This window comes from Topomyia yanbarensis, chromosome 2, assembly GCF_030247195.1.
Source record: "Topomyia yanbarensis strain Yona2022 chromosome 2, ASM3024719v1, whole genome shotgun sequence".
NCBI classification, from domain to species: domain Eukaryota; kingdom Metazoa; phylum Arthropoda; class Insecta; order Diptera; family Culicidae; genus Topomyia; species Topomyia yanbarensis.
This window is the reverse complement of record NC_080671.1, coordinates 466,897,598-468,051,030: the sequence shown is the minus strand read 5'-3', so window position 1 is coordinate 468,051,030 and position 1,153,433 is coordinate 466,897,598. Positions and strand designations below refer to the sequence as shown.

The window sequence follows — 1,153,433 nt, the reverse complement described above, 5'->3', positions numbered from 1 at the left end:
CTATTGTGACACTATCGTTCCCCAACAAACAATTTAGCTGGATAATGGCTTAAACAGTTCAGTTCAGCTTATTTTATCTGATCAAAAGCTTGTTCAGTTTTCGTTGTTTGTTGGATCGTCCTTGACAGTGAATTTAGCCACATGGGTTAGCATTTTTGACAGTTATCCCAGCAAAAGGATATGTATCAAGGTAGTTCAATTGAAGGTGTGGTCGTGATAATTGAATTTTATAAAATATTTTTTGTTATTTTGCATATAAAAAAATGAAGAAAAGTTCGATTGCGTATCTTTAAAGTCGGGTGCATTGGAAAAATCAAAAACGGAATAGGGCTTACCCGAACAGAAAGCAATATCGAAATTGATCGTAGAAACGTTGAATTTACAACAGTTTTATTTGTTAACAAAAACTTACCTTGTAACATCGATGTACTTATGATTCAGTCCTTCATGCCTCCTGGGAACACCAATGTAAATCGATGTTTTTGGTTTCAGAATGTATGGGAAAAGATCATTTTTTTCATTGTTACATCCCTTAACGACCTCCCTTTTTCCATGTAAAAATCGGGTTTACAATGAAATTGGATGTACCCCATAGAAAATTTGACAGCTGCGAAATTGCACACTCGACCGACGAAATCGGGGGTCTTCGAGATCGACCTATTAATTTACCGATTAAATCGGATTACGTCGGATGTATTTGCGAATTAACATATTAATCGGCAGATTTAATCTGTGTAAATCTGGTGCTCGATTTAATCGACTGAGACATCGGTTGGGAACATAGAAACATGATTTAATTGACATATTATTCAACAGACGAAATCGGTTTGCTTATTGACAGCGAGGTTGACAAAACCAGTGGTCTGAAGTTTTTTATTTCAAATATTACTTGAATTGCACGGGCAATGGAAAATATTCCGATTATAATTTCGGAATACAAAAATTATTCGGTAATCGGCTAGTTTTGGGTAAGTTTCAGTTGCATTGTTTTCCGTTTGTGTTTTTATAATATTCCGTATTCGTATTAGCAACCGTCGAGATTTTGTGACTTCCTCTAATAGCGGAACAGATACTAGACTGTCTATCGGTTATGCATTCAAACGTAAGTGTTTTGACGTTGCCTATTTAAGACTGGTGGAGCTAATTTTTATTTTGTTTTCCAGTGAATAGCTTCTGCAGTGAATGCTGGTGCTAATTGCTAGTGCTAGTTCAAAATACGTATTGACCTCCCTTCATAATGGCTAGCGAGACAAAAATAACCAATAAATTCTTCTATTCCAATATTCTTTTGTGCTTATTTACAGAAATTCCCGAAGCAAACTAGGTTCCCTTTATTTATAAGTATCGATAAATCGACCCATTTAATTGTTTTGCATCCACCGATTTAGTCGTGTTACGTTGACTGATTTCGTCGGTTGTTTCGTTGCCCATGTCGAACTCTCATAAGAGTCGGTGCAACAATCTATAAATTCGTCGGTTTTAAAGTTGGGCGATTCAGCCGACGAAAACCGATTTCGTCGTAGGGAAAATCGGGAGGATTTTTTATGGGGTAGAAACAACAAATGTTTTTCGTTGTAATGTAACAATAAAAAATGCTGTAATACTGTTGTGCATTTCTATTCGGGTAATCGCCCAATTATCTCCGTTCTCATGCTACCCAGTCAAAAAGAGCAATTTGCTGGCTAAAGGGGGCTATTTGCCAACTCGGATGCGCTAATTGCCCCTCAATTTGCCAGCAAATTGCTGGCAATTAGGGGCCTGTTTCAAATGCAACATTTGGGCGATTTGCTACCGTCATTTTTTTGCCGCCCAACCCGCCCTTAAATCGCCCCCAAATCGCCCACGGAACGCGCCATTTAATTGACCCTAATTGCCTAACATGAAAATTACCAGTATACTAGGTATACAGGTTGGCTAAATGAAGTGCACTAAAAAAAAACAAAGTACGGGTGAGAACACACCAATTGTTCAAAAAACAATTTTAAGCTTAAGCCAAACATGAACCGCCTTGTTTGAAAAACGCGAAAAACAACCAAGTCCATTTCAGCTGCCAGAAATTTGTTTAAGTATTGAAATTGCCTTTAAATCGCATTCGCAAATTGCATTTGTTCCTAGGAGCAATTAGCACAGGCGAGTTGAGTCAAACGTCAAACTTTTTAAATCGCCTGACCATGTTCGTCCGCATTTTTTTACAGGGACCGGTCACAGAAACTGCAGTTTTTTGCTCAGTGTGTGAAATATTTCCCTACACAGAAAACTTGCATTACCTAGCAGTAGGTAATTTTAAATATGTGCATCCCACTTCCTCCAACGAAAAACGAAAGAGAGGGAGTCCAAATTTACCCAAAAATAACGAGATATTCCCCAAAGCCAACTAAACTTCATCCCATTAATTTTGAGTAAAAAAATCATTCCCTCTCCCTCCTTTTCCAGCAGTGAAATAAGGACAGCAAGTTAAAATTACCTAATGGTAGGTAATGGATTTTAAGTGTGTATACAGCACAGAACCAAATTCTGCAGCCTTCACTGTCGCCGAAAAGTTGTAGGTTTCTGAAGGGCGCTCTGTTGCACAGATGGCAAATCTGTCAAAACAGTAAACTGAATCGCGTCTGCAATCGTATTTATTTCAACCTCACATCACTAGTTGTTTAAATTGTGTATTTCCATCAAATCCAATCGATAGAATGTCCGATTCGGAGAAATCTCGTTCGCAACGAGATAAACGCGAGCACAGCGTCTCACCACGGCCCACACCCGGTAGCCCAACGCAGCAGGAAAAGCGTCGTAAGAAAGTATCCCGCAGAGGACGCGATTCTCGCTCTAGGTCCAGGTCGCGTTCTCGTTCGCGAAGTAAGGACAGACGAAACAAACGGGAAGAATATAGATCCAGAAGAAGCCGATCTCGATCAAACGATCGGGATCGCAAACGTAAGGAACGTCGAACTTCGCGAGATCGTAGAAGTTTAGAATCGGGTGAACGTTCCCGTAGTACGAGTAATGAAAAGGATGATACTACGGTACCGCCAAAACCCGAACGAAACGATGAGACTAAAAAAGCACCCATCCGACGGACGGTGGATTTGCTCACGTCAAAAACAGGAGGAGCATATATTCCACCGGCTAGATTGCGAATGATGCAGGCGGAAATTACGGATAAAACATCCGCAGCGTATCAGAGAATTTCATGGGAAGCGCTGAAAAAGTCAATTCATGGATACATTAACAAGGTGAACGTGGATAACATTGGAATCATCACCAGGGAACTGCTGCGGGAAAATATAGTTCGGGGAAGAGGTCTTCTCTGTCGATCGATTATTCAAGCGCAGGCAGCTTCCCCAACATTTACTCACGTCTATGCCGCACTGGTTGCAATAATCAATTCAAAGTTCCCGAACATTGGCGAGCTGCTACTGAAGCGATTGGTCATCCAGTTCAAGCGAGGCTTTCGGCGGAACGACAAAAGCATTTGCTTGTCTTCCTCTCGTTTCGTAGCTCATCTGGTGAACCAAAGGGTGGCACACGAAATTCTTGCCCTAGAAATTCTTACCCTTCTGGTGGAGAATCCGACCGATGATTCGGTTGAGGTGGCAATCGCATTTCTCAAGGAAGTAGGCCAAAAGCTGACTGAAGTGTCGGGGAAGGGTATCAATGCAATTTTTGAGATGTTGAAAAATATCCTCCACGAAGGAAAATTGGACAAGCGAGTGCAGTACATGATCGAGGTGGTGTTTCAGATTCGCAAGGACGGGTTTAAGGATCACACGGCGGTTAGTGATGCACTGGAACTGGTAGAGGAAGATGATCAGTATACACATTTGATTATGTTGGACGAAGCTACTGACACGCAGGATATTTTAAGTGAGTTTATCGGATGTCTTCTAGGTGGTATAGACTGATTATGTGTTTCTTTTAGATGTTTTTAAGGTGGACAACGAGTATGAAGAAAACGAGACAAAATACAAGGCAATCAGTAAGGAAATTCTAGGAAGCGATGCCAGTGGTGATGACGGTGAGGAAGGAGCATCGAGTGGTAGTGGCAGTGGGAGCGATTCCGAAGGAGATGACTCCGAGGGTGGTAGTGACGAGGAAGGCGATGCGGCACAGAAACAGCTGATTGTTGATAATACGGAAACCAATTTGATTGCGTTACGCAGAACAATTTATCTCACGATTCACTCCAGCTTGGACTACGAGGAGTGTGCCCACAAACTGATGAAAATGGAACTTAAACCGGGGCAGGAGCAGGAATTGTGTCACATGTTTTTGGATTGCTGTGCCGAACAGAGAACCTATGAAAAGTTTTACGGGCTGCTGGCTCAACGGTTTTGCATGATCAACAAGATTTATATCGAACCTTTTGAGGAGATATTTCAGGTAAACCTTGCCGAAAATCGTTTGGTAGCCCTGATTCATACTGTTTCTTTATTCCGCAGGACACTTATTCAACTACTCATCGATTGGACACGAACCGTCTCCGAAACGTGAGTAAATTTTTCGCCCATCTGTTCTTTACGGATTCCATTGGTTGGGATATTATGCGTTGCATTCGTATGAACGAAGAAGATACGACAAGTTCCAGCCGCATATTCATTAAAATTCTGTTTCAAGAACTAGCCGAATACATGGGTCTGGTGAAGTTGAACAATCGTCTCAAGGACCCAACATTGGCCGAACCCTTCTCGGGGCTATTTCCGCGAGACAACCCGAAAAACACTCGTTTTGCCATTAACTTTTTCACCTCAATCGGTTTGGGTGGACTAACTGATGAGCTTCGAGAGTTCCTCAAGCATGCTCCCAAACAAATCGCTCAACCGATTGCTGCCCCGGTTGCCCAGAAAGACGCTGGCAGTTCATCATCTAGTTCTTCATCGTCGTCGTCGTCATCGTCTTCGGACTCTAGTTCCAGTTCTTCCGAATCCGAAGACGATCGGAGAAGAAAGAAGAACCAGAAGAAATCGAAAACGCGATCAGACGAGAGAAGGTATTCGAAACAACCCGAGGATCGGTCATGGTCAAATGGAAGAGGAAGAGGGAAGGATGGTCGAACCGAAGGTCGTAGAAATGATGATCGGTACCGAGAGACAGTACCTGAACGGCGAGAATCTCGCAAGGATTATCGGCAGGATGACTATCGAAGACGGGACAGAGGAGAACGGGAAGAGTTTGAGCAACGTCGCGATAGAGAGCGAGGTGATCGTGAGTACGAATCCAACCGCGGAAGAGGTGATGACCGTTCGACCAGTCGTCGGAATAGGAGCAAAGAAAGGCGGTAGAGGCCAACAAACAATTTCAACATTTATTCTTATTAGAATAAGAAATAAAAATATATATTGTTTAGAATATGTAACAAAATTTGAACTTATTGTTAGGAGAAAGAACGCGGGTTAAAGCAGGCAATTAAATAAACGTTTATTTTTGTGAGGACATACAACATTCGTCAACTTCAGTCATGTTCGAATGCTACATCTTATAAATTTCGTTAACGGATTGAGTAGTCATTCATAAAACAATAAACTAAAATGTGGTCATGGGAAGCAAAGCAGGTTACATTTTTAAAGCTGTAGCAAAGATCGTAGAGTAAGCTAGATCATTTATCATCGAGAAGATAACCCTACTGATGTCTCCTCGATGTCGGGAGTTCCGCAATATCACAAATTTGCCGGCTCGAAACCTAGATCCAATCAATCATGCACTAAGTTAAATGCCTGGTTGAAATGTTAAATGACATTTTTAGTGTTCAGGGAAGCGTTGGAAACTCGTTGTTTTTTCTCAAATGTCTAAGAGCGGGTTCTGTTTGCTTCGTATTTGCAGCAGACTGCCTCTTGCTGGCCTCTCAATTGAGCAAAAAATACTGTTACAAAGACCAATTTGCTTGTAACTAGTGCAATACTGCATACATGACGCGCGGCACAAACAAGCGATCATACAGACGATCCTTGTCGAAGAAGACACAAAGCAGTTTCGTCAATGGTCACCCGACAAAATTTTCGCTCACTGGAGCAAGGGATCCTTGAAACCAGAGTTAAAAATAATCGAAGCTCTTTTTTGACGGCTGAAAATGAACCTGATGCGACTCGCGGTGAATAGAAAAAATATGCATTCAAATATCTACATTATTCATTCAGTTGAATATCGTACAATATATTCATTTAACTAATTATCTAGAAAAAAATTTTCAAATGGCGGTAAAGCATACGAAACAACAATCATCATCACTTACATTGTTCCAGGGCCTACTTTGATGCGTTTGATTCGTTGCTGCACGGTCGCTTCATGTAATAATCGGAGACGAATGAAAATGTGCATGGATGAATGGGCGGTTTGTTCGTTTGACGTTTTCAGCTGCGTCACTGAATATTGAAAATGAATGTGGCTGAATATGATCAATTTTCATTCAATGAATTTGAATATTTTTAACTCTGCTTGAAACAGCCAATCCTGTTCTTCCACGCATGTCAAGTCAAAATCGATAACTACACCATCGATCACAACTTTGTGAGCGGACATGTAAACGCGCTAGTTCATCATAAAAGTAACGTCATTTGGTTGCATTGGACATAATATCACAATTCTGTGCTTATCTACGCGAACCTTCGAGATATCTGGCACAGCTAAATATTTCTGCGCTTTGCTGAATATTAGAATACTTAACGGCAGTGCTGTGCAATCTCACGATTGTGACGGTGAATATGAAATAACCGTATCACCACAAAAATGACCGTTTATTCATTTCCATTTTCCTAGCATAGTGTTTCAGTTAATTATCTCTCACAGAAGCCGTGCGAGAGAGAGAGCGCATTGAAGCGGTACACAGATTGAGTACCATTTATTTTGTATTGGTATAGTAAACGAAATATTATCAGTATATTGTATTCAGGCAGCATGCGGTGTTTTATTGATTTTTCCACCACCTTTCTGTTTCTTTTAATGCAAAGCTATTTGTGTGAAACTGCCTGTTTGTTAATACTAGCTTGTTGTTCGTAATAAGATGACCGTTATAACCGTATTTACATTCTAAATAAAATGATGCTCAGTTTCAATTCCTCTCAGCAATGATTCCAATGAGTGAGTGATTCAGAAGAGAACCGTCTTACTGTTGTCAATTCATTGGAATGAGAACCGTAACTCAATAAGCATTGCTTACTGTTTTAACTGCCAACCGTTTCATTCTCTTTTGTCTAGTAGGTTGGCCATCAGTACCGTGATAGAGCTCAGCACTGCTTAGGGAACTATCTTTGACCCGAAAGAAGATCGGATGTGGTCGAAACTCGGAGTCTTTGACAATAATTTTCTGGTTCGACATCCATTTTAAGATCTCACAAAAGTTTATTTATGCACGGACAGAGAAAAAATGTTTGCATGTCTAAATATATTCATGCAAATAACTTGGTTCATGGATTTAGGTAGGTGTTAGCTCAATTGACTTTCCGATGACCCATTTCGTGTACAGTGCCAGACATGTTCCGAGGTCATCGTTCCATCAACCAGCCCCTCCTTAATGTAATGTTTGTATCAATTGGATTTTATTGAAATATATATACATATATGTAATGTAATGATCATAAATGATAAAATTCACTTACTCAAAATATCTTCCATACTTAACCTTCCGCTGAATGCGCTGAATTGTATGACATCAGCAGTACATATTTGGAAACTTATTTCTCAGCTTTGTTGAATCGAATATTGCTTGAGATGTCAGTATTATGTATGCGCATGGTTGTAGATTTTCGATCAGCGATATACTATAATACCACCAATTTTTCGTTCACTCTAGATAATCCCATGCATTGTTGAGTCTTCCCCAACAAACATTAGGAGCTGAACTATAAGACTACGTGTTGATTAAAAGCAGATTAAAGGTTATGTAAGCTGAATAAAACTTTCGATGAACTATTTAAACGTTAACAGTTTATTCAGTCTATTTAAAATCCAGTACTCACCAGTTTCAACTAGGCTGAACTATACTGCTAATAAATGTAACAGCGACAATATTAAAGCTAACACCTAATGGATTAAAAATATTTACAGCTTAAAAGCTAACTCTTGCTCAAAAGCAAACACGAGCTGTTCCAACAGTGATGAAGAGGTGAATTGAACAATACTACTGTTACCTGTTCAGAATTAAAAATAACATGTTGCTCCACATGGTTTGATAGATATGCGTGAATGGGCACAAGCGTTTGTATGTTAGCGTGTTTGTCGCGTGTGCCAGCGCATATGTAACTTCGCGTGTATAAACTCGATTCTGTAACCGTGTAGCCATCTGCATATTCGCGTGTGCTCTTGATAGACCGCGAATATGATACTCAATTTCCAGTGTGCACATTCTGTAGTCTTTCACTGATGACGAACATGAACTGGAGAGTATGTGAGAAGTATAAAGTTTCGGCCAACGTAACCTTGCTGTATCACGGAGCTAGATGACCAGCGAGTGAAGCTTTCAACAAAAATCTCTTCGTTGAGACACTTCCACCGGACAGCGGGACCGAGAACGTGGATCTAACAAGAACAAGAAGGATTGTAATGGCTTGTGACGCTACAATACCGATAAAACTGAAGCCACGCAATAGACGGCGTTCAGCTTACTGGTGGGTTCAGAGAGCAGTATCAGAACGATATAGAAAAGAGCGCAAGACAGCGTTTCGGGAAGCTGGAGCCGCTTTAAAACGGGAGACCAAACTTTTCAAGTCAGATTGTCACACGGAACTGTACCGAGATGTAGACGCCAATCCCTGGGGGACGCGTACTGATTCGTGATGGTGAAACTGAAAGGCCCATCAACGCCAGCCGAAATGGGCCTGGGTAGGCATAATCACTGAGGGTCTCTTCCCGAAGCACGATCGAACTACCTCGACCACCGTACGGCGGAGAAGAAGGAGTAAACACGGACGATCGGCAAGTGACTAACAATGAGTTCGCAGAAGTATCGAAGCGACTTGAAACCAAAGGAAGCCCCTGGTCCGAATGGGATACCAAACGGGGAGCTGATAGCTGCGGTCCTGGCGTACCCGGACATGTTCAGGGTGGTGCTGCAGAAGTGTCTAGATGAAAGCAACTTCTCGAAATCTGGAATGTACAGAAGATGATGTTGCTAACAAAGCCAGGGAAGTCATCGGGCGATTCGGCCTTGTAAAGACCTATATGTTTACTGGGTACACTCAGAAAGAATCACCCTAACAGGCTGACGGAATGCACGGACGGTGAACGTGGACTGTCCGAGATGCAGTTCGAATACCGCAAAGAAGCAACGACAGTGGAGGCAATTCGGACAATGCTCGAGAGTATCGAGAAGGTATCGAAACAGAAGCGAAGCTATCGTCGGAACGCTACACAGAATGACTCCGGGTCCGCGACTATCTATGCCAGATCCTGAAGTGCTTCTTCCAGAGCAGCCTGCTGATGTACGAGACGAACGAAGGACACAAGTCAATACGAGTTACAGCAGGCGTTCCCCAGGGCTCCATTCTCGGTCCAACTCTTTAAAACGGGATGTACAATGAAGTCTTGACACTGTGGCTGCCTAGGCAAGTGAAAATCGTGGGTTTCGCGGACGATGTGTCACTAACGGTGATGGGTGAGACACTTGAAGAAGTGGAGGTGTTGGTGACGTAGACAATAGACGCGATCGAGAGGTGGATGAATGGAGTCAAGCTGCAGATAACTCACCACAAGATGGAGGTATTGTTGGTCAGTAACTGCAAAGCAGTTCAGCGGATACATATCGACGTCGGAGGGCACGTGATTGTATCGAAGCGTGCGCTGAAGCAAACGAGTAATTAAATAAAGAATAAAAAGCTCCTCTTATTTTATATTCCGATAGAGCTTATCTTTCTAAATATAACAATATATGTGTTCAACTTCTAAAACTTCAGAATGATTTTTAATCGATTTTCTAAAAAATGTCAACACGTCTTCGTTTGACACTATGCGTTATCGCCGGGATGATACCTATCTGCATCACCCTGGCGGAGTGCTACAATCGAAGAAACACCAGAAACGTGAGGAAGATTGTGAGAATCGATTCGAATGCGACGTGGCAACAGGAATGGGACAATACGGAGAAAGGAAGGTCGACCAACTTGGTCATCTAGATCAAGAAGCTGAAGTTGCTGCCAACACTAGGGAAGCCACCAGGAGATCCAGCATCGTATCGGCCTATATGCCTGCTGGATACTCTTGGTAAACTTTTGGGAAGGGTTATTCTCAACAGGCTGACGAACTACGTTAAAAGTGAGAACGGACTATCTCAGAGGCAGTTCGGATTCCGGCAAGGGATCGGAGAAAGCATGGAAGCAAAGGAGACGGGGAATCGCTACTGCATCGTGGTTACGATCGACGCGAAGAACGCGTTCAACAGCGCTAACTGGGTGGCTATCGCCGTAGCGCTGCACGGAATGCAGGTCCCGGACTATTTGTGCCAGGTTGTAACCTTTGCACGTGTTTTCGAATCTATTAGCAAAGTTACAATTTGCATTGCCAAACTCCGCTAGCGAATGACGGATCTCAATAGTAGCATGTCTGTAATAATATACGTACATGGAACTATTGAGAACCAGAGCTACAGGTCCAAAGCCCTGGTAAAGGAGGATGGTTGTGATGATCTGGGCCGCGGTCACCACGTAAAGCAAGAAAGGTCATAACCCCAAATTCCAAGGCGTGGAGCGACCCGTGCCGAGGGATGAGTGATCGCGGGGGTGAAAAAGATGCTCGATCGTTTCGGAGCCTGTGGGGTACCTGGGCAACCCCCACAGTAAGCGTCCCTTACCACGTTACTGCGGAGCTCTGGCGTGGCGGACATTTATTCTCGCGCAACTCGTGGGTATTAAAATGGAGATGAACAAAAACAACAATCAAACGGAGGTGCCAAACCCCTTTGCTAGAGGTGGTTTGGCGAGGTCTCCCCCCGTGGGGAGAGTAGTGGAGCGACGAGTGCTGCATCTGATAACACCAGTGACCCCCCAGCAGTGGTAGGAAATAGCCCTACCAACGCACTGGACGGGCCACTATCCGCGATGCGCAAAGTGGTGGAGTAGTTCGATTCAATAATCGAGTTCACTAGCGCAAAGCAAAATATAAGCAAGAAGTTGAAGCAGAGCCGCCTGGTGCTCCGGAAAGCTGTTCGTGTCGCAAGACAGGAACAGCAGGCTTACGCCAAGAGGGTGAAATGTCGGGAGAAGTCCGACAGAGAAACCCAGACAGTGGCCTCCAAGAGGGAGGGAAGAGAGAAGGTCGACACAGGTACTCAGACAGTGGCCTTCACCTTCTATGGAGCAGCTATGTCGCTCGAAGCGGCGGCCGAGTTCCCCTCGAAGGGCAAAGGCAAGGACAACCGCAAGACGGTGTCGAAGTCGCCAGGCGAGGGTGCAAAAACCGACACCACACGGCGTGCAACCGTTAAGGCCAAACGCCGTTTGGTCGAGGTAAGCGAGAGCGAGAGTGACCTCGCTGGGCAGAGCGATGGTACCAGCAACCCGGGGCAGGAGGGCGTAAACGCCCAGACGCTGGTCACCAAGAAGAAGCCGGCACCGACACCGGAGGTACCGCGGCCCGCGAAGAAGGCCAAGGACAGAGGCGAGGCCTTGTGGATAAAAACCGACAAGGACAAATACGCCGACGTCCTAAAGTCGATGAAGGCGGCTGAAAGCCTCTCGGCACTTGGGCAAGATGTGCGTAGCGTGAGACGCACCAACACGGGAGAAATGCTTTTGGTGCTGAAGCGAGGTGCACAATCTAGTGCAGTGTACAAGGCCTTGGCCCAAGAGGTCCTTGGTGAAGGCGCCCAGGTCAGGTCGCTAGGGGCGGAAATGACTCCAGTGCAAGCATTTGGACGAGTTCACGACCGCAGAAGATGTCGTCGCAGCCGTCAAGGAGCAATGCGACGTGACAATCGAACGGGCCTCTGTGCGTTTTAGAGGGGGACCCTCTGGCACCCAAGTAGCCTATGAAACGATGTGATAAAAACGATTTTGCGCCCAAACCAAAAGAGATAATTGAATGGAGTCAAAGAAAGAACTATAGAACTTGCTGAGATGCATTATTTCCATGATAATAATGGTGATGTTTATTATTTACTATTTTAAGAAAATTAACGAAAATGCTAATAATAGCACTAACTTTAAACTAATTTACTTTTAAAAGAATACTAAATTCACTTAACTGAAAGGTATTAATACATTTTTCACTGTAAAATTTTCCTGGCTTTCGAATAAAAAGAAAAAAAGTACAATAAGTGCCATAATTTTTCAATTAGAGCTGGTACTAGTGAAAATGAGATAAAAATATCCAAGTTGAATAACCCAAAATCGTAAAAATAAGCAAAGGTAAGTGTATCATGTCAAAGAACGAATTAAGCAGCTCATTAAGACTAACAATCTGAATTATTAAAATGATGAGGTTAACTATTAGGATTTTCAAGAAATGAACGAAAAATCGTTTAAAATTGTTTAATTTTCAATAAATTACTTTGAAAAGGCTACTTAAACTTATTAGCTGAAACATATGAGGGCATCACTCAATGCGAAATTAGACTCCCTCCCGTCTCTTCGAAATGTGCTAATGGAACATTCATTGCACAATCATACGTCTAACTTCGCTAGAGCTTCCTGCAGGATACACCCTCTTGTGTTGGTAACGCTACAGCTCCAGTCCACAGTCCACGCACCAAAGTCACCACCAATAACTACCGGCTTTCGGCCGATCAACTACTCGGTTAACAGCTCCAGCATTAGCCTGAACTATCCACCTTGAAGGCGCGTAACAGCCGCACACGAAGACGACGTTGATTTGCTTGCTTTTCCGATGTTCGGCATAACCCTTGCCAATACGTTAGTTGTCCTCGCAGTTTTCTGACATACATAGTCGACATGGCAGTTGTGTGCAATTGAGCAAGGTGCGGTGGGTGTCCAACGAGAGTGGAGATTGGCGAAGCTACCTGGAGATCGACAGTACATCGATGGTGACTCAGAGTACCCGGAATATTCTGTCATGACAATAATCCAATCTGAAACTACCAATAAAAACAGACACTATTCCTTAAGTTGTTTTATTTTGCGAACGAGTCACTACACAACTTTAAATATAGCGAATATTTAGTCAATTTGCATGTGTGTCCTTAACTTTAGCTGTTACTTAACTTCGTCTCAACATTTAGCTCTTGTTTTAAACACATAAAGCAATAGTCAGTTGAACAACAATCTAACATCTACGAAAACGAAGCATTAAACCGAAAGGCGTCACAAAATAGAATAAGCAAGAAAACCTCCCACAGTCTACCAAAACGGACACCATCCGATGTAGCACTGGCAGAGGTTCTCGTTATTGGTTGCCTGTCGAATCAGCAGATCTATCTGCTGCTGAACCGAGACTGGTTCCACGTTATTGAAATCCTTTCCAGTCAACTTCTGCTTAACACGATCCACGATCGCTCGCGCCTTATTGTTGGTGGCTTCGGCTGGATTCGCCACGCAATTGCTTCCCTGATCAACAGCATCCCCGCCACCGATTCCACCAGCATTCGGGTTCGGTTCGTTCATCCGAAGGTTTCTCGCGTTGATCGTCAGTAAATCCAACGTCTCCTCCATACTTTCTGTTGTACTGTCGACGTCGGTGGCGTTCTTTGATCGTCGATTCTTATCAGCATCCAGCAGGCGCCAGTTCAGCAGTGGATCGTAGACAAACGCTTCCAGTACGGCCATCAAACTGTCCTTGTTGCGTCGAAGTACGTGCATTACGCTTTCGCAGGTACGCCGGTAGGTGCCTTTAATGCCCGTCACTTCCATCGCATTGATAAGCATTCGCGTCAGGCGGAATGGTATCTTTTCGGGGAACTTTTCCCGGGTCATTGCCACCTGAGAGGTAATATAAAAAATTATTATATTTTCAAAAAGATTATTTCAATAGCATACCTCAAAGCAATCACCAAAGTCAATGTGTAGAATTTTGCCGCTCAGCCGATCCAGCATCAGATTCGAAGGGTGTCGATCACCCAAACCGAGAATGTAACCGACCATCGACATCACAGCGAGCGATCGTGTATAATTTGTCCTGCGATCGAACCAAACCTCCGACGAGGGACTCTTCAACCACAGTAGCTTAGCCAAATCGTCTCCTTTGGTCAGGTCCAGTGCATACTCGAACACTTCCACCTTCTGCATCAGGGTCAAATGATCGTAATCCGGTGCCATCCTCAGCATTATCCTGTGCTCGATGTTGAGCATTGTCTTCTTCTTGTCGCGGTAATCCCGAATCAGCGTATGCAGGGTATCGCAATGCGGTACCCAGCCAATGAGCCCCGAATTGGTACTAAGCGGAATGACCGCGTATCTTTGGATCGTCAAATTCCTCCGGAACGTATCCGGATCATTCAACAGCAGTGTATTCACCAGCCCAAACAGTTGCATGACCCGTTCGTCCTGTCGCAGATCTTCGTGACCTTTCAGCAGGAACATGTACTCCTTGCCGTTCGAACCACGGATGCATAGCTTTCTGGGACGCTGCTTGGAAGTGATAACCTGCAGGTTCGATTGAATACTGGCGATGCGGATCAGCTCCTGACCGGGGGCATAGCTTCCCGGAACCGCCAGCTCTAGATCGCGACAGGCCAACAGCTTCGGGCTGACGTACTGCAGCTCCAGCGACGTAAGCTGGGGCAACTGTCGGGAGATACGCCGAAATACGTGGTAGTACAGATCCCAGGCTTGGTTGAGGTCCCGGATGTTGCTCGAGTTCTGTTGCCGTGGTTTGAAAGGAAGAGAAAATTAGAATAAGAATATTGGCATACGTCAAGATTAAAGGTCATTTATGTATTCATTCTCCCTATGGAACTAAATTAGGGTTTGTTAAAACGATATGATGAAGTCCTTGCAGCAGCAGTTTTGATATCCTACAGCTCAAAGCTGAAAGAGTTACTTTTATAGCATCCTAAGTAGGAGGTAAATATAAATGACCTACTTTAGTGTTCATCGAAAAATTCGGAGCAGTTCTATTTAAGCGAGTGTAACTACATTTTTACACCGAATGTCCTGCCTTGCAGAGACCAGATTGAGCTCTAACTTTTCGCCGAAAGCCTATCAAAAGGCACCAGATCCAGCGTACCGTACTAAAATTTCGATAGAAATCGTAGGGTTATTATATGAAATCTAACCTAGCTTTTCATGTGTTGCAATTTCTCACCAGGTTCATTCAGTCTATATTTACACCTACTCACACATCAAGAGTCCCCTAGGCTTACTATATTAAATTAATAGCCTAAATTTCTTCCTTTTTCATTTCGACCAATTTGTAGTCACATTTTCTTTTACTTTTTAACGACATTCAATTAGCTAGAGATTCGATTGTCGGTTCTCATGGTAAAGAGGAACAAGTCTGTCTTTGCCGGGAGACATGTTGGTAGACTTGTGCAATTCATAGTAATGCTGCCTAAGTTCAACTCCTACCAGCAGAAAAGAAAAGATTAGTCCGTAAGATTTTATGTCTGTTTCCAATGATTCTGCCACTTCTAGTTTTCCGATCTGTATATTTCTCGCTAATCTCTAGTGTGTACATTCATGGTTGCTAGTTTTACTGTTTTTGTGTCCACAAGTCTGTGTATAAAGTGTCTGTAGTTTAAACTCTAATCCGCCGGATAATCTCAACCAGCGCTCAACGCGGTTACAATTTTATCCTCCTATCATATTCCTATCACATTCAGTCCCCTTCGGGAAAGGTTGCGTCAGTGCTGCCGGAACAATCCCCTCCACGTGAATCCGGATGTAGTTTCTCAAACGAATTCCCGGGTTAACCATCTTCAACATCGATTACCGCTAGTTTGACTACCGGCCGTCTCAACCTTATGTTACCGTTGGCAGTCCGAATGATGGCAACCGTCTTCTTCGACCTTACCTCGAATCCACGACCTACGTTCATCATCACCAAATCTCCAACTTTTACAGGACGTACATCGTCGAGTGATGGTGGGGAGGTACTCTCTTATCCATCACTTCCATAAATCGTCTAACAAGTACCGGCTTCGTTGATGATTGCTTCGCAAAGCTACCCCGAGATTAGTTGGGCTCCTCAGTGGTTCGTGCGAGCTGGATGAGGTTCCGAAGATGAGATGATTTACTGTATCGATTTTGTTGGCTATTTTCGGCAAATTTAAGACTAAGAGAAACGGTATTCTAGAGCAAACCAGTTTTATGCTTAGAACGGAAAATTAGGACTATGCAGGCTCATATGGACATGATCGAAAGGAAATGTGAAATGTACCGGCGTCGGCGGTAAAACATGATGATGAGTTATGTTCTATCAATGACCATGCGGTGGACTTGGGTGCAACGCCCAACTCCTACTTAGCAGCAGGCAAAGGATTCTTCACATTTCCTTTCGCTCATGTCCATATGAGCCTTCCTAGTCCTAGTTTTCCGTTCTAAGTTTATAACTAATTCGCTCTAGAATACCTATCCGTCTTTCAATTTCATTGCTTTCGTTTCTTTGTCTTAAATTTTCCAAAAAAATAGCCAACAAAATCGATACAGTAGAACCCTGCGGCAATTAAAACACAGTAACACATGAGATGATTTGGTGTGAGTACTAGAATCCTGAGGCATCATGTGAGAGAGCGGGAATTGATGAACCATTCCGTTCCCATTGGTACCGTTAATAAGATTTAATCGTAGAGTTTTCGGGCATCATCAAGAGCCTTTATGGATTCTTTTACACTGCGCATCATGCACCATATGTGGACTGGCGATGAGATTAAACGACCATTTCGTCCTGGCGTCTGTGGATGTGTTCGGGTATTCTTTGTTGACCCGTTTGATTTTATTAATTAAAAACCGGTGAGCACCGACAAATTTTGTGCCATTATATGAGAAAATTTGTGCAGGTGATCCTCTTCGGCGAATGCGACATAATGCATGATTCAGTCGACATATCATATGCTATGTCGAGGTGGAATCCTGAGGCACTTACCGCCAGACAGGTAAAAACGACTACGTAACGCTTCTCCTTTCGCCTTCCCACAGTTACTTCTAAGGGCCCCTAGGAAATCTACGTCAACGAAACTAAATGGTCTCATGGACGGTGTCAATCTATGCTCTGGCAGAGATCCGCGATTACTTTACACCATTGGCAGGCCTTTACCACTTTATCGGCTACTGAGCGCAAGTTGCATATGAAGAATCGTTTTCGAATTTCATTCACAATTGTTTGTTTATTCGTATTGGCGGTGGCAATGATTTTTAACCCGCAATGTTACTGGGTGTTCCTTTGGTAGTATTATGGGAAAATTTTAGTTGAACGGAGCATAACCTGCGTAGGCTGTTCTACCTTCAACTCGTACCACGCCAACCTCATCAGCGAATAGACAAGTTGTATAAAGGACTTTAACGTTCAATGCTCGTCCAAGATTCGGATGTCGCATCGCTCTTTCTCGTCAGCAAAGCGTCACAAGATCAATACGCAAGATTAAACAAACTTTGCCGAAGAGGTAGTACAACAGCAGACATTGAACCCTTCAAACATATCTACTGACGGTCTTTGGCCTTTATGGTATATATCGGATGTCCTCTAGTTCGCAGTCTGCAGTTGCTGATGTCCGGCACACCAGCGCCATCGCTCAAAGTAGCACATTCTATTTGGAAATGTTTTCCCTCTTAATCAGACCGTGTGGAATCGCGACCGAAATTCTTACAAGGTGTTTGCTACAATTCATGCAGGAAAACTTGGCCCTTGAACCATCTGCCGTAAGAGTCCGGCTCAGTGTCTTAACCATTTTGTTAAACAATCTGCTAAGTTTTCCTTGCTGGGCACCTACCGCCAATCTTTCAACTGCGTGTGCGAAAAGGTTTCCCCGACTTGATGTGCAACGTATTGCTTATACCTCCGGTTGTCTGAGCAGTTCCACGGCAGTACGGTACTGAAATCTGTCTAAAGGAAAGTTTGATTGATGGTAAGAGTATGTTTATTCACCACACTAGAGCATTCTCGCCACTGGTCCTTACAGTTCCAACCATTGTGTTTAACAATAAGTGTACCCAACGCCTCCATTTCCCGTATTATTCGGCCGGGACATCCTGATCCCATAATGTATCGGTTCTCCCGAGATACTGAATTATTATTTTCCCATGCATCAGAAACGGTGCTAGTGTGTTCGGGTCGAATAAACTCATTATTAGGGTGTCCCAAAATGACATCATGTTAAAAAAGTCATTGGGCTCACTTCTTAAATGAAAGGTTAGTGTATTAGGACCACTTTCTTCTTCGGAGTGAATCTGATAAAACGCTTCCTACTAGTGGCGAAATTTGATGTTTTGAAAAATGGGCCGAATTTGGATAAAATTTCAAATTTATGCCTGTTGAAGTGGTCCCGAACTATCTTAGATTTTTTCAGCATTTTTTATTTTTCTGTAGATCCCAATGGAGAAGTTTGGTTAGTTAGTTTGTACAAATCTTGAATTATAAGAGCGGCAGAGCCATTAAAACTTAGTAAAAAGTGAAATTTTTGGCGTTTTTCAGTATTTTTTCTTCAAAACTGGGTATCTACAAAATTTTAAAAGTATAGAAAACACTTTATATAATTGAGCCAAATACAGGGGCGTAATTTATCTGAAGAAAGCGTATAGTTGCGGCTAATGGGGTATGAGTTATTTAAGTTTTTGTTTGATATTTTTAGCAATTCATCAAAAATAATGCGGTTCCAAAAAATAAATTAGTTCAAATGTGCTTTAACCACACATTGTTTTTCGGAAAATAGAAGGAAAATGATGAAAAATGACGTTTTTTGTACGTCTTTAGTATGTCAGGACAAGGTTTAATGAGCATCTGATGATTTTTTTGTAACTTAAATTATAAAAATAATGATAACTTTGCCAATGACGCCAAGACTCTAATTATTTTTTGAAGAGTAAATTCTCCATAATTACTTCTAGGAGGCATCTTCGACAAAATAATTGTGTCAGAAGATGCGCAGTATTCTGTTGTAAAACTTTTTCGAGGATATTTGCCCCAAATTCGACTATTTCGGAATTATGTGATCTGTGACAGTAAATATCAGTTTTTCAACACTCACCTCACTCTTCTGCATTTTTCTCCACTTTAAAGTTCCTAACATAGAAATAAGACCTTACACTGCTGGTCAATAAAATAGGTGTGAGATAAAAATACATGAAATTTTGAGTTTTCTCTAAAAATATTTTTGTATTCAAATATTTTAATGTTAGGCACAGTCGTAAATATGAAAAAGAACACTTTTATTTGTAAATTAAATGTTATGTTTTATCGTAACTCTTTCTTCTCCATGAAATCCATAAAAGTACCTGGTCAATGAAATAGGTGTATTGTAATCCATTGCATTAAAAATTTTCAAATCCAATGATTTTAAGACTTCAACATTTTTAACAACTAGTAACCTGTGTAAGCTCCCTTATTCAACCAAATTTTATCCATTTGTCTTGGCATTGAGTCATTCAAACGCTGATAAGTTTCCGTTGGTATAGGGTAACATTTCTTTTAAGCTGCTTCCCACAAACGATCCTTATTTGTGAAATTTCGATCGAATAACTTCTTTTTAATTACATTCCGTAAATTTTCTACGGGATTGATGACAGAAGATTGGCATGGTCCGAAATTATAGTCACTTTATTATCCCGAAATCATTCCTTTACATACTTCGATGTGTGTTTTTGGTCAATATCTTGCTGAAACTGTCATGTAAAAGCACGTTATCTTTGGCATAGGACTGCATGACATCCTTTAGGATGTCCATCCTTTAGCCTTGCATTCGAATCTTGCCATTATAGTGGTGTTGCGAAGAATCGGACCTGCGCCATTCCACGAAAAGCAAGCCCCAAACCTAATTGTTCTCGCCTCCGTGCTTTACCATATTTTGCGTGTGTCGCAGATCAAACTGTTTGTACTTTGGACGTTTAACGTTTCGTTGTGCATCGGAGGAAAACAGGTTTACCTTTGATTCGTCCCTCCGAAGGATATGTCGCCATTTTTTTATTCCTTCTGAACCAGGCCCATTAACGCTGTTGAAAAGCAAATTGCATTTTCCTTCAAAGTCTTTGGCTTCGAAATAGTGGAACCTTTTTAGCAATTCTTTCTGGAAGATTGGCATTATACGGCCTACAGCGAACTGTTCTCGGACCTACCACTTTTACAATTTGTGCTGAATTGGTTTTGGATGACGCGAATAGATCAGATTTAGCTAAAATTGAAATACGATGGTCAGCTGCTGTAAATGTTTTCTTGGGTTTTTTGCGTGTTTCCTTTTTTCAAAGGTTTTAAGGCATTTGTAACGAAGGTTTCGGAACGCCGCAGTGTATTCGCGATTTATTTATACGTCTTATCTTCTTGAACAAAATTTCTTAGCAAAACTCGTTCCACTTGAGCACAGCGAGATGCTTGACCCATTCTATAACAAATCTTTGACTTATTCAACATTTAAATACATTTATTAACACGCAGAATTCAAACTTCACCAAATAAAACTTATAATGGAATTATGTAAAATAATAGCACGTTAATATATTTCACACACCTATTATATTGACCACACGAAAAAGCCTGCGGTAGTCTTGTTTTGCATCTTGACAAAGATTGCAAATATAATCAGCGCCAACAACCCACTATTAACTTGACAGATCCCAAGGCTTCTGTGTGCAATAGGTGTGATTGAGACTGCTGCATCTTGGTATGCGTAATTGAGAGAAAAACAAAATAATCTATCACACACCTATTTTATTGGCCAGCAGTGTATATACCAAATTTGAATACGCCAATCAATTCAGCCTTCAAATATACGCCATAACTTGCCATTAACTCGACATATTTGTTAAATTTCACTGATTTTCAAACCCGCTAGGTTGCTATTAGTATACAAAATAATTTAAAAAAATCGTCATGTGCTCATAAAAACCGATTCTAATGTGCTAGAGACAAGCGAAAAACGCCATTTTTCATCATTTTCCTTCTATTTCCCTAAAAATAATATGCGGACTAAGCACACTCTAGTTGCTTTATTTTGTAGAACAGAGTTATTTTTGATGAATATCATAAAATGTCAAAAGGTTATTTAACAAAAACTTAAATAACTCATACCCCATTGGCCGTAGCTATATACTTTCTTCAGCAAAATTACGCCCCTGTATTTGGCTCAACTATATAAAGTGTTTTCTTTACTTTTAAAATTTTGTAGATACCCAGTTTTGAAGAAAAACTACTGAAAAACAACAAAAATTTCACTTTTTGCTAAGTTTTAATGGCTCTGCAGCTCTTATAACTCAAAATTTGTACAAACTAACTAACCAAACTTCTCCATCAGGACATTCAGAAAATAAAAAAAATGCTGAAAAAAAATTAAGGTCGTTCAGGGGCACTTCAAGAGGCACACATTTGAAATTTTTCCCAAAATCGGCCCATTTTTCAAAAAATCTAAATTCGCTACCAGTAGGGAGCTTTTTAGCAAATTCACTCCGAAGAAGGTGATCCCAATACCCTAACCTTTCATTTAAGAAGTGAGCTCGATGACTTTTTTTAACATGATGTCATTTTGGGACACCCTACTCATTATACAGCGGACTGAAATACGTTTTGTAGGGCGCCGGCACAGGCATGTATGATGCGCACCTGTTTCTCTCTTTCCGCTGCTTCCTCAGGTGTATCAGCACTAAATAAATAATCATCCATGTAGGTTCTTCTAATAATGGCCGCCGCAGCGTCGGGGAATTCCATGACATACTCAAGTGCGTTCTTGCGCATAACGTGTTGAACGGAACGGAACACATCTGACGGGCCATCAGGATCAAATCTGATCACGAAACGTTGAGAGTTCTTGTTCTTCGGAATTACCTGCTGAAATATCTCCTGCATATCACCACCGAAGGCAATGGTTCTTTCACGAAAGACACAAATGACAGATAGCAGTGACCTTATAAGATCCGGACATTTCGCCATCGACCTAGACGGCCACCCATACCAACCTCGTTTTTCCTTTTTTTTTTTGGATGCTACTACTTTGATTGGCAGATGCCACTCGCGACCTGGATCCGCATTCTCCAACTCTTGTTCGATGGCCTTATGTGCGTATTGTTGTCTGCGCGCAGCTCGGGTTCTCTTGCCAACTTCGCCAGCAACCCTTGAACCTTTTCACTGCTATATTCCAGTTGTCCGGAAATGTTAAGCTCCGTGTTAAGCTTGGTGTGCAAAAACACAGACGGCTTGGCATGATGGGCGGTTTGTGGAAGTCGTAGTTTGCCAAGAACACGATGAAGATCCCTCCCGAAATCCGTTTTGTTTACATCCGTTGCTGGAGGGTCAAAAAACTCGCCAGGAATGCGCAAAGGTTGACCATATACAAGATCTGCCGAAGAACACTTGAGATCCTCGCGGTATGCTGTTCTTAGCCCAAGAAGCGCGAGTGGCAGTTCATCTTTCTACTGGTCACCTTTTTTGCACATTAACGCTGCTTTTAATGTACGATGAAAACGTTCCACCATACCGTTGGACTGTGGGTGGTAGGCAGTCGTGCGAATATGGTGAGATACCGAAGTTGTATGCTAACTCGCGGAACAATTCCGACTCAAATTGACGGCCTTGGTCGGATGTTATTGTTTCGGGAGTACCGAACCGTGAAATCCATGTTGACGTCATCGCCTTCTCAACAGTAGGTGCCGTCATGTCTGCTAACGGGATAGCCTCCGGCCAGCGAGTGAAGCGGTCTATAATTGAGAGGATATATCGTTTTCCCGTCGATGGTGGTAGAGGACCCACCAAATCAATATGTATGTGCCGGAATCTAGTCTTCGGAGGGCAGAATGTACCAAGAGGTGAGATGGTGTGACGAGTGACTTTCGAGAGTTGACAATCCATGCACATCCTGACGAACTGGTTAACGTCTTTTTTCATAGAGAGCCATACGAACCTATCTGAAATGAGCCTTCTGGATGTTCGTGTCCCAGGATGAACCATACCGTGAAGTTCTGCATTATGGCGAGCCGATGTTTCTCTGGAACGAAAGGACGAATTCGGTTTGAAACGGAAACATCACAATATACAGGGCGAGAAATGTTTGGAATGCGAATCGGTTCGCCTGCGTAGCTCCTTCACAGTTGTTGGCAGTGTATAATCGCTTATTGCTTGTACACGTGATGGTAACGGTCGAATGCCATCTTTATCAACAAGGTAGCCAAGGAACTCTACTTGTGGTTGAAAAAATTTACTTTTTAGACGTTTATTACTAAGCCGTTACTCTGCAGTCGCTGAAACACAGTGCGAACATGCTCTCTATGATGTTCTGGAGACGATGAGGCAATGCAAATGTCATCTATGAACACTGTTACGAAGTCAAGATCGCCGAAGATTTTGTTCATAAACCGTTGAAAGGTCTGGCTGGCGTTGCAGAAACCAAATTGCATCCGAGTGAACTCGAATAAGCCGAATGGCGTTATAACGGCCGTTTTAGGAATATCTGCTTCCTCAACTGGTACCTGGTGATACGCTGTTTCCAAATCGATGGTAGTGAAAATGTTCTTATCTTGTAATGAGTGCAATAAGTCATGCACGTGCGGCACCAGATATCGATCCGGGGTGGTAACTCTGTTAAGCTGTCGATAATCACCGTCGAATCTCCACTGCCCGTTCTTTTTGGGAACGCAGTGGAGTGGACTGGCCCAGCTGCTGCTGGAAGGTCTGCATATTCCAAGCTCCGCCATTAAAGCAAATTCTTCTTTTGCTGCTTTTACCTTGTCAGGATGCATTCACCTTCGACGTTATTGGAGGTCCTTTGGTAATAATGTAGTGCGTAATTTCATGTTGAATTTCAGCTCGTAGTGCTGCAGGAAGTGTAACTTGACGAAATTCTGCCAATAGGTCGTGGAATGGATGATCCGTTCCGATTGTGGTGACGCTGTGAGTATGCGTGGTCACCATATTACCCAGCGAACGCAAGGAGGACTTCGCAACAATCAAGACCTGATTTTTCAGATCTACGAGTAATCCAAAATGCGACAAAAAATCAGCTCCGATGATCGCATGGCTAACATCTGCTACTAAGAAATTCCATGTGAATCTTTTTCGCAGTCTTAGATCGTGTCGCCGACGCAAAATCACAAACAGCTGTTCGCAGCGAGCAGCGGCAGAATCAAAACAAACCACCGTAACATAGAACAGTTCGTTCTGACCTAAAGAGGCAGAAGGAAAATCGAATTACATTCAAGTGCGCCCAACGATGAGTCAATGCGCGCTCACGCAAGGGTCATATATGCTTCATCGGCATTTTCGGTGCCACTGCCGGTCACAGCGCATTCGAAGACGATAATTATATCGATATTTGACTTCGCGCGGTGGCTTGGATAATAAAACATTTGTGCAGAGTTGACAACAATATTCATTGTTAACATTCTGTACCAAAACAAATCTAAATAAAATCGATTCAAAAATCGATTATTTGTAAATAGCTAGCTTAGGAAAGTAGGTATATAAACCAAAAAATTGTATAATAAAATCAAGTTGAAATCGAGCAGTCGAAAGTACCACTTCACTCAGTCGAAAATCCTTTACTTCGTGTCCAGACCCTGGAGTTCTTCGTTGGTTTTCCACCTTGTTAAATCCAAAGTCAAATTACTTCCTTGTTTGTAACGCAAGCGGGGAAGCAAATTGTCTTACGACCAGAATTAGTATTGGTTTGTTACGCAGAACGATACTAACTGGACGAGGAATTCCCGGCTTATTAAGCTATAGCGTGTGGTATTTGTAACGCAGGTGCCACAAACTATACTTAGTCTAGAATTAGAAGTGGCTTGTACCGCAGGACGCTTCTAACTAGACCCAGCACCCCCTCTGCGGCGAAAGATCGTTCGGCGGAACGATATATGGTGGCTCCAGAGAGGATTTATCCTCACAATTCTCGCCACAGAAGGCACGAAGTAAAGAAAAACTACTAAGTCCTACACTGACCAAGCTACGGTAGTGGAAAAAGGCATAAACATTAAAGCGAACACCTACAAACTGTGGTGGAAAAACGCTAGAAACACAGCGTGTCCGTAGCTTATAACGGACAGTAATACGCATTGCAATACGCGTCACTTACAAAATCGCTAATAAGGCGTATCCGCAGCCAATAGCGGATTCGGTGAAAACAAACAGTGCTTGAATAAGATATCACAATATATATCACACCGTGCGATATATCACTAGTGAACCTAAAACAAGCCGAAAGAGAAAGCGGATCTAAAGGATGGCATCTGGAGGATACGCGCACAACCCGAATGGGAATTGCCGCCTGTGCAAGGATAAGGACAGCGCGGACGAATGGATGGTCGAGTGCTCAAAGTGTTGGAACTGGTTCCACATGACCTGCACCAAACTTGAGAAAAGACCCTCCACTAAGGACCTCTGGCACTGCCCAAAGTGCAAAGAGGAAATAATGGAGCTCCAGCAACTAAGAAAGGAGCTGGAGGATCAAAAGAAGAAGGAGTGTGTCCAAGGAACGCGGACCAGCAGACACTGTAGAGCTGCTAAGACGCCAATTTGAGGCACAAATGGAAAGCCAAAAATTGCGTGATGAGGCATTTCAAAAAGCCATGATTGAGATGGCAACCAAAATGCACCAAGTAAAAATGGACCCCGAAGCGGGACAACAAATGGCTCCGACAATCAAATTGCCGGATGAAATTACAAACTTACTGAGGAGGCAAACAGCAACACCCCTCCCAGTTTTCAACGGAAATTACAAGGATTGGCCAAATTTCAAACGGCTTTACGAACAAAGCAAACGAGAAGGTCAATTCAGCGATACCGACAACATAAACAGACTTATGGCAAGTCTAGGCAAGGCAGCAAAGGTACACGTAAGTGCCTTGCTGATGGATCCAGGAAACGAGAAACATGTAGTAGAAACTCTGGATAGTATTTACGGACAACCGTTGGCTATATACAACGAACTATGGAAGGATTTGGCAAAGTTACGGAACCCACGCATGGAATACCCTCAAAGCATGGTGGACTTCGTAGTGACTCTCGGAAATTTGGTGTCCAACATGTCCATGATACAGTGTGAGGATTATTTAACTAATCCGTTGCAGATGGCTGAACTTGTTTGCCGCTTACCACTGAACTTAAGAGAACAATGGGCGGACAAGGAAGCAGAAGCAATGATTCCGCAAGAAGGACGACCACGGCAAAAACTCACACTAAAGGAATTACACGAGTTTTTGAAACCGCAACAGCAAAGAGCAACACTTCTTATTGCACAAAAGGTGTGTCAATCTGAGAAGGAAAACCCGAAAAATGAGCGCCAATCAAGAGTCAATATGCACGCTGAAACAACATCCAGATCCCAAGCCAAATGTTCCTGTTGTAGCCAACAACATTGGATAGTAGCATGCCCGGTCTTTAAAAAGATGAGTGTGGAAAAAAGACGAGAACTGGCACTAGAGAAACGCATGTGCTTTAACTGTTTACGCCAAGGACACTCCTTTAGAAACTGTCAAATGAGGCCAAACTGCAGAACAGAAGGATGTACAGCACATCATCACACATTTCTTCACGTCAGACCAAAAACAAATGATGAAAAAAGAGCCTCCCAAAAGGAGGAAACAAAACAAAAAATCAAGGAACCTTCAGGACATTCAAAAGACAACAAGAAGAACCAAGATAAGAAGGAAGTGAAAGAAATAGATGCGCAAGCTCCAACATCGTCCACCTCGAAGGAACAAGAAGATGAAGCTGTACGCACTAACATACACGCTACCAAAAGAAATAAGGTCTACTACCAAATACTGCCGGTTACACTTTATGCGCAAGGAAGACAATTAGAAACCTTCGCATTTTTGGATCACGGCTCATCGAACAGTCTAATCCTCGACGACTTGGCCAAAGATTTAGGTTTGCAAGGGCCAGTATCACCATTATGCATAAAATGGACAAATGACTCCGTACACGAAGATAACGAAAGCCAAAGCGTATGTTTCAAAATATCAGGCGACAACAAAATTCGATACCAAATGGAAAGTGTACGTACAGTAAAAAAATTATCCTTGCCACGACAGACACTTGACTACAAGGATCTTCATGAAAACTACAACCATCTTAAAAACCTTCCTATTCAAGGATACGAGAATGCTGAGCCGACATTACTTATTGGACTTGATCATCCCCGACTATTAACAGCAACAAAACAGAGAGCAAGCAAAGTCGGTCCAGTTGCCGCTAAAACACCAATAGGATGGGTCATTTACGGAAGGACCAACTCCCGACATCAAGGAGAAATATATTCCTGTGTAGTAGAGGAGCAAGACTCACTACGAGAAGAAATGAGGAAATACTTCTCAACGGAAGAGTTTGGCGTTAAGGTTAGCACCACTAACCAACAGAGCGAGGAGGATAGACGAGCTGAAAAATTGATAAAAGAAACAATGAAGTATGACGGGAGTCAATACGAAATTGGCCTTTTATGGAAACAAGCCAGGCCCATAATGCCAAAATCAGAAAGCTTCAAGGGAGCATTAAAGAGGTTAGAATACACTGAAACTAAGATGAGGAAAAACCCTGAGTTTGCCCAATGGTACACGGACAAAATTAAGGAATACGTTGAAAAGGGATACGCACGAAAATTAACAGCAAACGAGATAACACTAACAACCGATAAAACATACTATTTGCCTCATTTCGCTGTCGTAAATCCTAATAAAACACCTTTAAAACCGCGACTTGTATTTGACGCAGCTGCCAAGGTACAAGGATTATCGCTCAACACTGAATTACTCTCTGGTCCCGATAACTTGACATCGCTCTTTGGAATTTTACTGAGATTCCGAGAAGGAAAGTACGCAGTAGCAGGAGACATCCAAGAGATGTTCTCACAAATTAAAATACGCAAAGAGGACCAGGAGGCTCAACGATTCTTATGGAGGGACGGTAAGGCTTCAAATACCATGGGACACTACGTAATGCAGGTAATGACGTTTGGAGCAACCTGCTCACCTGCATGTGCCCAAGCAGTAAAGAATGCAAACGCAGAGAACTACCGAGATTGCGATCCGGTGGCAGCCAACGCCATTATAAAACAACACTATGTTGACGATTATCTGGACAGTTTCTCGACAGCGGAGGAAGCCAGTGCAGTCACTTTCGGAGTTATAAAAATTCATGAAGCTGCACACTTCACACTAAGAAACATCATTTCAAACGATGCCGAAATGCTGGACGTTCTACCTGAACGCAACGTCGCGAGACAATCCACCCAAAAGGAATTTATTGAAAAAACTGCAACATCAGAGAAAGTCCTCGGAGTATACTGGGACACGACGCAAGACACAATTGGGTATAGAATAGCAGACTTCAAGTCCAACGCCATACCGACCAAAAGAGAAGTCCTCTCAACAATTGCCAGAATCTTCGACCCTCTTGGATTAATAGCGCATATTACGATTGGAGGTAAATTACTAATGCAACAAGCCTGGAAAGAAGGTATAGACTGGGATGAGAAAATATCTACGAAATTAATGGAAGATTGGACGATTTGGACAAATAGACTATCCACAATATCACATCTGAGAATTTCTAGGTGTTTCTCTCCCAACATACCGGACGCAAAATCATTGGAATTGCATATCTTTGTTGATGCATCAGAATCAGCGTTTGCCGCGGCAGCATATATACGAGCAGAAACCTTACACGGATACGGCGTAAGCCTAATAGCAGCAAAAACGAGAGTTGCACCAAATAAAGCCATGTCAATTCCAAGGATAGAACTTCAAGCCGCGGTGTTAGGCACACGATTGAAAACAACCGTTTTAAAGGAACTTCGATTGAATATTACAAACGTAACCATGTGGACAGATAGCACCACTGTACTCTCCTGGATACGAAGTGACCATCGCAGGTATAAAACATTTGTAGCCAACCGAGTAAGCGAAATACTCGACGACACAACGATCTCCCAATGGAGGTGGGTACCATCAGGAATGAATCCGGCAGACGAAGCAACACGGAACATCCAACCTACGGAATCTATATGGTATACAGGAGCGACGTACCTAAATACAAAAGTGGAATCATGGCCAAAGGAGAAAGGTGCAGTCATTGAAACTTCAGAAGAAAAAAGGGTTTGCAGCGTTCAAGAAATACAACCTGCGAACATTATTATGCACACAACTTGGTGCTCGGATTGGGGACGACTAAAGAAGGCAGTTTGTTACTGGCTCAAATACATGGAAAAATTGAGGACGAAAGTATCAAACTCCAGATATGATGAGACAATTACTTCTGATCATTATAAGCGAGCAGAAATCCTATTGTTACAACAAGCACAGCAAGAAGCTTTTCCATCCGAGCTAGTGGCTCTGATCAACGGCGAAGGTATTTACCAGAACAGCTCTGTAGCAGATCACGAGCTTGCATTAGATGAAAACCGTCTCATCCGAATCAGCGGACGAATACAAAACATGACTCCAGTACTATTACCAAACAAGGGACATATAACGAATTTGATCATAAAACAATACCACGAGAAATTTCTACACCGTGAAACAGAAGCAGTTATAGCTCAAATACGACAGCATTTCTGGATAATCAAGATTAGGGCGGCAGTAAAAAGAGTGAATGCAAGATGTCAACTCTGCAGAAACAAGAAGGCAAGCCCTCACCCTCCAAAAATGGGCACATTGCCAAGCTGCCGCACCACTCCAAATTTAAAACCATTTACACACACCGGTATAGACTTCTTTGGACCAATGGAAGTTACTGTAGGAAGAAGATGTGAAAAACGCTGGGGTGCACTCTTCACCTGTATGGCTACTCGAGCTATACACCTGGAACTAGCAGACGACTTAAGTACAGACGCGCTTCTCATCTGCATAAAAAACTTACAAAACAGGCGCGGCAAGGTCTGTGAAATGTACAGCGATAACGGCACCAATATGGTTGGCGCAAGTAATCAGATGAAGGAATTAGAAATCAGAACAGCGATCGAAGGAATAAAATGGAATTTTATTCCACCATCAGCTCCACACTTTGGAGGAGCATGGGAACGTATGATACAAGAGGTTAAAAAATTACTAAATGAAAAGTTATGGCCAGTATCAAAACCCAAGGAGAGCGTACTTAGGAATGCTCTAATCGAGATAGAGCATCTCCTGAACAGTCGCCCGTTAACACATATACCATTAAGCTCCAACGATGATGAACCCCTGACACCAAATCATTTTTTGATTGGATGCGCAGGAGGAACGTATCCTTCACTCGACGACACGTCGCGAGCCGAGGCAACAAGAGAACACTGGAAAAAGGCTCAAATGGCAACTACTAAATTTTGGGATCGGTGGAGTACAGAATACCTTCCTAAACTGAACAAACGAGAAAAATGGAAACAGAACACAGAACCACTCCAGCCTGATGATGTCGTTGTTTTTCCAGACGAACAACGGAAAGGGAAGTTTCATAAAGGAATTATAACCGAAGTAAGGAAGGCGCAGGATGGCCAAACAAGGTCTGCGGTCGTTCGCACTGAAAACTCTAAATTAGTTAGGCCAACTGTAAAATTGGCCAAATTAGACGTAAAGGCAGATACGGTATTCACCGGTCACATACAGGAAATATCACCAAAACGAAAAGACGTCTTCCCGCAAAATAGTAGCTCAAATGCAAAGGCAAATATGACAGATTGGGGTAAGCGACAAAAAATCGACATAGAGCTAGTAAAACAACTAGCAGAAAAGCACAAAGCCGCTCATCCAACCAAACCGAAAAAGAAAACTATTCGAGCTAGGCCAAACATGTGGGCAAAAATGCTCGTCACTACAGCAGCAGTACTATCTTTAAATACAACGTCTAGTATGACCATCAAACCCGTACCAAATGCGGGACTTTTATTCGATCACGAAGCTACCTATTTAATACAAACCGGAATTTGGGACACACAAATTACTACAAACATATCTCCCACCGACGATGTAAAACTCATTGACACGATACACAGAAACATCGAAGACGCTATAAATGGACTAAAGCAGAAAATAAAAAATCCAACACTCATCGACTTGGCTACCTCGATTGAACAACAGTGTTACGCCGCGAAGCAGGAAATTTTGGAACCAGCTCGAGTAAAAAGAGGAAAGGGAATTTTTGGATTCCTTAAAGACATACTATTCGGAGGCGATGATCTGACAGAGCAAATCGAGGCTATCCGAATGAACGAAGAACAAAAAATTCATGACGTCACACATAGCATGAATCAGCTAAGGGAAAGAACCCTGCAACAAAACAATCAATTTGAACAACGGATTCACCACGCATTAGATGGAATCAAACTTTTGAACAAACAGTTCGCGATGAACTATGCAGAAACTCTAGCCAACCATCTGATGGACACAATAATGGTGGCTAAACAACTGATCGAGAGTATTCTCACACGTCACAGAAAATTGAAACGTATACCCGTCACCATAGAAGAAAGAAATGAATTCATCCAACAAGCGAACCTGCGACTTCCTGCAAATCACTACATACCCGAGGATGAGTTTGCAACCCATTATAAACTCAAAATAAAGAATGATTCGTATCACATCACGATGAGATCTATTGTGATACTAAGAGAATCATTCGAAAATTTCAAGGTTATAGCTATACCAGACATTGAAAACAGAACAAAAATTCATGTTGATCAACCAAGAATCGCCATCAATCAGCACAACCAGTATTTCTATCCCTCTAATGAGGCAAGGAAACTAAACGAAACACACTTCCTCTGCTTCAAGCCAACAATACAGATGGAAATGTCATGCGTGCCAGCAGCAATATTTCACAAGCGTCCCGTAAGAAACTGCAATATTACAACTTTCGATAACCTGCCCACCGATTACGCGGAAGTAATCATATTATCACAACCAAACACACTACTATACTACGCAAAAGATTCAAATACAATCACGATACTCTGCAATAAGGAATTGAATTTCACCTCATACAACATAGCGGTTGTAAAATTAGATCCTGGTTGTGAAATACGAACCAAGCACAGCGTAACGTACGCTAGCATCGGCGGAACTTCAAAGCAACAAAAAATATACTTCAAACGCCACGATCAAATACCTCAATGGAAAAACGACAATTTCAATGCGTCAGAAGACACTTGGGAAACAACAGAACTTGATCCGATAGCTGCAACCCATTCATCCTATCACAACGATCCTGAAACAAAGGCGATAAATCATCATGTTCCGGTCATAGTAGCAGCGGTATCATCAGTACTTGTTGTGGCCACGATAATCAGCGCCCTTTACTATAAGAAAGGCAGTCGACGTTACACCATTAGAACATCGAGCAGACCAACTCCACTTCCAAGACGACCACCGAGAATAATTCCACGAACAACAGCTGCAAATAGTGTGACACAAATTTAAAGCAAGTGCATTAATAACTTAAACAAATATTAAAAATAACTTAAAAGATAGGAACGTTATCATTTATCAAATATTAAACTAGGCTCCAAAAACATAAATCATTAGTAGGTAACAAAAGTAAATATTATATGAACCTTTATAATCAGATAGGCATCGAAAATCTCGACAAGCAAGATGACCATCGGCGCGTCGGCTAGTTTTTCGTAAGGTCTATGGGATAGACTTACGGGGGGCAATATGTCGCCGACGCAAAATCACAAACAGCTGTTCGCAGCGAGCAGCGGCAGAATCAAAACAAACCACCGTAACATAGAACAGTTCGTTCTGACCTAAAGAGGCAGAAGGAAAATCGAATTACATTCAAGTGCGCCCAACGATGAGTCAATGCGCGCTCACGCAAGGGTCATATATGCTTCATCGGCATTTTCGGTGCCACTGCCGGTCACAGCGCATTCGAAGACGATAATTATATCGATATTTGACTTCGCGCGGTGGCTTGGATAATAAAACATTTGTGCAGAGTTGACAACAATATTCATTGTTAACATTCTGTACCAAAACAAATCTAAATAAAATCGATTCAAAAATCGATTATTTGTAAATAGCTAGCTTAGGAAAGTAGGTATATAAACCAAAAAATTGTATAATAAAATCAAGTTGAAATCGAGCAGTCGAAAGTACCACTTCACTCAGTCGAAAATCCTTTACTTCGTGTCCAGACCCTGGAGTTCTTCGTTGGTTTTCCACCTTGTTAAATCCAAAGTCAAATTACTTCCTTGTTTGTAACGCAAGCGGGGAAGCAAATTGTCTTACGACCAGAATTAGTATTGGTTTGTTACGCAGAACGATACTAACTGGACGAGGAATTCCCGGCTTATTAAGCTATAGCGTGTGGTATTTGTAACGCAGGTGCCACAAACTATACTTAGTCTAGAATTAGAAGTGGCTTGTACCGCAGGACGCTTCTAACTAGACCCAGCACCCCCTTCTGCGGCGAAAGATCGTTCGGCGGAACGATAGATCGGTTGTTACGAATTTTGAAGAATATACTTTGATGCCTGTACCGTTAGCTGCATGTAGTACAAAAGGAATCGGGTCACACATTTTGTCTTTTTTTGTGGCTGGCACAATCGAAACGTCGGAACCTGTATCAATCAGGAAACGAAGACCACTAGTTCTGTCGGACAACATGAGACGTAGGCTTTCAAACGATCCGCCCACCTCATCCGACTCAGGTGAGCGAGAAGTTAGTTTTTTGAACGGAACTGACATGGTTGTTTGCATCGTTGAGCCTTTGCTCCGTACTTCTGGTGATACCAACACAGATCGTTGGAATTTCGGGACCTCGACGAAGACCGACTTCGATAAGTATCTGGATTAGCTTTGAGACGACGAATCTCAGCGCTGAGAACTTCTATCTGCTCGTTCATGCGATCCAACTGATCGTTTGCTGTTGATGATGTTGAAACTGTTGAAACTTGAGGTTGTTCCAACATTTTGTCGGCCATTTCCGCTAGTTTGGCTAATGTTCCATCACTGATGGTTAAAACGGGACGAATGTGAACTGGCATCCGTTGTAAGAACAACATTTTTAGCAAATTCTCGTTGACATTAAGGCCAGCTGATATTTCCTGCATTTTTTGCTAGCAAATGCGTCGGACGCATATCGCCGAGATCTGATGCATTGAGTACTCGTTCCAATCGTGCTTCAGAGGATAATGCGAAGCGAGCTATCAATCGCTCTTTTAGAGCCTGATACTTTTGTTGCTGAGGTGGATTCGATACCAAATCAGTAATATGGCATATCACAGATTGATCCACTTTGGCTACAATGTGGTAGAACTTTGTGTCGTCTTTTACCACATTTGCTAATACAAATTGCGCCTCAGCCTGCGCAAACCACATTTCACAATCAGTTTTTCAGAACTCTGGCAATTTCACACAAACAGCGTCTGCGTTCCGCACATCTGGTTGCACTTCGTCGTTCAACATTCCTTTTGAGGTTAGGAGTGATTCTGCAAGAAACTAGTGAATTGTTTCGAAATTTAACGCGTACTTTAACGAACCGGTTAGAATTCACGTCGCGGGTCTCCAAAGTGGCGGACGAAGACGAGAGGAAACGAAACTCGCGGTTTTTGTATTCAGATTGATTGTATTGATCCAATAGAGAAAATAAACACGTGTGTCGACTACGAGCTCTCGCGGTAAAGTTGTCCTGTCTTTTCTCTGATGCGTTTTTTGTTAGATAAACTGCAGGGTTGCCCGGGAAAGAACCGGGTGTTCCATAAACAGCAACCCACAATCCTTTATCGAGAAAGGCGAAAGTTTCTACGCTATTAAGTGTCACTGGCACTACTTTGCACAGTAACGTTCTAGTAATATGCCCATGGGTGTTGCATTCCGCGGTAATATGTCGTGAGTCAGCCACAGGCCTCCGTTCAGCCTGATAGAGCATTGGGTGATAAGGCTCGCGGCAATTACCAATGTTACAGTGAATTTTTGACCAGCATTTCGAACGGTGGTCAAATAAGCAGACTTCGCAAAGCTTCCATGTTTCTTCGGCCTTGAGATAAAATTGCAAATCCATTTCTCAAAACCTTTCGCAATTTCCCACTCTATGGTCGATTCCGCTACAAATGGGGCACGGTTCTTTTGGAGTTGGTGGTCCGTTAAAGTGAGCGTCGCTGTAAACGTAAACGTATCCGTTTTGACCATGTTGCTTTTTCTCGTGTCTATTTTTCTCGTTCTTCGGTAGCGTCAGGTTTGTAACTTCGCTTGCACCAGCAACTAAAACATCCCAAACTCTTTCGTAGCAGACCACTTACATTCTCCACGTCGGCAAACCCACAAGCAGCATTTGCACCCGCGTAGCTTCTATAAAAATAGACCACTCTCCGGCTGACCAAAGAAGTATGGAGCTTCTTCGGCCAAATTTGTCTTGCTGCTATCTGGCTCACAATAGACCCCACTCCGTCAACGGCATCCAGAAGAGTAGGTAGCTTCTTCTTTGTACCTTCGACTGGGCGTCATTCCTCCTAATATGATTCTTCGCCCTGGCATTGGAGAGTTATATCCAAAGCTGGCACGGAGAGTAAGGTTTAGGAACGAACTGCTTTCGCTGCTTAGCCAGGCGGGGAAGTGGCTTTCGCACTGCGCTACTATTATAGAAATTTTGTCGTCCAGATCTGCGTCTTCAAAATCGCACACCTTTTTTAAAAACTCCTGTAGCTTCATCTTCTCGATACCGTAAACCGGGATGACATTAATCACTTTTCGAAGTAATCATTGCATATTTTTAGACGCAACACATTTTTTTCAAGTTTAATATTTTTAAACCATGTACTGATGTAAGGAGAACAAGATTGGATGGTTTTACCTAAAATTGTCCGCTTACAGCTATTTTTCCAAAAATGATTTCAAATTGATGTCCGTTTTCGTATTTCGGGGTGACTTTGATAACCTACATGTTCACCCACATTAATTTATTGATGTCAATGTTTTTCATTCAAATGTTTGTTTAAACTAATTCTGGAAAGATGCTCATTGTTAAATAGATGTTAATTGGTAGTACACAAAGTATTCAATGTACTGTAAAATTCGAGTAACCAAAATTCGTATAATTTGTGTCCAACTAGAATAAAAGATTCTGAAAACCTTTAAAACTGTTAAAATTGTTTTATTTCAGTGCTTTATCAATGTACAAAATGTTTCATCCATTTTAACACGTTGGGATATTGAAAAATAAAAAAAATTTGCGAGTTTTAGCTTAAAAAAATTTGAAATAATTGCCAACTAGTTTCACAAAAAAATTGTATTTAAAATAAACAAACTCTTAAAAGTAAATTTGGTACATCCCACTCTAAAGGAAAATAAAATCTCGCTTGTAATTTATTATTCTTACTCAAATCTGAGATTTATTTGTTTCATAAAAATAGACACTTTATGAAGCTTCATAAAAATAAGGTAAAGTCAAATTTCGGTTTTTTGTAGTTTTTGTACCCAAAAATCGAACAAAATACTCAAAAAGTATAACAAACCAGTATTTCATAAGTTTAGAGTAAAAATCATTTCAAACTAAAATGATTCGGTAGACTATTCTGGTTTAATAAGCGATCTACGAAAAAAGTTTCGAGTGATCAGTCACCCCGATGATCAAAGTCACCCCGGTTTACGGTACGTAATGCGTGATACGTAGCACGCAACAAAGACTCTTCCAATTTCATTTCAGATAAACGTTGCTGCAGTTCAATTCGTTTCCGCAACTTTCGAGCACGCATCTGGGATGAATCGGTTTTAATGGAATATACCAGGTGAGATACAACTTTGGGTATTTTCAGGTTCATCGGGGTCGTGGATACATCGTCAGACGCGCCTATTCTAAGTATAGCGGGAACTTTTAGTGGTCTTATCCTGTCGTCTACATCTCTGATCTTTCGTGACTCTGATTTCTCGCCTTTTTTCAACGTTTAGCCGATTTAAACAGGAATGACAAGAACCACAATCGTTGTTGCTCTCTGATGCGGTCTTCCTTAGCATATTTGTAACCATCAAAGTCAATTATATTTGGCATAAACTTTGAGTTTGTTCAAATGATATGATGAAGTCTTTGTAGCAGCTATTTCGACATTCTGCAGCTCAAAGCTGAAAGAGTAACTTTATTAGCTTCATAACCGGGAGGTAAAAGTAAATCGAAAAATTTGGAACAATTCAATTTAGCCGATCTTATGAAACCCGTTCGAAAAATGTGCTTGAGTGGTTAAGGACTAACCAGCGACCCGTACTATAATTTCGTAGGGTTATATATGAAATCTAACCAAGCTTTTTATGTAGTGCAATTTCTCTCCGGTTTAATTCAGTCTATATTTATACCTACTGACAAATCAAGTATCCTGAAGGCTTTAGCTATATTAAACTAATAGTTTAACCTGTAATCCGCTCGATAATCTATTGATCTGTATCTCTTCTTCCCAATCATCCCCTTTCTTCCATCTCCGTTCTTCTTCCTTACAGTTATCCTCCTGTCACATTCAGTTCTCCTCAGAAGAGGTAGGGCCAGTACTGCCAGAACAGGTATAACCTCGGAATTTATGCATTTGGTGCACATACCAACTTAAAATTAAGATTGTTCATGTTTCGGGTTCTCCTCGTCAGTAGCTAACAGCTAACAATCTTGTTCAAAACTTACCTTGTAATGCTTACACCACTCCTGCGCCTCATTCAAATCCCTTCCGTAGGCCTGATTGAAAGAGGTTTCCTTCAAAGTTTGCGGACCCCGTTGCAGCATTTCGTGTAGCGGTTCCAACGTTTCGAACATACCCTTGATATTCCGCTCGCCAAAGTACAACCGTGAAGCTTCCTCCAGACCCTCGTGCCACTGTTCGTGCCAAAGGATGGCAACACGAATCAGCTCCTCGCTGCACATGATCGCCTGATTGACCAAATTCGACGAATGTTCACCCATAGAACCGAGAATCTTGTGAGCGGCTTGACGTCGTGCCTTCGACGCTGAGTTAGAAGCAACGGTCAACGGATATACCAACGCTTGTGGGTGACACTTGCCAATGTCGTTCAACAGCTGATGAATCAGCTCACCAACCAGATTACGAGGGGTATCGATACGTGCGATCAACTGTGGGATCACCTGCAGCCAAGTGTTGATCTCGATCATTCGCATTCCCTCAACCAGAGCGTCAAACACCTTCGGATACTGACCGTGATCGAACCAGAGCGTTAGTAAACGGAGTGTGTCCTGCAGGGAATTTCCATGCGAGAGGTTAATCGATCGGAAGAAACCTTCCACAGCCGGTACGGCGTACTGTCGAATCATACACTTCTCCTTATCGCCTCCCGGATTCTTCTGGAGATCTTCCTGTTGTTTCTGATTTTGAACCACTTCGAAATTCATGTAGGCCCACAGATGCCACGCTTTGTACCAGTTGGAGTCGTGTTTGGTTGCTTTTTCGTAGCAAGCTAGAATGCCTTTGATGGACTGCTCGTTGAGACCTTGTAGCTGATTTTGCCACTGACCCAGTTTCATGTAGCACCGAGCGAGTAGACGCCGATTCTCAACCTTCTCATCTGGATCGAAATTTCCTTCCGTGCTTATGTCAGCAACTAATCGGTTTAGCTGATCGTACGCTTGCTGACGTTCACCAGCCATCCATGTGTGTTTGGTGTAAGCGAAACTTATGTCCGGTTCCAGATATTCCAATGGATGATCCGGATATTGAGTAGGATCGTATCGTAGCAACATGACCAGTGTTTTCTCGGATAATTTTAGGGAACCACTCTTTCGACAAAGCGAGGCAAATTTGAGCCAAGTGCGGACATCGTTCGCAGGATGGACCACAAGCGAATGAACCTGAAGGATTCGTTGCCAATCTTCGACTAGCCGTTGACCTCCAAGAAGCCGATCCCACCACATGGATTTAATGGTTTCCTGCCGTTCGGGGATCAGCTTGTACTGAATAACTTCTTCCAGCTCAGCCAACATCTGCACACAAACCATGGCGCCGTACGCCCGCTCGTATGATTCACCTGCCATAGCAGTTAGTTCCGTGTCCAACAAATCCCTCGTATCATCGATCAACGTCTGCGCCAGCTCGTACTCTCCGTGATGAATAGCTAAAACAGCCCGATAAAATGATCCGTCTTGAGTCTCCTCCGGAATAAACTTGATAAACTGCTGCATCCCATCCCAATCTTTCAAACCCCAAGCAGCGGCAGCTGCGAGTCTACCAGCTTTCGATTGTCCCTCCGTCCCAAGCGACTCCCATTTCTCCTTGGTTAGCGTATTCAACGTGGACCACTCGCCAAGCGCCTCCAAACATCGCATCTGACCCAACCTCGACTCCAGATCATCCTCATTGATCTTCAACTTTTCATCGTACAGATTCAACGCCTTCTCCCAGCTGTGCAACTTCTCGTACCACCGCACCTGCACCTTCATTTCCTCCGAGGCGCTCTTATGTTCCATTGCAAACTCCAGCAAACCCTCGGCCGCTTCTTTCTGCTGCAACTTGTTGTTGATCAGTATTAACGATTCGAACACACTCTGATCCTTCTCCTTCATGTTGTGAAACTCTTCCTCTTTGTAGTGTAATGCCTTGGCATATGCTCGGCACTCCATTGCCCGCTCGCCCAAAATCTTCGGATCGATGCGAAGTGTATCGTTTTCGCAGTGTTCCATAAATTCAGCTAGATTCAGTATGGTCTGGGTAATTTCCGGTAGATCTGGCACGAGAAGTGCCTGTTGCAAACTGGACGACAGTTCTTCCTTTAGATTGTCCGGAAGATCGGTCCAGCAGCTTACGAAAGCTGCATTGAACAAATCCTTCAACAGTTGAGGATAATTTTGAGCCAGAGTACGGCAGGACCGTAAGGCCGGACTTTTGGACTCTTTCAGCAAACCAATGCTAAGCCTGCGAAGCCACTCCAGCCAGTCGTCTTTCGAAACACGACGATTCGCTTTGAATGCCAGCTGCAGATCGACCGTGGAAACGTTCAGCTTACGGATCGTGGTATCACTGGCCAGAGACATTTCGCGATTTTTGAAGCGTGCCTGACGTAGACGGAACTCGTCGTCCAGTGCGAGAGTGGTGCTAGATTGCAGCTTGGTCAGTAGCTTGTTGTACTCGGTGTAGGAGATTTTATGCTTGATCATAACCCGGTTGACCAGAGGTACAAAAACCAGGTACTTTTTGCCCAGTTGGATCATGATCGAGCAAAGCGTTTGCAGTGCAGCCGTTTGAAGCTGTCCCGGGTGGTTGTCCAGAACGCGAACCAACGGGTGAATAATGCGGGAGGAGAAATCGGTAAAATCCAATATTTCCGCCAGGTAGTTGATCGTTTCCAGGGCTGCCAAGGATACCGCGAAAGGAATGTCGATCGGTTCAAAAAGCTTCACGATGGCCGGAATAATCAGATGCAGATAATCATCGAGATTGTTGCCAAACTTCTGCAAGGCTGTTAGCAACTTAACGGTCACGGTTCGATTGGGGGAATTGTCGTGTAAGAGTACACGGAGAATCTGCGGCATCAGCTGAGGGAGATAGATCTTGAACTCGCACCCGAGAGCGATCGCAATTTTCTCTACCAAATTGATCAGCGTCGACTGCAGCGGATAGCTGCTGTTCCAGAAGGTTCTGATCAGTTGAAAAATTTCATCCATGAAGCTGATAATGTGCTGCTTGACGATCTCAATCAAAATTGACAACTGCTGAAACAGGAACTCCTTCAGATTCATCTCGGCATTCCGAATATTGCCCAGTAAACTTGGCAGGACCTGCGACAAATAGGGAACGCATTTTATGCCGAGACTCTTGAAGATAAAGGTGATGGCCTGAACCACGCTGATGTGGTGATGGGACAGTGTCGGGTCACGCAGAATTTTCATCAAAGTGGAAATGGCTACAGCCGGGTAGTACTCTTCTAGCTGATTTCCCATATTAATCAACATTTCCGAAGTAGACAGATCCGAATATTCATCCATCTTGGAGTCCGAGATGGAGATCAGAATGTTGTTGGTTTGGATGTCAATCAATCCTCGATTCATTTTATGTTTGTACGGATCCAGCGCTCCCAGCAGACCAAGAACCCGGATGGTTTCTCGCCTAACGTAGGATTGCTGTTCTGTTTTCAGGAAATTGATTAAAATATCAATCAAATTAGGATATTTGTGGTAAGGAGCAACCGCCTGTCCAGTGGCACTGACCAGCTGACCCAGTGTCCACAAGGCAACGGCTCTTTTCTCTGTCGAACCAGCATCACTCAACATTTCCAACAGAGTGGCTAGCAACTCATCCGACCACTTCTCCAACACCTGATGACCTCCATTTACTTCCGCCAAATCACCGATTGCCCTGAGCACATTCAGCACCACCCCCGGATTCGACTCCGGTTCCTTCAGCTTCGGTACCAATATTGTCAAAATTGGTCTCATGTAGGAAGAAATCAATCTCGGCGTACTGACGATCAAATGGTCCAACATCCGAGCACTCTGTTCCTTATTTCGACTCATTCCCGAATGTTCCAACTCCGTTAATATCTGTACCATCGTCTTCCTTAGACTTGGCATCACGTAAGCCGGATTAATAGCCGACAACCTTCCAATAATGATAATCGCTAGCTCGCGGATTTCAAACACCTCATCGTTCATGGTAATCAACAACGAACTAAGGAACCACGGTTGAGCAAGCTGCGAATCAAAGCTATCATCGAGCGACTTCAACACCCTCAACCTCACATTCGGATCAACATCCGTAATGCCAACAATCAGTATCTTCTCTAGTACATTACCGACGGTTTGAGTAAGTGTTTCCGATCCATCCGCTGAATCCACTGATTGCAGCGCTAATTTCAACAACAGCGTGCATGTTTGAACAGCTTCGATCCGAATCTCCTGTTGTTCACTCACGAGAAAATAATCCGCACAACGCTGTACAAACGGCAGCAAACTATGACCCTCGAAGTTAAACGTCCCAAGAGTCCGCAAAGCGAGGACGGTTGTCGGCGTGTCCTGGATCTGCTGCTCGTAAGCGTTGGTATTGATGGCCGCTACAAAAAAGAAACATTTCATCTAGTACTAATTTGAACAAACTAACAACGACCTACCTTGAGTCCTACTCGGCAACCACTGTGGCAGTGGTTTGTTCATCAACACACACGACAGAATCTTCAACAAACCGCTTGTGATATCCTGCTTCACCTGCGGGACATTCTCGCACAGCTCGTGCAAACAGACCGTTAACCCAGTGCTCAGACCAGTCGAAAGCATCGATGCCAGCATATTTTTCACGTCCGATGTAATTGCGCTTTTCAATGCATGTCCCAACAGTGTAATACACATAAACACAGAAGGATCAACCGAAACCTTCTTCTTGCTTGGAGTGTCCTTTGGAGGAAGAGCCGCCGTAACAACCTCCATGATTCTTTTGATGTATCGCTCGATTTCCTTCTCGACGGCCACGGCGATGTATCCGAGCGTCACAAATGCCAAATTCCTTTCCCTCTCCTTACTCTTCAAAGTTGCGATCAAATAATTAACAACCGTCTTCAGATGATTGGCGACAAAATCACGTCGATTGAAGGCCGCCAACCGAGGCAATATCGTAAGCAACGATTGAATGACGTACGGAGATTTAGAATTGCGCTGTTCTAACACTTTCTGACAAATCAGTTCGTAATTGTCGCTCACCAAATTTCGACAGATTGCCGATTCCTGTATAGAGCTATTTTGACGAAAAAACTTTACATCACTACCATCGTTATAGCGGGATGAATATCCCGAACTACTGGAACTATGCGCTCCGCTAAGCTTCTCCATAAAAGGGACGCGAATCCGAGGAAAAATTCCGTGACTATCATCTACGTGACGAGTTCGACGATCAACATTCAAACTCTCCAGCTGCATATACTTTTTCTCCCACGCCGAGTTTGAGCTACGCAATATTTCATTGAACACAATCAACGCTCCATGAATACGATCGTCCCTGTTGAATCCCTTCTCACGAGTGGGAAGCTCATTGAAACAATCCATTGAACTGTCGTAGCAGTGATTGTACCTTTAAAAAAAACGATTTTTTTATCTCAACAAACTCATCGTTAAAGATCGATCGATTATTGTCTCACCACTGCGGGTTATTGTTCTGCTTGGTACCTTCTCGCTGCGAGGTAACAATAAGAACTGCCCTCAGCGCCTGTCCGGCACCTTCTCGAATCATCGGTTTAGGATCTTTGATCGGCACAAAGATATGATCGAAGAAGGATCCCACTTGCTGGTAGAAAAACGTCGGCATAGCGACGGCCAGCTCGCGCAAAACCAGAACCGCCGCATGACGCTTCCCTTCGGTTCGTTCCTCAGTCAACCATTCGAACGCTCGCTTTATATCGAACTCGAACGACTCAGCGCCCTTCGAACCCGGCAGTAGTGCCAGCTTGACCAGCACCTTTGCGGCTAATTCCATCACGCAAATATCGCTGGAGGGCAACAGGTTCCTAAGATTGTTGGAGTAGCGTGAAATTCTGGTTGTTGTATTGACCACATCTCCGCTGATAAGACAATCTAAAATTGTATTTAAAAGTAAAATAAAGTGTCGCCAAAACGATTAATCTCGTACTTATAGCCAGCACGCCTCCTTTCTTATCATTCGTATCCGTACTGGAAAGCATTTCAAAAATGTGATGATTAAAATCCTCGAAGAATGCCAACAGATCATCCTGCTGCATTTCACGCAGTTCGGTTTTAACATAGAGTGACAACTCCTGTGCTGCTTTATTTTGAGCATCTTTGTTGCGGCTTTTCAGCCCATTCACAAACTGCTGAACAACGTTCGACATGGCTCCTAGGCAAGCAGCTGTTTTTCCCGTTTGTTTTGTAAATAAAGCGGTCCGAAAAAGCCGCTAGTGGCGGTGGGGTGTGGTAGGGGAATCGGACAAAAACAATCGACGAAAATAGGAAAACTCGATCAAACTGGTAGCGACAGCCGCAGTGCAGGAGTGGTTATGACTACGCAAAGTGAAAATCTTGTTTTTCACCACAGATTTCAGTTTTACGGGCGAAACTTCACCTGCACCCAATACAGGGGAGGTTTATTTAACTTTTTTAACAATTTTCACTTGGTTTCGACATGTTTTACTCGAATATTGTTCAATTTAATTCCAAATTTGCATCCGATTGACACTTTGATCACGCACTCAGGTTTGTCAATTTTCTTCAAGTTGTCTTGTCTTTTTTGCTTTTCGTCGACGAAGAGAAACTTTTTGGTTACTGAAGGGCAAAAAATACACCGAAAAATTTTGCTATGCACTTTTTGAAGCTGTGTTTTTATGATGGGTTCTTTGCATCGATTGTTTACATGTGCTTTAAACGAGAATGAAGAAATCGGCTCTCAGTGCAACAATAATTTCTTATTTGGCGCAGGTTAAATAAATCTTTTGAAATATTGTAGCAAACTATTGCTACAAATTTGTTTCGAGCTGGTTAGATTTTAATAAATCTGGAGAAAATTTAGAATAGGACGTAAGTAACATTGAGAGCCTCTCTTTGTTTACTTTCTCTTTCGATTATTACACGCAGAAAAATATGACCTTATCGATTCAAAAAAAATTATATTGTATAAATGCACCACTTTTTGTTGTATACGACGTCACTGTAACACTTTGCCCTAATTTCCCAGCCCATATCGAAAGATTATGGTTTTTACTAGAATATTATGCAAAGAGTTGAGTACTAAATGTAGAAAATGACCGAGCAATAAACAGAAGAGAAAGAGCTCAGAGAATCTCTCATTGTTACTTACGTCCTATTGTAAATTTTCTCCAGAAATATTTATTTCAGTTTGGTCATACATTTCGTCTAGACTTTCCATAACATTCGTTTGGTCTCTCGCAACATTTAAAAATACTCTGAAATCCGGTAACAGCGCTCTGGCGACCATATCGCCAGTTGGGGGTACCTTTTATCCATTTCACAACTACTCGATGAGGTAATGCCAATGGGTATATGTATAACCTCACTTTTCTGACAGCTCAGATAGCTTGTTTACATGATCTTAGAAAATTTTTGGTGTCACCCAGTAGAAGAAACTCGGTTCGAATTCTAACACCATGTAAACAAGCTCGCTGAACTGTCATTTTTTCGAGTATTTTTACTCATATGACGTCATCTTGCAATATCCAAAAGAGTTTTTCTAGGTAAAACCAAAGACGATACTTTAAATATAAAGACACGCAGAGAGGAAATCAGTGAACTTGGCTGCACGGTTTACCGAGTGATTTTGTCTGCTAGTTTTGGCAACCAGGAGTTTTGAGTAAACTGCAGTGACTTGTTGTTTTAATGAATGCTTGACGAATTTCTTTTGAGAAATATTTCGCAAAATACTCAATCATGAAACTCGAAGACGCATCTATTCCCGTAACTGAGCCTGTGTAAATGTTTTTGTTGCACTTTTACGTAACGTTTTACTTGTGGTCGTGGGGCCATACTGTACTCACCAGCTATTAGGGTCGTTTCACGGTTGTCTCCAGGAAGAATTCACAATGGGAGGACTTTCTTTCCACACTATGGTCACTAAGCGAATCGTAATATCAAGCGGAAACAAGTACCAAAAGGGAAACACTATAAACAAAACAAGGACAACACAGCTTGAATATTCAGACCATACACTTTTTATTTAATACTACGATTTTTTTTATTTCCCAACAGGAACCAAAAGGGCTATTAAAAAAAACAACCAAAATTTATTACTTGCGCTTTTATTCGACGAAATGTCATTCTCGGTACAACGTTGCGGCTGTGATGACGTTGGTCGACTTTCTGCTGGCTGGATGTGGAGTGGGCTTTGATGGTAGTGCTGGAACAGACGGCCGATAGCGACGGTGGACTCCAGATGAAGCAGCAACTCGTTTCACTACCAGACCCGGGGTCTGGTACTGCGCGCACTTTTCACACACGTGTGTCTGATTAAAAGTCAAGCAGAATTTTCAACGTATTTACGGTCGACGACAAAACCCAACCGGCATTTGGGTAGTGGCGTCTATAATGGCGTTCTTGCTTTGCCAATCACTGATCGTTACTTTACACTCGCAGATTTCTTGAACCGGTTACCATACTTATCCTGCTTGACCAAACGATCATGTGGATGTTCTGAACGATCGACTAACTAGATCCAACGGATCAACGTTTGACGGATCAACGTTTTACAAATACCAAAGTTTTAAAGGACGAAATGCGCGGTCACGTAGTGTGAGTGCTGCTGCTGGTCTCCACTCCACCGGGCCAATTAACTATTAGAGAATTAGAACAACATGAAATTTTTGATTTAAATAAATACATTTTTAGTATCAATAATTTTCTTTTAATATCAATAAAATAATTATTGAAAAACGGAACGATATTTTTTTATAACAATAAATAAATTTTATTGAATTCAATAAATAAAATTATTGTCTCCCGACCAATAATTTAATTTATTGAATTTAATGCATAATTTTATTGAACCTACAAATCTTTTTGCTGCGTGAGGCGTCGTCAAATACACGAGATAGACTGTACACTGTTATTTATGTATTGCCACATAGTTGGCAAAATTAATATTTATGACGAATATCACGATAATTGTAGGAGAAGACTAATCCGTAAGTTTATAATGTTCAAACTTTGCATCTACCAGTTACATATAAAAAATGAGGGACTAGACAATCGATTGATGGCTTTGTAATGTTTGAAATATGTTTTAATTTACTCGTACTTTATTAGTATCAAAAAAGTTATTTAGTATGTATGTATAAAAAGTTTACACTCTTTGTATGTAAACATAATTACATGCTTTTCTTTATATTTCAGTATCAATACTCCCCACGAGTTACTTCCTAAAACCGCCATATTTGTTTAATTTGCGTTTGGAACCGTTGTTTTGTGTTCGATAGGAACTATCGGCTCAGTCTTTGCGCATCTCTATACAATCATCTGGTACCCAGGTTGACATACAAGATCTGTACTCATTAATGGGCTCTTTACCCGTTAGGGGCCCTTACACGCGCAATAAAAGTGTTATAACTAAGTAATGTCATTACTGAAATTGTATAGCAGACCCTGCACGAGACACAAATATTGTCAATAAATGTATTGAGAAGACTGCTTCAATCCATCAATCCCACCCAAGTAACCAATAAGCATTATAACGTAGCCTAATATCTGCTTTAGATCCACATATAAAGCTGTCCTATAAAGCCGTGAAGCCCTAAATACATATATAATGCCGATATTATGCCAGAAAAGGCGAAATATAGTGCTATTACTGTGCAGAGATTGACAGCTCGTTTCTGCAGTACTAATGCTATTATATAGCAAAAGCGTACAAATGTCAAATTTGAAAGCCTTATATTGGCACTACTAACGCTATTAAAAAGCTTCAGTTGGTTGTCATTGTCCGCCATGGTTTTGAAACCATTTCTTATGTTTCCTTTCGGTATGATGAGCAAAAAGGTAAAATTTTAAAATAAAATATTCTGTTTAAAACCGTAATTGACTCTGTTCTAATGCATTGTAATGAATATCCTTAATGGGTTTTCGTTCTCACATGATATGAATGTTTACGAAAATTACCTTTAGCACAGAGAACAGACGTATAAGCTAGGTCAAAGTTTCCCGAAAAACCTGTGTAAACATTTAAATGAAAATACGTTGAAAATCACCATCTCATACAGGTTTGCATGCGTGAATCACCATTGTATCCAAGTTTGCACACAAGTCCCGTATAGCGATTGCTGGCCGATCGAAGCGCCGACCAGTGGCAAGTTGCTACTTGCTGTTGTCATTTCAAAGCGACAGTTTAATTTCTTACACAAGTTGAAAACTTTACTTGTATGTCAGTTCTCAGTGCCTTTAGTAAGTCTCGAACTGAGGTACCTTGCCTCGTCCTTAACGGTAAGTGCGCTGCGTTTGCTTCCTGGACTATATTGCATATGTTTGATTGAAATGAAATATGCCGAATATAATCTTCAAGAAGAGTTGCATAACAAATAAACCCACAGCATTACAATGGCATTATATCAGCTTCTTATTTGCTCTATAATGGCATTAAATGCACTTGTAAAGCTTACATGCTTTAAAGATCCTTGAAGCATGTACGCGTTATATCAGCTTTATATACGCATATAGAACAAGCTATAATCAAATACAAATATGTTAATACGGGATGCTCTAACGATTTTTCGAGGACACATTTTATAACCCAGGTACACCAATAAAGGTACACTGTCAGAGTGACAGTGTACTTTGATGAAAAAGTGTTAAAACTAGCTGCACTGACGAATCATAAACAACTTTATGATACGTATCTATGGTTACTATTTAATAACTGAAAAAAAGGTTTTGACATTTTATTAGTTCATGGATAACAAGTAATAACTATTTGGATTTAGCGTTACGATTTGGAGTTTTGATAACGAATTCTTGCTGTTGGCTACGTACACATGAAACGTAAATTGTAACGAGATAATTTGCACAATTCACTGAATCAATCATTTCCCCATTTCAGGACAAATACGCAATGTTTTCATCCGAAAACGAAATTCGTTGCAATAAGTCTTCGTAAAAGATTTGGCATCAGGGAATGGAATACGAAGTTCTCTTGAAAGTTCATCAACTCTCGGCTCATTGTTCAGAAATTACCAAATATGTTACTTAGCAGATCAGAAGGACCCGCTGTTTAGTTGCCCCTGTTCCCTTGTCAGAGCCACGGGGACCGTCTGGGGTGGACTCCAAAGTTCTCTTTTGCTGGCTAGCTCGAGCTTGAGGTTCGGCTCACGGACATGGACACCAATCAAATGATCATCGGTCTTTACTTTTACATTCTGAGGATGTTATCGGCTGAATCAGTCAAAAACTTTACGTTTACACTTTTTATTTTATTACAACTACTTACAATCGTGCGTGTGTGTGGAACGACTAAGCTGCTGGCCGGCCGGCGGATGCAGGATCGCGGTTGGAAACGGTGGACTCGTGGACGACGAACTTGTGGATGGCGAACTCGTCGTTGCTGCACCCTAAGGCGGGTTGCTCGGGCCTGGCTGGCCCCACGTTCAGGGTGGCTTCTCGCTTCTGGGGTTTCTTCTCGCGGTGCTACAGCACGATCGCGGGGTTTCTCGCAGACCGTAGATGTAACTATCGCTTCTCGGCTCCTCCAAGAATCTTGCGGGACGTTCGTGGGAATTTGCTGACTCCGATCAAAAAGCTACTCCAATGCTGGACGAAATTTGCTGGGTCTTGATCCTGGGAACGAAAGAGAGAACTTGCTACGGACTACTGGGCTTACTTTGGTGGAAAATCTTCCGTAGGATTTTCTATTTATTCCACCTTTTGTATAACTTTAATTATTTCATAAACTCAAACTCAACTTAAACTTTAATAACTTCTACAACTTTTTGATAGCTCCTTCCTGGTCGATATGATAAGCGGAAGTGATTCTACTATTCGCTGTAGAGGCCCAGTAGTCTCATTCTCTCTCTCTTTCATTTCCCCAACCCTTTCACATTTCATTGCTCTTTTTCCGCGGCTTTCCTATCCGTTTCCTGTTTCCGCGATTTTTACAGTTTGTATGTGTCGTCACAATATTTATTTTAACCTATCAGACCTTTTAGTATTATTTTTAGTGCTTCCTATTTTAATAAGTTAAATACAAGCAATATATTCTGTACAATTTAACATTTAATCATAGCTGAGAAAATTGACTCGATTTTAGACGATAAATACATATACATATATTTATTACTTTTAGCTTGCCATGATATAGGTGACCACGATAGAGAGTAAATAAGTTCTCTCTATCACTCTCCACTCTTGCTTGTTCGTGATCGGTATATAGTACCAGAACGGTACCAAATACTATGCAGTCTCGAATTTTTGGCAATCAGCCTAGATGATCACACAACCTGTTTTACTAACTACTAGCAACTGCAAAGCTCAAAAGAACGGATGTTAAGATTTCTAAAGCGAACATATTATCATTCGACCAAAACGATACTTGTGCGGTTTGGTGAAAATATTGCTAAAGCTTAGTATGCACCTCTTGCGAAATGAGGTCGCGAAATATTTTTCCTTCTTCCGTGCGGAATTTTGACATTTGCTCGCGAAAACTAGTCTGTGCGTTTGCCGTCAGATGTCGAATTTGATAACTGAAAAAAGACATCAGCTGTTGTTTGTTTATTTCTTTTTCATTTTTTGAATGTTTTGAATAAATTGTTAATGTTTTTCTTAATTCGTCACTGATGACCAAGACAACTGTGTAACTGTTGGCCGTGTTCAAAAGCTATCCCTTGGAGTATTGATTCATGTTCAGTATAAATCAATCCTGGAGAAGACTGTAATCATAAACAAAGAGTCCTATTATCTTACGGAATTGATAATCGTTCATCTAATCATAAATGAAAATCACAAGATACGTATCATGGTTTTTGTGAATTTTTCTGTAATTATGATGACTACGGTGCGTTAGAAAGCTAAAAAAGTTGAAAAGAAGTATATTGTAAACTGTGGAAATCACTAGAAGAATAATGAACTATTTATGACTTCTGTTAATGTGTGGCATTGAAAAGAGAATCCGGCGGATAGTCAACCGAATACAAAAGCATTGCCAGAGCGACCTCTTGCACTCTCCACTGATGTTACGATACCGGACTTTGCTAATATCACTGCAGAGGACAATATATTTTGCTATGCTGGATGCACAACGGAATGCTCCTCTTTCGGCGTTTCTACAATTTTATTGTAGATAAGTGAATGATCTATACAAACAGTATAGATCATTCACTTATCTTTGGTGCAAAATACCAATATCAAAACGTTTTTGCTTATTATATTTCTTTCATTCCGGCAGAGCATACGAGATTAATCATTAAACTAATTTAATCCAATGTATATATCGCTTAAACATTTACTTATCTACTCATATTTTTTCTGGTTTTTTCATCAACTAGTTTTCTCTAGAAATAACTCATCGGTTCATTTACCATTTGCTGGAGTAAAAAATAGTATTGTTACAAACATATGTGGGGCCGTCGACAAATGATGTACCTTTTTCCGGCCATTTTGAACAGCTCCCCCCCCCCCCTCATTCCCTATCACAGCCGACCGATGAACAAATCAAATATGTTTTGTATGATTCTCTTAAATACACATCCTTACAAATTTTTTGACGCTTGTATTAACATTTTCATTATATCAGCAAATTTGTATGCAAAATAAGTCCATTTCATTACAAATATCGCGTTGATAGATTTGTTTTAAATTTGATGTCATGAAAAATGAAGAGAAGTTTTCTCAGTTCACAATCCTGCAATTGGTTTGCTAGTTGTGAGGCCTATGATTATAAAAACCACACGTTCATCATTTTGTTTGGGTGAATCAGAAGAGAAAATTTGATGCAGCTACCAAACTAAATCTTGTAACTAGTACGATCTCATAAATTTACAACAGCGTACAAAATATTTACGCAATTCCGCGAATCAAAAAATTTACCACACAAAAAAATTAACTTGTGAAAATTTAAATTTATTTTCCTTGGAAATGGTGTCACATTAAATTGTTTCTTCAATAAATGGGGATTTGACGTCCGTCAAAAAATATTTAAACTTAATGCTACGTCGCCCAACAACTGACCCTACCCTACCCCCTCGTCAAACTTCGTTACAAATTTGGTGAACCCAAAATGCTACCTCATTTATGCATGACCCTTGTTGGAATGAAATAAAACACTGCATCAACATGGTTCAAAAAAAATGCAATACTGAATATCAAATATTGAATAATATAAAATGATTAAATATTGAATATGAAATATAAAATGTTGAATGGGGTGGGCGAAGCGTAGTTGGTAAATCAATTTCCTTGAACGCAGTGCATCTGGGTTCGAGTCCCGCGGGGTCGGGACATAGGATTAGAAATTTTTGATAAGAGATTTTTCTAACCCGAAGAGGCGAATGACCTTAAGGTTAAAACCTCAATAATCGAAATAAAAAAATATAAAATATTGAAAATTCAATATAAAATAATAAATATTAAATAAATACTAAATATTTAATATTAAATCTAAAACATAAAATAATAAATATTAAGTATTGAATATTAAATATTAAATAATAAATATTAAATATCAAGCATTAAATATTACATATTAAACATTAAACATTAAAAATTAAACATTAAACATTAAACATTAAACATTAAACATTAAACATTAAACATTAAACATTAAACATTAAACATTAAACATTAAACATTAAACATTAAACATTAAACATTAAACATTAAACATTAAACATTAAACATTAAACATTAAACATTAAACATTAAACATTAAACATTAAACATTAAACATTAAACATTAAACATTAAACATTAAACATTAAACATTAAACATTAAACATTAAACATTAAACATTAAACATTAAACATTAAACATTAAACATTAAACATTAAACATTAAACATTAAACATTAAACATTAAACATTAAACATTAAACATTAAACATTAAACATTAAACATTAAACATTAAACATTAAACATTAAACATTAAACATTAAACATTAAACATTAAACATTAAACATTAAACATTAAACATTAAACATTAAACATTAAACATTAAACATTAAACATTAAACATTAAACATTAAACATTAAACATTAAACATTAAACATTAAACATTAAACATTAAACATTAAACATTAAACATTAAACATTAAACATTAAACATTAAACATTAAACATTAAACATTAAACATTAAACATTAAACATTAAACATTAAACATTAAACATTAAACATTAAACATTAAACATTAAACATTAAACATTAAACATTAAACATTAAACATTAAACATTAAACATTAAACATTAAACATTAAACATTAAACATTAAACATTAAACATTAAACATTAAACATTAAACATTAAACATTAAACATTAAACATTAAACATTAAACATTAAACATTAAACATTAAACATTAAACATTAAACATTAAACATTAAACATTAAACATTAAACATTAAACATTAAACATTAAACATTAAACATTAAACATTAAACATTAAACATTAAACATTAAACATTAAACATTAAACATTAAACATTAAACATTAAACATTAAACATTAAACATTAAACATTAAACATTAAACATTAAACATTAAACATTAAACATTAAACCACAGATAACAGACGTTTAGGCTCGATTTGAATCGTGTGTAAATACCCGCTACTGAAATTCCGAATAAATCAGACGTCTGAAACACGTTTGGCAAACGTTTGCAGATGGCGCAGTGATCACTACAATGCAGTTAGAGTCAGCGATGCCAGATTTACAGACATGTCTGTATTTTACAGGCTTTTGATGGTCTCCTACAGACGTAATCAGAAATCTACAGACTTTTAAAAGAGTAACAGTGTTTAACAAAATTTCACTAGAATAATTTGATCCGAATATGAGTGATTCCTTCATAATAGTTTATTAATTTCAAGCTACTTTTAAAGTAATAACCTAGTGTAAATAGGATTTACACAACAATCTACAGACTTTTACAGACATTTTAATTGTTCTTCTACAGACATTTCACAAAGACATGTGGCATCGCTGGTTAGAGTGCAGCTGTCACACACGTGTAGCAAACAGTTGCGCAGATGGCAATAGTGAAACACGGATTTTCAACGTATATCAATTTGAAAGTTTACACAGGTTTTTGAAGAAATTTTGTTCTAGCCTAAACGTCTGTTATCTGTGATTAAACATTAAACATTAAACATTAAACATTAAACATTGAACAATTAACATTAAATATTAGATATTAAATATTAAATGCTACATAATTAATATTCAAATTTAAATATTAAATGCTGAATACTAAATATTAAATATTAATGAGTATTAAATAGTAAATATTGAATAATAAATATCAAACATCAAATAGCAAATAGTTAGTTATTATTATATTACATATTGCATGTTACATGTTACAGTTTGTCAATATTTGTAGGAAAGCCAAATACTATTCCAACGCAATGCCTTGACCGTTGCTTAAATTACACTCAAACTATTTTCCTGTCCGTTTCAATTGTTTATTTATCCATGTACTGTATATATGTCCTTGACAGAAATGGTTTTACTTCGTGAAATGCATAATTTTGGTTTCATTAGACGCTTATGCATTTTTCATAAGCGAATATATCAATTTCGTAGGTAACTAATAGACGAGTCTTAAGATTATTATAAAGAATAGTACTGTGAAAAGTCAAAAATCGGAACAAAATTAATGGCATTAGTTGTAAGCTATAGGTGTGTTGCAATTGGACACTAGCTCTGTTTCAAATGAGGGAGAGTAAATGTAAGTGTTTATTTAAAGTTTATGGACTATTGCCTCATATTCTTTATATATATTTTGCAGCACCTGTACAATCTTGTGACATGACTAAATCTGACGATGTATACTTAGAAGAGTTATAGTGCTTGTGAATCTAGAAATGTTTCCAAGCAGGTGATCTTTTTTTCCAATTGGAGACTTATTTGAACATGTATGCAAACTAATGTTTAAATGTTTAACTAATGTGAAAAGTCAAAAATCGGAACAAAATTAATGGCATTAGTTGTAAGCTATAGGTGTGTTGCAATTGGACACTAGCTCTGTTTCAAATGAGGGAGAGTAAATGTAAGTGTTTATTTAAAGTTTATGGACTATTGCCTCATATTCTTTATATATATTTTGCAGCACCTGTACAATCTTGTGACATGACTAAATCTGACGATGTATACTTAGAAGAGTTATAGTGCTTGTGAATCTAGAAATGTTTCCAAGCAGGTGATCTTTTTTTCCAATTGGAGACTTATTTGAACATGTATGCAAACTAATGTTTAATGATATTAAAAATATGACAAGAAAAAAGGCAAAAAATATTCTTATTCACAATTATTAGACCTTATGACAATTCCTATCTTAAATTCACATTTCACCATGATGCATAATATAAGTATATTCACACAAAAATCTTAAGAACATCCTCAGAAATCTTTAAATATGACTTATGAAATTCGTAAGCGGCTCGATGGTCAACTTCCCCTCTAAATCATTAAACACGCTTATGATTTCTGTATGGGATACTTCTGGCGCAAATTCATAAGTGGTTCTTATGGAATTCGATAGACATTTTAGCGCGGTGCAGCTAACTATTAAATAACTCTGGAGAAAATTTTCAATAGGGCTTAAGTAACATAAACTTTCCTCTAATTTTACGGAGCAAATAAGGAAAAGGTCGTTCCTGTATTCTTTTTATCTTCTGACAGCAAGCCGAAGTAAAAAGGAGCTAATATTTTTGCTCCTGTTTGTTCCGGAGCATCTTCCGTGTACTGGAACGAACCTGGTATTAGCTGATAAGCGGTGTACCCCGAAAGATCCGCCATTCAAAAAATAGTCTTGTTTGATTCAATACACTGCGAATGTTGGATTCATTATAACCTGTTTTTAGATATTATCACCAGGGCGTATTTGTGATGCTAGGTGTCTCCCGTCATAATGGAAGTAGTTGGAACAGTTGCTGTTGTTTCTGAATCTGAATCATGTGTTCGTGGGTGCTGCGCTGTAACCTTACAGTTTACTTTTGAGGGGCTGTTGGCTGCTGTAGTACCGATTGAATACAATGAACACAGTTGGCAGATTGACAGATTCAGGATGTTGGGTGGAAGGATATTTTGTAGGGTCTGACTGTTGTTAGGAATTGGGTCTTTATGTTAATGATTCTAGTAGGGGTGGTTGGTTGCTAAGTTTGTTTTTGTTGAGACCAGAACCGCTGTTGACGCTGGAGCACGTGAAATTGTGGTTGTGCTCGTCATACTATTGCCTTGGAACCTGAAGTTGCTGCAAATGCGTTTAGTTGTACTTACGTGTTTTGTGAGAAACAAAATGTTAGCACTGTTACTATTCCGCTTGCTGTTAGCTTTAAATAAACTAGCTAAAATTTTAGGAATCTCTGTTCCGCCAACAGCGCAAGACAAAACAATAATCAAACGTCATTTTTGTTTTTTTTTTTTATCTCCACCTGTCAAAATTCCGCAAGCATCCGAGCGGAATAATACATCCGATCATTATTTCGCAAGAAAAAAGTCAGCCTTGGTGACAGCGCATAGAAAGCAGCGCTATCTCGCGGAAGTTAAATCAAACTTATCGTTTATTGAACCGTGTCTCGGCTAACTGCAGTTTTCGTTATCGTTTTCGCGAGAGCTGCGTACCGCTTACGAAATGAAAACGAACAAATTTTTCGCAAGCATTTCGCGGCGTTTTTTATGCATAGGTTTTGTATAGGAAATTTCATTTCGCAAGAGGTGCATACTAAGCTTAAACCGAAAACAATCAACTAGCATTCGTTCGTATGCAACTAGGAAGTACTGCACTCATCCAAACTCTATGAAGTCATCATCGTTGACGACAAAGATGATAGGTAGTGATTGTTAATTTGTATTGTGTAATATCTGGTTATACATCGTAGAGATTAAAGTTGTTGGTTTTATATTTTGCTTCTTAAACCACCCCCTCCTCTCCCTCTCAAATTTAAATTTGTTGGCACCAACCAGTTGCGGACGACCAGCATCGGATCCGTTTTGAGTTCAAAAACTCAAAATAAAAACTATGCTGAGTGTATGTCTCAACAATAAAAAACGTACTCAAACTCATATCCCGTCGGATTAATAAAACACGTTTAAGAGTCAGGTTGGTAACCAAATTTGTGATATTGGAACGCAAGATTGCAAACAAACAATACAGCTACAATTTCAAACTTTATTGCTTTTTGTAAAGGTCATCACTTCGCCACTAGTTCCAATATTTCTCGATCCTGTCTAAATTTTACGCCTCCACAATCTCTGCAGATGATTTGGGATTCCGCCGGCAGCCCTATACAGCACACCAATGGCTTATAGGTTTGGATAGCCCAGTACAAAGCAAAAAAGGTGGATGAAAAAAATTTGCTCCCATACTAACCACCGGTTTGTCAGAGATCCTACAATCGCATAATGGTAGATCAAATACTAACCGTGTAATTGATAAGCTTTTTGCTAAGATTAAAAGCAATCGGCTCTCAATGGTGTCATCTATGTACTATGCCACTGAGTGGCGAAGAAACCTCTTCATCCCATGGTACATAACATAGATCATGCCTTTGGCGGATTATGGACATTCATTGAGTGGAACCCAGTGGTGTATTTTACCAGGGTTTTGACTGCATGTTGATCTAAATTAATGAAGAGATTAATTTATGTTGCTGCTTATGTGACTGAAATAAAAAGACGATACTTTGAGGATACTAACCGAAATTTAACAGTGAACTGGGATAGCAACAAGAGGTTTTCCGCGTACCATCCGGAGATCAGTACAGTATACTGAATGGTTTCTGTATGGATTCCAGTTCAAAAACACCAACCTATCCTGGCTTAGAGTTGGAATCCATAGAGCAATTATTTAGAACTTCGAACAGATATCCGAATGGTTTGATCATTATTTTATGCTTTATTTTTGATAGATAACATCTTTTATGTGAATTTGTAGAAAATATTTTAGCTCTGGAAAAACATACTTTTGTTGTGGCAACCTCCGGTACACTTGGATTGGGTGATGATGCCAGTTTCATTTTTTTTTCGACCTGTTCTACCTGTCACCAGGCAACAGGCGAACTGGGTAGTAAAACTTGTTTTTTCGGTGAGTCAAAAAATGATCACCTGTTTGTATGGTACCTCGGCGTATTTAATTTGTATTTGCTATAATGCTATATGTAGGCTGTGCAGTTATGCATTATTGATGCTAATATAGAGCTTTGTTGCGTTGTTAATGCTGTAATAGAGTTTCAATGCAACATTAGTGCAAATGTATAGCCAATATAGTGCAATGGCTTAATGCTTATGGTTACTTGGGCATTTATATTCTACAGAATCAATATTTTCAAGACCGTGCACCATCAATATATTGATCAATATATGATTTATTGTCAATATTTCTGCGCTTATGAGAATTCCATCATTACTCGTCTTACACGATCATTAAAAGTGACATTACTGCTCAGTAATGACATTACCAGCGCCTCGTGTAAGAGGCCCTGAGTGGGTTATTCCCACGGTTAAAAAATTATACCCATTATTGCGTATTCTAATCTCCATCTCCGACAAAATTGGAAAAACTCATTTGTTGGATAAACATGACATACCCAATGAAGAGTACCACCAGTATACGTCAAATAAAGTGGGTGAATTTTCACCCAGTTTTATATTTTTAAATGAATTTAAAATGGGTAGAATTGTAGTCTATTTTTGAGTACGTTCAGGAAGGAGAAAATAACTAATTTGAAGAACTATACGTTTGAATAGTAAAAAATAAGAGTATCGTATAAACAGCTTATTATTTTCTTCAAGCATTATATATAAATACAAATTAGGAGCTCCCTTTATCCCTTCCATTATCATCAACTCTCGACAAACATATGATTACGGCCTAAAAGCCAACTGTCAAAATTCACTTTGAATAGAAATTCCAGACAAACCGTTACACGCCAATCACAGATGTTGGTAGTAAATGAAAGAGAAAAGTTTTCTCCTTCATAAACTGTTGTGAACTGTGTTCGACTAGTATCGGTTTGTCTGGAATTTCCATTCAAAGTGGATTTTGACAGTTGGCTTTTAGGCCGTAATCATATGTTTGTCGAGAACTTCATATATACCGAACCGTTTTCCACCTTTGCCTTGTATGCACCCTCTTCTCAGATTCGGAAGTCAACGTTATAGTCATGATACGTTGCCTTATCACTGAATCTCGTTCCGTTGTCATTTCGTCGTTTTTTGCATCCATTGCGCTTTTTCCATACCTAAATGGTCGGTATAAAAGTTGACATCAAAAACTCATCGGCTCTAATCACGCACGTAGAGCTGGCTTGTTCCGTAACTGATCGCAATAGAATCATTAACTAGTCGGGCATTAATTTAATCCGCTTATATCGTCACATGCACTGGTAAACATAAACTTTAAAACCGCAGTGTTTTTCAACCATTTATGAGTAATAATTAAGTTAAGTTGGATAATATTTAACCCAGATGTACATTCGAAAAAGTACCCAATTTGTGACAGCTGAAATTGAATTGGGAAATGGATTCTTCTGATACTCATTAACGGGTACTTTTTGAAAAGCAGCACGAGGAAGAACACACGACACTGTGAACAAAGGAATCCGACGGCTTTCAAACCACTAACGGAAACACAAACTATCAGGTGGAAGTTTAAGCAACAAGTGCGTCTTTATTTAATGTAAAGAGTACAATGAAAAAGGTCGGAATAATAATCTAACATGATTGTATTATAGTGCATGGTTAAATACGAGGGGTGGCCGGTGGTATGGGCTACACGGTTAATACTTTTTTTGTAAATGGGTAGTTTTCTATGCATTAATGAGTATTTTATTTTATTAGTATTAACTTCTGAACCCCTTTGGGATTCTTTATGAAATATTTCACGTATACGTTGCTAAACTAATCAAACCTAAATACAAATGTCACAAGTAGGGTTCTGTCAAAAAAATGGCCGCATTCCCCGAAATTTTTCCACAATTTTAACCGTTTTGCTGGTTTTGTAAACAATTTATTAAAACGTTCAAGTGTTACGGTAATGGCCACGGAAAAGGATGGGCCGTTCCGGCTACCACCGCCAAAGTTCAGTGATGAAACCAAGAAGTCTCTGGACAGTTTCACCAAGCTACGCAATCCACACTTCTCGACACCATCGGGTATGTTACTACCGCGTGATAAGCAACCTCCGCCAATGTACGGTCCGCGTGGTTCAACGGTTCCACCGCGTTTCATGACCCATCATCAACCCCAAAAACATTACCGCCGAGGTACAGATCGTGGAAGCTATCAGTACCGATTTTTGAAAGATCCTCGACATGGACATCAGAATCAGTACTTCGATAAGGATATAATTCCAGAGCTGTTGGAACTTGACTGGACGCTGTGGTGCGAAGGTTGTGATGCGAATTGCAAAACGGATGATGAATACCGAAGACATTTCGAGGAACATAGAAACTGTGATGTTCCGGGGTGCCAGTACGTGGGACACCCAAAGGCAATGAAACGCCACTGGAGACTTGCACATGATGAAGAGAAACGTCTGGAGAAAGCTCAAATGCAGACCAAACAGAGTCCAGAGGAGATCGCCAGTTGGTGCGAGGAAAGAAGGAAGCGCTTTCCAACGAAAGAAAACGTCAAAATGCGTCAGAAAGCGCAAGAGGAAAGATTTAAGCGTGGTGAGAGAATTGAGGAAAATAAAAGCAGGTTTCCTGATAGGAACCAGCCAGATAGGGAACATCCTCCATTTCATATGAGAAGGGGTTGGGGTCGATTTGGCCCAGGAAACAGACGGTCACGAAACAAAAACAAAACGGTACCTGAAAAAATACAAGATTCTAACGATGAGGACGGCCTTAATCGAGTTGGCTTCAAAGGAACATCTAAGATGAAAGATTATAAACCAAAACCAGTTACCGCTTTGTCGTTACTTGGCGTATATGGAAGTGATAGTGAGGATGAATCGGGCGAAGACTCCGAATCAGAGGAGGACGAATCACCTGTTATGCCAGAACAATCTGTGAAACTTGTTGAAGAACGCGCAATGCCTCATAATCCTGAAAGTATGCACATAAGCGACGAAGAAGTTGTTGACCGAAAAGATTCTTTATCGGAAGGCGAAATTGAATCAAGTGACTCAGAACACGACGAGGGAAAGGAGACACCTACAAATAACCCTGAAAGTATACATATAACCGACAACGAAGATGAGCAAAAGAATTCACTATCGGAAGGTGAACTTGAATCGAGTTCTTCAGAGCACGAAGAGGAGAAGGCGGAATCTAACGATCAACAAGCTGTAGTTGAAAGCAAGCCGAACAAACCGGAACAGGTGGGATCAAAACGTAGACATCGTTCGCGAAGACGCCGCCGTGCAGCTTCCCCCGAGCAGCTTAGCGATGGTCCAACAGACCCCAAAGTGATACGAATAGAGCAACCAATACTGGACTATCGAAAACTTCGACGCACCCGCGAAAACACACTGCTGGAGAAGCTTTTGGAGCCAGACATTCGACACGAGCGAAACGTTCTTCTGCAGTGTGTTCGGTTTGTGGTTGCAAACAATTTTTTCGGAATTGGACAACCGAAACCCGAAGAACCCAGTCGAACAGTTCAATAAAATTGGAATGATTTGTTGAAAATATGTTTCTTATTTTACATAACTTCATTCGATTTGTTCACATCATCACTCCGGCTGTACTGGAAGGAGCATTCGGTCCTACCCGTTGCGTTTGGAGCCGATTGGCAGCCTGAGCGTATTTTATTTTACATTCCTCCAACTCTTTGATACGATCCTTGACGTGCTGGATGCGGTGCCACGCCATCTGAAGAACCTTTGCCGCAGCATAACCGGAACCTTCATGAGGTTGGCCGGTGGAAACTTGCGTCAAATAGTTGATTTGCTCCGAGAGCTTCGATTCTACGATGTTAAGGGATTTAAGAAACTGATTCGTGTGGGTTTCCGTCGCCTTTTGGCTGGTTTTTTCCTTACTGAGCTCGAGCAGCGCTTGACCTGAAAGAATGTAAACAAACATGTTATTTCCGGAGCCGGTTTTAAGAATGTACTGAAAATGAACCTGCACTCTGCAAGCATAGGATCAGTTCTTTTTCGATGGAATCCAGTACTTGTATTTTATCGATTGCGGTCATTGTTGGGTTCGTTCTGGACGTTAATACGCAAATTAATCAAAATAATTTGCGGGCAAACAAGCTGAAACTACAAACAGTATTCAGTATCACTCTTTTTCACTAAACAAAAATGACATTAAAGTCGACATTAAGCTCCTGCTACAGAATATAATAAACCGAATATACCGAAATCGAACTCCATGCAGTGTTGCCATTGAATTTATAGACCAGAGTAAAGGCCCTAGTATAAAGGTACGCAAAGATCGTGCAGAAAGTGAAGCCGAAAAAAGTCTACCTATCGAGCAAAATTAGAATCCAACTTTGCTGCAGAGGTATCAGAGATGGATTCCAATTGTGCTCGATAGGTAGGCTTTTTTTGACTTCACTCTTTGCGCAACTGTTCTCTATAGACTGTGGACCAGAGTTTTTAATGGTAGAGTTGCGTAAAGAGAATTGGCAACATTGGATCAATCATTGGTCTTTTTTAAGTTTTGGCAACCTTTTATTTTTAGTTAAATTTCAAATGACTTCACCCGAACGCTTCAGTTAGAAGCTAATTTTGAGCACTTAAAAATTTAAAATTAAGTGTTTAGTTTTATTTTGCAAAAATCAGTACGATAAATAACATCGTGTATGAATTTAAGCTTTTCCGGCTCCCAACTGATCCGCAACTAAGAACGAAATGTATTGATTTTTACCGCTTGCCGTCTGATTAGGGAGTGACAAAAACAGTCGAATTTTCAGCGTAAGATAAATTTGAATAAGTACATATATAAGTGGAATGCATACACAAATTTGTCAAAATTTTAGCTGCACTTTAACTATGAGCAATACCTTCATATTTCCATTGTCGATGGAAGATTATTAACACTACCCAGAGCTGTTCCGGTGTTTGAAATAGTGCGAAATTTAAATATCAGTGCATTATATTTTTAATAATTATATCTGTTCGAGCCCTTCAATTCAGCTCGAAGAAAATTTTTAAATGACAACTGAACGACCCCCCGATTGCTGCGATCAACATTTTTTTGGATCAACTGTGATATGTCAACAGAGAGTGATTGCGCGCGTTTTTTTGCATTTCCGGAAGAGAGAGAGCGCGCACTTTGTGTTTCCGCTGACGACAAGGAAGCCATTTTGTGGGATTTGGTATATAAGGCGTAGAAATAAATTAATCATTCTCATTCAAATTCAAGTCGTGCGATGGATAACAAGTGAACAATATTTTCAGTGAATAAGTGATTAAGATAAATAAAGTAGTGAATAACAGTTGAATAAGAACTTGAAAGTGGTTTAATTATTGTTGCCCGTTACCAGAACGCAAGGAAAGAAATTCCCGTGTTCCGCCATGTTTTTTCCCTTCCACCAAAGTGTATACAGTCCACTTCCGTGTTAATTTATCTCGGGACAGAGTCCCCCACGTGTTCGGTAGCCTTGAGAAATCGGCGCCGACATTTTGGTCCTTCGAGCCGGATTGAGTGCAGTACAGTGTTTGGTGGTGGAAGTGGTGACTGGCTTAGGATGTCTCGTGAAGTTTGCTTCGGAACGGGCACAATGGAAAAATAAGTGACAATAAACGATTGAAGTAGAAAAGAAGTTAAGTGAGGTGGAAAAGAAGAAGAAGTTAAGCGAGGTGGAAAAGAAGAAGAATCGAACAAGCAGTGACGTGTTTGGAAAAGTGGTTCCAGAAGTTAAGTGAAGAGGCTGTTAAGATCAGCTCCGGTTACCAATGCCGGGTTTTAGTCGTTCCTCAGTGTCATGCCGCTGAAGCGAACACCCATCAAGCACCAAGAGTCCACGTCGTCTGCAGGAAGCAATCCGCCTGCTGCAACACCGATTACCAGTAATTCACCTTCAACTAGTGTTAAGAAGATCAAGAAAGCGCAACGATTGATCATGGAACAGGTAGAAGCATTCGTCCACCAGCGTGGGCTGGCAAAAGGTAAGCTAACTAGAATTTTAAACATACTGCATGAAAACGATGAGCTGCCATCTTCTCAACTGCGAGTCTATGCAAAGAAGATAGACTCGGCGCACAAAGAATACCACGACATACAGGAGAAGATGCTTCCTCTAATTCCATCCTCAAGTAGAGAAGAGCATGATGCACATTTTTTTATATTTGATGAGCTCCACGATCAAGTACTAATGGCTTTGGAAGACCATATGGAGCGTTTAAGTGTTGCTCCAGTAGGTTCCAACCCAAACGTAGCCGCTCCGCTTCGGAACCCAGTGATGGTTCAGCAACCGTTGAAGGTACCGATTCCGACTTTCGACGGTAAGTACGAAAACTGGTCAAAGTTCAAAGTCGTGTTCAGAGACCTGTTAGATAACACAGCCGACCCTCCCGCCATTAAGCTTTACCACCTAGACAAGGCCCTGGTGGGCAGTGCCGCTGGAATTATTGATGCCAAGACGATCAACGATGGCAATTACAAGCATGCCTGGGAGATACTGTAGGAACGGTATGAGAACCTACGACACATGGTAGGAACTCATATCCATGGCCTCTTCAGTCTCAGAAAAATGGCAAATGAAAACGGTAAAGAGTTAAGAGCACTAGTGGACGAGTGCTCGAGGCATGTTGAAAACTTGAAATTCCTCAATCAAGAATTCACTGGCATATCGGAGCAGTTCGTTGTGCACCTGCTCTCCGAAGCCCTGGATAAGGAAACAAGAAGACGATGGGAGACTACCATCAAGCATGGAGAGCTTCCATCATACGATGCAACCATCAAGTTTCTGAAGGAGCAGTGTTTCATCTTGGAGAGATGTGAAACCTCCATTTCAAAGGAGAACCAACCAGCAAAGAAGTCTGTTAAGAGTACTGGTCAGCACTCACTGGTTACCACGTCCGCCAGCGAGTCAAAGTTCAAGTGCGAGTTCTGCGGTGATTCTCACCACAAAGGGTTCAGGTGTCCCCAGTTCTTAGCCATGTCCGTTCCCCAGCGACTCGCGAAGGTGCGAGAAAGGAACGTTTGCTTCAACTGTCTTAGGAAGGGACATCGCGGATCAGACTGTCCTTCCAATGGAACGTGCGTTAAGTGTCAGCGTAAGCACCATAGCCTATTGCATGCGGACAGTCAGCCTTTTAAAGCAGCGGAAATTCCCGACGAAACGAAGTCATCCAGACCAGCAGCACAGGTTCAAGCACCGAAAGCGGATGAGCAACGGCCGTCTACTAGTACACAAGTGACGACTGCAGCTTGCTCAACAAACAAGGGACTAGTAGTTCCATCGGTCCTACTGCTAACCGCAGTCGTAAACGTGATGGACAGAAACAATCACCCACACCCCTGTCGTGTTTTATTGGATTCTGCTTCCCAGGTAAATCTGATTTCACAAGGCATGGCAGACCGTCTCGGTTTAGATGGATATCATACAAACGTTAGAATTGCTGGAGTTGATGGAATGCTGTCTCGTACTGACAAGGGTATCGAAGTGCAGATCCGATCCAGATACCTGGACTATCAGCTGAAGCTCAATTGCTTGATAACCAAAAGGGTGACATCAAATCTTCCAGTTTCAAATATAGACATCCGTTCATGGGAGATTCCAGCTGGAGTTCAACTGGCCGATCCATCATTCAATTCTACTGGCGGGATTGACATGCTAATCGGCAATCAATGGTTCTTGAAGTTACTTCTACCAGGGCGCATCATACTTTCCGAAGAGCTTCCTATCATAACTGAAACGAAGTTCGGTTGGGTGGTAGGTGGTACACATTGCAGCGAAGCCATTCAGGATAATGTCGTGTATTCACATTCGGTTACGATCGAGGAACTTTGCGACTCGATTCAGCGATTTTGGGAAGTAGAGAGCGTTCCCCAGCAATTCCAGTCAAGCACCGAAGAGGATGAATGTGAAAGGCACTCCATAGCAACACACCGAAGAGATGAAACAGGAAGATATGTGGTGCAATTGCCATTAAGAGATTCACTGGAGCAGCTCGGAGAATCCAGATCGTTGGCGCTCCGACGATTCTTCGGGTTAGAGAAACGTTTTGCCCAACAACCAGAGTTAAAACGGCAATACGTAGACTTCATGCAGGAGTACGAATCCTTGGGTCACTGTAAGGAAGTATATGAGAAGAATGACGCACCAGGGATGAGAAAGTGGTACTTACCTCATCACGCAGTTTTACGACCTTCAAACAACAACGAAGTGCCGCGTTGTTTTTGATGCGTCTGCTAAGATGTCTGGTTTATCATTGAATGAGATGATGAAGATTGGTCCAATCAGCCAAAGCGATTTGCTTGCTATAGTGCTCAGATTCCGGGAACATCGATTTTTTTTGACGGCTGACATTGCAAAAATGTACAGGCAGATTGTGGTTGCTGATTGTCACACCCCTCTACAAAGAATATTTTGGAGAAAGAATCCTTCTGATCCACTTCGAGTGTTAGAACTAACCACGGTTACCTATGGGACGGCTTCAGCACCTTTTCTGGCAACAAGGGCACTTCTTCAATTGGCAATTGATGAGAAGCACAAATATCCTCTAGCAGCTTCCATTGTCGAGAACAGCTGTTATGTGGACAACGCACTCTTTGGTTACGATAGCCTTCCGCAGGCGTTTGAAGCTCAAAGGCAGCTAATCAACATGATGGAGGCCGGTGGCTTTCATCTTCATAAATGGTCGTCAAATATTCCAGAGCTGCTAGAATCGTTACCGAGAGAAGATCGTGAAGAGTTAGTAAGTTTAAGCGAATATGGAGCAAATGAAGTAATAAAAACTTTGGGTCTTATGTGGAATCCAGATTCAGATGAATTAATGTTTGTATCGATGCCCACCACGAACGTAAAGCAGCCTACAAAGCGTCAGATTTTGTCGCTAGTCTCCCAGATGTTCGACCCTTTGGGACTAGTGGCTCCTGTCGTCGTTATTGGGATAATGTTAATTCAATTGGTCTGGAAGGAGAAACTCGATTGGGACGAGCCAATTGTTGGTGATTTGGTCAAGGGTTGGACAGGTTTCTTACATGCACTGGAAGGGGTCAATCAACTTCGGATACCAAGAAGAGTGGTAAGCAGCAGTGCTGTGGCATTCGAAATGCATGGGTTTGCGGATGCCTCCGATGTGGCCTACGGAGCTTGTGTATATATACGGTCGATATGCGAAGATGGATCTGTAAGCATGAAAATTATTAGTGGAAAATCGAAAGTGGCTCCCATCGCACCGCTAAGTATACCAAGAAAGGAGTTGTTGGCAGCTCTTCTGCTGCATCGTCTGGTAGTGAAAATTCTTTCTGCTTTGAAAATGTCATTCAATGAAGTGATACTTTGGTCAGACAGTCAGGTAATATTGGCATGGCTTACTAAGCAACCTGAGCAGTTGGATTTATATGTTCGCAATCGAGTGAGAGAAATAACAGCAACTGGTACTAAGTTTGAGTGGAAATATATTCCAACAAAGGATAATCCCGCTGACATAGTGTCACGAGGGTTATCAGCTAGCAAGGTAGCGAATAGTGATTTGTGGTGGAATGGTCCAGCGGTTTTGAGAGATGCAATTTATCGAATGGAAATTCCCCCACCCTTGCCCATCGAAGAAATCCCAGAGTTAAGGCCAATCGTTTCGGTGAATATAGTTGCGAGGTACGACGAACTTCCAGTGTTCACTAAATTCGAGTCATTTAGAAAACTGCAACGCGTCTTAGCCTATGTGCTACGATTTCGCAACAACGTCAAGAAAAGGAAGGAAAATCGCACTTTAGGAAAACTACCAACAGTGATTGAGCTTCGTGAGGCTATGAAGACAACAATTCGGGTAGTGCAAAACCTGGAGTATAACAGCGAGATCCAGCGTGTTAAACAGGTGAGCCCTGCAAATATATGCAAAATTTGTGTCCTTTATTGGACCATGAAGGTTTACTGCGAGTTGGTGGCCGACTGCGCCATTCCAAGCTACCATTCGACGTAAAGCACCAGTGGATTTTGCCAGCTAATAATCCGGTGGTTCGAAGTCTAATCAAGGCATTGCATCAGGAGAACCTGCATGTAGGTCCGTCAGGACTGATGGCGATTCTTCGACAACAGTTTTGGATCCCTAAGTGTCGCAACACCATACGACTGATTACGAGAAGCTGTGTTCGTTGTTTCAAGGTAAATCCAAAAACATTGAGTCAATTTATGGGAGATCTACCTGGATGTCGCTTGGAAAAAGCTCCTGCATTTTTGAAGGTTGGTGTGGATTTCGCCGGGCCCATTATGATAAGGCAGGGCGTCCGTAAAGCAATTCCAGTGAAGGGCTACATTTGCGTTTTCATTTGCATGGTCACCAAGGGAATACATTTGGAGGCGGTAGAAAATCTCTCGACAGTTGCCTTTCTGGCAGCTTTGCAATGTTTCGTGTCTAGACGTGGAGTCCCTGAGGAAATTTATTCCGACAACGGAACAAATTTGGTGGGAGCAAAGAATGAGCTAAGGGAACTGTATGAAATGTTCACGAAGCAAATGACAGAGCAGAAAATTTTTGAGTTTTGTCAGCCAAAACAGATTCAGTGGAAGACCATCCCACCAAATGCTCCGCATTTCGGCGGATTGTGAAAACCGTGTCAAGGAAAATTTGTAACCCAGCATCACTTACCATCGTTGAATTCAGTACGTTGCTTTGTCAGATCGAGGCCATATTGAATTCGAGGCCGTTGTTTGCACACTCGGATGATCCTCATGACCAGGAAGTCCTGACTCCGGGGCATCTAATGATTGACCGTCCGCTTACAGCGATTCCTGAGCCCACTTGCGAGGGCATACCGCAGAATAGATTGTCACGATGGCAATACATTCAGGTTCTTCGAGATCATTTCTGGAAGCGATGGTCAAGAGAATATTTAGTTGAGCTTCAAGGTCGAGAAAAATGGACGCGCAAACGTGTCAATGTGCGCCCTGGAATGATAGTGCTAATAAAGGAGGACAACTTACCTGCACAAGTATGGAAAATGGGAAAGGTAGAGCAGACGTATCCAGGCGAAGATGACTTAGTCCGTGTTGTGGACGTTCGCACACGGTCTGGAATTCTCACACGGCCCATTCACAAATTGGCACCATTGCCTATCTTGGAAAACCAGCCAGGGTAATCTTCTTTCTTCTTCTCTGGGTGGAGGATGTTCGAGCCCTTCTATTCAGCTCGAAGAAAATTTTTAAATGACAACTGAACGACCCCCCGATTGCTGCGATCAACATTTTTTTGGATCAACTGTGATATGTCAACAGAGAGTGATTGCGCGCGTTTTCTGCATTTCCGGAAGAGAGAGAGAGAGAGAGAGAGAGAGCGCACTTTGTGTTTCCGCTGACGACAAGGAAGCCATTTTGTGGGATTTGGTATATAAGGCGTAGAAATAAATTAATCATTCTCATTCAAATTCAAGTCGTGCGATGGATAACAAGTGAACAATATTTTCAGTGAATAAGTGATTAAGATAAATAAAGTAGTGAATAACAGTTGAATAAGAACTTGAAAGTGGTTTAATTATTGTTGCCCGTTACCAGAACGCAAGGAAAGAAATTCCCGTGTTCCGCCATGTTTTTTCCCTTCCACCAAAGTGTATACAGTCCACTTCCGTGTTAATTTATCTCGGGACAGAGTCCCCCACGTGTTCGGTAGCCTTGAGAAATCGGCGCCGACAATATCTTTAAGCGAATTTTTTCTCATAACTATAATCACATAATAACGATACTCCCCACACATTCGAGCATTGTTATTCTTTGTGTCCGATAGGTAGACATTTTGAGTGTTCGATAGGTAGATTTGCTTCAGTCTTTGCGCAACTGTGCTATAGACCAGAGAGAATAGGAGGGAGACAGCGAAGTCCGAACCGGTCCCGAAATGATTTGACTGCCCTCTAAGAACGGTCCTAGAAAAACTAGTAAGAGAACTGCGGAGAGAAAAACTGCATTTTGGCAACAAATGCCCCAGCATTGTATGGCAACACGTCCAATATGAGATATCTGACGTTTAAAACACGCACACTGAGATCTCGTATTTTTATACTGCCGCCCTCCACTTAAGCCCAGAAGAGGTTTGTTTTCCTCCCAAATCGCCGCGTAAACGATTTGTTTTCCTCCCAAATGAAACGTCAAAACAGCACAATACTAACACAGCTGGATAAGTTTATAATGATAGGCAATGTTCGATTGGACTCGTTTTTTGACAGCTAAACACGAATCCAATCGATCCAAAATGGAGTCTCCACAGTTCTCTAGTTAGACCAAAATTGTTTTTTATAGTTAGACTAACATTGGACGACGTCCAAATAACCCTTCAACAGATGTCCATCGTTGGGACCCATGTTGAACGTTTTTGAATCAATATTTTGGGCTTCTCAGTGGGTGGGCAGATATAACCGCTGTCAATTCAGTCGAACTCAGCCACTAAAAACATGACCCGATTCCTTACACAGTTGCGTTGCGGCTTTGCCTCATCAGAAACCGACACTAACGTTTTGTCGGAATAGATTAGGGCCAGCTTGACGCAAATCCCTTAAAACTAAAACACACTTTGTGTTTCCATCGAACGACTGATCAAACGTGATGTCCCATCCGAGCAGAAGTTCTGTTTATGCCGATGAGACACAGTGAAGCAGAAACTTGTCTTGGCTTAGCAGGCCTATGCGAAAGCACAATGCTATATTCACCCTAGGGAGAAAAAATTGGTAAACACCAAAATTTCTCACTAGGGTGAAAATTTGTTGGTAAAATCAGTCTTTGCACTTGAGGGCACAAATCTTTATTTCTTCAACAGTTGCGTTTCGGCTTCGCCTCATCAGAAATGGCAAAGACTGGTTTTACCAACAAATTTTCGCCCTAGTGAGAAATTTTGGTGTTTACCAAATTTTCTCCTTAGGGTGAAATATAGTATAATGACCCGATTTTCTCACCGACTAAATCGGCTTGCGTCGGCACAATCGGCCGACTATGTAACCAATTAGTCGGACGACTGTTATGGGAGTTTAACATGGGCGTCTGCCGACGCGACCACCGCGATTAAATATGACCGACGAAATCTGTTCAAATCGATCTATTTTAACATTTACGCAGATTAAATTTGGTGATTAATATGCTGACAGAAATTTACTGACGAAATCCAACGTAATTGGCTAATTAATCGGTTGACTTCGAAGCACCCAATTTAGTCGGTCGATTGGGGAATTTCACTATTGTCACGCTTTCAGTTTCACGTCTATTTTGTATCCAACGACTTTTATCATCGCATAATATAAATTTATTATCACAAATTTAAACCGATTTCTCCACTGTGCGTTTCCAGTGTAACCTGACCTGAATGTCGACCAACAAGCACCCGGCGTTGAAAGTTGAAGTGTCATAATCGATAATAAAAAAACGTTGCTGCTGTCAGATTGCTCATCACAAAATAGAAAGAATGAAGATTCGCTTTTCGTGCCAGCTCGTGCTGCGTTCCAAGGAAAATTAAAGAATACGAAAAGTTCGCGATCAGTCGAGACGTTTTTGTGTGATATTTCCGCTCAGTATAGGCATGTGCAAACAGGAAAATGCTGGTGGAAATCGTTCCCGGATCCTCCGTAAAGTGTGAGCTCGTTATGTGATCTACTGTGTTGGAAGTTGTTTGTTGTGTTATCTGTGAGAAGCTGTGATTGTTTGGAATAAATTCCTTCAGTTGTGACCTTATCGAGAAAGTTACAAAAAAGGAGTAAAAAGAGCACTAGCTGTGCACACAAATGTGAAAAAAAAAAAAATTAAAGACGGAGCGAGAGTTGAAGATCACACAGCAGCAACAGAAAAAAAATCTCGTCTAGGCGAGTGGCAGTGATCTTTTTCTTCAGCTCGCTGGCAGCAGAATTTCATTCTGCCTTTCTCATCCGTTCTCCCGTAAGTGATGCTAATTATAAAACGAAATATTTTTCCCTTTTAGCTTTTTTTTTCTGTACGCTCAGTTTTCACGACGCCAGATACAATAAACGACTAAACAAGAGTGTCGCTGGCGTGTGATCCGTCGTCGTTGTCGTTTACCGCAACATCACTGCGCTAAAGGTTAAGGATACCTACATTCACAGAAAATTGTGAAAATAATATCGCAATTTCCATTTGTTCGTTAGGTATTAGATCAGGTGTGTGTCGGGTAAGGTTACAAAATCTGTTCAGATGCCTCGTGACACTTTTTCGTTGTTTCCCATGCTATATGTTGTATGGTACTTTAATCCCAACAATTTACGTCATGGCGGAGCGAGGAGTGACAAGTTCGGAACAGGTGCAAAAAGCATGTTGAATGGTCTTAGGTTCTATGCCATGTCTTGCTGACATATAATTAAATTTATTCAAATGCCACTAACCTGTACAAAACATCGTCATTTACCTAAGTATAGTAATGATAAGGAGGATGCCTCATTATTCATGTTTGGGCTGGGAACAGTAAACCCTGACGTGACGGTCCCCGCATCGGGTGACTTTAAACTTAATGTGGTAATTTTTTAAGTCCCTGAACAGCTGCTATCTTGTCTGCGCAAACTTTGAATCCTATCCAAAAAAGAAAAAAATACGAGAAACAAAACGTGCAGTAAGTTTATAAATAAACATCACATTCCACATTAAATAAAAAAAATCCTTTCATTCGACCTTGCTAGATGCTAGACATTGTTCAAATGCATTTTGTTGCAAAATCAGACCTAGATATCATTCTCATTCACAGCGCATACGCCAATCTGCAGAGTTAGGTGGTTGTAAGAGAAAATAAACCGAAATTTCTACGGTAAAAATATAAATATTTACAGCATCACTCGTCTGCATTCGTTGGCACTAGTTGTTTACTTCATCTTTTACTATTATAATACCAATCGCGGCCAAGCTGGTGTTTGTTAATATTCGAGGTCTAAATAATATTGTTGATTGCTACGAAAACACACATGAATGTTCAAAAATGTGATGATTAATCTCGAAAAATGTTTTGGATTCCTGGGGAAATGTCATTTTTGTCTGTAAAGGTCAAGGCGGAATTAGGTAGTTGACTTGGTGTAATCGAGGCGCTGCCCCTCCAAAATGGTTATTTCCCTAGGATCGACCGTTCGGATCGTTAAATGAAATAAACAGTTTTGCAAAATTGTTTACCATCAACATAGTAGGCCGCTGAACGTATGCGATGAATCTTTTTTGTGCACAGCTTCAAGTCGTCATTTATCGTCACGGTAACCTAAATATTTCTGCTGAATTTTGACTGATCCAGGGTGCGAAAAACGCCCGAAATATAAGCGTAAATAGCAAATTTGTTTACAAAATATAAGATAGGTGAGCCCGATATGGTAATATCCTAGGTACGTTGAAATTCAGTTTATTATTTGGGTCATACTTAACATCAGATTTTTCTGAATTTATATTTATTATTTTTTTTAGTATCATTCGGAAATCTTTTCTAAAGGAATATACTAATGAAGGTAAGTGTAGCCATAACATGTACTGTTGTCATAACTGGCTTACCTACCCTAACGTTACTTTTCGAATGTAACAAATATTGATGGCAATCGATGGAAAACAGCTGAAGTTATTGCTCTCGGGAGGTGTTCTGCTTGCTACGTGACAATGCTTTGAGTTTGAATTTGAAATGAGTTAAAGGTTTCTGAAACCAATCACGCAACCGAATATTTTAAAAAAATTGTGGTAACAGTAGTATCGAAAAAGTTCGGAAAGGGTGGAATTTGCTTCAACGATCTGCTGCTGAAAGGACCCGATCTGCTTGTGTCACTGGTAGGGGTCTTGCTGCGGTTCAGACAAGGCAAAGTCGCGGTGTGTTCCGATATACGGGAAATGTTTTTGCGAATTCTCATCCGAGATGAAGATAGATGGTCACAATGTTTTCTATGGAGAAGCAGTCCAGAGGAAACCATAGAAGTTTACGTGATCAACGTGGCGATGTTTGGTGCTACGAGTTCTCCATGTACGGCGCAATTTGTTATAAATTGGAATACTCTCGATTACGCAGGTCGTTACCCAAGGGCAGTGGAAGCGATAACAAAGAACCACTACGTTGATGACTTCCTGGATAGTGTTGATTCGGTAAACGAGGCCGTAGAACTTGTTAAGGACGTGCAAGCTATTCACGCAGCAGCGGGATTCCAGTTTGGCAAAATACTGTTCAACGAACAAAGGGTGCTCGACCAACTTGGAGAAGTGGAACCAGCAATAAGTAAATCGTTGCATCTCGGTAAGGACGGAACATTCGAACGCGGTCTAGGTGTGATATGGGTTACGTCAGAAGTCCATTTTACATTCGATCAGACTGATTTGGAGGAAGTTATCGATCTTGACCATGAAACTCCTACAAAGCGGCAAGTGTTACGTGCTGTAATGAGATTATACAACCCCTTGGGATTCGTCGCGCATTTCGTTGTACAAGGGAAGATTCTTATGCAGGAAATTTGACGTACTGGTACGGACTGGGACGAGCCGATCGCAAAGCAGTTACACGAACTTTGGATGAGGTGGATTGAACTGTACAGGAAGATTAGTGAAATGAAAGTTCCTCGCTGTTTCTTCCGGAATTTCTCGCCACAGCAAATTACTGATGTTCAGGTTCATGTATTCACGGACGCTAGCGTGGCAGCCTGTGCGTGTGTGGCCTACTTAAGGATTACGCGATTTGCGATGCGGTAGCGGTAAGTGAAGCGAATGTGTTTGACCTATCTCTTTCGTGTGTGCATGTAGAACGCGTAATACTGTCATAGTAAAAGCGGGGCGAACGCGACAAAACACTATGTAAAGTGCTCAGACGCATCCGCAAACGCTTCGCTTTCCGCTTTAGCTTGTCATCGGCCTAACAGTTAGGAAGGAGAGCTGGTGTTTATTGATAGCGGCGAAAACTAAAGTTGCTCCACTTCGAACGCAATCAATCCCGTTTGGAGCTACAAGCGGCTATGATGGGGTCCCGGTTATTACATAACATCTGTTCAGTTCTTACTATTAGCATTCAAAGGTGCTTCCGGTGGACAGACTCGGCTACAGTTCTTGCCTGGCTCCGCTCCGATAGCCGCCGTTACCATCAGTTGGTCTCCTTTCGGGTTGGCGAAATTCTATCGCTCACCATTGTAAATGAGTGGCGCTACGTACCGTCTCGAGAAAACGTAGCAGATGATGCCACAAAATGGAGCTCCGGACCATCGTTCAACCCAACTTGTCGTTGGTACCAAAGCTCGCCATTCCTGCTAGATCCAGACAGTCAATGGCCTACAGAGCGGCTAGGAGATATTGCAGCGGTAAATGCAGAAAACGAAGAAATTCGAGTACAGTTTTTCCAATTAGAACCGACTGCTACGCGCAATGGCGTATGTTCATCGTGTTATTAATGTATGGAAACACAGACCACGTGCGAATACGCCTCTTGCAGTTCTAAATCAGATCGATTACTTAGAGGTAGAAGGGATGTTGTGGCGTCAAGCACAGGCACAAGCGTACCCGGAGGAACTATCTCTGTTGGTTGATGGACGTAGCGTTTCCAAAGGTAGTTCACTTCGTATGCTGTCTCCATTCGTGGATGAGAGGGGAGTTTTACGAGTTGGTGGTAGAATTGAAAACGCGCCAGATATTTCCTACGATGCCAAGCACCCAGTCGTGTTGCCAAGAAGCCATAGAATCACTTACCTCGTCGTGCTTAGTTTCCACCAGTGGTTCCTTCATGCCAATAGTGAAACAGTATGCAACGAGTTAAAGCAGAAGTTCTACATTGCGATGATGCGAATGGTAGAACGTAGTGTATGCAGGAGCTTTCAGTACTGTAAGATTAAAGCTCTTGATGGGATCACTTCCGAAGGTCCGATTGACGCCATTCATTCGCCCATTTACTGGCGTGGATTATATGAGCCCCTTTGAAGTGAAAGTTGGTCGCAATATCGTACGGTGGATATGCTTATTCACCTGCCTTACGGTACGAGCAGTTCATTTGGAGCTGGCACACAGTTTGTCTACGAAGTCTTGTGTGATGGCTTTCCGTAGATTTTTCAGCCGGCGTGGGGCTCCACTCGAAGTATTCACGGACAACGTTACCAACTTTGTGGGAGCAAGTCGTCAGTTAGCAGAAGAGATGAGGAAGATTACCGAGATAAACGTAACATGTGCAGCCACGTTCACCAACGCTCGAACTCAGTCGTATTTTAACGTTCCCGCAGCTTCTCACATGGGCGGGCCGAGGGAGCGAATAGTGAGGTCCGTCAAAAAAGCAATGCAAGCCATCTCCGATAATCTACATCATCCGAGTGACGAGGTCTCGAAGAAAATAATGTTGGAAGCCAGAGGCGACGCGTGGTTCCACCGTCAACCTGTTCAATATACCACCAAGACCCTGAAAACGTCACAATTCTGTTCAGCTGATTCTTTCGTCGTCGATTTCATCCAACATCTAACGAATAGGATCAATGAAAAATGTTCTTTGACAGAAAATTTCGCTGGAGCTGACCAAAACAAATTTGTTGTCAAATCCCACCAGTGAATTGTCCAACAAACTTCTTGTAGAATGCTTAATTTACCGTAGAAAAAGAACAACAAATATATAACATATCCGAGAAGTTTGCCACTTAATTAGAATTGAAAAAGATTTCTTAACAGAAACATAAGCAATACAACCATGTATAACCTTCCGACAGTTGCGCTAGTGCACTGAGTGCACGCTGCTCTGAAAATCTAACGAAATCATCTTAGAGCAGCTGCGGCTGCTCGTTCAGTGAACCGTTTGCGCGACTTCCGGTGGGATAAAGAGATTAAAACTTAGAATCTTATTTTCTATACACCGAGAATTATTCGTCCTTCTGTTCAAGATAGATTGAAACATTTGTCAACCGGTTTAAGAAAATACCTTAATTCCTTCAAATTTGATAGAAATTTGAATGTTGTATTTTCCTCGCAAATTATCGTAGCAAACAGGCATTTAAGATCCGAGCGATCATGATTAGAACAACCTCTGATTTGAGTTTGTATGTTTTACACATTCAGTAGATATATTTTTAGCATATGAATACAAAGATCAAACGATTTCTTTGACGCAAAAGTTGACGGTTCATTATTATAGTTGAACCAACCAAATACATACGTGCTTGTAACTAGTATGTCCCAGGGGCAGCAACATCTTATTAGGCTACCCAAGACAAAAAAGCGTTCGACCAATAGCTATGAACGTACGGCGCAAGGTATTCGAAAATTATAAAGCGCTCTCGTTTTGCACACAGCTCCAACGCCCACATGTACAACGCAGCAATGCACGCTGGTTCAATATTTGATTTGAACCGGAGCAAAAGAGAATAGAAAGAGCCTCGCCCATGACACTCACGCTGCTATTCCAGCCGACACTCATGCAACTGTTCCCTCTAGAGCATGCGATGAGAGTACGAGATGCGTGCATGTTTCTGGTAGAACCGGTCATAGGAAAGTACTGCTAGAGACACTAGGTTGATTTATCGTTCAGATTAAATTATCGAACTTCAAGGTTCGGAGATTATTACTTTCATTAAAAATAGTTTACGTGCTACTGCTGTAATGTTAACGCAAAACTGGTTTTGGGTCGTCTGATTGTTCCTACCTGTTCAGTGAACAGGTTGAACGTACCGACGCGTCGCCTTTGTTGGAAGCGGAAGGGATCGTCAACTGCCGTCCATTGACTTATGTTCCCTTGGAAGCTGCAGATCAAGAGGCACTAACTCCGAATAATTTTTTACTGTACGGTTTAAATGGAATAAAACAGCTAATAGCGGATGATCCAGATGGCCGATGTGTTCTCCGAGCCAGTTGGAATGTGGCCAAAGAAATTTTAGATCAGTTCTGGCGAAGGTGGATTCGGGAATACCTCCCAATGCTAACCAAGTGGACAAAATGGTTCGATGCAGTTAAGCCCCTGGAACCTGGCGACCTAGTCATCATAATGGACGAACATGCTAGGAACCGCTGGAAACGTGGACGCATCCTGGAGACCTTTCCTGACAAATCCAGGCAGGTCAGGCGTGCCACAGTGCAGACAGCCAGAGGGGTGTTCGCCAGGCCGGCAGTAAAACTGGCGGTTCTTGATGTTGTAAGTGGTAGTCATCAGCCGGAGGAAGTTGCTCCGGAAGTGGCAATGGTTCACGGGTCGGGGGATGTTGGCGATACCCCTTGTCGCGGCAAGTAACTGGTGACCAATTGACCATCCCTCGCTTGCGAAACGTCACGACCGAGCAAATCGAACGACTTGACAGTTGGGGCGATTACATCAACATAACACGATTAGTCAGCACAATTAGAATTATTCATATATAGTGGAAGTGGAAGATTTGCCTTTGAAATATTGATTAGCCTAATTTGAATTATACTTATTTTCCTATTTACGTAGCCCTATTATCCACGTAGTAAGTGGAAAGTGGGGAATTAAGGTACGATACTAAAACTAATACTAATACTTACCTAGATATATTATTAAAGACTAAAACCTAACCTATACTTACCGTTGACCATATAGGCTGTATTCGATTCTTTCTTTCGTGGTGAACCGGGAACCTGAAAGGTTAGGAAAGACACTGAAAATGTAAACTAAATAATTATATACTTACCTTTAACTAAAACTAATGAATTAAATAAATTATAGTATTTTAGCTGCTAAGTCTGCAACAAAAATACGGTGTTTGTTCTGACCATCGGGAACACTGCTCTTCGTAAACGTTTTTATGTTGACGACTTTGTTGACTGAGTCGAGTCCATCCATCTCCATCCATTTGAGGTTGGATCTAATCGAACTTCTGGCCAAAGAGGGCAAGTGGACATTAAACCAACTACCGGTTCTTTCAGGACTGCCATCCGATCGAATTGGTACGCAGTCGGCGATTCGAGAATCTAACAACCTCCACTTTAGCTCCGAAATAGACCAATACAAAGGGACGCCAACGATGCGTTTAATAATTTCAGCGATATCGCAGTTACTCGCCTTCTTTGGGGTTAACCTTGCCAATTATCATCTGCAACGCTTATAGGTGCTTCCACGTTCAAGTTTATGGGATGACGAAGCGCCGGAATTTCTTGGGAGAAACTATTCGCACCACTTTACACATTTGCCAACTTTCGTGTCAGTCATGATGAACTTCTACCAAAGTCCATCATTCTGTGACCGTCGGAATCAGCGTACGGGGCGTGTACGTATGCATGATGTATTGATTCTTCAGAACAGGTTCGTGTACAATTCCTAGCATCCAAATCTGGAGTAGCACCGATGAAGAAAATTTCGCTATCTCGGCTAGAACTTCCGCTTCAGATCCTGATCAAGAACCTCAAAAGATAATATCAAATGTCATCTACCTGATGTTCGCTTTGCATGATACGCCAATGAATGTTTTATAATACATTGGCAAGCAAAATGATGCACTTTTTTAAAAGATCTGAAGCGTTCTTACGTATAGTATAAAAAAATATGAAACGCGAAGAGTGCGATATTTTACATGACCCAGAGACTTCTACAAAATGATTGCAAAACATATGTTGGCTGCGATGCCGATCGTTGGTTGATCAAAGCGGGCTGTCCGATTGGGCACTGTTGATTTTCGGTGGTTGTATCTATGGATCGTCTAGATGCTGGGAACAGGCAGCAATGATGAAGGGCCTCCAATCGTCATACTTCGATCTTCGATGCCATCTGTTTGCGCTGCTAACCGATTCGCAACCTTGGTGATATCTGACGACTACATAGTGAATGTTTGCTTCGGATTTTTTGAACGGAGATTTCATGAAATTTTAGTCACTACTTGAAAAGCTGTTTCGAACTAAATCACAAGAAGTAAATGCTTCTCACATTTAATAAGAAGTCTATCGTTTTATAAATATAAATAAATATTCGAATTGTGTATGAATGTAAGTTACAATTTGCAGTTGCTTTGAAAGACAGTTTGATGTTCTCAGTGATGTTGTTTGTAATGGCATTAGCTGATTTGCATGAGTATCCATTCGTCAAGGTTACCTGGGTAGGAGACGCATTTACGTCATACTTTGAAACAGATTCATGAAGTGACAATGACAAAACCAATCTGAAAAAGATTCCATTATGATGCGTAATACGGTTAACTTTTATCGTTATTAATTCGGTCAGGAACAAGAGATCGTGATGTCATATTTTAACATAGTTAATACGATTTTACGAGACAGTGCCTCTACACAAAGAGAAAGCATTTCGTCCCAAGATGTATGATAAATATGAATCCACTCATCTCTTGACTATAAATAGAATTTTTAAAGATCGTTGGAATCGCTGGCCCGGTAGGATGGATTGCGGTGATGATTGATGATCGGACGAACACCAAACACCGTCCTGTAATGGGTCGTTTCGGATGCAAGCTCAGCTGGTCCGTGCGAACCGATTGCAGATTTATTGGAATCAGCGTCAGTGACACAAGCAGCCATGCTGTGGTAAATATTCATTTTTATGACTATGACTCGTTTGGAGTGATAATGACACGAGAAATATGGCTTTGTGAAATGGTGTGAATTTGTTTTCTATGATTTCTTTTTAGAGCATTAGTAGTGCTTTACAAAATCACTGAATATTTAGTGTTACTGTTACATGCTTAAATATGTAGACTCATGTATGTTTTACAGAACACAAGACTTCTTAAATTCTGAAATGTGAGGATATTGAAATGGATTTCATCACAACCCTTTCCCTTTTTCCAAGTCAACCGAGCTTCAATGTAAAGTTTTTGAATAAAACGACTTGCTACTAACGTCATCCGACTCGCACGGGTTCCTATTTTTGGTGTCTTCTTTATTGAAATCGTATACGTGGCCGGAGTTACCGGGCAAAAGGAATTAAACTTCCTTTTACGACCACATCCACCTAGTTTAACGATAGTGAATTTGAATTCAGCTCATGGTATTCGTGTATAGTCATTATAAATAGACATATATCATTTAAAGTTGGTTATGTGAATTACTTAGATGCTGACCTAAAGCAGTGACTTGCCAAGGGTTTTTTTTTCAAATATGGCAATAAATTATGACATCCTGGATCAAGTTTCTGATGCTCTCCGTTGAACTATAAATCTGTTCAATCGCTGATTAATCTGAAGCCTACCAATATACATGCTCAGAAATGGCATTTTAAGGTGCTTTTTGGAACTGTACCAGTCCTAGGGTCAGTTCTGGGTGCCATCAGAGTAATTGAAGTATAGTTCATAATAAGAGAGGGATTCCATGAGAAGTCGGCCGACCACAAAATAAGACCATCGTCGATTCGAACGAAACTTTGAAGTTGTGTTCGGTTTATGAATTTCCATGATTTTCTCTGACAATTGCAATATTTTGATGCAAGAGCAATTTTTCAAAAGTATTTAAAAATTTCTACGCGCATTAATTTCATTTTTTTCTTCGATTACTGTATTTTATACAGCCAAACTTTCTGAAACCGAACTTCAAGGAATACATATTTATGTGCAAAAACAAAAAAATTGCGTTAAAAATTTAAATTGCAAGAAACCATTTTTTTCTATTTTTTATATTTTGTCAAGAAAAACTTAAAGAGAAAAGAAACATTTTGAATGTGATTGTACGATGGAGAACTTATCAGTAAAAAAGTCTTTCTAACAATAAATTTATATATGTTTTTAAATTTCACACTAATTGACATACAAAACTGTAATTTTATTCCAGAATATAATTCTACGTATAATTTTAAATCGAAATGCATTTAGCAAACATCTTCCAAAATGCGATAGTTTTCGAGATATTTGGAATTTTGTTCTAATAAAAACAGTTAATTCGTGTGATTATGCCCTTTTTAAAAGTTACTCGCGTTACCCCATCATAAAATGTCAAAAATTAAATGTTTAAAAGACGTAAAAGAAAATTGTTCAGTGTAATTGGATCATGGAGAAGCTTCCAACAAAAAAGTTTTCCTAACAACAACTTTTGACATATTTTTATAATTCATTTGCAATCAAAAATACAATTTTCTGTTTGAATATGATTCTAAACGCTATTTTAAATCAAAATGCGAATAATAAAAAAAATTCTGAAATGCAGTAGTTCTCGAGATATTTCAAATTTTGTTTTAGCAACACAATTCTTTTGTTTTATTACGACCTTTTCAGAAGTTATTCGCGTTTTTCCATCAACAACAGTAAGTTTTTCAAAAGGCCCTTCCCCTTTTTATGTAACTTTCTCTTTGACATCAAGGTGATATTGTAAACCATTTGAAAGCTATACGAAAACAGCCAAAATATGACAGAACTATTTAGTTTAATCATAAGACCCTATGGTTGAAGCATTCTAATTGAATTTTAGAATCATTTTCTCGAACACTTTCCTATTGCAATCGACCGATTCGAGTTGTGATCGGAGAACTTGGTTTTGGAATGGCGCAGACCTGTACTTACCTCCAATCTTGAGGAACAATATCAAGCAACTTGTTGGTTAACTTCACAAACGCTTTTTTGCAGAATCAAACAGATTTCAGAACAAGTTGAATTCGATACCGTCTGGCCCCGGGGCTTTGTTATTGCATAGCAAGAGTGCAAGTGAGGACTCCAGACGGTGTTTGGTTCGCGTTTGTGAAGAGACGCTACGCAGTAGGACTTCTGAGTCAATACAGATCCAAGACAAGCCTTCTTTTACAAAGTCGAATATCCAGCAGTTCGAATATTTCACGCTTTTGTTAGTTCGTTGACGCATACGTCTGGCTGTGCTCCAAAAATACTCTGCGATGTTTCTCTTGTAACCGCGTTCTTCAGCTTTCATCAATTTTTCTAGAAACGATTTCCTATGCGTTGGACATTTCCGCGTATACCTCTAAGTACTCGTCTCACCACGAGTTAGATATCGTCCGCAAGTGTTTCATCTGAGATTGAATCGCGATTTCGAGAATGAAGCCAACCAACGCTTCCTCCGGAGGAAGCTCTTGTTTTGATTCGATGGTTTCGAATATAGTGGACACGTGACTCTTCTAATCAATATTTTGTGTGAGGTCATACTAAATGTTGATTGAGGTCAAGCAAAGGGACCAATTTAATGTGCTTGGGCGCGTTGGTGTTATAGGGAATCGTATAGTTTAGCCCGTATACAAGATGGTCATATTGAAGGTTATGACACAAAGATTATGTAGTAGGGTAGATCGATTATTATTTTAAAGGCTACCCCATGGCACACCGCGGGAGTTGAAGTCACCTATAATTAGCTGCGGTGCGGTTAGGAATTTCGTGATATCACAAAGCTTTCAGCGTAACTCAAAGGGAAATTTAGAAGGAAGCAATGCAAAAGGTGGTTTTCTTTGACAAGCGAAAACTTCAATGCTTGGTGTCAAGGGCAAGTTAATTTGATTGAAAGAATAGCACATTTTGATCCTCGAAAGAAGGTGCGATACGGAGATCTGATATGCAAAGAAACGAAATCATCATCACGAAATCTTACATGCTTCTTTGTTTCTTGAGCAACCTTGACGTCGTTGGCATTGATCGCAGAATAGTAGAAGAGGAATTTTTTCCTTTTTAAAAGAGAGGCTGGGAGAATCTGACTGACTATAAACTCTGACAAGTCAAAGTTCATGGTAATTGGTAGAGAACGAGGTAGTCTTACGGTGTTGGTTTCGAGGTATAAACCGATGAGGTACGATGTTATTGCCGAAACTACTGATATGTGATAACGATGTTGGCTGCGAGGTAAAAGTCACTTTGCATACTTTGTTTTTCAAAAATGATCTAGACTGTCTTTTGAAAATGGTCAAACATTTTTTACCATTTTTTTTCATACGGCTATAGTCTAAAAATGACTAATCCTACAAAAAATTGTGATTTTCACAAAATTAGTTAAATTTTTGAATAAAAATATTGAAAAAATTCTTCATCAATTCCTACACTGAAAAAAGTCGATTTTAAAAATTTAAAGTCGATTTACAAAAAAACCCATCTTTGATTAGGATGAAATTTTGTTTCAAGATACGTATTTGTGTTCCATACCTACATCAAAAATTCAAGTTGGCTACTTTTAAGGAAAAAAGTATTTTGAAAAAGACTTTTCCTTGTGCAAACTGAATTTATTTTTTCAGTGTATTTTTATCGAAAATCCAATTTTCCAACTGATAGTTGCATGATATATGCAAAAATTATCAGTAACTAATTAGGTATATGTTCATAACAAACTTGAATGAGGGAACAGATAAGCCATTTAGCATCATTGATATATGCGAGATTTAACTAAATACCGCTTGGCCGTGTACGAAGAAGTATCTTCTCCATGGATGCGAACGGTACCGATAAACTACATATTTTTCCGGTATATTTACATTTGCACAAGCCGGACATCCCGCTACAGCGACGCATCACTGCTGCTACCAGAACGGTAGCAAGTGCACTTTTCCGTACAGCAGTAAAATACATTTTTGTTTTGCTGCTGTACTCGGACTGCTCGGTGAGAGTGTGGCGCTGTAAAGTTTGGCCTTTGTACACTCTTCTCTACCCATTCAAAGAGAGAGGACCGCACACGAAAGCGTTGATGCCGGTCCTGGCGTAAATGAACCGTATTCATTGTCGTTGTTTGTGGTTAAAAATATTAAATAGATTAAAAATATTAAAAAGTGTAATGCAAGGAAAGACGCTCGCGTCTGGTGGCTGTACTAGGGGCGGTATTTTTTCTCATGTTACTGCTTTGCACACAGGCTGCCGTACAGCGCTGAGCGTTCTGCAGTAGCGAACAGAAGCAGCGTCGAAGAAGAAAAGAGAATGTAGGTAAAAATATAACAGCCGTAGAAAAGGTTGGCATTTTGCATCCTTGATCTTGTCTATGTACCCGCCCGGGAAGTAGAGATTGATGGAGTAGTCTCCAACGGGGGCCTTAATTGCGAAGTGTGGGATTCTCTCCTTCAAGAATCCTTTGCTTCGGCCATGGAAAATTCTGGCTCGCAAGCAATTGCGTTCAGGAAAAATGAAGGAGTATATGAAAACAATTTATTTTCTATTAGCCTTATTTCGAACCTTTCGCTGAATCTGCTCTTCCAAACTTTTGGATCTGATCTGATCTTTTGGACGGGGCTAGTCTACCTGTTCGTCTTTTTGTGCCTCAAGGCATGAACTGCCGTCTTTGCAAACAATTGGGCCTACAGTGACGTATTGTAGAAACAAGGCACGCTGTGGAAAATGTGGAGAGAATCATGAAAAGTTTTCCTACTGTAGAGAGACTCCGCATGATCTCACGACATATCCCGCATGTAAATTATGTGGGGACAAAATGAAGCATTCTTTTAAGGAACGCTCCGATAATGCAAAAGAGCGCTACGCTACCGACAACAACTAATTTCTACGTTTCCTTGTACACTAAAGAGCGAGAGTCTGACCGTCCCATTGTGGGAACATCTTCTAATGTGCCTATAATTTTCCGAAAGAGGAAAATCAGTTTCCTCTACTAAGCTTCCTCGTAAAGGCCTGAGAGTGCCCCTTGAAGGATGCTATTACAGAACCGAAGTAAGTGGTTCCTGGTCTTGGTAGTCTCCTACTTCGTAATGGGCAGAGATTGCTTAGAATTATACGCGAAAGTGACTTTTGAACGTCGGATCGAAAGCTGAAAAACGCGATTATTGGCACCGATCCATCGACGGATTAACGGACAGATCATCAGAGAAACAATGTTTCGTCTGGTGGCCAGGGCCTACGTTGTGTATTCGATTCATCCTGTGATTGGAATACACGGAACGTTCGTCATACGATGACAGCTATGCATCGCTTTTATGCTAATTTTTAGGACAGTAGTGGTGAGTGTAATCATAAAAGAGGCTGTGCTGCCAACATTCTCCCCACAACGTTGATGGTTTTATATTTAACTATCAACGACCATGCCCACATCGTTACAGTTACAGGAGGCTCTCCGTTTGATGGAGCATGGAAAGCACTCTTTATATTTCCTGGAGAAAACATTGGAGTTTTTGAGTACTTTATCTGAAAAATCATAGCAGATGACTGGTACCACTGTTGTGAATCAGTTTGTTTATTTTCGTTCTCGTATTTTGGATCGTTTTTTTGTGTATATTAAGTGATTTCTCAATTAGAATAGAGTTTGTGCCCTCGCCTAAGCTGCAGTTATTGATCAATTGACTGATAATTTGTGATTCTTGGTCGTGCGGTGACAATTGATAAACATTTTGTTCTCCCAAAGTGTCGTCGGTAGTGATAGAATCCTTGTGATGAAACCGTGGATGCATATCGGGAAAGCTTACTCGCGAAGTAGCTACTGTTGCCTACCTGTAGGCGATTCGCAATGGATTCGAGCTGCCTGCAGTGCTCCGAGCCGGTAACCACTTTGAATCAGCTGAAATGCCAAGGATTTTGCGACAGAATCATGCATCTATCGTGTTCAACGCTCACTCGTCCAAAATTGGACATGATTAACGACTCAGCGAATATATTCTGGCTTTGCGACAGCTGTGTGGATTTGATGAAATCCTCCGCAGTGAATGCAGCTTTTACAGCATTGAGCGAAGCGTTCCGTTTGCTGACCGACACACATAAAACAGCGCTTGAAGCATTAAAGGCTGAAATAGAGAAAACCAGAAAATCAGTGGAATCCGCAACGACATTGCCTGCAACTCCCATATCATGGCCCGTTCCAAATAGAGCTGGAGCCAAACGTGCTCGCGAGACGGAGGATGATAAATTTCCTTCTAAATCCGATGTCCCCAGTCTAACGTGTGGCAAGAAAAAGGGTGATGTAGCAAAGGTACCCACAATCACTGTTCAACCCGCTACTAGTAAATGCTGGATTTACTTGTCACGAATTGCTACCACCGTTTCCGAAGCTGAGGTTGGTGCTATGGTTAAGGAGTGCCTCTCAACGGACGATCCGGTCGAAGTGAAGAAGTTATTGAAAAAAGACGCAAATTTGAGCGGGCTTAATTTCATTTCTTTCAAAATTGGTGTTGACCCTCAACTTCGTGAAATGGCTCTCAATGCCGATACCTGGCCGGATGGGATGTATTTCCGCGAGTTCATCGACTTTCGGCAAGAACGTAATAATGACGGGAAGCATGGGTTTCGGAAAACACCTCGACTGGGATAAATCCATCGCAAATAGCAGTTATTTTAGACCACGCACCGACAATTCGCCTGTTGATCAACGGCAACCGGGACGCACCGTAGAAAGCAATATGGAATCCCCCAATCCTCCCAGCACAGTCGTGCCCCTTGCAGTCAGCAGTATCTTCAGTCGTCCCGGCCCTGTGTCTGGGAATGGAGAGGGGGACTTCCAAATTGCCCTCTTTGGCAAGTATTTTCAAAATTATGTTGATGAATCAACCGTTTTTCCTGATGGAACTGTTTGTTCTAGCTCGAATGCTCCCGACTGTCAATTAATGAGTCATCTCTGTCAGCCGTCAGCTGGAAACCTCCTGAGGAGCACTCCAACTTCCATCACGAGTGCTACCAATTCATGCAGTTCACCCGCTCCTTCCGCTGTTAGCAGTCATTCCAATCGCCCCGGTGTACATTCCAGACGAATGAATCGAGGAGTGCCGGTCAGCCTTCCGTGCCTAAAATCGTCGCCCATCCACTTATACTATCAAAATGTGGGAGGCATGAATTCCTGTGCAAATACCTATCGTCTAGCTACCTCGGACTGCTGTTACGACATCATCGCATTGACAGAAACATGGCTAAATGAGCAGACTCTATCCAGCCAGGTGATTTGCTCTGACTACGAGGTTCTCAGATGTGATCGTAGCCCTCTCAACAGCAACAAATCCTCCGGTGGCGGTGTTTTGCTCGTTGTGCGTCGTGGATTAAAAGTTCAACATATAACAAATGACGCTTGGAGCAGCATCGAACAAGTATGGGCAGCGATAAAATTGGGAAATCGAACATTATATATATGTGTGGTTTATTTCCCTCTCGATAAAATTCGCGACTCTGCACTAGTTGATTCTCATTCTGAATCATTGAATTCTGTTTCCGCGATGGCGCAACTCACTGACGAAATCATGATTATCGGCAATTTCAACCTTTCTACAATAAAGTGGCGTTCCGTTCATAACGGATTTCTACAACCCGACCCAGACGAATCTGTTTTTCATCCTGGCAGCATCACTCTTCTGGATGGCTATAGCACGGCTACACTTCAGCAGATCAACAGCACCACGAACGAGAACGACCGGATTTTAGATCTATGCTTCGTCAATGCCAGAGATCAATCGCCGCATATTTCCACCGCCCTCACCCCTCTAGTAAAGTATGTTCGCCACCATCCGCCTCTACATCTTACACTCCAGGACGTACCGCCTATGAAGCTTTCGAGCCACGCGCCCACCGTGTGTTATAATTATAAGCGGGCCGACTATAGCGGCATTTTGAATATTTTACAAAGTATTAACTGGGATTCTGTGCTAAGCAAGGATGATGTGAACTCCGCCGCTGAAACGTTCTGCCATATAATGAGCTACCTTATCGATCGTCATGTCCCAAAGTGTAATCAACGAAGTGATCAATCCCCCTGGCAGACAGCCGAGCTACGTCAGCTAAAAACTGCGAAAAGAGCAGCATTACGAAAGTTTACCAAACGCCGTACCTTGTCACTGAGAGCTTATTGTGTAAGGCTCAATAACGATTTTAAAAAACTGAACAGTTTTTGTTTTTCAAACTATCAACGAAAAATGCAACGTAAGGTTAAGTCGGATCCTAAATCGTTTTGGAGATACGTCAATGAGCAGCGGAAAGAAACCGGCTTACCTTCTACAATGTTTTTGAATGGTGAAGTTGGGCATGATTCACAAGCCATATGCAAATTGTTCGCCTCTAAATTTGCGAGTGTGTTCGTCAGTGAGACTCTGTCCTCGCAGCAGATTGACGTTGCAGCTAGCGGCGTGGCCCAACTCGAACGGTCAGTGAGTGAGATTCATGTGGAGCACTCGGATATTGTATCAGCAGCATCCAAGCTTAAAGCATCGTCATCTCCTGGGCCAGATGGTGTCCCTGCTGTGTTTTTGAAAAAGTGTATATCTGGTTTGGTGGAACCTCTCTGTCAACTATTCAAAATGTCACTGACAACCGCGATTTTTCCTCAATTGTGGAAAGCAGCTTTCATCTTTCCTGTCCACAAAAAAGGTGATAAGAGAAACATTGACAATTATCGAGGAATATCTGCGCTCTGTGCCATTTCCAAGCTCTTTGAGTTAGTCGTGGTGGAGTCAGTGTTTTTTCACTGTAAGGAATATATTTCTAAAGACCAACACGGATTCATGCCGAATCGATCTACGTCGACGAATCTACTATCTCTAACCTCTTTTGTGTCCGAAGGGTTTGATGCGAATCAACAAACTGATGTTATATATACTGACTTATCTGCAGCTTTCGACAAAATCAATCACGATATCGCAGTCGCTAAATTGGAAAAACTTGGCTTCAGTGGATCACTCCTGCGATGGTTTCAATCCTATCTCGTTGGCCGTCAACTCAGTGTGAACATAGGTGATGCATACTCCAAACTGTTCTCCGCAACGACTGGTATTCCACAAGGAAGTCATCTCGGACCATTAATATTCACTCTCTATTTCAACGATGTAAACTATCAGCTGAAAGGACCACGGTTGTCGTATGCAGATGATCTAAAAATTTTCAACAGAATTAGGAGCCGATCGGACGCACAATATTTGCAGCAGCAATTCGACACTTTCAGCAGATGGTGTGAAAACAACCGAATGATTCTGAATCCGGCGAAATGTTCTGTGATATCGTTCACCAGAAAAAAAGATCCCATTGAGTTTGAATATAACTTGTCTGGAGCTCTTGTTTCCCGGGTGAGCTGCGTTAAGGATCTTGGAGTGCTGTTAGATTCGAAACTTACATTTAAGAATCACATTTCGTATGTTGTTGGTAAAGCATCGCGAAGCCTGGGCTTCATTTTCCGTACGGCTAAATCCTTTACAGACATTTACTGTCTCAAAAGCCTATACTGCTCTTTAGTGCGCTCTACGCTGGAGTATTGTTCGGCGGTCTGGAACCCGAATTACATGAACAGCAGCGATCGAATTGAAGGCGTTCAACGAAAATTTATACGGTATGCTCTTCGACGCCTGCCTTGGCGCGATCCTGTTCGTCTACCAAGCTACGAGAGTCGGTGTCAACTCATCCAGCTCGATACTCTCCAGCGTCGTAGAGAAACTGCAAGAGCCTTATTCATCTCTGATCTTCTGTCAGGACGCATCGATTCTCCAGATTTACTAGAGCGAGTTAACATCCAAGCAAGGTCCAGAACGTTACGCGGAAACGTTCTTCTGAGAGTGCCGTTTCGACGAACTATTCAAACAGCTAATGCCGCTATCACGGGACTACAACTCCTCTTCAATCGTGTGTCGCACTTGATCGACTTTCATTTGTCTCGAATATCATTGAGAAATCGATTCCTGCAGTTTTTTAGATGTAATTAGTTTAAGTTTCCATCATTGGGGCCGAGTACGGCCTGTTGATGCGCGTGATAAATGAATAAATGAATGACCTTAGTTTGAATTCTTTCAATATTTTTATTTTTTCAATATTTTTATTCAAAAATTTGACTAATTTTGTTAAAATTACTTCTACAACAGGGTTGTTAATACGATACATTTTTCACGATAATTTATCGGCGTTACTCGTTAACGATAATGTATCGTCATCGGAAACTCCGTTAACGATAATGTATCGTCGCCTTCATCGTCATCGTCGATAATTGTATCGTCGTATTCATCGTCATCGTCGGTTCATCGGTTATCGCGATACATTTTGCGTTACTTTCCCATTTATTGGAGTTGAAGTTGATGCAACTTTCAATTGTTTAGAAATAAATACCTATTGAAGGACATGTTGTTGGCAGTTGATCAATAGTTTTGGACATTTTCTATGCACAGCAGGGTCCGACGATGCATCAAAATGAAACTATTTCAATTTTTAGGGAAAGTGAATTATATTGAAGGGAAAGTTGTTGGCAATTGAAAATCAATAATTTTGGACATTTCAATACGCAGAAGGGTCCGACGATGTGTCAAAATTGAATTTTTCAACTTTTCGAGTAAGTTGGTGCACAGAAGAGTCACAGCTGCACAGTGTTTCCAAGCGGCAAAAGGTATCAAAATTGTTTTGACCATGAAGAAAACAAATTTTGAGCTATTGTGTAATTAGTAATTTTTAGCACGCAAAAATATATATGAAAAACTACTAAGCCACTATTATTAGGCCATTCACAAATTACACTACACATTTAAGTGGTGTGGTGATTAACAGATTTTATTATAATTTTAATTTAAACTAGAAGATTTCGGATTTTAAAAAGGAGAATATACATACATATTTCCAATGTTTGATTACCTTTTCTAGTTAGGAAGCTTTTAGCCCCCTCCTCCTTTTCTTCTCTACACTATGTAACAAGATGCTTCATGCTTCCTTCTTTTACCCTTAAATATGTAGTGTAATTTACGAACGGCCCCATAATAGAGTTTTAATCGATTTTTGAATACAGTGAAGACCCGTTTTTATCAGCCCCTTGGCGAATTTTAGGCTGATAAAACGATGACATTGACAAAATCGGCACATATTTTTTCTGGTTCTGAAGAGACGAAGTCGAAACGCAAACACCTGGACTAACATATTTTTTCTTTCTTTTTAATAAACCGGAGCGGTTAAAATATTCTTTAGTCCCTCGACAAAGCCTCATAACCCGTTCTGACCATTTAGTAAAAATTTACCTTAAGGAGGTCTTACAGTACAGTATTATTATTTTCGTATATTTTGCATCTCTAAGATAAAGAAGGAATTTACTCGAATTTGACTTGAACGTAGGCTAGAGCCCACCAAACGAATTTGATAGTGTTTGTTTTACAGATTCGTATTGGTATTCGTCTGCGGAAATTTACGACTTCCATACCAAAATATTGCTTTTTGGGCACTAAAACATTCGATAACTTCTAAGTTGTAAGAGGTACAAATAAACTTATATTACAAAAATTGTGTACTTTCTTATGCTGAACAAAATCTTGGAACATTTTGAAATTCTACAAAATTACCAGGAAAAGTATTTTGAAAAAAGGAATTTTCAGGGGTATATCAAAGAAATCTCCACAAATGTAAATTAAAATTGACAGATAGGCACATAGTCTCTTCAGCGAAGTTAATACTTAGGATATTCTCAACAACTTTGCCAAAGAAAGTTTTTTTTTATTTTTTACTAAATGACCAAACAAAAACTTGCTGCTCAGCTTTAGAGGGATTAATTACTCAACCAACACTTTTTAAATGCAAAAAAACTATAAATAAGCTTTGCAATACATTATAGCTAAAAATGTTTTTTCGTGGTTCAAAGAATTTCTTTCACCTTTTTGCCACTTTGGAAACACTGTGCACTGGTGGATCCTCCTGTGAATTGAAAATGTCCAAAACCATTGATTGTGAACTGGCAATAACTTTCCCTTCAGTATAAAATTCTCCCGAAAAGTTGACAAAAAATTCCATTTTGACACATCGTCGGAACATACCACCCCCCCCCCCCCCCCTGTGCATAGAAAATGTCCAAAACTATTGATTTTCAACTGCCAATAACATGTCATTCAGTAGTTATTCATTTCAAAACAATTGAAAGTTAACCGCATCAACTTCAACTCCAATAAACGGGAAAGTAACGCAAAATGTATCGCGATAACCACCGATGAATTATCGACGATGACGATGAATCCGACGATAAATTATCGTTAACGGAGTTTCCGATGACGTTGACGGGTGGTTAACGTTATCGACGATGACGATAAATTATCGATTAACAACCCTGTTCTACAACATTTTTTTGTATGATTTGTTATTTTTGGACTATAGCCATTTGAAAAAAAATTGGTAAAAAAAGTTTGACCCTTTTCAAAAGACAGTCTTAAGTATTTTTGGAAAAACAAAGTATGCAAAGATTTTTTGTGTGACAAAATTCTCATGTACAGAAAGTTTCATTAAAATCAGAGAGCGTGCTGCCAACATTTGGTCGGTTACCCACCAAGAAACACCCTCGGATATATAGGGGAGGAAATGATTTGCCTCTTCCGAAAATTCCCAAGCATAGTGCCTTCAATTGGGTCTTCAAAATAGCACTCTACATTGAGCACTTGGAACGGTCCTTAAAAGAAGGCTTCGGGTGTCTCCGCGTAATTTGTACGCCGATAGAGAATAAGTTGTTTTTTTATCCAACGCGATTTTTGCTGAAAGCAATTGCTTCCCATTCACAATTTTCACTGACAGAAGCATGGAATCTTTGGAAGTTCCAACCCCGTACTTCAGCAGCTCTTCGCATACCAGCCCCATTTCGGTTATTACTCCATCGATTTCAACTGTTTTTGCCGGTACATAGATACAATATTCCTGCAGGAAATTCTTGTAGCGAGCAATCCTGTTCACTTGCTCAATATCACTCTCAGTTTAACTGGCCGAACGTGTTATAGTTATATCGGATGCAGGATAACATCATCGAAAAAGTTGTTTTGGACAAGATTTATTTTGCTGTCTGGTTCTTGATTTTTGGCATTTTGATGAATACTTCACAGAATTTTACACATATTTAATTCGGTTTTCCCCGTTTTTTTTTTAATTTCGGAAATTTTCACAGATTTTTTTCTGTTTTAGGCATCATAGATGATAAAAAGACTTTTTTAGCCTAAACAAATTCAATATGGTATCTCTGCTGCAGAGTTGCAATGGCGAAAATAAAAGGCCCAGCTGAGCCACACGAAAGGAGCCTGGAGAAAATGAAGGTTATAATCGAATGGCTGTTCCCGCAGCATGACCAATTATCTGGCCGCTTTCACAGTAAGGTGAGAAAAACGATTACGAAGAAAAACCCGACAAAGAGCTAATTGAGGTGGTGAAAGCCATAAACATGATGAATAACCGATCATGACGGAATCCCAAACCTGGTACCGCAAACAGCGATATAGAAGAACCAGGATTATGCTGCAGGAATGCATCGATGAAGGTGGTTTTCTCGATAACTAGAGGCTACAGAAGCTGATGGTGCTACCGAAACCGGCAAAGACAGGTTTTATAGGTCGTATAGGCCAATATGTCTATTGGATTTAGTCGGAAAACTGTTAGAGAGGATAACGTTGAACTGGTTTACCAGGTACACGGACGCTCTGTAGCTTGCCTTCCGGAAATATACAGTGGAAGCCATCGGAACGGTTGTGGAAACTGGAATCGCTATTGTGCGGTGCTCACCTTAGACATGAAGAATGTTTTCAACAGTTGGGAAGCAATCGCCCTTTCGCTGTACAGCATGGGGTTTCCTGAGTATCTTGCCAGGATTTTGAAGAGCTACATTCTGAAAGCAAAACACTCATCAGCGAGACAGACGAAGGAGAGAGAAGAATGACAATTACGGTGGGCGTTCCACATAATTACCAGAATAATTTCTATTATATTGCTACTGGATGAGGATCAGTTGTGCTGTAAGAGGAGCACAACGAAGAAGAACGCGGATTGACACCATGAGTAAGTGGTAAGAGGAATTGAAGATGGACACACCGATTGATCCCGACGTATCAACGTGTATGAATTATCTGCACAGATTCGGGTATGCGGAGTCTCCTCTCAGTTCGGAGCCCAGACGTTAAAGAGACACCGGAGCACGTGGTTTTTGACTGCTCACAATTCGGTTCAATGGAAAGAGCAATGTTTGCTTTCAGCGAGGCAAACATCAACCCAGATAACATCTTCCATAGAATGTATTGCGATGAAAATACTTGGACCGTCATGAACGGAACCATTGTGCAAATAATGTCGGCTTTGCAGCGAAAATGGCGGGAAGATCAAGCGAGTAGATGAATAGAACAATGGGTCATCGTCCCATGGATAGCCCAAATCCTTCAACGGGGAGGACTAACTCGAGATGTTCGCGTCGATGCATCGAAAGCGGGTCGTCAAGGCGCCAATATACCGAACGCAACGCTCTACCCAGAATCGCCAGACCGATCGACTAGATCGAGTAGGTCACATGAAGTGCCAGCGGTGGGTCCTTGTGCGCCATCGAACCGGAAGCGCCCGACTGACCTCTACACCCGAATAGATCGCGACATAGCTGGGTGCTAAATGACTCACAAAACTGGTATCGGTATGGGGAGAAATTCCGCCGCCGAGAAACTCTCAGTCGGAATTGGGTAGGATTCAGTCAGCGGTCTCAGTCCTCTAATTAGAACCAAGGAGAATACTCGAAAGCAGGCATTGAGCAGTATACTATGAGAAAGGGTTATTGTAAAATTTGTATTGTATTGTATGCTTCATTCAGTAGCGCAGTGTATTAGTATTGCTAAAAAGCGTCAATGATCTATAGCTTGAATATCATTTTTAAATGCAGACCTTGATTTACTTCATTCATTGCGCTGCCAAAAACCAATTTCTGCCGAACAACTTCCCTACTAGTTTTGATTGAGAACGATCGTTGCCACGAAACTCGGAAAACCTTGACGACATACGATAAATTATCTCACACTACCCCAATATTTGCATCGGGAAATTACGGTGAATTAAAACTGACCTAAGCTGTATACATTCATCCTCATTTGCTGCATATTCATCCTCATTTCAAACACATCTCTGGTGCAGGTCAATCGAACCAACGGAACCAACAGTTGGCCCCCTCCCAATAAATCTGTTTTAAGCATCTAACGCTCATCTAGCCGCCGGTTGCAGCAGCGCCAAAGCGGATTGCGTCGAAGAAAAATTTCATCCCTTCTTACCTAGTAGTAGATACATATTTCTACTATGTTTGTAGATAAGAACAAGCGCTCACTCGACAGCTCTTTGATGTCATAATGTGCCAAAATGTCTATACGGCGGTTACTAACGGGTTGGTTTTTTTTATGCGATTTCGTGTGCGATTTTTAAGGGGTTTGCGCCTGACACTGACGAATTCTAGCTGGCAATAATTATTTTTTGAACGGAATGTTTTCGCGCCTCAAAGCGAGGTGTCTTTCTGGTTGCGAACGGTCGGGTTTTGTCTTAGTTCCGCCGCGGAAGCTAATCCGGAAAAGGGCACACATTCTCACTTGATGTCGGCAGGTGCTCTTGGTCGCGTTCCCGTGTTCGATTCAGATTCATATTTCGAGCTGTAGTGGAGGGACGATTTAAATAATTTGTTGCTGATTTGTGTCCGTCTGCTCGGGGAAGACGAAAGGTCGGCTCGGCATATGCGGTTCCGAAGAGTTTATGCTATGATCCGCGGTGAATGGTAAAGTGAGGGGTCGTGAAGCAGAAATTTTTCAGTTAAGCTGAGAGTCTAACCGAGAAACAACAAGCCAGCTGAAAGCAGAAATAATCGTTCCGCTTGGAGGCAAATGCTCAACGTTGGATCATCTTACGTTTGCTTCATTTTCGCAGTGTGGACATATAAATAAATCTTATACAGAAATACTCCGCACCAGTTCATCGACAGTAATAAACGGACGCGCCTTTCGTAGAATCCAGAAGCTACAATCATGGTAGCCATGAATCAAAACTACATGGTCCTGATATGGTACCTCATCATAGTGATCGTGCTGATATACCTGTTTGCATTTTCACAGTGACGTCGTAAATTACGTCACGTCGAAAATATTATGTCTTACCTAGACAATGTATCGTAGTTAAGTAGAAGTTTAAGTAGATAGAGTCAAGAATAATTGATAGAAATGTAAATTCGATTGTCGAATCTCGCATAAACACATTCACACCCTCACAGACTTGCACATTCACAAAGGCACATTGATGATTGTACAATAACTATACAGTTATTAGAAATGATATTGGGATTGTTCATAAGACAGCACCCTAACTTTGTATACTCTATCGAGATGAAGCGTGTAGGAAAGCTATCACACTTATCTTGCTGCACCTGCTTCTAGCGGCTCAGAATAGCTGCAACATTCCCAATAAGATAAACGAGAAAAGACACAACACTCACTATTAGTTACACATGCCCAAGTATCACCAGCTTCCCATTTACCAGTCGTAGATCTCCCCCTAAGATGAGCCAATTTGTGCAGCCAGCTTGAAGCGATTATCATTTGTAAGACCTTGTAATCTAGCGTACAGCAATTAACTTAAAATTAAACAAATATCGCGTCTTCGAGTTAAAGATGCACCAGATCCAGAAATCGAAAAAGCACCAACACGAGCAGTGAGAACACGAGCACAAGGAAAAACTCGCAACCATAACGAAAGCAATATTCACATAATTAATAATTTTAATCTATATAAATAAACAACCGAACACCGTCGAAGAAGGCAAGCAATAGAAACAAATGTACCCATCGTCGTCATCCGTAAACGTCACCGTGTCAACGTTTTGCCCCGAAGATGACATTTTCGGACAGCGGCAATTTACTATTTGACGATCCCCTATAGCTAGTGTTGGTGGTCCCATTCGGATTCGGGGATGCTGGAGAATCGTCCACCGTCCACCCAGTTGAACCGATGCCAGTTGCAGGGAAGTCGTCTAGTCGAGCACACCACCGTTGACGACGCAGCCAAGACGGACTGTGTAAAAGTGTACTGCACTCGCCGAAGGACGCCTACTCGCCACGATATTTGGGACAGTACACAATTGCAAAAATGGCTCCGGCCATTGGCCAACGGAAGTGACATCGAAAGTGTAAGTGGTGCTTCAAGCGTTGTGAGATTTTGTTTTGTGTGAGTGCATATTTAGTTCGGATTTTTCTAGTAGGAAGGAAATATAGTTTAACGGTTGCGTTGATTTGCAGCTCGTGTGAAAGTCAAAGAGGAAAATGCAATCCGTTACTTTTACACAAGCATGGTCAAGGTTTTTATTTAGAATGTTGGCGGGCAGAACTCGTTCGTTAATATCATCTGCTGTTTTCTATGTTTTTTTTTCGTGAGATTTATTTCATGTTATTTTATTTTCGTTGACGATGCGCTACGAATTAAAGTTAGCCAAAAAAGGTTATGTGTTTGCCAAACTGTTTACATGATTCTGTTATTTACCACAGTGACTATTGCAGATTCTAACTAGTGGATATCAGTTTTCAAAGAAACGGACTCTTCTTTATGATAGCATCAAAAAAAGTTTTTTGATGGAGATTCAATTTTTGACTGAACAGTTGTTGTATGAAGTCTTTAAGTTTTGGGTGATCAAATTATCGATATAAAAAGGAAATAACGTCAAAGTTTCAGAACTTTAAAAATTCTTGGTGTAAAGGATTATGTCAAGACTAGTTTAGTGAAGAATCATTCCTGGTAAGGATTTGAACATTATACAACTGGCTTTTGGAATCATCGTCACACATCATGAGTCACATTAGATTTTTTATACTGCGCAAGCTAGTAAAGTAGACACTACCCAATTTAGTCTAAATATTAATTACATTTATTTAAATGTATTACACACTAACCCAGCCCAAACTTGTTCAGTAATTTCTTTTGACGACTTTCTCAGTAAAGTGATATTTTTAAGGAGCTGTCAGCAAATTGTTTAAAAATTTGCGGAATAGTTCTCATTTTTTAGCGATTTTCAGTAATTTTTCGAATAATTTACTGAAACCCGCAATATTTTTCACTGAATTTATCAGGTCTTCTGTTTTTTTCGGTACATAAACATTATCCAGTAAAATACTGACTGATTGTTCGGCAAAATTGCACCAACGTTACCGAACCTCGTCAAAAACTTACAAAACAGGTACAGCAAATCATCTGTCAAGTCGCCATTTTCAGAGGAAACTGCTGACTGACCAGTGTTTTTTGACGTTTGGATAGAACGGATTGCGGAGAGTTCGGTACCAAATTGTTTTTTACTGAATTGATCACCGAACGGTTTGCTGTTCAAAACCCCAGCAAAATTTTACTGTACCCAGTAATTTAAATTAAGTGTGTAGGTAGATCAGCGTCTGTGTATTCGCTTAGCTCATACACACACTTTTTTACATTTTCTCATCAGTGTTGTTATTGTACTGCTTCTAAGGAACGAGTATCAGCCGAAGTTACAATCCATAATTGATAATGCTTAGGAGCAGCAAATCAAATCGTTTTAACACCTCTCGATTTCATCGTCATCCATATATTCGAAAATCTTGGTTCTAATGTCGTTGTCTTCGATACCGTGTTGCATGTTGTTCTTCACAACAACCCGCGTTCTGCCCTAAAGCTAAAGCTCTAAACGGTATCAGTACCACATTACGCACGTGATGTAGCTGTATATGAACCACCTCTGTGAAGCTAAACTCCATGTTTACCTTTAGTAACTGTTCCGCCTCGTGCACTGTTGGTCTAATTCGAGTTTGTTTGCAGCAAACGACGATGGTGTTCTCCCATAGTAGGAACATTATTGTCTTCTGAGGATCTGAATTTAATATCCTAACAACAATACGTGGCAACGATACTACACTTTTTATACAGTGGATAAACAACACTACGACTGATATCTGATAGAAGCAGCGGATCGATTTTTAGCTTCTGCTCTGGAAGAGATGAGAAGGTACACTGAAACACGTACTTTTTAATAGACGACGGTGCGGGTTGGTACTGGGCCTCTGGGTTTCAACAGGCATGGTTCATTCTGATTTGAGAGGCTGAGAGCAAGAGTGGTTTAAAATTTTGTTCAAAGCAAAAGTGGGCTTAAATATTCTGTTAGATCAGAATTGGTATGGTATGGTGGTATATTTATCACAACCATCTGCAAAAGTGGATCAAATATTAATCAGCGCAAAAATGTTTAGACAAAGTTTTCAGAGCAAGAAAGTTATAGAATATTAGCCCATTTTTGCGCTAAGAAAATTACACATAAGTTCGTATTATTTTCTTTACGTTAAGAATACTGCTTATTCGGGCTTGTGGGTGATGAAATTTTAGTAATTTTTCGACGCCCTAGAAATCAATCGTGAGGGGTGGTCAGTATACAACCAAAATTGATCATTGATGCCATTTTGAAATTCAAGATGGCGACATTCTGTTGCACAAAACAGTGGAGACCATCAGAATGAAACGAATGCAAATAATTAAAAAAAACAGATTGAACTTGGTGGAGTTCAAAAGACTTTATTATACACGTAAAATATGGTTTGAGTCCAGATTTTGTTGGATTGTTGTATCTTAAGGTTATTTGAATAACTTTTTTATACCATGAGAATTCCCTCTCGCAGGTTGATAAGATTGACGATATTGTAAACATCATCAAGCCACAATAGATCCAATAGAGTTGTCTAAATATAAGGACCTTCGCTCTTTTTAGTTTCTATTTGCACGTTCTACTACTAGAGGTTAATTAGTTCTCATGTTAGTAATCCACCAATCATGACTACTCAGGATTTGATTTATATAAGAAGCCCGCTTCAAGATGTCGATAGCGGTGTATCGAGGAGGCCGGGAGGGCTGATATGAGCCTTTTTTCTGTTCTATGCCTTTCCTCTATTTACCCTCTCATAACCAACAATCAACCAGTAACAAATAGATTATTGAGAAAGGATGTGCTATGTGTGGTGGTTGGCTGTTCAAGTATTAGTAGTGTTTGAAGTACTAATGTATGTCTTTCATGTGATGATCATAGCTTCAGTTGTATCTTGTACCCGTCTAATCTATTACGTCTCTCATATATTGTCATTTATTTATTCTTTTCGAGTCCTATACTGCCATTCTACACCCGCCTTCAGCTGGGTCAGCAAAGATGGTGATAGTGAACAACTTAACACTCACACAGTCTCAAACGCGGTCTCATGCGGGAACCTACAAAAATGCCCTTGCGCACACGATTACGAATCGGTTACGTCCGGAGGTCTGTCCTTGATCCTAGAAGCCCGGTTCCATGCCTTCAGCTGGACCAATTAAGAAAATACCTATTAGACAACACGTCTCATGGCGACATGACCGGGAACCCTATCGATATAAGGGATCCCAATCCCTGCCAGAGTTTTAACCGCACACCACAAATTTGGAATCAGACGCACGGTTCGCGCGACCATTCAGGAATACACAAAAATATGTTACAAAATCACGTCAGCGTACAAACGTTAGAGCCCCTCGCGATTTTCCAAGCAACCTACGCCCACGAACTCGCAAACATGATTACACCCCGGTGATAAAATGAACGTCTCAGCACTCATAAACTTACCAACGCGATCTCAAGCGTCAACCTACAAACTCCCGCGCTCGCGCCGTCATGAATCGGGATCGTCCGGAAGTCTCTTTCCTCGGCACCAACAGTCTAGGTCCATATTAATTAATAAAAAAAAATAAAATTGAAAAATTAAGAAAGAATAACTCCCATATTCACTAGACAAAACGTTCCATGGCGACATGACTGGGAACTCTAGTGATATGAGGTAACTCACTCCCTGTCAGTGATCCGTACACCGAAAACTAAATGAATGACGGTTAGCGAATATGTGAATGGCCGCAAGGTTTCAAAATCTAATTTATACAAGCGAAGTCACATACACGCGACAAACACGTCAACATACGAACGCTTAAGCCCTTCGCGATCATCCACGCACACCTATGCCCGCGATCGCGCATACTTGATAACACTCCGGTAATTATGTGAACGTTTTAGTACATACGAAGTTACAAACACGGTCTCAAACGCGAATCTGCAAACGCGCGAGATCATGAATCCGTCACGTCCGGAAATCTTTACTCTTCATTCTAGCAACTTAGGTCCATACATCCAGTTGGACCAATCAAAAAATAAAGCTCATATCCACTAGACCACACGTTCTACTGCGACATGACTGATTACTCCAGTGATAAGGAATAACCCACTTTCTTCTAGAATTTGAACCGTACACGAAAAAATAAGTATCAGATTCACGGTACGCGCGCGATCATTCTGGAACACACGCGAATATGCGAAAGGCACACGGTTATAAAAAATAATTTATACACGCGAAGTTACATACACGTTAGCACACGCGATCGAACGCGTTAACGTACTTATGCTCGAGCCCTTCGCGATAGTACACGCTATCGCATACCTGAACCGTACAATGAATATCACATTCAGAATCACGGCCCGCTACAATTGGCCTAAAGCTGTGTTTCAGTGGGCGCCATTCGCCTGTCTCGTCTGCAAATTGTAGTATGTGATTCTGACGGGGAGCCCTTCCGAGAACCTAGCTCTACAGCTCCAGTAGGATAACTCTAAAAAAAGATAATCTAGATATTGTGTCTTCAGCGAAGTTGTTGACATAAGCTTGCTCTATGTACAACTCCTGGTAAGTTGATCAATACCAGCGCCAATCAGGCCCGGACGTAGGTCGTATTAGTCCGACACTTGTTACTACTAGCGGCTGTGTATACTACCGCGCTCTTCACAAATTTCACGGTAGGGAAATTGTTAGTAGAAATAGGGATTCGATTAAAAACTGTGCTGGAGTTCGCGCGCAATTTTCAACTTAAGGTCCGTCCAGTCACAAGTAAACTTATTAAGTATATAAAAATATGTATAAGGAAGATCTCCAAAGTGGCATGGACATCTCTACAAAGTGGCGTTTTAATATTTTTAACACTCTACTGGGTTGCGGAGATATAGCGGAGAAATTGTGAGTTTTTTGCTTCAAATGACTGTGTCTGGGAATTGGTTCAGGTTATCTTGATGTATTGTTTTTCTGTGTAAAACTATCTGAGAAACACAATGGCATAATCATTTTTAAAATAAAAATACATGAATTGTTAGAAAAATGCAGTTTAAGTTTTATACTGAAAATGTTGTATATTTGGCAACATTGTAACCAAAATTTACTATTTTTTTCTAGATTCCCTGACTCATTTCCTTCAAAATACATCTCACCGATTGTTTATAGACCAAGTTAAGCCAAAGTTATGAATACAAGTTTATTGATGCTTTATTTGTATGGATGCGATACGCCATACAAACTTTGTCACACACCCATGACACGTGTGAGTGCGACTTTTAGTAATAACTCGTCAACCGTAATATTTGAGAGATTAATACGGAATAGATAGAAGCATCATTTGTCTTTTTTGAATTGTTTCTATCATTTATAAGTGGCGCTTGTCATAAAGTAGTACAACAGCGACGACTTATTTATTAAAGTTATGAAAAAATGTCATGTCAAATTATTTTTGTAGGTACCTGGTCTGAGTCTATAAAGCTACTTATGTCCTACTGGCAGACACGTGTCATATTTCGGATATACGTGATGCGTTTTTTTTATCACCAAGACATCTGTTAACATGCTTCTGTAGGTATTTCTAAAGAGCGGGCCGACTCACCTGGGTTTGCACCTACTGAAAGTTGCAGTTTTAATTTGTTTTCAAAAAGTTGCGAAGCCAATCTGAAGCGATCTTTGATAATCGAACAACAAGTAATGCCATTTGACTAAAATAATGTTCTGATAAGTATTATTTTTTTATCACAAATTTGCAAGTATTAATATTTTATATCCACCAAATTCGTTAGGGCATGTTCAGTACCGTATTATTTTATGTAGGATTTTCTACTACAAATGTTTCATTATTTCGAAAAGTTTTTTTTTCGAACTATAAATCTGGTATACACTGGCGTTCTCTTTGTTGCCTCATTTGAAGTACGGTTAGAACTGTGTGTTGAATAAGGAGTTTGCAGCATATATACTCAGGTTCGTTCGACTGGGGAAAATAATTTCGAGTCAACTAATGACCTACGGACATATTCAGGAGCCGTTCAGTTATTGATTCATAATTTTGACAGTTCTATAATATAAAACTGAAAATTTTGATACTAGAACAGCAGTAGGTTGAGCGAGTGTTACTGAAAGTTACTGATAATAAAAGATTATGATTAAAATTAAAATCAGATGAGGTTTTTTTATTTACGAGACATTATTTTTTTTTCATTTGTCACATAAGATGGAGCTTATATATGTATTTGTAACGAAAGAGGCAGCGAACGTTTTAGCACCCCTGACTTTACAAACGCGGTCTCAAGAGTGAGCCTACAAACGCTCGTGTTCGAGCGATCATACATCGGTCACGTCCCTATGCTCGGCTCTAGCAACATAGGTCCACGCCTTCAGTTGGACCAATAAAAAATGATATTCACTAGACAGAACGGCTACATGACCGGGAACTCTAGTGATGTGGAAGAACTCATTCTCTTCTAATATCTGAACCTAAAAATTATGTATTACATTTACGGTCCGCGCAAGATCATCCAAGAACGCGAAGTTACATACATGCTAGCACACGCGGCATACGCCTACGCGATCGAACACGTTAACGTACAAATGCTCGAGCTCTTCGCGGTGATACACGCTATCGCGATGTCCCTATGCCCGCACATATCTGAACTATACAATGAATATCACATTCAGAATCACGACCCGCTGCAATTAGCCTTCAACGATACTGATTTTTTTTAGATAAATTCCATCAAAGACACTATGTGCGGAGTATAATTCTTGCGCTCGCTGTTAATCCGATCACGGAGCATCATATGATCTGATATTGCCCTGCAGTTATGCAATTTCGTATCCGAATTTTTGGTTCCCCATACATAAGCTGATCAACTCTGACGAAAAAATCCGTACACCATACCGCAACGAAGCGAAATTGTTCATCACGCTCAGGCAAACGGTTTTCATAGTGTACGGATTTTTTCGTTAGAGTTGGTCAGCTTACCCATACACAGACGAACCTTTGTACGGGTAGCTACAACTTAAGAATATGTTATTGTTCATAGCCTAAAATAGCAATAAGCTATAGACTTTATTAGTAAAGTTCATTGTTTTTTCGGGGGTAATGAATGTAGGGTGTTTACTGTTTTGTGTTGTAATTGTATCATGTTGTCATTTTCCATTTCCCTACCCGACGACTAGAAAAATTGTGAGACGGAATAGAAATGCACAATCTTCCGAAGAACGTTGGGGACGTGCCAAATGAGCCAATTTATTTTGATTCCTAATTCCTGTTAATAGTATCCAAATAAAATCGATATTTAGGGAGCACGTAGGATCCAATAGATAGGCAAATGTATAAACTCTGGACTAGCTGGAGTTGCACAGGGAATCAGCAGATAGTTATATGATTGGGAGTAGCGAAACATCTTTCAATGTGCTACTCCTGATAATCCTAAAGTGTTGATTGATCACTACTGACGCAGGCCAGGCCCGAACGTAGATCGCGGAAGGAAAAGGAAGGAATATTAGTCCGATACTTGCTTTTGCTAGAGGCCGTATATACTACTGCGCACTACACAAGTATCACGGAAGGAGGATATTTGTTAGTAAGTATAGAAGTTGGATTCCACTATTTGGACTAGATATCGATCCATCAACTCATGGACCGAGGACCAACGGCTTTACTTCCCTTCCGAAAGCAGACGTGACCACAGATTTTTTCACTTCAGAAAAATCTCAACGACCTCGGTTGGGATTGAACCCAGACCAACTGGAATGAGTGGCGGTCACGCTTACCACTTATCAGCGGTGCCGGTATAAAAGATCGTTTTGTAAATGCAATATAATTTAAATATATTGTACAGTCCAAGAGGACATTAGAAATTCGCTCTAAGAGTCGTATTGCAGAACTACTCGATGGTTTCAGGGATGAAAATAGTTTTTCACACCATTTTAAATCAATGGTAACGGAACAAAAAAATTTGACATACATGTACAGCTACAAACGACTTGCAAAGCAGTCCACATGATGCCACTCTATGTACCAATTCACCTCTCACACGAAAGGGGAACAAACGACATGCGAGAAATTGCTAATTTAGCACTCGTAAAAAGTAAAGCTTTCGGTACAGCTAATGCTTTTTTTAGGCCTCTCAAAATTATTTCAAATTCTCTTCATGATTAAAAGTTTTTCAGTTGTAGCTTCACTCTGTTCAATACCTTCGATTAATTTTTTCCATATAATTTCGTTCTTTTCGTTTTGCTAGTTTTTCTTTTGCAGAATATTAAAAAATCAATTGTATGTATTTGTAATGTTTCTAAACGTTTTAATAAATGTAAAGTCTATGTCTGAACTAGATGCAAAAGGAGCTATAAATATCATAAGAATTATATTATTATATTCATATCTGCACACAGTTATTTTCATACTTTTCCTGTAATTTATAAGCTATATTTATGATATCCATATGAGACATTTGTGGTGCAAACTCATAAGTATTTCTTGTGGATTTCAGTGATCAGAATGCGTGATGACTATAGTTTCTCTGTGCCGAGACATATCTTCTTAGCGAATTCAAATATCTAACTGTTAAAATATTCTACACTCTCGTTGAATTCATTTACGCTAACGTTAGGAGTTGTACCAAACTGTACTTATCTATGTTTCTATTGTTAATTCGTCGACAAACCGGTGCCAGTAACCATATTTCCATCCAGCTTTTCAATTATGTTTCTAATTGATTGTGAACCATTTAGCAGTTATAAGAGGACTTGAGATCAGATATATTGAATATTGTGAAGCTTCAGCTTATGGTCAGAGAATTTCACTACACCAGAACTACAAGGTTTTATTTTATTATAAGATGTAAAATTCTGACACGAAGAACTCATCGCGATAATCGCTACTATATAAAATATACACGAATGATATTTTACAATAACTCAATTATTTTATTTTAGACTGTATCATTCTTTACACTATCCATTGACTTTATTTTGGAGGATTCAATCAACAACTGCAGCAGCTTTCTGTCTTTCTCCTCTCGTGATCCATCGAATGATTGATTAATTGGTATGAACACGGGTCCTGTAAATATAATTGCGATCATGATGCTTGAAATACCGTGTGAAAGAAAAATAAAAAAACTACCGGTTGTGTGAACTACAAACTCCTTATCCTTCTCTGCCGATAAATGATATTTATATCCTTCCTCGGTGTCCGGTCCATATTCAATAAACTGCAGACTGTTGAAACAAAGCAATGAATTCTAAAATGTATCTAATACGTGTAAATGGTTTCGTCTACCCCGGTGCTTCTATCAGTTCTTCTAATGTTTGACGAATCATTTTTATATCCGTTACGGTGTGCTTTGAATTTGAATCATTCTCCTTTCCTGTAACTGCGAGCTCCACGCCACCAAAAACCGCCATAATTACTAAAGTTATAACAAGCCGCATTTTCAACAAATTGAACACACTCTTCCACTTAAAATCTGATCAAGATACACATTGATCATCTTTTTATACCACTTTCGCGGCCTTGCACTAACGATACAGAGACGACAGAATTGTTAAAAGAAACTGGTTTCTAGACTTGATACACAGATTCGAATTTAGCGGACCAAATGTCACCAGCTATCAACAGGGTAAACGGAAACAACGGACAAAGACGCCTGCAAATTGACGTGAAAAAATCAATCCATCAGGGTAAATTTTTTAATTTGGCGCTTATTTTTTCACATTAAGAAAAAAGTCAATAAGCATTTTATTAGTTGGTCCGTTCTTGATCATTGACACTTGTGAATAGATTGATTGTGTTACATTAAATATGTTCCTCTTACCCCAATGAACCCTATGAATATTGATCCATAATAAGCCGTTAAGCCGTAGTATAGATAACGTGGCTAATTTCCGTGCGTTCGTCCTGGATCAATGAAAGCCCGCAAGCTGTCCGAACACTGTGTTATGTCAATGCGCATATAAAACACAGATAATCATCCAGTGAATAATTGAATGTACAGAAACCTATCCATTGTAACTTGCCTTAAATCGTAATTTGAAAAATAATTGATTCTCTTTCCTTTCACCTTTCCCCAGATTTGACCACATCACGCTGCAATCAAAAGACTCATGGAGCTGCCCCAGTCGCAGTTTACCGTGCAGGCACAGTACTCCTTCAAGGGGTCCAACAATGACGAGCTATGCTTCAAGAAGGGCGACATCATCACACTTACCCAGCGCGAGGATGGTGGCTGGTGGGAGGGAACGCTGGGCGACAAAACGGGCTGGTTCCCGAGCAATTATGTTAACGAGTATGCCGGTAAGTCTTTCACTTCTTTAGTTTGTTAGCTTTGGACGAATAATGGACCATTCTATCGGTAGGCCCACTGCCACTATCGGAAACAATACGACCGCCGGAGGAGATCCAAGCATTTCGATCGGTAGTGTTTCGTGACCTGCTCGAAAGTGAAAAGGCACATGTGGCTGAACTACGTGGCTTGGTGGAAAATTTTCTAGAACCACTAGAAAGTAGTCAAATGTAGGTTTTATCAAGTACTGTTAACCCAGATAAATTTACCATTATCTGTTTCACTCACAGTCTCACAACCGACGAATATACACAAATGATGTGTAACTTTGTTGAAATAGTGGAAATGCACGAAGAGTTTTACCAGAATCTGGAAGATTCAAACGATCGCGTTGGAAAAGTGTTCCTGACAAAAGCGCCAACTATGAAAAAAATTCATCAGTGCTACTGTGCTGCTCATCCAAGGGCCATTGTAATAGTTGATAAGTATCGGTAGGTAGCATCAAACCACATTTGAAATGTTTTAAAACGTTGGCAAAATTATTCTAGCGATGAGTTGAACGCCTTCATGGAAAAGCAGGGAGCTGCAAAACCTGGTCTATTAGTTCTAACGACCGGATTATCAAAACCATTTCGACGACTGGATAAATATTCAGCCATTCTTCAAGAACTTGAAAGGCACATGGAAAGTTGTCACGCTGATCGAGGAGACACACAACGTAGTATAGCAGTCTACAAAGATATTGCCTCTTCCTGCTCGGCCACCCGAAGGCAGAAAGAGCTAGAACTGCAAATCCTAACCGGTCCCATTCGTGGCTGGCAAGGACAAGAATTGAGTTCGTTGGGTGATATTTTGCACATGGGCAGTGTGGCTGTTGGCCCTGAGCATAAGGATCGGTATTTTGTTATGTTCTCGCAAACGTTGCTCATTTTGAGCGTCAGCCAACGGATGAGTGCATTCAAGTACGAGGGAAAGCTTCCCTTAACCGGTATTAGTGTGAACCGTTTGGAAGACACGGATCAAATCAAAAATGCATTTGAGATCACAGGATCGTTGATCGATCGAATTGTGGCGGTCTGTCAGGGGCCAAATGAAGCGAACAAATGGGTTGATCTTCTCAACTCGAAAGTCAATCCGACGATGGAAGGACAGCAGCCTGTGAAGGATTTGAAAAGGATCGTAAGCAGTTCGGCAGTGAATATTCCGCAGCCACCACCCCACGTAAGTAGACGCTTGTGAGCTTTGTCTGTTGAGCTGTTTGATCCCAGTTAGAAACTACATACACTCCGTCCCTCTTAACTTGTGATAAATCCCGGCTTTGTTATCAACGCGAAGAAATTTGTTTTTTTTTTTCGAGCAGATGTTGCTCTAGGTCAAACTGAAATTACTGCGAATGCTGATTGGTGTTTTAAATGCATCAAATCAATAGCCAACGAATGGAAGGGTTGAGACTTCGACGCAGTAAAAAAATCTTTGCAATGAAATCGTTCCACTGGTTATGGGAAAATCTCTGCTTTAGATGTTTTATTCCAAGGAATTTGATATCGAAAAAACACGTGAATTGTGTCATACTTCAGTATGAGGGATCCATACTCAGTTTAAATTTAGTGGTATATTAGCTCTAAGTTCATTTGTCGGAAATAAATTAGCTAGTTCATCCGCCAATACTATGGAATGGATCGAAAAGCAATCTTGTTGGGTTGGTACAAATAACTGAAACAGTATTGTGTGTAGAATTTTGCTTGTTAATGACTTTAGAGCAACGAACTTGAAATAAAAAAGGGATTCACTAAGAATTTGCGTTTCGATTTCGTCTCATCAGCATGTGGCACTGTCTTAGCGTCAGATAGATACTAATCGAAAATTGGAAACACTACTTGTGCTCACTACTAAATAATTGTTCACCAGTGATGCGTGGGAGAAAACTGGATTCAAATAATTTTGTACATGAAAGTTACAAATCCCACTTTTAAGGAGGAAATTGAAACGCAGTTTCCCAGACTTACCAAAGTTACTTCATGCACAAAATGATTTTAATCCAATAATCTCTTTAGGGGAAAATATAGTGTTGCATTTCCAAAGCATGCCGACCTTAGGAAGGAAGAAGCTGCACAGTGATAGACCGAACATTTAAAATATATAGTGTGGTATCCAGTGGGCTGAAATCTCTCGAGGTATTTCAGCAAAGAATTGACCCATTGGATTCCTGCTCCCATGTCGTAAGAGGCAACTGAAAACAGGGATCCTCAAGTCAAGGTGTTTCTCCGTGCCGAGGACTGAATGGCTGGCAGGACTAAAATATTCCAGTCGCGCACGGAGTTTGGTAGGTCTTAACATTGTTGTGTTAAGCGATTCTCTGGCACAGTGGACTTTTGTTTCTTCGCAAATCGTTGGATCCGAATCCCTAATACCCATTTCGGGGTTCGATATAGGTGATTATAAGCCGACGTGTTTGGTATCTTCTAGTTGCTGTACATCAAGTGCTGATGACGAAACGTGTAGTGCTGTGATCGAGTATGGTTAGAGTAGCACAAAATAATCTTCAACATAAACGTACAGCAACTATGAGTCTATCCTGCCTTGTGCAGGAAGGAAAGGCTTTGGATCAAGAACCGTATTTCCATGAAGGATACTTCTATGTGGAAAACTACTTAACCCTTTCAACAAAAATGGCATTACAAATCCACGTGAAATGCCTCGTCTATGCATACTTGCGAATAGTGCTATTGACGCATATCTTATCTACGACCTCACAACTCGTGATATTTGCGCTGTCGCGATGAATATCAATAATGTTGATAACATAAAAAAGAAATACGTCTATTGTTCGGCATATTTTCCGCATAATTGACCATCACCTACTGACGATTTCAAAAGGGTTGTATCATACTGTGGTAGAATTGGGTTTCCCCTCATAATCGGCGGTTATGCAAATGCCTACCACCTAATTAGGGGCAGCTCGGATATCAATTTGAGAGGCACCGAATTGATGGAATACTTCTAACATTTGCACGAGCTGGCAGAGCAAAGTGTTAGATGTAACACTCTGCTCTGACAGTATTACGTATGAGTTGACAAACAGGCACGTACTAAACGAGCCCGAACCGTCCTTATCTGACCATAAGTACATCGTCTTTGATCATTCAAACGTCTCGCTAGATATCTTCACATATCGTACCCCCAAATCTACGATTTGAGACCTATACGAAGAGGGTTAGGTGACTATTTCAGGGGTATTTTCCGACGATTGAATCTCCAAGTCGCAGATGCAGGGACGGGTCGCAGGCATTTAAGTTCGCTCGCAAAGTATACAAAAATGTCCTTCGATCCTTTGAGTGAAGTAGTTGGAAAAGCCTCTGCACAAATGTTTCCAGTCTTGAAATCGAAATCGAAAGACTTTCATGTCAATTTTATTAGAATTACTAATAGTGAATACTCGTCTGACGAAGATGAAGTATTCATCTGTCTTTTGAATACGCATTTTCCAGGTTGTACGAAGCCATCAATGACGACTGTCCTTGAGTTCTTTTCAGGTAGTTCTCATTCTTGGGTATTTTCTTGTAAAACTGTGACAACCGAATCGATCAAATGGGCGATTGAAAGTTTTGCTCGGTATAAGTCTCCGGGCAAAGATGGAATCAGTACAGTTCTACTTCGAAGGGGATATGACCACTTCAAGCATATTTTAAGAAAAATTATTACTTGTAGCCTTGCAACAGGATATATTCCATTGGCGGGAAAGTCTACTACCACCCTGTTACACTATACTGTTTACAACATTGAAAAAGCCTTTTCGCAAAAGTAATCAAGTTTATGAGTTTTTCTTGATATTGAGGGTGCTTTTGATAATGTGTCTTTCGAATCCATTTTGGAAGCAGTACAAGGTCGTGGAGTATCTTCATATATCACGAACTGGATACACGCAATGCTTAGCAAACGATATCTGTACTCATCGTTAAGACAAGTAGAGATAAGGAAACTGAGTGTCTGCGGATATCCTCAAGGTGGTGTGTTTTCGCCACTTCTATGGAACCTTGTCGTCGATGGCTTGTTGCGGAAATTTAATGAGCTTGAGTTTCCGACACATAGTTTCGCCGATGATTACACAATGATCACAGGTATTTCACATTAACACACTTTTTGATTTGATGCAATAAGCCTTAAGTTGTTGAGCAATAGTGTCGTCGTGTTGGACTACCAGTTAATCCAAATAAAACATCAATAGTGCTTTTCACGCAACGAAGGATTACAACCGGAGCTCGTCCGTTGCAGTTCTTTGACTCTGAAATTATTGTCGCAGATCAAGCGAAGTACGTTGGGGTGATTCTTGACTCAAAATTTAATTGGACACCTCACATCAATTTCAGAATCAAGAAAACTTGCATGGCCTTCGACTAATATAGTCGGGTTTTCGGCAAATCATGGGACTCAAACCCAAGTACATTTAGTGGGTCTACACAACAATTGTTAGATCAATACTGTCATACGGGTGCCTTGTTTTGTGGCAGAAGGGAGAAGTCATGACAATCCAATCATAGTTAAACCATCCCCAGAGAATAATTTGATGGCGATGACTGGTGCGTTCTCGACAACACCTACTGCTGCTCTGGAAACACTCTTGAACATAGCACTATATGTGTTTCTGAAACAAGAAGCATCGTCTTAAGGTTACTGGGCTCTGCAACAGTAACTCATTAGATTGTGCAATTAGCCACACAAGACTGTGGCCCCAAATGGTTACTTGGGGTGAGTATACACTTGCTCCCAGTGACTTTACACTAACACTCCTTTTAAAATTTTCAATGTGAGAATTCCTCCTCGCGAGGAATGGCTGTCTGGCTAGATGGAGCGACAACTTGAAGAATACGTAGTTTGGTATACTGATGGTGCTTTGTTGGAGGGCCGAGCCGATGCTGGTGTCTATTGTCGTGAAATGAGATTAAACTAATCTCATTCGCTCGGTAGATACTGTACCGTATTCCAAGTGAAAATATTCGCGATTTTGTGTGGCGTACAATCGGCACTTCAACAGGAAATTTTCGGTAAAATAATCTATTTTTGCTCTGAAAAGCAGCTGCCCTGAAAGCACTTAGTTGGGCAGATTCGAGATCGAAATTAGTAATCGCATGTCGGACTCAAATCGAAGTATTTCAAATGGTATCTACCTTCTATGGATACCCGGTCATTACTGGAAATGAACGGGAGGACGAATTGGCTAGAGCTGACACTGCGACTGACTTCGTTGCTCCAGAACCAGCTCTACCACTGTCGATATGTTGGATAAATCACACTACAAGTGCATTCTAAGTTTTAAGAAGAGCTTCAAGAGTGCCATTAAACCTCAATTGTTACTAGGGCAAGATCGGTGATTTGATATAGTGTGCATTTTTTTTTAAATAATTGTTGTTGGGTAAAAACCCTAAATTTATCGAGTTTAAATCCAGTGTAGCTCTTTTCTACATATTTCCTTACTGTAGGCTAGAAAACAATTTACTGTTGCATTAAAACAACTTAAAACCGAAAAAAGTTGAATGAAATGAAGGCAATGGGAATTGATAATGTCAATCGAAAGCCTCCGGTCCAACAATTACTAGAAAATAACGCGGTCCAGTCCCTAACTCTCCGAAAGTCATATTTAATGAAAAAAAATCACTCATTAGTTTAAAACAAGAATCTTCAGCCATTCTCCTACTCAGACCAAATAATGCGTATTTTCTGCATATTAAATTCGCCTTGTATCAATTCCTAAAATCCTAACTGATCAAACTGAATTAAGGAAAACGGTAGTTTGTATAGTAGCTTATCGGCAGAACTATTTTCCCTATTAGCAAACATTTAGCCACTGCAACCACTATTCAGGTTATCCGGTCCAAAATTTTTGGTAAATTTAGGGACTCGCCTTCCAAATGTTACAAACAATCCTTTATATGATATCGTCAATCAACGCAGCATAAGTCTAATTTTCCTAATACCTGCAGCCGATCAGAATGAAGGCACGATGACTCCGTTCTTCGAGCACAAGTATTATCCGTCATGGACCTTTTACGGCTGAACCTTTTATAAACTTTGTTCGAAGTGTTCAAAAGCTGTTTGCAGCAAAAAATGGAATACGGTGAAGACCCGATTTTATCAGCACCCGATTTTATCGGCCCCCGATTTCATCAGCTTTTTGACCCGATTTTATCAGCTTCATATGAAAATTGATAGTTGGGCTCTAGCAGATGAACCAAGTTGAATTTGTCACAGTCTACTTTCTACTTCTGCCGCAGTCAGACGTACAATCGAGCCAAGTGAACAACAGGCCTCTCGATGTAGTGTGCATTGTCTCGAGAACAAAGGAAATATCGGATTATTCTTGTCATCATGAGTAAAGTTGACGAAAAAGCTCTACTCCGACCCAACGCTGCGGTCGTTGACTTTAAATTTGGTTTAAAACGACCGAGTTTTAGTGAAGTGGAATACCTTCTGAAGGTAAAAATGCAACTTAGGCTTGCGGAAGTCTTGTACCTTCAGTATCATCATCTTCGCAATGTTGTGTTAATATCATTCAACACGTTAGCACAAGCCGAGCGCTTCGTTTTAAAGAACAACTTAAAACACGTGGTTGAAAGTGACAACGTTGGAATTGTAACGAGATAGAATATCCCAGTCGCTATCACACTGACAGCATTGCTTACTGCGCCATCTCTCCGTCAACAGGAAAGCTGCGGCTCACGGAAAAGTTTTACTTAACACGGGCTCCACCTCACCCTCCTTTGCCTTTTCCACCCGATGAACCCCAGAAGGATAACTCCAACGAGGATCGTCTAGATCACGTTAGGTAGGCTTGCCGGCAAGAGTGAGTGAAATGTTTTCCGGGAATCACGCTACTATACCAAAAAGGGTATTTGTTCTCACTTCAAAAGAGATTGTCGAAGCCATCAGTGGGATACGTACCAAGCGGTGTTCATCGGTATTAGATAGTGACCAAATTTAAACCATAAATCAGCAAGTTAGTTATTAAAATAAAAAGTTAATGGTTATAGTAGGCGGAGAGCAGCATATTTAGTGCACAGATGCTGTTAGTAGATCGTAAGTAGGCAACAAAAGCCACCACGTGCTGTTGGTATAAATCAATGATCTCTTTTAGGCCCTCTTGATAAAAAAGGCTGAAATAATGTTTAAAAAACCCTACCGATTGATCACTGTGCAACCTTAGTGATACAAATCAGGTAACATTGTACTAGTCACGAAATTAGACTTTAGTTAACGTTAACCGTTGAACAGGTAGGCAACCCGCTCAACGTGGGTTTTTCTCTGGGAGCCCCACCCAGCCAACTTCCGACTGGGCAGATCAGAAAACCCGCCAACCAGCCAATCACCGCCTAGCAGCAATTTACGCGCAGATCCAACGATCCAAATTCACCATCCTGTGACGTTAAGACGGTACCTCGCCCGGTAGCATTCAGTCGGGCGTATACGACGGAGAACAGTCCGACAAATTCTCGTGCTCATTGCCATCCCACGGGCACCCTCGTCGTCCAGGTAAATTGTCAACCGCTAGGCAGAACTGGGCGATATGTTGCACGCGCATGGTCGTGCGTGGAGTCACTAAGCGAGCAGTAAGTACAACCGAAATTGCATCGTCAGCGTGGGAAGGAAACGATCGTCATCGAACTGGATCTTATCAGGTCAGGTTTAGAAGCTAAGAGAGACAGACCAAGATTGTACCTATATCTAAGCGTCCCGGGACTAGAAAACGCATCCATAGGAAAATAGAAATGTTATACCGCTCTATAGTGTCTCTCTATCTCCCTGAGGGTTTATGACCATCTCGATTAAAGTGCGCGGTTCGTTCGTTTTACTTTTTTTATTGTTAGATTTTTACGCGAAAGATTTTCTCAATGAACTTATTCGGTTTGGCTATTGTTTTGGGGTCTCGTCGGTGGATTAGCTGAGTAAGAACGGTGTTTGAGCCACTTTAACATACCCGCCTTGTGGATAGAGTCTCTGGCCGAACTATCGTCATGCGTCGGCAGCCTTCCTAACGGAAGTGGCGCTTAAGTTGTCGACTGTTGTGTGCGCAAGTAATCCGTTACAGAATTAAGATTCCCGTATACATTGAGAATGATTATATAGATGTAAGGTTATATGACCTATCACCTCGTACCCCTCCTGAGCCAATTGCAAAATGCATGTCGCAATACGGAGAAGTAGAATCCGTTGCACCTGATACTTGGAGAAACTTCTTCCCGGGTACTCCTATCGGCGTTTTTGTAGTGAGGATGCGGGTTGAAAGGCCTATACCCTTCTACTTGGCAATAAAACTCAAAACTCACGGAACTACAATTATGTAAACTACGCTATGCACCCATGAGGGGCAAACTCCTACGTGCAAGTATTGTAATCAGACAGCTCATCATGGACAACCTTGCGCGGAAGATGCAGAGGAAAATGCATCTCAATCGATTGCCAACTCATCTACGGCAAACCAACCTAAAACAGAGTTTTCAATACCAATGCCTGAACCACAAACGGTGGCCAAATTTGTGGCAGCTGTTCAGACCATAATGACAACCGTAAAAGAATCATCCAGCACCCCAAAAGCAACTGTAACTTCGGCAACGAATGCAGTAACAATGACGACGGATTTACACTGATCAACAATAAGTGCAAGAAGCAAGGGAGAACATCTGATCCCGGACACCAAGGCAGCTTCGACCGGGACGTGAAAAACAAGAGAGAATTAAATGACCCTCCTGACGCTGTTTGCCAACAGACCTCGCGAAAAAAGGTCTCCGCTCGCATTAAAAAGTTGCGCGCACGAGATCCAATTAATTAATTCTTGTTTGTATTTTTATTTTTACATGTACAGTAATGTTTCGATTATATCACGGTTGCTCTGTATTTTAGCGTGATATATTTGAAGCGTGATATATTCAAAACAAAACAAAAGATTACATTCAAGCATTGATCCATGTATTTCTATAAACAAAAAGTAATAAAAAGTTAAAGTTAGTCAAAAATAATAAATCATAGTAGGGTAATGAGCCTATTTTTCACATGTTTCTATTATTATACTACCCATTTGAAGCCATCTTTGTTCAACGCATTAGATCAAATGGTATGGCATCAGCGGCATAATTTTTCCCCACACAGCTTCACTTCACGTATCCCGTACCGTTTCTTAAAATTGTTGAACCACCCAAAACTAAACTTGAAGCAATCTGGCACGTTAAGATTTTGGGAAAATATCTTGATTATTAAAAACAGTGTATTCGAAGGGACAACGATTCAGTTTTCGTTGTTTCAACATCCATGTAAATAGTCCCATATCCAATCGCTGATGTTGTCCTTCCAAAAGAAAAGTATCCACATCCAAGAGAAAATGCATATCTCAGAATACTCACCATATCACCACTATTTTTTTCTGCAAATTATTTTGTTAGATTTTCCTGCAGATAACTAACAATTAAGCGATTGAAAAATAAGTCGTTTTTTACCCACTACACCAGACACTCTCTTAAGAGCATGTTCAGGAGTGTTTCAGTTCTAGATCCATAATTATGACAGTTCTATTATATAAAACTGATAATTTTAACCCTATAACATGCTCTCAATTTAAAATTCATGTCTCGCCATGCCTTCAGCGTTACTACATTCAAATTTATTTTCCCCAGCCTATCGGGTCTACGTGTCTGTGCTGAAAACTTTGCAGTTCTAAACGTGTTTTAAAATCGGCAACAAATAGAACGGAGTCGTAGAACACTTTTAAATTTTAAAACAAAACTGTTCGAAATTATAAAACAAAACGCTCTGCTGGGGATGTGAATGTTTCAGTTCCAGTTCTACTTTGAAACTCCTATACAAAATAAAACGCTCCTGAACATGCCCTAGGACACGGCAATTAAGTTACGAAGAATTTAAAACAAAAATTGGAATCAGCCGAAAGATATTTCGGCAATCCTAGTCATTGCAACAACGCTTAAAGTTTCGCGCCACGCCCTCCGTCCAAGATGAACAGCGATATAACATTGCTTCTGCTGCTTGGACATCTAAAAAAATTCAGATGCATTCTTGAGAATCTATTCTTTAAGATAAAAGAATAAAAAATTACTAAACTTTTGACCGATCTCATCATGTATAAACCCTTAACGAAATAGTCCGAAACTCAATAATAGGCTCATTACCCTACATGTAAATAAGCAAATTTATTGTAAAAATATCTTAAAAGTGACAGGACACAATATGTAGCTTAATTGGATCACAACGTAGTGTGCCTTGTCTGTTTTTCAAAAAGCGTGATATAATCGTGACAAAACCGTGATATAATCGAGGGTGATATAAACGAGTATTGATATAAACGCATAGTGATATAATCGAAACATTACTGTATTGTAAACGTATAAAAGATCCACGGCTCCGTTAAGCTACCGCTATGAGCCGTGTCAAATAAACGAATCAAAAAAAAAAAGTTGAATTTGAGTAAATCCTTTCTTGAGCATATTTTTCTTACCTTAGATATTCGAAACATGCAAAAAAAAATTAAATCTTTTTTAAAATTTTGCGCTGTCAGACCCTCTTAAGGGAAGTTTAAGCTAAATAATCTGGAAAGGTTATGAGGCTATACCTAGTGACCAAAGAAGAATATTTTAAGAGCTTCGGTTTCTTAAAAAAGAAAGAAAAATATATGTCCCAATTTTATCAATGTCCCCTTTTTGCCTTTCTCATATAAAGAAAGGCTATGCAATCACTGTAAAAATCGACTTTTCAACCGAGGCCCGGAGGGCCGAGTGTCATACACCATTCGATTCAGTTCGTCGAGATCGGCAAATGTCTGTGTGTGTGTATGTATGTGTGTGTGTATGTGTGTGTGTATGTGTGTGTGTGTCATTTAAACTCACACAATTTTCTCAGAGATGGCTGAACCGATTTTCGCAAACTTAGTTTCATCTGAAAGGTATAACGCTCCCATAAGCTGCTATTGAATTTTTAGTTGATCCGACTTCCGGTTCCGGAGTTACGGGTTGAAGAGTGCGATCACACAGCAAATTCCCATATAAACTGGTACCACCATGATGTTCAAATGATGTAAAACATATTAAAATTGATGTAACATTACTCTAGTTTGCGGGTCTGGATCACTAATGATCAATCAAAGCAGCTTTGACCACATTGGCCACCTATGACGGTTCATGACGCCCCCGGGGAACCCGCCAAGTTCCTAAGCTAATATCACACCCATTCCCCAACGAATTCTCTACCGATTTTTACAAACTTGATTTCAAATGAAAGATACAGTAATACCATTGACTGCTGCTGAATTTCATTCGGTTCTGACTCTTGCTTCCGGAGTTACAGGGGTATTAGTAAGGATACACTGGAATTTCCCATATAAATCGGTACAATCGTAATACCTCAGAGGCTAAAAACTAGTGAAATGGTCTCCAAATTACTTCTAATCACAGATCTAGATAACTGATTGCCAATCAAACATTCTTTGAATATATTGTCCACTATCGACGATTCCGGAAGTCCGGAATTCCGGGCATATTCCACAATTAAAGTCACATCGGTTCTTCGGTGATGACTGAACCGATTTTCTCAAACCAAGTCTCAAATGGAAGGCAAAATATGCAGTTGAGTATTACGTCGCCGCCCCTCCTACCCCCGCCTTGCCCTTACACCTCCCTCCTTCATCACTCCCCTCCCCTTGGACCACCCTCACGCCCGCATTTCCTTCATCCACCCCGTATACCGAAATAAGATGAAGGATTTCTGACGCATCCTCCACTCCCACTCTACCCATTCCCTTCACTTTCAAACCCATTCCACCAACATTTCAAAATATAATCACATGAAGATAACATTGAGCTTATGCTGATTAAGCTAATTAAATATTATTCTTTTGCCTTTCTCATATAGAAAGTTTATGCAATTGCTCCAAAAACCGACTTTCTAACCGAGACCCGGAGGGCCGAGTCTCATATAACATTCGACTCAGTTCGCCGAGATCGCAAAATATCTGTGTGTATGTGTGTATGTATGTATGTATGCATGTATGTGTGTATGTGCAGATTTGTTAACAAAATGTCCACATCGGTTTCTCGGAAATGGCTGAACGGATTTTTACAAACTAAGATTCAGATGAAAGGTATAATATTCCCATAGGTTGCTATTGAATTTTATTTTCAACCGACATCTTGTTGCGGATTACGAGTTGAAGAGTATGGTTACAAAACAAAATTTGTTGATTTGTCCACATCGGTTTCTCGGAATTTTCTGAACCGATTTGGCAAACTTGATTTTAAATGAAGCTCGCTCGGTCCATCAGCTGCTGTTGAATTTTGTGTGGATCCGAGTTCTGGTTCCTGAATTACAGGGTGATACGTACGATCACGCAGCAAATCTCGATTCTAACGAATTCTGCGATGAATGTAAAAAGGTGAAATTTTTTCCAAAATGTAAACACAACTGTTGAATTTGTAGATCTAGGTCACCAACAGTCATTCAAGGTCTCTTTGGCCACACTGGCCACCATCGACGGATCCGGAAGCATCCAAATTCAGAATAACGGTTATATTGGTTTCTCGAAAATGGCTAGACCGATTTGATCAACTTAGTCTCAAATGAAAGGTGTTGCGTCCCCGGAAACTGATATTAAATTCCATCTCCATCTGACTTCCAGCTCCGGAGTTACGGGTTGTGGAGTGCGATCACATAGAAAACTCCGATTCAAACCGATACCTCGATGAATGCAAAAACGTGCCCTTATATATACTTACCAAGTGTAATAAGAATGAAAGACATTTCCATAATGTTATATTGTACGAACCAGCTATTAAATCATAGTTTGGAGAAATGAGAAAGGCACAACTGCACCTCTAGGTGGATTAAAACAGGTTTTTCAGCCTATTATTCACCAAGGGGCTGATAAAAACGGCTCTTCACTGTAATTCCAAACTTTTCCGGAGCCAAACTTTTAAGTGTCTATTTGATCAGTAGTCACGATTTTGCGAGCTAATCTCCAAGAATCAAAACTATCTAAAATAGCTTAAAGGCAGTGGTATGTTATAGCTCCGCGCGCTTTAAAAGTAGGCCTCCAGAAGCACGCACAACACGAAGCTGGTGAGCCTCTTTCGTATGCCACTACTATGAGTAAGTTGACTGTATCCAAGATCTAATCCAAGCCATCCAAATGTATTATAGGTAAATATAAAAAATAGGTACCAGGTTCTTCTAATTGAAATCCCAGCTTGCAGATCTGAGACTGCGACACAACTCACTACGACACCCAATGTAGCCTACATTATTAAAGAAGTCCTAATGATCACAAAAAATTATCCTCTATTATTCAAACGCTCCAACAGATAACGCTATACCAAATCTATAAACCAAGACCGCACAAAGAGTAGTCGGTGACCAGGTATTATGGTTTAACAAAGGTTTGAGATCGTTGGGCGGAGCTGGTTAGCTAATAGATGCGTAATACTGTCTGAGCAGAGAGTTAGATCTAGCACATCTTTACTCCCAGACTATGCAATTGTTAGGCTATTTTCTGGATTGAGTATATACTTAAGCTTTTTAGCAATTGAAAGCCTCCCTGTATCACTATCGATAATGATCGTAAACGCATGTCTAATATTGTGACACAACCCTTTTAAAATCATCAGAAGGGTATGATTCATTATGCGGCCGAACAATAGACTAGACAGTCAGATTGACTATGACAGCACAAATATCGCGAATTATGAGCTCGGATAGAAGACATACGTTAATAGCACTATAAGTAGTACAAAAACAATAGAAGCTTTTCCTTCCTTCAGAATGGGGAATGGATGTATAATAGCTGTGCGTTTATGTTGGAGATCATTTGTGCTACTCTAATCGGAGCACTACATATTTCATCACTACACTACACATCACTGTACACTAACTAGAAGATACCAAGCATGTAGGCCTCCAACCACCAATAGTGAATTAAGACAATGACTATTATTTGCATTGCACAATTTGTAGAGAAACGAACATCCACTGTGTCAGAGATACGCTTGACACAGTTAGGGCAATGCCCATTATACTAGCATACCGTCCGTGACTAATTTTAGTCTCTTCAGCCTTTCAGTCTTCGGCTTGGAGCTACACCTTGACTTAGGGACTCCTGTTTCTGTCACCTTCTACGACATTGGAGTAGGGTCCCAGTGGATCAATTCTTAGCTAAAATGCTTCAACACGCCGTGGGCCACATGGCACCTAGGCTGATTTCGACCAAAGAGAGAGACAATAGACTGTTGTCAACCTGCTAGGGGACCACAGCCTGAAAAACAATCATACAATTCGAAGAGAAACAGAAGTGTTGAAATGGGACGGCTACCCAAGTAACCATAAAGATTAAGCCATTGCACAATATTGGCTATACATTTGCAATAATGTTGCATTGAAACTCAATTATAGCATTAACCATGCAATCGAGTTTTATATTAGCATAATAAATGCATACATGCCATATAGCATTATCGCTTGCTAGGTATATAAATCTTTAAAGTATGTATGCTTTACATGTGCATTTAGTGCCACTATATAGCGTATATAAAGCTAATATAATGCTATTTTAGTTACGTGTAGTTTATTCGTTATGCAACTCCCTTTGAAGATTATATTCGGCATATTTCATTTCATTCGAACATATGCAATATAGTCTGGACAGCAAAAGTTGCGCACTTGCCGTGAGCACCTCTGTTGTAGATTTACTAAAGTTAATTTTCATAACACATTATTCATATCGTGTGAAAACGAAATTCTGTTAAGGATATTCATTACAATGCACTTTTTCTAGCATAATACTGGCATTATATCAGAATATATGGCTTAGCGGCTCTTCAAGACTGCCCTATATGTAGATCTATAGCGGATATTGGGCTACGTTACCCGATCAGAAACACATAACAGAAATATTTCAAAACTATAACTCGCATTGTTACTTGTTATAAATTTCCGTTATTTTAACTACTAACGAGACCTAATTTATAACACAATATGTTACAAAAAATGTGTTCTGTTATAATCTTGTTATTTCGTTCTGATCGGGTATAGTGCTTAGTGGTTACTTGGGTAACGCTTTGCGCAACACAATATAATTCCCTAACATTTTGTGAAATCCACCAAAAAGATTTCGGAAAAAATTGCATTATCATTGAAAAAGTAAATTAAAAATTCTACAAATAACATGAAACGTGTCTTGCAATTTTCTTTTCAATAGGATACTTTACGTAAGTTTTAAATGCAAGGATCAGATTTCAAAAAAAAATCATTAGCATCCGGCGTTTTGCTTGGGAACATGGTTTGCAAAAGCCTAGGTTGTTTCAGCGAACTCTGCAGGGTTCTATCATATTCGCCCGAAAGTCATTTACCCGAATGACGTTCGCCCGAAAACCATTTACCAGAATGGACCATTTACCCGAATGGACCACTTACCCGAATGTCATTAACCCAAATACCACATTCACCCAAGCATAATATAAAATCGGTAATTGTCTAGTTTAGTGACTTTAGTGATAGAAGTCCGACTTTAATGCGGTTTTTTTGCCAAAAGCCTAACCTAAATAAACCAAATCCAAGCGGGAAATGTGAACTCGTTAACCAAAATTTGATAAACTTAACAATAACAAGTGAGCTTATACAGCGGAGCTAGTGTGATGCAGCTTGGCCGCATATCCGAGGCCAAGGATCCGAATCGGCGCAAAGCCGCTGACGTCCCGTTGGACGTGGCGCACAGTGGGACCAATCCAAAAAAGGTGGGACAAAACCTATTTGAGGCCTTAGATGTCATTTTAGAGCCAGCATTTCTTCTTAGGATATGTTCACAATATTATTCTGCAACTTTTTAAATAGAAATTTTTTTGTTTGGACTAAAGTAGAGTACCCGAGCAAAAAAAAATTTTCAAAAAATTTTTTTAGTGGGTCGACGTCTTCGACAAAGTTGTAGAATCTTATGTTTTGAATAACTTCTTCTAAGATACCACAGACATCAGACCTCATTTTTAAGCAAAACCGTTGTTTTTTGTAAATATGACTAAAAAATCAGTTTTTCGACTTTTCCATACTAAAAACCTCAATTGATTAATTCAATATGTTCTACAAACTTGCAGGTATCACTAAAATACAACTTTTTGTTGAAGGAACTAATAACGTAAAATCAATTTTTTGGCTTCTAAAACTATTTTTCATATAAATTTGCTCAATTTTCATCAGAGATTTCTGTTTTTTGGGCACTTTTGGGCAGCCAAACTTTGTCTATTCCGATACTCCATTATTCCTAGAATACATTTAATATTACATGGAAACAGGATATAGTTGGACGCATTGCGTGGGTGACCATTCCTGTACGACAGTTTATAACATAAAATGTGTTTATATTATTTTTAATTTATATGCAATATTAGTTATTTCCAAAATCTTATATTTTACACGCACTTACAAGCATGTAGAACATATTGAGTTGATCAATTGCGGTTGCAACACGTAAAAGTTAAGAAAAATACAAATTTTGTTATTAAACTACCAAAGAACAACGATTTCGGCTTAAAAAATAAATCGACAGCATGTGTAAGGTACTTTCAACAAAAATATTCGAAATTGAACATTATACAACTTTGCTGAAGTCCTCAACCATCTAAAAAATAGAAATGTTTGAATTTTATTGTGAATGTTTTTTCCAAAGACTCCAAGGTTCTATAATATCTAAAGTCTCAAATAGGTATTGTTCAACTTTTATGAATTTGTAGAACTAACCTTATTGGTTAAACTAAAGTAGAAATCCCGGACTAAAAAAATCAAATTTTGTTTAAATGGTTCAGATCTTCAGTAAAGTTGCCAAATATTGTATTTGGAACAATTTTGTTGAAAATACCATATACATACTGTAGATTTATTTTTTTAGCCGCAATCGTTGTTCTTTGGCAGTTTTGGCACTAACTTCAAAATTTATAGTTTTTTCATTTTTCCATATTGTAACCGTAATTCATTATCTCAATATGTTCTATATGCTGGTAGGTGCGTGTGAATTATAAGATTTTGGGAATAGCTAATGATGTATATAAATTAAAAATAATATAATCACATTTTATGTTATGAACCGTCGTACATGAATGGTAACCCAAACAAAGCGTCCAACTATATCCTGTTTCCATGTAATATTAAATGTATTCTAGGAATAATATAGTATCGGAATAGCCAAAAATTGGCTGCACAAAAAAACAGAAATCTTTGATGAAAATACAGCAAATTTATATAAAAAATAGTTTTAGAAGCCAAAAAATTGATTTTACGTTATTAGTTCCTTCAACTAAAAGTTGTATTTAGTTATACCAGCAAATTTATAGAAAATATTAAATCAATCAGTTGATGTTTTTAGCATGAAAAAGTTGAAAAACTGATTTTTGGTCATATTCACAAAAAAAAACAATTTTGCCTCAAAAATGTGGTCTGATGTCTGTGTTATCTTAGAAGAAGTTATTCAAAACATAAGGTTCTACAACTTTGTCGAAGACATCGACCCTCTAAAAAAAATTCTGAATTTTTTTTTTGCTCGGGTACTCTACTTTAGTCCAACCAAAAAATTTTCTTTTTAAAAAGTTGCAGGATAATATTTTGAACATATCCTACAAAGAAATGCTGGCTCTAAAATGACATCTAAGGCCTCAAATAGGTTTTGTCCCATCTTTTTTGGATTGGTCCCACTGTGAGGCGTTGATCCACCCGTCGTCGGAGTTATAAGCAAACCTGTTATCCTCTCGTTTGCCCGGTTTACTCAAACATAGGGGCTATAGTTAGTTTAAAGCCGACTGAGCGGCGGCGAAGTCGGACACTGCACCAGAAAGCGATGTGGCGTAGCCACATTAGTCAACCGTACACTGACCAATGTGGCTATGCGACATCGCTTTTAGGTGTACTATCCGACGTCGCTGAGGTTCCGTTGCCAACGCCACAAATGCTGTTCAGGTGCAAAATCATGCATATAGGGCGCGGTTGTCAGCTCGAGCGGTGAAATTTTGTAAAAAACCGGACAAAATAATAAGAAATCTTTCGGAAACACCATCGATCGAGGTAAATATATATTAAGATGTTCCGTTAACGAATTGAATCGATTAAATTAGTAATTATATCATGCATGGTGGAAGTCCATTTGCCACAACACCTTTAGTAAATAGTAGCTTATAAATGTTATGTGACGAAGCTAGTGTGATGCGGCTTTGCCACAATAACCGACGTCGAGGAATCGAAGCGGAGGTCCCTACTCGGTAAACCTGTGATCCATTGGTATGCTTGGTTTACTGAAACATAGGGGTTGATTCCTTCTTTAAATATGAGCAGTTCTTTGAGTTTGTATACCAAATAGCCCTCGCAATCAAACCGGTGATCCACTCGTTTGCCCGGTTTACTCACACTTAGGGATTGATTCCTTCTTTTAAACATGAGCAGCTCTTTTCCCACAATTAGGAGTCGATTGCTTCTTTCAAACATGAACAAATCCTTGGATCTGCATGCCAAATAAGTTTGCAAAGAAACAGTTGATCCACCCGTCTCCCCGGTTACCCAAACATAAGGGTTGATTCCTTCTTTCAAAACAAGAGCAATTTCTTGAATCTATATACCAAATAGCTCTCTACGTAATATTGGATTTCGAGACAGCTGTGATAAACGTTGCTAGAAGAGTTTTTCCCGGTTCTGCCCTTCACGGATGATTCTTCCATCTAAACCAAAGTTTTTTTCAGAAAAATAAAGCAACTTGGTCATCAGACAAAATATTCGGAAGATCACCGAATACAACTAAATTACAAACAAGTTGTTGCCTTGGGTTTCTTGCCCCATCAAGGTATTCCAATGGCACTCGAAGAATTGAGGAAAAGTTGTTCAAAGGATCTCGACGATTTTTTGGATTACATTAGTAAAAATTGTATTTTCGGTAGGAAGTTCTTTGCCCCCCGCTTCGTGGTCAGTTTTCGAAAATGTATCGAAAAAGATTCCTAGAACCACCAATAATGTAGAAGACTAGCACAATAAATGGTTTGTTAAGTCGTGGAAATTCTATGGTGTGTTGAAGCAGTTGCAGCTTGAAGAGAAAAACCCTAGTACGTATGTTTTACGTACACTACAAGCGGTACCAACAGCTGAAAAGTCTAAAAAGAACTCACGAAAGGACCTAAAACTGGAAACCTTAGTTAAATCATACAAATCAGGTGATTGGATTAACTATTTGACTGGTATAGCTTTAGTATTAATTTCTTCATAGCATCAAATGTAATAAAATTTATATTTCATCTTAATAAACTATTTTTTTTTTCGATTGACATTTCGATGTTTTTCGGGTATATGGAATTCTGGCGAATGGCATTCGGGTTTATGTTGCATTCGTGCGAATGTCTTTCGGGTGTTCGTGGCATTCGGGTGAATGACATTCGGGTTTATGTGACATTCGGGCAAATGTCCTTCGGGTAAATGGCTTTCGGGTAAATGTCATTCGGGCGAACGTGACAGAATCCTCTGCAGATACCATCACTGATTCGTAACGAGCGTCACATCGATGATTGAGTAGTGGGTATAGGACCCAGTTCTCCTAGGATATACTGAACTGATAAGTTACAGGAAAAAACCTTGGAACAAACTGCATTTCAGATTCAGTGTTTTGTAGGGCTAGGGATTCATACCTGGGAAGAAGAATTTGCAGGAAAAATACATATTGTTTGATCTGATGTAGATTTTGCTTTGCTAGTATGCACAAATGAAAAATAGACACAGGGTCGTCACATTTTGAATGATTGAAATACTTTCTTAAACTGTAAAAGAAGCCGGTTACACGCGTTAAAATCGATTAAAGATCAGTTCCAATACGACTTTAATCTGAATAAAATCGATGATCACGGGTCAATTCACACTGAAGGTTCGCCGCATCCGCATTTTTCAATCTAATTTCAAGTTCCGTTATTGCAATCAAACCTGGGTTAGAGTCCTAACAAATATTCGCATTCTTGAAACAACACTGCCGATAGACGGTTGTCAGGAGTACAAGTTGATTCCGACGGAATTTGCTCTCAATAATCGGTTGTCCAGAGCAGTGTTTCTCAACCTGAAGTGAAGTTGTTACTAGGGTTCCGCGAAGAAAAATATATTTTGCGAGTGAAATTTCAAGTCTTGTTTCCTAACAAACTAAAAATAACATATTGGTAGCATGCAAACTCTATGCTTATCCGTGTGGATTTGCAGCAACCAAGGGTGATTTTATAAGGGATCCGTGGTACGAAAAAGGTTGAGAATCGCTGGTCCACAGTACAAATATTTTACATGGAATTGTACATTCTAAATTGTTTAGACATAAGTAGATACAAAACTTCTGCAACGCAAAATTACATTCTCAGTCGCATCGCTTGCTTGAAGTAAATCCTTACTAAACACCTACCCACTGCCCAATCTCTGGTACTTCTGCAAGTGTCACTGAGTCGGGGACTTCCATTAAGTATGTACCAGTATGTTAAGGCACAGATGGCCGTGGCCCGCAATATTGGCTCTAAGGACAAGTTCTTGCTTGGACTGGGAAAATTGTTATTCCCAAAAAACTGTTCCTCAAGTAGTTTGTGTAGGATCAGTCTGCAATCTACGAAGTATACCGTGCTTATACAGTGCAACGTAAGAAAGCATACAAATTTTAGTGCAAGCAGTATTCAATGCTACTAATAATACTGAATTGTATTGGATCATAAATGAAATTAAAGACATTAAATAATCTAACATTTTACTCAACCAATCAGCCTTCGAGCAGTAGTTAGTAGTAGTGTGTCCCGAAATAATACCAATTTCTTCGTAACATCCCCATAGTTTATCTGTATTTTATTTTATTAGTCTTTCTCTCTGTATCTCTTTCTCCCTCGCTGATTTACTGTAAAACAATGTTTCTCAACAACGCACCTTAAAAAAAACCCCGATCGAACACAGGGTAAAGAAACGCTCGACGCACGTGGCTACAGCACCCGCGTCTCCGTATGTGCATACAGTCAGATCGGTTATCAACCGACGTTTCCACCGAACTCCTATCCACCGACGGCTCCGTATGCTGCTCTGACGTCCTTCTTTCGGCACCTGTTCAAAAACGGTGGATTGTCACGATACGTAGTGCAGGCGTTGCTTTATCCCCAAATTACGCAGGTTGTCGATACTAACGGTGTTGTGTTACGTCGAAAACATCGTACTACCGTCCGGATGTATCGAAGGGATCGGGACCGGGAGACGGAAAACGAACTGGGGCAAAGCAATGATGATGATGATGATGATGATAGTAACGGTGGTTCGTGTACATCTTCGTGTTCTGCTAATTCAAAAACTTTGGAGCGACAAAATGCGGTTGATCACGGAGATGAAGACCCGTATGAAACGATTACGTTTTTTACCGGCAGGAAAAATGATAGTACCACTAGGGAAAGTACCATCTATGAAAGTTACATCGATCATACGAAGGCAGATGATGGAGATGAGTCATTTTTCTTCATCCCTAACGAACCAGCAAGCGAGGAGAGAAAGAGTACCGAGAGTCATGGGTCATACTTTATTGGCTCGACGCCGATTCCTTGTTTGAAGTTGAATGATTGTGAAATGGTTGGAGGCGATGGGGGTGATGGAAATGGTGGTGTTGATTCAGTTCATACCAGCACCGCACGACTGCATCTCGGAGAGATCAAGCAGCAGTGTTCGGAACAGTCTCAAGTATCTAGTTTTGAACATAGAATAGGACATGGCCGTATGGCGTGTGAGGATTTGTTGAATTTAGATGATTCCATGAGGATAAAAAATTCGCTTCAACAGAAACCAATAATCGAGGAAAGGCACAGCATGCCTACCTATTTCGTGGGAAATCGGTTTGCTAGTTCTTCGATGACTGAGATATATATCCCCTCGTGGAAGGATCGACAGGAGGTTCAACAGCAGCAGCAAAAAACAGTGACAACATCGTCCGCCGACCGCTCTAGTGTACATTCCAGTTCGCTCGAAATTCCAGCTTCAGAAATTGCTGTTTCCGTGCCGGATCACGTATCAGCTGAATTATTGTATAACTTCTACAGTTCTTCGTCCGGATCCTCATCGCTGACATCGGGAAAAATCTTCACACCTCCGCCTGAATTTTGCAACAATGGCCCATCGATAAGATGTTTGTCCCGCGAAGTGACACCATTCCGTAAGCATTCAATAAATTCTGATAAAAAACTTCTGCTAAACCAAAATCATCTCAGAAAGGGCGAGAATGAGGATCCAATTGGTCCATCCAGCAGGCGGTGTGTAAGCTACCAGTATGTTAATATTGGAGGTGGGCATCGATCGAGCGAAATCAGTAATAGCTACAGTAGCAAAGAAGAAGACGAAGGAAACAAATCGACCACTTATCGGCTGAAGCAAAGCAATCAGCAGAAATCAGAACAGACTCATGCTAAGTGTCGCTTCTGCAGTACCAGTTCCGGTTCCCGTTGCCATAGTCCTCGATCGAGCGATTCAGGTATGGCCGGTAGTCTTACCATATCCTCACCCGATCCTCCTAAATTATCAGGCGATTTTCTCCTTTATGATTCAGAAAACCTCGATCACCGAACCGCCCTTGCCGGTAGTAATAATATCGATCATGAAGCTTGTGCGCATAGAACCAGTCGGCTACGACACTCGCGCTCAAGCCACAATATTGGCCGTTTCGCATTGCACAGAGATAGTGTATTCAATTTCACCGACAGTGGACAGTATGATCATAGTCATCCATTTCACGAGGATCCTCACCGGAATAATACCCTAAAGAGCGAGGATTCCGAGATGGACCCGTCAAAATTTGTGCGAAGTCGTAGCGAGCAACGGCACTCAAGCGACGACGATGAGATCCCCGCAAAGGAGTACTGCGGCCGAAGTCGTATAGTGGTGAATTTGCACGGATATCGTAACACATTCGAGCCGGAAGGAAGAACAAAGGAACAACGGGAGGAGGGAACGATATACAAGACTGGACTGTATGCACATTGGTGGAAGAAGGAAAAGTTGCCCATATTTGTCGTTAGCCACGATAAGCAAGGCGCGGCGGAAGAGAGCGATATCACTGATGCTACTCGCAGCAATTGCAATAATTTTGGTGCAGCAATACGGGGCTCAGGCAAGAATCTAGCTTTTCCGTTCCTAGTGTTTACACGTGTTTGCCGTTTTCTTTCTCTCACGTTAAATAACTTTCCATTTACTAAGTACATTGTTTAGTTTTGTTTTGATAATGGAATGCTGTACTTTTTCCGATTCAATTGGTGGTTTTTGTTGAAACGAAATTGTAAAATAACTACGGTTAACAGAATCAAGCATCGATCCGTATCATCAGAACCAGTACGGCAAAGGCAATTTGTGGGACTGTTGAGCATGATTTTGGAGAAGGTATTGTAGCCTATTTTGATTGTGCTATGGATGGCGTATTGTGCGGACGCTATAATCTCGAGCTAAAGATTTGGCATGATGGATTCTCATCTGTGATTAGAAGAGTATTGCTTGTTGAAAATGTGAAATTTTAGACCCAAGTTGAATATGAAGCCTACATGAAAACTAGTGAATGTTGTTCGTGTTATTCTAATGAAAATGAAAAGGAAAGACATCAAAGGTTACAAATTTGAAATATGCAATATTTAGACACAAAGGTGTGTCGCTGCTTCTGACAGTCGGACATAGATGTTTAACACTGCGACACTGACCCATCTTAATAAATAAAACAGAATGTAGGGTGATGTGCCTATTATGGCAGTAGAGCCTATTGTGACCCTATTTCGTACCCCTTGGTTTCGAACCAAGCATATGAGATAATGACACTATCGATTTGGCTAAAACAGGTGAGAAAAAATAAGCTCAAGTTTTATTCTTTATTTGTGGTGCACATATGTATTTAGAACTATCCTCTAAATCCAACTTTTAATTAAAACAAAATCACCTTATTGAAATATCTACTAATCCGCCTCACTCACGTAGTGAACCGAAACTGGATGCAACGGCGCTTAGCAAAATAAACTTTTACGAGCCAGCATTTACCGCCTCATATCTCGTTGTTCCAGCACAAATATACTAAACATTGCACTGATACATACCTTTATTTTAGCTGGAGAACCTTTTTACGATAATTTCACTTTAAAATCACTCGCCAAACACTAGAATAGGCCTAGTGTTATAATAGGATAAAACTAAATACGGGGGTTCCTATTATTGGCATGTTTTTCTGATACACTACCACAATCAAAACCAACTTTTTGTATCCATCATACAGAAAAGAATCACCAGTGCGGCCAAACCAAAACATGAACTTGTAAATATAATGTAATGCAATTTCAGGTATAAGTAATCAATTACTTCAAGTTATTCAACTAATTGTTGATTGCAGATATTTTATTTTCATCTGCACATACAATTCGGATCGGGAGAAAGCAATGTGTGATCTGAAACTTGTCATTCCAGTTGCTAACCTTCGAATGGTTTTTTTCTGCGCGCGCAATTCTGGGCGCTCTTCTACTAACAGCTGATGAGTTTCATTGATGTGCGTGATGTTTACGTTTGTTTTGATCGGCTAAAAAAAGCAGAATGATTCGTTTTACAAATCATACGTTGGCGTCCATGATCTGGATACCTAGTTAGAATCGACGCAAATGGAATATGAGGCATTGCGTTTCAACTAGATTGTTTTTCGATGAGGTGGAAATTGGCACACCCATGAGGCGATAATTGGATCGTTGAGGTGGGAATAGATGCACAGAATGGAACATTCATTTTCATTTATGCTGAAAATTGAGGCAATTCTGCTAAATAAGCATTATATAGATGTTTAAGAAACAGTACACTGATACTTTATTCTGAGAAAGGTTATAGATAATATGGCTTCTTTTAAAGTTGTTCAAAAAATAGTGCGACCCTCTCCCTAATGGTGCCAAAATAGGCTCATCACCCTATCTAAGAATTAGACATTTTTTAGTTATATACAAAACATCACGACCTTTAAGTTACTAGGGAATATGAATCAGAAAATCAGTATACGTTATGATCAATCAAAACGGGTTGTACTCCTATGTAGTGGACAAGAACAAGCTTTATTCATTTTACTCATCTGTTCATTATGCCAAACCTTTAGCCATCTTCTGCACAATATATTAATCATGCTATCTATTATGTTAGTACATTTTTTCTTGTCAGTTGGAGAGAGGAATACTGATGTTACAAAATTCCACCAGTCCTACAAGTTGAGCGAACATGAATCGTCTGTACATATTGCATTCCGTTTGATGCGAACAGTGAATAACTATGAGTTGATATTTGCCGATTGCAGCAATTAATCCGCCTAGCGTGTGGCTTGCATCGCGTGACTGTTTTTCACTTTTATTTTCTTTTTTCTCTATGTTACTGTGACTATCATAATTTCCTTGATTATGTTGCTTTAGTTTATATTTACTGAGATTGCACTGCCTGGGCCCCCATTCGGTCATTTTCATTGAAACTCGTCACCACGCCGCTAATAGCTGTACAAAGAGAACTTGGAGTTTGAATACCCCTAGATCGCAATGAAACCCATTATCCATTGCTGGCATTTTCACCCTAATCTTGCGTCTAATCCTACGGTGTTCCTCCGCCACATTTTATCAGCCAAACTAAATCCAAATCATGCTCGTTGCTTTCGTGCAGCTGATTGTTGCTGTTGTTTTACCGACATCGTACCATTAACAGACGCGGTCATTCGCTAATTCTTCCGATCCTTTTCGTTTCTTCCCGTCACGCCGTTCCCTACAGATGTCCCCACCGACTTCCGGCAGCAGTCATCCGTCCCGATGCAGTTCCATCACACAGCACATGTCGCAACACAAACGCAGTCAATCGTTCAATCATCACCTGAGCTACAACCAGGTTCAGCATCACCAGCAATCACAGAAGCAACTGTTGTCCAATTATGCCAACCGGGCCAGCGAACAAAGCCCGCAACCGGTGCCAAACCTAAAAGGTATCAAGGAAAAAGGTATGACGCTAAACTCTGTTAAGCCAAACCGTAGTTTAATTATTTTTTTATTTTGGTGTCTTACAGCTAATTGGAGGATCACTAATCTCCGCCCTGCCGCACCTCTTCGACCGGCTCTTCTGAACGCTGGTGGAGGAGGGATAGGTGGAGGGGGAAGTATTGGCACCGGCAGTGGTATCACCGGATCCGGCAGTGTTCATCACAGTTTGTCGCTCAGTCAAACGGGTACGAAGGCACCACCCACGTACGAAGAGGATGCCCTGGTACTGCGTGTCATCGAAGCGTACTGTGCCGCCTATCAGAGCAATGCGCGTAACACGATGCACTCCGGTGAGTTTTTACATTTGTTTTTTTGCTCTTCTGTGTGCTATTGTACAATGTGCCATCCGATTCTGGTATAATTTACTTACACATTCGCGCATTTGTTTTAAATGGGATTTGTTTTTTATCGTTTATTTTGATGTTTATTTTTATTTATTCAATGATTACATGGATGATATGCCTGATGATTCGAGATACATATACTAATTTATGCCAGTTTGTTTTGCTTGTGTAATCGCGGTCGCGACATTACTGCTAGTTTGTGTCCGTCTTGATACTTGATGCCATTTTCGTTTTTAAGTATGAAAATTCAAATAAAATCGAACAATTATTGATTTTTCGCCTGTGTGTAGAGATTGCTGGAAAAAGACATCAAGATTCTCCTGGGAAATGACAATACGTTTCCTACAATTTTCATATTTCGTGGCTGTTTTATCACTCGCGGACAAGGTTCACGGACGCTAATTTTAGGGAGTTCGGAGTCTTATATAATCGACTGATATCTTAAAACTAAACTTACAGGGTTGCATGAATCACTATTTATATCAAAAATATATATGTGTGTGTTACGGGAAATATAAGCTAAACGGAAAGCAAATTTTATAGTTCAGTGGATTGAATAAGTTCAATAGACGACTTCATGTCGGAGTTCATTTTGATTAGGATGGTATCCAATAGCTTAATAATTAATAATAATGATATAATTTATTTCAAACACACTGCCGCCCGTTGAATAGTTTTCAACTTACGAAATCGCTATGATTTTTTATTCACTTCGCTTTTCAGCAATCCTGTCTGCGGTTCTATTTTTCTTCCGGTTGGTCCTGTCTCTCGATTAGCTGAATCTCCGTTTTCTCTGGAACGTCTACGGGAAGGGGACATATTTCTGTCGCAGCCCGTGTGAAAAGTCCTTTGGCCGTTCGAACTCGAACCACTCGAACCCGATGATCGCTTCCAGGAGCGATTGATACGATTCGTCCTAGGCTCCATTGAAGAGGAGGCATATTGTCTTGCCTCAGCAAAACTAACATGCCTTCGCGTAAAGGTGTGCTGCCTTCGGCTTGCCATTTCGGTCGCTGGTGGAGGTGGCTGATATAGTCGCGGGATCATCGCTTCCAGAATTCTTGAACGGTACGCTTCATTTCCTGGAATCGACGAATGCTGTTGTATTTAACGGTGGTCAAATCTGGCTCTGGTATGCAAAACATCGGTTCACCAATTATAAAATGTCCAGGGGTCAACGCATTCAAATCGGTTGCGTCGTTAGATAGTGGAGTAAGTGGACGTGAGTTCAACATACTTTCAATTTGCGTTACGACTGTATGCATTTCTTCAAATCGAAACGATTTCATCCCTAGAATGCGTCGGAAATGATGTTTGAAGGATTTAACACCCGCTTCCCACAGTCCACCAAAATGGAATATGATTGATGGTTCACACAGAAATTATTCCATGTTTCCGTTTTAAACTGTTGTAAGTATTGTTATCGAAGCTCCTTCAGTTTCCTATTAGCACCTACAAAATTAGTTGCATTATCACAATATAAATTCAATAATCGACCACGACGTGCAACAAATCACTTTATTCCATTAATGCACGATTGTGCAGATAGATCGTTCTCTATTTCGAGGTGTATTGCCTTCGTTGCCATGCATATGAAACATGCAACGTACATTTTTACAGACGAGCCTCTTCCAGATTACGGACGGACCATAAAAGGCCCACAGTAGTCCAATCCCGAATTAGAAAAGATGCGCGCTGGAGTGATCCTAACCTTCGGTAAGGGGCCCATAATGACATGTTGTGCTCGAGGTCTACACCGAAAACATTGTACACATCCCTGGACCAATTTTCTGCCACGTAACGGCCAAAATTGTTGCCGTATTGTTGTTAGAAGCATCGACGGTCCAGAATGTAGAGTTTGAACATGAATTGATCTGGCGATTAATATTGTTAACCGATTGTCTGCAGGTAACAAGATTGGGCATCGCGTGTCATAAGGGGCATTTAGTTTTTCTAATCGTCCTCTTATCCGGATTAAACCTTGTTCATCAAGGAACAGGTTCAAGCCCTTGATTAAGGAGTTAAAATTTAATTCGTCTTTGGTTAGGTATTCAATTTTCAATTTCTGTAATTTTTTAATTTGAATTGGAAATGATTGTTTTTGAGCGAGTTTTAGTAATGAGACGAAAGCAAAACATATCTCGTCATGAGATAAAGCTTGTAAGTTGCGATGAGTTGCTGATGTTGAGCAGTTTTTCGAAAATCTCAAGCAGTATGCAGTTACACGTAAGAGCTTCGCCAACCCCGAAAAACGATCAAATATATCAAATTGCTCCTTTTCTGTGCTAATAGACACTAGTGATACAACAGGGCGAAGTTCGACATCAACATCTGTATTCGAAATTACATGGTGCTTCAAGTTCGGCCATACTTCCTTTGGCAACACCAAAAGTGATCCGTGCCACCAAAGACTGTCATTGATTATTTGATTTGGTTTCATCCCACGCGATATTCTATCTGCTGAATTAAGTTCTGATGGAACATGTCACCAAGAATGACTATTGTATAATCTTTGCACCTCACTTATCCGATTTGAAACAAAGATCTTCCATACGGAAGGAGGGGACTTTATCCATTGCAATACGACGGTGGAGTCGGTCCAAAACGTTATGGATCCTGAAAAGTCCGTAGTATCTACCACTTGATCTACAAGCTTCGCTCCCAGTAACGCCGCACACAGTTCCAGACGCGGAATGGTCATCCCACGAAGTGGCACTACTCTTGATTTAGAAATTAATAAGTTACTGGTTGGGATATTTCCTCCGTCTTCGGAAACAACATACACACAGCAACCATAACCTTTCTCTGAAGCATCGCAAAAGCAATGGATTGAATAATTTTGACCAACTAGAACACGTCGAGGAACTTTCAATTGAGAAAACTCGGAAATTTGAGATCTAAAATCCATCCACCACTCTGACAAAGTGTCAGGAAGTTTCTCGTTCCATCCATAACCGTCTACCCACAGTTTTTGTATAAAGATTTTGGCACTAATAACTACAGCTCCCAATAATCCTAGAGGATCAAAAAGTTTAGCCATTTCTGAAACAACTATTCTCTTTGTTATCACTTCTAACGGAAGAAAGGAGGGAATTTTGAAAAAAAATAAATCGTTATGAGGATCCCACAAGAGTCCCAATGTTTTTACAGAAGTCGAGCGATCTATCTCTACCTGACTTGGCATCTCTATTAGTTCAGGGGGAAGCATACGAAGAACTCTCGAATCATTTGCGCACCATTTTTCTGAGATGAAAACCTACCGCCTGCAACAATTTTTGCAATTGTACAGTCGATTCGACTGCCCTTTCCAGGTTATCTTCGCCCGCTAATGTAACATCGACATATGTTCGAGTGGTAATTATTTTCGCACCGAGCGGAAATTTCTTCCCTTTATCTGTAGCGAGCTGATTTAGAACGCGAGTTGCCTGATATGGGGCACAATTAGTACCATATGAGGAATTCCACGAAGATCCGTCCGAAAATCTTTAAAATCGTGACCGTCCCTCTTAGATTCCAATGAAACTTTACACGTTTCACCGTCATACTAGACTAAATATTTTCCACAGGTAATAAGATTATTTTGACTCAAGAGCAACTTTTCAAAAGGGCGTAAACGTTTCTACCTGTATGAATTTCAAATTTTTTTTGTTCGATTGCTGTATTTTATACAGCAAAACTATCTGAGAACGAGTTACAGGGAATGAATACTTCTGTCTGAAAAAAATATACACTGAAAAAAATGTTGTGTCATTTTTCAAAAAAACAAAAATTTATGATAAAAATTTAAATTGCGAAAAAACCCATTTTTTTTAATTTTTTTTTATTTTGTTACCAAAAACCTAAAGAGAAAAGAAACATTTTGAATGTAATTGCATGATGGAGAAAAAATCGGTAAAAAGGTTTTCCTAACAATAACTTCGTACATGTTTTTAAATTTCATACTAATAGACATACAAAATTGTAATTCTATTACAGAATATAATTATATGCGATAGTTTTCGAGATATTTGAAATTTTGCTCCTTCAAGAACAATTAATTCGTGTAATTATGCTCTTTTTAAAGGTTATTCGCGTTACCCCATCAAAAAATTTCAAAAATTTAATGTTTATCGTTTTAAAGATGTAAAAGCAATCTTTTTAGTGTATTTGGATCCTGGAGAAGCTTTCAATAAAAAAGTTTTCCTAACAACAACTTTTGACATTTTTTTATAATTCTTACTATTTGCAGTCAAAAATACAATTTTCTTTCCATGACCAAAAATCATGGCTTTTATAGTTATGTTCAATTTCCCTTCAGTAACGCCCTCTTATCGCTTTCATTAGTGGAAATATTTGATTTTGTTTGTGAACTTCAGTCACGGTTTCCGCCAAGAACTAGTTCATAACTTTATGAACATTATTCATAAAACCAAAGGTTGAAACATGACTTTTTCATAGTTATAGAAATAATAGTTTACAAAATCAAAATATTCTGGCTATTTTTTCGTGAACTATTTCACGAAATTCGGAATTTTATTCATAAATCTACTCAATCCTCGTGAACTAATTCATGATCCCTAAAATATTAGTCACGATCCAATATCCGTGCTCGTGAAATAGTTCACAAAATCATGAAATATTATTCATGCATTCGTGAACTGGTTCATGATTCCTAATATATTAGTTACGATCCAATATCCGTGCTCGTAAAATAGTTCACTACATCATAAAATATTATTCATGTATTCGTGAATTGGTTCATGATTCTTAACATACTAGTCACGATCCAATATCCGTACTCGTGAAAATGTTAACGAAATCATGAAATATTATTCATATATTCGTGAACTGGCTCATGATTCCTAATGTATTAGTTGCTATCCAATATCCGTGCTCGTGAAATAATTCCCGAAATCATAAAATATTATTCATGTATTCGTGAGCTGGTTCAGGATTTTTAGTACATGATTTACGAACTATTTAGTATCTATTTGTGTGCTTGTTATATTTAGAAGATATACCTAATCATTTACAATTTCATGCAATATTGTAATGAAATTTTGACGTCAACTCTATCACAAAAGTTGGAGTATTCTTCGTGGAATCATTTTTGTTCTATGCACTTTTTACATTTCTTATAAAAGAAATGTATAGAATTCGCTCAAACTTTCAAGATTTTTTCCGAGGCCCGGAGGGCCGAGTCTTATATACCAATCGACTCAGCTCGACGATTTGGGACAATGTTTGTGTGTGTGTGTGTGTGTGTGTGTGTGTGTGTGTCTGTGTGTGTATGTAACGGACAAATTCTCATTCGTGTTTCTCAGCAATGGCTGAACCGATCTTATCCAAAACAATTTTAAATGAAAGAACTAAAAAACAGTATGAACGCTATTAATTTGCTTTTGATTCTGATGTTTAGTTTCCAAGATATGAATGTTTGAATGCGTAAAAATGGCGTTTTTTGCAGTTTTTTTAAATTATCTGCCGAAATTGACAATATAGATTAACAATTTATATGTTTTTAGACAGCTTTAACGAATACCTTTCGAACAAGCTATAGGTTGTTGAAATCGGAGTATTATCAAAAGAGATATTTGACATTAAATGGGGACGAAAGATTTTTATCATTTCCCATTGCCAGGAATATGACAAAAAACATGTAATCTATTATTAACGCCAAAACGGCTTATTTTAGGTCAATTGCATCTTCGGAGAATTTAATGGAGGTAATATGCCCTTTCTTCTGGTATTGTGTTTTTGCTGATTAATCCCCCTATGAGTGAGATATTTTCACAAATTTTTTTGGAAGTGATTATATCGAAATGATGTCTTCAGCAAATTTGTAGCTCTTACTTTTGCGAATAACTTTACTAAAGACTTTAAATATCTATTTTGAATACTTTAAAAGTTATGGCTTGTTGTTTGTTGATTACTCTTTGTCGCCTATTTATTGTTCAATATAGTAATAATCCATTGAAATAAGCTAAACATTATTTCGATAAAACGAATTTTTTATTTCATTTTACTATCTAGAACCGCTAGAAATAATCGCCGAACACTTCCAAGTTGTCTGGAAGGAACTTGATAACTTATCAATGCAAAAATATTCATTTGCGCGAACCTTCTGACTGCAATTTTTCTAACTTATAACCATCGGATCGATCTGAAAATGAAAAGCGAAATAAATAATTCCAAGCAACGGCGTAGCCAAGAGAAGGTTTTGGGGTTTAACACCATACAACCCCCCCCCCTCCCCACCACACCCAAAAAAAATATTTGATTGAAGTTGAAAATTTATTGATGCAGACTGATTTAATTCAATATTACAATAACAATGATCTGATCCGTAGATTGATAACCTGTTGTTGTAAACATCATGAGGACTTTTGATAAATTGTCGGAATGGGGTCCTGATATGTAACTGATCTATTGGTCTTGATTTCACAGTTGTCTAATAGCATCAATATCGAATTCCTGCCTGAAAACATTCCAATAGAAAATTCCAGAGTTCTGTAATCAATCATAATCCTCAAATTTATTTTCGAATTGAGCTCGTTTTTGTAGAAATGTACTGTAATAAGGGTCTTTATTTAATAGGAAGCGAAGTTAAAATTGATTTAATGTCTATGAAACATAGAATGCATAACTTTCAACATTTGCTAAAAATGTTTTTGCTTTTCTCATTCACTCTAAAATTCGTCAATCTAATCCCGACCCGGAGGGCTGAGTGTCGTATGCCAATCGACTCAGTTCAGTCTCAAAAGAAAAAGGTACAACCTTCCCATCGGTTGCTATTGAATTTTTTATTGATTGGACTTCCGGTTCCGGAGTAACGAGTTGAAGAGTGCAATCACACAGCAAATTCCCATATAAACTGAAATGAAAAATTTTCAAAATCAAATTTGTATTTTTGATGCCAAATGACTTTAAAATGCATGAAACATTGATATTTGATGTAAACTCGAAAAAAAAAATGTTTGACAAAAATTGACTTTTTTGGACTTTGGTACATTTTTGCCTTTCTCATATAGAAAGGTTATGCAATCACTCTAAAAATCTTCAATCATACCGGCCCGGAGGTAGTATGCAGTGAGGGGTTGCTACTTTAAAATTAAAACTAGTTTAAAATTTCTTAACAAGTTGAAAATTTTCGGTAGGACCTGGACCTCCCGGATTCTCCATGATCCGCCGCTGGTTTCAAGTGATGTTTCACAAATGAGAAAAGCACAATTGCACCACTAGGTGGATTAAAACAGGTTTTTATTTTGGGAATGCGTCGAGTTGAGACGAAAACGTAATATGTATGATTGATAACGAGGATAACACTTTCCGAATGTAGAGAGAAATTTATGAAAAATGACGCTTTCCATTCGACTCTAGCAGGTCCTGATCGATTTTGATGAGCATTTGATTTTTGTTGTATGACCAATTATATGTATAGGTCAAATGTGTAAAAACAGTAATTTAAGGTCAAGATAGCATCATTTTGAAACCGCCAATTTCGGAGTTTTAGTATCTTCGATGAACAGCGCATCATTTGATAAAATAATTTTGACGGTATATCGTCCAAGAAGTATTTATGGTGAATTTTCTCAGGTTAATATTCATGACTACAATAAAGTCTCAACAAATTCGCTAAAGACACGAACTCTGTCACTATTTTCTGAAAAATTAATTCTGCATAATTATAAAACTTCAAAAATTACGGTTTCGGGATTATGCCGTTTGGACAGTATGATCGATTTTCACCAAACCGAATTTCAGGCTACGCCGCTGTTTTCAAGTAAGTTGAAACAAAGTCGTTCTACACTCGTTCACCAGAAACTTCTTCGAATGCTGAATATCTATTATAACACATTGAAACCCCGATTTTATCAGCCAAGTATGAACATATGTTTGATGGGCTCTAGCAGACGAACAAGACTGAATTCGAGTAAATCCTTTCTTGAGCATGTTTTCCTTATCATGAAGATATGCGAAATATGCGAAAATAAAAAGTTCATCATAATCAGAAATAGTTATCAGATTACATCAAGGGACGAGAAGAATATTTTAACAGCTTCAGTTTTTTATAAAGAAAAAAAAATTGCCCGATTTAGTCAATGTCCCCATTTTGTCAGCCTGAAATACACCATGAGACTGATAAAAAAGGGTCTTTATTGTATGTATTATTCGCTGTGTTTCACATTAATAGGTACATTTCTTTTTTTGGAGATTTTTTATTGCATCGAACTACAACAATTTTTAGGTAGTTTTCAAGGGGTTATTTTATAGACTTCTTCCAAAATTTGGCGAACCTATTCCAATTCGTATACCAATTAATTGGTATACTTAAGGGTTTATATGTCGCAGATAGAATTTTCAGCTTTTTCCCGACGCAATATTACGAAAGCTTATTAAACAATTTTTCCTAATAAGTTTGTGAAAACTATAAACTATTTGAAATTTTTTAATAGTTTAATTTTTTATTTAACCGTGATTTTTTAATAAATAGTGACCATCGCTTCACAACGTAGTCTATTTTTCATGGCTTGCGGTGAGCACGATCTCTCGAGTTGCTGAACTGAAAATTATGGAATAGAAATTAATTTTTAGTATTCTTTACAGATCCGCTGGTGCCCTAAGACGATTTTGCTAGATTTTCAGTGCACTATGCACCCAGTGCATTAACGCAAGTGACGGAAGATTATCGAAAAGTTTCGTGAAAATGAAAATTCCAGTAATGATGATGATTTTCCCAAACGGTTCGTTTTCGAGAGGTTTTTATTTGTTCTTTGGCATTAGGATTAGCGATAATAATTCAAATCAAGGATACTACTGGGAAGTCACCTTTAGAAAAAGTCGATGTCAAAGTAAAATTTGAAACTATGCACACATGTACTTCAGAGGTAGCGTGATATCAGGAGCTGCGATTTCATTTCAACGCTTTTTTGTGAAAAGGGCGATACTTACAAATGTAAACATAGGGCTTTTTTCATACATGCGAATGAGGGCTTTGAAACGCAACAAATTAACCTAAAAATTTTGGTTCTACGATATTGCTTTCTAAAACTACAGCAAAAAATACAACGGGCTAAACTGTATTTTTGTTTGTTTATTTAAAGTTTCACCTTCCACGCTCCATGCAAACAAACAGGGCGATACTCTTTTTGCTAGCAGTTTAGAGGCGAAACTATTATTTTCGTATTTTTTTAGGATTAACAAGCTGATACCAGCTGTAAATAGTAACAATGATCTCTATTAAAAAAAAACACGGACGAAATCGGTGGTGTAGAACGGTAGTTATTGTAAAAAAACTGTAAATTTAATAATTTCAAATACTTTATGAAGTTTTGGGTTTCGATCACTGAATCATGCAATCTAGGATGCAAAAAACACGATAGTTCTTAAATAGGAAATAAAACCAAGTCTGGAAATATTCACTGTTGATTTTCTTTGAATGGTATCACTGCTAGTATCGCCCTTTTCAAGAAAAAGCGTTGATTTCTTAGTTCTCAGTCGCGTTGGAAATTTGAGTAAAGTATAAACTTCACATCGATTCAAAAAAAAATTTCGATTTTTTTGGCTCAGTACAATATATAACCCCTTTAGGAAAATTCAGTTTTCCCACCACAATTTAGATATTTTATTAACAGAGCATTAACAATAATTCGTTGGTATGTCTATTTTATGGGCCATTTTTTCGCTTTCCCATTGATTTGGTTTGAGATTTCTAGCACTGATGTTGTCCTATGCTGATTTGAGCGATTCTCTGAGTCCTGCCACTATCCCAAGTAGTATGTGTTATCAAAAACATTGCGAAGCATCAAGTTCTAAATGTTCTCAAACGATATAATATCCGAAGAGAGTGATAAGAGTTATAAGAAATGTTTCATCACACTGTTAGGTGGATTAAAAACGTTTTTATAAAATATCCAGCTGCTAGCGACCAGTAATAGATACGAGCAGTAGATATAAAAAACTATTAGAACCTCGAACATCGTCGTTCATTTGATAAGGTTCATTGTGATGTACGGACAGAAAACGAAAACTGCACTGCGAACCCTATATAGTGTGCGTGATATAGTTCACAGAACCAGATATTGCGAATAAGTTTTATTTTAATGATCCAGTTCATATTGTCACGTTATTCCGGGTAAAAAACCATTAGTAAACAAAAAATAATCTATCCCGATAAGGCGAAGAGACTTTACGAATACCATGACAAAACTGCTGATATCATGAACATTAGTTACATTACTCTTTCATAAGTAAGCACTAAAATAAAATATCATGATAACATGAACAGAAATTACGAAAATTGTGACCAAGATCCTGAAATCATGAGCACAAATCACACAACTAGTGACAAAAATATCTAAAAACAAAATACAAAAATATTTAAAATCGTGACAAAAATCCTGAAATCATGAACATGAATCACTCTACTCATGACTAAAATATGACGATAACGTGAGTGGAATTTACGAACATCGCGACTAAGAACTTGAAATCATGAACAACGTTTGACTGTCGACTGTGTATTTCCAAATCATGAACAAGATTCCCAACAAAAACTAAACATGTCCAGGGAACAACAACAATAACCCAACCAAACATTCTAATATAACGCCATGTATATATTCGGGGCGTTTTTAGAAAACACAAATAGTTTCATGAATACGAAGTTTATTATTCATAATTTCAGGAACATGCTCACGGTTTTCGTAAATTGTTCAGTTCACGAAATCGTGAACTTTTGTTCATGAATTTATGAACGGATTTTTTCCGTTTAGGTGTCGCGGATTTCGTGGTTTAGAAGGGTATAAGGTCTGGGATTCGCTCCAAGCAGGCGATGCGACCTGTAAAGCATAGTTTGATATGTAGTTTTTCAGTTGGACTTCGAGTACACGATTACTCGAAAAAGAAAAGATCTTATTTAGTTTTGAACTTTTTTAAATTCTGGGTAGCTGGCAAGGCAACCGAGAGTATCCTATGTTTTCTAAACAAAGGCAATTTGAACTCCAAACAGCCGGCCGTGGGAGTTTTGCGTAGAACAGCAGTTCTTCTCTGCGTAATTGACTGGGTCACTATATATTGCAACAGTATTCAACCCGATTTTGTTATTTCTCCTCTACGATATTTTGATTGGGTTGAAAATCACCGAGTGGTAATATAGACTAATAGTTGCGATAGCGCGAAATATTATAAATCAAGATTGTTTTGTTTTCCTAATGTCGGATTCTTTGTAAAATACGCGTATACGAGTGGTACTAACGACCATTGACAGGAATTAAAAGGTGTTGTTTGGATGCAGCAATGATTGTTAGCAATAACGGAACTTGAAATAGAATACCATTGGAAACAGTCGACTATGTACAAAAACTTGTCGCTCGCTGCCTGTTTACGTGGTTCGCCTAGTTCCCGAAAAGGCAGATATTTCGAAAATGTCCTTCATTTCGTTTAAAATTGAATGGGATCCAGCTTTGAAGAAACAATCCTTTTAGTCAACGCAGCGGTGGTGAATCAAACATCTTTTGTGCATCTTCCGAACCGCGACAATCAGTAACAAGCAATGCGGCAACCTCTGAGCCTCCTGACCTAAATGTGCTTTCGAACAACACCCTTGAAAATCGCCCCGGTGCTGAGGTCGGTGATGGTAGAGGGGGCTTCCTGTCTGCTTACCCAGGCAAGAGTGTATTTCCAGCTGTTCCTAACTATTTTTCGCTTTATTTTTATATACTACCAGAATGTACGAGGATTAAGGACCAAAATCGACACATTTTTCCTGGTTGCTTCGGAGGCTGAGTACGACATAATCGTCCCAATAGAAATATGGCTAAACGAGTAAATCTATTATGCACGGAGCCGAACCGGAGTTCTGGGGATAACCGTGGACCACTGCCGCCTTACTCTCACGTCCAATTGTCGACGGATCAGTTGGGATTAAATAAAACAATCAGTTCCCGGCACAAGTTCTGCAATCGTCGCACTGCACTGAACATTAGCCAGGCGCTTATCCAAAACAGAACGAGGTAGAGTTAATATGAAGACCCCGGGACAACGGGACAATTCGCAAGAAATTAGCTATGGAATTTGCGTTACTTCGTCTCGTCACAATCTGACACTAGTCCAGTGGCAGAACTAAGCTAGCGCCGGATTGACGCTAGCTCCAAAAAACAAAAACACTCTGTTAGAGCTAGCTTCAATCCGGCGCTAGCCTAGTTCTGCCACTAAGCTAGTGTCAGATACTGATGAAACGAAGTGTTGTGCTCTTCACACGCAAAGATGGTTTTAAACTTTTTTCTCTTTAATGTAGAAAAAATAGCATTTTTTTCTACACTGAGGAGAAATATAACGGAATGCAATTCGCACTGCTTCCCAGCACATCTGCTGAAGCGACCTGTGCGGAGGTCGTGATTTTCCCCCTTCACTATCGCTAGAAGAGTACTGGGATTTTTGGAGCGTACGGCCGGAGAGGACTGCTTCCTGCTGCAGACAGTCAGCGACATCCATCGGGAATACACAGACGTTGATCTGCCACTGATCGCACGCTTATACCGAGTTCGTGACTGCGGATATTCACCGACGGCTCCAAGATCGGTGATGAGGTTGGAATAGTAGTAAGCGGAATGCAATTCGCACTGCTTCCCAGCACATCTGCTGAAGCGACCTGTGCGGAGGTCGTGATTTTCCCCCTTCACTATCGCTAGAAAAGTACTGGGATTTTTGGAGCGTACGGCCGGAGAGGACTGCTTCCTGCTGCAGACAGTCAGCGACATCCATCGGGAATACACAGACGTTGATCTGCCACTGATCGCACGCTTATACCGAGTTCGTGACTGCGGATATTCACCGACGGCTCCAAGATCGGTGATGAGGTTGGAATAGTAGTAAGCGGAATAGGTGAAGGCTTTCCACTTTTCGGCGCCATGTTCGGTGTTCTCTGCCGAGACATCGTCTATTGCACTTGCTATGGCTCAGAATCCGGAAAATATACCCGTTGTTGTGCGGTCAGACCCTCTGGAAGTCATCTCCGCCCTCGAGTCGGAGAAATCCCATCACCCCTTCATCCAGGCTATCGAGACTGAATATGACTCAATCACACAAATTTACTGGATCCCCGGTCATTGTAACATCGACGGCAATTACAGAGCTGTTCGCCCGGCACCCAAGCGAAGACACCTCAGCCGACGTCTCATTCGATTTGTCCCAGCCGCAAACATTTTGCATCAGCTGAAATCAAGGATAGTCGAAGCCTTCGTGTGTCATTGGCGCGGCAATACCGGCCATCTGCGCGTCAAAGAGCTTGCTCGTCCGCTGGACAGACCGGATCGATAGAAGCGAGCAACGAGCAGTGTCGCGGCTCAGAGTAGGGTACTTGAAGGTCTCCCATGCCCACACATATGCTAGTGAACTGTCAGGAATTCTGTGACCTCTGGCAGCACTATAAATTACCGGTCTTCATCAGAGAAATCCTCCCCAACGATCCTGTCCGAGAGGAGTAGCACTTTTCAAGGACGCTGAACTATTCGATCAACTGTAATTGAGTCGACCACACCATTTCTACAGGAACAACATATCCAAAACCACAACCACATAGCAAAACAATAAAAATACATTAACCATTTGTTAATTCCCTCCCCTAGGTTGACGGTTTTGACGGTATTGCAAACATCATCAAGTATATTTGTGCATCAGTTTTGAAGAAAATCTGACAGACAACTGCTTTAAGATGGTTATTGCATTACGCCTAGATAGTGGTGCATTGAAGAGACCGAGAGGACTAACGGTCAGCCAACAGCCTGCGCACACTAGTGTGGCCGATTGGCGGGTCGCCGTAAATTGACTTTTTCTCTGGGTTGTATTTGCAAATATTGTTCAACAGCTTAATGGTAGATTACAAAATCGAATTTATGCACGCTAGCGTAAGCGACAAACACGTTAACGTATAAACGCTCCAGTTCTTTGCGATCACGTTATTACGCAATTAGTGAACACCTACGCCTACAAGTCATTGTAAGACAAATGACTGTTGAAATCTCCTGCTATCACAAGATTCTGCAAATGTGTCAGCTTTCTGCCAACAACCATGCCTAAGTCAGCAAAGAATCGATCCGCCTTTTGATTTGGCCCGTGCACATTTATGAGTTCTAAAGTGCAAAATGATTCCTTCACCTGAAACATTCTTAATTAGATTCATATCATGAATTGGTTAGAAACCCTATATACCTGATAAGAATTGTAGCACGCTGAATGTTGGCTCTAATGTAGATGCTTCCTCTTATCTCAGCATTCAACCCCTGACGAATCAAAATCGCTAGTCCGCGTCTCTGGTTGTTAGGCGAATCACCCATGTACCAACGAAAATTTGATGTTGCAACACGCGCACAATCCAGATTCACTTCCTGTAACACTGCAATGTGTACGACATGGAACAACAACAGAGAGTCTATGGCTTCCCGTTTATCCTCTTTACGGCAGCCATTAACGCACATCGTAGGCCTTGTGTAGGACTTAAAATAACAGACAGCGGCTCAGTAAGCTGAGAATCAGTCAGCTCTTTGCGCATGGCCTTTTGAGTGACAAGCATAGGATCTGATAAAATTCTTCGCTTAGTCGCCTGACCACGGTTGGAAAAAATACTTCCGTATGCCCGAACTGGTTGGCTAGAGTTCTCTGCAATGTGAATTGTTATAGTAGGGTATCCTACCACGGGTTTTTAGCACAGGGGACTGTCTTGTCCAGTAGTATGTATAAATATAATAAGATCGAGCAGATCCGCCAATACAACCAAAGTTGCTCGACCCCCATCATGACGCCCAATTTTCAAACGGAATAAAAAACTAGAGCTATCCTCTGGAAATTCACACGGTATTCCACAAGCGGAAAGAAAATTCAGCGGGCGAGCATCAAGCTCATCAGCTACTAGACAACGAAACATATTCAAAGTTTCTTTGGAGGGTTCAACTCTAACCAACTGATGAATGATAGAATAAAATAGAGCATCCTCATTACTTCCGAACCATTTTACACGAACGGGATAACTGAAGCTTGGTAATTCCATAATCATTCCTTCAATTTTACTGTCTATCGTAGAACTCGTCTTACGAATGCAAAGCACACTATCTTCACAGTTAGCGATCGGTGAATGAGATGGCTACCGAAACGCGAAGAAAGGCTTCTGTAGTAGATGACATAACGGGAGAAATTTCTTGTTTCGGAATGTGCTGGCACAAACTCGATTTCAGACCCTTCCTGATGAAGAGTGAAAATCACTTGATAGTGGGTTGCAAGAGCCGAAATAGATTCCTCGCCACCCCAGAAACCAGAAGATTCCAGATTTGCAAGATATCGCTCGACCTTCAATAGGGCTAGCTACCTGGTCATAGTAATAGGGAAGATTGATTCGTATCTCAGCAACCGCAGTTAAACGTGCCTGTTGGCTATACGACTTAAACAGAGGAGGCTTTGGTGTTATTCCGTAGATTTGGTGAACGATAGAGCCGAACAGACAATCTCCATCACCAGGAATTATAGTTAGCCAAAAACGGTTACCATAATCATCCAAAATCTGCTCCATCACAAAAGCTTGCACGATATTTAAAAAAACGCAAAAACGAACTGAACTACCGAATGGAACAAACTGTAGAGACGAAGCCAAACACATTAAACTGCCTAGAAAGCTAGCAAAGCTGCACTGAATATTTTTCAATGAACTAGTATTGGTGCAGACCAGAATAAGAACCAAATAAGGTATGTAACTGAAAATAACATAATAGTAGTGAATGAGTGACCACCAACACAAACTAGACACGGGGGTAGACACACACTATACACATTCTATATGCTAAACAACTCGAGTGGCATTCATCGACAGAGACGGATGTTGGTACAAAGGGTTCCTGTTCCATGGTCGTGTTAGACAGCAGAAGCCAAATTCAATACTTCTCCTGGTTTCGTTTCATCGTTTTTCGGTCAGTGTTCTCCGATTTACCGTGAGGTGCTGTGTCTCTGTTAACTGTGTTGTGGATCCTCATATGTCACTCTGCGGAATTCTGGTCCACCACGAAGTGGCTTCGAGTTGTATGGTTGTATGGTGATTAAGATTTTAGCAACGCTCATGCTCATGGTCATTGTTGAGTTAGGGACGCTGAATCCCCGTGGATAGAGACTCGCTATCTCTGTCCTTTTCTTATTGTTTGTTTGTCGGTGTCGTTCCGGTTCGAGGGACTCTAGTGGGAGAACTGCGGAGAGAAAAACAGCATTTTTGGCAACGTATGCTCCGGCATTGTATGGCAACACGTCCAATATTATAAGGATAGGCAATGTTCGATTGGATTCGTTTTTTTTTCCAAAATGGAGTCTCCGCGGTTCTCTTTCTGGAGTTTTTCTAGTTCCGGTCGGTCATGGTGGCTGTTGAGAGCACCCAATCCGAAGAAAATCGCTTCGAATCCTTCTGGAGCGAGGGCTTTTGACAAGTCTCATGCTCGATTGCAGTGGCACTGGCGGATGTTTGTCCGGAGGGGTTTAGCATCGTTAAATGAGTGAGTGATATTTTTGCAGTTCTATTATCTATCAGGGATGGGAAACCAAGTATGTAGTTGGCATAATAACGAACGTCGCGCGCGTGAGATTGACATGTGTGTGATGTGTGTATTTGGTACATATATACTTGAAATCGCTCGGGATTGCTCTGGTGTTAGTGTCGCGAATATAATCGACACTGCTCCCTATCGCCTCGGTTTGGTATTTATTCTCAAATCAATTTGTCGTCAAATAGCATAATGTCGCGCGTGGATAATGGTTACAAAAGAGCTGGCATGTTACACGTTACTCTATAAAGAGAGCGTACCTTCTTTTTTTTTTACTTCGGTTATAGAGGTTTTAACCTTATGGTCACTCGCCTCTTCGGGTTGGAAAAATCTCTTATGAAAAATTTCTAACCCTATGTGCGGGGTCGGGACTCGAACCCAGGTGCGCTGCGTACAAGGCAATCGATTTTACCAATACGCTACGCCCACCCCAGCGTATATTCTTATAATATCACGAGTTAAACACGATAATTATTCTAAGATAGTAAGATTCAATAGTATTACGATAAATATCTCTAGACAGCAAATATAATCGTATCACATTTTAGATTATTGTTGTAAAATCGCATCATCGAAGTAAAGAAACTTTGAAAAATGCCCTGTCTTATAAAAAATATTTGTTCAATTAAAAATAAGCAACACTCCCGATGGCCGGCTGTCCGGAGTTCAAGTTGCGTATTCTACACGCCGAGAGTTCCCGAATTAATACAACAAATGATAAATATTCTAAAAATTCTCGGCAGCCGGCTGCCCAGAGCAATTAATACATGATACAACTTCTGAGAGTCGCATAGATTGTATCACTTACCAAGGTGAATCCAAATCTATGCAACTATTTATCCTAACCCACTAACAAAACCTCCTTTTCGTGAAAACTGTGGAGATGCAGAGGTATACACGGTCTCCATACCAACGGTTATCACACTAACATTCCCTTCCTTCCCCGATGACTGTAAGGACGTGGCCGGCGCCGTTATTGGCACTTCAAAATTTAGAATTCTCGAAACGTGCAAATGGAGAATGGAAAGCTACTCCCAGGCTTCATTCATTGGTTCTTTGTGAAATTTCGCTTGTTCTGGTCAATCACCGAGTAGCAACTACGAATTGTATGGTCATCATGCTCATGCTCATGCTCAATTAGTGAACACCTACGCCTACAGAGACAGATATGCACCCCTGGACTTAAACGGTAAAACTCACACATTTTACGCACGCACCACCACAGGACTCACAATTAGACTTTACATACCAAGTCACACACAAGTACACAAATTAGGGGCCATGCATAAGTGATGTAGCATTTTGGGGGGTAGGGAGGGTATACCAAATTTGTGACGAAGTGTGACGAGGGGGAGGGTAGGGTCAGAAGTTGTGCGACGTAGCACTAAGTTTAGAACCCATTGTTTATAGAAAACAATTTAATGATCCTCCATTCCCAAGAGAAATAAATTTAAATTCAAACAAGTTACTTTTGATGCGGTTTTTCATGAGGTAAATTTTACGATTCGTGGAATTACAAGTTCGCAAAAATACGGAAACATTTTGTATGCGGATTTAACTTGCTACATTAGTTATCTAATGCTGATAACTAGTAAACTTATTTTGGAAGCTGAATTAAATTTTCACTTCGGAATCAACCAAACTAAATTTAGTAATTTAGATGAACGTATGCTTCTTAGAATCATTGGCAGCTACAGGATTGAGAGAACTTTTCTTCATGCTGCCCTTGACATATAAAATTCAAAACAAAACTATCAACACTATATTTGTCATGAAATGGGCTTATTTTGAACGCAATTTGCTGTTATAATGAAAATGTTGATAAAAGTCGACAAACATTTTGAAAGGACATGTATTTAAAATAATTGAAAAACATGTAATTTTTTTTCATCCCCCGGCCGCTTTGCATGGGACAAGGGGTAGGGGTAGGTAAATGCTACGTCATTTACGAGGGGCAGGTTAGAACTTTGTGATCGAATGCTACGAGGGGTTGGAAGATTTCAAAAATCGCCGAAAACAGCTACGTCATTTGTGTACGGCCCCTTAACCCTTGTGAAGGCAAGCTAAAATCCTAACATTAAAGGGCAAGCCGGGCCTCTCAGGCCCGTCTACATTCAAGCTCCTTTTTGCCGTTCTCATATAGAAAGGTTATGCAATCGGTTGAAATTTCGACTTTTTAACCGAGACCCGCATGGCCAAATCTCTTATACCATTCGACTCAGTTCGTCGAGATCGTAAAATGTCTGTATGTGTGTGTATGTTTGTATGTATGTATGGATGTATGTATGTGGCAAACAATCTCACCGATTTTTCTCAGAAGTGGCTGGACCGATTTGTACAAATTTAGTCTCAAATGAAAGGTACAGCCTTCAATCGGTCACTATTGATTTTTTTTATTGATCCGACTTTCGGTTCTGGAGTTCCGTGTTGAAGAGTACAATCACACAGCAAATTTCCATAGAAACTGATACCACCATGATGTCCAAATGATGCAATATATATTAAAATATGTGCAACATTACTTGGCTTTGCATGTCTAAATCATTAATGACCCACCGAAGGCACTTCGACCACATTGGCCAACTATGGCGGTTCTTGATGCCCCGGGGGAACTTACCAAGTTCCTAAGAAATGTCATACCTATTTCTCAGCGAATTCGTTACCGATTTTTACAAACTTGATTTCAAATGAAAGGTACAGCATTCCCATTGGCTGCTGTTGAATTTCTAATTGATTCGACTTCCGGTTCCGGAATTACAGGATGATGAGTACGAACACGCAGCAAATCCCGATTTCAGCGTATAAGGCGGTGGATGTCAAAAGGTCAAATTTTTTTTCCAAAAGGTGAGTACTCGGAAGATCACGTCGAATGGTTCTGAGCTCTATTTCGTTTGAACACGATTAAATAAATATTTCTGTGTTGCTATTAATTTCTTCTGATGTACAACCGGAGTACATATTCAGATTTTTCTTCCGAGTCTGCATCAGATTCATCGACGGAAGCAATATCACTCACACATTCTTCCTCGCTTTGCAAATCAGTCTCGGAATCGTCTGCTGTTGAATTTGCTCGAATTTCTTCCATTATTTCAGATTCTTTGAGACGATTGAAAACATGTGCATATCGTCTTATAGCCATTTAAATTTTTTGTTGCTTTTAGATCCTACAATTTGAATAATTACGACAACTATAACACAAAGAATAGACATCAAAAATAGACAATTGGTCACTGCACAGTGACGTCATGCATTAAATATGACAGGTGGTGGTCCTGTTGATTACATTTTGAACTTAGAGATTATTCGTATTCTCAAAATGAAGCATTTAAAATATATTAAGAATCATGTTTTTAGAAGTATAAATGTTCTCTAGAGCGCCTTACAAGTAAATTGTGCTATTCCCAACTGTGCGAAAATATATATGAAAGATCTAATAAGTGAACTAATTATTTGTTTATCAATTACTTCTAGTGTTCTCTAAATCGGTAAGTTGTTTTTCTCGGTAAATTAATTATTAGCACTAAGCTTATTTCAATGGAATTCAAAATTGTTTAGTCCAAACTGTAAACAAAAGGACCAGCACTTGTCAAATTTGTGAGGTTAAGGCATTTCATATAATGGTCAATAACGACAGAGTTAGGTTATGTTGTATCCAAATAATCCAAAGTAGACCACAGTGGGTGAAATAAAAGTATGTACCCAAAAAAATATGACACACGTCATCGTATGCTATTTTTACATTTCCTATAAAAGAAATGTATAGAATTCGCTCAAACTTAAAAAAAAATTCTTATAAGAAAAGGTAAAAAGATAAAATCAATAAAACATGAAAAAATTCCTTCTAATATGAAGCTGAACTCATCAAAATGTTTTTTTTTTGATAAATATTAATGTATAAAAACCGTGACATTCCTAGTAAATATTGCATGCACACCGGGCCTGCCAGGCCCGGCTTGCCTTTTTGTGCATGTAAAAAATTCAAACATAGCTGCGCATCACTCCATAGATGAAAATTTCACGATTCTTTATTTTTGTTATAGATTTCAAAGCTACTTATCAAAATTTCCATGCCCAAGCTTATACTGCATACACATTTTTTGTAACTAAAAAATTGTAACGTGCCGGGCCTCTGGGACCCGGTTGCCTTTTTGAGGGTTAAAGGATTGCGTCTGGCAACCGGGGGAAGTTTATCTCAAACGCAGAACTTATCATTTCAACGATGGCCTTGAATCTGCGTTGCCTGTCTTCAAGACACCATAGCTTCGTCCGTCAGGTCAAGGATGAATGAAACCTGCTAGCCCCCACCCTCGGCCCTAGTTTCCCATAATGGGATAAAAAAGAAAAAAAATTATCATTTGTAATTTTGATTTGTAAATTTGTGAGTTACTGTTTCTCTCTAATTCTCCTAATGCCTATGACCTGTGAGGTTAAACACTTTAAAATAAAATAACGTCATATTTTGCCCTGTTTTTACACCAAGGTGATCTAGTGTTTCGGTATTTTTTGATTTATTTCTTAGTTTTTGGCGAATTCTGCCATACAGACTGTTAATTAACCCTCCGGATGTCGCGCAAATGCCTCACTGAACGAGCAGCTGCTGATGTCCTAAGACGAGTTCGTTAGATTTTTCTGTCATTTACGGGAAGCAAGATCCTCATATCCGTATCCGTATCCTCGTATCCACGTTTCCGAACCGAGGCACAGTGGATCCACTTAATACAAAAGCTGGACAAAACCTCAAAAGTAAATGAAACTGTCTAAATCTATCATCTAAGGGTAATTTTGGGGTGCTGAATCCGATTCTGATATTCTTGAAATCCTAAATTGAAGACCTGAAGCACTAGGGTGGTTCTAAATGTTTTTTAAGGTAAAAAAATTTTTGACAGTATTTTCCTACCACTATACACAGTTTTTATGTATACAATTATTTGACCACTTAGGGTGGTTCCTAATTATTGGAATATTCAATTAGACTGTCTTCATTTAGTCAAAATGTATTCATTTTTCAAGTGATATGACCTATTTGAAAATTAAAATCCCAAAATATTGCCTTATTTGCATCTATTAATTCACTGTCGCTCTCGTCTTGCTTCATAAGCATTTTCACTTCGTTGGGTAAATCATGTTTCTGTTGTTGCGTCTTTCGGTAGCTGGAAATTATAGGATCCGATGAAATGATGAGCGCGTTGAAGGTGTCCCTCAAGTTGTCTATCCTGGAACATTTGCGAGTATGAACCTTCCTTAACCGTCGTATCTCCTTATTCATGTGCTCCCGTGCATCTTCAGACATTCTGCCTATTGGTAAAATAGCTTTCTCGATTACCTCGTGTCCGTGGATCAAGATCTCATGAAGTGTTGTTGGCATATTATACCAATTGTATAACGATACGTAGAGCTGTGCTGTTTCTAATGCATAATTTTCGAACTTCATTTGATTAATGTCTTCACCAGACGAAATAGCAATCAATATAATCCTAAGCGTTCTATTAAATTGACAGCTGCGTTCGCGAAAATTTTTCTAGCAGTATTACCAGTCACTGTTTCCACAATTTGCACGCGGTTTATCTACATGAAGGCCCAGTTTTTCATAAAATTTTTGTTGAATTCGCAGCTTTGCTGCTTTGAATTCTTCCACGTGTCCTGTTTTACACAATTTTTTAAAATCCAGTCTGTATGCTATATGCAGTATGCATTCAAATGTGCGAATCCAGCAGTGCAGAGAACTTATACCATACTGCAGCCATTCAACCATAATTTCTCTATTTTTCATGCTAGTTATGTCATTGAATGACACTGAGGTTGCTCCACAAAGGTAGCACCTTTGTGCAGAAGCTGTATTCGTTATGGCGTTGACGACCTTTCCATCAATCATCGTCATCGTTTATTTTCAGTTGAACACAATCCAGTAAATATACAAATTCTACTAAGTTTGTAATGGCAGCTTTCATTCGTTCGTGTTCTTCCCGAATCAAATCTGCGGTTTCCTTTTTAAAATGGAGAGAAATTGGCCTACAATAGCGGGTCGACGACGGTCTCGGGTTGTCCCATATTACAACATTTCCAGTTGCGAATCTTAGTGGTACAACAGATGTTAGAAATACTTGACTGTCAGATGAATCGGTACTAGAAAATCTTTGTCACAACCATACTTGAGAGTCATAATAAACTCTTTGTGGCCATTTGCAGACACATCTCTAACCTTTTGCTCGAATAGTTTATGAAACCTTGCAGATGTTGTGTCAAGAAGTGCCTGAAGCTCAACTTGAATGCATACTTCGGATGATAGAATGGATTTTTCGGGTGGGTAGCAAAGACATTTTTCGGCTTGAATGCGTTTGTACGAGGAGTAGACCGATTTTACCGGTTCTCTAACTAACTCGCTGCTTCGTTTCGTCAATTTGGCGTCCATGAAAATTGCCAATGCCTTCTCACTAGATAGAGCAGCAGGGCAATCATCACAGGTTATCAAACTACTATTTCCTTCGGCTCTTAGGTTCATTTTAGCAGCGAAAATCAGCTCACCTGAACTGTTGTTCCTGCGCAGAGATTAGTATTACTGGCCGGCCTCCTTTATCTGGCATATCAGATACACATGAAGGTCCGGCGAAAACCACGAACTCTTCGAGCCAATCGTAATTGTTCTGCTCAAATCACTCCGGCTTGCGTTGACTTTTCTGCTAGCGACGTTCGAATTCGATCCAGAATATCTTCAACACTTTCGTAATCGCTACTGCCATCAACGTGATCGATAATGTACTTCTCCATATAGTTCCGCTTCTGTACTGTATCCGAGATTGAATAGGTAGCCCTTTCTTTTCAAGAGAATTTCTATAAAAAAAAAACATAATTTAAAACAAACCATCCATTTCTCTTTGAACCAGGAGCTCACCACCTGATTTGGAAATTATTATGACAAATAATAAAGATTTCAAAACCGGATGCACTAGTGAAAATGGTTCTCGCTATTACAAATTCCGCAGTTAGCGTTTGCGGCCGTGGTATCGAAAAAGGAAACTAATCGGGCTGACCGGAGCGCTCCACACACTCATGCGTTTATCTCGCGTTTGTCAAAAGTGAATGACAGGTAGACAGCGAAAAGAGAGCATTCATGAAAAGTGATAAATAAAGTTACAAGGCATGCTAGTATCGTTTCTATTTATTTGCTCTTTTCTTTAATGACAATTGTAAAGATCAAGAAACACAAGTCATTGTTGCCAGATGCATTTGGTGTGGTTTCATTTTCATCACAGAGATCAACACAAAACCCAGAATGTACAGGCAGTGTTAGAAAATCAAAGTTAACCGGCGAAATAAATCGAGAAAAGTTTAATGTAAAAAATACCGTGCGTCTCCATAAAAATACTTTATCCAGAAATCTCTAAATTTTGGCTATTGGGCAAAACGGCGCAAGATCACACTATGATTTTCATAAACTAGATGAAATTCTACATCAGATGCATTAGATGCGGTTTCAACTAGCTTTTTCTGGTAAAGAGCTGACGCTTTGAGCATGTATTAATTTTTTTAAACACGTTTTAATTGTTTAACGATAACTTTTTATGTACAGCCTGTTTCTCAAATCTGAATACGTCATTGGATTTATGATGTTTTGCCTTTCTCAATAGAAAGGTATTGCAATTACTCTGAAAACCGACTTATTAACGGAGGCCCGGAGGGCCGAGTGACATATACCATTCGATTCAGTTCGTCGAGTTCGGCTAATGTTTGTGCGTGTGTATGTATGTGTGTCTGTGTGTGTATGTGACCAAAAATGTCACTCATTTTTCTCAGAGATGGCTGAACCGATTTTGACAAACTTAGTCTCAAATGAAAGGTGCAACGTTCCCATGGGCTGCTATTGAATTTCTGATGGATCCGACCTCCGGTTCCGGAATTACAGAATCACGATCACGCAGAAAATGTCGATTTTAATAAATTCTGCAATGAATGTATAAAGGTGAAAATTTTTCCAAAATATGACCACAACAGCTTCGATTTGTAGTATTAGGTCACTAACATCCATTCAAAGTCTCTTTGGCCACATTGGCCACCATCAACTGTTCTGGAAGCCCCGGCGGAAGTATACAAATTCAGAATAACAGTCTCATCGGTTTCTCGGAGATGGCTAAACCGATTCAACTAAGCTTAGTCTCAAATGAAAGGTGTTGCACTCCCGTGAATGGCTATTTAATCTCATCCCGATCCGACTTCCGGTTCCGGAGTTACAGGTTGTGGCGTGCGATCACATAGCAAATTGCGATTCAAACCGATACTCCGATGAAAGCAAAAAAGGTAAAAATTTCGCTAAAATGTCTCTCAAACAACTTAAATTTTCTGTTCTAGGTCACCGACGGCCAACCAAACTTTTGTTGACTACATTGACCACCATAGACGGTTCCGGAAGTGCCCGGGAAAAGCGGCCATCTTTCAAAATTGACGAACTCACATCAGTTTCTCGGAAATGGTTGGCCCAATTTTCACACACTTAGTCCCAAATGATAGCTATAATATCCCAACAGATGTCTATAAAATTTCGCACGGATCGCTTATATGGTTCCGGACATATAGACTGAACCGTCCGGTCACATATGAAATTCCCATATAAGCCGGAACTCAAAATTTTTTTCAAGGGGGGGTCCCCCCATGAAATTTCAGAAATCGAATTCGTATTTTTGATGCCAAACTTCTTTAAAATGCATGAAACGTCGAGATATTATGTTATCACGAAAAATTTTTTTTTATAAAAATCGACTTTTTTGGACTTTGCCGATTTCGCACCTTTTTTTTAGTCCAATATTACCGCGGCTGTTTTTTCTTTTACAAAATTTTAGAACTCGAATAATGATTTCTTTTCTTGTATATTTGTCATGTCATGTATAATCACAAAATGTAATATTTGCCTTTGAAAGCTTTCAATGAATAAAAATAACGCAAACATTCTCGTGTTCATGATTGAGAAAGGCACAATTGCACCACTAGGTGGATTAAAACAGGTTTTTCTATAAAAAAAAACCACTTATTTGAGTTTGATTTTTTAATTGTAGGACCCAGTGAAGCGTTTCGTATTACAACGCATAAACATTTTTTGTCCCTCGCATTCTTGCAGTTTTCACAGACCTTGGTAGCTTCAAGAACATGTAATAATTTTATGGTTTTACCGATGGACTTAAAAATTTGGTGAACGTTACTTTAGATATTGTATATTCAGGAAAAAAATATAAAAAGTATAAAAATCGAATATGAAATTTGGGGGTTTTGGCCAGCCCGGCCCCACTGTGCGAGGGTCCGGATCCAGACATTTGCCACTAAAATTTTAATTCACTATTTGACCTACCCAGTAAAAATCCGTAATTGCGGCTGGGTTCTGCCAATATTGGGTAAGATTTCTGCCTGAATTTCGGCAGAAATTCGTTTGACTCAATACTAATGCCATCATAGAAATCGTGTGAAGCATCCCAGATACGAACAGAGCCGAAGTTGGCACACATACTGACAAACTGTTTAGTTGTGTGATGAACATACATCTACAGCTGCCCAAATTCGTCATTCCACTGTTTATTATCGTTGCGGTAATATGGGTTTAATACCACAATGCGTAATTGCGTGGTCTATTACTAAAAACAATAGAATCTTACCCAAAAATAATAGAAATGTACACGTCGGATTTTGGGTGTACGTGTTATTAATCTGCAAGGAAGCCGATTCCAATCCCATTAGCTTGGTGTTTAATTATCACAAAACGAATTGAGAAAGGTACAAAGTTTATAATCATTTTAATCTTGAACATGATTTACAAAATAAAACTGGCTTTGATACAGCATTACAAAATTTAAATGCTTTTATGGTTGATGCTGGGAATTTATCAGCACCAACAACACAGGAATTATGACGAACAGTATTATTTGAAATTTCCGACAAAAACCGTTGCAGTCATCAATTGCGAGGATAGTTTATAAGTTAAGATTTGTTTAGCTTCTTTATTTACATGACAAGTTGGCTTAAAAATTCCTACTGGAAAAAACACTTTGCTGCGAAATCCTATTGTATCTTAATAGTAATTAACTGAATCATGTAAGTAACCGAGCTGAAAACGCTATTGAGTGCAGATTTCAGCAGGTTTAGTAGTGTGATATGTGAGCGTTAGAGATAGTTAGTCGTTTCTTCGCATTTTCCGGACAACATATTTTTAATTGAGTTGATAATTAACGTGTAAAGTATGCTAGTAAATATAGTTTTGATTGTTTTAGTCACCAATTAGTTTAAGTTATTTTGCTAATTATCTTAGTTGTATGTAACCTTTTGTTGTCTTTTCAGTTTACTAACATTTCGTCACGCTTCTTTGAGCAAAATTCGTGAATGAAGTGCTATAACAAACTGTTATTTGTATAGTGTTAAATACCAGGTGTTGAATATTTGATTCTGTTAACAACGCTACATTTTAGTTTCGCGTAAATGATACACTTATTTAGTCATCCACTAAATTCATCTTACTCACACTGCTTCACTTCCTTTAAGTTCTCCTCCAAAGTGTAACAGTCGGTAGTGAAAATATCTATTTCTTTCTTTTTCTTCCATATTTTCTCTTCCTGCTCGCCACTTCCAAAAAAAACCGCGTTATTAAGCGCTGCAACCCTGGACACCATGCCTGCCCATCCGAGGTGGCAAACTGAAAACGAGCAAATATTTCTCATCCTCAAACCCGCAGCTGCCGTTTACGTGCTCATCGTTGTCCGCCTATCTGACAAATCCGACCGCTGGAATCCGTACCAGTCACAGTCACAACACTGCCTCAACTAACAGCATCAATACATCGCATGTTTGGCGCGAAGTGAATCCCAATAATTTCAATCTCTATTCGGCTTCGATTTCGTCACTTAATGCGTCCCCCTGTCGGACCCGTTACTCTGTCGGTGGCTACGGAAGCTCCGAGTGGCGATCGCATTCTGAAGAGAAGCCATCCATCGGTTGTGCTATACCGGGAAGCAATCCCAAACCATTCACACCTCCCATAGCTCGATCCGGATCGAACTACGACAACATCTTTATGAACAACAACGCCAATACGCCACTTTTGTCACGTGTCTCTCGGCAGCAGACGGTATGGATGAACGCCAACCAAATCAGTCGTTATCGATCCACCAGCAGAGAGACGGTGCCTTCTCCGAAGCGGGAAAGTCCTCCACCACCAGCTCCTGAGGGACCACCGATCCAGCAGCCACCGTTGTACGACCGGCGACTTAATCGGTCCTTTGAAACTGCTCAAGGTCTTGGTCGTAGCAGCAAAATGTCCCAAATGCGTCGTTCCACCCCACATCTAAATGGAGACGAGGATGATCCGCTAAGGGACGATATGTCCCGTAATTCCGTATCCTGCTGCAACAAGTTACTCATGTTCTACTGGCAGAGCCGATAGAGAAAGTAGAGGTTGTAGAATATTTTCTAGGCAATCAATTTTGACTGGTTTTATGTTGCCTTTTGTCGGCGAGCAACGATTTGATGTTTAGAAGTAAGGTTTCAAAAACAAAATGCGGAAATTTAAGACTTGGAAGGGTAATTGGAAGAACTGGAAGAAGACAAACATACATCGAGATGCGACAATATCCGTATAGATATTTTTTCTACTGCATTATAAAGGAAGAGAGCTGTATCTATTGTTTCTAGTCAACCTAAATCGTACTTATGCTCGTATTTCACGTACATGCACATAACATTTGCCGTACTAACTGTTAACACATGCAAAACATTGTGCTAAACTTTTAATGAATAAATGTCGTCCGAAACCAATGCCATTTTTGTAGTACCGCATATAGCAACTAACATTTGGGATAGTCATCCGATGTTAGATTATTTTAGACCATATATATATCCATATTTAACACCACGAAGATAATAACAGTCGTAACTATGAGAAGGACACTTTGTGATATTAGTTAATCTAATGTAAATTTTATTATTTTTCTTTTAACAAACCTTTGCAACCAAATTTCAAATGATATTGATGTGTCAAAGAAAGCATAGCGGGTAGGATAAATAGAATAACGATATTATTATTACAGAACCCACTAGCTGTTCACACAAATGGAGTAAAACTCGAGTGATGTTCTTGCGATAACGACGTTCACAATCAAAATCTTAGTCCTTAGCTGCGTCTGGCGCATTTGTTTACCATATATTTTAATCTATACCAAAATATATCCGTGTTGTGTATTACATTTTCATATTTGTCAAATTCGTTATTCATAATCGTATAAGTAATTATAATTATAATTAGCGTTCGGTATCAACGAAATGTATGGACATTAAACACTGGACTGGACTTCGTGAAATAAACTGGTAAACTATCAAACTGTTTGTTTTCATAGTTGTTTATCTGGCTATCACAAATCTCATGCTTTTCGTCAATACGCTTATACTACATGGGCTGAAAAGTTCCGGGAATGGTACACTATAGGCGCTACATCTAAAAAACTATAGCTTTGTCGACAGGTGAAATCATTAAACGACTGTTTTGAATATTTCACGATGGATACTTAAAATCTAAATTAGTTACTTAGTATCATTTATTCAAAGCCTAAAGTCCTAAGAAGTCCTATGCATTTAAAAAATATAGTAAAGTGCAGAAAAGTCAACTACCCTTGATGGCGTACTTAACATTAGCAATGCGTGAGATAACATTGTAATCGTGTAATATAAACGTGTGTTGGATATAATATAACATATCAATGGTGTTATTGAAAGTTCTTTAGACAGAAGTTATTTACCAAACAATTGTATTGCCAGAGCTACACACTGTTGAGTATTTTTTGTTTCCAAAATACAAAATTTGGCTTCAGGTGAAAAGTTCCAAGTCAAATACGAATTTTTGAATGCGAAATCTGTGATTTTTAATAGCCATTTCAAAATTAAAATATAAAGAAACGATACTTTGAAACGCTGTCTTCAGTATGTTGGACAAAAAGAAAGCGGCGAATCCTGACTAACAACCAACCCACTACTAAATCCGTGGTACTTATGGGAGTGTCACTGAGTCGGGGCCTTCCGTTAAGTAAGTACCACATCAACACTTCCTTTCTCATATCCCAAGTTACGGTAAAGATGGTCGTGGCCCGCAGTGGTGATGCTCAGGCGAAATTCTCGCTTGGACTGGATCAATTGTTATTCCAAAACAATGCTCCTCAAGTAGTCTGGGTGGAAATGAGAGTCATCAGTCTGCAATCTACGAAGTATATCGTGATTACGCAACGTAACTCAACGCAAAAAAATTCTATCTTAGATGTTGGTGTTGGGTTGATGGGTGATTCGGTGAATTCGAAGATCATTGGATTCTGCTGACTTCTGTCTTCTAGGTTCTGGCGATTCTGATATGGTGTTGGTCGTCAATCGGTTATAATTTTACCATGTGTTGTATATGGCAGATTACAAAATAAACCACTAGATCAATCAATCAAAATCTTGGTCTGTGATATGAAAAGCAGTGCCTATAATTCTCATATCTATTCAATGAACGATGAAACCCACTGGATTTACATTCGTCTTTTCGCTGCTTCCTTCTTTAATAAATACATACAAAACAAAACAAAAAAGACAAAACCGGCTTCTTTTTTCGATAATACGGAAGTAAGTAGCAGAAGTAGCGATTTTCCTTTTCCTACGATAATACGAAAATCCAATCTCGTTTTAATTTTAAATAAGAATTGATTCTTATTGTAAGTGAAGTGCAACTAGAACGCCACAAACACGGGAAATGTGCACACCAATAGCACATCAGTCGTCTAATATCATCGCTAGATCGTAATTCCACGAAATCGAACAACGAGAAGTAAATATCGTTAATAGTGTATTTTCGCTTGCCCACCCCTATGTTCAATATCGAATGGGACTAATGTCGCTTTCAATCTCGAAGCGAAAACGAGTGTGCGGAGGAAATAATGAAATTAGAAGGTAACATCGCCCTCTCCTCCTTTTCGCCTGATTTTGGTAAATGAAAAAAACATTTTTCGCATTTGATTAAAAGTAGAGTAGAGTGGGCTCAAGTAGGTCAGTTTTCTTTGGCGAGCTCGTGCGATGGTATTTTTGCACGGATTTTGCCAACGAAATTGTGTCTGGCTACATAGTTGTGTGTGTGTGTGTCAACCATTCTATCTCCCACTAGCTAGTAGTGATTTACAGGAAAAAAAAGATATTTGCATGTATTTAAACATATTCATGCAAATAACTTGGTTAATGGATTTAGGTAGGTGTTAGCTCAATTGACTTTCCGATGACCCATTTCGTGTACAGCGCCAGACATGTTCCGAGGTCATCGTTCCATCAACTAGCCCCGCCTTAATGTAATGTTTGTGTTAATTGGATTTTTACATTACAGTAAAACTTTTGATTCCTTTCCGGGAGGAAGAAATCGACACGTATGTATTGTATTTAAATATATATAAATATGTATATCATTAATGATAAAATTCACTTACTCAAAAGATCTTCCATACTTAACTTTCCGGCGAAGGCGCTGAATTGTATGACATAAGTAGTACACATTTAGAAACTCAGCTTTGTTGAATCGAATATTGTGTAGTGTCTCGGTCGACCGTCTCATAGAAGAGATTTCTTTCATCGAATCCTCAATTTCCGTCGGAACTCATATATGAGACGCTCAAGGGATTGTACAAGCTCGAATATCAACTACCTGAAGCAAAAATAATATATAATATAAATAATTTTATAAAAAAATCCCTAATTCTATAATCAAGTAAGGCTGTCTGACAATTCTAATTCAGAAGCTAATGATGTGACCATCAAGAATTCGTCAGACAACCTTAATTGACCCCCCTCGACACCAGTTTGGCCTTACCAAGCCGTAACGTGGGTGGCGTTGTCAGAGCTGTCGAATAGGAGTTGAGAACAGTTTGAAACAACATCTGATGTGGTTCCAAATGTATATGATCGAGACACTATGTCTTGGATCCGCCATCGAGTCTAGTTTGCATACCGTACATAACTAGACTCACTGTTCTCCGTTCACCCACAATTATGTCTGGCTACATAATTTTCAAGCCAAATCCAATGAGGCGAAGGTACTTTTTTTATGTTTTTTAAAATTTGGAGGTACGATGGATCACTATATTCGAGGTTAAACAAGCCAATGCACGCGCCTAGAAAATCAGCAGTTAAACTTTTATTTGAAGAGTATGAATACTGCAGATTATTTAAAAAATAACAACAAATAATAAATGAAATCCATTGACGTCATTCAGGTAAGAAAATGAGGAAGTGGCAAATGATGTTAAAAATCATGAAATCGCGGAAGTAAATGATAAAAACCTGTTGTAATCCACCTAGTGATGCAATTGTGCCTTTCACCATTTGTCCAATCTACGATTTCATGGCTGGTTATGTTCAATACAACGATAAAAATGTATATTACATATTCAGTACGATTTGCACATACATACAATGGATCGACAGCCAAGATTTTGAGACACTATGTGTCGACACTGAAACATCGCTTGAAACCAGCGGCGATTCGGGGGGCCTGGACCAAACCGAAAATTTTCAACTTGTTAAGAAATTTTAAGCTAGTTTTAATTTTAAAATAGCAACCCCTCATTGCATACCCCTACCTAGGCCTTTATAGGTCAAAAAAGGTTGGATTAGGTTGACGATTTTTAGAGTGATTGCATAACCTTTCTATATGAGAAAGGCAAAAATATGTTTTTTTCGGCAGCTTCATCTGACTTTGTACTTGCGAATGACTTTTTCAGTGTCCTCGTCGTCGCCAGAGTGTGGAATTAAAGTTGTGCATTCCACCTCACGTGGTTGCTTAGCTGTGCAAAAATCACATTTCTACATTTGTCGATTCTTTTTCCATCATGTTTTTTCGATTATCTACTTCAAAAACATCTTGAATTATTATATTGTTAACTGACGCGCTTTCATTGATGACAAGCACTTTCCCTTTACATGAGCACGTAATGTTTCGAACGGAACCTTCAATTGTTTAGAGGCTGATCGACCGGTGGATTCATAACTGCACCAGGGTTGCCACTATTTTTCAAATAAAATGTGGAAGTTCAACTAAAAATGTCTGGCAAAAATTTTTACTTTAAAGTTTAAAGTGATCGAACTTTAGCATATATTTTGGTTTTAATAGAATGTACATCAATCGATTTTTGTGAAATTTGGGACATTATTAACCAAATTTCCAAAATGTGTATGTAGCAGCTTCTAAAACTTAAAATTCTGGCAAAATGAGAGATTTGTCTTTTTGTCTGGTAGATGCCAAAACCTCTGGCTGTGCCACACAATAATGGCATCTCTGAACTTCACATCGAATAAGTAAACGAGAGAAGAGATTCCAGAATTAGTCTTTTAAGGGAGAATCCCCGCTTTAAGACACATCCTATGGGTCGAATATTTACAACTTAAGGCGATTCGTAATAATCGATACTGCATTTGCTTCAATTCAATAATGTAAGTACTTCCAGCTGAACGGCATCGGAAGCACCTTCAATTACTGAGAAAGTAACGTTGTTTGATACAATTAATACGAGTCACCAAGATCTAGTAATTGTTCAAAGAAAATTTATCAGGCCTCTCCATGTACCTCCAGAGTCCAACCAAATCCCGAGCTATTTTGGTAGATCGATCTTCTACCAACCAATTGAAGGTAAAGCCGAGCTAGATCACGCTTCCTCGAAAAAACGATCAACTCTTTTTTTCACACCGTAGAGAAATCGGAGCCCAGCTTCAAATCCTTTGTTGGAGGATTATCAAAACTATCTTGCAATCCTGCAATAGAAACCACGTCATTATCTGAAAGTTGTTATCAATATCATTCACGAACAAATTGTAGGAAATGTGGATATTGTGGAAGTCCCATTCTTCTGAATGTAGCCAAAGTGTCAAACGAAACAAAAATAATAAAATAAATTGAATAAAGAATTAGCCAATATTGGTGAGAGTTCACCTTGGCGTAGCTTCTCCGAGAGAACATCTATGGAAACTGATTCGAATGCCATTTCTTCTTGTCTTACGTAAAGGACTCGGATTTCTGATGAGAGTAGCTGTTTGCTTCAACTCAATTGTCGAGACTTCGTGGATAGTTTTCTCCGATGTTTGAATTTTCAATCGGACGATACGAGTTATGGTCGGGGGCTGTTTCCCGGTTTTGGAATGGTGATAACTTTCGTTTGTCTCCCGTCACATGAGACAAATTTCTGCTCATAAAACCGGTTGAATAAATTCTACAAGCGTCTTTTTTGCAAGGTCAGGCAGATGTTACATCAAGTTGAATTTAATTCTGTACGGATCCGAAGTGTTGTTGTAGGAAACCGCTTCATTGTTAAGGGTTAATCGATACAGACACTACTTGTTGAAGTATCGCGAATGATATTCTGCGCAGGATTAGAATCTGGACAAGCTTTCCTGACATAATTGAAATTCCAATGGTTCGAGGATTCTTCCCCACCAACAGTTACGCTTCGATTCCGAATTCTTCTGGCTGTGTTCTAAAGGGTACTCGTTAGGGTGGTACAAAAATTAGATTCCAACTCCGAGCAACTTTTTAATTACCGTTTGGGTCCTAGAACACCTGTGCAAATTCTTAGCTCAATCCCCGAAACTATATTTTTGCGCCCACTGTTTAAAGTTTACATGGGATTTTATATCGGAAAATTAATTTTCACAAAATAATTCCTTCAGGAGTCGCCCATTGCTTCCTAAAAGTAAATCGTTAGGTGGCTTTAATAGCAAATTTAACAGGGAAACAAAGTCTCGAAAACCACGAAACGATCTGACGCTTGACAAAAAAGTTGATAACATATTCTTTTTTTCTAGCACCACTACTGTTGGTTGTCCAATTATATGCAATTTTGTTTTGATCTTCTCTTAATGTGTCTAAATTATTTCGAAAGGGTTTTGAGGGATAAATTGAGGGTTGTTTTGTACATAATAAGAGAAAGTTAAAAATCGTGTATATAATTTGACCGTCAGCAGCAGTGATGCTATGAAAAGTGAAATTTTCATCAATCTTCAGGGCATAAATCAGTTTTTGCTTAATATTTTTTCCATGAGCCTCAAATCGTTTCGCGGTCTTCTAGATTTTGTTTCGTTGAAAAATTTTACTCTGAAAATTAAATATCTTTTTATTTTTAAGAGGTAACGGGGAAGAATCATTTTGCAAAAAAATCTCATGTAAACTTTAAACCGTGGGCGCAAAAATATAGTTCCACCGATCGAGCTAAAAATTTGCAGTGTTGTTCTAGGAGCTAAATGGGACCCAAAAAGTTACTCGGAGCAAAATTTCATTTTTTTTCATATAATCATGTCGCACTCTCGTACTCATTGATGTTTCTCCAGAAAAGTCATCAACGAAGCGTCGCCAATAGCTGCTCTTCAACATGACGTATACTGTCAATTGCGTCATTAAATGAAAAATGTAATTTTTCTTTTATTAGGTAAATAAACCGCCAGATTTTTAATTGTAAAGTTGTACGAAAATATACACATATCCTCGTTTGATATTATAGGTCTTCTCTCTTTGTTAGTGAATTTATGTGTGTTAGCATTTTAGACAATCATCCCGGCAAAAGTAGATGTCAAAGTAATTGAATAGAATGTATGGTCATACTAATTTAATTTCAGAAAAAAATGTTATTTTATGTACAAAAGTGAAAAAAATCAATTACGTTTCTTCAACGTTAGCTATATCGAAAAAAAAAACAAAAATGTATTTTTTTCAAAAATCTTCTGGCATTACATACATTTTTTGCAACGATTTGTTTAGCTTTATACGCGCTATGGGGACTAATTTTAATTTTTATAACGGGTCACGAAAGCATTTGAAATAATCTAGAACTTCGTAGAACATCAGATTGCGCTTTCTGTTACCATTGTACAGATAGAGTACCGTAAACCTTAATCTTTAAATTTGAAATGAGTTTTGCTTGAAAACTTATAAAATACTGAATTGTTATATTTTTGAGTATATTGTTCGGTTTTTGGGTAAAAAAAACCACAAAAAACCGAAATTTTACTTTACCTTATTTTACAAAGCTTCGTATAGTGTCTATTTTTTATAAAACAAATAAATCTTAGATTTTAACAAGAGTAATAAATTCTAAGTGAGTTTTAATTTTTCTTTAGAGTGGGGTGCGTTAAATTTATTTTAAATAGTTCGCTTGTTTTAAAAACAATTTTCTGTAAAACTAGATTCGCAATATTTTTTCATATTCAATACTCCAAAGCGTTAAAATGGATGAAACACTTTATACATCGATAAACTACTGACATAAAACAAGTGTAGCAGTTACAAATGCTTTCAGATTCTTTTATTCTAGTTAGGGTCGAATTATACGAATTCTGGTCACTTGAATTTTACAGTAGATTGAAATACTTTGTACAATACCAATTAACATCTATTTTTTCTATTTAATAATTGAATATCTTTTCAGAATTAGTCTAACCAAACATTTGAATGAAAAATATTGACATCAAGAATTTAATGTGGGTGAACAGGTTATCAAAGTCACCCCGGAATACGAAAACAGACTAGAAATTGAAATCATTTTTGAACAAATAGTTTTAAGCGAACAATTTAAGGTAAATCCATCCAATCTTTTTCACCATACATCAGTAGGGGAATTATGGTTAAAACCGACACCTTAAGCTTAACACTTTTTCTAAGTTGCCACAAAACCAATAAAATTATAATTTTTATGCAGAATTCTTCTTCAGAAAATTCTTAACAAGACTTAATTTTTTCAGCAGTTAAAAAAATTAATTTCATTAAAAAATATTGGTTGTAAAAGTTAAAGCAGTTAAAAAAATTAATTTCATTAAAAAATATTGGTTGGAAAACAAAGTGACTTTTTGTAAGCACTGCGGGTAAAACCGACACCCCATAGGGGTAAGATCGACACCCCCTTTAATTTATTTTCTCTCCACTTTATTAAAATCTTTATCTTTATTGAACATGAGATATATGCTTGATTAATAAAGTGTGAGTATGTATGATGCAAATATGTGCTTTTTATTGCTTCATCATGTAGTGAGGGGAAGAAAGTTCGAAAGCGTAGTACTATAAATAAGAGTATTTTATACTATAGGATTATTTATTGATATGAGTATTTCCAAATTATCCTTGCGCACATCATTGCAACCTCCAGTGTCATTTTATTTCATAAGAGAAGATTTTCAAGCGTTCTACGTTCTGCTAATTGGATTCATTCACTTGTAAGTGACACACACACTTCTTAGTAAAACTATCTTTTTCAGATTTGATTTTTCAGACTCTGATCATCAACGATCTATTGGAGTATACATAATATCATTGTCTCATTGTGATAAAATTCGTCTATGACAAACCAAGAGAACACTATAAATTCGGTTTGATGACCTTTTTGCAGAAATAGCAAAAGCTTCGTTAGAATCAGATAAGCAAAAATTCCAATTTTTGATTTTTAAAGAGACTTACAAGAAATAAACACAATAAAAGTATTTCTGTGTGTTTCTGCTAATACTATAGTGTTCTAATAGGCTAATTGAAGTGTCACAAAGATCCCCAGTATTTTGAAATGAATCGCAACTATACACAACCATCTTAACAGGGTGTCGGTTTAACCTAACCATAGGGTGTCGGTTTTACCCCAACAGCGCACATTTTTTTATAAAAGCAATTAAAAATATTGAATTTTTCAAACTCGTCTTCAATGCACCTAGTTGATCATAGGACAGGCCGATAATAATAGGTACTGAAAAATGGGGTGATTTGAAAAGCTTTCGTTCGGTTAAAACCTTAAAATCTACCAAAGAAATTTTACATCCAGACGAGTATGAACGCTGCTGTCGAATGTTTTGTTAATTTTTATGACATTCGGCGCACTAACGTAAATCCAATTTTTCTTCAAATGCTTTGAATAAACGTACTAATAATATTGTATCATTATGAAATGAATAAAAATTTGATTTCTAGGAAAAGTTGTGGGGTGTCGGTTTTTCCCACAATTCCCCTACATGGTTTGAAAATGTTAAACTTGAAAAAAATGTGCTGCGTCGAAAAATATGTAATGATTACTTCCAAAAGTGATCAATGTCACCCCGGTTTACGGTATTACCTTGAATTAGTTTTGCTCACTGGTGCCACCATGCGGAAGAATATAGCATTTTCAAATGAGAAAGTAACATTTATTTAGTACTCTAATGCTTCGTAGAACATCAAACTACTCTATTTCACATCAGATAGGAGCATTCCCTGCAAATTGTTTGGCTCACTATCGCCACCTTGCGGGGAAATTCTGAACCTTTAAGTCAAAACTGGAAGTCCATTCATTCCTCTCTAACTTTCAGGAATCAGTAGCGTCTGGCTCAAATGTCACGTTCTCCAAAGGTAAAGGGAAAGCTTAACTCCTTCCTAGGTCCGTGTTCGGGTGTTTACTGTGACCTCTAGCGGCGATGTCGTGATCTCGTGATTCCCCATACAAACTGTAAGCTCTGAGGGAGGGGTTAGGGTTAATTGATTTCGCCCAAATTTGGACAGTTGAGTGACAAGAAAAAAAACCGTTCTCGGCCCATTCCTAAGTCGATTCCTAGTCCCACCAGGAGTACTTGCACCAAATTTGTAACAAATCGGACTAGTCTAGCTACCGGAACAACGTGCCTGAAGCTACACATTTCTAATGACGATCCTTAACAGTACCGTCCACATTGGTGCAAGTGCAGTGAAACCACAAAGAGTAGGCCATGTCATCGATATTATCAGGTTGCTGGCATAGCATACAGCTGTGCCCCAATTTGGATTCATACAAATGCTTCATGTCGGTCGAGGTGTGTCAGATGAAAATTCTAAAGGAATGTTGTTGCTGAAAGTTCCCAGTCGTTCTTAGAACGTCGTTGACGGTGTGTTAACGCTTTAGCTATAATTTATTATTTAGTGTTAATCTTTTTAATATTGTTATATATACACGAAATTCATAATTTTCAGTCTATCTTCACCAATCTTTTCTACTGATCGTATGGAATTCAGGTCAGGTTAGCTGTAGACATTTAATAAGGCACAAAATTAAACGATTGTAGAGAAATTGAATCCAACTTACTTCTAAATAAGTCAGATTAATTTCACTTTCCAACTATTTAATTTTAGTGGGTATTAATAACACCAATCTGCTCGCATGCGTTTGGAATAATTTTTCTCTTTGGCAATTGATCTGTTAACCTCTCTTCTTTACGTTGACGACCAAGGTAAACTTCACTCTCTAAGATCGATGATCTACGTCATATTTATATTTAATATTTGCAAAATCACGAAGATATCTCAAAATTTCATTTTTCGTCGTCAATGTAAACTGTCCCTGGCTGCACTGCTCCGTCGGAATCCAATCATAGATTAATTGCAATAACTTCAGTTCTTAAGCTAAGGCTTGTAACTGTTAGTACTCAAAAGAAAGGTTCAAATTCTGATACAATACACTGAAGAAGGCTGCAAGTCGTAGCCGAAATACGTATCTGTAACAGAAAAGTGCAATTTTGCATTTTGTTCATCATAGTGGAATTAAAACGGAAGACAACGGTTTCTTTTTTATTCAAATCGTTTATTTGATAAGGCACGTTGCGTTAGCTTAAAGGTGCCAATTTTGTTTTGTTTTACATTTTAAATTGCTTAAAACTAGGGGATTACATATTGATTTTTTTAAAATGAAACTAATGCGATTTTATAGCAATCTTATATATCTACACAAGGGGATAATATTATTTTCGTAAGATTAGGGGGGTCATTTAGTTTTTGTGGCAATATAGTTTGACATTTTTATCAGTGAGATTATTGGAGCAAATAATGTTTAACTAAGGGGGACAATTTTTTACGAATATCATAAAGTAGGAATAACTAGAGGGCATGATTGAATTTTGTAAAGATTCGTAATTATAGTTATTTTTGTGGGTAGTAGAGTTGGGCATTTTCAACAAGATTATGTAATACAATAGTTAAAACTAGAAGAGACAAGAAGAGCTAAATGCTTCGCGATGATATTGGGGGGGGGGGGGGGGTAGAGGTGTTACTTCTGGCTATAAGAGTCAGGGGAGGGAGGGTAGACAAAGATGGCAGGGAGAGAAAATTATTTCAGTTTCAGGCATCGTGAGATTAACGGATGAATTACAAAATCGGGTGGCCTTCATCAGGGGAATCATGTACTGGGACGCCGGGTGGTCCTCCTCAAGATGGCAGGGGTTTTTCCAGACGATTTCGTAGTACGGCTCAGATGTGGATCAGCTACATTTCGAGTTAAGCGTGTTATGTTCGTGCCGTAGGTCCCGTGTTTGTTGGCTCATTCGATACAGATGCTTTGATACAGGTGGAAGAGAGTTCTGAGAATGATAAGGAAAATAAGAAGGGGCAGTTAGACTTGTATGTTGATGGTTTTGAGGAACGTGTATATAAGGGACATATAGAGGACATCGTGGCTTGCCAGCACATCTCGAACCGGGACGTTGGTTGGTCTTCCTCGGGCCCGTAGGGTATCCATTAGCCGAGACCTGGCGGAACTGTACTCGGTGCACGCCCAGACAATGTGCTCGATGTCGTAATAGCCGTCGCCACAAGCGCAGATACCACTATCCACGAGCCCAATACGCCGGAGATGTGCATCCAGCGTGTAATGGTTTGCCATGAGTCGGGACATCACACGAATAAAGTCACGACCCACATCCATCCCCTTGAACCAAGGTTTCGTCGATACCTTAGGGATTATCGAATGTAGCCACCTTCCCAGCTCTCCACTGCTCCACGAAGTTTGCCAACTTTCGAGGGTTCTCTGATGAGTAATACTGAAAAATTCGCTGAAGCAAATTGGTCTTTCGTAAACGTCTCCTTCTAAGGCACCCACCTTAGCTAAGGAGTCTGCCTTTTCACAAATTTACTGAAAGATAGCGAAACTCTATCTCGAATTATTAAAAGTTAATTTTCAGATTTTAATAACTTTAGAACCCTCCTATCTACTTAAAGGAATAGAACAGTCTTAATATAATGTGCAAAATTTATCTTTTATAGTATGCACTGTGAAAATAATTTGAAAATATTGGGTCACTTCATGAAAAACCATATTTTTAATATAACTGTTTTCACGGTTACACGACATGGTTTCGCTTACTTGCAATGTTGACAGTTGTCGTTCAATTCACAAGAGGAATCCGTTACGGAGGATACATGGAGAAACCACCCAGGTATCCCTAATGGACAGTGCTTCAAAACGTCATACCAAATTTATTTTTCCTACTAATTTAGCTAGTTATAGGAAATATCTTTGTAGAAGACACTAAAGTTCTACATATTAACGTTTTAGAGATATCTAGCGTTATTTGCGATAGACCATTTATATCAGTATATATATTATAATGTTTTACGAAAATGTTTTAAGTTGCTCGGTTTTTGTTAAGTTGTTTGGAGCAATAAAATACATACAACTTTTTGAATTAAGATTGAATCAAAATAAATCGGATAATGGACGAACTACGCAGCGGTGGGTGAAGTCTATCATCGATTTCCTGTTACAAGCGAGTATCCGAATTGCTTGGTCTTCAAAAATACTGCATCCTTGAAAGCTGCATTGAAAGAGTTTGGATGTGCAGGATAGTGGACAGACATGGCGTTCTGTACTTCTTTTCATACAAATTTAAACATCCCTGATTGCAAAATTGTATGCATAATTCTTATAAATAAATTGATATTACAATTCCAGTACTACACATTGGACGAAATATGCATTCGATGAAAAGACAAAAGAGCTTTTACAAACTATCCCAATTTTTGAAACTAAAACTAATCGATTTTTTAAAGAAATCAGCCCAATTCCCGTAACTAAGCTCTATTTGCAGACACTTTCATTGAAGATCTAGTTATTAAAATAAGAAAGAACTACAGTAAAGACCCGTTTTTATCAGCCCCTTGGCAAATTTTGGGCTGATAAAACAGGGACATCGATAAAATCGGGACACATATTTTTCTGTGTTTTTAATAAACTGAAGCTGTTAAAATATTATTCTTTGTTCTTTAGATATAGCCTTGCAACCTTTCCTTATTTACTTTAAGTTCCCCTTAAGGCGCAAAATTTAAAAAAAATATATATTTTTATTTTTGCATTTTTCGGATCTCTAAGATAAGAAATATATACCCAAGAAAGGATTTACTCGAATTCAACTTGTTTCGTCTGCTAGAGCTCATCAAACTACCAATTATCAATTTTCATATGAAGCTGATAAAATCGGGTCAAAAAGCTGATAATATCGGGGGAAGATAAAATCAGGGGCTGATAAAATCGGGTCTCCACTGCATTTAACAGTTATGTGTCCAACAAAAAAAACACCTTTAACAGGCCGACGAGGGTACCCGGGTACCCACAAATTGAAATGCTCATAACTATGGCTTCCTTTAACCGATTTGGACACTTTTAGATATTTTGGATTCAAGAACTCGTCTACTTTTTGATTCTGTACAATAGAACCGGAATAATGGATCTGGTTTTTGGTAATCCGGATTTTCCGGAGTAATGTTCCAGTACTAGGATATGATTTGTAAATTTTAATAATGTACTAGCAATATGAGTATCAAAACTCTTCAAATTGTCTCGGAAATCTGTTTTCTATTGTTACGGGACCCTATGGCAATTTAAAAAATGGAATTGGAATGGAATGGCCACTCACGGCCACTGCTCCGGAATGTCCGTTCCGGGGTCAAATCACCAAATGGTTCCAAAACCGCGAGATACAGCCTACTGATGCAATTCCAAGAATTTTGATACCCATATTGCTAGTATTCCATTGAAGTTCGCAAATAGTACCCCAGCACTGGAACCTGCTTCCGGAAACCCGGATTCCCGGGAACCGAATGAAGTAACCCGATGCATTTTTACCAAGTCCAAAAGTGGGTGAGTTTCTGAATTCAAAACGGTCAAAAGTATCGAAATCGGTTGAATATTACCTTAGTTACGGGCATTTTAGTTTTGTGGGTACCCGGGTACCCACGTCGGCCTGTTACGTAGTAAAAAAATTCAGGAGCCCCTCCTCACTCCCACCCTTACTATATCAACAATATTATTCACCCAAAAGCTTGACTTAGTGAAGTTTTAAGATGTCACAAAGTTTCAATTTCCAGCTATGGATAAAACATAGGATTTTAATTAATTGAAACTTAAAAAGGTACCCGGGTACCGCGTCGGACACACAACGGTTAAAAATCCATAAATTGGTTTATCGGTTGCGGAGATATCATGCGCACCACTAACGCTACTGTAAAGAAATACTTCGTGGTAATAGTCGGTGAATTTGTCGATTTTGGCATGAAAATATGAACATTCTGGCGTAAGGTTTCAGGAATCAGTAGCGTCTGGCTCAAATGGCACGTTCCCCAAGTTGATCGAAGATTTGTGCCTTAAGGTTTGGACACTGTACCTAAGAATCACAAAAATGTCTTCACATTACCGAGTTCAGAGATATATCGCCCATTGATCTGCGAACCAGTTGAAAGTTTATGGAATTCCTAAATTTAAAAATCTCGGGGTTCGGGAAGAGGAAACAGAATTTCCCGGGATTGTGGAATCCCGGGAAGGCCAAAAACTCCGGGATTCCAGGGAAATAAATTTCCGATATCTCTACTCTCAGCGGGCTTGAAAATTGTACCATGTGTGAATGAGATCAGTTTTCCAAATCTCATTTTTCTCATTTCCCATATGATTTTGGTCTTCCACTTACTCATTGTGTCATGGGTTAAAACATAAGTTTTCTTATTACCTGCAAAAAAACGGATCACCATATCTACTGCGATGGATTCACCAGCCTTCCCTCGAACAGTAAACAATCTGCTCCGTTCGCACTTCCCAGCATATCTGATGCAAACACGATCTAACGGAATTCGTCATTGTTACATTTTGCTTGTTGAATAATTCAATAGGTCCACGATCAGTGAGGAGTGTTCATGTTCGAGGTACCCGAAAATTTGCTTTTTCAATGAACGTGGGGAAAAACAGTGTTTCTGCCGCGAATCGACCCGCGGGTTTATTCGTTTACTTTTCAATGCACAGCATGTAGATAGGGGCGGGCGGTAGAAAGAATCGGATCTGCGCTAAAAGTGAAACCACCTCTCTGGGAAGAAGCAAAACAGAAGACGGTGGTGTCTCATCTTCCATATCGTGAGGTCATAATGGAGGTGTACGGGAAAAATACAAATTGAACCCGTTAGTTCCCGAGCGACGAACCAAACTGTGAATTTTGATACGCCTTGGATGAGATACGTCGGTCATATAATCTTAATGTTGTTCTTGATTAATGTGCCCCGTTGTAGGATGTTTATCTAAACAGATCTCACAGTTTGTTTTTTGTTTTGTTTTCATTCCATTTTCACCAATTTAGGTTTGGAGTACGACGATATGACCCCAACGTTGCGCCAGTTGTTTATTAGCGTCCGTCAGTTGCAGCAGGACATGGCTCAGGTCAAGACACAGATCAGTGAGGAACGGACGCTTCGCAACCATCTGCAGCAGGTGTTGATGGGCCATCTGGAGAGCTACGGGACATCGAATACAACGTGCTGAGAGGTTTGTTTGTGAAATATTCATATGAACGTTTTACTATGCGAGGCTTGTTCTAATTGGGATGTTTTGAATTTTTTGATTGTTTGGAAATTTCTACGAATTTGTTCACTACACAATCGTAAGAATCTTATAGAAAAAGTCTAGAACAGTTTTCAACATTTGGAAATATGATTTAGCGTAAATAGTACGAAACAAGGCTTTAACCGTTTAACATTTACAATTTGTATCGATAACAAGAAGACACACTTTCGATTTCATATTTTAACTCTTAGATTTCCAGTAACAATAGTATTAGTACCTCGATATGAAGTGAGTTTTTTCTTGTGCCTTAATAGTATTTTCTGGAAATTGAGATGCTCTGTGATTTGACACAGACACTATTAATAAGAAATAAGTGATTTATTCATTCATAAGGTATCAATCTGAGACGTGGCTTCTTTCACTGTTTGTGTTCAGTTATACTTTCACAATATAATTTGGTAGTAAAAAATTCTTGCCATTATTTAGATTGTTTGGTTGAAATTGGATTTGTGAAGGCTCTTTCTATTTGGATGTAGAAGAGGCCAAAAAAATTGTGAAAATCGTGCGACATACTAATTTGTAACCAATATATCAAACTCTATGCTGTACATGTCAAATTAATTTTTTCTAAACTGTCCGATATTCTAGCTCTTTTCTCCAATTTTCGCCTGAATCTTGATTTCAGCTCAGTGTGCTCAGTAATTTGGAGGGGGAAGTGTAAGTGTTACATGTTGATTTTCGTTTTGGAAAATGCTTATCATCGAAGATTAGATCAATCTCTTAACCTTCAGCATCCAGCGTATTAGTCAACTAATCGTATTATCAAGATTATGGAACACTTTTTCGGATGATAAATCCAGGTCTTGCCGCAAAAAACCCATTACAGAACATTTTAGCTACAAATAATCTTAACAAAAATATATTCCAAGTATCATCCAATAGTCCACATGAAACTAAGATATGCTGCAAACAGGAAGCATTTATTGAGTTCTTTGAATTTTCCTATCTTATTTATACAGTCGTTGAACATATGATAAGTTGATGTATTGAAAAAACCTAGTCCGAAATACAAAACATTTCAGATGCCCCAAGAAGAGGGTTGTTCAAGAGTTCTTTTAAGATTTTGAAATGCTATTTCGAGAGTACTATTTTTTTAATATTCATGAATTTGTGAACTAATTCATGATTCCTAGTATATTAGTCACCACTCACAATATAGAAATTACGCAAATCGTGACTAGTGTGAACATAAATCACACTATTCTGCCAAAAAAATTCGAGATTGAATTCATAAATAAAATATTACGATAACGTGAAGGGGAATTACGAAAGTTGCGACTAAGCTTCTGCAAACATGAACAACGTTTAACTGTCGGCTCTTTTGGTTGATTTAATTAAAACAAACCAGCGAATCCTCTAATTATGAACAAGAATCATAACAAAACTAAACGTATGCAAATTCCCAAATGGGAAAATGTTGGACAACGCCAAATTTTTTTTAATGTAGAATACATTTAAGGTTTCAATATAGGGGTCCCGTTTCAAAATATCGGCTGCGGCGCCGCGTCAGATTTTGAACGTTAATAACTTTTATCATACTAAACAGAATGATTTGATTTTTAGGCCAATTTGTTGCAAATATGTTCCTCTATGCTGTATTAAAATTTGAAGTATGTATAACATGCACTAATAACAAAAAAATGTGTTTTGAAAAATCTTTCGAAAACGACTCGGAAAAGTGAAATTTTTCAGCCCATCCCGCACAGAGCCGTCAAAATGGTGGACCAACCGAGCAATAAAATAATGAAAAGTTTATATATAGGTCCACTACATGTTTGTTTTATGATTATTCGCATTGGGTTGCTTGACGAGAGCAGTTGGTGGGGGAAAGACGGCATATTCCTTTGGTTAGGCCATTAGAAGCCGGACGGAAAGGAAAGGCTCATGCACGACACGAGAACGAGCGAGAAAGCGATAGTAGTGCATATTAGCGCGATTATATAAATATCTGTCGGTCGGTTTTTCTCATCATTCGTATTCGTTCAAGCACTAGCAAGCAGCCAGTCCACCGAAGGAAAGCAGTTGGCGATGACGACGGCGGAAAAAGTGCCCCAGCTACTGGTGACTCATCGCAACCCGATCAGGAACTGTCGCCCTGCAAGAATTTCGCCCCAACTAAAGGGCAACAGAGAAACTAATCTGTGTTCTAATAAGAGTTAAACGGGCTCACCGTGTCCGCGGGGAGTGCGTCTGAATTATGCTCCCGCAATAAAACAATAAACGGTTCTTTACAGGACCAATTAATTGTGTTGTAATAAGAGTTAAACTGAAATTTACATTTTATGGTGCATAACAAATAATTTTCAGAAAGCTATATAAGAAATATGATGTGTGGAAAGAAAGAAAGAGAATTTAAATTATCCTCTCTCGCTCGTTTTCGTGCACTGTTTTTCCATTCCTTTCTGCTGCTACTACCATCATAACTAAAACGAATGTGCGTGTTCCCCCACAATCTCTTGGCCAGTGTTGCCACAATTGCATGTCGCTATTACAATTTGAATTATTTTATTGATCCTCTCTAGTATTGATAAAATATAGAACGTGCAAAGTACACTAGTCGCATGCTTTTATTCGAACTTTTTGGCAGCCTCCGTTGATTAACTGCATAAATCGATTTGTTTGTGCAGCTCCTTGCTAGTAGCAAACTAAATAGCCTTTATCAGCGCTAACAAATAAGACAAAAGAATTTAAATTTGTGAAAATCTTCTCCTTCCTTCTTTTCAAATCTGCAACATTCTTTGAAAATATTGTTGGAATGTTGTTATTGAAAAACTGAACATGCAAGTTTGCTAGCACTGGCCACTGATTGAAGGCGATGGAAAGACAGAATATTCGTTTTGGTTATGCTAGTATTGGTAGCCGAACGGAAAGGAAAGGCACAGGAATGGCACGAAAACGAGCGGGAGAGCGATAGTAGTGCTTTCTCGTGTTTTCATATATGAATATTGGTCGGTTGGTTTTTCTCATCATTCGTATTCGTTCAAGCACTAGCAAGCAGCCAGTCCACCGGAGGAAAGCAGTTGGCGATGATTACGGTCCGCAAAAGTGCCCCAGCTACTGGTGGCCCATCGCAACCAACTACCGATCAGGAACTATCGCCATGCTAGTATTTCGCCCCAACTAAAGGGCAACGGAGCAACTAATCCGCTGGCTAACATTCCAGCGTCTGGTTCGTAAGGTTGTGTATTACTTCAAAGTCGAGCTACGCTTACAAAACTCAGCCGTAATGAAGCCAGTGATGCCTACTTGGTCGGTTTGTGGGAGTGGTCGTAAATTACAATAAAAGCAACGGTTCTTTTCAGGACCAATCAATTGTGTTCTAGCGAGAGTTAAACTGAAACTTTCATTTTAAGGTGTGTAGCAAATTTTCAACAAGCAACATAATACGTTGTGTGGAAAGAAGTAGCTTGCACATGGAAAAAAAATATTAAATTATCCTCTCGCTCGTTTCGTGCACTGCTTTTCCATTCCTTTCTACTGTTATTATCAGTATTACCAAAACGAATGTGTTGTTGCATGTGTTTAAGAGAAACGTTGAAGTCGCATGCTTCTATTCAAGCTTTTTGGCAGCCCCCGTGAACTAACTGCATATGATTTTTTTGTGCAGCTCCGTGCTAGTAGCAAACAAAATGGCTCTACTAGTGTCTGATTCGTGAGATTGTGCAGGATTTCAAAGTCGAGCTAAGTTTATAAAGTTCAGCCGTAATGGTACCCGAAGAAGCCAGTCTTGTCGTTTTGTTCGAGGCTACAAAACAGTTCGCCAGGCACGTAACTATCATGCCAAAAATATCCAACGATCCAGTGCATCACCATCAACACCAACGCCGATACCAAAGGTTCTTTTCAGAACCACCATTATTACCATAGAGAATTATTTGAAAATTTCCCATTCAAACGTGATTCTGTTGAATATTATTAGATTTAAATTAACGTCTCGAATTGAAATCACGACGCTCTGGTTATGTGACAGACATTACCCACCCATCTTTTTTTATTGTGACCACGACTAACGGTTTAATATAGACACCCCATTTCAATATTTCTGAAGGAACAGAAGGTCGAGTTTGGAAAGTTTGTAACTTTCATTGTACTTAACCAAATTACACAATGTTCGCACTAATGATTCAGAAATATGATCAGGAATCTTCTGTTAGATTTGTAAGTATGTATAATTTACATGAATAAAGAAAAATTGATTTTCAGGAATCAATTATTATCTGTTCTTCCATTGGCCAGTACTACGCGACTTCCTCATGCTAACAATTAATTTCATCGTTAGCCATCTCCCTCATCAAGGCCAACAACGCCAACAAAACTGGTACCTTTTCAGGACCACCATCATTTTTGTAAAGAATTATTTGAAATATTCCTCGCCCAAATCACCTTTTGTCCGAAAATTCCAATGAGTATTAACATATTTGAAGAACGTGTTCCTTATGTATTCTACATCTCTCCGGTTATGTCGCAGACATTACCCACCCATCTTTTTCTTGTTTGTGCATAAGGACACAAGACCTTACATAAAGTAGGGTTTTTGTTTTAGTGTTTCGGATTCTCCTCGTCAGTAACTAGCACCATCTGAATTTATGAATAGATTTTTTTCCGCACTCAATTAAATGTTCGTTTTATTTTCGGTTTCATGCATCCAACTTCATACGATGACGTAATAATCGCAGCCGAGCTAATGTGGAATAGGTTGGTCGATTTTGGGTCGCTATCCTGCCATCTTCCTCGATTGCTAACCGCTGACGAGTGCGGGAGAACAGCAGATATTCACAGAAAGTTGTGGTAGTCGTAAAGGGTAAGTAAAATTTTACAAAATTTTTATTATAGAAAATGTTATGAAACCTTACACGTACTAGTCATTACATATATACGCATGCATGCTCTTTCATACACGCTCTCTCTCATACACGCTCTCTCTCACTCTCATACACGCTCGCTCATACACGCTCTCTCTCTCTCATTACTCATACACATACATACGCATGCACGAGCATTCAAAAACCCACGCGAATATGAAAGCAACCATACGGTGATTCAAACGAACGGTGGGACAAAAAATATATTCCCACTCCGAACAACTTTTTGGGTACTATTTGGGTTCCAGAACAACTGTGCAAATTCTTAGCTCGATCAGTAAAACAATATTCTTTTGCGCCAACCGTTCAAAGTTTACATGGGATTTCGCATGGGAAAATTGACCCATTGCCTCCTAAAAATAAATCATTATGTGGTTTTTCTAGAATTTTACTCTCGAAGATCACGAATCGATCTGACGTTTCTAGTCTAGTCTAGTCTGCACAGCCAATACATGTAGGGATCTTGGAAAATTGCAGACGTTCGCCTACATTTTTTCTTGTCAATATTAATGTTTGTGGCACATATGGTATGTAACACAACCATTAAAGCGGCCAGGCAGCGTACAAGGAAGAAGATGAGTTAAAATTATACGGCAATCAAATTATTCATTTAATGAAGAATTTAATCAACGAATCATTTTGAACCTTAAATAAGGAAGAAACGTGGACAACCGTACCAACCGTTTCAGTTTAAAGGGGGTTCGGTAAATCGTTGGGAGTGACTTGGCTAAGAAGGTTAATGTCATTCCTTTGGTTCTAACTTCCTGGTATTGAGACCTGTCCTGGCTAATGAACCTAGGTTAAAGCGCCTTTACTCGCTCTTCACGAATCGATCTGATGCTTGTGGAAAAAGTTATTAAGCAGAAATCGATTGATGCTCTGACGTTTGATAAAATATTCATTTTTATAGCACGCCTGCTGTTAGTTGTCCAATTGTATGCAATTTGTGTCTTTTTGTGTCTAAATCAATGATCCGAACCGTTTGGTCACTTCACAAGGGTTTTGAGAGCTAAATTGAGGCTTCGTTTGTACACAATAAGAGAAAGTTATTTTTTTTGTTTATAATTCGACTATCAGCAGAAGTGATTCTATGAAAATTTAAATTTTTATCAATCTTTAGAGCATCAGTTGGCTTTTGCTTAATAACATATTCCACAAGCGTAGTTTTCAAGATTTTGTTTTATTGATAGATTTCCTATAGAAATCATACATCGATTAATTTTTAGGAGGCAATGGACGAGACGACTGTTGAGAGAATTATTTTGGAAAAGTCGATTGCAAAATCCCGTGTTAACTTTCAACCGTGGGCTCAAAAATATATTTTCACCAATCGAGCTTAATACATATGCCACATGATAAAACACACAGCATACAAACGCTCGTTGGTTTAGCAGTAATATAAACCTGGTCACAAATGCGAACACACAGTGGCGATCACTCACGTATACCAACGCCCGTTGTGATTAACTCTGCATGTTAGTCCCTTCGCATCTATAAACGCGGACTCAAGCGACACATTCCAGCGTTAGGGGACAACGTTTGCACGCTTTATGCAACTGTTAACAGCTTGTCGTTTGAAAAATCCTACGATGAACGCTCAAAACACTTAATTGAATACTTTAAAAGTCCTAACACAACGTTAATGTTATGGGTTCGATGTTTTTCAGGTTGTCATTTCATTCTGAGAGGTGAAAATGTCGCGTTAGGGGACAACAGAGCAAAATATTGATTTTCCAACCTACACTTGTATTTATCAAAAAACCTGCTCTATCTCAAACTTTAGAGCATCCATTTGTTCTAGGAATTTGATCATCGATAGTCACAGAACAATACTGTATACTTAGATTTTCGTGCCTTCATGAAATTTTTTTCACGACCGTTGCAAACGCTGCGTTAGGGGACAAAACCAAAATGAACACAAACGGTCGCATATGAAGTGTTGTCCCCTAACGCGACCAAAGTGTTTGTTGAAGCTCAAACAAAGCGAAGTATATTACCTCTAAACATGTAAATAACTCATAACAAAGATTTGAAATGCCAAACTAGATGTATTTCTAGTTTCACCTTCATGTGTATTTGACAAATGATATATACCACAGTGTGGCCCGGTATAGAAGAGATTGTAGACCACAATCGCCACTTTCTAATGGTCCGAAACAGGTGGTTTCAAGTAGTTTTGGTAAGATGAATACATTATTGACATCGGAAAATATATTAAATAAAATTAACTGTTTATTAGGGTGACTCAACAAATTTTTATTTTGTTGACCTAATAAATTTTTTCAAGCAATTTTAATGCGTTGACTTTGTTTTTTGACATTATAAATCTTCTTATCTTCTTCATTATCTTGAAAATTGAAATTGACTGTTGATTAGGGCAGATCAAAACACGTCATTAGGGTGGTTAAAAATAAACAAATGTTACACTGTAGCAACTCAGCAAAGGTAAGACTGTCAAACGATTATACTCAGTCATGCAGTTATGATATTTACATATTGTATATAATGTCGCGAAAAACCAGTAATACGGTTGAAGTAAAAATTTCGAAATAGAATATCGCCCTATCAGTTCAACCTCTGGCGTTTGTTCAACCGTTTCTACTCATAGATCTGCAAGAAGACACTTAATAGTTATGATTGCGGAAATTAATCAAAATGCAGCCGTTTTACGCGATTTTTGGAAAAGAAGGGAAACACGCAGCTTTTTGAAAATTTAGATATATTACAGTATAAAAAAATTTGTTAAAAATCTGCACACAATTGCGGTCTTATGGGTCAGCTGGCCGGCTTGTCACTGAATTATCTAAATGATAGAAAACTGGAGAATTTCGTGAAATTGTATCTTTTATTTGCGAATTCTGAGAAATGCTCGATAAAATTTTGACTTTAACGTGCTATAAAAACATTAAAAAGCTGTGTTAAACTACGATGTTTGGTTCATGTAGAAGAAAATCAATTCCGAAAAGACAAACCGTGGTTTGTTCCAAGTGGTCAATAATTATAAACTGTGAAGTCCCGTTTCAATTTTTTTCAAAAATTTCTCCACGGTGATTTAGTTGGAACTGTAAATCTCCGCCATCTTTTTATTTGTTCTGCTCCCAAGCCCAGTACGTTGGAAAAATTCGATCAAAAATGTCTATTTTCACGTAAAAGATGCAAATTTTCAAAAAAATCGCAAAACTTTGGTTTTAAACTGTGAAGTTCCGTTCCATTTTTTTTTTTTCAAAAATTCCTTCACGGTGATTTAGTTGAAACCCCAAATCCTTGCCATCTTTTTATTTGTGCTGCTACCAAGCCCAGTTCGATGGGAATTTTTTTTTCAATTGTAGGGCATTACAGTAAAATTTTCGATTTTCGAATCATTTTTTCAAAAAATTTCAAGTCCTTGGATCTAAAAAAAATTATAATTTGTTTTCAGCGGTTTTCGTTTGTTTTGAGACTAGATGCTGATGTTTCATGCTATTTTTAGAAATATTCCGACAATTTTTTTTCGATTTTCAACATTTCATGTACTCCCTTTGGATTTTTTCTTATATTATGAAAACAATATTCAAACGCCGCACCCCCTTAATGATGTCCGATTGAGCTAAAAACTTGCATAGATTACTTTTTCGATGTAATAAGCATTTTATGTAAGACTTTATGCGAAAATTTAAGATGACCATTTTCATTGATATCTTGCTTCTTGAACACCCCTAGTTCTCCATACAAACTTTGGTTTTAAACTGTGAAGCCCGGTTCCAATTTTTTCAATAATTTCTTCACCAGGGGTTTCCTGGGACCCAAAGCTTTCACCATTTTTTTTTCGATCTGCTCCCCAATCGTGTGTTGAACAGTGTTATCCCGTCAATTTTAAAGAATATTTAAGAGGACAAGTGAGTGTTATTCCCTATGACCAAATTCTTCCGTGCACTCTCATACTTGTTTGGCATATTGCGTTCCATTCCATATCGTTGAACCCTGTTCTGAAATTGTTGATTTATCCTTAGATAGTTTATCCATTGATAGATGTAATAAAAACTCGATTATTTTGCGATATTATAAGGTAGGCCTTCCCCTTAATGGCATACCCCCCCTCTCTTTCCACCCCTTAGGCCACTCATACCACTGCATGGCTGCGCTATTGCTGAAATAGGTTGCTTATATCTTTTATGTCTATATCCAGTTCTGTAGGCTCCCAAAGTATCTCTGCAGAAGGATTTACCGTAATGTAACGGAAAGCGCTAGGGGACAACACTTCAGTGCACCCCTGTGAAAGATCGATTTCAAAGTTTGTTATACACAAATAGCACATTTTTAGAAAGGTATTGATGAGTACTAATAGCTTCTGAAAATATTTCATAGATATAGTTCATTGTTTTCGTGAAAAATTGAAAAAAAACATGATTTTTGCGTTAGGGGACAACGCAAAAATGGTCAATTTTTGCCTCCCTTTTATCCGGCAATCCATTCACTCAAAAAATCTGCGTCCGAAGATGAAATCTTTGTACAATATATATATACAATAAAATGACATTTAAGATTACTTCAAATAAATTCTATTACGAACATACAGGCGTGGTACGGGAAAATCTATTCAATTATTAAAAACGAGTCTTAAATGTATTACTGGTTTTTATTGGCGAGCGTCAAAAAATTCTTTTTAAAAAAATCTGTATATCTATGATTTGGGAGCCTTACACCTATTCCAACATATTTCAGAACAACTTTTACTTATATTAGCAAATTTATTTTCATGAGGTAAGCGATACAAGTGCGTGGAATGTGTCAAGCGCGAACATATATAAACGCTCATTTCCACGCGATCATTAAATCTCCACGCCCCGTATACTTTATGTCACTGTCAGAATCGCGGCCTACTGCAATTGGCCTTTAAGCGGTCTCCTCATCAGTAAGCTTAAAAAATCGATTTTTTTGGCTTCAGATAGTAATTCTACTATCTGCAAATATTCTTGCAAAATTTCAAGTATGGCTGATTGACATCTCATGCCTGTAAGTTTTCTTTAATTTGATTTTTTTCCTTCTAAAATTTCAAAAGCACATTTTATGAAAACCATGTTATTCAAAATTCCGTGCACGATTACAAAAAAAAACTGTATACAGTTTAACACTGTTTTTTGATAGTTTAATTGTGCACAGATGGACCAAAAAATGTACTAAAAACTCATTTTACAATGTTATTACGCACTTACTACTAAAAAAGGCCAAACAATCGAGTTCTTCATTAAAAAATTACTACAATAAATCAACATAATAGTCTGCGCTGTACACAAAAGCCTTTCCAATAAAGAAGTATTGGTTTTTTGTTTCAGGTAATAATTACTGGCTGAATCTTTTGCGGAGTTTGAGTTGTCCGCGGCGCACACTGGCGGATCCAGCAGGAGGGCCCTGTGCTCCGGTCCCCATCCCCCACTGAAAATTTTTAACCAGTAGAAATTTTTTAAATTAGTTGCAAAATATTTCCAAACCATTTAATTTAAAGCGGAAATCAACTTCGAATGTAAGCAAAATGTGCCGATATAATCAATGTTTGCATGGTTTGCGTGGTGTGTGTGTGTTAACCTTCCAATCTCCCACTAGCTGGTAGTGATTTACAGAAAAAAGATGTTTGCATGTATTTAAACATTCATGCAAATAACTTGGTTCACGGATTTAGGAAGGTGTTAGCTCAATTGACTTTCCGATGACCCATTTCGTGTACAGTGCCAGACATGTTCCGAGGTCATCGTTCCATCAACTAGCCCCGCCTTACTGTAATGTTTGTATCAATTGGATTGTAACATTACAGTAAAACTTTCGATTCCATTTAAGCAGGAAATCGACGCGTATTTATTATAATGGTTCAATTTGTATATATAACATAACACATGTGTACTAGAACTTACCATTTTTTCAGTTTTCTACCTTCATTTATATCTTCCATTTATGTCTCCTTTAACTCTCATCCACATTTCTTGAATTCCTGCTTATTTAAGAAAGAAAAGGGGAAATAATAAAAAAGAACCGATAGACTCCGTGTTTTTCTCAGCTCTTCCGTTTCTCCTAGTCTGGTGTCACTGCCTGTTGGACTTGTGTAAGTTGTTCCATTGGAGATCTCCAAGGAGCTGTAATTGGAGGAAGATCTGACTTCTATCCAGAAGTATCAGTTTTTCACATTAATAGATTATATGTATACACTACAAAACAATCCCGTGTATAATGCAACAATTTTTTGAACATTTATAAACACATACACATATATACACATATGTATACATAAAACCGATTTAATCCACCCATCAGTGGGATGAGACACCTCTCATACATATAACTGTTGTATTATTCATTAAATTGCCAAACGCACGCAAAGTTGGCAAGCAACTATATGTGAGACAAGCACAGCCTCGAGTCCTGCACGTATAACACGTATAATAAACTGAATAAATTAAAAAACAATAACAAAACAAACTAAAAATCAAAACAATTATGAAGCAAAAAAAAGTTATTCATAAAATGGATAGAATGATCCATATAAATCAAATTAATAAAACAAATCAAATTAGCTCAAATGAAAATCAGACAATATTAGAAAAGTTATGAAATTAAGAGAGTAAACTAAGTTGTTTCTAGCTAACTAACTCTCATCCAATAACAAAAAGAGCTGACTAAGCCGAATTAATAAAATGAAGAAACTGAACAATATATGAACTGGGAAAAACTAACAATTTAATAAAATGATTAAAACAAATGAAACAAATAACATGAATAAAACAATAAAACAGTTATTGAATTAATAAGATAAATAATATGAATAATGTGGATAACACTAACCGCCATGTTTGAAAAATGCAAAAACAACCAAGTCCATTGCAGCCGCCAGGAAATTTGTCGTCCAAGTATTGAAATTGCCTTTAAATCGCATTCGCATTTGTTCCTAAGGGCAATTAGCACAGGCGAGTTGAGTCAAACGTCAAACTATTTAAATCGCCTGACGATCTTCGTCCGCATTTTTTTTGACCGAGTACTGACTCCATTCAGATATCCGAACCGGTTCCGGAATGAGTTTAACTGGGAATCAGTGAAATCGTTGCATCAACTAGTCAAGTTCAGATGGCGCTGTCGATGCTAAGTGGAAACATTTTTTTGGTAGCTCGCTCGAGTCGCGCACATACATAGTAAAATAATTGTGATGTGACGATAAAATCACTACGTCAAATTACACTATTCCAACGATATTTTTGCCTACCAACCTATAACACAACAGGAGAAACGACCTACCGAGCGATTAACTTCGATTTCCTATTAAATATACTATATTTCACTGCAAAATTTTGTAAACTATGGGAGGAACACAAAATCACTTCCGAGAGATTCGGCAGTGCTGCCACTCTTCATGTTTGCATGGTTTGCGTGGTTAACTAAAATCCCGTAGCCTACAAATGCACACGCAACTTGCTCTATACACATCGCTGATACTCCCTGTTGCTCTGCACGGCCACGGGACGATGTTGGTAGAGGAGACAGACTGTCGAGTGCTCGATGTGTTTGAGAGAAGAATTTGGCGCTCAATACTCCATAATGGATAATAGGACAGACACAGGAACCACAAGGTACTTATGTGTATAAATATGCTGATATTGGTTGGATAAAATACGACAGACTACTGTGGGCTGGACATGCAAAGTGAATACAATCAGGAACATGCGTGTGACGAGTGTACGGAGAGATTGACTCTGAAATAGTATATTATTGGGTATTCGATCAAGATACGGAATACCTGGATTGTTTGGTCCCAATGATTATTATGATTCATATAATTCAAATCATGCGGTAAAACAAAACATGCAAATAAAAATGTAAACGATGTAGTTAAAATATTGCACAAATACCGATTTAACGGTGGTGGTGGATTAAAGATTTTTTTGTTTATTGTATTAGGTCGGTTCGTTAAGATCCTGTTACTTCTAGATTTTCGATCTTCAAATCCTGCATCTCACTTCAGTACTATTACTCTAAAGTTTTCTGACATTTGGCAATCTTGAACTAACTAAAACAAAAAATATGACATAAAATTAGTCATTATTAGAGGAAAAAGTTCATCTTATATCAAACTATGCAATTTAGGATTTTGTTATCATTTCACCTGTTAATAGGCGAAAGAAAGTAAGCTTCGGTGGTCGTTTGGCATCAAAATGTAGCTTTAATTTATTCTTCTAGTGGCTGTCGGTTGCTTCAGCTATAAAACACTAAATACCCACTGTCAAACGAGATAAGATGCAGAACGAATTCCTTCAAAGGTGGGATGAATTAATTATTTTTTATTGTGGCTTGATTTACAGCCGGACATTTAAGTGCGCGGTTTCCAGCTGAAGTATGTATCGCATATCATTGCATTGTTTTTTTTGTTGAACCGAGCCGACGCAAGGGAAACAAAAGCTGCAGTCTTCGTCAAATCGGACGCCCGCGCGTTTCGTAGAGATTTAGTCCCTTTCGTATGCTCGCGGTAGCATTCAACTGTTTGAAAAGGAAAGATGCTACCTCCGGAACTGTCGCCCGTAATGTAGGTTGAAGGTTTTTTTTCGTGATTTTAGACTTGGTCGCAGTTGCGCTGGACCTGGGTCTATTGTTTTGTTCATGCTTTGTACGTCACGATCTCTTTTATGTAAAATTTGTTAACTATGAATAGTTTTTAAAGAAGGTGGGAAAATTTCAAACTCCGTTGAGAAGGTTTTTTGGATAAGCTAATTAGATTCACTTTTGCACCATCCCCTGTAAAAGAAAATCAGTGTTTTTGACACTTGGGGATCGAGTTGTCCGACATGCAAAAGAAAGTTGAAGTTGGACCTCAAGTTAAGTAGAGTACACCTTTATGGACAATCTTTGAAGGGTTTTTTTTCTTGGCAAAAGCCATCTGCGCCCTTGGAAACAAACAGAAGCGCTCAGGAGGTAAAGTGTGTAAAATAATTGATTTTTTTTACGTTCTGGCGGATTACGTTGATTCAGTTTACATTTGCTTGGAGCTGCTATTTGGATTTTTACGGCTTTGCAAAGTTGTTGCGATCCAGTAACAACTAGTAATTATATGGAATTCCACCTAGATATTGACTATGCTATAAAATATCTATGTGCGGAGTTCATCCCCTGAAGGTAGTGTAATTTAGGTCATTATGCGTCTTATGAAAACTGATAACTGGTTTGTATTCGCCATTGAGACATTAAAATGACTAACTGCGCTATTATCATATTGGTAAAATATCAGAAGTAACGAAACTAGCCTGCTTTATACAATTATGATTTTAAAGTTTGTTGAACTAATTCAATTATTTACTTTATTATCTTGTCAACGATTCAGATTTTGTGTCACCATCTCACACTACTGCGAAATCTGTATAAACTTCATAATTAAAATAGGAAATTTGATGTGAAGGTTGATTGATAACGTGGCCATTCTGTTGTGCGTGATTGGGGGAGAAGGGCTGCTTCTGTTGTTTGTTATTTGTTCAGTCTGTCCTCACCCTCGTTCTCGCGTACGTTCATGTCGTTGGCGCTAGGGCAGTTTTGGTTTTCACTGTGGGTTGTTTTTTATACTTGTTGTATTTCTAAGCGATTTAGGTATATGGTATATGATTTAGGTATATGGTTTAAGGTTATCGAGTATTATTGTTTGATCGGCTGTCTGGAGTGTAGCCTGCGTAGGCCGTTAGTAAGAATGTGTCGTAGTAGATCTATTTTGTTTAGCAGTTTTAGCGCATGATTTACCGTGATGTGCCGTTTGGTTGCAGAACGTAGCACGTGGGCGTCTTTCCAGTGTATGTGGGTGACACCTTAAGCTGCTTTTCATTTGAAGGTCAAGTAAGAAGTAATAGGTTGGTTCAACTGCATTTTATCTACACGAACTCCGTTGTGAAAGCAAGAAAAAAAGGTTCTTTAAGTGACTTACGCACCGGATACCACTTCTCCGTATTACAGAATGAATTTTTGAATGTAGGGGAGATTGGAGCCAGTTTACAGTTTTTTTGGTTTCCTTTTTGCCGCTTTGATTTGGATAGATCGTGCAAAACACGTCGCATAAAAGAGCAGACTGTTGGCAACATCTCGGATTTTTTTTCAAATTATTTATTTTATTGTCTTTGCTTTTCTAAACAATAATGTATATAGCGGACAACCCGCAAACTTTCCCCAACCCCTTTGAGGAGAACGATTTTTTGAGTGATTTAACTGGCCAAGAAGTGATTTGTGCCCAACGAATTACTCACGACGAGAATGGTAACCATGTCAACAAGCCCGTATTACTCAAATCTGCTGCTGCACTTTGGTTGTTTAAGCTACGGTCATGCTTGAGTCGTTGTCCTGGTTCGCAGAACTGCTCTGCTGAGCATCAGACCGGGGAGTGCAAGGAAGCAGCATACTGCCTGAATTGCGTGGGACCATCTTGTCCAAATAGCTGTCAATGCGCTATCTACAAATAAGAATTGCAAGTAATAAGAGTCAAGGTATACCATAACATTACATACCCGGAAGCACGTAAAGGCTTTGTAGGTAGAGGAAGCTACACGATAGTCACAGCACAACCAAAATCGATCGGCTGAAATGTATCGAACTAAAGAAAAAGTTAAGAAAAAAGAAGCGCAGATGAACCATCTCTTGGCAGCGACTAAAGAAAGTAATTAATAAATGACTAAATGTCAGCATACATTCAAAACATCAGAGTACGAAACGAGCAATCTCCAACAACGAGAGAACCACGAACGACGCTGCAAATAGCACCATCGACTATGCAAGTCCGTACCAGATCACCAGCTAGGACGGATTCAAAACGAGAAGATAGTAGCAAAAAACGAAACGGCAAATTATTTTAGAGAATCGGAAGTCTCGCCTAAAAGACGAAGCCCGCCACCGAAGAAAACCACTGCCGAGGATTTAGAGTACCTACTCTGATAAAAAGGCGAACATGTTGAGATTGAATAACACCAGCCGAACCAGTGAAAAGTGCATTACCCCTCCACTATCAGAAGTTGGAACGCACACTGATAATATAAATTCGTAAATATAATGAAATCGATCGTGCAATACACGAATTCGTTCGTCGTTTTCTGCAACGATTCCTGATTCCTGATGTCTATCTGTGTATGTGTTCGTCTGAGTATTTGTGACATATGGGTCAGGGAATGGATGCAGAACTGGCTTATATGATAGAATAGTGGGTAATCCTTCATTGGATCACTTTTTATCGGTGTTCAATTCGTGCATTCGATTCGACTCATTCGGATTGGATAAATGAATCATCCATTCCCGGTCAGCATAGCATGAGAAATTTTTAACGGAATGCAATTGTCGTTAATAATAAATCTATATCATTTTCTGGCATTTAGACGATTGCAAGTAGTTTTATTGCATGTTACATGTGTGTTGTTCAAATAATACTCAATAATAATACTAACTCTTCTCTTTATTTCATTTTGTTTTATTTATTTTCGGTCTCATGCGTCACATTCCTATGATGACCTTTCCGAGCTCATTCATCAAAAAGGGTAACATTGCTGCCAAAAATGACTATTCACTACCATCAGACGTCGCCAGGTTTTAGAAGAATTGAGATGTACTCTCATACTCAATTGAATCAGATAAGTAGGAACGACCAAAAACTGCAAGTAGCATATTACACATGTCTTATTTTAACACATTAAATATTATTTGTATTAACTTATTATTTACAGGTAACACACATATCTCAACACACAACACTTTCCATACACACCTAAACATTCAAACTCGCAAATATACAAATGCTCGACAGGTGACTGGGCCAAGTGCATTCACTCGTAGGATCATTTCGATGATCGCCTCGATTCTACGAAACCAGTGCACAATTAAGCTGACATAACAGAGCTTTCACCATTCATTCAAATTCAATCCGAACGAACCACAATACAGTTCAGTAAAACGCTTGCCTTCACCCCAACCGAATGAATTGCCTCTATGGATACCGAAGCAACAACACGAGGAAACAGAAACAGGAACGAATATATCCACACACGCTTGCATTGAGTTCTACAAGATGACGACACGAATGAACTCATGATGAATGAAGTTCATGTTTGACAATTCTCGGTGGTTTGTTTACGTTGTCAGTTGCGTGAGTGCGAGTGCAACGGGTGCTCATCTGTTACATTCGAACTCGCGTAACTCCCATGTAAACAAACCACCGAGAATTGTCAAAAAAAAATTCATTCAGCTCATTTTGTGGGGTTATGTCGGTTGGTGTAAAACCTAATAAGCACGTATCATTATAATGATGAACAGTTGTGAGTATCATTGAGAGAGAGGATATCAGTATTCTCTTCTCTCTTGAATAGTGGTCCCTCTTTGCTTGGTTGATTATTTGATGAAATTGGTTCAAGAACATACAAGCTGTTGAATCATTCAGATTCATTGTGTAATGCTGAATCTGAATATAAAATTCTTCTGGGCATATTAGCGGTTTTCAGTGTCTTTCGCTACGTCAGTTAAGAACATATAGCTTGTGGAGCGAACATTAGGCAACAGGTACCGCTTATTTAATTCTGCTGAGGTTTGAGGGGAAAAAATTTGAACTTGTGTTCACGATGCTTTATAAATTTAGGGAAATCGTGGATATTCAAACATCGATATGCATTTCAGTTCAGTTTTTGGATGTTGATTCCTCAGATGATTCACATATAGGTTCAATTTTTTTCTAACATTGTATCTCTAGCTTACGAATATTTGGAATTTTATAATCGTGAACCAAACGCTGGTTGTAAGTTATTCGCTTTTAACAAGGACAATATGTGTTTCAAACTATGTATGATGTACTACATTCTTTTCCTAAATGTTGTACGGACAGGTATAATGTTAACAAATATATTATTAACCACAAATTTGATGAGCAAGATTTAAGACTCCTGATTAAATTGGATACCTACTAACGGACTGCTTAAAATGTGCGGCATATTGTGGAATATTTAATAATCAGAAAATTACTTCGAGCTTTGTCTAAAGTTGAGCAGGATTAGTAAAATTACACATGCCTTTCAATCTGTGGGAAGAAATTAGTATCCCGCTTTAATGCTTTAGTGATCTGGACATATTAATTCGCTGCAATTATTCCGAGCTTGGCGAACAAAGTTTTATTCAGAATATCCTCCAAATGAATCTTGACAGTTGACAGAGCCTTTATTCTAAGTTACCCGAGATTTTTTTTGCAACCAGGCAACCAAAAATGTTTTCAAATTTTGTTAAATGGAAAAAATCACGCTATATTTTTTTCCTATTCCATCAACATTACTATCCTATCATTCAAAATTTGTCAACTGGTTAATAAAAACATGACACAATTTAACAAATTTCATTCATGGACATTTAAATCAAACACGATTTACGAAATTCATAGTCATGTGAAATTAAAATTAAATCTAAAACATTTTTGATGCTCGTATATGTCAGGAGCAGAACACGTAAATTTTTACAATTTTTTCTAGTTCGGTGTTATACTAGAAAGCCCCCCTGAGTTGAACTTGAACCACGACTGGCTTATGAATATTTTAAAATATATTGTATTCCATAAGACAAATTGTTTTTGGTTTAATAATTGAATGTCTTCCAAAACTCGTTGAAATGTAATATGCAAAAGTATTATGCGTATTAATGATTTTTTCAGAATCGATAATTTACTTTTTCTAAAGTTGCAAAAGTTTTTCTGTGATTGTTTTTTTCTGGTCAAGTCTCCCCACCGCGGGAGCCTTGACCAAGGCGTGGGGAGCTTGACCAAGAGAATTTTGAAATATCAGAACAAAAAACAAGGGCATATAATATACTGTAATCTTTTCTTCCCATATTGTTGAGGTTCTTAGTTAAAAATATGAAACGATTGCATTTCATGAGCTTCGATTTTTTTAATGCATTTCTTTTTTTGGATTAACTGTACTGATTACATTGCAGGTTCACGTGTCACAAAATCAGCCATAAAAAATCATTAATGTATCTATCTGTGGTGTCCTTGAACGATTGATTGAAAAAAATTCTCTTCTCTTTGGAAACGGGAACGATTTTTCCAAAAAAAAAACCTATTTTAATCCACCTAGCGGTGCAATTGTGCCTTTCTCAATCATGAATCACGAGAATGTGTGCGTTGTTTATATTCATTAAAAGAGTTCGAGTTCTAAAATTTTGAAAAAAAAAAAACAGCCACGGTAATATTGAACTGAAAAAAGGTGCAAAATCGGCAAAGTCCCAAAAAGTCGATTTTTACAAAAAAAAAATTTTTCGAGATAACATAAAATCTCGACGTTTCATGCATTTTAAAGATGTTTGGCATCAAAAATACGAATTCGATTTCTGAAATTTCATGGGGTCCCCCCTTTGAAAAAAAAATTGAGATCTGGCTTATATGGGAATTTCATATGTGACCGGACGATTTAGTCTATATTTCCGGACCCATATAAGCGATCCGTACGAAATTTTATAGACATATGTGGGGATATTATAGCTATCATTTGGAACAAAGTTTGTGAAAATCGGCCCAACCATTTCAGGGAAACTGATGTGAGTTCGTAAATTTTGAAAGATGGCCGCTTTTCCCGGGCACTTCCGGAACCGTCTATGGTGGTCAATGTAGTCAACGAAAGTTTGGTTGGCCGTCGGTGACCTAGAACAGCAAATTTAAGTTGTTTGAGAGACATTTTAGCGAAATTTTTACCTTTTTTGCTTTCATCGGAGTATCGGTTTGAATCACAATTTGCTATGTGATCGCACGCCACAACCTGTAACTCCGGAACCGGAAGTCGGATCGGGATGAAATTAAATAGCCATTTACGGGGACGCAATACCTTTCATTTGAGGCCAAGTTTAGTTGAATCGGTCTAGCCATCTCCGAGAAACCGATGTGACTGTTATTCTGAATTTAGATACTTCCGCCGGGGCTTCCGGAACCGAGGATGGTGGCCAATGTGGCCAAATAGACTTTGAATGGATGTTAGTGACCTAATACTACAAATCGAAGCAGTTGTGGTCATATTTTGGAAAAATTTTCACCTTTATACATTCATTGCAGAATTTATTAAAATCGACATTTTCTGCGTGTTCGTACTTATCACCCTGTAATTCCGGAACCGGAAGTCGGATCCATTAGAAATTCAATAGCAGCCTATGGGAACGTTGCACCTTTCATTTGAGACTAAGTTTGTCAAAATCAGTTCAGCCATCTCTGAGAAAAATGAGTGACATTTTTGGTCACATACACACACATACACACACACATACATACATACACACACAGACATTTGCCGAACTCGACGAACTGAATCGAATGGTATATGTCACTCGGCCCTCCGGGCCTCCGTTAAAAAGTCGGTTTTCAGAGCAATTGCAATACCTTTCTATTGAGAAAGGCAAAAACACCAGTTTCACCTGAAAAAAATATTAACAAATCCATAACATTAATATGAAAATTTTGACGAAAAAATGGAATCGTTCAAGGACACGGCGGTTAAATTACGAACAAGCAAAAATAAAGTTTTGAAATCGGTTGCAAACTCTTTCGGTACTCGTAGTCACCGCAAATATCGTGATAATCGCGTTTAAAGTTTCAAATATAAGCCACACCTCTGCAAGGGAGCAAGATGAAAAACGAAATGAAGAAGATGAAAAATTATCTTAGGGGATCGAAACAAATATAAAAATATAAAAAAAATTAAGTACCAAATGGAACACTTATTAATAATTGTTGAATTTCGTGCTTGGTAAAGTCTCCCCATGTTCCCTTAACCCTATTTGTATTTTTACAATTCAACAGATGCAATAGGTTGAAGATAAAACTAAAAATATTGCATATGAAAAGCGCATAGAGCATGTACCTATTTCGAATAAAAATAATAAAAGACAACAAACACACTCTCGTTATGAGCGCTGTTCTCCGGGGCAGCTGGGCGGCATCATTTTTCGTACCTACATTCGCACCCAACAAGCAAAGAGAGTTTGGGTGCCTACCCGATCAGAATGAAATAACAAGATTATAACAGAACACAATTTTTGTAACATATTGTGTTACAAACTAGGTATCGTTAGTAGTTAAAATAACAGAAATTTATAACAAGTAACAATGCGAGATATAGATTTGAAATATTCCTGTTACGTGTTTCTGGTCGGGTATGTACAGCTTGCTATGGAGAACGAATGATGCACAGCGGTTGATATCTCTTCGAATGGGAGAGAGAATGAGCAACGGGTACTATTACGCTATGCTCATATACCTACACTATAGAACAGCAATGATTCATCAGCCTCGGTGGTGGTGAACCAAAGCCGTCAACTCCGCAGCTCAGTGGTGAATGGTTCAATAGGTCGTATGTTCGTGAAGCGAAGAACGAATGAAGAGTGTTCGTTCTTTTTCAGCTGATTCGTTTTCCAAGCTCTGTGACATAAGCTAGTCTCGTCTGGTGAATGCATGTAACCTGGAAGCCCCAGACACGACAGGACGAGACGGACAGATGACGGACTGGACTCGACGGGGCCTAGTTCAGAGTTTTAGGCATTCTTCAATGCACGGCTAGCGACATAAAAAAAGAATGGATGTGCTATGTGTGGTGGTTGGCTATTCAAGTATTAGTAGAGTTTGAAGTACTAATGTATGTCTTTCATGTGATGATCATAAATTCAGCTGTATCTTGTACCTATCTAATCCATTACGTCTCTCATATATTGTCCTTTATTTCTTCTTTTCGAGTCCTATACTGCCATTCTACACCCGCCTTCAGCTGGGTCAGCAAAGATGGTGATAGTGAACGTCTTAACACTCACACATTCTCAAACGCGGTCTTAAGCGGGAACCTACAAAAATACAAAAATGCCCTCGCGCACGCGATTGCGAATCGATCACGTCCGGAAGTCTATTCTTGATCCTAGAAGTCTAGGTCCATGCTTTCAGATGGACCAATTAAGAAAATACGGCCATACCTATTAGACAATACGTCTCATGGCGACATGACTGGGAACCCTATCGATATAAACGATCCCACTCTCTGCCAGAATTCTAACCGCGCACCGAAAATTTAATATCAGACTCACGGTTCGCGCGACCATTCAAGAACACACGTTACAAAATCACGTCAGCGCACAAACGTTAGAGCCCCTCGCGATTTTCCGAGCAACCTACGCCCACGAACTCGCAACATGATCTCAGCACTCATAAACTTGGCAACACGATCTCAAGCGTCAACCTACAAACTCCCGCGCTCGCGCCATCATGAATCGGGATCGTCCGGAAGTCTCTATCCTCGGTACCAACAATCTAGGTCCTTGTTAATTAATAAAAAAATAATAAAATTGAAAAATAACTCCCATATCCACTAGACAAAACGATCCATGGCGACATGACCGGGAACTCTAGTGATATGGGGTAACTCTCTCCCTGTCAGAATGTGATCCGTACACCGAAAACTAAAGATCAGAATGACGGTCCGCGAATATATGAATGGCCGCAGGGTTTCAAAATCGAATTTATACACGCGAAGTCACATACACGCGAGCACACGCGACAAACACGTCAACATACGAACGCTTAAGCCCTTCGCGATCATCGCGTAAACTTGATAACACTCCGGCAATTGTGTGGACGTTTTAGTACTTACGAAATTACAAACGCGGTCTCAAACGCGATCCCGCAAACGCGCGCGATCATGAATCGGTCACGTCCGGAAATCTTTAGCCTTCATTCTAGCAATTTAGGTCCATACATTCAGTTGGACTAATCAAAAAAAAAAAATAAAGCTCATATCCACTAGACCACGCGTTCTACGGCGACATGATTGGGATCTCTAATGATATGGAAGAACCCACTTTCTTCTGGAATCTGAACCGTACACAAAAATTTCACGGTTTCACAGATTCACGGTCCGCGCGCGATCATTCTAGAACACGCGAATATGCGAAAGGCACACGGTTATGAAATAGAATTTATACACGCGAAGTTATATACACGTTAGCAGACGCGACATACAAACGCACACGCGACATACAAACGCACACGCGATCGAGCACGTTAACGTACAAATGTTCGAGCCCTTCGCGATGATACACGCGATCGCGAGTCCCTGCGCCCGCACATACCTGAACCGTACAATGAATATCACATTCAGAATCACGGCCCGCTATAATTGGCCTAATGCAGTGTTTTAGTGGGCGACATTGCCTGTCTCGTCTGCAAATTGTAGTATGTGATTCTGACGGGGAGCCCTTCCGAGAACCTAGCTCTACAGCTCCAGTAGGACAACTCTCGAAAAAAAAACTAATTGGTTGGTATTTTGTGTAAGAAAAGAAAGTTAGGGCTATTGTAGTTTCAGGTACGAACTAAGAGACGACGAGAGAGCTTCCGGTAAGTCCGCCAATTAATGTGAACTATATGTATTAATGTAAGTACGAAGAGACTTAGCGGTAACAAACGAAGCCCTTAATCTTTATTTTTACAGTGAATGAATAAAGAAAAGCTATAAGGTCATTGCAAATCTTTTTTAAAAATTATGTCACCCCCCCCCTTCAAAATCGCTGAAAAAAATCAGGGGGCAAATAATTTTTTTTTAAATAACCAAAATTCAAAAATTGTCACGTTTTATAGAGCAACAATAGCTTCCATAGAGTTTTGCTTTTCGTAACTGAAAACTATTATGGTAGTTTTAGAAATTACCATCCCATGATAATTTTTATTTTGACCATTCTCGGGTAAATGTGAATTTTAAATGAGATCATCGATCCAGTCCAACATCAAATGAAACGTTTGCTGGTCGCGGAAGGAAGGACCCATCTTTGTATTATCAAACGAAAATCTCATGGAAAGGCTAATACAGACCGACTTCTGAATCGATTCCATTTTAAACGCAACAGTCGATAGAGACATAATCGATCGTTGCATTCGAAAATAATTTCGATAAGGAAACATCTGAATTCAAATCAGACTCCTGGCGATTTATATGTGGTTCAATATTCAATATACATGAGCTTTACCGAAAAGTTTTTGACAATTAAAGATTTCATATGGGATCGTAGTGTTCATACCGTATTTCCGCAGCCATATGTGCGATTCTTATGAACTTGATCAGATCAAAATCTGCTACCAAACCTTCCATTTACGGCTAAGCTTGTGAAAATCGAATAAGTCGTTTTCCAAGAAGCCGAAGAGACATTAATTCTGAAATATTCCAAGATCCAGAAACATGTGAAATTTTCGAGATAGACGCTGGAATCAAAAGAACTTTGTCTGGCCATCAGCGATCAAGAATGCTCTAGCAAAGCTAGATATAGATCTTACAAATAATGGTATCATCGGCACTTACCGCAGGGGGAACCGGCAATCCATTATCGATGTCAATTTTTGTAGCCTTGGAGTAACCGGAAAGATGGAATGGGAGATATATAAACGAGTGAAGATGGAAAACAGCGATTTTTCCCAGGAACGTGTCCGTCGAAGAACTTGAATTTGAGGGTATCCTCTTCAACCTAAATGCGAACGAATTCACGGCACTACTAACAAGGGCGTGTAATGCGACCATACCAAGGGATGGGAAACCGAGAAACGGTCGGCGGGTGCAATACGACGATTATCGATCTACGTATAAGTTGCCTCCGAACTTGGAGAAGAAGTCGGAGATCACTTCGCTTTCTCATCTCGCTCAGTTCAGAAGCTAGAAATCGCTCCGCTGCAATAGCAGGGCAAATAATCAAATTTACCCGCGCGAAGCTTGGTCTATTTGCAAAGGCAAAAATTGATTCCTTCTGCCTAGTGTGTGAAACGTGAACAAACAATGAGTGACAATGCAAAGCAAAAGTATATCACGATGCGGGCAAACTGTGTTGCTGTTGACTACACGAAATATCCGGTAATACCATCAATTCATGAAGGGGAGCAAATGTTGAAGGTGAACTTGAAGTTCAACGTAGCTTGCGGTACTTTATGCGGCGCAATTCCACCATTTACGCCATGCGGTACTGAATATGTTAAAAAATATTGGTCAATCAGAATCATTCGCTTCCCAGAACAATTTTATACAGTATCCCAACGTATATAGATGTTGACAGTATTGAAATAAAGATACATGACCTGGCACCACGTACTAGTTCCTTCGCTATCAAACAAATCCTGTCAAAATACGGAGAGGTGAATAGTGTTAAGGAAGATACTTGGAGGAACTTCTTCCCAAGATCTATAAAAAAGGCATCCATTTCAATTAAATTCAACATACACACATCAACATCTTCAGTCAATTATAATTTAATGAACAACCAGCAACAACTGTACAATAAAAATCATATATTCAACAATCGATATCTGTACTCAGTACTTGTAAACCAACACGCCACAAAGATAAAAAGAACAAACCTTCGAAGAATTTATACTGTAGAAGCCCAGCAGGTGCTTTTGGACAATGTTGGAAACTCTTCAGCGCCGAGAAAAAGGATATCCGCGCGCACGGAAAAACTGCGTACACTAGATCCCATAATCCAGTTAGGCCATTACAAATCTTTTTTAAAAATTATGTCCAAGTACAATTTTTTTCTGAAGGGGGGGGGGGCAAACAAAAAATAAATATTTATTTTAATAAACACAATTTTTTTCTTTTTGCATTTTCTTTCGATTGTTCTCGTGGACGTTTCCGCAGGGTGATTTCGTATAGCGGGGTTGAGCTATTTGTTTTACTAGAAAAATTCAAGCAAACATTACTGAATCAATCAAAAGTTCACATAGGAAAGGGATGCTAAAGTTTTCGTTTTAAATAATTTTCCCAACAGTGCAATTTTTAAATTCCCTATAAAAGCTTGAAAGTTCTCTAAGAACTTAATGTAAACATTTAAGAGTACTTTAAGGTATTAACTTTTGGTTGCTTGAATAGTTTTCGTTCCGTTGTGGCGGCACCAGCCCGGGGACAACTTGACAGCTCCCATATATTGAACTCATAAGCAAATTTTGTGGTGATTTGGTGATGTCATGGCGGCCCGAATGGAGCAAAATTTGAAAAAGGCGCATCCCATTTACTATTTTCCATATCTAAAAAATAATCAATTTAAGCATTTCTTTCATCAAATTTATTTCGCTGTTCACATTAGAAACTGTCCTCATTCCCCCATACTTAAACAGAAACATAGATTCCATTTGGAATTTAAAAAAATCCGAAGGAAAATAAATCGATTTTCGGAAATACAAGAAGATGACTTTCAAAATCAAGCCACTACCACTTATATTGGAATTTCCGAAAATCTTCCGAAACTAATCAACATCTCCTAAGGCATGAAATCCTCCGGTAGAGCCGAGGAAAATGCCAGAATAATTCTGAAGGGATCCATACCAAAACCATCGCAACATCTTCCGGACAGAATTATTGAAAAAGTCGAACAAAACTCTGGCCGAAGTCGAACAAAATTGTGCATTCCTGGCAGCATTCTTGCTGAAACCGAGCACTACTGGTTTGATGCCAGAATTCTGATAAAAGCACACAAATTTTATTCAAAACCAATTTTGCTAAATGTGTAGAAAATCCTACATATATTGTTTATTCTCCCAATCAAAATGCTAGAATTCTTGACGTTCTTAATGAACTTGAAACAAGATGTCGCAGGTTCACGAATTGTTAAGCTTGGTGATTTACTTTCATTGGCCAAAAAGTTTTTCATTTATATTTCATTTATAACACCAATGATTTACCGATTACAAACTTCACACAACAAGAAAACCAAAACATTTTTAGGAAGGAAGAGAGCCGGTTGCTAAAAACAACACCTTCCAGCTAAATCTATAATAAGATTTATGTAACTTTGCTGACGGTTTCCAATCAGGGATAAATTTATTCTCTAATAATATTTTTCTTTATCCACATTTTGGAATACGCTTTTTCTAAATGTTGTTCTAGCCGCATTGACGGCGTTCATAACACACGTAACGAAACACGCTTTTCTCTTGAAACTTTTTCGTGTCGTTGTTCGTGGTAGTCGTACAGAAAAGGCATACTAGCGCCACCATCAAATCGGTGGTACATATATGAAACAAGCACTATCTGTCAAGTTGTCCCCGGGCTGGGCGGCACATGGACCGACTGTACACACAAGGCATGAAAATCGTGAACCCGCTTGATAACAATGTACAGAAACAGGATTGCAACATTTCATTTATGGACTTTTGGAAAACATTCTGGAATGAATCCAAAGGTAAAGTGTGCGTCATTTTCATCTCAGATATGGTTTTCTCTGATATTTTTTTCTATTGCGTATTTCGTATACAGTAGCCTGGCGAACGTACATCCTGTGCATACTATACTTTTTCGAACTCTAGTGGAAACATCAGCTTTGGTTTATCGCTTGTGCTTGAAGACTTTTAGATTTGTTTGTTTGGTACATGATAGTAATTCGGCTCGGTTCCGTGTACATCTTCGAAATCTTTGCATTTTTCTCCATCTTATTGCGCAGTAGGTAGCCACATCAGATAAATTCATTTGATAGTCGTACGGATTTATGAAATGTATAGCAATCATCAGTTCATTTTTTGCCTTTTTCATATAAGGAAGACTGTGCAATCACTCTGAAATTCGACTTTTTAAGCTACACACCCGGAGTGTCGAGTGTCATATACCACTAGATTCAGTTCGACGATATCTGAAAATGTCTGTATGTTTTATAGTATGGTTAAATAGCTTCAAAAGTGCATTGGCTCTAGGTGGGATTCACTTTTGTGCGTAACCGCTACTAATAGTCCTTACTTCTCTTCCTTCCTTTTGTTCCACGAGACTGCATCGAAGTGTTATATCGTGGGGAGGCTGATTCAGTCTTAAGACAAAATGATACATTAGAGCGGTTTAGCTCCGAACACATATCCGGCTAATCGCAGTGGTGAACTTCCGTTAGCCATTTGGCTCCCGTTTCTGTGAACCATTTAGTTCCTGTTTTCGCGAGCCATCTCAATTCTTCAAAAGTTCTCCCGATACCGATGCCTTTTACGTAAGTCATTTAGCTCCCAGTTTTGTCGCAATCTTCTCGCATAGTCCATAAATCCTACTCAAAGGGCCAACCAGTACTTGGCGAGGACGGTTCGGCGATACCGGATGGAGCGTAGCTTCTGGTTCGCTGCTTCCGGTTCGTTGAAAACTCGACGACCCACCGCTGGTGCTTCACTCGACCTACTCGATCTTGTCCCTGACGGTGAAACTAGTCTGCTCACATGCTTCGGTCCGGCGATTCCAGCTGGTTCGTGGTGCCCAGTACACTGGCGCCTCAAGTAAAGCTGTGGTTGCTCTCACAGCCTTCCCCTTAACATAATCATCGTAACTTTAAAAGTTCAAATCGATGATATATTTTCCGACCGCGCTGTCTTTCGGCTGCTAGTCATCACCAACTCTGTTTTATGATGGGCAATCGTCTCCGTGTCGAGTGTCTCCTCTTCTAGCGATTGTCCGATTACTTGGAACACCACATCATCCGTGAAGCCGAAAATCGTTATATCTCTGGGAAGGTTCAGCTTCAATACTCCATCGTACACTGCGTTCCACAGCGTCGAGTCGAGGAACGTCAGTTGTAGTTGTGATTCCCCCTTGTCTGTCTCGTAGATCAGTGTTCGGTACTGAAAGTAGCTCTATAATATCCTGCAGAGTTACTCATGCTGTACAGCGAATGGGCGATTGCTTCCCAGCTAGTACTATTGAACCATTCTTCACGCCTAAGGTAACCACCACGCAAAAACGATATCCTTATCTCTGCTGTCTCCACAGCTCCCACAACCGTTTGGATGGATTTCACTGTAGACCTGCCTATAAGGAAGCCGAATTACACGAGATGCCGTTCTCACGGTCCGCGTACTTCGTTAACTTGTTCAGGATTACTCCTTCTCTCTAACATTACCAAGGGATATATTGACTACGCTGGAAGATTTCCATGTTGTCCCGGCATCGGAAGCAACATCAGCTTTTGTCGCTTCCAATTATCGGATCGTTTTGAACATATCCGGGCTCTTATGTATCGCTTCACTTTTATGGCTTTCGCCATCTCGATAAGCTGTTTGTTGGTAAATCGATCTTCATCTTTGTGATTATCCTCCTCACTGTACGGCGAAAATAGATTCATGTTGTGGGGAAAACCTTTCGATGGTGACCTCCATCTTTTCCGGGCACCTTTCATGTGGTGCAGCTGAGCCTTTTATCTTTGTTATGCCAACTTTGTAGGTCTCTCCTAAGGAAATTCGCGTTGGCTTTGTGCCAAGGCTTTCTTGTACAGCTTGACTACTTTGTTGAGAGCGGTTCTTGCAGCTCGCTTCCCTTGAGCTTTCTGACTTCTGTTTTAATTTTAAATACATTTGACACGGCTCAATGCGTTAGCACAACTGAGCCGTGGAGCGCACCTTGGGGGTCATTTGGTTCGTCTTCTCTCGCGTTTTCGTTTACGTCCATGTCATCATCGGTACTGCATTCATCTTGATCATCGTCGGACGCTCTTATTTGTTGTTTGTGCTTACGGGTCGCTATTGTAAATCCTTCTTCATCGGTATTAGATTCCTTATTGGTGGTGTTGGTTGTTGGTTTGGAAACATTTGCTGTAATCGTTGTTACTTCGATGTTGGTAATGGTAGTTGGTTTAGTGGTACTGGGGCCGATCGTTGTTGAGCTGGTGCTTGTGAATGCCCGGTCTGCAGTCGTTGGTTTACCAACTGGTTGTGGTTTAACATACGATGATTGTATACCGGCTTTGGTCGTATCAGGTGGAATTTCTTTAGCATTCTCTGCGCAAGGTTCCCCGTGGTGTAGCGGATGATCACAATATTGACAGGTAGGAATCTGTCCTGGGTGCGTGACTAGTATTCGTTGAGAATATTCAACACCATGAGGTGATTTGCATGTGAAAGTCAAGTAAGAGGGAATAGGTTTTGTCGGACGCATTCTCACCACACGAACGTTGTAGATTAGACATTATTGATTGGTTGAAGTATGATGATGCTTTTGCTGATTTCCTGCCTATCATAGCGCTCGAAGGTGCGATACGAAAATCAGGTGTACAAATGAATAGAACTACCATTAAGAGAACACAAATGTTTCTACGTTTCGCACACTACGTCGAAATCATTGGAGTCGCTGTGGAATTGCAGAGCTGCGGAAGAGGCGTTCGTACCAGTCAAAAGAGAGATTGACTGACTATCAACTTTTATAAGAGCAAGTACATGGTGGCTGGTAGAGAACGAGGCAGTTGGAACGGTTTTGGTTCCAATGTGGAAATATAGTACGGTACCATGTTATCGACTGGTTAATATATCCTGAAACACTAGTAACGATCACGATTTGGGCAGTGCGGTAATATACGTGTTTAGAATATGATTTTTTTTCGATTCGCGTAGTCATGAAAAGTTTCGTAGTCTACTGACGCGCAGATAACTTTTTTTTGTGAAATAATGGTTGGGTTCAGTTGAATGGTATATGTTAGGAAATTTTGACAAATGAAATCTTTTGACAGAAAAAAAATTACACTTCGCCGATCAGAGGCCTAGCTTTAAAATAGATTTGAAAATAGGTCACGTAAACATTCCACTTTCTGCGCACAATTCAAAGGCAGTATCAATTTCTGACATGACATTGTAAAAAGAAGCAAATAGGTAGAGTGCGAAATGTTACAGCAATAGCAATATATCATTTAAACGTGTGAAATCAATTAACATAAGGAAATTAAAACATTTACTGCTTCCTAAACTTTATGGCTGAGAAAATAGCTATTCCTTTTTAGCACCGCTACATAAGTATAGGGTGCTTGAAAAAAAATAATATGTTGTACTAGCACGATATAGACAACCACAGAACTCGCACGGACAACACTCTGAGCCGGCCATCGTTGTGAAATGATTGAATTTGAATTGTATAGCCATCGCTGAGTGCTATTTCCGCTGATGTCTATTTTAATGGAAGGGAAGCTATTTCCTGGCGCTAACACAATTTTCAGCCTGTACGAGTGCACAGAAATGTTCTGAATTTAGTTCGAGCCGCCTTATTCATCACTTTCTCTGCTCCACAAAGCAGCAGTGTTGAACGAATGCTTTCCCTTCTATTGGATCAGATTGTTTTCCCATTAACAACTCTCGAGCGACCTTTCAGCCCGACAGTCCCGATTCCTTCCAAGGTAGCGTAACCGCGTCATTTCAATTCTTGCCTTTGTGGTTTTACTCGACTGCGCCACCGTACCCTACATCGGACTTGATTCGAAATGCTGCACGTGAATCAGTATAACTTTAATCAGATTTTTTTTTTTCAAGACTCAAAACGATTTCATTTCGCTTTTCTGCCCTGCAGTTACTTCTGGTCGGCCTTTGCAGCTCTGCCATTGCTGACTACAGCGAAGTTGAAGTCTCACGGATGGGCAAATCGGATTTTCCTTTCATTAACTGCTGACACAGCGATCGGTTTAATGTTCAATGTAATATTTTACAGAAGAGTGGCAGGTAATTTCCTTTCGCTTGACGAAGAAACGATCTGTTTGCCTCTGACCTAGCCAAGAGGAATTGAAATCTGACGTCGCAGTGGCTTAGAATTGAATTGAATAAGCTATTAATTTTTACCTAATGTTTCATCTAGCATTTCAATCCTAAATCTGATGTTTCTGTACTTTTAAGTGTATGATGCGCTTTGTAATTATCACGTCTACCAAAGACGTGTAAGACGCATGATTATCAACGCCTTTCGGGTTTGCGAAGGCTCGGCTTTACAAGTTCGCAAGACATTGAAATGTTTTATATTTGACCATTGTGCGGATAAGTACTGTATCGGAAATAACCTATCCAGACACATTTGCGTTGTACGCACGACTTTGTAATGGTTTTATTGTGTTCAGGGCCAGCGAAATGCGTGAGTAGTATGGGTACTACTACCCACTCGAAAATTACCGAGAAGGGAATTACCCACTCGAAAGTCCGGAACAAACTAAAACCTGAGATTAACCACGCGTATGTGTCTTGCGCACAAAATTCTTGCGTCATAAATTCTCGATTTAAAATAATTTCATATTTTTTTCAGATACAAATTTCTTTGCTTTACAATTTAAATTTCTTGAAAATATGCGATAATATTTAGGATTTGTTTGAAATATGGGATTATTTTTTATATTCATACTCATGTGAATACATTTTGATACATCCACATCTTATAACAAAGAGCTCAGATCGGTAGAAAAAAATATTAATACAATTTTATTCAGACTATGGAAGGCAGTTTGAAATATTTTTAAGGACAAGATATACAATTTGTAATTTTTTAACATGAACAATCATTTGATTAAAGATTGAAACAAGGAGAAACATTAGTAAACTTTTTATAAGGAAGGCAAAATATTGTAGATTCCAACATCTCGGATTAGAACCAGGCCGAAGGGATTCGTTTAACAGAGATCTGGCGCTAGAACACTAGGCGCACGACCAGACATCATGTTTAATGTCGCGATAGCCGTCACCGCAAGCGCAGAGAATGCTCTCTATGACCCCAATACGTTCGCATTCAACGTATAATGATTGGACATGACCCGAGATACCACCCGAAGGAAGTCTCGACCTTCCTACTTCCTTTTTAACCAAGGTTAGTTGATGCTTTTGGGATTCTTAAACTTTCATTATCCAACGAAATTTGCCAATTTTCGTGCGTCCTCTGACAATAAATACTGAAAAATTCGGTAAACCAGTGCGATTTTTCATTAATGCCTTCTAATCCCTTAATGTATCCGCCTTCTCATTACCATTCTAATCTAAGTTCCACTTTTCTCATTACCCGGACTAGAGAAATACGAAAGAACTCAAACTAATATTTGTATCAGTTAATCGGGAACGATATTAAAATAAAGAATCTAGGAACTCCCATATTTTTTTTCCAGTAAAAACAAAGAGTCCGTGCTCTATCGATCGAAGCGCCTACTTGGAACTGTAACGATGTGGATATGGTCGTAGGTAAATATAAAACCACACGTTTTGTGAGGAGAATTCTTAGCGCGAGTATCTTTACTGTCAGATAAATTTGTGTGTTTGAAGAACAATTATTACGTTTATATACATTATTATAATTTCATCGAGAACATCTATTATTTGAATGTGTATCTACGTGAAATGTTGTTGTCGCCGTTAAAGGATTCTTAGTTCCGTGTATTCCGATCAAAGGTTGAATCGTGTACACAATGTAGGGCCCAGCTACTTGATGAAATATTGTGATGAAATATTGTTAATCCGTTGACGAACCGGTGCCAATAACCGCGTTTTTCAGTTTTCATCAAGTTTTTCATTTGCGTTTCTAACGTCGCATATATTCGGCAAAATTTCAGCGATCCGACGCTCAAAAAGACCTCATAGGACCTTTTCGTACACAATTCTGAGAACGCTCTGCCCACAACGGAGTGGGAATCGCAGTGTAGAAAAATAAGCCAGTCAAAACGTTGTACACTTGCACCGGAGGAATTTCTTATTTTGATTCGATTGCTTCAGATATAGTGGACGCGTAGGCGACTAATTGTAGCGAGGTAGAGTACAACAATAAATCTAACGTGCTCGGCTGCGCTGGTAGGCATTCGTGTCATTTCCACTGTATTCAAGATGGTCACAATGAAATTGTCGGGAATATCATGCAGTAAGATAGATCGGTTATCAGAATGAAGACAACCTCATGGCATACCGTGGGAGTTGAAGTCTTCTAGAACCAGCTGAGGTGCGATGTATATGGAAACAATTTCAATAAATCTTTTCCTATGATTCGGATGTAACAAGCGACATCTTCAATACCTGGTACCGAGCAAAGGCTAATCCTATTGAAATAATAGCACGGTTTCATCCCAAAAACGCTCCCTAATAGTATTTTCTCTACCAAAGCAAAATATGTTAAAATTGAAGAAGATCCACATCGGAAGACAACCAGATTGTGCAATGCATTATGTAAAATCTAGGAAAATAATAGGACTGAAATATAGAGGCACTGTGAGTTTTGGATGTCCCATGTGGACTTTCCGAGACCAGGAAGGGATGAAACTTACGGGAGGAAATGATTCTCCTCTTTCGAAATTATCAGAATATCGCTCTTTAGTGAACAAGGAAGCGGAGAAATTAGTCGCGGCCGGTACTTTCTTTAACATTTCTTTCCAGCGTTTTTCAAAAGAATGCTTCAGTTTTCCCCGTATAATTTATATGTGGGATATGTCGACAGTTAATTCGGAGTCTCTCCACAGATGAAAAAAATTCCTTGATCCTCTCCCCATCTTCCACACCGTGCCTTGTTTCTACAATGGCCCATTGTTTGCAACGACGGCAGTTTATGCCTGCGATACAAAAAGGCGAACAAATTGACGAGCCCCGTTCATAAGTACAAATTTTAGACGAACAAAGCCGGCTAAAAGCTCGAAATGAGGCTGATGGAAAATAAGTTTTCTTATGCTCCTCGATTTGTGCTGAACCCAATTGCTTGCATGCATTAGTTTTCACTGACTAAAGCACAGGAATCTAGAAGGAGCCACGCCCCATTTCGCAATTAAGGCAATTCTCGGACACCACACCATCAATCTCTACTTCCCGGGCGGGTACGTAGATAAAATTTTTCTTCATGCACGGTCGAGTGTTGTTTAGTTAGATCACGTGATATATCGATGATATTAAATGGCTTGTCTTTGGTGCAGAAGTACACCATCCAGGGGCCGCACAGTGGCGTAACTATATCAAATCCATGGCCAAAATTATTGCACTTGTTTTTAAGCTTTTTTATACGATAACAAGTGATGAAAAATGGTTTTTCATGGTTTTAGACAATTAATGACCAAAATATGAAAATATTAAACTTCCTTGCAGGGTGATGCAAAGCCGAAAATAAACGAATTCCACGAGCATTATTATTTTTCAATGTAAACGTGATTTTAGAGTAATCTATCAATTTGAGGAAACCTCGCATTGAGATTTAGTCAATTTCAACTGTTTTCATAAATTAAAACATTTTGTGTCATATGTTTATTTTGCTTTTCTGGTTTTCTTATAGTAGAAAAAGATATTCAAGTTTTTGTAATTTCGGTAATAGAAATCTATCCAAGTGATTATCGTATTCAATCTATATTATTCACGTTAACACTTGCAAACCGGAGACAAGGAACTAGAATGAGAAGATTGCATAATTTGTTTGATGCTTCGCTTACGCTTCCAAGGCAACTTGTGTACGTTACGTTTCAAATAGCAAGGTTAGTGGAAGCAATATTTCACACTCTTTTATATGGCTATCGTGATCCTAATAGCTCAATTTGGTTAATGGACGCAATCTAACAAAAAATAATATGGGGGACTCAATCAAATCATTCTTGTCATATAAGCTTGAGCTTGAGCTTGTGCGACCACCCCTGGCCGCTACTCCGTTATCGATCTGGACTAGCTGAAGTTGCACAGGGAATAAGTAGATAATTATGCTTGGCAGTAGCGAAACATCTTTCAATGTGCAACTCCTGGTAATCCTAAATTGTTTATGTATATATGTTTATATGTAACTCTTGGTAATCCTAAATTGTTTATTGATCACCGGCGCCGGCCAGATCCTAACGTAGATCGTGGGAGGAAAGTGAAGGAATGGTTAGTTCGATACTTTTTTGCTAGAGGCCGTATATACTGCTGCGCACTCCACAAGTATCACGGGAGGAGGATATTTGTTAGTAAGTATAGAAGTTGGCTACTACTTCGTATTTACCGACGCCAGAGAGGTGACTTCATTTCTGGATATAGATCCACCAACTCATGGACCGGGGACCAACCGCTTTACTTTCCTTCCGAAGGAAGACGTCACCACAGATTTTTTCACCTCAGAAAAATCTCAATGACCTTAGCTGGAATTGAGCCCAGGCCAACTGGAATGAGTGGCGGTCACGCTTGCAACTTAACCACCGGTGCCGTCTCAAATTATTCTTTTCATATAAGATCTTTTAAATAGCCCCAATACTGATTTTTTAATCGTGTTCTCTTAAATTTAAGCAAAAAGCACGACATTTTCAATCAGTTGTAAAAAACCGAATGGGATTAATTGGGAATGTTATCTTCGTGGAACAGTGAGAGGACACTCCAAATAATCTTCTTCTTTTAACACATTTACCCGACACTGCCCGACAAAGTACTTTTTTACTAACGAATATGTGGAAAATTGAAAAAAGTGAGCACTTTCATAAAAACTACCCAAAAATGACAAAGAAAAGCTAAAATTGACCCCAATTGATTGTAGTTGCTGGAGTTTACTATGAAAAGCATGATTTTGATTTATATATTGACTTTGGGTAATTAGTTTTTGAGCAATCTTTCAAGTGAATAAAATGTGTAAAAAAATCACTGATTTCAAATAATTGTATACCAAAATTATCAAACGAAAACGCCTTTCTTTTTAAGCAGAACGTTAGAGTATGTTTCGAAGAACAATTTAAGCTGAAAATATAATAAACTAAAACAGTATTTTCTTCTATTTTGGCCAGGATTTGAAGTTAGTTACGTCTCTGTGGGCCGGTTGTATTAGATGTAATTTGTATCGAAAATGAGACTTATCGGCATTATCTTTGCCATCGGAAAAATATTCAAATCGACCTCCTCTAAGCCTGAAAGGATGTCGATCGTCAGAGATACCTTCCCATTAGTCAACACTATCATGCGGGCTTCAGTCCTCGCGAAAGAAGATTTTATTGCAGGGAACGGAAAATAAATGCAATGAAATATAAAAGAATGGAGTTGGTAGTTGGTACATTGGTAGTATCTGTATTCAACAAACACATTTTCGCTAAGCCGTCGGGCATACAGCCCTGTTAACTGTTACTACCTACTCGGGAAAAAGGTGTTCTGCCGGCCCTGATTGTGTTCATCACAGCATGCTGTGCGTTTGATTGTCATCTTTAGCTTGTTTACTTTTTTGTACGGTTTAAATTCTTCGTTTCCAAAATGTCGCATAATGAAAATGAAGTAAAAATTAAGGTTTTGGACACATGACTAAGTGACAAGGGTGTTGAATTTACTGTCCACAATTGCGTTAGTTTTAAATGTTGTTAGGTGTATTTGTATGACAGTTGTAAATGCCGGATCGGGTGTACCCAGGAGGGTGTCACTCCTGTCATTCGCTATGGAGATATACGGACTTTGACAGTAGTCAACATAGATGGGCCTAGCTGGATGTAGGCCCACGTCGCCCGTGCATTAGCATTGGGTTGTTTTGATTTTAACAAAGGCAGATGTTGGCTAGGACAAAATGGCTGCCTAGCAGGGGGCTGGGTGTACCTGGCGGACACGAAGTGCCTCACCATGTTCAACTTTTACGCTCTGGGGTAAGGCTGGCAGAACAAACAAACCATCGAGCGCAATTTTCAGTTGCTGCAAATCAACTGATAACGCTGCCAGGGCTGCAACGATTGACGATGCATAGGTTGGTATCGCATGAAAAGTCACTTAAGGTGAAGATATGTGGAACCCAGGAACGCACGCTTGTTGCTAGGCACCGACGCGCTTGTTTACATTGAGAAAAAAAATGGAATCTGAAGTGAAAATTCAAACGCACAAATGAGAGTTTTCGGACATTTTTCTTAGGTCATCTGCACATTGGTAGAAAATTTGAAGTTTTGTTAGCAAACGATTAAAGTTTCGCGGGTGTTTTGTGCAGTGGTGTGTGATTAAAGTGCATTTGAAAAAGTGCACTGAAAATGAGAAGAAAAATAAGAGTGTTTCGAAAAGAAACCCCAAGTGAAGAGGGGTGATATTTTCGCACAAAATAAGAGCTACAGATGGAATTCCGTCAAAAACTCGGCTTGATTATATAGGAAAATGTTCTAGCTTCCCCAAGTAGCAGTTTCGTGGTACACCGTCAAGGTTAGTGTATTGAAAAAAGTATTTTTGTATTGCTCAACAAAATACTTTAAGGGTCTGTGTTACAATATACAATACTGACTAACAACTGAAAAACGAGTGGTGCACTGTGTGAAAATTTTTCATTGGAATAACAAACTAAATTCTTGCTTTAAACATCATCTCCTCTCGTCACTAGAACAGTCTTCAATTTAAGTTCACGCCACCGGCATTAGACCCCCTCTATAACTACGTGCTTGACACGGCATCAAAGTGATGATGACTACTACGCACTCGCAAAAGTCATCTTTGATGGCTTGCTGAAGCATGTCCAGAGTACCATAAAACTATACTCTTTAACATATCTTAATATGGCGCTGTTCGATCGGTTCCACATTCAAGTGCATTCTGGTAGCTAGAACGCGAAATAGATCGAATGTGGATTCTCTTCTTTTCCTACGTCACGTCGGCAAGATTCCGCAATGCTAATTTATGGGATGCTGCCTAACCTGCGTGTATGTGCAGTTCATACCCCAACTATACTTGGTAATTAATTCCGCATCGTTCGTTTGGATCTTCCTTCATTCGCTGCATCGTGCACAACATCAGAGCAGCATGGGATCAACGGTTGTTTCTCCCCGTATGGTGTGTGGGGGGAAACATGACAAATTGCTTCCCGAGCATTTCTTCCAGCGACACACGAGATATTGTAGCTGCTGGGCTGTGAGTACGCTCATTATCCAATGTTGAGTGGAATAGGGGGAAAACGCAAGCAACGAAAAACAATGCTACTACGGCAGCGAAAACAGGTCGGGTGCGGTGCGCCAAGCTTTTCTCAGGTATCATCAATAGTCTCTCCAGTTGATACCATTCCGTTGAACTCCTTCATGTTGGTGTTATTTGCCTGCTACTACACGGACACCTTCGTCGAGGCATGTAGTGCACCGATCAGACCGGCTACCGTGTTGCTGCTCTTACCAAACCTCAGACCTTTTAACGTCCGACGAGATACGATCAGTCATAGGAATTAACATTTCAATTCTCTTCCATCTTTCAGCTCCGTGTAGTGGTTTTTCAGTGAACGAGCTCCCGATCGTCGTGTTAATTTATGCGCGTGTTCTACAATGGTTTAACACAATTTTGCTCTACCGACGACTAGGTACCTATTGGCCAAATGGGTAACCGTCTCGCATTGGGATGTATGGGACAGTTTCCATTTTAAAGTGCATGATTTAAAATCGATGCCAACGTATGTGGTTGGAGGGGACACCGCAACAGTTCGATACTTCTTTGCTTCTTACTAGTGTCGAATTTGTTTCAGAATCTGCCGTCGTCGCCGTTGATCCCTGTTTCATATGTGACGGGATTCAGAATTGGTTTATAAAGTTGCGCCTATGAACACGATGAAACAAAAGATCTTACTCAAGGGTTTTTTGGATTCTGTAGAGTTATCGTATTTGTCAAAAAAATAACAATATTTTGCAATTCCCGCGAAAAGATGTTTTCCTGCGCAACAAAATTGAATAATCCTGTTCGGTTTTTTCAGTGGTCGACCCTTAACCAAACAAGATATGGCCCTTCAAATTACCATGAATCTCTCAGATGTATTATTCTCATCGCATCTGCTTCACTTTTACCATTTACCATGCAGTGTCGCCAGATTTGCATCTGCATCTGAAATTAAAAATAGTTTTGCATTTTTACAAACATATGCTAATAAATAGTCGAGTTAATGTTGAATGTTAAAAATTAATTCAGTATGCCAAAATTACCAATTTTTTCTTCGTTACGTTATCTCGCAATCACATAAACGTCCTGGTGATTATGTTAAGGAGGTATCACTTATGAAATTATAAACACAGTCTCATGTGCCACGCCCGCTCTTGCGCTATGATGAATCTTTCTCATCAACGAGTTCCCACTCTTTAAATACAGAACTTATATACACTATACCAGCGGTTCTCAACCTTCTCTCTTCGTACACCAGAAATCACCCTGGTATGTTGCGGGGGGTCTCTGTTTAACATCGAGTTTGTATGCTATCAATATTCTTCACCTGCTAATCATGCTGTGCTGAAAACTGTGTTTATAGTTTCCTGGTTCCTTTATCAATACTGTTCAATATCTCTCTTCGTTCAGGAACTTTCCGGATTTGTGAAAAATCTTATATCGCCCAAGTTTTCAATAAAGGAGGTAAAGGCACTGTTTCGAACTATCGCGGGATAGCGTCTTTATGTGCTATATCCAAGTTATTCAAAAAGATTGGTCTGGATATCATCACCCATAACTGCTCCGATTACGTATCCGAGACCCAACACAGTTTCATGTCTAAACGATCAACTTTTACTAACTTAATATCCCATACATCCTTCATCATTCGTTTCTTGTAAGCAAGACTACAAGTAGACCCCTTATATACCGACTTTTCGGCAGCATTCGACAAAATCAACCGCCAGGTAGCAGTTTCAAAACTAGACAAGTTTGGATTTGGCGGCTTTTTCTTGAAATGGCTTCACTCATATCTATCTAGACGTGAAATAGTTGTAAAAATTGGAGACTGCACAACCTTTGAATTGGTAGTCACCTCTAGTGTTCCTCAGGGTAGTTATCTTGGTTCTTTCATATTTTTATTCTATAACAACGACTTAAACCTCTTGATAAAATGTATGAAACAAATATTTGCCGACGACTTTAAACTATTCTACCACATTAAAATATCCACAGATGCTGAATTATTACAATATGCATGGTGCCATTTCCACAGGATGCAACTAAATGCTTCTAAATATTCAATCATCTCTTTCACTCGCAAACATTCAATGATCATGTTCGACTAAAATATTTTATATTTATACAAGGTTAATCGGTCGTGAAGAAAGTTCTACTAGATTCAAAACTGAATTTTAATGTTCACAAACAGTACACCATTTCCATAACTTCTAAACTTTTCTCTTTACTTTTCATGTTACAAGAGATGTACACTGCTTAAAGGCACTACATTGTGCTTTGGTTCGTTCTACGCTTGAATATGCAGCTGATGCTTGGGCACCTTATTACTAAAACGATATTCAACGTATGGAGCTTCCCAACGTAAATTTATCCGTCATCGCCGATCTACTTCAAGCACGAATCGACTGTCCTGATCTTCTACAGTTATTCGATTTCTACATCCGTCATCGTTGCCTTCGATTTCATACATTCTGCCGTCTTTCTATGTCCAGAACCAATTATTGTAATGATGAACCATTCGCCAGTATGTGTCGTCTATATAAATTACTTATCAAATCAGCTTTTGTCCTATGTTAGTTATACGGTAGCCAAATTATAGTATTGGTGTTAGTTGTAGAAATAAGCAATGGGGGGAGGGCTTTACTCTGCTCCACAATAAAATAATAGAACAATATCATTTTCAGTCTATTACGAAAAAATGCTTAAAATTCCAATATACACCCGGAATTTTTACTGCAGGATGAGAATCGCTGCACTAGACAACCAGTCCCATGTCTTCTCGTTCGGTGGGATGCCCATCACATATAAGTATTTGCATCAATTTTTCGATTTCAAACAATATTGTTGCGAGGAACTTAATGTTGCAACCAGTAGCAACATTTTAGTCGCTTTAGCGGTATAATGATGTACATGTAGGCGTGGTGTGGGAAGAAACAGCCGAGAGACATGAAAAACTAATCAGTTTGTTTCCAACAGCCAAAGCTAGCGGTGCACATATTCAGGACACATTAATGCATACTCGTTCTGCAATCTACGGCTCTCCAATACGACAACTTGTAATCTGAACAATAAAACTAATAAGTGGCTGACGTTCAGGAAATAATGACAACAGCAAAAGCTGCATTCGGCACCTCCAAATCAATATCCAGAACAATTATCGATAAAGCTAATACCAAATACGACAAGTTTACACTTGTGATCCGTAAGAAGAATCAACAAGGAGGATCATCTCATCACGATCACCAGGTCAGCAATAACGATGACGACAACGGTGACAAGAGTGAAGTGAAGGACCGCCAAGATACAGTAGATGAGGAAGCACATGTTTCTCCAAGGCGATTGCAAGTTGCGTTATCCCATTAACATACTTTTTTTTCATTTATTAATATATTTTTAACTTATGAAAGCTTACTGCAATTTTTTATTTGGTGTAGAAAATTATTTGGTAGTAAAATTTATCGGAATTCATAAATACGCATGAGATTCGAAAACAATCTACACCTACATTAAAAATAACTATAATGTTGATAAGGGAAATGATCGTAACTGTTCTCAATTTTCCAAAATCGACTGCAAATACCTGGAATCTATTTGCGACCGTATTACGCTATCAAACAGCCCAACAGGACGTCGAAAAAAAATTTGTTGCCGAAAAACTAGTAAATTCTGACCAAGCGCAACCGATACATTTCTATAGCAGGTGAAACTTACGAAAAGTGGACATTTGAAAAAATCCGAGTTAAAAATATTATCTCAATAAACGAAGTAAATTAAATTAGCTCACAAGTTTAAGATTTGGCAAGGTATCTTCACTTGTGGAAGAAAAACCAAACATATGACGTTAGAACGAAAAGCATAGGAGAAACTGGCTTAACTCAACACACCGTAGAAAATGGACATAAAAATGTTTTTAATTTCGACAAGACAACAAGTTTAGATTAGAAAACAAAAATGGCAACACATTAAAGGAGAGGAAAATGTAGTTAACAAACTGACTTTATTTTATTTTAAACGATATACAATTCTATTATCCAAAAATTTAAATCTAAAGGTGACAAGAGAAATTACAAACAGAGTTCAAGGGTGCCCCCCATCAAATTGCATCACGGAGACAACGCTGTAGGAAATAACCCAGTGAGTATTTGCTCATGAAAACATGGTGGAAGTAGTTTAGAGTAGAGTAGTGTATTTTTATCGCTGTAATATTTTCGAAAATTAGAAAAAGGCGTGACCCGAAAAGCAACATTGCGAATTGATTTTGAGCAACTCTCTCATCGGGACATCGAAAAAAACTCGGAATCATGCAGTCAACGGTGAGTCGGGTAATGTTGACGAAACCTCATTGTCCCCTCATGGATCATCATCCAGACTTACGTTAAGCTGGACTTCCGGCAACTTCTTTACTTCCTCCGAAACATCCAACTAAGTAAGTAAGAAGTAAGTAGTAAGGAAGTAAGGAAGCAGAAATTTTCAAAATGTGTCAATGAATACATGATTTGGCAAGCGATCTACTCATGTGGTAAACAAAGTGCGCCGTTCGTGATTACCGGGACCGTAAACGGAGTGATCTACCTCAAGGAGTGTCTACAGAAGCGTCTGATTCCTCTGTTGAATCAACACAAAGGCCCTACAACTTTCTGGCCGGATCTAGCTTCGTGCCACTATTCAAATGTTGTCCTGAAGTGGAGCGTCACTTTCGTACCCAAGGATATGAACCCCCCTACGGATCTAAGGCCCATCGAAAAATAGGAACAAGAGGAATACATGAAGGAAAAGTGGGTTTCTGTACAGAAGAAGCTGCAGCCAGATGTTATACAGAACCTAATGCGTGGTACGGATATGGTGTTGAAGTTGAATGAAATAAATAAGCTTACTAATGGGTTATATTTTGACTGAAAGTTTGATAAAGGTTGGTTCACTAGGTAATTTTCTACATCGTTTTTTTCATGATTCAATTTGATGTGACACACCCTTTAATACATACCCATTCTGTGATCAAATTGTACATTACGAGAAATTATGCATAGAAAGAGTTAAAAACAATTTATCTACGGCTGTCCAATACGACACGCTATCATCTGAACCAAACACGCTAGACAAATTAGTGGTTACCGTTCAGACAATAATGACAACATCAATGCGGTCGGTACCTCCGTAACAATAACCAGCACAATTATCGATAAAGCTAATAAAGGTTTACATTTGTGAGCCCTAAGTTGAAGAAATAAGAAGGATCATATAATCACGATCATCATGTATTAACAATGACGACAACGGCTACGAGAGTGAAGTGGATGACCCATAAGATACAGTAGATGAGAAAGTACATAATCCCCGATGCGATTGCAAGTTGCATGATTAAAATTTGAGAAAACTCCTATGCCACTAAACTGTGAATAGTTTGTACAGCTGAAACTTTGCAATTTGTCGATGGATTGTATTTTTTGAGCATCAACTGATTCAGCAACTTTTGAATTCAATATTGTTACAATACACTTTATTTTAGTTTATGTACTATAACAGTACACACTTATGCTATTTAAAATTTGAATGTTTATTTTTAATTAGTATAGCGAAGTGTTTAGTGGTAAAATTGATCGAAATTCATAATACTTAATCACATCCGTAAAGTTCTGGCCTAACTGCCATTTCAGCCAGGATGTTATAAAATGGTTTAGGTCGACTAATAGACTAAAATTTTAAATTTATTATTACTTTAATTTATACAGATTTTCGCCTTATCCAATTTTTTGGACAATTATCAAAGGTAAATTGAAGAAAGGTGGTAAAACCATCAACCCTTCATTTGATTAAAAGCAATGGTGAAAAAAAAACCGATAAGGTTGACAGTACGTCTGTGCAAAAAATGACGGCGGTTATTAATCCAAAAACATTACGAATATTGAAGAAATAACTGATTTTAAGTGGTTAATTTTACAGAAAAATCCGTTTGCGAAAACATTGAAAATTCTCAAACATGAATCAACATTTTTCGATGAGAGCCGCCAATATAAAGCACCTAAGAAATTCAATCAAAATGTTGTGTGGTTACAGTTATAAGGTTAATTGTAGACCCCGATGAGATGGGGGAGCTCACCCTTTTCCATCATTTCAACCGTATACTCAAGAGTAACGCTCGTGTCCGTCGCGATCATACAAATCTGGTCATGCATGTTCCCATGCGAACATTAATCGGACATGTACGGAAGCCCCTACCTGGTCTTCGCAGCTCAGGTCCATGCCTTCAACCTTCGTCTCAAAAAAAACTATCTCATATACATTGGAATTCTCAGGGTGCCAGGGCCGGATATTTTAGTGATATGGAGAAACTCACTTACTTTCAAATCTGCACTCAAAACCGCGATCCGCGCGAAAATTAAAAAACCCGCACGAATACATGGTTATACAAAGAAATTTATACACGCGAAGTTACATACACGCAGCTCACATCCGTTAACATACAAACACTTGAGTCCTACGAGAAAATACAGCTTTGGCACAAACTCGAATATGCAATTGTGATCATACATGCAAAACCATGCCCGCTTTCTGGCGAACACAAAAACGCCGTTGTGATCAAGTGAACGCTTTAACAGCTACAAGCGATAAACGCGGTCTATAGTGCGATTACACAAACGAGTGTTTCCACGCGATTATGAATCAAACACGTCCGGAAGCCCCTACCCTTCGTATTAGCACCCTTGGCCAATGCCAATCATTGGAGCCGTATACTCAAAATTTCATATCAGACTCGCTGTGCGCGCAAACATTCAAGAATCCACACAAATATATAAATGACAACATTGTTATACAATCGAATTTATGCACGCCAAATTACATACACCCTAGTACACACGGCATACGCCCATTCGATCAAACACATTAACATACAAATGCTCGAATCTCAACAATCCTCCTCGCACACCTAAGCCCGCGATCTCACAAACAAGAAAACGCCACGATGATTAACTTTTACATTTATAAACGCGGTCTCAAGTGGGAACATATAAACGCTTGTTCTCACGCGATTGTGAAATCTTGACATCCCCCCATCTGAAACGTACACTCAATATCACAATCAAAATCACGGCCCGCTGCAATTGGCCTTAAGAAGTTTTTTTTAGTGAGTGACATTTACCGTATCGTCTGCAATTGTAGTGAGTGCTTCTACCAGGGGAGCCCCTCCGAGAACCACTTGGATCACCATTAATTATGTGCCACCTGGAACAGCTTATGGGGAATAAACTTGCTAGTGAGAGCCTCAGGAAAGATTCACTAGACAATACCTGGAGACTTGGCTATAGTTCGTCCAAGAATAACTGAAGTTGGTTTGTTCCGATTATAAAATGATATGAAAATGTAGCATAACTATTGTAGATGGGAACGGGCACGGGCAAGGCTGAATATTTATGGAATGTACTATATTATGATTATCAAATACCAATATTCAGTGTTTTGTAGGGAGTTGTTTACATGAAGTTTTTGGACGGGAAATTCCTGTTGAATGTTATATATAACTTGGTATCAGAGAAAAACTGGTCAGAAATTTTAAGTACTAGAATACGCCATATTGGTTGATCTGTACTGTGTTTTCAAATTTTTTGGACAGGATATCTTTGCAATGAATAAATATGTTGGATCTTCATGCATTCTTAAATATTGGTTGTACTTCTTTTCGGGTAAAAAGGCAAAACCATTGCAACTCTAATGATTCGTGGAAATTCACTCTTCTACCATCTGAACCGCACACTGGAAATAAAGTATCGTATTCGCGGTCCACGCGATCATTCATGATCACACAAGAATATGCGTATGGCTACACGGTTAGAAAATCGAATTCATTCACGCAATGTCATATACGTGCTCGCACACGCGACAAACACGTGAACATATAAACGGTCGAGCCTTTCGTGATTATACAGTATCCATGCACATCTACGCTCGCGATCTCGCAAACTTGATGACACCACGGTGATAAAGTGAACTTTTTAGCAAATATTTGATATCAAACCTTATGAAGAAACATGTTATTTTTATTTCTGAACAGGTACCAGTAGTACTGTTCAATTCACCTTTTCATTACATTCCGCAGCGAAATTATTCGTCAAGCATACATCAATTTCTTAATCCTTCCACAACCCAAATCCTGATTCTCTCCCATGACGTTTTTGTGGTCTGCATGGACCATTCAGCCATTACTTCTCCTATCATCGGCCTGATGCGCTCTCATTTCCCCACCAAACGCTGCAAAATAAAAATGAAATATTTTTTCTAAATTAATACAGTTTCTAAATGTCTAAAGTTTCTAAAGTCTAGAGTTTTAAAGCCTAAAGTTCGTAAGTCTAAAGTTTTTATGTCTGAAATTCTAAAGTTACTACCCTCGGCATGATACTGTACCTTGATGTGGTCCGGGGGCTTTTCCACCGAAGCAGTATTACAGTGATTATATCACAGAAACTTGGGATACGATTATTTTCTTTTTAGGTAAGCTACATTGTGATCAATTTTAGTACTTAACTTGGCGACCTTTATTGTCCACTGCCATGGTCAAATAATATACAATGTGGGTTTAGGGCCCAATTCTCTCTGGAGGCACCCTTCTTTTATTGCTATATTTTAAATTAGATTCATGTTAACACTCACTAACACAAATTGCTTATTCTCTCATATACACTCACAATCTCTTTTTACAAGCGTACAAACGTGGCCTACGCGATAACACAAACCTGGTCACAAATTCGAACGCCCGCGATCTCGCCAACATCCAAACACCCCGGTAATTAAGTAAACGTTCGCACCTAAAAATTTACTAAGCATCAACCCACCGTTCGCACAATCATGAATCGGTCACCTCCGGAAGTCTCTGCCCTTGATCCTAGCAGCCCAAACTCATGCCTTCAGTTGGACGAATAGAAATAAAAACTAGACGTCCACGAGCGATCATTGAAGATCACGCGAACATGCGAATGGCGACATGCTTTTAAAAAATAATGTGACTACGCGAAGTTACATACACACTGGCACACGCGACAAAAACATCAACATACAAACGCTCGAGTCCTTCGCGATCATCCACGCACAACTATATCCAAGATCTGGAAAACAGCATAACGTCCTGGTGACAAATTGAACGGTTTAGCACTTATAAATTCACAAACGCGTTCTCAAGAGTGAACTCCAAATGCCCGTGTTCGCGCGATCATGAATCGGTTGCGTCCGGCAAACCCCTATTCTCAGCCCTAGTAGCATAAATCCAATGCCCACTAAACTATACGTTCCATGGCGACATAAGAATCGAATTTATACACACGAAGTCACATACACGCGCCAAACAAACATACAAATGCTTGAGCCCTGCGCGATCATCCAAGCAACCTACACTCGCGCTCTCGCAGACATGACGGTGATAATATGAACGTCTCAGCACTTATAAACATTCAAACGCGGTCTTAAGCTTAAACCTACAGTCCCACGCACTCGCGCGATCATGAATCGATCACGTCCGGAAGTCTCTACCCTCGATTCCAGAAGTCCACCTCCATGCCTTCAATTGAATCAACTAAAAAGAAAGCTCCCATAGCCACTGGACAACACGTTCCATGGCGACATGACCGGGAGCTCTAGTGATATGGTGTAACTACTTCCTGTCAGAATATGATCCGTACACCGTCTGCAAATTGAAGTATGTGATTCTGGCGGGGAGCCCTTCCGAGAACCTAGCTCTACAGCTGCAGTAGGACAACTCTCGAAAAAAAAGAAAAAGAAATTCCAAAGTTACTACCCGTGGGAAGGAGAAGAGGGTTGCTTCTCTAATCTTCCGCCTATTACATCACATGTTTTGGTATTTTTAGTATGTATAACAAACATAAAGATGTGATACAAGGTGCTAAAAGCGCACTAATATTCTGTCAAACCTATTTTTTATTGGATTGCTTGCTCTAAAGATATCACTAAGGGGCCGTCCATAAATGACGTCGCATATTGACAGTTGGGGAAGAGCCATGGATTACCGTGAGAAACACTAAAAATGAATTTGAGACGTACCGGGCTTATTACTTGCTCACACAATGCGCACAAAGAGAAACTTGAAAACGAAAAAGAGAAAGATCTGTGCACCAAGAGACGCACAAGGAATCAGGAAGGCGAATCAAACTATTGTTTCAGATAAAAAATTGATCGGAAGAACATATTTACCATGTTTTTGGTTTCCTTCACTGCTTCCCTGTGCGTGGAACCAAGATGCACACTAAAGAGCCTCTTTATTTCTACTGTTTTAGGTGTTCAGCCACCGAGTAGAAGGCACACGTGGGAGCAAGACACATGATGAGGTATATTGGAAAAGAGAAGACCAGTGGTTCGCATGCGAAGTGCAAAGAACGTTTTTATTCTTCTCTTTATTTGCTCTGAGGTGCATTCCATCCCAGAGACTTACTGGTGGGGCGGGTATAATAAAACCAACAACAATTTTCGATATGCTTGGAGGAGAAGTGTGTTTTAGGCATTTTTTTGCTGCGAGATATTGTTTAGCAGTGCAGTGGGATTAAGGCCAAGTCCCCTCTCGGTCGTCAAGCGTACAAGTTTAGTAAAAGGCACCTACGACGATATTTGAGATGTTACCACCAGAGGTGGTTCTGTCGCCATTCCGTTTAGTGCATGAGTTTTACTGAATGGATGTCCAATCTTAAACTTGTTTGTTCGAGCTTCTGATATCTGTTTTCTGTAACTTAGTTGTAGCATATTAAGATTTTAAATTATTTCTGATTATCAAACAAAACAATTATTAATACACATTAGGACAGGAATAATAACTGATAGAGTAGTTGCAGCGAAATTGTATTTTTTGACATTACGGTTACCAGTGTTCTCTGATTTACTTAATAGTTGATTGATCCGGTTTAGACCTGGGACCTAGGAGGAAATCAGCAAAAAGACAGAAGCAGAATCAATGCGAAGTTTTAATTACGTCTTACGAACAAGAACACGTTGTTAGGAGCAACAAAATAGAGGACTTTACGTTACACACTTCGAGACAAAGAGACGCAAAGCTTAGTCCTCCTCCCGAGAACCGGTGTTTACTTGGCTGACGGTCGCCATTTTGCCCGATTTTGGAAATTTTGTCTCCCGGGATGAACTGAGACGAACCTTAAGCTATAAGCTAAGCAGTCCGCTAAAAATCTTGTTGTTTTATTACAAAAGAAGCAAAAAGATAAAAAATGTTGCTTTAAAATTTGCCCATGACGTCTCCCTCAACGGAAATTTATACAAAATATTAAGATCAATGTTGAATCACTATGTTGAAAGAAGACAACTTTACCAGATTCACTAAAATAATAGTTCAAATATTTGTACCCTTCCAGTTAAACCCAACTATGTGGCAACACTGCCGCCACCGTACCCAGATTTGCAGTTTTGTCTTCTTCAACCAACCAAAGAGCGGTAGAGCGCGCACCACGGCTTTACCAAAGCAGCAGGCCTTGATGAGAGAATATATCGAGCGTGCGCGCGCGAGGTTCCAAAAAGCCTCCGATGGTAGCGAGCCTTCATACCCAGTCAGTTTCAGTATCGTTGCCGACTCGTTCAGACGCAACCAGGCAGCGGAGACAGAGTTGCGAGGTGAACGAACAAAATCACGTTGCGCGTATCGATCTTCAGCTTTCGGTCCTCATCGGCGGCGGTGCTTGTTGTGCTATATTTGGTTTATGCTTTGTTGTCGGTCGGTCTCCCAGGAGACCTCGCATCATTCGACACACGAGTAGAGAACGCTGAGAGGCAATCTTGATGCTGTGGGAGTGAATTAACTGGAATAGCGGGATCAAGAAGAACTACGGTTTGTGATGCAGCTGTTGCTGCTGTTGTGCACGGAGACAAATTAAGGAACTTTGTCATTACATCAGAAAAGGATTAATTGGAAGGGTTCGTCGTCTGGGAAAGCGTACGTTTCATTCAAATCTCCCGCTAGTGCGGTACAGAGCGCGTATAGGCGTGTGGGATCAAGTGAATTAACTAAAGTTTTTTTTGCACGAGGGCGTGAGTGTTGTGTGCGGTTATTGCGGGTGCCGTTGCTGTGAATTATGGGCTTTTCCAATTCTGGATCAAAATCCACTTCGTACGGGCGCGTACAATCACGATAATGATGCTGTTGGAATTATTGTGCTGAACTAGTTCGAATTCGCGCTTGCTTGCAATTGAATTAATTCGCTCGTTCGAGAGTTTAAGAATTGCGTTTCAAGACGCTCTTGTTTTCAATACGCTCAATTGGCAAAGAAGATAGCATAGGAAGAATCACGACCACGGGGAAATTGTTGAGTGGAAAGTGTAAAGAGCGCTCTTTGCAAGGCAGCAGCAGCATGTTCTTGAACAGCCGGGGATTCAACCGGTGGCCTTCGATGAGAATGCACCTTCTGGTGGTAATTATCCTACCGTTTCTGGTGCTACCGATGAATGGAGCGGATATTTCAGGTCAAGAGTCTTCGACACAAGATTTTGGTAAGTTCATTTCTATTTTTTTTATTTATGTTGATCGAGTTTCTCGATTTGCCAAATAGGGGAAAAGTTCGTTTGAATTAGTAACGCTTGAAGGAAGTCCTCAGGTGGCTGATAAATTAAAGACGAAAGCATCGAGCCAATGCACGAAACGGGTTGTTTATCGAAGTTAGCAAAGCAAAACTTTTCTCTCGGGCGGAACGGTCAAGCTCTTCTGTGGGTGGATGGATAATGCAAGCGAGGATAAATAATTGAAAGGTTTAAATTAATAACTTACGACTGTTGATAGTGGGCGTTCGTGTGTGGATGGCCGACGGTGTCAGATGAAAGATTGCAAACTATTATTATTTTCCAATTGGTGCATCCATTTTTGAAATGAAAGTAAAATTTTAATGCCGAGCAAAATATGTGAAGGCTTTCAGCTGAGGTACTGCTGCTGCTGCAGCTAATTATGATTGAGTTATGAAACCGAATCATGTTTCACCGGAACGAACCAGCAGTAAAAACTTGGTCGGAAAGTGGTACACGCAAACTCTTATTTTAGTGGGCCAGGCACTCAAATGGTCAATCAGTTTCGAATTTGCTCTGATTATATGGTATAATTTGGATGTGCACAAAGGAACATTAGTTCGAATCTAGTTGATTTTGTGTAATTGCTTGTGTTTAATTGATGTTTTCCGTTATACGATTGGCCTTCAATCGGTCAGTTTAGCATAAGCATACAAATTGTATATTACGGCAAGAAGAAATTTTTTAGTAATATAGAAGTACCAATGATGTTATGTTGTAAGATTTTAAAGATTTATCGTTTCAACAATAGTGTATGTCTTTTCCTGTAACAAGAGTGAAGTGTCTTCGCACTTTCCGAACAATCATCGTGCAACGACGCCTTCCACAACATTTGTGATGTCAGTCTCTCCAGGGTGCCAATTACCAGGTCAATCATCTTTAACTTAAGATTAAAGTCTAAAGATCTAAAGTTAAAGATTAAATCCTGGCGAAAGGTAGTGGCACTTTGTACCCGTTTAACCACTTTGTCCATTATTCAATTAAAATTGATTCCCTCGGTATGGCAGTCAGCGAACTTCTGATGTTAAATTTGCGGTTTTCGTACCATAAATTTGATTTTGACTGATCCGCCCGTCAACCATCGCCGAAAGTGATTTGAAACACAGTATGTAGCTAGACGATGCTCATCAATCTCACCATGGTGCGATCATTTCCCTCCTCAATCGTCGGCTATAATAAACCAATCAACGGTAGCAGTTCGTTAGCTATTTCGGTAGCAGGCGGCCCTCCATCGCTGCACCAGCCGAATCGAAGTGATGATGGTCACTGAACAACAGTACGAGATGAGTAAAGGAAGTATCACGGTTATATGGTCGATATAAATCGCACGCTGCGAGGTGGACTTATACAATGCAAATTGGCTTTAGGCTAATGAACGGATGAAGAGATACACAATAAAAATGTTGAAGCTATCTTGCTGAACAGCCTCTTGCCGTAATTGATAAAAGTGGTTCTATTTCCTGCCTATTATCAGTTACGTTTTAGTTAGACAAGGCGGGGTTGTCTACTGTCGTTCAATGCTGGGCAATAAATTAAAACTATTCCACGATAGAATCAGAAATTAATGAAATGTGCTATAGAAAACTTTATTAGCGAAAGTACATCTACTGAATCGCGAATAAATTAAAAAAATTTCGCCTGTAAAATGATTTTATTTCGAAAACAACATACGGGATTTGATCACGTGAATCACCAGAGACAAAGCGACCAATCACCATTTCGACCAAAATGAAAAAGTTGCGAAGTGTGCAACGTTCTGAAATTCTGGTGAAATTGTTTTAGAGCTTTATTTTTTTGCCTGACTGTAGATGTAGATATGTAACATACTTAAACTGTACACGGAAAAAAATTGGTCGTAAATAAAGTACCATGAATTCTGGAACAACCTTTCAGTAACGCTCTTATTAGCCGAGATATTCTTTTTTGTTTTGTGGACGTTAGTTTCCGCTATGTCATTACCAGGCCTTTTTCTGTACGTGGACTAGTTCACAACTTTATGAATGTATGATTTTTAGTGTTTCGGATTCTCCTCGTCTGTAACTAACACCAACGTAATGCCAGTTAGATAAGTCTAAACCAGCACCAAATTGGCGCTAGTTGAACACTAAAATCCAAAAAGTCACACGTCTTGCGTGAATGCTAAACTACAAGCTGGTACCGAGCGAGGTTCTGTTTTCCGACGAGGATTGTGAACCGAAACCTTTTGGTGTAAGAACCGAACTGACGAGGAGAATCCGAAACACTAAAAACAACACACATTATGTTAGGTCTTGTGTCTTTATGTACAAAATTTGGTCTTATCCAAAAAAAATTTCTCGTATGGGAATTTTGCTTAACTTTATGAAGAGTGTCTAGTGATTTTATTCATAAATTTGGGAATATTGTTACAGTTTGACCATACAACATGAACTGATTTATGATTTATTACATCTTGGCCATGATCTGGTTGTCGTGATTGTGAATAATTTCTCCTGAAGCATTTCACGCATCTCGGAATATTATATAAACCTATTCATACCTCGTGAACTAATTCATGATTCTTAATATATTGGTTGTTTATTAAAAGTATTAACCAATTGATCATTCGCCCGAGAAGATAATAAAGCACAGTTTTTATATTACATTGTATTGTAAATATTGTTGGCGATATTCGAAGGCTGAGTTGTAGGTTGTTGCGTTGTGGGTCGCTGAAATGCTGGGCTTTAGAGTAAGCCGGAGTGGGTGGGGCAAAGGGTCCGTGGAAGTTTCTAAGGTTTATCGAGGAGATTGGCATCTCTCAAGAATAAGATAATTGTCTCCTCACTTGTCGGGTCGTTGGCCAGAATGTCTCGGATTCAAGGCTTGGGGAGGTTTCGGAGGTACTGAAACTCTGGGCAATCGATTAGAAGATAGTGATCCTGATTTGGCATACCAGTCAGTTCAAGTGATCGTATGTGAGTGAGTTATCTTAGTATGTCTAACGATTGGCCTTAGGGGGGTCCCTGCTCGAGTCTGTTAATCCGGTCGGTCCAGCGTTCCGATCATCCCTTGATTTTTTGTAGGTGGCCAAAGTTGGCTCCTCCAGTGACTTATGAATCCTAATATATTAGTCACGAATCACCAGCACCATTCACAATATCATATGGCTGCGACCTTTTCCGGTCAGGTAAAGTTAAGGAAGATATATATCTTGAGGCTATTCAAGATACTGCGTACCGTGAATTCGATATACAATTGCAGGTTGCCAAAGGACAGTCACCGATGCCCGTATGTCTGCCACGGTATTTGAAGAATACTACAGCGACCTTTTCTCGTCAGATCGCAGCGATTGTCAGACAAATTCGAAGGGCATGCAATTCCTGTATTTATTTGCTCAGGTGAATACAAAAAAGTATATGCTCTTCCGATGTGGGACATGTAGATGCTGCCCCCCCCCCCACCCCGTTGAAATCCCACCCAATTACAGGTGTTTACTTCCACTACCGCCACTCGATCTTATTCAATACTAACCTTGCCGGTGTGACGCGAAATTGCTACTTGAGGAAGATAGAACATTTTCCTATAGAGTCATCCCGAGTTTTTGGACGGAATACCATCTGTAGTTCTTATTTTTTGCGAAAATATCACCCCTCTTCACTTGGGATTTCTTTTCGAAACACTCTTATTTTTCTTCTCATTTTCGTTGCACTTTTTCAAATGCACTTTAATCACACACCACTAACAAAACTTCAAATTTTCTGTCACTGTGCAGATGACCGAAAAAAATGTCCGAAAATTCTCAATTGTGCGTTTGAATTTTCACTTCGAATTCCCTTTTTTCTCAATGTAAACAATCGAGTTGGTGCCTAGCAACAAGCGTGCGTTCCTGGCTTCCACATATCTTCACCTTAAGGTTGCACAGAGAATGCGCAAAATTCGCAAACGAAAAAAGCAGTTTTTTTCCACACCGTATGTCAGATCTTCATAAAAATCAATCAGCGTAAGTAGAATGTTGTTACAGTACTGCTGATTGATTTTTATGAAGATCTGACATACGGTGTGGAAAAAACTGCTTTTTTCGTTTGCGAATTTTGCGCATTCTCTGTGCAACCTTAACAGTACGAGGAGGACAAGCTTCTTCTTGGGATGCTACTATGAATGAGTTTGTCGTATCCACAACGACATCCAAGTCGCCTAGTTGACTAATCGTTGGATAAGAAAAGATCCATGAAATTTAGTCGCCAAGTTTTGTTATTTTTTTTTTATTCATTTCGTTTATTTGATAGGCACAAATGCGTTAGCTTGGCGGTGCCAAATGCTTATGTTTTTACATTTTGGATATCTTAAAACTAGGAGGTTACAATGTTGAAATATTTTTTTTACAAAGGAAAAAAAAAGTTTACAGCTATCTTAAGACTAGAAATAAGATTCAATATACAAGAGAGGGCCAAAAGATTTTTTTGTGAAAAAAATTTAAAACAAGGGATTCACTTTGATATACAAGAGGGGGAGTAATAGTATTTTACGAAATATTTTACGGTTATCTTAAAACTAACAATATAGTTTAGTACACAAAAGGGGGAACAAATATTTATGAGAAACTTCACAGAAATCTTAAAACTAGGGATTCAATTCTATTTACAAGATGGAGGACAAGAGTTTCAATAAAGAGTAAAAATTATAGCTATCTTAAAACTAGGAATACAGAATACTAATTTGAATTTTTTAACTAAAACTTATGCTTGGTCAAGATATTCAGAGGGTGGCTTATTTTCGCATCAGTGTAGCAGCAGTTGTATCAAGGACAGGGGAGAGACAGGGAAAGAAAAGCAAAACTTGCAACTTTCGCTCGAAAGAGGGGGGGGGGGCAAGGGGGATCAGCGAAACAAATTTGCGCCTCAGTCTAGTAAGTCGTCGAGTACCGGATTGGCGGATGGTATTCTTCGGACCCGCGGGGAATCCTTCAAAAGTCATCGGACCTCGAGTCGCTCTCGCTTCAGTTTCCTTCTATGCAGGCGTAGTGGTAAGGGCGACGGCGGTTACATAGTGGCACTCTGGAGCTGATCGGTTCCACAAGGCAGGAGGAAACTAAAAACGAGAAATAAAAGAGAGGGGCTAAATTGGGATATTTATCGTTTTTATGAAGGTATAAATAAGGGACATATAGGGGAAATCACGAGTTGCCAGCATATCTCGGACTGGTACATTGGGTGGTCTACCTCGGGCCCGAAGGGATTCCTTTAACTGAGACCTGGCGTCACAATACTCGGCGCAAACCCAGACAACGTGTTCGATGTCGTGATAGCCCTCGTCACAAGCGCACAGACTACTCTTCGCAAGCCCAATACGGCGCAAATGTGCATCTAAGGTGTAGTGGTTGTACATAAGTCGGGACATTACACGAATAAAATCCCAACCCACATCCATCCCCCTGAACCAAGGCTTCGTTGATACCTTTGGGATAATCGAATGTAGCCATCGTCCAAGTTCCCCGTTGCTCCACGAGATTTGCCAACTGTTGAGCGTCCTCTGACGACAAATACTAAAAAAATTGTTGAAGCAGATTGGTCTTTCGTATATGTCACCATTTAATGCGCCCACCTTTGCTAATGAGTCGGCCTTTTCATTGCCCGGGATAGAACAATGAGAGGGGACCCAAACAAAGGTAATCTGATAAGATTTTTCAGATAACGTACACGAGGACTCCTGTATCATCCCCAGAAAATACGGGAGTTGCTTTTTAGGCTTCACCGCACGAAGAGCCTCGATAGAGCTGAGGCTGTCCGAAACGATGAAGTAGTGATCTGTGGGCAGAGTGTCGATGATCCCAAGGGTGTACTGAATTGCAGCTAACTCTGCGACGTAAACTGAAGCGGGATCATTGAGCTAGTATTGTTGAAGATACCGAAGCCAGTGGACCCATCGAGATTTGATCCGTCAGTGTAAAACATTTTGTCGCAGTCGACTTCTCGGAATTTATTATAAAATATATTGGGGATCACCTGCGGGCGTATATGGTCCGGGATTCCACGAATCTCTTCCTTCATGGATGTGTCGAAGAATACAGTAGAATCAGAAGTATCTAGGAAACGGACACGGTTGGGATTGTACGAAGAAGGATTGATGCTCTGTGCCATGTAGTCGAAGTACAAGGACATAAAACGGGTTTGAGAATTAAGCTCGACGAGCCTCTCGAAATTTTGAATTACCAACGGGTTCAGAATGTCGCATCGGATGAGCAATCGATATGAGAGTTCCCAAAATCGATTTTTTAGCGGAAGAACGCCCGCCAGCACTTCGAGACTCATCGTATGGGTCTAGTGCATGCAACCCAAGGCAATGCGCAAGCAACGATACTGGATTCTCTCCAGTTTGATGAAGTGTATGTTCGCAGCGGAGCGGAAACAGAAACACCCGTACTCCATCACCGACAATATCGTTGTTTGGTACAACCTGATCAGGTCTCCTGGGTGAGCACCCCACCATGTTCCAGTTATTGTTCGGAGAAAATTGATCCTTTGTTGGCATTTCTGTTTCAGATACCTAATGTGACATCCCCAGGTACCTTTAGAGTCGAACCAGACCCCGAGATATTTAAATGTGAAAACCTGGTTGATCGTTGCACCCATTAATAAAAGCTGGAGTTGCGCCGGCTCACGCTTCCTAGAAAAAACAACCAACTCAGTTTTCTCCGTGGAGAACTCAATACCCAGCTGAAGAGCCCAAGCAGACAAATTGTCCAAGGTATTTTGTAATGGTCCTTGCAAGTCGGCAGCTTTGGGCCCTGTAACAGAGACCACCCCGTCGTCTGCAATGAATTGGCAAGACAATCGTCAATGTCATTCACGTAGAAATTGTAGAGCAGGGGACTTAGACATGAGCCCTGGGGAAGACCCATGTAGCTAAATCGCGATGTTGTTAAATCGCCATGCGAAAAGTGCATGTGCTTTTCAGAAAACAGGTTTAGCAAAAAGTTAATTAAAATTGGCGAAAGACCATGCTGGTGCAGCTTCTCTGACAGAATGTTGATAGAAACTGAGTCAAAAGCCCCCTTAATATCCAAGAAGACTGATGCCATCTGCTCTTTGTTAGCATAGGCCATTTGGATTTCTGTAGAAAGCAACGCAAGGCAATCGTTCGTCCCTTTGCCTTTGCGGAAGCCAAATTGTGTATCTGACAGTAAGCCATTTGCTTCAACCCAATTGTCGTGGCAAAACAAGATCATTTTCTCGAATAACTTCCGAATACAGGACAGCATTGCAATCGGCCGATACGAGTTGTGGTCGGAGGCTGGTTTTCCTGGTTTTTGGATGGCGATGACCTTCACTTGCCTCCATTCATAAGGGACAATGTTACCCTCAAGAAACTTGTTAAATAAATTCAACAAGCGCCTTTTTGCAGTGTCAGGCAGACTCTTCAGCAAGTTGAATTTGATTCTGTCTAACCCTGGGGCGTTATTGTTGCACGATAAGAGAGCAAGTGAGAACTCCACCATCGAAAACGGTGTTTCGTTCGCGGTATCGTGAGGAGACGCGGCGCGGCACGTTTTCTGTACCGGGACAGAGTCCGGACAGATCTTCTTGGCGAAAGCGAATATCCAACGGTTTGAATATTCCACGTTCTCGTTGGTACTATTACGGTTACGCATACGTCGAGCCGTACCCCAAAGAGTGCTCATCGCTGTTTCTCTCGTTAACCCGTCGACGAACCGGCGCCAATAACTGCGTTTTTTGGCTTTCATTAGACTCTTCATTCGCCTTTCTAACGACGCGTACTGTTGATAGCTAGCGGGTAACCCGTCTTCCCGGAAGGCCTTATATGCAGTGGACTTTTCCGCGTACAGCTCTGAGCACTCTTTATCCCACCACAGGGTGGGAGACCGTCCATGGGTATTCGCGCTGTGTACTGGTTTAGTCTGAGCTTGATTCGCACTGTCGAGAATCAAGCCAGCCAAAAACCTGTACTCTTCCTCCGGAGGAAGTTCTTAAGTGGATTCGATTTTAACGGATATCGCGGTCGCGTAACTCTTCCAATCAATGTTCCGTGTGAGGTCATATGAGACATTGATTGTTTCCGATGGTCTTGAACCGTTAGCAATTGAAATCACGCTACCGTGGGGATCAGGGATCACCTTCCACATGCAATCTAACTGTAGCAATGTCGAGTAAAGCGACAAATCCAACGCGCTTGCGCGTGCTGGTGGTGTAGGAATCCGCGTCATTTCTCCCGTGTTTAAGATGGTCATGTTGAAATTATCGCAAAGATCTTGGATTAATGTTGATCTATTATCATCATGAAGACAGCCCCATACCGTACCGTGCGAGTTAAAGTCTCCCAGAACTAGCCGCGGTGCCGGTAAGGATTCCGTGATATTACAAAGCGTTCGGTGCCCTACCGAGGCTCTAGGAGGAATGTAGATGGAAGCAATGCAAAGGTCTTTACCTTTGATTAAAACTTGACAAGCGACAATTTCAATGCCTGGTGTCGAAGGGAGGTTAATTCGGTTGAAAGAATAGCACTTTTTGATCCCCAAAAGTACTCCTCCATAGGGGTTTTATCGATCCAGACGAATTATATTAAAGTCGTGGAAGTTGAGATTTATATCGGAAGTTCCAAGTTTCACATAATGCGAAAGCATCACATTTTAAACTATTTAGTAAAAATTTAAAGGAAGCGATTTTCGGGAGGATACTTCTGCTGTTCCACTGTAGAACAGTGATCGAATCGGTGACCTCGTTCGATGACTTAGCCATCGAAGGATACGATCGCTGCAAGGAGGGGCCATTTAGTAGTCAACTGCTTCAAAAATGTTTGCACTATAGGGAGAAAACGTATCAGAAGGCTTTTAAGAGGATCAGTAACATTGAAAGCTGTGAAAATTGAGTCCACTATGTCAGAAAATTTCATTAGTCCGCTACTGGACTGAGTATCTGTTTGAAAAAAGGGGACACTTGGGGTTTTGGATGTCCCTGGAAGTGGTGGGTACTCCTTGCTAGAATTAATATTTCCAATTCCTGGAGCAAATTGCTTCGGCTTTTGTGCATCACTTCCGTTGGATTTATTGGTTGTAGATGGCGCACTCTGAGTGGACGACACCTTGGCACCCTTACGAGGCATTGTAGGGGGGGCTGGATTTCTCCTCTTCCTGGATTCCCCTGGGTTAACCAAAGATGTTCCCTCTCGTGGGTCGTCAGATTCTTGCTCAACGTTAGCCAAACCAGCATAGGGATTTTCGGACAGGACAGATGGCGAAGCATTCTTTAGCATTTCTGCATAAGAACGCCTTGAGTGTTCCTTAAGGGAGCGCTTAATTTTATCCCTGCGCTGCTTGTACGCAGGACATGATTTAAGAGTGTCGCAAGAGTCATCCTCATGCTCTCCTTCGCATTTGCCGCATCGTTTCTTATTTCCACAATATGTGGCTGTGTGGCCCAACTGCTTGCAATTGCTGCAGTTCATGACCCGCGGTACGAACAGGCGAACTGGTAGGCGAACCTTGTCAAGGAGGATGTAGTTGGGAAGAGAGGACCCGGCGAATGTCACCCGAATCGAGCCTGATAGAGAGTAGGTAGTCTTACCTCCCTCGGTGTTTGCGGTATACAATTGTAAAGCAGCCAACCCCGTGCTCCAACAGTTCTTCGCATTTCAGGCCCGGTTCGGACACTACCCCATCGATTTCACAGGCCACACAAGGCACGTACGCTTTAAATTCCCGCGTAAAGCGCTCACAGCAAGCAATCGCGTTTGCCTGGCCGAGATCACTCACTAGAACACGTATCTTGTTTGCCCGAACACGTGTTATCTGAGTTACGGCCGGGTAATTAGCAGTCAGATCTCGAGAAAGTTTTAATATATTAACCGGTTTCTCTCCGGTCCGAAAATACACCACCCATGGCCCAGAGGAACCTTCTGGGTACTGCTTTATACGGGGAGCAATGCGAGTATTAGGGGGATCAGGGACTTCCATGATTACATCAGATGGTATTTCGCCCTCGGCCATTTAAGCACGAGGGCAGAGCGTTATATAAACGAGAATGTGTCTTATTTGATTACAAGGTAGAGTAAAAGTAGGGAAAAGGAAAGAAAGTAAACGAGGAAAAAAAATAAAGCAAAACTTATCTGCAAACAACGTCGATTGTTCCGCACCAGCGAAAACAATGTACTGGATTTACTGCCGGCACCAGCAGAATGGCAGCTAACGAACGAACAAAGGATGACCTTCAATCACTGAAATTTACACACCGAACACCACTGTGAAATATAACGATCCGTTCCGTTCAAAGGTTGGGCGACGTATGAAAGTTTTGTGTTAACTTCATTCGTGGAAGAACCAGCTCGCTGCAAATGGCTGTAATTTTGTAATAGTTCTCTGATCTGGATGAAATTTCGCACAGATACTTTCAAAAGCATGTATTTTCAGAATATTAAAAAAAATCCGATTTTTTGAGTTTCAGCTTTGTATATAACCCCTTAAATAGAACACGATCATTTGATTCCAACGATTTGCGAAGAAAATAATGGTTCACTGTTTCAGAGATTCGCAAAACCCAAACTTCACCGAACTACTATCAACCGAAAGTCTCAGCAAACCACCATACAACAAAAAAACCGGTAAAATAGTGCCGATCATCGGCGAAAAAAATTTGGTGCGTAAGGCCTACGTCCCGATGTGTAATGCAGCTAGGAAGCTCACCATTGATAAAATTTTGAGCCCTCGTCACCACGAATCGCATGACGCTATTGAATTGGGGTTCCCTGTTTGGTTACAACTGGAACAGGTGGTTCGTAGAGGAATTCTTAGAAATATACGGTTTATCTACGCTGCGTTTCTAGAAAGTCACTGTAGTTCATAGAAATTGTTAGAAGTTAGAGGTTTCTGTTCGTTGCGAAGAAATTCTCTTAAGTTGGTTAATTTTGCCGAATTCCGTATAACTTCCTGCGATATCAGCGCATCTGGAATTAGAGAAATACTATAAAATATGTGTGGTTTATTGTAACATCTTCATCTATAGAAGAACGAACACCGACTAGCCTACCAAAAATCGCTTCGAATTGCGCGATTTGTAATTTACAGATGAGAAGCATGCAAACCATTCTAGTGCATTGGGCTGTAGTGGAATGAATTGCGTCGAATTGAGCTCGAGATGGCAGCGTGAGAATCGAGAGTAAATTCGTTCGACTTTTGTTGACATTCTCGCTTTGAATTACTGTTGAAAATAGAGTTTCTTGTAATTACCAGAAATCGAAGTGGAAAAAAATTCACAACGCTAAACTTAATCAATATAATCCTCATTATTAATATTTAATATCACTCAGAAGCGTATCTTGCCATGTTTGGCCGGTAGTGACAGCTTCAGTATCACGGCTTTGGTTCTCGATAGAAAACATCGGTACTATAAACCCTAATGGCTACGCCCCTGTTTCTGTGGTGTATCATCCTTGATTTAAGGCTCTTCGATGTACCATTAGAAAATGCCATTCCGATACCAAGCCGAAGCAGCCATAAGAGACTAACGTGAATTATAGGAGATAACTGCTGAAAATAATCAAGACTTGATTATTGCCTTGTACCCATTACTACCTTATTACTGAAACTAATTGCTAAACAAACCCATCCAGGACCAACCCATTTCCAATGAAATATAATAGAAAACCGATTTATCTCATCATTCAACTTTCTCCGTCAGTACAAGCTACTAGGAGATCTCAATTAAGCTCACACCACAACCTACACTCGCTCGGATTCAATTCATAACAGCGGTTGGCTGACCCTTTGGGTAGCACTGAGCTTCCGATTCAATCAATTCCAACACTCCGTTACGACTTTCGTGTGTGTGTGTGTGTGTGTGTGTGTATGTGTGTGTGGATAGCACCCAGTTTCCTACTTGTCTTGTTTTAATTCAACGCTAACGGAGCTGCAATTTATCCAGTACCATTATCTACAAGTGGTCAGAAAATTATCGTACCATTCCACAGCTATATGATACAGTGATTTTGCACCGATTTTTTGATCGAAGATTGATTTAATTGAATCGTATTAACAATATCAGCAGTATGCATCGGTAGGGATCCTCTTGTATGGCAACTGATCATGAGATTTCACTATTCAGCGTGCGGCATGCCCAATCTCTATACGTAGATAAGTAAAGGAATTTATCCATCATAAGCCGCCGGAGATCGTGGTCAAAGTCAACGTAGTGGGCACTTTTGGGTCTATATAACAGTAAAAGCTTTCTAGCCTGAGGGTCCATCTCGGGAATAAATCAACCAAACGTGATTCACAGAACACTTAAGAAAGGCACATCACGAACGCAAACTGATAGACGGTTCATTTTCCCCCCCGAGAGATGTTGACGATCCGCCTACAACCAAAGCGCATCGAAAAGGGGCGATCATTGATCCGGCGATCGTGTGATGCTAAGATTCGTGGAAGAAAAGGGAAAGGGTCTCTGCATCAAAAGTGGCATGAAATCGATATTCGAATCAAACGAGCTGACTGCTGATGAAAGGGGCTTGCTGACTGAGGAAACTTGATACGACGAGCTCAATGACCTTGGGTGTGAACGCATACCGGTGCAAGCCACGAAAGACAAAATGCTTCTGTCTGGCTCTAATGAGCCTGTGATATAAAAGCCACCTAGTCGTTGGAATGGAGTGAAGTGATAAAATTGGTGGAAAGCATGAAATTGTTTTAAAGCACACAAAGAAAAAAAAATTAAAATTGATGACATATGATCAGCTTTCATCACCTCTTGAGAGGCGGATGCGGGAGCGACAAAAGCAGTGAGATAAGCCGCGCTTTCGATACCCACAAGAAGTATCTAGGTAGGCATGGGTATAAAATTTACCTACTTACACTAAATCGAGCATTGCCCGTCGGGTGACTGCACATGCGCTAAACGTTCGTGAGGAACAATTTCCAGGCGCGAAAAACTGCAGACAAATGCCAGCCATTTTTCTTCGAATTTGACCGATCGATGTGGGAAAGTGTGCCGCACCGAGCCGCCGCCAGCGACGATTAAAGAGACGGAAATTGGCTGCGCATTTTGCCATGTTTCTATGACTGTGAATAATGCATACCGATTGTTTTATTGTTGGCTGTTGATTGTGTTTACTTATACAGTTTATGACGGACTCCATGGCGGATGAAGGTATTACTTGAATTGGTAACACATATCCGTTACTGAAGTGAAGAGATTTGAACGCTCTCGATCTCTGACCAGACTAATGTGAAAATGATGTTTTTAAATTCAATTTTTTATTCATTTTTGCTTGAGTTTACATTTTATATAATATTGCAGTCTAAGTGATACAGGCCATAATCGATTATCCGTAGACTCGATTATTCGTAACTCGATCATCCGTAGAAAATGATTCGATTATCCGTAGTACGACAATCCGAACAAATTGTTTCGATTATAGGTACAATTTTTTTTCTAAAGTTACATTACACATTTATAATTTATTATTTGCCACCAACTACAGTTTCTGAAAGAATAAGCATTTTCTAAAAAATAATGAAAACTTCGTAGAAATACAAAAATTTTGATTATTTAACATATAATTTTGAATTCGATGCGATGACTTACATATTTTCGTACACCAATCAATTACAATTGATACTAGCTACATTTTCTGGAAGACCAGAATTTTATGTTCTTAAAAATATTCACAAAAATACGTAGAAATACAGAAATATCGCATTTTTCACAAATAAAAACTTTTTTGTCCCAATATTTAAATACAAAAATCGATAGAAATTGATATTAGCTACAATTCCTGGAATCACAAAATTTTAAACTCTCGTAAAAATTACAATAATTTGGGAAAATAAAGAAATTTTATATAATCAACGAATCTTTCAATTCAATGCAGTGTCCTATAAAATTTTATGCACCTAATAGATTATCCACAAACTATAATTTCCTGTAGATGCCAGCTATAATTACTAGAAGAACAAAATTTTAAAATCTGTGATTTTTTCTGTAACTTTTAGAATGACCGATTTTTGTCAGCCCATTATGTATAGAAGATTGACAAAATCTGAACATATATGTTTCATATTGATTGGGACTATCTAAAGTGTGATATAATACCCCACTCAACTCTTCGGAATCAGTATATTATCGCATCTGTTAAAAAAAATCGAAACTTTTTAATCACTTTAAGAACATTGACATTTTGAATTCTTAGTACACTTAAGTAAAAGGATTTTGCTTTAATCCCAACATGTAATATAGAAGAATCAAACCACAAGACTTTGTCTTAAATGTGGCAAAAAGCTGACAAATTCGGAGGCGGACAAACACGGGAACTAATAAAAAAGGATCTTCACTGTAGAACAGCGCTAATAATTCGTTACTAGGTATGTAGATGCACTGAATCTCCTTTAAGTGACTCGGCTACGTAGAACACCGAACAATGACCAAATGAAGATTCTGGATGATGTTTCCATCAAGCAAACAAGAGAAAAGAAAGTTTACTGTGCTGTACTGTATAACAAACTGAATCACTCAATGCGTTTGAACATATTTATAGCTAAAAATTTCCAAGAATCAGCTAGTTTCTGAATGGCTCTCCAAAGCCCTAGAGCAAATGACGACGATGATGATGGTGCTGCTGATTGAACAACGCACGATCCTTGGTGTCGCGCTTAAAAGAGTTTTTTTACTTGTAACGTGTGCAAAACCCATCCTTTTATAAATCCATGTTTTAAAATTGTCCCTGCACCGTTCAGCAGGCGTCCATTATTGGAACTGTTTTAGACGGTTTTGAAACAAATTTTTAGGCTTCTCAGTGTTGCTTCTCTTAGGTCCGATTTCTTCACCTCGCTTTACGCTTAAGCCGGGTTTAAACGTACTGGTGAACCTGGTTTAAACGTTAAGCGAGGGTGAAGAAATCTGCCCTTAGAGGATTCCCAAAGTTTTGTTGTTATATACAATCCAGTAGTGCGTAATCATAAATTCAGTTGTTATTTCTGTCTGAATTTGCCGAAACCAGCATTAAGATAGCTGAAGTTTCACGCAGAGAACTTAGTTTTCTGCGTCATGATTATTAGACCAAACATAAGTATCCCAATCAATCGAACACAATACTTTAAAATAAAATAACTTGGCTATATAACTTATTTTCTTACATGTCTTAATATCACTTTATAGAATATAACGTGATCGATATTCGTTATTAAAACGGTTTGATCAAAAAAATGTTCCATGAGTCAAACATTGATGCATGTACCTTAGATACTGTTTTTCAACATATATCAAATATATTTCATAAAAAAAAACATTTGTTTTGATTCGATTATCCGGATGATTCGATTAGCCGAAGCGAAATTTTTCTGCACCCTACGGATAATCGAATCTGGCCTGTATAGCATATGATTGTCGTCTTTGATGAGCTTCGTTGGTAGACGGTTGCATCTCTGATTATGAATGATCTCCTAAAACTTGTGGTAATGAATTATTGAAATAAATTGTGTTGCTCATATTAATTGGTTCGAGCAATTTCGATGTTTTGCTATGTTTATTTGTTTAAGTAACAATGAAGGTATTGAATATTTGTACTTTCGAAAGGTGAAAGAGCTAATTATTGTTATTATTTTTTCCTTTGGTCTCTTTCTGTACTGAGTGCCTATCACCGACACCAGAGACTTGCCACTTAACTACTAGCGCCGTCTTTGAGATACTAAATCGTTAAATATGAAAATACTGATATTGCTTATAATGTACAGGGCCGGCGGAAAGCGTGGGTAGTATGGGTAGTACTACCCACTCGAAAACAACAGAGTGGGTAATTACCCACTCGAAATTTTGAACCATTTCAAAAAATTTAGATGTGCAACGCATGTATCTCGCATTACACACATTTGAAAACATCGATGTACCACAATTCCATTTGCATAAACGAACGTAATTTAATGTGAATGTAATGTAAGCGTGTGCATTACGAAAAGGGAGGAAATCCTTACTAATGGACCCCTCACCCTATACTTACTACCCACTCGGGCGTAAAGTGTTTCGCCGCCCCTGATAATGTACTTGTTTGCTACCTTCGCCTCTCAGAACCGTTTACTACAAAAGAAAGCATAAAAACTTCTGTCAGAATATGTAATAAAAATCTACTTCACCAACAATTTTTGCAGGAAGAGACACTATTTCAAAGAATCTTTCTATTTCTGCGGTGAAAAATGCGAATATCTAAAACGGATGAACCTCTAATCACACAATTTGATTTGACATAAAATCGATTGGTTTCAATGGCTGCAATATTCAATTTTGTCATCTGTAAATGTAGTTGAATCATGATTGAAAAAATGTGGCTTTTTTATAAAGCTGGCAATTGACTTTATCCAGCTGCATCATATCAGGAACAGTAAGAAATTGAGAACAACATTATACGAATCAATGTAACTTTTGTAAATCACGTAGTCGTCATCTATTAACAAATAGGATTTTATTGGCTAAATATTGCTAAATTTTTTTTCCTAGATTGTCATAGTGTAAGGACAATTATTGAATGAATCGTCAACATTGTAGTGTTGACGTTTAACCCGCCTTACTCCATCATCCCTCATTATTGACGGAGGCACTCTTCAGTTTCAAACATCGTCTTAGACCTAGATCAATGAAGGTCAGATTATATCATATGGGGAACAAATAACGCAACTCTATACGCAGCTCACCTGAGTTCAAACTCCCACAACCGCATTTAGTGTGTTAGGACATTTGCCAATTTCGGTCAAATTGGTCAGAAATGCTAATATCTTTTTAAGATCTATCAAAATTAGCTTCCGTTTTTCGACCGTTCCTGGACAATTATAATGATGGAAATAAAAAAAAATTTCCTCCATATATTTTGATTTCTATAGTATTTTTAATACTTTCACATAGTTACATAAATCTCAAAGTGGTGTTAATGGTTCACTGATGCTGAGGATCATTTTTAGATCATCCTACTCTACAGCAATTCAATACCTGTTGAATTATAGGGGCCCCTCAGTTCAGTTGTGCCCAGGGGCCCCGAGTGGTCTTAAGATGGCTCTGCTTGCAATATCCGAACAAAGCTTCGATATCGGTAGTGAAGAAGATTGTCTGGGTCGCCAGTTAAATTCATTACCTGCCTAAACACCTAAACAACTGGTCTCGATTGATGTCTCGAGAAACACAGAAGTTCTGGTTTGTTGGTGAAATCACAACTTTGTTTTCGGCTAGCGATCAAATGCATATACAAAATTACTCCCTATAAAGAAAACTTATAATTTCCGCATAAAGAGCACAATAACTAAAGTCGGCCTAGACGATTTGCTACTGCTGAAATGCAGCATTGTGTTTGCAAACAAACGGCGTGCTAGCTTATACCTCAATGTGCTACGATTTGCCATAGTGCTCAGTAAAATAAATATTTCGGTTGCTTATTAATTGCACTTGTGCTAGCGTCCATCTTCGATGAGTTGACAGAAGTGTATCTTAATGTACCACATCTTGCGGTATGGTAAGCGATGCACCTCTTGAAGTAAAAATTGTCTTTCTTCTTGCCATCATGAGTAGAATTGAATTGACGGAGCGCTTACGGATCAAGTGTGTAAAACCAGTTTTATTGGTATTAGCTTCTCTGCAGATGGGACTGGCTTTTGATTTGGAGGTGCTTTACGCTGCTTTTGTAGATGTCAGTATGTTAACATTCGGCTGTGATACATTCTTCTAAGCATGTTCTGCGCAAGTCTGAAGAATATTACAGTACTAGTACGTAGGAATCTACTATTGATGGTTTCAAGGCGTGGTCTGCTTAATTTTTATTCTATATGATTTGAATTGTAAAGGTTGTTACAGGTGTATGTAGTCGGGCAAGGATGCGTTAGAATTGATTATTGAAAATTTCCTACTGCACTATCTGTGGCTAGGTGTCATTCTAAAATCTAAAATATCTCATATGTAACGAATCTTTGTAATATTTGCACGCTTATAACTCCGCTATTACTAGACGGGTTTGAATTATTTATGCGCTAACCGATTCAGAAACGTTAACTTGAATATTGATAATAATTAATAGCTGTGCAATAATAGTAGTCTATTGAAAATTGGTAAAATTGAAAAGGGTTAGAATAGAATAGAATAGTCTATTGAAAATTGGTAATTGGTAATTGGTAATAATTGGTTCACGAAAAAAAAAGGAAAAATTTCCATTAACAAGGCAGCTATTTCAAACAGAGCCGTCAATAGGAAGCACTTAAGTAGCTCAATCAAACACGAAAAGTTATGAAGTTATGCCGTGTATCTGCACATACACTCAGGTTCACAATTTTGACAGTTCTATAATATAAAACTGAAAATTTTAAAACTAGAACTTACTTTCCCAGCAGCAGTTTGAGCGGGTGATCTCTTTAGTTTAAAATTCATCTTTAAAATTAGCGTTACTGGGCTTAAAATTATATTTTCCCAGTTTATCTAGTCTGAGAATCTGTCCTGATGTATGTATTTAAAACACAGTTCTAAAATATTTTAATTAAGCAACAAATAGAACGGTGGTGTACACCAATTTAAATTTTTAATCAAAACTGTTTTAAAGTATGAAACAAACCGTTATATTGGGGATGAAATTGTTACAGGCTTCCTCATCACAATCCTCAATATGGAGCTACTCGTTTTGAATATATCTTCTGGACAGACCAGCCTATTTTTGATAGATGGCACAGCTAAATAATGCAAATCAGCTAGTGAAATAATTGATTAATTGAAATAATGGATTAGTTTAGAGCTAATTGTAACATATGAGAGCAGATATTTACCTAAACTTTCAGTAGACCGAGTCCGCATTTTTGGTTTAACTCCTACCATTATATTCTGTATCGCCATCTCGTTCACTTTGTTCGCCGCAAACCGTCGGTTTACCTTAAACTACTTTTCTCTTCCCTCAGTTTATTGAGTCTTCCGCAGGTTCCGCTTGATGAATGCTTAATATTTCTTGAGTGAGGGGAATTTTGGCGTATTAGAAGAAGTGTTGTTTTTGTAACTGTTCGTGTAAATTTCCATGTTAACGGTCCCGGTTGCAATGAAAATGTTGCTAATAACACCATAAGTATGAATAACCTGGAAAATCTACCTTTTTGGTGACAGTTGATTGGTTTCTTGGTTGAAATCGAGTTTGAGAGCTTGATACGTCTAATTTAAGTCGACACACTCAAAGGAGGGCATGGGTCTCTCAACCAGCATCATCACCACAAAAACGCTATTAGAAATACCTGAGAACAAGTTTGTCCAAGTATCTGGTGTAACGGATTCTACTTTTCCATATCGCTATCTGTTAACTTGGGGTAAGTACGTGGGCCATGTCGTGTAGGTGTACGTCTATCACATGAATGATATCAGTACTGAATGGCGCAGGTGGTGAAACTGAAACGACTTCGCTTTCTACGATTACTCGGTAGTTTGAAGTCAACGACTGCGGTGTTGGATGCAAGGCTCTAGCCTCGGAAAAATGCGATGTCCCAGACGAAGATTCGCCCTAATTGCGACTTCTGGTACGAAAGTCTTGGTGCGGGCCCTCAGGGCCTCTTTTATTCTCCGAGTCCAAGGGCGATTCGGTCGTGGGGAAGTTTTCGGAATTGCGGTAAGCTACGCTTAGTACAAATATATACCTTCTAAGTTTTATTGATTCAATATTATGGTAGCTATACTGGTGGGTTAGTGGGACAGTGTAGATCAGCAGCGTCGGCGATGGAGATGGTGAAGGTGGTGAAATCTAATTTGGCTCCCGACTTTCCTTTTGTATTTCATCAATCTCGGTATATTTGTATACCGGTCGGCCGTTGTGATCCTCTGTATAGCTGAGCCATTTAGCTCCAAGCATCTACTGGGATAGTCACAGGCGGAAAATTTTCTTGAGCTAAACCCTTCCAGCTTTGTCGCGATCTACTCAGATAGTCTCCGGCGGTGAAACTGTTCTACTCCGTTCGACTGAGAGTTCCTCGATGGCGGAATTTCTCCTGATATTGATAGCTTTCCTTGAGCTATTTAGCTCCCTTCTTAGTGAGCCATTTAGCTCATGTTGCCGAAAGCCATTTGACTCGCATTTCCGTGAGGCATTCAACTCCTAGCTTAGCAGCGATCTACTCGGACAGACCCCATCGCCTACACTACTCAACGGGCCAACTTCTGGTTAGCTGGCGCCCGACGACTCGCAACTGGTACACCGACGTGATCTACTCGATGTAAACTCCAGCGATAGATTTAGTCTACTCACTAGCTTCCAGCTAGGATGTCGAGGTCGGTCCGGGGATTGCGTGTAGAGCGCGTGTTATGGTATACTACCGCCTCGTTGATTTGCTACCGGAGCATCGACACGAACTAAGGGGAGACCCATAGTGTGTGCTTATTGGATCTGTCAGCCCTTGTCGCTACTTCGTTGAACTCTTCTTCATTTCCTCTGTAGCTCTATTAGTATCTGCGCAACTACTCTAATGCTGGTATACCATGTCCTTTCGTCTTTGCACATCTCTTCTGCGACATTCTCTAAGCTTAAAGTTGACAATTTTCTTCGAACCTCTTGAAATTTGAGGCACTCGAAGGTCACACGCTCCAGTATTTCCTCCACACATTCACACCCCGGGCAGTAGGGTGAAGGCACATAATCGAACCGATGTAAATGAAGCAGCCGTGACCTAATAGGAACTACGTTAGATGGAAGTCTATCTCTTCATGCTCTCTGTTTGCCCGAAAGTACACTTTCGGAATTAGGCGGTGGGTCCATCATCTTTGCGTTATCCCAATTATGTTGCAACTTGTCGGCTCTCAACCTTTCTCCTCACACCTCTCGTTTCCGACGAAAAGCAGTTGCTATGCGGTGTTACGGTGATTGAGATTCAGTTCTCCATTATTCTTAGCCTGCAATCGCCTTTTTTATAAAAAGGAAATTTAAAGTCACCCGTGATGTAGTCATTCCCACTCTCCTTTTCTCAAAGTATGAACTTTAGTTGCTTCTTGCAGTCTCATGCAATGTGTTCGCTATCCCCACATATTCTTCACAGATCAGATTTGCCCAGACTCTTGCAGTTTCTCGCCTGGTGACCAAAATCCAAGCATTTGAAGTATCTCTCCATTTGTTTATATGTGTGTATTTGTGTGTGCGTGTGCATGTGTGTATTAAATAATGTCGCTTAATTTTCTCAGAGATGGTTGAGCCGATTTGCACAAACTTAGTTTTAAACACTATTGATTTTTTTGTTGATCGGAGTTCTGGTTCTGGAGTTACGGGTTGAAGTGCAGTCACGCAGCAATTTTTTATCTTAATTGGTACCACCATCATCACAAACTGATGCAAAATATATTAAAATTGGTACAATACTAGATGGATTTGCAAGTCTTGATCACCAATCAAAATCGCTTGGACGACATTAACCTATGACTGTACTTGATACTATATTGAATTTTATTGAGATCTGATTTCATTCCCGGAGATATAGGTAGGTCACTGCGGTTACATAGAAGCTTCCCATATGGACCCGTACAATAGTAACCTCAGGTTAACAATCCATTGAGACAGACATCAAACTATTGAGATTTGCAACCAAAGTGTCATTGAATACATTTTCCACTATCGACAGTTTCGAAAGTCACGGGTTTCGAAATAAGGTTTTTGGGTTTGAGAATACTGTGCGGCGACAACAAGCCCAACGATTTATAAATGTTTGACAGCTTCAATAAAAGTAAAGGGTAACTTTTACTTTTTCGAATACAGTGCATGTTTTGATTGTTTTTATTCATACCGACAGACGCACCGTTTTAGACATTACTTTACTTTTGAGCATTTAGTGCTGCGAAATTTCAAAATCAGTTACCTATTGCTGCTTGTATTCACTGAAACCAACATTCAGATACAACGCCTCCCTCATCCACTAACTTTTCAACCGACTAAAATCGAATGCTTGAGTGCAGAAAAGCGAGTAAAGGCGCTTTAACCTAGGCTCATTAGCCAGTGCAGGGCTAAATACCTCTGTCCCATCCCAGGAACCAAAGGAGTGGCAGCCTTAACCCTCTTATCCAAGTCGCTCCCAAGGATTTATTAAATCCCCATCAAAATTGAAACGGTTGGTACGGTTGTCCATATTTCTTCCTTAATCACGGTTCAAAATAGTTCGTTGATTAAATTCTTTATTAATTGAATAATTTAATTGCCATACAATTTTGAATCATCTTGATTTTGTACGCTGCACAGTTTGCCCGGCCGCTTTAAAGATTGTGTCACATACCATATGTATCAAAGACATTAATATTAACATGAAAAATTATAGGCGAACGTCTGCAATTTTCCAGTATCTCTATATGTATTGGCTGTGTATGTGTAGACTAGACTAAACTAGAATCGAATGCTTGAGTGCAGAGGAAATATAAATTCCTCCACCAGCCAAAGTATTCATGTGTTATTATGTGGACAGTTTGAATGCAGAAGTTGACATCTTCTACATTCTCGAGCACAGGTGGACAGCGTAATCTATATCTGGTGTACTTTTACTCAATAATCGCTCTTAGAGCTAGCATAGAAACAAAATTCAGTTTGCTTCTGAAACCGAATCTATACGAACCTGAATGCACACATTTTATTCATCGCGGCGGGCATGAATTGAATTTCGTTTCTCTTTCAAGTTCACGCTGGGATGTCAATTTTTTAAGCTCTGGCACACGCTAGTCTGTATTTATACGACCCAATGTTTGTTTGTTTTTGTAGAACCGTGTTAATGAGAAAACAGATCACAATCTACGAATAGCATGGAATACAACGCAACCTTTCACAGAGTTTCCATCGCATACAGTCTTCATGTTGACGACAGTTCTCATGTGCACTCATGACCCCAGTTTCCCAGCTTATCACTGGAATCAATTAAGCTAAACGACCCTTACATGAGTGACCTACTTCAGCACGGATAATTGAAACGTTTTCTTTCGCTATTCGATATTTACATGCTATTGTATCTGTTGACCACTTGGACTGCACTGCTAATCTTGGCATATCTTGAAATAAATGAGCTGTAATATGCGGTCAAGTGATGCGCAAAAAAACACACACAAAATTGGCTTCCAACTCGAAACGAGACGCTGAAATTCGAAGCACGTTTTGTTCGTTGCGTGTGAGCTTCCTCCGATGGTCGATAGTTCAAACAGAAATGGTTCAATTAGGTCGAACGTTGTCGTGGTAAATTGCTCACCGGGCAGAGGATCGACGTCGGTATGTGAAAAGGGGGGAAATCCATGCCTTTCAGACACATTGTGCTTTTATGTTAGCGCCGCCGTTGTGCCGGTGATATTCATAAGTGGTTGGTCGGTTTGGTGCTGGAAAGGAGAGATGCGACGGAAACTGGAAAACGAAAACTATTGGTCGTTTCGAGGTCTACATGAGAGTGGATGAGTGGCAACTCCTTATTTTTTGTAACTTTATATGCTGTTTGCAGTGCCAAATTGGCGTAGGTTAAGTAGGACGGACATGTTTGTTACTTGGGTGTGAAATCTGGTGGACTCAATGTGTATTATTTCCACCGTGTGATAGAAGCATCACCAATGCTAGATGACGGGTCTTTGATTTTTTTTCGTTTGGTAAAGATATAATCATGGAATGAAATTTGCGGTTTTGAACTTAAAACTCAACCAAGGAATATTATGTCGATGGTCAAAAGTTCGGTTTTCATTCCGAGTTCAAGTGCAGCAATGCAATCATACGAATGTTTACAGTTGAAGTTGCAATCAGGTAAGGTTTACCAACGAACTCTAAAGTTCAACACCGTTCGGTACCGTTTCGCATCAGGAAAACTGTAATTTTACACATGTTCCTCAGAATGAATGTGTTGTATGTGTACTGCGTATTTTCGTCGGCCAACCGGCATCTGGCCCTCCTCTCGCTCTTTATGTAGACCTTGGCCGCCTGCCAGTGCATAATTATTACGGTTCAAAAACGTTTCTTCTTGTTTATGTAGGTACCTGCCTAAGTAACCGACAAATAGCACCATCATTCAGCAAGTAACGTAGTTCAACAGGTTTTGTAGAGGTTGAACTTTTAGTTGTGGCATTTTTTTAGCAGATGTTCTTCGTGCGCCGTCTTTGCGAAATGTTAGTAGCATCAAGATTGCATAATTGACTTATTCTTCAAGCGTGAGAATAATCTACGTAGAAATGGCCTAAAAACCTCCTTCCATGTTTACTATTTTTATATGGTGATCCGTCAACAGTACTATCATTAAAAATTAATCACCTTGGTTGTATGGCTAATATGACTTCATTTTATTATTTTTAAAATTGAATACTTCACCCGTATATTATTTTCAATGTTCGTTGATTTGATGGCATTATCAGTTGGTGTCATGTCGCATCCGCCGTGCGACATGACACCAATTGAGCTGACATTTTTTTAAACTCAGCAAACTAATTAAGAGTGTTTGTTTGACGAACTGGGAAACTAATGCAAAGTGTATTTATTCTGCATGGGGAATATGGATGGTTTTGTCTGAGTGGCATAATGGATTTTGAATCATGTATGAGGATTGAGAACTGACAATTAGCGAGAAGGATCGAAAACCAGTTACCAATTTGCGGCAGTCATATTAGGTGCCTGTTTTGACACATCCTTCGATAGATTTTCAATCACATGGAACATTTTTGATTTCAATAAATAGTGATCGTGCTTAGTTTAACATTGTTGGAAACGATTTCATATTAAAGAATTGTCAAAGGATCATTTAAAAATTACGTAGCGTTGTTAAGGATGGACCAAAAGTTGCATTTTGTGACATACGGGGAGAGGAAGTAAGCTAGAAGGTGATGTAACATGTTTCGACGAAGAAAATGATTTGAAAAACTAATGCGTTACGTACACGGAAATCGTTAATAAAGTGCCATGAATCCTGGAACAATCACGTTTTTACTTTACGAAAACAGGATCTTGAACAAGACCCGTGTGTTTCATAATTATGTTCAATTTCCCTTCAGTGTAGATATTTGTTTTTGTTTTGTGAACTTCAGCCACTGTTTCCACCATGTCGTTACCAAATCCATTTTCTGTACCTGAACTAGTTCACAATTTTATGAACATTATTCATAAAACCAAAGGCCGATTCGTGATTTTATTATACTATTTAGGAACATCATTCAGAGTCCAGCTATACGACATGAACTGATTCATGATTTATTACATCTTGAACATGATCTGGTTTTCGTAGTTGTTAACCTTTACAGTACCAAATTAAATTTTTTCTGACAATTTAATTGAAATCGATTTGGATGGACCGGCTTTAAATGATCTGGAATCCATTTTGAAACCCAAGATGGTGGCTTCCGGTTACTACCGAACAATACAAACTACCATCAATAACGGTGTCATTGTAAAGCTTCTGCTGACCAGTGGGCAGAAGACGCAAATTGATATTTTACACCATTTTGAAATCCAAGATGGTGGCTTCCAGTTACCACAAAACAGTGAAAACTGTCATCAATATGGAAGTTATTTTAAAGGGGATGATCAGCAGAGACGGATATTTATGATTGACACCATTTTGAAGAGAAAGATGGCGGTTCCACGAAACAGAAAAATCATCATCGAATGGGGGTTTATTTAGATATGAACAGTCACCCAAATAGCAATCTAACAGTGCAGTTTTAGGCTGATTTTCAACATAGTTTTGACTGAGCAAAACATAAAAAACATGTTCCTGTTCCGTAGCCATAACGATGCAAGATTAACCGATTGAAATCATATTGTTGTCAACATGTTGAATGTAGATCACAGCAAGATTAGTTGGTTCTACCATTAACTGTGTTACTATGTTTTAATTGCCGTAAGGCTCTACTGTATCGGTTTTGTTGGCTATTTTCGGCAAATTTATGACTAAGAGAAACGAAAGCAATGAAATTGAAAGACGGATAGGTATTCTAGAGCGAAGCAGTTATAAACTTAGAACGGAAAGCTAGGACTAGGCAGGCTCATATGGACATGATCGAAAGGAAATGTAAAGAATCCTTTGCCTTCTGCTAAGTAGGAGTTGGGCGTTGCACCCAAGTCTACCGCATGGTCATTGATAGAACATAACTCATCATCATGTTTTACCGCCGACACAGGCGATTCTTCACATCTTGGTTTTCAAAATGGCTTCAAAAACAGTTTCAGTCTTTTAATGACCACTTCCTTTCAAACGGTACCCATATTGACGATATGGTAACCGGAAGGTGCCGTAATGGTTTTCAAAATGGCGTCAATCATCAATTTCTGTCATCTACTGAAACCCCCTTTCAAGTTCTACCCATATTGATGATGCTTTTCATTGTTTGGAACCGAAATCCGCAATCTTGGGTTTCAAAATGGCTTCAATCACCAATTTGCGTCTTTTGCCGTCCACCCGCGCTACAAGGATTCCATTATTGATGGGGATTTGTACCGAAAGCAGCCATCGTGGTTTTCAAATTGGCGTCAATTATCAATTTCCGGCTTTTGCTGACCATCCCCTTTCAAGTGACACTCATATTGATGATAGTTTTCACTGGTTTTGTAGTATCCGGAAGCCATCATCTTTGTTATCAAAATGGCGTCAAATGTCCTGATTCGATTTCATCTGGAACCGTTGCCGGGATGACCATAAATTTCGGAGCTATAGGACCGTATGATTGAAAGAACTTCTCATTTCACGTAAATTTATGAATTCAAAAGGCTGGAATGATAGAAAAGTATATACTGTTCTCCCGATTGATCCAATTCATTTCTATTGTGAATGGAAAATATTCATATGTAGCGCATTTAAAAAAAAAACAATTACTTAAATTTATGACACGTTTCTTCCAAACCCGTCCGTCCCCCCATTGGAATGCCTCATATACCTCACAGGAATTCGGTTAAATAAAATATTGTTATCACATCATTATAGATATATACAAAAACAACGACTTCGAACCCACTACATTTGTGGCGACGATCACTATTAAAATAAAGGGATAAAGTGTCAAATAACAAGTTATAGAAAAAATTCCAATGAACAATAGCAACGATAAATTTATTTGATTAATAATTAGAATTAATACAAAACTCCTCGAAAAACACTCATTTTGAGCTATTTTGCTAGTAAGAAGTCATTTAGTACTCTTAACTAAAAGATATTTGTACATAAATCGATAGGAAATGTTCTCAGCCTTCCAATGAAATCTTGGGAATAACGATATAAAGCATATTTTTTGGACTAGAGTTTTAAGCACTTGCTAGTCGACTACAACAAAAGTTTAATAATGCAATTACAAAGAAATGAGAAAACATAGGAATATGATGTTGAAGAACAAATTATGGAACGTTTTAAAACACAACTTTTGGATAATAGATATCGTTATCATCATAATTCAACTAATAATTCAATTTTTTTTTTTTGGTCTTTTGGCTTAAGTGCCAATACCTTATTTAGGACTGGTGGTATCCAACGGGGAAAAACGATCGGAAATGGTGAGTGAAGCTAAGCAATCATGTGAAAAAAATTCACCACCCAGAGGCGAGACTCGAACCCGCAACCTTTGAGACTCCGGCCCAATGCACTAACCCTTATGCTATCCCTGGGTATGGTGACATCCCAGAAAGAACATATGATTATCCCACTGGTGACGGTGATCGTACCCTGTCTGCAAAGCGAGGAATCACACACAACGGCAGCTGATCACCCCAACACATTTGATCTATTTAATTTCCCCGCTAGATACCAAGGCCCGGGTTTTTATAATCGTCTGATGTCTAATTTTTAGTTCATTACCCATCGTACTTCGGTGGGTGACAGAGCTAATGAAGACTGTCGATTTCTGGTCCCTTGTCCAGTGAACAGAGGTATGACGGGAGCGAACCCGCCCGTTCGAATTAAACTAATAATTCAATTTTTTTTTGGTCTTTTGGCTTAAGTGCCAATACCTTATTTAGGACTGGTGGTATCCAACGGGGAAAAACGATCGGAAATGGTGAGTGAAGCTAAGCAATCATGTGAAAAAAGGTCTCAAAGGTTGCGGGTTCGAGTCTCGCCTCTGGGTGGTGAATTTTTTTCACATGATTGCTTAGCTTCACTCACCATTTCCGATCGTTTTTCCCCGTTGGATACAACCATCATAATTCATTATTTTGAGAAAGTTAACAGAAACATCATCAAAAACACAAACTTTTAACTACTTAACACCAAAAGGTAACTAAAACTAATTAACTGTAAGATATGACAACACCATTCAATATTAAATTTTCTCACATTTCCAATAAAACTAAAAGATTTACAATACAAAGAATACTTTTTAAAATATTTTAAGACATATAAGTTGTTTACATTAAAAGTTCAATAACTCTGTAACAGTTGAGGTTTGATGGTACATGCAGAACGATTTTTTTCACCAAAGGAGAGGATTTTGAAGCAATACATATTAATAACTATTCAATGGAAATCTTAACGACGGTCCGATTTTGATGATTTTTGACATACCTTCCACCAAGGAAAATTATGGGGTGGCTTAAGTTAGGTTAAGAGTGGGAGAAGAGACGAGGGGGAGGGAGTCGAAGCATTTCTTTTTAAATTATATATAAATTTTATTTTATATGTAGGTTCGCTAACTACTTCTGAAACGACGAGTCCGATTTTGATGTAATTTGGCATACCTATTCCTATCACCAAGGAGATGTTCATGGGCAGATATATATGGGCGGGAACGGACCCTGTAGGGGAAGAGAGTGGGAGAGAGAGGGTTCTTAGTTGCTCAATTTGATGGAATTTTTTAATGTATTCCTTCAACCAAGGAGATGGTGATGATTGTTGGAAGGGGAGGTGGGGGGGGGTCTGAAACATGTTTTAAACTATTTACATTAGTTAGGCACACAGACGTTTGGCATACGTACGTTAGGCATAAATACATTAGGCGTAATGGACATTAGGCATAATATACTTAAGGCAAAATGGACGATTGACATAATGGACGTTAGGAATAAATTATCATATATCACTTAGAAGGACTTATTTTTTGGCGGTGATGGCCTCGGGTGATACGAGCATGATTATTTGAACTTTTTTGATATTGTAGAATTATTCTGAAAACTGATCAAACACTATCAACATTTTATTCTGCTGAATAGACTTGAAGAAATCTTTGCTCATATAAATGAGGCATACCGGATGCTTGGCATGCAAAAACTCAACTTGCGTTAACTTCTCGACGTAAAACCGATAAAATGATAAGATGACTAAAATAGGTTCAACACTCTTGTTTAAAATCAATCTCACTTAGATTAGTTCTTACATGTATGGTAATGTAAATATGTCTTGAAGAACAGCTCATGAAAGAAACAATGATGCATTTTATCATTCATTCAATGAATATACGAATATTGCTGCTTCTACAGTGAAAACCCGTTTTTATCAGCCCCCAATTCTGTTAAACTTTCGACCCGATTTCGTCAGTCAGCCAGACTGCAAATTGATCCGATTTTGCAGTAAAAAGATATTCTCATATAAAGTTATGTGTTGCCTTTATATCTCACACATGCTTGGAATAGGAAATTTGAAAAAAAAAAATCGGTTGGTCTTCAAAGTTAAACAATTCTGTCGGTGAACCTCAAATCAATATGAAACCTTCAACAAAGCTGTTTGTTAGAAAATAAGCTATGTGGTCATAAGTTTTGAGGTATGCAGATCTACTGTTGATTTTTTTTTATTTGATTTTAAGTTTTAATTTCCGTGTTTCCATATATATTATTATGAAACTTGAAACCTCTTGTGGCTGAACTAGAGCTATCGGAAAGAGCTCATACCATATGATTTGTGCATCCAATTACCATTTGAATTAGCAGTGTTCCGAAAAAAATGTGGCGTTCCGGTCTAATGTGTACTCTTCTATTGAATGTTATGCCTGTGCAAATTTTTTCAAAACAACTTTTAAATGCTAACTTACTTCACGTTTCTCTGCCAAAATAATCCGATAGTCAATTCAAGAATAAAGTATCACGGTAACGTGATGAGAAATTACAAATATTGCGATTAAGCACCTGAAATAATGAAAAATGTTTAACTGGTGGTTATTTTGGTTGATATATTTTATACAAACTATCTCCAAATTATGAACAAGAATCGTAAAAAAACCCTAAAACCCAACCAAATATTGGAATGCGACGCCATGTATTTTTGGTGCGAACTAGTTTTTTGAAGAAACGAATAACTCGACGAGCACATTTCAAATGGGCATATGAACAAAACGTAAACAATTCCGGTTAATACTTACTTCACTTGCAAAGCTTTATACACACCTTAAATAAGCCGATTCTGAAGCCGGGCTGTTGGCGAAATAATAGATTATTGAAAAGGCACATAAGTAAAACAACTTGTTTTGTTTATGTTCCCTTTCACTTCCCCTCAAAAATTAAATATGAATGGGAATATGGTCAAGGCTCCGAAAATGGCAACCACAGGCGAAATTATTTTTTATCAAATTTTGTGTCAAACTGTTTGTTTTACGTATGTATATAACCTCTAATATTAAAAAATATGAATGGTGATCCCAGAAAAAAAATTCATGTCTGTCATTTATGAAAGTTTGTTGATGCTACTTGCATGACCTGAAAGAGACTAAAAGACCGTAAGGAGCTAAAAAGGTAAAAAAATCCATATTTTCAACTTTTGGCTTGCAACCACATTTTTCTATCGTAGTCTAATTTAAATTTGATGATATTGCTTGAAAATTTTTGATGAATATGGATTATAGCTTATTTTCAGTTGTGAAGTAATGGAAACCAAATAACTTGTAACTTGACAGATCAAAAATTCAAAAAAAGTTTTGTGGACCACACCATGCTGTTGGTGTGATACAATGTCTAACCTGCATTTTTTCTTACTACTTTGAGTCTACTTTTTGAAACTGTATTGTGAAAACTTTAAAGTTTTATTAATTTTTAAGAAAACACAGTTTATCTTATGTGTGACAGATTTTTTATGCTGTAAAGCAATTCTATCAAGTTTGATTCAATTGCGTCAATATGATGACCATCTTTGATACTGATGACACCTTTTACGTTTCATGTATATGGGAGACTAAGTATTTTTCAATATTAAACAAACAATTTTTTTTCAAGAGTAATATTTAAAAAGGGCGTATGAGATCTTGAATGCACTACTTTCAATATATATTTTTCGAAAATCGCCATTTGTGCAGCAAAACTATATGATAGCGAGTTCTAGGGAAAAAGCAAAAAAAAATGTTAAAAATACAGATTGTTAAAAAAAACAAAAAAAAAATGAAAATACAATTACAGAAAAACAATGTTTTTCTGTAATTGTATTTCTGTTTTGCTATAGCTTCACTATTAAAAAATTATGAGTAAGAAACCATTTTTAAATTCAAGTGTTCTTCTAAATTTCTTAGTATTTGCCATTCATAAATATAATTTTCTTATACAATATTAATACTAAATATAATTTCGAAGCAAAATGCTCTTAAGAATTTTTTTCGAAATATTTTGATTTTTTTCATCAAAAATATCTAGTAGTGAAAATACGCTCTTTTAATAAATTACTCACAAATACCAAACGCAAAAAACATAATACGTTTAAAGTTTAATTGCAAATAAAAAAACTTTAAAATATAATTGCATTGTAGAGAAAATAACAATAAAAAGCTTTAACATATTTCAATAATTCTTTTAATTTTGAATTTTTATTTAATTTTTTTTTTCTTTAAATAATTTAGTTATAGAATGTATTTCAAAATGGGTTTTCAATTCAAAATGCTCACGAAAAATTATCCTTAAAAATGCGGAAGTTTTCAAGTTATTTTGGTTTTTTTTCGACATAATATGTTACTTCGTGAAATTACGGCCTTTTCAAAAGTTTTTCACGTTTGTTCATCAAACCCAATATGTTTTTCAAAATAAACATGAAATTTCCCGTTAATACTCAGTTCCTAGATTAAGGATGATTTGTGTACGATTGTCTTGATATCCTTGCTTCAATGAAAATGCAGATCTGTAACGTGACAAATTCTGGTTGTAACGTGACAGATCATTGAGAACACTCCATAAAATCGAAAACAAAGTTTTTCTTCAGGAAAACTATATTTCAAACTCTTCCTTGCTTTCTAAGCTTCAACTTAAAACTGTTTTCATGCAAATTTGGGGGCCAACGGAACAGACTTTTTCTATTTAGTCGGGCAACCTCCAAACTAACAGCGAAAATTGTGTAACGTGACAGACGTATCAAAATGACAGTAAAGTGAAAACGGTTCATAATAGAAAAAAAAACTTTCTGTAGAAAAAATGTGCGGTTTAGTGACCCTAATAATGTGCAGTTGTGATAGAATATGGTTTTATTGTTTTTGCTGACTTATCTTATGAAATATGCGTAAAAATGTAACGTGACAGACAGAAGCCTTGACCATATAAAGTACGAGGTAATTTATCAGACGCCATTTTATCAACATGAGCATATTGTATTTAATGCCTTGTGAAATGTTGTGGTCGAGTTTCAATAATGCGAGATTTATTATTCGTAATTTCAGAAACTTTGTCATGATTATTGTAATATTTTTTTTTGTGAATTTTTAAATGTATTTTTTCCGGGGGGGGGGGGGGTTAATTTGGGCAGTTTTTGTTTTACGTAATTTATGAATGGTCCCTATATTATATAAAAGAAAAGAAAATAAAATGCTGTTTCACTTGTTAATTGTTCGACCATTTTCCCTGTTGCGCAATGATTCAAAATTATGCTAAATCAAGGGGCTATATCATGATTATGAGTTGATAGTGGTGTCGAATTAAAGGCTTGCCAAACTTGCGTTCAATATTCATCGTTCAACTACACATAATCTTCCAAGCAAAACGATTACCCCTTTCCATATTCACTACCGAAAAATTTTCATCGTTAAGAGAATTGCTATGAGGGAATCATTCAGTTGACCGTATTTCCCTTTTTATCTGGGAAGTGTGCCTCCCTCTTTGCCAAGTGTCTGAAACCGACTATGGTTCTCATAACTATGAGAAGATTTCAATAAAGCTTAATTGCTTAGCTAATTAAATATATCTAACCCCCAAAATAACTCTTCAATCAAAACCGCTTCAACAGTCGGGTGCACGGATCAGTTAAAATAAAGCTTCATGCCCCATATTCGTCGCAAGAATGCGAACAAAGAAACGGATTTTTGCTTCGATCGAAAATGGAAAAGCTCACTACTCGCTAATCACAAACCAGTTAGAATCGCACACAGCAAAAAAATTATTCAATCATTCAACGTATTGACCAAACTTCCGTTTCGATTGCGCACCATCGCGGTGTCATTCCAATCTAACGCTATTCTTGAGCAATCACAAACACCACCACCCAATGGGAGGAATGTTTTCTCACGATTTATTTCAGCAAAGAACCGCAAAGAAACGGCAAAAGGCACACGCAAGCTGGACAGTTTTGCTAAAAAAAAGTTGCTTCCTATAATTGACCAATAGCCGCAATCACTCACTAGGGCAGTTGGTTACGATTTGGCACGCATAGATTGTACCGTTTCCCGTTTGTAGTTTGTAGTGAGATGAACGAGCTGATACAATGGATCATCGCTGGTAAATTACCTGTGGCAATCACGGTTGGGTGTGCGAAAGCCTATCGGGAGTAAAATTTACGCAATACTGCTGCCCTCGATTTCGAAAACTGGGTTGTCGTGTACTTAAATTAGTTAATTTCTCTACAGTTATAAAATAAAATCGTACCAACTTGCTCGAATCCATATTATTTATTATAGTACGTGAAAGCAAAATTATCACACATATTACTATCCGAATTTTCACAATAACAACTATAGCTATCGTAAATTATAAATTCTAAACTAACTAAAAGCTTTGCTTCGTTTCCTCTTCGTTCTGTGAGTAAAGCAAAGCAGCTTCTCACCATTTATTTTAACCTTCAGTATACCTCAAGTATAGGGTAGCCTCAATACAATCGTGCCGCGTAATTCAAAAGCACTATTCGGTTTTCTTATTCATCTAATAATGGAACCCAAATCTCCCGGCAGAGTAAAGAAAGAACACAACGAACCCTCTCGTTTTATACACGGCTCAAAATGGAGCTGTATCTAGTGAAAATTACACAACTGCGAGGTTTTCTCACAAACCAATTAGATGCGGTGAGGCGCAGATCGTCGGTTATTTATTTATGATTAATCCACCCGATTCGTTCTATTCTTCTTCTGCGAATTGAACGAAAAAGGTAAACAGAAGAACATTATTAATAAATAGTTTCTTCCATCTGTGTGACGCCGCTATGCAGACAAACTAGTTGGAAGACCGCGGTCGTAATCACATTTGTATTTTCACTCATTATCTCGCCACGTTGCCCCGTTATTTAAATAACTCTTTCGCGCGGGCTAATTTAGCTTGACCAAAACAAAGAAAGCATTGTTTTGTAGCAAACCGAATTAACGAAACAATCTGTTTCATAGTGCGATCCATCAGCTTAAAAGCCTGTTTTGTTTCGAAAATCGAAAGTTTATCGCGCGTTTATTACCACCCCATTCAAATTAACGGCCAATGGCAAACAAATCGCGTTTGGAAAACGTTAGAAGGTTGGTTAGGAGATTGAACGCACAATTTTTTCCGTTTTTGGACTTCCACTGTCGAACGGTGTAGGCTGAGTGAGGCTACTTATGGCGCCTACGCACACGAAAGCTGCAATGTGCAGCGAATGCTGTTACGGCTAACTGAACTGCACAGGCTAACCGTGGTGTGGCAGCGCACGAGATAGCGCAATTGAACAATAATAATTCAATATAAACTTACCCGAGTCGGAGGTGGAGGAGGCAGTGCACAACACTTGCTGCCCGTTACGATCTTCATATAAATATAAAATAACGAGGAAAAATATATGATAATTGAGTGTGAATGGAGTGAATGTGCGAACTCTCACTCTCGTTTATCACGGCTCGTATGTTGCTTTGATTTGTTTTTGTTATTATTATTTCATGCATATGTTCACCGATGACGTGAGAGGATCATCGTAGATTTGTGTACGCAAATGTGTAATATATGTTTTTCGAAGCCATTGAACCAGACGGTTCTGAAAACTATGGTTACACAAGGTATTATGTAGCTGAAAGGTTGCTGAACCAATGGGGAATGTCTGTGGGTAGCAAAACTTGGAAAATCACATAATTTCCATTATTATTTTATTAACCGTAATTTAAATATTTTATCGGTTCCATTGTCATATGTAGCAGTACAAGGCACATATTCTTTCGTGACTTAACGATGATTTGACGCATCCTTTTCAATTTTTTGTTTCACTGAGTAAAATCTCATTTATTTTGTATGTTGTAGTATAAAATAAACAAAGACAAATATTCTTAGTGGTCACCTACCTCGTGGTTCATCTATCTCCACGTTCCCCTATAGTTTAAATTAATTGTTTTGATACAATGCTATATGCTCAAAACACATCTTTTCTATGCAAAATTTCCCAGAAATGAGAAATTGTTGCTTAAATCAAATTGAATGCCTTCTACAAATAAGATAATTACATGACACATAGACGCGTATAACGCTGGAAGCCTTAATCTGTCGTCCCGGGCATGGGATGCGCAATCTTTGTAAGAAAATGCATGGTATTTTGCTCATTTGATTTACATTATTCAAATTCTAAAATCTGTAGTTTTATCAGATCACCTGACGGAAACGCCAATGAGGGCATTTGGTACGATAATTCCTAAAAGCGAGACATGATGCACTCTGCAAGCTGCATGTGTTGAAACTACAACACGCGTTCAGAGAGCCAGAACCAAAATTGATAGAACACGGTTTATTGTGCAACTGTGCAGAACTGCTCCACTAAAGGAGTAATTTTTTGTTAATGCGGTAAAGGATGTTACGATCAAAAATTGGAAAAAAGAATGTGTGTAAATCGGTTAAACTTTTTATGCAAAAGTCATATCATGTTTCTTTTGCAAGCTCAATTCATATAGAATAAAGACAAACATATTCACTTAAGTTTTCTTGTTAGCATATGTGACTTGCACAGACTCCTTGGTCACTTTTCTCACCGCAAAATGTAAGTTTGCCTTAAACTGCATCTCGCTACCAAGTGTCTTTTGCGTCTTCTTGTGGTTCCACTTAACGAATCCCCAATATTTTTTTTAGTGGGTGGAGCTCTGGCATGTTACGAGGGTTCATGTCCTTGGGCACCGCCTGAACTTTGTTCGCGGCATATCACTTCATGGTCTTTTTCCGTAATGATAAGATGCGAACTCCGGGCAAAACAGCACGAGACAATTGTGTTGCTGGAGAAACCACACAGAAAATTCCCCAGTTGATGTTCCCGGTTGCGATGTAAATCTGTAAATGCATCAAGTCGAAGTTGGCCAATTTTTTATCATAACATCCTTTAAGGAGGGGAGGGGGGGGGTGTCTAGGTTAATTCGGTGAAAATGAAGATTGATGTGGCGATTCAGAGAATGTTAGTATGTTCACACAATTTCATGTAATAAATGAATCTCCGGACGCCCCTTAGAAAGCTAATTTTATGTGTACATCGACGTAATTCGTGTAATTCTACACCAAATGGCAACGAGGAAATGAATTGGTAGTTACCACTGTCCAAAAACCGCAAAACATGATAGGTACACGTGCTACTGAAGATTCTATTCAAAAGTACTAACAAACTTCTATAATTTCTTACAAAATTCAAAACTTATTGAGCGACTATGTGGAATGTCACAAATAATCCTGTTATGTCTTCCGTTTAATTCCACTATAGAAGGAATTACACTATAGTGGAATTAAACGGAAGACATCTGTCTTAACAGGATTAACTAACAAACTTGTTTGGGTTTGAAGCACTACCGACATCCAAATTGCTGCTTTTGCTCGTAAATGTGATGGATGTGGTGAGAGTCACCAATCTCGTACCACGAAATGCAGATGTTAGCATTATGAGTTTTGTGTCGTTCAAAGTTGGATTGGATATGCAGTTCAGAAATACGGCCCTGTCTTCCGATTTGTGGTCTGTTGATGTATTTTTCTTCCGATTTGTGGTCTGTTGATGTATTTTTCAGAGAATCCATTAACGCAATGAAAGGCTTTCATGGAATCTTCTTGGTACATTCAGAAACGAGAACTCGCCTAGCTGCACAATCTCCGAAAGACACGAATCTCCAACCATGCCGTAAATGGAATACAAAAATTTCTTCCTGTTAGCAAAATTTGCGACCGGTAACATAAGAAGCAGAATATGTCCTGCTGAAGCTGCGAATCATACTGTTCGCCTTTCAAGTAATAATACCTTGCCGGCACGCATTTCTTCTCCTGATCATAACGACTTCCCCCAAGCGCACGGATCATCAGACATCCGTCCTTGGATCGACGTGACGGAATCTGAGGAATCAACTTGCAATGCAGACTCGATCGATAAATTGTTTACTATCAAAACGTCCAAGGGCTCCGCACAAAAACCGATGAAGTTTTTCTGTCTATCTCTGCCTCTCATTACAGTATTGTACTCACCGAGACCTGGTTGGAGATGGTAGGACTAATTATCGACAGCTTTTTGGCGATTCATATGCTGTTTATAGAAACGGTTGCAGTTATGCGAACAGCCGTATACCACGCGGTTGGGGCGTACTCATCGCTGTATCATCCGCATTGAACTGTTTCATCGATCCAACATTAAACATAGGTGTTAACCTTCTGGCAGACGCACTAGTACACTGAGTGCGCGCCGCTCTGAAAATCAAGCGAAAGCGTCTCAGAAGCTGCTCTTTCAGCGAGCCGTTTATTCGACTTCATGGGCCCGAGATAAAGATTTTAAGTTTATAACTTACGGACAAATAGTTTTATAACCGTTTTCTTTCAGAATAATGTATCCAATATTTATTGTTTTTGGCCATAATAAAGTTATACGGGTTCAAAAACAGGAGAAAATAATCACAAAATTTGTCACACCTCCTTACAAACAAGTCACAGCGATATGATCGCTTCTTAAAGTTGTGGATCTTGTCATAATGAAAATGTTTCTGAACATTATAAACAAGAGAAATTTAAAGCCAAAATGTTAGAATTAAACATTTGAATTTAAGGTGTTTACCATAGAAAACGTCCCATAAATCGCTAACCATAAAGGACTAGTACTCTCTCGAAGACAATTACGCGCTGTCTCTTTCTGTTTAAAAATTAAATTTATTAAAATTGTATTTAGCCTACTATGATCAATTTCTTGCTATATTTCTCCTTAGTGGAAGATTTCAGGTAATTTGTCAGGTTATTTTTTTCTCCATTAAGGAGAAAATTGTTTAAAACCATCTTTGCGCGTGAAGATCACAAAATCTACAACTAAATTAGTTATGGAATTTGCGTTTCGACTTCTTCTGATGAGAATCCGACACTATCTTAGTGATAGGACCAAGCTAGCGCCGGATTGACGCCAGCTCCATAAATCAAAATTTCTTTTCTTGTGAAACATAACGCGGCATAACTAGGGGTTTGCGTAGAAACACGAATAGTGTTTTCGTTTTATGGAGCTAGTGTCAATCCGGCGCTAGCTTAGTCCGGTCACTAAGTGACGCACTGATAACATAAATTCGTAAATATAATGAAATTGATCATGCAATGCATGAGGAATCATGAATGAAATGAAAAGTTTTGTTCATTTTAATTAACGTTTATGTATATTACGAACCATTTCGTTGGTTCCACGAATGCATTTCGTTCATCTTAGAAAACTTTTCGTATTCATTATTTTTTCAATCGATCTTTTAGGATCTATGTAAAACCGTTGGTCCCCGGCCCATGAGTTGATGGGTCGATATTTAGTTACTAATATCCGAACAAAGTAACAAATATCCTTCTCCCGTAATTCTTGTGGAATACGCATTAACGGAGTCCGTATTTTCTTCTGCATTGTTCGTAACTGTTAGTTTTCCAGGGCGGTTTGTTGGGCCTACTCCAACCCAGAACAGACGATGTTTTGAGCCGCCCCTAACATGGGGAACAGACGCTTGGATGGACTCACCCTCCGAAAAGAGAAGCCCCCAGCACCGTCTTTACGCATTGGCACGCTGGGCCAGGGACAGGGGCCCCGGGCTTTTAAGGGCCCCCAACTTAGGGTGAATTTGCATCATTCTGAAGGCTTTGCTCCAAAAAAAAAAATAGTAGCACTCAATTGTTTGCAGCTCTATTGCGTGTGGGTAATAATGGACCAGTTGCTCGTATTCGCACATTGCACCTTAACCCATGTCACATTTTTGGAGCATCAGACAATAAAGCGAAGTGATGGTAGCGGCAGGAAACGAGGTACTGCATGGCTAGGATGGTATTGGACCAATTCAAACGTCCGCCCAACATTTCGATTCAAGTTTCAATTCATTTTGAGCAAAAACAATGAAATGTTTTCTACAGCATATAGAAAGTTCGAAAGGCACCAACCAGGTGCGGCAAACAACAAGGTGTCAAAATTTGTACAAGAAAGCTGTACAGAAAGTGGAAGAGGAAGATGTCGAAATTCGGTACACAATCTTTGTTTGGCAAGCGATCCGCGCATGTGGCAAATTTTCATTTCTTCATTACATCAGGGATTGCATACTTAATTTTTTCTACCGCATCTCTGCGTTTGTTGCATCTTTTGCCGAAATCTCAAAATCTGAGATCTCAGTAAACATTTTTTTGCTGAGATCTCAGTGAAAGTGACGTTTGATAGTTGATACTCGCAAAATATTTCACCAAAAATCAGCAAACAAATCTCACTTTGCTGAGCTTCAGTTTCCAAATTTGCTGATTACACAGCTGTTGGAAAATTGCCGATGCAAATTCAGTGTGTGTGAATGGACAAATCTACATGAAAACCTCTAAAAATGACTCCTGGACTTCTTTAGATCTCAATATACTTTCGCGGCCAAATTAGGCATTTTCCACTATGCCGTCGTAATCTGGTACAGTACCAATTATGTTATTTTTGTACGACAATCCGCCCTATCAAAAAAATTAGGCCGTCAGAATCAGGAATCAGAATGTACTGGCTCAAATAGAACGTATTCCGTAGGTAGTCGAGGATTTGCGCAGCATGCATTCGATGTGTTTCCTATTGCGACTGGCATTGAAATGATAGCATAGCATAGCATGAACACCTGCACAAATCGTAGGGTGGAGTTGCAGAATTGAGCATATCTATTGTCTATCTATATCAGTTTTCGCCACGATCTGCAATGACGTAGACCCGCTTATTTCCACACACCTGGCTACGTCCTTACAAGCGTTTTTATGTTGATAATAGTCCAATCATCTACTTATTGAAAACGCTCGGAACCGAAGCAGTTTTCATAGATGACGGAGAAAACAAAAGGCGAATCAAATGTATATAAACATATATTGGAAGTCAATAAAATCAAAATAACATGGAAAAATCTCACCGGGAACTCCGTGGTGCCTTCACGACTTCCGAATTGCCGTCTGGGCTTCACACCAGCACGCAGAAACAGTCCCAAAAGCCGGCAGATCAAACATCAACTAATAGTATCTTGTTGGCATCACGTGGGTAACTGTCTTCCCGGGAACGCTGCGTCTAATGATTCACTGATGATTCACTATCAGAATTACGGCACCGAGAGTGAAAAAACTGTTTTTTCTATCAAAATACACTGCAGAAAACTGACAGCGAAAAAAAGCGTTCTACTCTAGACGAGAGCTCGCCTACTTGACACAAAATCTCTAACTTAATTAGTACGGAAAATAAATTTCGTATATCACCTCTAGGTGAATTAATCACTGAACGGTATACTCTTGTGGATGCGCAATGATAAGAACAACAACTTCTCCGAACAAACTATCCTTATAAAGTTAACGGTTTAGACGCTATTAATTTTGAGCACGAAAACGACGTTTCAAAAAAAATTTCGACTGGTATTGAAATGATGTTTTTAAATTAAATTTATTATTCATTTATGCTTAAGTTTACATTTTGTATAATATTGCAGCCTAAGTGATATAGCATATGATAGTCGTCTTTGATGAGCTTTGATGAGCTTCGTTGGTAGATGGTTGCATCTCTGATTATGAATGAACTCCTAAAAGTTATGGTAGTGAATTATTGAAATGAATTGTGTTGCTCATATTAATAGGTTCGAGTGATTTCGATGTTTTGCTATGTTTATTTGTTTAAGTAACCATGAAGGTATTGAATATTTGTACTTTCGAAAGGTGAAAGGGCTAATTACTGTTATTATTTTTTTTCCTTTGGTCTCTTTCTGTACTGAGTGCCTATCACCGACACCAGAGACTTGCCACTTAACTACTAGCGCCGTCTTTGACATACTAATTCGTTAAATATGAAAATATTAATATTACTTACAAAGTACTTGTTTGCTATCTTCGTCTCTCAGAACAGTTTACTACAAAAGAAAGCACAAATCTTCTGTCAGAATATGTAACAAAAATCTACTTCACCAACGATTTTTGCTGGAAGAGACACTATTTCAAAGAATCGTTCTATTTCTGCGGCGAAAAATGCGAATATCTAAAATGGATGAACCTCGAATCGCACAATTTGATTTGACATAAAATCGATTGGTTTTAATGGCTGCAATATTCAATATTGTCATCTGTAAATGTAGTTGAATCATGATTGAAAAAATGTGGCTTTTTTATAAAGCTGGCAATCGACTTTATCCAGCTGCATCATATCAGGAACAGTAAGAAAATTGAGAACAACATTATACGAACCAATGTAATTTTTGTAAATGACGTAGTCGTCATCTATTAACATATAGGATTTTATTGGCATATTGCTAAATATTTTTCCTAGATTGTCATAGTGTAAGGACAATTATTGAATGAATCGTCGACATTGTAGTGTTGTCGTTTAACCCGCCTTACTCCATCATCCCTCATTATTGACGGAGGCACTCTTCAGCCTCAAACATCGTCTTAGACTTAGATCAATGAAGGTCAGATTATATCACATGGGGAGCAAATAACGCAACTCTATACGCAGCTTACCTGAGTTCGAACTCCCCCAACCGCATATAGTGTGTTTGGCCATTTGCCAATTTCGGTCAAATTGGTCAAAAATGCTAATATCTTTTTAAGATCTATCAAAATTATCTTCCGTTTTTCGACGGTACCTGGACAATTACAATGATGGAAACAACATTTTTTCTCCATATATTTTGATTTCTACAGTATTTTTAATACTTTCACATAGTTAATTAAATCTTAAAGTGGTGTAGATGTTCCCTGATGCTGGGGATCATTTTTAGATCATCCTACTCTACCTGTTGAACTATAGGGCCCCCTCAGTTCAGTTGTGCCCAGGAGCCCCGAGTGGTCTTAAGACGGCTCTGGGAGCCCCCATTCCCTGTCTGCATACGACCATGGTCCCACCGGGGTTGGTTACCCGATCTTTGCTATGGTTACTCGCACCCCAGTTGATACCGTGGGGAGGTAGGGATAGGAGCTACTGGACAAAAGGCTAAGGACCACTGTGGCGAACCACCGGTCTATATTACGCGTTGCCCAGTCATTTACCAACCGTAGTAGTATATACGGCCTCTAGCAAAAGCAAGTATCGGACTAACATTCCTTCTCTTTCTTTCCACGAAATACGTTCGGGTCTGGTCGGCGTCGGTATTGATCAATAATACACTTTAGAATTACCAGCATAGCAAAAAAAAATCATGTAACTTTATGTCTTGCCAGATGCACATAAAAGAAGCGTCTCAATTCACATAAATTTACATTTTATTACATGTAAAAATGTGAGATGTTCGGCTTTTGCTAGGTCATTTAGTCTGAGTTTTACATCAAAAGAGTCACAATATTCAATTTTACATATCATAGCATGTAAAATCCTATTATCGGACAGAAAAATACGTCGCTGCGTTGTTTACGTCAAATGTAATTTTCATTTTTTCTAAGAGTGAGTAGTTGCACATTGAAAGAGGTTTCGCTACTCCCAAGCATAATTATCTACTGATTCCCCGTGAAACTTCATCTAGTCCTTGCAAGTATGATTGACTGGTGTAATATTTCTAAAACATGTCATTTACGGCAAAAATTCATCACGCCCGCTGTAAATATGTCCTTATTTCAGCTTCACAAAACATAGCAATGATTATGTAAATAAAATACTCATTCTTCGTGCTGATATGACTGCCCTCAAATTGGAAACCGATATTCGATTCAAATTGTCAATTCTCAATCATCTTACGTGATTAAATAGCCATCATTCCACTCAAATAGGACCATGCGTATTTCCCACACACACATTTAAAGCCCTACGGATTAGTTTCTTAGTTCGAATAAAAACTTTCCTGTACACTAAACTAGTCAACATTCGGAAATTTTCACATGGGAAATGCAAAACCAACCTACCATATAAACACCATTTCTATATGACACATTCCAAAAGTTATGCATGACCCCCTGATCTAAGTGCACGTCAACTGCCGTTAAGACCACCCCGTCGCATCGGTCTCGGTTAACCTCGGCATGTGCGGTAATAATTGCTGCTCCGCTGGAACAGATTGTTGTCATTCCGAGCGGTAATTTGTGCGCTCATTTTCACAATGTGTGAAACTAGAACGAACGAAACTTCCGAGATCCGACCCCGCAACCTCAGCAACGACGTGAAGTCGACACACATACGCCCGGTGTTGTACATATTGTGTTGCCATCAGCCAGTAGGTAGGTATGGCATCAAAGGCCGCGCGTCGGAAGCTACAATCCAGCACAAAGCGGTGAACGATCGCCGAACGGTATATTTTTCCACCGGTCGGTCGGTCGATCGTCGGTCGGGTAGTTAAAACGAGTCGAGCGCAGGTACACGCGGGAAACTCCTAGGCACATTCTCTTCTATGCATGAAGAATTTTCCACTTTAACGTCAGTCAGCTCGAGGCGCGATGATGGGTTTAGCAAAGGCATTCTGATATCGTGCGTAAGAAGAGATCAGGTTTTTCGAACTGCTGGGCAAGCCACCCAGTATGGTCTTAATTAGTATTAATTTACAGCGGAGAACGTATAGGAAGCTGCATTTTTTCTGTTCTGAACGGGTGTTTGCCTGAAGTATAAAATTACGTAAGCTCAAACAGAAGCCTCTTAGTTAGGCTCATTAACTTCATTGAATTTACGACCACAAGTGTTTAACTGAAAACTTTAGATTCACGTCAGGTTTAAAAAAGCGTGCGTTCGTTGTTTCATGTTTAGATAAAAAATATATTGCGAATCGGGAAAAATAGTAGTAAAATAAAAATACGAATAATGAATCGGGGTAACCAAACCATAAATGTATGAGAAAAGAATATCATAAACTGTATGGAATAGTTTCAGAAGTGAACAGACTCTAAATAAAACGATAAGACGTCGCCGTAAATCGTATCTGTGCAGTTCAATTAATGCCACCTGATCTTCAATCTTTGTTTTTTTTTCTACATGTTCTACAATAAATACAAAGAACATAATATATTTAGTAATCTAAAACGCGGAATGTTAAATTTTTGGATTGAAGTAGATTCAGTATTTAATTGATTAACTGGTTTATACCCTCTTCTCTTTTATATGTTTTCTCCCCATAAAAAAATATTTCATTTCTAGTTCTCTTTGTGGTGGCTATGCATCTTTTTAATGCCTTTTTTGTCCAGCATTCGCGCCTTCATTCAGTATCTAAGATGCGATCCACTCGTTCTCGATTTACAACAATTATCGCGATAATAATAGTAGGTATTTTTATTGATTTAAATATTTACTTCACACCGCTCAGTCGGTGACCGCCAAGCTTGTTTTCCCCTTCATTTTTTTATGGTCAACGGAACAGAAATAAAAACGCTGGACACCATTGGCGCATTGTCGGTAGTTTTTTATTTGTCAAGCATCCACCCAGCTGCTGCTGCCTGCCATTGTTGTCACTGCCACCAACGGAGGCGTCAACCTGTTTGCTGATGACTGTAATTGATTAAACAATGCCGCGTCGATCACAGTACCCATCAGCCACCCGCCGTTGTTGTTGGTCGTCTGACGATGACGATGATTATTAGATGCGGCGGTGCGGTATGGCACAGTGCGTATAAAGCACGTGATGCTTTTGCACTTGGCACTTCAGCCTTGTCCCGCGATCACAGCGCGTCCATGATCATGGCCATCAACGTAGGCCACACCGTAGTTGATCCATTAAATCATAGACCAATGAGATAGGCTGCGCGGGGGGTTTGTGAGTTGATCGCATTGCAAGGGACGCGAATTACAGTTATTAGCTTGGCTTGCTGGGTGGAATGGAAAAATGGCAGTAATCTATGGCACTGTGCCCAGTAAGAAGAATGGAATTCGAGGATCGTTTTACCCAGTTAGTGAGCTGATGCCAGTTGCTGTACGCGTAACTATGGAAGTATGCCATCGGAATTGCGCAATTTGTTTACTTTGGAATTGGAGCATTGCTTGATACTGCTTTTATCTATAATTTTCTTTTTAATAGTGAAGATGACATGGGTGACATTATCTGCACGTCGGGCTAGCATTGGCGATTCATAGAGTAGTCGTTTGTTGCATTGACGGGAGATAACTATAGAATGAGAATAATTTCAATAGTCTCAAATCGAACTAAAAAAAATAAAAGGAAAAAAGATAGGTGGGTAATGTCAGAGACATAACCGGAGTGAAGTAGAATACACTTGGGATTATTTATATAAATATGTAGGTTATCAACGGGATTTTTTGGAAAAGAGAAAGACTTTTAATTAATTCTTCATTTCATTAAAATAATGGTGTTCCTGAAAAGGACCGTTTATGTTCGCTTCGGCAAATGATGCGCTGGATTCGATTCTCGTTGGATGCTGCTGACTTCTGCTCTCTATTTCCGGTTTGAACTGTTGTCCATGGGTGCGATACTGACATGATTGGTGTAGCTGTAGCGTTATAAACCGTTTATGGTTTCTTTCTGCATCGTATAATGAGAATATTAAATTGTTGGATCAACTAAAGAAAGATGGCGTTTGGTCACGGGATTCTTACAACAATATTGTATTGCGTCTACCACCTGCGTTTCGAAGGTCTTTATCTCCATGGCAAAAAACACTAACAATATTATCTTTGTCAAGTTTATTTGAACATTTGAACGGAAGACGCAACGCACTGATCTACCTCAGACGATCCCCGCACACATCACTCATTGTGTGTAGTGATGTGTAGAGTAGTGATATTTGAAATTATTTTTCGAGTTAGTTAAAAAATATGGGTGGGTAATGTCTGCGACATAACCAGAGTGTCGTGAATACATTTCGGGGCGTTAATTCAAATCTAATGCTATTGAACGTAATCACGTTTGAATGGGAAATGTTCAAATGATTCGATATAATAATTATGGTCAACAAATTAAAAATTAATATTTCCATCATCAACTATTTTTCTTCTTTTCCAATCTGCAACATTCTTTGAAAATATTGTTGACATTTTATTGATGAAAAGCTGAAAGCCCACTAAATGGATGGAGGGGGAAAGTCGATAAAACAAACCAATGGTCCTTTCAGGCCCAAATTAATTATATCGCAAGAATTTTTAATTGAAACGTCATAACACTTCGGTTGTCAGATATTACATGCTCGTCTTTTGACATTAAAAATGTCTTACTCCACTATCTGGGGCTGGGTGTCATTCTAAATTTTGAAAATCTCCTATGTAACGAAACTATGTAAGGTTTGTACGGTTATAACTTCGCAATTAGTTGATGGATTTCAATAATTTATACACCAATCGATTCAGAAACACCTGATTTGAATATAGTTGCTAATACGATTGATGTACTATATAAGTATTCTATAGAAAATCGGTTGAATTGAAATTGAAAAATTTCACGAAGAAGGGGGAAATATGCATACACGAGGCGGCTATTCCGAACAGAGCCGTCAATACAGAGCATTTAAGAGGTCAATCAAACAAGGAAAAGTTATAAATATATGTACTGAATTTCCTTTTTGCCTTATCATTCGATACTTGATGGTCGACGAGTAGTGTACGGACGATTCTCATAAACAAACGACCAATAATTGCCGCTGTACTGTACGGAATACGGTGTTTATATAAAATGACCTTATTACAAAAATTAAGCATCGCTGAATCTTTCGCTATTCTATAGCAGACCTTTTTACCTTTATTTTAAGAATTGTTTGAAAAAAATCCACCGAGGGTCGACGAACATTTTGATTTTTTCAATTGAATGAGGCCAGCTAACTATCGCCAAAAACAGAACGTGCCAAAATAATCAAACATGCCATATCGTCGCTGTTGTGCTATCTTATGACAAGCGCCATTTTGGGGTAAACTTAGTTAGATATGGCACATTACTTTTCTGAAAATCTCTACAAAGTGGCGTTTACAATTTTGACAATCTGCTTGGTTACTGAGATATAGCGAGAAACGTGCAGAGAAATTTTTAATTTTTTACTTCAAATGACTGTGTCTTGGGATTGGCTCAAATTATCTTGATGTAAAAGATGTTTTTATATGTAAAACTATCTGAGAAACACAATGGAATAATCATTTTCAAAACAAAAAATGCACGAATTGTGAGAAAACTGCAATTTAAGTTTTAAACTGGAAATGTAGCATATTTGGCAACACTGTAAAATTGATGATTTTTTTCCATGGAAAATTTTCCATGCACGATTATGACACCGCATACAAATTTTGTCATCAATACACCACCTATGACACGTGTGAGTGCGACTTTTGTTTACATTTTTAGTAAAAACTCGCAACGTAGTTAACCGTTCTTCGTAATATATGTGAAATTAATACAGAATAGATAGAAGCATCTTCTTTGAATGGTTTATAAAGTTTATAAGTTTCAAGATCTTTAATCTCAAAATTTAAAAATCGTTTTTCTCGAAATGTGCAAAATGGCGCTTGTCATAAGAGCACAACAGCGACGATATGTATTCGATAACATATAAAATGGTTTCAATTTGAGTATATATTCCTTGTTTTGACGTGAGCCTTGGTTTTTTGCTTTTTCAAGAATTTTTAAGAACGTGTCCACTGGAACACAGACAGGGAAAATTGACCGGAACGGCGAGAATGAAGAAACGGTGAAAATTCACCTTTTTATTGGAAGCACTGAGAAAAGATATGTCCTCAAGCAGGAATCGAACCTGCAATCTCCCAGTCTCTAGTTGGATGCGTTAACCACTCCGCCATCGAGGAACTGTGATGATGTCATCACATATTTCCAACAGTATCGTGATCACCGCCACAGCCTCCAATACCTACTAATTGACCTATCGACCCCCGTTTCTTCATTCTCATTGTACCGGTCATTCTTTCTCTCTCTGTTTTCCAGTGGACACGTTCCTAATATTATATTTGAGTGTTTTATTACAAGACTTATCATACATTAAATAAATCGAATCAATCGTGAATGTTATACTGGTTATAGCATCATCAAAGTTATCACTTCTCATTCGAAAAAGTTGTTAATTATGCACAATTCCATAAATGTCGCAATAACTACCTTAGAATAAGATGATAAATTCCATATATGGAAAATTTTTGTAAGATAGAGCGAAATCTTTTTTATTTGACACCCAAAATGCCTACACTGGTCAAGTTAAGGTTGAGATATTGATCAATTTAAAAAATGTAAAAAGGTTTAATGGTTTGAAAGCATTTGCTAAAAATGCTATATCTCAGCCTCCCGACCGAATTTTCACAATATTTATTCACGAAAAGTTTTGTAATGTATAGAACTTTCCAAAATATGCCTTTGGTTTAATGAAAAAAACTATTTATTTGTGTTGATTGTATTCAAAAATGACCTTTATTTAATCATTGATCATCGTTTTGTTCTATCAATGATATAAGCACTTTTATGAAAAACTTTTAAATGGAATTTATTCTCGAAGGTCCACAGAAAAATAAAAATATATTTAAAAAATAAACGGACTTTGAAAAATTTATGAAAACCGATTATTGAATTATTTATTTATTTATGTATTTATTTATTTATTTTTATTTATTTATTTCACTAACCTTATTAACGTAAGACAAAGTCTTTTCAAATGTTACATATTGATGAAATTCTGTGCTGTATTTAAAAATAATATGAAAAAGTATCAAATCTAAATCTGAATTAATCTAATTCTGTTTATCTAAATCTGAATTAATCTAGTTGTTTAAGTAACGAAGCAGCTCTCGTTTAAAGTTTCTCAATGAGGTAATGGATTTTAAAATGTATGGCAAATTGTTATACACAGAAATACCCCTAACGAACATGGACTGGTTGTAATAAGCAGTATTGTGCTGAGGTAACTGATAATTTAGTGTACGTGGTTTAAGTAGCGGCCTTAGTTTGCAATGTAAACATGCAAGTTTTTTGGAACTAACGCGGCGAATTATAGATGTTCAAGCAGGGAAAATAGCTAATTGAACTGCGAGCACACCACACTTTACTCGATAGCACTCATCCCTTAAAAAACTTCATGATAAGCAAGAAAAGAAGAAAATACCTACAAACATTTGAATCAGAAAAGTGACATTGACGGAAAAATGCTTCGATCGATTCTAAGTGTTTGGCAACTGAAGTTGCCGATTTGTTCACCAACGTCAATTATTTGCGCGGTGCTGTACAGAACAAACAGATTTTTGCGCGATTTGTTGGGAAATAATCAAAACAATTGTGTAGTAGATTCCGTAGAGGATACGATTTGTTACCTATTGTGTGTAGTCCTAAATAAGTCGATGGCATTACAGGATGTATCCACGAATAATATGGCTGGCTCACAAAAATGGTCGCATTTTTAATGTCATCGTGGTCGTGTCTTGTACACAACCTTTTAATTTTTTCTTTATTCATGCAAGTTATGCATACGTACAAATCTTATACAAGATTCCTGATTATTTTTCTGACTGATTGGTTTAAACATTGTGTATTTTGGTTAAGTACAATGAAAGTCAAACTTTCAAAACGCGATCTTCGGTTTTTCCCGAAATTTTGAAATGGGGCTTCTATTTTGAAACGTTGGTCGTAGTCACATTAATAGTGGGTGAAAGAAAAAAAATTCAAATTTAATTCTTCCTAATGGAATGATAGCGCTGATAAGGGCTAATTTGTTTGCCGAAGAAAATATTCTCCAGGTGGGAGATTGTTGTTCCAATTGTTCCTGCTTTCTAACACGGAGCTGCACAAATAAATCCACGGAGATGAATCCTAATAATCACCTTCTCTCCCGGTGTTGACATCTGACAAGTGGACTTGCTGGAACTTCAGTCGGTTTCATGACAATTCTTTCTGACCAGATTTGCGGCTTGGTTCTTGAAATTAGCGTGAATCAATCAGGAACGAGCTTCATTTGAAATCGGTTTTTTTCGTGTGTGTATATGCTATCTTACATCCATCAGAAATGAAAATGATGGCTTCTGCTAGTAGCACGTTTCAACACAAACTGATTCATCTCACAAATATTTCTCGGTATTGTACAGCCATCCGTTCGCGCCAAGCAACCAAATACGAATGTTGATAGAAACAAGTTTGCTGCGGACCTATATTTAAAACTTTTCATCATTTAATTGTTCGGTTGGTGCACCATATTGACGGCTCTGACCGAGATGAGCTGAAAATTTTCACCATTTTCGGTAGTTTTTGAAATATTTTTTTAAAACACAGTATTTTCGGTATTAATGCATGTTATACATACTCCATATTTTAATACTACATTGCGGAACATATTTTCGATAAAATTTCCTTAACCCTCAAATCATTCTATTAAGTATGATGGAAGTTATTAACGTTCAAAATCTGACGCGACTGCCACAGCCTGGCCCACATATTGAAACGTTAGAAGTATTCTACATCAAAAATATCGTGATGCTCGTTCTTTTCTCATTTTGCTTGATTCTGCAATTCCCAAAAAGGCCTCGAAGTAAACTATTAATATTACAATTGGCATGAAACGAACATAATAGGTACACCCAAAATCCGACGCGTAAGTTTCTATTAGTTTTGGGTAAGATTCTATTATCATTTTGGTAATATACAATGCAATTGCCCATTGCGATTTAAACCCATGGCAGTCGATTAGGATCGTAGTAGCCAAGCGTGATTGACGTAAGTAGGTATTTCTTCGCTCATGTCAATTTTTTAAGAGAAAATTTAAAAGTTTTCCAAGATTATGATTTTTTCGGCTTTTGTTTGGTGTTCGAGAGAAGGTGCTGAAGTGTTTCAAGCCAACTTCACAGTAAAAAGTTACAAAAAGTGTGTGCAGTAAGTGTTCTAGCAGTCACAACAGTGTAGGATCCACGAACTGTTTTGAAATTACCACCGCATTTGCGTTTTCCTCCGATCTGACAGTTAGCGGCGGAGATGAAGAACGGAAAGCTTGCGCACTCCCCTGTTTATTTTGTTTTTCTGTTTGAATACCTATATGTTCGATTTTAGCATTAGCGGTTTCAAGGGACTACACGCTCCTCCCTATTCAACCAAAAAGTTTTCCAGTTTAAAAGCGTTTTTATATTATATTTATTTATCACTTGCTTTTGTAAATCTTTTGCAATTATTAGGTTGTTTATTTATAGCATTGCACCACGTATTGAATCAATATCGTTGATGAATAGAACAAATATCAGTGGTCTTTAATGACTTCCTTGAGTAATTTTTAACAATCGTACGCATCTCGCTCGTAACGACGACTTAACACTAAATCTAGCGATATCATCGATTTTGAGGGCAGTGTGATTTGCCAAAATCTTTGGAAGTCAGAAAAAAGCGTTTCCAAAATTCGAAAATTCATTTTCCAAACAAAGGCGTGTCTTTTTCAAACTTATAGCCTGATGGAAATCATTCCTAAAAGATACAATGAGCCGACATATTTTCAAAAGATTTCACCACATTCACACCAAGTGTAAATTGAATTTACAACTAGTGAGAGCAACATTGGCGAAAACAATGAACACATAGTACATATTTTGACGGACATTTCTTCCACCAGTTCCCAATATCATACGATGCAGGCGTGCCGACCTGCCACCAGAGCCCAATAACGAATGGGCATTCATTACCATTTATTAGACCGCCACCTATGGTTTGATGGGCAGCTGAGCAATCAGCAACAGCACCAGCAGTTACAGCAGGAGATGGCCTGTCTGCAATTGTAAGATTCCCGAGGCGGCACGAGACATCACAGTCAGCGCTTTCACACCTTCGGTATGGTATGAATGTGTAGGCCTATCTCCGCCGGTGCATCTCTATCTCGGTTGTCCCGATAAACGACACCCAACCGAGTCCGAAATGTCAACGTATTTCTTCGCATGGTTAATTAAAGTGTGCCGCGTTGTGGGAAATCGTGTTTGTTTTCACCCATTGCTCTGGACAGTTGATTGCACCTTGCTCGTGCGGTAAGAAAAAAAAGCTCGCGGAATCCGTTCCCACCTCGAGAACTTGTTTCGAGCAGTATCTTCTGGAAAGTTATCGGATCGGAAGATACACAGGTTTGGAGTTTGACTGGCCAGTGCTATCGCTGCGGATGTGTTCCGTTGTACGAACTTTGTTTATGGTTTGCTTTTTTTATTGTTGGAAAGACTATGCAATCATTCCAAATTATCATCTTCCATTTTTCGTCTCCTATTGACAAATATGAGCTTATTCATTTTTTTAATTTTGATTATAGAGGTTTTAACCTTATGGTCATTCGCCTCTATTCGGGTTAGAGAAATCTCTTGCAAAAATCTCTAACCCTATGTGCGGGGTTGGGAATCGAACCCAGGTGAGCTGCGTACAAGGCAATTGATTTACCAACTACGCTATGCCCGTCCCCTAATATGAGCATAATTTTATTTAAATTCGCTCCATTGATAATGATCGAATTCACAGGTGCTATTAAAGCTTTAAGTTGGAGTGTAGTTTTCCTCAGTCATTTTCCGTGCACCGAGTGTTGTGTTTTCACAACTGAATTGTTTGATTTAGCAGCCTACTCTGGTAACTCTTCAATTGACACCTACGCACAATCAATCTTTTAAGAATTATGAACGAGGATCTTATGAACCATTATACCATGGATACTCTGAACAAGTAGCTGAACTGTATTTAGTGTGTAGATCTAATTAATTTATTTCGATAGTTTTCCTGAATTATCCAACAACGTTTCTGTGTGCTTCTCGACCTGTCTTAAGGTTGGACAGAGAATGGGCAAAATTATGAAAACGAAAAAAGCAGTTTTTTTTCCACATCGTGTGTTAGATCTTCATAAAAAGTAATCAGCTTATGTACAATGTTGTTACAGTACTGCTAATTACTTTTATGAAGATCTAACACACGGTGTGGGAAAAAGCTACTTTTTCCGTTTTCAATTTTTGTCCATTCTCTGTCCAACCTTAAATGCTTTCGATGTATCCCTGCTTTTGCGATTGCACCAAGTGGTTCCAGAAATACATATGTCTCAAAGTCGACAAGCCTCGTCGTATGCTGCTACTATGAGTGAGTTTGGTTATATTCATTGAACCTTATGATTAGAGATGCAATCGTTGGAAAATATCCATAAAACCTAGTCGCTGAGTTCTCTTCATAGAGGTTCCCATTCATAGATTTGGAATTACGATATGTAACGATATCTAGTGAAACGTTACAATAATCAAAGAAGATGTATTTATAATAAGATAAAGACTCGTTCGGCATGAGTTAAGCTTTTCAAATCTTACGAAATACTGTCCGAGCATGGAGTTACATTTAGCACCTCTTCCCCGACTGATGAAATTGATATCTGAGGTGTCCTTCATGGTTGAGATGGGCGGCTATAATTAGGATAAGTTGAATCAATGTCACATCTGTTTCCAAGCGATGTCTGAATCGATTTTCACATTTGGTACTATTAAATTTCATTTGGATTAGACTCTTGTTTCCAAAAAATAGGCTATTAAAACCTCTAAAATAGCCAAAAATTAAAAAGAAGGGCAATATTTTGCCATTAGTAGTACAATACTCTTTACACATCTCGAATAAAACCAGCATATTTACATTTACTTGAATGTAACAAATGTGCTACATAATCTATAACTAGACTTTACTTGTGCTTTGAAATTTACACGATTTTTATTTTTAAAAAAGCATAATTTCCTTGCACTATTAAATGTCATGTAATTGAAAAAATCGTTGAGTGGTGGAAATTTCTATGTCGCTTGGGCAAGATTTAATCTTCTGCAGTAATATTGACTGACATATGCTGTATTTTTGTGTTACGAGTGATGTGATTTTTATTTATGTTAATTCGAATGGAAAATTGTTTTACGTCAATATTTATTGAATTAATTTACAAATTCCTTTATATTTTATTGTTTCTGAGTTTTTCCGGTAACGAATCTATTTTTATTTTGTTCCTAAGGATTTTCCACGTTCAACAAGGTACAGTTTATTAAAATTGAGTGAAGAATAATAGAATACAATTTAATTCGAATGACAAAAGGCTCTATAACTCCAACTTCTCGGACAAAAGTCAAAAAGGTTCCGTTCGATTTCTGAGATTTTTTCACATTAGAAAAACTGCAAAATGTGTATCATTTGCATCACGGAGCAGAAAAATTATTAAAAATAGGGGATTTTGGGGCCAAACTGATCCAGTATCCCACTTTCTCGTATTTTTCGAGAAATAGAAATATTTTTGAATACAAAGGATATTTTCTTTAAAATGAGGTATAAATTGTAATCGTCTTAGTGCTACTTCTAAAGTTATAGCATTTTATATATTTTCCTCCATTTTTTCCCATATGTAGTACCAAATTCAAAAATAAAATTTGGCATCTGAGCTTACTTTGATATTTGTCATAAAATGAAAAAAGGGGGGGGGGGCATTCGGGAATTATTTTTTTTTGCGATGCCCTAATAAGCACCCTGCCGCCACCCTGTGGGGCAGACTGCTACTTTCTACGCTCAAAACCTCTAGCGCCCTGGGTATGTATCTTAGAGGATTAGTGTCTTCAGCAAAGTATCTTGAATGGAAATGAGCATTATTTTTAAAAATTTTGGTTTTGATCTAAATAAGTAGAAACTGATCTAGATAAGTTCTATGATTCGATAGGGGCGTTCGATCAAAAAACTTTCTTCAGCAAAGCTGTTTGTTTTGATATGTTTAACATATGTTCCAAAGACTTTTGGACTATATAACCTATGCAGATGCCACTACATGACATTTAAAAAAATGCACGAAAGAATGAATTTTAACATTTTATTATAAAAAAAATCTCTGAAATTTTTTTTATTCCTGAATCTTCAAAACTACACATTAATAAAAAAGGTTTCAAAGAGTCATAAATGTTACCATAACATTTAAAGGGTTTTTTCATCATAAATATTGGAAAAATATGACTGATACAACTGATCAAGATCAGTTTCTGCTTAGCTAGATCAAAACCAAAGTTGTCAAAATAATGCTCATTTTCATCCAAGACTCTTTGTTGAAGTCAAAAGTTGCAGTCTGCCCCACTGTGCGCCGGTAGTCTTGAGACTGTTGCGTGAGCTGCGATCAGTACGGAAGACATCGTAGTTTGCACCAGTACCGTAGCCTTTCGCAATGGCACACAAAGACGAACATGCGATTGCGATCATCTACGCACAACTACGCTCAAGATTTCGTAAACACAAAAACCCCGTGAGGATTTCGTCGACGCTATAGCTCTTATAATTTGATCAATGCTATCTCTGCTGTAATTGCGCTTACGCAACGTTCTAGTGGGTGACATTTACTGTCTCGTCTGAAATTGCAAAGAATGATTCTGACAGAGTGCCCTTCCGAGAACCAAGCTGTACAGTTCCAGTAGGATAACTCTAAAAAATGAAATATTAGTGCTAATTTATAGCTAATATAGTGCAATGCTTTAAAGCTTTTGATTAATTGGAAGGGTATTTAAAAAAAGATTAAAAGTTAACGTTTAATGTGATCATGTCCTAATTGCCGAAAGAAATGTTAAACACAACTTAATAATGTAGCCTTTGTGCTCTTAGTAGAGCTTCCATTTCCCGAAGGTTTTCAGCTTCCCGGGAATCGGGAAATAAATAATAACTTTCCCGGGAAATCCCGGGAATACAGAAGAAAAATAAAAAGGAGAAATATTTTCTTGAAAACAAAAGAATAAATTGAAAAGTTTTCAAACCCGTTTGATTACATGTATATCTGTCCTAAAATCAATTGTCAGAAGATGGCGATTTGGTGGCCTACACATCATTCAGTCATTCGATAACTCGTCAATAAGTTTACGCAACATCAGCTTCTTTTTATGATTTTTTTTGGCAATATGTATAACCAAAATTTTGGTAATTACGATTACGATTGGGACTAAACGCAGCTGCTGGAGTTGCTGTCCAAAATTGGAATTCGTTGTTCTGATACGATGAAATGTAATCAATTTTATGCAAAGCACCTTATTTAGTAATTTTGAATGAAAAGATTGAGATGCTTCAGGGTAGTGTGCAGTTATTTCCGATCAAATGAGAAAATATAATAATGGAATCCATTTCCATCACAGTAGGATCAAAAATAAGTGTGAATCAAAATCATGCAGATAATGGACGAATTGTGCAGCGATGGATGAAGCCGATCATCGATTTATTGTTACGGGCGAGTATCTGGATTGTGTGATCTTATCCCTTCAAAAATCCTTTCTGCATCTTTGAAAGCGATATTCAAAGAGTTTGGATGCGCATGATGTTGGACAGATACAGCATTATGTATTTCTTTTCTTGCATCCAAAAATTTACAGATATTACAGCTACGATATAGCAAATTAGACGAAATATGCATTCGATGAACTTACAAAATATTTGTGCAGGCGTTCTAGAAACATTCCTTATTTTAAATAGCGTTTGCGCTAAGCATGATATCACTAGAAACCAACATACACTCATCGTTTTTTTTAAGAAAGTGCCGCCATTTCCATTACTAATTTGATTGCATGCCCTTTCATTCACGATCTAACTATTAAAATAAACTATTAAAAGAATTGTTAAAAAATCTGATCAATGGGCTCATCAGTTGTAGAGATATCGTGCGCTTCACTAACGCTACAATCTACATTCACTACTCACCCCAAATGTTTACCGGTAAAAATATTTCCTACATAATTTCTTTGGCTGCATCTAAGTCTTTTGGAATAAATTAAAAATCCTTTTTCCCGGGATTCCCGAACACAATTTCCCGGGAATCGAGAATCCCGGGAAATCCAAAAATCCCAGGATGGAAGCTCTAGTTCTTAGGGAGAGGAAAAACAAACAAAAAATAGAGCAGGTCAGGCTCATATCAGCGGAAACGAAAGTAAATGGTGAAAGTCGGTTGTCTTCCTTGTCTGCTAGGTGTGAGGTGTTGCACCCGAGTCTAACAACATGGTAGATAAGTGAGCCTGACTTAGCTATAGCTGGCTCACTTTAGAATACTTATCCGTCTCTCAAGTTTCATATATTTCATTGTCGTACGATAAACTTTTTTGACTACCCTACCACATGTAGTAAAGCCTTCATGATCATACTTTTAAACGATCTCAGCAGTAAATTTGTTGTACGATGAAGCCAAATAAAAGTGACCATAAGCATAAGTTCCTTTTTTACCTTCTACAAATGTTCCACCTTCGCGACAATATTTACAAGATTTAGTATTTAGAGCCATCCGGCACAATATTGCTCCGAAGCGGGGCCAGTTTGAGCTTCGTTCATTTTAATACATATGACTTCCCCAGTAGGAATAGGAGTCATGGTTTTTTGCCTTCGCACAAAAAAGAAGCAATCAAAAGGGTTGCACGGTGCACACTGTAAGTTATGCATAAATTCCATTCAGGAAAATACAGGAAAATCCTGAAGATTATTCTCAATCTTTGCGTGTCTCAGAACAAATAGATCATCTTATTTTTTCATTTGGTATTCTTCATGTCGTTTAAAACACAAAGAATAAAATTAATCAATAATACAAATATCATCTTGATTCTTGAAACCCGTCAAATCCTACGTAATGGTACTATACATTTTTAGGTCATCACAATGGAACAATTTTCCTGATATGATGCGTTAATAGAGATCCTTAATGAATAAACCAAAGATCAGTGGTCCTAAGTAACTCCCTTGAGTGAAACATGTAAGCATTTCAAATAATATTAATTATATGGTACCAACCCATTATGAAGACAATCGTTTGTTAATATTATGATGGATACCAGAATGTATAAACCTAATAGCAAGCAAGTATAAGTTGACCTTCACTGAATTCCTGAAACTTTTTAGAACAAATATCGGTTAATACTGATTCTAGTACTGAAGGTGAGGCAACCTCCATATACAAGCTTAAATGTTCTTAATTTCACGTCAAACTAGTTAAACCGCTTTAAAACAATTTTCTGACTGACTGAGTTTTTATTTGTGTGTCAGGCTTCTACAAGAGCTGCTAAACTCAAAAGAAACGTCAAAGGGCAGCATCTCTTTTTAATTTAGTAACAAATCAGTTTCACACGGAAATAGTAGCTGTTGTTCAAGGCGTTATTTTGGTGTACACTTGTTTACACGAACGATTTGTTATAGATTATATTGGACATATTCGTTAATTGGTGTCGCATTAGGAAATGTTTTAAATTACTTTTCATATGTCATTTTGATAAATTGTAATTACTAACTCGACTAACTGGACTAACTTACCATCCATCAGCTCGCGAACCAGCGATTCGCCTACTGTGTTTTAGGCGTCATTCAATTAGTTGTCATGCCAACGGAATTAATTGTACATTGGTTCAGTTAATCCAACTAGACCGGTCCCGATAATACTAGTTTTTTATATTACTGTTATTCACTTTCTATTTGTCCGTTGTATTTTTATTATAAAACGATAGGCGTCACCCAACTGAGCGGTCCGCGGACGATACCCAGTATCAGTAAGAAAATGCCTTTTCAATTAGGCACTTGCGTTAACATCCATGTGACTTTCCTCGACAGATTGTAAAATGAAAAGGGGACTTCAATGACCGGTTGTACTGCGTGCGCCAACTGAGAGGGAAATGCTCCTGAGCGCCGTTGACCGTCCCAATTAGCCCGGCTATAGGCATTCCCGATTGACACCGGATTCGCAATTGCTAATCGCCAGGCAACGCCGGCTGTGGCTATCTTAGACGCGAAGTAAAACCACCAGACACAGGAAGCATGGCCTAGCTAGTTTAGTTATACTGCCGGCTGGACTAAATAACATATCAATTAATTACCAATACGCCTGGTAGCTTGCATGGTCCAGAGATTTACCGCGGAGATGGCCAATGCGCAACAAGATGCGGGTCGAAGCGCGCTTGGACTCTTGCCCGAGGTGCATGTTAATTTAATAAAATACAGTGAACGTTGATCTGAGCCTGATACGTGCACGCGAAGTTTAGGAGAAATCATACTGGTTTGTCATATAAGAAAAAAATTTCTCTGGAACCTTTTGTGGATAAGTGCAACTAAAAATTATATAAGTTTTGTTTTCCCCAATAATCTATAACTACAGCACCCGTCTACTCCACATTTCAAAACTTTTTACTGGCCAGAGTAATTAAATTCTCGTGATGGACCTATCATTAAACCAGTTTCTTACCTATTATAAACTGATTACACCCCCGATATGCATTTTCGTTGGCATTTATTACGCTTTTAATTACGCTGGGTTGATTAATGCAACACTCCTCGGGTGGTGGTTTGAATGCATACATTTTCCATTTCTAATAAGTCATTCTACATAATATCGCAAGGCGCCTGCATTCCCCTTGAAGCCAGAAAGCTAGACAAGCACAATACGCTAAAACAGCAAAAACCACTCTCCCACAGAAAAATTAAACGGAAGCTTAGACCTCAGTCTCTGATGGGTCTCTAGTTTCAAGACCCCCTTTATGATCGCAATGAAAACATGAAACATATTACTTTTTAATGGTCAGCATTAGTTATTCCATGTCATGTTGAGCAGTAGAAAAAGGGTGGCTGGAAAATCCAAGGAAGGGGAATGTTGAGGAAGACGTTGTGGATTGCATCGTTCGACTAGTTCTCGAGATGTCGGTAGCTTCATCGCACCAGACACAAAACGCGACTGTTGGTTCAGTTGTTCGGTAATTATGCTTGCACTTACATGTAACAATCATCCAAGCGGTACCGGTTCGCCCCTTTCCACCTTCGTCTAGCACTGAGAGGATGTGTTTGCAGTTACTCTTTGCCCATTCAGGGTTAATTATAACTTACGTGAGAGAAAAAAAACAACGAAATAGATCAATAGCCATCATTATTGTTGCGATACTTACTTTCAGCCAGGTTGTCTGCGATTCAACCCGTGAGTCGCGTTCGTCTACTCCCGACTGGCCAATGCCGAGTGTGCGAATTAGGTCGCGACACGCAGCCTTTGTCAAGGTATTACTCTTTCATGCAACCAGACATGACATGGCTTGACATGACAGACGCCAACCTTGAATCGGCAAATGGTTAGCTACCATCCTGTACCATTATGCTGAGTTCTGATGCTGTCGCTATGCTCTGACGCGTTCGTGTGAATCTTGGGCGCATGCAATCATTGTTTCTCATCCGCTTTGGTAAATAGGCATTATCGTAATTTTTCCGTGTTGTGTGGGTATATGATTAGAAGAGGCACACTGGATTTATAGCACGCGGTAATTGTATGTGGCAGCACCATGGCAGTTGTATTAATTGTTATGTCATAAATATGGTATAAACAGTAGCATTTTTCAACTGTCATCATCTTAGCATATATGTAGGCAGATCTGCGGAACAATTAATGGGTAATCGCTAGACAGCAACCTAGTATCGATCGTATCAAAGCCCCAGTAACAATTGTCGTACTCTTGAAGCCACTCTTAAAACCTAAATTGCACTTATAGTGTGCTATAAAACCTGAACTATCACTTGGGAGGTTTTCCAAGGTTCCAGAAACGAATGAAAGTAGACCACAAACTGTTTGTTCATTTCAAACGGTATATGAACATTTTGGCGCAAGATTCGCCCAGAAAACTTAATGCTTCGTAAAATTTTGTCCACAGAGCCAAGACAGCGTCTGTATTGAAAACGTACAAGGGGTAGAACTATCCAAATCGAGACAAACGCCAGCAAAGTATTTCCAAAACGTTCCCCCGAAAACTGTACATGACACTTCTAACGAAATACCTGTGCTGCGTCATTGGTGATGAGACCCGCATCCAAGCAGATTTTAAGCAGTTTCCGTGACTGGAATATTTCACGGGTAAGAACAAGTTTGCTGTGGATGACCATTTCAAGCGGAAAAAGCTGTCGAAATTCGGTTCAAAGTACCTGATTTGGCAAGCTATATGCACTTGTGGGCATATGTAGTGAACCATTCGTGACCAAAGGTGCCATGAAGGATGAGATTTACAAAACTGAGTGCCTTCGAAAACTGTACTAAACCGAAAGCCTTGAACCGACCATGTCCTGAACTCCGTCCGAGCGAAACCTTTTGGGCCGTGATGAAGCGCAAACTTCGGGAGACCAAAAGAGAGCGAAGGACGAAAAGGAATTAAAAAAACCGAGAAAAAGTGCCGAAAACGACTAGACAGGAGCTGATGGAAAGCTTCAATCGGGGACTAACCCTAAAATATAATCGACGTTTGGTCTGCTCTGTTATGCAGTACAGATCAGTAGTCAAAAAGTTGACCGATTTTTAACAGCAAACAAATGCACAAAGATATCCCGCGCCGCTTTGCTACGAGTACACAATAAAAAAAAACAATAAAGGCCAGTTACCCCAATATAGATAGTGAAATGAATAAATCACAAAATAAATTGCGCGCATTGTGGTAGATCACAACCGCGATTGACTTTACGCAGACCCTTTTTAGACCTACAGTGCGTGAGGTGAATCAATTAATGAAGGTGAAAATGGTGCTTACAGAAGTATCATGCATTCAACCATATCAGACAAGGAATGTTGTACTGATAACGTTCAATTCTTTAACCGAGGAAGATAGTTTCGTTACGAAGATCAATATTCAATACGACATCGAATATGAAAACCTGAAAACTATGATCCCCGTGTACATGGACAATGGTATCACGGAAATTCGTCTACACGGTTTGCCACCGTGCACTAAAAAAAGATTACATTAAAAGATTCATTTTTTTCATAAAACGTTCATTTGACACGGCATTTGCAAAAGCTTTTTTACGCCGGGGTTTCTTTTTACATAACACGTTACAAAAGTTCTTAAGACCATCACGTTATAATAAAAATTCACTTCCTAATACTAAAACTGAGGATAATCATCATTTTAAATATTTGTATTTATATTCTATTTTCTTGAATTTCATTGTAAACCTATTGATAGTTTTTCTGTAGTCTTTGTTTGTTTTTTTCCTTTATTTATATCGTTTGATCTAACTTAACTAACTGCGACGAAATCTAAATTGTTTGTGGGTAGCAAGGGATAAAAAACATAGTGGGGATAATTATATTTGGATATTTATTGTTTTCAGGAAATGATTAAAATGACCCATACATGTAAGATCTCGTAAAGCGAGGATATTACGAACAGGAACATAGGGCGGGTTTCTTCGGGCTTGTGAGGAGTCTATTAATTGGGATCTGGCTTCACGATATTCAGTGCAAGACCAAACAACATATTCAATGTCTTGGCAACACTCTTCGCAAGCACATTGATTATCTTCTGCGATCTCAATACGGCGGAGATGTGCATTCAACGTATAATGGTTGGACATAAGCCTAGACATCACAATTAAAAGATTCATGTCGGAGTATGAAGAAGTGGAATTCATCATAAACGACACTGCTTTTCCTTCGTATTCTCAACGTTGTTCGTGTGGTGAGAATGCAGCTGAAAAAGCCCAACTTGACAGTCGAGGGCATATTATCCCAACTACATCAAAATAATGCTATACACATACCCTGGGCAGACGCCCTCGTCCCAGTTCTGTAGCCAGACGGAAAACTACGGTAAGCCATGCGCCAAAACTAGTAAAGAAAATAGAAAATATAACCAACACGAACAACCGTCCTTCAACATTTGGTGATACATCACAGATAATCTGCCAATGAATTATTGCCGGATAAAGAATATTCCACGGTATCTTCAAATCAATAGCTACCATATCTAGGAAACTAATAAAAAAGGTAGTGGCGCAGAGTCACTCGAATACACAAAAACATCTAACAGTGAAAACCAATGCTGCTCTAGCGATGACGATTTGGATGCAAACTTGAGCGAGGCAGCAGGAAGTCGAAACAATCAACAAGCAGCAGAGGGCAAAGCCGACTCTTTACTGGGAAACAAAATCCATACGCGAAGCGTAAAGCAGTGCATCAAGTACGAAGCTAGAAAAAAAAATTCTGGAGGAGCCCGAGAGTTTCGAAGTAAAAAACTGGTTTGCAAAACATCTGCCAGAAACGACGCTCTAATTGGTTGTAGCTCTGTCCATGTTTCGATGTATGTCTATACCATCATCCCTAACTAGCAGTTTGAATGCGACAGAGCTTTTCTATCGGGACAACAAGATCCGACGTATATTGCACCGTACCCTGGTTTCGTGCTGGTCGCAGAATGTATTTTGAGAGGCAGGTTTCAACAAAGTAAAATTCAAAAGTATGCTCAATAGAAATTCAGTGGACAAATAAAAAAATTATTATTCCAAATATTATTATGCCGGTGTTGCTAAAGGAACAAGCAACGATATTGTTCCGTCCATTCTTGAGCGAGTATGGGAAGAAATTAATTCTTTCTTTATGTACTGCCAACCTTAAATGTACTTTCTCACTTGCAAAACAGCGTGAGGCTATTTTTCGCTCTAGCAGAAAATATCTGGATAGCTCTCCGCCTTATTTGGTCTTCTTTTGCTTGTGCTCTCGTGCGAGTAGGCAGGTACTCTTGCTTTTTTGCGAAGCATGTTTTCACTAATGAGAATCGCTCGATGGCGAGGAGCGTTTGTTCTTTGGATGTAGATGAAAATATTATGCCAAATTTTCCTCAGGGTGGTATTCAACAGGGAAAACAGATCGACAGTCAGTGTTGTCATAATCATAATCAAAAAATTAAAAATCAATGATCACCGTCGAAAAAAATCATCGATGATAATCGTTTTCATTATTACCACCTGACATCACAAACCTTATAACTTGATATATAGAGAGCGATGTTGATCTAGTATTCTCGTTTTCAATTTTATGTGCCCGTTGTCACCCATAACTGTTCACGCAACGGTAACCAAAATAAAATCATCACGTGATTGCTACACATTTGAGTAGATGAAATTTTATTGAAAAATCGTGAACAATTTTTCTCACCGTTGGATGATCTGTCTCTGGCTAAATGCTCTCATCGTATTTTGTAGGCTCTATTAGTAGAAGACACAGCTAATGACATTTTCGTTTTTGACAATGCACTACACTGGTGTAGTCGGTGTTACACTCACTCAAACTCCCTAAAGCAGAGAAACCGTGTGAAGTTTCCGGGTTTCTAGTGTTTTGGCGGCTTCGGCGATCACGATGTAAGCCCTGTTGGTCAACTAAAATCCTAACACTCAAACATGTTTAATAGTATAGGGACATGTACTATTTGTACTAACGTTAAATTAATATTTTGGTTCGCTGCATATGAGAATATTTTCCCCCTAAACAAATGTGTTGGGCTCTAATTAACTTCCCGCATCTCCCGTAATATTCAGCTCTAGTTGTTCAATCGCAGCTACTGCAAAATGGCAAACGAAACTGATATAGCAGTTTATGCGCATAATAAAATCATCAATATCATACATCATTGATAATTGGTGAGATTGATTTTCTCTTTAGATGATTTTATGAGTGCGTGTGAAAGAAAAACTTATCACGATGATGAGATCGAAGAAGGCGTAATGGATTTCACATTTTCATTGTATTGCTAAACTCATCCGAGATTTTGCTGATAATAAATATCGAGTAAGAGAATCAGTAGTAATTTTATGCGTTACCGATTTTTGATTTTTTGATAATTTCCCAACACTGTCGACAGTTATGAGTTAGCATAAGGGTTTGTGCATTGGGCGGGAGTCCCAAGGGTTGCAGGTTCTAATACTTCTCCCTGTAAATTGTCATGAAATGACATACAAACTTCATGCACGTTGAACTGCTATCTAAACTCCGATTTGTTTCCAATTTGGAGAAGACACTCTTGGAGGGACTAAAATGTCCAGCTGACGCGTTTGTTCACGCTTATGACATGGTTTTTTAATTGTTCAATTTATGATGATGCATAAACTCATTTTACACGATAAAAATTGAAAAAGGTAATAACAATAAAAAGTTTTGACATATTTCAAAAATTCTTTGAATTTTGAATTTTTATTTAATTTTTTTTAATAATTTAGTTACAGAATGTATTTCAAAATGGTTTTTCAATTCAAAATGCTCATGAAAAATTATCCTTCAAAATGCAGATGTTTTTAAGTTATTTTAGATTTTCTTTCGACATAATATGTTACTTCGTGAAATTAGGACCTTTTCAAAAGTTTCACGTTTGTTCATCAAAACCAATATGCTTTTCAAAATAAACATGAAATTTCCCGTTAATACTCAGTTCCTAGATTAAGGATGATTTGTGTACGATTGTCTTGATATCCTTGCTTTAATCAAAATGCAGAACTGTAACGTGACAGATTCTGGTTGTAACGTGACAGATCATTGAGAGTACTCCATAAAAATTTTCTTCAGGAAAACTATATTTCAAACTCTTCCTTGTTTTCTAAGCTTCAATTTAAAACTGTGTTCATGCAAATTTGAGGTAACAACGGAACAGACTTTTTCTATTTAGTCGGGCAACCTCCAAACAAACTGCGAAAATTGTGTAACGTGACAGACGTATCAAAGTGACAATAAAGTGATAACGGTTCATGATAGAAAAAAACTTTCTGTAGAAAAAATGTGCGGTTTAGTGACATTAATAATGTGCATTTGTGATAGAATCTGGTTTTATCATTTTTGCTGACTTATCTTATGAAATATGTTTAAAAATGTAACGTGACAGACAAAAGCCTTGACCATATGTAGTGACACCTAACCTTAGATAATGGAGTAAGAGATTTTTATGGCAAAACCTGTACGAGTTTCGACGAAATACTATTTATCCATTGCGCGTTTAAATTACTGTTGAAGTTGTTAAACATTTGATAATGCATGTTATTTTCTTTCAATTTTGATGCAAATTCATTGTACATTTTCAAAACGATTTAACCCTTGTTATAGGGCTATTACCCGATCAGAATGAAATAACAAGATTATAACAGAACACAATTTTTGTAACATATTGTGTTATAAATTAGGTCTCGTTAGCAGTTAAAATAACAGAAATTTATAACAAGTAATAATGCGAGATATAATTTTGAAATATTTCTGTTATGTGTTTCTGATCGGGTATTGAATAACACTTTAGCAATTTTTCTTGCACTACCCACATATAAGTCAAATTAGTTATGGGATTTTCGTTTCGACTTCATCTCATCAGAATCCGACACTAGCTCAGTGTCAGGAATAAGCTAGTGCCAGATTACCGCTTGCTCCCTAAAACTAAAACACTATTTGCGTTTCTAAGCAAACTCCTAGTTCTACGCGAAAAGGGAATTTCGATTAAGCTAATGAGAATTAATAAAAGCGAAACTCGGTTTGGCTTAGCAAGCCGATGCAATATGCACTGTGCTATATTTCCTTAGAGGAGAAAAATTGGGTAAAAACTAGTATTTATCCATTAAGGATTGTTGTTGTTTACGATATCGTTGCAAAATTTTGATGACCATTTTTGGTGCACATGACAATTTCAGCTCTAGTACCATAATTCTATTGACACCAAAACTAGTACTGCTACTATAAGTATTTCAGACTTGAATATTCTAAATGTTTCGTTATTGTGTAATACTAATATCGGATTTCACATATTTCCCATTTCAGGTAAGAGAACCACCTCTATTATGTAGAACTCTGTCTTAATTAATTTGATCGAATACAAAGGTAAGAAAATGCTCTACTGCAATCTATCTTATTGCAAATTGAGTCATGTTTTTAACTACAGCAAAACGTGATTGGATATTCACCATGGGAAGTTTCGAAGTTGCACTGTGTCCGGTCACTTGGCCGAAAGCCACTTGGCAAAATGCTGTTTGGATGAACGCTATTTGACCAAAAGGGTCAATTCCCAAGTAGCAAATCGCAACTAGTTCGTTCAAATCGTCTAAGTCCGAACTATGTTGCAACGAGAAAACAATAAAGTTATTTTTGTTGCACTGGTTGAATATAGATTACATCAAGGTTATTTAATAACATCTTTTGTCACCAAATAGTCATTTATGTTGCCAGCTGTAACATGTTCATTAATGTTCCGAACTGATTGCTGATGCTGCAGAGTTTGTTGAAATTTAGTTACGATTTTGATTTTGTGATATATATTTTGACAATTGCACATTTGTCCAACACCAAAATTCTCACTGAAAACGTTTCAGTTTACAAAGTCATATTCGTGTTATACATATGTATCCGTCACATACCATCATTTCGCCTTTCAGCACAAACTCACATGTATTAATAAAATGCTTTCGCAACATTGGATCAACAAATTCTCAACTAATGCTTTGCAAAAGTTGTATTTTTGTTGGCACTTGACATTATAGAGGCATTGAACTGTACGGTGGCGCCAACTATTATATTTTCGGTGTTTTGGAAAAATATAAACAAACAGCATGTATGTTATTGCTGAGTTTTAACGAAACGATTAAATCCTTTCCACACAGATTATATAATTAATACATTAGAAAATAATTTTGGAACTAAGAACAAGATGGGTGGAATTAGTAGTATGAATTTGAAACAAATCATTTACTTAGAGTACCTTCTGAAAACAAAATAACGTGATCTTAGGAGTTATACTATTTAGCAAATTCCTTGTTTAATATGTGAAGCGTCTGAAAATACTACTCCATGACATGTCAATTTTGAAAATATTTTTTTTCTAATTGTTTTGCTGAATGACATTTTGTCTTTGAATGCAAAAATTTCTTGATAACGCCACCCGGAAAGGGACCTTCAACAAACCATGTAGATAAAATTCCGGCATTTTTAGACCCACTCGACATTCGTAGACTTGAGTAGGCCTCTTCCAACAAACAGTATTTAAAAATGTTCCACTAAAACATTTTTTTTCAATTCGTGCGGCGGTATAATGGGTATTTTGTTGCATTTAATTTACAATTGAGATTATTTACCAAATGAGTTGGTGTAGTATCCTTAATTTTTTTATTGCAGCCTTCATGAAAAACATCTACGCTTGAACTACGTTCTCGAATTACATAAAACAATTACTTTTTTAGACAAGGCTAATTTTTGGTTAAATGGGTATGAAAAACAAACAAAACGCTGTTGTCGGTATGATGAGTGGCCTGAAGATATCCTAGAAATTCCGTGGCACCCTATAAATTTTGTCTTTTTCTTCAAAAATTATGTAGAGAGCTGCTTTTTTTTAAATATTGCTGTACAACGTTTGCAACACCTTTTGTTTCAGTTTTAGTGGTGTAATAAGTCATACGGCCGACCATCGATTTATTGAAACCAAGTTCGAAGATGAATCATATTGAAAAAGAGCAATGTCGATTGATCACATGTCAACTCCGTCGTCAAATAATCCAAAATAAAAATAAAACGTTGAAAGCACCCTTTATCGATAAACGTATTACTAAGGAGAAAAATATTGCAGCAAATAAATACTCTCAATTCCTATTTTTTGGAAAAATATCAAAGTGGCGACTAAATTTATTTTTTAATTAGTAATCTCTTGGTTCACTAACGGAACGTATGTGTACCACTGGTTGCCTTATTACCAATTTCAGTTCCTATAACCATTGAGTCCTTATTCCTGTCCATCCATTCGCAAGTATAAATACATTTGATTTGCCGTTGGTTTAAAATAGCTCCTATTTTAGTGGAAATAGTTTATTTTTATTGTCTTGTAATAATATTTCCCTGTGCTTCGCATAGGAGTATAACCCAATAGTTCAACTATTGATATTAATGCTACTACTGCGGCAACAGAAAGATTTCATTAAAATCATACATGTCACATGTTTACATTTTTCCGATACACCGAACATGTTATAGTTGACGCCACCGTACAGTTCGACGCCTGTATAATATGAAGTGTAGCGCATGAAGTGTTATCAGTGAATTTTCGCAACGTAATGCAAACAAAAATATAACTTAATTATTATTTGGGTGAACTTAAGTTATGAATTGGTCAATTCAGTGTTGCGAATGCCTTTCATAAATACGTGTGAGTTTGAGATTCAAGGTATAGCGATGACATGTGCCTGATACGTGCATATGACAAGAATACGACTAGATCGTTTTCAGCAAAAATAGTGTAGTACAGGGTCATATTAAGGAAAGGTATATTTGCATGTAAACTGAAAATTGTTCGATGAAGACAAAACGTATGCTGGAATAATAGTTGTTTACAAATAAAAATATTTGCTCATTGATATAAATTTGTTCGAAAAGCGCATTGTTTCGTATTCACCAAAATCACATCCTAAATTTGGTCCTGGATGGCTTGAAAACCATGTTGCTTATATGCAGGGCAGGAAAATTTCGAAAAATGAATTGATTGCTGTTCGAAGCTTCACGAAGCACCTTCTCAAGCATACCACATGCAATCGATGAGTTTGACACAATCGCTGCGAACATTTAGGGGTAAAACTTATCTCTGCTCGGACGAAGCGAGCTTCGCATCTAGTTCGCTCTTTACAATGTTCGAAAAAGTTCACATTAACCTTAGAAGCACACATCGTCGAACACGAGGTAAGCTCTTGGCTCGTGGTTTTTGCGTTTTTGGAACATTTCCACAGAGTTTCGAAGCGATATTCGGTGAACACATATAAAGCGAATGCCTCGTTTATTTGAGAATCGCGAACATCGAAGTTTTATATCGCTTCAAGCATCAGCATCATGAGGCCACCGCGAACATGTACGCTACGTGACTATCTGTCTTAAAATCATAAACTTTAAATCTTATTTTGAGTATAAATAAAATGGATTATTTTAAGATTATAATTTAGGATTTAGGGATTAGGTGCGTCGCATACCTTACCAATTTATGAGCCACGAGTTTGAATGAGCGTAGTGGTAGTGAAATTCAAATTCTTTTTTTCGGAATACAATTATGTTTACTAGCTACTTTGATTGCAAACTCGTCTTTTCTTCTTCAATCGGAGTATATTTTCCCTGCCAAGGAGTTTAGGTGAAGATGTATAAAGTATGTTTAAGGGGGTAAGGGTTTCAGCGTGAAAAAATGTTTTTTGGTGAAATGACTCTTTTGGATGAAATGATACATTATAATGTACAAAAGTTTTGATCAATTCGCTTCGCCCAAATTTCTAAAAAAATCGCAAATAGTGTTTTACATTTCTTACAAAAGAAATGTATAGGATTCGCTCAAATTTTGAAAACTTTTTCCGAGGCCCGGAGGGCCGAGTCTCATATACCAATCGACTCAGCTCGACAAATTGAGACAATGTCTGTATGTGTGTGTGTGTGTATGTGTGTATGTATGTATGTACAAAATGTCATGTAATTATCTCAGCAATGGCTGAACCGATCTTAATGAAACTAGTTTCAAATGAAAGGCCTAACGTTGCCATTTGACACTATTATTTCTGATTTTCGATATGTTGTTTACTTTCAGAGATATGGGCGATTTTGTCAAAACACAGCAGGTTTTTTGCAAATAACTTTCGAACAATACAATATTGTGCCATTAACTGCACATAAATAGAAAACTTGTAAAAATACCTTTCTAACGAGCTATAGATTGTCAAAATCCGTGCACGAGCGGCGGAGATATTAAACATTTTGTATTTTATTCCTCGCTTACCAATTTTCACTAATTAAAAAAGAGATTGTTTCATACAGAGTATTGCTTTACTGGTGTTTTAGGGGCAAAACTGAACCGATTTGAAATATCGGGGTATGAAAACACATCTACGTGATTCAAGGAATTCGATGTTGAGAACATTTTGTGAATTACCTTTATGGTAAATTAACTATTTCTCAAAAATCAAGTTCACTTCAAAGACAAAATAATGTGTTGATAAAGAAACAGTGAGTTCTAGTATTTAGCCCTTGGATTAGGCATTGCGTTCAATCATGAGGTAAATGTTGGATGGTATATCAATACACAGATCAACAAGTAATTCACCTAGTAGTGAGATAAAAGATTTCTCATATAATTATACTCGTGGCGTCACCGAAAGCAACTGTATGTTTGAAGCCCAAAAATCTAGCGAAAATTTAGCTCTTTTGCCATATTTAGGTTATACTGGTTATGGCGCAAAAGTTACTACTTACATTATTTATGATAAAAATGTAAGAAATCAATATATCATAATAATATACCTATAAAAATAAGGTCACTGCATTAACCATCATTTGCCAATTCTCACACGCCCCCCCCCCCCTATCTCTCTCTCTCTCTCTCTCTCTCTCTCTCTCTCTCTCTATTTCTCTCTCTGTCTCTCTTCTATCGCATCTATCTAGCTATTTCTGTATCCATTTCTAAGTTGTGTGATAAGATCTTCTGCCAATCTGAAATATTTATTAATTGTAATTGCGAAGGTTTGAGAAAACAAAACTATGTTTTGTCTGGTGCTACATCAACTCAACTTTAATTCAATTGTATTCAAAGCCTGTATCTACACTATAATTAAGGAAATTCATGGCTATATCAGAAAAATATTTGGCTTAACTGGGTAATATAAAAATTTGACGATGAAAATTTTCAAAAGAGACATTCCACGTGCGATATTTAAACTCTTCGTATCTCTATTGAATTTTGAATGAAACCTATGCTCAAAGACTGAAAGCTGAAGCCAGCAGGATTGGACTTGCCCTCAACGTTTCGAAGACAAAATACATGAGAGGAAGAGGTTCTAGAGACGACAATGTGAACCTCCCACCCGAGTTCGGATTGACGGTGACAAAATCGAGATGGTCGACGAATTCGTGTATTTGGGCTCACTGGTAACCGACGACAATGATAACAGCAGAGAAATTCAGAGACGGATGTTGGCGGGAAATCGTGCCTACTTTGGACTCCGGAGGACGCTCCGGTCGAACAAAATTCGCTGCCACACGAAGTTGATTATCTACAAGACGCTGACTAGATCGGTGGTCCTCTACGGCCACGAGACCTGGACTATGCTCGTGGAGGACCAACGCGCCCTTGGAGTTTTCGAACGAAAGGTGTTGCGTACCATCTATGGTGGCGTGCAGATGGAAGACGGAACGTTGCGCATGCGAATGAACCATGAGTTGTATCAGCTGCACATTCGTTGTATTGATACGAACTTTCATGAAAAATAATGGATCAAAGAACAAAAATATCCACAAATTAGATCCAGGAAAAGAAGTCTACCAAAGTACCCACTCTCGATGGGGGATGCAACTACAATGTGTCTTCTAACTTATCGTCGTCCATATCTGGATATACTGAGTAGTTTGAACCATTTCTTTTTCACAGTATTGGTCTGTATAGGACTTATTTATCCATATTTCCTGCACGAGAATTCCGAACGAAACAATATGAAAGCTATAAGGATGAATGGAAAGTGACTGCATTGCAATCAACTGAATGCACGGCTTTTATGCTTTCGACATAGCCTAGACATTTCACACTATTTACTTCAATGCAAATAAAAATTTTGAAATATCTACCTGTCTCATTCACGAATCGCAGTCTCCCTGTCGTTCTCTGTTCAAGGGGCTTGAAAGCACATGTGGACTTGTCTCACTTTACTATATTCAATTGCGCGTTAAAATACTGGACCGGTAAATTCTATTCTGTACATAAACCTTTTTTTCGGGAACATGTGACCAAAAAGTAAACTTCGAATTCCAAAGCAAATTGAACGTTCCAGGTTTCTGATAACTAAATAAGGTCCAACAATAAAGTAGAAACACCAGATAATCTTAAAACGACGCCGTCAAGTAAAGAAGCATGAAAACAAAAATAATAAAACCAAAAAATAAGATGGAAGCCCTGGAAAGTCCATTGCATATTTATTAGCCTTTCCTTATAAGATGGGATTTTCACTTCTTTATTCAAAAATGATTTTAGCTTCAAATATATGACCATTTCATTTTAATATATTATTTAATTCAGCATCTTTTTATTCGTGTTGTTCATTTGCGTTCATTTTACTTATTTTATTCGTTTCATTCTTTGGAATCACTCTGATCAGTTTATTCTTTTTGTGCATTTTACTCATATCATTCATTTAACTTATTTTATTCATTATTTTCATTGTATGCATTTTATTCATTTTTCCAGTTTATTCATTTTGTTCAGTTTCTTAATTTTAATAATCTGACTACTTTTTCAGTTTTAACTATTTCATCCAAATAATTTATTTGATTCAATTTATTTCTTTATATTAATTTATAACCTTTTACCATTGTTTAATTTTTCATTTTATTCAATGCATTTTATTCTGCTCATTTTCTTCCTTTTATTCATTTTATCACATCAGCTCATTTTGTTTATTTGATTCGTTTATTTGATTTATGCATTTCATTTATTTTTTACTCAATTCATTTTGTTCATCCACTCTTTTTATTCATTTGATCCATTTCATTAATTTGATTCATTGTATTCACTGTATGAATTAAATAAATTTGATTAATTTAAATCATTTGATTAATTTGATTCATGTGATTCATTTGATTCATTTGATTCATTTGGTTAATTTGGTTCATTTGATTCATTTGATTCATTTGATTCATTTGATTCATTTGATTCATTTGATTTATTTTATTCATATCATTAATTTTATTCATTTCATGTTCAGTCATTCGTTTTATTTCATTCAATTTGTTAGTATGAGTATTATTAGTATTATTCTATTATTCTTATAACTATTTCTAAATATAATCTTCATTTTTATTTAATAACCTAATCTTATTTGATTCGTGTATTTTATAATTTTGATTTACATTAATTTTTCTACTAATTTTACTAATTTAAAAACCTATTATTTCATTTTTTGCTTTACTCTTTTATTTCGGTCGTTTTGTTGATTTCTATAATTTATTCAGTTTATTCGAGATTTTATTCGTGCAAGACTAGAAACTGTTTTCATCCCACCTCTAGTTGGGTGCCTACTTCTCGTGAGTTCTGCAAACTAATCCAATAGTGAAATGTGTAAGAAATGTCTCATCTCACTGCTAGGTGGATTAAATCGGTTTTTTAACGCTAAAACCATTACCCCTCTCTTAATAATCTCCCTATCTAAAACAAATTCTTCCTAAAAAGAACAATTTTCGGATGGAATCTCACTGCTGACGTCCGAGTTCAGTTAGACGGCGAACTTCAGTTATTTGTATCCACTGAGGGGTAGTTAGGCGTAGTCCGTTGGCCTTTGTTTTCAACTTGTTGCGGTTTCTAACGTTCTTGCGCAACATTCCTAAATCGGCTAGTCATATTCACTCAATAATATGCGATGATTTGGGTGTTAAACGTTATTTTTAATTTTACCAAATGAATTTATTAACAAATACCTACATACTTGAATCCATTATTATTGTCATTAATTGAATTATAATTTCTTGGCATTTTTATAATATTGTTTTATAAGTTTATTGGTTGATTACCTAATCACAAGAGACAAAATATTTATTTTCAAACATTTTCGACAGAATCTGTTCACTTAATAAATGAAGTGTCAAACTTATTACATGTTCCACTTTTATGAAATTTATTTCCTGACTCCTGTACATGTGTTTTGTGATAAATAATGAGAAGGATATTCCAACTTGTTTGTATTGTATTTGTTAACTAATTACTGATGGAGAAACGCAAAGAACTTACAAACAATGTTCTAGTGATTTTTTTTGTTGGAAATCCAAAAACAATTCTGAAAAGGACAAAATTTGGTTTATCTTCTCCATGATGTAATCTTCCCTTATTTGACTTTTACTAATAAAAACGCTTTTAATCCACCTAACAGTGTGATGAGACATTTCTTATAACTCTTATCACTCTCTTCGGATATTATATCGTTTGAGAACATTTAGAACTTGATGCTTCGCGATGTTTTTGATAACACATACTACATGGGATAGTGGCAGGACTCAGAGAATCGCTCAAATCAGCATAGGACAATATCAGTGCTAGAAATCTCAAACCAAATAAATGGAAAAGCGAAAAATGGCCCATTAAATAGACATACCAACGAATTATTGTTAATGCTCTGTTAATAAAATATCTAAATTGTGGTGGGAAAACTGAATTTTCCTAAAGGGGTTATATATTGTACTGAGCCAAATAAATCGAATTTTTTTTGTTGAATCGATTTGAAGTTTTTACTTTACTCAAATTTCCAACGCGACTGAGAACTAAGAAATCAACGCTTTTTCTTGAAAAGGGCGATACTAGCAGTGACACCATTCAAAGAAAATCAACAGTGAATATTTCCAGACTAGGTTTTATTTCCTATTTAAGAACTATTGTGTTTTTTACATCCTAGATTGCATGATTCAGTGATCGAAACCCAAAACTTCATAAAGTATTTGAAATTATTAAATTAAAATTTGTTTTTGCTATTGAAATTGACAAAATGATAGTATCGCCCCTTTGGCGATTGTTTACTTTTTCGGTCCCACCTATCAGCATTGAAGTATCGCCCTTACGTTTTTTACAATAACTACAGTTTTACACCACCGATTTCGTCCGGGTTTTTTCAATGGCAATCATTGTTACTATTTACAGCTGGTATCAGCTTGATAATCCTAAAAAATACGAAAAAACAGTTTCGCCTCTAAACTGCTAGCAAAAAAAGTATCGCCCTGATTGTTTGCATGGAGCGTGGAGGGCGAAACTTTAAATAAACAAACAAAAATACAGTTTCGCCCGTTGTATTTTTTGCTGTAGTTTAAGAAAGCAAAATCGCAGAATCCAAATTTTTAGGTTAATTTGTTGCGTTTCAAAGCCCTCATTCGCATTTATTGAAAAAAGCCTTATGTTTATATTTGTAAGTATCGCCCTTTTCACAAAAAAGCGTTGAAATGGAATCGCAGATCCTGATATTACGCTATCTCTGAAGTGCATGCGTGCATAGTTCCAAATTTTACTTCGACGTCGACTTTTTCTAAAGGTGACTTCCCAGTAGTATCCTTGATTTGAATTATTATCGCTAATCCTAATGCCAAAGAACAAATAAAAACCTCTCGAAAACGAACCGTTTGGGAAAATTCACATCATTACTGGAATTTTCATTTTCACGAAACTTTTCGATAACCTTCCGTCACTTGCGTTAATGCACTGGGTGCACAGTGCTCTGAAAACCTAGCGAAATCGTCTTAGGGCACCAGCGGGTCTAAATCAGAGCCATCTGTGCGGCGAGTTAAATCTGTAAAGAATACTAAAAATTAATTTCTCTTCCATAATTTTCAGTTCAGCAATTCGAGAGATCGTGCTCACCGCAAGCCATGAAAAATAGACTACGTTGTGAAGCGATGGTCATTATTTATTAAAAAATCACGGTTAAATAAAAAATTAAACTATTAAAAAATTTCAAATAGTTTTTAATTTTCACAAACTTCTTAGGAAAAATTGTTTAATAAACTTACGTAATATTGTGTAGGAAAAAAACTGAAAGTTTCAGTATTTTCTCTATCTGCAACATATAAACCCTTAAGTATACCAATTAAATGGTATACGAATTGGAATAAGTTCGCCAAATTTTGGAAGAAGTCTATAAAATAACCCCTTGAAAGCTACCTAAAAATTGTTGTAGTTCGATGCAATAAAAAAATCCCCAAAAATGAAATCTACCTATTAATGTGAAATAATACATACAATAAAGAATAATACATGCAATAAAGACCCATTTTTATCTATCTCATGGTGTATTTTAGGCGGACAAAATGGGGACATTGACTAAATCGGGCAATTTTTTTTTCTTTTTAATAAACTGAAGCTGTTAAAATATTCTTCCCGTCCCTTGATGTAGTCTGATAACTATTTCTGATTATGATGAACTTTTTATTTTTACATATTTCCATCTTCATGATAAGGAAAACATGCGCAAGAAAGGATTTACTCGAATTCAGTCTTGTTCGTCTGCTAGAGCCCATCAAACATATGTTCATATTTGGCTGATAAAATCGGGGTTTCAATGTATTATAATAGATATTCAGCATTCGAAGAAGTTTCTTGTGAACGAGTGTAGAACGACTTTGTTTCTACTTGCTTGCCAGAAATTCGGTTTGGTGAAAATCGATCATACTGTCCAAACGGCATAATTCCGAAACCGTAATTTTTGAAGTTTTAAAATTATGCAGAAATAATTTTTCAGATAATAGTAACAGAGTTCGTGTTGTCTTTAGCGAATTTGTTGAGACTTTATTGTAGTCATCAATACTAACCTGAGAAAATTTACCATAAATACTTCTTGGACGATATACCGTCAAAATGATTTTATCAAATGATGCGCTGTTTAACGTTTGTAAAACTCATCGAAGATACTAAACCTCCGAAATTGGCGGTTTCAAAATGATGCTATCTTGACTGTAAATTACTGTATTTAAACATTTGACCTATACATATAATTGGCCATACAACAAAAATCAAATGCTCATCAAAATCGATCAGAACCTGCTAGAGTCGAATGGAAATCGTCATTTTTCATAAATTTCTCTCTACATTCGGAAAGTGTTATCCTCGTTATTAATCATATTACGTTTTCGTCTCGACGCATTCCCAAAATAAAAACCTGTTTTAATCCACCTAGTGGTGCAATTGTGCTTGTCTCATTTGTCCAGACTACGATTCCATGGCTGGTTGTGTTCAATACAATTGTTGAAATGAATATTACATGTTCAGTACGATTTGCACATACATACAACGGATCGATCTTGAGATACTATGTGATACTATGTGATACTGAAACATCGCTTGAAACCAGCGGCGGATCATGGAGAAAGATCCGGGAGGTCCAGGCCCTGCCGAACATTTTCAACTTGTTAAGAAATTTTAAACTAGTTTTAATTTTAAAGTAGCTACCCCTCATTGCATACTCCCTCCGGGCCGGTATGATTGACGATTTTTAGAGTGATTGCATAACCTTTCTATATTAGAAAGGCAAAAATGTACCAAAGTCCAAAAAAGTCAATTTTTGTCAAACATCTCAATGTTTCATGCATTTTAAAGTCATTTGGCATCAAAAATACAAATTTGATTTTGAAATTTTTCATTTCATTTGTGCAAATCGATCCAGCCATCTCTGATTAACAAAGGTTACATTTTTTTCCACATATACACATACACACACATACATACACACACAGACATTTTCCGATCTCGACGAACTCAGTCGATTGGCATATGACACTCGGCCCTCCGGGTCGGGATTAGACTGACGAATTTTAGAGTGAATGAAAAAAGCAAAAACATTTTTAGCAAATGTTGAAAGTTATGCATTTTTTTGGTGTGCAGTTCTATGTTTCATAGACATTAAATCAATTTTAACTTCGCTTCCTATTAACTAAAGACCCTTATTACAGTACATTTCTACAAAAACGAGCTCAATTTGAAAATAAATCTGAGGATTATGATTGATTACAGAACTCTGGAATTTTCTATTGGAATGTTTCCAGGCAGGAATTTGATATTGATGCAATTAGACAACTGTGAAATCAAGACCAATAGATCAGTTACATATCAGGACCCCATTCCGACAATTTATCAAAAGTCCTCATGATGTTTACAACAACAGGTTATCAATGTACGGATCAAATAATTGTTATTGTAATATTGAATTAAATCAGTCTGCATCAATAAATTTTCAACTTCAATCCAATCCTTTTTTTGGGTCTGGTGGGGTGGTGGTGGTTGTATGGTGTTAAACCCCAAAACCTTCTCTTGGCTACGCCGTTGCTTGGAGTTATTTATTTCGCTTTTCATTTTCCGATATGTTTCAGATCGATCCGATGGTTATAAGTTAGAAAAAAATGCAGTCAGAAGGTTCGCACAAATGAACATTTTTGTACTGATAAGTTATCAAGTTCCTTCCAGACAACATGGAAGTGTTCGGTGATTATTTCTAGCGGTTGTAGATAGAAAAATGAAATACAAAATTCGATTTATCGAAATAATGTTTGGCTTATTTCAATGGATTATTACTATATTGTTCAATAAATAGGCGACAAAGAGTAATCCACAAACAACAAGCCATAACTTTTAAAGTATTCAAAATAGATATTTGAAGTCTTCAGTAAAGTTATTCGCAAAAGTAAGAGCTACAAATTTGCTGAAGGCATCATTTCGATATAATCACTTCCAAGAAAATTTGTGAAAATATCTCACTCATAGGGGGATTAATCAGCAAAAGCACAATACCAAAAGAAAGGTCATATTGCCTTCATTAAATTCTCCGAAGATACTATTGACCTAAAATAAGCCGTTTTGGCGTTAATAATAGATTACATGTTTTTGGTCATATTTCTGGCAATGGGAAATGATAAAAATCTTTCGTCCGCATTTAATGTTAAATATCTCTTTTGATAATAGTCCGATTTCAACAATCTATAGCTTGTTCGAAAGGTATTCGTTAAATCTGTCTAAAAACATATAAATTGTTAATCTATATTGTCAATTTCGGGAGATAATTCAAAAAAACTGCAAAAAACGCCATTTTTACGCATTCAAACATTCATATCTTGGAAACTAAACATCAGAATCAAAAACAAATTAATAGCGTTCATACTGTTTTTTAGTTCTTTCATTTAAAATTGGTTTGGTTAAGATCGGTTCAGCCATTGCTGAGAAACACGAATGAGAATTTGTCCGTTACATACACACACACACAGACACACACACACACAGACATTGTCCCAAATCGTCGAGCTGAGTCGATTGGTATATAAGACTCGGCCCTCCGGGCCTCGGAAAAAATCTTGAAAGTTTGAGCGAATTCTATACATTTCTTTTATAAGAAATGTAAAAATAAAAGAAAGAAATCTTTAGGGCCCCCCGTATTTTTTTTTTGAATCAGTTATAGCCGAAATGCTTTATGTAAGGGAAATCTCGGAAAATGAGAAGCGAAATAAATAACTCCAAGTAGAATGAAAGTCGTTCTAAACTCGAACTTTTTCGAATACTGTCTTTCCATTATTATTTGCTTTTTGTCGCATTCCATATTTTGATATATTATTTTGAAGACCCATATTTAAGATCAATACAATAGTAATTCTTCAAAAGGGCTAATGAGACTTTTGTAAACAAACTTATTTCGCTCATTTTTCCGCTACAGAGTTGAATTTTATGAAAAATACACATGAATCAACATCTTTGCCCTTGGTAGAATCGATTTCAAATGTTTTCTGTGTTGAAATGATAACAAATTAAGAGAAATCAGCAAAACAAAAGTTTGTTCACAAATCTTATTAGCTCTATTCAAATGTTGATATGGAATAATAAAATCAATCAAGATCAATTTCGATTTTTTTTTTAATTTTGCGGTGGTGTAATCCCTTAAGTGGTTGATTTAACGGCTTCTTTCAAAATTTATCGAACCTACTCCCATTCGTTCATTCGTTAGAGTAGTTTATGTTAAAGAGAGTGTACTAAATTAATAGGAACACTTAAATTTATGAAGTTATGACCCTCGCTCCACAATGCAGTTTGCGACAGAATTGCTCAACTGAAAATTATTAAATGAAATGAATGAAAATAAACATTAGACTATAGCATTTTGTACGCATGCACTTCAGAGGTCCAAGGGTTACAATTTCTGTTCTAGTTCTCGGATCTCCAACACATTTTTTTCGATTTTTTGGCCCAGTTCTCAAGGGAAATCCAGTTTTTAACTTTTTGCATACATATTGCATTGAATGAAGAACTTAGATAATGTATTCATAAAGTATTAGTAATAATTCGATTGTCCGTTCATTTTAAAAGGCTATTTTCTATAACTTTACAACTGATTTAATTTCACTTTCAAAATTTCTCGAAACATCATGTTCTAAAAGTTCTCAACCGATATAATATTCGAAAACAGTTATAAAAATGTCTCATCACACTGGTAGATGAATTCAAAGCGTTTTTTTAAATAAGTGCACTAAAAAACATGCGCCCTTCTAAAACATATTTCTGAATCAAAATGGTTTTACTATTAGTCGAAAACAAGATTTACAAAACGACCAGAACTGCCAAATATGAATCGGGAATGGTCGAGTTTATTGACATTCCCTATTTATTTCTAGGATTCATCATACACATCATGACGTTATTTATTTAACTGATAATCGATTTTTTTCCTTTGAATGGATATCGATATCTTTATCCTCAAGAAACTGACATAACTGGATCCTCAAGAAACTGACATAGGAACATGACTAAGATAAGCGAGCCACTCAATACGTTGTGTACATTGTGTTTAACTTCATTTTCTAGCCCTAATTTATTTCATTTGAAAATTTATCCCCGCCCTGTCACGAAATCTTGATTTTATCCCTACTGGTAATATATCAGTAGGGTATCTTAAATAAACTTGTTACGTCACTTTTCAGTTAACCCCAGCATCCATAAGCTACACATTGTCACAATTATTTTTCACCTATTCCACCCTTAATACAAGGCCTCTGTCTAGAATATACTTTTTTTTGCATAACTAGTAGGTAGGTATTTGAATAAAGAAAACTAATATCGTCCGGCGAACATGTTAGCGATGGCCCTCGCGATGCTAAATTGATATAATCCTTCGGTGTTCGCGATTCGGAAATACTTCGAGGTAATCTTTCTTTTGTGTTCGCGAACATCGCTTCGAAGCTCCGTGTAACTGTTTCAAAAATATCGATCACACGAACCAAGAGCTTAGCTCGTGTTCGTCGAAAACTACGCAAAAGCTTTTACATATCTTTCCGAACATCAATGAAATAAACAAGAAGCTTCCTTTGTCCTCGCCGAAGAGCATGCAAAAGTATCGCCCAAATGTCCGCAATTACGATGGTAAGCGATTGTGATGCGAAGCTTGTGAATACGAACCAGTAACGCAAAGCTTCGCGCTTTGAAAGTATTCGAACATAGGTTCGGTTCGAATATTTCCTGCCCTGCTTATATGCATCATTTTCTATTGTATTGGAAATAAAACTTCAACCGGCTCGCGAACATTTATAAAAGTCTACCGTTAAAGACAGTTATATTCCTGATTTATGGTTATTTTGTGTTTTATTGAATAACATTGGATTTATATTATGATTCGGTTTTCCCCTTGAAAAATTGTTTTTAAATACTATTTATAATATGGTTTCACCAAGAGCGCGTGAAAAAATAAGAAGTGGAATAAAATATCACTCGATAGACTCTGATGCGCAGTAAAATTTGATGCTTCTTTGGCAATTTTTGATATGCATTTTTCATTCGCTACTGTTCATATTTAAATAATCAACATGTATTTTGACTTGTTCTTCATTTTCATTTCCACTGGTAACATAATCTTAACTAGTTGCATGAAAATATGTTACTTTTCAGTGTCGATTGACAGACCAGGTGAACGACAAAAAGGTATCATTAAGTAATCTTGTATCGATCTACATTGAACATATTGACAACAATATGATTTCATTTAGCTATTCTCAAATCGTTATTGCTACGAAACGGGAACTAGTTTTTACAGTTTTGCTCAATCATAATTATGTTGAAAATCGGCCTAAAACTGCGCTTTTTGGGGTCGCGCAGGAAGTTAGATGTCAGTTGCAACAGCACCTATTTTTTGTTACCAGCAGGTTATGAAATAGTTACTGAAACAAAAATTGCTACTTGGGTTAGCCGACTGGGTCATTTGGCATAATGCCTTTTGGCCTAACGGGTCATTTGACCGAAAGCCACTGTGCCGAATGTCATTGGACCGACTGGTTTTGATTCAATAGTTATTTGTCCGAAAGTGATACAAAAATGTTGATTCTATATAACTGGATAACCATAATAGAGATATGCATAGATACGGCCTAATTAGTATCGAATGTTATTTGTTTGCTTATATCAAATACTATTTATTTATTCTTGTATTTATAATAGAATACTTCACACATTAACTTACCCTGAAGTTACTTCACACTGTTCATGTATGTTTGAAAATGTTAAACATATAAACAATTAAGTTAATTTAGCCACTACAGAGTAGATGACGTCTTTAGTTATTGAACTAAAAAGCATTAATTTGAAATGAGAGTGTTCTGTTTTGTCCTAGCAATTCCGCCAACTTGAAAGTGAATGATTGATAGAAGTTTTGAATGTGAATCTTGGTGGTGGTAGATTTAACTGAAAACTGGCATTTGAAAGTGAAAATTCGCTGCACTGCTTCAGGATCCACATTATATGATTGAAATATGCTAAGCGTAGCTTTTTTGTTCTGATTTTTTGAATCAAGGCGGATAAAATAGCTATACTGTCTTCTGCAAAGTTTTTCCCCTTAAAAATTTTTGCGTGTTACCCACTTTTCACAATTTAATTTCACCATTGACGAAAAATTGCAGTTTTGGAGCATTTAAAAAAGCAGAGTAAAATATGTTGGCTTAAAGCATGCCGTTACACCTGTAAAAATATTGAAGTTTCACTACATTTTAACCTTCTTCAGGTGTTAACTTTTTGTAACGAATAAGTTGTTAGCGGGTCATATTGACCCCGATTTCGAACTCAGTTTTAAGTCACATTTTCAGTCAAATCCCAAATTGCGTGTTAGAGTTTCAATTTTCAGTTTCTGGTAAATATTAACGTTTTTGACCAGGTTGGCTAGTGGGAATCGGTGCCGAATGGGGTCATATTTGGCATACATAGATGTATGCAGAACAGTCATCATAAATCACAGGTTTATTGACAAAATAATAAACACAAAATAAACAAAAATAAGAATGTATATAATAAATTTGTACTTGATACGACCGATCTTAGAAGTTCCGAATTTTGATTCCGATGCCTATTCCGGCGGAATAATTGTATATCCCATAATGTTGAACAGGTGGCAATGTGGTAAATCAATGGAACTGATCCAAAGAATTTGTAATAAGCTTGAAAGTTTGTATAAAATTTCGCTTAAATTATATTAACACTGTGACTCAACTATTGAGCCCGAATTCTACGTGAAAATTATCCGGACCATCCGTATAATTGGTCAATTAATTAATCTAACTCTAGAGCTCTGAGGTTTTTTGAAAATATTTGTTGCATTGGCCTAAATGCGTAGTCATAACAGAAAAATTGGCAACTTAATGACTCCGGAAGATCTGCAACATACGCACAGCTGGTCAATTAATGAACCTTGTCCTAGAGCTCTGAGATATATCATTCGCATAAATTCGTACCTGTGACTGGGACAGAGACCCATTTATCTTTCGGATGATCCGGAGTAGAATTGGTCAGTTCACAAATAGGGTCTTTGTTCCGGCCACAAATACAATTTCTTTGCAATAATTCGAAGAAAAAAACTTTCTAGGAAACCATAGAATTCCAGAGCGAGTTCCGGAACGATACGAATAGGGTCTAAATACGAATTCACAAATACGAATTTATACGAATGGTATTCCAAAAAATCTTAAAACTCTAAAACAAGGTATATGAATTGGTCAGTTCCACTGATGGTCCAGATCTTCCAGAAGGCCATTATGTAGCCAAAAAAACATGTGTAGGTCATAAGTACGAACTCGTTTAAATGAGAATTCATGAAACACTAAAAACCCATGGTTCTAAGACCAGCTTTATAAATTCATCAGTTCAGCGAATGTTCCAGATTTTCCGGATGGTCATTATGTGACCAATACGGTCAAATTTTCACTCGGAACTAGAAATTTATGCCAATGCAGTGTAAAAAAAATGTTTTCGAAAAAAACTGCAGAATTCTAGAAGTAGATTCACGGATTTTCTGGTTGATTTTCACGTAGAATCCAGTATTTGAAATAATTTGAAATATTAATATTTGAAATAATTTTGAAATATTACGTACATTCCACTAGACCTTCGTTCGCGTATACAGTATTTGAATCAGAGTATCAAAATCTATAACTAACAATTTGGGTACAATTTCATATCGATTTGACTGAAAATGTGTCTTAAAATTGAGTTCAAAGTCGGGGTCAATATGACCCGCTAACACCTTATTCGTATCTTTTTTTGTACTACCCTTCAGGAATGTCCGAAAATTTTAAACTCAATTGAAAATCGTCGCTTTCCATGAAAGAGGAAAAGTCAAGAAATTCCAAAATATTAGGTGCAAAACCTTAAAAGTTATCACATTTTGAAAGTTCATTTTGGATATGACACCTAAAAACGGTTAAGGAGCTAGTTTTTTTTAAATAACCTCTTAGTACATACTTTTTCCAGCAATCTCATTGGTGCTACCTCTGGGCATCATTACACGGAGGCATACAAAAGTAGAGTTGCAACTTGTAACACTCTAACCCTGAAACTGAGTCAGGTTCCAACTCCAACCACTATCAGTTCATGCATTTTGACCCCAGTTGGGGTTAGCGCCTAACTGAGTTTCACCTCTAGCAAAACTACTTTAGCTGCATTTGAAGGGTGAGCCATCAGATATCCTGACATATTAGCCATTATTTGCACTAACCTTAGTTCCAGCTTCTATCACTATTATTTGTTCATACTAAATTGGAAAAATCCCAACAGCGAAGGTCAATAGTCATAAAACTTGTAAAGCAACCAATCGAAAGCATGAAATCCTGTAGTATGTATATTTATTACCATCGTTACCTGGGTTAAGCTTGAATGTCGAAAACCCCCTCGATGTTAAATTTCTATAAAAACGAAGCAATAATCTTCGCCATTACTGTTTAGCGTGAAAATTCTCGTCAAGGCACATAGATCGAACTACGCATGGCCGAGCCGGGGTCTGGGCGCATGTTCGGGGTGCTTGTTTTCGCCGAAGGCAGATACGCGTTAACCAAAGGCTAAGGCTATAATGTACCTACAAGCGAGGCGAACAGATTGCGCCATATCGATCAAGATCAACAAGCGGAAAAGAAATCGAAGGGGAGTTCGGAGCTAGTTGGTAGTAGTCGTTAATGCAGATAACATTTGCTTTAGGCTATCGCCGATATAATTTCTAATAATTTCTTTTGAATATAAAGTACACTTCAAGCAAAAAACATCCAACAGATTCTATCAGCATTCCTGAAGCAATTTCTATTTTATTGCTTACTTCCTGATGTACCACCCCAACCATCAACTTGCCCCGGGCCTCGATAAATTAACGAGTTTTCCGCGTAATATATTTATATCTATAAAACTGAATTTATTTATCTAATTCTAATGTAGCCAATAGTCTACCATTTTATGTAATGTTTTATTCAACATGATCTGCCTAAGCAAAAAAAATAATAATTATCTCCGGGCTCCCCTAGTCATCGAGGGAAAAGTAACACACATACACACATGTAGTCAGATTCGCAATTCCTCGCTAAATACTTCTTGCCTGGCTGGCTTTTCACCAACCGTGCCTGCTGCTATTAGTTCAGTATGGCAAGGAGAGCAATTTCGAATTAATATTCTTTTAAAAGCTCATCAACATTCGTTACGGACCGATCGGAGAACAATTCTTTATCGCTAGTGTATTTTCCTCTGCGCACTTATCTTCAACGCTTGAGTGAAAATCTGTCTTGCGTGTAGGATGATGGATCGGCTGGAGTGGCTGATTGACAGTAGGTACAAGCGCGCGAGCGATGAAAAGTGATATGTACCATGAACGTGAAAACTGATTTTTTTTTCGATTTGGCGATGCCGGCCGGGCGGCTGCCCAGCCTCAAGGCACTTTGCTTTATGGCAATGTCTCATTAGGACAAACCAACAAAGGCACGAAAAAAGAAGAAGAAAAATGAAGATAGAAAGCGATTTCGGTGGGCGAAGCAAAGTGTTAACATTGTTGCAGATTATGATTAGTCCACAAATCCAGAGTGAACTAGTCGTGCTGTGAAAGAGAGTAATAATTGGGCGGGAAAATTGTGTGAACGATGGCATGGAGATAGTATTGCTAACTGATGACGTATTGTATGACAAGTTGGACCTTTGGATGCGCAGTAGCATCGTATGTATGTTATCTGGATAATAGCTGGGAATGCTTTTGAAATTTTCAACAATACTGCAGTCACTAGTTATGTGCACTAAAGTTCAAGACAAAAGATCTGTTTGCTATTCAGTTACATAGATCTGTTGAAGAATGGTTGTATTTCAGAATGATTCATTTGTTTATGAAGCATTTCACTTGATTGAATATTTGAAGGCGTGGTAAAGGTGACGGCAGTCACATAGTTGCACTCTGGTGCTGCAAAAGGAAGGACAGGGAACTTCTAAAAACGAGAAATAAAGAATATGGGCTAGATTAGGATATTTGTCGATTTAATGAAAAGGTAGATGAAAGACATATAGGGAAAATCGCGACTTGCCAAGATATCCCGAACTGGAACATCGGGTGGTCTACCTCGGGCCCGGAGGGAATCCTTTAACTGCGATCTGGCGCCACAATACCCAGCGCTCGCCCAAACAACGTGATCGATGTCGTGATAACCTTCATTACAAGCGCACCGACTACTCTCTGTGAGCCCAATACGCCGCAAATACGCATCCAATGTGTAGTGGTTGTACATAAGCCGGAATATTACACGTATGAAATCCCGACCCACATCCACCCCCCTGAACCAAGGTTTCGTTGATATCATCGGGATAATTGAATGTAACCATTGTCCAAGTTCCCCATTGCTTCACGAGTTTTGCCAACTGTCGAGTGTCCTCTGATGACAAATACTGAAAAATTCGTTGCAGCAAACTGGTCTTTCGTAGATGTCACCTTCTAATGCGTCCACCTTTGCGAAAGAGTCGGCCTTTTCATTACCCGGAATAGAGCAATGAGAGGGGACCCAAACAAAGGTAATCTGGTAGATTTTTCAGATAACTTGCTCAGAGACTCCCGTATCTTCCCCAGAAAATACGGGAATTGCTCGATAGAGCTGAGGCTCTCCGAAATGATGAAGTAGTGATCTGTGGGCAGAGTCTCGATGATGCCAAGGGTGTGCTGAATAGTAGCTAATTCTGCGACGTAAACTGAAGCGGGATCATTGAGCTTGAATGAAGCGGTGATAGTATTATTGATGATACCGAAGCAAGTGGACCCATCGAGATTTGATCCGTCAGTGTAGAACATTTTGTCACAGTCGACTTCTCGGAATTTATCATAAAATATATTGGGGATCGCTTGCGGGCGTATATGATCCGGGATTCCACGAATCTCTTCCTTCATGGATGTGTCGAAGAACACAGTAGAATTAGAAGTATCTAGGAAACGGACACGGTTGGGATTGTACGAAGAAGGATTGATGCTCTGTGCCATGCAGTCGAAGTATAAGGACATAAATCGGATTTGAGAATTAAACTCGACGGGCCTCTCGAAGTTTTCAATCACCAACGGGCTCAAAATATCGCATCGGATGAGCAATCGATATGAACGCCCGCCAGCACTTCGAGACTCATCGTATGGGTCGAGTGCATGCAACCCAAGGCAATGCGCAAGCAACGATACTGGATTCTTTCCAGTTTGATGAAGTGTATGTTCGCAGCGGAGCGGAAACAGAAACACCCGTACTCCATCACGGACAATATCGTTGTTTGGTATAACCTGATCAGGTCTCCTGGATGGGCCCCCACCATGTTCCAGTTATTGTTCGGAGAAAATTGATCCTTTGATCCTTTAGAGTCAAACCAGACCCCGAGATATTTGAATGTGAAGATCTGATTGATCGTTACACCCATGAGTAGAAGCTGGAGTTGCGCCGGCTCACGATTCTTAGAAAAGACAACCAATTCAGTTTTCTCCGTGGAGAACTCGATACCCAGCTGGAGAGCCCAAGCAGACAAATTGTTCAAGGTATCTTGTAATGGTCCTTGCAAGTCGGCAGTTTTGGGCCCTGTAACAGAAACCACCCCGTCGTCTGCAAGTTGCCTCAGCGTGCATGAATTAGTAAGACAATCATCAATGTCATTCACGTAAAAGTTGTAGAGCAGGGGACTTAGACATGAGCCCTGGGGAAGGCCCATGTAGCTAAATCGCAATGTTGTTAAATCGCCATGCGAAAAGTGCATGTGCTTTTCAGACAACAGGTTTAGCAAAAAGTTATTTAAAATTGGCGAAAGACCATGCTGGTGCAGCTTCTCTGACAGAATGTTGATAGAAACTGAGTCAAAAGCCCCCTTAATATCCAAGAAGACTGATGCCATCTGCTCTTTGCAAGCATAGGCAACTTGGATTTCTGTATAAAGCAACGCAAGGCAATCATTCGTCTCTTTGCCTTTGCGGAAGCCAAATTGTGTATCTGACAGTAAGCCATTTGCTTCAACCCAATTGTCGAGGCGAAACAAGATCATTTTCTCGAACAACTTCCTAATACAGGACAGCATCGCAATCGGTCGATACGAGTTGTGGTCGAAGGCTGGTTTTCCTGGTTTTTGAATGGCGATGACCTTCATTTGCCTCCAGTCATGTGGGACAATGATTCTTCAGCAAGTTGAATTTGATTCTGTCTAATCCTGGGGCGTTATTGACATGACAAGAGAGCAAGTGAGAACTCCACCATCGAAAACGGTGTTTCGTTCGCGGTATCGTGAGGAGACGCGACGCGGTACGTTTTCTGTACTGAGACAGAGTCCGGACAGATCTTCTTGGCGAAGGCGAATATTCCAGCGGTTTGAATATTCCACGTTCTCGTTGGTACTGTTTTGGTTACGCATACGTCGAGCCGTACCCCAAAGAGTGCTCATCGCTGTTTCTCTCGTTAACCCATCGACGAACCGGCGCCAATAACTGCGTTTTTTGGCTTTCATTAGACTCTTCATTCGCCTTTCTAACGACGCGTACTGTTGATAGCTAGCGGGTAACCCGTCTTCCCGGAAGGCCTTATATGCAGTGGACTTTTCCGCGTACAGCTCTGAGCACTCTTTATCCCACCACAGGGTGGGAGACCGTCCATGGGTATTCGCGCTGGGTACTGGTTTAGTCTGAGCTTGATTCGCACTGTCGAGAATCAAGCCAGCCAAAAACCTGTACTCTTCCTCCGGAGGAAGTTCTTGAGTGGATTCGATTTTAACGGATATCGCGGTCGCATAACTCTTCCAATAAATGTTCCGTGTGAGGTCATACGAGACATTGATTGTTTCCGATGGTCTTGAACCGTTAGCAATTGAAATCACGATAGGCAAATGATCGCTACCGTGGGGATCAGGGATCACCTTCCACCTGCAATCTAACTGTAGCGATGTCGAGCAAAGCGATAAATCCAACGCGCTTGCGCGTGCTTGTGGTGTAGGAATCCGCGTCATTTCTCCCGTGTTTAAGAAGGTCATGTTGAAATTGTCGCAAAGATCTTGGATTAATGTTGATCCATTATCATCATGAAGACAGTCCCATACCGTACCGTGCGAGTTAAAGTCTCCTAGAACTAGCCGCGGTGCCTGGTGTCGAAGGGAGGTTAATTCGGTTGAAAGAATAGCACTTTTTAATCCCCAAAAGTACTGCTCCATAGCGGTTTTCTCGATCGAGACGAATTATATTAAAGTCGTGGAAGTTGAGATTTATATCGGAAGTTAACCAAATTTCACATAATGCGAAAACATCACATTTTAAACTGTTTAGTAAAAATTTGAAGGAATCGATTTTCGGGAGGATACTTCTGCAATTCCACTGTAAGACAGTGATCCAATCAGTGACCTCGTTTGATGACTTAGCCATCGAAGGATACGATCGCTGCAAGGAGGGGCCATTTAGCAGCCAACTGCTTCAAAAATGTTTTAACTATAGGGAGAAAACGTATCAGAAGGCTTTTAAGAGGATCAGTAACATTGAAAATTGTGAAAATTAAGTCCACTATGTCAGAAAATTTCATTAGTCCGTTACTGGACTGAGTGTCTGTTGGAAAAAAGGGGACACTTAGGGTTTTTGGTGTCCCTGGAAGTGGTGGATACTCCTTGTTAGAATTAATATTTCCAATTCCTGGAGCAAATTGATTCGGCTTTAGTACATCACTTCCGTTGGATTTATTGATTGTAGTTGGCGCACTCTGAGGGGACGACACCTTGGCACCCTTACGAGGCAATCTAGGGGAGGCTAAATTTCTCCTCTTCCTAGATTCCCCTGGGTTAACCAAAGATGTTCCCTCTCGTGGGTCGTCAGATTCATGCTCAATGTTAGCCAAATCAGCATAGGATCTTTTGGACAGGACAGATGGCGAAGCATTCTTTTGCATTTCTGCATAAGAGCACCTCGAGCGTTCCTTAAAGGAAGCGTTTAATTTTATCCCCGCGCTGCTTGTACGCAGGGCATGATTTAAGAGCATGCGAAGGGCTCCCGCAGTAAATACACTTTTCAGTTTCTTTGCCGCAAGAGTCATCCTCATGCTCTCCTTCGCATGTGCCGCATCGTTTCTTATTTCCACAATATGTGGCTGTGTGGCCCAGCTGCTTGCAATTGCTGCAGTTCATTACCCGCGGTACAAACAGGCGACCAGGTAGGCGAACCTTGTTAAGGAGGATGTAGTTGGGAAGAGATGACCCGGCGAATGTCACCCGAAGCGAGCCTGATAGAGAGTAGGTAGTCTTACCTCCCTCGGTGTTTGCGGTATACAATTGTTTGCATTTCAAGATCTGTTGAAGTGAGGGGTCTTTAAAGCAGCCAACCCCGTGCTCCAACAGTTCTTCGCATTTCAGGCCCGGTTCGGACACTACCCCATCGATTGCTACGGCCATAGCAGGCACGTACGCCTTAAATTCCTGCGTAAAGCGCTCACAGCAAGCAATCTCGTTCGCCTGGCCGAGATCATTCACTAGAACACGTATCTTGTTTGCCCGAACACGTGTTATCTGAGTTACGGCCGGGTACACAGTGGCACGACTTAGAACAAAAAGCATAAGCATAAGCATAAGCATAAGAGATCGCCCGTAGTTGCTACTCCGTTATTGACCAGAACCAAATTAGGTTGCAAAATGTTGATTGGAACAACATGCTTGGGAATAACATGATGAGCCACATTGTACAATCTATTCCGATCCCTGCATGCTGATCAATACCGACGCCGGCCACGTCCGAATGCAGATCTTCTGGGAAAGGAAGGAATGTTAGTCCGATACATGTTGCTACTAGAGACCGAGGAATCCTCTGCATCTCCACATGTATCACGGGAAGGGGAGATTTGTTAGTAAGTGTGCCAATAGCGTTATCATGTAATAATTGCTCTGGGCAGCCGGCTGCCGAGAATTTGGGAAATTTATCATTTGTTGTATTAATACGATTAGCAAAATAAGCAACTTGAACTCCGGATAGCCGGCTATAAGGAGCACTGCTTATATTTTTTTATAATATTCAATCACGCGACGAATTTATTCGTGGTTTCTATCGTGTCGGTGCTGATTTTACCCGGCGATCGTTTGAATAAAATGAGGAATCTTATACCGAAGGTTCATCAGACTCTTCCATAGGTGTCGCGGAGTTGGTGGTTTGGAAGGAAATAGGGTCTAGGATTCGCTCCAAGCAAGCGATGCGACCTGTAAAGCATAGTTTATTATTAGGGATCATCTATAAATGACGTAGCATTTTTTGAGTAATTTTTACCACCCCCCCCCCCCCCTCCCCCATGGTAGCATTTCGTCACAAACCTCTAAATACCCCCTGGTAATTACGTAGCTTGACGGTAACTCTCCCCCCCCTGTCCCCGTGATTTTTTTTTTAAATAAAAACCGATGTTAGTTATTCCCCTTCGAAAAAGCTACATAGCCTGACATGACCCCCACCCCCCGTCCCCACACATCACAAAATGCAAAACTCTCTCCTCCCCCATATAATGCTACGTCATTTATGGATGATCCCTTACCCAAGTAACCATAAGCATTAAGCCATTGCACTATATTGGCTATACATTTGCACTAATGTTGCATTGAAACTCCATTACAGCATTAACAACGCAATAAAGCTCTTTATTAGCATCAATAATGCATAACTGCACAGCCGACATATAGCATTATAGCTTGCTCTATATGCGTATATAAAGCTGATATAACGCGTACATGCTTCAAGGATCTTTAAAGCATGTAAGCTTTACAAGTGCATTTAATGCCATTATAGAGCCTATAAAAAGCTGATATAATGCTATTGTAATGCTGTGGGTTTATTTGTTATGCAACTCTTCTTGAAGATTATATTCGGCATATTTCATTTCAATCGAACATATGCAATATAGGCCAGGAAGCAAACGCAGCGCACTTACCGTGAAGGACGAGGCAAGATACCTCAGTTCGAGACTTACTAAAGGTAATTTTCGTAAACATTCATATCGTGTGAGAACGAAAACCCAATAAGGATATTCATTACAATGCATTAGAACAGAGTCAATTACGGTTTTAAACAGAATATTTTATTTTAAAATTTTTCCTTTTTGCTCATCATACCGAAAGGAAACATAAGAAATGGTTTTAAAACCATGGCGGACAATGACAACCAACTGAAGCTTTTTAATAGCATTAGTAGTGCCAATATGAGGCTTTGAAATTTGACGTTTGTACGCTTTTGCTATATAATAGCATTAGTACTGCAGAAACGAGCTGTCAATCTCCGCACAGTAATAGCACTATATTTCGCCTTTTCTGGCATAATATCAGCATTAAATAAGTATTTAGGGCTTCACGGCTTTATAGGACAGCTTTATATGTGGATCTAAAGCTGATATTAGGCTACGTTATAATGCCTATTGGTTACTTGGGTAGTTTGTAGTTGTTAGTTTTCGAAATCACGATCGCTCGAAAAAGATCTTGTTTAGTTTTTTTGTTCTTTTAAAATCTGGGTAGCCGGCTACCGAGAGTATCCTATGTTTTCTAAACAAAAGCAATTTCAACTCCATACAGCCGATCGTGGGAGTATTGCCCAGAAAAACTAATCTTATCTGCCTAATGGGCCGGATCACTATTTATTGCGACATTATTTAGACTAACTTCGCTGTTCCTTCTCTACGATATATTTTTTGGGTTGCAAACTATCGAGTGATAACACGTTATACAGACAAAGAGTTATGATAGCTCTAGATGTTATAAATCAGCGAAAGTGTTTCCTATTTCTAATATCGGATTGTTTGTGAAATACATGTATACGAACGATTATATCGAACATTGAAGGGAAATACAAAGGATCGTTAACCTGATGGACGGGCTTGTTACCAAAAATGGAACTTGAAATTAGATTCACTAAAACAGACGCGGCGAATTTTCAGTACGTATTGATCCGCGTTCATCGATACGACTCAAATTAAAGTCTTATTGGAGCTGATTATTCACTTACCAATAGCTTTTTCAATATAATAAACTTTCCCCAAAAGTTGAACAAAATCTATTTTCACACATTGTCGAACCACCTGTGTATTGAAAATGTCCAAAACTATTGATTGTCAACTGCCAATAACTTTCCCTTCAATATAAAACACTCCCGAAAAGTTGACAAAAAATTCGATTTTGACACATCGTCGGACCCCCCCCCTGTGCTTAGAAAATGTCCAAACTATTGATTTCCAACTGCCAACAACATGTCCTTCAATAGTTATTTATTTCTAAACAATTGAAATTTAACCGCATCAACTTCAACTCCAATAAACGGGAAAGTAACGCAAAATGTATCGCGATAACCACCGATGAATTATCGACGATGACGATGAATCCGACGATACATTATCGTTAACGGAGTTTCCGATGACGTTGACGGGTGGTTAACGTTATCGACGATGACGATTAATTATCGATTAACAACCCTGAACCTTAAGGTCCGCCCAGGTTAAGTCTTCGGTACGGAGCAATACCTCGACCTAGGAACTTCTAGCATGTTGTTAGTCGCCTCTTACGACATGGGAGCAGTTCCCAGAGGTTCTATTCTTGGCTGAAATAGTTCAAAAAGATTTCAGCCCGCCGGACACCACACGGCTTACAGTGGCACGACTTAGAACAAAAAGTGGACTAAAGTCCAAACTTTTCCCTGTCGGTTCATATAGGACGTTTTTATGTAACTTTGGTACGCTGAATTCGTTTTCGATATTAAAACATTTCAAAAATGAACATTTACTATTTATTAGGGTGTCTCAAAGTTTTTTTTTCTGAATCGTTCTTAAAATTTGTGTATGTTAATTTTCGTGTGCTAAATCGTTTTTGATATTGACATTTGCAAACAAAATTTCATTATACATTAGGGTGGCTCAAAAATAATTATTTTGTTGCGAAGGTTCAAAAAAATTGTAAAGGCATTTTTGTGCGCTGAATTCCTATGTTGGTTATAGAAAATAGAAATTAACTTTACTACTTATTAGAGTGGCTCAAAAGTAAATATTTTGTCTTTTATAAAGATTTCTTTCAATTGTAATTTTGGAATTTATTTTCCGTATTGAAACGGATTGATTCTCAATATGTGGCTTTAGAAATGACTATATTGTTTTTAAGGATCAAATAAGATGTGATCGACTAATTTTGGAACGTTTAATTCATTAGTGGGTTGCTTGGTATAAAAACTACATTTTTTTCATTTTCAAAACAAACATTTTGAGCGTCTTAGTGGAATATTTATTTACATTCACTAATCAACAAGATGGTTAACGATTTTGTTTTCGTAGGTGTGTTTTAAGTTGCTTAGATTGCTTATTTCATACCTTAAATTAAAATAAATCCAAAATCCTTTTTTCGCGTATATGGTTCATTTAAAAATGGTCTTATTTTATTAGGATAATATCGCATGCTCTTAAGCTATATCAGCGCTATGCAAACTCGGAAAAAATAGTCTCACCAAATGACAAGAACTCAACTGTGTTCACTCAATTTGACAGTCATTGCCTAAGTTAGAAAAATAGTTCATGAAACATTTTATGACATATTTCAGATGGTTGAAAATATTTACTGAATTTTAAACATTCTTAATTCCTTTACCATTTAAAAACCATACTTCCCACACGGCTCCTTACTCTTGATCACTAGTAAAACCCTTGTAGATCATGCTCTAAATGCTATTTGAAAGTTGTGCATAAATTAGTGTCATTATTCTAGTCATAAAGTGAATATTCAAATTAAATATCAGTAATAACCATGCGTCTCCATTCACAGTTTTTTTTAAATTTTGACTGCTTATCGCAAGTTTTCGCAAAACTAGCATAGGCTCATTTTAAAGAGAAAATGAAAAGCTTTCGAATGAGCATAGTGTGATCGCGGACATTCACGGGCGTCGTTGTTGTTATCGCTTTAGAAGTTCGAATTCAATAAAAATTCATGACAAACAGTTATCTAAACACTAACTAAACCAACTAGTGACTTATTTTTGGCGATCTTACGATGTAATTTTATCACACGGATAATTTTGGTGAAATAATGCAATTCATAAAATCAACCGTTTCTTTGAAAAACGAGAATAACCGTATGTAGTTCCTATGGTCAAATAATGCAAAAAAACACTTGAGTTATGCCCTTCAAAAAGCTGTCAAAAATTCATTTTGCATTCAAATCACCTAAAAGCTCGCGAAAATGTCTCTGATAGCTCAGCTGATATGAGAAAAATACTAGTGAGAATATCGCATAACCTTCATATATGGACTTAAGTCCGGGCTCGTCCCACTGTGGGGTAGTTAGCAGTCAGATCTCGCGATAGTTTTAATATATTAATCGGTTTCTCTCCGGTCCGAAAATATACCACCCATGGCCCAGAGGAACCTTGTGGGTACTGCTTTATACGGGGAGCAACGCGAGTGTTATGGGGATCAGGGACTTCCATGATAACATCAGATGGTATTTCGCCCTCGGCCATTTAAGCACGAGGGCAGAGCGTTATATAAACGGGGATGTGTCTTATTATTTGATTACAAGGTAGAGTAAAAGAAGGGAAAAAGAAAGAAAGCAAACGAGGAAAAAAATCAAACAAAACTTATCTGCAAACAACGTCGATTGTTCCGCACCAGCGAAAACAATGTGCTGGATTTACTACCGGCACCGACAGAACGACAGCTAACGAACGAACAAAGGATGACCTTCACTCACTGAAACTTACACACCGAACACCACTGTGAAGTATAACGATCCGTTCCGTTCAAAGGTTGGGAGACGTATGACTTATCCAACTGTCTTCTTGAAATGTTGTCTTTACTCTTATCCCATATCATGAGGGAAATCTTCAATAAACAGACTTGTATAACTTTGAGAATTCACTAAATATATGGTCCAGCCTGATATTTTCTTAGTTTTCTGTTGTGATCCGTGTTCAACGAGTAACGACTCCGGAATTTCTTCTTAAAGGAAGTTATGAAACTTGGTTTGTTCTTTTTTTCCAAGATTATGTGAAGTGTGTTCGATTTGGAAATAAAATTTGAGGATTCATCTTTCTTTTAATGTTGATAAAGACAAACAGGATTCTCAACCCAAAATTGCAATAAAATCCGTCGTTTATTACAATGACTCGAACTGTCTACTTTAGTTCATTCAAATATAAAGCTTTGAATTTAAGCTAATTGTATTTTACCAGGCAGGATAGGATCAGGAAGAAGGGTCATTCTAGTTTACATTAGCTATCTCCTAGAGCCAGAAAAGAAATGAAAAAGGCAAGATAAAATCCATTACTACATTAATCAACATCTTGAAAAGGTATAAGATTATCGAATAAATTTGGTCAACACCTTTCCACACCTCCTTGTTCATAAAGTATCATTTTCGCCCAAGGACGGGAGGAATCTGAAAATATATTTTTTTCCACTGAGAATGATAAGAATCCATAAGTCCCACGCACGCCTAAAAACTGATAAATTTTTAATAACTTTATCGGGTGATTTTACATCGATTTATAGCATTCTACGAAGTTGTAGACAAAGAGATTATTCATCAGATTCTCACTTTTAGTATTTTTTGAATGTCTATAGTACCAATTAGAAGCAAAAATGCGAATTAATTTCATTAAAAAACTTAAGTTTTTAATCAAAAAACTTTAAAATAAAAAGTTGTTCTATACCCCCCCCCCCCCCGACAGAATATTTTAATTTTACTTTCAAATGAAAGGGAAAAGCCCATTCTTTCATAACCCGAAGTTTTACAGATGCCGATTTTTTTTTGAATAAAGTTGTTCAACAAAGACGCCGTGAGTCGTTCAGGATATGTCAGCGTTGCAACGAAGCTGGCGAGAGGGTCAACGACCAGCAACGTAGCAGTACAGGGCCTCGAATCGTTGAGGCACCGATGAACCGGAAGTCACACTCCAACAGTAATCGCCGGACCGACCAAGGTACTTGACAAGTCAGTCTGAGGAAGAGAGATAAAATAGGCCTGGATTAGACTAAGCGCACGCATCGGTAGGTAGTCGGGGCACCTGAGTACCAGAAGTCATCCTCCTCGGAATCGCAGGACTGACCTCGACACCTAACCGACCAGCATCGAGATAACGGTTTCGAGAGAAATTTCAACGGCGGAGTAGACTAGGCCCACCGCCGGGAACTAGCTCGAGTAGATCGCGAAGTAGCATCGGCAAATGATCGTCAGGGCGCCTGTGAACTGGAAGAATCACAGACCGACCCAGAATCACAGGACCGACCTCGGCATCTGCCCGGGTATCATTCTGTGCAGGACTGATATGGCGGTTATAAGACCAGCGAAATCTAGCACGACCAGTAAGACCTGGAATCAAGTGAAGTGCATTAGCACGACTTCCCCCGAAGTAGTGATTTCAAATGGAATCCGGGGAATCAGGCAAATGTCGGACTCCTTGGTGGAGGAATAGGGTTCAGAGATATCTTCTCTGTTCCGAATCTCTCACTCTGGCACACGATGGACGGAATCGGTAGTATGGTCTAACTACTGAACGCGTGCTGGGTCGACGTAAAAGCTTCACCACCAAGTAAAAAAACGCACACACAGTTGTCTTAAGCGGGTAAGGCTGGTAAGACTCGGCTGGATAAACCGTTTCTCAAGTCATGAGAAAACGGGAAGCTAATTGATGATGGTTTCAGTCAACTATTTTCAAACTTTATGCAGCTTTAACCAATTTTTTCAAAAACAATTTTCAGATAGGTTGAATGCTTTATTGAGTTATTTTTATACATGATCCAAATCATGATTACCAAGTTAATCGAGTTAATTGTTTTTTTACTGTTTAATAAAGATTTTTGTCTACGCTCATGTTAACACGGAATCCATGCTAACGCACGCTCTATCAAAATATCTTGAGGCTTAACCATTAACACGAAATTGAGATTTCTTATCTGAATGTTAGGGTATCATGTCTCAGAACTTAAGTTACGCATCGCTCGCCTGAAGTTGTATACGCTTCTATTTAAGAATTTTACCATTAAGGTTTAATTATATTCAATGGTATTGTATTTAATGGAGTAACATTACCAGTTCAAGACATTTTAATGCGTTAAATATCACTTAAAGACAAAACCAGTGCATTCTTTCTCTGCCCCAAACTGTCGACTGCAGCAATAGCACATGCTCTACATTTTCCGACTTCATTGTTCTTTATGTCATTAAAATGCCACATTCCTGTGTGAAAATTTGTTTTATCGGTGTTTATGCCAGAACCGCGAAGAAGAGATCCACCAGCCTGTAACCGCTAATGCTGAAAATGAAAACTATCTATTTTATTACTCAGCCGCATTATTCTACAGGGAAAGAGCATTAAAACTGCATGATAAATGATTCTTCGCTCTTTGCTGTGCTCAAAAGATGAGATACCCGTGGAAAGTGTTCCCCCTTACGGTGTGATGAATGGACTGCCATATCTTTTACTGTTCACTAAATCTTATCGTACCATCCTTCTCCCGCCTTTTTTGCACTTCATCTGCACGCCCATACACAATTGTGGCTATGTGAAAACGCAAAACGACTTTGTGAAATTATTCTTAACAACCGGATATAAACGATCTCAAGGAATAGGATGGAAACGAGTGCCGATAGGAAAACAAAGATATCATACTTTGACATTCTGCCAGACGCGATCCGGTTTCCACTATGCGAAACTCGTTTCTGCCACTTGCCTCGCCAGGGGGAAAACCCGGTGCACTACACGGCAATCCATTCATCCATCCGTCCAAGGGGGGTGGTATTGCGCTTCTCTGCCGGCGAGATAACTGGTTAAGCCGGCATAGATCCGCACAACAGTCGGCTAAAGGCAACGACTCAATTAACAATATTAACCTATTTAGCCCGTAAGAAGCCCTTTTCCCTTAGAGTACCATCCGAGCTAGTTGACCCATTTTTCACTGGTAGCTTATTCATTATTTCTGAAGTACATTTGCCTCGCCAGGAAACATGCCGAGATGGCACACGCACTTGTACCAGAAAGACACTATTCATTTCGTCCAATTTGTTCATACTTTGTGTGGCGAAGAAATGTATGCAAATCGTGGGCTGTATAGTGAATGGGTTGGTATCTCATTACGAGATGATCAAGGGTTTGCGTGTATCTTGTACGGTAGCGAGCACGACTATCCAAAAATGAGTCGAAATCTGTTCAGTCTTGGAAAAAGCCGTTGTGGTACTTGAATTTTTTTTAGTTTTTCGATAGACTTATCTACGCTCAAAAATTAAGTTTTTGTCACTCACGCATGTAGTTAGCTACAGACACACAATGTCGTAGGGCAATCCATTATCAAACTGAACGAGTTTTTTTTAATGATTATTAATTGATTGTTTCACTGAATAAAAAGTTTGAGCAAAAAATTACATCCGGTGAAAAACGCTAGAAAAATGAGAACAGTAAAATATAGCGGCAACGCATGCTGAGCTGTATCGTTAATTCGCTGTGAAATCTTCCCATGTAAACAGCGGAAATTTTAGCTAATTAGCCAAAATCAATTGAGAACATGTTTCCTAATTAATTAATTAATTAACTTATAAGGAAGCCATAAACTTGTCACGCAATTTTCGTATATGCAAAATTGCAATCTGTTAGCTAATGCTAATCAACATCGATGAGCATGTTGTAAAAGGTATCCAAAACAATCTCACTTTCTTCCTGGTATAGCATACTCCATACAATCAGGCACGTAGCCAGAGGGGGGGCTAGGGGGCTAAAGCCCCCCCCGAAATTTTTCAAAAATAAATTTAAAAAACCGGTGACTTTTAACAAAACTTGTTGCTTATTTGGTTTGAACAAATTATTGAGAAAAAGTTAAAGAAGGCTATTTCTAACCACCGAAGGCAATGGTCACTAAATTCAGTGTGCTTTATGCTTTTGCTCGAGCCAGTGCGAAGCGAACAACAAAAAAGTAACTTTTATATTGTGTGCCTTGTCTGAAGAATACAAGAGACTGTTACTTTAATTGTAGCTGTAATAATCTGTCGAGATTAGTGATTAGCAGAAGCAAGAATTGGTGCTCCAGCCAAATGCGGTGATTATAAAATTATTGATCATTCGCATCCTGAAGGTGTAAATAGAGATTAGACTTTCGGAAACCGGCTCTATCCAGTTCTACCATGGCAGCCATTTAGCGCTCAACAAATTAGTGCAGACGAAACCATTCATTTCGCACAACTTAAAGCACAAGGTTGAGTGTGACAATGCTATAATTAAGATCCTTCTGTATATGGACTATGAGAAAATGAATGTTCCGCTACAAGATCGGATACCGCTTACTCGCAGATTAATGTCACATTTGGGAGAAATGGAATCTATTTGGAAGGGCAATTATTGAGGGCGAAAAGCAAGGAAGATATTCGCGAACATAAAGGCAGCAACTACGATGATGACACGGAAATGTACAATAGCGAGATAGAAATGAACTACTCCCCCCAAGACATAGTTGGTGAGGAAAAAAATATTTCCTCGCCTCGTAAACAGGTTTTCACGTGCAATGGCTAAGCGCTTGCGCGAGATCTGTAGGATAACCACATAAACTCGTTATATTATTTTTATTGTTTACATAAGGAAATATATAAAAGACCCACGACCCAGTTTGTTATTTTTAAATGATAAGTTTTTGAATTGCACACAATTTTGAATTTCTGTATTAGGTCAGTGCACACTGCACACTCTGTTCTCTGTACACTACTCTGCGCTACACAAAAAGTATTTCAATTTATCTGAGAACGATTGAGCCGAGAATAAAATTTTCATTTCGCGTCATTTTAACGCAATACCATTTTTATTAACGCTTCATTTCATTGTTACGAGTAATTCGTTCCGTACTAATACACTGTTAATCCGTAAATCCGTGATATCTTCGACAAACGTGCAAAAAAAAATACTTTTAAAAGTGGACCGGGCAAAAAGTGGTAAAATAATAGGCAATCACGAAGAGGGACTAAAATGTTGGGACTGATTGAATCTATAAGTCAATAAGTTGGGATAACAGTTTCGATTTCATGTCTTAAGTATGTGACAGTCTTTCGTTCCGTTTTTGCTCGTCATGGAATAAAATGAGAGAGATAATCTTAAATAAGAGAGCAACGAGAGGAAAAAATCAACCAATCTAAATCGACTCAAGATCACTCTTCTATCTTTACTATACACTCAACACGAGTTCTTTCCGAATTGCGCTCTGATCTTCTCATTTCGTCTTCGTTGCGTTAGGTGCAACAACTTTAATTGAAACTTTTTCCCAAATAGTGATAAAACAAACATGTAATCAGACAAACATTACAACTTTCTTCAAGAAATCATACATCTCTTCCAATCTTGATGATGATTGAAAAAAATCAAGAGCTAATTATTTTTATTCACAAACAAACCTATTACTAAACAGATTAGTGTTCATATTTGTTTAATGAATTGGCAAAGAGTTTTGCAAAAGTTTTACAGGAAATGGTTAATTTGCTGTAATTTAAAACAGACAACTCTAAAAGAAAGCCTCGGCAAATTAGGTGCAAGTGCGATGTGTTCTCTTCCATGTGTCGGAAGCAAGTGATGCTGAAATTATTATCTATGTTTATAGTCTCTAGTTATTTTGGTGGTGTCATCAATGTTATATTTACCAAATTTTATGTAAATTAGAAGCATTGAGTAATCAGTGCTAAGTAATTTTCTTTCGATTTGTGAATAGATTCTGAGCAGTTTCGCTCAGTAGATTAAATTCTGGGTAGTTTCCATTAGTAGATTAAATCATTGAAATATATATTTGACATTGTCCAAAACCCCACGAATTCCGAAATAAAACCTTCAAATAAATAAATAAAACCAAAATGTTCAAATATAATATTTACTTAATCTAGGTAATCTTCTCAAGTTACAACGGTTTTGCAAGATTGTCAAAAGTCAATAGAGCTAAGGCATTCTTGCTTTGTAGTGAAATCAGTAGTTTTTGCACTCACTTTACATTTTGACTTTTACTATAGTTTTAGGGATCTAGGAAAATCAGTCTACGATATTTTTAATTCATAAGTACAATGATATAAAAAGTACCTAAAAAGAATCAACTTAAATAGATAAAAAGATAGTTATTCTGAGTTGCCTGATAATGTTGTCGAAGATAGTCTTTAACCCATTACCTATGAGAGTCAAATGAAAAAAACATGTGTTTTTTCAGGATTGTTTTGATTACGACATGATCAGTATCATTTAAATTGAAAATTTCATAAAGTCGAGTTAACGCAAACTTCGGATGAAGTCAAAGAGCTAGTAATAGTAGAAAGAAACCTGATCATGAAAATAGGAGTTGAACCTATTTTCTGCATCTACAAATCGCCTGCCTTATCAGAAGATTTGAAGCAAATTTCGACATTCACTTTGTTCGGACATTCTTTGCAACGGTAAACTTTGATTTCACACTGATATATTCCTATTCATGGGGACAACCTTGACGTTGGTTTCGTTCTTCTGATTAGCAAATGCGTGTAAAGTTTCATGAGACGGGTTTTTGGATATTTTTCTACTCATTCCAATTTAGCGTCTTCTACAAATTGTAAAGGTGTATCGAATGTGTAGCATTTTCAAGCAGCGTAGCATGCAGCGTAGCATTTTCAAGCAGCCCTTAATACTTTGAGCTCTTGACTATTCATTTTTGTAACTAGAGAAATTTCTAACTTGTAAATCAAAAATAATCAAATTTAATTCGTCGATGCACTATAGCCTTTCTTGTAACAGGCAACATATTATTAGAGTTTTTAGTGTCTATTGTCTTATTTTTGGAATTGTTTTCACTAAGAACTTTTCATAATTACGTTCAGTTTCCAGTGATTGTTTCAAGTCATCAGAATTAATACATTTATGCAATAATTTTTAAGCCCCTCCCGAAACAAAATCCTGGCTACGGGCCTGCATACAATCACCTTATTTACATGAAATTTCCAATCTCCGAAGCACGCCATTCGCCTATTCAATCCCGCGAAGAGCTGAAGCAGCTCTTTGGAAGACGTTCTCCCTTCTGCCCCCCTCAAATCGTCTGATCCTATCTTGTTCCCCCCGCCAAGTCTACACGATGAACACAGTTAAAGCAAAACAGTAGGTAGTAGGATTGGCGCAACAATGAACAAATTTCCCGATGGCGGGCGGCGACGGTAAGTGGCTATGAGTTCTTCCCCGGACGCGCTGCAGGCATGGTCCAAATTTGACAGTCAGATTTAGTGATTACTTCCCTCTCATTTAACAAGCAATGAAGAAAGCTGTACCCTGCGGCGATCGCGGCTTATTAGGCTTGGCATCTGACGTCGATTCATCTTTGTGTGATTTTTTCGATAAGCTGTTTTGTTTTGTTCTCAAGTTCAAGTGTAGTTTAGGCGGCGAAGTTGGATTTGATGGATGGAAAAGGTAAGCAAAGGTATCAACAGCCGGTTGGAGTGTTGGGTAGATGACCTACATTTCTCTTTAATGGAGGTCAATTTAAGTTGAAAATGTGTTTAGCAGATTGCCATATTTTGTAGATAATGGAACGCCATATATGAAATAATGAAACAATTTTTAGTAGAACATATAGCGGTGGAAATATATTGAAGTGCGGATGATTTATGATATATTCGGATACAATACATCCGTACGATGAACCGTTTCTGAAAAAAATCACAATCACTCATCAGGTATAATTAACCTAATATCTTGATGAACGTTCACAGTTTAGCAAAATCCCAAATACCCTCAAATCTAAGACATCCAGAACATTGCAAACAGTTCCAGCAATAATAATTTTCAAATCTCTAATTTGAGAGTTTATTGTGGAAAAAATATATTTTGCAGGTTTTTCCTTATTTCGATATTTTAATTCTGAAGTCTTCGTCCAACAAAACAGGTAACTTGAATTATGAGATAATAAGTGCAAACGTGAGGGGCTGTCTTATCTTTGTAGGAATGTCTCGCGTATTGAAACGAAAATGTAACCGTACAACTTTAAGAGCCGTCCAGCTCGCTGAATTTCACCAACAGCACATTTAATACACAACTTCCAAGTTTTTCATAAAAGTGGTCGTTGGAAGTGATAATCAGAGCCATAGCACGGCCTTCGGGCGCCCTTGGCGGAATTTCAATCTTGCGCCCTTTGTGGCATTTTTCTAACCAATTTAACCGGAAAGTAATGCCATCCGTGTAAAGCGCCAAAAACACTATAGACGAATTTCGCGCCAACCCGAACAAATGTTGGCAGCACCCTCTCCGATTTCAATGAAACTTTCTGTACATGAGAACTTTGTCACAAAAAACCACTCTGCATACTTTGTTTTTCCAAAAATGATCTAGACTGTCTTTTGAAAAGGGTCAAACTTTTTTCACCAATTTTTTTTTAAATGCTAAAAATGACAAATCCTGCAAAAAAATGTTTTAGGAGTGATTTTCACATAATTAGTCAAATTTTTGAATAAAAATATTGAAAAAAATCTTCATCGACTTCTACACTGAAAAAAAAAACGTTTTAAAAAATTTAAAGTCAATTTACAAAAAAAAGTTGGGAACTTTTAAGCAAAAAAAGTTATTTGAAAAAAGATTTTTCTTGTCCAAACTGATTTTTTTCAGTGTATTTTTATCGAAAACTGAACCAATGAAAGTCATAATCATCTCAGAATCCAATTTCCCAACTGCTAGTGACCTGATACATGCAAAAAGTATCAGTAACGAATTTGGTATAGCATCTCGGACTGGACTGAAACGAGGCCGAAGGGATTCGTTTAACGGAGATCTGGTACTAGAACACTTAGCGCACGACCAGACAACATGTTTAATATCGCGATAACCGCCACAAGCGCCACAAGCGCTGAAACTGCTCTCCACGACCTCAATGCGCCGGGGATGGACCTTGTCATCATCCATTCTCTTGGACCAAGATTTGTTGATACTTTTGGGATTCCGTCCTCTGAGTATAAATATTTAATAACTTCACCTTCTCATTATCATTCTAATCCGAGTGTTCACCTTCTCATTACCCGGAATGGAGCACTGCGAAAAAATTCAAACTAAGGTTTGAATTTTGCTATGATTGTTCAGATAAAGTACTCAAAAACTCGCATGTTTTCCCCAGGAAACACAAAGAGTGCTTTCCATGTTCCATCAAACGGAGAGCCTCCTGAAACTGTAACGTTGTGGGCATGGTCGTTAGGGCATTGCAAAAATTTTTTTTTGAGTTCTCAAAAGCCCCCCCTCTCATATTGTGACAAATGTCAAAGTAAGCTCAGATGCCAAATTTCACATCATTTGGACAATTCTAGACCCCCGCCCACTTCGCTTGAAATTTTTGAAATTGGTGCTATGGGAAAATGTGGAGGAAAAATATATTAAATGCTATAACTTTTGAAGTAGCAATCAGAAAATTACAATTTATACTCTTTTTAAAGTTAATAACCTTAGTATTGGAATGAAGATATTCCTGTTTCTAGAAAAATACGGGAAAGGTGGGTACTGGATCATATTGGCCCCAAAATCCCCTATTTTTTTAATTTTTCTGCTCCGTGGTGCAAACCATACATATTTTGCAGTTTTTCTAATGTGAAAACTTCTCAGAAATCGAACGGAAACTTTTAGACCTTTGTCCGAATACGAGAAGTTGGGGTTATAGGGCCTTTTGTCATTTATATTAAATTTTATCATTTTCTCTTGCATATATCTCTATTATTCTTCATTCAATTTTCATAAATTGTACCTTGTTGAACGTGGAAAATTTTTAGAAATACAACAAAAATAGATTCGTTTGCGTTAAAATTCAAAAACATCAAATTTTTTGACATTAACTCTATAAACCGCATTTTTTCAATAAATGTCCTAATACCTCAACTTGACCTATTTTCCCAGGTATGAAACTTTTCTCATGTGATTCCTAAGCGCATTTTTCACAATAAATAGTAAATTAAATAAGAATTGTTGTTAAATGGAGTTAATATGTGCGATTTTATGATAAAAATGTGAAATCGAGACTGTCAGATAATTTGATGTTTCTGAATTTTACCGGTAGCGAATCTATTTTTATTTTGTTCCTAAGGATTTTCCACGTTCAACAAGGTACAATTTTTGAAAATTGAATGAAGAATAATAAAGATATATGCTCGAGAAAATGATAAAATTTAATATAAATGACAAAAGGCCCTATAACCCCAACTTCTCGTATTTGGACAAAGGTCAAAAAGGTTTCATTCGATTTCTGAGATTTATAGAAACAGGAATACCTTCATTCTAATACTAAGGTTATTTCCTTTAAAAAGAGGTATAATTGTAATGTTCTGATCGCTACTTCAAAAGTTATAGCATTTAATATATTTTTCCTCCACATTTTCCCATAGCACCAATTTCAAAAATTTCAAGCGAAGTGGGCGAGGGTCTAGAATTGTCCAAATGATGTGAAATTTGGCATCTGAGCTTACTTTGACATTTGTCACAATATGGTAAATATAAAACCATCAATTTTGTGGAAAGAATGTTGGCAGCACAGCCTCTTTTATGATTGCACTCACCTCTACTGTCATAATAATTAGCATAAATGCGATGCTTAGCTGTCATCATATGACGAACGTTCCGTGTATTCCAATCACAGAATAAATCGAATACACAACGTAGGCCCTAGCAACCACACGAACCATTGTTTCTCTGATGATCTGTCCGTTAATCCGTCGACGGACCGGTGCCAGTAATCGAGTTTTTCAGCTTTCACCAAGTTTTTCATTTGCATTTGTAGCGTCGCGTATGCTGGGAAAAATTCGGGCGATCCGACGTTCAGAAGTCCCTTTCGCGTATAATTCTAAGCAATGTGTGCCCACCACGAGGTAGGAGACTGTTCACGGTTGTTCGCGTCGTGTACTTGTTTCGTCTGTCCTCTAATCGTAATGCAAATGCATTGTGTAAAACTTGGGGGGAAATGTAGGGACTAAAATAAAAGGACACTAGGAGTTTTTGATGTCCCATGTGGAAATTCCTGCTAGTTTCTAGGATTACCGAAACCAGGAACCACTTACTTCGGTTTTGTAACAGCACCCTTCAAGGGACACTCTCAGACCTTTACGAGGTTGATTTTCCTCTTCCGGAAATTTATGGACACATTAGAAGATGTTCCCACAATGGGATGGTCAGACTCTCGCTCTTTAGTCTTTAGAAATAAGTCGGTGGCGCTCGCTTTCTTGCATTATCGGAGTGTTTCTTAAAAGAATGATTCATTTTGTCCCCACAAAATTTATATGCATTTTCCACAGCGTGCCTTGTTTCTACAATAAGTTCATGCCTCGCGGCACAAAAAGGCGAACAGGTAGACTAGCCCCGCCCAAAAGATCAAAGTTTGAAAGAGCAGATTCGGCGAAAGGTTCGGCAGGAAGCTGATGGAATATAAGTTATGTTCAAATACTCCTTGATTTTTCTTGAACGCAATTGCTTGCGATCCAGAATTTTCACTGGCTGAAATAAAGGGTTCTTGATGGAGCGAACCCCATACTTCGCAATTAGGGCCCCTGTTGGAGACTATACCATCAATCTCTACTTCTCCAACGGGTACATAGACAAGATACTTCTTCGTGCACGGCCAAGGGGCTCATCTTTGCCCTCACTCAAGTTTGTTATGAATATATACCAAATTCGTTACTGACACTTTTAGAATGTATCAGGCAACTATCAGTTGGGAAATTAGATTCTGAGATGATTACGACTTTCATTGGTTCAGTTTTCGATACAAATTCTCTGAAAAAATAAATTCAGTTTGGACTAAGAAATTTTTTTTTCAATAACTTTTTTTCTTAAAAGTGCCCAACTTGAATTTTTGACGGTAGGTTGGGAACCTAATTACCTATCTTGGAACAAAATTTCGTTCAAATCAAAGATAGGGTTTTTTTTTGTAAATCGACTTTATATTTTTAAAATCGATTTTTTTCAGTGTTGGAGTCGAAGAAGAATTTTTTCGATGTTTTTGTAGGATTTGTCATTTTTGTAGGATTTGTCATTTTTGTAGGATTTGTCATTTTTGGACTATAGCCATTTGAAAAAAAAATGTTAAAATAGCGGGATTTCCTCATTGTGTGCTGTATTAAAGCTGTTTGGAATAATCGTTCTTGATTTCATTACTCCTAACTGCTCTAATTACATATCCGAAACTCAACACGGATTTATGCCTCGTCGCTTAACTTCCAGGAACCTTACATCCTACACATCATTCATTATTCGATCATTTGAAGATCGTCAACAGGTTGACCCTATATACACCGATTTCTCGGCAGCTTTTGATAAGATAAACCATAGAATAACTGTTGCCATGTTGGATAGGCTCGGATTCAGTGGATCTTTATTAGATTGGCTTCAGTCATACCTTACCGGTCGCGAAATGACCGTAAAAAATGGAGACTGCACCACTGCTTATTTCACTGTCAGCTCTGGAGTTCCTCAGTCATCTTGGGCCATTTATATTTATCCTCTACCACAACGATTCGAACCTTTCAGTGAAGTGTCTGAAACTATCATTCGCCGATGACTTTAATTTATACCATCTAACCAAAAATGCTGAAGACACTGAATTCTTACAATCATAGTTAGATATATTCACTAACTGGTGCACAGTGAATAGGATGGTTTTGAACGCTTCAAAGTGTTCTGTTATCTCGTTCACCCGCAAACGCTCGACAATTACATACGACTACAATATTTTTAAGAGCGAAGCTTCTGTAAAGGACTTAGGAGTTATTCTAGATCCCAAACTAAATTTTAAGGATCATATGGAATATGCCATTTCAAAGGCCTCCAAGCTCCTTGGATTCATTTTTCGTGTTACTAAAAGCTCGATTGTTCTGATCTGCTGCAACTTGTGGATTTTGCCATACATCGTCGTATTCTTAGATTTTATTCATTTTTATGAATCCCTCGCGCCATAACTAATTACGGCTATAATCAGCCATTCATTAGTATGTGCCGTCTATTCAATTGTTGCTCCAATGTTTTCGATTTTCACCCGACACGTAGTGCTGTAAAACGATTATTTTTGAGCTCCCTGTCTCGATAGTTATGCTCCAGCACTAGTCTTTAGATATAAATGATGTTCTGTTAATGTTAATTGCATAGTATTAATCAATGAAATGTATCATTTGAAAATGTGTATTCTATTGATACAAATTATGAGGAGATTTTATACCGTATGGAGAGCGAGATTGAAAGGTTGCAAGAATCTCAGTTCCAAGAGGCTTTTCCCTACTTCAAATAAATAAATAAATAAAAAGATTCGCCCGACGTTCGTTCGTGTTTGACTGTCGCACATTTCATGTAAATTCCAGCCACAAATCTGTATATTCATGAAATCGGTTGACGACAGGTATTTAGATGCAATTGAGGGAGCATGTATTCAAGAGACTGAATATTAGTATGCCAATAGTTTGTATGGAAGGAAAACAACTATCGAATTTTATAACTAGACACACTTCGACATTATTAGCACCTTGAAAAAAGTCACTATGCAAAATTTCAGCTCGTTTGATGTACATTTCTAGAGTGATCTGCCCCTAGTATCAGACACTGACTTACACATACACTGTTTGTGTATGATTCAAATTCATTCATTGAACTTTGATCCTTTTTGTATCACAGACGATCCGCTAAATACTCTAAAGATTTCGAAAGAACTGTGCCAAGATAAGCTCTGAATTGTGTTATTCTGACTAAAGCAAACAAATTATGTTATTGGTGACAAGCCTTTTATGAAGGACCACCCTGTCTACATGCCCGCTCACAACGGTGAGATCGACGGTGTAGTCAACGATTCGAGTTTGCCATGCGTGGATCTACTGAAGCACGGAGTTGGCTATTTCAATGACCCTTTGCTCTAACGAGCAAAGATTTTGAATTGCAATCGAACTGGACGGGACAAAATGGTGTATCCTTTCAAACTCATATCAATTAACCTTTAGCAGGAAATTTCACATAAGTATGCCACGTGTACAAACAGCGTCCAAAGAATCTGAAGCATTTCCTTTTAAAGCGCTCTGAACACTCTTTTGCAGAAATATTAAAAAGAGCTACGCCACCCACCACGACAAATTATTATGCTCTACTGGTTGAGGAGTATAATTCTGATTATCTCCATGTGGGGACATCTTCTACTGCTCCCAAAAATTATAGGAAGATGAGATTCCTTTTAAAAGCTTCTTTTGAGAGGCCACCAAATATGCCAGCTCGAGCAAGCTCTGACACAAAACCGAAGTAAACAGTTATTGATCTTAGAAATATGAAATCAGTCAAGGAGTTTTTAGCGCTTCCAGGAACACCAAACATCTCATGTGACATTTCAACCCGAGATTCAAATTAGTGCAGAGCTCGTTGATGTTGTCGGTCATATTATGTGATATTGCGAAAACTCTTCCCAGCATCGAGTAGGCTTCAATTCTCACGAAACTTAAGGAGAGGGGCTGCTTCATTGCCCATGACCACAAATCTACCCCATTGTATTTCTATGAAGCTGAGTAAACAAGCGATAAAGTTTGCAATATTTTCGCAATTTTTTAATTTGATATCTTTGCAGTTGAAATTTTCGTGTTGTGTAACAAGAGCACTTTCATTATTTATTTTTTTATCCACTTTACTCGAACGAACAACACTATATATTATGAATAAACCTGGATGAGACTAACAGAGCCATAGTGTTATTTTTTTGGCACCTTTGGTGATGTTTCAGTTGTGCACTTTGATGTTTACATTGGCTTCCTTTTTCAGTTCGATTTTCGAACAAAAATTTTGTTTATCTTATTTTAACATTAATACTCACTTACTATATAGAGCACATCGGAATTTCAGCGCCCCCCTAAGGTTGGCGCTCTTGGCGGGGGCCAGCCCGGCCACGCCACGGCTCTTGTGATGATATACCTTGTGACCTTGCCAAAAAGCGTCCCACCGAAATCGTGCTTTATCTTGATACGTTTGTACTCAATGTATAATGCATAATGCATAGATATTACTATGAAATATGTTTTTAATGTGTTTCGTATATTTCACTGTAGTTTTTCATAGGGTGAAGAACTGGTGCACCAATTTAGTATCTGCTTCATTTGACCTTAGCTTGCGCGAATTGATTTTCCCGATGCTCCCGGGCTTTTAATCTAGTGACCGTTGAAATTTTCACTCCATAGTGCGGTGTCAAATTGGCAAACATTTACTTGTGTGCCAAAGTTGAAAAATCTTTTTCGCATATTTGCATCAAATTTTGTTATAAATGCACGGTACCCGGAGGATGCGTTACAAATGTGCATAAAACGAATACGCAATGGCATGATTAGGTATGCCGGCTATAATAAATGCGGTATTCCCGTATCTACGATCCGTGGCCACTGGCAGAATAAAAAGACTTCAGGGCCAAGATCTGTGCTAACGATGGAGGAGGAGAGAAAAACAGTTAAGTAGTTGACTGACATACATGATATGGGTTTTCTGGTTTCCCGGACGACCTTGCTCTTTAAAGTCAACGAATTTTTCGCATCGGCTTAACGGCCAACTCCATTTAAAAACGATCGACCAGGTCAGTACATATTGCAAATATATGAAGGCAAAATATTGGTTATGAGTTTTTAGGAAGGAAATGGTTTGAATCAATTATGTTCACGAGCTGTAACAGCCACCAGCAGACGGGTCAGTGAATTTGATATTCGAAGTACAAAAAAAACAATGTATCCTGTTCTAAAAGCTAAGGAGTGACTGGATTAAATACACTTTAAAGAAGAAGAAAAAATTAAAGCAGATTTAGCAAAAAAAAAATACGAGAAGCTCAAGCCAAAATTTGAAAATTCAACGTGAAGGTGAAAAAACTTAATGCCAAACGAAAGAAAGAAAACATAAAAAGGAAAAAAGAAGAGCGTAGATTGAAAAAAGATAAAAAAAATCTAATTAAATATATAATAAACATGCCACTTCAAAGTCCTCCAGAACCGTCTATAGTAGTCAATGTGACCTACTGGTCTATTTTGTCCACTAATCAAGTAAACATTTAAATTCAACCCTTGTCAATTGTCTTTGAACCATTATTTTGCCGTTTGTAGTATGTACTGGTTTATGGAAATGTTATCCGTGTGCGCACTTATCAACCCATATCTCCTAAACCTGAATTCATATCTGTACAAACTTCATGCATAGCCTATGAAAATATTACCATTTTAATTAAACTCTAAGTATCGTAAATATCGACTAAGACATCTCAGAAATGATAATAGTGTCAACAAATGAAGCACTACTAGGGTCAACGAAGATACACTTGGTGCCATAACTGGAGCAAGAGACAAAGTTTTGACTTCACATTAAAGAGTTTTTCGGAAAAAATCGGTTGAATCCAAGACAGATTCTTATTAATCTCAGATCTTTCTAAAAAGATATAGGTAACAAATTAGCGTGGTATATTGACAAAAAAGAATGACCAAACTCTTTCGTTATGCTTAACTAAACTTGATCTGCAACAATAATTTCAGAGTCAAATAACAGCAACGGACGAACTCCGGTTGTAATCCTTCGTTGCGTGAAAAGCACCATGAAGACACCATTGCTCAACAACATATAAGGCTTGTTGCACTAAATCAAAAAGTGTATTAATGAGAATACCGATAGATTAATATATGATAGTCACCAACACACCACCTTGAGGACATTCGCAGACACCCTAAGTTTCCTTATCTCCACTCGTCTTGATGATGAGCACAGATGTCGGTTGCTAAGCAATGCGTGTATCCAGTTCATGAAATATAAAGATACTCATGACGTCGTGAGGCTTCCAAAATGGATTCGAATGACACGTTGTCAAAAGCACGTTCAGTATCAAGAAAAACTCCTAAACTTGATTGCTTTTGCGAAAAAGCTTTTTCAATGTTGTATACAGCATTGTGTAACAGGGTGATAGTAGACTTCCCCGCGTCACTGTTCCGTCAACATTGTATTAATTGTTGTAAATCAACACAACTGTTGGGAAAGACGATGACTGACCTTTTGCTGACCTCCTTGTGTCTCGATGATCGGTTTTCCAGGGTAACTTCTGACCGCCAGTGCCTCCCTCCGTTAGGTCGGAATGGGCAATTAAGGCCCCTCGTGAATAAAAGTCTTCATGTTACACATATTACACACGCGATTTATTCCTTAACACGAACATTTAATACTCAATTTACTAGAATTAACTTATATTACGACTCTACAATAATTCGGTTACAATTAGATATAAAATTGCACGCAGGTTCCCCTTGGGACACCCATATTCGGCCGTGATCGGTAGCAGACTGATCTCTCCTTCTTTGGTCGATCCAACGATAGGTAGATGATTAGCCATCCCTTTCGCGCCACGCTGGTTTAGATAGTGCTGATCGCAACTCCGACAGCACCATAGGGTGCACAGATGACCGATCGCTGATAATGGCTGCATACTTGTGTTGGTGGCAATTGGTAACCATAGGGTAGTAATGTCACATCTTCAGACATCCTCACCTACCCTGAAGTTGACAGGAACTTCTGAAATAAATAAACAAACTCCCTTTCGATGCATTGGATGGATACTACCGTACGATCTAGTTGAGTGAGTTGTTTGCTGTAGCTGATGAACTTGGTGTTTCTTGTGTTGGAAGGATGCACAGCTTCGCTACTGGTCGACGAAGGAATCCAGATGCTGTTTTTACGGTGGCCACTCGTACCACGTTATCATCTCCTGGGTGCAACTCGTGAATTCGACCCATCTTCCAGCGCATTGCAGGTTGGTTTCCGTCTACAATAGTCACCAATTGGCCGGTCTCTACCTTCACTGGTGGTTCCCAATTTTTAGTTCTGCCTTGTAGTTGTGATAAATATTCTCGCCGCCAACGCCTCCAGAAATCCTGAAGCTGACGTTGAACTAGCTGCCATCGGTTCAACCGATTTAGTTGTACATCATTGTAGTCAACCTCAGGAATAGCTTGCAAGGATCCTCCGGTTAGAAAGTGACCCGGTGTCAACGGTTCTAGGTCTGTTGGATCATCCGACATAGGCGTCAAAGGCCGAGAATTTAGACAACCTTCTACCTGGATCAACAGTGTGTTGAAGTCTTCGTACGACGTAGAGTTTTCCCCGAGCACTCGAAGTAGGTGAAATTTAGCTGAACGTACAGCGGCTTCCCACAAGCCTCCGAAGTGTGGGGCACCTGGTGGGTTGAAATGCCACTGAATGCCATCCTTGGCGCACTCCTTTGAAACCATTTCATGATGCTTCTTATTTTTCAGCAGCGTAAACAGTTCTTTTAATTGATTTCTGGCACCAACAAAATTTGTTCCATTGTCGGAATACACATCTGTACATAAGCCCCGTCTAGAAATAAAGCGCCGCAGCGCCTGAAGAAAGCGTTCTGTAGACAGGTCAGTAACCAGTTCCAAATGTACTGCCTTCGTGCTCATACATACAAAAACCGCTACGTATGCCTTGATCGTGGGTCGACGTCTGCCATCCCGAATGTACACCGGTCCGAAATAATCCACTCCGGTTTTTGAAAACGCCTTGCAAACTGTAACCCGAGCAGCTGGCAGTTCACCCATTTGCTGCTTGATGGCCGACGGTTTGGCTCTGAAGCATCGAAGACATTGGTGAACTATCTTTCTGGCCACATTTCTGCCACCCAAAGGCCAATACCGTAACCGTACTGTACTCAATAGCAATTGAGTTCCCGCGTGTAGCAGTTTCTCATGGTAGTGTTTAAATAGCATCGCCGTCAATAAATGTCTGGCTGGCATAATAATTGGGTGTTTTGTATCAAACGATTCCTGAGAGTGACTTAACCTGCCACCTACCCGCAGAATACCATCTTCTCCTATAGCTGGGATGAACCATCGAAGCGAGGAACCACGAGAAACAGATTTTCCACCTTTCAGAGCATTCAGTTCATCTCCAAATGATTCCTGCTGTACCTTCCGTAGTATTACAGTTTCCGCTTCTCGCAGCTCGTTTGTACTGAGAAATCCCTTTCTCTTACCGCTTTCCTTGTGCTGTAAGATAGCAATTAATTGTAACCAATAAGCAGTGGCCCGGATGAGCTGATTGTAGGATGAGAATTTTACAATGAAGCTTGTTGTGAATGTTGGCAGTTTAGTTGCGATAACGGTTACTGTACTTCGTCGCATTTCTGGTGCGTCAGTATAATTAATATTCGGCTGACTGGGCCATTTATCAGCTTTCTCCTGTAACCAGTCTGGGCCCTCCCACCACAAACTGTTTCCTTCTACTGCATTCGGTAGAATACCACGCGATATTAGATCTGCGGGATTGCAGATACCTGGGACGTGATGCCAAGAATGATTTTCCGAAATAGCCTGAATTTTTGATACACAATTTGCCACAAAACTACTCCAAACATTTGGTGATTCTGCTTTCAGCCACTGAAGAACACACGTTGAGTCGGTCCAGAAATGAACCTTGCTGATACCCTTCACTGCATCCGAAACTTTCTCCACAAGCTGCGCCGCTAGTAGAGCGCCACACAACTCCAGTCTCGGTAACGTTTGAACCTTTAATGGTGCTACCTTCGATTTCGAAGTTAAAAGCTGGACTGTAATTCTTCCGTTGGTATCCCTACCGCGAAGGTATAAGCAAGCTCCATACGCCTTCTCAGAGGCGTCTGAGAAACAATGGATCTCGATATCTATGCTTTCCGGTGCGACCGCACATCGTGGAATCCGAAGCAAATTTAGCGAAGGCAGTTGTAGCTGATATCTTCGCCACTCCTCACCTACCGTTGTAGGTATAGATTCGTCCCATTCCAAACGTTGCCCATCTTTGTTACGATAGTTCCACAGTTGTTGCATATAAATCTTGGCCGTTACGATGGTTGCCCCCAAGATCCCCAAGGGGTCGAAGAGTGATGCGATGATAGACAGAATCATGCGCTTGGTTAGAGATTGATTTAGTGTAAGTGTAGGTATAGTAAATTGAAATTTCAGGCAATCCGTTTTGGGCAGCCATGATAACCCAAGTGTTTTAACTGTATCATCTTTATCCCAAGTAATTTCGTCCGCCCCTGGTAGTGCTCGATTTTCCTTCGGTATTCCTTCTAAGACCCTTTCGCAGTTGGAAACCCATTTTCGCAGTCTGAATCCACCGCTCAACATCATTGCATCGAATTGCATCCTGAGCTGCATAGCGGTTTCGATGTCATCAGCCCCAGATATTACATCGTCCATGTAGATGTCTTCATCTGCTGCTTGTGCTGCCAGAGGAAATCGACCTTGTTCGTCAAATGCCAGCTGTTTGAGTGTCCGCGTGGCTAGAAACGGTGCTGGTTTTGTGCCGTAGGTGACCGTCGTAAGCTCGAACGTATTAACCACTTTTTCATGGGAAAACCTCCACAAGATGCTCTGTAAGGGTACATCTGCCTGATCCATATTAATCTGCCGAAACATTTTTTCGACATCTGCGACAACCATTACCTGGCGAGTTCGACAACGTAGTATGATTGCGCGAAGATCTTGCTGCACGATTGGTCCGACGAGTAACGCATCATTTAGCGAAATTCCAGTTGACGTTTTGCATGAAGCATCGAAGACCACTCTCACCTTAGTCGTGGTACTGGACTCTTTCACTACAGGATGATGCGGTAAGTAACATCGTTTGACCTTGTCTTCCTGGGAATCGTCCAGCCTTCGCATGTGTCCAAGCTGAAGGTATTCTGTCATGAAATCCTCGTATTGTCGGCGAAGTTCATCGTCCCTGGAAAGCCTTCTTTCCAGTCCTTGAAAGCGTTTCATGGCGATATCCTTTGATGACCCTAACCGTTCCAAGACCGCCTCGTTCTTGGGAAGTGTTACTGTGTACCGACCGTTTGATTCTCGGTGAATAGTGCGCCCAAACTGCTCCTCACAGCGCGCCTCCTCTGGAGAGTAAATTTTTGCCGCTTCCCACTTCCTCGCAGGACCAAAACCGCTCCATTAACTTCTCCAAAGTGTCAGATACCGCCATGTTACATACTATGCGTGTGGTCTTTCTAGTAGAATCTACTTCTCCGGCAACCACCCAACCGAAAACCGACTCGGTAAGTAGTGGTAAACCATCGCCCAGCGATAATTCATTGCCTTTCTTGAAGAAGCTAAAGAATGCCTGAATGCCTAGCACTAAATCCACACCTTTTGATTGGAAGAAAGTGGGATCCGCTAGATCGATTCCATCTGGGATCTCCCATCCCGATATTTGCACTGTTAATGTAGGTAGATTGACCGTAACCCTTGGCAAAACAAGAAAGCTCATTTTGCGCGAAAATGACGAGATTCGAGATTTGATTGTCGCTTGAAATTGTTGGTTAACCTGAGTTGACGCATGGCCAACGCCTAGGACAGAAATGTCCACCTTCTCTCTTGACACATTCAACCGTTGACATAGCCTTTCCGAGATAAAATTGCATTCCGAACCGGAATCAAGTAACGCTCGCGCTGGGTAGCGAGCTCCCCCGTCGTCTTCGATAATGACTACAGCCGTAGCAAGAAGTACATTGGATGTTCTCTTCTGAGCGAAGTTTGATGCAACGGTTTCGGTAGCAGCCACATTTGCTACCCTCGTATTTGTACTTGGAGCGGATGTTGATGGTTTGTTGCTTGTAGATGCACCATTTCATTTGCTTGATCCCGGGAACTGCCTTCCCCATCCGCCTTAAAGCATACCATCGTGTGATGTCGGCCTTTACATTTCCGACAAGAGTATTTTGACGAACAGTCTTTGGCTTGATGGCCCCGTTTGAAGCAGTTGCGACAGAGAGACTGAGAACGAAGCAGTGATTCTCTGTTTGCTACCGCCATGCGCTGAAAGACTGGACAGCTGTACAGCCAATGGTTTTCTGGACAGGCAGCACACCTTCCAACCGATGATGATTGCACTGCATTATGGCTAACTCGAAATGGTGGTTGCTTCCTTTTAATCGGTGATGACTCTCGTTTATGCTCCGTAGATTTCGATGGAAGAGATTCCAGTATTCTGATACGACGTTGCAGGAATTCTGTCAAGTCTTTCAATGTGTCCTGTTCCTTGGTCGACGAGTGTTCTTCCCAGCCTCGCCGCGTGTGTGGGTCTAACCGTGAGCACAGCACATTTATTAGTAGTAGGTCCTTATAATCCACAGGTTGTACTATTTGATCCAGAGTGTGTATGATCCTTTCAAATCCATCCAAAAGATTGTGTAACTCGACAGCCGATTCCTTTGAAACTGTAGGAAGTTTAAACAGCGATTCGACCTGACGTTTCTTCAGCAATTTGCTATTATTGTATCGCTTGAGTAGCATTTCCCAAGCAATCACATAATTTCCCCTCGTGATCTTAATTGGATCGATCAGAGCCTTTGCCTCGCCTTCAAGGCATCCCTTCAGATAGTGGAATTTTTCCACTTCTGGAAGTTCCGTTTTCCAGTGAATTAATGACGTGAAGAGATCCCTGAAGCTAAGCCATTCATCGATGTCACCACCAAACGTTTGCAATTTAATTTGCGGTAGTCGAACATGGTCCAATGATCCTTGTATGGAGGTATCGGCTTGCCTCGTTGATTGGTCCAAAACCGGAGGGTCCTGCAAATCCCGTGCCTTATCCATTAAGAATGATTTAATATCGAAATAACGATTTTCGAAATCAATTCGTTCCTTCGCAAAAGCATCTCCCTCCGAGGAAAATTCCTCGTGAGCTTCCACCTCACAAACCACGTCGCTCACTTTGTCCCATATTTCTGCCAATCGTTCCAAACGAACCGACACCTGGCTCGCACTTGTGTCCTCGCGATACTCTGACACAAACTCCGCGATGTTGTTGAAGGAAGCGTGCAGACTCTTCAGTTTCGAAAGAAGCGACTTCAACGAAGCCATCTTCTTCGACGTGGATGTTGAAGCTGCTGGCATGTTGAATACAATTACAAATTAACAGCACCGATGCTGCCTTGCTGTCAGCTCCGATTGTAGCAGAATAGGATTGATCCAATACAGTGGAAGGGGAAATGATCATGTAGTATCAAGATTGACCGCCTTCGGCCGAACATATACTGTCTCGCCCTACCTAGAGAACTAACAGTGGCACCAGAGCCGAAGACCACCAACTGTAGAGGTATTTCCACCAGCTGATGTGCGAAGAACTTTCGGTCGAATAACTGGACAAGCAATATCCACACCAAGCCGTAAATTCCGTAAGGCAACCAAAGCCGAAAGATGATTTTCGTTATCTGGCCACAATGGCTGTTGCACGATGACCAGATCCAATATTAATAGAGCGTTCTCGATGCCTCCGATTCTAATAGTCTGCTCTGCTTGTTGAAGTGTACTCCAACCACTCCGTAGGTTGGATCCAGATCACGTCCGTCCGACGCTCAAGGTTTCGTAGAGATAGTTAAAGGGGATAAAGGACGATTGTTAGATGACGCAAGTGGAACTTCGGCTGAACATATACGTAGTCTATTCTACATACCTGACAGAAAATAGACGGAGCTTGTTGTTCAGTGTCCAATTCCTTGCGATGAATTCCTTCCAGATGCGATAAATTTCGAAAATCCGCCAGCATGCAAATAGCGATAACATGCAGTCGCACCCCGTTGAGTTGCAGGTTGGATAGCGCACCAGTCCTGAAGCGTTGGTAATGGCGAAGGCCCTTTGTATAGTTGGCGTTTGAATAGCGGCGTCATCTAACAGCGCGATGGCGCGGTCCTTTTGTCTGCGGTCACAAAGGTGTATTATCCAGGTCCGTTGTTCAGCGTCAATCAAAGGGTCACTTTGTTCCCAAATCCGAAGGTTCGAATTCCTTCCTTCCGTCGTGACGATCCGGTTCGAAGGACCAGCAATGTTGGGAAAGACGATGACTGACCTTTTGCTGACCTCCTTGTGTCTCGATGATCGGTTTTCCAGGGTAACTTCTGACCGCCAGTGCCTCCCTCCGTTAGGTCGGAATGGGCAATTAAGGCCCCTCGTGAATAAAAGTCTTCATGTTACACATATTACACACGCGATTTATTCCTTAACACGAACATTTAATACTCAATTTACTAGAATTAACTTATATTACGACTCTACAATAATTCGGTTACAATTAGATATAAAATTGCACGCAGGTTCCCCTTGGGACACCCATATTCGGCCGTGATCGGTAGCAGACTGATCTCTCCTTCTTTGGTCGATCCAACGATAGGTAGATGATTAGCCATCCCTTTCGCGCCACGCTGGTTTAGATAGTGCTGATCGCAACTCCGACAGCACCATAGGGTGCACAGATGACCGATCGCTGATAATGGCTGCATACTTGTGATGGTGGCAATTGGTAACCATAGGGTAGTAATGTCACATCTTCAGACAACAACATCCGGTCTAACATATTTCATATGTCCACCGAACTCCCGTATGGTAGCCACATAGGTCCACTTCTTTTCACATTATTTGATTGTCATAATTTAATGTGTGTATTTGTATCAAGAGTTGAAAATTATTGTTCAATGATGACTTGGTGATCAAAAACTTGATGTTTACTGAATGGAATGAAAGTTAACATTATTCAATGTAAGGTGATCAGAATAATTCAGGAGTACTTGTATGATTCATTACTTTATCATCTGCGTTTCCGACTTGGATCTATCTCCATTTCTTATCTGTGTCAAACTATCCACACCATTCCCATTTCCCAGGTAAACCCTAAACACAATCGCTGAAATATCGCATAATTTACGATATCATTGTTTTTGCTTATTATACCTCCCAGCTGTTTCGAACAATTTTTCCACCCGACCTACCAAAGCTATATTATCTGCTTCGAAAAATCTCTGCTCTGGTTACTCTCAATCTTTGTCTGTTATGATCGCATTCAGCCAAACGAAAGGGAAACTTCTCGAGCCCGATTCTCGATTGCATTCGATGCGGCAAGATGTGGAAAACCGATACCACATAGGCAAGCAATTGCAGCAGCAGCATGACCATTGTTATCATCATCATCATCATTATCATCATGCTGATTAATCATTGCATGTCATCTAAATCGTGGTGCTACCGAACACCTCTGCGCAAAATTCCATTGTTCACAATGATAATTGTTTCGCTGCGAACATAATTTCTCCTCTGTTTTATACCCAACCCGTGGAGCGAACGGAGTTTGGTCGATCGAGATGAGACAGGTAGAAGAACACAGCACGTAAAATATAATTACACATGTGGCTACTGTCGATGGTTGAATCTGCGTGACGGTGCTATACTGCTTTCAATGCTGCACAGAAAAGGAACCTTGGTTGACGCTTTCGATGTTGTGAGTAGCTCCCGCGCATGGATACGGTTTACGCTGCTTACTACGATGATGGAAGTCATTTGCTTTAAATTTATAGTTCAGTAGCTAATGAGATGAAAACAACTGAAAAATGTAAAACGTTGTTGCTAATGGACGGTAGGGTGGCACATGTTGAAAAAGATGCAACGCTGGAGCATTTTAATTGTTGAACATATAAAAGGTCTGATTATTTGTAGTTGAACGCGATGCATTTTTATTTATGTTTAGATTATTAGAATTCCTTCCTTTATGGGTTTGAAAGTTTATACATTTCCTGATTCGTATTATATTTGCATGCTTGCATCTTAATTTTTTTCTAATAAAGGAATGTTTTAGTTTTTGAACTTTTTTCATTGTAAGTAAAACAGCCTAATGCTAGCTACGTTTCTACACATAATGACCTATGGGATTAAAAAAAAATCAAGATTGCCTCTTCAGATCAATCATTTTTTCTAATTTTTCTTACATTTGACCTTTTGACATTCTAACTTTTGTGCGATAAGACCTTTTGGTACATCGCATTTTTGCAAAGGGCCTGATGAGTTTCGTTGATCCGATACATTCACTTGAAATAACAAGAAAACACCTGGCCTGAACGAGTAACACAACTAGCATTCGACCAAACTCATTCATCCGTTTCGGCTCTATTGAAAGTGAAATAGAGCTACCTAAGTACACCTACTTGACATAAGTTTCTTTCGCTTCCCGGCGGGGCAGATTATTACTGCAGTATGACTGGGCAGCATCCGCCAACAAGGCGGTACTCAATCACTCTTCCTTCGCCATCGACACCGATTGGTTTCAACTCCCGCGTGACCCAGTTTCATCTCGCTTTCAACAACCCCGCTGACCGAGTACCATCTTAAGGCTTAAGTGGTGTTGGCCTTTGCCCGGTCGGATCAACCATAAAATTCAATCTAACATAATGAAAATCCATTATTTCTCATTTCACCACACAACAACGAGGGGGAACTATTGATCTGAACATCATCGAGGTAGCCTGCCTGTCTTTCTTACAGAATCGGAAAAGGCACACCTAAGTGATAGAAAGCCTTCACTTAACCTTTGAACGCGGGATGCATAATTTTCAACTGGCTGCTAGGGATATGCAGAGGCTATGTTTAAAAATGAGTTGGGTATGCAGTTTAACCCTCGAGCACTCGCGCTATTGTACTTTGTACAACACTTTGGGATTTTTCGTTATCATTTAGCTGCAAAGACATTTATCAGTGCTAAACCACTATGTACTCCTCAGAAATCATGTTTTAGACAAGATACACTCATTTTTGTGCACTGATATGTTTGATGAAACCAGACCAATAGAACGCGCGATGTGGGAAGTTCGACCCAACAATATTCTGTTCAATATATCTCGTGATCTCGATCATATGGAGGGTTACTTCCTTCGGCAAACTTGTTCAGAAGATCAAGAGCTAGTCAGTGGAAGATAAAATAGTTTGATATGAAATTCTGCCGCTAGGTAACGCCAGTGAGCATGTTATTTTTTCAGTTCACTATATCTCAAGATCTAGATTTTTTAGAAAGTCAGTATCTTCGACGAAGTTGCCAAGCAGATCAAAACCTATGAGGTGGTATAACGGCTGCTTCAGAAAACTACCGTTACGCGGCGCTAGTGAGTTTGCCAGTTGTTCAACCTAATGTATCTCAATTTCCTGATTTTTAGCGAGTAAGTGCATTCGGCACTTTAAAGATTAAAACCTTTGAGGTGGTACATCGAATAATATGGGATTCATCCACTAGGAGGCGCTAGTGAACTTGAGCCTGAAATTTTTTCGATCCACTGTATCTCAGTTTCCTGGCTCTTTAGAAGGTCGTTGTTCTATTTTTTCTTCGAGCTGCAACCAAAAATGGTGAATATCACCAAGGGAAAGAATAAATCGATGATATTGCTAAAATAAGTAAATTGTCAGATGACGTTCCTCTAACTCAACTAAACTTATTTATTTATATATAATTTTGGAATATGTACGCAAAGAAATTAAGATTTGGAAGTCGTTAAACTCATGTGTACCATTTCTGTAACCCCAATCAACCACTCACGATGGTAATCTGTAAGAGGGCAGCTTATCAGAGTTAAAAATAATCGAAGGTCTTGACGTTTTCCGCTGTGTCACTGAATATTGAAAATGAATGCGGCTGAATATGATCAATTTTCATTCAATGAATTTGAATATTTTTAACTCTGCTGCTTATAACATGCACAGAAATAATGACACAACCTTCCCAAGTACAGAAAAAATGCTACACAAGCACAATTGTTCTTCAATTTCTTCAACGTACTGATTTCGAAATGATTGGAAGGGGTAAAAAATTTTGAATCACTTGTGCCTGATATTGAGTTCAGCTACTTCTAGTATCTTCACCTTCGGAAGGTTTTGGGATTTAAAAGCACCCACACCATTCTCCCGGTCAGTGACAGTCAAAGACTCTTCCGTTACAACGCCATCTATTTCAACGACGTTAGCCGGAATGTACACGCGATATTCGATGTTAATGCATGGATCATTCACGATCGCGTTGGCCTGTTTCCAGTCTGAGAGCACGACACGAAGTTTATTCGCATTGACTTTCATAATTTCGCGCACGCTAGCGTAATTGGCAGTCAGACTCTTGCTAATTTGCGAAACCCTTAAAAAGACCACAAATCGATCGCCTGGATTATTATATTGCCGAACACGTGGAACATTGTTGCTGGGAGCAACATTTTGATAGCTAGCATCACGCTGCACTCAACAATTGGGGTTTGGTTATTTACCCAAAATGGCAAGAAATTTGTAATTTGTTTTATTTCGAACAATGGTACACATATCTCACCCACAAAGATTGCACTAAAAGCCTAATAATACCTACTATAGTTTCAAAGTAAATTGTAAGATCCTATACTAGGTTGATTGGTTTGAGAGTATTGCAAACACCATCAAGTATATGTCGTGCATCAGTTCTAAAGATCCTCTGACAGACAATTGCTTAAAGATGGTTATTGCATTACGCCTCAATAGTGGTGCGTCGTGGAAACCGAGAGGGCTTGTTGAGCTTTTTTGTGTTTTGTGGTTTTTTTATTCTGTGCACCACGCGATCAACCGTTGAGTTTCGATTGAGGGTGCCTCGATGGGCGGCTGTCTTTGGAGATGGGGGAGAAGTTTTCTTAGCTGCCCTTAACCCTTTCATGCCCAACTTTTTTCTAGTGCATGTAGGGTTTCAAAACTATTTTTCCTTGAAAACGGTAGGGACAAGAAACACGAAAAGTCTATTTTCATAAAGATAGGTGCTTCCATGGCAGTGCTGGAAGCTGGTCAATTTTTACCTTCTAATGCTCAATACAATTTTTCTAGAATAATTACAATAGTCCAATTACGTGGAAAACGTAGCCAACGACAGTCTAAATTGATAAGTTTTATCAGTTTTCAATAATATTGCACCATAACAAAGATATATGAAAAAAATCATTTTCCGTCGTCAACGTAAACTGTCCCTGGCAGCTCTGATCCATCGGGATCCAATCAGACTAATTGCAATAACTTCAGTTCTAGAGCTGTAACTCAAATTAAACTCCTTGTACTCAAATTAAAGACAATAATCACATTAATGAGCCTTTCTTGTTTTTGTGAGTAAATCTCATCTTAATCAAAAGTTATAGCTGTTTAAAAACGTTGTTGTCCACAAACAACATGGGCATGAATGGGTTAACACAGTCTTCACGAGGGTCAATGTATTCAGGACATTGTTAGAGTACTACTGATTTAATTTTGCAAGGATTTTGTCAACGGTGTGGCTAGAGGCTGTTTTTTACTATTTAGAGATGGCCGCTTCTCAGGACTTTTTCAGTTGAACCTTAACCGATCATAACCATGCTCATGTTATTTATAAACAACGTTTTCAAACAACTATAACTTTCTGGTTGAATAAGATTCGAGCACAAAAAACAAGTAATGCTGATAACCGTCACTATTACCTTTCATTTAAGCCCTAACAATTATTAGAATTTTCTGCAGAACTGAGGTTATTGCAACTGATCTGAATGGATTCCATTGGTGCAGTGCTGCCAGGGACAGTTTCAGTTAACGTTGAAAAAAGAAATTTTGATATATTACACTTGTCTTGAAATTGTTTTGAAAACTGTTAAAACCTCTCATGTTAGACTATCTTCGACTACATTTTCCGTGCTATTAGACTATTGTAAACAAAACAGCTTCTAGCACTGCTTGTGAAGCACCAATCTTGATCAAAACAAGTTTCTCGTGTTTCTAAACCCCAACAGTTTGAAGGAAAAATAAGGTCTTACCTCTATAGTCGCTGGAAAAAATTGGACATGAAAGGGTTGAAGAAAAGTAAAAGCAGACGACTATTAGTGATAGTGTTTGTAGTAATAATTGTAATTTATCCATATTAATGTACAAGTATTATGTGCTTATCATATGTTTATCTGTGTATGGGAGATGCGAGTTGGTGTGAAGCGGTACGTTTGATTTGGTCCACTCTCCATTGTCAATACGACTGATTATTTTGTAACTGCTGAGTCAGGGAATGTATGTAGAACTGGCATATATGATGAAATAGTAGGTGATTTATTTATTGCACGGTAGAATTTTATCCTTCCTAGGATTCGCTGGTCACTTTTTTCTGTTTTCATTCGATTCGATTCGTTCGGCAAAATTCGATTAATTTACCGACGCACGTGAATCATCCATTCCCGGTCAGCATAGTCCGAAAAAATTCATTTTCTGACAGTCTAGTGTGTTTCTCTAATATCCTAAACGAGTTCAAGTAGTTGGATTGAATGTTCCATTTGTTGTTTAGTTCTACTACATTAGTTTGTTTTAGTGTACCTTTATTAACTTGCTTTTTTACTACTCATGCATACCAAAAATAATCTCGGTCCATTTATACGCTCCTACTTCATCTATTTTCAACTTTTTTATCAGTATTTGGCATGATATTTTATAATGTGTAATTAAGGGGTTTTTTACTCATTTTAAATAAAAATTTCCATTTTTCAAGAAAAATTCCGCCTTTTTATGAGTAAATACCCCCTTAAATGAAAAGTTATATCAAAAACACAACGTAGGGGTTGGAAATCGGTTAAGTATTTTTTGAATTGAGAGACGTTCTACAAAAAGTTTCGTTACCGAGATGTTTGTCGATATTTTTGCATAGAAAAATTACAAAATTACAGCATGTTATTGAAATGATACACTAAAATGTCCAAAAGTTTTGATCTAATTCGCTTCACGCAAAGTTCTAAAAAAATCGTGTTTTTTTCACGCTGAAATCCTTAACACTCCCCCCCCCCCTTAAATGCGGACTCAAGCATGCCTTCAGTTGGATTAATAAAAAAAATGTCGCTTATTATGTCGCTGTTGAGGGGAATATCGCTGTGACTGACCAAATCCAAGATAGCAACACTATTTAATCGTTGTAAGCTTCAAGCTGTAAATTTTCTTTATTTTAGTGTGATTCATATAATCTCTATGTATCCTACTTACAAATTTTGGTGCACAAACGACCATGTGGAAGTGGGTCGGCCGGTGTACGTCACCTTGATCACACGTCTACATTTTTAATTTTAATTAGAAATTTTGTAAAATATAAATCAGTGCTGTTACTTACAGTAAGTATCTAGGTGATCTGTGTAACTGCGTAATGCAGAAATAATATAATATTTATAAATACGAGAATGAATAAATCTTAATTTTACGGTCTGTTCACTTAAGCTGTTGGATCCGAAAAGAAAAAGGCCTGCTGCCAGCCGATGACGTTTGGACGACAGTTAATCTTGACTCTGCGACTGGTTGACAGTTGCCGCACCGCTGTGGACGATCGATGAGTCGCCGCGTCGAGTAAAGCATGTCGAACGGGGGACCTCGTCGTAACATTCCCCCACCCGTGAACCAAGCTGATATTCCGAAGCAACTTTCACTTGTAAGTCAGGTTCACAACACTCTACGACGTCCAATACAGCCAGTCTTGTGGCTGGTCTTCGCAGGGTCCCCGATGATGTCCGTACCAGCGCCTGTCGAACTCGGCCATCCCGACCCGGGAACACATCCTCGACCCGTCCTCGAATCCACTGGTTCCTCGCCGTTTCGCCAGCCACCAGTACCAGATCGCCAATCTCCAGGTCTTTTGCCTCCTCGAACCATTTAGTTCTCCGAGCGATAACCGGCAGATACTCCTTCAGCCACCGCACCCAGAACTGGTTCGTAATGTATTGGGCTAACTTCCAGCTGCTGCGAAGGGTTGTGCCATGATTCACAGGTTCCGTCGGAAGGATCTTGATTCCGGTTGAACTGCCCAGAAGAAAGTGGTTGGGCGTCAATGCTTCTTGGTCAGCCGACTCAAGCGGTATGTACGTGAGCGGCCTCGAGTTGATCATCGCTTCTGCTTCGTATAGAATGGTTTCCAGAGTCTCGTCGTCTGGTTTGCGAGGTGCTTCCCAGATTGCACCAACCGCTACTTTTACCGAGCGTACAAGTCTCTCCCACGCACCGCCCATATGTGGGGAGGCCGGTGGGATGAATTTCCAGTCTGTTTCTGCACTGGTGAAGGTGAGTGCCAGAGTTCGGGTAGTGGATTCAATCTCCGCCTTAAGTTTACTACTTGCGCCTTGGAAACAGGTCGCATTGTCCGTCCAGAACTCTCGGGGCGGTCCTCTACGCGATACGAATCGCCGTACTGCCATTATGCAGGACTCTGTGCTCAAGGAATGCACCACTTCCATGTGCACGGCTCTTATTGTCAGGCAGGTGAAGAGAGCTACCCACCGTTTTGCGTTGCTTCTGCCCACCTTAGCTAGTACCGGTCCGAAGTAATCCAGACCAACGAAAGTAAATGGTCGGACAAAGGCTGTCAGTCGCATCTCTGGAAGCGGAGCCATGGCTGGTGGTTTTGGGATCGCTTTCATTACGCGGCACCAGATGCAGTTCTTGGCAACCTTTTTCACAAGCGACCTGAGTTTGGCGATCTCGAAGCGTTGACGAATCTCGTTGACGATAGTTTCTCGGTTGGCGTGACGAAAACGGCGATGATACCAGTCTACAATGAGAAATGTGATTAGGTGGTGTTTGGGGAGGATAACGGGAAACTTAGCTTCGTCCGGTGCATATGGTGCTGCACCGATTCGTCCTCGCATCCGTAAAATCTTGTTGTCATCTAGGAATGGCCAAGTCTTAAAGATTGAGCTGGACTTGTCGACGACACAGTGACGGTCGTTGGGTAGGCCGTGGGACTTCGTAAGTACAGTAATTTCGTCCGGGAAGGCCTCGATTTGCGCCATCCTCCAAAGCGCGTACTCAGCTCGTTGTAGCTCATCCTGGATGAGCATGCCGAGTTCCAGATGTCGGCCCTTGCTCTTCCGTAGTAGGTTATCGAGGTAACGGAAAACATATGCTGTTGACCGATGCAGTCTGGTCCATGAACTAAATCGAGATACTTTGATGTTCGGAGCGAAATGACCCAGGTTGAAATGGATGGGACGAAGTTCTTCGCAAGTTTCAGGAATTGATTGTTCTTCGGGCCACTGGTCTCTAACTTTCTGCAGGATGTCTTGTGCTTGAAACCACGGATTACTCATCGAAAGCTGCGGCCCAAGTTTCCATTTCGTTGCCAGATCCGCCAGGTTGAGTTTTGATGAAACATGTTTCCAATCTCCCGGTTCAGTCGACATTAGTATTTCACCCACACGAACTGCGACGAATTGTTGATACCGGCGATGATCTTTTGATTTGATCCATGCGAGACTCACTGTTGAATCAGTCCACATAAACTGCCGGGCAATCGGGAACGAGTGATGTCCTTTCACCGTGTTTAGCATTCGGGTACCGAGTGAAGCCGCCATCAGTTCAAGTTTAGGGATCGACTGTGTTTTCAGCGGAGCAACCTTGGTTTTGGCACCAACGAATGCCACTTGCACTTTCCCCTCTGCTTCTAAACGAAAGTATGCGACACATGAATAGGCCACTTCGCTGGCATCCACGAAAACGTGCAGTTCAAGGCCATCGAAAGTTTTCGGGAAAGGCGACTGAAAGTAGCAGCGCTGGATTCGTAGTTCGTCCAGTTCCGGAAACAGTTTCGTCCATTGTCGCCATCGCACGTAGATATCCTGTGAAATCTGTTCATCCCATCCTGTTCCTCTAGTCCAGATGTCCTGCATCAGAATTTTTCCGTGGACGAGAAAGAACGCGATGAAACCAAGAGGGTCGAACAAACTCATAACGATCTTGAGGACTTCTCGTTTGGTGGGAATGTGTTCGTCGTCCAGAATTTGCTGGAGGTCTCTTCGCATGGCAAAGGTGTATACAAACACGTCGTCTTTCGGCAGCCACTTCATTCCCAGTACCGACTCGGAGTTTTCCCCTCTCTCCAAACTCAGATTTTTAACTACATCCTCAGCTATCTCGCCGATCCCCCGCAGGACATCCACCTCGTTCGACAAGAAGTGACGTAATGTGAAACCGCCCCTGGAATGCACCAGCTTAACCTCGTTGACCACTTCGATAGCCTCTTCAATCGTTCTGAAGCTGTCCAGGTAATCGTCCACATAGTGCTTGTGGAGGATAGCGGCTGAAGCGCGTGGAAATTCTCGGGAGAACTCCTGAGCATTGTAGTTCTTCACGAACTGGGCCATGGCAGGCGAGCTAGTCGCTCCGAATGTGGCTACGTCCATAATGTAGACGCGTGGACAGTCTGTTGGGCATTCTCGAAATAGGAAGCGTTGGGATTGGCAGTCGGGAAAACGAATTTTGATTTGGTGGAACATTTCCATTATGTCTCCACACACAGCAACAGGAAACTGTCGAAATTGGCACAACACTTGCGGGAGCGGAGTCAGTAAATCAGGGCCTTTATGCAGTTTCGAATTAAAGGATACTCCACCTACTTTCGCCGCTGCATCCCAGATCAATCTGAACTTGTCGGGTTTCTTCGGATTGGTCACAACGCCAAGGGGAAGGTACCACGTCCGATTCGCATTCACGGAGGTCAACTCGGCGAGATTTGCTCTGTGTGCATAGCCCTTCCGCTCGTACTCCGCTATCTGCTCCCGAACCTTCTCGCCTAGTAAAGGTTCTCGTTCAAATCTGCGCTCCAACGACATCATACGGCGAACTGCCATTGGGTAGCTATCGGGAAAGTTTGGGTTATCGGTGTTCCATAAGAGACCAGCTTCGAAACCAATTCCACCTTCTGTGCGCCGAGTTGTCTCCTGCAGGATCCGTTTAGCTCGCTTTTCGTCTTCAGGTTCTAGTGTTGCTTTCGGGATGGTGACACCAGAATTCTCCAGCGCGAAGTAGTCGCGAAGCTGCTCGTTCATCTCGCGGTCCGAATCAGATACCGCTCCAACGTGGAAGTTGACGACTGCTGTTGAGGTTGAGCGCCCAGGGATACATCCGTAGATGCTCCAGCCTAGTCGGCATTTCGCGGCGATTGGATCTCGCGGCCCTCCTTCTCGAAGCTTGAGCGGAACACAGAGTCGCAGATTATCCAAACCGATCAGCAGCTGTGGCTGGACCAACTCATAGTCTTCCAATGGTAGGCCCCGCAGGTGCGAAAAGCGGGTTGCTAGATCGTGGTATTTGAGGGTTTGAGAGGGGAGGAACAGATGACGCACTGTACGAGCATTGTTCAAGCGGAACCGGGGATTGCCGCTATGACAAGAGATGTCCAGTTGCACATGTTGTGATTCGGACTCAACTCGAGTCACATTTCCTGTCCACTGCAAGGTGAGCGGTTCTTTCTGGCCGGATACGTTGAGCATCTGTGCGACCGACTGTTCCAGAAGGGTATAAGAGGAACCCTCATCGATGAAAGCGAAAATAATTCGAGAGCACGTTTTTCCGTACACGACTACCGGTAATACCCGAAACAGTGGCCAATTGAACTCTCCCGAGGAAACGTGACTAGCAGAAACACTAACGTTGCGGTTGGTAGGGGAAGAGGAGTGGAGGAGAGTGTGGCGTTTTTGTCGACACCCTTCAATACCACATCCATTCCACGATCGACATGGCCATTTCCCGTGACTGTTCAGACATGTCCTGCATAGGCCCTTCTGCTGGATCAATTTCCACCTTTCGTCTACGCTAGCTGCTTTGAATTGATCGCACTCGGGTACACGATGACCATCACGCCCACATGCGAAACAAGATTTAACTGCTTGGCGGGTATTTGTTCTGCTGCTCGGTGTGATTGGAGACTCCGGTACATGTGTGTGGGCGTTGATGATGCTAGCATCCTTTGGTTTTCGCTTGTCGGTTCGAACAGCGTTCACAAATCCCGGAAGATCATAGGTTACCTCGCTGGCAGCGGTCAGGAGTCCTGACATGAACTCGCCAAAGGTCCCTAAATTCGCTAATTCGTGCCTTCTCTTAAATTCAGCCCAGCTCAGACGCATCGATCCAGGAAGTTTCTCCACTAGCTCCTGCATCAGCATTGGATTTGCTAAGTGGTTATGTTGACCGGCTGCTTTTAAGTGATCCACTAGGTTTTGCACCGCCAGTCCAAACTGCATCAGTGTCTCCAGTCGATCGTGCCTCGGTGCCGGAACTTGGTGAATCCTGTTCAGGAGAGCTCGAATCAAGAGTTCTGGCCTGCCGTACAGTATACGCAGGGTCTCGATGACGTGCTGTACACTCGATGGCAGAAGCAGCCGACTTTTCACCGCCTCCAAGGCATTGCCTCTCAAGCATCGTTGTAGGCGGATGAGGTTCTCAGCATCTGAATAGCCACAGGCCGTCGTCGACTGTTCGTAGCTGCTGACGAAAATTGGCCAATCCTCCGGATTCCCATTGAAGATGGGTAATTCCTTTCCTAAAACCTGGCGCGCAGCGATTTGTTGGTGAGAGAGGACGCCACATTGTCCTTGGCGCCCATTCGCGGGGGGAAGCTGAGGCGGTGGCATCGCCCAATCCTTTTCACACAGTGAGTGTGCTGGACATAGACTATCTGGTTGAACATTTGAGTAGTTGTCTGGCGTATGGATGTCTGCACGAAGTGGAGTGGGTGGTAGAGATGAAAGTATTGGAAGTGGCTTTGGAACAGGTTTCGGTTGGGGATCCGGCGTTGGTAATGCTGGGATCAACGATGATGGAGCAGGATCCGGAGAAACATCACGCTTCGAAAGGACTACGGAAGGAATTTTGCTGTAGAGATATTCACTGGTATTGGCCGGGTTTCCGTCTGTTTCATTTGCCTTATCCTGATTAGCTAGCCAGCACTTCACCCGTTCGTTTGGATCCGGAAGTGATCCGCCTCTGCTGCTGGATTGTGCTAGCTGCCGCACAATTTCATTCCGCTTTTCTAGCGATTCCCTCCTTAATTTTTGTTGCAACATCTTCATGGCCAATTCCTCCGCCAACTTTCGTTCACGAATGTTCTTCTCTTCCTCTAGCAGCAGTCTTTTCTCGTTCAGTTGGCGCTCGGCCTCTGCTAGTTCGAGTCGCTTAAGCTCCTTCTTTTCCTCCAGTTCTTGTTCCCGCAGAAGCTGTTCTTGCTCTACCATCTTCAGTTGTTCCTCCAGAGCGGCTCGATTGCTGGAAATGGCGCTCCCTTTAGCATTCGAGTGTTGCTTGCTGCGTTGGGATCCGGCCCGAGTTAGTCGGTCAGAGCGGGTGGAAGGTTTAAGTAGCTCTTTGGTGAACGTAGAGGCGGACGTTTTCTGTTTGCTGCTGCAAGTAGTGCAAACATATTTGACACCAGGTTCTTTAATCATATCATCAACCCCTGCGCAGCCAAAGTGTTCCCACAACAGGCATAGACAGCATTGAACCATTTCTTTTTCTGCCGCATCCGGACGTTCGCAGGATTGACAGTTGTGTTCGGTGATGTCAGCACGCGTGTTGGCACGATCATCCATCATTCCTAACCTCAATCAAAATTTCTTGAAGAATGTTGAGGGGAATATCGCTGTGACTGACCAAATCCAAGATAGCAACACTATTTAATCGTTGTAAGCTTCAAGCTGTAAATTTTCTTTATTTTAGTGTGATTCATATAATCTCTATGTATCCTACTTACAAATTTTGGTGCTCAAACGACCATGTGGAAGTGGGTCGGCCGGTGTACGTCACCTTGATCACACGTCTACATTTTTAATTTTAATTAGAAATTTTGTAAAATATAAATCAGTGCTGTTACTTACAGTAAGTATCTAGGTGATCTGTGTAACTGCGTAATGCAGAAATAATATAATATTTATAAATACGAGAATGAATAAATCTTAATTTTACGGTCTGTTCACTTAAGCTGTTGGATCCGAAAAGAAAAAGGCCTGCTGCCAGCCGATGACGTTTGGACGACAGTTAATCTTGACTCTGCGACTGGTTGACAGTTGCCGCACCGCTGTGGACGATCGATGAGTCGCCGCGTCGAGTAAAGCATGTCGAACGGGGGACCTCGTCGTAACAGTCGCTATCAAAAAAAAATGTCGCCTAGATAAAACATTTCATGGCGAAATTTTCGGGATGGGGGAAGTCTCTCTCTCTTCTAGTATCTGGACCGCACACTGAAAATTAGTATCAGATTTATGGCCGGCGCGATTATTCAAGAACACACGCGAATATGCGAATGGCCACATCGTTATAAAATCGAATTGCATACACACTACCACACGCGATATGCAAACGTCCACGCACTCGATCACGTTAACATGTAAATGCTCGAGCCATTCGCGATGATACACGCGACCGTGAAGTCCCTACGCCCGCACATCTGAACCGTAATCTTAATTTTTTTTCTTTTCCTTTTTTATTAACGACTAAGAGTTAGTCAATCTTTTTCCTTTTTATATTGTAACGACATTTAGTTAGCAAGGGACTGGAAGGTGTGAAATATTTTTCAATATTAAGAGCCATAGTACTCAAGGAAGAAGGTTTAGAAAAGCTTAGTGGAGCCCGTCTGGGAAACCAGCAACAGTAGGAAAACTCTAAAAATAATAATACCTAAAACAGTTTCAAAGAAAATTATAAGAATGAATGATTTCCTATGTTTGAGTAAACCGAACAGATATATTTAATTCCAATGGCTGGAAACTTGTAAACAACACCGAAAAACCCAATATCCAAAAGATTCAACCGAAGCTCGTTCGTGTTGGACTGGCGTTCATTTCATATTAATTTTAGCCACAAATCTTGAACTGTATAGCGGAGAAATCAGTTAAAGCTAGGAGACAATTTTGAGAGCTGTGGCCTGATTGGTGTATTGTCCAAATGCCGTTCCAGTTATGTCCCAAACATTGTCCGGGTGACTGAAACAAAGATGCTAGATTTATTGGTGATAAAAGGTCAGGTTGCCAGTTGCTAATAAATTCGATAGCATACTTCCGCACATCGAGTACAGATAGGCAATCACAATTTTGCTCCACTATCCTGTGACTCGTTTTTCAGTTTTTTATATCTCCCGTTATTTCTGTTTCTTCTTTCGTATTCTTTAAGTTTTCACTTTTAGCTGGACTGAAGACCCACGCAATAATGAATTCTCTTGGATAAGACCCAGCTGACGGTGAAATGAAACAATATTCGCCATCGAAGACTCCGACTCCTGTTCATACACACTCTCGGGTCGAAGGTAATCTACATATTCTAAAGATTTCAAAAGAGCCAACGCAGAATAATTCAACCGTGACAGGTATTTCGAAAGTTCGTCTAAATATGCCCATAAATATGATATCCTCTATAGAACAAGCATTATTTACGACAAGTCTTTTATGAAGGACTACCGCATCTACATGCCCGTTCACATAGTTGAGATAGACGGTGTTTTAATCGATTCGAGTTGGTCATGTATGGAGTGATCGGGTTGGCTATGAATAAAAATTTTTAGTGGAACTGGCACAGGACGGGTTTACATAATATATCCCCTCAAACTCGTATCGGGTGACCTTTGGTGGGATTGCTTTGCCTAATTACGACTTCTTCGACAAGATTAGTCTGTCTTTTCGGATATTTGTATCGCGTGTCGCGCTTTGCACTATTTACAACCAAATGAACCATTGTAGCAATAAAGCCTAGCGTGGCAAGTGCGCAGAGAATCATTAAGATAAAAACCCACAAAAAGCGCTCTAAGCATTGTTTTGCAAAAATACTAAAGACTGATTGTTACGCTCTTTTGGTGACTCTCATGATCTCCGTGTGATCAATGATCACTGATCATGCCTATTACTACTCTGAAAAACTATGGGCAGATGAGATTCCTCGTGAACGCTAATTTTTTTCTTTTGAGAAGCTCGAAAAAGCACTGACACAAAGCCGAAGCGAACGGCTTCTGGTCTTAGAAATTAGAGATCAAACAGGGAGTTTCCAGCACTGCCAGGCACGAAAAAAATCCCAATTGATTCTACGTTTCAACTAGCAATTCAATTTAAACGATATTGCGTATCAGAGTCGGAAAATGTTTTTTTTTTCATTTGCCAAAATCAGGCAAAACTGACGAAAGAACGAAGCTTCTTTCCATACACTTAGCACTTTGCGAAATCGAAAATGAGATAACGGGCTAGGACAAAGCAAGCATGTAGCAGAGCATTTTCATTATTCTCTCCGCACGCTCGTTTTCGCTCTGAGATTCAGAATGATATTGATGCCCTCGAAATGGAACTTACTGCTGGGGAAACGAAAATACACTAGCAATGATATTTATTTGTCGATGCTCGATTCTGTAGATTTGCGAGCTAATAATTGTATTGTAAAACGGAAGCCTGATCGGTGTGCATATTTCTCATTCTAACTATGTTCTAGTTGCATTATTAGATGCACATTGCATTAATTTCATTTAATGAATGAGAATCGCAAATTACTGAGCATGCATCAAAACGAAATTGTAACTTCGGATTTTCATAGGAAAACGAAAGTCACTGCTCCTGCTCATCGTTTTCGTAGAATCGAGAGAGGAGGGGACATCGCCTTTATTGTTTTATTTTTTCATGCATTTAGTGACGAAAGAGGCAGGGAAAGGACGAAGATGAATTCTCTGAAATTCGTCGTTCATTGAATAGGTATAAGAATTTTAGGCTCTGTTGCGTATATATTCTCCCGACACCGGGGACTTCAGTTCTCACGGTACTGAATGTCTTTTCAATGATAATCGATCTAGTTTACTCCACGATCTTTGCTATAGCTTTGAGGATCACATTTCTGTTGGCATGAAACTGTGAAAACGTGTGAGAAAGCTTGCAATTATTTTCTAAATTTTGAAAAATGATGCTTCTCACGTTTTGATATGGGGCCCCGTTCAAAATTTTTTGGCTGGAATATTATACGATTTTTTAACGTGAATAGCTACCGTTTTACTTACAGAAATAACTATATGAACGGGAAAATGCACAACAATCTTGTGACTAATTCCGTAGTATGTACATATACTATAAATAAAGAAACTGATTTCATTAAAGCAACAATTCTGTAAGCTGGTTGTTTACTGATCATGCGGCGAGCGAAAACATTTTTCAATTGTTAGATGATGTGTGACACGCGTAAAATGTATGGTTTGAATGCATTTCTCGTCATTCGTGTACACGTCCTTGTCGCTACCAACGGTCCTTTTCAGGGTAAATCTAGTAAGAGTAGGAACAATTTTTTTTTCAAAGTTCAACTCGAACTCGCTTCTTCTAAAATACTAGTCTCCACCAAAAATTCTTTGTTTGCAAGGAAAACTGATTCACAGCTATGGTTCTGGTACCGAGTCCGAAGATACCGACCCATTCTTGGTACCGAAATACCGGTGCTGAATAAATATAAGCACCGGTATTTTCGGTACTATGCTAAGCTTTTAATGAGCAACATAATTAACCTAACCTTCGGGCCTGTTTCAACAATCGACCAGCAAGGTGGCAATAGAAGATTAACGAATATAACTCCCGTTGCATGTAAACAGATATTTTAACTATTAATTCGAAAATAAATATAACGATCTTTCATTCATGTATTCATTTACATGTACAGAATAAAAATTCATTTCCCATTATTCACTGCATGCCAACATAACAAGCTTCGGGCCAAACTCACGCCTATGTACATTTTGCTGTTAAATATTAATCTATAAAAAACGAATGCCCACTTAGTACCTATCCTCGATCCGAAAAGGGCACATAGAGATCTGATCTGAGTTTGTGATCAGCGTTGTTTGATTATATATGACTTGCATTCGAAGCCAAGGTAATGAGGAATATGAATCCTCCACTAACTCCAAGTTAGTGCTCGGTGCAAATCGACGTACTTTGATTTCATCATCATCATCATGATACGCGGGAATCTTGGCACAAACGTCATTGTATTCGATGTTGTGTTGCATGAAATTCTTCATAATGACGCTTCCAACCTCGGTTAAACTTCTGTGAACGTTGGTAGTAACGCATTATGCCCGCGATGTAGCCACTTCCGTGAGGATTATCGCAGTAATCACCATTAGGAATTGTTCCACCAAGCGCACATTTGGTCAACTGCGAATTTGTTTAAAGCCAGTCGCAATGGTAACTCTTGTTTAATTTCTGTGGTTTTCTGATTTCACTACTCAGTCTGGAGGAACGATTCTGTACTGTTTGTGCTGTGGATAAGCAACAAAGCAGTAGAGCTTGATTGCTTGGTTTATTGATAACTTCAACAAAGTATTTTTTTGCCTCTGCTATGGGCGAGATAAAAAGGTAGATTAAAGAATATAAAAGCTTACCAATAAAGGTATATTTTTATCATTTTATGTCATTCTGGTGTTCTTAATTTTTTTTTTATAAAATCATTCCAGTACCGGCACTACATTTTTATATTAACGCGTCGAGAAATGTTTGTTTTACTCACAAAATCGATTCGCTATATTTTTTATATAAACTTTATGCAGCCGCCTCCATTATTTAACAGTTTTTGGGCTACATACTCACAAGTTTTAAAAAAAAATCAAAAAGGAGTTGTTCGAGCAGCAGAATCAATGCCAAAAATGCCTAATTGTTATGTTATGATTTGTTGAGAATTTGGTGTTTCTGAAGTTGGCATCTTGTCTTCATTGATCATACAATGCATCGTTTGAACTTTTCGAACGCGAATGTTAAGGCTTGCGCGAAAAATATGGGCTATAGAATATTTGGCCATGATAACGATATTCAGTAGCAAGCAATTTCTAGGGACCAGTCATAAACTTTGCAGACCGAAATTTGACATTCGCCCCCCATTACACCCAAAATCAAAGATGTTTTCAAATAAACATTTACATACGCCTTTTGGATTATTGTCAAATTTTGTGCGACCAGGAATCACTGTGCAATGGAACACCCAAGCACACCGCACTCGCCATCAACGCCCATCGCAGCAACCGGTGATATCTTTCTATCAAGTTAAACTGTCAACGAACCAACCAATTCCATCGCGATGCGAGGCATTTCCGAAGGTCACAATTGTAATCTACCACACGATTCCGGAACGAATCTAACCCCAATCGGACCGGACACATCGGTGTACGCCAGGATTCGACGTCGTTTGCGTAAACTGACCCTTCTTTCGCCGGGGCACCCGGACACGCCTACCTATTTCAAAAGTTTCGCCCAGATAGCGAACGAGAACAAACGACTGGTTCAAGACTACCCCGCATGTATTATTCATCCGCTAAGTGCCTTCCGCAAGTACTGGGATATAGTGATGTTCATCACTCTAACGGTTCACATGCTAACACTGTCTTTTGTGGTGAGCTATCTGATCTACATTGATGTCCGACGTTTCCCGGTAATTATTCGTTTTGATATGGTGCTTTGCGTGATCTTGACTGCGGAGGTCATCATGAAATGTTTCACCGGATATGTGGTAAACGACACGAAAGAGGTTGTGCTTGATCCTAGGAAAATTCTGTGGAACTACCTGCGATACTTTCGGATGGTGTACGATATGCTTGGAGCCTTTCCTTTTATTTTGTTTCTGCACAAACTGAACGAGAGCTATTACGAAGCAAAACCACTGTTCTACTTGATCTTCATTTTGTTCCTGTATGCGGTCCACCTGTTCCGGTTCAGAGATATAAATCACTACTTTGAAGTCATACCAAAATTCTTCAATGCTGGCGAAAATAAGGTAACTACAATGAAGCTAATCTTAGGAACGATTTACGTACTTCATTGGACATCCTGCATCGGTGACATCTTTCCGCTAGTTGCGATGCACTCAACTCTTGATGAACATCCCCAATTGAACAATACATACCACACGATGGGTCTATTTTTGACCGATCTTCACAAGGCAGTATACCGTCACCATGATGTAAGGGGCTTCATTCAACATGATCCAGCATCCAATCGTGAAAGCCCTTTCGTCAGAATGTTCCAAACGTCAATGGAAATAAACGATCAGACATACTTGAGAATGAAAATGAATAACGCACTACACAATGAAACCTTGCTAGGGATGTACATTCGATCGATTATGGACTCCATTCACGTGGCATTGGAATCGGTTCACGTGGAATCGGCTGGACCGAATATCACAAATTCCTTACTATCGTCATATTTGGTATTCACCGGATGGGTCTGGTTAACGTACCTCATGCTGCAACTTATTCGAATGATTGTTTCCTACGATCTAAGCGAGACCAAGTATGATGAGATTGTTAACGAGTTGAATGCTTTCGCTTACAATAAACGATTAGATGCGGAATCGAAAGACAAGATGCTGCGTCATTTCGCTAACCGATACCGGATGCGGTATTTCAACGAGGAAGAAATTCAAAACACGATTTCGAACAACTTGAGACGCAGTATCAGAATGGAAACGTGTCAGCATTTGGTGAAGAACGTGGAACTGTTTCGAAATCTACCGCATGCATTGATTGAGGATATTGTGGATCGATTGAAGATGGAAGTTTTCCTGGAAAATGATGTTATCATACAAGCGGGGACATTTGGTGATGCCATGTATTTCATCGCGAGCGGAACGGCTGCAGTTTATTCGATTGCGGGTAAAGAGCTAGGGCACCTGGTGGACGGTGCTCACTTTGGGGAAATTTCGCTGATGAAGAGAGACCAGAAACGGACGGCGAATGTGGTGGCTCTGCAGGCATGTGAAGTGTACAAACTATCTTATGCTGATTTTCAGCTACTGATTGAACCCCACTCGAATCTACTGGGACAAATGCAGAAATTGGCCGACGAACGGCTGGCCAAAATACAGGATGCCAGAGATAAGGTGTCCGAGGAAGACGTTTATGAGAATTTCTTACAATAAAGACTTAATATTCTACTGCTTTGATTTTATATCTTAGTATTCGTAACATATTTTATACAACAGGTTTTTCTTTTTTTCTTTTATTCGATCGAAACTCACATCTGTCAGCTTCAATTTTTTGGCCGTAGCCTTATATGGACACAAGTCTTGTACTTTAACTAACATGACAATAATAGAATATAAACTGAATAAGCCTTAGCCAAAAAATAATTTGCTCCCTTCTCTTACCCCTTTATTGCAGAAGTTCGATCGTTATCAGGCGAACCAGACTACAAGTCGGTAAACCTAACCTGGGAGGTCGGATCGATGGACAGCAGTGAAATGGATTATTCTGATGATCGACAACACACCACCAGACGGCAGGGTCGATCGTTCAGTGTGCACTATTGTGAGCTTCAGAACTGGGGTCCGCACCGGTGCCGCTCGAAAATACTAACCGATAACTCGGACGATAGCGGGTAAGCCGGGTCGGGTTTAGACTGAAACTGAGGATTTTACTTATTTCCGTGTCCATTCCAGGAGTAGTAAACAATATACAATGACGGTAAAAAATCTCCGGATGGCAACCAAATATTCATTCCACGTTAAGCCACAGGCTAAGCGTGGTGATCAGCGAGCTACTGGACGATCGGAGCACAGTGACGAATTTGATGAAAACTCGATCAACCAGGGGCAGACAGTCATCATTCCGACGAAAGGATGTGAGTAATAATACAGCAGTTAACTATAAATTAATGAAATCGACCAAGATTCCCATTTTAATTCAGTGTCGTTTTTAGGAAGCATGCTTCGTTAAATAGTTCGGTTTGAAGGACTAAATGATACTAATATTGCAGTGGTCCTGCTGGTTATTTTGTCCAGGAAACAAATCCCTTTTCGGTTTTCTTTATATCCAACGAAAATCGTCTTTTTCGGCTTCATGTCGCACTTGCGTACACCAATGTATCGCTACCAAAAACATGTAGATGTTTGTAGTATGGTAATCCGAGCAAATACTCATGGGTTCAAACACCACACAGCCCCTTGAAAAGACCATGAACATGGTCCGTGCCGATTTTCGCATCCTTTAAAACACCATTAAATGGTCTCAATAACCCATAAAAATACCAACGCATGGTTTTTCTATGGGATCTACCGGACCATGACGATGGTGTTTTTGTGGGTTGAACCCATTTCAAACACCCATGTCCAACCCCATGAGTATGGGGGTATTATGGACTTTACGTTTGCTCGGGAATCTAGTCCATAGAACGTGGGAACTACCGATGGCGGTAGCCGATTCAGTAAGAAATTGGCCGTTATCACCGCTTTCCCCCAATATTTCGTTGAAAGTTGACACGCTGTGAGCAGACACCGCATCATAATCATTAGTGAGCGATATTTCCGTTCTACTACACCATTCTGTTGAGGGATATAAGGAACAGTTTGCTGTTGGACAACACTATCCTTTCTTAGGAATTTTCCAAAGGATTCGCTTGAATGTTCACCGCCATCGTCGGACCTGATGATTTGTGGCTTTTTTGCCAATCTGGTTTGAGATTACCTGAGTATATTCCTTAATTTTGTGTTCCACTTCTGATTTATTTTCGGCCAATCTAGCACCGAATATCGGTAGTAGCCGTCGATCAATGATCGATGTGAACCAATTCCAGACAGCATCAGCACGCGATTCTGAAGATGGGAAAAGTGACCCATTTTGGCTGCCTGTTGTAGGCTGCCAGGGGCGAATCTGGGGGTAGGGTCCTGAAGGTCCGGACCCCTCCCACGAAAGTCCTCAACTTGTTGAGAAATTTTAAATTAGTTTAAATTTTAAAATAGTTTCAAACACAAAAACAGTTCACTTACGTATTACAATTGCACAATGCTCATTTCAAAATCGGAATTTAAGACCCTCTCCAAGAAAAAATTCTAGCTCCGTCCCTTACTAGGATGGTGCATACAGATCCGTTCACATTGTCTCGTTCGCGGGCAGCAGGGACACGAGGACAGTGCAGAGGAGTGGCCCGTAATCCGATATAACCGGTGGAGTTCCTTCCCTTGTATCCAGGTGTCTTTTATGCGTCTTCTAATATTCACAGTCAGTCTCTCCACTGACAGTCTAGCATCCAAGGTGATTTAATATCGGGTGTGTCAGAAATAAGTATCAAATCATTGTGATAGAGGTATCTTTATTTAGCGTATAGTTCCCTACACCTTTCAATATTTAAATTATGTGTAGTTAACTAGCCTCAATACGTAACATAGTCTCTCATTCGACTAGACTCAAATCTCTGTCTTTTTATGTGGTAACTGGCAAGGTATCCGCAGTAGGTGTCAGTTTTTAGCTAGTACTGGGTATAAGTTGCACGGTTCCTTGACCTTTATCATCCAGACTCATTTCTGAAGTACCAATCTTTGACAATACTTTTAGATGAGCAGCGCTTCTATTGTACGTTTTTCCCGAAGTGGACGAACAAATAGTAACGACATTCGTTATCGAGCACTCAGTCGAGATAGAAGTCTTTTGTCATCGGTCCGTACACTCTATAGAGACAAATAGTGTTAATCCGCGTTCAAGGTTATTTGCACACTCTACGCCTAGTTGAGATTTCAGTATTTTTCCCCTTCTTTTGTGTTTCTGTTTCTGAGTACCGTTAGCCGGTCAGTGATAAGTGAAGCAATGTTCTTCTAGTAAGCCGTCTGGATACCGTTACCTACACAAGCTAAGTATTAGTTTACGTTTCCCCTTCTTGTTTGTCTTAATAACGTGCACTGGGCAATAGGCCCGTGCAAAAATGACTTCCCCTGACGGCGGTTCATCTCAAGGGACGTCGAAATAAAATCGGTTCCCCGGCTCAAGGTATATCCGAGCTCGGCCACCGGGCCATTTGTGATCTTCTTTCGGACCAAAGAAAAAAGTGTTTGAATCTGTTGCAGATTTCTCGAGTTTTGGCGGATCGGTATTCGGCCGTGACAGAAATATCGAAAATTCGCCCTGATAAGCTTCGGGTGGTGGTTAACAGTTCAACTCAGGCAAACGATATTGCTGGCTACGAGCCCTTTACGAAGGAGTACAGGGTGTATATTCCAGCTAGCAGGGTTGAAGTCAGTGGGCTCGTTTCCGATTCGAGTCTGAATTGCGAGGACCTGCTAAAATATGGGACTGGCTGTTTCAAAGACCCCATGCTTAAGCCAGTGAAGATACTGGAATGCAAACGTTTGCATTCAGCATCAGTCGCAGCTGACGGCAAGAAAATATACGTTAACTCAGACCCTTATCGGGTGACCTTCGCCGGCTCTGCCCTGCCCAATTACCTCCTCTTTGACAAGGTTCGTCTACCTGTTCGCCTCTTTGTGCCGCGGGTCATGAACTGTACTAATTGCAAACAATTGGGACACACAGCCTCCCATTGTAGCAATAAAGCCCGCTGTGGGAAATGCGGTGGGAATCATACGGATGATTCCTGTGGTAGAGATGTCGAAAAGTGTCTCTACTGTGGGGGAAACCCACATGATCTCCCTTCATGTCCCCCGTACAAACAGCGCGAGGAAAATCTTAAGCGTTCCCTTCAGGGACGCTCTAAGCGATCTTTTGCAGAAATGCTTAAGATAGCTACGCCACCTGTCTCTACGAACATCTATACCAACTTGTCTACTGACGAAGGCGACTGTGATGAACCCCAGGAGGGAACATCTGCTGTGCCTAGAAGTAGTAGAAAAAGGAAGAACATTTCCTCTTCCAAGCTTCGTCGTAAAGGCCAGAAGGTGTCTCTTCATGGTCCCCCTAAAATAACTACTCAAGGAAGTACTGGTGCAAAACCGAAGCAAGTCGCTCCCGGTCTCAGTAACCTGAGCTCAGAAAAGGAGTTCCCAGCACTTCCAGGAACATCAAAAACCCCATGTGTTCCCATATCTCAGCCAGAGAAAGAAAACAGCGCTGGCTTAATAAATTTCTCTGACATTGTGGACCGTATTCTTACAGCGTTAAACATTTCTGACCCCCTTAAAAGTATCTTGATAAGCTTTCTCCCCGCAGTAAAAACATTCTTGATGCAGTTCACTGCGAAATGGCCCCTCCTTTCAGCGATTGTATCCTTCGATGGCTAATTCATCGAACGAGGTCAAGGATTTAATCACTGTTCTACAGTGGAATTGCAGAAGCATTATCCCGAAAATCGATTCGTTTAAAATCTTACTAAATAATTTGAAATGCGATGCATTTGCCCTATGCGAGACATGGCTCACTTCAGAAATAACCCTACACTTCCACGATTTTAATATTATTCGCTAGGATCGAGAAGACTCTTACGGAGGAGTACTTTTGGGGATCAAAAAGTGCTATTCTTTCAATCGGATCGACCTCCCCTCGACACCAGGCATTGAAGTTGTCGCTTGCCAAACCAGAATTAAAGGCAAAGAACTTTGCATTGCTTCCACCTACATCCCCCCTAGAGCCTTAATTAGCCACCGACGGCTTTGCGATATTGCGGAACTCCTCCCCGCACCGAGGCTAGTTTTAGGTGACTTCAACTCCCACGGCACGGCATGGGGTTGTCTTCATGACGATAATCGATCTACCCTACTCCATGAGCTTTGCGACAACTTCAATATGACTATTTTGAATACGGGTGAAATGACACGGATTCCTGCCCCTCCAGCGCGACCGAGCGCCTTAGATCTGTCCCTCTGCTCGACATCGCAGCGGTTAGAATGCATGTGGAAAGTAGTCTCTGATCCCCACGGCAGCGACCATCTGCAAACGTAATTAATATTGCTAACGGTTCAGGGCCACCGAATACAATCAATGTTTCGTATGACCTCACACAAAATATTGATTGGAAGAGCTACGCGTCCGCGATATCCGACAAAGTCGAGTGCACTCAAGAGCTTCCTCCGGAGGAAGAGTACGGGTTCCTGGCTGGCTTGATTCTCGATACCGCGATTCAGGCTCAGACTAAACGCGTACCAGACGCGAATTCACGCGGGCGTCCTCCAAATCCATGGTAGGACAAAGAGTGCTCAGACGTGTACGCGGAGAAGGCCGCTGCGTATAAGACCTTCCGGGACGACGGGCTGCCAGCTAGCTACCGACAGTATGCGATGGCGGAAACGCGCATGAAGAGTTTGATAAAAGCCAAAAAACGTAGCTACTGGCGCCAGTTCGTCGACGGACTAACGAGAGAAACATCGATGAGCACTGTTTGGAGTACGGCCCGGCGCTTACGAAACCGAAACAGTACTAATGAGAGCGTGGAATATTCAAACCGTTGGATATTCGATTTTGCCAAGAAGGTTTGTCCGGATTCCGCCCCGGCACAGAAGATCTACCGCGCCGCGTCCCCTCACAATAACGCGAACGAAACACCGTTTTCGATGGTGGAGTTCTCACTTGCTCTCTTATCATGTAACAATAAAGCCCCAGGGCCAGACAGAATCAAATTTAACTTGTTAAAGAATCTGCCAGACTCTGCCAAGAGACGCTTGTTGAATTTATTTAATAAGTTTCTTGAGGGTAATATTGTCCCTCATGACTGGAGGCAAGTGAAGGTCATCGCCATTCAAAAACCAGGAAAACCAGCCTCCGACCACAACTCGTATCGACCGATTGCGATGCTGTCCTGTATCCGAAAGTTGTTCGAGAAAATGATCTTGTTTCGCCTCGATAATTGGGTTGAAGCAAATGGCTTACTGTCAGATACACAATTTGGTTTCCGCAAAGGCAAAGGGACGAACGATTGTCTTGCGTTGCTCTCAACAGAAATTCAAATGGCTTATGCTAGCAAAGAGCAGATGGCATCAGTTTTCCTAGATATAAAGGGGGCTTTTGATTCAGTTTCTATCAAAATTCTTCCTTTAGCAGGACACTTCTCGACGTATGCCCAACTACCTTGTGGACATCTCTTTATCCGGTTTAGGTCTTTTCGTTTGAAATCGATTTGATGCACGGTTCGGTTTGCGATCGACTTTCGTTCTATCAGCTGCATGCATCCTGTACACTTCTGCAGGGTGTTTTCGGAGATCAGTAACATTCATTTCCTTCCCATGCTGCCGGACACTTTCAAGTAATTTCAATAATTCCATATACTAATCCGGCTAAACTCATTATTCACATTCAATAGAAAGTAACAAAATTAGAATTGTAAATATAAGCGATGTGACCGTCTAATTGATACTGATTATGTTCGTTTTTTTCACACTATACCATTTTCTTTTCGAACACGAAGGATTTAGATTACAAATTATTGCTATCTTTCAGAAGCACTATGAACACACTTACACCTTGAACTCAACAATCCAACGAGCTTACCGTTTGTCTACCGTCGCCAGATGTAGGGAAGTGGCCCGAAGTCCGATAAAACCGGTCGAGTTCATTCCGTTGTATCCTGATGTCTTTTCATGCGCCTTCTATTATTTGCAGTCAGTCTCCCTCTCCACTGAGAGCCCAGCAGCCAAGGTACTTTAATATCAGGTGTGTCAGAAAGAAGTATCAGCGTATACTTCCCTACAGACAGGAGTTCAGCGATTTAACCACACCCCCTTCTCTGCATCTACTGCGAGTTGGAGAGTCTTGCTAGGATATGGTGGGGTAAGGCAATGTTGGGCTTTGCTAAACCTATAAAAAGTAAGGATTTCATCGAATTTGATCCAAGGACCGACAGCCACACCAATCCACTACCCTAGTAAGGATGGGTGACACTTCACCGAAACGAAGAGTGGGCTAATGGTACTGGCTGCCCCTATCCCGGTAAAACTTTGGTAAGTACAACTCCAAGTACATCCGGTACCTTAGCCGGTCGAACTAGGCTCAGTTGAACGTTCCTGACTAACGCCGATATGGCTCTGAACGTGTCAACCCTCGCATGCGACCCCACTGCTTGTAAAAATAACCATGGGATAACATAAAGGCGACTACTTACTACGGGCGCAGATAGCGGCTTGGAGTTGGGACCTAAAGAGCATGGAAGGAGACAAAAATAACAAAAATATTTTTTTAACGAAGTAAGTGTGGTGTTGTACCCGTCCGTCAAAGGTGCCCACCGAGGTCGCCGACTCAGTAAAACGACCAATAAGGCGCCAATAAGACTTTCAGGTGCGTGCACTGAAATGAAGCATCACTCAAGAAGAACAGCAGTCTGAATTGCCTAAAGTGAAGAAACTGAGGCAAAAAAATCGAAGAGCTCTACGAATTCGTGAAAAGACACTGAATACCAGGAAAATAGCGAAAACAGAAGCCTATGAGTCGCCGAAGGGTGACCAATATTCCCGTCCTGTGAAAAGAGTGAGGGAAACACCAGGAGAGGAGGAGGAACCGAAGAAGCCCAATAAGGTTGGTGAAAGACAGCGGGACAGTCGACAAATATAGAGTAGATGGCGAACCGTAAAAGAGAAAGGAAAAGAACAGAAAGAAAAGGATGAAAAGAAGAAAGAAGACCTTCGGCCGCATCAGGAGAGGTATATGGGGGATGCTTTAGGAGTCAAAGTAAACGAAGCCGTGAGGTACGCTGCGATCCTCAAAAGGGTGAGAGAGGATACTAAGTTGAAGGAGCTGGGGAGAACGTAGTACCAACCAGGCGCACTCAGAAAGATGAGATACTGTTCGAGCTAGAGGAGGATCTATTGATCAAGAGCTCGACCTATCGGGAACTCGTGACAGCAGCGGTGGAAGGAGAAGCGAATGCGACAGCTTTAGACAGACGGTGATCGAGCGCAGGAATCTAAACGGGATCACAACGGAAGACGAAGTGAGGAGCGCATTGATAAAGCAATGTAGCCGAGAGAAAGAGCAGCTGTCAATCAAGTTGCTCTGCAGTAAAGAAGGGGGAAAAGGACCGCATAACGAGAGGCTTCTTATACCCCGAGAGCAAAAAGGCGAAGGCAGACTAATGGTGATCATTGCGACATTGCACAGCTACTGTTGTGGCAGTCGACAATAGAAACGAAGTGCGACGTTGCAATTATTGCAGGACCGTATCGTGTTCTTCCCGATAACGGTAACTAGGTGGTGGATAGTGCAAGGATGATGGCGATCGAAGTGATAGGCGGTTTCCGTGTCGAAGAGGTGGTGGATAGCGCACACGAAGGCTCGTGATCGCTAGGATCAACAGCGTATTCGTCTGTAGCTGTTATGCTCCCCACGACGGACACCAGAGTAGTACAATCGGATGCTGGATGCACTAACGGACTCGTTAGTCGGACGAACACCGGTGGTTATAGGAGGAGATTGTAACGCTTGGGTCGTGGCGTGGGTTAGCAGGTTGACCAACGCAAGAGGTTACAGCTCGTTGGAAGCCCTGGCGAAGTTGGATGTAAGGCTGTGCAACGAAGGTACCGCACATTCCGTAAAGACAGCCGGGAATTCATCATCGACGCAGCGCCTCGCTGATGGATAACATGCATTGACGGGTTAGTGAGCTGTACACCCATAACGACCACCAGGCGATCCAGTACACCAGTGATTCTCAACCCGGGGGCCGTGAAGTCGTTGCTGGTGGTCCGCGAAGAAAAATATATTTTCCGAGCGCATATTGAAATTTCTAGGTTTGTTTACTAACAAACTGAAAATAACATATTGATAGCATACTAAATGGATGTTTATCCGTGGAGGTCCGCAGCAACCCAGGGTGTATTCTAACGGGGCCGTGGTACTAAAAAGGTTGAGAACCGCTGCACTACACCATTGCTCGGCGGAATTGCATTGTAACGCGGAGAGTAAGGACCTGCGAGCGGAAGAGGAAAATAAAAGACTTCGACAAGGATTTTTTTTGTGGAAGCACTTCGGGCTGACAGCCTCGCTCCAGATCCGAATGTCGATGAGCTGTCGGAAACATTAGCGAGGTCGTGTGATGTAACAATGCTGAGGAAAATGGAGCCGAGGAACTGCCGGCGTCCGGCGTATTGGCGAAACGAAAGGCTCAGCATCCTCCGTGTTGTCTGCCTAAAATCCAGAAGACGCGCTCAGAGAGCATGATCAGAGGCAGACAGAGAAAAGTGTAAAGTAACATACCGGGCGGCTAGGGCCGCTTTTAAACGCGAGCCAGTGCTTTGTAAGTCCACCTGCTACAAGGATCTGTGCAGAGAAGTAGACGCTAACTTCTGGGGTAACGCTTACACTGTCGTGATAGCCAAGATCAAGGGTTCAACGACGCCAACTGAAGTGTGCGCTGGCGAATTGAAAATTATCGTGGAGGGTCTTTTCTCGAAGCACGATCCAACTGCATGGCCACCTACACTGTACGTCGATGCAGATGGTGGAAATGCTGGTGACAATCGAGTCTCCAACGACGACCTCCTTATAGGGGCAAAAGGGCTGAACGCGAAGAAAGCTCCCGGTCCGGACGGTATCCCCAACGTGGCACCGATGGCAATTTTCCGGATAGATGGAAGATCCGTCAGCCATCCAGTATCCTACCGGCCTATATGCCAGGCTGAGGAACTATGCTGAAAGCAGTCTTCCCAACTACTCATGCGTCCGCAAATGCGACAGAGAGATCGCAGCAAACAGTTTTGTGCTGCATGTTTTTTTCTAAGAGCAGGAGAGGTATCACAAAAGATGAGAATTTTTTTGAGCGCGACCATATAGCAAGCGCATAGAAATTTAATGTACGTACAGTTATATTTTTCGCATCGCATTGGACCTAGAGCGAGGTTCGAGCGAATTTGCCTCATGAGACAGCGCATGAGACGGTACATCGCGACGCGCTCATGCTTGTCTCCTAAGATTTGTACCAGTGTGCTGCGATGATTTGTTTCTATGCACTCATGGCAGAATACATACTGCAACAACATTCTACATAAGCTGATTAATTTTTATAAAGTTCTTACACAAGGTGTGGAAAAAAACTGCTTTTTTGTTTTCGATTTCTGCCCATTTTCTGTCCAACCTTAAAGGAACATTCTTACAAAACATTATCTTTGTGGAACGCGGGGGAGTGACCTTTCTTACATGACATTATATATCTAGTATATAAAATACAATTGTGTAAACAATTAATAACAATTATATTGTCTGAATTGTACCACAAAGATGTAGCTACAAAAAAAGCAAATTTCATGGTGAATTATCGTTAAGCAAGAACAGGTAAATTTAAGAACGTCAGAACTTGAATTTAAGCATTTCGCAGCGCAGTGTCCTGTTTAGAGGTTCGAGTCACAGTACGTCCTTCGTGATGCCATGAAGCAATGTATTGTCAATTTTATCCGAGTTATTTGTGTCTCCACCTTGCCCGATCAGACAATCGGTCCACTGGTTCCTAGCCATCAATGGATTCACTTTTTCCAACTTTTTTCGGTGTTTATTTCCATTCCAATTTCGTAAATTAGAATAAAAATTAAAACTTTAAGGACATGTTCGGTCCGTCGGTTGTCTTCTAGATTGAATATTTTCAGTTTGTAAATAATCAAATTGAAGTTCAATTACTTCGGGGGTCCTAATGAAACGTGCTTAATGCATGTTTAACCCTCAAAAAGGCAAGGGGTTTCAATGAACTTGTAATTTGAAATACAAATGATCGAGCGTTTTCAGGCTTTTGATTCTCTCACTGATAAAACAACAAATCAAAGGCTTTTGCTTGCATTGGGTCTTAGGAGCGATGATTCTTCAAGTCACAATTTTTGCTTGCCTTTTTCAGGGTTATTAATAATGAATATTTACCGACATTTGCCACCACATTTTAGTCTCAATACCTCGATATTTCGACTTCGACGGGTGCTGCATATTCATAATCAAATTCTTCAGACGATTAGCTTAAGTGAATGCCCCCTGCATTGACGAGATACACAAGAAAAAGAATCTCTTGCTTTGGAGTGAATTCTAGAAATAAAAATATTTGATTACAATTTTTTTTCACTGTAAGCAGCATCGCTAACTGGCCCCGTGTGTATCACCGACGACTTACCCCAACTGCATATTTTATAAAAAAAACTGTTTTAATTCACCTAGCGGTGCAATTGTGCCTTTCCCATTTCTCTAAACTATGTCTCGGTGGCTGATGATGTTCAACATGATTGTGGAAATGTCTATTACATTCTTAGTACACTTTGCATGCCAGCCACGAACTTGATGAGCTTTGTGTCGACGGTGAAACACTTGAAATAAAAAAATATCATGCTTAATTAGCCTAATCAGCATTAGTTCAATGTTATCTGCTTGCTAACTCATTTTGTCATGCGGGAGTGGATGTGTAATGAGGGCGAAAATCCCAAAATCCCGGAAAGCGGCGACACAGTGGCTACGCAATTACCGTTGACGGGTGCACGACGCTCGATCCCACGACTATCGGTCACGAGCTAGGCAGGCACTTCGCCTCCTTGTCTACAGACGCCGCTCTTCCACCTGCGTTCCTACGCATCAAGCAAAGGGCTGAGAGTAGCCTCGTCCTCTTCGAACCCGATTCAGGGCAAGTGTACAATCGGCCTTTCACCGGAAGTGAACTGCGTGCAGCATTGGAATCGGTACAAGGTAAGTCTGCCGGACTGGACGATGTTGGCTATCCCCTACTGCAACATTCCCCGCCGGTAGCCAAGTGGGCCATATTAGACAGCATTAACCGCATTTGGAATGGTGAACCGAGGCCCGCCTCATGGAAGGAAGCTCTAGTAATTCCTGTCCCAAAACGATGCCAGGGGACCAGAACGTCGGATGACTTCCGCCCAATTAGCCTGCTCCCCTGCCTTGCTAAGACAATGGAGCGAATGGTTAACAGACTGCTGATGGACCTACTGGAGGAGCGTAAACTCCTGTATCAACGGCAGTTTGCGTTCCGACGTGGAGCAGGAACAGGTGCCTATCTCGCCAGCTTTGGAGAGGTGGTGCGTCAATCCGTAACTGATGGCCTGCACGCCGATATCGCCATACTCGACGTGGCGAAGGCTTATAATACCATGTGGCGTCACGGAGTACTGCCAACTGGAGAACCACTGGAAACATGGGCCACTTCTTGAGCGACTACCTATCTAACCGCACTTTTCGGGTGGGAATCGGAGGTGCCCAATCCGACACCTTTCCGGAGGACAACGGGGTTCCCCAGGGATCAGTCCTCGCCGTTACACTGTTCCTGCTATCCATGAACTCCTTATTCGCCAACCTACCGGCGGGGATCTACGTGTTCGTGTACGCTGATGACATCGTGCTGGTCGCGACGGGAAGGACACCCAGGCACTCATCCACAGCAAGATATTTTACGGTGTGGAGCTGACGTCCTGTAATATGGCAGGCTTTATCAACATTTTAAGCCCTCTATATCCCGGGCCAATTCGCGCTGCTTCTGGCTTGCTCCCCAGCACGCCTGCTGAAGCGGCCTGCGTGGAGGCCGGGACCCTACCCCTTCGTTGGGCAGCTGCACTCACCTTCGCCAGAAGAGTACTGGGATTTTTGGAGCGGTCAGCCGGAGATGACTTTCTGTTACGGACGGTCTGCGAGATTCATCGCGATTCGTCTACACCGAGTTTGTGACCGGGCCTGGCACGACCGCGGACCCAATCTTGACACAAGCTTGCCAATAGAGCTGGGGGCCAGCGCTGCCAGTAGTGAGGCCAGGGCCAAATATAACCGACTGATGGCTACAAAGTATAAAAATCACGTGCGGATATTCACCGATGGTTCCAAGAGCGGTGATGAGGTTGGAATAGGAGTGAGCGGAATAGGGGAAGGACTCTTCTTTCGCCTACCGTCATGCTCGGTGTTTTCTGCCGAAGCGTCAGCCATCGCGCTTGCCTTGGTACAGAAACCGGAAGATAGACCCGTCGTTGTACTGTCTGACTCTCTGGCGGTCAAATCCGCCCTCTAGTCGGGGAAATCCTGCCACCCCTTCATCCAGGCCATCGAGGCCGAGTATGACCCACTCACCACAATTTGTTGGGTCCCCATCACTGCAGCATCGACGGTAATGAAAAGGCTGATCGTCTGGCGGCCAGGAGAAGACACACTAGCCGACGTCTCACTCGACTCGTCCCGACCGCAGATATTTTGGGCCAGCTGAAGTCAGGGATTAACGAAGCCTTCGTACGCCACTAGCGTGGCAGCACCGGACACCTTTTGCGAATCAAAGGCTCACCCGACCGCTGGACAGACCGGACTGATAGGAGGGAACAACGAGTACTGTCGCGGCTCAGATTAGGGCATACGAAGGTCTCTCATGTGTAGTGTATAAGATATTGTTGGAAGAGAAATAACTTATCTAAAGCCGAAAATTATAAGAAATATCATTCCAATATTAGAATATGTGAGTAAAAAGTATACATTCCCACCTTAATGAACCATGTATATCGGTATGAATGTGCATGCAACAGGGTAAGAACATGCAGCAGTCTCATTGATGTGTGAGTTGCTCTATATATGCCTTGTGAGAAGGAAAGGGATTGACTGGTCGACAGAAATACAAGAGTGAGTACAGCTGTGTGTGTTGCAGCGTGTCATGCAATGACCACAGAAATCGAACACACGTAAGCGAGTGTGTGGATGTATTTTGCGGCAGGCAAACCGACTGAAGAGCGAATCCGATTCAGTCTGTTGAGAACTATTGATAGGAGAAGACGCTTTGAAGCGAAAAATACTCCGGACATGGATACGACATCATGCTCACGCCGTATCGCGTGTTCCCCCACCAACATGCGTTACATGTGGTACCCGAACCACTGTGGAACACTTTCTAGTGAACTGTCTAGAGTTAGCCGACCTACCGCTCTCCATTAGAGAGATCCTTGCAAACGACACCGCCCGAGAAGAAATGTTACTGGCCTTTCTGAAGGACGCGGGATTACTCGACCAGCTGTAAAGGTCCCAGCAAACCAGCAATCGTATATAAAAGTTTACAAAAAATTACAAATAATGACAGACTAAATCAAAATTACAAATAGTGCAAGTAAAAATTATGTTTTGTTGTAAAAAGTTTACATAGAATGCAAATCTGTGATCGAAATACAATGTTGACTTGAAGTTATTTATTAGTCCACTACAACTTAAAACAAAATTGTACATGCTGAATAATAAAAAAAAATTTAAACATTGTATAGAAATTAATTTGCAATTGGATTAAACTGCAAAATCGTTCAAAAAAATAGTCACCTCCTTATAGCACTTCGCAAATTCTCTGCCAGACTAGTTCAATATTTGAGCAATAAAAAATGGCTTGAGTACAGAATGTAGGTTATGATTTGACAGGTATAGAAGGTATCATAGGAGTGCCATATTTAGGTTGGATTATGGTATTTTTAGATCGTAATCACAATGCGATAAAAATGATCAAATATAATCGTTGCTTGACAGTGTATAAATAGATGAGTACATAGCGGCTATGCTGGGAATACGAAGATCTCAGGTTCGAAACTGGAAGAAAATCGTAGCAGGTAATTTTAATAATTGATGTTCCAGTAACTCCAACCTCACCCATGAAAAACATATCTACCAGTGTGGACGTAGCTGTGTCTTATAACATAATTATGTAAATTTCATCCTGATTTTTTATTTTCATATTATTTTAAAAAAATACTTGTTACAACATTGGGGATCTTAAGCTGCATAAACCTTCATGTGTGATTGTAAAGTTGATCATATATAAACTCAAAATTATAAGCTAGATGATTGTATAATGCTTCTGATGAGATCAAAATTCGTCGTAAATCACATAGTTCTACTATACCGATTTGTTGTACGTATATGGCCTCCACTTTTGTTCACATAGAAGAAATCTCTGCATTTTATACAATCAATTCATATCGTTGAAGAGTACAGTTAATCAAATTGCAACTTATTAAAGTGAATAAAAATGTTGGCTGGGGTGTCACTTGTGCTACGAACCATGAACAATATTAAAATTATAATGTTATGTTATTATCGAAATTTCAAAGGCGAATGATCATTGGGTTAAAACCTTTCAATAAATAAATAAATAAAATAAAACTTTTCACAAAATTGTTCGCCAGTTTGTAAAAAATCATTATTTGAAAAAATGCAACAAACTATAAAAAGTTTTGTTCCAATACCGTCAACCTTACCTTATCGGGGGCTCAGAAAAATATTTTACGTACCCGTAATCTGGATGTGAACGTTGAACATTACTCTTTTTAGCATAGAAGTTTTTTTAGATTTCCGTAGTATGCCCATCCCTAGCAAGTAAATTTTCATCATCTTTGGATTAACATGATATTTTTTCCAAGGTCACAAGAGAACTTGCTGACCGATCCACTGTTTCAACCTTTAGAGATTTTTAAAGAAATGAAAAAATGTCACCTTTAGATTTTTCCGTATTTTGCGCATAAAAATTGACCATCAATTTACAACGATTTTCTTTTGACAACTCCACTTTCCGAACTAAACGAGGTTCGTGTACCGATGAATGAAAATCCAAAACAAACCGGGTGCCATGTAAGCGAAACGACGTGTGGTTTTCTAGCATCGCCAGAAAATTAACCAGGTGCCAACCCGAACATTGTGCAGATATTGAAATTTTCAAATTGAAAACACGTTATGGAAATTAATTTGTTAAACCACACCAGTACAAAGCTGGTGTTCATCTCCATTTCACATCCAAATCGCATGAGACGAGCGCGCCGCGCTAGAGATGCGATGGAAATACATGAAACTCCCGCTTGGCCTAATGCGATGAGAACGTGAAAAATGCGACACATCAGATTATTTTGCGAGGGGTACATATGCGGTGCGTATTCTCATGAGAAAAGAAAAAGCACATAGCATGCGCTGGGCCATTCTTGTGAGCATGAGAGTAAAAATATCCCGCGCAAAAAATTATAGTGCATCATGTCTGCCTGAAAGTGAGAACGGACTATCTCAGTTCGGGTTCCGGAAAGGGTTATAGACAGTGGACGTCATCCGAACAGTCATCGCGAGCGCGGAGAAAGCATCGATGCAAAAGAGAAGAGGTAATCGCTACTGCGCGTGGTTACGATCGACGTCAAGAACTCGTTCAATAGTGCACGCTGGGGGTAGATCTGTGCAAGGTTCTTAAAAGTTACTTCCAGAACCGAGTACTGGTTCACGAAACGAACATGGGGCACAGGGCAGGTGGAACGGCCCACAGTGGACTTGAGATCGTCGGCTTACGGACGATAACCGGTAAAACTCTTGAGGGTGATGGATACGGCAGAGACAATAGGCATCGTGGAAAACTGGATGGCTGACGTCAAGTGCTGTGCTGTGCTGGTCAGCAACCGTAAAAATGAATGTGATGGGCGATGATCGGTTAAATTACAACAGCTATGTCGACTATGTATGTCAGAAGGCTGCGAGGACTACTAACGCATTGGCAAGGATCATGCCGAATAGCGGAGAAGCAAGATACAGCACGAGACTTCTCCCGGCGGGTATCCCATCCTCAATACTAAGTTATGGTGTCCCGGCCTGGGATACTGCGCTGAACTCGAAGCGGAACCGGACGCAGTTGACAAGCACGTTTCGCCTAATGGCAGTTCATGTCGCGAGTGTATACAGAACGATGTCGTCGGAGGCGGTATGCGTAATTGCCGGAATAATCCTCATCTGCATCACTCCGGCTGAGGATGTGAAATGCTACCAGCGGAGCAATGCACAAAATACTAGGAGACTGATCTTCCAATTGACGCAGTTTTTGTCCAGGCACGGATGCTTCCAGAAGTACCTGGAAGTGTGTGAACGTGCAAAAGATACCGGGACACGTGCCCTAGGTTCGAAGAAGTTCGAAGGGGTATGCTGCCCATACTCGCATATTAGTCCCATATGATTTTCCATCATTTTTGAGTTATCGTCACAAACAATGCTTATTATTACTATACTTTCGGAAATCAAAAGAAAAATGATGAGTTTGATCGGCGAAATACGAAAAAAATATCAAACCATGTGTGTCCCATATAAAAAGTAATCGTATATCCGTCCCATATGTTATTTCCAAAGAAAAAAGTTTTTTTTTTGTTGTAATAATAAAGTATTTTTGTATTACGGCGTTTATGTATTAATACAGTTATTGTACTGTAATTTAACAGCAATTTATATTTAGAAAAACAGGCTTTTTGTTAATTATGCTTAACAGGCAAGTTTCTCCAGAAGAATTTCTGCTCCTCTCTTATAAGTGGTAAAATTACACCATTCAGCGCATCTTTTCGAGTATTCTCCAAACCAACTGGGTGTTCCTGATACTTCGGCGTGCTTTCAAAGCAGAATCCTTCAGCGGTAACAAGCATTAGTTGTTTTTTTGGAAAACAACATACAGTTTTCCAATAGTCCATCGTCAGAGACAGTACCGCTGTACTGCAATCCCAAACTTCCTTTTCTCACAATTATCCGCCTGATTTGGTCAATGTACGGGCGATTTTTACATTGGTTCAATGTATATTGGCTGACACTAAACGTTGCTTGGAAGAAATTTTCCGCTTGCATGTCCAAAACATCAACATTTTACTTCGCTATTGAAACAGTATTAATAAATTCCGGGAAAGTAACTGGCGGATTTTTACGTATTGCCTTTTCTACAGCAGCATGGAAAGAATCGGCTGCCATAAATGTATGTCCGGATTCAAAAAATTTGAGGACTATTTCTTGCACATGAACTGACTTGGAGTTGATTAACAGAACCAAATGAAGGAATAGACCCCAATTTTTATTCTGAGCCGCGCAATTATTCACCCAGAAATTAATTCTGCGTAGACTATCGAGGTGCCTAATGACCCGATTAAAACAGCTGATGATATCATTTCGTCGCTGTTGTGCTATCTTATGACAAACGCCATTTTGGGGTAAACTGAGTTAGATATGCCACATTACTTGTTTGAACAATCTCTACAAAGTGGCATTTTCAGAATTTTGAAATTCTACGTGGTTACTTAGATATAGCGAGAAACATGATGAGAAATTGTGAGTTTTTTGCTTCAAATCACTGTATAGAGGGATTTGCTCAAGTTATATTGAACTTTTAGATGTTTTTATGTGTGAAAATGTCTGAGGAACACAATGGCATAAACATTTTCAAAGGAAAATTACACGAGTTGTGAGAAAAACACAGTTTTAGTTTTAAACTGGAAATAAAGCATATTTGGCAACACTGTAATCAAAAATAACATTTTTTTCTAGATTCCCTGACTCATTTCCTTCAACATACATTTCACCGATTGTTTATAGACCATATGAACGCAAAGATATGAATAAAAGTAAAAAATGGTTATTTTTTTTCAATGGAAAATTTTCCATGCACGATTATGACACGTCATACAAATTTTGTCATCAATACACGCCTATGACACGTGTGAGTGCGACTTTTGTTTACATTCATAGTAAAAACTCGCAACATAGTCAACCGATCTTCGTAATATTTGAGAGATTAATGCAGATTAGATAGAAGCATCAAATATCTTCTTTGGATTGTTTATACCATTTATAAGTTTCAAAATATTCAATCTCAAACTTTAAAAATCGTTTTTCTCGAAATGTGCTAAATGGCGCTTGTCATAAGATAGCACAACAGCGACGATTTGCTGATCTGCCTGCAACTGCTTCATTCCACAGGCATGCTACACTGAAACGAGTACCATGGTAAAAACTACTATATTAGAGGTTTAAATTAAAAAGGCTGTACCAGTGAATTTTGGTAGACAATATATAATACTTGACTTGAATATCATTCCTGTTATATGTACTATGTCCTTTTCGACATAGAGACAAGGTATTTTTTACTATTTCGTGGTAGATTAATGGTAACCTTTACTATACCTCCAACTACAATCTAATTGTCGTAATTACCATATACATGGTTGCTTTGAGAATTTCTAACTAGTTTAAATTACCATTGTTGTTTACCATGTCATAGTAATAGTAGTATAGTATAGGCATACTAGAAATAAGGCATTTCTTTTAATTAAAGTAGCAAAGGGTTTTCCAAATTAATTTTCTTAATATATTCGTCAGCATTATCCAGAAAAATTTTCTAGCCCGCCTATAAACTTCTAATTTTCTGCGGAATATTCCAATTTCCATTGATGATCATCACATATTTTTCATCGGAGTCTAGAAGATAGAAAATGGAATAATACAAATTTAGTAATACTATTTATTGCCATCATTAATTGTTATTTTTCTTACCGATGGTAGATTGTGGGTCAAAAACAAAGTAAACAATTTCACTTGATTCGCCTTCATTTCACTATAACTTGGAAAACAAAATAAGGAAGCTAAAAAACTTGTAGGGGAATTGTGGGAAAAACCGACACTGTGGGTAAAACCGACACCCCAAAACTTTTCCTAGAAATCAAATTTTTATTCATTTCATAATGATACAATATTATTAGTACGTTTATTTAGAGCATTTGAAGAAAAATTGGATTTACGTTAGTGCGCCGAATGTCATAAAAATTAACAAAACATTCGACAGCAGCGTTCATACTAGTCTGGATGTAAAATTTCGTTGGTAGATTTTAAGGTTTTAACCGAACGAAAGTTTTTCAAATCACCCCATTTTTCAGTACCTATTATTATCGGCCTGTCCTATGATCAACTAGGTGCATTGAAGACGAGTTTGAAAAATTCAATATTTTTAATTGCTTTTATAAAAAAAATGTGCGCTGTTGGGGTAAAACCGACACCCTATGGTTAGGGTAAAACCGACACCGTGTTAAGATGGTTGTGTATAGTTGCGATTCATTTCAAAATACTGGGGATCTTTGTGACACTTCAATTAGCCTATTAGAACACTATAGTATTAGCAAAAATGCACAGAAATACTTTTATTGTATTTATTTCTTGTAAGTCTCTTTAAAAATCAAAAATTGGAATTTTTGCTTATCTGATTCTAACGAAGCTTTTGCTATTTCTGCAAAAAGGTCATCAAACCGAATTTCTAGTGTTCTCTTGGTTTGTCATAGACGAATTTTATCACAATGAGACAATGATATTATGTATACTCCAATAGATCGTTGATGATCAGAGTCCGAAAAATCAAATCTGAAAAAGATAGTTTTACTAAGAAGTGTGTGTGTCACTTATAAGTGAATGAATCCCATTAGCAGAACGTAGAACGCTTGAAAATCTTCTCTTATGAAATAAAATGACACTGGAGGTTGCTATGATGTGCGCAAGGATTATTTGGAAATACTCATATCAATAAATAATCCTATAGCATAAAATACTCTTATTTATAGTACTACGCTTTCGAACTTTCTTCCCCTCACTACATGATGAAGCAATAAAAAGCACATATTTGCATCATACATACTCACACTTTATTAATCACGCATATATCTCATTTTTAATAAAGATAAAGATTTTAATAACGTGGAGAGAAAATAAATTAAAGGGGGTGTCGATCTTACCCCTATGGGGTGTCGGTTTTACCCGCAGTGCTTACTAAAAGTCACTTTGTTTTCCAAGTTTTACAACCAATATTTTTTAATGAAATTAATTTTTTGAAGCGCTGAAAAAATTAAGTCTTGTTAAGAATTTTCTGAAGAAGAATTCTGTATAAAAATTATAATTTTATTGGTTTTGTGGCAACTTAGAAAAAGTGTTAAGCTTAAGGTGTCGGTTTTAACCATAATTCCCCTACTTATTATTTTGTATGCACGCGGGAATGGTTTTTTTCAGCATGGCGTACAGTTATTGTACAAATACTATCAAGCCTCAGAAAATAACCATTTTTGTGGTATTTTCAAAAGTACACCATGTTCAGTTGCAAAACAATGGTAAATCCTTTCATTGTTACCATGTTTGTGGTAAGTTGAAAGAGCTACAGCAAATCGAGCCCAAAAGCATAGTATAATCAACGATAATCGTTGGTATAATTGAAAATTTTAGTATTATCTTCAACCATGGAATCAAGATTAAATCAAATACGCAAAATAGTAAAAATTACTACGGACGTTTCTTCGAACCAAATTGTGGTTCCAAACATTTTATGGTAGTTTATGAATAATTTACTGTAAATATTACTATTTCTTGAAAATGGTACTTTCTACTATACCTGTATAGCTAGAACTACCATGTATTTCTTTTCAGTGTATGATATCGTTAGATCTAGCGTAGTTTCCAACTGGAGCAAATGACTCATTAAACGCTAAAAGACGATGTGAAAAAACAATGGTCTTGAAACCTTCGAGGCGCGGCAGCTGGATAACCTTAAAAAAAAAAGTTATAAAAACTTTTGAGCAAATATCTACAGACGAATCCAATGATGCAAACCTTTTTGTAGATCAACAGCCAGCACTATTTCGTCCGGCCTTACTATATCGCCATCCGTGCGATATGCATTGTTACCGATGAAATTTCTGTCCAATCGTAACAATACAATTTCATCCACAGTTCAATGCAAATATAGTATATAAGTTATAGTTTTGTTTTTTTGGTTTGTTATTCGCTCTATTATTGTTGTTAGTTTGTGAATTTATTTGAAAAAAAAAAATTTATTGTCATTTTTGTTTAACCTAGAATAAGATTTTGTACTAACCACTAACCCCGTTAAAATCAAACCCCTTAATTAGGCGTCGATAATTTGCGTGTAAATAAACCTTGTAATTGGTAACAGTTGTGGGAAATATGGGGATTCTGCTTGATTTGCTCGAGGGTGGAAAAGAGGTCTTTCGTACCCACCCCGGAACGTCCAGACCAGGCGTTGGGGCTTAAGACAAGTTTCCCTCGGGAATAGTTATAACCCCTCAAGGCACCTATAATCCCGCAACCGTTACCAACTCGAAGCTACAAAATGTACCGGAAAAACCGCAACGGCAAAAGACGGCAAAATAGTCCGCACTAAACAAATGCGATCTGTTAAACGCCAAAGGTACTAACACTAAATTCGTTGCTGCATGACATTGATTGGAACCGCAGTGCAGTTGAGTCAGGTGCCAGTAATTTGGCCGCAGAACCACTGTTTCCGGGAAACGTTAGGGAGAGAGAGAGAGATAATGAGGACGAGAGAGAGAGAGAGAGAATAAGAGGAATTGGGAATCGAAGGGCTGCTGGGAAATGATAATTAGTGAGGAAGGTCAGTTGGGATGGAGTCCTAAAGCGAGTAAGATAGGCATTTTAAGTCCTAAGACAGTAAAGGTGAAAATTGGATAACACCCGTGAAGCTTCGACCCTGCAACAGTGTAGACCAGTTACGCAGAGTCCAGTCTATATAATCTCCTGATCAAAAATCGGCCCTTGATCCAGCGTTGGCCGCTATCAGTTTTCGGAAAGCAGTTCCAATTAAGCCGATACGCTACTGCATCGTGGTATTATCAAACCACTTACGTTCATCCCAGTCCACGTAGCACTATAGTGCGGTCTCCCAGAATCGCTCCTGGCACAGACGACGATACGCCGCTCCATTGCGAAAAAAACACGAGATTCGTTCCGAGGTCCACGAAAGCACTCAGGTACGGTAACACTCCGGACGCGGGCTGCGGTTACCTACAATGCCACGCGTACCTTTTCTATACTCGCTGGAAGCACCGGCGCTACGCTGGCGTTGACGCTAAAGTCACCGCGTCGTTCACTAAGCAGCATCCACCGCAACGACGGCCCGCCAAACGGGCTCAGGTACGTTTAATTCCTCCTCTCTCCCACCCACGTGTCGAATCAACGAAGGGCCCCAACGTTTAGCATTAGGCGCCTAAAATTATGTTCAAAAATAAATTGTAAGATTGCATACTAGTTCTTTTCGTTCCCATAAGAGCCTTTTCTTTGTTGGATGATTTTATATTGGTTCGCTTTGATAGAGGGTTGGTTAAAAGAGCGGTAAGTACAGTGAGTCCTCCCGAGAAAAGTAGCCGACCCTGAGATCGAAAAAAGGTGAGCTAGCCGCGTGGTCTTCAAGAATACTTTCAGCATCACGTGACTGCTTTGCAAACGCCAAATGCTTCACGTACCTTTCACAAACAGAACAACCAGATATCGAATCTCCATCGTTGTGACCAGAATTATTTCTATGTTGCGTGGCTATGGTACACGTTTCACATTCCTCATGTCCAAGCTTTACGAGTGAAATGTGAAGTTGTTTCAATATACTGCAGAAGAATGTGTAACTAACCCTCAACATAGGGTGCGCATCTTGATATTGGTCGTACATTTCTTTTACTGTTAGGTCCGATGGCAAATAAAGCCTGTTCGGAGCATGTTCACTAGAGTGACAGAAAAAAAATGACCCCCATCGGCCCACCCCTGAGTCAATTCCTAGTCCCACCAGGAGTGTCTGCTCCAAATTTGAGCCAAATCGAACAAGTCTAGCTACCGGACCAACGTGCTTGAAGTTTGTATAGGATTTTTCGACAATTTACATGGAGAAAACCCTCTTGCTCACATTTTCGCCGCTAGGTGGCACTGTATACATCAGATTATCACCAAAAGTGAAACTTAAGAAGATAATTTTATTATCTACAACTTTGTTGAAGACTGCAAAGCGATCCGACTCCAACAGAAAAAGTTATCAAAAAAAAATTTCTGCAAACTCGAACGACTCTTCTGTCGGCCATCTGAAGGGAAAATTGATAAGAGTGCAGCTTACGAGGATCGATCAGTTTATGAAAATTTTGGCTTCTTTTTTTAATGGGCACCCGATGAACCCTTTCGCGGATGAAAGTAGTCTGTCCGAAGTAGTCTAGCTTCCAAAAAGCTCGATGGATAGTTTTGCGATCGTTTTTCGATATTGTATTGGTACATTCCTTCCGGCATTCACAAAGGACGAGCTTTGGCGGATGCAAAATACGACGCTTCTTCAAGACAACAGCCTGACGGTGTTCTTTTTTTTTTGTTATTCTGCGTTTTCTTCTACGTACCTCTCCAAAATAGCTTCCTTCCGAATCAATCGATTCACTAGTAGTGCTTGCATTGTCCATCGAAAGATCGTCGCCGTCTGAAAAAGTTCCGTGTGTTTCTCTGTCATCAACCTGACTAATAGTGCCAAGCATGGAAATTTCCGGGAACTTCTCCCAAGTGTTGATCGAATCGAATCCACCAAAATCCGAATCTGAACTAGCTTCACTACCAGATCCACTTTCGTACACTTTAATTGCGTCAAGAGCTGACATACTTAAAGAAGTTGTTATTATTTACACCAGATATTTTAAAATCAAACCACGTGCAATGTGCCAACGGACGAGAAAAACTAAGCATACTAGATGTGAGACAGATATGCGGGTACATTTGAGTTCGTCAACAGAAGTACCCGCATATGAGTCCTGTCTAGTTTTATCAATGATTTAACAAAAAAAAGTAATTTTAATTATATTTCACTATGAAAGAAGCGCATAGGTCTCAATTGAAGTATATAGTACAATAGCATAAAGATTGAGAAGTGTGAAAAAAAGAAAAGTAATGCAAAAGCATAAAGTCGTCTTTTTCTCGACATGGTGATTTTTCATATGGGACTGATATGCGAGTATGGGCAGTATGCCTGGTGTGATAATTGACAATATCATCGAAGAGATGAGCCATGACAAGCATACCTGGGACGTTGTCAACAGAGTGGTTACGAGTATACTCGCCGAGCTGTAGAGAAAGTGGCGAAGAGACCAACAAAGTAGCACCACCGACTGGGAAACCGCTGTAAAACCACAAATCGAGTCTCGGAAGAAATCCCACCGCCGGGAACTCTTCGCCGATGTAGATTAGCTCCCCCGCCTGGGACCAGTTCAGTAGTGCGCGACGTAGCACCGGGTTCGGGTCGTCGAGGCGCCAGAGAACTGGACGTCAGGCTTCGCCGGAATCGCCGAACTGAACTTGACACCCGATCGGGTAGGCCAGATGCACCGCCGGGGATTAGAGCGAGTAGATCGGAGCTAAATGGCTCGCGGAAGCCCTCCCCACGAAGTAATAAACCCCTTTGATGTTTACATTAGCTGTGACTTATCACATAGAACAGATCAAAATTTCAACACCCCCCTAACGTTGGCGCCCTTGGTGAGGGTCAATCCGGCCAACCGCACGCTACGGGCTTGCGTTGGAGACCCGATTGTCACCGTCATTTTTCCTGCGAACTATGTAGGCGGCCATGCGGTTATGTCGTGCTCAGGAAGAGAATACCTATGGTAGTCCTGGGCTTGGTATATACTGTCGTGAAAATGAGATTGGAACAGTCTCACTTGCTAGGTAGATACGGTACTGTATTTCGAGCTGAAATCTCCGCGATTTTTCGAGCTTCTTCGGCAAGGTTTTAAACTTTTACTTCGATAGTCCACTACTACAGTTCCCTTGCTATATAATTAGTTTCTTTTTTGAATTTGTGGGCAGTCAAATTTGGAGTTCAGTTTCCACGTAAAACTCGACAAATACCTGTTTTTCAATTATCCTAAATAAAGCAAAAAGCAAAAGCAATCTAAATTTTACCGATGATATATTTGAAAGTCATAGAAGATAAAAGCACATTAAAATACGTATAACAGCTTACGGAGCTTTCTTAATTCTTTTTTAGTTTCGGCCCACGCCACCCAGTGTCTGCCGCATGCGTCCGAGATCGAAGTGGAAACGGGACCATATTTTGGAGGCCGCATTGGTTCCGAGAACGGACAGTGTGGTACCCAGGGTGATGCAAGCAGCCCTCAGGAGAGCTACGTGTTACGAATTGACCACGAAAAATGTGGCAGCCGGGTGAGCCCTTCGGATCTGACCGTCGAGACGTACATTACGGTGCAGGAAAATTTGGGCATTCTAACGCACAGTACTCGACGCTTTGTGGTTGTTTGCACCTTCCAGCCGGACACGTTGACCGTGAGGGCAAGATTGGCGTTGCCAGGAAAAGGAAAAGGCGGTGCAGCGCCGGTCCCTACGAGTGAATGGTGGCCTACGAATGGCAGAAATGGTCGCGTGAGACAATTCAATATGGTGGACAAGAGCGCTCTGGTGCTGAAAAGCTCCGACGAGGAAGAAGTTGAAGACATTTTACCTGCCCGCGTTGAGGAAATTCCGGAAGAAGAATTTAAAAATCAGACCGGCAAATTCGTTAATTCAACAAAATCTTCGACAAAGCAGGAACCAAACTCTAAAGAGAATGAAATTGTAGAGAAGAAAACGACCCGGCGCCGTTCGGATAAGACTGAAGCGTTCCGAGACGTGAAGTATGCGAGATTATCCAACTCGAAGATTACCACGGGAATGAATGATCTGAGCGAAGCCAGCGAATTAACAACAGGCAATGGGCAGGAACACTATAGCCCCAGAGCGGCCGATAGCGATGGCAGTCGGTCTATGGACATTACCGGTCTGCTGATATCCGCCTGTCTTGCTGTGATAATGATCGGTGCATTTGTGTACGTGCTGCAGAAGGAATTCAAAAAGCAACGGATAATCCAACAGCACCATCAACATCAGCAGACTCAGCGGCCCCCGAACCGAATGGCGACATTTTGAGTGTGTGAGACTCAAATCCGCGACACGAATAGTTAGATGTTTAGAGACTAGTGGTAAGTGATAGAGATAGGTTTGCTGGTAAGATTAATTTTATTCAGCAATAATCAGGAATGAAGCAGTTGAGAATAAGTTTTAGCCTGTTAGTTGAAACCGGTATTTGTCGCCACGACTGTTACGGCTGAGAGCGGTTTATATGCTTTCTTGTTTGATTGAAATACTTGCCTCTAGCAAGATTTACTTAGCAGCTGGAGTTTACCTTTGAGGTAATGGAACTGAATTTTTGATTTTGGGCAAGGCGTCAATTTCAATTTCTCAAAAACGACTGAGCATATACTGTCGCTCTTGTAACGGAGTCTAAACAAAACTCTCTTAACAGTTATAGTAATAAATAAGGCCTTTTGCAATGCACCTTCTACCGTGTTGGAGAGCTAAATAATATATTTTAGGCCCAAAGTGTACAAAAACAGTTTTTTTTTCTGTTGCTGAAGCGAACATTGCAAGAGTGAATCATTCCTTTGGAACAATCAAATAGATAAATAATAAGCGAAAAGTGATTGGTGGCCCAAGCTTGCCAGTAGTTTAGTTCCGCCAGGTTACAGTTAGTTAATAAGGTCTGCTAATTATGTGTAAGCATTGGAATGGGAAACATCTGAACTTTTTTCGGCATTTCCAAATTCTATAGTAAGCTGTCATCTTTTTTTGTAAGCATCATACACTCAGTAACTGTAATAAAACCATTTTAATCTAATAACTTTGTCAAAATGCTGTTACTACTCAGACTCGATTGACGGCGTTCTTCCGCTGCTTGGTCTTTGATGCCGAAAATCCGAATCTCCTTTTCCAACCGATCAGTGGCAGTCGAAGCGCTAAGGAATTCCGTGGTCTTTGCCGTCAGGTGATCCAAAGCTACGGCGGCTTGTAGTCGCGTTACGCCATCCTGTTCCGTTGCGACGACGAACTTCAAAAAGCGGTACACCAACAGAAGGTAATCCTGGAAGGCAAGCAGGTTGTCGATACCCTCGATTAGCTGCGAGAGGATAAGAATGGCGGCACGTCGCACAGGTAGGTAGTGATCCGTTTCGATGGCGGATTTGATAACTAGGAACATCTGTAGGAGACAGAAAATTGACATATGTAGGTGTATTGTCATGGTAAAAGAACATATCCCATGCCTACTTCGCATGGTCTATTTTTCATCAATTAAAATGTGCTATAAAAGCTATAATCTTGGCACATTTATTATGGATGGTGGTTGTCTTAGCTTAACTATTTGAAGTATCTCAGTACAATAAATGTCACTCACCTCATAGAAAAAGTTATGCACCTGATACGACAAGATCTTGCACACATTGCCCAGGTTCGCCAGACTGGACGATCGAATCTCATCTACTGAACTTTTGCTTTCGTGCAAAAAGCAGTTTATCAACTGTTCCTTGTATTTGAACGCTATTGGTCCGACTGATTCGACAGTTTTAACCAACGCTTCACCAACTTTCAACCTGAAGTCGACATCACTGTCACCGGACTGATACTCCTTGATCAGTGCCTCGATCGTTTCCGATTCTAAGCAGTCGCAAAGACCAACCAACAGCCGGACAGAGTTAAGAAATGCATAACTTTCCACGTTACGCAGATTATTCAAAGTCAAAATTAGAATCGCATGCTTGCTGGCAAGTGCTTCTTTATCGCGTTCTTTCAACAGTCGCAGCATCAGCGTCGTTCCGTAGACTTTACAGTACGGTTCTTTGTCGGACAAGAGGCTGAGAGCTGTTTGGTAGGGTGACGATTCTAGATTGTCGCTTCGCTTGTGAGAACTGCCTTCACAAATGAGGTCTATTTGTGTTCTCAATTGTTCGCTGCACCGAACAGATGTTCGGAAGCGACGCAGAAGACCGAGAATTTCCTGAACATCGTTTCTGGTTTGTAATCGCTGCAAATATTGGAATATGGACAATATGATCTCCAACAAACTCTCGTTTGGTTGAACCCCATCAAGATTTTTCTCGACAAGTGACTTGATAAAATCCAGAATCTCGGAAGGATTCTCATACAGCTGACTGTGGAAGTGTTTGTGACTGATGAGATCCATCAGGGCTTGGATAAGAACATATTTTTGAAAGAACGACTTGCACCTTATCGCGTCTTGTTCCTCTGCGTCTAATAGCACTTTATTATCGGTTTTCTGAAAATATGTACTCATCGATTAAAAATATTTATTATTTTGAAACATTCCTTACCTCGCTCACATGATCAAAAAGTTTGAGCAGAGTAACAAAAACATCGTAAATCAGCAGGTTTCGGTTCGCTTCCTTAAGAATTTCGACAATCACTGACCCAAGGTTTTCTTCATCCGCCATCGTTTGATCGGGCCCAATTTGAAGTGAGTAGTCATCCTGAGCTTCAACTACTTTCAAATAAATTCTAGGATGCATCTTCTTCCTGGGCTCTAGATCCTCGGTCCCAAGTAACAAGACAGCCAAAATTGACTCCAATTCCGACTTTTCCCGGTTTGACAAGCAGAAAACAATGATCGATTGCAAATATTGCTTCTCCTCGACACCGTTCGGCAGCATACTATACAATTTAACCAATATGTGCAAGTATGGCACAAGAATTGACGAAGTCAATGAAGTGTAGGAAGACCCACTAAAAGCCATATAATTTATGTAAATCGCCATTATTAGCTGGGTTCTTTCGAACAGGATCATTCCACTAAGCAATTCGGTTGGTTCCGTCAGTGGCTTGAATCTACCCATGAAGTATTCTCTGATGGTTTCTCGAAGCTCTTCGTAGGCCGGAGGAAGCAGATACATTTGCTTCATGCATTCAATACAAGTACTAGCAAATAACAGACCGTCTTCCGTCCGGTTCAGTAGAGAATTTTCATAGAAATTGAAGCAGTCCTGTAACACTTGTCGATAGAACGCCTTCCTGTGACCCTTAATCGCAACAATTTTAGCAATCACTTCGCTCTTTTTCCACGTCGGAGTTTCATCCGAGGGCACATTTACTAGCAGCGTCTTACACAAAACTGGAAAACCTCCTGCTGTTCCTGTTAGATGCAGTAGCATCATATGTACCTGTTTCGCTATCTCTAGAGGCAGCTTTGATACGCCTTTGATTACCAGTAAACCTTTGAACAGAGTTTCCAATGGAAACATGTTGAAGTTTTTGTACAATTCACGTCCTGACAAGCTTTGGAAGTCACCTTTCAAAAAGTGATACCCAAATACACCCGCAATGTACTCCAATACACAGTCCTCCAGTTTAGCTTGCAAACCTGCGACATGCAAATCGAACAGCTCACGAAACGATTCCAAGCAAAAGCGTAATCGTTTTAGTCTCTCTTCCGGTTCTAGTTGAATCATTAGCTTCAGATCGCACCTGGTTAGGCCTCGCAGCTCCTTGGGTAAGTACAAGCTAAGCGTAAACTGCCGAATTCGATCCAAAGCTGTCGTGTAACCGGCCAATAACTGGAGATTGATTAAGGTCTCATCTACCGTCCCGTTGCCGACGTTTCCCTCCTGAATCAAACAAGTTGTCAGAAACCGGCGCTGTATGTGTAAGTACTGAACCGATAGCTTCCATAGAGGGTCTGCTGATTCAACGTGAATGATCTCCTCGCCACTGCTTGATTGCAGAATAGTCTGCAGTCGAAGGATGTTCAAGTCTGATAAGCAAGAGAGTAAATGGAATGTTTTACAGTATGAAAACCACAAAGTAAAGCAGCGTTACTTGAAAACCGATTCACAAAACTACTTACCTCCAATATTGGCTTCGGCAAGCTCGTTTACAATACTGGTTAGTGTTTCTGATGCCATAGGAACCTTTGTATGCGTACTTTTACACGAAAATTACAAAACAAACGTTCTTGACCTGATTCAAAGTCTGTACTATCAGGTTATCGTGCTCAATAAAATAAAATAAATAAAATCTCCGCATTGCTAACAAAACCACAACTCCAAAACCAAAACATACGAAAACGTCAAACTCAAGATGAACACCAAAATGAGCTCGAGAAGCAGGGTTACCAGCAGAGATGTCAACAGGGAAAGCGTGTGTTCATTTTGAAGACATTTGAAACGAAGACTTTTACATTTTGAAGACATGTTAAACAGCACTCAAATAAATCATCACTTTCTTATCATAAGCAAAAAAAAAACAAATATTTTTCAAAATACTTCTCACGCAAATGGTACGTTTCATATTTTGTCAATCTAATTGAAACCCGTGTCGACTGCATGTATATATCAAGTGAAGTTCATTTACTCTCCATCGGAAGGTCAGGTGAATTTCATGTGATTTAAAACAGCATTCAAATGCTGCTAATGCGCATTTTGTGTATACATCTTCGGTGGTGCGTATCGATAGTGGCAAAGTTTGAGATAAATTGGCTTTCAAAAATCAGTTTGTGAGCCAATTTATCTCAAACCTTGCCATACTTTTTGAGTATGCTGTTCGGACGCAAATTGTTCGACTAGCTCAGGCTTGGCTCGTAAGCATACGATGCAAGACACTATGTCCGCCCCCACCCCCCAAGTATATAAAAACGAACACGCAGAAAAAAGATTTGTAGGTTCAATAAAAATATGGATAAAGTTCAATAAATAAAATTATTGGTCGGGAGACAATAAATTTATTTATTGAATTCTATAAAATTTATTTTTTGTTTCACTAAATAAAAAGCTATTGTTCCATTTTTTAATAAATATTTTATTGAAATTAAAAGAAAATCACTGAAATTAAAAATAATTATATTGAATGCACAAATGTATTGTAATTGCAATAAAGAAATATTTTCAGACCAATAAGTTTGTTATTTGAAGTAATGAACAACAAATGATAGGATTCAATCACACATATTTTTGGTTTAAATATGCTTAATTTTTCTGCGTGAAGTCTAATTCCGTTTTCGATGACAGTGCACTGGTGTAGTGAAGTGTACTAGTTTTGCGCTTTCCCACTCATCGTGGCAAGCAGAATGTTAGAAAAAGTTGAGCAAATCATTATGCAAGCTTAGAGCTCACCGGCGACTTAACTTTTTGTCTGCTACCGTAGGAGTCAGGGTCTTTTGGCATTAGAAATGCGAATCACCTGAGTCTACGGCATGTCCGGACAAGCGTAAAGTAACTTGTTACTCCATGCTGTCGGAACCGACCTCGGTTGCTAATTAAATGCCGTAACAACTGTTGGCAACAACCGTTTCTGACAGAAGCGGTTAAACCAACCGATGCTGCTCACTTTTATCCAGAATCCAGACAGAAGTGTACGGCCAAGATCCCTTCACGCTTCCTGCCACATCTTTGTCAGATGTTTTGCTCGATTCGTGCTAAATTCTACCAGGTAGGAATTACCAGGATCTTTGCACAGTTTATGTCCGAGTTATGCCAGGGTTTTGCTCGGTTCCTGTCAAAATTTGCCTGAAAACGCGAGCGAAGCCGAGTTCGCCATAGCTCAACTAACCCGACAGGATACGCGCAGAAATCTGACAGGGCTGCCAAACCAAGACTTACAGAAATCTAGCAGAGCGGTCTCTGCCAGAAAATTTGCTGACTGGGTTAGAGCAGGAGTGTCAATGGAACATCCCTACCCTAGTAGCAATTGAGGTTTTATGGTAGTTTAATAGCCACTCATAAAACTTAGATTGCACTTCTAGCATGCTATAAAACTTCAATTGTTACTTGGGTAGTTTCTTGCACTTCTGCTCGAAAGTGCAAAACCATAGCAGTGTGGTATCCGGCGAGCTGAAATCCCTCGAAATATTTGAGCAAAGAATAGACCCACTGGGTCTGCAACAACAGGAGGCGTTCCTGAGTTGAGGTATCTCTTCGCGCCGAGGTTGACTAAATGGATTTAAAACAAACAAACAATGGGCTTTGCCCTTTCTCTCGAAGAAGCGAATAACAACCGGGGTTCGTCCCTTGCAGTTCTTTGATTCTGAGCTACTGTGTGCAGATCAAGTCAAATACGTTGGAGTCATATTGGATTCCAAACTGAATTGGTCTGCTCACATTGAGTTCAGAGTCAAGAAAGCGTGCGTGGCCTTCGGGCAGTGCAGACGAACTTTTGGAAAGTCTAAATACATCTATTGAATTTACACGACAATTGTACGTCCAATACTGTCATACGAATGCCTTGTGTGGTGGCAGAGGGGAGAGGTGATGACAGTCCAGTCAGAGCTAAACCATCTGCCAAGAATGGCGCTGATGGCGTTGACTGGTGCTTTCACCACGACTCCGACTGCTGCTCTTGAGGCACTTCTAAATATCAAACCATTACACATACACCTCAAACAAGAAGCACTATCATGTGCATACAGACTGCAGGTTACTGGGCTTTGGAACAGTAACCATGTTGATCTTCCTACCAGTCATACACGATTGTGGTCACAAATGGTTACATGGGGTGAAGATATTCTTGCTCCCAGCGATATTACACTCACATGTAGTTTTCCTTACAAGACATTCCATGTGAAGATCCCCTCTCGAGAGGAGTGGTTGTCTGGCTTTATGGAAAGACAACAATAAACGCAAGTGGTCTGTTACACTGACGGTTCTCTGGTGGAGCGACGTGCTGGTGCTGGTGTCTACTGTCGTGAAATGAGATTGGAACAATCTCACTCACTAGGTAGATACTGTACTGTATTCCAAGCAGAAATCTTTGCGATTATCTGCGGGGTACAATCGGCCCTTCAACTGAGTTTGTCCGGCAGAGTTATAAACTTCTGCTCCGATAGTCAGGCTGCAATCAAGGCCCTTAGCTCAAACAAATCCCGGTCCAAGCTAGTGATCGCGTACCGAACCCAAATCGAAGAACTAAGCATTGTCAACACTATCTACCTTGTCTGGGTGCCCGGACATTCTGGTATTACTGGAAATGAATGGGCTGAAGAATTGGCCAGGGCAGGTTCAGCGATTGACTTCGTTGGTCCTGAGCCCGCGCTGCCAATTTCGACAAGTTGGATAAGGGAAAAAATACGGTCCTGGGCTTTGTCCGAGCACCGCCATTATTGGAGAAATCGTGTAGCCAAACAATGGCGTTTCTAGAACAACCGTGCCCAGTGATTTCGAAATATCTCCTACATTTTTCGAACCTCCACTGCGGCATGCTGACCAGGGATTTAACCGGCCACTGCAAACTCAATTATCACATGGCAACTATTCAGCGCGCTGAGTCTTTTTCATGTGATCTTTGTGAATCCGACTACGGAACCTCATTTCATCTGATATGCAACTGTCCAGCGGTAGCGCAATTGCGATTTCGAGTCTTCTGCCGTCCTTCTATAGACGAAACCATGTTTGGACGACTGAAACTCAGAGGCATACTAAAGTTTCTTAACTGCGAACGATGTGCAAACTTAGGTTTAAACACCGTGTACGTACACCGTGTGCGTACACGAGAAAGGCACTCACAAAACAGAATAAGTCAACAATAGTGATGATGAGTGATAGAAAGAGAAAACTAGTGTCAAGAACCTGCGTGGGGTTCGGTTGTGCAGACGAACATGTGTACGTGTTTTGGTACGCATTAGCGCGTTCGAGTTTGCACACGGATTGTGGGTTTAAGATGAGCATAGAACTAGAGCGAACATGGTGTTCGATGTTCATTTGGGAAGTCTGGTTAGAAGTATTCTACTTCAAAATGCGTGATTTGGCAAGTAAGTTGCTCGTGTGAAAAGCGGAGCACTCCATTCGTGACAAAGTGTATGAACTTACAGAATTTAATGTTTTCTTCCTGAACTCCGAATCTATTCTTTGTTTGAAAAGAATAAGTTTCTTTGAAAAGAAACGCAATTGACGTTGATCAACGAGAAGAGAGAAACTATAACGAGTGATAAATAAACCTTATTAGACGTCCAAGACTCGGATCGGGACGACAACTAGCTTATGTGTGCATGTGAGCAACGAGACGCCATTCCGATCCGAGTCTCGGACGTCTAACAAGGTTTAATTATCGCTCATTTTAGTTTCTCTCTCGCTCTCTTGTGTCCTCTATTATGGCGTGATCAGTTTCAGATCGAGGGAGCAAAATATATGTGCATTATTCAGTTTGCAGAAGCTCCAAAACTGTCGCCCTGCTTACCTGCGAGGGGACGTTACATCGTACACACGTGTATAAATCTGAGTAGAACAAGCGAGTGTAATACGCGAGAACTAAAGGGCGAACACGAAATTATTGCGACACATTCAACAGGGCATAACTTTTTACCATTGGGTAAAAATCAACCAAATTTTGCACACTTTCTCATTGATGTGTATTGTTTACATGCTGTCAAACTCGAAGTCGTGTTTTTCGATACAACGAAAATGGAGGTGAACCAACGCGAGTCGAGAGAACTAATTCTTTCTAAACACCTGGAATTTGCTGACCTGTCGCACCGGCAGTTGGGAAAAATGTTGGTTCCAGGAGCGGTTGACGTTGGACCACGGTAAAGGAGCTGGAAGAAAACCAGGACCGGAGAACAAAAAGACGGAGGGAAAGGTGAAGCGGATGATTAAAGCAAATACCAACGTCTCAAGCCGTAATTTGGCTAAAAAGGTCGGCATGTAGCAGAATGCAAAGAAGAGAGCTGGACTACATACATACAAGGTACAGAACTTCCCAAACCGCGATGAGCGAGAACAATCGACGGCTAAAACTCGGACACGGAAGCTCTACGAGAAGATGCTGACAAAATATGGCTACTGTGTGATGGACGGCGAAACGTATATAAAAGCCGATTTTAAACAAATTCCGGGGTTGGAGTTTTTCACCGGCAAGAGCAAGTTCTATGTGGACGACAAATTTCAGAAGAAGAAAATGTCGAAGTTCGCCTCCAAATATCTCATTTGGCAGGCCATCTGCTCTTGCGGACTGAGGAGTGAGCCTTTCGTGACAAAGGGCACAGTAAATGGCGAGATCTATAAATCTGAGTGCCTCGAGAAGCGTCTTTTACCGTTCTTGCAGCAGCACGACGAAGCTCCGCTATTTTGGCCAGATTTGGCATCATGCCACTATTTTTAAAGTGTCCTGGAGTGGTATGAGGCCAACTCTGTCCATTTTGTTCCAAAGGACATGAATCCGCCAAACTGTCCGGAGCTGCGCCCGGTGGAGCAGAGCTGGGCAATGATGAAGCGGGAACTTCGGAAGAGCAAGAAGACAGTCAAAGACGAGAAGGACATGTTAAGAAAATGGAAAAAAAAAACTTAGAAACTGGTACCGGATGACACTGTAAAGACTTTGATGGAGGGCATCAAGCGAAAATGCGTTCAATTTTATACTCAAGGCTCCATCGATTAACTTTTCTTTTGATTTTTGAAGTAAATATATGTATAAAACTACCCTAAAATTTTGGCTTGATTTTAAACATTATAAGAAAATTGGCATGACATTTTCGGTGTCGCAATAATTTCGTGTTCGCCCTTTATCGACTACGTTTCCCGCGGATAGACGCTTACATGAAATGCGGTCATCGGCCTTATGAACACCTGGTCTCGAGGATTGGCGAATTACATGGATGTCATAGCAATTTTTGATTCCGAGAAGATCTGCAATTCCAATGTAGAATACTGATCAAATCATTGACCTCGTTAAATAAATTAGGATTGCTCCAATGAGGAGCCATTTCACAGTTACTGGTTCTAAAATAATCTCACTATAGGAAGAAATGTAAGCAAAAGACTTTGAAGGGGATCAGGAGCATTAGAAGCTGTGAAAATCAAGTCATCAATGTCAAAGAATTTCATTATTACAGAACTACGTTCATTCTCTGGCTGAATTGTTGAGATGCTTTGGGAACTTCTTGTATGATTTCTATTTTTCAATACCAGGTACTATATGCTCCGGTTTTGTGGCAGCATTACGTCGATCTGTTCACCATGTACTACAAAAAGGGAAACGTTTTTGTCTTTACAGGGAATCTCATGTACGGAAATATTCTTCCTCTTCCTATAGCTTTTAGACACAGTAAAAGATGTCTCTTCTTGGGAATCGTCAGGGTCATGCTGTTGCTGACCCTTACACAAGTGCGAGCCCAGTAGGGAATCATCATCATTATTGTAGCAGAACAATCCGGCATTCACATTACATATCCAACCTACTGTAGTCTGTCGTGTTTTATCAGCGTTTCAATGTCAGCATGTCTATATACTTGGTACAGTGGTTCATACACCTGCACGCAATAGAACATACCCGTTTATCATTTGGCATTTCTACAAAAGAGAGCTTTGAGCGTGGTTCAAAAAGACGAACAGGCAGATGATCCGTATCGAAGACGCAAAAGCAGACCCGGCAAAAATCAGTCGATACGAATATGACGTCTGTTTTTGTCCTGTCCTGTAGGACTGGTCTTGAATTCAGTCGCTTGTCCTCCAAAATCTTTATAGACTGGAGTAGGGAGTCTTTGAAACTGCCAACTCCGTGTTTCATCAGATCCACGCATCTTAACCTTGTGTGCTGGCACATAGACACGGTACTCCTTCGTAAGGGTCCTGTCTCCAACAATTTCATTTGCTTGCTTTAGATAGAAATCCACAACCCTATGCCTTATCTGGGCGGACAGCTGAAATTTTGGTCACGTCCAATTATCGTGCCGTCGGGTCTGTCAAAATCTTAGAATTTCTGGGCCGGCAAAAGATCACAAATAGTCCAACCGAGTTTCATAGGTAGGACTTCATATGGGGAATCATAGTCTTTGATAACACATCTTGTTCAAAATTCATCCCCCATTTATGCACGGGCCCAGAACCAGACACAAAGTAAGAAGGCAGAAAATACGAATGGAGACGAAGCGTCGCTTTTGTTTTACGTGGTTGAACGGTGTTGCAATATTGATATGCCCTTTTCAGATTTAGTTTTAAACCATCTTCATATTCATATAGTTTTAGTGTGTAGCTATAAGCTAACAGGAAGTGGAGAGTTCCACCATATTCATTCTCGTATAGATGTTCACGCAGTACGGTTCAGAGAATAAAGTTAATGTTACCAGTGATATTGCGTTTTGAATAAGAGAATAAAACATGGTGTCAGAAGCTATCGTGAGCTTCTAATGTTTTCCGGCGTCATAAGGTGAAATCACGGAAATTTTAGTTTGGAGCGATACAGTAAAATCGTGTTCGAACGTGTCGAGTCGCAACGGCGGCCATTTTGAATTAAGCGTAAAACGATTGGTGTACGGAATTCCTCATCGACATGGATCCGAACCAATTTCGGATGTTCTTGGAGCATCAAAACAATATAATAACACAATTGATGAATACGGTGAATGCAGCAGCACAACAGCGGTCACAACCAGAGCAGCACGCGAGCATCGCCCCAGTTACAGTTCCAGTGCCTCAGCCATCACCGTTGTCGTTGGAAGGTGATATGTCTGCAAACTTTGAGTTTTTTGAAAGGAATTGGTGCAACTATGTTAACGCTATGGGAATTAACAAATGGCCACAAGCAGACAACGCCAGGAAAGTGAGTGTTTTACTCTCAGTCATCGGAGAGCAAGCCAGAAGAAAATTTTTTAATTTCGAGTTAACTGCAGAGCAACAAGAGAATCCAGAGGCTGCGCTCGCAGCTATAAAAGCAAAAGTCGTGGTAAAAAGAAATGTCATCGTAGATCGCCTCGATTTTTTTTCTGCCGTTCAATCCGCCGACGAAAACATTGACGACTTCACATCTCGCTTAAAAGGACTTGCCAAAGTGTCAAAGCTAGGGGAGCTGGAGTTAGAACTGATTGTATACAAGATAATTACATCAAACAAATGGCATCATCTTCGTACCAAAATGTTGACAATGACGGATATCACCCTGGACAAAGCGGTCGATTTGTGTCGGGCAGAGGAAATAGCATCTAGGAGGTCGCAAGAGCTGGGCGTTCTTCCTACTACGTCAGAGGTGAATAAGGTCGTCAAGGGAAAGCAAAGATCGCAACGATGTAAGTTTTGTGGAGACTATCACGAATTTTCAAAGGGAACCTGTCCTGCATTGGGAAAGCGTTGCCATCGTTGCAAAAAGAACCATTTTGAGAAGATGTGCAAGGTTAGTGAGAAACATAACGTCCGGAAGTCCAGACGAGTGAAGGAAGTAAAGGAGAAGTCAGAATCCGAATTGACGTCGTCAGACAACGAATCGGGCGAGGAAACGGAGGACGAGTATGAAATTGGGAAGATATTTGACAACTCGAATTCAGGAGGCAGCGTATTAGCCGAGCTAAACTTGAAATTTGGTGAAAAATAGAAATCTGTGCTTTGCGAAGTGGATACGGGAGCAAACACCAGTTTGTTGGGTCACGCCCATCTGATCAAATTGTCGGGAAAGCCTCATCCACCACTATTGCCTTCTAAGTTTCGACTGCAGAGTTTCGGCGGTAACCCTATCAAAGTGTTAGGCCAAGTTAGAGTACCTTGTCGGCGAATGGGTCAGAAATATGTCCTCGTTTTGCAAGTGGTGGACGTCGATCATTGTCCACTTCTGTCAGCAAAAGCATCGCGCGAGCTAGGTCTCGTCAAGTTCTGCAACTCGGTTACATTTGGTGGAGCGAAATCATCGGCTATTTAATGTATATAGAATAAAAGCGCAAAAAATCATGGAAAACCATCAATCATTGTTCGAAGGTTACGGAAAGTTACCGGGCACAGTATCGCTAGAGATAGACAACAGCATCTCACCGACAATACAAACACCTCGTCGTATACCGATTGCAATGCGTGGTAAGCTAAAGAAGGAACTGAAGAGCCTTGAGAAAGATGGAATCGTGGTCAAAGAAACAGCGCACACAGAATGGGTGAGTAACATTGTATTGATCCAACGTGGAGGTCCAGGTTCGGGAGTGAGAATTTGTCTAGATCCAGTCGTCCTTAACAAAGCATTGAAAAGGCCACATCTACAATTTGTGACTTTGGACGAGATTCTTCCAGAGCTGGGGAAAGCAAAAGTTTTTTCCACAATGGATGCGAAAAAAGGATTCTGGCAAGTAGTACTTGACGAGCCAAGCAGCAAACTAACTACCTTTTGGACACCGTTCGGTCGATATCGGTGGACTCGTCTCCCATTTGGCATTGCCTCGGCCCCAGAAATTTTTCAGCTTAAACTACAAGAAGTTATCCAAGGATTGAAGGGTGTCGAATGTATAGCTGATGATCTGCTCGTGTACGGAGTAGGAGAAACGCGGGAAGATGCTCTGATTTCTCACAATGAAAACTTGGAGAAGCTTCTATGTCGATTAGAGGAACATCACGTGAAGCTCAACAAGTCAAAACTAAATTTGTGTGAAAGATCAGTTAAATTTTATGGGCATGTTCTAACGGATCAAGGACTGCAGCCAGATGAAGCGAAAATATCAGCGATAAGGAATTTTCCAAGACCAATAAACCGAAAGGAAGTGCATCGGTTCGTTGGGATGATCACATACCTGGGACGCTTCATTAGAAACCTTAGCGACAATTTATCAAACTTACGCAAACTTATTTCGGAATCCGTGCCTTGGAAGTGGACTTCAACGGAAGAAAGCGAGTTTAGGAAGGTCAAATCACTGGTCAGTGACATGAAAGCATTACGTTATTACAACATGAACCAACCGCTGACCATAGAGTGCGACGCAAGCAGCATCGGTCTCGGAGTTGCCGTTTTCCAGAAGGACGGTGTCATAGGATATGCGTCAAGGACCCTTACGGCAACCGAGAGGAATTACGCACAAATAGAAAAGGAGCTTCTAGCCATACTATTTGCCTGTGTCAGATTCGACCAATTGGTAGTTGGGAATCCAAAAGTAACCATCAGGACGGATCACAAGCCTCTTCTGAACGTTTTTAAAAAACCCCTTCTATCAGCGCCTCGTCGGTTACAGCACATGTTACTCAATTTACAACGATACAACATTTGTATAGAGTACGTAACCGGTAAAGAGAATGTCATAGCGGATGCACTCTCACGTGCCCCATTGTCGATCTCGCAAACGACGGAAGAATACAGAAAGCAAAGCATACTCAAAGTCTTCGAACAAATCCAGGAGGTTAAATTAAGCAACTTTTTGAAAGTATCCAGTGCAAGAATTGACGAAATTATACGCGAAACCGAAAACGATCAGTCTATCCAACTGGTTATAGACTTCGTCCAGCATGGGTGGCCTGCAACGGTTGATCGTGTTCCTGATGGTGCAAAAATTTACTTTGGATTCAAGAACGAGCTGTCTTTTCAAGACGGTTTGGTGTTTCGTAACGACTGTATCGTAGTTCCATATATGCTTCGCAGAAAATTAATCGATAATTGTCACGCCAGTCACAATGGAGTCGAAGCTACACTCAAACTAGCTCGAGCAAATCTCTTTTGGCCCGGAATGTCTTCGCAGATTAAAGATGTTGTTAAGGAATGTAATATTTGCGCTAAATATGCCGCATCTCAGCAAAACCCCAGCATGAAAAGTCACGAAATTCCTATCTATCCTTTTCAACTGGTTTCTATGGATGTCTTCTTTTGCGAGCAACAGGGCATGAAGCGAAAATTTTTGATTATGGTGGATCACTATTCGGACTATTTCGAAGTCAATCAGCTGAAAGACTTAAGTCCCGAATCTGTAATCGAAATCTGTAAACAAAATTTCGCACGCTTCGGTGTTCCACAACGCGTCATAACCGACAACGGAACAAACTTCGTCAATCAAAAGTTTGCAAAGTTCGCCACGGATTGGGATTTTGAGCTCGCTACTTCGGCACCACACCACCAGCAAGCCAACGGGAAAGCAGAGTCAGCAGTGAAAATCGCAAAGCATCTCATGAAGAAAGCAGAAGAGAGCGGTGTGAATTTTTGGTATGCATTACTGCATTGGAGGAACATTCCAAATAAAATAGGATCCAGTCCAGCGGCTAGATTGCTATCGCGTTCTACTAGGTGCGGAGTGCCGACCGCAACAGCAAATCTGCTTCCATCCATAGAAGAGGATGTATCTGCGAAAATTGAAACCAATCGTAAACGGTCAAAGTTACGATATGATCGTAAGTCACGAATCTTACCAGAGCTGCAAGTTGGTTCCCCGGTGTATGTGCAGCTTCATCCGGAAACCTCCAAAACTTGGATGAAAGGAACGATATCGGATCGCTTCAATGAACGCTCATATTTAGTCAACGTAGAAGGAACCGATTATCGTCGCTCGTTGGTACACTTGAAGCCGCGTAAGGAACCTGTTACGGTGCCAAGCCACAATTCGCCATCCTGTCCAGAAAGCATCCGTACAAAGGAAAACAGCAACCAACTCGAACAGCCAGAACTATATTCAACAGATGATCAAACCGAGCAGGGACAGTCAGTAGCAGCAGTGGAAAATAAAAGTTTGATGCAGTGTGCGCCTACTGCGTTGACAGATTACAATCCGCAAACAGCTACAGTGCCGCCAGTATCGAAGCCTAAAGGGATTCGGCCTATTACACCGTCACAGACAAACCGTCCCATTACACCGTCACAGATAAACCGTCCAAGAAGAAAAATTCGTATGCCCGTCAAGTACAGCGATTTTGCACTAACGCAATGATATCTTTTAAAGAACAGAGAGGATGTTGCAATATTGATATGCCCTTTTCAGATTTAGTTTTAAACCATCTTCATATTCATATAGTTTTAGTGTGTAGCTATAAGCTAACAGGAAGTGGAGAGTTCCACCATATTCATTCTCGCAGTACGGTTCAGAGAATAAAGTTAATGTTACCAGTGATATTGCGTTTTGAATAAGAGAATAAAACAAACGGAACCTCACTGCATACACGACAGAATAATGCGAGTGCTACAATGCAATTAATTTTGTTGTTGCGTTGAATTTATAAGTTGAAAATTTTCCTTAGTCTTACCAAACCGTAACACGAGTGGCGTCGTGAAAACCGTCGAATAGGAATGGACAGCAGCTCAAAGAAACATCTAATACTGCTTCAATCGTGTATAGTTCAGGACTAACTTATATTCGACATCCAGTCTAGCATAGCATAAACAAGTCCTATGGTTACCACCCCAGGTGAGGCTTTCTCCCGAAGATTTTACTGACACAGAAGCCAGACAGAAATATGAATTCAAGTGATCATTCTACATTTTAGATCATTTCAATCAATTTTATTACCTACTCAGTTGAACAGTTTATTTCTTTGAACCCCTTTGTCACTCTGCAGGTTACCAATTTAACACTGGATGGAAAATTACCAAATTGACTCAATTTTGCCGTTGGGTGATTTGTTTGGATAAGCATAATGCGCACCGCATATTTGTTCCGTTCACATTATGCTGTAAATTTTTCGCGATTGTGAACAATTTTATCGGTTTAGATAGGTGTAGAATTTAATTACCACGGATAACCGCAAGGAATCCAAGAGCACTACCTGCTCTCGCTGTGGAGGATGAGCCAAACGAGCGTTGCTCTCCTCCAAAGCAGTGTGGACACTGCGGTGTCTTCCGGAATTATTAGTGGAACGCAATCCGATTATTCGCCACCCTAGTTGTTAGGGAAATTCCAACAAAGGTGCTCTCCTTGGCAAATCTTCCATTACTTGATAAAAAAGCAGTAAATTCTTTCAATAATTATGCTTTGTTGGACATTCAAAAACAAATATTTATTAAATACAAGGAACCATAGAATTGCATACTGATATATGTTCGTTGTAATAAGGCAACGTTGGTAAACATTTTACAGGAACCTATTAGCGCTGCACTAATGGAACCAGAATCTCGATTAAGTACATTCCGTCGGCGGTTGAGTGATTCACATTACAGTTCTTCCCTCGGGGCAGTTTTCTCCTTTTTCTTCCGTGACCGTTCTAAAAAGTGCCTATACTCTTCGTGGTTCACAACATGCTCAGCCGATTTCGCCACCAGCCGGGCGAATTCCGCGCTGTCAAACGCATAGTTAGTGAACTTGGCATGTCTTCCACCGCCGTCCGGATGTTGACCTTCATCTTCCGGGTACACTAGGTCATCCCGCGTCCAAGTAACGTAACGCACTCCCTTCAGCCGAGCCAAATCTTTGTAGCAGTTGGTGTCCTCACAGTGGTACAATTCAAACAGGACAGCCCACTTCGGTAGGAAGAGCAGATGAGTCAGGCCGGCGCCATGCATTCCAATGAAAATGTCAGTATTTCGGGTGATTTTCAGCTGTTCCCGAAAGTCCATCTGGTAGGAGTAACTGACGCGGTTGACTTTGTATTCTTCGTTGACTGAAATTGCTTTCAACAGTTCGTCTTCGTTCAGCACCCGACGGAATTTCGTTTGCCGGGAAAGGAACGTGATCCGTATCTTACCATCCGAGTTGCTCTTCAATGGAATGCGCATTCGATGCAGTATATGTTCCGAGAAAGCTTGGAAGAGACCGCTGTTTTCACAGCCAGAAATCTATGGAGATTGGTTAATTTTAAAATGAACGATAGGGAAATTTTAATTTTCGAACTTACGATTGGAGTATTATAGTATAATCCAAAGATCATCCTTGGAAGTAAGGGAAGAACGAGATTTTTGAAACAGACTACCTTCCCCGCGTAGGTCTTCAAATCCGCAATCGGATGTTTGGTGAACACTTTAAAAGTTTCTGCAAAAGGTGAACTGTAGCTGAATGACTCCCACACCATTATTTCCACATCGGTACTGAACGCAGTCGGATCCGATAGATTTACATGTAAAGATCCGTAGAGATTGATAAAATCACAAAAGTGGTGGTACATGTTACTGGTGGCATCGATTTTCATGATAAAGGCAGGCCTTTCAATCGTCAGGTCGCAGTGCTCACTTTGCTCTAGTGGTTGACTTAGGGTTTCGAAGAACCGCAATTCTGGTCCCCATGATTGAAGCGGACTTATGTGTTCGAGCTCGTTCTCCAATCGTTGACGGTGGAACTTACAATGACCTCCGATTTGGCCCTGTGACAGAACGTCCATTTTGTAACGGAGGGGTTCTCTGCAAAAAAATAATCGTTGAACAGCCAGTACCTTACTTTACAGGGCAAACCATTTACCTTCGACTCGCCAAATCAGTGAAGTTAACCATAATGTTCCTACCTCGACAAAACCGTAAATACTTGGAACACTCTAGCGCAGAATCATGGGGAAAGGTTGGTTCACACATTATTCTCATTTCTCGGATTTGATCTCGCAGAAACCCAAAATCTGCTTGACTGTAGAATGTTTCCACTTGAGCCTCTTTTGTTTTTACATAACCTTGATAGTTACCGGGGCACTTAGGTTTAGAGAACCGTTTGGCCACATCACAATCATCCTCATATCCCCAGCAGGTTGCTGCTTTCTTCGCTTTGAACGTGTCACTGGTCAAAACACTTCGATATTCGCAAGAATCGTCGTTCAGGCATTTCTCTTCCAGCTGCGGAAAACGTCGAAAGTACAGCGGAAGATGCGATTTGGGTAAATTAATAAAATCATATTTGTTATCACAGATACTGAAGCCGAAAACGGCCGAGAATAGCAACAGCTTGAGTAAAGCCATTTTGCAGATCAACGCCCCCAGATCCTAAACTAATTGAGTAGGCACACAATCCACTTCTGATCAACTACCTGTCGAAAGGTAGATTATTGACTTATGTACGTCGTTCCAAAGACTGATCTCCCTTATGTTCTAGCAGGAAAAATAATCCACGCGATCGCACCATGAGGGCATTCTGCTAAACCCACAACCATTGAATGTAAATGAATGAACTACGCGTACAAACGTAAATAACTAACGTGAATGCGAGCGATCGTATCAAGATCGTAGATAATGGTATCGATTAAGTGAGTTTGGAGTTATATTGATCTTATTACAACAACAATAATGACAATAATGAACGTTCTGGTCTGATCGGATAATAATTTGAGGAAATTATTATTTTAATTATTCGCAGCATATGTACTTCCTATACCTTTTCCAAATATCTTGAAAGTTTTTAATTAGCCGGTAGCATGTTTGTTTACAGGTATGACGTCATACCCTTGTGACTGAGCATGTTTTATCGGAAAGAAGGTAATTGCACGTTAACAGTAAAGTGCTGAAGATTTGGGTTTTCATTATAATAAAACTAACACTTTTGCTTAAGGCGAAACTGACCCGCATAATTGCATACCATATGCCAACCATTTTATCAAACGTTTAAAAACAATTCCCAATACGGTTCGTTCAACAGTAGAATAACCATTGCCTGATATAATATCGAACATAAGCATTATCGTTTTTCCATACTCGACCATACAAACTACGGGTTGTTAAGAACAGTCACCATACCAAAATATGTTCTTTTCCATCTACATTTTGACAACATACCATTCCAGAACCATATATATTATGGTGACATGTATATTTTAGAGTTAGCGATGCATAAAATATTAAGTGGAGAAAAAATATCTCCTCCTTTTCACATATCAATTCTATCGATTGATAAAGTTTTATTTTGTTACACCCCATCCTTCTGAAGAAAGCTTCGTTGACACTCAGTGGACTGACGCTTTATCCAATTGAGCTATCGCAGTAATATTGAGAGATGAGGTTTTTTGGCCAAGTTAATCTACAGGTTTTTGGAACATGGTAAATGGATATGCGGATGATAGAGACCACCAGAGCAATATTAACCTCTCGCACAAAAGTAAAATGTAGTATACAAATCTTCAATATAGGATACACGGAAGGTATTGGAAATGGTAACTAAAGTGAGTATGGTAGTATAACAGTTGAATTATAATGATGGAATATATCAGTAGTATTGATTTCTGGAATGGTATTTATTTATACGGGGAGTCAGGTTCTAAATACAACTGCTGCCAAAATGTAGCAACTGACAACGGTTAGCGTTGGTTGGAATCTGATTCAGTTTCGTTTTTCAAGCAAAAACGACATAAAAATATTCGTTCAATTGGGTCATTAAATGAGAAAAAAAAAGTCGTTTTTTATTACTTACCTCGATAAAGCTGATTTTCGTGATTGCAACAATGTTTTTTTCCAACTCAGGAAACGTGAAAATAATATTAAAATTTAAAATAAAGAAATATGTTGACAGTCTGGATTTGACACTATAGGAAGGATTTGACATATCGAATTTCACGACAAATCTCGACAAACATATGATTACGGCCTAAAAGCCAACTGTCAAAATCCACTTTGAATGGAAATTCTGGACAAACCGTTACATGCCAATGACAGATGTTGGTAGTAAACGAAAGAGAAAAGTTTTCTCTTTCATAAACTGTTGTGAACTGTGTTCAGCTAGTAACGGTTTGTCCGGAATTTCCATTGAAAGTGGATTTTGACAGTTGGCTTTTAGGCCGTAATCATATGTTTGTCGAGAAATGATGCCCTGTCAGAAAAAATTAGGGCATGTTTTCTCGGTTTTCCCAGAGGGTTATTGTTATTTGACATAAACACCATCCATTGCATATAGTTTTTCTTTCATTTTGGGTGTTGTCCTGATAGGAGATGTAAACAACCGCAGTTTTCCTATGTATGGTTGCCAAGTTTACATAAGATTTATTTTAAAAAACAAAAAAATCGTTTTTACGTATTACAACGAATTTTTTTTTTGAAATAATGTTATATTATGTAAATTGGACCTAAAATTTATCGAATGGAACGGAAAACTATATATAGCTTAATGACCCAATTGTTTGTATTGTAGCATAACATTTGACTTTACTGTAAATTGTTGTAAAGTTAAATGCTTTAATTACTGCACATTTGGCCACCAGCCTAGAACAAAGCTTTGTTTGAAGATAAAGCGACTCGTCGTCAATAAAGATGACGACGAAATCAAGATCTCCGAAAAGCCTGTGTATGAATCCTTGGAATGCCTGGCCTATTGCTTCAGTTGGTGTTGTGGTTTATTTCAACTGATCGTATCTGTTCCATCATAGAGATGGGCGGGTATGGGATTTTTCGTACCCGGACCCGACCCGAACCCGAATATTATTTTTGTAAGCATACCCGAATCCGACTCGTACCCGGCCATAAAAAAGAATCCGAACCCGGCCGCACCTGCATTAAAAAAAATAAAAACCGTGCGTGACTGTGACCATGACCGGATCTTCAATAAATAAATCTAACCTATTTAATTCGAAGGAGCTCGGTGCCAGTTGGCGGTATTTCCATTTTTTAGCTCTTTGATTTAAGTAGATTGTGGACTATTGAAAAATAAAATCATTCACGTAATAGATTAAAACTCACCGTATATAACATAGGGTAACCAACCTAATTTGGACCCCTACATATTTTGGACCCTGTTAATGTATTTGCCTCCTACATTGCCAAGTTTCTCTGCATTTGTTTGGTTTGATGTAGCAATTACATTCCTTGGGTGGTCTATTAAGTTTCAATATCATTAGTTCACCTCTAATTGTTTAAAATTAAACAGCATCCGCAGTTTTCAAAAATATCACCGAAAACATTTCATGTTTCAACGATAACCAAGAGGAACCGGTGGAAATGATACATTTTCAAATTGGATTTAAATGTACAATTATAATATTTTTTATCGATTTAATTGGTTTGTCTGATTTGGTATTATGCATGTTACGTGTTTGAAAAGGTTTCTTTATAATGTTTTATCTAAAAAATCTTAAATAAATGGTGTCCACAATTTGTCTTAAAAAATTGATATAAACTTATTTTGGACACCCCTCGATTTTCTTTCTTGACACCTATTTGTTTATCGAATTAGAATAATCAAAAAGTGAAAAATTTCGTAACGGCAGGTTGCCTGCTCTTTTTGGTCAAATAATTTAAAAATGTTCAAACCAATGGATGTCGAAAATCAAACGATTGAGGAACATTTCATTGAAGACCATAATTTGAACAAAGAGGAGACCGAGGAGGAGACTTCTGAAATCCATGTTGAAGAACATTTGTAGCTCGTTTTTTTTGAATTCGACGAGCTATATGTTGACAAATCTAAGAGACATATCACAGCTAAATAATGATAATAAGAGTGTGCTTGCTGAATTCCTAGAATAGCCTGAAACACTCACACGAACAGGAACATCACGATTCAAGCGACGTAGTCCTGCTGTTTCAACATTGCGCCGAACAGTTGAATACCACAAGGCGAAAACTGAAGAAAAAAGGAAAGTAAAGGAAGAGAAACAAAGAAAAACTGAGCTTAGAAAGAATAACAAGAAATCACCTCGTAAACAAAAGAATTAAAAATTAATATTTAGTACAAGATTCCTGATGAACTTTGAACCTTGATTTATCATCCACTTGAGGATGTTACTCCATAATACTGCTACAGATGAATTGTTACACGAAATATATTATTGTTAACTCTATTGCATAACATTTAATGCTGCTTTGTTAAGTCTGCAGTAACCCAATTGTACCGAAAGTTTTTCCATTTCTCAAAATGATAGAACTAAAAAAATACTTCATGCAGTCAGCCTTCCATATAAAGATTAATGTACCATTTTTGATTGGCAGTCACTGATTTGCTTATGTTCTTCTTTCATGCATTAAATATACTGCAAAGAGAACGAGTCAGTAGGTCAGTTTAGTAGAAAAAACTTCACTGTTTCCAAAATATATTCAGTCACATTTAGTGTGTCCAAAATATGCTTGAAACACTGTCCAAATTAGTGTGGAAGGGCCCGAAATGTGAAAAATTCATGCTGTGAAGAAATGTCATTTTCGACTTTATGTCAATGTATAAAACATCCATTGACAGTTTTCTTTCAAGAACAGTAATTTTGGAGCAGATTCGTGCATGTATTGCATTAAAAAACATAGGCAAGCAAATATTTTTTGACATTCACGTAATTTCACTTCCTCTAGCGGTCCAAAATTGGTTAGTTACCCTAAACGCTTATTACGTTCAAAAACTGTCACAGATGAATTCTACAAAACAAAGTGAAATGCTACATATTTCACATACTAATCACGATGTAAATAGTGAGATGCGAGGACCTTATTTTACCTTAACATCGCATATTTGAGCTTTGAGTAAATTTTCGATAAGATCATTTTTCTCAAAAATCTCGAACAAATATCAAAACATCAATTTTATTCTAAACATGCTTAACTTCTGTCCGCCACGATTATTTTGTAATTTATTAAGCGATCTTGCAATTTAAAAGGGTACAATTTATCTGCATAAGTTTGATTAATTGGAATAATCGCGTGTACAATCTTTAATTAAACTTATCAATAAACTTTGTAGTAGCGCCAAACATTTTTGTCCTTAAAGCCATGAAAAATCTACAATTTTTGATGCTTGGTAGTTAATTTAGACTATTTTCCTTAAACAGATAGATAGAAGTCATAAATACATATCTTTCCCAACACATATTTTTCTTTCTGAATGTCGGAAAGATGAAGGAAACATTAATATTTCAAAAATGCTCGAGAAACTTCATAAAAAGCGATAAATATTTCTCTGTTGTACACCAAAATTTAGATGATGAACTTCCAGCTCAAAATCTATGGATAGTCCCGCTCATTCGATACACACTGCGGGATCATCCATAAACGACGTAGCATATTTTGAGTGATTTTTAAAACCCCCCTCCCCTATCGTAGCATTTCGTCACAAATCCCTAAATACCCCCACTGGTAATTACGTAGCTTGGCGGTAACGCTTCCCCCTCTTACCCCCGTAAAAATAAAAAAAAGATGTTAGATGAAACGGATACGATTGTCGTGACATCAGGTCAACTCCTATTCCTGTTTAAAAAAGCTACGTAGCATTGCATGACCCCCTACCCCCCTGTCGTCACACATCATTACAAAATACAAAACTCCCCCTCCCCCATATAATGCTACGTCATTTATGGATGATCCCTGACCTATAGGACGAATGTATGTCACAATGGTAATATTATGCTTGTTTTAATATTTTTTTGCGAGGATGATCACTTTTTGATATTGACGGAAAAAGGTCATCCAAACATTCATACGGATAAACGCGAAATGTTTCGAAAAAACCCGACCCGACCCGTACCCGGAATAAATATTTTTAATGTACCCGACCCGACCCGTACCCTGTGATAACAAAACCCGAACCCGCCCCAATTCCTACTGGTAAGGGTTCGAGTCGGGTATCGGGTAAAAACACTCGTACCCTAGGGCTGCCACGTGCGTATGAAGAAAGAAGATTCTACCTTTTTATCTGCCAACTTGGACGATATGTCGTCGAGTATCGCTAAAACTGTTTTGTGATTTGCAGTGAGCCGGTTGTAAACAACATCTTACTAAGACCATTGTCGAATTTGAATAGCAGATGGGTTGGTTTGGTGTTGCACAAATTGCAAAAGTATGCCGACATTTTAAACGGTCAGCAACTTCTCTATGATGGCTTGGTACTTAATATCTTGGGGAGCATTTACGACTAAATCGCAAATATGGTATAGAACACTCTGATCCACTTTTGCGATAATGTGGTAAAATTTGGATGCACCACGAGGTAGTTTGATAAAATCGATGATTTTATCTGTTCGGGGTCACCAATGTGATGGACGGACACGACCAGGAATTTAAATGGACTCGAAAACTCTTATTTACTATTGGCGATACTACGTCGAAACCGTTCACAGCTAGCGCTGTAAGAAAAGTTGCTAATTTCATTTTGTTCTGTCATAATGGATATATTTTCTGTGAACATTGGTAGAAAAATTACTTTTAAGCAACACCTGTTAATTTGTTGATAATTGCTTACTAAAACAAAGAAAAACTATCATTTTATAAGATGGCGAGGAAACATCTTGCAAAAATCGAGTAAAACATTGTAATTTTTGATATTATCTGCAGAGCTACATGTGAACGATTCCAAAACGTAATTCGTGGAGCACCACAGCATAATTTCCCGTTCCTACTAAGTCGAGCAAAGCCTTTATGAGATGGTGTAAATTCAAAAAAACTCTTCGGATCACGATAGGAAACATTAAGTTGGGTTCATTGGGAATTTCCAGTGTCAGTGGAAAGAGGACGAGGTGGTGTTTTAGAACAGCAAAACTCAGTAACTTTTTTGACAGAATCCCCTACGTAGTCCAAAATATAAGGGAGTTTAACATTGGTATTACATTTCTAAGAAATGTATAGGCCAAATGGGTTCGAATGATTGAAACTCCGAATAATTGCAAATTAAACTAAATTTCTAACTTATTTACTGGGTACTGGAAATGTTTTTCCGTGAATGAAATTAAGTTTTCATGAGAAGCTACGACTCACTTGCGAGTGTAAAAAACAAACTGCATCCTTTGGCAGTTTATGAGCTGAATCATAGGTGTCATGGACAAACGTTTCTTTTTTGCATAACCTGCTCATCCTCATAGTGTCGTATTCTCTTCTTAGTGTGAGTGGTAACCAGGTAACTCTTCTTAGTGTGAGTGGTAACCAGAGGTGTGCCAATCTCACGCAGTATTATAAAGAAATATGCATCGACAGAAAAAATTTACTTAAACATTTCGAATTGATATGATATTTAATCTCGAGTCCTCCTGTGGAACTTAAATAATGCTCAATACTTATTTCACAGACTAACAGACATAAGACTCGAAAACAATGTTTCGACGGTCATTTCAAATATATTTGAGGTTGGCACTGTTGCCGCATTTGAAATTATGGAGCCACTGACATATGAACAATCATATAGGGGATAGACCACCAGTAAATAATTGTTTCCAAGCCTGCAAATGAGTGTTTGGGACCGTGAATAAAAGGGGAAGCTAGTGTTCTGGGAAAATTGCCGGATCGATATTTTTTGAGGTAATTCTCTCACAGTGTTATGCCTGTTAGTTCTTGCTTATTTTTCGATCATGCTCCTTCCAATTTGTTTAATTGAAGTTTCAGTTTAAAAACAAATCTGTGCTCTTGAATACCTGAGATCATTTCTATCATAGTTTGCCAAAATCAATCAAGGAAAACAAATCAAATATAAAGAGTTTAATTATCGCTCAAAACTATATAATAGCCAGAAAAATGCTTTGCTTACTAATAAACATTTAGTATTTTTTCGATTTAACCTTCGATTTATAATTAATCTCTTTCGAAGGTTCGCAATTTTTCTGATCTGTACGGGTTAGATACTTCCGTGAGATGTTTGCCGAGTCCATGACTGCATACGCCTTCTTCATAGTTTTGATTGAAGGGAATCGGTCTCTGGTTAGAATCCAAACTACCTCTGAAAATACGAGAACTGTATTTTAACGCAGTCAAATTCTCTATAATTCATGGTATACGTACTCGTATGCACTATTCCACCGAGTTCGATACAGGAGAGCATAACTGCATATTTCTTGTAATCGGTACCAATAACCCAGTACGGTGCTTCTAATGTAACTGAAATCAATAAAATAATAATATATTTTAGTCTGTATGAGTATCTTCTATGTAAAAATGGACACTTACAAGGTAGAGGAAATGATACTGCCAATTTCGCTGGTTGAACTATTCGGGCTGATCCGTTTAATGCATTTACAGATCCCGTGCTAAAATAAAAAAATAATAGTTTTTGCAAAAGAATCCGTAGATCGGTCTACTATTTTACTTACATTGTATTGATTAACCGGTTGGCCACCGATACTGTTCCGTTCGCATTTAGTCCGTACTCAGCCGTTACGCAGCGTCCTGCCAATTCGAATACAAACGGGTACTTCTCCTGTTCGTACCACCGTCCCAAATAGGCAGGGGCGTTGAAATTTTTCTTCACCGCTACCTTCGGGCACTTCCCAACGAACGGTACTTGAGCTTTGATCAGCACGGTGCAACCCAATAGTGCCAGGATTTGGAATATCAGGTAACTGTGAAGTGAGATATGAATTAAAACTTGGAATCTACAAAGTATTCATAACATTCAAGCAATAAATTTGAAAAGTGTAGTTCTAGAGCTCGCATTACCATAACGTAACGAATGCATAAGATAAATGCGGTTTTTACACAGCCTTTTGCTAGAAACAAGAGTGTCAGGAGAATTTATAAAAATAGCTGAGATTTTTATTGTAGCACACCTTCTCGCAAGAGATGTTGAATGAGAGTAGAAAATTTTTCGTTTTAGTTGTACCAAATACAGATATATATTTGGTTGTACAAGTGAAAGTAATTTTAAGGGCAGATCACTCTAGGAATTTATAACAAATCACATTAGAATAAATGCATTAAATTTCTATTTTTGCATCAACTTTGCACTCCCTTACAGAAAAGTTTGTTCAACAAACGTCCTACCAAATACAAATAAATTTGTATTTGGTCCTACGCTGATTCACTTTGTTCGATGTTTTGTTGAATGTAGGGCTAGTTTTTGTCTTACACGCAACGCGAAATACATTATGAATTTCTATTTTGATGGAAAGAAATGCATTTCATTTCGCTGATTTTTATAAATTCATCACAAGTGATCCCCTCCTATAACTACTTCTTTGAGCGACGCTTATGGAAATTATGTCGAAAAAAACGGATGTCACTGTGCTTCGCTTTTGCCATGCTCAGTCACAGGGGCTCAAAAAATATTTTGATTTCCTTTTGACAGCACATACGTAAACACGAATAATATTGCATTATTTTACAACAGTTTTCTCTTCAATTTTCCCCAAGAATGCCTAACGATAGTAGAATAGTTGCTGGTAAGTAAAAGCAAATTACACTCTATTTTCATAGATAGCTAAAAGTGGCAAACGTTCTAGCAGATTCCCCAGTGCAGCCCCTTTTCGACGTAGTACCGTTTGAGTGTGCCGAAATCAAAACAGAACCATTAGATGACGAGGATCCCGATTCAGGCGCGGTTTTCGGCCGGACTTGCAATAAACCAGCTAGTAGCAGCAGTGTGGCTGTTCAAACCGCCAAACGAAGAGTGATGAGCCGAAGTATTCAGGTGGATTTACAGTTGGTGACACAGGAATCACTTGCCAGTGCTCAATTAGGGTTTCCCGGTGTGGATGAAGCACTCAGTTTGGATCCAACGACAGGGTCATTGGAGAAACAATGCCGCATATGTTTGCGACAGCTGCCTGAGACTAGCTTGTCGTATATCGTGTTTGCTCAGAAAACCAAAATTCTTAATGCACTGGGCGTGAAGATTTATCTGGGCGATGCTTATCCGTTCATTTGTCGAAACTGCTCAGCGCTAGTGGATATGATGTATGATTTTCGGAATACTTGTATAAAGGCGCGAAACATGCTGGTACATGAACGGAAATCGATTCAAAGCGATGGGTGGGACTCCGTCGAAAATCTTGAGGTTATTGGACGTTGTAAGGCGTTTATAGAATCACACAAACAGACTATTGATCGCGCCTACGAAACTTCGTCTTTACATAAAATTTCTGTAGTCGAGGAAGAAGTTAAGGTAAAACCTGAAGCCATTGAACTAGTAATGGTGGATCAAATTACGACTAAACAGCCAGCGCTGAATACTAATAACCTTTCCTTGAAAGAAGAGGCGGATTCCAGTAATCATTCCCAAAATGTTGACACGAAAATAGAATCAAGCAGTTGCTCTTCGGCTCAAGGAGATAGTTCAGACGAAAGTGACGACCGCTTGGATGATGATTTCGTAATAGATTCTGAAGTGGAAGACTATGCACCAAGCCCTGAACCGCAGTCGAAGTCAAGTAAAAAAAAACGTATAAGGATCGTTACGAAGCCCTACCGGAAACGTCAGAAAGCGATACGACCGAAGACAGATGATCATCTGGCTTTGCAGGATGCCGATGGTAAAGTGCGGAAAAGGCGAAAAAATGCGGCTGACCCAAACCGTAAACGAGGATCGTTGTGCGATTTCTGCGGCGAATGGGTCGAGTACCATACAGTGGAGAGTCACAAAAATCAGCATTTAGGTTTGCATGTCTAATTTGAATTATTTTGGGAATGATCTGCCATATTCTGTTGTGTTTTTCAGGGATCAAACCGTACACGTGCCAATCAGAAGGTTGTCGATTGTCGTTTTACTGTCGCAATTTGCTGATTAAACATATCAAAAGGCAGCACAGAGCAGAAGGTCCGGAATACAACGACTGCGAGATTTGTGGTCAACGTATCAAGGGTCCCAAGGCTGCTCTGAAAAAGCATCAGAAAACGCATACCGAAGAGAAGAATTACATTTGCGCTGTTTGCGGTAATTATTGTTCAAAATGATTCCATAAAATTCGTCATAAAGCATTCCATTCCAGGCAAAGGATTCACCACACAGGGTTATCTGCGGCAACATTCAATTATCCATACCGATTTGATGCCATTCGAATGTAGCGTGTGCCACCGGAAATTCAACAATAAGTACAATATGTTGACCCACGAAAAGAAGCACCAACTGCGGGGTGAATTGTTTCCTCCCGATGCTGCCAGCGCCGCTGGTGCTACTCAAGCAGTTGAATTATCTACTCCTTCCTTGCCGTCGTCGTTGCCAGAAGAATATCCAGTCTATCAGCAAAACTATTCCGCCCAACATCAGGCACTGTTAATGCACCCACATTGAGTGGACGATATTTACTGTTTCTTTTGTTTTCGGGGGGAAAGTTGACTGGGATTTGAAGAAACTAATAAAAGCAATTTTGTGGACTTATTGAGAATAGAGAACAAAGCTCTGTGCGATGAAACGAAAAACCTACTGTTTCGATTTGTTGCTTTATTTTTGGATTCATTGATGCCTCAGTTGTGAGGCCCAAACTGTAAATGTAATTGTAAACATGAATGTTAGTAACAAACAATGGTTATTCAATCAATTTTGTTATCGAAAAACATGGAAGCTTGTAAGGCATGGATGATTATCTCGGTGAATAGCAAAAAGTGTTGATTTTTTGCTTTCTTTGCGTTGGTAGATGTTCGAGAGCGCCGATGCATAGAAATTTAATTATACACGATGTGTTTGATTATTGCCGGCGGCGTGTCAGTCAAGAGAAGATAAACAAGTGGTTTGATGATAAACTAGTAAGCCAAAAGGTTTAGCAATCGAGTCACTCAGATTTTGCTGTGAATCGAAATCAAAGGATTTGGAGAATTTCAAAAACACGTATATTCCCCTAAGGAGGGAAAATTGGGTAAACAATCTTACTCCCAAAGGCGAATATTTTTGGTGAAACCACTCTTTGTACGTGAAGGGCACAGATACTAACTTAATAATGTCATGAATACGGTTCGACTTCTTCAGAAACCAACACTAACTAATTGCTGGAATAGATTAGCGCCCGCTTGACGCTAAATCTTAAAACGGAAATTATTTATGTTTCCAATCAAACGACTGGTCAAACGTGATGTTCCGTTAGACTAGAAGTTCTGTTAAGCCGAATTCTGCTTCACGCCAGGCATTAAAGTTGTTTCTTTTCAAACCACCCGCCGATCGTAATTGTAACCAAGTCGTTCGGAACATTGACAGGAAGAGCTAAGCTACCGCGTTATCGGAAGCAATTGTTACGACGGAAGAACTTCTTCCGAAGGAAGAACACAAATACCTCGCTGACTTCATTCTCGACGCCGCAACTCAGAAACATTATCCGATTATCCGGTTTGACTATACTCAAATGGTCTTCTAACTCGTGGTGGAAAAAGAAGACACAGAAATGTGCGAGGCAAAAGCTCTCGGTTTATACGACGTCGACGATTACGAGAAAGACGAGACTTTTGAAATGATATCGAAAAACCCAATCAAGGCAAAAAACTGGATTACTGGCGCCGGTTTGTCGATGGTTTTAAGAGAGGAATATCGATGCATGCGTAACTGTAACAATACGAAAGCGAGGGATCATTCGCACAGTGACTCTGAAAGCGCGTAGACGTTTTTTTTCAGTCCGTGCAATGTAGCGCAGTAAAGCAACACTAGCTAATCCGTGTTCAATGTTATCCTGAGCCTTCTCCGCCTCTTCGAGGCATGGAAGGTATGGAAGTTATACCACAGACTAACAGACATAACACTCGAAAATAATGCTTCGCCCACTTTAACGGTTATTTTAAATATATTTGTAGTTGGGACTGTGGCCGCTTTTGAAATTATGGCGCCTCTGACATATGAACAAGTATATGGGGGATAGACCACTAGTGAAAAATTGTTCCCAAGCCTGAGGGGTAACCCACCAGCAAATAAATGTTTGGGACTGTGAATAAAAGGTGGTGCTAGTGTTCTGGGAAAATTGACGGATCGATATTTTTTAAGGGAATTCCCCCATAGTGTTATGTCTGTTAGTTTGTGGTTATACGCCCAGCAGAACAGTGGCAGCGTTTCTCATCTTGTGGGTCGATTGGATACCGTCATAAATAAAAGATAAGTACCGCTATTATATGTAAACGATGTAAACTGAGGGACAGTTCTCTTTAATTAATAACACGCGTATGTTTCGATGGTGTACACTAAACTGAGAACGATCGCCCAGCAACCGTCTGTAATATATTTATTTACTTCATCGTATCCTCACGCATACTTGCGTACACTGTGGTACTCGCTTATTACTGGGTCATTCGACAATACATAACAATCCTTACCCCTTTTATGTTTATAAATTCATTTCAATTTTCAATGGTTATTTTTTTTTACAAAAAAAATTCAATAGCAATAGAATTTGATAAAATAAAATAGTTCACCGCTTAGCATAGATAAAATTCTTTTCCGTATTCGCTCTTCTCAATCTGTTCGACCTCCTTAGAGTAGTAGTTTGAATTTTTCTTCGTTTATCACTCGATGACTCGAAAAGTCTTCTACGTTTGATGATCCCCTCCGGAAATCCTCGGAAAACATCCTCCTCATCATCGCTCGTCGTACCGCGAAAATCTCTTTACTATCGCTATTGTTTTCAGTAACGACCGTGCTAGCGGAAGGAAATAAAATTCCACGCGCCTTAGCCATCGTCTTACTTGGCACCTTTAGCTGGTTTCGATGAGCTGTGAGCCGAACGTTTCCAATCACAATCTGGAATAAATTTTTCGATATTTTTTTTTATAAATTGAGCCTTCAGCCATCTTGCGAAATCCTGGGATTTGTGATTTTTGTAATAAATTACATCGCCCATCGTCAACTTATCTACAGGTTCACTAGGTTGAATCTGCTCAAAAATCTTTGGTATCGGTTTATCACTTGGTGGTGGTATTTCAGCTAATTGCTGTTTGTAATAAGACTTGGGGTTCAACAAATCGATTAACACTTTAGGTTTGTAAGAAAATATGCTCTCTGATAGGAATTTGCCATCTGACGACAAACAAGTATTTCTGTAGTTCATCAGAAACAAATTAATTTGATCATCAAGGTCTTACAATCTTTTGATTGTAAGCTCTAGCATAAAACGTTTGAGAACATCTTTAACAATCCTGGCAGATCCTGGCAGAAGGTTATAAAATCGCAAGAATTAAACGGAGAACCACCGTCAGTAACCACTACATCTGGCAATCCAAATCTAGCAAATACTCCAACAAATTTCTTTAAAACTTTCCCAGCATCAGTTCCATGTTTCATCCATTCAATCTCGATCCACTTTGAATGGCTATCAATAACCAACAGAAATGTTCTGTGCTCAAAATGGAAGAAATCGGCATGAATTCTGCTAAATGGTCTTTTGGTAGGGATCCACGCAGAAATTACTTTTGGTTTGGGAACAACAGCCATTTTCCTGCAAGATTCGCAACCACACTAATAGAATATATTCGTAAATCACTGTGCATTAGTTTCGTACAGATAATTTTCATAAAATATACGATTTTTTCGTACATATGATGAATCGTTCGTGAAACACATTTATTTTTTATTACCAGTATTTCGTGAAAACCACGAAACGACTTTCGTTAGTTTATTACGAAACTGCTTCGGTCGGCAAACGAATTGTTCGCTGCTATATACGAATATCTTTATAACATTTACGAGAACCATTCGTTGAACCGTCAACGTCAACAGAGCTTCAATATGGAGTCATTGTTGCTATACGTCAGATAAGTGTTGATCATCACGACGGTCTCGGCCTGACTATTTAGTAGCCGTATCCGTATCTGCCGGTTTCAGAAAGATTTTCTAAACCTCTTCCGCTTCCAGTTGATCCAGAATCCGGAGAAGTCGTTGGTTTTGTATGAATAAGTTTGAGTTTTTCTCTGCCGGAGCAATGTCGAAAGAATATGCTATTAAATACGAACACTTCTCTTAGATGAACGAAATGAATTCGTGCGACCAACGAGATTGTTCGTAATATACATAGACGCTTATTAAAATAAACAAAACATTTCGTTTCATTCACGACAATTAATGTCGTTTTCAACGACAATATTCGTGCAATGTACACTAAATAAGTAAAATTTACGAAAACTTTCGTTCATCAAGCGACCATTTCTTCATACCACAATAAAATCGATTTTGCCAGATCTGTATTTTTAACCAAAAAAAAAAAAATCGGTGTTGTCAAACATCGATCCCAAAAGATCGGCTGTAAACAATAAAAGGCTAATAAATACGAAAACTTTTCTAAGATAAACGAAATGAATTCGTGCGACCAACGAAATCGTTCGTAATATACACACTCGTTTATTAAAACAAAACATTTCGTTTCATTCATGAAAAATAATGTCGTTATCTACGATAACATTCGTGCAGTATACATTGAACGTGTAAAATTTACGAAAGCTTTCGTTCACCAATCGGCCATTCTTGTTCATGAAATGAACGAAACCTACTATTTAGAATGTACGAAAATACTTCGTTGCAGAAAACGACGAATGAATTCGTGCATTGCATGATCGAATTCATTATATTTACGAATTTATATTATCAGTGCACCGACATATTTTTCAATGTCTGAGTTAATTCCAAACCAAAATACTGCCCGACGAGCTAATTGTTTCATTTTAACAACTCCAGAATGATTGGCGTGTAATAATTTCAAAATCCCGCTATGCATGGAATTTGGAATCAACACCCTGTCCTGAAATAACAAACAATCCCCGACAATTGCCAAATCAACACGATTTGAGAAAGTGTGTGCATAACGTTTGTCTATTCTCTCTGGCCAACCATTCAGCATAAACTTAACAACTTATTGTAAAAATTGGTCGGCTCTAGTCTCATTGGCAACTCGAGAAAAATCTACAGGAAATTCCTGGCTAAAATTAATACTTTTGACAGTTTCTCTGTCAAACTGTGCTGGAACTGCCTGATTCAACGGAAACCGCGAACAGAAATCAGCGTTTCCCATCTTTTCAGACGGCCTATATATATAATATCGAAATCATAAATAGCCATTTCCAAAACATATCTTTGTAATCTGGTTACAAAGATAGCATTTTTCCCTGCTTTCCCGAAAATTCCAACCAAAGGCTTGTGATTAGTATAAACAACAAACCTATGACCATATAAAAACTTGTGAAACTTCTTCCCAGTGCAGACCAATGCTAAAGCCTCTAAATGAAGTATTGGATACTTCATTTAAGCTTTATTCAAAGAAGTAAAGGAGATAGGTTTTTCTACACCCTTTACCTCATGTGCAATCACTCCTCCTAAACCATAACCTGAAGCGTCCGAAACAATTACTATTGGTTTCATAGGGTCGTAAAACTCGAGAATATTAGCATTAAGTAGCTCATTTTTACACCTAACGAAAGCCTTGTCACTATTCTCATCCCACACGAATTTCACGTCCTTCTTCAAAAGCCTATACAAACAACTAATCTTCGAAGACAAGTGGGGAACAAACTTTCCATAATAATTTACGAGCCCTAAAACGACTTCAACTCCGTCACATTCCTTGGTACTGTAGCCTCTCTAATTGTAGCTAGTTTATCAGGACAAGGAAGCAACCCATTCTCCGAAATAATATGGCCTAGATAAGGTAAAGATGAAACGAAGAACTTACATTTACTCCAATTCACCTTAATGTTTGCCTGAGCTAACCTTTCTTATGACAGTCGTCGAAATCCATTCCAGCTATGAGTACATCATCCAAATAGCAGCGTATATGTTTCAATCCAGTCCAGTGATGGACCAGGTATCACCTGTTGAAAAATCGCCGCACTCGATTAAGCTCCTTGAGGCAACCTGTTGTAAGTGTAAAGTCCCTTGATCGTGTTGATAACCAGGGCCGTCGAGAGCCGCGTCGGGCCTCAAGGCTTGTATTACTGCCGGGCCCCTTTAAACCTATGTTCTCTAGTGCAGTATGAGTTAGTATCTCTTCAGCCACGGGAAACTCATGAGTCCGTGGTTTCTATTAGACTCCGGTTGACTCATACTGCCACATCTACAGATAGCGTGCCAGACAGGCGAATTTCGACAGCTTCTTATTCCGTGGTAACAAAATAGGGTAAAATTGGCATAGTTACAAGTTTTTAAATTTGTGGGTATTCAGGAATCAGCAGCGTCTGGTTCAAATGGCACATTCGCCATGTGGATCGGAGATCTGTGCCTTGCCATGAATCGTTTTTTCATCATTTCCCTGATGGGAAGGATTAGGGAAGTAGTAAGGTTAGGGGTAAGGAAAACAGGATCTGCAGGTGCTACAATAGCGGGAATAATACTTCCAAACCACGGAGGGATTTAGAATTTGTATTTTAACAGTGAGCGGATATATTTTGTTTCGCGAAACAAACGCTTCTGTTCCATTGATGGTCTAGAACATAATCAGCACGCTATGTCTAACATAGTGAAATTGTATGGAAATTATATGGCCATCTTTAGCTCCATTTGTACTTTTAACAATAGATCTTAAGGAACGTCTCGAAAAGTAAATAGGAATATATTTTGACCGCAATAGGCCACTTTCTACTTGTAATCGTCACTCATTTTTTCGACACAGTAGCTTGGAACATAATATTTTGCTTCTACTGTGCAGACAAAGCGACACATGGATTGTTTTTTTTGCTGGTAGCGGTGGAGCAGTTTTTGGCTTTTGTTGTAAGAAAAATGAGAAGGTAGCAGATGCAGCTCAAAATTTTTGTTTAAAATTATCAAATCAAAAAGATTTTCTATTTACATAAGTAAACTGTGAGAATATGTGGGACGAGACAACAATATAAACACAGAACACAGTAATCAGACGCAAATAACACAACTGTGAGTACAGTAGGCAATTGAATACTGCTGCTGTTGGATTAGCTGAACTGATTTGATTTCTTTATTTTGCGCATCATAATTGGGTTCTTATAGACATCACACGCATCTTTGGTGAGGCCCAAAATCACCGTTCTATCTCAACACAATGCATTTTTGGAGGGAAAATACTAGTACGTTCTATAACAATACAAAAATATAAAAATTAACCTTTTATTCAACGGTTAGTTAGGGTCGGTCTACCTTCTCATCTCGCCCAGAGTAGAAACTGAAAATCGTTCCGCTATAGATACACGGTAAAAACGACTGCAGACTAATTGTGTTGATATTGATTTGGAAATGTCCTGTAAGATCAGCTACTCGGGAAGTGAAACAATTACTAAACGAGTAGATTGTGAACAACGTGCAGCACACCAACGAAAGCTGCCACGTTAACAACATCATCCCAGTATATATAGGCAAGGACTCTAGAGAGATACGCTTACATGAACTATCTCCACACGCCCCTGACATCGTGATTAACAAATTTATGTCAAATACGGAGAAAAGCTTTTCATAACAGCTGAAACTTCGCATTTTCCCGGATGTCCCTAACGTTGTTCTTATGGTGAGAATGCTTCCGTACAAACCAACTCCTTCATACGTAACCATTTTATGCGGATCAACCGAAAATGGGACGTTTCATCAGGCAACACTGATTAATGAATATGCACCCATGTAAGATTCCTATGAACGAATTCTGCAAAAAAACCACCACAGAATACTTTGTGCAAAAGAACAATAAGCCCATCTGCTATAACCGTAAACAGCACACCGTTATCTTATGCCAAACCACAAACGGCTACAAAATCAATATCTACGGCTCTGACAGGAACAAATATTCACTCAACAACAATCACGCCCAGTATCTCCACGCTAACAACCAGCACAACCAGCAAAGAAGCAAACGTAGAAGAGGACGGATGCGTTTGTCCGTGCGCTCGCATTCCTGTTTGACGTTCTATTGCTTTCTTCGAACATACTTTGAATTGGCTTCACAATATTTCGTAGTGTATTCCTCGATTCAAGTAAAAAAAACTCGCTTTTTTAACTTGTACACAAAGTAGACAATTCCCTTAAGAACGTTTGTTTTAACAAATGTCAACTATCAAATAAAGTTTTCATTTTTTACGCCTCCATCATTTAATAATTTAATAAGACGGACGATTACAAAGAAACTACTATTGATATTTTTATTTCTCTTCTATGAATACCGGACGTGTTCGCCCATCTACCGAGTAAAAACGCGGGCCCCCAAATACGACCCGGGCCCCAGGGCAATTGCCCTGGCTGACCCCCCCTCTCATCGGGCCTGTTGATAACCACAAACTTCCTGGATTTTTCTGACAGCATAAGTTGAGTATACGCTCCTTCCAAATCAAGGGCACAGAAAACTTTACAAAGGTAAAGGATAGCTGTTGGGAATAATTAATTTATTGATGGACACCTTACAATCTATTACCAACCTAATCTCACCATCCTTTTTGGGAACAACGGCGACTGGAGAAGCCCACTCACTTGTTTTAATAGGAGTAATAACATTTTCCTTCTCCAATTTTCCTAAATACTCGATAACTTTCTCCCTAAGTCTGAATGGAACTTCATACGCTCGTTTAAAAAAAGGAGTATTGTCCTTCAACACAAGATCCGCCTCAAAACCAATGATTGGCGAGGTAAATCCTTTGGAAATACTTGAGAATACTTTTGCTTTATTTCCAGCAAAAAATTCTCAGCTAGATTTGGTAAATGTAAATTGTTAATCTGAGAAACCCCTGTAAAATAATCTTTCCAATCCGGGTAGAATACGTCAAACCATTAATGGCACAAAGTCATAATTACACTTCAATACAAACAATGGCAATTCAAGTTCAATGGTCCTAAAACGAACCATAACGTCAAGTTTTCCTAATATATTCAGCTTCGAACCACCACCAATTCCCTGTTAGTTTTCTGTAATGGCAAGTCAAACAATTTCTCATATAAAATAGAACCAATAACAGAAACAGCCGAACCGCAGTCAACCTCCATTTTAACCAGCTTGTCTTGAACTTGTAACTTCAAAAAGCATGGTACACTTATTTTATTCATGGACGACACTTTCATACACAAAAAATCACCTGAATCGCTATCGCTCTCAGGATTGTCCAAATCAGCTCGCAAACGGTTGAAAAGTTCGCCGATTTTTTCATCGCCAAAACACAAATCATTTTCCTTGTCATCACCAACAAACTTTACCGAATTCCGCTCCTGTCGCATGCACTTGAAACAAGTGCGTCTGATGTGACCCTTAATTCCGCAAAAATCACACTTTTTGTCCGCATACCGTCCAGCTCGTCGAAACTCACCACTCCTGCTTCGCCCTTGCCGTTTATAAACAGCACTGCGACTACGACTCCTGCTCTTGTCATGGCTGACCTTTCTGTCGAACGTTTCTTTTCGACCCAAACGTTGCTTTACCGAAGCTACTTGGCCGCCTTGTCGATCGCCGATCATTCGAGCCCGTGACCCAGCCAACTCCCAGTTCACAATAAATCTTTCAACCGTTGCCAAACTAGGGTTTTCCTCATTCAGCAGCTTTTCCTGCAAAGATTTATCGAAAACTCCCATCACAAGTTTATCTCGAATGGCAGTTTCGCGAAATTCGCCAAACGCGCAGAATTCGGCCTGTAATTTTACAGCTAGCACGAAATCCTCCGCCTTCTCGTTTGGTCCTTGCACACGGTTATAAAATTTATAGCGCTGAATCAAGTCTGAATCGACCTTGTCAAAACGCTCACGCAACTTTTGCGAAATATCACCGTAACCAACGGGTTGAAGTATGAGGGGTCGTCTTTGATTCGAGTTTGAATAGCGAGGATCTGCTGACACATGGGGTTGGCTGTTTTAAAGCCTCCTATTGTAGCAACAATTTTCGTTGTGGGAATGCGGGGGCTTCATGTGGATCATTCCTGTGGAAGGGATGTTGAAAAGTTGTCTCTACTGTGGGGATTAATCATATGATCTCTCACATGTCCCGCGTGCAAACAGCGCGAAGAGAAACTTAAGCATTCCCTTTCGCAGAAGGTGTCTTTTCAAGGTCCCCCAATAATAACTACTCGAGTAAGTAATGGTGCAAAACCGAAGCAAGTCAGTCCCAGTCTCAGACATCTGAGCTCAGAAAAGGAGCTCCCAGCACTTCCAGGGATATCAAAAACCCAAAGTGTTCCCATGTCTCAGTCGGAGAAACAAACTAACGCTAGATCAATAAAACTCTGACATTGTGGATCGTATTTTGACAGCTTTAAATGTTTCTGACCCTCTAAGCTCTCTCCAGTAAAAACATTTTTGATGTACTTCACAATGGGGCTTTCAGCGATTGTATCTTTCGATGGCTAGTTCATCGAACGAGGTCACGGATTTGATCGGTGTTCTACAGTGGAACTGCAGATGCGTTATCCCGAAAATCAATTCTATTAAAATTTTAATAATAGCTTGAAATGCGATGTATTTGCATTATGCGAAACATGGCTTTCAATCAGGAATAGATCTCAGCTTTCACGATTTCAATATTATTCGGTAGGATCGAGAAGACGAAGGAGGACTTTTGGGGACCAAAAGTACTATTCTTTTAATCGAATCGACCTCCCCTCGACACTAGGGCAAACTAGAATTAAAGGCCTTTGCATCGCTGTGATATTGCGGAACTCCTCCCCACACTGAGGCTAGTTTTAGACGGCATGGGGTTGCCTTAATGACGCTAGTCGATCTACCTCACTTCGCTTTGCGACAGTTTCAATATGATCATTTTGAACACGGGTGAAATGACAAGGATTCCTGCCCCTTCAGCGCCTCCGACCGCCTTAGACTTGTCCCTTTGCTCGACATCGCTGCGGTTAGATTGCACGTGAAAGGTAATCCCTGATTCTCATGGCAGCGACAATCTGCCAATCGTAATTAATATTGCTAACGGTTCAGGGCCACCAAATACAATCAATGTTTTGTATTATTTCACACGAAATATTTATTGGAACAGCTAAGCGTCTGTGATATCCGGAAAAATCGAGCCCACACAAGAGCTTCCGCCGGAGGAAGAGTACGGGCTCATGGCTGGCTTGATTCTCGATAACGCGATTCAAACTCAGACTAAACGCGTACCAGACGCGAATTCTCGCGGGCCTCCTCCCAACCCATGGTGGGACAAAGAGTGCTCAGATGGATACGCGGAGAAGGCTGCCGTGTATAAGATCTTCCGGGACGACGGGCTGCCCGCTAGCTATCGACAGTACGCGATGTTAAAAATAATCGTTTGGTGAAAACAAAGAAACGTAGCTATTGGCGCCGGTTCATTGACGGGCTAACGAGAGAAACATCGACGAGCACTCTTTGGCGTATTCAAACCGTTTGATATTCGATTCGCCAAGAAGGTTTGTCCGGATTGCGCCCCGGCACAGAAGATCTACCGCGCCGCGCTCTCTTACGATAAAGCGAATGAAACACCATTTTCGATGGTGGACTTCTCACTTGCTCTCTCATCATGTAACAAGAAAGCCCCAGGGCCAGACAGAATCAAATTTAACTTGTTAAAGAATCTGCCAGACTCTGCCAAGTGATGCTTGTTGAATTTATTTAATAAGATACTTGAGGATAACCCTCATGACTGGAGGCAAGTGAAAATCATTGCCATCCAAAAACCAGAAAAAACAGCCTCCGACCACAACTCGTATCGACCGATTGCAATGCTGTCCTGTATCCGAAAGTTGTTCGAGAAAATGATCCTGTTTCGCCACGACTATCAGGTTGAAGCAAATGGCTTACTGTCAGATACACAATTTGGTTTCCGCAAAGGCAAAGCGACGAACGATTGTCTTGCGTTGCTCTCAATTGAAATTCAAATGGCTTATGCTAGCAAAGAGCATCAGTTTTCCTAGATATAAAGGGGGCTTTTGATTCAGTTTCTATCAAAATTCTTTCAGAGAAGCTGCACCAGCATGGTCTTTCACCGATTTTGAATAACTTTTTGCTAAACTTGTTGTCTGAAAAACATATGCATTTTTCGCATGGTGATTTATCGACATCACGAGTTAGCTACATGGGTCTTCCGTAGAACTCACGTCTACGCTACCTTCTCTACAACGTTTAAGTAAATGACATTGACGAATGTCTTGTCAATTCCTGCACGCTAAGGCAGCTTGCAGATGACAGCGTGGATCCTATTACAGGTTCTAAAGCTGTCGCTTTGCAGGGGCCATTGCAAGATACCTTGTACAATTTGTTTGCTTGGGCCCTCCAGTTGGATATGGAGTGCTTCACGGAGAAAACTGAGCTAGTCGTATTTTCAAGAAAACGTGAACCAGCTGTAGAGCTTCAATTTAAGGGTTAACTTTCAATTATCTCGGGGTCTGGTTCGATTCTAAAGGAACCTGGGGATGTCACATTAGGTATCTGAAACAAAAGTGCCAACAAAGGATCAACTTTCTCCGTACAATAACTGGAACGTGAGTCATACGATGGGTCTACGATGAGTCTAGAAGAGCTGGCGGGCGTCCTTCCGCTGAAAAATCGATTTTGGGACCTCTCATATCGATTGCTCATTCGATGCGATATTTTGAACCCGTTAGTAATTGTAAATTTCGAGAAGCTTGTCGAGCTCAATTCTCAAACCCGATTTATGTCCTTGTACTTCGATTATATGGTACAAAACATCAATCCTTCTTCATATTATCCTAACCGTGTTAATCTCCTCATGCTTCTGATGCAACTGCATTCTTCGACACATCCATGAAAGACGAGATTCGTGGAATCCCGGATCAAATACGTCCGCAAGTGATCCCGAGCATCTTGTCGACTACAACAAGATGTTTTACACCTACAAGACTTTATTTTTCTGGGAAAATATGGGAGCTCTTGCGTGCTTTGTCTATAAGGTCGTATAAGATGGCCTTAGATTGGGTTCCCTAGCATTGCTCCATCCCAGGTAACGAATAAGCGAACTTTTTAGGTAAGGCAGGCGCTTTAGAAGGTGACATCTACGAAAGACTAATCTGCTTCAATGAATTTTTCAATATCTCTCGTCAGAGGACGCTAGAAAGTTGTCAAACATCCCTGGGGAAATGAAGAGTTAGTACAGTGGCTGCATTCTATCATCCCGAATGTATCAACGATATTTTGGTTCAGAGGAATGGATGTGGGTCGGGATTTCATTCGTGTTATGTCTCGGCTCATGTCCAATCACTACACGCTAGACGCTCATCTCTGACGTATTGGGCTTGTAAATAGCGGTATCTGCGTTACCACGACATCGAACATATTGTCTGGGCATGCACATAGTACTGTTCTGCCAGTTCTCAATTATTGGATTCCCTACAGGCCCGAGAAGGATCCCGGTTCGAAATGTACTGGCAAGCTCCGATCTCCTCTATATGTCCTTCGTATACAGCTCTCTAAAAACCGCCAATATACAGATTTAACTACCCCTATTATTTTCTTTTTGACGTAGGACTACGTCTTTGTTTTCGATATAGGGGTGCACGTTGCAAATTCTACAAAAATGGTATGTAACAAAAAGTGGTCTAATTTTAAACGCATACAATTCAGCCATCTCACGATAAATTTTCAAATTTTTTGCTCATATCGCCCCGAAATACTTCTAAGAATAGATTCCAATAGATAAACCCAAAGATTTTTGATATTATGGCATTAAAAATTTAAATAATGAACAACCTAGTCAAAATATCGTGCATTTACACACAGAAGATAGCGCTTCCCTAGTCCAGCACGACAGATTTGGGTACCTAGCGCGCTACGCTTCTATGAGTGACGTCATCATTGACTATTTAAACGGACGGATTTCGCCGAACATGCTCAGTTGCCTGTTGAGCGGCAGGCGAAGCAGATCACTGTATGTTTTCACAGGCAGTGTACTGAGCTTGTCCGTTCAAACACTATGCTATCTTTTGTGTTGTGCTCGTTTCCAGCCCACTTTTATGTATAATTATTCGTACACAAAATAGTTTGTACATGCGAGCTCCATTTGCACGGTTAACATAGTGTCGTGGTATTAGTTGTCTCTTTCGCTCTACCCATCATCATCAGCGTTCATTCATTTTGCTTTGTGCGCTTGGGTTTAATGTTTGAGGCGAGGTAGGTAGGTAGGTAGATCTAATTTGTTACTAAATTGCACAACGAAAGTTTATTATTTACCTTCGATCAATTCATTGATTCATTTCCCCATCACGTGCTTCATTTCCACTCAGCCTATAGTACTTTGATTCTACTAATAGGTACATACTACAAAGCCTTTTTATGCCACTGCCACTTGAAAAACCTTTGCAAAAACGCATCTTGTCCATATATAAAATTGTTTTCGATTCTTGTATATTTATAGTTTCGATATATGATTAAGACCACTGCATTCGCTATATTTGTATGCGTACTTTAGGAAAGTTACAATAGTGGCAAAATATAACTAGAATGCTTGGTCTATACATGAAATGTGATTATATTGTCTAAAATTTGATTTTTCTTTACTGGTCCGGGTTTTGTACCACACACAATCGAAAAAATTTTACATGCTAATCTTATGCTATAAAGATTTATCTCCAGATATTAGTTCGGTCACAGTTTTCTTTCTTCAGATCTTCTTAAATAAGTTTAATCGGATTCGATCACCTACTACAAATGAAATGACCTGATAACCAAGAAGGTTTGGTTCAATATGTTATATTCGATGTTGATTGGTTGTGATTAAACCATACGTAAGAAATATGTTTGATTTATTTTTACTATAAATGTATGTACTAAGAAAATAAATATTTTACAATAATTAGTCTACAGCTCGTGCAACCCCATAGGGCTGCCCCTTGTAGTTTTATTTTCAGATGTACCGAACACCAATGATGGTTTGATGTGACTTCAAGCTGACACGAATCATCTCTGTCGACTTAGCCAACAAACACGGGACCTGCAGCACAAGCATCACATGCGCAACGCGGTGTGTTGCCAATCCGCATCTGAGCCGTACTACGAAGTCTTCTGGACTGTCGGCTCGAGGAAGACTGCCCAGCATCCCAGTACATGATGCTTGCTGACGAAGACCGTCCGTGTCTGTAATCCTTACCGTTGATCTCCCGTTGCCAGAAACTGAAAACTCCGCCCTATCAGCTTTATCCACCCTGTGTCCCATGTCTCTGATACCCAGATGTAGGCATTCAACAACCCCCCCCCCCCCTCCCTGAATATCTTCCCAAAACTTATAAGCCCCCTGTCTTTTCTAGTTTTGGTTGTTCAATACATACTCTTGATAATAAATGCCCAACAGTACTACAGTTTCGACCCGTTTTTATAAACTCCCGGTTTTATGAACTTTTTGTACCCGATTTTATCAACCTGCCGTTAATTCATTCTTTTATGCCAGCAATTCAGGTCCACAGTCTTATATTTATATTCAATCAAGGTAGTTGGTCCTGCACTGTTAGGTAGTTGTCACATATTATCCATGGAAAACATAACAATTGAAAGTGACGTGGTATGCAATACGAATTGAATACTTAATAATATGGTTTTTTATGTTGTGAGCATGCCAAACTGCAAACAAAATTTATTTTGGCGAACTGTCTATAAACACCGGTCCGGAAGATACAATTTAGCGCATATTAGTCTCTCAGATTGTGATGTCTGTTCTCTACTTTATCTACCCCTTTAAAACGATCTCCTGTCAGCGCTCCTTCACTAAACAATCTTCGAATTGAATCAACTAATACGATTCCTGTTCTCGTTTGTTATCTTCTATGTCATCGAAGCGTATTAATCTATTCACTTGTAAGTAGGAACAGACCAACCTGTCCGAACCAATGAGAACGGGCGAAGCCTGTCGAAAGCCACAGAACCAGGCTCAAACCGCCTATCTCTATAAAAATACGTGTGCCTGATTCAAACTCTTTGAAATCTGATACGGAATATTGTTTCATGACGAAAAACCCTAATAAATAGAGAACCTGTTTATCCCATTGTTGAAATTCTTCGCATAACTTTCCCACTAATAAAATAACCAAAAAAGTAAATAGTAAGTTTGTGGAAAGAGAAAGTTTTATTGACTTAGACATGGATACGATATTAATAACTAGAATAGTGAGATCGATCCTGTAAAACTATTCATCACTGTCGTTACTCAACAAGAAAGCTATCAGTGTACACGTTCGTAAACAAAATGAATAGACAGCATCGTGGATCGTGGCTAGGCCAACAGGCTCAGAATTTTCTGATTTCTATCAGATTTTACCACTGAAAATTTTTCGTCAAATATTTTGTAAATTAAATTTTTCCTAATGAAGAACTGCACTAATTACATTAGAAATGTTGGATATGAACGTAATTTTAGAATGTAAAGCTTTAATGTAGCGTTTCTCTCCAGATCTCTAATTTAATTTTCAACTTCAATCGCGTTTTTCTTAATTGTCATTTTTGGAACATGGGAATAGAATAGTTGTGAACTACCAACGCCCTGTGTCTAATTAATTAAAGAATAAATTCTGCATTGCACTTTTAAGGAGATTAACTATTAAATTTCGTTGGCAGATTACATTGTCATTCATAATGAGTCTATCTACAAAATTTCAGATCGATCGTATGCTTGGAAGTTGGATTAGACAACTGTCGGACGGTTCGGTTAAATACAATTTTTTGCACTGATAGGGCATTAGGTTTGATTTTTCTGCCAACTAACAACTTAAGATAGTTCTCTGGTTGCTTCTAATTATGTAGGATGATAAAATGAAGATAAAAAATCCCGATTTTATCAACTTGCCCGTTTTATCAACCAAAATTTTTCGGCTGGTTGATAAAAACGGGTCATTACTGTACTATTCATAAAAATAGCCCTAAATTATCCCCCCTAATCTTAATGAAATTGAATCACTGCCTTGTAAAATGTTCCGCTTAGTTAATAGCATTGTAATGAGGTGGTGAACATCCAAAAAGGCATTTATCCAGAATTGATTGCGGGATAAACATCCGGTCGAATCGTGTTTCATTGTGCCCCTTCCACTTGGACAGTTATTTCTGTATGAGTTTTCAGCAGATTCCCGCCCTGGCAATTGACCATGACTGAAACTGGAGCGTTGTTGTTGAGCGCTTGGTAGAACCTTCGCGCGTCGTATCTGGCAAAGCTTTCCTCCACTTCCGCGAATACTTTTTCGTCGTGCCCACGTTTCTTACGCCAAATTAAGAAGTCTTGAAATGAAAAACTATGTTGAAAAAAAAGTTGTTTTGTTGGGTAATATCGGTGGAGTGGTTAAAATGCTTCTCTTACCCTAATGCTAGAAGCCGACATTGGCTTGTAGGACTCTTGATAGTTGGACTTTTATGGCATTTTCTGCTACACTCATTCAAATTTGGGTGTAATCAGCTCCAGGTAAAAACGAAAAGGCTATTAGTTTGACCTTCGCTAGTTCGACTATGATTTAATCAAAAGGAAACTGTCAAATGGAAGTTGGTTTGCCCAATCAAACAGTGGGGTGAGAAACTGCATTCGGGCCTACTATGATCACCTTCAAGCAGCGATTCGAACTTCCATCAAATTTCTCATTCATCGCCAAATTGACCATGATAGTAATCTGTGGTTTTGATGCACCGCAAACAAATTAACAAATCAATTTGAATCGATGGAAACGTATAGTTTGACTGTTTTCGTTCGTTCCTTTCATTGGTTCCACTTATTTTCAGTTACTTTATGTTCGATTTTGGCACGCAATCAATTCTTTTGAAGGTCGTTCAGCAGATACAATCACGAGATTTTAGGGTGGTCAACGCCTTTCTACTCACTTTTCCATATCTGAAGGTTTGACTTGAAACCACCCGTATATTGGAACAGGTTCAAAGCCCAGTGGAAGTTATGTATTGAGAACTGATGTTTACACTGCTTTTACTTAACTCTTTTAAAAGGATCGCTTGGTTAGCAAGGCAGATTGGTTTGGCATTTAACATTCAATGTTTGTTGTGCATCTTTTCGTTTCATAAATAAGCGACCAAAAATAAAAGTCAGAAGAGCCAACAATGCTTTGAAAACCTCGTTTTAATCATATTAGAATGTCGGATATGAACTTCAAGCGTCATTGAACTAAGGTACTTCAGCATAATAATCAATTATGCTACATTCTTTCCGGTTTCAAAGCCGAAGTTTTTTTTAACCGACTCTTACATTAATGAATGTTGTTGATGTTAGATTATCATACGCTTTAAATTTATATCCTACTGTTAAAAGATATGATCTAAAGTGGGTTTTGCGAAGTATGTTCGGTACCTCGGACTTTTATAAGATCGTTCAAATATTTTCATTATTCAAGCATTTCTTTATCATTTGTTTGTCGAATATCATAATATATTTTTTTTTCAAATGGCATGTGTTCCACGAATCCAATTCGTTAATTAGGTTAAGGTGTTTGTGGGCTTTTTTCTTTTTTCATCTCTGTATTATTGTCGCATTAAACCAAGCCCTATGTTAAGTGCACCTATTAAAGTGCCAAATGTATGTTTAACAAAAAAATCAACTTCGCCGTATAACAGAATAAAAAATCTATAGCTAAAAGTGGTCGACAACGCAAATCTGGGCCTCTTCGTACCAATAAAACTCTTCAGATGAACTCCGTCCCACAAGGTTTCGATCGTCACGTTTCACGTGTTGAACTCTTCGCTCCACTGATGAGTGGCTGTTTTCTACACTGTGAGCTTATCGGTGGTACAGAATAAGCAGAACTTCATTTTTTTATTAACTTTACTAACATCGAATCTAAAACCGAATACAGCATAATCCAATCAAATACAAATATGTTAATACGGAATGCTCTGATGATTTTTCGAGGACATTGATCCAACGATAAACAATGTATGCAATGATGCACGGGTTGCTATGACCATGGTGTAAAACTTGAACATCAGATGCGTTACCGCACCGTTACGAACTCTCAGATTAATTCTGCAGATTCAACAAGTGTGTTCAAGAAATACTTGTAATGGATTAAATCAGAATTAATTTACCTAATTCCCATTATTCTCGTGGTGAACAGTTGTTTTGTCTGAACGATAATTACACAAACACTCCACCAGGAAACTCATTAATCCACAAGTCACTGTGTGTCACACTGATTACGGTTCACCTCGCGAATGATGGATTGTGAGAGATGAATGGACTTTCGGTAAGTTTTTTTCGGAACTTTACCGATTTCGTGGCAACCGTAAAGAGATGCACGTAAATTCACATCAACAAACAATGTTCCTACCGCGACGGATATTTGAAATGCAATAGAACTGACGCTTTGCTAACTAACCGAGCACTTCACGGCTCGACAGTCAACGATCGACTCATTCGAATGACGGCGCAATGCAAAATGACTAGAAACGCACGCCGCCGTGTTGATCGGACCGGCGCGCCGTGATTCGGTCGATCCAAGAAGTTGGGTTTGTTGTTGGTAAATATTTTGAGTTTTAAAGTGAGATCACACCATTTTGCATCATCGATCGCAAGCTGCAAAATAGCTTGATCCTATTGCGGAAGTTAATCTTAGATGTCCAGATGTTTGGTTTGTATGTTGGTACATCAATGAAAGTAGATTTGCAATTTAGTATGAACAATGCCCAATCTGGTTTTGATGAAGTTTGTCATTGATTTTAATCGGTCGAATTCGAACCAAATTATAGCATTGCTAAACAAAAACAAATATCAGCCAGACTACTAAATCGTAACTGCAAATCAACTATTATGCAGTTTGCACAAAAAAAAACAAGCAAGCCTCTGCCCATCATCGTGTTGCTAGCCTAATGGTAGGTACATACGCAGAATGTACATCGAAAGTAATTTTCGCCGTTTATAACCTGTTTACCAACATCATGTGTGCATTTTCAGGCGTTGCTTCGGCCGTTTGAGCAATACACGCGGATCGGTTCAGTCACCTTCCTAAAGTAATCGCGTGGTTCAACCTTGGATCGGCGAATTAACGAATTTTCTTACCGAAAGGAATAAACGAAATGGCTATTGTTTACGTTTTACACTACGAATAGTGGAAATGATGAAGCCGGTTGCATATCATTTAACCGCCTACTGTTAAACTGTTGCTGAACATGTTTCTCTATCTGTGTAGTTTGCTTCAGTGAAATGTGTTGTTGGGCTCAGAACAGATGCATCACGTCACGAGATCTTGAACTAACTCCATTGACCTGGTTTTATCGATCGTATCCGAAGGCGTAGCGGTTATGCTTTTTTTTGTATGATTAACTGTTTCAGTAGAATGGGAGAGTTCATACTAAAATTAAGAATCGTGTAATGCGAGAAAAAAGTGGTCGTCAACCCGATAGACTCTCTTTAAATGGTTATATTTTTTATCTATCACATTAATTTTTTAATCGAAATAAATGGAATTACGTTGGCATATCTTCACTATCACTTTCATACATTAAGACTACAAATGGAATTAATTCTACAATTTATTAGTTTGTCTTACTATTTAAAAGGGCAATTCTACCAAAGTAGGGCTCTCATTAAACAGTCTTGAGATTATTTCAATTTCTCGAAGCTACTCAGTATGCACAGTGGCACATGTCCATTCAAAGTTGTGACAAAATTATAAAAATTGGTTTATTTGGCTAAAATTGGGTTTTTAACTAAGTTTAGGTCACTGAATACATTTCTGCTATCAGTTTCGAAATTCCATTACTTCTTTTTTCGACTATTTTTATGTAAACCCATTTGAAGGCGTTGGTCGTTAAAGGGTTAATATACACATTAATAATAGTAGCCAATCACATCGGATATAACAACTTCGACGCAAAAATACGCAAGATGAGGCCTGTATATCTTGAAACTATACCAAATTTTGAGTCAGATTCATGATAAGTGGCCCATGGGAGACCATCTCAAAAATTGAAAGACGTATAAAGATAAATTACTGATATAACATTGAATTTCTTAAGTACTTTTTCTTGATGCAGAACAAACTTAAATAATTTCTGCACATAAACCTCACATCTTTAGTTTAGCATTGGCGAATGACCCTGTGTGGTTAAAGCCCAATAAATAATAATAATAATAGTTTAGCATAATCATTCTTCTTTACAAAGAACTCAAAACTACTCCAATCGGCCCTGTAGTTCTTGAGATATCGTCATTTGCAATTCGAAGATTAAAAATTTATTTTTCATCCGATTATCGTAAAAGTTTTATTCAAACGGAGATAAACCTAAAATAAACATTTACAAAAGAATTACAAGACATTGATTTTTGGGGTTTTGTCAATCATCGTGCCACTCTGCGGTGGGGGCAATGTTGTGTTGAAAAAAGAAAACTGGACTCCATCAAACGAGAATGTTTTTTTGGTTTGGTTTGGGGTCCCAAACAACTGCGCAAAATTCGAGGGCAATTTATTATGACCCAGCATGCCGCATTGCATATTTGTATAGAAGTGTATTGGTAAACAAACTTTTTTGCATTTTCATTTCAAGAGCCTATAGTTTCCTCCAAAAGTATGCAATCAATCAAGTGGAGTCACAACCCAGGAAAAACTCAACCATTTTGCCGAAGGACGTATGGTGGTAATATGTTCCTGATAAGTGGTATAGCTGTTCAAATTTCGATGACCAGAATTTAATACCAAATATGAACGACCGAACATAAAAATTGGAAGGACAGGACTTGCTTCGCGAAATCCACTTTAAATATATTAGAAAGAGCTTGAGATTGAGATTGTGCGATCACACCTGGCTGCTACTCCGTTATCGATCTGGACTAGCTGTGAAGTTGCACAGGGAATCAGTTGATAATTATGCTTAGGAGTAGCGAACCATCTTTCAATGTGCAGCTCCTGGTAATCCTAAAGTGTTTATTGATTAATACCGGCGCAGGCCAGGCCCGAACGTAGATCGGTGAAGGAAAGGGAAGGAATGTTAGTGCGATACTTGCTTTTGCTAGAGGCCGCATATATGTACTACTGCGCACTCCACAAGGTTCACTGGAGGAGGATATTTGTTAGTAGGGGAATTATGGTTAAAACCGACACCTTAAACTATATATTTTTTTCTGGATTACCGCAAAACCAATAAAATTATAAATTCTATGCTGAATTCTGAATTCAGAAAATTTTCAACAAGGCTTTATTTTATCAGCGATTTAAAAAATTAATTTCATTAATTTATTATTGGTTGCAAAACTTGGAAAACAAAGTGACTTCTTCTAGGCACTGCAGGTAAAACCGACACCCTGTTGATTACGCTACACCGACCGACGAGCTCCATTTGCCCCGTCCATAGAGTGACACCGATAGTGTACTGAGGGTGCACTGAGGGTACACCAGCCGAGGGATCGTCAGCGATGGTGAAGCTATTATAACGTGCGAAGTGATAGCTAAGCGTCCCATTTTCCTTTCTATTAGATAGTTAAAATTTAGAGTTTCCTATCGATTATCTTGGCTTTTAAATCTTATTAAAATATCTAGGTGAGAAAATATTTGAAGAACTACATCAAAACCGAAATTGAAAAAATAACTAAATGCGTAGTACGGAAGAACAATAGTACGGACAGGTGGCGGGTTGCTGTATATAATCAGCAAATGCATAATTTAGGGTAAGAACTCACAAAATTTAGTAGTGTTTATGGTCTAAACGAAGTATTTCGCTTATTTAGAATTGATAGAGCTTGAAACTCCGCATTGCGCCTTATACGAACGTTTGAGAGAGCTACCATTAGGTAAGTTATTACAACAGTAGGCATAGTCATCTCACCTAAGCATATCTACTACTAGATTCCATGCACTATAACAGCTGCAACGTATGAACATATGTAAAGGCTATACGGAGCGTTGCACGACAATTAGAAATACTATTAGTAAGCATTATTCGTTTGTAATCTAAAATCTACAACTTACATCTATTTATTTATTTCTTAAGATATTTATAATCTAAATAAATTGAGGATTTGATAAAATTGGATTATTTCTTGTCGCTGCAGCGTGCGTAACACACCCCATAGCGGTAAAATCGACACTCCCATTAATTTATTTTCGCTCTACTTTATTAAAATAGTTATCATTATTAAAAATATGATATATGCGTGAGTAATAAAGTATGAGTATATGTGATGCAAATATGTGCTTTTGTATCTTCATCATGTAGTGAGGGGAAGAGAGTTCGAAAGCGTAGTTTTATAAACAAAAGTATTTTATGCTTTGGGATTATTTCTTGGCATGGATACCTCCAAGTAATCCTTACGCATATCATTGCAACCTTCAGTGTCATTTTATTTTATAAGAGAAGATTTGAAAGTGTTCTACATTTTGCTAATATGATTCATTTACTTATAAGTGACATATACCTGGTTTAGACTTTCATTTTTCGGGACTCTGATCATCAACGTTCTACCGATCATTGTCTCACTGAGATAAAGTTCATCTATGACAAACCAAGAGAATACTACAAATTCGGTTTGATGAGCTTCTTGCAGAAATAGCAAAAGCTTCGATAGAATCTGAAAAGGCAAAAATTCCAATTTTTGATATTTGGAGAGACTTGGACCTCAACAATTATGTTTGTATTTATGTTTATTTCTGCTATTACTATAGTGCGCTAATAGTGTAATTGAAGTGTCACAACGATCCCCAGCCTTTTGTAATGAATCGCAAATAAACACAACCATGTTAACAGCATGTCTTTTTTACCCCAACCAAAGGTTGCCGGTTTTACCCCCACAGCGAACATTAAAAAAAAACAATAAAAAAACATTGAATACCTCAAACTCGCCTTCATTGCACCCAGTTGACCATAGGAAAGTCCGATAATAATAGGTACTGAAAAAAGTGGTGATTTGAAAAGCATTTATTCGGTTAAAACCTTAAAATCTACCAACAAAATCTAACACCCAGATGAGTATGAACGCTGCTGTCGCATGTTTTGTTTATTTTTATGACATTCGTCGTACTAACGTAAATCCAATTTGTCTTCAAACGCTCTACATAATCGTACTAATAATAAAGTGTCAAGATTAAATGAATAAAATTTTGATTTCTAGGGAAAGTTGTAAGGTGTCGGTTTTTCTCAAAATTCCCCTAGGTATAGAAATTGGATTCTACTTCGTCATTACCGACGCCCAGAGAGGTGACTCCACTGGACCAGATATCGATCCATCAACCCATGGACCTGGGACCACAGATTTTTTCAACTCAGAAAAATCTCAACTGGGATTGAACCCAGACCAAGTGGAATGATTGGCGGTCGCGCTTACCACTCAACCACCGGCGTCGTCTGAAAAACAAACTAAGGCGATTAAAATAACGTACTTTTAATCGTAAATACCTGAAAACTAAAAATCGCTGGGGAAAATATATAGATTTCATGATTGAGCATTAGAATATTCGACAGTAATGATTTTGAGCACCTTTATTTCATTAAGTTTGAACAATTTGAAAAAGTGACGAAAATTAAAGCAAATTGAAACTTAAGTCTGATCTTCGCCCCTGGCGAAATCCTGTATAGCTTTCTTTTCTTTCTACGGGTTTCTATTTTCGATCTGTCCACATTGGTCCCAAAGAACAAAAGGGGGATTTTTTGATTGCGTCAAAACTATTGATTATGTGCTATCTTTGAGGAAGTTTCTTGGAATGAAACTTACCTTCTTTCGATCTTATCGGATCGATGAATTATCCTTCTAATAGTGAGTTACGAAATTTCTTTTCTTTAATAAATTTAGGTAGAATAATACTCACTTCAGTACAGCGGGAGAAAAACATATCACGAAGGATTTCTTTCGGAAACTTTTGGTTTTCAAGATATAGTGCGTCGTTTGTGAAAGGCCCCTCAAACCAGTTTTTTAACCACAATTTATTTTATGGAGCTATAAACGATTTCTAATGTTCTCGAAAGTTATGTTGACACTGACAGCTGGAATAATCAATTTTGTAACATACGCTACCCTGTTATGTCTTGTATTTACAGAGCTCTGCAAGTTTTTCGAATGAAAATAGCTCGCTTTCTATGGTCCAAGTCTGGGAAAATCAGAGCGCCGCAAGACTGCCCTCTACCTAAACAGTTGCAGATAGTTAGATAGATTCTGCCATCTACATATCTCCGAATCCCGCGCAGTTGCACGCGATTTCTAATATATGTTATTAACAATTAAACTACTTTACTAGTATCTTTAAAACCTTTTACAAGCATAATGTTTGGTGTTTTACGAGTATTTAGGGGAATTCGGGGCTATTCGGAGCTACCAAAGCAAATCGCCCTTTTAGGTGGATAGATGTGAAAGAATTTATCGGTCAAAGGCCTTAATTGTTAGTTTGAAACCTCAGCTACTTTTTGGAGCTAAAAATTCATTTGCATCGCTCCATGGCAACACTAGACGACGATTTGTAATTTTTTTTTTTGCAATGGAATTTAGCACAAAAGTGGTGAGCGATTTGAATATGTGTGTTTTCACTAAAACAAAAATCATTTTATAAAATACGAGCCTCAAGCTTTCCAAAATTCTTTTTCACTTTTATTTATTGCTTTAATCACGATTTTGCCATCATAACAATTTTTGTTTTGGGAATAACAAAGAAATGAAACATGTTTTATCTTCTTTCTAAAAAACATCATCTGTCATCTTTCAATATTAGTGCTTCAGAATGACGCTTTCACGAATATGTACGACAGTCAGAAAGTCTTACGATTTTCTGAGCGATCGACGGTCCTTCTAGACCCGACTTTCTCTATATATATTCTTGATATGCAGATTCTAAAAAGTATTTAAAATATTGAGCAGGTTTATAAGCGTTCTCTGTAAGGAAGACATCCTCTCAATTCATCTTTTTAATAGTTTATAGAGAAACAAAACAAAAATTAATTCGCTTGGAAAGTATATTTAAGGTTATTGAAAACAAATACAACGGTGTTTCTGTCTGTGACTATCCGAATCCATTTTGGGAATATTCTAAATTTTTGAACGAAATGCTTTTGTTACTTCTAGTGTAGTACATGATTTCCAAAAAGAATATCAGTTGATACTTCGAAAATGACTTTTAAAAACGTATGCTTGACATATCAATTGGCGAATCCGTTGCACTTGCTGCAAAACATAAAAGTAAATTACAGGATTAGGCTTCTATGTTACTACGTTTTAATTGCCGCAAGGTTCTACTGTATCGATTTTGTTGGCTATTTTCGGCAAATTTGAGACTAAGAGAAACGAAAACAATGAAATTGAAAGACGGATAAGATAGAAAAATAGCCAACAAAATCGATACAGGATTAGACTTCTGTACAAATACGAAAAAAAAGAGTTTCCAAACCCGATCAGAACGAAATAATAAGATTATAATAGAACGCAATTTTCGTAAGTTAATGTGTTACGAATTAGCCTAATTAGGGCTCGTTATTAGTTAAAATAAAAGAAAACTATAACAAGTATCAATGCGAGATATTGTTTTTAAATCTTTTTGTTATGAGTTTCTGATCGGGAATGCATTACATGGTAGAAGCAGACAATCTTCACTGTAAATATTTTGGTAGAGGGAAGCCCTTGCGTTTTCAGTAGCTGCGATAACTTACAGTTGGCAAATCTAAAGAATATATTTAATTTAAGTTAATATACAATAAACGAATTGGATTCCTTCCGCACTGTTCAAATATTACATTGCATTGAAATATGAAGGAATTTCTTTTAGCAACAAACAAAAACAAACGTTAAAAGCTAATAACCGAGCAAATTCTAGATTATTTTTATTTCAAATTCCTTATCAGCGATGTTTTAATCTTCATCATTCACGATCGGCTCAGCCTGTACGTCTTGACCGGATGTCGCAAAGATATCATTCCTCAGTTGATTCAGTTCCTCCTCCGTGTTGATACTCTCATCTTCCTGGTCTCCATGGCGCGTCAGCGTGCTCGGCTCCGTTGGGTCTATAGCTGGCTCTGGGGGTGCGCGAATAATGCAGTCCTCTTGGTTGGTTTTAACGAAAAAGGTACGATTAATGCGGTATTTATCTAGCACTCCGTAGGCGCGTTGCAAAATTGGACCGGCCGGTAGACGTTCTCGTGCCAGTAACCAGGCGGAGACTGTATAGAATAGTAGACATTCAGATTTGATTAAAAAAAAAGGTTTATACATGTGCAAGATGCGCTGATTTACCGGTGTGACCCACAGGACCAATGGAACTGCAGGAATAAATAACCGCGAAGCTATCGTAGTCGGTGTCCAGAACCATGAAGGACGCATTGTAATTGTACGGGAACGACGAATATCGGACGGTGTATTTTCCATTCTTTGATTTGCCAGGGGGTTCCATCACACCAGAAATTATGCGTTCCACATTGTTGCTGCAGATAGAATAATTTAAAGAATTACCCCACTTTAACTAAACAATTTGGGATCTCATATTAATTTTTACATAGTTTTCAAATTAAATGTGCAATTTTACTGTTTTTTGATACCATATCCAGGACTGTGGACATACAAACTAAGCACTCACAATCGATTAGTCAGCGCATTCCGAACGTGGATCTTCCCGTCCGGCTGCAGTTCATAGGTAGCCGAAACACACTTGGTGGCGACTTCGCTGACGGTAAAGTACCGCTCCACTTCGTACCAAGTTCCCAGAAATCTTGATCGATTGAACTTTGCGATGGGACTGTAATCCGGGCAGCCACCTAGTCCAGGAATTTGACACTGCACATAACTCACTAGTCCAAGTCCTAACACACCGATCAACACTTGCCACTTGGGATTGATCATACTGATCGACTCTGAAACCCCGGCTGAAGAACCGAAGTGTCGCGGGAATTAACTACAAATAGCTACACTAACGTCACCGAGCACCACTTTTATAGCTAGACGGAGAAAGGTGAAATTCTTTACGACACAACGCGACAGACATAGCGGTAATTTCAATCAACCCGATTGTCGTTCGATGGGTGTTGCTTCATGAAAGAATAATGTTTACCATGCAGCGATCATCGGTTTACCACCCGCCCGGGAATGGGTGACGCACTTTTTGTCGGCTGAACGATCGTACAGGGGAAGAAGTGTGCGGTGATTGCAGAAGATCCATGACTGCCTTCGCTGATGATCAACGATAATAGACCGAGGTCTGGTTAAGCTTATGGGACTAATGAGCAAGTAACCGAGCGCCAGAGGAAGTGTTTACTCTTTGATTTTAAACTTTCAATTACCTGTTATGATGTGCTTGCGCCGGCGGTAAAATTAAGTGTTTTCTTTTCATCTATTTATGCTTTGTGTTATGTGAAGTGAAATGATGACGGAAGTGGTGATTTGTTTGCAAACATGTTTAACGCATTACATCGGGTTTAGATCTTAGAGCGGATGTACAGTGGAGAAACTAGAGCAAAATATTGGTTTTAATTGTTTGAACACATGCTGAACTATTTTGGGCGTAATAAGCACGAGGAAGTTTGTTTTCCAGTATGTATATTTTTGGGATATAAGCATAAAATGCAGGCGCCTTATAGGGCGCCAGAGATGCAATAAACTGAAAACTGTCGGGTTTTATTTCTACCGAATCTAAATCTTACAAAATTCAACCGTATTTTCTATAATACGACTCAATAGATACTCGAGGTTTGTTTTTTTTTTTTTTTTTTTTCAAAATTTGATTATTAGGCCCTTTCTTCCGCTTCCAATTGGGGCGGATAGAGTGAAACGCTAGGAGCGAAGAGCGCTGAAAGAGGGGATTGCTGGCAACATGCGTTTTTGCCTTTGGTAGCTACACTCGAAATTTGAAAAGGCGATGGGTTTTCCTAACTTTTTTTCCCTCTCCCATCAACAATTTCGATATTTTACAACTTTATGGACCATGGGCAAATGTAACAGTTTCAGATTAATCGAACTAATCGATGATTATGGAAATTAATCGATTACCACTTATGACGATTATTTGATGATCGATTAATTGAGGGATTCCATGAGAAATCGACCGACCACAAAATATGACTATGGCCGATTCGAACAAAACTTTGCAGTTGTATTCGGCTTATGAATCTTCACGATTTTCTCTAGCTATTACAACATTTTGATACAAGGGCAATTTTTCAAAATGGCATAGACGCTTTTGTGTGCACTGCCTTTAATTTTTTTTTCGATTACCGCATTTTATATAGCAAAACCATCTTAAAAAGAGGTGCTGGTAATGAGTAATCTCCCAAGAAAAAATATACACTGAAAAAATGTTGTATTTTTCAGAAGAACAAAAATTATTCTTAAAAATTTCAATTACAAAAACCCCGTTTTTATTTTTTTTTATGCTGTGACAACAAAAATTTAAAGAGGAATGAAACATTTTGAATGTGACTGCATAATGGAGAACTTATCAATAAATAAATTTTCCAAGCAATAACTTTTTACATGTTTTTCAATTTCATACTAATTGACAGACAAAACTATAATTTTATTACGGAATATAATTTTAAATGTCATTTCAAATCAAAACTTACGAAAATCTGCTAAAATGCGATAGTTGTCGAGATATTTGCAATTCTGTTTCAACAAAAACAATTAATTCGTGAAATTACGACTTTTTTATTACTTGCATTTATTCATCATAAACTATCAATAGTCAAATATTTGTCGTTTTGAAGACGTAAAGAAAACTGGAGAGTTTTAATTAAAAAAGTTTTCCTAACAACAACTTTTAACATATTTTTATAACTCATACTATTTGCTGTTAAAAATACAATTTTCTAATCGAATATGATTGATTTTTCAAATCAAAATTCTGTTGACAAAAAAATCGAATCGTAGGGTAAATGATATTAGGAAGGACTATAGAGAAATTGATCAAGATTGGGATGATTGGAAAAATAAGCGACACGAGCTTTTAAAATGAAGTAATGCGCCAAAAACACTACATACTGAAAAATTTGACATATTTCAATCAATCTCCCATGCAGTGCGGTAAAATATCAATTTCAAACGAAAATATTCGTTTCAATTGAAACTGCGAGTCTTTCACTGTAAGCATACCGCCACTATATCAGTTGAGCTGCCGTCTTCGTTTGAGTCACTCAGAGTTCACTGTCAATTGAATAATAGGTTCTGGTCATTTGAAGTTTTTGCCTGTTCAGTTTCTATTGAAAACCTACCTCACATTAGCACGGTCTCAGCTAATGGAAGTGAACCATTCCAATGAACCGCTCACAAATGAATATGAATGAACACTCACTGACATGAAAATAACTCCGACCAAGATAATAAAAACATATAAGGTAAAGGCTATGATAAGACGAGACAACTTAAGGCGGATACAGGTAGGAACATTTTTTCTCTGTATGAGTGAGGTTGTCATTTTTTTTTTTTGATGAAGCTGATAAATCAGGAGGATATGGAAAAAGAATAATCAAATGACGTAGTGGGCTTTTCTGTTACTATAAGTTTTGTTTTGGTTTGGTAATAATTATTTTTTATCAGTAGTTTCGAGATAAAAAGGTAAAACCCGGCCGTTTCTCTCTTTCCATCGTGCGCCAAAGAATCGAGATGCTCGTCCGAATTATGTTTACTACCAGGGGCCCGCTGGCCATGCTTAATTTTACAAGTATAAAACAAATACACTCAAAAACGACAAATGTACCGAACCTTTCTTTTTCCTCATCTTGGAGCAGTTGTCTCTGTATTTTTAGTTTTCTTACTTTTCTTGTACCCTGCTGAATAATTGTTGACAGATGACTGTATGCAGCTAGCGAGTTTGGCAGTGCAACCAATTTTTTGTCATATTTAGATATGTCCAAATATGTTTTGTCATATTTAGATAAAGGAGGTGAGGCCATTTTGAAATCCAAGATGACGGCCTTATATTACCAAGAAACATTGAAAACAATTTTCAATATGGGTATCATTTAAAGTAGTCATAAAACACCGGAATTTATGAATTTAGGCCATCATCTATATCGCTTTTGCAAGGCTGGTCAGTAGATGACGGAAACTGATGATTGAGGACATTTTGCAATCAATACAATATGGCGACTTTTGGCTACTTCAAATCAATAAACCCACCATCGATATGACATGTTTATAGCATTCATGTCGAGCAAAATCTTTTCGAATTCTTTCTGATAGAGAACATCGACTATTCTCGTGTCTGTAGACTGTGCTCGTAATGTGTTCCTATAGAACCAGTGTGGAAGTGTTTTACCCCTTTACTATGTCATCGGAGCAGGAAAATATTGGTAGAGGTGCAAAGAAAATTGCTGAATTACATATTTGATATTAGCAATGAATTTGACAGCTTCGTACAATAATGATAGCATACTGCGGCTGTAATTATTTTATTTTTCAAAATTTCATAAATTCGCAGATTTCAGACAAATTTAATGAATCTAGTAATAACAGCTTGTTGGAACTGATGAATAGGCTGTTATGCTGGCCAAATTTGCTAGAAAGATGAAGTATGTGATAAAAATGTTTGATTGATTAGTATCAGATAAATTTTGGCGAAATGTGTGTTAATAAAACAGTCATTATTATATGTATTATAGCAACATAGCAACATCTGTCATCTGGCACAAGAACGGCGAAGCCAGTTGTCTCTTCTTGTCTTAGGCTTCCCGAGCAGAGTCTGATAACAAATTGAGAACTAAACTTGATGTTGTGATGTAGTAGGGAATGATTGCTCAGGTTGTTAGCATTTTGGTCGTTTTAACGGTTAAAAGATCAAAATTGAAAGCAGAAAAATTGCACCATGACATCAAACAGAAAACTGTTTATGCTATCAGTGAAAGCAAATTGAAAACTCATTGAGATGGTGAAATATTTCATTTATAACAAAATAAGTAATCAATTTGATGTTTGTCAAAGAAATAGAAACAAACATTTTTTTTCTAAAAATGTAAGCACTTCAAAATGAGATCAAAATATGATGTCATATCTGAAAAAGTTTAAACTAATATCAAAATAAGATTTCAATTTGATGCTTGATATCAAAATGTGTTGTCTACTTGCTGTAATTTTGATGTTGGACTTTGTTCGGGTTACCCGGATCTCATTTGACTGGTGCTCACTGGGTAAATTGAAAGCGGATCTCTTCATTTGAGAGGATCAAACGAAAGAGGTTGACTATGCATTGCAACTCATTTGAAAGCGACGGTGAGTGAAAAGCCATGAACCGAGCTTCAGATCCACAGCATCTGATGCGTTAAATGAATATGAATGCTACCGAAGACGACTGATTGACTACGTTCATTCATTTTCGATTGAACGAAATGAAATTTTACTGTACTGCTCCCATGGTTACATATGGCTAGAAATATTTTAAAAACATTAAATTTTCCGGAACGAAATTATTTCTTTTTCTGATACATTATGTCGTCCCGAATGAGCTTTGTTAAACAAGCTTGCTTATGATAAAACGCTCGAAAATTGCAGTTTTATATATTCTAATGTGAGCAACATTTTCATTTAAACAGATTAAAAATACTACGGAACATGTTATGAATTTGATTTTAAATAAAGTATAATTAAGGTTTTTAATATTAGACCACTAGTTTCAGCTATTCATTCCTAGAGGAGGTATTTTTGGTAGCAAAATCTAAATTCGGAGGTTATAGATGCTGTGTTGGGAAAAAAAAATCTAATTTGCTTTTGGCATGTTTAGATAGAATATACTCTTGATATATTTCATATAAATTTTAGCTTTAAAACCCATTAAATCAGCCATTTAGGATACCAGTAATTCATTTGAAACTTGTTGGAGCTTTTAAAGAGGGCAGAAGTTGTTGTCCTAGTCAAAATTAATTCCATTCAAGATAAGCACATTCTCACTCATGATCAATATTCTTCAGTCAGTAAATCTGTTATTCTGGCTTCAATCACAGTTTAATTTAAATTTCATCCAACAAATTTATCAAAATTACTAGTTTTACCTGTCGTATAATACATGTATGCTAAAATATTTTTCTAATTATATGCCGAAATCGAGATATGTGTCGACGATACTGCAAATTGTCCTACTCAAGATCATTTACCCTAGTAGCTTTCGGGATATTTAATTTTTTTTTAACAAATCAATTACTTTGTTTTATTACGACCTTTTTATAAGTTATTCGAGTATCTCCGTTGTTTTTTCAAATCTCTCATGAAATTTTCTGTAACTTTTCCTCTGATATCAAGAACTCATTTGAAAGCTATCCGAAAACAACCAAAATATGATTCAACCATCAAATTTTGAAAAATCAGAACAAAAAATAAAGACATAAAATATACTGTAATCCTTTTTTCCATGTAGTCAAGATCCTTAGGTAGCAGTAAAAAATATAAAAGGGTTGCTTTTCATAAATTTCAATTTTTTAATGAATTTCATTTTAAGGATTACAGTACTGCTTCTATGGCGTGTTCACATGTCACGAAATCAGTCGTATTACTGATAATTTTGTTTACTCGTACTAAAAGATATAGACTGATGTTTGAGGTGTGACCTTTTTGTGACGTGATTAACACTAACAGTAGGTACCACAGCATAGTAAATATCAAAAACTTTATATCTTTCTTCAGCTTATTGGTCACTTGGTCAAGTCTCCCCAACATTAGTTATTGCGTTCAATGTCGTGCAAATTTTAGTAATAACTATTTTGATGCTCCGATTAATGTAAACACATTTCACTACTTCATAAGGAATAAGATGATGTATGAGTACTTTAAAAGTAATTATTAGTTGAGTAGATATGTCCATACAAAGTATGATAAAAAATTACATCATTGAACATAAATTTATTAATTGCGGAATATTGTCTAAAAGGAAAGGGTTTTTCATTGCAAACTTTTAAAATTACCTTAAGGGATCAAAACAAGTATAAAAATATTTTTGAATTTTTTTTTAAGAACTTAATAGAACACGTCATAGCCAACAATAGAATTCTGCACTTGGTCAAGTCTCCCCATGTTCCTCTACTATTATTAACACAAAAAATGAACACTACGCGCAAGTTCATCCTAAATTGTTTTTTTATTTGTTCGCAAATATTAGAAGTTTGGTGGTAAAATACACTATTGTATTTGTAACTTTTATGATAAAATTGAAATTATTTTCTCAAATAAAAGACAATCGGCTCTGTAAGGTTTATGCACACATTTTTGACTCTTTTTAAATCTGCGATATTGAAGGAAAATTCTCCTTTTTATTCAAATTTTCATAAAATTGATTTTTTTCTTTGCCATTTTTGAAACGTATGAGTGTCTACTATATTGTGTTGAACGGAGTTTTGGCCGCCATGGGACGCACTTGACTCGATACGCGCGCCTCAGGTATAAACCTTTTCATGGCATTATGCACTTTTTCAGAATTCTTCGCGTTTCACTGCTGCCGCGGCTGAACTGCATCGGCTTGATAGCGTATCTGAATAGTTAGTATTCCAGTAATACCCAGAATTACAATGAATGTTTCAACGGGTGTGTGTGTGGAGACTGGCTCCGAAATATTTGCATTCTGCTTCGCAAACCATGGAAAGTGTCACTTGTATAGTCGCAAACTTGTTCAATGAAGGAAGCTCGTCATTGCTGAAGACTATGAATGTGCTTCGAGTAGCTGTTGGGTTTGAAGCAGTCCATTTCGCCCGGACCTCTGATAATCAACGTCTGCAAGCTGTCGAACGCAGGGTGTCCGGCTACGCGAGGACGGTTTATCTGGAGAAGAAAACTCGAGCACACAAAGCACGCGTGAAGTGCGGAAAATCCCACAATATTCCACCGTAGAAACGGAACCCAGTACTGTAGCCGAAACCAAAGTAGCCTGTCTGAAGTGAGCACGGACTCTCTGGATTATATAGGGGAACTGTGGGTAAGATGGACAGGTGGGGTAAGAAGGACACATGGTAATTTTGGGGATATGACAGACTAGTTCAATTTTTGACTTTTAGCTCCACCAGGCTCTACTGATTCCTTTTATGACCCTTAGCAATTGTGCAAATTTTGATACCCTCTACGGACTCTCCAAACATTTCAAAGTTTATATGGAAATTAGTATGGAAAATCGGTTAAAATATAAAATAAATTCTTAAAAAATCACCTCATCAATCAATTAATCAGAACACTACTTATTTCTAAAGGTATTCTTCTACTGAACACATTCGGGGAACATTGTAAGTTTATGAAAATTCGCTGAGAACAGTTATTAAATTAAGAAACAGCATGACTTCAAAACAAGTGGATTTTATTATTAATCATAGCAACCCTGTTTGAATAGCTGCATCTGCCATACGGGAGCGGTGGGTGGTAAGCCTAGTTTACACTTGTATAAGGATTGAGCAATGCAAGCAGGGTTGCTATGATTAATAATAAAATCCACTTGTTTTGAAGTCATGATGCTTCGTTAGTTAATAACTTTTCTCAGCGAATTTTCACAAACTTACAATGTTCCACGAATGTGTTAAGTAGTGGAATACCTTTAGAAATATATAGTGTTCTCATGAATTGATTGATGAGGTGATTTTTTAAGAACATTTGAAATGTAGCCAATCGTTTTTTGGAGTGCCTGAATTTGTAATACTATCCAACAAAGATTTTTTTTACATTCAGTCTAATAACTGATTGTAAGGTAATAATGATCGCATCCGGCGATGGCTTGTGAAAAATATATTGCAGTCTTCAGTAAGAGTGTGATGATGAGTTGAGTTACTTATTGAAGAGAAAAAGCAAGTTATTCAACTATCAACGTATAAGCGCCAACGAACGACAAACCCAATGATATAAAAGAGAGTTCAACAAACGTGTAGACCTGACGTACGAAGAGTACATAAAACATGGCGTGAAGCTGATCAGCGGGGTGGTAAAAGCAAAGGTCGGTAGGGAAGATTTTTTTCGCCTACTTATTGAAGATGAGAGTCTCCCCAGAACCACCAACGACAGCATAAACGTCAATATCGCAGCACCCAGAAAAATGGCTATGTGTAATACTTACTTAGTAAAACAAAATATTCGGAAACACACCTGTAGACATCCGAAAGGTGAAACGTGTTTTCAAAACAACCAGGTTTTGACAAATCTTCCAAAAATCGTTGACTCTGACCATGATGTGCTGGGAGATGCGGGATCAGATAGGATCAGGATGAGAAATCTGTTATCAAATTAAACAAAGACAGATGCTAGCGGTTGTCATGGAATGGACAATGAAATAGAGAATGAAAACACAGAAAAAAGATTGATGATGAAAAACAGTCTGTGAATCTACTAGAAGAAGTTGAAAATATTGTGATAACATGTTTGACAATAAAATGAGATCAGTTTACAAAAGTTTCAAATGAGTAGAACGTATAGATAAGCATTGCGTTACAAAAGAAACGAAATCACTTATGATCATAAGCCAATTTTCAACTATAGATTGCCAGTTTGATTAGGGTTGTTATAATAGTTTTACAAATATCTTTTATAGCAATAAATGGTTACAACTTTTTTGAATTCTTAGATATATGACGATGAAAAAAAGTTTATAAAAATTGAGTAGCTAAATGATAATTTGAATACAACAGAGGCTGTGCAAAACTTACCTCCTCTCTGCAGCAATGAGTGTTTCATACGAATATTTTTTACTGTACACTCGATGGCATATTGTACAAAAAAAATCCTTATCGACGGACTAAAATCACCAGATCTTTTATATTTTAGATATTTTCTCTTCTTCAAACGAAACTTTGCTGTCGGTTGCACTATTCTAGTCAAAGCACTGACTGGACATTGTAAACTCAATTATCACATGTTTCCTACTCAGCGTGCTTAGTATTATTTGTGTGATATTTGTGATTTCGATTACGGAACTTCATGTCATTTGATATGTAATTGCTCTACAGTAATGCAATAGCGTAATCGGATTTTTGGTTCTATATACATAGACGAACTTTTATACTGGGAGCTAGGAAGGATATGCTATTGTTCCTAACTCAGTGTGGCAAAGAGCTATAGGCTTTATTAGTAGGGTTAATTATTCCTCTGGGAATGAAGAATCAGGCTCAGGAATTATGCTATATTTCACCCTAAGGAGGAAAATTTGGTAAAAACCAAAATTTCTCACTAGGGTGAAAATTTGTTGGTAAAAACCAGTCTTTGTACAGGAGGGCACAAATCCTTATTTCATACTATGTTGCGTTTCGGCTTCGCCTCATCAGAAACCGACACTAACGTATTGTCGGAATAGATTAGCGCCGGCTTGACGCAAATCCCTTAAAACTAAAACACACTATGTGTTTCAAACAAACGACTGATCAAACGTGATGTCCCGTTCGAGCAGAAGTTCTGTTTATGCCGATGAGACACAAGTGAAGCCGAAACTTGTCTTGGCTTAGCAGGCCTATGCGAAAGCACTATGCTATATTTCACCCTAAGGAGGAAAATTTGGTAAAAACCAAAATTTCTCACTAGGGTGAAAATTTGTTGGTAAAAACCAGTCTTTGTACAGGAGGGCACAAATCCTTATTTCATACTATGTTGCGTTTCGGCTTCGCCTCATCAGAAACCGACACTAACGTATTGTCGGAATAGATTAGCGCCGGCTTGTGCTTTCGCATAGGCCTGCTAAGCCAAGACAAGTTTCGGCTTCACTTGTGTCTCATCGGCATAAACAGAACTTCTGCTCGAACGGGACATCACGTTTGATCAGTCGTTTGTTTGAAACGGGAAAATGTACTTTTGCATATAAAATATTTAAAATAATCCATAAAGAATTGTAAAACGATCCATAAAAAAGTAGTCAATGTTCCATAAAACAAAACTGAAAATCCATAAAACTGTGTGAATGATCCATAAAAAAGGGTGATTTGATCCATAGATTATGTAAAATTGAACCATAAAATGGTCTCAACAGAGCACTAAAATAGTAATAAAAGAGCAATTAAAATGAACCAATGCCCCATAAAAATATTGGAAATGTTCCATAAAATGATACATTTTGCGCCATAAATTAACAGACATTGATCCATAGAATATTAACAATGTACATTAAAACACGTCGATATGTTCCATAATATCGACAAAAATGTTCCACGGTATTAAAAAATGGAGCAATAAAACGTCAGAAAAAGTTCCATAAATTTGATGAAAATGTTTGCTAAATAATTTTTCTTGGTCCATAGAAGATGTAAAAATGAACATTAGAAATGATTCATATATCGAACGAAATTATGGTTCATGGATATTTACAAAACGATTGCATTGATTAACCCGTAGCTGGAATTGCAGGCAAACCTGTGGTCCTCTCGTTTGCCCGGTTTACTTAAATATAGGGGCGGACAGTGCACAAGAAAGCGATGTGGCGTAGCCACATTAGTCAGTGTTCGTGTATAAAGTGTCCGTTTTCGCTTCAGATAGTTATTCAGATAGTGTTTGCGACTCATGCCAGCCTGTATAGGTGGTCTAGTAACATTCAGCGCTCTAATATCATAAATACCCTGACGTTTAAAGAGTTGCCATAATGATTTCAGGTTAGCTAAGGTCAGTTAGCTGACTAGTTGGGTACGGAAGCTGAAGTTTAACTATAATGTATGCATTATTTGTTGTAGTTTGACATTACAACCAAATGTAATAAACTTTATTATTAGTTCGAATAGCAAAAATTTCGCATGACTTCATTAAATTTAATTTTTCTGGTGCATAAGCACATATTAATGGATCGTTTAACATTTTATTTTCTTATGGATCGTTTTGTAAATATCCATGAACCATAATTTAACGTTCGATATATGAATCATGTAATTTTCAAGTTTCTGATTTTAATAATTTTTTTCACTTCCTTTATTTCGATAAAGTAACTCATCTTCGTGGAAAATAACAGATAAGTTGATTTATGCGTGAATAAGTACAGACGTTTAAAAAATATGTGTACTGGTGGGCAAGACGGACAGTCTTGATTAATTCTATTTATTCATCCTTATATGAAGTCTCATATGCAGTAGACTGCAGGATGGACGTTAATGTCACCGAGGCTAAATACGGAATTCCTACAACCTGAGAAAGGACTTTGAGCAGGTCCCATACTCTGGCTGTGTGTAATCGAGGAACTAATGTTATCAATTACGCATTCAATATATAACCTTCCAGTTTTGTGTAAGTGATTGTGACTGATCATTGGAACTGATTGTATAGCTCTCTGTATGACAACGGCAAAAACGATATTAGAAAATACATCATTTGCTTCAACTCTAAATCGTGAACATATATATTAAGAAGAACCACAATCTATTCAAAACGTCCACTAGAAACAGTAAATTTTACTATTTTGAGTTGTGATCATCCTTTCTGCAACATGTCCGTCTTACCCCCACCATTATGTCCGTTTCACCCGTAGTCTGGAAAAAGTGCAGATATTTTTTCGATTTATGGTAAATCGATTGCCTTGTACGCAGCGCACCTGGGTTCGAGTCCCGACCCCGCACATAGGGTTAGAAATTTTTCCTAAGAGATTTTTCTAACCCGAAGAGGCGAATGTCCTTAAGGTTAAAACCTCTATAATTGAAATAAAAAAAGTATTGATCTGCGCTGGAAAAGCAGATTTTTTTTTATTTATATAGCATTCAGTGGACCAGACACGATGCATTGTTTTGTATTGTTTGTTGGGGCTTTAGCCGTCTCTTCTCAATAAATCTGAAACAAATACATTTCAATCAGTGTTATAGGTAATTGATCAACTACTGTAGTGTTTCAAACGCTTATAAATGGTTCTAATTTATGAATATAAACGCGCACTCTGTGTTCGATGCTCAAATCGGCACGAGACCGCGTGTACGACTAGTGCATAAGACGCAGAAAGCTATTTTACGGAACACCACACACAAAGAGAAATAAGATGATTGATAGAATATTACTCCGTGATCATTTCACGTCTTTTATCTAGCGCAAGAGAAATGTTTCTATACTTTCTTCAGTGCCCGAAATACCTGTATCAGGTGTCATCGGGACGTTAACATTCTTGAATTGGGTGTTTATACCGGCTCTCTTTGGAGCACAACGATGCGATTGATGAATTTGCTTGTTCCGTCCGCTCTGGAATTGAATGCTTTATCACGATCTTGTAACCAGCGGGGCACCCTGAACTATGATCGTACCTATAGAGTTCCGAAATTTACCGCTATATTCCAGACGTGGGTCCAGCTGAGTAATCCAAACTATAAAAGTGGGCTGCGCTGGTTTTGGTTCAACTATTTGACGTTTAATTTCGGAACGTGTAAGACCATCGATTAGGTCAAGGTTGAAATAAAAACCCCACAATGGTGAATCTAAAGTGTACAGTGCTGGTCGTTTTGTTGGGACTGTTTTCGGTGGTGACAGTTGTGCAGGCACAGATTCCTGCTTTAGGAGCGTGTCCACTTCATTGTCCGATAGCAAAATTCAACCGATCCCGATTCTTGGGAACGTGGTACGAAGTGGAGCGGTACTTTACGGTGAGCGAAGTGGCTACGAAGTGTGTTTCCGCAACCTACGAGTTGCAGTCGGATGGAAAAATCGTTGTTAAAAATGCGCTTACCAATTCTTTGTAAGTTCCGTAAGAGAATATCGATGCGTGTTATTGTGTGTCTAAATTTTTTTTTTTTATGGACCAGCAACAACGTAGAGCGAATCATTTCCGGAATTTTGGCTCCTCCAGGACGAGCAGGTGACGGCCATTACACGATACTTTATCAGTCATTTTCGATTAACTACAATGCCACCGTTTTGGTACTGGGAACTGATTACGTTAGTTACGCTGTACTCTATTCCTGCAGTAACATCGGTCCCGTTGGACATACCGGTTTGTAATATATCAGCAAGAACGAGATATATAATTCATTAATTTCAATTTTAGTTTCAGCATGGCTGATGACCCGCGATCGTGTACCTCAGGCTAATGTCATGTTCCGTGCTTACGAAGTACTGAATAAGTATGGCATCAGTCGTACGTTCTTCGTCAAAACCAATCAGGTGGACTGTATCATCGTGCCAGACCCGCTGGACGCAACTCGCAAAAGCACAGCCCCACATGGTGGAGAATATTTGGCAGCTACTCGGCAGAGCAATCTGGATGAATTAACTCAACTGCGGAAGGAAATTTTCGCAATGCCGAACGTTGATTTGCAACCATATTATGTTGACGAAAAAAATGAAAAGTGAATTAGGTGGATTATTGGAAATGATTGACATTAAAGCATGATTTTTTTTATGATCGAGGCGTTCAGATGTGTAATTATTTATTTAGTATTTAGATGTACTTATTACTTTAGAAACACCTATTTAATTATGATTCTTTGACTTCAGGGTGCTAATAAAAATACAGACTGTGTAGATGGACAACCTCGGCCAACGTTTGAAAAGAAGGTTTTTATTTCTTGTTGAAGACATTTTAGTTCCTGTGACCCGATCTTGTTCGTACTTTTACTAGAATAATTTTGATAAAAATGAACACCATGGAGCGCAAAGTGGAATTCTTCCAACATAACATTGTTCGACAACACTGCCATCTATGAAAAACATGGCAAAACTAAACCAGTTAAAGCTCACCTCTTTTCCCACTCTTATTTCACAAAACTCTCAGATCAGCTTCAGCTGTCTCACTTTGCACATTCATGCAAATGCTAGTGAAAGTGCTTGTCTGTCTCACGCCGCTTGGACGTGAGCAATAACAACAGTTGCTCTCGCTCTCTTGATATTCGCACAAAACCGCATCCAGCATGTCACACAGAACCCACCTGAATACACTCATTTTCCAATGCTTGCGCCGTTTTCCCGCTCTCTGCCCATTGGGTGGTGGGAAACCATGGAGACGCGTGGTAATGTTTGAGTGTTACCGGTGCTGTCGGCTCTCGGCAGCGTACAACTGGTAGTACACACGCATGGCTGCTGTTGCTTGTTGTGGCGCGAATAGGAACTCACTGAGCTTTCCAACATTGTCGGCATTCGCTACATTCCCGAGACGAGCCGATATCGATCTAATTTTTCCTTTTTTTCTGCTACAAGAGTACCAACAAGGAATGGAATATTGTTTGAGGTAGGTAGGCGCATTTCTCCAGTTCGCTAACACATGGCGAAAGATGCTCAGTGTCCGTTGTCTCGATTACCGATTCGAGAGCTGTCTGCCGAAAGTATTTTTTTCCAAAAAGCAGTTGTATAGCTAGTGGTTCTAATATTTTTCTGCTATCTTCGTTGTCTGACCACCAACTGTCACCCACCAGGGAGGAATGCAATGTTCGAGCGACAGTGATGAGTGGATCCGAAGGGAAGTGTACGAATGAATATTATGTTTCCACCGAGGCCTGGATCGGGTCGGGCTGGAAATATATACTGCGCTCTAGTCAGTCGAATTCCAGTTACTGTCACGATCGGAATGTGTCCGTGTTGAGGAGTGTCGAAGGAATTGTTCTCCTGTGCGTGTGTTTGATGTGGGGAAAACGTGTGAAGAAATGCAGACTTTAAAGCTGCGGTGAAAAAAAGTGTCGATGCTGCGTTCTTGTTTGGGTAGTTGAAATGTTTGGATTAGTTCATTAGCTGAGTAGTTTCGAGTGCTATGTAAACCGCGGAACATTAGTGAAAAGATTTTAGATAAATTTGTCTGTCACTAAATTCAGTCAGACCGTCATTCAATTGTGTAGCAGGTAAATATTCTTAAAATGAAAAGTTTCTTTCATTTTCCTCAGTGGCGTAGCCAGAAATTTGGTTGAGGGGGGGGGGGGGGGGGGGGTTGTTAATGAAAATCGCAAATTTTTCGAAAAATGCTAAAATTTAATATGAATTTGATAAATTATTGAAATCTCAAAAACATAAGTAGTCTAACAGATGTCATTCCAGTCTAAAAACAACAAGAATCAACATGGAACAGTTTTCAAACCTCCATAGATCGAAAAAAAATTCAACGTTCAAGATCACCTAATTTAATAATCCTTGACTTTGAAGGTTTGACAACTTTGGGAAGTTATCAACGTAAAACAGCGCATGGTTTGATATAGCAATTTTAGTGATTAATTCTCATAGAGGTAATAATGGAGAATTAATTCTTCAAAAATATTAAGAGTCATGGTGCCAAAGTTTTCATTTTAAACAATTTTGTTGAAAATATGAAGGCTACATGAATGCAGCATATAGGGATTTAAATGGTCTGGGCATGCTATATTTCTTCTTAGTGAAGAAAAATTTAGGTGAAAACTATTTTTTCTGCGCTACGGAGAAAATTGTTTGAAACAATCATTGCGAGTTGAAAACACAAAACCTATAACTAAATTATGGATGGATGGAATTGGAACTTGCGTTTCGACTTCATCTCATCAGAATTCGACACTAACTTGGTGGGCGGACTAAGCTAGCGCCGAATTGATGCTAGCTCCTAAAAATGGAATCAGTCTTTGTGTTTTTGGGCAAACCGCTAGTTTTTTAATATCTGGGAATTTTTTTTTAATTTTAATCAATTTTTTTTGGGATATTTATGTCTTTGACAAAGTTGTTTGAAATAGCACTTTCGAAAACTTTGCTGGAGACATTAAGTCTCGACCCAAATTTTCTTAAAGAGTAAATTCTCTATGATTACTTCTAGGAGGATTAACCGCCAAAATTATTTTATTAGCAGATAACAGTTTTACGTTTTGAAATTTTTCAATGTTACTTAATATCGAAATTTGGCAGTTTCGAATGAATGTGATCGTGACCGTTAAAAATTTATCGAGCATTAATTTTACCTTTTCTTCATTAGTCAACCTCACAATTTGCAAACGAGTGCACAAAATTTTTGTACGTCATTCATTGCAGCACTCAAATATACACCATTCATAACAACTAACTTTAAATATATTTATTAATTCCAATCCTGCTTAGAGGCTATTCATATAGTTGATATAACAACAAAAATCAAATGCTCATAAAACCGATGCTGACCTGCTAGAGACAAACTGTAAACGTCATTTATCATCAACTTTCAAATAGTTGAAATGTGTGCAAGTTTGCGGAAACAAGTTTATGTTTTATCTGCAATCAGCCTATTCAAATTTAGATTCCCATTCGAAAGATTGTCTCTAATCCATACTTTGGAGCATCTTTCCAAAAATGAGCTCATAATAATTCATAAAGTTATTTTAGTTTACATTGAAATAATTTGACAACTATGGGATTACGGCTAAGAGATAAGTTACAAGAGCCCCTTCCCACAATTTTCCAAAAGTTCTCATGACGCTTTAAACACGGTTCTCAATGTAGTGATCAGAGGATATTTTTCCAAAAATATTTTGTAGAATATTAAATTAAATTCGTTTGCATCAATTAATTTTCTTCAATCCAATTCATTTTGATTTGCTGGAGGGGGGGGGGGGTTATTTCTTCATTACACCCATTCTAATAATTTCGGGGTAGAGTTATTTGTTAAATTTGGTCAAACAAAACATTTTTTTTCGTACAAAATAGATGCTACAGATACGTATCTCTCTGGTTGTAACGAGTTTGGTCAATCCACGACAGTTTTTTTAGTGGTAGAGTTAATGTTGGCTGTTTCCAGTAGTTGGATGATTTTTTCTTTTGTTCTAGGCATTTGCAGCCTTGTTGTGTTTTTATAACTATTGGTACGACTTGTTGAGACCAGGCCCGCTAAGAAGGGGGATATTTCTCTTCGGGCTCGGAGTTGTAAAGGGAGCCCGAATTATGAACAGAATGCAAAACTGAGACAAATATAATTTTAATAAAAATTTATTTGAACATGCAATTAGGATTTCAATATAATGGTATGATTTATTAAGATAGCTTACCTAAATTCTAAATTGCAGAATGTTGGAAAATGAATATATACTTTTTGTCAATGAACATGTCGAATGCTTTTTGAGTAGAAGCAATGTTGGTGATTTGGTGAGATGTCATGAGGTTTTTTTGCAGGGTCGGCGAAACACTTTTTCCCCGAGTGGGTAGTAAGATTCGGAGAGATTTCTACTCGTAGTGACGAAAGTTTAGACATGGTATATGTCGGCAAAAGTGAAAATTTCCGGATAATACCTGGTGGCTATTTGGAAATACCGTTTGTTAAGTCACACAGCCCGTGTGACCGATAGCTCAGCGAAAATGTGTCTGTTGATTACTGATACTACAAATGTTCCACGGTTAAGTACCAATTACTCTATATTTTTAAATTTCGTTGCCTTAATTGTTTCCTCCGATAAAACTTTCGTTGCGTGGGTACTGAAGCCCGCATGATAGTGTCGAATAATGGGAAGGCATTTCCTATAAGAGACAGTTCCTCTGGCTTAATGGAGGTCGATTTGAATATTTATCCGATGGCAAAATAATGCAGATGAATCTCCTTTTCGATATATATTATATTCATCCAATACAACAGGCCCCTGGAAGGTCTACTTCCGAACCGAATATAACCCATTAAACATCATCGATATATCGCGTAAACTAACTAAACAACACTCGGCCGTGTACGACGAAGTATCTTGTCTACGTACCCGCCTGGGAAGTAGAGAATGATGGTGTAGTCTCCGACGGTGGCCTTAATTGCGAAATATGGGGTTGGCTCCTTCCAGAACTCTTTGCAACATGATGAAAAGAAATGAACACCATTGTTAAGTAATAAATACTTTGCTTCACAGAGAGCCATTGTAATGCGCTTAGCATGAAACTAGAGGAAGTGTATCTGTTACATTTTAAAATTAATCGCATGATTCTATTTTGCAATCGCTGTAACCTCAATATTTGTGTTTGATTGGCAAGAAACAAAATGGATGGGCAGAAGTCAATATGTGGTGAAACAATAGATTTATACAATAAAATTTTACTACTAATTGTTAAATCATTTTTCAGACGACACAATATACCATACTTTTTAGCAATCTTTTTGATGACATTGTCGATGTGAGACTTAAAGGTTAACTTGTCATCAATGATTATTCCAAGATATTTTAATTCACTAACGCGATCAATAGTCTCACCATTTATTTCAACGTTAACGTCAGGCCTAGTATTACCCGAAGAGATAATCATATATTTAGTTTTAGCAACATTTAACTTTAATTGTTTAAATTTTAACCAACGAGCAAGGGAATGCAAATCTTCGTTCAAATGCGCCACGGCTTCATCTATATCCTTAGCTGCAATGAACAGAACAGTGTCGTCAGCAAACAAATTTAAGTCGCAAAATCGTAAAACTCGCCTCATGTCATTTATATACATAATAAATAAAATAGGACCTAAGACACTATCTTGCGGCACTCCAAGAGGATTGTCGAGAGGACTAGATACAAAATCGTTAAAACTAGTTTTCTGAGTTCTATCACATAAATAGTTTTCAAACCACTTATGTGCTATCCCTCCGATACCAAATCGCTCTAAAGTTTTCAAAAGTAAAGGTCTCGAAATTGTCTCAAAAGCGCGTTTCAGATCCAAAAATACAGCAAAAATAGTCTCTTTAACCTCGATTTTCTCTTTCCATTTTGCTAACACTAGATTCAAAGCGGTTTCGCAAGAGTGTCCCTCTCGGTATCCCGATTGCTCCGGAATTAGCAAATTATTATTATTCAAATAACTCATCAGCTGGCCCTTAACAACAAGTTCTAAATTTTTTTTCTAATTTGTGCAACATGTTAATGGGGCGGTACTCTTCGGCTTTATCCGTCCCAGTAACTTTGGGAATAGGAATCACAAGTGATTGCTTCCAAACTGTCGGCACGTGCCCAGTTTGTAGCGATTCATTTACAAGGTCCAACAGATCGTGTCCGATGACATGAAAGCAATCCTGTATCACTTTTGCGTTGACATTATCGATACCAGCCGATTTTCCCAAAGAAATACAAATATATTTCAATTGTTCAAAAGTGATTGGGTGAAATCCATCAAATCTACAATTAATATTAATCGGCTGTGTTATTTCCACAGGTTCACTGACCAGCTCAATACTTTGATTGATCAGTTGCACACTGTTAACGACATAACTGTTCAATTTTTCGGCTATTATTTGCTCAGATTGTTCTTCTACCCCGTTAAAAGTTATGGACTGCGAGGAACTAGGTTTAGGTTTAATTAAATTCTTTAGGATTTTCCATAACTCTTTGCTGTAGTTTTGATGTTGATCCATCTTCTTCTGAATGTACTCACATTTGGTCTTTTTCAAAGCTCGTGAATAAATATTTCGCGCGTGTGTGTACCCATTCCAAAGACGTTCACTATTAGTTCTGCAAAATTTCTTGTACTTTTTATCTCTTTTACGTTTCAGGCGTAAAAGATCTAAAGAGTACCATGTGTTCGAGTTATTTAAATTAACATACTTTTTAGAAACTAAACTATTAGTACACTCTTTTAACACATTAGTTAGAACAGCTGCCTTGTTATCCAAATTTTCATTCAATTCCGTAAAATCCAGGCTTCTCGAAACCAGTTGAGACATGGCTTGTTTCGAATATCTTTTGCAGCACTTAATTTTAACTTTATCCTCCTCACGGTTTGGTTCATTCTCCAGCAAAATTGAAATTGTCTCATGATCTGAAATTTTACAATCGGCCTCTACATACGAATAAACCCCATCAAAATTGGAATACACGTGATCTATCAATGTTCTACTGTGTCTGGAAATTCTTGTAAACTCACTAACCGTTTGCTTGAAATTGAAAAACTCAGCCAACTGCTTCAACTGATTCGAATTTTGTTCGTTGAGCCAATCAATACTGAAATCGCCCGAAATTACAGTTTGCTGAAGTTTGCTTAAATCAACGAAATTCTCCCACCAGTTTTCTAAAATTTCTAAAAATCGTCGATCGCTAGAACTATAGGAATATGAGAATGGTATACTACTGCAAAGTTTCCCATCTGCATGCCTCTTTCAACTGATATGCCCAAGAACCAATTATTATCAACTGCTTCGTTTAACCGAACGTTGATTTTAATCGATTCTTTGGCGTAAATAGCAACTCCGCCGGTATGTCTGGAATGAGATAGGCAAAAAGCAACTTTATAACCCGGAATGCTATACTGATCAAATGCATCAGCATCAACAATATGTGTTTCTGATAGAAAAACCAACAATGGACGTTTGTTTTCTACAAGATGTCGCATTGCAACAAAGTTTGTAGACAACCCAGCTATATTTAAACATAATGTTTTAGACAGCCTCCCGTTTGTTAGTTGCTATTCACTCAACAAAACGTTGCTTTTTTTCGATTCCAGCAGTCTCCGATATACTGAACACTGCTTACTAAATGCCGCATGGTTTATGTCCAAATTTATTTTGCGTTCACTATTCTTTTTTATACAATTTACACATTTAAAATCAGTTGACGAGCATTCAGATGTTCTATGTGCTCCATTACATCTGGAGCATGTTTCTTTATTAACGCATCCCGTAGTCTTATGACCAAATTCTCCACAGTTGAAGCAGCGCAGCACGTTAAAGGCCTCTAAAACAGAACACCTATCCCAACCAATGTTCACCGTACGGGCTGACATCAGGCCGCTATAAGTGTTCTTATCAACTTCAATTATAACATTGTATTTGTTATATTTGAATCGTGGATTTTCAAAATTGGCAACAACTTTAACATAATCGACCGGAATGCCTTCATTCTGATTCTTTAATAAGTCAACGAAGACTTCCTCAGAGTATCGATCACTCATCCCCATTATTTTCAACTTCGGTTTACCGGGTATCGGTATAACAGCATTATACTTTTCACCCAGATTGCTTACAATGTTTTCTTTCACCGATTCAATATCATCCCGAGTTGCACAGTCCACAATAATCGAGCCATCTTTACCGTTTTTAAAGTTGCTAATTTTGTGCACCTTTGGATCTAATTTATTTATTAATTCACTCCTCGTGTCGTCACTCGATTGCAACGGCTCGACTGGTTTAATCACAATGACCGGGCGAGCCTTACATTTCGTTTAACTTCTAGTTCTAATTTTATTCGTCCCAGTAGCTCCCGACAAAACATTCGCGTAAGTAATTCTACTATTTTTTATCAAAAACCTCGTCATTATTTCCATCATTGTCTATTTCAATAAACATCGGTTTATCTTCTTTATTCGTCAAAAATTTTCGTTTTATACAGGGATTCTCGTCAGATTCAGAATGAACCTTCCTATTACTAAAATTTCTCTTTCTGTTCATTCCAACTAATTCAATTTCACGCTTAACATTTTCATTAAAACAACTTTTCAAATCTTCCAAATTTTTGGCAACACTGTTTTCCAAGCTAGCCAATTTACTTTCGAGAGAGTTGATGAAAGACCTGATCAGTTTTTCTATTCCGTTTTCTAGTGCGATGTTTATCTGTGCATCGATGTTTTTTCGGGCATCAGTGAGAGACTCAGAAATGGAAGCGAATTGTTCCAACTTCTTATTCAACTCAATGGATATCGAACTGACATCCTGCACACCAGAAGACTGATTTGATAAACATTTCGCACACTTGTAGCAAAGACTTGCATTATCAGCCACCCAATTTACCATGGCCTTTGTTAACACGGAACATTTTTGATGATATTTATCACCGAAAAAAAGACATACAACAAGGCCTTCGGCGAGACTCACCGTACACTTTGCACACAGGCCGCTCATTATAGGCAAATTAAACTACAGCTAGAGAAGCGGGACAATACAAAAGAACAATATAACACTACGTCTTCCACTGCGGGCAAGCTTATAAAGCCAGCCGCAGCGAAATGAAATCTGAAAATCACAGAACAATAATAGTCTGTATGACTACACACTATACTTATCTGAATGATATTTCGATTAGCAATAGGCGCCCACAAAGTTTTCAACGAAAAGTAAAGTATTTCACACGATTTAACCGATTGATGTTTACGCACTCTTTCATTCAAGTTACCATATTCACTTTCACAAAAGCAATGAAGTTCCAGTTTCCAGATAGTGAAAATTCTGGTTTGCAAGCAAATGCGTTCAGCATAAATCGAGAAGTATTAGAACTTAGACATCTCGCGCGATCCATACTTTATCATCAAAAGTGGTGGTATCATTGTGTGTATAGTTGTAAGTTGGCGAGATTTCCGCGTCACATATTTAAAATTCTGTGATGCAGCCAACAGTCTGCTCTTTTATAACACGCATTCTCTTTTACACGATCTTCTTTAATTAAAAAAAAAACAAAACATGATAAGTGAAACCACAAACCACCACAGCATACACTGAACTCCCTATTATAAATTAGAAGTCGATAATTAAACAACCAAAGCACTAGAGAAGTACTCCTTACAGTTTGGGTAATTTGCGTTCCGATTAAGTCCAAAATATAAGCAACCATCTGTATTCGCCTCGGCTGAAGTAACTAAAAGAAAAAAAAGTTTTTGTTTTTTATTCGCCCAGGTGCCCAACACCGCCTCTAGGCGGCCTACTTGTTTTAAGACTTTAATGAAAAATCCATTACTTACATTAATTATCAACATTATTTTCGTTTTTCTCATCACGAAACCCACCCACACAAGTTTTTTTCTTCTTGATGTATAATAGAGGATAATGTTTGGCGGAAAAATCGTTCTTTACATACCATCAAATCCCAAACGTTACTGAGTGATTGTACCTTTTCTGTAATTAATTTGCTTGTCTTTTAAAGCCTCTAACTCGAAAAGTGTATTTCGTATTTTAAAGCTTTCAATTTTATTGTAAAGTTGAGAAGGTTTCCTATGGAATGTTGTCCTCATATCTTTCAGTTAATGGGTTTAAATAATCTTTTAGGAAAAAAATATTTAAAAGTAAACGTTTTCTATTGAGTTTTCGTTTATTTCTCGAACCTCGTTTATTTAACCTAAATAGTTAATAACATCATTTTAATTATTCAAATTGTTCGTCTGAAAAAGTTGCATAATTTGTTCTTTGGCATGATAAATTCATCTCTTCTTGTTTTCTGGTGTTTTGGATATTATACTGGGATGTTTTATCTTATTTTATACTAGATCTATTGAAAAGCTTGCTATTTATCTATTTTTTAATTTTACTGGACAGTTAGGTTTATTTTTCCGCGAAAAGTGTACTAAAATCTTTCACTTGAGTGAATTTAGAATTTAGTTTTATTTCTATTATAGAGGTTTCAACTCTATGGTCATTCGCCTCTTTTCGGATTGGAAAAATCTCTTATAGAAAAAATTCTATGTGCGGGGTTGGGATTCGAACCCAGGTGAGCTGCGCACAAGGCAATCATTTCCAGTCAGCTAAAAAAAACATTTCAGTACACTCGAAGTTTACATAAGAGACGTTGCGTTTCTATATTGTTTTCGTCTTCAATTTTTTGGGATATCATTTTTTACATGCATTTAAAATTTCAATGAAACGGGAAATATTATGTTGAAAAACAAATTATGGAGCGTTTTGAAACTCAACTTTTGAATAATATGTATTGTTATGATCATAATACATTATTTTGATAAAATTAACAAAAAGCTCATTAAAACATTACTTTTTGACTACTTTAGCAAAATGTTACTTAGTCCTGATAGTTGTTGACTGAATGACATGAAGGCTTTGTTTAGTAGAAAATTTACTCAGCTTTATCATTTAATTGTTTCAGCCGCATCTCAGCATTCTTTCGTCGAGCACTTGGTAAATTTATTTTTTGCTGAAATCTCAGCAAAAGCTACAATTGTTTGCTCGGGACTCGGGAAATATTTCGCTGAAAATCAGCAAACAAATGAAACTTTTCCGATATATCTGCAAAAACATTTACTGAGCCGAGTGGCTGTGCGAGAAATTGCCGAGCTCAACTAAGTGTGTTCTAATGCTTTTATCTGTAGAACGATTTTTCCCCCAAATATGATCCTCTATCACTCCTCGAGAGAATCTTAATTATGAACCAAACACCATATATACCTGCCAAGTGTAATAAGAATGTGATAGACATTTATAATTTTATTGAACATAACTAGGTATTGATTCACAGTTTGGATTAATAAGAAAGGCACAATTGCACCATGAGCGCGATTAAAGCGTTTTTTTTATTTTGATTACAGAGGTTTAAACCTTTCAATGTTTTTTTCGGGTCAGAAAAATCTCTTTTCAAAAATCTCTAACCCTATGTGCGGGGTTGGGAATCAAACTCAGGTGAGCTGCGTACAAGGCAACCGATTTACAAACTACGCCATGCCAGCCCCAAAAGCGACATTTCTTTTAAACTTAATTGCAGAAAAGTGCTTGTATATGCATGAGACTCTTTATGAAAATAAGATATGTAAATTCACGCTGAAGTGTTCCAGAATGAAATCAATCAAGTAGTGTACTAAACGTCTAATACAAGTCTACTACTACTACTCTGATCCCCAATCAACAGGCATATATTCGGAAAATGTACTGTAGAAAAACGTAAAATTATGCGAGATTTGGACGTAATCTTAGTTCAATCAACGACGTTCAACATTACAGTAACGTATTAAATATAGCCCATAGTATGCTCGAAGAAAAAAAAATGAAAAAACTGTTTTAATCCACCTAGTGACACTTCAGTACGATTTACACAAACATACAATGGATCGACAGTCAAGATCTTGAGATACTATATGTCGACACCGAACCATCGCTTGAAACCAGCGGCGGATCAAGGAGGAAGATCCGGGGCGTCCGGACTCTGCCGAAAATTTCCAACTTGTTAAGCAACTTTAAACTAGTTTTAATTTTAAAGTAGCAATCCTTCATTGCATACTCCTACCTAGGCCTATATAGCTAAAAAAAATAGTGATTAGGTTGATGATTTTTAGAGTGATTGCATAACCTTTCTATATGAGAAAGGCAAAAAGAATCTATTTTTGCTCCGACAGTCAGGCTGCCCTGAAAGCACTTAGTTCGGCTGATTCGAGATCGAAATTAGTAATCGCATGTCGAACTCAAGTCGAAGAGCTTAGCATTTCAAATACTATCTACCTTCTATGGGTACCTGGTCATTCCGGTATTACTGGAAATGGATGGGTGGACGAATTGGTTAAAGCTGGTGCTGCGACTGACCAGAAACAGGTCTACCACTGTCGATAAGTTGGATAAAGCGCAAGATTCGCTCTTGGGCTGCATTCGAACATGCCAACCATTGGCTTAGCTTGCCAACTTGCATTTAAACAAAGACTTTTTTGCCGGATGTGAGTCCAAAAATGTCAAAGATTTTGTTGCATTTTTCCAAGCACCATTGCAGTATTCTAGTCAGGGCTCTGGCTGGACATTGCAAACTCAATTATCACATGGCTACTATTCAGCGTGCTGAGTATTATTCATGTGATCTTTGTGAATCAGATTACGGAATTTCATCTCTTTTGATATGTAATTGCCTTGCAGTAATACAATTGCGTATCTCTATCCATAGATGAACCTATGTACAGAGAGCTGAAACTCAAGGATGTGCTATTGTTCCTAACCAAGTGTGGTAAAGAGCTATAGTTTAGGCCGTATTTGAATGAAAATATCTCTTCAGGAGTGTTGTCGTTCTGTTATCCCAATATATGGGCGTTGATATATTCTCACTGTTTAACTAAAAATTCTAAATCCCGGGGGTTGGAAGTTTTATTCCCGTTATTGTAACACCTGCAGATCGTTCAGTATACTTTCGGGGGTGCAGCATGTTCTGTATCGTTATTTTCTTTACCCCTAAACTTATCACTTCCCCAATCCTTCCCATTAGAAAAATGATGACAAAGCAGATCATAGCAAGACACAAATTTCCGATCAACATGTGGAACGTGCCATTTGATACTGATTCCTGGTCCTTCATGTGACTGTCGCGATCAACTTCTGGTAAACGGCACTTAAAATAAAGTGAATGCTTCTGCCGTGAAAATAAGATTACCAAGCACTTCTTCCGGTTTACATGGTGCGTGCTACACCAAACAGCAAAGAGTTGAAGCTGGTGTTGGACAAATCTGCAATTTACAATTGAGTGAATCCGAGAAAAATCTTGAAATCATCCACGAAAGTCAATCGTGGAGTCGTCAGCACTAGATGCACATCATTGAAATAGCAGAAACATCAACGGTTTCAAGTGGCATCCTTGGGGTATGTCTGACGTAAAGGGAATGTGTGAATAATTTAGTTTCAACCGCTGCAGGATGCTTAAGTATTGTAATAAATAATCGAATCGAATTTAATATAGTTTTTTATATTTTCATTATTATTTTTATCTTCATTTCATTACATAATTTTATATGTTTTATAAGAATTTTCATCTATTCTCTTCATAGCATAATCGTACGCTTTGCTACCGGGACTAACGAAAGAAATTTCTGCACTAAGCGTTCACGAACCTAAAATTCGCAAATGAGCTATCCCTCCCATATCGAATGTTGAATGTTATTGCATACTTGAATGATAATCGGTTCGACTATCTGTCTACCTCCGAAAATACGGTGTGTGGTTATGTAGCACACTGACTGATTTTCACGTTTTTTCGTTTTCAAATATGGCCGACTTTCGAGAGTTTCTCAATTGAATCTTCCCATCGACAATCTCTAGCAATTTCACAATTGAACTTAAACAAAATCGTCATATTGCTGCGAACACCATTTGTTAATCCCCAACAATGTTCGATTACTTGAACAACAACCTTGCGACAAACTCGGTTCATTATCACCCATGCTAGCAAAGCCGGTTGATGGGAAATAGATACAGACATGTAAAAAATACGAAGGATTATCCTAAGACTTGCATGACTCCATTGACATACATGTAGTATTGCGCTTTACGAACGGGATTAGTACGGGCATACAACCGGTCCGAAGGTTAAGGCAAGAAGAAAATCAGACCGCGCTCAAGCACAGTGTCGCTATGTTCATTTCATGATTATTGAAAGAAAATTGCAATACATTGGCGTACAATCCATCATCGTTCGGTTTTCTGCTATTTTCGCTCGAACTCATCCAGACCGGATCCCAGCGCAACCGCTCGCTGCTGCTTCTAGGTACCGTAAACCGGGGTGACTTTGATCATCGGGGTGACTTTTGAAATGATTTTTACTCTAAACTTATAAAATACTGATTTGTTATACTTTTTGAGTATATTGTTCGGTTTTTGTGTACAAAAACTACAAAAACTCGAAATTTGACTTTACCTGATTTTTACGAAGCTTCGTAAAGTGTCTATTTTTTATAAAACAAATAAATCTCAGATTTGAGCAAGAGTAATAAATTACAAGCGTTACAAGTTTTTATTTTCCTTTAGATTGGGATATGATAAATTTAGTTTTAAGAGTTTGTTTATGTTTAATACATTTTTTGTGAAACTAGTTGGCAATTATTTCAAATTATTTTAAGATAAAATTCGCAACATTTTTTTTAATGTTCAATATTCCAACGTGTTAAAATGGATGAAACTTTTTGTACATTGATAAAACACTGAAACAATACAATTTTAGTAGTTTTAAAGGTTATCAGAATCTTTTATTCTAGTTGGACACAAATTATACGAATTTTGGTTACTCGAATTTTACAGTACATTGAAATACTTTGTGTAATACTAATTAACATCTATTTAACAATGAGTATCCTTCCAAAATTAGTTTAAACAAACATTTGAATGAAAAATATTGACATCAATAACTTAATGTGGGTGAACATGCAGGTTATCAAAGACACCCCGGAACATGAAAACGGACTTCAACTTGAAATCATTTTTGAAAAAATAATGTAAACGGACAATTTTAGATAAAACCATCTAATCTTGTTCTCCATACATCAGTACATGGTTTAAAAATACTAAACTTGAAAAAAATGGGTTGCGTCTAAAAATATGTAATGATTATTTCGAAAAGTGATCAATGTCACCCCGGTTTACGGTACATAGAAGACTCTGTCGATCCTAATCATCGCAATTAGACCGTATTACGATCGTGAGTAAGGGGAATTCAATTACCTCGTTCGCTTTCCCGCAACAATTCTCTGCTGGATGGGCTGCCTTTTCTCCCTTTTTGTTCCATGACAAATGGCGATAAACCGACTATTGCATGCCGGGAAAATCGTTACAGACACGGTATTTTTCCTTTTATTGCGCCACGCATGGGGTTGATGCTTGTTGCTGAGTTTTGTATGGGTTCGCATTTTTTTCATTTCATAGATAAAAAAATGCTTATTTTGTTAAAGACTGATGGTGGTCTAAAATGTATTTGATTTTCAATCTATAACGTTCAGTAATCTTTGCTAGTATTTCAGAGGTTGTTAAAAACGCTATTTGTAGAAAGTTTCAATTTTGATCATGCTCAATAATTTAAAAAAACAGTTGGGATACTGCTTCTGAAAAAAGCCTTAACACAAAGAAGACGAAAAGCAAACGAGCATCACAATCAACTTCTATTTTTAATGTTAATGACAATTTTACAAGTATGCAACGCATTAAAAACGTCGGGTGATTTATTTTAAGTTGATTACTACTTCCAATCATTTGGGGTTTATTGATGTTTGGGTTTTGAGGACGACCAGGATCTTCAAACGGTTCATCTCTTCCAGCGACCACTTTACGTAATGTGACGATGAGAGATCCGATTATGTTTTTCATGTGTTTTGGCCTTCGGGTGGTGTTTCTTACCGAAGGCCACAACTTCCGATAAGGGGCCGTTCATAAATCACGTAGACTCATAGGGGGACGGGGGGTCTGGCAAAAGTCTACGTTTGTCTACGAGGGGGGAGGGGGTTTCTTTGAAAAAGTTTACGTCGTTTTTTATTTTTCGTTATTCTCGTATTACTAATTATGAATGGGATTTAAAGAGAGTTCTATTCAAAATATCGGTCTATTCAGTATTTATGCAGAAACTTCAAAGCTAGTACACTATTGAGGTAACTACTCGTTAAGCGACCACTCAACCCAGAACCCACATTTTTTTTGGACAACCTCACACGTTGTTGTTTCTTGCGTATATTTTGATATAGTTTTAATCTAGGAATAATACAAAATGAGAGTTCTAAAGACGATCGCCCAAAATTCCTCTCGACGGAAGATTTTGACTGTTAAATCATCTGAGACATCACTAGTTAGCAGCCATGCATGGACTAGAGATGGTCGCGTTTAAACTTTTTCGAACCCGAACCCGAGAACATGAAAATTTAAAAACCCGAACCCGACCCGAACCCGAAATTATAAAATTTGAAAAACCCGATCCGAGCCCGAACATTTTAAAACTTAAAAACCCGAACCCGACCCGTACCTGAGAATGAAAATTTTGTAATACCCGAACCCGACCCGACCCGAGAATTTTTAAATTTGAAAACCCGAACCCGACCCGAGTCCAAAAATTTTAAATTTGAGAAGCCCGATCCGAATCCAACTTGCTAATAAGGAGAATCAACCAAAGATCTCGAAGATTTTTAATTCTAGGCACCCGAGCTGGACCCTAAGCTCATCTAAGAATAATAGAATCACTCGAACCTGAAGTAGCACCATACGCATTGAGTTATATCTGCATATGGCAAAACAAATCCCTGCCGAGTAGAATCCGCATTTATATTTACTATTATTGAACGTCGAATTTGTAATGTTCTGAGAAACTTAAAAATCGTCGATATCTTAACCGGAAATTGAGTTAAATCGGCGGCTAACTCGTGGGGAAACAGAAAGCTTAATGGTCACAGTTTCCAACAACCTTGCCCGTCGCACTTAACCAAAATCTCTAATTTTTTTTATCAGAAACCATTCCTGCAAGGCAGTTTCGTATAATTTATTACATGTATTAAATAAAGCTATGGCAATTGGCAATTTGTATTCGACAGTTTACATGACGTCACCCACGTTACTGGTTGGTAGGGTCAAACCTGTATCGAGGGTGTCAATCAAGATTTTCTGACGTGTTCTTGATGTCCCACCATTAGCGTTAGGACGATCTATGATGGGGTCTAAGCTATTTTATGCTTCAGATTATACGGTAAGCGCGCCAGTAGAGATGCTTCGACATCTCCAATGAAGCTCTCGGAACGACTTCAAACTTTTACAAATCCGTTAATGGCTTCAACAGAACACATAATTTTCATGAACGAATCCAGATCATGCAACAGCTCAGCCCGGGAACTATCTGACAGAAAGTCCTTGATTCATATATGTACCACTGATTTGATAGTGGTGCTATTATACCATCACCATATGAGTGTCATGAGCAACGAAACCTGGCGGAAGTGAAGCTAGGTTTAGGTCTGATGGAACAACGACAGCCTCTAGAAAATAAATTTGGCCTAAACTATCTGCTTTAAAAAAAAAAAAAATAATGCGCCCTTTTTAAAATTGAGCCGCCATAATGATACTAAAGTATCACCAAATTTGTGAGTTCAAATCCTTATTTTTCCGTTACAGTTTATTTTAATTGCAAGTAATCTTTATCATAAACTAATTTGATTATTAATCTTCCGTTAAAGCAGGTACAACCTATTTGTTTCATTTGACCAACTTAACAGTGCTCGCTGAAAGTTTCTTTGGGGTACAAATGTATCCCACAAAACCGTTTACGTTAGTGTTTTGTCATGTGTACATTATTCAAAAAAATTATTATATATTTTTTTCAAAGCATAATATCGATCATAGTAAGCGAGAAATTTGTGTAAAATTGTATAAGTTCCAACTCTGCCGAATAATAGTATCTGTTATTTGATATAACAAAGCACTATAGCAAAGTAACTAGAAAATGCGATTTGATCGGTATCGTAATTTTTGCTTTTGCGGATTCGTGAACATTCGTGAATATGATTTGTATATAGTATGCAAGACGCATCATTCGATTCGTTAACTTCTGCAGCCCAGGCTCTGGAACATACTTACTTTATATACACGTACAATGCACCGGCTCTACCTGTTCCTTCGACGCCTTCATGTTTCATCTCCGTTACTGCATATTGCTGGATTTTTGACGTTTGTATTGGCGTTTGGTTTTCAAAAAAGCATCGGAATAAATATACTTTTTGACTGGTTTTTGAAAAAAATTGTTCAAAAGAAAATTTAATAAGCTTTACAACGACGTATAAATGGTCAAAATCGATTCGAAACTACCAGAGTTATAGCAATATGAAGAAAAAAGGTAATTTTGACGTATTTTAAAGACTTGTTCTATACAAAATGAAATATTACATAATTAAATAGTCAAAACACGAATATTTTTAAACAGGTTACTTTACCAATGATTTTAGAATAAAACTATCCAATTTATTTAAAAATTTAATAAAAATTAGACATATTAGAACGATTTTAGTTCTGGGAAACGAATGTACCCCACGAAACCCGGACCCGACCCACCTGTCGGGTTCGGGTCGGGTCCGGGTTTCGGGTCCAAAAACCCGAACCCGACCATCTCTAGTACACTGTGAAAAGCGGAATGGGTTTTTGATGATGACTAGAATCTTCAATTAGTTAATCTCTTCCAGCGACTACTTCGCGTAATGTGACGATGACGATATCCGATCATGTCGTGTTTTGGCCTTCGGGTGGTGCTTAGAGCTTCCATCCCGGGAATTTATTTCCCGGGAATCCCGGGATTTTTGGATTTGCCGGGATTCCCGATTCCCGGGAAATTGTGTTTTCTCATTCCCGGGATTCGGGAATCCCGGGAAAAAAGATTTTTAATTTATTTTAAAAGGCTTAGGTTCTGCGAAAGAAATTCTGTAGGAAATATCTTTATCGGCAAACATTTGATGTGAGCAGTGAATGCAGATTGTGCTTTTCCAACTGATTTGCAGATCTTTGGACTATATATCTTTCGACTCGCTGATATGTTTTCATGATTTTTAGGTAGGGGAGACCGGGGCTAGTTGGCGGTGTTTTCAGTTTTCAATTTTTACCACTTTGATGTAGCTAGATCTTGCAAAATAGAACACGCGGCATGAAAGAGCAGACTGTTGGCAACATCTCTGATTTTTTTAAAAAAGTGTTTGATGCATTGTCTCCATTTTTAGAGACAAAAATATGTGACGCGGAAAACCCGCCAACTTACCCCGGCCCCGGGGTAAGTTGGCAGTGTGTGGGGATACGCTAAAAACTAAGCAATCAAATGAAGATGCAACTACTTCATGGGTCCTTTAGGAACGTGTTGAATGTCTTTTTGAGAAAACTGTATATTAACCGACATTTGCTATTATATTTCAGTTTCAATATCTCGGCATTTTGACTTTGACGCGTACTCCCTATTCAAAAGCCAATTTTCGAAATTCTTCATGCAATTGGTCGGAATAAATGTCTCCTACATTGACGAGATACACAAGAAAAAGATTTTCTTACTTTGGAGTGAATTCCAGAAATAAAAATTTTTGATGACTTTTTTTGCACTGTAAATAGTATCGCTAACTTGCCCCGCGTGCAGCACCGCCAACTTACCCCAACCGCATATTTTATTAAAATTTATTTACAAAATAACTTTTGTTTCTGAATAGATGTAATATCTATACGGATACTGAAAGTTCTTTTCACGCGCTATCGAAAAATATAATTATTCGGGAAATAGATTGAAAATCACCCTAAATAACGCAAAGTATTTAAAATTTAGAAAATTTACTTGGTATGCTCGAAAACACAATATCACCCATAACTTCCACCAAACAAATCATGTTGCAACAAAAACACATTGGATAACGGGTTTCGCATAACTTGAGGTACACAAGAAGAGGCAGCGTTATATGTCTAATAGAAACATAGAAAAAGGGATTCCGCCAACTTACCCCAACCGCCAACTAGCCCCGGGTTCCCCTATATAGTCCAAGCTTTACTCAAAATACTACTAAAAATGTTGATATTTTAATGCAAAAATGGATCAATTTGCCAGCCGTTGTACCGAAGCATTTCCTTACAGTAGCGTTAGTGATGCGCACGATATCTCTGCAACCGATGAGCCGATTGATCAGATTTTTTAACAGTTCTTTTAATAGTTTTTTTCAATAGTTAGATCTAGAATGAAAGATTTTGAATGAATGTAATCAAATTAGTAATTGAAAGGGCGGTAATTTCTTAAAAAATCGATGAGTGTTTGTTTTAAAACTTGGAATGGTTTGTAGTGATATCATGCTTAACGCAAACGTTATTTAAAATAAAGAATGTTTCTAGAACGTCTGCAGAAATATTTGATCGGTTCATCGAATGCATATTTCGTCTAATTTGTTATACCGTAACTGTAATATCTGTAAATTTTTGGATGCAAGAAAAGAAAGACATAACGCTGTAGCTGTTCAATATCATGCGCATCCAACCTATTTGAATGTCGCTTTCAAGGATGCAGCCAGAATTTTTGAAGGAATAAGATCAAGCAATCCAGATACTCGCCCGTAACAGGAAATCGATGGTTGGCTTCATCCATCGCTGCACAGTTCGTCCATTATCTGCATTTGAACGGAAATAACTGCACAATACCCTGAAGCAGCTTAATCTTTTCATTTAAGATTACCAAAGAAGCTGCTTTGCATTAAATTGATCCATCGTATCAGAACAACGAATTCCAATTTTGGGCAGTAACTCCAGCAGCTGCGTTTAGTATATCGTCCCAATCGTATCCGTGATTACCAAAATTTAGGTTATACATGAGGAATTCCACGAAGATCTAAATATTTTCCACAGGTAATAAGATTATTTTGACTCAAGAGCAACTTTTCAAAAGGGCGTAAACGTTTCTACGTGTATGAATTTCAATTTTTTTTTGTTCGATTATTGTACTTTATACAGCAAAACTATCTGAGAACGAGTTACAGGGAATGAATACTTCTGTCTGAAAAAAATATACACTGAAAAAAATGTTGTGTCATTTTTCAAAAAAAAACAAAAATTTATGATAAAAATTTAAATGGCGAAAATACCCATTTTTTAAAATTTTTTATATTTTGTTACCAAAAACCTAAAGAGAAAAGAAACATTTTGAATGTGATTGCATGATGGAGAAAAAATCGTTAAAAAAGTTTTCCTAACAATAACTTCGTACATGTTTTTAAATTTCATACTAATAGACATACAAAATTGAAATTCTATTACAGAATATAATTCATGTTACTTTCAAATGGTTTAGAATATCGCCTTGATGTCAAAGAGAAAGTTGCACGAAAGTTTACGGGCCTTTTGAAAAATCTATTATTGTTGATGGAGAAACGCGACTAACTTATGAAAAGGTCGTAATAAAACAAAATAATTGTGTTGTTAAAACAAAAGTTAAAATATCTCGAGAACTACTACATTTTAAAAAAAAATTTGTTAAGAGCATTTCGATTTAAAATGGCGTTTAGAATCATATTCAAAAAGAAAATTGTATTTTTGACTGCAAATAGTAAGAATTATAAAAAAATTCAAAAGTTGTTGTTAGGAAAACTTTTTTATTGAAAGCTTCTCCATTATCCAAATACACTAAAAAAGTTGCTTTTACGTCTTTAAAACGATAAACATTAAATTTTTGACATTTTTTGATAGGGTAACGCGAATAACTTTTAAAAAGAGCATAATTACACGAATTAATTGTTTTTGAAGGAGCAAAATTTCAAATATCTCGAAAACTATCGCATTTTGGAAGATTTTTGTTAAATGCATTTTGATTTTAAATGGTGCTTAGAATTATATTCTGTAATAAAATTACAATTTTGTATGTCAATTAGAATGAAATTTAAAAACATGTACGAAGTTATTGTTAGAAAAACTTTTTTAACGATTTGTTCTCCATCATGCAATCACAATCAAAATGTTTCTTTTCTCTTTAGGTTTTTGGTAACAAAATATAAAAAATTTAAAAAAATGGGTTTTTCGCAATTTTAATTTTTATCATAAATTTTTGTTTTTTTGAAAAATGACACAACATTTTTTTCAGTGTATTTTTTTTCAGACAGAAGTATTCATTCCCTGTAACTTGTTCTCAGATTGTTTTGCTGTATAAAATACAGTAATCGAACAAAAAAAATTTGAAATTCATGCACGTAGAAACGTTTACGACCTTTTGAAAAATTACTCTTGTATCAAAATATTCCAATTGCCAGAGAATATCATGGAGATTCATACAGCGAACACACCTGCAAAGTTTCGTTCGAATCGACGATGGTCATATTTTGCGGTCGGCCGGTTTCTCATGGAATCCCTCACATATAGCCAAGAAAAATCAAAAAAAGTTGATGTTGCGTAAATTTATTGACGAGTTATCAAATGATTGAATGATGTGTAGGACACCAAATCGCCTTTTTCTGACAACTGCTTTTAGGACAGATGCAATCAAACGGGTTTGAGAACGTTATTTAATTTATTATTTTTACATTTCTTATAAAAGAAATGTATAGAATTCGCTCAAACTTTCAAGATTTTTTCCGAGGCCCGGAGGGCCGAGTCTTATATACCAATCGACTCAACTCGACGATTTGGGACAATGTGTGTGTGTGTGTAACGGACGAACTTTCATTCATGTTTCTCAGTAATGGCTGAACCGATCTTATACAAACCAATTGCAAATGAAAGGCCTCACAGCCTTTCACGCTTTTAATTTGCTTTTGATTCTGATGTTTAGTTCCTAAGATATGGGTATTTAAATGTCCAAAAAAAGCACTTTCTGCAGTTTTTTTAAATTACTGTCGAAATTGACAACATAGATAAACACTTTATACATCTTTAGACAGCTTATACGAATATCTTTCGAACGAACTATAGTTTGTTGAAATCAGACTATTACCGAAGGAGATATTTAACATTAAATACGGGTGACGGATTCTTGCCGTACCCAATATCTAGAAATAAGACCAAAAATATGAAATTGACTATTACCGCCAAATCGGCTAAGTTGAGGTCAATAGCATCTTCGAAGAAGTTATTGGATTTAATATTCTCTTTCTTTTGACATTATGTTTACACTGATTAATCCCCCTATAAGTGAGATATTTGCATTAATTTTTGTTTTAAGTGATTATATTGAGATGATGTCTTCAGCAAATTTATTGTTCTTTCTTTTGCGAACAACTTTGCTGAAGACACGAAGTGTCTGTCTTGTATGCTTTAAAAGTTGTGGCATGTTATTTATCGTTCAATATAGTAATGATCCGTTTTGATTTACCAGCCAAATTTTATTTCGATGAAACGGAAAAGGATGATATCAGGATATATTTTGTACTTCATTTTCTATCTACCACCGCTTAGATTAAGCACCAAACAATTTCAAGTTGTCTGATTGTGTCTTGATCACTTATCAATGTGCAATCTTTCATTTGCTAGTACCTTCTGACAGCTAATTTTCTAACTTATGACCGTTTGATCGATCTAAAATATATCTCGGAAAACGAGAATCGAAATAAATGATTTCAAGTAAGTGGAAACAAAGTCATTATAAAATCGTCCACAAGAAACTTCTTCGAATACTGTCTACTTGAGGATTATTTTTGAGGATATCTTTTTTTTTTTTTTCTATTGCATCGAACCACACCATTTTTGGTAGTTTGTTGAAAGAATTTCTTTCAAAATTTGGCGAGCTTTCTCCCATTCGTTCATTTGTTTGGGTAGTTTATGCTAAAAAGTGTCCCAAGTTAATAAGTACAATGAAGGGGGTGGATTGCTATGGGAGACAAAAAAAGGCTTGTTTTCGTAATTTTTTGGAAGGGAAAGAAACGTCCTATCTTTTTGAAAATTCATGTAAACTCGTACACACATTTGGGAAGTTAAAATAAAAATTTTGCTTGGAAAACTTCACAATATTTCCTTACTGGAAAAGTGCAGCTTGTAGTTATGGTTGAAATCAATGAAACAACAAAATTTCCAATTTACATAAGTATACCTTCTGTTTGTTTTTGTGTACCCGTTTTTTCCGCGATCTTCTAGAAATAACATTTTTTGACATGAATTTTTGATGCTAACGTACCACAGAAATGGTTAAAATGTTTGTTCAGTATATTTTCTGACCTCGCACAAAGCAGAAGCAAAAAATCGCTACATTATAGCAGGCTGTAGGCACCAGTGAAGCAATTGCCCCCGGTTGCGGAGTGAAATGAGTCTGCCAAATGAAACAAAAGTGCCCGTGCTACGGGATATCACGATTTCAATCAACTTTAATAAAACTCGTGTTAGACCCACAGTTTAGGAAGTGGAACAGTTAGTTAATGTTAAAATGGAGCTTAATATTGCTGAAGTTACGTACATTCAGTTGCACCACGTTAAAAACTGTGTTTTGATCACGTTTAGAAATTTAGCACAGGCAGAGAACTTCATTGCAAAGAACAACATGCAACACGAGGTCGAATTTAATAACACCAGAATCAAGATCCCCGTACATATGGAAAACGACATGGTGGACGTGCGTATCCAAGATTTGGCCCCGCGCACTAAGGAAGATTACATCAAACGAATCATGTCGCAATATGGAGAAGTAGAATCTATTACGAATGACACCTGGAGAAATTTTGTCACTGACATTCCCAACGGCGTTCGTATTGTGAGGATGCGAGTAACTAAACCGATACCTTCTTACATAAATCTCGTATGCAAATCAGAGAAGGAAGGCGTAATATATAAGCAAACAACACTAATCATATATCCCGGGCAGACTCCAACATGCCAATTCTGTAATCATACAGCCCACTACGGGATAACATGCACCGAATCAACTAGTCATAACTCATCTACTACAGAAAACTCTAACAAGCAGCCACTGACACTCAGAGATAAACCAAAAACAACGATCCAATTAATCAATAAGACAGGTACAACGACCACGACAACCGCTCCCAAACCAACAACTAGCATCACCAATAAAGAAGCAAATACCGATGAAGACGGATTTATAACAGCGACCCGTAAGAACAATAAACAAAACAGAAACACTGATCGTCAACAGCAAGAAAGCAGAACCGATGATGACATGGACGGGACCGATAACGCGAGAGAAGGCAGACTGAAAGACCCCCAAGCGGCTTCACCGTCGAGGAAAAGGATCTCAACACGCAGCAGCAAGCTGCGTCAACAGAATTTGTCAGGTGGACATTCTTAGTATTTTTTTTAATTTTTACTTATTGTAAAAACTTAAAAGATCCACGGCTCAGTTGGGGTAACGCATTGAGCCGTGTCAAAATGTTTGTTAGAATCGTAAAAAATTTACATATATTGTTGTGATATATTCTTCGTTTTGTCTATCGGCATAAGTAAAAAACTCGCTTTTTTCGATCTTGTCTAGCAGGTCACCTCGTTAAGGATTTGTATAAGTAGCGGATCGGCAAAGATTAGAAAATTGCATTTTGACCTAGAGCCAAAAATGAAAGTTTTTTCCATTCTTTGGAACGACAGAAAGCGACGTTATTTGAATTTTTCGCAAAATGGTAACACTGAACATTTCATAAAATTCGATACAAAATTGCTTATTTAAAAAAAGTGCAATAAACAATCCTACGTACGTCGCTGGAGAAAGTAATTTCGAAAACACTAAAAATTTCAGAACGATAAAAAAGTGTTTGTTTGAGTAATATTTTTGGCCACCGCAAAAAAAATTGGTTTAGAGAAAAATACAATTAAAGTTTTAAGTACACTCAGGTATAAAGAACAAGCGTTGCGGCAAAATTGAAAAGTTGAATATTCATATATTTTTGCCGCCTTCCATATTTGGATATATTACCCTAATGCATGTTTTAGGCAAATGAATAAAAATTAGATGCTTTTAAAAATTCAACTTTTTTTTAAAAAGGGTGTGAATATTACAAAGTGATTGTGTAAATATTATCAAATCAAAATCCTTTTTCAACCACTAGCTATTGTGAGTCGAAATATGTTGCTCACTATGAGGTCTGTTTCAGAAAAAGTCGATATCGAAATAATCTTTAAATTTAAATGAACGCTATTAATGATATGTACTTCAAATATACACAATATTCTTTCCATTTTTTGGTCCAGCACATATATAATCTCTGAAATTCAGTTTTTCCATATCCATCTGCATTGAATGAAGAACTTAAATATTTTATTCACAAAGCATTAGTATTGTGGATTGTCGGCCTATTTTAAAGGGCATTTTTTCGTTTAACTTTTATTTTAATTTGACTTTCGACATTTCTCGCAAAGATGTTGTCCAATGCTAATTTGATCGATATAACATCCGAAGATGTTGATTTGAGCGTTTCTCTGAGGCATAAAGTAAATATTATCTAGAGACCCCACTGTGGGGAATTGGTAATTACATTATATCAGCGCAATTGTGACTGCGGCGTTTGGGTGTACTACGCATGACATACCGTGCGCATTTCACAATAAACGTTTCCAACGTCCAACAAAACATGCGCCTACTACAATTATTTTCGTATCCGTTGAAGAAGTTGACAATCTGACGAAAATATTTTCGGCTGTTGTTTCCACAATGGTTTACAGACGATGCGCAGTGCGTAATTGTTGTAGCGTTACATCCGGCCCCTCATCGATATCGTTCCATAAAGTGTTGCTGAAAAATAGGTATAATTTGTATTTATTGTTTTCCCGAGTTACAAGGATTTGGTTCTGCAGAACACGGAATATCGCGTTATGGAAAACGTTGTGTGGTGTAACACATTTCACCCCGGAGGACTACGTGTGCTCGGCTCATTTCACAGAGAACGATTACAAAAATTCGATGAATAGAAGCCAAGGGTTTGAACACAAAATGCAATTTACACTATGATTATATTCATATATCCTAAACTTTGTGATAGATTGAAAGAATCGGCAGTTCCTTCCATTCATATGGATTATTCTGTGGTGGATACCTGTGTTCGAGACACACCGATGGAAACTGAACCCATTATGTTCAATGGGGACGAGATGGAAGTTGCAGGTGAAATAACGATCGATGATTCAGCAGTGCAGGCTGATGCTGTACTGGAGATCCACGCTAAAAGACAAGGAACTAGTTCAGCAACACAGCAGATAAAGAACGAACACGACTACCTCTTTAATCCTGCGCGGTATGTCTACATGGCGGAGAAACTCCTTGAGTTAACCGAGGAAAATGTGAAAATGAAGGCGGAACTACGAAAGCAAAAACAAAATATGAGGAGGAAGAAAATAGCTATGAGAAAGCTTCGCGAAGAACTGACAGTTTTGAAAAAAGTAACAGGGGATACGACGAGTTCATTGAACGACTCAATATTAGTTGAATTACAGCGGAATAAAAACAGAAAGTGTCGTGGGGCAAGATACTTGGAAGCAATGAAGAACATGGCGCTAGTTCTTCAGTACTGTGCAACTAAAGCTTACAGGCACATGCGGAAATTTTTTGCTTTGTCAGGACTAAGCACAATCCAAAGATGGCTATCAAAAATTGATATTAGGCAAGGATTTTCTTTGACGGTATTAAAGCTTCTTAAAATCAAATCATCTGTCCTACCAGAAGACGAAAAATTGGTAACGCTATTCTTGGATGAGATTGCTATAACCGAACGAGTTGGTTATATTCCCAATGCTAAGCCAGATTATTTCACCGGGTTTCCAACCAAAATAGGGGAACTGGGGGCAAGTCCGACACCTTAAGCGCAATCATTTGTCTAAAATACCACAAAGCTCCAAAAATTGTATATTCTGTACGTAATCCTTGTTTAGATGGTTCTTAACAAGTTATAACTTTTTAAGCGTTTCAAAAAATTGGATCCATTAAAAAATTTTGGTTGCCAAAAAATAACATTTTAAAAACGCTGCGGGTAAGACCGACACCCCGAAGTGGCAAGAGCGACACCCTTGTTAGCTTTCTTTTTGTCCAATTTTTTCATTAAAAATGTGTTGTGTATGTGTGATAAAGTGTAACTATGTGTATATGAGTATGTGTGATATAAATGCACGCTTTCTGGAATTTCATTTTCCCTCTTAATCTTTTCAAGCTTTATTAGCGCTTGTGAAGCCATACTAAGAAGTAAGATCCGTTCTTCAAACTAGAATATATCCCCTGTTACTAAGATTCATTGACATAGAAGTAACATACGCTTTTGTAGTAAGCTATCCGATTCGTGTTATGATTTTTCGGAACTCTGTTGATCAACAATCCGGCAGTCGATGGAAATTGTTCTTTAATATCATTTTAGAATCTCATATTAGATTATCCTTTTTCCTTTCGTTTTATAGTACAACTATGAATCGTGCTCAATTTGATTTTTAATTTTTTGGTCGCCTTGAGACAATACTGACAAGGAATAAATGCAAATACCAGAGTTTCCGTATATTTCAAATATTAACATGATGTTATAAAAGTAGAATACCATAAACAACTCCCAGTCGTTCGCATTGAATCAAAAATGAACTCAACCATAAATAAATAGCGTGTCGATCTTACCCCTCCTACAACTGTCGGTCTTACCCCAACAGTGCACATTTTTGTTAAATGCCCAATATACAGTGTTGGAATACTCAAACTTATCCTCAACGCAGATAAATAATGATATGCGCAGAGTAGATTAGAATGTGCGGCAAAAATACTGGTGATTTTCAAAGCCTTTGTGCTGTTAAAACCTTAAAGTGTTTCAACTAACAATAACATCCAAGTGCGCATCAACTTTGTTTTCGCATGTTTGGTTTATTTTGTGACGTTGGATGAATCTATATCTGTGTGTCTCGAAATGCTCAAAATAATCGTACTAATGATATCCTGTTATTATTATATGATTCAAAATTTGATATCTGGGAAAAGTCGTGGGGTGTCGGGCTTACCCACGGCGTCGGAATTGCCCCAAGTTCTCCTACCTGGCCAGAAGACGCTAAATGTCAAAACTAGAGCGAAATCGTCTTTAACATTGATGATAAAGACACTTAAAAGTGGTTTTAAGCAGGCTATAGGATATTTTTTCTGCAACAATCTCACATCAGCCGAATTGAAAAGAATCGTTGATGAGGCAATTTCACTGATTTTCAAAACTGGATTTATCCCAAAAGTTATAACATGTGATCAAAATTCGACTAATAGAGCGCTTTTCACGAAAGAGTTTGGCATTACAGAGAAGAAACCATATTTTGATTTGATCATTTCACAGGTACTTGAGAATAGCGATCATAGAACGAATCGAATTTATTGCATGTACGACGCACCCCATCTTCACAAATCATGTAAAAATAATCTACTGAAGCACAACGCAGTATGGCATGGAAAACTCTGCTCTTTTAAACATATCGTGGATCTGTATTGGGAAGACGTGAAAAATGTTCCACGAGCAGTCCCAGGATTGAAATACGAACATATTAGACTAGCCCAATTTACTGAAATGAACGTAGGATTAGCAGCCCAAACGCTCAGTCACTCCTTGACAGCTGGGCTGAAGGATTATGTTCGTACTGGTAAATTACCAGAAGAGGCTTTGAATACGGCCGAATTTTGTGAGGATTTTGACCAACTATTCGATTTAGCAAATTCATTGAGTTTGTATAAGAAAAAGGTAATGGATGGAATTGCCATATTTTATGTTCAAATATGTTCAATTATTTTGAAACGTGCAATTACATCAAACTCTGCTCAGTGGATTTTCTTAAAGAAAATCGAAAAAAAATTTCAAGCGCTTTACTTTGTCCTTCAAGAATGTACAAACATCACGCAAGTAAGATATATTGAGTAAACTTTAAACGGCTTTATATAACCTATAAAAATTTACACACTAATCAAAAAATACATTTAAATTACATTTTACAATCGGCTTCACTTTTCACAAAAACTGCATTCTCTAATACACAATCCGTCAGTGGTGTTTTTAGCTTTCTATATGAAACGTCGCCAATACTCAAAAGCAATTTCCCTATAGTTTATGAAGAGAGAGTCCCAATTAGTTATCGCATACATCGTTTAAAGTTCTGCAACTTTCGTATTTCTTCGAGCTTCAACTTCAAATCTTGAACACAAACTTTTGAATATATATGTTTGCACATTAAAATCGTTTTTTGTTAAATTTTATGTTGTAATATCGCTTCAAATTGCGCGATATGTGCCAAATGTCTCAACCTGCATGTTTTGTGTCTACTGATTAATCTGCTACTTTAGGTCTGAATTAATATAGTCAAAAAACGAGTTTAGAGCTAAATTGATTGCCCGAACTAGAGATTTTCAATAGGGTTCGTACAAATTCAGCACAAGTATCTACAGTAGCTGAATAACATACCGCAGTTGATATGCCCAAACATAATAATATTTTGTAAATATGTGTATTTTTGAAAAATTAACAATTAATTTTTTAACAGAAAAGTGAATTCAAGAGATTGATTAAACATTCAAGACAACCCTATTTTATTCAAGGCTGGCTCATGTATATATCAGCATTAAGAGAACTGTGGGTTGAGCTTAGTACAATCCATAAGTTCAAATTTTTAAGAACCAGAAATCTTTCTCAAGATTGTCTCGAACATTTTTTTTTTTCAATCATTCGTTGGCGAAACGGGAACAATAATCACCCCGATTGCTCGGAATTCGCGTCAGCCTATAAATCGATAGTGATTAACCAACTTCTTGCACCTAAAAGAATCGGAAATGTAGAGCCAGATATAAGCAAATATATTCTGGCAAATGACGATATTCGCAAGTTAAAGATTGTGCGGGAAAAATATTTACGTGTGCAATCTGACAAGGAAAACGTACGTTCGCAGTCTCTAGCATTTCCACTGGTAATTTATTTCAAAATTTATTGCAGGTCTTTTCCTCGAAGTTTGAATGTCGTATTAAATGTTTGTACAATAACAAAATCATTTGAAGACAAATAAATAAATAAATGTTTAATATATTCCAAGATATTTGAAATCATTTGCAAATACATTAATTTACTGTCATCTTTGGTAGATACGAGTCGAGCGCTGAATTGGTTGTGAAGACACATCATAGTCTTGATACTCGTACATACAGCACAATTACAAGACCAGTTCAATGATTCTATGGACGTCAAAAATATTTCTGATCGCCTTTTCTCGATATCATCAGACCAGGGTTTACTTCTAGTCTAGTCTAATCTACACATACACAGCCAATACATGTAGGGATCCTGGAAAATTGCAGACGTTCGTCCACAATTTTTCTTGTCATTATTAATGTTTGTGGCACATATTGAATATGACACAAGCATTAAAGCGGCCAGGCCAACTGTGCAGCGTACAAAATAAAGATGATTCAAAATTCTACGGCAATCAAATTATTCATGCAATGAATAATTTAATCAAAGGATTATTTTGAACCTTGAATAAGGAAGAAACGTGGACAACCGTACACAACGGTTTCAATTTGATGGGGGTTTGATAAATCGTTGGAAGTGACGTTGCTAAGAGGGTTAATGTCACTCCTTTGGTCCTAGGTTCCTGGGATGGGACAGAAATATTTAGCCCTGCCCTGGCTAACGAGCCAGGGTTATAGCGCCCTTACTCGCTCTCTGAAACAATAGAGAAAATTGGCGAAATCGGTTAATTAGTAGGAATATAAAGAACGCATAAAAATACAAACCAACAGACAACTCACCTTCGACAAAAATCCATCCATTCTATGTCCTAATATGCAGTACAGGATCATGAAAACAGGAACCTTCCGCCTTGAGCGTTGACGGAAAACACAAATAACTGTACCGTATATTTCACAATAGGCCAAACCGATACTAAAAAAACGACTGAGAAGTCATTGCTATTTTTATTTGGACAGAATAATTCCAAAATTTGTAATAAGTGTAATTAGCATTAGGGTTATATACATGAATATAAAAACTTTAGTTAGTTAATCTAGCAAAAATATTTAATAGATTTAACCCAATTCAATGCTTACCCGGATAGAATTTTACAATAACATTTACCCTACAAAAGACCATAAAACAATAACTATTATAGTTATTACTGTTTCAACATAGTTCGATGCCAAGTTCTCACAGTAGATTTACAATAAAATTTCATGTAACAATAAATTTCACTGTTCAGCAAAAAACTGATACAGTGCATTCACATTAAATTGTACTGTTTTCGAGAAAAAAATATATGGAGAAAAATTGATTTTTTTTAATGTTAAGATACATAACCACCCCCCATTTTCACTGTAAAAGTCTATTTTACATTGAAATTTACTGTAGAAACGTTAAAGTTTATTGTTTTTGTATTGTAGCATAACACTAAAACTTACTGTAAATTATTGTAAAATTACTGTACTGTCACATTGAAAATCTTGATTTTGTTACTGTACATTTCTATTCGGGTAGCCATCAAACTTCGCAGCAAACAAAGAAAAATATCCCACTTCATGCTCCTTCTTGTCGTCACTGCTGACTGTAGCAGAAATAGTTATTGTAAGTAGAGCTAAATTTGACAAATCGTACTCTGCGTTGCGTAAGCTACGTATATTACAGACCGATGACCTTCATTCCCGTTTATACTATTAGAGGATAGATTATACATCAGTAAAACAAGTAAAATGTAGATCAATTTTCCAGTTTAACATGTTATTTTTCTATTTGCCCGTGTAATGCAGAAATCAAAAACATACGCTACATTTAAATTGAAAAAGTTTGCGTATCGTTCGGCTTTCCGAAATGAACCGTGAATTAGAAAATTATTCATTGATTAGGGTAACTTTTACAATACAATAATAAAAGGAAAGCTCTTACCCTATCATCGTCCAAATGTCCTCGAGTATATAAATTGAATCCCAAAAATTCCGGATCGTAGAAGACTTCTCCGTTGAATTAGGTGAAGGACTTGCTTCTTCTTCGAACAGCATTCGGTATATTTGCAATAACCCTCAGTCACGAGCTCAGTCAGGTATCTGAATCACGGATGGGTCCTGGTGTCCAAAGCCATTAAAAATGTCCGAACATGCTATATGCGGTATATGTTTTTACTTCGAGTTCCAGTATTTCCTCCAGCTGGCAGATGCAAACTTCGACATTGTGTCGTAATTGGTGCATGTACGAGAGCTCTGTGTAGTCTCATATCATCAGACCAGGGTTTACTTGAAGATAAATTGTAATGTTGGTTGGTTTATAAATTCACTCTACTGCGATTTATCATATAAATGCGTCACCATCTCCATGTTCAACTTATTAAAGTATTTGAATATAACTAAAATTGATTTTTTCAACTATTCGAAACCTCGTCGAATGGTACCGAAATGACTCGAAGAATTACTATCAGTAAAACCGCTGCACCAGCCTTTTCAATGTTGCTTTAAACTACCTGAAAATAATATCCTGATATTAAATCAGCATTTCTTAAGCAAACAGTACGTAAGATCGGCGTTTTGGACGTTTTACATTACCTTAGCATGAGCGAACCCGTTGATGGTAAGCAATTTTGAATAATTAAACTAACTGATATATGTACAGCTAGAATTGGACTACGTCTTCTCGTTCACGTGAGCAATGGAGAATATGTACTTTACATAAATGCTGAATATCGAGACACCGGCAAAAATTCCACTTCTCTTATCAAGCGATATTGAAAGTTCAAAACATAACATGTGTTTACGATGCCGAAATGAAAAATAACAAACCGAAAAGGTAACCATGCCGACGCTACACATTTTGAAACTACACATTTCTGAAAAGAACAGAAACTCTGTTCGCCTTACGGGCTCATTTGCACACCCATTTACCGATAGATAGCGCTTATGGTGTCACCGATATTTCCTTGAGAAATGAAAACTATGGCGTCTCTAGATAATATTTCCTTTATGTCTGAGGCCTACCACTGTCCCATGTAGTATGTGCTATCAAAAACATCGCGAAACATCATGTTGTAAATGTTCTCAATCGTTTTAATATCCGAAGAGAATGATAAGTGTTATAAGAAATGTCTCATCACACTGTTAGGTGGATTAAACACGTTTTTTGTAAGAAAATCATTCACCTTTTTATTTTCCTTCTGTATTCCCGGGATTTCCCGGGAAATTTATTATTTATTTCCCGAATCCCGGGAAGCTGAAAACCGTCGGTAAATGGAAGCTCTAGTGGTGCTCTCAACGAAGGCCGCAACTTTCGATAAGCATTTTGTGTTGTACACATTCCCGTTGATTGCATGTTGCGATTGTCAGCCGCAAGACGATCTTCTTTGGGAACTTCATGTGGGAGATGTACTTGCCGTCGAGTGTTAGGCACGTTTCGTCGTCCATGATCACAGTTATTTTGCGCTTCATAGGAAAGATACCCTTGATGTGTATATTCAGCCTTGAGCTTTTGGAGCGAACGCGTACACTTCCAATTTGGTCGGCCAAATATTTTCTGACCGTCGCACCGATCGATTTCGCCACTTTGCCTGCCGTCTTCCCCTTTAGTGCTTGCTGCACCTTCCTTGCACTCGATGCTGCACCTTGCACCTTGCACTCGATGCTCTCACCTTTCTCCAGGAGTGCCAGGATCTTGGATATGGGTGCGTCACGAAGACAGACTCCGAGGTGGAGCCGACGGTATTTACAAACTATCGTTATCGAACATAGTTGCTTTACTGATTTTGCCAAGGCTGATAAATGAACTGATAGAGTTGTCAATTTTTGCTGTATAAAGCCTACTTATATTTATTGTAGATTCACCGGTGGATTCACCACCAAGTGGTAGTATATTCGCATGAAAAATCGGTGAACTTTGTCTCTCTTTTTTAAATTTCTTATAATTTAAGGACATTATACATGCGAGCCACAACATAGCTGCTACGCCGCACACACCTCTCTCCCCTGCCTAACCATGTATCTGACATGAGCAAATATAAAAATACGTTTTTCAACACACTAACCTTGATGGTGTGCCACGAAACTGCTACTTAAGATAGCTAGAATATTTTCCTATACAATCAATCCGAGTTTTTGACGGAATGCCATCTGTAGCTCCTATTTTGTGCAAAAATATCACCCCTCTTCACTTGTGGTTCCTTTCGAAACACTCTTTTTGTCGTTTTCATTGCACTTTTTCACATGCACTTTTTTCACACACCACTGCAAAAACACTCACGAAACTTTAATCGTTTACTAACAAAACTTCAAATTTTCTGCCAATGTACAGATGACCAAAGGAAAATGTTCGGAAACTCTCATTTGTGCGTTTGAATTTTCACTTCAGATTTGAGTTTTTCTCAATGTAAACAAGCGAGTCGGTGCCTAGCAACGTGGCTTCCACATATCTTCACCTTAAAGCCGCTCAAAAGATGATTTGAAAACATGCCAAGACCTTATTAAAATTCTCCTTGCTGTATTATAACCGATCAGCGTAGTACTTATATTCTGTTTCTTTTTTTGTCTTCCAGATTCACTGGCAACAGTTTAGATTTATAATTTGGTACTCTAATGGCCATAGGACATTCGTTCATCCGGTCTTTATTTGCTTGATCGTTCACCTGTACAACCGGGTGGGTGCGCACTAACAGCCACTATGTTTCGTTGGTAGAAGCAACATTTGAAGACAATCACCTCCACCATAGATTCCCACGTGACAATTGCCAGCCCTGGAGCGACAGCGACAGTGGTCGTTGCAGGGCCGATCACAATGCGACTGAAAGGCACGAGAAAAAGCTTCGGGCGACACAGGAATATGATCGAGTTTCCCCAGCCCAGGTAGGTTGCCGTGGTACCCCGCTTCCGAACGAGGAGCCGTTTGATTGATGCGACCGAATCGCCGGATGTTTCAACCCTCGTCCGACTATCGTTGGGAAAGTGACGGATTGGCCTTCGGTGAGGTGTCCACTGCAAGTCTCATCACATCAAATCCCAGCTGTCTATGGGTATTGTGTTTGGAATGTTTTAAACCGATGGGAACATGCATTGAATGGCAGCAGATTACCGGGTGATAAAATACAACAGCAATTAAATTAACCGCGACAGCCGTAGATTCCGCTGCCGTGATATGCCGCCGAACGTTTTGCTGGAGGTACCACTTGAGCTGTTTGATGAATCGATTGATTTGTATGGGGTCGGGTGATGTTAGCTACGACTCGCTAAATGAATCAACAAATGACACTGAAACGATAAGTGGCAGTTTGTTTCAATTAGCGTTTGTGTGCGTGTGTCATGGGGCAGGGCGATTTGCTCTGGTTGCTTCGATGATAATTAATATTTCTGGTCGGTTGGTACAAACCAGTTTGATGGTAAAAAGAAAATTTCACAGTCTAGGTGATAATCAATTTATTATGATCTGTGATCTGTTGATTTGAGTCGACTTGTTTAAATATTTGGCCACTGGTTTTGAGCGGTTGAGTTTGAGCTGGTTTTATGGTTTGTTTATGTGCGGTAGTACTAATTAATTGACTTTACGATGGCGATTTTAAAATAAGTCAGCTACATGAACACTGATTTTCCTATACAATCTGAATGGAACTGCTTTTCAAACATGATAATATTCATAAACAAATGATTTTCAAGTCGAACGGAAAACGAACTCTGGTAATTTTGCTTGAGGTCAAATCGAGGAACAAATCTTGGGATGACCTTCGCAGGGTTAAATTACAATGGTTCGTCTTAATCGAAACACACAAATTTGGTATTCAACAGATTTCGGAATCGACTCCCTGGCACCAAAATGTCTATAGATGTAATAGAATTTCAAGAATCGAATTCTAGGTCAATAAACCTGTCAACAAGCGTAAATTTATTTGAATGGTTATCATATTTCCATTGGACCAAAGAATAGTTCATGTATCAGTGACCTTTCTCATTCCAACACAAACCCCTTTCCAACATGACTCAACCAGACCAGAAGACAGACAAATAGCAGCTGAAGCCCTTCTAGCCAGCCAACGTTTGATCAAATTGCAACTCATCCATTTAATTCCATTCCACTGCATACTGTCGGGTATAGAACAATTCAATTAAGCGCAAAACAGAATGGATATGTCGACTTTAGTAATCGATATCGACTGCGGTATCAGTCTTGATTGAGGTTTCTTTATCAACGACGGTATTCCACTAGCTGCCACGATAGTCAGAATGATTAATCACCAGCAATTTGTGGCTAAATTTGTCTATCTTTTATCTCGGTACACCGGCAGCTCCCATCCATTAGCCGCTAGTCGTGTAAATTAGAATGCCACTGGGGTGTATAGTCGTGGCTAGAATGTTGAGCCGCAAACGTCAGCGGTAAACTTTCACTACCACATAATGAATGACGTTTAATGTTTCACTTTGCTCGACGTCATTAATGAAAGCAAATTTTTCATATGTGACACGCGAAATAAGTCATTGACATCAATTAAGCAGTAGGCGGTGATGGCACTATGGCTGATGTCGGATGAATTGAGCGACACGACGGAAGTTTCGAATTACGTGCATGTGAACAGCACGAATCTGCACAGTTCGAATACACAGCTACGATTTATCATAAAGTAAAGAGAAAGAACTATAACACCTATTGCGCTATTTTGTGGCGAATGGGTCCACAACGAAGTAGATAAAAGTCCCTGCCCTTTTCACCCAACGAAAGCAGGTTGTGACAAATGTGCACGGTATACTGATTGTAGTACATCTCACCACCACTTTATCCAAAAGATTGCGCTGATTCAGTGTAGCTGGTAACTCCTTACCTTGGTATCTTGTTATTATTTCCTTTATGCATTGATATAGGTATGAGGCATCGTTTTATCATTCTTATATATTTTTCTATTTTAACCGAAATAAGCTTTCTGTCAGTGCCGGAAACGAGTCCATTCTGCGACCGACGCTTGTTCATAGTCCGAAATATGAGCCTCATTAATTTTGTTTCGGTAAGGTTGCACAGTCACCTGAAAACGAAATGTTTCATCTTTTAGCTGGACAAATAAATCTTTTCTCGGTTCATGTAGCCGATTTGTTTTGCGATGGAACCGGTTCAGGTCAAATGAAAATGATACTTACATTTTTGAAATGGAAAATTTGAGCTTTCTGCTTGTCAAAATGACATGTTCATTCATCAGTATACGAACTTTTTTGGCGGCTTCTTTTATAAGGCATTAAGGTGAAGATATGTGGAAGCCACGTTGCTAGGCACCGACTCGCTTGTTTACATTGAGAAAAACTGAAATCTGAAGTGAAAATTCAAATGCACAAATGAGAGTTTCAATACATTTTCCTTTGGTCATCTGCACATTGGCAGAAAATTTGAAGTTTTGTTAGTAAACGATTAAAGTTTCGCGAGTGTTTTTGCGGTGGTGTGTGAATAAAGTGCATTTGAAAAAGTGCAATGGAAACGAGAAGAAAAATAAGAGTGTTTCGAAAAGAAACCCCAAGTGAAGAGGGGTGATATTTTCGCACAAAATAGGAGCTACAGATGGCATTCCGTCAAAAACTCGGATTGATTGTATAGGAAAATGTTGTAGCTTCTTTAAGTAGCAGTTTCGTGGCACACCATCAAGGTTAGTGTGTTGAAAAACGTATTTTATATTTGCTCATGTCAGGTACATGGTTAGGCAGGGGAGAGGGGTGTGTGCGGCGTAGCAGCTATGTTGTGGCTCGCATGTATAATGTCCTTAACAACTTCCAGATTGTGTTAATATTCGCCTACTTAATTTTTTGTGTAGCAAAATGAAGATAATGAACAATGGTAATTACTGGAACCCAGTCGAAAAGGGCAAGTTGCTGGCTAACGCGGGGCTATTTGCCAACTCGGATGCGCTAATTGCCCTTCAATTTGCCAGCAAATTGCTGGCAATTAGGGGGCTATTTCAATTGCAACATTTGGGCGATTTGCCGCCGTCATTTTTTTACCGCTCTACCCGTCCTTAAATCGCCCCCAAATCGCCCATGAAATGCGCCATTTAGTCGCCCTTAATTTCCTAATATGAAAATTACAAAAAAAAACTTATTTTCGGATTCATTATCTACTCACATAAACTTATTGGTATACTGCACTGAAAAAAATCGAAACGTTAATTCTATTTGCTTCAAACCACTTAAAATTCATATGAAGAAGAAATGCTTATGTTATCACGCGCACACATACCTTCTATGTGTCAACTGCGCACACATAAGCTATATGCGCGTATTGTTATAGAAGCGGATTTCATGTGCCGTATACCACCCATGATCGCATAGTTGTCCCGTTTTCTTTGGGATTTCCTATCTTTATGGGACTGATATGCGATCATGGGCAGTATAGTTATGAAATGTGAATGTAAGATATAATATGTCTTGTAAATACACACATTAGGTTTATGTGCCAGCAAATAGTGTCTATCTGCCTCCGCTAATTGCGATATTCTATGTGTAAAATCAATAGGCTTAACGTTTAAATATTTTTGAGTGTAGGTAATCACCACCAAAGTATAGGAAGAATCAATGGTGAAATTGGTATTGCGCACCAAAACATTAGGACAATCTGACTTTCATTAAGACTTTAGGTCAGAGATCATGTTCCACTCTACTTACACATGATTCCACAATTTCCCACATTCGTTGGCTAAATGAAGTGCACTTGACAAGCAAAATACAAGCGTGAACACGCCAATTGTATAAAAAACAATTTTAAGCTTAAGCCAAACATAAGCCACCATGTTTGAAAAACGCAAAAAAACAACCAAGTTCATTTCAGCCTCTAGAAAATTTGTCTAAATATTTAAATTGTCTTTAAATTGCATTTGTTCCCAGTCAAAAAGGGCAAGTTGCTGGCTAACTGGGGGCGGTTTGCCAACTCAGATGCGCTAATTACCCTTCAATTTGCTAGCAAATTGTTGGCAGTTAGGGGGCTATTTCAAATACAACATTTGGGCGATTTGCCGCCGTCATTTTGTGCCGTCCTCAAATCGCCCAGGGAACGCGCCATTTAATCGCCCTTAATTGCTTAATATGAAAATTACAAATATCACTTATTTTCGGATTCATTATCTACTCACATAAACTTATCACTACACTAGGTAATCACCACCAAACTATAGGAAGAATCAATGGTGAAATTGGCATTGCACACCAAAACTTACTACAATCTGACTTTTATTAAGAGTTTAGGTCAGAGATCATGTTCCTCTATATTTACACACGATTCCACAATTTCCCACATTCGTTGGCTAAATCAAGTGCACTAGACAAACAAAATACAAGCGAGAACACGCCAATCGTTTAAAAAAAAAAAATTTAAGCTTAAGCCAAACATGAACCGCCATATGCGAAAAACGCAAAAACAAGTCATTTTTAGTATAGTTACTATATTCATAGTTAGGCGGAGACACTGAGCGGAGCCAATCGAACATGTCAAATGCCGGAGCCAATCGAGCATGACGTCACATAACATGTTCTTTTCGGATGTATATGGAAAAGGTATTGTGATTATGGTGATGATTATTTTACTCTTTCCTTGTGTTATCGAGCGTAGAGAAACAAAAATAAACAATACTTTTTTGTGTATCATCAGGAGATATTCGCAAAAATATGAAACCACATCATATCTTCAAATTCGTATTGCTCTTCGTACATGCAAAGTTCTTACTCGTGACGTCAACAATAAAACTGTTAAGCTGGAGCTTGAACATTTCCATGGGATGCCAGTGTTTTCTTCCTGAAATAAGAGCTACCAGTTTTCCGGTTTTTTAGTCCGCCTAACTATGAATATAGTATCTATAATTTTTAGCCGCCAGAAAATTTGTCTAAGTGTTGAAATTGCCTTTAAATCGCATTTGCAAATTGCATTTGTTCCTAGGGGCAATTAAAGGGCGAACACGAAATTATTGCAACACATTCAACAGGGCATAACTTTTTTACCATTGGGTAAAAATCAACCAAATTTTGCACACTTTCTCATTGATGTGTATTGTTTATATGCTGTCAAACTCGACGTCGTGTTTTTCAATTCAACGAAAATGGAGGTGAACCAACGCGAGTCGAGAGAACAAATTCTTTCCAAACACCTGGAGTTTCCTGACCTGTCGCACCGGCAGTTGGGAAAAATGTTGAACATTCACCATTCAACCGTCTCCAGAGTGTTGAAGCGGTTCCAGGAGCGGTTGACGTTGGACCACGGCAAAGGAGCTGGAAGAAAACCGGGACCGGAGAACAAAAAGACGAAGGGAAAGGTGAAGCGGATGATTAAACGTCTCAAGCCGTGATTTGGCTAAAAAGATCGGCATGTCGCAGAGCTACGTGCAGAATGCAAAGAAGAGAGCTGGACTACATTCATACAAGGTACAGAACTTCCCAAACCGCGACGAGCGGCAACAATCGACGGCTAAAACTCGGGCACGGAAGCTCTACGAGAAGATGCTGACAAAATATGGCTGCTGTGTGATGGACGACGAAACATATATAAAAGCCGATTTTAAGCAAATTCCGGGGTTGGAGTTTTTAACCGGCAAGAGCAAGTTCTATGTGGACGACAAATTTAAGAAGAAGAAAATGTCGAAGTTCGCCTCCAAATATCTCATTTGGCAGGCCATCTGCTCTTGCGGATTGAGGAGTGAGCCTTTCGTGACAAAGGGCACAGTAAATGGCGAGATCTACAAATCTGAGTGCCTCAAGAAGCGCCTTTTGCCGTTCTTGCAGCAGCACGACGAAGCTCCGCTATTTTGGCCAGATTTGGCATCATGCCACTATTCTAAAAGTGTCCTGGAGTGGTATGAGGCCAATTCTGTCCATTTTGTTCCAAAGGACATGAATCCGCCAAACTGTCCGGAGCTGCGCCCGGTGGAGCAGTACTGGGCAATTATGAAGCGGGAACTTCGGAAGAGCAAGAAGACAGTCAAAGACGAGAAGGACGTGTTAAGAAAATGGAAAAAAAACTAAGAAACTGGTACCGGATGACACTGTAAAGACTTTGATGGAGGGCATCAAGCGAAAATGCGTTCAATTTTACACTCAAGGCTCCATCGATTAACTTTTCTTTTGATTTTTGAAGTAAATATATGTATAAAACTACCCTAAAATTTTGGTTTGATTTTAAACATTATAAGAAAATTGGCATGACATTTTCGGTGTCGCAATAATTTCGTGTTCGCCCTTTAGAACAGGCGAGTAGAGTTAAACGTCAAACTGTTTAAATCGCCTGACCATGTTCGTCCGCATTTTTTTTGACTGGGAAAATCTCGGAGCCAGACAACCGCCAAGAGAAAAACAGTATTTTTTGAAACGTATGTCCCCACAGTTCATTTTTCGACCCCGCCCACTTCGATTGATGATTATAGCCATTGACACTATCCAGCTTTTTACGAGCAATAATGGCGGCTAATATCGTCCAGTTCGTAATATGTCAACAGTCCTTATATTGACAATAGTTGTTTACGTCATCCGCCCAGTAAGAGAAAGTCATCCTACGTTAGTCCAATGCGTTGGATGTTTGTTCAATAAACCCTTGATATCCGCAGCTGGGCGTTGCTGTTCAGCGGAGGTAAGACGATGTAGACCACCATTATGGCATGTGGAAAGTTGGATAAGAAAATATGAGGGAAATATATTAAGGTTCAACTGAGAATGCCTAAAAATGCAGCCATCTTTGAAAACAATTGTGCCATTTACACAATCTTTACAAAAATCATTCAATGTATTCGGAGCAATATAACTGATTGATTGCCATGAAGATTTCGCCAACAGTGTGAATAAAAACTGCTTTATTCGTTTTAAAAGATGGACGCTTTGCTAGGCTTTCTCAGTTGAACTTTAAATGCTATAATTTCAGTTTATATTATTTCTAAAAAAAGCAATCTATGTATTTGTATGGAAATATATCCGTTTGTTGAAAAATAATGGTTAGAATGTTGTACGCTATTTTGTCCCAAAAATCCCCTATTTTTGTAACTTTTCTGCTTTATGCTGCAAATCATACATTTTTTGCAGTTTTTCCAAGGTAAAGATATCTTGGAACATTTGCGGCTTAGGTCAAAATAGAAGAAGTTCTAGGGCATTTTGTCAACCATATCAAATTTTATCATTCTATCATCCATTCATCTCTTTTATTGTTCAATCAATTTTTATCAAATGTATCTTGTTGAACGCGGGAGAGGCAGTGGTCAGCTATTTTCGTCTGGGTCCTTTATCACTTATTTTTATAAAGTGATTCATCAGCAGTGCTATCTTTGAAAATGTTGAAAATGATGGTTATGCAACTAATTATTTCAGATCTTATTTAAATTTGAGAATCTATCGTCCGCGGATAAAGGAGCCATTTCATATTTGTCATTAATATTAAAACCAAAATTTATACATGGTAAATAACGAGTATATTACGAAACCTTTAATTGCATAGACATATCGGCAAATATCCCGATACACAGAAAGTAATCGCTTTTCATTATATTGTATTGGTATTTCACAAGAATGAAGTAGTAAGGAATAATAAATTCGTTGATCTGCCGTTTGATTCAATTAAACATATTCAACACTTCCGACTGTCGGCTGTCCGGATGCTCAAGTTGCTTTTTTTTACAAACAGAGCATTTCAAAATTAATCCAATAAACGATAAATCTATCATGAATGCTCGGCAGCCGGCTGCCCAGAGCAATAAATTCATAAAAACACTACTGGGAGCTGTATAGATCGTACCACTAATCAAGGTGAATTCAGATTTGTGTAACTCTTTACCCCATCCTACTAACAAAAACTCCATCCCGTGGCAAACGTGGAGAAGCAGAGGTATACACGGTATTCACAGTAACGTTTGTTACACTAACAATCGTTTTTCTCGAAATGTGCGAAATGGCTCTTGTAATAAGATAGCACAATAGCGACGCAATGTTCTTCAGAATTCGATATCCAAGGAAGATCCACATTTTACAATTCTGTTTATGACTTTTCATTTCGTACAAAATATATTACCTAATCAAAATTTTCACATTGCTGCTACGCAATGCCTATTCTTTTTATACTTTTTTGACTTGTAGAATTTGAATTAGCTCCACAAACAAACATGAATGTTAAAATCGATTCATCGGTAGTAAGCGGTGGGAGATCGTGTGGTCATACTTCGATTGTGTTATCCTCCAAACCAACGCGGGTCTTACTTCAAGCTTCATCGTGCTCAATGTAGTATTTCGGATAATGAAAATATCAGCGGTAGCATGATATTACACTATACTAATATTAATATTTGTAGCCTATTATAATATGACACATATATTAAAACGGCCAGGCCCACTGTGCAGAGTTTGGTTTTGGTTTGGAGATGGTTCAAAATTATACTGCAATCAAGATATTCATATACTACAAATTTTAGTAACGAATCATTTTGAACTTTGGCGAACGAAGAAACGAGGACAACCCAACCGACCATTTCAGTTTGAAGGAGATTCGATCAATCGTTGGAAGTGACTTGACTAAGAAGATAAGTGTCAAAGGTTAAAGCACTTTTCCTCGCTCTCTGCAATCAAGAAAAAGAAAGAAAAACTGATTCTTCGAATAAACTTACTCCCTATTGCTTTATGTACAAGTACTTTCTAACTAAAAATATTGAACGATCGTTGTGAAGATAGGAATATATTACCACTAAACGTGTCAGCACATTTTAGCTCACAAAATCAACAGGAAAAACTGTAACTCTAACTAGTAATTTAGTTCCTTTAAGTAGCAAACACGGAGATCATGCCATTCAAGACAATCTATTTTAATTACTCTGAATCCTAACTAGAACGTAGTTAAATTAAGAATTATGGAGAATACCTATCCATTTTGAGAATTTTTTAGTTATTCTAAATACTAAATACTAGGGTAATTTGGGGAGAGATGCCGCACATTTCTTAAAATCGATCCTGCGTCGAAGTAAACCATTCAATATTTGATAAAATCATTTTTATCAATTGCGACAAGTTTCGAGAATACTGTGAAATGGTTTTTTTCATGAAAAAAAATTCATCAAATTTCCATGAACATTTTTTTAAAAAAAAGGTCATTGCGGGAGAGATGCCACACCATGGTCATAAACTGAAAAATGGTGAACAAAAGTATTTTTAGCTATCATTGATGTTTTTGTGATTAGGGGTCTTCAGCTGAGTTTCATGAAGTTTGATTGCACCCATAAATCGGCCGGCACCTTCATTTTTTTCAAGGGGGTAATACCATTTCTAGAAACATTTTCTTATTCAACATTTTAAAAATATTTTATTTTTGTAACCTTGTGCAACGGTTAAGTGGGAGTAACTTAATTAAGGGTACTGTTTATTTATATGTTTGTACGAGCGATATATTGGTAGGGGTTCCTTAAAAGCAGTTTTTGGTTGTTTCTTCCAACAACGTATTTATATAACTTTGGTTTGTTCTTGAACGATTCGTTTTAAAAAGCATCAATTCGTCGAAATTTTCATTTTTATCCCAAGATTAACATCATTACAAATCAATGCGTTTACTAAAATTAGTGCCTGAAACTTTAAAGAATAAACCGAAGAAACTAATAATAGATACATATCGCTCGTTCAAATATATAGATAAATAGGCTCATATTCCTATATGCCACTGTGTTAGCTCCGTTAGTTTGTGGATATACTTTATTAATAATCTATACCTGACGCAAATGATCATATAATGATATTCCGAGGTGAAAAAATACATTTTAGCTACGTATCCTCAGCCATCGAGTACGGCATCTCACCCGCGATTTTGACGCGGCATATCTTCCAATTGTATGGGAGAGATGCCGAACGACGACATTTTCCTCTGAAATTATGGATGACCATGCTCATGATCAGAATGCCTTCTAAAAGGTCCCAGCTACTCAACCGATACATGATTTACCACAAAAAAAATCGAACAATTTTAAAAAACGACATTTTAATGTAGTACTGAAAAATTTTCGGCACTCCGTGATGCAACTGGACGCACATAATCAATAATAAAAATTTTGTAAGTTAATAATAAGAATTATTTTACATCTCCAGTCTTGTAATTCTTCAAAAGACAAACTCACAATATCATATTACTGTACTAAAGTCACCCTATATAAGAGATATAGAAAGTGCGGCATCTCTCCTGACGCGGCATCTCTCCTGACGCGGCATCTCTCCCGAAATTATCCTAACTAATTGAATATGTAAAATCAACGGAGAATGATCTATCGTTCTGGTAGAAAACATGGTACACGGTCAAGGTTACTGAAATTGGAAAACGATCGAGTTATGACTTATTTGATGGTTCCATCAGGGAAAGCAGATTATATGGTGAGTTAAACGGAAGCAATAATGTGAAAAATCACCTCAGAGACAGGATTCGAACCTGAAGCCCTTGGGACTTTGGCTTAATGTCTTATGCTACTCCTGTGCTCTGGTGTTTTTTTTAATTTTGAATGTAGAGGTTTTAACCTTAGAGTCATTCGCCTCTTTTGGGGTTAGAGAAATCTCTTTTGGAAAAATCTCTAACCATATGTGCGGGGTTGGGAATCGAACTCAGGTGAGCTGCGTACAAGGCAATCGATTTACCAATTACGCTATGCCCGTTCCCCTACCTGGGCTATGATGTCGTCCCAGGAAGAACACACGATTATGGTGACAGTGATCGTATCATTTGCCTCTGAACTGAGATCCAGGGCGGTCTTAAGACCACTCGAGGCCCCTGGGCACAACTGAGCCTTGCGGCCCCTATACTCGAACAGGCATGCACTGCTGTAGAGTAGGATTATCAAAAATGATCCTCAGCATGAGGGAGCCAACTATGCCACCTTGAGATTTATTTTTAAAATTCAAACCAAATCATTAAAAAAAAATCAAACCAAATCATTCAAAAAATTTAGACTTCCATCACTGTAAATGTCCAGGTACCGTCGAAAAACGTAAAATGATTTTGATGGATCTTAAAAAGATCTTGTGACCAATCTGACCGAAAGTGGCAAAGGACGTAATACACTATATGTGCTTGTGGGGGTTCGAACTCAGGTGAGCTGCGTACAGTGTAATGGACTGTTCTCTCCCCACATGATATAATCTGACCTTTATAGTTGTAAGACGTTGTTTGAAGCTGAGGAGTGCCTCCGTCAATGATGAGGAATGATGGAGTAAGGCAGGCTAAACGTCAACACTACAATGTCTACGATTCATTCAACAATTGTCCTTACACTATGACAATCTAGGAAAAATATTTAGCAATATGCCAATAAAATTCAACTTGTTAATAGATGACGACTACGTTATTTAATGGAAGCGAAAACACGGGTCATGGGAGTGGGCTTTTCAGGTCTTCCATTTTTTGCGCAAATCGAGCAGGACTTCACCCATTCCTCTGCATATTTCGACATGCCGGGCCACTAAACACGCTCTCTTAAAATGCTTTTTAATTTAGCTGACGATGGTTGGCGTTCATGTGCAACCCCAATGTAATTACAATGATTCGTACAATGTTGTGCTCAATTTCTTCCTATTCCTGATATGATGCAGCTGCGAAAAGTCAATTGTCAGCTTAAAAAAGCCGCATTTTTTCAATCATAATTCAACTACACTTGCAGATGACAATATCGAATATTGTCGAATCTAATTGCGCGGTTCGAGATTCACTCATTTTAGGTATTAGCATTTTTAGCTGCAGGAATTGAACGATTCTTTGAAATAGAGTCTCTTCATGTACAAGTTGTTCGTGAGGTAGATTTTTGGTAAAATATTCTGACAGAAGTTTTGCGCATAAGTGAACGGTTCGGAGAGGCGAAGATAGCAAACAAGTACAAAAAGGGAGTTCACTCTAGCCAGTAACAGCTACAAAACATATAATTGCTTTCTCTACTCAAGACACGTAGCACAAACCCATTCCAACCTAAAACGAAACCCAAAAAAGTTTTGGTCTTTGGAAAATGGGAAATGTAAAGACAATGGGCTTCCTTTTAGTATGTTTCTCGCAAATGAAACGTCTAACCCTCCCAGCGGCATCTGTAACTTGTTCGCAAAACATTTTTTCGAGTGTGTTTAAAAATGAATCAGCTAATTCAACTCAGGTGGATTGTAGCCTTCAAGATGTTCCTCGCGATGTGTTCAATTTTGGAAACATTCAATTTACCGACGAAGACATTCTAGCCGCCATAAGCAAGTTAAAGTTCTCTACATCGTTGGGGCCAGATGGGATTCCTTCCATTATACTGAAAAGATGCGCAAGCGCATTGTGTAAAGGTTTAAGATTAATCTTCAAATAATCACTGTCGCAATCAGTGTTTGCCGTATGCTGGAAGAAATTAGTAATGTTTCCCGTTTTCAAAAAAGCTGATAAGTAAAATGTTGCGAACTATCGTGGCATAACCTCGCTCTGCTCTGGGTCAAAGTTGTTTGAGATCATAGTAGGAAATATGCTCTTTCGTGAGGTCAAAGCATACATATCGAAGAATCAATATGGCTTTTCTGCAGGCAGATCAACAACTATAAATCTAGCCCAATTTACATCATACTGCATTAAAAACATCGAAGATGGCCTATAGACACTATATACACTGATCTTAAAGCTACTTTTGATCGTGTACATCACTCTCTTCTTCTGGCAAAGATCTAGCGGCTGGGCGCTCCATCAAATTTTATAGGCTGGTTTAAATCATATCTCATAGATCGTTCTCTGTCAGTGAAATTAGGAAGTAACGTGTCATATCTTCATCAACTTGTCGGGTGTATCTCAAGGGAGCAATCTCGAACCGTTGCTTTTTTCTTTATTCTTCCATGACGTTTGCTATGTTATACCTCCAGGGTGCAAATTTATATACGCTGACGATCTCAAACTCTTTCTCATTGTGCGGTCAATAGAGGATTATTATAGAGCACTATAATTCCTTTCACGAGCAGAAAAAAACCAATTCTATGGAGCTACAGCATCGCCGGCCAATTGCTAGAGAGAGTGTCAGTTATCAGAGACCTTGGTGTACTCCTGGACTCGCAACTGACGTTCAGAAACCATTACTCGCACGTTACAGCACAGGCAAATAGAAACCTTGGCTTCATAATAAGAATCGCCAACGAGTTTACTGATCCATATTGTCTGCGGGCACTGTATTTTTCTCTTGTTCGGTCTGTCTTGGAAGCTTCCACAGCTATTTGGTGTCCTTATACGAACATTTGGACTAACAGAATTGAAGCAGTACAAGCAAGATTCCTCCGATTTGCTCTTAGAACTTTGCCGTGACCTAACCCAACAGAGCTACCGCCATACATCGATCCCTGTCGTCTGCTCGATATGGAAACTCTGGCAAAAAGGCGAAATACATTCAGATTTGTTGGCAAAATATTGACTGACCAAATGGATGCCCCAGATATTCTCTCACAAATTTACACCAAATGTACCGCCAGAAACCTTAGATCACGTAACTTAAGACTCGACTTTCAGCGCACCGAGTACGGTCAGAACGAACTCATAAGGGCGATGCGTAATGTTTTCAATAGTGTGTATGACCATTTCGATTTTTATATTTCTAGTAATATTTTGAAGAATTGACTTAGGACTTTTAGCTTACAAGATTATGTTACAATATTTCTGTAATGTTATTGTAATGCTGTACACCATGTTAAAATTTTATTGATTTGTAATGTGAGATCATTGTAATCAGGTGAAAAAAGTACGAAAAGATTATGGGTTTTTACGCGCATTCGAGGTCTGCTTCTGAAGTGAACGTTGAAAGGCGATTTTCTCATAAAACAACAACATTAAATTTTATGCAGACCAACACGGGTCAGATGAAAAATGATAAAAAATAAATAAATAAATGGATAAACAAATAAATAAACAAATAAACATAGCGAAATATCGAAATTACTCGAACCTATTAATATGATCAACACAATTCATTTCAATAATTAACTACCACAACTATTTGCAGTTCATTCATAATTAACCGCAAACAGAAACAGCCTAAAATATTTTTGATAAGGCAGAATTTCGTACAAAAATAACCTAATTGATGCTGTACCAGACTACGACGGCATAGTGGAAAATGCCACTATGCCTTCGCGAAAGCATCGCGAGGCCTCAAGAAGTGCTGGAGCCATGTTTAGAGGTTTTCATGTAGAAGTGTCCATCCACAATCCCAGATGTGAAAATTTGCCACATGCGCGGATCGTTTGCCAAACAAGGATTGTGTACCGAATTTCGAAATCTTCTTCTTCCACTTTCTCTACAGCTTCCTTGTGCAAATTCTGCCAACTTGTTGGTTGCCGCTCCTGCTTGGTGCTTTTTGAAATTTTTATACGTGTTTAGACAACAATTCATCGTTTTCGCTCAAAATAAATTGAAACTTGAATCGAAATGTTGGATTGACGTTTGAATTGGTCTAATACCATGCATGCTCTTTAAACGTCACATGGGTAAAGGTGTAATGTGCGAATCCGAGCAACTGATCCATTGTTACCCACACGCTAAAGAGTTTTTTTTTATTTCCTTTATTTGACACGGCCCATAGCGGTAGCTTAACGGAGCCGTGGATCTTTTATTTGTTTACAATATGTAAAAAATAAAAATAAAAACAATTATTGAGTGTCCGTTGGATCTCGTGCGCGCAACTTTTTATTGCGAGCGGAGACCTTCTTTCGCGGCTCGTCTACTGCTTCATGGGGACCAATTAATTCTCTCCTGTCCTCCACATCAAGGTCATCATCGTTAAAAGTGCCTTGGTGCTCGCGACCAGATGTTCTTTCCTGCTTCTTGCACTTACGGGTGACCAATGTAAATCCGTCGTCATTCTTATTATCTTCATCACTTACAGTGGTTTCTGGATGCTATTTTGGCAGTTGTCAATATGGACTGAACAGCTGTCACAAATTTGGCAACCGTTTGTGGTTCAGGTATTGGTATTGAAAACTCTTTTTAGGTTGGTTTATCGTGGATTCGTTGGAAATCGATAGAGATGCATTTTCCTCTGTATCTTCCGCGCAAGGTTGTCCGTGGTGTGCTGTTTGATTACAATACTTGCACGTGGGAGTCTGCCCCTCATGGGTGCATAACGTAGTTTGATTAATAGTAGCTTCGTGGGTTTTGAGTTTTATAGTCAAGTGGGAGGGGATAGGTCTTTCGATCCGCATCCTCACCACAAGAACATCGTTAGGTGTACCCGGGAAGAAATTTATCCACGTATCACGTGTAACTGATTCTACTTCTCCGAATTGCGACATGTATTTTGCGATTAGACCAGGAGTGGTACGTGGTGATAGGTCATGTAACTTTACATCTACATAGTCTTTTTCTATATACACGGGAATCTTAATTCCAACTTTATCACTTTGAGCCACGTGCTTCAAGTTGTTCTGCAAAACAAAACGTTCAGCTTGTGCTAACGTGTTGAATGATATGAGTACGACATTATGAAGATGATGATACATAACCTCCTTGAGCTTAAGCTGCATCTTCACCTTCAGCAGGTATTCCACTTCACGAAAACTCAATATTATTGAACAGAACTTAAAGTCAACGACCGCTGTGTTGGGTCGGAGCAGAGATTTTTCGTCAACATTACTCATGATGGCAAGAATAAATTAAATGTTTCCTTTGTTCTCGATACAATGCACACTAGATTGAGAGGTTGCTACTTTTTGTTCACTTGGTTCGATTGTACGTCTGACTTGGGCAGAAGTAGAAAGTAGACTGGGTCACGCTAAAGAGTTATAGACAATTGAGTGCTACTATTTTTTGGAACACAGAATGATTTTATATTCATCATAAGTTGGGGGCCCCTAAAAGCCCGGGGCCCCTGGCCTTGGCCCAGAATGCCCATGCGTAAAGACGGTACTGCCGAGATCACATACAGCAGCCGCCCGTCACCCAACACATTTGATCTATTTAATTTTCCCGCTAGATGACTTGTCCGAAACGAAGATGTCATCTACGAGTTACATTATCGAAATAACGGAAAAAATCCACGAATAAATTGACTTTTTTAACAATACACCTGAAAATCACAGACTTGAACATTACATCCCCACGAAGATGTACTACTGATTTTCAATGCTTGCATAAATTTTATACGTTTGACAGTATTCAAGGTCTACTTAGCGTTTCAGAAAAAATAAAACAAATAATATTTTAAATTTTATACCCTTTGGATGAACCACTGTGCAACGTATTAAGTAAGAAAGTGATCTGTGGAGGGTACTTCTTGATAGAAGAGCGTGTTTGATTTCTGTTTTGATAAGTGGTAGACTGTTGTTGTTTCCGAACCCTTAATATTTTATCAACGATACGTATAATTCTCGTCAAACGTATGATTACATACAAGGGAAACAGCTAACTATCGAAGTTCTCTTTCAAATAGAGTTCCAGACAAACTGGCCGAAAACAATTCACAGCAGTATGTAACCGTTGGTTCCATCATTTAGATTTTTTATGTAAATAATATGTGTTGTTTGTTGAACATTCACGTTTCATGTACTAATTTACACAACAACAATAAGCAGGGTAGTGAAATGGTGCGTACCGCTGCAAACTGTCAGCTTGTCTCGGTGGGTAGCTGAACCACCCAGCCTGGAGACGCGCGATGCTGAAATTTTAAAAATGGTTTTGGGATAAAAATTGGAGGGAAATGCATCTCAAAATTATTATAAAAGGGCCAGCAGTTTCAAACTCTGGTCTCTTTTCTATCAGGCGTCCGTGTGCTGAAGTATATTTTATCCGGTGAAGTTAAGTGTATACCCCCCCCCCCCCCCTTGGGGTGGGAAGTGTGTTATAACGTTTACAGCTGGTTCAGGTAATTCGGATTTTGACCGGAAGAGTCCAGCAGACCATTAAGCAACTTCGCGTTGCTATTTTCTTCACCAGGACCTCTTAGCGCGACTTCAAATCATCCAGCACACGGTTCGGCTCGTGTATCCGGGAGGATTCCGTGCCTAACCCGTAAAGGATTACCGTACGTCATCCGGCGCTGCGCGCCTCCGTTTCATACCCTCGGGCAAAGGCCCTAATCGAAAAGGAGGGTCCCCTCTCGGTGTTGGCCATTGCGGTTAGCCGCGGTCACGCCGATGCTCGCCAAGGAGGGAAGACGCCTGCCTGCATCCAAGCCAGCAACGCCCGCTGGTCCGTCCAACTGCAGTCTAGATCACCATCATACCGTGGCCTTCATCCGGCCAGTTTCGCCGACGTCCGCGAGGGGATCTCGCCCGTCGGCATCGTTAGCGTCGCAACGCCCGCCAGCCGAAGCAGCAACAGTACGGTACGTTTGGTGAAAATAATAGTGTACACTCCACAGTAATATTGTAAATTACACCCCACACCCACACTACAAATACTCACAAATAAAAAGTGTATAAGAAAAGTGAATGTTCTTAGATCTTTGTTCTTGATCCGCGTAGCCCTTGATTACCCGGTAGCTAGCCGACCCTGCGATACCAGCAATAGAGTCGGTTCTGCCGTAGAGCCTTGTAAAATCGATCAGTAACAATTGGCGCCCAACTAAAAGTCCGCGAAAGGTAATCAAGGGTTCGGTAGAGTTCAAAAATCTAAGGATTTTTCCGACGGGAGGTGGCAGGGATTCGTGTAAAGCACAAATGTTTGTGCCCTTTCACTGTCCCACTGCTCCACAAGAAAAGAAAGTGAAAGTGAAGATAAAACGCGATAAGAGGTCCTGAACGCAAAAGAGGACACTATACGCTTTCCAAAATCGTTTTCTGCGCGAAGAAACTCGTGATTTTTGGTTTGCCTTGTGTGTCGTGAACCGTTAATTTTGATTCATTCCATGAAAATTCATAATTTTGCTTTACATACTGTACCGAATCCACATCAGTTTAACAATAGCACAAATTTCACATACCTATTTGCAATAATTGAATCATTCATCATTTTATCATCTACGCTTTGCTCTATTTCACTTGTGATCCGTACACAATAGAGCACACAGCAGAAAAAACGAACCCATAAAACAGAACAGAATCTGAATTTAGAAGTGTTGAACACGATGTCCTACTTCAGGACAGTTTCCCGTAGGGTACTGTTAGCAGTCCCAACAAGCGCGTCCGATTCCCATAGGCTGAACGAATCCAGCAGGGAATGGAGCATGAATCATTCGAAGTTGAATATAAGAACAAATCGAACAAGTTTCAGTGATCTTTGGAACATACCTGTTACGAGAAGCAAAGGAAGTTTTTCGGAAAAATGAACTCTAAGTTTTATATTAAAATCGACTTTTAATTCTTTCATTTCTCTTGCAGTTTTTTGTTATATTATTCCAATGCGCATACGGGTTTAGCAGAAAGCCTAAGTCCCAGTCGTTCGTCAGAGGTTACGGATGTATTCCGACTTTTTCTTTGAGTTTGATGGGACGGGTTCTGCGTTTTACCTTATGGCTTTGGATTAATAGCAGCAGCAATATCTGTGAAAGAGAGAAAGACCAATAGTCATATGTAGGAAAATGAGCTTACACCGAACACGGAAGGAATTAGAATTTGTCAGTCCGTGTTGCGTTGGCATAAATACCTTTTTTCCATTTATCGCGGGCATCTATAGTCACACTGGCCGTTCCGCGGACGATGAAGGGGTTAACTGTATTGCCCTTCATCTGAGCGCTGACGGTGGAGATGTGGGGAGATGGCCCGTCTGGATAATTGGTCATTTCTATAATTGATAGAATGACTTGGTTATAATTTTAAATTTTTTTAATGTGCACTTTTACTTACCTGTAGCTCATCTTGCAAGTCAAGATGGCTTCATGGTTGATCCCGAGAAGATTTGTGGGTTTCTGCAGGTCAATCTTTCGCAGAAAGATTGCATCCTTGCGTTGCGTTGCGTTGCGTTGTGACGATGATTTTGGCGGATTGCACACTGACTTCATCATGTTTGACTGCTGATTATCTAATAAGAGTTGCTTAGGAAGTGGTAAGTAGGAATTCATACCAATCCGACCCATATTAAAACCTCAACAGCATGATAGCCATCATTGCCGGCCGCCCCCATCTCCATCGTTCACGGGGAAGGATAAAGGATAAGGTAGACGGGAAGTGTTGATGCTCCACCTACTTAACGGAAGGACGACGATTCATCAGACTCTTCCATAGGTGTCGCGGAGTTGGTGGTTTGGAAGGGTATCAGGTCTAGGATTCGCTCCAAGCAAACGATGCGACCTGTAAAGCATGTTTTATTAGGTAGTTGTTTAGTTAGTCTTCGAGTGCACGATCACTCGAAAAAGAGATGATCTTGTTTAGTTTTTGGTTATTTTTAAACTCTGGGCAGCCGGCTACCGAGAGTATACTATGTTCCCTAAACAAAAGCAATTTGAACTCCACACGGCCGACCGTGGGAGTATTGCCTAGAAAAGCTAATCTTATCCGCGTAATGGGCCGGATCACTATTTATTGCAACAGTATTTGGACAGAATTCGCTACTTCTTCTCTACGATATATTTATTGGCTTGAAAACTACCGAGTGATAACACATTATACAGGCAAAAATAGCGAGAGATGTTATAAATCAAGGAAAGTATTTCTTATTTTCCATATCGGATTGTTTGTGGAATACAAGTATACGAGCGATAATACCGAACACTGAAGGGAAATATAAAGGATTGTTAACCTGATGCACGGGCTTGTTAGCAATAACGGTGCTTTAAATTATGTTCATAAAAACAGACGCGGCGAATTTTCAATACGTATTGACCCGTGTTCATAGATACTAGTCAGATTAGTCGTATTGGGGCTAATTTCCGATCAACTATTCATTTTTACGGCAATGTTTTCTCGACTAGATCTGTTCGCACCCTCTCATTCTGTTCGCACCCTCTCATTCTGCGGTCTAAGGACCAAATGTCATCAATAGACTTAGACTCGCGTGGAGGCATGAGATAGGAAACTTGTAAGAATTTTGCTATCCCACCGTTTGACTACCAGAATGGATGGGAGTACAGTAATACTAGCAAATACCGACTACCATAAGAGCGGTGCAAATTTGAACGAGTGACGTAGAGTACTGCACTGAAAAAAGGACCAGGAGTGCGATTTTACGAAGTTTTAGCTTCCGATGGCCCTACATTTTCTGACAAAGTGAAGTTCTTGAATGTTGAGATTTTTATTACTGTTCAGAAAAGCAAAAGTATCATAAAGCTAGTGTCAGGCCTTCATGAGACCTCAAGGAGTCACTTTTGGAGGTATTCGTAAATGTAGATTTGTCGGTAGACGGTTCCAAATATAATAGAAAAATACCTAATTTAACACAACTACAGATCACTTGCAACATAAAAAGCTTTTTGTGAAATTCGACAGCTCCATCTTAGGCCAATTCAATAAATTTCCTACATGAAAGTTTCCATTTTTTAAAAACGGTTTTTAAACCAAAGCTTTGGAAGTTAAACCTTGGCGTGGAAGTGCCGGTATATTAATATATTCTGTTACTTAGTGTAGAATTAAATTTCGTCATTTACGGCTAATATACAACCGCCAGAAGAAACTTAAAACGTTGGTACACAATCAAGAAAGGCGAATCAGAAAAGGTGAGTATATGTCAGTGATTCACTAAATACAGACTGGAAAGAGGGTAATATGGAAAACCTTAAGGTCCGTCCAGATTAAGTCTTCGGTACGGAGCAAAACGTCGGCCTAGGAACTCCTAGCATGTTGTTAGTCGCCTCTTACGACATGGGAGCAGTTCCCAGAGGTTCTATTCTTGGTTGAAATATGCAAAAAGATTTCAGCCCGCCGGACACCACACGGCTTTTTCGCAGAAAGATTGCATCCTGGCAGCAAAACACCACCACCGTTTCCGCCTACAATAGACATTTTTTCAAGTAAATATCAATCGAAGCAAAGCTTCGATATGTTTATTGATAATGTTTCTTCACTTACCTCGATTTTCGTTGGATATTAGGCCGATATTCACGATTCTTCCACTAATATTTAACTTTAAGCACTTCGATCGTAATGTAAACATGGAGCATAACGATATGCTGCCATGACAGTAGCGTGACGTTTTATGATTGAAGTGACAAACGTCAGGTTGCCCGCCGGTAGACTTGCCCGCCTGAGGGTTTGCCGTGGGAATCGAAAGTGATCTAAAAGTGTTGTACATACATGTAAATAGGGTTGTATACTATTTTGTTGCTAACTGTTGTAAATAGTTCGTCCAATTATTTAAAATGTAGTATTTTGTTTGGATAGTTGTTTTGTATATATAAATTAGATTTGTACATATTATGTTTGAATTTTTAATTTATTTATTTGTTATTTTAATATGTTTGAAAAGTATAATTATGGTTTCGCGCGTTGTAAATATGTTGTAAATATTGTTTGTAGAATAGTGTGTTGCCTATTCACGAATCAATTTGAGCCGAAGATGATTTTAAGGAAGCATTTGATAAAAAAAAATGTTAAATCACTTCGTGCTTTCACAAGTAAATGAAAGAGAAAACTTTTCTTTTTTGTGTAGTGCCAATATATGTGATTGTCGAGTAACTGTTTGTCTGGAATTTCCACTCAAAGTGAATTTTGACAGGCTTATACGCCCTAATCATATGTTTGTGGGAAATTTAGACCTTTTTCTAAACAGTGAAGTTTTTCTTCAAAAAGCTTCCCCAGTATGCTTGGTTACGACAATGCTTTGATGGAATACGTTTACTTTGAGGTACTTTCAATTTACTAACAGTACAGTAAGTATTCAAAATTTAGCTTCTCGTTGAAATGATGAACCTCGCTCTACAAATGTATGCAGAGGACTGAAAACAATGTTTAAACATTATTAGGTCAATGGATGGATAATAAATTGTATCGTGCTAATCCGTCGTAAGGATAAACTTAAATTATTTTGCATAATTTAATTTCTTCTGATAGGCGTTGTCAGGTTAATCCCCGTAATCTAGAGAAGTGCGTGTGTATGTGTCGGGTTAACTTGTATGAGCAGGCAGAGTATAGAAAAGTTTACCAATCCCCAGCAATAAACAGTAAGCAGGCAGACGAGCAAATTTTCTATAGGTGAGCCAAGGCAACAGCAGTCTACTAATAATTCTGAGCGAGTGAATCTGAGTAGAGAGTAGAGTAGGTGTTGGTACGTACGTATCGTAGCAAATTTCCATAAACCATGTCCCTCGCAGTCTTGTTCTCAGTCTGGCAAGAAGCGCGGCTCGTTACGTACGCGGTTGTCCGATTCGGTTCGTGGCCATTGGCGTTCTGTGGAGTGCTCTGTCCGCTAGTGACGTACGAAAAACCGTAGTGGAAATCCATCGTCTCGGACAAACCGGCGGGTGGTATTATGATATTTTGATTGGATCCGTCGTTAGCCAAAATAAACCAACTTGTTGGCAGTTCGACGTGTGTGGTGCAATTACGGAATCGTTGCTGCGGCTGTTCCAGTCCACGACTGGATGAGTTAATTTTAATGTTCACACTAGAAATGTGACCGAGTGGTGACCGTAGAAAATAGAACGGCACTGATAATTGTTTATCAAACGTAGTGAAAAACGCAGTGTAAAATGTGAAACCTCCACGGTATAATACTTTCTCGTTCTCAATTTAGTCACTGTTTTCTTTTTCGGTTCAAGTTGGGCAAATTTTCCTCGGACTTCGCAACGAGTTTTTATTAATAGACGCTCGTTATTTGTTTTTGTAGTGATTGTCGGTTGGAGATGTCTATTTTCCTTCAATGGTCCCGTGTCAAGAGCAACAAGTTTTGTTGCTTGCCGAGTTATAACGGGAAGAATGATAAAGTTCGCCAGACACCGGATCGGCATTAAGCTTGCGAACATGTGTCTTTTGGTTTATGGATTGCTTCCGAGTGGTTTGATCGGTGGAGAGAGTAACGGTCCTTTTTCTATATTCGCAATATAAACAATATGAATTAGATGCATGGGTAGATGTTTACCGAAAATGTTGAAGAAATTCGATATAGTTATATAACAGAAGTTTATGAAATTGTTGGGATCAATTTAATCAGACACGAAAACTTACAAAATGTTATTTTGCTCAATTTTTGGATTTAGCAACTTATCAAACAATACTAACATGATTGAATTGTTGATTTTCTTTAAGTTGGACAGATTTATGCGGAATTTTCGACCTCAGTGGAAGTTAAAGTACTCCCGTAAAAATACAAAATCTTACACTAACGGAAGCAGACTAAATAATGTAGCGAAGTAGTTTCTCAGGATCCTAAAATATAATGGTGGTAAAAGGAAACCAGCAAACGAGAGTGAGCTTTGAGATTATGTAAATTTTAACAATTTGTTCTAATATAAATGGAAATTCGTCCCGATCAGCCGTTTAAACTGTTCACACAAATGGATTTGTTTGGGTTTTGGAGAGATGTTTAAAAGAGAGCATAGCAAACATTCGGTTCCATAAAATTTGCTTCCTATGAAGATAACTCAAAATGATCCGGATTATACATGATCTATGTTTTAATCTTCTTTCAAATGAAATAATACGACTGCTGCTGGAATGTATTCTGTTGCTCTGTTCTTGTTACAAATAAAAGCAGATACCATACAACTTTATATCCAATAGACAATTTCTTCTCGTGTAAAGAAACATTTTTTTGACCAGAATCCTATGGTTTTTATGGCTATACACTGAAGTCTTTTTATGCGGTTTTTTATGCGACTTTTTTATGCGGAATTTCAATGTTATGCGATTTTTTTATGCGGATTTTGAAAGTTATGCGATTATTTTTATGCAGCTTCCTTTTCATTTTTAGGGCACTACCTAAAGCGAATTTTATCGAAAGATAGATCCTCGTGAATGCACTTGCTCAAACAAAAGACATAAAATGTTCATATTTTTATTTTAGATTATTAATTACTAGTCTTTGGGTTAAGGATATTAGAAGCATTCATGATGTCAGTGAAAATAAAAACAGAAAATGTCCGAAAACCTTTTTACCTTTCTCATAATAAAGGTTGTGCAATCGGTCGGAATTTCGACTTTTTAACCGAGGCCGAATTTCTTATACCATTCGACTCAGTTCGGCGAGATCGGAAAAAAGTCTCTGTGCACGTATTCATTTTACTTGGTGGTAAAGCTTTTGCGCCGACCCGGCACACGTTCAGTAGTTAGACCATACTACCGATTTCGTCCATCGTGTGCTAGGCTCTGAACAGAGAAGATAACTCTGAACCCTATTCCTCTAAACTCCACCAAGAAGTCCGACATTTGCCTGATCCCCCGGATTCCATTTGAAATGACTACTTTGGGGGGAGGCGTGCTAATGCACTTCGTTTGATTCCAGGTCTAGCTGGTCTTGCTACATTTCGCTTGTCTCATAACCGCCATATCAGTCCTGCACGGCATGATATTCTAGAAGCCCTCCTCTCTACGTTGACCAGTTGGATGCCGTGGTCGATCCGGCGATTCCGGTTGGAGGGTGGCTTCCGGTTCACTGGTGCCCCGACGACCAGGGTCTGTCGCGTTCGGTGCTACTCGGCGTAGTTCCCGACGGTGGAGCTAGCCTACCTCGGCGGAGTGTTCCCCGACGAAAGAATGTCTCCTGCAACCATTGACGGACACGTTATTCTTCCTTAGATGCAGTCCGGCAGAATGCCGAGGTCAGTCCAGCGATTCCCGGTGGAGGATTGCGTCCGGTTCACTGGCGCCCCGATGATTCAAGCCGGCGATTCGCTACGGACTACTCGGAATAGTCCCCGAAGGTGGATCTTTCCTACTCCGCCGAAGAGTTCCCCGGCAGATGGCGAAACCGATATTACCAGGGAAGATGCCGAGGTCGGTCCTGCGATTCGGGGTGGAGTGTGACTTCCAGTTGACAGGCGCCCCGACGAGCATCTGCCGGAGCTACTTCTCGATCTATTCTAATTAGTCCCCGGTGGTGGGCCTAGTCTACTCCGACGGAGAAATTTCCCGACGTTGAAATTTCTCTCAAAATCATTATCTCGATGCTGGTCCGTTTAATTGCCGAGGTCAGTCTTGCGATTCCGGGGAGTCACGGTTCCGACAGCATAAGTCATTAAGTGACTTTACGCTTGTCTGGACATGTCGCAGACTCGGGTGATTCGCATTTAATGTCAAAAGACCCTGACTCCTGCGTTGCAGAAGACAAAGAGTTAAGTAGCCGGGAAACTCCAAGCTTGCTCATATGACCCTACTCTAAACTTTTTTACTTCAAATCCTTGCTCTTCGTTGAGTACTATGGCTCTTAATATTGAAAAATATTTCACACCTTATGTGTTTTTATGCGGATTTTCAAAGTTATGCAATTTTTTGTGCGGCACGTATCCCCCGCATAAAAAAACTCCAGTGTAATTGAAATATTATGAATTTTTTCTCCGCTGAATAAATTGATAAAAAATACCAATTGAATAAAAAGTGTTGATCACAGAAAGAATTAATCCTGAAAGCACATATTTATGTATGACTTGTTTAGTAAAATTATAATATAATGGAACCTTCGTAACAAATTGTGTTCGTATTAACGGGAGATATGGGTTGGATAATAACTTGTTATAATATTCTGATGGAGATACCGTTCAGGTCTAATACTGGCAGTTGTCATGTTGAGATTTAATTACTTTTAGTTTAGTTCTTAGGATAACTTTTTTTTCATTTGAAGTAATTTTTTGGAACGAATGGAGGAGTAATTCTTTTAAATTCTTCCTGTATCTGCATCATATATAATCGGTGTAACTAATTGTTCAGTTCTTATTAGCACGATATGCCTTAGCAACAATTGAGGTTTCATAGTAGTTTTATAGCCACTCATAAAACTTAGTTTGAACTTGTGGCATGTTATAAAACTTCAACTGATACTTCGCCAACATGTATTCGCGTCAGCTTCGCTAGTATGTTTTTGACATTACCCAACTTTAGTTTTCAAATTCGATAACAAAGCTAACTTCAAAATATTGTGTTAAATCGTAAAGTCTGTTTTTTGAATCCTCTCATACTTAACCAATATACAACACGTCACTGATTGCGATAGCGTTAGAATCAAATTCAATGGCTTCGTGCTTGTGGATAATGGATAAATCGGCGTCGCACAAAGGAGTAACTGGGGTCTAATGCTGGCCGAAATTATTTACTGCGCTATTGCCGCTATTATGCCTTAATCTGAACTAAATATAGATAGTAACCAGTTTTAGGAATAATTTGGCATATATACCTACCAGTGTAGAGGTTGATTTTCTATATTCTTTCGATTACTAGTAATGTCGTGGTGATCTGGGTGAATACATCTGATTTTATAGTTCCATAGACAGATGATCAATGGAAAAGGGAAAGAACGCGTGTGCAAATATTCACAGAGATACATACATTTATCTGAACATAGTATTTGACCCTACAGCATTTCGATGCACCTCAAATTAGCTTAGCAAAAAATGCTAAATTTTCAAATCGATTGCAATTTGTGGATCGAACAAGATCGAACCAGTTTGAATGTTTTTTATTATCTTGTTATATAATACTGCTTCAGCAACTTTGCCGGATCTTGCCGCATAATGTAACTTTTTACCATTCAAATTTGGATTAAAATGATTAATTTAACACAGTCTTCATCATTTGAAAGCGATATTGCTGGATATATAATGAAAAATTATTAAAAACCTCTTAAAATATCACAATGTTGCATCCATGCAAAAATTTCTTAGTACAGGTCGGACTCGATTATCCGGGGATTCGATTATCCGTGATTCGACTATCCGGGGAAAATGATTCGATTATCTGGGTGTTTCGAAAAAAATCAAATTTCAACTAGAATTTCTGATAATAGTGCTAATTCGATCATTTCAGTCAATAGAACTTTTTTTTGGGGAATGGGGGGTCCAGGATTAATCTCATCTCGAATTTTCGCCAGTCTCAAATATAGCTTATATAGGGGTTATTCCATGCAAACTGACAAAAAAAAAACAAAACTTGGAATCGACCTTCACTGATTGGCGCCAATTTTGAAGATATCGTTCATCTATAGCCAATGTATAATAACCTAAATTATTGTGTCGTTTGAGGCACCCCTCGGTCAATGGGAACACTCTTAGTTATAATGAATTGTTTAAAAAAATATTTTTCTTCGGATTATGTATCTGTTACTGTTTGTACTAGAATCAATCAGCGGGATGATTTTTGAACGATTTGTTCAGGGAATCTAGGAAAAATACTAGTTTTTAACGGCAGTGTTGCCAAATATGCAACTTTTTAATTTTAAGCTAAGAGTGCATTTTTCTCGTAATACACATATCGGTTAGTGCAGGTCTTTTTGACACATAAAATATCATCATATCTATTTGGCTCCATAGGTTTCTGACTATTTTCGAATATTGAAGACATGCTTGTCAGGATTCTGTTTGGATAGTTTCCAGGATTCTGATAGAAGTTTTCTTAGCATTCCAATGGCATATATTTCAGGATTTCGATTGAATTCTTATCCCCATTTCTACGGTTTTTGCCTTTCTCAATAGAAAGGTATTGCAATTGCTCTGAAAACCGACTTTTTAACGGAGGCCCGGAGGGCCGAGTGACATATACCATTCGATTCAGTTCGTCGAGTTCGGCAAATGTCTGTGTGTGTGTATGTATGTGTGTATGTATGTATGTGTGTGTATGTGTGTGTGTACGTGACCAAAAATGTCACTCATTTTTCTCAGAGATGGCTGAACCGATTTTGACAAACTTAGTCTCAAATGAAAGGTGCAACGTTCCCATAGGCTGCTATTGAATTTCTAATGAATCCGACTTCCGGTTCCGGAATTACAGGGTGATAAGTACGAACACGCAGAAAATGTCGATTTTAATAAATTCTGCAATGAATGTATAAAGGTGAAAAATTTTCCAAAATATGACCACAACTGCTTCGATTTGTAGTATTAGGTCACTAACATCCATTCAAAGTCTATTTGGCCACATTGGCCACCATCCTCGGTTCCGGAAGCCCCGGCGGAAGTATCTAAATTCAGAATAACAGTCACATCGGTTTCTCGGAGATGGCTAGACCGATTCGACTAAACTTGGCCTCAAATGAAAGGTATTGCGTCCCCGTAAATGGCTATTTAATTTCATCCCGATCCGACTTCCGGTTCCGGAGTTACAGGTTGTGGCGTGCGATCACATAGCAAATTGTGATTCAAACCGATACTCCGATGAAAGCAAAAAAGGTAAAAATTTCGCTAAAATGTCTCTCAAACAACTTAAATTTGTTGTTCTAGGTCACCGACGGCCAACCAAACTTTCGTTGACTACATTGACCACCATAGACGGTTCCGGAAGTGCCCGGGAAAAGCGGCCATCTTTCAAAATTTACGAACTCACATCAGTTTCCCTGAAATGGTTGGGCCGATTTTCACAAACTTAGTTCCAAATGATAGCTATAATATCCCATCAGATGTCTATAAAATTTCGTACGGATCGCTTATATGGGTCCGGAAATATAGACTAAATCGTCCGGTCACATATGAAATTCCCATATAAGCCAGAACTCAAATTTTTTTTCAAAGGGGGGACCCCATGAAATTTCAGAAATCGAATTCGTATTTTTGATGCCAAACATCTTTAAAATGCATGAAACGTCGAGATTTTATGTTATCTCGAAAAATTTTTCTTTTGTAAAAATCGACTTTTTGGGACTTTGCCGATTTCGCACCTTTTTTCAGTTCAATATTACCGTGGCTGTTTTTTTTTCAAAATTTTAGAACTCGAACTCTTTTAATGAATATAAACAACGCACACATTCTCTTGATTCATAATTGAGAAAGGCACAATTGCACCGCTAGGTGGATTAAAATAGGTTTTTTTTTTAAATTTTGATGCAGGATTCTAGAAAAAGCTTCTTAGAGGTCTGGTGGAATTCTTCTCAAGATAGAATTCTGCTGAAGATTATGATTTGTTTAAGATGCTGATAGAATCATGTTCTTATTTTCAATTAAATCCGGTGTAAAACTCTAATGGATGATATCCTGCTCAGAGTTCCTGTTTGATATAATATTGCTCGTCTCCAGGCATTCCATTGATCGCTCATATGAGTAAATGCTTCTGCGACAATAAAAACTCACATTTTCACACGAACATTTATTGGCACTCACACAACTTCTCCGGATAGATACAACGTGTTATTTCTCCGGATAAATAAAACAGCCGGAGAATGAGTGAATGAGTTTATCACGGTATCCTTTTTGCGCTCGCTGCTTTGCTGTCGTTATTCCAAAACACGAAAAAACAAGTCTATCATACTTCTTTGCCGCTTTTCTTTGTAATTAAGTGTATTTTTTGAAGTTTTTTTTTGATTTCCACGAAATTAAAATTTTATCACCTTCTCCGGTGAGAAGGAAAAAGACAAATAAATTTTATCCGGAAAATCATTCTCACGCTATTTGTGGAGATGGAGAATTTTGCGACTCATTATATCTCGGAAAAGTCGGACATCGGATAAGCTTCTTCTCGCGTGAGTGAGAGAGAGAATTACAATGCCTGCTCTTCTCCCATTATCCCCTTCAACAATTGATTCCTGCTCAGAATTAAAATGGCATATATAACCCCTTCATGCCCATGTTGTTGATAAACAACCACGTTTCTAAACGACTATAACTGTTGGTTTACGCAACATATGTTCACAACGACAAGTAAGGCTTATTATGGGACTAATAACTGTCATTTGAGCACTAACAATTATAAATATTATCATTGGCACAAAAGTTATTACAATTAATCTGTTCGATTCATCAGGACGCTCTTGCTTCAAATTTCTTTTCTGCAGGCGTAGTGGTGAGGGTGAGGCGGTCAATGACACTCTGGTACTGGTCGCCTCCACAAAACAGGACAGTGCCCTTCTAAAAACGAGAATTAAAGAATGCGGTACTTTATTGGGACCTTTACTGTTATTATAAAATATGTAAATAAGAGGCATATAGAGGAAAGCGCGAGTTGCCAGAACATCCCAAACTGGGACATTGGGTGGTCTACCTCGGACCCGTATGGAATCATTTAGCTGAGACCAATACCTGGTGCACATCCAGACAACGTGCATAGGCCATTTCAATTTCTGTTGAGAGTAACACAAGGCAATCGTTTGTCCCTTTTCCTTTGCGAAAGTCAAATTGAGTATCTGACAGTAAGCCATTTGCTTCGACCCAATTGTCGAGACGACCTTCACTTCCCTCCAGTCATAAGGGACAATGTTTCCCTCAAGTAACTTATTAAATAAATTCAACAAGCGTCTCTTGGCGGAGGCTGGCAGATTTTTTAACAAGTTAACCCTTTCATGCCTAGCTTTTTTCTAGTGCATTTAGGGTTTCAAAACTATTTTTCCTTGAAAACGCTGGCGTCAAGAAACACGATAAGCCTATTTTCATAAAGATAGGTGCTTCACTGGCTGCTCAATTTTTACCTTCCATTGCTCAATAAAATTCTCCTAGAATAATTACAATAGTCCAATTACGTGGATAACGTAGCCAACGACAGTCTAAATTGATAAGTTTTATCAGTTTTCAATAATATTGCACCATAACGAAGCATTAAGAAAAAATCATTTTCCGTCGTCAACGTAAACTGTCCCTGGCAGCACTGCTTCATCGGAATCCAACCAAATTAATTACAATAACTTCAGTTCTAGAGCTGATCCTTGTAACTGTTAATACTCAAAATAAAGGCAATAATCACATTAATGAACCTTACTTGTTTTTGTGAGTAAATCTCGCCTCAATAAAAACTTATATCTGTTTAAAAATGTTGTTGTCCACAAACAACATGGGCATGAATGGGTTAAATTTGATTCGGTCGGACCCTGGGGCTTTATTGTTACATGACAAGAGAGCAAGTGAGAACTCCACCTTGGAAAGCGGTGTTTCATTCGCGTTCTCGTAAGGGCACGCGGTGCGGCAGATCTTCTGTGCCGGGGCGAAATCCGGAGAAACAAAAAATTGGCAAAATCGAATATCCAACAGTTTGAATATTCCACGCTTTCGTTAGTACTGTTCCGGTTTCGTAAGCGCCGGGCCGTGCCCCCAGAGATCTAATCGATGTTTCTCTCGTTAGCCCATCATCGAACCGGCGCCATTAGCTACGTTTCTTGGCTTTCATCAAACTCTTCATTCGCATGTCTAATGTCGCGTAGTGTCGATAACTAGCGGGTAGCCCGTCGTCTACTTGACAAATGTTCGTAGTGTTCGATGGCGTAGCTATTTTTAGTATTTCTGCCAAAAATTGCTTAGAACGTCCCTGAAGGGAACGTCTAAGTTTCTCCTTGGAATGTTTGTACGCGGGACATGCCGGGAGATCAAGTAGAGTAGAGACAATTTTCGACATTCCTTCTACATTCATCCACATGATTCCCACTGCATTTGCCACAACGAACCTTATTGCTACAATGGGAGGCTATGTGTCCCAGTTGTTTTCAATTAGTACAGTTCATGACCTGCGGCATAAAAAGGCGAATAGGTGGACGAACCTTTTCAAACAGGAAGTAGTTAGGTAGAGCGGAACCAGCGAAGGTCACCCGATAAGAGTCTGAGTTGAGGTATGCCCTCTTACCATCAACTACGACTGATGGTTGAATGCAAACTTTTGCACTCCAGTATTTTTACTTGCAGAAGCATGAGATTTTTTAAACAGCCAACTCCATGTGACAGCAGATCCGCGCAATTCAAACTCGGATCGGAAACGACCCCACAGATTTCCACCCGATTGGCTGGTACATGCACTCTGTACTTCTTCGTAAAGGGTGCCTAGCCAGCAATATCATTTGCCTGCTTCAAACTATTTATCACCAGGGCGAATTTTCGACACTTCTGTAACGGTCGAATATCGTGCCGGATCACGGACGATCAGCTTACGATTAGCAGACAAAACAGTATTCGCGTATGTGAAACGAATTTTTTTCTGTTAGAAAGTACGAGACAAAATCAAGACCGCAAGAAAAAGTAACTTGTCACAGATGAGAATGGAAGATGAAGAGTTGAATGGTGGTATCAGATACTACAGAGATGCAATAATAGTGGAATAAACTGACTGCTAAGATTGACCAATAGTTCCAAAATTCAATGTCGGAATATTCCATATTACATCAAAGACATTCGGGATATTTTTTATCTGAAAAATAAATAAATAAATTTTTATTTTTTTTACTAAACATTCTGGGTACTTCAAACCCACCCCAAGATAACTATCTAAAAGAAACACTGCTCAGTTAAGCGCCTCCAGCGGACTATTTCATATAAACAACTCTTTTAAAACAACTGGTGCTTTAGCGTGACGCTGTTGCAATAACAATGGTTAAAACTTAAAACCAGTTGGGCCTGTGGAAATTTACAATTATTTGAAGTAATAATTTGGTTTGGTTCTTTTAAAACAGAATTTTTAATGTCAATAGTAACCGCAAATCATGAAACCAAAAAATATTATTAAAAAATCTGCTACCTTTTCGAGCTTTAGTCTAATCCTACACTTGACGCATTGTTATCTTTCAGGTGAAGATAAGCCACAATCATAATTATTTTTTTATTCAAATAAAGTTTTTCCGATGCTAGTCGGCAATTAGGATTTTTTCGCTTCTCCTATAACTTCGTTGGGAAAAAGGTGGATTTTCCCATCAACGCGCAATCGATAAAGTACTCTAACGAAAACAAAAACAGAAACTCAATCATCACCTGTCTGCTACCGACTCGGGGAGCCACTCATAACGAGCTCCCGGCTTCCGCTGGGAAAAAATAATTCCCCTCGTGGGCGTCACTCGCCCACGTTCCTACAGATAAACGCATTAGATACAGCGTATGAGCAATTGCCTGAATGCTTTTGTCGGCCACGGTCGCCTTGCGGAGCTGCTGCTCAATGGAACTAATATTATTCTCTAGAACCACCCCAGCACAGGAAGGGAACCGACCGGCAACGGATGGTGAAAGACGCAAAGTCATCAAATAAAACGGAATGTTTAGGAACTATTTTTATGGTCATACGTACGATAGACGTAAGGAAAATAATAATAATGGGCGGTGAAAGCGTATTTCGGAAACTGGTGGTATCGTTGGATATGAATTATTTATAATTTTTATGAATGAGGGCCACGTATGTTTTCTGTTATAGGAAATTCTTTAAAATTTCTAACAATTGTTTAAAAACAATTTACAGTGCTTGGCAGGAATTTAGTGGAGTGCAAAAATAAGTTTGGAAAAAGTTTTTCTGATAATTTCTAGTTTTGTTCACAGAAAAACTGTTTTTAATGTTGTTGTTAAATTTCAATCAGTTTAGGTTATGAATTGTTGATTAAAATCCTTGTTTATCAATTGAAAACCATTACTGTTGTATTCTTGTATGGAAAAGATTTCTTTACACAAATTTAATCAGCAGACTATTTGATTCGTAATATTATTATTATTATTATTATTTAAAATTTGATTCGTAATAATTCGGATTTGATAGTTCTACATTTTAAGTTGTATTTACAATTTTTGAATGAAGCATGTTCATGAATCGTGGTCATTATATGCGTACACTCTTCTAACCTCTCTCAATTTTACGGACCAATTCTAGCTCATCGTGTGCTAATCCCAAGAAAACATTGAATTGAATTGACAATACGCAAAATATTTAAAATATATTTACATGTTATGTGTTATGTGGAGTTATGTGCTTGTTAATCAACCGGTAGCAAAACGGTTCTTTCCTGGTAGTGTGAATTTCTGAAAAACTTACTGAAACGATAAGTGCTAGTTGAACGCATACCCTACCACGATGGACTTTGTAAACAATCTGAACCCATTCCGACGACGTCGGCCGGGCTCTGGGGGTTCAGCGGTGGAAGCCGACTCAGGCTCGGCAACGACCCCACCGATGCCATCGCCGACGATCGTTCTCTCGCCGGCCAGTCCGTCATCGGGGCAAATTTCCGACGGTTCGGGTGAATCAAACGGCTCCAACGGGGATAAAAACAAGCACAAGCGAAGAAGCAAACGTGATCGTGACGTTTCCGTTGTTCCTATCAGCGAAGTGACGGAAGCATCGCTGGAACTATGGCGCACGCTGCCCTCCAAGATCCGGCACGATCCGAGCATGGTGTCGTTCCGGCAGGTTGAACTCGAGCAGGCCCGGTTGCATGGTGAGTATACAATTTTTATATTTTTTTAACTACAAACAAATTAGAAGCATTGATATTCCCACTCCTTTCGCTGTTATTTGTCACCCTTTTGATTCCTGCATAGTAGGATTTTGCAGTAAAAGTAAACTGTTGCGGCATGTGTGGGAAATTTGAAGGAAAGCACACGACTTCTTGCATAAAGGGAAGGGTGATATTGAAAATTTGCGAGATATCAGGAAATACGTTTTACCACTTTAATTTATTTAACTTGAATTCTGCCTTCGATCCGTAAAATACTGTCGAACAAGTTGATGTTTTGGTTCGTGAGTGTCCACTAGACTGGTTCAATTTTTGACTTTTAGCTCCACCAGGCCCTACTGATTCCTTTTATGGCCCTTAGTAATTGTGCAAATTTTGGTGCCGATCGTATGTGTCTAAGGATTCTCCAAAAATTTCAAAGTTTATTTGGAAATTAGTATGGAAAATCGGTTAAAACTGAAAATAAATTCTTAAAAAATAACCTCATCAATCAATTCATGAGAACACTATATATTTCTAAAGGTATTCTTCTACTGAACACATTCGTGGAACATTGTAAGTTTGTGAAAATTCGCAGAGAAAAGCTATTAACTAAAGAAGCAGCATGACTTCTAAACAAGTGAATTTTATTATTAATCATAGCAACCCTGCTTGAATTGCTGCATCTGCCATACACGAGCGGTGGGTAGCAAGCGTAGTTTACACTTGTATAACGATAGAGCTATTCAAACAGGGTTGCTATGATTAATAATAAAATCTACTTGTTTCGAAGTCATGCTGCTTCTTTAGTTAATAGCTTTTCTCTGCGAATTTTCACAAACTTACAATGTTCCACGAATGTGTTCAGTAGAAGAATACCTTTAGAAATATATAGTGTTCTCATGATTTGATTGATGAGGTGATTTTTTAAGAATTTATTTTCAATTTTAACGATTTTCCATACTAATTTCCATATAAACTTTGAAATTTTTGGAGGGTCCTTAGACACATCCAATCGGTACCAAAATTTGCACAATTACTAAGGGCCATAAAAGGAATCAGAAGAGCCTGGTGGAGCTAAATGTCAAAAATTGAACCAGACTAGTGTCCACGTTGTGTTGCATTGTGTTATGACGATGATTTTGGCGGAATGCACACTGACTTCATCATGTTTGACTGCTGATTATCTAATAAGAGTTGTTTATAACATGGTAAGTAGGAATTCATGCCAATCCGACCCATATTAAAACGAGGGTACCCGGGTACCCACAAATTCAAATGCTCATAACTATGGCTTCTTTTAACCGATTTTGACACTTTTAGATGTTTTGGATTCAGGAACTCGTCCACTATTTTATTCGGTAAAATTGAACCGGATGAATGGATCTGGTTCTTGATAATCCAGATTTTCCGGAGTAATGTTCCAGTACTAGGGTATGATTTGTAAATTTTGATAATATCCTAGCAATATGAGTATCAAAACGGAAGTCTGTTATTTATTGTTACGGGACCCTATGGCAATTTCAAAAAATAATTGGAATGGAATGGCCACTCACGGCCCTACGGGAACCCGCTCCGGAATGTCCGCTCCCGGGTCAAATCACCAAATGGTTCCAAAACCACAAGATACAGCCTACTGATGCAAGTCCAAGAATTTTGATACCCATATTCACAAATAGTATCCCAGCACTGGAACATGCTTGTGGAAATCCGGATTCCCCGGAACTGAAAGAAGTAACCCGATTCATTTTTACCATGTGGATGAATTCCTGAATCCAAAATACCTAAAAGTATCAAAATCGGTTGGAAATTACCTTAGTTATTGGCATTTCAGTTTTGTGGGTACCCGGGTATTCACGTCGGCCTGTTACGTAGTAAAAAAATCAGGAGCCCCTCCCCACTCCCTCCTTACTATATCAACAATCATATTATTCCAAAAGCTTGACTTAGTGAAGTTCTAAGATGTCACAAAGTTTCAATTTCCAGCTATGGATGAAACATGGGAATTTCATTAATTGAAACCTAAAAAGGTACCCGGGTACCGCATCGGACACATGACAGTTAATTAGGTAGTAGTTTAGTTAGTCTTTGAGTACACGAAAACTCGAAAAAGAAAAGATCTTGTGTTTGGTTTTTTAAACTCTGGGTAGCCGATGTTTCCTAAACAACAGCAATTAAAACTCCACACAGCCGACCGTGGGAGTATGTATAACTACAAAGCAGTGCTCTTTCTTGTGAAACATGGCCCGAAGAAATTTTCTGTCGCGAATTCCAAGATATTTGCGCAAAAAACGTTTCGCAACTGTGACCCTATCGTCGAGCACACCTCACCCGCACGTCAGCTCTCCATCGCCACCAATCCCACAATGATTCGGCTATCCAGATCATATAGCATTACGGATGACCTGTTTCCATCAAGTACAGAAAAATCAACTGTTCATTCTCCCTAGTACCTGGGGCTGGAAACGGAGCCTTCCAGACAGCACCCGTAGGCAAGTACGCAATGTTTCACAACTATTCTCTGCCTTAAAATCATCGTGCATTCAGAGAGATCGCTCTCGCCGTACACAACAGCAGTGCTAATTACATTGCTTTTTATGGACATACAACTGGAAACGACTATTACCAGAAACATTCAGCACATGGATGCTTACTGTATAACCATAGTCGGACCAACCATCCCGTGTTTTTCTATTGGAGACTGGGTAGCTAAGCTGCCCAACTTACAACTGAGCTCTCCAACGGCATGCATTCCGTTGGACTGTGTACGTTCCGGTCTGGCACCCGAAAGTTTGAACAGAACTTTTTCGGCCGTCGGTCTTATAATCTGCAATATCTTCGTTACAGTTTTCATTGACATCGTCTATGCAAAAAATCATTTCAGTGTATTATCAAAATGTAAGAGGGATGCGGGCGAAGACGAATAAATTTAACATGGGAACATTCTTGAATGATTACGAAATCATTGCTCTCACCGAGATCGGGTTGCGAGGCCACGTGGATAATGCACAGCTCTCACGACAAGAACCAGAATTCCAGTCAGCTTCAACGTGGTGGAGGTGTACTGATCAGAATTTGTAACGATTTGTTCGCGCCCACGATGTCGGCAACTTCAGCGCCATTTCCGTTAGGAAGGCTGCCGACGCAAGACGGTAGTCCGGCCAGAGACTCTAACCACGGGCGGGTAAATTAAAGTGACTCAAACACAATGTCTCATTTGACTTTCCCGAATGCAAAAAGAGCAGAAGACTAAACCCAAGTAAGAGTTCGAAAAACTAGGCTAATCGCGGGTTCAAATAAACACACGGGAAAACTGAATTCAAATCTACGCGTTCGCCTTAGGGAGAGATTGCCGGTGACTCCTCTCTCGTTGGGTCGTTAGCCAACACATCTTTGATGCAGGTAGGTAGGTTATGGGCTCGACGAAGATCAGCGAGTTCGATGCAATGGACAAGCAGGTGTTCAATGGTCAGTCTTGTATTGCATGTGGGCTCGGTTCGAGATAGGGTATGGGCATGGCTAATCCTAGTATGTCCCACCCTCAGTCTGGAAGGTATTCGTTGCTCGGTCCTGTTGTCACGATCCACCCATTTTTGTACTGTGTCTTTCACTTTGTGGAGGTAATCGTGTGAGTTTCTGGAAATCGAGTAAGACGCTTTGTTTGAAGGCTCGAATGATGTCTAGTTTCGGAACCTCCTTGCTTAGAGCTCTTCTTGCGGTACGACCTAGTGCGGCAAGGTTATCGGCGTCTTCATTACCAGAAATCCCACTATGACTAGTGGTTAATGGGTCGTCGTACATTTCTATCGCCTGCACGAAAGGGTGACGAGATTCTCCAGATTCCAATGCCGATATCACATAGCAGATAACTGTTGCAATTCCTTCTGGTTTCCTTGATAAAGCCAATGCTATCACAGCAGCTTCGGCCGAAAATACAGAGCATGTCGGCGGTAAGTGGAATGCGAGGCCAGCTCCGATATCACTCACACCCTGTCTGTCTTAGATCCGTCAGTAAAAAGTTTGACGTGGTTCGAAAAGCGGCGATCGATGAGCTGGTAGTAGTGTCGATGTTGGGGGGTCTGATATTCCATGGTCGGTGCCATACCCAATTAAGGCGAGCCAGCGGAGGTAAAGGAAATGTAGAGAATTCTTCGTGGATGGTCTTAGCAGTTCGCAAAATACTACAATCTTCTTCTCCGGAGGTTCTCTCTAAGAAGCCGAGTGCCCGCCGTAGTGCCACCAAGGCTATCGTCCAGCGGAATGGAAGGACACCGGCCTCCATACAGACACTTTCTACCGGTGTGCTGGGGAGTAAGTTTGATGCAGCGCGGATGGATTCATGGAAGAGCGGTGCAAGAATGTTAATCATTCCCGGGATGTTAGGGCACGTAATTTCGATGCCGTAATAAAGACGGCTGTTGATGAGCGAGTTGCTGATATTTAGGGCTAATTGTCCGTTGCATTTCGGGTGTCGTGAGCATATAGTGCGGGTCAGTCTTTTTCGACTCTCGCAATCTTTCTTGAGTTTGTGGAAATGTGGCATGAAAGTAAGCATTCGATCCAGTGTAATACCAAGTATCCTGAGTTGTTTACGAAACGGGATAACGGTATCGTCTATACGTATTGGCCTATCGTATGCCCGATGGTGAGAGGTGCAACAATGGGAGATAAAGCTTTTACTGATGGAGATCCGAAAACCAACGGACACTGCCCACTGGCGTACAGCGTTAACGGCCGCCTGTAGCTTGATTCGAATCCTGCCGATCGTTTTCCCGGTCACAAGCAATACTATGTCGTCAGCGTACAGAAATATGAATACTCCCTCAGGGAGAAGGGAGAACAGAGACTGCATGCTTATTAGAAATAAGGTGACCGACAGGACCGATCTTTGAGGGACGCCGTTCTCCTCTGGAAACAAGTCAGACTGGCTGGTGCCCACCCCAACTCGGAAATTTCGGTTTGATAGAAAACGCTGAACATAGTGATCGAGGTTTCCCCGGATTCCCCAGCCGTGGAGTTGCTGAAGGACTCCCTCTCGCCAGACTGTGTTGTACGCCTTGTTTATGTCGAGTGCTGCTATATCTGTGTGTAGTCCATCCTCCATTGCCTGACGCAGCACCTCCCCCAGGGATCCGAGGTAAGCTCCAGTGCCCATGCCTTGGCGGAAGGCGTATTGACGACGATCTAGTAAGTTTTACTGTTCGAGTATCGTGACTAACCTACGGTTAACCATACGTTCGAGAGTTTTCTCGATACATGGCAAAAGGCTAATGGGTCTAAAGTCCTCTGGTTTTGTTGTTCCTTGGGTCCTCTTAGGGATGGGGATTACCAGTGCGGTTTGCCACGATTCAGGAAAAGCCCCACCCTCCCAGATCCGGTTAAAAATATTCAACAGCTCTATCTTTCCTTCGGGTGGCAGAGTGGATATCCAATATTGTCTATTCCAGTAGCTTTCCCGCGTCTCTTGTTGAGGGCCTCGGTAAGTTCGCTTCCGGAGAAAGGTTGGTTTCCGTTCAAGTTGGATTCGGGGGTGAAAGATATTGGAACAGCTTCAAGGAGCCTCTTCCTACGGAGAAATTCTGGTGGAAGGGAAGCAGTGGCAGAGAGTGAAGCAAAATAACGACCGAGTTCATTCACGATTGCATTAGGTTGAGTGGAAACGACACCGTCAACTTCGAGGGAGAAACCATTGTGCCGCCTTTAACCACTTAGCGCATTTACCCTTCTCCAAATCTCACCCGTTGGTTGGTCGGGGTGGCTTCCATCCAGAAAGTCTGACCAGCTGGATGCCTTAGTATCAGTGATTGACTTTCTGGCAGCATTTCTAAATCTGCGGTATTCATTATATCTTGTTTCTCAAAGGGCATGATCGGTTGGGGTTTTACGGAAAGCCCGGAGGGCTCTACGACGATCCCGAATAACCTTCGCCACTTCTTTATTCCACCAGTAGACAGATTTGCGTGGGGGTTTACCACTGGTTCTGGGGATGCATGGCTCGGCAGCCCGAGTGATATGCTCGGTTAGTTCATCGGGAGAATATTCTTTGTTGCGGTCGAAATTATTTGAGAAGTTATCTTCGAAGGCATTCCAGTCCGCTTCCCGAAATATCCATCGTCGGTGACGTGACGTCGAGGGGGTGCGCAATTGTATGCGACTTCTATCGGGAAGTGATCACTGCTGCATGAATTATGAAGCACAGACCACGAACAATTAGCGGCCATGACATTGGAGCAAATGGTGAGGTCAATCGGAGATGAGGCTCGTCCCCGCATGAACGTCATTCTGCCGTCATTAAGGATAACTGCTTCGTTTTCTTCTATAGCTTGGAGAATATCGTTGCCTCGACGATTGGGAGCCCTAGAGCCCCATGTTGGGTGGTGGGCATTCATGTCACCCATTATTAGGAACGGAGGTTGGAGTTGTTGGATCAGGTGGCTGAGTTTGAGGCCGATCTCTGTTACTGCCAGCGGGATGTAAATGGATACTACCGTACTGTAGTGTATAGAAATATATCAAGTAGGCAAAGAAACCGGTTGTGAATAAACTGATTATTCAGAGCCGTTCTTTCAGTAGTAACTGACGTCTTTAGTCTGGGCTATTACATTGGCGACGAGTGGGAGCTCGAAGAATACGCGAAGATCTCAAGAATTTTCTCACAGTCCCGTTTTCATTACAAGTTGTGAAGAAAAATACTTTGACAGGATGTCCCGTGTAAGTAGAGTGCATATCATGATAAAATATTAGAAATTCAGAGCAATTTATTCCATGTATTAATCCGAATTTAGAACCATGTGTTCGTTCGTTTACCTTCTTAACGATGGGACTCAAGTCCATCGGTAATCAGAACGATCCGTTCGTTTGATTGAACTGACCAAGATGGGACTCAGGTCCATCGGTAATTAGAACGATCCGTTCGCTTGATTAGATTTTTCACGCTTATGAAAAAAAAGATTCGAAAAAAAAATTCCTGACAACCGTTGCTAAGAAACATAAACACAATTATGTGATGGTTACTGGGATGCGTAACCTAATTAGAAGCTATAAAAGGAATAAATTGAAACTGAATTTTCTTCAAATAAAAGGAACAGTGGAAAACTAACTCAATTTATTTCACAATATTCAGCTGGATTTCAATATCGCGCCTTTTATAGAAAATGGTGATGGTCAAACAAATTCTAGGTGAGAAGTATGGAGAGACCAAGTTATGGCATATTTAGCCCTCAAGTCAGTCAGAAAATCGCACAAACCGCAAATTTTGAGGAATCACATGTGTTAGATAATCCTTTTCGTGCGGCAATGGAAGTTTTGGATGATTATTTCTCGCCGAAAATGTCTCTACGCTATGAGAGGTTTAGATTTCGTCAAATTACATTTAACCCTCAGGAGAAATTGGACCATTTTGTTGTGCGTCTACGATCACAAGCTGTTAACTGTGATTTTGGTGATCAATTGGATCATATGATTATGGATCAAATAGTGTTCGCTACAGAATCAGTTGATAAACTTAGAGCCAAGTATCTCGAATGCGATAGACCTTTGGACGACATGATGAAGGTTGGTCGTACACATGAGTCCGTTAAAGCTCAGGTATATAAATGTAATACAAATATTATGGTTTATATTTATTAATTGATGATTGACACTGATGTAACAGGTTCAAGAGCTTCGAAACAAACCAGCATCTAATTCGGCAGATATATGTCAAATCAATGAAAAAAAGGTTAAGTGTAACAGATGCTCCGGAAACCATTTGGGGGAATGATCCAAAATGTCCAGCACGTTCGAAGTATGCCGGTTATGTGGAAAGCTCGGACATTTCGCGAGATGCTGTAAGACCGATCGGAAAAGTTTCCATAAGATGGCTCGTAAGAATGTACCCGGAGTTAAACCATACAGTCATCAGAATCAAAACCATCAACAAACCAGGAAACAGAAGTTTATTCGAGAAGTTGACGATGTTACCGAAAAGGTCGAAATTCACGATCTGTTCCATCTAGAGGGAAAACGATCAATTGAGGTTGATGTAGGTGGAGTTTCGGTAAAGTTTATCGTGGATACAGGCGCAGATGAAGATGTATTGAGTTTGGCTGATTGGAAGATGATAAAACGCGTTGGATTTACAGGGTTTGATGTTAGGAAGGGCAGTATCAAGATTTTTCGGGCTTATGGAAGTAACAAACCGTTGATAGTGCTTGGAAAAATAGATGCAGAGATCAAGCTTGGAAACAAAAGTTGTGATACAACATTGTTCGTTATTCAAGATGGGAAGTGTTCACTACTATCTGGTAAAACATCTGAAGCTCTAGGCATCGTGAAGTTTCTACATGTAGTTTCTCAAACACCATTCCCTGCTATTAAAGGTAAAGGGCAGTAATTTAATTTTATCTATTTTACATAATGAATAATAGTTAATATTAGATATGTACGCATCGATTAAAACAAACAAATCAGTTAGACAATCTATTCGGCGAATACCTATACCATTAGAAGAACTCACTCTACTCAAATTAAAGGAATTAGAAAGCCAGGATATAATTGAACGAGTGAATGAAGCGTCCGAGTGGGTTTCACCTATGTTAGTAAAACGGAAAACTGCGGATGAGGTAAGAATAATAATCGATTTACGAGAAGCAAACAAGGCTGTCATACGAGAAGTTCATCCTTTACCGACAATGGAACAAATGTCTTGTCGATTAAAAGGCAGTAAATTTTTCACGAGATTCGATATCAAACAAGCGTTCCATCAACTTTTGTTGCGAGAAGATTGTCGATAAATCACGACGTTTATCTCTCCGCTTGGGTTTATGCGATACAAGCGTTTAGTTTTCGGGTTATCGGCAGCGCCAGAACTGTTTCAAAAATGCATGGAAACCATATTAGGCGATCTCCCGTGGATTATCATTTTCATTGACGATATCCTAATTCACGCACCTGACGAGCGTTCATTGAAAACAAGAACAGAAATTGTCAGGAACCGTTTACGCAAGAGAAACGTAATTTTAAACGAAAGCAAAACTGTAGAATGTGTTAAAGAATTAGAATTTATTGGATATCACCTATCTGAAGAAGGAGTTAGAGTTTCAAGTACTAAGTTAGAAGCCATCTCAAAATTTCGGCAACCTAGAACAGCCGAAGAAGTACGAAGTTTTCTGGGACTAATAACTTTTGTGAATCGTTATATTCCCAACTTATCTACTAACGTATGCGGAATGAAATTTGGACAACGCTTCCAGCTTTAAATTAAAAATGCAACCTTGCGCTAGGTACCATACTAAACGTCATACTCTAGGCACACTTATTTTAAACATCCAGTGTTAATTTCGAACCACTAGGCGATACCATGTGAACAAAATGGCAGCGAATGCACAATCTGGCACCTAGCTATTATACCAAAAAAGGTTTTGGCGCAATGGAGGATTATGGCATACCTTTTGTACAAAAGGCTGATATCCCTCCAAATGTACCACCACTGCGTCTAAATGAGTATTTCTGGAATAATTTGAAGCAGAGAGTATATGCCAATAATTTTCGACCTAAAACTAACAAACATGATGATCAAAATAAAGAAAGAAATCAAGAATATGCCAACATCAGTTTTTTAGACTTCTTTGCAAAAAGTTCCTGCAAACTGTCATAAAGCTCCTTGAACGGGCTCAATTTTTTTTCTACAATAAGTTAATAAGCTGACAAATGTTTTCATATAGAGAGAACATTTAATAAAGGGTTTTCTACAAAAAAAAATTGTCTTTTGCATTTTGTCCAAATTTTATTCCGCATGCGTTATTGCAAAACCTTTAAACACACTAACAAAGAAAGGTATCTCATTCACATGGGCAGCTAATCAACAAGAAGCATTTGAAAGATTACAATCGATACTTGCGAAGAATGAAACTCTTTCGTATTATGATTCACGTTTGGAAACTTTTGTCATGGCCGACGCCAGGCCTGTTAGTTAGGAGCTGTTTTGTTCCAGAAAGATAGCACTGGAATTTTTCGTGTTGTAAGTTATGCGTCCAAAACGCTTTCTGATGTTGAAAGACGGTTTGCTCAGATCGAACGTGAAGCTCTTGCTTTAGTTTGGGCGGCCGAGAAATATTATTTTTATCTTCATGGAAATTTTTTTTGGCTCATTACGGACCACAAATCGCTAGTTACCATTTTTGGAGAAAGAGTAAAACCAAGTGCCAGAATAGAGAGATGGGTATTGAGGCTGATGTCTTTCAATTTCAAAGTTATTTACCATCCAGGAAAAGCCAATATCGCTGACCCATTTTCAAGCCCGGTGGCTCTCACACATGCTATACCAAAGACGATGCCGAATTAACCGAGCTCATAAGATGGTTATCGTATCCAACGAAAAGATGGCCCAAAGTATTGTATCGATATAGAATGATCGCAAAAGATTTATCAACAGACGGGAAAATTATTTTAAAAAACAAAAAGATCATTATACCAAGATTTTTGCAGAAACGTGTTTTAGAGTTGGCTCATGAACCCCATCTAGGAATTGTTACAATGAAGAAACGCTTACGGGAGAAAGTTTGGTGGAGCAGGATTGACTGCATGATTGAGGAATTTGTAAATGCATGTAAAGGATGGCTAATAGTTTCTGATTACTCCACAGAACCAATGATACGATCACCAATACCAACAGGTCCATGGAAAAAAGTTGCTCTTGACTTCACTGAAATTGGAAATGACACACATCTACTAGTTATTGTTGACTATTTTTCGAGGTATCCTGAAATAGAGATCATGCCATCAATGACAGCCTGCGCCACCAATTTCAAACTAAGAATTATTTTTGCGAGATTCGGATTTCCCGGAGAAATAGTTTGTGACAATGGGCCGCCATTTCACTCAGCGGAATTCAAGAAGTTTTGTAGCAATAGTGGAATTAACATTAACTATTCGGTACCATACAGAATTGGAAAACAGATCTACATTTTCTTCTTGTTTATCGTTCTACTCCTCATTCTATTACGAACGTGGAACCAGCAAAACTTCTGTTTGGACGAAGAATTAGAGATAAGATTCCAACAATAAATAGTGAAAAAATTTACGAAACATACAATGCAGTTCAGGACATCGATAAAATAAGGAAAGAAAAAAGAAAAGTGTCGGGAGATCTAAAGAGAAAGGCTAAAAATTCAAATATTGATGTAGGTGATCAAGTAGTTATTAAAAATACGATCAAAAGAAAAAAATTAACAACCAATTTCAATCCACAACCTCATATGGTATTGAAAAGAGCTGGAACAAGATTGACTGTCAAAAACATGGCAACAGGAGCTGAGATGGACAGGCATGTAAATCATGCAATGAAACTAGTATCTGCAAATCCTTTTGAGAAGCCAGAGATGCAAGAAGATGACAGAGCTAAAACAGGACCAGTACGATTTCGTGAAACTAAAAGACAAATCAAAAGGCCTAGATATTTGAAGGTTTATGCAATATATAGATGTAATTAAAATAATAGAAGTTCAAATCACTAAGAAAACAAGGAAGAGATGTAGTATATAGAAATATATCAAGTAGGCTAAGAAACCGATTGTGAATAAACTGATTATTCAGAGCCGTTCTTTCAGTAGTAACTGACGTCTTTAGTCTGGGCTATTACACGTACAAGGAGTGGGGTATTTAATCCTTTGAGCTACTGCGATCAACTCGGTGTTGAGCGAGATCTTTTCAGATGGGATATCGGTCCTGATTGCGAGACCAATTGTTTGGTAGCTATTTACTCCAGCAACGAGATCTCACTCGTACAGGTTTCCGAACCAACGTGGAACGTGTGTTTCATGTATGGCTAATACAATCGCGTCGTAGCGAACAATAATGGCTTGTAAATCGTCGGAACAGCGGATGCGGCCGCTTGATCCGCAGTTGTAGTTGATTTTAACAAAATGTTTGTGCTTGAGTTTAGTGTTTTCGATATGTTTGTTGTGAGCTTGTTGGGGGACAGGGGACTGTGTGAAGTCAGTTGGTTAGAAGGGTTGTTGGTATATTCATTCACCATTGTTGATGTTTGTTGGAGTGGTTTACTAGTTGGTTTGAAGTGCCTGATTCTAGTCTGATATGTCTATGTGAGCCTGTTCTGTCAAACTGTCTTCGGTGTTGGGTTTAGCAAAAGAAACTGTTGAGCAGGCGCTACTCGATCTGGTATGGTATGTGTTGCTTGGGGCGTTGTCTTTTTGAATTGGGCTTCGAGATTTCTCGTCCCTTACATTTGGGCGGCCCTTGTTGTTTTTCCTGTTTTTTCTCTTGTCTGGCTCATCATCATAATTGGCGGTCTCCATAGCCTGTACTTGTGATGATTGAGAGAGTTTAGTTTTAGAGACTGCTCCCGTGGTTAGTGTCTGCATTGTAGGTGTTGTCACTGTCTTTTTTGTCGATTTGCTGGTTTGATTGTCACTAGGAGGTGCTGAGCGCTTTGTAAGTATGGAAAAATCTTCGCGGAGGGCAGCGAGCTCACTGCGCATAGCAAGGTTATGTGCCTGTGTCTCGGCTAACTGAGCCTTTACTGTACGGATCTCGAGGTCCTTGGAGGCTTCAGTTTGGCAGTTCTGGTTAGCTTGCTTTGCTTTGGCCAGTTCTTCCCTAAGTAGCTGGATTGTTCTCGTCCTTCTCGTTATTCTCAGGGTTAAGGCGGTCCTTAAGCACATTGGCGTAGCTGTTTTTTCTGTAATCTTACGAAGCAGCGCACGAGCTTCGCGGAAGGTGATGTTCTTTGTCACCTTTAATTTTATGACACTCTCTTCTTCCATGTAGGAAGGGCACTCTCTGCTGCGCGTCGCGTGTTCTCCTTTGCAGTTTCTACATTGACTGGGTAATTTACAAGTAATGCTTTTCTCTACCACGTGACTGCCACTGCAGTTGAGGCAAACGGTCGTATTGGGACAGGAGCAGCTGCCGTGGCCGAAATTGCCACAGTTAAAACACATCATGGGTGACGGGCAGTACTGTCTAACTGCAGTTCGAACGAGACCTAGGTAAATGTACTCTGGGAGGAAGGACCCGGAGAATGACAAGACGAGAAGGGGGGTATTGACTGGTATCTTTTCGACCATCTTCGTGATTCTTCGTACGGCGACAACGTTTTGGCTAGCGAGTTCTTTCAGTTAATTTCTCACAAGGGCGAAATTTTTCGGTGAAACCAGTCTTTGTACGTTAACGGCACAAATCCTAACTTACTAAAGCTATGGGTGCGTTTCGGATTCGTCTCGTCAGAAACTGACATATTAGCTTTAGTCAGTGTCGTTCAATTTCTCGCTTTGACTAGAAAGTGGGTGGCTGCTGCATGGAAAGTGTGTTATGAATTAAAGACCTTGGTGTGCTATTTGACCACAAACTGTAATTCAGCGACCAGTGCTGCATTCGGTAACCGTAAACAGAAAACCTTCCTACACGGTCGCAAGTACTCATATTCGACTCTCTTTCCGTATAAGTTCTCACACTGTGATAGCACCATATTGTGTCAGTCATACTACGCGAGTGCCTTTGCGAAAAAAATGTTCTGTCTTTTCGCTCTTTTGTTCACTCAGTTTGACTGAAGCCTCTCGATGACAGTCAGTTTTGAAAATTATTGTCATTACATTAAGCCTAGCAAAGGGAATTTTAAATTCTGCACGATGCAAGTCTTGAATTCAATATTACAGTTCAAATACATTACCTATTAAACAATTGGTTTGGTTGCTAACCGAAAATTGTTTGAGAAATATTGTTTTTCATTTTCCGTCACCGTTTTGATAAGAGTTGCAAGCCACGTAAATTGCTCATTTAATGTCATATTTAATCATATAATATTCATTCTGTATTCTATGGGATTCCCTAATAACATAAAACTAACTTCTGTTTATTCACAGTCTAGAGCACCCAATCACAGTAGGCAGGGTTAAAATGCAAGGAAATTAAAAGAAATATATGTTGTGTTTTGATCATGTTGATGTGTTCGGCTAGTTAAAAATATGCTCTGTCTGTTGATAAATATTTCTGCAGTAAACCAGGTCAAAAAACAACATGCATTACTACCAATTCAGGAGCATATAAGCTATAAGTATCTTTCAAGTTTAACTATCAGTATGTACTATGATTTTGATCGAATTTAAGGCAAGTGCGAAGGGTCAATAAACACTGGCTAGTGATTGAATCGTATATGGTGATTATTTAGTGAATAAAAACTACGCTTGTTGAATTCGCGTGGTAGACAAAAAGGAAAGAGAAATTATCATTGTGTGTTGTCACTTGACTCGGCTGTCTGCGCCCCATCATTTTTTTTCGCACTCTCCCTCGTCACTGTTGTTGGTAGGGTAAAAGGGTATAATACGCCCCACCGGGGCAAAATGCCCCTCTTCGATTCCCAGGATTCCTGAATTATCTAAAAAGTAAAAATGACTGATAACAGTATCGTTTCATGAAATCAACGTACTGAGTTAGTTTGGTATTTTTAATATGTTGCAAAACAACAATATACACAAAAGTTTCAAAAGAGCTACTTTTATGTAAGCTTCCACTTTTTCCAATAGCATTACAACCAATTAGAAACAGTCGGATTTGATAGAACTATTTCAAGTAGCTTACTATAATATTATAGTTACTATCTTAGTTTTTAGCTTGGCTTAAAACTATGTGTGTGTGTAGAATTATTCATGTATTCACAACAGCTCATCACCGACCAAAACGCCCCACCCATTGTTGTGGGGCATACTCACCGATTGCTGTGGGGCATACCGTCCTCTTGTTGTGGGGCATAGTACACTTTCACCGGGAGCATTTTGCCCTGAGTGAAAGAAAAATCTAGAATTTAGGCATCTTTGAAAAATGTTTAATAGTACTTGTATCAGGATGTTTTTAATAAAAAATGAAACGGGTACTAATTTCTAACCAATATGACAAGAATTTAGAGTCGTTAGGGAGAAGATCATAGCGGCGAATGGTGAAATATAGCTATTTTTCCTTAAGGGGGGCGTATTAGACCTGTTTACCCTACTCACTATGCTCAGTTTCGGTTGCTCAAGTTCTCTCAACTGAAAAAGACGATCATTCTGATTTGTGACTGAAGCTTTGCGTACATTTTGAAGAAAAAGTGATAGTCATGATTTTGTGCAACTCTGTCAGCGACCATATTTCCACAATAACTGCCAAAGCTTTTGCGACTCTCGGTTGCTTATGAAGAACGCTTAATTTTTCAGTGATCCGTGTGCATTCAAGACGTTGTACTGCTCTCTGATACGCAGTACCTTGGAATACGCTATCCAAGTTTGGGCACCACACAACATAACTCAACGTGACCTTATCGAGCGAGCGCAAAAACGTTTTTTACGATTTGCTCTTAGAAATCTTCAACGGTGCGACGCAACAGGTTTTTCTACAGAGGCTTTTAGCATTTGACGTGATCACTGGAAACATCGATTTTCCTGATCGACTCCAGAAAATAAATTTTTATGCACCACCGCGCCGATTTCGTAACCAACCTTTTCTTTGAATCTCCCGGTATAGAACTGCATATGGACTCGACATTAGGGTGTCCCAAAATGACATCATGTTAAAAAAGTCAACGGGCTCACTTCTTAAATGAAAGGTTAGGGTATTAGGACCACTTTCTTCTTCGGAGTGAGTTTGCTAAAACGCTTCCTACTGGTGGCGACTTTTGATTTTTTGAAAAATGGGCCGATTTTGGATAAAATTTCAAATTTATGCCTGTTGAAGTGGTCCTGAACTGTCTTAGATATTTTTTCAGCATTTTTTATTTTTCTGGAGATCCAAACGGAGAAGTTTGGTTAGTTAGTTTGTACAAATTTGGAATTATAAGAGCGGCAGGGCCATTAAAACTTAGTAAAAAGTGAAATTTTTGGTGTTTTTCAGTATTTTTTCTTCAAAACTGGGTATCTACAAAATTTTAAAAGTACAGAAAACACTTTATATAGTTGAGCCGAATTCAGGGGCGTAATTTTGCTGAAGAAAGTGTATAGCTACGGCCAATAGGGTATAAGTTATTTACGTTTTTGTTAAATAACCTTTTGACATTTTATGATATTCATAAAAAATAACACTGTTCTACAAAATAAAACAACTTAAGTGAACTTAGTCCCCATATTACTTTTCGGAAAATAGAAGGAAAATGATGAAAAATGGCGTTTTTCGCTTGTCTCTAGTACATCAGAATCGGTTTTTATGAGCATTTGACGATTTTTTTAAAAAATGTTTTCTATACTAATAGCCACCTAGCGGGTTTGAAAATCACTAAAATTAAACAACTATGTCGAGTTAATGGCAAGTTATGGCATATATTTGAAAGCTGAATTGATTAACGTACTTACATTTTGTATATAAAGTCATTTTTTCATGTTAGGAACTTTGAAGTGGAGAAAAATGCAGAAGAGTGAGGTGAGTGTTGAAAAACTGATATTTACTGTTTAGGTCACATAATTCCGAAATAGTCAAATTTGGGGCAAATATCCTCGAAAATGTTTTACAACAGAATACAGCGCATCTTCTGACACAATCGTTTTGTTGAAGATGCCTCCTAGAAGTAATAATGGAGAATTAACTCTTCAAAAAATAATTAGAGACTTCGCGTCATTAGCAAAGTTATTATTTTTATAATTTAAGTTACAAAAAAAAAATCATCAGATGCTCATTAAACCTCGTCCTGACATACTAAAGACGTACAGAAAACGTCATTTTTCATACTTTTCCTTCTATTGTTCGAAAAGCAATGTGTGGTCAAAGCACATTTGAACTGATTTACTTTTTGGAACGGCATTATGTTTGATAAATTACTAAAAATGTCAAAGGTTATCTAACAAAAACTTAAATAACTCATACCCCATTAGCCATAGCTATACACTTTCTTCAGCAAAATTACGCCCCTGAATTTGGCTCAACTATATAAAGTGTTTTCTGTACTTTTAAAATTTTGTAGATACCCAGTTTTGAAGAAAAAAATACTGAAAAACACCAAAAATTTCACTTTTTACTAAGTTCTAATGGCCCTGCCGCTCTTATAATTCCAAATTTGTACAAACTAACTAACCAAACTTCTCCGTTTGGATCTCCAGAAAAATAAAAAAATGCTGAAAAAAATCTAAGACAGTTCAGGACCACTTCAACAGGCATAAATTTGAAATTTTATCCAAAATCGGCCCATTTTTCAAAAAATCAAAAGTCGCCACCAGTAGGAAGCGTTTTAGCAAACTCACTTCGAAGAAGAAAGTGGTCCCAATACCCTAACCTTTCATTTAAGAAGTGAGCCCAATGACTTTTTTAACATGATGTCATTTTGGGACACCCTACTCGACATGCGTTGCGTTAAATTTAACGTTGCAATTGGTCTTTTTGATTTAAATTTCAATATGTCGGGTTTTCTGCTTCTTACTGGAAAGTTTGTCCAAAAAACAATGTTCTCCTAACTTGTTATCCGTGAATTTTACAATAGAGTGAGTGAGAGTTCCAAAACGCTTCGCCAATTTTCACATAGTAACACCTTATACACATGGCCATGTATAATACCTTAGTTTTCACTCCATTTTACTTTGAAAACGAGAATTTAAATCGCACGAAAAAGTAAACAAACGAAATGTGGTAGTTAAACACACAGCATACTATGATGAGCACATTAAAACTATAGCAAATACGTGCGTACAATACAAATGTACGTAGATAGCTTACTTTCGATACAATCCTTACCGATATTTTGACAATTTGTTTTGGTTAAAATTGGCATTATATCGTTTTATGTTGCTAAATTCATCACTGATAATTTATTTGATGTTTTTTTGTTACATTCCCTGCGCTTAAAATTTCATTTGCTCCGCCAGTAACATTTTGAGCACGAAATTATTCAAAGTCTTTACTTGAATGGGAATTGTGCGTAAACACCTACTTTGAAATATTTCTTGCACAAAATATTACCGGAGGCGCGAAAGCAACGTCATGCGAGGTACGTTACATTGGAACATCATCTCTAAAACAAAATTGTCATAATCTGGGTGAAGGGCTTGAATTTCATCCAGTCGAGGATCTCTTTGGGTACACGCTCAGTTTAGATAGCATAGGCAATTCTTAATGTCTAGCTACTCGCCACGAGAAAAACATGCATCGCCCTATGCTCAACATAGGCGCCATATCCGTGCCATTTCCTGCTCATATCAGCAAACCGTGTGTTTATATGAAAGGCAATTGCAACAATCAGCACAACTGCGAGATGATGCAATTGTACGGTGCGGTCATAAGGAAATTAGAATCAAACCACTTTCACCTACTCCGTCGTATTAAAGATCTGGGCCACAGCTTGTTTCGACCGAGTGGAGTGCGGTGAAGATTTGCTCGGATTAAATAAGATCATAAGGGACAGTAGGGAGATTTGATTCATCTACTAATTCAAATATAATAAAAAGTAAAAAGAGAAGACACCTTTTCAATTAGAGGAGGAATGATTTATTAGGAAATATAATAATGACTACATCTATCTTATTACGAAGTTAGTTAAACGCATTCTGGCCAAGATTGAAATGCCCGATATTTTTTAGATGCTGATCTTCCAAATAAACACAAATTCCACGGTTACATGATTGGCTATATGAAGTGAAGCGCTTTTGTACAATCGTTGCAAATTGTAGACTCTATAATAATTGGCCCATGGTCATAAATCAGACGCAGAGCGTATCATAATTTGGCTTGTCGTTGGATACGCATACGGTTATTTTTAGCATCTAGTGTTCTGCGATGGTCTCATTCATGACAAATTACTCCGGTCAATCTGCGATGAATGTCATTGTCCGTTAATTCCGGTCAATTATTGTACTGCTATACCTACCTATTAACGCACATGCAAACTGTTGTGTTGGATTCGCGCTCATCGGTCAATGCGCCTGTTGGCGACTGTTGCCGTGTCGTGCGGTCCAATAAAAACCTCCGAAAATAGTTTCTTTTCATCTGAGCATATATGCTTAACTCTTGAATTAGGACTACAAGCAACGGGGCAATAAAAATGCGGCTATCATTTCTGTCAACAATGTCCTCTCGCACGCTTAATTTAACCCAAATTGGATACAATGACACGTGTCCCGTGTCCCAGCCATTCGAACATAGACACGAATCAATTACAGGTGTCCAAATTGGACACCACTCAACCCTTGTCTGCTCTGAGATGAAAACAAAAACTACGTCTCAAGTTGTATAACCTTGAATTGGATTAAAGCAAAGGTTGCTTTGACCTAAATCAAACGAGTGCATTGAATTTCAATCCGTTCGATACAAAAGCTACCCTAATCAGTAATCGAATCCCGCACGGACTTTGTCGCAGCATAATTTATGTTTTGATTTCTGCTTCGACAGGTGACGACACTGACGGTTCGTTCTCTGACATGCAACCGGTGGAGGATGAGGGGGAAGAAGACGAGGAAGACGATTGTGATGAGGATGAAAACGGGAGCGAATACATCACTATTAACGTGACAAACGAGGAAGGCGAGAACAGGGAGGTCGAACACATAAAGGAAAAGAAGTACGTTTCAGTAATCAAAAATCTACAGAGTTGATTTTACATTCTTTATTATTTCAGAGAGATCCCAAAACCTCATGTGCATCACCTGGCAGGTCACTACATCAGCAATAATCCACCACCGAAGCACGAAGATTACAATGACACCGGTCAGAACCACATCGACGAGGATCATCCCTTCCGAAAGTACTCGAAGATCATTTGCCTATTTATCACGTGGTTGTTGATAATGGGCTTCCTGGTAGTGAAGGACGAGAAAATCATTACCGATAAACACCTTTCGATCCCGGTCGGAAAACCCAAAGCCTACATCCTTCCCAAGCTACCGCTAAGCTCTCGCGTGAAACTATCCTTCGACGGGACTTTTCTCGGCGAACAGTTCAGCAATATCACCGAAAACTATTTGACAATCTATCTGCAATCTCTGACGTCGAACTTGGATAAAAACGTGTCCGATACGTACAGTACTGAGCTAGGTTCGGTTCGAAATATTAGTGATCCTTGGCATATCCCGATCGTGCATCCGTATCTCTTTGATAACGCACCGATCGTTAAAAAACAGCATATTTTCGAAATCAGCGATAGCAATTACGATCGTATACACCAGCAGAGTAGCGTCGTTCGACTGATTGTGACAAGTAACATCCAGGCCAGCATGCCCATCGCGGTGCAGTATGATCAGTCACCCGTCAACCGGGATGTGGGTGTGATCTACGCTGCCTTTGTGCTGATCTTCCTGTACGCGTTGATTGTTTGGGAAATTGTTCATCGAACTTTTGCTGCCGTAATCGCATCGACGCTTGCTATAGCCATCCTGGCAGCACTGGATGATCGACCTACAATGGAGGATGTTGTGGGATGGATCGATGTGGAAACGATTCTGCTACTGTTTTCGATGATGATCTTGGTGGCGATTCTTGCGGAGACTGGAATTTTTGATTTTCTCGCTGTTTATATTTATAAGGTAAGTTGGTATTGGTAGCCCTGAGATAATATTCTGAATTTTGTCTAGTCTGGGGTGAAGGATTAATAAGGGGATCACACTAGGTCATTGATTACTCGGTCTACAATCAATGGTTTCTTTTTAAAACAGTTTCGATAGGTTTGCTTACTGCCCATGATCGCATATCAGTCCCATAAAGGTAGGAAATCCTATAGAAAACGGGACAAATATGCGATCATGGCAGCATAAGAAGCTGTTGATAAATATGTCATATACTCGTATTTAAGCGAAGCGAAATTTCTCCCATGACGGTCAGAGATTTGCTTCCACATGCAATCCAGGCTTAGCGATGTTGAGCATAGCAATAAATCTTGTCTTGTGTGAATTGGTGGTGTTCGAGTTTCATGTGTTTATAATGGTCATGCCGAAATTATCGCAAAGATCTTAGATAAATGTTGATTTGTTATCATCACCGTTGAAGTCTCCTAGAACTACGCGCTGAGGCGGGTTGCAGTTCCGTATGCTACCCCGCCGAGGCTCCAGTGGAAACGTGTTTAAAAGCAAGCAATGTAAAAAGCGTTGCCTTGATTAGAATAAATTTTTTTTTGAAATTCCGCACGTTCAGCTAGCATTTTCACTCCAATCGAAAAACCCATCATGTAAAAAGTTTGAATTTGTTTAACAATTTTGCCAATACCGTTTTTTTTGTAAAAATGGTATTACAATTTTCAGATAAATGTGTTCAATAATTACAGTAATTCATTGTTTCTGCCAACACTGTAAATGTATCATCACACTTAAGTTTCAATCCTAAATATCTCAGAACATGTTGATCGTAGAGACTTGGAATCTAAGAAAGATTTTTTAGAAATGATTTTCTGGATCAAATAAACGTAGCTGGGAATTAATTCACTTAACAGTGAGATTATACCATTCTGATATCATTTATCAATTTATCATAAGTATTTTTTCTATTTATTCAATCATTTGCTATTAGTTGGTGATACAAGACAGGTAGAGCTAAATGCTTCGTGAAGATATTGAATGGGGGGTAGGGGTGACACTTCTGGGTATAAGAGTCAGGGGAGCGAGGGTGGACAAAGATGGCAGGGGGAGAAAATTATTAACTTTCAGATTCAGGCATCGAGAGATCAATGGCATAGATTACTGACTCGGGTGGCCTTCATCAGGAAGAATCTTGCACTGGGACGCCAGGTGGTCCTCCTCAAGACGGCTTAGGTTTCTCCAGATGTTTTCGTAGTACGGCTCAGGTGTAGATCGGCAATACTTCGAGTTGCGCGTGTGATGTTCGTGCTGTAGGTCCCGTGTTTGTTGGTCCATTCGACAGAGATGTTTTGTGTCGCCTTTGAATCGCCTCGAACCATCGTGGATGTATGGTACAGGCGGAAGAGGGCACTTCTGAGGATGATAAGAAAAATAAAAGTGGCCGTTAAATTTGTATGCTAATGGTTTTAGGAAGGTGTATACGAGGGACATATAGAGGAGATCCCGGCTTGCCAGTACATCTCGAACCGGGACGTTGGTTGGTCTTCCTTGGACCTGCCCGAGTCCAGGCGGAACTGTACTCGGTGCACGCTAAGACAATGTGATCGATGTGATAGCCGTCGCCACAAGCGCAGATACACCGGAAATGTGCAATGCAATGGCTGCTATGTTAATAATAAAATCCACTTGTTTTGAAATCATGCTGCTTCTTTAGTCAATAACTTTTCTCAACGAATTTTCACAAGCTTACAATGTTCCACAAATATGTTCAGTAGAAGAATACCTTTAGAAATATATAGTGTTCTTATTAAGTGATTTTATAAGAATTTATTTTCAATGTTAACCGATTTCCGATACTAATTTCCATATAGACTTTGCAATTTTTGGAGGGTTCGTAGACAAAACCGACCAGTACAAAAATATGCACATTACTAAGGGCCATAAAAGGAATCAGTAGAGCCTGGTGGAGCTAATAGTTAAAAATTAAACGAGTCTAATGTGCATCCAGTGTGTAATGGTTTGCGATGGGTCGGAATATCACACGAATGAAGTCACAACGAACATCCACCCCGTTACAAGTTTACGCATATTTCATAAGATAAGTCTGCAAAAATGACAAAATCATATTCTATCACAATTGCACATTATTATGGTCACTAAGCTGCACATTTTTTCTACAGAACGTTATTTTCTATCATGAACGGTTTTCGCTTTATTGTCATTTTGATATGTCTGTCGCGTTACACAATTTTCGCAGTGAGTTTGGAGGTTGCCTGACTAAATTGAATAAGTCTGTTCTGTTGGCCCCTAAATTTGCGTGAATACAGTTTTAAGTTGAGCTTGGAAATCAAAGAAAAAGAGTTTGAAATATAGTTTTCCTTAGGAAAAACTTTTTTTTCGATTTTATGAAGTATTCTCAATGATCTGTCACGTTACAGCCAGAATCTGTCACGTTACAGTTCTATATTTTTATTGAATCAAGAATATCGAGACAATCGTACACAAATCATGCTTGATCTGGAAGTGAGTATTAACGGGAAATTTCATTTTTACTATGAAAACCATATTGGTTTTGTTGAACAAATGTGAATAACTTATGAAAAGGTCGTAATTTCATTATGTCGAAAGAAAATCAAAAAGAACTTAAAAACATCTGCATTCTGAAGGACAGTTTTCCATGAGCATTTTAAATTGCAAAACATTTTGAACATTCCTTCAACTAAACTATTTACAGAAAAAAATTAAATTAAAATTAAAAATTTAAAGATGTTTGAAATGTGTTTTAAGTTTTTGTTATAAAATCATTTATTGTTATTTTCTCCACAATGCAATTATATTGTATATCTTTTTTATTTATTTAAATTTTAAACGCGTTATGGTGTTTAGCGTTTGGTATTTGTGAGTAACTTATTAAAAGGGCGTACTTTCACTACCAAATATTGTTTTTGAATAAAAGCAACATATGTTGGAAAATTTTTCTTAAGAGCATTTTGTTTCGAACCAGTTTTATTGAAAAACCTAAGTTTTCAAACAAAGAAACTTTAAAATAAAAAGTTGTTCTGGAGCCCCGACAAAATATTTGAATTTTACTTTTAAATAAAAGGGAAAAACTTATTCTATCACATGCTGAAGTTTTAGCGATGCCGATTTTTTCTAATAAAATTATTCTGTCAAACACACCGTGCCATTGCACTAATTATAATTGTTGAGAACCTGCTGGTGGGATTTCCGTCATTTTTTCAACCTTACCAGTATCCACTAATTGCTTAAATTTCACTTGACACACTTCTCGAACACACGATAGGCTACGTTTCGTACTTTGATCTAGATTGTGGTCAAAGATTCCTTTTCTTTTTCATACATAGTATATTAGCAAAGAATATGTTTTATGCAATTTACCATGAAGAGATGAAGCTGCTTATCGCAGTGCGCTTGAATATTTCATTTTAAACCACTGCGATGGCGTATTGTTTTGAACATAACACTCGCACAGAGGCACCTGTTCATATAAGGTTGTGACAAAATTATAAAAATTGGCCTATGTGGCTAAAACTTGAGGTTTTAACTAATTTTGGGTCGCTGAATCCATTTCTGCTATCAGTATTGATATTCCATATTTCATTTTTTCGACTACTTTTATATAAAACCATTTGAATGCGTTGGTCGTTAAAGGGTTAATATAAACATTAATCATAGTAGCCAATCTCATCGGATAGCAGAAATGGTTGACAAAACTAGTAAAAATAACTAATTTTTCAGTAATATAATGTTGTTTAGGCAATTAATTGGAAGGAGATTTATGAGCTACAGGGCGTCTTCATATGGCTATTTTCAAAAACATAGATATACCAACTTCGGCGCAAAAATGCACAAGATAAGCCCTATATATCTTGAAACTAAACTAAATTTTGAGTCAGATTCATGATAAGTGACCCATGGGAGACCATCTCAAAAATTGGAAGACGTATAAAGATAAATTACAGATATGATATGAAACTTTTTAATTGGATTTTTTTGATGCAGAATAAACGTAAATCAGTTTTACACAAAAATCTCCTATCTATAGTTTAGCATATTCATTTTTCTTTTTAATGAACTTAAAATTGCTCCATTCGGCTGTGTAGTTCTTGAGATATCGCCATTTGAAACTCTAAGGTATTAAAAATTCTAATGAATTGAATTGAACAGAAATCCTCGACATCACTTGCTTCAACGACATGTTAAAAATTCCTTTTTCATCCGATTATAGTAAAATTTTGAGATACCTTTATTCAAACTGAAAGAAAAATAAAATAAATATTTACAAAAGAATTACAAGACATTGATTTTTGGGGTTTTGTCACTCGTCGTGCCACTGTGACTCGGGGAGAATCGTGTCGACTAACAATCAAGCCACTATCACGGTGTCTTTTTTTAACAACTTTATGCAAAAAAATTCAGCATCTCTGAAACTTCAGGATATGAAAGAATGGGCTTTCCCCTTTCATTTGAAACCAAAATCAAAATAATCCGTCGGGGGGTCTTTTTTTTTGAAGTTTTTTTTCGTGAAAACATAGATTTTACAATGGAACTACTTCATATTTCTGCCCCTAGATGGTGTTTTAGACATTCGAACAACACTAAAAGTGAGAATCTGATAGATTATTTAATTGTCTACAACTTTGTTACCAACTAAAAACCGATTTGAAATTATCCCGAAAAGTAGTTTAATATTTTAACGAATTCTATGTCTAAGTTAGTTTCACAGAAGACCTAGTGGTTTGTTAATTCACAAGCACTTTTTTTATTTGCCAAATAGTTGTATTTAGTTCAATAGTGAATTCAGCAGAATTGGAGAGCTTGGAAAGTCATCTTTTAGCTGAAAATTATAATTCCCTGATACAGGGCACCATTCATATTTTTGGGATGAGAAGTTTTAGATAAGTGTTGACCAAACTAGTATGATATTAATATTCTTTTCCATGATGGTAAGTGATTCCTCCCGCAGAAACAGCCTTTTCAATTATGTATGCCATCTTCTTCATTTTTTCGATTGTTTTCAGGGATGACTGATAACTATTCTTACATGTATCTCCTACTCTGTTAGCATCTTCGTATAAAATTGACTTGTCCTGAACTTCAACCTTTATATTTGAACAAACTCAATAAAACTTTTAACGCACCATTGCAATATTTCGCGGATTTCATTGTAACGTTTGGTTAAAAACGCTGATTATCTGTTTTCAAAATTAATTCAATGTGACAAACAGTGAACAAAAAACTTTGAGTTTTTGGATCAAGATAATATTTTTTGGAATATATTCGAGGACTTCTATGTATATAATGTTATTGTTGTACTCAAATCATATTTTGTTTTCAAAAGTAATAAATACCGCATAATCTAGGATCAATTTAGTAACGATATCTCGCATAATTGATAGGAAATGGCCGTAAAATCCAACTGCCATAATATGCTTTGCGGAGAAAATTTGAATAAATCATTTCACACTAGCCACTAATTTGGACAGTTACTGCTGTGGTTAGCGTTAAATTAGAAACGTTGTGTCCCAACATTTCGTCTTGAACGGAATTATAATAGCTGAGTTAAGCGATCATAACCTAAATTATACGATGTATGGTCCTTTCTAAAACACCCGTGTAACAAAACATAAATGTAAGCAAACCCTTGTAACCAAGCAATACCTTCCGATGAATGGTAGTCCCTTCGAACCTATCGGGAAAGATTACAAACCAAAAGCACAAATAGTTTTCTGACTCTGTCAAACATCCTAATTTTCAGAAGTTCAATTAGAATTGTCAACGTAATGAATCCCGTCTAATATTTTTATGCCACTAAACCCAATTATTTTTTTTTGGTAATATAATAAGTGCGAGAAAACATATTTCCAAACCACTAGGCCTCGTGTGAAACTATCTTAGATATAACTTTGTTAAAATCTTAAACAACTTTCCGGATGATTTCAGATCAATTTTTAGTGGTCAACAAACTTGTAGACAATTAAATTTTCTATCAAATTCTCACTTTTAGTGTTGTTCGAATGTATAAAGCACCATCTAGGGACAGAAATATGAACTTTCTCCAGTAGTAAAACTTATATTGTTACGAAAAAAAACTTCAAAAAAAAAGTTGCTCTGGACCCCCCGACGGATTATTTTGATCTTAGTTTCAAATGAAAGGGGAAAGCCCATTCTTTCATATTCCGAAGTTTCAGAGATGCTGAATTTTTTTGCATAAAATTGTTCTAATAAATACACCGTGACTATATGAAAGTAAAAAGCTAGTACTTTAAGATTGTTATGGTGTTGTTTGCTCCTTAACGAGTTATTTAAGGTGGAAGTTACCCCAAAAATATTTCGCAAAATTTGGAATATCTTTTTAAATTAAACAGATAGGAAGTAACTATGTTCAGCAAAAATATGTGTTTCGATATCGCAAACAACTTTGTGGAAGATTACAAGAAGGTGGAAGAATGTTTAAAAAAGTTATAATGAAAAAAATAACTTTAAGGGGTCTTCCATACAATATGTTCCATAACTTGCAAACTATTAAAGCTAGTTATATGGTGTCTTCAGCAATTTCTTTTGTAGTTATATTTACTACAACTTTGCTGAAGACACAAAGTCTCTATCTTAATTAGTTCAGAAAATAAATTTCGTATATCACTTATAATTGAATTAATCACTAAATGATATACTCCTGTAGATGCGCAATCATAAGGGCAACAACTTCTCCGAACAAACTATTCTTCCAAAGTTAACGGTTTAGACGATATTAATTTTGAGCACGAAAACGATGTTTTAAAATACTGTGCACTATGTATATTAACCCTTGTGAAGGAGAGCTAAAATCCTAACGCTAAAAGGCAAGCCGGGTTTCTAAGGCCCGGTAAAATTTTCTACCTTCTTACATTAAAACCTTGAAAAATCCGAAGCATATAGATCAATTTTATGCAGAAATACAAACTTTTCAAGTGCTTGAATGATTTCTCTATTTGAATTTATTTGACAATGAAGAATAGACTGTGAAAAAACAACATATATGCGAAAAATGAAGAGCTGATAGATTGTTTCAGAATATTTTAAAGGATTGAAAAATTAAAGCTCACGCCTGTAGTTATTAGCTATACTATATATTATTAAAGTCTCATAAAAATACGAATACCCGATAAATACTCACTCTTGGGATGAACTAGAGTAAACATTGGGTGAAGCCAAAAGCTAAATTATGTAAATAAATAATTACCACTTTTCGAATATGTCGAGCAATATACAGTTTTACCACAGGAAAAAATGGAGATCTTCGTCCTTGAAAAACGTTCATTCACTTCATTTTCTGGCAGGAAAAAATTCAAAATTATGGCCCCATTTCAAATACAAACTTGTTCGGATGCCTTTGGTTTACTCACAAGAATTTTTAAGTTTGTATGCAAAAATATATGAATATGGAAACAATAAATTCAGTAAAAAATGTCAGTATTATTTTATTTGGCATAAAATCCTCAGGTACATAACTGAAGATAAAAGAATTAACATTGCAGAAGGCTGCAAATTCATCCGACTTTGTGGTAAAAAATGTTGTAATATAATGTTAAATGCTGCCTTTCTTTCTCGCACATGCTTATAATAGGACATTTTCAAAAATTCTTCTTATCTTCGAAGTTAAATAACTTTGCCCGGTAACCTCCTATCATTATGCAACTTTCATCAAAGTTGTTCATTATTAAAAAAGCTACTCCACCTGAAGTTTTGAGGTATGCAGAGTAACTGTAAGATTTTATTTTTGAATTTTGATTTCTTGTTTTCGATTTTCCATATATGACAGAAACTTTAAAACTCTTGTGAGTGAACTAGAGCTATAGGAAAAAGCTCATAAGTGACATATGGTTTGTAGAGCTTTAGCAGTGTTTCAAAAAAGTTTAAAAAAAATGTCGGTCTAGTCTGCGTGCACAGTTCTGGGTGCATTGGAAAGCATTTACGTGAGAAAAATTACATGATACAAATAAATGGTAAATGTGTTTTAACTGGATTAAAGATAAGTTCTTCAAAGCTTAGGAAATATTTCGAAAAATTTGGATCCATAAAAATTGATTTTCCGATGCAAACATACGTGCCAGGAAATTGATAACAAATTTTAATGTTTAATACCATTTACGAGTTTTAAGCGCACAGCACAACCCGTAACTATAACAAGAAAAATGTTTCATGTGTTTCTCATAATTGGTGTGGACTGTAGTGTAATTACCGCAAAAAAAGTTTAACGGAGGTCCTTAGACTGCCACAGCTGTCATTGCGAAAAAAATAATATGCTTAAAATCAAAAAGTAAAGTTCAGACATGTACCTGTATATACACAAATGGCTACTTTGCTATCGCATTGCTTTCTTGTTCAAAAATTATTCCAAAATATGAAGATTTTCCGAGGGTTTCCACAGAGTGCTCCCCTTAATCCTCCGGCAGGCACTCGCGCCGTTGTATTTAGTGCAACACCTTCAGAAACTCTAGCGAAATCTTCATTCAGTACCAGCGGCTGCTGATTCGGAGAGCCATTCATGCCAGTGCCAGAGGGTTAACGCTTCTAATGCTTGCATTACGAATGACAATTTTCGAAAGGATGGGATAAACGATGAATGATATCAAAACCAAACTAATTTTCATTGATTCTTGTATTAGTTCATGATTTTACAAAAATGACTCCGTTCCTAGTCTAGCGGTATTACGGCAGTTGTCCGAAACTTTGGCCGTAGGCGTCTTCATGGGTTTCGCAACGAAATTGTTCGAATAGATCCTCCGCTTCAGGTTCGCTCAGCAATTTTTAGTCCGGGGTGGGGTGTTCTAGGGATTTTCAAACGTGCAGCGACCAATCCGTGCTGTACACCACCACATTGACCGCAGGTTGCGAAGAAAAGAATATTGGCTTTGACTTTTCCTTCTCACTGATTTTCAGCCACAAGAGGACCTTCGTTGGGAACTTCGTGGGGTTGTTCACCTTTTCTGTGGTGAGGTAATGAAAAAAGCCAGTACTCCACGTTGTGCTTTACCCTGAAAACATCCATGGCGAGCACCCTAACCCGCTGATTCCGGGTTACCACTTGGGCTTTCAACATGTCGTCCTCAACTTCCATGTCCTCATGACGATGTCCATGCTGACCAAAGACTTTTTGATCGTCTGGTTGGTCGAACCGAGCTCCCGGCCCAAGACCCGCAAGGATTTCGTCACTTTGCCTTCCGTATTCCGCATCAGCGCTTGCTGCGGGTTCCTGTCGCGCAAAACCGTCGGACAGTCACAATGTATGGGAGCGCGACTGTATTCGGTCGACACAAAGTGTTGACGTGTTGACGGACTTCTTCGTTCCGGGGTGGAGCCGGCAGTAATTATAAACCATCTACCGTAGTTGCTTCACTGTTTTTGTTATCACTGCCGTTCGAGCCGTTTTCAGACAACTCAGGGCCCTTGGGCACTACTGAGCACAGTTTTTGTTTGTAAATTTGAGTGAAACCAGTCAACCATGTTGAAATTTAAAAAAAAAATGGGTTGGCAATAAAATATATGGCTAAAACACGATTTAAGTTTTTTTGTAAATGTCCAAATACCGTCGAAAAACACAAGATGATTTGAGTAAATCCTAAAAACTTATTAGCATTTCTGGCCTATTTGGAGTGGGAGTTCGAACTCAGGTGAGCTGCATTTTTCCGGTTTGCCATTGGTAGCACATGTCCCACATGATTCAACCCAGCTTTCAGCGTCTTTAAGCATGCCGGGCCACCAGACACGCTCTCGCAGGATACTTTTCGACTTTGCTGTTGATGGGTGTCCCTCATGCGCAACTTCCAGTGTTTTTCTGCGTAGCGCTTCTGGGATAACCGCGCAACCTTGTTTCACTAAGATTCCATCTTTGAAGTGGAGGTCGTGTGAAATAATTTGGTATCTGTGCAGCTGTTTTGGCCAATAACCGGTATCCAAAGCATGCGGGATTTGTGATCATCAGATTTCATCAGCTTCTGTTGCTTTCCGTATTTCGTCCTCTGTTACAAATCCTACGGCGTTTGCTTCAATTTTAGCGATTTCCCAAGGGCTTGCTTCTTCATCGAATGGATCGTCTTTTCCATTGTACAGTCGCGAAGATGGGTCTGCGATGTTGAATTTTCCTTCAACGTATTCTACTACGTAACTGTATGGACTGAGTCTTAGAGCCCATCCGTCGAGTGAGCGCCCTTTTGGAGATCTCACGGGATCTGTTTAACAGGAATTCCACACCTTTTGCGTCGGTTCTAAGAGTAAAATGTCTCCCAAGTAGGTAGTAAGAAAAATACTCTACGGCCCAAACAGCGCTAAGTGCTTCTCGTTGGTTTTGGGCGTACTTCGTAGTTCTGAAGCGGTAGCAGGTTCACGAAAGTTTAGAATATTTTTTACTTTTGAATCATCAATGTGGAAACCTTGTTCGTTCAGTTCATGCCCTAGAAATTTAATACGGGTCTTGTCGAATTCGCATTTAGCCGTATTTAGGGTAAGATTATTAACTCTCAAGATTTGCAGTACTCTAGCAACCGTTTTGTGAAGATCTTCGAGAGTTTTCCCAAAAACTAGGATGTCGTCAATGTAAATTATGACGTTTTCGACGTTTTCCAGTATTCTAGACATCTCACGCTGAAACACTTCCGGTGCGCAGTTCACCCCGAACATTAGTCTTGTGAATCTGTACATCCCGTTTTCGGCCAGGAATGTAGTTAGGTCTCGTGATTCTTTAGACAGCTCCAGGTGATAAAAGGCGCTAGTAAGGTCTAGTTTCGAAAAAAAATTTGCTCCGTGAAGTTTTGTTTTCATCTCCTGAATCAGCGGTAAGCGAAAATATTCGCGTTTAATTGCTTTATTGGGTGCCCTCATATTGACGACGAGCCTGAAATCATCTTTACCCTTTGATACTGCTGACATGCCGCTAATCCATTCTGGCGCTGAGGTAACTTTTTCTATAATCCCCCGCTTTTCAATTTTTTTGGAGTCTAGCTCTAGCGGCTGGTACGTTATAGTAGGCATTCTTTTCAGGTGGAACGGATCGGTCTATGCTAAATTTTACCCGTACGCCTGGCATCTTTGGGAATACTTCCAACTTGTCCGTCTCGAAAGTGTTAACTGAGGACCCTTTTGGAAGTTTCATTTCGCTAGCAGTGTCTCTGCCCAATAACGATCGACGACCACAAGGTACTACTAAGACTTCAGCTGAAAGCTGTTTAAACCGGCCACCGCAACTTCCGCTTTGAAAGTGCATTCGATCTTCATGGGCTGTTCTGAAGCATAGGCCCGCAAGTTCAGGGTTTTCGGGTCCTCAATTTTATTGATAATTAACTGACCATTTCTTCTGTCACTTTGTAGTTGCTTCCAGTCTTTCCCGCCAATTATGTTTACGTCTGCTCCTGAGTCGATAAGAAACTCAAGTGGGCTCGACGAATTTAAGGTGCAGCTGATGAGTACGTCGCTGAGGGAGAGTGCGTAAGCATTCTGGGAGAAAGTACGGTAGTGAGACAAATAATTTGTATTACTTCAGAGTCATTGAGCAATGTAAAAAGGGGTGAGGGGGCCGGGAGGATCTCTGAGCAACAAACGTCCATGAACGTGTCTTCGTATTTTGATTCGCGTAATATGTTATGATAAAAAACACTTTAATCTATTTTAAAATTCACTCACCGTTCTTTTTTATTAAAAGAGTTTCACAATAAGCTTTCTTCTTTTGTTTAGTTTTGTTTCTCTTATTTTGTTTTTTTTTGCTTTGTTTATTAAAAATAGAACTGAAATCATACCTGCTCATCTTCCCCTGATGTTTTCCGTGGGCTTCGTTGGTCTACTCGGTTCACTTGCTTCTTGCGACAAGCCGCGGCGAAATGGCCCTTCCGGCCACATTTGCGGCAGTCTTTGTCAATTGCTGGACAAGGTGCTCCGTGATGCGCCTGTCGATCACAGCGTGAACATCGATTCCGTTTACCCAATGTACGTGCTCCAAGATCCAGTCGTTTTCTTGTTTGGGAGTAATCTAAAAACAATTGTACACACAATGGTCACCAAAAGTCCGAGGTTCTTCAAATATCCTCAAAGGTACATACATTAGCCTTCCCAACTAGCATTAGTGGTTTTAAGGCACTCTTGAAGAGCCTCTTAAAACATAGAATGCACTTGTAGCGTGCTATAAAACATTAAATGCTACTTGGGTTGACTCCTTCTATCAGATTTAGGGCAAAGCTAAGGTTGATTTGTGTAGATACTTTCACAAGGGCATTTTGAACGTTTTTAAGGCTTTTATTAGCGTTTGTTTTGATGTTTGGGATCAACATTTTTGACAGGGCGGAGTGTAGTACAAAAATAACATAATTGCTTCTGTACCAGTCTAAGACGACATAGTGGAAGATGCTAAATCTAACCTAGAAAGTGTCAAGACTTCGTGAGTCCTCAAGAAATGCAGAAGTCTCTTTTTTTCATGTAGATTTGTAACTTGACGGTCCCAGATGTGAAGACGAACTGAACATTTTCCACATCTGCGGATCGCTTGCCAAACAAGGATTTCGTGTTTTGTCAGTTCAGTGCTTTTCGAATTTTGTGTACATGAAGTTGTACATTGCTTAAAATAAATTGAAACTTGAATAAAAATGTTAGCTTCACGTTTGAATTGGTTCAATTCCTGCTCATTCTGTGCCTTGTTTCCTACCGCTGCCATCACTCCGGTTGGTTGTCTGGTTCTCTTTAAACGTCTTGCACAAACGGGATAAGTTGCAATCCTTTATTACCCTTACGCTATAGAGTTATAAATAATTGAGTGCCACTATTTTTTTTTGGAAAATGGCCTTTAGAATGATTTATGTATATACCAAGTTCAGGGCGTCTGGTCCTGGCCCAGTGTGCCCGTGCGTAAAGACGGACTGGCTGCCGTAATCGAACTGACAGAGCACTCATTCTCATTCATTCTAATTATATACAGGGTGTTTGGCTCATGGTTAAGAATCTCTCGGGGGGTGATAGACTGCCATATTTGGAGAAAAAAATTGTTCTACACATACCACCAAATCTCAACCGTTACGGAGTTATTGAACTTTTTGTGTAAAAAACTTATTTGTCTTAAAATACCTCTAACTTTAAAAGTATACTTTGTATTTTAAATATTTCAGTTTCATTCGAAGGTGAGAAAATTTCCTATTGAATGGTGTTCTCATATCTAATAAAAGTAATTAGTTTTATTTGCCTTTTAGCTGTAAAGTAGTTAAAAGTTAGTGTTTTTGAGGAGGTTTTTGCTAATTTTCTCGAAATAATGAAGTATGATTATAGCAATATCCATTATCCAAAAGTTGGATTTTAGGACGATTCATAATTTGTTATTGGACGTCATTGTTCTATCTCTTCTCATTTCTTTGTAATTTCATTACTATACTTTTCCTGTAACCGACTTGCAAGTGCTTAAAAGACTCCAATCTAAAAATATGCTTTATATCGTTATTTACAAGGTTTCATTGGAAAGCTGAGAAAATGCGCTATCAGTGTATGTACAAATATCTTTTAGTTAAGTGTACTAAATGATTTTTTACTAACGAAATAACTCAAAATTTGTGTTTTTTGGAGAGTTTTTTAATTATTCTAATTATTAATCAACAAAATTTATCGTTACTATTGTTCATTTGATGTCCCTTAATGTTCTCTATAACTTTTTATTTGACACTTTGTCTAAAACTCTTTTCATTTTGCTGCTATTTAATAGTTAATACAGCATGAGCTCGCAACAAATGTAGTGGGTTCGAAATCGTTATTTTTCCACATGAAACGATGTGATAAAAACGATTTTGCGTCGAAACCAAAACAGATAATTGAATGGAGTCAAAGAAAGAACTGTAGAACTTGCTAAGATGCATTATTTCCATGATAATAATGGTGATGTTTATTATTTACTATTTTAAGAAAATTAAGGAAAATGCTAATAATAGCACTAACTTTAAACTAATTTACTTTTAAAAGAATGTTGAATTCACTTAACTGAAAGGTATTAATGCATTCTTCACTGTAAAATTTTCTTGGCTATCTTGGTGCCATAATTTTTCAATTAGAGCTGGTACTAGTGAAAATGAGATAAAAATATCCAAGTTGAATAACCCAAAATCATGAAAATAAGAAAAGGTAAGTGTGTCATGTCAAAGAACGAATTAAGCAGCTCACCAAGACTAACAATCTGAATTATTAAAATGATGAGGTTAACTATTAGGATTTTCAAGAAATGAACGAAAAATCGTTCAAAATTGTTTAATTTTCAATAAATTACTTTGAAAAGGCTACTTAAACTCATTAGCTGAAACATGTGAGGGCATCACTCAATGCGAAATTTTCTCACCTTTCCAATGGAACTAAAACATTTAAAATACAAAGTATACTTTTAAAGTTAGAGGTATTTTAAGACAAATAAGTTTTTTACACAAAAAGTTCAATAACTCCGTAACGGTTGAGATTTGGTGGTATGTGTAGAACAATTTTTTTCTCCAAATATGGCAGTCTATCACCCCCCGAGAGATTCTTAACCATGAACCAAACACCCTGTATATAATTAGAATGAATGAGAATGAGTGCTCTGTCAGTTCGATTACGGCAGCCAGTCCGTCTTTACGCAAGGGAACACAGGGCCAGGATCAGGCGCCCTGAACTTGGTATATATAAATCATTTTAAAGGCAATTTTCCAAAAAAAAATAGTAGCACTCAATTATTTATAACTCGATAGCGTAAGTGTAATAAAGGATTGCAACTTATCCCGTTTGTGCAAGACTTTTAAAGAGAACCAGACAACCAACCGGAGTGATGGCAGCGGTAGGAAACAAGGCACAGAATGAGCAGGAATTGAACCAATTCAAACGTGAAGCTAAAATTTTTATTCAAGTTTCAATTTATTTTAAGCAATGTACAACTTCATGTACACAAAATTCGAAAAGCACTGAACAGGCACCCAGAACATTCTGACAAAACATGCAGAAGGAAGCAATAAAGGAAGAGGGAGGAGGTGCCGAAATTCGCTACGAAATCCTTGTTTGGCAAGCGATCCGCAGATGTGGAAAATGTTCAGTTCGTCTTCACATCTGGGACCGTCAAGTTACAAATCTACATGAAAAAAGAGACTTCTGCATTTCTTGAGGACTCACGAAGTCTTGACACTTTCTAGGTTAGATTTAGCATCTTCCACTGTGTCGTCTTAGACTGGTACAGAAGCAATTATGTTATTTTTGTACTACACTCCGCCCTCTCCAAAATGTTTGTCCCAAACATCAAAACAAACGCTAATGAAAGCCTTTAAAAACGTTCAAAATGCTCTTGTGAAAGTATCTACACAAATCAACCTTAGCTTTGCCCTAAATCTGATAGAAGGAGTCAACCCAAGTAGCAATTAATGTTTTATAGCACGTTACAAGTGCATTCTAAGTTTTAAGAGGCTCTTCAAGAGTGCCTTAAAACCACTATTGCTAGTTGGGAAAGCTAATATATGTACCTTTGAGGATATTTGAAGAACCTCGGACTTTTGGTGACCATTGTGTGTACAATTGTTTTTAAATTGCTCCCAAAAGTTTCCCACAAAAAATATTTTCATGAACATTCTTTTATTGTGTTCTCAATCAAAGCATGGCGACGTGCACTCGATGTGTTTTCTTTTCCGACTATTTTTCATAACAGGCATTGTAATGAATTGCACAGGTTTCAATAATTTCGATGTTTCGGTATGGAAACATTTCCAAACAAATTTTGCGCATGGATTAAGTCTTTCGAATAATGAAAATACCAATTATTGTTATTATTCAAATTTATTTTACATCGGTCTCTTTCCGCACCGTATGCCCATCACCAACACCAGAGAGGCGACTCAAGACTCAACCATCTGAACTCTTGACTTGCAACTTAACTACCAGTGCCTTCTTCGTTATAGCAATTTGTAGAATAAGAAGACTTACTATTATTTTAAATGCACATGTTCGTTTTTCGTCGATTTGAACCGGTCACAATTACCGAAATCACAAAACGCCTCTCGGACATATAACAAAAATCTAGAGAGATGCAAAAAGAGACAATATTCTAAGGCTGCAATCGTCGGTCATCTGTGAGCAAAGTGGAATATTGATTGAAAGAAAAAAGGTGGCTTTTTCGAAAGCTGGAAATCAACTTTATCCAGTTTCATCATCTCAGGAACATGAAAAAGTTGAGAGCAGCACTGAACGAAACAGTGTTACTATTGTAAGTCCCGTTGTCTTAATTCTGAAATAGATGACTTCTTCGTTCCGGGGTGAAGCCGGCAGTAATTATAAACCATCTACCGTAGTTGCTTCACTGTTTTTGCTATCACTGCCGTTCGAGCCATTTTCAGGCAACTCAGGGCCCTTGGGCACTACTGAGCACAGTTTTTGATTCTAAATTTGAGTGAAATCAGTCAACCATGTTGTAATTTAAAAAAAATGGGTCGGAAATAAAATATATGTCTAAAAAACACGATTTCAGTTTTACCGTCGAAAAACACAAGACGATTTGAGTAGATCCTAAAAACTTATGGCATTTCTGGCCGATTTGGGGTGGGAGTTCGAACTCAGGAGAGCTGCATGCAGTGTAATGGGCTTACCAACTACGCTATGTCCTCCCCAGACCGTGTAGTCTGACCTTCATAGTTGTAAGACGTCATTTGAGGATGAGATGGAAAGTATCTCCGTCAGAAATGGAGAATGGTGGAGTAGGACAGGTTAAATGTCCATTATTTGAACGTTGTCCATACTAGTAAAAAAATTTTCGTGCATGCTCCATAATGTGCAACTTTAAACGAAGTGCAGATGTCAAACCTTTATTTCTCAACCCTGAGACTATTCTATGGGAGTAACCATCAAATTTTGTTAGATGTGTTATTATTATTAAAATACCATATATTTTAATCGACACGCAAATTGTCAAAAGATGGAAACAATAATTTTGACGGTTTAACGGACCATTTCACAATAAACTGAGAATATTTACTTACTACATATAATAATTTTTTCCGTCATACATACTGCGCGGCCCGCATTCAAATCGCTTCAATACCTAAAACAAGCCATAGGGAATATTTTAGAATGAATGTAATCTTATTGTATTCATTTTTAGCAAAGATATCTTGTCCAGAAAACCAGTGGCCTAGTACAGATTGAAACACCATGGCGTTTTCTGACGGTGCAGTTTTCTGCATAGTTTATCTAAGCCTCTACCAAAAAGATCGTACTCAACTCATTTTGATCCCTTTGCAATACCCAAAGGAAGCTTTTCATTGCACCAGACTCCAGCCAAACGATCGAAGAATCGAAATTTCCTGCCTGAAAATTTTGTGAAAGTAAACTTTTGTTTACATTCAAATCGGCAACACCAGGGGATTTGAAACAGTTAGTGTGCACTGTGTGCATTTTGTTGCATCGTGGTCAGAATTGAATATTGAATCTTTTGAGACACAAATATTGAAAGATTTTTTTGCATATGCATGAACCAACGCATCAATAGTACGTTTTGAAACTAAAAAACAATTTTGATGCTCATTTTCTTTCGATTTATATTCAACAAATGAATGAAATATATCGACATAATTGACCATTCATAGTTGTTCGTTTGTTACAGTGTGAAAGCTCATTGCATAAAATTACATCTCATGGCCATCTACCCATAGTTTCGCTTAGTTGTTGACACTATTGCTATCATTTTGATTGCTGTCAAGAATTATCGCTAGCGAGCCAATTGAAAAGGGATTATATCAATTTTTTGGAATCGACGCGACAAAAAATTGAATATTAAATTAGTCGATAGTTACGATTATATTATAACACGATGTTCAATAGTGAATAAGGTTGCTAAAGATAGTATATAATTAAAACGTATAACAGATGCAGATATGATTTGTCCCAAAAAGAACATTTGTAATGTAGTCATACGGGCTGCTTAAATTACAGTATTTCAATAAGAACATGTATTTTCTACTTTCAATCTAAAAACTGGTTGAAACCGATGCAACAATGATCGCGTGTCCGTTTCCAGACGATGGTGAAGAATGAATGTGAAGAATATTTTGAAGGCGTCGGTAGATACGTAGTGATGAGTTACGTTTGCTTTTCGACCCTGTTGTTAGACTGAGGAGATCGGCTTATATAACCCGAACCAGTCTAGTTTTGTCTCGCATCAGTATACCTTTATCTATTACTTTGCCTTGCATAAATCCGAGAAAATAAATATCAAATCAATGGACCATCATAATGAATAAACTAGATCATAATAACTATAATAATTAGGATGACACGATGTCTTGGTTTCCCAGGACATGTACTGGTTTCTGGTTTTCAACTGTATGTTTCTGTGTCCTGGGATGTCGGGAATACGATTGACCCATCGCTTTTGGAAAATTTTAATTGTAATTATTTTTTGATGCAATTATTGACGATTTTTCGAAGAAAACAATTTTTTTTGTTCAAATTGCCACAATTTTGTTCATAATGTGATTTTTTGAAAAAGGGTATGTCAAGGAGTAGTTATTTCAATATGCTTTAAGATCCCTTTCGATTTCTTATTTTCGATGAACGTACAAGCACCTATCCATGGTACCGCATTTCATCTATTTTTTGTATTGGCAACTTCAAAGAGCCGGAAAGGATCGCAGAAATGGATTTCGCATACCACTAAAAATTGTTATTCAAGACAAAATAGTGTTTTGTAATATGCAAAAAAAACCTCAATCCATTTTGCCTTCCCGTTTTAGAGCATTTTTAAAGAATGTATCAGGAAACAGGGTAAAAAACTTCTACGCCTCCTGAATATTTCGCGAAACGGTAAACTAGCTTATCATTTTTTTCACCTAGATGGTTTGCAACAAAAATTCGTTATTTTGAATTGTCTTCATAAGAAAGTAACTTAATTGAATATTATGTCAAAAGCTAAAATGCCGTTGGTAAACATTTTTTGATAATCATATGGTTCGCGATTTCGTAAGTACTACATTCTCTCAAACGAGTCTTGTAATGCTGCAATTCCGGGATCACAGCGAAATCGAAACATGATCTCGTAAGAAACGTTTGCTTGTGGGACTTCACCCATTGTTTACTAGCGATCACAAGCAGTGTTTCGATTTGGATTTAGCGTCTATTTATATGGCTAAGTCGGGCTGCCAGACACGGATGAGATGAAGTCGAAATGTAAATCCCTTTATATACGAAACTGTTTTAACCCATTCGGGTTCAGTATAATAATGTCTAACAATGCAGCATGATAGTTTTTACAGTCGTATATCAGTTTAGCACCTTCAAGCAAACATGGCCCTATGCCATGTTTCCTTGAATTTGGTTTGATGACAATTATTGATCAAAGAATCCTACGCAAGAAATGTCAAATAATTAGAACGCTACTAATCTGTTGTTACATCGCATTCATTAATTTGGATATTAGGTGGACAATCAATTTCCTTCTAAATTGTGCACCAAACATGTATTTATATAAGAATTAAGCCACTTTTACATTTATTGAACTTCATAGAATGGAAGTTCTCTACCCATTTGACTAGCCGTATGTGTTAACCGACTTTAATATAGATACCAATTTCCCTCTTTCCAGATCACCAATGGGAAAATCTGGAATCTCATCCATTGCTTATGCATCTGTACCACATTGATCTCCTCCTTTATGGACAATGTGACTACAGTGTTGCTGATGGCTCCCATCACAATAAGGTACCAACTGCTTCCATTCAGGGCTTTTCTAGTGGGTCGCTCGTGAACCAAACATTAAACACTTCTATGACCCCCTTTCAGATTATGCGAGGTAATGGACATGAACCCCGTGCCAATCCTGATGGCCATCACCGTGCATGCTAATATTGGAGGAACAACGACGCCGGTTGGGGATCCACCCAACGTTATCATCACATCGAATCAGTATATTTTGAAACACGTGAGAAACCCTCAACTTAAATATAAAATTAATCAATTATTGTTCGATTTTAACCGTTTCAGGGGGTAACATTTTTAACGTTTACTGCTCACATGCTGGTCGGTGTGGTCATCGTCGTAATAGCAACGAACATTCACCTCCGGATTAAGTTCCGAAATATCAATAACCTCAGAATGCATGAACCAAAGGAATTAAGAGAGCTGCGACGAAACATAAAAGTCTGGGAACGAGCCGCCGGAAAGATCCCACCATATTCGAAGGATGCCAACATTGTCCGCGAAACGTTGATGAAAAAGGTCCGTCTATTAAAGCATGAGCTGAAAAAGATGATGACCAAAGTATGCCTGCCGAAGGATGTTTACCGTTCGACGCTTGAAGAGCTGCAAAAAGAACATCCAATAAAAAACAAATCATTGCTTATCAAGTCTGGGGTCGCCTGTGCCCTAATTGTCTCACTATTTTTCCTTGAGTCGATCCCGGAGCTGAGGCGACTGTCCTCCGGATGGGCAGCACTTCTTGGTGTTGTTCTATTGCTGATCATCGCTGACAAGTAAGTAAACTTTCATATAACAAATTCCATTGGATGTTGATCATCAATAACCTTATCAGAAACGACATGGATGCCCTTCTATCCCGAGTCGAGTGGCCAACCCTGCTCTTTTTCGCGGCAATGTTCACCCTGATGGAAGCCATCGAAAGAATGGGTTTAATCGATTGGATTGGCCACGCGACTGAATCCATCATTCTAGCGGTATCCGAAGACCTACGGCTAGCGGTTGCAATCATCATAATTCTGTGGATTTCCGCTCTAACGTCGGCCTTCGTGGATAGCATTCCCGTGACGGCTATGATGGTCAAGATCGTCGTTGCGTTGTCGGAGAAATCTTCTCTTGGTCTTCCTCTTCAACCGTTGGTGTGGGCGCTAGCGTTTGGAACTTGCCTAGGAGGTAAGACACCCGGTAAAAATGTGTAGTGTTGTGAATTAACAATTATGATTTGCTTGCTTCGTTTTTTTTTGCTTTCGCTTCGCAGGCAACGGAACACTGGTCGGTGCTTCCGCCAATGTCATTTGCGCCGGGATAGCAGAACAGCACGGTTATCAGTTCAGTTTCATGGACTATTTCAAGTAAGTTTGATGGATCTTCTCGTGTTAGAAAACGACTAGTTATTGCAATTTTATTTTCTTTTTCTGTAGACTCGGTTTTCCCATTATGTTGGTAAGCGTGATTGTAACGACCGGATATTTGATTATGGCTCACGTCGTGTTCACCTGGCACTGAGCATGTTTAAGACAGAAAAGGACAAAATTTTGGTTCTGAGAAGTCAAAGGGATCAGAAATACCACAATAGTCGTGGAATGCAACGTGTTGTATTTATAGTACGATAAGACTATATTGGTGAAAATATTTGGTATTAGTGAGCGTTTTTCTTCTTAAGATCCAGTTTCACTACGATTGTCATCCAGTTGTTATAATTGTGTTTTTTTCTTACTTGCATATGTTTGATAACCTAGAAAATTTTACTGTAACACGAAATAATTAAAATTATTGCCAAATTGTGTGTTTGATTCCACCCAAATGAGAATATCCCAAACTTTGCCACAATCTTTTTCGATTCAACAATAAAAAATAATCGACAGGTATTTTTTTTATTTTATTTCCATATAGTAGACGGAAATTGCGAATTTTTTGTCATGAAACATGGCGTGATAACTTGTAGGGAGGCCAGGGTTAGTTGACAGTGTTCCCGCTTCTCCGTTTCCATCAGCCATGTGGTGCTTACTCTCTTTGTGTACCTGGACTTTATGATAGATCCCGACTATCCTGAACATGTTCGGAAACACTAGAATCGCGGTCTTCAGTGCTACGTTGGGGATACCGTCCGGACTGGGAGTTTTCCGCGCTCTCTGATCTTTTGCAACTATAAGGAGCTCGTCGTTGGAGATTCGATTGTCACCAACATTTCCACCAGACAGGGGACCAGACCATTGACGATAATTTTTAATTTGTCAGCGCACATTTCAGCTGGCGTTTTTGGACGCTGCTACATTATAAACTTCCACTCCATTTCCTGCATTATGCAGAAATCGCGTATTCCTGGTTCTACTTCGTTTTCAAATAAGACGGTTAAGGCCTTGATCTCGTTTCGGGAACCAACAAAGTTTGTGGCATTATCACAATAAATTACATTACAGCGCCCGCGCTGACTAGTGAATCTTCTTAGTGCAGCTGTGAATGAAGCACTAGAAAGGCTACTAACGAGTTCCAAATGTACGGCTCGAGTCCGTAAACAGATAAACAGGGCCATGTACGTTTTCAGAGTTTTTTTTTGTTCGAACGAAGTTTTCCTTGATGGTGAAAAGGCCACCAAAATCTACCCCACTTGTTTGAAATGGTCTCCCAGGAGTTATCCGCACGTCCGGCATCTGTCCCATAATTTGTTTCGCTGTGTTTGGATTGTTCCGCATTTGTGCACAATCTTGCGAACCAAACTTCTACCATGGATCGGCCAATACTTTAATCTTAGTGCGTACAAAAGACCTTGTGGGCCAACGTGAAGATACTTGTGATGATGTTGCACAGCAATCAACTATGTCGCGTTACAATTTCTATGCAATATGATAGGGTGTTGTTAATTGAATCCTACTCCTGATGACTGTAGCCTTCCTCCAACCCGAAGTAATTCATCGGTATCCAAGAACGGGTTCATACTTATTAGACTGCTATTTTTGTTAACAGCTCTCCCGGATGTTAGTTTATTTAGCTCCTTTGAAAAATGCTGCCGCTGAATCATCTTTATAATTTGGTTGTGTGCCTGTTTTAACTCATTTAAGGTGAGATGTTCGACGGTTCGATCAGTTTTTTTTACTCATACAGTTCCGTTTGAATCGTAAGCTGTAAGCAATGATTCTCTGTAGCTATTTGTAACTGGAATATCGATCTATCAATTTATAATCTCGTTCATCTTGTATATCTTGTGGTTGGTGGTCAATCATCGCAATCAACGTTCTCATTGCTTTCTGTACCCACGGTCGGTCCTGCTCCTGCAGAAATTCCGGCTCTTTCTACCAAATTGCAGCTTCTGCTAATTTCTTTGCGGAAGCACCCTAGAAATTAAATCGGCAGGATTTTCTTTAGAACGAACATGATTCCAGTCGTGACAGGATGATATTTCGTTGATTTTGGCTACTCGATTCCTAATAAAGACAGGCCAATTGATAGGTTTAGAGATCCAATCTAAAGTTACCATTAAGTCTGTCCAATAATAAGCGCCTTCGATGTTAACGTTGTTTCCTTCACCTTTGTCATTAATTCCACCAATAATGTGGCAGCCCGGAGCTCCATTCTAGGAATTGTCATATCTTGAGCGTTTTTTCAAAACGTCATATCTGCAATGAGTTACTCTCTGTTTATACTTTCTCTTTCGATTTTTACGGCGTCACTATAACACTTTTCACTTATTTTACAGTACAGATCGAAAGACGGTGGTTTTAGCTAGCATATTATGCAAAGAGCTGAGGGATAAATGTTAAAGTGGCCGAATTATTAACAGAAGAGAAAGTAAACAAAGAGAGTAACTCATTTCAGATATGACGTTTTGAAAAAACGCTCAAGATATCTTCTTTTTTGTTTTGGTCGGCACTAGGAGCTATACGAGATTTTGCGCAGAGTAGATTGACATGTACTTCATTCTCGACAACTGTTCTAACATATATCACAGCACCATATGCTCGTTTCGACGCGTCTGAAAATCCATGAAGCTCTATTGTACCTCCAGTGGTGGTAATGTACCTTGCGAAACTATTGGTGTCGAGCTCAGCTATTTGTTCGCAGATCCATTTCCATTCTTCCATTACCTGATCTGGTAGCGGCTCATCCCAATCTAGTTTCTTCGTCCATATACTTTGCATAATTAACTTTCCGTGAACAATTATGGGACTCAAAATTCCGAGAGGGTCGTAAATCTTTTGAACTTCGGACAAAATGTTGCGTTTTGTCATTCCTGCTTGTACGTTGATTTCGTTGCTGAAGCTGGATCTGTCCAAATGTGTGTCCCAACGCATTCCTAAGATTTTCACGATTTTCGACTCGTCTTTTTCACTCGCTAAGCTGGGTTCATTTGACTTCCATTTGTGAAGCTCAAACCCTGCACTACTTAGGATAGTGGTAAGTTAATCCTTCACTTGGATCAGTTTATCAAGTCGTTCATGGCCCGTTAACGCATCCTCCATCTAAAAATCCATCTGAATGACTCGACTTGCCTCAGGATATATATGCTCGAAATCCATCGTCAGCTGCTTGAGGCAACGAGCCGCAATGAAAGGGGCGGAACACGTACCGTAAGTGACAGTATTAAGTCGAAATGTGCTTACTCGCTCGTCTGGTAAAAACCGCCATAATATCAGTTATAATTGTGTCTTCCCGGCCCTTGGATGCGATTGTCCGTTCGAATGTAGCAAGGCCATTGATGTAATGAATTTCCACTTCATCGCGATTCTGGCTTTCCTCGGGGTTCCATTTCTCCAGTGTACTTTGCGCTTGATCGTACGATTTATAGCATTCCTTCAGCATATCACGTCGAGTCTCAAGGGCCATTCTTGAAAAGTTGTTATTGTCTTGATGATATTAGTTATTCTGGATACGGCATGATTCCTCTGCACGGTGATACTATCGTATTCCGATTGCATAACGTAGATCATCGGACTTGTAGGTTCAGACGGTTCTTCGATGATACCGTCGAGTTCGTTTGCGTTATCCGCCATTTCTGCACCTGTAAAGCAGCAAGTATTATTTACCCTTTTGCGTTAACCTCTTTGTCTTCAATAATTAAATCTCGTCGGAATTTTATACATGTATTGATTATTCATTCATTGTTGCTTTCAATCTGAAAATTAAGAGCTATTTTCAGATTTTTTTAAACGCGTCCTAACTCACATGCTAGACTGCTTACTAAAGCATCGTCCTTATTGATATCTTGAACTATGTATTGAAATTTTCGTTGGCTTTTCTCATTCTGGTCAAATTGTTGAATCGACCCTAGCGTCCGAGCTATCTCAGCCGACCCGCGTGTCAGCTGCATTATTCAATCGACACAAGCATCGAAACTTCTCTGCCAACCCACATGTTAGCCGTATTGTGCAATGAACACCATCATCAATTTTTTTTTTCTTTCAAGCCACATGTCGACCATTTTTTTTGAGCCGGCCCAAGCGTCGAAGATCGATACGGCTTTGCCAACCCACATGTTAGCAATATTGTGCAATCAACCCTATCGTCGAAAATTTTTCTACTAACCCGCTTTAGCCAACATCAGCCAACTTACATGTTAGGTTCTTACTGTATTAATTCCAATTAGCGATTTCTGTTGCTAACCTATTACATGGCTCACTTTGGCATAGCTGAATACCTGAAATGCAAATAAATTATTCAACTGAAATTATCTAAGGCCGAGCCCCAATCCGGTTCGAAGTACCAGTGAAAATGTTTCTTTTGGTTAACCACCTCGGTTCTAGTAACAACTGTTGCTCGGTTGACGTCTGAAAGCGGAAAGAAAGAATATCCAGTTCTCTAAACTAGAGAAGCTCGCAGTAGAAAAAACTCCAAGAAAGGCCTACTAGATTAGCTATAATGTATTTCAACGGTTTTCATGCTGTAGTATAATAGGGTGCCCAACTAAAGAGAAACAATACTTCATAGTTTTAGTTCTGGAATATGCCCGAAACCCGGACCATCCGGTATTTTCGATAGTGGACAATATTTTCCATGAATCTTTGATTCACCTTCAAGTGATCTAGGTCTGTGAATCAAAATAGTTTGATGTTTATTTCAAAAGATTTTTAACCTATGTGGTATTACGATTGTACCGGTTTACATGAGAAATTCCTATGTGACCGCAATAACCAACTTGTAACTTCGAAACCAAAAATCAGAACTGAATGAAATTCAAAAGAAGTCACTGGGAGTATTATACGTTTTATTTTAAATCAAGTTTGTACAAATAGGTTAAGAAATTTTGCTAGGAAATAGGTGTGACATTAGCTCGGTAATTTGGCTAGTTCCTCGGGGCATCAAGATCCGTCATAGGTGGCCAATGTGGTCAAAGCTGCTTTGATTGGTCATTAGTGATCTAGACCCGCAAATCTAAATAATGTTGAACGTATTTGAATATGTATTACATCATTCGGACATCATAGGGTTACCATTTTATATGGGAATTTGCTGTGTGACAGCACTCTTCAACCCGTAACTATGGAACCGGAAGCCCGATCAACTAAAAATTCAATAGCGTCTTATGGGAATGTTGTACCATTCATTTACAACTAAGTTTGTATCAGATGGAAGTGAACTTCCCCATGGGGTCTACCCACCCAGCACGATATGTTAGGTATCAGCCGGTGGGTCCACCTACCTCTCAGGGAGTTATCCCGTTCGCGCTGTCATCTGGCGACCGAGGTCACCCTGGTGCACTCGCGGACCTCCCTATTTCCACGCAATTCAAAACACTCTTTGTCTTCCCGAATGACCTGCCCGACTGGCATCATGCTCGCTATCATGCAGGATGCATCGTGTGATACCGTGCGGTAGGCAGATATCACTCTGAGACACATCGAGCGGTAGGTGCTCTCCAGTTTCCGAAGGTAACTGGTTACTTCCAATGCTCTCGCCCAGGACGGTCCACCGTACCTGAGGATAGATATGGCAACACCTGCCAGTAGCCTGTTTTTCGCTTGTCTCTAGTACATCAGAATCGGTTTCTATGAGCATTTGACGATTTTTTAAAAAAATATTTTGTATACTAATAGCCACCTAGCGGGTTTGAAAATCACTAAAATTAAACAAATATGTCGAGTTAATGGCAAGTTACGGCGTATATTGGAAAGCTGAATTGATTGGCGTATTTACATTCTGTATATAAAGTCTTATTTTCATGTTAGGAACTTTGAAGTGGAGGAAAATGCAGAAGAGTGAGGTGAGTGTTGAAAAACTGATACAGGTAATCTTCGATACAACGTACCCTCGATATAACGTACCCTCGATATAGCGTCATTCGATATAACGTACATTTTTCCTCGATATAACGTACCTATTTTTTAATTTATTTTTCAGGTCCAAAATTCTCTTCAATTAGGCATGTATTCCATATTTTAAGAATTCAGTATGTTACACACAATCTTAAAACGTACTAATTGGGCTTCTAATGAGCATGTTAGGAATTGGCTACTTTATTGAAGGTTACGAGAGCGATTTTTTTTTCAATTTCATTTGCGAATGATCGTAATTTATTAAAACCAACCATTTATCTCAATAAATAACCCTATATCAGTAGGGGAGCCCGGGGCTAGTTGGCGGTTGGGGTAAGTTGGCGGAATTCCTTTTTCTCCGTTTCTATTAGACATATAGCACTGCCTCTCGTTATGTACCTCAAGTTATGTGAAACCTATTATCCAATGTGTTTTGGTTGCAAAACATTTTGTATTGTGTAAGTTGTGGGCGATATTGTGTTTTCGAGAATACCTAGTAAATTTCCTAAATTTTAAACACTTTGTGTTATTTAGGGCGATGGCGGTGCTGCTCGCGGGGCAAGTTTGCGGTACTATTTACGATGCAAAAATAGCCATCAAAAATTTTTATTTCTGGAATTCACTCCAAAGAAAGAAAATCTTTTTCTTGTGTATCTCGTCAATGCAGGAAACATTTACTTCAGCCTATCACCTAAAGAATTTTGAAAATTTGCTGTTGAATATGGAGTATGCGACTTCAATATTCCGGGATATTGAAACTGAAATATAATAGCAAATGTCGATTAATATACAGTTTTCTTGAAAAGACATTCAGCACGTTCCAAAAAGACCCATGAAGTATTTGATTCTCCATTTGATTGCTTATTTTATGGTGTATCTATACATACTGCCAACTTACCCCGGGGCCGGGGTAAGTTGGCGGGTTTTCCGCGTCACGTATTTTTGTCTCTAAAAATGGAGACAATGCATCAAACATTTTAATAAAATTCAGAGATGTTGCCAACAGTCAGCCCTACCATGCCACGTGTTCTGTTTTGCAAAATCTAGGTACATCAAAGCGGTAAAAAATGAAAACTGAAAACACAGCCAACTAGCCCCCGTCTCCCCTAAGTTCTAACTGAAAACTAAAATTGATAATATTTGTGTGACCACTGTTGGTTGGTTTCGGGACTGCGGATTCTGATTCTCTGCGCCGAATGACAACGTTTAAGCTCCACGGCATGCTGTTCCACAAAAATAATGAGAGATCATATTTGTTGTTACACGGACAACTGTGCACGCTTCACGGCCGGTTTGGGGTATTTAGGAAATCGGTTAGCGGACTGAAATATAACTTCAGAAATTTTTGAATCGTGGATACAAGTGGATGTTTATACTCTATTCTAATGATTAAAGTTCATTAAAGTTGCTTTTATTGTATGTGGCGCGGACTTTGGGAATATTAAAACATTTTACAAGCCCAGACAAAATAATAATTAATGACTTAATAATTAGGAAAGGAGTCAGAATAGAGAATATTTTCGGAGGTAGAGATAGCGTAGTTGGTAACTCAATTGCGTTGTACGAAGCTCACCTGGGTTCAATTCCCAACCCCGAACATAGTGTTAGAGATTTTTCTAAAGAGATTTCTCTAACCCAACAAAGAGTCGAATGACCCTAAGGTTAAAACCTCTAAAATCAAAATGAAAAAAAAAAGAATATTATCAATAAATTTAATTCATATAAACAAAAAAATGATTATGGCATACACTCAAGTTTTTTTTACGCGGTTTTTTTTTGCGCGGTATTTTTTTACGCGGTTTTTTTACGCGGATTTTGAAATTTACGCGGTTTTCATTTACGCGGATTTTGAAATTTACGCGGTTTTCATTTACGCGGCTTGTATCCCCCGCGTAAAAAAAACCTGAGTGTATTTTTAATGGATCCACTATAATTTTCTTATTAGAAAAGTTGTTTCACACTGCTAGGTAGGTTAGATTTTCAAAATTAGTTACGCGTTATCAAAATTCTACAAAATAAAGTACCATGAACAACAATTCTTTGAACATTTTGCATGCTTCGATATAACGTACAATTCGATATAACGTACAATTTTTAAACCGAGATGTACGTTATATCGAAGTTTACCTGTATTTACTGTTTAGATCACATAATTCCGAAATGGTCAAATTTGGGACAAATATCCTCGAAAAATGCAAAACTCCCAAGTGGGAAAAATTTTGGACAAGAATCCGAAACACTAAAACAAAAAAACCATACTTCATGTAAGGCATGTGCCCTCATGCACAAAGAAATTGGTCTTGTCCAAAATTTTTCCCACTTGGGAGTTTTGCATAATTCCAGGCGTTTGTTACTTATACCAAAAGACAGTTTCGGTTCATATTCCTCGTCGGCAAACAGAACCTCTGTGCTTACTATCGAGACATCACTCGGTATAAGCCAGTGGTTTAGTGTTCACGCAAGACGTGTGACTTTTTGGAATTTAGTGTCTAACTAGTGCTAATTTGGGTACTAGTTAAGATACATAGTCTAACTGGACACCCAGATGGTGCTAGTTACTGACGAGGAGAATCCGAAACACTAAAACAAAAATCTATACATTGAATTTATATATTTATCGTGCTTAAATATATGTATATGAGAGACATATAAGGGAGATCGAGAATAGCCAGCACATCTCGGGCTGAAACGAGGCCGAAGAGATTCGTTTAACGGAGATCTGGCGCTAGAACACTAAACACACTAGAATTTTCACTGACCGTAGCAAAGGGTTCTTGAAGCAGCTAACCCTATACACCATCAATCTCGACTACCCTGGCGGGTACATAGACAACATACTTTTTCGTACAATGCCGAGTGTTATTTAATTAAATCACGCATATATCGGTGATGTTAAATGTATTTTTGCTATCGGGGAAAATGTATTTATTGGAGGGAACGGAAAATTAATGCAACGAAATTTAAAAGAATGGTATATTTGGGACTTAGCGGTGGAACAAACAAACACATTTTCGCTGAGCCGTCGGTCATACAGCTCGTTAAAAAAGGGTGTTTCCAAATAACCACCAGATATTACCCGAGAATTTTCGTTTATTCTTACACATGCCTTGTCTAAATTTTCGTCATTACGGGTAGACACCACTCCGTATCTTACACCCAATCGGGAAAAGAGTGTTCCGCTGGCACTGATTTCTAGTGTATAGGTTGTAGATTTCACCGAATGCAACACAAAACAATGTGTATACCTTCAAAATTTTTATTTACTGTAAAAAAAATCGACAGTGAGCAGTGAGATGAAACATTTCTTATACATATCACTCTTGGATTATTCGTTAGTTTGCAGGACTCATGCGAAGTAAACACCCAACTAGAGCTGCGATGGACACAGTTTTAGTACTACACGAATAAGACCTCGAAGCGACTGAATAAATTATAGAAAATCTATAAAGGGAATGAAAAATAGAAATACTAAAGCAAAAAAATGAAAAAAGAAACCAGATTCATAAAATCAGTAGATTGATTTGTATAAACCACATCATCAAATTAGTTCAGCTCACGAAATGAAGAATTGAAAAAGTTAAAAAAAACCTCCAAAATTAACAGAACTTCCGATGAATGGATTATGAAAGAAGAGGGTGGTTCCGCATTGCACCATCTACCGGGAACAAACACGAAGCAAGAGCTTTTCCTTCTCCAACAAATAAACGAATTAATCCCACTTGAACAAACCAATTTTCCCATTCCGCCATATCGCAATCACCATCTTCACGAGCTTTCCATCGTGAGAACTGCTTCTAATAGCTTCCACTCACGACAGTTCAACCTTTCCAGAGTTTTCCCAATTATCTCTCATCACCCTCTCACCGGCGTTCTCTCACTTTTCCCCATATACATCCACGATGAGTTCCATCGCTGGAAAAGGATATATTCAATTCACGGTCCCAGCCCAAGTCAGCTGTAGGCTAAAATACCTTCAGACCGACGACGGTAACAAAGCTGCTTCAGTCTTTTCACGTTTCTCTCGCGTGTGCTTGCTCTCCGCTTGTGTTGCTGCTGAGGGTTCGTCGTCGCGGAACGTGGAACGACGGTTCCGGTCCGTAGTTGTGCTGTGGTGCCTCGGTGTCCCGTTGTTGTCTGAGCTGTCAAGACGGAGGCCGTGTAATTTTGTGCTTTCTTCAGCTGATTTGCGTTTCTCTGAAGATCAGTCTTTATCAATTACTATAATTTGCGTGATTAGTTCTTACGGCTCGCTGAATGTGTGACGGTGTGTCAATCAACTTTCTCCCTCCGAGTCACGGATGATTGCCGAGCGAAGAGGGTGGAAAATTTGTGTGTTCCTGACATGAGTGATTCTCCGCCAGCAACAGTAGGCCGTGAAAGGCAGCCGCCAATAGAAAATCGTGAAAATAAAAGAAATGTCAATGGTGCCTAAGTAAGTGCTGTGTGAAATCTGATGTGCGGAACAAAGTATACGGTTTGATACAATTGTGGGTTTGTGTCTGGATGAGGCAGTGCTCCACCCATCAAATTAAGAAAAATGTTCAATTTGGCAGCGGTTCGTCGGGACATTTGTCAGTGGCAAGAGCTGCAACAATCAGCGGCCACAGCCAGTAGCAACAACGACGAGGACGAGGACGAAAGGGTCTAGAATGATTGGCGGGTTGGTCCGGGCATTCCTCCTGCAGCAGCGGCCGATCACAAACCGTTTCACTTTGATGTCTGTGTGATTTGCCGGTAGAGTGAGAGAAACAGTTGTGGTTTTTTTTGGTCCTAGTTGACACATCAACCAAACGGGATATAGCTAGCTGAGAAATATCTCTTCGCACTCAATCTTGCCAATCAACACCAACCCTTTTCTGGTGTTTGTTTTTGCCCGTGGCAATCGGACGGAAAACTTCGCTCGTGAAAACTATTTCAGCCGGGCTACTAATGCTGCTAGTGACAGAAGGGTGAGTAATTTCGACTATATCGCCTCGGTCAAGCCGGTGTCATAAATCAACGTCATTTCATCAAAGTGCTTTCATCGGTGTTTATTTAGTTGTTACACAGGGGGATGATAACGGCTCAACGGTCGTTAGGGTGGGACGATGTACCTAATTCTTTCCAATTCATCATTTCATCATTTGGTTTGGTGTTATCAACCTTGGTGATAGCAGTTAAATTTACAGACAGACTGATACATTTGGGATGAGTGCTGCTGATTATAGATTGTTGGAGCTAGCAACGATGAACGAGTTTCCCTGAGAAGGGATTTTTTCTGTGAATTATCCTTTAGCTTACACAGTGGAAATTTCCGATAAAGTAGCATGGCAGGGCAGTGGATATACGCGAAGTCAGTCAGTCAAAGTTTGTGTAATGAACATAAATTACGTGTCTTGATGATGAAGAATTTATAAGAGATGATCTGACTTTAAATAGGCGTGATTATGGCCTAATTCACTTGACTTGTGCTAGTTTTTAGAAATGGCAAAGATCTTTTACGAGGTGGTTTGGTCCGATCGTGAATTATGCATAATTTTAAATGTTTTAATAATTCAGCTTTAAGCTGCCAACTAAAAAGGGGCTGCTCTAAGGATTGTTAATCCTCCTTAAAGATACAATTCACTTAATAAATAAGTAATCAAATACCATTTCTGTCAACTATCCTGGGCGTTTCTTGTGTTAATTGTCATTCTTGATGGTGAGCAATGGTCAGGTTTACCTTCAGCCACTTGCTCATCATGCTGTCTGCCTTATCCCTCGTTTGTATTTGTGCTCATGTCATCGTCGCTAGAGCTTTGATTTTCGCTGTTACATGTTTGGTGCTTTTTTGCGGTTCCGAGTGACTCTGGTATAGCAGAGCCGTAGCGTGACGTCTTTGGCGGAGTCTCAGTTTTGCACTTCTTTGGTTTTTGCTTTGGGTTTCTTTTTCAGTTCGACCTTCAAACAATAATTTGTGTACATGGAAATGGTACTCAATTCATGTTTGACTGTCGTTCTTTTCATGTAAATTTCAACCACAAATCTTTTACTGTATATTTATGAAATCAGTTGACGGCGACGGAGGGAGCATCTATTCAGAAGACTGTTCATAAGGGTGTCAGTGGTATGTATGTACATGTGATCATCAAATTTAATAACCGGACGTACCTCGAAAATAATTTCTTTCCAAAAGTTTAGCTCAATCGGACACGAGATTGCACAAAACGGCTAAAATGCAAAAAAATCACCCGCGAAAAAATACAAAAGGACCCTTAGAAGATTCAAAGATTGAATTCTAATTTTCGATGCTAAATGGCTGTGGATGTAATGAAACGCCGAGATCTACTGCCACCCTGATTGTATTAAGACATCCTTTATGGAGCTTGGAGAATTATGGATTTGCGTTGATACTGGGGTTTGAAAAGGCTGCTTTTAATTTATTTTCTGTGCCAAATGGCTTAGAAATTCATTAAACAAAGGATTTTGTATCTTCTCGTAAAAAATTGGATTATTCATTATTCATTAGTTCTGATGAAAGATAAAGCCACCCTGGTATTTTAAAATATTTAATTTGGTATTTAAATTAAAAATACCAGGGAGATAAAGCCTCCCTGGTATTTTTAATTTTTAAATCCGATTCTGAGAACGAGCTCTACAAGAGGCTGTTGTAGATTAGCTGTTGTAGATTAGATCACCGTACCTGTGATCTGGGATCGAGGTCCTTTTGCGGCACTTTGTAGTGGCCTCCAGACTCTGTATCACTAAAAGACAAAAGATCAAAAGGTGTTCTGCTGGGCAATTTTTACGCGGGACATGTCGAGTTACCACATCGAGTATGACCACAGTAGAGACATCTTTCATTCAGTAGCCGTATGACCCAGCTTTTTACATTTGAAGCAGTTCATGATCCGTGGTACAAAAAGGTAAACGGGCAGACCAATCTTGACCAATCTTGACGTCTAATGGTGGATGTGTCCTCATCCCATCTACGACACTGAGCGCAATTGCTCGCATTCATGTATCTTAACTGATTAATGCGAGCAATCCTTGAAACGGCAAAATCCGTGATGTAGCAAGTCCTCGACGGTTAGACTCCGCTCGGTGATCACACCGGCAATCTCCACGTCCCATGAAGGTACACATACACTGTTCGCAAGCAATCTTATTTGGTGAAACCGTTGAAATGCCGGTTGTATTTCCTTTTGTCAGGTCCTTCACAATTTGAATTACATTAAGTAGCTTATCGTTAGACCGGGATGCTTCTTGCTATGACTTGACTTCTTGGTTTGGGGGATGGGTAGCCGATGAGGTGGTTTGATTCAGAAACTGGGATAGCAATAGGAAAATAGGGTCAACAGGCGCCTTCTTATTCTTGTGCACGATGACAAGTGGAACTACTTTCGAACAAAGCCAAAGCTAGCAGCGATAGGCTGGTCGAACTTCACCCCAGTACGTAATAGCTTAGCTTTACTTAGCGCGCAGCACAAAGGCACTGGGAACGCTGAATCAGTAATCCGCCATATAGCACACCGTGTTCGTAGGAAACTCGCTGGAAATGATGTATGTATGTATGTGTAAAAATTGAATGTAAAAAATGTAAATAAAACGTGTTGCATCGTTATAAGTCGGTATTGAATTTCATTTGGATTGGAGTTCTGGTTCCGGAGTTACGGGTTGAAGAGTGCGGTCACACATCAAATTCCCATATAAAACGGAATTAGCTTGCTATCTATAAGTCGCAAAAATTATTTAAATATTTTCTGTATTACTGAAACTTGCAATTCAGCTTCACTGACACCCAATTAAATCCTCTTTGACCACTATGGCTACTTATCATGGAACCAGAAGCTTCGAGGATGTAACAAAGTCCCTGAATTAACAACACATTTCTTGATTTTCACAAACTTAGGCTCAAATGAAAGGTATAGTATTCTCATTAACTGCTGACGAACTTCACTTGGATCGGGGTTCTGGTCCCGCAATGATGAGTTTTAAGAGAGGGTTACACATGACATTCTCTGAAGCTTTTAGCCTTTCCCTTATAGAAAAGTTATGCAATCGCTCGAAATTTGGACTTTTTTTTTTTTTGGAGATCGGAAAATGTCTCTATATGTGTATGTGTCAAATAATCCCAACCAATTAAATTAAAGATGGCTGGGCCTACTTTATTAATATTAACTTCAAATGACAGGTGTAACATCGCCGTAGGCTACTATTGAATTTTATTTGGATCAGTGCTCTGATTCCGGAGTTACGGGTTGAAGAGTGCGGTAACCCATGAAATTCCTATATAATCCGGTATCACCTCGCTGTCTAAATTACGCAAAAAGTAATCAAATATTTTCTAAATCGCTAGGCTTTGTAGCTCTTGCTTACAGACGCCCCACTAAACTCTTTTTGGCGACTTTGTCCATCTACGATGGGACCGAAAGCTTCAAGGAAGTGACAAACTCCCTGAATTAAACACACATTTTCTACGCTAACTTTTCTAGCTAACTCGATTTTTACAAACTCAACTGAAAGGTTTAGTAGCCTTATCAGCTGCTGTCGAATTTCGTTTGGATCGAAGATCTGATTCCGGAGTTATGAGATAAAGAGTGCGATTGAAAACCAGGACTTTGTAGAACAATTCATGCATGGAAAATGATTTTTTTAAGTGATGTCCGAATCAGTTTTGCTACATCAGATTTGCTAAAGTTTTATACTGTTCGCTTATAGAAAGGATATGCAATCGCTTTTTGCTCAGAGACGACTGGACCGATTTCAACAATATTGCACTCAAATGGCGTAATGGTGTAACATGACCAGATTTTTGACTTTTTCCTATAGAAATGCTATGCAATCTCTTTTAAAAGCGTCTTTTTAACCGAAGTTCGGAGGACAGAGTCTCTTGTACCATTCGACTCAGTACGTCGAGTTCGTAAAATGTCTGTGTGTGCGTATGTGTGTGTATGCATGTGACCAACAATTGCACATTGGTTACTTGTATCGATTTTGTTGGCTATTTTCGGCAAATTTGAGACTAAGAGAAACGAAAGCAATGAAATTGAAAGACGGATAGGTATTCTAGAGGGAATAAGTTATAAACTTAGAACGGAAAACTAGAACTAGGCAGGCTCATATGGGCATCGGCGGTAAAACATGATGATGAGTTATGTTCTACCATAGACCATGCGGTAGACTTGGGTGAAACGCCCAACTCCAACTCTGCAGAAGGCAAAAAAATTCTTCACATTTCTTTTCGATCATGCCCATATGAGCCTGCCTAGTTCTAGTTTTCCGTTCTAAGTTTATAACTGATTCGCTCTAGAATACCTATCCGTCTTTCAATTTCATTGCTTTCGTGTCTCTTAGTCTCAAATTTGCCGATAATAGCCAACAAAATCGATACAGTAGAACCTTGCGACAATTAAAACATAGTAACACATTTGTTACTTGTAGACGAACTAACTATTTTATCATACTTAGTCTCAAATGAAGGGTACAATGCTCCCATAGGCTGCTATTGAATTCCATTAAATTCTGGCTTCCGGTTCCGGAGTTATGGGTTTAAGAGTGCGGTCACGCATGAAATTTCCATATAAATCGGATTCAGAATGTTATCTAAACGATGCCAAACTTCATGAAATGTGTTCTTAATTACCTAGGTTTCCAGCTTCAGCTCACTGATGCCCAATCAAAGCTACATTGACCCCTTTGGACACCTTCGGCGGAACCCGAAGCTTACGGAAAGTGGCTAAGTTCTTGAATTGAATTCACACCTGCTTCCATAAAATGTTTGACTTGATTTTCACAACTTTAGTTTCAAATGAAAGCTACAGCATACCTATTCTCTCCCTTTGAATTTCATGTTAATCGAAATTTTGCTTCCCATGTTACGGGTTGAAGTATGCGGACACATGCGAAATTCCCCTATACCTGTCTATTGGTAGTTCGGTAATTAAATTCACACCTGTTTCTCATATATTACTGACATAATTCTCGCAAACTTAGTAGCTTTCACATCGATTGGTACAGAATTTAATTTGAATATATGTTATAAGTAATGAGTAAAATAATTCGATCACACGAGAATTTCCTATATAAACCTTTTCGCCTTTCTCCTATAGAAGGGTCACTCTGAAAATCGACAACCTAATTCCTGTATCTAAATTTTTTGGACTCACCTCCGAATAACAGAATAAATTAGCATGAAGACAAGATTTAACTAACGCTGGTTAAGCTGTTAAGTGTTTCAGCGCCGACACGTAGCTCATCAGGTTCGAGGCAGTCGAGCGGTGTCAACCGTAATAACATTTTTACAGACATTTGACGATAACCAGTCATAAAATCATAGTTTGGATAAATGAAAAAGGCTGTAATGCTATGAATCACGCTACATTTATCATTTTTTATTCAATTCATTTATTAAGCATTTTACCTGATTGCACAAAATATTTAATCATTACTAAATAACAGTTTTTGACGTGTTTGACACTTCTTCGAACGAAGCAGGCAAGATCGATAAACAAATATTTAATCAATCGCAAAGTTCCTCAGTGAATTGAAATCTTTTCGAAATTACGGAACGTTACCAACAAATAGAAAGAGACTGATATCGAAGTTGATTTAACATCGGGTTATTCTATTTTCGAAATCGCAACTATTTGGTACCATACTATATGCAAAAATACAACACTTCTCCTCGGAATTGACATCTGTTGAAATTATATGACCGCGCCTCCGTCGTCTGCATGGATAGAGCAAATGAGCAAAAAAAAAAATAGTTCACAATTGCGTTGTTAGAAAAAAATGTTATTTTATCGGAATTAAACAAACATTCGGGACTCTATTCCGAACCGTTCCGCAGCTGCACGCTGCTGGTTCGCGTTGGTGTATGTATCGTGTTGAGTTGGTGTCACCTTTCCATTTATAATTGAAAATCGATTCTTATCATTCTTGCCTATACCCTATCTACCCCGTCCGTTGCCATTCTTATTTAGCGGCCGCAGGTCGAGGAGGCACCGCACATTCGAAGTTCAAGGATTCTCTTCAGGTGACGCGGGCAATGTTTCCCTTCGTTCGTATTGGGAAGCTAGTACCAGTTGAAATTCAACACGGTCATGTATAAATAGAATGAAAAATATTGTATGCATACAAATGTGGCCTAAATGTTATCAATATATTAGAGGCAGGCAAACAATTCGTGGGTTGCTTCATATCAGATGCCAAATTAAAATTCTCGGCCGTGGAAAATTGATTTGTATATTTTTAGCTAAAATTTTATTTAAGCTTTTGATATATGTAGTAAAGTTGTTTATCAAGGATATAGAGCAATGCTAAATCAGGTCGATGAAATAAGCAGCATGTTACTCTTATTCGTTTCTGCACGGTAACTACGATTGACGCGAGTATATTTTGTTGCATCGCAGCAAACGTAGGGAAGGTCACGAAAGTATTTTGGTACCACGTTCAGATCAATAAAAATTAACAAGCACTTTCGGTGAAAAATCTGGTCGAATTAGGAAGTACACGCCTCGAAGGAGGCATGGAATTATTATGGCAGCTAAACAAACGGGATACATGTATGATATTCACATAAAAGGCACATATCTTGCTTAAACAGAAACCCGTTTGAAAAAATTGATGACATTAGATTTTTGTTTATGAATTGAGAGTTTTTGCTAGAACTTTCACATTGAAATGGTCACGGTAGACAAAATTGAGAACTTATTATGAGATTTGCTTATTTTAATGATTTTAAACGAATCAGTTTCCTTCCCCGCATCGAATTACAACGGCTTTTTTTATGGTTTCGCTGTTTCCAGTATGAACGCAAGCATTAAACTTAACCCAACATCCTTTTCGTCATTCGGTTTAGTATCGCACGTGACAGTGCCTTTACTCAGTTTCGGAAGGCACACTTGTGCCATCCGGTGAAATATTAATATGTTGAACGCGTGCGGTAGCTCCAATTGGGGTGGGGATATTCTGTATGTTACGCTCCACATCTGCCTAACCGTAATCTTTAATCGATTCTATGGGAATGGTTTACCAACTACGAGTGCCATATTCTGTAATTTTGATTGGAAAACCCACTTCAATGTTCAAATCGTGCAGCAGATTTTTTCTTTCCTGAATTAAGTAAATTTTTCTGCTTTCACAAATTCCTGGACTTCCAATGGCACGTGGTAATCCTTGCTCAGATGATTTTACGCATCTAGGATTGAGGCATAGGGTGTATATTTATATAGGGAGACCTCGTTCAGTTCTGTCCGAATTGAACCAAGTCTGATGTTTGCTTTTGCTATAACATCATACACTAATGAAGGAGCAGGACCGGCTGACCACGTGGGTACTACTCACTCTAAACTTCGGAACAAACCAAAACCAGAGATTAGCCATGTATATGTCTCGCGCACAAGATGCATGCGTCTGCAATTCTCGATGCACAATCATTTATTTTTTGTTCAGATACCAATTTCTTTGCTTCACAATTTAAATTTCATGAATTAAATATAGTAATTGGGATCGGTATGAAATTATTTTTTATATTAGAATAATTTCGAGTGAGATGCTGCACTCTCTATATCTCGTATATACAGTCACTTTAGTACAGTACGGTGTTCGTCTTTCCAAGAATTACAACATTGGAGATTATGTATTAGTTGAATAGCTTTTAGATTTAAATTATCCTGTTGAGGGGTTATATACAAAAACCGAAAATATTTTAATTAAATATTCTGAAAGTACATACTTTTGAAAATATCTGTGCAAAGTTTCATCCAGACCTGAGCACTAGATTTGAAACTACAGCAGTTCGCAGCGCACTGGTTCTTCCGCGTATGAAGTTAACACAAAACTTTAACGGATCACTTCAATGAAAACTGTGGTTATGTGACGTCTCCGCAAAACAAATTGTTTCTCGGTATATATCACTTCAATTTCGTTGAAATCTTCTTATTGCTTAAAATGAAGTTGAAGCAATATTTAGGAATTTACTGAATAGTGAAATATGAAATCATTACGAAGATTTTCTGTCCAGAAAATTATTGGTCCTGCATAAATCCGTAGCTGGTGTTTGCAATAGTTTGCATGCACAGCGTGAATTTGGATAATATATGGTCAAAAGAAAATGTCGAATATTGTAAAACGTACTTATAAGCATATAAGCACTAGATTGGTTCAATTTTTGACTTTTAGCTCCACCAGGCTCTACTGATTCCTTTTATGGCCCTTAGTAATTGTGCAAATTTTGGTACCGATCGGTTGTGTCTACGGACCATCCAAAAATTTCAAAGTTTATATGGAAATTAGTATGGAAAATCGGTTAAAATTGAAAATAAATTCTTAAAAAATCACCTTATCAATCAATTCATGAGAACACTATATATTTATAATGGTATTCTCATACTGAACACATTCGTGGAACATTGTAAGTTTGTGAAAACTCGCTGAGAAAAGTTATTAACTAAAGAAGCAACATGACTTCAAAACAACTGGATTTTATTATTAATCATAGCAACCCTGTTTGAATAGCTCCATCGTTGTACAAGTCTCAACAAACATATGATTACGGCCTAAAAGCCAACTGTCAAAATCCACTTTGAAAGGAAATTCCAGACAAACCGTTACTAGTCGAACACAGTTCACAACAGTTTATGAAAGAGAAAACTTTTCACTTTCGTTTACTACCAACATCTGTGATTGGCGTTTAACGGTTTGTACGGAATTTCCATTCAAAGTGGATTTTGACAGATGGCTTTTAGGCCGTAATCATATGTTTGTCGAGAAGTGTAAACTAGGCTTACCACCCACCGCTCGCGTATGGCAGATGCAGCTATTCAAACAGGGTTGCTATGATTAATAATAAAATCCAGTTGTTTTGAAGTCATGCTGCTTCTTTAGTTAATAACTTTTCTCAGCGAATTTTCACAAACTTACAATGTTCCACGAATGTGTTCAGTAGAAGAATAGCTTTAGAAATATATAGTGTTCTCATGAATTGATTGATGAGGTGATTTTTAAGAATTTATTTTCAATTTTATTCGATTTTCCATACTAATTTCCATATAAACTTTGAAATTTTTGGAGGGTCCGTAGACACACCCGATCGGTACCAAAATTTGCACAATTACTAAGGGCCATGAAAGGAATCAGTAGAGCCTGGTTGAGCTAAAAGTCAAAAATTGAAACGGTCTAATAAGCACATATCTCAAGATCATCGTAAAATACAATATAGGATATTTCAAACGTTTTGTTTCACCGACCGACGGATGAAGGTATGGAATTAAATTGTTGAAATACTCCGTATGCCAGTAATTCACACGTAAATATAATATAGAGTTATGTTTCTCATAATGTTATCTTTTCATAAACTGCACTCTTAAATGAGACTAAATAGCCAAAGGTATTTAAGGATTGTTGGTAATTCATTGATGATTTTAATTTTAGATGAAAGGTATAATTTTTTTTTCTTTTCTATTTAGTTAGCCAGCACTACAAAAAAAACTTCATACTTATTCCACATCTAGTTTGGAATCTCAAAAGATGAAAAATAATTATCACATTGCATATTACATTTGGTAATAATTGAAATTTTACTATATAACGTATGCGGAATGAAATTTGGACAACGCTTCCAACATTAAAACAAAAACGCAACCCTGCGCAAAGCCCCATACTAAACGTCATACTCTAGGCACACTTATTTTAAACATCTAGTGTTAATTTCGACCCGCTAGGAGAAACCATGTGAACAAAATGACAGCGAACGGCCAATCTGGCACCTAGCTGTTATGACAAAAAAGTTTTGGCACATTGGAGGATTATGGCATACCTTTTGTACAAAAGGCTGATAACCCTTCAAATGGTTAGATTGCACGTGGAAGGTTGTACCTGATCCTCACGGTAGCGATCATTTGCCAATCGTTGTTTCAATTAACAGTGAATTAGGCCTTACGAATTCAATCAATGTTCCTTATGACTTAACACGAAATATTGATTGGAAAACATACGAAACATTAATTTCCACTTCTCTTGCTTCGACAGAAGAGCTACCCCCTACCGAAGAATATGAATTCCTAGCGGGTTTAATTATTGAAGCAGCAGAACAAGCCCAAACGAAATGCAATCCTGGAATGACAATAAATAGACGGCCCCCTAATCCTTGGTGGGACAAAGAGTGCTCTGATGCATATGAAGCTAAACAAGTTGCCTACAAAGAAATTATGAAACAGAAAGGGGGTATACGTGAGAACTTTGAAAATTATTTCATTTTGCAAAACAAATTTGACAGTATACGTCATGCCAAAAAATCTAGTTATTGGAGACACTTCGTTAATGGCTTGTCAAGAGAAACATCAATGAGTACTCTTTGGAACACAGCCAGAAGAATGAGGAATCGAAACGTGACTAATGAAAGCGAAGATTTTTCGAATCGTTGGATATTTAATTTTGCCAAGAAAATTTGTCCCGATTCTGCTCCTGCGCAGAAAATCACTCGCGACGCTCCCACAAGTAACGATTTCATAGATTCGCCTTTGACAATGATGGAATTCTCAATTGCACTCCTCTCATGCAACAATAATGCTCCGGGACTAGACAGAATTAAATTCAACTTGGTGAAGAATCTGCCTGACCTAGCAAAAAGACGCTTGTTGAATTTATTCAATAAGCTTCTTGAGCAGAACATTGTCCCGCACGACTGGAGACAAGTGAGAGTTATCGCTATTCCAAAACCGGGAAAACCAGCCTCCGATCATAACTCGTATCGACCGATTGCAATGTTATCCTGCATCAGGAAATTGTTGGAAAAAATTATCCTACGACGTCTCGACAATTGGGTTGAGGCGAACGGCTTGCTATCAGATACCCAGTTTGGTTTTCGGAGGGGAAAGGGAACGAATGATTGTCTGGCGCTACTTTCGTCAGAAATCCAACTAGCTTACGCAAAAAAAGAACAAATGGCGTCTGTGTTCTTAGACATAAAAGGAGCATTCGACTCTGTTTCCATTGATGTTCTCTCAGAGAAACTACATCAATGTGGTCTTTCACCAATATTAAATAATTATTTATACAACTTATTGTCAGAAAAGCACATGCATTTTTCATATGGCGATTTGGCAACATTCAGAATAAGTTACATGGGCCTCCCACAAGGTTCTTGTTTAAGCCCCCTTCTCTACAATTTTTACGTGAATGAAATTGATAATTGTATTGTCAGCCCATGCACTCTAAGGCAACTTGCAGATGATGGCGTGGTTTCTGTTACAGGACCAAAAGCCTTAAATTTACAACAACCACTGCAAGATAGTTTGGATAACTTATCAAGTTGGGCTTTGAAGTTAGGCATCGATTTCTCTACGGAGAAAACAGAGTTGGTTGTTTTTTCAAGGAAGCGTGATCCAGCTCAGCTTCAGCTTCAGTTGGTTGGTAGAACGATAGCCCAAGTCCTGACTTTTAAATACCTTGGAATTTGGTTCGATTCTAAAGGCACATGGGGAGGCCACATTAGGTATCTAATAACGAAATGCCAACAAAGGATAAATTTTCTGCGAACAATAACTGGATCATGGTGGGGTTCTCATCCAAGTGACATGATAAGATTGTATCAAACAACAATACTTTCAGTAATGGAATATGGGTGCATCTGTTTCCGTTCAGCTGCGAACACTCACACTATTAAACTGGAACGGATACAGTATCGCTGTTTACGAATTGCCTTAGGTTGCATGCAGTCGACCCATACGATGAGTCTTGAAGTACTAGCGGGAGTTCTTCCTTTAAAAGACCGATTCTGGGATCTCTCTTCTCGTTTACTTATTCGATGTGAGGTTATGAACCCACTGGTAATTGAAAATTTTGAAAGACTTGTCGAGCTTCAACCCCAAACCAGATTCATGACAGTGTATTTCAATCACATGTCACAAGAAATAACGCCTGCTAGGTATGTTCCCACATACGTCAATATACTAGATATTCCTGAATCCACTTTATTCTTCGACACGTCCATGCAAGCAGAGATTCGTGGAATTCCGGATCATCTACGCTCGCGGGAGATCCCTAAAATATTCACAAGTAAATATCAACACATAGACTGCCTTAAAATGTTTTACACTGATGGGTCACGAATCAGTGAGGCCACTGGTTTCGGTATTTTCAACAATAATTTTTCAATTTCTCTCAAACTTGCAGAACCCGCCTCTGTTTATATAGCGGAACTAGCAGCAGTTCACTATAGTTTGCAAATAATTAATACTTTACCCCCGAACCATTACTTTATCCTCACTGATAGTCTCAGCACAATTGCAGCTCTACGCTCAAAGAGGATTGATAATCACGATCCATTCTTTTTGGGGAAGATACGAGAATCTCTGAGTAACCTGACAAGAAAATGTTATAAATTTACCCTAGTGTGGCTCCCCGCCCATTGCTCTATTGCGGGCAATGAGAAAGCTGATAATTTAGCCAAGATTGGTGCACTAGATGGTGAAATATATGAAAGACCCATCGCTTACAATGAATTTTATAGCGCTTCTCGACAGAGGACACTTGCTAGTTGGCAAACATCTTGGGACAATGGAGATATGGGACGATGGCTACACTCAATTACCCCTAAAGTATCAACGAAGGCATGGTTCAAAGGATTGGATGTAAGTCGGGACTTCATCCGTGTGATGTCTAGGCTCATGTCCAATCATTATACTTTAGATGCGCATCTCCGTCGTATTGGGCTCGCTGAGGGTAATCATTGTGCTTGTGGAGAAGGTTACCATGACATTGAGCATGTTGTTTGGTCCTGCACTGAATATCGTGAAGCCAGATCACAATTAGTAGATTCTTTACAAGTCCGAGGAAGACCAATCCATGTTCCTGTTAGAGACATCCTGGCGTATCGCGATCCTCTATACATGGAACTTATCTATCATTTTCTAAAAACAGCGTCTGTCAAAATTTAATTAAATTCATCTCCTCATACTCTCATCCAAGGCTAATCATTCACCAATTAAAGGAACCTAGAATATTTAGTTTTTAAATTTAGACAATAACAGAAAAAAAAGTAAATAAATACACCCGAAAATACTAGATCAGTATGAAATACAACAATGTAAGGAAAAAAGCAAACAATAAAGTGATTTCAGTGTTAGTTTTAGACAAAGTACTAGTATAGTTAAAATTAGTCTTAAGGATTTTTGTAACGTGCTATGTAAAAAAAGAAACTGGCGTAAAAAGCTATTGCAAATGCCGTGTCAAATAAACGTATGAAAAAAAAAAACCCTTCAAATGTACCGCAATTGCGTCCAAATGAGGATTTCTGTGATAATTTGATGCAGAGTGTATATGCCAGTAATTTTTGACCTAAAACTAACACACACGATAATCAAAATTAAGTAAGAGATTAAGAATATGCTAACATCAATCTTTTCGACTCCTTTGCAAAAAGTTTCTGCAAACTGTCATAAAACTTCTCGAATGGACTCAACTTTTATACCACATTAAGTTAATAAGCTGACAAATGTTTTCATATAGAGAGATCATTTAATAAAGGGTTTTCTACAAAAATATTGCCTTTTGAATTTTGTCCAAATTTTATTCCGCATACGTTAATCGACTTAATCCGAAATAGAATGATTTGGCAATTTTCGACAATACTTTCAACTTTCAGTATACATTGAAAAATTCAGTATTGAAAAAAATATCAATTAAAATCATTCCTTTATTGAAATGTTTTTAAAGAAAAACTAGGTAAAACCAAAATGAGTTCAGTTGAATTTCTGTTTTTTGTGTACTGGTTCAGGTAGTTGCGTCCAGGCTAAAACACCAAGCTGAGACAACTACCTACCTGCATAACCGTTATGTCCAGCGTGTATAAACATAGTAGCTGTCGCTACCTTGATGTATTTCAGTAAGGTGTGCATCTTAGCTGCATTGCTGTCATTTCGTATGATGTGCGTCTTGAATCAAAACCAATAATAATATTTGAGAATCTCGCAAAATTAAGAGAAAATTTAGCTACGTTTTTCATTTTTCTGTTGAAATCAGCTAATTAGGAAAACAAAAATTTGTTTTATTTTCTTCAGCGAATGGTTTTCAGTGAGGTATCTGGTCTTGGATTTACACTGAAATTTTGTAGTATCATGTTTTTCCAAAGTCTCGCAGGCATTTGGTAGCATTTTCATCGTCAACCGTATATATAAACGATCTGATTTCATTTGGAACCATATTGACCAGTTTTTTTATTTAGAATCGTTGTAATTATTTTACACACAATCACTAGCTTAATATCAATAAAATTCCACTGGACATTATCTAAGAAAACTTCGATTTTGAAATATACATTTTATTTTATAACAAGGTTGAGAACTTAGTGGGACAGTGGTGTGAACTAACCTAATTCACGCTTGAACCCAATCCTATTTTTAGTTCAATTGTAAAGGATCTTGGTTCAAAATTGCCTTTGAATAAACGGATTGATGTCAGTTGGGTTCGTTTCACCCTCAAGTTGAAGCGACGTAATATGTTTGCAGCTACTGTTTATACCGATGCTCTTTAGTTTATTTTTTGTATGTATGCAATTGATTACTAATATTTATCGCAATACGGGAAAAAATGTTGCCCAAGTCGGGAATAAAGCGCTATAAATTCTGATGCAATCGTGTTTTAACGTTACGCAAACAGGACCATTAACAGAAATTCATGTGTTTTAAAAACGTGGCCAATTTTCCGTAATGCCTGGTTTATTTTTGGAGACATTTGTTTTTTTATGAACATTGGTCGCGGTTTCTGCTTCGTCATTAACAAATCGTTTTTACTGTCCGTGAGCTAGTTGAAGAACGTTTTTCATAAATCAAATGTTGAATAGTGAATTTATTCATAAATTTAAGAACATTGTTCACGGTTCGACGTATACTGTTAATGATTTATTACATCTTGATCATGATCAGGTTTTGTGGGAATTAGGTAATAAAACTACTGTTTTAGTTTCACGAAATAATATTCATGGATCCCTTCAAGCCTCGTAAACTGATTCCTGATTTCGAGTATGTTAGTCACTATTAACCCTTCTTACTCGTAAAATAATTCACAAAATCAAAATACGTTTCCAATTTCATGATATAGTTTATGAAATGTGCAATTTTGTGCATAATATGCTTTATGCTTGTGAATTAGTTCACAAATTTAGAAGATATCCCTAATCATTTGCACTTTCATGCAACTCTGCACCAGGTCTTGAAATTTTCACGTGAACAATTTCACAATATTTTGGAATATTATAATAATTACAAATTGTACATATAATATACAACGCAAAACGAAATTATTAAATTTGTGACTAAGCTCTTCTAATTATAAACGTGATGCCCGAAAAATCAGATAGTAAACTCATCAAATAGTATCAGCACAATGTACATAGTAATTGCGAAAATCGTGATTAACCTCTTGACATCATGAACAGGTAGTACTACCCACTCGAAAATAACCGAGAGGAGAAATACCCACTCGAAAGTTTGGAAACTGAAGTTAACCGCATATTTGTTATGCGCACAAAATGCATACGTCTTAAATTCTCGACGCACAATAATTTAATTTTTTTATTGAGATACAAATTTCTCTTGGCTTTCAATCTAATTTTTTTGAAAATTTGGTATGATAATTAGTGCATGTGCTTTTCAGACAACAGGATTAGCAAAAAGTTATTCAAAATAGGTGAAAGACTATGCTGGTGCAGCTTCTCTGACAGAATGTTGATAGAAACTGAGTCAAAAGCCCCCTTAATATCCAAGAAAGCCATCTTCTCTTTGTTAGCATAGGCCATTTGGATTTCTGTAGAAAGCAACGCAAGGCAATCGTTCGTCCCTTTGCCTTTGCGGAAGCCAAATTGGGTATCTGACAGTAAGCCATTTGCTTCAACCCAATTGTCGAGGCGAAACAGGATCATTTTCTCGAACAACTTCCGAATACAGGACTGTATTGCAATCGGTCGATACGAGTTGTGGTCGGAGGCTGGTTTTCCTGGTTTTTGAATGGCGATGACCTTCACTTGCCTCCAGTGGGGCAATGTTACTCTCAAGAAACTTGTTAAATAAGTTCAACAAGCGCCTTTTTTCAGTGTCAGGCAGATTCTTCAGCAAGTTGAATTTGATTCTGTCTAACCCTGGGGCGTTATTGTTGCATGATAAGAGAGCAAGTGAGAATTCCACCATCGAGAACGGTGTTTCGGTCGCGGCATCGTGAGGAGACGCGGCCCGGTACGATTTCTGTACCGGGACAGAGTCCGGACAGATCTTTTTGGCGAAAGCGAATATCCAGCGGTTTGAATATTCCGCGTTCTCGTTGGTACTGTTTCGGTTACGCATACGTCGAGCCGTACCCCAAAGAGTTCTCATCGCTGTTTCTCTCGTTAGCCCGTCATTAGACTCTTCATTCGCCTTTCTAACGACGCGTACTGTTGGTAGCCAGCGGGTAACCCGTCTTTCCGGAAGGCCTTATAGGCAGTGGGAGACCGTCCTTGGGTATTCGCGCCGGGTACTGGTTTAGTCTGAGCTTGATTCGCGCTGTCGAGAATCAAGCCAGCCAAAAAGCTGTACTCTTCATCCGGAGCAAGTTCTTGAGTGGATTCGATTTTAACGAATATCGCGGTCGCGTAAGTCTTCCAATCAATGTTCCGTGTGAGGTCATACGATACATTGATTGTTTCTGATGGTCTTGAACCGTTAGCAATTGAAATCACGATAGGCAAATGATCGCTACCGTGGGGATCACCTTCCACGTGCAATCTAACTGTAGCGATGTCGAGCATAGTGATAAATCCAACGCGTTTAAGAAGGTCATGTTGAAATTGTCGCAAAGATCTTGGATTAATGTTGATCTTGATCATCGTGAAGACAACCCCATACCGTACCGTGCGAGTTAAAGTCTCCTAGAACTAGCCGCGGTGCCGGTAAGAATTCCGTGATATTACAAAGCGTTCGGTGCCCTACCGAAGCTCTAGGAGGAATGTAGATGGAAGCAATGCAATAAAAACTTGACAAGCGACAATTTCAATGCCTGGTGTCGAAGGGAGGTTAATTCGGTTGAAAGAATAGCACTTTCTAATCCCCAAAAGTACTCCTCCATAGGGGTTTTCTCAATCCAGACGAATTATATTAAAGTCGTGGAAGTTGAGATTTATATCGGAAATTAACCAGGTTTCACATAATGCGAAAGCATCACATTTTAAACTATTTAGTAAAAATTTAAAGGAATCGATTTTCAGGAGGATACTTCTGCTGTTCCACTGTAGAACAGTGATCGAATCGGTGACCTCGTTCGATGACTTAGCCATCGAAGGATACGATCGCTCCAAGGAGGGGCCATTTAGTAGTCAACTGCTTCAAAAATGTTTGCACTATAGGGAGAAAACGTATCAGAAGGCTTTTAAGGGAATCAGTAACATTGAAAGCTGTGAAAAATAGGTCCACTATGTCAGAAAATCTCATTAGTCCATTACTGGATTGAGTGTCTGTTTGAAAAAGAGGGACACTTGGGGTTTCTGGTGTACCTGGAAGTGGTGGGTACTCCTTGTTTGAATTAAAATTTCCAAATCCGGGAGCATATTGCTTCGGCTTTAGTGCAGCACTTCCGTTGGATTTATTAGATGTTGTTGGCGCACTCTCAGAGGAGGACATCTTGGGGCCTTTACGAGGTAGTATAAGGGAGGCATGATTTTTCCTGTTCATGGACTCCCCCGGGTTAACGAGAGATGTTCCCTTTTGAGGATCATCAGATTTTTTCTCAATACCAGACAAACGAGTAAAGGAATTTTCGGACAGGACAGATGGCGAAGCATTCTTTAGCATTTCTGCATAAGAACGCCTCGAGCGTTCCTTAAGGGAGCGCCTAATTTTATCCCCGCGCTACTTGTACGCAGGGCATGATTTAAGAGCATGCGAAGGGCCCCTACAGCAAATACACTTTTCAGTTTCTTTGACGCAAGAGTCATCCTCATGCTCTCCCTCGCACTTGCCGCATCGTTTCTTATTTCCACAATAGGTGGCTGTATGGTCCAACTGCTTGCAATTGCTGCAGCTCATGACCCGCGGTACAAACAGGCAAACTGGTAGGCGAACCTTGTCAAGGAGGATGTAGTTGGGAAGAGAGGACCCGGCGAAGGTCACCCGAAGCGAGCCTGATGGAGAGTAGGTAGTCTTACCTCCCTCGGTGTTTGCGGTATACAATTGTTTGCATTCCAAGATCTTAATCTGTTGAAGTGGGGGGTCCTTAAAGCAGCCAACCCCGTGCTCCAACAGTTCTTCGCATTTCAGGCCCGGTTCGGACACAACCCCATCGATTTCTACGGCGATACAAGGCACGTACGCATTAAATTCCCGCGTTAAGCGCTCACAGCAGGCAATCGCGTTTGCCTGGTCGAGATCATTCACTACAACACGTATCTTGTTTGCCCGAACACGTGTTATCTGAGTTACAGCCGGGTAGTTAGCGATCAGATCCCGAAATTTTTTTAATATATTAACCGGTTTCTCTCCGGTCCGTAAATATACCACCCATGGCCCAGAGGAATCTTGTGGGTATACGGGGAGCAATGCGAGTGTTAGGGGGATCAGGGACTTCTATGCGAATATCAGATGGTATTTCGCCCTCGGCCATTTAAGCACGAGGGCAGAGCGTTATATAAACGGGAATATATAGATGATTTTTTATAAGATTACAGTAGAAATGAGGAAGGGAAAGAAAAAAAGAGCACGAAGGGAATGAAACAGCTAACAAAACTTATCTGTAATAAAGTCGATTGTTCTGCTCCAGCGAGAACAATGTATTGGATTAGCTACCGGCACCAGCAGAACGGCTGCAAACAATGCACAAAGGCTGGCCTTCACTCGCCGAATAAACACACCGAACACCACTGTGAAGCAAAGCGGTCTGCTCCGTTGAAAGGCTCGGAAACTGAACAAGTGCCATTTGTACAAATGCCTCCACGGCCATGTTCAAAATTTAGAAAAAAAGCCAAGGGATCATCCATAAATGACGTAGCATTATATGGGGGAGGGGGGAGTTTTGTATTTTGTGATGATGTGTGACGACAGGGGGTAGGGGGTCATGTCATGCTACGTAGCTTTTTTTAAAGGGGAATAAAATAGAATTCAAAAAAAAATTACGGTGACAAGGGGGGGCCAGGGTTACCGTCAAGCTACGTAATTACCAGGGGGTATTTAGAGGTTTGTGACGAAATGCTACGATGAGGGAGGGGGTGTTAAAAATCACTCAAAAAATGCTACGTCATATATGGATGGTCCCTAACAAAGCATTTATTATTGTTTTCAATTCATTATATTGAATTTTTGGCATGAATTTCTGCTGTGTGTTTTAGGAATAGTACTTTAATCACGTTTTTCACATTTTGGTGCATTCACGGGTGCGTAGTTAAAATAAATTTTATATTTCTACAAAAAACTGCTATTTTCAGAGGGGCGTTTAAATATTGGAAGTAAATTTTCATGTTTTACAGTAAATATACACTTCGTTCAATATTTTTCCTCTACTGAAATCATGCTGATTGCATAATATGAAATATATTTTCTAGAGGTTATATATTCAATATGGATTCGATGCAAGGGCGGCGAAACACTTTACGCCCGAGTGGGTTGAAAGCATAGGGTGAGAGGTCCATTAGTAAAGAATTTTCCCCTTTTCGCAATGCACACGCTTACATTACATTCACATTAAATCACGTTCCACAGTGGTCCGAATTCACAATTTAGGAAGACAAAAATGTTTGTGGCTAAACCTTATGTTTTAGAGCTATGATGTCTTCAGGACAAATAATCAGTATTGATTAGGCCATCTCCAGATGTAGATAGTATTAGGGTGGCTCTTATTGTTAGGGTGCTTCAAAAATTATTTTCTGATTGTGAGGAGATAGAATATTGCAGTCTTCAGCAACATTGTAGAGGAACTTACACCAAGCAACTTTGCCGAAGACGTCATAGTTGTATCTCCAAAGGTTTTTATTTTATAGCTATTTTAATTGAGCAACTTAGGGTGTTCCTAACATAAACAGTTTTTTTGCTCTAACTTTTTTATTTTTTATTTCTCATAAACGGTGTCTTCAGACAACTTGTAAAGCTTATGGAGACAAATTTTTTCATAAAAGAAGAATTCAGATATCACTTTCAGAACCGAAGTTATGAGTAATATTGTATAAAAAATAAGTCCTTTTAAAATATTTATATCTAAAATTGGGGCAAACAAAAATAATTTCTTCTTCTTGCATTTCAAAGAGCATACTTTCAAGCATGTTTAGAAAAAAAATTGCGAAGGTGATATTTCTGATAAAAATTTAAATGAAGTTTGAATATTGTGATTTTACTACTGAAAAATGCCTCATGTAGAGTCAAAATTTCTCGAATGGGTCACCCAAATTAGGTGATATCGCAATTTCGATGGAAGATCCATTTTTTGGTAGTATATGGCATTGCAAAACCAAATCCAGATGGGTTCCGCGAAAAAAATGTTTTTTTCGTATTTTTTTTTAAGCTGCGTACAAGGTAATCGATTTCCAAATACGCTATGCTCGTCCCCACATTTAATTTAGAATAATGTAAATGTCGGACCATCTTTTTTCTCGACGGCATGTTGTTAAAAATGTTAAAAAGATTTATTCCATTTTTTATAGACAATTGTTTAAAAAATCCACAAAAATTCGGATTGGAAAAAATTACGAACAATCTGTGACAATTTTTTCTGCTGATTAGTTCGTTAAAATTTAATTAGGTCGCCCGTAGTAACATTTTAAAAATAAGCGGGCTAAAAACTTCAAATGTCAATATTTTCACAGACTTCACACATAAAACTGGAAAACAATTCTTCGCACGCTTTAACGGTCATTTTTAGTTCGGACTGTGGTCGCATTTGAGATTATGGCACCACTTATATATCGTCGATGTTGTGCTATCTTATAACAAACGCCATTTTGGGGTAAACTTAGTTAGATATGCCATATAACTTGTCTAAAAAATCTCTACAAAGTCGCGTTTTCAGAATGTTAACATTCTGCTTGGTTACTGAGATATAGTGAGAAACGTGCTGAGAAATTTTTAAATTTTTGCTTCAAATGACTGTTTCTGTGCATTGGCTCTAGTTATCTTGATGTATAAGATATTTTTATGTGTAAAACTATCTGAGAAACACAATGGCATAATCATTTTTGAAACAAAAATACACAATTTCTGAGAAAAATGCAGTTGAAGTTTTAAACCGAAAATGTAGCACTGTAACTAAAAATAAGTATTTATTCTAGATTCCCTGGCCCATTTCCTTCAAAATATACCTCATCGATTGTTTATAGACCAAATATAGTCAAAGATATGAATAAAAGTTAATAAATTAATGATTTTTTTCTATGGAAAATTTTCCATGCACGATTATGACACGCCAAACAAATTTTGTCATCAATACACACCTATGACAAGTGTGAGTGCGACTTTTGTTTACATTTATAGTAAAAACAACATAGTCAACCGGTCTTCGTAATATTTGAGATGTTAATGCAGAGTAGATAGATGCATCAATTGTCTTCTTTGAATTGTTTTCACCATTTACAAGTTTCAATATATTCAATCTCAAACATTAAAAATCATTTTTCTCGAAATGTGCTAAATGGCTCTTGTCATAAGATAGGACAAGAGCGACGATATGCGCAAGTATACGGGGGATAGACCACTAGTGAAAAATTGTGCCTGAGTCTGAGGGATAACCCTTTTGTAAATTAATGGTTGGGACCGTGTATAAAAGGTGGAGCTAGTGTTCTAGTAAAATTCGCGGATCGATATTTTTTAACGAATTTCCTCAAAGTGTTATGTCTGTTAACCTATGATATTACGGTAAAAATAAAATTTTTTAGGTGCCCATCTTAATTTGGTTTTTCAATGCCACATACTACCAAAAAATTGGATCTTCCATCGAAAATGTGACAATTTGGGTGGCCCATTCGACAAATTTTGACTCTATATGAGGAATTTTCGGTAGTAAAATCACAATTTTCAAACTCCATTTAAATATTTTTCCGAAATATCACCTTCGCAATTTTTTTTCTAAACATGCTTGAAAGTATGCTCTTTGAAATGCAAGAAGAAGAAATTATTTTTGTTTGCCCCAATTTTAGATATAAATATTTTAAAAGGACTTATTTTTTATACAATATTACTCATAACTTCGGTTCTGAAAGTGATATCTGAATTCTTCTTTTATGAAAAAATTTGTCTCCATAAGCTTTACAAGTTGTCTGAAGACACCGTTTATGAGAAATAAAAAATAAAAAAGTTAGAGCAAAACAACTGTTTATGTTAGGAACACCCTAAGTTGCTCAATTAAAATAGCTATAAAATAAAAACCTTTGGAGATACAACTATGACCTCTTCGGCAAAGTTGCTTGGTGTAAGTTCCTCTACAATGTTGCTGAAGACTGCAATATTCTATCTCCTCACAATCAGAAAATAATTTTTGAAGCACCCTAACAATAAGAGCCACCCTAATACCATCTACATCTGGAGATGGCCTAATCAATACTGATTATTTGTCCTGAAGACATTATAGCTCTAAAACATAAGGTTTAGCCACAAACATTTTTGTCTTCCTAAATTGTGAATTCGGACCACTGTGGTTCGTTTATGCAAATGGAATTGTGGTACATCGATGTTTTCAAATGTGTGTAGTGCGAGATACATGCGTTGCACATCTAATTTTTTTGAAATGGTTCAAAATTTCGAGTGGGTAATTACCCACTCGGTTATTTTCGAGTGGGTAGTACTACCCATACTACCCACGCTTTCCGCCGGCCCTGATTCGATGGCGGTATAAATCTTTTTTTTTAATTCGACTATCATTTGAAAATAAACTTAGCTAGAACATGTTTCTATGAAATCGTGTTCAATTTGTTTTTGCAGTATACTTTCTGCCATTGCCATTAGAATTCAACGGGTAGCAGGAGCGTTGCCAGAAAATTTTCATTTCCAGATTAAATTTTACTAAACTTCCCAGTTAAGCTCAGCCGGAATGCTGGCTGGTTCTAATTCGTATGCCGGCTCCGGCGACACAACCGATTCTAGTTAGAATGTTTAAGGGGTACCATTTCGATGCGGCTTAGCCGCATAACCGAGGCCTACGAAAGGAAGGAGCGAAAAACCGCTGAGGATGCGCCGGACGAGGTGGCTACCGACCCGCCGTCGGAAGCAAGGCAACCTGTGATTCACTCGTTTGCCCGGTTCACTCAAACATAGGGGCTATCCCTAGTTTAAGTCCGACTGAGCGGTATCGAAGTCGAACAGCACGCGCAAAAGCGATGTGGCGTTCCTCATGAAAGTTTAAAATCTTGGCTAATTGATTCGAGCGTATCGCAAATTTTGAGCCCTAGTTTGCCCGACCCATATCGTAACCCTATCCATTGGGGCCGTACACAAATGATGTAACTTATTTTCGGCGTATTTCGACCCCTCCCTTCCCTCGTAGCATTTTGATACAATATTCCCCTTCGTCACACATCGTCACAAATTTGTTATACCTCTGCCCCCTAAAATGTTCCGTTATTTATGCATGGTTCCATTTGAAGCTGTTGTTTAAAACGGTATGCATTAAGTTCAACTCATTGATCGAAATGTTAAAGCGAAATCGAAGCGCGTTTCAAATATTCGCTAATTTAAAGTCATTTAAACTAAACGAAAGAAATATACTGTAATTTAACTCGAAGTTGAATTTTATCGACTCAATACGAACGAAAAAATAGGTTTCCAAGCAATTGTTTAAATACGCAATAAATTTTTAATTAAATGCATATCATATGCATGGTTTCGCGCTGTCTAAGTAGTTCTTTGTAGCTTTCATATATGGTCGGTGTTAAGTCAGACCGGACTAAGTCGCAAAACATCAAAAAATGAGATAATGATAGCAATGGATAGAGAATTTCTTCATCTACATTCGAATTTTGCCAGATTTCAAATACGTAACAATAAACAAGAATTATGGCAGAAATTAATTTCCAATTATAATGTAAAGGATACTGCGATTCAAACTTTAAACTCGTTTTTCTCGAAATCAATTTATTGTCACTTAGTCCGGTCTGACTTAACACCGATCATATGTGCGAAAAAACTGCACATACTTTTAATATGATGACAAACGATATAAAATGTTTAAAGTGCGTTGTTTTATCCATTTCATATAGATTAATCCACGTATGGTTGTATATATCCAAACACAAAAAAATTGTGCGCGTTTCGTTGGCATCCAATAACTCAACTGCTGTTTGACAACCCGGTTGTCAACGACTACTCGACAAAATGAATATTTTGACGGAGTACTCGTCGAAAATATTCCTAACTCCATATAAAAAAATCAAATAGCTCACCATCGCGCCATCCGCGTGTCAACACGAGGTGAGATCTTTCAATTAGCTCCCGAGACAGAGGACTGAAACTGAAACATTCACATCCCCAGCAAAGCGTTTTGTTTTATAATTTCGAACAGTTTTGTTTCAAAATTTATAACTGTTATACGACTCCGTTCTATTTGTTGCTGACTTTAAAACACGTTTAGAACTGTGTTTTATATACATGTAAAGTTTTCAGCACAGACACTTAGACCCGATAGACTGGGAAAAAAAATTTGAATGCAGTAACGCTGAAGGAATGGTGAGACATGAATTTTAAACTGAATAGAACATCCGCTAAAACTGCTGCTGGGGACTAAAATTTTCAGTTTTATATAATAGAACTGTCAAAATTATGAATCTAGAATTGAAACTCTCCTGAACATGCTCTTAAGGTGGCAGTTCCATTTGAACCCCTTGGCGCGGCAGTATTTTCGAAATTAAAAATAGATGATATTTAGTCCGCATTGCGGAGAAAAAAGATCCATGCATTGTTGAAACCATAACTACGAACCATTGTTACATCTTTGTATAAAGCAAATCAATTTATCTTGGAAGAAATATCATTTTTAGTTTACCCATATATTTTATCACGATTACAATGCTTTCCCAAATATTCGTTTTCATTGTTGCTCAGCAACGAAAATGAGCAACGCAGGGTTACAACCAAAACCTTTTGTATCACTCTTTTGTACCCCGTGGGCAGTGATGTGACTACAATCATTGTGCTCAGCCGAAACAAAGGAGGATGGATCAAAACAAAACAAATATATGGGAGGTGTACCGTTCAATACATAATTGTTCCATGAATATAAGGAATCCCATAGAGCATGGCACAAATGAGCATAGAGCGGCAATGTATTGCTAAGAATGCAAAGCACAGCCGAATGCGTCTAGTTTGCTGGGAAATCAAAACGGATTTCTTGATAACTTTTCGGTTGGGTGAAATTTAGGGGGTGGCATCTCTATGGCGATGTGCAGACGTTATGGTTCGTCGCGGTGCGGATGTGGACGGTAAATGGATTGTCCGCACCGCAACCGCAAAAAAAAATAATAAAACCGCACCGCTTACCACAACCGCACTTTATTTACCGCACCGCACCGCGCGGTAATGCGGTAAAATTTTTATATTTTTAAAAATAGTGTTAAAAAATTGTACATTTGTGTAACCATATATAATTAAAGTATTCTTATTCACACGAAATTTAACTTTAAGAGACTCCTCAGAATGTATTGTTTATGAGAAAAATCAACTTTTGCATTTTCTATTAAAAAAATTCCGTACATTTTAAGGCAAACATTATACATTCAAAAACGTTCTACTGCAGTAACAGGAAAACTTTTATTTTAGCAACCCTTCAGGTAATTAAAAAAAGTGGAATAAAAATGTAATAAGAAATTATGCATATGTTTTCTTTTAATTTTTTAAATTTTCAATGTTTTTGACATATGAAAATGAAATAGATGATTTTCGCATTTACGTAGTAAAATTACACAGCAATCAAAGAAGATAGAAATACGATGTTGATGAACGAATGATAGAATATTCATCCCTCCTTATTTTGGACGCTTTCATACATTTGTATCCTTTACTGCCAATTACTCCAAATTCGTTTGGTTTGATGAAGATAATTATATTCTTTGGGTTATGTTTAAGTCCCAGCATAATTAGTTCATCTCTAATTCCTTTAAATTATTCATAAATTCACAGTTGAAAAATTGATGTCGATTCATAGTTCCACGATTTCCAACAGAAATCGAGAGAAGTGATGCAATTTTAAATTGGATTTAAGAGTAAAAATTTATTGTTTTTAAATGATCTAATAATTTTGTCTCTATTTGGATCTTGCATTTTATGTATTTGAAATGGTTAGTTTGTGAAGTTGTACCTAGGAGTATAAAATAACTAGTCCAAAATATGTCGTAAAAATAATAGCGTCAAAATATTTCGGACACAGCTAGATTTTCTTTCGTAATAGCCGTCTGTTTATTAATTTAGAATAATCAAAATTATCACTTTATAAATTATTTTTTTGCGGTGCGGTTGCGGTAAAACCGCGCGGTAAAAGCTCTTTCCCGCACCCCTTCTGCGGGAAAAAGTGTCTCACCGCACTGCAGATTTTTTGGTGCGGGTGCGGTAAATACCGCGCGGTTGCGGTTTCAAGACCGTTTGAACCAAACTTAAATGAAAGCTTTTACTACCCCGTAAACTGCTATTAAATTTAATTCTGATTCGACTTACGGTTCCGGTGTTGCGGGTTGTGGTATGCGGTTACATAGAAAATTCCGATTCAAAATGATACCTTGATGAAGGCAAAAAGGTAAAAACTTCGCTAAAATGAATATGTTTATGTGTCATACAACTTGCATTAGCAGTTCTAGGTCACTAACGGCCAACCGAAGTCTCGTTGACCGCATTGACCATCATAAACAGTTCTGAAAGTGCCCTGGAAGAATCGCCACCTATAAAAATTAACAAACTCACATCAGTTTATCGAGAAAGGTTAGGACGATCTTCACAAACTTAGTCCCAAATGAAAGATATATAATCGCCATAGATGTCTATAAAATTTCCTACGGATCGGTTATATGGTTCCGAAAATATAGACCGAACCTTCCGGTCACATATAAATTTTCCACCTAAGCCGGAACAATTTTTTTGGGGACCACATGAAATTTCAGAAATCGAATTCGTACTTTCGATGCCAAATATCTCCAAAATGCATGAAACGACTAGATTTCATGTAATGTTGAAAAAATGTTCGGCTGTTATTGAATTTTATGTAGATTTGAATCCGTTTCCGGAGTTACGGCTTCAACCTTCAAAAAGGCAAGGGATCTCAGAGGCCCGGCTAGTCACTGTTCTCTAGTTTCAATCAATTTGTAATTTGAAATACAAATGATCGAATGTTTTCGGGGCTTCGATTCTCTCACTGATACAACGACAAAAAAGAGGCTTATGATTTCGTTGGGTCTTAGGAGTGATGCTTTTTGAAGTCACAATAGACCTTTCTCGTCAAAAATTTTTATATGCAGAACAGCTTCCGTTTTCATCGCTGGATCAATTCTGAATACTGTCACGCTAATTTGGTGTCTCTAACTATTGAAAAAATCAAAAATTCTTCGAGCTGCTCATTTTACTCTGTATTCCCCTGTCCTATTTTACCTCGATTCTCCATACTTTTTCACCATTTGGATGAACTTCGAGTGGGGAATATGAAATAAAGTTACGGCGGGTAGCCTATAACATAGTTCCAGTAGCCTACCGCTAGCCGGCATCTGTTTTAATCTGGCTATTCGCCGTTTCGTTTACTGGGTATGAACTCCAAGAGTTCATTCCAATTTGTCAAAAACATTGTTTTGACGTAGATGAACCCCAAAACAGTGTTGCAGAATATACCGATTTATCGATATTTAAACCGATTTTTAATTTCAATACCAATAATGTTACTAAAAATACCGATTTCTTTTTTCTTACCAAAAAATCACGATTTTCATATAATAAGATATAATAAGATCAATATTATTACGTATGGGCTTTTTTAGAAAATGTCTTCACCTTTCCACATCAAATCATCCGGAAATTGATTCAACAATCTGCCAGGTTACCAAATACAAATATGTTAATACGGAATGCTCTGACGATTTTTTGAGGACACATTTTATGACCCAGGTACACCCATAAAGGTACACTGTCAGAGTGACAGCATACTTTGATGAAATTGTGCTAAAACTGGCTGCACTGATAGATTTGTTTTTGATTGACACTTCTAAATATTTTAGTTTTCTGCAGAAAAAATCTCAGAAAACTAACGACTGATTTTTGTCGACGTCGGGCACCAGTTACAGTTACAGTTTGAAATTATATCTCACCTCGGATGAACGCGCCCGTTATGTGTTACCCCGCAACAGCTGACTTAACTAATTGTTCAAATCCTCGAATTTATCCTGCTCGCTGTCGTTCATGTTTTTATTACTTTCCCCTAGTTCTACACAATCATTAGCCATTGGATCGGTTCGTGATTTTAGGGAATAGTAAACGTTATGAAAAAATCCATTGTATAATATAATTATAGTGTATAGTTCATGAATCCGAAGTGGTTCAAAAGGATGTCGCTGTACAGATTCAGAGCGGCCGCTTCCAGCTCAGCAAAAGTGAAAGCCACTTGACGGTTAAATTCGTAGTGTGTCCGCTGATAGCGCTCGGGGACAGAAAAATCTCATAGGTCAGAGTCGCTTCCGACTTCGTTACCGTCAACATTAAACACAACAGCAAGATACTTGGAAAGGACTTTCTCGTTCGGTAAGTTTTTACGATAAGCTTCCCCCTGCAACATTCTTTTTCATGTCTAGATGTCCTTGTTGATTTACAGAACAAACATAATGGAAGCGTATTCTACACGCACATATTCACTCGGGCCAACCGTGTGACTCATTTGGAAAAAGGACTCATCGTCGGTTTCATGGCAGCGAAGTGAGCAGACAAAAAAGGCATCGTTTTTTTCCACATGATCGTTCTGAGCAAAATTCAGCGATTTGCCAGACATAAACCACCGATGAGACAGTACCCGTTCGGATTCAGGACGTTTTCCCATACATTGTACCCGGTCGAAGCGATGGCAAGCGATGCAGATAACTGGGTCAAAAAGGCGGAGGTTCTGGGAATTTCTGCACTCGTAAGTGTTCTTTTTGTCATAACCACCTAAACTATTTTTGGAACCATCATTGTTCCATGGGATTTAAATTTTCCTTTTCTATAAAAATAGGTTAGCGATCTGAGTATGACCAAGGACAAGGAATCAGAACCGGCGACTGACAGTCCAGAGAAAGAGAATGCGGAAAAACCTTCTAGTCCATAGCTCCTGAAGAAAAACGAGCTGAAGCGAATATGGAGAAACAGCTTCCTCCACGGAAAATGCAGAGGCATGCAAGTAAGTCGAAATATTTAGTGTCAGCTTTAAAATTACCCGATTAATCTTTTAGCGCGGCGGATGCAAGTTTGCTAATTGAAATTATTCGCAAAGATCTAGTAGAATTAAAACTGGAGGTGCTGCGAAACGATCCTTTTTCGACGCTATACTCGGTTAAAACTATCGACGCTTTGCACTTGATGCCGGAACTGCCCACCCCGAGAGCAGATGAGCGCTGGGGAATGTTTTCAGCCACCTGGAGGAGGAAGTTCAGCGCGGAAGAAATGTTACCAGACTTCGCCGATCTGGTATCTGGACTTTTTTGATGATCTCATAGAGATTGGGTGTGCAGATGGGCGTTTAAAGTTCTGGGAGGGAACGACTGGTAACTTTTAGGTAAATTGTTTGGAGTCATTTGTTTTTTATTACAACTATTGACGGACGTTTCATTGCAGGATATATATGAAGCTGAAAACAACCACAACAATGGGGTAACTAACATAAACCTCGCCGGTGACAGAGTGATAGTCGCACGGTTGAGTGAACGAATCGATTTTCTGAGACTGGAAACGTACACGTAAGGTTTTCAGATCGATTGGGGATTTACGTCTGCATATGGGCGAAGTAAGTTCTATGTTTCAAGCAATTTTTTAAGCTCACCTAGGGCGCAGACAGATTTTACTTGTTCTTTTAAAATACTGTATATTCTAAGTCATTTAATTTTCAGTCTGTAATGAGTATGTCATCAAGTGCCTTAATTCTTTTTCTTTTTAGCCCACGTACGCAGCGGTTCGGCAGGAAGCATTAGTTTATTTCAGCAACTCGCCGGCTCAAATCCGTCCACAGCGTTGCCAGCTCAACATCACGCATCCGAGGAGGAGCTTCGATGTATCCTGGAGTTTCACCAGCAGGGTCACCGGTGACATGTTTGGAAGTGGCGGGCGGTACAGTCATTACTGGCAGCCAGGGCCACACTGTTAACGTGTTCCGGCTTGATAGCCACCTATTGCAGTTCACCCTAAACGGCCATTGCGGTCCTATCACATGTATTTTCATAGACCAGGGCAGGCCGAGATGGGCGCATCTGGTTGCCAGGATGGTGTGCTATGTGTGTGGGACTTGATACGGGGTATGTCAGCCAAATTTACGGTATGGCCTAAATCTACATAATTAAATTGATTGGTTATTTATAGGTGCCTGTAATGTACAAAATTGAAGCCCATGACGACATGACGTCGCACTTGCCTGTTCCCCGAGTTACGCAATATCGCTCGGACTGAACGAACGAATACGGTTTTGGGATAGATTTCAGGGTTAGCCGCTCAACACCATGACCGTCAGTCATGCATATTCATCGCTTGTGATGCTGACGCTTCTGAACGAAGCCATTGCTAGCACGAGTTTTTGATTTGGAAGGATAGTTGCTGAGGACCATTCTCACAATAGTATAAAAGTTCTAACCTCAAAAACAGACAACAATAAAATGTATTTCTTTCAGAGTTTATAATATCCATTACATGATCAAATGCGCTGATGGGTTAGGCTTTGGATTCGGCTATATTCCATCGTCATTGAAGCTAGATCATAGAATCATGTTAATTTGACAGACTGCAAGTGTTATTAGTAGCACAAACAGCTAGCAGCCCAGCTAGTATTGTTCTTTCTGCTTGCAACCAACCTGGTTATATTGATGTCAATGCTAAATTCGCTGTTGCAGCTGTATGGTCGCTATACTGTTCCATGTGTTATGGGATTCGCTATTAACATGGGACAGTTATGCTTAGAGCACCAGATTCTAAAAGCGACCAATTTTGGCCAATCACTGGAGACAAAATCACGCGTAACAATTAATAAGAAAATAAAATTGTTGCTGAGTAATTTTTGTTGTACATGAATAAAACATACCGATTGCCTCGTTACCTATGCTACCGTGATCCGCATAACAGTCCCATTTGGGTTTCCTATGCAGATGGGACAGATATGCGTATCACGGCAGTATGGCTAAATAACCATTAGAAAGGTTATGAGCTTATGTTATCGCATTTTATGATCATTTATACTACGTAACAATTAATAATAAGTTACATTATTGCTGAGTATTTTTTTGATGTACATGAATAAAACATACCGATTTCCTCGTTACCTATGGCTAAATAACCATTAAAAAGGTTATGAGTTTATTGTTGTCGCATTTATAATTATTTATACTACTTTCAAGTGATCGATTTTAAAGATACGACTCGCACTTTAAGCACCCCTTCACCGCGCCATCAAAATAAAAATAAGTCATACTCCTAATGAACTAATATTTATTAAAATATTTACTAAATAAAAACATAGACCTGATAGTTCGTTTGCAAAAAAACACCGAAGCACAGTGAGTTGGTGTTAATGCTCTATCTGTGATCCTATAGTGCTGCAGGATTTGGCCAACATTTATACTATTTTTATTCAATCAACTTTAAGGAAAATGTATCACGTGAACGCTATATATATGGACTTCTATACTTGGTAATTGTTCCGAATCACACTCGACCTGGCCTTGGGTACAAGATATTTGCTTGATCTCCCACGAGCATGGTTCTGCCGGAGTGTTTGCCTCGCCCGATACCGGGGCAGCCTGTCCTAGCGAGGCTGCCTCTTGTGAATCGGAACCGCTGAACATTCCGATGAGGGCATGTCCAACGGTGTTACCGACGAAGCCGATCGCTACACTACCAGCAGTAGCTGCGATTTGAGCAATTAATCCAATGGCCTGGTTGGGAGCTACCATTGGTGCAGCGACAGCCGAGTGTGACGCAGACTGGACCATCGGCTAACTCGATTCCGGCGAGGTGGAGCGGCTGCAACTGGTGCGGACCTATATTGCGATGTATATAATTTCAAGGATTACTAGAGATTACCAATTACCAGAGATCATCAAAATGTTTTGTGGCTAATGTTGTAATTCAGCAAAAAAACAAAACAAGTTAAATTGATCGCAACAAATAAAATCGCTTTCTTCAACGAATCGTGGACAAGAAAAATCTAAATGCCAAATTTAATGGAACATTGCCTACTGACGTCAAATAAAAATGAAAGCCTAGCGAGCTTGTTAATACAAGATATTCGTAAACCAAATCAAGTTTCTCATACTGTGGTCGAAAAAAAAATTCTAAGCCTATGTAAACAAGCTCTGCGAAATGTCAAAAAAGGGAGATTAAACATTTTCATCCAATGCATCCAATGTTCTACAGCGAGAGGTTCATTTTAGTTTGTTTACATTGCTAATGAATTTTGTACTGCGATTCACCACTTCATTTACCGCGTTGCCAAGAACTTAAGTGAAAATATTCAAAACAGTGCTGCCCAAACGCACATTTTAAGTCCCACCATTCTTGCTGAGGTGAAAAAAATATTCAACATTCTTGCATATTTCAAATTTTAAAAAATCATTAAAAAATCATGATAGCTCCTAAAAATCTCATTTTTACGGAAATGTTCTTATAATTGTGTGATCTTTCGATTAAAAATAAGAAAAACAGGTGTTAGGTCTGACGAGAAAGGTCTATTATAGCTTGCCTTTTTGAGGGTTAAGAGTGCGACCACACATATAAACTGATACCACTATTGTAAATAATACTGCTTGTCAAACATCCTGGGCAAGTGTTTAATCTAGTACAATATTACTGCATGAGAATATATTGAAAAGAAAACTTGTTCTGTAGCGCTCCTCAGCGTGCGCTTTTTAGGGCGTAGAGTAGGTAGTGACTTAGGTATTCAAAATAAAATTCTTTGTTCCACATCCAGATAATAATACTTCATACCAACAAAGTGTGCTACTTGAGACGTTTCATCGAACACTTCAACGCAGTAACTGCTAAAGTCAATGCAGTACTAGGACTCATCAAACGAAACACTCGAGATTTCCAGGGCGTCTATTGTCTGAAGGCACCGTACATCAGTCTAGTACGCAGTATTCTAGAATATGGAGTTATCGTTTGGGTCCCGTATCACACCGTGCACATTATACGTATAGAACGTGTGCAAAAGAGCCTCGTCTGGTATGCACTTCGACGGCTTTCCTAGCGTAATCGATTTGAACTACCACCATATGAGCATCGTTGTGCTCTCATGAACGGCTGCATACGCTACGAAACAGGAGTTTTTCTGCAGCGACTTTTCATTTTCGATCTTCTCTTGGACAACATTCACTGCCCTGTGCTTCTTGCAAAGCTGAACTTCAACGTAGATCGTTGCGGAGAATAGATTTCTTTCAGCGCTCTTCTCATCGTAAGCAGTACGGCCAGAATAACCCATTGTATGTTTGCTGTCAGCTCTTCGATAGCGTTTTGCACCTTTACGACTTTAATATAAGCAGAGAAATGTTCAAATTCAAAATAGGTTTAAGTTTGCATAGTATTTTAGTCTGTACGAAAATTATTTATTTGAAGACAATATATTTAAACTATTGTTATGTCTAATTAATGCCTTAACTAGTTTAACTGCTCTATTGAACTACTAACAGAGCGATTCCGCAACAAAAAAACAATGTTTGCGTATTAATATCTCCTGAAGATAACTAGGGATCTTCAAATTCACAGTCTTATTTCGTAGCCCTGATCATCATGCGCGAAAGTTTCATACCGTAATTAAGTCCTCGAAGAGCATTCCAGCACATCATCGTGGCATAAGCTTCCTGAGGACCTGGCAGATATAATCCGTTTAAATTGCTAAAAATAAGAGAAAACTGACCGTTTACACCTAACAACACACCCAAAAAGCCACCAAACATACCTCTCATGGCAAGCACCATACCACCAACCTCCTCGATAAACCGCCGCACAGTTATCGGGGCCGTAGCTGTCGTTATCGGAATCCAGTGTGGAGAACTTATTCTTTACCGCCCAGCTAAGCGAATCGCCAGCATCGCCACTATAGTTTCCCAAACTGTTCAGCGCATATTTTCCCCCAGCTCCTCCCACCAAAATGTGGCTGTACTTCGCCACCACAGACATACCATCGGCGTCCTCCATCAATACGTGCAACTCATGGGGTCTCGCGCCAGTCAATTCATGAATCTTCTTCAGTCCCAACCAATACTCCCCACGCAGATCTCCGAAACCATTCTCGTACTCACTCCAACCACGATAAAAATCCACCGATCCATTGAACCGGTTCTGAATGACCGTCCATCCGCCACCGGCATGGTCCTGATCGCAATATGCCTCGAAGGAATCACTGAAACCTGCCTGGGGATAAAGTCGGGCGATGCCCGACCGACGATTTCCAATATCGCTGCAAGTCTGGGGTAAATCTAATGATTCCAGATGTAGAGGACGCACAGTGTTCGACGGGATTCGGAATTGATTAGCGGCCAGCTGTAGGATAACATCGTTTAACATCTTCGTGGTCGGTAAGTTTTGCTGAACTCGATAGATTTTGCTGAAAGAGTAAGAGTATGGTAGTCTGGGGTAATGTATGGAGCTTAATTGAGAAACCTCGAATCACTGAGTAGCCGCGAGATATTAATAGACTGCATTTGTAAGTCATTCTGAATGGTTGGGATCACTTCAACATTTTTTATCAGGTTGGCCAAAATTTTTAACTGCATGTCGAGACTGCTAGCAAGATTCGCCTGTCGGATAACCATGGCTTCAACACTTTCCATAGTTCGCCGAAGTAGTTCAATATCCGAGCGGAGTGTTTGAAAGTGTTCCTGCGAGTTGAGCTGATCTTTTTGCATACTGAAAAAAAAAAATGTTTTCAGATCAAATTTAAACTAACGGATAACACAAACCACATACTTAAAACTGATCGCGTCTAATCCGGTTATCGTTAGCTCGTATCCAAACCCGGCTGAAGTGCCATTGGCTTCTGCGCTGGAAACGTGTCCCACTAACGTGGATAATAGCACCGAAAGGAACACAGAAGAACTCAGCAGCATCTTGTGCAAACGATCGAGATAAACTGAATTTATGTTCGGTCAGAAGAAACAGATGAAGCCTATGTTGGTGGTTTTATCAGCACTCGGTGAGTCCCCGAGATAAATACTTGAACACGTTGCGTGATGTGATGAAATTATTCGTGTTCAAATGAACTTAAGTTAACCCGAAAAATAAAACCCTGTCAAATTAAAATCGGTTCAATTTCAATTGCTTTGGTTTGTATTAAAGCGTTAATAGTAGAAAGAAAATGGTATTTATTTATTGTGAATTAAAGATCACCTAACAATTCTATGTAGAAGACATCAACTTATTTTTTTTTCAAAATTATAGCACGGAATTTCAAGAGAAAGACAAATTGCTCCCCAAAGAATCCGGAACCGACCACTACGATCACTGTACCGAACAAAAAAAGGAAGCCAATTGACAGAGATTGATATTGAAAGTTCTAAAAATAGCCTCTCCTTATTGAACAGGATAATACCATTCACAACAGGTACTCAACGACCGCGACATCGTGTCGGACGGAAGACCGACTGACACTGTCAGAGTCACTTTACAACCCCCGTGTGGAGGGAAATGCGACTTGTTGGCTTGTGAAGTGTGTCATATTTTGCATACAAACTGCTTGAAAATGATAAAAAAGCAGGATAAACGAAGCAAAAAAATAAACTTTCCTGGCACGTTTCCCACCCATCACCGCCGTGCCAACCGCCCGCCCGCCCTTTGCTAATAGGAGCAGCCGACCTATCCAGTAGAATCAATTTCCAGCCTGCTGAGAGTGGTGGCGTTTAGGTATACTGTGTAGTAGCTTCTTAGGGCAACACAGGCAGTAGCATGATTCAGGTTGAAAACAAAGCAGAGTACGGTTCGTGTGGGAGGATTACATGCTGTTGATGCCATCAACTCTACGAGGGTTTATATGGCACAGCATTTAAAGCTTTTCGTGAGATATATTTTTTAATAAACAAGCCGTTTAATTTATTCAATTACAAGAATCTCTTAATATATGCTGTTTCACCCCCTTCCGAACTAAAATTAACTGGGTTGAAGAAAAAAATGATACTGACTAATTTAATTAAATTTTATAATAATAATTTTCTGATAAATTATTCCAGAGCTTGGGTGATGAGCCTAATGGGCGCGTACTCTTGCTTGGTCGATAAGAGTGGGAGATCCGAGCGAGTGCTGGTTCATTCATCTCTGAATCTCATGACTAATAATCATTCGATCGAGTGTTTTGGCGGGCGGCTGATATGGATGTTTCTACTTTCAAATGGGGGAACATGCTGGTTCGGTTGTTCGGGGACTCATTTGATCTTGAGCATAGTGATCGAGTCATTCGATTCGGGTCGATGGACTGTCATCTATAAGAGATGATCAGACTGAAGGAGGGTGTTTTTATCTCTTAAATCGCTCTGTCGCTCTGGCTTGTGAAGATGGCGAGTAACACTCGTTTATAACGAATCGGATTCGCTGTTTTCAGAAACAGAGATGACAATCTCTTATGGATGGAACCTTCTCTTAAACATACTGTTCAGCCACTAGTTAATGCTCAACTAGAAACACGTAGTTTTTGAAGACATCCAATCCACGTGAACCACATCACCAAACACCTAAAAGTAGTTTAGATGCATGTAATATCTATTTCTGTGTTATCTATTATCTTATCTATTCTATTATCTATTAATATCTATTTCTTTATCCCTCTCGCAGGAGCATTGACGGTATTGTAAACATCATCAAGCCACAATAGACTCAATAGAATTATCTAAATATAAGGACCCTTCGCTCCTTTTGGTTTCTATTTGCACCAAGTGCTATTACTAGAGGTTAATTAGTTCTTATGTTAATAATTCACCAATCATTATGACGCAAGATTTTATTTATATAAGAAGCCCGCTTCAAGATGTTGATTACAATACGCCTCGATAGTGGTGTATCGAGGAGGCCGGGAGGGCTGATAGGAGCCTTTTTCTGTTCTTTATCTTTCTTCTATTCACCCGCTCATAAACATCAATCAACTAGTAACAAATAGATAATTAAGAAAGGATGAGCTATGTGTGGTGGTTGGGTATTCAAGTATTAGTAGTGTTTGAAGTACTAATGTATGTCTTTCATGTGATAATCATAACTTTAGCTGTATCTTGTACCTGTTTTATCTATTGCGTCTCTCATATATTGTCTTTTATCTCTTCTTTTCGAATCCTATACTGCCATTTTACTCCCGCCTTCAGCTGGGTCAGCAAAGATGGTGATAGCCAACATTTTAACACTCACACATTCTCAAACGCGGTCTCAAGCGGGAACCTACAAAAATGCCCGTCCGGAGGTCTATCCTTGATCCCAGAAGCCTGGGTCCATGCCTTCAGCTGGACCAATTGGGCAAATACGCTCATACCTATTCGGCGGCACGTCTCATGGCGACATGACCGGGAAGAAGTTAGAAAATCACGTTAGCGTACAAACGTTAGAACCCCTCGCGATTTTCTAAACAATCTACGCCCACCAACTCGCAAGCATGATTATACCCCGGTGATAAGGTTAACGTCTCAGCGCTCATAAACTTACCAACGCGATCTCAAGCGTTAATCTACAAACTCCCGCGTTCGCGCCATCATGAATCGGAATCGTCCGGAAGTCTCTATCCTCGGTACCAACAGTCTAGGTCCACGTTAATTTAAAAAAAAATAAGTAAAATTGAAAAATTAAAAAAAAATCGCTCCCATATCCACTAGACAAAACGTTCCATGGCGACATGACCGGGAACTCTAGTGATATGGGATAACTCACTCCCTGTCAGAATGTGATCCGTACACCGAACTAAATATCAGAATGACGGTCCGCGAATATATCAATGGCCGCAGGGTTTCAAAATTTATACACGCGAAGTCACATACACGCGAGCACACGCGACAAACACGTCAACATACGAACGCTTAAGCCCTTCGCGATCATCTACGCACACCTATGCCCGCTATCGCGCAAACTTGATAACACTCCGGTAATTATGTGAACGTTTTAGTACTTACGAAGTTACGAACGCGCATCCGCAAACGCGCGCGATCATGAATCGGTCACGTCCGGAAATCTTTAGCCTAGTAATTTAGGTCCATACATTCAGTTGGACCAATCAAAAAAATAAAGCTCATATCCACTAGACCACACGCTCTACGGCGACATCGCCGGGAACTCGTGATATGGAAGATCTCACTTTCATTTAGCATTTGAGCCGTACACCAAATATAAAGTATTAGATTCACGATCCGCGCACGATTATCCAAAGAACACACGCGAATATGCGAAATGCACACGGTTATAAAATAGATTTTATATACGCGAGGTTACATACACGTTAGCACACGCGACATACAAACGCACACGCGAACGAACACGTTAACGTACAAATGCTCGAACCTTTCGCGATGATACATGCGATCGCGAGTCCCTGCGTCCGCACATACCTGAACCGTACAATGAATATCACATTCAGAATCACGGCCCGCTACAATTGGCCTAATGCAGTGTTTTATTGGGCGACATTGCCTGTCTCGTCTGCAAATTGTAGTATGTGATTCTGACGGGGAGCCCTTCCGAGAACCTAGCTCTACAGCTTCAGTAGGACAACTCTCGAAAAAAAAAATAATTTTCTGATAAATTATCATAGAATCAATATCATAGAAAATACCTGCATGAGAAGACTCCAACAGAAACTAATTCCGGTGTTTTGAAACTAGTCACAACCATCAGATTTACAAACATGCTGAACAAATTTGCACAAATTTCAACATTTACTGAAATGATATTTTCAAGAATGCGTAGAGTTGAGACGAAAACTTAATACGATTAATACCGAAAATAACACTTTTCAATAGAAGACGAAAAATTATTAGAAATAGCGTTTTCTGTTTGTCTCTAGCAGGTCAGAATCGATTTTTATAATCATTTGATTTTTGTTATATTGTCAATGATAAGAATATTTAAAGTCAAGATTACATCATTTCGAAACTGTCAACTTTTGAGGTTTACACACTCAATTCGGCTCGATAATTTCCCAACAGCTGTGTAGTCAGCAAATTTAGAAACTGATATTTCAGTAAAGTGAGATTAATTTGCTGATTTTCGATTAAATATTTTCCGAGTCTCAGCACTCAAACGTCACTTTTACTGAGATCTCAGAAAAAAATAATGTTTGCTGAATCTCAGCTGTTGAGATTTCGGCAAACGATGCAAAAAAAAGCTGAGATTCGGCAGAAAAAATTAAGTGTGTAGTATCCTTGAATAATTTTATAACGTGAAATAACAAATCTTTTGATAAAAAAAGATGGGTGGGTAATGTCTGCGACATATCTGGAGAGATGTAGAATACATAAGAAACACGTTCTTCAAATATGTTGATACTCATTGGAATTTTCGGACAAAAGGTGATTTGGGCGAGGAATATTTCAAATTATTCTTTACAAAAATGATGGTGGTTCTGAAAAGGACCGTTTTTGTTGGCGTTGTTGGCCTTGGTGAGAGAGATGGCTAACGATGAAATGAATTGTTAGCATGAGGATGTCGCAGAGTACTGGCCAATGGCAGAACAGATAATAATTGATTCCTGAAAATCAATTTTTCTTTATTCATGTAAATTATACATACTTACAAATCTAATAGAAGATTCCTGGTCATATTGCTGAATCATTAGTGCGAACATTGTGTAATTTGGTTAAGTACAATGAAAGTTACAAACTTTTCAAACTCGACCTTCTGTTCCTTCCGAAATATTGAAATGGGGTGTCTGTATTAAACCGTTAGTCGTGGCCACAATAAAAAAAGATGGGTGGGTAATGTCTGTGACATAACTGGAGCGTCGTGATTTCAATTCGAGACGTTAATTTAAATTTAATAATATTCAACAGAATCACGTTTGAATGGGAAATTTTCAAATAATTCTCCATGGTAATAATGGTGGTTCTGAAAAGAACCTTTGGTATCGGCGTTGGTGTTGATGGTGATGCGCTGGATCGTTGGATATATTTGGCATGATAGTTACGTGTCTGGCGAACTGTTTTGTAGCCTCGAACAAAACGACAAGACTGGCTTCTTCGGGTACCATTACGGCTGAACTTTATAAGCTTAGCTCGACATTGAAATCCTGCACAATCTCACGAATCAGACACTGGTAGGGCCATTTTGTTTGCTACTAGAACGGAGCTGCACAAAAAATCATTGAATGCAGTTAGTTCACGGAGGCTGCCAAAAAGCTCGAATAGAAGCATGCGACTTCAACGTTTCCCTTAAACACATGCAATTGAAGCAACACTGATCACTAGAGGGAAGGTGAGGGAACACGCACATTCGTTTTGGTAATACTGATAATAACAGTAGAAAGGAATGGAAAAGCAGTGCACGAAACGAGCGAGAGGATAATTTAAATTTTGGTTCCGTGTGGAAGCTACTTCTTTCCACACAACGTATTATGTTGCTTGTTGAAAATTTGTTACACATCTTAAAATAAAAGTTTCAGTTTAACTCTCACTAGAACGCAATTGATTGGTCCTGAAAAGAACCGTTGCTTTTATTGTAATTTACGCCCACTCCCAGCGGACACTGTGAGCCAGTTTGATTTCTTTTGCGAGAAAGTCACGTACTTGGCGCACTATTTTGTATCCTCAAACAAACCGACCAAGTAGGCATCACTGGCTTCATTACGGCTGATTTTGTAAGCGTAGCTCGACGTTGAAGTAATACACAACCTTACGAACCAGACACTGGAATGTTAGCCAGCGGATTAGTTGCTCCGTTGCCCTTTAGTTGGGGCGAAATACTAGCATGGCGATAGTTCCTGATCGGTAGTTGGTTGCGATGGGCCACCAGTAGCTGGGGCACTTTTGCGCACCGTCTTCATTGACAACTGCTTTCCTCCGGTAAACTGGCTGCTTGCTAGTGCTTGAACGAATACGAATGTTGAGAAAAACCGACCGACCAATATTCATATATGAAAACACGAGAAAGCGCTACTATCGCTCTCTCGCTCGTTTTCGTGCCATTCCTGTGCCTTTCCTTTCCGTTCGGCTACCAATACTAGCATAACCAAAACGAATATTGTCTTTCTATCGCCTTCAATCTAGTGGCCAGTGCTAGCAAACTTGCATGTTCCGTTTTTCAATAACAACATTCCAACAATATTTTCAAAGAATGTTGCAGATTTGAAAAGAAGGAAGGAAAAGATTTTCACAAATTTAAATTCTTTTGTCTTATTTGTTAGCGCTGATACTGGCCATAGGATGGTGGGGGAACACCCACATTCGTTTTAGTTATGATGGTATTAGCAGCAGAAAGGAATGGAAAAGCAGTGCACGAAAACGAGCGAGAGAGGATAATTTAAATTCTCTTTCTTTCCACACATCGTATTTCTTATATAGCTTTCTGAAAATTATTTGTTATACACCATAAAATGTAAATTTCAGTTTAACTCTTATTAGAACACAATTAATTGGTCCTGTAAAGAACGGGAGCATAATTCAGACGCACTCCCCGCGGACACGGTGAGCCAGAAAGCACTATTTTGCATCCTCGAACAAACCGACCAAGTAGGCATCGTTGGCTTCTCGGGGCATCGTTACGACTGAGCTTTGTAAGCGTAGCTCGACTTTGCAGTCCTGCACAATCTCACGACCCAGACGCTGGAACGATAGCCTACTCTGTTGCCCTTTAGTTGGGGCGAAATTCTTGTAGGGCGACAGTTCCTGATCGGGTTGCGATGAGTCACCAGTAGCTGGGGCACTTTTTCCGACCGTCGTCATCGCCAACTGCTTTCCTTCGGTGGACTGGCTGATTGCTATTGCTTGAACGAATACGAATGATGAGAAAAACCGACCGACAGATATTTATATAATCGCGCTAATATGCACAATCGCTTTCTCGCTCGTTCTCGTGCCGTGCATGAGCCTTTCCTTTCCGTCCGGCTCCTAATGGCCTAACCAAAGGAATATGCCGTCTTTCCCCCACCAACTGCTCTCGTCAAGCAACCCAATGCGAATAATCATAGGAACAAACATGTAGTGGACCTATATATAAACTTTTCATTATTTTATTGTTCGGTTGGTCTACCATAATGACGGCTCTGTGCGGGATGGGCTGAAAATTTTCACTTTTCCGAGTCGTTTTCGAAAGATTTTTCAAAACACATTTTTTTGTTATTAGTGCATGTTATACATACTTCAAATTTTCATACAGCATAGAGGAACATATTTTCAACAAATTGGCCTAAAAATCAAATCATTCTGTTAAGTATGATAAAAGTTATTAACGTTCAAAATCTGACGCGGCGCCGCAGCCGATATTTTGAAACGGGACCCCTATATTGAAAGCTTAAATGTATTCTACATTAAAAATCGACTTCATATCTTTCTAGAAGTAGTCATGGGGGTTTCGAAACAAAATTAGTTCAAGATTTAATGCCTTCAGTAAAGTTTTCGACAATGATATTACAAACAACTTTCTTGAATACATGAAGGCTAGACTGGTTCAATTTCTGACGTTTAGCTCCACCAGGCCCTACTGATTTCTTTTATGGTCCTTAGGGACCATTTCATAAATTACGTAACGCGTTTAGGGGGGGGGGGGAGCGGGTTCAACAAGTTGTTACATATTGTGACATAGGGGGGAGGGGGAGTAAGCTAGCTCGTTACGTAACATGTTTTCACAGAAGAATTTTTTTTTTTCAAGGAATTTGTTACGTAATAGGGGAGGGGGGATAAAGAAATTTGTGACAATTTGTTAAATGGGACGAGGGGGAGTCAATTTTGGGCAATTTTTGCGTAATGTAATTTATTTTTTTTTTTTTTTTTTATTCATTTCGTTTATTTGATAGGCACAAATGCGTTAGCTTGGCGGTGCCAAATTCTTTTGTTTTTACATTTTGTATATTTTAAAACTAGGAGGTTACAATGTTGAAATATTTTTTTTAAAAAAGAAAAATTTTACAGCTATCTTAAGACTAGAAATAAGATTCTATATACAAGAGAGGGGGCGAAAGATTTTTTTTATGAAAAATGTAATTTATGAATGGTCCCTTAGTAATTGTGCAAATTTTGGTACCGATCGGTTGTGTCTACGGACCCTCCAAAAATTTCAAAGTTTATATAGAAATTAGTATGGAAAATCGGTTAAAATTGAAAATAAATTCCTAAAAAATGACCTCATCAATCAATTCATGAGAGCACTATTTATTTATAAAGGTATTCTTCAACTGAACACATTCGTGGAACATTGTAAGTTTGTGAAAATTCGCTGAGAAAAGTTATTAACTAAAGAAGCAGCGTGACTTCAAAACAAGTGGATTTTATTATTAATCATAGCAACCCTGTTTGAATAGCGAACGAAATAAAAAAATAAAGAAAAAAAAGGTGTTCAAATTCATAAAATGAGTAGAATGATTAATGTAAATCAAAATTATAAAATATACGAATCAAATTAGATTAGCTCAGCTGAATCAAATGAATCAAATGCATCAAATGAATTAATTGCATTAAATGAATTAAATGAATCAAATTAATCAAATGAATCAAATGAATCAAATAAATCAAATGAATCAATTTAATTTAATGAATGCAGTGAATACAATGAATCAAATGAATGAAATGGATTAAATAAATAAAATGAATATTCCATCGAATAAAATGAATAAAATAAATAAATAATAAATGAAATGAATAAATAAAACAAACGAATCAAATAAACAAATTGAACTGAATTGATAAAATGAACAAAAAGAAGTAAATGAGAAGAATAAAATGCTCGATTGAAATGAAAAATTAAACGATGTTAAAAGGTTAAATTAATAGAAAATTAATAGAAAAAACCTGTTTTAATCCACCTAGCGGTGCAATTGTGCCTTTCTCATTTCTCTAAACTATTGTACGGAGGCTTTTTATGTTCAACACCTATTTGTGGAAACGTCCATTACATTCTTAGTACACTTTGCACTTATATACAATGGCATGCCAGCCACGAACTTGATGAGCTACGTTACGACGGTGAAACACTTGAAACAAAAAAATATCATACTCCATTAGCCTAATCAGCATTAGATCAATGTTATCTGCTTGCTAACTCATTTTGTCATGCGGGGGTGGGTATGTGAGGAGGGCGAAAGTCCCATGAACGAACGACTCCCCAGCTTAAATTGGTATGCTTTGTGATATAGTGGTGGTTTAAAGATGATGGTGTTGAAGGGGAGGAGTATGAGGGCTGGATGGGGTGGTGGTCTGAAGGGTGATTTAAGGAGATTTTTAAGGGAGGGGAGTGAATAGTAGAGGGGGGGGGGGTGTAACCCCTCTCCTTAAACCATCAACTACGCCCCTGTTAAAATCCAGATACCTTATGCGAGTCAAAAAAAATTAGGAGGATTAGGTTGACGTTTTTCAGAGTGATTGCATAACCTTTCTATATGAGAAAGGCAAAAATGTGCCAAAATCCAAAAAAGTGAATCGTCGTCAAATTTTTTTTCGAGTTTGCATCAAATCTCGACGTTTCATGCACCTTGAAGACATTTAGCTTCAAAAATAAAAATTCCATTTTTAATTTTTCCTATAGTTTATATGAGAAATTTCTGTGTGGCCGCACTCTTAAACCCGTAATTTCGGAACCAGAATTCCTTTCATTTGAGACTAAGTTTGTGCAAATCGGTCCAGCCATCTCTGAGAAAAATAAGTGACATTATTTGACACATACGGACATACATACACACACACACATACATACATACATACTAGGGTGGGGCAAAATGATCGTTTTTTTCAGCACAGCACTTTTTTGGTTCCTTTCGGGGTCCCAAACAACTGTGCAAAATTTGGGGTCGATTGGTGTTGACCCGGCGTAGCGCATTGCGTTTGAAATTTGTATGGAGATTAGTATGAGAAAACCTACATTTTTGCATTTTTAATTCTACAGACTTCAATTCTTCCTTTAGTATGCAAACAAATAAATAGAAGTATAGTCCAGGATATGCTGAACAACTTTTCCGAAGGATGTATGGTGTTAGAATGTCTCTAAGCCAAGTTATAGCTGTTCAAAGTTCGATACAGCAAATTAAATGCCAAAAATCATTTTTATTGCCAACACTGGTACACCGGCAATGGTATTTCATATAGCATTCCGAAATAACATCATATATTTTAGTTTTACCACATTGGTATGTTTGAATGAATTATTGAAAAGCCTTAGATCAATTTCATGAACGTAGGTAGTTGAGCAATAGGGCTTGGTGAGGGGTGAGGGGGGATGGGGGGAAACTTTAATATGTAGAAATTCGAACTGAAATGTTGTCGAGTTGGAATGTTCAGATGAATTATTTCAAAACAATTACACAATGTCCTACGCATAATAGTAACGATGAAATAAAACATACTGTATCCCTTTGCCTTGACTTTTATCAATAGAAGTTACATTACAGACTGAATCAACTGATGTCGACTTGATATGTCAGAGGATTATATTTCGGTTTAATACGCATTATAGTTTGATGTGATGCTCATTTCTATGCTGTTCGATCACGAGGCGTGAAGCTAATTTCTGGATTTCAACATCAAATCCACCAGATCTCTACAACAATTTTTGCTTCAGGTGATCGAACAGCATCGAAATGAGCATCCCATCAAATCATTGTGCCTATTAAACTGAAATATAATCAATGCAATCCTCTGACATATCAACTCGACATCAGTTGATTCAGTCTGTAACGTAAATTCTATTGATAAAAGTCAAGGCAAAGGGATACAGTATGTTTTATTTCATCGTTACTATTATGCGTAGGACATTGTGTAATTGTTTTGAAATAATTCATCTGAACATTCCAACTCTACAACATTTCAGTTCGAATTTCTACATATTAAAGTCCCCCCCCCCCATCCTCCCTCACCCCTCACTACGCCCTATTGCTCAACTACCTAGGCTCATGAAATTGAGCTAAGGCTTTTGAATAATTCATCCAAACATACCAATGTGGTAAAACTAAACTATATAATGTTATTTTGGAATGCTATATGAAATACCATTGCCGGTGTACCAGTGTTGGCAATAAAAATGATTTTTGGCATTTAATTCGATGTATCGAACTTTGAACAGCTATAACTTGGCTTAGAGACATTCTAACACAATACATCCTTCGGCAAAGTTGTTCAGCATATCCTGGACTATACTTCTATCTATTTGTTGGTACACTACAGGAATAATTGTAGTCTGTAGAATTAAAAATGCAAGTATGTAGGTTTTCCCATACTAATCTCCATACAAATTTCAAACGCAATGCGCTACGCCGGGTCAACACCAATCGACCCCAAAATTTGCACAGTTGTTTGGGACCCCAAAAGGAACCAAAAAAGTGCTGTGCTCGGTTGATGTGGCTATGATTACGTTTTTCCATATAACAATGCCCCACCCTAATACATACACATACACACACAGCGTTTCGGGAAGCTAGGGCCGCTTTAAAACGGGAGATCAGACTTAGCAAGTCAGAGTGCCACAAGGAGCTATGCCGAGAAGTAGACGCCAATCCCTGGGGTGACGCATACCGAGTCGTGATGGCGAAAATGATGGGTCCGACGACGCCAGCCGAAATGTGTCCGAGCAAGCTGAAGATAATCGTCGAGGGTCTTTTCCCGAAGCACGATCCAACTATTTGGCCACCGACACCGTACGGCGAAGAAGAAGGAACAAGCACGGATCGGCAAGTTACTAACGACGAGCTAGCAGAAGCATCGAAGCGCCTAAAATCAAATAAAGCCCCTGGTCTGGATGGAATACCAAACGTGGTACTGAAAGCTGCGATCCTGGCATATCCGGACATGTTCAGGATAGTGATGCAGAAGTGCCTAAATGAAGGCAACTTCCCCGAAATGTGGAAGGACCAGAAGCTAGTGTTGCTGCCGAAGCCAGGGAAGCCACCTGGCGACCCGACCTCGTACAGGCCCATATGCCTGCTGGATACACTCGGAAAACTCCTGGAAAGGATCATTCTTAACAGGCTGACGAAATTCACGGAAGGTGAGCGCGGACTGTTCAAGATGCAGTTCGGTTTCCGCAAAGGAGCATCGACAGTGGATGCAATTCGGATAGTGCTGAGAAGTCATCTAAACAGAAGCGAAGAGGAGATCGATACTGCGCTATGGTCACGATAGATGTGAAGAACGCGTTCAACAGTGCCAGCTGGGAAGCCATCGCTGCGGCGCTGCATAGAATGAGGGTTCCCGACTATCTGTGCCAGATCCTGAAGAGCTACTTTCAGAGCAGAGTGCTACTGTACGAGACGAGCGAAGGACAGAAGTCACTGCGTGTCACAGCGGGCGTTCCTCAGGGCTCCATTCTCGGTCCAACCCTTTGGAACGGGATGTACGATGGGGTTTTAATGCTGCAGCTACCTAGGAAAGTGAAAATCGTAGGTTTTGCGGACGACGTGTCACTAACGGTGATGGGTGAGACACTCGAGGAAGTGGAGGTGTCGGTGATGGAGACAATAGACACGATCGAGAGCTGGATGAACGGGGTCAAGCTGCAAATAGCTCACCACAAGACGGAGGTGTTGTTGGTCAGCAACTGCAGATCGGTTCAACGGATGCAGATCGACGTCGGAGGGCACGTGATTGCATCGAAACGTGCATTGAAGCAATTGGGAGTTATAATCGACGACCGGTTGAGCTTCAACAACCACGTTGATTACGCCTGTGAAAAGTCGGCGAAGGCAACGAACGCAATAGCGAGAATCATGTCAAACGTCGGCGGTTCGAGAAGCAGCACGAGACGTCTGCTATCTACTGTTTCGTCATCGATACTCCGATATGGGGTTCCTGCCTGGAGTGCTGCGCTGAAAACTAAGCGGAACCGTGAAAAGCTAAACAGGACATTCCGACTGATGGCCGTACGAATCGTGAGTGCCTACAGAACAATGTCGTCGGAGGCAGTATGCGTTATCGCCGGGATGATCCCCATCTGCATTCCCCTGGCGGAGGACGTGGAATGCTATCAGCGGAGAAATGCACGTAACGCTAGGAGACTGGTTCGAGCGGACTCGTTGGCTAAATGGCAACAGGAGTGGGACAACGCGGAGAAAGGAAGGTGGACCCACCGACTCATCCCAAATGTATTGGCCTGGGTACATAGGAAGCATGGAGAGGTGAACTTCCATTTGACACAGTTTTTGTCCGGACACGGATGCTTCCGGAAGTACTTGCATCGTCACCCCTTTGCCCGGAGTGTGCGACTGTGCAGGAGACACCGGAACACGTGGTCTTCGAATGCCCTAGATTCGAAGAAGTTCGTAGGGGTACACCTGGTATGACAGTGGACAATATCGTCGAAGAGATTTGCCGTGACGAACATACCTGGGACGCTGTCAACAGAGTGGTCTCGAGCATACTCTCCGAGCTGCAGACGAAGTGGCGAAGAGACCAGCAAGAAGCCGCAAATCGGGTTTCGAGAGAAATTCCGCCGCCGGGGAACTCTCCAACTGTGTAGACTAGGTCCACCGCCGGGGACCAGTTGAGTAGTACGTGACGTAGCCCCGAGTTGGGTCGTCGGGGCGCCTGGGAACCGGACGTCAAGCTTCACCGGAATCGCTGAACCGACCTCGACATCCTACCGGGTAGCTCGTGAGTAGGCTAGATCCACCGCCGGGGATTAGACCGAGTAGACCGCGTCGCAGACCTAGCAGTGGGTCGTTGGGGCGCTGGTGAACCGGAAGTTACGCTCCAACCGGAATCGCCGGATAGACCTCAGCTCCTACTGTATGGCCCGTTGAGTAGGCTAGATCCACCGCCGGGGACTAGATCGAGTAGATCGGGACGACGCGGAGAGCTAAATGGCTCACAAAAACGAACATCGGAATCAGGAGAAATCTACCGACCGGTTGCAGGAGAATAGGCTAGATCCATTGTTGGGGACTAGACTGAGTAGTTCGCGAACAAGTGAGGGCGGGAGCTGAATGGCTCATCGGGAAAGTAGAGCGAAATGGAACGAGAGGAAGCCAAAGGGCTCAAGAAATTGTGGTGCTATAACAAAAGAAGAATCGGTATCGGGAGAGCCTCCTTCGCCGGGGAACTCTCCGTCGGCGTAAGCTAGATCCACCGCCGGGGACTAGACTGAGTAGACCGCGACGAAATACCACCAGTCGCAGGTCGTCGGGGCATCAGCGAACCGGACGCCCTGCTCCACCGGAATCGCCCAACTGATCTCGAAATCTGGTTGGTTGGCTCGGTTTCGGGACAACTTCTCTCGCCGGGGAATTCTCCGTCGGAGTAGGCTACGTCCATCGTCGGGGACTAGACCGAGTAGTTCGCGAACAAGTCTGGTGCTCAACGAGTAAACGGCGCTGAATGGTGCGAGAAGGGAGTTGCGGTGCTAACTGGCACAAGGGAGCCGAAGGGCTCGGTGAATTAGACAGTCTGAAGTTTGCCGCCCAGACTGTATTCGTAGGGGAGGAGTACTAAGCCTCGACTCACAGCCAGCTTTCCGACTGCCATGCAGAACTTGCCAGTCTGTGTGGATGGTAGAGAATTGGTGGTGTGTAGAGGAGTGGGGCTGTTACCCTGCGGAAGAAACGAACTAGTAAGTAGTTGAATTAGAGTGTGTGCTATGCACATAAAAACCCCTCCCCGAAGTAATGCCGTTTGGTAGTGCCGGGGAGGAATCAGGTTCTGGGCAAGAGCAGTCGTGTTTACGCGGGTCGGGTGATGGCAGCCCAAACCCGTTCCCTGAGGCATTGGGGTTTTGTACATTTTCCCTCAGGTCTAGGGTTTTCCTGAAAAGTATTTTACTGTTCTCAAAAAAAAAAAGAAACATACACATATACACACACATACACACACACAACACACATACAGACTTTTTCCGATCTCGACGAATTGAGTCGAATGGAATATGACACTCGGCCCTCCGGGCCGGGATTAGGTTTACGTTTTTCAGAGTGATTGCATAACCTTTCTATATGAGAAAGGCAAAAACATTGTGTCAAATAAATTATTTGGAAGAAATTCTCATTTATCCAAACTACGATTCCATGGCTGGTTATGTTTAATATAATGGTGGAACTGTCTATTAGATATTCAGTGCGATTTACACATACGTACAATGAATCGACAGCTACGAACTTGAGTTGCTATGTCTCGACGCTGAAACACTTGAAAACAGCGGCGGATCCAGGAGGAGGGTTCGGGGGTTTGGACCCCGCCAAAAATTTTCAACTTGTTAAGAAATTTTAAATTAGTCTCTCAACTCAAAATCATTTCAAACCAATTTTTTTACTGGTTTTTCAGAACCACTAGGAAAGTTTATTCTAGAGGAATTAGAAAATTTTATTCGCGTTGAGGGGTACTTGATGAGGGAATGGCGGTTTAGGGAAGGGTGGTGAATGATGTGGGGGTTGCCCCTCACCGTATCCCCCTAACTACGACCCTGTTAAAATACAGAAAACCTATGTAAGTCAAAAAATTAGGGATTAGGTTGACAATGTTCAGAGGGATTGCATAACCTTTCTATAGGAGAAAGGCAAACATGTGAAATTGCTGTGTGTCTGCACTCTTAAGCCCGTAACTCCGGAACCGGAACTCGGAATTTAATGAAATTCAATAGCAGCCTATGGGAACGCTGTACCTTTCGACGAACTGAGTCGAATGGTATATGACAGACGGCATAGATAAAATGAGCGCTGATGAACAAACTGAATAAAAATATGTTGAATGAAATAATTAATTAAAATGTTATGTTTATGTAAAAATGTCTGAGGAACGCGTGGGTATTAGAATTTTCAAAATTAAAATATATGTATTGAGAGAAAAATTATTTTTTAATATTTAACTGAAAAAATCGCATAGTTGGCAGCGCTGCCGCAAAAAATTAATATTTTTTCTAGACTCCTTGAACAATTTTCTTCAAAAGCCATCTTGCGGTTTGATTCTAGAGTAAATGGAACCGGAGATATGATCAAAGCAAAATCAAGGGTTTTGGCAATTTGCTCCCATGACCCGAGGGGTGGTTCAATTGACACCAAAATTTGGGTTTTTATATATTGGCCCTAGATGAACAATTCCTCCAAATTTGGTTCAAATCCGTGAAGGTCGATTTCAAGTTTGCATCTTTTTTGATCACTTCGCGTGGAATGACTTATTTGTTATGTTCGAATGTTTAAATCTTTCAGATCTTCTGAAAATAACTAGGTACATATACCTGCGTACAGCTCGAAAAGAATTACATGATTATCGTTCCATTTACTTTTCCGCAAGCATAAACCTCAGCATAACCTCTCTCTCCTCAAAGTAATAAACAGAAAAACCGCACTCTGGTGACAAAGTTTACTGGTGCTGGCAGAGGGGGGGGGGGATTCATTTAATGGTGGGAGAACAAGTGCGATAAATAGAACAGACAGAAACAGGATTATAAACAGGGAAGGCTTTCCATTTATATTCGTCTGAAGGGCGAGGCTACCAACCGCCGCTGGAAAAGTGGAAAAACATAATTTGAGCTGATACTTGTAGCGACTATACTATTCCTTTGAACTGGAAAGCTCGGATATACGACAAACGGAGAATTGTTTCAATCTAATACAATCTAATACGATCTGATGCGCAAAGGGTGAATAGGTTTATTATGTCACTCAGGAATTTTTTATTCCATGTCTTGTCTAATGTCTCAAACCCAGTACAAAGAAAACGAAAAATTAAGCGTGGATTCCAAAAAAATGCATCTCAACTTTTATATATTTTCCCCTAGATGGTAGCAATTGCACAGGGTCGAAATATAATGCTTCTACCCTAGTTGATCTAAGAATCTCGAGTCGTATCTCCCACTTCCAAATAATTGTTGGGTGCTGTGTTGCGATATAAATTATTTAATAGTCACTCAAATCTGTTAACCTAGTTGGCATTCGTTTCGGTTTTCGCAATCTTGGAAATCCCTAATTATATTATTCATGAGACACAATACAACCCCTAGCATCCTCCACCGTCGGTCATTCCGAAGCTAGTCAGCAGCGAATCACAGTCTCTAACGTGAACCATCCATGCCAGAATAAAGACGAACAAAAAAGATGGACGAACTCGGGAAAGCTGGAACCGATCCAAAAACTATAACGCACCGGCCGAATTAGATTGAGTAAATATTTTCACTTTTATGCAAGTGCTGCTATGTGTAGGTAGTAGGAATCTAATGCAAGGCAGCGATGACGATGGAAAATTATTTACGTAGGTATACTTGGGTTCTTTGTCTAGTAGAGCACGTGAGAGGATGGGAAATCCTAACTTACAAAATCGAAATTGATTTTTATATAAATTTTCTATAAAAATTAAAAAGAAATAAATATGGTAAAATGAATTTTTGAAGCTACATCAATCATCATTACCGAGATTAGTAGGCTGTTTTGATCCTCCGCTATACATACAACATTGTATACAAAAAGCTAATGCTGATTTCGTGTTTAGATCAAAGTCACTCTAGTTTCACTCGAAATTGTCATTTTTGTACGAATGTTGTAAACATTAGAGCGTACCAAGAGCCAGAGCCGTAGCGTGGTCCTCTAGCGCACTTTGTCTGTCTCAGTCTTGCGTCCTTTGCGGTATTTGTCTAACCAATCTAACTGGAAAGTAAAGCTATCGATGTGAAGCACCAAAAAATACTATAGTTTTGTGAAATTTTAAATATAATTTCGATGCCGATTTATGTCTAATATCATACAAAGTTTAAAGGTGACGCATTTTTTCGGAAGACTTTGGGAAATTAGTTGACGCAAGGCGAGGATCGTTCCGCATTAGGGCATTGCAAAAAAAAATTTTTTTTGAATTCTCAAAGGCCCCCCCTCTCATATTGTGACAAATGTCAAAGTAAGCTCAGATGCCAAATTTCACATCATTTGGACAATTTTAGACCCCCGCCCACTTCGCTTGAAATTTTTTGAAATTGGTACTATGGGAAAATATGGAGGAAAAATACATTAAATGCTATAACTTTTGAAGTAGCAATCAGAAAATTACAATTTATACCTCTTTTGAAAGGAAATAATCTAAGTATTTGAATGAAGATATATTTGTTTTTTTGAAAAATACGGGGAAGGGGGGTACTGGGTCATTTTGGCCCCAAAATCCCCTATTTTTAATGATTTTTCTGCTCCGTGAGGCAAATCATACATATTTTGTAGTTTTTCTAATGTGAAAAAATCTCAGAAATCGAACGGAACCCTTTTTACCTTAGTTCGAATACGAGAAGTTGGGGTTATAGGGCTTTTTGTCAGTCATATTAAATTTTATCATTTTCTCATGCATATATCTCCATTATTCTTCAATCAATTTTCATAAAATGTAACTTATTGAACGTGTAAAATTCTGCGGAATAAAACAAAAATAAAAACGTTAAAGGTAAAATTCAGAACCATCAAACTTTTTGATATTTACTCTTCAAATCTCATTTTTTTCATTATTAGTCCTAATACCTCAACTTCCCCTATTTTTCCAAGAATGAAACTTTTCTCATGTGATCCCTAAGCATATTTTACACTAAAAGTAGTAAATTAAATAAGAATTTTGTTGTTAAATGGAGTTAATATGTGCGATTTTATGATAAAAATGTGAAATCGACACTATATGTCAGATAATTTGATGTTCCTGAATTTTACCGGTAACGAATCTATTTTTGTTATAATCCTAAGGATTTTCCACGTTCAACAAGGTATAGTTTATGAAAATTGATTGAAGAATAATAGAGATATATTCACGAGAAAATGATGAAGTCTAATATGAATGTCAAAAGGCCATTTAACCCCAACTTCTCGTATTCGGACTAAGGTCAAAAGGGTTCCGTTCGATTTCTGAGATTTTTTTACATTAGAAAAACTACAAAATATGTATGATTTGCATCACGGAGCAGAAAAATCATTAAAAATAGGGGATTTTGGGGCCAAAATGACCCAGTACCCCGCTTTCCCGTATTTTTCAAGAAACAGGTATATCTTCATTCAAATACTTAGATTATTTCCTTTCAAAAAAGGTATAAATTGTAATTTTCTGATTGCTACTTCAAAAGTTATAGCATTTAATGTATTTTTCCTCCATATTTTCCCATAGCACCAATTTCAAAAAATTTCAATCGAAGTGGGCGGGGGTCTAAAATTGTCCAAATGATGTGAAATTTGGCATCTGAGCTTACTTTGACATTTGTCACAATATGAGAGGGGGGGCCTTTGAGAATTCAAAAAAAAAATTTTTTTGCAATGCCCTATTCCGCATGACTGGATGTGTAGATCAGTTTATGGAGCTAACGATTTATTTAGGGAGTTTAACCCGCTTCTATCACACAACAATTCAAATACTTTGAATTGAATTGAATACTGGTGGCAATTCCTGTACGAAGGACTACCGCGTCTACATATCCGCCAGCAAAGTTGAGATCGATGGTGTTCCAACCTAATCGAGTTCGTTGTTTTAAGAACCCACTGCTCCAGTGAGCGTAAATTTTAAATGGCAATTTAACAAGACAGAACAAAATTCAATATCCTTTTAAACCGCCATCGTCTGCAGGTTCCGCTATTTGCACTAATTACAATCAAATCGACTACTACAGTAGTATATCCCTGCGCAGAAATTACGCAGAGAAAGATCTTGTAGGGAATGCTGAAAAGTGTGCCTCTTGTGGGAGCGTTGACATGATCTATTACCATGTCCTGCGTACAAACAGCACCCTGAGAAGCTGAATCGTTCTCTAAGTACTCTTTTGCTGAAATACTAAAGAAAGCTACGCAACTCACCACAACAAGTCATCTTGGCTAAGATCAAACAAGAATCTTATAGCAGGAACACCATAAATCATAAGTCGCTCAACATTTCTACAAGAGATTCAAATAACTCGATACATTTTTCAATAATTTTCGCTATTTTAATTCGTTGCAGTTGACTACTACACTATTTACTGTGAATACATATGAATAGGACTGACAGACCCGTAGCGACAACGTCTGATGTCTTTGGTGGAGCTATGCACCACATTGTTGTTTACATTGGCTTTCTTTTTCAGCTCAAATATCCAACAATAATTTAGTGTGTACCTGGAAATTGAATACATATACTGACTTACCTCATGACTTATTTCACTTAATTTTATAAAGCAGATCATGATTTCAGCGCCCCTAAGATTGACGCCCTTAACGTGTGTCAATCCGGCCATCCGGTGATGGGCTATCTACGACATCAATTTCAAGTTTTATATTTTATCGATATTTTTCGATCTTTAAAAGAATCAATTTCAAAAAAGTTAATCAGAAAATATTAATCTTAAAATAATTATTACAATATGTAATTTTATTCAATAGTCATATTTTCTTCTCATACTAAACAATAGTTGTATAAGATAGTCTAACCCTGCAACGAGATTTCCATTATATAAACCCTATGCGATGGAAATCCTCTCTCTATCGACTCAGCTGAATGATCCGAAATTTCCATCTCATCACACCGACTTCGGCTTAGACATACACAGTTCGTAATTGTACAGAAAAATCCCGAGACCACTTGAATAACGCAAAATATTTTCCCTTCTGATTCGATTTACATTTCAGATTTCATAAATAGCACACACCGTCTACCGTTACAACTACTGCTGCACAAGACCGAAGATCAAATCGCATCGCAGACTGACAGACTGGATCGTATTCTGTTATGTACTGTAGATCGGTCGGTGTGCCGAAAATTTTAGCCAGTTCTCCGCAGATTCGGTATCGATTCGGTACCGCCCGAAAGTACTGACTGGTACTGGTGAAAAGCTCAGCGAGGAAAAGGATCGTTCACGTTTCACGACTGCAGGTGGTTCGATCAGTCGTGCAGGATCGATCACATTGCGTGCAACCCGCGCCTACTATGTGTCGGAACGCGGCTCACTGTGCAGAGTCGTCTAGTTTGTTATCGTAGTGTAGTGTATATGTGTGTATAAGTGCTAAGGTCAGTAGGCTTAGTTGTACGTCAAGAGGGAATTCTAGAGAAACCCTTGACAATGGCGAATCTGACCTTGAAAAAAAGGGAAATAGTGCAAAACTTTGTTAAAGGGTAGAAGAAAAAAACGGAGAAACGAGTTCGGAAAAAAATCAGGTTGTGATAACGTCGGTTTCATACGGTCGCCTCGTGGATCCCGGATAACTAGTGATGAATTCCCGGCAAATGGCCTCATGGATGTGACGCGCGTGTGGACGTAATAAGTGAAGCGTTGCAGAAAATTTTCAAATGATTCGTAATTGGATTAGAGAATTGTGTACAGCCAGAAATAATCGGCCATCGGAATAGTGTGGGAAAGTGGAAAATTAGTGAAGCGTAAAAATAATCATGTGGAAAAGTAAGTTCACGTTCAGGGATATTTATGACGGTACAGTAGAAGCATGAGGAGAACTAATCGAGGCAACATTGTAAACAAATCATTCGTGTACCCTCGGTAGTGTTGTTCGAAGAGTTTTTGACCTTTTGCTTGCGGTTTGAGAGATTGAATGCATGAAAATATTTGTACATAGTAATGTTAAGATTCATTCACATTTGCATCATCATTAACATTTGTTGGTAAGTTCAGTTCAATTGAAGTTAAATCTAGATTATTAGTGGCCATTCCAATAATCACATTATTTATGTCTTTTTTGTTCATTTATGTTATTTCCTAGTAACATTATAAGCATACATTTGCCTCGATTTCACCTATTTGCTACTTTACTTTCCGGTATTGAGCTTCAATCGTAACAATTTCAACAATTTATTCGCGTTTTTTTTGATATGCAATAACTTATGCTATGTAGTAAGCAGTTTGAAACCAATTCCAATGAATCAAACAAAAACATGAACTAGTAAAATGTTCTTGTGGGATTCTGTTGCGACATTGAACCTAAGATTTCAATTCGTAACTTCAAAACTGTTTAGTTAAACAAATAATAACAAATACAACTCATACCTTCTTATAAATCATTACTCCTGGAGTTAGGAATTATAATGTCCTACTTTTTGTAGCGTATATGGGGTTCCGAAATTGTTTTTCCTTTAAACTGTTGGAGTTAAGTACGAATAATCAACCGATGCTCCATACAATTTTTCTAGAGATCAAGCACATGGAAAAGATAACCGAAAGCAATCCAAATTTCCAAACTTCAAATATTAAACAGTTTTCGATTATATTTAAATACAATGAACCATTGACTGCAACTGATTCTGGTAGAACTGCTTCTTGGTTTGCTGGTTGTTCTCGTGGGGTAGTTGTCAACCAGTGCGTAGCCAGCCATACGGCCTGACGGGCCCGGGTCCCATCGAAACCAAATTAAAAAATATCGAATCAGTATAAAAATGGGAACAACCCAAAGTTTGGGGTTCCAAAAAACCCGTGGGAAGATATTTTAAAAAATGGAAGGTGGCTTCGCATTTTAAAACCAAAATTTGTATGGGTATATGTATGGGCTGGTAATGTTTGGCTTTATTCTGTTCTGTAGTTCAGTTTGTTCGGAAAATTCGGTGCTTGAGGGTAGGAGTTTAGTTTAGACACAGAGTTTCTGTGAATCAATGGTAATAGTATTTTATTAATCTCACAGGCTTCAGTCATTTCGCTCTTTTTTAATTTGATAATTTAATTTGTTTTATACAACTTTCTTCGGAAATATAACTACTTTAATTATTTACGCAGCTTTAATTATTATATAAATTTTATTTAGTTTTACGCTCTATTTGATTTATCAATTCATTCTTTTGATTCATTAAATTGTATACTTTTTTCTCGTACAAAAAGGTTATACAATCGCTCCAATCATCCACTTTTTAACCGAGGCATGGAGAACCGATTCACATATACTCTTTAGACTCAGTCCGTTGATGGCGACTGGCTAGATCTGGCCACAACGGAACTAGACCACCATGACACTTGATTAAGGGTAAAATCTGTTTGTTATGGCACCCCATTCTTGACACTTCCAAATTAGTAGGTTTAGCCATCACAAAACGCTGGCTCTCTTGCAACAGAAACAGATCCTTTGCCACACCATAATTGTTCAATGAACTTGAATATGTCAGAAAACTTGTCGCGAACAAGAGCCTTTCGCAGAAGGTTCATCGTCGTTCAAGACATATCCATTGAGCTTCATCACCAGCGTCCATGTGGTCGGAACTTGAGCGACTTTGGTTATCACTGTTAGATGCCTGGTGCTTTTTTCATTTTGAGTGACTCTGGTATAGCCGACTCCTTTACTATTTAAAACTTCCCTTGGGATGTTAGCTATTAGTTTGGGAAGAGTTGGTTGTAGTTTGCAGAAATGGCATGTGGGGCGCTTGCTCAGAGTATGTGTATAGCGTTCGTTGGATGTAGTTAATACCGTGAGATGATCATCAAGTAAGAAGGTGGTTCAGCCGCATTCGCACCACCCGGAGACCATTGAGAATCCCAGGTAAAAAAAACTCTCCACGTATCGTTTGTGACAGATTCCACTTCTCCATACATTGACATGAATCTTTTAATGTGATCTGTGCTAGTGCGTGGTGCCAAATCGTGTGGAAGGATTTCCGTCGTATCATTGTCCTTATAGTATATCGTGTTGCATGTTATTCTTCGTTATGAAGCTTTCTGCCTCTGCTTGAACGTTATTAGTACTACGTTCCTTGTACGATGTAGTTGTATGTGTGACACTTTTGGAAACGCAAGCTCCATTTTTACCTTTAATAACTGTACCACCTCGCGCACTGTAAGTCTTCCCGTCATGAGCGCAAATTATTTTGTGATTCACTCATTTCATTCACAATATGGAGGCAACTGGTCTTCGCTGTTTTATAGTGAACACATAGCAGAGCGGCGGAACAATTACGTTGCTCGCAGGCATGGGAAAAATCGCCAGTTCTCTTCGTTCATTCGTTATTCACAAGCTTTCTTTGCCTCTCAAGTATTTCTCTTGCAGAGAAAATGAAGCAAAGCAACCGGGCGCAGTGAACGCACTCAAGCTGTAGCTACAACAACAAATAAAGAAGCAAGTAAATTGCTTTTTGCCTTTCTCATATAGGAAGGTTATGCAATTACTCTAAAAATCGTCAACCTAATCCCGGCCCAGAGGGGCGTGTGTCATATGCCATTCGACTCAGTTCGTCGAGATCGGAAAATGTCTGTGTGCATGTATGTGAAAAAAAAATATGACCTCTGTTTCTCAGAGATGGCTGGACCGATTTGCACAAACTTAGTCTCAAATGAAAGGTACAACCTTCCCATCGGCTGCTATTGATTTTTTTCATTGATTGGACTTCCAGTTCCGGAGTTACGGGTTGAAGAGTGCGACCACACAGCAAATTCCCATATGAACTGAAATGAAGAATTCCCAAAGGGGGGGAGTAAGGGAAAATTGCAAAATCGAGTTTGCATTTTTAATTTTTAAAACAACATTGCGAAAACCATCTTAAAATTGTCATAGTAACGTATTAAAGCTGTGAGAAAATTTGAAAAAAATTGGTTTGCGACTTTAAGGGTTAAAATGCATGAAATGTTGAGATTTGATGAAATCTCGAAAAAAAAACATTTTTCGACGAAAATTGACTTTTTTGGACTTTGGCATATGTTTGCCTTTCTCATATAGATATATAGAAAGGTTATGTAATCACTCTAAAAATCGTCAACCTAAACCCCGGCTTAATTTGTTTGACCTATAAATGCTTAGGTAGGGGGAGGGGGGTATGTAATGAGGGGTTGCTACCTCAAAATTAAAACTAGTTTAAAATTTCTTAACAAGTTGAAAATTTTCGGCAGGGTCTGGACCCCCCGAATCCACCGCTGATTTCAAGCGATGTTTCAGTGTCGACACATAGTATCTCAAGATCTTGGCTGTCGATCCATTGTATGTATGTGCAAATCGTACTGAATATGTAATATACATTTCTATCATTGTATTGAACATAACCAGCCATGGAATCGTAGTTTGGACAAATGAGAAAGGCACAATTGCACCACCAGGTGGATTAAAGCAGGTTTTGTTCCATCCTTTTCCACCATGGATGGTTCTTCTCGATTGGCTTGTGGTTTGACTCGGGTTTTCATAAAACAATTCCATTTTGATATGTTTTCCCCGTTAATCGTAGAGGGGGCTGGTGTTCACTAGGAGGTCGATATCATTATTATCTCCAGACAAACCCTGTCTAGAGGCCGTGTGGTATCCGGTTACAGAAGCTAAGAGTTGATCCACTGGGTTACTACTGCCACATTGCAGGGAGCGACAAAACAGGATCATCTTTATTTCTTGCACCTTTTAGACTATTTAATTTTGTCGATTAAATTAGTAAGTTATCTCTTATCATTATCAAGAATAAATCAGGTTTCGATTTTACATTTATCGTAAGGATCTGGAAATCTTTTTAATAATAGTTGCATCTGGCAATATTTATACATTTGTGGCGATTGGCACACCCCTGGTTGCCACTCACACTAAGCAGAGAGAGACGCACGACGACCAGAGAGTGAAATCATCACACAGTAGAAAATAATATTCGATCGAGTAGTCACGCGTGAAATCCCTTCCAAATAAAAGTGATCGAATATAAGCGATAACGAGTTCATTTATTTGTTTCAATTCCCGGTCGTGCTCGTCCACCACATTGGTGACCCCGAAGTGATAAAATCCGTGAAAAAAATCAATCGATTGTATCAAGTTTTTCACGTCTAAAGTTTCTGCGCGCAAATATCAACGCCATCTTGTTTTTTTTCAATCGAAAAGCGAAAATGCCAAATGAAATGGATGACCCAAGTCCAACAGCGACGGCGTCCATTGCTATAAAATTGCCTACTTTTGAAAAAGCGATCCGGCGATGTGGTTCGCTCAAGCCGAAGCGCAGTACGTGCTGGCTGGTGTAGGGGAAAATGGGATAAAACGCACCCCCGAAGCAAAATGCACCCCTTGATTATATCGAAAACAGCTGAAATATTCTAGGAAACGGTAACACCAGTCGGAAGTCCGCCATAGTAAACATACACTGTCAAAGTTTGATAACCGTACATCAATAGCAGCTCGAGAAATAAACAAAAAACAAAAACGTGCTCTTCTCATGTAATTATTGTTGCTCGTGCAACAAGGATTTTCCGCTCTTAGAAATACTGTTTTACTATTATATTAGAGCATTCCAGTTCTATTTATACCGTTGTTCATTATTCTGTCGCACTACATATGAAAAATCTACTAAATAATTGACTTTTTATATCTCTGCTCCATCGGGGGCAAAATGCCCTCTTCTCTGATTTTGCTGGTTTTGAATCGAAAACAGAAAAATCGTTCTGAAAACATACATAGGTTACTTGCATAACCTAAGGCTATTTAATGGCACACTTTTGTGAAATCTCGTTAGAAAACAAAACTACTTGCTTGTTCACCGAGCATTATGCCCCTTTGTTGCGGTGCATTCTGCCCCGTTGGTGTAGTGCATTATGCCCCGTTGTTGTGGTGCATCTTGCCCCCGCACAGGTGCGTTTTGCCCCACTTATTTTTCGAAAGGTGATTTTTAATGGTTTTGAAAAAATTAATTATTTTCATGTTTTTGAATATTTTGCAAAGCGTTATGGTTTTGATTACAGAGGAAAATGTTGGCTACACGATATCATTAATTAAATTCTCCCAATTAATGTTCTATAGCTTAGTTATGATCATATTTCCCTAGGGGGTGCGTTTAACCCCATCTTCCCCTAACTCGTGATGCAACAAAATTTTACCACATAATCGCAAAAGTGGATCAGAACGCTCTATGCCACATTTCAGATTTAGTCGCAAATCCCCCTCAAAATGACAAATATCAGACCATCAAGAACAGGCTGCTGAGCCATTTTGAAATGTCGGCACAAGCTAAAATGGAAAAACTACTGAATTCCTGCGACTTGGGTGACATGAAGCCGACACATCTACTGGCCAAAATGCAGGACCTGGCGGCTGGACTCAAAGTCGACGATGGTCTTATGAAGATGTTGTTTTTAAACCGGCTCCCCGCAAATGTTAAAACAGTTTTGACGATTCACGACGGCACACTGTCCAAGTTGGCAGAAATGGCAGAAATGGCGCTGAGCGAGAGAAGCCGGTCATCCTCGCGTGCTTGTCAAGATACAAGCGACCGTGACAGCATTTGTTTGTACCACAAAAAGTACGGTACTCAAGCTCACCAGTGCCGCGCGCCGCTCGAAAAACTAAGGACCAGCCCATCTCCCTGGTGGTGGGCTCAAACAAGGAAAGCCGCCGCTTAAGCGTTTTTGGCAGGATTAACAACGTTCGATTTTTAATCGACACTGGAACAGATGTCTCGATCTTACCCGCTACCAAACGAGATAGAGACAAACCACCGATTCTGTTAATAAAAACTTTTGACACACGTTTCCTGCACGCGGATCTAGGACTCCGCAGAAGATACTCTTGGAACTTTCTTGTAGCTGATGTTAGCACCGCGATCATCGGAGCCGACTGTTTGTCCCATTTTGGACTAACGGTGGACCTCAAACATCAACGCATCATAGACGGGCTAACACACCTCAAAGCTACTGGCGGCGTAGTGCATTTGCCTCTACATGACGTTACAACTATCAGTTATGATGCAGTTTAAGGTTATAACACGTCCGTCAACACTTCGTGCTGAAGTTCGCCATTATATAACTCACCACATAATTACAAAATGACCACCGAAGGATGTCACCGGATAAGATGTCATTTGCCAAGCAGGAGTTCCAAACTATGATGGATCTTGGTATTTGTCGCCGGTCCAGTAGTAGTTGGGCGAGTCCACTGCATTGTGTGCCTAAAAAGTCTGGAGGGCTACGCTTCGTTGGAGACTATCGAAAGCTGAACCATTGTACTATACCGGACAGATATCCAGTACCACATATGCACGACCTCCTGAATGCTCTACACGGTAAGTCGATATTCAGCACACTAGACCTTGAACGAGCATACCATCAGATACCTGTGGAGGAGGAAGACCTAAGACGGCCGTAATAACTCCATTCGGCTTTTTTGAATTTACCAGAATGCACTTTGGCCTGTGCAATGCAGGCCAAACATTCCAACGATTCATGCACAGGATTTTCGGAGATCACGATTTCGTGGTCATCTTTATCGATGACATATACGTCGCTTCATCATCAATTGAAGAACATTATCAGCACATGCGAATAGTTTTCGATCGACTTCGTTCGAACGGTCTATTCATTAACTTGCCAAAATGCAAATTCGCGCAACAATTCATTGGTTCTTTGGTCGGTAATGATGGGGTGAAACCGTTACTCAGTCGAGTCACAGCAGCACAAAAATTTACTCGACCAACGACAGTCAAAGATCTTCGAAGATTCCTGGCTCTCATAAATGGATATAAACGATTCATACGTCAAGCGATTTGTATGCAGGCAGCACTGAGATGCCTTATCACAGGCAACAAGAGAAATGATTCACGAAAGATCGAATGGAGTGAGGAGGCAATTGAAGCGTTTGAGAACTGCAGAAAATCACTAGCAGAAGCAACGCTGTTGTATTACCCCGATCCAGAGAAATTCGTGGAATTATTTGTAGACGCTTCCAACACTGCAGTTGGAGCTGTTCTGCCGCAATTTTCCAACGGAGTCTGGCAACCGCTAGGTTTCTATTCGGAAAAAATTACGTCAGGTCAACGCAACTACTCCACGTTCGGACGAGAGCTGATGGGAATGAAAATGGCTGTCAGGTACTTCAGACATCTATTAGAAGGCCGTCGTTTCACGATCTTCACCGATCATAATCCGTTAACAAACGCTATGACTTCGAATTCTGCCTGTCGTCTACTTCACAATTCACAACAGATATAAAACACATCGCCGGCAAGCAAAACGCTGCAGCAGATACACTGTCTAGGGTGGACACGATCAGTTCTCCATCACATATAAATTACAAAACCATTGCATTAGATCAGAGCAACGAACCAGAACTTCAAGAATTACTCAAGTCCAAGAGTTCCTCGCCAACTCTCAGGAAACTCACCATACCGCTTTGTTCCCAACCGCTTTACTGTGACGTCTCCGTAGCAGGTTTCACTCGCCCATTCATACCAGAACCGCATCGCCATATAAGTATGGAACTTTTTCACAATATCAGTCATCCTGGCATACGAGTAACACGGAGGTTTGTGTCAAATAGATTTGTTTGGCCGAAAATGAATAAAGATATCGCCGAGTTTGTGAGAAATTGCGAAGTGTGTGTGTGTGTGTGTGTGTTAACCTTCCTATCTCCCACTAGCTGGTAGTGATTTACAGAAAAAAGATGTTTGCATGTATTTAAACATTCATGCAAACAACTTGGTTCACGGATTTAGGAAGGTGTTAGCTCAATTGACTTTCCGATGACCCATTTCGTGTAACAGTGCCAGACATGTTCCGAGGTCATCGTTCCATCAACTAGCCCCGCCTTACTGTAATGTTTGTATCAATTGGATTGTAACATTACAGTAAAACTTTCGATTCCATTTAAGCAGGAAATCGACGCGTATTTATTATAATGGTTCAATTTGTATATATATAACATAACACATGTGTACTAGAACTTACCATTTTTTCAGTTTTCTACCTTCATTCCTATCTCCCATTTATGTCTCCTTTAACTCTCATCCACATTTCTTGAATTCCTGCTTATTTAGGAAAGAAAAGGGGAAATAATAAAAAAGAACCGATAGACTCCGTGTTTTCCTCAGCGCTTCCGTTTCTCCTAGTCTGGTGTCACTGCCTGTTGGACTTGTGTAAGTTGTTCCATTGGAGATCTCCAAGGAGCTGTAATTGGAGGAAGATCTGACTTCTATCCAGAAGTATCAGCTTTTCACATTAATAGATTATATGTGTACACTACAAAACAATCCCGTGCATAATGCAACCATTTTTTGAACATTTATATGTACATATACACACATAAACACATACACATATATACACATATGTATACATAAAACCGATTTAATCCACCCATCAGTGGGATGAGACACCTCTCATACATATAACTGTTGTATTATTCATTAAATTGCCAAACGCACGCAAAGCTGGCAAGCAACTATATGTGAGACAAGCACAGACTCGAGTCCTGCACGTATAACACGTATAATAAACTGAATAAATTAAAAAACAATAACAAAACAAACCAAAAATCAAAACAATTATGAAGCAAATAAAAGTTATTCATAAAATGGATAGAATGATATATAAATCAAATTAATAAAACAAATCAAATTAGCTCAAATGAAAATCAGACAATATTAAAAAAGTTATGAAATTAAGAGAGTAAACTAAATTGTTTCAAGCTAACTGTCATCCAATAACTAAAAGAACTGACTAAACCGAATTATTAAAATGAAGAAACTGAACAATATATGAACTGGGAAAAACTAACAATTTAATAAAATGATTACAACAAATGAAACAAACAACATGAATAAAACAATAAAAAAAATTGAATTAATAAGATAAATAATATGAATAATGTGGATAACACTAACTGCCATGTTTGAAAAATGCAAAAACAACCAAGTCCATTGCAGCCGCCAGAAAATTTGTCATCTAAGTATTGAAATTGCCTTTAAATCGCATTCGCAAATAGCATTTGTTCCTAGGGGCAATTAGCTCAGGCGAGTTGAGTCAAACGTCAAACTATTTAAATCGCCTGACGATCTTCGTCCGCATTTTTTTTGACCGGGTACTGACTCCATTCAGATATCCGAACCGGTTCCGGAATGAGTTTAACTGGGAATCAGTGAAATCGTTGCATCAACTATTCAAGTTCAGATGGCGCTGTCGATGCTAAGTGGGAACATTTTTTGGTAGCTCGCTCGAGTCGCGCACATACATAGTAAAATAATTGTGATGTGACGATAAAATCACTACGTCAAATTACACTATTCCAACGATATTTTTGCCTACCAACACATAACACAACAGGAGAAACGACCTACCGAGCGATTAACTTCGATTTCCTATTAAATATACTATATTTCACTGCAAAATTTTGTAAACTATGGGAGGAACACAAAATCACTTCCGAGAGATTCGGCAGTGCTGCCACTTTTTTCAGTTTGTGAGAAATTGCGAAGTGTGCCAAAATCAAAGTTTCAACCATATCCACGTCGATCTAGTGGGCCCTTTATATCTTCTTACCATTGTAGATTGTTAGTAACAATTTGTTACACCAGATGGCCTGAGGCTATACCGTTGGAAAATATGACGGCGAACACGGTAGCAATAGCACTCTACTCTCTATGGATCTCGCGATTCGGTTGCCCTGAATATATTACTACAGATCAGGGGCGTCAATTCGAATGGGAGTTGTTCAACGAATTGGCGGTTTTGCTTGGAGCTCACAAGCCATTGGAATGGTTGAACGTTTTCACCGTAAACTGAAGGAAGCCATCATGTGCGTCGAGGCTAAAAAGTGGTTCACTCGACTCCCATTAATTTTGCTTGGCTTGCGAACCGCATTCAACGAAGATATGAATTGTTCTCCTGCTGAATTGGTGTTCGGCCAACCCTTGCGTATACCTGGAGAGTTTTTCGAACCACCAGAGAAGATGTGAGATCGAGCTGATTTTCTGTTGGACCTCCATCATGTAATGGAACAGATACGACCAGTTGAAGTAAAGCACCACACCAACGGAAAAATTTTCGTGACCAGGCACTTAAACGATTGCACACATGTTTTTGTACGCCACGATGCTGTCAAGAAATCTCTACAATGACCATACGACTGACCTTATCGTGTCATCGGTCGCACAGATAAGTATATGGCTCTGGTGATAAATCAGAAGACCCAAAGTGTTTACATCTGTAACGAGATAGAATATCCCAGTCGGTATCACACTGACAGCACTGCTTACTGCGCCATCTCTCCGTTAACAGGAAAGCTGCGGCTCACGGAAAAGTTTTACTTAACACGGGCTCCACCTCACCCTCCTTTGCCTTTTCCACCCGATGAACCCCAGAAGGATAACTCCAACGAGGATCGTTTAGATCACGTTAGGTAGGCTTGCCGGCAAGAGTGAGTGAAATGGGTAACTCTTTTGTTTTCCGGGAATCACGCCACTATACCAAAAAGGGTATTTGTTCTCACTTCAAATAAGATTGTTGAAGCCATCAGTGGGATACGTACCAAGCGGTGCTCATCGGTATTAGATAGTGACCAAATTTAAACGATAAATCAGCAAATTAGATATTAAAATAAAACGTTGATGGTTATAGTAGGCGGAGAGCAGCATATTTAGTGCACAGATGCTGTTAGTAGATCGTAAGTAGGCAACAAAAGCCACCACGTGCTGTTGGTATAAATCAATGATCTCTTTTAGGCCTTCTTGACCAAAAAAGGCTGAAATAATATGTTTAAAAACCCCTACCGATTGATCACTGAGCAACCCTAGTGATACAAATCAGGTAAAATTGTAATTATCGCAAAATTAGACTACCGTTAAAGATAACCGTTGAACAGGTAGGCAACCCGCTCAACGTGGGTTTTTCTCTGGGAGCCCCACCCAGCCAACTTCAGCCTGGGCAGATCGGAAAACCCGCCAACCAGCCAATCACCGCCTAGCGGCAATTACGCGCCAATCCAACGTCTCCAAATTCACCATCCTGTGACGTTAGGACGGAACATCGCCCGGTAGCCTACCGTTGGGCATATACGACGGAGAACAGTCCGACAAAATCTCGTGCGCATTGCCATCCCACGAGCACATTCGTCGTCCGGGTAAAGCGCGACTCAGACGATACATCAGCTTCCGTCAACGTCAACGGAACGTCACCGTTCCGTCAGGATAAGTTAAATACTTTTCTCTTGCGTCCGTTCACACGTGCCGTACGCCAAAACTTTCCGTGCCGTTGATGTTGTGTGTGAATGCCTCCATTTAACTGAATGTAACTTATCCTGACGGAACGGTGACGTTCCGTTGACGTTGACGGAAGCTGATGTATATTCTGAGTCGTCCTTAAATCGTCAACCGCTAGGCAGAAATGGGCGATATGTTGCACGCGCATGATCGTGCGTGGAGTCACTAAGCGAGCAGTAAGTACGACCGAAATTGCATCGTCAGCGAGGGAAGGAAACGTTCGTCATCGAACTGGATCTTATCAGGTCAGGTTAGAAACTAAGAGAGACAGGCCCAGATTGTACTTAGATCTAAGCGTCCCGGGACAAGAAAACGCATTCATATCAATATAGACATGTTATACAGCTCCATAGTGTCTCTCTATCTCTCTGAAGGTTGAAAACTATCTCGATTAAAGTGAGCGGTTCGTTTTACTTTTTTTTTGTTAAGTTTTTACGCGAAAGATTTTCTCAATGAGTAAGAACGGTGTTTGAGCCACTTTAACATACCCGCCTAGTGGATAGAGTCTCTGGCCGGACTATCGTCATGCGTCGGCAGCCTTCCTAACGGAAGTGGCGCTTAAGTTGTCGACTGTTGTGTGCGCAAGAAATCCGTTACACATCGATCGAGAAAAACCAGCTCACATCAGTTCCGACAACTCGAACGGTTATCCCGATAGCAAGAAGACGTTAGTTACACCTACAGGCCACCGCGTAAGGTTCTTGGTGTAACTGGGGGGGGGGCATTGTGGTGATTGGCACACCTCTGGCACACAGTAGAAAATAACATTCGATCGAGTAGTCACGCGTGAAATCCCTCCCAAATAAAATAACACAATTACGTGGCACAAATGTAAATGATATTATCTACCAGAGACAAATTCTCATCATTCTCTTCACCAACTTGTTCAATTTCATGAATAACAGCCATAGCAGAAGCAGTGGTCCTTCGATTTGAAACATTACCAGCCTTGGAATGCTTCGCTGTTCTCTTCGTTTCCCCCTTCCCGGGTCGCATACGGCCAAAGATATGTTGGTGACCCGATCTTTAGTAAGGTTACTCGTACCCCAGCTGGCAGCACATGGGAGTAGGGATAAATGTTCTTTATCAGAGATGAATGATCGCATAACTTTTCTTAGCGAAAAGATGAACTGGACGTTTATGTGATTCATAGTATCAGGGCAAGGTCTCCATGGTCCGATGCTGTTGTTAATGCGCAATTATCAGCTGTTGCTTTAAAGTTGAACAGAGAATGGAATTAACAAATGAAATCTAATTCGTAAATGTAATTCTAATAGAACCAATCCCAATTAATTCATCTTGCTGTTCCTTATACCAAATTATACCTTAGAAACTACTTCGGAAAAGACATCCTATATTTACTCATTATCATTTTTCTTTCCCACAGACCGCACTAGCCCTCCTGTGCTGTAGAGTTGGCTACCCGGCTGGCACCCAATTGGAACAAAATCAACCGCTCATCTCGTCACAGAGAAATGCGACAAAATTCACACCTCGCTAATGAAAATGTGCTATTAGCGCCGTATTGATTGTGTAGGAAGCTAAAACGTCAAATAGTTCTGATCCTTCCGATCCCGTAAGAGCTAACTCGTGAAAACCGCATCAATTCGTGGCCTCGTGAAGATATTCTAAATTTGTCCTAAATAATCGTAAATTAGTTGAATTAATGTCCTAGCGTTTTAGATTACGAATGCATTAGAATCTTTTCCCGACAAGATTTACGTTTATCTCACAAAAGGGAAGAAAAGCAACTCCGAAAGCAATCATCCGGTGGACTGAATCATTTGTAAAAGTAACTAGCAGTAGTTGTAGTAGGAGATAATTTAGCCAGCAGCACAGCACCTACTACTAGATCAGCAAATCAAAATGCCGAAAAATTTACGACCCCCGACGTCGTCCGGCAACGCCTACGGACGGATTGGCCTTGTTCCGGAATCGGACGATTCGCTGCACAGTCAGGACGTCGACTCGTGAGTGAACTTTTTCGTTGTTCTTGCGTGCCGTGTATTTGTGTGTGTGTGTGTCTTTTAATGGTGTTCTGTGTTTTTGTAAGTGTCCTCTTAATGGGTTTGATGTAATGTTTAGCAATGAAGAGCTCGAACAATGTTTCTTCGAGTTTTCTTGCTTTTGTATAATATTTCTTTTCTAATGTTCTTGCTGTTTTCTGGACTCCAATAACCCAATATGTGTGTGTGTGTTGTTCTTAACTGCCCATTAATATACTAACGCTCACAACAGAGCTGAAAATCGGCTTAGATTGGCTACACGAATGAGATTGTTGTTTATTTTTTGTTAACTTGTGAAACAGACGTAGTATCGAATGATACCTATTTGTAATTGCAGTTGAAATTCCAGATTTTTTACGAACATCTTGCTTCTTCCCTGGTGATAAAATTGTCGTCCTGAATCAAATAACTGTTCATGCTGGCACTCCGCAGATAGAAATGAATAAATATCGAAGAGAATACCTCGAAATTGTATAAAACGACATAATTTTGCCTATTTTTAAACTTGTAGAATTAATTATTTCCACCTGAAATTGTAAAAAACTTAAGTTGATAAATTCCTAGCATGAGTCATGATTTCCATAGCCTACTACTTTTCATATATAGTTAAAATCATGGTTCCTGAACTTGAGCCAAAACTTGAAACCTGAAATTTCAAAACAAAAGGATATTCTAACGTCATAAAGGGTCTCCCAAAAACACCTTGCTTCGCTTCAACGTAACCAGCTGGGCTTGGTTAATCATGCTAAAGCCATTAGCAATCCATCTCCTGAAATGGAACTGTACAAGTTTATCTATTCCATTACAATCGGAATACTAGAAAGATCGATTTGTACTACTATGGGTGTGGGGTGTGTAGAAGAGGGATTTATCCGCGCGATTCGTTATCCTGAGGCAACTGCAAAGCAAATCCTTGGTACTACGTTCCATTACGGAACTTGACCGTCTGTTTCGACAGAACACTAGAAGGGTTGGTGCTATGACCATACTGACTCGAATATTCTGTAACCAAAAGTTTACAGATGGAATACTTGTTGGCTCCACCACAAGTCCACTACACCCACATGTACCCTAACATACTTGAGTGCGAGTGTCTCTCTCTGTCGCGCTCTCTCATGATACATTAACTGAGCGAACTGACAGCATCTAGTGAGTGCAGGGTGTATTGGATACACTCAGAGTCGTATCCACAGATAGCTAGATCAGTGCGTCCACACTCTAAATATTATGCTCGATTATAGCAGTTTGACAATTGAGTTGCTGCCATCGCTTCATCGATGGAGCCACTAGCATCAGTGTTGCCAAACCTTATGGACATGTCAAATCTATGTTATTTTCGTAGATTATCGGATGTTTTCGTCCTTTCTCGTGAAATCTTAGACGTATAAATAGCTTGGCTCGGGAATAATCGTCCTCTTTCTGTCCGTGACTAGTAACCAGCTTAGTAGTGCGCGACGGGTTCAATATCGGTAAAGTTAGTGAAAAGTTTATTTAAAACCCTATGAAAAGGGAACTTAAAAGTATTTGACCTACTATTTAGTAGTACGATACAAGACACGTTAAAAATAATAGTACAATTTATTAGAAAGGACGCGCATTAAGTGTAAAAGAAAGCTAGCAAGAAAAAGGAACACGGTTCCAAATTATCTCCCACAGAAGACTACACGGAACCAAAACCACCGATCGTTATCCGTCACTGGGTCGAGTGGACACGGACAGGAAGCCCAGCCGCGTGCCGGAAGAATCGTCGCCATCGCTAGTTCGACATTCACACCGGCCATTGTTAATTGCCGAGCGGGACAGGATTGTCGCCATTGTTATTTCGACATACTCGCCGGCCATTGTTAACGGCCTAGCAAGGCAGGATCGCCGCCAACACTGATTCCCTATTGTCGTCCTCCTTTGTATCCATCCGGGCAACGCACCGTGTTGGACAGTTGCAAGTTCCGGACAGGAATAGGAAGCAGCGATCGTCATCTTGGTCTTCATATGCTGCCGCTAAAATTACCGTTCGGGAGTGGGCAATTGTGAATGATCAGTCCACACCAATTGAACGACCACGTCATCGTCGAGTTATCATCGTTACGAAGTCAAAACCACCAGGACATATCGAACGTCAACGGGGACAATTCACCTGGTCGACCGGGTTCAACACATCATCATCAGGAAGCATCGCCGGATACCTCAGGTACATGTGTGACGTCACAGTTAGGAAGTAGGAAGAAATAGTATAGTTTAGGTATAAGTGATGATGTTTTAGGATTAAGGTATAGGAGAATAAGGATAGGGATTAAATTAATTTACATCAGATTTGCTTTGTTTTCTATATTTCCGTTTGCGGGCTTTAAAGTGCTTCCATCCCTCGGTTGTTTAATAGTCCACTGCAAAGAAGACGATTAATTGAGCTTTTGAGCACCCCTCATTTACGAGAAACTGTTTTCAGCCTGAGTAGTGAAACATTGTCGGAGTTGGTGAGCATCTTCTCTACCGGTCATGCTCATTGATTGAGAACCTTTTAGGTGTGTGCGTTAACTCGGTCTACGTAGCGGTAAACGACCCTGTAAATCATTGCTAGGGGGTGGTTTCCACCCACCACATAGTGAGAGACGAAGTGTATCAATTCTGTGAGAAACATCACCCGACGAATCGGGTCTGTTGATTTTATTTCATAAATGGATTCTGGTTATATATTGCATTATGTCTGAGTGTAATGTTTCAGTAAGATCAATCAAAAGTGTAGTCATTCGCGAACAAACAAATGGATTGAGCAGTCAGTCAGGCCCTAAAGGAATGTCTATATTGGATGAAACACTGTTTCAAGAACTTTTCTCTGTGGTCTTATCCTTAAATCGTGTTCCATTTTTTCATAGGATCAGCCTATTTATTTTTGCTTGCCACAAACAAGACTAATATATCTGTTTTCCGGATGGCAATGAGAAATGTGTCACACACGCATTTGTTTCTTTCATTTTTCTCTGGCGAATATTTTTTGCATCACCACCAGTGATAAAGCTACGCTGTCTTTCATTTTTCCACGAAAAGAGCCGCACATAATCTCATTGACATTTCCCGGCAGCAACATGAAACAATGAGTAGGAAGGAGTCAAGCGTACCACGACACGACAAGCGATTAATCGATCATAGTTCACTTTGGTATTCGCTCTTTACAGTGTTGTCAGAACTATAAAACTCACATTTTTTCCATCCACATGGAAAAAATCCTTTCACAAATTCATGAACAAAATTCACAATTTTGGGAACTGAACGATTTACAAAAATCGTGACCAAGTTTCTGAAATTATGGATAATAAACCTTGTATTCATATAACTATTTGTGTTCTAGTCTAGTCTAGTCTACACATACACAGCCAATACATGTAGGGATCCTGGAAAATTGCAGACGTTCGCCCACAATTTTTCTTGTCATTATTAATGTTTGTGGCACATATTGAATATAACATAAGCATTTAAGCGGCCAGGCCAACTGTGCAGCGTATAAAATAAAGATGATTCAAAATTATACGGCAATCAAATTATTCATTTAATGAATAATTTAATCAACGGATAATTTTGAACCTTGAGTAAGGAAGAAACGTGGACAACCGTACACAACCGTTTCAATTTGATGGGGGTTTGATAAATCGTTGGGAGTGATTTTGCTAAGAGGGTTAATGTCACTCCTTTGGTTCCTGGGATGGGACAGCGGTATTTATATTAATATAACTATTTGCATTCTCAAAAAAAACTAGTCACGCCAAGAATATACATGGCGTTCAAATGTTTGGTTGGGTTACTTTGGTTATTCCCCGCTCATCTTTAGTTTTCGATAGGATTCTTGTCCAGAATTTGGGGAGACACTTTTTGTATAAAGTATATCAACTAAGAAAAATTTAGACGGTGTTCATGATTTCAGGAAAATTGTCACGATTTCCATAATTTATGCACGTTATCGTGATATTTTATTCTTGAGCAATAGAATTTTTTGCTCAGAATATCGTGATAATATGAACTGGTTCATAGAAGTGTGACTGGTTCGCGGTGTCTTTTTTGTGAACTATATCACGAACACGATTTGTATTTTTGTTGCTCAGTGCAGTTTTCGTTTTCTGTCCTTATCAAATGAATATCAAATGAATAACGATGTTTGAGGTCCTAATAGTTTTCTTATATCTTCTGCTCGCGCCTATTACTCGTCGCTAGAAGCTGGACATAACTATATGATAATTTATGCAAAAAACCCAAATTTTGTAAAACAGTTCATGTGAAAGTTTCATGATTATATGCAGAAATTTAAAATGATAAGCCATATCTTCCAGATATAAAAAGTACTCAAGATAGATCGTGAATCATGTACTATAAATCGTGAACCAGTTCAGGAATCCATAAAAACTAATTTAAGATTTTGTGAACTATTTCCCGAGGATGGACGGTCAGTCGCGTTAAATATACTAGGAATCATGAACCAAATCGAATACTTGAATAATCTTTTATGATTTTGTGAATTATTTCACGGACACGGATATTGTTTCTTGACTAATATATTAGAAATCATGACCTAGTTCAAGATGATTGAAAGGATTCATGAATCATATTCAAATTTTCGTGAAATAATTAACGAGAGAATGTGTTTTGATTTTGCGAACTAATTCACAATCAGGAAATGTTCAAAATGTAATGAATCATGAATTAGTTCTCGTCATATAGTCGGACTCTGAATAATAACCATGACTGAAATTCACAAAACGAAAACAAATATCTCTACTAATTAAAATGTTATTCAGGCGTTACTGAAATGAAATTGAACATAATTATGAAATACAAGAACTAGTTTTCGTAATGCGAAAACGTGACTATTCCAGAATTCATGGCACTTAATTCACGATTTTAGGAACAATTTTTTCCGTCTGCATTAAAATTCAAAAAAATGTGAAAAATGCGGCGTTAAAGGAAAATTATATAGATTGAATTAATCGGAACAAACGCTTAGTAAAATGTAGTAGATGAAAACTATACAGCTACTCACCAAAACGAAACTAACAAATACAATAAGTACTTTTTGGAGGCATTTGCGCAGTAATTAGAAATCTGTTGGCCATTTTCGAATGAGGTCAGATCCGTATATTTTAAGGTAGAACCCAGCAAAATCCGAAACATGATGAAAACTTATATCATGTGCATTTTATGTTTGCGTCTAATTACTGTATCGATTCGTATTAGTATAAGTTTCTCGAGTTCATGAATAGCTTACTGAGAGCTCTCGGGCATTTAATCAGTGGCATCATTTAATTTTGTGCCTTTTCTTTTTAGATTTGGAAATAGTTAACAGTTAGATTAGGGGCTATAACAAGAGCCTTAACAATATATACAAATAGTAGTTCAGAATTGGCAGAAGGCCGTGTTGATGAATTTTTGTTCAAGAGAACCTCAACTGATACGGAATCGCAATCCCCCTTAATGTTTTGCAGATGCCATTTGCGCCTTACGAGCGTATGCCAGTTGAATTTCTGATGAAAGTAGAGCAAGACAATCTTTTGTTTCTTTGTCTTGGTGAAAGTCAAATTGAATATCTGGTAACAAACCGTTTAACTCAACCCAATTACCGAGGCGTCGTTTGATTATTTTCTTCACCAATTTCCGGATATAGGAAAGCATATCAATTGGCCGATACGAATAGTGGTCGGAGGCTGTTTCTCCCAGTTTATGGATAGCAAACACTCTCACTTATTTTCAGTTGCGTGGAACACTGTTCGGCTCAAGAAACCTATTGAACAAATGTAACGCAGATGTTTTTATAGAGTAAGGTAGATTCATCAAAAAGTTAGATTAGTTTACTGGCGGCACGTCCTGCACAGTTTTCGGTATAGGGATAGAGTCCGGGTATACCTTCCGTGCAAAGTAAAAAACCCATTGCATCGAATATACCTCGCTTTCACTCGTTACATTTCGTTAATGCATTCTTTTAGCAGTGTTCCATATTGAGCTCACCGATGTTTCTAACCATCGACAAACTGACGCCAATATTCGCTTTTTTTGCGCAAAGCAAGCTTTTCAACTTGCTATCATTGGTTTTGCGGTGTTCCACCACCATGGTTCCAAAATTCTTTATATGCGTAGCACTTTTCCGTATGAACGGTGTTTACCCTCACGAATGGTATGCGTTTCATTTGCGCTTGAACCGTGGCTTTGATGATCAAGCCTACAAGGGAGTCCTATTTTTCATTCGGAAGAAGTTCTTGTACCGTGATTTTTGCAATCTTATTCTCATATTTCTACTAATAAATATTGTGTGTGAGGTCATACGACACGTTAATAGAGACCACGCAGCTTGTACCCTTACTTATTGAAACTATAATTGGCAAATTTTCACTACCATTGGGATCGGGGATTAAGCTAGTGCACTTGCACGCACTTGCAAGTCCTTTACTAGGAAGTTTAGGAAAAGAAAGGGTCTTTCTTTTCCTAGAATTGCCAAGATCAGCCAAAGAAGGTTCCTTCGAAGATCAAAGGGATTTTCCTAGACAGCGTTCTTTTAAAGATCGTTTGATTTTATCCCCGTGCAATTTATACATGAGACATGTCAAGAGAACATGTGGAGTCCGGCGACAATAGAGACTCGTTTCAGCATCTCTTGTGCTACCATCCTCCGCACTTACCGCAACGTCACAGTATCAATCCGTGGTACAAAATGGCGAACTGGCATTCAAATGTCTTAACTGATTGAAGCGAGGAGTCCTTATAACGACCAATTCGATGCTTCAGCGAGCCTTCGACGGTCAGATTCGACTCGGTGACCACACCGTCAATCTTCACGTCCCGTTAAGGTACATATACGCCGTACTCTAACGTGAAGAGCTAATCGCAAGCAACTGTGTTTGATTGCTTCAGATTAGACAAAACAATGCGAATTTTTGGTCTAACCATTGTAATTTCAGTTACGGTTGAATACCGTTTTGTCAAGCTGCCTCGCAATTTGAATTACGTGATTTGACTTTGGGTCGGAATAAGACCTCTTGGTAAGCCCTAACACGGCAGTGGTTGGGAATAGTGAAGTAGCAGAAGATTTCGCTGCTGGAGAATTTGGGGACGGAGACGGCAATTTGAGATTGGGGTCGTTGCACTATGGCACAGAAAGTGGGACAGACTGGAGTGACAGGAGCAAACTAGGTGGATCGTTAGATTAATGAGTCCATAATGTCATCCACCTGCAAGATCATAAACTAAAGCAGTTTCGTTGAATTTGCCATAACATCTGTTCATCGGGTCATTCTGGCCATAATCTGTACGGCGTCTAGGAATCGATGGGGAACAAACAAATTAATCCTTGAGAAAATGTTGATGAACATTCTATGGAAGAAAGTACGATGAGACTCCAACGTTGGCAAATCTTGCAACATGCATCTAATATTATACGGTGGAAGACATATAGGGTCGTTCCAGTTTTATGAGAGCAACTCGCACAAAGCTTTTCTGAACGTGCTCCAACCTATTACTTTGAACGGCGTTGTATAGCGCCCATACTTGTACCACATATTCCAAGGTGCTCGGGACTAGTGCGCAATGTATAGACTAAAGTGTGTATAAATTCACAAAATCAACTTCATTCCGTTTCAAGAAGCCCACTGTTGTTGCAGTGATGTGGTCGGCGAAACGAAGTTTTCTTTCGAATAATACTCCCAAGTCACTGATAGAATCTGCCCTCTGGATGGCACAAGTTTGAAGACTATATTCACAACACCTTAGAGTTGCCGAGTGTTCGAAACTTATCACCTTACATCACCTTTATCCACATTGAGCTGCATGCCGTACAGCAATCTATATTGGCTATATCTCCTTGAAGCACAGCATTGTCGAATCCTGGGGCAATTAAACGAAAGATTTTCAGACTTTATGCGGGTACAGAGATCGTTGATGAATAAGAGAAAGGTAGGTGGCCCTTGGTGGCTTCCTTGAGGCACACTGGTTGGCGTTTGAAAGGCGCTTAATCGTGCGGTACCAATTCTAACGAAAGCAGATCGTTCGGAGAGGTAACAATGCAAAAATTTGGTTACCCATCCTGGAAAACCTAGTCACTCCAGTTTCAAAAGAACAATGTCGTGAGACACCTTGTCGAATGCATTCACGAAATCAAAATATATTACGTGCACTTGTTGACGCTTCTCGACAGCTGGAAGTAGAAAACTTGTGTAAATCTTAGTGTCCCCGTTTTTATTACCCGGAATGGAGCAATACAAAATAATTCAAACTTAGGTAATCTCATGGTCATGGTCGTTGATGGATAAATATAAAACCACCAGTTTTGTGCGGAGAATGTATACAGCACAGCATCTTTTATAATCACCCTCATCAGTACTGTCATAATAATTAGTATAGAAGCGATGCGTACCTGTCCTGCACCGTATGAAAAGTTATTTCTCTTGTCAATCCGTCGACAAACCGGTGCCAATAACCGCGTTTTTAGTATTCATTAAGTTTTTCATTTGCGTTTCTAACGTTGGGTATATTCGGAAAAAATCGGCCGATCCGGCATTCAAAAAGATCTTATAGGACCTTTTCGCGTACAATTCTGAGTGATCTCTACCCACCACAATTGGGAGACCGTCCACTGCTGTTTGCGCTTGATCTCGTTTCGTCTGACCTTTAATCGCAGTGTCGATAATGAAGCCAGTTAAAACGTTGTATGCTTCCACCGGAGGAATTTATTGTTTTGATTCGATTGCTTCAGATATAGTAGACGCGTAGCTGTTCCAATCAATAGGTATACTAATTGAACGCGCTTGGCCATGGTGGTGGAGTTGTCAAGATCATATTGAAATTGTTGCGAATATCATGTAGTAAGATAGATCGGTTATCAATGTGAAGACAACCCTATGGCATACCGTGGGAGAAAAGTCCAAAGCTTTGTTGCTATATTTCAGATCGATGCCGACTACTGTTTCAATGACTTTCGGTAGATTTTCAATCAGTCGAGTTCCACTAGTAAGGATGAGCGCGGGTCTTCTCTCCGGCAAGTCCTTGGTGATATGTTCACGAGGGCGCTTTATATTTGGATAAAGTGATCTTGCAACCGGCGATTGGCTCGAGAGCAACTTATCTGAAGTAGCTTTGATTTCAGAATTGGTAGTACAAAGCTGGTCTTGTACGTCCTTGATGCATCTATTGAAGCAATCCGAAATTCGTAAATTTTACACACAGGTCCGGTAATTTAAACAATCTGGACTTTTTCACTGGACTTCTCACGAAAGGAAAAACAACTATAATATCAGGAGGAAGGAACACTTTTAAACTTTACAATATCAAGGGCAAAAATAAAATTCTTAGCCGATTCATTAAACAACGATTAAACGGAATATATCACGTCAAATATTAAAATTAACTGGGGCGATCGATACAAACAACTGATCGGTGAAAATACACAGTAAAAAAATGTCAGACTCTCACTCGTTAGTGGACAAGGGCGCGTATAAATTAGTCGTGGTGTCTATGTTTCTACACTGGGTAGCTGTATGGCTCAATTTTTTGCAATGACGGCATGCCCTGAGGCACAAAAGACGAGCCCCGTTCAAAAGAACAAAGTTTGGAAGAATAGATCCGGCGAAAGGTTCGACATGAGACTGATTGAAAATAAGTTGTTATACTCCTCGATTTTTGCTGAACGCCATTGCTTGCAAACCAGAAATTGCACTGACTGAAGCAAAGCGTTCTGGAAGGAGCCAACCCTATATTTCGCAATAAGGGCCCCTGTTGAAGAGTACACCATCAATTTTTACTTCCCAGGCGGGTACGTAGACTTCGTACACGAACGAGTGTTGTTTACGCGATATATCTATGATCTTAAATAGGTTATCTCCGGTCCGGAAGTAGACCTTCCCGGGGCCTGTTGTTATTAGATGAATATAATTTATATCGAAAAGAAGATTTATTGGCTTTCTGTTGTTCCAGAGGGGCTGATACTTTTATGCGGGCTTCAGTACACGCACAAAGAAGGTTTTATCGGAGGAAACAACAAATTAATGCAACAAAATTTAAAAGAATAGATCAGTTGGTACTTAACTGTGGAACATTTGTAGTATCAGTAATCAAAAAAACACAGTTTGTTAACAAGGGGTATTTCGAAATAGCCACGAGGTATTATCCGGAAATGTTCAATTTCACTTACATACACCATGTCTGAACTTTCGTCACTACGAGTAGAAATCACTCCGAATCTTACTACCCACTGGGGAAAAAAAGTGTTTTGTCGGTTGGCTTTCTCAAGAATGTTTTGGAAAAAGATCGGCCTAACAGTGAATCGCGGACGTCAACCTGTTCCAAACATTTACATCCATTCATCTTTTATAAACTCCCAGCTAGATTTTTCTTCATCACTATAAGAACACCACCTTCACGGCTTCGATTACTGATAGAAGAGTTTCAATCGCAGCGGTAGATTGCGTAGTACGTCCATAGCTGGGCGTTTAATATATCACCAAGTAGCCAAGTTTCAGTGAGAACGATAATGTCGTAGTCGCAAGAAGTGAGGGCAAGCTAGAAGGCCTGCGTTTTTGTTCTCATTCCATGAATGTTCTGGTAGTAGGCGGACAGGAAACCATGTGCTGTATGCGCCGGCATCATATGAACCAAAAAGTTTTCAGGGAGCGGATTATTATTTAAAGCAAAATGCTCGCCTGAGAAGGGAGTTTGAAAGAACACCTCACTACCTCGGAAAGCACGGCCGGGACGAGTGGTCGCTAGCTAGTAGCGCGACTGCATCGGAGCGCTCGGGAGCTTCCAGCACAATGTGAGTTTGAAGATGTAGTCTCGACGGTGGCATGAAAATTGTGCTTCGTACAAGTAACGACAGACTACAAGAATAAGACGTGACTTGGTTAGAAAATCGGTGTTAGGAGTAATAACATAACCTACCTATATAAGAAATAACATAAAACCACGTTTGAATATTCTAATATCTCTCTTAAATTGTGATTTACAGCAAAAAGTCATTTTTTGGGACATTCGCTACTAAAAAATTAGCTACTTTGCCATTTCACCGAATTTTGGATTCTTCAAGATGACTGACATAAGAAATTTTTCCAACTGTATGAAGTCTTTTATGCTGCTTTATAAGAAATATTAGGCAATTTTGAGACAAAAATATGAAAAATGTTTTTTGCGATTTTTAATGCAACAATTTGTAAATTGTTAATAAACATAGTTCTAATAAGAATTTGAAAAAATGACCAGTTTCGTGTCCAACGATTGTTTCAAATCAAAATCGTTTAAAATTCAATTTTTCCCAAAGAAAAAACAAATTTCTGTTATGAATAAAGTTTTTGAGGGTGAACAAAACTCTTCATACATTGTTTATGTTGCATCTGATACAACCTATGCAAAGTCTTTTGAAAAGTTCAAAATTTCTGTAGCTCCGCGTAATCGGTAGTGAAATATAAAGCAATGTATGTATACATAGAGTCATACAAACAGGGGATTGCCTTGTACGCAGCTTACCTGTGTTCGATTTCCAACCCAGCACATAGGGTTAGAGATTTTTCCAAAAGAGATTTCTCTAACCCGGAAAGAGGCGAATAACCATAAGGTTAAAACCTCTATGATCAAAATGAACATGAGCATGAGCATGATGACCTGCACAATTCGTAGTTGCTACTCCGTTATTGACCAGAACAAGCGAAATTGCACAGAGAATCAACAGATGGGGCCTGGGAGTAGCTATCCACCATCAATGTACAAGTCTCGAGAGTTCTATTCTTTAAATGTCAATAACGGCGCCGGCCACGTCCTTACAGTCATCGGGGAAGGAAAGGAATATTAGTGTGGTAAACGTTGTTATGGAGACCGTGTATACCTCTGCATCTCCACGTTTGCCACGGGAAGGAGTTTTTGTTAGTGGGATGGGGTAAAGCGTTACACAAATCTGGATTCGCCTTGATAAGTGATATGATTATGCAACTCTCAGAGATGTTATCATGTGTTTGTTGTTCTGGGCAGCCGGCTGCCGAGAATTTATAATAGATTTATCGTTTGTTGAATTAATTCGGAAATACTTGGTTTGTAAAAAATGCAACTTCAACTCCGGGCAACCGGTTGCCGGGAGTGTTGCCTATACTTGAATGAATCAATTTTTTTCAGATGGCATGCACACGAATTTATTATTCCCTGTTTCATCCTTCCGGCAAAACACGACCGTTCAAGAAAAATACAATATAACATAAAGCCTAGATCGAGATGTCGTAACATAACATTTATGGATTACCATCATTGATACTACTACAAGTAATGAAACGACAATTATATATTGCTTTTTCTTCACGAACGATTTAATAAAATACAGACTTACATGCAATCGATATTCGCGCGGGTTTTTATGCTAGCTGGAATGCATTTTGAGCGGTGTAAAGCAAGCACCACCTATGTCCCTAAAACGACCGACTTTGTATGTCCGATATACAATAGGGTGTCCCAAAATGACATCATGTTAAAAAAGTCATCGGGCCCACCCCCCAAATGAAAGGCCAGGATACCAGGACCACCCCCCTCCCCGGAGTAAACCCGCGAAAACGCTCCCCACCGGTGGCGAACCTTGACTTCCCGAAAAATGGGTCGATTTTGGGCAAAACCCCAAATCCATGCTTGCCGAAGCGCTCCCGAACTGTCTCAGATTCCCCTCAGCATCTTCCCATTCCTCCGGAGATCCAAATGAAGGAGCCCGGCTAGTCAGCATGTACAAACTGTGGATCATAAGAGCGACAGAGCCCCGAAAATTTAGTAAAAAGTGTAATTTTTGGTTCCCCTCACTAGTTCCTCTTTAAAACTGGGTATCTACAAAATTTCAAAAGTACTGGAAACACTTCAAGTAGTTGAGCCAAATGTAGGGGCGTATCTTTGCTGAAGAAAGCGCATAGCCACGGCTAGTGGGGTATGAGTCATTCAAGCCCCTGCTAGACAACCTTTTGACATTTCATGCTATCCACAAAAAATAACACTGTTCCACAAAATAAAACAATTTCAGTGCGCTTAGTCCGCATTCTGCTTTTCGCAAAATAGCAGGAAAATTATGAAAAATGGCGTTTTATTCCTGTCTCTACTACATCAGAATCGGTTTCCATGAGCATTTGACGATTTTTTTTAAAATTATTTAGTATATTAATAACCACATATGGGGTTGAAAATCATGAAAATTAAACAAATATGTCGAGTTGGTGGCAAGTTATGGCGTATATTTGTATGCCGAATTGATTAACGTATTCAGATTTTGTATATGAAGTCTCATTCCCGTGTAAGGTACATAAGAGTGAAGAAAAATGCAGAAGGATTGGGTGAATGTTGAAAAACTTATCTTTACGTTTTAGATCACACAATTCCGAAATAGTCAATTTTGAAGGCTTTGTATTTTCGAAAAAGTTTTACAACAGAATACAGCGTATCTTCTAGTACAACAATTTTAGTAAAAAAAGCCTCCAAGAAGTAATTATGATGAATTAACTTTTCTAAAAATAATTTGAGACTTGGCATCATTAGTAAAGTTCTCACTATTTTTATAATTGATGGTACAAAAAATCATCAAATTCTCATCAAAACCGATCCCGACGAACCAAAGACAAACAGAAAACACCGATTGAAATCACTTTCCCTCTATTCCACAAAAAAACAACATGCGGTCCAAGCATATTTGAACTGTTTCATTTTTCGGAACATCATTATTTTCGATGAACTGCTAAAAATGTCGAAGGTTATATAACAAAAACTTTATATATAACAAAAAACACCCTTCAACAAAATCACGCCCCCTTATTCGGCTCAACTATTTGAAGTGCTCTCCATATTTCCGAAAATCTGCAGATACCCAGTTTTGAAGAAAAACCAATGAAAAACACCAAAAATTACACCTCTTACCAAGTTCCAATGGCTCTGCCGTCCTTACACCTCAAAGCCCATACAAACCAACCAACCAAACTTCTCCATTCTGATCTCCAGAAAAATAAAAAAATGCCGAAAAAAATCCAAGACAGCCCAGAAGCACCTCCACAAGTACGAACTTGAAATTCCACCCAAAACCGGCCCACCCCCCCAAAAAACCAAAACCCGCCACCAGTAGGGAACGCCTCAGCAAATTCGCTCCGAAGAAGAAAGCGGTCCCGATACCCCAACCCCCCATTCAAGAAGTGAGCTTCTTGATGACTTCCCCAACATGACGCCACTTTGGGACACCCTAATATACAACCGAGGACGCGCGCTATGTTACATCTATAATACAATCTGTTACGTATATAATTCAGAATGAAACAATTTCGAAAAATGTTATATAATTTCAGTGAGCATAAGCGTTATTGAAGAAACATGGAATAGTATACTGATCATACAACAAAATACTCGAGAGCATTATTTATCTCAGCAATCGCAATAACTATTCCACATGGGTCTAAAGAGCATACCTTACACTGTCCTTCTTCTCCCCCCTCCCCGCACTTCGCCGTGATTTCCATGTATACTCGGGCATACACCTCCAATAACATTCAATGAGTGGACAGACCAAAAACGATCAATGAACAAAATTCACAGCAGAAGAAAAGAGAGGCAAATAGAGCAATACCCGATCAGAACATCATAACAGAAAGCTATCAAATTTATAGCTCAAGCTGATATTTCTTACTCTCTGTGTTATCTTTATGATATACCGATCAAGAATGCAAGAAAACTTTTATGAAGATTACATCTTCTGGTGCTATCATTGGATTAATAATATGATATAAATGTAAGCATACCACGATGATGTTACAGTAACTTATATATTCTTTCATAATTATCTTTGAAAACTAACGGTTACACAAATAACAGTCTATTTGGTTAAACACTGAAGTCTCTTTTTATGCGTCGTAATTCAATTTTTTAAAGCGAATTTTCGAAGTTTTTGATATTTGATTTGCGTTTTCCACATGTATTTTCAAAATTCCGCGTTTTGAGTATAGACAAGTTTTAGATGCAAGTGGTTGGAGAACTTGTCAGTGAGGTGTTAATTGACTTACTTGGTTGCAGTTGGATTAAGAGATGACATTGCCTATTTTCTGAGACACTCGTCTGACACACAACTTCGAATAGGAGGCGTATGATTTAAATGTTAAAGCCATTATCATAAAAAAAAGCTTTGGAATCGTGAAGTAATCAAAGAGCTTTTCTAAAGATTATAATTTTCCTATAAAACTTATTTCTAAGAATACGCAGGAATTATCAAGCAGTCCAGATGAAATAAAGAAACGCGATTTGAAATCAAAAAGCATTTTTAAACTAGTTTTTATGGCTTAGTCAAAAGAGTATATAATAAATTTTCCTCTAGCCGGTGCTGCATATTACGAAAACGAATTTTCAGGTCACAAAATACTATCTGATATATTGTACTGATCTCCAAAATTTTCGTAGTGTATTTTGAGGATCTTGATAAGCCTTTCAGTGCAATTGCTCCAATTTATGAGGGTTTTTATGAACACGCCAAACTTATCCAGTTTTTGGGTTTCTAGTTTGTGCGTTTTTGAATTTCTAAACTATCGCGACTTTTTTATTTTATCCTCCGCATAAAAATTGTTTGAGTTTACTTGAGTATTATATCTTTTCATTCCCCGTTAGATAAGTTTGATATTTAATGGTTGAACTGACAAGTGATTTGAATGCGTGTTAGATAATCCTTGAAATATCTAAAAACCTGAATGCAAAAATATTGTTAATTTCCTCCTTAAAATTTAATTAAATTTAGAAAAAAATATTTAACAGAAAAAACATGAACTATTCAAGAATTCGTCTCATCGAAGAAACATCAACAATTTCTCGAATTTTATAATATATCTGTTACATTCGTAGTTGATAGATATGACTTCTGTGAAAGATTTGCATTTCTAGCAATTTATTAGTTGCGAGATAATTGTACTGGTTTGTTTAATCTTCCCCATATCAAAAATGCCAATAACAAATCCCCAAAAAAGACTTATGTTGAAACTTCAATACTCATTTGTTGCATTGAATCTATGCGGAATCCTAAATAAGATTTGCCGCATTCTCCGTAAAATAATGTACGTAAAATATCCGCTCAATGTTACCATGTCGCGTTGACATTATTTTTAAAAATCATGTAAAACACGTTAACGTACAAGAGAAGCGCCAAAGCGCACTATTTAGAATCTAAAAATAGCCCCTCTTTCCGAATCTGAAAAGATATTATAAAGCTATACAGTCAATCGTCATATAGGCAGCTGCATTAATGAGTAAAACTGAATAAAAACAAAACGTATGACACCAGGAAAACAAACAGCATTTAGGCTTGGGCAAAGTTCAATGTGTGCGTTATGGAAACGTCTTCTGCATCTATAATCGTTTTGCCCTGGACGGATGCGTGGAATATTATGCTAACATTAAACATCAATCGAAAACAACGTCGTTGGTTCATGCAAGAAACTTCCCCATCAAACTCAGAGGTTAAAACCTCTATGATCAAAATACAAAAAAAGTTTTTGAACAAAATTTTTAGAATATTTAAAGCGTTGGAGAAATTACCCACGTTTGCAATTCAAATAAAATAATTTTTGACTGGCTCAAAACGGTTTGCTCTACTTGTTCTTGTGAACGAAGCATTTCATTATAAATAAGACTAGGTTTAAGCTCCAAAAGATCAAATTGCTTCTAGTCTAGTCTAGTCTAGTCCACACATACACAGTAGACCTCTCCACATTTTGAAAAAGTTTTGAAATATACATGGGTCAGCTCAAATTGTTCTAGGTGAAAATCTAAGAACTTTCGCCAAAAATGGCTTAATTTGGACATGATTTAGAGGTGTCTCCAATCAAAAATCGTGTTTTTGCTATGTTTCCATAGGAAGATCACTTACACTCTGATTTGATAGGCCCTACATGCCCACATATCATCAAAGGTTGTTCCTTACAGATATCTTAACATGTTTTCACAGGTGAACATAGCTCTAATCACAATAGAAAATTTGTTAACTGGATTTTCATATAGAAAAGTATATCAAAACCAAGGAAAATTAGCAGTATTTTTTCTTGATTTTGGTATTCTTTTCTATATAAAAATCTAGTTAATAAATTTTCTATTGCGATTTGAGCTATGTTAACCTGTTAAAACATGTTAAGATATGTGTAAGGAATAACCTTTGATGATATGTAGGCATGTAGGGCCTAAAAAATAAGAGTGTAAGTGATCTTCCTATGGAAACATAGCAAAAACACGATTTTTGATTGGAGACACCTCTAAATCATGTCCAAACTAAGCCATTTTTGGTGAATGTTCTTAAATTCACACATAGAACAAAAATTTGAGCTGACCCATGCATATTTCAAAACTTTTTCAAAATGTGGAGAGGTAGGGATCCTGGAAAATTTCAAACGTTCGCCTACATTTTTTCCTTGTCAATATTAATATTTGTGGCACATATCGTCGCTGTTGTGCTATCTTATGACAAGCGCCATTTAGCACATTTCGAGAAAAACGATTTTTAAAGTTTGCGATTGAACACCTTGAAACTTATAAATGGTACAAACAATCCAAAGAAGACAATTGATGCTTCTATCTATTCTGCATTAATCTCTCAAATATTATGAAGATCGGTTGACTATGTTGCGAGTTTTTACTATGAATTTAAACAAAAGTCGCACTCACACATGTCATAGGCGTGTATTGATGACAAATTTTATGTGACGTGTCATAATCGTGCATGGAAAATTTTCCATAGAAAAACATCATCAATTTTTACTTTTATTCATATTTTTGCGTTCATATGGTCTATAAACAGTCGGTGAAATGCATTTTGAAGGAAATGAGTCAGGGAATCTAGAAAAAATTGTTATTTTTGATTACAGTGTTGCCAAATATGCTTTATTTCCAGTTTAAAACTAAAACTGTGTTTTTCTCACAACTCGTGTAATTTTCTTTTGAAAATGTTTATGCCATTGCGTTCCTCAGACATTTTCACACATAAAAACATCTAAAACTTCAATATAACTTGAGCAAATCTCTAGATACAGTGATTTGAAGCAAAAAACTCACAATTTCTCATCATGTTTCTCGCTATATCTAAGTAACCAAGTAGAATTTCAAAATTCTGAAAGCGCCACTTTGTAGAGATTTTTCAAACAAGTAATGTGGCATATCTAACTCAGTTTACCCCAAAATGGCATTCGTCATAAGATAGCACAACAGCGACGATGTGGAATGTGACAGAATCATTAAAGCGGCCAGGCCAACTGTGCAGCGTACAAAGTGAAGATGATTCAAAATTATACGGCAATTAAATTATTCATATAATGAAGAATTTAATCAAAGACCTATTTCAAACCTTGAATAAGGAAGAAACGTGGACAACCGTACCGACCGTTTCAATTTGATGGGGATTTGACAAATCGTTGGGAGTGACTTGGCTAAGAAGGTTAATGTCACTCCTTTGGTCCTAGGTTCCTGGGATGGGATGGGACAGAAGCATTTGGCCCTGTCCTGACTAATGAGCCTAGGTTATAGCGCCTTTATTCGCTCTACATCTTGTCCTGGCTCGCTCTCTGCAAAGAAACGAAAAACATAATGTCTAACGCAGTTAATGATATGAAGATGAAATTTTTATTTTTAAATCAAAAGCTTACCAGAAAAGTGTAAACCTCTTTTGTAAAGAGCTAGGTATTAATTTAAGTTAGAAATTCTGAAAAGATCGGTAATTCTGACCACCACAAGAGTGTAAAAATGAAACGAAAACTTTGTTATATTTATACCAGACATACGTGTGAGTCCCGATTCCAAGCAACCGTTTCTGTGCGCGTTATCGATGTTTGCACGCCAACCACTGATTATGGTAAGAAATAAGATGTTCTAGAGACAGGCAATATCACAATAATACTGTTATAGTCTTCTATACTACAATCCTAATGAAGATACAGACTATAGTATTATTAGTAGAAGAAAATTCAATAGAACTCAATAGAACTTAACGGAATGTCAAATGTGATATGATATAGTGCACTTTATATTTGTAAATGTTCAATTTTCGTACCACCCTAATTGTCAAAATTTTGCGGCGAAAAAAGGAAAAATTCACAAAATTACCCCAATGTAAAGTTTTCATCAAATTCGGGCTACTTTTGAGGTTTGTCCGACTTTTGTATGGTATAGATCACTGTGCGTCGATATGGCTTCGCTCCTCCGCTGAATGAAGGCGTGCTGCAACAGTCTACTGTATTTCAGTCAGTCCTGCTCGTCTGAATTAGCAAGTATTTACAAAATTTACGTAAACAGAGCGGTCGTAGTGTGCGACGATAGAACATTTTTTCTACGGTACCTCAAAATTGTTTCCAAGGCAGCTGTAAACTTTTTTGGTAACTATGACACCATCAGTTTTTTTGTAAGTTCTTCTAACTTGTCTTATAAGGACTTACGGGTTGGAATAAACAATTCGGGGTCTTCAAACAATCAAAACCGGAGGGTTTGAGTTTTTTAAATCAAAATGAGACTCATTCGGTTTGGGTTTTTGGTAGAAAACTGAAAATCAGGCCATATTTAATATATAGGGGAGCCCGGGGCTATTAGGACCTATTTAAACAAATCGCCCTTTAGGTGGATAGATGTGAGAAAATTTACCGGTCAAAGATCCTAATTGTTAGTTTGAAACCTCAGCTACATTTTGATGCCATAAAAGGTTTATTTTCACCACTCAATGGCAGTGCTAGGCGACGATTTGCAAACCTCTTCCATCCTTTTACAATGTAGGGGTCATTCGGACCTCCCTACTGGGCAATTCAGACCGTGATTTTTCTTTAATTTTTTTGCAATGGAATTATGTTTACCTATAAAATATTTATAAAATCCTTAAGAAGCAAAAAAAAACCTTTACAAAAACTTAATCTGGTATGTCCCAGCTGTCGATTGGCGACCCATGTATTTTGTTTGCTGTAGCGTGTGCAATAGTGGGCGCAGCCGCAAGCCCCTGAACGGTGGTTGATGGAATAGGGGGTCCGAATAGCCCCGTTCGCTCATTTCGCACAAATGTGGTGAGCATCTCGAAAATATTTGTGTTTTCCCCCAAATAATAATCATTCCATAAAATAGGAGCCTCAACCTTTCCAAAACACTTACCTTATATTTTTTCACTTTTATTTGTTGCTTTAAACGGTTTTTCCATTATAATGATTTTTGTTTTGAGAATGGCAAAAAAAACGAAACACGTTGTTGTCCTTTCTACAAAGACCAAATAATAAAATTCAGCTCTCAAAATTAATGTTTCGGAATAGCGGTTCCACGAATATGTGCGATAGTCAGAAAGTCTTGCTATTTTCTGAGAAACTGAGGGGGTCCGAATTACCCCCACTGTCTTAATAGCCCCGGGTTCCCCTATACAAAACATACCGCTCTATTGTAGGGCCGCACCTGCGTACGAGCTGCAGAAACCGGTGTTACTGTGACTTTGAGCGCCGCGTCCTATCTTGATCCTGCTGATCCATATAAAACTTACCACTCTAGTCTGTGGCCGCACTAGCGTACCAGCTACCGAAATCGGTGTTGGATAATACGGTGAACTATGGGCGCCGCATACGATCTTGAACTTGCTGAAGGCAGCACTCATTCCCCGAATACTACTGGCTCGAGCGATCTGTGGAGCGTCAGAGAAATTCGGTGTACACGTGCCAAATGCCATATGCCCCTTCCACCAGCACGTAGAAGCCACCTTTCTTAGCGCTAAAAATTGTTCCGATAACTCTGGACCAGCAATCCACCGTATTGAACTTAGTATTTCACTTAATATGACGAGATGGCTTTTTGGTCACGCCATGAGTTACCGTTTTTTGTCCTGAAGATGAAGGCGTAGACCTTCGAAACGTTGGTATTAGACGAAATACAGATATTGTCGTATGAAACCCATGACCAAAAAGCCATCTCTTCATATTTAAAACAAAGTAGTCGTCCTTCCTACCATCGATTAGTATTTCACTACCGGGAATGTGTCGGAAATGATCCAACCACCAAAGCTTCGGAAAACGCAGCAAAATGTTGCGGACAAAAAAAACGAACTGTCACGAACGAGACCTCGCTTACTAATCGCTCCAAAAGATCAAATTGCTTGATTTAAAACTAATAGATAAATTCAAGTCAACTATATCCTGAATATAAATCGGATATCTGGCTAATTTCTATCAGAGTTCGTGCTGAAATGCATAAACCGGTTCCAGATGTATTGGTTTTGGAATTGTTTACTGTATTTCAAGCGGAATTTTAACAGAATCCAGACAGAGAGCTTCGACTGAATTGATGCAGTAAAAAAAGAATTCAGCGAATCCAATCAAGCAGGTCTATGTTGAGGAACATCCCACCGTAATCGAAAAATGCTCTAAATACAATAGTCACACATAATGTTCATCTGCCCCTATTGAACTGCAATTACGATAACGTCCAAAAAGCTCTCATGTCAGTTGATCCGTCGAAAGGCCAACCCGCCGTTGGATTACAGAAACGTTATACTGTATCTGACCGGACGATCACACATTTGAAAAAATTGAAGACTTTTACTCTAGCATGTTTGATATTCTATCCGGTGTTCCACAAGGAAGTCAACTTGGCACTTTGATATTCATATTATTCGTTAGCAACGTTAACAACATTTGCAGCACCATTGGCTCTAGCAATTTACTATACGCAGATAATTTGAAGTTGTTCCATATCATCATGGATCCGAATCATGGATCTAAACGGAATGGAAGTCAACGTTACATGTAAAAAGAATTATTGTTTAACCTTTCCGTTGTACTCATTTTCACTATTTGTATCACGCGATACGATTTTTCCACAAATAACTTACGTGTGTATATTTTGATTTATATGAGAAGTGATAAGTTTTCCGTTGTCACCTATATTTTAACAGAAACGTGATCATAGTCAGGTGATTATCATCAACGAGAATTCCAAAAAAAAATTAATGCCATCTTAACCCAACCGTAGTGGTGATAAATTGTGGTGATTGTCACCTTACGTGATATCAAATAATCAAAAGTGATAATTTCCCGGTGATGATGATCATCTTACGTGATTCCACCCCACCATCTTTCCAGGCAAATTTCGACAAATGGCGAAATTAGTTGGTTTACCTGCGGCAATATTCACGCCGAAAAAAATGTCATCAAATGCTGATCATTCTTGAAGAGTCGGAAATTTTACTTTTATTACAGATTTTGAAGTTTTTTAATATTTGTTATCGAATCATTTTGAGACTAGTTACAAAAAAGAATATTTGATTGAACAAAAATTGATACGATAAGAGCAATGACGTCCGTCTACTGGTTGAACGATATGTTTAGCCCCAATTGTCTCTCCTAACTGCTCTCATCAAACACACCCCCACGTTGAGTGAGTTGTTTTGTTTTTCTGTTCGTACACTATACTATCTTATGTCTTTTTGCCTCCTACCAGTTCACCCCAGTGAATGATTACTAGGAAGATTAATTGGTTTCCACCATCGTCAATGGAATGGTAGCTGCTACACAGAACCAATGATGTGTTTGAATTAAATGGAAACAGTTTTGTGCGGTACGGTGGGATCCACGGAAAACATTATTTCCCCAATAATATTTGCTGAGTTAAAATAATGTAAATAAAGTGAAAGAAAATTTAAATCCAATTACCTCATCTATCGTGATATACCACCAGTTCTGAACCACTTTTCCCACAGTGCATCCAAAGACTTGCACTTGACAAATCGTCGTTTATCGCCCGGGTAACCATCCCTCATCCAACGACGACGCATGGCCCTTTTAGCTTTAATTAGCTAATATAGCGGTTGATAATTGCTCCATCACTAGACGCTAATTTGGTTACAATTTGTAACAATATGAGAAATGAATTCTCGAGTACTTTTTCAAATGGACGTAAGTAACAATGAGAGATTCTCTTTGAGGTCTTTCTCTTCTGTTCATTACTCGGCCATTTCAACATTTACTACTCTACTCTTTGCATAATATTGTAGTAAAAACCGTCGGCTTTCGATATGTACTGGAAAATTTGTACAAAGTGTTGTAATGACGTCGTAATAAACGAAAGAGAAAGTAAACAAAGAGAGGCTCTCAATGTTACTTACGTCCATTTGAAAAATTACTCGAGAATTGTCACTTGAGAAATTGTCGCGGCCTGCCTTACCTATTATTTGCGGTGCACGTTGGTGGCACGATAGGTCTCAGCCTGCTGTGTTGCCTTCAGAAGTTCAACGAGTTGTTTAACCTGTGCTTCCTGGGAATGGGAAATTAAACTATGATTAAGTGAAGCTGTTTGCGGAAGATAATTCCGCTGGTAGCTTTGTTGTTAATTTGTTATCAGTGTCTCAGAATTGTATTGTGCTAATCTTTGCTTCAAAATATATTACGATTTTTGCTTCAAATTATATGGGATTTCAACGGACATACCACAGATAACAGACGTTTAGGCTAGAACAAAATTTCTTCAAAAACCTGTGTAAACTTTCAAATTGATAAACGTTAGAAACCCGTGTTTCACTGTTGCCATCTGCGCAACTGTTTGCTACACGCGTTTGACAGACAGCTACACTCTAACTGCATTGCATCGATCACTGCGCCATCTACAAACGTTTGCCAAACGTGTTTCAGACGTCTGATTTATTCGGAATTTCAGTAGCGGGTATTTACACACGATTCAAATCGAGCCTAAACGTCTGTTATCTGTGGACATACTTTTCCAAAAAATAATAAAAAGGTTTTTTGGGATACGTAAAGCTATTCGTTCCAACTCACCTGAACTGTTACTGAGTATTTATCCCATTCTCTTTGCCCAATTTATCGAACTTCATTTCGTAACATTTTAGTAGTTAGAAGGTAGCACCAAACTTCAGCGTCTCCCGTTTCAAGTTCATCTAATTCTAATAAAGTTGTTTTCCTGGAAGGAAACACAAGCACTAGGAATCAGAGGCAAAACGAAATATTTTCACTAATATGCTTCACCGAACTTGAGCTTGTTATAAACTTTTGATCTTTCGACCGTTTCATCTTTCAGTTGACCCGTGTTGTGCCAAGCATAATATATTTTGCTGCCCAACCCAAAACACCTTCCACGGAAACAACATGGGCTGAGGAAAAATATAAACCAATCATTCAGACAAATGACGCGTTAAATCAATCGAACTCGAAAATTTGCCCCCCTCAGCGAACTGGCACGACAAAGTTTGGGTCGGGTATTTCGAAAGGAAAATTAATTAACGGTTGTATTACCAGCAAGTATCACAAACAGTTATTGTCTCAAACTTAGTTTGATTGAAACGAGTTAGGTGACAAGAATTTCCCCCCGTCTGTCGGGGATGGTTTTTATCAGTCTCAAAAGTAATTACTCATTCCATTTGGAAATGCTTTCTAATGGTATTCTACCAGGTTTAATAACGAGTTGTAATAAAAGGGCACGAACGATTTACCACCCACGGAAGCTTGGTTCTATGTAGCGGGTTAAATTGATTTTGAAGGAGACTGCGTGAAAGAAAAAAAACATGGCGAAACATCGGTATCGAAGTAGGCCGCTGTCTTGTGATGCTGATTCGAGGGTCTGACGCGTGATTGATATCTTTTTCTTCGTCTATAAAGTGCTTCGAGTAGGGCGTCCCCGGCGTCCCGCAGAGGGATTTGACAGTCGCTAAACTTTTGCATATTTTGAAAATGGATTCTTTCTAACTCTATCGCAGCCGTGGGAACAAATGCTTCGCTCGATTCAATATCTGACGTTGCCAGCCAGGTGGAATGTATGATTTTTTTTTAACGTTTCGACTCGCTGTAACAGGCCGTTGCCAGGATTCTGCTTCGTATTGGAAATTTATCTAAGCCTGTTGGTTGGGAGTGGAACCCAGATGAGCATAATAATAACTAATTGAGACAATTGAGCAGGCGATTTGTATATGCGGAAAATAGGTTAAACTCCTATTTCCATCATCAGACGTCTCGCTACTATTACTTATTCTGTGACTTCACCCGAAGTTTGCGTTAGCTCAACTTTATAAAATTTTAAATGATAGTGATCATGTCGTGATCATAAAAATCCGAAAACAGATTATCTTCGACAATATTATCAGACAAATGGCGTTGGCCATTGCTATCTCGCTATTGTACATTTCCGTGCCATCATCGTAGTTGCCACCTTTATGTTCGCTAATATCTGATTTCTTCCTTGCTTTTTGCCCTTACAAGTGTCAACTTCCGCAATGATGGTACTGGTTGTAGATTTTGAGGTACTTAACGCAGCTTTTGCAGTTGTCAATATTACCTGACCAGCTGCCACAAATTTAGCAATTGTTTATGTTCAGCGGCTTGTAAGCAGGGTAGACCGTGATGTGTCGTTTTTTCGCGGAACTGGCACGGATTAATTTGACGTTGATATGTGCAAAGTACTCGCTGTGTAACGATATTATCGCACATAAACACTATTTAAAATACCTCGAAGTAGTTCCTACAAGTGCTCTTCGGAATGGATTTCATTTTTCCCAAATGTGACATGAATCTTCAAGTAAGCGGTGTCCGATCTTGTAGCGGAACATTCAATTTCTTCCATATAGAGGAGGATCGTAAATACAGCATTTGCTGAGCGCTATGAGCGCTTAGTGCCTGACATGGTAGAACTCGATAAAAGCGGCTTCCGAAAGTCTAACCTCCATTTACACGTTCAGGAAATATTCCACATTCTGAATGCTCGGTTCATAGAATAATAGATGAAAAATAGAGCAGCACAAAACCACTGCGATGTGCAGAACGACCGCACAAAGATAAACTTCAAAACGAATAAGAGAATGATCTGTGCAACAAGAGCTGCACAATTTCGCACAAAGAGTCACCTTGAAGAGCCACTTTTTGTGCCTCCCCTCACTGGTAAGCAGGTAGGAAGGCGAATCAAACTACAATTCAGATTGATTGGAAAAACGTTTTTAAAATGTTTTTGACTGCCTTCTCTGCTTCTGTGCGCTTGGGACCAAGATTCACGCTAAAGAGCCTCTTTATTTCTACTCTTTGAGGTGTGCAGCCATGGAGTAGAATGTACGTATGGGAGCAACACACATCGGAGTGAAGAGGTATATTGTGAAAGAGAAGAGCGGTGGTTCGCATAAAAAGTGCAAAAAGCGTTTTTTATTCTTCTCTTCATTTGCTCGGAGGTGCATTACATTATTTGGCCGGAGCACCACCAACGAACACCTTTTTTGGAAACAGGATGTAGTTTTTGTTTTCTAATAAAAACAAACATTCCTTGGCGTTACTTTACAAAACAATCAATATAAAAAAACAACGCCAACTACGATGATAATCAACGCAATGTTCAGCTGTACTAGGGTTACCAATCGTCCTTATGTTAAAGGACAAGTCCTTAATTTCGATGATTTGGAAAGCGTTCTTAATTTTACTTCAAATGCCCTTAGTTTTCGTCCATGGTATATTTGAAATCAATCAGATTAAGTTCGTTCAATCGAATGAAACATTTCATTCGCAATTTTAGTTGGTCACTTCCCTACAGTCCATTTGATTTATTATGTTCAGATTAATGATTCAAAAGCATTGATTAAGTTTATTGGTTGAAATAATGTTTCAAACTAAAACTTGTTTCATGTTTCTTATCTTATTGAGTGCTGTCAGAAAAAAATGATATTGTCCTTTAATTCGAACAATCAAATTTTGAACAACTATCTTTTTCTAGCACAGAGTTCTCGGACTATTCATGTTTTTGCTCTATCATCAGGAATCAGAATATATTGGCATAAATGGCACGTTCCCCGTACGTAGTCGGGGATTTGTGCATTGCCGTGTGTTTTCATCATTTCCTGAGCGGAAGAAAAGGACAAGGAGGTGTGGGGAGGTAATAAACAACAGGTAAGTTAAACTCACAAGTAGTTCAACTTGCCTGCGAATAAGCCTAAAGCTCTTTACCACGTTGGATAAGCAACTTTAGTATGTCTCTGAGTTTCAGTCGTACAAACATGGTTTCGTCTATATGAGGACGGCCGAAGACTCGAAATCGCAATTGCGCTACCGCTGGACAGTTGCGTATAAGATGATATGAGGTTCAGTAGTCGGATTCGCAAAGATCACATGAAAAAGACTCAGCGCGCTGAATAGTTGCCATGTGATAGTTAAGTTTGCAGTGGCCGGTTAAAGCCCTGGTCAGCATGCCGCAGTGGAGCTTCGAAAAATGTAGGAGATTTTTCGAAATCACTGGGCACGGTTGTTCTAGAAACGCCCAACAATGTTCCGTTTAATTTTACATGAAACATACACTTTACATGCTCAATGACATAAAATTACACTTACTACCATTCAGAACAAACGCCATATGTGAAATAAAATTACGTGCTTCGCGAAATTCATCGTCATGTAAAATTGGAATCAAACGTAAAACTAAGTCATTTTTGATGCTCGTATATGTCAGGGTCAGGAGACGTAAATTTACACGATTTTTTCTAGATGTGTGTATTCACATAGTAACTTAAAAACGTATAAACGTATAAACGTATCTGATCTGGTGTGAGCTGGGCTTTTATACTCGTGACACACTTTTGGACGAACGCTATTGGTTCACCCGGAAACCCCTTTCTGACCGGAAACTTATTCTGACTTGGCAACACTGCCAACAGAATGGTAAATTATACTTACTACAACTACACGAAATGAATCTAATATAAATCGTACTCAGATTGCACGTATGCTATGTGTACAGTGAAACCTAACCTAAAATAATCTAACGATGATAGATAAGAAATAGGCGCAATCAACATATTTTTTATACATACATGACAACTATATGCAAGAAAAGTAATCTGTGTGTTCGTGCTCATCACCCTGTGATTCCGGAACCGGAAGTCGGATCCATTAGAAATTCAATAGTATCACTCTAGCCCAACCGGAGTGCCAACCGGCACATCAGGATGGACGCCAGTAACACCCTGATTATGGTACACTGGCCATGGCGAACGTCAACGGACAGGACACGGATGACGAATAGGATGGCGACTTTGGGCTGACAGGCGTGCTGTTCTACTCCCTGAGTAAGGAAGGATGACACCGACTTGAAATGGCGAGTGGGCTAACAGCATGCCTGCCTCCGTCCCAACAAAACCCTGGCAGGTCTCCGGGTACGTTCGAAACTCGCCATCATTTGGTTGGTGGTACTAGGTTCGGTTGAAGCATTCCCGATTTACGCCGATCCGGCTCTGAACACTACTCGCCATGAAGGATAGTGTCAACCCTTGCATGACCTCACTGCTGCTTTTTGGCAGCATAGATAATCATGGGATCGCGAAAGGCGACTATGTGCAGCGAGTGGAGATGGCGGCCCGGAGTTGGGACCCAATAAAATGGAGAAACAACAAGCAACCAATATAAACGGAGCAGGCACGGTGAATCCGTTTGCCAGAGGTGGGTTGGCGAGGTCACCACCACCAATAGTATCTGAAGTCATCCAGCAAGAGCAGGAGGAGGGGAAGCCGAAGCAACAGCAACAGCAGCAGCAAAAACAGCCAGAGCAGAGCGGAATTAGCTACACCCCACAAACGCCAAAAGTAGTGGTAGCGAAGCACTTGGTGGAGGAGCTCCACAAGTTCGTGGACACGAGAAACAATGTCCATAAAGATATTAAGGAGATGGTCATCAAAATCCGGAAGGCGCTACTGTCTGCCGTGAAAGAGTGCGACAACGACAACGCAGAACGCGGATTCAGCTGAGCGGGCATCGGCGTCGGCTAAGGCCACTATCCTCCTAGTCCCTCCGAAACAGGGTAAGGAGAGGCAGATTGGAGTGAAGAACACGCCAGTTCCCATAACTCCAAAGAGGACAAGATGCTCGCTAGGAGACGAAAGACCAGGCGGGTCAAAGAGGCAGACGCTCGAGGACGCTGTTGCTGCCGAAGGAAAGGACGCCACCTTACAGGGTGAAAGCTGGAGCACCGTTGTAGGTCGGAAGGAGAAACGCGGGAAACAGCAAAAAAAGAAGGAGGAGCGAAAAGGGGAGCAGAAGAGGAAATCAGAACCCTCGGCTCGTCAGAAGGCGCCTAAGGGAGAAGCCGTGCTCGTCAAAGCAAATGACGAGACTACGTACGCAGCATTGCTCAAAAAGGTCAGAGAGGACCCGGAGCTGAAAGATTTGGGGGGAAACGTGTTACGAGTCAGGCGAACCCAAAAAAATGAGATGCTCCTCGAGCTGAAGAAGAATACTATGACTAGTAGCTCTGCCTTGCAGGAGACTATAACTAAATCAATGGGTGGAAAGGCAGAAGTTAAAGCCTTAAGCCCGGAGATGGTAATTGTGTGCAAGGACCTTGACGAAATAACGACGGAAGACGAGCTGAGAGGTGCTATGAAGCAGCAGTGCAAACTGGGCGAGGTGCACATGACGATCCGGTTAAGGAAGGGATACGGAGGAACGCAGACAGTGATGATTCGTTTACCGGTAACCGCTGCAGACAAGGCACTGGAGGTAGGTAAAGTTACAGTTGGATGGTCGAGATGCCTACTGAGAGCCGCCTCACGAGTAAATAAACAAGCGGAGAAATGCTTCAAATGTTTAGGCTTTGGACATTTAGCAGGGGCTTGCAAAGGCCCGGACAGATCCGGGATGTGCTGGAAATGCGGACTAGACCGAGTAGTTCGCGAAAAAGTCTGGTGCTCAACGAGTAAACGGCGCTGAATGGTGCGAGAAGGGAGTTGCGGTGCTAACTGGCACAAGGGAGCCGAAGGGCTCGGTGAATTAGACAGTCTGAAGTTTGCCGCCCAGACTGTATTCGTAGGAGAGGAGCACTAAGCCTCGACTCACAGCCAGATTTCCGACTGCCATGCAGAACTTGCCAATCTGTGTGGCTGGTAGAGAATTTGTGGTGTGTAGAGGAGTGGGGCTGTAACCCTGCGGAAGAAACGAACTAGTAAGTAGTTAAATTAGAGTGTGTGCTGTGCACATAAAAACCCCTCCCCGAAGTAATGCCGTATGATAGTGCCGGGGAGGAATCAGGTTCTGGGAAAGAGCAGTCGTTTTTTAGCTTTAGTTTTTTTTAGTTCCCTGAGACATTGGAGTTTTGTACATTTTCCCTCAGGTCTAGGGTTTTCCTGAAAAGTTTTTTACTGCTCTCTAAAAAAACCCCACACACACAGACATTTGCCGAACTCGACGAAGTGAAACGAATAGAGTATGTCACTCGGCCCTCTGAGCCTCCGTTTAAAAGTCGGTTTGCAGAGCAATTGCAAAGCCTTTCTATTGAGAAAGGCAAAAATATGCTCAAGAAAGGATTTACTCGAATGCAAGGTTCGTCTGCTAGAGCCCATAACACTACCAACTATCAATTTTCATATGAGGCTGACAAAATCAGCGAAAAAGCTGATAAAATCGGGTCTTCACTGTATTGTTAGGGTTATTGAGAATACTGCTCAACCGGAAGTCGCCATCTTGGATTTCAAAAAGGTTCCAAATCTCCACATTCATCATCTACTTGTCAAGCCCGTTCCAAAAATACTCAACAATATGGGAATAAGTTATCGTGAATATTGCTCAACCAACGAATTTTAATATGAAGCAAACTTTTTTTACGAACTAAATCTCAAATAACGAACACTTTTTTACGAACTAATTCGATTTACGAACCCCCGGTTTGGTTCGTAAATGGAGGTTACAGTGTACTATGCAATATATCTAGATTTCTACATATCTCTAACTTCTATAATTGCTATTTTTTCGATGTCGTTAAAAATTGACAAAATACGTAGATGTTCAATTCAATAAATACCACCTGGTGGAATTAAAACGAAAATCTTTCACTATTTCTATTTTTTATTTACTCTAGTGACCGTTAAAACTTTTCTGATAACATGGATTACAAATCCAAATAATTGAATTTATGTAGATACCACAAAAGTAGGTTAAAAGTGTTTTGTGACGGGAAGTTAAAATCGATCAAATTAGTAAATAATTTACCTTTATTGTTATCATCGCTTTTTTAGTTGCTTTCATCTGTTTTTAGTTGTACATTGCTTTCAAGTATACGCTCTTCGAAACAAAAACTTAATCGACAGTAAACCATCTTTGCCCCTACTTGCTTTCAATGCATTATCTCGTCAGTGGTTTCATTAGCACGGATATATCTTTGAAGACGCTGGCTAGATAACCTTTCTTCCCCTTCGCTGCCAAACCATTTGTATTGTAGCTCTGAAATGCGAGAAAAGAGGGAGGTTATTAATTATCGCAGCGGTAATTAAACGACCCACTGTTTTATGAGCAAAAGAATTGATGTTTGTCCGAACGTTAAAAATGCAGAATCCTATTCGTTCTGACGTAGTGGCTGAGAAAATAATCAGAATTAATCTGTTTAAAATTGCTTTATTTCTTTTCATAGCCTAAGGGAGTACCGGAGTAGGAAATGAGCATAAAAAGTAATAAAATAAACCAGCATCACTTGACACGTTGCGCAACATACTAAATGTTGTAGAGTATGTCGTGAGTAAAAAGAGCAAGAATGCAACAAGTATAACACTTTTTTATCAGTGATATAGAGACCCATGAATAGTCTTCTTCCATAAATGCAATATTCTCGATAACATAGTTTCATTCATCAGATCTGATTAGCGTTATTTTATAATGTTTCTATACAACAAATCAGTAAAATACTCACCTATTGCAAAGTTTCAACTATTCAGAAATACGCCAGCAGGCTTCTGATTTTATGAAATATGAATTGAATTGCTTGCAAAAAGTATGTCGTTATGTTATTTAGGGATCAATATTGTGATGATGGCGCCCTATCAGTGCTGGCTCCTAGGTAAACCACTGGTTATACAAACCGAGTGTTATATATATGCAACGAACAGACTAGATTCATCGATTTTGTAGAGTCGCTTTATTATACAAGATTCATCTGCTACATAGTATATTATAACAGAACCCAAATAATCTGCCAATGTATGAACTACTCCAGTAGCGATTCTAAATAAATCATTATTGCTAGCAGGAAAAACAATTCGGTATGGTGTATCGGTCAGATAAATAGTTGATCTACCAAATTTGGAGCAATCACGGAGATAAAGCAAAGGTTTGATTCACCACTTTCATTGTGAAACTCCAATCTTCTCCTGACAATCCTATTTGTACTAAAAACACATAGCGATTTCGCCTCGTGGCAATATGAGACCATTTTTCCTTGATACCATCAGACCAGGAAGCGTTTAGCACCCAAACGTCTTCTAAGTGTCCTAGTAAGTATATTGATACACTGCCTATAATCGCAAGTCAGTCCCATGTAGATAGGGGATCTCGTAAAACATGGGACTGTTTTGCGATTATAGGCTGTGTATCGTTTTACACTGCTACACTAACTCATCGAATATAGAAGATTTCATTTCTGAAGACCATGTGCCCACTTTTCAGTTTGCTTAGGTTAGCTTCGGTATACTGCCCGTAGTCTCACTTCGTGATTGACCGAATGAGTAAACATGCTCAATGAACCAACAGTCATGTGCCCACTTTTCAGTTTGACCCAAAAATTTGCAACGAAGAGGAGATGCATTTGTGTAAAAAGAAAAAAAAACTTTGGAAAACTTTGCATTCATCATGAATGATTTATGTTCATATTGATTTGAATCAAATCTCCATAATTCTTCAGAGATTTTACATATTCAGATCGCTAGGAATATGCTAATACAGAACAATCTTCAAACAAAATGTTGCTGACAATAAACGCCTAAATGTATATTCATCACATGTTGCGCTAATGTTGCGTGCGCAGTGAGAAATGCAATAAGCTTGCACTTAGTTTGGCCAATGATTGTACGGAAATATGCAAATGTTTCGTACCTGTACAAAAATATCAAAATGCAATCTGAATATTTTTTACGAAAGCTCGCAACACAATATAAAATATATTATATACCTCACAGAAATATAGCCTTTGGTTAGAAATTTGTGGCACTCCATAGTCCATTGACCCAACTTAGTATGGAATGACTTAGTATAGAACGACTGTAAGAGACAAACTAGTTTCTCTGCACAAGCACATTGTTGAGAAATCATATCCAAACAGTCAATGGATGATATTTGTTGAAAATGTAGACTTTACTTAGTGACTTTTACTTGTGAATTGTTACATTGATTTGGAAAACGAAATAGATAATTCGTTTGGTTTATGGAACAAAAGATGAACTTCAAATATATATTGTTGATGAACATCTGCTGATTTTTCAGTCAGTTATGACCGCATGTTATATATCATATATGGTGTGCCCATGAAAGTGGGCGAAGCGGCTGAGGAAGTTTATTTGAAATACTTGTTGCTACCTACGTTTCGTTTTTTTCCGTAGTATTTTTAAATTTATTTCATACCTTTCTTGTACTACAACGGCTATGCAATCAATACAAAACTCAATTTTATAACCCAATTCATGCAGAAATATGTTACATAGGTACGTTAGCGCGTATTTCCATTCAACAAAATATATCCACAAATGAGTTTTGTAGCAACCCCGAAAGCTGCAATTGTTTTTTGTAGGAAAGTCCTTATTACATGAATAAGAATTTATAATTGCGGTCACATATAAAACATGAACCGGAACTACCTATAGACACTGGAAATGGAAAAATGGAATGTTTAGTGAATATTGGAATGTTTTTTATCCTTTATCAATAAGTCTGAGGAACATAGAACTAATCCGAACTTACACATGAGATTGCACGGAATCATGCCTTTTACTTGGTGACTCAACCATCAAATAGTCCTTGGAATTGGTGTTGCTGGACAGTCTTGCGCGAATGTTACACCACCATCAGAAAAGGGTCAAGTTGTCAAACTGTCGTAAGATCCCAAATATCGCAAGCTACTGTTGATTTCCTTTTGGAAATATTCTTGAACCGAAAATCTTCGCCTTCCTTCAATATATTCATTACCTGGCATGGAGCAATACGAGGGAACCCAAACTAAGGTAATCTTATACGATCTTACAGACAAAGCATGCAGACGCTCTCATAATTTTCCAGAAAATATACAATGTGCTTTCAAGGTTTCATCGAACGGAGAGTCTCTATTGAGTTGAGGCTGTCCTAAACAATAAAATAATAATCTGTGGGCAAAGTATCAATAATCCCGAGGATATACTGCATAGCAGCGAGTTATGCGCCGTAAGCTGAAAAAGGATCATTGAGTTTGAATGAGGCGGTGAGGTTTTGATTGAATATACTGGAGCCAAAGAGCCGTCGAAACCTGACTCGTCGGTGTAAAAGTGTAAGTGTTCCAAGATCACTTTATCCAAAAAAAAGCGCCCTCGTGAACTTGTCACCAAGGATTTGCCGGAGAGAAGACCCGCGCTTATCCTTACTAGTGGAACTCGATTAATTGAAAATCTACCGAAAGTCATCGAAACAGTACCACAACCAGCGGACAAGTATTGGGTGTACCTATCCCGTATTGCACCGAAGGTTTCATAGGATGATATTGCTGCCTTGGTTCGCGAGTGTTTACCTGACTGCCAGCCTGTTGTGAAGAAATTGGTAAAAAAGGACACTGATTTGAAAACATTAGCGTTTGTGTCTTTCAAAGTCGGCGTCGATCTGAAATATAGGGACAAAGCTCTGGACTCCTCGATTTCGCCAAAAGGGGTGTACTTTCGTGCATTTCATGATGGACAGCGTTCTCAGGATATTTGGGGACCGAGTGCATCGAAGGTACCCCGAATAGAGCCACCGTTATCATCCCAAACGGCAGCAACTTCAGCACTGCTTGTGACGGACTCGCAAGAAGATTAAAAACTCAACCACCGGTGGACTTTGTTATGTTATATTACTTTGTTTTAATGAACATCAAAAAAAATAATGAAATGTGCTTCCCCCATACCCATTTATTTGACTGCAGCTTGAGGTCGAATGACCCAGCACGTTCAGTATGTAACCCGGAATCTGCAATATCAAGTAGCACGTCTCATCACAGCATATTCGGTTCGACAGCGAGCACAGACGGACGAGGCACTCTATGCTATGATGGCAGGACTCATAGCACACTGGGACGCACCGCAGCGAACATTATGGAAGCCCTGGATCCCCCCGCCACAGTCGAGCAATTGCAGCCAGCGTTCACTAGTCGTCCCGGTCCTATGTGCGGGAGCGGTGAATGGATCTTCCAGATCGATGCAAACGGCAAGTACGAAAACGATTTTTTCAATGCGAGTACTGATCCGCTCCTTGCTTCCAGCCAATCGCGGTATTGTAACCTGCAAATATATTATCAGAACGTCGGCGGTATGAACACATGAATCGATAATTATTTGGTAGCAAGTTCGGATGAGTGTTACGATATAATTGCCCTCACAGAGATGTAGCTAAGTGCAAGCACTCTTTCAATGCAAGCATTTGGCACAAACTATGACGTCTTCCGTACTGATCGTAGCTCACGCAACAGTCACAAGACTGACGGCGGCGAGGTGCTTGTCGCGATCCATCGTCGTTTAAAAGTCAACTGCTCGAGGATATTCTAGTGGCCTGTGTCGAACAGGTCTGGGTGAGAATTAAACTGGCTGGCTACGCACTCTTTCTTTGTGTGGTTTATTTTCCACCTGACCGGACACGCGATCTATCATTGATTGATACACATACTCAGTCACTTGATCGTATCTCCACTCAGACAAACCCTCTTGACGAGATTTTGATCGTGGGTGATTTTAACTTCTCCGGATTGAAATGGTCCACCGCAACTGACGAATTCATGTTCGCGGATCCCGAACTGTCATTTTTCCATGCTGGCACTACCAGTTTGCTTGACTGCTACAGCCTAAATCTTCTGCGCCAAATGAATAACGTGGTGGACGAGAACAACAGAATCCTCGATCTCTGCTTTTCGAGCAAATCTGACTATGCGCCAACATTAACCGCAGCACCGTTCCCCCTGCTGAAGATTGTTAGACACCACCCTCTCCTGCATATTGTGCTTGTAGCGAATAGTGTGGAGTATGACTGTGACACTTTCGACACAGTCAGCTATAATTTTAGAAGAGTGGACTTCTATAGCATTATTGATTTTCTGTCGAATCTTCACTGGAACGAAATTCTGGACAATGATGATGTCATCGCAGCAGCCCAGAATTTTTCCAACGTGTTGAGCTATGCTATTGATCGCTATATACCCAAAAGTACCGGCCATCACTCTAGGCACCCAGTATGGCAAACGGTCTAGCTGAAACGATTAAAAGCGACTAAAATGGCCGCACTGAAAAAGTACTCTAAGCATGGGGGTTACGTGCTACGACAACATTACGTATATGTTAACCAAGTGTATAAAAAGACAGCTAAGCGGTGCCATGCTAATTATTTGCGGAACGTTCAACGCAGATTGAAGTCCGATCCTAAAACATTATGGAAGCATGTAAACGAGCAAAGAAAGGAGTCCAGGTTACCTTAAACGATGGGCTACGGAGGGCGTATGAGCACTAATTCTCAAGGAATTTGTCAATCATTCTCTGAAAAGTTCGCGAGCGTATTTTCCAACGAGAAATTGGCACCGTCCCAGGTTTCCCGTGCGGCACTTGATGTTCCACAGTCATATCAGTTGTTGAATTCTGTCAATATCGACAATAATATGGTACAACTGGCGATTGGTAAAATGAAGGCTTCAACCTCTGCAGGCCTAGATGGTATACCAGCTATTATTCTTAAAGAATGCTCTGTCGGTGTATTGGAACCTTTTTGACATCTATTTCGTTTGTCGTTCTCAATCGGAGTATTTCCCGACCTCTAGAAATCCTCCTTCATGTTGCCAGTTTACAAAAAGGAAATAAAAAAGAAGTTGACAACTACCGGGGTATTACTACGCTAAGCGCAATTCCTAAGCTATTTGAAATGGTCGTGTTGGAACCCATCTTCAATCACTGCAAACACTACATCACTGAGACTCAACATAGATTTATGCCGAAACGTTCAACATCTACGAATCTTCTGTCGTTCACGTCCTATATGACAGATGCCATGTCTGATGGCCTTCAAACTGACTTAATCTATACGGACCTTTCAGCTGCTTTCGACAAGATTAATCACGCTATTGCAGTGGCAAAATTGGATAGAATTGGCTTTGGTACCAATGTACTCCGTTGGATGCAATCGTATCTCAGTAATCGTCGTCTGGCTGTCAAAATAGGTGGTTGTGTATCCGAAGAATTCTTCGCTACATCTGGTATTCCGCAAGGCAATCATCTCGGTCCTTTGATTTTTCTCCTGTATTTCAACGACGTTAACTTTTTCCTATAAGGACCACGGTTGTCATTCGCTGATGACATTAAGTTATTCCACAAAATCCGGAATACTGATGACGCAGCTTTTCTTCAACGTCAATTAGTAAACTTTGCGGATTGGTGTGAAATCAACCGAATGACCCTAAATCCTAAAAAATGCACGATCGTTACGTTTTCGAGGAAAAAATGCAAATTCGATTCGAATACTGTCTAACAGAATCCACGATTGACAGAGCAAATTGTGTCAATGATCTCGGAGTTTTTCTCGATGAACAATTGACATTTAAGCAGCATATCAGCTGTATTGTCGCAGAAGCATCACGCTGTTTGGAGTTCATAATGAGAATATCTAAGAACTTTTCAGAAATTTACTGCTTGAAGTCTCTTTATTGCTCACTCGTTCGATCAACATTGGAATATTGCTCTGTTGTGTGGAACCCTCATTACCTTAACGGTGTCCACCGAATTGAGTCAGTACAGCGCAGGTTTGTTCGGTTTTCCCTCCGCCAGTTGCCTTGGAGCAACCCACACCAGCTGCCAAGTTACGAAAGTCGCGGACAGCTTATCGGACTCGATACATTGCAAGTGCGGCGGGACCTGTCCTGTGCAATGATTGCCACGAGCTTCTTAGTGCTATAAATATGAACGCTCGTCCTCGTGCTCTCCGCAATAATGTATTCCTCCGACTACCTCTTCGCCGGACTAACTATGGAGCCAACGGTGCCGTCATTGGTTTGCAGCGGACATTCAACAGAGTTTCATCCGGATTTGACTTTCACATCCCATGTAGTAGAATACAAACAATTTTCTTAACTATTTTAAGAAATTATAATTAGGACCATACTGTGTCTGTTGATTAACTGTAAATAAATAAATAAATAAATAAATAAATAAATAAAGCAAACATATCGTTGCAGTCGACTTCTCGAAATTTACTATGAAAGATGTTTGGGTTCACTTACGGACGTATGTAGTCTGGGATTTCACGAATCTTATCTTTCATGGATGTGTCGAAAAATACAGCTGAATCAAAAGCATGAGAGAGATTGACACGTTTGGGAATTGATATTTTGTGCCATCTATTCGAAGTATAAGAACATAAATCGGGTGTAGGAATTGAACTCGACAAGCGTCTCAAAATTTGCAATTGCCAACGGGTTCAAGATATTACATCGAATGAGCATTCGATATGAGAGATCCCAAAATTGATTTTTTGGCGGAAGAACGCCCGCCAACACTTTTAGACTCATCGTATGGGTCGAATGCATGCAACTCAAAGCAATGCGCAACCAACAATACTGAATTCGCCACAGTTTGGTGAAGTGTATGTTCGCAGTGGCACGAAAACAGAAACGCCCGTAATCTATCACCGACAATATTGTAGTTTGGTACAGCCTGATCAGGTATCCTGAATGGGCACCCCGCATTGTAACGGTTATTGTACGGAGAAAGTTGATCCTTTGTTGGCACATCTGTTACAAATCTTTAACACAAGAACGTTACACTTACTTTTTCTACCTTAGAACATTGCACTGGGGTACAAACGTACCCCACGCGTTTGATTGCAATTTTCGCAGGTATAAATGCAAACTAAAGAAATATATATCATTTTATTCTTTTTTAATTGCGAAAATAGCTGTGAAATTGAATGTATGGAATTTATTGAATCAATGAACTAGAGAATGAGCTTGTGCGACAACCCCTGGCTGCTACTCCGTTATCGATCGGGACTGGCTGAAGTTGCACAGGGAATCAGTAGATAATTATGCTTGGGAGTAGCGAAACATCTTTCAATGTGCAACTCCTGGTAATCCTAAAGTGTTTTTGATCAATACCGACGCCGGCCAGGCCCGAACGTAGATCACGGAAGGAAAGGGAAGGAATGGTTAGTCCGACCCTTGATTTTGCTAGAGGCCGTATATACTACTGCGCACTCCACAAGTATCACGGGAGAATATTTTTGTTAGTAAGAGTGTAGACGGTGGAATTACTTCTTCTCTACCGACGTCAGAGAGGTGATTCCACTACCTGTACTAGACATCGATCCACCAATTTCATGGACCTGGGACCAACGGCTTTACTTCCCTTCCGAAGGAAGACGTGACCACAGATATTTGTGCACCTGAGAAAAATCTCAACGACATAAGCTGGAATTGAACCCAGGCCAAATGGAATGAGTGGCGGTCACGCTTACTACTCAACCACCGGCGCCGTCATGTACGGAATTTGTTGAATCAATCGGAATTTATTGAATCAATGATACATAAATTAGATTGAACAAAAAAAGTAAAATTTTCTGGTTTTGACTTTTCTCACAAAAAATACTATAAATTTGCGAATTTTCAACCGATTTGAAAAAAATCAAATGTTTCTAGTATAACGGTATACAATGGAATTTCGATATTTCTGAAAAAGTGCAATTATTTGGAAGAGTGAAAGTTGAAAAATCGGGTTTTGGAAAATACCAAGAAATGGAGCGGAAATTGAAATGAAACAAATATTTCTGACCAGTAATACATTGGTAACACGCACCGTTACTGTTACAGCAGTTACTGTGCGCAAATTATACTTGCGAACCATTGTTTCGAAAAACTATAAAAAATAAAAATCAAAACAATAAAAAACAGCGTAAATGAGAACGATTTTTTTCTACTTCTAAACAAATTGACAAATTGTCCAAGATATCTTGCAATAGTCCTTCCAAATCGACAGCTTAGGGACCTGTAACAGAGACCACGCCGTCATCTGCAAGATGCCTAAGCGTGTAGTAATCGGCAAGACATTCGTGAATGTCATTCACGTAAAAGTTGCAGAGTAGGGAGCTTAGACATGAGCCCTGTGAAAGAGCCATGTAACTAATTCGGGACCATGCTGAAAATGCATGAGTTTATTAGACGACAAGTTTGGCGAAAAGTTGTTTAAAATCGATTAAGGACCATGATGGTGCAGCTTCCCAGAAAAAAATCATGACAGAAGTTGAATCAAATGTCCCCTAATATCCAAGAAAACTGATGCCATCTGCTCTTTGTTAGCATAGGCCATATGAATTTCCGTTGAGAGCAACGCAAGACAATCATTCGTCCCTTTGCATTTGCGGAAGCCAAATTGTGTATCTGATAGTAAGCCATTTGCTTCCCAATTGTCAAGGCGGAGTAAGATCATTTTCTCGAACAACTTTCGGATGCTGGACAGTAGAAATCGGTCGATACGAGTTGTGGTCGGAGGCTGGTTTTCCTGATTTTTTGATGGCGCGGACCTCCACTTTCCTCCAGTCATGTCCAGTATCGAGAATCAAGCCAGCCACTGGGTTCCTGTTCCCATGTCGTAAGAGGAGACTGAAAACAAGAGTCGTCAAGTCAAGGTGTTCCTCCGTGCCGCGGACTGAATGGCTGGCAGTACTAAAATATGCCAGTCGCGCACGGAGTGTCGTGGGTCTTACCCTTGCTGTGTTAAGCGAATCTCTGACACAGTCGACGTTTTTTCTTCGCAAATTTTTGCTGTCACGGTAAATACGACTGTTGACAACATAAAAAAGAAATACGTCTATTGTTCGGCATATTTGCCGCATAATGAACCATCGCCTACTTATGATTTCAAAAGGGTTGTATCATATAAGGGTTGTATCTTATTGTGGTAGAAATGGGTTTCCTTTCATAATCACCCACCACATAATTTGGGACAGCTCATATATCAATTTGAGATGCACCGAATTAATGGAATACTTAAGTAGCACAAATCTGCACATACTTAATGCATGAAACCGCCAAACCTTTGCACGAGCTGTCAGAGAAGAGGTGTTAGATGTACCTCTCTGCTCTGACGGTATTACGCATGAGTTGGCAAACTGGCTCGTACCAAACGAGCTCAAACCGTCGTTATCTCCAAGTGACTTGGATGAGGTCGTGGATAAAACAAGCTCACTCATAGTAGCATAAATATTTGATGTCAGTTCGATTAGAACTGCTAATGGTGAATACTCGTCTGACAAAGATGTTTTTTTGACACACACTTTCCACGCTGTACAGAGCCATCACTGACGACTGCCTCTGAGTTCTTTTCAGGTAGTTCTGATTCTTGGGTATTTGCTCGACAACCAACCATGTCAACCGAATCTACCAAATGGGAGATTGAAAGTTTTGGTCCGTATAAGTCGCCTGGAAAGGATGGAATCATTTCAGTTCTACTATAAAGAGCATATGAACGCTTCAAGCATATTTTGAAAAAAATTCTTACTTATAGTCTTACAACAGGATACATTCCATTAGCGCGGCGGGAAATAACTGTCAAATTCATTCCCAAAGGTGGCCGCTTCACGTATGAGGAGGCAAAGAGCGTTAGACCGATCAGTCTGACCTCCTTCCTTCTCAAATCAGTGGAGCGTTTATACGACCACTATATTCGAGATGTTAGGTTGCGCGTTGCATGCAATGCAACACGCATATCAGCGGGGAAAGTCTACTACCACCCTGTTAGACAATATTGTCTACAACATTGAAAAAGCTTTTTCACAAAGGTAATCAAGTTTAGGAGTTTTTCTCGATATTGAAGGTGCTTTTGATCGTATCTTTCGAATCCATTTCGGAAGCAACCCGAGGTCATGGAGTACCTTCATATATCACGAACTGGATACACGCAATGCTTAGCAACCGACATCTGTGCTCATCGTTAAGACAAGTAGAGATAAGGAAACTGAGTGTCTGCGGATGTCCTCCAAGTGGTGTGCTGTCACTACTTCTATGGAACCTTGTCGCCGATTGCTTGTTGGAGAAACTTAATGAGCTTGGGTTTCCAACGTATAGTTTGGCCGGTAGTTATCATATAGGGGAAACCGAAGAGATTTGAAACAGAGGAGAGTTGATACTAGCGAAACAGTACCGTTACGGATAAAACAATAATGCATTTGTTTTTTTATATCGTGCCCATAAACCCTCCAATGCAAGCCACCTACGTTAAATAAGTGGTTAAGTATTTACGGTAAACACACTACAAAAAATGAGCAAAAGTAAGTTTTTAATATTTTATTAAGATATTAAGTAATGTTCGATCATGAAAATATCGCTATTATATAGTCTAAACGTTACCATTTATGAATTGTATACGTTTCTTTCTATGTTTGCGAGGTATAAATTGTAAATTGTGGATCAATCCTTACTTCTCGACCTAGGAGAGTTGAAACACCTTGTTTCAACTCTCCTCGATGATGAACTTCTAATCTTATGGTAATGTTACAATCACGTTAACGTTCCTGAACAAATAATAATAATCAAGATTCTGCTTTCCTGAATTGGCAACAGTGGTCAACGTTCTCAATCTATTAGATCTTGGTCATTTATAACCACGGAATATGTATTTGTTCTAATTGTTTACTCCTATCAGCTTCTGAAGCTTGGAGTGAAGTGACCATAATTCAAAATGAATCAAATACTACCGACATGGATACCAATTTACCTGTTTTCATAAACTCGTATCACTTGTATTCATAAATAGTATCACTGGTCATATCAACCAGTTTAATGAATGCAGAATGTTCTAGGGGAAGTGGTTGGAAAACAATACATAACTAAATGTATGAAAAATGGGTTGCAAATTTCTTAATTTTACGGTTATAGTTAATTAGTGGTTAGGTAAAGCATCTTACTGTTAAAATTGTTGGGATAATTGCAGAAATTTCTGCATTTGTAACCAAAATCACAGTTGCAACATTTGATGCTTTAGAAAACGTTTTGATAATATTTAAAATAATTGGTTACTTGTTCCAACTCACATTAATTGCTGTTTCAACTTTCCTCGGTATGAGGAGAGTTGAAACAAAGAGAACACTGTTACAAAAATCAATATATTGATGCTATGTTATTGATTTGTACAAGTTATTTTGATGTAATTTGTTTAAGCATAAACAGAAGTAAGAAATTTAAAAATAAGCAATCATCGAATGACAGTTTTTGTCGAATTATCTAGCAAAAACAAAAAATGTTTCAACCCTCCTCGGTCTCCTTTAATAATCACCGGTATTTGCATTAACTCACTTTTTGTTTTCATGCAATTAGCCTTATGTGTTCTTGAGCAATGGTGTCTTCATATTGGACTATAAGTTAATCCAAATAAAACATCAAGGGTGCTTTTCACGCAATGATTACAACCGGAGCTCGTCCATTGCAGTTCTTTGACTCTGAAGTTATTATTGCAGTTCAAGTGAAGTAAGTAGGGGTAATTCTTGACTCAAAACTCAATTGGACAGCTCACATCGATTTCAGGATCAAGAAAGCTTGCATGGCCTTCGGCCAATGTAGACGGGCTTTCGGCAAATCTTGGGGACTCCAAATACAACCAATGTTAAACCATCTTCAGAGGATGGTCTTTATGGCAATGACTGGTGCGTTCTTGACAACACCTACTGCTGCTCTAGAGGAACTCTTGAACATAAAACCACTACATGTGTTTCTGCAACATGAAGCACTTTCTGGAGTATACCGTTCCAAGGTTACTGTGCTCTGGAACAGTTACTCAATAGATCGTGCAACTAGCCACACAAGATTGTGGCCCCAAATGGTTACATGGGATGCATAAACACTTGCTCCCAGTGACCTTACACTCACATGTAGTTTTCCTTCTAAAACTTTCAATGTGAGAATTCCTCTTCGTGAGGAATGTCTGTCTGGCTGGATGGAGCGACAACTTGAAGAATACGTAGCTTGTTATACTGACGGTTCTTTGTTGGAGGGCCTAGCCGGTGCTGGTGGCTATTGTCATGAAAGAAGATTAAACCAATCTCATTCACTTGGTAGATACTGTACCGTATTCCAAGCAGAAATCTTTGTGATTCTGTGTGGCGTACAATCAGCACTTCAACAGGGAATTTGCGGTAAAAGAATCTATTTTTGCTCTGAAAGTCAGGCTACCCTGAAAGCACTTAGTTCGGCAGATTCGAGATCAAAATTAGTAATCGCATGTCGAACTCAAACCGAAGAACTTAGCCTTTCAAATGTTATCTACCTTCTATGGGTACCTGGTCATTCCGGTATTACTGGAAATGAGTGGGCTGACGAATTGGCTAGCGCTGGTGTTGCGACTGACTTCGTTGGTCCAGATAAAGCACAAAATTCGTTCTTGGGCTGCATCCGAACATGCCAACCATTGGCGTAGCTTGCAAACTTGCGTTCAAACAAAGACTTTTCTGCCGGATGTGAGTCCGAAAATGTCAAAGAATTTGTTGCATTTTTCCAAGTACAACTGCAGTATTCTAGTCAGGGCACTGACTGTACATTGCAAACTCAATTATCACATGGCTACTATTCAGGGCGCTGAGTATTATTCATGTGATCTTTGTGAATCCGATTACGGTACATCATATCATTTGATATGCAACTGCCCTGTAGTAATGCAATTACGTATCTGGATTTTTGGTTCTCCATACATAGATGAACCTATGTACAGAGAGCTGAAACTGAGTGATATGCTATTGTTCCTAACCCAGTGTGGTAAAGAGCTATAGTTTTAGCCGTATTTGAATGACAATATCTCTTCGGGGGTGTTATCGTTCTGTTATCTCAATATCCCCTCGGGAGTGTTGATATATCCACTCACTGCTTAAATAAAAATTCTAAATCCCTCCGGGGGTTGGATGTTTCATTCCTGCTATTGTATCACCTGCAGATCGTTCAGCATTCCTCCGGGGGTGCAGAATGCTCTATTTTTATTGTTTTGTGTCACTATTTTCTTTACCCATAAACTTACCAATTCCCCAATCCTTCGCATTAGGAAAATTATGAAAAGACGATTCTTGGCAAGGCACATATCTCCGATCAACATGGGGAACGTAAAATTTGAGCCAGTCGCTACTGCTTCCTGATAGTATAGATGTTCGTAGAGACCGGTGGCGTAGCTATCTTTAGCATATTTGCAAAAGATCGCTTAGAGCGTCCCTGAAGGGATTCACGTCGCGCTGTTTGTACATGGAACATGTCGGGAGATCAAGTGAATTTCCCCCACATTAGAGACACTTTTCAACATCACTTCTACAGGAATCATCTACATGATTCTCATCGCATTTCCCACAACAAGCCTTTTTGTTAAAATGGAATGCTGTGTCCCAATTGTTTGCAAACAGCACAGTTCATAACCCGCGGTACAAAAAGGCGAAAAGGTAGACGAACCTTAATAAGTTACCTAGGTAGTTAGGGGGGCAGACCCACGAAGGTCACCCAATAAGAGTCTTCACTGGCTGAAGCAAGGCTGAAGTCTTGGGCCCGGAAGAAGATCACGATTCAGCATCCATCTCACCTCACCATTGTCAGGGGAAGCCATTTACGCAGTGTACGTTAGTAGTTGAACCAAGAAATGGGAATGTGAATTAATAGCGGTACATATCTTGGATTTTAGTATCCAGGCAGCTCACAAAAAACGAAGCACTGCAAATGCTCTGCTGGTCCACTGGCGGTTAACGCGCACACACAAAAGAAGAAAATAGTTCAAAACCTCGAAGAGGCAAAGAATACACAAGATAACCATAAAAGCGGATTAGCACCACTTTTTATCGCTTTACACCGCACGGACTGGAAAGATCGAATGCTCGTTCCGAGAGTCATCATACGAATGTGGTTTATCATGATATTCGCAATTTCTTTTCGCCTTATCGTCATATGTTATTTAATTGCTATTATCGGATTTTTTACTCGGAGAAATTTGACACTATGAACATCATAGAAGTTTGACTGATTCACTGCATATTGTTTTGTACACTTTACCACGAACACGATTTGTGGTTCTTTAATGTATCTTTGGTGTTCAGTACAGTTTTCGTTTTCTTTCGGACATCACACCGAACCTTATTAAATGAATGATTAGGTTCTAGCAATTTTCTTATATCTGCTGCTCGTACTTATTACTGGTCGCTGTAACTGGAGACAAGTATATCATATTTCACGAAAAAGCTCTTAGAACAAAAATACCATGAACAATAATCCAAATTTTGGGGAATAGTTCACGTGAAAATTCCATGAGCATGTGCAAAGTTGCATGAAATTGAAAATTATTAGGAATATTTTCTAAACAAAATAAGCACACAAGATAGATCGTGAATCACGTATTATAAATCATGAGCCAGTTCACTAATTCATTAATATTTTATGATTATGTGAACTATTTCATTATCATGAATGGTGAGACGTGACTAATACGCTAGGAATCATGAACTAATGCACTAATCTATGAATAATATTTTATGAACTATTTCACGAGCACCGATATTGTATCATGACTAATAAATTAGGACTGATAAATGTTCACGAGGAATGTAAGTATTCATGAATAATAGTTGGACTCGGAATGATGTTCCTAAATCTATGAATACAATCACGAGTCATCCTTTGGTTTACGAATAATGTTAATAAAGTTGTGAACTAGTCCATGTACAGAAAACCGTGACTGCAGGTTACAATATAAAAACAAATATTTCCACTAATAAAGGCGTTATGCATTACTGAAAATAAATTGAACAAAATTATAAAATACATAATTTTTGTTCATGATCCTGTTTTCGTAACGTAAAAACGTGATTGTTCCAGAATGAAGGTACATTATTCGCGATTTTGGGAACATTTTTTTCGTGTAGAATAGTGACACTCATACTATCGAAACTCCAGCGGAAATGGCGAAACGAACAGAAATAGTAACTTCAACTAACAAGGACATATGAACGAGGAGTGAAAACATAGACGAATGAACAACACAAAGTCGAATATTCGTCGTCGAGAACTGTCTGAGTAGATTGATACCAAGTTAGGGTCATAAAAATTGTTATCGGTCTCCAAAGAAATTTTCAACTTCAGAGTATATACGCCGCCGGGAATTATCCGTCAAAGTTGGTAGCTAAATGGATCAACCTATGCAGAGGAGCTTTATCGGTTTTGCAGGGAAGGCTGCTAGTCGAATGGCACAATGAATAAAATCGTTATGGTTTACAAGAGGAAGGTGAAGTTTTCCATTAGGCGTAATGCGATTGTTGAGGATACACGCCTCACCGTTGAAGCAAGCTTGCCATGAGCAGAGATCTGGTTTGTCCGCATTTGGCCACCAGTTTAGTCTAGTTCGGCGAAGACCGGTGCTCCCTTCAGCTGGCGCATTCTTCCCAAAACGTAGTTCAGCTTATTGTTCTGGGAAGTTACCAGTGGTACTGAAACAGGACCTCTACAGTTTTGAGGACTACGCTTCTGTTCAGTAGTCTGACCAGTCGATGCTACCGGGAAATAACCAATGTAATAATGCCCCGGTTTTGGAATCTGAGTAGCTTCAACAACTTCCAACATAACGCCTTCCCAGGGCTTGATCGCATCTCTTGTGTTCTCTAGCAACTTAGCTCAACAAATTTTTCCGCGCAATTCTTCTACCTCCACCGTTGCAATCATCCCTTAATTTATCTTCACCGTTGTTTTTTTTTCTTTAGTTTCCACGAATACAAGTAGTTAGGGAAATAAAATCAACCAGTTCGGTTTCTCATCTTGCGCAGTTCAGAAGCTAAAAATCGCTCCGCTGCTATAGCAGGACAGGCAATCAAATTTCACCCGTGCGCTGCATTATCTAGTTGCAAAAACAAAATTCGATATCTACTACCTAGTATGTGAAACGTGAACAAATAATGAGTAACAATGCCAAGCCAGTTTATAGCCCAGTTCGGTCGAACTATGTTGCTGTTGACTTTTCGAAATGTCCGGTAAGACTAGCGACCCGTGACGTGGAACAATTGTTGAAGGTGAACATGAAGCTCAACATAGCAGAAGTCAATGATGTGTAATTCCATCATCTACGTCATGAGGTACTGATTACGTTCCAAAACATAGAACAAGCAGAATCATTTGCTACACATAACAACTTGAAGCACGTTGTCGAATGTAATGACATTTTATACAGCATCCCAACATACGCAGACCGTGACACTATTGAAGTTAAAATGCATGGCTTGGCTCCGCGTACTAATCATGCTGTTATCAAACAACACATGCCAAAATACGGTGAATTGGAATCCTTTTCGGAAGACACATGGAGGAACTTCTTCCCAGGTCTCCGCAACGGAGTGCTTGTGGTGAGAATGCGGCCGACAAAACCTATCCCCTCATATCTGACCATTTATGGCAAAACACAAGGTGTTACATTTAATCAGCGAACATTGGTCACGTGCCCAGGGCTGATTCCTACGTGCCACTTCTATGATCAACCGCTACACCACGGAAAACCTTGCTTGGAGGCTGCTAAAGAAAGTCAATATGCTACGACCAAGACCAGTACACAGTCGTCGTATGCTAAACCACAACCGGTTGGTAAACCGACGACTGCGGTCCGCGCATTAACAATCACTAACTCAACGATATGGTCCAGGACCACTAAACCAACTACCGTTACGAACAGTGAAATTACAACGATTATACCAGATGCTTCCAAACCGACAACCAACACCACCAAAAATGAATCAGATGCCGATGAAGACCGATCTACAACAGAGACCCGTAAGCACAAATAACAAATAAGAAAAACCGACCGTGAGCAACTTGAATGTAGTACCGATGACGACATGGACGTGAACGAAAACGCGAGAGAAAGCGAACTGAATGACTCTAGTTATGATAGACAATGCAGCTGTTTCACCGCCTAGGAAGAAGATATCAACACGCAGCAGCAAGCTGCGTGAACAAGACCCGATGGATAGCCTTAGTGAAAATTAATTTTTATTTTTTACATATTGCAAAAATCAAAAAAAGACCCACGGCTCAGTTATGCTAATGCATTGAGCCGTGTCAAATAAACAAGAAAAAAAACACGTCAGAGCCCCACTTGAAAGGGTAAAGGCAAAGATACTGTAGAGTGTGCCATGGTGCTCCACTGGCTCCGTGCTCGACTGAGTAAGCGTTGGAGTGTTGAAGCTTCCTACCATTCATTCCTGAACTCACTGTCTCCAGAAGGTCGCGTGTGCAAGCAGGAATGCAGGGAGTGGTGACACAAGATCTGGAAATGCACAATGCATTCGAGCATTGTTCGGAAAAAAACCCAGACTTTTTGACTAGTATAAGTTATACTAAGGACTAATGTTTTCAATAAGTGTAAGAAATATAACTGTCGTTTTGAAATAACAGCAACAAGTAGCAATCTAAAATTAGCTAGCGTTACGATCGGCGGGCATGTAGTTTGATGATGATTTATAGCATATTTTCGGTGAAATGTATACATAGTATAAATCTAATGGCACTTTCGTTATTGACAGTGCACTGCACCGGTGTAGTCGATCTTACACTGACTCAAACCAGGGTGTAATCTGTCTATCTCTTTTTTGCATCTATGTCTATGTATCGCCAGGTGGAAACGAAAACGCCATTATAAAACTGGTGTAAAAATGTAAGATATTTATTCGTGTTTGATTCGAAAATGTGTTCTGCGTTGAACCGACCTGCTCTAACAGATGTCATCAAATAGGTAGGGGAATAAAAGGCAATAGGATACAATCATCTTATTGGTATATGAAACCAGAGATGAAAAATAGTCTGATTTGCAATGAAAAAATAAAACCATTACGAATGACCAACATTCGTACTTCGGCCGACCAACCTACTACTTCCATGTCGCTTTAGAAGCATTATGAACGCACAGCCCTCCGCCTTTTATCGATGTTCTTGCCGTAAGCCAATGTAATAGTCAGTATGGAATGCGGGTATGTAATCGATAGAGCCGATTGGGTTGCTGTCTGTCAGATCGATTCATAACTTCCCTTATCAAAAATTTGCGAAGCAATGCGTCATCAACACACTGCATCAATAAATTTAACAAATTTCCAAGCCTAGTCAAAAAAATTGCAGTCGGTTACCATTTCTACTTCATGGAAATCCCTAAAAATATTCAACATTAGCTACTTCAGCTAATTATATCCTAGCTACTTCAGGTTATTCCAAAATGCTTGACGGAAGTGGCCAAAATCTAATACAATGTATGTGCTAGTGATAATAGCTATATAATATTATAAATAGTTTTGTTTTGTTCCTGCTTTTTATTTTTACTTATTTCACCGCGTAGTATTAGTATAACAAATTCATCATAATCACTTTCGAATTTTTGAAATAGTTCTTGAATAAATGTCTTTAGCAATGGCAGCTATTATTTAATACTTACTGATATGTACAACATAAAGTACAATAACAATCTTGCTTACTCATAAAACTATTCTATGTAAACGCAGATAATATCCTAAATGACTTCTTATTTATCGTTCATGCCGAGAAATTACTCCTAAAGTTAGTCATATGCACAACAACTACATAACAATACGACATAAACAACTGCGCAATGTTTCTCCGCAATGTAGCACGCATGAAATCTGACATAATATGAACACCAAAATTAATTCTGTACAATTGGCCAAACCAAAATGTTTTCTGTTTCTTTATTTTATCAATGTTTCTCAAGTCAGTAATGGACGCCATATCCCACCTTTTACTAGTTGCATACAATCAAAAATAAACGTGCATTGTTATGACTAAAATAAGCGATAAAAAGCATGACTTGCTCTGGTTGATTACTTCTTTGACCAATTTATCGCAATTCACGCATGGTGCTCGCAACAAAATCTGTTGAAATAATGGTTGCCAATGTCCGCAGAGATTTTTACTTTTGATTACAAAAATTTCGCTACAACAAATCTTGAATTCGGAACAATATATCGATGTGATATTCACTCTATCGGATTCCCCAATGTCTCAATTAGGGAATGAAGCATTTTGGTGTGGATCTGAGCTGCCATTTACTAGCTAGGGCGTTCAGAACACAGCGCTGTCCTGTTTTGCCATACAAAATAAGAATTTTGGATTTTGACTATTGATGTTCAAATTTCGCGACAACACGCCGGGACTTATACTGAACCAATCTATGCGGAAAAGATCTCAAAAATTGCGCAATATACTAACTTAGGGAATGAGTCATTCTGGAGAAGAAATTTGCTATAGTTTTTGTGAAAAATGAGTTTAACCAGCACAAGGTCGCCATCCGATTTTTTTCGCTCCGGTACTGCCTTAATAGCTAGAATGCTTTTAACGGACACTGACTGAGAAATATGTACGACTATGATCTTATTTTCCCAATTGTTCAGAATCACGATAAAAATCATCTTTCAGAAAGGCATTTTTACCAACTGATTACATTGAGAGAATGCATTCGTAATATTGCTACGAGTAGGTATTGTATAAGTATAACCAACATGTGTGAAATATAAGAACGTTTTCTACGTATCAAGACTTATTAGTAGCTCTCCCGATACATTGTTACTTTTATTACCGGATTCTCGTCGAAACCTCGAAACGCTTTCAACAATTCTATTAATAGAATGAACAAAATTGAAAGATACTCTTTAAAATGACCACATTTCAATTTTGTTCTGGTACATTTGAAATGCATTAACATCAATTACCGTAATTTTGAATCTGCCTAATGGCAGTTGTTACAATGGTAAAAGTTTTGATGGTTGTCTGGATGAAAAGTCTAGACAGGGCAGTGGAAATAGTAAAACGAAAGGAATCGTCTATAGAAAGGCTAGCCCTCGTGGCTATTCTGCAGTTATAAGACATATCAGAACATAAAATTGTTGAAATATTGAAAATTTATAAAAAAGCATCTTCATTTCTAAATGAATTCAAACTTTTGTACCTAAATTTGAGTCTCATGACTCAAATAAACTGACCGAATACCTATGAACCGATCTCCAACAGTAGGCTATGGAAGCGAACGAAACATCCAGCATCAAACATCAATTTATGCTTTTCTTTGTCTCCTAATAGCGCACGCGCTTTCATTTAGGGAAAAAAACTCTGACCCACCCCAGATGCAGATGGTAAATGAAAAAATGAAAAGAATTTTCTTGATCCTAACTTGAATGGACTTTGGGAATCGACACGTGTTGCTCAAGCTCTGGGGAAAAAATTGCTGTTTTGCTCTTAAACAGGCCGACGTGAATTTACCGGTCGTAAAATATTTACAAGTGCAGCGACTGTCCCACGGATTTACAACCCGAGTCAGTCGCCATTCATTTGTTGATTCGAAACGGTCGCATTATATGACTTGAGAACATCACAAAAACCCCCATTTCTTATAGGGAATCCCACTCGTAAACTTGTATGCATTCTATTGTACGTTGCTAAAAAACGGCTTTCCCGTGAACGCATTTTGCACGGTTGCCGTGTGTTCGAAGAAATGGTAACTTATTAATTTTATTTTGTTTGTCTGAGTGGAACTGGACTTTGTAGCAGTGTCTCGTTGAAAATTTTAAGGAACAATACTTTCTCTTTTTATTTTAGATAATTTACAATTGAAACATATTTTAGGTTAGCCTACCAATTACATTCGTTTTGTTGCACCTGAGTTTCTTTCTGAACATTATTAAAATGAAGTAGTATCTTTAAATTAAACTTAAACGATTCATTTCATTATTTAACTAAATTTTTCTAATTTTGCTAAAAAAATACAAAATATTCTGTAAAATTTGCTACAATTTTGAGTCCTTTTTAAGAAAAAGTTGAGATATACTTAATATGCATTGTATTGTTTATTGGGGCTTCAACCTCGATGGGCCATTCGCCATTGAAAGGATGAAATTTTGCATTTGGTGATCATGAGCCATTGGCATTCAAGGTGTTTGGCTCATAGTTAAAAAAATTCTCGAAGGGTGATAAAGGGGTGTTCTAAGTAATTGTTAAAAAAATGAATTATAGCTATTCACCAAACGATGCCTCCGAAAGGTCTCTACGATCTATTCTTATGCTCCATGTTAATATTACGTATGTCTCTGGGTGTCTTCCAAAAAATACTCATAGAAGACTCTTTTAACAAAACTTCAACGAAGTGGCGCCGATAACCCCATCTTTTTGGCTTTTTAGCCTACGCTCAAGTGAGATATATTAGCCGTAATGTACCATTTTATTATTCTGACACCTCATATTTTTGTTCTTACTTTTTTGTTCACTCTTTTTCCCACTATCGATTAATCATTTTTGTTTAGGTTTTGAAGTAAATCCCAATACCCTATTTAAAACCCTTTTGATGGTACCCAATGCACAGTGGTCTTTTTCGCCAAAATCGCGCGATCTATTAATTACGCCTAAATCGTTAGATTTGAGTCAATGATGTCTTCGGAGGAATTTGTGAACATGAAAAACCCTTTCATATGGTGTTGTTTTTTTGGTGATTAATCTCCCTAAAAGTGAGATATATTTACCAACTTTCTTATAAGTGCTTATATTTAAATTATGTCTCTGGCAAAGCTGTAGAGCAAGCTTTTACCAACAACTTTGCTGAAGACACAAAGTCTTCATCTTTAATATTATTACTGGTTGTTTGTGGATAATTCATTGCTATAACTTCTAAATATCATTCTGACAAGTTTTGGGTATTTTTCAAAAAACAATAGTTTTTTTAAATCATGTTTAATTTTACTGAAGATAACGATAGACAAGTGAGCTCTTTTGAGTTTAACAGTGTTGATGTAGCATTTCTAATTGCATCTAGAGTTGACTGCCCGTTGTTGCCTGTTTAAAAGATATTATTTTTAAAACTCTTGAAAAATTTGCCACAAATTACTCAATAACTTCTAAGTCACAAGGGATAGACCAATGATCTCTTTTAGAAAGATGTCTTTCTTGATAAGACGAAAAACTTTCTGGAACATACTGAAGCTTTATCTACGAGATTTAAGAAGCTAAGTTTAAAAAAAGTGAGATTAAGGGGTCATCACAAACAACGGTCAATACCTTCAAGTGGACTGTAATAGAGATTTTTATCTTCAGTAAAGATGTTCGCAAAAACAAGTTCTTTAACATTTCTGAAGATTTCTTCCCATTTTCCATACTTTGAAAAAAATGTGGCAAATATTTCACTTCAAGCAGAGTTAATCACTATAACAATATCATTAAAATGAAGATCTTGGATCTTCATAAACCTTTCTATCATCATTGCTGTACGCTTTACCGTTTTCGCGTGAATAATTTTTCGCGCGATTTTGGCCAAAAAAGCACTGTGTAATGGGGAAAACATATCGAAATGGTGATTTAAACGAAAGCGATTATGTCTAGTCTAGTCTAGTCCATACATGCACAGCCAATACATGTAGGGATCCTGGACAATTGCAGACGTTCGTCCACAATTTTTCTTGCTTGTGGCACATATTGAATATGACACAAGCATTAAAGCGGCCAGGCCAACTGTGCAGCGTACAAAATAAAGATGATTCAAAATTATACGGCAATCAAATTATTCATTCAATGAATAATTTAATCAACGGATTATTTTGAACCTTGAATAAGGAAGAAACGTGGACAACCGTACACATTCGTTTCAATTTGATGGGGGTTTGATAAATCGTTGGGAGTGACTTTGCTAAGAGGGTTAATGTTACTACTTTGGTCCTAGGTCCCTGGGATGGGACAGAAGTATTTAGCCCTGCCCTGGCTAATGAGCCAGGTTTATAGCACCCTTACTCGCTCTCTGAACTAATAGAGAAATTTGGCGAAATCGGTTAATTAGTAGTAATATAAACAAAAAACGCATAAATATACAAACCAACAGACAACTCAACTTCGACAAAAATCCATACAGGACTTCTATGTCCTAATAGGCAGTACAGGATCATGAAAACAGAAACCTTCCGCGTTCATTGAGTGTTGACGGAAAACACAAATAACTGTACCGTATATTTCACAATAGGCCAAACCGATACTAAAAATCGACTTAGAAGTCATTGCTTTTTCTATTTGGCCCAAAACAATAATAGTGATTCCTGAAACAAACACACAAACACGAAACAATAACATTAGGAAAATTCTCCGGAACTTCCCAAAACCGTGGCGAACGACTTGGGAATGTGTACCACATTGAATATCCATTCATAATTATCACTTATAAACTCTACGATATCTCCTCTTCACTATCCGATGTCTCATTCATATCGAGTTGCAAACTTTATGTCATCACCAAAAATAACGATGAAACCCTATTCGCCTAGAAATCATACGATAATAGTGAAACAATCAAACTTGTTATACTTAGCTGATTTCGTTAAACCTCATACCCCACGCTAGTAGAACACATCCAAGGGTGAGCCGAAATTCCGGTCGCTTCATCTCATCGGTAATCTGAGAATTCTGGACAAAATATTCTGCTTTCAGTCACAAATTCTCTTTCCAGATCTTCTATTTTCTCTTTTAATGTATCACAAATAACTTCTTCCAATGGTTTCGTTTCTGGCCTGAATACCGCAATAAGGCGCACACAAATTACCAATATCCGATAAAAGCAGGTACTAATTCCACACCAATCTGTACAACTTAAACGGTAGCTGGTTTAGAAAATATTTAATTAATTTTAACTTTTAATTGCATTCATGAGAATTTGTTTTCTGATTTAAACGAAAGCAATTATGTGAACAAAAACACCCCAAAAGCAGAATTCGAACCTACAACCTTTGGGACTCCGGTGCATTACACAAACCCCTATGACATCCCTGGGCTGGGATAGATCAAATGTGTTGGGTGACAGCGGCGATCGTGTGTGATCTCGCTTTGAAGGCAGTGGTACGATCACTGTCGCCAATGCGATAAACATGTTTTATTCTTGAGATGTCCTCATAGCACAGGTATAGCATAGGGGTTTGTGCATTGCGCCGGAAGCCTCTGGGGAGATTTTTTCTACAGAATTGCTTTCGTTTAACTCACTTTTGTCTCCGTTGGATACCACTAAAAACCGAAGAGAATGTTCATCTGTAGCACTTCAGTACAACTATTTCGACGTACTTCTTGCAGTCAGTAGTTTTGAGGAAGACATACGAAATATATACTCACTCCACCGAAAAAAGTTCTTTATAAATAGAAATAGCGATATGCGAATGATCACTACTGCGGGGATCTTAAATAACTTTCCATGTACAGTTGAGCGAGAATGAGTTCGATTACAGAAACGGATCCAACATTCTCTCTCGAGCTGGAGGTGCTGGGACCAGTGGATAGTCATACTGAACTCAACACACAGGTCACCAAAATAAAGGACCCGATTATGACGACTCCTCCCAAGTGAGACCAAGTGACCTGATGTTTCCAAAGATCACACGTGACACAGGGATAACCTCAGTTATGTGTTTAAGCTGCTGGAAGTTTATCGGAATTTTCTTTCTTTGTCTTGGCTGAACAGGCCACGACTTCTTCAGGGCAGCGAGAGACAAGGACTTACGACACCGTCTATCTCGATGATGTTAGATGGAATGTACATACGAAAGTCGATGACAAACCGTGAATCATTGACAATTTCGTTTGTCCCTTTACGATCTGTTAAAAGGACGTGAAGTTTTCTCGCATTTACTATTGTACTTTCAATCTTCCGGTAAACAGTTAAATGCTTGTTAAGTGAAATGTTTCAGAGGTCCGTGAAATATTTCAAGCAGCTGAAAGAAATAGTTTCCAAAATTGAACGTAAACAGTAGAGTGGCTCGCGGTTGTATGGGAAAACTTCAAAATGATTTAAACTAGCGGGCACAGCACTTTTTGAGTTCCTTATGAGGTCCCAAATGCCTCTGCAAAATTTGATAGCGGTTGGTTCCTTCCCGGGTTTGCGGATTGCGTTCAAAGTTTGCATGGGATTTTATATGGGGAAATCAATTATTTTGCATTTACGTTAATAAAGATCGCTGTTTCCTTCGATATGAAAAACCAGCTTTATAAAACTATAGTTCAAACCTTGGTTAACAACTTTGTCGAAGACCGTAACTAGCTACGAGTTTTCAAAAAATTATACCGATTTTAAAACTTATGGTAAAAACCAAATGCAGAAATCGATTACTTTTTCCACCCTTGCCGGTGCACCACCGACATCGACATTAAAAACTTAAATAAATGAGAATATATTCAGCGTAGAGACTTGGTATCTTTGAATGAAATGTTCAGAATGAATAGCTGCCCCCCCACCCCATGAGCGTTTGAATTATTTTTAAAAATTTATTATCTTCCTGTCCAGGAAAAAATATACTGCAAACCGTTTGGACACATAAAATGTCATTTGAGTTCGGTCACTCTAGAAACAAGTCAATGAAGAAACCAAGGACGAAACTTTGCGAGGGTGGCTGGAAAGGGATGTATGTCAAGTTGGGCGGCTTCTCTGAAAAATCGGTTAACGTTTCGACAGATTTCACTTTATACCACACTGCGTAGGTAAGGGGCTGTGGGTGAGGAAATTTGATTTGAATCTTTTCAATCTATAGAGTCTCTGTTTATGAATAGATAATTATTAGATAAAGCACAATGACAATAGTCAAGTCATTGAAATAAAATTAATTTCATCAATTGCACTGCGCTCTCATTCTGGAGATGCGCTAACTTTCTAAGTTATACGTTCATCTAGGCCTTAGCAGTTTCTGTTAACTTGGAAAGTAATCGAATAATTAAGAGCAATTGAAAAAACTGTTGCTACTGCGCTGTTGAACTCGTCGGCCACGTAGTAAAATTGTGATCCGATGATAAATAACTGAAAAACATAGCAGGCCGAGAGTAATGTAATGCTGTATGTAGTTAGGGCGGTTGATGGTGTTGATGATGTTAGCAACGCAGAGAAAAACGAATGACCAATTTGGGAACCATTCATTCTAATTCAAGAAATTAGGAAATTCAGCTTAAATGTTAATTATGCGATGCTTCCTTGTTCCAAAAATATACTATTTTAAAACTTCCCCTTCTAGGAGCAAACTTTTTCAAATTTAACGAAAGTTGTCCTAAAACTGATGGAAAAAAAATTCAATAACGTCACCAAAGAAGATCCATCATCGTTACTGCCCCCGCAGTAACAGTGTTTGCGTCTAATGTTCATCTGATGCTCCCCATCGGATTGCCATTGACCGGCTGACATTTCAAAACGATTTTCATTGAACTTTTTCGAGCAGAACCTTCACAGCTGGCGTTGAAGCACGTGACTTAATTTGTTTCGCTTGCTTGGATTCTACAGGGGAGGGAAAATATCAATTGCAGATTTGTTCAGCCGTTTCATCACCGGCCAGCAGACGAATCATCCCAAAGCTAGCTGTTGCAACCAGAGTTGCCAATAATGTTTTTTTTTTTAAAAATGTTTTTTTGGCTGGAAGAATTGTGATTCTTAAACATGAATATCAAAATCATTCTTCGAATATAAATCTTTTTTTTAAGTTAAGAGAGGAAATTTTCACCTATCACTCCGCTATCTTGCAATATACAACGTTATTTTACTAGTCAGTAATGAGTATAATTGTTCTTCTGGGAACCGAAAATCTAGATAAAACTGGGCAATCTTTCCATACATTGTAAGAAAAACTTGAAGAATCCAGCTCAAACTGGCATCGTTGAATGCAACGGCAGCAAAACACAATAGCAACCGTAGTATAAAGGTACCTAATATAAACTGCAAAACGAAATCCAGATAAGATCGTTTGCATAAATAATGCCATCCGCGACTGTTTGGTTTCCATCCATCTATCGGCGTGTAATTACAGATTTCCAATAGTAAACCGAGCGAGGAACCTGACATCGCAATGAAAAAGTGTGGGGGAAGAATGGGAAAAAAATCCGATTCTCGAGTGTGAATAAAGATTTCGTTGTTGTTGGTTCTTCGATGTGATGTTTTTTTGCAAAGTCTCAATAGACGAACGAGCGAGAGGTTGAGTTGATGGTCGATCAGCAGTTGATCTTATCGTGAGCAGTTGAAATCGAGAGACGCAGTTTTAGTTGGCAACGTTTTTTGCCTTTCTCATATAAAGAAAGGCTATGCAATCACTGTAAAAATCGACTTTTTAACCGAGGCCCGGAGGGCCGAGTGTCATACACCATTCGATTCAGTTCGTCGAGATCGGCAAATGTCTGTGTGTGTGTATGTATGTGTGTGTGTATGTGTGTGTGTATGTGTGTGTGTGTCATTTAAACTCACACAATTTTCTCAGAGATGGCTGAACCGATTTTCGCAAACTTAGTTTCATCTGAAAGGTATAACGCTCCCATAAGCTGCTATTGAATTTTTAGTTGATCCGACTTCCGGTTCCGGAGTTACGGGTTGAAGAGTGCGGTCACACAGCAAATTCCCATATAAACTGGTACCACCATGATGTTCAAATGATGTAAAACATATTAAAATTGATGTAACATTACTCTAGTTTGCGGGTCTGGATCACTAATGATCAATCAAAGCAGCTTTGACCACATTGGCCACCTATGACGGTTCATGACGCCCCCGGGGAATCCGCCAAGTTCCTAAGCTAATATCACACCCATTCCACAACGAATTCTCTACCGATTTTTACAAACTTGATTTCAAATGAAAGATACAGTAATACCATTGACTGCTGCTGAATTTCATTCGGTTCTGACTCTTGCTTCCGGAGTTACAGGGGTGTTAGTAAGGATACACTGGAATTTCCCATATAAATCGGTACAATCGTAATACCTCAGAGGCTAAAAACTATTGAAATGGTCACCAAATAACTTCTAATCACAGATCTAGATCACTGATTGCCAATCAAACATTCTTTGAATATATTGTCCACTATCGACGATTCCGGAAGTCCGGAATTCCGGGCATATTCCACAATTAAAGTCAAATCGGTTCTTCGGTGATGACTGAATCGATTTTCTCAAACCAAGTCTCAAATGGAAGGCAAAATATGCAGTTGAGTATTGCGTCGCCGCCCCCCCCCCCCCCCCGTCTTGCCCTTACACCTCCCTCCTTCATCACTCCCCTCCCCTTGGACCACCCTCACGCCCGCATTTCCTTCATCCATCCCGTATACCGAAATAAGATGAAGGATTTTTGACGCATCCTCCACTCCCACTCTACTAACCCCCAATTCCCTACACGATCAAACCCATTCCACCAACCTTTCCAAATTATAATCACATGAAGATAACATTGAACTCATGCTTATTAAGCTAATTAAATATTATTCTTTTGCCTTTCTCATATAGAAAGGTTATGCAATTGCTTCAAAAACCGATTTTCTAACCGAGGCCCGGAGGGCCGAGTCTCATATAACATTCGACTCAGTTCGCCGAGATCGCAAAATATCTGTGTGTATGTATGTGTGTATGTATATGTGTATGTATGTATGTATGTATGTATGTATGTATGTATGTATGTATGTATGTATGTATGTATGTATGTATGTATGTATGTATGTATGTATGTATGTATGTATGTATGTATGTATGTATGTATGTATGTATGTATGTATGTATGTATGTATGTATGTATGTATGTATGTATGTATGTATGTATGTATGTATGTATGTATGTATGTATGTATGTATGTATGTATGTATGTATGTATGTATGTATGTATGTATGTATGTATGTATGTATGTATGTATGTATGTATGTATGTATGTATGTATGTATGTATGTATGTATGTATGTGTGTGTATGTGCGGATTTGTTAACAAAATGTCCACATCCGTTTCTCGGAGATGGCTGAACCGATTTATACAAACTAAGATTCAAATGAAAGGTATAATATTCCCATAGGTTGCTATTGAATTTCATTTTCAACCGACATCTTGTTCCGGATTACGAGTTGAAGAGTATGGTTACAAAACAAAATTTGTTGATTTGTCCACATCGGTTTCTCGGAATTTTCTGAACCGATTTTGACAAACTTAATTTTAAATGAAAAGTCCATCAGCTGCTGTTGAATTTTGTGTGGATCCGAGTTCTGGTTCCTGAATTACAGGGTGATACGTACGATCACGCAGCAAATCCCGATTCTAACGAATTCTGCGATGAACTGGTGAGGTGATTTTTTTCCAAAATATAAACACAACTGTTGAATTTGTAGATCTAGGTCACCAACAGTCATTCAAAGTCTCTTTGGCCACACTGGCCACCATCGACGGATCCGGAAGCATCCAAATTCAGAATAACGATTATATTGGTTTTTCGAAAATGGCTAGAACGATTTGATCAACTTAGTCTCAAATGAAAGGTGTTGCGTCCCCGGAAACTGATATTAAATTCCATCTCCATCCGACTTCCAGCTCCGGAGTTACGGGTTGTGGAGTGCGATCACATAGAAAACTCCGATTCAAACCGATACCGCGATGAATGCAAAAAGGTGCTCTTATATATACTTACCAAGTGTAATAAGAATGAAAGACATTTCCATAATGTCATATTGTACGAACCAGTTATTAAATCATAGTTTGGAGAAATGAGAAAGGCACAATTGCACCTATAGGTGGATTAAAACAGGTTTTTTTATTTTCAGTTACAATTTCCTGAATTGCAAGTTCCGGCTCATAATTTATTCCCCAGTAACGGAGTTAATTAATATGTGAAATGCTACTGTTTTACTCGAACTTATAGGCGGCTTGCGGATTGTTTTTCAAGTGTGAATTTTAATTATTCCAAGAAAACAGTAAAGTCTATTGTACAAATATCACAAATATCCGAAAGCAGAGTCAATTTGTTCTGATTCCTTATTAAAAAAAATCAAGTTTGAACGAAAAAAAATGCTTACTATGCACAAATGTGATTACATCGAAAGCCTGTCTAGTGGGCGTCCTACGTCAATAAAGACTCATTTATTATGCGTCAACTCAATTTAATTGGATATTTAAACGAAAGCAATAGCACGGAAACAAATTCTTCGGTTCTATTTTTTTCCGCGAGGCTAGTCTGATCGATGTTTATATAAACTCGGATTCAATTTAATTGTGACTCTTTCCCTGCCTTGGGCGACTAAAACGTCGAAACTCTCGGAATACGGAGCTATAAATTTCGCTGAGAAACCGTTTTGAAACGGTACGGATATAAAGTGCAGGCAAACAGATTTTGTTTACGGGTAGCATTACTGTTTCTTAACCCCTCTAATCATCCAAACCGTTTAGACACATTAGTTACAGTACCATCTACTAGCTCTGCTCAACGTATTGGCTCAAATTACAGAATAAAACTTAGAGCGTTTGATTTGGCTTTTTACTACGCTCAAATACGCTTTTAAATCGTTCGATGCCTTTATCTTAAAAACGACGCGAAGGTACTGTTTCCCGTTAATTGTAGGTAAAATAATAAATTGTCTAGTACACTGTTAAAATAATTCGCATTTATGCTGGCAACACTCATGACACCTACTGTAGTCTGCCGAAGAAAAATAAAAGCGTTTCACTCTAAATTACTGAATAATTTTATGGAATATGACATGGCGCAGTCGGCAGGTAAATATTATAATAAATTAGAGAAAGGAAATTAATTTCGCAAAGCGATTCGGTCTTTACGAAATGAATTTGTGTAGAGCGAGTTGGTCTCGGCACATAATTAAAAATGGATCCATTAGTTTTCTTTTATATAAAAGTTCAGAGCGAGCAGGTCTGTGTAACTCATTGAAATTAGGAGCGAGCAGGTTTCCTAAGTCGAAAATATTGAAAACAAATCCCTACGTTGAAGTGGAGCGTGCAGGTCTCTACAAGTTTTGTTTGTTTTAGGAATGTATGTTCGAGCTCCGAAGAAAAGGGAGTCGAACAAGCCGAAAAGCTTGTCCAAAGAGTTGGGGGAGGAGAGGGCTGTGAGTGCGCTTTTGGTCCAGTCCAGAGTCCAGAATGGATGTAGTAGTACACAACGAATGGCAACTACGTCCAAATCGATTCGGAATTTGGAAGAGTCCAAATTCTTGTACTCGATGAACCATTTATCATTGGCATCGATCACGTACCAGAGTGTCAAGCTCCTGATGGTGAAGACATCCATCGACAAAATTTTGAGCAATGGAAGGATTTGCTAGCGGACTCGCTAAAGCTGGCAGGAATCGAAGACGAAGCGACGATGTTCACTGTATTTAAAGTGAAGGCAGGCCAACGCCTGCTCGGAATTTTTCGGAACACGAAATCATCTACAGATGCGCCGGATGCAGAATTACAGCCCTTTTCGAATGCTATGCACCGCTTGAAATCGTATTTTGGTTCAGGGTCAGATGTCATGCTGATGAGACGTAGACTAGCGCTATTGTAACAAAAGCCTGATTAATCTGACCTTAACTTCATTACATGAGTCGGAGCAATAGCTAAGAACTCGAGAAAGAACTCGAAGAAATCGTGGCAACAGTTGCAGAGCATGCCAGAAGTCGTGACGTGAGATCCAGCGCATTGAAAATGCTCAGCCGCAAAGGTAGCTTCACTGATTTGATAGACAAGTTACGTGAGCTGGAGGCAATCAGGCTAAACGAAGAGTATGTGCAGCAGAAGATTGTAAAGCATTCACCGGCGATGATCGCTCCAATAACGTCTACGTACGACGAAAATCCTTCGCGTCGCTGAAATTTTGATTCACGGAAAAGGTTGTACCAGCGTGGGTTTCCCCCACGTCGTGGCAGTCGTCGTATACCAAGAGAAAGGCCATCTCAATTTGGATGCCATCGAAATCAGGATGATGGAAGATGATCGCGTTGCTATAGTGTGTATCACTCGGCAAGCAACTGCAACGTAAAGGACAAAGCGTGCAACAGATGTGGAGTAGTAGGTCATATCCAACGAGCGTGTCCAAATGCAGATCGTGCAAGGGGTCTCTGGAAGCGTCCGACAGAAGAGAATTCGGAAGTACCTTCAATCAAGATTGCGGCAATCGAGAAAATTGAAGAGAAATCATTAGAAGAACCGGTAGGTGTCAATGTAGCAGATGAATGATGTGTTGATTTTTTACTTAAGCTTACACACAAACAATTATTTGAAGTAAACATTATATGACTCAAAAATAATGAATTCAACCTGAAATAAAAAAAAAATTAACATCACGAGTTTAAAAAAAAAATGTATATACGTATAATCAAACAGGAAACGTCTTCGAACGATGTGGTGGAACTAAATAGAAATTCACATCCGCAGCCTCCAAATAAATATAGTTCTGCCTCGCCGAGCCAACCCGCAAGTTTGCTAAGGTCCGTTGAAGCGTCCTCTACTAGAGATACTGACTATCAAATTATGGCTACAGAAAATGACGATGTTGGGGCTGAAAATAAGCCTTTTGTGAGTACTAGTGCATTAGTTTTTACTATCTTAATGATAATATCTTGTGCATCAGCAGCTTAACCGTTGTTTGTCAAAGTCGCCGAATTTCGTGAATGAGTGTTTTGATGAAGGTATAATATTCGCTGAGGTGGCCGGAATGCGGTGTCCATTTTTGACAGACTCTGGTGCACAGGTCAATACATTCACCGAAACCTTATTCCGTAGTTTGATCTCGGATCCCAGATATAGCGACAGCGTGTACAAAATAGAGCAGCAATCAGACAGACCACTGAATGCTTCATCCGGAGATATTGACATAGTAGCAACAGCTCTTATGAGTAGATCAACGGCGTCTAGATACAGCGTTCTAATGTTGGGACTGCAGGTTTCAGTACACCCGCAAGATGATGTCGATCGGTCGTTATACCCGGGCGAGATAGCAGCTATCATAACAGATGAAATATTTCCAAAATTCAGCATACCCCCGGTTGAAATCCACTGTGACAAGACAAAGCCACCCTGTAGAAATTTTTTTTTAATATCCCGTTATCTATAAAACCTTTGGTAGAAAAACCGAATTCAGGGGTTAGTTACTGCAAATATCATAGAACCCGTATTGGAAGGAATGGATATGTCATTCTGCTCTTGCATGCTCGTGGTTCCGAAGGGCAAGGAAGACATAAGAATGGTTATCGATTTGAGAAGACCGAATCGTTACATCCACCGCACACCATTTGCCATGCCCACGCCAGAAAAGATCTTAGCTGAATTAAATGGAGCTACCTGGTTCTCTACAATCGACCTTTCGCAGGCTTTCTTCCACTGCGAATTAGCCGAAGAATCGAGACACCTTACGAACTTTTGTACTGAACTCGGAATGTTTCGCTGTGTAAGATTACCATTCGGATTGTGCAATGCACCGGACTTGTTCCAGGAGGCGCTTCAAAGAAAGATTCTTGGAGGTTGTAAAGGATGCAAAAACTACCTTGATGACATTTTAGTTTATGGAGCAACGAAAGCTGAATGAGCCTTGAGCCGTGCCAAATAAACAAATTTTAAAAAAAACGAAGGCTGAACATGATGAAAATTTGGCAGCGGTTCTCGATTGCCTAGCTAACCATAACGTTAAACTAAATTTAAGCAAATGTGTTTTTAGCAGCTAAACCGTTAAATTTCTGGGCTTCGATTTAACCCTCGAGGGTTGGATGGTAGAAGAGGAAAAAATCTCCGCAATAAAACAATTCAGAACACCCAACTGTTGTTTAGAGGCAAAAAGTTTCCTTGGTCTGATTACGTTTGTGGATAAATTTATTATGAATCGAGCTTCTAAGACCCAGAGAAATTCTATTGGACAGAGAATGAAGAAAACGAGTTTAGATATCTAAAGGACGAAGCCCTTAACACCATAAGACGCTTGGGTTATTACAACCCGTTAGAGTGCAACTGAATTGTTCGTTGATGCATCTCCTTTGGGGCTTGGTGCTGTATTAACGCAATACAATAGTGATGGTCGTCCCAGGATCATTGTTTGCGCCTCGAAGGTACTATCTTTATCGCAACAACGTTATCCGCAAACCCAGAAAGAGGCACTTGCTGTGGTTTGGGGAGTTGGTTCAGTTACTATTTGCTAGCCAGAACATTTGTTGTACGAACCGATGCAGATGCCAATCAGCATATTTTCAGTAGTATCCATAGGTTGGGAAAGAGAGCAGTCACTCGAGCAGAAGGCTGGGCTTTAAGGTTACAGCCGTATGATTTTTCCATTCAACGTGTCCCTGGCAGTGAAAATGTGGCTGATGTACTTTCGCGATTAATACCTGAGTCACAGAAAATCGAACCTTTCGAAGAACATGTAGAAAAACCTGTTTTAATCCACCTAGCGGTGCAATTGTGCCTTATATTCATTAAAAGCTTTCAAATGCATATATTACATTTTATTATTATACATGACATGACATCTATATACAAGAAAAGAAATCATTATTTGAGTTCTAAAATTTTGTACAAGATAAAACAGCCACGGTAATATTAAACTAAAAACCTGTTTTAATATACCTAACGGTGCAATTGTGCCTTTCTCATTTCTACAAACTATGACCATGACCGATTATGTTCAATATAATTGTGGAAATGTCTATTACATTCTTAACCCTAGAATGTTGCACTGGGGTATAAATGTACCCCACGCGTTTGATCGCATTTTTCGCAGGTAAAAATGCAAACAAAAGAAATGTATAATACATCAATTTCTTCGTTTTTGAATTTCGAAAACAGCTGTGTAAGTGAAAGTAAGGAATTTATTGAATCAATGATACATAAATTGGTTTGAACAAAATAAAAAGGTAGTGTACAAGACGCGACCGCAATCACATTGAACATGCAGCATTATTAATGAACACCTTGTACGAAGTTATTTCATCGCATCAATACCACGCATGACGTTGTTGCATTTTTTGAAACCACACCGATGATAAATGTTTATATGCTTTATTACATTATTGGATAAACAGTAGCCGGGGAAGTGGAAGGGTATGGGGGAGGGGATCAAAGGTAGGAGAAACATCCAACCCCATATTATATCTTGCATTTGTGACTAAGGTAGTGAAAATTGGTTCAGTCATCACCGAAGAACTGATTCTGGTATATACCCGGAACCGTCGATAGGTGTGCTAATAATTTAGAGACTAGGTGAGTTCCCCGGAGGCATTAAGAACCGTCATAGGTGGCCAATGTGGTCAAATCAACTTTGATTGGTCATAAGTGATCTAGACCTGCAAATCCAAACAATGTTGTACCCATTTTAATAATTTAGACATCATGGTGTTACCAGTTTATATGAGAACTTGCTGTGTAACCGCACTCTCCAATCCGTAACTCTGGAACTGAAAGTCGGATGAACTAAAAATTCAATAGCAGCTTATGGGAGCGCTATACCTTTCATATCAAACTAAGTTTGTGTAAATTGGTTCAGCCATTTCTGGTATATTCATTCGCTAGCTAAACACGAAGAACATGAGTTAATGAAACACTTGCTTCTTCCTCCAAAGGTAAACTAATCATTCTATGAACCATATGATGAAAAGCGGCCATTTTATGCTGGTAAGAAAGGTGTGAAGTATTTGGTATAATTCATTCAGTATTCGTAGGTTTCCTATATATTTAGTAATTAAAGGACCCCCTCTCTCTTTACCAGGACATCCAGAAAGTCCAATTTGTTATCTTTCTCTTCCTCATGTGTAAACTTAATATTTTTTATGGCTGTTGTTAATGACTTCCAACATTTGAGGTATTTTTTCACTTGATGATGCAGAAGATATCATCAACGTATCTCCACCAGAGTTCTGGTAACATATCTTTTTCTTTCAGACATTTCTCCAGATTTGCCATGATTAGTTCACGAAGAAAATGAGAGAGCGGGTTACCCATTGGAGTACACTTAGTTTGTTTACAGAAGACACCCCGAAATGTGAAATAATTCTCTTCCATGGCGTGTATGTTTCATATAAGCTCTTACTTTGCTTTTCCTCAGATTATTGCCGTTTTGTTGGAGTAACCAATCCTCTAGAAGGTTATTTGAATCTTTTACGCAGACACATTTTGTAAAAAATGTGGATTGCCACAATGCTCTATTGAACGTTACCAGCTATTAAATCATAGCTTTGATAAATGAGAAAGTCACAATTGCACCACTAGGTGGATTAAAACAGGTTTTTTTAAATCCCAATGAAAAATATTGAAAATTGTGCGAGTGACAGTGATTCTCCGAATGTACCTCGAAATAATGAGCACAGTACACGGTGTGTTTGGTAGAACAACTTTATACAAAAAAAATCAGCATCTCTGAAACTTCAGGATATGAAAGAATGGACTATCCCCTTTCATATGCAACCAATTTCAAAATAATCCGTCGGGGGATCTAGAGCAACTTTATTTTTTAAGTTTTTTTTGTGAAAGCATTGGTTTTATATTAGAACTAGTTCACATTTCTTGCTCGTAGGTGGTGCTTTAGACCTTCGAACAACACTAAAAGTGAGAATCTGATAGATAAGTTAATTGTCTACAACTTTGTTAACAACTGGAAATCGATCTGAAATCAACCGGAAAAGTTGTTTAAGATTTGACGAAGTTATGACTAAGTTAGTTTCACAGGAGGCCTAGTGTTTATAAATTAATTTCCAGATTTAATTGTATTCAGAGGAATTTGAGTGCTTGAAAAATCTCGACTTTTAGCTGAAAAGTATAATTCCAAATTCCACCTTATGGGTCTTGATGTCTTTGAAAAAAGGAGATAGGTAAGTGTGAATGAAACTTGTACGATATTAATTCTCTTTTCCAAGATGTTGTGTGATTTTTCATGCAGAAGCAGTTTTTTTTCCAATAACAAATCTTTGACTCCTTTCTTCGCTTGATCTCGGGGATAACTAATGTATTCTTGAAAGAATCTGCTCCCCAATGTTCCCCTTCTCTTGTAAATCAAATTTGACTTAAATTCTAATATTTCGAATTCAATAAACACCATCAGACATTTGGTGGCGTTGTAACATTTGACGGGATTCATTGCAACTTCTTCGTTGACAATTCCTATTGAGCTACTCAAAATTAGGGTATTTGAAAAAAACAAAAAAAAAACAATTTCTGCTTTAAGTTCAAGTATGCAAACTTTCCCGATAAATTCGAAGGGAACTTCCATTCATCAGAGAGTACTGCTTAGCTGTAAAGCTTTACTTACATTCATGTAAGATTTAGTTCTTGAAAATAACACATGTCACATATTTTAGGTTATGGTTGTTTAAGTCAACTATTATAAGTTCCTTCAAGAAGAAATGTTGGGACTAACCGTTTCTAGACGAACGCAAACAACAACAGTACACGAAATTTATTTTCTTTTGTTTTTTGGAAACTGTTCAAATTTGTGGTTAGCATGTAACGATTGATTCTAAATTCCCCATTTAAGTATATTGGATTGGATTTTCGGCCATTTCCCATAGATTATGCGAGAAGTCGTCACTAAATTGACTCTGCTTAATGAGCGAAGATAGTCCAGTGCGAAGTTTTCTTTGTCGTTTGCTGTTGTAATCCATGCTGGACGAGTAATGATTTCGGAATCATTTCTCAAAGTGAATTATAACAGTTGACTTTGACGTCTTATCCTAGATTATACGAAATGTATTCATTTTGAAAACAAAATATTATTTGAGTACTAGAAAAAGCTTGCAGCTGTACCCTCAGATGCAATTTTCTAATTTGCCCCAAAAAAAAAAATTGGACATAAAACTCAGAGATTTTCGTTCACTGTCACTTATGTTACTATTATTATTATTATAATTTTGAAAAAGAAAGCATGGTTCTTAACCAAGCACTGCAATGAAATCCATCCAATATAACAAAATGGCGTCAAAAGATTCATCGAGTTTGTTCAAATCGAACGATTGAAGTTCATGATAAATGAATTTTGCTGGGAATCTAACATAGACATAATTTCGTCAAAATCTTAAAAACCTTTTTAGAATGATTCCAGGTCGATTTTCAGTTGTTAACAAAGTTGTAGAGATTTGAATTATCTATCAGATTCCCACTTTTAATGTTGTTGGAATGTCTAAAGCACCATCTAGGGGCAGAAATGAAAACTAGTTCCAATTTAACACGTAGGTATTCACGATAAAATCTTCAAAAAACAAAGTTGCTCTAGACCCCCCGACGGATTATTTTAAAATTGGCTGCAAATGAAAGGGGATAGTCCATTCTTTCATATCCCGAAGTTACTGAGATACTGATTTTTTTTGCATAAAGTTGTTGAAAAAAGACACCGTGAGTAACAAGTTACGCGATTTTTTTTTTAACAAAATTCAGATTTTAGGGTTTGAAGCACTGCGAAGAATTCGAAACATTAGCATAAGAGAACGCCCGTGACTAATAATGATTGCAAATCGTTTATACGAAGTATCACGAGAAAGGAAATTTGTTAGTAAGAATACCAATAGCGTTGCCATACATAGTTGCTCTGGGCAGCCGGTTACCGATGAATTGGGGAAATTATCATTTGGTGTATCGTTCGAATAAAATATCTAAACTTATGTAACAGGTATTCGTGTGCGTTCCCGCACATGACTTCTTTATGATCATGCTGTCTACTGGTTAAGGGTTAATACTAAATACATATGAGAACAATATATGTAGCTGACAATACTGCAGTTCTAAATACAGATAGAATATATACAATTTATTTAAGAGTAATTTTTAATAGATCCTAATAGAATCTTACAGATGAAACTAAACAATTCCTACACCAAGGAAACAAGAAAAAGTATATTTAATATATAAAATGATTATTACCACATGTTGGAGGAAACGTGAAAAAGAAAAGTCAGTGGTTTCAGTACAACGCGCGCGATCGATTTCAATGTGGGATCATAAACTACGATCCCAATTTTCGGGCCCTTTTATATACTCAGATAAAATGATGATTTTTTATGCAGTTTTATTTTTCGACGCATTTTTTGTTTCGAGAACGAATTAAAATTCTCAAATGCTTTTTATGATCCATTTGTCAACCAGTGTCGGGTTGCATGTATTAACTTGGTATTATAAAAAAAAGTTTTCTGCATATGGTCTGGCTTTCCCACGCAAGCAACTTGATTTCGGGACGTAGAAGGTGTTAGCTCTGCCGATTTTCCAATGACCAATTTAAGAATGACAGAGACCTAGCGGTATATTCCGAGGTAAATTTCCCGTCGGCCAGCCCGAGTATCAAATGAATACCAGTATTATTATCAAACTTTCGATTCCTTGCCACGAATAAGTGCGCATGGAATTGACGCGGATTTAGTGTATCATGAAATTGAAATTAATTGTTTCAAGATTTACTTTTTTACCCTCATACCTTATACTGGGAGTCATTTACCTTTGAGTGGCTTATATATAGGAAAAAGAAACGACCTCACCGAATTTCAGTAGCTGCGATGGACGTTCATCTACATTGTAAGCAGCGTAAGATCCATTTGGCGTTTTTTTTTTGCTTTGATTATAGAGGTTTTAACCTGAATGACCTCTTTTCGGGTTAGAAAAATCTCTAACCCTATGTGCGGGGTTGGGAATCGAACCCAGGTGAGCTGCGTACAAGGCAATTGATTTACCAATCGATTTACCGCTATGCCCACCCCTCCATTTGGCATTTATTCTCATGGATTTCGGTCCACCTTTTTAAGAATCCGTCGATCTTGAATTTACTACCTTACATATTCATTGGCCAATCACGTCATCGCTTTCACTTCCGTTCGCGATCCTTTCACCGAGGTAATATTAGGAATTTTTCGAAATCAGCACAACCGGTTTGCAAAATTTTGACGGGACCTGAAAATTTTTCCATCCCACGCGTAAGACTCTTCAAATCATTGTATCCAGACAATTATTTGGTATTCCTCGGGGATTAAATTGGTTTTCTTCAATTTTCCAAAATGTTAGTAGTACCGAGAACTGAATTTTTCAGGTGAAAAAACCTGACATATTACGAAAACACGTCCACTTTTATCCAAAGCCTACTCTTTTTTTCCATTTGTTAACCAGTGCATAGTGGAAGAAATCCAACCAAAAAGGCAATTAATTGGAAGCCGCTGAAAAAAGTTGCGGAATTTTTTAGGTAACAAAACACAATCAAATTTGTTCACCGCACGCAACTGTGACCGGAGATATGGGGCTTTAAAGATCCGGAATATTACCGGTTTTCTTCAAATCTGAGGCCTAATTCGGAAGCCGCTGTAAAAGTTCAAAGAATTATACCCTTAAAGTTGCGGAAAGCTCTAGCGATCAAGATGCAATAAAATTCATTCACCGCATGCACTTGTGACCGGAGATATGGGGCTTTGAAGATCCGGAACATTACCGGTATTCATCCAATCTGAGGCCTAATGCAGAAACTGCTGAAAATTTTTAAAGAATTATACCTTTAAAGTTGCGGAAAGCTCTAGCGATCAAGATGCAATCAAATTTGTTCAATTTGTAATTTTTTGAACTTCCGGATTTTCAAAGCCCCATATCTCCGGTCGCAAGTGCGTGCGGTGAACAAATTTGATTGCATTTTAATTCCGCAACTTTTGGTGTATATATTGTCATACTTTTGCAGCGGCTTCCAATTAATTGCCTTTTTTGTCGGATTACTTCCACTGGGCAGTGTCGGGTTTAGACAAAATCACCGATGTAGGAAAAATGCGTTAAGTTCTTGCTCGTGATCAGGTGGCACTCACATCTTGTTGCCATTCGCCCCGGAGGAATCTAAAAGAGGCCCCTTTTTGGGACATTTGTAAAAAAACGTGAAAAATAGGTTTGGTTCAGAGTACCCGGAGAAACTAGTGGTAATCCAGAATGAATAAGAGTAAGCAAACAAGACTAATTTTGCTTCGATATACTCCGTAAAATATGGAAGCAAGGTATAAGTACCAAACTATTGCGCCATTTGAAATAAATAATAAATTAATCGTCATTTTTAGATAACGACATTTTACATCTCGTGTAAAAGAGTCCACAGAGACAAAAAATCTTTTTACTGAAACAAAAATATTTTGAGTTTCTACCTGCTGGGAATGGGTGTAAAGGGGAAATAGTTTTGGAGAAGGATTTGTAACAAAAGTTCGAATAAAAATAATGGCATGTAAGAGGATATAGAAAATACTTCCTTATCATTCAGATTCCTCTTCGACAACGGGTTCAAACGAATGTATTGCCAAATCAACCCTTACGGTTTATCACTATAGGAAAGATGTCCAAGATTGCAAATCAATCCAACTTCCTTAAGAGAAGTTATTAAACTTTCAATGAAGTAATGTCTGAGTCAGTTTTGTATGACGCCTAACAGAACATGGTGGTGAATCAGTAGTCGATTCCAACGAACCTTATTTTATTTGCGGAATAATGGTAGGATTTAAATAAATAGTACTTTTGGAACTATTTTAGTACATGATATGAGTCATCTTTTGACCACATAGAGGGTGCCAATACTAACTTTCAAAAGAAGAAAAATAGAATGTAGACAGGAATTACTGGAAAAGGTTTGTTCCACAACTTTATAGAAGATACCTCATTTTTATCTCTGGCCGTTATAAAGTTAGTGTTTCCGCGGTCTATGTGGTGAAATGTAGAACTCAACTTTTCTAATTAAAAGATGGCTCATATCATGTACTAAAATTCTTTCAAACATACTATTCAGCTAAATACAACCATAAATTCGCAAAAAAAATGAAGTTTTTTCACGGAATTTGAGACATATTTCCCTATGACTATTGTCATAATCAAGCATTTATCGAAGAAATTAAATTGAAAACAAAGAACTTGCTGGGTGCTGGGATAATTGAGAAATTAAACGTACAAATCTTGAAGAACTGTTAGCAATGTTCGAAATAAAATTCAAGCACAAGAATAACAAACCGGAGTGAACACGAGGAGCCTAAATCAGGAGGGAAATAGCTTGAGTAAATACGTACTTGTATTGCATTGACTTTTTACTCGCTCCCAGAAACGTGCATAACAATGATTGGTTTCCGCTGCTCCTCTGGAAAGAGTCTCCTTGAAGTGAAATGTGTGGTTTTTTTTGAAACTCTGTCTGCAAGTAAAACAATCAAATGACGCAGAAGAATAATATAATGCTAAGAACTGTGAAGAATATCCGTCTTCTCGAGAATAAAGAACCAGCGCACCCTGGTTCTGGAAATGAACGAAAATCACAGCCTTTTTATTTTCTTTATTTTATGGAAAGTATAATGCTTTATTACGTTGTGCTTTTGCCATCCTTAAAAAATACGTGGACCCATTTTTATACAATTTGTATTTTTACACGTATATTGTAGTGTATATACATGGGACAATTATGCTTGGAAGGGCAGTATAACTCTTCATGTAAATTGTTTCAACACATTTCCATCAAAAAGCAAACTCTTTTTACTATAACACGCATAACACGAACTTCTAGCTTGAAAGGCATTGACATTGCAACCATTTCTTTAGCGGACAGTAAAACAGTCCTACTGTCATTCAGCTGCTTTTCTGATCAGGGCTTGAAATTATAACTTTGTGCGCTAGCAATAATCATAACTAGCATAGGGGTACCGTAATTTCTTCTAGAGTTCGATTTAAGTTCCGCCGGTGACTGAACATCAAGGTTGCTGTAATTTGCCACCACACAACACAGTTGAATAAGAGTTTCCTCGTTCCTGGTTGCATAGACAAACCCGTTCGAAACAAAATATATGTTTAAAAAATGATAAAGAGGACGGTATGCTTTAGTCTCATTTGGTTGCCGTAGGGTAATATTTTTATAAACATGCAATTGTGGTTGGTGGTATATTTCTTCTGGAAATAAGTCCTAGTAACCTTGAATCTATTTTAAATAGAAAATTTTAATGTATGCTTTCCTTACTCATAAATATCAATAATTTCTAAATTAGGTCACGGCAAATTCACCCAGCAACTATTACGTACACTACCCTATTCCCCTGCCGACAATCAGTTCGACCGGCAGCAACCGCGATTCACTTCCAGCGACATCGCGTCCCACTACACTTCAAATTGCTTCAATGTCGCACGACGACTTTCATTAGTCGCACCGGTAGAATACCAATATGTGACGGTATCCCACAAACAACCGGCCGCGGGTGCCAGTCAGTATGTATAGTGAAGCAGATTGCTGCGATGATGATGGTGGTAATGATGGTGATCATCACATCAACAACCAACCCCCAGCATATATGTAGCTAGGCGCTAGCGCAATTCAACGCAACGCCATCCTGACGATTGGTATCATGATTGACGGCGGTGGGGCACGGCGGTTTGACCTACGACGTCGACGACAGCGGTAGTATACATACGGTAGTATACTAGATTGCCTCTTCTTCTCTCGGTCGAAGTCAATCGGGACGCCCGAAATAAAACTGGAGAAAAAAAAAGTTCAACTCACATAGTTATACTCGCCGGTCAGACCGTCCCATGCAACATTAAGTGTTGAACTACTGCTGCGAACAGAACCGGGCAGAGCAGAATAGCTCACGTCGACGTCGTTGTCTTGATTTCATTTTTTTTTGTTTTGATTCTGACGCTCGCTCTGATTTTCGCGAATTGGAAGCACGTGGAATTTGCTACTGCCCACACCAAAGTAGGCGGTGGACTAGGTCTGCCCGGTCGGTGATGAGTGATCGCGATTGCACCACCACGAGGTGTCGAGTTTTCCGTCATTGTTCGGTACTTTATTCGGTGAGTGGTTATGGTTGCGGTGACCGTCGATGAAGTGTGCCTTTTTTCGGTGTATGTTGAACTCCTTGAACTAGACTACTGCGATCAAAAATTTTGTATATCTACGGTTCTGGGAGAGGATGATCCGCAGCAATTTGCGGGAAATTTATACGTGGAGATAAAAATGAGTGAAAAGAAGATTCTACAGTGAAAATTAAGTGGAAAAATCTTCCTAGATTGTGTTGTCTTTGTGGAATATGAAGAACATCACATTGAACTTTTTTGGAATGCTGGATATTAGTGAGAAATTGGTGAAGGAAACGAAACTGCACGGGAGCACCTGAATAGGGGGCTTCTACAGAAGCAAGAAAAAACTTTAATTTAGAAGAAAGTTTTGAATAATGTACTTGTCTCCACTTCTGCGAGTCGAATTAGTATCATTTTCAGTGTTTCAGTAATATTTAAAATATCGCGAACTGTAAAACTAACTACAATTTAATCCCCTTCATTGATTAAGCAACACTTGACACAGGCCCGTAGCCAGGAGTTTATTTCGGGAGGGGCTTAAAAAATTATTGTATAAAGCTTTTTTATTTCGATTATACAGGTTTTAACCTTATGGTTATTCGCCTCTTTTTGGGTTAGAAAATTTCTTTAGAAAAATTTTTAACCCTACATGTGCGGGATTGATGAACGAACCGTGATGAGCTGCGTAAAAGGTAATCAATTTACCAACTACGCTTTACCCGCCCCTGCATAAAGCTTTTAGTTCTAATTACTTCATATTGTCACTAGAAACTAAACGAAATTTTGAAAAGTTCTTAATGAAAACAAAGCCAAATCTAAGACAATCCATGTTCTTTGTCACAAGAAAGGCTATAGTACATCAACGAATTATTGATGTTTAATTTGATTTTTATTATTTATTTTTATTTACAAGTTACAATTTACTCTCGTTGCAACAATGGATATTCTAGAGTTCTCAGTATTTATGCGCTAACCGAATATGACAATCCTTGACGGTGCTGGAAAACGCAAGGTGTTCTAAGCTACACGTTTAAAAGGTGTAGATGACGCTAAATCGAAATGAGTAGAAAAATATCCATAAAATGTTCGATTGAAGAGAATGTCGAAATTTGCACAAAATCCTCTGATTTAGCAAACGAATTGTAGATGGTTCAACTTCTATTTTCTTGATCTGGCGTGCTGTAACTATTACCAGTTCTAATGCATCATGCTAACATAATTTTTTGGCATACCCCAGTTAGGAAGGAGGATCTTTGGTGATCAATAGGACCAAAATATATGGGTCATTCCACGTCTGATTTACAATCAAAATTTGAATTCCTTCCAATTTTTTTTTCTTGCATTCATTAGTTAAAGTAATTGACACGTATTTTTTATTTTGGCTGAATATGATTTTTTTTCAAGTTATTAGTTTTTGAACTTTTGAAGTTTATAACATTGAACATTTTTCAATCACTTATAACTCGGAAGCTAGGGGCAGATCACTTGTGATGCATTTTTAAAAATCAGCGAAATTAAATGCATTTATTTCCATCAAAATAGAAATTCATAATGTATTTTGCGTTGCGTGCAATGTTGTTTGCGTTGCGTGTAAGACGTCAAAACCCTACAGAAAAACTAGCCCTACATTTAACAAAACGTCGAACAAAGTGGATCAGCGTAGTACGTTTGTTAAACAAACTTTTCTGCGAGGGAGTGCAAAGCTGATGGAAAAATGGAAATTAAATGCATTTTTTCTAATTTGATGCAAATTTGTTATACATTCTTCGAGTGATCTGCTCCTAGCTCGGAAACGATTCGATATATGGAAAAAAATATTAAATAAAAACGTTGTGTACTCAATGAGCTCACTGAAAAAAATAGCAATTTCTTTTTGTTATATAACTTATGAAATTTGCAATTGTTTGAAACAAATTGAATTTTTTAAAGTTGGACCAATTTTTTACTTATTATTTTCTTTAAATATTAAAAATCATGTTAAAATAATTGTGCAAAAATTTGGGAGTGGATAAAATACTTTGCGAGATATTACAATTATAAACTTAAAACAAGGCAATTTTACACCAAACGCCTAGTGATAGGCCTATTGTAATTGAAATATCTCGTAAAATACTTCGAATTTCTTTCTGAAATTTGTACACAATCTTCTCGATATAATTATAAATTATTTGAAAAAGCTAAAAAGATTTTTTTGGCTCCACCCTGAAAAAAAATTTGTTACTAATATTTGCATAATACATAAATTATTTAACCAAAAAAAGAACAAATATTACTAAAAAAAATCTGCCGAGATCTTCCGAAAACGCAGCTTTTATTATTTAATGCTTTTTTCCAGAAATCTAATAGTTTCTCAGTTATGAGGGAATGAAAAATGTCCAATTCTATTAAATTTATAAAACTTTAAAAAATCACTATATTATTAAAAGTCGATATTTGTATGTATGTGATTTATGGACTCCCAAACGGCTTAACCAATTGCCGTAAAAATTTATGCATAGTAGGAATTTGTTATGGAGCGTGTTTGTGTGCTATTGGTGGGGATTATCTGCCTACAAGAAGGCGCTTCGGAACAAATTATGGTTTCCTCCTATTTCGTTGAAAGTCGCATCAACGTGCGATGGGTATTAGCTAGTACTTTATAAAGTTCAAAAACTCATAATTTGAAAAAAAAAGTCAAATTCAGCCAAAGTAAAAAAATCGTGTCTATAATTTTCAGCTAAAGAGTGCAAAAAAATTGAAGGGAACTAAAATTATAGTTGTAAATCGTGGAATGACTCGCATTCTGCAAATTTAAGACTTTTTTGGGGGTATTCTCATGTTAAAAGCAAATATTTTCTAAAGTCCCCCGAAATCAAATTTATTTTGATTACATATTACATACTATATTAAGAAGATTATGTGAAAAATTCAGAATGGAACTCGAAGTGTTACGAGACATTTCAGTTATAACAGGCCTTTCGCTGGGCGTTTAGTGTAAAATTGCCATGTTTTATGTTTATAATTGTAATATCGCGCAAAGAATTCCACTGCCAAATTTTTACACAATCTTTTTAACACGATTTTAATACTTAAAGAAAATAATAAATAAAACATTTGGTCCAGCCTTAAAAAAATTCAATTTGTTTCAAGTAATTGCAAATTTCATAAGTTATATAACAAAAAAATTGTGATTTTTTTTGGTAAGCTTATTTGAAAACGCAACTTTTTTATTTAATATTTTTCTCCATATATCGAGTCGTTTCCGCGTTATCAGTGATTGAAAAATGTTCAATTTTATAGACTTCAAAAGTTCAAAAGCGAATAACTTGAAAAAAATATTATATTTAGCCAAACCAAAAAATACGTGTCAATTATTTTTAGCTAAAGAATGTAAGAAAACAGTTTGGAAGATGCTTGACGTTTATATTAAGCGCACATTGCTCTAATCTATTATATCTAGCATAAAATGAGTATTGTTAGATACCATTACTAGCGATAAATGTTAATTTTGGGACAGTTTTTGTACTCAGTTTTCTATGAAACTTCTATTTTTTTATTATACAATTCGTTTACTTGAGTCGGTTCAATGCATTAGCTAAATGAAGCCTTGAGTCTTTAATATATTTCCACGATGTAAACAATGAAAATGATAAAACGCTAATGGTTGTCCAACAGATCTCGTGCGATTGACCTGTTTACTGATTGAGAAATATTTTTCATAACCAACCGCGTCTTGGTGGTCGTTCATATCTATCTTGTACACTTCCGTATTATTATCGTGGTAACTGCCATGGACATGGCAGTTCGCGAATATCTGATTTCATTTTTGTTTTGTCCCCTTACGGGCCACAAGTGTCGACTTCCTCAATGATGATGCTGACTGTTAATTTTGAGATACTAGACGCAGTTTTTGCCGTCAATATTATATGAACAGCAGCCACAAATTTGGCAATTGTTTGTTTTTCAGGTAATCGTATTGGAGACTATGGATGTGCAAAGATGTAACGTGTATAATGATACTATCGCATGGCGTTCTGTACGTGCAGGGTCAGCTAGGACGAAATCCTACCTGACCTTGCCCGTCTAATTCCTAGATGTGTCCTTTATAATAAATTCCATTTTTTCCAAATGAGACAGGAATCTTTTAATGGCCACGGTTCAAATAAGTTAAGTTTGTTTATTGGGGCTTTAACCTCCTAGTCGTTCGCCCGCGGTTCAAGTAAGTGGTATCAGATCTTGTAGCCGAACATTGATTTTCTCATCATCCATATATATGAGAATCAACCACGTGTTACAAGTTGCAAAATGACTGGTTTCGCCTAGGCTAATTTGTTGAATAACATAAGTACTGAATGCCTGACAAGGTAGAACTCGTTAAAAGCGAAGTTCGTAAGCATAACCTCTATTTTCACCTTCAGCAAATATTTCCCATCATGAAATTCGGTGATGCAAAAATTCCGGAAGTCAATAGCCTCCACGTTTGGCTGGAGCACCACTTCTTGCTTCTGCGATTCAATCATCCGACGGATCACCCCAGCAAGAATTAAAGTAACAGTTTCTTTTGTTCTTCCGACGAGTCACACAATATGAAAGGAAGTGTGTTATCAGACTCGGCATACTGAGTAGATATCGTGACCGATGTCTTCGGTGGCTCGAAATAGCAATCTTCCTCACCATTCTCCCATTAATTTGTTGAAACCAAACAAGATACAATTTTTTTACGAGTTACCGAAAAACATGTTGCTTCTTAAATTTATTTTTGAAAAGTTTCGGGGGGGGCTTTAGCCCCCTAGCCCCCCCTCTGGCTACGTGCCTGACTTGACATCCAGAACATAAAAAACATTAACCTGCTTAAAAGAATTATAGTAAAAACCTCCAATATTCTGAGAAGCCATTATTAATCGACATGTTTCCGTTGAAGAAAATTTACTGCATTATGTCAAACCAAAATTGCACTCCAACCAGTCGAACTGAAAAGTTGTTTAAACGAATAAAGCGCAACGAGAGAGCAGTTTACTGAGCTTTCACATGCGATGCCAAATAAACTGTAAGCATGAACACCCAAAGTAGGAATGCTCAAATTTCGTTACGAACTAGTGAGTCATTTATTGTTTAAAATTGAGCTGAATCTAAAAGTATTTAGATTTGTTAAACCTTTTACAAAAAAAAAATTATATTATGTCTATTAACTACTGAACGTCCCTTCACACTCAAAACGGCTGCACTGCTTCCTTCGTGTCGTGTTTTGCAGTTAATAGTTGCTCCTTGCGAGCCGCTTGTTGCATTGGATCGGTTTGTTCCTTTCTATTCTGGACGAGCTGGCGCTGCTAGTGCAGTTGCAGCAGTAGGCCACGACACGACCGTGAAGCGACAAGTAACAGCAGTTGCCGGTAGCTTTTTCGTGCACCGCGGTGGTGTCATATACCTACGTACCGAAGAACCCCGTTAAATATAACCCCAAGGTTACCGGTGCTGATGGTCGATGGTGGATCGAACTGGTTTCCGCGGAATTTGGCGACTTTCGAAAAGCAGAAATCTTCGCTATCGCGGATATACGCAACATTTGATTGTTTGATTCGATCGTCGAAATAAATTAGCGACGTGTGAAGTTTACACAAGTGTTTGTGTTTTTGTGATTTCGTTTGGCATGATATTGAATTAGTCAATGTTACAGGCATTCTAGAAATACGAGTTGGTTGCGTGTGGCTCTAGTTGCTATGAAGTCAGAGTCGACAGTTTAATATACCCATATCATTGATACACCTAAGTAGCTAAATTAGTTGCACGAAGGAATTTGGAATTTGATCTACAACTAACAGTAGTGGTTTCAGTATAATATCATTACTGGAGGCTTCCGAGATTCCCGGAAGCAATTGATATCCATTTCTCAACGACGTTCGAATACACGTCGTCTCCAATACCAACTTGTACTAGGTTTACAGCTGATTGTATTACCGTTCTAAAACAGCCCCAACAAGAATGTAGTGCCTTGCTGGTGGTATTTTTGGATTATCTGATCACTACCACAGGTGGAATCCATACGGGTAGTCATCACCCTCGGATAAGTATTGCCGGCAAAGCAATTGCATACCCGTGAACGGGTCTTTTTACGATCCATTAGCCGCTTCTATGCATTAGAAAAGCGGAAACATCGTGCAGTCGACAGTGGCGCAATGCAGAAAATTGGGTTATAGGGATTTTGCGTTGATTTTTTTTTAAATGGTCGACTTGCAAGTACATTCAGTAATATATTCCAACAGTCACCAAATACCAATTCTTGCACATTTGTGCATTATTTACTTTTTAAAAGATTTTGGTAACACAGAAGATCAATAATTTCACAAAGTGAATTCAAAAGCCTGTTTAAGGTGCTCCGATTTATCTTCAAAAATATTTTTGCAAGTCTTTGGTTTATGGGAAGATATAATCCAATCTGAATTTACATCTTCAATTATTATAAATGTGAAAAGATAGTTCTGATGTCCGACCATTACGTCTGAACCACCGCACAGATCGTCCCAATACTTTACAAATATACTCCTAAGATTTCTGGAATGTTTATAGGCGAGATTTATACCGTACATATTCTTCTATATCTATGGTATAAATATGATAAGAGGTTTAAATTTAAAGTACCCGTGCTTTCATTGCGTTTCATACTTCTGTAGATAAAATTCCATCATCATAATTATTTTACACAACAGACGTAAACAAAAAAATGTTATAACGCATAATATAACAGTAACTACACGATAATATAGTTATTTAATTAAAAAAAACTTTTCTAATTTTTTGATAGCGGAGAAAAAGCCTAAACGATTACAAAAATTTTGGCTATTAAGGGGGTCCTCTACTCGCGAGGCCTAAAATTGGGAATAAATTGTAAAGCTTCTACTCAATGGATTTTGAAACTTTTTTTTTATTTTGAAGATACATGTTTTGACTTTTCAATTTTACATTTGAAGACGAAAAGAAAAATCTCTTGCGTCCTTGAAAATTCAATGATGACATTGATGTTGAAATAGCATGAGTCCCGTTTAAGTAAAGTTTTGGCAAATTGGGTAATCTGTAATAAAAAAAACTCATATTTTTTATAATCATAGTCACGTTGGCTATGTTTAGACCAGAGGGATTTCTTTTATTTTATAATTTGTAAAAGTTATGTAACGATTTGTGAAAATTTCCAATATTTACGTTATTTTTTGGCCTATTAGGAGCCACAAAATGGAACAAATTGAAATTTTGCAAATCCCTCCCGACCAAACATAGCGGTATGTTTTCTGAACAATCGGAGAAAAAAATATTTGAAGTCGGACCAGTATTTCTATGAAAAGTCTTACTTAAACCCTTAAAAAACACTGCTTTCGGGAAAACGCGTTTAAAGATAAAGTACAGTGTATAACTCAATTGTAGTACCCTACAAGTTAATCTGCTATACCGGGGCCGTAGAGTTCTCCTTCCTCATCATGAAAATATTATTGATTGTCGACATTTTGCTCCCTGTGTTGAATTCGGGCCTGTTTTGCAGCGACACCCACTTTGCGTTCAGAGCGAGTGATACGTTCACCGTCGAGTCGAGTAGCACATCTTTCAGGCTCAGCCCCCAAGGTAATTCCCATCGCCTCCATAGCTTGTAATATCGATGAAAATCCTTGGTTGAAGATGCTGACTGCCAAATAAGTCGCAACATTGACCACCTGCCTGCCAGAATGCAAGTGTTTTGGCGCTAAGGCCCAGATTCCACTATTCAGAGACTCATTGTTGTTTTGGGTGTGAGCTCCTAAGCATCTTTCTAATAAATCATTAGATGATAGACTTTCGTAGATGGGTTTCAATAATTCTACGATGGATCCTGACATGTTCGAAAGATTCTAAAGTTCCTTTTGCTTCGGCCTGACGCCACTTGCACCAACTGTCCTCGCCGGATGGACACTTTGAGTGTTGGGGATTTTCGTTCGATGACGAGCAGTGTTCGAGGGAAGCCCAGATTGTATTTCGCATATGTTCTACAGAATTTGAGTTTCTCCGAATCGCCAGCCCATAAAATTTTGTTAGCTCGCCGATCAATTTGTCCGTCAACTTTCCCTTTCCTTTCCCACCGATGCCTTTGTTTTCTTTCTTCAGTTTTCGTAATCTCGTTCCCATACGCTTCTCCACATGCCCGATGCATTCTGTCTTCCGTACGATTATCTCGTCCCCATATGGTTTTGAATCCACGATTCCTTTGAACGTCTTGCTGTTGCCGTCACCGATATACTGTGCGTATTTCACACCATGCTTTTCAAATGACTTTAGGAACATTTCTACGATGGCATCGATTTCCATCTTCCCAGCACTGCCTGAATGATTAATGGTGCAATCGTTCTTATGGCTTTCATACCATTCCGCGAATTCTTCGCCGTTCACATCTATCGATTTTTTTTATGATACACGTTTGACAAAAGCTTAACTTTACCACCGTGTCCACGACCGTCCCACTGAAACCCCCAATAAGTGTAGCGACGCCGAATAAGGAAGAGAAGCCACGCTTCTTCCAGGTACCATCTCCCGAAACAGTCAAATTTTCGGCAACATTCCCATGTTCTGTGTTTATTGCTTTCTCCTCGTTCACAGCGATCCGTAACACGGAGTCGTAGACTGAAACTGCGGCGATTTCGATGTTATTAAGACATTGATAATAAGTTTTGTTTGCAATTCCAGTACAAATATCCATGAAACCACAAAACTTATTCAATTCCTCATGTCCCACACCAAGCAAACGAAACACGAATACCAACCGTCGGTTCACTTCGTAAGCGCCATTAATTTTAGGACAGCACGGTACAGATTTTTCTCTACATTTGGCGCAGCGCATGATAAGGATAAATCCCGCCCCAGCATTGTCACTTCTAAGAAATTCCACTTTTCCTTGGCACGTTTTGAAAACAACCTTTTCCAAAATAGCACTAAGGACGGAATAAAACTCAATGAAGCAATAAGAAAAAGTCGCAGAAATCGCTGCTCCTAACAATCGCCTACCGCTTAATTTTCGCGCCGACGCACTTGCAAATTCGGTATCGTACTTCGCCAATAAAGGGCTACTATTCTTTCTCCTTTTAATGCGGCCAGCGACATGAGAATATCCCTTTGTTTGCCTACCCTTTCTATCCATTTTTAATCGAAAGACTCCGATACGTTACCACTTAAAAGGACTGAGGTGCGACCTGCACGAAATCCGATTGAATACTGAACTCAGACGAGAACCCCTGTTGACTGAAAAAAAAAAACAAGAAATCGTTCACAGACACTCACATATATATGAACCAGTGAATTCTTTAAACAATGATTTTTCCAAAGACAGGCGCTATCGTATTAGTATCTCAGAAACGGCCGGAGATGGGTACCTTTCGTTTCCCAGAAACATGCCAAGAAATATGATTTTCACCAAGTCCTATCTGTGGCGTGTTCTCAGTTACATATAGATTAGGGTGTCCCAAAATGACATCATGTTAAAAAAGTCATCGGGCTCACTTCTTAAATGAAAGGTTAGGGTATTGGGACCACTTTCTTCTTTGGAGTGAGTTTGCTAAAACCCTTCCTACTGGTGGCGACTTTTGATTTTTTGAAAAATGGGCCGATTTTGGATAAAATTTCAAATTTATGCCTGTTGAAGTGGTCCTGAACTGTCTTAGATTTTTTTCAGCATTTTTTTATTTTTTTGGAGATCCAAACGGAGAAGTTTGGTTAGTTGGTTTGTACAAATTTGGAATTATAAGAGCGGCAGGGCCATTAAAACTTAGTAAAAAGTGAAATTTTTGGTGTTTTTCAGTATTTTTTCTTCAAAACTGGGTATCTACAAAATTTTAAAAGTACAGAAAACACTTTATATAGTTGATCCGAATTCAGGGACGTAATTTTGCTGAAGAAAGTGTATAGCTATGGCTAATGGGGTATGAGTTATTTAAGTTTTTGTTAGATAACCTTTGACATTTTTAGCAATTTATCAAAAATAATGCTGTTCCAAAAAGTAAATCAGTTCAAATGTGCTTTGACCACACATTGTTTTTAAAAAAATAGAAGGAAAATCATGAAAAAAGACGTTTTCTGTACGTCTTTAGTATGTCAGGACGAGGTTTAATGAGCATCTGATGATTTTTTTTGTAACTTAAATTATAAAAAAATAATAACTTTGCTAATGACGCCAAGTCTCTAATTATTTTTTGAAGAGTTAATTCTCCATAATTACTTCTAGGAGGCATCTTCAACAAAACGATTGTGTCAGAAGATGCGCTGTATTCTGTTGTAAAACTTTTTCGAGGATATTTGCCCCAAATTTGACTATTTCGGAATTATGTGATCTAAACAGTAAATATCAGTTTTTCAACACTCACCTCACTCTTCTGCATTTTTCTCCACTTCAAAGTTCCTAACATGAAAATAAAACTTTATATACAAAATGTAAGTACGTTAATCAATTCAGCCTTCAAATATACGCCATAACTTGCCATTAACTCGACAAATTTGTTTAATTTTAGTGATTTTCAAACCCGCTAGGTGGCTATTAGTATAGAAAATATTTTTTAAAAAAATCGTCAAATGCTCATAAAAACCGATTCTGATGTACTAGAGACAAGCGAAAAACGCCATTTTTCATCATTTTCCTTCTATTTTCCGAAAAATAATATGCGGACTAAGCCCACTTAAGTTGTTTTATTTTGTAGCACAATGTTATTTTTTATGAATATCATAAAATGTCAAAAGGTTATTTAACAAAAACGTAAATAACTTATACCCCATTGGCCGTAGCTATACACTTTCTTCAGCAAAATTACGCCCCTGAATTCGGCTCAACTATATAAAGTGTTTTCTGTACTTTTAAAATTTTGAAGATACCCAGTTTTGAAGAAAAAATACTGAAAAACATCAAAAATTTCACTTTTTACTAAGTTTTAATGGCCCTGCCGCTCTTATAATTCCAAATATGTACAAACTAACTAACCAAACTTCTCTGTTTGGATCTCCAGAAAAATAAAAAAATGCTGAAAAAAAATCTAAGACAGTTCAGGACCACTTCAACAGGCATAAATTTGAAATTTTATCCAAAATCGGTCCATTTTTCAAAAAATCAAAAGTCGCCACCAGTAGGAAGCGTTTTAGCAAACTCACTCCGAAGAAGAAAGTGGTCCCAATACCCTAACCTTTCATTTAAGAAGTGAGCCCGATGACTTTTTTAACATGATGTCATTTTGGGACACCCTAATATAGATTGAAATTAAACAACAAAAAAAAATCGATTTTTTGAAACCCTGAGAGTAGAGGACCCCCTTAAGTTTTCTTAATGATGCGAAACGCACGTGAAGTACATTCAGCCTATTCGTTCGCGGGCGTGTATGAATAGCATGCCATGCGTTCTTTATTGTTTGCGTCTGGATGAAACACAATTTCAAGCGGGTAAGCTCACGAGTAGCCCATGCTTTCATCTAGTACGTTGCGCACTTCCAGGAAGCTGTGACCTGTGATTTGCTTTTTTTTTCTGCCAAATTCGGCAGTGAATCTATTTTGATTGTCGTGCAGATTCATTAATCTACACTGATAGAAAATCACACTATAAAACCAAAGGAAATTTAACATCATTTTCAAGTGCACTTGCATGTTGAAAAGCAAATCAAATGATTTCCTTTCGAATTTCACATGAAAATCTATTAAAAAGAAGTTCATGTGCTATTTCAAATTATATTCATACTACTTTCACATGAATACGATATGTTTTACCATTGAATTTTGGTTGCCATGCTGTTGAGTCGCATAGTATGAACCTTCCACATGACATTCATGTGAAAAACATATAGTGCATATCCATATGTAAAGCATTCATTTCGCCGATTCTTCTACCCATTAAATCTTTAGGTAAAACTAATTGATATTCACGTGTAATTCATTTGAAAATCTTAGTCAGTGGCATTTCTTATGATATTAATGTGATTTTCACATAATGTTCGCAAGAATTCCACTTGAAAATTATGTTGCCCACACTCTATTAGATATTCAAATGACAAACGTATCATTTTCATGTGTTTTACAATTGAATCAATTCAAGTGTTTTCCACATGATGTTAACGTGTCTAGTTTTTTCAGTGTAGTGATGTAATTGTGCATTTCTTTTTGGCAATAATAGTTGCAACGGAGAAGATCTGTACACTGACTACTGATAATATTCGGCATGGAAAATCTTGTAATTTGTCAGGACAGCTTATTACAATATATATTGGCTCGATTAGCACGTTCCCCATGTTATTATTTATGTAGTTTTGCATTTATTACAAAGGAAATGCATAGAATTCGCTCAAACTTTCAAGACTTTTTCGCTATATACCAATCGTTTGGGTCAATGTTTCTCTCTCTCTCTATGTTTTTGCCTTTCTCATATTAGGAAATTGCATAGCCTGTAAAAATCGACTTTTTAACCGAAGCCCCGAAGGCCGAGTGTCATATACCATTCGATTCAGGTCGTCGAGATCGGCAAATGTCTGTGTGTATGTATATGTGTGTATGTGTGTGTCATTTAAAGTCACACAATTTTCTCAGAGATGGCCGAACCGATTTTCACAAACTTAATTTCAAATGAAAGGTATAACACTCCGATAAGCTGCTATTGAATTTTTAGTTTTTATAGTAAAGTTTAAAAAGCCTGGCCTGTAGTATGTTGGTACTGTGTGAGACTCACGACTCTCTTTCGAACCTAGCCACTAAAATACTCCTTACTCTTTGTTCGCCCTTCTTCTCCACGGAACTATATCAAAGTATTATTTCGTGGGGGAGAGGGGAAGCGTTGTGCTTTTTTCGCATCTATTTCTTTGGCCCACGAGTTTTCCGCAGCTATCTCGGAACATCACTTGATACATGAAATGGCTCGTCTTTTGAGTGATTTAGCTTTCGACTGTTTTCTTGTTTTTCGTCTCCATCCATTACATCGCCATTTTGTTCTCGTCTTAGTGAGCCGTTTAGCTGCCGATTTCCGTGTATCAATAAGCTGCCATCCTTATAACGATCTGCTAGGACAGTCCACGTCGCTGAAATCACCCTACTCCGATTGAGATTTTCGACGGAGGAATTTCTGGAACGTGTTATCCAGTGGATACGGGAGCTTTCTTTTTTTTTTTTAATTGGACCAATTAAAGGTATGGACCTAGACTGCTGGTACCCAAAATTCCGGAAGTGACCGATTCATGATCGCGTGAGCACAGTAGGTTCACGCTTGAGGCCGCGTTTAAAAATTTATAGGTGCTGAGACGCTCAAATTATCACCGGGATGTTATCATGTCTGCTGAAACGCGCCATGGAACGTGTTGCTTAGTGGATGTAAGCGTCATCTTTTTGTTTGGTCCCCCTAAAGCCATTGGACCTATGCTACTAGGGCCGAGGGTAGGGACTTCCGGACGTAACCGATTCATGATCGTGCGAACACGGCATCTGGAGGTTCAGTCCTGAGACCGCGTTTGTGAATTTATAAGTTCTAAACCGTTCACTTAGTCACCGGGGTGTTTGCGAGGTCGTGGGCGTAGGTGTGCGTGGATGATCGTGAAGGACTCGAGCGTTTTTATGTTGATGTTTTTGTCGCGTGTGCTAGCGTGTATGTAGCTGTGCATGTTCGCGCACAGACCGTGAATATACTTAATTTTTAGTGCCTGGTTTAGATGCTAGAAGAGAGTAAGTTTTCCCATTTCACTAGAAACCCCGGTGTTCTTTAATTTTTTTTTTCTATTGGTTCAACTGAATGCATGCGTTTTGGCTTCTAGGTTCGATAGTAGTGACTTGCGGACGTGACCCATTCATGATTGCGCGAGCGATGGCTTGATGCTTGAGACCGTGTTTGTAAATTTATATGTGCTAAAACATTCACTTAATTACTTGGGTGTTTGAACGTAGGCAAGATCAACGGGCGTTCGCGTTTGTGATCAAATTTGTGCTATCGCGAAAGCCACGTTTGTTCGCTTGGCATGAAAGAGTATATAATTTAATAAGGACCACACTGTGTCTGTTGATATTAATTAATTATAAATAAATAAATAAATATGAGAGAATAAGCAATTGATTGTGTTAGTGAGTGATAGCATGGATCTAATTTAAGACATAGCAATAAAAGAATAAATAACATGTAGAATAAATAAAAAAAGAAAGAAATTATTTTTGGTACACATGAGTAGTGTCAAAGCAAACCACTAGAATTACAATAAACAATAAACAGACTATTATAGTAGAAGAAGAAAACACATGTATCATGAAATCAAACTACTTGAAGTCGTCTAAATGCCTGCAAATGATATTTGTTTACCATTAACGACAGTTGCATTCCGTTAAAAGTTTTTCATACTATGTATGAAATGGATGATTCACGTGCGTCGATTAATTAATCGTACCTTAATTTATCCAATCCAATCTTCCCGAATGAATCGAACCAAATGCACAAATTGAACACCGGTAAAAAGTGACCAACAATTCCCAAGAAGGATTATCCAACAAACAACGAAAGCTGAACAAGCCTTTATTGAGAGGGAACAAGCTGAACAAGATCTGAACATGCCATTATCCAGCATAATTGTTTATTGGGTACCAACTATTGTATCATATACGCCAGTTCTGCATTCATTTCCTGACCCATCTGTCACCAATACTCAGACGAACACATACACAGATATACATACGACAAGCACATAACAATTGTACTATAGTACTTAAAACTACAATTATTACAACACAACACATCTAACAGGGTTCAACTGATATATTTTTTAACCCTGTCATGCCCAACTTTTTTCTCGTGCATATAAGTTTTCAAACCTATTTTTCCTTGAAAACGGTGGGGCCAAGAAACACGAAAAGCCTTTTTTCATAAAGATAGGTGCTTCCCTCGCAGTGCTAGAAGCTGCTCAATTTTTACCTTCTAATGCTCAATACAATTCTCCTAGAATATTTAGAATAGTCCGATTGCGTGGAAAATCTAGCCAAAGACAGTCTAAATTGATAAGTTATAGCTGTATAAAAACGAGAAATACATTAACGAACATGGGAGAGAATTGGTATGGACTACTAAGAGTGTTCTTGCTATCTCCCGGGAACGAGAAATGTTTTTTTCGCGTCAACGAACGACTGTTTACAATAGGGGAACCCGGGGCTATTAAGACAGTGGGAGTGATTCGGACCCCTCGATTTCTCAGAAAATAGCAAGACATTCTAACTGTCGTAAATATTCTTGGAACCGCTATTCTGAAACATTAATTTTGAGAGCTGAAGTTGATTCTTTGTTCTTTGTAGAAAAAAGATACGACGTGCCATTCTCAAAACAAAAAGCATTATAATGGAAAAATCGTGATTAAAGCAACAATTAAAAGTGAAAAAATAAAAGGTTAGTGTTTTGGAAAGCTTGAAGCTCCTATTTTATTATTTTTTTCCACTTTTGTGCGATATGACCGTACGGGGCTATTCGGACCCCCTATTCCGTCAACCATCGTTCAGCGGCTTGCGGCCGCGCACACCATTGCACACGCCACAGCAAAGAAAATACTTGGGCCGCCAATCGACAGCTGTGACATACCAGATTAAGTTTTTGTAAAGCAATTTATTTATTTTTAAAGAAATATGACGGTCTGAATTGCCCCGCAGGGAGGTCCGAATTACCCCTACATTGTAAAAGGCTGAAAAAACGTAGAGGTTTGCAAATCGTCGCCTAGCGCTACCATTGAGTGGTGCAAATGAACTTTTCATGGCACCAAAATGTAGCTGAGGTTTCATACTAACAATTAGGACTTTTGACCGGTAATTTTTTTCGCGTCTATCCACCTAAAAGGGTGATTTGCTTAAGTAGGTCCGAATAGTCCCGGGTTCCCCTACAGTTTTCAGGGCAGTCACAAAAGACATACGAAAAATTGAGGTGAGTTGAAACAAAGGGCCGTCGAAACAGTGCCCATTGCCAGCGATACAATACCGGGGTCTTTATATCTCGTTAAACTAAGACAGTTTACCGGGAAACCGATCAAATTATTAAATATTAGACTATCAACACCGGAATGTGGGAATAAGCAATTTACTGATCGCCATCATAACACGACACCGCACCGCGGCGGTTGGGAAATAGTAACTTATCGTTTCGGTTAATAGCGGGCTGCGTATATTTGCTAACCCGTTCCAACCGAAGCCAGCGTTGCTATCCACAGAAAGAGGCATACTAAAGGGAAGAATCTTCTCTCGCAATAAATATTGTGTTGAGATGTTCTATGTGATTTTTATTTCGACGCACATAAAAGGAAATTTCTGTTTTAAATATATATTAGCCATTTGGTTCATGGACCCGGTCGGATTGCGACGTATTTTGTTTGCTACAGCTTTAATCGATGCCTATGTCCTTACAGAACGAGCGCTTTCCGAACCTGGGCATCACCACACTTCCATCTTGTAATCGTTTCTTACGTTCTCAGACAAATTTTTCACCGATTATCTTCGTTATGTCTACAACGGACTTCTGTTTCCCTAATAGTTCTAAAACTGCACAGCGCTTGGATTCCCATTCCATAGTCTTTGTTACGCTTAAAAAAAGAAAGGTTGTTATTAAAAAGAGATGAGAAATGTAGTCATAATTTGGGACACCTCTTTTAGCTGACTGGCCTCAAGGCTGATTGTCTAGAGTTCGAGATTGGACGTTTTTGAGGTGGCTTTTGCATTTAAAACGGTCATTTTAATCAGGTGTCGTCGCCGATCAGATTTAACCGCTGGGACGGCGACTTGCACAGGCCTGATCAATGTCAAAATAGTAGATCCGAGATTTATAGTAGGCTATGACGGAACCATAAAGGTTCAAACATACTCATCATTGAACTGCCAGACGATCTCTAAACACAGGACGTCTATGCATTAGGGTGTCCCAAAACGACATCATGTTAAAAAAGTCATCAGGCTCAATTCTTAAATGAAAGGTTAGGGTATTAGGACCACTTTCTTCTTTGTAATGAATTTGCTAAAACGCTTCCTACTGGTGGCGAATTTTGATTTTTTGAAAAATGGGCCTATTTTGGATAAAATTTCCAATTTATGCCTGTTGAAGTGGTCCTGAACTGTCTTAGATTTTTTCAGTTTTTTTATTTTTCTGGAGATCCAAATGGAGAACTTTGGTTAGTTAGTTTGTACAAATTTTGAATTATAAGAGCGGCAGAGACATTAAAACTAAGTAAAAAGGGAAATTTTTGGTGTTTTTCAGTATTTTTTCTTCAAAACTGGGTATCTACAAAATTTTAAAGGTATAGAAAACACGTTTTATAGTTGAGCCGAATACAGAAGCGTAATATTGCTGAAGAAAGTGTATAGTTACGCCTAATGGAGTATGAGTTATTTAAGTTTTTGTAAGATATGTTTAAATCACATATCTCCGAACTAGCCGAATTTGGGGCAAATATCCTCGAAAAAGTTTTACAATAGAATACAGCGCATCTTCTGACACAATTATTTTGTTGAAGATGCCTCCTAGAAATAATTATGGAGAATCGACTCTTCAAAAAATAATTAGAGACTTGGCGTCATTAGCAAAGTTATTATTAATTTTTAATTTAAGTTACAAAAAAATCATCATATGCTCATTAAACCTCGTCCTGACACACTAAAGACGTACAAGAAACGTCATTTTTCATCATTTTCTTTCTATTTTCCGAAAAACAAAATAGAAAGAAAATGATGAAATTTTCCGAAAAACAAATTCTGATGTACTAGAGACAAGCGAAAAACGCCATTTTTCATCATTTTCCTTCTATTTTCCGAAAAATAATATGCGGACTAAGCACACTTAAGTTGTTTTATTTTGTAGAACAGTGTTATTTTTGATGAATATCACAAAATGTCAAAAGATTATCTACCAAAAACTTAAATAACTCATACCCAATGGGCCGTAGCTATACACTTTCTTCAGCAAAATTACGCCCCTGTATTCGGCTCAACTATATAAAGTGTTTTCTCTACTTTTAAAATTTTGTAGATACTCAGTTTTGAAGAAAAACTACTGAAAAACATCAAGAATTTCTGAAAAAATCTAAGGTCGTTCAGGAGCCTTTTAAGAGGCATGCATTTGAAATTTTACCCAAAATCGGCCCATTTTTCAAAAAATCTAAATTCGCCACCAGTAGGGAGCATTTTAGCAAATTCACTCCGAAGAAGGTAGTGCTCCTAATACCATAATATTTCATTTAAGAAGTGAGCCCGATGACTTTTTTAACATGATGTCATTTTGGGACACCCTACTATGCATATGTAGGGGAGAGAGGGTAACGGTGGAACGGCAGGAACCATGAAACATTCGTTCTAAAATCATAATGCATGAATAGAATGGTCTCAGTCTCTCACATTTCTTTTAATGGACATTTGTTTGTTTTGTAGCAGTCAGAGTAAATTTGTAAAGAAAAGCATTATTCCATTTTCAAATAACGATCTCGAATCTGCCGAACTAAGTGCTTTCAGAGTAGCCTGACTGTCAGAGCAAAAATAAATTCTTTTACCGCAAATTCCCTGATGAAGTGCTGACTGTACGCCATACAGAATCGCAAAGATTTCTGCTTGAATTACGGTACAGTATCTATCAAGCGAATGAAATTGGTTTAATCTCATTTCATGACAATAGACACCAGCACCGGCTCAGCCCTCTAACAAAGAACCGTCAATATAACAAACTACGTATTCTTCAAGTTGTTGCTCCATCCAGCCAGACAGCCATTCCTCGCGAAGAGGAATTCTCACATTGAAAGTTTTAAAAGAAAAACTACATGTGAGTGTAACATCACTGGGAGCAAGTGTATACTCATCCCAAGTAACCATTTGGGGCCACAGTCTTATATGACTAGTTGCACGATCTATTGGGTTACTGTTCCAGAGCCCAGTATCCTTAAGACGGTATGCACAAGAAAGTGCTTCTTGCTTCAGAAACAGTAGTGGTTTTATGTTCAAGAGTGCCTCTAGAGCAGCAGTAGGTGTTGTCGAGAACGCACCAGTCATCGCCAACAAGACCATAGTCTGAAGATGATTTAACTTTGATTGAATTGTCATGACTTCTCCCTTCCGCCAAAAAACAAAGCACCTGTATGCCAGTTTTGGTCTAACAATTACTGTGTAGACCCACTGAATGTACTTGGGTTTGAGTCCTCAAGATTTGTCGAAAGCCCGTCTACATTGGCCAAAGGCCATGCAAGCTTTCTTGATCCTGAAATCTATATGAGCTGTCCAATTAAGTTTTGAATCAAGAATTACCCCAACGTACTTAACTTGATCTTCGACAATAATTTCAGAGTCAAAAAACGGCACTGGACGAGCTCCGGTTGTAATCCTTCTTTGCGTGAAAAGCACCATTGAGGTTTTATTTGGATTAACTGATAGTCCAACATGATGACACCATTGCTCAACAACACATAAGGCTTGTTCCATCAAATCAAAAAGTGTGTTAATGCAAATACCGGTGATCATTATATGATAATCATCGGCGAAACCATACGTCGGAAACCCAAGCTCATTTAGTTTTATCAACAAGCTATCGGCGACAAGGTTCCATAGAAGTGGTGACAACACACCACCTTGAGGACATCCGCAGACTCTCAGTTTCCTTATATCTACTTGTCTTAACGATGAGCACAGATGTCGGTTGCTATGCATTGCGTGTATCCAGTTCGTGATACATTAAGGTATTCCATGACCTCGTGCTGCTTCCAAAATGGTTTCGAAAGACACGTTGTCAAAAGCACCTTCAATGTCGAGAAAAACTCCTAAACTTAATTGCTTTTGTGAAGTTTACCTAGATTAAGTAAATATTATATTTGAACATTTGAAGGTTTCATTTCGGAATTCATGGGTTTTTGGACAATTTAAAATATATATCTATTTCAATTACCCATTATAACCCAGCTATGTTAAAACTTTGGTAATTTGTAAAATACTTCTCGAGCATATGAGCACTTCTCGAGATATATTGTTTTGAAGGGAAAAACTTCCACTTTCTCATATAAAAATCCATTTTTATTGGCCAAAATTAAGAAAATCTTCAAACGATCATAAAAATCGACTCTGCTAGAAGCAAACCAAAAACGTAGTTTTTCATCATTTCTCGTCTACTTCACGAAAAATTATGTTTGAACACAGAATAATCAAGTTGGTTTTTTTAGTGTTGTGCGCTTGCGATTTTATATGAGAAAATGGGAGTTTTTCCCTTCAAAACGGTGTATCTCAGGATGCGCTCATATTATATTGAGATGATAAGTGTTTTTTTGGTAGAAATATCTGAGGAACGCGATGGCATTAAAATTTTCAAAATTAAAATATATGTATTAAGAGAAAAATTAACTTTAAATATTTAACTGAAAAAATTGCATAGTTGGCAGCACTGCCGGCAAAACATAATATTTTTTCTAGACTTCTTGAACAATTTTCTTCAAAAGCCAACTTGCGGTTTGATTCTACAGTGAATAGAACCGGAGATATGATCAAAAGAAAATCAAGGGTTTTGGAAATTTGCCAAAACGGGGGGTGCTCCCATGACCCGAGGGGTGGTTCAATTGACACAAAAATTTGGGTTTTTATATATTGGCCCAAGATGAACAATTCCTCTAAATTTGGTTCAAATCCGTGAAGGTCGATTTCAAGTTTGCATCTTTTTTTGATCACTTCGCGTGGAATGACCCCTATTCAATGTTGGAAGTGTTCAATACTTTAATTTCGTTCGCCTAAAATTGCTTTCAAAACGAAACATAAAAATACTCCAATCTATCAATATCATCTGTATAATTCGTTTCAATGCTTTCGTCATTTGCGTTGTGTAAGCACGGCATACTTCGTAGATTGCAGACTAATGACTCTCATTTCCAGCCAGACTACTTGAGGAGCATTGTTTGGGAATAACAATTGATCCAGTCCGAGCGAGATTTTCGCCTGAGAGCCACCATCGCGGGCCACGACCATCTTTACCGTAACTTGGGATGAGAAAGGAAGTGTTGATGTGGTACTTACTTAACGGAAGGCCCCGACTCAGTGACACTTCCATAAGTACCACGGATTGGGTAGTGGGTGGGTTGTTAGTCAGGATTTGCTTCAAGCAAGCGATGCGACTGAGAATATATTTTCGTGCATGTTTGAATAGTTTATTGACTGTAGGATACGTAAATCTTCTAGGCGTTTAAACTCTGGCTAATCGTTTGTAGAGATTGTTTCATCGAAAAATAACTTGAACTCCGGACAGCCGGCTGTCGGGAGTGTTGTCGACAATGTAAAAAGAACCGTAAATAATGAGTTTAAAAGTGGTATGATGGAACATTAAAAAATAATCACGCAAAGATTACCCAATACTAACTAACTCTGTCATATAACCACGCTATTTTTCCGCTTGGTCTAATACGAATCAAATTAATTTAGTTTTTCCTTCGTTTTGTAGTAGTACTTTTATGCCGCTACTCGCAAAAGTGTTCATGTTCTATAGAATTTTCTATATACATGGCGCAATCGTGCGTAAAACGGCCAATTGCGTCAAAGCACATGACGTGCTCCCCTCCCATTTATGTCACAATTAGTCATATCTGTACCTACTAATAGCATGGCAGAATTTATAAATGGTCCTTATTGGTATAATCACAAGCATATTGAGATCCCGTAACTTGAAATTTTCCATCTCGTTCGAGTAAACGTTGCGATATTACAATGAAGACGCGTAACAGAAAAAAATATAAATGCTGCGTTCCTAAACGATAATAGCATTATGCACAAATCAAACACCCCTCGTTTCCAAATAGTACGTACTTATTCTTAGCTCAGTATAATTGACCAATGAGTTAATGGACTAAAAGTAAAGCATTAAATATGACCATAAAACATTTGTTCCTCGTGCAGAAATGATTGCAGCAAATTGGTAATTGGATTTGAATTGATCTTGCGAATTGTCAATTCTCCACCCTCATACATAATACAAAAGTCATTCACTCAGACAAGACCATGCGTATTTCCCACACGCATTAAAGACCCAGCGAATTCGGTTCCTAGTTGGTCAAATGAACACTAAACAAACAAATAAATTAGTTTGCTCAGTCTAAAGAAATGTCAGCTCGATTGGCATCAACCGGCGGATACGTGTTCCCTTACAATGCCATCAAATGAAAGTACTTTAAAATTTCATACGACAAAATATGTGCAATTCAGAATATAACGAAATGAAGATTGCTTAATTATCTGCATATAAAAAAATCGGAAAAAATTAGTTGCATAACTAAGGTGGTTCATTTTTAAAGATAGCACTACTGATGAATCACTGTATAAAAATTGGTGATAAGGGACGCGGACGAAAATAGCTGACCACCGCACCGCCTCGTTTCAATGCTTTCGTCATTTGTCCATAAACTGAGGCTTTGAATTTAGCAAGGAAAACCTGAATTTTAAAAATTAAATTAGAATGTTCTACTTGTGTGAAACATACTTTGAGGACACACCACAATACTAGAATATTTTTAAAAATATTCACGCTATGTCCAAGATTCTACAATTATCCACAAATGCACGCACATTCACAGTGGCACATTTAGTCGAATCTAGGATAAAGTTAGGTTTGATATATGTAGATACTTTCACAAGGGCATTTTAAACTTCTTTTTTGGGATTTCATGAACGTTTGTCTTCAAAATGGATTAAAATGGTTGTGATAGGGCAGAGTATAGTGCAAAAACAACATTATTGGTTCTGTGCCAGTCTAAGACAGATTGGGCAGAGGGAAACATGCCAAATCCGACCAAAAAGTGTTGATTCTTCGTAAGATCTCGAGAAGTCTCTTTTGGACGCTTCCATGTGGATTTGTCCGTTGACAGACTCAGATGTAACTTAGAAATATAATTAATATTTTGCCACATCCACAGATCGCTTGCCAAACTAGATTTTCTGGTTGGTTGGCTAACGTCCGGTGCCTTCCAAACTTTTTATAGAGGGTGTTCCAAACGTTTCATGGCTGTTGTTGAAAATAAATTGAAACTTGAATCGAAATGATGGATTGACGCTTGAATTGGTTCAATAGTCATGCAGTGCCTCGTTTCCTGCTGCTCCGATGCTTTTTAAACATCTTGATCACCTGGAATACAGTACAATGTGCGATTCCGAGTTGCTACTGATCTATTGTTACCCACATATTAAAAAGTAATGAACAATTGAGTGCGACTTTTTTTTTTTAAATATAGTCTACAGAAGGATTTTATATTCATCCTAAGTGCGGGGCCCCCAAAATCCCGGGGCCCCTGGCCCTGGCCCAGCGTGCCCATGCGTAAAGACGGTACTGGAGCAGATTGAAAGCATGTTCACCATTCAAGCTTCTTTATTCATACTAGAGATGGGCAAACCGATTCAGTTTTTAGAGCGAATCGTGCCCACTAAACTGAATCGACTTTTTTTACCGATTCAGTGATTCATTTCAGTACTTTGAAAAATGTTTGAGAAAAGAGGGAAAACATATATTTATTAGGCGTTAAGGCGAGATGGGAACGGGGGTGCGTTTTTCAGCGTGAAAAAAAACACTTTTTGCGTTGTTTTAAGAAATTTGGGTGAAGCGAAAACTTTGGTACATTATATTGTTCATTACAATAACATAAATATCGACAAGCGGCTCGGCGACGAAACTTTTTGTAGAATGTCTCTGGAAAAACACGATTTGCGGCATCACTGTCATTCAAAAACTACTCAACCGATTTATTTCAAACTTTGCGTACACATTCTTTATATAAGATACCCCTACGTTGAATTTTCGAGATTTTTCAATTTAGACAGTTTTGTACTCAATTGAAATAAAAATTGCCATTTTTCACAAGAAATTCTGCCATTTTCAAGATTGGTTTCTCCCTTGAAATTACAACTATTATTAATTTAATATTAGTTATGAGTTGATATTTTATTCCGTGTACGACAAACAGAGCTCATGTGTTCATCGTGTTCGTTTATTTTAGAGTGAATTCATAATCATGGCAAACTCATTCGATTCTTTTTGGTTCTTGTTGAGTTTATAATAAATTGTCACTCCTTCAGTGAATCGCAGTTCTTTAAAAAAGAATCGCGGTTCATTCACTCTTTTTGAAGAGTCGATTCTTTTGATCGATTCGTGATTCACTCGCCCATCTCTAATTCATACCAGCAAGGAATTCTTCATACTTCATGATTTGGTTAAAGCTATTTTATTTTAATTTACTACAATGCATCTCCAGTGATTTATTTAATATTTCACATATTACGATTTTCTTCCGCATTCCTATTCTCCTCCTATTCCTATTTTGTGTCAGAAGATGCCAAATTTCATTGGCTGAATTTTTCACATGATTCGGACAAAATTTGGGAAAAGTTATTGTTTGTTCTTTTGAACTATCATTCAATTTAGAGAGCTCATATATACTAAAACACTCACGGTGTGAATCACAACAATACCGCTCGGTTTGTTGTGCTTGTGCTGTTGGATTTAGCTAAGTGTAATCGTAAGTGCGTGTACCAACGATCCATTTTCCTGATTGTTTCACAGCTGGCCTGATATTACACGACGAAATTCTAGGAAAAACAAGTAACAATATGCCATTCTAATCTTCTTGATAGAATGGTACTCGGTACGGTTGACTTTCAAATCCGGAATAAGACACATTCTCGCTTTTAACAAACGTCCCACTTCGCTAACAGATGGTCGAAGCATGCTATCATGGAAATCAATAGATATTTTACTTATTTTACTCAGAACTCAGAAACAGAAACTCAGAAAAAATGAATAATGCGAACTAAGCTATGTGAAATTCGGGTATATTGACTTTCTTCATGCTTACCTATTTAATATTTGCACCAATCGAATGACGAAATATTCAATGCATTCTTTGCTAGGTAAAGTTTGTTTAAAATTTCTTTCAAGCCAAAACATCAAAATAATTCGAAATTGCAAACATGGATAGCGCCACTTATTTCAAATCCCGTGTATGATAGACGGAATAAAAACCACGACAAATGTATCATAACGTGGCCTAAAATTTTTCGAATGTCTTTTGTCTGTAAATTACGGTTTAGATTTTTGGGACACATTTCCAATCAATGGCTACAGCTTAACCCTTTATAGTCAATGAAATCCGATAGTAGACGTTATTTGGAGTGCCAAGTTGTAACAACAGAAGTTGTTTCTACGTATGTCTAGCAAAACAAAGATCTAAATAATATTTCTGAACTATTTATTGCCGAAAACTATGTTGAAGCTCAATGATTTTAGACTTGCACAAATACCCAAAAAATACTTTATCTGACACTAGCACGATTTAACAGTTTAAAGTATATTCTACTTCACACTGGTTGTGTATCTAACATTACTAACTCATCTTTTTCTCAAGACAAATAGCTCAGTAGAGAAATTTTTTCATTAAATGAACAAGTAACAATATGCCCGAGATGCCTTTTTCTGGGTTTTACGAACTGTGACAAAACAAGTTTTTTTGTACAATAAAAAGGTCTCTAAAAAACTGGTTTAATTATATTAAGATTCAAGAAGATTATGTTGAAACATCAACATTTGCCCGAGTGCGCCCTTATTTCATATTTGGGCCAGGGACTTTTCGAACCTCCCTCGTATCCATGGCTTTCCGGTTGGATATATAATTTACGTGAACATTACGTGGCAAATTAATATGTGGCAAATAGTGGCATAATTGATAATGTAATACATACTTATACAATTTAGACTGGTTCAATTTTTGACTTTTGACACCACCAGGCTTTATTGATTTTCCTTTTATGACCCTTAATAATTGTGCAAATTTTGGTACCGATCGGTTGTGTCTACGGACCTTCCAAAAATTTCAAAGTTTATATGGAAATTAGTATGGAAAATCGGCTAAAATTGAAAATAAATTCTTAAAAAATCACCTCCTCAATCAATTCATAAGACCTCTACATATTTCTAAAGGTATTCTTCTACTGACTACATTCGTGGAACATTGTAAGTTTGTGAAAATTCGCCGAGAAAAGTTATTAACTAAAGAAGTAGCATGACTTCAAAACAAGTGGATTTTATTATTAATCATAGCAACCCTGTTTGAATAGCTGCATCTGCCATACGGGAGTGGTTGGTGGTAAGCCTAGTTTACACTTGTATAACGATGGAGCTATTAAAACAGGGTTGCTATGATTTATAATAAAATCCACTTGTTTTGAAGTCATACTGATTCTTTAGTTAATAACTTTTCCCAGTGAATTTTTACAAATTTACAATGTTCCACGAATGTGTTCAGTAGACCTTTAGAAATATATAGTGTTCTCATGAATTGATTGATGAGGTGATTTTTTATGAATTTAATTTCAATTTTAACCGATTTTCCATACTAATTTCCGTAGACACAACCGATCGGTACCAAAATTTGCACAATTACTAAGGGTCAAAAAAGGAATCAGTAAAGTCTGGTGGAGCTAAAAGTCAAAAATTGAACCAGTCTATTATACATACATTACACATTGTCAACATCGAAGAAAACCGTTCATGTTCAACATGTTCATTTCCGCGATTTCAATGATACTTGTGAGGTAACTAGCCTATTGGCAGTGATGATCCTTTTTTGGAAAATAAAGCTATGTTTTCCATACAACTTTTCTAGATCACCACAGAAGCATGCTGGTATGTGATTTACCCCCAAAAACATGACTACGTGGTGAATGACCTGTGCGCAAAAAAATCCGACTGTGGCTGGTCCCGACCCAAATCCACTAATCTAACGGTAGTCCATCTCCAACGTTACGCAAATTTGTTGTTCAATAAAGGCAGATGCGAATCAAAGCTGCGTAGAATCTAAAAATCGTTGGCCTTTCGCAAGCCGATAACCGGTATGACGAGTCGGTAAAAATTTCATCCTAACAAGACAAGCCCTTATTGGAGCTCAATAACACCTATAAGCATGACTTTTTGTTTCTTCTTTCTTCGTTGTAGGATTCTGTATCACCCAGTTTATAAAACCAACATCGGTAGCTGGGCAGATTATTGGCATTTTAACGATTTATCAATTATAACTATATCTTTCCGATTAAATCAATCGACAGCTTTTCTCTACTTCATTCCATCGACATCCATTTCGGTATTTATGTACATACCTGGAAACTGAATATTACCGTGCTCTATATTTGAAAACGAAAATATGCCTACGTGAATTTCATTTCGTTTAAAACTTCATTTGCAGTAAACACAATAATTAGAGAACTTAATTGTTTCTTCCTGAGCACGCAACGTCAACCCGGAATCACATGTATATGTACATAAACATTGAAGGGAGATCAACTTTTATGTCACAGACTGCTAGGATCCATCAGTTTGCCCTCCCGGAAAACGAGAACTACTTGTTTAAATCGAAACCCATGTGTTTAATTAAACCAATTTTCAAAGATTGCATGAAACCTGAAACTGATAATCAAATTCTCATTGTTGTCATTCGAATTGGCTGTTTACCTCATTGATCGTCTGCTAAATTCTCAGTTCGATCGAGGATCAAACCGGTTCTATTTTGTCAAAACATGAGTGTACTTGAAATCCCAATTATGTGATTATTTAAAAGAATACAATAATTTTTTTTCCTCAATCAGATTCGTGAGATCAGCCAAAATTAGATACCGGAATATGATCTACTTGTTTGTTTATTTTAGAACGCGTGCTGCACGGCATTCGCTCATAGCCTACTCCGTCAAATGTTCAAAGTTCAATGGTTCAAATTAGCTTCTGGTTTCATTATTCAATTACGGCGTGCGGTTATTCGTAGTGGCTGTCTGTGGACTATGAATGAATTCGCACCCGTTCCGCGACAACGGTTTGATGAAGAAGGTCGGCAATTCATTTTTGTTTTGTTTTGGTGAATAATAAACAAATTATGAATGAATGTTACGTAGAAAGAAGATTTGTGGGTTCAATAAAATTATGATTTAATTCAATAAACATATACAATGGTCGGAGTCGGATTGGTTGGATGGATAGAATTCATTTATTGTTTCTAAAGCTAAAAATATTGCCGTTCTTGTTTTTAATAATTAATTTAATGAAATTATCCAATTGAAAGACCAAACGATTTTATTAAAATTAATGATTGAAAAAAATATTCTTCGCCCAATAACGCCGTTTTTTGAAGCAATAAATTTTTTTGGATTCAAATATGTTTAATATTTATACGTGGTTTTATCGTAGTTCTGTGCATTGGAGTAAAAATATGCGTAACACTATTAAAACTTCTGATTAGATAAGCAGTTTTCTAACCCTAGAAGCGTTTGCAATCCCTGTAATTCTGTTACGGTACATTTTAACTGCAAGTAATCATTATCATAAATCAATTTGATTATTGAACTTCCCTTAAAGCAGGTGCAACATATTAATATTATTGGACCAACTTAACAGTGCCTGCTTGAAGTGTGTCTGGGGTACAAATTTACCCCACAAAACCGTTTACGTTGGTGCAGAGGGTTTCAACCTTTATCGTTCCTTGTACCCGTATCCGAATATTCATCCCCATGATGTACCCCTTTCTGAAAATTACTTACCATCATTATCCTGTCAGAAAGAACGATTTTCAACCGAAAGAAAACCATAATTTTCGAATTGGAAACCTTCCTGAGCACTGTCAGTAAGCATCTCCATTCTTGACACACTGAAACAATATATAAAGACAAATATCTAACGGGAATGTTAGGATAACAAGTTAAAATTAAATCACCGATTTGCTTGAAATATCAACTATTCAACAATGGGCTACTATATAGCGATAGCAATACGATTATTACATTTTATGAAACCACCATAATTGAATTAAAATTATCTCAATTAATTTACAGAAGGTACATTTGTGGATACATTTTTCGACTGTGCAGTAAAGTCAGAATTTCCATAGGGATTTCAGTTTTCCACGGAAATGGTAAACTGGTTTTCGAGAAAACTTTTTGAAGATCACTTCATGATGATGATGTTGATAATCGTCTCGCGTCATACCCCAGCAAAGGTGTAAACTGAACTATTAACCAAGAAGATAATAATAATATTTAATCACCTGACAAAACGAACAAACAACACAAAAACTGACTGAAAAATCAGATATGTAGCTACAGGCTAATGTTGCAAGTATAAATATAAAGAAATCTTTCCCTTGATTTTCTGTTGGGCATATTTCAATAGAATTAAAAATATTCGATCATTTCAAGCTTGAAAAAGTGTACAAGGATCGTTCTAGAGGGGGTAATAGGCCATCATATTATTAAAAGAAACAAAAATATTTATTGTACTCATATTAATTTATATAGCACAAGTAGTAACAACCTATGTAGTATGATGAAGAACGTGTCAAACAGAATGCCTCGCCATAGACGGAGTGGCATAGCCCGACTTGGAAAGTCTGCCAAATCACGGCTTGCTTCGTGTAGCGCGAGTAAGACGATGTTGTCACAGCAACTTTGAAACTTTTCAAATTAAACCAGACGCTGCACCAGTGACGCTGCATTCTGTTTGACCACAAGTCGAAGAAAAAAACAACGAAAATAAACACCAACAAAATGATTGTTCTAAATATATCCACAATCAACCTTAATTTGGACAATTCTACAGTGGGTATAATCTTACCCAGCATGGGGTGTGCGTTTCGTGCAGTCTCCGTCTGCAAGCAACATATCATACATTCACATTCTTCGACGTGCTATCATAAATACCCCTTCTTCAGGAACAACATCACCCCCACTTGGCCCCGTCTCGAGCATTCCGAGCACTACATTTTCGAGAACCGAGCGAAAAGAATTAACCATATTATCGAGTGGCTAACTCGCAAATGTCCACAGTGGACTATGGAAGGTATTGCGCTTGCATGGGAACATGCTGGTCCCCACCGCTTACCGCATATACATACTGCTACAAACTGACTGTTGTACTAGTTTGCATACCGGCGAACAGCCTTTAAACGAGTTTTCTCTGGAGTGGTTGAGAGCGCGGTGCAGTTATGATGGGATTTTCTGTGATAACACTTATATTAGTATTTTTCATAGTTCATTCGATTGTTGAAAATACTTTATGTTACATAAGACATTAATGCATATGCTATCTATGGGACATGCCATATCGATGGCGCAGCCACCTGTTGGAGATCCAACTGTAACTACAACAGATCTTTCTTTTCTTTCGAAAAGTGAAATTTGAAATCCCCGTATTGATTGTTGGAACCTCATTCATTCTTTTATAGAAGAGGATTCTAACATTGAAAGCTTTCGCTAACTGTAAAGTGACGTTCGGTAATTGGTATATGAGATTCGCCAGCGAGTTGACTGTCTGCAACGCAAATATCAACAGTCAACTCAGAAGGTTTGCTTTGCTTTGGAATTAGTGTCTCACAATCATCAACTCGATCGAAGGAGTCCACGGCACGGTATACCCGACTAATGTTGTTTTCAATAACCTCAGCTACTATTGTAGAACGCACATGATTAAATAGTTTTTTTCGGAGTCAGTAGAGTTCAGTCTGTCATCCGTCCGTCTTGTTCGGTCATGTCTGAGGCATCTGGGTTCCATGCATTCTCCAGAGCAGACTAACTGCTAAGCGACCACTGTAGACTGCGTCCTTTTTACCAATGACAACATGCAGATCTTGGTGATCGATTGGCACCAGCTTACTTTTGCCAGGGTGCATGGCCTGTGGCCAGTTCACCGGCATTTGAAATAGGGTTGTGGTACCGGTAATACCGGTACCGAAAATCCCGGGAATACCGACCCATTTTTGGTACCGTAATACCGGTACTGAACAAAACTCAGTACCGGTATTTTCGGTACCATACAATTTTTTTATGAAAAATATATGGACTCTCTAGGGGGACCTGTTTCAAAATATCGGTCTGCAAGATGACTTTTCATTATATTAATTACCTTCTAGATAAATCGTTGAGCTTACACTTTTGTGGGGGAATGAGGTGGGGCCATCATCATAACAATTCAAGATATTAATTACTAGCTCCCGTTGTACTGAACGATATATTTAAATTCCTGCACTATTTTGTCCAAATTAAATTTTAACGATCTTGTACTAAATTTCAAAATATTCACATTTAGTGTAATAGACGTAAAAAATAGCTATGATTTTTTTATTAGCTACATTCCATTATTCAATGGGTGGCGCGTAATAAGACTATGGTCTAAGTCATGTCTGTATTTGGTTTGCTCTTAAACTTTTATCTATAAAAGAACGAACAGCGATTTAGTAGCTAACAATTTTAGACTTGGTGAACTGCTTCTAATGGGGCGATTTCTAATTATTGGTGATCGAAAAATTCAGCAAAAATCCATAGTTTACACAAAAGCAAAGAGCGTTGTTATGCATTAGAGAATAGTAGACAAACGACATAAGCCAATTTACAGAACATCAAGAGAAGAAATGCGAGCAACTTGCTCGGATTTACTGCCATTCTCGCTTTGATTTACTGTTGTTAATAGGGTTTCTTACATTTACCATCTGTTGAAGTCGACGAAAGTCGCATCCCTTAGCAGTTATTGATTTCAAAGTGGCCCAGATTTCGGAATAAAAGAAGGTGTCGCATACGAAAAATATCTTCTGCTGAAATGAGTTATGCCATTCCGAAGCAATTAAAAACAATAAACATGTTTTTTTTATCAGCACTAATCAATCATCTGAGAATAAGGTTATCAGTTTGAGCATTCAATTTCCCTTTGAAGATTTTTTCGAATTTAAAAAAAAATCGAGTACCGGTACTTTACCGGTACTGAGGGCTTCAGTATCGTAGTACCGGTTCTCGCGAACCCTAATTTGAAATCGTCAGTTAGTATGACGATTCTTCACAGTTGAATATCTGTGTTGGGATGACAAACCTTGCAGCCTCGTTTGAGCTTTTGCAGGCCCGCCAATCAATAACGGTCCAGACGGTTCCGCGGAACTCGACGCAATTCTAGTTCGGCCAGGAAGTGCATTTGATCAGGAAGTGCGCCGGTGTTAGCGCATAGATATCATTCAGTAGACTTCGTTCAGTTCGTTGGCAGCGCCTTAAAAGTTTTCTCTATTTTTAGAGTACAGCTCTGTCAGTAGTCCGCCATGAACGACGAAGCAATGAAATGCAGACAAGAAGCCTTGATGCAGAAACAGACGATGACAGGTATACCGAGCTAGCCCTGTCTTTCCGTATGGGCAATTTGGCCAGCACCAGGAGCGCCGAAATCTTGGGAACCCCACGATGAAGATAGACATAAAATCAGTTGTCTTGCACTGCTGGCGCTATGAAAATTTCAAAAGAACAGAGTGGTCCAACCTTCATTTGTTTCGAAGAAAATTTTCATGAGCAATCTTGGATTAATGTATCGATAACAAATAAAAAATTTCTTGAGTTGTTGATTTCAATTTAGGTTGAACCCGAAACCGTAATAGACGGATTAATTGCGAATGCAAAGACAACTTATGAGTGACGGTAACATATACTCGAACAACCATAATTTTTTTACCTCATCCTGCAGCTAGAAACGCTAGGCTCGAAAATAAATTAATCTGAAGGAGACTCGTCACCACATTTTTATTGATTTCAAAACAATATGTTAGCAAAGTGAAATGTTTATTGAAATACTACAAGTGGCTTTTTCCGAAGTTGGAAGCTAATATTGTCCAGTTTCATCATATCAGGAACATGCCGCTGCTCACAGTTAATATGTTAAGAATAACAATTCGTAGTTTAAAAATTAAGACAAATTTTCATCCAATTTGCATGAGCTCAGTCTAAAGTTAAAAAAAATCTTCAAACTGAGTGGTATTGAAATAGTTTATATAACGCTTCTAATATATTAGATATTTTTTTAGTTTTAGAGCTAAAGGCCATCCACAAAATTATTGCACTACGCAAAAACCATGACCGAAGGTTAATTCGTTATCCTAATTAAGGAAAAGATTCAGTTTGTTATATGTAATATTAAAAAACAGTTGTGAATAGTTGGGTTGTTTATTTTTTATAAACGAATACAGAATTGTCTCCTAATGGTACTCAAAAACTTTTACATAGCAGTATCTTTTACTTCTCTTCCAGCTTTTTTTCTACTTTCGCACATTATATTTTCATGTAATTTTTGGCAACATCTGATTTTTTTAGCTGCTGCTTCGTAGTTGCTTTAAGTTTGGCGTGTTGTAGTTTTTGGGCGAAACATTGATCTTATGGCTCTTTGGATGTCAAGTCATGCCGAAACAGCCTGGGACCATAGTCTTCCTTTAAAATAAGGTAGTCGACGTTTTAGAAGATAATTTTTGTGGTAAGTTTCCTGGCTCACAATTCCGGTTGTGATATTAATCTGATTCCGTTTGCCGAAACTGCTGCTTGCTTGCCAGACCAAAAAGTTCGAATAATTTTCTGTGACATTAAATTTATCTCTGGTGATAATATATGACATTTTCGAAAGCGTGGCGTGCACTTTCCCGAGTTCCTTCCAAGGTCGCGATGGGATAATGTAGGATTCCTGTGATATTCGAGCTGATTTTGCTTACAATCGCCTGGCAGAATTTTTTGGTTGTGTTCAAATGTGTGCGAAGAAATTTCACCACATTTACAGAATATAGACATTACACTTTAAACTATATATCCTGGAAATTTGGTTATTCTGTCTCATTTGAAGAAGGATTTGCGGTGCATTTTTTTCGGGGCAACAAAAACTTAAAAAAATCGGAACATAACATGAGCCACCAGCATTAACAATCAAAATAGACAACTAACTCATTCATGCCCATGTTGTTTGTGGACAACAACATTTTTAAACAGCTATAACTTTTGATTAGAACAAAATTTCCTCACAAAAACAAGTAAGGCTAATAATTGTGACTATTGACTTTCATTTGAGTATTAATAGTTTCAATGACCAGCTCTAGAGCTGAAGCTATTGCAATTAGTCTGATTGGATTCCGATGGAGCAGTGCTACCAGGAACAGTTTACGTTGACGACGGAAAATGATTTTTTCATATATCTTCGTTATGTTGCAATAATATTGAAAATTGATAAAACTTATCAATTTAGGCTGTCTTTGGCTACATTTTCCACGCAATTGGACTATTGTAAATATTCTAGGAGAATTGTATTGAGCATTGGAAGGTGAAAATTGAGCAGCTTCTAGCACTGCGAGGGAAGCACCTATCTTTATGAAAAAAGGCTTTTCGTGTTTCTTGACCCCACCGTTATCAAGGAAAAATAGTTTTGAAACCATACATGCATGAGAAAAAAGTTGGGCATGAAAGGGTTAATTATGAATGTATCCCGTGTTTTATATGTTTAATGAAACAAAAAGTGTGATACTTCACACTTCTTGATGTTTGCTCATTTGTCAAATCTAACGGTATATAATAAAAGTTACACACAGTCGTGCCTTATAAACGAAAAATGGAAACAAACAGATAAACAAACAAAGAAAGAATGACCGGTACGATGAGAATGAAGAAACGGTAAAAATTCACCTTTTTATTAGAAACACTGAGAAAAGATATATCCTCAAGCAGGAATCGAACCTGCGAGCTCCCAGTCTCTAGTTTGGTGCTTTAACCACCCAGCCATCGAGGAACTGTGATGATGTCATCACATAACCCCAACAGTATCGTGATCACCGCCGCAGCTTCTATTTCCTCCTAATTGACATATCGACCCCCAATGTCTCCTATAAGTAGATCGTCACCTCTCTAATAATTCAAATTTTTTGTCTTTTGACTTAAGTGCCAATACCTTATTTAGGACTGGTGGTATCCAACGGGGAAAAACGATCGGAAATGGTGAGTGAAGCTAAGCAATCATGTGAAAAAAATTCCACCCAGAGGCGAGACTCGAACTCGCAACCTTTGAGACTCCGGCCCAATGCACTAACCCTTATGCTATCCCTGGGTATGGCGACATCCCAGAAAGAACATATGATTATCCAACTGGCGACGGTGATCGTACCCTGCCTGCAAAACGAGAATCACACACAACGGCAGCTGATAATCCCAACACATTTTGATCTATTTAATTTCCCCGCTAGATACCAAGGCCCGGGTTTTTATCAGTCAGTCTTCAGTAGCTCTGTCACCCACCGAAGTACGATGGGTAATGAACTAAAAATTAGACATCACACGATAATAAAAACCCGGGCCTTGGTATCTAGTGGGGAAATTAAATAGATCATAATGTGTTGTCGGTTATCAGCTGCCGTTGTGTGTGATTCTCGCTTTGCAGGCAGGGTACGATCACCGTCGCCAGTGGGATAATCATATCTATTTTTAGGTCCAGTGGACTGCGCTCAAGGCTTGAGATATTTATTATCACCGTTTGCCCCCTTACCTAACTCAGTCGCCGCCAGACTTTGGCAGTGGGTAGAAGCTATGAAGAAGGTATGTTGATGTCTGCCTCAAAGCCTATCTGCAACCAGTCTGGCGGCGACTGAGTTAGGTAACGGGGCAAACAGTAATAATAAATATCTCAAGCTTTGAGCGCACTAACGCACACACTATCGTCCGGAACCGAAGAATCGTTAATAGGAGATCGTTCTGCACATCATTTTTTCGCATCGCCTTTCCTCTAGCAAATAGTCGGACCGGGATTGCCGGTCTTCAACCTTCAAAAATCGTTAGATGCTCTCTTCGAGCGCCATCCGAAAATACTATAAGTATAAGTATTGGAAGAGTTTTCTAGAATCATGTCGAGCGACATACGCTTATTGAATTGGGGATCCACCAAAAACAGATTTGATGCAAGCTTCCAGTAGTCCACTGCAATATCGTGGACCGATAGATCGGGAGTTCCGTTTGAAAGCACCAAAATTTCGACATTCACGGAAAAAATCTGTAATTAAAAAGCGTACGTGTAAAATGCTCCACAGCGAGCGATGACCACGATGACCGTTGTCAGTAGAAACACATCCTTTTCGACGCCTTTGAGTGGCAGATTACAGCTGATTTTTTACGGTCGAATGCAGATGCTACACTCACGTTGGTCGACACATTTGACATCACCAGTACGAGATGAAGCCTGGTCGAGTCAAAAGGGCATTGGAGGAGAGAATGTTGACGTCGTTTACAGAATCTGCAGGTATATTTCAATGAGCAATGTCTTGAAAAATGATCACTACAAAAATAGATCAAACACAGCCAACTTGCATCGATCAGGGCAAGATGATCGGTTGCGTTCATCTTCTCAAAAATTGTGCACTTTTTCAATGGATATTCACAAACATAGCAGTTTCCTGGACTATCTACTGCTTTTCTGGGCGATAGTTTCACCTGGGAGGATTTGTGAGTTGTTGAAAGATGTTGAACACGATTCACCGAAATGAACTCCTCAAGGAAAGCCAAGTTATGAAGCCCTTATAGAGTTCCTGCGTCGATGCAGGAACTCTATTAGGGCTTCATAACTTGGCTTCTCAATTGTCGATGCATGATCCTCCCTCGTATTGAGAGTATGCTCCAAGCGTCCACGGCTTCTCCGAGCGAAGTGTTAGCTGGTCGACCGCTATTTAGGAAGACGCTTACGTACGTCGGAAATGATGAGGTAAGCGTTTTTTTTCTGGGAATAATAAGGACAAGCATTGAAATGGGAGTTAAAATAGCTTGGAGAGGCAAAACGTGCCTTATACATCCTGCACCAGTCAGGTCAACTAAATATCGTTGTATCCAATCAGGCACGTAGCCAGAGGGGGGGGCTAGGGGGCTAAAGCCCCCCCCCCGAAACTTTTCAAAAATAAATTTAAGAAGCAACATGTTTTTCGGTAACTCGTAAAAAAATTGTATCTTGTTTGGTTTCAACAAATTAATGGGAGAATGGTGAGGAAGATTGCTATTTCGAGCCACCGAAGACATCGGTCACGATATCTACTCAGTATGCCGAGTCTGATAACACACTTCCTTTCATATTGTGTGACTCGTCGGAAGAACAAAAGAAACTGTTACTTTAATTCTTGCTGGGGTGATCCGTCGGATGATTGAATCGCAGAAGCAAGAAATTGTGCTCCAGCCAAACGTGGAGGCTATTGACTTCCGGAATTTTTGCATCACCGAATTTCATGATGGGAAATATTTGCTGAAGGTGAAAATAGAGGTTATGCTTACGAACTTCGCTTTTAACGAGTTCTACCTTGTCAGGCATTCAGTACTTATGTTATTCAACAAATTAGCCTAGGCGAAACCAGTCATTTTGCAACTTGTAACACGTGGTTGATTCTCATATATATGGATGATGAGAAAATCAATGTTCGGCTACAAGATCTGATACCACTTACTTGAACCGCGGGCGAACGACTAGGAGGTTAAAGCCCCAATAAACAAACTTAACTTATTTGAACCGTGGCCATTAAAAGATTCCTGTCTCATTTGGAAAAAATGGAATTTATTGTAAAGGACACATCTAGGAATTAGACGGGCAAGGTCAGCTAGGATTTCGTCCTAGCTGACCCTGCACGTACAAAACGCAATGGGATATTATCATTATACACGTTACATCTTTGCACATCCATAGTCTCCAATACGATTACCTGAAAAACAAACAATTGCCAAATTTGTGGCTGCTGTTCATATAATATTGACGGCAAAAACTGCGTCTAGTATCTCAAAATTAACAGTCAGCATCATCATTGAGGAAGTCGACACTTGTGGCCCGTAAGGGGACAAAACAAAAATGAAATCAGATATTCGCGAACTGCCATGTCCATGGCAGTTACCACGATAATAATACGGAAGTGTACAAGATAGATATGAACGACCACCAAGACGCGGTTGGTTATGAAAAATATTTCTCAATCAGTAAACAGGTCAATCGCACGAGATCTGTTGGACAACCATTAGCGTTTTATCATTTTCATTGTTTACATCGTGGAAATATATTAAAGACTCAAGGCTTCATTTAGCTAATGCATTGAACCGACTCAAGTAAACGAATTGTATAATAAAAAAATAGAAGTTTCATAGAAAACTGAGTACAAAAACTGTCCCAAAATTAACATTTATCGCTAGTAATGGTATCTAACAATACTCATTTTATGCTAGATATAATAGATTAGAGCAATGTGCGCTTAATATAAACGTCAAGCATCTTCCAAACTGTTTTCTTACATTCTTTAGCTAAAAATAATTGACACGTATTATTTGGTTTGGCTAAATATAATATTTTTTTCAAGTTATTCGCTTTTGAACTTTTGAAGTCTATAAAATTGAACATTTTTCATTCACTGATAACGCGGAAACGACTCGATATATGGAGAAAAATATTAAATAAAAAAGTTGCGTTTTCAAATAAGCTTACCAAAAAAAATCACAATTTTTTTGTTATATAACTTATGAAATTTGCAATTACTTGAAACAAATTGAATTTTTTTAAGGCTGGACCAAATGTTTTATTTATTATTTTCTTTAAGTATTAAAATCTTTTTAGATTGTGTAAAAATTTGGCAGTGGAATTCTTTGCGAGATATTACAATTATAAACATAAAACATGGCAATTTTACACTAAACGCCCAGCGAAAGGCCTGTTATAACTGAAATGTCTCGTAACACTTCGAGTTCCATTCTGAATTTTTCACATAATCTTCTTAATATAGTTATGTAATCAAAATAAATTTGATTTCGGGGGACTTTAGAAAATATTTGCTTTTAACATGAGAATACCCCCAAAAAAGTCTTAAATTTGCAGAATGCGAGTCATTCCACGATTTACAACTATAATTTTAGTTCCCTTCAATTTTCTTGCACTCTTTAGCTGAAAATTATAGACACGATTTTTTTACTTTGGCTGAATTTGATTTTTTTTTTCAAGTTATGAGTTTTTTAACTTTATAAAGTACTAGCTAATACCCATCGCACGTTGATGCGGCTTTCAACGAAATAGGAGGAAACCATAATTTGTTCCGAAGCGCCTTCTTGTAGGCAGATAATCCCCACCAATAGCGCACAAACACGCTCCATAACAAATTCCTACTATGCATAAATTTTTACGGCAATTGGTTAAGCCGTTTGGGAGTCCATAAATCACATACATACAAATATCGACTTTTAATAATATAGTGATTTTTTAAAGTTTTATAAATTTAATCGAATTGGACATTTTTCATTCCCTCATAACTGATAAACTATTAGATTTCTGGAAAAAAGCATTAAATAATAAAAGCTGCGTTTTCGGAAGATCTCGGCAGATTTTTTTTAGTAATATTTGTTCTTTTTTTGGTTAAATAATTTATGTATTATGCAAATATTAGTAACAATTTTTTTTTCAGGGTGGAGCCAAAAAAATCTTTTTAGCTTTTTCAAATAATTTATAATTATATCGAGAAGATTTTGTACAAATTTCAGAAAGAAATTCGAAGTATTTTACGAGATATTTCAATTACAATAGGCCTATCACTAGGCGTTTGGTGTAAAATTGCCTTGTTTTAAGTTTATAATTGTAATATCTCGCAAAGTATTTTGATATCCACTCCCAAATTTTTGCACAATTATTTTAGCATGATTTTTAATATTTAAAGAAAATAATAAGTAAAAAATTGGTCCAACTTTAAAAAATTCAATTTGTTTCAAACAATTGCAAATTTCATAAGTTATATAACAAAAAGAAATTGCTATTTTTTTCAGTGAGCTCATTGAGTACACAACGTTTTTATTTAATATTTTTTTCCATATATCGAATCGTTTCCGAGCTAGGAGCAGATCACTCGAAGAATGTATAACAAATTTGCATCAAATTAGAAAAAATGCATTTAATTTCCATTTTTCCATCAGCTTTGCACTCCCTCGCAGAAAAGTTTGTTTAACAAACGTACTACGCTGATCCACTTTGTTCGACGTTTTGTTAAATGTAGGGCTAGTTTTTCTGTAGGGTTTTGACGTCTTACACGCAACGCAAACAACATTGCACGCAACGCAAAATACATTATGAATTTCTATTTTGATGGAAATAAATGCATTTAATTTCGCTGATTTTTAAAAATGCATCACAAGTGATCTGCGCCTAGCTTCCGAGTTATAAGTGATTGAAAAATGTTCAATGTTATAAACTTCAAAAGTTCAAAAACTAATAACTTGAAAAAAAAAATCATATTCAGCCAAAATAAAAAATACGTGTCAATTACTTTAACTAATGAATGCAAGAAAAAAAAATTGGAAGGAATTCAAATTTTGATTGTAAATCAGACGTGGAATGACCCATATATTTTGATCCTATTGATCACCAAAGATCCTCCTTCCTAACTGGGGTATGCCAAAAAATTATGTTAGCATGATGCATTAGAACTGGTAATAGTTACAGCACGCCAGATCAAGAAAATAGAAGTTGAACCATCTACAATTCGTTTGCTAAATCAGAGGATTTTGTGCAAATTTCGACATTCTCTTCAATCGAACATTTTATGGATATTTTTCTACTCATTTCGATTTAGCGTCATCTACACCTTTTAAACGTGTAGCTTAGAACACCTTGCGTTTTCCAGCACCGTCATGGATTGTCATATTCGGTTAGCGCATAAATACTGAGAACTCTAGAATATCCATTGTTGCAACGAGAGTAAATTGTAACTTGTAAATAAAAATAAATAATAAAAATCAAATTAAACATCAATAATTCGTTGATGTACTATAGCCTTTCTTGTGACAAAGAACATGGATTGTCTTAGATTTGGCTTTGTTTTCATTAAGAACTTTTCAAAATTTCGTTTAGTTTCTAGTGACAATATGAAGTAAATAGAACTAAAAGCTTTATGCAGGGGCGGGTAAAGCGTAGTTGGTAAATTGATTATCTTTTACGCAGCTCATCACGGTTCGTTCATCAATCCCGCACATGTAGGGTTAGAAATTTTTCTAAAGAAATTTTCTAACCCAAAAAGAGGCGAATAACCATAAGGTTAAAACCTGTATAATCGAAATAAAAAAGCTTTATACAATAATTTTTTAAGCCCCTCCCGAAATAAACTCCTGGCTACGGGCCTGTATCCAATAGGTGATACTAAGATTTACACTGGTAACTTCAATGCAAAGATCGGCTCCAACAACATGGACTATGAGCATGTCTGAGTATGTCATGGATTTAGGGAAATGAGTTAAAACGGCGAGCTGCTTACAAAATGGCGGCCTGAAAGTAGGGAATTCGCGTTTTACTCATCAATTAGTACATTAACTCGCGTCGATCAAATCTGCATTAGTCGAAAATGCCGACGAAATTTTCTTGATGTAAAGAATAAACACAGCACCGACATTGCACTGAACTAGCGGCAGTTGAAGAGGCTCGGAGAATGATACAACACATGCCGACTAAAAAATCCAGCTATGAAAAGATCGTTTGATGAAATGCTTGAGACGCGTTTGTTCTGGAAGTTAACAGCGTAAAAGAGCAGTGCTGAATACGAATCCTTTCAACGAATCTAATGCTCCAAAAATTAAATGGTAGTTTGAGTGACCAACGGCCAAAATTCCCAACAAATATTTTTTTCCAAATTTTGCCCGCATTATGTAGATCGACTCCATTGGCAGATTGCAAAAATAGCAATGTTCACGCATCTGTCAACATAGTTTGGCATTTGCCAGTACCGTCCTTACGCATGGGCATACTGGGCCAGGGCCAGGGGCCCGGGCTTTTAGGGGCCCCCAACTTAGGATGAATATAGAATCATAGTTCCAAAAAATAGTTGCACTTAATTGTTTATAACTCTTTGGCGTGTGGGGTAACAATGGATCTGTTGCTCGGATTCACAAATTGCACCTTATCCCATGTGATTTTTAGAGAGTATCAGACAATCAACCGGAGTGATGGTAGCGATAGGGAACGAGGCACTACATGATCAGGATGGTATTTGACCAATTCAAACGTCAATCCAACATTTTGATTCAAGTTTCAAATCATTTTGAGCAAAAACAATGCATTATTTTCTACAATGCTTGTCTACACATACACAGCCAATACATGTAGGAATCCTGGAAAATTTCAAACTTCCATGTACAATTTTTCTTGTCAGTATTAATGTTTGTGGCACATATGGTATGTGACACAATCATTAAAACAGCCAGGCCAACTGTGCAGCGTACAGAATGAAGATGATTCAAAATTATACGGCAATCAAATTATTCATTTAATGAAGAATTCAATCAACGAATCATTTTGAACCTTGAATAAGGAAGAAACGTGGACAACCGTACCGACCGTTTCATTTTGATGGGGATTTGGTAAATCTTTGGGAGTGATTTGGCTAAAAAGGTTAATGCCACTCCTTTGGTCCTAAGCTCCTGGGATGGGACAGAGGTATTTAGTCCTGCCCTGGCTAATGAGCGTAGATTATAGCGCCTTTACTCGCTTCAATGAAATGTTTTCTACAATACGTATATAAAGTTTTGAAAGGCACCAGGAGCGGCGACAAGGTGGTAAAATTTGCACAAGGAAGCTGTACAGAAAGTGGATGAAGAAGATGTCGAAATTCGGTACAAAGTCCTTGTTTGGCAAGCGATCCGAGCATGTGGAAAATTTTAATTTCTTCATCACATCAGGGATTGTGAATGGACAAATCTTCATGAAAACCTCTAAAAATGACTGCTGGACTTTTTTTATTCAGTTCATTTATTTGATAGGCACAAATGCGTTAGCTTGGCGGTGCCAAACTCGTTTGTTATTACATTTTGGATATCTTAAAACTAGGAGGTTACAATGTTGAAATATTTTTTTTTATAAAAGAGGAAAATTTGTACAGCTATCTTAAAAATAGAAAATAAATTCTATATACAACAGTGGGTTACAATAGTCTGTTTGATTTTTTTGTAACTATCTTAAAACTAGGAAAATTATGTTATTATCCGCCTTATCAAAAATATTTTAGGCCGTCAGAATCAGGAATCAGTAGTCGAGACTTTGTGCCTCACGGCCACGTGCATTCGATGTGTTTCCTATTTCGAATGTTTTACTTTACTGGCATTGAAATGAATTTTTTTGTAACTTAAATTTTTATTCATTTATGTTTGGGTTTACATTTTGTATAATTTTGCAGTCAAAGTGATATAGCAATTGCTTTGCGTATTGGATGAGCTTCGTTGGTAGATGGTTGCATTTCTGTTTGTGGCTGAAATGTTGAAATGAATTGTGTTGTTCATATTAATAGGTTCGAGTAATTTCGAAAGTTGAAAAGGCTAATTATTGTTATTATTTTTTTTTCTATCTCCTTCTGCACTGATCACCGACATCAGAGAGACGACCCTACCTTCAAAACCCTAGACTTGACACTTAACTACCGGCGCCGTCTTTGAGATACTAATTCGTTGAATTTGCTTTCCTAGCCTCTCCAAACCGTTCACTATAAAAGAAAGCACTAAACTTCTGTTAAAATATATAACATATAACTGGCAATTTGTGTATGACGAGACACTATTTCAAAGAATCCTGCAGCGAAAAATACGAATATCTAAAAACACTGAACCTCGAATCACGCACTTAGATTCGACATAATATCGATTGATTTCAATGGCTGTAATACTCAATATTATCATCTGTAAATGTAGTTGAATTATGATTGAAAAAAAGTGTGGCTTTTTTTAAAGTTGGGAATTGACTTTTTCCAACTGCATCGTATCAGGAACAGTAAGAAATTGAGAACAACTTTGTACGAATCAATGTAACTTTTGTAAATCATGCAGTAGTCATATATTAACAAGTTGAATTTTATTGGCATATTGCTAAATATTTTTCTACGATTGTCACAGTGTCAGGACAATGATTGAATGAATCGTCGACATTGTAGAGTTGACGTTAAACTCTCCTTACTAAATCATTCCTCATTATTGACGGAGGCACTCTTCAGCCCCAAACAACGTCTTACAACTATGAAGATCAGATTATATCAAATGGGGTGGGAATAGCGCAGCTGGTAAGTCCATTACACTGTATGTTATGTATGTTATGCTCTTTCTCACATTCGGTAAGATTGGTCAGAGATGCTAATATCTTTTTAAGATCTATCAAAATCATCTTCTTTTTTTCGACAGTACCTGGACATTTACAAGGCCACCTATAGTGATGGAAATCTAAATTTTTTTCTCGATATATTTTGATACCTACAGTATTTTTAATACCTTCGCATGGTTGAATGATTTGGATTTAATTTGAAAAATATATCTCAAGGTACCATATATGGCTCCCTGATGCTGGGGATCATTTTTTGATCAACCTACTCTACAGCAGTATATGCCTGTTCAATTATAGGGGCCCCTCAACTCAGTTGTGCCCAGGGGCCCCGAGTGGTCTTAAGACGGCTCTGCCATTTACTACTGTAAAAGTGAGTGAAAGAATGCAGAACAAATTCGTGAAATAGTTGAGAAATCATAAATAGCAGGGCGCTTAATTTACGAAAACAGCCTTAAACATATCAACTACGAAGATCCGCTTATTAGCATGGGCGAAGTTTGAATGTTCAATATTCGTTCAATCCGCCGTACTCAATCATTCCTCATTCTTAGCTAAAGCACTCTTCATCCTCAAACAACGATGTGTAACTATGAAGCCATATCACAATGTCTTAATTTTGTCAGTATTATGCTAACTGCGATATTACTGAGTGAACGCAGATATTTGAAGCAATCTTTCCAATTACCATTAAAATATTTTTAGAAACATTTCGTTAAACGCGGTATACTGAAATGAGTTATCTATGTGCTGTGATGCTTTATCTTTCTCAGCGTATATAACTCTACATCTATTTACATTAGAGATTATCCGGTTTGGGTTTTTGAACCCGGTTCTTGTTCTATAAATTTAAAATTTTCGGGCTCGGGTCGGGTTCCGATTTTCCGATTTTGAAATGAGTTCGAGTTCCACACAAATTGAACCCAACCATAGCTTACCGGAGCTTATAAATATTCATCCAGTTGCTTTTTGCAATGAAGTCAATTTCTCTTGATAAGTTTTGATGATTCATAAAATCGTGCAAACCATTGAATCGCGTGGATTCTTCATATTTCCAGGTGCCAAATATTGCAGTTTTGTATTCAATGACAAAATTTATTTTGTTAAGATTCATACACTGTTTCAACTACCGCTTTCAAGAGGACAAGTGATTATTTTCATACAACTCGTACATTATTAAACTTTAAAACCCTAGTCAAAGGACATTTATAGCGGCAAATATTGTTAAGATTGAACTTTGTATACACTTGACACAGCTGCGATCTTCGAGATACACATATGTTTCATTTAAATCATTATCAATAAAAGCTATGGCACGATCCGGGTTCCTTCGCGGATGTACCCTACTGTCTACGACGTTGATGAATCGATCAAAAATAGTATGTGTCCCGTCCACCCCTTAGCGGATTTGTCGAGGTTAAGAGTCATGCCGTAAACTCCATTGGATATGTCGAAGTAACTATATTGGTGCACATACCATATTATCTGAAATGACAAAGAGACTGATTACCCCATTACAGACGAACATTCTCGTACCAAACTGTAACGCGAGTGGCGTCATGAAAACTGTCAAATAGTAGTTAACTACAGCAAAAGTTCAAAATGTACATATTATTCGTTTTATAAATTAACATCATTGCAAGCAAAAGTAGAAAAATTCGCATAATAAAGTATACAAACTGTTCTTGCAGGAATGGGTATCTATAAAAAAATGGGATAGGTTCGACAGTTTCGGTCGATTGAAACTATCATCATTAAACCTCCTGTTTCCCACGTCTTAGCAGTCCGGCTAAGACATTGATAACGCTAAGTTTCTCAGAACATTACAAATTCGACGGTCAATGATGGTAAATATAAATTCGAATGGTGATACTTCAGGTTCGAGTGATTCTATTATGTTTTTTGTGCTTAGGGTCAAGTTCTGATGCTTAACCCTCAAAAAGGCAAGCGGGTCTCAGAGGCCCGGCACGTTACAATTTTTAGTTACAAAAAAATGTGTATGCAGTATAAGCTTGGGCATGGAAATTTCGATAAGTAGCTTTGAAATCTATAACAAAAATAAAGAATTGTGAAATTTTCATCTATGGAGTGATGCGCAGCTATGTTTGAATTTTTTACATGCACAAAAAGGCAAGCCCGATGTGCATGCAATATTTACTAGGAATACCAAGGGTTTTATACATTAATATTCATCTGAAAAAAAATCATTTTGATGAGTTCATCTTCATATTAGCAGGTATTTTTTCATGTTTTGATTGATTTTATCTTTTTACCTTTTCTTATCAGAGGTGGGAAAAAAACCGGTTTAGTACCGGTGCGGTAAACCAAATTTTCACACGATTTTGTGTTTCCTTTACATCGTGTGCGGTCTTACCGCTGGTTGTGTTTCAACGAGACACGAAAACCAAACCGAGTTTCGTTTACACAGCACCATGGTTTGGTTTTGATTTTCGTTTACCGGTGCACGAGTATGGAACGAAACACGAGAATACCGAAACCAAACTTCGGCTGTGTTGCGGTTGTGTATTCGGGTTGATGTTTATCGGCTATGCTAGTGCTGCCAGCATTTTTATTAGAAATTCAGTGCATATTTATTTTAGATATAATGTCAGGTATTTTTTCGGTAATTGAAAAATTGTTCTGAGACATCTTCCATGTACAACAAAAATGTTCCTCGTCGTTTTGGAAGAAAATAAATGACTTACCTCAACTCAATATTACGGCATTTTCATGATGATTTATCATCAGGAACTTTGCAATATGGGTATGTTTGGTATGGGGAACTGCCCAAAAATCGAAAGTAAAAGGAAGTTTATTAGCCTTCGCTATTTTTATATGAGAGACTGAGAGCAAGAGTGGATTAAAATTTTGTTCAGAGCAAAAGTGGGTTAAAATATTCCCTTAGATCCGAAATGGTATATTTATCAAAACTTCAGGCAAAGCGGGTCAAATATCATTTAGCGCAAAAATTGTTCGATAAAATTTTCAGAGCATGAATGGTATAGAATATAAACCCATTTTTGTGGTACGAAAATAATACATAGGTTCATAACAGGTGTTCAGAATATTTCTTATTCGGACTTGTGAACAGAAATCGTAAGATTTTGGATCCGTATCTAGCGGGGAAATTAAATAGATCATAATGTGTTGGGGTTATCAGCTGCCGTTGTGTGTGATTCTCGCATTGCAGGCAGGGCACGATCACCGTCGCCAGTGGGATAATCATATGTTCTTTCTGGGATGTCGCCATACCCAGGGATAGCATAAGGGTTAGTGCATTGGGCCGGAGTCTCAAAGATTGCGAGTTCGAGTTTCGCCTCTGTGGGGAATTTTTTTCACATGATTGCTTAGCTTCACTCACCATTTCCGATCGATACCACCAGTCCGTCACCTCTCCCTCTCATCGATCGGGCCAAATCTCTTTCGTTATCTATTTTTAGGTCCAGTGGACTGCGCTCAAGGCTTGAGATATTTATTATCACCGTTTGCCCCCTTACCTAACTCAGTCGCCGCCAGACTTTGGCAGTGGGTAGAAGCTATGAAGAAGGTATGTTGATGTCTGCCTCAAAGCCTATCTGCAACCAGTCTGGCGGCGACTGAGTTAGGTAACGGGGCAAACAGTAATAATAAATATCTCAAGCTTTGAGCGCACTAACGCACACACTATCGTCCGGAACCGAAGAATCGTTAATAGGAGATCGTTCTGCACATCATTTTTTCGCATCGCCTTTCCTCTAGCAAATAGTCGGACCGGGATTGCCGGTTTTCAACCTTCAAAAATCGTTAGATGCTCTCTTCGAGCGCCATCCGAAAATACTATAAGTATAAGTATTGGAAGAGTTTTCTAGAATCATGTCGAGCGACATACGCTTATTGAATTGGGGATCCACCAAAAACAGATTTGATGCAAGCTTCCAGTAGTCCACTGCAATATCGTGGACCGATAGATCGGGAGTTCCGTTTGAAAGCACCAAAATTTCGACATTCACGGAAAAAATCTGTAATTAAAAAGCGTACGTGTAAAATGCTCCACAGCGAGCGATGACCACGATGACCGTTGTCAGTAGAAACACATCCTTTTCGACGCCTTTGAGTGGCAGATTACAGCTGATTTTTTACGGTCGAATGCAGATGCTACACTCACGTTGGTCGACACGTTTGACATCACCAGTACGAGATGAAGCCTGGTCGAGTCAAAAGGGCATTGGAGGAGAGAATGTTGACGTCGTTTACAGAATCTGCAGGTATATTTCAATGAGCAATGTCTTGAAAAATGATCACTACAAAAATAGATCAAACACAGCCAACTTGCATCGATCAGGGCAAGATGATCGGTTGCGTTCATCTTCTCAAAAATTGTGCACTTTTTCAATGGATATTCACAAACATAGCAGTTTCCTGGACTATCTACTGCTTTTCTGGGCGATAGTTTCACCTGGGAGGATTTGTGAGTTGTTGAAAGATGTTGAACACGATTCACCGAAATGAACTCCTCAAGGAAAGCCAAGTTCCAACTTCATAACTTGGCTTCTCAATCGTCGATGCATGATCCTCCCTCATATTGAGAGTATGCTCCAAGCGTCCATGGCTTCTCCGAACGAAGTGCTAGCTGGTGTTGGAAAAATAGCTTGGGGAGGCAAAACGTGCCGTATACATCTTTGTTCTTCTCTTGCATGATGAATATCTCGAAACTACGTTGGTTTAAAAACTGCACAAAGCAGGTCAACTAAATATCGTTGTATCCAATAGGTGATATCTTTTTATAGGGGTCATGTTCGGCTTCCAGTCTTTGAAATATTTAACAAACGGAATTTTTACTTATCATCCGACGTTTCGGCTACATGTATTGCGCCTTTCTCAAGGAATTAAGCTAGTTACCGTGTTATCGTAAAGCACACCTTCGTATATTGGTGCAATTGTCATATTTAGCTGTTTTTGCGTATTGCCACTGACTCACGTACGTAGCGGTTTAATAATTATCCGAAAACGGTCCGTAAACGAAGAAAACTATTTGAACTCCACCAACAGTCGTTAGTTTTCTCACAATCAATAGGTGATACTAAGATTTACACTGGCAACTTCAATGCAAAGATCGGCTCCGACAACATGGACTATGAGCATGTCTGAGTATGTCATGGATTTAGGGAAATGAGTTAAAACGGCGAGCTGCTTACAAAATGGCGGCCTGAAAGTAGGGAATTCGCGTTTTACTCATCAATTAGTACATTAACTCGCGTCGATCAAATCTGCATTAGTCGAAAATGCCGACGAAATTTTCTTGATGTAAAGAATAAACACAGCACCGACATTGCACTGAACTAGCGGCAGTTGAAGAGGCTCGGAGAATGATACAACACATGCCGACTAAAAAATCCAGCTATGAAAAGATCGTTTGATGAAATGCTTGAGACGCGTTTGTTCTGGAAGTTAACAGCGTAAAAGAGCAGTGCTGAATACGAATCCTTTCAACGAATCTAATGCTCCAAAAATTAAATGGTAGTTTGAGTGACCAACGGCCAAAATTCCCAACAAATATTTTTTTCCAAATTTTGCCCGCATTATGTAGATCGACTCCATTGGCAGATTGCAAAAATAGCAATGTTCACGCATCTGTCAACATAGTTTGGCATTTGCCAGTACCGTCCTTACGCATGGGCATACTGGGCCAGGGCCAGGGGCCCGGGCTTTTAGGGGCCCCCAACTTAGGATGAATATAGAATCATAGTTCCAAAAAATAGTTGCACTTAATTGTTTATAACTCTTTGGCGTGTGGGGTAACAATGGATCTGTTGCTCGGATTCACAAATTGCACCTTATCCCATGTGATTTTTAGAGAGTATCAGACAATCAACCGGAGTGATGGTAGCGATAGGGAACGAGGCACTACATGATCAGGATGGTATTTGACCAATTCAAACGTCAATCCAACATTTTGATTCAAGTTTCAAATCATTTTGAGCAAAAACAATGCATTATTTTCTACAATGCTGTCAATTTCTCTTGATAAGTTTTGATGATTCATAAAATCGTGCAAACCATTGAATCGCGTGGATTCTTCATATTTCCAGGTGCCAAATATTGCAGTTTTGTATTCAATGACAAAATTTATTTTGTTAAGATTCATACACTGTTTCAACTACCGCTTTCAAGAGGACAAGTGATTATTTTCATACAACTCGTACATTATTAAACTTTAAAACCCTAGTCAAAGGACATTTATAGCGGCAAATATTGTTAAGATTGAACTTTGTATACACTTGACACAGCTGCGATCTTCGAGATACACATATGTTTCATTTAAATCATTATCAATAAAAGCTATGGCACGATCCGGGTTCCTTCGCGGATGTACCCTACTGTCTACGACGTTGATGAATCGATCAAAAATAGTATGTGTCCCGTCCACCCCTTAGCGGATTTGTCGAGGTTAAGAGTCATGCCGTAAACTCCATTGGATATGTCGAAGTAACTATATTGGTGCACATACCATATTATCTGAAATGACAAAGAGACTGATTACCCCATTACAGACGAACATTCTCGTACCAAACTGTAACGCGAGTGGCGTCATGAAAACTGTCAAATAGTAGTTAACTATAGCAAAAGTTCAAAATGTACATATTATTCGTTTTATACATTAAAATAATTGCAAGCAAAAGTAGAAAAATTCGCATAAGAAAGTATACAAACTGTTCTTGCAGGAATGGGTATCAATAAAAAAATGGGAGGGGTTCGACAATTTCGGTCGATTGAAACTATCATCATTAAACTTCCTGTTTCCCACGTCTTAGCAGTCCGGCTAAGACATTGATAACGTTAAGTTTCTCAGAACATTACAAATTCGACGGTCAATGATGGTAAATATAAATGCGAATGGTGATACTTCAGGTTCGAGTGATTCTATTATGTTTTTTTGTGCTTAGGGTCAAGCTCTGATGCTTAACCCTCAAAACATGATGAAGAAGGCTGTTCGCGAAAATTTCCAGTGGTCGACATACTGCAAAAGTAGAGTGGTTCGTTGTGATGGAAATTGGACCGGGACCGTGAAATTTCTGATGTGTTGGTCCCTGTGAATGTACGGAATGGCGAGGTTTCATTTTTCGATTTGGGCCCTCTGGCCACTTTCGTAGAACGTGTTTTGGCGGCGCGTGCGTTCGTGGTCTACAGCATCCTACTGGCTGTTTACATAGCTGGACTTTATGATCCTTAAGGTCTTAAATTAGCCAACTAAACAAGAACTAACTTAATGGTAGGGTCTACAAAATGTGTTACGATGCAACAAAATTGTGCTACAAATTACACACTAATTCTGAAATTCTTTACAAATCACAAGCAAAATTGGTTCGTTTTGTTGGGCGCCATTGTTATAAACTTTTGCTAGCTAGCCCAAAAGTACATTCACGTGCGTGACCCCTGGACGCCGGAATTCAGTCATGATGATATGTGTAAATAAAAGGTGCCCAGAGGGCTAGGGTGAACTTACCCGGTGAACGACGCCTTCTTCATCATGTCGTGGATGCCGGCGCTCCACGTGACGTTCACTGTGTTCCAGTCTTGCTCCAAATCGATGGCTGCCGTTGACCACGCGTTTCGCCCTTCACCGTGCAGACTGGTCGGGCAGTGGATAGCGTATCTCGTTCCGGCTCTCGATATGCTTCGCCGTATTCGGACCATGCTCCGAGAAGGTCGCTCGTGATCCGGTTCTCCCTACTCACGACACAATCACTTGCTCGCTCAGACCGATGACGACGGCTGCGTGGGAAGACTAGCACGCTCTTTTGTCACAGTTCTGGTCTGCTCCCTCCCGATCGGGTCACCACTATTGTCCGAGCAGTCACTGCTCTACTGCAATCACTGACCGGTGCGGCTAGTTGAAGGCCTTTTCCAATTTTTACGGATTATGGGTGACTTTTGTGGATGCAGATGGTCTTCTGAGAAAGTTTCACTGGCGACGACAACTTTCCGACGAGTTTTTTCACACGCGTTAAAATCTTCTCCCGAAAAAAAACGTACCGGTGTCGCATCTGCGACCACCAAATTCCTTCCGCGTGTCCGAACCAAGTGAAGTCTGCTCTGAGCGGAAATTGTCTGCTGTCAAACTGCTTGCTCAAGACAATATTTTGCCCGCCGTTCCTTTCAAGCCACCATCCCTTCAGTATTTCCTTCGTCTGGTTCAGCCGGTGTCACCCTCATGTCGATGGTTGAATATTTTATTACACACATATTGCCGAATCATCAAACTTGACTATTATTTTAACTAACGTAACATGGTTTATTGATAGCTTCCAAAATAATTTTTTGCTTCTGCTCTGGACGACATAAAAAGATAGATTGAAGCATATAAAAGCTTACCAATAAGGGTATATTTTTGATTATTTTATGTCGCTCTGATGTTTTTAAGATTTTATTTTTGCTAAAAACATTCCAGTACCGGCACTACATTTTTATATTAACGCGTCGAAAAATGTTTGTTTTACTCACAAAATCGAGTCGTGTTATTTTTTTATACAGACTTTGTGCTGCTGTCTCCATTATTTAACAGTTGGGCTACATACTTACAAGTTTAAAAAGGTTTTCAATAAAAAGTTGTTCGAGCTTCAGAATCAATGCCAAAAAATTGGGCAATGTTATGATTTGGGGAGAATTTGGAGTTCCTGGAGTTGGAAACTTGTCTTCATTGATCATATGATGCATCGTTTAAACATTTAGAACTCGAATGTTAAGGCTTGCGCGAAAAATATGGGCTATAGAATTTTTGGTTGTAAAGGAATGGTTGCTGTACAACGTTAAACCGATGCTCTTCATATTTTTGGTCTCTTGAGCGAAAAGTTCAAGAGTAAGCAATTACTAGCAATGGACCATTCATAAACCACGTGCACCGAAATTTGACATTTTCGACCCCCCTCCCCCGTAGTAGATTTAAGTAGACTTTTACCAAAAGTTTCAGCATCTCTCTAAGGTAAGGCAGCACCACGGGCAGCGGGTGGTTGGGTTAGTGTCTAAAAACAGAATGAAAATTTTATTTAGAAGCTGGGATGGCGACTTGGGGTACATAGCCTACTAACAATACAAATAATATCACGCATTCGCTATCATCGGCAGTTTAATTTATTTTTATGGCAGAAACAGTTCTTAGGGCAAAATTTATTTTTTGAAGTCATTTATTCATATTGCGCTTCAAGGCCAATACAAGGTAGTGGATTAGTGAATTCGACTACGTTTCTTGTGAGAGAATATATAATAGGCAAGCGGGTCTCAGAGGCCCGGCACGTTACAATTTTTTAGTTACAAAAAATGTGTATGCAGTATAAGCTTGGGCGTGGAAATTTTGATAAGTAGCTTTGAAATCTATAACATAAATAAAGAATTGTGAAATTTTCATCTATGGAGAGATGCGCAGCTATGTTTGAATTTTTTACATGCACAAACAGGCAAGCCGGGCCTGGCAGGCCCGGTGTGCATGCAATATTTACTTGGAATACCACGGGTTTTATACATTAATATTTATCTGAAAAAAATTGATTTTTGATCAGTTCATCTTCATATTAGCAAGTATTTTTTTGCCTTTCTCATATAGAAAGGTTATGCAATCACTCTGAAAAACGTCAACCTAATCCCGGCCAAATTTTTTTTTTCGACTCGCATAAGGTTACTGGATTTTAACAGGGGCGTAGTTGATGGTTTACGGAGAGGGGTTACACCCCTCCCCCCCTCTACTGTTCACTCCCCTCCTTTAAAAATCTCCTTAAATCACCCCTCAGACCACCACCCCATGCAGCCCTCATACCCCTACCTTTCAACCCCATCATCTTTAAACCACCACTGTATCACAAAGCATACCAATTTAAGCTGGGGAGTCGTTCGTTCATGGGACTTTCGCCCTCCTCACATATCCACCCCCGCATGACAAAATGAGTTAGCAAGCAGATAACATTGATCTAATGCTGATTAGGCTAATGGAGTATGATATTTTTTTTTGTTTCAAGTGTTTCACCGTCGACACGTAGCTCATCAAGTTCGTGGCTGGCATGCCATTGTGTATAAGTGCAAAGTGTACTAAGAATGTAATGGACATTTCCACGATTATGTTGAACATAAAAAGCCTCCGTGCCATAGTTTAGAGAAATGAGAAAGGCACAATTGCACCGCTAGGTGGATTAAAACAGGTTTTGCCTTTCTCAATAGAAAGGTATTGCAATTGCTCTGAAAACCGACTTTTTAACTGAGGGCCGAGTGACATATACCATTCGATTCAGTTCGTCGAGTTCGGCAAATGTCTGTGTGTGTATGTATGTGTGTGTGTGTATGTGCGTATGTGTGTGTATGTGACCAAAAATGTCACTCATTTTTCTCAGAGAACCGCTGAACCGATTTTGACAAACTTAGTCTCAAATAAAAGGTGCAACGTTCCCATAGGCTACTATTAAATTTCTGATAGATCCGACTTCCGGTTCCGGAATTACAGGGTGATAAGTACGAACACGCAGAAAATGTCGATTTTAAGAAATTCTGCAATGAATGTATAAAGGTGAAAATTTTTCCAAATTATGACCACAACTGCTTCGATTTGTAGTATTAGGTCACTAACATCCATTCAAAGTCTATTTGGCCACATTGGCCACCATCATCGGTTCCGGAAGCCCTGGCGGAAGTATCTAAATTCAGAATAACAGTCACATCGGTTTCTCGGAGATGGCTAGACCGATTCGACTAAACTTGGCCTCAAATGAAAGGTATTGCGTCCCCGTAAATGGCTATTTAATTTCATCCCGATCCGACTTCCGGTTCCGGAGTTACAGGTTGTGGCGTGCGATCACATAGCAAATTGTGATTCAAACCGATACTCCGATGAAAGCAAAATAGGTAAAAATTTCGCTAAAATGTCTCTCAAACAACTTAAATTTGCTGTTCTAGGTCACAGACGGCCAACCAAACTTTCGTTGACTACATTGACCACCATAGATGGTTCCGGAAGTGCCCGGGAAAAGCGACCATCTTTCAAAATTTACAAACTCACATCAGTTTCCCGGAAATGGTTTGGCCGATTTTCACAAACTTAGTCCCAAATGATAGCTATAATATCCCCACAGATGTCTATAAAATTTCGTACGGATCGCTTATATGAGTCCGGAAATATAGACTAAATCGTCCGGTCACATATGAAATTCCCATATAAGCCGGAACTCAATTTTTTTTTCAAAGGGGGACCTCATGAAATTTCAGAAATCGAATTCGTATTTTTGATGCCAAACATCTTTAAAATGCATGAAACGTCGAGATTTTATGTTAACTCGAAATTTTTTTTTTATAAAAATCGACTTTTTGGGACTTTGCCGATTTTGCACCTTTTTTCAGTTCAATATTACCGTGGCTGTTTTTTCTTTTTTAAAATTTTAGAACTATAATAATGATTTATTTTCCTGTATATAGTTGTCATGTGATGTATAATAATAAAATGTAATATATGCATTTAAAAGCTTTTAATGAATATAAACAACGCACACATTCTCGTGATTCATGATTGAGAAAGGCACAATTGCACCGCTAGGTGGATTAAAATAGGTTTTTATAACTCTTATCACTCTCTTCGGATATTATATCGTTTGAGAACATTTAGAACTTGATGCTTCGCGATGTTTTTGATAATACATACTACATGGGATAGTGGCAGGACTCAGAGAATCGCTCAAATCTGTAAAGGACAACATCAGTGCTAGAAATCTCAAACCAAATCAATGGGAAAGCGGAAGAATGGTGAAAAAAGAATCAATGGAAAAGCGAAATGCTAATGCTCTGTTAGTAAAATATCTAAATTCCTCAATCAATGCATTGTGGTGGGAAAACTGAATTTTCCTAAAGGGGTTATACAATATGCTGAGCCAAAAATTCGAATTTTTTTTTAATCGTTTTGAAGTTTATACTTTACTCAAATTTCCAACGCGACTGAGAACTAAAAAATGAAATCGCAGCTCCTGATATCACGCTACCTCTGAAGTGCTTGCGTGCATAATTCAAACTTTACTTCGACATCGACTTTTCTAAAAGTGACTTCCCAATAGTATCCTTGATTTGAATTATCTTCGCTAATCCTAATGCCAAATAACAAATAAAAAACCTCTCGAAACCGAACCGTTTGGGAAAATCATCATCATTACTGGAATTTTCATTTTCACGAAACTTTTCGATAACATTCCGTCACTTGCGTTGATGCACTGGGTGGACAATGCTCTGCAAATCAAGCGTCAACAGTCTTAAAGCACCAGCGGATCTCATTCAGAGCCATTTGCCCGGCGAGTTAAATCTGCAAAGTATACTAAAAATTAACTTCTATTCCATAATTTTCAGTTCAACAATTCGAGAGACCGTGCTCACCGCAAGTCATGAAAAATAAACTGCGTTGTGAAGCGACGGTCACTATTTGTTAAAAAAAATCACGGTTTAATAAAAAAGAAAAATATTAAAAAATTTCAAATAGTTTATAATTTTCACAAATTTATTAGGGTAAAATGTTTAATAAGCTTTTGTAGTATTACAAAACTCTCTGAGAACGAGTTTCAGGGAACGAATATTTATGTGCGAAAAATATATACACTGAAAATAATGTTGTGTCATTTTTCACAAAAACAAAAATTGTGTTAAAAACATAAATTGCAAAAAAAAACATTTTTTTTAGAAATAAATATTTTGAATGTGATTGTATGATGGAGAACTTATCGGTAAAAAAGTTTTTCTAATTGACATACAAAACTGTAATTTTATTACAAAATATAATTCTCAGTCTTATTTTAAATAAAAATGTATTTAACAAAAATCTTCCAAAATGCGATAGTTTTCGAGATATTTGGAATTTTGTTCCAACAAAAGCAGTTAATTCGTGTGATTATGCCCTTTTTAAAAGTTATTCGCGTTACCCCATCCTAAAATGTCAAAAATCCAATGACGTAAAAGAAGCTTTTTCAGTGTATTTGAATCATGGAGAAGCTTTCAATGAAAAAGTTTTCCTAACAACTTTTGACATATTTTTATAATTCATACTATTTGCAGTAAAATATACAATTTTTTTTTAATATGATTTTAGGCGCTTTTTTAAATCAAAATGTTTATAGCAAAAATTTTCTGAAATGTGGTAGTTCTCGAGATATTTCAAATTTCGTTTTAACAACACCATTCTTTTGTTGATCGAACTATTTAGTTTAATCATAAGACTCTATGGTTGAATAGTATTTTGATTGTTTTCGTATAGCTTTCAAATGGTTTACAATATCACCTTGATGTCGAAGAGAAAGTTGCAGGAAATGTTATGGGCCTTTTTAAAAAGTTATTATTGTTGATGGAGAAACGCGAATAACTTCTGAATAGGTCGCAATGAAACAAAACAATTATGTTGTTAAAACAAAATTTACAATATTTCGGGAACTATTACATTTCAGAAAAATTTTGTTATTAGCATTTTGATTCAAAATAGCGTTTCATATTCAAAAAGAAAATTGTATTTTTGACTGTAAATAGTAAGAATTATAAAAATATGTCATAAGTTGTTGTGAAATTTTTTATTGAAGGCTTCTGCATGATCCAAATACACTGAAAGAGTTTCTTTTACGTCTTTAAAACGATAAACATTAAATTCTTGACATTTTATAATTGGGTAACGCGAATAACTTTTAAAAAGAGCATAATTACACGAATTAACTGTTTTTGTTGGAACAAAATTCCAAACATCTCGAAAACTACCGCATTTTAGAAGATTTTTGATAAATGCATTTTGATTTAAAATAAGAGTTAGAACTATATTCTGTAATAAAATTACAGTTTTGTATATCAATTAGCATGAAATTTAAAAACATGTATAAAGTTATTGTTAGAAAAACTTTTTTACCGATAAGTTCTCCATTATATAATCACATTCAAAATGTTTCTTTTCTCTTGAGGTTTTTATTGACAAAATATAAAAAATAAGAAAAAATGGGACTGGTGGTATCCAACGGGGAAAAACGATCGGAAATGGTGAGTGAAGCTAAGCAATCATGTGAAAAAAATTCCCCCCAGAGGCGAGATTCGAACTCGCAACCTTTGAGACTCCGGCCCAATGCACTAACCCTTATGCTATCCCTGGGTATGGCGACATCCCAGAAAGAACATATGATGATCCCATTGGCGACGATGATCGTGCCCTGCCTGCAAAGCGAGAATCACACACAACGGCAGCCGATCACCCCAACACATTTGATCTATTTAATTTCCCCGCTAGATACCAAGGCCCGGTTTTTTTTATTATCGTCTGATGTCTATTTTTTTAGTTCATTACCCATCGTACTTCGGTGGGTGACAGAGCTAATGAAAACTGTCGATTTCTGGTCCCTTGCCCAGTGAACAGAGGTATGACGGGAGCGAACCCGCCCGTTCGAATTAAACTAATAATTCAATTTTTTGGTCTTTTGACTTAAGTGCCAATACTTTATTTAGGACTGGTGGTATCCAACGGGGAAAACGATCGGAAATGGTGAGTGAAGCTAAGCAATCATGTGAAAAAAAATCCCCCCAGTTCTTTCTGGGATGTCACCATACCCAGGGATAGCATAAGGGTTAGTGCATTGGGCCGGAGTCTCAAAGGTTGCGAGTTCGAATCTCGCCTCTGGGGGGATTTTTTTTTCACATGATTGCTTAGCTTCACTCACCATTTCCGATCATTTTCCCCGTAGGATACCACCAGTCCTAAATAAGGTATTGGCACTTAAGTCAAAAGACCAAAAAATTAGTTTAAGAAAAAATGGATTTTTCTACAAACACAAATTTTTGTTTTAGTGAAAATTGACACAAAATTTTTTTCAGTGCATATTTTTTTGGCACATAAATATTCATTCTCTCAAACTCACCCTCAGAAAGTTTTGCTGTATAAAATACAGTAATCGAACAAAAAATTGAAATTAATGCACGTAGAAATGTTTACTGCTCTTGAGTCATAAAAAAATTACTGATTGTGGAAAACGTTTAATCTTCCATGCCGATGAAATGTGAAAAGTTTCATAGGAATCCAAGATGGTCGATCAGGATTTTAATTATTTTCAGACGGATCTTCGTGGAATTCCTCACCTGCTAAAGTCGAATGGAAAACGCCATTTTTTATAAATTTCTCTCTACATTCGGAAAGTGTTATCCTCGTTATTAATAATATTACGTTTTCATCTCAACTCGACGCATTCCCAAAATGAAAACCTGTTTGATTCCACCTAGTAGTGCAATTGTGCCTTTTTCATTTGTCCAGACTACGGATATGTTCATGGATCGACAGCAACGATCTTGAGACACTATGTGTCGATACTGAAGCATCGCTTGAAACCAGCGACGGATCATGTAGAACGATCCGGGTGGTACGGGCCCTGCCGAAAATTTTCAACTATTTTTAATTTTAAAATAGTAACCCCTCACTGCACACTCGCCCCGGGCCGGGATGATTGACGATTTTTAGAGTGATTGCATAACCTTTCTATATGAGAAAGGCGAAAAGGTGCCAAAGTCCAAAAAAATGAATCTTTGTCAAAAAAAATTTTTTCGAGTTTGCATCAAATCTCAATGTTTTTGCATTTTAAAGTCATTTGGCATCAAAAATACAAATTTGATTTTCCCCTTTGAGAATTTTTAATTTCAGTTTATATTGGAATTTCCTGTGTGATCGCACTCTTCAACCCGTAACTCCGGAACCGGAAGCCCAATCAATAAAAAAATCAATAGCAGCCGATGGGAAGGTTGTATTTTTCATTTGAGACTGCAAATCGGTCCAGCCATCTCTGAGAAACAGAGGTGACATTTTTTCCATGTACACACATACACACACAAACATACATACATACACACAGATTTTTTTTCCGATCTCGACGAACTGAGTCGAATTGTATATGACACTCGGCCCTCCGGGCCGGTATTAGATTTCCGATTTTAAGAGAAAATGAGAAAGGCAAAAACATTTTTAGCAAATGTTGAAAGTTATGCATTTTTTTGGTGAGCAGTTCTATGTATCATAGACATTAAATCAATATTAACTTCGCTTCCTATTAAATAAAAACCTTTATTACAGTACATCTGTTCTAAAGCGAGCTCAATATGAAAGGAAATCTGAGGATTATGATTTCAGAACTCTGAAATTTTCTATTGGAATGTTTTCAGGCAGTTATTTGATATTGATGTGATTAGAAAACTGTTAGATCAAGACCAATGGATCAGTTACATATCAGGACCCCATTGCGATAATTTGTCAACAGGTTATCAATGTACGGATCAGATAATTCTTATTGTAATGTTGAGTTAGTCAGCATCAATAAATTTTTAACTGGAGTCCAATAATTTTTTTTGGGTGGGTTGGGGGGGGTGCATGGTGTTAAGCCTCAAAACCTTCTATTGGTTAAGCCGTTGCTTGGAGTTATTTATTTCGCTTTTCATTTTCCAAGATATGTTTCAGATCGATCCGATGGTTATAAGTTAGCAAAATTGCAGTCAGAAGGTTCGCGCAAATGAACATTTTTGCACTGATAAGTTATCAAATTCCTTCCAGACAACTTGGAATTGTTCGGTGATTATTTCTAACGGTTGAGGATAGAAAAATACAAAACTCGTTTTATCGAAATAATGTTTGGCTTATTTAAATGGATTATTACTATATTGAACAATAAATAGACGACAAAGGGTAATCCACAAACAACAAGCCATAACTTTTAAAGTACTCAAAATAGATATTTGATGTCTTCAGTAAAGTTATTCGCAAAAGTACGAGCTACAAAATTGCTGAAGACCTCCAAGAAAATTTATGAAAGGTCTTTCATTTAAAATTGGTTTGGTTAAGATCGGTTCAGCCATTGCTGAGAAACACGAATGAGAGTTTTTCCGTTACATACACACACAGACATAGTCCCAAATCGTCGAGCTGAGTCGGTTGGTATTTCTTCTATAAGAAATGTAAATTTCTTTTATAGGAAATGTAAAAAGATTGCCCGTAGAACGCTCAATACTTTTTTTTCTGATCAACCCACCTTCGCACACACCGCTCCGCTCCCATACGGTCTGGACGCTCCTCCAGCTCCTAGTGCAGATTAAAAGATACAAAGAATTGGAAACTCTGTCAATTCTCGACGGCATCTAGTCCCGAGCACAGAGCACACAGCACACCAACCCCCGCGCTGGATACTGGTTCAGTTCAGTTCGAGTGTTGTATAGTTTTTCCTTCTCAGAAGTAATACGTAGAGATCGTCGCGAGTCGTTTATTTTTTTCCACTTTTTTCACTCTTTCCATTGTTGTTAGCCCGCGCGCTATCGATTGGTTCTGCGGACAGACAGGCAGCCGGTCAGTCAGTCAGTCAGTCAGTTAGTCAGTCGGTTTCGAGTGGCAGTAGTAAACACAAGCACCTACATAAACTGTTTTTAAATGGGCTGCTGCTGCTGCTGCTCGGATAACTTTGCCAGGCTGTTAATAAGAAACGTTGTGTGATCATTTCGCGAAATGGTAGATCTTTGAAATTGATACCGTGCTCATTTTGGCAGCAGAAGTAGAGACGTGCTTTATTTAATCTATCCTTGATTTAATGGTAGTGCACCTAGTGAAATTGAAGTAGTTGCAATCGAAGCCATGTAGTGTCGGATGTAGAGTGCTTGTTCCTGGTTAACTGCTTGAGTCGGTCGTTAACGACTTCCACCATCTAGTGCACTAGGGTTCACCTTATTTAGTGAATGTCGTCAAGTGGGAAGCGCACCCAAACCCGCCTTCATATCAATAGCAAATCACGAGTGAAAGAAAAAAAATGTAGTACACAGTTCGCCTAAATAACGAATGCTTTCTTGTATACCCTGAAATCTCGAAACACAATCAACCGGTCAACATTTTTTTTTTCGTGAATGTGTTCCCGATTTCGCGTTGAACCGAAAAACCTATCGTCTCCGATCGCACCCCAACGGAAATCGACTGCAGAAGCGATTCGCAAATTTCTACCCAACAACAATCGCAGTAAGATCGGAACCCACTGCAGCAGCTCGCTGGAGATGAAAGTGAAAGCGACCGGGAAGCGGATTTTGCGACGCAGGAAAAGCAGCAAGAAAAGCCTGGACAAGTTTCCCACACCAAAGTGAGTGCCCTTTATTATTGTTTTTTGTAAATAACCACTCTGTAGTTTAACGTTCGGGAATTTCCCGGATCAATGCAAGTCTCTTCTTCCCGTCCTCGCGCATCATCTTGAACGCAAATAGTTGGGGCTCTTTGTCACTGAGTACAGACTGTGATTGGAATATATTCCCGCAATAACAAATAGCTAGACGCGATTAGTTTTACGGTTAATGTGCAACCGAGAATGCTAATACACGATGACGATTGCTCACTAACTGTATACAGATTTGTGATATCGAAAGTACAATGTTCGGAGACCGCGGTCCTTCCGATATGTTTGGTTTTAGTACATTGAATAATTGCATGTTTCAATTTGTTTTGGAACTGAAATTTGTCTACCGTTGGAAAATTAGAATGAATGTAATTCAATTGAAGTTCATGCCAGTATATGTACTCGTTTGCGTAAATCTTCGCTATTGTTCTTTGTAAGATAGGATTTGCAATGAATTGAAATGGAAAATTAAATATACTTCAGAACTGATCAAAGACGTTCCATAAAGATTTTGTTCCTAATCTCATTAACATCAGAAAATAAGAATTATCTTAAATAATCAATAATCACGAAGTAGAAAACACTGTTAGGGCTGCTATTTTATATGCTAAATGCCTAAAACAATTCATAGACAAAATCTAAATAATTGACACAAAAAAAACAAAAACGAAAAAACCTACAAAATGAAATCGCAAAATTGAATAAATGCAAATATATGAAAAATTGGTAAAATAAATGTAAAAACGATAAATGTAAGAATGAATAATAAAAACAATAAAGATTTAAAAAATATAATTAAGTAAAAAATCATTAAAATGAACTATAAAATAGATCAAATAGATATGGGATATTTGGACAAATTAATAATATTTGATGGAGAAGAAAATAGAGAAAAATAGAGAAAACGATACCAACTAACGAAAAAAAAATGGAAAAACCAGAACGAACCGGATTAACAAGAGCAAAATACACAAATGCACAAAATAGAAAACAAAAAAGAGTGAAGAATGATATAGTTTGAAAAAGAAACGAAAAAAAGTAAATGGAAATTGGAAAAACATGATAATAAATAGGAAATGAGAAAAAAGAACAAAAAGAGAAAGCAAAGAATTCTGGAGCTCCTTCACATTTTCCATTTTGCTTTCTATATTTTTCTTTTAATATAGATCAATATCAATTAAAAGGTTCAATCATAAATCTTAACGTACTTGATCAACATTAACTACAGTACATTAGAGTATTTATCTTTGCGTTAGATTTTCAACCAGATAAACTGACAAATAAAATGATAAGCATAACTACAAGATGCACGAACCAATAACTTATATTCAGTAGTTCTATGAGTTTTATAGGTATATCATTAAGGCATTGATAAATGCCTTTCCTCTCAATCAATTGATAAAAAAAAATTACCGATTAAATGAAAAGTGTATTTTCTGCTCCAATCCGAATCAACGAAACAAATGACACATCCGTTCCTTATATCGGGCGTGCACTACCTAAAGAATAAAGGAAACTGTTACGAGCGAGATGTGTAAATGTGAAAATTTCCAAAACAAAAATCTATTGAGCTGGATTCTCGGAAGGGCTCTCTGTCCGAATCAGTCTCTACAATCGCAGACGAGAGGGCAAATGTCACCCATTGAAACACTACTCAAGGCCAATAGCAGCCGTGATTCTGATAATAATATTGAATGTACGGTTCAGATGTGGGGCCGTGGAGATTTTTTAATCGCGTGGGAACGAGCGTTTATATGTTTGTGCTTGAGATTGCGTTTATAAATTCGTAAGCGCCAATACATTAGTTTAATCGCCAGGGTGTTTTATGTTTGCGAGTGTAGAGTATGTAGATGTGCGTGGATGATCGCGAAGAATTCGAGTGTTTGTATGTTATTGATCGCGCAGGCATTTGTTTGTCACGTTTGCTAGTGAGTATGTGACTACGCGTGTATAAATTCGATCGTATGTATAACCATGTGGGCAGGTCATTTAGATGTTCGCGTGAGTTCTTGAATGTTCATGCAAACCGCGAGTCTAATGTTTAATTTTGAGTGAACAGTTCAGATGCTAAAAGAGAGTGTGCTCCCCCATATCACTTCTTGTCTAGTGTCTATGAGCGTGATTTATTTTTTGAGACTACTCCAGCTGAAGGCATGAACGTACGCTGCTAGGATAGAGGGTAAGGGTTTCCGGACGACACCGATTCATGATCGTATGTATCGCACTTGAGACAGAGTTTATAAATTCGTAGATGTTAAAACGCTCACTTAATCACGGGGGCGTTTTTATGTTTGCCAGATCACGGGCGCAGGTTTGCGTGGATGACCGCACTTGCATGTTTGCGCTTGTGATCAGGCTTGTATTTCGTATGTATAACTGGATTACCGGTCACATACTCAAAACGAACATTGTAAGTTTGCGAAAATTCGCTGAGAAAAGTTATTAACTAAAGAAGCAGCATGGCTTCGAAACAAGTGGATTTTATTATTAATCATAGCAACCCTGTTTGAATAACTGCATCTGCCATACGGGAGCGGTTGGTGGTAAGCCTAGTTTACACTTGTATAACGATGATGCAAATCAAACAGGGTTGCTATGATTAATAATAAACTCCAGTTGTTTTGAAGCCATGCTGCTTCTTTAGTTAATAACTTTTCTCAGCGAATTTTCACAAACTTGCAATGTTCCACGAATGTGTTCAGTAGAAGAATACCTTTAGAAAGTTTTCTCATGAATTGATTGGTGAGGTGATATTTTAGGAATTTATTTTTAATTTTAACCGATTTTCCATACTAATTTCCATATAAACTTTGGAATTTTTGGAGGGTCCGTAGACACAACCGATCGGTACCAAAATTTGCACAATTACTGAAGGCCATAAAAGTAATCAGTAAAGCCTGGTGGAGCTAAAAGTCAAAAATTGAACCAGTCTAATGAGCATAGGCAGTTAGGACCAATGGTACGGGTTTTCGGATGAAATTGATTCATGATCGCGTGGGAATTGGTATAAGGGGCAATGCATAAATTACGTAAAGTAAAAATTGCTCAAAATTGATTCCCTTTTCTTCCTTGTAATACATTGTCACAATGTTTTTTATCCCTCTCACGTCCTCTAGTATGCAACGAATTCTCATATTTTTTTTTACTTTGATAAAAACATGTTACTTATCCTTCTAGCTTGCTCCACTCCCTCATATGTTTCAACATGATTTGTGATACCCCCTCCCCTTTCATAAAAGTGTTACGTAATTTATTAATGGTCACTAATCGCACTTGACACTGCTTATGGGGAAGTGGCGCAATTCGGACCGCTAGCCAATTCGGACCCCCAACTGTTTCTCAGCTACGATAATATTATGAAAAGCGTATATATATATATATATCATTTTTATGGCTGTCATGTCTCACAATTGACAACAGTAATTTTGTGGACTTTCGACTGGATTATTGTTATCTAGAAATTTGAACGGCTTTTTTACAGTCCTTAGTGGATTAAAACGATTTGTTTGCTTTTAAATCCTAACGTTTCGACGCCTTGTTTGCGCCTTCTTCAGGGGAGACTATATTGCGGAGTAACAGAGTAGACGAATTTTACATTTAACAATTACAATAACATATTACAAGAACTTACAAAAACTGATTATCGTTCCTCGTTAATATCACTGATATGTAAGTGGATGGTCAATATATGGGGATATATTTTAATCCACTAAGGACTGTAAAAAAGCCGTTCAAATTTCTAGATTGACAACAGTAGGATGTTCACCCCTTCTTCAATTAAATGGGCTATCAACCCTTCAAATCCCCCGGCCCTAATAACATTCTTCCAATATTTCTACAAAAATCCCCAGACAGAATTCTTCCAGATCTACTAAACATCCTGAGATCCAATCTTATGCTTGGGCACACATCTATAAGCTGGAGAGAAGTTAGGATAATATGTATTTCAAAAAAGGTAAAAAAGGCTTGACACAGCCCATGGGCCTTTAGACCTATTAGTTTGACATCAACACTTCTGAAACTGATGGAAAAACTGCTGAACCACTATATTCGAACGGAGCACTTATCAAAAATTTCGCTAAACAAGTACCAGTTTGCATATCACTTTGCACAAAAGGGCAAATCTACGGAAACAGCCCTACATGCCTTAGTGACACTTATTGAGAAAAGCCTCGATTTCAAGGAAATAGCAATTTGCACTTTTCTTGACGTCGACGATGCTTTTGAAAATACGTCCTACATATTAATTCACAAGGCCCTGGCAAAAAGAGAAGTGGAAATACCAATAGGGGACTGGACTCTGGCATAAGCATAAGCATAATCATAAAAGATCGCCCGTAGTTGCTACTCCGTTATTGACCAGAACCAAATTAGGTTGCAAAATGTTGATTGGAACAACATGCTTGGGAATAACATGATGAGCCACATTGTACAATCTATTCTGATCCCTGCATGCTGATCAATACCGACGCCGGTCACGTTCGAATGCAGATCTTCTGGGAAAGGAAGGAATGTTAGTCCGATACATGTTGCTACTAGAGACCGAGGAATCCTCTGCATCTCCACATGTATCACGGGAAGTAGAGAGTTGTTAGTAAATGTGTCAATAGCGTTATCATGTAATAATTGCTCTGGGCAGCCGGCTGCTGAAAATTTGGGAAATTTATCATTTGTTGTATTAATACGATTAGCAAAATGAGCACCTTGAACTCCGGATAGCCGTCTATAAGGAGCACTGCTAATTTTTTTTTAAAAATATTCAATCACGCGACGAATTTTTTCGTGGTTTCTATCGTGTCGGTGCTGATTTTACCCGGCGATCGTTTGAATAAAATGAGGAATCTTATACAGAAGGTTTATCAGACTCTTCCATAGATGTCGCTGAGTTGGTGGTTTGGAAGGAAATAGGGTCTAGGATTCGCTCCAAGCAAGCGATGCGACCTGTAAAGCATAGTTTATTAGTTTGTAGTTCAGTTTGTTTTCGAGAACACGATCGCTTGAAAAATAAGATCTTGTTTAGTTTTTTATTCTTTTAAAATCTGGGTAGCCGGCTACCGAGAGTATCCTATGTTTTCTAAACAAAAGCAATTTCAACTCCACACAGCCGATCGTGGGAGTATTGCCCAGAAAAATTAATCTTATCTGCTTAATGGACCGGATCACTATTTATTGCGACATTATTTAGACTAACTTTGCTATTCCTTCTCTACGATATATTTTTTGGGTTACAAACTACCGAGTGATGACACGTTATACAGACAAAGAGTTATGATAGCTCTAGATGTTATAAATCAACGAAAGTGTTTCCTATTTCTAATATCGGATGGTTTGTGAAATACACGTATACTAATGATTAGGGTGACCATACGTCCTGGTTTCCCAGGACATGTCCTGGTTATGCATTGACTGTTCTGGTGTCCTGGGAAGTCGAAGAAGATGCTTGATTTGTCCTGGTTTTTCTCCTGGAAGCCTAATATATTTCTATTTATCCAGTCTTCGCTTTTCACTATGCTCCAGATCGCAGTAACGACCGACCGTAACCATAACTGCAACGTATACTCATCCTCGCAATGCGACAAACAAAACTTAATACAGTCGAATCTCCCCATTGTACCTTCCGATGGTTTTTTTAATCTCTCAAGAGTGCCTCGTCAATATTGATGAAACAATGGTTACCAGCGCTTCTCCTCGGCTTAAATCGCCTTTCAATCCGGGACACGAAGAATTCCCTTTGGTACCTCTGAAAAGACACATCGGCGTTTTGGTGCTTCTGTTTCTACTTGAGTTCTCTTGCCAGTAGCTTTTTTCGTCTTACTATCGAATCAACTATCAACTATCGTGGAAAAATTTCATTGAGTGCTCTCTCGGGCTGGGGATCATGGAATTACTACAGGGTCGATACCAGTACCAATTCAGTCGCTCTGCTTGTTAACAGTGCAGTGAATCAAACGAACGTTTCTACCTGAAGTCTGCTGTCTATATGTAACGTGCCAGTATTATAAACAAGCAAAGCAATCGAATAATAAAATTCGTCCCAAGCCAGTGTGAACAATAAAGCACCGTTACTTTCATCGGTGCGATATCGATCATTCATTTCAAGATGTTTGAAACTCAACAGCAAAATTCAACAGCAAATTTGCAAATGCAGTTCAGACTAACGGAATTCGTCGTTATACAAGCCCACAACACTCGTTACTCATAACGATTAAAACTTTGGCCATAACGTAAAGCTACGCTATGGAAGACAACATGCAATACGTCGTTTAGCATGATAATGTTAGGATCAAGATACCCGTTTATATTGACAATGATAAGATTGATATGCGTCTACACGATCTACACCTGGGTACTATTAATAATGTCGGAATACGTAAGATGGAATCCTTTTAGTTTGAAACCAGGAGAAAATGTTTCTAGGTATTTCCAACGGTGTTTGTTTCGTGAGAATGCGAGTGACGAAACCTATTCCGTCATATCTGAACTTTCAATTCAAAGCAAAACGTGTGACCAAATCTCAAATCACGGTGTGCACGTATGAAGGACAGATCCCTGCGTGCCCTACGTTGTTACACAAGAAGACACACTACGAGAAACTATGTACACAAACCTCTAACGAAGCAATATCAACTGCAAGCATACCCATTACACAGCCCTTCATCAACATCAACTAAATCACAAACCACTGGAGTTGCAGCTCAGGCACCAGTGAATACTGGAATAACAGAACCTACGCACAGCGTGTCCGATCATTGCGATGCACCTACTACTTCCCATTTTTTTATAAATAAACTGCTAGCACCACCGATAATAAAGTAAATAACAAAGAACACGGATACGCGATCGTGACCCGTAGGCCCCACAAACAACTCAAACCAGGTAATCGTGAAAGCCCATACAACATTAACAGCGAGGAAAGCATGAACGAAAACGATAAACCGAGAGAAAGCGGACTAAGTGGTCCACAAGTAACAAGAGGCAATGAAATAAACCGTTCTTCAATAAGAAATAAGATCTTTACGCAAAGTAACAAAGCACGTACACAAGATCCGATGGATATACAATAAAATTCGTTTTTTTTATTTCGATTATTGAGGTTTTAACCTTAAGGCCATTCGCCTCTTCGGGTTAGAAAAATCTCATATGAAAATTTATAACCCTACGTGTGGGGTCGGGGCTTGAACCTAGGTGCGCTGCGTATAAGGCAATCGATTTACCAACTATGCTACGCCTACCCCCAATTCGATTCATTTATTTTTATTTACACTTTGATATTAAAAGATCCACGGCTCAGGTAATGCATTGAGGCGTATCAAATAAATGAAATAGCTAATAGGCGATTAACATGCCTTCACGCCTGGACTCTGAACAGCGACTAACCTTCGAGTCTAGCATCCTACATAACAGGGAGTATGGAATGTCGCGCTCAAACCAGTGCTGCGAAATTTCAAAATCAGTTACTTATTTCTGCTTCTATTTACCGAATTCAGATTCACCGCCTCCCTCATTCATTAACTTCCCAACTGACTGAAACTTCATGCAGAATGGAATGATTGAGTTCAGAGGCAATATAAATTCCTTCACCAACCAAAGCATTTATTTGTTTTTATGTGGACAGCTTGAAGGCAGAAGCTGGCATATTTCAACATTTTCGAGCATAAGTGAACTGCATAATCTATATCTGGTGCACTTTTGCTCAATAATTCCTGTCATAGGTAGAATGGAAACAAAATTCAGTTTGCTTCTGAAACCGAACATGTCCGAACCTGAATACGCTGTGTCGGCAGAACAAATGACGAGGGAAACGAACCAAACATTTCATTCATCGTGACGTTTGAAGTTCACGCGGAGATGTCAATTTTTTCTGGCTCAAACTGATATTATTTACACCAAGCTATCCGACAGTTTTCATATAACAATCGATTAAACGGAGAAATTTTTGGTAACAACGGTAGGTTTTGTAGCTCTCAAATCGAGAGATAATAGTTGTCATTGGAGATTGTAAGGCATAGCGCTCGTAAGTTACTTGGGATCGCTAATGTTTCTGATTTACGTCAATGTCGTGTTTTAGTACTGAAAACTCCTCGCCGGTCCTGCACCGATCTGCTCAGCATGAAACGTTTGCTGATGGTGGTGTAGCAAGAACTGCCTTTGTGTATATCCATCCAAAAAAGCTCATCCTCCCAGACTCCCAGAACTTTTTTACTGTCGAAGCTTTGCCTGCCAGACCCCAGAACTTTTTAACTGCCGAAAACATACGGAAAAGGCAAGGTCGATTGAGAGGTAGCGGGGGGAAGCAGTACTCTTTCGACTGTCCTGGTTTTTTACTCGTCTGATATGGTCACCCTACTAATGATTATATCGAACATTGAAGGGAAATACAGAGGATCGTTAACCTGATGGACGGGCTTGTTACCAATAAGGGAACTAGAAATTAGATTAAAACAGACGAGACGAATTTTCAGTACGTATTGATCCGCGATCATCGATACTAGTCAAATTAAAGTCTTATTGGAGCTGATATCCGAACAACTTTTACGGCATTGCTTTCTCGGCTAGATCTGTTCGCACACTCTCATTCTGCTACTATCGGCAGAAGGCTGATAGCTCCCAGTCGTCGCCGGTCTAAAGGCCAAATGTCATCAATAGACTTAGATTCGCGTGGAGGCATGAGATAGAATTGAAAGCTAACCAATGAAAATGACAGCAAAACACTTATTCTTCGTGCTAACATAACTGAAGGTAATTGCCAACCGGTCCCCGATCCCTCTCGCCAATTGTCAATTCTCAAACCTTATACATGATTGAAGTCATCATTCCACTCAAATAAGGTCATGTGTTTTCCCTAAGCACATTGAATGCTCTGTGGATCAGTTCCTCCGTTGGTAAAACAAACGCTAAGCAAACATAGAAATTAGTTTGCCGACCAGCAGATACGTGTTCCCTTACAGCGCCATCACATCAACGGACACCCAAAATTTACATGCGACAAAATATCTGCAATCTCGAATATAAAAGATTCAAAACCTCTACTGATTTGCAATAAAATAAGAAAGTAAAAAAACAGTTGAATATCCAAAGCGGCTCATTTTCAAAGATAGCACCGCCGATGAATCACCAAATAAAAATAGGTGACAAGGGACGCGGACGAAATTAGCTGAGCTGGTTTGCCACCTATTTTTCGGGCGAAGAATTTTGGGGCGACACCTGGTAGTCGCTAGACGCTGGTGAAACGCCAACTATTTGAATATGTTTGCCATATTTTTTTCACTTTTCGGATCGAATTTTTTTCTCTGAAAAACCATTTTTCACTATTTTTACAATTTACACTGTGTTTCAATATTAAAATTGAACCGGTGCAAAAGGAAATACAAAAAGCCGGCGCCCATGACACTCACGCTGCAGTTACAGCCGTCGCTCATGCAGCTGCTCTATCCAGAGCGTGCGGTGAGAGTACGAGATGCGTGCATGTTTGAGGTTGAACCGGTCATGGGAAGACAGATTTTTTTTGAAATTTACCCGCTCGGTATGCTAGGTTGGATTATCGTTCGGATCAAATTGTTGAGCTTCAAGGTTTGAAGATTGTTACTTTCATTTAAATTAAAGTAGTGGTTGTTGCCACAGAAGCATTGGGTTGTTCATCTTCGCTTCTGGCAGAAAAATTTGTCCATGAAGTACACAATACCAATGGATTGTGTGTTACGACATCGTCTCGTCTGTAGCAGAATAAAGCATCTTGGCCGATAGCTAGACTCTCCAGCAAAAAATCATACGATATCAGATATTTAGGTGATCATGCAAGCCACGTATCCTTTTGGATTTAGTAGAAAACTGACGTCCCAGACGATTTGTTATGCAACTGATAAGACGAAACGGAAACACAAAATCCTATTGTATGACCTTCAGAATTCCATCAACAATCGGTTTATTCACGTGCAAATAAGCATAACCGAGACTGTGAAGTTTTGATTGCAAATAGAAAAACACAAGAAACTGGCACAGAGTAGTCGCTAACTTTTAATTTTTCCATACACACATCAATTCGCCCTGCTGACCCTGCTCCCCTTAATGGACGAACTATCGACCAAACAGCAGATGAATTTGAACTTGATACTTTGAAATTAAGCATTTGAACGCATTTCCTCCATTTCCGGGAGCCCTCGTACATCAGCGTGTTTTCAATCGCAACAATGTAATAACCCAAGGATTACTGGTGCCACATGGGTTCGTGCGTGATTGCATTTTCGTTACTGCATAATATGCCACGTCTTAAATATTAAGTTCAAAATTTTGCCTGGAGAATACCTGTCGTGTTAGACTAAATTAGACAGCTGATAGATGCATGTTTGCTATTCAAGGTATCCGGAAATGAGAGTAATTTTAACAAGGTTCAATTCAAAAAAGGTTTTCTGTTTTACCATATCGTCCAGAAGTCATGTTAATTTTAATGCTTATTATTTGTCATCTGTTGAGGTTTTTCTTACATCCGGCGAACACTCCACCTAGAGGCGTTGATCGTAGCAACCTTCGACGAAGGATGCGTTTTTTTGCTCCCGTCAATTTTAGTCCCCAAACATGACTCATATTATTTACTATAATTCTTTTGAATATACTATTGAGCTAAACCCAACCATTATTTCACAAAAATGTATAGTTCATGGGAATCGAGTACTGATACACAACCATGCATTGATAGGCCCCATGCAAAACTGACTCAGACATCTATTCGTTAAAAGTTTAATAATTTCTTTTAACAAAGCCATATTGACTGACAGTCTTCGACAAAGTTGTAGACAATTAAATTATCTTTCTTAGTTTCACTTACAGTGTTAACACAATGCATCAGTCTCTACGCATCGCTCGATCGAGATAGAAGTGTTTTGTTTTCGGTCTGTTGGAAAAAGAACAGTGCAGTAATCCGCGTTCAAGGTTATTTTGCCATTCTCTGCCTCTTCGAGGTTTGGACTTTTATTTTCTTTTGTGCGTGTGTTAACCGTTAGGCCACATTCCTCAACCTTTTGTTCGTAAAGCGAGGATTGAACAATAACCAGCTATTAGAGCTGGACTGGTGCGTCGTGGGAAACGAGTATACAGATAAGTGAAATCTACCTTTTTGATACATTTACGGCTTTTTCCCGTCTGCGCGGGTGCTGACCCCGTGCGTTGACGGTGTCGATGGCTTCCTCCCCGGATGGCCAAATGGAGATCGAGTCGACTCCTAAGGCTCTCCCCCGACCCAAACAATATCCAGAGCTCTCGACCGGTCCCTTTGTGGTCTTCTTTCGGCCCAAAACAAAATCGCTGAATCTATTACAGATTTCAAAAGACCTAACGGAACGGTTCTCGGCTGTGATCGAAATAAAAAAGGTTCGCTCAGACAGGCTGAGGGTCGTGCTGACTAACTCAAAGCAGGCAAACGATATTGCTTGCTGCGAGCACTTTACGAAGGACTATCACGTGTATATTCCAGCTGTGAAAGTACAGTCTGAAGGCGTTGTCACCGATGACAGTTTGACATGCGAAGATCTGCTGCAGTACGGGGTTGGCCGTTTCAGAGACCGCTTACTTCAGCCAGTAAAAATACTCGAGTGCAAGCGTTTGCACTCAGTAGTAGTTGCGGGGGATGGTTCAAAAACGTACCCCCAATCAAACTCTTATCGGTTGACCTTCGCTGGTACCGCTTTGCCAAATTACGTCCTCTTGCACAAGGTTCGTCTGCCTGTGCGTCTGTTTGTGCCGCGGGTCATGAATTGCACAAAGTGTAAACAATTGGGTCACACAGCCACCCATTGTAGCAACAAGGCCCGCTGTGGAAAATGCTGTGAGAATCATGTGGATGATTCGTGCAGTAAGAATGCTGAGAAGTGTCCTTACTGTGCAGAGAATCTGCATGATATCTCGGCATGTCCCGCGTACAAACTACGCGGGGATAAACTAAAACGTTCCCTTGCTGGACGATCCGAACGTTCTTTTGCAGAAATGCTAAAGAAAGCTACACCACCAACCTCAACAAACATCTATGCTCACTTGCCTCCTAACGAGGGCGAGGCTGATGACCCACAAGAGGGAACATCTACTAGGGCGCCTAGAAGTTATAGGAAGAGGAGGAAATTTCCTCTCCTAAAGTTCGTTGTAAAGGCCAGAAGGTATCCCTTGACGGGACTCAGAAAGTCACATCTATTGGAAGTGTTGCAACCAAACCGAAGCAATTAGCTCCTGGTCTCGGAGGATTAAACTCAGAGAAGGAGTTCCCAGCACTTCCCGGAACATCAAAAATCCCAAGTGTTCCTCTGTTTCAGTTCGAGAATAATCGCGGCACTGGAATTATCAAACTCTCGGACGTTGTGGACTGGATAATAAAAACTTTCAATATTACTGATCCTATTAAAAGTCTTATGTTAGCTTTTCTCCCTACAGTAAGAACATTTTTGAAGCAGTTGACTGCTAAGTGGCCCCTCCTTTCAGCGATTGTATCCTTCGATGGCTAACTCATCGAACGAGGTCACGGATTTGATCACTGTTCTACAGTGGAATTGCAGAAGTATCATCCCGAAAATCGATTCCTTCAAAATTTTAATAAATAATTTGAGTTGCGATGCATTTGCATTATGTGAAACTTGGTTAACTTCCGACATAGATCTCAACTTCCACGACTTTAATATTATTCGCCTGGATCGAGACACCCCCTATGGAGGAGTGCTTTTGGGGATCAAAAAGCGCTATTCCTTCTACAGAATTAACCTTCCCTCGATAACAGGTATAGAAGTTGTCGCTTGTCAAGTAACAACCAAAGGCAAAGATCTTTGCATAGCTTCCATATATATTCCCCCCAACACCGCGATTGGGCATCGCCGGCTACATGACATCATAGAATCCCTGCCTGCACCGCGACTAGTTTTAGGCGACTTTAACTCTCACGGTACGGAATGGGGTTGCCTTTATGATGATAACCGTTCCTCTTTAATTCACAATATTTGCGACAACTTCAACATGACAATTCTAAACACGGGTGAAATGACACGGATTCCTCCCCCACCAGCGCGCCCAAGCGCATTAGATTTATCCCTTTGCTCGACCTCGCTAAAGTTAGAATGCGCGTGGAAGGTAATCCCTGATCCCCACGGTAGCGACCATCTGCCGATCGTAGTCTCAATCAATAACGGCTCAAGGCCATTGGAAACAATCAATATTTCGTATGACCTCACACGAAATATCGATTGGAAGAGCTATGCTGCCGCGATATCCGACAACATCGAATCTACTCAAGAACTTCCTCCGGAGGAAGAGTACAGCTTTTTGGCTGGCTTGATTCTCGACAGCGCGAATCAAGCTCAGACTAAGCCAGTACCCGGCGCGAACATACAAAAACGTTCTCCCAATCCCTGGTGGGATAAAGAGTGCTCAGACGTGTACGCAGAGAAGGCCGCCGCGTTTAAGACCTTCCGGAACGACGGGTTACCCGCTAGTTTTCGACAGTACGCGACGTTAGACAAGCGAATGAAGAGTTTGATGAAAGCCAAAAAACGCGGTTATTGGCGCCGGTTCGTCGACGGATTAACGAGAGAAACATCGATGAGCACTCTTTGGGGAACAGCCCGACGTATGCGAAATCGAAACAGCACTAATGAGAGCGTGGAATATTCAAACCGTTGGATATTCGATTTCGCCAAGAAGGTTTGTCCGGATTCCGCCCCGGCACAGAAGATCTACCGCGCCGCGTCCCGTCACGATAACGCGAACGAAACACCTTTTTCGATGGTGGAGTTCTCACTTGCTCTCTTGTCGTGTAACAATAAAGCTCCAGGGCCAGACAGAATCAAATTCAACTTGTTGAAGAATCTGCCAGACTCTGCCAAGAGACGCTTGTTGAACTTATTTAATAAGTTTCTTGAGGCTAACATTGTCCCACTCGATTGGAGACAAGTGAAGGTCATCGCCATCCAAAAACCAGGAAAACCAGCCTCCGGCCACAATTCGTACCGTCCGATCGCAATGCTATCCTGTATCCGGAAGTTGTTCGAGAAAATGATCCTATCCCGCCTCGACAATTGGGTCGAAGCAAATGGCTTACTGTCAGATACACAATTTGGCTTTCGCAAAGGCAAAGGGACGAACGATTGTCTTGCGTTGCTCTCAACTGAAATTCAAATGGCCTATGCTAGCAAAGAGCAGATGGCATCAGTGTTCCTAGATATTAAGGGGGCTTTTGATTCAGTTTCGATCAACATTCTTTCAGAGAAGCTGCACCAGCATGGTCTTTCAGCGACTTTAAACAACTTTTTACTAAACTTGTTGTCGGAAAAGCACATGCATTTTTCGCATGGTGACTTATCGATATCACGATTTAGCTACATGGGCCTTCCCCAGGGCTCATGTCTAAGCCCCCTTTTATACAATTTCTATGTCAACGACATTGATGAATGTCTTGACAATTCTTGCACGTTAAGGCAACTTGCAGACGATGGCGTGGTGTCTGTTACGGGACCATTACAGAATACCTTGGACAATTTGTCTGCATGGGCTATTAAGCTGGGTATCGAATTCTCCACGGAGAAAACTGAGCTAGTTGTATTTTCTAGGAAGCGTGAACCATCACAACTACAGCTTCTATTAATGGGTCAAACTATAGCTCAGGTCTTCACAGTAAAATATCTAGGGGTCTGGTTCGACTCGAAAGGTACTTGGGGATGCCATATTCGGTATCTGAAACAGAAATGCCAGCAAAGGATCAACTTTCTTCGTACAATAACCGGAACGTGGTGGGGTGCCCACCCAGGAGACCTAATTAGGTTGTATCAAACAACGATACTGTCGGTACTGGAATACGGATGCTTCTGCTTTCGATCCGCCGCGAACATACATTTCATCAAACTCGAAAGAATTCAGTATCGTTGTTTGCGTATCGCCTTAGGGTGCATGCAGTCGACCCATACGATGAGTCTCGAAGTCCTGTCGGGCGTTCTTCCGCTGAAAAATCGATTTTGGGAACTCTCATATCGATTGCTCATTCGATGCGATATCTTGAACCCGTTGGTGATTGAAAATTTCGAAAGGCTTGTTGAGCTCAATTCTCAGACCCGTTTTATGTCCCTGTACTTTGACTACATGGCGCAAAATATTAATCCTTCTTCTTACAATCCCAACCGTGTGCATTTCATAAATACTTCTGAATCTACTGTTTTCTTCGACACATCCATGAAAGATGAGATTATTGGAATTCCGGACCATATACGCCCACAAGTGGTTCCAAATATTTTTATAATAAATTCCGAGAAGTCGACTGTTCTAAGATGTTTTATACTGACGGATCAAACCTCGAAGGGTCCACTGGCTTCGGTATTTTCAATCAAAAGTTCACCGCCTCCTACAAACTCAGTGACCCTGCTTCAGTTTACGCCGCAGAACTAGCTGCTATTCAGTATACCCTTGGAGTCATTGACACATTACCCGCAGACCATTACTTCATCGTCTCGGATAGTCTGAGTTCTATTGACGCTATTCGCTCGATGAAACATGGAAAGCATTCCTCGTATTTTTTGGGGAAAATACGGGAGCTACTGAGTGCTTTATCTGACAAATCTTTCCAGATTACCTTGGTGTGGGTCCCTTCTCATTGCTCCATTCCGGGCAATGAGAAGGCGGACTCCTTAGCTAAGGTGGGTGCCATTGAAGGTGACGTTTTTGAAAGACCAATTTGCTTCCACGAATTTTTCAGTATTACTCATCAGAGAACCCTCGAAAGTTGGCAAACCTCGTGGAGCAATGGGGAGCTAGGAAGGTGGCTACATTCGATAGTCCCTAAGGTATCGGGGAAACCTTGGTTCAAGGGGATGGATGTGGGTCGTGACTTCATTCGTGTGATGTCCCGACTCATGGCGAACCATTACACGCTGGATGCACATCTCCGACGTATTGGGCTCGTGGAGAGTGATATCTGCGCTTGTGGCGACGGTTATCACGATATAGAGCACATAGTCTGGGCGTGCACCGAGTACAGTTCCGCCAGGTCTCGGCTTATGGACACCCTCCGGGCCCGAGGAAGACCACCCAACGTCCCGGTTCGAGATGTGTTGGCAAGCCGCGATGTCTTCTATATGTCCCTTATATACACCTTCATAAAAACCATCAATATCCAACTTTAACTGCCCCTTTTTCCTTATCATTCTCAGAAGCGCTCTCTTCCACCTGTACCATACACCCACGATGGTTTGATGCGACTCCAAGGCGACACAAAACATCCCTGTCGAATGAGCCAACAAACACGGGACCTAAAGCACGAACATCACACGCACAACTCGAAATGTAGCCGATCAACATCTGAGCCGCACTACGAAATCGTCTGGAGAAACCCCTGCCATCTCGAGAACGACCACCCGGCGTCCCAGTACATGATTCTTCCTGATGAAGACCACCCTGATTCTGTAATCCATCCGTTGATCTCCCGAAGTCTGAAACTGAAATAATGTTCTCCCCCTGCCATGTTTGTCCACCCTACTTCCCCTGACTCTTATACACAGAAGTAACACCCCTCCCCCCCCCCCAAATATCTTCATGAAGCATTTAGCTCTTCTTGCCTTTTCTAGTTTTAACTATTATATTATATGATCTCGTTGAAAATGCCCAACTCTACTACCACATAAAATAACTCTAATTAATGTCTCCGAATCTTTACAAAATTTAATCACGCCCTCTAATTATTTCTACTTTTAAGATAGTCGTAAAAATTTTCCCCCTTAGTTAAACATTATTTGCTCCAATAATCTCATTGCTAAAAATGTCAAACCATATTGCCATAAAAACTAAATGACCCCTCTAATCTTACGAAAATTATACTACCCCCTTGTGTATATGTATAGCTATAAATTAGCCTTAGTTTAATTTCAAAAATCAATATGTAAGCCCCTAGTTTTAAGTAATTTAAAATGTAAAACAAAATTGGCACCTTTAAGCTAACGCAAACCTGCCTTATCAAATAAACGAATTGAAAAAAAAAAAAAAACACAATGCATACTGTGCCACTTAGCGGCGAAAATACAAGGTCCATGTAAATTGTCGAAAAATCCCATACAAACATCAGGCACGTTGGTCCGGTAGCTAGACTTGTCCGATTTGCTTCAAATTTGAAGCAAGTACTCCTGGAGCGGCTGGGAATCGACTCAGGGGTGGGCCGATTGAGTTTTCAAAAATTTATTATTTTTCTGGGCAGTCTAATAGACATCCGGCGAACACTCCACCTAGAACCGTTCGCGATTTTTCTTCAGGAGACATTTGATCCATCCTATGTGAAAAATACTATTTGTATTCCGAATAATGCACTAATTTAATACCCACTTATAAGATGGCTCAATTGTACTCAAAAGTCATCACCGTTGGAAAATTATATTTTGATTTTTCTAGCATTATTTCCGCAGTGTACTGGTGGAGACTATTAGGTATCTCAATCAGAGCATGCTAAGTTTACCATCGTGCTTAGCGTCGAAAGAGAGCTTTGCGTGCCAGCGCTACAGTTGTAGGTGTATATTGATGAGTCAGAAAATTTCGTCTTTGCGTCACAATAGTCGATGTTTTCGCAGAACCATAATTTTACATTTACGTCATTCGTCTCGTGCCGATTTGAATTGACTTTTGGATAATCCCAATAAATTCAAACCTCCAGAGGTGCTTACGATCACGGAACTATCCGAGCGATTTGAGAAGGGGGATTCCATGCGGTGCGACTGTCTGATTTTAATATTTTTTGTGGTTTTCGTTCTTTCTTTCATTGGCAATATTGGCTGCTCGATATGTCTTCCATGTTTGATACGTACGCCCATCGTTCAATCCATGATTGTTTCGTTGTTGGTTATAAGAAAAAAATCTTAAATTTTTGATGAACGTCTACCCGTTTGAGGTAATATCTGAATAACCTTTAATATTAATTGCTTAATCAAACCAAACCAACTATCGTTCGTGACACTAAAAATAACCTAGTACTAACATGCGTGCGTGCATGATTTCTGTTGTTCACCAATTGTACTAGTTAATTTTACTTTTTTAATTACGTGGAACAAGAAGACTCCTTGAAAGGTTCAAACAAGCTTCCTTGTTGAAATGTAATTCAACTCACGAAGAGCCAGCTAACGTCACAGGTCTACAGAATGGAACTTCAAGTCGTCACGTCAAAGAACAGGTTCGACAGGTGGTTTGCTGAATAGATCACTTGGGTATGCATTTCTAGTTGCATAAATAAATCAGTTATTAGCTGGCGATCGTTTAGTCACCAGATCGTTTGTTGATTATTATAACTGTTAATAAACAAGTCCAGTGGCTAATAGTGGACGACTATATGCAAACCAGCTGGAACGCTCGTTTGTATAGCGTTCATTCATTGGATGGAGATAGGATCTCGTAACTTGTTCACAGATTATTCCAATGAGTGTAGGGATGGTTATTTAGTCCTTGTGCTAAATCAGATAGCTAAAAATAGGAAAAAATAGAAATCTGTTTAAGAGGCGGGAATTTTTTCACTGCAAATTTTTTTAAAGTTTTGAGGTAACAAAATAATTTAGAAAACTGATATTTTTTTCCCTAATATATTAAGTCGTTAATTCGAATATGGATTTCGCTGCTTAACAGCTACACTATTTCGATCAACCCTATTCTGTTCGATTCCTATGGACCGGTTGGGATTATAATTAATTATTCTAATTTTCATTATGGTAATTGTATCACATTACAATGATTGCCAACCTACTTTGAACGACACATTCAAATCAATTCTATTCTGGATCATTGAATAATTAATATAAGCACAAAGCTTTATATGCGTCACTAGTTGTCTTGATAGGGAAAATTGAAATCAAGTAAACATTCATTGCTGCCCACAACCTTATTAAGTCTCGAAATTTGTACAATAATTGTTGGACGAATTCGAAAATTATGCTATTTTTTATATTTTGTATTCTTTTTAGGTTTCTGAAGATTCACGATTGGAAAAATCAACAAATAGATGCACGGTTCAGATCCAACATCAATTTTGTCAAACCACCATTTACTGAAGCCGTAAAAGTTCGATTTTCACTGGAAAGTGACGGGCTTCCAGTAACGACAAGTTTTTCAATTACAACAAATTCTGTCGTGAGTAGCACATTCACTCTCAGGATCAGTCTTTTTAAAAACTCGCTGATCAGAGGAATAAAATTATCGTCAAAACTGTCTTGTGACCATCCTGAAACTACCTGGTTCTTATGTACCTAGTTGACGAAAGGAGTTAGCATAGCTCCTAATTTCGTTTATGAATTCAAGCAAGTTTACTAGAAACTTACTCTTACTCGGATCAGTAAATGAAATTAGTGTAGTATGTTGAGAAACATGTACTGGAATATGAAGTGGCGATTGAAATCGTCAGCATATTACTCGTTAGAGCCTCGTGCAAAAATCATATTTTGGCAAAAGGTAGCATGCTTGCGAATACGCTACGGATTCAGATTTTACATCCACGTGACCAGCAGAATTTCGTCGCATCGTTCTGACACTATGTTGTTAATCGGTTGGAAAAGCACTAAGAAATCTGGGGCTACATTTTCACATTTTTCGGGTTTATTGTTATATGCAGTTCAAAGCATATTTGACAATACTACCTTGTCTCTTCCATAAAATGTCGTCTCTCTAACCAGTTCGACGCATCATTATTATTGTACGTCCACCCACCTGTTCAGATTTCTGTGTAGAAAGTTTAACAATTTCTGACATGTACCTTCAAAATAACCCTTGTATTTGATATTTTAGGCTAATGGTTAAAATATGTGTCAAATGAGCTTTACATATACTAATTGAGGGAAAGGGGGTTATTCTTGGTATGTATAACACACATAAAGATGTGACACAAGGTGCTAAATGCGCACTGTCAATCCTGAAAAGTTGGAAATTTTATGTTTCGTGTTCCACTCGTCAGTAACTAACACCAACTTGCTATTAGTTGGATCATGTATCAAAATCATCACCAAATTGGCGTTAGACACTAAATTCGCACAGTTCTCACAACATGTGTAAACGCCTAAAGCAACTGGCTGGTATCGAACACAAAACATTAAATTTCCAACTTTCCAACTTCCAAAGTTAGGTATTGTGCCCTTATGCGCTATTTGGTTAATCCATATTTTTTCTTTTGGGAAAAAGACAAATTGCATACTGTCAACCCTATTTTTCATTAGATTGTCTACTCTGAAGATATCACCAAGAGGCCTTTCTTAAATGATGTCGCGTATTGACACTTGGGAAAGGGCGTGGCGTAACATGAATTATAACAACTAAAAACTAAATATGAATTTGTGACGTACTAGTGTAGCGAGGATGATAAAAACAAGAATTTGCAATATACTTGGAGGGGGAGTGTATCTTAGACTGTTACTCGACTGCGGCAGGAAACAATTTAGTTTTAAAAACTCTCGAATTCTTGTATTAGGATTATAAAATTCCTAGCATGTAAGTAAACAAGTTTAAGTTTAAGGTAAAAATATAAATGAATTTTACTTACGCTTAGTGTTTCTAGCTGTTGGGCAACATTATATCCTAACCCGTGTTGTTATAGCCAAGTCGTATGCACTAGTAGTCTTGTTTCCGCTAATCAAAAGTAAGCACCGCAATGTGCAATATCTAATCCCGCTGTATTCTGAATATGCGGAGTAGTTATTTAGTACACTGAACGATTTTAATGGATGCTCACCTTGAACTATGTACGTACTAATCAGTAACTTATCCGTACTGTACTTTGTGATTTTTATACACCTTAGCTAAGTAGTACTACTTTGTATGTAAGTTTTAACTAATTTGCTAAGTAATATATCAATAAGGCTAGATTTAAGAAAATATTGTTAAGACGCCGGTCCGGTCACATTGCGCTCGCTTTGCCAATCCATAGTTACCATCCCATAGTAGGCCACCTTCAAACTTGCTGACGATCCCTCGGTAAGAGTTTATTTGGTACACTGTCGGTGTGTGTTGTTTTCTATGTGGGGCTCGTCAGTTGGTGTAGCGCAGTCAACATAGACTTTTTTCTACGAGACAATAATATTCCACAACGAATATCACGTAACATTGATAACAGAGCAGTGGGATTAAGGCCAAGTCCCCTCTGGATCGTGCAAAACTGAGAAGCAACATCAATTTAGGCACTGAGAAGAGTTGTAAAAGTTGAGTAAAAAAATTACCGCGCATCCAAATTATTCCGTTTAGTGCGTGAGTTTTACTGAATTGACAGTGGACCACACAATCTATTTCCAAGTCATAATTATATTGGGATATGCCAGCATGGAGGACTAAAGACGCAGAATCCTTCTGGATAAAGACTCGCCATCTCTATCGTTTGTTTTCCATTTATCTGCCAGTGTCATTCCAATCGAGCACAAGATTTGTGGAAAGCACTCAATCCGAAGAAAATCGCTTCGAATCCTCCTGGCACGAGGGCGATTGACATGTCTCGTGCTCGATTGGAATGACCATGTCAAATAAATGCTAAATAATCGATAGAGTTGGCGAGCCTTTATCCAGAGGGATTTAGCGTCGTTATGGAGGCCGTACTGTTCTAGCGGTTATTTATTCAAATAGCAAAAGAAGTATTTTAAACTTGATTGTTCGAACCTTGGTGTCCGTTATCTGTGTCTTAGTTGTAACATATTGAAATTATAAATAATTTCTGATTACCAAATAAAACAATCATTAATAAACACTAGGACAGAAATAATAACTGGCAGAATAGTTGTAGGAAAATTAGAATTCGAGGACATAACGATTACCAGCGCTCTCTGATTTTTTGTAGTCGATTGATCCGCTTCAGACCTAGGGGACCCAGGAGGAGATCAGGAAGAAGGCAGAAACGGAATCGATGCGAAGTTTTAATTGTATCACTCTGGGACGGGACTTGCCGATAGATGTTTTCTTTTTTACTGTTCATTTTTTCATATCGTATCAACCACCCGTAGTGATCGGTTGAGTTATCTTTTTGCTCTGGCTCTGTTCTTGTTCGAACAACCAAGTGCTTGGCATGCGCCACCCGGATCTCTTTTTCAATCTCAGCCATCCGACACCAATAGTTGCAGTATTTTGATACCTCAGTAATAGTTACGCGAGTGAAGTGCCCCATCAGCCGATCAGTAGTGCGAAACCTAAGTTCTCCGTATCTCGTCTCCTAACGGGTCTCCGTTACCCCGAAGGACGGCAAAGCCGTCAAAGGGCCGGCTCCTATCCAAACCAGCCAAATTCCAGGCATACTACGGCTTTTCCCCAAAAAAAAGTGAAGCGAAAATCGTAGCAGGTATCAGGAGCGTAGTACAGTAGTGCTACAGTAGAGGAACCGACCTTCATAGGGGAGACCGCCCTACGCAGGAACACACAACTCCCAGGTAATTTCTTTCCAAAGAAAACAAATTATCGTGTAACCGATTTTATGAGTGCAAACCAATGGCCTCCGGGAGGGGGCCATCACCCAGTCACACGATTCTCTCAGCGGTGAAAGAAGCAAGAGGCACCCTATACGCCCTCCGAACCTCCTCCAAGAGGGCATACGACAGACTGCTGAAAATAGATCAGTAGGCCGATAGACAGAAGGTCGAAATTATTCCTCATCCCTTCCCCTAAATAAAGTACAGGGCATACTTTTTGACCTTGACACCGCCAACATGGAGACGTCCTCCATTTTGGAAGAGCTGAAAGAGCAAAGGGTCATAGAGGTTCGAAGGATCACCAAAATGGTTAACAATAGCCCTGTAAACACACCGCTCCTGGTGCTCTCTTTTTCCGGGTCCCATTTGCCGGAGGAAATATTTCTAGGTATGGTGCGCGTTAAAATTAGACGATACTACCCCATGCAATGTTTCCGTTGCGGAAAATTTGGGCATGGTCAAAGGCGTGCAATCAAAAGGCGGTTTGCCTCAATTGCAGCGGGGAACACCAAGTCAGCAAAGGGGTCCCGTGCAAAGAGGAGAGCAAATGCATTAACTGTGGTAATATACCTCCACCCCGAGCCACCCACTGGTGGAACCCGGAGGTCAGTCAAGCCATCAAAGACCGCCGCAAAGCACTTCGGATACTGAAAAAGACCTCCGCTAGTCTTCCCATTAAAAACAAAGGGCAGCAGAGTTCCGTAGATCACGAAACCGGGCCAGGAAGGCCATCGAGGTTGCGAAGATCAAGAGCTGGAACGCGTTTCTCCAAGGGATATCTCCCGATGTTTCCACCACTGAGCTTTGGAGGAGAGTTAACGCTCTCAGTGGGAAAAGGCAAGAAGGCTTCTCCCTCGGAATCAACGGAACAACAACAGTTGAACCCCAAGTAATTGCCGAAGAACTCGGCAAACACTTCAGCTCGTTATCCTCAGACGCTGCCATCCCTCCAACCTTTTTAGTACGATGCAGAAGACTCGGAAGAGCGCCCATATCCTTCCCACCGGACTCCGGACAAGACTTCAACAGAGCGTTCTCCGGGATAGAATTAACAGCGGTACTCGCTACCGTCCACGGCAACTCCGCAGGACTAGATGATGTCGGCTACCCTATGTTGCAGCATGCTCCACCCGAGGCTAGAAGAACGCTATTGGAATGTTTGAACCGCATCTGGATTGGCCAACCCATCCCAACTTCTTGGAAAACGGCCCTTTTAATCCCCATACCAAAGAAGGGCAACACTCCCCGTATGGCGCAAGACTTCCGGCCGATTAGCCTGCTCCCCTGCGTAGCAAAAACTATGGAGCGGGTGGTCAACACACGGCTTATGACCTACCGCGAATAAAACTCCCATCTTGACCAGCGCCACTTCGCATTTCGCAAGGGTGGAGGGACTGGAGTCCACCTCGGATCCTTTGGGGGAAATCCTCCGGTAGGCTCTGACGAACGACCTGTATGCCGACATAGGAATATTGGACATCGCCAAGGCCTACAACACAGTCTACGGCGAGGGGGTTCTTCGGCAACTAGCTAATTGGGGAGTTACCAGAAACCTTGGATATTACATCAAGGACTACCTCAATAATCGTGTCTTCCGAGGGGGAGTCGGTAGCCTACAATCCAGAACGTATGTGGAAGAAAACGGTATCCTACAGGGTTCCGTCCTCGACGTCACTTTATTCCTTGTCAGCAAGAACTCCCTCTTTGCATCTCTTCCGGGGAGTTTGTACATCATAGTCTTATTCTGCATTACGACGGATTGATTTTTCGAATGATGTGTGTTTCGATCGAATTTGATACCCGCTTGATTTTGGGGTCGGAGTTACATTTGTTCGAAAAAGCGATCCGTGGTAATGCAGAATGAGCTAATCTTTCAAAAACAATTTAGCAATAGTGTGGTAATTTTCAATCGGTTCCGGAGATTGCCGAATCCGGTTTCATAAAATTCTATATCACGGCCCATCAAATAACATCAACTCAATGATGCACGCTAATAAAAATTCAAGAACATCAGGAATCAGTAGCGGCTCAAATGGCACGTTCCCAATATAGAGCGGAGATTTGTGCATTTACTAAAGCGATAACGCACATAGTTTGCCACACCCAACATGATACTATTTACGAAACGGTGATGGGCATATCAACATTATGCTGCTAAATATTTATTTGGCAGATTTTCCGAATGCCGTGAATTATTTGTTTACCTTTGTATGCTGAATGGATGATTGAATAGATGTTATAATATTGCTTGGTCAGAATATCCCTCTTCCAATATCATGATACTTCGATTATAGTAAATTGGCATTACTTATCGTTACCGAAATTACAAATCCTTTTATTCACATGGAGCATTAATCTTGTTTCAACTATTAATATTAAAATTTGTGCCAGAATAAATAATGACGAGAACTAGAGAATTGAATATACAAATATTTTTTTATCTAGAAATCAAACTTGGAATGTTATATCTTGCTTGACGTTTTTTGCTATTGTTTTTTTATGAACAACATAAGATAGATTTGACCTGTTTGTATGACTTGATTGTAAAATTTTAAAACATCGCTAATCTTCACTAATATGCGACTCTGAGGTGTCGAGAGCTGCAGGAAGTACGTAAAGATTCAAAGAGTTTGAAGTTCATTTGTGTAAGGTGTCGTGCTTTGCTAATTGGCTGACCAATTGTGAATTGATTTTTCGCACAAATCTCATTCCCGTGTGATTTAGCTGTCGCCGTCAATGTTCATTATTCACATGTAACGCAGTGAGATTACTTCATGCTATAATTATATTCAATATAACGAATATTTTGAAAGATTATTTCTTTTTCATTTTCCTATACTGCCTATGATCGCAAATCAGTCCCATAATGATAGGAAATCCCATAGAAAACGGGACAAATTTGCAATCATGGGTAGTATAATAAATGTGTTTGTCCAGTACATTGATTCTGTTGCACAATTCGCACACATACATGCATTGTAGTAGTTAGCAAAAGCGTTCACAAGTTATTATTTATCGGGGTAATTCAGCTGTAAAATAAATCCGGATGAATGCAAATCACATTGTTTTATGAATTCACTAAAACTTCCTTTCTATTTATGAATGCAGTTTTCAATGATTGATTGAATTGATTAGTTTTAGAACTTTCGACTATCACTGCGTGTTAGGAGTCCAAAACTAAACCCATTAGTCAGGCAGTTGGCAGTGGACTGCGTCAAGTTTTGTTCAGAACATAACTCCCACGGGTTTCCGAAAATAGAAACAGCAAGCTCCAGTGATTGTATTCCGAATTGTTCTTGATAAATTTTATTTTTTTCATTTTTTGAAATTTTAAAAAGTCGGATGTAAACAAACTACATTTTTTTCAACTATGTTTGCTTTGATCGATCTCAGTTGCTCAATACTTCATTGTCAGATTATTGAGCAAAACGAGCAATTACACACGGAAATGAGCAATAAAGTTTGAAAATTGAAAAAAATATGAACGATTTTATAAAAAATGCTACCTTGCAGAAGTGACTGAACTTTGGCATGAAAAAAAATGTGGCATTGGTAGGTAAGATACTAATAAAGTGAACATGCATATGTTCTACAAATTTAGTCATGATAAAAAAGTGTAGTAGCGATTTGAACTCAGCCCGGATTTTTGAGGCATTAAAACCCTATTACTGCGTTAAAACCTGCCAACAAGACATCATAAAAGAACTTTCACTCGTCTCAAGGAAATATTCGCTGCAACGCTTTGATGTCTATATGAACTGCAACAATGTAAGTACTCTGCGACACACTAAGGAAAAAAAGCTCTAACAGTTCTATTTGCTAAGTTCAGGGCCGTCGAGAGCCGCGCCGGGCCCCGGGGTTTGAAGTACTGACGGGCCCTTATTATTTCAATATCGATTAGAGAAACTATACGGATGCAACCGTTTCAATTAAACTATTTGTTATGAAAATTGTTTATTTGACACGATTCAACGCGTTAGCTTAACAGAGTCGTCAGTATTTTAAACATGTAATAGATGGAAAAAATAAAAATTAATAAAGGAATATTTGTGTCTGGCCATTAGAATGACTTGCGTCCGATTTACCATTCCAATTGGAAACCTTTTTTGTGGCATTGCCATACAGTCCATATCGGCATTGTTCATGCTCCCTTGACGCACAATAATGCTGCCCAGAATCAGAGCTTAGAAAAATTGACATCCCTTCGTGAGCTTGAAAGAGAAACAAAATTCAATTCATGCCCGCCGCGATGAATCGAATGTTTGGTTTGTTTCCCTCGTCCTTTGCTTTTCGGTACAACGCATTCATGTTCGCATATGTTCGGTTTCAGGAGCAAACTGAATCTTGTTTCTATGCTAGCTCGTCGCTGTTGTGCTATCTTATGACAAGCGCCATTTAGCACATTTCGAGAAAAACGATTTTTAAAGTTTGAGATTGAATATCTTGAAACTTAGAAATTGCACAAACAATTCAAAGAAGGCAATTGATGCTTCTATCTATTCTGTATTAATCTCTCAAATATTACGAAGATCGGTTGACTATGTTGCGAGTTTTCACTATAAATGTGAACAACAGTCACACTTACACGTGCCATAGGCAAGGCGTGTATTGATGACAAAATTTGTAGGGTGTCATAATCGTGCATGGAAAATTTTCCATAGAAAAAAATCAGCAATTATTAACTTTTATTCATATCTTTGGCTTCATTTGGTCTATGAACAATCGATGAGATGCATTTTGAAGGAAATGAGTGAGGGAATTTAGAAAAAATAGTTATTTTTGGTTACAGTGTTACCAAATATGCTACATTTCCAGTTTAAAACTTAACTTGCATTTTTCTCACAATTCGTGCATTTTTGTTTTGAAAATGAGTATGCCATTGTGTTTCTCAGATAGTTTTACATATAAAAACATCTTTTACATCAAGATAATTTGAGCCAATACCTAGACACAGTCAATTGAAGTAAAAAATGAAAAATTTCTCAGCACGTTTCTCGCTATATCTCAGTAACCAAGCAGGTTGTCACAATTCTGTAAACGCCACTTTGCACAGTGGCTCAAAACAGCGTTTTGAGGTACTTAATTCACTGGAGTCAAAACTGTCCATATTAGTGATTTCACATATCCTACTATGTTTGTGTGTGTAAAAAGCGCCATCTTTTGGTGATATTATCTTTTTAAAAAAATGATCATAGTAGGCTATAGAAAATTTAACTTTTAAACCGAAAGAGATAGCGCGTGGCTGTCTTCGACAAAGTTGTAGAGGAGAGTATTTTTATAAATTTTGCAGAAGACATGTTGTCTCTGTCACTCATAGTAATCGAGTTATGAGAAGTTCTCTATGGTGAACTCCTTATCATTTCCTATTTTTACTCATAACTTTTTTATTTCTAATTTTTCGCATTAACAATGTTTTAAGGTATTTTTTATCATCATAAAACACACAACTTTTCCGAAGAGACCAGATAGCTGTGAATGCTGTGTAAAGACTTATAACTGATTTTGATTTAATTTTGGCCTGTTTTTGAACCCGTGTGACTTCACTATCGGCAAAAATTGTAATTATACTATCAATTATTCTAATAGGACTAGGTTTCACCTACAAAACAAAGGTAAAATTGTTTGTCCACAAGCACCCGTTCAAAAGTTATACACTTTATGTCTGGCCTTCCTTTATGTCTGGCCTTCCTGAAGTCGCGTGCATGGCTCACTGAACGAGTAGGCGCTGGTGTTCAAAGACGCTTTCGCTTGATTTCCTGAGTGACGCGCACTCTGTGTACTAGTGCGTCTACCGAAAGGTTAACACTGATATTGAATGATTTTTCAATGGGTGCATTAACCGGCTGGATATTTTCAAATATTTCAGACTGTGGTGAAGGCAGCAATTTTATGCATAATCTTTTTTGCCCTGAAGCTAACTTTCATACGATAATCTGGACTGAGATGAAATTGTATGTCACCCATTGGAAATCGGTTTTGGAATCAGTTGTTACATTTGCGCTGACATTCAGAGAGAAAACATTCCGATTGCGATGACTGAGACAGAGAGTTGTGAGAGAAAGAATTTCAACTTTTGGTGGAAACTAATGGGTAGAATAAGTATCTAGTTAAATTCCCATATTTTCTGCATCAAATGTGTACACTGCAACCTCCATTTACGAATCAAGCCAAGGGTTTGTAAATTAAATTAGTTCGTTTTTTGGGATTTAGATCGTAAAAAAAGTTCGCTTCACATTCTTATTAAAATTCGTTGGTTGAGCAATATTATCGATAACCCTAACAATATGGGTATTTCCGGAACGGGCTTGACAAGTACATGATGAAAATGGATATTTGGCACCTTTTTGAAATCCAGGATGGAGACTTCCGATTGAACAATAATCTCGATAACCCTAACAATTTGGGAATTTTTGAAAAGGGCTTGACGAGTAGATGATAGAAACGGTAGCTTGGAGCTATTTCGAACAATATCTGTATAAACTATGAGGGTATTTTTAAGCGGGTTTGATGAGTAGATGAGCGATGCCCTTTTGAAGGCCAATATAGCGTCTTCTGGTTGAGAAAAGTTTTCTATAATCATATCATTCGCATCACAAATCACTATACCTATATCGATTATATGATTATCTTATTTCGAAAACGTCAATATTTTAGGTTATAATGATGTCTTAACTGGAATTCGCCATCTTGATTTTCAAAATACATTTATTTTCGTCATCTACTCATCAATCCTATTCCGAGAATATCCAACTTTTATTAGTGACAGTTAGCTAGGAATATGATAAATTGTATACCACTTCATACTGCACACTTTGAAAAACACTTGCGATAAATGAAACCAGAATGGTTCAATTGCACTGTTAAATGAATCTGATTGGGTTACGTTCACCTACTTCAGAAAACCATTGGAACGTATTTGATTGTAATATATTTGCAGTGTCAACAGAAACAATAAACTTCAACAATTAAATTAAAATAAATTTAATTCGGTTAAAAATGCGGGCCCCCAAAACAGACCCGGGCCCCAGGGTAGTTGCCCCCCCTGACCCCCCCTCTCGACGGGCCTGGCTAAGTTGTCATTGTAGCAACCCTCCTCCGCGCCAGAAAAGTGGGCCAACTCTACTTTTCCCACTGCTGAACCCAGTTTGAACATAACTTCTCAAGAGGTACGAAGCGCTGTGCCTAATCAACATCTAATCTTGACTTGCATATACACTTGAACGAGACGTACTACTTAGCCATATTATTTAGACCGGGTACAGTCCTAACCGGTTGATCGGCGCAATTGGATCAATTTTCATCGCCTCACAAGCTGATCTTCTTGATTGCTCTTCGGATCCGCAAGGTTCCCATCGTCGTCGTCGTCACTTGAACAGAGGACGCACCGCCGCGGTATGCCGCAGCTGGCCTATTTCTCTCGCTCCGATATCAAGGTGCGAGTACACTGGAGACGTGACTGGTCAAGTCCGGGGACCGGTTCAGTTGAGCTGCCTTGGGCACAGTAACTATGCATACATAACTGCGCGTGCTCTTCGACACGTTTGCGAAGCCAACGTTGGATCCAATGCAATGAGATTTTGATGAGAGATGAACATAAATTTCAATTGAACGGTTATTACCAGAGACGCACTCTAACCTAGCCGGGGCAAAGTGCGACGGGGCCGCATAGCACGGGAACCGTGAACTTGGACCCGCGCTTCTGACGTCATGTTTATTGTGGGCTTGTTTGTTAGAATGATACTTTCGTTGCAATAAATCTTGTGTCGTTTATTTTGCGAAAATCAAATCACGTGCCATAGTATTCTTTGTTTGTTCTGGATATTTTTAGAAAAATCTTCCGCTATAAGTTATACATTGGTGAAGCAGCAAATTTTAGTTTGTTGTTTGAATCACTTTAATATCGTAATGATACCCATTTCCACCCGGTCACCAAGAACCAATAAATTCATATTATAAAAATACTTGCGTACGCTATTTATAGCGTGTCAAAGTCTCCATTTGACTCTTGGACCATACAAATAAAAACTTATTGAGAAGCCAATCGCTTAATTAATTCTGATGCGCTTACCTTCTGTTTCATAACCATTCCAAACTGAGTTTAATTGGTGATGAGAAGTAACGCGATCCCATCTTCGATAAATATTGTTCAACGTGGTCACAGGCGAAACAGTTAAGAAACGTTCTCGAGATCGCTTCGAGCCATTTCCTGACCGCCCCCCCCCCCCATTTATTTCAGTCAATGGCATTGCATATGTTCTCAATTAACGTATGAATTGAAGAATATAGATACCGCACCGTGCCGCACGGAGTCGTAACTTGATCAGCAAATTGATATGGGAAATGGAGTGACAATGGTGTTGCGACTGATCATTTATGGACTGAGTAAGATGAAATGTGTCTTAATTTACAAAGGTTAAATATGACGGTTCAAGTTAGTTGAATATTTTTAAATACTAAGGGTAGGATGGGAGATCTGAGACTATTATAACACTAGAAATGCTGTCCAATGTACAACAAGAAACATTTTATAGTACTGCTTAGTACTCAGAAGAACAATGTACGAAAATGCTTTAAACTATTTAAGTTTTATAGCACATTACAAGTACAATCTAAGCTTCAAAAGAGATTTCAAGAGCGCCATAAAACCTCAATTGTTACTAGGGAGTCCAGATTTCATTATTTTGTATTATTATTATTGTTTATTGGAGCTTTAACCTCCTGGTCATTCGCCCTTATTATTTTGTAGTTTTCACATTTTGCTAGAGAGGTTCACCCCAAATCCCATCCATTTATTGGTTGGTCTATGGTGAGATTCGTAGACTTGGTCAATGACGATAAATCTTGATACGCCAGAATCCTCATTGCGGTGTAGACCTGTTTAAAGTGTATCGCACACGTTTTAAGCCAGACAATTTGCTTCCCTTCCCATACAGTGTGTCCCACATTTATACGTTCATCCTGTTATTTCAGTATAACTTTTATTTCATTCGAGCAAACTGCACCAATTTTTCAGCGTTTGTTTTAAAACTTAATCAACAATGTTTCTCGAAATTTCGAAGCCCTAGTGCGTTTTGTTCGTTTGTGATGTGAGTTAAAGCGAAAAAAGTGGTGTCCCACATTTATACGTTCACCCTACTATTTTTGGTTACCTTTTTTTATTCACACAATCTGCTCCAGATTTTCTTGTTATTGTTCGTTTGTCATAGCAATTTAAGTGAAAAATGTGTCCTTTGTTTATCCGTTTACCCTATTTTCTCAGATTAACTTTTTTCAGTCAAACGTACTGCACCAAATTTTCTAAGTTTATTTTGAAGCCTTATTTACGAAGTTTCTCCAAATTTGGAAGCTTTGGTGCGTTTTGTTCGGTTGTTATGGCAGTTTAAGTGAAAACATTTGTTCCTGCATTGATACGTTCACTAAGGAAAAAAAGTTTTTCCCAAAAAATGCTTTATTTAAGTAATTATCCAGTAATAATTAACACTCCATGTAGTAGTGAATCGAATTCCTATCATTTTTGAGTACAAGCTTCATTCGTTTCGGCATTTAATCATTACGATTTTCTAAATTTCTTGCTCTAAGTTTGTTTTAGAATGATTTGATTGCTTTTTTGAGCTTTACAACTGACGAATACTGCTTCGCGTTGTCATATACATCACGAATTTCAATGACCTCCGGAATTTTGATAAATGTAGTGTTGATTATTACCGGAATAATGCGTTTTTTGGGAAAAACTATATTTTTACATTTCTCACAAAAGAAATGTATGGGATTCGCTCAAACTTTGAAAACTTTTTCCGAGGCCCGGAGGGCCGAATTTTATATACCAATCGACTCAGCTCGACAAATTGAAACAATGTCTGTATGTGTGTGTGTGTGTGTATGTATGTATGTACAAAATGTCATGTAATTATCTCAGCAATGGCTGAACCGATCTTAATGAAACTAGTTTCAAATGAAAGGCCTAACATGACCATTTGACACTATTATTTTTGTTTTTGATATGTCGTTTACTTTTCGAGATATGGGGGATTTTGTCAAAACAAAACGAGTTGTAAGGGAATAAATTCCAAACAAGCCCACCGCGTCGCGTAGAAAGCTTATGAAAATACCTTTCTAACAAGCTATAGATTGTCAAAATCCGTTTACGAGCAGCGGAGATATTAAACATTTTGTATTTTTATTCATCGCTTACCAATTTTCACTATCTAAAAATGAAACCGTTACATACAGAGTATTGATTTACGGGTGTTTTAGGGGCTAAACTAAACGAATTTTGAAAATCGAGGTATGGAAACACATCTACGTGATTCAAGGAATTCGATTCTTAAAACATTTTGTGAATTACCTCAATAATAAATTAGCTATTTTTCAAAAATCAATATGTAAGTTCACTTGAGCATGAGCATGAGCATGAGCATGATGACCGCACAATTCGTAGTTGCTACTCCGTGATTAGCCAGAACAGGCGAAATTGCACAGTGAATCAACGAATGGAGCCTGGGAGTAGCTATCCATCCTCAATGTGCACGTTTCGAGAGTTCTATACTTTGAAATGCCAATAACAGCGCCGGCCACGTCCTTACAGTCATCGCGGAAGGAAAGGATTGTTAGTGTAACAAACGTTGTTATGGAGACCGTGTATACCTCTGCATCTCCACGTTTGTCACGGGAAGGAGTTTTTGTTAGTGGGATGGGGTAAAAAGTTGCATAAATTTGGATTCACCTTGATAAGTGATACAATCTATGCAACTCTCAGAAGTATTATCATGTGTTTATTGCTCTGGGCAGCCGGCTGCCGAGAATTTTTAATAGATTTATCGTTTGTTGAATTAATTCAGAAATGCTTGGTTTGTTAGAAATGCAACTTCAACTCCGGACTGCCGGCCGTCGGGAGTGTTGCTTATGTTTAGTTGAGTGAAACGGTACGTGAACGATGTAATTATTGCTTGTTTCTTTACTCTCGCACGCTCCTCCCCTCTCTCTCTCTCTCTCATACTCCCTATCCTATCTCTCTCTCTCTCTCTCTCTCTCTCTCTCTCTGACTCTTTCTTCTTTCTTGTTCGTGGCAACTGTCATGACTCACATCTTTCTTGTTGTTTCTCTATCCATTTCTAAGTTGTGTGATAAGATGATAATTTGAAATATTTATTAATGGTCAATCATGTGTGCAATATAGTTGTGGATGCTTGAGAAGATACAACTACTTTTTGTCTGCAGTAACCCTGCAATTTTTTTTTTGCATTTTAGCACAGACAAACAGACGTAACACGAGATGAATTTTCATCGCCCACAGAAAAAACGGTCGATTTGAGTTATGAAAAATGCGCCACCTCGCCGAGCGTGGCGCTTGTGAAGCTATTTTGACACATAGCCATAATGCGTCACTTCGTTACCGCAAGCACCCGAAAACCAAGATGAAGGGAAAGAAAGCTGGGAGCAGTCGTCACTTTTGAATGTATTAGTTTTATACACGTCAAATTGAACATGATCCGAACAAGCATCCTGATTCTTTTGCGCACGATGAAAAGAGAGAAAAGGCTGAACTTCACCACGGATCTTCCGATTCGAACACTTAGCGATACTTTTTTATCTCGAAACTACCGATAAAAATAATTATGACTGAACCGAATCAAAACCTCTGGCCACAGAAAAGCCCACAACGTTATTTGTTTATGTTATTCTTCTTCATATTCGTTTGTTTTATCGAAGAAAAATGACAACAATGGTCCAGAAATGTGAAATGTATTCCTGTCGAAGTGTCCAAGAATTGTTCAAAATCATCTCGTAGATTCCTGCACGATGTCGATCGGTGAGCAGATACATTTTAAGATCTTGCCAATTTTACTGGTTCGGTGTAACGAAACTACCCGGATGTATGCAATAGATTCGAATTTGTCGGTCCCCGGAACTTACGGAGAATTTCAACGTTGGCGGGGTGCAGGAGCTATGGTAACTAAAGATACGCTGAGACCATATTCAATCTAGATATAGGGTGATGAGTCCATTATCGCTATGTTTCTATTATCACGCTTCCCATTTGAAGCCGTTGGTTAGAGCAGTGTCTGCCATCTTTGTTCAACGCATTGAGTCAAATGGTAGCGCAACAATGGGGGCACTCAATTCGTGTTTTCGTTGCGCACAAACACAATAATTTCACTGTTTTCAGCGCATGTATGTTATTATCTTGGTACTTAACAACGAAGCAAAGCTGTTGATGCCAGTTTTTACGCATTCCATTATTTGTAGGCCGAGTATTTAAGGATTCAGTGAGGCGCCCTCCTTAGTATGGTGAAAATAGGCACTTCACCCTATTTAATGATCAGTCGCAATCCAACAAGCGATAAAACATCAAGTCGTGGGATTATTATGAATGATAATAACTACATATTTAGGTTGCGTCAGGATACAGTTCCGTAGAAAACCAACACATCGAGCATAGTTTGCACTCAAGAGAAAGATCAAAGATTTCGTTGAAAAGAACAGTAGCGTCATGCACTCGTATGCAGAATCATCGTGGCGAACCATCAGTTTGGAATTTAATAAAATTAAATTCTCCCATAGCCTACAGTTTTCATTTACGGCCAACTACAAATGAAATCGTTGATGCGAATTGATCTTGATATTGGCAAGGAAATTTTAAGGGTTGTGTCTCTGCGATTTTGCTTCAATGACCTCGATAACACAGCCAACTTTTTAAAAATAGGCTACATAGCCTTGTTTTTATAGTAAAAGTAAACGCCAGTTTGAAAAATAAAATTAAGAATTCCTGATGTCTCCGGGATTACAAAACAGCGACGGCAAAGAAGAGTAAATAGAGACAAAAATCAATCATACGACCAATTTACGACAAGAATTGATTTCTTCACACGAAAAGAAAAACAATTTTGGCATTGCCTAATTTCCCGTAACAATAAATGGTTGAATTGGATTTAAAAAATGCAAACGTAGCTCTGCATTCTTTAAATTTGTCAATTGTAATAATTATGCTATGGAAATTGAAGTACGTGACATAGGTGATTTTTCTATTTCGCTCTTCAGATTTAACAACTGCAACAATGCTCCTACCTTTCATCTACTATCTTGCAGTTGACAAGCAGTGTGGGCATTGTTGCCAGGACTTCGGTTGAAAAAAAAAAAATATTTCCCATGGTTGCCAGAATCACATTTTGTGCAATGTGTTCAACAGATGTCGCTATTATAACGTGGGCGATGATTTTTTTAGAATTTTCTTCGAGCTGTTACGTCTGTTTGTCTGTGATTTTAGTGTAGAAGTAAGCCATAAGGTAAATATTACATCCTACTTGACAAATAAAATATTTCTAGTTCTGAGAATATTAGCAAAATGTTTGTATTATGAAAAAACTATAACTGTATTTATTTATTTATTCATTTATTTATTATTTTTTTATTTATTTATTGATTGATTGATTGATTGATTGATTGATTTATTTGTTTATTTATTTATTTATTTATTTATTTATCGTACAATTAGGTTTATTCATTTACTCTATTCAAAAATAGTTTTTAATTTCATTCCTAATGGTAATTTTTTTCAGTTTCTTCATTTCATGGATTTTATTAGTCTTGTTTATTTTATTCATTTTGAATATTAGACTAATTTTAATTTGCATTTTCATTATTTATTTCATTCAGCATTCTTTTTATTCCTTTTGTTCCTTTGGGTTCATTTTATCTAATTTATTATTTGGATTCACTCTGATCAGTTTGTTTTTTCGTAAATTTTATTCATATCATTTATTTAACTTATTTTATTCACTGTTTTGCTTCCATGCGTTCTATACGTATTTTTCCAGTTCATACATGTTATTCAGTTTCTTCATTTTAATAATCTGACTATTTTTTTCGGTTTTATTCCTTTCATACAAATTTTCTTTTTGCTACAATTTATTTTTAATATTATTTTATAACTTTTTAACATCGCTTAATTTTTCATTTAAATCAATCCATTTTGTTCTGCTCATTTTCTTTTCCTTTTATTCACTTTTTCAATTCTATTCGTGTTATTTATATCATCCGTTTGGTTTATTTATTAATTTTATTCGATAATTTTTTTTCATTTTATTAGTTTTGTTCTTTTATTCATTCCATTTATTTATTTTATCCATTTTATCAATTTCATTCATTGTATTTAATGGATTCATTAAATTCATTCTATCCATTTGATTCATTTAACTCATTTGAATCTTTTGATTCATTTTGTTATTTCTTAAATTTATTCAGTTCATGATCAGTCATTCCACTTATTTATATCATTCAATTTGTTAGTTAAAGTCAATTATATTTATTCAATTAATTTCTTTTTTAAAATATTGCCTAATTTTTCATTTAATGACCTAATTTAATTTGATTTATGTACGGTATATTATTTATATAAATCATTGTACTCATTTTATGAATTTGAAAACCTTTTACTTTTTATTTTCTGCTTCATTTTTTTATTTTGTCAGTTTTATTGATTTTCTTTATTTTGTTCAGTTTATTCGAGGTTTTATTCGTGCATGACTAGAAGCTGCAAACTAATGAACAAGTTCTGCAAGCCACTGAATGATCCAAAAGTGATATGTGTAAGAAATGTCTCATCTCACTGCTAGGTGGATTAAGTTGGTTTTTCCCAAAAAAATGCTTTATTTAAGTAATTATCCAGTAATAATTAACACTTCATGTAGTAGTGAATCGAATTCCCATCATTTTCGAGTACGTTTCATTCGCTTCGGCATTTAATCATTTCGATTTTCTATATTTCTTGCTCTAAGTTGGTTTTAGAATGATTTGATTGCTTTCTTGAGCTTTACAACTGACGAATACTGCTTCGCGTTGTCATACACATCGGAGGTCATTGAAATTCGTGATGTATATGACAACGCGAAGCAGTATTCGTCAGTTGTAAAGCTCAAGAAAGCAATCAAATCATTCTAAAACCAACTTAGAGCAAGAAATATAGAAAATCGAAATGATTAAATGCCGAAGCGAACAAAACTTTTGCTCAAAAATGATGGAAATGTGATTGACTGATAAATGTAGTGTTGATTATTACCGGATATTTACTTGAATAATGCATTTTTTTGGGAAAAACTACATTTTTACATGTATGGTTTTTTGTTTTAGTGTTTCGGATTCTCCTCGTCAGTAACTAGCACCATCTGGGTGTCCAGTTAGACTATGTATCTGAACTAGTACCCAAATTAGCCCTAGTTAGACACTAAATTCCAAAAAGTCACACGTCTTGCGTGAACACCAAACCACTGGCTTATACCGAGTGATGTATCGATAGTAAGCACAGAGATTCTGTTTGCCGACAAGGAATATGAACCGAAACTGTCTTTTGGTATAAGTACCAAACGCCTGGAATTATGCAAAATTCCCAAGTGGGAATTTTTTTTTTTTTACTTTTTTACTGACGAGGAGAATCCGAAACACTAAAACAAACAAACCATACTTTATGTAAGGCATGTGCCCTCATGCACAAAGTAATTGGTCTTGTCCAAAATTTTTCCCACTTGCGAATTTTGCACATTTTTACATTTCTTACAAAAGAAGATTTGCTCAAAGTTTGAAAACTTTTTCCGAGGCCAGGAGGGCCGAGTTTCATATACCAATCGACTCAGCTCGACAAATTGAGATAGTGTATGTATGTGTGTGTATGTGTGTATGTATGTATGTACAAAATGCCATGTAATTATCTCAGCAATGGCTGAACCGATCTTAATGAAACTTAATGAAAGGCCTAACATGACCATTTGACACCATTATTTTTGTTTTTCGATATGTTGTTTACTTTTCGAGATATGAGGAATTTTGTCAAAACAAAACGCGTTTTAAGAGAATAACTTCCAAACAAGCCCACCACGCAAACTAGACAGACGTAGAAAGCTTATGAATATACCTTTCTATCAAGCTATAGATTGTCAAAATCCGTTCACGAGCGGCGGAGATATTAAACATTTTGTATTTTTATTCATCGCTTACTAATTTTCACTATCTAAAAATGAGACCGTTACATACAGACGTGTACGATGTAATTCTTGAGGTTTGCCGTTACTCTGTAAATGATTTTTCTTGGCATGTTAGTGTAGAAGAAAACAAGTTTAATATTACATTCCACTTGGTAAATAAAATATTTGTTGTCCTGAGAAAATTTGCAAAATGTTTGTATTGTGAGAAAACTATTACTCTTTTCAAATGTTCACACCATCAAGATGAAAGGTGTATCTTTCAGAAACGTTGATCTATGGGTAGGCAGGCGACCAAAAATCGAAAACTACATCAACTCAAATTTAATTTAGTTCTATTCAGCGCTTCTATTATAATTAAGGAAATTCATGGCTAGAAAAATATTTAACTTAACTGGTTAATACGGATGTTTGAAGATGAAAATTCCGTTATTTAAACTTTTCGTATCTGAATTGAATTTTAAATGAATCATATGCTCAAATATGCCATGTGAAAAGTAAGAACATCTTTTTTGTGATGTATTATTGAAACCATGTATTCATTGTATTGGTATGAACTATTATGAAGAATAACGGATCAAAGTCTAAAAATATCCACGAATTAGCTCCGGGAAAGTAAGTCTCCCAAAGACTCCACTCTCGATGGGGGATCGAAGTAAAAATGTTTCTTCTAACTTATTGTTGTCCATTTTTGTTCTATACTAAGGACAATTCAATTGATGTTTCAATGGCAATCACAATTCGTCGCTGTTGTGCTATCTTATGACAAACGCCATTTTGGGGTGAACTGAGTTAGATATGCCATATTACTTGTCTAAAAAATCTCTACAAAGTGGCGTTTACAGAATTTTGACATTCTGCTTGGTTACTGAGATATAGCGAGAAACGTGCTGAGAAATTTTTATTTTTTTGCTTAAAATGACTGTGTCTGGGAATTGGCTCAAATTATCTTGATGTATAAGATGTTATCTGAGAAACACAATGGCATAATCATTTTCAAAACAAAAAATGCAAGAATTGTGAGAAAAATGCAATTTAAGTTTTAAACTGGAAATATAGCATACTTGGCAACACTGTATGAACAAATAATTATTTTTTCTAGATTCCCTGACTCATTTCCTTCAAAATGCATCTCACCGATTGTGTATAGTCCAAATGAAGCCAAAGATATGAATAAAAGTTTATAATTGATGATTTTTTTCTATGGAAAATTTTCCATGCACGATCATGACACGCCATACAAATTTTGTCATCAATACACACCTATGACACGTGTGAGTGCGACTTTTGTTTACATTTATAGTAAAAACTCGCAACATAGTCAACCGATCTACGTAATATTTAAGAGATTAATACAGGACAGATAGCAGCATCTATTGTATTCTTTGAATTGTTTACACTATTTATAAGTTTCAAGATATTCAATCTCAAACTTTAAAAATCGTTTTTCTCGAAATGTGCAAAATGGCGCTTGTCATAAGATAGCACAACAGCGACGAATTAGTACAGAAGCGTTGGGTGGACTGTGTAACGTTTGATCAGACTACATTTTTTCTATACACATTACTGTGTAATAACAAATGAACCCGAAGGTAATTTTTTCATGACCAATGTAAAAAGAAACATATTTATTCGCAGAAAATTAAGACTTGTAATGTCAAGTATGTCTATCCATCAAGAGCAGTATTATATCAAGTGACACTTTCAATGGCCGCTTGCGTTTCCAACAAATTAAATACTTATCCTGAAAATTAGAACCAATTCTTTTTCGAAGCATTAATTTGTATAGCACTCATTTATCCATATTTCCTGAACGAAAATTCTGAACGAAATAACATACAAGCTATAAGGATGACTGGAAGGAGACTGCATTATAATTATAATTATAATTGCTATCGACATAGCATAGCTTCACACTATTTACGTCAATGCAAATGAAAGCTTTGAAATGTCTACTTTTCCCATTCACAAATCGCATTCTCCGTCTGTCGCTTTCTGTTTAAAGGGTTTGAAAGCACATGTGACCTTGTCTTACTTTACTGTCCAATATTGAATTCCAAAACCAATTGAACGTTGTTTTTGTTTAATACTCATACCGTATACGCCTCATCAAATAAAAGTAATTACAATACAATTAAAATTAAAATTAAAATTAATTAAAAGAAATCAATTACAAGAAATTACAATTGACTGACTGATTGAAGAATTTTTGAAAATATTGTTCATTCCGCCAACCGGTTTCCTAAATACCCAAACCGGTCTTAAAACGTTCACAGTTGTCCGTATAACTACGAAAATGATGTCTTACTCTTATTGATTTGATGTGGCACATGATATGATACGAAAACAATCGTTGGTCCTTGTAACTGGATTAAGGAGTGTCAGCAACCAGCAGAAAAACTTTGATAAGCATCACTGGATTCCTCGTAGATCGTCAAGGAGACGTCATTTCATGGATCACATGATGGCAGGTCACATAATCATCAGTCCAGGGAACTGAATTCTGCAATATGCGATGTCGGAGTTAAATGTGTCCGCATTACTTTCAACATGATTCGTAGATCGTATGACTGATGTAATTTGATGAGCCACATGTCGAGAATGACAAAACGAATCTGATTGTTATTAAGTATAATTACATTTCGCATGCTGTTTTTGTTTGAACTTAAACATTGTAATTCAGCCCAGAGAATTAAATTTCGCCGTCCCAATAATGTCCACACCTGATCATGTATTATTTATTAAGATAAATGATTCGTTTTGATAAACTACGATCATACGCAAATAAAATTGGAAAAAAAACCTCTCGAAACCTTCAAGGAAGTAGCCATTTGCTAACATGGTCAATAGAAACCTAATTAGTACGTTTTAAGATTGTGTATAACATATTGAATTCTTAAAATATGGAATACACGCGTATTTGAAGAGAAATTCGGACCAGAAAAAAAATTAATATTATGTACGTTATATCGAGGAAAAATGTACGTTATATCGAGTTACGCTATATCGAGGGTACGTTATATAGAGGGTACGTTATATCGAAGTCTACCTGTAATTAGCTATTTTTCAGATGATGAGATTTTCAAAAACAATTCATAACTTTCTGATACAATAGTTCTCACAATCCGGTTTATTCATTTACTTTATTCAAGAACGATTTTTAATTTCATTCTAAATAGTCGATTTTTTCAGTTTCTTCATTTCATGGATTTTATTCGTCTTGTTTATTTTATTTATTTTGAACATTTGACTAATTTTAAGTATGTGATCATTGCATTTTAATTATTTATTTTATTCAGCATTCCTTTTATTCATTTTGTTTATTTGGATTCATTTTATCTATTTTATTCGTTTCATTCTTTGGATTCACTCTGATCAGTTTATTTTTTCGTACATTTTATTCATATCATTTATTTAACTTATTTTATTCATTGTTTTCCGTCTATCCATTCTATTCGGTTTTTCCAGTTTATAAATGTTTTCAGTTTCTTCATTTTAATAATTTGATAAATTTTTCAGATTTATTAATTTTGTCCAAATTATTTATTTGACACAATTTATTTTTTTTATTATTTTATAACTTTTTAACATCATTGCTTAGCTCTTTCATTTCGATCAATTCATTTTCTTTTTCTTTTTATTTATTTTATCAATTCTATTCGTTTTGTTTATTTGATTCGTTTGTTCTATTGATTCATTTTATTCATTCATGTCATTCATTGTATTCACTGGATCCATTAAATTCATTCTATCCATTTGATTCATTTGTTTCAATTGGATCATTTTATTCATTTGATTCATTTGATTCATTTGATTCATTTGATTTGATTGAAAAGGGACTATTGTTTATACAAGGGGCAAGAAATTTGTGATAATACATTATGCTCGTTCAATGATTGAAGCATTGTGACGGAATACTGCTTACATCATTTCCTTCAGCAAAATCTGTTCCCAAATCTTCAGAATCACCCAGTACAGGGTTTAGCCAATACCTATCCTACACGTCTGAACAAATTACATGGCAGTTGGACGTTGTCAGCGATTTTATTGTTTCCGAGCTGTCCGCCCCGCCTCTTGTACCTTGGGTAGATCTGTTGCTGAGAATCTCTCGAAAGCTCAATGCATCACCAATTAAGCTATGATCCTTGAGTCTAATATTGTGGAGTTGTTTGATTTGGTCGTGTTTATCCTGAAATTTTAGTTATCAAATGATTTTCCGCTCCTAAATAAATATATTAAGACATTATTGATTTACTTTTTCTAGAAGAACCTTTTCTGATCGCATATTTAAAAACCGGTTTTAATCTAGCTAGTGGTGCGATTGTGCCTTTCTCATTTATCCTAACTATGATTCATAGTTTCTGAGGGAATAGGTTTGAAAGGGAGGGGGGGGGGGGGGTGATGAGTTAGTACAGTAAGAGTGAAGAATGCGCCAGAAATTCTTTATGTTTCGGCACAGACAAAACTTCGGTATGCGGAGTGGATGAAAGTAAATGCGAGTGGAAGGGTGGTCCAAAGTGGAGGAGGGATGTAGAGGAGAGATGTATGGGTAAGGAGTAGAGAGGGAGGGGATCAACACCCAACTGCATATTATACCTTCCATTTCAGACTTGGTTTCAGAAAATCGGTTCAGTCAACACCGAATAACTTCAACAAATATTGGCCATCAGTGATCTAGATCTGCAAATTGAAGTAATTCGATGTGTACTTCAATTGATTTTTAATCTCTTATGTATTACGATTGTAACGGTTGTATGGGAAGTTCCTGTGTGACCTTGCTAACCAACCTGTAACTCCGGAACCAAATATCAGATCTGAATAAAATTCGATAGCATTCAATGGAATTGTCGTGTCTTTCTACTACATCAATCCGGAACTCAGTAATCGGAAGTCCACTCAACTAAAAATTTAATTGTAGCTTATATATAAGAATATAAGAAGAGCAAACAAACTGAAATTCCATTGCGTTTGTTAACGGGCTGGTAGACTGACGGCTCAGCGTAAATATGTTTGTTGATTACTGATACTACAAATGTTCCACAGCTAATTACCAATCACTCTATTGTTTTAAATTTCGTAGCATTAATTTTCTGTTTCCTCCGATAAAATTTTCTTTGCGTGGGTACTGCAGCCCGCATGATAGTGTTGACTAATGGGAAGGTATCTCCGATAACAGGCAACCCCTCTGGCTCAATGCAGGTCGATTTGAGTATTTATCCGATGGCAAAATAATAGCGATAAATCTCCTTTTCGATATAAATTATATTCATCTAATACAACAGGCCCCTAGAAGGTCTACTTGCGAATTGATATATCGCGTAAACAAACCAAACAACACTCGGCCGTGTGCGAAGAAGTATCTTGTCTAAGTACCCGCCTGGGAAGTAGAGGTTGATGGTGTAGTCTCCAACAGCGGCCCTAATTGCGAAATTTGAGGTTGGCTCCTTCCAGAACCCTTTGCTTCATTCAGTGAAAATTCTGGTTTGCAAGCAATGCGTTCAGCATAAATCGAGGAGTATAAGAACTTGTTTTCAGTCAGTCTCATGACGAGCTTTTTCTACTACTGCGGGTGTACTCTTTCAAACTTTCTTTTGAACGGGGCTCGTCTACCTGTACGTATTTTTGTGCATCATGGCATGCTGTTATTGCGAACAATTGGGCCGTACAGCACCCAATGTAGAAACGTAGAAACCACGACTAATTACTACGCTCCCTTGCTCACTAAAGAGCGAGAGTCTGACAATCCCATTGAGGGAAGATGTTCTAATGTGCCTATAAATTCCCGCACAAAAAAATCGTTTCCTCTCTTAAGCTGCCCGGTAACGGCCTGAGAGTGTCCTTTGATGGGTGCTATTACAAAACCGAAGTAATTGGCTCCTCGTCTCGGAAACTAATAGGAATTTCCTAATAGGACATCAAATACCCCATGTGTCTCTATATTTCACTCCCATGATTTACCTAGGTTTAGGATCTTCCACAATTTTAACGTTATTCGCCAGGGTTGAATTAATCCTCGGTATCGGATATTGAAGTTGTCGGTTGTCAAGTCCGAATCCAAGGCAGACATTGTTTCCCTATACAACGCACCTCAGCTGGTTCAAGAAGACTTCAACTCCCACGGTATGCCATAGGGTTGTCTTCACGTTGATAAACGATCTATCTTACTGCATGATATTCGCGACAATTTCAATATGATCATAACTACTCCACCACCGCGGCCAAGCGTGTTGGATTTATCATTGTACTCGACCTCAATTGGTATGCCAATTGATTGGAACAGCTACGCGTCCACTATATCCGAAACAATCGAATCTAAACAAGAAATTCTCCCGGTGGAAGCATACAAGGTTTTAACTGGCTTAATTATTGACACTTCGATTAAAGGTCAGACGAAACAAGATCCCTTGCAAACAGCAGTGGACGGTCTCTTGTTTCGTGGTGGGTAGAGAGCACTCAGAATTGTACGCGAAAAAATCCTATAAGGACTTTTTGAATGTCGGATCGCCCGATTTCTTTCCGAATATATGCAACGTTTGAAACACAAATGAAAACCTTAATGAATGCTGAAAACGTAGTTATTGGCACCGGTTTGTCGACGTATTAACGAGAAAAATTATGTTTCATCTGGTAGCTAGGTTTTACGTTGTGTATTCTACTAAACCGTTGATGGGAATACACGGAACCAAGAATATTTTTTCGGCTACAACATATAGATCTACAGCTACACTCAAACGATTGATGTTTCGTGATGAAATGATAATACTTTATTTAAACGAAATGATAACACAATTTATCTGACAGCAAAGATGCTCGCGCTAAGCATTGTAGTGCGCATATCGCTGTAGCGTTCGTTAGATGATGACAGCTATGCATCGCTTCTATGCTAATTATTATGACAGTGGTGAGGGTGATCATAAAAGAGGCTGTGCTGCATACATTCTCCCCACAAAACTGATGGTTTTATATTTATCCATCAACGACTGTGTCCACATCGTTACAGTTCCAAAGATGCTCTCCATTCGATGGAGCATGGAAAGCACTCCTTGCATTTTCTGAGGAAAACATGGGAGTTCTTTAGTTCTTTATCTGAAAAATCGTGTCAGATTACCTTAGTTTGAATTCTTTAGCATTGCGGGTTCATTCCGGGTAATGAGAAGGCGGACACTTAGATTAGAATGGTAATAAGAAAAGGCGAGCAGTTAGGCATTAGAAGGCGATATTCATGAAAGATCGCGTAGCTTCAAAGAGTTTTTCAGTATTTCTTATCAGACGACGCTCGAAAATTGACAAATTTCATGGAACAATGCATGTTTAGGAATCCCAAAGGCACAAACAAGCTTCGGTGCAAGGAAGGGATGGATAAGACTCGTGACTTCATTCGGATGATATCTCGGATCATGTGCAGTCATTATACGTTGGATGGGCATCTCCGGTGTAGTGGGGTCGTGGAGAGCGGTCTCTGCGCTTATGGTGACGATTATCACAACATTAAACATGTTGTCTGGTCGCGCGCCTAGTGACCTAGCGCCAGATCTCCGTTAAACGAATCCCTTCGGCCTCGTTCCAGTTCGAGATGTGCTAGTTATATAGGGTTTCGAAATTTCAAGAAAAATCGTTGATTGAGTTATAAAATAAACGATGAAAAATTGGTAATACATGAGTTGCTATTTAGACAGATGATTCTTAACGTGAATAACTATTGGAAAGTTTTTATAACAAAACTTCTTACACATTACCTAGGTACCACTAAATCCGGGTGACACTACACAGCAAAGAAATCTTGTAATTTTACGTCTTGCCAGATGCACATAAAAAGAGCGTTCCAATTCAAATAAATTAGCATTTAATTACATGTGAAAATGTGAGTTGTTTGGCTTTTCCTAGGTCATTCAGTCTGAGTTTTTCATCAAAAGAGTCACAATATTTAATTTTACATATCGTCGCTGGTGTGCTATCTGATGACAAACGCCATTCTGGGGCAAACTGAGTTAGGTATGCCACATTACTTGTCGAAAAATCTCTACAAAGTGGCGTTTTCAGAAATTTCGACATTCTGCTTGGTTACTTTTTTCAATCTTTCAATTTACAATTTTTTGCTTCAAATGACTGTGTCTGGGGATTGGCTCAAATTATCGAGATGCATGAGATGTTTTTATGTGTAAAATTATCTGAGAAACACAATGGCATAATCATTCTCAAACCAAAAATACACGAAGTGTGAGAAAAATGGAATTTTAGTTTTACACTGGAAATATAGCATATTTGGCAACACTGTTACCAAAAATAATTATTTTTTCTAGATTCCCTGACTCATTTCCTTCAAAATGCGTCTCACTGATTGTTTATAGGCCAAATTCTATGGAAAATTTTCCATGCACGATCATGACACGCCATACAAATTTTATCATCAATACATGTGACACGCGTGAGTGCGACTTTTGTTTACATTTATAGTCAGTGGCGTAGCCAAGGGGGGGGGGGGGTTTGGGGGTTGAACCCCCCCCCCCCCCCAAACCAAAATTAATTGGATTGAAAAAAAAATTGATGCTGACGAATTTAATTTAATATTCTACAAAATATTTTTGGAAAAATATTCTCTGATCACTACATTGAGAACTGTGTTTAAAGCGTCATGAGAACTTTTGGAAAATTGTGGGAACGGGATCTTGTAACTTATCTCTTAGCAAAAATCCCATAGTTGTCAAATTACTTCAATGTAAAATAAAATAACTGTCTGAATTATTATGAGCTCATTTTTGGAAAGATGCTTCAAAATATGGATTAGAGACAATTTTTCGAATGGGAATCTAAATTTGAATAGGTTGATTGCATATAAAACATAAGCTTGTTTACCGAAAACTTACATACATTTCAACATTTGCTGAAAATGTATTTTTTAGATTGTGTAGAGTTTAGACAACAATTCGATATGGTTAACAACAAGAATAACATTTCAGAAACTAGTTGAAAGCTGATGTAATTTTGTCTCTAGCAGGTCAGGATCGGTTTTATGAGCATTGGATTTTTGTTGTATTATCAACTATATGAATAGCCTCTTAGCAGGATGCAATGAATGGCGTACTAAAATTTTGTGTGCTACGTACTAGTACTGCAAGTTGTGAGGTTGACTAATGAAGAAAAGTAAAATTAATGCTCGATAAATTTTTAACGGTCACGATCACATTCATTCGAAACTGCCAAATTTCGATGTTAAGTAACATTGATGAATTTCAAAACGTAAACTGTTCATTTTGATAGAATAATTTTGACGGTTAATCCTCCTAGAAGTAATTATAGACAAGAATTACTCTTCAACCAAATTTGGGTCGAGACTTAATGTCTCCAGCAAAGTTTTCGAAAGTGCTATTTCAAACAACTTTGTCAAAGACATAAATATCCCACATATTCAGAGTATCGAAATATAGTAGAAAAAAACCTTTACAACAAGCTATTCTGAAATTACTGTATTTGATAAATCTTTTCTGCGGTAATTAAATAATAAATTCACATTGCGTTCAAGGTGCCTTTGAAGCTTACACCAAGTTAGTGTCGGATTCTGATGAGATGAAGTCGAAACGCAAGTTTCAGTTCCATCCATCCATAATTTAGTTATAGGTTTTGTGTTCTCAACTCGCAATGATTGTTTCAAACAATTTTATCCGTAGCGCAGAAAAAAATAGTTTTCACCTAAATTTTTCTTCACTAAGAAGAAATATAGCAGGCCCAGTCCATTTAAATCCCTATATGTTGAATTCATGTAGCCTTCATATTTTCAACAAAATTATTTGAAATGACATTATCAAAAACTTTGCTGAAGGCACCATGTCTTAATATTTTTGAAAAATTAATTCACCATAATTACCTCTATGAGAGTTAATCACCAAAATTTCTATATCAAAGCAGGCGCTGTTTTATGTTGATAACTTCCCGAAGTTGTCGAACCTTTAAAGTCAAGGATTATTAAATTAGGTGATCTTGAACGTTGAAAATTTTTTAGATCATTTATCCCACTATAAAAGATCGCAATTTTTGACTTCATTGACATATTATACAAGAAAATAATCTATAGAGGTTTGAAAACTGTTCCATGTTGATCCTTCTTGTAGACTGGAATGACATCTGTTAGACTACTTTGAGTTTTCAAGAATTTATCAAGCTCATATTAAATTTTAGCATTTTTTCAAAAAAATTGCGATTTTCATCAAAACCCCCTCCAAACCAAATTTCTGGCTACGCCACTGTTTACAGTAAATACTCGCAACATAGTCAACCGATCTTCGTAATATTTTAGAGAATAATACAGAATAGATAGAAGCATCTATTGTCTTCATTGAATTGTTTCTACAATTTATAAATTTCAAGATATTCAATTTCAAACTTTAAAAATCGTTTTTCTCGAAATGTGCTAAATGGCGCTTGTCACGATATCTCCCGTTTCGTGGTGTATCAGAACATGTAAAATTCTATTATCAGCCAGAAAAATACGTCGCCTTATCATTTACGTCAAATGTAATTTTCATTTTTTCTAGTAGTGCATACAGTACATCCTTTAATTTTAAACGATTTTTCATATTACATATTACAAGAGCTCCATTCCCCCACTCGCAACCCACAACCCTTACTACAGGCTATGAATTTTTCATCTTATCTCTCACACTTCATTTACCCTATCGTTGCACACCTACGCCAAGAAATCGAATTCCAGCAGCTCAACGAACGCAGGCTTTGACGATAGGCATGTGTTCGGTTGGTCTAAGACGAAAAAAAGGGACTGGGGCGTTTTATCCTATTTGCTGTCAAAAGGGTATGATACCCAATGCTCATTTATCAAACCGGAAACTGGCACCAGCTGAAGGTAGACAGTGGGTTCTGGATTTCGGGTTGAATCAATAATGTCGAGAACTGTTGAATGTCTTTTTGGTTTCAACCTTCAACCGTATAGGATCGTAACTGTTTTTTATGATTGCCTTTTTCTCTCATTCGAGATGTAGCAGCCTTCTTAAGAATCCACTCGGGTTCTGAAGAAGTAACATTTGGATAAATAAACGTGGGTGGACTGAAAAAGATATGATTTACTTGACTTCACCAGGTTTACGAGTGGGTGTTGAAGGAAGCATCTGGCGAAATTGAAATGGTAATTTTTTGAAGCAGTTTAAGATTTCTTTAAATACAAGAGCAAACTTCTATCTTTGATATTGCTATGTTGACTGAGGAAAGGCAGTTTGATCCTAGATTCATTTAATTTTCACTAATTTTTAACTCGGTAGGGAACGTAAATATATGTATCATTGTTTCTTCAGCGCTAGAAACGAATCCTCTTATCCGGGTTACGAAGTCACGTTTTAGAACGGCTGGCAAGTGTGCCATTAGCCGGTATCTGAACAGCTGACGGTCCCACGGCATGTGGCCGAGGTGCAGGTGTGCATAATAATGGACACTAATTGATTGGATTCTGAATTCGCGGAGCAACTATTGAAAGAAGTTTCGTCGTCAGTGACAACATCGGGGAATCACGGCGGTGTCCTATTGCAACTAATTAATACTGCGGTCGCATGTGAATCAGCTGCCAAACAGATCCTAAGATGAGATGTACAGCGTCGATTGTTAAGCATTTTTCGAAAAGCCACCGATGCTCGTTTGATATTTTGATGACCTAGACATAAATTGGAAAGTCCAAGATTAGTAGTTTTTCGATAGCATCTCAATCAACACTTAAACCATTGCTATAGGTTTTTTTTGTCATTTAAAAGATTGCTGGTTTCAAACTGCCAACGTCTATGGCACATCATATTAGCGAAAAGTGCTGGAATGTACTGAACTATCACTAATTTAGTACAACTGAAAAACTGAAAAAATGCTTGTAATCAATCACTAATAACCACTCATTTCGATCTAACCTTTGGTGTCTGGGATTTTGGCCTACGCACGCACCGCCTCCTGAGATGGCCGACATTGGCTAATCAGTAACTCGGTTTGCAACAGTCAAAAAAACCAACTCTATTCTGAAAGCTGTCCTTCACATAACAGCACATAGGAGGCTATGGATTCTAACAATCATTGGCTCGCGAGCAGTAGCTTATTTTTTCGACAGTATTCATAGCGCGAATAATAACTATATAAGTACATTCGATGTTGTACCAGTTGGACTGAAATGACCAGCACTATTTGCCGACCTTTCCTCTCACAACTCAGCAAATAGTCTGAGCGCTTCACGGTCAATGAGGAGTTGAATGCAGGTTACTGATCAATTGCTACGGGTCTGAACCTGCACACTTGCAGTTGAGGTGTCAATTGGAAATAATGTCCATCGCAAACAAATCATTTACAATGCCCAGACATCAAGTAAATTGGTGCTCAGAAGCCAAAAAATATTTGTTCAATGATTCATTGTCCATCGTTCATCGTCGCCTGTTCGTGACAGTAATTTCATATCTACTCACGAAACATTATAAATCAAATACCTGTAGAAAGAAGAGTGTGATCTATAAACACTGAATTGTAATGTTGCACCCAAAGTCTGTCAAATTTCGCAATTCACATAAATAACGCCAAAGTAGGCTCATCTAATTTCATTGCTCTTCGACCTTGACGGCTATTTATGATCCCCGCCGAAGGTAACAGTTTCTTCGCCAACGTCTATAAAATTGCACCACCGATAAACGAAGAATTGGCAAAAAAAAAGTTTCTATGAACAACGAACTCCCCCATGCGGTTCTACGTACTAATTTCACTTTCATTCACGTCCCATAAAACTATAAATGAATAAACATAAACTCCCGCTCCGTCATAACTTTTGTTTTGTCTGTGAATGTGATTGTTGCTGGGAGGCACGAGAAGTGGCGTCTACTGCCTGACCATCGGCGCCGCCGTGAGGGACTTGAAAAGCAGTACGCCTGTAGATCATAACAGCTCGACTTTCCATCGCAAGCAGAGTGGAATGGTGCGAAATGCTCCATCAACACTATCCACATCTCTGTTCTAGTGCTGCATCGGATTTTAATTTAAATAAAAATCTGGTGAAATGATGAGATTTTACTGGAAGAAAAACTGTTGGTTAAATTTCTTGCACCTTATCTATGCTGAGAAATATTTTGTCGCTAAATTAAATTTATTATTATTTCCATTAGTTGGCATGGGTAAAAATCAATTCATGAAACATTACTGCAACACCGAACTATTTCTACTGAACATAGATGTGTGCAAAGATTTCGTATGTTCGTTCCCAATGGCTTTACAACTATATTACAGCAAGCATACTAAGGTAGCTGCTCGATGATAGGATTGTCCTTAATTTTGATGATCCTTAGCATCCTTAATTGTACTATAAATGTCCCTTATTTTAGTCTCTACTCTTAGTGTATTTGAAATCGGTTAGATAAATTTAATTACAATCGAATGACACATTTTACTCGCCATTTTAGTTTGACACATGCTACAAGTACTATTTTTCGTCAATGATTGATTCACATGCTTTCTAGGGTAGTGCACTGTTGCGTCGAAAAAATAAACTTGATCACCTCAAGCGAGAACAAATCTTTTTCAGTTTTGTTTGGAGTCCAAAACAACTGCAAGCTTGGGCGTCAATTGATTAAGAACGGACATCCCGTATTGTATTTTTATATTGATTATTTATGAGGTTTTAACCTTAGGGTCGCCTCTTTTCGGGTTACAGAAGTCTCTTTTTGGAAACATCTCTAACCCTATGTGCGGGGTTGAGAATCGTACCCAGGAGAGCTGCGTACAAGGCAATCAATTTACCAACTACGCTATGTCCCCCTGTGTTGTACTTGAATTAGGTTTGGAAGTTAAGGGCTTATATACCTTCAAAAAATTTCAAAAAATCGAAAAGAAGAACTTATTTTATCTTAAAGTACAACTATTTTCCCAAATTTTCATAGAGATCGGAGCAATAGATTGAAAGTTACAGTGCTTAGAATCTGTGGTTGGATTTTACGCTACGCTGGTTTCGAAAACATTCATAATCCTATAAAAACATGAATTATTCTGTTGTTTGTGTTCGTGTGTTATACTACGTTCACACTACGATTTAAAACGTGTTTTAACGCTATCTTGATGACGTTTTTCTTGTTGCTAATTATTATAACATGTTTAACCTCTGTAGTGTGAACATAGTATTAACACACCTTAAAATTTTTTACAAGAATGTTGTAACTGATTTCTAGTAAATAGTTTAAAAATAAAAATAAATTGTTTAGAAAGCGTCAGTCAAAATCTCACGCTCACTTCTCCAAAACGAAAAGATTTTGTATCCGGATTTAACTTGCTACATTAGTCAGCTAATCATGCTAACTATTTGATTTAGTTTGGTAGCAGATTTCTCTCGAAATCAATCAAACTCTCTTTCTCTCGAAATCAATCAAACAAAATTTAGTAATATAGTTGAACGTATGCTTCTTACAATCATTGTCAGCTGGAGGATTGTGAACTGAGAGATCTTCTCTTCATGCTCCATGACATATAAAAATAAAAACTATTAACACTATATTCGTCATGAAAGGGGCTTTGTTGCGGCACCTTTCGATTTATCTGGCAACACAGCGAAATGTCTGTATTCCGTATGACAGACAACAAAGGAGAAGGAAAAACCAAAACAAACTGTTGACAGTGAAAGAGAAAGACGTTAATCACTAATAAAGTTATTGCGGTCATTTGAAGATATTTAGAAGTTTAAAAGTTTAAAAGTGAAGTAGTAGAAAGTGGATTAGCGAGAAAGAGAGCATTTTGATGGTGGTAGCATGAGGAGAAAAAACCATTCATGTTAGAAATTGAAGGTGAAATATCGGAGTGCATTTATCCAATGAGTATATAATTTCAGTTTTGAGTTGCACAAAAAAAAAGCTGCTTCACAAAAAGGTTTTTTTGAGATCCGAACATTCTCAAAAATGAATACAGGATCAAAACCTCACCTTCCTGACCCAAATGAGACGGGCTATAATTGCGGCAAGTGCAACCGACCGGATGATGATGAAAGTCAGATGGTGTTCTGTGACCACTGTCAGCGATGGTTCCACTTTGGCTGCCAAGGCGTGACGTCAGAGGTACAAGACGATCAGGATTGGGTATGTACCACTTGCGCTGATAGACATGATGATGATGATATCGATGCCGAGGAAAGAGAGCTGCAAGAAGCTGAGAAGCTGATTGTCCTTGAACGGAAGCGTTTGTCAGCCCTGATAGAGCGGAAGAAGCGGTTGGCAAACATGAAGTTGCAGTTAGAGAAGGGAAAGCGTGAGGCATTGTGGAAAGTTGAAAAGCAGGAGTTAGAAGCACAGGCAGTAGCAGAAGAAGAATTTAATAAAAAATAAGAAAGCAGAGAAAGACGAACTACAATGCAGGATAAACAGGGCACTGTTAGAACGCGTCGAGTTAGAAAAGTAACAAGGTACGATACGTAGCAGGAAGTCCACTCGAAAGGTAGGCTCAGGAAAGGTGCACGAAACGGTTCCTAGTATGTGGAATAGCTCTTCAAAAGTCAACGCAAATTCAACTGGTGTAATAGGTAATGAGCGTAATAAATCGATCCCGGAAAGCGGTAGTGAAAGTAATGATGATTCCAGTTTGTGTGTTCGAAGTGAAAGTTTGGAAACAAAGCCAACGAAAGCTCAACTGTCTGCGCGGCAGTTCTTGGCACGACACGTTCACCGGGAAGGCAGAAGAGTGGTCAATCTTCATCACCAGCTACGAGACGACAACGGAAGCGTGTGGTTTCTCCAATCTAGAGAACTTGGTTCGGTTGCCGGAGTGCTTGAAGGGGCCTGCACTGGAAGCGGTAGGATCGCGACTTCTACTGCCGCAGTTCGTTCCGGTGGTGCTTCAAGAGCTTCGAGGACAATTTGGGCAACCCGAGCAAATCCTGGAGACGTTGCTAGTGAAGGTTAGATCAGCTGATGGACCAAAGACGGAGCAACCAGCATCGTTCATCACATTCGGTCGGCTTGTTCAGCAGCTTTGCGACCATATAGAGGCCACATATTTGGAGGACCACCTGGTAAATCCATTGTTGATATGTGAGTTGGCAAAAAAGTTACCATCGAGCACAAAGATGGACTGGATTCGGTACAAACGTAGTGAACAAAGCAGTGGTAAAAAAGTTACATTGCGCATCTTGGCGGATTTTCTAGCAGAGATAGCATCCGTCGCGACGGAGGCGATAAACTTAGTTGATGATCAGGGTAGTAGCAGTCATGCGACCAATTTGGATCGAAATAGAGAGCGAAACAAACTTAAGCAGCAAGGAGCCTTTGTGAATATTCACAACGAAGAAGAGAAGTCATATCGGGAAGTTGAGCCGCAGAAGCGAGTCCCCTGTGTGAAGTGTGGTGAAACAAATCACAGATTGCGAAATTGTGATGAGTTCTTGAAGCTCGATCCAGCGCAGCGATTGGGGGCGGTAAATAAGTGGGAGCTTTGCAGAAGCTGCCTTAACGCGCACGGAGATGCGAAATGTAAAATAAACATCCGCTGCAAGGTGGCGAATTGTTAAGGGTTGCACAACACGCTACTACATCAACCACACGTACAATCGACGTGTAACGCGCACACCAGCATAGTACCGTCGCCTGTGATCTTCCGTGTGATCCCAGTGGTGGTGCACAACGGTTCTAAAGCGGTGAAAATTCTAGCGTTTCTTGACGAAGGCTCATCCTACACGCTGATCGAAGCTTCTGTGGCGGAGGAACTGGGCTGCGTGGGAACGATGCAAACTTTGCGTGTATCGCGGACTGCCGGGACGACTAGACTGGAGAGAGAGTCAAAGATTATTGATCTAGCGGTATCGAGCATAGATTCATCACAGAAGATCGAAATGAGAAACGCACACACAGTGATAGAGCTAGGACTACCAAGACAAACATTGCAGTTTGCTGAATTTGCAAAAAACTACCAGCACTTACAGGGCCTTCAGGTGGCAGATTACCCAATGGAAACACCGCGTATCTTGATTGGATTGAAGCATTTGCACCTGTTCGCTCCATTAGAATCCCGAATTGGGAACCCAGGTGAGCCAATAGCGGTACGAACAACGTTGGGATGGACTATATACGGTCCACAATAGAAGGCGCAGGATCAGTCTAACTTAGTCGGTTACCATACATGTGCCACCGTGTCTAACGAAGATCTCTATTACCTTTTAAAATCACACTGTGCTGGAAGATTCGGCTGTGACGGTGGACATGATTCCAGAATCGAACGATGATCGTAGGGCCAGGTAGATATTGGAGAAGACAACCATGCGCATTAGCGAACGCTTCCAGTCTGGTTTGTTGAGGAGAGAAGAGGATATGCGGTTTCCGGACAGTTTTGGTATGGCAGAGAAGCGCATGAAGAGCCTCGAGAAACAACATGCTAGGAACTCGTTGCTACAGCAGAACGTGCAGAAGCAAATGACGGAATATTTGCAGAAGTGTTACTGCCACAAAGCGACGCAACAGGAGCTACAATCTACTGAGCGACATAAGACGTGGTTTTTTTCCGCTGAATATCGTGCTGAATCCGAAGAAACCCAGTAAGGTACGCCTGGTGTGGAATGCAGCAGCCACCGTTCAAAACGTTTCGTTAAATTCAACATTATTGAAGGGTCTAGATCTGCTTGTCTCTTTGCCGACAGTGATATGCCAATTCAGAGAGGGAAGAATAGGATTCGGTAGAGACATTCGCGAGATGTTCCACCAAGTGCGGATCCGCCCTGAAGATCGTCAAGCACAACGGTTCCTATTCGGTGGAGAAGTGTACGTGATGGACTGTGCCATTTTCGGTGCAACGTGCTCACCCAGCCAAGCTCTGTTCGCCATGCATAAGAATGCAAAAGAGTTTGCAAAGGAATACCCAGAAGCAGTTGAAGCAGTGGTGACAAAACATTATGTCGATGATTACTTCGACAGCGCTGATACCATAGAGGAGGCAGTGAAGCGAGCCGAAGAAGTTCGAGAGATTCATTCCCGCGGCGGCTTTCACATTAGGAACTGGGTATCTAATGCCGAGGAAGTTCTAATACGACTTGGAGAACAACAGCCAGATCAAGAAATTCATTTTCACCGAAATAAGGAGACAGATTATGAGAGAGTTCTGGGTATTGTGGGGAATACAAAGTGCGATGTGTTCACATTCTCGACTCAAATAAGAGAAGAGTTACGGACATTTGTGACCGGCGGACAACGACCAGCGAAGTGGATTGTACTGAGCTGCGTCATGAGTCTATTCGATCCCCTTGGGCTCTTGGCAAATTTCACAATCCACGGTCGTATCATAGTACAAGACCTCTGGAGAAACGGTTGCGACTGGGATGAAACGATCGACGACAATGCGATGGACAAGTGGATGCGCTGGACAACATGCTTGAAAGATGTTGAATCTGTGAAAATTCTTCGATATTACTTCGGTGATGGCGGTACGCTAGATTACGGGTCACTGCAGCTACACATATTCGTAGATGCCAGTGAGAACGCATACGGAGCTGTGGGCTACTTCAGGATACTGTCTGGAGGAGTTCCGTACTGTACGTTGGTACAGGCTCTATCTAAAATTGCTCCAATAAAACCACATTCAATCCCTCGCTTGGCACTAATGGCAGCGGTGTTGGGCGCTCGACTAAAGGACGCAATACTAGAGAGTCACAACTTTGAAATAAAGGTCTTCTTCTGGACAGATTCAAGAACTGTGCGCTCATGGATCAAGTCGGATGCACGAAAATATCGACAGTTCGTTGCATTTAGAATAGGAGATATCCTGTCGCGAACAAAAGTTTCGGATTGGCGGTGGATACCCACCAAATTAAATATTGCGGATGAGCTGACTAAGAGGTCTAAACGATCGTTCTTGTCGGCAGATAGCATTTGGTTAGCCGGACCGTCATTTCTGTACCGGCCAGAGAGAGACTGGCCGAGTGACGAGGATATGGAGGCGATTGTATTAGAAGAGCTTCGAACGGCGTGCTTATTTCATAAAACGGAAACATCAATTCAAGTCCTAGACGTGTCGAGGATTTCGAAATGGAACGTGATAGTAAGAACCGTGGCGTGCGCTATCCGGTTCGTAACGAATCTCCGGAGGAAAGTGAAAGGTCTACCGATCGAAACACAAATCAAATTTCCCCACCCTAGCGCTTTATAGTAGACAAGAGAATGCGATTCGAAAATGTCTACAGAGGGATGAATTCCAACAAGCTGAAGTGATACTGTGGAAACAAGCGCAGGGTGAAGTGTTCGAGGATGAAATCTGTATTCTGCGGCTTCTCCGAGAAAACCACAGAGAATGCAAAGCGAAAATTGAAAATCCCTTGTACAAACTCTCGCCAATTTTGGACGAAAACGATGTAGTGCGTGTGGAAGGCCGAACAGCACAAGCTGAATTTCTACCGTTCGAGATGCGTTTCCCTTATTATATTGCCAAGAGCACACTTGATAACGTCACGGTTGATCGACCATTACCATCGACAACTAGGTCATGGACAACGAGAAGCTGTAGTAAATGAGTTGATGCAGAGATTCTGTATCCCAAAAATCAGAGCGGAACTCATGAAGGTGGTGCGGAATTATGTCTGGTGTAAAGTGTTCAAGTGTAAACCAGTTGTACCAAGGATGGCACCACTACCAGTGCAGCGAGTTACACCATTCCTTCGTCCTTTCACGTACACGGGGGTTGACTTTTTTGGCCCGATTAATGTAAGTGTCGGTCGGCGAAGCGAAAAGCGTTGGGTGGCATTGTTCACGTGCTTCACGACGAGAGCGGTTCATTTGGAGGTTGCTAGAAGTCTGTCTACAACGTCCTGCTTGATGGCAGTCCGACGATTCTTGTGTCGAAGAGGGTGTCCAATAGAATTTTACTCGGACAATGGTACCCACTCTTTTATTTCTTATGTAGCCCGTAGGCACTAGGAGGAAAAATATCTTATTTTCTTCACATTCACCGTAGAGTGTAATGTTTTGGCAAAGCGCTCCATTTTTCTGTACCGTTCACATTTAGTTGCATGTTTTTGCATTTGTAAACAGTTTTGTTGATTTGGTTGGGTGTAGTACTTGGCTTCCTCGGATATTCACAAAGATTGTAAATGCACCAGCCACTCTCGCTGTGAAGAATAACCCGAGCGAACTTTGCTCTGCTCCACAGTAAACAAACACGGGGAGTGAAATCACACTTCAGTTTCTTTCGAGAATCTTTGCTAGAAACATTGATCCATTGAAGCGAAGGTTCAATGGGGTAAAGTAAACCGAAATGGCACTTTTAAAATAATATTTGCCAACACCAAGAGGACCTCCTTAACGATTTGGGCCTGCAACCCGAGGATGATGATTACGAGGACTGGGTGTTGGACGATGCCTGGTAAAGAAACGGGTAACGCAAAATTGCAATTGCAATTATATAATGGATTCTTCCAGGCGAATTCGGATTTACCTGAACGAAGACACGCAATTCGCCTCCAACAACAGGTGTGGCAACCCTAAGCAGGGTTTTTTTTCTTTCAATAATTACTTTCGATACTAACCCAGCACTTTCGAAGATAGGAAATTCTATTGAATTTTAAATTAAAAAAATCGATTTCATATTGGACAAATTTGAAGACAACTTCATGACTTCTAATCAAACCATTTAATTGTTTAACCCTTACAAGTCTGATCATATTTTTGTTAAATTAAATTTTAATTTTAATTTTTGGATTAATCTCGAATTATTCTAGTATAGCAATAGTTTTTGATGACTCATTTGACCAATTGAGCTCTCAAATATTTTTATTTCGATTATAGATATTTTAATCTTAAGGTGATTCGCTTCTTCATTCAGGCTAGAAATTTTCCTATAAAAATCTCTATTCCTGTGTGCAGGGTTGGGATTCGAACCCAGGTGAGCTGCGTACATGGCATTCGATGTACAAATTCAGCTATGCCCGCTCGAGTCTGATCTTGTTTCGACGTGAGAATTAGCTTTGTATAAACATAGTTGATATCAAATATGCAGTAGTTTAGAATTTTTGTTAGTCTAGTTACCTCATACACAAGATATTGAATTTTTAGTTGCATGCTCAAATAAATTTTTGTCGAAAAAGTATTTGTCAAAATTTTAGTCTCTGTTAAAAATCCGGGCCCCCTCCAGAACTCCGGGCCCGGGGGGAAGCACCACGCCCCCCCCCCTCCCTTCGGCGGCCCCGACTGTGGCCAATGCGGTCAAAGATGCTTTGATGTGTTATTAGCGATTTAGACCATCAAATTGAAGCCACTACGATCCAATTGAAATAAGTTTTGTATCATTTAGATATAATGTGTATATGAGAGTTTCGTGTAAGACCTCATACTTTAACCTGTAACACCTTAACCGGAATTTCGATCTACATGAAATTCAATGGTAGTAGATAAGGATGCTGTAGCTGTCATTTGAGAATAAATTTGTGAAAAACTAGTCGGTCATTTCTAAACAAGAGATGTTAATTCAATTTAGAAACATTGCTACTTCCCCGAAATTTTTGGTCCCGTCTGAGGTGACCAAAGTAGACAAAGACGATTGGTATAGGTTTAAGATAGCAGGAAACACAAATCCCAACTATTTAGAATATATTTTATTGAACTTTTCTTCTTTTAGATAACATGAGTATACCGGTTATCGATTTCAATATAATTCAATAGCAACTTATGGCGGCATTGAGCTTCCTAATATTGTTGAAATTGACCCAACCTTCTCTGAGAAACGTGAGTAACATTTTTGCATACATACAGTCGAATAATTTACGCAGCCCTTTGGGACTCGGTTAAGATGTCGGTTTACAGAGTGATTGCATAACGTCCGACAAGACTAACCATCAGAAACAGTTTTGAAACTAAACAGGATTTGATTTGGTGGCTTTTTTACTGAATTGGCTTCGCTCATACCTTTCTAGACGTGAAATGGCTGAGAAAATTGGAGATTGTCCGACCTCTACATTCCTTGCCAGCTCTGGAGTACCTCAGGGCAACCTTCTTAATCCATTTTTGTTTTTACTCTACCTGAATGACTTAAATTTTATGAAACTATTATTCGTGGAAGACTTTTAACTTTTCCACATCATCAAAACACCTATTGTTGCTGAATTTCGGCAATCCCAATTGTATATCTTTATTAACTGGTAGAGTAGAATACCTCTAAATGCACAGTTTTGTTCTTGACCCCCAAACATTCAACAGTCAAGTTCTACTATAATAATTTGCGAACTATTCCTCAACGAGTATCACCCGTGAAGAGCTTAGGAGTTCTGCTTGATTCTAAACTGAACTTTGAGGGACATATAGATCACAGTATTTTCAAAGCATCTGAACTTTTTGGTTTTGTTTTTCGTGTTACTAAGGACTTAACTGATGTATACTGCTTAACCTTCCGGAAGTCGCGCTAGTGCACTGAGTGCACGCTGCTCTGAAAATCTAGCGAAATCGTCTTAGCTTACCAGCGGCTGCTCGTACAGTTAAGCGACTTCCAGAGGGTTAAAGGCACTTTATTGTACTGTATTGGTCCGTTCTACGCTCGAATGTGCAGTTGTTGTTGTCAAAATTTCATCCATAATTTCATCCACAAATCTAGGAACATTGTCTGTGGTCCGAATATACGACATTAACTGATTCATGATTTATCACATATTGAGCTTTATTTGGTATTAGTGGTTGTGAATTAGATCACAAAATTAACAAAGTCTTGATATTTTCTCGAAAGTCATTACACTCGGAGTATAATTCAAGGATCCATTCTTGCTTCGTCAACTGGTTATAATTGCAAGCATATAAATTACAAGTCACTATTCGTGCGCGTGGAATGGTCCACAAATTTAAAAAAAAAACACTTTAACTTTCAAAATAAAGTTAATGAAATTTATGATTATGTGCCTGATCTTAATCTTTGCAGGTAATCAATTTCACTGGAACATAGTTTATTATTCATCGATTTTTTAACCGATTCATGACAGTCGAGCTCGTGAAACTGTTCAGGATATAGTTCATGAAGTAATTAATTTTCCACATAATCTTAATATACTTACGGAAACAATTACAAGGAACGCAGACTATTATTCATGGATTATTCGCTCTGCTCTTTGGTTTTGAAATTTCTATGTGAGCTATTGTGTACAACTGCTAGCAACAAGTCTCATAGGCGCGAGCATTACATACAAGGAAACTACTAGGACCTGTAACCCTGTTATTCTTTTGTCAAGATTCAGTGTAATGTTCGGAATTAAATGAAACTGAGCACCAAAAATACATTACCTAGCCACAATTGATGTCCTTGAAAAAATTAAGAAAACTACGAAACACGTGACTCTGTGTAAAAAATCCGACGGTAAGCTCAAGACTAAAATTTAACGATAACACGACGAGAATTTACGAAAATCGTTGCACATCGTTCAATTCTTGACTCTTTTAGTCAATAAAGTTAATACAAATCAATGAATCATCAAGTTATGAACTAGAATCATAAAAATATTAAACATATTCAGACACAACCACCTACTACTTGTGAAAACACAAAAAATATTTTCAATACGAGGTTTATTTACCATTGATTGACTAGCGACCTATTTTGAAAGAGTTGGGCTGAGTGATCTTGACTTTTCACGATGCTGGTGTACTGATGTGGCGATGCAGAGGGTAAGATTTCTGGTCTCATATTGCGAATTTTACCCCCAAATACTCACAGCAAAATAATTTTGTCACACGATAATATGCTCACAACGCATCTACCATAGTTTGGTTGTTGCGGTGGCTAACAAAAACAACATTTAACGCTCTCTCTAGGATTGTGCATAAGATGTTCGGTTTGTTTATTTGCTATCCCCCATGGAGTTTAATGTGAGAATATTTATTTTGCTGCTTTAAAAATGTGTACGAAAGTCTATCTACAGATGAAACGGGCAATAAATTATTCATCGTGCGATCTAGCCCAACTCAGGAAAGATTTTCAGTGTCAGTTGCATCAGCCCTGCATCACAGACAAATAAGACGTAACACGAGATGAATTTTCATCACTCGTAGAAAAAATGGTCGATTTAAACTACAAAAAAGGCGCCATATCAGCGAGCGTGAAGTGAAGTGATAAGATTTTGACACAGAGCTAAATGCGTTACTTAGTTTTCACACCCACCCGAAAACGTTACCGTCATTTGAATCTCATGCAAACCAAAACAAACAAAATGGGCCGGAAATGTGAAATTCATTCTTGTCGAAGTGCCCAAGGCGGGAGTTGTTCACAATCATTGCTTAAGTTACAACATGATGCCGATCGGTAAGTAAGCACATAATAGGATGTTAGTAATTTAATTGAATCGGTGTATCGAATCTAACTAGATGTATGCAATGGATTAGAATTTGTTGGTCCCCGGAACTGCTGGAGAAATTTGCGAGGTGCAGGTGCCACGAAAACTAGAGATACGCTCAGACCATTTTCAATCAGGCTTGTTTAGTGATCAGTTTCAACCCAACAGGAGCTAAAACATGAAGTCGTGGAATTATTATGAATGATAGTAACTGTATATTTAGGTTTCGTCAGGGTGTAGATCTGTATGATTCCAATACATCGAGCATACTTTGCACTCAAGATATAAGCAAATCTTACGTTGAAAGAAAATGTAGTGCCACGGAATCGTATGGCTTATCATCGCGGCGATTTTTTACTTACAAGAAGTAAAAGTAAACGTCAGCCTGGAAAATAAAGTAATGTGTCTATCTTGAAAGCAACATTTCTGCGCAGCAGTGGCGGCGCTAAGGGGGGGGGGGGGCGAAGGGGGCAACCTCCCCGAGCGGCAAAATCAGGGGGCGGCATTTCCTACTCAACAAATTTCTATTTCATTTTTTAGTAATTGTTCATGTTTTCAAGTTTCATTAATCACGATAAAAATCAAGTGCAGAGGAAATACTTGAATTTATATTATTTTCGCATCGGTTGACAATTAAAAAGGTAGGAAATCGGGACGACGGATGCGATCGAACAAAACTATATAATTATTGATCAGTCTCAAACGATTCAACGGAGATTAGTTTGAGAATGTCCTTGTAGTAGTGTGAGTATTAGACCCGGAACAATTTTGACTTTTTTTCGAAACACTGTTAAATCAAATGGTAATTGGCTTTACATACAATTTGTCAAATATGAGCTTTTTTCGAAAACTCTAGTTCACTCATAAGCATTTTCAAGTTTGTATGTGAAAATATATGAAAAATGGGCAATCGAAACAATAAATGCAGTACAAAATGCCAGCATCAACTTGTGCATCCTAAAATCTGCAGATATATAGCTTAAGGTGTAAGGATCAACATTACCGAAGACTGCAAATTGATACGATTTTGCAGTAAAAAGATATTCTCATGTAAAGTTATGTGTTGCCTCTCTTTCTCGCACACGCTTAGAATAGGAAATTTCGAAAAAAAATGGTTGGTCTTCAAAGTTAAAAAACTAACTTGAAGACCAACCAATTTTTTCGTGAACTTCTAAAAGCCTAAAACGTGACCGGCTCTGAGAAGCAATTCACTCCGTGATCGGGATGATCTGCGTGGTAGAAAGAATACCTGCGGATTGGTTGAATGGCCTCATATGTCCTATCTTCAAGAAGGACTACAAACTCGAACATAATGTCTTCCGAGACATAACGATCATCAATGCCGCCTACAAGGTAGTCTCTCGTGTTCTTTTGAGGAGACTGCGTCTGTTGGCTGAATCCTTTGTTGATGAATATCAAAGCGGGTTTCGAGAAGCACGATCGACGACGGTCCAAATGCGACAAATTCTGGATATATTCAGGGAATACAACTTGCGGACAAGACAAAGTACATGGTAGCTGGCATAGAACGTAGCAGTCGTGTTGGGTTTAAGGTGGAAAACGATGGGGTACGGAAAACCAATTGATATATCTTAGAACACTAGTGACATATGATAACGATGTTAGCCGCGAAGGAAAAATGCATGTTGCTGCTGCGAATATGGTTTACGTAGTCAGCTAGAGTCCCACAGCCGGACGATGCGCGCAAAACTTGCTCTATTCAAATCGCTGATACTCCTTGTTGCTCTGTACGGCCATGGATGTATCGAGGAAGCAGGGTATCGAGTGCTCGGCTTGTTTGGGGAAGAATTCTGCGTTCAATACTCGGCAGCACAGTAGGAAATGGAGAATGGCGCAGACAGTACCAAGTATACAACCATGCTGACATTGAAAGGCTGATAAAACACGGCAGACTACAGTGAGCTGGGTTTGTAGTGCCGAAAGACGAAAGAGATACCAATTAAAGTTATGACAACAGAGCAGAGAATCTGGAAGAAGTCGTCAATTTCGAGGCAAACCCCGCTCTCGCTGGCTGTGCACAATTGAGGAAGATGCGCATGCTGTGGGCGTCCATGGAACTGGCGGTCCAAGATCGAGTAACCTGGAAATTTAAAATACATTCAGATATGATTTGAATTATCCGGTCACTAGGTCACTAACATAATGATGACGATTGATAGTTTGTTAAGGCAAATTTGATATTATGATAGATGCACTTGGCCGCCCTTTCACCTAGGGACGTTTGACAAGTAATTACATACAAAGCTGAGGCACGAGCTGGAAGCTGGTGAACACTGGGAAGTATTCACCATTCGGCGACCTTGTTATTAGTATAATAAATAATTACAAAGTGCCGCAAAATAAAAAAGAATGTACTTTTCAAGTGATCCAGAAAAGGTTGCAGGTCTGGTCAAATACAATACAAACCCACGTTCAATTAAATTAATAGACCCTTAAGATCTTGATTTAGATCATAGAACTATTTCTCGGGTGTAAAAAATTAGTAGCGCGGCCATTTGTTATGTTCTTTTGTTAAAAGTATTATGCGCCATTTTTCATAACAATCGGTTAATAAATGGTAGTATTATTAATATTATCTTTTGAAAATTCATTATAAAAGGGGCGGAAATTTAATTTTCGGCCCCTAGCGGCAAATCATCTCGCGCCGCCACTGCTGCGCAGTAATGCCATTAATAACGCTTCGTGTTAGAGTAGCTGATAACTGCGGGATTCTAAAAAAGAGCAACGGTAAAGAAGACTAAATAGAAACAAAAAACAATGAAACGACAACAAGAATAGAATAATAAATAATTATTATGGGTCATTGAAATACAGTCGTTACTCTGCATTCTCTAAATTTGTCCATTGCAATCATTATTTCATGCGAAGTCGTAGTATGCGATATCGACAATTATTCTATTTCATTCTTCAAATTTTACAACTGTAAAAATAGTTCCACCTTTCATTTATTATCTTGCATTTGGCAGGGTGGGCACTATTGGAGCTTCAGTTGAAAAAAAAAATGATCTGGTTGCAAGAATTACATTTTGTGCAATGTGTTCAGCAGATGTCGGTAGTACATCGTTTGCGATGTTTTCTTTAGAATTTTCTTCAAGCTGTAACGTCTGTTTGTAAGTGCTGCGAAGTCTGTTACAAGAGAAACCGAAAATTTGGGAAAGTAATTGTACTGCCAAGAATTTTTATTAGTTACATAGGCGCCAAATATTCGTCATTGTGAATCATTTGGATGTTTGTAATCTTTTGGTACACAGATGAGGACGTTCTATGCCTTCTGGAGAATGGGTTTGAATGACATATTACTCCAGGAAACTTTTCCCTGCTCCGAATAAAATAAAAAATTAAATATATGCGTATGGCAAGAATTTAAAAAAAAATCAGTGAATGCATCAATTTAAATAGTTAAATTCAAAAAAGTTCAAAGGTCATTGAAGGCTACCCTTGTTTTAATTATATTTTGCAGTGTAGAAAAACTTATTGAAATTTTTGCTTATGTTAAAACCTCTATAATTGAATAAAAAAACGGAAAAAACATCTATTTAAATATAAATGTTTAAAAAAAATTAACTCAAATTTATTCTCTTGTAAACATGAGTAAACCAGAAAAGAAACGTAGTGTTGATGAGTTCCAATTTGGTCGAGGATGGTTTTATATATCCGTGGTTGTTTTCGTTCTATTTTTCTCTCATGCCGTTTGTCCTGGAAGCGCATTTTAATCCATTCCACTCTTACAGTAAGTTCATTCAACCGTTCTTGCCTTTCGAGTGCGCTCTTCGGCTACACTCCATTATCTCACCACACCGATTCGTACCGACGATTGGAAGCAACGAATCGGCACTCCAAAAATAGCACTGATAGAGTGTTCAGCTGAAATCGTTAACACACAAAGCTAGCCATGAGAAAATTTGCATTATTGATTAGGGCCAAACTGTCAAAATAACGTTCCGTTGGTGCTATTGAAGATTGTGAAAAGTAGAGTTTCCAACTAATAATCATAATAAACGAATATTGACAATTGTAATGTAAACGTTTTATTCTAAACACCCTCCTCTACGCAAAAAAGGTCAGAAAGAATCACCCACCCACGAACTACCACGTGGCATCTACTTTTTCGACGAGCGGATGTAGGACAACTTTGCCTTCAGTGACTTAGAGTACGAGGGGAGAAGCACCCGACTACCCGACCGGTTTGTGCCATCAGATAAGTGCCTAGATGTAGACAACCGGCAGAGATCGCGAAAAGTTTCCCATGATAAGGGCAAACAACGGCTGCTGATATCGTGTTTGCAGTCGCGATTCGACTGCGCTCTGCTCTGTTGACCGGGAGCAAATATGTGTCGGTACTTTGGCACTGAACTGACAAACGGCATTAACTTGTGCAGAACCGTGAAGTCTTTAACACCCAAAGAAAGTGAACATAAAATTCGGTGTTGGGGTAATTTTTAATGGATGCCGCTCTCTATCCATTCGAAGCTTGGCACGATTATGACTACCTAAGAATGACATGCACCTTAATAATGAAATAAAAACGATGCCCATTATGAAAATGACAATTTAGTCATTCTAACTGGGAGTGATTTAGTGTCAATAAAACCAGACGGTGTGAATCAGTTAAACTTGTCTTAATTAATGCTAATGTCATAGAGGAAAAAGGTTCAAATAATAGTTTTTGGTGTGTTTAAGAAATATTACAGCAGTTTTGAAACAACAAGAAACTAGTTCAATTTGGTTATGATATTCTCTCAAAAAGTGTGAGCATTATTCCTTTAAAATTCGACGGAAAGCATTCACAGCCACGCTGCAAAATTTAAAAGCTCAAAATACGAGCGTTTGTTCAGAGTATACTAAACATTGTCTACGTGATACTAGTTGAACAGATTTCGCTCAACTCGACTACCGAAGACTTCACAGACTCACAGCAGGAGATTAACTGTCTGCATACTGAAAATGATCCAAAAAGAGACAGAGCTCAAAAAACTGTTGAAAAACTTTCGAAGCCAATGAACTGGAATTAACACGCGAGTGAACATATTTTATGTTACGAATTTCAACCGTCTATCTCGTCGTCAGTACAAAACAATACAATACACTAACCAAAGGCAATCAATATAGACTACTTGGATCTACAATTATCAGCTAGCCAGCTGAGTAAATTTGATAACTGTCAATCCGCCGTAAATTTACTGTTGCCAGTCGGTACGATATTACTCCATACCGTATCACCTTTAGACGTGAACCATCTTGGCACGGACAGCGTAGGTGGTAGCAAACAAACAAGCGCACGACTAAAATAGACCCGACCGTAGACGACTCCGGCGGCGACGGAATTTGGCCCCTTGTGACCGATATCTCGACGCATCGTTTTGTGTCTGCATTGATGAAGTAGCAAAGCTGAATATTATTAAATAAAATGTGAACATTTTTTTTTTTTTGCTCGATAACAATCAAACGTTGCAGTAGCTTAGTGGCGAATTTTTATCGCCATACTTTGTTAAGTGGAAGTTCGAATGCGCTGCCTTCCTCCAACGGTGTAGGAGCTAACAACATTATCTACCAACAGTTGCTGCAAATCGTGGATTGTGTTTACCAATTTTTGTTCATCGATCAGGCCGTGTAGACAGTTTCTTTAGTAGTCCCTGTTTCTGCTGGACTGTAAATTGGGAATTGCTGGGAGTTTCGATTTTTTCAATTGGGTAGCGAACTTTTGCGTGAATTTCAAATGTCCAAATGTAGGATGCATTTGTTTCGATTTTGTAGCAATACTATTGAACAACAAATGTGTTTCTGACTCAGGTTCTTTGTTATGAAACTTTGGAAGGATTATTTCGTGCCAAGGTGTGATTTCGGTATTTCAAATTAATCTCCTCAGTAACTGACAACAAATTGGCATACATATGTGAACACCTAAAGCAACAAGCTGATCCATAGTGCTGGAAAGCGGATTCTTGTCTTTTGACTTGGAAACCAAACGCCTGGCACAATGTAATTTTATTTACTTCCTAAAGAGAAAAAAAACTAAAAAAAAAACAAACAAACAAAAAAATAACAACTGTAACTTTGTGAAACATTCACACTACGCCTGGATCGTTCATTTAAATACCTTTTAACTTGAATTTCTCATAATTCGTTCGAAGGACATGTCAAAAGATCCTGTGAAGGGTGACTACGATTGAGGCATTTTTCAGTACCTTTAATGCAACCATTCAAATTTGAGAATCTATAGTTCGTGGGGATCAAGTACTGATACACAACCATGCACTGTTAGGTCCCTTGCAAAACTGACTCAGACATCACTTCGTTAAACGTTCAATAACTTCTTCTAACAAAACCGAATTGACTTACAGTTTTCGACAAAGCTGTAGGCAATTAAATTATCTCTCTTATTTTCACTTACAGCGCTAATCTGATGTTACCCTGTTCCGGGGGCAGTAGTCTGTTGAATTTCGGCTACTCGGTTAGCCATTAGCCCTTTTCCATCGGTTGGGTGATGCGGCTAACCGATGAACAACTATGATTGAATCCGTCCAGAACAAGGCACGAGTGGAAGTTGGAAAGATTCTTCGTTGGCCCTTTCCAGTGTTGACGGGTGCTACTTTGACTTAGTGGTTAGCAAATTTATAGAAGTCGACCATTTAGCGATTACAGTGCGAACCCATATAGTTCGATGTTTCGAACGCAGAACTGTTGGCCCCACCAGACCGAGGGGGTCGAATAAACGCGCTACATCGGACAGCACCTGCCGTTTGGTGATTGGCGAGTCCACGGTCCACCTTGGCACCTGAAATCGAAAGACGTCCTCGTCAGGTTGCCACAGAAAGCCCTAGTATTTTGACGGATGATGACGAAGAATCCAGTTCCAGCACATTTTAATTATCTCACAATTTTGGTGGAATGTTACTTAAAATGACGGGGCTGGTCGATGCCCACTTGTGCAATTTGAACAGGACTTTTTTTTCTTTTATAAAGGTTTAAACCTTAGTATCATTCGCCTCCTGTTCGGGTTAGATAAATCTGTTCAGAAAAATCTCTAATATGTGCGTAGTTGGGAATCGATCACAAGTGAGCTGCGTATAAGGTAATCGATTTACCAACTACGCTTTGCCCGCCCTCTAAGCAGGTCTATAGATAGGCTGAACCGTTTTTTTTTTACGTAGGACTACGTCTTTGTTTTCGATATAGGGGTGCACTCTGCAAATTCTACAAAAATGGTATGTAACGAAAAGTGATCCAATTTTAAACGCATATAATTCAGCCATCTCACGATAAATTTTCAATTTTTTTGCACAAATCGCCCCGAAATACTTCTAAGAATAGATTCCAATAGATAAACCCAAAGATTTTTGATATAATAGCATTAAAAAATTAAATAATATACAACCTTGTCAAAATATCGCGCATTAGCACACAGAAGATAGCGCTTCCCAAGCCCTGTACGACGGATTGGTGTACCTAGCGCGCAACGCTTCTATGAATGACGTCATCATCGACTATTTAAAGAACGGACTTGGCCAGACACGCTCAGTTCCCTGTTGAACGGCTGGCGAAGCAGATCACTGCGCTGTGTTTTTTACAGCCAGTGTAGCTGAGCTAGAAGTCCGTTACACTGGCTGTGGAGGGACGCTACCCTGTGTCGTTCAACAGGCGACCGCTCCAACTGCTTCCTAAATGCCGCTGTAATGTTGCCAGTAAATTTTTGGTTCAACTAGCACATGTATTTGCTATTTGCGCTTGAAATTAAGTAATGTAGTGGTAGTAATAAGCTTCCCATTTTGGTTTAAACGCAAGGACAGTTTTTAAAACAGGATTTGATTAATTAGTTTAGTTCTTCTAAGCAATTTTATCAATTCTGTAATTTAAAAGGAATTTTACGGAACTTGGTGAATTTGGCCCCACTTGCAACTGGTATAATCGACCTGCACAAAGTGTTGCATAACGCAGGGCTGTTTTTGGAACAAAATCATTCAGCCCTTCGCTATGCAAAATCACGATATTATGACAGATGGGCTAAGCGCGGCCGTTCCTTTCAATCGGGAAAGGCCGCGTGGAATTTTGGTGAAACGCGCTAATAGTGTCGTGGTGGTACTAGTTGTCTCTTTCGCTCTACCCATCATCATCAGCGTTGACTCATTTTGCATTGTACGCTTGAGTTCAATGTTTTGGGCGAATGTGTTGGTAGGTAGGGGAACTGGCGGTCAAATGAACACGTTAAGCAAAGTCATTATTTTCTAACTAATAAGTGAATGAGATATTATAATCACCTTATGTTTCTTGTTAGACATGTTTTGTACATATCTGGTAAAAATACTTCGTCATAAACACATTTGTTCAAACATGATTCTTGATTTTAAACATGTCCAAAAATGAGACATGTTTATAGCGAGTGGGTAAAATGAACATGTGGCGGTGGTAAAATGAACAGCTTCTGGTGACCTGCAAAATGTCCTGTATGTATGCAATGCGCAGCGTTGGAAAGCATTTTCCGATCAATGCTAATATCCCAAAAAATCATGAGCTTTGCATACACACAGGGCATTTTTCAGGCAAAAAAATTATCACGAAAGAATTGAATTTTCATGACGTAATATTAACCATTTTACAATCCAGTGGCATCGAAACACATCTACAAACTTGGGGTTATCCATGGGTGTTTGAACTTTAAGGATCTGTTCGAGAGCAACTAGAATGCTTGTTCTATACATGAGATGTGATTATATTGTCTAAAATTTGATTTTTCTTCATCGGTTCGGGTGTTTTTTCCCACACACTAAGTACTAAAAAAATAAATATTTTACATTAAGTAGTATAGTCCTACGTCTACAGTTCGTGCAACCCCATAGGGCTGCCCCTTGTAGTTTTTTTTTTAAACTCAAACTTCAACAAAAAGTCTCAAATGAAAGGTACAACGTTCCCATAGACTGCTATTGAATTTCAATTCATTCCGACTTCCGGTTCCGGGGTTACAAGTTGAAGAGTGGGGTCACGTATGAAATTCCCATATAAATCGGTATCAGCATGGTATCTAAAAGATGCAAAACATCATAAAATGTGTTCGAAAATGTTTGGATTTATAGTTTCAGCTCACTGATGCCCAATCAAATTCACGTTGACCACATCTGACACCTTTGGCGGAACCGGACGCTTCGGGGAAGTGGTTAAGTTCCTGAATTAAATTCACATCTGCTTCTCAGAAATGTCTGACTCGCTTTACACAAATTTTATCTTAAATAAAAGCTGCAATATCCCTAATAAATGCTTTTAAATTTCCATTGAATCGGAGTTCTGGTTCCTGTGTTACGGGTTGAAGTATGCGGCCACATGCGAAATTCCCATATAAAGTGGTATAATCAATATATGTATAAATGATGCAAAAATAATTAAAATGAGTTACAAAGACTCAAAGTTACTCTATGGTTACTCAAAGACACCATATTGCTAAAGTCAACCGTTTTGACGCAATCTAAAAAAACCCCTTTTTACTCTTTGGTACCACTGTGCTCTGGGGTAATATTTCCACATAATTGCTTTCGTTTAACTTACCATTTGTATATTGTTTCCCCGTTGGATACCACCAAAACGTCCTATACTTTTTATGCTCATGTGATTTCCATTTTGAATTTCGGAATGATAAAAATATTAACATATTCAGAAATAATGAACCAATTTGACAATTAAAACTGGATGTTCCTATGTCAATCCAATATGCCACAATAAAATTCTCAACCTTCGAAGTATTTTTGACCAAATCTAAAAGAACCTCTCCTTAAAATATTTAAAGTATTAGGACTTCTTTGAATCTTGTGTGATCTCCGTGAGTATCGGATAAATTATCTGATTTTAGTCACGTTTTCTTGAAGATTAGAACTTTTGAGGGACTTTCATGAACTTCGTAGAATCTCATTTAAGTTCTAGAGCTGTCATGTCTTTTCGAACTTTGTAGGAATTGCTTTAAGTTTTTTTCCATTTTGTTAAAGTTTACAAAATCAAACAAAAACCTATTTTGTTATCGGTAGGTATTATCGAGCTAAAATGTACGTAACGAAGAGATGTATTAGATCGAGGTGCACATGTATGCATGACTCCAATCTCTAGTTTCATTGCAATAAATTGAATTTATTGCATTTCTCATATAGAAGGTTATGCAATCGGTCGGAATTTCCACTTTTTAACTGAGGCCCGCTGGGCTCTTATACTATTCGACTCAGTTCGTCGAGATCGGAAAAAGTCTCTTTCTCTCCCTCTCTCTCTCTCTCTCTCTTTCTCTCTCTGTATGTGTTCTTTTTTTTGAGAGCGGTAAAAAAAATTTCAAGAAAACCCTGAGACAGGAAAAATGTAAGAAAAAACCCTAATCTCATGGAACGGGTTTGGGCTGCCATTACCCGACCACGCTAAAAAACCGCTGCTCTTACCCAGAACCTGATTCCTCCACAAAATCTGAATGGTGCGCAGGCGGACAATCGGGCGTTCGAGGAGGACAATTATGTCAGTGTCGCAGCCGACAGGGATGTACCGTCGCCCACTATGAATGAGGTTAACGAGGCTATTCAACAGCTCAAGAACAACAAGGCAGCTGATAAGGATGGTCAATTTTTCATGTTACCGATGTTCGTTTCTGTGTGCCATTTAGCTCTCCGCGTCGTCCCGATCTACTCGATCTAGTCCCCGGCGGTGGATCTAGCCTACTCAACGGGCCATCCAGTAGGTGTTGAGGACTATCCGGCGATTCTGGATGGAGCGTAACTTCCGGTTGATCAGCGCCCCAACGACTCAAACTCGGTGCTACGTCACGTACTACTCAACTGGTCCCCGGCGATGGACCTAGTCTACACAGTCGTAGAGTTCCCCGGCGGCGGAATTTCTTTTGAAACCCGATTAGTAGCTTCTTGTTGGTCCCTTCGCCACTTCCTCTGCAGCTCGGAGAGTATGCTCGTAACCACTCTGTTGACAGCGTCCCAGGTATGTTCGTCACGGCACATCTCTTCGACGATATTGTCCACTGTCATACCAGGTATACCCCTACGAGCTTCTTCTAGCCTAGGGTATTTGAAGACCACGTGTTCCGGTGTCTCCTGCACAGTCGTACACTCCGGGCAAAGGGGTGACGAAGCATGTCCAAACCGATGCAAGTACTTCCGGAAGCATCCTTGCCCGGACAAAAACTGCGTCAAATGGAACCTCTCACCTATCTATGCTTCCTATGTACCCAAGCCGACACATTTGGGATGAGTCGGTGGGTCCACCTTCCTTTCTTGTGTGTGTGTGCGTGCATTTTTTTAATTTTTTTTATAATGAAGGATGCAATTACGCACTTTCCCAGTACACGTACTTAGTAGGTGCCAACCTACCATACGGAAGTGTACTGGCGTGTAGGGCTCGACCAGGAGACCATATCGACTAAACTCCATTGGGCTCCGCCATCTTTCCCCCCGGAACTACCTTCCGGCATTACTTCTGGGGGGATGGCAGCACTTAACGTACTCACTCACTCTTGCATGATGTTCGCACTCACGCTCACCCTACATTCCTCTGCCACACCACGAGGTATCAATAGCGATAGGTATCAGCAATCTACGCCACGCTGCAACATTCCCATCTCGGCATGGGCAGACCATACATCCGTCATTACATCCGTCTAAAGGGCGAACACGAAATTATTGCGATACCGAAAATGTCATGCCAATTTTCTTATAATGTTTAAAATGAAACCAAAATTTTACGGTAGTTTTATATATATATTTACTTCAAAAATCAAAAGAAAAGTTAATCGATGGAGCCTTGAGTGTAAAATTGAACGCATTTTCACTTGATGCCCTCCGTCAAAGTCTTTACAGTGTTATCCGGTACCAGTTTCTCAGTTTTTTTTTCCATTTTCTTAACATCCCAACAAACATTTCGTGGTTTCATAAACGTTTTAACAGTTGCTTTATTCAGCTCTAGCTGAACATTGGAAGTATACGTGTAATCATATATCGTTTATTCCACCCTTAAACATCCGGGATTTGGAGAATTTATTCAGCTTGTCTGATTAAGACACATGAAAGAACAATTCTTCAGCACGTATACAGCCTGAAGAAAACCACAGTTCAGCTTTATCAATAAACCTTTTCGTTACCGCTATTCAGCGGAGAGAATTATCATAGGAAAATTGTTAAAAAAGACATTTATTTCAAGTTACACCACGCCATCAATCTCTTTGGAAGCCATATTCTTTTATTAGTGTTACGTTACAGTTAGAGAAAAATTGTATTACCTTGTTGGATATCATATCACACGTACCTGGATCCGAACCAGCAACCTGTTGAATACTAAGCACTTACCTTACTGTCTGCACCAATCTTGCATACATCGAATGCTTAAGATTTCACCGATGTACCGACAAGTCTAGGCTGCTGAATAGAGTCTGTACAAAGGCTACAGTAGCCTTCTATAGATTTGAGTGAACCTAGTTGGCTTGGGTTCGAATCCCAACCTACGATAATTTTTTTATTTAATTTTTTTTAATTTAATGATTTTTAGAACATTCGGGAATTTTAAATTAGATAATTTATTTATTTCAAAAATGATGATCATAGTCGTTTTTGTTTCCAAGGTGAGGATTTATGGTTGTCACAAAACATTTAGATAAGTAAAAATGGGTGTTATTTGAAAGTGGTGGTAACTGAATGATGGATTGAAGTCATTTATAATTCTAAGGTGGCAGTCTCCTCAATTTGTTTACCACTCCCTGCCAAATGATTTTCTTTCCATTGTGATTTTTTTGGTAAGCGGAAGTCGCTGTTCGAATTCAATAGTTTATTTATTTATATCAATTAAGTTCGCCAGCGTGAATAATCATTCTATTGTACCTTTGTTTGCAAATCGATGGATAGAAAAAAATCATGGTAACAATGCTGGTGTCTAAAATTTATAGCAACGTTGGAACAAAAAGTTTCTCTTGTGTTCAATATGAGAATATTCATGTTTCACAAGTAAACAGACGAAACGGTTCTGTTTACTTGTGAAACATGAATATTCTCATATTGAACACAAGAGAAACTTTTTGTTCCAACGTTGCTATAAATTTTAGACACCAGCATTGTTACCATGATTTTTTTCATTAAAAGGTAAATTTACATAAACGAGGGCGCGTGTGATTTGGTAAGCTTGTACATTGAAAAACTGTAAATCGTGTATTTCCCGTGGTGAAAACTCAGTAGATATAAAAAAACTAAATAAACTTTCTTTATTTCTTTATTCATTTATTTCATTAACTGTAATATATGCAAAACATCTCAATTGGAATATACCGAAATAATAAAAAAATCCTTCACATAGTAGTAAAAAAAAATATTGTGTGTGTATTGGGACTCGAACCCAGGTCGGTTGCCATTCCTCATGATTTGCTAATCGCGCCAATTTTTGTAGTAGTTACAATTACCTTTGTTAAACACATAATTCAGCTAAAAGTCAAAGGCGGTATAACGGAAAATGTAAAGGTAGAAACAACCTCTTGAAGACATGTAGTGCAGCTTAATGATTAAAGGTAATACTATTGGTAACAGCATCGTTTATTCAACTCGTAATTCAGTCTAATTAAGATGGTTGAATAAAAGCTTTAATATTGTCGCTATTACATTTATTAGCAGTATAGTTCAGCCTAGTTGGAACTGGCGAATGCTGGATTTTAAATAGGCTGAATAAACTGTTAATGTTTAAATAGTTCAGCGAAAGTTTTATTCAGCTTACATAACCTTTAATCTGCTTTAAATCAACACGTAGTCTTATAGTTCAGCTCCTAATGTTTGTTGGGTTGGCCTCATACCACTCCAGGACACTTTTGGAATAATGGCATGATGCCAAATCTGGCCAAAATAGCGGAGCTTCGTCGTGCTGCTGCAAGAACGACAAAAGGCGCTTCTCGAGGCACTCAGATTTGTAGATCTCGCCATTTACTGTGCCCTTTGTCACGAAAGGCTCACTCCTCAGTCCGCAAGAGCAGATGGCCTGCCAAATGAGATATTTGGAGGCGAACTTCGACATTTTCTTCTTCTTAAATTTATCGTCCACATAGAACTTGCTCTTGCCGATGAAAAACTCCAACCCCGGAATTTGCTTAAAATCGGCTTTTATATACGTTTCGTCGTCCATCACACAGCAGCCATATTTTGTCAGCATCTTCTCGTAGAGCTTCCGGGGCCGAGTTTTAGCCGTCGATTGTTGCCGCTTATCGCGGTTTGGGAAGTTCTGTACCTTGTATGTATGTAGTCCAGCTCTCTTCTTTGCATTCTGGACGTAGCTCTGCGACATGCCGATCTTTTTAGCCAAATCCCGACTTGAGACGGTAGGATTTGCGTTAATCATCCGCTTCACCTTTCCCTTCGTCTTTTTGTTCTCCGGTCCCGGTTTTCTTCCAGCTCCTTTGCCGTGGTCCAACGACAACTGCTCCTGGAACCGCTTCAACACTCTGGAGACGGTTGAATGGTGAATGTTCAAACATTTTTCCCAACTGCTGGTGCGACAGGTCAGGAAATTCCAGGTGTTTGGAAAGAATTTGTTCTCTCGGTTTGCGTTGGTTCACCTCCATTTTCGTTGAATCGAAAAACACGACTTCGAGTTTGACAGCATGTAAACAATACACATCAATGAGAAAGTGTGCAAAAATTGGTTGATTTTTACCCAATAGTAAAAAAGTTATGCCCTGTTGAATGTGTCGCAATAATTCCGTGTTCGCCCTTTATTCACTCGCTCTACCGCTATGCTTCGGCGACGCTATCGCGGTTGGCACCGATGTGTCACTCTTGCCAATCTGCAATCTGAGCGGTTGCAGTCGAGACTGCGTTCCACTTATCCGCCGCTTGGCACATCCTCTATATAAGGGTATCAGGGTTGTGTCCCAGCCGCAGACTTCTAGCATTGCTCTTCTTTCGACGTCGAAACGAGGACATACGAACAGTGTGTGTTCCGCAGTTTCATCAACACCTGGGCCGTCTGGGCAGTCTGGGGCCTCAGCGTGTCCAAACCTGTAGAGGTACTGTCGGAAGCAGCCATGGTCTGACAGGAATTGTGTCAGATGGAAATGAACTTCCCCATGGGTCCCACCCAGCTCGATATGTTAGGTATCAGCCGGTGGGTCCACCTGCCTTTCGAGGAGTTATCCCACTCACGCTGCCATCTGGCGACCGAAGCCACCCTGGTGCGCCGAAGGTCAGCTTGTCGTCTATGATGGCCCCAAGAATCTTCAAACTCCGCTTCGAAATTATCGCGACTTCTCCCGCTTGGATAACTGCTTGTTGTACCGATTTGCGGTTATTGACAATAACCAGCTCCGTCTTATGTTGGGCGAGCTCCAGGCCTCTCGCACTCATCCATTCCACCATAGTGCTAATCGCGTGTGCCGCCGTTAGTTCTACCTCCGGGATTGACTCCCCGTTGAGCGAACCTACTGTCATGAATGTAAAAAGGTGAATTTTTTTCGAGAATGTGACCACAACTGCATGGATTTGTAGCAGGCTTGTAATTTGCTCACACAATGAGTCACAAAGAGCGAAATACACCGATTAAAAATAGAGCAGCACAAAAGCACTGCGATGTGCAGAACGACCGCACAAAGAGAAACTTGAAAACGAAAAAGAGTAAGATCTGTGCACCAAGAGCTGCACAATTTCGTTCAAAGAGTCACCTTGAAGAGCCACTTTTTTGTGCCTCCCCTCACTGGAAGGCGAATCAAACTACAATTCAGATAACAGTTTGATCGGAAGAACGTTTTAAAATGTTTTTGGTTGCCTTCTTGTGAAAGAGAAGAGCGGTGGTTCGCATGCAAAGTGCAAAGAGCGTTTTTATTCTTCTCTTTATTTGTTCTGAGGTGCATAACATCAAGAAGTCCCGGCAAAAGTATCCAAATTCAGAATGACAGTTATATCGATTTGTCCAAACTTAGTCTCAAATGAACGGTGTTGTTATTAAAGGCCATTTCGATCCGACTTCCGGTTGCGGAGTTACGGGTTGTGGAGTGTGGTCACATAGAAAACTCCTATTGAAACTGATACCGCGATGAATACAAAAAGGATTTTTTCTGCTAAAATGGGAGCCAAAAATTTTGCATTTGTAGTTCTTGGTTACTGACGCCCCATCGAAGTCGTGTTTACCACATTGACCACCATAGACGTGCCCGGGAAAAGAGACCATGTTTCAAAATTAAGGGAGGCGTCTGGTGTTGTGGGTAAATAAATGGCTTCTTTTTTATTCGCTTAATTGTTAGTATTGAACCTCTAGATATAAGCAATTCCGCAATTTCTGTTGCCACGCTGAACTTTTGTTTCAAACAAACATGCGTTCCTCGCGTGTATTTGCTGTAACACATGCAGATTTCAATCTATCGGCAACATTAATAGCGTTTTTCTCGATACCGCATTTTTCAAATTATCGGACACGATTACTCAAAAACTATTCAACTTGATTGACTTGATTGTTTTAACAACTGCTATATATGAACCACGGAAAACTGAATAAAAAAAATTCTCTCCATTAATGAGAGCGAATTCTACACTAAAATATGAGATTTTTCGGTTTTTATGAATCCATTTTCCGAAATTCAAACTTTTTTCTGGCTTTTTAGTTACTCGATGAACTACAAGTCTAAGCTTTAAAAATCTTACTGAATTTCCTATTTCAGACAATTGTATCAAGAGTTATCATGTCCGCCGTGGCGCTCCTCGACGTGGAAATGGTTGGACTCTTGGCACGCTCGCATGTGTGGCTCTGCGTGCCTGAAAAATCCTTTTTTCCGTACATACTGAATGTATAAATAAATACTTATATTGCACAAGAGGTACATTGTTGCCTTACTTTCGAGATCGTAAAACAAAATTACTTTCGGGTTGTCTAGTCTAGACTAGTCTACACCTATACAGCCAATACATGTAGAGGTCCTGGAAAATTGCAGACGTTCGTCTACGATTTTTCTTGTCAATATTAATGTTTGTAGCACATGTGGTATGTGCTACATTCATTAAAGCGGCCAGGCCAACTGTGCAGCGTACAAAATGAAGATGATTCAAAATTATACGGCAATCAAATTATTTATTTTGAACCTTGAATAAGGAAGAAACGTGGACAACCGTACCGACCATTTCAATTTGATGGGGGTTTGATAAATCGTTGAATATGGCTTGACTAAGAGGGTTAATGTCACTCCTTTAGTCCTTTCCGAGGACAAATGTATTTAGCCCTGACCTGCCTACAATAAAATTACTTTCGGTTTGAGAACTTTACAGACGCCCCTCTTAATAAACTCTCATTAGATTCTCGGAGTTGGCTGGGCAGATTTTCACAAACTTAGTCTCAAATGATTATCTACATTATGTACATTATCTCGACAGACTGCTATGAAATTTCGTACGCATCGGTTAAATGGTACCGGAAATATAGAATGAATCGTCTGGTCATATAAGAAATCCCCATATAAGTCGGGACTAAAATTTCCGAAACATGAAATTGCAGAAGTCGAATTCGTATTTTTCATGCCAAATTTCTTTAAAATGCATGAAACGTCGAGATTTTATGTTATCCCAAAAAAGTTATTTGAGAAAATCGATTTTTGGGACTTTTTGGAAAGGTTAATCAATCGTTCGAAATTTCGACTTGACTTAACTGAGGCCCGCAAGGCCGATTCGCTTATATTATTCGATTCACTTCGTCGAGATCGCAAAATGTGTGTGTATGTGTGTATGTATTGTGTGCGCATGCGTGTGTCAAATAATGTCGCTCAATTTTGTCAGAGATGGCTGCACAGTTTCAAATGAAACTTTTACCGCTCCTATAAGCTGCTATTGATTTTTTAGTTGATCCGACTTCCGGTTCCGGAGTTACGGGTTGAAAAGTACGGTCACACAGCAAATCCCCATATAAACTGGTAACACCATGGTGTCCGAATGATGTAATACATATATAAATGGATTCAACATTACTTGGATTAGCGGGTCTAAATCACTAATGACCAATCAAAGTAACTTTGACCATATGAGCCCCCGGGGAACTCGACAAGTTCCTAAGTTACTGTCCTATTTTCCACCGAACTCTTTACCGATTTTTACAAACTCGCCTAGACCACTGACGGTGAATTGAAGATTCTTGGAATATATTGTCCACTATCGATAATTCCTGGGTTCCAGGCATATTCCAGAACTAAAACCACTTCGGTGATGACTGAATCAATTATCCTTAACCTAGTCGCAAATGGAAGGTATAATATGAAGTTGGGTGTTGCACTCCCCATCCATCCCTCCCCCTCCTTCCTCTCACACCCCACCCTCTCAGACTAACCTCACACCCGCATTCGCTTCGACCACCTATATACCAAAATACAGCAGGTTGTTCCCGACGTATCCTCCCCCTCCGACTAATTATCACCCACTTCCTTACCACCCCGCATTTCAAAATATGTTAACATGAAGACATCATTAAGCTTACACTGATCAAGCTAATTAAATATAATATTTTTGTTTTTTTGAAGTGTGTCAGCGTCGACATGTTGCTCACCAGGCTCGTGGCAGTCATGCACTTATACAGGGTGTTTGGTTCATGAGTAAGAATCTCTCAAGGGGTGATTTGCTGTCATATTTGGAGCAAAAAATCGTTCTACACATACCTTCAAATCTCAACCGGTACAGAGTTATTGAACTTTTTGTGTAAAAAACTTGTTTATTTTAAAACACCTCTACCTCAAAAAGTATACCTCGCATTTTAAATCTTTTGGTGCCATTGGAAAGGTGAGAAAATTTTCTATTGAATAATGTTCTCATATCTTTCAGATAATTAGTATTAATTACCTTTTAGTTGTAAAGTAGTTAAAATTTAGTGTTTTTGATCAGGTTTTTGTTAATTTTCTCAAAATAATGAATTATGATTATAGCAATATCAATTATCCAAAAGTTGGGTTTGAGGACGATTTATAATTTGTTCTTCAACATAATATTCCTATCTCTTCTCGTTTCCTTGTAATTTGACTTCTAAACTTTTCCTGTGATTCACTTGCAAGTTCTTAAAAGACTCTAATCTAAAAAATATGCTTTATATCGCTATTATCAGGGCTTCATTGGAAAGCTGAGAAAATTTACTTTCGATGTATGTACAGATATCTTTTAGTTAAGTGTACTACATGACTTTTTACTAGTAAAATAACTCAAAATTTGCGTTTTTTTGGTGATTTTTGTAATTATTCCTATTATTAATCAACTAAATTTATCGTCACTATTGTTCATTTGGTGCCCCTTAATATTCTCTACAACTTGTTATTTGACACTTTATCCCTATCGCTTTTCATTTCGCTGCAATTCAATAGTTAACACAGCATGGCCTTATCACAAATGCAGTGGGTTCGAAATCGTTGTTTTTGCATATGAAACGAGAAGATACAAATGATTTTGCTACGAAACTAAAAGAGATAATTGAATGGAGTCAAAGGAAGAATTGTAGAACTTGCTGAGATGCATTAATTCCATGATAATAATGGTGAAGTTTATTATTTACTATTTTAAGAAAATAACGAAAATGCTAATAATAACACTAACTTTAAACTAATTAACTTCTAAAAGAATACTAAATTCACTTAATTGAAAGGTATCAATACATTTTTCTCTGTAAAATTTTCCTGGTTATCGAATAAAAGTAGGAAAAGGTACAATAAGTGCCATACTTTTTCAATAAGAGCTAGTATTAGTGAATATGAGATAAAAATATCCAAGTTCAATAACCCAAACACATGAAAACAAGACAAGATAAGTGTATCATGTCAAACAACAAATTATTCAACTTTTCAAGACTAACAATTTGAATTATTGAAGTAGTGATGTTAACTATTAAGATTTTCGCGAAGTGAACGAAAAATCGATCAAAATTGTTAAATTTTAAATAAATTACTGTGAAAAGATTACTTAACCTCATTAGCTGAAATATTTGAGGACATTTTTCAATGGAAAATTTTCTTACCTATCCAATGGATCTAAAAGATTTGAAATACAAAGCTTATTTTTTGAGTTAGAGCTATTTTAAGACAACTAAGTTTTTAACCCAAAAAGTTCAATAACAGTAACGGTTGAGATTTCATGGTATGTGTAGAACGATTTTTTTCTCCAAATATGCCAATCAATCATCATTCGAGAGGTTCTTAACCATGAACCAAACACCCTGTATATACCTACCAAGTTTAATAATAATTTAAAAGACATTTCCACAATGTTACATTGAACGTACCCAGCTATTAAAACATAGCTATGATAAATGAGAAAGGCACAATTGCACCACTAGGTGGACTAAACCAGTTTTCTTTATGTCGCTCTGCAACGGTACAACGTTTTCAATGCCGTATTCTGCAATACACTAAAAAGTACTTTTCATTTTGCACAGATAAATCCACAAATGAATTTGTTACTTGCCATCAGCATCACTATCCAAATATATTTTTTTGTTTTATTTCGATTATAGACGTTTTAACATTAGGTTAATTTGCCTCTTTTCGATTTGGAGAAATCTCTTTTGGAAAAATCTCTAACCCTATGTGCGGGGGTTGGGAATCGAACCCAGGTGAGCTGCGTACAAGTATCTCTCATCCTGACAATCCTGATTAAAATCGAATAAGCACTACATTTGATTTAGTGGAAAATCATAAAAATTGCGTAAACACGCATAGCAGCGAACAAGTCACATATGTTTGTGTGACAGAATTATAATCGAGCAAACGCTATATTCGAAATTCGAACCTGCTTTGAATAAAAAGTAAAGGATTAAGCATACCGATTAGAGCAAATGCTCTATAAGTTTAATATGCTCAAACAAGAAAACTACGAAGCCATTTTCGTCAGATTATTCATATCACCCAATGTCAATATCTCAATTTTAAACAAGGAAAGCACGAGTTATTCACGATTTTTATTCATATCACCTGTTGTGTTCAATTTTAAGAGAGGCTTTCTGTACCGCAGTTTGAATTCTGCATTGAAAACAAAATTTTCGATTTATCCGCGTTATTGATAACAGCAAATCGTGTGACTAGCCTACTAAGAAACCAGTCCAAGCCGACCAAAAAACCCGGCTAAGTCCGCTTTCAACTTGCGAAGCTGCATTTTTTCTTCCCTCCCGATTTAAACTGTTCAAGCACAAACAAAACACTTGCCGAAGAAAATAATCTCAACACATGTCCATGTAATCCCATTGTTCCGTAAAGTAATAATCCCTTGATCGATCCGGAGGGATCAGACTATGCAGAGGCCCGCTTTTTTATTTCGCAAAGAAAAACTGATAAAGTTATATACGTATTCGACCTTGCTGCTGATGCGTAAATTCACGTGCTGATTTGGCAGACACCCGAGCTCCGAATTTGCGCTAACCGTGCCAACGCGAAAGCATGCACCCGGACTCAAAAGTCTAAACAGAATCTCGTGCGCTTGATCCATCATGACACAAACAGAATAACCGGGCCTGCGAATTTCGGGGTGGATTAGGTTTATCAAATATAATAATAATCCCGTTGCTGTGTATCTGCACGCCATTGTGTTGAAAATGTTTTTCTTCAAATTTCGGGGATTGTTGCTTTGTCATGGAAGAAAGGCCGGATCCTCGACCTGCCTGCGGTCACGTTAGTATCGATTTTGATTTTATCGAAACCAGGAGTAAGTGGTTAGATTCGGTTGTAAAAAAAATTTAACATTCATAGTTGATTGCACTGCAGATAAACTTAGATATTGTGTGGGTGGAACGTGATAATGGAATCCGCAGTGACGTACGTCTACTCGAATGGAATCTGGAGAAAAAGGTGAGAACGAAAACCAGATACCAACCACCGATTCAGGTTTCGATGGATCTTCGATTGATAGACTTACAATTGAACACTGGTTTCAGCTGTCAGTAGGCAAATTGATACGATCACTTGAACCGGATAAACTGGCTTATTAGAATGCGGTTGGATAGACGTTAGCGGCGGCATCGACTTAACTAGGGGGATTTACGTATACACGACGGGGAGTGTAAGTCGTTAAATAAGTCGATGAAGCTTGCGACCACAATTTTTAGACCTGGTGTGAAACAAATCGTAACAAATGCCGCCCCCTGTTTGTGTTAGATCACCGCACACAGGTGGTGCAAATACCAGTTGACAAGGCACGTGTGTGAAATTGACACGGCCGGTAGAATGACGGTTATAATTGGTGGTCTGTCCAATGTAAATATATACGTGAATGACCCGCGAATAACATGGGCTAATTTGTCGTTAGATGCAATTATCCCTTCACTATAATAGTATGAATAATTACCATAAATTATAATATGGTAAATTCTATGAATTTACGAAGTGCTAGAAATATTAATTTTCATTGAACGAAAATACTTCAAATTTGACTGCCTATTTCGTCAATATTCATTATGGGTGGGCGAAAATTTATTTTTTCGCAAAATTTTGGAATGAAACGAAACGAAACGAAATTTTTCGCAAACTTTGCGAAACGAAACGTTAAGAAAAAATTCGCTTAAATTTGCAAATTTCGTCGAAATTTTGCGAATTTTTTTTGCATTTTTAACAAAGTTTGCGAAACTTTTCGAAATTTATGAAAATTCACTTAATTTTAGAGTTGTTTCTTGGTTAAATCGATTTTACACAAAAATGATAACGATTTATCTACTGAACGGTACACCGATGCATCGGGAGTTATTCTCAATTCTTAAAGCCGACTTGCGATAACTGGACAGATTTCGATAGCTGATCGGAGCAACGATTTATCTGATATATCATGCGCATGCTGCACTAATGATAAATTGATTCAAAGAACAGTTTACTCATTTTATACAATTAAATCACAGAGAAAAGTCGTCCATCTTGAGCGTTAACTAAGATAATTGAGATATCTGCACCAGGTTGACTAATTTACAAATTTAATAACACTAGTTTACAAATTTTGGAGTAAGCTAAGCTAAGAAAAAAGCTTTCAAAATCGAGTGTGCGTCGCTTAACACAAAAACAATACCCGTTTTCCTTTTTAAAAAAAGCGTTTCCGAAATGTTTCTGAAATGCTTTGGGTAGTTTTTGCATTTATTCGTCAATATTTCGTAAAAAAATTCCGATGAAACATACTTCAGTTCGAGAGGTAATGATCTACGCTTTCCGAAAATGTGTAACGTGGGTAGATCAAATAAGTATTTATCTAGGTTTCAAGCGACTAAGCTGTAACAAGTATAATTTTTAATCATTCTTAATTTTTTTTATTTCCACTGTGCTCGCTTGTAACCCTACATGTAATTTTATATTATTGGCTAGAGAACATGCTTTGAACAGTTTATTGATTGTATTGATCGGGCAATTTTCACACGAGATATTGACCAAAAACCAAAAAAAAGAATCAAATTGGATATTGCGAAATAATTTTATTTTTGTGTTCAGTGACCTAAAATGGGCCTAGACTAGTATAATGAATGATACATATTGGTCATTCCACGCGAAGTGATCAAGGCACGTGTAATCGAAATTCACGGATTTGAACCAAATTTGGAGGAATTGTTCATCTAGGGCCAATATATAAAAACCCAAATTTTTGTGTCAATCGAACCACCCCTCTGGTCATGGGAACACCCTCCGTTTTGAAAAAATGCCAAAACCCTTGATTTTCTTTTTATCATATCTCTGGTTCTGTTTACTATAGAATCAAACCGCTAGATGGATTTACGATTCAAGGAGTCTAGAAAAAATATTAATTTTTGGCGGCAGTGCTGTTAAATATTAAAAATTAATTTTTCTCTCAATACATATATTTTAATTTTGAAAATTCTAATGCCATGTATGTATTCCTCAGACATTTTTACATAAGAAACACTTATAATCTCAATATAATTTGAGCGGATCCTGAGATACACCGTTTGGAAGGGAAAAAATCGCAATTTCCCATATAAAATCGCAAGCGCACAACACCAAAAAACCAACTTGAGTATTCTGAGTTCAAACATGATTTTTCGTGAAGTAGAAGGGGAAATAATGAAAAACTACGTTTTTGGTTTGCTTCTACCAGATCGAGGGTCGATTTTTATGACAGTTTGAAAATTTTCTCAATTTCAGCCAATAAAAATGGCATTTTATATAAGAAAATGCGAGTTTTCCCTTGAAAACAATGTATCTCAGGATGCGCTCAAATTATATTGAGATTATTAGTGTTTCTTATGTAAAAATATCTGAGGAATACGATGGAATTAGGATTTTCAAAATTAAAATATATGTACTGAGAGAAAAATTAATTTTTAATATTTAACTGAAAAAATCGCATCAGGAATCAGCACTGCCGCCAAAAATTAATATTTTTTCCAGACTCTTTGAATAATTTTCTTCAAAAACCATCTAGCGGTTTGATTCTAGAGTCAATAGAATAGAATATGATCAAAAGATAATCAAGGGTTTTGGCAATTTGTCAAAACGGGGGGTGTTCCCATGACCCAAGGGGTGGTTCGATTGACAGAAAAATTTGGATTTTTATATATTGGCCCTAGATGAACAATTCCACCAAATTTGGTTCAAATCTGTGAAGGTCGATTTCAAGTTTGCATCTTTTTTTGATCACTTCGCGTGAAATGACCCATATGTGCTCAGGGTGTCTCTTATAGAACAATATTTATACAAAAAATCAGTATCGCTGAAGTACTCACTAATCGAAAGCTTAGATCTTTCATCTGAGACTAAATTTGAAATGTTTTGTCGGGGGTCTAGAGCAATATTTTTTAACATTGTATTTTTGAAGACTGCGTTTCAATGAATAGCTCTCAGAGGATATCTAACTTTTAGGGGGATGAATCTTTAGACATTCAGTATCAGAAGGAGGGACTTGTTATGTTAATAAATATCTCCGAAGACACTCATAACCGATATTTAGCCAATTTTGCGTTAATTGACAATTCAAAGTTGAATAATATTTTTCATCGGTATATTTTTTGTTTCTGGTAGAACAATACTTTCTATCCGGAAACTTGCTTCTCTTTTAAACGAGACAAGTTTTGAATTGTCCTTCCTAGTGGTCTAAAACTTTTTTATTTTAGAAAAATAAATATCTATGTTTATATAATATGAATACTATTATTTATTTGTACGTGGATCTAGGAAACTATATTTTTTAACCTTTATGAATAATTGGCATCAGAAAATAGGACTGGTGGTATCCAACGCACAATGGGAAAAAACGAAGAAAAAAATACATTTAAATCAGTAACTTTGAAACACCTCGTCGGAACATCATCACTTGTACCATTTTAGAAAGAACAAAGTCTGAGAATTCAAATGGCTTTATTTTTACATTGGGCAAAATAAGGGAAGTTTGGGTTTTGGGGTATTTAAATCCCAAAATCCCCTATTTTTTAATAAAAAACCTTATATATCTGATCCACGCTGGAAATCGTACATGAATTGTACTGATTATTACGTAAAAAACCTCACGAAGCTAATGAAAGTATTTCCATCTTGGGCAGAATACGGGAAGTTGGGGATTTGGGACCTTTTGATTCAGAAATCTTATTGTATTAATAAATACCTGAATCGCTATAATTTGCTTATGAAGTCGTATGTAAAATATCACCTTAATTGAAAAAAAATCTCAGAAATTAACTGAGGTGGTTTGAGTTTAAATATAAAACAGCAAATTAAGGTTTTGTGACACTTGAACCCCAAAATCACCTATCATTTAATAAAAAACCTTATATCTCTGATCCACGCTGAAAATCATACATGAATTGTACCGATTACAGTATTTCAACTATTCTTGATATTATCTCGACTATTCTTCAATAAATGTACATGCAATATTTTTAATGTTGAAACACTCAGTAACTGATCCAGAAGTTGTTTCATTATTGGTGAAATACAGGAAGTTTAGGATTTGGGACCTTTTGATTCAGAAATCTTATTGCATTAATAAATACCTGAATTGCTATAATTTGCTTATGAAGTCGTATGTAAAATATCATCTATAATGAAAAACAAAATCAGTAAATTAACTGAGGTAGTTTGATTTTCAATTTAAAACGGGAAGTTAGGGCTTCGTGACACTTGAGCTCCAAAATCACCAATTTTTTTTATAAAACGGTTTATTTCTCTGATTCACGCTGGAAATCATACATGACTTTTAAACCTGAATTGTAACTATTATTACGTAAAACAATTAGGAAGCGAATGGAAGTATTTTCATCTTGGGCACAATACGTGAAGTGGAGATTTTGGGACAATTTGCTGTTGATAGTATTCTTGCTATCATCTGGACTATTTAATGTGGGAACACTCAAGAACTGAACTAAAAATAGGTTAACAAATTCACAAATCTCATTGGTTTGCGCAATCTCTACCATCTGTTAACAAAAATATATCTAAAATATTGCCCACAATGGAAAGAAATCTCAGTTGGACCAGGAGGGAGAATCGGTTGGTCGGTTTCTTCTACTCTCAATTGAATTATGTAAAACTATATAATGGGAAAATAGTACATGTTATGGGATAGTTTAAATTTAAAAACAATATGAGAAGCTAGGTTTTCGAGACATTTTGCTTCGATAGTTACTTAATTTTTAAAACATAAATAAAACTTATTCACGCTCTTTATCTTACATATGTTGTTCTATTTCTTACTTTGAAAATCTCAGGAATTTAATGAAATTATTTTTTCTCGGAAAAATACGGGATGTCGGAGTTTAGAAAGATTTTGTCATCGATATCACAGAAATTTGTTTATTAATTTGTTCGTGTAAATAACTCTGCTATTTTCCAAAGAATATAAATACAATGTAATATACTTTCCTTGGTTTATAATGGCCCAAAACCCCTACTACCCGTATTCTGCCCAAGATCAAAATACTTTTATTAGCTTCCTGAGGTTTGTATACGTAATAGTTGGTACAATTCATGTATGATTTCCAGCGTGAGTCAGAGATGTAAAAAATAGGTGATTTTGGGGTTCAAGTGTCACAAAACCCTACTTTCCTGTTTTATATTTAAACTCAAACCACCTCAGTTAATTTCAGTTTAAAAAATAGCGATTCAGGAATTGATTAATACAATAAGATTTCTGATTTAAAAGATCCCAACTCCTCAACTTCCCGTATTCTGCCCAAGATGGAAATACTTTCATTAGCTTCCTGGGGTTTTTTTATATAACAATCAGTACAATTCATGTACGAATTCCAGCGTGGATCAGAGATATAAGGTTTTCTATTAAAAAATAGGTGATTTTGGGGTTGAAATACCCCAAAACTCAAACTTCCCTCATTTCGCCCAATGTAAGAATAATGCCATTTGAATTCTCAGATTTTGTTCTTCCTAAAATAGCACAAGTGATGATGTTCCGATGAGGTGTTTCAAAGTTACTGATTTAAATGTATTTTTTTCTTCGTTTTTTCCCATTGTGCAACGGGGAAAAACGATCGGAAATGGTGAGTGAAGCTAAGTAATCATGTGACAAAAAATCCCCCCAGAGGCGAAATTCGAACTCGCAACCTTTGAGACTCCGGCCCAATGCACTAACCCTTATGCTATCCCTGTGTATGGTGACATCCCAGAAAGAACATATGATTATCCCACTGGCGACGGTGCTCGTACCCTGCCTTCAAAGCGAGAATCACACACAACGGCAGCTGATCACTCCAACACATTTGATCTATTTAATTTCCCCGCTAGATGCCAAGACTTAAAGAGATGAGTTTTTGGGCTGAAATAGGGTTTTAAACCTGTTATAATAACTTTTTTAATTCCGCTAAACAATACTCTTTTGTTTATATTTTATGTTATTAGAGTTTTTTGCTCGGGATTCTTTTCCGATCCTTTTCTTATGCAAAATTATACCATTTTCAGATTTTTAGACCATTTTACCATTATTTGATGTATTTAAATCCTTTGTTTCGTCGTTTAATCAAATCGAAATATTTTATAAAATGCACTTTAAAATTTATACTTCCTATAATAGAATTGCTACTTTGAACAAACACAATCCCTAAAAACAGATAACACCCTGCTGTTTCCAAAAAAAATCTCGCTGATTATAAAACAGAACATGAAATGAATTTTTTACTAAAATGTGGACCTTTGATCTTACGTATTTCTAAAGGGAGAGTCTTTCGATCGTGTTTAAGATCATAATTTTCAACGAAACTAAAAACGAAAACAAATCTAATTGAGATAAAATTGTTCAAAGAATCAATAGAATAATAATAGAATTCAAAATTTTGAATGTAACATCAGTTACATAAAAACCCCGAGCAAAAATATATTTCGAAGAAAAGCAAATTGAAGGAAACCTATTGATTTGCAAATTTTAAGATACTTAATTACCAACGCGAAACTGGCTACATGGTGTCTTCGAAGGTTTTCATCAACGTTACAAGTCTGTTCCTCTGACAGTGTGTGTTCACTGATTAAACCTTCTAAAAGGGAGATATCTGTTTTGTGTTCTACAAATTGAAAAAATACCCTAAAAAGTTGATCGTCAAAATGCTAAAAAAATAAAGTCCTAAACCCCCCGATAGAACTTTTCAAAATTATGCTCAGACGAAAGAGGAACATCTAAGCTTTCGATTAGTGAGTAGTTTAGTGATACTGATTTTTTGTCTACATATTTTCTACCAGAGACACCGTGATGCTGTCTTCGGAAAAGCTTCGAATAACACATGATGAAATAATTTCTGCGAATTCTGTATTTCTAAGTCTTGAAACTGTAATAGAAGTTCCAGTAGGAATCTTACATGAAATGCACTTCAAACCTAATCTTTTTATCTTTTAATTTTTAAGAAATATCATTTTGAGCATTTGTAGTTATTATGTGCGTAAAAGTTAGATTTTTCGAGTTTATTTTTTATAATCTAACAGTTATTACCTGAAAACAAATACTTGTTTCATCATTAAATTTAGATTGACGAGCATACATTAAAAAAAATTGAGCCTCAAAGAAGGCTTAGATCGGGGCGGGCATAGGGTAGTTAGTCTTGAACACAATTCACCTGTGTTCGTGTCCCAACCCCACACATAGACTTAGAACTGTTTCTAACCTGTAAAAGAGGCAAAAACCTAGAGGTTAAAACATCTATAATCGAAACAAAAAAAGGCTTAGATGTAACAGTTCAGAATTCGCTAGAACCCAAACTAAATGTGTTATAATTATCTTTTGCTAGATTGCTTCTTCGGGCGAGTAAACTTTGGGCTCACTAGAAAAGAGATAATTGCTCTAATAATGTATATGGCTTTTCCTGTCTATTTTTACAACTATGCAATCACAAATTTTTGAAAAATATTTTTATCTCCGATCGCTTAGCATGAGTTACAAACATTTTGCATAGTTGGACACATTCTACTATGCAAAAGTATTAAAAAGAAATAACTTTCCTTATATTAAAAGATTTTCGAAACATTTCGCAATAGTTCGCAAATGTTTTCGTCAAAATCGAATTTCGTGTTGCAAAAAACATCTACTATTGAAATTTCGTTTCATTTCGTATCGTTAGGAGAATACGGAAGAGTTATTCGTTTCGTTTCGTACCGCATAGACCAGAATCGCGTTTCGCCCACCCTTACTATTCATAGACGCTGCCGAAAACGCCAAACAAAGCAACCACGGTTTTATTTTATGCAATATTTCATATGTCACGATTTTAGCATCCAACGAACTTGCAACAACCGATCCATGCAGGGAGTTGGGGCTACATGTCATCTCTTACCTTGGGTGCGTGCGGGACAATATAAAAACACAGAATATCCTACCATAGCCGCTTACTTCATGTCTTTTCATGACACGTCGATTAAAAATGTAAATAAATCGATTTTTTATCACTCTAGATGACTGATCTCCTGTAACATTTAATAGATTACCAAGCCTACAGCGTCATCGCTCGTATCTCAGTCGTCGTATTTCATGTCTTATCCATCTGCGTTGATATTGACCCGTATAAGTATGCGTCTGATAAACGTAGCTGATACTCAGGATTAGAACCATTAAAATAACCGTAAAAGAATAAGCTTGCAACAATTCAACCGCTTCCGAAATGAAAAAAATGCCAAGAGCATTTCCACCCTAAAAATAAACCACATCAAGAGGATTCCCCTTCTGCTGGAACAAAACCAACGAAACAGTATATTATAACTCAACAATATTAATCAAATTTGTAATAAACCGTCACTCTTGATCAGTGCGCGGTCGCGGTTCAAAAGTTCACACTGCGGCACACAACTGAAATTATATATTATATACCCTAAATACAACCGGTACCAGGGCCCGATGGCCGAGCTGCATTCTCGCACTAATGGAGACGCAGGGTAACTGTTCCCCTTTTAGATACGGTATTAAGAGCAACGCCTACTATCTTTTTTCGAAACGTGTTTTTCACTTTTTACTTTTTTACACAAATTTAATTGTTTCATTGAAATGAAAGTGAGGCACCCTGACTAATGAGACGCACAATGGGACATCTACCTTTAAAATGCGACGGTGCACTGTCAGCGCAAGAAGTGTCACTCAATTTGACGCGTTTTTTTCAAGTGATGATCCCGTGGATAATTCATTGTGTAGATCGGTGTAAACTTGTTGCCTCCGTGTCCCTCACCGAGAACACCGCGATAATGATGATCATGATGATGATGATAGTCCATGACCTAGCGGAACGTGGTTGTATTGTGGAAAATAGATTAATATAGATTTATGCACGTGAGCCTCTGTGGTCTTGTTCATGAGCGCTTTCACTTGTATTTTTTGCGGGATCATGTTCTTCTGCTACACGCTGGTGAGAGTCAGTCATGTGAAAATAATGTGATAGAAAATGTATTTCGCTCTTAGATGAGTGAGTTTTTTCGAGAAGAATCATATGATGAAAATCATTTCTTTTGAAATTCACCTAAATTTGAGTATGTGTGTTGATTTCGCCATGCGATCAGATGAACTTCTGTAACTAAGCCATCTGCCACAATCAATAAGAATGGATAACAACGCCAACTTGGGAGCGCCAATCACTCCAATTTCAAAGGTTGGTAGCGAGGAACAATAACAATTGAGATATAGCTGTACACATAACTGATAATGTTAGTTTGTTATCAATATCGAAGCGGCTGCTTCCTGCCTGATTAGCTCAATTCTCGACCTTTTAATCCGATAAAATTTGGACACTGAAGTCTAAATGTCGATTGAATGTGTTGGATTCATAAAGACATACAGATTTGATTTATGTTTTGTTAGACTATGACTATACCTTTATTCGAGCTAATCGATTTCTGATATGCGCTATCTATATTCCATCAGACAGAACTCGTGACGTCGACTTGATGGAAGAGCATATCGCCAGAGACTAATCGAGACTACCAACTTACGAAGAAACACTCAACATTCTATGGCACGTTGCGTACTAGATTTTTTGAAGTAGCAGAGAGAGCACGGTCCCTTCAGTTTTGCCAACATTGAAGAAATTATCAAGTTATCTGCTGTTTTTTGTTTGTTCAAGTTGGTAGCAGTACTTATTATTTATGGTCGTTGCTACATGCATTCGATTTGCTTAGCAACCTTTTTGAATGTTGTTTACCCAGATCGTAAACAACGAGGTGCGGAATTGTTCAGGTTGGGGAAATACAAATAAAAATTTTCTTCGCAAGTTCCCAGGGGATCGAGCACTGTAAGTCCCAATTTAATTGGAATCGGTCTGAAAGAAATACACGTCTGTAACGCATTTTCAATTCCAGATGGGTCAAATACTACTCCGGTGAGCTTGAAGTCACAGCCTTGCTTATCGACGAATATGCTTAATTTATTATGAGGAATCTTGTTTTCGGAACGCTTTTGATCCACCCAGAGGCAAAATTTTTGACATTTTTTTATATTCTGACAAGATAATTTTATAAAACCAGGTTGAAGAAAAATACTATATGCCCTCTATGATGGAACCGAAATATTATCAAACGAATCGAAGGTAAATTTAAAATTTGAATGATTGACACTAATAAAACAATGAATTATAGATTAGATGATATCAATGTTGATAGTGTTAACCACTTCGATGAAATGTTGGAGGCTTCAAGAATAATAAAATTCGGAACTGAGTTGAACAACTGGAGACAAGGCTGAATGCTTTTTAATGAGATATAGCCCGTTATACACATATTTAATTGTAGTACTGTTATTTGTTACTGAATAAAAATAAGATGTATGTTAAACATAATAAATATCATGTATTTGTAGAAAATGTTTACTCGTGCTTTCACGCCCTTGGATAAATTCGGCAATAGTTTCGAGCAAGGTTCAGTTTGAAGTTTCGTCTTTTTTTTGTCGTATATATCTGTTATCTGCTATGCGATCTAGAGTGGTTTTAGGTGGAATATATATCACAATGTAATTAATATTCGTAATTGTAAGAGTACACAGTACAATCTGACATTGTTGTTCTATTTTTAAAGAACGATGCTAATGGAACTTGCCACGTGCCTGTCGGTTTTAACAACTGTTCGCTACATAGAAATATATGACAAGTTTAGTTAAAAATGTCACTATTGTATGGAATACAAATAGTTGTCTCACCTGCACTGATTAAAGTATAACTTTTCGCCCTAGTACCTCTAGACTCAATTTGGATAGAAAATGCCCCGGCATCTTTAGGGCTATCGCTGAAATAAAGTTCCAGGGCTCCAAATATTTAGATTTAATCTTTTTTAAGATTTGCACTCTATCGAAGGCCGAAACCAGGAAAATACACATTCCTCAGCTCTATATGTCTGCTAAAATAATTATTGATGTCAAAGAAAGATTTTCTCTTTAGTATCGTCGTCAATAAATAAACACGCAATAATTAAAACCAGGAGAAGCAAAGCATGCTTGGTTATCGAGACGTGTTCTGTTTGACATTTCGAGGGACCTCTTGTACTACATGAACTAGTACCTCTTGAGCCATGAAAAACTCGCGAGTCCGCCGTCTCAATTAGTCTCTGATATCGCCATTATTGCTGAACTTTTCCTCGGCGGTTCACCGAAGGATGTCATCTCAGTGTGCGGCGATTATTATTTACCCTGTGTATCTTGTTCTGATTTCCGTTTTGGATACTGATTTAGCTGCACTTTGCTAGCCTGTGCTCCTTTTTCTTTGTTTGTTACTTCCCTAGGTGTGCAAGCTGTTGGTTTGGAGATTCTCTGAAATATTGTTTGATACTATTGGTGTTGGTAGATGAATTCTCCCTATTTGTGTTGGCGCATGGCCTACCATAGTGTATCATCTAGTTGCAGAATTGGCGTGTGAGCTTTCGTCGAATGTAAGTGACACCTTGAGATGATTTGCATTCGAAAGTCAAGTAAAAAGCAATGGATTGGTTCAGCCGCATTGATTAGAATCTTAGAGTACAAATCGACAAATTTAAAGTAAAATGCTTATGCGTTTCGATTTCATCTCATCAGTAAATGCACGGTTGGGTCTTCTTTCTTTCTTCGTCCCAACTGAGAACTCTGGCTTTTGATTTGAAGTTGCACACAGTTTTAACGGTTTTGCAGTTGCCGTTATTGCCTGAACAAGTCACAATGTTGGCAACCATTTGGGGATCAGGCGACGGTATTGAAGACTGAGTATTGGTATTAATTGTCAGAGATGAGTTTTCTTAACGACTGCTGTTACGGTTTATGATAGTGAGCCGTTTCATCATAGAATGTGGAGGTAGGAATCTGTCATTGATAACTGCAAAGCATTATTTGTCGTGTTTTGTATTGTCGGATCAGGTAGGAAAGACGCAATCTTACCGCGTAATCACCATTGAAATAATCTAGGCATAATTAGTTTTTTCATGTATCCTTTGTAACGTTTCCACTTTTCTGTACAGCGATACTTTTAAAGACCGTATCACAAGTTCGAGGTGCCGTATCGGGCAGTTGAATCTTGATTTTATCCATAAACCCGAGGATATTGAATTTTATTATAGTGCTTCACGTTCAACGACATGTTGTAGATCGTTCTGCAAAATGATTTTGTTTGCCTGGCGCAATCTATCGAAAATTATCATTATTAAATGCCTGATATGATGGCATCTGATAGAGGTGACTTTCGCAAGGCCAAGCTGGGAAACCTGCAACTAAATATTCCAAAAACTTGGGCTAATACGAAAAGACTCGAAGTCACGTTCTTTGACCAGAGTTCCACTTTTGTTTTTAATATTCACACATCTCAACACTAAACGATCACTTCGGCAAGAATCAAAATATCACAGCGATTGTTGTTCAAATTGACACTTCCTGCCAGATTTTACAATACAGTAACTCCTCCAAGATTCACCCAAAAATCTTTAAAATCGCGAACGACCATCTTCGATACAGTTGAAACATTACACGGTTTTCCAGGTCGGGTTGAGAGCATTTTGCACGCTAAGCAAAGCATTTTGATTCAAGCGCAATACTTTCAAAGGCCCTAAGAGTTTTTGTAGGCATCGTTTTAAAAAAAATGTTCGAGATCTGAATTTTGTACAGCACTAAACACTCCGAGAATAAATTGCAGGGAATAATCTCTTCTTCGCAAAAAACAAATGCTGTATAAAAATTAAAAATTTATATTAAAAACTAAAACTACAAAAAAAATCATTTTTGAAAAGCTTTACTTTTTAGCAACGAAAGTCTGAAGAGAATGAAAATATATTTAATGTGGTTGCATCGCGGAGAAGTAATTGGTAAAAATGTTTTTCTTGCAACTGCTTTAAACATGTTCCTAAATTTCATACTAACTGGCAGACAAAAACATAATTTTATTGCAGAATGCGATTCTCATAGATATTTTAAATTTTGTTTTCTTTCTTTCTTTTTCGAGAGTTTTCCTACTGGAGCTGTAGAGCTAAGTTCACGGAAGGGCTCCACATCAGAATCACTCATTACTGCTACAGTCCAATTGCAGCAGGCCATGATTCTGATTGTGATATCGACTGTACGGTTCAGTTGTGCAGGGGTATGAACTTTACGATCGCGTTGGAATGAGCCTTTATTTTTATGCGCTTGATACCGCGTTAATCGGATTAGAAGTGCTGTACTGTCCATGATCGCATATCAGTCCCATAAAGATAGGAAATCCTATAGAAAACGGGACAAGTATGCGATCATGGGTAGTGTACGGGTCACTAAATCATTGGGGGCGTTTTTGTGTTTATGAAATCTTGGGCGTAGTTGTGCGTGGATGATCGCGATTGTATGTTCGTCTTTGTGTGCCATCGTGAAGGGCTCGGGCGTTTGGATGTTATTGTGTTCGATTGCGTGGGCGTTTGTTTGTCGCGTAGATGTTTGTGTGCCGCGTGTGCTGGCGTATCACTTCGCATGCTTTAATTCGATTTTAAAACCGGGTGTCCATTTGCATATTCGAGTGTGTTCTTCGATGATCGTACGTACCGTGAGTATAATACTTAATTTTCAGTTTATGGTTCAGATGCTAGAAGAGAGTGAGTTCTCTATCACTATCAGCTCTATCACTAGAGTTCCCGGCCATGTCGCCATGGAACGTATTGTCTAGTAGATATGAGCCTCATTTTTTCTGATTAGTCCAGCTGAGGGACCAGGGCGGCTAGGGCCGAGAGGAAGAATTTCCGGACGTAACCAATTCATGATCGCGCGAACACAAGCGCACAGGCTCATTCATCAGACCGCGTTTATGAATTTAAAAGTGCTAGAACGTTCACTTAGTCACCGGAGTGTTATCCTGTTTACAAGATCGTAAGCGTAGGTATGCGTGGATGATCGCGATGGGCTCAAGCGTTTGTATGTGAACGTGTTTGTCGCGTGTGCTAGCGTGTATGTAACTTCTCGTGTATAAATTCGATTTTATAACCATGTGGCTAGTCGCATATTTGCGTGTATTCTTGTATGATCGCGCGCGGATCCTGAATCTGATACTTAATTTGCAATTTATGGTTCATATCCTAGAAGAGAGTGAGTTCTCCCGTGTCACTAAAGTTTCCGATTATGGCCAAAGAGACATCCACGTAATATAAGATCACCCCTATACCTGAAATAGAAGTAACAAATCTCATCACGACAACTTACAGCAGTAAATATGGACGGTTTTTGATACAAGCAAGCCTGATATATAACATAATTTCTATTATGCCGCTATTCTATTATGTACCGCTGAGAATAAATTCATCTGCCCGGGTTTCTATTTTTGGGTTGCAACCGGGTTTTTCCCAAACCATTTTAACCCGGCCGAAACCTGTTTTTTTTCGTTTGATCGACTTTAGAATGTTTGTTTAGCGTTTTTTAAGAATCTTGCATTTAGATTTGAGCGACCGAAAATTAAAGTCGCAAGCATAGAACATGCTTTGTAAAACCCACTTCAATTATCTTAAAATGTAAAAATCGAATATAATTATCAAGCATAAAAATCGGACAGAGATCCTTCAGCATGAGAATCGCTTAGAAAGTTCTCACTCGAAAAAAATGGTAAGAAACTTCCAGCATAATTGGCTTGTAGCTAAATCCGTAAAACGTTACATTCAAGATTTAAAGTCGGATGAAGAAGATTCCTTTGTAAGAACCCAATATATTTATTACGGATTTTATACCGACGGTTCTTTTAATCGACTGTTACATGGAAGAGCTTCTTTTAGCTTCCGATTTTTACATTCTAATATATTCAAAACGGGTTTTATGACGCATGTTCTGTTCTTACGACATTTATTTTCGGTCACTCATTTAGTCCGCAGCCAAAAATTTCAGCTCGTTTTATATAATACATCGAACAATAATCATAGTAACCCTTATAAAAATCAGAATCATGTGATGCCCAAGCAACTTTTATCCTGCTTGTTACTCATTTTAGAAGTTGTTTCACTTTTATCGAAGTTAGAAAATTTTTCACACAAAATTTACTAAATACCTACTTCATTCGGTGGAAAGTAAAAATGAGCAATGTGCACAAAAAGACCGCTCCGCAATCAGAACTCTCACAAATTGTAATCCGAATTCTTTCGGCTGGTGGTGGATTCGCAGTAAGAAACGCAATCGACTTAGCTCAGCTTGTGTTGGAAAGCTTTTTAAATACAAAATTGGTAAAGAAATGTGGGATCAGCGATCAGACAATGATTATATCGAGAAAGACCTATCAAAATTTTCAGATTCAAACCTCAAACCTTCTTAATGACAATAATGCTCATAAATCAAAAAAAAAATGTTTAGGTAAAAATACATTAATTTTCTATTATTAAAACATCAAAAACTTCAAAAAACCCAAACTTCCCATGACAAAACCCTTTTAACCGGGAAAGGAACCTTGGGGTTTTTCCCCAAAATTATAAAAACCCGATTTGGTACATCACTGTACGCCATAATTTTATAAACGCACAACATTATACTACGTTCACACTACGCATTAAAACGTGTTTTAACGCTATCTTGATGGCATTTTTCTTGTTGCTAATTAGAATAACGTATTTTAACTCTGTAGTGTGAACATAGTATTAAAGTAAAAAAGCGCTTCTTTGCACAAGAAGAAATTGACTACGGAATATAAAAATAAGTGTACACGCATTTTGCACTTATACTAATTATGTTCCTCCAATCAGTTTATCTGGCTGAAAATCTAACGTAAATTTAAATACTCTATTGTACTTGACAGCCTCGTTTCTGTATCTAATGTTCTTCGAGTATGATGAAATTTTTGGTTCCGAAAAAGATTAAAAATAGAAATTGTATATGATTATATCATTTTTAGATACCTTCATAGGAGGCAAATTGAGTTGAACCAAATGTGTACATCGAGCACTATATTTTTCATAACGGAAATTAATCGGGTAAATTGCGTTTCGACTTAGATAGAACGACTTGGTGGCTGCTAGACACTGATTTTCAAAATACCCCCAACTTGGGAGAACGACTTTAACAACTAGTCGAGGCGGATAAAAGTTAATTTTTTTTCTTTTATGTTAGAAAAAATCGCAAAGTTTGCTTAGTCCCACAGCTTAGAGAAAATTTACAAAAATCAAGTTTTTAGCACTCTTCTTGTTCACCGGTTTCCATTTGCTAACAAGAATTGGATTTCTGGAACCTGCGAAACTAGTTTGCAACATTATTTAGTCTGTTTCCATTTGTGGAAGACTTTTTGTTGTCCCGGGAGTACTTCCACTTGCACTGAGGTTGAAAATTCCGTGCAAATTCCGGACAAATCCGTACAAGCATTTTTTCCGAACACACGACCAAAAATCCGTACTGTCCTCCCAAATTCCGTAGGGTTGGTCAGATTAGGTATAACAATATTGCATTCCAAGCAGCTCTATACGTGGACGTTCGCCTGGACAACTTCACTCATCCGGTCCTTTCGCATGAAGATAAAGAAAATGCAATAGTAACGTTTAATGCTAGAACGAATGCTAGTGTCATTTGCTTTCTACATGGAATACGCTGAAATCTATCAAGAACAGTAATGTCAGTCATATTGAAGAACACGAAGAACCATCCTCAATAGCTAATTCATGTCTGTCTAGGGTAGAGCAGCTGATAAATGTCGAGCGACGCAATGTAATATGTGAGAGTATTGTATCAATGGAGAAGAAACTTAGAAAATTTGCTCTAGAAGATACCCCGAGATTGAATACGGATATCATCATGTGGTGGGAATCCAAGAGGCTAGAAGACTTGGCTCTATTGTGCCAAACGGCCTTGAGCACTCCTTGTACACAGGTTTCAATTGAGCGAGGATTCAGTGGCCTCTGGAAAATATTAATCAACGATCGGACAAAACTAAGCTCCGAAAATTTAAAATCAATTCTATTCGTCAAACTCAATAACACCATCATGCAACATAAATATTTTAATTTTGATATCTAATACAACACGAAATTGCTTCCAAGTAAAATGTCTGCATAATATTATATTTTCTTTTAGCGTTCTTTCTCAATAAAATCATTTTTTTTAAATTACTTAGTTTCCAAGATATGGATAATAAAATCTTAAAAAATAGTTGTTTGTAGTTTTTGTTACTAAATGTCAAAGTAGAAAGTTTATGCGGATAAATTTCCAATGGGCAATACATTTTTAAAATCAGACAATTATCGACAGCGATAATTAAAATTATACATAGTCGAGAATTTTATACCATTCTGATTATCTACTTTCAACGCTAGGGTAATGAGCCTATTTTCGTCCTGTTTCTATTATCACCTTCCTATTTGTAGCCGTTGGTTAGAGCAGCTTTTGCCATCTTTGTTCAACGCATTGGTTCAAAAGGTAGGGCAATAATTGGAACACGTGATTCGAGTTTTCGTTGCGCTTAAATACGAGCTTTCATACCAATTCCACTAGAAACACAAACTGTGTTTTCGAACTCGAAACGTATCTCCATGAATAGTTTAGTTATAGGTTTTGTGTCCTTTACGCGCAAAGGCGGGTTCCCAACAATTTTCTCCTCAGTGAAGGAAAATAGTTTTTACTTAAAATTTCTCCATCGCGGATAAATATTGTATAGTGCCAATTGTGTTATTATATTAGTTCTTAAGGCCAACTGATGTCAATTTATACGCATTTCATCAATTGTAGGCCTAGAAATTAGTGATACACCCTCCATACTAGCGCCTCTGTACTCTATGTTCGGAGGAGAACACGAAACTTCTTATTTTGAAACTGATTTCTCTAAATAATGACCCTGCAAGTGAAATATTGTTTTAAATATATTGTTTAGCAAATATAATGAAATGATGAGTTCATGAAATATGTAGGATATACGTTAGCCTTTTCCCAATATGTAGGATATACGATAGCCACAATATTTTCCCAAATTTTCATTGTAAAACATTGAAACTCGAAAAAGTTCTATATGCACAATAACTTAAATCCTTTAGAAATTTCGCATCATTCTTTCTCACATTATTGTTTAGGTACCTACGGTAGTGCTTTACGAAATTATTATTATTTTTAAAATAACACGTTAACCGATTTTTGAACGAATGTGTTGGCTTCGAAGCTACTATGAAAAATTAGAAAAAATGAAGCCCTCTATCATTGCTCCTTATCATATTCATTTATAGCAAAAACAAGTTTCTGGAACCTTTGGCACCAAAAAATTAGCTATAATGTCCAGTTTAAGCCGATTTCTAGAAAGTTCTAGAAACAGAAAGATAGACTTTTTTGTTGGAGACGAACCACTTCGACCAGTATTTATATCTATTGTGGTAAAGTTAGCCCTTTCCAAGGGTATGCTGTATTATTCTGTTATGAAAGAAATATTGTGCAATATTGGGACTATAATATGAATTTTTCATGACAAATATGCAAATGGTTCAACATTCTTCCAAAGGCACGTCTTGGTTCTAATAATAATTCGGAAGAGCATTTAATTCTGCTATAAATCAAGAGTTTAGGGGCAAGCAACATTTTTCAAACCTTTTTTTGTGATGCATTATAACCTATGCTAGTTTACTTGAAAAGTTCAAAACCACTGTAGCACCGTGCAATGAGTTATGATGTAGTTTTGGCACCAAATCCTTAATCCTCTTGGTCAGCGCGTATCGAACAAACGGTTTGCTTCAATAGAAACATGTGTGTCAAGTTTTAGCTTACCCTCGTTCACCCATACGTCAAAAAATGTCTCAGTTTTTGATACCTTCTTCCTAAACGAGTATTATATTTTAATAATAGATCGTTTGGCAAGTTGTGGCCTCTTTAGGAGTGTACTGTACTATTTCATTACTTACAAGTCCTTCAATCGATGAAATGCGTATAAATTGACACCAACACGTTTGCTTTGTTCCTAAGAACCACTAGTAAATCAAAAAATGGCCTGAGAATGGTGCAACACTTCTGTTTCAGTATAACGAAAACTCTAATCGGGTGCCCAAAATATCGCACTACCATTTAGGTCAACGGATAGTACAAATATATTGCAGATACTACTCTAACCAATGGTTTCAAAAGGGTAGTGACAATTTTATAGGGCGAAAAGAGGCTCCCTTTACATCTTTGAAAACTATGTATATATTTAAACAGTTGAATTGCTTCATACAACGCTTAACTATACATTTAGTTCATAAACAAAAAATACACATCACAAACAAGCTTTGCAGACGCATCAGCGCATATAACAAAAACTCACAGCTACTAATCATTACCTCCTCACAACGCGTGTGAGGACATCACAAACTCCTCTTGAATCATTATGAGGTGTAGCCCACTCTCCTCTACGGAGCAAATATCCCATGCGCGATAAAATATGTGTCTGCATCATTCCGCTGAGCAAGAACTCTCTCATTTTTTGAGTCGTCACACACAACGGTAGAGATGCTCCCGTTCCAGCATTCTTTTCTACCTCATCCTGAGGGAGGGATATTAGTCCTCATTGTGTGGTGAAGTGTTTATAACAAGTCTGGTGACTATATCAAAACAGAATGGAAAAAAGCTATGATTCAAAACCTTAAGATCCGTCCAGGTTAAGTCTTCGGTACGAAGCAATACCATGACCTAGGAACTCCTAGCATGTTATTAGTCGCCTCCTACGACATGGGAGCAGGTTCCCACTGGTTCTATTCTTGGCTTAAATAGTGCAAAAAGATCTTCGCCTGCTGGACACCACACGGCTTTGTAAATCCAACGAAAATTAACAGCGCTAAAGTCACGCTGACACATTTTCGTGACGCGGATCGAGTTTCAAATTTTATTTTTAAACCTAGCTCCAGCCCCATATGAAGCAATTTCAATGTTAAAAATGACCTCCTTAGCCTTGTACCATTCCGGAACATCTTTTGAGTAATGTACGAGGCTAAATCCGTCCAGAAAAGCGTAGGGTCATCGTGTAACCTCAGAAGTGGAAGTCAACGCTTTTGGGGGCATTCTATCAAGTACTCCTGCTAATTGAACGTTCCGGTTGTCACGGACAAGATTCTCCACTCTGCGCATTAGCATCTTGCCTGCCAAACCACATATTTCTTTGGCAAACTTAGGCATCTTCTGATTACTAACCTCCTCAGGGACGTCAAACTTATGACAAAAAGTGCAGAAAAGGAGCCTAGGAAGCGGCAGCAAATCTACTTTCACATAAGCCTCGTCATGCAATTTCGTCAACAGCTGACTGCAGAGCTTCCGCGCACATGATTTCCCCACTGTATTCCGTTCATCGCAAACTGGCACCTTTTGGACTTTGTACGTGAGTAGTTCTCCATGTTTTTTTTTTGCATTTTGCACAAATGCATTGCTTAAATGCAGTTTTTTCTCCACATCTCTCATCGAACATTTGGAATTCCTCCTGAAAACTTCGATTGTCCTACTGTGATCCTTCACACTATATGGAAACCCATTTTGTCCACTTTTTCCCTTCCAATGTGCGGTCAAACTCTCGTTTTACCGTTTCAATATCCGACTTAACGTAGACTGGACCATTCTCAATTTCTTGCTAATGGGACGGCGAAAGAGATCCGGGTTTCTTCATAGTTTCGCTCGATATAAGTTTACGGGAAATATGGATGAAGATACTAGATTAGCTCTTGGGCTGCATCCGAACATGCCAACCATTGGCGTAGCTTGAAAACTTGCACTTTTTTGCCGGATGTAAGTCCAAAAATGTCGGAGAATTTGTTCCAATCACAACAGCATTATCCTTTTTTTATTCATTTCGTTTATTTGATAGGCACAAATGCGTTAGCTTGGCGGTGCCAAATACTTATGTTTTTACATTTTGGATATCTTAAAACTAGGAGGTTACAATGTTGAAATATTTTTTTTACAAAGGAAAAAAAAAATTTACAGCTATCTTAAGACTAGAAATAAGATTCAATATACAAGAGAGGGCCAAAAGATTTTTTTATGAAAAAATTTAAAACAAGGGATTCACTTTGATATACAAGAGGGGGAGTAATAGTATTTTACGAAATATTTTACGGTTATCTTAAAACTAACAATATAGTTTAGTACACAAAAGGGGGAACAAATATTTATGAGAAACTTCACAGAAATCTTAAAACTAGGGATTCAATTCTATTTACAAGATGGAGGACAAGAGTTTCAATAAAGAGTAAAAATTATAGCTATCTTAAAACTAGGAATACAGAATACTAATTTGAATTTTTTAACTAAAACTTATGCTTGGTCAAGATATTCAGAGGGTGGCTTATTTCCGCATCAGTGTAGCAGCAGTTGTATCAAGGACAGGGGAGAGACAGGGAAAGAAGAGCAAAACTTGCAACTTTCGCTCGAACGGGGGGGGGAAGGGGGATCAGCGAAACAAATTTGCGCCTCAGTCTAGTAAGTCGTCGAGTACCGGATTGGCGGATGGTATTCTTCGGACACGCGGGGAATCCTTCAAAACTCATCGGAACTCGAGTCGCTCTCGCTTCAGTTTCCTTCTATGCAGGAGTAGTGGTAAGGGCAACGGCGGTTACATAGTGGCACTCTGGAGCTGATCGGTTCCACAAGGCAGGAGGAAACTCTAAAAACGAGAAATAAAAGAGAGGGGCTAAATTGGGATATTTATCGTTTTTATGAAGGTATAAATAAGGGACATATAGGGGAAATCACGAGTTGCCAGCATATCTCGGACTGGTACATTGGGTGGTCTACCTCGGGCCCGAAGGGATTCCTTTAACTGAGACCTGGCGTCACAATACCCGGCGCATACCCAGACAACGTGTTCGATGTCGTGATAGCCCTCGTCACAAGCGCACAGACTACTCTCCGCAAGCCCAATACGCCGCAAATGCGCATCCATGGTGTAGTGATTGGACATAAGTCGGGACATTACGCGAATAAAATCCCGACCCACATCCATCCCCCCGAACCAAGGCTTCGTTGATACCTTTGGGATAATCGAATGTAGCCATCGTCCAAGTTCCCCGTTGCTCCACGAGGTTTGCCAACTGTTGAGCGTCCTCTGACGACAAATACTAAAAAATTCGTTGAAGCAGATTGGTCTTTCGTATATGTCACCATTTAATGCGCCCGCCTTTGCTAATGAGTCGGCCTTTTCATTGCCCGGGATAGAACAATGAGAGGGAACCCAAACAAAGGTAATCTGATAAGATTTTTCAGATAACGTACACAAGGACTCCTGTATCATCCCCAGAAAATACGGGAGTTGCTTTTTTGGCTTCACCGCACGAAGAGCCTCGATAGAGCTGAGGCTGTCCGAAACGATAAAGTAGTGATCTGTGGGCAGAGTGTCGATGATCCCAAGGGTGTACTGAATTGCAGCTAACTCTGCGACGTAAACTGAAGCGGGATCATTGAGCTTGAATGAAGCGGTGATAGTATTGTTGAAGATACCGAAGCCAGTGGACCCATCGAGATTTGATCCGTCAGTGTAAAACATTTTGTCGCAGTCGACTTCTCGGAATTTATTATAAAATATATTGGGGATCACCTGCGGGCGTATATGGTCCGGAATTCCACGAATCTCTTCCTTCATGGATGTGTCGAAGAATACAGTAGAATCAGAAGTATCTAGGAAACGGACACGGTTGGGATTGTACGAAGAAGGATTGATGCTCTGTGCCATGTAGTCGAAGTACAAGGACATAAAACGGGTTTGAGAATTAAGCTCGACGAGCCTCTCGAAGTTTTGAATTACCAACGGGTTCAGAATGTCGCATCGGATGAGCAATCGATATGAGAGTTCCCAAAATCGATTTTTTAGCGGAAGAACGCCCGCCAGCACTTCGAGACTCATCGTATGGGTCGAGTGCATGCAACCCAAGGCAATGCGCAAGCAACGATACTGGATTCTCTCCAGTTTGATGAAGTGTATGTTCGCAGCGGAGCGGAAACAGAAACACCCGTACTCCATCACCGACAATATCGTTGTTTGGTATAACCTGATCAGGTCTCCTGGGTGAGCACCCCACCATGTTTCAGTTATTGTTCGGAGAAAATTGATCCTTTGTTGGCATTTCTGTTTCAGATACCTAATGTGACATCCCCAGGTACCTTTAGAGTCGAACCAGACCCCGAGATATTTAAATGTGAAAACCTGGTTGATCGTTGCACCCATTAATAAAAGCTGGAGTTGCGCCGGCTCACGCTTCCTAGAAAAAACAACCAACTCAGTTTTCTCCGTGGAGAACTCAATACCCAGCTGAAGAGCCCAAGCAGACAAATTGTCCAAGGTATTTTGTAATGGTCCTTGCAAGTCGGCAGCTTTGGGCCCTGTAACAGAGACCACCCCGTCGTCTGCAAGTTGCCTTAGCGTGCATGAATTGGCAAGACAATCGTCAATGTCATTCACGTAGAAATTGTAGAGCAGGGGACTTAGACATGAGCCCTGGGGAAGACCCATGTAGCTAAATCGCGATGTTGTTAAATCGCCATGCGAAAAGTGCATGTGCTTTTCAGACAACAGGTTTAGCAAAAAGTTATTTAAAATTGGCGAAAGACCATGCTGGTGCAGCTTCTCTGACAGAATGTTGATAGAAACTGAGTCAAAAGCCCCCTTAATATCCAAGAAGACTGATGCCATCTGCTCTTTGTTAGCATAGGCCATTTGGATTTCTGTAGAAAGCAACGCAAGGCAGTCGTTCGTCCCTTTGCCTTTGCGGAAGCCAAATTGTGTATCTGACAGTAAGCCATTTGCTTCAACCCAATTGTCGAGGCGAAACAAGATCATTTTCTCGAACAACTTCCGAATACAGGACAGCATTGCAATCGGCCGATACGAGTTGTGGTCGGAGGCTGGTTTTCCTGGTTTTTGGATGGCGATGACCTTCACTTGCCTCCATTCATAAGGGACAATGTTACCCTCAAGAAACTTGTTAAATAAATTCAACAAGCGCCTTTTTGCAGTGTCAGGCAGATTCTTCAGCAAGTTGAATTTGATTCTGTCTAACCCTGGGGCGTTATTGTTGCACGATAAGAGAGCAAGTGAGAACTCCACCATTGAAAACGGTGTTTCGTTCGCGGTATCGTGAGGAGACGCGGCGCGGCACGTTTTCTGTACCGGGACAGAGTCCGGACAGATCTTCTTGGCGAAAGCGAATATCCAACGGTTTGAATATTCCACGTTCTCGTTGGTACTATTACGGTTACGCATACGTCGAGCCGTACCCCAAAGAGTGCTCATCGCTGTTTCTCTCGTTAACCCGTCGACGAACCGGCGCCAATAACTGCGTTTTTTGGCTTTCATTAGACTCTTCATTCGCCTTTCTAACGACGCGTACTGTTGATAGCTAGCGGGTAACCCGTCTTCCCGGAAGGCCTTATATGCAGTGGACTTTTCCGCGTACAGCTCTGAGCACTCTTTATCCCACCACAGGGTGGGAGACCGTCCATGGGTATTCGCGCTGGGTACTGGTTTAGTCTGAGCTTGATTCGCACTGTCGAGAATCAAGCCAGCCAAAAACCTGTACTCTTCCTCCGGAGGAAGTTCTTGAGTGGATTCGATTTTAACGGATATCGCGGTCGCGTAACTCTTCCAATCAATGTTCCGTGTGAGGTCATACGAGACATTGATTGTTTCCGATGGTCTTGAACCGTTAGCAATTGAAATCACGATAGGCAAATGATCGCTACCGTGGGGATCAGGGATCACCTTCCACATGCAATCTAACTGTAGCGATGTCGAGCAAAGCGATAAATCCAACGCGCTTGCGCGTGCTGGTGGTGTAGGAATCCGCGTCATTTCTCCCGTGTTTAAGATGGTCATGTTGAAATTATCGCAAAGATCTTGGATTAATGTTGATCTATTATCATCATGAAGACAGCCCCATACCGTACCGTGCGAGTTAAAGTCTCCCAGAACTAGCCGCGGTGCCGGTAAGGATTCCGTGATATTACAAAGCGTTCGGTGCCCTACCGAGGCTCTAGGAGGAATGTAGATGGAAGCAATGCAAAGGTCTTTACCTTTGATTAAAACTTGACAAGCGACAATTTCAATGCCTGGTGTCGAAGGGAGGTTAATTCGGTTGAAAGAATAGCACTTTTTGATCCCCAAAAGTACTCCTCCATAGGGGTTTTCTCGATCCAGCCGAATTATATTAAAGTCGTGGAAGTTGAGATTTATATCGGAAGTTAACCAAGTTTCACATAATGCGAAAGCATCACATTTTAAACTATTTAGTAAAAATTTAAAGGAATCGATTTTCGGGAGGATACTTCTGCTGTTCCACTGTAGAACAGTGATCGAATCGGTGACCTCGTTCGATGACTTAGCCATCGAAGGATACGATCGCTGCGAGGAGGGGCCATTTAGTAGTCAACTGCTTCAAAAATGTTTGCACTATAGGGAGAAAACGTATCAGAAGGCTTTTAAGAGGATCAGTAACATTGAAAGCTGTGAAAATTAAGTCCACTATGTCAGAAAATTTCATTAGTCCGCTACTGGACTGAGTATCTGTTTGAAAAAAGGGGACACTTGGGGTTTTGGATGTCCCTGGAAGTGGTGGGTACTCCTTGTTAGAATTAATATTTCCAAGTCCTGGAGCAAATTGCTTCGGCTTTTGTGCATCACTTCCGTTGGATTTATTGGTTGTAGATGGCGCACTCTGGGTGGACGACACCTTGGCACCCTTACGAGGCAATGTAGGGGAGGCTGGATTTCTCCTCTTCCTGGATTCCCCTGGGTTAACCAAAGATGTTCCCTCTCGTGGGTCGTCAGATTCTTGCTCAACGTTAGCCAAACCAGCATAGGGATTTTCGGACAGGACAGATGGCGAAGCATTCTTTAGCATTTCTGCATAAGAACGCCTTGAGCGTTCCTTAAGGGAGCGCTTAATTTTATCCCCGCGCTGCTTGTACGCAGGACATGATTTAAGAGCATGTGAAGGGCCCCCGCAGCAAATACACTTTTCAGTTTCTTTGTCGCAAGAGTCATCCTCATGCTCTCCTTCGCATTTGCCGCATCGTTTCTTATTTCCACAATATGTGGCTGTGTGGCCCAACTGCTTGCAATTGCTGCAGTTCATGACCCGCGGTACGAACAGGCGAACTGGTAGGCGAACCTTGTCAAGGAGGATGTAGTTGGGAAGAGAGGACCCGGCGAATGTCACCCGAATCGAGCCTGATAGAGAGTAGGTAGTCTTACCTCCCTCGGTGTTTGCGGTATACAATTGTTTGCATTCTAAGATCTTAATCTGTTCAAGAGAGGGGTCCTTAAAGCAGCCAACCCCGTGCTCCAACAGTTCTTCGCATTTCAGGCCCGGTTCGGACACTACCCCATCGATTTCACAGGCCACACAAGGCACGTATGCTTTAAATTCCCGCGTAAAGCGCTCACAGCAAGCAATCGCGTTTGCCTGGCCGAGATCACTCACTAGAACACGTATCTTGTTTGCCCGAACACGTGTTATCTGAGTTACGGCCGGGTAATTAGCAGTCAGATCTCGAGAAAGTTTTAATATATTAACCGGTTTCTCTCCGGTCCGAAAATATACCACCCATGGCCCAGAGGAACCTTCTGGGTACTGCTTTATACGGGGAGCAATGCGAGTATTAGGGGGATCAGGGACTTCCATGATTACATCAGATGGTATTTCGCCCTCGGCCATTTAAGCACGAGGGCAGAGCGTTATATAAACGGGAATGTGTCTTATTATTTGATTACAAGGTAGAGTAAAAGTAGGGAAAAGGAAAGAAAGGAAACGAGGAAAAAAAAATAAAGCAAAACTTATCTGTAAACAACGTCGATTGTTCCGCACCAGCGAAAACAATGTACTGGATTTACTGCCGGCACCAGCAGAATGGTAGCTAACGAACGAACAAAGGATGACCTTGAATCACTGAATTTACACACCGAACACCACTGTGAAATATAACGATCCGTTCCGTTCAAAGGTTGGGAGACGTATGTGCATTATCCTTGTCAGGGTACTGAACGGACATTGCAAATTACCAAATGGCTACTATTCACAGAGCTGAGTATTGTTCGTGTGATCTTTGTGAATCCGATTTCGGATATGAATCATTGGATATATTAGCGGCATACATTCATGGAATAGAACATAAATAATCAAACCATAAACAATATAAAATGTTGAAAAATTAGGCAAATTTACTTGTTACGAAAACACAATATCGTCAACGTCTTTTACAAAACAAAATAGAATGCAACATAAACACATTGCAGACCGTATTTCACATTACTTGAAGTACACAACGAGAGACAGCGCCTATATCTAAATGAAACGAAGACAAACAGATCCCTACGATTCGTTACCCAACTCAAACATGAATACAAACAGAAGTAACTCACGAAAACATACTTCCGTGAAGTAGTTTTCAACCAATGCACAGTGGCTCAAAACAGCGTTTAGAGGTACTTAATTCATTGGAGTCTAAACTGTTCATATTAGCGATTTTACATATTCTACAAAGTTTGTGTGTGTAAAAAGCGCCATCCTTTGGCAACATTGTTGTTTGAAAAAATTGATCATAGTAGACTATAAAAAATTTAACTTTTGATCTGAAAGAGATAGCGCTTGGCCGTCTTCGACAAAGTTGTAGAGGAGAGTATTTTCATCAATTTTGCAGAAGACATGTTGTCTCTGTCACTGGTGACATGGGCACTGAGTTATAAGATATTTCCTATGATGAAGTCCTACAATTCTTATTTTTACTTATAACTTTTTTGTTTCTGATTTTTCGCGTTAACAATGTTCAAGGGTATTTTTTATCATTACAAAACACACAACTTTTTTGAAGAAACAAAATCGCTGTGAATGCTGTGTAAAGACTTATGGTTGATTTTGATTTTATTTTAACCTGTTTTTGAACTCGTGTAACTTTCCTATCGGCAAAAACTGTAATTATACTATCAATTATTCTAATAGGACTGGGTTTCACCTACAAAATGAAACTCTCGATGATGTACTTCGTCGAATGGTTGCACCGGAATAGACCTTTCCCAACGCTCAGACCCAGTAGCTCTTCCTTTTTCCCTTTTATTATTTCCTTTTCTTATTCCCTCGACTCCGACAGGTGTAGACTGTTTATTACGTTGGTAGCAACAACAGTGGTGTGTTTTGTTATGTGTATTAACAAATTGTGTTTTATTTCTCCTAACGAACTATCAAATTTTGTTCCTAGAGTGTGATTTTTGATTTTAAACTAAGGTAAGTTTTATGATTTTTAATACGTGTATAATTATAAGTTTTAATCCTAAACATACAACATTTAATATTTTTTTCTCTTTATTTTAATTATGCTTTCTTTTATTTTAATTGAATTGCCTCGACGGTAACAAGGGGAGGGGGGACGGGGTGTTTTCCCCCGGGCCCGAAGTTATGGAGGGGCCCCGGAATTTTAACAGAAGGAATGATTCTGTTAAATATTAGTTCAATAACAATTTATTGGAAAATTCAATTAGAGTTTCAATATTGGTATGATTTAATGTCCTCCAATTTCTATCATAAAGTTCATCGTACATTACATTATAAAGTTTATACTTCATGAAAGACAATTCAAAAGAAAACTTTGAAGCTTAGAACTCAAAAAACATTTTAACGCGCAATGGGCAAAAAGACATAAGATCTTTTTTTGTAAATTGTGTGTTAAAAAACTGATATTTATTTTCTATTTCATATTTTACAACAAATGTTTAATGGATTTTGACTAACTATTTTTAAAAATTGAGCTAGTTAAAGTAGAAAGTCCTGGGCTCTCGAAAATGATTTTGATTCGTATTTTACCAATTAATGCTCAATTTTTTTTTATAATTATTAAATTTATTTAGGCCCAAATGCGGTAGCTCAACGAGGCCGATTGTTCGTTTTTTACAATAAATTAAAAAAAACAACTATGTTAAGTTTTTGTCTCGTTCATACGCAGCTTTCAGCTGCGTGTTGAGATCCTTTTTCTAGGGTGCGAAATATTGCCAGTGTTGTCCACTGCCATTTGAGGTTCGATCCGTTTGTCTTCTTTTGCGTTGTCGTTCATGTCCATGTCCTCATCCGTACTACTTTCCTGCTGCTCGCGGTCAGATGTTCCAGTTTGTGTCTTACTCTTATCGGTCGTTATTGTATGTTCGTATTTTTCGGCATTCGTTTCGTTGTTGTTGTTGTTACTGGTTGTTGGTGCTTGATCCGAAGATGTTGGTTTTGCAGCTGTTAGTGGTTTAGCGTAAGATGGTTCTGGGCTGATTTCAGTTGGATTGGTTAAGTTTTCCTTAACAGTTTCTACGCAATTTTTCCGAGGTGCAGCTTCTTCGTGCAGAACTGGCACGTAGGAATTTGCCCTGGGTACGTGACTAGTAATGTTTGATGAATGAGAACATCGTCACTTCCTAACGCTGTGTATGTATGAGGGAATTGGCTTGGTTATGTATGAGGGAATTGGCTTGGTCACACGCATTCTCACCACACGAACGAAAAAAATCCTCCAAGTCTCATGTGTAACGGAGTCTACTTCTCCGTATTTTTGCAAGCATTTTTTAATCGCGCCGTCAGGGGTACGCGTAGCCAAATCATGGACACGAACTTCTACAGCGCCGTTCTCGATGAATACGGGAATGCTATATTTAACATTGCCGCATTCGGTGGTGTGCTGCATGTTGTTTCGCGAGGCGAATGACTCAGCTTGGTTAATGTTATTGAACGAAATCAGCACGCAATGTTTGATATGATGCATTTGTAGGGTTGTCACTTCAGCCAGATTGAGTTTCATCTGCACTTTTAATAACTGTTCCACTTCCCGAATGGCTGGTCTTACGGGGCATTTCGAAAAATCAACAGCAACACAGTTCGGCCGTATCTGGGTTGCTTTTTGCTGGGCACCGTCACTCAAATCACACAGTAGGTATAGGCTATTGTTATATGGACTGCTTGTGTGATAGGCACCGATTGATTTTTAGGTAAAATTGACTGTTTCACTTGCGCGGGACGATTTTTTGCTTCTGCTCAGGGCGAGATGTGAAGACAAACTGAATGAATGCTCAATTGTTCAAACAGGATTTGTGAAACGAGTTCTGATTAACACTACAAATCAAGAAAGAATATGAAAATCCACGAAGAAAGCAATCCATAGTAATTTTTCTTATTCACTTGACATTTTTTATTTAAATAGTAAAATCTTTAACTGACTTTCTCAGTTTAAAGAAACTTTCCCAGTTTTCTCTAATTTCATATTTGCTTTTTCTGTTTCTTTTTCCATTTCATCTAGGTTTGGCATTCTTTCTATTTTCTGCATTCAATCTTATTTAACTTTTTTTTGTATATTTTGCCCCATATTTTCGTTTTTCTATTTTTACCAATCCAATCCCTGTTAAAACCTGTCCCAGTTTTTGCACTTGTATTTTGTATTTTATTTGCCCTTTTTAAATTCTTTTCATCTTTTCAAGTTTTTTTCCATTTTATCTATCGTTTTATTCGTTTCTTTTGTATTTGTTTGTTTAACTGATTTCATTATATTGTATCGATTTTGTTGGCTATTTTCGACAAATTTGAGACTAAGAGAAACGAAAGCAATGAAATTGAAAGACGGATAGGAAAACTAGAACTAGGCAGGTTCATATGGGCATGATCGAAAGGAAATGTGAAGAATTCTTTGCCTTGTGCAGAGTAGGAGTTGGGCGTTGCATCCAAGTTAATCAATAAGTAGTTCAATCACAATAGGATCGGTGCGACACCGGTAGCTTGGTGTCGATTGAATGCATACGTCACGGCTTGATGCTAGCAGAAAGGGAGAAGAATGATCGCATGGTCGTTCTAGGCGAGGATTTGTTTAGAATTTTTTGCCGGCGTCGGCGGTAAAACATGTTCTACCATAGACCATGCGGTAGACTTGGGTGCAACGCCCAACTCCTATTCTGCAGAAGGCAAAGAATTCTTCACATTTCCTTTCGATCATGCCCATATGAGCCTGCCTAGTTCTAGTTTTCCGTCCTAAGTTTATAACTGATTCGCTCTAGAATACCTATCCGTCTTTCAATTTCATTGCTTTCGTTTCTCTTAGTCTCAAATTTGCCGGAAATAGCCAACAAAATCGATACAGTAGAACCTTGCGGCAATTAAAAAATAGTAACATTTATTTAAGTAAACTTTTATTTGCTATTATTTCTTTGCATTTTTTCATATCATCCAATTAACTTGTGTTAATATTTCTCTATCCGCCTTTTTTCATTTTAGGTTTCTCTCATTGCGCAATAATTTTTTTTCTATTTCTTTTGCTTTAATTTTTTTTATGCTATGAAATTTTCTGTTCTCCATTTATCAGATTTGAAATATTTCTTTGGTATGGATTTTTTTCAATATTCTCCCATTTATGTTTATTCGTATGTTCAATTTCCTTTAGTGTTTTCCTTTTTTACTCATTTAAACAATTTTGAATTCCAGATTTCATATTTGGTTACTTCTTTCATTTGAAATTTTTTCCTATTATTTTGTTATGCTCTTTGTTTTTTTTAATGTTTTTAGTTTTACATTTCATCAATTTTCAATTTTTCCCACTTTTACTTTATATAGATTTATTTTTATTTATCCCATTATTTTTTAAGTTTTCTCTTGTTTTTCTTTGTGGCAATATTCCTGTTTTTATTTCTTCTAGGATTATCATTTTTACCCATTTAAACCATTTTGTTTCTACATGTTTCCTATGATTTCACTATTGTCTGTTTTTGGGCTATTTCCACTTGCTTCTGTTTTCTATTTTTCTTCAATCTATACCATCCAATTATTCCCATTTATTTTTATTTCTTTAAAAAAATAACGGCCATTTTTAGATTTTTCGCAGTTATTTAATTTTTATATTTTTATTCCATTCTTGTGCATTATTATTTCTTCTATTCTAATTTTTTTTAACATTTTCCCATTTTCTTATTTTTATTCTTTTAATTTTTTAAATTTATTTTTTTACATTTTTTACATTTCAAACATTTTGTATAGTTTTTATTTTTACGTTTAACTCCATTTTATTTATTTCAATACTCGTTTATTGTTGTCTTGTTTTTATATTTTTTGTTCATTTCATTTTTTTTTCTTTTGCCAATTATACTGCTCTCCATGTTCATGATGTTTTATTTTTCATTTTGTTACTTACTCGTTTTTCATTATTTTACCTATTTTGCAATATTTTTCTATTTCTTTAATAATTATCTAATTTTCATCATTTCTTTAGTTTAATTTGATTGTTTCAATTTTGCTCTTTCTTCAAATAGTTAAGTACTTTTTTTTAAATTTTCCATTGTCCTTATTTTTTCAATTTTTTGTTGTTTCTCCGTTTAAGACTTTTTTCTATTAGGTAGGTTTTTGACTATTTGCATATTATTAATTTTTTCCGTTATTTTATGTTTCATTTTGTAGCTTTCTTGTTTTGTTCCATTTCATCTATTTATTAGTTTTTCCTCGTTTGTTACTTTTTTTGTTTTCTCTCGCCATTTGTGAAAAGTTTTAATTATGAATTGTTCAATAATATTGCACCAAATATAGAAATGAAGAACTCGCAAAAATCGCCTGAACCAGCTTTCCCTGAAACCAAAAAAAAGTCAGTAACACTATCGAACAAATGAGAAGTTGTATTTTCAGAGACTGGCAATGTTGTAGCGCACCGACTTGGCCGAATGTGGTGTTTCTTTAACGATTTCTAGTTGCAACCAGACAAAGATTGAAATAAAACATGCAATACCGACATCCTGATGAATATGGAAATATTGAAAAATCGGCTTCTTTCGAAGCCTCTAAAAATTTCGTAGACATTCAAAAATTTGCGATCAAAATTTGGTCGACCTAAACTTGACGCATTTCTTTCCACGATGTTCAACAAATCCGCAAATCCCTCGTTTGCCTGCGTACAGCAAGATGCTTTTTCTATTTGACATTTGCTCTTCAGTTATAAAAATGTCAACCAAACAAAAGGAGCAACACAGAGAAATTTTGCTCGCGCATAGCCTGAATCCAAATTACTTGCGTGCCAAGTTAGCGAAACCGTTAAAAGTAACCAAATCAATTGTCACCAATGTAATGGCAACCGGAAGGAACAGTGGTCGATATTTTCAAGCATATGAAGCTGTAGAAGTTCACACAGAAATATCGTGTTTGGCAGGCATCCTGTACCTGTGGTTTGAAATGCGACATTTTGATTGCGACTGAGCCCGTCATTAAGGAAATTTATGTGAAAGAGTGCATGAAAAAACGTCTGCTACCTTTCATGAAGCAATACGATGATTCCACGCTATTTTGATCGGATTTGAATACTGCCATTATGGAAAAGAGGACATGTAGTAGTATAACGCCTGTAAGGTTCTATGGGGGCCCAATCGAGGACTATTGATCCATCGTCAAGTGGAGCCCTGAATAAGACCCCAGGAACTACAGAACTTGATGGCAGTAATTAAAAGACGCTCAACCGAAAGCTTAGCTTAGCACTTTCTGTGTTTTATGCTATATGAACTTATGATGGAGGGGGCCCTACAATGATACAATGTTGAAGGGGGCCCTTATGCTGGACCCCCCGGGCCCGTAATTTATCTCTACAGCCCTGCAAGCTGGACGTATGTAAATCATAAGACGATCTTCTGAAGCAGCCTTTATTTCGTCAAATCGGTTTGCTATGATTTAATTTTCCATAATTCATCTTCGATTATTCATAAGACAAAACTATATATTTCTCTTATGTTTATGTGAATCATAAGATGCTCGTATGAAACTCTAGCGAGTAACGTATGCAATACCCAATAAAGTCGTATTTCTTCATAATCATCGTATGAATCTCGCTGTATGATTTGGCTGGGTGTAGCGGTCCAACTTTTATTACAAAGGACGAATAATTTGTGCAAACCCTGAGCAAATGAAAAACAATTGATCCCGATGCCCGCCTTGCCCCATTCAACTCTCCTTCAAATTAATTATAATAGTTCGCAACCTCATTATCAACAGAAATGATATGTGAGTAAGATGCATATTACTCGAAAATTACCAAAGGGTAGTAAGCACAACCATGCTCCCTACACTGGCCACCATCCGAAAGACAATTTAGCCGTGTAGTATCAACCGAAACGACACCAGCTGCCAGCTCGTTCGCATGTTGTGAGCCCCTGGCGTCGAGTACTTAGCATTAGCTACTATCGATATATGAATGAATGAGTGAGCGAGTGAATGAATGGATTGCTGCTGGTGGACGATGGATTACAATTGTTTCCAACGACGGTCAGCAAGCCCCGGTTATTATTAGTTAGTCGACGCAAGTAGAGACACTCACACAGCTACCGTACTGGGGGGAGGGGGGCGCACAATCCAGAATGTATGCTCTATATAATAATAAAATATATTTTTCCTGCTACCGGCCGCCGCTCATTTCGAACAATCAGTATGATCTAGTACTCTTCGGCGAGCGCGCACAACTTTTGTTTCCCGCCTATCTGTCAGCGCGACCGTGCGGCCGCGATTTTTTTTGTTATTTCTACGTTGGTGTGCGATTTACCGCTTATTTTCGTGGTGTTTTTTCAAAATACAATTTTTCTGACCTGTCCAAGATCAGTCAGTCTACTGGCGACATTCGGTCGGGACACATGTGCCTTCTGTTCGGAGAAATACCTACCACTCCCCCGCACCCAGTGCATCTTCGTTTCAAAAAGTCAAGAAGTTAGCTTCGTACCAGACAAAACGGAGTGTCCGCGTTGCGCGCGTGGTTGGTAACAGATCAGCAGTTCTTAACAGATTCTTCGATTAGAAAAAGGACTTTCCCGGATTAGTGAAGTGAATTTACTGCTGCTAGTTGTTTTCAGTTCGTTCAAGGGTCTACACGAATGAGTGATAACAGCAGTAGAAGTGAAGTTGGCTGATATTTGCAGTGTTCTAGAAGAAGTTCGCGACAAAAAAATCGAATTTATAGTGCTTCAGTTCGGTACTGTTTAACAAAATGCGCCTGTCCCTGAATGTGTAAAAATAAATGAAAATTTTTCCACGCGGGACAGCCGTTAATCAGCGACAGTTTCAAAACAACAAGAGAATAATCGATAAAAAGAAAGTGGCGGGGAAATTGATGGGAACGCGTGTTGGACTACAATGAACCGAGTTATCCCAAAGAAGAAGCTGTTTTGTCTACTCCACTACACGATATTTATCACGATTTTTGTGTCACTTGAGTAAACACAGTTTTTCGCTCGAAACTCTTTACTTAAAATCACCGAACAGGACTGAATCATTTACTCAATGAAAGTTGTACGCATGACAGTTCAACTGTCTTAGTGTTATCACTTGTGAAGCTCTGATTCCGAGCTGTGGAAAGCTGGAAGATAATAGTTATTGTATTTTTAGACGAAATGCTAATGTGTGACAAGAAAAAAATACCCACCCCTTAGTCTATTTTTAGTCCCACCAGGTGTGGTTACTCCAAATTTGAACCAAATCGGGTAGCCGAACCAATGTGCTCGAATTTTTATGGGCTTTTTCGACAATTTACATGGAGAAAATCCACTAGCTCGCATTTTCACTGCATCCTCCTCAAGTGAGAATAAGAAAGATAATTTTATTTTGCCTACAACTTTGTCGAGGACCGCAAAACAATCCAGTCTTGTTAAAAGTTATTAAACTTTGAACACACTGAGTCAGTTTTGCATGGGGTAATCATCCACATTTTAGAGGATTGGTAAATTTACCAACAGTCTGTTGATAAGTAAGGTTTTTCTCTTAAACTACCTAGCCTTTTATGAAGTAAAAAAAATATTTCACAGCGATCACTATAAATAAACAAACGGACATCCAAAGGATGTGATCTTGTTGCCAAAAAGTTGATGGAGCCGTTAACAACGTCACTACAATAATTCAGTTCACACCTAAGGAAATCAAACGCTACATGCGTGACTGTATGATTTGTTGGTCATAATTCTTTGCAAAAAACAGCTCACACTCAATTCATCTGACCTATGACTGCTGAATTACGAATTGGTTAGGCCATTATCAATAATTCGCTTCCGGGAAACAAAAACAAACGCTGTCCGAATAATACTATCGAACACGTTTGTTTACTAGTATGATTCAGTCAACTATTTAACACTATTTAAACTCTCAGTATCGGAAATAATCCCCACTAATCAGAAATCAGACGGATTGCACAGTGCGTGATTCCAGTGCGACTTTTGGTTATCATTTCGGTATAGCCTTTCCGGATCGCCGCTACATGCGTTGATAACAACTAACACTGCCGGGTTGCTTTGATTACTGATCAGTAAAATTCAGTGGTGCAAAAACCCATTCATACACCGCCGCGGTTGTCGGTTTATCACCACGTTTGTCAATTGGATGTCGATCCTTCTTCGAATGGGAACCGGCTCCGACAATCAAATTACAGTGAGATCCGCAGAGATTTTCTTTTTTTATATAGAAACACGCTGCGTGCCTCGGGATTATTAAATATGACAAAACAGCGTAAAATTAATTCACCATAAAATTGACATCATTAATATTGTTACTTGTACATCTATGATTTGACCTTCTGAAGGTTTGTCCTTACAGCAAATGGTTTCCATTCTCGTGGTTCTGCCGACCGTCGACAGTTTTATGCAAATTCGCTCTAAGAGACGGTCTTATCGTCCGAATCTTTGCAACGATGAAATAAAATAACTACGCTTCGAGCTGCGGATGATAAAGTAACACAAAAACGTGCAGAATTTGCCGTTTGACACTTACAATAAATATTGACTGAATAGAAAACAGCCAAAAGCTAATAATAATTCTCCGCGAATTGAAAGCGCTTTAATAAAGAGGCTCGACGACGACGAACGAGAGCACAATGGAAGCTTGTCCAGTCGAAATAATACTCATTGGATGGAGAAAATGGGTGTTGATTACTGTTGGGTTTTGTAGTGAACTCTGCCATGGCGGTGTGGGGACTCCGAAGAGGCGCCATTCCACGTGATGCTAAAGTAGATAACAATAGCTCATTGTGACAGAACAGAGAACGCACGCTTGAGCAAATGTATTCGTTTGCAAATTATGTTTGTGTTAAGCAAAGCGGTTAATTTCTCGGAGAGTGGAACGGTTTGAATGTGACTAAGATGTCAACATTCGAATCAGAAAATAAAGAAGAATGCGGATAAAAATTGATGCGACTAGAAAGATTGACAAATTCAATGAGAATTGGCTCATACCATTACTTTTCGGATGTTTTCAAATTCCCCCTAAGAGGACAAGTAGGCTGTGACCGACAAAAATGGTGAATAATGTTGACACGCAACTTACACCAAAGAAGCCTGTGGCACTGTTTCGTGGTTTTGAATTATTACAAACGTATAAAGACATTTGAAGTCAATACTCAAGCAGTCCGGTTTAGGGTAATGATCCCATCTTGGTCCTAATGGAGGGAGTGTCGCACTATTTTTAACTAACTTTTACGTTCCGCTTTAACTTAGACTTTAATTTAGTTGTCTACACATTTCTCTCTATCTGTCACTGAGGGGTAGCACGAAAAAGCGATTCATAGAGCTTGGAGTACAACTTTTTCACTCTTTTTGAAAAGTGAAATAGGTCCTAGTTTTTGCTGCCCAATGTTTCAGCTGTGTATGCTGCAATTTGTGCTTATTATGTGAGGAAATAATATACTTAGTGATAACAAGATTGTTCGTTGGGGAACCGAATATTGGTAGTATATGCGATGGGTACCAGATGCTTAGTGATTATTACAATTTTGTTAGACGAACTCTCATTCTATTTAACTGGATAACCGTAATACATAAACATAAGCGATATATTAACGAATATGTTTTTGTCCTTAATTGAATATTGTTTATTCATTCTTGTATTTATAATATTGTTTGTTATTAGTCTATACATTCTGTGTATATTTTCCTTCTGTTGAGCATGAGCTGTTCTTTACATATATTTAACAAGAAAAATTGCGCAACATTTTACTTATATTTCAAAGCACTCAATACGGTCTGATTTCACTTTTGAGAGCGAGAAAGAGAATTATTGATGGGTGTTACGTATACATTTCGCGCTTATAAGCATTATATTTTAAATGTTTTAAAGGAAATTTATTAATCAGATACACACTTAGAAAAATCGTATAAATTATGCGAGCATCAAAAATGGGTATAACGTTTGATTTTAATTTTACATGACGTTGAATTTCGTAAATCGTTTGTTCCGAACGGAAATAATTGTAATTTTATGACATTGCGCATGTAAAGTATATGTTTCATGTAAAATTAAACGTAACACGGTAATGTTCCGTCATTTTGTGAATTACGGTTTGGAAAATTGTGTCAATGCTTGCAAACATTCAGAAAAACTTATGTGTGTCTGAATCTGTTACTCCTTTGTGGAAAAATGAAGCATTTCATACTGCTATTGAATTTTCCTTGTTCATCCATGAAATTCAAAAACCCAGCGATTGTGACTTTGAAGAAGTCTTTGAATACCATAAAGCCAACTATGACAATATCAGGTGGAAGCTAAGTAATGTCGACTGGCAAAATGCCCTCAGAAATGAAGGAAATATTGTAACCGCCGTGGACGTATTTTACAAAATTATTTTCAAGATAATTCATGAAGAGGTGCCTATTAAGAAAAAATAGACGACACAGCAACTCGAAGCATCCCGTTTGGTATAATAGACAAATTAAGAGTTTGAAAAATAAGAAGCTAAAAGCCCATAAGCTATATAAGAAAAACCAAAACAATGAGCACTTGGAAATTTATTTCGACATTTGCAATAAACTAAATATGGCCATAGATTCTGCACTTGCGGATTATAACTCAAAGTTCCACTTTTCAAATCTTGTCCAAAGAATTTTTTCAACATCGTCAAAACTAAATTAAAATCAGACAATTTCTCATCAACAATGCACTTGGATGACAACATACGTAATAGCTCGGAAGAAATCTGCAACCTATTTGCATCATTCTTCCAAGAAATATATACGACTTTTTCTGAACAAGACCATGATCGGGATTATTTCGCTTTTCTTCCCGATTTTCCTATGGATATTAGTGTCAATCATGTCATAGTGGAAGACATTTTCAATGCTCTAAAACATTTAGATGCATCAAAAGGTTCTGGCCCTGATGGAATCCCACCATTATTTATGAAAAACCTAGCAATTGAGTTAACTGCCCCATTGTTCTGGCTGTTTAATATGTCTTTGCAATCTGGACAGTTCCCTAAAATATGGAAAAAATCTTTGTTGGTGCCTATATATAAATCTGGCAAAAAATCTGACGTACATAATTATCGTGGGATAGCCATAATCTCCTGTATTCCGAAACTTTTCGAATTAATCATTAACGAAAAAACATTTCTTCAAATAAAAAACAGAATTTCCAACCTCCAGTATGGCTTCTTCAAGGGTCGTTCGACATCAACAAACTTATTAGAATTTATTAAATATTCACTGATTGCAATGGATAATGGAAACTACGTGGAGGCACTTTATACAGACTTTACTAAAGCATTTGATCGCATTGACATCCCAATGTTACTTTATAAATTGACAAAATCGGCATTGAGCCTGGGCTACTTACATGGTTAGAATCATATCTCTCCGAACATCAGCAAATAATTAAATTTAAAGGAAAGCAATGAAATCCAATTAAAGTCGCCTCAGGAGTTCCACAAGGCTCTCATTTAGGCCCTCTGTTGTTTATTTTATACGTGAACGATATCTCATTCATTCTCAAAAAACTGAAAATACTAATTTATGCGGACGATATGAAACTTTATTTGGAGATAAGAAATGCCGAGGATATTAATACATTTCAAAACGAAATACAAATTTTCCACATGTGGTGTCAAAAAAGCCTCTTACAACTGAACGTGAAAAAGTGTAATTCAATAACCGAATGTTGAGATTACCTTAGGAAATCAGACTGTAGTAAATTGTGAAAGAATTAGGGATTTAGGTGTTATATTAGATTCAAAGTTAAATTCTATTGATCATTATAACGCAATTATACACAAAGCTAACAACATGCTCAGTTTTATAAAACGCTTTAGCTATCATTTTGAAGATCCTTATACAATAAGAGCATTTTATATTGCATATGTTAGGTCGATATTGGAATATTGCAGTATTATTTGGTGCCCTTTTTCAAGCAGACATGAAGAACGAATAGAATCGGTACAAAAACAGTTTTTATTATATGTCCTTCGTAAATTAGGATGGACAGCATTCCCTCTGCCATCTTATGAAGCACGCTGCTTGCTTATCAATATTCAAACATTAAAGGAGCGTCGCGAATTTGCAACGCTCTCATTCATTAATAATATCGTTTCGCATCGTATCGATTCAGCTGAAATTTTATCCAAGTTGAACTTTTATGCACCTTCACGACAGCTAAGAAATCGAAGTATATTTTCAATAACTTCTTTTCGCACAAACTATGCACAATATAGCCCCATAAATCGAATGATGTCTATATATGTCTATGATTATAAAATCACTATTGCGACTCAATTGATTTTACAATGTCTAAACTGAAACTAAAACAATATTTTACACACAAAAGAAATTCTAACGCGTAAGAGGATGATTCTGTAGAAGCCGAAATTGCTTCATTTATACTAAATTCACGAAATGTACACATTAGTAATTAAGGAAATCTGTAGTCTACATCGATTGACGAAATAAATAAATAAATTACGTCAACGATGAAATTCATATTTTTGGTTTGTATTCTTAATCGGTAAACAATTCTTATGTCAACGAGATGACGAGCTTCTTCAAATCTGCCTTTTTTGGACATGATATATCTCAGAAATTTAATGGTCTGCTGGATGACCTCACGTAGGAAAATTAGGCATATTTAAACCAAAAACTTATTGGTCTGAACACATTTTTTTACTAGAAAAACAATAACTTTTTGCTTGCAATAAAACAGTTTCAAATTTCTATAAAATGTTTATTAAAAGATGGAATATTTTTTTTATTGAAACAATAAATAAATTTCACTGAATCCAATAAATGAATTTATTGTCTGCCGACCAATAATTTTATTTATTGAATTTAATCCACATTTTTATTGAACCTACCAATCTTTTTTCTGCGAGTAGGCTAAAAAATTTGTCAATACTACCCACAAAGTTCTAAAGAAGTTTAAATAAGCTTAAACTACTCCATTTTTGTTTTTTTCCTGTTTGCGCGAAATAATTTATTTTGTTTATGCAGTTGGTAACCATGTGTCTGAAGACTAGAATTGAAGTATTTATTTATTTATTTATTTCGTCAATCAAGTGTAGACTACATTATACAAATATTAATTGCTTATATACTATCCTGTAAACTATTTCTATGTACTATGATGCCGTAAGGAGTTGAAAAACTGTTTTAAACTTGTTCGGGGCATGGTAAGGTCAATACTTTCACAATGCTCGTTATACACAGCCATCATCTGGTTTAGTGGTCCGAATTTAGCATAGTCTGTACGGTGATGACCTATCGCGAACAAATTTCTATTGCGTAATTGACGAGTGGGAGCATATAACTTTTATTTTTGACAATATGTAAGATGAGTCAATACGCTGCATGACGATATCGTTTAGAAACGAGATCATAGCATAGTCCCGACGTTCTTTCAATGTTTGAATATCTATCAACATACAACGTGCTTCATAAGATGGAAGAGGGAATACTGTCCATCTTAACTTGCGTAGTGCATATAATAGAAACTGTTTTTGGATTGAATCAATTCTCACTTCATGTTTTTTATGAATGGTGACCAAACAATACTACAATATTCTAAAATAGACCGAACATATGCTACGTAAAGAGTTTTAATTGTGTAAGGATCTTGAAAGTGATATCCGAAGCGTTTTATAAAATTAAGCATATTACTAGCTTTATGAACAATTGTGTTGTAATGTTCCACAAATTTTAATTTTTTATCTAAGATAACTCCTAAATCTCTTATTTTATCGCATTTCTGAACGGTTTGATTACCTAATGTAATTGACACGGAAGCCGTGATTTGTTTTCTGCTAAAAGTCATGAGATTACATTTTTTAACATTTAACTCCAGTAAACATTTACAACACCATGTATAAAAGATTTGTGTTTCATTGTGAAAAACATTATAGTCATTATTATTTCTGATTTCTAAAAATAGCTTCATATCATCCGCATATATGAGAATCTTAATGTTTTTTAAAATAAGAGAGATGTCGTTGACATATAGAATAAAATGAAGAGGTCCTAAGTGTGAACCTTGAGGAACCCCCGAAGTAACATTAATTATATCAGATTTCATCTCATAGAATTTTACTATTTGCTGACGAACTGTTAAATACGACTTAATCCAATTGAGGAGTCTCATCTCGATTCCCAATTTTTCAAGTTTGAATATTATCTTGGGAATGTCCAGCTTATCGAAAGCTTTGCTGAAGTCAGTGTAAAGAGCTTCTATATGATTTCCTTTATCCGTGGCATTTAACGAGTAATCAACAAATTCTAAAAGGTTTGTACTAGTTGAACGGCCTTTAAAAAACCCATGTTGTGAATTTGTTATTTTATGTTTGACTTGGTTGAAAATGGTTTTATTTATGATGGATTCGAAAAGTTTGGGAAAGCAAGACAGAATGGCAATTCCACGATAATTGCGAATATCAGATTTTTTACCCGATTTATAAATAGGTATTAAGAAAGATTTTTTCCAATCTTTTGGGAAAATACCTGATTCTAGTGACTTATTGAACAGCCAGAATAAAGGTGACGTAAACTCAGTTGCTAAATTCTTTATGAAAGCAGGTGGAATTCCATCAGGTCCTGAGCCTTTAGTGGCATCTAGATCATTGAGACCAGACAAGATATCTTGAACATTAATGTGACTGACACCAACATCCCTTGAATCATCAGGAAAATAAGAAAAATATTCAAAGTCACGATCATTGTCTGAATGGTTAGAATAAGTTGCTTGAAAAAATGTTGCGAAGAGATTACAAATATCTTTTGAAGTTTCACCCTCTTTCCCATCTAAAGACATTTTTGATGGGAAGTTGCATGAATTCAACTTAGTTTTGATGTAATTAAAAAAGTTTTTTGGGCATGACTTGATCTCATTTTCAGTTTTTGCATTATATACAGTTAGTGCCGAAGAAATAGCCAAAGTTAGTTGGTCACGAATGTTAAGGTATTTTTCCAAATTATCCTGATTATTGTGTTTTCTGTAAATTTTGTGAGCTTTTTGCTTCCGATTTTTCAAATTAATAATTTCCTTGTTGAACCAAACTGGATTTTTGGATGCATGATTTCGTCGTTTTTTCGTGAGTGGAACTTCCTCCTGTATTATTTGCCATAAAATATTATAAAAGATCTCCACTGCACATTCAACGTTCACTTGATTCTTTAAAAGGGACTGCCAATTAGCACTGCTTAATTTATATTTAATATTTTCATAATTTGCTTTTCTATAATCGAAAACGTCCTCGAAGTCACAATCAATTAAATTATGATTCTTGCGCACAAAAATAGAGAATTCTATTGCTGTGTGAAACGTTTCATTTTTCCATAAGGGAGAATGAGATTCATCAACACAGAAATCTTCATTAATGTTTGTTAATAGCAGATCTAAATAACGATTGTGTTGATTTTTTATATAGTTTATTTGATTGAGTCCAAGCTATGCAATTTTCTCAAACATATATTGTAATGTTTCGTTTTCATCAACGACAGGAAGTAGAATGCTCTCATTTTCAGAGTCAGGAATAAAATCTAAGTTGCGCTGATTAAAATCACCATAAATATGAACTTTAAATTCTGGAGGAAAATTAGAGATTATTTCTTCAGCTGCTTGAAAGAAAATCTCATATGTTGATTTGCAAGCTAGGTCCGGTGGAAAGTACACTGAGACAAAAATGTGGATTTCATCAGCGATATGTGCTTTAACCCATACATGTTCAAATTCTTTGAATTTTGGTGAGACAATAAGATCGGAATTAAATATAGATGAAACTGCGATGAGAACTCCTCCGCCTGACATTCTTTGGGTTAGTCACGATCATCTCTAAAGTACATCTTAAGAACTAGCAGCTGTCTAAATTAAACTTTTTTAAATTCTAAAAAATATAAGGGGTCATGCATAAATGACGTAACATTTTAGGGGGTAGGGGGTGTATACCAAATTTGTGACGAAGTGTGACGAGGGGGAAGGTAGGGTCAGAAGTTGTGCGACGTAGCATGAAGTTTAAGTTTTTTTTGACGGGCATCAAAACCCATTAATTAGAGAAAACAGTTGCTTTTCACGCGGTTTTTCATTTTGTAAATTTTACTGTTCGTGAAATGGCAGGCTCGCAAAGAAATGGGAAGATTTTTCATGCGGCTTTAAATTGCCACATTAGTTAGCTAATATTGCTAACTAGTAGACTTATTTTGGTAGCTGAATTAAATTTTCTTTCCGATTCAATCAAAGAAAATTTAGTAATTTAGTTGAGCTTATGCTTCCTTAAATCGTTCGCAGCTGCAGGATTGTGAACTTCTCTTCATGCTCTATGACATGTAAAATTCTAAACAAAACTATCCACACTACATTTGTCATGAAATGTACTTGCTTGTAGGCAATTTGTTGTTATAATGAAAATGTTGATAAAAGTCGTCAAACATTTTGTAAGGACATGTATTTAAAAGAATTAAAAAAACATATATAATTTTTTTCATCTCACGGTCGCGTTGCGTGGGGAGGGGGGGGGGGGGTTGGGAAACGCTACGTCATTTACAAGGGGGAGGTTAGAATTTTGTGACCAAATGCTACGAGGGGGAGGAAGGGGTCGAAAATCGTCAGAAAAAAAAGCTACGTCATTTGTGTAAGGCCCCTAACTTGTTATGTCAATCTGTTTTTGTGAGTCTAAAGGACAAATGTGAGCTATTTAACTCACAAGTAATTATTGGATAATCATTATATTAAGTACTCATCCAAAGAGTACAGTATTGTATTGTGTTTCTTATTTCATCTTCCCTTCTTTCCAACATGACCTGTTCTTCGTGGGGAAGATTTGTCGTTTGGTGCACGCCGACTACTGAGCAAGAAACAACTGTTCTTTCCTTTCCAAAACATTATTATCAATCGTTCTAATACCAATTATACGAATCGAAATAATTAAATTAAATGGCCTACGGCCAAATGACCCTTTCGCCCAACTTGTCTTTTCGGCCTACTAGCTTTTGGCCAAATGACTCATTCGGCTAAATATCATGCAACCGGAACCGGAAGTCGGCAAAGTGACACATTCGGTCAAACGACTCAGTTTCTTTAAAAAGCACATTGTCAAAGTGACAGTGTACTTTGCTGAAACTGTGCTAAAACTGGCTACACTGATGAAATGATTTTCTAACACCTGTCGATGTTGTTGTTTGCTGCTGAAAAAAATAGAACAAAATCAGCTTCACATGACAGTATTGATCCAAAAGGTCTGTTGTCAAATCAAGCGCTTATTAGATTGTTGATCCAGTTCCGAAACACCATCACCAATTTCCGATTTGAGATGTAATAATCATTTTGAACGAGGAAACATTACCGGTAGCCCGTCAGATTTCCAGTGAAGAACACTGAATTGTCTAATGAAGCTATGCTCCAGGTATTAAATTGACTGTCAAAACAAACGCGAACTGCTACGTGGTGACCTTTCCGATGCAAAAGTTGACAGAACTGCAACTAGAATATCTCTTGGACACATTTGATCTGCTCATCGGTAGAAGCGCTTGTTTGTTTCTTATCTAGTTGGTGCAGCGGACTGATGCACAGTGTTTTGAATCACCGTTTTACTACTAAAAATTAATAGCGTCTAAACCGCTCAATTTAGAAGTACAGTTATGGTCGTGCTGCTATAGGATTATACGGTTCAGTGATTAATTTACTTATGATAAACGCTCTCTAATTCATCTCAGCCCACTATTCATCTCATTTCCTGATTACTCAACAAAACATACAACAATAGGAATCACAGTTTAACTAACATATACTGAAGTTTTTTTATGCGGAGGATACGTACCGCATAAAAAAACATTACCTTGAAAACCCGCATAAAAAACCGCATAGACTGGTAAACCCAAGTAATTTTGCACCCATTTTAATAAGTGAAGCATCATTTTTGTATCATGTTGGTACCAGTCTATATGGGAATTTGCTTTGTGATGGCACTCTTGAACCCGTAACTCCGGAACCGGAAGTCCGACCAATACAAAAATCAACAGCGACCGATGGGAAGATTATACCTAAGTTTGTGCAAATCGGCCCAGCCATCACATACATATATACACACGCAAACATTATCGGATCTCGAAGAACTTAGTCGAAGTGTATATGACACTCGTAACTCCGGGCCGGGATTATCTTGCCCATGTTCAGAGTGATTGCATAACCTTTTTTTATAAGAAAGGCAAAAGGCAAATTTTGCCTTTCTTATAAAATATGATAATATGCCTCTCATTTGTAAAAATCGGTAAAGAATTCGTTGAGAAATAGGTGTGACATGAACTTAGGGACTCGGCAAGTTCCCTGGGGGTATCAAGAACCGTCATAGGTGGCCAATATGGTCAAAGCGAGTTCGATGGTACATTAATGACCCAAACACGCAAATCCAATTAATGTTGTGTACATTTTAATATATATTGCATCATTTGGACATCATGGTGGTACCGGTTTATACGGAAGTTTGCTAAAAGACCGCACTCTTCAACCCGTAACTCCGGGACCAGTACACCGATTCAAATAAAATTCAATAGCGACCTATGACGATATTACACCTTTTATTTGAGTGTAACTTTGTTAAAATTGTACCAGCCATCTCTGAGAAAAAAAATGAGTGAGATTATTTGACACATACATACCTACATACATACATACTTACACACACATAGAGACTTTTTGCCGATTTCACCGAACTGAGTCGAATGGTGTAAGAGATTCGGCCCTGCGGGCCTTGGTTAAACAGTCGAAATTCCGACCGATTGCATAACCTTTATTATGAAAAAGGTAAAAAAGTTTTCAGTTACTTTCTGTTTTTATTTTCACTGACATCATGAATGCTCCCCATATCCTTAACCCAAAGACTAGTAATTAATAATCTAAAATAAAATTATGAACATTTTATGTCCTTTGTTTGAGCATGTGCATTCACGAGGATTAGGGATTGTAATTCTCTGTTGCAGTAGCAAACTATCCGGGCGCATTTACTCATATGAGCGATAAATGCAGTGCCTGACGAGGATCTATCTTTCGCTAAAATTCGCTTCAGATGGTGCCCTAAAAATTAAAAGGAAGATGCATAAAAAGAATCACATAACATTGAAAATCCGCACAAAAACCGCATAACTTCGAAAATCCACAAAAAATTTGGAAAATCCGCATAAAAAGTCGTAAAAAAACCGCATAAAAAGACTTCAATGTATATCATTTTCTTAAAGTAGGCGTAGTAAACTTATAAAAATTTGAGAATAAAGTATTTGTCCTATTTCTTACCATGAAGTCAGCTATGAGTCAAATTTCTTCATCGCTTTTAGCTCAATCTTCGCAATATATACCGACATCTTTCACCTAATTGCACAACAATTCAAACTATACTCACTTCTACTGTTCGAAAGAACGGTTCTTCACTAAATTCCGAATAAATCTCTCAATTCAGTAATTTAAAATAGTTTCGAAGCCGTGTGGTGTCCGGGGGGTAATTTTTGTTAACACTATTTCAGCCAAGAATAGAACGACTGGAAACCTGCTCCCATGTCGTAAGAGGCAACTAACAACATGCTAAGAGTTCCTAGGCCAAGGTATTGATCCGTACTGAAGACTTAACCTGGACGGACCTTAAGGTTCTGCATCATAGCCTTTATCCATTCTATATTGGGTGAATCACTGACATATAGTCTCCTTTTCTGATTCGCAATTCCCGATTGTGTACCAACGTTTCAAGCTTCTTCTGGCGGTTGTATAATAGCCGTAAAGAATGAATTATGGGAACGTGTCTGATACGGAGAGTGGAGATGCCAACTTGTCATTAACATTTCGCAGTGAATTTCTTCACATTCATTTGGGATATCTTTTATTCATTTTTGTACGCTTGCTTTGTACTGCAAACTTTGGAAACGATCATTGAATTAAGAAGAAATGCTGCCGATGGCCGGCTGTTCGGAGTTCAAATTGCTCGTTTCGAATTATCGGAAATTGATCGCGAGCCATTTTCGTACATATTGCTAAGATCATATTGTTTATAGATGACTAGACACGCTGCTTGGTTCTTTTATGTAACGCCCGGGGAAGAATAATTATTAATATTTATATTTCCACTGGAGGTCGAACTCCTGAAAACTTTGATCTAAAATGAAAAGACAAAGCACGTGAGTAGTTAGCTAAATCACAATATCTACCAAGATATACCCTGATCCATTTCCCTACCTACTGCAGAGAATTCCTCGGTCATAATAGTCAGGGCCGGCAGAACACGTGGGTAGTATGGGTAGTACTACCCACTCGAAAATTACCGAGGGGGGAATTACCCACTCGAAAGTTTGGAATAAACCTGAGATTAACCAACAAATGTGTCTCGCACGCAAAATTCATGCGTCTGAAATTCTGGATGCACAACAATTTCACTTTTTTTTATTCAGATACAAATTTCTTTGTTATACAATTTAAATTTCTTGAAAATATGGAATAATAATTAGGGTTTGTTTGCAATTTGAAATTATTTCTTATATTTATGTTAAGGGGAATGCAAACAAGTATACCAAAAATATTAATGCCATTTAATTCAGACTAAAGCATGTAGTAATATTTTTAAAGACTAGATATACAAGATCACTGTCAGGACATGATGAACAGGATCGCCGACTGGCCTTCTTGGATCAACTAGAAAACTCTTGGGATCATATTTCCAGATAGCTGTTAGCATGTTAACCAAAAGAGAAGAAATAACCAAATTTGGATGTCAAATGTGTTTAAAAATATGTATATGAGGGATATATAGGATCGATCGAGGATAGTCACTGGACTGGAACGAGGCCGAAGAAATTTGTTTAGCGAAGATCTGGCGCCGGTAAACTAGACCTACGACTAGACAACATGTTTAATGTTGCGATAGCCATCATATAGGGATAGGGATTCCTAAACTTCCCTACGAAATTTGCCAAGTTTCGAGCGTCATCTGACAAGAAATACTGAAAAACTCGTTGAATTTCTAATGCCTAAGTGTCTGTCTTCTCATTCCCATTCCAAGCTAAGTGTTGCCTTTCTCATTACCCGGAATGGAGCAATGTGAAAGAACTCAAACAAATATTTGTATCTGGTACGATTGTTCAAACCAAGCACTCAGGAACTCCCCATTTCCCCAGAAAAAACAAGAAGTGCTTTCCATGCTCCATCAAACGGAGAGCCTCCTTGGAACTGAAACGATGTGGGCATGATCATAGATAGGTAAACATAAAACCATAAGTTTTGCGGGCAGAATGTTTGCAACATAGCCTCTTTTATGATCGCCTTCTCCGCTACTGTCATAATAATTAGTATAGAAGCTATGCATAGCTCTCATCATCTGATGAACATAACGGTGATATGTTAAAACCCCTCCCAAACCAAAATTAATAGGATTGAAAAAAATACCTAATGCTGAATAATTTAATTAAATAGATATTCAATAAGGGGTCATGCATAAATGACGTAGCATTTTAGGGGGTAGGGGGGTACACCAAATTTGTGACGAAGTGTGACGAGGGGGAGGGTAGGGTCAGAAGTTGTGCGACGTAGCATTAAGTTTAAATTTTTTGGCGGGCATCAAAACCCATTAATTAGAGAAAACAATTTAATGTTCCTCCATTCCTAAGTTGATTTTTACGCGGTTTTTCATTTTGTAAATTTTACTGTTCGCGGAATGGCAGGCTCGCAAAGAAAAGGATAGATTTTTCATGAGGATTTAAATTTCCGCATTAGTTAGCTAATATTGCTAACTAGTAGACTTATTTTGGTAGCTGAATTAAATTTTCTTTCGGATTCAATCAAAGAAAATTTAGTGATTTAGTTGAGTTTATGCTTCCCAAAATCGTTGGCAGCTGCAGGATTGTGAACTTTTCTTCATGCTTTATGACATGTAAAATTCTAAACAAAACTATCCACACTATATTTGTCATGAAATGGGCTTCTTTTGTAGGCAATTTGCTGTTATAATGAAAATGTTGATAAAAGTCATTTTGTAAAACATTTTGTAAGGACATATATTTAAAAGAATTGAAAAACATATGTAATTTTTTCATCTCCCGGTCACGTTGCGTGGGGGGGGGGGTTAGAGATATGCTACGTCATTTACAAGGGGGAGGTTAGAATTTTGTGACCAAATGCTACGAGGGGGGAGGGAGGGGTTGAAAATCGCCAGAAAAAAGCTACATCATTTGTGTACGGCCCCTAATAATGATTTTGAGGTATATTATCTGATCACTTCATTGAGAACTTATTGTTTTAGGCATCGTGAGGACTTTTGGAATATTGTGGGAATTGGATCTTATAACTGATCACTAAGCCAAGATTCCATAGTTGCCATGAGCTTGTCTGGATCTAAGCAGGTGGTCCGAATCCGGGAACTGGTCCTGATCTAGACTGAACTAGTTCGGATCCATGAACTGGTCCGGATCCATGGTCTGTCCCGGATTCCGGTCTAGGTCTGAGCCTAGATCAGAACCGATACAAAGTATCGCATCGATTTGAATGTGGATCTACATAGAATGCTGTTGTCGGCGAAACAGGATTCTTGGTTCCGTGTATTCCGATCAAAAGTTCAATAGAGTACACAACGTAGGTTCTAGCCACCAGACGAAATATTATTTTTCTCATTAATCCGTCAACGAACCGGTGCCAATAACCGCGTTTTTGGCTTCATCTAGTTTTTCTTTTGTGTTTCTAATGTCGCGTATACTCGGAAAAATTCGGGCTATCCGACGTTCAGAAAGTCGTCCTCGTAGTATATCGTGGGATTTGAAGTCTTCTAGAACCAGCCGAGGTCGCGACGTATATGAAAGCAATATCAATAAGTTTCTGCCTCTGATTCGGAATCGAAAAGCGACAATTCAATAGGCTAATCCGATTGAAATAATAGCACGTGTTGATCCCCAAAACGCTCCTACATAGTGTATTCTCGCCCTGGCGAATTATGTTAAAATTGTGAAAGATCTACGAAGGAAGTTTACAAGGTTTTACATAATGTAAATGCATTGTGTAAAACCAAGGAAAATAAAAGGACGGACGCACTTACGTCGATTTTGCAACAGGTCCCGTCGTGGGACTTTCTCAGGCCTTTATGAGGTAGTTTAGGAGAGGAAATGATTGTCCTCTTTCGAAAATTTACAGGCACATTAGAAGATGTTCCCTCAATGTGATTGTCAGAATCTCGCCGTGGCCGGTGGCGTAGCCCTTTTAAGTATTTCTTCTCGGAGCGGAGAATGCTTCAGTTTTTCCCGCATAATTTATATGTGGGATATTTCGACAGTTTATGCGGAGTCTTTCCACAGAAGTAAAACTTATCATAATTCTCTCCGCATCTTCCACACCGTGCCTTGTTTCTACAGTGGGTAACTCATGGCTCCATTGTTTGTAACGACGGCAGTTCATGCCCCGCGGCACAAAAGTGCGAATAGCTCTGTTAAACAAAACAAAGTTTGGAAGAACAGATCTGGCGAAAGACCGAACGTAATTGCTTGCATACCAGCATTTCACTGACTAAAGCGAGGGGTTCTGGATGGAACCAACATCATATTCCGCAATTAAGCACCTTCTCGGAGACTACACCATCAATCTCTACTTCCGGGGCGAGTACGTAGACAAAATACGTCTGCGTATACGCCCGAGTGTTGTTTAGTTACATCAAACGATATATCGATGATGCTAAATGGCTTGTTTTTGGTCCGGAAGTAGACAATCCAGGGGCCGGTTAAATTAATTGGATATGGTTTGTATTGAGAAGGATTATTTATGCCATTGGTATTCCAACCCCATTATGCCTGAAAGGATGTTGGTCGACGGAGCTACTTTCCCATTAGTCCACATCATCATACGGGCTTCAGTACCCACTAAGAAGGTTCTATCGCAGGAAATGGAAATTTATAAGATAGCTCTACACAGGGCCGTCGGGAGCTACGTCAGGCCACAAGGCTTCTATTACAGCCGGGTCCTTTTAAAACTAAGTCCTCTAGTGCAGTATGAGTTAGTAGCTCTTCAGCCATGGGAAACCCGTGAATCAGTGGTTTCTATCAGACTCCGGTTGACTCATATTGCTACATCTACAGATAGCGTTCCAGACAAGCGAATTTCGACAGCTTTTTATTCCGCGAAATCCAAATAGGGTAAAATTGCCGCATAGTTACAAGTTTTTAAATTTGTATTCAGGAATCAGTAACGTCTGGCTCAAATGACACATTCCCCCTCTGTGTGCCATGAATTGTTTTTTCATCATTTCCCTGATGGGAAGGATTGGGAAAGTGGTAAGGTAAGGGGTAAGTAAAATAGGGTGTGCAGGTATTACAATAGCAGGAATAATACTTCCAACCCATGGAGGGATTTAGAATTTGTATTTTAACAGTGAGCGGATATATTTCGTTTCGCGAAACAAACGCTTCTGTTCCATTGATGGTCTGGAACATAATCAGCACGCTATGTCTAACATGGTGAAATTGTATAACAATACAAAAATATAAAAAATTAACCATTTTATTCAACGGTTGGTTAAACTCAGTCTATCTTCTCATCTCGCTCAGAGTAGAAACTAAAAATCGTTCCGCTATAGATACACGGTAAAAACGACTGCAGACGAATTGTGTTGCTATTGATTTTTGGAAATATCCTGTAAGATCAGCTACTCGAGAAGTGAAACAATTATTATACGTGCAGAGATACGCTTACATGAATTATCTCCACATACCCCTAACATCGTGATTAACAAATTTATGTCAAGATACGGAAAGGGCTTTTCAGAACAGCTGAAACTTCGCATTTTCCCGGATGTCCCTAACGTTGTTCTTATGGTTAGAATGCTTCCGTACAAACAAACTCCTTCATACGTAACCGTTTTATGCGGATCAATCGAAAATGGGACGTTTCATCAGACAACACTGATTAATGATTATGCACCCATGGAAGATTCCCAAGCACGAATTCTACAAAAAGACACTACACCACGGAAAACTTTGTGCAAAAGAACAAAAAGCCCACCTGCTATAACCGTAAACAGCACACCGTTATCTTATGCCAAACCACAAACGGCTACAAAATCAATATCTACGGCTCTGACAGGAACAAATATTCACTCAACAACAATCACGCCCAGTATCTCCACGCCAACAACCAGCACAACCAGCAAAGAAGCGAACGTAGAAGAGGACGGATGCGTTTGTATGTTGGTTCGCTTTTCTGTTTGACGCTCTATTGCTTTCTTCTAAAATACTTTGAATTGGCTTTTCAATATTTTGTAGTGTAGTCCGTCGATTCAAGCAATAAAAATCGTATTTTAAACTTGTACACAAAGAAGACAACTCCCTTGAGAACGTTTGGTTTAACAAATGTCAACTATCAAATACAGTTTTCGTTTTTTTACGCTTTCATCATCTAACAATTAAATAAGGCGAATGATTACAAAAAATACTATTGCTATTTTTTGCTCTTCTATGAATACTGGACGTGTTCGCCCATCTTCCTGGTAAAAACACGCGCCCCCAAATATGACCCGGGCCCCAGGGCAATTGCCCTGGCTGACCCTCCTCTCATCGGGCCTGGCTCTACAAATGCTCCATGTAGTACCAGTATTCAACAAACACATTTTCGCTGAGCCATCGGTCATACAACCCGTCAACAAAGGGTGTTTCAAATTGCCTTCAGCTATTATCAGGGAATTTTCATTTTCACTTACACACGCCATGTCCGAACTTTCGTCAGTACAGGTAGAAATCATTCCGAATCTTACTACCCACTCGGGAAAAAAGTGTTCCGCCGGCCCTGATAATAGTCACAAGTGTTGAACTAACATTTCTTCCCATCCCAAAATTGACCTGCTTGGGCGTGGCCATCTACGGGGAATCACAATATCCGCTGTTAGAAGAAGGATGATGAACAAAAGAAATATTTTCTAGGAAATAAGTGGCACGTAAGTTATATTTTGCAATTATTTCAAAAATATTTTTTCATCGTTGTATTTTGAAAGTACTTCGACGGACATATATGCGAATTGGAATCAGTCAATACCCCATACAGTGCGAAATCGCATGCATCATTCGCAGATCGCCTGTATTCAATCTTCTAGACTCTGAAGAAGCAGCCGCTAAAATCCAGTTTCGAGTAAGTTCATAATATCTATGTCGTTTTACGATGGACGTTACTTCAATTGGCTTACATTGCAGTATTTACACCTGAGGCATAATGAGTTAATGATATGCCATAATGTTAAACTGTACTGAAACATATTGTAAAATTATTTAACTATTCCAGCAAAAATAATGGCTTTGTATATTTCTATTCCGATTGATGAGTAACGGTTCGTCGAAAATTTTGCCTAAGTGAATTTTGGCAGTTGGCTTTAAACCCTAATCATAAATCAGTCGAAAACTATGTCTTCTACGGATCATGTGTTACATTGAGGGCTTTTCTTATTATCGTATTCGAAGGGCCAAGTCCAATAAAATGTGAAATTCTGATCAACCCATCACATTAAGAGCACAAATGTTTCAAACAAGAAATTATTTCTACTAATTTTACTACCACTGATATGATCTGTATACATTTTCTGAGCTGATTGCATTAAACAAGCAACCGTTATTTTTGTTCTATACTCTAAGATTTCAAGGGTCGTAAGATTCGGCCATCTGTTTGCGAAGGGCAATACTTATTGTAAGACAGAATGTCGCTTTTCCCGAATTGTAAGTGAGCTGTAGCAAGTTTCATATATTTGAAACGTTGTACTGCTGAAACTAGTGTAAAATACATAAGTTACAGTGCGGTTTGAATCGCATCATTAGAAGTTGAATTTTAGCATCATACTGCTGCTTAATTTTCGTAGATTGTGTAATTTCGTGTAACATCAGGCCAATTGCAATACCTTGTCAAATGAGGTGAAACCAATCCTTGACACAAATACTTCCAAATTCAGTTAGCAAAAGCGGAAGCTAAATACAACAAATCGAGCAATATTGTTATGGCTTATATCATGAGTATTTCTAGTATATAGGACATGTTTTAGCTTTGAAATTAAGTGCTGATAGCTCCAAAACTTGATGATAGTTTAAACGGACTACGATAAAAATTGACCAAGAATAGTTGTTTGCAAATTTAGTCCGCATGTTTATGCTGATCAAAAAGTACTTCAATGATAGATTCCTAAAGTAGCCAGATTCACCCATCTGTCAACGAAGATTGACATCTGCTAATATAAAATAGCTCCGAAGTGAACGAATGTAGATAAAACCTTTTTTAATCCACCTAGCGGTGCAATTTCTCAATCATGAACACGAGAGTTTTTAGTTGCCTATATTTATTAAAAGCTTTCAAATGTATACATTACAATTTTATTATACATCACTTGACAACTACATACAAGAAAAGAAATCATTATTCGAGTTCTAAAATTTTGCAAAAGAAAAAACAGCCACGGTAATACAGCATTGAAAAAAAGAGCAAAATCGGCTAAGTCCCAAAAAGTCGATTTTAATAAAAACACAGTTGTCTTGTTGTCTTCAGCGGGTAAGGTCCAATAAGGAGTCAATTTTGGGCATTTTTTGCGTTCGGTATTAATGAATGGTCCCTTATGAGGGGTATGCGGTGATAGGTTATGTGGCCTTATCTCTATATTGTCATTTCTCATGGACACAAGAACTTTAATTCATACGCTATCACTTTCAACAACGTGTTTTTACGTTGCTCGGCATAACGAATCTTTCTGCTTGGCATAACGTGTTAAATGATATCGACGCTGCATTGCGCAGGTAATGGAACTGAAGATAGACGACATCCGTAAGTCTAAGCTCTATTCGAAAGTGGCGTGTTTAGAGCGTCTTTTAATGAACCGCTTCAGATTACTCCGGCACTGTTTGTACCCATGGCTTGACAATAGATCGTTTGAACTCTAATAACAGTGGGCATACTTTTAAGCATTCCCATTGCAAGAGTCATAATAATGAGTCTCTCTGCGCAATTGTCACACCGAGCTTTATTGCTACAATTGTCCCTTTGTTTGTATATAGTTCAATGATGCAATGCATGACTCGCGATACAAATAGCCGAACAGGCAGGCGATCCTTGTTAAAGAAGATGCAACTAAACGCGAAGCAGTCCCTCCAAAGGTCACGGGATACTAGTTTGAAGCAACACGCAATTTAGTCCCAGTACGACTGCCGTTCAAAATCTTCGCTCACTAACTGCTTCACTAGATCGACGCATGACAAACTCAAATCGATGACCACACCGTCATTCTCAACTTTATGTATGGGCATATAGACGCGGTAGTCCATCATGAAAGGCTTGTCACCAGCAACGTCTTGCTTTAGACGAATTTCGCGCCAACTCGAACAAATTTGGCAGCACCCTCTCAGATTTTAATGAAACTTTTTGTATATGAAGACTTTGTCATAAAAAGCCACTTTGCATACTTTGTTTTTCCAAAAATGATCTAGCCTGTTTTTTGAAAAGGGCCAAACTTTTTTTACCAATTTTTTTTTTCAAATGGCTCTAGTCTAAAAATGAAAAGTCCTACGAAAAAAATGTTGTAGGAGTGATTTTCACAAAATTAGTAAAATTTTCGAATAAAAATATTGAAAAAATTCTTCATTGACACCTACACTGAAAAAAAAATCGATTTTAAAAATTTAAAGTCGATTCACAAAAAACCCATTTTTAATTTGGATGAAATGTTGTTCCAAGATAGGTAATTCAAATTAGACACTTTCAACTAAAAAAAGTTATTCTAAAAAACCTTTTCCTTGTCAAAACTGAATTTTTTCAGCGCATTTTTATCGAAAACTAAACCAATGAAAGTCATAATCATCTCAGAATCCAATAAAACTCAGTTTGTGAGAAGTTATTGTCTAATTTAGCAACTAAGCATATTTTTATTAAAGGGTTAATACTTTTTCATTTTTCATAAAATTCATTTTTTTATTACTTTATCTGAAAGTACAATGTTTTCCAAAATTTTTGTAAAGATCCGAGAAATAGATCGAAAGTTACAGCGCTTTCAAGCGCGCTTCGTCTACCAAGAGCAGTAAAAATTTAAAATTTTAAACTCGATTATCTCGAAATGTCGTCTTACTAAAAACGGTTTTTCCGTGATCACGATTGCTGAAAAACTAGTTTCTTGTACTTTAACGATTCCTTTTTTATTCATAAATTTTTGTTTCATGGATAAGAATTTTTTATTACAATTTTTAGAGCTTAAAACAGAGATTTTTTTTACTAAAAACGTTCTCGAATGCAGGAAAAAATTATTATTTATTCAACTAATCGTTAAAGTACGAGGAATACTCATATACTAATGTATTTTTTTGAATTTTGGGATTTTAGATGATCTATTGGTCTTCAATCGTGATCACCGCAAACCTCTTAAATAAAAAAAGAGTTTCGGAGAAAAAGCCATAACTCCGCCAATTATCAATTTATTTTTATAAACTTTTGTTTGTTTATTCCGCTTTCCACTATGTTTTTCTCAACATGCATATTTGATATGAAGAGAGATTTTCATTACTCTTGGTAGCTTTGTTCAGTGATGTAGATTGATGAAAAGAAATGATACACAATTAACATCGAATGTTACATACATGAACCAACCCTTCTTGCTTACCAAGTTATTTTATTTGTAGTAGGCGATCAAATCCATATGCATTACATGTAAGAGGGAACCTTTCATTTGTGATTAAGCTTTATACTACACTGCAAAAACTTGACACGTTAACATCATGTGGAAAACCCTTGAATTGATTCAATTGTAAAACACATGAAAAGGAACGCTTTCCCTTTCAATATCTAATAGAGTGTGGACTAAACTGCCCAGAAAAATAATGAATTTTTTAAAACTCAATCGGCCCACCCCTGAGTCGATTCCTAATCCCACCAGGAGCTCTTGCACAAAATTTGAAGCAAATCGGACAAGTCTAGCATTAGTCTAGTCTAATGGGAAGGTAGCTCCGTCGACAAACATCCTTCTAGGCTTAATGGGCTTTGCTGGCAAAAAAATCCTTTTCAATACAAACCATACCCATTTAATACAACCGGCCCCTGGATCATCATCGATATATCGCGTTAATAATCTAAAAAAACAGACAGGCGTGTTCGAAAGAGTATTTTGTCTACGCGCCTGCCCGGGAAGTAGAGATTAATGGTGTAGTCTCCGAGAGGGGCTTCAATTACGAAATATGAGGTTGGTTCCAGGCACTAAAATTGTCGCTTTTCAAGTCCGAATCAAAGGCAAAAACTTTTTGATATTGTTTCCATATACATCGCACCTCAGCTGGTTCTAAAAGACTTGAACTCCCACGATATACTACGCGTCCACTATACCCGAAACAATCGAATCAAAACAAGAAATTCCTCCAATCAGAAAAGAGAATGTGTTGCAAACATTCGACTCACAAAACAACGGCATCGGTACAGTTTCAAGGAGGCTCTCCGTTTGATGAAGCATGGATAGCACTTCTTGTTTTTCCTGTGAAAATGGGGAGTTCCTGAGAGCTTTGTCTGAACAATCGCACCAGATTACCTACCAAATACAAATATTACATTGCTCCACTCCGAGTAATGAGAAGGCGGACACTTGGCCATTAAAAGTTAATATTTATGATCGATCGCGTAGCTTCAACGAGTTTTTCAGGATTTCTTGTCAGAAGACTTGGCAAATTTCGTAAGGAAGTTGAGGAATCCCAAAGGTATTAACAAACCTTGGTTTAATGGATGAAGGGTCGTGACTTCCTTCGGGTGGTATCTAGAGACATGTCCAATCATTGTACGTTGAATGCGCATCTCCGGCATCGCCTAGTGTTCTAGCGTCAGATCTCCGTCAAAGGAATCTCTACGGCCACGTTCCAGTCAAATCTTCGATCGCTCCTACATGTCTCTCATTTACATATTTTTGAACACGTTAGATATCCAAATTTAGCTATCTCTTCTCTTTTTATTAACATGCTCACAGCTACCTGAAAATATGATCCCAACTATTCCTAGTGGATCCAAGAAGGCCAGTCGGTGAACCTATTCATTATGTCCTGACAGTGATCTTCCGTTTGCCAAGAAGCTGCAAGCACAGGCAAACAGACATAACACTCTAAAATTCACCATCGTTCATGTTGAAAACAATAATTTTATGAATATGTTAGTGTGCAGGAACACCACACTTTGAGTGGTGGCGTTAGTGTATACTCTTTGAAGTTCGCGCGTAGTAGTCGGGTAAATAACAGTAAAATGGGTCTCCGGTGCGAGTTTGTGTTGTCAAAATAGAACAAGTGTAACAATCAGAAAATCATTTTCCGGTTTCCACGTGCTTCTTCCCTGTAATACCTATATAAATAGTTTTTCAAATCTTCAATAATACAATGGATTTGTTTTCAGTTGTGTAGTTTAGGTGCAACTTTGTTGCTCGGACGAACTGATGGAATGATCATTTTCGAAGAAATCTAATAGGCAAAAAATAGTCTATTGTGTGCCGATCACTTCCAGTCGATGGCTTCAAAAAATCTTTTACATCCTCGAAAAGGGTAATCTAGAATCATTGGATTAAATTAACGATAATCAACTCATGCTGTTTTAGATTGCGAGATGAGTTGCTTTCAATTATTTTTACTTTTACTTTAGTTACTATATGTAGTGAATTTCGCTAGGCAATTTTGGATCTAGGGCAAAGCTTGGGGATGGCTTCAAAGGTGAAAGATGCTGCTGGTAATCTGTATGAGATGGAGAGCCTAGATGTGATTGCAGAACGCGCTGCAGATAAAGTGTGCGAAACAAATATTTTCAATAACGTGGATTAATACACGACGGCAAGAAGATTTTTTTTTGTAAATGCGAAACCAGATGATCGAAATGCAACGGAGTTTAGTTTTATTTATTATTTCTTTGTATAACTCTCAATTTAATCATAAATAAAAAGCAATTATCAACCATATCGTAGCATAATTAAATTCTCAAACGTCTTTCCTGTCAGATGTAAGTATATATTTTTGAGGACCCTACCCTACATCTACCCTAAAAACGAAGATTAAGAACTAAAGAAAGACACATACGTTATTTTTCAATCCCTGATTATTCTTTGTTTGACACTTGCATCCTGCTTATGATACTTTACAAACAGTAATAGTTAAAGCAAACTTTAAAGTGCTGATAAATTATAATTGTTAAAGTTTAATAAATGTTTTAAACTTGCGAACAGTAAAGCCATCTTCCTGATCATTGCAAACATCGCATATTGTGGGCGAAATTATGCTGCAACAAGATAATGAAAGTTTCAGCGATGGGAACACGTATATCTGTTTACTTTCCACATAAATTAAATCTTTGATTCGACGGTATATCATTACCGCACCAATCGTAAAATATATTTTCGGAAGTGTAACTATACGTATAAAAAGGTTCTCTTTGTGATGATTATGCCCAACATACAGATGCCTTTCAAACAAACAAACTTTTACTATGAAACTTTTACTTGGCAACGACGACCAGCGTCGCTATCTTCGACGAGGTGAGTAAAGAAGTTGAGCAGGAATGACGATAGGTAGCGCTAGTGGCAAGTAAAAAGGATTTTATAAATATGATCAATAGAAATTTTGTCTTTTTGTTCAATGTGTTATGTCTGTTTGTCTGTGCTGCAAGTTTAACACCTAATAAGCTCGGGTTGAGATTTTAGCAGAATTTTTTTTTCAAAAATTCATAACTCTTGACAGAGTTGACTAATTTTGATGATTTATATGTCAAAAGAACCGGATATTCCTCTAGTTTATACTACTGGAACATCGTCCGCCATGGTCCAAAAATACCGGAGTTATTCCGGATTGCGTTGGGGTAAGTCGGATTTGCCATTTGGGGTTTTTCATTAATAACATGAAAATTTCCTATGGGACAATGCTTAAACTGTTTTAAAATTTGTAGGATTTACTAAAAGACATCATACTAGAGTAATTTGATGTTTGGCCAATCTTCCCCGAGGGGCCTGGAACCGGTTACAAGAGGCCAATAATGAATGCTCTTTGGATCCATTGAAAAAATGACTCCAAGAATGACAAAGTCAGTGTAAGCGGCAAAAACCTGTGTGTGAGAACCAAATCGAACCATTTTCAGACTACGAGGACACTTGACCGGTTCACCGGTGAATCCGGATTTGGGTCTCAGACGGTCACTTTTATCAAATTGCAAACCATTCAATGATACGTCGCATTATCCAAAAACATCTACTGACCTTTACAATTTAGTTGAAGGCATTGAAAACAAGTATTTAGACCATTTGGCCACGATGGCCAGTTCCGGTGAATCCGGAATATGGTCCCAGAGGGTCAATTTTATCAAATCGTAAACCTTCATCAAGCGACGTATCAAAAAACATCTACTGAGCTTCATAAGATGGTTGAAAGCCATGAAAACAAGTTTCGAGGCCAATAGGCCACGTTGGTCAGTTTCGGTGATTCTGGAATGTGGTCCCAGAGGGTCAATTTTATCAAATCGTAAACCTTCATCATGCGACGTATCAAAAAATATCTACTGAGCTTCACAAGATGGTTGAAAGCAATGAAAATCAGTTTGGAGGCCGATTGGCCGCGTTGGTCAGTTCCGTTGATTCCGGAATATGGTCTCAAAGGGTGACTTTTATCAAATCGTAAACCTTCATCATGCGACGTATCAAAAAACATCTACTAAGCTTCACAAGATGGTTGAAAGCAATGAACACAAGTTTCGAGGCCAATTGGCCACGTTGGTCAGCTCCGGTGATTCCGGAATATGGTCCCAAAGCTGTGCCTACTACTGGGCTTCACAAGATGGTTGAAAGCATTGAAAACAAGTTTTGAGGCCAATTGACCGCGTTGGTCAGTTCCAGTGATTCCGGAATATTGTCCCAAAGGGTCACCTTCATCATGCGACGTATAAAAAACGACTACTGAGCTTTACAAGATTGTTGAAGGAATTGGAAAATAGTTTCGTGGCATTTTGGCAACGATGATCGGGTCTGGTGAATCCAGAATATGTTCTTAGAATTTTTTTTCAAATCACGAATTCTATAATGCATATCAAATATCGTGGGAAATATGATTCCAGAGGAAGCATTAGAAAAAATCGCAACCTTTATCTCATATTAGTTTATTTTAATTTTAGTTTGTTTTATACTGAGAACAATTATTACAAATAAAGCAGTCGTTGGGCAATCGATCGTGGAGGGTACACAAGTAAATACAACACGCAGAGCAGTAAATATAAGTTTTGCGGTCCTTGTTTCTGGGACACAAGCCGCATCGCTTAAAACTATGTAAAATATGAATTATCCTACTGTCTTTCTCATTACAGCTACTACATCGAAACAATTTTCCAAGCACACAGCATGTGCCACATACAACCGCTTCACATTTTCGGCATTTTTGCAGATTTCGTTTTTCACTGCACATGGAGCATCTAGCTGTAGGACGCGATTCTTCTCCAAATAGCTGATCGTAATTTTGTATGAAAGTCGACATCAGATTCTTTGTTTCCTCTTTATGACCTGGTACTTTGATTCGGTGTCTCACTTGCTTTATGCACCATTCCTTAGCAAGCCACTCTAGGAAGATCTTCTTTTTATATCCACTTTAGACGATAAGTAGATACATATACACCTACACACCTAGAAAAAATAGTGTAAATTTACGTCTTCTGACCATGACATATACGAGCATCAAAAATGACTTAGTTTTACGTTAGATTTTAATTTTACATGACATTCGTAAATCATGTAAAATTACTCCACATACAGCGTTTGTTCTGAATGGTAGGAAGTGTAATTTTATGTCATTGCGCATGTAAAGTATATGTAACATGTAAAAATAAACGGAACAGGGTAATGTTTCGTCATTTCTTGAATTACTAGTTGTTGAATTGTGTCATGTTTGCAATTACGTCAACGATAAAATTCAGATTTTTTGGTGTGTATTTATTCCATTTAGCTAGCCATAATATTGGTAACCACGATAGAAAGTAAAATAGTCCTCTCTATCTCTCTCCACTCTTGCTTGCTCGTGATCGGTATATAGGGCAAAAGTACCAGAACGGTAACAGATATAATGGTAATTCCCAAAGGAGCCTATAGACCAATCAGTCTGACCTCCTTCCTTCTCAAATTAGTGGAACGTTTAATCGATCACTACATTCGGGATGTTGTTAGCTTGGGCGAACACCCGCTGCATGCAATGCATTTCAACGGGGAAAGTCGACTACCACCCTGTTACACAATGCTGTCTACAACATTGAAAAAGCTTTTTCGCAAAAGAATGCTCAGGAGTTTGTCTTGATGTTGAAGCTGCTTGTGAATCATATCTTACGTGTCTTACGAATCATATCTCATATGGATACACGCAATGCTTACCAACCGACATCTGTGCTCGTCGTTAAGACAAGTAGAGATGAGGAAGCTGAGTGTCTTCAGATGTCCTGATGGTGGTGTGCTGTCACTACTGCTATGGAACTTTGTCGTCGATGGCTTGTTGAGGAAACTTAATGAGCTTGGGTTTCCGACGTATGGTTTCGCCGATGATTATCACATAATGATCACCGGTATTTGCATTAACGCACTTTTTGATTTGATGCAACAAGCCTCATGTGTTGGTGAGCTTCACGTTGAACTATCAGCTAATCCAAATAAAACACCAATGGTGCTTTTCGCGCAAAGAAGGATTACAACCGGAGCTCGTTTCAGTATCTCAAGAATTCCGATGCTGGCAAAGAGCGTTGAGGAACAAGTTCCTCATTGAAAAAAGTATAATGGTCATCTAATTGTTTAAAGAGGTGCACGGAATGGAAAAGTTTGAGAACCACTAGAATATTTATCCGCCTTTCAATTTTTATTTCTTTCGTTTCTCGTCTAGTTTCATGAGTTTTGAGTTGTACAGTCAAGTAGGAGGGGATATTCAAGTCTTCGCTAAGTATCAGATGTAACGAATTCTACTATTCTGTACTGCGACATGCATTTCACAATTAGCTTAGGGTCCTTTCATAAATTACGTAACGCATTTAGGTGGGAGGGGGTACGACAAGTTGTGACATAGAGGGGAGGGGGAGTTAGCTAAATCGTTACGTAATATTATGTATGGGAATGCTTGGTATTTTGACTATGATTCAAATTAATTACAGATTTTCAATGCAATAATATCCAAATTCTATCTATTGGAATGTTTAATAAGAAGAATCTCTGAGTAACGTGTGAAAAAATTTCGAGAATTTATCGTGAAATAGTTGAATGATAAGCTTTCAAAACATAATCACTTTTCATTATTTTTAATTTGCAAAGTGCACTTCGTTATCGAAAACAAAGACGTACTTCTACTTCAATACTAACTCACCCAGAATCCAGATTTCATTACTGAAATATAGCATATTCTGGCCTCAGGAGATCGTTGTGTCTAAGGATTTTAGAATAAACATAATGTTTTATTTCCAACTGCCAATCCTCGTCAATATAATACATTGTATAAGTGACACAAAAATCGTGATACATATTGTTTTTTGTCTGATTCAACCGACATATTGTGAGGACACCTGTACTCAAACACAGAACTAAAAACAAGAAGCGTGTCATTTGTTTACAGATTCGGTTTCAGACTTTAGCACCCCAAATCCGGTTACATCCTGTCCAAACTGAAGTGATTTGAATCCATTGTAAACCAGTAGTACGTGGCCACGAATTGAAGCTATTTACGGAACATACTAAAGGAGTGCAGTTCGAACGAAGAATACAATTTTGCCGCAGTTGTTTGACCATTTGAAAGTGTATTTGTGTTGTGATTTTTTTTCTCTGTCTCTGGCGAATATTGGCGTCTGTGCCTAGCAAATCTCATTCAAAATTGCGAACGAACTAAGAGTATGGACCAGAGGTGAATCACAGAGAAGCAAACATAATCTTAACATCCGCAACCCGTTTGTTTGAATGAAATTTTGCAGTGCATGTAACCTGATAAATGTTGCTACCTTCTTTCCACTATCTCTTTTTGCAGCTATCATTTCTCCTACGTAGCATGAACCTGTGATAACTAACTGTGATTTTTTTCTTGTGTGAAACAACAAACTAACCATTAAAGTTTCGAACCAACATTTTCATTGAATTTAAGAGTTCAACTAGTCAGTATTACTCGCAATAATGCTCAATCAGTGAATTTAAAACGCTTAGGAGTAACCAATTATCACATACAGTATCAAAACGAAACGCAACTTCCAGGGTCCGGTCAAAATTCGTAACCAACCAAAACACCCTAACGCACCATGTCAGCCAAAAGCAAACACAAGAATGTTGTGTTCAAGCTGCTCAAATTCAATGAAGACGAGGAGAAGAAAGACTTGCCACCGATGAAAGGATGCTCGAAACAAACGCTCACCCCTAACTTCTCTATTATCTCTCTCAGTCAGGTGACGGAGGCATCGCTCGAGATATGGCGCACACTACCGGCGGCCATCCGGCAGGACCCGAGTCTGGCCTCATTCCGGCAGGAGCACGAGCGGTTACATGGTGAGTAATGAACCGGTTTATTTTCTTTATTTTATACCATGCGTTTCCATCAAGCTCACATTGAGTGTTTCATAGTTTTGTTAGTGACTTTTATTCGCTCACAAATGCGAGAAAGGTATCCTGAGATGAATCAATCGGACTACAGTACAAATAAGTCCACTGAAATATTTCACCGGTTTGGAGAATCGATCAAGTCAGTTGGCCCTTTAGCCAATTAAAATATTTGATGCTTAAAATACGCACACTTTGATTTCACATTTTTATAGCTCCCTCCCCTTAAGGACATTATACATGCGAGCCACAACATAGCTTCTACGCCGCACACACCCCTCTCCCCTGCCTAACCATGTATCTGACATGAGCAAATATAAGAAAACGTTTTTCAATACACTAACCTTGCCGGTGTACCACGAAACTGCTACTTGAGGAAGCTAGAGCATTTTCCTATACAATCAACCCGAGTTTTTGACGGAATTCCAGCTATAGCTCTTATTTTGTGCGAAAATATCACCCCTCTTCACTTGGGGTTTCTTTTCGAAACAATTTTATTTTTCTTCTCACTTTTTCAAATGCACTTTTATCACATACCACCGCAAAAAACACCCGCGAAACTTTAATCGTTTACTAATTAAACTTTCTGCCAATGTGCAGATTACCGAAGGAAAATGTCCGAAAACTCTTATTTGTGCGTTTGAATTTTCACTTCGAATTTTTTCTCAATGTAAACAAGTGCGTCGGTGCCTAGCAACAAGCGTGCGTTGCTGGCTTCCACATATCTTCACCTTAAGTGAAGAAGTGGTTTGTTTGCTCCAAATTCGCCGTGCAAACGATTTGTTTTCCTCCTAATTCAAACGTCAAAACGATAAAATTCCAACATAGCCGGTATTATTCTAATTGCAAACATATTATTGGTATTTTTGATCAATGCATTCTCCATTATGATGATTTATTAATTCCGCCTCAGTTTGCGTAACTTGACACGTCAATTGTTCTCACTATGGACACAAAGCCATACATAAATAACGACATAAAACGTTCGCCGGCTTATCTAAAGCCGGCGGTGTAAATGCGATAATAAGCGGAAGTGTTTCATGCTCGATATTTGCATAAAATCATTGGCGATAATCTTTTCTCCGTTCGCGTCGCGCTGCAACAAGAAAGAAAAGATTTGTACCTACACTCTTCAAGTGGTGGCTACGGCAGCGCGGTGCGGTTCTCCATCCCAAATTGGTCCAGAACTGATGGATGGTTAGCTTGAAAATACGAACAAATTTATTTGCTGTTTACTTTTCCATTTGCGAGAATGAAACTGGATTGAGCGACCTGTTACGGGAGGAGGGCTACTACTACTACTAGTACATTACGGTTATTGCGAGCAGCGGTTGCTTTGATTGTCCTGCTTTCTATACGGTTTACGGCTCTTGTGTTGCTACTGTTTTGCGGATGATCCAAAAATAAATACGACATCGTGACACTGACTGGCGGTGGTGGAGGCGCACGGTGATTCATGGCCATCGCTGTTGATTGAGGCCGTTGACGAAATGATCCGAATGTAAACAGTAAACACGTGAGAAATGAAGTGAAACCCAGACTGGTGGGTTGAAAAAGTGGTGAAATTGATCGAACCTTTTTTGAAAATTTGTTTAGACTTCTGAACGGTTTTGCTTTAGAAGCTAATGCATCAAGGGGACTTGTGGTTGTTGAATTTCAAGCCGCCTAGAAATAAGAATAACTAAGGATGGTTTTAAGACGAATTTTACACCATTTTGTTCAATTTATAAATGGCGTTCTATCGAATAACATATGTGTAATATCGTGTTAGTTTCCGATGAGTTAACTTTAGTAAGCATTTTAAAATGTCAACATCTCTACATTAATCACAACAAAACATCCCTTTTTGATCTCAAAAATCATGGTAAATATTTTTTAAGTGATTACTAGACCTACAATCAACAGATTGTGCTTCAATCGGTATTTCTTTACTATAACCCTACTATTATGAAAATGTGAAATTTTCATAATTCTAAGCGAAACAGTTTGCATACGCTGCAGAGCATGCTTTTTCCGAATAGGTAAAATTAAATGAAAACTTAAAACTAGAGAAAATTACCCGGAATCTTAAAATAAAAAACCTTAAAATAATATTGCTTACCATTAAAAATGTCTTTATGCAATATTAGCATTAGGTGTCATTTAAAAAACTAACATCAATCGATGTTTGAATTTTGCATTACTATTTTGAACGCTTATTTATCCATTGATTTCTGTGCGTTTTTGTTGACATCTGACCTGAAAGTTTATACCTGAATGGTATTTGTATTGCATTATACATTGAAAAATCTACTGACTAGAAAAATCTTTCATGCCACCATGCGGTAAATCCACCTATGCACTGCCAATCCTAGCAACTCTGTTGGGTTCAGACATTATTAGTTGATTTGCAATAGCCACGGTGAAAACTGTCAAGCAATTACGCTCGAGGTTGTTGGACAGCGTGAAGCACTTCGTGTTCAGCATTTAAACCATTATTTTCCTTTTTCGTTTTTTTTTTATTTCAATTATAGAGGTTTTAACCTTAAGGTCATTCGCTTCTTCGGGTTATAAAAATCTCTTATGAAAAATTTCTAACCCTATGTGCGGGGGTTGGGACTCGAACCCATGTGCGCTCCGTACAAGGCAATCGATTTACCAACTTCGCTACGCCAGCCCCTCCATTATTTTCCTTGTGAAGAAAGGCGAAAGCCTCAAACAGAAGTATGGTTCCATCCGTCCAACGGAAATGGTCTCATCATTGCACGATTATAATCAGGAAGCGGAGCAACCGACTAAATATTTAATAAATACCTGGACGTTGTTATGTATGCAGAAGTATCAGTCGACGCCGGTTGACGATCGGCGAGGAGGGAATATCCAAGCCACTGTTCTTTCCTTCGGTGCTCGCGATGAATGGGGAGATCTACCCAGCTACCGCCTTCATCAAGAAGGAGGATGTAGTCTTCAAGAGACAGTATAGGTTATATGTCTTATCAAATGCAGCACAAAATAATGTTTGAAAAATCTGATGATGTGTTGTAGCCATCATCAATGCGAGGACTATGCTAATGGCTGCAGTTGCTTTTAATAGAAAGCAGTGGTGTAGTAGTGAGGGGGGGGGGGGGGGGTTTGAGGACAAACCCCCCCCCCCCAAATATTTTGAAGAAATTTGAAAAAATTGAATATTGGCGACAGACCACGACACCTACCGTTCGGCTCGTTATGGAGGCTAGATCTACCGCCGAGGACTATAACGAGTAGATCGTGACGAAACGGCTCCTGGTATCGTGACAAAACTGGGAGCTTATTAGCTCACGAAACGGACATCGGTACCGATAGAAATTCCACCACATTCTTTAGTCCTTGACTGACGGCGAACATGAACTGGAGAGTGTGCGAGAAGTATCTTAATAGCGACCACCAGGCGATTCGCTACCGCAACTGCCAATGGAACCCTGCTGCTGCACGGAGATGGACGACCGGCAAACTAAGTGGAAGACAAAAGTCTTTAACAAAAACCTCTTTGTTGAGTCACTTCGGCGAACAGCAAAATCAAGTAGTCAAGAGGGATTATGACGGCTTTTGACGTTACAATGCCATGAAAACTGGAGCCATGCAGTAGACGGTGTGCAGCTTACTGGTAAAATGAGTAGCTCACTACGCTTCACGCTGCTTGTCTTAGAACCAGAAGGCGGGCTCAGAGTGCAAGATCGGAGAGTGAGAGAGGAGCGTAAGCGACGTTTAGAGAAGCTAGGGACACTTTAAAATGGGAAATCAAGCTTAGTAAACCAGTTTGCCATGAGTAACTGTGCTGAGAAGTAGACGCTAATCCCTGGGGGACGCGTACTGAGCCGTCATGACGAAGATGAAGGCCCGTCGACACCAGCTGAAATATGCCCAGCTATTATACAGATAACAAATATACCCGAGTAAGCTAAAGAGCCACAAAATAAAACCTAAATAGTGGTCGCAGTGGCAAAGTTTCCCCTAACAAAAAGCTAAAAATAATCGTTGAGGGTCTCTTCCCGAAGCGCGATCCAATTACCTGGTCACCTGGTCACCGACACAACACAGCAGGAATGGGACAATACGGAGAAAGGAAAGTGGACCTATCGGCTCATCCCAAACCTGTTGACCTGGATCAATAGAAACCACGCATCTTCCACCTGAAACGGCTCCTGTCGGGCCACGGCTGCTTCAGGAAGTATCGTCATCGGTTCGGGTACGCAACGTCACTATTGTGCCCGGAGTATGAGAACGTCGAGGAGACACCGCATGTCTTCGAATGTCCGAGGTTTGAAGCGACGTGCAGGGAGATTCTTAAATCAGGAGGACCGGGCATCAACCCGGATAATGTAGCTTACAGAATGACAACGATGTAAAGACGTGAAAGGCAGTCAATAGAGTTATGATGTAGATCATGAGCGTCTTAGAGCGGAAACGGCGTGATTAACATCGAGCAACGGTTTCGGGAGAGCAATCACCGTCAGGGAACTCGCCGCAGGAATAAGCTAGATCCACCGCCGAGGACTAATCGAGTAGACTGCAACAGAGCATCGAGTATGGGTCCCCACCGGTTATTCTGATATAAATATAGCGAAAACCAAAGAAGAATCGGCATTGGGAGAACTTCTTTGTCCAGTGAACTCTCCGTCAGCGTAAGCTAGATTCACCACTGGGGACTAGATTAAGTAGACTGCGATGAGACACCACTAGTCGCGGGTCATCCGGGCACCAGTGAACCGGACACCCTGCTTCACCAGAATCGCCGAACTGACCTCGACACCTAGCTGATTGGCTCCTCTCTCGCCGGGGAACTCTCTGTCGGAGTAGGTCAGGTCCATCGTCGGGGACTAGACCGAGTAGTTCGAGAACAATGGATGGTCGAAAACTGGTAGTGTGTCGAGGATGGGTGCTGTAACCAGAGATGCGAATGGTACCGGTAAACTACATTTTTGCAGGTACATTTACATTCGCACAAGCCGTACAACCCGCTACAGTGATGCATCACTGCTGCTCTTGCCAAAACGGTAGCTAAACCGAGTACACTTTTCCGTACAGCAGAAAAATACATTTTTGTTTTGCTGCTGTAGTTTGCCCTCGCGCTTTGTACACTTTTCTCTGCATAGTCAAAGGGAGAGGCCCACACACGACAGCGTAGAAGAGACAGCCTAAAACTCACCAAAGGGCTGTTAAAAACGGACATTTACTGTATTAAAATTGTCTAAAATTGATGAACGGTTAGATCTATCACACATATCGACTCACGTTCTTGTTCACTCGCCTGTTTTCATATGTTAGAATTTGCTATATACCCTCCCCATCAAAACATAATTTATTGAAGGTCTTTTAACGGTAATCTATTAATTAATCAAGTATCTCACTGGGCGATTGGCATTATTTGGCTGATCCATCTAGTAAAAATAGGCTGGTCTGTCCAGAGAATATATTCAAAAGAAAAGTTCCATATTGAGAGCTGTGATGAGGAAGCCCACGCCCGCCAACGGAAATATACAGATTCTCCATGAAATATGAAATTTCATTTTCCATTTAAATTTTCAATAATGTACTAATGAACTTAAGTAAACAATCTTAAGTTTAAGTATTTCTTGATCGATTAGTGGTGGAAAAAATGAAATTATTTGATAAATTACATTGTTATGCAACGTTCGCACTACCAGTTAAAACGGGTTTTTATGCTATCTTGGTGACATTTTTCTTGTTGCTAATTATTAAAACGTGTTATAACTCTGTAGTGTAAACATTGTATTACTAAACCAATTCTGCAGCGTTTTATGTTATATAGGTGTTTTATGTGGTAATAGGACTGACATAATTATATCTTCAGTACAGCAGTTTGTTTCATAATTTAAAACAGATTTATTTTAAAATTTAAATTAGTATATCCAACCGTTCTATTTGTTGTATACTTTAAAACGCAATTAGAACTGTGTTTTAAATACATAGGGTAGGACAGATATTCTGACTGGATAAACTGGGAAAACAATTTTAAGTCCAGTAACGCTTAAGACATGGCTTGAATTTGAATCGAAAAAGAACACCCGCTTCAACTGCTGCTGGGACGGTAAGTTCTGTTTTAAAATTTTCCGTTGTGTGCAGTACGAAACAAAAGTGTTTGAAATTAGAAAACAAAAAGTTCTGCTGGGAATGTGATTGTTTCCGATGCAATTACACTCAGATTTTTCACGCAGGGGATACAGGCCGTGTAAATGAAAACCGCGTAAAAATAAAAAAACGCGTTAATGAAAACCGCGTAAAGTTCAAAATCCGCGTAAAAAAACCTGAGTGTACTCTCCTATATAAAATACTACGCTGCTGAACAGTGCAATAACTACAGAAGCACGTTGTCAGATGCCTTACTGATAAAAAACATATAACCAAAATATGAAACATGAAAACCAATAGGCTCTTTACCCTACGCAGCTACAAAGCGCCGTAAACATGGATTAACAAGTTACAACGCACACGCATGCATAAAAATAAATATATTTTTTACAAACGCAATACTCTTAAGGTGAAGATACGTGGAAGCCACGTTGCTAGGCACCGACTCGCTTGTTTACATTAGGAAAAACTGAAATCTGAAGTGAAAATTCAAACGCACAAATGAGAGTTTCCGAACATTTTCCTTTGGTCATCTGTACATTGGCCGAAAATTTGAAGTTTTGTTAGTAAACGATTAAATTTTTGCGAGTGTTTTTGCAGTGGTGTGTGAAAAAAGTGCATTTGAAAAAGTGCAATGAAAACGAGAAAAAGAGTGTTTCGAAAGGAACCCCAAGTGAAGAGGGGTTATATTTTCGCACAAAACAGGAGCTACAGATGGCATTCCGTCAAAAACTCCGATTGATTGCATAGGAAAATATTCTAGCTTCCTCAAGTAGTAGTTTCGTGGCACACAAGCAAGGTTAGTGTGTTGAAAAACGTATTTTTATATTTGCTCATGTCAGATACATGGCTAGGCAGGGGAGAGGGGTGTGTGGCGTAGGAGCTATGTTGTGGCTCGCATGTATAATGTCCTTAAGCAGCACACACCGTATTGAATTAAATCAAAACCACCCCGCCCACCCACTTTGCAAATCATTCTGTGACACCGCGCTGGTACCCGAAAAATCCGCACACGGCCACCGCTGCCGAAAATGCATCTTACCCGTTCGACATAAGAACAAAAACTCATTCAAACGGGTACGCGTCACCTCTAAACTAACCGTATATGGTTTAGTCACTTAGGTGCGAGTGTGTGCAAATGCCAACGTTACCGAAAATCGATAGCGCTTATTGCATCGCCCGGAGACGATGTTGCTCATATGGGATAAGAACAACAACTGATTTAAACGGACATGCGTTGCTTCTATTTATGACTTTTCGTGTTTCATTGAGCAACTAAGCTGCCCTCTCTTGACGGCTGTGTCTGAGAAATCTGCCTCACGAATGGTAATTTTCCCGTTTTTCGTGAACTTTTTAATTTTACCATTTTCCAAAAGACTACTTTTATTGGGGAGATATTAAATTATTACCAATATTTAAGTTAGGTGTTTCTGAATCGGTTGGTGTATGAATGATTAAAATTCATCTAGTAATATCGGAGTTATAAGCGTGCAAACCTTACATAGTTTCGTTACATGGGAGATAGTTTAGATTTTAGAATGACACCTAGCCCCAGATAGTGGAGTAAGACATTTTTAATGTCAAAAGTGAAAAGACCGTGTTTGTCTTCCGATTGGGATAGAGTGACATTGAGCCGACCCTGAAGCCTCCGTGCCTCAAGCTCGAGCTAGCCAAGAAAAGAGGCCTTCGGAGCCCACCCCAAACGGTCCCCGTGGCTTGACCAGGGACTAGGGGCAATATAAGCCGCGACCCTTCTGGTCCGGCCAGTAACAAGCTCTAGTAGATCGTAAAGTAGCACCGGCAAAAGGTCGTCGGTGCGCAAGCCCTACATCCAGAATCGCAAGACCGACCTTGGCCAGCGAATTAGCACGACCAACTAGACCTGGAATCCATTGAAGTGCATGAGCACAGCCTCCCCCCGAAGTAGTCCTTTCAAATGGAATCCGGGGGATCAGGCAAATGTCAGACTCCTTGGTGGAGGATTGAGGAATAGGGTTCAGAGTTATCTTTTCCGTTCAGAGTCCCTCACTCTGGCACACAATGGACGAAATCGGTAGTATGGTCTAACTATTGAACCTGTGCTGGGTCAGCGTAAGAGCTTTACCACGAAGTAAGAAAAACCCACACACACACAACTGGACCCCATTGTCGACCATTGAAGCAAGTCCTTGCTGTTATGACAACTGGCTAGGCATTAAGTAATTGGGCCATCATCATCACTGCTGATGCTGATTTTCTTTTCTTCTTGTTTCGAGAACAAATTTTTATCTACTAGAAACCGTGAGCGGCCTTGTAAAATTCGAGCCCTGGATTTATTTGAAATGGGTTTTCGCATAAATTATATTATTGGATTTTAATCAATTATGGTCAACGACTAAATCGACACTTGTACTTGTGCTAGTTGGTCTCTGATTTCGTTTTCTGCGGTTTTTGTGAAAATACTAGCTCCAATATGAATGCTGGGACGATGTTGGTCAGAAAAATTGCCCCATGACATCAAACAGAATTTCTATTTGTGTAATCAGTAAAAGTAAATTGAAAATTCATTGAGATGTTAAAATTTCTTATTGATAACAAAGCAAGTATTCAATTTTATGTTTTGCCGAGGAACAATAAATAAACAAAAGGGGACGGACATAGCGTAGTTGGTAAAACGATTACGCAGCTCGCCTGGGTTCGAGTCCCAACCCCGCACATAATTTAAAAAAATCGATCTGGCCAAATCGATTTTATTGTGGTATGGAGAAATGGTCATTTGATGAACGAAAGTCTTCGTAAATGCTACTTATGTAGTGTACATTGAACGAATGTTATCGTTGATAGCGACATTATTTTTCGTGAATGAAGCGAATAGTTTCGTTTATTTTAACAAACGGTTGTGAATATTACGAACGATTTCGTTGGTCACATTCGATCTCTTAGGATCGATGTTTGACAGTACCGATTTTTTTTAATTAAAGGGATCGATCTGGTAACATCGATTTTATTTCAACCTGCTCATCATTATTGAGGACTAGAAAGATTGTGATGTAAAGAAATGGCCGCTTAGTGAACGAAAGTTTTCGTAAATTTTACTTACTTAGTGTACACTGCACGAATGTTATCGTTGATAACGACATTATGTTTCGTGAATGAAACGAAATGTTTTGTTTATTTTAATAAACGTTTGTGTATATTACGAACGATTTCGTTTGTCTCACGAATTCATTTCGTTCGTTTTGGAAAAGTTTTCGTATTTCTTACCATATTTTTTCAATCGTTCTTTAAGGATCACAACAATGATCCATGACAACAACAATTTTTGTTTTATTTTTTTAACAGGCGAAATATATTTTATTTCAACCTGCTCACCTCTATTGCGGACTAGCAAGATTGTGGTGTGAAGTAATGGCCACTTGATGTACGAAAGTTTTCGTAAATTTTACATATTTAGTGTACATTGCACGAATGTTATTGTTGAAAACGATGTTATTTTTCGGAAATGGAACGAAATGTTTCGTTTATTTTAATAAACGGTTGTGTATATTACGAACAACAAAATCGGTCGCACGAATTCATTTCGTTCATCTTAGAAAAGTTTTCGTAAAACTCGTAATAAAAAATAAAATTGTTTCAATTGAACTACGAATGATTCATTATATGTACGAAACAATTCGCATATTTTATGAAAATTGTCTGTACGAATCTAATTCGCAGCGATTTACGAATATATTCTATCAGTGTAAATGCTTTCTGAGTTTGTATTGGTAACAGACCTGCTATAGTAAAATCCTTCATATCACCCATTGTATCCTAATCGATTGCATAAAATTAGGCTTGACTATCAGCAAAAAAAAACATTCACCACGTGTTGTTTATGTTGACAAAATCAATAGATGGACTCCCTAACGATTAGTAGAGAAGAAAGAATTCGAGGATTCAAGGATGATGTGATTCATCAAACTATTTGCATATTTCTAAATACGAAGCGTGTTAAGAAATAAGTTTCCAAAATTCGACACTTTTTTGTCAGAAAGGTGTGCCCCCCCCCCTTTGCCAGCCGTCTGGAGCCGCCTATGTTAGAACTGCAAATGGTGAATACTCGACTGACGAAAATTGTGAAAACCGAATTGATCCAATGGGCGATTGAAAGTTTTGCTCCGTATAAGTCGCCGCGAAAAGATGAGATCATTCCAGTTCTACTTCAAAGAGAATATGAACATTTCAAGCATATTTTGGAAAAGGTTCTTACTCGTTAGTCTTGCAACAGGATACATTTGATTGGCGTGGTTGGATATAATTGTAAATTTCATTCCCAAAGGTGGCCGCGTCACTTATGAGGAGGCAGCTTGGGCGAGCACCCGTTGCATGCAATGCAACATGCATATCAGCGGGGGAAGTCTACTACCACCCTGTTACACAATGTTGTCTACAACATTGAAAAAGCTTTTTCACAAAAGCAATCAAGTTTAGGAGTTGTTCTCGATATTGAAGGTGATTTTGATAACGTGTCTTTCGAATCAATTTTGGAAGCAGCAGGAGGTCATGCATTACATTCATATATCACGAGCTGGATACACGCAATGCTTAGCAACCGACATCTGTGCTCATCGTTAAGACAAGTAGAGATAAGGAAACTGAGTGTTTGTGGATGTCCTCAAAGTGGTGTGCTGTCTCCACTTCTATGGAACCTTGTCGCCGATGGCTTGTTGAGAAAACTTAATGAGCTTGGGTTTCCGACGTATGGTTTTGCCGATGATTATCATATAATGATCACCGGTATTTGTATTAACACACTTTTTTATTTGATGCAACAAACCTTACGTATTGTTGAGCAATGGTGTCTTCATGTTAGGCTATCAGTTAATCCAAATAAAACATCAATGGTGCTTTTCACGCAACGAAAGATCACAACCGGAGCTCGTCCATTGCAGTTTTTTGCGCTGAAATTATTATCGCAGATCAAGTTAAGTACGTTGAGGTACTCAAAACTTAATTGGACAGCGATTTCAGGATCAAGAAAGCTTGCATGGCCTTCAGCCAATGTAGACGGGCTTTCGGCAAATCTTGGGGACTCAAACCCAAGTACATTCAGTGGATCTACACAACAACTGTTAGACCAATACTGGCATACGGTGCCTTGTTTGGTGGCAGAAGGGAGAAGTCATGACAATCCAATCAAAGTTAAACCATCTTCAGAGAATGGTCTTGATGGCGATGACTGGTGCGTTCTCGACAACACCTATTGCTGATCTGGAAACACTCTTGAAGATAACACTATATGTGTTTCTGAAACAAGAAGCATCGTCTTAAGGTTACTGGGCTCTGCAACAGTAACTCATTAGATTGTGGAATTAGCCACACAAGACTGTGGCCCCAAATGGTTACTTGGGATGAGTATACAGTTGCTCCCAGTGACGTTACACCAACATGTATTCTATCACAACCTAGTCTTTCAGCATATCTTCATTCACACCGATATTTTCCAAACCATAAAGATATCATAACATAGTCGGTGATGCTTTAGTACTCGCCAGCCACCGCCGCTAGTTTATAAACCTAAAAATAGAGATCGAATTTCCTCCTGGCAACTGATGGAAATCAGTCAAATGGCGACCAGAAGCGCAAGCGACCGCTAACCCCAACAGCAAATCACGCAAGTTGGGTGCGCGTAAGTGCGGAGCGGCGGAGAATGTCAATGTTATCATCTATTTTTACCACAACTCTTTTAGTGGCTGGCAAAGAGTCATACCGACCGACTCGCCGACTGTCCTACAAAGAAAGCTCTCACTCACATGCACACGGGGGCGGAAATGGAATTCTATTTTTGCAACTACCCCAACATGATTCCTGTACATCTTTCTCAGCTCCTGTCAGTAAGCGTAATAGCGTACGACGAGGCTGAGATCCGAAGGGAAATTAATTTATTGATTAGCAGTCGCTCTTGTTCATCGGTAGAACACAGATAGGTCATGTATGTTGGGTTGGCGGGTAATGAATCACCAGCAACGTACATACTATCATTATTAGAGTGGGTGGCAATTTAAAAATATGTAACGCAAATTGGAAACAAGCGTTTGGTGGAGATGCGTCGAATCTTTCCTCGTCACTGACTCGCGGAAAGAAAAGTCAAAGATCGGCGTTAAGTGTTCCTCTTTATTAATTATCTTCTTGTCAATAATCGAAAGTTTGTCCCATATGCTATAGGATTTCATATCCACACGGGACTGACTTACGATGATATAGACAGTAAAAGTACACTTCATTAGACGTTCGGTAGATTGATGCATGCAATGAAAATTGCTTGTAATTATTATTAATTAACGCGAGAAAGTGTAGTAAAACTGCGTGGCTTCGGCGTTGTTCGCGATTCTTAAACGGCCACTCATATCATCGTCATCATCTTCGTGGTCCAACAATCCGGGTGTTCGAAATCATAACCGAAAGAAGCATGTTCCTCGATAGCACACTGCCGTAGGCGTCGACTTCCTACAGTTTCTACGCTGAATTTAACTTTAGCTGATCTGACATTCGCGTCGCATGCCCACCACACTACAGGCTACCATGCTATCGAACTTTTGCTCGTAATTTGACATTAGCAAACATGGTCATTTTGATTACTTAACAAATACTCTTTTAAATTCAGCACATTCCGGTACACAATAAAACCCCCAGATTCTGTAATATTGATAAACATACCGGAACCGCCAGTTATAATATACTGTTCAGAAGTCACAAATGATTTATGATACCGAAGATGACATGTAAGTGCGTCGTTTCCTATAAGCAAGACGCGTGAAATTTTAGCTATATTTTATGCTAATCTTTCTCCACAGATGAATGGATCCTTCAAAAACAGAATGGGGACTTTTTACCCCGCCTGCGAGCAGATCATTTCACCTGATTGCCGGCATCTCGATGTATTCATCATAGCAGGCTAAGTGTGATGATTGCACAAATGGGTTGTGATTTATAGACAGTCTCTCATTATTGTCGGATCTCCCCTCTCCCGTGTCATGTTGTGATCTAGTGAACCACCCGTGTTCCGTGATTAGCCTGGTAAATGAAGGAGATTGAAGGCACGGCCGCGCACGAGACAGGAAATTGGATATTTAGTAATTTGTTGGATATGGAAAGTGCTTCGTGTCAGGGATTTCCAACGCGAAATGAATTATTTATCTCCAAAGACATAATATTCTAGGAAGTAAAAAACATACCCAAGGATAAATCTCACTAAAATCATTAAATATTTAATGCTATGATTGTTCAGCAATTCAGGTTCCATCAAAGTAGCCGAACGGATGTGTCAGTTGATGGTTGAGGGACATTTCTACAACCTCTGCATCAATATCATGCACAACTTGAATCTCGAGATAACAAAAAAGGCGATTCAAATTTATATACAAATCTAAAATAATCTGAAATTTCCGGAACAACCCAATCACAACCTCTTGCTTTGCTGTATATGCTTCAATTTATGTAGAGATACTAGCTGGCATTTTCCCTGTATATATTCAAATGGTACAAAAGGAAGACGAACAGAATGAAAACCGAAAAAAGACATTGACCTTCAGCGTCCGTCGCCGACCGGCATTCGGTCGTTTCCGTTTGTTGTTTAGTAGCAGCTGCTTTCATTTTGGAAAATCCTCCTCCTTGCGTGCTACAGGATACATTCGTCTGTGCTTGTTGTTCGATCCCTCCCCAGAGAGAGAGAGAGAATGAGCGTGCTGGGGCAAGATTAAGAATTTTATTCCATGGCTGCTTCGATCGCTAGCAGTTTCTCTGGAATTTTCGAGAAACTCATTTTGTATTAGTTTTTTACAAGCTGATAGTGTTGTTGACGATTGTACCGTATTCCATAATTTATCAAGTATCATAAATGTTTTCCTCGAAACTGACGTGTTTTGGGAACTCAATTTTATCGAAAACTATCCATCCAAATTATTTGACTTGAATTTCGATCTACTGAGATTTCTCGACAATCATATGATTAGAGCGTATGAATCAATAGTCAAAATTCGTTTTGAGGAGAAATTCCGCTTAACCGTACACGTTAATTAACAATGTGCTTAAAAAATTTCAAGAATTTCAATATGACTATGGTCAAACCCGTCTTATTACTACGCCAAAATTGTTTGCATCGAAGTGCATTCTGTCAATTTAAAGCAATGCATATTTTCAAGTCGTAACTCGTTTTCGATGCTCATCCTCGGGTCAATACAACACAACGTTTTTATACAGATGAAAACTTGGCTCTTCCTCTTACCCCATAAAACTCCCTGCCGAAACCCCAACCGTCTACTACGATGACGCGCCAATGACGCAATCGATTTTTACTCAACCGAACCCGAGTGCCCTTCGCCTTGACGCCATGCTGGGAAATTTATCCTGCTCCCCCATCCACACCCTGAACGGTGGTGTTACTAGCGAGGTGGTAGTGCGTAACACTGAACGAAGAGCTGCTCACTGGTAGCGGGAATTGTAATGGATTTGTTTTGATCCGCTGGTGGGCGAGGTTGTTGGCAGATTATTTTTATCCCGCGGTCGAAGGTTCAACTCATTGGATCGTTTTGACGGAACTCCGTTTGTTGGATGTGGCTTGAATCCACCGTTCTACGAACAACGTTGTTTAGGGTATGTAGGATTTTTTCTCTAAAACCTTTAGTGATCAAGACTTGTTATAACACATTTCGATCAGAATAGGTACTATTCGCGCAGTACAAGAAGCTGCACAATTTTTAATCCAATTGCATGAAAAATACAGTCGAAGCCAGTTTTAACATTTTTATCAGTTTCAGTAAATTTACTTTGCGACGATAGCTGAAACTGTTCCTCGCAGCACTGCTTCATCGGAAACCAATCAGATTAAGCGTAATAGCTTCCATTCTACGGGCAATCCCAATAACAGTTACTATACAAATGAAAGATTATAACTAAAATCAGATTATATCCTTAGGGGCTATTAAAACAACTGTTATTTTTGAGCCTATCCTTCTCCCCCTTCGTGGGCAGGTGGTCTCTTCCGCTTGTTTTCCCAATAAGAGGAATATTCAACCAAATATAAAATAAAATAACAAATCACAAAATGACAAAAAACAACAATCAAAAAAGCTAATAAATTTAGTATGCAATATTGCTTTTCAGCGTCTTACATTTTCAACGGAACAACATTTGAGGGGCACGTCGGCAGTGCTGTCATGATGCTCGAGATCATAAAATGTTCATGATTTCTTGTACTTATTACGATGAACCCGTCGCTTGGTGCTGGCTAGTTAATTGGTTATTGTTCAGTAACTTTGGCAACATCTTAAGAGTCCCTGCGTGAGAATTTCTAATTTGGAAAAAATGAGAGACTCCGGCATTTTTCGACCGATTTTGACAATTGAAAAGTCGTTGAACACGAAATTGAAATTCCCTTGGTTTTCTTTTTTTGTTCAACGCAAATCAAAATTTCAGGGTTCTCCTAATGCTGGCGTCTTTGCAGGGATCAATCAAGCCAACAACATACCACGAGCTTTCAAAGTTGTAGCAGCATTGTCAACGAAAATGCCGCGATGAAGGTTTAAAGGATGAACAATGTTACATAGACAAGTGATTACAATAGAAGTTGTATAACATTCAACCGACACAGCACATGAGCAGGAATTTCATTTTGATATGACAGAGTTCAATCGCGAATTAGAAGAACCAGACTGACTTGAAAAGACAGTTCCACTTAAAAACAATTGAGAACGACGCCCATTGCAGGGCCCCAAGCTTATTATTTCATCACACAATGTACACAGAGGACAAACCGATTGAATTTATGGGTTTTGTAAAAGAAATGCGTAAACTAATTTTCAGAAAATCTTTCGAAAGCAACGCGGAAAGTCAAAATTTGTCAGCCTATTTCGGACAAAGACATCAATATGGGGCACCAACAGAACACGAAAATTTTGTGAAATTTTAAATAAAAGTTCACTGCAGAGCTTTTCTTCAGACGATTTATTGGGAAATTCAGCCCGCCTCTATCATACAAAAAGCTGATGGTAAACTAAATGTCGTAGGGAGAATGGGAGGAAGACGTACATATTACGGATGTACTCAAATAAAACAAAAAAATCATGTTTTTGTCATCATGTAATACTCTATTTTGTAGTTTCATATGTTGGTTTTCGCGTATCCTGAGGGATTATGTTACGGAATTCAATAAATATTTTTTTTAAAGAAATAGAAATTGAAGAAATGTTTCCGCTTTTTTGAAACTGCGAGTGAACCGGACATATGGTGGGGGAAAGAAAGACATGTTGGAGATATGATGATTACAACGTAAAGTATCACAATTTACTGTGTCTAACGGATGTTTTTGAACAGATTGTGGTTCTTCTTAATATATCTGTTCAATTCGAGGCGAATAAAATACGCTTCGAGGCTCAATTTGGAGTTGAAGCAAATAATGTATTTTTAGAGCTCCAATGATTACTTATTATACCAAACTAGTAAGTTATATATTAAAAGTGCCATTGGTAACTTGAGTTCCTCGATTTCACACAGCCAGAGTATGGGACCTGCCCGAAGTCGTCTACCTTTTCCAGGTTCTAGGAATCCCGTATTTAGCCTCTGACACATTCACGTGCATCCTGCAATCTACTGAATGTCGGACTTCAACTAGCTGGACGGTTCTTCACGTTTAATGGTTGGGTTTTCGTTTTTATACGCGAGATATTTTCCTATAAGAATGAATCAGTCGAATTCATCAAGACTGTCAATCTTGATCCCCCCCCCCCAGCAAAAATATTTTTTGAGCGATTGCACTTTTTCACTCAAAAATGAACTTATGCTTTTTACAACGAAGGTGTCGCTTAAGAGTTACGTTATCCAAGTAAAGGAAAAAAATCCGCGAAAAAAAATATTATTTCTGCACTACTGATTATCAATGTTTGCTTAAATTATACACGTTTAATCGTATTCAAGACCTACTGAGTGTTTCACAATTCAGGGTTATCTATATCAATAGGGTACAAAGACAACTCATTTCAATTTTAAAAGTTGAATGCCCTAAATTGCCATATGTCCGTCTTACTCCACCTATCCGTTTTATCCAGAATTCCCCTACAAGAATGGTCATTCGAGACTCTAACGTTCTGTAAAAAATCATGCACATTGAACTCAGGTGCTGATCCTTTTTCGGATCAAAATTTTTGACATGCAGAGAATCGACAATCGTACCATCTTCAAGGCTAGATTAAAACAGTACTTTAAACATAGGCTTAACGAAATATTTAATTAATGATATTGTTTTGTAATTTAATGTAAACATCCGTCAGCAGTATTTAACTTTAATTTAATTTATAATGTGGATCCCTTAACAGGAAATCTATTTCCACTGGGATTCCACCTTAGTTAATTATCTTAACTTAATTGCACATCAATAAATGTCTGTCTCACCTCAGTTTGTTTTATTTGTTTTGTTTGTTTTTATTGCCATTGTTCATGTGCTGAGACAAGTTGCGTCCACTACCAGGGGGCTCTTGTATGAGTTCTTTGGTGTGGGGGAGTGTGGTGGGCAATTAAAAAAAATAAAAAAGAAGTGGCCCAGAAATTTTCAGCCGTGACAGATACCTCAAAAGTTCGCCAAGCTAAGCTAAGAATTTCGATATTCTGTCTAAAGCAAGGAAATGGCATTACTTACGACAAGTATTTTATGAAGAACTATCACGTCTACATGCCTGCCATCAAAGTTAAAATCGACGGTGTGGTCGTGGATGGTGGTGAATGGCAATCGTACAGGACGGGACAAAATTGTACATTCCATTAAACTCTTATCGAATGACCTTTGGTGGGACTGCATTGCCGAATAACTTTTTGTTCGACAAGGTCCGACAGCCCGCCGGGTGCGTGCAGTTGGCCGAATTGGCCCCCGCAAAGAGCCTTAGGGGGGCGCAGAAATCTTGATCGGTTTAGTCAAATAAATGAGGATAATTTATAAAATGAGTCAGGATAATTGTTCCATTTCAAAGTACGCACTAAAGAGTGCATTGTTTAGAATCCGGACACTTCATTTACTCTATAGCAGTGCAACATAGAGCCAATTATGCCCTGAGTCGTTTTCCGGTTTTTTTTAATAATTGCTCATTAGGCGAAATTTCATTTCTTCGTAATGGGTGTTCAATTGAATTTTTTCAATCATGTAGTTAAAAAACAAAAAAAATATTAAAAACATAATGTTTATTCTTCAAAAAACGTCTATGAATATTAGAGAAGGGGTAAGCCGTACGACGCAATTTAGGCGCGATACTCTCACAAGAGCGCTGGATGGCACTGACGCCCATCTTCCGGTTACACTGAGGGAGCCGAAAAAATCCTCATTGGGTGGCACTGGGGCAAGTTTGTCGGGTTCCTTTCTTTCGGCACGCACGGTATCTTTTTCTGCTCAAGATACTCCAGCGTCTTCTTGGCGTAATGGGAAGACGCCTTGCCCACCTATTTCCCATCCGCATGATGCTCCTTTAAAAAGAGCAGAAGAATTTTCTCAAGACACTCCTCCTTGTTGATTGATGGCTAGACCGCTCGGCTTGAACCACAGCTTTGAAATCCCTCTGTCCGATATGGCGATGTACAGTTTTTTTTTAAATTTATGCTTAAACTTATATTTTACTTTGGGGGGTGTGGCCGACTTGTCATTTCCTGTAATGTGGTTCTTCGAGAGTGGAAAGTAACTTTCGTCGTCCAGAACAGACGACGTCCCGCAGTAGTTCTTAGTCATCTACCGACACTGCGATTTCACGATCGCTATGTGCTCGTCCGTGTACTCGGAGGACCGAGTCTTGTTCCGACAGATGATGTCCTCCATCTTGAGAGTTTGGTGAATCAAGGTATGAGAGCAGTGATGTTTTCGGCCGGCGTCACGCAAACTCGTTCCGTGCTTGTTGTCGAACAGCTTTTTCAACGCTTCCTTCTTCTTATCTAATATCTTCATCGGATGGCCGCTACCGGCCTTCCGCTCCGCGCTCATGGATGCCAGGATCCGGTAAGCTGTATTTACGGGCACTTTTTCGTCTCGAAAATGGTCTATCATAAACTTTTTTCCACGGTGACCATGCGTTTCGTAAAACCGTACAACCCGCTCGCGGAGTGCTTGCTGTTTCGACGTCATCTTCGAATCTCTGGTTGAACTATCACATGAATTTTCTTTGTGTTTCATCTCAAATTCCTAAGGCCAGTGGCCAGAGAGCATCATGATTTGTCTTGGTGGCGCAGCGCTTTATAATGCCATGAAGTACTAAGAGCGTGTTTTAAAAGAACGCTACAGCTTCCTCGGGCGCATAGGGAATGGAAATAGATCATATGTACTCTCGCCATAATACGCACATTTGTCAGCATTACCATGACATGACGAGCGGTACAAACAAACGACCGAACAGGCAGATGATGCTTGTCGAAGTAAACGCAATTTAACACCATAGGTCACCCAAAGAAGTTTGAGGGATAATTGTCCCGTCCAGTGCGATTCCCTTTCACAAATCTTTACTCAACGTAGCAAAGAAAACTTGTAGTAGCCAATCCCGTGCTTCGGTAGATCCACGCATGACAAACTCAAATCGATGATCCCGACGTCGATCTCAATTTTGTGAGCGGTCAAGTATACGCGGTAGTCTTTCATACAAACCTTGTCACCGCTAACATTATTTACTTGCTTTAGATAGAATATCACAATTCTGAGTTGATCTGGATGAACTTTTGCGATCTCTGTCATTGTTAATTAATATTCTTTTTGCGTTAGTTCTTTCGAATCTTCAGAATACTTAGGAGATTATGTTATGATATCCGAAAGAAGCTCAAATATGGTCCGACCGAATTCAATGTGTATATATTTAAACGGGAAGTCGGAGTCGATAGGTACTTGTTCGACATCCATTAAAAATAAAATGGATTAAATTTTTTTAAATCTATAGATTTATTTGAAATGGCTCAATGCGTTAGCACAACTGAGCCGTGGGTCTTTTAATATTTTTACAATAAGTAAATATAAAAAATACTAAGAATATCGGTGTACCAGATCTTGTTGACGCAGCTTACTGTGTGATCAGCTAGCCATTTGGCGCCCAACAAAACCAGGCATTTTACTTTTTTTTTGGTCAAACGTCGGTTCGACTTTACAGTCATCCAACGCAATTTGGCAGTCTTTATGTAAATATTTTTCCGTTCTACTAAGGGACATTTCTCAATAAAATTTCGAAATAAATTCTATATACATTTATATTTATTCTTTATCTATACATGGTGATATATTATTCGCTGATTTCGCTCATTTATTTATTATTTATTTATTTATTGCATGTTCATTAATATTGTTAAGAAATCATTCCAATTATCATATTGTTATTTATTCATACTCGTCTAACGCGTGCTATATCGGTTACATCATTTGCTATAACGTCTATACAATACAACAGATTAAAAAAAATTTTTTAAAAGAATGAATCGACTCTTCCCACATGCCGAAGATTTGAACCAAGAGGAGGTCGATTATGAGTTGATGATTCGGGAGCAACCAGAAGATGCATTCTTACAAGATCTTCAAGCGAAACAGAGACATTTGCGAAGTTTGTTCAGGGCAGATCAGGCCGAAGGTCGAAATTATCGGTCGACGATTAACATTATGCATGAAGTTGCGCATATTGAGGGACGAATTTCAATGTTAGAAACAGCTTTATCAAGAAAGGTGGAACAAAAACTGGAATCGAGAGTTCTTCATTATTGGTACAGGGTAAAAAGGTGTTTGGCTAACAACGACGAAGAAAAAAAGATTCGTCGGGACCTGACTCGGTGAATCGAGAAGGTCATACAGAATTTTCAATTTGGGCCACCGCTGTCTCCGTTTAAGAACAAGATAAATAGCATTATCCAAGAAACTGAAGGGGCAGGGGGTACGCAAGATCAGAGGTTTCCCATTCCGGCTCCTACGCCATTAGATTTTAATCAGGTGCCTTCCGTCAATCCTCCACCAGACACAGGGAAAGGAGCCGTGCCTAAACGGCCAACGGAGCCATTTCTAGAAAAAGGTGCAGATGCCACAGTGACGGTGACCAAGAAAGAATGGGAGGATATGCAACGGGCGTTATCGGACCTGATCAAACGGGTTCAACTGAACATTCAGCCTAACGTAGTCGAACGGCGAAGGGACCACGAACTCAATACTTTCGAGACGACTTCAACGGAAAGACCACCACGGCCAACATTGTCAAACTTGCCAGAACGAGACCAGAACACGGATTCAAGTGAAGATGAATGCGATAGTCGATTATTAGCGAGATTTCCTGGAGGCCGGCAAAATTACCAAGACAGTACAGATGACTCCCACAGAAGCTTCGGAAGACACTCAACTTCCAGATACTCCGATGAACAACCTCGGTAGTGGGAACAAAGACGATCCTATCGTGGAAGGAATGAGGCGCACGGACGGGTAGAGAAATGGAAGTTACGATTTACGGGAGAGCCAAGGTCCATCACAGTCGAAAATTTCCTTTACAAAGCCAAGAAACTGGCAGAACGAGAGGGAGTGCCCAAAAAAATGCTGTTGAGGGATATTCACATGCTCTTAGATGGAGCAGCATCAGATTGGTTCTTCACGTACGTGGATGATTTCTACTCTTGGGACGTTTTCGAAACGAGCATAACGTATCGGTTTGGGAACCCTAACCAAGATCAGGGAATTCGTTCAAAGATCCAAGAAAGAAAACAACAGCGCGGAGAACCTTTTATCGCCTTCGTCACAGAAATCGAAAAACTGAACCGCATGCTGTCTCGACCACTATCCAAACGAAGGAAATTTGAAGTGATCTGGGACAACATGCGCCAGCATTACAGATCTAAGGTTTCAATCGTCGAAATAAACGATCTCCAACAACTGATCAGGTTGAACTATCGAATCGACGCAGCGGACCCGCAGCTACATCAGCAAACGGAAAACCAATTTCGCCGCCCCATTAACCAAATCGAGGCCGACGGAAGTGACTACGAAAGCGATCGTTCCGCCCCGCTAAACCTACTTAGAAGTCGACCAGGTAGAGACTCCTCTTTTCCTACTACAAGACCGAGACAACAAGTATCGTCAGGGGCTACAATGCAACGAGTTGAACGACCTATTCAGGGACAGGTCACGATAAAATGCTGGAATTGTCAGGGGGAGGGACACGGCTGGCGACAGTGCACGAAACCCAAACTAGTGTTTTGCTATGGTTGCGGGAGTCTGGGACGAACGATTCGAAACTGCGAACGTTGCGTAATTGCAACGGGTGCAGCTCCAAACGGATTACAGGGAAACGAATGAAGGGGTGTGAGTCGGGGAATTCGAGCATCCCAACTTCAGTAGATGTTCCCAAATCAATGTTCCAAACCCTAAACTACGACCCCCCCGGTAGATGTAGCAACAGCAGCAGAAGGAATCGCCGTCTCCCGCCATCATGTCCACGTAAATCCTAGGTCGTGAGTAGAGTGAAATATATGTTGTGATTGTCCATGCGCATGGGGTCACATTAGACGGCCTTACCCTACCGTCAGATTTGCCAGCCGTGGCTCGCAGTGAACTTGCAAACTAAATAGCACCGCACGATATCAAACAATACCCACGCCGAGAGCACGCACAATGCTCTGTATATCGCCACACTAGAGGATAGGGAAACCGAGAGGGAAATGCGTCTAGCTAGGCTTGAATAGAGAAAACCGAAGAACGGGAATAAAATCGCAATTGTAAATAGCAATAAATGTTCTGATGAAGTGAAAAGTTCTGTTCTGTGTTAAATGAGGTTTCCCGTACGGTAGATGTAGTAATTGTGATTTGGTGCAGTCTTTGGGGTCTAGTTTATTTCGGTCGGTATTCTTTTCTCGTCTTTTTTTTTGTCTTTTGCTGGGGAGGTTGGCCCCGATACCAACCGGAACCACTCTCGAATCGAACGCTAGTTCGTCAATTGGTCAGGTTGGACTCTGCCAGTGATGAAAAACCCCCGCGAACAGAATCTTTGCTTCGGAACTAGTTTGTATTGATCATTTCGGATATTTCTCGGGTTTATTATACGCGCGGCTCGGACGGTTGTGATCAGCTAGCTTGCTTCCTTCCTACATTGAGGAAAACCAGAACCTTCTCCTGAAGGGTCTCACAAGGCCGGGCAGCTCTAAACCAGGTGGGTGGTCTCTCAACTGAGAGTGGCGCATAAACCACCCACTTACTTACCTCGGAAGCTCGTTAGGCTGGCCAGTTACAACTGCTGCGTGTTGAAATCCTTTTCCTTGGCGGTGAAGCCGCTTGGGGGTCATTCAGTCTGCCTTCACTCGCGTTCTCGTTTCCGTCCATGTCATCATCGGTACTGCTTTCTTGCCGTTCACAATCGGAGGTTCTTATTTGTTTCTTGTTCTTACGGGTCGCTGTTGTAAATCCGTCTTCATCGGTATTTTCTTCTTTATTGGCGATGCTAGTTGTTGGTTTGGGAGCGGTTGTCGTTGTACCTGCATTATTGGTTAATTGGATCGTTGTTTTTGGTTTATCTGAAGGTGTCGGTGGCTGCTTGTTAGAGTTGGCTGTAGTAGATGAGTTTTGACTAGTTGCTTCGGCGCATGTTTTTCCGTAGTGGGCTGTATGGTTACAGAATTGGCATGTTGGGGTCTGCCCGGGACATGTGATTAGCGTTGTTTGCTTATAGGTCACGCCTTCCTTCGGTGATTTGCATTCGATAGTCATGTAAGAATATATTGGTCACTCGCGTCCCCACAATACGAACGCCGTTGGGAATGCCGGTGAAAAAATTGCTCCAGATGTCATTCGTAATAGATTCTACTTCTCCATACTACGACATGATTTGTTTGATGTAATCTTTCTTAGTGCGCGGGGCCAAATCATGGATACGCAAGTCCACCATGTCGTTTTCCATATGCACCGGGATCTTAATTCTGGTATTATTAAACTCGACCTCGTGTTGCATGTTGTTCTTTTCAATGAAGTTTTCTGCCTGTGCTAAACTTCTAAACGTGATCTAAACACAGTTTTTAACGTGATGTAACTGAATGTACGTAACTTCAGCGAGATTACTTTCCTTTTTAACTTTAACTAATTGCTCCAATTCCTGAACTGTGGGTCTAACATGAGTTTTATTAAAGTTGATCGAAATCGTGGCACGGGCACTTTTGTTTCATTTAGCAAACTCATTTCACTCCGCAGCCGGGGGAAACAATACAATATTGTTTGTGCACTGATATGATATGGACTGCTTGTGCGATAGGCACCGATCGATTTATAGGTAGAATTGACTGTTTCACTTGTGCGGGACGATTTTTAGCTTCTACTTAGGGCGAGATATGAAGACAAACTGACATGTGACATTGTCTCACTTTACTATTTCGAATTGCGCGTATCTACGCGTACCGCACGAAATTTTCTTTGCGGAATATGTGACCAAAAAGACAACTTTGAATTCCAAAACAAATTGAACGTTCCATTCCAATCATTTTACTCATTTTATCCTTTTCATTCATTTCATTCATTTGATTCATTTGATTCATTTGATTCATTTGATTTATTTGATCTAATTTGATTGATGTATTTTATTAATTTGATTTATATTAATCATTGTACTCGTTTTGTGAATTTAAAGACCTATTGTTTTGCAATTATTGCTTTATTTTTTATTTTGCTCGTTTTATTGATTTTATATAAATTATTCAGTTTATTCGAGGTTTTATTCGTGTAGGACTAGAAACTGCAAACTTATGAACGAATTCTTCAAACTAATGAATGATCCAACAGCGATATGTGTAAGAAATGTCTCATCCCACTAGGTGGATTAAGTTGGTTTTTACAAATGTTTTTAAAACATCCACGACTTTGTTATCCTTCTAAAACTCGCGTCATAATCAGGGCCGTCTTAAAACTACTCGGGGCCCCTGGGCACAACTGAGCTGAGAGGTCCCTATAATTTAACAGGTATTGTTACGACCCCTCGGTCGTCACAACTCACCAAGACGATCTTCGATGATCACTCTATCGTTCTCGACAGCAGCCGATAGTTAGCGACTGACATAACACGAGAAGAAAAAGAACGGAACAAGATTGTGCTCATAATGTGCTACAAGGCTGGGCAAGCAAGTGCAGTTCACGCGATAAATGAATAATTATAAAGTTAAATTTATTACCAGATAGATTTATGCTAAGTAAGTGAATTTGAACAGTTTCTCATATTGAATTCGATAACCCATAAGAATTTGTTACCCTACTTGAATTTGAAAACCTATATACATTACATTAATTTGATAACCTCTAAATTTGTTAACCTATAATTTCATAACCTACAAATTTGTTAACCTACAATGTGATAACTTATATAATTTAACAGTCCTAAATAATTAGATTACGATCTACTAAAGCTCGCTACCAAATCCGTTTGTAGGAGCTATCTATTGTCGAAAACTAGCGTAAGGATCGGCTATCAGCATTGCGATTTCGTACACACGCAATTACGAAGAATTAAATAAAGAGCAGGAAGAACTAAACGTAAGTGAGAACCACATTGTATCACACTAAATTTAATGATGAATTATTGTAGGTATTTTTTAACAACTGTTATAATATACTAACTGTTAAGAAACCGGAATCGTGTCTTGCTTCTTGTTTACCGCCACAGGTATTAACTGCTGTAGAGTAGGTGGATCAAAAAATGATCCCCAGCATCGGGGAGCCATCTATTTTGCAAATCAAGTCAAATCATTCAACCATGTGGAAGTAATAAAAATATTGTAGAAAGCAAAATATATGGAGAAAAAAATTAGATTTCCATTACTACAGGTGGCATTGTAAATGTCCAGTTACCGAAAAACGGAAGATGATTTTGATAGATCTTAAAAAGATATTAGCATTTCTGACCAATCTGACCGAAAGTGGCAAAGAGCCTAACGCACTATATGCGGTTGTGGGAGTTTAAGGTGAGATGCGTACAGTGTAATGGACTTACCAGCTGCGCTGTTCCCTCCATATGATATAATCTGACCTTAATAGTTGTAAGACGCTGTTTTAGGCTGAAGAGTCAAGAATAAGGAATGATGGAGTAAGGTGGGTTAAACGTCAACACTACAATGTCGACGATTCATTCAATAATTGTCCTTACACTATAACAATTAGGGTTCGCAGTACCGACCCTTTTTGACGAGAACCGGTACTACAGTACTGAAGCCCTCAGTACCGGTAGTACCGGTAAAGTACCGGTACTCGAATATTTAAACAAAATGGAAAAAAGCTTCAAACTGAAATTTAATGCTCAAACTGATGATCTTATTCTCAGATGATTGATTTGTGCTGATCAAAAAACAGGTTTATTGTTTTTAATTGCTTCGGAATGGCAAGACTTATTTCACAGAAGATATTTTTCGTACAGGGCACCTTCTTTTATTTCGAAATCTAGGCCACTATGAAATCAATAACTGCTAAGTGGTGCGACTTTCGTCGATTTGAACAGATGGTAAATGTATGAAATTATACAACAGTAAATCAAAGCGAGAATGGAAGTAAATCCGAGCAGGTTAATTGCATTTCCTCTCTTGCTTTTGTAAAAATTGGTTCCGACCTTTATGTCGTTTGCCTACTATTCTCTAATGCATATCAAGGCTCTTAGCTTTCTTGTAAAGTAAAGAGTTTTGCTGAATTTTCCGATCACGAATTATTACAAATCGCCCCTTTAGAAGCAGTTTACCAAGTCTAAAACTGTTAGCTACTAAATCGCTGTTCGTTCTTTTATAGATAAAGTTTTAAGAGCAAACCAAATACAGACATCACTTAGACCATAGTCTTATTACGCGCCACCCAGTGAATAATGGAAACCAATCAGAATGTCGATAATAAAACTTTAACTTCTAGAATTATTATGATGATGACCCCACCTCATTCCCACACAAAGGTGTTATCTCAACGATTTATCTAGAAGGCAAATTAATATAATTAGGGTAAGGTGGGCCAAATCCGACCGTTGGGTAAACCCGACCCCCCTCTGTTACCGAAAATCAGAAGCACTACGCGAACTAATATCAATGTTGTCATGTAGAGCATCGAAAATAATCATAATGGTGGTATGACAGCATTTTATTAGTCTACATTGAGATGCTCATACGACAAAAAGTGTGTTTTTACAACTTTTGATTTGACTTTTGTGCATTATTAACTACAGGATATTTCTGATTGTTAAAGTGACTGCATAATAAATGTAAGTGGATTTAAATTTTTTTTATTTAAGTCCTACAAAGTGCATAGATGAATTTAGTTCAACCTTTTTCATATATTTTTTAATTGCATCGTAATGAAAAATGACGCGGTGGGGCAAATCCGACCTCTCCAATCGTCTGAACTCTCGATCGAAGCAGATCGTTTTCTTGTGCTGTGCATAGAGTAGATCAATATAAATATATACATTGTGAAGGCCAGTCATTGTTTGCGGCAGGCTTTGTTCGCCGGTGCCTAGGTTGGTGAAGTGAATAGTTCAATAACCGGACAAGCCGCTATATAAGCTAAGTATCTTTTTTTTTCTCATTTCCCTTTCCCCCGATCTGTCGCTACTTCTTAGATCCCTTTCCCCTGAATATAAGTTTCATCTCTCGTTTACACCACGTGCTATCCTCGCGCCTAAATGGCCGAGGGCGAAGTAACATTGGATGGGAATGATATTCCCATGGATATACCGGATAAACCCGAAATTACTCCCTCCCCTGATTCCCCCAGTCCTCCTCGTATTAAAACATACCCACCCAGTTCAACTGGGCCCTGGGTGGTCTATTTCCGGCCCATTACGAAATCGCTTAATATTTTAGAGATCTCACGGGAGCTGACTGCTAACTACCCGGCCGTAGCTCAGATAACACGTGTTAGAGCTAATAAGATACGCATATTAGTGAATGACCTCGACCAGGCAAACCAGACTGCTCGCAACGAGCGTTTTACAAAGCAATTTAAGGCGTATATACCTTGTTTGGCAGTGGAGATCGACGGGGTCGTCGCCGAACCGGGTTTGAAGTGCGAAGACGTGTTGAAGTATGGAGTTGGTTGCTTTAAGGACCCCTCACTTGAACATGTGAAGATTCTGGAATGCAAGCAATTGTATTCAGCAAAAACTGAGAATAATAAGACAACTTATTCATTGTCAGACTCGATTCGGGTGACTTTCTCCGGGTCTTCCCTCCCCAACTATGTCCTCCTGGATAAGGTTCGTCTACCGGTTCGCCTGTTTGTACCGCGGGTAATGAACTGCAGCAATTGCAAGCAGCTGGGCCACACAGCCACTTATTGTGGCAATAAAAAACGGTGCGGCAAATGCGAGGGAGAACATGAGGATGACGCTTGCGGTGGAGAAACTGAGAAGTGTATTTACTGCGGGGGCCTTCCGCATGATCTTAAATCATGCCCCGCGTACAAACAGCGCGGGGATAAAATTAAGCGCTCCCTTAAGGAACGCTCGAAGCGCTCTTATGCAGAAATTCTTAAGAATGCTTCGCCATCTGTCCCTTTCGAAAATTCCTTTGCTCTTTTGGCTGGCGTTGAGCAAGAATCTGACGACCCACAAGAGGGAGCATCTTTGGTTAACCCAGGGGAGTCCAGGAAGAGGAAAAATCAAGCTTCCCCTAGATTGCCTCGTAAGGGTGCCAAGGTGTCGTCCACTCAGAGTGCGCCAACTACAATCAATAAATCCAACGGAAGTGATGCACTAAAGCCGAAGCAATTTGCTCCAGGACTTGGAAATTTTAATTCTAACAAGGAGTATCCACCACTTCCAGGGACACCAAAAACCCCAAGTGTTCCCTTTTTTCAAACAAATACTCAGTCCAGTAGCGGACTAATGAAATTTTCTGACATAGTGGACTTAATCTTCACAGCTTTCAATGTTACTGATCCTCTTAAAAGCATTCTGATACATTTTCTCCCTATGGTGCAAACATTTTTGAAACAGTTGACTGCTAAATGGCCCCTCCTTGCAGCGATCGTATCCTTCGATGGCTAAGTCATCAAACGAGGTCACTGATTCGATCACTGTCCTACAGTGGAATTGCAGAAGTATCCTCCCGAAAATCGATTCCTTCAAATTCTTACTAAACAGTTTAAAATGTGATGTTTTCGCATTATGTGAAACTTGGTTAACTTCCGATATAAATCGCAACTTCCACGACTTTAATATAATCCGTCTGGATCGAGAAAACCCTTATGGAGGAGTACTTTTGGGGATCAAAAAGTGCTATTCTTTCAACCGAATTAACCTCCCTTCGACACCAGGCATTGAAATTGTCGCTTGTCAAGTTTTAATCAAAGGTAAAGACCTTTGCATTGCTTCCATCTACATTCCTCCTAGAGCCTCGGTAGGGCACCGAACGCTTTGTAATATCACGGAATCCTTACCGGCACCGCGGCTAGTTCTGGGAGACTTTAACTCGCACGGTACGGTATGGGGCTGTCTTCATGATGATAATAGATCAACATTAATCCAAGATCTTTGCGACAATTTCAACATGACCATCTTAAACACGGGAGAAATGACGCGGATTCCTACACCACCAGCACGCGCAAGCGCGTTGGATTTATCGCTTTGTTCGACATCGCTACAGTTAGATTGCATGTGGAAGGTGATCCCTGATCCCCACGGTAGCGATCATTTGCCTATCGTGATTTCAATTGCTAACGGTTCAAGACCATCGAAAACAATCAATGTCTCGTATGACCTCACACGGAACATTTATTGGAAGAGTTACGCGACCGCGATATCCGTTAAAATCGAATCCACTCAAGAACTTCCTCCGGAGGAAGAGTACAGGTTTTTGGCTGGTTTGATTCTCGACAGTGCGAATCAAGCTCAGACTAAACCAGTACCCAGCGCGAATACCCATGGACGTTCTCCCACCCTGTGGTGGGATAAAGAGTGCTCAGAGCTGTGCGCGGAAAAGTCCACTGCATATAAGGCCTTCCGGGAAGACGGGTTACCCGCTAGCTATCAACAGTACGCGTCGTTAGAAAGGCGAATGAAGAGTCTAATGAAAGCCAAAAAACGCAGTTATTGGCGCCGGTTCGTCGACGGGTTAACGAGAGAAACAGCGATGAGCACTCTTTGGGGTACGGCTCGACGTATGCGTAACCGTAATAGTACCAACGAGAATGTGGAATATTCAAACCGTTGGATATTCGCTTTCGCCAAGAAGATCTGTCCGGACTCTGTCCCGGTACAGAAAACGTGCCGCGCCGCGTCTCCTCACGATACCGCGAACGAAACACCGTTTTCGATGGTGGAGTTCTCACTTGCTCTCTTATCGTGCAACAATAACGCCCCAGGGTTAGACAGAATTAAATTCAACTTGCTGAAGAATCTGCCTGACACTGCAAAAAGGCGCTTGTTGAATTTATTTAACAAGTTTCTTGAGGGTAACATTGTCCCTTATGAATGGAGGAAAGTGAAGGTCATCGCCATCCAAAAACCAGGAAAACCAGCCTCCGACCACAACTCGTATCGGCCGATTGCAATGCTGTCCTGTATTCGGAAGTTATTCGAGAAAATGATCTTGTTTCGCCTCGACAATTGGGTTGAAGCAAATGGCTTACTGTCAGATACACAATTTGGCTTCCGCAAAGGCAAAGGGACGAACGATTGCCTTGCGTTGCTTTCTACAGAAATCCAAATGGCCTATGCTAACAAAGAGATGATGGCTTTCTTGGATATTAAGGGGGCTTTTGACTCAGTTTCTATCAACATTCTGTCAGAGAAGCTGCACCAGCATGGTCTTTCGCCAATTTTAAATAACTTTTTGCTAAACCTGTTGTCTGAAAAGCACATGCACTTTTCGCATGGCGATTTAACAACATTGCGATTTAGCTACATGGGTCTTCCCCAGGGCTCATGTCTAAGTCCCCTGCTCTACAATTTCTACGTGAATGACATTGACGATTGTCTTGCCAATTCATGCGCGCTAAGGCAACTTGCAGACGACGGCGTGATCTCTGTCACAGGGCCCAAAGCTGCCGACTTGCAAGGACCATTACAAAATACCTTGGACAATTTGTCTGCTTGGGTATTGAGTTTTCCACGGAGAAAACTGAGTTGGTTGTTTTTTCTAGGAAGCGTGAGCCGGCGCAACTCCAGCTTCTATTAATGGGTGTAACGATCAATCAGGTTTTCACATTTAAATATCTCGGGGTATGGTTCGACTCTAAAGGTACCTGGGGATGTCACATTAGGTATCTGAAACAGAAATGCCAACAAAGGATCAATTTTCTCCGAACAATAACTGGAACATGGTGGGGTGCTCACCCAGGAGACCTGATCAGGTTGTTCCAAACAACGATATTGTCGGTGATGGAGTACGGGTGTTTCTGTTTCCGCTCCGCTGCGAACATACACTTCATCAAACTGGAGAGAATCCAGTATCGTTGCTTGCGCATTGCCTTGGGTTGCATGCACTCGACCCATACGATGAGTCTCGAAGTGCTGGCGGGCGTTCTTCCGCTAAAAAATCGATTTTGGGAACTCTCATATCGATTGCTCATCCGATGCGACATTCTGAACCCGTTGGTGATTGAAAACTTCGAGAGGCTCGTCGAGCTTAATTCTCAAACCCGATTTATGGCCTTGTACTTCGACTACATGGCACAGAGCATTAACCCTTCGTCATATACTCCCAGCCGTGTTCGTTTCCTAGATACTTCTGATTCTACTGTATTCTTCGACACATCCATGAAGGAAGAGATTCGTGGAATCCCGGACCATATACGCCCGCAAGTGATCCCCAATATATTTTATGATAAATTCCGAGAAGTCGACTGTGACAAAATGTTCTACACTGACGGATCAAATCTCGATGGGTCCACTGGCTTCGGTATCTTCAACAATACTATCACCGCTTCATTCAAGCTCAATGATCCCGCTTCAGTTTACGTCGCAGAGTTAGCTGCAATTCAGTACACCCTTGGGATCATCGACACTCTGCCCACAGATCACTACTTCATCATTTCGGACAGCCTCAGCTCCATCGAGGCTCTTCGTGCGATGAAGCCCAAAAAGCAATTCCCATATTTCCTGGGGAAGATACGGGAGTCCTTGTGTACGTTATCTGAAAAATCTTATCAAATTACCTTTGTTTGGGTCCCCTCTCATTGTTCTATACCGGGCAATGAAAAGGCCGACTCATTAGCAAAGGTGGGCGCATTAAATGGTGACATATACGAAAGACCAGTCTGCTTCAACGAATTTTTTAGTATTTGTCGTCAGAGGACACTCAACAGTTGGCAAACCTCGTGGAGCAATGGTGAACTTGGACGATGGCTACATTCCATTATCCCAAAGGTATCAACGAAACCTTGGTTCAGGGGGATGGATGTGGGTCGGGATTTTATTCGTGTAATGTCCCGACTTATGTCCAACCACTACACCTTAGATGCACATTTGCGGCGTATTGGGCTTGCGGAGAGTAGTCTGTGCGCTTGTGACGAGGGCTATCATGACATCGAGCACGTTGTCTGGGTATGCGCCGGGTATTTGGACGCCAGGTCTCAGTTAAAGGATTCCCTTCGGGCCCGAGGTAGACCACCCAATGTCCCAGTCCGAGATATGCTGGCAAATCGTGATTTCCCCTATATGTCCCTTATTTATACTTTCATAAAAACGATAAATATCCCAATTTAGCCCCTCTCTTTTTATTTCTCGTTTTTAGAAGTTTCCTCTTGCCGTGTGGAACCGATATGCTTCAGACTGCCACTATGTAACCGCCGTCGCCCTTATCACTACGGAATCTGAAGCGAGAGCGACTCGAGGTCCGAAGGATTCCCTTTGAAGGATTCCCCGCGGGTCCGAAGAATACCATCCGCCAATCCGACCTACTAGACTGAGGCGCAAATTTGTTTCGCTGATCTCCCGTTTGCCCGAAAGTTGCAAGTTTTGCTCTTCTCTACCGGACACCATCTACGCCTTCTCTCCCCTGTCCTTGATACAACTACTTCTACACCGATTTTGGAAATGACCAAGCATAAGTATCCGATAAAAAATCAAATTTGTATTCCGTATTCCTAGTTTTAAGATGTATCCCTAGTTTTAAAACATCTGTGAAATTTTTCATAAATATTTGTTCCCCCTTTTGTGTACCAAACTATATTGTTAGTTTTAAGATAACTGTAAATATTTCCTAAAAAACTATTACTATTGAATTTCTTGTTTTAAAATTTTTCATAAAAAAAAATCTTTTGCCCCCTCTCTTATATATAGAATTTTTTTTTCTAGTCTTAAGATAGCTGTAAATTTTTTCTCTTTTATAAAAAAAAATATTTCAACATTGTAACCTCCTAGTTTTAAGATATTCAAAATGTAAAAACAAAAGAATTCGGCACCGCCAAGCTAACGCATTTGTGCCTATCAAATAAACGAAATGAAAAAAAAAAAACCAAAGATCACACGCCAGTGAATACACGCCAGTGAAACCACGCCAGTGAATACACCACAGCGACTCTGGGGCGCGCGCGGTGGCGAATTTATCTGAGCGCGCCACAGAGAATTTCAAGAGCTCTTCTCCACACTCTAGATCGTTCCAGTGTTGGGTGTATGAAAATTTACCTCTGCCATCAGGATGGTATATTAAAGGGTGGGAGCATTTGTGTATGTAGTGGTGCGGTTGTCAATTTTTTCGCGAAATCAGAAAAAAGCAAAAAATTGTGTCGTCATATGCTCTTTGTTTACTGATCCGTCCTAAACTGTTTTGTATCTAAAGGAGGATAAATTTGGAAAAAAAAAGTGATTTCATACGTTGTTATAGTATCACGTTCTACTAAAAAACACCAATGAAGTGTGCGGTGCCAGATTGTGCAACAAACAACAAAAAGACGGCAACAAATTCCGTATCATTTCATCGGTGCCCGATACGTAATGATCGGCGGAAAAAGTGGATCCGGTTCTGCCGCCTGCCATCTAATACGACGAGAAAATTTTTCATTTGCTCAAAGCATTTCAGCGTCGAGAGCTTCGAGCGGAATCCTGCACTGCAGGAAGCAATGGGTCAGATTAACTTTCGCAGAGTATTGATTAAACAAGGTATGTTTCTTGTTTTGTTTGTTTATCAAAATATGAATTAATACGTACTATTTCAGCTATTCCGACGATTCGAAAGCCGGTAAAAGTCTCGAAGCGCTCCGAGCGTGCTGCAAAAAAATCAAGAATAGCAATAATAGCAGATTTGATGAAAGCAGAAAGTGCTGAAAATACTGATTCAAAGAGGATGTTACCTACGGCCTACTCTCCAGAATCACCACCTTTTGCTGGTTTTGACGATTTGTATTTCAATGACAGTTCTATTGAAGTGCGGTGTACAGATCATACCGATGATGGGAAGAGAATGATTAATAAATCTCCCGGAAAACATGTTGGCTTAGAGCAAGGAGATAACCAGTTGTCACATGATCTTTCAGCCATTAACAGCACCACCTCCATTGCATCATCCTGTATGCTACAAACATTCGACCACACGTATGCTCGACCGTATAAAATTTCCAATCGGAGTATAATCGTTGATTCGGCACACCTAACAAGCTTAAAACCAACCGAGCTAGACACGCAAAGAGCAGAAATATTCCGACTCCAGCAACAGCTGGCAGAGCTTAGAACAACGTACTTTCAGGAGCAGAAACACCATCAACTGGCCCTCAAAACAACACGCGCAGAAATAATAGAAAAGGATAAAACGATTATGGACCTTCGACGTGCGTGTGATTCTCTACAAGATGTAAAGAAAGAAGAGATAACAAAGCGAACAAGGTTGGAATTGAGCAAAATATTCACTCCAAACCAAGTCGACTTATTGATGGGATGTAAGAAAAAAGTTCATTGGTCGTCGGAGGAGATTGCGTTATCGTTTACCATCAGGTGAGCTGCACTCACAGACAAACAGACAGTCATTACATGAAAAACAAATTTCGTTAGTATGCACATTTCACAGTGTGTTGATTGTTTACTAGTAAAAAATCATAGTGAGTGACGAATCATCTGCAATTTTAAAATTTAACTATGAAAAACTAAGGATTTATTATAAGTGTTATATCTGTTTTTCTGTGATACATTTATTTCTTAACAAACCATATTAATGGTGAACTGGATTTAGACATCGAGCAGTTGTAGCTTAACTTTTCCAACTTTATAGGTACCATGGATTGAGTGTGTGGAATCTTTTAAAAAATGAGCTAAAGTTACCTCTTCCTTGTATTCAAACTCTTCGTCGATGGAGTAGTCGAATTCGGATGCATATTGGATTGCTAGATGATATTTTAAAGCTTATGAAGGTGGCTGCTGGAAAAATGCGTGACATGGACAGAGTAACAATACTGTCATTTGATGAAATGTCGATCGAAGAGACTGTGGAATATGACTCTCGGAACGATTGTATTGTAGGGCCACACAAAAACTTACAAGTTATAATGGCCCGTGGTTTGTTTGCCAATTGGAAACAGCCAATATTTGCAGCTTTTGATACAAAAATGACACGTGAAATACTCAATAATGCAATAACTGAGCTCTATCAAATCGGATACACAGTCGTAGGATGTGTCTCAGATTGTGGAGGATCAAATCAAGGACTATGGAGTGAATGCGGTATTGACATAATTAAAAACCATACGCATACATCCATCCAGCATCCCGTTACCGGCAGAGCTATATACTTTTTCCCTGACGTACCACATTTACTAAAACTGGTACGAAATTGGCTGCTGGACTATGGCTTTGTTTATAACGGTAATGACAAAATGAGTTTCTTTATTCCGAAAATTATGAAGCTAAATGTTTAATGTAAACGTGAAACATGAATGCTAAATATTTCTACATGATTCAATTCTTATCCTTAACTATAATTCTCAGGTAAAGTCATCACAAGGATTTTTCTAGACCAACTCATATCTAAAGCAACTAATGCGAACCCATGCGTACCACACACAACAGATTACAATGCTCTGTTTAAATTGTCAATGCGTCACATTCATTGCACTGGAGCAGAAAGGCAGAATGTCACGCTCGCTGCCGAGCTTCTTAGCCACACGACGGCCGTCAATCTACGACGCCATTTTTCAAATCATGAAGATGCTATGGCACTAGCAAATGTAATCGATGTGATAGATTCCTGGTTTAACACAATGAATTCGTACAGTTTGAGTGAGACGGTTGTTTCCAAAAAATGTTTTGGAGAAGCCATAGAAATACAAAGAAAAATTCTGGATGATATGGCGTATTTTATATCCTCTATGAGAGTATTAAGAAACCACAAACGACCAGCAAAGCAATCTGTCCAGGTAGCCATATCGTCATCGGTCTAAATGATTATATGTTATTTTTTTGTTTTTGGTAGGTTTTCCAGAAAGCAATCTTGATGTCAATAAACTCTATCCAAAGTCTTTTCGCCGATATGCAATGTTCGTTTGGGATTCGATTCATCATGACCTATAAAGTGAACCAGGACTGCTTGGAAAATTTGTTCGGGCAAATTCGCCAAAACGGGGGACCGCATAATCATCCTTCTCCGTTAGACGCACTAAACCGGTTAAGGCTTATAATGCTTGGTAGAGGATTAAAACGACAGCTAAGTCGAAATCAGAATTCACAGGTAATACGGATTCAAGAAGACTTTGCCATATGTCGCATTTTCAAAGAAGCGCATATTTTTCCGGAAGAGGAAGAATCGGACGAAGTGGATATTTCGAACTGTCTCGATGATTGCAACCATGAAGCTGACGACAAGGAATGGACACTAGAAGAAAAAGATGGATTTTCTTATGCCATGGGATTCGTCGCTCGATCGCTCAAGCATAACCATTCTCAGATCGGGTCATATACGCACAAAATTGAGGAACTGGGTGAATCAGCTATGAGCAGTCTCAATAACGACTACGTAATGGAATTGTCGCACGGTGGATTGATGCAACCATCAGAAGATTGGTTAAAAGATGCAAGAAATATGGATTCGGTATTCAACAATCTTCATAATGGTCATAACTCTGGATTTAAGCAACATAAAAAAGTTAAACAGACAACTACAAAAGTACTGCAGGACAAGTTTCCCCACATCAATGAGAAAGTTATCAAACACTTCACAAAAACGAAAATAAATATTCGTGTAAGGAGCATAAAGAAGAATATTAAAGAACAGAAGTATCCTAAGTCAAAACTAAACAAAAATCAATGTGATAAACGAAGTGCTGTAGTGCGAAAAAATGATAAAAAAATTAAACATTTCCGAAACTGATTTTAGAGAAATCAATAAAGTTAAAATTTCTTGTCAGAGTATAATATTTTTACTAATCACTAAACAAATCTGAAAATTTTCCAATGTTTTCTTGCTGTTATGGGTGTTATGACGTCACACAATTCCAACCGTTTTCACGACGATCACAAACACAGTCACAACCCGAAAATGCTCCCACCCTTTATATAGCATCCTGCTCTGCCATCAACGTGCGCTTACACATATCAAATACGGTGCTTGCCAGAGTGTGGGGAGTAATTTCAATTTCTCTTTACTGCACAGAGGATAGGGACATCACTGCCGGCGACGACTGGGTGCTATCAGCCTTCTGCCTAATCAAGGAAACACTACCGTAAAAATGAATATCTGATCGGAAATCAGCCGCAACAAGACTTTAATTTGACTAGTATCGATGATCGTACTGAAAATTTGCCGCGTCTGTTTTTATGAATCTAATTTCAAGTTCCGTTATTGCTAATCAGCCCGTGTATCAGGTTAAAAATTCTTTGTATTTCTCTTCAATGGTTGTTATTATCGCTTGTATACGTGTATTTTAAAATCATCCGATACGTAAAATAGGCAATACATACCTTGACTTATAACATCTCGCGCTATTATAACTCTTTGTCTATATAACGTGTTATCACTCGGTAGTTTTCAACCAAATAAATATACCGTAGAGAAGAAGTAGCGAATTCTGTCTCAATACTGTTACAACAGATAGTGATCCGGCCCATTACGCAGATAAGATTAACCTTTCTAGGCAATACTCCTACGGTCGGCTGTGTGGAGTTCAGATTGCTTTTATTTAGGAAACATAGGATACTCTCGGTAGCCGGCTGTCCAGAGTTTAAAAGACCCAGAACTAAACAAGATCTTTTCTTTTTCGAGTGATCGTGTACTCGAAGACTAATTATATAACTTCATAATAAAATATGCTTTACAGGTCGCATCGCTTGCTTGGAGCGAATCCTAGACCTGATACCCTTCCAAACTACCAACTGCGCCTACACCTACACCTATGGAAGAGTCTGATTAATCGTCGTCCTTCGTTAAGTAGGTGGAGCATCAACACTTGCTGTCTACCTTATCCTTTATCCTTCCCCGTGAACGATGGAGATGGGGGCGGCCGGCAATAATGACTATCATGCTGTTGAGGTTTTAATATGGGTCGGATTGGTATGAATTCCTACTAACCGCTTCCTAAGCAACTCTTATTAGATGATCAGCAGTCAAACATGATGAAGTCAGTGTGCAATCCGCCAAAATCATCGCCACAGCGCAACGCAACGCAAAGCAACACTATAACAATCTAGGAAAAAATTAGCAATATGCCAATAAATTTCAACTTGTTAATAGATAACGACTACGTGATTTACGAAAGTTACATTGATTCGTACAATGTTGTTCTCAATTTCTTACTGTTTCTGATGTGATGCAGCTGGAAAAGTTTAATTGCCAGCTTTACAAAAAAGGCGCATTTTTTCAATCAATTCAACTACATTTACAGATGGCAATATTTTGAATATTACAGCCATTGAAATCAATCGATATCATGTCGAATCTAAGTGCGTGATTCTAGGTTCATTCATTTTAGATATTCGCATTTTTCGCTGCAAGAAAAGAACGATTCTTTGAAATAGTGTCTCTTCATGCACAATTTTTTTTTTTATTTTATTCATTTCGTTTATTTGATAGGCACAAATGCGTTAGCTTGGCGGTGCCAAATGCTTTTGTTTTTACATTTTGGATATCTTAAAACTAGGAGGTTACAATGTTGAAATATTTTTTTTTACAAAGGAAAAGAAAGTTTACAGCTATCTTAAGACTAGAAATAAGATTCAATATACAAAAGAGGGCCAAAAGATTTTTTTATGAAAAAAATTTAAAACAAGGGATTCACTTTGATATACAAGAGGGGGAGTAATAGTATTTTACGAAATATTTTACGGTTATCTTAAAACTAACAATATAGTTTAGTACACAAAAGGGGGAACAAATATTTATGAGAAATTTCACAAAAATCTTAAAACTAGGGATTCAATTCTATTTACAAGATGGAGGACAAGAGTTTCAATAAAGAGTAAAAATTATAGCTATCTTAAAACTAGGAATACAGAATACTAATTTGAATTTTTTAACTAAAACTTATGCTTGGTCAAGATATTCAAAGGGTGGCTTATTTCCGCATCAGTGTAGCAGCAGTTGTATCAAAGACAGGGGAGAGACAGGGAAAGAAGAGCAAAACTTGCAACTTTCGCTCGAACGGCGGGGGGGGGGGGGGGGGGAGGGAGATCAGCGTATCAAATTTGCGCCTCAGTCTAGTAAGTCGTCGAGTACCGGATTGGCGGATGGTATTCTTCGGACCCGCGGGGAATCCTTCAAAAGTCATCGGACCTCGAGTCGCTCTCGCTTCAGTTTCCTTCTATGCAGGCGTAGTGGTAAGGGCGACGGCGGTTACATAGTGGCACTCTGGAGCTGATCGGTTCCACAAGGCAGGAGGAAACTCTAAAAACGAGAAATAAAAGAGAGGGGCTAAATTGGGATATTTATCGTTTTTATGAAGGTATAAATAAGGGACATATAGGGGAAATCACGAGTTGCCAGCATATCTCGGACTGGTACATTGGGTGGTCTACCTCGGGCCCGAAGGGATTCCTTTAACTGAGACCTGGCGTCACAATACCCGGCGCATACCCAGACAACGTGTTCGATGTCGTGATAGCCCTCGTCACAAGCGCACAGACTACTCTCCGCAAGCCCAATACGCCGCAAATGCGCATCCATGGTGTAGTGATTGGACATAAGTCGGGACATTACACGAATAAAATCCCGACCCACATCCATCCCCCCGAACCAAGGCTTCGTTGATACCTTTGGGATAATCGAATGTAGCCATCGTCCAAGTTCCCCATTGCTCCACGAGGTTTGCCAACTGTTGAGCGTCCTCTGACGACAAATACTAAAAAATTCATTGAAGCAGATTGGTCTTTCGTATATGTCACCATTTAATGCGCCCACCTTTGCTAATGAGTCGGCCTTTTCATTGCCCGGGATAGAACAATGAGAGGGGACCCAAACAAAGGTAATCTTATAAGATTTTTCAGATAACGTACACAAGGACTCCTGTATCTTCCCCAGAAAATACGGTAATTGCTTTTTAGGCTTCACCGCACGAAGAGCCTCGATAGAGCTGAGGCTGTCCGAAACGATGAAGTAGTGATCTGTGGGCAGAGTGTCGATGATCCCAAGGGTGTACTGAATTGCAGCTAACTCTGCGACGTAAACTGAAGCGGGATCATTGAGCTTGAATGAAGCGGTGATAGTATTGTTGAAGATACCGAAGCCAGTGGACCCATCGAGATTTGATCCGTCAGTGTAAAACATTTTGTCGCAGTCGACTTCTCGGAATTTATCATAAAATATATTGGGGATCACTTGCGGGCGTATATGGTCCGGGATTCCACGAATCTCTTCCTTCATGGATGTGTCGAAGAATACAGTAGAATCAGAAGTATCTAGCAAACGAATACGGTTGGGAGTATATGCAGAAGGATTAATGCTCTGTGCCATGTAGTCGAAGTACAAGGCCATAAATCGGGTTTGAGAATTAAGCTCGACGAGCCTCTCGAAGTTTTCAATTACCAACGGGTTCAGAATGTCGCATCGGATGAGCAATCGATATGAGAGTTCCCAAAATCGATTTTTTAGCGGAAGAACGCCCGCCAGCACTTCGAGACTCATCGTATGGGTCGAGTGCATGCAACCCAAGGCAATGCGCAAGCAACGATACTGGATTCTCTCTAGTTTGATGAAGTGTATGTTCGCAGCGGAGCGGAAACAGAAACACCCGTACTCCATCACCGACAATATCGTTGTTTGGTACAACCTGATCAGGTCTCCTGGGTGAGCACCCCACCATGTTCCAGTTATTGTTCGGAGAAAATTGATCCTTTGTTGGCATTTCTGTTTCAGATACCTAATGTGACATCCCCAGGTACCTTTAGAGTCGAACCAGACCCCGAGATATTTAAATGTGAAAACCTGGTTGATCGTTGCACCCATTATTAAAAGCTGGAGTTGCGCCGGCTCACGTTTCCTAGAAAAAACAACCAACTCAGTTTTCTCCGTGGAGAACTCAATACCCAGCTGAAGAGCCCAAGCAGACAAATTGTCCAAGGTATTTTGTAATGGTCCTTGCAAGTCGGCAGCTTTGGGCCCTGTAACAGAGACCACCCCGTCGTCTGCAAGTTGCCTTAGCGTGCATGAATTGGCAAGACAATCGTCAATGTCATTCACGTAGAAATTGTAGAGCAGGGGACTTAGACATGAGCCCTGGGGAAGACCCATGTAGCTAAATCGCGATGTTGTTAAATCGCCATGCGAAAAGTGCATGTGCTTTTCAGACAACAGGTTTAGCAAAAAGTTATTTAAAATTGGCGAAAGACCATGCTGATGCAGCTTCTCTGACAGAGTGTTGATAGAAACTGAGTCAAAAGCCCCCTTAATATCCAAGAAGACTGATGCCATCTGCTCTTTGTTAGCATAGGCCATTTGGATTTCTGTAGAAAGCAACGCAAGGCAATCGTTCGTCCCTTTGCCTTTGCGGAAGCCAAATTGTGTATCTGACAGTAAGCCATTTGCTTCAACCCAATTGTCGAGGCGAAACATGATCATTTTCTCGAACAACTTCCGAATACAGGACAGCATTGCAATCGGCCGATACGAGTTGTGGTCGGAGGCTGGTTTTCCTGGTTTTTGGATGGCGATGACCTTCACTTGCCTCCATTCATAAGGGACAATGTTACCCTCAAGAAACTTGTTAAATAAATTCAACAGGCGCCTTTTTGCAGTGTCAGGCAGATTCTTCAGCAAGTTGAATTTGATTCTGTCTAACCCTGGGGCGTTATTGTTGCACGATAAGAGAGCAAGTGAGAACTCCACCATCGAAAACGGTGTTTCGTTCGCGGTATCGTGAGAAGACGCGGCGCGGTACGTTTTCTGTACCGGGACAGAGTCCGGACAGATCTTCTTGGCGAAAGCGAATATCCAACGGTTTGAATATTCCACGTTCTCGTTGGTACTATTATGATTACGCATACGTCGAGCCGTACCCCAAAGAGTGCTCATCGCTGTTTCTCTCGTTAACCCGTCGACGAACCGGCGCCAATAACTGCGTTTTTTGGCTTTCATTAGACTCTTCATTCGCCTTTCTAACGACGCGTACTGTTGATAGCTAGCGGGTAACCCGTCTTCCCGGAAGGCCTTATATGCAGTGGACTTTTCCGCGTACAGCTCTGAGCACTCTTTATCCCACCACAGGGTGGGAGACCGTCTATGGGTATTCGCGCTGGGTACTGGTTTAGTCTGAGCTTGATTCGCACTGTCGAGAATCAAGCCAGCCAAAAACCTGTACTCTTCCTCCGGAGGAAGTTCTTGAGTGGATTCGATTTTAACGGATATCGCGGTCGCGTAACTCTTCCAATCAATGTTCCGTGTGAGGTCATACGATACATTGATTGTTTCCGATGGTCTTGAACCGTTAGCAATTGAAATCACGATAGGCAAATGATCGCTACCGTGGGGATCAGGGATCACCTTCCACATGCAATCTAACTGTAGCGATGTCGAGCAAAGCGATAAATCCAACGCGCTTGCGCGTGCTGGTGGTGTAGGAATCCGCGTCATTTCTCCCGTGTTTAAGATGGTCATGTTGAAATTATCGCAAAGATCTTGGATTAATGTTGATCTATTATCATCATGAAGACAGCCCCATACCGTACCGTGCGAGTTAAAGTCTCCCAGAACTAGCCGCGGTGCCGGTAAGGATTCCGTGATATTACAAAGCGTTCGGTGCCCTACCGAGGCTCTAGGAGGAATGTAGATGGAAGCAACGCAAAGGTCTTTACCTTTGATTAAAACTTGACAAGCGACAATTTCAATGCCTGGTGTCGAAGGGAGGTTAATTCGGTTGAAAGAATAGCACTTTTTGATCCCCAAAAGTACTCCTCCATAGGGGTTTTCTCGATCCAGACGAATTATATTAAAGTCGTGGAAGTTGAGATTTATATCGGAAGTTAACCAAGTTTCACATAATGCGAAAGCATCACATTTTAAACTATTTAGTAAAAATTTAAAGGAATCGATTTTCGGGAGGATACTTCTGCTGTTCCACTGTAGAACAGTGATCGAATCGGTGACCTCGTTCGATGACTTAGCCATCGAAGGATACGATCGCTGCAAGGAGGGGCCATTTAGTAGTCAACTGCTTCAAAAATGTTTGCACTATAGGGAGAAAACGTATCAGAAGGCTTTTAAGAGGATCAGTAACATTGAAAGCTGTGAAAATTAAGTCCACTATGTCAGAAAATTTCATTAGTCCGCTACTGGACTGAGTATCTGTTTGAAAAAAGGGGACACTTGGGGTTTTGGATGTCCCTGGAAGTGGTGGGTACTCCTTGTTAGAATTAATATTTCCAAGTCCTGGAGCAAATTGCTTCGGCTTTTGTGCATCACTTCCGTTGGATTTATTGGTTGTAGATGGCGCACTCTGAGTGGACGACACCTTGGCACCCTTACGAGGCAATGTAGGGGAGGCTGGATTTCTCCTCTTCCTGGATTCCCCTGGGTTAACCAAAGATGTTCCCTCTCGTGGGTCGTCAGATTCTTGCTCAACGTTAGCCAAACCAGCATAGGGATTTTCGGACAGGACAGATGGCGAAGCATTCTTTAGCATTTCTGCATAAGAACGCCTTGAGCGTTCCTTAAGGGAGCGCTTAATTTTATCCCCGCGCTGCTTGTACGCAGGGCATGATTTAAGAGCATGTGAAGGGCCTCCGCAGCAAATACACTTTTCAGTTTCTTTGTCGCAAGAGTCATCCTCATGCTCTCCTTCGCATTTGCCGCATCGTTTCTTATTTCCACAATATGTGGCTGTGTGGCCCAACTGCTTGCAATTGCTGCAGCTCATGACCCGCGGTACAAACAGGCGAACTGGTAGGCGAACCCTGTCAAGGAGGATGTAGTTGGGAAGAGAGGACCCGGCGAATGTCACCCGAAGCGAGCCTGATAGAGAGTAGGTAGTCTTACCTCCCTCGGTGTTTGCGGTATACAATTGTTTGCATTCTAAGATCTTAATCTGTTCAAGAGAGGGGTCCTTAAAGCAGCCAACCCCGTGCTCCAACAGTTCTTCGCATTTCAGGCCCGGTTCGGACACTACCCCATCGATTTCACAGGCCACACAAGGCACGTACGCTTTAAATTCCCGCGTAAAGCGCTCACAGCAAGCAATCGCGTTTGCCTGGCCGAGATCACTCACTAGAACACGTATCTTGTTTGCCCGAACACGTGTTATCTGAGTTACGGCCGGGTAATTAGCAGTCAGATCTCGAGAAAGTTTTAATATATTAACCGGTTTCTCTCCGGTCCGAAAATATACCACCCATGGCCCAGAGGAACCTTCTGGGTACTGCTTTATACGGGGAGCAATGCGAGTATTAGGGGGATCAGGGACTTCCATGATTGCATCAGATGGTATTTCGCCCTCGGCCATTTAAGCACGAGGGCAGAGCGTTATATAAACGTGAATGTGTCTTATTATTTGATTACAAGGTAGAGTAAAAGTAGGGAAAAGGAAAGAAAGCAAACGAGGAAAAAAAATAAAGCAAAACTTATCTGCAAACAACGTCGATTGTTCCGCACCAGCGAAAACAATGTACTGGATTTACTGTCGGCACCAGCAGAACGGCTGCTAACGAACGAACAAAGGATGACCTTGACTCACTAAAATTTACACACCGAGCACCACTGTGAAATATAACGATCCGTTCCGTTCAAAGGTTGGGAGACGTATGATCATGCACAATTTGTTGGTGAGATAGTTTTTGTTTTATATTCTGACAGAAGTTTCGTGCTTTCTTTTATAGTGAAAGGCGGAGAGGCGAAGATAGCAAAGAAGTAAATTATAAGTAATATTAATATGTTTATATTGAACGAATTAGAATCTCAACGACGGCGCCTGTAATTAAGTGGCAAATCTAAGGTATCTTAGTAGTAATCTGATGGTAGAGTCGCCGCTCTGGTATCGGTGATAGGCACTCAGTGCAGCAAGAGACCGAAGAAAAATAAATAAATAATAACAATAATTAGGCTGTCCACCTTTCAATACCTTCATTGGTACGTTAAGAAATAAACATAGTAAAACATCGAAATTACTCGAATCTATTAATATGAGCAACACAATTCATTTCAATAATTCACTACCACAACTATTAGCAGTTGAGTCATAATCTGCCACAATCAAAAATGCAACCATCTACCAAAGAAGCTAACTAAATGCTATATCACTTAAACTGCAATATCATACAAAATGTAAACATAAATGAATAAAAATTTATGTTAAAAAAATTCATTTCAATACCAGTCGAATGAAACAGTCGAAATAGGAAACCTCAACTACCTACGGGATACGTTCCATTTGAGCCAGTATATTCTGATTCCTGATTCTGACGGCCTAAAATATTTTTGATAAGGCGGAGTGTCGTACAAATATAACATAAATAGTTATGTACCAGACTACAACTCATAGTGGAAAATGCTTAATGTGGCCGCGAAAGTACCGTGAGACCTCAAGAAGTTTAGGAGTCATGTTTAGAGGTTTTCATGTAGATGTGTTCATTCGCAATCCCTGATGTGATGAAGAAATGAAAATTTGCCACATGCGCGGATAGCTTGCCAAACAAGGATTGTGTATCGAATTTCGATATCTTCTTCCACTTCTGTACAGCTTCCTTGTGCAAATTTTTTCCACCTTGTTCGTTGCCGTTCCTGCTTGGTGCCTTTCGAACTTTCTATACGTGTTGTAGAAAACTTTTCATTGTTTTTACACAACATGAATTGGAACTTGAATCGAAATGTTGTATTGACGTTTGAATTGGTCCAATACTATCCTGGTCATGCAGTACTCCGTTTGATTATATGATGCTCTTTAAATGTTACATGGCACGTTTGAGCATCAGCGGCTGCTCATTTTGGGAGCACTTCAATACCAAATACCAAAAGGTTGAGCTTGTACGTCGAGCCAATGAACGATTTGAAAAAGGATTTTTCAACATCGTTTTTGAACGATGCTGAAGCAAAAGCTTTTCGATGGCTTTTCGTGACGTTTTGCATAGTTTTCTGAGAATATTTAATACAACACACGCTTTTAGGGGGGAAGAGGGGGTACCACAAATTGTGTCATGCTGTGACATATGAGGAAGGGGGAGTATGCTAGATCGTTACGTAACATGTTTTTACTGAAGAAAAAAAATTTTTCCCGGAATTTGTTACGTAAAATGAGAGGGGGGGGTATAGAGAAATTTGTGAATTTTTGTTACATGGTGGGAGGTGGGAGTAAATTTTGGGCAATTTTTGCGTTACGTAATTTATGAATGGTCCCATACGAAAACGTTCAAGTTGAAAAGCTTATTTTCGACCGAAAGTGTGATTGGGTGAAAATCACAAAGTTCCTATGCTTACTTAGTTTCAAACGAAATTTTCTAAATAATGAATTTCCAATTCAAAATCTATGGATAGTCCCGTTCACTCGACACACGATCATCTATAGGACGAATGTAAAGGGCGAACACGAAATTATTGCGACACATTCAACAGGGCATAACTTTTTTACCATTGGGTAAAAATCAACCAAATTTTGCACACTTTCTCATTGATGTGTATTGTTTACATGCTGTCAAACTCGAAGTCGTGTTTTTCGATCCAACGAAAATGGAGGTGAACCAACGCAAGTCGAGAGAACAAATTCTTTCCAAACACCTGGAATTTCCTGACCTGTCGCACCGGCAGTTGGGAAAAATGTTGAACATTCACCATTCAACCGTCTCCAGAGTGTTGAAGCGGTTCCAGGAGCGGTTGACGTTGGATCACGGCAAAGGAGCTGGAAGAAAACCGGGATCGGAGAACAAAAAGACGGAGGGAAAGGTGAAGCGGATGATTAAAGCAAATCCCAACGTCTCAAGCCGTGATTTGGCTAAAAAGATCGGCTACGTCCAGAATGCAAAGAAGAGAGCTGGACTACATAATACAGATCTTCCCAAACCGCGATGAGCGGCAACAATCGACGGCTAAAACTCGGGCACGGAAGCTCTACGAGAAGATGCTGACAAAATATGGCTGCTGTGTGATGGACGACGAAGCGTATATAAAAGCCGATTTTAAGCAAATTCCGGGGTTGGAGTTTTTCACCGGCAAGAGCAAGTTCTATGTGGATGACAAATTTAAGAAGAAGAAAATGTCGAAGTTCGCCTCCAAATATCTCATTTGACACGCCATCTGCTCTTGCGGACTGAGGAGTACGCCTTTCGTGACAAAGGGCACAGTAAATGGCGAGATCTACAAATCTGAGTGCCTCGAGAAGCGCCTTTTGCCGTTCTTGCAGCAGCACGACGAAGCTCCGCTATTTTGGCCAGATTTGGCATCATGTCACTATTCTAAAAGTGTCCTGGAGTGGCCAATTCTGTCCATTTTGTTCCAAAGGACATGAATCCACCAAACTGTCCGGAGCTGCGCCCGTTGGAGCAGTACTGGGCAATGATGAAGCGGAAACTTCGGAAGAGCAAGAAGACAGTCAAATACGAGAAGGACATGTTAAGAAAATGGAAAAAAACTGAGAAACTGGTACCGAATGATACTGTAAAGACTTTGATGGAGGGCATCAAGCGAAAATGCGTTCAATTTTACACTCAAGGCTCCATCGATTAACTTTTCTTTTGATTTTTGAAGTAAATATATGTATAAAACTACCCTAAAATTTTGGTTTGATTTTAAACATTATAAGAAAATTGGCATGACATTTTCGGTGTCGCAATAATTTCGTGTTCGCCCTTTAGCAGTACCACTAATGGCCTTTTCGGCGAGAAACGGGGCCAACGCACACGACACGGAAAATGATCGAGATAACGCAGTTCACGACGAAACTCTTCGCGAATCCGGCTCGAAGGACCATATGATTCTGTGAGGTCCAAAGCGATAGCGAACGGTCGAAAAAATGCGCGTTTCGGAATGAGAGTATCGGTTAACGTACAACGATGGGTTTTGTGTTGCTAAGAGAGCAATTTATATTTCGCTTCCCCTTTTATACAATTCAATGCAAGTGCAAAACAATTTTTATGTGTATATATAGAATGAAGTGGTACAATTTCCATTATTTCAAACATGTGCAACTAGATATGTAATTGGTAATAGTGTTTAAAGTCACACGAACGATGTGGGGAGTGCCCATAAATCAGGCCACACCACTATGGGTCACAGGGGCGGTTTTTTGGTACAAAAATCAATATCTCCCAAACCGTTCATTTAAGAAAAATTATGTCTGAGAGAATATTTGTGGGAATAAAATTGGCTTTCTTTTAAAGTAAAATGTAACTAGGGTGGTCCTCTCGAACATTCTTTTCGAAAAATTATTTTTCGAACGAAACGGTATAGCAAGGTACTTACTTCAGCAAAGTTGTAGAAAAATGTTTTTCAAGAAACATTTTCAAATGCATCAAAGTTATAGCACTATCGGTTTTCATGTTATAATTATTTTTATGCTTTAACTTAGGGTGTTTCTGAAAAAGTCAGTTTTTTAACTATAACTTTTTAAGTAGTTACTCTATCTTAATACTCTCTATGAAGCAATTTTAGTACTTTTCATTGCGCATACTTTTGCTGAAGAATGTGAAAAGATATCATTTTTCGTTATCGAGTTACGATCATTTTTTTTAAATAAAAATGATAGTTTTCAATGACCTCTAACTCAGAAGGTTGCAAAAAGTAGCAGCTAAATTTGTACTCTTTTGAAAATGCATAAAAAATACTATCAAATATCTCGAAATCAACTTTTGCTTTTTTGTCCTTCGATGTCTTATATAAACAACAACACCACGAGTCGTGACAGTTTAATTGGTATCAATCCCATTCATGTATCGAATCGCAGTAGCCGACGACTGCTTTGATGAACGCGTGTAGTGCTTTGTATTATTAGTTCCGTTAAAATGGATAAAAGAAAATCATTCGATCTTTGGAAAGTGACCACAGGTGAAAATAGAAATAAAATAAAGGCTGGGTTTGAGAAAATTATGAGATCATTTGATGTGGGAGAAAATGAGAAAAAGAATTTCGCTCGGAATGCAAAAGCTGTAGCAATTAAAACATGTAAAAGGTTTGATCAATTTTGGAAAGACAGTCATCAAATTGAGACGAAAGTGCTCGATAAAAATTCGAAATATTTTGAGAAGCTGTTAACAGTTCCAAAAAAAATGCACTTCCTCCCAAACTAGTATTCAGAGAAATTCGTCGCTTACTCAGAACAGAATGAAGGGTAATCCTTAATTAATTCGCTTTTTAAAGTAACATGCTCTACATTTTATACTGTTTATATAATGTTCAAAATTATAGGCCGTCCAAAAAACCGAGTGCATGAATTGTGCTTGAAAAGGAAAAGGAAACTTAATCTTTGGGAAAAGAAACACGATTCAGATAACTATAGCGACGACGATGCTGATGATGTTGATGATTGTGATTATAATAATTATGATGATGTCGATTATAATAAAATAGTTATGTAGAACAGTAAAATAAATATATGCCTGAGCCTAACGTTTTCAATATTTGTGTACATATATTTGACAAGCTCAAAAAATCATTTAAAAACTCGACCTTTTGATCTAGTAAAGCAGGTGCTAAATGGCGATGACCAGGCCCTTAACCCATTCATGCCATTTTGTTTGTGGACAACAACGATTTTAAACAGCTATAACTTTTGATTGAGGCGAGATTTGCTCACAAAAACAAGTAAGGCGCATTAATGTGATTATTGCCTTTAATTTGAGTATTAACAGTTACAAGGATCAGCTCTAGAACTGAAGTTATTGCTATTAGTCTGATTGGATTCCGATGGAGCAGTGCTGCCAGGGATAGTTTACGTTGACGACGGAAAATGATTTTTTCATATATCTTCGATATAGTGCAATATTATTGAAAACTGATAAAACTTATCAATTTAGATTGTCATTGGCTACGTTTTCTACGTAATTGGACTATTGTAATTATTCTAGGAGAATTGCATTGAGCATTGAAAGGTAAAAATTGACCAGCTTCTAGCACTGCCATGGAAGCACCTATCTTTATGAAAATAGGCTTTTCGTGTTTCTTGACCCAACCGTTTTCAAAGAAAAATAGTTTTGAAACCCTACATGCACTAGAAAAAAGTTGGCCATGAAAGGGTTAAAAACAGCCGTAAGCTGATGTCATTTGATCATAATGTTGATGACAACATTTTTCGCTGAAGGATAAAAAAGCAAAAGTTGATTTTGAGATACTTTGTAGTATTTTTGATGCGCTTTCAAAAAAGTACAAATTTAGCTGCTACTTTTTGCAACCTTTTGAGTTAGAGGTCATTGAAAACTATCATTTTTATTTAAAAAAATGATCGTAACTCGATAACGAAAAATGATATCGATGCACATTCTTCAGCAAAAATATGTGCAATGAAAAGTACTAAAATTGCTTCATAGAGAGTATTAAGATAGACTAACTACTTAAAAAGTTACAGTTAAAAAACTGACTTTTTCAGAAACACCCTACGTTAAAGAAGAAAAATAATTATAGCATGAAAACCGATAATGCTATAACTTTGATGCATTTGAAAATGTTACTTGAAAAACATTTTTCTACAACTTTGCTGAAGTAAGTACCTTGCTACATCATTTAGTTCGAAAAATATTTTTTCGAAAAGAATGTTCGAGAGGACCACCCTAGTTACATTTTACTTTAAAAGAAAGCCAATTTAATTTCCAAAAATATTCTCTCAGACAAAATTTCTCTAAAATGAACGGTTTGGGAGTTATTGATTTTTGTACCAAAAAACCGCCCTTGTGACCCATAGTGCACACCTTCTACAGGAGGAAGGCGAAAAGGTTTATAATCGAGTTAGCCAGAAAAGTTAACGGAGAAAAATGTGTGTTTAATTCAGGGACTTTGTCACTTTTTCGAAGCTTACGATCCCATCGTAGTTGGCCAAAGTCACCAAAAAGAGTTTAATTGGGCGCCTGTTAACCAGAAATACAAAGCCCAGCAAATTAGAAAATATTTGATTACTTTCTGCGTAATTTAGATAGCGAGGTAATACCGGATTATAAGGGAATTTCATTGATGACCTGAAGAGTACGTAACCCACACCTTTCTTTTGAATGTAATATTAATAAAGTAGGCCCACATCATGGAAAAATGGGTGAGATTATTTGACACATACAAATATACATACATACAAGGACACAAATAGAGACATTTTCCGATCTCGACGCACTCAGTCCTCTGGACGTCGCTTAAAAAGTCTAAATTTCGAGCGATTGCATAATTTTCTATATGGGAAAGGCTAAATGCTTCAGAGAATGTCATGTGTAACCGCACTCTTCAAAACTCATCACTCCGGGACCAGAACCCCGATCCAAGTGAAGTTCGTCACCAGTTAATGAGGGTACTATACCTTTCATTTGAGTTTGTGAAAATCAAGTTAGCCATTCCAGAGAAAGAGGTGTGTCCTCGAAGCATCTGGTTCCACGATAAGTAGCCATAGTGGTCAAATAGGATTTAATTGGGCGTCAGTGAAGCTGAATTGCAAGTTTCAGTAATACCGAAAATATTTAAATGATTTTTGCACCTTATAGAGAGCAAGCTAATTCCGGTTTATAAGGCAATGTGATGTGTGACCGCTTTCTTCAACTCGTAACTCCGGAACCAGAACTCCAATCCAAATGAAATTCAATACCGACTTATAACGATGCAACACGCTTCATTTAAATATAATATTGTTGAAATTGGCTTAGCCATCTTTGAGAAAAATTAATGAGTTATTTTTTACACATACATACATACATCATTTCCAGCGAATTTCCTACGAACACGGTGTGCTATATGGCGGATTACTGATTCAACGTTCCCAGTGCCTTTGTGCTGCGTGGTAAGTAAAGCTAAGCTATTACGTACTGGGGTGAAGTTCGACCAGCCCATCGCTGCTAGCTGGCGTTGTTCGAAAGTGGTTCCAGTTGTCATCGTGCACAAGAATAAGAAGGCACCTGTTGACACTATTTTCCAATTGCTATCCCAGTTTCTGAATCAAACCACCTCCTCGGCTACCCATCCCCCAAACCAAGAAGTCAAGTATTAGCAAGAAGGATCGACTAGTCCTTTCATGGTGTTATCCCAATCTAACGATAAGCCACTTAATGTAATTCAAATTGTGAGAACCTGACAAAAGGAAATACAACCGGCATTACAAAGGTTTCACCAAATAAGATTGCTGCGAACAGTGTATGTGTACCTTCATGGGACGTGGAGATTGATGGTGTGATCACCGAGTTGCGTCTAACCGTCGAAGACTTGCTGCATCACGGATTTTGCCGTCTCAAGTATTGATCGCATTAATCAGTAAAGATACTCAATTGCGCTCAGTATCGTAGATGGGATGAGGACACATCCACCATTAGACCTCTATATTGGTCAAGATTGGTCTGCCCGTTTACCTTTTTGTACCACGGATCATGAACTGCTTTAAATGTAAAAAACTGAGTCATACGGCTACTGAATGAAAGATGTCTCTACTGTTGGCATATGGTAACTGGACATGTCCCGCGTAAAAATTGTCCAGCAGAACTCCTTTTGATCTTTTGTCTTTTAGTGATATAGATTCTGGAGGCCACTACAAAGTGCCGCAAAAGGACCTCGATCCCAGATCACAGGTACGGAGATCTAATGAGGGGTGGCTCTACAACAGCCTCTTGTAGAGCTCGTTCTCAGAATCGGATTTAACATGTACGAACAGAACAAGATATCAATTTTCAAGGCAAATGTGAATATGATATATTTTATATTATCTAATTTATACAGGAAACGTGTGGTTTGACGCTTCGACTGGCGATGCTGATAAAATGTTTTATCCACTAAGGAGAAAATTGTCTTTTGCGAAGCCAAGAAGCACATGCTTAATTTTTTCTGCCGAATCTCAGCATTTTTTGCAATTTTTGCCTAGATTTGAACACCCAAGCACTCGGTAAATTCATTGTTAATCTCAGTAAAAGCTCTAATTGTTTTGCTGAGATTCGGAAAATATTTCGCTAATTGGCGTATTTTAGTTAGAAATTATACCCTTCAGAGATATCAGTATAAACATTTGCTGATTGCCCGGCTGAGCAGGAAATTTTCGAGCTCAAATAAGTGTGGATCTCAGGATGATGGTTCTGTCCCATTCCAAGTAATGGGTTTAGATCTTTGGATCGTACTTTCGAGCACTATGTTACACAATATCTTAGAGAGTACATCGCCCGGCTGTGTCCATCTAACGTCACAAACGAGTCGAATTTATCTCCGGCTATTTTGACCCTTACAGTGTCGTATGAATCTGCTTAATCAGTTACGTCGATAAGCTATGTCCAAGCATGTTCTGACACAGTTCATTTCGTTTCACTGAATCGTACGTCGTCTTGAAATTTACAAACAGATGGAGAGGCAGCATGTTGTATTTTCCAGGGTAAACATCTGGTTAGTCATTGATTGTCCTTCTCGTAGCCCGCTCTGGTATTCACCGACAAAAGCTTCAGCCAACGGGCGCAGTCTGCTAAACAGAACATGGGAGCACCTTAGAGGGGGCATTTGTCATTTTACCCATTTTTATATAGTTAATATGAAAAAAACTACAATGAAAAAAACAAAAAGGAAACAAAAATAGTGCTGCCTATTTCTTTGATTTGTAGGACAGGAAACAGTAGTAAACCGTTATATTTAGTACATCCCCATACTTCCTCAATGGGCGCCATTGGCTATTCATTCATCTCGCAATACGTCTGATGACAAATTGAAACCCCACACGAATCGCATCGCAAGCATAATGATGTGGCATGCGTGGGAAAAAAAAACGAACAGCGAAAGATCCCAATCTACTTCCTTCTGCTAACGGAGTTGTTGTAGCATAGATTCGCGGACTCTACTTTTAATCGATTCTCACTAGTATAAAATATAGCAATCTTATTTTATTACAAAAAATAACTATTTTGCGTCGTATTTCTTTACACATCCATTAAGGACGTTTTAAGAAGAATTACTTTAATACTGCTAAGATTTAATGCGTATTAATGTGTTGCGTAGTTTTGTCTGTGACTGCATGTTTTCCTGTTATTTATTTTCTACCCTAGTAATCGAAGTGGGAGTGAGAAATGATTTATCGATTATCTCACGAGAAGCTTTCATCGAACCAGGGTATCGAGTAGCAGGAAGATCCATCATCAACTAAATCATTTGGAAAAGATGCTGATGATAATGAATTTCATTTGCTGGCATTAATGATTTTGATGGATGGATTGGAATAGACTCGGTGTAATAAGCTGTCGATGTTGACGAACTGAGTTCTCTTCTCACTAAATCTCATTCATACAACTTCCTTCCTGCATGGAAACGCTTGGTGATCGACCATTCATAAAACATGCAACAACTTATGTCTCAATTTTATTCTCGAAACAGGTCCCGATGACGATCCGTTGCCGAACGAGGACGACCCGGCGGAAGACGGTGACAACCACAGTAAGGAGTTCATCACAATAAAAGTCACAAATGCCGCCGATTCGAGCGTGGACGGAACCGATGCTGAGAGTGGCAAACTAACGGCGGGAGCGGTGACTCCCCGCGCTAGCGATAAACATCAAAATGGTCCCAACACGACGACAACCAATGGCGAGGGGGATGAACACGAAGTCACACTGCACGGCGTCCACAATCAGTCGCATCCGCCGCAAGGAAAAATCTTCGGCTATGTTAAGATCAGTTGCCTGCTGGTGGTGTGGCTTATTTTCACCGGTTTCCTTATGTCTAAGAACGAGAAAGAGCTGGAATCGCGACAAATGTCCGTGCCAGAGGGAAACGTCAGAAGTTGGTGTTAATTCGTCGACGCGAGGGAATGGTTGTATACCTAAAAATATTTCATTCACTCGTTACAGCTTACATACTACCGGACACACCCCCCGGATCGAGGATAGGGATCTACCTGAAAGGTGCCTTTTTGAATGACCAACAGCATAATATGACAAGCAACTACGTTTCGGTTAACTTACAACTGCTCTACACCAGCAGTAATGGTTCAAATTTAACCTACATACAGGAACATGACGTGAAACACATCGAAGTGAGTAATTTAAAACACAAAACTATCGAATTGATTTCAAAGTACATCTATTTTGATTTACAGAATGTGACAGACGCCTGGTTAGTGCCGATCCCAGCTAATACCGAAATGATCGACCGGCAGGACGAGATCACTCGAAAACACGTGTTCGACATTGGCACTGCAAGTCACCGAAAGGTTCTCAATGGGAAGGCAATGCTGCGCGTTCGATTAACGACCAACGCGGACACCGATGTTCCGTTCAAGTTCACCTACGATCCGACACCGATCGATAAAGAGATGGGTGTAATTTACGCAGCGGTTGTTCTGCTAGGTCTTTACGTTCTGATTATTTGGGAGATCGTAAACCGCACGTTTGCGGCGATCATTGCCTCTACTCTGGCGATCGGTGTTCTAGCCGCTATGGACGAGAGACCCAGTATGCCGAAGTTGATCTCGTGGATTGACGTTGAAACGCTTCTGCTGCTTTTCGGTATGATGATCATGGTGGCGATTCTTTCGGAAACCGGTATCTTTGACTTCCTGGCTGTTTACGCGTATCAGGTAACCAATGGAAAAGTTTGGCCACTGATCAACTGTTTGTGCGTATTTACGGCCGTTTTATCGTCGTTTCTGGACAACGTGACGACCGTGTTGCTCATGACGCCGGTTACGATACGACTGTGTGAAGTGATGGGACTGAATCCGGTTCCGGTGCTGATGTCGATGGTGATCTACTCGAACGTCGGCGGTACGCTGACACCGGTCGGCGATCCGCCGAATGTGATCATCGCCTCGAACAGTTACATTTCGAAGAGTGTGAGTTTCAATAAAATTTCGATGAGTGTCATATCTGATGCTTAATAAACTGATTTCCATTTCAGGGAGTTAATTTCGCCACATTCACACTGCACATGGCAATCCCGATAGCGATCATAATGGTCACGACCTATTTCCAGCTGCGAATGAAATTCCGGAACATTAACGATCTACGATTCAGTGAACCCCAGGATGTTCAGGAGATTCGACACGAGATTGCTGTGTGGCAGCGTGCAGCCGCATCGCTATCGTCCTATTCGAAGGATGAAGATTTGGTTCGAGAAACACTGCTCAAAAAGGTTAACCGGTTGTCGCGAGCGCTCAAGAAGAAGTTGGTCAGTGGTTCTGTCCCGGTGGAAAGTTACAAAGCAACGCTGGAAGAACTGAAGGGAAAGGTATGTGTTTAGCAAAGCTTGAATTGGTCGAAAATAATATTCGTTGTCCTCCAACAGTATCCAATCAGGAACAGAGCGCTGCTGGTGAAGTCCGCTTTAACCCTCGCCTTTGTGATCACGTTCTTCTTCCTGCATTCGGCTCCAGATATTCAGAAGCTTTCGCTCGGCTGGACCGCGCTTCTGGGAGCCATACTTCTGCTGATTCTTGCTGACAGGTACGGTTTTCGTTAGACGATTTGAACGTTTCATCATTTTTCTTGTGATTCAACAGGGAAGACATTGAATCGGTGATTGCCCGCGTCGAGTGGTCCACCCTGCTCTTCTTCGCTGCCTTATTTATCCTGATGGAAGCCCTTGCCGAACTCGGCCTGATCGACTGGATCGGAAAGCAGACGGTGAATGTAATTTTATCCGTATCGGAGGAATCTCGATTAGCTGTTGCCATATTAATTATTCTCTGGGTAAGGGACGGCGACTGGTTTTCCGTCGGCAATCGTTCACAATTGTTTCTTTCAGGTATCTGCCTTTGCATCCGCCTTCGTCGACAATATCCCGCTAACAACGATGATGGTGAAAATTGCCATCGGCCTGGCCGAAAATGAAGCTCTTGATCTGCCCCTGATTCCTCTTGTGTGGGCACTTGCCCTAGGAGCTTGTTTAGGAGGTAATATGCTTTGTGTTCTGAAAAGTACATTTTCAACCTACACATTCAAACTTGCAGGTAACGGTACATTAATTGGTGCCTCCGCTAACGTAGTATGCGCTGGTGTTGCTGAGCAACATGGCTATAGGTTTACCTTTATAGAATATTTCAAGTAAGTACCAATTATTTTGCTTAATTCAAAATTGTCTGTAACCATCCCACCTATCACATTTGTCTTTGGCCTATGACCCCAGCATGACAGCTAGATTGGGTTAGTCGGGTCGTTGTAGTTTAATATTGACGTCATTAAAATAGGGGAGAAATATTCCTGGGCCGAGGTGGCTTCCTTCCTTACCTTATTCGGACATTTCGAAAATTTGGAATATTGAATATGATATGAAAAATATTCAATCAATTTATTCCGTATCATAACGTGATGTGTCGTACACCTCCTCAACAGTTACCGCTCGAGTTTTTTGATCCACAAGGCCCACCAGATTGAAAATTTCATGGTCTTCGTAGTCGCAAGTGGTTTCGTGCGAATATTGGCCGCAATATATTCTTTCGGACAGTACGGTAGTCGAAGTATACTCTGCTCACACAATTATTTAATAACATTTTGCCTTATTTTTATTTGTTTCGAATGTCGGCTAGTTCGTTCCGAGAAAATGAAATGGATGCAATTTTGGTTGTCCTCCATGATACAAGTAGTTCTGAAGCTTTTTTGCTGGTATCTAACGGGGATAACAGATCGAAATGGTGAGTTAAACGAAAAGAATTATGTGAAAAAAATCCCTTCCAGTGGCGGAATTCGAACCTGCAACCCTTGGGACTCCGGCCCAGTGCACAAACTCTGTTCCTAGGCTATAATGACGTCCCAGGAAGAACACATGATTATCGCATTTGCGATAAGATCATATACTACCGCTGCTGTCACCCAACGCATTTGATCTATTTAATTTCGCCAGAATTTTTATTATCATCTGATGTCTGATTTTCCTACTTTACCCATCGTACTTCGGTGACAAAGCTAATGAAGACTGTCGATTTCTGGTCTGTCACCCACCGAAGTACGATGGGTAATGAACCAAACTCAGACATTAGACGATAATAAAAACCTCTGCCTTGGTATCTAACGGTGATATTACCTAGATCAAATGCGTCGGGTGGCAGCGGCGGTTGTATATGATCTCTCTCTAGATGCAATGGTACGATCACTGTTGCCAATGCGATAATCATGTGTTCTTCTTGGGACGTCATAATTGCCCAGGAATAGAGTTTGTGCATTGGGTCAAAGTCCCAAGGGTTGCAGGTTCAAATTCTGCCTTTAGGGGAATTTTTTTCACATAATTGCTTCTGTTTAACTCGCCATTTTGATCGGTTTTCCCCGATCGACACCATAAAAAAAATAAACTTACGTCAATACCCAAAAAATGAATTAATTGTTTAAGTAGTTCTGGTTCTCTCCAACATCCTCTAGTAGTTTTCCGAGCAAATCTGCTTCGCTGATTGCAACGTACACGAATTCCATAGACGTCGACGACACCCACTGTAGCCGATTTCCACATGATGAAGTTCCTCCTGCATACAGAAACTCAAACCTTATTCTTGAATGCGAACGCGCAGTCTGTGTCCGAATAACCGAAAAGTTGAACATCTTGGTAAATTAGCTTGGTCGTCTATATATCCTTCGTACGAAACACTGTATTTCCCATGCGAACGGGTTGCTAGCCTACTTCGGAACCTAGTACACTTGTTGCAGCCTCACAATATCAGTTTTATCATTCTCCGTTACCAAGCAAAATTTGCTGCTTCTAACTCGAACCGCCGTTATTTTACTACTTGACCAATACTCCCCTTTTTGTAAATAATGTAAAGCTAAATTAAATGTAATGCTGATAGACAAAAAATAATAATAAACGAATATTATTGCTGTCATCTATCCTACGCGTACTGCTTTCCGCTCCTTGTGTTAAATTTCATTCTCGGTGATGAGCAATGGTCAGATCTACCCTCTGCTGCTTGCTGCTCGTTCCGTCTGTCTTCTTTCTCGCTCGTGTTCGCGTCCGTGTCGTCGTCGCTAGAGCAGCTTTGATTTTCGCTATTAGCTGTTTAGTGATTTTTGTGTTTTCAAGTGACTCTGGTATAGCCGTTTTCTTTTTTTATTAAGTACTTCCTTAGGTATATTAGCTATTGATTTGAGGATACCGTGGAATATTGTTTGTTTAAAATAGTTTTGGTTGTAGTGGATGAATTTTCATTGGTTGTTTCGGTACATGGCTTTCCGGTGTGTGCCGTCTGGTTACGGAACTGGAACATGAGCGTCTGCCCAGGGTATGTGTATAACATTCTTTGGATTTTGTTAAGGAAGAAGTTTTTTCCAAACCGTGTGTTGAATATTCATGAAAATCAATCAACTTATGTAGAATATTGTTGCAGTACAGCTGGTTGATTTTCATTAAGTTTGTTCATTTGTCCTTAACACCTTGAGATGATCTGCATAAGAAGGTCAAGTAAGAGGGCATGAGTTGTGTCGTGTCCGAGTATATTTTGCTCCATCGAACTCCTGTTCTTTTATTAGTCGTTTAGCTGAGGCTGGCGCTGTCGTGTCCGTTTTCATTTACTTCTTTCCTAAAACTGAAGCTGGATTCCCTGTAACAACAACCAAGACCTGCTGATTTAGGATGGTTCATTTCATTGAACTTTTTTGCATGAAGACAAAAACAGGATATAGGTTAGGGAGATTTATATAAAAATCAAAGAGTACAGTAGAACGAATAACGGCTATGATTCTTCGAGAAGTCAAAAGCTCAATATTAGTATAGTTTTTATTTCAACGCGCTCATTTCCTACAGGTTGATTAAGTCACATTCGCACCATCCAAACACCGTGGAAAGTGCCAGGGAAAAAGTTTCACCAAGTGTCATTTGTGACGGATTTCTCTTCTTCATACTTCGACATGAATCTTTTAATATAATTATATATATATATATATATATATATATATATATATATATATATATATATATATATATATATATATATATATATATATATATATATATATATATATATATATATATATATATATATATATATATATATATATATATATATATATATATATATATATATATATATATATATATATATATATATATATATATATATATATATATATATATATATAATTTACTGGAATGACCACATCATTTTTCTTCGATTGGAAAACACAATTTGTGTTGCGCGTGAAAAATAAGTTGGGCAATAATGGGTTAATATAATCCATACCAGTGCACGGTGCCAAATCGTACAGACGAATTTCCGTAAGATCATTATCCATATACACGGGGATCTTAGTTTTCATATTCGACGATGTGTTGCATTTTGTTCCTCTCTGCCTTGGCTAAGAAGTTGAACGTTATTAATACTACATGTCTCGTATGATGTAGCTGTATGTGTGAGACTTCTGTAAGAACAAATTCCATTTCACCTCGATCAACTGTTCCACCTCGCGCATGTATACAAACTAATTCTTGACAGGTTTCACTCAAAGCGCAGTATTAGACTTCTATTGGGGATAAGGGCACGGAATACTACTTTCTACTGATCCAATTGACCATCCTACCATTGAAGACGATAACTCAACCGGTTATTGATTTCCTCATAGAATCGTCCCCGGACCAGTCAGCGCCAGAGAATGCTACCAGATCGAACCGATTGCTCTTAGCTGTACCGATCCCAAAACCAAAAGATTCCAAACTGCCGTCCCCTTGAGGTAACACGAAATTCTTTGTGCGGCTATCCAAACGCTTTCTACAGAACTTCTTACTTTCCTGTTGTGGATTACAACTGCATTGGTTATATTTGGACGAGCTTAGATAGCTTTCTCCATCCGGCAGTAGATCGCTGGTCTCCGAATTTTGGGAGTATCCAGCTTTCATTGACGTGCGGCTTGGCTTTGTATCATTCACACCTAACTTTTAAACTGTTCTCTCATTGTAGTTGCGTATACTAATTGAAGGTTCCACTGTCCTCATTAATTTTCATACCTGAAAGTTACGGGCGCTACCAGGGTCAGAAAACTTCAAATAATTGCTGTCGTTAACATTACCAAGAATGTCGACATTTCTGCCATTCGACATCGCCTTGAAGAGTAGGCACTGATTGGTGTAATTTCGCTGGAACCCTAGTTTCATTAAAACCTTCGAAAGTTTCTCGCTCCCGTAACGGGCAGACTGCTTTAAACCGTGGATGCCTCGTCGGAGTGTCTGTTTTTCTGGTACTTAGACTATCTCATATAGACTTCTTCCCTCGTGCTACCGCTACAGATATACGGATTCGATGTCAAAGTGCCCAAGGGCGAGTTTGTTCTTATCTGACACCGCAAGTAATGTCCGCATTATACATCCCATCGTAGGCTATTCTTCCGGTTTGGTGATGTCTCAACAAGATCCGCTCTTGGCGTGCGAAGATTTTGTCTGCTCGCCTACTGCGCCGTGGAGGCCATATAATTCATTATCATCGTTAAAACAGGCTTGGTATACGATCAGATGTTCTTCTTTGCGTTTTGCACTTACGGGTGACCAGTGTAATCCCATCGTCATTAGCTTTTTCGCCGATGTTGCTTTCAGTGGGGTGCTCGATGCTGCTTTTGCGCTTGTCATTTGGGCCTAAACAGCTACCACAAATTTGGCTACTGGGACGGAAATTTTAATAACGAGTTGCTTTCAAAAAAATTTCGAAGCATCAGACATTACTTTCAATACAAAAAGCAAAACAGACATATCTTCACCAGACAACTGTGACTACTACGCTGTAGTAGTCTGCATTTTCAAAATCGTAGGTAATAGGGCTTGTGACGTCTTTAAAATTGACTACAAAATAACCATCTAACACAGTCTACTCTCTACTTCTGCCGCAGTCAGACGTACAATCGAGCCAAGTGAACAACAGGCCTCTCGATCTAGTGTGCATTGTCTCGAGAACAAAGGAAACATCGGACTATTCTTGTCATCATGAGTAAAGTTGACGAAAAAGCTCTACTCCGACCCAACGCTGCGGTCGTTGACTTTAAATTTTGTTTAAAATGACCGAGTTTTAGTGAAGTGGAATACCTTCTGAAGATAAAAATGCAACTTAGACTTACGGAAGTGTTGTACCTTCAGTATCATCATCTTCGCAGTGCAGTGTTAATATCATTCAACACGTTAGCACAAGCCGAGCGTTTCGTTTTGAAGAACAACTTAAAACACGTGGTTGAAAGTGACAACGTTGGAATTAAGATTCCCGTATATATTGCGAATGATTATATAGATGTAAGGTTATATGACCTATCGCCTCGTACCCCTCCTGAGCTAATTGCAAAATGCATGTCGCAATACGGAGAAGTAGAATCCGTTACACCTGATACTTGGAGAAACTTCCTCCCGGGTACTCCTAACGGCGTTTTTGTAGTAAGGATGCGGGTTGAAAGGCCTATACCCTCCTACTTGACAATAAAACTCAAAACTCACGGAACTACAATTATGCAAACTACGCTATGCACCCATGAGGGGCAAACTCCTACGTGCAAGTATTGTAATCAGACAGCTCATCATGGACAACCTTGCGCGGAAGATGCAGAGGAAGACGCATCTCAACCGATTGCCAACTCATCTACGGCAAACCAACCCAAAACAGAGTTTTCAATACCAATGCCTGAACCACAAGCGGTGGCCAAATTTGTGGCAGCAGTTGCACAGACCATAATGACAACCCCAAAAGAAGCATCCAGTACCGCAAAATCAACTGTAAGCAACATTAGCAAGGATAACAACAACAGTGACGGATTCACGCTGGTCAGCAATAAGTGCAAGAAACAAGGAAAAACATCTGATCACGGACACCAAGCCGGTTTCGACCTGGACGTGAAAAACAAAATAGAATTAAATGACCCCCCAGAGGCAGATTGCCAGCAAACCCCGCGAAAGAAGGTCTCCGCTCGCAATAAAAAGCTGCGCGCTCGAGATCCAGTATTATAATAATATTTGTTTATATTTTTATTTTTACATTTGTAAACATATAAAAGATCCACGGCTCCGTTAAGCTACCGCTATGAGCCGTGTCAAATAAACGAATTATAAAAAAAAAAACCACCTAACACAAGATGTAGTGGGGACTAACGCACATGCTAGACTAAAGGAGACGAAGTGGTGTTGTCCAAGATGGCGGATCAGAAAAAGAAACTAAATTAGAACAGTGAAGAAGAAAACTTAACCTAACAGTGGTGGGAAATAATTCGCAGTTAAATGAGTCTCATACAATAACAGGATGAAAAAAAAGTCAAATCCAAACCCGCAAGCAGTACAAAACGGATGGGACAAGGAATAATGTTGCAAGTCGAAAAGAGTCGAACCAAAGCGCTCGGTCAAATCGGTGGTCTACAGGAAAACCAAGAAGAAGAGGTACAAACATCGAAGGGAGCAGACGGAAGAAAGGAATACGTTGTCTACCTGGAACCGTGGAACTACAGCGAGGAAACACGGAAGCATCCGATAGATGTCGGCAAAATCTTAAGCGGCAAGCAAGTAAAAAACTATGTGGTTCAAAGTCACATTCGCAAAAACCAACGAGGCAAAGAAATTGATGGAGACAAATTTGACGGATACTAACCTAAAATGTTTTATACCGGCATTATTCAAAGCGACAGTTGGAATAATTAAATTCCAGTGGATTATTCAGAGCAAGAATTGAAACATAACCTCCAAGCAAGTGGTACTTAAGGTGGAGCGAATGAAAAGGCTCGACAAGGATAAACAACTAATCTGCACCAACAACATAAAGATTACATTTAAAGGCAAAGAGTTACCAGACAAGGTCGGGCTCTACGGATGTTTCTTCAAAGTCGTGCTGTACCTATTTCTAGTGAAACAATGCAGAACATGCTGGGGATACGGACACAAAACAAATGACTGCAAAAGAGACCCAAAGTGTAGACGATGCGGGGACAAGCACAACGAACAACAATGCGTCGAAGACGTCTGTATAAACTGCAAACATACAGCGGACGACCGTAATTGTCCGGAAAGAAGCAAGCAAGTGGCCATAACCGGAATTATGCAAAAAGATCACATTTCAGGAAGCGAAGAAAAAACTGTACCAAACAAATCGATTTGACATTCTCTCAAATTACGACGAGGACTTTCCAGAACTAAACAATACGGAAAGAAAATCTATTAACAGTGGAGTTCAATACAAATCAGTATGGAGCAGGCAGGTCCATAGTCAGCGCCAGCAACCGCGGTACCCCCAAACAAGGAAAAAAACGACAACCGAAGGAAGTGAACCACACCATTGGAAAGATAGCCCACACAAGACAAGCGAGTACGAGCAAACTATACAGATCCTATTTTGAAAAAACATCAAGGTAGTACGGCAAATAATAAAACTCCAAACAGCAGTGAGCACACAACTGATGAGCAAAGACACAGCGGAAATAACTTATGAAGAATTACTAATAAAAATCAGCAGCACGCTAAACGATATATTAGAAAATACAAAAACTAGCTAGGCATACTTACAAAAAAACGCAACAGAAGAGTTCTTAAATATAAACGATGAATAAAAACTTCAACCTGATGCAAAACAACATACAGTCATTGAGACCATTAGAGACAAGAGAGGAGCTCTGCACATTCATACAAAAAGAAGAAATAGCTATAGCAAGTCTACAAGAAATCTAGATAAAACCTAAAGAAGTCAAAAATAAAAGGTTAGGGATCATCCATAAATGACGTAGCTTTATATGGGGGAGGGGGGAGTTTTGTATTGTGTGATGATGTGTGACGACAGGAGGGTAGGGGGTCATGTCATGCTACGTAGCTTTACCCGTTTTATCTAACTAACATCGTTTTATTATTTTTTTAAATTTTTTACGGGGTCAAGGGGGGGGGAGGTTCACCGTCAAGCAACGTAATTACCAGGGGGGGGGGGGGGGTATTTAGGGGTTTGTGACGAAAGGCTACGGAAATACAATTACCCACATGGAACCCCATAGAAGCAGTTGCAATTAAAACCAAAAATCTGTCCATTAACTTCACGCTCATCTCAATATACATACCACCGGATAGAAATCTCGGCTCCAGAGTAATCAAGAGAATTAAGGAAATGTTTTTATACGTGGAGAATATTGCAGAGGAAGTAATATTGACAGGTGACTTCAACGCTAGGCACCCGCTGTGGGAAAACGGCGCCAAACCGTGTGAAAAAGGAAAAGCTGTGTTTGCGGAGCTGGAAAAATCGAGCTTAGTACTTCTCAACGACGGAAGCACAACGACGATACCACGAATAAATTGTTCACCGACAGCAATTGATTTGACAATAGCGTCAGGTGGGTTGGCGTCAAATGCAATGTGGCAGGTAGAACAATAAGAATTCGACAGTAACCACCTAGCAATAGTTTTGAAAATACACACAGAGATACCTATAGTTCAAGGAAAAATTAAAAAAATCAACGTACAGAAAGCAATAAATGGAATAAATACAATTGAACCGCAATACATGTATAGTCCGAAAGAGATGCAAATGATCTTCGAAGAGAAAATAGAGGAAGCAGCATATTATATTAACAACAAAAAAGCAGACTACCTTAAACGATGGTGGAATCGCGAAATCCAGGCAGCTTATGATGAAAAAAGAAGGAAACTTAAAGAATATAACAAACATAGATCGATCAAAACACAAATTGAATTACAAAAAGTGAGGGCTGTTTTCAAAAGACTAGTTAGAAAGAGCAAAAGAAACCACGACAAGGAAATGAAGGAACTGATTGATGAAACGACGCCCGTACAACAACTATGGAATATAGTCAAAGGACTAAACTCAGCACTAGCAGGAACGAAAAGAAGAGCAAAGCATTTACTTCCAAAACAGTTAGCAGAAACATTTGTTGAAAAAAAAACTACAAGAAAATAACGAAGGAACTGAAACGATACGGAAACGACGAGTATTCAGCTCACGACCAAAACACGACAAATTTGTTCAATTTTGAAGAGTTCATGAAAGCACTATCAAAGAAAAAGGCTCATTCGTCACCCGGAGTGGATAATATATCATACCGCATACTGAAAAACCTGAAAGTGGATATTCTGTTCGAAGTGTGCAGACAGCTAAACAGGGTCTGGGGAACCAAACAAATCCCGAACTGTTGGAGAACCTGCAAACTTGTCCTCATCCAAAAACCAAATAAGGATCAGCACGATGTAGAATCAAAACGTGGTATTGTCCTGATGAACGTTTTCTTAAAAATACTAAACACAATGATAAAGGACCGGTTATATAAATACGTAGAGGAGCAAAAGATACTACCATACCTGTCCTTCGGATTCCGCAAGGAACACTCCGCAATCAGCTGCGTAAACTATATGATTAACGCGATCAAAACAACAACAAAATGTCTAGCCATATTTTTAGATATAAGCAAAGCGTTCGATGCAGTAGATTGCCAAAAACTGCTGGAAAGCCTTCAAAAGAAGAATATACCAGCTGATATAATCACTTGAATGTACGAGTACCTAAAGGAACGAACAATCAGCATAAATACACCGGAAGCACTAGTATCAACCAAAACTTATATACGGCCGAACTACACCAACTACAAGAAGAAGATGCAATACTGACACAGTTCGCAGATGATTTTGCAATCCTGATCATCGGGGAAGGCTACGAAATAATCGGAAAATCAAACAGATTTCTCAACAAATTCGCTCAAGGCCTAGAAGCACTAGGGCTATCGGTGAATCCTAACAAATGCGTCGCAATAAATTTCAGCAAAATACCAGACGAGAAAATTAATATTAGACTTTAAGGAGAAAGAATCGCCTTGCAGAATACACACAAACATCTTGGCTATATAGTAGATAGGACACTAACACACAGAAAACATGTGGAAGAAATTACGACGAAAGCCGCAAGCAGCTTAAACCTACTAAAAATGATGGCGGGGCGAAACAGTCCAGTAAACCCAGAAACCCTATTGAAAGTAGGGAACGCAATAATAAGACCGAAACTAGAATACGGTGCAATCATTTACGGAGCTACTGCTAAAGCCAATCGAAGAAAAATTGAAACGACTTGCAACGCTGCAATCAGGATATGTATGAGGTATATAAAAAGCACTCCCATTAATATAATCCTAGCAGACAGCGGACAAATGCCCATGGAGTATAGAACTAGGTGGCTGGCTCTTAAAGAAACAATCAAAGCCGAAATTGGGGAAAACCCGGTCAAAAAATACATCTGCGAAGCACTGGACAGAGATAAAGGAAATGGAAGCTACATGACGGACCTAGCGGTGACTAACAAAGGTATCATGTACCAACTAAACACCCTGAAAACCTCTACACAAGAGATTAAGCAATTGCGAGGAATTACCGCACACGTAAAGACATCTATTCCCGGAATTGACGATGCCAAACCAAATATTCATGCCAGTAGATGGAAAGCTACGTGCGCGGAAATGCTAGCCAATAATTACAACTTTCACCAAAAAATATACACAGACGCATCGTCCATCGAGAAGTAAAAACGGCACGGCCATAGGTGTAATAAATATGCACGCAAATACGGAATTAACGTATAAAACCAACCTAAACGTCAGCATTACGAAGGCCGAATTAATGGCAATCAGAGAAGCGCTCAATATGTGCCTGCAGACAAAATATACTGTTATACTGACAGACTCCAGAAGTGGGTGTGAAATCATCACCAGCGGAATGAAGGCAAGCAAAAACTACATAGTGTTAGAAATTTACAGACTACTAAAACAAATAACAGAAGCCAAACAAAAAGTCGCAATACAATGGGTGCCAAGCCATGTGGGCATAATAAGAAATGAAGCAGCAGATGTGCTGGCTAAAGCAGCAATAGACGGACAACTAACAACACACGAAGCGCTAACACTAGGAAACTCGTTACACCTAGCCAAAAACGAAGTATGGGATAGTTGGGTCGTAAAATACCAGGAACTTTCAGAAACCACATGAAAAAAAACACTTTGAATTAATGAAAACGTCGGGAAAGAAGATTTGGTGTGTAACATTGAAGTTGTCAACGGAACAAACAATTACACTAAACAGAATTAGATCCAATCATTGTATGACCAAAGACCGAAAGCATAAATGGGGCTGGGAGCCAAACAGCAACTGCGAAGCATGTCAGGAAGAAGAAAGCTTAGAACACATATTATACAAATGCACAAAATGGACGACAACAACAAGAGCAAAATCAACAACAAAACCACTAGTATACATACTCAACGAAATGAAAGAGAATAAATTGAAAGAAATTACAAACTTTCTAAAACAAATCAAGAACCCAATCTAAGAAGACAACACAACATCAACCAACTAACAGTAAGAAAACACAAATAAACGGCGAGATGGGCCTACTTGGCCTGATGCCGTACACGGATACGAAAAACTACCAAAAGTTGAGCTCTTTTGACTCAATCTCGGGGTATCGTGGAATAAGGTAAAATTAGGTAAACCGTGTTGAAGGTAGTTTCCCTTTATCCATGGCAAAAACCACAACTCACTGACAGGTTTTTTATGCTCAACCTTGACTTAAATATGCCTAAATTTAAGTTGAATCTACCTATTTTTGAGTATACCTCAAACAACACAAAAGTACTTTATTCAATGGAAGGCCTCGACTGAGTTGAATCTCTCTCTTTGTTTTTGACAACACTAATAAGTGCGAAAGCGACGCAAGACTCAAAACTACCTAAATTTAAGTTAAAAGAACTTATTCTTCGGGTTGTTTTATTTTTCCGTGTATAGAAACAGCGACAGCAAAAAAAGGAGACGAAGCCTTGGAACACTATGGGGCGTAATCTACGTTGATGATATTATTATACTATTGTACTTGTCTAATATTCAACTGGCCTTGGTGATAAGCGCAGATTGTTCGGCCGAACACCCCGTTAAGATTGTTCACTTGCCGAACATCCCGCTAAGCCAAGCAAGAAGAATAACAGAATAACGACATCATCGTTAGGGGCCACAATCGAGGTCATGAATGAAACGAAGGAAAGATGTACATCGATCAGGCTAGAATCACGTATTCTATTAGGTGGAAAATGCACGACACACAGGAACAAGGAGCGATCGGCAAGCTTCACTGATAGCTACACTTGCTTGGAGCTGGCCCACTGTTTATCGTTGATTACAGGGGTTTTATACCACGGGGAACAGTGATAAGCACACCACCACCTGACGTCTTATGTCTGTTGAGGTTAAGGGCGACGTGGTCACAGCGATAGACATCGAACGATGAACAAAACACCTGACGAGACAGAGTACGGTTATCAAGCCAAGTCCCGGCCAAAGTAATAGCGAGCTGTCCGCTGATGCATTTAAACCACCAACGTTCTGGTAGTAAACCTCGATACTGTTGGAGGGTGGATAAGGTTCGGCAGAAATGGCGTCGATTTTACACTGTTGAGTATTGGAGTGGGCTAGGAGGTTCTGAGGATACTTGGCTTGACTGGGGCGGGGAATTCGAGGCAGCCCATATCAGCTGCGCTGTATCGCGATGGTGGTAGTATACGACTAGAGCTAGACGATGAGCAAAAAGCGTAAAACACATCAGACACTGTGTGATTGAAATTGAAATAATAATACTTTCTGAGATGACAGCTTAGAAGACCGCTGCTTCAACAAACTTTAACTTTGAAGGATATAAAGTTCAAAGGGTTGACGTCAATTCCTATGCTCACCAGCGGTATAGAGTTCTTTCCAATCTGCAACAGTATTAGTAAAGTTCCTCCAGCTGTCATAATGTTCTAACAGGTAGAGCAAAACAAATCAAAAAGAGCTTTTCGGTCGGATTATTTTCAGGATGGAACTTGGACAACCGGTATTGTGCGTCTCCCGAGAGCACAGAGCATTCTAATACCATTATAAATACTTTAGACGTGCTATTTTAAATGTTTAAATCGACGGACAGTTATGCATATGACGGCAGGAGGAAACCAAACCCCCATGTAATGTGTATAAAATGATTTACATAGAACTCTATAACTTCTATATCAACGTTGCAGTTTAGTTCTTCTTTGATTATTTTATTGAATGCCAACAATCAGATTAAGATGGCGCTCCAGTTGGGGGATTTTTGGTGGTTGAGTAGCACAAGTTCAACCAATTGCATCCTTCGTTGTTTTTTTCACAATACAAAAACAAACAGGAAGTATTTTGAAACTTTACTAACTCGATGGTAAAAATGACGGCGCCGATGATTGGGTGGTAAGCGTGATCGCCATTCACCCCAGTTGGTCTGGCTTCAATCCCAGTCGAGGTCGTTGAGATTTTTCTGAAGTGAGAAAAATTTGAGTTCACGGAGTATTCATTCTTGTTAACATTTTGCTGCCTATAGGCTTCTCCAATCTGTCATAATTTTCTCACTTTTCATCGTTCGCCAAAGAATCGGGATGCTCGTTCGTTCACTTCAAGGGCGCCGGCCGCCATGCTTAATTTTGTAAGTATTAAACTAATACACTGAAAAGTGTCAAATGTTCCCACCTTTCTCCCATTTTGGGTAGCATCAAATTCACCTCGTTGATAGGCTAACATGGCTACAGTGTAAGCATGGACAGAACATTTTGCTCATAAAATTCTCAACCAACAGAAAAAAGATGTTTCTTTCCTGGAAGATTTCTCGCGTGTTTTTTGAAAAGGGCCAATAAGCATGCTGTCAAAATTAACTTTGAGGGGAAATTCCGGACAAACCATTAGCCGCAGACTAAAAATCTTAGCAGTAGACGAAAGAGAAAACTTTTTGAAGTAGAATACTTCTAACGTTTCAATATGGGGTCCCGTTTCAAAAATTTCAGTTGAGAAATTTTCCCAGGTTTGAAATGCGAATATCTTCCGTTCTACTGGACGAAATCGCAATATTTTTGCACTATCTGATCGGAAATTTGTGCACGTATTTCGAATTAAATTTCGGAATTACTGCGACTACTATAAATAAACCAAAACAAGGATTTTCAGAAAATCCTTCGGAAACAGCGAGGAAAATGCGCAATTTGCCAGCATATCCCACGCAGAGCCGTCAAAAAGGAGCATGTAACCGTTTCATTACATACGGGAATGTTATATATACAGGTCACGCGAGCTTGTTTTGTATCAGTGGGTGCTCGCTTACCACACGAGCAACATGCTCGTCCGGACGGTAAAATGAGCGGTATCATGTTTGCGTTCCCGTACCAAGCGTCATCGCAAGGTTCTTCATGATAAAATCCAGAGAATCACCAAATCCGCCATTCGGCGTCTGGCTCGTCGTGGTGCTGTAAAATGCATCTCCGATTTAATCTACGAATGCTGATGGTGTGCAGGAAAATGTCATCCGAGATGCCGTGACCTACACTGAACACGCCAAGCGCAAAACCGCAATGAATGTCGTCTATACTCTGAAGTGGCAGGGACGCACTTTGTATGGATTTGGAAGTTGAAAAGGTAGAACTCACTTGTATCATTATAAAAAAGGCCCTTTTCAGGACCACCAAAATCATTTCAAAGAATAAGTTTGGATTTTCTGTTTCATGGACTGTTTCTCCCTGGAGAGCAATTTGGGTTAAACCCTAAATTATGATTTATTTCAGTACGCAAATTGCAAATATGGTCAGAAACAAACTGGAGTGAAGTGGAAAACATTTTTACTAGGCGCAGTCAAAAAAGGTTTTAATTCTCAAACATTTTACCAAGGTGCCGTATTACATTACTTTCTTTACCCTGAGTGTTCGATAATCTCCGAATTGGAAACACAATTTCAATTTTGTTCTTCATCAAAAATATGTGGTCGACCAACGAAGGGGTGGAGCTACGAAGAACACATATTGAGAACAACACAAAAAAGAACGAGCTTACATTGTCCTGTAGTCAGGTATAAAAACTCAGCATGCTGTTGCTCACGCTCAGTTCGTTTCCAGCATCAGCATGCAGCAGTTCGTTTGCAGCATCTCCCGCAAAATTCAAACCGCCGTCCGTTTGCTGCTGTCAGAAGAGTTGGCCAAGCACGCAGTTCGCACCAAAACTGTTACCATATACACCAGCTCCAAGTAAATTTCGAACACTGCCCAAACAAAAGGCCCTTTTCAGGGCCATCAATTTATCGACAAAGAATGAAATTGAAGTTTTGTTATTACAAGCATCAGAAAGTGGCTTGTCAAGAGCGTTGGATGGTAAGTGAGCCACTTGTGAACAATACCGTCGCTTTCACGTAGAATGGCACAAAATCAAAAGTTATTTGTGATTTATAGACAGTTCAGTGTAATGATACAATTTACAAAAATCGAACGTTTTCTAACGTTCCGATATAGGTGCTCCGTTTGAAAATTTTCGGCCAGAATGTTGCTTTTATTTCTAAAAGTGAAAATCTGCTATTGTACTGAATGAAAACCTTCGATTGGAAATAGTTGTGACTAGTTGTGTAGAATGTTCAATTACTGAAAATAACAGATTTTGTGAAAGCAGTGGTTGGTCCATACAATTCGATTCCAAGCGAGCCAGACTAGTTTTCGTTGGAAGGTCCATCTCTGACAATAGAAATATTCTTGTTGCAGTTGAAAACTAGAAAATCCAACCAGCGACAATCGCATTTTCTCTGGTTCTAAACAATGGAATCACGTCGGAAGTAGTGCGCTGTTTTCGTACAATGATGCGTTATCCAGCGCACTAATTCCGACATCATGGATTAGCACTAAACAGGAGAAAAATCGATTGTCGCTGGATGGATTTTCCAGTTTTCAACTGCAACCAGAATAAACCATTTTATTTTGAATTCAACTACAACTTCCTTGAAAACAGCACAGCTAAAAAACTTTTGGGAAAAACACGCAAACCTAAATTTTTCACTATAATAAAAACTAGTGCCCCCGCCGCACAGCATCATCAAGATTGATAGTTATTCAAGCCGGGTGGAAGGGGGGAGGGAGGTTGTAAGGCAATGGAAAATTTCATTTATAATAATAATACTTTATAATTGGCTGGTCCTGAAAACAACTAGTTGGTTTATTTTGGGTCACAATTTAGGCCCGCTCTGATAGTTGTGAATTTTTTGCAGGGCGACAGTTTCTGTTCGATAGCGATGAGGCTTATTAACGCCAACCGTGACTGGGACACTTTTACACGGCCTTCGTTGCCAACTGCTTGCGGGGAGGCTTTCCTCCGGTGGACTTACGAGCGGTTTGTTTGGTACAGGCCATGTAGCGAAAAATGCTGATCTGCTACTTCTCTGATGCTGGTAGTAGGACGACGGTCAAACACTCGTTTGCGTGCCTTCATTCACAAAAGTTCAACAATATTTTCAAAGAATGTTGCAAATTGTCAACTTGATGATTCCAAAATACTCCAAATAAACTATGAATGTGCTAAAGTCGACAAAATCGCATAGAAATTGCTTATTCCAGAGCAGAATGTTAACATCCGTTCTCGGAGAGTTACGGTTTGGCCGCAATTTTCTCTCAAAGTGAATTTTGACAGCATGCTTATTGGCCGTTTACAAAAAACACGCGTGATTTTCCCCAATTAATTTGAATGCTTTTGACAAATCTATAGGGTTGCCACCCCTCCGGGTTTGACCCGGAGACTCCGGTTTTCGGGAGCGATCTCCGGGTCTCCGGGTTTTACATCAATTTCTCCGGGTTTGGTGGGAAGAAGCAGAGGTTAAATTTTTTTGGAATTAATTGATTCTTTACAAAATATTTAAAAGGTCTAAACTAACTATTACTCTGGTTCAGATTTTTCCCGACTAACTCTTCGTTTCAATGTGGCGAAGGATTCACCAAATATTGCTAATTTCTTTCACAAAGCAATCAAAATGAAAAACAAATAAAATTTACTACAAATTAACCTACCGGAAGTCGCCTTAGGGAACCAGCGGCTGCTCGTTCGGTAAGCCATATGCGCGACTTCCGGAGGGTTAAGGAAAGTAATATTTCGCTATGTGCTACAATTGAAATGTTGCATTCCACTAAGTCGCTCAAAATGGTGTAAAAAAGTTATTTTACTGAAATTTTACCAAATCATTTCACTCTTAGTGGTGCTTATCACCAGCTGCACTAAGGTCTGATTTGTTCTAATTCAACTGACTAGGTCAACATCAAACGAGTTCTTGCGGTGTTGTTGCTACTCCAGCAGCGATCCTTAACTGGGCTAGGGAGGTGAGTTTTGCCCCTTTGTTGCGAAATTAAAATTTGTTGGTGACGAATAACCGACACCACATAGTGTGATGTCGCAGCTCTGCCTCCTTTGCTCTCCTTCTCCTGTTAGTTGTTGGTGAGAGCAATGTTCGTTCGACCTCCACAGTGAGAGTAGCTGGTGCTTTTGTATTATTGGCACTTAGTCGGGGAAGTGAAATACTACACCACATTAAACCGATAAAACCGTTCTCAAGCGTGAAAAAATTACAGTTTTACTTTAACGTGGTTATAAAAATCGATTAAAGTGCTCTAAAATGCCTAGCAATCGCTTTGATTCCAATGTCTGTCTCGTTCCACTCAAAATCCACCACCCCCCAGATCAGTGAAAATCTCCGGGTCAAAGCCTCTCCAGAGGTGGCAACCCTACAGATCTAGTTTTCGATTGACAGACGTTCACTGACAGATAAATGGTACAAAAAATGGAAATGTTTAATCTATTCAAAGATTCAGCATTGTTAATCCGTATCTTTTGGACGTATGAACGACAAAACTGAATTCTTCTGGCATTCTTCCATATGTCATTTGATGGTATTGTGGAAAGTGTTATAAAAAGCTGTGTCTTGAGTCTTCATCTTGGCAAACACGAGCGTAAAGCCAAAGTCACCACATGCACAGGCATTTTTGTAATGTCTCAGGGTTTTTGGCCAAATAACGTATGGGTATTGATTTATTCATCTTAATTAGACATACACCGTTCTAGTCCAGTTTCGGGTCGGAAGATCCTGGTTCATTCAAAGTAAAATGCGCCCCAAACTAGTATATTACCAAGTATGATATAGACGTTGTGGAATTCCAAAGTGCTCCTTAAATTAATGCATAGCCACACACTTTTCACTTAGCCATGTAACCAAAGCCCTTATTTTCACTTCTTCAATGCACAACATTTTAGAAACGAAGAATTTACACCGTACAAAAAAAAAGTAAAATAAAAGATGACAGCCAAATGCACAGAATGCTGTTATGAGCACATCCAAACCATCACAAACACGTACAGCAACATGTATGTGGGTAGATTTTTGTTGATTCAGTCCTTAGAGCCAGCGTGTTCGTCAGGTTGTCATCAGAGGTAGTAGGAAATCTGGATCAGATAGTGGTCGCTGCCTCTGGTAAGGAAAGATGGCCCGTAAGATCTTCTCTGTGAGGTAATGGAAATAGATTGCGCCTGACACTTCAAGTGGCGGTTGCGCACTCGAAATACATGCGTGGCATATTAGAGTATACAAGCCGCCAAACGGGGCGAACTTGCGGCACAGGCGGGACGCATTCGGGAGAAACGGGGCGCACTTGGGGCACATTTGCGGCACAAACGAAGCGCATTCGGACACTTACGGGGCGCATATAGCATATACGGGGTGCCATTGAAGCACAATTGCGGCACCAACGGGGTACACTTGCGGCACACACAGGTCACATTCGGGCACAAACGGAGAGCATTTGGCACAGACGAGACTCATTGGAGTGCATACTTGATTCTTGATTCTTGATTCTTGATTCTTGATTCTTGATTCTTGATTCTTGATTCTTGATTCTTGATTCTTGATTGGTTCTTGATTTGATGGGTATTTACCGCTTTCGTAAACAGTAACGCTTCAAAAACTGAAACAGTCTCCTCAATTTTTTATTTTCATTAATATTTCTATTTATTGACTGAAATTGAAATCTTAATTTTATTTTCTTCCTAATAGTCAGTTCAAACTAGTAGCCTCCAAATTTTGACAACTTAACACAGCGGCCGCTATCTACCGATTAATTTCTTATTCCCAAAAAAGGACAATTGCAAAAGCAAACTCTGTTAACTACGGTAATGCATAATAAGTGTTCTCCCCATAAAAATGACTGACGCAGCAATTATTGCACGTTAACCCTATTTATAGATTCGAGTTCAACTAACTCCATTTGACCGATTAATCATTTGTTTACCTTTCCACTTACAGGGTCGGTTTCCCGGTGATGGTAGGCAGCATAATCGTGTCTACCATCTATCTAATGTTTGCCCACGTGGTCTTTACCTGGCACTGATGATCCGTAATGCCGTGATCCAGCAGACACCCAAAGATCGTCGATGGCCGCCATATTCGGAACGGCTGAATAGATTGGCTATCCACGACCCCTACGATCTGTCTGAACGCGCCTTTCCTTCGACCCACGGTCGGATCAGACGCAAGCGAACAAACAAAAGATGTGATATCCTTCCGAAATCCCAATCAACTGTAGAATTACTATTGTTTATGACTAGTATCAGCTGAAGTAGTGATAGGAAGAAAATAAAACAAAACGAATACCAATTATCTAGTTAGAACAAGCGAAAAAGAAAAAAAAATATCGAGCCACGTGAGCGAGCCCCGACTTGGAGAACCAATCGTCAATTTCACCCATAAACGTAACAACCTTTTTCAGAAGTCATCGTTGGCAGCTACTATAAGAGAACAAGATATTCAAATAGCACACTGAATATCATAGTAGGCTTATCGAGCAGCTCTATATGAATGAAATGAACCAGGAAGGAATTATCTCCATAGCACGCAAATTTACATCTTTCCACTGCCTGCTTCGATCAGCTCCATATTCAAATTTATTTCTCTATATCTTTAACGTATGTCTTTAACTTATTTCTTGTTTATGTATGATTTGTAATGTAAATTTACAAAGAAAATCTTGTTGACAATAGTTACGTAGTTACTCCTCATTAATAAACATACTTTGTTTTAGTTAGTTCAAAATAGATAAAGAGAAATTAGTAGACTTTAGAGCCAAGTTGTAAAAAGTAAAGTTAATTGTAATTAAAAAAAGACATTCCATTGAACCTACACCAAAAATTAACCAATAACTGAGAAGAGGTAAATAGAAATGTCTAATACAATCGAATAATGTGACTAGCAGAAAAGAGACACAAGTATATGATTAGTGAAGGAAGTATATTTTTTATGAAATAAATTTACTGTTATCAAAGGTTTATCACTACACTACAAAGAAAAAGTCGTCTGAAATTTAGGTAAATTGAGTTTTACTCGAAAAGAATAAAATTTCATCACTAATTCAGCAAACAATTAGTGTTAGTTGCATACATATGAATGGAAAATAGTTCACTGTAAATGCTCCGATACATGTTTTTCTGAACTATTTGAAAAAAAAAATCTAGCTGAATTTAATTATGATCAGGTTACTAAACTCATTTCGAATCCAAGGCAGCCAGCAGCAATATACGTAGGACGGAAACTGAATCAACATGTGCAGGCAGAATCCAGCCGAAGGTCAGTGACTGATTAATCTCTTGGGTTTGCTGGGTCTTACAACTTTCTCGAACTAGAACTCTCGAATTAGATGGTCAAGATTTGTTGCATTTCTTGTTGCTATTTGGCGATGGACGATAGCTCTTAATTGGCTGTAAGCGGATATTACTAATGCGAGAGGTTAAACCAGAAAAAAAACAGCGGAACCGGCAATGGAGTTTGCCGAGGCGAGGTTTGTAAAAAGAGAGAAATTTATAGTAAAATTAAAGCAAAAATACATAAGAAAAAGTTTGGACTGTCAAACGTAGTTTTATTTATTTGATCGCTTTTTTGATAATCAAAAAAATATCACAATACTGTTGTAACTAGTAGTGACTGTTATTTTTTTTCTATCTCAATGTCAAAATTAAGCTTCTAAAATTTCCAAAATTTCCTATCTGTCAGCCATTAAGCTGTTCATATCACTTTCCACCCCAACATTTTTCAAAGTCAGAGCCCAAAAATATGGAAGCGCATGATCCAATTTAAAACTGATATTTAAATGCCACGAATAGGACTGCAAAACTTACGACTTCGCCTCATCACTACAGCATCTGGGCTTTTTCTGTAATGGTAAGATGCTAAAACTGGCCAAAACAGAAGAGACTGATTGCATGGCTTGAGGTAAGGCAACAGACTTTTTTTTCATTTTTTCCAGGCAGTCCTGCACATAAATGTCCTAGTTGATGGTCCCGCTTGCGATGTAAATTTCTTCAAACCACAGGAACACACGTCCTTTCAGACGAGATATTTCTTTGCGAGCTTCGGCAGCTTAATGTGTTTGAATATTTCTATCACCTTTCCTCTTCCACGCAACGGATAATACTCAAGTCCAGGAATCTGTTTAAAATCTGTCTTTAAGTTAGGTAGTTTGTAGTCACCAAATCCTTGTAAGTCTACAGCCCGACTCATTTTTTCGCTAGATGCACGGTTGTAGACGACACTCCTGGCTTGCTGGCGAAATCTCGGACGGAGAGGTCACTCTTTTCATTGTTTTTTGCGGCTTACGATTTCTCCCCGGATCTAGTCTTGGCGTGCGAGTGGTTTTAGGATTTTCGCGATGTACAAGCAAAATTTTGATCCGTTGCCTCTCTTGCTTCGATGCCATTGTCACAAATGAAGAACAAATGTCAAAATCAAACAGTAGGCATGAAGCTACACACTTACATCTTTAAAATGAGGGGTGGACAGGTTTTTTTGAAGCTCGATAAAAAAAACTACTAATCTCGAAGGATAATTTCGAGTGTTATATCTGTTAGTCTGTAGTTATACTGGGAGTCGGTTGGTGTTCAGTTGTTATGGGCCGCGAGAAACCTTTCCAGTACCCGGTCCTGGAGTGCCAGATGCTCATTGGTTGAGTCTGGGTATCATCCAGAATACCCACGGTTCTGGGGAATGTTGGGAGGTCCCGCGTTCGTTTTTTGTTTGGTGCTTTGGACGCGTTCATTGCTGATGAAAGATGAGGGTTGTCTGTTGGCTTCATTTGTGCCGCGGGAAACCTTTCCAGCTTTACTTAGGGTGTGGGTGTTCCGGGGTGGTGGGGGACGTTACGGGAGTTTCCCGGTTTTTGGTTCTGAGTGGCGTTCACCGTGGTGTCGGATCATGAGCGCGGGCCACCCCTTTGAGTGAAGTGGAGTCCAGCGCTGGGTGGTGTGGCAACGATCCATTGGTGATGTTTGGTAATGATCGTTGATGTGTTATACTGAGAACTTCGGTGCTAGCTGCGTGTTCTTGATCGCAGAAGGCTGCGTGGACACTTCCGCACTACTCCGGTGAGTGCGGCGGAGGGACCGCGTTCGCGATGGTTTTGGTTAAATACGGTCGCATAGGCCAGCGTCCTTCGGGAATAGGAGTACCTTCTCCTGGACCAGCTCGTTAGCTAACACGTCCCGTAGTGAACCAGCCAGACCATCCCAGTGAGCAAATTTTCTGACAGAGACCGCTCTGCTAGATTTCTGTAAGTCTTGGTTTGGCAGCCCTGTCAGATTTCTGCGCGTATCCTGTCGGGTTAGTTGAGCTAGGGCGAACTCGGTTTCGCTCGCGTTTTCTGGCCGGGATATTACTGCCGAAAGTCCTTCAGTCGAATACATCCACGTATCAATTGGATATTTGCAATATATTCGCACTTCCAGAATGAAAAATATTTTTGATTGTGGCATGTATTTACAAACAGGAAAATATTTATGCAGGTAGACAAGCATTGAAAAATTACATGAAACGATCTCAACGGCTCTGAATAAATAAATCCATGCGATTTCTGTGAAGAATTCTCCTCCATCCGTGAAATTGTTGCATCAGCTACTCAGGTCCAGGCGGCGCTCCAGTTCGATCTGAACATTCAGAGTGACCGGTGCTATCAATCGCAAGCTATTTTCCCTGTAGTTTTTCGACAGTTTAAGGGTATTTATTGTGGTGATAGTGACGATTAAAACGCGGGCCCATATTATTGGCTCGAATCAAAACTCGTCGAAATGTCAATTGACGATAGGTTCATCCGGAGTGTTCATTTGTGTTTATCTTTTGCTAGCGTTGCCAATTTTATTTTGTGTCCAGCACCCAATGTGGCTACGCCACATCGCTTTTGCGCGTGCTGTCCGACTTCGCTACCGCTCAGTCGGACTTAAACTAGGGATAGCCCCTATGTTTGAGTAAGCCGGGCAAACGAGTGGATCACAGGTTCGCTTGCATCCGACGGCGGGTCGGTGGCCACCTCGCCCGGGCCTCGGTTATGCGGCTAAGCCGCATCGAAATGGTACCCCTTAAACATTCTAACTTGAATCGGTTGTGTCACCGGAGCCGGAATACGAATTAGATCCAGCCAGCATGTCGGCTGAGTTAAACTGGGAAGTTTAGTAAAATTTAATCTGGAAATAAAATTTTTTTGGCAACGCTCCAGCACCCCGTTGATTTCACCACCTGGGCGCCAGGTTGACGATATGAAATGAACTTTGTTTACTTTCGACAAGTTTTGATTCGAGCCAACAACATCCAGCCTTAAAACGCTGATCGGTATACTGGCCGTCGATTCCCGACGGCAAGTGGCAGCTATAGGGTGAAAGTAGTGAGATTTTCGGAGATAAGCAAGACGAAATTCTGGTATAGAAAGTGCTATAGCTAGTGATACTAAGCGAAACTCGACCAGGGCAAGGCATCACGCCACCCGGCGAGGACGTCATAGTAATAAACAACGTACAGAAGAAAAAAAAAGCTTCGCATATAGTCCGCAAAGGCTCAGTTGAGTGCAAGAAAAATTCAAGCGTGCAATCTAGATCGCAAGATAAGAGAAGTGGGATAGCAAAAGTGCGAATCGCGAACGGGCCGTCGACTGCCAAAGCGAAGTGAAAAATCTGCCTGTAGAAAAGACAATTTCGGATTCCGGTGTTACAAGTGCAATCCCGTGACTAGGCGAGTGAACCCCGGTAAAAGTGTCGAGCTTCGTTACAATCGTGCATCAAACGTTGAACGCCAGTCGAAAGCTCCGACTGAAATCTCAAGCAGTAATAAGTTCAGTTTATTGTGTACAAGGCAGCACATATCGTGACAAAGTGCAACAAGAATCTTTTACTTGCAACCGTAGTCGAATAGGGGAGAGCATTCTTCGGCCAGCAAATTGAACCACGGAGGATACAACCAAAAATTTTTGCAAGGTAACGAATGACTTCGGACCTGCGGCCCCCGGACGGGGGACCGTCAGCTAGTCATGCTATACCGCTGTACATGAATACCGGCGACGTTATCGACCAGCAAACCCTTCTGCTACGGGCAGCAGGGATGCCACATTGAAATCTGCGTTTGTGTCAAAAAAATCTTTTTACCATCTGTGATGACCAAAACAGGAAAAAAAATCTGTGAAAATCTGTGATAAATTTCCAAAAAATCTGTAAAAAATCACAATATTTTCAAAAATCTGTAAAATTTTTATCAAAATGCCAAAAATCTGTCATCTGTGAAAAAGAATCTGTGATTAAAATTTATGAAAAAAATCTGTGACATTACAGAAAAATCTGTGAATATGGTAACCCTGACGGGCAGTCCGTGACGTCGACGGTAACATTGCAAAATTGCCAACACACCGTTGCTGGTGCTATCTGTCGAAGGTTCATATCTTCCCTACGACATATTCATCGGTCTAGTGAAAGTGAAAGTAAGGCGGTACTACCCGAACCCCATGCAGTGTTTCCGATGTGGAAAGTTCGGACATGGAACAAGAGTCTGCACCCAAAAAGAGGTATGCCTAAACTGCAGTGGAGAGCACCAATCGAACAAAGACAATCCCTGTTTAGTACAAAGCAAATGCGTTAATTGCGGTGATGAACATTCTGCGAGGGATAAAGGGTGCCCGGTACAAAAAATGGAAACCGATATAATCAAAGTTAAAACAGACCGTAATATTACTTTTTCCGAAGCAAGAGCGATAGCCAAGCCAGCGGACCTTCGTATGCCGCGGTACTGAAAGGGAAGATTACACCTGATTCAGACGTGAGAGACCGAATCATTCGTATACTACAAGACGAGGTCGCCAAACTCAAAGAACAGGCGTCAACCAACCCGCCGACCGACGATAAAGATGTCGAGATAAAAAAAATTGAGAAGAACTAACTAAAACAAGGACAGAAAACAAAGAACTGAAGAACGAGATTGTCGCTCTTAAACGCGCTTTTAACGATATGAGAAACCACATCATGTCGAAAAGGCAAGAAGAACAAGCAAAAGTCATGGGACCTCCAACAACAACGACCAACACAAACAACCGGGACCCGAGAACGACATTAGTGGATAGAATACTAGCATCCAATGTGACTGCTGCTCAGACAAACCCAGACGACAGAAGGGCCAGTCGCAGCAGAGCCAAAGCGGAGCGCGAAACGTAAGCACTAGACAAGTCACGTAGCCCACTCAGTAACGATAGCAAGAGGAGAGCAATCGATTTCACGACGGCAGGAACAATCAAACCAGGATCAACTTCAATCAACCGCGCATCTATAATGGAAAGACCCGCCAATAAAGAAGGCAGAGAGAACATAGATACATCTGACTAAAAAAAACCCACGAATTACAACTGCAGCTAAATATCAACAAACACAAAAAGCAAAACAACAACTAACAAATGGCAACAGATACAACAGCAACGGCAGAACGCCCAAGGAAAACAACAACGAACCGTACAGCAACCTTAGAACCAGCAGCCACAGCGAGAGCATCAACAGCACTACCAGGCACCAAACCCGTAAAGAAAACAAAGTCCAGCATGAAAGACCCAGCCAACCTAAGAGTATCAGATAGCGAACAGCCCCAGGGCAGCTTACCCCCATCGACCCTGTCCGGGGAAGTACCGGTTCCTACCGATGAGCCCCCGGCGGCTGTCGGTGCGGGACGAGCTGAAAACCCCAGAGGGCAAGTATTGCAACATCATACAGTTCAGGACCAACCACTCTCACCCTACTTCCCCACCCAGATACCTTCAACAAATGCAAACTGAACGACCGGAGCTCTTCAACTTCAGCCCCCACGAAAATAACGTCGACTTGCTGAGAACAACAGATTCACAACACGAACAAGATAACACCACTGACAGAACGCCCATAAGAAGCAGAGCGTATAGGGAAGAAGCCTTACGCCCATACGAAGTCCCGAGCGTAGTCGAAGAGCCCTCGGCGGCTGCTGGTGTAGGGTGCCCGGTTTCCCTCCGGGTAAGTAACCAACACCGTTATGCAACGCCTGAACAAACTACTGCCCCAAAACTAATTACAGGGAAAGTGAAAGATTACATCGAACCAACACACAGGACGTCCACCAACTGGCTGAAACCAACGGAGAAGACAGCCAACGAAAGCGCCGCAATTATCACATTTAAACCAAAAAAACAAACATAGCACCATAACCAGTCAAGCGACTTTAGGAAAAAGCCGCACGAGACGAACTGTCCTCCGCACACCAGATCAGAGACAACATACGGTTACCATTAACAAGCAGAACGGCCTTCCATCCACGATAACCTCGGTACAACAATCGCCTGATCGATGTTCCAGCCCGATCGCTGGGTGCTCCTGGCACCCGTTACCCTGCTGTCTTAAGCACCAGACAAGGAAGGCATTCGAACAGAAAAGGAAACTCTACGTTAACACAACGATGGACACACCAGCTACTCCGCATCTTGTCACCGGCGATCATATTTCGCCGAGAATCTTCATCCAAGTCCGGTACTGCATCGCACCCACCAAGCGGACACAGCCCAACAACGATCTTAACAGCAATAAAAGAACCAGAAAACAGGAAAGCACAAGTCATCATGAATTACAACCAGATTCAACACAGCACCGGCAATATTCCCCCAACTTCGAAGAATATTATATTTAACAGTCTGCAAGCAGAGACTTCCAGTCACTCAACGGGATTCAACCGATTAGGGGAAAAAGCCTATTCCCCCGTGCCGGCCCTGACCTGCGATGTACCGGTACCAACCGATGAGCATTGGGCGGCTGCTGGCACGGGGGGGCCGGCTCCCCTCCGGGTAAGTCGCTCTCGCGTCAATCTGTACGACCCTATTGCTGCCCCCATTCTTTTCCCAGGGCGCACCACGGTCAACTCATCACCAACGTCAGAGTTAACTCAATCGCTCATCAGTAACACCTACTCTTCGTTACCTAGCTCAAGAAGGACCCCTCGACAGGAACACATATCGCTTGCTATCCAGTGGAATACAAATGGATTGAGACAAAACCTCGGTGATCTACAAGCCATAATTAGTCGGCACAACCCGATCGTACTAGCTATACAATAAACACACATTCTACCCAACACCGACCTATCCCCATGGTTTGGTAACCGATACGAATGGGATCTTGCCGGAGGAACAAACATATACCAAACCATCGGCATTGCAATTAGGTCTGACGTACCAGCCGAAAAGATTCACCTGGATACCGAGTTAATAGCAATTGCTAAAAGAATCAAGTACCCTACCCCGTGCACTATAGTATCTGTCTACATCCCACAAGAAGTTGAACAAGTAGGCTCGAAATTGGACCATCTTATCTGTCAGCTACAACACCCTTTCTTGATTATGGGTGACATGAATGCACACCACAATGCCTGGGGCTCCAACCGCCCCAAACAACGAGATCATAGCATCCTTCAAGCGGTTGAAAACAACGAAGCCGTTATTCTGAACGACGGCAGTCCAAGAGGACGAACAGCATCGTCGATTGATTTAAGCATATGTTCAAGTGGTTTGGCCCAGGAATGCCTGGAATGGTCAGTACTCGGCGATTTGTGCGGCAGCGACCATTTTCCTATCGAAATATCCTACAAGCGTGCACCTCCAATGACGTCACGACGTAGAAACCCGACCCGACGAAATAGCTAACGAACTCGGCCGCTATTTCGCCTCGCTTTCAGCAACGGACTCCTTGCCACCGGAATTCATTAAATGCAAGAGGTTGATCGAAATGTCACCAGTTATTTTCGATCCCGACTCTAGTCAGGATTGGAACAGACCGTTCTCTGGCAGAGAGATGACAGAAGCACTCAGCACAACGCGCGGTAAAGCAACTGGTATCGACAATATCGGGTACCCACTGCTCAAACACTTGCCACGCGAGGGCAAGAGGGCGTTGCTGGATGGATTCAACCGTATATGGGAAGGCGGACCACTTCCAGAATCGTGGCAAACTGCGCTCGTCATACCGATTCTAAAACGAACGCAAGGGAAAAGATCTAAAGATTTCAGACCCATCAGTCTTCTACCTTGTATCGGAAAAACTTTTGAGTGAATGGTTAATCGCAGACTAGTCACGATCCTAGAGCAACGGAATTTTCTAGACCAACGCCAGTTCGCATTCCGAAAGGGTGCGGGAACCGGGACATACCTTGGTTCCCTTGGAGAAATTCTCGGACAGGCAATGAAGGATGGACTCCACACCGACTGCGCAGCACTTGACATCGACAAAGCCTATAATACCGTTTGGCGTGAGGGAGTTCTTCGGCAGCTCCATAACTGGGGAATACATGGAAATCTTGGACACTACATCCAACGATTCTTCAAAAATCGTAGCTTCCGAGTCGGTATCGCTCTTCTTGGTGAGCATGCAACATCTTTTTGTGGTTCTGCCAAAGGGAGTGTATGCGGTTCGCAAGTGGGCCGGGTCCGTAGGTCTCCGAATTTCGACAAACAAAAGCATAATCTCTCATTTCTGCCCAATAAACCACATTGCATCCAACAGACCTATCTACATTGATGGCGCCGTTGTCCCGTTCAAAAAAGAGCCAAAGATACTAGGGACCGTAAACTCACTCTCACCCCACACTTCCGGAAACTCAAAAAAGAGTGCGAAAGCCGAAAGAGACTGGTCCGCACCATTTGCTTCCGGCACCCCAAAAATAACCGCCAGCTCGCTCTAAACATCAGCCAGGATATAATCCATAGCCGTATATATTACTGCATTGAACTGACCTGCAGAAGTTTTAACGAAATGACGACCATCCTAGCTCCGCTGTACAACGGTACCATTCGTGCGGCCTCCAGCTTGCTACCCAGCACACCGGCGGACAGTGCTGGATGGCGGCTATCGTGGCACTCCGGCGAGCACTCGGTTTCCTCGAACGAACTTCCGGCGAAACAGAGTGCATAATACAGAACATAGCCTTTCGTTCAGGCTATAGACAATTACAACGACCCTCTCACCACCATATGCTGTGTCCCCGGATATTGCGGGATATCCGGCAATGAAAATGCGGAACATCTCGCCGCACTTGGGCGCTCATCACGATCGTATCTCACCAGAGAAGTACCGAAAGACGATATCATCAAGATAATTAAACGAGAAGTATACCTTCACTTCGAGAGGAAATGGAGAAGTTCCTCAGGTCATCTTCACAAGATTAAAAACTTTGTCCAAAAATGGGAAGATCGTAGCAACAAGAAGGAACAACGAATATTCTCGAGGCTTAGGACTGGACATGCTAGGACTACACATGCCCACACTCTGGCCCGCGTTGATGTTCCGATGTGTAACACGTGCAATACAAGGCTGTCCGTTGAGCACATCCTAGTCAACTGCATCGAATTCGCCGATCTTCGCAGGAAATATTGCTTGCCCACTTCCATCAGGGACGTACTGGCTAATGACTCCGCGAGCGAGGAAACCCTTCTCTGGTTTATCCAGGAAGCCATCCTCTTCGACGCCATCTAACCTCCCAGTTTCTTCATAGAAATTCCCAAAACCTACAACTCGACATCCACCGCTTCGAGCAAAATATTGCTGCTATTTCAACGGACTTCAGTAGTAGCAACAGCAACAAATACAACAGATACAAATCTTAACATTTCAATATTTCCACATTTACCTTTGTAAAATGACATGTAGTTTATTCAATTCTTTCTACAGGCGAATGACCTCCAAAGTTAAAGCCTCAATAAACAACAACAGGCGGCGCTAAGCGGAACGAACGGACGTATTTTTTGCATCTTGCTTCACATACTTGAATGGAAAAGTTGACAACAAATTTTTATGCAAAATCACACTTTTCTCGTGATATTTCAACCTATTAACACGTAACTCAACAGGAAAAACTAGCTACTAAACGATTAACTTCATTTTCCTGTTGTACAGTGAAGCCAATTTTCATCAAAATTTCCACTCATCACCCAATCAAACCTGATAGTAATCCATGGTTTCGATGCACGAATATGTGTACAGACAAAAACCTTCCATGGTAACCTATTTTCAAGTTACAAACAAATCAGTATCGATGATATGCGTAACCAAGTTCGCTTGTTTGCATTCCCTCCATTCATTCATTCCGCGTGATCATTTGTCAAACTGAGTATGCTTCACTATGTTCGATTCTTATCCATTCAGAAGTGAGGCACGAGATCCAGAATATTTTTCGAATTCAATCGAAGTGATTGAGACAGTTTTGACGCTCATATGCATAAGAAGGGCATTTGAAACCTATAGTTACGAGCCTTTATGGTACTAGGGCCTCGGATAGTACTATTGATGCCAAAATATCTTCCTTTTCATACCTAAAAAAATCAAACGAGTGCTATTTGATTCATTCTTCAAGCATCGAAAGTTATCGATTGCGATGAGAAAATATTCATATTGGACCGATCTTCACTCAATGCTGAGTTGCCTCTGACAATAGATAGTACAGCATTTATTGACGAATCAAAAGTTCTATTTGGCGCGTTATGTATTTGGATTTTATCGCCTACTACAAATAGGATGACCTGATAAGCAAGGACAATTGGTTCAGTATACAACATTCAACGTTGATATGCATCATTTTAGATCAACAATATTTTCATCAATCACCATCACTGCTGTTGAATATATTGTATATCACTGAAAAACTTTGAAAAATGTTGGACGTTAACGACAACACGTCCGGGGGCTGGATGTTGTTTGCTCGAATCAAAACTTGTCGAAAGTAAACAAAGTTCATTTCATATCTTCAACCTGGCGCCCAGGTGGTGAAATCGTTAGAATTCAACTGAGTGCTGGAGCGTTGCCAGAAATTTTTCATTTCCAGATTAAATTTTACTAAACTTCCCAGTTAAGCTCAGCCGGAATGCTGACTGGTTCTAATTCGTATTCCGGCTCCGGTGACACAACCGGTTCTAGTTAGAATGTTTAAGAGGTACCGCATAACTGAGGCCTAGGAAAGGAAGGGGCGCAAAGCCACTGAGGATCCGCCGGGCGAGGTGGCTACCGACTCGCCGTCGGAAACAAGGGAACCTGTGATTCACTCGTTTGCCCGGCTTACTCAAACATAGGAACATATACTCAAACATATCGTTGGACTATCCCTAGTTTAAGACAGCACGTCAAGGGGTGAGTCGCTTAACACAAATCGAAATGTGCTCACAATTCAAAAAGGGTGGTAGCTTGTGCCGCAATGTGCCTCGATGTGCCACGATGTGCCATGGTGTTCAGTAAAACAAAAGCAATGGTTGCTATGATCATTTAACTACACTTTGTTGACAGTTTTTGAGTTGTCAGAAGTGTGCCTCAGTGTGCCACACATTGTGGTAACGAGTGAAATGATCGTGTATTACTGTGAATCGTAATCTTATATCGTGTTATCGGAAGTGATACAGTGTGTAGTGCACATTGTTCTAAGCGACTCACCCCTTGCAGCACGCGCAAAAGCGATGTGGCATAACCACATTAGGTTTTACACCAACCGACATAACCCTACAAAATGAGCCAGATGAACTTCGTTTGACAATTCTCGGTGGTTTGTTTACATGGAAGTTACGTGAGTTCGAATGTAACAGATGAGCACCCGTTGCACTCGCACTCACGCAACTGACAAAGTAAACAAACCACCGAGAATTGTCAAACATGAACTTCATTCATCATGAGTTCATTCGTGTCGTCATCTTGTAGAACTCTTGTAGAACTCAATCTTTCGGGGTGTGCGGGTTAAGGCATATTCTGATGCAGATTAGTACCGTGAGTTAATAGGTGATATGAATAAACACAAGAATCCAGCTTACTTTGCTAAAATTGACACGATGATGCTGTTTGCCGAGCATTTACTCAGATCGATATGATAAAAAAATAAGATGAGCAAATACTTTTCGAACATCAAACATCTATCAAATTAGTATGAATAAAAATTAACAATTGGAGCATATGCTTAAAAAATGTTGAGCATGCTCAGATAGCATCTACTTTTTAAGTGTGACCTGATTCTTGTAATGAAACCGCATTCGTTTAATTTTCTACCAGTTCCTCTTCGATTACTTGCTGTTTTTATACGACGGTGGCCCTGATTTAAAAAAAAATTAAGTGTAAAGTAATTAGCGATCATTTTCATAAAAATCACTACAACAAAAACATTTTATAACTAATGATAGTTCCCTAATCTTGTGATTCCAGATAAATAGTATAGGTTAAATCTCGATGAAAAATGGTTATTTAGTTACTCCCTAATCCATTCCGACGGATCCTATTCAGATATGCTATTTTTTGCATCATACAAAACGTTGTATTCACTAAACAACAGTTTGTTAAAATATATGGAACGTGTATCAAGCAGTCATAATCAAGACTCACGAATAGATAAATTCGCTTCGAATATTGCTATATTGGTAGCCAGATACCTTTTCAGATTTCAATCCAGGATATTTCAGTGTCCTTCGTCAAGCAGGAAATTGGTATTTAGTGACATCTTAGAACATCACCAAGCATAGTTTCTGGTGAGGCAGAAACGGGGACCTGAGGAAGGGCTTCTGGATTTTTTTTACTACGTAACAGGCCGTCCCCATGTGTCCAGATGACTTCAAACGAGATCGCAATATTCATAGATCATCGAACTGATATAATTTGATGTGTCACATGACAGGTACAATCACTAAAAATGTTTAGTCCGAAGAACCGGATTCCGGAATATCCGGAACCGGTCGTAAAGTGGCCCCGTATGCCCAAATGACTCAAAACGTGATTGAATTGTTCATAGGTCATCAAGCAGATGTAATTTGATGTGCTGTGAGATATGTATATGCTGGTTTAAATATTCCACAGATAAGGCTTGCTGTTTCTGGGAATCGGTTCCTGGAAGTCTCTAGGAATTTGTTCCTGGATGTCCCGGATACTCCGAAAAGGTCCAGGAATAGTTCATGAGTATTCAATTTGCATTGCACATTTTTCAAAAAAAACGTAATGTTTGGTATGCCTTTTGGTATAGATGGTGCATTTTGGATTTACTAGGTCCTCCAGAACCGGTGCCAGGATACCCGGATATGGCCATTACGATCCCTAAATGACTTCGAAGGGGCTGCATATAAGTTTTAATCATGTACGGGCTATGGATGATATGAATAAAACGAGAAAACCCTTATGCTAATTCTTGTTTTAGCAAAGTAAACTTATTAAGCATTTGCTTAAATCGGTATGATGAAGCATTTACTTTGATCAAAGTAGGCTCGAATTTCGAACAAAGCATTTGCTCTGTCAAACAAACATATGCCACCGGTTGGTCGTGTAACTTGTTTACAATTTTTTTTAGATTTTCCCGCATTGCGAATTTTTTGCTTATCCGATTCCAGTAATGTTATACGAGGAGGAATTTTTGAACAGCGATGCTGATGGTAAGTACCATTTTTTCTTGATTTATCTGCAAAAAATGTACGGTATTTGTGTATTTTTAGCAGATTACGATGAAAACGTTGTACCGAATACCAGCACCGCTGAATCAAAAAAACGCAAGCGTGGAAATAAATGTGAAGATGATTTTCATTTCCTTGCAGTGCTGGAACAGATGGGTATTATTTTATTGGAGAAATCTCAGTCGCCTGTAGTAAAGAGCCAAAAAGCCACAGCAGCGCAAAATATGTGCAACGAAATGATGATCAGATACGGAATTTCGATGACTAAAGACCAACTGATTAAAAAGATACACAACATGAAAGCCAGATTGAAAAGCAAAACTGATTTAAAACAAACAGGTAACCCGAAAATGGTATTGAATGCTGCTGAGAAAAAGTTGTTCGAGCTTTTAGGGGGCGTCGACAATCCGAGTGTAACAGCACGGAATTGTAGATTTAGTATAATCGATACGTTTCCAATGTAATAACATGTTGCCCAATTATTTAAGATGGCTTGTCAATCGGGAAAACAAGAAACAACCCAACATCTGTTCTAGAAAGTTTGAACTTACACAGCTTAATGTCGGATGAGGCTTTGCAACCCAGAGAAGAGGGCGATCTAAATTTTGTTGATCAGCAAGATGTTGATATCGTTTCCACAGTTTCGTCGTATCCCGACATATCGCGAACTGTAAACGTGGTATTTATTTTCAACACCTAAATTTTTTTCCGTTAACATAGTCAAAAGAACACGCTTGTTGGCTTATATTTGCTTGAATTACATCGAAGTAATGGATTAGTTCATATAAGTTTCTCGCGCATGTTTCCATTTTATTTTAACTTATTCTTTTTTCTATGAAATAGTGCTACTAGCAATGTTATTGTATCTTCTTCATGGATATTATTTTTATAGGGGGAAGCTGTGAAACGTAAACCAAATATCAAACAACTGCAAAGAATGGTTCTTGAGGAACAACTCAAGCTTATTCAATCACAGGATAAATTCATTCAAAAACAACAAAGCCAAATGCTTCAGATGCAGAGGGAGAGGCATATGGAAGAAATGCAACTGATTGCAATTAAAAAGGAGATTGCAGAACATAAGCTTCAAATATTGAAAAACGATTCTTAATAAAATTTTGAACTGGAATATATTTTTTTCAGTTATTATACATTCATCTTATTCGCAATAGATTGTTGTTGTCAACGAAGGCCGCTATAGCTTCTCGACGATTTTTACCTCGCATAGTCACAGTTACATTTCTGTCTAGAAGAACTGGAACAGGAATGCTTGTTGTAGATCCTTCTGGCACTTCGAAGTCACCATCATTTAGGATTTTAGCTACGTTGTGTAGTACGAAGCATGCAATAATCATTGATGGAACTCGATCTGTTTTAATTCGAATCTTGGATTGAAGAATAGGAAATCTTTGTTTAACTTGACCAAATAAGCGCTCAATTATAACTCGCTCCTTCGTGTGAAGTATGTTGTATTTCTTATGCGGATCAGAAACTGGGTTTCTGTATGGTGTCATAAGCCATGGGGTTAATGGGTACGCCTCGTCGCCTAATAGAATTGCTCCACTTTCGTTTTCATGGATTGTATTGTAAATATCTGAGTTGCGCCATATGCGTGCATCATGTACCGATCCAGCCCATCTGCAATCAACACTGGTAAATAATTCGCTCGCATTGCATGTTGCTTGCACGTTGAAGGAATATAAACCTTTGCGGTTGATGAATTAATCTTTAAAGGAATGTGGACTTTTGATCAATATATGAGTACAATCAATTGCTCCTATTGCGCTAGGAAACGAATATTTTGATTGCCAAATTTTCTTATCCTGTTCTAAATCAGCAACGTTTAAAGGGAACTTTATCCATTCGTGAGCCTTGCCTACGATTGCTTGACATACATTCCATACAGTTTTACAAACTGTTGTTTGGTGAACACCGAGGTCCTCGCCAACTCCAACCTGAAATTTGGAAGCAAGCTAATCTCAAACACCATTTTAAAGTGTGATGCTAAAAACATCAAATCTGTCGATTAAACAATCAATTGGGTTACATGTAACATGCAATCGTTTTATAGAAAATTATCACAAATCGAATCATCAGGTGAATATCACTAGTTAAACTATCAAAAAGTTAATTTTGTTGTTGCAATGTTTAATAAAATATGCGCTATTTATTTAATATTTCTACTTCCCTGAAAACCTGGGTCACCAACGTATCTCAAAAAACACTTCATTTTGTGTGTATTGCTTAAAGCACCTCCTCGCGTTTCATCATAATCGGCCAAAAAAAGTTCTACCAAACGGTCCACGTTTTGACGAGAAAATCTATACAAATCTTTGAAATTTCTGTCATCCCCGAAACGTCGAGATGTGTAAATTTTCACAGCACGGATGGGATCACATTCCCAATTGTTTATTCCAGCAATTAATGGAAGTGGAAGTGGCAGAAAATTTAACGAATACATTTTGATTACAGTCACAATTCACATTTAAAAAGTAAATGCTACCTGAGCACGCTGAATGCCGTGCTCAACATGTTTTGAGCATATGCTCAAATTTTGAACTTTTATTCATACCAATTTGATAGATGTTTGATGTTCGAAAAGTTTTTACTCGTGAGATATTTTTATCATACCAATTTAAGTAAATACTCAAAAAACAACGTCAACATGTTAGTTTTAGCAAAGTAAGCTCGAGTTTGATTTTTATTCATATCACCTAATAGCAGACTTAAAGCTAGACGTTAAAAAATTAATGAAAATAGCATAAATGACCCTCGGACAAACCCAACGGAATTTTCATATAAATCCGGAACCGGTTATCTGACCTGACCAACATATACAGCCTAAGAAACTTGAATGAATTCCCGATTGTTTGCAAGTTTGGTTAAAATCCGTTGACAATTGTTAAAACTAGAGCGAATTAAGCACTTAAATTGATGACTGAAAAGTATCATGAGGGCGCAAAGATTAAAGGTGTTTTTTTTGTTGGACACAACGGTTAACGGCTCGTCTTTCACGAAAGCTAAGCTCGTATGCATGATCAAAGTTGACTTCAACGTAAACAAAATACATGGTTAGTAACGTGCTTGTTGAGCAGCAACTTGTTTGACAGAAATATGATCGAGCAAATGCTATGTTCGAAATTCGAACCTACTTTGATCAAAGTAAACGATTTAGCGTACCGATTTGAACAAATGCTCAACAAGTTTACTTTGCTCAAACAAGAAATAGCATGAGCATTTTCTCGGTTTATTCATATCACCTAATATCTCAAGTCTTTTTAAATTTTTTGGCCCGAAACTATTGAAAAAAACATTTTTTAGTTTGTTTCCTTTTAGGACAATAACACATCCAAACCCATGCGACTTGCACGACTCTATACACGGAAACGAAAAACTACCTAAAATTGAGTTCCTTTGACTCAATCTCGTGGTATCATGGGGGAACTTAAAATTAGGTAAACCATGTTGAAGGTAGTTTCCATTTAACCACGGCAAAAATTACAACTTTTTATATTCAAATTTAAGTTGAATTTACCTAATTTTGAGTATACCCCAAACAACTCAAAAGTACCTTCCTCCACGGAAGACCTCGACTGAGTCGAATCTCTCGTTTTGTTTTTGACAACACTAATAAGTGCGAAAGCGACGCACAACTCAAAAGTAAGTTAAAAGAACTTATGTTGCAGGTTGTTTTATTTAACCGTGTAGGTTGCCTTATCAGATCTACCATAGTTTGCAGATGAAACTGGCTAGGATGGCAGGCTGTTAGCGGATTGACAAAGTACCAGATCATGCTGTGTGGGGTTCTGTCCCGGTTGACAATGAGGCGAACGAAATATTTGCAGATACGTCATTTAGCAGGACAACTGTCAGTTTGCTGGTTGAATTTAATTTGTTTTGTTTTTTAATTTAAAAATCATAAAAGAATAATTAAGGTTTAAGAATGATATGAGTGTACTCGTAAGGACACCCGCTACCAATACATATGAAAAACTGGCACAATTTTTCCAAATTAAAGATCCCTATTGGGTGGTGGACACAAATTAAAATTGGCAACGCTAGCAAAATGTAAACACAAATGAACACTCCGGATGAACCTATCGTCAATTGACATTTCGACGAGTTTTGATTCGAGACAATAATATGGACCCCGTCCAGGCGATTCGCCAGTGCTGAATTGAAACTTTACACTGGCACACTCTCTTGCTCATTTCTGTGCGTGTCGGAAAGATTTTATTTATTTGGGTACTCGTTCCTCATAAAAGACTAAAATCTTGGCTAATTCCCACTGAGACGTCCAAAAAATTGTTTCAAAATCGTTCAACACGGGTCCAATGATGGACGTTCATTGAACGGTTATTTGGACGTTGTCCAAATTGGTCCAACGAACGTCCTTCATTGGACGATTTTGAAACCAACCGTTCTTAGAGGGTTGATTCGAGCGCAGGGTGGCCAGATAGAATTCCTTATTATCGGTAGGATCACTAAAAGTTTATCGGTAGCCCGGGTTGTTGTCCCAAAAACTAAAGACGCTGAATCCCTCTGGATAAAGACTAGCCAACTCTATCTTATTCTTATTATTTATCTGTAAGTGTCATTCCAATGGAGCACGAGACTTGTCAAAAGCACTCAATCCGAAGAAAATCGCTTCGAATCCTTCTGGAACGAGGGCCATTGACAGATCTTGTGCTCGATTGGAATGACACTGACAGATAAATGGTAAACAAACGATGACGTGTCGAGTCTTTATCCAGCAGGATTCAGCGTCGTTACCAAAAACGTAGTGCATAGAATTGTAAAATGCTGAAACACAGATCTCAGACAAATCCAACCAAAAAAATGAATGTTGAATAGGATGTGTCCAAAATCAACAAAAATCGGTAGTTTTCGGTAGGGATAACAAAATATCGGTAGTTTTGCCTTGGTCGTCTGTGAATCGGTAGGGAAGACCAAAATTGGTAGGACTACCGATAAATCGGTAGGTCTGGCCACCCTGTAGCGTATCGCAAATGTTGAGCCAGTTGCCCGCCCCTTTTTGTAACCCTATCCATTGGGGCCGTACACAAATGATCTAACTTTTTTTCGGCGAATTTCGACCCCTCCCTTCCCTCGTAGCATTTTGTTACAGTATTCCCCTTCATCACACATCGTCACAAATTTGATATACCACTACCCCCTAAGCATTTTATTTATTTATGCATGGCCCCATTTGAAGCTGTTGTTTAAAACGGTATGCATTAAGTTCAACGCATTGATCGAAATGTTAAAGCGAAAATCGAAGCGCGATTCAAATATTCGCTAATTTAAAGTCATTTAAACTAAACGAAAGAAATATATTGTAATTTAAAGTTAAATTTTATCGACTAAACGAAAATAGGTTTCGAAGCAATTGTTTAAATACGCAATAAATTTTTAAATAAGGCCATTACAAATCTTTTTTAAAAATTATGTCCAAGTACAATTTTTTTTCTGAAGGGGGGGGGGGGCAAACAAAAAATAAATATTTATTTTAATAAACACAATTTTTTTTTCTTTTTGCATTTTCTTTCGATTGTTCTCGTGGACGTTTCCGCAGGGTGATTTCGTATAGCGGGGTTGAGCTATTTGTTTTACTAGAAAAATTCAAGCAAACATTACTGAATCAATCAAAAGTTCACATAGCAAAGGGATGCTAAAGTTTTCGTTTTAAATAATTTTCCCAACAGTGCAATTTTTAAATTCCCAATAAAAGCTTGAAAGTTCTCTAAGAACTTAATGTAAACATTTAAGAGTACTTTAAGGTATTAACTTTTGGTTGCTTGAATAGTTTTCGTTCCGTTGTGGCGGCACATGGACCGACTGTACACACAAGGCATGAAAATCGGTCAAAGGTGAACCTGCTTGATAATAATGTACAGAAACAGGATTGCAACATTTCACTTATGGACTTTTGGAAAACATTCTGGAATGAATCCAAAGGTAAAGTGTGCGTCAATGGAATTATTCATCTCAGATATGGTTTTCTCTGATATTTTTTTCTATTGCGTATTTCGTATACAGTAGCCTGGCGAACGTACATCCTGTGCATACTATACTTTTTCGAACTCTAGTGGAAACATCAGCTTTGGTTTATCGCTTGTGCTTGAAGACTTGTAGATTTGTTTGTTTGGTACATGATAGTAATTCGGCTCGGTTCCGTGTACATCTTCGAAATCTTTGCATTTTTCTCCATCTTGTTGCGCAGTAGATAGCCACATCAGAGAAATTCATTTGATAGTCGTATGGATTTATGAAATGTATAGCAATCATCAGTTCATTTTTTGCCTTTTTCATATAAGGAAGACTGTGAAATCACTCTGAAATTCGACTTTTTAAGATACACCCGGAGTGTCAAGCGTCGTATACCACTAGATTCAGTTCGTCGATATCTGAAAATGTCTGTATGTTTTATAGTATGGTTAAATAGCTTCAAAGGTGCATTGGTTCTAGGTGGGATTCACTTTTGTGTCTAACCACTACTAATAGTCCTTACTTTTCTTCCTTCCTTTTGTTCCACGAGACTGCATCGAAGTGTTATATCGTGGGGAGGATGATTCAGTCTTAAGACAAAATGATACATTAGAGCGGTTTAGCTCCGAACACATATCCGGCTAATCGCAGTGGTGAACTTCCGTTAGCCATTTGGCTCCCGTTTCTGTGAACCATTTAGTTCCTGTTTTCGCGAGCCATCTCAATTCCTCGTCGGAAGTTCTCCCGATACCGATACCTGTTGCGTGAATCATTTAGCTCCCAGTTTGTCGCAATCTTCTCGCATAGTCCATAAATCCTACTCAAAGGGCCAACCAGTACTTGGCGAGGACGGTTCGGCGATACCGGATGGAGCGTAGCTTCTGGTTCGCTGCTTCCGGTTCGTTGAAAACTCGACGACCCACCGCTGGTGTTTCACTCGACCTACTCGATCTTGTCCCTGACGGTGAAACTAGTCTGCTCACATGCTTCGGTCCGGCGATTCCAGCTGGTTCGTGGTGCCCAGTACACTGGCGCCTCAAGCAAAGCTGTGGTTGCTCTCACAGCCTTCCCCTTAACATAATCATCGTAACTTTAAAAGTTCAAATCGATGATATATTTTCCGACCGCGCTGTCTTTCGGCTGCTAGTCATCACCAACTCTGTTTTATGATGGGCAATCGTCTCCGTGTCGAGTGTCTCCTCTTCTAGCGATTGTCCGATTACTTGGAACACCACATCATCCGTGAAGCCGAAAATCGTTATATCTCTGGGAAGGTTCAGCTTCAATACTCCATCGTACACTGCGTTCCACAGCGTCGAGTCGAGGAACGTCAGTTGTAGTTGTGATTCTCCCTTGTCTGTCTCGTAGATCAGTGTTCGGTACTGAAAGTAGCTCTATAATATCCTGCAGAGTTACTCATGCTGTTCAGCGAATGGGCGATTGCTTCCCAGCTAGTACTATTGAAGCATTCTTCACGTCTAAGGGAACCACCACGCAAAAACGATATCCTTATCTCTGCTGTCTCCAAAGCTCCCACAACCGTTTGGATGGATTTCACTGTAGACCTGCCTATAAGGAAGCCGAATTACATGAGATGCCGTTCTCACGGTCCGCGTACTTCGTTAGCTTGTTCAGGATTACTCCTTCTCTCTAACATTACCAAGGGATATATTGACTACGCTGAAAGATCTCCATGTTGTCCCGGCATCGGAAGCAACATCAGCTTTTGTCGCTTCCAATTATCGGATCGTTTTGAACATATCCGGGCTCTCATGTATCACTTCACTTTAATGGCGTTCGCCATCTCGATAAGCTGTTTGTTGGTAAATCGATCTTCATCTTTGTGATCATCCTCCTCACTGTACGGCGAAAATAGATTCATGTTTCGATGGTGACCTCCATCTTTTCCGGACACCTTTCAGGTGGTGCAGCTGAGCCTTTTATCTTTGTTATGCCAACTTTGTAGGTCTCTCCTAAGGAAATTCGCGTTGGCTTTGTGGCAAGGCTTTCTTGTACAGCTTGACCGCTTTGTTGAGAGCGGTTCTTGCAGCTCGCTTCCCTTGAGCTTTCTGACTTCTTTTTTAATTTTAAATATATTTGACACGGCTCAATGCGTTAGCACAACTAAGCCGTGGAGCGCACCTTGGGGGTCATTTGGTCCGTCTTCTCTCGCGTTTTCGTTTACGTCCATGTCATCATCAGTACTGCATTCATCTTGCTCATCGTCGGATGTTCTTATTTGTTGTTTGTGCTTACGGGTCGCTATTGTAAATCCTTCTTCATCGGTATTAGATTCCTTATTGGTGGTGTTGGTTGTTGGTTTGGAAACATTTGCTGTAATCGTTGTTACTTCGATGTTGGTAATGGCAGTTGGTTTAGTGGTACTGGGGCCGATCGTTGTTGAGCTGGTGTTTGTGAATGCCCAGTCTGCAGTCGTTGGTTTACCAACTGGTTGTGGTTTAACATACGATGATTGTATACCGTCTTTGGTCGTATCAGGTGGAATTTCTTTCTTCTCTGCGCAAGGTTTCCCGTGGTGTAGCGGATGATCACAATATTGACAGGTAGGAATCTGTCCTGGGTGCGTGACTAGTATCCGTTGAGAATATTCAACACCATGAGGTGATTTGCATGTGAAAGTCAAGTAAGAGGGAATAGGTTTTGTCGGACGCATTCTCACCACACGAACGCCTTTGCGGAGTCTTGGGAAGAAGTTCCTCCAAGTATCTTCCTTAACACTATTCACCTCTCCGTATTTTGACAGGATTTGTTTGATAGCGAAGGAACTAGTACGTGGTGCCAGGTCATGTATCTTTATTTCAATACTGTCAACATCTATATACGCTGGGATACTGTATAAAATGTCATTACATTCGATGACGTGTTTCATGTTGTTCTGGGAAGCGAATGATTCTGCTTGACTAATGTTTTTTTAACATATTCAGTACCGCATGACGTAAATGGTGGAATTGCACCGCATAAAGTACCGCAAGCTACGTTGAACTTCAAGTTCACCTTCAACATTTGATCCCCTTCATGAATTGATGGTATTACCGGATATTTCGTGTAGTCAACAGCAACACAGTTTGCCCACATCGTGATATACTTTTGCCTTGCATTGTCACTCATTGTTTGCTCACGTTTCACACACTAGGCAGAAGGAATCAATTTTTGCCTTTGCAAATAGACCAAGCGTCGTGCGGGTAAATTTGATTACTTGCCCTGCTATTGCAGCGGAGCGATTTCTAGCTTCTGAACTGAGTGAGATGAGAAACCGAAGTGATCTCCAACTTCTCCAAGCTCGGAGGCAACTTATACGTAGATCGATAATCGTCGTATTGCACCCGGCGACCGTTTCTCGGTTCCCCATCCCTTGGTATGGTCGCATTACACGCCTTTGTTAGTAGTGCCGTGAACTCGTTCGCATTTAGGTTGAAGAGGATACCCTCAAATTCAAGTTCTGCGACGGACACGTTCCTGTGAAAAATCGCTGTTTTCCATCTTCACTCGTTTATATATCTCCTACATATTCATATTCATGTGTAGTTCATAGTCCTGTTATCAATGCTGTACCAGATCGCTTGGTGGTCGCTGTGGATATATCCTCGCACACTTTTCAGTCCATCTTTCCGGTTACTCCAAGGCTACAAAAATTGACATCGATAATGGATTTCCGGTTCCCCCTGCGGTAAGTGCCGATGATACCATTATTTGTAAGATCTATATTTAGCTTTGCTAGAGCATTCTTGATCGCTGATGGCCAGACAAAGTTCTTTTGATTCCAGCGTCTATCTCGAAAATTTCGCATGTTTCTGGTTCATGGAATATTTCAGAATTAATGTCTCTTCGGCTTCTTGAAAAACGACTTATTCGATTTTCACAAGCTTAGCCTTAAATGGAACGTTTGGTAGCAGATTTTGATCTGATCAAGTTAATAAGAATCGCACATATGGCTGCGGAAATACGGTATGAACACTACGATCCCATATGAAATCTTTAATTGTCAAAAACTTTTCGCTAAAGCTCATGTATATTGAATATTGAACCACATATAAATAGCCAGGAGTCTGATTTGAATTCAGATTGTTTCCTTATCGAAATTATTTTCGAATGCAACGATCGATTATATCTCTATCGACTGTTGCGTTTAAAATGGAATCGATTCAGAAGTCGGTCTGTATTAGCCTTTCCATGAGATTTTCGTTTGATAATACACAGATGGGTCCTTCCTTCCGCGACTAGCAAACGTTTCATTTGATATTGGACTGGATCGATGATCTCATTTAAACTTCACATTTACCCGAGAATGGTCAAAATAAAAATTATCATGGGATGGTAATTTCTAAAACTACCATAATAGTTTTCAGTTACGAAAAGCAAAACTCTATGGAAGCTATTGTTGTTCTTAAAACGTGACAATTTTTTGAATTTTGGTTATTTTAAAAAAATTTATTTGCCCCCTGATTTTTTTCAGCGATTTTGAAGGGGGGGGGGGGGGGGGTTGACATAATTTTTAAAAAATATTTGCAATGGCCTAAATGAATATCATATGCATGGTTTCGTGCTAAGTAGTTCATTTTACCTTTCATATATGTGCGAAAAAACTGCACATACATTTAATATGATGACAAACGATATAAAATGTTTGAAGTGCTTGTAAAATATAGTGTTGTTTTATCCATTTAATATAGAATAATCAACGTATGCTTGTATATATTCAAACACAAAAAATTGGTGCGCGTTTCGTTGGCATCAAATAACTCAACTGATGTTTGACAACCCGGTTGTCAACGACTACTCGACAAAATGAATACTTTGACGGAGTACTCGTCGAAAATATTCCTAACTCCATATAAAAAAAATCAAATGGCTCACCATCGTGCCATCTGCGTGTCAACACGAACTGAGATCTTTCAATTAGCCCACGAGACAGAGGATTCCCGCTAAGAAGTCCAAAAAATAGTTTCAAAATCGTCCAACACGGGTCCAACGATGGGCGTCTGTTGAACGTTTATTTGTGCGTCGTCCAACATCGGTTCAACGAATGTCCTTCATTAGACAATTTTGCAACCAACCTCACTCTATACTATAGTAGCTTTAATCTCTTTTGATTAGACGTGCAATTCATTTGAGTGTTCACGAGAATGAACATTTTGTTTTGATTGATCAATCATATGTGAACCGGACCGAGTCAAATCAGCAGAAACATTAAAACACCGTGAACATGTTCGGAATCATACGGCGGTTCAATGGTACTCGTACTTTTTGCACGCAACCGCTTCCACAACTGGTAAGTCAATAATATCCCGTCTATAGTTGCATTTTTCCATCGTAATTCATCATGGAAAAGCACTTCAACAAACGTCCGGTATTCCCGTTTCAGATCGATTCCCTCGCATCGACTATCGGCGGTCTAGACAAACCAACGTTAGAAAAGTTGTTCGCATCCTCCCCGCAACTGACCCGCTATGGTCCTACGCAGTGGCAGCAAACGCACCAGCTAATGGAACAGGAGGGCATTGAACCGGCTCATTTCCTGTCGATCGTAGCCGGAAATCCAGATGTACTGGCACGGCCAACCGGTCGGCTTACTGCCAGTATGAACTGCTGGCGCTCCTGCCAGTTTGGCGATAGACAGATGCAAGCACTACTCGCGGCACATCCTCAACTGTTAGATTTAACCGATCACAACCAGCTGGCCCAACGGATGGCCTTTCTGTATTCGCACTTTGAAACCCGCAAAAATGTGTGGCGTTTGTTCATGAACTGTCCCAACCTGGTGGTGGACAGTTCGGCATCGATACAGGCCAAAATCGATTACATTCTGGTGCGGATGCGGATCGAAGTATTAGAGGTGGTAAAATCGTGTGCTTTCGCTTCCGATTTAGATAATATCCGGTGCCGACATGTGTTCCTCGAAAGGCTAGGGTTGTTCAAACCAAGAAACTTGAAGGCGGATCCCGGTGAACTCAGCAACAATCCTAAACTGCATCAGATAACGGACACTTCGGATAAACGGTTTGCCGTCAAAGTGGCCTTTGTCACATTGGAAGAGTTCGAAACGTTTCAGGAATTATTTGAAAAAGAACAATGCCGTACAAAGGATGACGACGATGAATTTTATCAGTATGAAGAGTTTGACGGCGACGACAGTAGCGAAACGAGAAGGCTCAAATACCGAAAGAATTCACGGAAGAAGAACGCTATGTAATTACATGCGACAAAACAGTAAAAGCATTTCGATTGTTAACAGGTTGAGCTATGAAATGGATTAAATAACGAAAATTAATCGATTCTAGTATCAAAAAGAACTACCTAGGGTTTTCTCTACTAAGTCAAACAATACTCTGCTTTGCGATAGTTGCGTTAAATTTTTATTTTTCACTGAGCCTTAATTTTTGTCATTTTGTTTCATTAGTACTTTGCAAGCTATACATATTCCATCATTAACGGCTAAAACGCAATGGATATTTTTTGAGCCGGATTTTTGAAACCACGGCCATCCAAAAACATTTTGCTCTGAGTAGGTGCTTTGTGTGCCCCCGCCAATCGGATCCAAACGCGACGAGGACGATTCAAAAGCTAATTGGATATAATTTGTAAATCGATATTACCTTGCATCTCGACGGTAGCCATTTCTTTGTTTAAATATATTCATATATGCTGGTAATAGGAAAAAAAGGAAAACTCGTTATTTATATATAGTTAGGTATTTCGAATGTTCACTGCCGCGGGTAAACTTATTCACAGCTGGTCGTAGTCCTGTTTGATCTTGTCGTCAAAGTGTCGGACCATTGCGGCAAAATCTTCGTAGCCGGCGATCTGTATCGCATCGTCACGCTCGAGCCACTTGAGATCCTGATGCTCGTCGGAAAGTTTCACCTCCTTGGAAGGGTTAATCAACTCCGCTAGCCAATAGACTACGGCCTTGTCATGGCCCTTGACCTTGTACTCGAGTGTTCGAGTTTGGTTTTTGAAAACCTGCAAATCAGCGGCCACGTAACTAAAGATAAGAATCAATGAGGTCACTATTGAACTGGTTACCAGTGCTAAACCGACTCACCCCGACTCCTCGGTCGTCTCCCGAAGTGCAGTTTTGAAATCATCCTCGCCGGGATCGACGTGGCCCTTCGGAGGGGACCAGTGATGCTGCCCGTATGATGCCTGCAGCATCAAGTACTCTATTCGTTCACAGACCCGCCGAAATATGAGAAATCCGGCGGCCCGCTTTGCCATCACCAGATCTGACAGTTTTCTATTTGAGGACGAAATGATGACTCTTTTTTCGTTGCTGGTGTTCGGTATATATTGTTGCAGCCGGCTAGTGCTCACCACTACCTTATCGCGCCGGTGTTGTGCTGCTCACTGCGGAAGAAGGCTCGGTTTCTTTTTCTTCTCTTCTGCACTCAGTGGAGCAAATTCCTGCAAAGAATTTACGATATAAAAATCTACTTCAGCCTGTATATTTACTTCCCGAAGGTTCTACTTACGTTGTTGTACACTACAGAAGGTAATTTGATGTCGTTGCAAACGTTCGTACTAGTTTTTGACGAAGTGAAAATTTCAACGAGGTGAACTTGCGTGTTAAGTCAAGAAAAAATAATGTTTAATTTATTTACGTAGTGACAGTAAAGGCTAGATGTGTTTGTGTAGCAACGTGTAAAACGATTTCGCAAAATTTGAAAGTGTGTGTGTGGTCTTCTCTCTTTCAAGATAGTAGAAGCAAGGTAAAGATATTAAATGAAGGCTGAAAGAGTACACTGAAAATTACAAATATTCTGTTTTTGCATATTTTCTGTCACAGTTATTTTCGCTTTATTCTTTTTTGCATTTTTTAACAAGCACTTCGAGTTTATTTTTAAATAGTGGTAAGATCTATTCGGTATTATGCATAAAATTTACAGAAAACGAAAAGGCAAGCAAGTCCGAATGGTACGAAAGCGCAAAAAACGACAATCAAAAGGAACAGAAGTAAATCTCCTACAACAAACTTATCCAGCTGCGTTCAGTGTCGTGCACGGACACCAATATTCTTTCTTATATTTCATATGCGAGCATTCAAACCTAAGACAAGACAAGACAACTAGTAAGCGATTTCTGGAGCCAGCGTGGAACCCAAATGACGTCTTTGAATTTGACTAATTACCACAGGGCCCATTTCGCAGTGTTGGCATCATGATCAATGCAAGTTGCCTAATAAAATAATTTGAATTCGAAAATTCTGTATCGTGAATAATTAATATATCAAATAACGCTGAATATTTGAATAAAGACTCGCCATATCAATCATTTGTTAATTATTTATATATTAGTTTCCTTCCGATCGAATACGAGACCTGTCAATAGAATTCGAATCAAGAAAAATCTTGAAAATTTTGAAGAACATTTGTATTTGTAGGCTGGCTTCATTTGTTCATCTTTGCAACGAAGAGATAGAGAAATATTTTACCCGCATATAACATGAGTTTTATTTTGGTGCGCATTTTTTGCCCAGTAACTAGGAGAGCAAAGTGAAACCACATGCTCTCATTGCTAAATCCTCTTGCTTGTGACAGAGCCAACCTTTATTAGATGCTCTGCTTTTACCTCATCATAGTCTGGTGGAGCAACGGAGATAAATTGCTCAGTTGGCAGATGAGAATAAAATAGTTTCCTCTTTACCCCCAAGGGAACCAAATTTAGTTCGCTTCACATCAGTGTTCGAATATTTAACTCGGCTCTCATGATAAGTATTCATGTTTTACCTTCTGGGAATAGTAAAGATGTTTGAATTGGTAGGTTCCAGTTCAAAATCCCATTAAGGGGATTCACTACTGTAGAGCTCGAACAAATGGATATATTTCGGATTTTTTTCTTGGCACAATAAAGGGATGAGTTCAAATGTTGTTAAAACGAATTTATAACATGTATTGGATTAGAAAAATAAGTTTTTCTAGTAATTTCATCACAAGATGGCAACTGTGCAGCATTCCCCCCCATGCGAGTTTTTTAGGTAGAAGTCCACGGCCTGAAAACTATCTCCCGTAATTTTAAACCTTTATTAGAGCCAAAAAATAGTTTTTCGTATTCCTTATGACAGTGGCGTGCGACTTACTTAGGATTTTCTTCTCGATTTTTTTTTGCTTTTTTTCGCGAAAGAGTGCACTATTAAGCGAAAAAAACGCCGAATATACCATTAAAATCGAAACAAATTGTTAATTTAACAAAAATTAAGCAATAAGAAATTATTGAGGCCTAGAATTGAGCCACTGGAGTCCTGCTCCCATGTCGTAGGAGGCGACTGAAAGTAGGAGACCCTAAGTCAAGGTGTAGTTCCGTGCCGAGGACTTAATGACTGGAGGGTCTAAAATATGCCAGTCGCGCACGGAGCATTTGATGGCAGAGCTGGCACAAACCTCGAGGAATTCGGATTCACAGCGGAAAGAAATATGCACACGCGAGAAACACTACAACGGAAGATTTATTTGAAGTGCAAATAAACTGAACTGTATGCGGTAAACGGTTTTACAAGAATGGCGGTTCCCTCCAAATGCGCTCGGTGCCAGGGTTGCCAAGTTGCAAAGTGCAGTTACATCAGAGTTGAGTGAAGGGATTATTGTTGTACTATTCCACACTCCTCCTCAACAAATATTCACTTCACAAAGGATACTCTAACCTCAACATCGTGCAGAACTGACCATGCTTCTGTGGTCCCAAAGGCTTGGTCATAACGTCTGCGACCATGATATCCGTTGGGCAATACTCCAAAGCAATTTCGTTCGTCTCAGACAACTCCTGAATGAACCTTCCTCTGGTGCTGATATGCTTGGATCTTCTACTGGATCTGTTCGATTGAACGAAGGCAAGACAACCTTGGTTATCTTCCTTGATTATAGTCGGCTTTGTTTGTACCTCACCAAAATCTCGAAGAAGCTGCCTCAACCAGATAGTCTCTTGACAAGCTTCTGAAAGGGCGACATACTCCGCCTCCATCGACGAAAGTGTTACACACGGCTGCCGGCGGCTTGTCCACGATATCGTACCACCAGCGTAAAAGAATACAGCTCCCGAAGTTGATAGTCTGCTTACTGGATCTCCAGCCCAATTAGCATCGGAGTATCCGATTAACGGTTCATCTACTGCACCACCCAATCGTAAAAAATATACGCGTGTAAATTTTAAATATCGTAGCACGCGTTTTGCTGCAATCCAGTCTGCCTCTGTGGGTGCTGAAAACTTTCGTCCAAGTATTGCCGTACTGGCAGCGATGTCAGGCCGTGCTGCTACAGACAAATATAGTAATCCACCTACTAGACTCCGATATTTTGTCGAATCCTCCAGTAATTGACTACTCTCACCGGTTTTCAGGTATCCGGAATCCATTGGTGATCTTGTGGTCTTTGCGTGTTCCATACCATGTACAGTAATAAGCTTGTCGATGTACTGCGTTAGTCGAATTTTATAGATTCCTTTCTCGCGCTGCACTTCCATCCCCAAAAAATGTCTAATTTCGCCCAAGCACGTGAGCTCAAACTCATTACTCAGATTGTCGTAGACTGTCTTCATCTCCGCTAGGTCAGCTGATGCGAGAAGTATATCATCAACGTATACCAGTAAGTACACTCTCACATTTCCCGTGCACTTCACGTATAAGCATGGGTCCGCTGAAGACACCTTGAATCCCAGCTTCATCAGAAATTCGTTTAACCTTTTATTCCAACAACGTGCCGACTGACATACAAACTCCTCCTTACCCGGAGCTTTGAAACCCGGTGGTTGGCGCATAAAAATGTCTTCGTCCAGTATTCCATTGAGATAGGCAGTCTTTATATCGATATGCTGAACTGTTAGGTTGTGTTTACTAGCTACAGCCAGAAACATCCGCAATGTAGATTGGCGTGTAACCGGTGCAGAAACTTGGTCGAAGTCGATGCCAAACTGCTGAGTGTAGCCCTGTGCTACGATCCTTGCTTTATATTTGACGATTTGATCCTTCTCGTTACGCTTAATCTTAAAAATCCACTTGGAGCCTATGATTTTTCGTTTAGGTGGCAATGGGACTAGCACCCATGTATCATTTCTTCGATGAGATTCTATTTCGTCTTCCATCGCACTGAGCCATTCAGCATTTTTCATGGCTTTCTCGTGATTATCTGGTTCTTCCACAGCACATACCGCTACACTGACGGCATGATCCAGAACATAGTCATCTAGATGACGTGGAACTGCCCCTTGGTTTTGCCTGCCGGATCGACGCAAATTTCCGCCAGAAAAATCACCGTCCGTCTCTGGAGCGTCGAAATACTCTTCATCTGCAGATTCAGAACTTTTCAATTCTTCCTTGAACGGAATCAGTTTTATTTCTTCCTCTTTCTGTTGCTGACCTTCAGAAACTTGAATCTCGGCCGGAGATGTTCCAGTTTCTATTTCCATAAAACGGGCATCTCTACTAATGATGATAGAATCGGTCTCGCGATCTACGAACCTGTAGCCTTTGTATTCCATGCTGTAGCCCACGAATGTCAATTTTCTAGCCTTTGGTTCCATCTTGCTTCTTTTGACATCGGGAACATGCACGTATGCTTCACTACCAAACACTCGTAAATGTCCGAGATCTGGTTTTCGCTCCCACCACAACTCGTAAGGCGTTTTTGGAACTGATCTGGATGGTAATCGATTCTGGAGATAAGTCGCTGTCAATACAGCTTCGCCCCAATAACGTTTATCGAGTCCACTATCCAGCAACATGCAAGTTGCCATTTCCCTTATGGATCTGTTTTTCCGCTCAGCCACACCATTGGACTGAGGAGAATACGGAGTAGTGTACTGTGCTTTGATGCCCTCATCACGATAGAATTTTCGCAGCTCTTTGTTATTGTATTCTCCCCCACCATCCGAACGAATGAATCTTGGTTTACGCCCAAAAAGGTTCTCGGTCCACCGCACATAGTCAATAATATTCTGGGTAGCCTCCCATTTGTGTTTCATCAGGTAGGTAACAGTAAAGCGACTATAGTCGTCGATAAGATGCATGACGTACCTGTTACCGCTTGGCGTGATCGTATTCATGGGGCCGCATACGTCAGTGTGAACTACGTCCAACACCTGGGTGGATTTTCTCTCAGTGACTGCTGGGAAAGGGGCTCTGACTGCTTTTCCCTCCAAACAATATTCGCAAACTAAACGAAAATTACAGTCACTCACCTGCATGCCCGTGGCAAGCTTCTCCTTATTGATGCGTTCCGCAGTTACCCAATCGCGGTGACCTAGCCGTCGATGCCACATATGTTGGCAGTTTTGCTTGTGCTGCCCTACCACAGCTTGTAACGCAGACTCAGCCAAACATAAATGATACAGTCCGCCGTAACGAACGCCTTTTGCTGCTACGAAACCTTTCTTATCAACAATTCGACAACCATCACTATTGAAACGCACCTCCAGATTCTTCTGTGCGAGCTTTTCTACAGATATCAGGCTCGTTGATAGTCCGGGCACATATTTCACATCACTCATATTAATTTTAATTTCTTCATCATCGCCATTAATTCCGCACAAAACACCATGACCCTCACCTAGGATCTGAGTTTTCTTTCCGTCCGCGAGAGTAATCCATCCTCCGGAAAACTCTTTCAGCGAGGTAAAAAACTTTTTATCACTGGTCATGTGTGCAATGGCTCCACTGTCTATAATCCAGGATAGACTCTTATCATCACTCACGATAAATGCGACACCTCTAGCGTCATTCTGAACCGCTTTTGCCTTTCCACTCTCACTTTTCACTGACTTCGAGGTAGTTTCATCTTCTTTCTTTAGAGCCTGCAACTTTCTGCAATTTCGTCGAAGATGCCCTGGCTTTTTACAATGATGGCAAACACGAGTTTCTTTACTCTGCTTTGCCTCCGTAGATTTCATGGCTTTTTCTACTTTAACTGCACTACCGTCACGCTCCAGCCGGCGCTGGTATTCATCACTTAGTTTCGATTTCACAACATCAAGCGAAATGTCATCTTCCGACCGACTGTCTAGAGCCGTAACTAATCCATCGTATGACGGCGGAAGGCTTCGCAACAGCATACATATTTTCGTATCAGCATCAAGTGTTGTTCCTGCAGCATCTAAACGATCGAACACTTCGTCGATTGCAAGCAAGTGCTGCTCTAAATCTTCACGCTCCGCCAGATTAATAGAGCATAACCTTTTAAGTAATGAAACGCGCACAGAACGGGTAACTTTCTGATGGTATGCTTTTAATGGCGTAAACACATCTCGAGCCAACACACTATTTTTCACTATGGGCAACTGATTGTCCTCTAGCAGTAGTACTAGCGTTGCTTTTGCCTTTCGATCTGAAACTTTCCATTTTGCACTACGGTCATTTTCATCGGGTGGGTCGTTGATCATCTACATCTCATAAGTCCTCCCGGCATAACAAACTTTCTACGCGCGCTTTCCACGTAGCCCAATTCGCACCGTTGAGCTTGGGAATTACAAACTTCGCATCAGTCATGTCCGAACAAGTTTTCTGCAAGCCGAACGAAACAAAAGAATAGCGTCCGATTGCACTGTCAGTCTTTCGCGGTATTTTAGTTTTCCACTCTTCGCTCACAGCGGAAACGACAGCAATGGCGGCTCTCTTGGCCCTCACGCTTTTTCACAAAAAAAATATTCCGATCCCTCAGGAAAGCCTGGGCCCATAACCTGATGGCAGAGCTGGCACAAACCTCGAGGAATTCGGATTCACAGCGGAAAGAAATATGCACACGCGAGAAACACTACAACGGAAGATTTATTTGAAGTGCAAATAAACTGAACTGTATGCGGTAAACGGTTTTACAAGAATGGCGGTTCCCTCCAAATGCGCTCGGTGCCAGGGTTGCCAAGTTGCAAAGTGCAGTTACATCAGAGTTGAGTGAAGGGATTATTGTTGTACTATTCCACAGCATTTTGGGTTTTGCCCTTACTGTGTTATGTGAATCTCTGACACAGTGGACCATTATTTTCTTCGCAAATCGTGGGAATCAAATGATCATGTTCCATTTAAACCTGATATGGCTCGCTAAATGCGTTAACATCCCAACTCGCTAGGTGTCCTCTAGTTGTTATGCAATTTGTGTTGGAGATGAAATGTACAGTTCTCTAATCAACAATGGTTAGAATAGCACAAATCAATCTCCAACATAAACGTACAGCAACTATGAATTTATCTCGACTCATGCAGGAAGGTAAAGCTTCCATAGCATTGGTTCAAGAACCGTATTTCCATAAAGGAAACTTCTATTTTGGAAAGTTACTTAACACTGCCTTCATTGCTTACAACAAGACAGGCATGACTAACCCACGTGAAATGCCTCGTGCTTGCATTCTTGCAAATAAGGCTATTGACGCGTGTCTCATATCGGAGCTCACAACTCGCGATATCTGTGTTGTCACAGTTTCACTGACTGTCGGAAACGTAGACAAAAAATACATATATTGTTCAGCATACCTACCGCATAACGAATCATCTCCTTCTGATGATTTCAAAAGCGTTGTATCATATTGTAGCAGAAATGGGCTTCCGCTCATTATCGGCAGTGATGCGAATGCTCATCACATCATTTGGGGCAGCTCAGACATCAATCTGAGAGGCTCTGAACTGATGGAGTACATAAGTAGTACAAATCTCCATATTCTGAATGTGGGAAACCGACCAACTTTTGCGAGGTCTGGGAGGGAGGCGGTGTTAGACATAACACTTTGCTCTGATAGAATTTTGCATGAACTGGGAAATTGGCAGGTTCCAAATGAAGCTGAACCGTCTCTATACGATCATAAATATATATTTTTCGATCATTTTGATGTCACCTTCAATGTGGTGACATATCGTAATCCTAAATCTACAAACTGGGACCTCTTTTTGGAAAACTATTTTCCAACAATTAGTCAACTAGACGACTTAGATGACGTCGTGGATACGACAAACTCATTCATATTAGCATCCTACGAAGAAGCTTGTCCACTTCGTACTGTTAAATCGACTAGGGGAACCCCTTGGTGGAGGGCTACAACTCCCAACTCCTACTTAGCAGAAAGCAAAGAATTCTTCACATTTCCTTTCATTCATGTCCATAAGAACCTGCCTAGTCCTAGTTTTCCGTTCTAAGTTTATGACTGATTCGCTCTAGAATATCTATCCGTCTTTCATTTTCATTGCTTTCGTTTCTCTTAGTCTCAAATTTGCCGAAAATAGCCAACAAAATCGAAACAGCAAAACTTAATACAGTCGATTCTCCCCATTGTACCTTCAGATGATTTTTTTAATCTCTCAAGAGTGCCTCGTAAATATCGATGAAACAATGGTTACCAGCGCTTCTTCTCGGCTTAAATCGCCTTTCAATCCGGGACACGAAGAATTCCCTTTGGTACCTCTCAAAAGATACATCAGCGTTTTGGTGCTTCTGCTTCTACTTGAGTGCTCTTGCTAGTGGCTTTTTTTCGTCTTACTGGAAATCCATTCCATAAAAAGAAAAATATCAACTATTGTGGAAAAATTTCATTGGGAATCATGGAATTACTACAGGGTCGATACCAGTACCTATTCAGTCGGTCTGCTTGTTGACAGTGCAGTGAATCAAACGAACGTTTCTACCTAAAGTCTGCTGTTTATATGTACCGTGCCAGTATTTTAAACAATTAAAGCAATCGAATAATAAAATTCGTCCCAAGCCAGTGTGAACAATAAAGCACCGTTACTTTCATCGATGCGATATCGATCATTCATTTCAAGATGTTTGAAACTCAACAGCAAAATTCAACAGCAAATTTGCAAATGCAGTTCAGACTAACGGAATTCGTCGTTATACAAGCCCACCATACTCGTTACTGATAACGATTAAAACTTTGGCCATAACGAAAAGCTACACTATGGAAGACAACATGCAATATGTCGTTGAGCATGATAATGTTAGGACCAAGATACCCATTTATATAGACAATGATAAGATTGATATGCGTCTGCACGATCTACACCTGAGTACTCTTAATAATGTCGGAATACGTAAGATGGAATCCTCTAAGTTTGAAACCAGGAGAAAATTTTTCTAGTTATTTCCGTCATATCTGAACTTTCAATTCAAAGCAAAACGCGTGACCAAATCTCAAATCACGCTGTGCACTTATAAAGGACAGACTCCTGCGTGCCCTACGTTGTTACACAAGAAGACACACTACGAGAAACTATGTACACAAACCTCTAACGAAACAATATCAACTGCAAGCATACCCATCACACAGCCCTTCATCAACATCAACTAAATCACAAACCACTGAAGTTGCAGCTTACCAGCTATGCTACGCCTACCCCCAATTCGATTTATTTATTTTTATTTACACATTGATATTAAAAGATCCACGGCTCAGGTAATGCATTGAGGCGTGTCAAATAAATGAAATAGCTAATAGACGATTAACATGCCTTCACGCCTGGACGCTGAACAGCGACTAACCGCCGAGTCTAGCATCGTACATAACAGGGAGTATGGAATGTCGCGCTCAAACCAGTGCTGCGAAATTTCAGAATCAGTTACTTATTTCTGCTTGTATTTACCGAAACCAGAATTCAGATTCACCGCCTCCCTCATTCATTAACTTTCCAACTAACTGAAACTTCATGCAGATTGGAAATGAGTGCAGAGGAAATATAAATTTCTTTACCAACCAAAGCATTTATTTGTTTTCATGTGGACAGTTTGAAGGCAGAAGCTGGCATATTCTACATTTTTAAGCATAAGTGAACTGCATAATCTATATCTGGTGCATTATATTTGCTCAATAATCCCTCTCATAGGTACAATGGAAACAGAATTCAGTTTGCTTCTGAAACTGAACATGTCCGAACCTGAATACGCTGTGTCGGGAGAACAAATGACGAGGGAAACGAACCAAATATTTCATTCATCGTGACGGGCATGAATTAAATTTTGTTTTCTTTGAAGTTCACGCAGAGATGTCAATTTTTTCTGGCTCAAACTGATATTATTTACACCAAGCTATCCGCCAGTTTTCATATAACAATCGATTAAACGGAGAAATTTTTGCTAACAACGGTTGATTTTGTAGCTCTCAAATCGAGAGATAATAGTTGTCATTGGAGATTGTAAGGCATAGCGCAGGGAAGCTACTTGGGATCGCTGATGTTTCTGATTTACGTCAATGTCGTGTTTTTAGTACTGAAAACTCCTCGCCGGTCCTGCACCGATCATCTCAGCATTAAACGTTTGCTGATGGTGGTGTAGCAAGAACTACCTTTGTGTATATCCGAAAAAGCTCATCCTCCCAGACCCCAAAACTTTTTAACTGCCGAAAACATGCGGAAAAGGCATGGTCGATTAAGAGGTAGCGGGGGGCCTTTCGACTGTCCTGGTTTTTTACTCGTCTGATATGGTCACCCTAGGCAGCTGCAATCACCATCGCTAGCAGAGCACTGGGATTTTTGGAGCGGGCAGCCGAAAAGGACTATTTCCTACTACAGACAGTCAGCTAGATCCATTGGGAATACACAGACGTGGATCTGTCACCGATCGCTCGCCTACACCGAGTTCGTGGCCGGGCCTGACACTGTGAAGGAGTGGATTCGGGAAACAATTAAAACCACCGTTTAGCTCATCTCTATCCCTGTACGCATTTCTAACAACTGACCACTTTTTCTTTTCCTTTTCGCCTACCCTCTCTATCTGTCATCGACTGTCCAGGGACATGACACTAACGCTTACAGGGGCGCGACCCTACAATCCTCCTTAGGTTTTATTTTGAAAAGATTTCAATGTGGGATATAGTCCTGAAATTTTGATGGTTCTTTTCTCATTCGTTTTGTGTACACTGACTGCTCTTCTTGTGTTACTAATTCATCTGGATTATCTGCCGGTTCTAAAACTAACGGTTCTTCATTTCTGTGCACTGTCTGTGTTGTTTGCTGTTCACATGTAGTCTGTATCTTTTTGAGATGTTTCATATTCCGTCGATATTCACTGCTGTCTTTTGTAGAACGCACTGACACATCTGCTCCCCTTCTTCGGATCACTGTAAATTCCTCTGGTGCAAAATCTGAACTCAATTTATTCTCTTTGCGCGTACGTTTTACTAGAACTCGATCGCCAACCTCGATATCATTTGGACGAGCTTTACGTTTCATGTCAGCATAAATCCTTCCTTTTTCTTTCTGTAACTTATCACGATCTCTAACCTCCTCGTCCAATCGAACGATTTGTGGAACCTGTGGTAGTTTGGAACGAAGTTTTCTGCCGAACATAAGCTCCTCTGGAGACCGGCCCGTAGTCGGATGAGGCGTGGCATGATATGAAAGAATATATTTATTCAATATTTGTCTCCAATCTTGACCCAATTCTTGTGCAATTCTTATTCGTTTCAGTATAGAGCGGTTCTGTCGTTCAACCTCGCCATTTTGTTGTGGCCAATATGGTATTGTGTTGATCAGCTTTACTCTCAACTCATCACATACATTTTTTAGCTCCTCGCATGCCGCACTGAATTCTGGGCCGTTGTCAGCGCGCATAGTGATAGGTACCCCGAAACGACAGAAGATTTTTCCTAATTGGGCCGTAGTATCTTTCGCAGTTGTAGAATCCATTTCACAAATTTCGACGTATCGACTGTAATAGTCGACTACCACAAGCAGTGATTCTCCGTTCGGTAGGGGCCCAAGGAAATCAATAGCTATGTCCTCCCAGGGCCCATTCGGTAAATCCTTCCTGATCATTGGTTCGGGTGGATCCGGAGATGACACTAGTAGACATCCTCGACATTTCTTTACATGCGATTCTACAGCTATATCCATTTTTGGCCACCATACAGAGCTTCGAAGATGTGACTTCATAGTACGTATTCCTAGATGTCCTTCATGTGCAATACTGATGACTCTGTCTCGAAGTGCGCAAGGAACGACAATTCTGTCATTTCGAAGAAGAATATCCCCAAATCGACACAATTCATTAGAGATTACACGATAAGACAACGGTGGCTTGTCCAGATTTCCATTATCGACGTATTCCAGAACTTCTTAAATTTCTGGATCTTCCGATGACGCTTTCACGATTTCTTCCCATCGCAGTGCAACAGTAGTAGCTGCATACATAGTAACTTGCCTTACGAACAGTTCCTCTCTTCTATCAAACGAGACAGGTTCTATAGTACTCAGCCGCGAAAGTACGTCTGCCAGGTTTCCTTGTCCTGTAATGTGACTAACTAAATAGTCAAAAGCCTGCAGTCTTAGAACCCAGCGCTCTATCCTTGCACAAGGTCGTGATCGTTCCGTAAATAAATACACCAAAGCTTTACAATCCGTCAAAATATCAAAAGGCTTGCCATACAAATACATATGAAACCTTTCGACACCCCAGACTATTGATAAAGCCTCTTTTTCTGTTTGGCAGTATCGTCGTTCAGTGTCAGTGAGTGATTTAGATGCACATGAAACGACTCGGCTAGTTCCAAATGGATCAGTTTGAATCAATACGGCTCCCAATCCTATTGGGCTTGCGTCGGTCATAACCGTTGTTCGATGTTCTTTATTGAAAAAGCCTAACTTAAGAACATCCGAGATCGCTTCTTTAATACTGTCAAACGATGTTTGATGATGCACAGACCACTCGAATATCGTATTTTTCCGTGTTAGCATACGCAATGGTTCGTCTAGTGTTGCCAAATTTGGAATAAATTTGTTGAGGTAATTAGCCAAGCCCAAGAAACTTCTAACTTCGGCTTCATTTTCTGGTCGGCGAAATGACTTGATAGCACTAACTTTATCATGTGTTGGAACAATACCATCCTCGGTAATTAGGTGGCCCAAGAATTCAATTTCTGTTAAACCAAATCTACACTTATCCCAATTTAGCTCAACGTTTCGTTCTTTGAACCGCATCAGAAACTAATAAATAAATTAATAAAATTATGTTTCCAACCCATTTAATAGAAAATTTACAAAAATCGAAATCCACAACTTAATGTTAAATTTTATTTATTTGTTGTTTTTTTATCAATACATTAATTTACCTGTTCAACGCGGTGGTCGAGCTGCTCGCGACTGTTGCCCTCGACGATCACGTCGTCCAAATACCAAAAGGTACCTTCGCATCCGATCAAAATTTGGTCCATGACCTTTTGAAACAGCTCTGGTAATGTCACCAAACCGAAAGGCAGTCTTTTGAAACGGAACAATCCCTTGTTGGTAATGAATACAGTGCTGTCTCGCGACTCCGGCGCCAATTCAACTTGTAGAAATGCTTCCTTAATGTCCAGCTTGCTCCAGTATTTGCCTTTTCCCAACCTTGCCAAATAGTCATCAACCACTGGCATTGGGTGTCTTTCGCGAAGAACCGCTTCGTTTACGCGGCGCAAATCAAGGCATATCCTTGGTTCCCCTTTGCTTTTTCCAACTACTACCAGCGGAGATACCCAAGTTGCTGGACCATGTTTCACTTCGATGATATCCTTCAGCAATAACTGTTCTAGCTTCTTATTAACAGCGTCCTCAAGCGGTATTGGGATTCGACGAATAGGCTGGAATACCGGTTTTACATTCGGATTCATATGGATTTGTATTTGGATGTCCTTTATCTTAGAAAACGGTTTCATATCGCTGACCACATTGAGAACATCTATCCCTATCTTTAAAATTCCAAGTTCTTTCGATGTACAGTCACCTAACAAAGACCGTTGTCCTCCAATTATCACGTGAAACTTCGCTGAAACCAACTTTTGACCGACCTTGACATCAGCAACAAATGTACCGAGAATTGGTAACGGAGAATCACTTGCATAACCTTTCAGTATTTTTGAACTTCCTCTTTCGCATTGCTTGACGGTTACAGCTTTTTTCTTCAAATATTCCCAAACAGTGTCTGGAATACGATTGGCATCCGAGCCAGAATCAACAAGTAGATCTAAATCAACACCTCCTACATTACACATAATGACGTTTGATTCGCTCCCAGCGTAGAACGTGTAGTATGTCTTGCCAGTATCCTCTTTTTGATTATCTGGTTTCGATACAACTTCTTCCTCTTTTAACATACATATCTTATCCTTTTCTGACATAACCTGTGTGCTACTCCGTTGCAAGTAACCACGCTGAAAAACTTTTTGCCCACGCTGTCGACAGTACGCTTCGAAATGGCCTACTCGTTTACAAGAGCGGCACGCAACGTTCTTAGCTGGGCACGTTTGATCTGTAGAGATATGATCGCGTCTTCCGCAATTAAAGCACCGAAAATTTCTTTGGTTGTACGGATGCGGCTTGTTCCGTGGAAAATGTCCTGGGATATGCCATGAACGTTGAGAATGATTCTGCTTAGCAGTGATTTCGTGTTTTCCTGTGGTTTAACATTTAGATCCCTTACTTGTGATTCGATTCCTTCCAATGTAATACCGAGAGATTCTATCTCAGATAATGAGCGATCTTGTTGAAGAATACGACGACGTAATTCGTGTGATGCACAACCCTCAATAATGACATCCGTTAAAAATATTTCTGTAAGAACATCCTTCGTCTCTATAGGGTATTTCTCGAACCCACAGTCAGAAACCTGTTGCCGCAACCGTAACAAGAAATCAGCGAACCTAAACCAGATGTAGGAAATAAAAAAAACTAATAACATCTAACAAATTTACTATTCAACCTTTCGCCATCTTTTTGATACATTTGACGTAGCTTATGTCGTTCCAAACCGTCTTGTTGGCACGGTTGAAAGAACCGGTCAAGTGCATTGACTGCAACGTCGTACCATGGCTTCGCTATAGCCACTAATGGAAAATTCTCTCGATCTGGGAGATTTTCGAATACAAGCTGTAGCTGTGGTCCTCCAAAATGTAAAAGCTTTGCCCGTTTTTTCTTTTGATCCTCAACATCGTAAGCTTCAAAGTAGCACTCCAGCGACCTTTTCCATATTCTCCATTCATTGTATAAACGATTTTTCTCGATTTCGTCACATCGAAATGGAGGTACAGGACGACCATCATCCATCTGCAGAAAAAATACATTATTATATATTTCTTTTATTAACTACCTCCAAACCGTTACGTAGCATATTTAGCATACTTTAAAATCTTTGCATTGTACACATAATTTAAAAAAAAATAAATAAAAAAACTGATTTGTATTAATGAACGCAGAGATGATAGGAAAAGCAGCTAAAACTAGCTTCAAATAACAAAACAACCTTTACTAGGAAGTAATACATATCCCATTCAGATTTTTTTCCGCCGTAGAAAATGCTACAGGTATAATTTTCCATGAACAACCCGATTCACCACCTGCAACCACTGCCACAGGGCCATACATCTGTTCACCGCTTGCAACAACTGCTACAAGGACATATATCCGAACTCCCGTGGACTAAGACTAGTCCTTGCACTTTTTATTCTAAAACTTCAGTAAGAATAATCAGCATACAATTACATTTTGCATTACTGGACGCACCTGACTAGTGACGTCCCTCCAACCCAGTGGACACTATCGGCCTACACCACACATTCTTTTTGGGACCATTCATAAATTACGTAACGCAAAAATTGCCCAAAATTGACTCCCCCCTCCCCCTATGTAACAAATTGTCACAAATTTCTCCACCCCCCCCCCCCCCCTCCCCTGTTACGTAACAAATTCCAAGAAAAAATTTTTTTTCTTCGATGAAAACATGTTACGTAACGATCTAGTTAACACCCCCTCCCCCCTATGTCACAACTTGTCGTACCCCCTCCCCCCCTAAATGCGTTACGTAAATTATGAATAATCCCTTTCGCTTTATACATACGCCTTACATTACGATACACATCGCCAATCCACACCTTTCATTTTTCACTTTTTTTCAACTTGACGCCATTTTGTGACAATCAGCGCAATCCAATTTATTTCCTCCCTATCACAAGAATCAATCTTTCACTCATCTTTTTCTAAAATCCTCGTCGCCAGATTTGTGAAGGAGCGGATTCGGGAAACAATTAAAACCACCGTTTATTCAATAACCAACTCGTTATATATTCTCCAATTTTCAAATATCCTTTCCAGTCTCTATCCCTGTACGCATTTCTAACAACTGACCACTTTTTCTTTTCCTTTTCGCCTACCCTCTCTATCTGTCATCGACTGTCCAGGGACATTACACTAACGCTTACAGGGGCGCGACCCTACGGACACGACCGCGAACCTAACCTGAGCACAAGCAAATACAAAATTTGTATTTGGCACAAGTCTGTCTACAGAGTCAGGCCGACGCTGCCGGTAGTGAATCCAGAGCTGAATATAACCGATTGATGGTCACCAGATCACAGACTAACAGACATAACACTATGATGGAATTCACTAAAAAACCTTCGATCCCAATCCCGCCACACCTTAATCCAGGCTGTCGAGGCCGAGTATGATCCACTCATCACAGTTGTTCATTTCCATTTCGATTTCGCCTCTTCAGAAATTGCCACTTCTCGACAAACATATGATTACGGCCTAAAAGCCAACTGTCAAAATCCACTGTGAATGGAAATTTCGGACAAACCGTTACTAGTCGAACACAGTTCACAACAGTTTATGAAAGAGAAAACTTTTCTCTTTCGTTTACTACCAACATCTGTGATTGGCGCGTTACGGTTTGTCCGGAATTTCCATTCAAAGTGATTTTTGACAGTTGGCTTTTAGGCCGTAATCATATGTTTGTCGAGACTTGACCAAAGTACCAGGCTGACGCGAGACCCGCAAGAGCAAAAGTTCTGTTTGCCGATGAAACATGCTGAAATCGAACCTTGTTTCCAACAAGTAAGTCAACGAATATACTGAAGCAGACGAAGTCGAAACGCCAATTCCTTAGCTTATTGTAGTTAGGTTTTGCACCCTTCACTTTTAACGTGATTTTAAAACAATTTTCTCCTTAGGCAGGAATATAGCATATAGCTCTATTTCATATGTCTTCGTTGCGTCATATCCGTTTCCTGTAATCTAGTGTTTGTAACAAATACGATATGACATCGCCGAAGCGATTCAATCACTCCTTACAAAAAATTGCAAATCACAGCCGTTACTCCCATTTTGAGCTGAAAACATTAAAGTGATCGTTTCGCCATAGATGAGTTCGGAGTTTATCGATAAGCACGACCGGTGGCTGATCGCTCGCAACAACTGGAAATACTTCCACCGACATTGGCAGCGATACACGCTTCACGCGAAAGTAACTCAAATGAGAAAGGTCCACTTGGTAACTTGATGTCTTCAAGGAGAAATTACATTCCTCGATCGTTAGATGCTAAAACGAAATAAAAACGATTTTTCTCTAGCTTTGTAATAATGACTCTAAAAAGTACCTGCAGTAGTTTTATTTGCGCAATCTGTTCAAAAAAATCTATACAAAGCACGAAATTGTTCAAATGTAAATATTTCACATGCATAAAAGTGCTAGCACATGGAACTGCAATAGCACAATCTTTCGAGATTAGTTTCACCACAAGTGTGTCGACGTTCGGGAACAACTTTATTTCCTCCACAACTGACTCCTGGTTAGCAGGTTCCTGTATTGTCAAACCCAATTTTTCCACGGTCGAAAAACAAGGATGTGGACTGGATATACTGTAACCGAAAAGATCCATTTGTAGAATCTTAGTTCGATCGGTAAATCGAACGAAAGGAATCGTTTTTGTTGACACACGTAGGTATTTAAGCTTCGGTGCGTTTATGTTGAGGTAGGGCCTATTAAACACAAACCATCCTATATCAAGGTTCAAGTGTTTCAATGAAGGAAAATTAAGTTCCACATTTTCTAATCGAACCGTCAATCGTATCAGTGCAAGCTTCTCAAGATGTATCAACTTATTGGCTATCATCGCTAAACAGGTAGTGTCGTTGGAGCGTATCGTTAGTTCGATTAGACTTGTGTGACTAGAAACTGATTCCATCAAATCGCCTAAAGCTTCATCATTGTAGTGCCATGCTGCATCTATCGTTAGAACGCGAATAAGCCTTAACTGACTCCAAAGCCGCGTCCAATCAGCATTCGTATCGGTAACATTCAGTAGTCGTAGCTCTCGAAGATTCACTAATCTCGCCAGCACATCAACGGGAAATTTTTCTCCCTCAGCTAATTGAAGTAACAAACTTCGCGTAGTGCATATCCAATCGTAGTGCTCGTCAACAAATCGTTCCAACATCTCATTTGATACAGTACTCAGCGATAGCTTCCAGATGCTAAACCTTTGTTTACATTCTAAAATGGCTTGCTGACTGTTAACGTATTCCTGCTCCGTTTGCAATCGTTCCAATTTGAAGCTTTTATAATTCCGCATTGAATTCCGTATAGCGCCAATGTGATTATGAGAATTGTGGGCAGGACAAGAGAGCGAAAAGTTCGCCCTCCTAGCAACACGCTCGTTCCAGTCACGACACACTACCGCTTTCTGCAACTGTTGCTGGAACGGCAGATAGTCGAATATTCGATCCCAAAGCTCCGGTGGAAGCTGGACGGTCGTCATATTTCACGATAAAGTAAATACGTTCGTACCGATTCCTAGTTTGGTATTGTAGGGCCATGCGTTGATTGTAATCCGATGAAAAAATCAGCGTATTTGAGAATGAATTGAAGAGTTCTTTACCAACCCAATTTAACCTCGCTTTTTTGACAGTAAACTAGTACTGTTTCAGAGCTACCATTTACACAGATTATTCGAATTTTTGAGCTCATAATATATTTGACACAGAATACACATTATTAAGTTGGAATGTTTTTTTTCCATAGGCAGGGTAATAGGGCAACTTCCTCAACAAATCACGTTTTAAATTCGTTGACATTCCAAACTATCGAGCTGTTGGTTTGTGCAATGTAATAATTTGTTAAAGGTCTTAATTTAAATTAGTATTTATTTTGATGTTTAGGACTCTCGAACGTTTCTTAATCACCAAAATTTGTTTTATTTTCATTGAATACAGACAGATACAGATTTTTTATTAGAACAATGTAGATTTTTTGCACAATACGTCTGGCAGCAATGCTATTTACTTTACCGAATGAGTTGAATGACGTGAAAGGCGCGTGATTATTATCGACGTGAACAAGGGTGGACGTTCCTCTCATGTTTAAGTGTGTTGGGGAGGATGAATGAATACAAAAATAAATGTGACGCCACACTATTTGCACTGAGAAAAACACTATCCAGATTTTTAGCTTTTTACGTCCCATAATGGCGTCTGGCTCTGGATTGTTTAGTTCGTAATACGTTCAACTGCCCTGTTTTGACAATTAAATACTTTACGCTGACGTCACAAATGAACTGAGTGTTCATTTCTGACAGTTCGCTTGTACTGTTTACATGGACTTAGAAAAATTCTTTGCCATTTTTTTCGCGCGAATCTAGTCGTCCACAAATTTCGACATAAATTTTTCATTAGAGCTTAAATCGCAAATGTAAACAAACTGCATTTTCTTCATTCAATATAGTTCATCTAAGAGGATTGCTCAGAATTTTCGCAAGCTTGTCTAAAAAAGGAGTTCACGCATCTGGTGATATGGTCTGGGATTCGCCAGAGCCAGTCCAGTGGATGCAGGTATTAAACAAAAATATATTTAGTAGTATTAAATAACTGTTTGACTGTTATAATTATTTTTCAGAACTTGACTGATTATTTGGCACTGGCAGAGCTAACACCGCATCTGGTTTGCGAAGCCGACAAGTTTAAAACGGGAACATACAGTGTTCTTATGGATGGGGTGATCATAATGACGGACTCGTCCATTGACACGTTGTTCAAGGCCTTCTTTGTCTTTGGGGTACCAGTTCCAGAAGAACTAATGTCCATACTTGTGTATAAAACGCGGAATCAAAGCTCACGCAAAACAGTAAATCAAATTGCAATGTCCATAAATGAAACATTAAATGCTCAGCCTTTTTAAAATATATAATACATGAAATAATTGGCATAAACATTCATTTTATTGAAAAGAATTCCAAAAACAATTAAAAAAAACTCAATTTTCCATGATAATGGGTAAATTTTACACATTTAGGCATATAAACAAAAGTGAGTTATTTCTACTCAGTTTGGTCATAAAACAGGTTTACTCAAAAATGAGGAGACCCCCCTCTACTCATTTTTAAGTAGGTATGGTTTTCACTAAACTGAGTACCATTCGACTCATTTTTGGGTAGCCGTGGATAAGCGTGCATGGAGTTTATGTCAAATAAAAATAACCCTGCGGGAAAACCGGGAAAACATGTGTTCATTTTTTCTGACAGGGCATCATTTGTCGTGTAATTCGAAATGTCAAATCCTTCTGATAGTGTCAAATCCAGACTGTCAACATATTTCTTTATTTTAAATTTAAATTTTATTTTCATGTTTCCTGAGTCGAAAAAATGCATTGTTGGAATCACGAAAATTAGCTTTATCGATTTATGCAATAAAAAGAGTTTTTTTCTCATTTAATGACCCAATCAATAGCCTTCTGTGTGCTTTAATCGTTAAATAAATTTGAAAGCTGCAAGGAAATTTTTGCACGCGATTTTCTCCGTTTGACGTTTCTGTTAACGACTAGAGATGCAGGTAAGTGGAATTTTATAAACAGATTAATGCGTTTGTTACTATTATTAAATATACAGAGCGTTTAAATTTCATATTTCGTCTTAGCGTAAAAAGTACTCAAAATTGACATTTTGTACCCGAACTCAAAACTGAGTTAGTGAGGAAAACTCAATTTTTGACCAAGTGCACTTTTTATGGAATTGAGTGGCTGGTCACTCACTTTTGAGTTATTTTCAATGAGCGTGAGAAGACAACTGTCATGATTATCTGTCAGTAATATTTCAAACGAACAAACGACCTCTCAAAATAAAAGAGATTATAACTACTAGAGGGAGCAAAGCGCTACTGTCTCCATATACTTACGGACTGAAACATGGGGTCTCGCTCTAGCATGTTGTATCCCATTGCTTTGACATGTGTGTACCTGGGGCAATAGGTGTGAAACAGGTAACTGGCATCCCTATCTCTACATACAGCGTTTGACAATAGGTAACATCGTTTTTCCACCAATCGATGGCGGTCAGTTTGAGAACGTCAAAATCGCTTAAAATGTCATCAAACAACAATAGTAGCAGTAAACAAAAGAAAACAATGAACACTTTAACTGATTTGATGTAAACTAAAGTGCTCCGCGTTCGTATTTAAAATTAATTTCGTTCACTTTGTTACAAGCAAAGTTCTTATGTTGGCTACGAAAATATGACGTCAAACTAATAGACTTTTCTACGGCTCATGTACGTACACGTCACATGACACAAATACTACTTCACTAGCTAGTGGAAAATAATAAACAAAGACGGTAAAAGCAAATGGGATTGTTTTCAACCAGTAAGCTGCATTGGTGTTCGTGAGACTGGCCGACAAGAACTCAATGGGCCTACACAGCAAAAAGAATTGTAATGATGGTCGATGCAATGTTCACCGATGCGCATGGAATTTAGACGTAATGGTAAATCAAATACAATATTGTGCTGTTTTAGATACAATTATACACCAATCACCTAGTATCACATAGAAACTATATGACTAGGTTTTTACGTCATTTCCACTGAATATTGCTTTCGGATCGATATTGTATTGCAATGAAAATGATGTACGAAATTGTTGCATTGAAAATTGTGTAATATTAATCTCCTGGAAGAATATCCCTGTTCAGAGTGTGATATTGTTCATTGACATATTTGTATTATCACACGATTTGGTGTAATATTATATTCATAAATACGCACATCACTGTTTACATCAACTTTACTGTGTCTGTGGGGAGTGGGCGTAGCGTATTGGTAAATCGATTGCCTTGTACGCAGCGCACCTGGGTTCGGGTCCCGACCCCGCACATAGGGTTAGAAATTTTTCCTAAGAGATTTTTCTAACCCGAAGAGGCGAATGACCTTAAGGTTAAAACCTCTATAATTGAAATAAAAAAAAAAAAAAAAAAAAAAAAAAACTTTACTGTGATATCACACGCACTAACGCTATATTAAACAGTACAAAATTATTTTCAGTGTATGAATGACAACTCTTCGCCGCCTGCCACATCTCGTTCATCAAAGACTTTTCCTGCGTGTGATGTGTGATAATTTTGGTATACAGATTCTCTACTCGTGCTAGTCCGTCTTTAGCAGGAAAAGTTTGCTCATCCCCTCCAAGTCTTCAAGATTAGGAAGTGCGCAATTCCATAAGGTGTTCCCGAGGCCAGATCATCGAAAAATTTTGTCGGCATAGCTGCATGTATTACCAAAAAGACAGTTTGTTTACTGGACTACTTATAGCTCGGCTGTGGTATTGAGGTTAATGAACGATCGATCATCAAATCAACCGAAGTAGGAAGGATCAGCTGGATTATCGGAATGACCATGAATAGGCCGGGAAATTAGTACAGCTTTAATTTGATAAGAAGAACAGACCAAACTTTATCATGGTAAGTGAAATCATTTGCATAATTTTAAACATTTGACACCCTTTACATCTACCGTCCGCATATTTTCCATAATTGTTAGAGAATTTGTCCCCTGGTATTCTTCATCGTGATAACAAACTGTGTAATGCTGCGACAAATGAATCGTTCGATAGATTTTAGACCTTTATACTATTTGTCACCATACACACGAAGACAGCAGCTGTTTTCGTCCAACTTGCTGTAAGAGAATATGTCCAGCATAATCAAGACCAACCTTTTGAAACACTGGCACTGGCACATAGATTCGCCATTAACTCACGTACTTTTGTAGGTTTGATCTTGAAGGTCGTTTTCTCGAATAACTTCCGGATTCAGGAGAACATTGCAATCGATCGATACTAATCGTGATCGGAGCCTGGTTTTCCTGGCTTTTGAATGACGATGTCATTTAGTTGTCTCTAATCGTGAGGGAGAATGTTACCCTCAAGACACCTAGTAAATGAATTCAACGAGTATCTTTTAACAGATTCTGGCAGATTCTTCACCAAATTGAATTTATTCCTGTCGGGCCCTGAAATTTTATTGTTACATGATACGAGAGCAAGTGAAAACCACCATCGAAAATAGTGTTTCGCTCGCATTATCGTGAGGGTACGTGGCGCGGTCAGTTTTCTGTGCCGGGTGGAAAATGGACAAACCTTTTTGGCGAATTCGAATATCCAACAGTTTCAATATTACACACTAATTAGTATTGCTTCAGTTTCGCATCGGGCTTTGCCCCAAAGAATGCTCATCGATGTTTCTATCGTTGATCCGCCAACGAACCAGCGTAAGTAATTGTTTCCTGGTCTGCATCAAAATAGATTATAACTATTAGAGGGAGGAAAGCGCCACTGTCTCCATGTATTCACGGACTGAAACATGGGGTCTCGCTCTAGCATATCGAATACCATTACTTTGACTTTAACAGTGGCATGCGACCTCTAGTTGTTATAATCTTTTCTTTCATCAAATTCTTTATTTGCGTTTCTAACGTTGCGTACTATTGGTAGCTAGCGAGTAAACCGTCGTCCTGCAAGGTCTTACACGAGGTGACCTTCTTTACGTATAGGTCTGAGCACTCTTTGTTCCATCACTTACAATCCAATTTTTCAATTTCTCCGAAAACATTTCTCGCACTCTTAGCGCAAAATAATCAACACGTTCTTTTGCAAATTAATTAATTCTTATTAAAATGGAGGAAACATTTCGCGGATCTAGAACACTAATGACAGATCAAAATCGCTTTGACAACCCCTGGTAACTCGACAAGTTCCTAAGCTAATATAACACCTATTTCACAGTGAATTCTTGACCGATTCCTACAAACTTGATATTATATGATAGATTCAATACTCCCATTATCTGCTATTCAATTTCTTTGAGTTCTGACTTTTGGTTATGAAGTTGGTTATTGCGGTCACTTAGGAATTTCTCATATAAACCTGTACAATCGTTATACCTCAGAGGCTTAAAATCGATTGAAATAGACATCAAATTACTTAGATTCACAGGTCTAGATTACTGATAACCAATCTAAGATTCCACCGAAAGTCCCGGGTTCCAGGCATATACCAGAACCAAAGTCACATTGGTTCTTCATTGATGACCGAATCAATTTTTACTAACCTAGTCATAAATGGAAAGTTTAATATACGGTTGGGCATTTTACCCCCCATTGAGCACCCTCCCTTCCCTTCCATTTACACCCCCCATGTTAACACAAAGATTCAAGAACTCATACTAATTAAGTTAAATGAATATTATTTGTTGCAAGTGTGTCAGCGACGACATGCCTATCACGTTAGTAGCAGTCGTGGTAGACAGTAATGTCATCACTAAGCTGAATCTGAACTACAGAATCACGTTTCCTGGGAAACATTCACCTTGTTGTTGCCCCGCGAAGAGCAGTCTTCAGCAGGTGCCTATCTTAATGAACTACTAAACAAATTAAGTCCGCCCGATGTAAACCGCTTCGGTTTTCTCACCAAGCGTACTGGTCTTGAAGCTCCCATTCATTGCTTCACTTTCCATGTACTGTATGACTGTTGCAGTACTGTATATAAATTTACTACGGGTTTATTTCGTAGTAATGGCGAATAGATATTTTATATTATTAAAATATTTTAAAATCATGTAGTATCAGAATGGAAAAATTAAATATTAAACTAATTAAATGGGTTACATCATTGTAGAATTTAAAAAAAATCGATTTTTTATTTGCCTACTCGAGTGTTTTCAAATTTATATACTAAAAACCGATTTAATCCACCTATCAGTGAGATGAGACATTTCTTACACATTTCACTATTGGATTAGTTTGCAGAACTCACGAGAAGTAGGCACCCAACTAGAGGTGGGATGAAAACAGTTTCATGTCTTGCACGAATAAAATCTCGAATAAGCTGAATAAATTATAGAAATCAACAAAACGACCGAAATAAATAAGTAAAGCAAAAAATGAAATAATAGGTTTTTAAATTCATAAAATGAGTAGAAAAATTGATGTAAATCAAAATTATCAAATACACGAATCAAATTAGATTAGGTTATTAAATAAAAATTAAGATTATATTTAGAAATAGTTATAAGATTAAGATTAATTGACTCATACTAACAAATTGAATGAAATAAAACGAATGGCTGAACATGAAATGCATAAAATTAAAGATAGGAATCAAATGAATCAAACGAATCAAATGAATCAAATGAATCAAATGAGTCAAATGAATCAAATGAATCAAATGAATCACATGAACCAAATGAATCAAATGAATCAAACGAATCAAATGAATCAAATGAATCAAATGAAACAAATGAACTAAATGAAACAAATGAACTAAATGAATCAAATGAATCAGGAATCACACGAATCAAATGATTCAAATGAATCAAATGAATCAAATGAATCACATGAATCAAATGAATCAAATGAATCAAATGAATCAAATGAATCAAATGATTCAAATGATTCAAATGAATCAAATGAATCAAATGAATCACATGAATCAAATGAATCAAATGAGTCAAATGAATCACACGAATCAAATGAATCACATGAATCAAATGAATCACATGAACCAAATGAATCAAATGAATCAAATGAATCAAATGAATCAAATGAATCAAATGAATCAAATGAATCAAATGAATCAAATGAATCAAATGAATCAAATAAATCAAATGAATCAAATGAATCAAATTATTCAAATGAATCAAATGAAACAAATGAACTAAATGAAACAAATGAGCTAAATGAATCAAATGAATCAGGAATCATACGAATCAAATGATTGAAATGATTCAAATGATTCAAATGAATCAAATGAATCAAATGAATCACATGAATCAAATGAATCAAATTAATTAAATGAATTAAATGAATCAAATTGATTTAATTCATCCAGTGAATACAATGAAATGGATCAAATGAATAAAAAGAATCGATGAACAAAATGAATTAGGTATAAAATAAATGAAATGCATAAATAAAACAAACGAATCAAATAAACAAAATGAACTGAAGTGATAAAATGAATAAAAAGAAAAAAAAAATGTGCAGAATAAAATTCATTGATTAAAATGAAAAATTAATCAATGGTAAAAGGTTATAAATTAATATAAAGAAATAAATTGAATCAAATAAATTATTGGGATGAAATGATTAAAACTGAAAAAGTAGTCAGATTATTAAAATGAAGAAACTGAACAAAATGAATAAACTAGAAAAAATGAATAAAATGCATACAAAAAAACAATTCAGGTCTCGTGGCCGTAGAGGACCACCGATCTAATCAGCGTCTTGTAGATAATCAACTTCGTGCGGCGGCGAATTTTGTTCGACCGGAGCGTCCTCCGGAGTCCAAAGTAGGCACGATTTCCCGCCAAGATCCGTCTCTAAATTTCTCTGCTGTTATCATTGTCGTCGGTTACCAGTGAGCCCAAATACATGAATTCGTCGACCATCTCGATTTCGTCACCGTCAATCCGAACTCGGGTGGAAGGTTCACATTGTCGTCTCTAGAACCTCTTCCTCTCATGTATTTTGTCTTCGAAACGTTGATGGCAAGTCCAATCCTGCTGGCTTCTGCTTTCAGTCTTTGAGCATATATTTCATTCAAAATTCAATAGAGATACGAATAGTTTAAATAAATCAAATGAATCAAATCTTTTGAAAATTTTCATCGTCAAACTTTCATATTATCCAGTTAAGCCAAATATTTTTCTGATATAGCCATGAATTTCCCTAATTATAGTGTAGATACAGCCCTCTAAGAACGGTTGGTTTCAAAATCGTCCAATGAAGGACGTTCGTTGGACCAATTTGGACAACGTCCAAATAACCGTTCAACGAACGTCCATCGTTGGACCCGTGTTGAACGATTTTGAAACAATTTTTTGGACGTCTCAGTGGGAGGCTTTGAATACAATTGAATTAAAATTGAGTTGATGTAGCAGACAAAAAATTACATTACAATTAACAAATATTTCAGATTGACAGAAGATCTTATCACGCAACTTAGAAATGGATACAGAAATAGCTAGATAGATGCGATAGAAGAGAAACAGAGAGAGAGAGAGAGAGAGAGAGAGAGAGAGAGAGAGAGAGAGAGAGAGAGATGGGGGGCGTGTGAGGAATGGCAAATGATGGTTAATGCAGTGATATTATTTTTATAGGTATATTATTATGATATATTGATTTCTTACATTCTTATCATAAATAATGTAAGTAGTAATTTTTGCGCCATAACCAGTATAACCTAAATCTTGCAAAAGAGCTAAATTTTCGCTAGATTTTTGGGCTTCAAACATACAGTTGCTTTCGGTGACGCCACGAGTATAATTATATGAGAAATCTTTTATCTCACGACTAGGTGAATTACTTTTTGATCTGTGTATTGATATACCATCCAACATTTACCTCATGATTGAACGCAATGCCTAATCCAAGGGATAAATACTAGAACTCACTGTTTCTTTATCAACAAATAATTTTGTCTTTGAAGTGAACTTATATATTGGTTTTTGAGAAATAGTTAACTTGTTATAAAGGTAATTCCACAGAGAACAGACGTCCATCTTCAGCATTCAACTTGTGTAAAATCTCTAACGGTTTCGAAGAAAGTTTGGATATCTAAACCAGGTGCGCTACTGTCGTCATGTTTTTTTGTGGCTGAGTGCGACAGAATTGACAGCGGTTATTCCTCTACCCAGTCAAACTAGTCCGGAGCCGATTCGGAATTCCAGCATGACTTCCAGCTCAAATGCGTCAACCGATAGAACCGGAATCGGTTGTTTTCTTTGAGCTAGATTCCATGTTGAATCCATCCAGAATTTCGAACCGGTTCCGGAATCGATTTGACGGATAGTTAGGATAGGTTGGTGTGGCGGCGCTAGTGTTTTTCGTATATGAATTCAAATGTTTACACACGTTTTTTAAATATTTTTGTTCGATCATCGATGTCTGTTCTCTGTTGTAATTCACAAAATGTTCTCAACATCGAATTCCTTGAATCACGTAGATGTGTTTTCATACCCCGATATTTAAAATCGGTTTAGTTTTGCCCCTAAACACCAGTAAAGCAATACTCTGTATGAAACAATCTCATTTTTAGTTAGTGGAAATTGGTAAGCGAGGAATAAAAATACAAAATGTTTAATATCTTCGCCGCTTGCGCAATCTATAGCTTGTTAGAAAGGTATTTTTACAAGCTTTCTATTTATGTGCAGTTTGTGAGCAATATTACATTGTTCAAAAGTTATTTGCAAAAATCCTGTCGTGTGTTGACAAAATCCATATCTCAGAAAGTAAACAATATATCGAAAATCAGAAATAATAGTGTCAAATGGCAACGTTAGGCCTTTCATTTGAAACTAGTTTCATTAAGATCGGTTCATCCATTGCTGAGATAATTACATGACATTTTGTACATACATACATACACACACACATACAGACATTGTCTCATTTTGTCGAGCTAAGTCGATTGGTATATGATACTCGGCCCTCCGGGCCTCGGAGAAAGTTTTCAAAGTTTGAGCGAATCCTATACATTTCTTTTGTAAGAAATGTAAAAACGAAAAGCAACAAGAATATTTATATACTCAAATTTTCAATTGCGAAGTAAGACGCGATTAAACCTAGTTCACCTCAGAAAATCTGATCGACATCGGACAGACCGACATATCGTTAATAGTAACAACAATAATTTATATCATTTCCTTTATTTTCAGTATGAGACGTCGACTTCAGCGCATGAGCGCAAATCAATCACACAACCGCGCCATTGAATGGACGTATAATCACAGAGAACAGACGTCCAACTCCAGTTTTGAAGTTGTATAAAATCGAAGACATTTTCGAATGTAGTTGATATATCATCACCAGGTGTGTTAGTATCGTCATTTCGTTTGGTAGCCGAGTTCGACTGGATTGACAGGTTTACATGGAACTTTCAAAATGGCCGACATTATTACACCTCCACCCAGCCAAACCATTCCGGAACCGATTGAGTCGGAATCGGTTGTTTCCTTTCCTTTGGAATTTGTGAAATGGCCTCCAAAGTAGTTAAATTTTTCTTTCAAACACAAATGTTTTATTTATTAACAAGTTATAGGTTCGAACATACCAAATTTATTAAAATATAGTTTGCTTTAATGTAAAATTTAGCTGACTACCAAAGCTTTCATATCACATCTCTTTTCATACTTTTTGTAGCGACTCACTCTATCTTACTCAGGTGCACAGTTACCGCCGGATAAAATATTGGCCCCAGAAACGCTTGATATAATCTAGCTTTTTCAAATCTTAATATGATTGGACTACAAAAGGGGAGTTCTTTATTAGTATGTTGTTATTATGCGTGCCAAATTTAATAGGTTAGATCATTTATGGATAAACCAAAAACGGTTTCAAGGGCGCGTATAATGACAACTCGAATGACAACCTATTGAAAGATTACGCTGCAAATTTTTTTTTCCAAAAATAATAAGATTTCACAAAATTACAGACGATTTAATCAAGTGTTTTGTGAGCAATATTTTACTTTGCGTTTATAGTGCACCTGAGTATATATTGTTCCCTTTTACATCGTTCGTTATTACACCATAGGCCGTTACACCATTTGCAATTACATCATTCTACATTACGTCGTTTGTTATCACATCGTTCGCCATAGCATTGAGTGCAATACATCATTCTTCAACACATCCTTTTCATTGCATCATTTAGTTTACGTCGTTCCACATAGCACTCACTCGTGTAATATCACACTACTCTATCTAAAGAGCGATGTGCAGCGATTTTGATGTGATATCACAAGATTTTTTTTGCTGTGTAGCATATGTGAGAGCGAAATGATAAATTTTCAGTGTTAGCAGCGACATGCGACCTCCAGTAGTTATAATCTCTTTTCTCAAAATACATAGATTTGACTCGTTTGGAATGACAATGACAAATGAAGACTATTTTTTCAATAGGTCCTATCTGCAAAAGAGAGCCTCTCTTTGTTCACTTTCTCTTCCGCGAATTACTGGATCACCATTCTGATTTCCCTTCACCTATATGCATAATAAGCTAGTAAAAACCTCGATCTTTCGAAACATACTGATAAATGTTTAAAAAGTTTTATGGTTTCGCAGTAATAATCGAAAGAAAAAGCGAAAAAAGTGGGCTCTCATTTGCAGATTGGACCTAATGAAAAAAAAGTCTTCAAATAATCATTGTTCCAATTTTGACAGTATCGTCACTCTCGTTATATGCACGCAGGTTCACGCCAGCTTGACAGCAACGCCCAGTTAAGGATGTCGGGCATTCATTGAACGCATTGGACTAACGTGGGACGACTTCCTCTTACTGGGTGGATACCGTAAACAACTATTGTCAATAGCAGGACTGTTGACATATTACGAACTAGACGATAATGGCACACAAATAGCTGAATACTCTCTATTTTCTGTGACCCGACTGTTCTGGTAGTTTTAGGGATGTCTGATTTTTTAGATTAATCGCTTAATCAATAATCGAATATTTTATTCGTGCCAAACGATTAGTTCGATTAATTGGCCGCTATTAATTGATTATCTCGATTATTTAGCAACATAAGAACAAATTAACAAATAATCAGTATCGAGTACTTTAAAAGAATTTTTTTTATCCGAAGAATTCAAATAAATTCTGCTATTCCAACAAACAAAGAAGGCTGAAGAAGCCTTTGACAAGGAGAAGAAGCTGAACAAGAGCTGTTCAAGCAATTATCCAGCTAAATTGTTTGTTGGAATGTGTAGAGTACCCTTTGAGCTTGAGCTTGTGCGACCACCGCTACTCCGTTATCGATCTGGACTAGCTGAAGTTGCACAGGGAATAAGTAGATAATTATGCTTGGGAGTAGCGAAGCATCTTTCAATGTGCAACTCCTGGTAATTGTAAAGTGTTTATTGATCAATGCCGGCGCCAGCCAGGCCGGAACGTAGATCGCGGAAGGAAAGGGAAGGAATGTTAGTCCAATACTTGCTTTTGCTAGAGGCCGTATATACTACTGCGCAGTCCACAAGTATCACGAGAGGAGGATATTTGTTAGTTCCGACGGTAAAGATGGACAAGTCTGTCTATGCCAAGGGACATGCTGGACATGAGATAAGACATTTAACTTACAAACGATTTTGTCTTGCGCGCCAATGCAATGCTTTGATTTTGACGATGATATAAAAAGAAGAAGCAGAAACGACGGCAGCCATTTTAGCTGCCACCTTGTGACTATTCAGCATGTCCTTAATGGTGTGGGTTTACCTATTGTTGCTATATTCATAGTTAAACGGAAATACTATGAGCGGACGCGAAGCCAATTGAACATGTCAAATGCCGGAGCCAATCGAAAATAAACAATTTTTTTTCTGTAACACCAAGAGACATTCGCTTTCGCACAAGTATGAAACCACATCATAGCTTCGAATTTGTTTTGCTATTCGTGCATGTAAAGTTCTTACTGACGACGTCAACAATGAAACTATTATGCCAGTGCTTGAACATTTGCATGGGATGCCAGTGTTTTTTTTTCTGAAATAAGAGCTGCCAATTTTCCGGTTTTTGTGTCCGCCTAACTATGAATATAGTAACTATAGGTTTACCAGGTAGTCCCATCAATTCAAGCAAAAATATTAGGCCATGTTTGGTCCCGATAAACAGTTTCTCATTTTGGTAAACACTTGACTAGCTTTTGATGCGATATTTCTACCAAAACACAAATTTAAAATAGACCATTTTGCGCCTAAAAGGCACAATACCTGACATTGTCTAGAACTATATCAGTGACAGAAACTGATGAGAGGAAGTTTAATTGCAAATTTCTCTATTTACCAATCTTAGGTGGTATTATGCTCTTCATGTACTTTTAATGGTTACTGGCGAACTAAAGAGATGAGTGAATCGCAGAAGCAAGACGTGGAGCTCCGGCCAAATTCGGTCTGTCGATGATTTGTTTAACATCCTAAAACACATTGTGTATGATCGCATTAATAATATGATACATATGATGGGAATAGCTATGGCGACACGATCTTACGTTACGGAAGGTTTCAGTTTCTACCTTCACGATGCACATCTTCATCTGTCAGCATGACAGTTTATTTGTTGCATCTGTCAATTCGACACGAGTGGAACGTTGCAACTGCCGGTGATGCCAGAATATTCCCCGGCTCGTAAACTGACCCTGGAGCTCGTATCCAGTTCGGAGTTACCAAACTCCACCACGGCCAGTTTTGCGGTTGTTCGTCTATATCGTCCACTGTTTGTGCGTACCCAGGCCTGCCGATTTCGTCCATCGCCGGACACGATGACCTCTTCTATCACCCCGCGGATCCAGCACTTCCGGTTGCTACCTGCTGCCACGTAAACCAAGTCTCCAACTCCTAATGGTCTCGACTCACCAAACCACTTCGTCCTCTGGTTCAGCAAAGGAACATACTCCTTGATCAAACGTTCCCACAAACTGATGGCCAGCTACTGTGAACACTGAAACACGTCTTGAAGTGCTACTGCTGGATGAGGTGGGGGAAGATTCATGCTAGGCTGATTTGGAGAGAGTCCCCGCAAAAAGTGGTTTGGAGTGAGTGCCTCCGTCAGACTATTGAGACACGTACGTTAGCGGACGAGTTTAGCATGTCTTCCGCTTCAACCACTACTGTCTGCAGAATTTCGCCTGTCTACCATCTCCCATGATCAAGCGCCACGAAAGCCTCCTTGTCGCTCAACTTCTCTCAACCTGGCGGCAACGTTCATCGGCTTAAACTCCTCACAGCACCTAATGAGATGATCCGTCAGCTTACAGATCCAGTACGGCTTAGTTACTGTCTCTCTTCGAACATCATCAGAAATCTGGTCCGCGTCATGAAGATGGACGAACTCCTTCTTTCGGGAACATCCTTTCCCCATCCGCGAATGCTCGCACTCGCTTAGCGACAACGTCGAGAACTCCGTTACCTCCGACACGTCCGAAACGATGTCATTTGTGAAGTTCGTGACCATGCAATGGACTGTCTACCCAATCCAGTTTGTAGCTCGGTGGTAACTTGTCAGCTAACTCCTGCACCAGCATCAGGTTGTTTAGCTGGTCGCAGAGTCCTGACGCTTCAAGGTGGTCGCATAACTGTTTCACCGTTATCCCGTTAGCAGTTATCCCGAAGCTGATGAACGTCTCCAATCGATCAGCTTTCGGTGACGTCGCGTTCCTCACCTTCGACAACAACGTTTTGAGCAGCTTCGCCGGTTTTCCAAACAGATTCCGAAGATCACTGATCACATCCGGAACAGAATCCGGCAGCACTAGCCGACTCCTGACCGCCTCAAGTGCGTCACCCTGTAGACAGTCCTGCAAACGCTTCAAATTCTCGAGGTTTGAGAACCCGCAGGCTGCAGTCGTATACTCGAAGCAGCTGATAAACAACGGCCAAACTTCTGCTTCTCCTTTAAACTTGGGAAGGTTCTGTGAGACCGCTTTTCGAGCAGCTAGCTGATCCCGATCAGAATGAAATAACAAGATTATAACAGAACACAATTTTTGTAACATATTGTGTTATAAATTACGTCTCGTTAGTAGTTAAAATAACAGAAATTTATAGCAAGTAACAATGCGAGATATAGTTTTGAAATATTTCTGTTATGTGTTTCTGATCGGGACGATACAACCTGGCCCATTTCTGTTGCGACTGCATCTACTCGGCGGGACATCAGAAACTTCACCGTCACTCACATCTTCGTTACTTCGCTCGAATTGTCCAGCTTGGACAACGAACGACTTATCTAACGGCACCTGATTGTCGGACACGCGACTTTATCAGCCGTCTGCCGATATCCTTGCTTTGGGTAGGCTCCGCGATAATACAGCATCCAGTTTTTCACCTTCTGTTCCGGTTTGGAGGCAGAAGCACCGCCGACAGCTCCATATTGGCCTTATTAATGCTGTCGTCAAGCTGTTTCCAAATAGCGTCCCGCTTCTTTGAGAATTCACGCTCTGCGGCCAATTGGCAGTCAAGCATTTTCAGCAGCAGCAGCAGCACTAGATCTGCTTTGCAAAAGCCTTCTCCATTGCTAGCTGTTCCTCTTCCAACTGCTGTTCAGTCAGGTCTAAGACGGAACCAGCTCCACAATCGAACCCTGCATCGCTATTCGGGGCGGACTTCTTCCCGCACTTCTTAGCCGTAGTCTCTGGAACTTTAAGACGCCGAGCGCTTTGCGGAGAGCATCGCGGACAACGCCAAGTAACGTTTGCTATCTCTTGTTTGACACCTGCACACGAGAAATGAGCCCAATACTGACATTCTTCGCATTGGACCCAATCGATGTCATCGGATTCCGCTAGCTTGCAATACAAACACTTCTCGTGCTTCGAAGGAGAAGAAGCCATCCTGCACACTTTCCGATAAACATTTTTTTGATTTTGTTCGGATGCCAGGTGAAAACAAGATTTTAGAAAATCTGCCATTTTTTACTGTGCAGTTGTTTCACAAACTTTCGTATTCTGGATCTTATTTTCTTCAGTACAGCTAAATCTGTAATCTATCCACCATCCGAATAATTGTTCTCCTTGCTCGCAAATTCTATTTGCCTAGTCCAACGTATTTTACTATCTACTACTATCACTTTCAAAATGGTTTTATTCTGCTTGCCCTCTTATGCTGTTTATTTACTTATGCTTCAGTCCTCTTCTATCGTTCTCTGTCTACTACCTTCGCAATGCACTTCTTCGTCTGTCAGCATGACAACTAATTTGTTGCATCTGTCAATTCGACCCGGGTGCAACCAAGACGGATACAGGTGTACACTTTTTTTCTGTGTGTGAGTGCGGTTGTCATTTTTCTTTGATGAAGCCGAAAAAACAAGAGGATATGAAGAAGAAAAGCACAAACAAATGACGTAGTGGGCCTTTCGGTTGCCATAAGTTTTGTTTTGGTTCGGCCATAGTTCATTTAATCGGTTTTTTTCGTGGTAAAAAGTGTCCCCAAGTGTTCTAATCGGTAGATCGGATGTGAAGCCCGGCCTTTTCTCACTTTTCATCGGGCGCCAAAGAATAATGATGCTCGTTCGGATGTTTATGTTTACTTCAAGGGCCCCGGCCGCCATGCTTAATTTTGCAAATATAAAACTAATACACTCCAAAGTGTCAAATGTTCTCACCTTTCTCCATATTGGGGTGCAACGTTTCAACTGCCAGTGATGCCAGAACATATGTAAAAAAAAACCTTCAGCTCCGTTGAGTTAGAGCTATCGTCGGCTCTTCACCACAATGTTTGACCCGCATACTCAAACGAGTTTGGAAAAGCGACAATTTCGAGTCGCGTACACACGATCTGCAATGTGGATGAGCAGGATGGTTCCGGATTGTGTTCAGCACTACAGGGTGCAACGTGTACGCGCTGGCTGTGAGCCTGCATTGGGTAATTTTTATGCTTGTGTGTGCAGTGGGCTGGATTTCTCATGCTAAACCCCTTTTAATATAGGGGACCCGTTTCAAAATTTTCGGCTGGAATTTTACCCGATTTTTTATCATGATTATCTGCCGGTACACAGAATGAAAAAAATAGATTTTTGCGCTCTCTCATTGGAAATATGTAAAACAATTTTGTAACTAATTTCGTACAATATACAATTACGGAAAATAACGGAAATATTGGATTATGTCAAAGCATTTATTATCTGCGCCTTGATTGGTCCGTATAATTCGACCACAAGCGAACCAGACAATTTTGTTTTTCGAAGCTCCACCTCTTCGACGATTGAAGTAAAATGTTTTCGATCGATGGCCGGCCCGTTTGCGTTGAACATAAACTGAAGCGAGTACAGCGGTATCATTCGTGTGCTACATTCGTGCTAGCTACAACATACATACATACATCATACATCTCCAGTTTTCTGACGTCCGAAACCATACGCCGTAGTGATGGAACATCTTGCCACCGAAGTATTGGAGCTGGCACATAAAGAGACAAGGATCATACCCCATCATGTGCAGCTGGCCAGTCGAAATGACCATGAGCTGAACAAATTACTTTCCGACGTGACCATTGCTCAGTGTGGTATGTTATCTAATATCCATGCCGAATTAAGTCAGGTGAAACGATTCAAAAAAATAAGCCAACCCGCCCATTTCAAAATATTATTGGCGGTTTGTAGGTACCTAGGGTAGTGAGCCTATTGGCATACACGTTTCACATTTCGGATATACATGCTTCTGTAGGCATTTTTAAAGCACGAACGGACTCAACTGGGTTTGTGCTTATTTAACTTTCCGTCACTCGCGCTAGTGCACTCAGTGCACGTCGTTCTAAAAATCTAGAAAAATTGTCAACAACTGAACATTAATCCCAACCAATGATCACCGTACGAACTGATAACGCTATAAGTATTCTTATTAACAACAACCATTCACCAAGATTGCTTATAGTGTTTTCTTTCGCCAATTTGATGTTAATCCTAGCTGCAAACTCCACAATAATCGAGTCATCTTTACCGTGTTTAAAGTTACTAATCGTGTGGATCCTTGGTTTCCAATTTATTCATTTCCCGTGTCAACTCGATTGTAACAATTCGACTGGTTTAATCATAATTACTGTACCAATAGCTCCCAACATAACATTCGCGTGAGTTTTTCTGTAATTTTGATTAAAAACCTGTCCAAATTTCAAATGCCATGAGTTTTTGGCAAAAACACGCAGTTGAGAGAAGTTAAATGCTAAACAGCTGTTTGTTAATATTTTAGAAAGATATAAGCATCTTAATCCACACACCTGTATTTTTTTAAATGTATCATTAAAACTAAAATAAGGCAACTCATACCGTCAACCGGAATATTTATTGTAACTTTTTCACATTGAAACTTTCACAATTGAGTCAACTTAAATACTACATTGTCTACATTACTAGCTGTACAGTCACTCAAACATCGTAATTGTAATATACTGTGGCCAATAGGATGAACAGATATTCTCCTCTCTCCACAAGCACGATTCGTTTTTCCCTGCACGTAAAATCTTTGATATCAAAAATATACCACAACTCCAACTAGCTTGAACTAGGCTCTAAACAGCACACCCTCATTATTCCTTCTTTGTTTACCCATCTCCTGACATTAAAATAAAACTGTTAAAAATTTACTGCTAAGCATTCGGGACTTAAATATTAGCTCAAATAGTGGAATATTACACAGAGATACACTGTTGCAGCTCTTCCCTTTCCCAGGGAGCAAAAGAGCGAAAATATGGCCATCTAATTCCGATATGTGATCTACCTCATTCGCCTATAGCTACTAAACTCCTGATAAGGCTCGCTTTCCATTCCTTTGACTCTTTCGTTATCACATTTAATTTCATCCACTTGTAAATATGTTGACGACTCATTTTTGTTTTTCAATCCAGGTTGTTTTGTTTGGTAAAATCAGTTAACTAAGCATGACACAAACTTTTCGTCTAATTTTAAAACATTGAACATTGTTGTTGCATACTAAAACCTAGCGTTAAAAGTAACTTTATAACATTTACACATTTACAGAAACTTATATCCATTGTTTTGTCTATACGTACGGAGGGTGTAGGGGGGATTAGATAAGTTGGTTGTTCTTTAGCTTGCAACTTAGCGACCGAAATCGACAGGTTGTTAGCTTGTTTACTGGAAAACGGCTGCTCTTTGCTGGAACTGTTGTCGACGCAGAATCCGTTCCTCTTCCATGCGACGTTTCTCGTCCTGTTCTTGCCTGTGCGGAGAGGGGAATGGAAAAAAAAACAATCAGTATCTTTGAAAAGTACAGAAATTCATACCACGGCGATAGTACGAGGAAACTATGGCAATAGACTATATGTTCCAAATGTTCAATAAAAAATGCAAGCTCGAATATAGTTTATAGCTGTCGGTATGTGTGCCCAAAGCCACCGACGCCGTTACTACCATGGAGACGCCATTTTTAGCGCAATCAAAAAGACCCCGTTTTTGGAACGTTGACAACAGTGTGCAGCGCTGCAATCATAGTTGGCTGTATTCATCAATAGCCAAATGCTGTGTCATTTTTCAACTCCATAAAGGAGCCAAACAGATAGAAAAGAAGTGTCAAGATCCATTGCCGATTGTTTCTGTTTGTTTGATGGTAAGTAAATAACGCATTCCTAAAATCAGCTTTGACCAACCTAATCTAAACAATGGCGCTAATAATTTGTGACGTAGAAATTCAATTAGCACAGCTCACCTAATTTCGTCGTGAAATTTATTCGTTCTCAGCTGCTGTTCAATTTTGGCTTCGAAAAAGTTCTTGGCTCCGTTCACTCCAACCTCGTCGACATTGATCTCGGTAAGGCGGGCCAGCTGACCAAGACCAGAGTCCGAAACCAGTTCACCGGCTCGCGCTTTCCTGTGAAGAATGAAAATAATTAAAAAACAAAGCATGATGCCATGATGATCGAATAGCTTACTCACGACGACCGACGGTTGGTTGTTATGTACCGCACTGTCAATTCACTAAACCTACAACCGATTAGCACTCACCTGTAAATCAGCAGAAACTCTCGGAAAGAAATCCGCCCATCTTTGTCTTCGTCTACTTCCTCGATCATGCCTTTCAGGCCGAGGTGCGTCTGTGGGGCACCGAGCTTCTCCATCATGAACTTCAGTTCGGCCAGATCGAGAAAGCCATCATTACCGACGTCGTACCTGCAAAAGATCGCAAGGGGACAAGGGAAGGCAATCAGTTAATAATTATCGTTTTCATTTATGCATGACTCATACAAGCTGTTTTGCATATAAGGAGGGATTCGTCATAGTTTATAGATTTATTACAGTATTTCTCTGGATTCAATAGTTGTTTTTTTCTCATTCAGAAAACACGTTCCAGGTCACTTTGTCCGAGTTGGCAGGCTCAAGTTTATTGATTTTCGATAAATTACACTATTAAAACAGAGGGTATCCGTTTCAAAACATGGAAATGTTGTGAACTTTTGCCTCACCCTCGATCAATCGACTTTTGCTGCTCAATATCCATGTTTCGAAAATGCATGCCAGCGAATGCGTGAAACTTCAATTACATATGCATTTTCGTGCAGCAAGTGTGTTACATAACGCACTTGAAACCAATTTTCGCACTCGCTTCTACATATATGTACGTGTACGTATAGAAGTGGAAAACGCGCAAAGTCACGGTCACTGTGGCAGGGGCTATTATCGCCAATTGAATCTGATTAATTTTCAATTGCAGTAGATACATAACCAGCAAGGTGAAAATAATTTTGAAGCTGTTTCCAAATTAGAAAGAAAAAATAACATAATTATGCATGGAAGCTGCCGTGAGAGGGGGTTTTGGAAATATTCACACCTCTTGCCTTGCGCAGTCCGAATTGCGTGACCGCGGGGTTTGAGATTGACCGCAAGATGAAAGTGCTATGCCGAATAATGGTTGAAACTGCGAAATAATTAGTACCTTGATTCAGTCTACAGTTGGCAAAAAAAATCGATCTACATGTCTCAATACGTCAGTAAGACAAGTGGTCAAAATGCAAATGAAAAGTTTTTTTTATTAATTTATTTGCATAATGTGAACTCGGATGAATTCCAAAACACGTCGCCAGTTTAGGCATAGTTGCACCGTTTTCGCTTAACCATGTGTCCAAAATCTTGTTTTGACTTCATTTTCAATAGTATTTTCAATGTCATTTTGGAAACGAAGAATTTAAGGAATTATACAAGCGAGCCACACTGCCTAACCATGTATCTGACATGAGCAAATGTAAAAATACGTTTTTCAACACACTAACCTTGCCGGTGTACCACGAAACTGCTACTTGAGGAAGCTAGAACATTTCCCTATACAATCAACCCGAGTTTTTGACATAATTCCATCTGTAGCTCTTATTTTGTACGAACATATCACCTCTTCCCTTGGGGTTTCTTTTCGAAACACTTTTATTTTGCTTCTCATTGTTAGGGCACTTTTTCAAATGCACTTTAATCACACACCACTGCAAAAGACACCCGCGAAACTTTAATCGTTTACTAACAAAACTTCAAATTTTCAGCCAATGTGCAGATAACCGAAGAAAAATGTCCCAAAACTCCCATTTGCGCGTTTCAATTTTCACTTCGAATTCCATTTTTTCTCAATGTAAACAAGCGCGTCGGTGCCTAGCAACGAGCGTGCGTTCCTTGCTTCCACATATCTTTACCTTAATGGACGATTCAGACGATACATCAGCTTCCGTCAACGTCAGCGAAACGTCACCGTTCCGTCAGGATAAGTTGCATGCAGTTTTAATGGAGGCTTTCACACACAACATCAACGGCCCGAAACGTATTGACGTACGGAACGTGTGAACGGGCACAAGAGAACGGAACGGAACGGTGACGTTAACGGAAGCTGATGTATCGTCTGAATCGTCCTTAAGCCGTATATAAAATAAATGTCGTACGAACGATGACTATCAAACGCACAGCGTGCTGTGATGGGCACTTTGAAACCACTGCTTATTGAGAACAGTTACGCAAAAAGAGCAAAAATAAGTCAATTAATCGAGCACAATTAGAATTCATCTCCGATACCTCTGTAGCAAAGCTGGATTCTGTTTTGTTTATTTGAGATTTTAACCCTTAAGGTCATTCACCCATCAAAAGAAAAGATAATTACAATACAATTTATGTTACATGTCATTGTTTTTTTTTTGCTATTTTTTCTAGTTTATAGTGATTTTTCTGGGAGTCGGTTGGTGTCTGGTTGTTTGGGGCCGCGGGAAAGCTCTTTAGCACCCGGTTCGGTAGTAGCAGAAGGCTCACGGTTGAATGCCAAATGTAAGTAGAGGTTTGCCCACTACTCGGGTTCTTAATTGCCCGGGGGACCCTTCCTTTCAGGGCGGCCTAGGTGCCTCTACAGAATTTCGGATTCTCGTAACAACAAAAGACAAAAGTAAACAAACAAGTAATTTACTAAATTTACCGACTTTTATTTCGCCGCTTCTCCACTTCACTGCTGCTGCTTTTGATGATGGCGGAAGGCGGGGGTTTATCCGACCGGCCGGGACTCCGACGGCCGAGTTCTCCTGCTGGTATCGTTGGCTGCTATCGCAGCGGTCCTTTTCAATTAGCCAGGGAGGTGAGCAAGGCTCTTTTGTTGGAACCTCCCTAGCGACGGGGCGATTAATCGCCGGGTCCACTCATTCCCCGTGAATGGCCCAGGTAGATACCGCAGTAAACTACCTCAGGTGGATCCGTTGTCCTACCTGCTTCGCCCTCCTTTGCGATTACCTGTGGAGAAGAGCTATGCTCGTTCGGCTGCTCCTCCACAGTGAGGGCGGCGTGGTGTCACTGGGTCCTTGGTAATTAGCCGGGGAAGCGAGTGGCTCCTTTGCGTTTAGCTCCTGATATCTGGCGACCCAACACCACAAAACACTATGGTAACCGAACCACGACCGACACTTTTCGACGGGATTACTTGCCGTCGCACGCGCGCACTTAACTCTCGGTCCAGTGGCGGAAACTGTCCCGGGAAAATACTATTTACGGACGTCTGTTCTACGCCGTGGTTCGTTACTTTCTGCCTTATCTCGATGGCCGCCTTTTTCACTCAACCAAACAACCACCAAAAAACACACCGCCACATAGCTGTCATTGCCATGGTACAGCATAGTTAGCAATCACTTTTACAGCGAGAGGAGAGCGGTGACCTACCTAAACCCTATGTTTCTTGTATACAAATGTTCAACAAAAATTACTACACCTATCTGCACAAACAAAACCGTTCACAAACGAGAAAATGAACAAAAATTTACAACTTTAGTGTGAACGGTACAAAACAGCGGTGAGCATAAATTTTCGTAAACAATACACTCTACGGAGAGAGTACGCACGAAAGGGTATATTTCCACCCAGTGCTCAATTGTTACCCTTACGGGTTACAATCTCGCCCACACCGGGTGGAAAAAAATTGGTAACAATTTTTTTCTAAACCAACGCCTAACACCGATACAATAATAATAACGAAATGAATAAATAAATAAATAAACAAAGAAAAACTTAGAAAAAAAACTAACCTAATTATTTCTTCCGCAATTTATAAATAATTCATCCAAAAAAATTAATCGACCGAGTGTCCTCATCGGTGAAATGTTTGCTCAAGTTTGGTCTGATAATACTGACAGCATACGCGAGGCGAGAGGCTATCAGCCATTGTCATTATTCGGCTATGGGTTGAACTCTAAATCCAATCCGAAAACAAGATCGGTAACAACTCGAAATTCCCAAAATTCTGCAAGTGGCATTGACAATTTTTAATGTTTCAACTTGCAGGGGAATGGTTGTCGGCATTATATTGTTCTTTTTCATCGACTGTCCAGAAATGTCTTACGTGTCCTTACGATACCAGTTCTACACACTTGTATTGGGGATTCAATCCAAATACATTCATTCAATCCCATTCATTCATCCTCAATCACTGGCCTGCTCGATCATTCACATTCCGATAAGCACTTCGAATTAACCCCAAAACAATTTTATCTTATCATTCACACATGCGTTCATTCACTCTGTTCGATTCCACACTCATACATTCACACATACCATACCGCTTAACGCGTTATCGTTTCTTCCACTCACAGACATTCCGGACAAAAAGTTTGTATATTCGTCCCTTTTCACCTCAAAACGCTTCGTACATGGCAAAAGAAACGTTTGAGAGGGACCAAAGAATGTCTTTCGCAAAATTTAAATAGATCAAAATGATTCCCGCTGGAATCAAACGAACCGCCCCAGGTTTAACCACAAACCCAAAATTATGCGAAATAAAATTTTATTATTCGATTCGAGATCGAAGATACGTGGCGCTTTTTAACCCACATTTCCCTCTAACACGCACACCACCCTGATTCGAATCGGGCTACACCTGCATGATGCAGAGCATTGGTGCGAACATCGGGGAAAATGTCAAAATTGATGATGGTATCATCCATCTGAATGGATGAATGAATCATCATCAAAACAAAACAATACGCGAAATCGGCGATCGCAATTATTTTTATTTTTTGAACCGTTTCCGCGCGATTTCGAGTTTTATTTCGGTCGGGAATTAGCCGCGCTAATGTTTGTGTCCCTATTGGAAAAAGGAGTAGTGACTTTGTGCTCCAAACAAGGAGATTTTACATAATTTAGTGCACCCGTAGGTGTTCCCCACAGAAAGGGGTTTTTGAAAAATTTTATGTTGCCGAACACGGCAGTAGAATGATGTGTAAGCATCCGGCGGTGAAAAGGCGGTATGATAGGTTCGTTTTGTTTCTTCCAAACACTGGTACTGGTTTGGTGAGAAACAGCCCCGTGAAAACTGTTTGTTGCCTGAAGCTGCCACCAAATGCTAGTAGCGCTAGCTACGTTTCAAATGTTTAAGGTCTATTCACATGAACTGTACAACACTGTTTGAAAGTGGGAATCAAAATAAGTAAATAATAACAATACATGAAAAAGCACGATTTTTTTTACATTGCTTATTCTCTATAAAGTCCGAACGCTTTTATCACCTGAGTTCTAGTTAAGCACATCAAAATGAAGTTTATTTGTGTTCGACAAGTTTCAGGTGGTGTTAACAATATTGGCTCGTAGCAATGTAAATGTTGCTTAAAGCGCGTTAGCTGTCATTTTGGCAACTATCCGAGCCAGGAAGCCATCTTATGTTGGCTTCACTCATTTTTCAAAGAAACGTCAAAACATTCACCCTCTTGGTGAGAAAGCTTTCTTTACCGTAACCGTCTCGACCGCCGGAGCAAAGCAAATTAGTGGATAATTTGGTTACCTCACTGCGAAAAAAAGAATTTTTTGTATTTGTTTGCCGAACACGGCAGGTAGTGTATTTATTTATCCGGTGCCCGGGAGAACGGCACGGTATAAGATTAGTGTTTTTTTAGTGGAGTATTCCACCCTACCGTAGTCGTCACCGGGGCCGGAGCATATATTTCGTGCGTGTGTTTGTTTACCACACTGCGTGAGGGTGGCTCTGGAAAATTGCAAGCAGGTGTTGAAGAACCTTCTCGCGGCAGAGTTGGTCTTCCACAATAAAAATAGAGAAGACGGAGAAATGTTGTTTTTTATTCGGACCAAAGTCCGTGTTGTTGCCACCGTCAGTCCACAGACAGCACGGAAAAGTTTTTATGCTGGTTAAAGCAGATTTGCTGGCCAAATTCCAAGGTTTTTACCTGTTAAATCCTCCAGCTCGTAGGAGGATACACCCTTTGTTGAGACAATTTTTTTGCCGGTAAGTATTGTGGTCCGAGTTTAGCATTGTACGACTCGAGTGCATTCGACAACTTCATGTTTCGACGGTATACCATTTGTCCCGTTTCAAAAGGTTTTTTTTTTTTTTTTTTTCCTACGTTTATTTGACACGGCATTTGCAATAGCTTTTTATGCCAGTTTCTTTTTTTACATAGCACGTTACAAAAATCCTTAAGACTAATTTTAACTATACTAGTACTTTGTCTAAAACTAACACTGAAATCACTTTATTGTTTGCTTTTTTCCTTACATTGTTGTATTTCATACTGATCTAGTATTTTCGGGTGTATTTATTTACTTTTTTTCTGTTATTGTCTAAATTTAAAAACTAAATATTCTAGGACCCTTTAATTGGTGAATGATTAGCCTTGGATGAGAGTATGAGGAGATGAATTTAATTAAATTTTGACAGACGCTGTTTTTAGAAAATGATAGATAAGTTCCATGTATAGAAGATCGCGATACGCCAGGATGTCTCTAACAGGAACATGGATTGGTCTTCCTCGGACTTGTAAAGAATCTACTAATTGTGATCTGGCTTCACGATATTCAGTGCAGGACCAAACAACATGCTCAATGTCATGGTAACCTTCTCCACAAGCACAATGATTACCCTCAGCGAGCCCAATACGACGGAGATGTGCATCTAAAGTATAATGTATGGACATGAGCCTAGACATCACACGGATGATGTCCCGACTTACATATAATCCTTTGAACGATACTTTAGGGATAATTGAGTGTAGCCATCGTCCCATATCTCCATTGTCCCAAGATGTTTGCCAACTAGCAAGTGTCCTCTGTCGAGAAGCGCTATAAAATTCATTGTAAGCGATGGGTCTTTCATATATTTCACCATCTAGTGCACCAATCTTGGCTAAATTATCAGCTTTCTCATTGCCCGCAATAGAGCAATGGGCGGGGAGCCACACTAGGGTAAATTTATAACATTTTCTTGTCAGGTTACTCAGAGATTCTCGTATCTTCCCCAAAAAGAATGGATCGTGATTATCAATCCTCTTTGAGCGTAGAGCTGCAATTGTGCTGAGACTATCAGTGAGGATAAAGTAATGGTTCGGGGGTAAAGTATTAATTATTTGCAAACTATAGTGAACTGCTGCTAGTTCCGCTATATAAACAGAGGCGGGTTCTGCAAGTTTGAGAGAAATTGAAAAATTATTGTTGAAAATACCGAAACCAGTGGCCTCACTGATTCGTGACCCATCAGTGTAAAACATTTTAAGGCAGTCTATGTGTTGATATTTACTTGTGAATATTTTAGGGATCTCCCGCGAGCGTAGATGATCCGGAATTCCACGAATCTCTGCTTGCATGGACGTGTCGAAAAATAAAGTGGATTCAGGAATATCTAGTATATTGACGTATGTGGGAACATATTTAGCAGGCGTTATTTCTTGTGACATGTGATTGAAATACACTGTCATGAATCTGGTTTGGGGTTGAAGCTCGACAAGTCTTTCAAAATTTTCAATTACCAGTGGGTTCATAACCTCACATCGAATAAGTAAACGAGAAGAGAGATCCCAGAATCGGTCTTTTAAAGGAAGAACTCCCGCTAGTACTTCAAGACTCATCGTATGGGTCGACTGCATGCAACCTAAGGCAATTCGTAAACAGCGATACTGTATCCGTTCCAGTTTAATAATGTGAGTGTTCGCAGCTGAACGGAAACAGATGCACCCATATTCCATTACTGAAAGTATTGTTGTTTGATACAATCTTATCATGTCACTTGGATGAGAACCCCACCATGATCCAGTTATTGTTCGCAGAAAATTTATCCTTTGTTGGCATTTCGTTATTAGATACCTAATGTGGCCTCCCCATGTGCCTTTAGAATCGAACCAAATTCCAAGGTATTTAAAAGTCAGGACTTGGGCTATCGTTCTACCAACCAACTGAAGCTGAAGCTGAGCTGGATCACGCTTCCTTGAAAAAACAACCAACTCTGTTTTCTCCGTAGAGAAATCGATGCCTAACTTCAAAGCCCAACTTGATAAATTATCCAAACTATCTTGCAGTGGTTGTTGTAAATTTAAGGCTTTTGGTCCTGTAACAGAAACCACGCCATCATCTGCAAGTTGCCTTAGAGTGCATGGGCTGACAATACAATTATCAATATCATTCACGTAAAAATTGTAGAGAAGGGGGCTTAAACAAGAACCTTGTGGGAGGCCCATGTAACTTATTCTGAATGTTGCCAAATCGCCATATGAAAAATGCATGTGCTTTTCTGACAATAAGTTGTATAAATAATTATTTAATATTGGTGAAAGACCACATTGATGTAGTTTCTCTGAGAGAACATCAATGGAAACAGAGTCGAATGCTCCTTTTATGTCTAAGAACACAGACGCCATTTGTTCTTTTTTTGCGTAAGCTAGTTGGATTTCTGACGAAAGTAGCGCCAGACAATCATTCGTTCCCTTTCCCCTCCGAAAACCATACTGGGTATCTGATAGCAAGCCGTTCGCCTCAACCCAATTGTCGAGACGTCGTAGGATAATTTTTTCCAACAATTTCCTGATGCAGGATAACATTGCAATCGGTCGATACGAGTTATGATCGGATGCTGGTTTTCCCGGTTTTGGAATGGCGATAACTCTCACTTGTCTCCAGTCACGCGGGACAATATTCTGCTCAAGAAACTTGTTGAATAAATTCAACAAGCGTCTTTTTGCTAGGTCAGGCAGATTCTTCACCAAGTTGAATTTAATTCTGTCTAGTCCCGGAGCATTATTGTTGCATGAGAGGAGTGCAATTGAGAATTCCATCATTGTCAAAGGCGAATCTATGAAATCGTTACTTGTGGGAGCATCGCGAGTGATTTTCTGCGCAGGAGCAGAATCGGGACAAATTTTCTTGGCAAAATTAAATATCCAACGATTCGAAAAATCTTCGCTTTCATTAGTCACGTTTCGATTCCTCATTCTTCTGGCTGTGTTCCAAAGAGTACTCATTGATGTTTCTCTTGACAAGCCATTAACGAAGTGTCTCCAATAACTAGATTTTTTGGCACGACGTATACTGTCAAATTTGTTTTGCAAAATGAAATAATTTTCAAAGTTCTCACGTATACCCCCTTTCTGTTTCATAATTTCTTTGTAGGCAACTTGTTTAGCTTCATATGCATCAGAGCACTCTTTGTCCCACCAAGGATTAGGGGGCCGTCTATTTATTGTCATTCCAGGATTGCATTTCGTTTGGGCTTGTTCTGCTGCTTCAATAATAAAACCCGCTAAGAATTCATATTCTTCGGTAGGGGGTAGCTCTTTTGTCGAAGCAAGAGAAGTGGAAATTAATGTTTCGTATGTTTTCCAATCAATATTTCGTGTTAAGTCATAAGGAACATTGATTGAATTCGTAAGGCCTAATTCACTGTTAATTGAAATAACGACTGGCAAATGATCGCTACCGTGAGGATCAGGTACAACCTTCCACGTGCAATCTAACCGAAGTGATGTCGAGCACAGAGATAGATCTAATGCACTTGGACGTGCAGGAGGTCTGGGGATGCGTGTTGTTTCGCCAGTATTTAAAACTGTCATATTAAATTCGTCACAAACATTGTATATCAAAGAGGATCGATTATCATTGTAGAGGGAACCCCACAATACTCCGTGCGAGTTGAAGTCTCCCAGTATCAGACGCGGAGCAGCCATGGATTCCACTACCTCAAAAATTTGACGTTGTCCAATTTGAACTTTGGGAGGTATATATATAGAAGCGATAGACATGTCTTTGCCTTTAATATTCGTTTGGACTGCTACAGCCTCAATGCCAGCAATCATGGGGATGGCAATTCTATAGAAAGAATAGCACTTTTTAATTCCTAGAAGCACTCCTCCATACGGGGTGTCTCGGTCTAGGCGAATAATGTTGAAATCATTTAAGTTGAAATTAATGTTTGAGGTAAGCCATGTTTCACATAGAGCAAAAGCATCGCATTTTAAATTATGCAGTAAAATTTTTAAGGAATCAATTTTAGGTATGATACTTCTGCAATTCCACTGTAAAACAGTGATGGAATCTTTCATTGGAGGAGGTGAATTACCCATTGAAAGATACAATCGCTGCAAGGATGGGCCATTGAGCAATCAGCTGCTCTAAAAATGTTCTAATTGTTGGGAGGAAAGCTGAAAGTATACTCTTTAGTGGTTCAGAAATATTGAATGCTTTAAAAATCCAATCAACAATTTCAGAAAATTTCAATAATCCTACCCCCGGCTGAGGCTCAGAGGTAGTCGAAATTTTATTATTTCCAGTAATGGTGTTCTGTTTGGATTGTACGTTCCCAAAACCGGGCGGAATTGATTTCGGTTTTGAATCGGAATTTTTCGGTTTTGGGCGCAGTTTATCTATTGGTGGAGAAATTTTAAGGCCCTTTCTTGGCAGCTTGGGAAAAGAAGACTGTTTTCTTTTTCTGGAATTTCCGGGTAAAACAAATGATGTACCTTCGCACGCTCCGTCAGAGTCAGACTGTTCCGAAAATAGAGATGCGTAAGTGTTTTCTAAGAAGATGGGTTTAGGGGTAGCATTTTTCAACATTTCTGCATAGGAGCGCTTAGACCTCTCCTTCAAGGATCGTTTAATTTTATCCTCACGCAATTTATAAATGGGGCATGAAGGGAGCTCATGTGAGTTTTCTCCGCACATTAAACATTTTTCTGAATTTTCATTGCATGTATCCTCTTGATGAGAACCCCCACATTTGCCACACCGTGCCTTATTGGAACAGTAAGTGGCTGTGTGGCCAAGCTGTTTGCAATTAAGGCAATTCATTACACGAGGGATAAAAAGGCGAACAGGGAGACGAATCTTATCGATAATGACATAGTTGGGCAGCGCAGACCCAGCGAAAGTCACTCGAAATGAGTCAGACAGTCGATAAACTTTTTTATCTCCTTCGTGTGATACTGAATGCAATTGCTTGCATTCAAGTATTTTTACGTCTTTAAGTATGGTGTCTTTGAAACGACCAACCCCATGCTTAACTAAGTCATCAACAGTCAAACTCGATTCTGTGATGACCCCATCAATTTCAATTTCCTTTGAAGGAATATACGCTCTATACTCACGCGTAAAAAGCTCGCAAGAAGCAATTGCATTGGCTTGTTTGAGACTACCAACGACAATGCGTATTTTATCTTTATTGACTTTGACGATCTCTTTTACATCCGAGAATCGCGAAGTCAAATCTTTAGAAATTTGAATAATATTTAGCGCCTTTACTTTACGCCTAATAAATACAATCCATGGTCCCGTTGACGACTCTGGGTAAATTTTAATTCTAGTCGGATTTACATTTTCAGCATAAGGCTTAGGGGGAGGGTCTGGTACTCGTTCTCCCATCTCTTCATCCATTTTACCTAGCAAGAAAAACTATCACAAAAAGGAATGAAAAATATACCTGTTATACCTGTAGAACACACCTCATGTGTTACGTTGTAAACTCGGTGCCCGTTGTTTGACAATGTGACACTTGCTGTCCTTCGTCGCGTTGCTTCTTCAGTAGAGAAATAGTCCTACCTGCAACACTTCAAAACTCTCTCCGATTAAGCTGCTCGTCGGTATCACCACCACAAGCGCGCTCTCTCCGTTTCCACCACCTCGGTAGACAAATGTGGCTACCTGTGGCTTGCTGCGAAAATCCCACTGTCGATGCGGCACTTTTCGGTGCCACTTGTTTTCCTTATTCGTCGTACCACTTCTGCGGTAGACAAATAGAGCAAATGGGTCTACCTGTGACGCTTCCCTCTCGTCGATTAGAATTGCCCGACGACACCAATACACTATATTTTTTTCTGTGTGTACAGGCACGATCACTGTCGATTTCTGCCACCGCGGTAGGCAAATTCGTCTACCCGCGGTTTGCTGTCAAAACACCACTTGTCGAGGATGCCGTTGACCACGCCTCCGACGTATCAACTGTCGACTCACACTTAACAAACTGGTCTCTCTCTCTCTCTCCCACAATAACGCATACAGCGTCTCGCACTCCGTCACTCTCTCGAGAACAAAACCTTCCACCTGGAGGCACAACCGTCTCGGTCGGTTGCAAAAACTGTTATGGTTTCAAAAGGTTTGGAGAACTTGCGATGGCGCAAGTTGTACTGATGTCGAATGCCCTCGCTAGCCTTTGCCAAATTCTTGACCACAATCTCCCGGATTTTGTCTAACTGTTGGTGTCTTGTTTCTAGGTCACCCGCACCGGAAATCCGGCTGAAGTCATCGGCAGATGCCACTTCACACCTGTGTATAATGAAATGAGGACTAAATCCAGTGGATAAATGTAGTATTTAGGATGCACTCCACATCGCTGATGTGGACATCCCAGTTGCGCTGCTCGGTTCGAGCATATGCCCGAATTGCGGTGTTTATCGAGCGATTTGTTCGCTTCACTGGGTTAGCCTGCGAATGATAGCGGGAGTTCAGCCAATGTTTGACGTTGGTTTCTTTTAGGAATTGACTGAACTCCTTCGAGGTGAAAGTGGAGGCATTGTCGCTTAGCAGAATTTCCGGGCTCCCATGGCGATTAAACCACTGTTCGCGCAGTATCGTACAGAGTGATGTACTAGCGATTTTGCGAACGGGGGTTAACATGACGTACTTGCTGAAGACATCGAGGACGACCAGCAAGTGTTGATTGCCACGTTTGCTTTTTGGAAGAGGACCAATGTAGTCCACAGAAACCATTCGCCATGGTGCATTAGTCGCACGCGACTGACCCATTTCGGGCTGGACTGGGACGAAAGGAGCTTTGATTTCCTTGCACGTGTCACATTCTCGAATAAACTTTCGTACTTCCGATCCCATACGAGGCCAGTAATATCGCAACTGCACTTCGTGGATCGTTTTATCGCATCCCACGTGAAGCAAATTTTCGTGGGTACGTTGGATCAAATCTTGACGGAACTCGGGTGCTGGGACGAGTTTCCAACTGAACTGCGCGTCGCACGGAACAACTTTCGAGTTTACCTACTTGAAAAGTTGATCGTCAGGATTTTGGATAACTTTGGACTTCCTGGAACAGTACCAGTCTGAGGTGGACAAAGCTGAAATGGCTGCTACGGCCCGGGATAACGCATCTGGAACGACATTGTCCTTGCCTTTCCGGTGCTCAATAGACATGTCGTAGAGTTGTAATTCTAAACTCCAACGACTCAAACGTGAACTGGTTTTCCATTTAGTCTTCAGTATCCATGTAATCGCTGACGAATCAGTGACCAGTCGAAAATGATAACCTTCCAAGTAACCTCGAAAGTGTTCAACCGCCATTATCACCGCCAGACCTTCCTTCTCAGTTGCATGATAGTTCCTTTGGGGAGTGGTCAGTTTGTGCGAAAAGTAAGCAACTACTTTCTCACCCTCGGGATACTCCTGCACCAGAACTGCAGCGACTGCTACGTCACTAGCGTCTTTCTGAAGGATGAACTCTTTGGAGAAGTTTGGTGGGACTAAAACTAGAGGAGTGACTAGAAGTTCCTTAATTTTAAAGAACGCGAGTTCTGCCTCGGAGTTCCAAACTAAGCTCTTGGTTTTCGTTTTGAGCAGATCGGTCAAGGGAGCAGTGACCTCACTGAACCGATCAATGAAGCGGCGGTAATAACCGCACATACCGAGGAAATGACGTAGTTTCGTTATGGTAACCGGTCTATCGTAGTCGAGAATCGGTTGAATTTTGTCAGGATTGACTTTGAGTCCGTCCCGATTCAACAAATAACCAAGAAACTTAAGTTCGGGGACTCCAAAACGGGATTTTTTCTAAATTGATACTATGCTTTTATTCCGTGAGTAATTGTGTCCGGCTCTTATTCCATGAGTTACTGTGCTGGGCCATGGGTGACCTCTCCAACGCAGGGCGGGGGGCTTACCTGTTGAGGGCCAATTGGTGGTGCTTAACGGTAGGTGTAGCCTTAGTGCAGTCTTGTTGTTCTGGCTTGCGGTGAGCCGCGGAAGGATGTTGTTGCCAGTTTAGTCTTCAGTGGTTGGCTTCGTCAGGGCCGCGGAATACCTCTCCAGCACTCAGCCCGAGTTCCGTTGGTTGTGGGGGAAGGGGTTCCCGGTTTTGGTTCCGCGTGACATTTTCCGTAGTATCGGAACATGGGCGGTCTTTACGATGCCAGGACAGCATGGTGTTGGTGCTTCAGTGTTGGGCCATGGGCGACCTCTTCAGCGCGGGGATGGCATAGCAGAGGGCCTATAGGGGGTGCTTGCAAGGTGTTGTTCTCCCTACATATCCGGGGAGTGTGACAAAGTAGTGAATGGACATTCTGGATGTAGTGTCCCTCAAGACTGACAAGGAGTGAGTGGAGATGACTGTTGGTGCGTCTGTATTCCTTTTTGCCATTGTCGCTGCAATGGCTGCCGGTTGTACGCCACAGTGGTCCTTAGCCTCTTGTCCAGTAAGATCGGGTAACCAACCCCGATGGGACCATGGTCGTATGCTGACAGGGAAGGGGGGCTCCTCTTTTCGGAGGATGAGTCCATCCGAGCGTCTGTTCCCCATGTTAGGGGCGGCTCAAAGTAGCGTCTGTTCTACATGTTAGGGGCGGCTGATGTATCGTCCTCGTGTCAGCGTGGAACTCTAAACAGAGCCTCCGGCGAAACAGGGGGTTGGCCAAGGCCCAACAAGTCACCCTGGAAAACTAACCGTTACGAACAATACAGAAGAAAATACGAAACGGAACATTCGGCGAAGACCTACGCGACGAAATAAGGACTATGATTGGAAACTCGGAACATTCCAGGTCACTCTGCTTTCCAGCTTTCGACAGGATAATCTAAGACGAACTCCAACCACGCAACTTTGAAGTCGTAGCACTGCAGGAACTTTGCTTGACAGGACAAAAGGTCCATAACGCGGACATCGGGCAGCTACTTTCAATCAGAGCTGTGGCACCACCAACGAGCTGGGAACCGGCTTTGTAGTGCTAGGTAGGATGCGTTAACGCAAAGATGTGTAAGTTGAGGATCAACAACAACTTCAACTACAGCATCATCAACGTACACTGCCCACACGATGGGAGACCCGACGACGAGAAGGAAGCGTTCTACGCGAAGCTTGAGGAGGTGTTCGACGGCTGTTCGCAACGGGACGTGCAAATCGTCATCGGTGATATAAACGCTCAGGTAGGATGGGAGGTAATGTTTAGACGGATAATCGGGCCAAACAGCTTGCACACTGAATGATGAATCGAAAGACAATGTCCAACGATGCGTGAGCTTCGCAGCCTCCCGTGGCATGGTAGTCCCCCGCAAAGATATCCACAGAGCCACCTGGAGGTCACCTGACCAACGCATCGAAAACCCAAATCGATCACGTTCTAATCGACGGGCGTTTCTTCTCTGATATCACACAGCTGGGCGAAGCTACTCTTGAAGATGGCTTGAGGGAGATCCGTTCCGCCATAGGGAGTACTGCTATAGCGGAACTAGGTACAGCGATTCAAAATCGAGGAAACGACCGTTTCGATGACGAATGTAAGCAGTTAATAGAGAAGATGAATGCAGCAGGGGCGAGGATGCTGCAGCATGGAATGAGACAGAATGTGGAACGATACAAACAAGCACGGAACAGGCAAACCTCGAAATGATAGAACAACTGTACCGCGTAAACGACACCCGGAAGTTCTACAAGAAGCTGAACAGTTCGCGCAAAGGCTACGTTCCGAAAGCCGATATGTGCAGAGACTTCTTACGAACGAGTATGAGGTGATTGAGAGGTGGAAGCAGTACTATGACGGGCACCTCAACGGTGAAGCAGCAGAGAACGAAGGCGGTATGGTAACGGATCTTGAAGCATGCACAGAAGGCGATAGGCTACCAGCCCTTGATCTCCAAGAAGTCAAGGAGGAGATCGGTCGGCTGAAAAACAACAAAGCTGCCGGTGTAGATCAACTACCTATCGAGCTATTAAAATACGGTGGTGAAACACTGGCTAGAGCGCTGCACTGGGTAATCGCCAAAATTCCGGAGGAGCGGATGGAGGGTGTCGTTGGCCCTATCTACAAAAAGGGTGACAAGTTGGATTGCTGCAATACCGCGCTACTTAGCGCCGCCTACAAGGTCCTCTTTCAAATTGTTTGCCGTCGATTATCACCATTTGCAAGGGAATTCATGGGTCACTACCAAGCGGGATTCATGGGCTCCCGCGCCACCACGGACCAAATATTCGCGATATAGCAGGTTTTGCAGAAGTGCGTGCCCAACGTGCCCAAAGATCATTTTTTCATCAATTTCAAATCGGCCTATGACACAATCGATCGAGTTCAGCTATGGCAGATAATGCACGAATACGGTTTTCCGGATAAGCTATCACGATTAGTCAAAGTGACGATGGATCGGGTTATGTGCGTTGTTTGAGTATCAGGGACACTCTCGAGTCCCTTTGAATCTCGAAGAGGGTTACGGCAAGGTGATGGTCTATCGTGGCTGCTGTTCAACGTTGCGTTAGAAGGTGTAATAAGGTTAGCGGAGATAGACTCGAGTGGCACGATCTTCAGGAAGTCCGTCCAGCTTCTTGGCTTCGCCGACGACATTGACATAATGGCACGGGACTTTAAGGCGAAGTCGGAAACGTACATCAGACTGAAGGCTGAAGCCAGCAGGATTGGACTTGTCATCAACGTTTCGAAGACAAAATACATGAGAGGAAGTGGTTCTAGAGACGACAACGTGAACCTCCCATCCCGAGTTCGGATTGATGGTCACGAAATCGAGATGGTCGACGAATTCGTATATTTGAGCCGACAATGATACCAGCAGAGAAATTCAGAGACGGATCTTGGCGGGAAATCGTGCCTACTTTGGACTCCGGAGGGACGCTCCGGTCAAACAAAATTCGCCGCCGCACGAAATTGATTATCTACAAGACGCTAGATACAGATTAGACCGGTGGTCCTCTGCGGCCACGAGACCTGGACTATGCTCGTAGAGGACCAACGCGCCCTTGAAGTTTTCAAACGAAAAGTGTTGCGTACCATCTAGGGTGGTGCGCAGATGGAAGACGGAACGTGGCGCAGGCGAATGAACCATGGGTTGCATGAAATGCTGGAAGAACCATCCATCGCGCATACCGCAAAAGTAGGACGTTTGCGGTGGGCTGGACACGTCGTAAGAATGTCGGCCGACGACCCGGTGAAGATGGTTCTTGAGGGCGGCCCTACAGGAACAGCGAGTACGGTGGATCGACCAGATAGAGGACGACCTGCGGACCCTTCGAAGACTGCGAGGCTGGTGACAAGCAGCAATGGACCAAGTGGAGTGGAGACGGCTTCTGCATACAGCAGGAGACAACAAGGCTTCCGCCTCCACCGTTAATATTGAGCAGGAGGGGGTAAGCGGGAGTAGAACCCGCTCCCCTTGCTGCTGATTCTCGCTTCGACGCCATCGTTCGCCTTGGAGCCGTCGGCATACATTTTGAAGTGTTGGTATCCCCGGTTGACACCGGGGTCACCGATCTTTATTATACGGTTGAGGCTGTTGTCGACGTTCGGTTCGAAGTCGGACCAGATTCGTGGTCTCACGCGGTGCAGTCGGGCGATGGTTAGAAGCACCCAAAGTCTTCTTGAGGAAGTTCAGTGCCCGTTTGAGAGTACCCTGGCTGTTTCCAAGCGGCGGTGTAGTACTCCGGCCTCGACGCACGCTGCTTCGGCAGAGGTACTTGGGAATAGCCTGGAGGTTAGCTGCAACTCTCCACGGTATAATGACCGTAGAATATTTTTTGGATATTTTAGGGATCGTCCGATATGCAGCACTGTTCTGCGGTTATTTTTGGAGTAACGAAAGCAGATAGTACGACCCAGCCGCTGTCTGCTTTCGCAATTTTTTAACCGACGGAAGTGGGACGTCAACGTAAGTTTTCTATCGAGGGTAAGTCCGAGGATAACGAAAAGGTACAACAATGTCGTTGAGGCGGATTGGCTTGGAGTTTGCTAAGTGGTGAGTGCCGAAGCATTGTGGTATGGCGCATCTTTCGGCAAAAATGTTAAAGCCCGGGACGAGTATCCATTGGCCAACCGCGTTGACTACAGCCTGGAGAGATATTCCGGCACACGTGATGGTTTTCCCCAGCGCCACCAGAATGATGTCGTCAGCCTAGACGTTTCAATTTTGGCCTTGTCCAGCACTTCCCCGAGGGAGCCTAAGTGGGCAATGGTGCCGAATTCTTTTCGGAAGGCGAATTGACGTGGGTCAGACGCCGGTTGACCATCCTCTTCAGAGTTTTTTTGGTACAGGACAGCAACCTGATTGGCCAGAAATCGATAGTGATACGAGTACCCTGGCATTTTTTTTGGGGATGGGGACTACATGAACCAGTTTTAATTCTTATGGGAAATACCCATCTTCCCAGATTGCATTGAAAGAGTCTAGTAGGGCTCTTCTGCCTCCGGGAAGAGATGCTAAAGCATCGGGTAGCCCACCCTGCCAGTCAGCCATCGGTTGTTCCACGGGCGGAACTGAGGACGGCGGCGAGTTCCATACCAGTGAAGGTGTCTATGGAGTCGGGCGTGAATGTCGTCGATGGGGATTGTAGTCTGCTTTTGCGCTGGACAAAAGCAGCAGGCAGGGCTTCGTCGCGGATGGAGATTGGAAGTGACATCCAATCCTGTCCGCGATATCCTCAGGGTCAGTCGGTGATGGTGGTGTTGGTAATTGATTTACTCATCTCCACAGCTCGGCGGTTGAGGAGTCCGGGGGGATGCCATCAACGAAATTGGTCCAACTGTTTTCCTTGGCTGTTAGGAACGTTTACCCTGCGGCGTTCCGGAGCGTCCTAAAGTTAGCCCAGAAAGCGATAGTTGGGCGGTGTTTTTGCAGGAGACGGAAGGCTTTCCGACGCTTCTAATTTTCCACGAGAAGTGACCTTTTTTGAATAGTTTATTCCCGATAGTCCTTATATTGGTTCTTAGATGACCTGAAACCTAGTCAGATAGGCGTCCACGCTGTGTTTCTTCCGTAAAGTAATCGGGGCTCGAGAATGCTTTTCGGTATCGTCCTCCACGGTGATATTTTCACTTATTTAACACAAACTGAAGAGCATATCTAAACCAAATATAGCTTCCAGCTCGTCGAGACGAACTACCAATGCTAGAAAGATATGAAATCATGTCTCCGAACTCATTCTTATTTATCTTATGACCGTATTTTTAGGGCTTCTGGTGCAGCTTTTTATGGCCGTAGATGGCATGCGGTCGTCAGATGGTTGTTCGGGAAACTGAGATCATCTGTTGTTCTGTCACAAAAGCTAATATTGTACAGCTTGGATTCCTCTATCATCCGGCTGGGTCGTTGGCTATCCATCAATTCTAAAATTTGGCCAGGATAGAACACTCCCATGCTCCCCGAAGCAAAATCTTGCATCTAAATCATGATTTAAATAGTATTGATCATAGTAGGCGACCGCTCGTCTGTGACAGGTCGCTTTTTTTGTTTTCGCTCTCGGTTTCCCCCCGTACATTCTAACAGAAAAAAGTGCGTTTTTACATACGGTAATATTGCTTGTCAGCTAATCGTAAGCTGATCCTTGGAGATCCATTATACTTGGACAGTTTTGTTTAAGGCTCAAGTTACCTCAAGGCTTGGTAGTATGCGTAAGAAAAATTGTGTTCAGCTTTGCCACCAGATTATCCATTTAAACCTTTTCAAAACTCTAAAAGAAGAATATCAGTCGATTTATTAGATCATCAGGATTCAATTCATGCAAAATACCTGCTGGAAAAACCATTGGCTTAGCTGGATGGTGGTTTTGAAAAAGTGGCTGTGATTTTTTTTCACACTACCACACCGAGCGGGGGTACGCACACATCTGCGCAATGAAAAAACCACAGCCACTTTTTCAAAAGCACCATCCAGCTAAGCCGATGGTTTTTCCAACAGGTATTTTGCATGAATTGAATCGTGATGATCTAATAAATCGACTGATATTCTTCTTTTAGAGTTTTAAAAATGTTTATATGGATAATCCGGTGGCAAAGCTGAACACAAATTTTCCTACGCACACTACCAAGCGTTCAATTCTAACACATGCTTAAAAACGGTAACTTGAACCTTAAAGTGAAGATATGTGGAAGCTAGGAACGCACGTTTGTTGCTAGGCACCGGCTCGCTTGTTTACATTGAGAAAAATTGAAATTTGAGGTGAAAATTCAGACGCACAAATGAGAGTCTTCGGACATTTTTCTGCGGTTATCTGCACAGTGGTAGAAAATTGTAAGTTTTGTTAGTAAAAGATTAAAGTTTCACGGGTGTTTTTTGCAGTGGTGTGTGATTAAAGTGCATTTGAAAAAGTGAAATGAAAATGAGAAGAAAAATAAGAGTGTTTCGAAAAGAAACCCCAAGTGAAGAGGGGTGATATTTTCGCACAAAATAAGAACTACAGATAGTATTCCGTCCAAACTCGCATTGATTGCATAGCAAAATGTTCTAGCTTCCTCAAATAGCAGTTTCGTGGTACACCGGCAAGGTTAGTGTGTTGATAAACGTATTTTTATATTTGCTCGTCACATACCTGGCAGGGGAAAGAGGGTTGTGTGGCGTTGGAGGCTTGTATAATGTCCTTATGAGAGGCACAACGAATTATCGGAACAGTTCCCATCATTACTCGCGGAAGAGGAAAGGCCAGCAAACAAAAAGTTTCAGAACGAAAAGCTGGGTGCTTCGAAGGACTTTTTCGGCTTTGGTGTTTTCCTATCTGGTGCTGGTGCTGTGTACCCTAGGCCCGTGCAAAAATGACTTCCCCCGACAATGAGTCATGTCAAGGTGGGATGGATGTCGAAACAAAATCGGCACCCCGACTCAAGGTTTATCCATGCTCGGCCACCGGGCCTTCGTAATCTTCTTCCGGGCCAAAGACACTGTTTGAATTGATTGAAGATTGAAGCGTTCTCCCAACCCATGGTGGGACAAAGAGTGCTCAGACGTGTGCGCGGTGAAGGCCGCCGCGTATGAGACCTTCCGGGACGACGGGCTAACAGCCAGCTAGGTACCGACAGTACGCGATGGAAGAAACGCGCATGAAAAGTTTGATGAAAGCCAAAAAACGTAGCTACTGGCGCCGGTTCGTCGACGGACTATCGAGAGAAACATCGATGAACACTTTGGGGCACGGCCCGGCCTTTACGAAACCGAAACAGTCCTAACGAGAGCAAACCGAGGCGGCGATGAACCTCCAATGTTTCCACATAGTCGCCATTGCTGATTGGGCCTGTCTTCGATACGTCCCGATAAGTAGCTGCAATGAATCATACTACAGTACTGACTAGCCAAGTGTAATTTTCCAGCATCACAAGCATTTCTAGCGTAAGTTTGAGAATTACCAAAACTTTCCACCTTGAGCCGATAACTTTGTCTCCAGTTTAGGTTTGTTTTGCTAGCGGATACGTGACACCAGCTAGCCTATTACTGCCTTCTGATTATAAACCATCGATTCGCATGACCAATTCACTCATGTTCGGGTAAATGTACATTCCAAGTTTTTTTCTTGGTTGTGGATACGAATCGCTTTAATAATAGTTTCCATAGCGCAACGGAATAGCATCCGACTGCCCAAACAACATCAACTTTAGTACGGTCAGGACAAAATACGATCCATAAATAAAATATAACTTACGTTAATCCAAAAATGCTTGGCAAATATTCCGTCCACGTTTTGTCATTCTTGGAAACAAAACTTTGTTTATTTATGTGTCTACCTGTGTTGATGATTTTCATTTTTCAATACACTCTCAACAGAAACAACAAACATTGTACGGTTCAGATACGTGCGGGTGTAAAGACTTCGCGATCGCGTGTATCATCGCAAAGGGCTCGAGCATTTGGACGTTAACATGTTCAATCGCCTGTGCGTATGTATATCGCGTGTGCTAACGTGTATGTTACTTCGCGAGCATAAATTCCATTTTATAACAGTGATCGCGCGCGGACCGTAAATCTAATATTTAATATTTGGTGTACGGCTCAGATGCTTGAAGAAAGTGAGTTCTTCCGAATCACTATCGCCATGGAAGGTGGTGTCTAGTGGTTGAGCTTTATTTTTCGATTGGTCCAACTGAATGTATGGACCTAAGCTGCTAGGACGGAGGATAAAGATTTCCGGACGTGACCGATTCATGATCGCGCGAACACGGACGTTTGTATGTTCGCGTTTGAGACCGCGGTTGAAACTTCGTAAGTTATTACCGGGGTGTTCTCAAGTTTGCGCAATCGTGGGCGTAGGTGTGCGTTGTTGATCGCGAAGGGCTTAATCGTTCGTATGTTAACGTGTTCGTCGCGTGTGCTCGCGTGCATGTGACTTCGCGTGTACAAAACTCGATTTTGTAACCGTGTGGTCATTTACATATTCGCGTGCGTTTTTGCATGGCCATGCGGACCGTCATTCTGATATTTAGTTTTCGGTGTACAATTCACATTCTGACAGGGAGTGTTTAACCCCATATCACTAGAGTTCTCGGTTATGTCGCCATGAAACGTGTTTTCCAGCGGATATCAGAGATTTCTTTTTTCAATTGGTTCAATTGAAGGCATGGACCTAGTCTGCTGATACCGAGGATAAAAACTCCCGGAAGTGACCTATTCATGCAAGTGCGAGAGTTTTTAGGTTCACGCTTAAGACGTTCACTTTATGTCCGAGATGTTATCATGTTTGCGAGATCGCGAGTGTAGGTGCCGTGGATGGTCGCGAAGGGCTTAAGCATTTGTATGTCAACGTGTTTGTCACGTGTATGTGACTTCGCGTGTGTAATTTCGATTTCATAATCATGTGGCGTGTATTCTGGAATGTTCGCACGCGGATTTTGAATCTGATGCTTAGTTTTTAGAGTATGGTACAGATGGAAGAAGAGAGTCAGTTTCCCCGTATCATTAGAGTTCCCGGCCATGTCACCATGGAACGTGAATTCCATTTCCTGTTACCGGGAGTTCCGTGGGTATGCTTTTGGGTGGAAGGTTTATCAGGGGATGTTTCATCATCCATGTTATCATCGGTGAGCTGACCACCGGGAGACATTATTGCGCGCTTGGCGTGCTTCCTGAAGTTTCTTTCTATCCCTGCCACACGTCACACGTCGACTTATTTGGACCGAGTTCTGTGATGTGGTATGCTAAATACGATCCGTCCATCATAGCTACAGATTATTCGTAACTCACCTGTATAACAATCCGAGGCGTGCACAGTCGATAACTGAAGGATTTACTCATCCTAGCACTGAGCGATTTCATTGCGGTGAGGAGTGCCACACTGGAGAGTATAGGCGAACGAGGAACTGATTTCATAGGAGCTTAACAAGAACTGCACGAAGCTGTGCAAGTTGCTTTTTGTATTATTATTTTCATTTATTTCCAATTTTCCACCAATACGCTCCATTAAAAGGAAAGCCAATTCTTTTCCGGCAAAGTCAAGGAGAGCCACTAGTTTATGCTTAAGTACCCGTGCAACCGTCTCACGTTAAATGACATGCATAAATAGGAACCGATTTTCCATTGGTTGCTTCGATCAGTAACCGATACTGCACTCGCCAATCTCATCAGGGCGTATTAAAACCGATCGGTGACTCACAGTCTCACACAGCACAGGTAGAGCGAACTTTTTCTGCATTCTATTTCGATTCGTCAACGTCGTAACACACATCATACAGTGGCGTGGCGGCTGCCTGGGTTTGGCGAAAAAACTGGATTCCTTATGTAACGTCCGAAGCAGCGTGCCGAAAGATTTTAATTTTCTCGTATACATTTTCAACACTCTCCCCGATGTCTATCAATTCAGTCTCTATCTAGGTTATGTTTTTTATCGTTTCAGCCCTCTATCGCTCGCGTTCACGGTTCATTAAGCTAAGCAAATTCGATGCTTTCCACGGGCTTGATGTTGTGCCTACTGCTAATCATTTCACCGTATCAAAGTTCATAGCTTGTTTATACAACATAACATGTGTTTATCCATTCCATGTCATGACACACGATCACAGCAGACATAATCGTTCAGAAAACGATTTAGTCAATTATATGTGCATCAAGCACATGATTGGTATTCTCCCTGGCGTGACTTGGTGCAGAGCTGCAGGTGTTTTTTAATGTTTTCAACAATTCGTTCATATCAATGGGAAAACATGTGGATAATTACACCACGACAAACGCATGAACCGGCATGATGCATTCTTGTGAGGTTTTGAAACATCCGATCCAAGCATGCGGTGCCCAACTGTGTTGATTAGATATAGGCATGTATAAATAGTTGAGCAGTAGAACGCTAGTGTTTCTAGCTTCCTGTCAGACCCGCCTGCTTTGTGCTTTCATCTCCCAGTCAACACACAGGTCCGTGTCGGGCGGACGTAAGTTTGCGGCCGACAGCAGCTGGTCATTGGTCTCATATCGTATTCGGGTTGCAAGTCCCGTCCACATATGGAACCGCTTCGTTGTTTCCCTAATATGAGACATTGCCGTATGCAGAGAGAGAGGGCATTATGTGAACCATATGCGTTCCTGGGTTCCACATTAAGTCGTTGATGGTTTTCTTCAGTGATGGTGATTGATGAAAATATTGTTGATCTAAAATGATGCATATCAACGTTGAATGTTGTATACTGAACCAATTGTCCTTGCTTATCAGGTCATCCTATTTGTAGTAGGCGATAAAATCCAAATACATAACGCGCCAAATAGAACTTTTGATTCGTCAATAAATGCTGTACTATCTATTGTCAGAGGCAACTCAGCATTGAGTGAAGATCGGTCCAATATGAATATTTTCTCATCGCAATCGATAACTTTCGATGCTTGAAGAATGAATCAAATAGCACTCGTTTGATTTTTTTAGGTATGAAAAGGAAGATATTTTGGCATCAATAGTACTATCCGAGGCCCTAGTACCATAAAGGCTCGTAACTATAGGTTTCAAATGCCCTTCTTATGCATATGAGCGTCAAAACTGTCTCAATCACTTCGATTGAATTCGAAAAATATTCTGGATCTCGTGCCTCACTTCTGAATGGATAAGAATCGAACATAGTGAAGCATACTCAGTTTGACAAATGATCACGCGGAATGAATGAATGGAGGGAATGCAAACAAGCGAACTTGGTTACGCATATCATCGATACTGATTTGTTTGTAACTTGAAAATAGGTTACCATGGAAGGTTTTTGTCTGTACACATATTCGTGCATCGAAACCATGGATTACTATCAGGTTTGATTGGGTGATGAGTGGAAATTTTGATGAAAATTGGCTTCACTGGTTTTCTTCTGTCCGTACCTATTAGTCGTAGTAGTGTCATGTTTAGTATTTAATTGTTGTTACACAATCATCGAAGAGTTGATGAAAACCAGGTTTGATCCGTCCCCGGGTACTAATTACGAAACTACATACCTACTAGCTAAAGTGAAATGGCATTTCGGAAAAATTGCACCCCGATGGTAACGTTAAAAGCGCTTAGAGTTCGATCAGTCGTTCGATTGATGCGGGGTAGGAGATTATGTGTGTTCACTCGCTTACTCGGTGTGTGGTTTTTAATGCTAAATTGATACATAATCGCCCCCTCGTACGATGGATGAGCGCGGTGAAACGAAGTGACATGCGGGTTAGTCGGTTGATTGCATAAAATTCCTGCTCGTAGCCGTCGTATATTTCAACGGTTGAGCATATAGACGTGGGAAAAATATTGAGCGAATGTTGGCCTATTTTTGAAGGTTTTTCGTTTTGCGTGCGCTTTCAGTAGTAGGCGTCGCCAGGTGGCTTGACATTTTGTGCACAATACAGTGGCGAATTTGGTTTGGTTTGTTTATTCGTAGCATGTTGGTTTGACACGCCATTTAGCTGTAGTTCTCCGTTGAACAGAGGTGGAATAAATTATCGAACAGTGCCACAATAATTCGGCTTGACCTTTGTGGCGGGAAGTCGGCTTCTATAATTAAGTAAACACATTAAAACTGGTTCCAATTTAAATGGTGGAATTTATTTCAAGTCGAATATCAGTTCCACCAGGCTCTGCTGATTTCTGTATGTAGCTATATAGCAACTGAGCTATTTAGTAGAGATCGGTTGTACCTATGGACACAAAAGTATATATATATATATAGAGGCCTCATGCCACTGGTAACACTAGTCACTAGTCTCACTCTTACATATGTTAGGTCCAATAGTTTGACATTCGTTGCCCGACTTCATATATGTCAAAAAGGAGACCTATATACTAGTTTTGAGCGTTTTAATGGAATGTTATACTGTACGTTTACAAATGACTTAAATATCATTCATTTTTGTATGAATTTTATTTATTTTACGAATGCCTCAAATTGCTAAAACAATTACTTTAAGTTCACCCAATCCTAATGTTATGTCACGCCTGAAATCTGAAAACTGCATCAGAAAATTATACATTGTTCAAATGGTGGAGCCGCAAGCCGTTTGACCTTTCGCGAAAAATCATGGAAAAGCTATCGATTCTTTAATTACCGCACACAGTAGGCTTTGAAAAAATGCATCGCAGTGTGCTGAAACCGAAAATATCATTGAAATAATACCGGCTGCGGCATTGGTGGCTATCCTACTTGAAAACCGCCGGCACAGCAGCAGCAGCGGTAGTTAGGTATGCCCGCCAAATAAACCATTCTCTCTCTCGGTTTACTTTGATTGCGCGGTTTTGCACACTGTCGAAAGCCATACATACCTCTACCTCCGTTTCAGCGCCGGCAATGGTAGGTAGTAATTGAAGCAATAAAAATACCTGCGATATACATTTATCTGCGGTAAGAAGCGTTCGATTTCAGCAGCTTCATTGGCAAACAAGTCCTGATTGGGTTGCAAAAAACGGAACCGATCTCTGCGAAACCCAGAAGCCGTTCGTAACGATTAACCGCCACTGGCTGTGGAAATTATGCAAACTGCATGATCCGTTGGTTAGAACTCATGCTTATGTAAGCTCGCTGTTGGTCGTAATCGAATATTTACGCGCGTTCTTGAACTCGTTTGGGTGTTGCGCTTGTACATTAGTGTGTGGATGAGCTGAATGTTTTAACGCTAAATGTAGGTAAACATTTGATACGACTCATAGATAATGAGTGCGAGATGAATACAGTAAGTGTGATTGTGGTTTGGTGTAAAGATAAAATTACGCCATTTATTTTTATTGAGCACATATCACCCGGAGTGACAAAATTGCGCATAGAGGAAGTTTGTCACTGTTCATGTTGAAAGCAGTTCGATTGTCTACCGCAGCTTGGTTTTGTGATCCTTTGTCGTTCGATGTGTGTGGCCTGCTTAGATGTCCATAATGAGGCAAAATCTTCACAATTATACGAAAGGCGAGGTAAAGAACGATGGATGTTGATTCTACTTTGCAGTCAAGTCATGCATGCACGTGTTGCCATGCTTCGTCTTTTATGTAGAGCGCTACTGTAACAGTGTTTATGGAGAATGCTCTCCTGCTGAACAAATTTTTATTTTTAGACTGTTTCATGCGCAATACGAAATGGTCTCATAGCAGTTCAATCAATAAAATCCACTGGCATGCTGAAACATATACGATACTGAAACGATATGACCTTGAGAAATCGGCTTTCGGTTTTCTCCGTGTTATTTGAACCTAGGGGATTGAACATTCGAATCAAAATCAAATATCAATTAAAATTCGTAATTACCTACTTGTGCCTTTAGGTATGATAACTGATGTCTTCCGTTTCACAAGTTTAGCGGTGTTTGTATCGGAAAATGGCCGAATGACAGTCGCACCCCTCGAAAAGCCAGTTTGTCCAATCTTATGCAATCAACCAAATAAAAGAGTGACCGATTTTGGCACCCCGGACTGCTTCGATCGATATATGGGTATGCCAGTGCAAATTGAAGGTATTTCCGCTTCAAGTCACATACCCGTTGGGCTATTCTCTTGTTGTTTCTGCTTTCGGTGATCCTCGTCCCCGTTTGGCGAACGTGTTTATTGTCGAAAGCTTCCTGGTTGAAATCCGTTGAAATCATAGTCAACCGTTTGTCGTGATTCATCACAATCGAACCGCATGAAGTGCGCAGCGCACGTACAGAAACAAAAATCACAGTAGCCATAGAATTCCCCTTCGCGTCGCGTCGCGTTGGGGCATAGCGCTAACATCAGGCTAAGCATAATAAATCATTTTCTAACGCTTCACAACAAAGTTGAGGGTGGTGTTTGTACGGAACGTTCATTCGTTGCGCATAGAAGAATGTTCGACTGAATATAGCCTGCCATGCTGATTAACAACGGCCACTGAATGGTCGTTTGACCAGGTAAGGTATGTCGAGTGTGTCACACGAATACAAATTACACGGCGTTTCAAAACGTGTCTCAAGCTTCCAGTTTGTTAGGAACGGTTTGAAATCGAACTAACTAGTAACTTTCGAAAATTAAAACGTGTGTAATATGTTGATGACGTTTGTCTATGAATAATCGGAGAAGTTCTCAGGCAGCGTTTAGATAATTTCCGACCTGGATTTAAAATGTGGCTTAATTAAAAAAACATTAGCTCAACACCACTTACTCTTTCAGATATAAAATATTATTCCATGCGTTTTGTTTCAAAACGTGTAAAATTTCACAGCTTTCAATGTTTATGAAGCTTAAAGGAATGTGAACATTTCTATCTACCAATATAGAAACTACAGAGTCGAGCTAAACAATAAGAACGTTGCGGTATTTGAAACTTTTCTTTGTGCCAACAACTTTCAAGTCCTAATAAATTTACTTTACTGTGGCGAGCACTGATTCTCAAATGCTAGGATATCGTTTTAACACGAAAAAATGTCATCAAGACAAAATGACAAAATTGGACTAGACAATATTTTTGGTATGAAATTAAATATTCAGATTTTTTCCTCCCCTAGGTTGAGGCGTTTGACGGTATTGCAAACATCATCACGCATATTGCGTGCATCAGTGATACAGAACCTCTGACGGACAATTGCTTCAAGATTGTTATTGCATTACGCCTCGATAGTGGCGTATCGAGGAGACCGAGAGGACTTATGGGTCTTGTTTATGTTTTCTTCATACTCTGCACCTGCTCGTACTAACGCTCAACCACTAGCCGGCTGGCGGGTCGACGTGGATTGATTTTTGCTGTGGACCATGTTTGATGACATTGTTGCATTGCAAGTTATATGTGTTTTTCTATTCTACTTCATTAGTCTGTTTCTATTGTACTTCTATTGGTTTGCTTTTCCATTACTCATGTATACCAAAATAGTATCGGTTCTTTGCATCTTTTTTTCCTTATCCGGCATGTTATGATTCATTTTATTACTATATCTCTATACTATAGTTTGTCTACACTCATAGGTAAAACCGTACAAACGTTCGTGGCTTTCGCGATAACACAAACCTGGTCACAAACGCGACCATGCAATGGCATCCATCTACACATACTTACGCCCGCGATTTCGCCAGCATTAAAACACCCCGGTAGCTAAGTTACAAACGCCGTCTCAAACATTAACCCACCACTCGCGCAATCATGAAACGATTGCAATACGATTTCCTCACTACCATTCCCCTCTGATAGCACAGAATATTGGTTGCTTTTCAGGAGACGCTTCCCCTCTTCTTCTTATGTCCCATATTCGTCACTTTTGCGATTTGGGACTATTCCGATAGCGTCAAAGCCACTTTCCCCTACTATATATTTAATATGTCAACACATCACAAACAACCGCATAATAATGTCGAATAAAATGACTGTGAGATTAGTCAACGACACTTACGAGAATCGTGCAAACAACCTAATCTACACTTGCGTGAATAGCGTTACAAATTTTCTAAGAAGAATCAAATGACTCAGGATCAACGAATAATAAAATTATTAAATAAATAACAAATGATAAGATATAAGCCAATTCTAAGAAAGTACTGCACAATTATCCAAAAATGTGCCTCATGATGAAGAGAAAGTAAACGAGCACATCGCGTAACATTAAAGCATCCCCACCCAGTTTACGGTAACAATTGTAGTATATAATATTCAAAAGTAGGTGCAAAATGCTAAATATCATTCCTAAGAAAAACACAAATCTGAATCTGTTCTAATATGAATTATTTAAACAAGCTGGTAAGTCACCCACCCTTTCCCCTCCTCATACCTGCTATTAACCCGTGAGTCACTCTCTGTACGTGATAAAGTACATCAGACACTGCCGCCCAATTGTTCCACTTTGCGGTGATAACGAAAGTGGGTAATAGTCGTCCCAGTTCACCCCAATCGTTGCTGCTGTGGCTCACCAATCACAGTACTGGGGGGACCGAGTGGCACCGTAGTGCACATACATGTAAATTGCTTTAAAATTACTGGGTGTAATGTCCTGTCCCTGACTATTACTTATGTTGTACCGTCGTCGTTTGACAACACAACCGCGATCGGACTATCGCAGAGAAACTAGGGGGAAAGGGTGGTTGGGGGAGTTGGGACCGATTGTTTAAATTTTAAATTATGTACATTTTATAGAACTGGCCGCTTGTCCGATAGTGCGATCTGTTGCGGTGATGAATCATCCGGTGCGCATGACCTCAACATCTAATCGCGGAAGGAAAAAAATTAAAGGGTTGTGTACAGGACACGACCACGGTGACATTAAAAATATAGCTTTTTTATCTATCACACATCGTCGCTGTTGTGCTATCTTATGACAAGCGCCATTTAGCACTTTTCGAGAAAAACAATTTTTAAAGTTTGAGATTGAATATCTTAAAATTTATAAATGTTAGAAGCTTTTCGGAGAAGGCATTCGATGCTTCTATCTTTTCTGAAGTAAATTCTCGATTTGTGCGATGATCGGTTGACTATATTTACCGTTTTTGCTTAAAATGTAAACCAAAGTCGCTCACATACGTGTCATAAGTGTGTATTGATGATAAACTATGTATGACATGTCACAAATGTGTACAGAAGATTTCATATAAAAATGGATTATAACTGATTCGTAAAATTATGCGTTATAGATCACTATGTCCAATATCATACTTTTCCATGCGATAGCAGCAATATCAGGTTACAAAATGATGGTATTAGAACACAAAGTTTTTCCAATTTTCCTCCTTTATTCAGGAAAAACAATGAACAAAAATTGGTTTCTTTGACAATTTAGAGACAATGTATATCAAACAATGTTATTGTTGACAGGTGACTAGACGAAACAAATGTTCTTCTTGCATAATCCATCACTACATTTCGGTATACTTTCCAAAACAAGTGGAAATCTCAAATGAAAATTTGTTCAATAATCATGAATATATAAGCCAACCATTCCCAGAAAAAAACTATGGTAGGAAAAGTTTTTCTCCAGAGACAAGAACCTAGCTAATGTTTATGGTTGATCTGCATAGGAATTACCTATGTCATCAGAGACATCTGTTGGCTTGCTATAAGCTTATCGGCTTATAGCAAGCTAACAAACTAAGAATGTTGTCTCTTTTTCTTTGTCATAAGATAGCACAACTCGATCACTCGAGAAATTGGCGCTTGTCATAATCGTGTTTCGCTATATCTCAGTAACCCAGCAGAATTTCAAAATTCTGAAAACGCGACTTTATGGAGATTTTAAAACTTAGTAACATGGCATATCTAACTCAGTTCACCCCAAAATGGCGTTTGTCATAAGATAGCACAACAGCGACGACATATCGACACACGTTCTTGTTCACTCGCCTGTTTTCATATGTTACAATTCGCTATATACCCTCCCCATTAAAACATAATTTATTGAAGGTCTTTTAACGGTAATCTATTAATTAATCAAGTATCTCACTAGGCGATTGGCATTATTTGGCTGATCCATCTAGTAAAAATAGGCTGGTCTGTCCAGAAAATATATTCAAAAGAAAAGTTCCATATTGAGAGCTGTGATGAGGAAACCCACGCCCGCCAACGGAAATATACAGATTCTCCATAAAATATGAAATTTCATTTTCCATTTAAATTTTCAATAAGGTTCTAATGAACTTAAGTAAACAATCTTAAGTTTAACTATTTCTTGATCGATTAGTGGTGGAAAAAATGAAATTATTTGATAAATTACATTGTTATGCAACGTTCGCATTACCAGTTAAAACGGGTTTTTATGCTATCTTGGTGACATTTTTCTTGTTGCTAATTATTAAAACGTGTTATAACTCTGTAGTGTAAACATTGTATTATTAAACCAATTCTGCAGCGTTTTATGTTATATAGGTGTTTTATGTGGTAATAGGACTGACATAATTATATCTTCAGTACAGCGGTTTGTTTCATAATTTAAAACAGATTTATTTTAAAATTTAAATTAGTATACCCAACCGTATTTGTTGTATAAGGTATACAAACGCAATTAGAACTGTGTTTTAAATACATAGGGTAGGACAGATATTCTGACTGGTTAAACTGGGAAAACAATTTTAAGTACAGTAACGCTTAAGACATGGCTTGAATTTGAATCGAAAAAGAACACCCGCTTCAACTGCTGCTGGGACGGTAAGTTCTGTTCTGTTAATTTTCCGTTGTGTGCAGTACGAAACAAAAGTGTTTGAAATTAGAAAACAAAAAGTTATGCTGGGAATGTGATTGTTTCCGATGCAATTACACTCAGATTTTTCACGCAGGGGATACAGGCCGTGTAAATGAAAACCGCGTAAATTTAAAAAAAAAAACGCTTTAATGAAAACCGCGTAAATTTCAAAATCCGCGTAAAAAACCTGAGTGTACTCTCCTATATAAAATACTACGCTGCTGAACAGTGCAATAACTACAGAAGCACGTTGTCAGATGCCTTACTGATAAAAAACATATAACCGAAATATGAAACATGAAAACCAATTGGCTCTTTACCCTACGCAGCTACAAAGCGCCGTAAACATGGATTAACAAGTTACAACGCACACGCATGCATAAAAATAAATATATTTTTTTCAAACGCAACACTCTTAAGCAGCACACACCGTATTGAATTAAATCCAAACCACCCCGCCCACCCACTTTGCAAATCATTCTGTGACACCATGCTGGTACCCGACAAATCCGCACACGGCCACCGCTGCCGAAAATGCATAGCGTCTACCGCTTATTGTAGTGCCCAGACGCTGCAGCCATGATCTTACCCGTTCGACATAAGAACAAAAACTGATTCAAACGGGTACGCGTCACCTCTATTTATAAACTAACCGTATATGGTTAGTCACTTAGGTGCAGGGTGGCCAACCCTACGGATTTTCCCGTAGATCTACGGATTTCTGTCCTTTCTACGGATCTACGGATTAACTCGTGAAATCTACGGAATTTTCAAAATTTCTTTAGAATTCTACGGAAGTTTAGTAAAAATAATATGTATTCGATTTCATGACATCAAATAGACAATCATGCATATTTTGAATTCCAAAGCCAATCGAATCGTAATCGGTTGATGAATTTGAGTAGGAATACACAAGAATCCCGAATTATATTTCTGCAAAATTTGACTGGTATTCAATCTAGAACATTTAAATTAAAGTTCGTATAGTTCGTTCATTTGAAGTACAGAGCAACGCGAATTCCTATAAGGGACGGTGAGGGCTTTCTCTCATGAAGGCAAATGGGGAATACTATTGGTACCTTTGAGCCAATATTAACTCTGGGTTGAAAACGTGAATAGTTTCTTCGATGATAAACAAATTCATAAAATGTTATCGGACCCAGTAACTGAACTTAATTTTGTTTCTTGCGATAGTGTGACAGATCACCGATAAACTCAACAGATTATTCGCATCGAGAAAATCGGATTAGTATTATAGGTCAGAAGATTGAAGCTGAAACAAACATTGGGATATTTTGTGGAACCAGAAAATCTTGTTCAAATTTGTGCAGTTACTGAAACCAACTCTAAAAACTTTGAACATGTTCGAAGAAGTTGTTAGGATATCTGTATTGAGTTATCTATCTATATTTATTTAGATATCCGAAATTCAATATTGAATTTTTTACACCAATACGAACCAATACAACTAGGTAAGGGCTCTCGATTTTAATAATTGCTCTTTAGAAGACTAACCCTATATTTTGGGAATACAACTTGTGAACTTATCATCTGTTTGTGGAATTTAAGGTAGTCCATGATTCAGTGCAATAAAATCAGTTGTGGTCTCAGATAATGTTTGAACTTGACTTCCCGACAAATTGAATAGTTTAGGTTAAAAACAAGCTACATCTTTGGCTATTAAACATCCGACTCGTCTGTGACGCTTTCTGTACTGAAACTGAGCAATGCACTTTCTGATTTGTTGTTGAAGAGTGATTGAAAGTGCGATGCCAAGAACAGCTGTGCGAAAGGAACAAAACTACCATTAAAAGATCCCGCATGCTTCTTGGTTTCTGAGTAACTTAGACACCATTGTAGTCGACCGTAAAGCAGTGGAAGAGGTTTTTTTGCCTTTTAAAAGAGAGGCTGCAAATATCGGTCTGAGTATAAACTCTGGCAAAATAAAATAAATTGTAGTTGATAGAGAACCAGATCGCCAGCACGGTGTTAGTTCCAAGATAGAAATTGACGCGGCAACATGTTGTCTACGAGTTCATATATCTTGGAAGACTAGTGACATTAGTGACAGTCGTGGGAAAAAAGCGGATTGCTGCTGTAAATGGCATCTTCTACGATTTACGTATTCAACTAAAGTCCCGCAGCCTATGGACACGCACAAAACTCTTTTCATACATATCGCTGATACTCCCTGTTGCTCTATTCAGATATGTGGTGCGGTCGTTGACGGAAATTGGTTATCAACTGGTATGCAAACATGAAAGGCTTATAAAGTACAGCAGACTACAAATAACCGGGTATGTAGCTAGTTTGCACGAAAAGAAAACAACTAAAGTTCTGTTCAGTTGTGAACCTGGATGTCGTTGGTGCAGATCCCGCACTCGAGAAATAGGTGAGCCTTTTTCGCTCTAAATTGGAACATAGCCTTAGGCAAGAATGTCATGCCAACGAAACGATGATTGGATTTCTTCAAACAAGTTTTTTTCGAGCACACGAAGTAGTTCGACGAGATAAACTTGAGAAAGGTATGCCAGTACTCCGTTTATATGCAGAAAATTGTGCGTGACATGTCTCCGCGGAATTACATAATTTACTCCCATTTAACGATGAATTCCCAGATGCACTAGTGTCATGCGAAAATAATGGTCTTGACAGAATCAAACTCAATTTTTGAAGTATCTGATGATCCGACAAAGAGTCGATAGTTGAATTCATACAACTGATTTCTGCAGAAAGGCATTGGTCCACGCGACAGGAGACATGTAACATTGTTATTCGTATATAACCAGCATTCGACCACAATTTGTATCGGTCGATTGCATTACACTACACCCAGACAATTGGATGAAGGTAAACGGCTTGTTATCAAAATTCAATTTGTCTTTCGCATCGGGAAGGGTACAAATGATTTTCCTACGCTGCTTTCGGCGAAAATTCAACTAGCATACGCAATAAAGAGCGACTGGTTTGTGTATTCGTGGCCAATAAACGACCATACGATTCTGTAGCAATTCTTATCTGAAATAAACTTCACCGTTAGTTCTAAGTACAATTTTAAATAACGATTTGTATAAATTGTTGTTTCCATAAGCCGTGGCTTCTGTCACAGAGCTACAGATTTGCGAAAAACAATGTAAGGTATCTTTGAACATTTTTGAACTCTGGCTGGAAATTCGCGTATCGAGTTCCCCAAGAAGGAAATTGAGCTGGTTTTCAATGAAGCATGGTCCAGCTCAACTTCAACTTCTAATAAAGGATAGAATGATCGCTGAAGATTCGCATTTAAGTACCTGAAGGGTAGTTCGATTCATAATACATTTGGAAAAGATACATCCGGATCCGATATCGTTAGACTGAATGTCAGCAAGGAATTAATTTTATTCGCGCATTAATTTGATCTTGGCAGGGTGTTTACCTATGAAACTTAAAAAGATTGTATCAAATAATTATGTTCTCTGTAACTGAGTATGGGAGCTGTGTTTCGGTTCAGCCGCAAACACTTGTATTATTAATGTGGAACGAATACAGTAGCGTTGTTTGTGTATTGCCCGAAATCGAATTTTGAGATATCCCTTCAGCCACGTGTGCAAAGTATTAATTCCTTTACGTGTGTTGCTCTCACATTCAGATTACACGTTCTGCATAGAATACACGTCCACGAAAGAGAATTTTCGCAGGAGTCCGCATCATCTACGTTCGCTGGTTATACACACTATGCATATCTCTTTCATATTAGAATCACTGATAGTGAAATGTGCGTGTATGGCAAGAGTTACCAACACATCGAGCATGTTGTTTGGTCATAAAATTCCTTAAATGTCCGAGCTAGATCACTCAGTGTACATATTCGTGATATCTTGGTCAGCCGGGATCTGCCATTCATGTTGCTGATCAATTGTGTTCTAAAGATCGCAAATATGCTGATGTGAGTTCTTCCTAAAGTCAATTAATTCTCAGAAATTGAACCTCCATATTTTCGGTTTCTCGCATATACCAGCTATTGAGATTCTGCAGCACAGCTGTACGGCCCTTTAACTTATAAAACAGAGTCGTTGTTAGTTCTTTTATGTGTAAAGTATAATATGCAAATCAAATCAGGAAGTGACTTTTTTAATTATTCGCGATAATACATAGAAATGTAACTGACCTTATAGAGAGAATATTTTAATCATACTTATGTTGTTTCATAACTTGATAATTCAAATGTAAACAGAAAAACTGATTAATACACTCAAGTTTTTTACGCGGTTTTTTACGCGTATTTTGAAATTTATGCGGTTTTCATTTTTGCGGCCTGTATCTGAGTGAATTCCAAAGACAAAATATCAACTATTTCCTGATCTAAAACTGAAAAGTATTAACCCTCCGGCACTCGCGTCGTTGTATTTTGTGCAGCACCTTCCGAAACTCTAACGAAATTTTCTTCCTTGCTCATTCGGGGAGCCATTCGCGCGAGTGCCGGAGGGTTAAGTGAAGTTGCTGAAAAACGCCCCAGGGCTCCAATTCAGCTTTTTATTAACACGAGAAAGTTAAAAACTAAATCCAAGATAACAAAACGCTACATCAATTGGGATTGAAAAAGAATCCAAATTTACGTTAAAAATTGGATTCTGGCGGGTAAACTCAAAATCTACGGATCTGACCTCATTCAAAAGTGGCCACACTGCTTAGGTGCGAGTGTGTGCAAATGCCAACGTTACCGAAAATCGATAGCGCTTATTGCATCGCCCGGAGACGACGTTGCTCGTGTGGGATAAGAGCAACAACTGATTTAAACGGACATGCGTTGCTTCTATTTATGACTTTTCGTGTTTCATTGAGCAACTAACCTGCCCTCTTTTGACGGCTGCGTCTGAGAAATCTGCCTCACGAATGGTATTTTTCCCGTTTTTTGTGAACTTTTTAATTTTACCAATTTCCAAAAGTCTACTTTTATTGGGGAGATATTAAATTATTACCAATATTTAAGTTAGGTGTTTCTGAATCGGTTGGTGTATGAATGATTAAAATCCATCTAGTAATATCGGAGTTATAAGCGTGCAAACCTTACATAGTTTCGTTACATGGGAGATAGTTTAGATTTTAGAATGACACCTAGCCCCAGATAGTGGAGTAAGACATTTTTAATGTCAAAAAAGACGATATTGATTGTATGTACTCTTACTGTAGGGAACTAATGAACTATTGCAATAGAAGTATGTTTTAGTTTGTACAAATTTTTATTGACAGCACGCAAAACCTTTTTTACGATTTCATTTTAGTTTTTTAGTGTTTTGTACACCCAAAACGTACCCGGTAAGATTCGCTTACATTAATGCAATAAATACGAGCGAAAATTGCAAGCGTTCTGGTAATGTGCGAAAATTGCAAGAAGCTTCCTTGCATGCAATGCAAGAAACAGAAAAACCGAATTTTGCCTATGTATTAGCGATGTATGTGTATTGGTGACCAATATGCGTTAGAAAAAAAGACTGTTGGCATTGAAAAATGAATCCTGCACAAACAGATCACTAATCAATGCTTTATCCACCCAACCATACTACCAGATAGTAATAAGTGGATAAAAGCCATATATAAACACTTAGATGATTTCACGATTAATGAAAAAAGTAAAACAAGCAGCCAGATTTGAACTCAGGCCTTTCCGCATCATAGCGCTAACTACAAGCACTGATCTGTCCTTACACATAAGAACAGGACGTTTAAACTCTTACACAATTTGATGCCGTCTCGTGTGTAATGAATAAACCACAAAACTGCGTTTGATGATGTTGGTGAGGAATGAATAAATAGTAGACGGAAAATAAAAACTCGCCGTGCGTTGCTATACCAACCAGCATAGGCATGTGAATGTGGTGGTAATCCTTTGACAGTGTGTTGAAGAAACGTATGTACGTATAGCGAGAGATGAAGTGATTTTATATGCTTGCAACAATTGCAAGCGGCTTTAACTGCAAAATTGCAAGCGATGCTAACATTATTTGCAAGTGATTGTCGCTTGCAATAATTGCAAGAGATTTTTGTTTTGGGTGTAATTAATCCTGAAGGATAAGACTGATTGGTTTCTGGAATCCTGAGATACGTTCAATTTTCTACAAAAAAATATGTGAATTTCTAACAGAGTATCAATATCTTTTTTTTGTCGGCTTGTTGGAAATGAGAACCCAATGGTAGTGGTTAGGAGTATTCAGGATTTTAAGTTTGAGCAGTACGAACTTTTCAAACCAAGAATAGTAGCACGAAGCGGTTGTCTTTTTGCACCAGACTCGCGCTTAGAGCTAATAACTGTTCTGCTCCAAGGAGGTCAGGTCAAGTGCACATAATTAGGAAGAAGAAGCAAAAAAAACGATGTCACACTTATTACCAAGTGTTTTGCGGTTCACACGTTTTGCATGTTTTCTAGGGTTCCCTCCTGCGAGAAGCCTTGCAAAGTTGAGCACGGTAAATCCAATTGAGAAGGTTGCGTGTTAAAAGTCAGTCAGCAAGCCATGTTTGTACAAATGTTGTCCGTAGCATGCTGTGATTCACCGATTCAGGTCAAATGGTACGATGGTTCCAGTGACCATGGCCCATGGGGATTATGTATTGAATAGTTCGCTCGATTGTGTTTTGTTGTCCTTCCTGGCGTTTAAACTAGATCTGGAGTAAATTTTCAATAGAACGTATGTAGCAATAAGATGTTCTCTCTTTTTTACTATCATTTATGCAAAAACTAATTTTTAGTTTGTTTTCGATTCGTTTACATATTTTACCATTAATTGTTGGAAATATGTGAACCGATTCCGTTATTCCGTGAATTGCGAAGCTAGGGCTGATAACGCTGAGCAAATCAACAAACAGCATTAATAGCAGTTTAGTAGCGACTTGTTCACCATCTTGAGCTTCGAATGTTCAGAATATTCAGTTGGACATAGGAAGAGACATGTTTGGTTGATGTTCTTATTCCATGAGACTGCTACTTTATTTATTTATTTATTTCTCATTTTTCCCGTGTTGGTCTACATGAAATTGTATGGGAAAAGACCATTTCAAGGTTCACTTCAGAAGCAGAGCTCGAATGTGCGTAAAAACCAATAATCTTTTCTTACGTTTTTCAACTATTACAATGATCTCACATAACAAATTAACAGATTTACATACATGGTATACAGCATTACAATAACACTACAGAAATATTTCTACATAATCTTAAAGGGCGAACACGAAATTATTGCGACACCGAAAATGTCATGCCAATTTTCTTATAATGTTTAAAATCAAACCAAAATTTTAGGGTAGTTTTGTACATATATTCACTTCAAAAGAAAAGTTAATCGATGGAGCCTTGAGTGTAAAATTGAACGCATTTTGCTTGATGAAAGTCTTTACAGTGTCATCCGGTACAAGTTTCTCAGTTTTTTTTTTCATTTTCTTAACATGTCCTTCTCGTCTTTGACTGTCTTCTTGCTCTTTCGAAGTTTCCGCTTCATCATTGCCCAGTACTGCTCCACCGGGCGCAGCTCCGGACAGTTTGGCGGATTCATGTCCTTTGGAACAAAATGGACAGAATTGGCCTAATACCACTCCAGGACACTTTTAGAATAGTGGCATGATGCCAAATCTGGCCAAAATAGCGGAGCTTTGTCGTGCTGTTGCAAGAACGGCAAAAGGCGCTTCTCGAGGCACTCAGATTTGTAGATCTCGCCATTTACTGTGCCCTTTGTCACGAAAGCCTCACTCCGCAGTCCGCAAGAGCAGATAGCCTACCAAATGAGATATTTGGAGGTGAACTTCGACATTTTCTTCTTCTTAAATTTGTCGTCCACATAGAACTTGCTCTTGCCGGTGAAAAACTTCAACCCCGGAATTTGCTTAAAATCGGCTTTTATATACGTTTCGTCGTCCATCACACAGCAGCCAACGTATGTTGTCAGCATCTTCTCGTAGAGCTTCTGTGCCCGAGTTTTAGCCGTCGATTGTTGCCGCTCATCGCGGTTTGGGAAGTTCTCTACCTTGTATGTATGTAGTCCAGCTCTCTTATTTGCATTCTGGACGTAGCTCTGCGACATGCCGATATTTTTAGCCAAATCACGGCTTGAGACGTTGGGATTTGCTTTAATCATCCGCTTCACCTTTCCCTCTGTCTTTTTGTTCTCCGGTCCCGGTTTGCTTCCAGCTCCTTTGCCGTGGTCCAATGTCAACCGCACCTGGAACCGCTTCAATACTCTGGAGACGGTTGAATGGTGAATTTTCAACATTTTCCCCAACTGCCGGTGTGACAGGTCAGGAAATTCCAGGTGTTTGGGAAGAATTTGTTCTCTCGACTCGCGTTGGTTCACCTCCATTTTCGTTGAATCGAAAAACACGACTTCGAGTTTGACAGCATGTAAACAATACACATCAATGAGAAAGTGTGCAAAATTTGGTTGATTTTTACCCAATGGTAAAAAAGTTATGCCCTGTTGAATGTGTCGCAATAATTTCGTGTTCGCCCTTTACAATGCACTGACTCTACCTGTTCCTTCGACGCCTTCCTGTTTCACTTCCATGCAGTTGCTGTTTTTTTAACGTTTGTATTGGCGTTTGGTTTTCAAAAAAGCATCGGAATAAATACACTTTTTGATCGGTTCTCGAAAAAAAAATTGTTCAAAAAGAAATTTAATAATCTTTGCAATGTCGTATAAATGGTCAAAATCGATTTGAAACTACCGGAGTTATACACTCAAAAAATAAATCACTTTGAATTCATGTGAATGATCACGTAAATGAATATTTTTGAATTCCAACATACATCATGTGATTCCTATAATCACCATATGGTAACCTTGTAGGCTTTATGTGATTGACATATAATCTTCAAGTGATGCGAATATTATAGTCGAAGCGCAGTTTACGTGCATTTCTTATGTGAAAAAATGAAATGACAATGTGATTAAGAATTTGTTGAATGCAGTACATAAAAGTTTGCAAGTACTCCACTGTAAGTATAGCTTACTTGTTATATAATTACATGTCGTTCAAAATGTAATCAGTATCTTTTTGTATAAATTTCAGAGATATTACTCAAAGCGTATTTCGTCAACTGGTTTATTGGGTGTTTTCAAATATACGTGGAATGTTCTTACCAATGGGGTAAGTTGTTCTAGATACTCCTTGCTATATTTTAAAGCAACAATATTTATGTTTCTAGCTGAATAATCTGTTCCAATAACTCTTGACCGTAAACAGTCAGGGCAAACAAAAAAAATGCCTAGACCCAGCGCGTGCCTGTTCCCCAAGAGGTAAATAGATCACAACAATTTGCTGAGGAAGAGAGGATATATTGTTTAGGGATGATCCATAAATGACGTAGCATTTTTTGAGTGATTTTTAACACCCCCCTCCCCCATCGTAGCATTTCGTCACAAACCTCTGAATACCCCCCCTGGTAATTACGTAGCTTGACGGTAACTCTGCCCCCCCTTTTCCCCGTAAATTTTTTAAAAATTCTATTCTATTCCCCTTTAAAAAAGCTACGTAGCATGACATGACCCCCTACCCCCCTGTTGTCACACATCATCACAAAATACAAAACTACCCCCTCCCCCATATAATGCTACGTCATTTGTGGATGATCCCTTATCTAGCACCTGAACATACTACGATTCCCCGCTACCCTCAACACGGTTCAGGAGGTAGTCGCCATCGGCATGATCAATTTCTTTGTCAGAATCTTTGTAATTTTGTCTACTCCAAATACAACAGGGGCATCAGCTAGTGTCACTTGCAACACAAACCGCCTTATTCTATGCAGGATTGCCTTTTGTATCGTGACTGCCGTGATTATGAAGTCGTTCACTCAAGCACTTGTGTAGCAACACAAGTCTGGCTATCAATATCAAAGGACTAGCTAGCAAACAATAATGCTGTTTATCGACAAATATGATATATTTTTTATATATTAACTGTTTTAGTCATGAATTCGAGCTTGCGTAACCACCCCATGCAAAAATAATAATTATAATATTTTATGCTGAAATTTGAAATGATAAGACAAACAAAACAAACTTTTTATCGTATTAGCAAATGTATATTGTTATCTATTAAGAATGTTCGTTGTTTTTCTGCTGTACTATAGGCTTAAAATATATGTATTGGTCACGTTACCACAATTCATGTAAAAGATAAAACCAGCAACGATAAGTTACATGTCAGCTCGACCGATCAGGATAACCCAGTAAGACCAGTGTTAAAACATAACTGTTTTAGCCTTCGCCTTGAAAGGTTGCGTTTGCTGATTGGTTGTAGCAACCAAGGCTGTGCAAGCCGTGAATTGGCTAGAAGTTTGTGTACCGTGTCAGTATTTGATGCTGTGTTGGTGCGGAGACAGGCAGGATTGTTGGCTGCGACAGCGGTCGTTTGGTGATGGTACCACGCGATAAACGAGTGTTGGTGCGAAGGCAACGAAGTCTCAGGTAAGCGGCGCCCCACCTTGGTGGTGGTAGTGGTTACACTGCATACAACCGGCGCTTGCGACGAAGTGAGACAGAGCTGCATCTTGTTAGTGAAGCGTCTCGCTTCATCATCACTTATTCATCTGTGCTAGTGCAGATACGGGCTTTTGTGTATTTGTGTACCTAGCCACGCTACGTAGTACGGAAATACCCCTGGACCCACAGGTAAGCAGCGGCTCCATCTTGGTAGTGGTGGTTACGCTGTGTTCAACCCGAGCGTGTGACAGAGGGAGACAGCGTGAAGCTGCAACTCTTCGAAGGACAGGTAGATTTTAGTATAATTGTGCTAGTATTAGTATTTAATTAACTTACTGTGTATGGTGGGCGAGATGGAGGATAGTGAGATGGAATCCTCCATTTCACAAGAGCAAAATTCTTCTAATCTCCCTCCCTCAACTCCTCCTAAAATAAAATTATACCCTCAAGGGTCTTCTGGTCCTTGGCAAGTTTTCTTCAGGCGGAAAGGAAAGCCATTAAACCTTGTCCAAATTGCACGGGATCTGACTTCACGATTTTCTGCTGTAACAGAGATCGTGAAAGTAAATAAAGACAAACTTCGAGTTAGCATTGATAACATTAGACAAGCTAACGAGATAGTAGCCTGTGAACTCTTCACGCGTGAATATAAAGTTTATATACTTTCGCGCGATATAGAATGCGATGGAGTCATCTCCGAACCCAGCCTCACCGCCGAGGATATACTTAAGCATGGTTTTGGTTGTTTCAAGAACGCCCTGCTTAATAAGGTAAAAATACTCGATTGTAAGCAATTGTACTCAGTATCACATGAAGAAGAGAAAAAAGTTTACCGACCATCCTATTCATTTCGTGTAACTTTCGCTGGGTCTGCTTTGCCTAGCCATGTTCTTATTAATAAAATTCGTCTCCCCGTTCGCCTTTTCATCCCTCGTGTGATGAATTGCCTCAATTGCTAACAGCTTGGCCACACAGCCACTTACTGTTCCAATAAGATACGGTGTGGCAAATGTGGGGGGCCTCATCAAGAGGATACATGCAATAAAAACTTAGAAAAATGTTTACATTGCGGAGAAAATTCACACGAGTTCCTTGCATGTCCCATATATAAATTACGGGAGGATAAAATTAAACGATCCTTGAAGGAGAGGTCTAAGCGCTCTTATGCAGAAATACTGAAAAATGCTACTCCTGAACCCACGGTCCCAGAAAACAGATACGCTATTCTATTGCCGAAAGAGTCTGACTCTGACGAAGCGTCCGAAGGTACATCATTTTTTTACCTAGAGGATCCAGGAAAAGAAAACAATCCTCTTTTCCCAAACTGCCAAGCAAGGGCCTTAAAATTTCTCCTCCAACAAATAAATTGCGGCCAAAGCTCCCGGTTTTGGTAATGTACAATCCAACCAGAACACCATTACTGGAAATAATAAAACTTCAACTTCCTCCGAGCCTCAACCGGGGATAGGTTTATAGAAATTTTCAGAAATTTTTGATTGGATTTTCAAAGCATTCAATATTTCTGAACCACTAAAAAGTATACTTTCAGCGTTCCTCCCAACAATTAGAACATTCTTAGAGCAGCTGATTGCTCAATGGCCCATCCTTGCAGCGATTGTATCTTTCGATGGATAATTCACCTCCTCCAGTGAAAGATCCCATCACTGTTTTACAGTTGAATTGCAGAAGTATCATAACTAAAATTGATTCCTTAAAAATTTTGCTGCATAATTTGAAATGCGATGCTTTTGCTTTATGTGAAACATGGCTTACCTCAAACATTAATTTCAACTTAAATGATTTCAACATTATTCGCCTAGACCGAGACACCCCGTATGGAGGAGTGCTTCTAGGAATTAAAAAGTGCTATTCTTTCTATAGAATTACCATCCCCATGATTGCTGGCATTGAGGCTGTAGCAGTCCAAACGAATATTAAAGGCAAAGACATGTCTATCGCTTCTATATATACCTCCCAAAGTTCAAATTGGACAACGTCAAATTTTTGAAGTAGTGGAATCCATGGCTGCTCCGCGTCTGATACTGGGAGACTTCAACTCGCACGGAGTATTGTGGGGTTCCCTCTACAATGATAATCGATCCTCTTTGATATACAATGTTTGTGACGAATTTAATATGACAGTTTTAAATACTGGCGAAACAACACGCATCCCCAGACCTCCTGCACGTCCAAGTGCATTAGATCTATCTCTGTGCTCGACATCACTTCGGTTAGATTGCAAGTGGAAGGTTGTACCTGATCCTCACGGTAGCGATCATTTGCCAGTCGTTATTTCAATTAACAGTGAATTAGGCCTCACGAATTCAATCAATGTCCCTTATGACTTGACACGAAATATTGATTGGAAAAATACCAATCTTTAATTTCCACTTCTCTTGTTTCGATGGAAGAGCTACCACCTACCGAAGAATATGAATTTCTAGCGGGTTTGATTATTGAAGCAGCAGAACAAACCCAAACGAAATGCAATCCTGGCATGACAATGAATAGCCGGCCTCCTAATCCCTGGTGGGACAAAGAATGCTCGGATGTATATGAAGCTAAACAAGTTGCTTACAAAGAAATTATGAAACGGAAAGGGTGTACACGTGCGAACTTTGAAAATTATTCGATTTTGCAAAACAAATTTGACAGTCTCCGTCGTGCCAAAAAGTCTAGTTATTGGAGACGCTTCGTTGATGGCTTGTCAAGAGAAACATCAATGAGTACTCTTTGGAACACAGCCAGAAGAATGAGGAATCGAAACGTGACTAATGAATGCGAAGATTTTTCGAATCGTTGGATATTTAATTTTGCCAAGAAAATTTGTCCAGATTCTGCTCCTGCGCAGAAAATCATTCGCGATGCTCCCACAAGTAACGATTCCATAGATTCGCCTTTGACAATGATGGAATTTTCAATTGCACTCCTCTCATGCAACAATAATGCTCCGGGTCCAGACAGAATTAAATTCAACTTGGTGAAGAATCTGCCTGACCTAGCAAAAAGACGCTTGTTGAATTTATTCAATAAGCTTCTTGAGCAGAACATTGTCCCGCACGACTGGAGACAAGTGAGAGTTATCGCCATTCCAAAACCGGGAAAACCAGCCTCCGACCATAACTCGTATCGACCGATTGCAATGCTATCCTGCATCAGGAAATTGTTGGAAAAAATTATCCTACGACGTCTCGACAATTGGGTTGAGGCGAACGGCTTGCTCTCAGATACCCAGTTTGGTTTTCGGAGAGGAAAGGGAACGAATGATTGTCTGGCGCTACTTTCGTCAGAAATCCAACTAGCTTACGCAAAAAAAGAACAAATGGCATCTGTGTTCTTAGACATAAAAGGAGCACTCGACTCTGTTTCCATTGATGTTCTCTCAGAGAAACTACATCAATGTGGTCTTTCACCAATTTTAAATAATTATTTATACAACTTATTGTCAGAAAAGCACATGCATTTTTCATATGGCGATTTGGCAACATTCAGAATAAGTTACATGGGCCTCCCACAAGGTTCTTGTTTAAGCCCCCTTCTCTACATTGATAATTGTATTGTCAGGCCATGCACTCTAAGGCAACTTGCAGATGATGGCGTGGTTTCTGTTACAGGACCAAAAGCCATAAATTTACAACAACCACTGCAAGATAGTTTGGATAATTTATCAAGTTGGGCTTTGAAGCTAGGCATCGATTTCTCTAAGAAGAAAACAGAGTTGGTTGTTTTTTCAAGGAAGCGTGATCCAGCTCAGCTTCAGCTTCAGTTGGTTGGTAGAACGATAGCCCTAGTCATGACCTTTAAATATCTCGGAATTTGGTTCGATTCTAAAGGCACATGGGGAGGCCACATTAGGTATCCAATAACGAAATGCCAACAAAGGATAAATTTTCTGCGAACAATAACTGGATCATGGTGGGGTTCTCATCCAAGTGACATGATAAGATTGTATCAAACAACAATACTTTCAGTAATGGAATATGGGTGCATCTGTTTCCGTTCAGCTGCGAACACTCACATTATTAAACTGGAACGGATACAGTATCGTTGTTTACGAATCGCCTTAGGTTGCATGCAGTCGACCCATATGATGAGTCTTGAAGTACTAGCGGGAGTTCTTCCTTTAAAAGACCGATTCTGGGATCTCTCCTCTCGTTTACTTATTCGATGTGAGGTTATGAACCCACTGGTAATTGAAAATTTTGAAAGACCTGTTGAGCTTCAACCCCAAACCAGATTCATGACAGAGTGTTTCAATCACATGTCACAAGAAATAACGCCTGCTAGGTATGTTCCCACATACGTCAATACAATCAATTTCCATAGCTACGTGTTTTGCAAAGTGTGGGTACCCGGAGGTACATAACGATTAACAACGTTATCAGAGCAAATTCGTGTATTCGTACCTCGATTGTGTCATCGCCTATATATAGAGGTACTGACTTCATGTTACATTCAACGATATTTTTCGTTTCGCGAAACAAAAGCTTCTGCTTGATTGATGGTCTGTAACATAATCAGCACGCTATGTCTAATATGGCGAAATTGTAGGGTGTTAACATTGGCAATCTTTAGCCCCATTTATACTTTTAACAATATTTTCACCTCTCGATTTTAAGGAACATCTCGAAAAGTAAATTGAAACATATTTTGACCAGTACAGGTCAATTTCTGCACGTAATCATCACTCATTTTTGGTCACATTCGACACAGTAGGTTGGAACACGATATTTTGCTTCTGCGGTGTAGACAAAGCAACACACGGGTAGATTTAAATGCTGGCAGCGGTGGAGCAGTTTTAGCTTTTGTTGTAAGCAAGATGCAGCTCATCGCTCTCGTGCATAATATTCAGGTTTTTAATTTACGTAAGTTTATGTCATATTGAATCCAAGAAAACCGTTTCTATGTACGTTTTTCCTTTGAAAAATAACGTGATGCGTATAACGTAGGAGTCGATGTTGATACGCTATGAGAATAACAAAATAGACACAGAAAGCAATAGTTAGACGCAAATGAAACAACTGCGAATACAGCGGGCAACCGAGTGCTACTGCTAATGGCTCAATTGAACTGATTTGATTTCTTTATTTCGCATATAATAATTGGGTTTTTATTGATATCACAAGCATCTTTGGCGATCCCAAAATCACTGTTCTATCTCAACACAGTGCATTTTTAGGGGAAACACTACTTTAACGTGTTATAAAAATACCAAAATATATATTTTAATCACTGGTTAATCAAGGTCAGTCTACCTTCTCATCTCGCCCAGAGTATAGGCTAAAAATCGTTCCACTAAAGGTGCCCAGCAAATACAGATGGTGCTCATTCTGGGAGAAAAAAAAGGCTGCAAAACCAATAACTACGGATCTGACAGGAACAAAAAAAATTACATCCAGTGTCTCCAAACTAACAACCGGTTCCAGCAGCAAGAAAGCGAACGCAGAAGCGGACGGGTACATTCGCCCGTGTGCTCGTATCCCTGTTTGGCGCTCTATCGTTTTCTCCGAAAATACTGTGAATTGGCCTCTGAATTTTTGTAGTGTATGCCGTCTGTTGAAACAATGAAAACTTTTTTGAAATTGTGCATAAATCAGACAACTCCCTTAAGAACGTTAATTTTAACAAATGTCAAATTTCAAATAAAGGTATGGTATCCACAATAAGAGTTCAAATTTTCAAGTAATTAAATTAAAATTACATTAAAAAAAATTCCCGCTCTCATCATATAACAATTTGATAAAGCGAAAGATGACAAAAAATTAGGTACAATTTTCATTTTTAATGGTCTATGAATAGTAGTTTTCGCCCATCTTCCATCCATTCAATCACACAGCAAGCCATGGCACGACCAGTCCATACACCCACTCTGCCTCTCGCATTCTATCTGTCATGGCGTGGTGAACGAACGTCACATCTAGTAAGTAGACTCCAGCAAGCTGATCGGTCTCAGCCTGTTGGGGACTATTTAGCGAAATTTCACAAATTCATCTGTTCATTCGACTTTACTGCTTCTTCTTTTAACCGAAACAATGTGAGCACAAAAAATCAGGTTCGGTATTTTAAACCTGCAGCAAAACCGCGGTTGAGATTCCATTGTGAACCGTGTGAACGAAATAAAAACCGCACACGGTATGCACTGCCCATAAAAGCATAAGAGTCCCATATGGTTTTTTGTCGAAAATGAGTTATCTGTTGGTTTGTATTCTGTATCATCACCACTGAATCACGAGGCACAATTAGGATTACCAGGTTCGTTTAGGAAATATCGAAAAAATACCAAAGCATGGTTTTTCCATCTATGAGATTCAATAAAAATGTAAATCTTGAACAAACAGCGTTGTTCTCGGCTTGCTGTTTTTCAATATGGGACTCTTATGCTTTTATGGGCAGTGCACCGCTCGTAAACACTTGTTGAGATTTGTGTGCCATGTCGCCCTCCAAGAAATCGCCTTTCTTAAATAATTGTAATGCTATAATTAAGGGGTTACATACCTTTTAATTTTTCAAAAAATCGATTTTTATTACTTTATCTGATAGTACAACTCCTTGAGAATATTTTCCCAAATTTGTCTAGAGATCCGAGAAATAGATCGAAAGTTACAGTGCTTCCAAGTGCGCTTCACCTACCAGGAGCAAATTTTAAACACGATTATCTCGAAATGTCGTTTTTCCAAAAATGGTTTTTCCGTGATCACGATTGCCGAAAAACCCCTCAACCGATTTTCTTCATTTTTTTTCACTTGATCATAATTTATTTTCCTACGATTCCTTCTTTATGTAGAAATTTTTGTTTTGTAGATGAGAATATTTTGATTCAATTTTTAGAGCTTAAAACAGCGATTTTTTTTTTAGGAAAAACGTTCCCGAATGCAGGAAAAAAATATTGTTTATTCAACTAATCGTTAAGGTACGAGAAATATCAATATACTAAAGGATTTTCTTGAGTTTTGGTATTTTAGTTGATCTATTGGTCATCAATCGTGTTCACCGCAAACCTCTTAAATAAAGACTTATGTTTGAGGTGGGATTTTTTTATGGTGTGATTAACATTAACAGTAGATACCAAAGCATAATACATATCAGGAATTTTGTATCTTTCTTCAGGTAATTGCCACTTGGTCAAGTCTCTCCATAAAATCTTGGTCAAGTCTCCCCAACATTAGTTGTTGCGTTCAATGTCATGCAAATTCTAGTAATAACTATTCCAATGTTCCAATTTATGTAAAATAATTTCACTGCTTCACAAGGATTAAGATAGTATATTAGTACATAAATAGTAATTAGTAGTCAAGTAGATATGTCCATACAAAGTTTGATCAAAAATTACATCATTTAATGCAAATTTATTAATCACGTAATATTTTCTGTAAGGAAAGGATTTTTCATTCCAAACTTTTAAAATTACCTTAAGGGATCGAAACAAGTCTAAAAATATTTTTGAAAAAAATTTGAGAATCGAATAGAAGACGCCATAGCCAAAAATAGAATTTTGCGCTTGGTCAAGTCTCCCCATGTACCCCTACTCAAGGGAGAGCAAGAGTTGAAGATCCGAGAAACCTAAAACCTCAATTGTTACTAGGGATTCTACGTTTGTGACGATACCTTTTTCGTTTCGGTAACTCATCACAGTACAGGAATAAACTCTCTCTCACATCAAAGAGTTACCGTAGTTCTATTTGTGATGGCCTCGATAATACAATTACTGTGCTTAAGAATATGGGAGATAATCAATATAGAAACAGCAATATTCGTATATTCGTTGAATGAATAATAAAATGCATCATTCTTTCTTTCATGAGCTGTTCTTCTAGGTTATATATTTTTTTCTTGAACAATTACACCTTGCATGCATGAAGAACTAATCTAAATTAATCCTTACATGCTCAACTTTTTTCTATCGTTCGTAGGATTCAAGAAACACGAAAAACATGCATACAATAATAATGTAAAATAATGAAGATATATCAAAATTTCATGTATCAACGCCAACTGTCAATACCTCTGGTGATACTGCTCCAGCAGTGTTATATCAGACTAAAATCAATAACTTCAGTTATAAGTTCTAATAGTCCCATTTACTGGTCTTCCTTGTCTTTGTGAGTAAATTCTGCCTAAATCAAACGTTTTAGCAGTTTAAAAACGTTGTTGTTTACAAACAACATGGGCAGCAAGGGGTTGATGAGCTTTATTCATATCTTAATACAAAATAGACTGATTTTAAACAAGAGTATTTAGCCTATTTTAGAAATGTGCAATTTGTTCATTCGATGTTCATTCGTTCTGCATCTGTTATTTGAGTGAAGATTTCTTGAGGTATATACAATAGAATAAAATGTTAATCGAGTTTTATCAGCTTCCAGAGTAATTCAAAAAATTTCAAACATTTGCGCTCTTACCACCCGAGGCTGTCACCACCAAAAAGTTATTTCTTTAAAGGATACTTCAATATGATAATTTATGCCTAACGTCCATTTTGCCAAACGTTTTTATGCCTAACGTCCATTATGCCTAACGTACGTATGCCAAACGTCCGTCTGCCTAACGTATTTATGCGTAATGGAGTACACCCCTCCAAAACAGCCAACTGCGTATATTTCAGCAGATCTTTGCATGTCAAACTCTCATCGTTGACGACACCTTTAATTTCTAGCCTTACAGCTGGAATATACACATTAAAGTCGCGCGTGAAATGCTCGCAGCAAAGAATATCGTTTGCCTGCTTTGATTTCGCTAACAAGATTCTGACTTTGTTCGAGCGGGCCTTTGATATTTCGGTCACAGCCGATAAGCGTTATGTCAGATCGTTAGAAATCTGCAAACGATTCAACGATTTAGTCTTGAGCCGAAAGAAGACCACAAATGGACCAGTTGAGAGTTCTGGATATCGTGTAAGCCGGGGAGAGTCACTTCTGAAAAAATAACAGAGCACTACCCAAACGCACAGAAAGAGCGAAACGATGTGCTGCGGTCGAGAGCTCTCAAACCTATTCCTATTTGCCAGCCTAATTCATTTTATATTTAAGCTACTTTTGCCGCCATATCTTTCTTCCGAAGTGAAAAAAACTGAAAAATATATATCAACAAGGGGGATTAAAGGGAAATCTCATTTTAATTTCTATCTAATAATAAGGAATGTAATATTCAACTTCTTTCTTCCAATGCATTTCTAGTGGTTTCACAGTTTTGAGAAGTAAGATATAGTTTAGCTTGGACTCCGAACACTATGCTTAGCCTTCACTACGGTTCGAGTCATCCAGAAGATATTGAATTATCTAACTAGTATTGACACATTAGTTTCAAAAATCGTATTGTAAAAATGTTTATATTGAGCCATCTTTTAAGGAAGATGAGTTCATTAGAATTGATCAAATATTTCTCATTCTCGTCAAATATTCACTGTCTACAAGAGGTACACTATGGGATATAGTTACATTAATGCGTTTTTCGTTTTTAACATTGCTCTAGTTTGTGTAACACTCGTTCAGACTTGAACTTTTCTTTATACTAGATTTATATTACACCAAAGCACTGCCATTACACATATGTTTTTCCCATGTTCTATGGGATTTCCTATAACCATGGGAAAATTATGTTAAACGCAGTGTAGCAAAATGTCAAAAACCAAAACGCAATAAGAGTAGTACCCAACCAACGATGTCATAGATTACTTCGATAACAGTTCATGGGTAGTCACCAGTCATCTGACTGCATTTCTCGTCGTTGTCTGTTAACATTCGGTCGGTTTGCACAACTTCAAACAAACAGGTTCTTCGTCCCACCTGCAGACATTCGATTTTCGATTCTGACAATCGTCGCGAAATCGATGTGTGTGCACGGGATTTTTCGTTGTTACTTCCCATTGTCTGCTTCTTCGCAATCAAACTTAAAAATCGAGTCGAATTCACGACGCAGAAACGTGACCTCGGAATGATTTCGAAACACCAAGGAAACGGAACATGATGGTGACCATTCAGTTCAAACGATACGAGGTGAATAACCCTTAAACAAGATTGATATCATTTAGCTGTGCAGCAGATATTGTTCTCAGACCTTCTATAAAGGCTAGAGGATAGAACAGCAATACAAAATATCAATGATTTTCGAGCAGAAAAAAATGTCACGGATCGTTGAAACAATCTTCTATCCCATTACATACCCGCACAGCCTACTCATTTATGCTGATCTGTCTCAGCGCGCTGCCTGTTTTATATGCGACGCGACAGGAAGTAAAACTGCAATCGATACCTCTTCTGTAGGTACCAGCGTATATACATGTACATTAATTAGATTCTACTCACTTGGAGAACGTAGCCTGATAATCCTTAATCTCCTTTCGCGAGAACTCGTGAAACTCAGTGTAGATATTAACCACGCGATACGTATGTTTCACCTCCTGTCCATTCTCCAGAGCATCGTTGATTTGCTGACGACGGTTCAGGACGGAAAATAGTTCGGCGTCAGCTGACATTATTCTATCTGCTTGTCTTGCTTGTCAAGATCCACAATTTTTATCTCCTTTTATATAGCTTCGGTATCAAAACCGACAGAAACACACACACAATGACACAGATGCTGACTGGAAGTGAAAACCCCTTGCCAACAATTATTCACTTATTGTTCGGAGATTTTTTTTCCAATTATTTATTTCAAATCGATTCTTTTTGCTTGTCTGGTTCGCCTGCCACTTGCTTGCTGAGATACGTGCAGCTAATCAAAACGCATTCGACACATATGCTGTACTTCGTGCACAGACGAACTTTTTTTTATTGTTGCACTTGTTTTATTTTTCCTTGTTCCTTCCTCTTGTAAGCGGCAAAGGTTAAACTACCTTAATTAATCACACCTGCCGTTGTTGATGTTGTATGCAGATCAAAGTTATCTGCTTAACATTGCATTTGCTGTAGCGCTTGAGGCGCAGGGGGCTGGAATCAACACACAACAGTTTGATGCGCAAATGCTGTAGCTGACCTGAGCCAGTGTTTTTTTTTTTATTTTGAGCGTGGTGGTCGATAACCGGTGCAATGGAATGAGATGCAAATTTGAGACGACAAGAGCACTTGTTGTGCACCCGATTCGGCTGAAAGTAGAAGTGAAACTAAAAATTCAAACGAAACCGACTCTGTAACGGCTTGCGGTCCTCTTTGCTTGCTCAACCGGTAGGCGGTATAAGCGTCGGTTTCTCGCGTTGTGGCGTGTTTTGGAGAGCGACATGCGTACTCTCTGCTCGCTACATGATTGCCGGTTGCACTGCGACGTCACGTGACGAGACAGAAACGACCACGGATTGAACAGTGAATGGTTTTTCGTTGACCATACAAAATGGCAAATAAGTATTAGGAAGGGCGTCTGGTGTAGTGGGAAAAAATCGACTTATTTTTTATTCACTTAATTTTTAGTACTGAACCTCTAGAACAGTATCCCGCAATCTCGGTGGTCACGCTGAACTTCTTTTGTTTTGAACAGCCATGCATTCCATTCTATCGGCAACTTTAATTGCGTTTTTCTCTAAACCGCGTTTTTTTTAAATTGGCGAACACGATAACTCAAAAACCAATCAACCAATTGATTTAATTTTTTTTATGAGAATGCACAATATGTGTAGCCTGTCGATGAATCATAGAAAACTGAATAATAATGTTTTTTCCAAGAAAAGTAAGCGAATTTTACTGTAAAATATGAGATTTTTCGGTTTTCATGAAGATGGCTTTCCGAAACTCGAGCTTTTGTCGTGCCTAACGACTCACCTTTCAATATAGGGGCCCCTTTTCAAAATTTCGGATGAAAAATGATGTAAGGTTTTGAACGCTTATATTTTTTTAGATAATTCTATTTGATTATATTGTTTTGTTTGCATTACATTTCTAATTTAGTATATTGGGTGTTCAGCCACAAGTGGTGACTTTTCATCCCTATTGTGTACATGATTCAGTTAATTATTATTAAGATATAATATGCATCCGCAGTTAAGTATTTTTTCCGTAGGATGTTTTAAACCTACTTGTCTTGTGAATAAGGAGCTAAACAAATCTTATAAACTAACTTATAAACTATAAAGAGAGCTAATCGTTGCAATTGAAGATTGCAACGATTTTTGTCGGAAGTTGATTATAATACTGTTCGTCATAATTTCTAATGTTTCTATGCGAGTCTGTGCAACTCATTTGTGCTAAACCAGGGAGGACGCTTCAAAATCATTTTCAGAATTTTATTCTGAATCCTTTGAAGCGTTTTCTTCCTAGTAGCACAACAACTTGCCCAGATTGGAACTGCATATAGCATTGCCGGTCTAAATATTTGTTAATAAATTAATAGTTTGTTCTTTAGGCAGAGCCTAGAATTTCTATTAATAAGAGGGTATAAACATTTTATATATTTGTTGCATTTTGTTTGGATTCCTTCAATGTGATCCTTAAAAGTGAGTTTTTTTATCGTAAATCAAACCCAAGTATTTAACTCGATCTGACCACGTTAAATTCAAACCATTAAATTTAATAACATGGTTATTATTTGGTTTAAGAGAAGAAGCTCTTGGCTTATGCGGAAACACAATCAATTGTGTTTTTGCCGCATTAGTGGAAATTTTCCATTTTTTCAGGTAATCATTGAAAATATTTAAGCTTCGTTGCAGTCGACTGCAGATAAGACGAAGACTCCTACCAGTGGCTGAGATGTTGCTAGTATCGTCACAGAAAAGTGACTTTTTACAGCCTGTAGGTAGATTTGGGAGATCAGAGGTAAAAATATTGTATAGGATTGGTGCGACGCTTGATCCTTGAGGGACGCCTGCTTTAACGGGTAGCTTATTAGATTTACAATTCTGATAAGAAACCTGTAGGGTACGGTTAGTAAGATAATTTTTAATTATCTTTATTATGTAAATTGGAAAATTGAAATCCCACATTTTGGCAATTAATCGTTTGTGCCAAACACTGTCGAAAGCTTTTTCGATGTCTAGAAATGCAAACCCAAGTGGATGAGTAGTTGAATGTCCAATACGAAATCCAAACTGCTCAGGAAGAAAAATAGAATTCTCATTGATATGTGACATCATTCTAGTTAGAATGATTTTTTCGAATAATTTACTAATAGAATAGAGTAAGATAATTGGTCGATAGCTAGATGCTTCTGCTGGGTTTTTATCTGGCTTCAAAATAGGAATAACCTTGACATTTTTCCATCTTTCAGGGAAGTATGCTAATTCAAAACATTTGTTGAATATTTTGTGTCTCATGGTGATTTCGGGAAGGTTTTTAAGAAGAATGTTGAAAATTCCATCATAACCTGGAGCTTTCATATTTTTTTTATGATGGATTTGATCTCATCATAGTTTGTTTCAACAATATCGTCTAGAGACAATACTTGATTTGAAACGTTTTCATATTTTTGTAAGACTTCGGTTTCAATAGGACTCATAACGTTGAGATTAAAATTATGGACGCTTTCAAACTGCTGAGCAAGTTTTTGAGCTTTTTCTTCGTTTGTAAGAAGTATGTGGTCACCTTCCTTCAAAGCTGGAATTGGTTTCTGAGGTTTCTTAAGAACCTTAGAAAGTTTTCAGAAAGGTTTAGAATTTGGCTTGATTTGTTCAACCTCTTTCGCGAAATTTTCATTTCTTAAGAGTGTGAATCTATGCTTAATTTCTTTTTGTAGATCCTGATAGATACATTTCATAGCAGGATCACGAGAACGTTGATATTGACGTCTTCGAACATTCTTCAAGCGAATCAGAAGTTGAAGATCGTCGTCAATAATAGGAGTATTAAATTTTTTCTGTGTTGTTGGTACTGATAAATTTCTAGCATCAACTATAGAATCACTTAAATTTTGCAATGCCGTATCAATTATTCTCAATATAAGTTTTGTACCTTTCCCAATTCGCTTTGAACACTGAGCTAATGGGATTGGAAACAGCTTCTTGAGAAAGTGAAAAAGTTACTGGAAGATTATCAGAATGAAAGTCAGCATGTGTAATCAATTCGCTACAAAGGTGACTTTGATCTGTCAAAACCAAATCAATTGTTGATTGATTCCTTACAGACGAATAGCACGTAGGACCATTCGGGAACAAAATTGAATAATGACCAGCAGAACAATCATTAAAAAGTAGTTTACCGTTGGAATTGCTTTGAGCATTATTCCAGGCTCGGTGTTTGGCGTTAAAATCACTGATTATGAAGAATTTCGACCGATTTCTTGTAAGTTTTTGTAAGCCCCCTTTCAAGAAATTAATTTGCTCGCCAGTGCACTGAACAGGCAAATAGGATGCAGCAATAAAAATGATACCAAGATCAGTTTCAACTTCGATACCCAAACTCTCGATCACCTTGGTGTCGAGAGACGGCGTAACGGAATGTTTGATCCTGCGATTAACCGCTATTGCGATCCCTCCGCCGAATCCAACAATTCAATCAAATCGATGAATAACAAAATTAGAGTTACTCTTTAATTTAATATTTGGTTTTAAAAAAGTTTCGGTCACAACGGCTATATGCACATTAGTGACCATTCATAAATTACGTAACGCGTTTAGGGGGAGGGGGTACAACAAGTTGTGACATGTTGTGACATAGGGGGAGGGGGAGTTAGCTAGATAGTTACGTAACATGTTTTCACCGAAGAAAAAAAATTTTTCTGAGAATTTGTTACGTAATTGGGGAGGGGGGGATGGAGAAATTTGTGACAATTTGTTACATGGGGGTAGGGGGGAGTCAATTTTGGGCAATTTTTGCGTTAAGTATTTTATGAATGGTCCCTTATGTATCCTCAAGAAATTGAAAAATTCGTCTTCGCACGTTTTAAATGAACGAGCATTCTAATTTAATAAATTTAAATGTTTATTTAAAGTCATTGTTAAACTTTAATTTCATTACAATTTTGTTAGCAAATTCCCACCCCGCTTGAAAAGCTTCAAACATGGGGGTAGAATTTAACATGGCAATCATCATAGGTAACATAGAGTCTTGCAGGTATTTTAATTTTTTTTTCCGTTACGCTACCTATATCCATTGGACTAAACGAAGCGTTGGGTGCAAACGAGTTTGTGGGGTGCTAACGGTAGTCGTTATTTTGGCCTTGTTACCTGCCACTGAAGCATAAGATGACACGCCATTGTCGGATGGTGTGACGGAGGTAGAAGAAGTTGTTAATCTATTTTGAACCGGATTAACACGTTTGGACATGTTTTCTTGAAGTGTACCTGTAGAAGTAGGTACATTTTTTATTTGTTGTTTTTGTTGTCTAGAACGAGAATTTAAATTTTATCTCGAACAGGACAACCCCAGAAATTCGACTTATGATTTTCGCTACAATTAGCGCATTTGAAACTTTTTGTGGTTTTTTCACCGGACAAATATCTTTCGTGTGCGATTTATCACCACAGTTCATACATTTGGAATCTAAATGACATTTTTTTGTGCCGTGCCCAAAGCCTTGGCATCTACGACACTGGGTTAGATTTTGAATTCTGCCCCCATGTCGTCTATAATGTTCCCACTTTACTCGCACGTGGAACATAAAACGTGCTTTTTCAAATACTTTCAAATTATTAACCTCATTACGGTTAAAATGAATTGAATATAGCTCCTGGATAATTCCAGAGCGTACTAGCGTGTCATCGCCGGTAGCCTTTCTCTTCATAAGAATAACTTGTGAAGGAGAAAAGCCAAGTAAATTTTCCAATTCGTTGGATATTTCATCCAAACTTTGACCTTGAGGTAGCCCTTTTAAGACAGCCTTGAATGGTCTATCTGTCTTGAAATCATATGAATAAAATTTATATAACTTCTCCGTAAGATACTGGAGTGGTCGTTTGTGGCCAATCAATTCCTCCGCTGTAACTCGACATTCTCCTCCTGAAAAGAGACTTTTACGTCCGGAAGGAACGTCGAAAGCTCAGTTCGAAAGGCTTTGAAGTCGAAGATCATCACTGTTATAAGTGGAGGTGATTGCGTTGTCTACTCATTGGCATTATGTGCAATGCGAGGAAATTTAGAAATTTCATCAGCTTCCCATTCGGATAAAACATCGAATGAGTTGCTGCAGTCAATTGAATTTTCGGGTGGAGAAGATACCCTTTTCCGTTTAGCTTTTATTTTTGACACACGGCCTTTCTGGGAAGACCCAGGCATGTTGTAAGAATTAAATATTTCTTTAGGCTGAATTGTTCTAGAAAAATGTTTTAGTCTTGAAAAAGACTGATTGAGTAGAAAAGTAGGTAGTCTTGAGAAAGACTGATCGAGCGAAAATATAGGTAGCCTTGAGAAAGACTGTTGCTGTTGAAAAACTCTAGGTAAACCAGGAGCTATCAAGATTTGTGACCGGTTCGAACGAAGGTTCAAGCCGGTATGATTATACATTGTTTTGTGTTGCATTTGATGAGATCTACAACCTATACTAGATCTCTTGAAAAGTACAAAATCACTGTAGCACCATGTTATTGTGTTCAGCAAACCATGATGAATCTGTTTTCCATGTGAATATTTATAATATTTATATATTTTAATAGGCTGGAGAAAATTTGCTGCAGAGATATACTAAATTTATATAGCACATGGAGTGACAGTCGTGCTGTAAAGTTGCGATTGTGCAACAACTTTTTATTTAATGCTGATTTCAGTTATTTGTCTGTATTTTCTTATCTTTCTTCCTCTTTATTGGTATAAAATTAGCTGAAAATGTACCACAACAGTTAGCTTATATTATATAGCTATTTGCGAATTTAGGTAGTAGTTTATATACACCGTCTAATTAGACCTCCAGTTGGTACTAGTTACTGACGAGATGAATTCGAAACACAAAAATCTAACTTAATTTAAGTTAGGTCTTGTGCCCTTAATGCGCGAATTGGTTTAATCCAATTTTCCCTTTTGAGAATTTATTAATTGCATTAAGTTAAAAGTCCCACAATTCTGCAGACTGCGAGTTTTAAAATACGAAGGCCAGAGTGGACATAAAATCACTAATCAAACATTATTAGGCTTTGCTTTCTATACCAGGAGAAGCCAAACTTGTTCATATTCAATCGTTAGTCACACGAAAGGCAAAAAGTGCTAGGTGAAACTCTGCTGATTCCAATGACAATCCTAATAGAATGTGTAGCTGCTATTTTCAAACATATTTTTTTGTTTTAATTTCGTTTATTTAGTGTTATTATTAAATATATTTTTGGTCCAGTATTGGTTTATTCGGGTAGGCGTTTGCAAAGCAACGTCCTCTCTGAAAACCAGTACGGATTTTGCGCCGCTCTCCCGCTCTCGTTTACCACGCGGTTGATGATTTGTCTGGCTCTGGAAGAGAAATCGACGCCTATTACAACATGAGAGAATAAGGTTCAATTCAAAGCAATGGTCAGAACAACCAAATACGGTTTGAAATTTAATTATTCATTCTTAACACAGTAAATGTTAGTTTTTGTACGCACATTATAGTAGCTTTGATCATAACAAATTAAATGTCGAAGCTTTAAAACCACATTAATGATGGAAAGGAACAAATGGCAGGTCGACGAGAACAACGTCACGCGCAGCGATGCTAGCAGTGGATTGTGGTGCGACCTTGTGGTAGGTCGTTTATCGCTACCTCTTCCGCTCCATTTTCCGACTCCTGCCTGTACGTGTAAATGGGGCTCTCCATCGTCCTAGGATGGTCGATGCTTCTATGTATCAAGGATATTCGAAAGAATAAAGGGTCAAACAGAATGCTCCACCGCTGATGCAGCGTCAGGTTCAATTTGAATTTTTTTTTTAAATTGTGACAACTACAACAGAATTTCTATCTATGGTTTGGCATATTTTTCAACCGGGGTTTCAAGCTACAATGGCGACGGAATATTCTGTTTTACCCTAAAAGTCACAGCGTACAGGCGCTTTCTGTTCTGTAACCTATCGTAGTAGTCCTTGTGTTGTTTTCTGCTTATAGCAATATTGTTTTTATTTTGAAGCACATAAGTACGGAACGGAACGGTTCAGATATAAAACACTGATTGTTTAAGGTGAAGATACGTAGAAGCCAGGAACGCACGCGTGTTGCTAGGCACCGACGCGCTTGTTTACATTGAGGAAAAATGAAATTCGAAGTGAAAATTCAAACGCACAAATGAGAGTTTTCCGACATTTTCCTTCGGTCATCTGCACATTAGCAGAACATTTGAAGTTTAGTTAGTAAACGATTAATGTTTCGCGGGTGTGTGATTAAAGTGCATTTGAAAAAGTGTTCTGAAAATGAGAAGAAGAAAAATAAGAGTGTTTCGAAAAGATACCCCAAGTGAAGAGGGGTGATATTTTCGCACAAAATAAGAGCTACAGATGGAATTTCGTCAAAAACTCGGGTTGATTGTATTGGAAAATGTTTTAGCTTCCTCAAGTAGCAGTTTCGTGGTAGGATTTCCAACCAGGCTAGCGAATAAAGTGGCAGAAAGCAGGTACCATGAATATCAGAACCGACGAATTTGCCGCCCATGCAATAAGCCCATTCTATTACTCACGTGCGTAATTGGATTCTAGACTAGACATATTTCAATATAGTAGTTGGAGAGATGTGATCATCATTCAGGTAGTCAGGCGTACGCCCGTACATCGTGCAAATGCAGCTGATCAGTTAACATTACTGATCTAGATCGAGCGATACGGCTGCTAATCGCACACTGCACTTTCGCGTACTACCACGTATCGATGTGCAGTCGATCATGCACTGCAATCCTAAATATTTATCGACATTTTTGTCACTGTTCAAAAGCACAACAGCGATGTTTGGTTTAACACAAGACGGGAACATCAGCCGAGAAATTATAATTTAACATGACGAAACCTGTGAACTCTTCGAGCGTCGATTTATCAGTATAAAACATTTTGCTACAGTCGACTTCCCGGAATTTATTATAAAAAATATTTGGGATAACTTAAGGGTGAAGAACGATTGACGTTTTATGCCATTTAATCAAGGTATGAACATAAACCGGGTCTGAGAAACAAGCAACAAGTTGTTTAAAATAGCTAGTGCAACTACTCTCAAGGAATATTGATCGAAACTGAGTCAAAGGCCCCGTTTCATAGCTTATAAAATTCATAAAGCCATTTGAATTGATCCACTGGTGTTCGGATGGGGGATAAATCAAGACAGCAGCGCAAATTGTAGCGACAGCTCAAAGCTAGAATATAATTAAATTCAGTATAATAACCCTCGTACATAGTTCACATCTCTTACATTTGTATTCCCTACGCAAGTTAACCCCGTTTCTGCCAATTTGTCCGAAAGAGGCCTCTTCAATGGTACTATCACGCTTATCTAGAGGTAAGTATTTGAGGTTAGACGCCAGTATATAACGGTTCTCGAACTATCCCTCTTACCGTTCGATATCCTATACCGAACTTATACACCCAGCGAGAATAGTTTTATTATTCAATTAGTTTTAATTAATAATTCACACACTTTCAATAATATTAAAAAGAACTTCGCCAAATCTAAATCGCCTTCTTTCACGTGCGGTAATAGTATGCTCCCTTTTGACGTTTGTCCCACCAGGGTTGGCTCTCGACCTGCTGTCATGGGTTCGACCGTATCGGCCAAGCTGTAGAGTGACCAGTCGTTCTCATGTTGCCAGAGCAACTGGTTTCATGCTCCCACGTTTTAAAAGGCGACAAAGACGGAAATCTTCTTTTTCATTTATTGGATCCATCTCCATTTCTATTTAAACGTCAACCTTTATTATGGTACTCCTGGGGACCATGTATCCAGAGTCTTTGATCATCTTGAATCGTACGCAAATGCCAGTACAGTTTATTCGAATCCCAATCTTTACTAACGACCATTCTCTACCCGTTGCAGTTGTTGAGAGTAATATATACAGATATACAGAATACGCAGTAATATAAAAAGAATATAATCACAATCAGTGTTGGACTAACATTGCTTTTGTGTGCTTCCTCTGTTTATGTTAAGTAATGACCGGTACCGGTATTGATAAATAAACACCGTGAGCTTACCAGGAGTCCTACATTGAAAGAAGACTTGTGTCTTCCATCATTATCGTCTATTGCATTTTTTTGCAAGAGAAGTCGATCCATAACGAAGTTTTTTTTTTGAAAAATATCCACATGCACTGAGAAATTCACCTGTTCAATTCAGCCTGAGAAAAGATATTATCTTAAGCAGGAATCGAGCATAATTCCTTTCAAGCTCTAGTTGGGTGCGTTAACCACTACACCATCGAGGAACTGTCATGACTTCATTACAAATTTCCAACAGTTTCGTAATAACCGCTACAGCCCCAATGCCTATTAGTGGGACTCACCGTCCTCCAATATCTCGTCACCACCCTATACATTCTATCAACCATATCTTTCCAGTTATCTATTTTTAGCTTACACATAAAAACCCATAAAACTATTATCAGGAAATAACTTGAACCACAAATTCGTGTATTCATTTTGTTGTGCGGTATCAAAATAAGAATGTTTTTGTATCTCTGAATCTTAAACATAATCTAGCGAAACAACGAAAATAAATTATGTTTCTTTAAGCATTGGAAGCGGATCATAGAATAAAATTGATATTGATTCTTAACATTTCGTTTTAGTAACATTGATAATGAAAAAAAATTAAAAAAATTGGCATGTATGTTAAATCGAGGCAAAAATTACGTTAAATCGAAATATGTTAAATCGAGGGTATGTTAAATCGAGGTATACCTGTATTATTTTCTCGAACTATTTAGGACAGCTTTGCAATCGGCCGATACGAGTTGTAGTCGGGTTATCCGGGTTTTGGGATGGTGATGACTTGCCCTTCAATCATGAGGGACAATATTACCCTCTAGAAATTTGTTGAATATACGTAGCCTTTTTGCAAATCCAGGCAGATTCTTCAACAACTTGAATTTGATTCAATCTGGTTTATTTTTATTGTTGCATGCCAAGAGAGCTAGTGAGAGCTCCACCAAAGAAAATAGTGTTTCGTATGCGATATCATTAGGAAACACCACACGATAGGAGTTTTGTGCCGACACAGAGTCCGAAAAGGCCTTCTTTGCGAAATCTTACATCCAGCGATTTGAATATTACATGCTTTCATTAGTACTGTTTCCTTCGTCAACCCGTTGACGGACCGGCGCCAATATCCACGTTTTTTAGTTTTCCTTAATCTTTTCATGGGTGGTTTTAACGTAGCATACTTTCTAAAATCCTCAGGAGTATCCGACGTCCTAAAAGTCCTCCACGTGCAGTCTGAGACCATCTGCGGCCATTCACACCTTGTCCACGTTTCGTCTTAGCTTGATTCGCGGTGCCGAGGAACAATCCAACATGAACTCTTCCGCTAAAGGATCCACAACACCCACCGACACCCCCTCGCTGTTGGAGGACAAGCCGAATGAGCCTAGCTCTCTACTACAGCTAACAGACAAGGAGAGCGAAGCGGGCAGGCCAACGGCTACGCCTAGAAGAAGACTGCGGTGTCGTCCAAGGATTCTTTGCGGAGAGCAAACGAATCCGGTGATTCGTCGCCATCGTAGAGGTTCCAACAAACGAGTCAAGCTTATCTCCCTAGCTAATTACAGAGAACCACTGAAGGAGCAGCAAACAATAACCC

At 39.2% G+C, this 1,153,433-nt stretch overlaps 23 protein-coding genes, 1 long non-coding RNA gene and 1 pseudogene across 42 annotated transcripts; 11 read left to right on the top strand and 14 right to left on the bottom strand.

Moving 5' to 3' along the window:
• Positions 1–2,583: 2,583 nt before the first annotated feature.
• On the top strand, positions 2,584–5,419 carry LOC131686167 (pre-mRNA-splicing factor CWC22 homolog). Its single transcript, XM_058970368.1, has 3 exons — positions 2,584–3,858; positions 3,914–4,374; positions 4,434–5,419. Exons 1-3 carry the CDS (start codon positions 2,685–2,687, stop codon positions 5,271–5,273), a joined length of 2,475 nt encoding a protein of 824 aa, XP_058826351.1. The 5' UTR covers positions 2,584–2,684; the 3' UTR covers positions 5,274–5,419.
• A 7,610-nt stretch (positions 5,420–13,029) lies between these two features.
• On the bottom strand, positions 13,030–44,083 carry LOC131686166 (serine/threonine-protein kinase Tor). The gene is made up of 6 exons (XM_058970367.1): positions 43,502–44,083; positions 43,014–43,446; positions 41,997–42,946; positions 37,570–41,939; positions 13,908–14,729; positions 13,030–13,850 (listed from the first exon to the last, which is right to left on the bottom strand). The coding sequence occupies exons 1-6, from the start codon at positions 43,719–43,721 to the stop codon at positions 13,272–13,274; spliced, it is 7,374 nt and encodes a 2,457-aa protein (XP_058826350.1). The 5' UTR covers positions 43,722–44,083; the 3' UTR covers positions 13,030–13,271.
• A 15,390-nt stretch (positions 44,084–59,473) lies between these two features.
• LOC131686164 (FMR1-interacting protein NUFIP1) lies at positions 59,474–61,171 on the top strand. The gene has a single exon (XM_058970365.1). It carries the CDS (start codon positions 59,572–59,574, stop codon positions 61,147–61,149), a length of 1,578 nt encoding a protein of 525 aa, XP_058826348.1. The 5' UTR covers positions 59,474–59,571; the 3' UTR covers positions 61,150–61,171.
• Positions 61,161–61,768, bottom strand: LOC131686165 (mediator of RNA polymerase II transcription subunit 11). Its single transcript, XM_058970366.1, has 2 exons — positions 61,607–61,768; positions 61,161–61,542 (listed from the first exon to the last, which is right to left on the bottom strand). The coding sequence occupies exons 1-2, from the start codon at positions 61,677–61,679 to the stop codon at positions 61,208–61,210; spliced, it is 408 nt and encodes a 135-aa protein (XP_058826349.1). The 5' UTR covers positions 61,680–61,768; the 3' UTR covers positions 61,161–61,207.
• A 9,240-nt stretch (positions 61,769–71,008) lies between these two features.
• On the top strand, positions 71,009–178,656 carry LOC131686161 (rho guanine nucleotide exchange factor 7). Of its 4 annotated transcripts, XM_058970359.1 has the most exons (9): positions 71,009–71,507; positions 107,287–107,509; positions 107,572–107,728; positions 107,789–107,989; positions 108,047–108,719; positions 128,466–130,014; positions 130,090–130,650; positions 133,299–133,521; positions 133,588–133,724. In XM_058970359.1, exons 2-9 carry the CDS (start codon positions 107,320–107,322, stop codon positions 133,589–133,591), a joined length of 3,558 nt encoding a protein of 1,185 aa, XP_058826342.1. In that variant the 5' UTR covers positions 71,009–71,507; positions 107,287–107,319; the 3' UTR covers positions 133,592–133,724. The 4 variants fall into 4 exon arrangements, with proteins under 4 accessions (XP_058826342.1, XP_058826340.1, XP_058826343.1 ...); XM_058970357.1 differs by having other exon boundaries at positions 128,466–130,650; XM_058970360.1 differs by lacking the exons at positions 128,466–130,014; positions 130,090–130,650 and adding an exon at positions 177,846–178,656 and having other exon boundaries at positions 71,014–71,507; positions 133,588–133,851.
• On the top strand, positions 85,860–86,657 carry LOC131681220 (uncharacterized). Its single transcript, XM_058961924.1, has one exon. It carries the CDS (start codon positions 85,860–85,862, stop codon positions 86,655–86,657), a length of 798 nt encoding a protein of 265 aa, XP_058817907.1.
• LOC131681219 (uncharacterized) lies at positions 106,146–106,662 on the bottom strand. The gene is made up of 3 exons (XM_058961923.1): positions 106,496–106,662; positions 106,340–106,434; positions 106,146–106,276 (listed from the first exon to the last, which is right to left on the bottom strand). Exons 1-3 carry the CDS (start codon positions 106,645–106,647, stop codon positions 106,146–106,148), a joined length of 378 nt encoding a protein of 125 aa, XP_058817906.1. The 5' UTR covers positions 106,648–106,662.
• Positions 178,657–182,786: 4,130 nt separating the features above from the next.
• On the top strand, positions 182,787–397,820 carry LOC131686163 (uncharacterized). Of its 2 annotated transcripts, XM_058970362.1 has the most exons (5): positions 182,787–182,909; positions 227,863–228,991; positions 371,074–371,290; positions 371,352–371,533; positions 396,173–397,820. In XM_058970362.1, the coding sequence occupies exons 2-5, from the start codon at positions 228,853–228,855 to the stop codon at positions 397,105–397,107; spliced, it is 1,473 nt and encodes a 490-aa protein (XP_058826345.1). In that variant the 5' UTR covers positions 182,787–182,909; positions 227,863–228,852; the 3' UTR covers positions 397,108–397,820. The 2 variants fall into 2 exon arrangements, with proteins under 2 accessions (XP_058826345.1, XP_058826346.1); XM_058970363.1 differs by lacking the exon at positions 227,863–228,991 and having other exon boundaries at positions 182,793–182,909.
• Positions 397,821–397,827: 7 nt separating this feature from the next.
• LOC131686162 (transport and Golgi organization protein 6) lies at positions 397,828–401,078 on the bottom strand. The gene is made up of 4 exons (XM_058970361.1): positions 400,871–401,078; positions 399,345–400,777; positions 398,411–399,289; positions 397,828–398,215 (listed from the first exon to the last, which is right to left on the bottom strand). The coding sequence occupies exons 1-4, from the start codon at positions 400,926–400,928 to the stop codon at positions 397,847–397,849; spliced, it is 2,739 nt and encodes a 912-aa protein (XP_058826344.1). The 5' UTR covers positions 400,929–401,078; the 3' UTR covers positions 397,828–397,846.
• Positions 401,079–413,644: 12,566 nt separating this feature from the next.
• Positions 413,645–415,782, bottom strand: LOC131686160 (EGF domain-specific O-linked N-acetylglucosamine transferase). Its single transcript, XM_058970356.1, has 3 exons — positions 415,052–415,782; positions 414,495–414,993; positions 413,645–414,435 (listed from the first exon to the last, which is right to left on the bottom strand). The coding sequence occupies exons 1-3, from the start codon at positions 415,534–415,536 to the stop codon at positions 413,815–413,817; spliced, it is 1,605 nt and encodes a 534-aa protein (XP_058826339.1). The 5' UTR covers positions 415,537–415,782; the 3' UTR covers positions 413,645–413,814.
• A 7,173-nt stretch (positions 415,783–422,955) lies between these two features.
• LOC131686158 (apolipoprotein D-like) lies at positions 422,956–445,371 on the bottom strand. The gene is made up of 5 exons (XM_058970354.1): positions 445,040–445,371; positions 423,549–423,797; positions 423,406–423,485; positions 423,241–423,336; positions 422,956–423,178 (listed from the first exon to the last, which is right to left on the bottom strand). Exons 1-5 carry the CDS (start codon positions 445,048–445,050, stop codon positions 423,000–423,002), a joined length of 615 nt encoding a protein of 204 aa, XP_058826337.1. The 5' UTR covers positions 445,051–445,371; the 3' UTR covers positions 422,956–422,999.
• LOC131686157 (zinc finger protein 700-like) lies at positions 424,520–426,610 on the top strand. Of its 2 annotated transcripts, none has more exons than XM_058970353.1 (4): positions 424,520–424,616; positions 424,680–425,828; positions 425,891–426,106; positions 426,162–426,608. In XM_058970353.1, exons 1-4 carry the CDS (start codon positions 424,589–424,591, stop codon positions 426,461–426,463), a joined length of 1,695 nt encoding a protein of 564 aa, XP_058826336.1. In that variant the 5' UTR covers positions 424,520–424,588; the 3' UTR covers positions 426,464–426,608. The 2 variants fall into 2 exon arrangements, with proteins under 2 accessions (XP_058826336.1, XP_058826335.1); XM_058970352.1 differs by having other exon boundaries at positions 424,523–424,616; positions 424,677–425,828; positions 426,162–426,610.
• Positions 445,372–452,715: 7,344 nt separating the features above from the next.
• Positions 452,716–453,755, bottom strand: LOC131681217 (apolipoprotein D-like). The gene is made up of 3 exons (XM_058961922.1): positions 453,493–453,755; positions 453,153–453,340; positions 452,716–453,079 (listed from the first exon to the last, which is right to left on the bottom strand). The coding sequence occupies exons 1-3, from the start codon at positions 453,753–453,755 to the stop codon at positions 452,772–452,774; spliced, it is 759 nt and encodes a 252-aa protein (XP_058817905.1). The 3' UTR covers positions 452,716–452,771.
• A 12,458-nt stretch (positions 453,756–466,213) lies between these two features.
• LOC131681216 (apolipoprotein D-like) lies at positions 466,214–467,093 on the top strand. Its single transcript, XM_058961921.1, has 3 exons — positions 466,214–466,479; positions 466,547–466,734; positions 466,789–467,093. The coding sequence occupies exons 1-3, from the start codon at positions 466,214–466,216 to the stop codon at positions 467,091–467,093; spliced, it is 759 nt and encodes a 252-aa protein (XP_058817904.1).
• A 916-nt stretch (positions 467,094–468,009) lies between these two features.
• Positions 468,010–578,439, top strand: LOC131686156 (P protein-like). 6 transcript variants are annotated; one of them, XM_058970345.1, is made up of 11 exons: positions 468,010–468,571; positions 501,997–502,303; positions 535,934–536,498; positions 555,831–555,999; positions 556,057–556,960; positions 576,549–576,664; positions 576,746–576,884; positions 576,947–577,434; positions 577,494–577,831; positions 577,917–578,010; positions 578,080–578,439. In XM_058970345.1, the coding sequence occupies exons 3-11, from the start codon at positions 536,135–536,137 to the stop codon at positions 578,162–578,164; spliced, it is 2,697 nt and encodes an 898-aa protein (XP_058826328.1). In that variant the 5' UTR covers positions 468,010–468,571; positions 501,997–502,303; positions 535,934–536,134; the 3' UTR covers positions 578,165–578,439. The 6 variants fall into 6 exon arrangements, with proteins under 6 accessions (XP_058826328.1, XP_058826331.1, XP_058826334.1 ...); XM_058970350.1 differs by having other exon boundaries at positions 468,013–468,571; positions 536,386–536,498; XM_058970348.1 differs by lacking the exon at positions 501,997–502,303.
• On the bottom strand, positions 520,685–521,273 carry LOC131686159 (uncharacterized). The gene is made up of 3 exons (XR_009304943.1): positions 521,174–521,273; positions 520,974–521,111; positions 520,685–520,869 (listed from the first exon to the last, which is right to left on the bottom strand). It is a non-coding gene; the product is annotated as an uncharacterized LOC131686159 (long non-coding RNA).
• Positions 578,440–587,910: 9,471 nt separating the features above from the next.
• On the top strand, positions 587,911–1,024,796 carry LOC131686153 (P protein). 9 transcript variants are annotated; one of them, XM_058970335.1, is made up of 13 exons: positions 587,911–588,854; positions 644,683–645,449; positions 796,269–796,422; positions 946,482–946,585; positions 1,001,531–1,001,935; positions 1,002,004–1,002,188; positions 1,002,252–1,002,986; positions 1,003,052–1,003,381; positions 1,003,439–1,003,596; positions 1,003,653–1,003,842; positions 1,003,898–1,004,045; positions 1,004,103–1,004,196; positions 1,023,198–1,024,796. In XM_058970335.1, exons 2-13 carry the CDS (start codon positions 645,440–645,442, stop codon positions 1,023,280–1,023,282), a joined length of 2,598 nt encoding a protein of 865 aa, XP_058826318.1. In that variant the 5' UTR covers positions 587,911–588,854; positions 644,683–645,439; the 3' UTR covers positions 1,023,283–1,024,796. The 9 variants fall into 9 exon arrangements, with proteins under 9 accessions (XP_058826318.1, XP_058826321.1, XP_058826319.1 ...); XM_058970338.1 differs by having other exon boundaries at positions 644,683–645,667; XM_058970336.1 differs by lacking the exon at positions 796,269–796,422 and adding an exon at positions 658,347–658,929 and having other exon boundaries at positions 644,683–645,667.
• LOC131686155 (uncharacterized) lies at positions 600,574–601,994 on the top strand. The gene is made up of 2 exons (XM_058970344.1): positions 600,574–601,499; positions 601,558–601,994. Exons 1-2 carry the CDS (start codon positions 600,579–600,581, stop codon positions 601,678–601,680), a joined length of 1,044 nt encoding a protein of 347 aa, XP_058826327.1. The 5' UTR covers positions 600,574–600,578; the 3' UTR covers positions 601,681–601,994.
• Positions 622,591–624,108, bottom strand: LOC131686154 (microfibril-associated glycoprotein 4-like). The gene is made up of 4 exons (XM_058970343.1): positions 623,964–624,108; positions 623,658–623,903; positions 622,954–623,601; positions 622,591–622,889 (listed from the first exon to the last, which is right to left on the bottom strand). Exons 1-4 carry the CDS (start codon positions 624,101–624,103, stop codon positions 622,763–622,765), a joined length of 1,161 nt encoding a protein of 386 aa, XP_058826326.1. The 5' UTR covers positions 624,104–624,108; the 3' UTR covers positions 622,591–622,762.
• Positions 1,024,797–1,038,565: 13,769 nt separating the features above from the next.
• Positions 1,038,566–1,039,708, bottom strand: LOC131681215 (putative nuclease HARBI1; annotated as a pseudogene).
• A 9,075-nt stretch (positions 1,039,709–1,048,783) lies between these two features.
• LOC131686151 (uncharacterized) lies at positions 1,048,784–1,049,890 on the top strand. Its single transcript, XM_058970331.1, has 2 exons — positions 1,048,784–1,048,930; positions 1,049,024–1,049,890. Exons 1-2 carry the CDS (start codon positions 1,048,865–1,048,867, stop codon positions 1,049,849–1,049,851), a joined length of 894 nt encoding a protein of 297 aa, XP_058826314.1. The 5' UTR covers positions 1,048,784–1,048,864; the 3' UTR covers positions 1,049,852–1,049,890.
• Positions 1,049,891–1,049,991: 101 nt separating this feature from the next.
• LOC131686152 (bis(5'-nucleosyl)-tetraphosphatase [asymmetrical]) lies at positions 1,049,992–1,051,286 on the bottom strand. Its single transcript, XM_058970332.1, has 3 exons — positions 1,051,131–1,051,286; positions 1,050,704–1,051,062; positions 1,049,992–1,050,643 (listed from the first exon to the last, which is right to left on the bottom strand). Exons 2-3 carry the CDS (start codon positions 1,050,874–1,050,876, stop codon positions 1,050,385–1,050,387), a joined length of 432 nt encoding a protein of 143 aa, XP_058826315.1. The 5' UTR covers positions 1,050,877–1,051,062; positions 1,051,131–1,051,286; the 3' UTR covers positions 1,049,992–1,050,384.
• A 10,130-nt stretch (positions 1,051,287–1,061,416) lies between these two features.
• Positions 1,061,417–1,062,451, bottom strand: LOC131681214 (uncharacterized protein K02A2.6-like). The gene has a single exon (XM_058961920.1). The coding sequence runs from the start codon at positions 1,062,449–1,062,451 to the stop codon at positions 1,061,417–1,061,419; it is 1,035 nt and encodes a 344-aa protein (XP_058817903.1).
• A 4,119-nt stretch (positions 1,062,452–1,066,570) lies between these two features.
• On the bottom strand, positions 1,066,571–1,069,621 carry LOC131686150 (uncharacterized). Its single transcript, XM_058970330.1, has 2 exons — positions 1,067,965–1,069,621; positions 1,066,571–1,067,906 (listed from the first exon to the last, which is right to left on the bottom strand). The coding sequence occupies exons 1-2, from the start codon at positions 1,069,123–1,069,125 to the stop codon at positions 1,067,682–1,067,684; spliced, it is 1,386 nt and encodes a 461-aa protein (XP_058826313.1). The 5' UTR covers positions 1,069,126–1,069,621; the 3' UTR covers positions 1,066,571–1,067,681.
• A 17,813-nt stretch (positions 1,069,622–1,087,434) lies between these two features.
• On the bottom strand, positions 1,087,435–1,142,934 carry LOC131686149 (EF-hand domain-containing protein D2 homolog). The gene is made up of 4 exons (XM_058970329.1): positions 1,142,150–1,142,934; positions 1,089,133–1,089,297; positions 1,088,837–1,088,998; positions 1,087,435–1,088,350 (listed from the first exon to the last, which is right to left on the bottom strand). The coding sequence occupies exons 1-4, from the start codon at positions 1,142,317–1,142,319 to the stop codon at positions 1,088,263–1,088,265; spliced, it is 585 nt and encodes a 194-aa protein (XP_058826312.1). The 5' UTR covers positions 1,142,320–1,142,934; the 3' UTR covers positions 1,087,435–1,088,262.
• Between the last annotated feature and the right edge of the window lie 10,499 nt (positions 1,142,935–1,153,433).

Bases quoted from the DNA above. Each gene is read 5' to 3' on its own strand.
- LOC131681217 (XM_058961922.1), bottom strand. From the start codon at position 453,755: ATGATCAATCCCAAGTGGCAAGTGTTGATCGGTGTGTTAGGACTTGGA. The intron at 453,341-453,492 runs GTGAGTGCTTAG...TTCTATCTGCAG, and splicing joins AATGCGCTGACTAATCGATT to CAACAATGTGGAACGCATAA. The intron at 453,080-453,152 runs GTAAATCAGCGC...TATTCTATACAG, and splicing joins TGGTCCTGTGGGTCACACCG to TCTCCGCCTGGTTACTGGCA.
- LOC131686165 (XM_058970366.1), bottom strand. From the start codon at position 61,679: ATGACCGCAATCGATAAAATACAAGTACTGGATTCCATCGAAAAAGAA. The intron at 61,543-61,606 runs GTTCATTTTCAG...ACATTCTTTCAG, and splicing joins CCTATGCTTGCAGAGTGCAG to GTCAAGCGCTGCTCGAGCTC.
- LOC131686155 (XM_058970344.1), top strand. From the start codon at position 600,579: ATGCAGTCGACCCATACGATGAGTCTTGAAGTACTAGCGGGAGTTCTT. The intron at 601,500-601,557 runs GTAAGTCGGGAC...ATTATACTTTAG, and splicing joins CATGGTTCAAAGGATTGGAT to ATGCGCATCTCCGTCGTATT.
- LOC131681216 (XM_058961921.1), top strand. From the start codon at position 466,214: ATGGTGAATCTAAAGTGTACAGTGCTGGTCGTTTTGTTGGGACTGTTT. The intron at 466,480-466,546 runs GTAAGTTCCGTA...TTTATGGACCAG, and splicing joins AATGCGCTTACCAATTCTTT to CAACAACGTAGAGCGAATCA. The intron at 466,735-466,788 runs GTTTGTAATATA...TTTCAATTTTAG, and splicing joins CGGTCCCGTTGGACATACCG to TTTCAGCATGGCTGATGACC.
- LOC131686157 (XM_058970352.1), top strand. From the start codon at position 424,589: ATGCCTAACGATAGTAGAATAGTTGCTG. The intron at 425,829-425,890 runs GTTTGCATGTCT...TGTGTTTTTCAG, and splicing joins TCACAAAAATCAGCATTTAG to GGATCAAACCGTACACGTGC. The intron at 426,107-426,161 runs GTAATTATTGTT...ATTCCATTCCAG, and splicing joins TTACATTTGCGCTGTTTGCG to GCAAAGGATTCACCACACAG.
- LOC131686153 (XM_058970333.1), top strand. From the start codon at position 796,196: ATGTGTTCCCGATTTCGCGTTGAACCGAAAAACCTATCGTCTCCGATC. The intron at 946,586-1,001,530 runs GTGAGTAATGAA...TTCTCGAAACAG, and splicing joins GGAGCACGAGCGGTTACATG to GTCCCGATGACGATCCGTTG. The intron at 1,003,843-1,003,897 runs GTAAGGGACGGC...TGTTTCTTTCAG, and splicing joins CCATATTAATTATTCTCTGG to GTATCTGCCTTTGCATCCGC.
- LOC131686152 (XM_058970332.1), bottom strand. From the start codon at position 1,050,876: ATGGCAAAGCGGGCCGCCGGATTTCTCATATTTCGGCGGGTCTGTGAA. The intron at 1,050,644-1,050,703 runs GTGAGTCGGTTT...TCTTATCTTTAG, and splicing joins GAGACGACCGAGGAGTCGGG to TTACGTGGCCGCTGATTTGC.
- LOC131686156 (XM_058970348.1), top strand. From the start codon at position 536,135: ATGGACTTTGTAAACAATCTGAACCCATTCCGACGACGTCGGCCGGGC. The intron at 577,832-577,916 runs GTAAGACACCCG...TTCGCTTCGCAG, and splicing joins GTTTGGAACTTGCCTAGGAG to GCAACGGAACACTGGTCGGT. The intron at 578,011-578,079 runs GTAAGTTTGATG...CTTTTTCTGTAG, and splicing joins AGTTTCATGGACTATTTCAA to ACTCGGTTTTCCCATTATGT.
- LOC131686158 (XM_058970354.1), bottom strand. The intron at 423,337-423,405 runs GTAAGTGTCCAT...TATTGATTTCAG, and splicing joins AGTATCATTTCCTCTACCTT to TTACATTAGAAGCACCGTAC. The intron at 423,179-423,240 runs GTACGTATACCA...TCGTATTTTCAG, and splicing joins CGGTGGAATAGTGCATACGA to AGGTAGTTTGGATTCTAACC.
- LOC131686149 (XM_058970329.1), bottom strand. From the start codon at position 1,142,319: ATGTCAGCTGACGCCGAACTATTTTCCGTCCTGAACCGTCGTCAGCAA. The intron at 1,089,298-1,142,149 runs GTGAGTAGAATC...GATCTTTTGCAG, and splicing joins TATCAGGCTACGTTCTCCAA to GTACGACGTCGGTAATGATG. The intron at 1,088,999-1,089,132 runs GTGAGTGCTAAT...CATTCTTCACAG, and splicing joins GAGTTTCTGCTGATTTACAG to GAAAGCGCGAGCCGGTGAAC.
- LOC131686166 (XM_058970367.1), bottom strand. From the start codon at position 43,721: ATGTCGAACGTTGTTCAGCAGTTTGTGAATGGGCTGAAAAGCCGCAAC. The intron at 41,940-41,996 runs GTAGGTCGTTGT...TCTTTTTTGTAG, and splicing joins GTTGCCGAGTAGGACTCAAG to CGGCCATCAATACCAACGCT. The intron at 14,730-37,569 runs GTAAGTTTTGAA...CCACGGCAACAG, and splicing joins AGTGGTGTAAGCATTACAAG to AACTCGAGCAACATCCGGGA.
- LOC131686161 (XM_058970357.1), top strand. From the start codon at position 107,320: ATGGAGCTGCCCCAGTCGCAGTTTACCGTGCAGGCACAGTACTCCTTC. The intron at 107,729-107,788 runs GTAGGTTTTATC...TTTCACTCACAG, and splicing joins CCACTAGAAAGTAGTCAAAT to TCTCACAACCGACGAATATA. The intron at 107,990-108,046 runs GTAGGTAGCATC...AAATTATTCTAG, and splicing joins GTAATAGTTGATAAGTATCG to CGATGAGTTGAACGCCTTCA.
- LOC131686167 (XM_058970368.1), top strand. From the start codon at position 2,685: ATGTCCGATTCGGAGAAATCTCGTTCGCAACGAGATAAACGCGAGCAC. The intron at 3,859-3,913 runs GTGAGTTTATCG...TGTTTCTTTTAG, and splicing joins TGACACGCAGGATATTTTAA to ATGTTTTTAAGGTGGACAAC. The intron at 4,375-4,433 runs GTAAACCTTGCC...TTTATTCCGCAG, and splicing joins CTTTTGAGGAGATATTTCAG to GACACTTATTCAACTACTCA.
- LOC131681220 (XM_058961924.1), top strand. From the start codon at position 85,860: ATGGATTCGAGCTGCCTGCAGTGCTCCGAGCCGGTAACCACTTTGAAT.
- LOC131686162 (XM_058970361.1), bottom strand. From the start codon at position 400,928: ATGGCATCAGAAACACTAACCAGTATTGTAAACGAGCTTGCCGAAGCC. The intron at 400,778-400,870 runs GTAAGTAGTTTT...CTTGCTTATCAG, and splicing joins TGCCGAAGCCAATATTGGAG to ACTTGAACATCCTTCGACTG. The intron at 398,216-398,410 runs GTGAGTGACATT...TGTCTCCTACAG, and splicing joins TGCATAACTTTTTCTATGAG to ATGTTCCTAGTTATCAAATC.
- LOC131686160 (XM_058970356.1), bottom strand. From the start codon at position 415,536: ATGGCTTTACTCAAGCTGTTGCTATTCTCGGCCGTTTTCGGCTTCAGT. The intron at 414,994-415,051 runs GTAAATGGTTTG...ATTTTTTTGCAG, and splicing joins ACTGATTTGGCGAGTCGAAG to AGAACCCCTCCGTTACAAAA. The intron at 414,436-414,494 runs GTAAGTTCGAAA...CAATCTCCATAG, and splicing joins TATACTATAATACTCCAATC to ATTTCTGGCTGTGAAAACAG.
- LOC131686154 (XM_058970343.1), bottom strand. From the start codon at position 624,103: ATGCTGCTGAGTTCTTCTGTGTTCCTTTCGGTGCTATTATCCACGTTA. The intron at 623,904-623,963 runs GTATGTGGTTTG...TTTTTTTTTCAG, and splicing joins TTAGACGCGATCAGTTTTAA to TATGCAAAAAGATCAGCTCA. The intron at 622,890-622,953 runs GTATGTTTGGTG...TCTTATTTTTAG, and splicing joins TATGGTGCTTGCCATGAGAG to CAATTTAAACGGATTATATC.
- LOC131686164 (XM_058970365.1), top strand. From the start codon at position 59,572: ATGGCCACGGAAAAGGATGGGCCGTTCCGGCTACCACCGCCAAAGTTC.
- LOC131686163 (XM_058970362.1), top strand. From the start codon at position 228,853: ATGTTCTTGAACAGCCGGGGATTCAACCGGTGGCCTTCGATGAGAATG. The intron at 228,992-371,073 runs GTAAGTTCATTT...CCTTTATTGCAG, and splicing joins GTCTTCGACACAAGATTTTG to AAGTTCGATCGTTATCAGGC. The intron at 371,534-396,172 runs GTGAGTAATAAT...ATTCTTTTTTAG, and splicing joins CATCATTCCGACGAAAGGAT to TTTCGGCCCACGCCACCCAG.
- LOC131681219 (XM_058961923.1), bottom strand. From the start codon at position 106,647: ATGCGGCTTGTTATAACTTTAGTAATTATGGCGGTTTTTGGTGGCGTG. The intron at 106,435-106,495 runs GTAGACGAAACC...TTGTTTCAACAG, and splicing joins GAACTGATAGAAGCACCGGG to TCTGCAGTTTATTGAATATG. The intron at 106,277-106,339 runs GTAGTTTTTTTA...TTATATTTACAG, and splicing joins GTTTGTAGTTCACACAACCG to GACCCGTGTTCATACCAATT.
- LOC131681214 (XM_058961920.1), bottom strand. From the start codon at position 1,062,451: ATGGATATAGCTGTAGAATCGCATGTAAAGAAATGTCGAGGATGTCTA.
- LOC131686150 (XM_058970330.1), bottom strand. From the start codon at position 1,069,125: ATGACGACCGTCCAGCTTCCACCGGAGCTTTGGGATCGAATATTCGAC. The intron at 1,067,907-1,067,964 runs GTACTTTTTAGA...ATTTCGTTTTAG, and splicing joins CGCAAATAAAACTACTGCAG to CATCTAACGATCGAGGAATG.
- LOC131686151 (XM_058970331.1), top strand. From the start codon at position 1,048,865: ATGTTCGGAATCATACGGCGGTTCAATGGTACTCGTACTTTTTGCACG. The intron at 1,048,931-1,049,023 runs GTAAGTCAATAA...TTCCCGTTTCAG, and splicing joins CGCAACCGCTTCCACAACTG to ATCGATTCCCTCGCATCGAC.